At 38.0% G+C, this 1,086,288-nt stretch overlaps 6 protein-coding genes and 1 long non-coding RNA gene across 29 annotated transcripts in view; 3 read left to right on the plus strand and 4 right to left on the minus strand.

The window, feature by feature from the left end:
- The first annotated feature begins 25,385 nt into the window (after nt 1-25,385).
- Nucleotides 25,386-119,504, plus strand: MUC5AC (mucin 5AC, oligomeric mucus/gel-forming). Its single transcript, XM_087950839.1, has 49 exons — nt 25,386-25,488; nt 28,853-29,026; nt 33,661-33,732; nt 34,322-34,583; nt 34,769-34,883; nt 40,734-40,824; nt 43,058-43,164; nt 43,410-43,626; nt 49,219-49,344; nt 50,460-50,577; nt 53,729-53,867; nt 54,976-55,086; nt 56,061-56,130; nt 57,204-57,341; nt 57,427-57,591; nt 59,143-59,237; nt 60,896-61,022; nt 61,974-62,226; nt 63,327-63,379; nt 64,035-64,135; nt 65,026-65,177; nt 65,271-65,409; nt 65,522-65,635; nt 66,228-66,413; nt 69,517-69,756; nt 71,557-71,713; nt 74,722-74,847; nt 75,360-75,510; nt 77,027-77,073; nt 77,178-77,390; nt 83,972-93,307; nt 93,891-94,102; nt 95,310-95,481; nt 95,613-95,863; nt 96,811-96,994; nt 98,828-99,032; nt 101,220-101,398; nt 102,016-102,085; nt 104,124-104,218; nt 105,420-105,451; nt 105,775-105,955; nt 106,669-106,773; nt 107,730-107,770; nt 113,123-113,236; nt 113,376-113,474; nt 114,657-114,782; nt 116,486-116,537; nt 117,255-117,366; nt 118,158-119,504. The coding sequence occupies exons 1-49, from the start codon at nt 25,392-25,394 to the stop codon at nt 118,423-118,425; spliced, it is 15,990 nt and encodes a 5,329-aa protein (XP_087806965.1). The 5' UTR covers nt 25,386-25,391; the 3' UTR covers nt 118,426-119,504.
- On the minus strand, nt 63,193-96,460 carry LOC148133286 (uncharacterized). 2 transcript variants are annotated; one of them, XR_015746638.1, is made up of 5 exons: nt 96,373-96,457; nt 94,263-94,320; nt 66,248-66,359; nt 64,977-65,098; nt 63,193-63,851 (listed from the first exon to the last, which is right to left on the minus strand). It is a non-coding gene; the product is annotated as an uncharacterized LOC148133286 (long non-coding RNA). The 2 variants fall into 2 exon arrangements; XR_015746639.1 differs by lacking the exon at nt 94,263-94,320 and having other exon boundaries at nt 96,373-96,460.
- A 48,068-nt stretch (nt 119,505-167,572) lies between the features above and the next one.
- On the plus strand, nt 167,573-239,138 carry LOC113412532 (uncharacterized). Its single transcript, XM_026668245.2, has 49 exons — nt 167,573-167,727; nt 169,607-169,678; nt 171,083-171,344; nt 174,245-174,359; nt 176,112-176,202; nt 177,639-177,748; nt 178,333-178,546; nt 180,199-180,324; nt 180,591-180,708; nt 181,548-181,686; nt 182,281-182,391; nt 183,474-183,543; nt 184,213-184,350; nt 184,445-184,609; nt 185,168-185,262; nt 185,817-185,943; nt 187,173-187,425; nt 192,501-192,553; nt 193,403-193,503; nt 193,898-194,049; nt 195,458-195,596; nt 195,694-195,807; nt 196,792-196,971; nt 199,014-199,253; nt 199,933-200,089; nt 200,645-200,773; nt 201,650-201,794; nt 204,508-204,554; nt 204,639-204,824; nt 206,247-213,629; nt 214,182-214,265; nt 215,288-215,532; nt 216,907-217,075; nt 217,566-217,816; nt 219,487-219,670; nt 221,140-221,371; nt 222,691-222,869; nt 224,457-224,526; nt 226,651-226,751; nt 227,207-227,238; nt 228,621-228,795; nt 230,144-230,245; nt 231,860-231,903; nt 232,613-232,735; nt 232,831-232,926; nt 234,339-234,455; nt 235,394-235,442; nt 238,067-238,178; nt 238,485-239,138. Exons 1-49 carry the CDS (start codon nt 167,655-167,657, stop codon nt 238,660-238,662), a joined length of 13,848 nt encoding a protein of 4,615 aa, XP_026524030.2. The 5' UTR covers nt 167,573-167,654; the 3' UTR covers nt 238,663-239,138.
- Nucleotides 239,139-249,655: 10,517 nt separating this feature from the next.
- On the minus strand, nt 249,656-291,643 carry TOLLIP (toll interacting protein). 2 transcript variants are annotated; one of them, XM_087950825.1, is made up of 7 exons: nt 291,096-291,249; nt 282,653-282,802; nt 270,071-270,253; nt 267,417-267,569; nt 265,841-265,931; nt 260,129-260,149; nt 249,656-253,479 (listed from the first exon to the last, which is right to left on the minus strand). In XM_087950825.1, exons 1-7 carry the CDS (start codon nt 291,126-291,128, stop codon nt 253,265-253,267), a joined length of 846 nt encoding a protein of 281 aa, XP_087806951.1. In that variant the 5' UTR covers nt 291,129-291,249; the 3' UTR covers nt 249,656-253,264. The 2 variants fall into 2 exon arrangements, with proteins under 2 accessions (XP_087806951.1, XP_026524031.1); XM_026668246.2 differs by lacking the exon at nt 260,129-260,149 and having other exon boundaries at nt 291,096-291,643.
- Nucleotides 291,644-361,431: 69,788 nt separating this feature from the next.
- On the plus strand, nt 361,432-827,599 carry BRSK2 (BR serine/threonine kinase 2). 16 transcript variants are annotated; one of them, XM_087950842.1, is made up of 22 exons: nt 361,432-361,973; nt 596,449-596,543; nt 654,593-654,678; nt 680,095-680,235; nt 693,485-693,601; nt 727,756-727,789; nt 731,127-731,195; nt 737,951-738,097; nt 748,048-748,079; nt 749,616-749,780; nt 751,925-752,022; nt 754,715-754,865; nt 758,229-758,294; nt 765,914-765,937; nt 774,628-774,688; nt 777,062-777,674; nt 780,220-780,268; nt 789,385-789,508; nt 793,536-793,716; nt 794,820-794,909; nt 802,848-802,895; nt 824,501-827,599. In XM_087950842.1, exons 1-22 carry the CDS (start codon nt 361,880-361,882, stop codon nt 824,722-824,724), a joined length of 2,709 nt encoding a protein of 902 aa, XP_087806968.1. In that variant the 5' UTR covers nt 361,432-361,879; the 3' UTR covers nt 824,725-827,599. The 16 variants fall into 16 exon arrangements, with proteins under 16 accessions (XP_087806968.1, XP_087806970.1, XP_087806977.1 ...); XM_087950844.1 differs by having other exon boundaries at nt 824,549-827,599; XM_087950851.1 differs by having other exon boundaries at nt 825,276-827,599.
- Nucleotides 827,600-842,030: 14,431 nt separating this feature from the next.
- Nucleotides 842,031-973,043, minus strand: MOB2 (MOB kinase activator 2). Of its 4 annotated transcripts, XM_087950871.1 has the most exons (6): nt 972,586-972,876; nt 919,315-919,426; nt 859,174-859,334; nt 850,486-850,579; nt 844,208-844,332; nt 842,031-843,421 (listed from the first exon to the last, which is right to left on the minus strand). In XM_087950871.1, exons 2-6 carry the CDS (start codon nt 919,329-919,331, stop codon nt 843,087-843,089), a joined length of 732 nt encoding a protein of 243 aa, XP_087806997.1. In that variant the 5' UTR covers nt 919,332-919,426; nt 972,586-972,876; the 3' UTR covers nt 842,031-843,086. The 4 variants fall into 4 exon arrangements, with proteins under 4 accessions (XP_087806997.1, XP_087806996.1, XP_087806994.1 ...); XM_087950870.1 differs by lacking the exon at nt 919,315-919,426 and having other exon boundaries at nt 972,586-973,043; XM_087950868.1 differs by lacking the exons at nt 919,315-919,426; nt 972,586-972,876 and adding an exon at nt 898,774-898,940.
- A 35,609-nt stretch (nt 973,044-1,008,652) lies between these two features.
- DUSP8 (dual specificity phosphatase 8) overlaps nt 1,008,653-1,086,288 on the minus strand; it is a 128,666-nt gene continuing 51,030 nt past the window's right edge. For 2 of the 3 annotated variants that reach the window (XM_087950768.1, XM_026668247.2), the window contains 5 exons: nt 1,074,620-1,074,758; nt 1,020,993-1,021,159; nt 1,019,362-1,019,521; nt 1,016,977-1,017,100; nt 1,008,653-1,016,166 (listed from right to left, as the gene is read on the minus strand). In XM_087950768.1, coding sequence (XP_087806894.1) covers nt 1,015,056-1,016,166; nt 1,016,977-1,017,100; nt 1,019,362-1,019,521; nt 1,020,993-1,021,159; nt 1,074,620-1,074,758 — 1,701 coding nt within the window. In that variant the 3' untranslated portion in view covers nt 1,008,653-1,015,055. Of the gene's footprint in view, nt 1,016,167-1,016,976; nt 1,017,101-1,019,361; nt 1,019,522-1,020,992; nt 1,021,160-1,034,849; nt 1,035,307-1,074,619; nt 1,074,759-1,086,288 lie in introns of those variants that run through there. The other variant, XM_087950778.1, reaches the window with a different exon arrangement.

Here is a 1,086,288-nt window from a genome sequence, read left to right on the forward strand (position 1 = left end):
ATATATATAGATTATCATTTGGAAGTGGCACATGAGACCCCAAAATCATCAAAGCTCTTCAGAATAAATTGCCTTCCCATACCTGAACTCCTCACCATAAATCAGTGCTTAACTTTCAGGAGAATACCCCAAATTGTTTATCCCTTCCAATGTCAGACATAACAGGTATCTAAAAGTCCATATTTTAGAGCCAACACCTATGATTCATTGAATTCCCAACCTACTCCAACCATTGTACAATAAAAGTACACAAAATATACTTTCTCAGTATATGGAATATGATTGGTTGAATTATCAACACTGTACTGTTTTAGCTACTAATCATTTTTTTAAAATTGGCATCTTATTTATACAAGAAAATTGGATGTCTTGGATTTACTTGGATTTTTCTGCCAATTGATGTTAGTGGATTCTGTAAACACTGTACCAATATAGCTTCAAGTAAAGAAGAAGATGGAGTAGATGGAGACTTGGTCATATTAATATCTTCACATTTTACAATCTTTGTCCATTTGATTAAATTGCAGAAGGGGTGATAGCATCCCTTCTGCAATTTAATCAAATTCATATATTTTTATATTTATTTAGCTCTACTTCACTCTCAAAAGCAGATTAAACAAACTTGGGATAAAGTAGCAAATTTAGTTGCAATGATATCCATCTCATGGCTCATATTTTAATTGGAGATAACTTCAAATGCACAAATGAATCCAGACAATAAAACTTTATATGTCTATTTTCAAGACTACAATTTTGAGCCATGGTGACATAGTGGTTAAGAGTACAGTACTACTGCAGGCTATTTCTCTCTGACTGCTGGCTGCTTGCAATTTGGCAGTTCAAATCTCACCAGGCTGAAGGTTGACTCAGCCTTCCATCCTTCCGAGATGGGTAAAATGAGGACCCAAATTGTTGGGGGCAATATGCTAACTCTGTAAATGGCTTAGAGAGGGCTGTAAAGCACTATAAAGCAGTATATAAGTCTAAGTGCTATTGCTAATTAAGAGAAAGTTGAGGGTTTCCATCTCCCTATATGCTTGGCACAACTTATAATTGTAAGACACAACTTATATTTTTCAGGTTATTTACCTGTCTTAATTAACCAAACCATTTGATATTCACATACTAAACTGTATAATCTCTATAAATATACCAGCAGAGTTTATTTATTGTCAAGATCATGAATATGGGTGATTGACTTGTTTCTCATGACTACTGGCAGTTGCTGTTCAAATGACAGGTGAATCGTGGACACATGGTGGAGAATTCTCACTAACTCTTTATATTACATTATTAATTAGTCCACCATTTTAATACAGAGTATGCTTCCCTCATGGCAAATGTGGCAGGGTCTGTCCATAACAGATGGAATCAAAACAAGTTTATCTGATATCTAAAATGTTACATTCTTCTAGACTGTTGGGAATTCAAGCAGAGATAGCAGCAGCTGGGTTGAACAATTTAGTAACTACTCAATATACACAAGAATAGTTTTGTTCCATCCAGAATAATCATACCACTCATTTCAATGTCAACTGTAACAGTTACTTTGATCAGGACTGTGTTGTAGCAAAGAGTGAATTGTTGGCACATGTTTCTTTATATCAAAAAGATGCCTTTCAGGAGATGCTTGCTAAATTAGTGGACAGGAAAAAACCAATAATGACCCATTTGAGATACTTTTAAAAAGAATCACTCTGATGGCAATTAGTTACAAGCAATAAAATTAAAAGCCCCACCATTTTATTTGGCAAATAAATGCACATTATACGAGAAATGATCTGCCCTCTCCAATTAACAAAGTTCTTATGAAATACACTGTATTTTAAAACCTTTTGCAATTCTTATGAAGAGGAATGGATGAATTTAAAAATGGAAATAAATCAAGAAACTTTCCCTAAACGACTCCTAGTATCAGAGAGCAAACAGACTCCTTGAACTCACATCAAGTATCTGGACACAATTTAGGTCACAGGGGTCATCTTTCCCCAGTTGAGATTCTATTAATATTGTGCCAATATTTTTTTAAAGAGAGCAACAGAGGAGCTCCAGACAGTTATTACCCCCTAATATTTTGGGTGCTGTTAGTAAGTTTTATGTCTATCATTTGTATTGGAAATTATAAGATCCAACAGGAATCCAACAGGAAACTGGTCTTAATTGCTCTGCATTAAATAGCTGCGAGAATGGGTCCACACTTTTTTGTAACTCTTATAGACTTCAAATCATCCTGTCTCAATTGTGAGACCAGTTCTTTGGGACAAGCCAAGAAATACCAGTAGGAATAAAGGGAATAAAGGAATAAAGGAAATACCAGTAGGAATAAAGCCTTTTCTTTTCCTAATTCAAGAACTTTACAAGATAGCTACTATTAGAATCAGATATTATCCTCAAGGTGCTTCATCAGGTTTGACTGCTGGTCACAAGAGATGGGGCTGTAATTTAATAAATGTTTAAACTCTCTAGTAGATAGTCTATCCAATTTGAGTTTCCAGCCTCCCAACATTGTGGGGGTAAATATCTCTTAAAGGTAGATGATGTCTGAGTCTATTTCAGTGAGACTCATGTGAGCTAAAGTCTTTGCCCATTATTGCCAAGAACATCTTCCAGTAATTAGAGACTAAAGAAAGCTAAAATGATGATGCTTGCTAGAAAACACAAAATGTTTATTTGGGACATTGAAGAAAATGACGTAGAGCAGAGGAAAACTTTCAAATATTTAGGCCATAAGGAGCCAAGTCATAAGCGTTTATAATGCATACCAATCATGTTGCCTGACAAGCACAAATGCATAATATAATCATTATTCTGGGATTTACCTGAACAAAGGGCAGGAATGTATTCAAGCAGCAACCAAACTTTTTCTGGCAAAACTGTTGGCTGAAATGCTCTATAACAGGAGTGTCAAACTCAAACCCTGCGTCACATGCTGGACTCACCCCCATCCACTTTAGCGAAGGGGGGAAAAGTCCCAATACATCACCATAACAACGTGAGTTTGACACTCCTTCTTTATAGCTCTCAGTTGAGACACTTCACACAAACATTTTTTTGTAATTGTTTCAAGCATCTAAATCATTGTTTTTCCAACTTGGCAATTTTAAAAGGTGTGGACTTCAATGCATGACTGGTTGGAGAACTCCAGGAGTTGAAGTCCACACCTCTAAAAAAAGTTGCTAAGTTTGAAAAAAAAATCCTGATCTTTATTGATATGATTTATTGATATGATATGATTCTTAAAATGGAAACAAGACAACAAAATTGGAGGTGATGGCCAAATTATTAATGCTAATTGTCAACAAACAATATTGATGAAACTTACTCAGTATGTTACTTATTCAGCCATTCAGGCAATTGTTCCTTTTGGGATATTCTAAGCTAGGATAATTGTTAGAAAACAGATTTTAAATATTGAATATCATAGTTAGGTTAGCCTTATACCAAGCAATATTAGAACTTAGATGTCTTATCCAACATGACAATCAATATTCAATATGTTTGCTGGTTCCCTCCCCCCTTATTACTGACTGATGACAAACAAATGTACATTTGTGGATTACATGGCCAATATCCATTATAGAAGTCTGATTAATGACTCAATTTATAACCAGGCAAATATTAATCATTCTGATGTAATATACAAGCTTTCCTGGATTCTGAAACAAAATGAGTCACTCAGGTTATCAATATTTAAGGTTTGTTCAATCTATTCAATCATTTCCCCTGCAAAATTTCAATATATATATCTTAAGAAAAGCTGACTAGGTTCCCAAATGAAGTGAAGTGAACCCCTATTTGTGTGACTTCGATAAATAAAAAATTCTGTACCAATTCACTCTGGGCATGTTATTTTGCTTTAGAGAGGGCCATTCACACAACCAATAAGTCACATTCATAATCTGTGGCATAGAAAGATGGGAAGCAAGGGAAACTCTTCCATGGCTTAAGTCACATTCTCAAAGTAGCTGTATGAGTTGCCTGTTTGTTTCTGAACATTAGTAGCATTTTCTGAATTACCTCATAAAAGTTTGGGGAAGTGGGTTACAAATGATTATCTAATTTAAAAAGTGTCACTACATTATGTTTTTCCTTTTTTGTTAGGTTTGTTTTAAGTACAACCAATATATGTAGGTTTTTTCTCTCACAGTATACTGTTGTATTTTTTTTTACTTATACTATTATTAGTAAACTATAATGTGTGTTAGAGCTGTGAATACTGTGTGTTGTGTTTTTCAGAAAAGAACAAACAGTATTTCAGCCCAAGGAAAGCAGAGAGAAGTCTTACTGAGGGTCGAATCATAGCCTGGGTCAAATCTTTCTTCTCTTCCTGTTTAGGTAAGTCACAAAGCCCTCCTGTAAGCATTGAGATGGTGACAAATAAACTTTAAATTGTCTGATCCATCCATTAGTTAAATTGCATAATAGAGTAACTGCAAAAAGATTCCAATTTCATGGATTAAATGAATCCTCTAGTGACTGTCTCAAACTCTTCTGACTTGCCTTCCCATTTAGTAACGTTTCCTCTGCATTCCAGTGTAAACTTATTTTCAAATAGCTCTTGTATGAAATGTAGTTTTTTCTACTTTATAGTTACAGGTATAAAAATACAGAGCAGCAGGGGAACACTTCACATTAAGGAGATCCTTATCTTGAACCTATTTTGGCCCATAGAAGTTTCTTTCACAGGTTGCACAAGTACAAAGTACAGGTTGATACCAGCTAATAGAAACATTGTCTCAAATGCCCAATATTTCATTAAGAACTGCTTTCATACCATGGAACACAGTGAACAGCTTCAATGCCCTGTTCTGACGATAGAGCAAGAACAAAAAGTTGCTGAAATAGGCAGCTGTGAAAATAATCATCTTGGTGCAAGGTCCCAACCTCTATTGAAGTTCACCTTATAGCCATTTTATTATTATGTCACAGACTGCTTAGATCTCGAGAGCTGTTCTGAACATTCCCTCAAGTTGATTGTGTATTCAACACTTATATTAAGACTTTCTCTTGCTCAGTTTATGCTTCACAATCTGAATGAATAATTGTTGATCATTCAAGACCCATTTATTTGCTGAAACCTTTGTAGTAGGTGGGCTTTTTATTTATTTATTTAATTTATTTTTATTTATTTTGTTTGTCAAGCATGTATGAGAAAACAAGTATAAGTATGAACATAGCATATAAACATATAAGTATAAACAGGTATAAGTATATACATAATAAATGAGTATGAATAAATGGGAACAGTAGGATAGAGATGGTAGGCACGCTGGTGTGCTTATGCATGCCCCCTTACAGACCTCTTAGGAATAAAGTGAGGTCCATGGTAGACAGTTTAAGGTTGAAGTTTTGGGGGTTTGAGGATGTAACAACAGAGTCAGGTAGTGAGTTACAGGCATTGACCAATCTGTTGCTGAAGTCCCATTTTCTGCAGTCGAGTTTGGAGCTGTTTACTTTCAGTTTGTATTTATTGTTTGCTTGTGATTTCACCAGTTCCTTGAAGAATTAGTGCCAGTTTAGCTAAATTTGAATCGTGGCCTCTATAAAACATAATATCTGAATTAATAAATAGTGTTGCCCATTGCAGGGACCTAATACTGAAGAAAAAAGAAGTGCCTGAAGGACTTTTCCATGTTGGCATTAAGCTGAAAAAAAAAGTTAGGGTGAGTGTCCACTAGCTAACTTGCTTAATAGGACTTCAGTAATATTATCTTTCAGGGTATTTAAAGCTAAGGAGATAAGAAGAAAGATAAAAAGACATCCTGTTTCAAAGAGACAGCTTATAAGCAATGGGAATCCCATCAACCAGTTTCAGAAATAATAAACAATCCTCTGCTTCCATCTGATTTATTCCCATTTGTTTCTTAATATTTCAGTATTTCCAAAGTTTTAAAATCATATTTTATTCTTGTTCATGGTGAAAATATCTGACTTTTTTTACTTGGGACTTCTACCATTTCAAAAAAGCATTAAACAATTCATAGAGTAAAATGATTAGGATGTAAGAATAGTTCATTCTTCTATTAATGTAAGTGATGCTAAGTCTGTCAAAATACAGACATATTTTTTTAAATAGAAGTGTATAATCACATTCAACAAAACAGTGATGCAAGGAGTTTCTGAAAGAAAAATCTTTCAGTACAATTTACCATTATTGTAGTGCATTCTTGCCACTGTTTTGCCAATATGCCTCTCTGCCTCTGCTCAAAACCAGTCATATATTTTTGTAGCCTTTATTTGTTACATTATCTAGCACAATTTTTCTCCCAATATGTTTTCCCAAGTCATGCTAATAGAGGAGACAGAGGAACTAGAACCATACCATAAAGAGAAATACCAAAATAGAAAGTAGAATATAAAGTCTTAATGCATGGGATAGTGTGTGATAGTTACAAGAGGCAATGCAAGCTATAAATCCTTACATTTGGTTTTAAAACACCACATTATTCCTCTGTTGAATTAAATATGCAATCTATTTCACATTAACACCACTCTTGGCCTGTCACTGACTGAGCTTTATCAAGCGGTGTAGTAAGTCTAGTGTAGTAAGTCTAGTAAGTGTAGTTGTTTCTCCTATTCTTTTATTTTTCTTGTGTGTAGCCATTTCATGTATTCACAACTATGTATACATTTATACTTATTATCTTGTAAACAATTGGCAAATCAAATAAATAAATAAATAAATAAATAAATAAGTCCATTCTTCTAGTCTTACTAGGAAACAGTGGTGGGATGCCACATTTTCCCTACTAGTTCTATGAGAGCACGCTTCGTGCATGCAGCACTCAAAATCTGCCCTTTGTGTCAGCACTAGTGAGGTGAGCTGTTTTTTAGCTCAGCTGAGGTGCAGCGATCTGCCCTGCCGTGCAAATCAGCTGAGGTAAAAAAACAAGGGAATATAGGACAGGAAAGGGTGGGGTTAAGTGGGTGGGGCCAGCCAGAGGTGGTGTTTGCTGATTCTCCGAACTACTCAAAATTTCCGCTACCAGTACACCAGAACTGGTCTGAACAGGCTGAATACCACCTCTGCTAGGACATTGTTGTGGATGTGAGAATTTGTCATGGTTAATTGTAAGGTCTACTTATTTAGATCGTGCTCATCTACTTCGTACAATAAAGCTGATCAATCCATAATTCAACAAGCTTTTTTTTAATCTTGTTTTTAAGCTAGCTTGTTGTAGATGATGTAGCCTTATGACAATTTGGACTGAGAGGGCGTTTTCATGAATAGGAAAGGAAAGTAGAACCAAGGGAATATAGAGTATTCCTATATTACTAGCTAACTAAAAAAAAATCTACTTGCCACAGAGTAGGATTTTTTTAGTTGGCTACACTTGCAATAAAGGTCTTTTTAAATAAGCATAGAAATATAACCCTTAATTTACAGCCAACAAGCCCTTCAGACTACAGGAATCATTCAGGCTCTGGCATATAAAGTACTGATACCTGATTATTGCTTAGTGCACTGAAATGAACTCAAGGACTAAAACAGATCCTAGGCCAGTCTGATATTATCTAGGCAGACATCTTATCTATGCAGTCAATAACATTCTGTGTTTGCTTCAATCAAGAATGAGGTTGTAGCATGGAATGCTTTCATTCAACATTGTTTCCCTCCCAATGAAACTGATAAAAGCCTTTCTCTCAGTGCAAGTAGCAAAGGTTGAGGGAAGAAGGGGAAAGAAGAGGGTTCAGATGAGGGCTCTACAGAAACAAAAAGTTAAATTCTCCCACCCATCATCCTATTGCAATCTTACAGTCCATATTCCAATGACCCATATCTATCAAACGTTCAAAAAGAGTGCATAATTACCCAATAGTTCTCTTGTCAACATATTCATTTTAAATAGCAAGGCTGGATTTTTAAACCAACCTATTGGTCAAATTAATGAATTAAAAGTTTAAAATTAATTGGAAAGGAGGTCCATTTAATTACAATCACTCTCTCATTTCCTTCTTCTTTCTTACTCAGAAAAGAAATCCTATTCTAATCCTACTATCCTAGTTCTAATCCTACACATATATGTATCATCCAGTAACAAAAAAAGGTGTTTTGCTTAAGAACTACAGTGTTACACCTGTGAAAATATATACAAAACCAGAAGACAGTCTGAATAGTTTGATTTATTTGAATTTCTGATAACTGGGTTTTTGCAATGGATTGGCTACTTCCAGCAAGTTAATCTGTGTACACATTCAAAAAACAAGCTTTAGTTCAGATATTGGAGTTTACCCAGAAATGAAGAAGGAGAAGCATTCACTATACTACTGTATATGTGACATTGAATACTTTGTCACAATCTCTTTATGTACTTCAAAGCAGATTATCTCAAATCTACTCCAAAATATATATTAAGAAAGGAAGGTTTGGGATCCAGAAACAGAAAAAAAATGTAATGATAAGGGGGAAACAAATGTTGCATACAGTGACATTGATGTTAATAGAAATAATGGAAATCCTTAGATTTATATCATTCAACAGCAGTCAATTTGTCAGATTAAGTGAAGTGAAACCAAGACTTTCCCACCCATTTAGTTTAATGATTCAGAACAAATGCATGAGCATACAAAGGTGTTCCAAGTCACCTAGACCCACACCATAAAAGCAAATTTACTTTTTTGTATTCACTCCCAGGTACTCCAGATGACAAAAAAAAAAAGCTAAAGAGGGTCACCCACATTTATCCTAAACTCCACCATTAATCTAAATTCCAGCTTTTGCACAAAACGCCTGCTTTTTTTTTTTCTTTTCTTCTTTTATTCCACAGTCTCTGTAAAGTATCATGCTCATGCCATTTCTGCAGCAGAACATGAAATGCTTACGGTCATTTTGGGGCTTTATCAATAAAGTTGTCAGGTAGATAAAGTTAACATCTTAAACCAACCCTTTGTGTCAATATTAATATCAGATCAACTGAAAGGCTTTTGGCACATTGTATACAGTGTCGGTAGTCAAAAAACCCTACCTTCTCTCACTTATTAATTTGGCTTTGAGAGAAGGTTTGATATTTTTGAAAGTCCGTATTCTTTTGGACTACATAATTATTATATAAAAACTGATCGCTGGACAACATAAATAGATTCTCCTTGCTCTTGTTGCCAACAGACTAGTCTTTCAACAATGGAAAGATTAATTTTGGCCCCAATTATTCAGTGAATGGAAAATTTGATATTATTTGCAATTTATAAATGCTTTGCTTACAGATGTAGATTGTGTATGAATGATAACAAAAAGTACGGTCACCTTTTACTGAAGCTGTTATGTTATTTGGTTTTCATTTTTTTCTAATTATTAAAGAAAAGCAAGTCACAGAAGTAAATTCTATAATTTTCTACTTTTGCTCCTAATTTACAGTGATAGTAATAATAGGAAAAAAAATGTTGATTTCCCTCCCTCAACAAATCAGTAAAAGATGTTAAACTGTTCTTCACTACCTCATGAAGTACTTGGTAAGATTATGGTTAACTGTTTTGGAATGATGCAGCAATTGCCCTATTCTGTACAGACTTCATTAACATTTGAGTTGTCATGGCGAATAGGCGGCAATGCAAATCTAATAAATAAAAAAATTAAAAAAAATATGTATTTGGAGAATTCAATTTATATATTTGCCTAATAATTTTTAACTTGGCAAAATAAAACAAACAAACAAAATCAAATTTCTATCACTCCAGAATGTAACAGGAACATCAACAGCCTCTATGTCAGGCCTAGCCCAAGAATGACATGACACAATCCAGCCAAAGTTCAGTTCTTTATTTGCTTATACCAGTGCCTCCCAACCTTTCGTTCACCACAGATTCCCTTTTGTGGAGACAGACCATGGCCACAGACCCTCAAACTTAATATTTAAATCATAACGTTTCTTCAAGCCTTCATGAACCCCCTGTGACAACATCATGCCCCCCCCCAAGGGGTCTGCAAACCACAGATTGAGAACCACTGGCTTATGCCAAATAGATAGAATCTTGCCAGACTAAACCTATACTATTTTAACCATATGGATACACCCTAGAACAAGGGTCTTCAAACTTGGCAAATTTAAGATTTGTGGACTTCAACTCTCAGAATTCTTGAGCTAACATGACTGGAGGAGAATTCTGGGAGTTGAAGTCCACAAGTCTTAAAGCTGTCAAGTTTGAAGACCCCTGCCCTAAGAGATATCCTAAATTCCTCCCTCTTCCCATGATCCATCCCTAGATTGTGCTATTTCTTGTTTCTCCCCCCACTACCCTCTGACTTGGAATGCGCTCTTGCCTTCCTGGGAACTTGCTGCATTATTAGACTCTATCACACCACCTTCCCCTTTGTAGACTCACTCCATCACATTCTAAAAGTGCCAAACTACCATGTTTCTCCAACAATACGTCCCCCCCCATAGGAAGACCCAGCATGTTTTCTAGGCATAAAATGAAATTAAGCCCCTCCCCCAAATTTAGGCCTAGTTTAAAACATGAGAAATTGGGGGGGGAGGCGGGGGGAACTTGCCATTAGGAGTGCCCCATGGGCAGCTACGCCTCACCATCAGCCGCTTCTAACAGCCAATCATGGTGGAGCATGGAGGGCTCCCTTACCTGGGTCAGCAGGCGGGCGGCATTGGCGTGGATGTCCAGCAGCCTTTCAGCCCCTTCTCAGGCCTCCGTAGCTTCCACAGTTCCCACTGGTGCTGGCGCCTCTTTCGCCAGCGCCATCTCCAACAATAGCATCTGAGTCGCTCCCGCTTTTCCCCCATCCCCATAACAACAGGAAAAAAAGATTTTGAGGTACCTGGGAGCGCTGCGTGCTGTGTTTTGGTTTAATCCCGAGCAGCTGGGTGGGCGTGAGAAGAGCCGAGCGAGTGTCTCTGCTGCTGCTACCCTTGGTGCTCCAGCCTCAGGCTCTGCAAGTTTGCAAAAGTCCCAGTGCACAGCCCGTTCCTGCATTCCAAGTGCCCAGGCTGAGCTGCAGCTGTCCCTCTCTCACCAGCGCTGTCTCCAATAACAGCGGCAGCAGCGGCGGGAACCGTGGAAGTGTTTCAGCCACTTCTCGGGTGGGGGAGCTGCCTCCATAACTTCCACGGTTCCCGCCGCTGCTGCCGCTGTTAGTGGAGATGGCACTGGCGAGAGAGGGACAGCTGCAGCTCGGCCTGGGCACTTGGAATGCAGGAACTTGCAGAGCCCGAAGCTAGAGCACCAAGGGTAGCAGCAGCAGAGACACTTGCTCGGCTCTTCTCACGCCCACCCAGCCACTCGGGATTAAACCAAAACACAGTGCGCAGCGCTCCCAGGTACCTCAAAATCTTTTTTTTCCTGTTGTTACGGGGACGGGGGAAAAGCAGGAGCGACTCAGATGCTGTTGTTGGAGATGGCGCTGGTGCACCGGGGGTGGGGGGGAGAAATTAATTCACCCCTGAAAAGACATCCTAGCCATTTTTTCAGGGCTCAATAAAAAATAAGGCCCGGCCTTATTTTGTGAGAAACACGGTAGTACATAGATAATTTTCAATTTTGGGTTAATAATCTCCTAGACTCCCCTATATATGGGAGGATACACTATTTATGTATTTTCAGACTTGTTATACCAGTTGCACTGGTTTGCTTATGAGTCTAAATGCACTTCTGATAGCTGTTAGCTTAGGAATGCTTGGAGGGCTTCTCAACATCTACATTTGCATGGCAGAGGCTGGCCAAAAAGGGCTATTTTAGATAGACATGGCCAGAGATGTATTTATAGCTGTGTGTGGAGTAGCCAACTTGTAAGAGTGAGCTGACTGTGGACACACCATGTTCTACATATTTCTTTCTTAGCCCAGCCATAATGTTAGCTGGGATGCTACTTCTTTATTTTTCTTATGGATTAAAGGCACCTAACATTGATGCTTTAGATCGATGAAATTACCTTGATTAATATAATTTTACAGCACATTTCTTGTTAGGACTTCTTGTTGCAGTTGTCAGAGATAGAGGAAAGCAGGTTGTTGATGATTGGTCTCCTTTCCTATGGAAATTTGAAATTTCTGAAAGTTTTGTTCTTTGCAAAAGATGTGCCTTTTTTCTTATTTTTCAGGCAAGCTTTAAATTTCACTTGAGAAAATCTGAATTTCAAAGTAACTAAATTCCAGTCAAATGGGCAAATCAAAATATGGCAAGTGAGTGTCGTTGTACTTCAAATCCGCCTTTATGCTTAAGATAGGAGCAGGAAAGGGGATTTAGCATGCACAAATATAGGGGATTCAGAGGATAACAAGATGAACTAATTTTATTTTGTTATAGGGCTACCTTAACAAAATCTTGTAAGTCTGATAGTACAAACCTCCTGCTATCTATTTTTACCTTCTGATTAGTAAGGGCAATCCTTTCTAAATTTCTTTCTCTACCCATTACACAGTTGAGGACTGTTTGATCATTCTTTAGGCAGCAACTCTTTCCCCCATCTTTCTTTCTTATTTATTTATTTATTTATTTATTTATTTGATTTGTCAATCGCTTACAAGGTAATAGATATAAGTATAAACATGAGTAAGAATACAGGAAATAGGTACGAATAAATGGGGACAATAGGACAGGGACGGTAGGCACGATGGTGCACTTATGCACGCCCCTTACAGACCTCTTAGGAATGGGGTGAGGTCAATAGTGGTTAGTTTGAGGTTAAAGGAGTGGGGGCTAGAGGATGTAACAACAGTCAGGTAATGCATTCCAGGCATTGACCACTCTGTTGCTGAAGTCGTACTTTCTGCAATCGAGTTTGAAGCAGTTTACATTGAGTTTGTATCTGTTGTGTGCTCTTGTATTGTTGTGGCTGAAGCTGAAGTAGTCATTGACTGGTAGGACTGATAGGATCTTCTGAGGTCATTCTCACATTCTCAATCAGAATAGAGCTGGAAGGGACTTGGGAGGTCTCCCGGTCCTTGGATTCTTCTACTCAACCTCCTGCTCAAGCAGAAGACCTATACCATTTCAGACAGGTGGCTGCCCAGTCTTTTCTTAGAAACCTGTAGTGATGAAGCACCTACAATTTCTGAAGGCAAGCTGTTCCAGTGCTTAATTGTTCTTACTTTTAGGAAGTTTCTTCTTAATTCCAGGTTGCTTCTCTCCTTAATTAGTTTCCATCCATTGTTTCTTGTCCTGTCTATGGGTGCTTTGGTAAATAAGTTGACCCCCTCCTCTTTGTGGCAACCTCTCAGATACCAGAATACTGCTATCATGTCACCCTTAGTCCTCCTTTTCTTTAAACTAGCCATATCCAATTCCTGTAATCATTCTTCATGTTTTTTTGTCTCCAGGCCTTTAATCGTCTTAGTTGCTTTTCTTTGCATTTTCCTCCCAAAGTCTCAACATCTTTTTGTAATGGGGTGACCAAAACTGGATGCAGTATTCCAGGTGTGGTCTTACTAAGGATTTATAAAATGGTACTACTTCATGTGATTTTGATGCTATGCCTCTGTTTATACAAATTCCATCACATCCTGTCTGAACAGGTTAATGCAAAGTGTGGGAGAGATGAGACAGTATCCATCCATCCCTTTCCCCCTTCCTTTCATCCAACCATCATGTCTAGATCCGTCTGCTGTGTATAAACCTAGCATTTCTAGGTTAGGATGGTCCTAGATTCAGTTGATAACAATTCTACAAACTACTGTGAACCATTTGAGAGCTAATTTTTGGCTGGCAAGCAAGATGGGTGCATATATGTTCCTTCCAGTAAATTCGGACCACATTGTGTGCTAAAATCCTTCATTCAATCACTCTTAGACAATGGAAGCTAAATGACTCATTGCATATATCTGGAGTAATCAAGAAATATGCAAGAGTTTCCCAGTAATTTAATCTAATTGATAAGATCTGTAGGGATTTCCTTTAAAGTTGCAAAATCACCTGTACAATACAGTCACTTATCAAATAAAGTTATTTTTACAATATTACATCACTTCTGTTTTATCAATTGCTAATACATGTAATTAGATTACATTTCTTGCTGACTCAAATGAACAGTTTGAGAGCTCTTGGGGGATAAAACAGGAACAGCTTTAAGCAAATGAAAGATATTTCCAAAGTACTGTGTGTGGAGAAGGAAATATTCACAAATCTTTTCCAAATAATGAAAATGATCCCGCCAGAGTTAAATACGTTATTAAGAGCACATATTAAAATCTCCAATGAAATCAAAGAGTTAAATTTTGACTGTATTTTGGAGTGTGCGACATGGATTTTGAAAAATGAACCACAAATAATCTGTACTTCCATGCTGTGGTTACTCTATGGAGAGACATCCTCATTTATAATAAATGTGTGACAAAAGTAAAAGAGGCATTTTCATAGACTGAAGCAGGGAGTGGAAAACAAAAATATGGCTGATCTCCATGCCTTGTTTGCCCCTGTTTACTTTCTTAGGTGGAGAGAGAGAGAGAGACAGGCTTGTGACATGCCAATCATTCTGTTGCAAGTTATTCCATTGCTATCAGCTATATTTTTTTCATTGTATCATAAAATAATTTTCAAGTCATTGGATAATCTGGGGTTTTCCTCTTTTTTTCATTTCTCAGATTCTCTCTAGCATGAAGATGCCAATCTATTCATATAAGCAGTCACTCAGTCTAGAGATTACTGATAATGGGTCAAGCACAGCAAACTTACAAAAAGTTCATGTTGGAAACAGGAAGATTATGAGTTCCAGCCCTGCCTTAGGCACAAAGCCAACTGGGTGCCTCTGTGCCAGTCACTTTCTCTCAGCCCTAAGAAGGAGGCAGTGGCAAACCATTTCTGAAAAAACTTGCCAAGAAAACTGCAGGGACTTGTCCAGGCAGTCTCCAAGACTCTGACATGATTGAAGAGAAGAAAAAGAAATGCTGCAAGCAGACCATCCTTCAAGACCAATGTGAATTTACAGACAAAATGAAGCTGCTGCATAGCTTTATGTGGTTCTTTCACCAGCTGGGAAGCTGGAAAAGGCTTATCCAGCATTCCAGGGCTATATTGGGACTGTTGGAAAAGGGATACTAAACACCTTGAAGAGGGATATTCTGTAACTTCTACTCCTTGATAAAGCAAATTGCTTCAAGGTAAAGTACAACCAGCTTGTTCAAGCCTAAATCAAACTCCCTATTCTATAGATATGAAATATGAAATATTATAGTGACAGCATATGTTACGGAATCATATTAAACTTTAGCAGGAAATCCTTGTTTGAATTTCTGTCTGCATTTTGCACTTTATGCAAATGCTAAAATGATTTTAGCAGAATCATCCCTTAAAGACACCTGTTGTGATGTTTCTGAAGTATGAGTTAAAAGGAGATAACTTGATTTATTTATCAAATTTAGAAACCTGCCTGTCTCTTCCCAGAGGGATTCTGGGTGGTATACAAGTATCATATAAATAACATTAAAAACTATATAAAAATATTATATACATATATTCCCCCCCCCCCTTAAGGGCAGAGTAACTTTAATTGAGATGGGTAAAGTATAACATGGCAGATTAGCCATCATTTCTGAAGCCCTGGTGATAATGGTGACAATCCATCGTCACTCCAAGTTAAGTGAAGAGTCTGTTCCTGAACTTCCTAGAAATTTTCTGACATAAAAACTGGTGTGGCTTTTTTGCCAGTTAAATGGGAAGAAGCTGAAAATTTTGAAAGCCAGTGTCCCCAAACATCTGGAACACATATGATTGGAAAGGCAATTCCAGATACTGAAGCCATTCTACTCACATGGACAATCAAAGGAAAAGAAAGTAGGACCACTGAAAGCACCTTGCTGCCCATAATAAAGCAGCAGGGCACAGGAAATAGAGGTTGTTTCCCCCACACCCCACCACCACCAAAAATAAGTCTGTATTTACTCAATGTTCACAGAAGAAACCTATGTTCCTCTGCTTTACAGCATACAGTTGCTGGGATAATTTGCCTTCCCTCTGGTTTTTTGTTTTGTTTTTAGCCTCATGGTAATTTGAAATTTTGTTGTACTTTCCTCTTCATCCCTTTTTGTTCTCCATCTCACCCACCCACTGAATCTGATTAAGCCTTTTTACAGGTATCAATGAGTTTAGTCAGTCTGTCAATTCTGAAACGAACCTGGCTGAATTTTTTCCTGCCTCATAGTTGCCACAAACTTTGAAAGGGGGAAGGGAAGGGGTGGGAGATAGATAGACTGGCTACCGGTCAAACAAAATGTTTTCTTGTGGAAACCAAGGTCATCCCAACAGATGGCAAGTGATGTAGGAAAGGAGTGATCAAGCAGCCTCCCAGCTACTTTCATTGGGCAATGTGATTGGTGACATCTGGGGAGGGAAATATTTGCTCTTTTAATTAGGGGGGAAACCGTGGGAATGTTTAGAATTGGTTTTTACTAGCTGTACTGATATGATGTATCCAATAAACATGTTCTTTGAGGAAACTACCTGCCTCAGAGTTCTGCTTTTGGCGGATGCATTACTCGAAATGCTGACACAGTTCTTACAACAAATTTGATAATGGGTCAGACCAATCATCCACCCTCTACTAAAGATTCGCAAATGGCAATCTGCTTATAAATTGTGGGAGCCAATCATCATTTTGATAAGAATGTCAGGTTGTAGGAAAGGGTATAAATCTTGAGATGTGTACATACATAGCTATATGACGATGATTAAAATAAGTTCTTCCAATAAACAAGGACATCTTGACATAATCTAAGCGTATCCTACTCAAGATTTGGTCAAAATTGCCAGGCCAAATATGATTTACTGTAAAGCCCCAAAATAACTAATAGAAAAGTGCTATTTACTCACTGTTAGACCAACATTGCATGTGGTTTCTTTTTTAAAAAAATCAGACACTTTGGTTCCATTTGCTTTTGCTTTTCTAGACTCTAGGAATTGAAGTTATTCATTCTTAATGAGAAGGGAATGGAAAATCTTTTATAACATAAGATTTCAACTCTTATATTTTTAATTCAAGTGTGTCTAAGTGCACTCCATGCTGAAATGAAATCACACATTATGAAAACATTCCCATAATTTAACCTGAACCTCCTATGTGGGATCAGGTCTGAAATTTTAATTGCAACTTTATTGAGTAGCATTCAACTTGAGAGGTTGTTTGAAGGACTAGTTCCTATTAACATATGTGTGATGACCCGTAGTCTCTCAAAATAACCCCAAACCCAAAACATATATTAAAGTCCGGTAAAGCCTTCAACTTAACTTCACTGTTTTATTAGGCACAGTTTAAAGTCACAAAAGTAAATAATGAGGCAAAAAGAAAACCAAAACAAAACGCATTGATGAGAGTTCCGAAGCAAGCCAAGATAACTAATTATAAACTCCAGGAAAATAACCGGGAAAAGTCCATGGGAAGAACGCCAGCAAAGATAAACCTCTTTCAAGGTAAACACTAATTGACTTCAGCAATTCTAACTGAGCAGTTGCAAACTTATATGCATAGCTCCCACCTGCAAGCCACAAGGAGGATCATGGTAATCTCATCTTGAGTAGACCTCGCTTTCCCCTGCGTGACCTAGGATGGATAGGGGATGGGCCTGGATCCTCCTCTGACTGCTCAGCCGGCCTCTGCCCTTCCCCAGCTGCCTCCACCACCTCTGGAGCCACACTCCCACTCCCTGTTGGCTGTTCCTCCTCTTCCTCAGAGTCAGACTCCACCAGGGGCATGACAATATGTGGTAGGATGTTTGGAATTCAACTCTATGCTGAAATCATTAAAGTTTTACGCTAAGGTATATTTGTGATTCGTAAATCATTCTTCCATAAAGTGTTGATAGAGATCTGGAAACCCAATCCAACCTACCTGCTTTGAGTGTTTTTAATATGGATCTTCTTTCCAGAATATCCAAAGGCCTATTATAGATTCAAAGCCTCCCTGGTCTGCCACTACTACACACCTTATTTTCTCCTTTTATCTCCCCCAGCAAAAGCAATCTAGTATTAAGGAGATAAGATTGGCCCCCACTTTGACATTCTTTTTCAAGGCCCTGAAGACCTGGTTTTGCCAATGAGCCTCAAGACCCAGAGTGTGATGGAGCCCATCAAATGGCTAATTTGATTGTGTTGAATTTATATTTTTACCAACAAAGAATTTGGCTCATTTGATTGTGGTTACCAGAGGGGTGGGGGTTACTGTATTTTATTGTTTATTTATTGGACTTTTATCATTGTAAGCCATCTGGAGTCACTGAGAGTAAGTTGGATAGCCATATAAATTTTCTTAAATAAATAAATTAGGGAGCAAAGAGTTGCACACATTTCTGCCATGTTCCCCAAAGGGGTAGTGGTGGAATTTGAGATAAGATTTCTTTCTCTCAAGCAAAGAGCTCTCTCTTTCATCTCAACACTCCTAGGGCCTCTGGGATATCCATCCATGGATCATAGGATCCAATCCTTTGTGACCTATACGAACATCAGTATTCTGAGATCAACATTTGAAACCTATTTAGCTAAAAACAATGAGACATGGATGTATATATCAGATGGATAAATCAATCTGCATTCATTGATGCATTCATTATTTTTAAACAGAAATTTTAATTCACAATTAATTAATTAATTAATTCACAATTAATTTACAATTCACAAATCATCATAGGTCTTACTGAAAACTGCCTTCTATAATTTTTATACCACTACTTCTTACAATTTTCAATGGAACATTGTGTTCAATTTATAAATTAAAATTTTGACTTGTCAAAACGGTTCAGTTGATGAATTAAAATTGGGCTTACTAAAACAGATTTGAAAGTGTAATTTGCTTTGCTTCTTTCAGTTTAAATAATGTATCCTCAATACTCCTATAAATATTATGATGACTACTAAGCATAATTATAGGCTTGATTGTGATTACTAAGTGCCAAAATATTAAAATTATTATGAATTACTTATTGCTTATAGCATACAACCCATTATTATCAGTGAGAAACATGAATTATCGTCAATACAGATTTAAAAAAACCAAGTTTCCTTGAACAACAAATTTTACAGTTCATTGGATACATTTTGAACTTGGTGAGTTATGTGATGGTAAAAAGATTTACTTGTCAGCTTATCCAGGTCAGCTGCTAATTCATCTGACTAAGAAAAATGGAAAGTTCTATTATTCCACAATAGCGCTACTATTTAGCAACATAGAAAGGTGTGTAGATGTTAGGTGCAGATATCTGTTAATCTCACATCATAACCAGCTAAGATATGCTTGCTTAGAGTTGTCCTAAGCCTAAAAATTAAGAAACAGAGAAAAATTCTTTTGAATTGGGGTGGAGGGGCACAGTTTTGTGCTGTTCACACACACACCCCTCCTCAGAAGCAGGTCCCAATTGTCATTGATAGGAAGCAAGAAGTCTGGCCTGAGGGTACTGCTTTGGGGCCACTGCTGTGCTCAGTGCTCTCCCAACTGCTTTTTAACATCTACATCAAGCTGCTGGATGAGTTAATCCATCACCATGGGACATAGTACTCAGTATGCAGATGATACCAGTTGTACATCTCTGTCCTGAGTGAACTATGTGAGCTATGGATGGATTTTATGGTGCTTGGAGGCTGTGAGAGGGACACTGTATGAGGAATAGCAGGCTTCAACTGAACGCTTGGCTGCAGTAGGGGAGGCTCCTCTTTATCTGGGGGGGTTACCATCCTTGGTCTTTGATGGGGTTTCAGTGCCCCAAATGAATGTAATGAGTAATTTGTGGATCCTCCTGGACTCACAATTGCTCAGGTGATAGTCATAGCTAGGAGGATTTTTGCTCAATTTTATTTTGTACGCCGATTGTTCCCCTTCCTGGTCTGGGAACACTTCTTTCAATCACTCATGTCCTGGTCATCTGCCATATGGATTATTGCAATGCACTCTACATGGGGCTACCCTTGTAGAGTATTCAGAAGCTGCAGCTGATGCGGAATGCAACTGCATGAACAGTTTTGGAAACCTCAAGGCAGTGCATGTAACATTGGGTGCCAGTTTGCTTCCGGGTCCAATTCCAGGTGTGGTTACCACTTCTAAAACCCTTTATCACATGGGACTAAGCTGTTTGAGGAACTGTTTTCTCCCAATTACAGAGTGAAGACAGAGTGAAGAGTGAAGACTGGCTCTGCCAACTGGCATGGGGATCAAAGAGTGGTAGGAAACTTTGAGGACTCCCTCCACTGTTTAAATTCTATATTTAATACTGTTTCAACTCTTTTTTAACTGTGTCATTTTGAGAGGTGTTATGACTTTTATCTGAAACCATCTAGAGCAGGGTTGTCAAACCCAATTTCATTGAAAGCTGCATCAGGGTTACATTTGACCTGGGGTGGGGGGTGGGCAGGGATGTGTGGGCAGCTCAACATCCTGCAGCCCTCTGTCACTGAAAACGGATCCCAGGAGGGCCACACATGCCACTCCCAGGCACTGTTTTGGCTGTGATAGCCTCCTGCAGCCCTCTGCCAGTGAAAATGGAGCTTGAGAGTGTGTTGTGCCGCCCTCCCAAGCTCCATTTTCATTGGTAGAGGCACTGCAGGCTGGTCCTTCACTGTTTCCAGGTTGGCCCTATGGAGCAGATTTAAGCACCCCACGGGCTGGATCTGGCCCGCAGTCCTTGATTTTGACACCCCTGATCTAGAGTCACTCAGATACTGAGATCAGTGGTGTATACATTTGATAAATAAATACATATTGTACTTCCATATCCACCTGGGTCAAAGTATTAGTTGGGGAGAAAAACTGGTAGGAAAAAAAATGGCCTTGTACTCTAGGTTTCTTTTCTTGTTGCAGATCATAGCAGGGGGAAAAACAGACTATACTGGGGTGAAATGTTAGTATTAAGCTAGCAGATATTGGCATGAAAGATGACCCTACCTCTCTTTCTCATGACATGTCATCCCTACAGAAACTAGCCAGGAATGAAAGGTTGACCTTGGTCATATATTAATGTGAAAGCTATTTACCTAATTTTGAAAGAAGGAAGCCCCATACAGCTTTCCATGGTATTTTCACTTTTTTATTTGCTTAAAAGACAGCAAAAAGCATTTTCAGTCAAGTTTTATTTAGACAGTCAAGCAGCTTCATTTTTTTCAGCCTCAAGCATCGAATCAGTTTGCAGAAATTGGAGTGATTCTTACCAAGACTAAGCACACTGTTACAAGATCTTTCCTTTCTTTTTCACTTCTGTCTCAGCTGCCTTCCTGGCTTTGATTCAGCCACGCTGGCAGTTCTCTTTTTAGTTCGGATGGAGGGATTTTCTTCGGGTCAGTTGAGGAGACTCTACTCACCTCGCAACCACTGAAACATCCCCTCTGCCTTTATCACCCATCCAGGGTGACTTTCAGCTCCTAAGAGACTCAGGGCTTGAAGAAATCGACGGGACTAGAGGCATGAAAAAGATCACCAAAGTCCATTGGTCCTAACTTTCACAGCTGGGATTGGAAGTAGAAAGGTATGCCTCTTCTTTAATTGTTTTTTTTTTTAGTACATTCCACACATATGGTCTCAGAAAAAGAGAGCACTTGGTTAACTACATAGTTCTCTTAACAATATATTACCTGAAGTTTATTTATCAAATGATGCACCTTGTTCTACCTTATCGGCAGGTTTGCCCATTACCTCCAACTTGTTCAACCTTTGTTCATAGCATAGCAGCTATTGTTCATAGCAATAATAATAGTAAGATGGCTGACATGTCAGAGGGAAAAATTACTTGGTTTTTACCTTTACTTTGTCTAAATCAAAAATAAGCAAACTTGTCTCCCGCAAGGGCTGCATTCCTTAAGGAAACTGCAATGGCCATAATGTGCAATAGTTGGATGAGGCTACAAGTAGGCAGAAGTGTCCATAACTTCTCTCTCTCAATATTTATTTTCAAATTAGGACAAGGACTACATGAAGTTAAACTGTGAAATATAGTTGGATTTAAAGATGGAGGTTGCTTTCCCTGTTGTTTTATGTAGAGTGAAGGCAATTTTCAAATCATTTTATCCAAATTAGTAGCCAGTCTCCACCACCAATAAAAAAAGGTTTCAGTCCAGGAAAGTTTTACTATTTGATTATGAGCAAGAGCAAGTTTCAATGAACATATGGGATATAAGAGTAACCCAACCCTGTAGGTGTGCCTAGAACTGGCAGATAACTACTTAGTTTTGCTTATTTTAGGATGAGTGACTGATTGAATAAAAGTAACCTGGCTAATATGTAAATATTGAACCAGATATTTTTTATTTTGTTTAGAATAACAAGTCTCTCAACTGTGCTATAGTTGTGCTTCCCCTTTCCAGTAAGTGGAAGCATTCTTAACAATATAATTTACAAAGTGATTTGTTACCGAGTTCCCATTTGTTTGAACAGCATTCTTTTCCTTGGTTAGTTCTAAGCCAACTAAAAGGTTTCCATAACTTTGATAGTAATTATACCTACAGTACATACTTTTTATACTATCAATTGTTGTGTGTGAGAAATATTACTTTCTCTGTTACTTTGGAAAGAGAAAGATGGGTGTGGTATAATTCTCATTACACTTTTCTAGTTCAAACAAATCCATGGGTTGAAAATTCTCTTTGAGGTGAGCTCTTTTGGGGGGGACTTCATGGAAATGTGTGCAGAATTTACTTTGCACTAATACAAAGTTGGTCGACCATTTCCTTCAGATTTTTTTTAACTTCCTAATCTACATTAAAGCCCTGGGATTCCCTGTGGATTTTCTATCCCAACACTTACTAGACCTGAACCAGCTCAGCTTTTCTGGCATCAGCCACACTTGGCCAACAGATTTAAAGACCTCCTAGACAAGGGTGGGATTCAAATTTTTTAACAACCGGTTCTGTGGGTGTGGTTTAGTTGGTGGGCGTGGCTTGGTGATCATGTGACTGGGTGGACGTGGCTTGGTGGTCATGTTATCAGCTGGGCATGGCCAACTCAATTTCACTCACATCGAGGCACGCATCTCCTCGCCTGGCCTCCCATAACTCTGGGGATGCTGCAACAGTCACAAGTGTGAAAAATGGTCATAAATCACTTTTTTCAGTGCCATTGTAACTTTGAATGGTCACTCCATACAAGCAAAGTACCAGCAAAGGAGGGGGGAAAAACTCCAGAGATGTTCCGGAGACAGGAAGTCTAGTCCTGCCAAGAATGTAATAAGGGTTAACAGAGAGGCAGTTTCTGTAAACAACACCAGAATGTTTCCTTCCTGCTTTCCTTACAGGATTAGGCCAGTAATTTCTTCTAACAACCGGTTCTCCGAACTGCTTAGAATGTTAACAACCGGTTCTAGCGAATAGGTGCGAACTGGTAGAATCCCATCCCTGCTCCTAGAATCATGGAACAGGGCTTGATCTGGAAAATTTGAATCCTCTTCTGCAGGAAGAGATGCAATGTAGCAAAGAATGACCACATGGAAATTAATGTACAAATCACAATGCCCAGCATGGACTACTAGTATTGTTAATAAAATTCATCTTTTTAAGATGAGTTAGTGCAAAAGTGCAGAACTAATTTAACCAAGTAATATGAGGAAAAGAGCAATAGCTCTTTACACAAAGCCTAGAGTAAAAACCTTTACATTTCTGCATATTATATTGGAACCCTGTTTAGGCACCATGAAACTGGAGGGCTTAGCCATCTAGACAAACCTCACCCCCTGCAAATGTTTGTGACACCTGACTGGGATAAATGCATATAATTGTATATCTATATCTATAGGCAGGGTTTCCTCTTACTTTCCTTTCTTTTTTGTCTTTCTGTCTTTCTTTCCTAATGAGCACAATCAATACCAAAGTACAATTGACACTTAAACAGCACCCAAAGGTTCTTGACGTTAAATTTGTTTCATCATGATTTTTAAATGAGCAAAATCTCATGAGATCTCAAATCTTACAAGATTTTCATGGCTTCACATGCAACTTTGTAAGATATTGGAAAGTGGACATTTTTCAATATCTGTGCCATCATCTGAGATCCTGTAGTGTTCCCTGTTAATTGAACAGACTACCAGTCCCTGATTTGAATACAGGTACTATATTGTAATATGTCCGGGAAGAAACTTTTATTGAATTATTGTATTGATCTATACAGATAAAAGCAATAAAGATGATTAGGGAACCAGATGCTAAAACATATGAAGAACGGTTACAGGAATTGCGTGTCTCTAGTTTAATGAAGAAAAGGACTAGCGGTGATATGATAGCAGTGTTCCAACATCTAAGGTGCTGACACAAAGAAGAGGGGCGGTAAACTAATTCTCCAAAGCACCTGAAGGCAGGATAAGAAGCAATGGGTGGAAACTAATCAAGGAAAGAAGCTATCTACAACTAAGAAGAAATTTCCTGACCCTTAGAACAATCAGTAAAATGACTTCCCTCCAGAAGTTGTGGGTGCTCCAACACTGGAGGTTTTAAAGAAGAGATTGGACAACCATTTGTCTGAAATGGTGCAGGGTTTCCTGCCTCAGCAAGGGGTTGGACTAGAAAACCTCCAATGTCCCTTGTAACTGTTACTCTGCCAAGGTTAATTAGTCTAAAATTAATCCAAGTTGCCGGCTTGAGAAGCTGTTGCTTCCCTATGGGAAAATGTTCCCTAGCATACTGAAGTAAGATATTTATTTATTTATTTATTTGACTGTTTGTTTACTTGCTTATTATTTGTTTTTTTGACATTATGCAGGGTCGTTGTGGTTATGGCATAGTTTCCTTGATTCTTCCCATCATTGAAAATTCAATTATACCTTTTCATATATTGTTTTCACCCCTGCACAAAAATCTTTTTACAGAAATTAACTAAATAATTAAAACATCTACATTTCTGTAAATTTGGCATTTGGGTTGTCTGGAAGTTTTTAAGGAACAGCGTTAATCGTTAGTCCCTTTCTATTTTTGTTTTGAGATATTGTTCTAGTGACTGCTACTTTTAATATTTAGTATTTATTTAAAAGGTTATTTAGAACCTGTGCATTAAGGATAGAACAACCCCACCCAATCTTTACGTATTATTTACGAGTTTAAGGTAGTACTTGTAGTGCTCCCTCCTCCCATTTTTCCTTATTAACAAAATTCCTGAGAAGGAAGTTGGATTAAGCAAAGGTGCAAGACCCAAGGTCATCTAGTGAGCTCCTCTGGCTGAGGGAGGAGTTGAACTTGGGCCTAGCCCAACCTCTTTACCATTACTCCACCATGAAGGCCAAGATCCTTGAATTGCATCTTCTCTTTAACCTTATGAAATGGCAAAAGACGTGATGAACTTTGCTTCCCATTTCATCTGAGTTTCTTCAATGGCCATAGCAACTCTGAATAAAGTAAAACAGCATCATCTCACAATCTGTGCACCTGCTAAAAGGTTCTGAAACTCCACCTCTCTTAGAGCTTGTGAAACTATCTGGGAACTCAGCCAGAGTCCACACGCCTGCTATATAAGAGGCATCAAAAGACAAGTGGCTTCTCAGAAGACCGTCATATGGTACATGCTGCCAAACTCCCCAGGCAGGATGGGGATAGGCAGAGGGACCCGAATACCACTATGGATACCTATACTAATGATCATCTTAAGCCATCAGAAAGGTAGGAAACTTTAAGAGAAGTTCATTTCCTATCATTTGAAAGACATTCAGCAAATGCCTGGCTTATTGAAGGGCTGATAATTTTACACTGTTTTCTTTGCTTTGCCTCATTAAATGTTATCAGGACTTGAAAAACACTTGCTTGAGTTCGCCTATCAATCACCAATATTCCAGCTTTTATGGAAAAATTGAGCAGTGTTTTGATGGATAAAAATGATAAAAAAGAGAAGAAAAGCCAGTGGTTAATGGAGCCGATGCAATATGAAGCATAGAAAATTAATTCTCTCTTTCATGTACATTTTTTTCCTGCAAGAATAAATACAGTTTATCATATGTGAATCTGGAAAGTTACAAACTTGAGAAGGTTGATAAGGCAAATAAAAACACTGCATTGTTCAGGTAGCTTGTAATAAGATTGTTAAGCTCTTGAAGCCTATTGCAAAGTTCATGCTATTTTTGATGAATTAGAAATCCAGCATTGAATTAATTGCATTTAAAATCATCAGCCATTCAAGGAATGTGAACTTTATGGCCTCCTGGGATTGTGTACTGTCCTGTAATTTATCAGTCATTTTTGAAATAAGGAACAGACCTTTATTTCATATGATCTACAGCGACAAGGTACTCTGAAAAGATTATGTTCTGGATGTTATTCTAAGCATCTAAGTTCATTTCCTAGAGAAAGTTGGGATGGAAATTATGAGGGTCAAAACTGTTCAAAACACAACATGTAAAAAATGGATTGACCAGAAATACTTATCTTTAGCAATATCTCTTTACATTATCTTCTTGGGAAAATACTATCCATTTTTCTTCCATCCATTTCATACTTGAAATAAGTGTAGCTCTCTTTTGAAACTTCAGGGGCTTTGATTGTACAAATAATTGTGATTAATAATACCTTACAACATACAGGGTTGCTTATGTAGGCTACATGGAATGTGCCATTCTGATACCTTAGCAGATCTGCCTGAATTAAGATTCCATTTCCTTCTTTTGTCCATGTGTTCTGGTCAAGTAGGATTAAGATCAGTACAGTTATTGCAAAACACATTTACACAGTTTCTACTCAAGGTTCTTGTAGTAAGATGTTAAGAAGTTTTCTAAGAGGTATAAAAGAAGAAAATGCCATAAAGTTCATATTTTAATATATTTCTGGTTTCAGCATAAAATTCAGGATTCTTTGTGATAACATTGAATTTGATTAAGGTCAAAGAATTTTGATTTGTTGGACTTAGATGGAATGAAGTTGTTTAGAATCTGTCAAAGTCTGATATTATTCATTTTGGATGGTAACTAATATGTTCGTGAGAATATAAGTGTAAGGCTCAAGAGCGGTAAAAAGATAAAATCTGTTTTAGGTTCTTCTCTTCCTCCTTTCTTCATTATTGTCATCATCATCATCATCATCATCATCACCACTACCACTATTCTCCTCTTCCTCCTCATTGTTCTAGTGTAGCATTTCAACAAGGAAAGACAGGAATATCATGCCATTCTATATAAATTAACAACACACTGTAGACATATATGCATATCCATTGTAGTCTATTAATAAAATATATAAAATAACTTAAATTATAAGTTATTTTGTATTAACAATAGACTTAAAGAAAACTAATAATGTAAATGTGTATGAATCACTTTGTGTGTATGCACAAACACACACACACATACACACACATATATATTCTCTACAGTTCTGGCTATTTATAAGAAAGGAATATAAAAGGTGACTCATACTAGTAAACTTCTAAATGCTTTTTAGAAAGAAGTTCAAGAAAATGTTTCTCCTTTTTCTTGTACTAGAAAAGGAATACTCAATGAAGTACAGACATGGCAATTGAAGAGAGACTAAGGAAAGTATTTCACAACCTGGCACACAATTATGGAACATGATGTTACAAGCCGAAAGAATTGTCATTGCCTTAAAATAGTGTAGATTTCCATGTTCAGAGGCACCACAAATTAAATTTCTATTTGTAGGATGAAAACAGAGGAAAGGGGTCCATTAACCCTGTGCTACTTAGATACTTTCTAGAAGCATCTTGCTGAGCATAACTGGAAAGTGGATGCTAGACTAAAACTTATAACTAGTGTGGCTCAAGTTTTGATACAATTGAGTTCTAGAAGGAGACAAGCAGGCTTCATCTCTCAAAACTTACTTTGATAACATTTTTAGATGTTCTACATATTAGCAAGTTATTCCAGTGACTATAATTACTATGACCAGGTTCATGAGGCAAAAGGAAAACGAAACAACTTACTTTGAAATATGTTGCATTTAGGGCCAATAATGCCAAGAGGGATGGCAAAAATATGTAACAAGACACTTGGTAGATTGTTTCCAGACTTATTTATAGACTAGAAAAACCGAAAGCAATAGTATTTTAGTGAGTTTTGACTGATGGAAATTCCCCTGATTTTAAAGAAACGTATAAATGTGTGTGTGTGTGTTATGTGTATGCGTGTGTGTATATGGAAATGCATGCACATCCACAACAGAGTTGCACAGACAGATTTGTCAAGAGAGAGAGAGGGAGGGAGGGAGAAGGAGAGAGGGAGGGAGACACAGAGTGGGAGAGGGAGAGAAGGAGAGAGACAGACTTCAAATTGGAAGAATTACAAATTGTCATACTTGTATAATAAGTACTTGTATAATATCAAATCAAATTGATCTGCTGCTGCTAGAATGTTCATTGTATTTTGTATACCTAGTGAAAGTATAGGGCTTTCAGAATAATGAGGCCACAACATTCAAATACTTCACAGAACATTTCTCTGGAATGCCTTCCTTTCTTGCTTTTAGACAGCAAGCTAAAGAGCCATTTTATAGCTGTGTTTTTGAAAGAGAAATGAACTATCAATAAAGGAGAATATTTGTAGTTTAGGGGTAAAATGAGGGGTCCTTGGTACTAATGATGTCAACTAGTTTGGATCATGAAACGTCTGCAAGAAAACAGCCAAGCTCAGAGACCACCAGAAAGCACTCAGAAGTGAACTAATTATAACCTCAGGCACTTGTTTTTCTATCCTGAATTCTATATTTCATTGAATATTTTAAACTGCTTTAAATGCTGGGTGATGAACAGAGAAAATAAAACATCTCAGAGAATAAATAAAACACTAGAATAGGGATGTCAAATTTGTGGCCCATGGGCTGGATGCATCACAGGCTAGCCCCGCTCCCGCCCAGTTTAACAAAGTGGGGGGAAAGGCCCAATACATCACGTAAAGCTGCTGTGATGACACAAGTTTGACATCCCTGCATTAGAAGGACAATAATATTTTGCAGAATTGTTGCAGGTGAATTTTTCATGAAGTCCATGACCATTAATGCGTTGCTTTTCTAATTATTGTGGCAGTACATGCCCAGTTTGGATATCAGCAATCCCAGTATGAGGACCAGCAATCCCAGTATGAGGACCAGAAATCCCAATATGTGGATCAGCAATCCCAGTTTGAAGATCAGCAGTCCCAATATGTGGACCAACAACCCTTCCATCCTGAGGAACAGCAAGTGCAGCAGACACATGACTGTAAGTATCTGTAACATTATGTAGGGCAGAACAAAAAGGTGAAAACTAAGACTGCATGGCCCCACGTTGCTATTGATCTTTCAGAAAGAGAAGCAGATTTTGCAGATTGATATCTTTGGTTGAGCAAAAAGATGTAGACATTGAAAGCCATTGAACAGCAATATGATTAAAGGAGCAGCCTGAATAAAGCATGGTTAAGACCTGGAAACAAAAACATATGAAGAACTGTTGCGGGAATTGGGTATGGCTAGTCTGGAGAAAAGAAGGACTAGGGGTGACATGATCTCAGTATTCCAGTAGTTGAGGGACTGGCACGAAGAAGTGTGGGGGAGGTCATCTTATATTCCAAAGCCCCAGAAGGCAAGACAAGAAACAATGGGCAGAAACTAATCAAGGAGAGAAGCAACCTAGAACTAAGGAGAAATTTCCTAACAGTGAGAATAATTTTAATAACAGAATTAACTAGTGGAACAGCTTGCCTTCAGAAGTTGTGGGTGCTTCGTCACTGTTTTTAAGAAAAGACTGGACAGCCACCTGTCTGAAATGGTATAGGGTCTCCTGTTTGAGCAGGGGGTTGGACTAGAAGACCTCCAAGGTCCCTTCCATCCCTATTCTGATTAAACACAGAGGAGAGAGAGGAAAAGAGCTGTCAGACTAACGGTGAGGCATACCATTTCAAATCACTCTTCTCTTTACACAGTGGATCTATTTTCTCAAAGCGTTTCAGAGATGAGGAACTAGTAGAGCCAGTAAGATCCAACTCCTTGCCAAAACAGGCCATTCATAATTACACAGATGGTCATCCAAACTTCATCATTGGCACTTGTGCCACCAGGAAGTTATTTTTAAATTAAAATTTCCTAACATATAACATTCACCATCTTCCGTCTCTCCTTTTCTCATTCTGTAATGTGAACTCATTGTTTTGAGCCCAACAACAACAACTACATTTGCTTCATCACCTACGCATAATCGCCCTTCAGATATGAAAATGGTGATCATATCACCTGTTAATCATCTTTCCCTCAGGCCTATTGGAAGTGGAGTGGAACAGGAATGTGGGCATTATCCCAAGGTATAAGAAGGCAAGAACTTGCAGACTCTATTAGAGCTAGGCATTGTTTGAGCTTAGCTGGGTAGAAGAATCATAAACACATGAACCTGACATCTAGTTGCTCTCTCATAGTAAGGCTTTGATGTCTTTAAAGTGAGATAATAGAAAGAAGGACTAAGTGGCAAGAGCTTTTGCAGGCAACAGCTTTTTTCATTATCGTTCCACATACACATAAAATATATTATACAACTAATAGATTGAGAAACAGTTTCTTTTCCAAGGCAGTAATTGTCTTGCATCAAATAGTGCATTTGTGATTTAGTCCTATTATTATTATTATTATTATTATTGTTATTATTATTGTTATTGTTATTGTTATTATTATTATTATTATTATTATTATAATTTTTAAAACTGTGTAGTGTGGTTGTGATGTGGTGTTTGGGGCACTGTGCTGGAGTAGCTTTCAAATTTCATTGTATTCGTGGAATGCAATGACAATACTTTCTATTCTATTCTATTCTATTCTATTCTATTCTATGACATTACCAGGCTCAAAATATCACTGAGAAAAAGCTTACAGCCAGAAAAAGCTTCTCTTTGTTGGGGAGAGAATATTTGGGGATATGCTTGCAAAGCCAGTCAACCAATCCTGTATTCTTACTTCTCTCACTGGTCCTTTTAATTGTCTTTGTGATTGGCAGCAGTCCAGCACACTAAAATCAAAATTAACTGTTCACCTGCCTTCAAAGTTTTCTTCATGCAAAAATTGCACATCCTGCAGCTGTTCTTTCCATTTAAAATAAAAGTGGAATCTTCCCAATGAGAGTTTGGGTAGCTAGGAGAAACAGGGGAAAAATATGTTTTTTTAAGATGGGGCATTGCAAATAAAATTATGTCTACAATGAAGTATTGTTCATTTTCATCAGCTAAGCAGCATACTTACAAACTACACAAGTATTTAATCTAAAACTGTATTTGAATAATGTTCTTAAACAAATATATTCTGTGTATGTGTGGATATGTAAGCAATACACCCATGATAGTAAGTAGTTTACACCCATGATAGTATGTAGTTTAAAATTAATTAGCCTTTTGATCTTTGTCATTACGTCCCTTCCAATTTAGAAAAGGACAATTTTCAAGTCTATATCTCTTTGGTATAGTAAGAAAAGTTTGGCTAGAACTGTTACAGAATCATTAAAGTTGAAGAAATTAAAATAAGAATGGGGTATATGGTATAATATAATGGTGTTGCTAAAATACAACATTTAAGATATGCCTTTACCTGGGAAATAGATAGGGGTTTTTTTTGGTTCAGTTCTAGATTTTGATCATTATTATCCACAAATCTAAATCTAATTTTCCATTTTTTTCACATGTATTATAAAAAGAAACATCAAGGTGGCCCTTAAAGTAGTTTAAGACATGCATTTCATTCAATTCACTTTCTATACAAGGTTGAAATCAATCCAACCCAAATTCTCCATTAAATCATTAAATCGTTCAACCATAAAGAAAACTATATTGCCACAGTCACGTGTTGCCAAATAGTAAGGACTAGTTCTTCAGTTATATAGATAAGTGGCAAACAGGAGTTGCTCTGCAAATGGAAAGGTGGAGAAATTTTGCAATGATTCTTGTGTTAAAGAGATTAGGCTGTGATGAAAAACAAATTTGGGATTGTAACTGTTTATTGGCAAGCAGCCATACTTAACAGCTTTTGATGGATTAAGACCACAGTGATGAAAAAATAATAATAGAAAATGCTTGGAGCAGTGTTTATGCTATGGGCCTGACCAGAATTTTCAGTTATCAGTTTCTTTCTGTATTTCTGAGAGAGAGAAAATATTTTATGTGAAAAAAATGGTGACAATTTTAGTCTCAATATTTCTTTTTTTTTTTGTCAACTTCTTCTCTCAAAATGACTGGAAACCTTTTGGTACCATAAAGGCCTAGGAATTACAAAAAAATGACTGGGAACCTTTTGGTACCATAAAGGCCTAGGAATTACAAAAAACATTCATGACAAGATTCTTTGGTTGAGCAGCCCTGTATTTGAGGGACCAGGACTCCTTTCCTCATTCAGCAAGTCACTATTTCAGTAGTGATTTAAGTTCTTGGTTCAAGCTTGTCAACAAAGATATTCTTTAAAAAAAACATTTTATTAGAATTTTGGAATACAATAGAAGTATAAAAAACAGGAAATAGAAAAAAGGAAGAAAAGTGACAAAAGAAAAGAAAACGGAATTTGGGTTTCTGCCTTTCTTTCTGTTGTGTAATTGCCATCTGCACAAAGAAATATTCTTTAAAGATAATTACATTTTGCCAACAATTGAAATACTGTTCCACACTACCCATTTATAAAGAAATTTAAGTGCAGAAAGGGATTCATTATGGAAATAAAATGTTTGCTACCATGGCTACTTTTATATAGGACATCACTTTCAGAATTAAGCTTAATTATATGAAGACAAATTCCCATAATTTTAGCACTGATTAATGATTTCATATGGTAACATTGCAGTTACAATATGAAACATTACAGAAATGTATTTGAATGATATATTACTATTTTCTCTATTTTTTAATCTGAAAACTTTGTTTCATATTAGTTATATGCATTCAACAAAGATCCCACTAAATTAAGAATAACTTATATTATTACCAGGAAATTCAGAAAGTTTTGAATTGCCAAATTTATTTGCTTATTTATTTAAAATAAATAAATGCTGCCCATTTAGAGACAACTCTGAGTAGCTTACAAGCATAAAAAATGTGTAAACATTAAAATGATAGACACTAAACAACAATAACAGTAACAACAATAAAAATAGGGAGGAGGGAAGCATGAAATACCTCAGGGACAGTTAGATCTATAGCCACCTTCAGAGTGGTACATTCCTTTTGGGGCCCCAGGCCAAGTTGCAGAGCCAGGTCTTCAGGCCTTTGTGGAAGGTCAGGAGGGTGGGTGTATATCTCACCTTGGAAGGTATGATGCTCCAAAAGGTAGGAGCCATGGCAGAAAAGGCTCTTCTCCTGGACATCTGGACTTCAATTTGATGAAGAAACTATTGTTATTCCTTTAACTATTCCTGCACTCTAAGAATTGCACTGTATTCTTTAGAACTCCAGCTGAGAATATTCCAATTACTCAGCTAATCAAAGAATGAAAGATCTGCCAAAATAAATATTAAATATTTATAAATATTAGAGTTACCTTGAACTGCAAGATAGGCAACAAATAAATTTGATCATAAAAAGATAAAGGTTAAGGTTACTAGTCATTTCCTCACACATATGTACTAGTCATTTCTGACTCTAGGGGTATATATATATATATATATATATATATATATATATATATATATATATATATATATATATATATATATATATATATATATTAGAGAGAGAGAGAGAGAGAGAAGAGAGAGATCATAACAGAAAGAAATAAAATAATTGTATGCTGAATTTAGAGAGAGAAATATCACTAGACAATGTAATCATTACTGAGGTTTAGAAATACTTTGTGGCATTGCAAATATGTTTGGTCTATAATAGAATTCTTTTCTTTCAGATTTTACCACATTAGCGCCCTCAAGTCCTGTGAGCATGATCCCTGCATTGAGAACAACAATGGTTATCAAGTGTAAGTTGGTCAAAGATAATATTTTTATATTGTAAAAATAGTTTTAGATTGCTTGCTCTTATATGAATTGTTGAGTTTGGTTCTAGTCACATAAGTGATGTGAGCTCAGAGTGAAAATAGAAGACTTTATGAAGAATAGAGCAATCAAAAAGAAGGGTGGAAAGGAAGGAAACTCAATGGCAAATAGCAACGAATAATCACACTGAAATGTTGCCATACTTCATGTGAATGATTGAGGCAATGTACTCTACAAAAGACAGCCATTTGGTGTCATGGTTAAGGATTCAGGCTAGAAACCAGAAGGCTATGAGTTCTAGTCTCACCTTAGGAACAAACCTTTGAGCCAGTCACTTTTTGTCAGCCCTAGGAAGAAGGCAATAGCAAACCACTTCCAAAAAACCCTTTCCAAGAAAAATGCAGTGATTTGTCTAGGCAGTCTCAAGTAATTGGTCATGATTGAAAGAGTGGAACAAACCTCTTAGAGGAATGGATGAGAAAATAAATGGGTGGATGAGGGGATGGGTTGACTGAGGTGGCTAAAGAAGGTAGTTTTGAACAAAAAGTTTTACATATTATTTTGAATCCACAGCTGGAAACTCAGCTCATAATCACAGAGTGTGTAGCACTTGGGGCAATTTCCACTTCAAGACCTTTGATGGAGATATCTATCAGTTTCCTGGACTCTGCAATTATGTCTTTGCATCCCACTGCAAATCCTCTTATGAAGACTTCAATGTGCAAATAAGACACTTGGTGATTAAGAATGTTACCGTTATAAGCCATGTGGTTTTAAAACTTGATGGAGTAGCTGTTGAACTGACCACAAATTCCATTATTGTGAATGGAGATCCGTAAGTTTCATTATTTAAACAAATATATTTTTGTTATTTGAACGCCACACATTCCAGTCACATCAGGGCAAGGAGGAAGAGTGTCATTTCATATATCATTCGTATTCCACTTTAACATTTGTAAATGAGAAGTTTCCTGTAAGGGAATTTCTCTCACTTTCAGTTGCAATGTGCTTTATTTCTAGGGTTCAGTTGCCTTACAGCCACTTAGGAATTCTGATGGAGAGAATCTCAGATTATCTTAAGATCCAAGGGAAATCAGGAATCACCCTGATCTGGAATCATGGGGACAGCCTTTTGGTAAGAACCTATTCTAGATATGGCAAGGAATTCCTATTATGGTTTTGGAAAAGACTTGTGGATCTTTGCTTACACAAATACATTATGTCTGTCTTTCTATCCACATATCTATATATCCATCCAACTATCTATCTATCTATCTATCTATCATCTATCTATCTATCTATCTATCTATCTATCTCTAAAAATATTGTATATACCAGTGATGGCTAATCTTTTCCAAATTGTGTGCCAAAAGTGCACGTGCATGCCTGCATCCATGATGCAATACATGTGTGACTCTCTCCGCCCCCCTGTGCATGTGCATGCGACCCCCTGCAGGTGCACTATACACCTCTGCACATGCACGCATGATCCCTCCTGCATCACATGCCTCCATGCATGTGCATGCAACACCCCTCCCGCATGGTGCATGCCTCTGCGCATGCATGGCAGATAGCTGACAATCAGCTGACTGGTGAGGGTGCATGCATGCGCAGTGGGGCTCCTTCGGGTGACCTCTCGCGTGCCGGCAGAAGTGGCTCTGAGTGCCTCTTCCAGTATGCATGCCATAGGTTCACCATCATGGGTATATACAGTGTGTGTGAGAGAGTGTTATTCAGGGGTGGGATTCAAATTTTTTAACAATTGGTTCTGTGTGCGTGGCTTAGTGGTCATGTTATTGGCTGGGTGTGGCCAACTCAATATCACTCACATCGAGGCACGCATCTCCTCACCTGGTCTCTCATGACTGTGGGGATGCTTCAACAGTCGTAAGTGTGAAAAATGGTCATAAGTCATTTTTTTCAGTGCCATTGTAACTTTGAATGGTCACTCCACACAAGCAAAGTACCAGCAAAGGAATCTTCCTGAGACAGGAAGTCTAGTTCTGCCAAGAATGTAATAAGGGTTAACTGAGAGGCAGTTTCTGTAAGCAACACCAGAATGTTTCCTTCCTGCCTTCCTTACAGGATTAGGCCAGTAATTTCTTCTAACAACCAGTTCCCCAAGCTGCTTAGAACGTTAACAACCAGTTCTAGCGAGTAGGTGTGAACTGGTAGAATCCCACCCCTGGTGGTATTTCTATGTTATGTATTAGAAAACTATAGACAAAAAAAAGTGTCTGTGGATGTTATTTTGCAATTAAACGTTCTTGACATGATGGATAAGAATAATAAGTTATTAAATTTATATACTGTTTAGGAGTTGCCTCCACAAACAGCTGTATCTTCCCAAATGTTTCTCAAGAAGTACTGATTTTTGCAATTGGCTTTGATACCCTGATTTGATTGTATATAAATCTAGTCCAATATAAGTGATCTATACATATTGATTGCTTCCTTATTTAATTGATGTTCTTAATTGCATGTCTGTTCTTGAAAATATCTTTGCTTGCACAATTAGATACTGAAAATATAGCTATGAGGCTAAGGACTATCAGATCTAAGTTTTAAAAATCTGGATGATCACTCGATGTAAGCAAAAACAGAAAGGTTTTCCACATCTCACTGATGTCATTTAGTCAAATTTTGCAGCCCAAAACTAGCAGCCTTAATGGTACAGCATTTAAATAAAGCTGTCTTTTAATGAAATGTAGGGAGAATACTAATTAATGTGGCATTCTTTATTGTGGAAGTTTTTATTTTTTATTTCTTTCAGAATTAAAGAGTAATCCATTAACTCAAGGGTCTCTGTAACCAATTTACTGGTTTTGCTCTCACCACAAAATATTTTCCTAATTTAGAAACAAGCGTCTGTCTTGGTGTTTGTTTTTTTAAATGGGCACAGTGGTTATATGACTAGAATGGAATATGAAGAACATACAGAATTGCTCAGCAACCTAGGACTTTTGGTTTGAGCCTCTTTGCGGACAGACCGAAACCGCGATCATGCGCGGTTTCGATCCGTGCTAGCTGCTGGAGCGCCCCGAGCTGGCTGGCTTCGGGGCTAAGCCACCCCGTAGAGGTTGTGAAGAGGGGGGAGACTGCCAGCAGGGTTGAGGAGAGCCGCATCTCTCCTCCTCAGCTGGCCATTACTCCCTTTCCCGAAGGCGGTTGCAGCGGTGGTCAGAAATGGCCACCTCAAAGAAGAACTCGACCGGAAAAGAATGTGCAGGAGGAAGATAAGAAGAGAAAGTTTTGGCTGACTGGGTTAAATTGCAAAAGCAACAACTAAGGTACCCTGGAATTTAAACTAAAAAGAAAAGTAACATTGTTCTCAAAGAAGACTTTGAAGCAGTGAAGGAAAGTGAAAAGGGAAAGGATTTGGGGTATTTTTGTTCTCTCCCTTTGCCTATACTGACAGCTAAGAGATTTAAATAAGAAATTGGAAAATAAAATCCACTTTGACATCAATAGGCATTTAAGCTGAAAATAAAATGTCAATAAAGATTTCTGGATACTTAAAAGTTTTTAAAAGCAGGAAAGGAGAGAAAAAGAATAAAAAGGCAGGATTTGGAAAAAAAAGGGAGGAGACTGCCTGGAATTAAAAGGAATTTACAGCAAAATTTCAACAAGACTTCTAAAAGATACATCCAAACTGAAACTTGGCAACAGAATAGTAGAACCCCAGGAAGAGAAATGGTAAAAAGAAGTATGAAGAAACAGCTTGGGAGTATTTGGATTATTTGTTGATTTCTGGATTTTTGGTTATTGCATTTGAATGACTAAAATCAATCAGGTGGTTGTTTAAAAGTGTTTAAAATGGCACTACATTTAGATGAACTGAAAATGGAACTTAAAAAGTACAAAGAAGATGCACAAGAAGGGAGAGGTTCTTTTGGCTTTGTATTTCAATTCTTAGAAATGGAGATCTGGAACTATGAGAAACAACAAGAAATGCCTGCAGAACAAGAAGACTGGGACAAAGAAGAAGCCATATTGAATGAACAAGTAATTTTATGTGGGGAAAAGAAAGGAAAGGGGGGAAAGAGAATGAAAAGTTTAAGATTTGAAAAAGCAACCAAGAAAAGGAAGCATAGTTTGAAAAATAAGTATAATATTAGAAAGCAACAGAAGAGGGGAATACAGAAGAGAGAATTAGAAGTAGAGAGACAAGGGGGTAAAAAGGGGAAGGAGAAGAAGAGAGGGAAGAAGGAAAGGAAAAGAAGTTATAAAGGACAGAAACAAGATATGGAGAAACAGGGCCTATTTAGAGATAATGGGTGAAAATTTAATTGAAAAAGGGATTCTACAAAGGTACATAAGATAGTATTGTTATATTAGAAATAGAAATAATTTTAGAAAATATGAAACAATGTATGATTAAAATGATGGATAAAATAGTTATTGTAATCTAGTGAAATGTTTGTTAATAAATAAATGAAATAAAATGAATGAGAGAATTGAATTAGGAAAGGATGGGAGCATTTTAATTATTTAATGCTTTAAAAAAAATCAAAAAATCAATTACGGAAAGCTTATAAGTGTTCCCAAGGAAGTATGATATTTAATTGAAAAGAAATGTTAAAGATGTTAAGACTTTAATGAATATTAATGATAGAACTGAATTGGAATGGAATGAGTGTTTTAATCATATATATTTAGAATCACTTTTTAAAAATATAGTGTGTATTTTAAGAATGTACCAAGCAGAATTTGATTGGAAGATATGTATTATATTGAATGTTATAACCTCAAGGTATATATTGAAGCTTAAATAAGAGTTGAATGGATAAAATCAAAAGATATAAAGGTGTCATACTCCAATTAGTAATTACAGGAGAAAATCTGTTAAATGAGAAAAGAAAATATGAAATTGAAACAGGACAGACAAAAGTATAAATATAATGATTTGAATTAAGATGAGATAATTAAAATAAAATTGAGAAAATTAAGAGAGGAGAAAAACTATGTAGAAAATGTAAAACAATAATAAGATATGGAATAGAACATAAAAGTGAGCATGAAATTGAGTTTGTGTCTGTATAAAGAAGTGTAACCCGGGACCATGCTATTTTCGAAAAAAGATGTTTTATTTATATTATGGTTTTTTTTTGTGAAAACCTAAATAAAATTTTCAAAAAAAAAAAAAAGAATTGCTCAGCAACCTCATTAACGTTTAAGCAAAGAATCAAATGAATTTTGACTCCTGATCTTGAGCATCAGAACCTTTCTCCTCTCTCAGGAGGAGAAAATACTAGCAAATGCCATTGTTCTCATGATGATTTGGAAGGTCTCCTCTCTTCAGATGACATAACTCAGTGAAGAGCCTTCCAAACCATCACAAGAATGGGCCCTGCATGAAGGATGGAATGAAGTGACAGAAAGACTCCCATAAAGGATGGAGCACCACAATGGGTGTGGTGGGGCAGAGAGAGGATTTTCAGATGCTGGTGGGTGCCTCCCAAGGCCTCCTCCAGTTTCCAAGGCACCCCATGCACAGTTGCTTAATGACTGCAACAGGTAGATCTTGGATTGCAGCCACTTGAGCAAGATGGTCATGTGGCTGGCTTAGTAATGACTGTAATGACCAAGTTTAAACTTAGCTGCCATGGTTAGTAGAGGACTACCTTCAGTCTCATTCCATTTATTTCTTATCCCTTTTCTTGTTGATTCTTCAGCACTTGTCTCACTTGATTTGGTGTCTGACAATATTCAGACATGTTGATAAATTTAGTTTATGCCCCGATGAATGAGGCACAGCAACATTGAGGGCTGTCCTTTCTCTTCTATTCTGGGATGACTTCAAGGAAATGTTTGGGAAGGTTTGTTTCATTTTAAGTACATAATCTGAGGGTCCTCCTGGATTCAAGATTCCTGCTTGAGGAGCAGGTAGCAATCATTGCAAAGAGGCCTTTGCTCAACTTTCTGTTATGTACCAGTTGCATCCCTTCCCTAATTTCAAGAAGAGATTGGACTCCCATCTGTCAGAAATGGTGTATGGTCTCCTGCTTGGGCAGGAGGTTGGACTAAATGATCTATAAGGTCCCTCTGATTATCTGTATCTGAGAAGCATTTATTTCTGTCACTCATGCCCTGGTAATCCCCTGTATGGACTACTGCAATGTCCTCTACATGTGGCTATCCTTGAAAAGTGTTCAGAAGCTGTAGCTGGTGAAGAATGAGGTGGCATGTGCAGTTCTGGCTGTCCCTAGGAGTTGCACATGTGACACCTCAGTTATGTGAGCTGCTTGTTTGCTTCTGAGTCCGATTCAAGGTATTGATTATTACCTTTAAAGCCCTTCAGAGCATGGGATCATCTTGTCTCAATTACTTTGATTCAGCCAATCTGGCTAGGTAGGGGAGATATGTTGTGATCCCTGGCATAGGGTTCAAGATTGAACCCCCTATCTTTTATTACAGTTTTACCTTTGTTTTAATACTGTTTTTAAACTTTGCTTATGATGAAAAGCAAGTCTCTTTGACTGTAATGGATTTTATTTGTAAACCATCCAGAGTCACTCAGGTGAGATGGGCAGTATATTTAATTAATTTGATTAATAAATTGAAGAAGTTTGATGTTAACCAAAATACTAATGGCTTATGAAGTACGCCTGCTAAAATAAGTCATAATTAATATTAAATACCACTTATTGCTCAAAGAGACATCAGAACAAAACCTTTCTATCTTCAGTTTTAATTGTACCATAGGAAAAGGGTGCAATGGCCTGTTTATTTTGTACAACACCATGATTTAACATGACAGTAAAAGGCAACAGTTGGATGTAATGGGAATTCAAAAATAAGAAAAAAAACCAGAAATCCACTATCGGATCTTAAAGCTAATCCAAATGAACTTCATTTTAATCTCTACACATACTCATCTCTACACCTGTTTACCAATGTTGTACATAGCCTGTTGTCATCTCTTAATTTTCATTCTTAAAACTCTAGATCTTCACTATAGTTACATTATTTTGTCTTGTTTTAGTTGGAACTAAATGAAAAATATGCTAATCAAACTTGTGGCCTTTGTGGAGATTTCAATCAAATTGCAACCTACAATGAATTCATTTCCAACAGTAAGTGGCAAAAATAGTAGATTTCTGTTTTTATTGCTTTTGGGGTCACATCTCAATTTATTTCTAGAACAGGATTTATTTTGACAATACCACTGAAAGATAATTGGTTTGACAGCATTAAACTATGCAACTGTATAATGTTATACAAAAGATTAAGATTGTTGAAATAACCACTTCCAAATATGAAAGGATCCTAGGTTTGTTTCTTTATTATTTTCTTTTTCAGAACTAATGTAGAAATTCCATGCACCTTTTAAACCTAGATATCTGTTTTTCACTTCAGCCTGGAAAGAAGGCTGTAAAATTTAATGTGGTCAGCGATGTGCCAGGAAAAGAAAATAATGGGTTGCTCTTGCAAGGAGTTACAGCTCAGATTAATATGTGTTTCTCTACCGCATGCTGGTGGAGAATTCTGGGAATTGGAGTCCACATGTTTTAAAGTTACTGAGAATGAGAAATATTGAGCTAAATTCAAGGACTGGCTGCAATGTTACTTTTTCATCACAGTCATAATTAAAGGTCACCCAATATATGAATTGGGCAGGTTTGTAAAGCAAAAGAAAGCTGAAGCAAGATCATAGTCACAGCCCAGGTTTCACTTAGCTTAATGATTGAATCCTAACTGTAGCTCAGGGGGTCTTCAAACTTGACAGCTTGAAGACTTGTGGACTTCAACTCCCAGGATTCCTCCTCCAGTCATGTTAGCTCAGGAATTCTGGGAGTTGAAGTCCACAAGTCTTAAACTTGCCAAGTTTGAAGACACTTGCATGTAGCTACTAAACAAGTACAACCTGTAATGACAACTTAGAAGAGAATTAATGCATAGGCATAAGATAAAGATTGATGCTTCTCAACAAATAAATGCTCTGTCTTACATATTGGCAAAAAAAATCAGAAAATAAAATACAAGCTGAATAGTCAAGACCTTGTTGATGATCCAAACTCTGTCAAGGACTTTGGAGTACTCATCTCAAAGGATCTAAGTGCTAGAGCCCACTGTAACTACATAGCCAAAAAGGCATTAAGAGCTGTTAACCTAATCCTATGTAGCTTTTTCTCTGGTAATGTCACACTACTAACTAGAGCATACAAAACATTTGCTAGACCAATACTTGAATACAGCTCATCAGTCTGGAACCCACATTACATATCTGATATTAACACAGTTGAGAAAGTCCCAAGAAGAGTTCTCTACTCCTCTACTCATTGCAGAATACCTTATGCCACCAGACTTGAAATTCTACACCTAGAAAACCTAGAACTACACCGCCTTCGGTTCGATCTAAGTATAGTATATAAAATCATACATTGCATGTCCTACCTGTCAATGAATACTTCAGCTTCAACCATAACAATACAAGAGCACACAATAAATACAAACTCATGGTTAACTGCACCAACCTTGATTGCAGAAAATACAACTTCAGCAACAGAGTGGTCAATGTCTGGAATACTGTATCTGACTCTGTGGTTTCTTCCCCAAACCCCAAAAACTTTAACCTTAGACTGTCTACTATTGACCTCACCCCTTTTTTAAGAGGTCTGTAGGAGCGTGCATAAGCACACCAACGTGCCTACCGTCCCTGTCTTATTGTTTCTTTTATTTTTCTTATATGTATCCATGTATTCATAACTATGTTTATACAATACTTATACCTATTATCTTGTAAGCAATTGACAAATCAAATCAAATAAATAAATAAAATAAGTAAATTCAAGAGGACTCATTGGCCGGGGGTGGGGGGTCTGTGAAGAGGAAGCCTTATAAAAACAAGTCAAGATGGCAATAAAAAGGGTAAAGCTTCAGACCTGTAGTTACTGCTACCATCTTGATCAGAGGTCCCCAAACTTGGTAACTTTAAGACTTGTGGACTTCAACTCCCAGAATTCTCCAGCCAGCTGGGAGTTGAAGTCCACAAGTCTTAAAGTTGCCAAGTTTGGAGACCTCTGATCTTGACTGTTCCTGAAACACCACTGCTCAGTGATATTCAAAACTAGGGGACTTTAACTCTTCATAATGGGAAGGAGAGATTGGCCTAATTAACCTCATTGTCTTGGCAAGAACCAGTTTGGTTTCATATCATGAAGACTGATGATCTTTCTTGGACCCCTTTGCCAGATTTATTTCACACAGAGGGAATATAGTAAAGTTGCAGCCTGTGTCTAAACAGGTCTCTCTTTTTTTGTAATCCTGCTTTGTGAACATGCTAAAATGGCCTTCTACTTATTGCAGATGTCCAGCTGACTCCTTTGCAGTTTGGAAACATGCAGAAGATGGACGGACCCACAGAACAATGTGAAGATCCTGTCCCTTTACCTGGAACCCAATGCAGTCAGGCTGTAAGGATTTGTATTTCATTTCATTCTCTATAAGGGAATTTGGCTGCTTCCTCCCCCCTCTTCTTTTTTTTCTTCTTCCCTCTTAAGAGCAAGCAGAAGACAATTAAAACAGTAAAATCTTGAAAATAAAAAAAAAAGAAGCTTGTAAACATTAGCAATGCAGATCAATAATAGTGTAGTAGCTTCCTGTGTTTATACATAATGTCATGTTCATATCTTAGCAACACTAATTTCTTTTTTTCTAGACCACTCTGTGCCAAAATATACTGACTGGTAATGCATTTGAAGCTTGCAATGCATTGGTTGATGTGCGTGTCTACATTGATGCTTGCATACAAGACATATGCCAATGTGATCCATCTGTGACTGAAGTCTGCATCTGTAACACCTTTGCTGAGTACTCCAGGCAATGCTCCCATGCCGGTGGACAACCACTTGAATGGCGAACAGAAGATTTCTGTCGTAAGTATTAGTTCCAAAAGAAAACTGCATTCCTATGGAGAACTCTTTGCAATCAGTGTATAATAGAATCCTAGATAAGGCGGTTAGAGGCCATCAAGATCAATCCTATGCCTAAACAGGAAAATCCAGATCAGTGGTGGGATTCAATTTTTTTTACTACCGGTTCTGTGGGCGTGGTTTGGTGGGCATGGTGTGGCTTGGTGGGTGTGACAGGGGAAGGTTACTGTAAAATCCCCTTTCCCTCCTCACCCCACTAACCTGCTTTCCAGCTTTGTTCTCCTGTGCAGGGCAACAAAAGAAGACCCAGTCGATCAGCTGGGACTCGGGAGGCAGGAAATAGATGGGGGCGGGGCCAGTCAGGGGTGGTATTTGCCAGTTCTCTGAACTACTCAAAATTTTTGCTACCGGTCCTCCAGAACTGGTCAGAACTTGCTGAATACCACCTCTGATCCAGATTCAGTTCAAAGAGATGCAACCTACAACATTCAAATATCACTGAAGCAACTTCAGCTGATTAAGCTAACCAATGGGATATTCAGAGTTTAGTGAGGGTTATATGCAGGAACTCTGCAAAAAATAAAAAATATCTCCAACCAGGATTTAGCTCAGTTTTGAACAGTTCTTATCAGTAAGAAGCTGGTGCTAATGTTTAATATACCTTTTTAAAAAATAACCCATTAGATTCAGCCTTTAAGGTTTGTTTAAAAAAGAAGCCTTTCCTCAGTTTTATATATCTAAAGAGCATTACCATTGGTTTTTAAAACAAACATACACAAACAAAACATAAAAACATCAGGCCATGTTCCATCTATGTACGTACAGTGTGCCGGTTGGTTTACAAATTGTTTTGTGCTTCCATTTCATAGTCTTCAATTACAATTACATTGTATATGATCTCGTATTTTCGATCCAATATTAAATACATTAGCATCATGATTAATCAATCATTTGACTATACTTTTATTCATTCATGCTTTAGGAAATAATCATATTTTACTTAATTTGTTTTGTGACAATTCATATTATCATCCCAAATCTATCCTAAAATCATTTTGTAGATATAATAATGCCAATATTGAAGGAAAAATTTTACAATCTGCCTTTAGTAGGGAAATAGGTCTATAGTTCTTGATTTGTAATGGATCGGCCTCCTCTTTTGGAACAAGTGTAATATAAGCTTCTGACCATGATTTAGGTATCCTCTTTAACATAACTTCATTCATAACTTCTAGCAGTGGAAGATTCAACGATTCTTGTAATGTTTTGTAAAATTCTGCCGGAAGTCCATCTGGGCCTGGTGCCTTTCCATTATTTTGCTTCTTGAGTGCTTCCGTTAACTCCATCATCATTATATTGCTTTCTAACATTGTCTCAATCTCCTTAGGTATCTGGGGTAACTTAGCATTCTGTAGGTACTGTTTAACTCTTTCCTCATCAATATTCTCTTGTGTGTATAGTTTCTCATAATAGTCTCGAATGATTTCCTTCTTCTCTTTACTACCATAGCAAACTTGGCCTTGATCATCAATTAATTGCAATGTTTTCCTTGATTCTTTCTCCTTTCTCAATTTATATGCTAACCATCTACCTGGTTTATTTGCATCTTCAAAGTAATTCTGTTTAGCACCTCTAATTTTCTGTGCTAGTTCTTCTTTTTCTATTAGACCCATTTTATGTTTGATTATATCCATTTTTAACTTAATGTCCTTTTTCTGTGGCATTTTCTGTAGCTCTTTTTCAAGTCCTTTATACTCATCCTCTAATGCCTTAGAGGCTAATCTTTTCATGGTATTTCTTTTCCTTGTATAGTCTATTATCAAGCCTCTAGCATATGCCTTCATTGTATCCCATACATTCTGGATTGATGTATCTTCTTTCTTGTTTTCTCTAAAGAAAAAAGCCAGTTCTTTCTCAATCCACTGTGTGAAGTCTTTTTCCTTTAAAATAGTATTATTTAGCATCCATCTAGATCTTCTTCTTTGTCCTTTCCATTTAATTGTCATTGGATTGTTATCTGCCCAAGTACTTGTTTCAATATTTATTTCTTGAATATTAGTTAACAATTCTGTTGACATCCATATCATATCTATTCTGGACCATGATAAGTGTCTATTTGAGTAGAAGGTATATTGTTTAGTTTTAGCATTTCTTTCTCTCCATGTATCTTTTAAGTTTATTTCATCTACCATATTAAAAAAGGATTTAGGGAGAGTCTTTCTGTTTTGCTTTATTGTTTTCTGTGCTGTATAGTCCAGTTTGTTGTCTACAATTCCATTAAAATCTCCCATCATAACTATATTAGCATAGTCCAGTTCAATTATTTTGATATGTAATTTTTTATAAAATTCTTCTTGTTTGTCATTCAGGGCATAGATTGCAATCAGGAGTGTTTTCGTATTATTATCCATTATTTCCACCATTAGTATTCTTCCGTCGTCATCAGTATAAACCAATTTCACTGGAATGGTCTCTTTAATATATAAAACCACTCCTCTTTTCTTGCATTGTGTCAAGGAGGTAAATATTTTCCCTACTTTTGGCTGTATCAACAATTGTTCATATTGCTTTTTAATATGTACTTCTTGTAGGCAGATTATATCAAATTTTAATTTCTCTAATTTATGGAAAGTTTTCCTTCTTTTAATGGCTGAATTAAGTCCATTTATATTAATTGTAATCAATTTTTTCTCTTCCATGGTTATATTTTATAATTAGGTTTGGCAGCTCTCGTGGATCTTGGTTCACATTGTCCTTTGGCTTCCTCCTTTCCACCTACTGCACCTTCCTCTTTTTTAGTCATCATTTGGCAGTCCTCTTGGAATTCAATTAGTGAAATTTCTTTTTCTGCCTCTTCCTCTTTCCCTCTGAAAAATTCTGTATAAAATGATTCAGCTTTCTCAATTGAATCAATTCTGTATCTCTGTTCTTGCCATGTGAACATTAAACCTTCTGGAATCAACCATCTATAATTCACCTCTTTTTTAAGTAGCAATTTGGTCAAGAATCGGTATTCTCTTCTCATCTCTCTCACTCTTCTGGTTACTTGTTTCAAAACCACAATATCCTTATCTTTATATTTCAATGTTTTCTCTCTTGCCACTTGCAATATTTGCGTTTTAATGGCTTTCTTTGTAAATCTGATGTGAACTTCTCTTGGTAGGCTATTTCTCATTGCGTATCTTGTGAAGACTCATTAAACCTCATCTATTCCATCCATCAACTTCTCTTCAGTTATTTACAAAGCTTCAGCCAATATTTCTATCATTATCTCAGCTAGATTTTGTCCTTTTTCTTCCTCTATGTTTTGGAATCTGAGATAAAATTCTGATCTGTCCATCTCCCATCTCAGCATACCACTTTTATCTTGTTCAACCACAGTTAATCTGGTATCAATGTCTCCAATCTTCTTATCTCTTTGTTTATCTTCTTAAATTTTTAGTAGTCTCTCATCATACTTCATCATCATTTGTTGGATATTCTCGACTTTTTCATCAGTTTTCCCTGTTCTTTGTTCTTTGTTCAATGTTCTCTATTCTCTTTTCAATATTCTCTGATCTTGTTTGAATGTTTTGAATTCCTTGCATAATCATCTGCAGGGTCACTTTTTCTTTTTCTTGTTCTTGTTCTTTCTCTTGCCTTAACATTGTCTGTATTGAACGTTGTCCTCCAGATGGTGGAGAGGAGGAAGTAGAAGTTGAAGAATCAGTAGCTGTAAATTTCCTACTCATTTCAAATAATTCAAAATCTTCAGGTTCTTCTAAACCTTAATCCAATTGTGAAGTAACCAATTGCGATTCCAAATAAAAATAGTAGGGAAAAAGAAGCCAAATAGTAATAATAATAAAAAAAGAAAAAAGAATTTCTTCAGGTTCTTGTATACCTTAATCCAATCGATTAGTTAGATAATAATGAAAATTCAAAAATGAGGGAAAAAACCGTAAACATACACAAAGGAGAAAAAGTTGTAAAATCCTAAAAAAGACGGAAAAGTGAAGAATAAAAAGCTTTAAAAAAGGAAAAATTCTTCAGGTCCTTCAAAACCTTAATCCAATTAAGAGGTCTCAAATATAAAAGGCTGCATAAGAGGGAAAAAAACCCAGGAAGATAAAAAGGAAGAAAAAAACAGTATTGGAGGTAGATGGAAAAACAAAAGTACCAGAAAGGCAAAAAGAGAAAAAGGAAAAAAAAGGCTACTCCCTTCAAAAGAAAAGGAAGGGAATCGTTAATACTAAAACTTTTCTTTTAAAATAAAAAAGAAACATAAAAAATTAACTTCCAAAGACAAGCATAAAGAGAGAGAAAAAAAGCAAAGACAAGTTCCAAAGAACTAAAAGTCCAAATAGCTATTTCAAAAAGTAAACTGTTGAGGAGGGGTAGCACAGCTAAGGAAATATCAAGAAAACACACTGCACTTTGTTTAGTTATCTTGTTTTAACACTTTTCTCCAGAAACTTATCACCTTTTCTTTTCCTATAAACTTCAACACCAGACTCCAGCTGTTGATAGAAACCCAGAAGAGCACTTGCAATAATACTCTCCCATGCTCTTCCCTCTATCTTATCAAATAGCAATGTCCTTGAAAAAAAGTCTCAGTTCTTTCTTTCTCAGCTTTGTCTGGTCACAAGAGAAATAGAATATTCCCAAGCCTCTAGTTGGCAGTGTTACAAAGTTTCTTTGGTTTCACTTTCCCCCTCTTTTTGCAAACAAAATGCAATAAAAATTAATAAAAAAAGAAAAAGATATTTAAAAAGAAAAGAAATAACTAAAAGGAGACTCTAGCCTAAAATGGTTACAAAATCAAAAAGGAGAAAAAAATAGATGGAAAAGAAAAAACCAGTACAGTTTCAAAATATAAAATCATGTATAGAAAATCCAGCAATGAGGAAAAAACCATTACTTTGACATTCCTGTTTAAAATCGCTGCTTAATCACTTCTCTCAAAACTTTTACAGATTCTTTCTTTTCCTTAGGGTGTCCTTTCAAATCTTAGAATAAAGAAAAAGTTCTCACCAAACCGGCACACTCTCTCTTTCTGTTCTCTTTCGTTTCGGAGCTGTCCCAACTTCAGCAGCTTTAATGGCTGCCTCTTTGCCGCTGGCAAGAAGAGCTTCTCCTGGATCTACCAGGGACTTTGCAGTGTCCCTGGGATTGACAGGATGCGCCCTTCACTTTCACCATCTATTCGGGACAGTTTAGATCCAATAGGATCGTCCAGGAGCAAAGATATCGGCAGCGATCTCAGATCTCCAAGATCGCATGCCATATCGTCGTGACGCCAGCTCCACCCCCCAAATAAAATTTATAAAAATAAAAAATAAAAAAATAAAATATATATATATAATAAAAAATAAAAAAAATAAAAAAATAAAAAAGAGCATTACCATGTTTCCCCTTGCCTTTCTGTACAACACATCTTCTTTTTTCCAGACTGATGATAAACTCAGCTTCTTAATATTTGCTTCCCAGAAATTGGTTCCCTCTGAGGATTAAAATATATTGCCAACATTCTGCTTAAGGTATTTTTATCTCCAGAGAGAGGAAAACAAGTATAAATGGGGTTTCTAATGTCTCATTGTTCATTTCTATTTTCAGCCAAGTCTTGTCCTTTCAACATGCAGCATCGAGAATGTGGATCCCCTTGTTTTGACACTTGTACCAATTTTGAGCAGTCCCAGTTATGTGAAGATCACTGTATAGATGGTTGTTTCTGTCCCTCCGGTAAGTCAGTATCCATGCTCAATTGTTTATAGACTTGCCTGGTGGAAGTATCTTTTGGTATTAAAAAAAAGAAGTATCTTCTTCGTTATAGAAGTCGCTACATGGAATTTCATTCCAGATATCATGGAAAGGAAAACAAGTTTGCAATAAAGTGTTTGCTCTTCTCTGACATGTGTAAAAAACGTGATATTTCAGTGCTCTTGCAGGAAGGACCATTTAAAGGATAAAAATAAAACACCTTTTTTGTCTTCGGTATGAATAGTTGACTTTCATTTGATTGGATTTGAAGCATTGTAAAGATAATGTACATAAAAGGCATTGGGGGGGGGGAAAGAAAAATTTAAATTGTTTGAATTCTAAACAGTTATTGATTGATTTATATATCTGAAGATAAAACAAACTTTTGTGCTGGATGTTTTGTAGTTTAATTTTAATTCTGTTTCTTGATCTACAATTCTATTGAATTTACAAAATAGAATTGACTTGATTTAACAGATCAAGGAAATTGGCTGAGTGCTAGAATGAAATTAAATCTGCTCAAGAAAAACAACTTTATGTGTATTTTCTTGCTAGAATTTACTACACGGCAGCATAAAAATCTAGTTCACCCTCATAAAAATATTTTTACCTTGTACTTTTGTCTTGATGCTGGCTTTTATGAACATGGTAGAGATTTGTTTCTTTAACAGCTTTCCATAAACCACATTTATAGCAATTAAGGGCAAAATTCCATGAGATACTACTGATAGGGAGGGAAGGAGGGAGTATTTTCATCAGAAATACAGCATCTGTAAATCTGATGGTGTAGAGGAAAAGCTTTATAAAGAGTGGTTTTTTATTAAGAACATGGCTTCTTTTTCTACACACCATGGTTTCCAGTGAAAACCGGTTGATTCATGGTTGCCATAACATCAGAACATGCTTCGGTGTCATCTGAAACCCTGCTCCAGATATGGAAATAGTTCAGGTGCTTTCCTGTATTGAAGGAAAAAGATAACACATTATATTGATGACAAGAGTCAAGGAGATTTATTACTGGGAATGATATAATGTACTCATACTTCTTAAAAATAGAAATGAGCATGAATAACATACATTGGTTATTTTTTGTTTAGGCACTGTGTTCGATGACATTAACAATTCTGGCTGCATCCCCAGTTCAGATTGTTACTGCACTTACAATGGGGATTCTTACGCTCCTGGTACTTCTTTTTCCTCCCAATGTATTTCATGGTGAGAATAATAATATTCTGTGATTTAATAATGTTTTATTAGTGATGGAAAGAGAAAGATGCATATTATTTGATAGATTGGCTTGTTAAGAATAAACTGGGCACAACTAATAATGCTAAGAATGTCACAAGATTGTGAAATAATGTTTAACTACACACATAAAGGGATTTCTTTTTTGAACATGAATTCCTTGTTGCTTTGCATGCTGTTATTTCTGAATCCATCTACAAATCAGGGGTGGGATTCTACCAGTTTGCACCTATTCGCTAGAACCGGTTGTTAACATTCTAAGCAGTTTGGAGAACCGGTTGTTAGAAGAAATTACTGGCCTAATCCTGTAAGGAAGGCAGGAAGGAAACATTCTGGTGTTGCTTACAGAAACTGCCTCTCCGTTAACCCTTATTACTCTTATTAACCCTTATTCTTGGCAGGACTAGCCTTCCTGTCTCAGGAATGTCTCTGCAGTTATTTTTCCCTTCCTTTGCTGGTACTTTGCTTGTGTGGAGTGACCATTCAAAGTTACAATGGCACTGAAAAAAGTGACTTATGACCATTTTTCACACTTGTGACTGTTGCAGCATCTCCACAGTCATGAGAGGCCAGGCGAGGAGATGCGTGCCTCGATGTGAGTGATACTGAGTTGGTCACACCCAGCCAATAACATGACCACCAAGCCACATCCACCTAGTCACATGACTACCAAGGGACGCCCACAAACTAAGCTACAGCCACAGAACCAGTTGTTAAAAAAGTTGAATCCCACCCCTGCTACAAATTCTTGCCGTGTGGATGCACAAAAAATAGCTCTTAATTACAAAAGAGTTTTTCACAAAGTTGAAAAATATAGTGCTTTTTTTAAAAAAAAGTTGATTCATTTTTCTTCAAAAATTAAAAGCTTCACAAATTATAGATATCAATAAATCTATAGGCACATTTTGACTGTAGAACGGTTCATTATGAAATTTAGTTAATTTAAGAATTTCCCATCTCCAGCTTATTCTGGTTGGCTCACATATCGCCATATCAATTCAATATATACCAAATATTTAGGCATTAATAAGAATGTACCCAACAAGGGACTCACTCTATCTTAATCAAAGGCCTGGGAAACACATTGTTAGAAATATCATAATTCTATTTGATTTACATGGTGGCAAGCAAATACTTCCAAATAGTTTCTTGAACCCTGAGTGTCTTAAAAAGCTCATCATGTATTGTGTAAATAGGCAAATAACTGAAAATCAGGTCTGCTGATCTCTTTGGCTGCTCTTCATCAGGCATGCATATAGTTGACTGCATTCATTGTTAGTGATGATAAGACCTATTGTTACTTTATATGACTTGAAAAAGATTTCTGAAGATGTTCATCTGCCAAAAGAAGCAAACCCCAGTTGAATGCATTTTTCACTTTTTCTCCATTCCTACATTAGTTTTCCCCAAATGTGCTTTGCCAAACTGGAGGTCCTCTAGAAAGGTTTTGAAGAGGAAAACCATGAGGAGGAGGAACATAATAGGAAATCCCATTGCATGATACTCTGTTTATATGACATTGACGATATTTCTGAGCATTTAACCTAGAACAGGGGTGTCAAACTCAAGGCCCGGAGTCCAGATCCATCCTGCAGAGTGATTAGATCTGGCACACAATGCCTCCCTGGAAACAGTGAAGGACCAGCCTATGGTGCCTCTGCCAGAAAAAATGGAGCCCGGGAGGGCCGTGTGTGGCTCTCCCAAGCTCTGTTTTCGGTTGCAATGGCTTCCTGCAATGCTCTGCCAGCAAAAACAGAGTTCAGTTTTTGCTGGCAGAGCACTTGAGCAGTGGTGGCATTCAATTGGTTCACACTGGATCAGGCAAACCGGTAGCAAGGATTTGACATGGGTCGCCGAACTGTCTTGCTTGCCCTGCCCATCTGATGCTCGCTCACCCCGCCCACCTGCCACTCACCACTTAAGGTATTTCTTTTTTTCCCCTGCCGACAATCAGCTGTTCATACTATCAGCTGTGCCAGGATTCCTCTTGCTGAGGCCCAGGAAGGCAAAAAATGGAGGGAGGGGCTCACCCCCCCCTCTCCATTTTTGCCTTCCTGAGCCCCAGACAAGCCTTCTGGAAGCAAAAATGCCCCCCCGAGGCTCCTCTGAGACCCAGAAGGCCTAAAAAATGGGTGGGGGTGGCTGAAAAAAAGCAAAAAAGCCACATCCACCCAGTTACATGTCCATGCCCACCAAACCATGCCCACCAAGCCATGCCCACAGAACCAATAGTAAAAAATTTTTTGAATCTCACCACTGCCCTTGAGCCACCACAGGTGCCTCCTACATGAGTCATGTTGAGGTAGCCATGCCCACCCTGACCCCATCAAAATGCCCCCCCCCCGCAGTCAAACACAACCCTGCTGCAGCCCTCAATGAAATCGAGTTTGACACCCCTGAACTAAAATGTAGCCTATAACATTCTGCAAAATGCTGTAATGCATTTTGTGGGCATAAATAGCCTCTGTTTTCAGAGATGATTATCTATAACCACATCTTTTAAAGTTTAAAAATTCACCAATCTTCCTTCAGATGCTAAATGCTACTGTGTCCCATTTATCAAAGGCTGGAAGACTATTATTGTCAGCAATCGTATACTGAAGAAAAAGCTTCTATAAATTTTAGCAAACATCCAGAGAATGTTCTAGAATTTAAAAACTGGAGTATATTTGTCATTCAAATCCATGATGTGGAATTTGGATAAGGATTGAGGAAAAATGGGTATTCTATTAATACAAGCCTAATTTGGCTGACCAATAGGCTTCTTTAATTAGAAAACTCCAAATACATTAATTTCTTTATCAAATGAAACAGGATTTTTAAAGTATCCTCTCTTGTATACAAATACTTCCTTCAGGATTATAGGAATTATACTATTATGTTCATTAATACCGTGGGTCTTTCAAAACATTAAATAACACTGCAATAAAATCCTGAGTGAACACTCCATTTGGAATACCAATAAAAAATTATTCATTAACAAGGGTCATAGGCTACTGCTTTACTTGAAAACATGAGAATATGCATAGTACAACAACCAACCTTTTTTATTATAAGGATTGCTCTACTTTTTGTTTAATAATTTGTTGGTAATATCGTCCTCTTCCTCTTTTTACTTCAGTTCATGCACTGGGGGACAATGGACTTGCATCAGCCTTTCATGTCCTGGAGTATGTTCTGTTGAAGGTGGCTCCCATATCACCAGTTTTGATGAGAAACACTATTCCTTTTTTGGGGACTGTAGCTATATGCTCACTAAGGTAATCTGCATGGACTAATCTGCACATGGCTACCTGATTAGATTGATGGACTTTGGAGAGACTTCCTATTCTTTAACATCAACACTGTAGTTTAAAGTTCCTGTTAAAGGCCAATTCTAAAGAAGAATTCTAAAGAATTGTACCAATTCTAAAGAAGAGACCCAAACCATAGGTCCTGTCCACATGATTGTGATAATACAGTCTCCAACTATGTGGGGTTGTCACACCAAAAACAAGGAAACCCCCGCCCCCATGCATTATTGCTACTGGGAGTAGTTCATCCTTTCTACCAATCTATGAATTATCACATATTTTTATTCATATCAATTGAAATAAGGCTCCCTGCTTCCTGATTGCACTTGAAATTGGTGCTTGGGATAATTGAATCTTTTCATCATCAAAAGTTTACAAAAAAAGATTATAATTATTCCAATGTTATCATCAGACATTATGAAATACTCAACCACAGTTCTGATTTCTGGTATTTTGGGGATAGGTCAATACATGTCTAATGGCTGCCCCTTTTTTTATTTGTTAAATTGTGATGTTTTGTTCAAAGAAGAGGGGAAAAAAAACATAAATTGCAACTTTTAAAGTACTTCATTCTTTTCATTGTGGGAAGGAAATTCTGACCTACAAAAAAATAGTCAGGTGATTTTATTCTTATTGTTTTAAAAGACAGGCAGCATGGTAGTCTCAGTGGTTAAGACACTGGCTGGTTAGCTGGAAAGCTGACAGCCCATGTTCAAGACCCTGAGTGCCATGTGACAGGGAGAGTTCCCAACCTCACTCCAGCTCCTGCCAACCTAGCAGTTTGAAAGTATGCAAATGTCAGTTAATAAATAGGTACCACTTAGGTGGGAGGGTAACAGTGCTCAGTAATGTCATGTGGGCCACATGACTGCAGAAATATCTTCAGACAGCACTGGATCAATGGCCTTGACACAGAATAAGAACTTCCCTCTATACTTGGCAACAACTAGCAGAGTATAAGCTTTCATAGACCCCTTTACCTTTCTTTAAAAAATTTTTAAAAGTGTCATTAGTTTAGACGGGATATGATAGGTTCAGACAATGCAAACTATTAATACTCTTTTTTCCCCCCCAGCTCTGTGATAGCAATACCTTTGCTGTTCTGGGAGAAATTCAAAAGTGTGGCATGACAGAAACTGAGACATGCCTGAAAGGATTAGCTATAAGCACTGATGGAGGACAGACAGTAAGTGTGAAGAACAAGAATGGATGAGAAGCATGCTCCCTCAATAGTTTTAGGAACATTTTTTTTTTCACCAGACCCAGTGAGAAATAGATTTAGTTTGCATGCAAAAATTTGTTCTCAGTTGAGCTCTTGATATTAATGTTAAAGTTATACCAGAAATATGGAGTAAAATGTTGAGTTTCCAATTACAAACAACACATGAAGTTCATTTTCTTTGCACAATGTTCTGTTCATTGTTTTTTTTTTACAGGGGATCCAGGTTCTGGAGTGTTTTTTCTTTTAATACAGTATTTCAGTATCACTTTTCACCAACTACCCTGGCTCCAAAGTTTATTTCCTTCAAACTTCTTGCCTTCAATATTGATTTCTCCACTTCACTTTCCTATTTTCCTTGTTTCTATTCTCTTTTCCTGTTTTTTTTCCTTTTCTCACATTTTTGTTCTTATTCCCTAGTTTAAGCTATCTTTCTGCTGGAATCTAGCTCTTGGCCCTCTCTTTCTCTATTTCTTTTTGTACCTATCTTCAAATTTGCCTTACAAAATTTCTCCATGGCACAGGAATTCTCTGGACATGAGACTCTGAAAAAATCTCAGAAAAATATTTATCCCATCCCACTTAAAACCTGTTCCAAATATTTCAGCACTTTTATTTTTGGTACACAAACTTCATTCAACCAGTTATTCTCAGAATCTTCATTCCAACAAATGAAATATGATATAGATTCTTTATACAGATATCTTGTGTTTAAAAAAAATGTACTTAGGCAAAAAAAACAAGAGTGTATTTCTTAAAAGAGTTAATGAAAACTAGTATGACGGAAGGAAAGGAAATTGGTTTCTTGTTTTAATTTATTGCTGTATGCTGCTTTGAGTCATTGTGTGTGAGTTGGACATATGTATTTGCTTAATAAATACTGCAGTAAAGACATATTTTCTTAGTTTGCTTGCTCTAATCTCTCATTTTTCACTACCCAGGTGATTGTGATCAAGTCTAATGGAGCTGTATATGTGAATATGATTCTCACTCAGCTGCCTATCTCAGCATGTGAGTTCTTTGCTATTTATATTCTAGTATAGAGGTATCAAACTTCAGGCCTGGGGGCCAAATTCGGCCCATGAGGTGCTTAGATCTGGCCCACAGGCCCACCCTGGAGACAGTGAAGGACCGGTCTGCGGTGCCTCTGCCAGTGAAAAGGGAGCTCAGGAGGACCGTGCATGGTCTTCCCAGGCTCCATTTTGGGCTGCAATGACCTCCTGCAACCCTCTTCCAATGAAAATAGAGCTCGGGGAGGCCGTGCGGCCCTCCTGATCTCTGTTTTTGCTGACAGCAGGCTGCAGGAGGCCATCATGGCCAAAAACAGAGCCTGGGAGGGCTGTCGTGGCCGAAAGCAGAGCCTCGATGAGTGAGATCAAGCTGGACATGCCCACCCTGGCCATGCCCCCCCCCCCACCCCCTGAGGTCAAACACAATTCTGATGCAACCCTCAATGAAATTGAGTTTGACACCCCCCGTTTTAGTACTTTACACAATTTAAGGATTGACCTCTTGTCCCTGGAATTTATTTGAAATTCTGCAAAATGTCTAGGTGTATGAATAAAATAATACCTCATCATTTGACAATGATGGAAGAAAGAACTGAATATTGTTAAAAGTCCAGTTGAGAACAGGAAAAGATAGATAGAAATGTGTTACCAAAATGGAGTGGAGAGGAGTGGAGTAGAATTCTTTATTGGCCAAGTGCTATTGGATATAATATTATTATAATATTATATATTGCAATATAGTATATAATATTATAATATATAATACAATATTATAATATGTAATATATAGATATAGACTTTTCTTTTGAAGTAGGTACTAATTTATTGATCACAAGTAATTGCTAATTATGTTAATAAGAAATGTTAATCCTAAGAGTTATTAGGTTATATTTGTATCAGTTAATGATTGAGATGCAAAATTTAAGCTGTGTCAGTATCATGCAAAGCCCATGTATACATCTCTTTGCTTGTGCTGCAGCAACAATAACAGTTACAAGATTCGTCCCCTTGGTGGCGAATAAAATGTATGCTTTCATTTGAAAACTATTTTGTTGTATGGTTTTGTTTCTACAGCCAATGTCACCATCTTCAACCCTACCTCATTCTTCACTGTGGTCGATACAAAATTTGGATTCCAGCTGGTGATACAATTTATCCCTACGATGCAGCTGTTTATATACATGGACCCAAGCCACAAAGGGCAGACATGTGGTAAGTGAATCAACGAGTCATTCTCACTACACAGAAGCAGAGTGTTACAATAATAATGGATTGATGTCTTTAATTTTTGTTTCAGGCCTCTGTGGAAATTTCAATGGCATCCAAACAGACGACTTTAAAGCTATCAGTGGGGTGACAGAAGGAACCCCTGCTGCCTTTGCTAATACCTGGAAAACACAGGCAGACTGCCCCAACATCAAAAATATATTTGAAAACCCCTGTACTCTCAGTATAGAAAATGGTATGTATATTTTTTTTGCTGTTCTTCTCCTGGGCACTCTTCTCTGACTTATTTCTCTCTGAAATAAGATGAAGAGCCTCAGTGGCACAGTGGTTAGAGTGCACTACTGCAGGCTACTTCTGCTGACAGCCGGCTGCCTGCAATTTGGCATATCCAATCTCACCAGGCTCAAGGTTGAGTCAGCCTTCCATCCTACCGAGGTGGGTAAAATGATGTCCCAAATTGGGGGCAAGAGGTTGACTCTGTAAACCACTTAGAGAGAGCTGTAAAGCACTATAAAGTGGCATATAAGTCTAAGTGCTATTGCTACTATTTCTAGAATTCACAGAAAGCATGGCTGTCCTAGAAACATCTTTAAAAAGAAGTCCTATTAAAAAAATCTAGAAACACATTTAGCATTGTGTTTAAAAAATATAAAAACCCAGATGGACTGAAATAGTCAACTGTTCTGGGGTTAAAGTTGCTTGTGTCTAGAATTCTCAGGACATAAAGTTCATCTTCACAAAGCACAATAAGAATTATCATTATTATCTACATTTACATGTCCTGCTTTTCCTCCAAGGAGACTAGAACAACATTCATGCTTTATTTCTTCTCATTTTCTTCAGAAAAGAGTCTTGTAAAGGAGATTAGACTGATTTGGGACTACTGTAGACTTTTCTTCTACAATCCCTCCCCCCAAATAAATAAAAACAGTGACATGTATAGTCACATGAAAACACGTCAGCAGAAAATGAAAAATCTATAATGTACCCAAAGATGACAGAACCAGGGATGGGCTTCAAAAAATTTAGCAACGGGTTTTCTGCCCGGTTGCTGGGTGGGCATGGCCATGGTGGACATGGCCTACTTGGCCTCCTGCATCATGGTGGGGGGTGTTTTTGCCCTCCCTGGGCTCCAGAGGCTTTCCTCGAGCCTCTAGGAGGTCAAAAATGGCCTCCCCGGGCTCTGTAGGCTCTCGGGAAAACAGAAACGGGCCCATTTCTGCCCTTCCTGAACTTTCAGGAGGCCCATTTTTCACCATCCCCAAATTTTCACATACACCCTGCACTTGCCTGCATCCAAAATGGGCCGCGTGGGGCCGGGAGGGGTGGGGTGGGTGGGCAGAGCCAGACAGGAGTGAGATTTGAGGGTTCTCCGAACTGCACAGAATCTAAGCTAGGGGCTCTCCTGAACCCTTGTGAACTCCCAGCAGCCCACCCCTAGACAGAACTATTATTACACAGCTGAGAGAATGCAGCTGTTTTGCCTGGTTTAAATTAGATTTTTGTGCAGCACAAAACTGTTTTACTAAGGGTTTAGAATTAAAATTAAAACCATGTTCCACAGCATGTACAGTGTCAGATTATGATGACAAAATGGCAAGTGTGGTTGGGAAATCAAAGCCCCACCCCTGTTAGTGCTAATGCAGTGAATGGGAATCTTAGTAAAAAGGAATGGAGCCTTGATTACTCTAATGTGTTTGTCAGTTTGATATAATTGATCATTGCTGCTGATGTAGATGGAAGATGCATAACAAAAAATGACATCCCATTTATCTCTGTTTTACAGAAAAATATGCTTTACACTGGTGCGGATTGCTGACTGACAAAAAGGGGCCTTTTCAGAAATGCCACTCAGTAGTAAACCCAGATATTTACCATACTGTGAGTAGTTATTTCTCTTCCATTGAAATGCCAAGAAGAACCTAAAGATGGGAAGAAATGCATTGCCAAAATCAGAGAGGCCACTTAAGATTTTAATTGGTCTTTTGTTGAGCTTTCTATGTATTGGTTTTTTTTCACTCCTTTCACTCTTTTTTTTTCACATTTTGTAATCCAATCAATATACTTCTCATTTTATATAGCACACCAGAACCTTTACCTAATCAATAGTTAACAGTCAAATGTTAGTATGAAATATTAATTGGTATATATAAATGGAAAGGGACAAAGTGACACAGTGGCTAAGACACTGAGCTTGTCAATCAGAAAGCTTGGCAGTTTGGCAGTTCGAATCCCTAGCATCGTGTAATGGAGTGAGTTCCCGTTACTTGTCCCAGCTTCTGCTAACCTAGCAGTTCGAAAGCATGTAAAAATGCAAGTAGAAAAATAGGGACCACTTTGGTGGGCAGGTACAGCATTCCATGCGCCTTCAGCAGTTAGTCATGCCAGCCACATGACCACGGAGATGTCTTCAGACAGTGCTGGCTCTTTGGCTTTGTAATGGAGCTTAGCACTGCCCCCTAGAGCCAAAAATGACTAGCACATATGTGCGAAGGGAACCTTTACCTTTACCTTATATAAAAATGGAATATATATTTCCATTCTGGTGTTAGGTCTTAATTGGAGATGTCATATAATTTTTAAGTTGTTCTAAATATCTTGCATTTCCTTGACTATTATGTGATTCAAAACATTATTATCCTTCCTGTGTTTCAGATTTTGTAATATAGTTTATGGTTTAAATTTGCATAAGTGTACACAGAGACTGGGGAAAGTTGTATACAAGCAAAATATATTAGGAAAACTCAATTAAAATATAAACTGTACATTAAAAAAATGCACATTCTAAATTAAGATGTGAACAAAATTCATATGTTAAGTCAAGTTGTATAAAACAGTCAATTTAAATTTTTTGTAATGTTTAAGAAAAAATGTAGAAAATGTAAAAGGAAAGAAATTTTAATGAGCTGGATTTAGAAGGAGCCCTTCATTTCCAGCGTGAACTCTAAGTTTACTTTACTGATTTATCGTACCTGAAGTATATGGCTATTCACTTTGCAGGATGCCATAATTCATGGAAATACCTTGCTCCCTGAAAGCTAATAAACTGTTAAATATTTATATACTGAAAGAACCCAACTGACTAGTATATGACACACAGCTTAGATGAAAGCCGAAAAAAGACTTCCAATGCAATCTCTCCAAGTTGCTTATGATTTTTGCAAGGCCAGGCTAAAACAAAATTATAGAAGTGGTGACTCTTCAGATATTACTGCCTACAGCAGGGGTGTCAAACTCACATTGTCATGACAGCGTCACGTGATGTATCATGATGTTTTTCCCGTTTGCTAAACTGGGTATGGGCATGGCCAGCGTGTGATGCATCCGGCCCCTGGACCGCGAGTTTTACAGCCCTGGCCTATACCTTCTAGTAGCCCGATAGGAAGAGAGGCTGGCTGACATATATAGATTAACAGAGTTGGAAGAGACCTTCATTCAGCGATATCTGAAAGATCCAAGGATTGCAACCCAGATATAAAGGGAAATATCTCGAAAGGAAGGTGAAGTTTGGTTAATCCAAAGGTCCTTTGTTTTTCTAGAACTGCATGTTTGACACTTGTAACTGTGAAAAGAGTGAAGACTGCATGTGTGCTGCCCTTTCAGCTTATGTCAGGGCCTGTGCTGCTAAAGGAGTATTGCTAAGTGGATGGAGGACTATTGTCTGTGGTAAGTTTAGAATAACAAACAAAAAAGAGAACCAACTTAGAACTAAGGAGAAATTTCCTGACAGAACAATTAATCAGTGGAATGGCTTCCCTTATGAAGTTATGGGTGCTTCATCACTGGTGGTTTTTAAGGAGAGGTTGGGCAGCCATTTGTCTGGTATGGTACAGGATCTCTAGAAGACCACCAACGTCGCTTCCAACTGTTATTCTCACTGTCCCTACTTGCTTTTAACACAATTAAAACACTCCCGAAGGGTCCCAGACCATTGGAAGCTGTCTTATTTTTCAGAGAAGAGGAAAAAATATATATGTTAGAAAATGAGTAGACTTTAAAAAAATAACTTCAAAATTAGCATGAATAAAACTTTTATTACATTTATTTTAAAATATGTTTGCATGTGCAAGCCTCAAGTTTGCATGTGCAAACTTCTCATGCTTCAAATCTTGTGGGTAGGGTTGCTTTAACTCTAGCCACTTCTTATTATTATTATTACCGAACTTTTACTGGACTCCTATTGCTTTTCAACAGCTGAAGTTTGCTCTCTCCTTCCAAGGCATCTAGTGGTTTACATGCCCACCAGCCTTTTGCATTCAGCATCCTGTTCCAAGTTTCTTTAGGCTTTATAGGTTGATACCCAGTATTTGAATTGGACTAGTGCAGTTCTTTCAACAATTACTGTATATGACAATGGCCATCTTCACTGGTCAGGAACTTTTCTTTTATGAGCTTTATTTTTGGGGGTTGTAGAACATGTTTTGATGTTGGGAGATATTTGGAGAAGCAGATATTTGGAGAGTCCCCCCATCACCTTTTCTGAGAGAGGGGCAGAGGCAGAGGCAGCAGCAGAGGCAGAGAGACAGAGAAAGAGCCATTGCAGCTTGTTGTGTGTAGGAATTTCTAGTCATAATTGCTAATAATAAATCAATTATTTTTCCTTTTTCTCTTCTCAAGCCAAATTCCAAATTTGTCCTGAAACCTGGAGCTATCATTACAACATTGGGACCTGTCAAGCCACCTGCAGAGCTCTCAGTGAGGTTGATGTCACCTGCAAAATCAAGTTCCCTCCAGTAGATGGATGCACCTGTGAAGAAGGGACATACCTCGATGACAGTGGCAAATGTGTGCCTGCTTCTAAGTGCCCTTGTTACCACAAAGGATCTGCCATTCCATCTGGAGAGGTGGTTCATGACAATGGCATCATGTGGTGAGAGACTTGAAATAAACATAATGGTAGAAAGAGAGAAGTAGTAGAAAGCCATGGAACAAAACTATAGGGGAAAGCAACCTTGCTTGTGAGCTGACAGTTCAGGACCACAAATACTTTTGCAAAGTCAAAAGCATTTACTAGAATAAATAAAACTTCAAATCTGGTGTACTGCTGTTATTTTATTGTACTTCTTACACTGAGCTGAGTTTTTAAAGACGGAATGGAAGTACCTGTTGATTCATTTTGTAATATCTTGTAGTATTTTCATTTTTTTTCCACATCTGGGCATTAAAAGATAGTTCTAAATGATCAAATCTGTCTGATTTGAAAACCCAAGCCTTTTGGGAGACAGAAGAATGAAAACTTATTATTTTTGAAAAGAGGCTAGCAAAAAAACAGAACTGGACTTCATCAGTAAAGGATTCACTTTTTTTATTGTTTGCGTTATGCTAGGTCAAAAGTAAAGTGGTAAAAGTCAGGGAAGTTAACAATAATACAGCTGACCTGTATGAATTTGTGGCCCACCCATTTCTGATAGAAGTGCTTCAAGTATCCATAGGAAAGGACCAGTAGTGGGTGCTACCCTAGTCGCTACCGGTACAGTGGGTGATCATGTGTGCGTGCATGCACGCACCTAACAAGCCAATCAGCTGAGAGGATGAAGAAATGAAAAGCTAGGAGCGACCCTCCTACCCTCCCATGCGCTTTTGGGTCTTTTGTCTTCTCAGCTGATTGTCTGAGGCTTTTTTGGCCTCCTCTCAGCTGATTGGAGGCTTTTTTTTCCTACCGGTTCCGAACCGGTCGTGATTTTTACTACTGGTTCGGTTGAACCAGGCCGAACCAGTAGCATACCACCCCTGGGAAGAAGTCTAAGTAACAGATCTTCTGATTTCTAACAACGACATCAAAAACAAATCCCTTTCAGTATTTCAACATATTCTGAAAGATTCTTTCCTTCTTCTTCTCCTTTTCCTTCTCCTTCTCTCCCCCCCTCCCCTTGTCAATAAAGAAACTACTTACAATTTAAAGTGTAATAAATCAGGACTGTAAGTTTATTACATTTATTTCAAACTAATAGCTGTCTTACTCTCTTACAGTACCTGTGTGCAAGGCAAGCTTCAGTGCATTGGGGTAGTGAAACCACAAACAGGTACAGCCACCATTTTATTCCCTGTTTTATTATGATTCCCAGCCTTGTTCAGACCCAGCAAGGAAAATCTATGCCTAAAGCAAGCATAGAATTTAAGTGCAGTACTTTATGAACAAGTTTGCTGTTTAATTTGTCATAATAGCATCCCCTCCTCCAATCTGGCAATAGCATCATTAAATGCAAGTTTTGTAGAAACTGAACACCTGATTGGCTAATCTAGAAAGAAATCCTGAATTCATTCCAATACAGCTCCCACAAGAGGGGGATTCCTTGAGTAAAGTTGTTGGCTCAAAATACTCTGGCAGCCGAGAAATGTGCAACTGATTTTTGCTGATTTCTCATTTCTCTGCAACATGCAGAATTCTGTTGTAGAATGTCCTCAATCTTCCAAACCAGAATTGGGGGATTGAGAAAGTTGCAAGGGAATGAGGGCAGCCATTGAAGGACCACAATCCAACCACTGTTTGTAAAACTGAAGTACAAATATTCATGTGGATTTAATTTGTGTACTTCACAAGCAAATTGAAAACTTGATCAATTACTGTACATTAATTTTATGATTATGAAGAGGCATTTTCCAGCTTTCCAACATAATATAAATTGTGTAATTACTGAGATAAAATCTCAGACAGAATCATTTTTTCCTTTCTACCAGATTGTGTTGCTCCTATGGTCTACTTCGATTGTAATAATGCCACAGCTAACACTCATGGGGCTGAGTGTCAGAAGAGCTGCCAGACACTTGATATGGGATGTGTAAGTATAGCTAGTTATAAGTGGGTCTGATTTTTTAGCTTGTGGTGGGATTGTTTTCTTGGTGAAAATGAAGAACAGAAATTTAATAAATAAAACAGCATATTAATAACTGAAATTATCATCAGTTGAGTTGAATGTATTTCTGCCAGCAGGTAATTGACTGTAATGAAAATAGTCTTTCTGTCTCTGGAACTGCCAGCACAACCTGGCACACTATCTTCCTATCACTTGAGGGAGATATTGCCAAATAGAAATCAGTCTGATAGGTCACAAGAGATTATGGTTAATGAAGATCTTTCTGGGAGAAAGGAGAACAAACTCTTAGGATACTGTAAACCTGCTTAACAAAAATGGTTTAGTCATGATTCTGCATAGTTTGATCTTTGATTCTATTATGGTTATTAAGTTTATGCCAAGTTGCTGTCCAGAGATGCATAAAAATAAAAAGGAGCCTTCTTCATATTCGTGAAGAGACATGGTGGTGCAGTGATTAGAATGCAGTACTGCAGGCTACTTCTGCTGACTGCCGGCTGCCTGCAATTTGGCAGTTTGAATCTCACCAGGTTCAAGGTTGACTCAGCCTTCCATCCTTCTGAATTTGGTAAAATGAGGATCCAGATTGTTGGGGGCAATAGGCTGACTCTGTAGACTGCTTTGAGAGGGCTGTAAAGCACCGTGAAGCTTCATATAAATTTGAGTACTATTGCGATTGCTATATCAAAATTCCTGGAGGAAAGGGAGATTGAAACACCAGTATACACATTAAAATCAGTAGGAAAAACTGGTGCTAATTTGAAATCACGTTTCCTTTGTACAATATCTTAGAAGTGTTACTTCTTACCATACAGTTTTGTCAGGTAACACTTTTTGTTAATCCTCTATTATTGCAGTATAGCGCACATTGTGTCTCTGGTTGTGTATGTCCTGATCAGCTAGTCTCTGATGGTACAGGCAAATGTATACCTGCAGAAGAATGTCCATGTGTTCACAATGAAGCCACATACAAACCAGGAGAAACTATCAAAGATAAATGTAACACTTGGTATGTATAAATTGATGGATGATATAAAACTGATTGCATCTCTATTGCATCAATGCACACCTATTAATATCTAGCATGTGTTTGGCTACCTAGCACATGCAAAAACCGAAAGTGGATATGCTCTAATAAACCTTGTCTGGAAACTTGTTCAGTTTACGGAGATGGTCATTATATCACCTTTGACGACAAACGATACTCCTTCAATGGATTGTGTGAATACACACTGGTCCAGGTATTAAACTTTTTCTCAATCAATTTCTACTATCATAAAGTTATAATTTTTTTTAGCCTTGAATCTCCATATTTGTGTTCATAAAAACTTAATGCCACATTCTTTTCTGCAGAATCAGTGTGGTAAAAATAAGACAAATGTAGAAACTTTCCGGGTGATCACAGAGAATATCCCCTGCGGTTCTACAGGGACTACCTGCTCAAAAGCCATTAAGGTGTTCGCTGGGGTAAGTAACTTAGTAGAAAGTAAAAACATTATGACCTGCAGTATGACCAAAACATGTACTACAGACAAAGCAACAAAACATGTAATATGAAATCTTTATATAATAAGTGGAAATCTTGAAATAGTATATGGTAAGATTTGCAAAAATATCCATCAGCCAATACAGAACTTGCCAATAATGGAAATCTCCAGCTGAAATTATTAGAAATAACAGCACTGATAGGTGGTTTTTGTGATGTGGGTGGTTTGTCTCTCTCTCTCTCTCTCTCTCTCTCTCTCTCTCTCCCTCTCTCCCTCCCTCCCTCCCTCCCTCCCTCCCTCCCTCTGTGTGTGTGTTTGAGTCCTGGTGACTGCCTGGAAAAATTCCTGCAGTTTTCTTGGCAAGTTTTAAGAAGTAGTTTGCCCTTTCATATATTCTAGGGAGGAGAGAAAGTGATTTGCCCAAGGTCACCCAACTGTCTTCATACCTAGGATAGGACTAGATTTCATGGTCTCCTGTTTTCTAGTCTGATGCCTTAATCACAGCACCAAACTGACTCTCCATTGATAGATATAGGTACAAGTATTTATGTTGCTTGTATTTTATCTTTTAGAAGTATGAGTTACTACTTACAGATGGAAAATTTGAGGTGATACAGAGACTTCCTGGTGGAGACAAAGTGCCGTTCAAGATTCGATACATGGGCATCTACATGGTGATTGAAATTTTTAACGGAAGCGTGATCCTGATATGGGATAAAAAAACCAGTGTGTTCATTAAACTCGAAGCACACTTTAAGGTAAGGAGTGAATGCAAAATAGAAACTGAATTAGAAACTATTCATTTCTGAAGAATTTCACTGAAAAATGTTTACAGAATAAATGATATATTCATAATATAATGATACAATCAATGAAGAACAATGTTTAAGAGTTCCTCTTTACAGTCAATTTAGTATTATTTTGGTTGCTAGAACCATTGATAACTGAAAAAATTGTCATGTAAAATGCAAAGGGCAAGACAACATTATATTATGCAGAGCAATAAACATGGTCATTATGAATGACAATTCTCTGTTGACCTTGTAATAGCTAACATTCTTAGCTGCATTTGCATTGTAAGAACACAGATGATTGGCTATAGCATTTGCATTTCAGAAATACTGTAAATATTTTATTCGGGTGGACTGACCCCATTTAACATATTTATATGGAAATTATAATCATTCCTAATGAATTCTGTGAATAATTGAATAGATATGTATGTGTATCACTTGAACTGATTATCAACATATAACAAAAGCAATTCTTGGAAATCACACTGAATTATGGTTCAATGAAATATAGTTCAATGAAATACTAACAAGCATAGACCTCACATACTTCCTTCCCTAATTCACAACTTTCACAACTTTGGCAGCTTCCAGGTAAGTGAACTTCAACTCCCAGAATTCTCATTAATAGCCGTACTACTATGGAATTCTGGGATCTGAAGTCTATAGACCTGAAAATTGCCAAGCTTGGGGAATCAAGTTCCATATGATTGAAAGAAATGCAAAAGCTTTCATTTCTGTTTCCAGAAGACCAAGGCAGAATACAGAGTACTTGCTCCTTGCCTTTTTTCCCCAGTGATTATCCTGAGATTGGATGAGCAGAAAATAAAATTACCACTCAGTGAGCATCTATGAATGCTCGCTGAATGTAGGAATGAACTTCAGCATCTCTAGTTTTGGACCAATACTTACAATGACATCACATTAGCAGACAAACTATGACTGACATTATGATCTGCTTAATTTTAAACCAGTTTTGCACAACCTCCTTTTCAAATAGGTTGGGATGAGAACTCACAAAATCTCCCAGTTATCATGACCAAGAGTTGGAGACATCTATTTAAAGTAGTGTTTGAAAAGAAATATTCTAAATCTTGGTTGCTGAAGTTGGCTTGTATCAATTAAACTTAATTATTAATGTTAATCATAGCTCTGTGTGCAATCTCAGGACAAGTTCAACATCACGAAACCTTTTGCATGAGGAAGATCCACCTGCTCATTCTGTGAAACATAACCTTTTCAGTTCTGTTAGGGTTACGTACTCCATTCAAGGATAACTTTTCAAAGCTGGGCTATTCAATGTATGGTACACAAGCATATGCACACACAATGTTGTAGAAAATGTAATTTCATATGCTTGGATTTCTTTTATTTGGAGCAATGTCTTATCCCACTGAAAAGAACTGTACATTTCATATGATAATTATCATAGAGTAAAATACATAGCAATAGGTTATTTAATAGTTTGAGGAACTCAAACAGCTTTTGAGGAAATACATTCTCAGAGGGACAGCCATGTTATGCTTTTTGAAGAAAAAAAACCCAGTTCTTAAAACTAATTTTGGAATAAATTGGGGTTAGGGAGAGATAGGCATGTCTATTTCATTGCTATGAGACATAAGGCTGTTTCAGTGTAATGAAAAATGTATTGGTTTCATAGATGCTTAATTGTTTTGTGAATCCACATTAAGCATTCCTCGACTGTTTTGACCAAGGCTTTCTGAGACACCAACAAACACACATAAAATCCCAAACCCTTTTATTTTAGTTCAATGGCTGTGAATTATTGTCATTCACACAGCCCGGAATGAGTCTTAACAGGTTATAAATAATCCCAGGGACGTCTGCCAAAGTTCTTCGGGAGACATCTGATAAGAACGCACCTTATCTTACTTGAAGTGCTGCCAACGACTAAAGTCCCAATTAGTCTTTACAAAACCAAACAGAGAACAAATTCACCATGGTGTTTTCAGAGTACAAACTGATCAGAGTGAACTGATCAGAGCCTCCTGCAAAGGTTTTCCTACCTTTGCACTTCCTTTATACCTTATGGGAGGGGCAATCACCTCCAAGCCTTACTCCCGAGTCATCCCTTTTGTCTTAGCTGCTCTTGCCTTCTGGCAGCTCTGCACACACGTGCACTGGGAACAGGCTCCCCTTGTTCCTCTGCCTCACTGCTGCCAGATTCTGGAAGCTCCAAGTCAGCACATGTTCCTGGCCCCATCTCTGTATTGGACGCAGGACCCTCGTCCAAGTCCTCCCCAGACTCCCAGACTGGTCCCTGTTCTTCCCCACTGTCTGATTTTGCTGGTGTCTGCACAGGCTGCCGGCAAGCCACAACATTGACTTGGGTTTGTCTTTAACATATGCAGCTTTGAGTACATGAGTTCAAACTATGCGTGAGAAATATACTTAAAGGTCTCTGAGCAATGCATATTCTTCAACATTAAAATGGTTCAATTTCTAAAGATAGAACCTGTTCTGCCCCAAACCCTTTTCCAATAAAACAAACACAAACCAAAGGGAATAGAAACCTTTTAATGATTCTTACAAATCCCCGGTTAAAAGGCTGCTGCAAACTAAATAACTTTGATAAGCACGAGCCTCGCCAAAACTGTGCAAGGCTGCCAAGAATAACAGATAAGGTTACCTAGAAATATTTTACAATGCAAGAGTCTTCAAATACCAACTAAGATCCTGCAATGTTCACGAGGCTCGAGTTTCAAAACGTCTTTGCTTCCTGCAAAGAATGTCCGATTCTCAGCTGGCTTTTATCATCTTGAAGGAGGGGCCATTACCTTGCAGCCTTACTCCCGAGTCGGCCATGCTGCTGCAGCTGCTCTTTCCTGCAAGCAGCCCTGTGCGCATGCGCACTTGGCACAGGCTCGTCGGGAACCTCCTCATCGCTGCTGCCAGCCCACACAATCTCTGAAGGCATCAGTCCACTCCCTAATGGTCCTGGCCCCTCATCTGAATCCTCACTCTCCTCAGCCGTACGCACCTGCCGCTGGCTAACCACAACAGAACCAAAACTCTGTGCAGCTTTCAATTTGTACTTTTCTTTGTGCAGGGTGAAGTCTGTGGCCTTTGTGGAAACTATGATGGCAATGACATCAATGATTTCACCACCAGGAGCCAGTCTGTAATAGGAGATGTCCTGGAGTTCGGTAACAGCTGGAAAGTTTCTCCTACTTGTCCAGATGTCTCAGGTAGCAGAGATCCTTGTACTGCAAATCCCTACAGGAGTTCCTGGGCACAGAAGCAGTGTAGCATCATTCACAGCAAGACATTTGCTCTCTGCCATCCTCAGGTATGAACAGATCCATTTCAGAAGACTATATAGATCATTTGAGCGAACTTTATCCAATACAGGTAATCCTTGACTTACAATGGTTTGTTTAGTAACCAAACTTACAATATCACTGCAAAAAAAAAAAGAAGAAGAAGACTTAGGACCAGTTTTCACACTTACAACCATTGCAGCATCCCTGTGGTCACACCATCACATATTCAGACACTTGGCAACTGGCATGTATTTTCAACAATTGCACTGTCCCAGGATCATGTGATCATTTGTGATCTTCCCAGCTTGCTTCTGACAAGCAAAATCAATGGGGGAAGCCAGATTCACTGTAATGACTGCATGATTCATTTATCAACCACGGCAAGAAAGATCGTAAAATGAGGCAAAACTCATTTAACAACTACCTTGCTTAGCAACGGAAATTTTGGGTTCAATTGTGTTCATAACTCATGGTCTAGCTAGCTCTATATTAACAATATTGTATGCATGTGATTGCTTAGATTAAGATGTAATAGCCACAAATCAAGCAACTGTAACGAGATGCTATCATTCTAGCACTCCAAAGATTACAAAAATAAATAAAACCTTGTTTCAGTATTTTGTAATTCTCAGAGGATTCCTTTGTAACTATGAGTCCTTTTACTACCAATTCTGTTCTCCCAGGCTCTGTTTATTCTTTGGCAAACCTGACATGATGGCTGGAGGGGGCATTAAATATGTTTGCTAACAGATCTTGGTGGTATCATGGATATCTTGCTTTCAGAACATTTTAGCAGTGTTTAAGCTATCCACAAGCATGTCTACATTCCTTTTTAATTAGGCAGGAACTGGGCATGGCTAGTCTAGTGAAGAGAAGGACCAGGGAAGACATGATAGCAGTCTTCCAATATTTGAGGGGCTGCCACAGAGAAGAAGGGGTCAAGCTATTTTCTAAAGCAACCAAAGGCCAGAGAAGGAATAATGGATGGAAACTGAGCAAGGAAAGATTTAACCTGGAAATAAGGAGAAACTTTCTGACAGTGAGAACAATCAACCAATGGAACAGCTTGCCCTCGGAAGTTGTGGGAGTGCCATCACTTGAGACTTTCAAGAAGAGATTGGACTCCCATCTATCAGAAATGTTGTAAGATCTCCTGCTTGGGCAGGGGGTTGGACTAGATAGACCTACAAGGTCCCTTCCAACTCTGATTATCTGTTACCTGTTACATCTGCCCAAAGTATTTGGAAATATTAATAACTGAAACACATTTCTGGATGCTCTGTAATATGAAGCATTAATTGTAGATCTAATCAATAAAACAATCTTGCTCTGGACATAGGCTAAATCCCCTGAATATTACTAAGAATATTATCTCTATTTTTACAATGTGTACATTGTCTTGGTCACTGCAAATCCCACTATGGTTTGGCTTAGTATCCTTGATGGTAACTTGTCCAATAATTGTTGGATTTGAACTGTTCCTTAATAGATTTAGAGAATACCTTTTTGTTTCATTGCAAATTGCAGCCTGATCTGTTGCAAATGACAGATGATTCATAACTGTTTCACTTCTACCAGTTGCATCCCAAAACTATTGCTTTCATAACTACAACAAATTGGTTTGTGCATGCAGTTGTTATTACAACAAATGGTATTATATAAAGGAAAGAAAGAATAGTGATCAATACTGTCAGTTCTCCAGAAAGATTTGGTTGAAAATATAAGAATGGCAACTGGGAGAAAATATCCCCCCACCCCATGCTTCACCAAGCTCACCTACCCAAACTAAGGCACACGCCAAATTAGCTTCATTGTTTTCCTACTAGGTTGAACCAACTAAATATTATGAAGCATGTGTATCTGATGCCTGTGCTTGTGACACTGGAGGAGACTGTGAATGCTTTTGTACAGCTGTAGCTGCATATGCACAGGCATGTCAAGAGGCTGGTGCATGTATCTCTTGGAGAACTCCATCCATCTGTCGTAAGTACACTTCCCAGGAACGCTGAAGGTGGGAATAAGGAGTAGACAATAGTTACAATTTGTTCGTTTCTCAGGACCACACCAAACAGGATTTGTAATACTAGAAAACCATCACCATTGGACTTAGGTTGAGTCTTCTGAATGCAAGCAAATACTATAAGAGCTGAATGTATTACCTCTCTGGGCTGATGGTTACACTGCGTCTTCAGCTGAGCCCAACTGAGAAAACAGAAATGAGATATCTCTATGAAGATCACTGGCAATGCATTCATACTCAGGTTTTATATGCACATGCTTATTTTGTGAAAGGCGTACCTGAGCCCCTAAATATTGCAAATTACTTTAACTTAAGGTTGAGATTTATTGAACCATGGCGTTACTACGTGCCTACAATGGCTATGATCAGATGTATCAGAACTAAGAAAGCCTTGCGAGATTGCGAGGGAAGACATACCTATGTCATAGGAAAAAGATGATATGAGAACAGAAAATGCAGAAGAACATGTGGAAACAGAATAACAATTCTTGAACAAGTTGTAATTGTTCCAGTGTATAATGGAGTAGAATTTCCCCTGCCCCCACTATTAGATTCAAAGAACTTTCAGTCTAAGATCCTGTTTGCTATCCATAGGACAATGAGTTCAATGAGAACTCTGACATCTCATGAGACCTAAGGATTCCCAAAAGATTTAAGCCATTTTTAGCTTACAAATTGCCCTTGGGTGTGTGCGTGTATATAATGGCTGGGTTTCCTTTGGTTTTAAAGTTGTAGCAACGTTTCGGCAGAATCTCATCTGCCATCATCAGGCTTCTGTATTGGGTTCGTCTGTGAGTCAGACTTTTACAGTGGTTTCAGATTTAAATTTGGGGCTAGCCTACTGCTGTGCCAGAATGGTTTTTTCTTCATCCTGATTGGTTGGGAGTCTTGGTCTATGTTTATTGGTCTTGGAGTTTGCTGTGTTCTGCTTGATTGGTGTTTCTAATATCTTCTGTCTGTTTTGTAGCTTTTTTTGTCTTGATTGGCTGGCAACATTGTGTTTCCTGTATTGGAGGCTTTTAGTGTGGCTTGGCTCCAAGTAAACAGACAGCTATCATTTATTAGGAAGCTAGGTTTCACCTGGGTGCCTGGTTGGGGTGTGTTTGAGCTGGAGGTATCAGGGGGAGTCTGTTTGTGCCCGGGTGTTTGCCTGGCTTGTGGTGTGGAGATTTTTTTGTTTGAGAGTGCAGGCTTCCAGATAATTGACAGTCTGGTGGAGTCATCTCTTCTATTCATGCTTTCAGGTCTTTTTTCAATCTCTATTGCTTCTCTGATAATTTTGTAGCTGGGGTTTTCTATAGTGGCTAGGGTTTTGGTGCCATTGAAGTTGATGCTATGACCTGTGGCTTTCATGTGTTGGACAAGTGAGGAAGTGTGTTCCAGCTTTTTTACTGCATTTTTGTGTTCATCTAGGTGGGTACTTATTCTTCTATTGGTCTGTCCAATGTATGTGGCAGGGCATGATGCACAGGGGACTTCATTTATGCCTTGGTTTTCCAGGTCAATTTTATTTTTGGGGTTTCTGAGGATGGCTACTATTTTTCTGTCTGTTTGAAGCCAGTCTTGATGTGATGCCTGTGTAGTTATCTTACTGATTTTGTCTGTAGTACCTCTTATGTAGGGCAGGACAGCTGTTCCATAGGTCTGTTCATCTTCTAGGTCTCCATTATGTCTCAGTGTGTTTTTGTGGATCAAGCCAGTGATTTTGTTTTTGTGGAAGCCGTTGGCTGTCAGTACTTTAGTCAGGGTGCATAGTTCAGTCTTTATGTGTGTCTTGTCTGCCAGGTGTTTGGTTCTGGCAATTAGTATTTTGGCTACGGAGTTTATCTGTGCTGGGTGGTGGTGATCCCATAGGGGCTCCTTCAATTTGCTTGTATCTTTGTCCTTTGTATATGACATGTGTGTTGGTTAAGCAGTGTTCTGTTAGTTCCATGAGGTGTTTGGGTGGTTGGTATTTATTTTTGATGATTTTGAGAGTTTCTTTTATCGGGACTTGAGTGAATAGTGAAACCATGTCGAAACTTACAAGCAGATCTTTTTGTTCCACGTGTAGATCTTTGATCATTTCCAAGAGGTGGTATGAGTTTTGTACATGTGAAGCTGCTGCTTCAGCATGGGGCTGTAGCTGCTTTGCTAGGTATTTGGCTAGGTTTTGTAGTGGTGCTCCTCTGGAACTGACTATGGGTCTGAGAGGTATGCCTTCTTTGTGTATTTTTGGGAGGCCGTATAGTTTGGGGCATCTGGAAGATTTTTCTCTTGGGATGATCATCTGTTGGATCTCTTTGCTCATGTGGCTGGTTATAATTTTCTTCTTGGCTATTTTTTCCAGATATGTGGTTGGGTCCATGTTTATGGGTTTGTATGTGGAGTCTTGGAGTAGGTCTGTCAATTTTGTTTCGTAGTCTTTTCTATCCATTATGACTGTGGCATTACCGTTATCTGCTGGAAGTATGATTCTGCTCCTGTCGTTCTTTAAGGCTTGCAGGGCTTTTAGTTCCTCTTTGTGTAAGTTGCAAACCTGTTCATGGAAGAATTCGAATCCAGAGCCCTAGCCAATGCCACCCACAAACCCAAACTATGGCTAAGATAAATCGATGACACATTTGTTATTTGGCCCCAAAATCAAATTCACCATGGAAACGGAAACAAACAAACAATTACCATTCCTAGATGTGTGTGTGTGTGTATCAGATACTGTGGGTGCCATTCAGCACTATATTGCTGAATACCTATCTCCCAGAAGTAACTGCCACTGATTTTAGTTGGAGTTCCTCCAAAACAATCCCATATAAAACAATAAGAGATGTCCTCTCATAGTATTAGGTTCAAGGTACTTATTCCAAGATAACAGCCTTTATTTTCTGATGTTATCAAGTAAGAAAATGTAATAACATTTGTCATATCAAGAATATTAAAGGAATATCTCTTGTAAAATAAGCACATTTCACTTAAACTGTTTGTTTCCTTCCAGCTTTATTCTGTGATTACTACAATAAAAAGGGAGAGTGTGAATGGCATTATCAACCTTGTGGTTCTTCTTGCATGAAGACCTGTAGGAATCCACACAATTGTTCACTTGAATTATATGACTTGGAAGGTACAGTATTTATACATCTTATCTTTGACTTGCAACAACCATTAAAAACTGAAAATCAGATCAATTCTTCTAATTACTATAGTAGGAGCTATTCAAGACTTGCTTAAGAAGTGAGGATATATTTTTCTAATAACTGTTTTATACAAAGAGTGTTAAATTTATGGAAATTGATTTGTTCAATTCTGGATTATCCAAGTTTAATGCTACGGATGCATGCAGTTTTGCACATGCTAACAAATGAAAGATAATACCAAATAGTTGGTTTGAATTGAAAAATAAGCAGTTATTTCTCCAAAAAGCCCACTTTTTTCTTATCTGCCAGCATAACATTAATTTTTTTAAGCTTAATTTTAAAAAAAATGTTTGGAACTGTTTGCTCTTTTTTCTATCTTTTTCCTTCTATCTTTGAAGATTAGATTTTGTTAAAATCCCTCACGCATCTCTATTTTATTGCCTACTTTGCTCATTTTGTCTGGTGAAAATCTTACATTAAGTTCTCTTTCTTATTGTAGGATGCTATCCAAAATGTCCAGATGATAAACCCTACTTTAATGAAGATGAGATGGACTGTGTGTCCCTTGATAAGTGTGGCTGCTTTGATGATAAAGGAAACTATTATAAACCAGGAGAAAAATTGCCTTCAGAAAAGAGCTGTCAATCATGGTAAGTCTTGTGCTTAAAGTGTCTGGATTGTGAAGTTTATTTATTTATTCAAATTTATACAACCACCCATCTCATCAAAGGTGACTCTGGGTGACTCACAACAATGGATTAAAGCAAGAAGTGTAAAAATAGCAAGTACCAATATTAAAAAAAAACATGGCAATAAATATTCTAAATCTCCAAAATACAACCAGAAGTAAAGGGAGGATATAAAAAAATGGCTTCCTTCACAGTAGAGTCACCTAGATAAATTTGTTTTGTGACAACCCCAGGCCTAGTCACATGTTCAAATCCTGAGGCCCTCTCAGAATATCAAAAGGGGTGGGGCCAGTCTAATTGGGGAAGGGAACAATACTCATTAATTAAGAGCCACAGTAGAGAAGGCAATCTCCTGGGACCCACCCAAGTGTAGATCTCTAGCTGTTAATATCTGCAGTATCCCTTGTCTGCAAGATCTCATGGGTGGGGCTAATGCAAGTGGAGAGAGACACTCTTTCAGATAGCTTCGTCCAGTGGTGGGATTCAAATTTTTTTACTACTGGTTCTGTGGGCGTGGCTTGGTAAGCATGGCAGGGGAAGGATACTGTAAAATCTCCAGTCAGGGGTGGTATTTGCCGGTTCTCCAAACTACTCAAAATGTCCGCTACTGGGTCTCCAGAACTGGTCAGAACTTGCTAAATACCACCTCTGGCCTCGTCCTGTGCCATGAAGGGCTTTAAAGGTTAAAACCAGCATCTTGAATTGAACCTGGGAGCAAACTGGCAACCAGCACAGCTCACAGAACAGAGATGCATTGTGTGTTCTTTTGACAGTACTCATAACTGCTCATACCACTGTATTCTGTACCAATTGAAGCTTCCAGATAAGTTAAAGATCTGGCAGAGGACTTACATGAAATAGCATTATGTTTCATAAAACAAGAGCAAGAATTATTGCAGGCAACATTCTGAAATACTCTACTGAGGATCAATTTCTTTAAAACAATGTCATACTGTTAATACACTCTATTCTATATTCATCTCACCTCAGGTTAGACTAAGAGTTTGCTAAATCATTTCAATGAACAATGACATTTTTTTTGATACTCAGCTGTTTTGCTCCAGTTAGACCACAGGATCTTTTGAACCCATTCTCTACTGCCAATTCTTGTGAGGAGAGACTTTTTGTTAACAATAATTAATAAATCTTAATTTTATTAAAGGGAAAAATTATTTAAGTGAAAAAATATTTATAAATAAATAATTTTATTATTCCCTTAATTTTAGGGTGTGGGGAGGAATGGTGTTTCTAAAGAAAACGGACGATCTGTTTATAAATTCTGAATTTGCCAGGAAGCTTTTTTATTTTTCCAGAAATTTTATCAGGACGTTTCCATACAATGAATTGGATCTTCTTGTAATAATCTGTTGGTTTCTGCATGATTCTATTCCAATTGTACATAAGTACATTTGTTTTAACCTGTTGTGCTTTTTAAAATGGTGAGCCTTCTAACCTGTGCTCATTTGCTTCCTTACAGTTATTGCTCAATGGACAGTGAAGAGGACTGCAGATATGATGAAAATGGTAAGCAGACTGTGTCGATTTGATGTGGGCTGTGATTATTTGGATCAGCCATTGTGAGAATTGAAACAACCTTAATAACCAATTGATTTTCTTTAAAATGACAGAATGCTACTGTATCTATGAAGGAAAGATAAGCAAACCTGGCGAGATCATCTACAATACAACTGATGGCATTGGAGGGTGCATCACGGCAATTTGCAGTCAAAATGGCACAATTGAGAGGAATATCTTTCCATGTTCCACAACCCCTACCAGTATTCCCACCTCTACTGTCTTTGTATTTACTAACACCACTTCACCAGCAAGTACTACTGCAGGTACAAATTCTAACAACATATCTTTTTCCTTAGTAAATGAAATGAATCAAAATTGTTGGCCATATTATAATAATTTTTTTAATACATTTTAGTGTGTGTCCATAATGTGCAAACCCATGACGTCTGTGATAAAAAGATTCAGAAAAATGAGATATTTTCATTCTTAAAATAAACTGATTCATTTAATCTACTTCAGTTGCAAAAACAGTTTGATGAGAATGATGAGAATTCCTTAAGAAATTCCTGATAGAGGTTTAAACGGAGACATAGGGGGAAAAACTTTATAAAACATGAGCCCCTGAAGTTAGGAATAAAAATATTCCAAATATGCTTAAACTTGTAAAATGGCCTTTTCAGCATATTACAGATATGATGTGGAGAAACAGCTACCAGTTTTGCTACTGAAAAAAGGTTGTTGTATGGAGAAGAGAGTTTAAGTTGTGAGTTTAATTTGCTACCCCACATTTTCACATTACAGCAATATAGAAGGATATCATGGGAAAACAAACCATTTGGCCTATTGCCATGGAATCATATGGAATGTTTTAACTATTAGGTCTTCTTTTTTTTTTTTAATAAAGTTTTATTGAGTTTTAACAAAATAAATAAAACATCTTATTTGAGTACAGCATCGTTCCGGGTTATCACATTTCCATACAGACACAATTTCATATGCATATTCATCTTATGTATTCAACTTCATATCTTATTACTCTTTTTCCAACTTCTCACTATTTCTCCCTTTACTTCTCTTAATTTTCTTTTATGGTTATCTCATTTTCTTCTTATTCAATTGTATTTCTTTTACCTAAATTTCTATATCTTTTTATTCATTGTACTTATACTTTCGTCTGTCTTGTTTACAATTTCATATGTTCTCTTCCAACATTGTTAAGAAGCAAAATTCCCCCTATGATTGCTAATCGAAGTGCAACACCTTTAAATCTTATTGTTATTATCACATGAAATCTCATTAAACATTGAATTTGTGCATTCTAAAATTATAACATTCAAATTTCTAATATCTATTTTATATCATGTAGATCTCATCATTCAGACTCTGCTTGGTACTTCCCCTTGAAAATGTAAAAAGAAAAATTCTAAAAACATAGCAAAAACAATACACACACACACACACACACACACACACACACACACATACACATTAGGAAACAAAATAGTTATTCAAAATCATTCTAATACTGGTATGAGCCTTGTAAATCTTTCACGTTTCTTTTCAATATCTATCAATCTTTGAGAACAATTGAAATGTTTCCCTCCCTTCTTCATTATTACTTAACTGTTAATAAGCATACCATTGGATAGTCATACAGTTTTATCCTATAAATTATTTACTATTAATAAGCAAAATAATTATTCAGATTCATTCTAATAACTGGTATAAATTTCCTTATAAATCTTTCACATTTCTTTTTAATATTTTATCAATCTTTAGAAACAATTGCAATGTTTCCCTCTCTTCTTTATTATTGCATTAATTATAAATAAACATACCATTACATAACAATACAGTTTTATCTCATAGATTACTTACTTATTTCATTTCTATCTCATTACAGTATTCTACTGTCACAACACTATCTTTTGTACCTTTGCAGAATCCTCACTTTTAACTTAATTTAACCATTGTCTCTGTGTTTTCTAGCTCAGCAAATACCTTTAATCCTAGTACGTTTCCCCTTTTTCTTTATTTCCTGTTTTTGTCCCTCATAAGTTCTTTCCCTTTCTATCTTTCCCCCCTTTTTCTCATCCCTTTTTTATACCCTTCTCTCTCTAATTTTCCCTTCTGTAGTTTTCTTTTCTGCTTCTCCTTGCTGTTATACTTCTTTTTCAGACTATTTTTCTTTTTGGATGTTCCCTTTGATCTCAAACTATTAACTCCTTTCCCCTTTTTCCCCTTATTACCACACTTTGCATTATTTGATCATTGAAAATGGCTTCTTCTTTGTCCCGCTCTTCTTCTTGCTCTTGAAGCTTTTCCTTTTGCTTTTCATAGCTCAGGATCTCCATTTCAAAAAATTCAAATATGAAGCCAAAGGATCTTCCTCCCCTTTCTGCATCTTCTTTCTGTTTTTTAAGACTCATCTTCAATTCCTCCAGGAGTGATGGCATTTTAAACACTTTTGAACAACCACCCGATTGACTTTAAGTAAAAACAGAAAAAGAAAGAAAAAAACCAATGCCAAAAACTTTTTTTTTTAATCAGCAAATGATCCCAGACTGTTCCTTCTTGTTTCTTTCCTTTCCTTTTCCTTTCCGTCGGTTACTGTGTCTTTTAATAAGATTTCAGTTACAATGTATCCTCGGGAGTCTTTTCAAAGTTTCACTGTTAATCCTCTTCATTTTTCCAGGTAGCACTCCATTTTTCCATTATTCCAAGTCCCACCCTTTTGCCTCCACTCTTCTCCTTTTTAGGGCTTTAAAATGACCAAGAAAAAATCTTTATTCTCCTTTTGACACTTAGATTTCAGCTTAAGGTTGCCTATTAGTGTCAAAATAGATTAATATAAATTTTTTTCCATACCATTTGTAATTGTCAATATAAAGGCCAAAAAAGGGGTTTTAACCTCCTTTTCTCTCTCCTTCACCAGTTAAAGATCTTCTTTCAGAAGTATCCCTCTAGGTACTTTTAGATTCAGGGTACCTTGCTTCGATGTTCTCTGTTGTTTAGCCCAGTTTGTCCTGCTTTCCTCTTTGTCTTCCTCCTGCAAAATCTTATCCAGTCGGGTTCTTCTTTGAGGTGGCCATTTAGGACCACCGCTGCAACCGCCTTCAGGGAAGGGAGTTTAGACCAGCCAAGGAGGAGAGATACAGCTCCCCTCCACTCAGCTAGCAATCTCCCCCCTCTTCACCATCTCTATGGGGTAGCTTCAGCCCCAAATCCAAAGGATCAGGGCACTCCAGTGGCGAGCACAGATCAAAACTGCGCACGATCGCGGATTTCGATCTGTCGCTGAAGAGACCCAAACCAGAAGTCAACTATTAGGACTTCTGAATCACTAAATATAATAAAAAAAGAATGTCCATTTTGTCTGAGACTAAGTTGAGATGACTTATTCTGCTGCTGCTGAAGCAGTGCAATGCCACTCATGTTTTAAAATAAATGTTTAATACTTATTTTAGACATTAAAATAAATATTTTAATTGCACTGTGTGCATATTCTTCTCCTCAATATATTAAATATGTAAAAGTGATTCTGCTTACCAGGTGCTGAGGGTAATGTGTGATTAAAAATATCAATTAAGTTATCACAAAACCAAGGAATGCACTCTCACTTATTTCTTCTCAGCCACCACGCTAAAAATTATTGCTCCTCATTGCCATTAGCAGCAGGAAATCAATGATTTTGAGCAGAATGTCCTGGGAAAGAAGCTGATTAGTCTTCCTGTAACTTCCTGTCACAAAAACTTTGCTGAAGATCACTGTTTTCTCATGTGAGAGAGTCTAAAAGAGGGATTTTTCAAAGCCACCAAGAGGAAAAGGGAGGAAACTATATGTTTAACCACTGGCCCTATTATCACACACGGTCTCATACCCAGGGGTGGGATTCAAATTTCTTAACAACCAATTCTGTGGCCATGGCCTAATTTGTGGTGGTCAAGTGACTAGGTGGGCATGGCTTGCCGACTGGGCATGGCTAGGTGGTCATGTGACTGGGGTGGGTGTGCTAGGTGGCCATGTGACTAAGGTGGGCGTAGCTAGGTGGCCATGTGACTGGCAAACCAAATATAAGTGATCATCATTTAATGGCCAGGTGCTTAATTTATGACTGACCTCCCCAGAGCTACTTGACCTGTTTTTGGTGTTTTGACAGCCATACATACACACACACACTTATGACCAGTTACAACATCCCACACAGTCTTGTGACTGAGGTTTTCTATGTTTTTTGCCAGTTTCCAACAATTCATTCTGGTTTCCAGTTAAAAATGCCCATTGGGGAAAATGGACTTGTTTAACAATCAGTGTTTGCTTAATGACCACAAGGTTCACTTAATGACCATGGTGTTTGCCTAACCCAAGGATCTGCAACCTTAAACACTTTAAGAGCCATTTTTCTATTTTCTTTTAAGCAGGTATCTCTGCCTCTGTCTTTCTTTCTCCCTCTTTCTCATCTCTCTCTCTCTCTCTCTCATCTCTTTCTCTTTCTTCCCCATCTCTCTTTCTCCCTCTCTCTGTTTCTCATTTCTCTTTCTCTCATCTACAACTAAGATTGGAAGCTGTTTTTTTATAATCCTATTTCTTTGCAGTTTTTTTCACACACATTTGTATATATGTATCCAATATTCTTTCTTCCTTTCTACTATGAATTCAAAAGGGGCAATGATTTTATGTGTGTGCATATAGCGTGTGTATATGCGTGTTATATATGTGTATGGTGGTATATATATTTCACTTTTAATGTGTGCCAGTGTACTTACAGTAAAAAAACGACAATAAAAGTTACCTTATCCTATCTTCCTTCTTTCCTTCCCAACCCTATTCCTCCCACACCCTATTTGTTGTTGGCTTCCCAGCCAAGTGCTTACCGAGTCTGATCCTGTTTAGCTTTCTAAAATCAGCCTACTGAAATAAATACCAAACTAAGCTGTCCAATAATTTACCTGCCATCACTATCTTGCACCTGATTTCAATGTAAACAGCCAATCTGCAATACTACTAAATTTTGCTAGGCATCTGCTGCATGTTACTCTCTTCCTTGATAATTTAGTCTAGAGGTCCCCAAACTTGGCAACTTTAAGACTTGTGGACTTCAACTCCCAGAATTCTCAAGCCAGGAAGTTTGGGGACCCCTGATCTAGTCTTAGCTGGGCAAAACAGTCTGGAGCCACTGGCAAGAGCAGCTCAGCATGGAGAAAAGTTGTGCGTCTCCCCATATTCCTTTCTTTGCGAGCAGCCTCATCCCCTCCTCCTCATTTGTGAAGCACGCAAAGTTTAAAGGTGCTGCTCATGGCGAGAGGAATATGGGAAGACGCGTGACTTTTCTCTGTACCAAGAGAGCTGCTCTCTCTCTCTCGCCTCCACTCTTGGCATGGAAAACAGTCAGTGGGAGCAGCAGTTGAGTCTGTCGGTCACCCTTCCCGGGGCTCACGCACACCATACCTGCAGGGGGTGGGGGATGCAGCAGCAACGAGGTGGCAATGGTGATTCCAGTGGCATCGGGGCTTTCGGGACCAGTCCATCCCCCCCCCCCCGCCATCCATGCAGCCACACATGTGGTGCATCAGGGCTTCCAGGCTCTGCTCTGCACAGCCACTGTCAGCTGTCCTGGACTCGATCAAGGGGCGCCTTGCTGACACGAGCCTCTCCACATATTCTTTCCTGCTGCTGTTTTTGGGAGAGCAAGAGTTTTCCAAAACAGCGGAAAGCTTCCAAATCCCCCCATTGGAAACAGCTCCCAGGTAAGCAGAGAGAAGCAGGATTCAACCTGGCTTGCTTCTCTGCTTGCCCAGGAGCCATTTCTAATGGAAGGGGGGACTTGGAAGCTTTCCGCTGTGTTGAGAAACTCTTGTCTCCCATCAACAGCAGCAGAAAGGAATACGTGGAGGCTCGTGGAGGCTCTAGCCAGGTTAGCAGCTGCTTCTATCGCCTGCTGCTGTTTTTGGGAGAGCAAGAGTTTCCCAAAACAGCGGAAAGCTTCTGAATCCCCCCATCAGAAATGGCTCCCAGGCAAGCAGAAAGAAGCAGGATTCAACCTGGCTTGCTTCTCTACTTGCCCAGGAGCCATTTCTAATGGGAGGGGGGACTTGGAAGCTTTCCGCTGTGCTGGGAAACTCTTGCCTCCCATCAACAGCAGCAGGAAACAACACATGGAGAGGCTCATGTAGGCTCCAGCCAAGTTAGCGGCTGCTTCTATCACCTGCTGCTGTTTTGGGGAGAGCAAGAGTTTCCTAAAAGAGCAGAAAGCTTCTGAATCCCCACCCATTGGAAACGGCTCCCAGGCAAGTAGAGAGTAGCAGAATTCAATCTGGTTTGCTTCTCTGCTTGCCCGGGAGCCGTTTCGAATGGGAGGGGAGACTTGGAAGCTTTCTGCTGTGCAGCAGCAGGTGAGAGAAGCAGCCACTGACCTGGTGGAAGGAAAGTGGTGGGGGAAGGCAACTGGTGGCAGTGGCAAAAGGCAAGTCGGGGGGAAGGCAACTGGGGATTGCAGAGCCTCACTCACCCAGGGAGATCAGTAAAGGCAGGGCCGCAGCGGAAGGCAGGCAGCAATGACTGGCCTGGCAGGTGTGCAAGAGTAGGTTGCAGGCAGCAGTGTTGCACATGCATGCAATGTCATGCATGCGTGATATGGACTGATGGGCAGGCAGCGGAGAAGTAGGCAGAGAGGGGTGGGGCCAGGCAGAGGCCCGATTTACCGGTTCTCTGAACTACTGGGAATGGTAACAACCGGTTCTACAGAACTGAGCCGATCCAGTAGAATCCCACCTCTGCTCATACCTTTAAAAACTGTTCTGAGACACAGTTGTTTCAGGGTATTATTTGCATGCTCACAATTGTTAGAAAATATTCATTGGAATCAGATGAAACATATTAATTTATCCTTCTAATATCGTTGCAGTGCCCATGACTACATCTGTCTGTGTTCATGAAGTGTGTCATTGGTCAGCATGGTATGATGGGATGCAGCCTGGCTCAGGAAACAATGATGGAGATTTCGAAACTTTTGACAATCTAAGGGCCAAAGGCTACCGAGTCTGCAAAACTCCAAAAGCTGTTGAATGTAGAGCAGAGAAATTCCCCAATACTCCATTAACTACACTGGGCCAGAAGGTAGAATGCAGCAAAACAGTTGGATTAATTTGTAATAATATGGACCAGCATCCAGAAATCTGCCACAATTATCAAATCAAAATACTATGCTGTAGCTTTGTACCATGTGACAATTATACAACAGCTTCCACACCTGAAACTACCACAGTCTCTCCAGTTCAAACAACTACAGTACCAGCTACTATTTTGACAAGTACCACTGCTTTCACAAATACAATTAAAGGAACCACTAGCATCTTAACAACAACACCAGAAACTACTTTTTTACCTACTAGCACTATGGTCCCATCTACCATGAAAACTGGATATTCAACAACAAAAACAACTTGCATGCCTATTTGCAAATGGACAGAATGGTATGATGTGCATTTTCCTACACTGGATAATGAAGGAGATTTTGAAACATATGACATTATTAAAGCCACAGGAAAAGATATCTGTGAAAACCCAGAACATATAGAATGCAGAGCTGAGAAATTCCCTAATAAAACTATTGATGAAATTGGCCAAAACGTCCAATGCAATGTATCCTTTGGATTTGTTTGCAAAAATGAAGATCAGTTGGGAATGCTGCAAATATGTTTTAACTATCAAATTAAAGTCTATTGTTGCAACAATGAATGTTTGACCACTCCCACAGAAACAACATCAACTGCCACTTCTAGCTCAACCATCCCAGTTTCAACCACAAGGCTCATTGTAACAACGACACCAGAAGTGATAACCACGACCAGACCACCCACCTCAACCATGAAAACCACCACCAGCAGTACCACCAGAGAAACATCTCCCACCATCACAACAACAGTTACCTCTCCCACAATTGCCATAGTAACCACAACTCCTTTGCCTACTACTACCCAGCTACCCACTACAACAACAACTCTCACTACGACAACTCCACCAATGACCACTTGTGCACCCGTCATCTGCCAGTGGTCTCAATGGTTTGATGTTGACTTTCCCACTTTTCGACTTGAAGAAGGAGACCTTGAAACTTACAGCAATATCCGAGCTGCGGGAGGCAGATTCTGTGAAAAGCCTATAAATATACAATGTCAAGCTGAAAACCACCCAGACCTAAGCATTGAACAGGTTGGTCAAGTCGTTCAGTGTGATGTCACATTTGGACTGATATGCTACAATAAAAACCAAACTGGAAAATCTAAGCTATGCTTTAATTATAGGATAAGGGTACTTTGTTGTGAAGAAAACCCAGAATGCAAAACAACAACCGTACCACCCACCACCACTTCTAGCTCAACTCTCCCAGTTTCAACCACAAGGCCCATTGTAACAACGACACCAGAAGTGATAACCACGACCGGACCCTCCACCTCAACCGTGAAAACCACCACCAGCAGTACCACCAGCGAAACATCTCCCACCATCACAACAACAGTTATCTCTCCCACAACTCCCATAGTAACCTCAACTCCTTTGCCCACCACTACCCAGTTACCCACAACAACAACAACTCTCACTACAACAACTCCACCAATGACCACTTGTGCACCCGTCATCTGCCAGTGGTCTCAATGGTTTGATGTTGACTTTCCCACTTCTGGACTTGAAGGAGGAGACCTTGAAACTTACAGCAATATCCGAGCTGCGGGAGGCAGATTCTGTGAAAAGCCTATAAATATACAATGTCAAGCTGAAAACCACCCAGACCTAAGCATTGAACAGGTTGGCCAAGTCGTTCAGTGTGATGTCACAGTTGGACTGATATGCTACAATAAAGACCAAATTGGAAAATCTAAGCTATGTTATAATTATAGGATAAGGGTACTTTGTTGTGAAGAAAACCCAGAATGCAAAACAACAACCGTACCACCCACCACCACTTCTAGCTCAACTCACCTAGTTTCAACCACAAGGCCCATTGTAACAACGACACCAGAAGTCATAACCACAACCGGACCACCAACCTCAACCGTGAAAACCACCACCAGCAGTACCACCAGAGAAACATCTCCCACCATCACAACAACAGTTACCTCTCCCACAACTCCCATAGCAACCTCAACTCCTTTGCCCACCACTACCCAGTTACCCACAGCAACAACAACTCTCACTACGACAACTCCACCAACGACCACTTGTGCACCCGTCATCTGCCAGTGGTCTCAGTGGTTTGATGTTGACTTTCCCGCTTCTGGATTTGAAGGAGGAGACCTTGAAACTTACAGCAATATCCGAGCTGCGGGAGGCAGATTCTGTGAAAAGCCTATAAATATACAATGTCAAGCTGAAAACCACCCAGACCTAAGCATTGAACAGGATGCTCAAGTCGTTCAGTGTGATGTCACAGTTGGACTGATATGCTACAATAAAGACCAAATTGGAAAATCTAAGCTATGCTATAATTATAAGATAAGGGTACTTTGTTGTGAAGAAAACCCCGAATGCAAAACAACAACCGTACCACCCACCACCACTTCTAGCTCAACTCACCTAGTTTCAACCACAAGGCCCATTGTAACAACGACACCAGAAGTCATAACCACGACCGGACCCTCCACCTCAACCGTGAAAACCACCAGCAGCAGTACCACCAGAGAAACATCTCCCACCATCACAACAACAGTTACCTCTCCCACAACTCCCATAGTAACCTCAACTCCTTTGCCCACCACTACCCAGTTACCCACAACAACAACTCTCACTACGACAACTCCACCAACGACCACTTGTGCACCCGTCATCTGCCAGTGGTCTCAGTGGTTTGATGTTGACTTTCCCACTTCTGGACTTGAAGGAGGAGACCTTGAAACTTACAGCAATATCCGAGCTGCGGGAGGCAGATTCTGTGAAAAGCCTATAAATATACAATGTCAAGCTGAAAACCACCCAGACCTAAGCATTGAACAGGTTGGTCAAGTCGTTCAGTGTGATGTCCCAGTTGGACTGATATGCTACAATAAAGACCAAATTGGAAAATCTAAGCTATGCTATAATTATAAGATAAGGGTACTTTGTTGTGAAGAAAACCCCGAATGCAAAACAACAACCGTACCACCCACCACCACTTCTAGCTCAACTCACCTAGTTTCAACCACAAGGCCCATTGTAACAACAACACCAGAAGTGATAACCACGACCAGACCACCCACCTCAACCGTGAAAACCACCACCAGCAGTACCACCAGAGAAACATCTCCCACCATCACAACAACAGTTATCTCTCCCACAACTCCCATAGTAACCTCAACTCCTTTGCCCACCACTACCCAGTTACCCACAACAACAACAACTCTCACTACGACAACTCCATCAACGACCACTTGTGCACCCGTCATCTGCCAGTGGTCTCAATGGTTTGATGTTGATCTTCCCACATCTGGACTTGAAGAAGGAGACCTTGAAACTTACAGCAATATCCGAGCTGCGGGAGGCAGATTCTGTGAAAAGCCTATAAATATACAATGTCAATCTGAAAACCACCCAGACCTAAGCATTGAACAGGTTGGTCAAGTCGTTCAGTGTGATGTCACAGTTGGACTGATATGCTACAATAAAAACCAAACTGGAAAATCTAAGCTATGCTTTAATTATAGGATAAGGGTACTTTGTTGTGAAGAAAACCCCGAATGCAAAACAACAACCGTACCACCCACCACCACTTCTAGCTCAACTCACCTAGTTTCAACCACAAGGCCCATTGTAACAACGACACCAGAAGTCATAACCACGACCGGACCCTCCACCTCAACCGTGAAAACCACCACCAGCAGTACCACCAGAGAAACATCTCCCACCATCACAACAACAGTTACCTCTCCCACAACTCCCATAGTAACCTCAACTCCTTTGCCCACCACTACCCAGTTACCCACAACAACAACTCTCACTACGACAACTCCACCAACGACCACTTGTGCACCCGTCATCTGCCAGTGGTCTCAGTGGTTTGATGTTGACTTTCCCACTTCTGGACTTGAAGGAGGAGACCTTGAAACTTACAGCAATATCCGAGCTGCGGGAGGCAGATTCTGTGAAAAGCCTATAAATATACAATGTCAAGCTGAAAACCACCCAGACCTAAGCATTGAACAGGTTGGTCAAGTCGTTCAGTGTGATGTCCCAGTTGGACTGATATGCTACAATAAAGACCAAATTGGAAAATCTAAGCTATGCTATAATTATAAGATAAGGGTACTTTGTTGTGAAGAAAACCCCGAATGCAAAACAACAACCGTACCACCCACCACCACTTCTAGCTCAACTCTCCCAGTTTCAACCACAAGGCCCATTGTAACAACAACACCAGAAGTGATAACCACGACCAGACCACCCACCTCAACCGTGAAAACCACCACCAGCAGTACCACCAGAGAAACATCTCCCACCATCACAACAACAGTTATCTCTCCCACAACTCCCATAGTAACCTCAACTCCTTTGCCCACCACTACCCAGTTACCCACAACAACAACAACTCTCACTACGACAACTCCATCAACGACCACTTGTGCACCCGTCATCTGCCAGTGGTCTCAATGGTTTGATGTTGATCTTCCCACATCTGGACTTGAAGAAGGAGACCTTGAAACTTACAGCAATATCCGAGCTGCGGGAGGCAGATTCTGTGAAAAGCCTATAAATATACAATGTCAATCTGAAAACCACCCAGACCTAAGCATTGAACAGGTTGGTCAAGTCGTTCAGTGTGATGTCACAGTTGGACTGATATGCTACAATAAAAACCAAACTGGAAAATCTAAGCTATGCTTTAATTATAGGATAAGGGTACTTTGTTGTGAAGAAAACCCCGAATGCAAAACAACAACTGTACCACCCACCACCACTTCTAGCTCAACTCACCCAGTTTCAACCACAAGGCCCATTGTAACAACGACACCAGAAGTGATAACCACAACCGGACCACCCACCTCAACCGTGAAAACCACCACCAGCAGTACCACCAAAGAAACATCTCCCACCATCACAACAGTTACCTCTCCCACAACTCCCATAGTAACCTCAACTCCTTTGCCCACCACTACCCAGTTACCCACAACAACAAAAATTCTCACTACGACAACTCCACCAATGACCACTTGTGCACCCGTCATCTGCCAGTGGTCTCAATGGTTTGATGTTGACTTTCCCACTTCTGGACTTGAAGGGGGAGACCTTGAAACTTACAGCAATATCCGAGCTGCGGGAGGCAGATTCTGTGAAAAGCCTATAAATATACAATGTCAAGCTGAAAACCACCCAGACCTAAGCATTGAACAGGTTGGTCAAGTCGTTCAGTGTGATGTCACAGTTGGACTGATATGCTACAATAAAGACCAAATTGGAAAATCTAAGCTATGCTATAATTATAGGATAAGGGTACTTTGTTGTGAAGAAAACCCCGAATGCAAATCAACAACCGTACCACCTACCACGACTTCTAGCTCAACTCTCCCAGTTTCAACCACAAGGCCCATTGTAACAACAACACCAGAAGTGATAACCACGACCAGACCACCCATCTCAACCGTGAAAACCACCACCAGCAGTACCACCAGAGAAACATCTCCCACCATCACAACAACAGTTACCTCTCCCACAACTCCCATAGTAACCTCAACTCCTTTGCCCACCACTACCCAGTTACCCACAACAACAACTCTCTCTACGACAACTCCACCAACGACCACTTGTGCACCCGTCATCTGCCAGTGGTCTCAATGGTTTGATGTTGACTTTCCCACTTCTGGACTTGAAGGGGGAGACCTTGAAACTTACAGCAATATCCGAGCTGCGGGAGGCAGATTCTGTGAAAAGCCTATAAATATACAATGTCAAGCTGAAAACCACCCAGACCTAAGCATTGAACAGGTTGGTCAAGTCGTTCAGTGTGATGTCCCAGTTGGACTGATATGCTACAATAAAGACCAAATTGGAAAATTTAAGCTATGCTATAATTATAGGATAAGGGTACTTTGTTGTGAAGAAAACCCCGAATGCAAATCAACAACCGTACCACCTACCACGACTTCTAGCTCAACTCTCCCAGTTTCAACCACAAGGCCCATTGTAACAACAACACCAGAAGTGATAACCACGACCAGACCACCCATCTCAACCGTGAAAACCACCACCAGCAGTACCACCAGAGAAACATCTCCCACCATCACAACAACAGTTATCTCTCCCACAACTCCCATAGTAACCTCAACTCCTTTGCCCACCACTACCCAGTTACCCACAACAACAACTCTCACTACGACAACTCCACCAATGACCACTTGTGCACCCGTCATCTGCCAGTGGTCTCAATGGTTTGATGTTGACTTTCCCACTTCTGGACTTGAAGGGGGAGACCTTGAAACTTACAGCAATATCCGAGCTGCGGGAGGCAGATTCTGTGAAAAGCCTATAAATATACAATGTCAAGCTGAAAACCACCCAGACCTAAGCATTGAACAGGTTGGCCAAGTCGTTCAGTGTGATGTCACAGTTGGACTGATATGCTACAATAAAGACCAAATTGGAAAATCTAAGCTATGCTATAATTATAGGATAAGGGTACTTTGTTGTGAAGAAAACCCCGAATGCAAAACAACAACCGTGCCACCCACCACCACTTCTAGCTCAACTCTCCCAGTTTCAACCACAAGGCCCATTGTAACAACGACACCAGAAGTGATAACCACGACCGGACCACCCACCTCAACCGTGAAAACCACCACCAGCAGTACCACCAAAGAAACATCTCCCACCATCACAACAGTTACCTCTCCCACAACTCCCATAGTAACCTCAACTCCTTTGCCCACCACTACCCAGTTACCCACAACAACAACAACTCTCACTACGACAACTCCACCAATGACCACTTGTGCACCCGTCATCTGCCAGTGGTCTCAATGGTTTGATGTTGACTTTCCCACTTCTGGACTTGAAGGGGGAGACCTTGAAACTTACAGCAATATCCGAGCTGCGGGAGGCAGATTCTGTGAAAAGCCTATAAATATACAATGTCAAGCTGAAAACCACCCAGACCTAAGCATTGAACAGGTTGGTCAAGTCGTTCAGTGTGATGTCCCAGTTGGACTGATATGCTACAATAAAGACCAAATTGGAAAATCTAAGCTATGCTATAATTATAGGATAAGGGTACTTTGTTGTGAAGAAAACCCCGAATGCAAAACAACAACCGTACCACCCACCACCACTTCTAGCTCAACTCTCCCAGTTTCAACCACAAGGCCCATTGTAACAACAACACCAGAAGTGATAACCACGACCAGACCACCCATCTCAACCGTGAAAACCACCACCAGCAGTACCACCAGCGAAACATCTCCCACCATCACAACAACAGTTATCTCTCCCACAACTCCCATAGTAACCTCAACTCCTTTGCCCACCACTACCCAGTTACCCACAACAACAACAACTCTCACTACGACAACTCCATCAACGACCACTTGTGCACCCGTCATCTGCCAGTGGTCTCAATGGTTTGATGTTGATCTTCCCACATCTGGACTTGAAGAAGGAGACCTTGAAACTTACAGCAATATCCGAGCTGCGGGAGGCAGATTCTGTGAAAAGCCTATAAATATACAATGTCAAGCTGAAAACCACCCAGACCTAAGCATTGAACAGATTGGTCAAGTCGTTCAGTGTGATGTCACAGTTGGACTGATATGCTACAATAAAAACCAAACTGGAAAATCTAAGCTATGCTTTAATTATAGGATAAGGGTACTTTGTTGTGAAGAAAACCCCGAATGCAAAACAACAACTGTACCACCCACCACCACTTCTAGCTCAACTCACCCAGTTTCAACCACAAGGCCCATTGTAACAACGACACCAGAAGTGATAACCACGACCGGACCACCCACCTCAACCGTGAAAACCACCACCAGCAGTACCACCAAAGAAACATCTCCCACCATCACAACAGTTACCTCTCCCACAACTCCCATAGTAACCTCAACTCCTTTGCCCACCACTACCCAGTTACCCACAACAACAACAACTCTCACTACGACAACTCCACCAATGACCACTTGTGCACCCGTCATCTGCCAGTGGTCTCAATGGTTTGATGTTGACTTTCCCACTTCTGGACTTGAAGGGGGAGACCTTGAAACTTACAGCAATATCCGAGCTGCGGGAGGCAGATTCTGTGAAAAGCCTATAAATATACAATGTCAAGCTGAAAACCACCCAGACCTAAGCATTGAACAGGTTGGTCAAGTCGTTCAGTGTGATGTCACAGTTGGACTGATATGCTACAATAAAGACCAAATTGGAAAATCTAAGCTATGCTATAATTATAGGATAAGGGTACTTTGTTGTGAAGAAAACCCCGAATGCAAAACAACAACCGTGCCACCCACCACCACTTCTAGCTCAACTCACCCAGTTTCAACCACAAGGCCCATTGTAACAACGACACCAGAAGTCATAACCACGACCGGACCACCCACCTCAACCGTGAAAACCACCACCAGCAGTACCACCAAAGAAACATCTCCCACCATCACAACAGTTACCTCTCCCACAACTCCCATAGTAACCTCAACTCCTTTGCCCACCACTACCCAGTTACCCACAACAACAACAACTCTCACTACGACAACTCCACCAATGACCACTTGTGCACCCGTCATCTGCCAGTGGTCTCAATGGTTTGATGTTGACTTTCCCACTTCTGGACTTGAAGGGGGAGACCTTGAAACTTACAGCAATATCCGAGCTGCGGGAGGCAGATTCTGTGAAAAGCCTATAAATATACAATGTCAAGCTGAAAACCACCCAGACCTAAGCATTGAACAGGTTGGTCAAGTCGTTCAGTGTGATGTCACAGTTGGACTGATATGCTACAATAAAGACCAAATTGGAAAATCTAAGCTATGCTATAATTATAGGATAAGGGTACTTTGTTGTGAAGAAAACCCCGAATGCAAATCAACAACCGTACCACCTACCACGACTTCTAGCTCAACTCACCCAGTTTCAACCACAAGGCCCACTGTAACAACGACACCTGAAGTGATAACCACGACTGTACCTCAATCCACTTCAAGTATTGCATCTTCAACCACCACTATGGGAAGCAGCACAAGTCATTGCTTTTGCCAAATTGGGGAAAATATTTATATGCCTGGTAAGTGTTTATTGCAGTAACTGTTATGTTTTTGCCAACAAATTTTTGAATTTTATGTATTTATTTAATTATTCAATTTTATAGCCATCTATGACAGTTGGTCTAGGTGCCTTACAATTCAAAAATGTTATTAGAGTAAACATACGAAAAACAATTTAATAGAATAATGATAGTATCCAAATTAAATACACATAGTAGCAGTTGAACGTTCTGTTATAAATGCAGTGAGGAAACTTGGACCTTGACACATTTAGCCGTCAGGTGCTGGAAAAAAGATGTGTTTTTAGGGTCTTGCAAAAGGCTAACAGAGTTGGGCCCATTTCAAAATATGGAGGGAAAATTTTCCATACAGTTGAGTAGAGATCACTGGAAAATGTTCGGTACAGTAGATCAGGGATCACTTGGAAGAAGCTAATTTTTTGAGCCTTCACCAGCCAGTATTCTTTGGCTTGCAGGATCTGCAACATACCCATTCTGCATTTCTCCTTTCTGATTGGTGTGGCAGACTTTTCTGTATCATTGTGTTTGTTACTTGATAGATTTCTCAAATACTACTGTAATGTTGTTGTTTTCCCCCCTCCAGGTGAAATTATTTATAAGCAAACTGACAGTGATGGCTGCCTTTATTTCGCTATTTGTGGTAGCACATGTTCCGTTGAAAGATACAAAGGGCCATGTGTATCAACTACACCCAAACCCACCTCAACTCCCACAATCATCTCCACCACTCCTACTACCAGTACTGCTGGTACTACTCTACCACCAGGCTGTCCTGATGCTATTCCACCCCGGGAGGTAGTGTTTACTTTATTTTTTTGTTATCTTTAATAATCATGTTTTCAGTGTAATGTGATTTCCAGAGGTATGTTAGATGTTTTTGGACAGGGAAGGAGAAGTTAACCTTTCTCCATTCCAAATGTGATTATTGGAGTTTTATCTCGCACATGACACTAACCTGATCTGGAATTCCATACATACATCTTCATACATCTCCAGCCCTCAGTCCCAGAGTGCTATAAAGACAAGACATTATGAGGAATTATGTGAAACAAACATGAACTGATTCAAATTACAATTTCTGAACAGAAAGGAAGTGATATCTCAATTTTTATATTATATATCTTATTTTTAAAACTATTTTGATGTAGTGTTTACAGGCACCAAGCTAGAAACTGGGAGATTGTGAATGACAATAACTTTTAATTAGCATTTATTACTTCATTAAAAAACAAATCCTGGCACTAGCTCCCCCTTTTCTGGGGTGATGGTGATGGGGTGCAGAGAATTTATGCTTATTTGGGGGAAAAGATCTCTCCAGGACTGACTTTAGCTAAAACATTGACAAAGTAGGGTAGATGGGCATCATCTGGGATTTTTTATCTATTTTTTTCCCTCCTCTCTACCCTTCCTTTTGGTATGGGATCATTTTAAAACCAGGTTTGTCCTCTTTGGGGGTTTACTTTGCCCAATGAGTTTGGTTCCTACTTCATGTTTATCAACCTGATCAGGAGATAGGAATGTTTTAAAAGATCTGAACTTTGGATGCCGAGGTAAAACTTCACAACTGTCAAATTCCAGACACTCCACTTAAGAACAGAAAGGTTATGCAACTCAGAGAGCTGAAATAATGCTTTGAATTGATGCAGAATTGAAGTTTAATGGGCAGTGGGATATTATAAATAAATCTCTTACATCATGTCAAGTTATCTGTATCTGATAGTCACTTCAACAGAATGTCATCAGATGGGCAAATATTTTCCAAGAAGTGTCTCCTTTCTAACAAGCTTGTTTAAAGAAAGGAAAGGAAGGATTGTGACATTAAGATTTTTCCGAATTAAGTTATAAAATATAGGGACCAAAAATCAAATCTGAGTTAGACACAGCAAAAAATGTTCTCTTCCCTCCTTATTACTCATGAAACATAATTTAACTATGCAATATATAAATACACACACAGAGCTTTGTTAAGTCAAACTGTAAACTCTTTTTTTTCTATTCCCAGGTGGGTGAGACATGGATAGAAAATTGCACCAAAGCAACTTGTATAAAAAACAACAGCATTATGATAACTAAAGTGGAGTGTCCACCGGTACAAACTATTGTTTGTGAAAATGGCTACCCACCAGTAAAAGTTTTCTCAAAGGATGGATGTTGCTATCACTATGAATGTGAATGTAAGTTGTGGTAATAATGTAGTTTGATCAGCTTTTGATAATATATGAATAATTTCATTGATATTAATTTCTAGGTACAGTATTTTTTTAAAGTCCTAATTGTCACCTGTTTTCTCTCTCTTATTTATCAGGTATTTGTAGTGGCTGGGGTGATCCCCACTTTATCACATTTGATGGAGTCTACTACACTTTCTTGGACCATTGCACTTATGTATTGGTGCAGCAAATTATACCAAAATATAATAACTTTAAAATCCTTCTTGGTAATTACTACTGTGACACAGAAGATCAACTTTCCTGTCCCCAGTCTATTATTATACACTACAAATCTTCAGTCATTGTGTTAACTCGCCAACAATTTAATGGGATAGAAATTAACAAGGTAAGAAAGAGGAGTAGTAGAAAAGCTACTTTTCATCTATAGTGGAGATCACTATAAATTGAAATTAATTGATAGAACAGTAAAGAATACTGAAAAATCTAATATGGTTACTTTTATGAATCATGAAAGAAGATATAATAGTAGTAGTGGTGATGGTGATAGTAGTAGTAGTAGAAGTAGTAAAAGGAGGAGGAGGAGGAGCAGGAGGAGCAGGAGCAGGAGGAGGAGCAGGACGAAAAGGAGGCAGTCCAGCATTTCAGACTTTATGTAATGCCTGAGACACACCAAATTATAAACATGCACAGATGGATTCATCTTAAGTCTAAATAACAATCTCAAAAACACAGCATGGAGGTAAAAGGAAGAATTGATATTTCTTAAATTGAATGCCTAATTATTGGTTTTATTAAGAAATATGTAAAGTTAGTTTTGCATAAAAGAGCATAAAACATTCTTATACATAATAATTATGATATATTATAAACATTTGACAATTATGTACTACTTACTTGGTTTGGTTTGCTTAGAGATGTAAAGATATAAATAATTCCGGCAAATCAGGGACTTAAAGCAGGTGCAGGTTCACCGTGATCCCTGGGAAAAAAAAGAGGATCTGTTTAGTGACTACCTGAAGCACCTCTTAGTAAAAGTCATAAGCGTGACTAAATCCATGTGGCCTTTCCTAGCAGATGTATGTCTTATATCCTTGGAAAGCCATCTCAGAAGAGAGAACCAATCTCCCTAAGATTTTCCAAGGTTACATGCACACTAAGGTCAAATAATTTTATTTTGCTAAAAAAATAAAATACATATTTCTTAATTAATAATTGGACTAAGCAAATCTAGCCAAAATGTGTAGATAATTATTTTTAACATGTGGATGCATTATTTTTTAAAAGTATGGGTAATCAAAAACAATCCTGATACAAAATTATTCTTCTATGCAGATCTCTTTCAATGGAAAACTCATAACGACAAGTTTCCAGAAAGATGGCATTTATATCTACACAATTGGTATTAATATGGTGGTTGAAATTTCCGAAATTGAAACTGTTGTCACCTATGGTGGTACAATCTTCTCAGTAAAGCTTCCATTCAGCAAGTTTTACAACAATACTGAAGGACAATGTGGTAAGTAAAATGGTTTAAGCCCATCGAAACTTTTGTTATTCCATGAAATATATGCAAACTCTTATTCATTTAAAATAGTTGAAACAACACATTATATATTTGCTCTTAGAAAAATGCTTGTTTCTCTAGTAAACTCTTGACTCTGCCAAAATGTCACTTATTCTTCATTCAGCCTCGATATTAGAACTTCTAATTACTGAATGTAAATAAAAATGGAAAACTATATCATTTGTCACCAAAGAAATGATATTTTCCCCCAGGAGTATTCAGTAAAATAATCTAGAAGCTTTGGAAGGAGTTCTACAGGGTGTCATAGTTAACTAGAAAAAAACCGCCTTCTTCTCTAACACGTGATAAAGCATGCAAGTTTTCTTCCTATTTTCTCTTGAAAATCTTTCTCCTGCATTTATGACACCTCTTGAAAACAACTGCAGAACATCTTCCTCTTTCTTCTAAGTGTACTGTGTTTCAAAGTTTTGGTACCATCATTTTTTTTAATTGTGGTCTGTTGGCAGAAGAAAGTGCATGCTGTTTATTGAAAAAGGGAAACTCAAGCCAAAGAGTATTCCAACAGCATTGTGAAACTGAATAAGAACTGGGGAAAAAAAAGATTGGATTCATGTTATCTGCTTTACCCAAGGTATAGATGGGGTTAAAAAAATGTAACCCCGCTCACCTGTATGGATGATATGTGCCTTCCTCAATATTAGGTCCTCTACTAGAGGCCTGGGAGTTTGAAGGTACTGCACAGTATCTTAGCTGTTCTTAGCACCACCCTCTTCTGAACAAAGAGTTCTGATGTCATTCCTGGGATCTGTTGGAGCCACTCTCCAAGCTTAGGAGTCACAGCCCCAAGTGCTCCTCCAACCACTACTGAGACCACTTTAGCCTTTCCTTTTCTCATCCTCTTTAGTTCCTCCTTCAGGAGCTGATACTTCTCCAAGTTCTCATACTCCTTCCTGATATTGTTGTCGCTTGGCACCACTACATCTATTATCAACATTGTCTTTTGGCCTACTACTATGATGTCTGATTAATTGGCCAGTCCTCTTGTCTGGATCTGAAAGTCCCAAAGGATCTTATGTATATAAGATCTAATAACAGAACGCTGCTATTCTCCTTAGCCTTTTGTGGAATCTCCCATCTGAATCTGAGAGTGTCTAGCCTATACACTAAGCAGATGATCCTGTACACAGTGCCAACTACTTGTTTGTGCCATTTAGTTATGCTGTTCCTGCATCTTGCACCCTGCTCCTGTGAGTTGGACTGAAGCCTCTCTGCATAGCTTGTACTTCAGGTCCTGCCTAGTGGGGTAAACCCCTGCTTCTATGTATCTGATGCTTGTCCAAATGTGCTTTTTAAGAGACAAATGATCTTCAGCTCAAGAGGCTTCTTGGATGAGAAGTTAAATGACTTAAAGAAAAAAAAAAACAGAAAATCCAGTTGCCTCTTGAAAAAGCACCTTTGGGACAATCATGACCTGGATGACTGAGAATCTTCATAGATATCTGGTGCTTAGTGCCTGTTCTTGTGCTGCTATGATAACTACCACAGTGCTGTCTTTTAATTTAGCTCTTTCCACAACTGGTTGGATTTCCAAATGTTTGCCACTTCAGCTATCTGTTGATGGTACAGTCCATGCAGGGTGTTGCTTGCCATGGCACTTCCTCTGCTTGATCTTTCTCCACATCTTCTGCTGCCTGAGTCACTAAACTATGTGGCCATTCTGATACTTCCACTTCTTCCATACTTGCAATATGTGTTATCTGCTTAATTGACCTGAGATCACAAATGTTTTGTCCTCTACATATGTTTTCATGTTATTTCCCCCAGGTACTTGCACTAACAATATAAAAGATGAATGTCGCTTACCAAATGGCGAAGTAACAGATTGCCCCCACATGGCTCCCCATTGGAAAGTGCCTGATCCTAAAAAGGATTACTGCTCTGGAACAACACCACCTGTACCAACTGAAATTATAACACCTGCACCTGAAATATGTAGCACAGCTCCTCTCTGTTCTCTTATTTTGAATGAGTAAGATAGGAATTATTTTATATTTATTTTTGCCATCCAGTGAATATAGATACTACTAAAACTCTTGTTTCATTATCTTTAACCTAACAGAACAACAGTTTTAAAACCAAGATACCTCAAATATGGTAACTTAGAGAAGGCATACATATTCCTGGACTCATGACTCCCGAGAGAATGAAATTGTGAAAAATGTGGCTGCTTCAATGCTGCTGGGCTGCTGCTGCAGTCACATGATCTTCATTTTCAACATTCTATGGCAGTTTCCCAGCCAGTTCTGCAATCCCTCTTTCTTTCCCTCCCCCACTCCACAGTTGCCATTGGGAGGGGAGGGGACATTTCCAATGTTCCCTGCCACATTCCCACAAGGAAACTCAATTATAAAACTGGTGGGAATTCGGAAGTTGCCCCATTTCACACCTACATTTTATGCCCACTGTTGGTCATTTGTTTCTCTGTTTAGGTAAGGAAGTATTTCTGAGACTATGACCAAACAGGATATAGGTTGTCTAGTATAACCATATTGGTGGATTAAATGAGGTTTTTTTGTTTTTGTATTTGCCAAGTAATATGAATTCCATTATCCTTCTTATCTATGAAGTCCTTTACACATCTTCAAATCTGCTACAAAGATTTAGGAATCTTCCAGTAGATTTTGAAGGCTTGTTGGAAGCTCCAATAGCAGAGACAAATCCTGATCCTAAGCAGAAACTTTTTCACTCAAAGAATCCTGTTTATGGATTCTGACCAATATCCTCTGATAAAAAGAAAATTCTCTCTCTCCCCATCCCTCTGTTTCTCTCTCAAGTAAATGCATTATCTTAGTCTACAAATTTGAATATGATACAATAGAAAATTCTACCCAAATTTAGATCTCTGCAATAATAAGTCTTGTTTGATGGGCCATACAATGGAGTGGCCTTTCTCAACTGGAGTTACATGAGAGAAATTCTACTGTTTGTGTGTACGTGTGTGTGTGTGTGTGTGTGTGTGTGTGTGTGTACATACAAAGCTAGCTTTAGATATAATTTTATGCAGAGTGTCCTTGAGACCTGAAAATTATTTCAAGAATTCATCCAGGATAGAAGATTTGAGAAAGGCTACAATAGAATATATAGCTGCTAGTCTATACAAACTGTTTGGTGAACAAGCATGGATAAGATTAGATTTCACAAGAGCAGAGTTCTATAATGGACAGTTTGGGACACATTCTAAACATTCTCACATTCATTTAGCAAGGTTGGCATGGAAATGCAGGCATAATTTATCCAGCTATGCCACTTTATATCCATTTACTAAACCCACAAGCAGAAAACTAGAATAGAGGATAACCCAGCCTGATATCTAACCAGAAAAATCTTTTTTCTAAGGATATTGTAGGGGTTATTTTTAGATAACTTTAGCTAGAATCCCTCAAGTCATTCACCAGGATCCAATTTGGATGCAACTGTTAGTGCAACCAAGTCCATTACAAGGATCTGGAAAAAGATGTTCAAAATCCAAAAGAACATATAAACCGTTTATGACAATATGTTAATAAGAAAAGACGACGCGGTTTTGTTTCCTGTCAGTTTGAGATGAAGATGGGAGCAGAGGAGGAGGAAGTTATAATAGGGATAAGCAGGAAATGGGCTGAATGGCACTTCTAAGAGTATACATCTTCCAGTTAGGAAATTCAAACCAGCAACACAGAGAATGAGGGGCAGCTTCCTTGCTGCCTCTCTTTACATTGAATGCCTCCAGTGATAAATAATGTACAAAAAGACAATCCTTCTCAAATTGTATATCTCCCACAATTATAAAACCTCCACAGTTCCTGATTAAAAAGTGTGCTCAAAAATGTCATACCAGTTGTAACCAAAAGGGTAGTAAAAGTGTCCTTTGCATTCTGTTAGTTTAATGTACATTTATAGAATCACTGAAAGTTCACAGAACTCCAGAAAACTGTCCTTTTATAATAGATAGATTTTGGAAAGATTTTATACCTGGAAAACCTCATAGTCGATGTTCCCTTGTGGAAGGTTTTTTGGCACCAGAAATTCCATGTTCTGACTTTCTTTTTTAATCATTCCCTTTCATTTTTCATTTAGAATAAATCCATGATTTAAAATAAGTTTCAATTAAATGACTAAATCAATGTGTACTTATTCAGAGATATTTATTTTACAACTATTTCTTGTATGTTTGCAGCATCTTCTCTGAGTGCCATAAGATCATACCCCCAGATCCCTACTTTCAAGGCTGCCTCTCTGATGCTTGCCATATGAAAAATATCTCCATGCAATGTTCAGGATTGGAGATATATGCTTCTCTCTGTGCCTCTAAAGGTGTTTGTATCGATTGGCGAGGGAAGACCAATGATGAATGTTGTAAGTTTTGGGATATCAAGGCATCTTATTGTGTTTGCTTATTATACGATCACTCCTTCCTTACTTCCTTATTTTGAGCTTTTTAAATATACCTTCAGTGAGAATTTGGTGTGGCACTCAAAAGAGTGATACTGAGAGAAAGAAGGATACTAGAGAGAAGTTTTGATTTATTTACCAATTAAACATTTTCTTAATAAACACAAAAATATTCAACCACCATTCTCCCAGATAGACAATGTATTTCATTAAAAACAGATATGAAATAAATATGTCTAGCTTCAGGCACATTTATATAAAAAGTTAGTATTTATGTTTGTGTGTGTGTGAACAAAACCAAAATTATGTGAAAAATAACAGATGCATTTGGCTAGAATTATTGTTTATTTCTGTTTATTTAATTCAAGTAATCATTTTTATAATTTTATAATCATACAATGCTATTTTCATTAATTATAATTAATTAATATCCATCTCATCTCAATGACTCTACTCTAGGCAGTTTATTGCAGTATAAATGTTGAACTGAATAGGTTGAACTGAAACTTTTTTCCAAATGCAAAATGTATGGAAAATACATTTCTATATTATGATGAACCTTTTTCTTATATCATTTATAGCCTTTAGCTGCCCTACAGATAAAGTATATGTTCCATGTGGCCCCATCAATCCTCCCACCTGTGATAACAGGTAAGTAAAACTCAAAAGAGCTGTGAAAGTTTATAATTGTCTTGATGAAATGAACAATATGTTAAGTATGCATTTAAACTTCATAAGTGGAATAAATTTTTATCACATTCAAAAGGAAGAGTAAAGAATCAGCTCTTCAGTGAAAATGAAAAAAAAACACCAAAATGCTAAGAAAAGGCAATAGAAAGAAAAATAAATAAGGAATTATTTGTACTCGGATTTAGGCAATTGCAAAGAGTGCCTGAATTAACTATATTTCAGATCAAGCATAATAGAAAGGAACTACTTCCTGATATTATACACCTACAAATTTCAGAGTAGAATGATTAAACAGTAGAAATTACTGTTGTTTTGAATGTCTAATTATTTGTGAGAAATCCTGAAGACCACATGAAGTATCAGATTACCATGGGTGGTGGAGGAGAGGGGGAACAAAAGTTATCTTTAGAAAGGGAGCAGGAAAACTGCAGATTACTCAGTCTGAAAATGATACTGGAACGTTCTGGAACATTCTGGAGGCAGATCACAAAATGGTCAAAAACCTTGAAAGCAAACCCATCATTACTAGAAGTTAGCATGAATTTGGTCAAGAGTAAATCTTGCCAGATTAGATCATTTTGAGTATGCTCAAAATGTATACCATTGAGTAACTTCTGTTGTTCGGTGCGGGACTCTTTATTTTAGCATAAAACTAAAGGTAAAGGTTCCCCTCACACATATGTGCTAGTTGTTTCTGGCTCTAGGGGGGCAGTGTTCATCTCCATTACAAAGCTGAAGAGCCAGCGCTGTCCGAAGATGTCTCCATGGTCATGTGGCCGGCATGACTAAATGCCGAAGGTGCATGGAATGCTGTTATCTTCCCACCAAAGTGGTCCCAATTTTTCTACTTGCATTTTTTACATGCTTTCGAATGCTAGGTTGGCAGAAGCTGGGACAAGTAATGGGAGCTTACTCTGTTACACGGTGCTAGGGATTCAAACCGCCAAACTGCCGATCTTTCTGATCGACAAACTCAGCATCTTAGCCACTGAGCCACCACATCCCTTTATTTCAGCATATCATTTGACAAAGCAAAATCTGATATTCTGATTAGCCAACTACTTAAATATGGGCAAGATATCATGTCATTAGCTGGAACCAAAATTTGCTTTCTATCACTGCACTTTTTATCACTGCACTGCACTTGCTTTCTATCACTGCACATCAGTAGTTTTTCATCAAAATAGAAGGTATCAAGCAGGATGCCAGTATATTTCAAAGTTTCAATTAATGATTTAGCTGAAGATGACATTGTTATAGGATTTGCAGATGATATAAAATTGGAGACTTTCAAGAAGAGATTGGACTGCCATTTGTCAGAAATGGTGTAGGGTCTCCCGCTTGGGCAAGGGGTTGGACTAGATGACCTATAAGGTCCCTTCCAACTCTGATTATCTGTTAAATATAGATCTCAGAGAGCCTTTTGCTGGGTGTGTTTTAATTAGAGTTCTGCACAGAGCAGGGAATTTGATTCAGCCTCTTCTCACTTTATGATCTATGATGCTATTGTTATAATATGTTGAAAATTTTTCCCTTCGTCTGCAAAATTATATGTATTCCCAAATTATATGTGTTCTAAAGAGATGGGGAATCCTCTAGACTACATTATAAGAACATAGGCAGAGAATAAGCATTCTTCTTTCCACTTTATCAGGAAAAATGTATTCTTCTATAGATGCAAGAAAAATTCTATGGATTTATTTCAGTCATGGTTTCATAAATCAATAATTTTAACCTGTGTTAAAAATTAGTCTACTGCCATGGGTTTGAGCCTCATTGACTTGAAACTCCTCTTTTATCATGACTAATTCTCTCACAGGGAAGATAAAAGGTTGATGATTAGTAGCAGTTACATCAACTTGAGCCATTTCAAAAATAGTTGGGTTGACCTTATATAGCTCATTCCTTCCTTTGTTCTTATCAGTTGCACACACTGTGTGGTTGTTTGTAATGTTGGGGTGCAACTACTACTCTAATTTGTGCTTCTTTTTTGTTGAAGTGGTCCTCCACAGACTGGAATAACAGAAGGTTGCTTCTGTAAAAATGGAACCAAACTCTTCAGTACCCACAGAGATATCTGTGTTTCTGATTGTGGTAAGTGTTCTTATTTAAGCAAAGGGAAGGATACCATAATGCAAAGGGACTGCTGGACAGACCAGCCAGCTAAATGTGATGTTAGTCATTTCCAGGAAAGAAGATCAGAAATTATTAATTGAAAGGAGATAATCACTTAAATAATAAAAGATGGATGGATCAAAACCCAAACACCCAATAACATGGACATGTGAAACATTTACCATAGATAAAGAGGCCCGATCTATATCTATCAACTGCAGTGCACAAAATTGAGTAAAAGATCATGGACAATGAAGATCATTTGTATTAATATGCAGCATGTATAAAACCATAGTCTTCTGTCACACAGAGATGGTTTTGTTCAACAGAGGATTTTTCCCTCCACAAATACATTCTAAAAAGTGTATGATAATCCCTCCATAAATATCATTTAGCATGAATCAGCATCCTTACAAAATGAAGAACCTCTGTTATTATTTGCCCATGAAATCTACAAAATGGACACACAATTTTCCTTGTGCATTGGATTCCATACATCTCAGCAGTCAGTAGCCCTTTGCTTTCTAAACAGGTTATGCCAGAGATATAACATGATGTGTGTGTGTGTGTGTGTGTGTGTGTGTGTGAGAGAGAGAGAGAGAGAGAGAGAGAGAGAGAGAGAGAGAGGCCTCCCTTATATAGACAGCTTCTTAAAGCAGCAGTACCCTGCTGACTCATCCTTAGTTCATCATTTTGGCTTACAGCCTTACAACAGCTGGTCAGCTATTAAATTTTCATTACCTTAATTACATGTCTATCCCTCCCATTAAATATATCAGGAGAGTTAAGTTGCAGATCCTATTAATTAAAAAAATGTCAGTTTGTGAGACCCAAGAAGTGGGCCTTCTCATGTGCTGCTCCTTCCATTTGGAACATGAGTCCCACTGAGACTAGAGTAGATCTGACCCTTCTAGCCTTTCTGAAGGCCCATGGGTGTTTTCAGACATCAGACATAGTGTGTTAGGGGAAAATCTTAATATGCTTATTGCTTTCTCTAGACTGGTTTGGTTTCTCAGCTGCTGCATGTATTGCTGTGTTTTATATAATGTTCTGTGTTGTTTTTAAATGTTATAAGCTATCTCCAGTGACTAGTATAAAACATAATAAAATATTATACATCAAATAATGAAACTTGAATGTTCTTCAGTGCAAAATATCATACATATACATTTTTTTCCAGGTTGTACTGGACCAGATGGTTTACCCAAAGTGGTAAGTATTAACGCTTTTATTATTTCATAAAATATAGATGGGTGAAACTCTATGGGTAATAGGAGCTTTGGGGAAAATAATTTTTTTTCAAGACTTTTTAAATGTTTGGTGGGTTTTAATGAGGCAATATATGTATGTATGTATGTATGTATATGTACAGCATATATGTATGTGTACATATATTATATATTTAAAAAGATAGAGATAGAGATAGATAGATAGATAGATAGATAGATAGATAGATAGATAGATAGATAGATAGATAGATAGACAGACAGACAGATATAGATAGAGAATATATTTTAAAATATATCTTTTCACAGCCTGGAGAAACTTGGATTAGCAACTGCCAGAAATGTACTTGTGAGGAATATTCGCTTATGGTACAATGTATTGAAGAACCATGTCCTACCAAAGCTACTCCTGTGGAATGTTCTTTTGAAGGGTTTGTACCCATCACCATATTAACCCCTGAGGAAAAGTGCTGTCCTCAAAAGCAGTGTGGTAGGTACAATTTTCATCAATATTGTATTGTAAATGACCCACGCTAGCATTCCAGTTTTCATTTTGGAAATTCCCATTTATTAGATTACAGTGGCTGCTTCAGTTTAGCCAAAGCTCTGAATTATAAATCATCTATTAGAGAAGTTAATCTGCCCGCTTCACAAATATTTGCTTTGAAATGAGATGTGCAGCAAATAAATTTAGTAACAAATAAAAATAGAAGAATACTTTAAAAGAGAATATATTTAGCTCCAGATTGGACTGTAGGGTCCTTGGTGCTCTTTGAGCTTGGTATTTTTTTGCAGATGTTTTGTTATCAAACCAAGTAACATCCTTAGTATATACTTTTGATGTTAACTATTTGGTACTGAAACATCTCCAAGGAAACCACCAAGTTCAGAGAGCACCAAGAACCCTATAGATGCACTTTCTAGTCTCTACAAGGTCAAAAGTTAATGCTTATAGGATGCTGTTGATCAACTCACTGGCAATTTTTTTTTTTTTTTGATAAAAATGAAGTTAAACCATTTCACATGAAATTATAAAGACCACAGGTCAAATTTATATTTAAATACACAATGTACTGGATTCACTATAACTTAATCCACTCTTTGATTTGCTCAAGATAAAGTGTAGATAAAGTGATGCTAATAGATATTAAAATGTATTAATCCACTCATTGCTCTTCCTCCTTTTTATTTTTCATTCCGTAGTGTGCAACACTTCCCACTGTCCCGGGTCTAGTGAAACCTGTCCACTGGGATATGAATTAAAGAAGGAAAACTTGCCAGGAGGCTGCTGCATTAACACCACTTGTGGTAAGAATTGAGCCATTTTTAAAAGCAATTGCTGTATTGCTTTAATATTCTCCCCTACCCCATATTCCACTGCCTGCAAAAACACAGAAAGTATATTCATCCTTTCCCATGGAAAGCCATTTCAGAGGAGATCTCTTTTTGTGGTGTAAACTGGTTTTCCTGGTGTAAACTGATATTTGATCTACACTGGCTCTGAGATTGAGCATCCTTAATTCCTTATATGTGTCATTTCTGCTACTAGCCTGTTAGCAACATACAGTTTTAAAGGGACTGATTTTTTTCTTCCACCTTTAAATCATGGGAGGACTGTCCCAAATAAATTGACTGACCTTGCTGAAAGATGATTCTAGCAAAGCTATTGAATGTTTCTGTCAAACATGCTATTTGTACAAAATACATATGGATGAAAGTAGTCTATTTCCAATCTGTACAAATATGTTCTACCCCATCTCTGCTTAAAAAAAAAACATTTTATCAACATTAACATTTGCAATTCAATGCATTATCATTTATGTCATAGAAAAAGCTATTCTAAATGAAGCATTCATTTTCACTGTCATTGGATCCTACTGCACATTGTTATGTATCAGAAAATGTAAATAAATGTAAATCCAACAGTGGGTCTGAAACAGATCTTGCAAAATTGCTTAAGCTGTACTTGCTCGAAATATTCAGTACTGCAGCCCAGCATATATGGAGCTCACCCAGAAAAACTTTTATTTGAGAGATGCAGTGGATAAGATCAAATGCTTTAGAATTCCCATAGATTAAATTACTCAACTTTCCTACTCTGTACTGTGTGCTAAATAAACATTTTTTGTTACCACACACACTCTTAAAAGGAAATCTTTAAAGAGCAAATTGTATCATTTTATGTCATTTTTCTTTCTGAGTTAATTTGATCTGTTGAGAACAAATGCTAAGATTAATTATAATATTATCTTTGTGTCCCACAGTGAAAGTACCAGGTTGTGTTGTCAATGGAACGTTCTACAGTGTAAGTAATTTTCATTAAAATGAAGAATAGCACCACTTAAACAACAAATTCAAGTCCAATGTTAAAAGTGTTTTTCCTATAGGAGACCATTTTTGTTTTTCCAGTTTGCTAAAGATTTTCAGGGATGACAATGGTAAAATTCTTCCTTTTTGAAAATATAAAAGCGTGCTATTATTTGCATTTTTTCTCAACCTTATTATTTATTTCATGTTTCTATCCTGTTCAACAAATGTAGTTCCCTTGCAGGAATACCATGGAATTAAAAACATTATGCAATCCATGGTTAACCATAAACCACAACATACACCAGTATGAAATCATTCATCAGTATTAAGAGTGAGAACAAAAGCAATTATAACACAGCACTCAAAATAACAGGAAGACCACAATAAAAATAAAAGCCAAATAGTTGGGAACTTTTAATAATAATAATAATAATAATAATAATAATAATAATAATAATAATAATAATAATAATAAGTTCTTTATTTTTATTTATTTTATTTGGTTTGTCAATTGCTTACAAGATAATAGGTATAAGTAAAAACATAGTTATGAATATATGGATATATATAAGAAAAATAAAAGAAACAATAGGACAGGGACAGTAGGCACCTTGGTGCGCTTATGCACGCCCCCTACAGACCTCTTAGAAAAGGGGTGAGGTCCATAGTAGACAGTCTAAGGTTAAAGTTATTGGGGTTTGGGGAAGAAACCACAGAGTCAAATAGAGTATTCCAAACATTGACCACTCTATTGCTGGAGTCGTATTTCCTGCAATCAAGTTTGGTGCGATTAACCTTGAGTTTGTATCTATTGTTTGCTCTTGTATTGTTTGGTTGAAGCTGAAGTATTCATTGACTGGTAGGACATTGCAATGTATGATTTTATATACTATATTTAGATTGGACTGAAGGCGGTTTTCTAGGTCTAGAATTTCAAGTCTGGTGACATAAGGTATTCTGCAACGAGTAGAGGAGTGGAGAACTCTTCTTGTGAAATATTTCTGGACTTTCTCAACTGTGTTAATATCAGATACGTAATGTGGTTCTAGACTGATGAGTTGAGTATTGGTCTAGCAAATGTTTTGTATGCTCTAGTCAATAGTGTAATATTACCAGAGAAAAAGCTACGTAAGATTAGGTTAACAACTCTTAACGCCTTTTTGGCTGCTGTGGGCTTTAGCACTTAGATCATTAGAGATGAGTACTCCAAGATCCTTGACAGAGTTTGGATCATCAACAAGGTCTTGACTATTCAGCCTGTATTTTATTTTCTGATTTTTTTTTTGCCAATATGTAAGACAGAGCATTTATATGTTGAGATTTGAAGTTGCCATTTGTTTGACCATTCTGATACATAGTTGAGGTCTTTTTGAAGGACAGCAGTATTGTCTGTGGTGTTGAATAGCTTTACATCATCAGCGAAGAGAACGCAGTTGCTCTTAATATGATCACAGATGCCATTTATGTAGAGTATGAAGAGAATTGGTCCTAGAACACTGCCTTGGGGGACACCACTGTTGACAGAATTTGATAGGACGCTCCCAATTTTGACCATTTGTTGTCTGTTTGACAGGAATGCTTCTATCCAGTTATGCAGGGGTCCAGAGATACCATAAGATTTTAGTTTTAGGAGTAGTTTGTCGTGTACCACTGAATCAAATGCTTTACAGAAGTTTATGTAGATTGCGTCTATTGCTTTGCCCTGATTGAGTTGTGTAGTCCATATGTTTTTGCAGTGTAAGAGTTGCAGATTGCAGGATAGTTTTTTTCTGAAACCTAATTGTTTATTAGAGAGTAGGTTGTTTGTCTCTAAGTGAAAAATAATGGATTGGTTAATAATTGATTCCATGACTTTACAGGTGATGCAGCATAAGGAGATTGGTCTGTAATTTTCAACTAGGCTGGGGTCTCCCTTTTTGAAGATGGGGATGACCGTGGCTTGTGACCATAGTTTTGGCAAGGAGCTGGTCCTGAAAGATTTTTCAAAGATTATGCTTAGAGGTTCAGCTATGGCAGTGGATAGCTTTTTTGAGAAGTAGGCACATATTCCATCCGGTCCAATAGATAGAGATGGTTTTAGATTGCCTAGTGCTTTTTCAACATTGTCTACTGTAAAATCAATATGTATTAGATCATTGTAGTTGTCTGTGGTTCGGCTAGGAAATACTGGGCATGATCCATTGCTGTTTACAAATACTGAGCCAAAGAATGTGTTAAAGAGGTTGGCTTTAATAGTATCGTCATTGCAGTCTTTACCATTAGGTCCTTTCAGGTGTGGGATGGACCTTGAGCCTTTTAGTTTGTTGTTTACAAAATTGTAGAAAGCACGGGTGGAATTGGTGCGTAGAAGGTTTTCCTCTTGTTTAATGTGATAATTGGTGCATTCAGTCTTAATCTGGTGGCATAAATTTTTGTATTGGCTTTGAAGTTGGCAACGTGACCAGATTTGTTTTTCGACCAAAGTAATCTCTTTTTGGATTGAAGCTTCCTTATTGTTATGGGTAATCTGTTTTTACTGGTTTTTGGAGTTATTATTGGTACATATAATTTGATGACTCTTTGACTTCAAGTAAAAATATGTTGTAATGGTCTTCAACAGTATTGCATCCAGTGAATAGAAATTGCCAATCAAGGGATGAGAGATCATTGTCTATACGATCATAGTTGCCTTTTTTGAAGTTATAATTGGGGATCGCATCATTGTGTTGATTTTTGTGTGGATGTATGTTGAGACAAAAGTCAATCATGCTGTGGTCACTGTTGGAAAAGAGTTCTTTAATTTGTATTCCGTAAATTGAATTCAAACTATTGCAGAATATGAAATCGAGGCAGTTGTTAAGTCTAGTATTGTTGGTTACTAGTTGTTCCAGTCCCAGGTTTGTTACAGCATTGTAGAAGGTTGCATGTATGGGTTCAGTTTTACATTCATTTAGGGTCCAGTTAATGTGAGGTAGATTGAAGTCACCAAGAAAGATAAAAGTGTGGGGGCAGGATGTTGCCCATGTTAGTAGTGAATTTAGTTTGTTTACATGTTCGATGTCATAATCAGGGGCTCTGTAACATAGTAAGAATTGAAATGTGATATTTAAGGACAGTTCACAGACGATGGTCTCAGGAAGAGCAAGCTCTTGGGTAACTTGGATGTTTTTTAGATGTAAGGACTTTTTATAGAATATAGCAATACCACCTCCTCTACGGATTTCACAATCTGATCGGTAAACATGATAGTCTCTTACTGTGGTAATGGAGTCAGGGAGAGATGTGTTGAGCCATATTTCACAGACAGATATGATGTCAAATTTAGCCATATCTAGTAAGAGGGGAAATTCAGGTATTTTATTCACAAGGCTTCTTGCATTAAGTAGCTTGCATTTAAGGCCAGTTGTAGTTGGAATTGAGGTAGTTAGGGGCGTGCGTGCCTAGTTTTGAGTGATGGTGGGTTGGATGAGGTAGGGTTGGATGTGGAGTTGTGGGTTGTGTGACTTACTTTTGATACAATCAGTGTGGTAGTCAATGTAGAGATCCTTCTCTCCATTGTCCAGACGTCTTCTGAGTTCCTTGCAGAGTTCAAGGAGCAGATTCTTTGCAGTATGGATAAGTCTGGTCTTGAGCAAAGTTTTTTGTGGTTGGGGTTGGTTTTTGCAATGGTGTTTATTGTATGAATGAATATTCGTTTGCTGGACTCATTTTTGCAAACAACTCTACAAAATTTTGGGGCCACCAAGCCATCATTGCATTTGGACTCAGGACCATCTCTGGTTATTTCAATGATATCTTCAGGAGAGATGATTGTTGTATTTCAGTTACTTATGATATTATGAACTTTGGTGATGTCATCTGATTCGTTGGTGTCTTCAAGACCAAATAAGATGGCATTTGGATGTTTTTGATCATGTTCCATGATGTCTCTGATGAGTAAGGGGATATCATTTGTGGAATTATTTGATAGTAATTATTTGTGGTTGTGGTTTGGTGGTTATTTTTGGTTGTAGTTGTGATTGTAGTTGAGGTAGTAGTTGTGGTAGTGGTTGTTGGGTTGGGATTTGATTTTGAGCTGATAGGTAGTTGCTTATCAGTGCTGTATTTTTTTTCCAAGAGAAATTAGGCTTTCTTGTGTAATTGTTTCAAAAAGTGTTGCTAAGCATTTTTCTATTGAGTGCATGAGTGATTCTATACTATCAACTCTGTCAGGCAGGGTACTTGGTTTGTTTAGCTTAGGAAAACATGATGGACATAGACAAAGGAATGTATCTGATGCTTTTAGGAGATCAGCTACGTCTTTGTTTAAGTTTGAGCAGGCAAGGTGGGCTTGACTGTCACATAGGTAGCATTTGATGTTATTTTCGTTTTCGTTGATGGTTTTAAGACATTTGAAGCATGTACAGAAGTCTGGTAGATCATTGGTAGAGATATTATTTTGTTGTTGTTGTTTGGTAGTGGAGGATTTGGAGTTTCTGGAGTTTCTGGCTGGCATGGTCAATGACAATAGTACACTAAACAATTAGATTAGCTAATTAATGTGATAGGTAGACAGTTACTTAATGAATGTTGGTAATTAAAGCCACATTTTTTGGTTTTTGTTTTGTTTTTGTTTTAAAGAGGAAGTGTTGCTGTTTGATAGATTTGAATGGAGAAGATTTGAATGAGCTCACCAATCATCTACTTTGGAGTTTGGAAAGGATGAGATTTGGGTGGGGGTTTAGTGGAGGTTGTCCAATCAGCTGAGTGGGTATTTAAATTCAGGCTGACTAATCCACTGGGTGATTTAAATGAAGCTGGGTGTAAAACTATCAATTCTCTGTGAGTCTCCTTTGTTCTCACCAATTAGTGGCTGTTTAGAATTATTTTTGGTGATTTGATTTAAATGGGGACTGTAGACATCATTCCAGTTCTTCCATTCAGAATTCACAATCAATCTCAGTTTCAAAAGTCAGTTTTCCTGAATAAAAACCTTCTTCACACCTCTTCTTCTCGTCTAGTCCCCCTTTTTTTCCTCCTTTTATCACTCTTTTCTCAAACTGCCATTTAACTTCCAGAGTTAGAGGGTAAAAACATAAATTAAGCCACTGCCGCTTAATCTCCACACTCACCCCTTCCACTCTGGAGTCTTCGCTTTTTAAGTTGTTTCTGACTCGGTTCCACAGTAAATCTTCGAGCTGTTTACCTGCTCCTTCCTCCTACTGAAAAATGCACCGCTGATCTTCACCTGGCATCTTAAAGATAAAAACACAAGTATCAAGCATAGCTCTTTCTGAAGAACAGATCACAAGTAGATCGATTGTAGTAGTTCCAGGAATGAAATTAGGTTAGAATTATTTATGACTGTTTCACTTTTCTCCTTCTTCAGCCTGGGGCAGTCATACCAGCAGGATTATGCGAATCATGCATATGCTCTGAAAAAGAAGATCCAGAAAACAATGTGGAATGTGTGTTTCAAAAATGTGACCAAAGATGCCCGCTGGTAAGCCACATTGTTCTTTTAAAAAAAACAAGAAAATTTCATGGCTTTCAAACTCTCTGAATCAACCCATCTACTCACTACTTATTTTAAAAAAAAGTTCTACGATTTTATGATTTTTTCCCATTTTTCTGAACTACAGGGTCACAAATATCAGGAAGTATCTGGACAATGCTGTGGCCGATGTGTTCAGTTTGCTTGTGTTCTGACACTGGATTCCTACCCTGCCCAAGTGCTCAAGGTAACTTGCAATTTTGCTAACTCCACTGTTCATCAAATTCACATTTAATCCACTCCTGTATCTAATGCTGATCCAATATTATAATCCTTTTTTATGGCAGTTGCTAAGCAAACACCAGGGTCATTAAGTGAACTACTTGTTTGCTATGCACCATTTTTTGCCAAAAACTAGAAATAAATTCCAGCTTTTGGCAAAACCATCATAAAATGCAGTAACATGAGTGCAGGACGCTGCAAAATGGCCATGCATGTAGACCAGGGATCCCCAACCTTTTCGACGCCGCGGCCCGGTTCCGACATCAGCTGGGCGCCATGCCCGGTATCCAGCGTCAACTGGGCGCCGCCATCTTTTATGACGAAAAGGCGCTTCGGTGACGTCACGAAGCGCTGTTTCGTCATAAAAAGATGGCGCGCCAGCGCTCTGGTGAGCTTTTCGGGCAGAAATGGCTTTCTACCCGGAAAAGCTCATCGAGCGCTGGCGCCGCCATCTTTTATGCGAAACAGCGCTTCCGGTGAGCTTTCTACCGGAAAAGCTCACCAGAAGCGCTTTTTACCAAAAAGATGGCGGCGCCCAGCAACCAGCGGCCCGGTAAGGGTTGTTCTGCGGCCGGTACCGGTCCGCGGACCGGCGGTTGGGGACCCCTGATGTAGACCACTTGCCAAACACCTGAAATGTAATCATATAATTGCAGGGGAGGCCCAGCTGTTGTAACTTTGAATGCCGATCATTAGTAGCTTTTGAGGGTCCATTGTAACTTTGAATGGTCGCTAAGTGCCCAGTCGTAAATTGAAAACTACCCATACTGAGTTCCTGACAGGGTACACCCCTTTTTCAGGATTCCCCTGGATGGGTAGCCATAACTCAACCCCAGGCCAAGCTTCCACTGTTGGTGGGCACGCCAAGCCAACAGTTATCATCAAACTATATATGTGCCAATGTAACAAATTGCATTCATCGTACCTTGAGCAATGCTAGGATCCAGCCAATTGCTGTATTTCTCAACTATCCAAATTTTTCACTTCTATCTTTTCACATTTTGAGGAACTGAACTGCATGCCACCCTCCACCCCATTCCCAGTTCTGTTCTCTGAGAAATTAAGGAATTTATGATCATGAACTATTTTTATATTATCTTCTAAAATAAATAAATAAATACATAACTACAATTGTGTCTGTTTTCAGCCAGGAGAAACTTGGTACCCACCAGGAAACAATTGTACTGCATATGAATGTAATCTTTTTGAGAACCAATATGTTCCTGTCTCTATCAAGAGAACCTGCCCTCCGTTGGATCCAAATTGCCAGCCGGTAAGTTTCACTGATCCAACAGTCTTTGTTTTATCGTATTTGGTTCTATGCACTGAAAATGGATTTTATCAAAAGATTAATTTGGAATTAATTGGGTTTATTATGGAAGGTTTACAACTGAACTGTATCAGTTGAATTTAAGCAAAAGCTTCAGCCATAATCTGACATTCTGTTGCTAAAATATGCTGTGATATAAGCAGCTCTATAAAACTGTAAACTAATTGGCTGCCATTGTCAGTAGTACCCATCTTTAGTGCACCAAAGGAGACAATATATTCAAAGCAAAGTGAATACTGAGATAGAGAATTAGTAAGAATGTTTCTGTTGTTGTTTCATATATAATATTTATAGAAGAAGTAGATGCATCAAGATATATAATATCCTTTTAGGATTCTCAACCAAATATTGTTCTTTAGCTAAACTAAACCAGTTAGCCATGCCTGACCACACTTGTAAGTGGATCATAAGCTTTCTAACAGACAGGAAACAGCAGGTGAACCTAGGTAGAATCACATCAGATACCTATACAATTAGCACAGGGGGATCCCAGGGCTGTGTGCTTTCTCCACTTCTCTTCTCTCTCTGTACCAATGACTGCATCTCAAAGGATCCCTCTGTTAAAGTACTGAAGTTTGAAGATGATACAACAGTGATTGGTCTCATTCGAGACAATGACGAATCTGCATACAGACAGGAGGTTGAACAACTTGCCTTGTGATGCAGTCTTGAACTGAACACACTTAAAACTGTAGAAATGATAGTAGATTTTAGGAGGAGCCCTCCTACACTACCAGCACTCACAATACTAGATAACACAGTAGCAACTTGCTCCTTCAAGTTTCTAGGTTCTATAATACCTCAAGACTTAAAATGGACACCTAACATCAAATATGTCATCAAAAACCCACAACAAAGAATGTTCTTCCTGCGCCAGCTTAGAAAGCTCAGGCTGACCCAGGAGCTGCTGATACAGTTCTACAGAGGAATTATTGAGCCTGTCATCTGCACCTCTATAACTGTCTGGTTTGGCACTGCAACCAATCAAGACAAATACAGGCTTCAACGGATAGTTGGAACTGCAGAAAAAACAATTGCTACCAACCTGCTTTCCATTATATACTGCATGAGCCAGAAAGAGGGTTGTGAAAATATCTATAGACTCCTCGCATCCTGGACATAAACTGTTTCAACTTTTTCCTTCAGAACTATGCTATTGGCCGCTACATGTCAGAACAGCTAGACACAAGGACAGTTTTTTCTCCCATGCCATCACCCTGCTAAACAACTAATTCCCACTACACTTTCAAACTATCATAATACTTTCAAACTACCTAGAAAGGCAGAATTACCATCTTCCCTATTACCTATCATCTGTTTTTATCTTCCCTATTACCTATCTCCTTATGACTATAGCTTTGTTATGATTTATATTGTTTATTTAGTGTCCTGGTATGATTTATGTTGATTGCTTGTTTAGTATCCATGACTATCACTAAGTGTTGTATCTAATGTTTTGATTATGATAATGATCTATCACTATTGTGGTGTGTACACTGAGAACTAATGCACCTGAGATAAATTCCCTGGTCTAATCACACTTGGCCAATAAAGAATTCTAATGTTAATCCTACATGATATCCCTATGGGGGGAAATGGTGGTTTTAACATCATAAATTAAAGTCTGAAACATTTTATTTTTATAGGAGGATGTGCAATTCACTGATGATGGATGTTGCAAGTGGTGCAAACCTCAACGTAAGTTATGCAAGTTATATTAGCATAAGTCAAAACATTCAAATTTTTTATCAGTGATAAAGGCATCTTTTGTGTTGCTATAGATGCTATTATACACCTTTCAGATGGCACTGGACGTCAATTCTATTCAAGCCCACTTATTATAGTTGGTGGGCAAAGTGGCTAGGATTTGTAGCCACACAATTCTGTACAGAAGCAAATTGACATGGTTATCATCGCTTGTCACATACATGCACACATTATACAGATAACCTTTGACTTACAACAGTTAATTTAGTGACTGTTCAAAGTTAAAACAACACTAAAAAGATGACATGACAATTTTTTCACATTTATTACCATTACAGCATCACATGGTCAAAATTCAAACACTTAGCAACTGGCTCATATTTATGATGGTTGAGGTCCTGTGATCACCTTTTGTGACCGTCTGACAAGCCATGTCAATAGGGAAACCAGATTCCCTTAACACCTCTATTGCTAACAACAACTGCAGTGATTCACTGAATAACTATGGCAAGAAAGATTGTAAACTGGGGCAAAATTCACGTGACAATTGTCTTGCTTAGCAACAGAAATTTTAGGCTCAATTGTGGTCGTAAGTTGAGGACTACCTTGTACACGTACGCTTTATTTTTATTTTATTTTTTGTTTGCTTTATGCTTGTAATCAGAGACTCAATTTCTTTTATTGTTTCTCTTTTCTTCCACTCTCAAGCGGTGAAACTCTGTGGAACAGCAAATACCACCAAAACAATAAAATACAATGGCTGTGAATCTTCACCAATTGAAGTAACATACTGTAAAGGCCAATGTGACAGTTTTTCAATGTAAGTAACCTTGAATTTTATTGCATCTTTGCTAACTTATTGTGAAATGACTGTTTAGCAAATCTTCACATGCCACGAGATATGAATGCAAAGAAATTATCTAAGAAGAAATTATCTCTTAGGATATCTGCAAAGCAGTCCAGATGACATTTTAATTTCATCTTTCAGCATTTGAAATGGAGGTTCACCTAAGACTCAATTCCTCAATTGCTGGTGCATTGCCCAGCATCTTAAATTATTCCAAATGAAGATGAAATTCTACTTAAGGTAGATTTAGATGGATCAGGGTGCAGGCCTAGCTCCCATTCCTTTAGGAAAAAATTGGCAAATGATCAACAAAGGAGAGATGTGGTGTCTGGCAGAGGTCAAAAGAAAGGTAGCAGCAAGCAAGTGAGTGAGAGGAGAGAGTGGCAACAATGAACAAGGAGGAGGGAAGAAAAACGCTATGGTGGCCCATCAACATTAATAATCTGAAGGACCCCAAAACTGATTGCATTGATAGAGGTACTGTAGGTCAGGAGTCTCCAACCTTGGCAACTTTAAGACTTGTGGACTTCAACTCCCAGAATTCATCAGCCAGCTATGCTGTGTGAGGAATTCTGGGAGCTGAAGTCCACAAGTCATAGAGTTGCCAAAGTTAGAGACCCCTGCAGTTGGTTATGACTCTCCAAAGCAATGCGAATGACATTGAAAAGACAAAAATCTGATGAAACCAAATAATGGTCGGTGAAGGGTAGTGGACTCCATCTTGCAGCAGCTCATCTCAATCTCAACTTGCTTTCACCATTCAGGTATTCCTATAAAGCAAACACAATGAATCATACATGCCACTGTTGTCAAGAGCAAAAAACTACAAAGAAGCAAGTGACCCTGATTTGCGCCAACGGGTCCACTTTGGAGTATTCTTACCTCCATGTTGACAAGTGCGACTGTATCAAGAGTGAATGCAACCATTTGCCCACTTCCACACCAGTTCCGCAAGAAGAGTTCACCTTCCTATCACAGGAACAGCAGCAGCAACTAGAACAGCAGCAGCAGAAGAAGAAACAGCAAGAATAAAAGCTGCAGCAGGGATGAAAGGGACTCTCGGGACCAGTCTTAAACATTTTCAAAAAGTGGCCCAGAATTGAATAAAAGTTAAAATGTAATAAAATGTACACGTTATGCTCAAGCAACATTCAACCAAATATTTCCTCTGTCTACTCTTTAAGAAAAGATTTTCTCTTCTGCATGCCAAGCTTGTTGAAATGTCCTGACCTTTTCTTGGGTATAGGCTCAACTGAGACTATATGACTGAGTTGGGGGAGGGGGGAAATCTTGGAAGTGGAGGGGAAGAGGGCTTGGTGTCAATAATTGGAATCAGGGGACGGGGTGAAGAAATAAAAAGGATGTATTGGTTTGGTTTGGGAATCTTCTCTTGAGAAGCAACAATTCCTGACAGATAGTACCATTTTAATTAAGACTGGTGGAGTTTTTAGCATTAGCTGACAGAAGCCAGGCAAGATCTGGAAACTGAGTAGGATTCATCTCTGTTGCATGTGACAAGAACATTGGTTGATATTTGCTAAAATGGCAAGTGCAGCTCTCAGTTCCCTGTCATAATTTTTCTTACTGTGTTTCCAAATTCCTTTTTCTACAAACTTCATTTTTTTCTACTCTTTCCAAATATGAGAATAATGATGTAAGATTTTTTTGAAGATTTAGTACTATTTCAACAAGGGAGGGGCGGGTGGAACATGAAGTATGGCTGCTGCTGCTGCTGCTGCAGAAGACTGTTTACATGATACCATCAGCATAGTAGTTGTATGAGGATCTGGATTACTTTTATAATTGTTTACAGAATGGACTAATATAAATATATGCACACCAAAAGGTCATTGGAGAATGTTTGTAAACCAAATAATATATAACAATACTATAACTTAGAATTTCTGTTCTGAGTTAGTGGATTGTTTTCAAACATCTAATTACTATTTATTTGTTTCCAGAAAATAGATTTTCAGGGATATTTTCTTTTGAATAAGGGCTTTACTGTCTGTCAACTAATGCCTGGTTGAGGGAAAATTTCATCTTTTATACTTGTTATTTGTTTCTCAACAACAGCTAAATGATTAATAAAATTACAGTATTTTGCAGGGGATATGCTTCTTGTTGTCAACTGCACCATACCAAATCAGTATCTCATTTCACTTCATTAGTATTATACTTTAAATAGCCAAAGAGCATGGTTGTTCACATAACAATGTTACTCCTATAGTCCCATTAATAATTCTATTTTGCATTGCTTAATACAAAAATTACCATCATCCCCCAACTTCTGTGCTGCCTCATTGGATTGGTGGGAAGAGGGTAGAGTGGGTTGTTCCTGAGAGATATAAGCGAAGAACACGACTATATTCCAGAGTACGGGTAATCCTCAATTTACAGTCATAATTGAGCCAGATTACAGCTATAATTCATTACAGTTATATTAAATGGGTAACCATGTGACTGTTTGCAGGATTCATTCAGTGAACACCCTATATTCATTAAGCAAATCTATTCGATTCATTTGGCATTTTTTGCTGAAAACTGGAAATAAATGCCCAAAAAACAACAAAAACCCATCCAAAATTGTGATCATATGACTGGAAGCTACTGCAAACCACTATAAATGTGAGCCAAATGTGAGCCAGTTGCTAAGCATCCAAAATCTGATCACATGATCAGGTTGGGGGATGTGGTTGGTGGAACTGCAAAATTGTGTCGTAAGTACCTTTTGGGGGATCTATTATAATCTCAAACAATTGCTAAATGACCAGTCATTAAGCAAGGACTACCTGTATATACTCTCAATGAAGATCATCACAGATGCCCAGCTAAAGCAAGCAGGCACCAACACTGAGCAACGGTGATATAGGAAGATGCCAGAGGCAGATGATCACTTTAGTGATAATAGCAAAGGCTTTGATTTTTATTGCGTAGGAAGTCAAAGATAAACCCACCTGTATTTTTATCAAGAAAACCACATGGATAGAAATTTTATTTCATTAATCAAATGTATATGACCACCTATCTCATTGAAGGTGGTTGATGCCAAATAAGGGGCTCCTCAGGTTGGATGGCACTCATATGCATATGATGCATATGTGGATATTTCACTAATAGCAATAGCACTTAGACTTATATATCACTTCATAGTGATTTACAGCACTACAACAATCTGGGTCCTCATTTTACTAACTTTGGAAGGAAGGAAGGCTGAGTCAACCTTGAACCACTCAGAATCAAACTCCTGGAGTAAGCATGAGTTAGCCTGCAGTACTGTACCAGCTCAGTGGTTATGACATGGCTAGATTAAAATCTTCTGGACATCTAGGGATTGAAGTTGTTACACAGAAAAAGAAAATCTAAAGCAGCAAAGACAGAATTACACTAGGAACATGAAATGTAAGAAGCACAGGAAAGTTCAGCACAGTGAAAGATGAAATGAAACAATTACAAATTGACAAAGTAGGCACCAGCAAATTGAGAGGGACTGAGATGAGACACTTTCAGTCAGAAGATCATACTCTTTATTACTCAGCACATGAAAAACAAAGAAGAAATGTCTTGCTTTCATGGTGAGAAAGGATAGAGCAAGAACAGTATTTGGCTACAACACAATCAGTGATGAAATACCGTGTTTCTCACATAATAAGGCCGGGCCTTATTTTTTTTGACCCGAAAAAACGGCTAGGACGTCTTTTCGGGGTGACTTAATCTCCCCCTTGCATCCTCGGGTGGGTGGGCGGGCGGCGACAGCTTGGATATTCGGGAGACCTTGGGTTGGGCCATCGTTGCTTTCCCTTCTCCCTTGCTGCCGCGGCGTTTGGCGCAGCCACGTGCGGCCAGTCAGGGCTCCTCCCTGCAACCGGAGCCCTGAGGAGACACTTGGCTTCAGGCGCTCCCGTCTTCCCTTTGCTTTGAAGGTAAGCGGAATTATTTTACAAAGCCTCCCCTGCCCGAGAGGGCAGCCAGCCCACATGGGAGGCTAATTTCCCGGGGCCTCTTCCGTTCCTCCCGACCTCCCCTACTCTGCGCGCCTCTGACGCGCCGCTCCCTTCAGCCCAGCGAGCTCTTCCACCTCAAAGAAAGGCCAGGCGGGCGGCTGCAGGAGCAGCAGCAGCGGGTCTGAGCCGCTCGCAGCGGAAACAGCCACCACCCGTAGCCCGACGCGGGAGAGCAGCGAGGTTAGCGCCCGCCAGCCGGGCGAGATTTGGGAACGAGGGGCAGGAGGAGGCACGCACACACCCGCGGCTCACTTTCCCAGCTTTGCCCAGCCCTTACGGCTCTGGCGCGGCCCTGGCAGGATGAGCGGAGGGTCCGGCGGGAGGCGCTCGCTGCCGTAAGGGCTGGGCAAAGCTGGGAAAGTGAGCCGCGGGTGTGTGCGTGCCTCCTCCTGCCCCTCGTTCCCAAATCTCGCCCAGGCTGGCGGGCGCTAACCTCGCTCGTTCTCCCGCGTCGGGCTACGGGTGGTGGCTGTTTCTCTGCGGCGGCTCAGACCCGCTGCTGCTGCTCCGCAGCTGCCCGCCTGGCCTTTCTTTGAGGTGGAAGAGCTCGCTGGGCTGAAGGGAGCGGCGCGTCAGAGGAGCGCGCAGCGTAGGGAGGTCGGGGGAGGAACGGAAGAGGCCCTGGAAATTAGCCTCCCACGTGGGGTTGGGCTGCCCTCTCGGGCAGGGGAGGCTTTGTAAAATAATTCGCTTACCTTCAAAGCAAAGGGAAGACGGGAGCGCCTGAGCCAAGTGTCTCCTCAGGGCTCCGGTTGCAGGGAGGAGCCCTGACTGGCCGCACGTGGCTGCACCAAACACCGCGGCAGCAAGGGAGAAGGGGCAGCAAGGGAGAAGGGAGAAGCAATGGTGGAAGGTCTCCCGATATGAAGTGCCCCACCAACGCAGGCAGCACCATATCCGGGCATGCAACAAAAGTACTTACTAACGGAAAGCCCCCCCCCCGCTCTCCCCCCCCCATTTTGCATGTTTAATATGGGGCTTAATTTGGGGGGAGGGGCTTAATTTGATTTTATGCCAATAAAACATGGTGGGGCTTCCTATTGGTGGAGGCCGTATTGTTGGAGAAACACGGTAATATCGAATCAACTTTGCGGACAATCCTTTAATATGATGATCAATCAATATTGAAGTAATCAACTTCTTTTTCTTCTACATCAGTAGAAGAAAATCAATAGAACATGCAAGCAAGATGTGCTGTTTGTGATTGGAAACCTGAGTGCCAAGGTTGGAAATATGAAAGAGGAAAATACAGTTGGATTGTGTGGCTTAGGAAATCAAAATGAAGCAGGAGGCTGACTTATCCATTTTTGCCACCACAAATTTTTTTTCATAGCTAAAAAGGTCTTTGAACAACCAAAATGATGCCTTTATATATGGACTTCACTAAAGTGAATATATAGAAATCAAATTGTTTATATTGTTGCTAAGAGGAGGAGGAAGAGCTTAATTATAGCATCAAAGCATGGCCAGGAACTGATCACAAATTGCTCATGTGCAAATTTTAGGTTAAGCTATAGAACATATATCCATCATTTTTCAAAGAGAGCTTTAAGAATAGCTCTGAAGTTTTGCACTTCATTGGTAGAGAACCAGAGGATTTCTGAAATGAACTCAAAGAAGTTTTTAAGAATGAATGTGAAAGGAGACTGTCGAAAAAGAAAAGAAAAAAAGCACACCTGTTAGAACAAACTGTGGAAATTGCCAAGAAGAAAAGAGAACTCAAAGCCAAGGAAGACAAAAACCTCAGAAAGGAACTTAAAAGGTTTCAGAGAGCTGTTAAAAGAAACAAGAAATTATATTACAGCAACATCTATAAAGACATTGAATTTGGAAACAGACATGGGAAACAAAGAAGTCTTTCAAAAGATCTCTGAACTCAGAAAAAAGTTCCAGACTTGAATTGGTATGCTACAAGATGCCAAAGGACAAATAGTAACAAATTATAAGGAGACCAGAGGAAGATGGAATGAATATAATGTTATATATATGAATATATATAACACTACACAGTAGAGATATCAACATCCAAGATACTTTAGAACAGTGGTCTCCAACCAGTGGGCCGAGGACCACTGGTGGTCCATGAGAAAATTTTGGTGGTCCACAGAGAAATGCCTCCCCAAAGCACTCCCCCCAAAGCAATTAATCCAGGCTGTGCAGGAACACAAGGCTGCACCACCCACATGGCCTGTCCACTCACTGGTCCCCACCCTTCAGCCAAGCACAAATCTTACCTTGAGTAGAGCCATGTGAGCTGGAACTGAAAGGTCAGACCAATGGCGGGGAGGGAAATCCACCCCAGGGTGGCTTGCTGATGTTAGTGGGAAAGTCATCCCGGAGCAGCTCCTCCAGTGCATGGCAGGCCAGTGCACTCAGGTGGAGAAGTAGCTGCTCCGGGATGACCAAAGGGCCAGTCCTGTGACTACTTTAGCTCTGGAATATGGGACCGACTTTCCCACCAACGTCAGCAAGCCACAGTCAGTCAAAATTCATATTAGTGGTCCGCGGGATTTAAAATTATGAGTTTGGTGGTCCCTGAGGTCCAAAAGGTTGGCAACCCCTGCTTTAGAAGATATTTTTCACTTACAGGAATGTCTAGTATTAAAAGATGAAATTAAATTTACCCTCTGGTCATTGCCAAATTAGAAGGTTATAGGAACTGATGGTATACTCACTGAAATATGGCAAGCAACAGAAGAAGAACTGGTCAAGATTCTAACCAAGCTATGCTAGCAACTCTGAATAATGGCATGGTGGTCAATTATTGGAATTCCAATATTTTAAAAGGGAGCTTAACAAAGTGTGTAACCTATTGTGTAATATCCTTCATTGCCACTGTATGGAGAGAACTTTGCAAAGCAGAAATGGCTCCAGTTCAGCAAAGAAGTGCAACAAGATTGCATACTCTCTCCTTATTCAACCTGTATGCTGAATATATATTAGGGGAAGATGGATGGAATTCATGACGATTTAGCCCTAACCCATTCTTTCAAGTCTTCTAATGGTGAACTCATCGTTGCTATAACTGAGATCATGTGCCTTGCTATTGGTTACCCTTGTCTTCTCTTTCCTTTTGCTTTTTCCAGCACTGGAGCCCTTTCCAGAGGGCCAGGTCTTTGCATAATGTGTCCGAAATAGGATAAATTGAACCTGGTCATTTATGTCAAAGTGAAAACCTTGGATTGATTTATTGGATGATCTCTGGTTTGTTTTCTTGGCTGTCCACAGTATTTTCAGGAGTCTTTTCTGACTCCAAAGCTCAAAGACATCAATATTCTTCCTATCCTGCTTTTTAAAAGTCCACCTTTCACTTCCTTAGAGTATCCCAAGGAATATCATGGTTTGCACAATACTGATCTTTGCAAGTATAAATTTTGCCAAGGTCTTCCTGGCCGCTCTACCAAGTGCTAGTCTGTGGATTATTTCTTGACTGCTTGTTCCTTTTTTATTTATGTATTTATTTGATTTGATTTGTCAATCGCTTACAAAATAATAGGTATAAGTATGAACATGAGTAAGAATACAGAAAATAGATACGATTAAATGGGGACAATAGGACAGGGACGGGAGGCACGATGGTGCACTTATGCACGCCTCTTAATTTTTGTTAATGTTTGATCCCAAGTTGTGGCTTGTCCACCACTTCAGTAACTTCATTATCAATTCTAAGACTGGTTGTTCTACCTCTTGTCATTAGTTTGATTGTCTTTATATTTAACGTTGTTCAAAAGATAGGGTTGGAAAATATCCCAGCTATGTCTTTCCTAACAGTAAACTGGACGGACTAATGGTTTGACTCAGCACAAGACAATTTTCTGTGTTACACTGGTAAAAAATTAAATTGGGCAAGGCAAGGAAAATAATATGAAGGATTTTTAGTAGTTGAGTACAGGTAGTCCTCAACTTACAATGGTTCACTTTGTGACTCTTCAAAGTTACAATAACCCTGAAAAAAATTACTTATGACTGTTTTTCACATTTATGACTGTTGCGGCATCTCTATAGTCATGCAATTTACATTTGGGTGGTTGACAACTGACTCACATTTATGACGGTTGCAGCATCCCAGAGTCATGTGATTATTCTTTTGCAACCTTCTGACAAGCAAAGTCAGTGGGAAAACCAGAGTCACTTAACTATCGTTTCTAATTTAAGAACTCCAGTGATTCACTTAACAAATGTGCTGAGAAAAGTTGTAAAATGAGGCAAAACTCATGTAACAAATTTCTCACTTAGCAACATAAATGTTGGGCTCAATTGCTATTGTAGGTTGAGGACTACCTCTATTTCCATATTGAACTTGCACATCTCTTTTACTGTTAAAAAGATTACAATATAAATGGTGTACAATGTATGAATTAAACATAAACGGGAATTGAAAAAGCAGTCCAATCCAAAACACTAAACAAACAAAAGCCCTGTGAAACCCACAAACAAGTTATGTGCCTAATTTTTTAAAAAAGGAAAATGTATTTCATTTCTTGAAAGAAATGCAAAATCTCTGTTCCTGACTTTTTAAACTTGCAAACAAATTGAAAGCAGATATAAATTGACATACAATTTTAAGACATAACTTAAGACGAACCTGAACGTGGACAATTCATTCTTAAAATAATAGAACTTGATGAAGTATTTGACCAATGCCACTCCTGCATCCTAAGGGCATGCAGACAAAATATTGAAAAGCTCTTTTCTAAATGTTTTCATCACATGCTAAACTGACACTAGAGGGCAATGCAGCCATGGTTAATAACCTGACCTCCAAACAGAGGCATATTATAAGAAAATATGCTCGAAAGTGGGACACTTTTATGATGCAATTATATTTTAAATGCAGTTCATCCAGGTTTGATAGAAAATGATGCTTCAGACTTGGTACCAAAAAGCCATTTGATAATAGGGAGATCAGCAAAGTAAAAATCAGCATTTGTATTCCAACATATTAATAAAAGCAATAATTCTTTTTTTTCATGATTATGGATTTCCTAATTCAAGATATCAATTACATAGACCACATTTTCTCCAAATGAAATTATTGAGATTCTAAGAAAGACTTGGTACAACATATCACCTTGGGATGGGAATTAATATTCTTTTGGGAAGGAAAGTATCACCTGGATAGAACAATGAGATATATGATGTATACAGTAGTATTAAATACTGTATATGAGAAGAATCTGATTTTTTGGCTTTTCCTTACTTTACAGAGTAGATGGGGAGGAATTTCAGAATGCTAAACCTGTGTTAAGTCTTACATTGCAGTTTTGCATGTTTCCTGCAACAAAATGAAAGAAACCATGCCAACAATTTTCAGTTGTAGATAAATGAATTCAGGGAAGCACAAATAGGAGATTCGGGAACCTCATTTTCCCCCTGTCTCTTGGGATAGCATAGTAATAATACCGAGTTATGAGGATGCATAAGAAAAACTAAGATGTTTGTTTAAGAGTAAAATTACTCATGAAGTAAACCTAACAAATTACAGAAGATCTCATAGTTAATATACAGGAACCCGACTCCCTTTTAGTGTTGATGATATTACAGAGTTGGGACCCCATAGGAATACGGGCAGCTTATTATCATCAGTCTTAGGTTCCATTTTGCTTTTCCACTCTAGTTAGATCAGCTCTGCTTTAAATTTCCTTTTTTCCTCTATATTCCATCATGCCTCAGAGGTATTGTATCTCTTAAAATAGCATCTATGTGACCACTGTGATGCCAGCTGAGGCCAGCTATACTATGCCACCACATGTGCACTCCAGTTTTCTCCTAGAATACACCCGTTAAGTAGGTAATTGCAGAAAAGCTGATAGTTTCATCATGTAACCCAATCAGCTTCACATAAATAGAAGCATTCTGTGTCACAATCTGCTTCACTGTTCCTTGGCCAATCTTTAATTTAGGATAAAGGTTAGTTTGAAAAGTCTAGATCTTTCAGGAATAAATCATAGTAGAAAAAAACTATTGTCTATGAACCTTCAATGGAACAGAGCTATGAAACTGTCAGTTTGCAAAATAATCCAGTTTGTTTAACCTTGGGAATCGCACCCAGGAAGTGAGCACAGCCAATTGTCCTGAAGTAATCCTCAAACAAATCTCTGTTACTTAGATGGCTAGATATTCAAGTTCCTTAAGGCAAAAACTGAGTTTGTCTGTCTGTCTTTCTTTGAAGCTGCAACCTGTGCTTCCTGGTGTTTCTTGACTGAATCAGTCCTTTGTGTTATAGCCAATATGTTTGTTTGTTAAAGGCAAATGAAGACATAACACAAAGTACATTAGAAATAATTATGGCATGTTTTTTTTTTAAATCCGGAGGCATCAGTGGGAGGTATCTCTCCCTCCAAAACTTCAAGGCTAATAGTTGGTGAGGAAGGATTTTCTTCAGACAAATGCTAAGGAATAAAACAGTTAAACTATTTTACAGCTCACTATATCCTACAGTTCAAACAAAAATCCTATGCAGCCTTTACTATTATTTAGGGGTGAAGAAACACATTCTAGATACTCACTTTGCAATTTATGTATTTACAATTGCAGCAAACTTGGTCCTAATTAATAGATTCATTCTGTCTTTGGTAAAGTCACAGCAAATAGCAGGACATAACTTGAAATGCTGAGCATAGTTGGATCTGGCTAATACTGAAATGGGAAAGCATCAAGAAATATCGAACTATAAGCTATAGCATGAAATTTAGGGGGGGGAAACAACCTGGTGTGGGAGTGGGCAGCTGAATTTATTGAATGATAAGATTGGAGGGGATGTTAGAGATCTTGTAACTCAACTTTGTAGATCTGCCTGTCCTCAACAGTATGAGCCAGTTCCACATGCTTTAGCAGGGTAGACCTGCTTCAGATCCCTTCCTTGAAACAACATAATCTGGTGGGAACCAGAAGGCAGCCTTTGTTCCACTGCAGTGTCTGTGACCTGGAATGATCTTTCTTCCCTCATTCCCTCATATGTTTGGCCCCAACCCCACTGGCCTTTCAAAAGACTTCATAAACCTGGTGCCATCATTTGAGCATTGCAGTCAAATTCATTGAGGTTCCAGCCTGGAGGAGGGATAATATACATTTGGATTTCCAAACAACTATTTTTTTAAAAAACTGAACTGGTTGTTATTGTTTACTTGTTTGTTGATTGTACACCATCCAAGGACACATTTTTTTGAGCTGGGTGACCATATAAATTAAAAAAGCAATAAATACATTTCCTGTCCGGACCACAAATCTTCAGTGCATCCTGTCAAGTGCCAGGGAAGTCAGGAGATTCAGGCTGTTCAAATGAGTACAAAGATATAAATGGTTATTGCAATGTCTCAATAAGTTCCACCTCATCACCAAGACACAAAAGAATCTGACCAATTGGCGCTTAATGGAGAATCCCGACTGAGCCCCAACCCAGGAGACTAAACGTACTATGGACCCCCCCCTTTTCAAAAGAGTCAGAGAGGGGCAAGAAAAAAACACCCCAACCGCCCTTCCCCCTGTTCTTTTTTTTTTTTTTTTTTTTTTTTTTTTTTTTTTCTTTTTTTTTTTTTTTTAAACCCCAAAACCACTATTATTATATTTTTTATAAAATTAAAAAAAACCAAAAAAAAAAAAAAAAAAAAAAAAAAAAAAGAATTCAAGATGAGCTGTACTTAGATCTCTTGTGGCCATGTGAGATAATAACTCTTGACTTATGATGCATTTGGCCCTTCCCTCGGGCTCAATCTGCACATCCCAGATAAATGGTTATCCATCCTTTGTCTGAAACTCTTCCATGATGGTGCACCAACAACTCCAGGAGACAAGCTGTTCCACTGTTTAAGAACTCTCATAATTAGGAAAATCCCCCTTATTTTAAGTTTGGATTTCTCTTTGTAGTACTTTCACCCTTGTCCTAACATCGGATATTACAGAAATCAGTTATGGAACTTGAACTGGATTTCTTAGATAGATAGAAGGATAAAGATACCAACTTTCATTTATCAGTTGTTGTTTAACAGCCAGTAACAAAGAAGGATTCCGGTGGCCTGGGATGGAGCTCCCTCCTCACAATCAGGAGGCTGTGAGTTCAATCCTAGGTAGAGGCTAATGATGATGTAAAGCTATTCAACACCACAGACAATACTGCTACCCTCCAAAAAGACCTTGACTATGTATCAGAATGGTCAATCAAATGGCAACTTCAAATCTCAACAAATAAATGCTCTGTCTTACATATTGGCAGAAAAAATCAGAAAATAAAATACAGGCTGAATAGTCAAGACCCTGTTGATGATCCAACCTTTGTCAAGGACCTTGGAGTACTCATCTCAAATGATCTAAGTGCTAGAGCCCACTGTAACTACACAGCCAAAAAGGCATTAAGAGTTGTTAATCTAATCCTACGTAGCTTCTTCTCTGGTAATATCACACTACTAACTAGAGCATACAAAACAATTGCTAGAACTATACTTGAATACAGCTCATCAGTCTGGAACCCATATCATGTATCTGATATTAACACAGTTGAGAAAGTCCAGAAATATTTCACAAGAAGAGTTCTCCACTCCTCTACTCGTTGCAAAATACTTATGCCACCAGACTTGAAACTCTAGACCTAGGAAACCTAGAACTACACCGCCTCTGGTCCAATCTAAGTATAGTATATAAAATCATATATCACAATGTCCTACCAGTCAATGAATACTTCAGCTTCAACCATAACAATACAAGAGCAAACAATAGATACAAACTCAAGGTAAACTGCACCAAGCTTGATTGTAGGAAATACGATTTCAGTAACAGAGTGGTAAATGTCTGGAATACTGTAGTTTCTTCCCCAAACCCCAAAAACTTTAACCTTAGACTGTCTACTATTGACCTCACCCCTTTCCTAAGAGGTCTGTAGGGGGCTTGCATAAGTGCACCAACGTGCCTACCATCCCTGTCCTATTGTTTTTTATTTTTCTTATAAGTATCTATCTCATGTATTCAAAACTATTGTCTTGTAAGCAATTGACAAATCAAAATAAATACTAAAAAAATATTTGGAATAGACTCTCCTGCTCAAGCAGAGGGTTGGACTAGATGACCTCCAAGGTCCCTTCCAACTCTGTTATTCTATGTCTATTTCGAATTAAGGGTTTGATTGTTAGTATGTATATTATGAGTAAGAGTTTGTAAATCATAGAACTCCTATGTCACAAAAGATCCCACTCTCAGTGATGGGGCACTTTCCTTCAGAAAAACCTTGGGAGTCTAAAAGGGCATTTTGATGTTTCAGAGAGGAAAAATTCAATCCCAATTAATTCCATTCTTCTTGAGACATTCAAATAGGAATTTCTCATGAAAATCTGATCCAGAAGATGGAAAGACCCATAACAACAAATGCAAATAAGAAGTGGAAGTTATGAAGGGAAAGGGAATTAGGATCAGCTTTTCTAATAATGAGAGCCTTCTAAGCAAAAGTCAGCTCAAGAAACATCTTAACAAAAGAAAAGGAGCTGCATTCAATCCTAATTATATTTATTTAAAATTAAATTTCATTTAATGATTGAGATCCAGAAGAAATGAAAGACATTTGGAACTTAGAAACTCAATGCTCCTAGGATGGTTTACAACAACAAAAGAATGAGTGGAAGTTAAAGAAATTCCTTCTTCGAAGAACAACAAACAAGAAAAATATTTTAGTGGATAGGATGAAAGCTACTTGCTTTCTAAAAGTGCATTAGTTTATCTGACATTCCACTTTTTTATATGCAATCTTGGTGAAATCTAATTGAACAATTATTGATTACTTACCTAAGTTTTAATAAATGCAGTGCATAAGTGAAGTTTAATTAGGCAAGTGTAAAAATTGTTTAAATGTATTGAATACTTCATGAATCATTTAGTAAATCACAATACAATAATAACTTTTTAAAAAGTGTTAAACTATTAATATTCTGCTCCATAAATTACAGGTACTTTTTTTGTCAATGAATCACTAACAATTGATTAAGATATTTAAGCCCAGGGGTGGGTTTCTACCGGTTCTGTCCACCTCTGTAAAACCAGTAGCTCTGAAGAGCAGCAGACATAGAACTGGTTCTATTGTCTGCTGATGTTTTTGCCCACCTGCCCACCCGGGCTCTTACCTGACCTTTATTTCCTGATTTTTTTCAACTTCAGCTGCCGTGCGAGGCACAGCTGCAGTTAAAAAAGCAGGAAAAAAAGGGCTTTTTGAAAGGCTGCTTCTCTGCACGCAGCATGCTGATGACGATTTACAGGTGCACGCCGGCAGCATGCAGGGAAGCACATCGTAAATCACTGAACCTCGTAAATGACCAAACTGGTAGTTAACCCTGTCGGATCCCACCCCTGTTTAAGCCTAAACTGATTAATATAAGTTTAAATCTGAGAAGTCTTTCCCGAGCTTTTCCCAAACAAGATCTAACACATCCATTCTCTGGACATGTTAGATTTCATTCTTTCATTCTCTGCTAACTGCTAGATCTTACCTAAGCAAAATCAAATCAAACTAAAACAAACAAAAACATGTATAATTTTAGATGCATAATTCCATTTCTGCTGCTTCTATTTTTTGTTTTTATTTTCTCTTATAGCGCTGTCAAAATTACCACCCTAATAAAAGAAGTACCAGAAGTTTTCTATCAACAGCACAAACCTATTTAAGAAAGTTTTTATTCTAGATGATATTGAAGTCCTATAGTCAGTGACATTATTTTCTTCTGCTACAAACCACTAGTTTGAACTGAAGAAAGTAATCCAGATTCTGGTGGCTTGCTATTCAGATAGAAAGGCATATAGCAGAGGTGGTATTCAGCAGGTTCTGAACAGTTCTGGAGAACTGGTAGTGGAAATTTTGAGTAGTTCAGAGAACCAGCAAATACCACCTCTGACTGGCCCCACTCCCATCTATTCTCTGTCTCCTGAGTCCCAGCTGATTGGCTGGGTTTTCTTTGGTTGCCCTGCACAGGAAAACGGAGCTGGAAAACAGGTTAGTGGGGTGGGGAGGGAATGGGATTTTGCAGTAAACTTCCCCAAGGAGTGGGGTGGGAATGGGGATTTTACAGTATCCTTCTCCTGCCATGTCCATCAAGCCACACCCACCAAGCCACACCACGCCCACCAAGCCACGCCCACAGAACTAGTAGGAAAAAATGTTGAATCCCACCACTGGCAGATAGATTAAAATTACATAACTAATTTAATGTAACAAATTCAGCTCCTCCCTGGCCAGTTTCTTAAAATGCTTGATCACTGTGAAATAAGAAAAGAAGAAATCATGGTCTAAGAGAGGAGAACATTAACACGTTCCTCAGTACTGAAGCAGCTTAAATTATGAGAAGCTGTAATCAAACGTAGTTAAGATAAAGATTCAACCTCATTCAATTTCTTACATGAAAATCTTCGTATGCTCTTTAAAACTAGGAAGGAAACTCCATCCTCCCTTGCAGGGTCTAGAAGACAACAGAAACTCCCAGCTTCTCTTCATTCTTGACTTATCAAATTTTGCACATACACATACAAACAAACAAACAGGAAAGCCATGTGAATTCTGGTCTGAACAGGATCTGCTTCCTCCTATCTTCTCATATATTTGAGTAGTGATAGTACCTTTCCGCAACTTGACATTGACAAGGCACAGGGTGTCAGCAAAAAGCCACAGCACATCCTTCTTAAAATACAAATGTCAGATGAAAAGATTATGACATGTGTTATGGAATGTCCTAGAGTTTTGACTTCCTGGATTACATGGTCAAATATGGGCGTTTCCATCACCTGCCATATCACAAGAGGATATGTACATATAATGCCCCAGCTTCAAAAGTATTGTCCATGTTCTGTTTGATTGTCAAGTGTATGCCTCTTAGGATTAGATATTTAACGTCCCTACTTGGAAGATCCCATAATAGTTCATATTATTTCTATTTTACCCTGGAATTATATCCTGTATTTATATCAGTAAGGCATTTGAAAAAATACATCATAACCTACTACTTGATAAGATAGAATAATGTGGGTTACATAGTATCACCACCAGATGGATTCATAATTGGCTGACCAACTGCCCTCAATGTGTAGGGAGCTACACATTGGAAGCTGGGAGCAATGGAACTGCATCTACATAAAGGAAAATATGTAGCTCTGTTTTAGGCCCAGTACTCTTCAACATCTTCATCAATGATTTGGATGAGGGGATAGATGGGGAACTCATCAAATTTGCAGATGACACCAAGCTAGCAGGAATAGCCAACACTCTGGAAGATAGGCTTAAGATACAGAAGGCTCTTCACCAGTGGTGGTGTTCTACTGGTTCAGCCCAATTCACATGAACCGGTAGTAAAAAATGCTACCATTTGGCTGAACCGGTTGTAAAAAAACAGCTACTGGTTCAGCTGAAGCGGTATTTCTTTTTTTTTTTTCTCCTGATGATCAGCTGTTCCGATGATCAGCTGTGCCGGGATCCCCCTCCCTGTCTTACTGCTTTGCCCAGGAGACTTCCCTGAGGCCGAGGAGGCCAAAAGCCCCCCCCCCCCTGCACTCCATTTGTTGCCTCCTGGGCCTCAGGGAAGCCTCCTGGGAGAAAAAAATGGCCTCTCAGGAGGCTTCCCTGAGGCCCAGGAGGCAAAAAAACAGAGCCCGGGGGGAGGGGTGCTGCAAAAAAGAAAAGAAGAAGAAGCCATGTCTACCCAGTCACATGGCCATGCCCACCTAGCCACTCCCATCTAGCCACACCCACAGAACCAGTAGTAAAAATATTTGCATCTCACCTCTGATCTTGACAGACTTGAACATTGGGCGCTATCTAACAAAATAAAATTCAATGGTTAAAAAAAGTAAGGTTCTACATTTAGGCAAGAAAAACAAAATGCACAGGGACAGTATATGTGGTACCTCGCTCAATAGTAGTAACTGTGAGAGGGATCTTGGAGTCCTAACGGACAATCATTTAAATATGAGCCAGCAGTGTGTTGCAGCTGCCAAAAAAGCCAATATAGTTCTAGACTGCATAAACAGAGGGATAGAATCAAGATCACTTGAAGTGTGAATACCACTTTATAGTGCCTTGGTAAGGCCACACATGGAATACTGCATCCAGTTTTGGTTGCCACGATGTAAAAAAGATGTTGAGTCTCTAGAAAGAGTGCAGAGAAGAGTAACAAAAATAATTAGGGGACTGGAGGCTAAAACATATGAAGAACACTTGCTGGAATTGGGTATATCTAGTTTGATAAAAAGAAGGTCTAGGGGTGACATGTTAGCAGTGTTCCAATATTTCAGGGGCTGCCACAAAGAAGAGGGAGTCAAGCTATTCTCCAAAGGGCAGGACAAGAAGCAATGGGTGGAAACTAATCAAGGAGAGAAGCTACTTAGAACTAAGGAGAAATTTCCTAACAGTTAGAACAATTAATCAGTGGAACAACTTACCTCCAGAAGTTGTGAATGCTCCAACACTGGGGGTTTTTAAGAAGAAATTGGATAACCATTTGTTTCAAATGGTATAGGGTATCCTGTCTAAGCAGGGGTTAGACTAGAAGACCTCCAAGGTCCCTTCCAACTCTGTTATTCTATTCTACTTTATTTTTATTTTATATTTTGATACTAGATTTCCTGAAGAGGTGTGGGAATAATGAATCAGGAAGAGAATTTTGCATTGGACATTTTGCATAGGATCCATGTTTTCTCATTCATGGCAAAACATGTTTTGATTTTTATTGCTCTAGATTTTACTCACTTTTATTTATTTGAGCAAAAGTGTTCCAGTAGACTGTTCGCCAACTATTGGAGACAGGGTACAGTGAAGTAATTGTGCAAGTAATTTTTTTTTCATCCTTCATTTGAAGTGGCTTCCCTATTTCCCTGAGCAATGATTCAAAAGTTCAATCTAGGCTGTTTCCCAGCAGAGTCACCCAATCTCCATACTTTTGAATTTCCTGGCAAATAGTTTTGAATTTCCTCATATTTCTGAAAAAGGACCATATATGCTAATATATGTTGTGCCTGACAGTGCTTATTTTCCAGTATAGTACTGTAGTAGAAATGGTTTTCCTTATTGGCCTCAGTTTTAGAAATGCACAAGTTGATACCTAAAAGGCATATAAACGGTCACAGACTAGAGTTAAAAAATAAAACATTTAAATAAAATGAAACAGAACAAGACATAATAGTATATTACAGTTAATGATGAGTTCATCGACGGGTGGCCAAAGTCTGCCTAATTTTACAGACAGTATATCAGAATTGAAAGAAACAGTACCAGACTGATCTGATTGTAACAGCTGTACATAAAAGAGATCAGAATTTCCCAAATATGTCAGCAGATAAGGAGTTATAAAATGAGTCTGAAATCTTTACAGAGTTTATTTGATTGATTTTATTTATTTGATTTGTCAATCACTTACAAGGTAATAGATATAAGTATAAACATGAGTAAGAATACAGGAAATAGGTACGAATAAATGGGGACAATAGGACAGGGATGGTAGGCACGATGGTGCACTTAGGCATGCCCCTTACAGACCTCTTAGAAATGGGGTGAGGTCAATAGTGGTTAGTTTGAGGTTAAAGGATCGTTCTGGTTTCAGTGGCCCCTTGAAAACAGAGGCACAACCTCAGCTCAAATGGAACTTTTTTGTATCAGTTCTCTAGAACTACTGTGGGAGAAAATGGAACATTTAAGTATATAACAGGCCATCTGCATCTAGAAATTGGAAGTAAAATGATGCATATTCTCAAGATCAGAGGTCTTCAAATTTGGCAACTTTAGGACTTGTGGACTTCAGCTGTTGTGGACTTGTGGACTTCAACAAGTCTTAAAGTTGCCAAGTTTGGGGACCTCCTGCTCTAGATTTATGAAACAAATTAAAGAATGCAAAATACATCAGCATATATTAGAATAAGACAAAGAAATCACAGGGTACAGGACCCATATATGTGCTGACACATGTATGTAAACCCCAGAAGGAAAGGTCAATTCATTTTACTTTAGTGCTTTTCTTAGGAAGTGTACATTTTAATTAGTTGCCACTGAAGATGAAATATTATTAGGATAGTATTATCTACAGCTTCTTATGCAACTTCTTGAGACTTATATCCTCCTATTTGCATTTTGAGCAACCAAAATCAACTTGTAGGACATCAGTCAGCAGGTGGGACATCAGGGGTGTCTTAAATTTTGCAGGGGCTTAAAACACTTCTTGAAACCCCAGACCCAAAGAAGTCCTTGTCATGCCCATTTTAGAGGTGTGGTTTTAAGACAAAGATGGGAGTAGCCCTCAAGGCTAACAAAGTGTGCATATTCCTGCTTTAGCCCTTTGCCATATTTGCATACAAAAAGATGTATTTGTTTATATGCCCTATAAACAATGTCCAAGATTAAGAAAATGAAAGTTTGTAAACATAGGGATCTATTGAGAAAAACAGGAATACAATAATAACACAATTGAAGAAAACTGTGCAAACTGGGCCTGCTTATTCCTCACAAGCAGCCTGATCAAATACTCTTAGTGTGGTACTTCAGACAAACTTTTGTTTCCGTGTAGCCTTCGAAAGCAGCCTCTCAAATATAGCAATTGTAATAACGCAGATATTACTAAGCACTTCTTGTCACCACAACCAAATCGTGACTTTCAGGAGTGCCTTATAGTTTTTTCCCCCCTGTAAAATAGTATTAAAAATGTTCAAGGTTGAATCCAGTACAGCCTTGGGGTGCTTCCAAAAATGAACAATTTCTGGCAACCCTCCAAAGATTGTACGCAATATATAATGCTGAAAGTTGTTCATCTTTCTTGCCTTAATTATGCTTTGTGAAAAGAAAGAAAAAAGATTCAATACAAAGCACAAAACAGTTACACAATCACAATGTTTGGACCTCTTGGGTAATTCCAAAATGCAGGCATGCCTTTGCTTCGTGGTTGTTGTTTTTTATAAGTTTCTATTCTACTTTAAATGGTTTTGGCTTACCTCGTTAATCTTTTTAATCTATCTGTCTGCCCCAATTCAATATAACAGACTTTGAAGGGTGAACAACACTGATAAAAAAAATGAAAATAGGCATTTTTTAGACGCAGACACATAACATACAAGTCATGTTCAATAATGGCAGGTGCCAAGCATCTGTGTGAAGTCTTGCAGATGAAGGCATTATCTCTGTAGTGAGATGGCATGAGTTCCTACACATGCTTGGGAGCTTGCAATTATAACCAATTTCAGTATAACCCAGTATCACCACCATTGTATCCATTGTTATAAAGTAGCAACCTATCATTCTCTTCTGCTGGAAGGGACTGTTTGTTTCCCAGCCTACTGACAGCTCCTGAATTGTCATAGAGTTCCCTGGAATGATTAGGTCAAGAATTCCCACGAGAAATTGTTGGCATGCCAGCATATGAATTTGGAATGAAATTGAGATGTTCCACAATCATACACACAAAAATAGGGAGGGAAATTAACAATTTATTTCTCTTTCTCTTTTTTCCCCTCTCTCTTTTGTGAGGAGGGATATTTAAGCACGGACTTGAGAAGGCAGGACGATTTGAGTCACATAAGCCCTGACTCATCACCAGTCTTCTGTGCTCAGCTATTGGGTAGAAAAGGGAGAGTCATTAGTGGTGTTTTGCAAGTTTTAGACCTACAAACATAGGAATGTTCCTGGGCATCCTAATATCAAATAGTGAAATATAGTTTTTAAAAAGATTCAAAGATAAAAAGGTTAGTTGTGTGGAAGAGCCCTATTTGTACATGTTAATTTTCACCTCCCTGTTTGCAATTGTTTATTCATTGCTGACTGATTGGTTCTCAAACATTCTCAAACTTTGATCCCTTTCTAGAAAGTATAACTTTGTCCTGAATCAGCAAGATCACGAAAGAATTACTATAATAAATAGAATCCCTTCTAGCCACCAGCAACAATAAAGAAATGTCAGTTCAAAGTGATGTCAGTTTGCACCTCCAAGATGAATAAAATCCGCACACATATTATATTTTCTACCGTCTTCCTAGAATGGTGATACAACATAAATGCCTCAGAGAAATAGTTACAACTCAAAGAGAACTACGTGCTATCAGAATTATTAGGCTAAATGTTCTATGGCCATTGTTTTTTTTTTTATTTCCTTCATGCTACATTTCACAGAAAACTAGGAGAGATGTTTCATAAAAGGTTGCTAGATGTTAGGCAGGACTGACTTATTTGTTCTTTAATAATATCAGCATATCAGTTGCAATTCAGGTCAGGGTCCCATGACATGTTATCTTCAAGGCATGGTTTATCTTTGAGTGCAAGAGTTTCTTTCATACATAACCAACCAGGAAGGGAAGGGAAGCAGTTTGGATCAGAATCCAAAAGAAGGGATAAAAAGCATGAACCTGTTCACTGTATAACCTATATAGTTATTTGCAAAATCATCATCATCATCTTGTGGATGGATCGTCATTTGGAACACAACACGCCAGATATCACAGTTGTCAAAAACCGAAGTGTACAATTTATTTATTTATTTTTAGCAAGTTTTATTAATTTCAAAAACAAACAAATCATCATCAACCATTACATATTTGAACCTTTTTCCATTATAGATTTAACAAGTCAGATAAAACCTTATCTTATACAATACATTTCTATATTATTTCATCTATTTCTTTCTGACTTGATTATCGTCACTCTCTTTCTATGTTTCTACAAGGTTTCACCAATACTCTCAAAGACATAAACAAACACAAACATACATATAAAAAAATCTTTTAGTAAAGTAACTTGGCCCCAGGTACCTCTCTTTATATGGGCTTTAATTATATTCATGCTCATCTTACAGATCATTACCTATTTTATTTACCATTCTGTATCTTCTATATAAACTTCTCCACACATTTCACTCTTCATAATTCTATCTTATTCAATCCATCTTAATTTAAATCATTATATTTATATCTTTTGCCCATCCTTTATTATCCCTCTATCTCATTCCTTATAATGGAAAAAAAAAAAAGAATTTCTCCTGAAATCACTAATCAGAGCATGATGCCTTTCTATCCTCTCTCTAAATTAATTAGATTAACATTTAAAAACACCTAATACCCAATTTGATTCTGCTTGGTACATTCTATCTACTAATTTTTACTTTTAGTAACAATAAAAACAGAGTAAAAATCAAAAATGTTTAAATACATAATATCCTCCTAAATACGTAGTTAAATAATAAAACTAAATAATAAATCTTATAGCATTCTCATTGCCTTTCCCTTCAATATTTTATTACATTTTAAAAATCAATCATTATTAAACATTTCAACATTTTAATTTCTTATTAACTCTTAAGCCATTCTAATTTTCTATTTCTAATACAAATGTTACAATACCATCTTATGTACCTTGCAGAATCTTTTTAAAGAAAATTTATGCTTTACCCATTATCCCTAAAAAGATTCCTCTTTTCCCATCTAATTTTAAAACTTTGTGGCTTTTCTCCGCCTTTCCCTTTCTTTCTTCCCCACCAAATCTTCCTACCCCCTTCTTCTAACCTCTGTCTTGCCGGCATCCCTTCTCTGTTGTATTCCCTTTTTCTCTTGTTTGCTATCATTGTATTTATTTTGCATCATATTTTTCTCTTTTCTTAAATGTTTTTTAGATCTTAAGTCCTTCATTTTCCTTGCTTTCTTCCTTCCTTCTTTCTTAAATGAATTTTGGGATTCATTGAAGATGGCGTCTTCATCTTCTTCTTGTTGTTCTTCAGCTTCCATCTGTATTGTCTGTTCATAGTTAACCAACGCCATTTCTAAAAAAAGAAAGGCTTTTTCCATACCATCTTTACAGGCTGCTTTTGTTTGCTCATATTCATCCCTCAGTTCCTCAAAGGAAAAAGCCATTGTAGATCTTTTCTTTTCTTTTTTTCCCTCTTTCTTCTCACACCAACCAAAATATTCCAAAAGAAAAATAAGACAATCCCAAAGTCCACAATCCTCAATCAATCCAAGCCAAGCCAAAATTCCCTTTCTCTTCCAGGGGTAGTATCAGACAAAAAAAAAAGAAAATTCAAATCTGTATTTTGAAGCCTTATTAAGATTTTATTTCTGTTTTCAAATCCTTAAGGCATCTCCTCCAACAAAGTCCAACCAGATAAATATATTTTTGTCCTCTCCCTTCTGACTTATCCCAAAAGCTAGTTTTACCTGAAAAAAAACAGGTTTCTCAATATCCATTTATTAATTCCGTCGGGGGAGAGTAAACTTTCCTTTCAGCACCTCAGAATTGCCGCTTATTTTCTCTTGTGGAAAGAATCACCCAAAAAGCCATCATTTTCAGGAATTAAATTAAATATATCTTAGAGTCCTGGGTCGACCAAGAAGACTTTCACTTTTAAAAACTTTCTCCTCTTCCTCCAGCACATACTTGCCCAGCTGCCGGCTTCTTTGTGGCAGCCATTACGGACCGCCGCTGCACCGTCTTGGTAAAAGGAGGTTCTGCCAGCTAGGGAGGGGGTCTGCAGCACCCCCAAACCCTTTCCCGGATCCCCCTACCTTCAGCTGCCCCTGCAGGCAGCCTTGCTCCGCACCCCCAAAAACGGCTAGCGCGGCAGGGATCGCGCAGCTTCGCGAATCCCTACCACTCGCAAAGCCGACAAACCGGAAATCCTCCCGAAGTGTACAATTTATTGATATCACTGTACCAGGAGATGCCAGAGTTGAAGAAAAACAATTGGATACAATCACGAAATATTGCAATCTGACCAATGAAACTACATGATTATGGATGAAACATGTAATAGTGATACCCATTACAAAATACAAAATACATCAAGAAATTGCAGCTTCCTGCAATTACACCAATGGAACTGCAAAAAAATGTGCTACTCAGAACATCGCACATTTTTAGAAGATACTTCGTTGATACCTAGGATGCTGGCAGCAACCTGTATCAACCATCAGTGCCAGTCAATCATATTTGTGATACATTTTTAAATGTTCAGTTGACTGAGTTTCATGTTTAATGAATAAAAGAGATGATAATAATAATAACAACCACCACCAAGAACAAGCAGTTGTTTCATGTAATTTGCAGCTTGCCTCTTCATGCTGCCCACATCAACTTTTTTGAGGGAGAAGGAAAGTTCAAGAATAGCCAGTTTATAGTTTATTCATTGAAGAATGGCTTCTGAATAGTTTGCTAGAATTCTTATATAGAAGCAGTGAACTTCAGCTACAGTTTGGCATTCCGATAGCCCGTGACTTATGACCACAATTGAGTCCATTCTGTTGCTAAGTGAAACACTTGTTAAATGAGTTTTTTTCCATCTTACAACCTTTCTTGCCACAGTTGTTAAGTGAATCATTGCAGTTGTTAAGTCAGTGACACAGTTGTTAAGGGAACCTGGCTTCCCATTGACTTTGCAAAAGGTGAGCCTAGGACACTGCAATGGTCATAAATATGAACCAGTTGTCAAGCATCCAAATATAAATCATGTGACCATGATGATTATGCAATGGTCACTTTTTTTCAGTGTCTAATGTAACTTTGAACTCTTGTCATTCAAGGACTACCTGTATTTAAAGTATGCCTTTACTACACTTGCACTATAAATTTGTAAATGAATATAGATGCTATGAATATATATATATATATATATATATATATATATATATATATATATATATATATATATATATATATATATATATATATATATATATATATATATATATTCATCAAACAATGTTTGTCATGCCCCTGTTGGAATCTGATTCCAAGGGGGAGGTTGAACAGCTGACAGGAAGTGGGAGTGTGGCTACGTGGCTGTGGAGGAAACTGGAGAAGGGCACAGTTCAGCTGGGCATTCAGAGGAAGACCCAGGCCCACCTCCTCTTCATTCTAGGGCACACAGGGAGGAATGGATAAGGGAGCAACGTGGGTTACAGGGGAGAAAAAAGTCCTGATTCCCTTCATTAGCTGCAGCTGGGAAAACAGGATATAAAGGCTGTTAGCACACAGCACCTTGCTGGAAGCAAAGCGTGCATTATCTTTGTTTGTCACATCTTATCTGGGTTCTGGCGTCCTCCCAACTGTGTGTGTTTCACTATCTTTTGGAAGTCCTTTTCCTGCCCTGTCTCATTAATTGCTGCAGCATGGTTTGTGTTGGTTTTTATTTATAATTTAGTTGTACTTTGGGTTCGGATTGAATTTCTTCCCTTTAAAAACTGTTCTTGGGAGAATTCTTTCTCCAAACAATGATAACTGGACATTGGGGGCCAAGTTGGAGGAAATAAAGGGACTTTACCTACCTTTGTGACTTTATTACTTTTGTGCCGTGTCCCAGGTCAGCACAATGTTCTTTCAAATTATACTCAGGCAGATGTAGTTCTTAATGCTACTAAGAAAATAGAAAGAAAATATACAGCTATCTGAGACTTTGATGTGGTGATATAGTTTGGGAAATTATTTCATAACTTCATGAACATGTATGGATTTCAACTCTCAAAATCCCCAGCCATGCTGGCCATTGTTGAAAGGGTAAGGTTCATCTATTATGATGGTACCAATAAGGTAAGCCTGGGTTTAAAAAATCTATGTTCATTATACCTGCACCTTTCCATCTAAATGGGAGTATTGAGTAATGGCCCAGAATAGATAAAGTGTTCCCAGGTTACATCAGCACCCTAACAGCAATTTCCAAGAAATGGGAGGCAGCATTTATAAAATCAATGCTCGCATTATCCCAAGCATTTAGCATGGTGTCATCAAGACTAAAATCCTATTTAAACAAAAATACACTCTGGGGTAAAATGAGTGTTACTACAGAGTAAATATTCTTAAGATTTTATTACATTGTTGATTTTCTTTTCCAAATTTGTCTGGTTCTCTATTTCCTTAGCAATGAGATATGTGGGCAAAAAAAAAAAATCAGCTTCATTCTATGTGCAATTAAGTCTTATTCTGCTTGGATGAGTTTTTCAAGTTGTAGAATAGAATGCAAAATTAGAAAAATCAGTGAAGGTACACATAGAGTGCCAGCTGTCATCTTATCCAGCAATTTGGAATCCTAACACATTTTTGACAGATGCAACCATCTTACTTTTCTTTATTCATTGGCAGCTGCTGAACAGCAATGTTGTTCCCTATTCAATATTTGAACTTTACTCACTGTTTTGTAAAGTAAATATATTTCTAGATCTTCTTTCAGTCTCCTAGAGAAATGTGATGATGGGGTTTCAGACCACAAGGAACTCACAGAAGTAAGTTATTGGGGAACACAACAAGAACAATGATAAAATGCACCGCTTTTTCTTTTCTTTAAAAATCTCAGATGTACAGTATGTTGTTGCATAAAATTTTGAAGCTTGCTTTGAGTCTTCTTCCATTACCTTGCTCATCTCATACTGAAACCTTAAAATACTAATCTGCCTAATGGTACATTGGAAGGGGAATGTGGAAAGCATAAGGCTAGGAAAAACATTGAAAAGAAGGACTAGGGGTGACATGTTACCAGTGTTCCAATATCTAAGGGGCTGCCACAAAGAAGAGGGAGTCAAGCTATTCTCTAAAGCACCTGAGGGTAGGATAAGAAGCAATGGGTGGAAACTAATCAAGGAGAGAAGCTACTTAGAACTAAGGAGAAATTTCCTGACAGTCAGAACAATTAATCAGTGAAACGACTTGGCTACAGAAATTGTAAGTGCTCCAACACTGGAAGCTTTTAAAAAAAAGATTGGACAACCATTTGTCTGAAATGGTATAAGATTTCCATTCTGAGCAGAGGTTGGACTAGAAGACCTCCAATGTCCCTTCCAACTCTGTCATTCTGTAAGTTCAACGTAAGAGTGATTATGACATTATCTGCTAGGATGGGGAGGTGGTTACTGAGTCCTCCCCCCTTGCTCTGGCCAGGAAAAGAGTCTTTGCTAATGGAGTCTAGAGCTACCAGATCTGGGTTGCAAAACTCAAGCTCAAAACCTTTATGGTCACACAATTTACATACTTACTTTATTAGCCACCTTGAGAAATGGCTTGTACAGAGGTTTTTTGATATTAAGAACCTTCGGAAAGGACAATTTCATTAGACCAGGTGAATATCCTTCAAAAGATTTCCTTAGCAAAAGATGTTTTATGCAAGTTTACGTTTTATTCATTTTTAACTTTCAAAAATTCTTATTTTATAATGAACAGCAAAAGAGTGATTAGGAAATTGATTTGGGGAAGCTACAAATGGACTAAAGGGCCAGATAGATTTGAAATATGTTTTTGAAATTTAGTAGAAGAAACTTTCCTGTGGATTTTTTAAAATTCTGTTAACATATATGAAGATTTTGAAAGTACAAGAAATCTTCCTGTGGGAAAAGGTTGTGGATTAGAGGCAGATATGATAAGAATGGAGGTTGGACACTAGAGGGAACCTGAAAAAATTAAAGATTACAATTCAAAGAGAAAATGCCCACAATACAGGCTAGAATAACATATTTTAACTCTGGAAGAACTCAAGATAATTGGGGAACAATGCACATAGAAGTTTCTCTTAATATTATCTGCTATCACAAAAATTGATTTAAAAGAGATAATGGAAAAGGGTAAGATTGAGATGAAATGTTTTGAATGTGACTTTAAAAATGGCAAGTTACAAGAATGATATGGAAAAAGATATTACACTAGATTTACAAATGAGACTGGCTGTTCATTTCATTATTTATAACATCATAACATATTACTTTATCTAAAAATATAACAAAGTATTTCTTCTTCCCACATCTTACATCTTTATAAACTTTTGATGTTTGTAAGTTGCACAGAGTTGCACATAAATTTAATAAATAAATAAATAAACAAATCTTTAAAACCTCATCATAGAATCCTGGTAAAGAAAAATCAATTTAATAATTAAAAGAAATACACAAATTTGAAGAAGAATAGCTTGGATGTCTTAGAAAAGAGACATGTTAAACATAGGAAGGAGCTCCTGAGAAAAGACAAAAAGAAAATAAAAAGAAATCAATTTTGGGGCATTATTTTAAGGGATTAAAGATCAAGATTTTTAAAAGCAAATGAAAAGCATATAAAGTTGGTTTATTTTATCAAGATTGTGTCTGTGTGTGTTTGTATGTGTGCATATGCATACGCATATGTATATGTAGGTAGGTAGGTTTTGGTAACTTAATGGCTTTTTTTAAAATCAGGATTCTACGATAAGATTTTAAAGTGGTATATCTGATTAAGGTTAAAATATACTGTATACACAGTAGGTTATTACTGTACACTGGTTAAAGATTAAAATATACAGTATGTTATTATTACTGGTAACTCTTAATAGACTTTTGCAGACTGAATAATAAGGTTTTATAATTTGTTTATAAAGAGATAAATATGGGGGAAAGAGATTTTTTGTTGTAAAATCAGAGAAGGTGATGAACTACTGAAATTGTTTGTACTTGAAGATCAAAATGTGATGAAATGTGTAGCTGGAGAATCAGTGGATAAGAATTTGTCAGGAAGTCACTTCTTTATCTCTCTCCTATTTTAATTTTTTTTTCTTCACACTTTTTTTCTTTTCATATTCCCCTTAGTTTGTAATAGTTTTCTTTTAAATCTTTATCTAAACCTCAGTACAAATTATTATTTTAAAAACCACCCTGCTCTTATGTCTATGGAGATTCTCAGTCATCCAGGTCATAGTTGTCCCAAAGGTGCTTTTTCAAGAGGCAACTGGACTTTCTGGTTTTTCTTTGAAGATGTTTCACTTTTCACCTAAGAAGCTTCTTCAGCTCTGATATATAGCTGGATGAGAAGCAAAATGTCTTCAAAGAAAAACAAGAAAGTCCAGTTGCCTCTTGAAAAAGCACCTTTGGGACACCCTGCTCTTAAAGCAGAGCTGGGGAATTATGGCCCCTTTATGACTTGTGGACTTCAGCTCCCAGAATTCCTGAGCCAGCTTGACTGTCTTAAAGTGAAATGATAGCATGCCAATATTTTGCTTTTTCTACTAACTGTAACAGTGTAAGTTGATATAAAGACTGAAACATTGGATAGAGGAAATTAAATCCCAAAGGGTTATGAGAATAGGGAACAGAACCTTTATGAAGAAATAATGGTTGGCTTGAGAGATTTGGTATTAAGCTTCCCTGATATAGACATAACAAGGCTGTAAGTTCCCAGAAATTTGGACAAACATGACTTAAGAACTACCTTGGTATTATGATACTATAATGTCAGCTACCATAGACACTGATGGCTCCTGAGAAGGCAAGGAAAATGGTACAACATTTATAAACAGTCCTAGTTCAGATTCTGCATACTTCTTTTTTTCCACAGCCTTCTAGCAATGAATGAATTGATGAATTTATGAATGATAGGTCTTAGTCTAAGACTCTAAGTCTTCTCTGTTGAAGGCAGCTACATGTTTCCATTCTCTGCATTCCATACAATGCTCCCCTTCTCCCTTGGCATTAAATTACGTAATATTATATTCTCTAATGCAGAGGTGTGGAACTATGGCCTCTTTATGACCTGTGGATTTAATTCCCAAAATTCCTGAGCCAGACTTGTTGGCTCGGGAATTCTAGGAGTTGAAGTTCACAGGTCTTAAAAGGGCCACAGTTCTCCACCCCTGCTCTAATACTTAATTTGTTATTATTCATCTGAGGAGTATTCATATATCAAGGGAATCATGGTGTCAGTGTTAATGGTACTCCAGAACATTTATTTGTTTTACTTGAATGTTCTTATAATCAAGCAAGAATATAATAGGATAGAATATCTTTTTGTTTTTCCATGCAAATATTAGCTAAAATATCATTAATTTAATGTTTAACCCAAAGAAATACTCATTTGATGACTATTCAGATCCTTCTATAATGCTACTGCTGATATTTTCTCCTGTTATTATTTATTTATACTATTTATATAAAATGTGGAATTTTTTTCCCTAACAAACTCCAATTCTAAACTAGAGTGATGCTTCAAGACTATGCAAGTATTATTATAGCAGGTTTTAGTTAATTTGTTAAAGTGCTTTATGCCACTTCAGCCATTATGAAATGCATTCCAGCAAAACATGAAAAACAACAACAGTACAAAATATAAATTTTCATTAAATACAAATATGAATTAACATGTAAAATAAATCTCAACATACATTCCATTTCTTTATTATTCATCAATCACTTCAGATACAATCATTCCGCACTCCACAGTCCCAAATTCTTTGGACAATCCATTTTTTAATATCTTCTTAAATACTAGTATGCTGTCCTACAAGAGGTGATTCCACAGAATGCCTGTTTCTGAATTCTCACCACATAACACATGGCATGGAAATTCTCAGCAAACGTTATTTACAGAGATATATTCTCCATCCTGGAGATGAAACCCCTCCCCCTTCTGGCCTTCCAAAAAGGAGTCAAAGCATGGTTGTGTGGCCTCACATGATGACACCAGAGGAGCACTCATCTGTAGGGCTGGCTTGTGCCCTAAAAGTCCTTCCTTTGCCTTTTAAACAATTTTAACAATATTTAATTATCTTTGCCTATTTCTAAATGTTTAACTTTTGTATACTATTTTTATATTTTAACATTTTATTGTGCACTGCACAGAGTTCCTCCCTGAGGGAAGATGGGAAATTTAAAATTGTGAAGAGAGAGAGAGAGACAGACAGACAGACAGACAGACAGACAGGAGAGAGAGAGAGAGAGAGAGAGAGAGAGATGATAAAATAAATAAAGACATAGAGATGGAGTTGGAAATGGAGACTGAGATGGAAATGGAGACAGAAATGATAGAGGCAGTGAGAAGCTGGTTTAACTGTGTAAATCTCTCCAGTAATGTAACCCATAATATGCCACTGCTGAAACTGGCTCTAAAAGATGGGCTGTCTCTTGAATACAGTCTTTAAGCAACAATTGAATAGCCATAAATGTTGCTGTAGTTCTGAATCGAGGAAATAGCTAGATTGGATCAATTTTAAGTCATGACCCAGATGCAAGCTTTAATGGGGAAACAAAATGCAAGAGTTTTGAAAATTGGTAATACAACTATCCCTGTGTACCGGGACTGTTTGTTCTTGTAAGTCTGTAATACAATCAGTTCCAGTTATGCTAATAACATAGCAGTTGTATGCTTTCATATAAAGAAAGGTTAGGATAAGCAAACATTAGATAAAATAAAGGGTAACCTGAGTTCCACCCAAAAGTTCAACTTGTTCGTGTGAGATCCTGTTGACATTCTAGTAAAGTTTGATTAGTTTGAAATGAAGTCTAGATCAATTTACTGAAACTAGAATTTGTCCCATTCCTTGTTCCTGATACAAACGTTTATTCAGTCAAAATTAAATTCAACTTCTCACACATTGAGATCATATGTCAAAAGAAGCATAATAAGGGAAGCTATCCTAAAAAGGATTAGGACTGGGATTTCATATTTTTAGGAACTCCCTCAATTGTTCATGCTCAACATGCAGCCCTTGGATACAAAGTTAGTCTAGCCATACTATGGGGGAGGTAGATGTCAGCAGTGGCCCCATTCATTCAGGACATGAATGAATCAGTGGTGGAATTCAAATTTTTTTACTACCGGTTCTGTGGGTGTGGCTTATTTGGTGGGCATGGCTTGTGGTCATGTGGCTGGGTGGGTGTGGCTTAGTGGTCATGTGACTGGGTGGGCATGGCTTGGTGGTCATGTGACTGGGTGGGCGTGGCCAACTCAATGTCACTCACATCAAGGGGTGCCTCACCTGGCCCCTTCCCTCCCAGCCATTCCTTGTCACCCAGCCTCAACTTATCTATAGTTCTGTAAAAATGTTGTTCACCTTTTTTGACTTTATTATCTGCATACTATAGATGTACTTTCATGGACCACTGAAAGGAGGAAATGACTCACATGCTTTACTCAAGAGTGTGATAGGCAACAGGCTTTTAAGGGGCTGCCACAAAGAAAGGGGGACAATGTATTTTCCAAAGAAGCAGAATGCAAACAAGAAGCAATGGATGGAAACTGAACAGAGAGAAGCAACCTAAAACTAAGGAGAAACTTCCTGACAGTGAGAACAATTAACCAGTGGAATTGCCTGCCTCCAGAAGTTCTGGGTGCTCAATCACTGGAAGTTTTAAGAAAAGACTGGACAGCCATTTCTCTGAAATGGTATAGGGTTCACCCCAAGGTCCCTTCTAAGTATTATTCTGACACCTTTCCCAAGATTTCTACTCAGAGTTTGGCATCCTCAGTTTTCTTGCCTGAGCTGGGGGTTGGACTAGAAGACCTCCAAGGTCCCTTTCAACTCTTGTTAAACACATGTGTATTTTATGCTCTGGACTATTGACATTGAATGCATGTAAACCCTGAAAAATATGTGGTAGCCCTGGGCAAAAGAAAGGCAGAAAAATCACTCTAGGTGTAGAGACGTGTAAAATATTAACACATGATAAATAATGGAACAATTAAAAATAATAGCACAGAGTTTTAGCTCTCTCTCTTTTCCTATTTTTTCTTTCTTTCTCTAGCTTCCTCTTTCTTTCTTTCTTTCTTTCTTTCTTTCTTTCTTTCTTTCTTTCTTTCTTTCTTTCTTTCTTTCTTTCTTTCTTTCTTTCTTTCTTTCTTTCTCTTTCACACACACACACAGAGAGAGAGAGAGAGAGAGAGAGAGCACTTAACAGACAAGCATTTTGGAAGCAGCTCCTTTAAATTTCTCCAAGGCTTGAGTGGATTCTTTTACATTGTAAAAGTGCTCCAAGGCTTGATTCAACCCCACCCCCTCTGTCAGACCGCACTCTTTCTCACTCCAGGCACTTTACTCACACGGGGAAAGTGATACTTGCAGCATCCATGCCTTTCTTCCTTTTCCCTGGGGAGAAAGAGGACGTGGGGAACGGAAAGCTAGGAGAGCGATCGCAAGTGAGCGACTGGGCGACCGGGTTGGGGGCGTGGCCAGCCAGGGATTGCCACCGGTCCGGCGACCCATGCCAAATAAGCACTACCGGTTTGCCCGAATAGGTGCGAACCAGTCGAACAGCACCTCTGGAATGAATGATAGGATCCAATCTGGGTCACTCATGGGGAACAGAGGTTTGCCTTCATTTGTCTTCATTAATGAATGAATGAACTATAGCACGGGTGTCAAACTTGTTGTCACATGACGTATTTTTTCCCTTCATGAAAGTGGGGTGGGCGTGGCCTGCATGTGATGCATCGCACCCCTGAATTATAGAGTGTATCTCCAATTTCCAACATTCTGTAATTCAACCTTTTTTTTCTTGTAATACATCTAGCTAATGAGACTTTCTGAGAATCTAGTTTTCTTGATTTCTGTGAAAGCATGATAAGGGTTGCTAAAAAGTATGTTGTCTTTCGTAGTTGGCCTGAAAGTCCAATTCAGCTCCTCCCTCCTCTGATTTTACCTTTCTCCCCCACCCTTTTTTTTTTCTTTCCAGCTCTTTGATATTTCTACTGGAAAAAGAAGAGAAAATGTTTGTATTAATATGAAAGAGAACAAGAAAATGATTGGTGTAAGCAGATAGGACCCTATTAAAATTTAGAAAAGATATCTTACTTTAGGTATATTCATTCCCTAGTTATCAATAGCTATGTAGGTCAAAGCTAAGGAGGCAGCTCACATTTGCTTTTCTTGGTTGCTATTAGAAACTCTTGAGCTCAGTCTATACAAAAAAAAAACTTTTTCCATTATAGAATTATGCCCATCTCTTAGCTTTCCCCCCAATGTTGTAATCTGTTGCAAATCAGTTATAACATCATTTATTAAATAAAATGGCTATAAGTTTGATAAGAGTCTGTCTTCAAGTAAAATCTATGAAACTAAAATTAATGTAATTTTATGCCACTAAAGGAATTTTCAATTAAAAAACATGCAAGCAAGACAAGCGTCTTTGGAAAAAGACTTCAAATAACACCTTCCTGAAACATAGCAGGACAGAAATGTTACAAATTACAAAAACACAGGTGAAAGGGATGCAGTTATTTCTGTATTTTAGTATTTACTTTATTTCCTTATTCATTAAATTTTCATGCCACCCATCTCGTTAATACAGTGACTCTGGGAGTTTTACAATATGATGAACAGTAAAAAAAAAAAAAGTACTACAAGACAATTAAAATTAGAAGAAATAAATAGAAAAACTAAAAACCAAGATGATGAGGAGTCTGGGGTGGAGATCTTCTCTACCTGGTCAGCCACCTCCAATGTAGCCCCTGTCAGTCAGGGCCTCAGGCCAAGCAGCAGAGCCAAGTTTTCAGAAGGCTGGGAGGAGGGTGACAGATCTCACCTTCAAAAGGAGAATATTCCAGAGTTTGGAGCTACAGCAGAAAAGGCTCTTCTCTTGGATCCCAGCAGCTGAAATTCTTTGGCAGAGAGATCTAAGTAGAACCTTTCCACTGGAACTGGGGTCTTCAAACTTGACAGCCTTAAGACTTGTGGACTTCAACTTCCAGAATTCCTTCTCCATTCATGTTAGTTCAGGAATTCTGGGAGTTAAAGTCCACAAGTCTTAAACTTGCCAAGTTTGAAGACCCTTGCACTAGAATAAGTGGGGCAGGCTAGTCCCATCAGAGTGAGATGACACTTCAATGTTCATGTAGTATCCCCCTTCCTTGAACAGTGGAGCACAGTGGGGGGGAAATAGAAGCTTTGTCATTTACTTTTGCATGTAGGGAACCACTCCTGTTATCAAAGAAATACTTATTTTGCATATCCTTTTTCTCTGATCAGATTGATTAAGGGGCTTGTTCAATTCATGCTGCCTTATTTGAGCACGTGATGCAATTTCCTGCAATTATTAAGGGATTGTTTTTCAGGTCCTGACTTACGCTTGTCTGGATCATGTGAACTGATCATAGCAGTGCATGATCTAAATTAGATGGTTATGCAACTGCCTGTTCCTGGTTCAGAAATCTATGGTGGGACATGTAACTGAATAAACATCCCTCTCCTAATTATATTTATTTATTTATTCTACAAATTTCATTACTGAACATTCATTGCCTCGACTGATACTGCAGTCCATGTGAATGTAACAACAATTGCAAAAACCTCAGGAAGCATAACTAATTTATGAAAATAAATGCATGGAAAGCCCCTGCTTTCTATCTCTTTCTCTTCAGGTTATTGGTCTTCATGCCAATAACAAATCATTATTTCCACAGATGATTCAAAAACATATTATTAAGTTCTCATCAATGTACTAATGACAAGGAGCTTCAGATCCCTGAGAAACTTTCCTCCCCCAAAAAATCATATGAGATTTTACTCCGCACATGTCTCTGAAACTACAGTATATCAATGATTGTAAGAATCAACATGAATTGAATTCTTTATGAGAAGTTTTGGGGCCAATTGGTAGTTATGCAAGCTCAAAACCATGAGAAGAGAAAAGGGGAAATACCTGATATCCTTAGATATGCAATTTAATTTAATTTATTCAATATAGGTATTCCCTAGAGTCATTCTGGAATTGGATGGTACCTAAATCAAACCAATTAAATTAAATTTAAGGGAAATACTGTTAGGAATCTGTCCACCAATTAGTTGGGTTGGCAATATATAAACCAACAATGCATGTTTGTAGCTTTAAGACAAAATCACTGTATTGATTTATACTATATTCCAATTGGTTGATTATATTGCAAATTACAATAAGAGAGGGCTAGAGATCATAGCTTGCTGTCTCTGACATTTTGTCTCTCTGACATTCTGTTGCTATCTAAGGTTCTCTGTTGTATTTATGCTGAGCTTATACTTTGATATCTTTGTTTACTGTAAATGACAAAGGCAACTGGTAAGAAGACTTTGTAATTGGATATTCTTTGGACTGTTAAACATATATGACCTGGACCATTTATTAGACTGTGCTATTTCTTAAAGTAAACTTTAACTCAATTTAGTGTATCTGTGTGTGGCTGGATAATTATTCATATCTACTCTCATAAATGTTTCCATGTGCATATCCTTGTTATTCAAAGGTTATTCTGTACATATCATAACATTGGCTATGGGCCCAGAGAGATATTGAGAATCAATGTGAATATACAGTGTCATATTCAGACAGCTGATTGTGGTTTATTGTTAAACTACTAATGGCACAAGAACAGTCAACCGGTATATCCCAGATAATCCAGTTGGATGGAACAAACTATGTTTCCTGGTCTATGAAGTGCAGCCTACTTCTGCGTAAAGACAGATTATGGACTGTAGTTAATAGTCCACCGGATGTAACAGCTTGGGACCCATTGAACGATGAAGATAAAAAGAAAATAGCTGACTTTAACCGGGATAATGAAAAGGCTCTTAGTATAATTGGACTGACACTGAGTGATCAGTAGTTAGTCCATATTCGTGGTGAAGAATCTGCTGCTAGGTGTTGGGACATTTTGAAGAGGATTTATGTTCGAGATAGTGTGGGTGCACACATACACACCTTACACGTAAACTGTTTAGAGCCCGTCTTATAAAAGGTGGTGATATGTTAGCTCATTTGGAGTTTATGAAAAGGACTTTACAAGAGCTACAAGAAAAGGACCTGATTTTCTCAGAGTTGCATCAAGTTTACATCATTCTTTCTTCTTTGGATGAAACTTATGATGATTATGTGTCTTCACTGGAAGTTTTAAACAGAGATGAATTTACATTGACTGGCATAACTGGAAGACTGTTAGAAGAGTCAAGAAGAAAGCAAGATAGAAATCAACTGAGAGAGAAAGACAACCACAGGGAAAAAAACAGTCTTCAACTGCCTATATTGTTAGGAAATATTTTTACCACCAGGTGAGCGTGCAATAGGTTGCAAATGGGTGTATAAGATAAAGACTGGTGTGGATGGGACTATTACCCATAAAGCAAGATTAGTTTCTCAAGGATTTTCTCAGTCACATAAGGACTATGATGAAGTGTTTGCACCTAGTCTGAGAGCAAATACATTGAGAGCAGCATTAGTTTGGGCAGCTAAGAATAAATGTAAAATAAAGCATGAAGATGTTGAAGCTGCATGTCTACATGCACCTTTACAACATACCATCTATATGAAAAAGCCATTAGGCTTAAAGGATGATGGAAAAACTGATTATTGGAAATTAAAGAAAAGTCTTTATGGTCTAAAGCAATCTGGTTATGAATGGAATAAATGTATTGTAAAGGAATTAGTTTCAATAGGTTTTGAAGCTAGTATAGCTGATCCTTGTTTGTTCTGAAGAGAAAAAAATGGTTTAATTTCTCTATTACTGTTATTTAGGGATGACATAGCAATTATAACTAAAACTGAACAAGAAGCAAATGATATTGTTGATAGATTACAGAAAAAGTTCAGGATTAGAAATTTAGGGGAAATTAAGCATTATTTGGGTCTTGATATAGTGAAAACGAATAAAGGTTTTAAAATTTCTTAAGCCAAGAAGATTAGCCAATTATTAAAACGCTATAACATGGAGCATTATAAATCTGCTAAGACACCAATGAGTAAGAAATTTACACATAGTGATATTAAAAGTCCTATGTTTGATAAGGAAATATATCAATCCTTAATCAGTAGTCTATCATATCTGAGTAATTGGTCTAAACCAGATATATCTTACAGTGTAAACCAATTGGCTAGGTATAACGCTGAACCAAATGAAAGGCATTGGCAAGCAGCTAAGCGAATAATTAGGTTTTGAAAACACACAATCATTATATAATCATTCATTATATTTAGAACCAAGTAATGAATTAGTGTTAACTGCATATGCTGATGCAAAATTTGCTACTGAAATAATGATTCATAAGTCAACATCAGGTATAGTGGTAATGTTGGGTAATGCTTTAATAGGATGGAAGTCTATTAGGCAACAACATATTAGTTTATCCACTATGGAAGCGGAATTCTCATGTTTATCATTATTGTGTACAAAATTGATATATTATAAACAATTGTTGAAGGATATTGGAATTACTGTACATGATCTGTTTATTGTTTATAAAGACAATCAATCTGCAATTAGTATGGCTACTAATTTCGCTGTTAAAACAAGGTCTAAACATACTGAGATATTTGAATGTTAGACAGTATGTTCAAAATAAATTAATTCAGTTAGAATACTGTATGACTGAACATAATATTGCAGATCATTTCATGAAAGCTCAAGGTGCAATTAAGCATAAAGAGTGTTGTGAGAATTATGTTTTAAAGATGTAATGTATTATATATTGACCTACCCAAAGGGGAGAATGTTAGGAATCTGTCCACCAATTAGTTGGGTTGGCAATATATAAACCAACAATGTATGTTTGTAGCTTTAAGACAAAATCACTGTATTGATTTATACTATATTCCGATTGGTTGATTATATTGCAAATTACCATAAGAGGGAGCTAGAGATCATAGCTTGCTGTCTCTGATATTTTGTTTCTCTGACATTTGTCTCTCTGACATTCTGTTGCTATCTAAGGTTCTCTGTTGTATTTATGCTGTGCTTATACTTTGATATCTTTGTTTACTGTAAATGACAAAGGCAACCGGTAAGAAGACTTTGTAATTGGATATTCTTTGGACGTTTAAACATATATGACCTGGACCGTTTATTGGACTGTGCTATTTCTTAAAGTAAACTTTAACTCAATTTAGTGTATCTGTGTGTGGCTAGATAATTATTCATAACGATTCTCATAAACGTTTCTATGTGCACATCCTTGTTATTCAAGGGTTATTCTGTACATATCATAACAAATACAAAAGATAGATTGCAGGGTATTTGAAAAGTAAGCCAAAACAGTACAGGATGAAAAATAATCATAGATGAAAGAAGCACTTTGACCCACATCCTGACAGTAGACAATCAAACGTTTCATTTGATGACTATTCTTTATCTAGCCAAATTGTATCTGTGAAATTTCTGCCATGTGCTAGCCTAAAAAATGAGTTTCACTGAATAAAATTGGGAGCTCTGAGATTGACTGCCAAATCCTGTCAGCCTGTCAGCAGTATTTGTTTCAAAGTGCCTCACAAATCTGACCAGGCTACAGTATTGCTCTCAGGTGCCAGAAGTAATTATTTTTTTCTCTTACTCAAAGAGTCTGCTGAAAACTACTGGAGAAAACATTGGAGAATAAGAAGCAGTTTGCCTTCCTTGCAACTACCACAAAATAGACAGGTTAATGTGTTCTTTCTCATCATCTGAAATGGTAATCATCTATGATATGTATGTAGAGTGTGGATATTATATATTTAGATAATTAATCCTAGTCAACTATATTTGTTTTATTATTTGTCAGCTCCCTGGTAAACTAAAACACTAACTGGAATCTACAACAGGTGGGAACATAGTTAAGAAAAAATGTGGAAAAAAGTCATGTTTATCTGTTCATAACACAGGGAGTCCACCATGAAGATAATCTAATACTATTATTCCTTTAGAGGAAAGTGTTACTTAAAGTTCACCAATATTTCATTGTATCAGACATTTTACGCAGCCATATCATGACTCTGACAAATGTTCAGTGATAGCTGGGTATCCAGCACTTAAGAACACTGAACATTTAAACAAATATATATATATATATATATATATATATATATATATATATATATATATATATATATATATATATATTGTATGTATGTCTGTGTGTATACATATACACACACACACACACACACACACACACACACACACACACACACACACACACACACACATATATATATATATATATATATATATATATATATATATATATATCTTTGGTTATTAGGGTTTTCTCCGCGTAAGATTGGAAGTATCTAGGCAGCGTTTGATGAAGTCTCATTCATCATCTTCAGGCTTCTGTCTTCAGCTCTGTGCTTCTCAGAGTGATTCACTCTGAGAAGCACAGAGCTGAAGACAGAAGCCTGAAGATGATGAATGAGACTTCATCAACGCGTGCCTAGATACTTCAATCTTACGCTGGAGAAAACCCGAATAACAAAGATCCACATATCAAATACCATGAGAACCTCAGAAATATATATATATATATATATGTTTTCTTAAGTTTTCATGGTACTTATGTATGGTGTTCGGCTTGGTTCGGGTATTTTCCCACGTCATTGTAGTTCTTTTAAAGTTATAGCAACGTTTCAGCAGAATCTCATCTGCCATCATCAGGCTTCTGTATTGTGTCCGTCTGTGGGTCAGACTTTTACAGTGGTTTCAGATTTGAATTTGGGGCAGCCTATTGCTGTGCCAGAATGGTTTTTTCTTCATCCTGATTGGTTGGGAGTCTTGGTCTGTGTTTATTGGTCTCGGAGTTTGCTGTGTTCTGCTTGATGGGTGTTTCTGATATCTTCTGTCTGTTTTTTGGCTCTTTTTGTATCTTGATTGGCTGGCAGCATTGTGTTACTTTAATGGAGGTCTTTAGTGCAGCTTGGCTTCGGGTAAATGGACGGCTATCATTAGTTAGGAAGCTGGGTTTCATCTGGGTGCCTGGTTGGGGTGTGTTTGAGCTGGAGGTATCAGGGGGGATCTGTTTGTGCCCAGGTGTTTGCCTGGCTTGTGGTGTGGAGATTTTTTTGTTTGTGAGTGCAGGCTTCCAAATGATTGACAGCCTGGTGGAATCATCTCTTCTGTTCATGCTTTCTGGTCTTTTTCAATCTCTATGGCTTCTCTGATGACTCTGTGGCTAGGGTTTTCCATAGTGGCCAGGGTTTTGGTGCCATTGAAGTTGATGCTATGACCTGTAGCTTCCATGTGTTGGACTAGTGAGGAAGTGTGTTCCAGCTTTTTGACTGCATTTTTGTGTTCATCCAGGCGGGTACTTATTCTTCTATTGGTCTGTCCAATGTATGTGGCCGGGCATGATGCACAGGGGACTTCGTATACGCCTTGGTTTTCCAGGTCAATTTTATCTTTGGGGTTGCTAAGGATGGCTGCTATTTTTCTGTCTGTTTTGAAGGCAGTCCTGATGTGATGTGTAGTACCTTACTAATTTTGTCTGTAGTACCTCTTATGTAGGGCAGGACAGCTGTTCCATAGGTCTGTTCATCTTCTGGGTCTCTATTATGTTTCAGTGTGTTTTTGTGGATCAAGCTGGTGATTTTGCTTTTGTGGAAGCCGTTGGCTGTCAGTACTTTAGTCAGGGTGCATAGTTCAGCCTTAATGTGTGTCTTGTCTGTCAGGCGTTTGGTTCTGGTAATTAGTGTTTTAGCCACGGAGTTTATCTGTGCTGGGTGGTGGTGGGATTGGGCGTTGAGGTAGCGGTTGGTGTGTGTTTTCTTCTGGTATATGGTGTGTCCTAGTGTGCCATCTGTTTTATATATATATACCATGTTTCTCCAACAATATGACCTCCCCCAATAGGAAGACCCAGCATGTTTTCTAGGCATAAATTGAAATTAAGCCCCTCCCCCCCAAATTTAGGCCTATTTTAAAACATGCAAAATGGGGGGAAGGGCAGGGGGACTTGCCATTAGGAGCGTCCCGCGGGCAGCAATTCCTCGCCACCAGCTGCTCCTGAAGGGCGTTCATGGCAGAGCGTGGAGAGCTCCTTACTCCAAGCACCTTTGCGGCAGACTCAAGACCTTCAGCGCCCGCCGCTGTTGATTTCCCTTCTGCCCATGCTGCCGCCATGTTTGGAGCTGCCACTTCCACGTTTGGAGCCCACTGCTGTTTGGAGCACCGCTGCCGTTTGGAGCTGCCGCTTCTGCATTTGGAGCTGCCGCTGTGTTTGGAGCTGCCGCTTCCACATTTAGAGCGCTGCCGCTGTTTGGAGCACTGCTGCTGTTTGGAGCTGCCGCTGCCGCATTTGGAGCTGCCACCGTGTTTGAAGCTGCCGCTTCCATATTTGGAACCCCACTGCAGTTTGGAGCACTGCCACTGTTTGGAGTTGCCATGTCCGCATTTGGAGCTGCCGCTTCCGTGTTTGGATCTGCTGCTTCCACGTTTGGAGCACTGCCGCTGTTTGGAGCACCACCGCCATTTGGAGCGCCACCGCCACTCCAAACACGGCGGAAGCTCCAAACGTGGAAGTGGCAGCTCCAAACATAACGGTGGTACTCCAAATGGTGGCAGCACTCCAAATGGCAGTGGCACTCCAAACACGGAAGCGGCAGCTCCAAACGTGGCAGCAGAATGGGCAGAAGGGAAAGCAACAGCGGCAGGTGCCAAAGGTCTTGGGTCTGCAGCAAAGGTGTTTGGTGGGAGTAGGGAGCTCTCTGCGCTTCGCCATGATCACCCGTTAGGAGCGGCTGGTGGCGAGGCTGCCCGCGGGGTGCTCTAGATGAGGATGCAAGGGGGGGAATTAAGTCACTCCCAAAAAGACGGCCTAGCCATTTTTTCGGGGCTCAAAAAAATATAAGTCCCGGCCTTATTTTATGAGAAACACGGTGTGTGTGTGTGTGTGTGTGTGTGTGTGTGTGTGTGTGTGTGTGTGTGTGTATATATGTGTGTGTGTGTGTGTGTGTGTGTGTGTGGTATTCAGCTTTGCTCAGGTATTTTCCCACATCATTATAGTTGTGCTTTTAAAGTTGTAGCAACGTTTCGGCAGAATCTCATCTGCCATCATCAGGCTTCTGTATAGTTTTCGTCAAACGAACGTTGCTACAACTTTAAAAGCACAACTATAATGACGTGGGAAAATACCCGAGCAAAGCTGAATACCATATATATAAATACCCACAAAAACTTAAGAAAACACTCACACACACACACACACACACACACACACACACACATATGTAATATATATATGTATATATATATATATATATATATATATATATATATATATATATATATATATATATATATATATATATATATATATATATATATGTACTGTGTATACACATGTGTGTATATGTGTGTGTGTGTGTGTGATTTTTATTCAAAGTTTTCAGAAGTTGGAGAACTGGATGCCTTTTCATGTACACTGATATTTTTAATATATTGTTTAATGTTGGTATTGTTACACACACACACACACACACACACACACACATATATATATATATATTGTGTATACACGTGTGTGTGTGTGTGTGTGTGTGTGTGTGTATTTGTTTTCTGAAACTATATATATATATTTGTTTTCTGAAACTAAATATATATATATATATATATATATAGAGAGAGAGAGAGAGAGAGAGTCACAAAATCCAGGTCTTTTACTTTTCGTCATTCTATTTTTCATGTTTTCTGAACCATGAAGATATTGTCTTAGGATGTGTAAATAGTTAACCAGTCATTCAAAGGTAGCTACGGTAAACATCCTGTACTTTTTGGCAAGGGTCACATAACACTGTGCAATAAGAATGGAAACATGTTGACCCACTGATTAAGTCTTTAACCATCCTAAGTCTAGCAAGCTTCCAAAATGAACACAGTTCAACAATGTCAATAGGAGAAGGCAGGAACAGGGCAACCTTAGGTCAGAGAAGATACATTGATTCCAAATCACAACATATTTCTAGTCCCCACTTGGCCTTCACCAGGTAAATTTATAAAGTGTGTGTATGGGGTACATTTTAAGGAATATGGCTTATTATTTAATTAACAATATGAGTTTTCAGGCTGTAGTCTAATTTTGTTTTGTTCTGACTCTTCTGACTGCTGCAACTGTCATTTTCTTTGTAGGGTACCTCTCAGTTGCAAAAAGACTCATCACTGCTCTTTTGATGCCAGCCATGCCAGCCTACGCCACTATATTAATATTATTAATAATAATATTATACCAGTAATATTATTAATAATAAAAATGCTAATTTAAAATAAAAAACAAAAGCAAGACAAACAATTTCTAACAGAAGGTACTTTATAAAAGCAAGAAAATAACCTATACAAGTTCCTTTTCCGTTAGGAGCGTCTGGTGGCGGCTTGCGCGGGCGCTCTAGATGAGGATGCAAGGGGGGAAATTAAGTCACTCCCGACTGCTTTAAATCCACAAATGTCCCATAGAAAAGACACTAGCCTGGCATATTTAATCAGGGAGCTCTATGTTTTAATTTTGTTCTAGCTCTTATTCCTTACATCTTGTTTCTTTCATGGTCGAAGCAGAAAGAAGGGCCTTCACCAGAATTTGGGAAAAGGGCATGATTAGAACTAATATTAGCTAGATATCAACTTAAGTATAATTTAGACTACAAGGTATGTAACCTTACTATGAGTTTCTTAAGCAGTTTACTGCTTGAGCGGGAGGGAAGACACATTTGACTAAAAATGTAGACAACATTTTAGCAAAATCAATAAGTCAAGAGGATCAATGCCTGACTTTGTAAAAGAATTAAAAGGTCTATATACACAAAAGAGTCAACAATAGGGCAGGGATGTCAAACCCACAGCGTTATGACGGTATCATGTGACGTATCAGGACTTTCCCCCCCTTTGCTAAACTTTATTTGACAGCCCTGCAATAGGGCATGCTTCTCAACTGAACTTGAAAGACTGAGATTTACAGTGGATTAAGTGATCCTGAGATTTCTTTCAAAGTGATGCACCTTGGCCAAATAGATGCACCTTAGACAAGTGGAAAGGGGTATTTTGATGGGGCTGGTGGTAAAGCAATAAGGAAATTTGGTGTGGAGCTTTTCATTGGGGGCCATCAATTGCAGGGTTACCAGTGCTGTTGTGTTAAAAAAAAGAGGAAGAAAGAAATTATGGTATTTAATGGGGTGTAAAATGGAGACAAGATGCAATGTAATAGCTTGAGGGTTTATGCAACAGAAAGCATTATGATCTGAGAAAAAGGATCTCAATTTACCATGTCAGGCTGGAGGAGAAATGAGGGAAAAGGAATTTAATTGAAATCTAGTGATGAAACCTGACTGCTGTTGCAAGTCCTGTTCATTGAGGGGGTCATTAAGGCAATTTACATATTCAGCAAATTCAAATGCAAGTTGTTGTTGTTTTTCCATTCAAATTGTCCCTTTGGAGATAATGGGGGGTGGGGGGGTGGCAGAGTGTGATTAAACGCTTCCTTAGAAGAAAACAAGCAATTCTGGTAGGAAATGTCAGAGAGGAAAAAAGTGTCAACTCCTTTCTGAAACATTAAATTAGCCCTTTAAAAAAGGAAAAGAAGAAATCCTGATACCCTTACAGGTGTTTCTGGAGAAAAAACTGGGAGCTCTAATCCCAGCATAGTTAGAGGAAGATAAAATTAATGATGGGACTTAAGTGCAGGAACTTTATTTATACAGTTCTCAACTGCATGATCAATGGATTTCCAATAGCACGCATAACCATGTCACACTATCTTATTGATACAATTAGGGGTAATTAGACTGATCATCTAGATCCTCCCTCACCCATTACCCCATAGTCTACATCTGACCAGTCATGGAAAGAAGCAGAAACACAATACAAAAATGTATTTATTACTACTAGCTAGTGATTTACATATATACTGTAAACGTATACACAGCTATATGCCTTTGGTAATGTTTTGAATGGTGAGAGAATGTGGCACCTATTTTATCTAGGGTTACTTTTTGCACAGGAAAAAGCTTATTATAAGCTTATCTTATGTCATTTTCTGCTACATAGATTTCTGTGATGGAAGGTTTTCAAATCTAATCTTCCCAATTTCAAGATATTTTTTGAAAAATAACTACCTTTCTTTTAAAAATGAAACTGAGTGAACTCGGTACAGCAGGGGTTCAAACTCGATTTCATTGAGGGCCGCATCAGGGTTGTATTTGACCTCAGGGGGGTCTAGTGGGCGTGGATGGTGTAGGCGTGGCCAGGGTAGGCGTGGCCAGCTTGATGTTCTGAAGCCCTCTACCAACGAAAATGGAGCCCAGGAGGACAAGCAGAGGCACCGCGGGCCAGTCCTTCACTGTTTTCAGGAGAAAAGTACTGAGTGAGATCCTGCAGCAATACAATAGTCAACATCTTTATAAAAACCTAGATCTGTCTTTCTTAACCTTGCTAATTTTAAAATGTGCATACTTCAACTCCCAGAATCCCCTGTGCTGGGAGTTGAAGTCCTCATAGCTTAAAAGTTGCCAAAGCTAAAAACATTGCTTTACCCAGAGCCTCCTTGTCTACTGCTGTCACCTGTTTCTTTTGCAGGAGCCAAGAATCTAAGAAGACTGCACACCTGTTAGGTCTCCTGTGTGAGCAGGATTGGACTAGAAGACTTCCAAAGTCCCTTCCAACTCTGTTATTCTGTTATAATTTGAGACAGATTTCCTCAGACTTCTGTTTTAGATCTTAAATGAAGATTTAGATTTTAAGTCATGAATAATTTAGGATTAGGGTATCTCAAGGATGTATCTTCTTCTAATAAGCCTGATTTGACATTATGCTCTTTAATGAAAGTTCAGTGGCTTCCTGAATCAGCTGGAACAAGCAATATAACCTCCAAATACTTTTAGTAATATATAGTTTAAATTTTCTATACCACTTGGGAGAGTCTCTTTGAATACAGTATCTTCCTTATTCTTTCCCTTCTATAGCTTATTAACTAATGAAAAATTCTGGAGAATTCTTTTTCTTTCCTACTCTCTTTTACGACATTTTAGATGGCCTTAATTTATTTCCCAGTGGGACAGAGTGAGGATTTGGACAGACCATTATGACTATCATGTGTTTTATGTGTTCAGAAGGTTATATATCCAAAATTCAATAAAAGGGTTTATTTAAAAAACTAGTTTTATACAATTATCCTAATCATTTGGTAACCATGGGGTTTCAAATTATTTAAGGAACTACTGGGATAGATTTCAGCTCTGCTAAAAGACTTTTCATTGTCTCCCCCCCTCCTTGTCCCCATACAGTCCTTCTTAAAGATCTACAATTACAGTGATTTATTCTAAATAAAGTGCACATAAAGTGTTGATAAAAGCCAAGCAACTTCGTCAAGCAACTTTTATTTATTTCCCTATGAGATTCTCCTACAAGATCATTTTTAATCATAGGATTAGGAAAGTGTGAAGGGGAATTTTGCCATTCATCAGTTCCTTACAAATAATAAGCATTTCCTCCTTTCTATCAGCAACATTCCTCTGGATATTTATTGTTTAAATATCCATGTTGACAGAGCAAAAAATATCCAACATCAGAGGATGAAAATACTGTGGCAGCTGACTATTGTGTTCATTTAATCCTTTTGACAAATATGTGGGGCAATATGGATATAATTGACCTTTTTCAATTCATGATGAATACGATTTCTTACAGGGATCTGCTAAAATCTCTTGTTGGTTCTCCAATGTTTCCTTCCTTCCTTCCACTGTTCAGTTTTATTTTATTTTCATTTTTCTGTCTTCCTTTTTCCAGCCAGAAATGTTACCCAGACCAAAATTGGACTTGTAAACATCATAAATTAGCTTTAAACAATATCCTAACCAACAATACTGAGGTCCTGGACAAGATGATCAATGACACAATACAACTGCATTTGAATGGTTGTTGGGAACTTTTACTCCTTAAAAAGATTTGTAGAAGATATTATTTCAAACAAAAACAAAAACATCAGATTAAGGGGTGCACATGAAATGAGGATAATAATTATCTAGGAAATGCAACAAATATAATAAAACCATTACTTCATTTTTAAATGAAGGGCATATAATTTTTGTTGTACATGTGTTTAGTGGAAGTTTTCACCATTATTACAATTTGCTGAATATCAACAGCAAAAATACACATATAACCAAAGTTATATAATCTGAGAAATGCCCTGAAGAAAGTGTTCAAAATACATTTTAAGGCATCTCAATCTGTTTGATCATCATACCTCAGGTTTTGCCAGTCCTGAGCCTTTCATATATATGTTGAACCAAGTCTCCTATTGTGTAGTCATTATGTTAGATCCTAATTGGGAGTAATGGAATCTGTACTTCTTTCTTCCTATGTAGAGAAGTCTAGATTGAGAAAGCAATGTAATATGTTATACGGGTGTAGGCTTTCATAGCCTTTGGGTTATGTTGAGCTTCTGGTTTAGTAGTTTGGTCATGCCAGGGGCCACCCGTCCGCGGACCGGCACCGGGCAAAGCCTCCGACCGCTGGTTCGGGGGCCGCCACTTTTTGGTAAAAAGCTTTTTAAAAGAGCCCCAGGGGCTCCGGTAGAAGCATTCCCAAAAGCTTTCAGAGCGCTTTCGGCGATGTTGAGCTCCATGCGCCACCGGGGATAAAGATCGGGCCCAGCAAGCACAGGCGCCCAGCGCCCGACCCCGGGTTGGGGATCCCTGGTCTATGCAACATATTTCCTGACATTTCTTGAAGGTGCAAGCCACAATCACTGGTGAAAGGTCAGAAAATCTGATATATTATAGATCATTGTCACTAAATCCTGAAGCTCAACACTGCTCGATGTTACATGTTGTTTCTGAAAACAACATGTTAAGGGGGAAAAAAATAAGTATTTAAAAGATGGGAAGGGAAGGATAGCAGAAGGAGAGGAGAATCATTCTAGAAATGAATTTCCAGATAAGAACATAATTTTACAGACAATTGAAAATAAACCCTTTCAAAACACACCAATAAACAACTGTGCAAAAGTTTTAGAGTAACTATGTGCTTGTCTATTTAATCAAATACATTTCTTCTCAAACAACTTTGTCCTCAAATTATGGGTATTCTTTCTGCTTATTAACTTTGCTTTGGTATTAGCATGTAGAATATGTAGCAGAGGTTCTCACTTTTACCATTTCTCATTATAGTGAATCTCATGGTCTTTTCCTTTCTGTAAAGAAAACAAATAGCTAAAACTAAAAGCCAGGGCAATATGCAAAGCTGGTTGTTATATGCTTCTCTAGTGCAACAATAAATGTTTGTTAATCAGAAAATTCTACCTGTATACAAAGCTGTAAGGATAATCCCCCTCTTCTTGGTATCTATGGCATTTTTTTCTGCCAGGCGTTGCAGTTTATCTCCATTGTCATTTGGATTAATTTATTTTAAATACTTAGAATATAAATGAACATTCATGACAAAATAGCAGCTTAGCTAGTAATATGGGTGCCAACAAATAGAAGCAAATCAGCCTCAACAGGGTTGAGGCCTCAAATCAAAACAACAGGGAGTTTAGCTTTTCCATCAGTCATGCTGAAAAACTGTGTGCTCCACATTATCATTCCATCGATGGAATTGTTTTAGAGACTGTCTTCCAGTCTGAGCATAACCATTGTCCCCTTTATTTGCTATTTGTTTGTTTATTCAATTTGTATGGCTGCTCATCTCATTTAGTGACTCTGGGTAACTTACAACAGCTGAAACAATAATCCAATAGAAAACAAGTTAAAAATATATGCACATATAAGACATTGATAACCGTCAATAACCATGGCCAGTAGCCAAAAATCCACTCTGTAAAAGTACACTTTTACAAAGCAACTGTAAAAACTCCCCACCATTGCCAGACTCTCAAGCATGGTAGTGCTGTATCTGTTTCCTCTCATGTTTTATCACTTGCAGTAGAAATGCATTTCACCATTAATTTAGAACAGTCTACTATGGTGTCCACAGAGCAAGTTATGGAATAGGCCTATTTCCCAACAACTCTTATTTATTAGGTTCTCACTATTCAATCAAACTTTTTCCCCCCCACAGACTAGCACTGATGATGTTACCTAGTTAGGATAATGAAATGTTTGAAAGAAAACAAGCAAGCTCAGAGAACACCAAGGACCCCTCACTTCAACCCTGAGCTACAAATAGTCTCCTTTATTGGCAAAATATTGTAAAATATTGTTTTTCACTATCTAATCAAACTATTTTTTCAGACAGTGATACCAGTCTGAATCTGATGAATAGAAAGGCTACTGCAGCAGGGCGTTTCTGTTGTGATCCTTACTCAGTGCCTCTATCTGCGATATATTAGGAGAAATCAAATGAGTTGGGTAGTTCAAGTCTCAAGCCTCATCAGTCCCGAATACTGTACAAGCAAGCACCCCCAGTGCTGAGATGTTGGCTCAAGATAATAGAAATCTTACTTCTTTTCTATATTCCCCATTTAATCAATGCTTAACAACAATACTTAGCAATATCCAGAACCTTAAATAATAGTCTGTTTTCCACAAAACCATGTTCTGGCTCAAAAGATCCTTGAACTTACTTTTTTTTTTCTCCAGGATCTTCAACGTTTTTTGTTTTTTTTTTCCAAAGAAGGATTCATTTCTGATTTCCCTTACTAGATGGAACTTTGACAAAAAACAATACACCTCACCAAAAGCAAACAGTCTTAGCTTAACCATCAAGGAAATGGAAGAGCATCCTCTATTTACCTCTCACAGCTCCACCTTGTTAGTTGCATGGAAAAATAGTCCAAATCTCCCACTATATAAGAGTTTAGGAGTTCAGGTGACTTTGTCCTGCTGGTCAGAGCCTGGCTGCACACACGTTGCTACCAAGCTCCATTCAAGATGGGGTTTGGTACAGGACCCAAGATACCATTATGGGCTGTAATTCTAGTGATCTGCTGTATCCAACAGAAAGGTAAAAAAAAACTCTCATTTTTGTGATATATTTGTAAAAATAAAAAGCAATCAAATATATAGTAAATTGATTTTGAAAAACACAGGTGATTTGATTTGTAAATTATACGGATTTTTCAATTTCAGCAAATTCCTTTCCCCAACAGTTAGTACTATTTAAACTAAATATTTAATGTACCTTCATTGAAGGAAGCATTAATTTGATGCAGCCTGAAGTACAACATGCTTAATGATATATCTATGAGGAAGGCTTTGAAGATTAAATCTAATCTTATAAAAGCATAAACCTCCCTCCAAACATTATTTCATTCTGAATACACATTTCTTATCAAAATAATTAGCTTGTAGTGATGAAGTTTACTGATGTCTCTTGTTTAGAAAGATTTCAAAAGAAAGACTTTTTAAGTTATCCCAGTGCCTTCGTTAATTTGTATAGCCTATATGGAATTTGGAAACTTAACATTCAAAGAAAAATAACAATATCCCTTTTGAACTATGCTACTTATTTGAAGAGATTGGAATGAGTGAAGCATTTTTGGCTGAAGAAGAAGGTCTTGAACTATTTCATTTTTAATTAAAATATTAATCCTTGCAGTCTATAACTAAGCTTTGAAGAACAATAACAGTAACAGCTTCCCTTTATCTCATGTCTACAAAACTTGTGCAGTTTTGTAGACATGAGTATACAGTATATTCTGTATAGTTTATTGTTGTATTGGAGATTAATTCTCTTATCAAAACGTGAATATTGTTGAAAAAGGAAAAAGTATTCATTCTTCTTAATTATATAAATGGAGAGATGGAATGAGACTCAGTGTTCAGACACCCATGTCTTTGCATCTGACTTCATCTTTTATCTGGATTACAAAACCTGGATTGCCACCAGATAGGAACAAAGAGTCAGTTTTCTGTATTATTATTTTTTGAAGCTGATATTAAGAAATGACAGACAATCCTTTTAATAGCAAATGAATGTGAATCAAGTTTTTGATTTGAATTTAGACTAACATGTTTTCCATTTGGTTGTTAGAGTAATATGGATTCATCTCATTCAAGAACCATTAAGGAGACCTGTTCTGCTCCATCCCATGAAGCATCTGATAGTTACTGCCCCTCTCCCCTGAATTGAAACACATATCCTCTTATACCATCAATCTATAAAGCCTTTGAATATATAAAACAGAAACAAATGAAATTATTCATTTTTAATCAGCTACATTGATTGCCATTAATTTGCAACCTTAATCCTTGATTCTACTATTTGCAGTGCTCAAAAATATCATTTTTCCCATTCAGACAAACAAGATTATTAAGGGCATAACTTGTGTTAGATTATGCCCATGTAAAATATTTCTTCATTTTAGTTAGATGTTATACTATATCAATTAATCCAAGTTGGAGGATCTCAAGAATCTCTGCAATCTTTTCAAAATGTCCTATTTTTCTATATTTTATGTGGAACTTTCTCCCACAGATAGCTTCCACATAAATATATGGGGAATCACTAAAATTGGGTCTAAAAAGCCAGTATATCTTGAGGGTACATGATGGAAGAATGGGGCAGAGATGAGCAAATGGGAGGTGGGTCTTGACAACCCTTTTGTGAATATGTGACCACCTGTATTGAAACCACTGAAATATATCATTAAATCATAAATAAAAGAGATGCACGTGTTCAACTTTAGCAGGAAAACCAAATAAAGGAGGCATAAACTGAATTTAGTCACGCAACTAAAAAAGGAAAAAATAATGAAAAAATCAAGCTCTGCTCATTCATATGACATAATGTTATTATTGTTTCACCCATTGAGGCTCTTGTTTGACTGCTTCTGCTGTATGTGTGCACACAAACAACCACGTGTTCTTCTTTTTTTCTGTAGCTTCAAGTGTAGAAGATGTACCTGAAAGAGTTACCATCATCCCACCATTGAAAAAAATTGCTGTTATATCATGTAAGTGACTAAAATGAAATGTTCTTGTATCTATGAGTTTTAGTTACAAAGCCAGCAATGTTAATAAAGCATCTAATATAGGTAGTCCTTGACTTATAACCACAAGTGAACCCAAAATTTATGTTGCTAAGTGAGAAATCTGTTGTGACTTTTGCCCCATTTTACCACTTTTCTTGCCACATTTGTTAAGTGAATCACTGTAGTTGTTGAAGTAATAACATGGTTGTTAAATGAATTTGGTTTCCCTGTTGACTTTGCTTGTTAGAAGGTTGCACAAGATGATCACATGACCCTGGGACAATGCAACCATCATAAATATGAGTCAGTTTTGGTAACTATATTACAAAAGAAGGTGTTGAGAATTTGGAAGAAATTGCAAAGAGAAGCAACTATGATAATGAAAGGCCCGGAGACAAAAGCATATGGAGAAAGATTGCAGGATGTAGCTAGTCTGGAGAAAAGAAGGACTGGGGTGACATGATAACAGTATTCCAGTATTTGAGGGGCCACCACAGAGAAAAGGGGGTCAACTTATTTTCCAAAGCATCAGAAGGCAAGAGACGAAACAATGGATAGAAACTAATCAAGGAGATAACAATCTGGAACTAAGGAGAAACTTCCTAACAGTGAGGACAATTAACCAGTGGAACAGCTTGCCTTCAGAAGTTGTAGGTGCTCCATCACTGGAGATTTTTAGGAAAACACAAGATAGCCACCTGTTTGAAATGGTATAGGGTCTCCTGCTTGGGCCGGGAGTTGGACTAGGATCGGATTAGAAGACCTCCAAGGTCCCTTCCAGCAACATTCTGATCTTATTTCCACAACAATAGCAATCTGCTTAGTTGTATTTACAGATCTTTGCAACTAGTTTTAAACCTATTATGATGCAGAGAAATCTGCTGCCTGTTGTAGCCTGCTAAAGACACAAGGCTTCTTTTACTACTGCTGATCTTGCTTGTTTGCACTTTAGCAAACTCATGTTAGTAAGTATCTAATTATGGTTTACTCCAGTTGATACACGGGAATGAGGCAGTAATCTTGTGGATTTGCTTCATGATTGCTCCACAATTATCCAGCTTCCTCCAGGCTGGTTTTCCTCTAGAAGAACTTTCTTTACCATGATAGCAGATATGTTGGTCTTCATCACACTTGGGAAGACATTAGAGTAGGGGACCCAGGCCTAGAGAAAATCCAGAACTACTATTACTCCATTTCTAAGTCAAGAACACGAAAGAAGAAATCACCAGAGCAAAATGGAGAAGGAGCCAAATGCTGCAAAGCTCTTCCCTGTCTAAATGTTTATGCTCTATGCCCCTCTATTTATCCACCCCAAACAAAATGTAATAACGGTGTATGTATTAATATGTTTGTATTAATTATTTACATCCTCTTGGATTTTCACAGCCTTTCACTCCGCTCATAACGGACAGATCTGCAGCACATGGGGTTCCTTTCACTTCAAGACATTTGATGGTGACATTTATAATTTTCCTGGAGCCTGCAATTACATATTTGCTTCCCATTGCGCTGAAACATTTGAGGACTTCAATATACAAATTAGACGCCAAATAGTAGGGAACACCTCCACAATTAGCTATATTGCCGTGATTCTGGCTGGGACAAATTTTAAAATGGAAAAGGATAACATTTTGGTAAACGACAAACGGTAAGTCCTTAGTTCTGCATGCTGAACAGTATGCTTTGTGGAGATTCTCATCTAGAATCCACAACATACTCTGAATTCTGTATTTCTCAAAATTTTCATGTGGAAGTATCGTCTACAGACATAGGCATCCACAAAAGAGGGATAAGAGAAGGGAAAATCATGGACTGTGACACAAACTCAGCCTTTACATATTTGCATACAACACTAGACCATAAATGCAAAAGGGCAGAAGATGTATTGTGATAACACATATGCGCATTATGTCATCATCATGGTTAGTATTGACAACTATCACCAAACATTCCTGAAGATGCAGATGTTTGTAATGTCAAAACACTTGCAAATGAGTACATGATTTGAGGACATCCTAAGTGGCATTATTTCAAACATGCATGATGAAGACAAGTTAGATTTTTCAGACCAGTTTCTGTTCCTTCTAATTTTTGGAACATGAGTAAAGAAACAAGCAGAACATCATGGTAAGAAGTTATGTGCAGCATACATGTGGAAGAAAAGAAGTCCAAATACTTACATCATCTCATCAGATTACCTTTATTTTTCCTTTTGTGGGTTTTAAATATAGGAAGGGTTGCAATCCTTAGGTGAGTTGATAGCTATGTGACCATCTTAAGAGGCTAGATAATGGCTAGAAGAAATTATCCATCAGAAACTGTTCTTCTAATCAATAGGAGTTGGCAAGAACAAATTACTGTGGTATTATATAGATTTGGAAAGGAATAGAAAGTTTTGTTTAGGTTTCATGTATTTGCTACCTCTTTACATTCACCTTCACTAAGGAAGGTCCCTGCCTGTTGACTATGCTGATTGAAATTGATTGTTGGAACATTTGGAGAATCTTAACGGGGAGTAGCTAGCCTGTAGGCACATCTGTATTTACTATTTAAAATGCTTGTGTCCGGTGTTTAATGGTCATACAAGTTTGGTTTTAAGCTAATTTAAGAAAATCCTATCAAGACTGAGACACCTAGGCAAGTTTGCAAGGTATTTATGCTAATTGCAAACTCTATGGCCTTTCATTGGTCAGTTACCCACCCACCCCTTCTTTTGTGTAAAAACAATTGTCAATCACCTTCTTTCACATGGACAGCCCTACAGAATGGAATGGAATGGAATGGAATGGAATAGAATAGAATAGAATAGAATAGAATAGAATAGAATAGAATAGAAGCTGGAAGGGATCTTGGAGATCTTCTAGTCCAGCCCTCTGCTCAAGCAGCAGAACCTTTACTATCTCAGACAAGTGACTATCCAGCCTCTTCTTAAAAACCTCTCGTGATGTAATGCCCACGGTTTCTGGAGGCAAGCTGTTCCACTAGTTAATTGTTCTCACTGTTAGGAAATTTCTCCTTAATTCTTTACAAGATGTATATACATGTGTGTATATGTGTGCATGTGTAGACAAAGTTGAATTTTGATATACAAAGGTAAAGTATGAAAATATGCAGGCATAAGAAGCAATCCTTTTTACAGAATAATCCTTTCTTACCACCTTACAGATTTTAAAGCTATCTGTGTAATGAATGTTGTAATCGTGCAATTGGTGGTGTACAGGTAGACCTCAATTTACAACCACAGTTGATCCCAAAATTTCCATTGCTAAGCAAGGTGGTTGTTGAGTGAGTTTTGTCCCCTTTTTTGATCTTCCTTGCCACACTTGTTAAATGAATCACTGCAGTTGTTAAGTGACCCATGTGGTCATTAAAGTGAACCTGACTTCCCCCTTGACTTTGCTTCTCAGAAGATTGCCAAAGGTGATCACATGGCCTCGGGAAACTGCAACTGTCATAAATACATGCCAGTTGCCAAGCATCCAAATTTTGATCACATGGCCATGGGAATACTGCAGTGGTCATAAGTGTGAAAAAAGGTTACTTTTTTTCAGTGCTGTGGTCACCTTGAATACTAAAAAATGGCTGTAAGTCAAGGGGCTACCTGTACTCACTTTAGAAATAGCTGCTGAGGGCAGAAGCTTTTTTAATTGCCGTACTATTTTTTTCTTCCCTCAATTTGTTAGGTTTCTCCATGAGTTTATTATTAAGTCTGTCACTGCATTATTTTATTGTTTTCCTAGTCATTCATAAAGGGGATGCCATGGCTCAGTGGCTAAGGCACTGAGCTTGTCAATCAGAAAGGTCAGCGGTTCGGCGGTTCAAATACCTAGCACCATGTAACGGAATGAGCTCCTGTTCGAACCTAGCAGTTCGAAAGCATGTAAAAATGCAAGTAGAAAAATAGGGACCACTTTGGTGGGAAGGTAGCAGCATTCTGTGCACCTTTGGCATTTAGTCATGCCAGCCACATGACCATGGAGATGTCTTTGGACAGCGCTGGCTCTTCGGCTTTGTAACTGAGATGAACACCACCCCCTAGAGCTGGAAATGACTAACATGTATGCATGAGGGGAATCTTTACCTTTACCTTTAGTCATTCATAGCTGAGTATTATCATAGCACTCACATTAACTATACTTCTAAAAAATATTACAGGTCATAATAAGTAGTGACTCAGTTGAAGGGGCATTCCTGCCTCTTCAAAGTAGTCAATGACCTATTGGAAATAGTCAGGAGCACTCAATGTAATATGAAAAAGTATGTTTAGAAAGTAGGAAGTAGAACAGAAATTGAGCCCATCTGGCACTAGTGAATAGATATAAAGACAATGGTGGCTATTCGAACTACTATTTGCCTGTTTTGCCCATATCTTTTATATTAACTATAAGATAAAACATCATCAAGACACCAATACCCCCTTCCCCCCCCAAAAAAAGGAACCTTGAGTAAATACTGCATCCCTAAAATTCCAGGCAAAAAAAAAGGGGGGGGCTTGTACAAATATTGTGACATAAATGACACTCTGTATTTCTCATGCATTCTGATCAGGATCCAGTTACCTTACAATGGACCTGGATTTGAAATAGAGAACTTTTTCAACTATATTAAAATGGAAAGTAAAATTGGCTTAACCCTCATGTGGAATAAAGAAGACAGTCTAATGGTAAGTATATAATGATGCAGAACTGATAAATGTGAGCTGAAACAAAATAGAGATGGATGGATGGAATTTAGTTTCAGATGCCAGCTTCTTTCAAAATATTCTATGCCTATACACTTTCTGCATTCTGTGATTTCTGATCACTCTCGCTTTTAGAGCTCACTTCCCAAATAGAGAGACACAGAGAGACAACTGAAGTTAAGCTATCTTTATGTTTGATTCAGAATTCCCAATAGTGTTAAAAGCCATAGCCAAGTGGCCAATAATCATATTGTACAACCATTGAAAACAACACTAGCTGCTTACTGTGGCAAGGCTTTGCTTATGATGCATAAATAAGGCCACACATTACAACCACATACGTCACAAATCATCCCTCTCAATACAGATATGATGACTAAAATTCAAAAGTCAAGTTTATTTGCAAGGATTTCCTCTCAGAAATGGCAGTTACATACTGAAATGTTCTCCCTTGCTGCCTGAGGGAGCTTCATTTCATCTTTCAAATCAGGGGTGGGCTGCTATGGGTTCGGGAGAACCTGTAGTTAACATTATAGCTGCTTTGGCAAACTGCCAAATCCCACCCCTGGCTGTCCCCCACCTACCTCACCCCACCCCTCCCAGGAGTCTTCACACCGCCCATTTTGGATGCGAGGTAAGTGCAGAGCCTGTGCAGAGGCTTGGGGAGGGTGAAAAATGGGCCTCCTGGAAGTTCCAGCCTCTGGAGGGCCTCCGGAGCCCAGGGAGGGCGAAAACACCCCATCCCCGCCATGGTGCAGGAGTCTGACTAGGTCATGCCCACCAGAGAATCCATTACTGAATTTTTCGAAGCCCACCCTGATTCAAATGGGGTAATAATGAAAAGAGATGGCTAAGCTGGAATGATAACTCTACATCTAAGTTCAAATTTAATGTATCAAGCAAAGAGATGGCTCAAATTAAGAATTAATCAATTAGCAAACCAAGGTAATATAATAATTAAATTAAGACTTCAGTTGGGGAGTCCTGGGTTTAATCTCCATTGAAACATGGCCGAGGCAATCATTCTTCCTTTCTGGTTGATCTATCTTACAAATTGTTCTTATAGGATAAGCTTAAAGAATGATCCTCTATATAACACCTTGAGTTCTCAGAGAAAAAGTAGTATATAAATGCAATAAAATAAGACAATGAGTAGAAACACAAACCAAAGTAATACTTGTTCCTCCTTTAAACTTCTCAGTTAGCTATAAAGACAAGGAATGTTCTTTCAAATGTTCTTGTTGCCATTAATGATCCTAGATAATGGTCCTTTATTTATTTCATACTGAACTAAGCTACCAAGCATGTTTCTACACCTGACATTTGATTTCAATTTTTAAAGATAAAAGCACATTTAGATTATATATTTTGTATATACACAAGTCTGTAATCTCAAATTTTATTGTGTGGTAATTTATTAATTTCATCTTATTTGGAAAATTTGGGGTTTGGGGATGTTTCCCTCAAAAGGACAGAAATGATAAGGGAAACATGGGGATTGCTTTTGTTAGGACTGGTACAATGAAAATGAGGTTGTTATGAATAATATTGAGCCTGTGACTCACAAAGGAAACCCCAATTTTCTATCCAATAAATTCACTTTGGATCGTTGAAACGTAACTTTGATACACACTATTTTGGTTTATCTAGTGCAAGCATTGTCTTGAATTTCTAATATTTATTAGGGAGAGTTAATCTACTACATGTTATCAACCTTCTCAAATGTAATTTCAGCTGGAACTTGATAAAAAATATGCCAATAGTACCTGTGGACTTTGTGGAGATTTTAATGGCATTTCAAAATACAAAGAATTTTATTTTGAGAGTAAGTATATATAAAAAAGCTTATTGAATTTTTTTATCACAGTTTATCCCTCTTTACACAATGAATGCTACAGAAGAATACTCTACTTTTTCTTAATCCTGATTTTTCAATAAAGTAGAATAGCAGAAAAACCTTTTTTCCTCAATATTTTGATCATTAGTATTAACAACCTGGTAATTTTGCTTCATACCTGTCATACTTCACTTTTTATGTCTTGGATGAGTATTAGGTTGCATATTAACCAAATCAAAGAAGTTCTCAAACTTTAAATGTTCTCAAATTTAGAATTAGTATTTTAATCACCTTGTTCTCTGACTTAAGAATATCAAATCATTTATTATTACAAAATGATATGTAGATATTTTATTATTTTAAGTTTGAAAGATGCAACTGTATGACATTTGGGACTAAAACAAGATGCTTTTTCCTTTTTAACCACAATATCAGGGTCATAACTTGTACTGAAAAGTTAAACAAAAACAAAAAGAATTCCTATATTATTCAGTGGCAAAGTACTTCTATAGTGGTGTCAAGAAAAACTGCACAATGTCTATGTAATTACCAGGAATTAATCTTAACTCGGGAGTGTCTCTTCATTTTTCCCATCTCCCCTTATTAAATCACCTCATACTTTATGTAGAGACAGATTCTGAGAGGTCTACATCAATATAATTTCATATGAAAAATTTATATCAGGAAACAACAACTGAATGAAAAACTGCTGGTGACCTTTTACCATTACACTATACAGAGTATTTTGACTTGCACCTATGTATGGTTTGCCAATTGCACAGTGGCAGATAGGACAGCACTCCAGAGGGTTTAACATCATTGCCCAGAGGATCATTGGTTGCCCTCTCCCCTCTTTGGAAGGGCTTTATACACTCCCGCTGCCTTGAGAAAGTTCAAAACATTCTTAAAATCCATCTCATTCTGGGCACCCTTTTTTTGAAATATTACTATCTGGCAGACTGTACAGGATAATAAAAACAAGGACAAATAGGCTGAAAAACAGCTTCTATCCCAGGGCAGTAACTATATTGAATTCTACTTTATAGTGAAACGGTAATGCAATATCAGGGGTTTTCAATTCAATTGTATAGAATGTGAAAGATGTATGTTTTTGTTTTATTTTTATAGTTGTAATGTACACTGAAGATGGCATTTAAGTTTGTTGTATGAAGTGTAATGACAATAAAGTAAACTAACTAACTAATATTCTCTCTTATGTATGAAAGTTGAGGTGCTACAAACAAGAAAGAGCTCTTTAATTTAATGGGATTGAATTTAGATTAATTGTGCTTTTCTGGAAGCCATACAGACCTTTAGATCTTGATCAACTTTCATAGCTAATTTTAAATGGCATTTCTGAAAGGAAATCTTAGACAGAGGTACTACTAGCATACAAATCTCTATTATGACTTTATTTTTTGAAGATACCCCCATAACAGACTTCCAGTTTGGGAATCAATGGAAGGTGAATGATCCAACAGAAGATTGTGAGGATCCTATACCACCTCCTCAGAAGAATTGCACTGATGAATATGTGAGAATGTTCTTTCTTGTTCTTCTGCTTTGCATTTTTCTAATTTGCAAAAGGATTCTAGAATCTTACATTTAATATGTACTAGTTGCCATTTCATTAAAAACAATTGATTCTCTCTCAGTCCACCCCACAGCTATATTATTATAATATTGTGTGATGGAAGGTAGAGAGGATCTGAATTTCCAAGAGGGTAAGGATACATTCCAAAGGAATAAGAGGCAAACTCAGTCTAGATGTTATGAATGAGAAGAAGAGAGTGAAGACAGCTCTGCTTTAATAGTTCTCAGAGTATATTGTAGATGCAGATTAGTAGATTGCTCAGTCTGGCAAGATTTTACCTATGTATGAAACATACATAAAGAATTCAGCTTGGAAGAATTATGAAGTATTGATCTTGGTTTGGGGTCTGACATTTTAGGTTGGAATCTAACTTTGGAGGAAGGGCTTACGTTACTATGTAAAATATCTAATCTAATATCTAATACAAGCATGAAAAATGAGGGCTGTGTTTTTTTTAAGGGAAAGCCCCCATTTTAGAAAGAAATTGTTTCATAAAATCTTTTGCCTTTTGTTTTTCCATCTAGGATATTTGTCGGAAAATACTAACTGGTTCTGCATTTATTGAATGTAATGATATTGTCAATGTGAATAGCTACATTGATGCTTGTGTACATGACATGTGTCTCTGTAATGAAGTTGAAAAATCCTCCTGCCTCTGTGAAACTTTCACTGAATACTCTCGACAATGTGCTCATGCGGGTGGCCAACCTCAAAACTGGAGAAGTCTAGAACTATGCCGTAAGTATAAACAAGTGACCAAAGTAATTTGACTCTAATCTCTCCCTCTAGCTAGACTATGGGTGTCAAACTTGTGGTGTCATGTTGCTGTCATGTGACGTTTCATGAAGTTTTTTCCCTGGGGTGGGCGTGGCCTGCACATGACACATCTAGCCCGCAGGCTGCCAGTTTGACTCCCCTGTTCTAGACTTCATCAGGATTCTTGATTCAGATTCTTTTTCTAGTTGAAAGTATGGAAATGAAAGAGTGCTGCCAAAACAAGAAACTATGAAATTTGGAAGGTTGAAAATATACGAGTTAATAGATTTCTACTTGCAACAGAAAACAATGAATAAATATTACATTACAAATAAAAGATTATTTTATTTTAAAAGATCTCTGTACTAGTTTTAGAGTTATGAACAGCTTGAAGGATCAGAGAAGATGCAAGTCTTACCTTCCCAGACAAACACAGTTGAAAGGAACTGGGAAAGTCACAAAGATTACAAACATAATCATTCTTTAAAAATATTAAAACATATTAGCCCTATTCTTTAAGCAATGAGATGAAGAAAGGAACTGGATGAACAATTGGATGTGTGCTTGTGTGTGACAAGCTGTGCTTTTTCTGCTCAGTTATTCAGCTAAAATGAGAAACAGCTGAACTGGGTTATCAATCACTGAGGAATCATGTTCTCACTTATACCATTTCTGCTTTCAAGAAGTCTTGAACAACGAAGCATCAAAGGAAAAGGAGAGAAAAATCCACAGAGATATCTTCTCTATGTGCGTGTCCATCAAAAAATAATAATGGATTTATATAAATTATAAACTATTTGGCTAGATTGGCAAGCATTCATAAATAAAGAACATGAAATATATGCAAAAAACAAGAGACAGGTGGTAGGATGTGCTGTGAGTAACCACTTTAGTTTAAAAATGATTTCTGAAAACATAATGGATTTCATTCAAAACAGTTAATTATGAACGGCAGTTGCTACTTAGAGTTGCATCCTGTATTACTGCAATATGTTCTACTTGGGGACACCTCAGGAGACTATCCAAGTGCTGATAGTTTATAAAATACAGTGGCCTACCTGTTACCTGACACATGTCCCCAAGAAGCATTTTACCTGTGCTGTGACCCCTGCATTGGCTTCAAGTAGCAAGTGGCTTTCAAGCACAAATTGAAGTGCTAGTTTTGCTGTATTAAGACCTATATTTTTGGCACTTACATATTCTCAGAATTCTATTCTTCAGGCTGGATTGAATGTACCAAGAGAAACTATATAGGTTCTCCCCATACAGTAAGGGGGACTGAAACACTGAGGGGCTATTTTTCCATGGCAGCATCAAGCAATTCAAATGATGCTGAAAACCAAGCTCTTCCGCAGAGTTTTTGTAGTATGAGCGACCACTATGTGAATTTTTGCTATTTATTGATTTTGGTTGGGATATGATGATGATGATGATGATGATGATGATGATGATGATGATGATGATGATGATTAAGATACAATTGTCCTGTTATCCTGGATGTCTTCAAATTATGGCATGTTGCAAGTCTAATGAAGAACGTGATTCATATTACTGATAATGACTCTCTGTCAGGCTTATTTTATGCCCAGCATGCTGTGTGGAGAACTGACCTGGTCTTACTGTTCTTATTTCAGCAATATCATGCCCTTCGGGTATGCACTATCAAGAATGTGGATCACCTTGTGCAAATACTTGTACTAATTCTGAAAGATCACATGTCTGTGAAGATCACTGCATAGACGGCTGCTTTTGTCCACCTGGTGAGCTGCTATCTTCAGCATAAATTATTCCTTTACTGAGGGAGGAGGGAAATGAGAGGATATAGTGCTAAGTATATATACTGGACTATCCTGCCAGTATTAACAGTATTAAAATAGTATTAACAGTATTAAAATAGTATTGTCTACTATATACAATTCCCTTCAGTACTTTCTTAAAAAATTGGTATAGAAGAATTTCAATGAAAATGAAATGAAACTGTTCTGGCACATGTTGAAAATCCATTATAATTTATTTTCCCCCATAGGAACTGTTCTGGATGACATCAATGGCAATGCCTGCATCCCCTTTGAGCAATGTTCCTGCATTTATAATGGAGAATCCTACGCTCCAGGGATGACATATTCAGCTCCATGCCGTTCCTGGTAATTACTATCTTTTGGTACATTTGACCAATCTTTTGTGCAGGAATCTAATTTTCATCTATGTTGTCAATAATTTTTATTTGTAATTCCTGATTTTGGGCTCTGATCTAAAGTCCATACTTCCATTTAACCTCTCAGATTGCATATATTATGACTGGCTATTAATCTATCCTTCAGATTCATTCAAAAGGAAGATTCTGCTGGATTTTTGAAGCTAGCTGGGTAACTAAAGAACAGCAGTTAACTAATGAATATATTGCTAAACTCTTTAGGAGAAAAGAAAATGTAATACTACTTTTTGCAGGTATTGTTCACTGTGACTTTGCAATATCAGAGAAAAAGGCTTTCTCACATTTGCAGCTATTACCTCTTCTGGTAATTGTTCCAAATGTATAGTGGAAGATAGCACATCTTTTTTACTAGCCGATAAACATTCAGAAATCTCAAAAAGAAGTGCAAAATGTTTTTCAATCGTGGTTGCAATAAGAAAACATTAAGCACTGTCATATCATTCCATGCTGGAAGATAAGCTATATATTTTTCTCTTTAATATTTTAGTGTATAGTTTCACATTAATGTTTGATATTATTTGGTCTGACAGCATAAATAAATAAACCTATGTGTAAACACTTCCTGCATTCTATTAATTTCCGGGAAATGAAGCTCTGATCATAAATCATGCCTACCATAGCTTTTGAATTGTAAGATACTCAATCAAACTAAGCATCTATAGTTACATGTTCAAAATGGGAATTTAACTGATGCCATAGCAAAATAATACAAGTAAGGTACTTTTTCTTCAAAGTTAAATCCCTAATTTTAGATTCTCTTTCCTCCAGTGTCTGCAGTGGTGGTGAGTGGAATTGCACAGAACTTCCTTGTCGTGGTATTTGCTCAATAGAAGGAGGATCGCATATCTCCACCTATGATGAAGTGTGGTATAATTTCCATGGAAAGTGTAATTATATTCTAACTAAGGCAAGTCATCTAAGATTTCACATTAGCAAAAATGTCTTTAGGTACACAACCTAAACCTGAGCTTTGTTTCTGGAATTATAAAATTACATTTATTGTTCCTGATGTCAATCCATTGCTATAAATATTAAATCACACAGTTTATCCAGTTTCTGTTTCTAGATTTTATTTATATCTTGCTTTTTTCCTTATAAAATGGTAGCTTTCTATTACATTTGTACATTAAAAAGAGGAACTCTTGGGTGATGGAGAAGAACTTCACCAAGCTATTGTTTTCTTTCCAGGAGATGTAAATGATAACCATTTAAAACTGATTAAGTCAATTACTATATTAGTGTAATCAAAAAAGCAGATAGAATGCTGCTCAATAAAGTGGTTTGATAATGAAAACAAAATTAACCTAGCTAGGAAGAGACTGAACAATTCAGAAAATGCTCTTAATCTGGCTCTTCACTTCTCTCTTCTAATAAGGTTGGTTCCCTTTCTTTGCAAAGTCAACCAAATTACTATAGAAATTATCCCAAAATATTTTTAAAGTAGCATCCTTGAAATCTATCTGTTGTGTGATTATTATTTTTCCTGATCTTTCTCCCCCAGATTTGTGAAGAAGAAACCTTTACTGTTCTTGGAGATCTTGGGCCATGTGGCTTTGCAGAGTCTGAGACTTGCTTAAAAATGGTGGCTCTTACCATCAATAGAGGAGAAACTGTAAGTACCGTAATGCATCAAAATGGCTCAGGTGCCATTGAGTTCAGAATCTGCATGTATCATTAGGCTTGTCTACTAATCTAAAAAATACCATTTGCTGACAAAATAATGAATATCTAATAAGCAGAATTCACTTCTTTTTCTATATTTAAACAAGAATTTCATTGCTAGAAGTAAAATGAAGGAGCTTTGAAACTTTGGATTACAGCACTTTAATTTCCTTTTCTTCTTAAGTAACAGTTCAGTTAAATTCCTGTCAACAACTAAACCAAATTAAATTAAACAGTTTATCTAAATATGAATTGATGAGAGGTGAGAATTTGACTTAGCACTTGTAATGTCTCTCCCTTCTTACCTTTCCTTCTACCTTCTTTTCCTCCCTTCCCATATAATTCATTTATACTTACAAACATATCCACATTTATATGTACAGTATATGAATACCATTAATATGTAGCTGTTAACATACTCTTGAGAAAAACAAAATAAAACACTGTGAGGAATTGGACATTGCTCAATCCTGCTCACATTCTCCTTCAAGAAAGGGAAAAACGGCTTCCAATAGTTTCTGTCACCCTGTAAAAGCCTACATGCACTGTTGAAAGATACTTTGGAAGAACATAGGAAATATCACAGTAGATGACCTAAAGAATTGTTCATGTGAGGATGAATTTGCATTTGATAGGATAGATGATAGCTGTTTTATAAATCCTGCCCTGTACACCTTTCCAGAAGTTGTAAGCTGTGTCTTCTCTCTACTGTAATGAAAGGATAGGAGAGAGTTAGATATTAATGCCTTTGAATCACAAACACCCAGTGAACATAGCTCAGACTTATTTCTTTAGATGTTTATCTCCAGATCAGTTCATTGTTGCAGAGTTTTGACATGCTCTACCCTTTCTGTGTATGATGGCCTTTACTGAATGACCAGCCTATCCACACAAAGGGTGGATTTTTTCATGAAAGATAGATAGATAGATAGATAGATAGATAGATAGATAGATAGATAGATCATATTTCTATTTATCCGTTTCTAAGATCATGACCCTATTGATTATTTCTTCTTTATTTTTACTCCCCAGTATGCTGCAATCAACCATCGAGGCAAAATAATTGTTAATGGGATGTCTGCTCAGCTGCCTATCTCAGTAGGTATGTAGCTCATTAGAAATATCTGGCTGTGCAGAAGGAAGAGTTTTAAATCTTAAATGGTCGCGCAGTGATTAGAGTGCAGTAGTGCAGGCTACTTCTGCTGACTGCCGACTGCCTGCAATTTGGCAGTTCAAATCCCACCAGGCTCAAGGTTGACTCAGCCTTCCATCCTTCTGAGGTGGGTGAAATGAGGAGCCAGATTGTTAGGGGCAAGATGCTGACTCTGTAAAACACTTAGAGAGGTCTATAAAGCATTATGAAGCGGTATATAAGTCTAAGTGTTATTGCTAAGTGTTATTACCATAGCCAAAACTAAAAAAAGAACTAATAACTAGAAAAAGGATGTTTAATGCTGGCTTTGTTTCTAGCCAGTTTATAGGTGGGAGACAAAGAGTAAAGGCAACCATGTAAAACAACATGCTAGACCCTTAACTAGTTCAGTGAAATATGCTGTGTGCATCATATCATTGAACACATGGTAAAAGTAATTACACTGGGGTTTTTCTTTGGTGGTTTTTTTTTTTTTTTTTTTTTGTAATCAAGCCCTGTACCATATTCCCAATTCACCAATGTGGTGGTAGCAAATGACTACCCAAAATTTAGCTCCTCCTCTCTTGAAGAACTGCAATTGCTGATTTATTCAGAATGGCATTTATTCTTTCTCCATAGCTAATGTAACAATCTTCCAGCCTTCACATTCCTTCATCGTTCTGGAAACAAATTTTGGCCTTCAGATCGTGGTCCAGCTTAAACCTTTGCTACAGTTGTACATTTATCTGGATCCATCTTTCCAAGGGAGAATGTGTGGTAAGAAATATTTCAAAATTCTATGCCTTTCCTAGGTTCAAAGCATCCATTTTGTTATTTTGCCATCATTCAAATTATAAAATTTCTTTTAAAGGCCTCTGTGGCAACTTTAACCATAACCAGAGGGATGACTTCAAAACCCTAAATGGATTGATAGAAGGAACAGCAATTGCATTTGCTAATACCTGGAAAACTGAAGCTGCCTGTGACAACATTAAACAGCATTTTAACGACCCTTGTACCGTGAGCACTGAAAATGGTGGGCAGAATTACTGCAAAATATTCTTTAAAACAATTCTTCTCAATTTCTTCTACATAGTTGTTAAGGGAAAACTCAATAGAAATATTACAAATGGGAGTGGGGAGTAAAAGTAATGCATTGACAACAAGAGTGAAAAATCAAAACATGTGCAAATTAAGATCTTACAAGCAGAGTTTGAGAGAGAATAGGTGTATGAGATAAATGGACTCAAGTTTGTTTCACTCTTTTTCAGATCTAAGTATAATTGTCCCAATGGTGGGATTCAACTTTTTTTACTACCGGTTCTGTGGGCATGGCTTGGTGGGCGTGGCAGGGGAAGGATACTGTAAAATCTCCAGTCAGAGGTGGGATTTGCTGGTTCTTCGAACTACTCAAAATTTCCTCTATCAGTTCTCCAGAACTGGTCAGAACCTGCTGAATACCACCTCTGAGTTGTCTGCATTAGCATGCTAATAATGTGAACATTGAAGCTAGACATGTAATCTGTGATTAAATGTGCCATGTATCTCTATAGAAATAGTCCAAAGGATATGGATGTATTACTTCTCTTTTTAGAAAAATATGCCCGTCATTGGTGCGGACTTCTGACTGATGGTGAAGGACCTTTTGCTAAATGCCACCCCATAGTGAATCCAAAGGCTTATCATACGGTACTATGATCATTTTAATTAAGAATATTGCCTGGAAAGACATTAACAATAGTGGGAAGTAAGGATCATCCTTTAGGGGAGGGGCGAGCAAATGTTATTTTTGGCCAGAATCTAGTCAATTTCAGTAGGCTGTTATTGCAGAAACTTATATAAACTTCCCACCACCACCACCACCAATGGATCTTCCTGAAGAAAAACAGACTGAATTTCACCCACAGAGCTGGATTTTCAATGTCATGTGTTATATTGCCAAAATGATGTGAAAGCACATTAAAACACTCTACTAACAAAGCCTTGCACACCCAACTCAATGTACTACTTGAGTGGAATTTCAATTTAGTGGTAGGATAGCAGTAGCAACAGCACTTAGACTTCTCTACCACTCCATAGAGCTTTACAGCACTCTCTAAGAGGCTTACAGTGTCACCATGTTGTCCCCAACAATCTGTGTCCTCATTTTACTGACCTTGGAAGGATGGAAGGCTGAGTCAACCTCATAACAAGAAATGGCATGGAAACTATTATTTGATTAAGAATATGCTTCCCTTTTCTAGAACTGTATGTATGATTCCTGCGCTTGTAAGATAAGTGAGAAGTGCATGTGTGCTGCCCTCTCTTCCTATGTCAGAGCATGCAGAGCCAAAGGAATTGAACTTGTAGGATGGAGAACCAACGCTTGTTGTGAGTAATCTGATAAAACCATTCAGCAAGAAATTCTAGTCTGTGATAAATTTTTCTAGCAATGCTGCCAAGGAATGGACTTTTGAATATAATGTTAATGCTAATCTCCATCTCTTGCTGGCATTTCTATGAAATGATGAATTTCTGATGGACATTTATACCTTCCTTATATTCATCCTAGATAGTCTGGGATGTGCTCCATACAAAGATGATTTTTAAAAGCATCTAGAAATTACTATTAATTTGCAGCAGCCAAACTACAAGGCTGCATGCTTGGAAAGCATACATAAGATGATTTTCTATTTTCATTGGTTGTCTATTTGTTGCTGAGCTTTAAAGTCCTCTCCCTCTGAATTAATTTATCTGGAACCTGGATATATGAAGTATTATGTATGTATCTAGAGTAGTAGACAAATCTGTGCTTAATAGATTTTTTAAAAGAGGGATTTTTTTGTACTGTGATACTAAACTATGAAACATCTTCTGATAATTGGTGTTCTAAGATCTATTCACCATTGAATATGCAATGGATTCTTTCACAACACATGTGATACATGTGCATATTGCTAGAAGAACACAACCACACTATGCCAAATCAACCTTATTTTTCTTCTTAAGGAAGAGTTTGGCATTGTATGGTAAGAGGATTCAAGTTACAAACTCAGAATATACAGAATAGTGCCAATCTCTTGAATGCTTTCATTTGGTCCCAATTTTTTTCAACCCTCCCCAAAAAGTAGTGTTACTGCTTTCATTTTAGATTGCTAATTTCTAGGTATTTCCAAGAAGGCTGCAATATTCTTAGCACTGGGGGGTCCTTGGTGCTTTCTGACTTGGTTGTTTTCATGTAGACGTTTTATTACCCAACTAGGTAACCAGTGCTAAAAGGGAATAGAGATTGCAAATAGCTATGGCTTAAAGATATTTTTGTTGCATTTCATACAGTATAAATTGTTTCAGGCTTTTCTCATAACTTTTCATGATTATCTATTTAAGTCTGCAGTATGTAATATATTTTCTTATGACTGGTGTTGAACTGTAAATAAATAAATGCAAAACACTAAACGTTGTTCTAAATGGATCTTAGTTCCTTTCTTCTGCTTTCAACACAGATGTGGCTCTGTGTGTGTTGTGTGTTATATTCTTCTCTTTTAGCTTTATCAGAGACTTGAGATCAACAGGTAGTCTATACAATATAAATAACTGTTATTTCTTTTTCTTCTTTCAAGTCAAATATACTACCTGTCCCAAATCCCTGAATTATAGCTATGAAATTAGCTCTTGTCAACCTACTTGCCGATCACTGAGTGAACCTGATATTACCTGCAACATCAAATTTGTCCCAGTTGATGGCTGCACATGTGAACATGGAACTTACATGGATGATTCTGAAACATGTGTGCCTGCTAACAAATGTCCCTGCTATTACAAAGGAACCACCATACTCCCTGGTGAAGTTTTCTATGAGTTTGGTGATGTGTGGTAAGAGGATTTAAGTTACAAACTAAGCTTAGTTATCAAGAATAGATAGAATAGTGTCAGTCTCTAGAATGTTTTCATTTGGTCCCAAGTATTTTTTGTTAATAAAGATATAATGGCACTGCTTAAAATCATAAAGTGCAGAGTTTGGAAGAACTAAGATTTATTACATTTACAAGTTTATCTGCAAATGTTAAATATTTTTATTTTATTTTATTTTATTTATTTGGTTTGTCACTTGCTTACAAGATAATAGCTTTAAGTAAAAACATAGTTATGAATACATGGATACATATAAGAAGAATAAAAGAAACAATAGGACAGGGACGGTAGGCATGTTCGTGCGCTCATGCATGCCCCCTATAGACCTCTTAGGAAAGGGGTGAGGTCAATAGTAGACAGTCTAAGGTTAAAGTTTTTGGGGTTTAGGGAAGAAACCACAGAGTCAGGTAGAGTATTCCAGACATTGACCACTCTGTTGCTGAAGTCATATTTCCTGCTATCAAGTTTGCTGCGATTAACCTTGAGTTTGTATCTATTGTGTGCTCTTGTATTGTTATGGTTGAGGCTGAAGTATTCATTGACAGGTAGGACATTGCAATGTATAATTTTATACACTATACTTAGATCGGACCGAAGGCGGCGTAGTTCTAGGTTTTCTAGGTCTAGAATTTCAAGTCTGGTGGCATAAGGTATTCTGCAACGAGTAGAGGAGTGGAGAACTCTTCTTGTGAAATGTTTCTGAACTGTGTTAATATCAGATACATAATGTGGGTTCCAGATTGATGAGCTGTATTCGAGTTTTGGTCTAGCAAATGTTTTGTATGCTCTAGTTAGTAGTGTAATATTACCAGAGAAAAAGCTACATAAGATTAGGTTAATCTGTAGGGGGCGTGCATAAGCGCACCAACGTGCCTACCGTCCCTGTCCTATTGTTTCTCTTATTCTTTTATTTTTCTTATATGTACCCATTTCATGTATTCACAACTATGTATACACTTATACTTATTATCTTGTAAACAATTGGCAAATCAAATAAATAAATAAATAAATAAACAACTCTTAATGCCTTTTTGACTATGTAGAAACAGTGGGCTTTAGCACTTAGATCATTAGAGATGAGTACTCCAAGATCCTTGACAGAGTTTGGATCATCAACAAGGTCTTGACTATTCAGCCTGTATTTTATTTTCTGATTTATTTATTTTTTGCCAATATGTAAGACAGAGCATTTATTTGTATAGATTTGAAGTTGCCATTTGTTTGACCATTCTGATACATAGTCGAGGTCTTTTTGAAGGATAGCAGTATTGTCTGTGGTGTTGAATAGCTTTACATCATCAGCGAAGAGAACGCAGTTGCTTTTAATATGATCACAGAGGTCATTTATGTAGAGTATGAAGAGAATTGGTCCTAGAACACTGCCTTGGGGGACACCACTGTTGACAGGTACAGAATTTGATAGGGCTCCCAATTTTGACCATTTGTTGTCTGTTTGACAGGAATGCTTCTATCCCGTTATGAAAGTGTCCAGAGATATCATAAGATTTTAGTTTTAGGAGTAGTTTGTCGTGTACCACTGAATCAAAGGCTTTACAGAAGTCTATGTAGATTGTGTCTATTGCTTTGCCCTGATCGAGTTGTGTAGTCCATATGTTTTTGCAGTGTAAGAGTTGCAGATTGCAGGATAGTTTTTTCCTGAAACCAAATTGTTTATTAGAGAGCAGGTTGTTTGTTTCTAAGTGGAGGATAATGGCTTGATTAATAATTGATTCCATGACTTTACAGGTGACGCAGCATAAAGAGATTGGTCTGTAATTTTCAACTAGGCTGGGGTCTCCCTTTTTGAAGATGGGGATAACTGTGGCTTGTGACCATAGTTTTGGCAAGGAGCTGGTCCTGAAAGATTTTTCAAATATTATGCTTAGAGGTTCGGCTATGGCAGTAGATAGCTTTTTTAAGAAGTAGGCACATATTCCATCCGGTCCAATAGATAGAGATGGTTTTAGATTGTGTAGTGCTTTTTCAACATTGTCTTCTGTAAAATCGATATGTATTAGATCATTGTAGTTGTCTGTAGTTCAACTAGGAAATACTGAGCATGATCCGTTGCTGTTTACAAATACTGAGCCAAAGAATGTGTTAAAGAGGTTGGCTTTAATTGTGTCATCATTGCAGTCTTTACCATTAGGTCCTTTCAGGGGTGGGATTGACCTTGAGTCTTTTAGTTTGTTGTTTACAAAATTGTAGAAAGTGCAGGTGGAATTGGTGCGTAGAAGGTTTTCCTCTTCTTTAATGTGATAATTGGTGCATTCAGTCTTAATCTGGTGGCATAAATTTTTGTATCGGCTTTTGAAGTTGGCAACGTGACCAGATTTGTTTTTCGACCAAAGTAATCTCTTTTTGGATTGAAGCTTCCTTATTGTTATGGGTAATCTGTTTTTACTGGTTTTTGGAGTTATTATTGGTACATAATTTGATGACTCTTTGACTTCAAGTAAAAATATGTTGTAATGGTCTTCAACAGTATTGCATCCAGTGAATAGAAATTGCTAATCAAGGGATGAGAGATCATTATCTATACTATCATAGTTGCCTTTTTTGAAGTTATAATTGGGGATCACATCATTGTGTTCATTTTTGTGTGGGCGTATGTTGAGACAAAAGTCAATCATGCTGTGGTCATTGTTGGAAAAGAGTTTTTTAATTTGTATTCCGTAAATTGAATTCAAACTATTGCAGAATATGAAATCGAGGCAGTTGTTAAGTCTAGTATTGTTGGTTACTAGTTGTTCCAGTCCCAGGTTTGTTACAGCATTGTAGAAGGTTGCATGTATGGGTTCAGTTTTACATTCATTTAGGGTCCAGAATTGAGGTAGTTTGGGGCGTGTGTGCCTAGTTTTGAGTGATGGTGGGTTGGATGAGGTAGGGTTGGATGTGGAGTTGTGGGTTGTGTGACTTACTTTTGATACAATCAGCGCGGTAATCAATGTACAGATCCTTCTCTCCATTGTCTAGACATCTTTTGAGTTCATTGCGGAGTTCACGGGAGTGGATTCTTTGCAGTATGGATAAGTTTGGTCTTGAGCGAAGTTTTTTGTGGTTGGGATTGGTTTTTGCAATGGTGTTTATTGTATGAATGAATATGCATTTGCTGGACTCATTTTTGCATACAACTCTACAAAATCTTGGGGCCACAGAGCCATCATTGTATTTGGACTCAGGGCCATCTCTGGTTATTTCAATGATATCTTCAGGAGAGATTGTTTGTTGTATTTGAGTTGCTTATGATATTGTGAACTTTTGTGATGTCATCTGATTCATTTTTGTCTTCAAGACCAAATAAGATGGCATTTGGACTTTTCTGATCATGTTCCATGATGTCTCTGATGAGTAAGGGGATATCATTTGTGGAATTACTTGATGGGATAGTAATTATTTGTGGTTGTGGTTTGGTGGTTATTTTTGGTTGTAGTTGTGATTGTAGTTGAGGTAGTAGTTGTGGTAGTGATTGTTGGGTTGGGATTTGATTTTGAGCTGATAGGTAGCTGCTTATCAGTGCTTTATTTTTTTTTCAAGAGAAATTAGGCTTTCTTGTATAATTGTTTCAAAATGTGTTGCTAAGTGTTTTTCTATTGAGTGCATAAGTGATTCTATGCTATCAACTCTGTCAGGCAGGGTACTTGGTTTGTTTAGCTTAGGAAAACATGATGGACATAGACAAGGGAATGTATTTGATGCTTTTAGGAGATCAACTAGGTTTTTGTTTAAGTTTAAGCAGGCAAGGTGGGCTTGATTGTCACATAGGTAGCATTTGATGTTATTTTCACTTTCGTTGATGGTTTTAAGACATCTGAAGCATGTACAGGAGTCTGGGAGGTCATTGGTAGAGATATTATTTTTTTGTTGTTGTTTGGTAGTGGAGGATTTGGAGTTTCTGGAGTTTCTGGCTGGCATGATCAATGACAATAGCTAATTAATGTGATAGGTAGGCAGTTACTTAATGAATGTTAATTGATAAGTTAGAGAACAAATTAAAAGTAAGGTTACTTATTACTAAGAATCAATCAATCAATCAATCAATTGACTAGATAATCAATGATACAGTATTAAATCTCTATCAATTCAATGAATCAGTAAATTAGTGGTCATTTAACAATTAATTATTATATTATTATATGATAAATCAATTATTATAGACAAAGCATTATCTATAAATATTTGGTCTTGAGGTACTGAAATAGTGGAGGTAATGAAGTATTGGAGGTTTGTTGTGTAAAGTTCCTTTGTTTTTCCTTAAAGCCACGTTTTTTTGGTCTTTGTTTTGTTTTTGTTTTAAAGAGGAAGTGTTGCTGTTTGATAGATTTGAATGGAGAAGATTTGAATGAGCTCACCAATCATCTGCTTTGGAGTTTGGAAAGGATGAGATTTGGGTGGGGGTTTAGTGGAGGTTGTCCAATCAGTTGAGTGGGAATTTAAATTCAGGCTGACTAATCTGCTGGGTGATTTAAATGAAGCTGGGTGATTTATACGGAGACTATCAATTTTCTGTGAGTCTCCTTTGTTCTCACCAATTGGTGGCCGTTTAGAATTATTTTTGGTGATTTGATTTAAATGGAGACTGTAGACATCATTCCAGTTCTTCCATCATCGGAACTCACAATCAATCTCAGTTTGAAAAGGCAGTTTTCCTGAAAAAAAACCTTCTTCACACCTCTTCTTCTTGTCTAGTCCCCCTTTTTTCCTCCTTTAATCACTCTTTTCTCAAGCTGCCATTTAACTTCCAGAGTTAGAGGGTAAAAACATAAATTAAGCCTCTGCCGCTTAATCTCCACACTCATCCCTTCCACTCTGGAGTCTTCGCTTTTTAAGTTGTTTCTGACTTGGGTCCACAGTAAATCTTCGAGCCTTTCATTTTAAATATGTAATGTTATAGCCAGATTATGTTAACTACTCTGCCTTTGAAGTGCTTTTTATAGTAGAATTGATAATTTGCAGTTTCTCAACTCAAAAAAAAAAAAGTTTTAGGACTCTCAGATAATCTGGACACAATAATCATTCCGATTTCTTTTACTCAGCACTTGTAACCAAGGAAAATTAAACTGCTATGGTGATGGAGACTCCAAACAAGGTAAGGAATACAGAGGCATTACCCACATGCACATTTCTTGGTCCATCTTCCCATTTAAATTGAACCAGCCAAGTTAAAATAGCAGTATGTAACAAAGATAATCCAGAAACAAACCAGCATTTTAATGTTGTCTGAGCATGATAACTGGAAGTAAGTTCCATTGCACAAAATGGATCTTACGCCTAGGTAAATACACACAGATTAAACTACAAATTAATATTTTAGTGAGAACCATTTATCTTGTAGATGGATTGACAAAGAAGGTAATTATTATTTGGACCTAAATTGTGTTTAATGCTTAAATTATATTAGAGATATCAACATATTTAAAAATGATATAAACAGTAAGCAAATAGAAGTAATTTTCTTTTTCTTTTCATTAGAAAAGTTGGGTATGGAAAAATATAATGTTTGAGAGAAGTGAAGAGGTATAATTCAGATGTTGATAGTGTCCTTTTGAGAAATATTTCTTGGCTGTAAATTGCATACAAAACTAAATGCTGGTTTTCTTGCAAATATTTGAAACGTAACAGGTAGAATATATTCATTTTGAGATATATTTTGATAATGACATAAATTGGACTCAGATTTCCCTTCCTTCTTTCCTTCCTTCCTTCCTTCCTTCCTTCCTTCCTTCCTTCCTTCCTTCCTTCCTTCCTTCCTTCCTTCCTTCCTCCCTCAATAACTCAGTTAGAGACTCCATAACAACTGAAAGTTGATAAGACTTCAATGCAAATGAGTAAAGTTAGTTCCAAAGACTTTACACATCTTTTGCCCACTTCTTTTGACCCATGATATCTATATCTATCTTTTCATATGATACATCAACTTTTTCTCTCTTCTGGATAGAATGTACTGCTCCAATGGTTTACTTTGACTGCAGAAATGCCACCACTGACAGCAAAGGGGCCGGATGTCAGAAAAGCTGCCAGACTCTTGATAGTTACTGTGTAAGTATTGAGGCCCTATCTGAGAGATTGTATTACAAATCAGAAAACAGTTTCCTATGCCATGAAGCCATAAATTAATCTTAGACAAGTCACTCTTTCCCAGTCTCACCTTGCCCAATTCCTTCTAGATCCTATTGTTCCATCTTCTTCAGTGTCTTTCATTTATTCAGAAACATACCATTATTATCTAAAATACACATATACAGATAGAAAAACTTCTGGATATGGACAGTTATTAATTCAGGTGGCCATTCCCTAGTGGCAATTCTAGCTGAATTAACACCAACATTGTGTTTAAATTGAGTCACTCTTATTTAACGTAGACTGGAAAAGCAAATTATTTGACTGCTTATTTGCTCTCTCCTGAGTCATATTTTATTCTTGATGCTCACAGTACACCTCAAAGTGTGTCTCTGGTTGCATATGTCCAGACGGGCTAGTGTCAGATGGGAAAGGTGGTTGTATTCCTGTGGAAGAATGCCCATGTATTCACAATGAGGCCACATATCAGCCTGGAGAAAATATCAAAGTTGACTGTAACACTTGGTAAGCATTTGCTAGTGAACAGAGTATTTTTTGTTAGATAAAATGGCCATATTGTCCTTGGGGGACACCCCCCCCCCCAACAGCAACATACCAGATTAAAAGCAAACTGGCAAGGGTCATGATGCATATTTCACCTAAGTACCTAAAACTATAATATAAATATATCATGAGCCAATTTTAGAAAAATATATATTCTATTTTTCAAATAATTTTCTTTCTTGAATTCATGATTACAGTTTTTTGTTGTTTGTAATCTGGCTGTAAGGGCCAGGAAATATGGAGCTATGATTAATCATTTCAATATAGCTTGTTTCACAAGGTTATTGTGTTCTGTACACTGCTTTGAAAAGGCAGCTATGGAAGGAAGGGAGGGAGGAATTCAATAATTCCCATTTGTACCATCCCTCATATGAAAAGTACATGGAAATGTGCTTTTGGATGTGAAAATTTTTTTTTAATGGATGTATATATTTTACATCTTTTAAATCTTCTGTGTTCTTTATAAGCACATGTGCAAAACAGTTTTCCTCTGAAAAATACCATTCTCGGTATGACACATATTGGGAGGTTTCCGAAATTCCCAACTTTTGAGGCAAGAGTTGAAATAGATTCCAGGAGGATAGCAGGTCAGAGAAGAATGCAATGTAACCTCATATTCAGTTACTCAGCAACTTTTATTATGGAACACTGACTTTCATAACGGAATGGGACAATTTGCCATGGCCAACTTGCTACAACCAACTTGCCATGATTAAATCGCCATGGGACAACAACTTGTTGCAAGAAAATTCAACAAATACAAAAGTTAAATTCATTTCCACGGAACCATGGCCAATAATAATAAAATGAAGTCAATCCAGAAATATAAGAGTTACAATCATTTCAATGAAAACATGGTCACCAATAATAAAAGTGACTGAATGAAATTAGTAATACAGGCTTGAATGGCAAGTTGTCCCGCGGCAAGTTGGCTGTGGCAAATTGGCCGTGGCAAACTTTCCTAGACCCTCTTCATAAATAACAAGGAAAACCTAATGATTCAGAGCAAATCTGAAAATGCTGTCCATTCTTTTTCTATAAAACAGAACAGCAACTTTAAAATATAATTCAATTTTCTTTAAAAAGTACTTTACATTAAAATTCAATTCCTTTGCTTTTTTACTTTTATTGTTTCTTAATTTCTTAAATGACATTATGGTATATACAATACTGTTTCAGTTTCTTTTCTTTCCTTTCCCATATCCTTGCCTCTTCACACTTAGTCTATCACCAGTTCATGAGACAATTATTTAGCTGAACTCTACACTACTAAAATATAGTGTTAATACATGAACACTGTACACAAAATTGTTTTTATGGGTGCAAATAGAATTATTCTTGAAACATATTTTCCCTTTTCTTATTTTAGTGTATGTAAGAACAGGATGTGGAAATGTACCATGAAGAAGTGCCTATCAACCTGTGCTGTTTATGGAGATGGACATTATATCACCTTTGATGACAAGCGTTATATTTTCAGTGGGCAATGTGAATATACACTCTTGCAGGTATCAAGCATTGCTTTCTTGTTTTTACTGGAGAAACTGTCTGGAACTAATACAGAAGGCAATATTTTTTGTATAATTTTATCCCCTTCCTTTTTAGAATTATTGTGGCCAGAACAGTTCCACCCAGGGGTTATTCCGAATCATCAGTGAAAATATTCCTTGTGGCACCACTGGCACCACTTGTTCTAAATCTATTAAAGTGTTCTTCAAAGTGAGTAACATTGCTGCTGAATTGATGATCTACCATTAACTCCCTGATATTAAAAAAAAAAAATCTTCCAAAATAACTTATTTTAATTAAAGAGGATGGTATAGTCAGCTCCTTCATCCAACTACTTTTGTTGAGCACATGGAGTATTACATTTGGGATACTGATATAGTTATTCCCTCTGTTTCATGCCAAATTGTATTGGAAATGTAGGCAAATAAAGAGAGAAGGCTAAACTGATTTAATTCTTGTGCGAAATTAAAAAAAACACAGTATGTCAAATATCCTATTGAACATGTACAATACCTAGACTTCCCTAGAAATGCCCTATGCATTGCATCAGTTTTAAAAACATTGAAGATATAGTTAGGAAAGTAGTTAGTGCAAATAAGAATTCATTTAAGGCACTTAGAATAATAGATAGAATGAACTGCCTTGAAGAAGAGGAGAAAGAGCTGCTACAAGATAACACTCAGATAACCTGTGTCCTGGATAGAACTATAACTTGAGAAAGTGACTCATACAAGACCTTCTTTGTTTTCATGAACGTGAAAGGAGATAAAAAGTGGATTCAGAGTTACAAGATTTTGTTTCTTCAACAATAATAAAAGTAGGTTTAGCCTGCATGAGTTTGATGTCCTAGTCTGGTCTAGCTCAAACAGCTGACACTGCTACCATTGCTGTACCTATCCCCACAGACACAGTTTCTGTAAAGTCCAGTGCTGTTCTTCCCTGTTCTATATATTATTTTTATTAACTGGATGATGCAGGTGATATTTATTTAAGGAAATATTCAGCTTTTGTCTACCCTATTGGCTAATAAAATTACTGTTATACATATTTTTTTGATAAGTAACTCAAAAGGTAGCTTTAGGGTCTTTGTTTGATATTTTGGTTTTGTAATCAATAAAGTTTTGTGTTTTTTTTTTAAAAAAGGTAGCTTTAGAAAATTGTCATTCTTTCCTATTATTTGTTCAACTCTTCCAGAACTATGAACTGATACTTACCGAAGAGCAGTATAAAGTGGTAAAAAGAGAGAGTGGAGGTCAAATACCTTATAGAATTCATCAAATGGGCATCTACTTGATGATTGAGATTCAGAAAGAACTAATTGTCTTATGGGACAAGAAAACAAGCGTATTTATCAAACTTGGTGCAGAATTCAAGGTGAGATATCATTTAAAAGTCAGGCATATTGTCTCTTCATTTACTGAAGATTCTATTAAAGAGTTTGGTAAGACTGCCTGATTGGCACATGATTTTGAGCGGCTAACAATCAACAAAATAATATAATTAAAAGCACTGCAACAACAGCAAAGCTATACTCACCAAACAAAGCCCAACAGCAATAAACTAGGCTCACTACTTGCCTAAATGATGCTAGAGTCCCCTGGAGTCACTCTGGCAAATGGGTGTGCAAATAAAATATCAAATCTTGAGGCAAGGGGTGTGTTCTATAGGGTGGGGTCCTTTTACAGAGAATTTGTGTTTCCTGGGTCCCATTAGATGACATTGCTTAATAGAGAGGACCTGGAGCACATCTTGTGGGAGAAAGCAGAGGTATCTGCAGTGGAGGATTCAAATTTTTTTACTACCAGTTCTGTGGCCGTGGCTTGGTGGGTGTGGCTTGGTGGGCATGGTAGGGGAAAGATACTGCAAAATCCCATTCCCTCCCCACCCCTCTAACCTGCTTTCCAGCTCTGTTCTCCTGTGCAGGGCAACAAAAGAAGACCCAGCCGATCAGCTGGGACTCAGGAGGCAGAGGATAGTTGGGGCCGGGGCCAGTCAGAGGCAGTATTTGCCGGTTCTCCGAACTATTCAAAATTTCCGCTACCAGTTCTCCAGAACTGGTCAGAACCTGCTGAATACCACCTCTGGGTATCTGGAGACAGGAGAAGAAGGAGGTCTGGATGGATTAGCTAATTGGAAACATTGGTTCACCTATACTGTATTTTCTACCATTTTAAAAAACAATGTGTATTCATTCTTTAATTCCCTAGCTCACTGTCTAAAGTCCTAGTAAAAAATGATTTAAAGTTAAGTGCACAAAAGAATTAAAGGTTGGATCCATAGATATGTGTACATAATTGGAATAGTAAAAAATGTCTTTTCTATCTTGCCTTCTTTACACTAGCTCTTCCAGCTCTTTAAAAATACCACATAGTAAGTTGAGATCCTGCTGAATCAGAAAGAAACTGCAGAGTAGATTGGCTGAATCCTCATTCAAAAACATTTTAAAAACATGCCTCCCATGGATGGATTTCCTTAGGTGTTTGGCAACAACTGACATAGCTGGAACTGTCTTATAAAAAGAACATTCATCTAGATTTTATCTAGACTTGTAGTCAATAAAGTCCCAGTCATGCTGGAAAAAAAGGAAGGAATTCTCAAAAATTGTCCTAAAAGTTAAGGAATCTTCAAGGGATCATAGAAAGACGTGGGAAATCAGTGAAGATTCTTCCGCTATAGCATGCTTCAAGATCTACTGGATCAAAGAGAAGGAACTGTTCTATTGGATTTATTTATTTATTAGAAATATTTGCCACCCATCTCACTTTCACACAAGTCTGAGTGGCTTACAAATATTAAAAGCCAATAAAACCGTGAACAATAAATATTCTTAATAACAGGATAAACTAGTTTAAAAGATGGGGAGGAAGGGAGCAGGATGTGCTGGGTTAGAAGTAGGGTCTTCTCTTAGCTACCTTCAGCGTGATATATCCCCATTAGGGTCTGAAGCCAACTGGAAGAATAAATCTGCAGCAGTCTTTTAGATCCTAAATTAACACTTCTCATAAATTAAATAACACTTTTTCCTTCCCTCCTTCCTTCTTTCCTTCCTTCCTTCCTCCGTGCCTGCCTGCCTTCTTTCTTCCTTCTTTCCTCCCTCCCTCCCTCCTTTCCTTTTTCGCTGTATATTTGTTGACTTCTTTGCTAGTTAAGTAGTAAGTAATATTTTAGCAACATAATTCAGTATCATGAACATGATACAAAATCAGTAGCAAATGTCTCAAAATGTAAACATAAGGCTACATACAAGTTTTATTCTTTTATTGAATTTTACTTTTAAAATAGGAAGAAAGGAACATTTCCTATTATAAATGAACCTTAGAGTTGGTGGTATGTCAATTACTTAAACAGAAAAACCAAGCATTAAATGTACTGCACATTCTCTAGAATTCAATTGATTTGTATGCTCCTTTCTTCAGGGTGAGGTCTGTGGACTGTGTGGGAACAATGATGGAAATGCAGTTAATGACTTTACAACTCGGAGTCGATCTGTAGTAGGTGATGTATTGGAGTTTGGAAACAGTTGGAAGGTATCACCCACATGCCCTGATGCCAAATGTGTCAAGGATCCTTGCTCCAAGAATCCTTATAGGAAAGCATGGTCACAGAAGAAGTGCAGCATCATCAACAGCGAAGTCTTCGCTGCCTGCCACTCTCAGGTACACTAAACAGATTTTTCAAAGATCATTCTTTCAGGTGGCAATCATGCCTGCCTACCTGCCTACCAGTTGTCCTGAATTACAGCCTTTCATTTAATGATGGTTTGAAGTTATGATGTCCTGTCACACCACCCCAGAGGTCAAATTATCACTGTCATTTTGTGATCATCTTCCTAACCAGCTTCCACAAAGCAAAATCAGTTGCAGAAGCCAAATTCACTTAAAGACCACACGATTCACTTAAAAGCCACATCATTTACTTAAAAAAAAAACAGGTAAAAATTGTCATAAAATTGGGTCAGATCACGTGATGACTCGCTTAATAGCAATAGCGCTTAGACTTACATACCGCTTCACAGTGCTTTACAGCCCTCTCTAAGCCACTTACAGAGTCAGCCTATTGCCCCCAACCATCTGGGTCCTCCTTTTACCCACCTTGGAAGGATGGAAGGCTGAGTCAACCCCGAGCCTGGTGGGATTCGAACTGCCAAATTGCAGTCAGCCGGCAGTCAGCAGAAAGAGCCTGCAGTACTGCACTCTAACCACTGTGTCACCATGGCTCAATGGCCACATCCTTTAGCAAATGAATTTTAGTCACCTTTAGTCAATATTTTGCACAAATGTTTGAAAGAATTGTCACTTGATCAAAAGATGTAGTGTCTGTTTCATTTCTTCAAAGGTGGAACCAACTAAATACTATGAAGCCTGTGTGACTGATGCCTGTGCTTGTGACACCGGGGGAGACTGTGAATGTTTCTGTACAGCTGCAGCTGCATATGCTAAAGTATGTAGTGATCATGGCATATGTGTGTCATGGAGAACTCCATCGATTTGCCGTGAGTATCATATATGATTGCATGGACAATGACAACCCAAAGCTGGGAAGTGAAATATCAACTTGGAGATTATAACATCCCCTGAGTATATGACAATGCTCTCATACTATGCCTTATCATAAAAAGCAATGAAGGAAACATCTAGATATTTGTGCAACTGTTAATATTTATTAAATCAACAACTGGCCAACCTGTGATACAAAACTGAAGTCTGACTCTTCATGCTAGATGTGGGGTGGGGAACAATAGCCCTTTTATGACTTGGAGACTACAACTCCCAGAATTCCTGAGCCAGCAATGCTGGCTCAGGAATTTTAAGAGTTGAAGACTACAAGTCATAAAGGGGCCATCTTTCCCCACCTCTGTACTAAATAGATATTACTTCAGGTGTTTCAATCAAGTTAGGGCACCATTTCATCTAATACCTGAGTGGTTATCTTCCAGTCATTAAAATGCAAGCATTAAAATGTGATTATTTTCATAGTGACATAAGTTCTAGCATTTATCAAGAATTAAGATGTTTGATTCTTCATGGTTCTCTCTTGGTTCCCTTAGCCATGTTTTGTGACTATTACAATAATGAAGGTGGATGTGAATGGCACTACAAACCTTGTGGAGCCCCATGCACGAAGACCTGTAGGAATCCAAGTGGGAGGTGTGCTTATCATTTACCTGGCTTGGAAGGTGAGAAGATGTTTCTTATCACATGTATACCAGTTAGTGTTATAACATGCTATTTAATCGTTGGCTAATACCTTGTATGAGCATAATGATTATTTATAGCATAGTAGGTCAAAGTTATCCCTCTATAAAGAATGTCACCTTGCTTAATGTCTATTATGTTTCTGTCTTTGGCTTTAAATAATTTGTAGTTAATCCTTCTGAGACTCTCCCAAGGCACGGAGCTAGAAATCTAGCATCAGATTTAATGATTCACCTACTTTAATATTTGTGAGTCTGAACTGAATAGAATGTTCGCTTTTTCTTTCTGCATCTTTTATTTCAATATCAAGTTGCAGATTGAGGGGATTCATAAAAAGGCAAGACACCAGTATTTCATCCATTTTTTTTTAATTCTCAGTAATGATCAGGAATATTTGGGCTGTGAAGAGAATTCCGAAAGGGATAATTGGCAAAAAGAAAAAGGGGGCTTTCATATATCATTTGGAAGAATTTGAACATTAAACTGATCACAGCTATAAAATACATATACCAAAGAAATCAATGGAAGGAGGGAGGATGAATTCTAAATTAGAATTAATGTGGAGGGCCAAACCAACAGGGCTATGAAGATGTATACACACACACACACAAACATGTAAATTGAAAAAAAATAGCAATTACCTTCAAAGTAAAAGCAATGAAATTATATTGCATGCATGGCATACAGTTATTTGCATTTGATTTCTAATTGACCTCCTGTGGGCCAGATAGGGAATCTTGGTCTTGGAATTGGTCCAAAGCAGCTTAAATGCTGATTGTGACTCATCACTTTGTTTGAATTCAATATCATCCTGATTATTGGTTTTTCTTTGCCCTTTATCCCTACCTTCCACTTAGGCTGCTATCCAAATTGCCCAGGAGATAGGCCTTATTTCAGCGAGGAAGAGATGAAATGTGTTAGCGTTTGCGGCTGTTATGATGATATGGGTAACTATCATCAGTTAGGAAAAACCTTTACTACTGGAGAGGTGTGTCAATCATGGTGAGTAATAATAAACACTACAAGCCTTGGAACAGTAGGCATATTCAGAATACATGTTGCAGTGACTCCAAAATGACCCTGTTCATTTTCATACACTTACAATAAGGTGTTAATTCATCATATGGTTGATTGGTTATGTGCTATCAAGGCATTGTTGACTCTTAGTAACTACACAGATAGATTTTTTTTTTTAAGTAATGATCCATCCTTAACCTGGGTTTTCAGGTCTTCCAGTGCTACACCCATTGTCATTGTAACTGAATCCATCCATCTTGCTGGTAGTTATTCTCTTCTTAGCAGAATCTATTTGGTAGAAAAAACAGCTTCAGTTCAATTTTAATGTGTGTGTGTTATGATACATATAATAACATTATAGATGTATGTGTGTGTGTGTATGTATGTATGTATGTATGTATGTATGTATATTATATTATATATATATATATATATATATATATATATATATATATATATATATATATATATATATATATATATATATATATATATTTGTGTGTGTGTGTGTGTGTGTGTGTGTGTTATTCAGCTTTGTTCGGGTATTTTCCCACGTCATTATAGTTGTGCTTTTAAAGTTGTAGCAACGTTTCGGCAAAATCTCATCTGCCATCATCAGGCTTCTGTATTGTGTTCGTCTGTGAGTCAGACTTTTACAGTTGTTTCAGTTTTAAATTTGGGGCTAGCCTACTGCTGTGCCAGAATGGTTTTTTCTTCATCCTGATTGGTTGGGAATCTTGGTCTGTGTTTATTGGTCTTGGAGTTTGCTGTGTTCTGCTTGATTGGTGTTTCTAATATCTTCTGTCTGTTTTGTGGCTTTTTTTGTGTCTTGATTGGCTAGCAACATTGTGTTCCTTAATTAACCAAACAATTTGGTTCCTTTGAAATTAATTTCATGTCCTGTGGCCTCCCTCTTCCAGCACCTTAAAGCCACAGGACATGAAATTAATTTCGAAGGAACCAAATTAATATCCAACACTGAACACTCCAGCAAGAGAATAATCAGGGAAGGGGAAGCCATTTAGATAGAGAAACACCCCCATAACATGAATAGACGGGATGATACCTCCCGCCTACCAGACATCTGGAAACTAGCCCTCACCAACAAATGAGTCCCAGCCACAAAAACCAACACCAGACCCAAAACAACACGGGACACCACCGCCAATCCCCCTCATCAGACCCAGGCCCAAGCCCATCCTATAAACAAAGGACAACCACCATCCAGAAAACAGACTATGGCTGCTTTGCCAGCTGTCGCATCCCCCAACCCCCAAATCAAACAAGCTGACACATGCCAAGAACACAGACCCAGACCCCAAACTCGAAGCCAGACTAAAACCCAGAATGCTACATCACAGCCACCCGCTCAGGATATCACATCAGAAAACTCAGGAAATTACACCACAAGAACTCAAGAAGTTGCAACACAGCAAACGACCCAGGAAATCACAGCACAAGACCAAGGATACCACAGCAATAAATCTCACAAGGTCACCACACAACCCATTACCCAAGCCGTTACAACACAGGAGGCTAATGGAAAAGAGATCAAAACACAAACGACCCAGGAGATTAAAGCACAAGATCCAGGATATCTCCACAACAAAACTCACAAGGCCATCCACAGCCCATTATACCAACATCAACTCCATCAACCAATCAAGAGGCAGCAGCGCAGCCAACCAGCCCAGCACACTAGCCCCCCCCCCTATTTATAGAAAGACGGCAGCTCCGATCACACATTGCTTGCACTGGCACGAAGCCGAAAGCACCAGCCTGAGGATGGCGAGTGGGACCTCACCGAAACGTTGCCAAGATACTCTTAATCTTACATGGGAAAAGACCCGAACATACCTAGACCTACATACCTGTACCCATGAAAATCTATGAATATCTATATATCTATATCTATATCTATATCTATGTCTATGTCTATGTCTACATCTACGTCTATGCCTACGTCTACGTCTACGTCTATGTCTACATCTACGTCTACATCTATCTATCGATATAGATATAGATATAGATATAGATATAGATATAGATATAGATATAGATATAGATATATGAAAGATTCAGTTATACACTAATATCTATACCATATGAATGTTCAATAATATTTCCTCAAGTAATTTACATAAATTTCAATTCTTGTAGTAATTGATGCCTCCCATTTTCAGTAAGTTAATAGCCATATAAAAGGTAAAGTTTTCCCTGTCCAGTCATGTCTCACTCTAGGGCACAGTGCTTATCTCTATTTCTTGATCAAGGGAGCCAGCATTGTCCAAATAATTTTCTGTAGTCATGTGGCCCTCATGGCTATACACCAAAGGCACACAGAAGGCTGTTACCTTCCCACTGAATTGGTACCTATTACTCTACTCACATTTGCATACTTTTGAAGTGCTAAGTGGGCAGGAACTGGAACAAGTAATGGGAGCTCACCATTTTGCATGGCATTCAGATTTCAAACCCAGGCACTTTTTAGAGAACCAAAATGTTGAAGTTATTATACCCTTTCTTTCAGTTGCTAGAGAACCATATTTCAGCATAACACCTCCAATGATATTCATCAGAGGTGTTAAAAAGAATGTTCCTATTTGAGATAGATGCAAGCAAAGCTATTCAGTGGAATTTAGTAGGAAAAATTGGAACATGTTTTTAATGAATCATATGTCATTGTTGTTTCTTACAGCAAATGTACCAACGAAGGCATTATTAGCTGTGAACATGATACTAAAGGTAACTTGAAAATATTTATTAATAGCACCATAAAATTGTTTGATACAACTTTGTCTAGACTCACATTGTTATTTCTAAATGCAGCTTGCTACTGCTACTACGAAGGAAAGAGGTATAACTACAATGAAGTCATTTACAATACCACGGATGGCTTGGGTTCTTGTATAACTGCAGTTTGTGGCATCAATGGAACAATCAATAGAGAAGTCTACAAATGTGCTGGAATTACCACAAAACCACCGTTTGAATTCACAACTTCAAGTAGAACAGGTATTTCACTCCATAGTTTGGATATGACACCAGTTTTTCTGACATTGGTCCTTTTCCAATATACTTGCCCAGTACAACTAGAGCAGAGGTATCAAACTCATGTCATCATGGTGCGTCACAGGACGTATTGGGATTATTTTCCCTTTTGCTAAACCATGCGTGGGTGTAGCCAGTGTGTGACGCATCTGGCCCATGGGGTGGGAGTTTGACAGCTCTGAATTAGAGAATATTAGATACTGGCAAAGGCTAAAATGAACTAAAATGTGAATCAGCCCTACCAGTTCTACATGAATAACTGCAAAGAGAATACAACTATTAGGTATTTTTAAAATTCCAAAGGCCTTAATAAATTATACTGCAAGTATCTTGTGATTTCAGAGAAATCTTCTTCCTCCAATGATGGAATATTGAATTTTGCAGAAATTAATCAACATCTTTCTGTATAGTATGTTCCCACCTTTGTAAACAAAAAGTATCAGAGTGAATGTAAAAGAGCAGAAATTTTCAGAGAAGACCGAAGCCTGTTAAGATGATATATTCTCATGCAGATGGAGAGAGTGATTGATAGTGCTTATACCTTCAATGTAAGGTCCCATCCCTAAAGAGCAAGAAATCACGGTACTGATCTCTTGTCTGCAGCAGGTAGCCTTCCTGCTGTAGATAATTTATTACGTACTGCAAACAACAACTATTGGTTAATGTCACAATGTGACGTAGATATTATAGACAGCCTGGGTCCATTCTCAGTTCTCACCAGAAACATATTAAGTCTGATATTTTGAATGTGTTGACTGAAAAAGAATTTCAAATCTTAATAAAATTGATGTATTAATTTCTTTCAATTTATTTATAAGGCAATACATTTTTTTAAAAAATAAAAGATGTAAAGCACCAGCTCCTTTTTTTAAAAAAAAAGTACAAAAGCTAATGACAGAGCAATCCAACAATTGTACAGTATAAACAGTTCCTAAAGTCTGCTATCTGATTCAGGACAGGACAAAATTAAGTATCAAGAGGAATTTGCATACACTTACAATTTCATTATTATTATTTTTATTACTGATATTCAAAGTTTAAAGTACATTAAATATTTTCCAAAGCAAAGGAAAATATGACTCTGAGACACTGCAACCGTCATAAATGTAAGTCAAACATCCGAATGTAAATCCCATGATCATGGGGATGCTGCAATAGTCATAAGTATGAAAAATGGTCATAAGTCACTTTTTTCAGTATATAAGTTCAAAGGCTCACTAAATGAACTATTGTAAGTCAAGGAATACCTGTACATAAATATCTTTTCTATTTTGTTTCTTTAAAGATAAAAGCATCACAAAGAGTACTGCTGTTTTTTAAAGGTATCTACATTTAGAGAATAAATGTAGATACATATTATTGAAACAATTATGTTTTCTATTACAGAATCAATTCCAACCAGAACAACAATGTGTGTGCATAAAGTTTGTAGATGGATGGGTTGGTATGATCTTAACTATCCATCATATGAATCAACCAGTGGAGATTATGAAACTCCAGAAAACATAAGAGCCAAAGGACATAATCTTTGCAAAAATCCAGATAAAGTGGAATGCAGAGCAAAAGAACTTCCCGATGAAACATTGCATTCTCTCAGTCAAAATGTAATATGCACACCAACTGATGGCTTGATTTGCAATAACAAGGATCAGACTCCACCAGTATGCTACAACTATGAGGTCAGATTCTACTGTTGCAATTTAGAACCATGTGGTCCTTTGACAGCAACACCTGCTACTAAAACTACTGGAGGAACAACATCAATTGCTGAAACAAAAACATCACCACCTTATATACCTGAATCTACTACTCCACTAGTTATTGGGACCACTGTCCCTACTTCCCAGCCTTCTACACTAAGTTCAATGCAGCCCATATCTACATCCTGCCCTCCTAAATGCCAGTGGACCCAATGGTTTGATGACCACAATCCAAAAACCAGCCCTGATGGTGATTTTGAGCGCTTTGAAGACATACGAGCACGTGGACTGGTTTGTGAGCATCCCCAAGACATTGAATGTCAGGCAAAGGACTACGCACACACTACAAATCCTGCCCCTGATCAGAATCTCCATTGCAATGTCAAGGTTGGACTTGTGTGCAACCATAGCGAGCAGACAAAAAAACCATATAAATGTGTCAACTACCAGGTGAAATTCCTGTGTTGTGATTACAGCCATTGCCAACCACTCACAACATCAGTAACTTCCAAACCTACATCAGCCAAAACACAATACACTTCCACAACATCCAGTTCATCCACCCTACCACACACAATATCGACCACCAGTCAAAGCACACCCCTGGTGTCTACAAGTGCAGAAGTAACAACAGGAAAGCAAACAACGACAACCCTTCCTACTCCACCATCAACACGAGCAGTCACCTCTGGAATTATATCAACGACACCGACTGCAACCCAAAGCACCACCTTGATGTCAACCAGTGCAGAAGTAACAACAGGAAAGCAAACAACGACAACCCTTCCTACTCCACTGTCAACACTTGTTTCCACAAGCACACCCCTGGTGTCTACAAGTGCAGAAGTAACAACAGGAAAGCAAAAAACCACTACTCTCCCTACTCCACCATCAACACAACCAGTCACTTCTGGAATTATCTCCACTACAGCTACCACTAGTCCAAGCACATCCCTGCTGTCTACAAGCACAGGAGTAACAACAGGAAAGGAAACAACCACTACTCTCCCTACTCCACCATCAACACAACCAGTCACCTCTGGAATTATCTCCACTGCATCGACCACTAGTCCAAGCACACCCCTGGTGTCTACAAGCACAGGAGTAACAACAGGAAAGCAAACAACCACTACTCTCCCTACTCCACCATCAACACAACCAGTCACTTCTGGAATTATCTCCACTGCATCGACCACTAGTCCAAGCACACCCCTGGTGTCTACAAGCACAGGAGTAACAACAGGAAAGCAAACAACTACTACTCTCCCTACTCCACCATCAACACAACCAGTTACCTCTGGAATTATCTCTACTACAGCAACCACTAGTCCAAGCACACCCCTGGTGTCTACAAGCACAGAAGTAACAACAGGAAAGCAAACAACTACTACTCTCCCTACTCCACCATCAACACAACCAGTCACTTCTGGAATTATCTCCACTACAGCAACCACTAGTCCAAGCACACCCCTGGTGTCTACAAGCACAGAAGTAACAACAGGAAAGCAAACAACTACTACTCTCCCTACTCCACCATCAACACAACCAGTCACTTCTGGAATTATCTCCACTGCATCAACCACTCGTCCAAGCACACCCCTGGTGTCTACAAGCACAGGAGTAACAACAGGAAAGCAAACAACCACTACTCTCCCTACTCCACCATCAATACCTGAATCTACCACTCCACTAGTTATTGGCACCACTCTCCCTACTTCCCAGCGTTCTACACTAAGTTCAATGCAGCCCATATCTACATCCTGCCCTCCTAAATGCCAGTGGACCCAATGGTTTGATGACCACAATCCAAAAACCAGCCCTGATGGTGATTTTGAGCGCTTTGAAGACATACGAGCACGTGGACTGGTTTGTGAGCATCCCCAAGACATTGAATGTCAGGCAAAGGACTATGCACACACTACAAATCCTGCCCCTGATCAGAATCTCCATTGCAATGTCAAGGTTGGACTTGTGTGCAACCATAGCGAGCAGACAAAAAAACCATATAAATGTGTCAACTACCAGGCGAGATTCCTGTGTTGTGATTACAGCCATTGCCAACCATCAGTAACTTCCAAACCTACATCAGCCAAAACACAATACACTTCCACAACATCCAGTTCATCCACCCTACCACACACAATATCGACCACCAGTCCAAGCACACCCCTGGTGTCTACAAGCACAGAAGTATCAACAGGAAAGCAAACAACTACTACTCTCCCTACTCCATCATCAACACAACCAGTTGCCGCTGGAATTTTCTCCACTGCATCGACCACTAGTCCAAGCACACCCCTGGTGTCTACAAGCACAGGAGAAACAACTGTAAAACAAACAACCACTACTCTCCCTAGTCCGCCATCAACACAACCAGTCACCTCTAGAATTATCTCCACTGCATCGACTACTAGTCCAAGAACACCCCTGGTTTCTACGAGCACAGGAGTAACAACAGGAAAGCAAACAACCACTACTCTTCCTACTCCACCATCAACACAACCAGTTACCTCTGGAATTATCTCTACTACAGCAACCACTAGTCCAAGCACACCCCTGCTGTCTACAAGCACAGAAGTAAAAACAGGAAAGCAAACAACAACTACTCTTCCTACTCCACCATCAACACAACCAGTTACCTCTGGAATTATCTCTACTACAGCAACCACTAGTCCAAGCACACCCCTGGTGTCTACAAGCACAGAAGTAACAACAGGAAAGCAAACAACTACTACTCTCCCTACTCCATCATCAACACAACCAGTTGCCGCTGGAATTTTCTCCACTGCATCGACCACTAGTCCAAGCACACCCCTGGTGTCCACAAGCACAGGAGAAACAACCGTAAAACAAACAACCACTACTCTCCCTACTCCACCATCAACACAACCAGTCACCTCTGGAATTATCTCCACTGCATCGACCACTAGTCCAAGCATACCCCTGGTTTCTACGAGCACAGGAGTAACAACAGGAAAGCAAACAACCACTACTCTTCCTACTCCACCATCAACACAACCAGTTACCTCTGGAATTATCTCTACTACAGCAACCACTAGTCCAAGCACACCCCTGCTGTCTACAACCACAGAAGTAAGAACAGGAAAGCAAACAACAACTACTCTTCCTACTCCACCATCAACACAGCCAGTTACCTCTGGAATTATCTCTACTACAGCAACCACTAGTCCAAGCACACCCCTGGTGTCTACAAGCACAGAAGTAACAACAGGAAAGCAAACAACTACTACTCTCCCTACTCCATCATCAACACAACCAGTTGCCGCTGGAATTATCTCCACTGCATCGACCACTAGTCCAAGCACACCCCTGGTGTCTACAAGCACAGGAGAAACAACCATAAAACAAACAACCACTACTCTCCCTACTCCACCATCAACACAACCAGTCACTTCTGGAATTATCTCCACTGCATCGATCACTAGTCCAAGCACACCCCTGGTGTCTACAAGCACAGGAGTAACAACAGGAAAGCAAACAACCACTACTCTCCCTACTCCACCATCAACACAACCAGTTACCTCTGGAATTATCTCTACTACAGCAACCACTAGTCCAAGCACACCCCTGGTGTCTACAAGCACAGAAGTAACAACAGGAAAGCAAACAACTACTACTCTCCCTACTCCACCATCAACACAACCAGTCACTTCTGGAATTATCTCCACTGCATCGACCACTAGTCCAAACACACCCCTGGTGTCTACAAGCACAGGAGTAACAACAGGAAAGCAAACAACCACTACTCTCCCTACTCCACCATCAATACCTGAATCTACCACTCCACTAGTTATTGGCACCACTCTCCCTACTTCCCAGCCTTCTACACTAAGTTCAATGCAGCCCATATCTACATCCTGCCCTCCTAAATGCCAGTGGACCCAATGGTTTGATGACCACAATCCAAAAACCAGCCCTGATGGTGATTTTGAGCGCTTTGAAGACATACGAGCACGTGGACTGGTTTGTGAGCATCCCCAAGACATTGAATGTCAGGCAAAGGACTACGCACACACTACAAATCCTGCCCCTGATCAGAATCTCCATTGCAATGTCAAGGTTGGACTTGTGTGCAACCATAGCGAGCAGACAAAAAAACCATATAAATGTGTCAACTACCAGGTGAGATTCCTGTGTTGTGATTACAGCCATTGCCAACCACTCACAACATCAGTAACTTCCAAACCTACATCAGCCAAAACACAATACACTTCCCCAACATCCAGTTCATCCACCCTACCACACACAATATCGACCACCAGTCCAAGCACACCCCTGGTGTCTACAAGCGCAGAAGTAACAACAGGAAAGCAAACAACTACTACTCTCCCTACTCCATCATCAACACAACCAGTTGCCGCTGGAATTTTCTCCACTGCATCGACCACTAGTCCAAGCACACCCCTGGTGTCTACAAGCACAGGAGTAACAACAGGAAAGCAAACAACCACTACTCTCCCTACTCCACCATCAACACAACCAGTCACCTCTGGAATTATCTCCACTGCATCAACCACTAGTCCAAGCACACCCCTGGTGTCTACAAGCACAGAAGTAACAACAGGAAAGCAAACAACCACTACTCTCCCTACTCCACCATCAACACAACCAGTCACTTCTGGAATTATCTCCACTGCATCGACCACTAGTCCAAGCACACCCCTGGTGTCTACAAGCACAGGAGTAACAACAGGAAAGCAAACAACCACTACTCTCCCTACTCCACCATCAACACAACCAGTTACCTCTGGAATTATCTCTACTACAGCAACCACTAGTCCAAGCACACCCCTGGTATCTACAAGCACAGAAGTAACAACAGGAAAGCAAACAACTACTACTCTCCCTACTCCACCATCAACACAACCAGTCACTTCTGGAATTATCTCCACTGCATCAACCACTCGTCCAAGCACACCCCTGGTGTCTACAAGCACAGGAGTAACAACAGGAAAGCAAACAACCACTACTCTCCCTACTCCACCATCAATACCTGAATCTACCACTCCACTAGTTATTGGCACCACTCTCCCTACTTCCCAGCCTTCTACACTAAGTTCAATGCAGCCCATATCTACATCCTGCCCTCCTAAATGCCAGTGGACCCAATGGTTTGATGACCACAATCCAAAAACCAGCCCTGATGGTGATTTTGAGCGCTTTGAAGACATACGAGCACGTGGACTGGTTTGTGAGCATCCCCAAGACATTGAATGTCAGGCAAAGGACTACGCACACACTACAAATCCTGCCCCTGATCAGAATCTCCATTGCAATGTCAAGGTTGGACTTGTGTGCAACCATAGCGAGCAGACAAAAAAACCATATAAATGTGTCAACTACCAGGCGAGATTCCTGTGTTGTGATTACAGCCATTGCCAACCACTCACAACATCAGTAACTTCCAAACCTACATCAGCCAAAACACAATACACTTCCACAACATCCAGTTCATCCACCCTACCACACACAATATCGACCACCAGTCCAAGCACACCCCTGGTGTCTACAAGCGCAGAAGTAACAACAGGAAAGCAAACAACTACTACTCTCCCTACTCCATCATCAACACAACCAGTTGCCGCTGGAATTTTCTCCACTGCATCGACCACTAGTCCAAGCACACCCCTGGTGTCTACAAGCACAGGAGTAACAACAGGAAAGCAAACAACCACTACTCTCCCTACTCCACCATCAACACAACCAGTCACCTCTGGAATTATCTCCACTGCATCGACCACTAGTCCAAGCACACCCCTGGTGTCTACAAGCACAGAAGTAACAACAGGAAAGCAAACAACCACTACTCTCCCTACTCCACCATCAACACAACCAGTCACTTCTGGAATTATCTCCACTGCATCGACCACTAGTCCAAGCACACCCCTGGTGTCTACAAGCACAGGAGTAACAACAGGAAAGCAAACAACCACTACTCTCCCTACTCCACCATCAACACAACCAGTTACCTCTGGAATTATCTCTACTACAGCAACCACTAGTCCAAGCACACCCTTGGTATCTTCAAGCACAGAAGTAACAACAGGAAAGCAAACAACTACTACTCTCCCTACTCCACCATCAACACAACCAGTCACTTCTGGAATTATCTCCACTGCATCAACCACTCGTCCAAGCACACCCCTGGTGTCTACAAGCACAGGAGTAACAACAGGAAAGCAAACAACCACTACTCTCCCTACTCCACCATCAATACCTGAATCTACCACTCCACTAGTTATTGGCACCACTCTCCCTACTTCCCAGCCTTCTACACTAAGTTCAATGCAGCCCATATCTACATCCTGCCCTCCTAAATGCCAGTGGACCCAATGGTTTGATGACCACAATCCAAAAACCAGCCCTGATGGTGATTTTGAGCGCTTTGAAGACATACGAGCACGTGGACTGGTTTGTGAGCATCCCCAAGACATTGAATGTCAGGCAAAGGACTACGCACACACTACAAATCCTGCCCCTGATCAGAATCTCCATTGCAATGTCAAGGTTGGACTTGTGTGCAACCATAGCGAGCAGACAAAAAAACCATATAAATGTGTCAACTACCAGGTGAGATTCCTGTGTTGTGATTACAGCCATTGCCAACCACTCACAACATCAGTAACTTCCAAACCTACATCAGCCAAAACACAATACACTTCCACAACATCCAGTTCATCCACCCTACCACACACAATATCGACCACCAGTCAAAGCACACCCCTGGTGTCTACAAGTGCAGAAGTAACAACAGGAAAGCAAAAAACCACAACCCTTCCTACTCCACCATCAACACAAGCAATCACCTCTGGAATTATATCAACGACACCGACTGCAACCCAAAGCACCACCTTGATGTCAACCAGTGCAGAAGTAACAACAGGAAAGCAAACAACGACAACCCTTCCTACTCCACTGTCAACACTTGTTTCCACAAGCACACCCCTGGTGTCTACAAGCACAGGAGTAACAACAGGAAAGCAGATAACCACAACTCTTTCTCCTCCACTGTCAACACTTGTCTCTACGAGTTTCGGAATATCAACCGGTAAGTAAACAACTACAACTCTTTCTATTTCACTGTCAACTTAGTCTGTCAAATATTTTTTTGATGATACCAAAAAGAGAGAGGAAAGAAAAGTATATAATGTCATTTTCATTATTATCTTACATGTTTTCAGCAAGACATTTCAGGCCCATTTTCAATGCATATTTATTGATTTTGCTGTGGTGACAATTTATCTTTTTTATTGGGAAATTGCATTTGCTCCAATGTTTTAAGGAAACTACTTCTTCATTCAGGTTTGCTTTATTCATGCTACAATATGTGGTCTAGGACTGGATTTCTCTAACAGTATTTTCAATAAATATGGATTTGAAATAGTCAGTGGTGAATGACTCTACTAAGCATAAAGCTGTTGTCCTAAATGTAATTGCAGAATTTTTGAATTAACTTTGATTTTTTTAGTGCTAGGGAGTTTTTTCTTGCCATAATTTATGAAGGGCAGTTTTAAATTTTGGTATTACAATTCCAGTTGGTATCAATCTCCTGTCATTTGGTTACTTCTATGTTATATTTTGTGTCTTTGTCAAATAACAGGTTCCACTCTAGCAACTACTTTAAGCAGAGCAACTCCATGTTTCTGCCATGTATCTGGAACTCCTGATTCTTTATTTTCTCCTGGTGAGTTTCATTCAGAAAATGCTTTTACGGTACATGTATTTAGAGTTCACCCTTCCACATAAGTACATTATAGTTTTCGACTGCTTTATCTGGGGAAAGCTGTTTTACTGAGAAGCTAATGAAAATGCTCTCATTTATTCAGACATTTAACATTTTCTTATTTTATAATGCACCTGAAAGCATCAGTTCCTATTTTGAATGTTTTATTTTAGGATATTGGTCCTTAGAGACTCATTACCATATGCCAGTCATTCCTTTTATGGGGAGAGCAATGTATACTTTGCCACTCTGCTCCCCAGCATTTGGATAATGAGTTTTGTGTCTTTCCAGGATCCTCAGACTTGAGATGGACAAGGGTATAAATTCTATTTTCAGGCATTTTTCTTATTCTCCCAGTTTGTATAATATGGATGGTTTTTGTGAACATTTCTGTTAATATGTGCCTTTTGATGTGTATTTTTCCTGACCTCATGAGGAAACTTTTTTCTTAATAAAAGTGTTAATTTTCAATAATTAATAATTTTGCTTAATATTTTAAACTATGAGTTTTGGCTTGCTTATAGCCTTTTAGTCTCCCTTAGATTCAGGAAACTTTTGCAATGGGGTGGAATAAATTATTTATCCATCTCTGTCCGGCACCATTTGGGGCTAGACAAGGAAAAGGAATGGTTATTGATCCTCAAGCTAGTCTCTGTCTCTGTCTCTCTCTCTCTCTCTCTCTTCCTGGGAATTGATATTTGCTCATGATAAATCACAAAAGCTGTAATATCATCCACAATTTTTGGGGAGTAATACCCACTAAAAACAATGGTTTCCAGTTCCATTCAAAGAACACATCTTGAATCATCATCCTGATGCTTATACAGTATACCGGATTTATGTCTGCATAAACTTGATTAGAATGACATGTTGTGATCAAAAACATAATGTTTGAATTACACATGCATTTAACATTTAATTATGTGTTTGGGTTCATGGCATTTGTGCATGCTACTTTTTAATTTATTGATTCTTTTAAACAGGGGAAGTAATATATAACAGAACAGATAGTTCTGGATGCCATTTTATTGCAATCTGTGATGCAAATTGTGAAATTAAGAGGTATCCAGTATTCTGCCCTACAACGACTCCCCGTCCATCAGTTACAACCTCAGGAACATTGCCTCTTCTCAGTTCTACAACTGTTACTCCAGAAACTCCAAGAACTACAGAAATTGTTTTCTCAACTCCTGTACCAGATTGCCCTGATGTGGATCCACCTAGAAAGGTAATGTGATTTTTCTTGTGCACTCCAAATACAATTTTCTTATAATTGGGATGAAATATGACATTTACTAGACTTGTATGGGGAATTTAAACTAATGGAGCACAACCTTCTAAATGTTTGCCTTCAGTAAAGCAAACATTGGAGGTTTACATCTGCAGTGATAGCATGGAGTCCCCAAACACCTTCTTGTAATTCCCAAAGCCCACTCTGACTACATCTACTCTTTGCCCAGTATCTGACCTAGAAGACAAAATGCAAAGTGTCACATAAGCTCTAAAAACAAAAGAAAGGACCTCTTGCAAGTCTCCTTGAAATGAAAAACAACAAATGTTGGCCATGGAATGTGGAGGCCCATGTTCAAATTCCCAGTTGCAATTTGTTTTTTCTTACTGTGAGCATGGATCCATAAAATGAAGCCTTGTGCTTTCAAGATTCCTGTTGGTCTCACTTTCTAAAAGGGTGATCTGCTTTGGAACCAGTATTTCCATTGATTTGTTTTAGCATTTTGCAGTAAGCAGCATTCCATCCAATGACAGACATTGACAGAGATTTCTGCATTCCAGAGAGCGCACTGCCAACAACTATAACATCCAGAAAGAGAAAGAAGGGATGAGGTTATTGGCATAGCACTCGATGCTCTTCTTTATTGAGTTACAGTCCTTGGGTGGGTACAACTAGCAACGGTGGCTCTTCCTTTACACTCAGGTCTTTATTTTAGCCCCGTCTTCATTAGCACACTCTCATTGTTCCGAGCATGGGTCTTTCACAATCACAGTCCTTGAGGCAGAAGATTGAATAGAGCTCTGTATATGCAAAGCATGTCTTCTTTTATTCAACTCATAGTATCTTCCTGGACACATTCATGCAATTTTCCTGGCAAGACTATGGAAATAATTTGCAATTGCACTTTTGTCATGAATTTTTTTCTGTTCTTTTTCCAGTGTAGTTTAAAGCCTAGGATTTCTTAGTAATTACTCATACAGGTACTAAGCAAACATACACCTGATTATCTTATGAAGCTAGACAAAATCAAGTGGCTGCTCCCTTGTGGCACTCTTTGTTTCCCAAATGGTGTTATTGCTCCATATTTGAAAGATCCCTATTTGCTTCCCAAATAGAATTGGTCCCCATTGTTTCCTAATTGACCTTACCTTTCTTTCTTTCTTTCTTTCTTTCTTTCTTTCTTTCTTTCTTTCTTTCTTTCTTTCTTTCTTTCTTTCTTTCTTTCTTTCTTTCTTTCTTTCTTTCTTTCTTTCTTTCTTTTTCTTTCTTTCTTTCTTTCTTTCTTTCTTTCTTTCTTTCTTTCTTTTTTCGTTTGTTTGTTTTTAATTATGTCAATAATTTTAGAATAATATTCTCTTGTTTGCCTCCCAGTATAATGAAACATGGATGTTTAATAATTGCACTAAAGCAACATGTGAGGGGAACAACCGAATTGTTATGGTGCCGCTCCCACAAGCTGAGAAGAACAACTGTGCCAGTGGACTTGAACCAAAGAAAATAGTGAATAAAGATGGTTGCATAGTACGCTATGAGTGTGAATGTAAGCAAAATAGATTGCAGTACAATATTCATATTTACAAAGGAGTAAGATCTGTCAGGTTTAACTCCATCTCCTTTCTGCAGCTACTTGTAGCATTCCAACTTTGGTTCCTGGAAGAAAAATATGTATATTTTAATATTATGTAACATGCAATTATCTCATATATATCTGCATGTATATATCACCTATAGCAGGGGTATCAAACTCATGTCATCACAGCGGAGTCACGTGACATATCAGGACTTTTTTCCCCTTCGCTAAACCAGGCATGGGCGTGGCCAGCGCATGACGCATTCAGCCTGCAGGAGTTTGACAGCACTGACCTATAGCATCAGCTAAGTTAGGACTTATTCACTCATTTTCATGGTTACAAGACAGCTCTGTAGTCCTTCAAATGTCATGGATACTAATTCTTTCAGTGGTGAATTAAATATCCTTTGTTAAAAAAGACTGCACACTTAATTGTGTACTTTTTAATTTTTTCTTATAGGTTTCTGTAAGGGTTGGGACCATTACAATTTTATGACTTTTGACGGCACTTCTTACACTTTTCATGGCAATTGCACTTATATCTTGGTGAAAGAGATTGTGAATAAATACGGAAACCTCCGTATTTTGCTTGACAATGACTTCTGTGATGTAGCTGCTAATCAACCCTGTTCCAGAACCCTGTTAATATATTACAAGTCTATGGAAGTCCGACTAACTAGTGAAATACATGAAGGAGTGAGAGTTAACAAGGTAATGTGTCACAGGTTTAAAAAATAATAGTGAAAGAGATAGTTATGATAAGACAATATTGCAAAATAGTTGTTGAATCTTATAGTTATCAAGAGAAAAGTATTTGTTTTTCTTTTTAAATGTTGAACTATATTTAGGACAGACCAATTACTCTAACCTTAATCTCAAAATAAAGTTTATTTATGGTGTATTTTCCCCCCCTTACAAATAAATTTCATAAAGTTCAGATAAATATCTTCCTAGAAACAATGCCATTAGGCCACACCTTGGGGAAATTAGAAGCTTCCAGATGACTCACAGAACCACATAATGTTGGAAGAGTGGCCCAGGAAGTGTTTTTTATAGCTACTTCCAGACTACCACTAAGCACCATTTTAAACTGAAGCCATTTCCAATGTGAAAAGAAGCCTACCAAATCAAAATACTGCCCTTTGGAAAAGATGTTTGATAGGGACAGAAGAGCATTCACACATCCAGCCCTTCACATTCTAGTTGCCCATTGATTATATGCCTTCGGAAGCTGCAAGCCTGAACAGTTCAGCCAGCTGCATTTATACTCAGGGAATTTTTTTTATTGCCAATTATGTATGGTTGCAACTTCAAACAGTTGGGCATCATTTGTTGGACAATTAGTTCCCAAAATACTGCCAAACTATTTACTAAGACTGTATCACTATTATCCTTCTCATCCTTCTTATTACCTATTCTACTTATTACTATAATTTTGTTGCTTGTATCTTTACAATTTATATTGTTTATTTAGTTTCCTAATATGATTTATGTTGATTGCTTATTTAGTATTCTATGACTATCACTAAGTGTGGTATCTTATGATGCATAATGAATGTATTTATGATGATTATGATCATGATTTATCACTTATATCTTTTATGTATACTGAGAGCTTATGCACTGAAGACAAATTCCTTATGTGTCCAATCACACTTGGCCAAAAATAATTCTATTCTATCATTGTATAATATAGATGAAGAAACATACATATGGGAAACACATACAGAGATACATACATACATACATACATACATACATACATACATACATACACAGTCTGTATGTGTATATGTATGTGTACGTTTGTGTGTGTGTGTACACACACATACTTATACACATATACATGCATGTGTGGAAAGATAGATAGATAGATAGATAGATAGATAGATAGATAGATAGATAGATAGATAGATAGATAGATATGGAGATGGATAAACATATACAAATAGCTTTTTTCTTTTTCTTATTATAATGGTTAATTTTCAATTCGATTCACAGTCTGGGACTGGTAAAAACTTAACAGTTCAAATCCTAACCAAGGACCTAAGAGCTGTTAAGGCAATGCCTCGGTATGTTGGCAGTTCCGAGTAAGGTGGTTTGTTGCAAAGTCAGAATATTATTATTATTATTATTATTATTATTATTATTATTATTATTATTATTATTATTATTATTATTATTATGTTAGCTTGAACAGTACTTTGGAGGAAAGGCAGGTTACAACAAACAAATTATATTTTTTAAAAAATTCTAAAAGGCAGCAGAACATAAGCATTATAGAAGCAATTGAACTAAAATGCATTAAAATGGCATAAGGTAAATTGTTCAGGTTTACATTGCAGTATGCTCTTCAATCTCCTTTATCCTGCTGTTTCTAGATTTTTTTTGGCAATGAGTCTGTCCAAGAGGGTTTTGCCAAAGATGGCATCGTGGCTACTAGTGCTGGTGTTACCATGACGATTGAAATGCTTGACATTGATAGTTTTGTTTCCTTCAATGGTTTCACCTTCTTCATTATGGTTCCATATGAACTCTTTCAAGGCAACACAGAAGGACAGTGTGGTAAGTAACAAGAATAAATAAAATACTTCAGCACTTTCTCTTCAAGGCACTACCTTCAAAATAAATAAATTAATATGTGAACATGCCCACTATTATAACAATCAATAATAAAATAAAGTTTAGCAGTAAGATGATGTTTAACAGTCAGAATATTTGTCTTTCCAACTCCTTATACTTCCATTTATAAAAGAATTCAGAGTTGCTGCTACCTGCGTCTAGCTAGCTGAATCAATGGTTTGATTCAGTTCAGAAATAAAAATGCCTTCAAGGTGAACTTAGATTTCACTAATTCCATTCATGCAGACTGGTTAAACAGCGTGATGCAAATGGTTTCTCACATGTTTTTCCCGGGGTATTTCTCACATTTCTAGTCTTAACAAATAGCATTGGAGTTCTCCAGGTGGTTTCCTATCCAGTTTCTTATTAAGTCTGACCCAGTTTTGCTTGTGAGACAAGCCACGTGGGCTCGGTGATGACACTTTCTAAGTGACTTGATATATTTACTTATTTATTTATTTGATTTGTTAATTTCTTACAAGATAATAGGGATAAGTATATATATACATAGTTATGAATACATGAAATGGGTACATATAAGAAAAATAAAAGAAACAATAGGACAGGGACGGTAGGCACGTTGGTGCGCTTATGCACGCCCCCTACAGACCTCTTAGGAAAGGGATGAGGTCAATAGCAGACAGTCTAAGGTTAAAGTTTTTGGGGTTTGGGGAAGAAACCACAGAGTCAGGTAGAGTATTCCAGACATTGACCACTCTGTTGCTGAAGTTGTATTTCCTACAATCAAGTTTGGTGCGGTTAACCTTGAGTTTGTATCTATTGTGTGCTCTTGTGTTGTTATGGTTGAAGCTGAAGTATTCATTTACAGGTAAGTCATTGCAATGTATGATTTTTATATACCATACTTAGATCAGACCGAAGACGGAGTAATATAAAGCAGGGGTGTCAAACTCGATTTCATTGAGAGCTACATCAGGGTTGTGTTTGACCTCAGGGGGCACAGGTGGGTGTGGCCAGAGTAGGCATGGCCATCTTGACATCACTCATGTCAGGGGGGCCTGTGGTGGTCCAAACACTCTGCCAGAGAAAACGGGCTCCCAATCTCTGTTTTCGGCTGGGACAGCCTCCTGCAAACCTCTGCCAGCAAAAAGGGAGTTCAGGAGAGCCGCATGAGCTCTGTTTTCACTGGCAAAGGGTTGCAGGAGGCTGTCCCAGCCGAAAACTGGGCCTCTGCCAGAGGCAAATAGACAAATAGACACTAATACTCAGAGCCACATTGCGTGTGTGTGTGCTTGTGTGTTACAGAAATGTGCCCATATTATATCATTATTTCTTATTATTGAAATAGGAAATCCATTCCGCCATCCAAATGTTATTCCAAGTAGGCATGCTGCATACTCGTACAACTTGCATTTTTAACCTACTTATGATTTGCCTCTTTTTATTCCTAGGGAGTTGTTCAAATGACCAGTCAGATGATTGTCGCAAGCCCAATGGACAGAAAGCTGACTCCTGCTCAGAATCAGCTATCTACTGGCAAGTGCCTGATATCAATAAGCCCTACTGTCAGGTGGGGCCAACAACACCTCCTATAGTGAGCACAACTGTGCCAACTACATCAGTGGAGGCTACACCAACACCCTGCAGCTTTCCATCACCTTTGTGCCAGCTGATTATAAGCGAGTAAGTAAAACTCAGTTTTTGCAAACATGTCCTCTTTTGTCTCTAGCACAATAAATAATATGAGAGCTTCCCAGAAAACATTGGAGGCTCATCAAATATAAAGTTACTTTTAATAGCAGTGACAGGACCTGAACATGCATCATATGAAAGATTGTGAGGTGTATGCACAAGCACACATCTATATTCATTTATATGCAGAAACATTTACTAGCATGTGCAGCAGAATTGCTTGAGGGTCAGGTTCCCTGCTTCACTGTAATTTGGCCATAATGAAGACTAACCCTAACCCTAAATATATAGTATTTAGCCATGTAGTGACGCTGAATTGCTATTATCCTCATGTTCTCATCTTTCCTACTTCTCATCTTTCCTACTATCTTCTCCTATTGGTATCTTATGATTTATCACTTGTTGTTTGTATTTTATGGTTTATGATTGTATCTATGACCCAAAGGTGCTTTTTCAAGAGGCAACTAGACTTTCTTGTTTCTTTTGGAAGATGTTTCACTTCTCATCCAAGAAGCTTCTTGGATGAGAAGTGGAACATCTTCAAAGAAAAACAAGGAAGTCCAGTTGCCTCTTTAAAAAGCACTTTGGGGACAACCATGACCTGGATGACTGAGAATCTCCATAGACTTTGGATCTATGACTTATCACTTTGTTGTTTGTACATACACTGAGAACTTATGTACTGGAGACAAATTCCTTGTGTGCCCAATCACATTTGGCCAATAAAGAATATTCCAATCTGTCCTATATCAGTCCATCAAATAGATGTCTACAAGCTACTCCTATTCCCCAGTTCTATTCACTCACCAAGACTTTCTCTCCTCTTTCTCTTGCTTCTCAGCAGCCTGTCACTCATCTGGCACAATGATAGGAAAGGGAGCTTCACCAGCATAATAGCATTATAGACCCCAACCTGGGCATTGTCTGATTATTGAGCTAAGAAGCAGCGATTCTAACAGCAGTTCAGATGGGAGGCTATCTCAGTCCACAACCTGTCCTTGGGCCAGGAATGTTCTCCCCAACTATACATATACCTTCTGTAGTAATATTATGATATTTTACAGAATTAAGCATTGCTTTGTATTATTTACCAGATATTCGAACGATCTTCAGATTTCTTATATATCAGATAGAATAGTCATCTAGGAATATGACCTAGCAGTGCAGAATCAGAGTTTTTATATGCTTCGGTATCATGTCTTGCCACAAAGCTTGTTCTTTCAGTTGTACCTTCACCATGCAAAAAAAAACAAAAAAAACCCAAGCTTGTTTAATTGATATTATGTTAATTTCATCTCCTGGTTTTATAGTATTTTTGCAGATTGCCATAAAGTTCTGTCTCCAAGAAAATTCTATGACAACTGCCTCATTGAAACATGTCAGATTTTCAATGATTCCTTGAGCTGCCTCTACATTGACATGTATGCCTCTCTTTGTACGGCTAATGGGGCTTGTGCTGACTGGAGGAGCAAAACTGAAGGGAAATGCCGTAAGTAGAGAATGAGGTGCTTCTGCGTCTGTTAAAAGACAAATAGTCAACCATACAAACTGAACAACAAGGTGACACGGGCAAACATTATCTGCATCTTGTATCCCAATCTTTTTTCAATCTTTATTATTGTTTTTGAAGAACTTAAAAGCAGAATGCAAGGTAGCAGGAAATGTGTAAAGTACTGGGAAGAAAAGGAGTGGATTCCCATTCTTGGAAGTTGCATTTAGAACATAAGTTTTAGATAATTCCTTCCTGTATTCCATTATTCAGATCTATCTGCTCCCTAATATCGGTCTTTTTGTTCTTCTAGAACAGGTGTGGAGAACTATGACTCTTTTATGACTTGAGAACTTAACTTCCAGAATTCCTGAGCCAGCCATGCTGGCTTAGGAATTCTGGGAATTGAAGTCCACAAGTCATAAAGAGGCCATAGCTGCCCACCTCTATTCCAGAATATGATTTTTTAAAATATTTCTTTATATCCCATCTTTATTCTTTTTACAAATAACTCAAGGCAGTGAATATATCCAGCACACCTTCCTCCTCCTATTTTCCCCACAACAACAATTTTGTGAAGTGAATTGGGCTAAGAGAAAGTGACTGGCCCAAGGTCACCCAGCCAACTTTTATGGCTAAGGTGGGACTAGAACTCGTGGTCTCCTGCTTTCTAGCCTGGTGACTTAACCATTAATAGTGGTAAGCTTGAAGCAATAGCAAACATACATAGCAACATAGCAAGTTCTGCATATTATACTGTATAATATAAATCAACTTTGCCAGTACCCATGTAGATCAAATTCCACAGGATGTGTTATTTCTATAGCCTTGTTGTCTGAATAGATACATATACAGTACTGTGTTGGTTAACCATCAAAAGAGAAAGTCCACAAGACTTAAGTTTTAATTAGTGGGAAGTTTAAAAAGCAAATACTGGACGAAATTGCTTATTAATACACTAAATTGTTATCACTCTTATTTGTGACCTTTGTTTCACAACAGAAATGTTTTTACAATAATGAAATGAAAAACAGATTCAGAGGGGGTGGGGAATCCTAAAAACTGCAAAATTTCTGAAGATATCCTAAATATAACTCTGTCAAGATCTGTTTTAAATAGCTCAGAAACAAATCCAAAGATGTTGTTTCTGTTACCAACAATGTTATATTTTTCCTTTTGCAATTAAAAATAATTAATTAAGAATTGCAAGTTCATCAGGACATAAATGTTTTTCAAAAGGAAGAAGTTGCCCCTCCATCCCATGAACTTATAAATACTTAATATTCAGTCCTCAAAACTTAACAGAAAGCACTCTTAGTGGAATAACATGGGGATTTGATTGTTTTCTTCAAGGGAAAAATAGAGGAAGAAAGATAAATAAGAAAAAATGACAAGTTAAAAAGGTCTCTTTTCTCCCCTTGATTCTCTAAACAGTTTGAAATCACTTGTAGATGTTTTACTGGTTTTGTTGTTTTACACAATCTTTGGAGAAAGAGGTTGTGTATCTATAGGTGCCATATAGTTCCCCCCACCAAAGGAATCATTACCTTTGCCTGTTTGTAATGCATTTTATTCTCTCATTTACAGCCTATCTTTGCCCAAAAGACAAGGTGTATGCTCCTTGTGCTCCTATTCATCCACGGACCTGTGAAAATGAGTAAGAAAAAAAGAAAGAAAGAAAGAAAGAATTAACGTGTACTAATTCCTTTAACAAGCACATTTTTATTTCTTTCCATAGGAAATGTGACTTGATGGAATATTATGAATCTAGACCCAAGTGTGACATAATGACAACTTATGTATTAATTAGAAAAAAAAGTTATTTAAAACTTATTTGGATTGGATTGAGCAACGGGTAGAAACTAATCAAGGAGAGAAGCAACTAAGGAGAAATTTCCTGACAGTTAGAACTATTAATCAGTGGAATGACTTGCCTCCAGAAATTGTGAATGCTCTTAACACTGGAAGTTTTTAAGAAGAGATTGGATAACCATTTGTCTGAAATGGTGTAGAGTTTCCTGCCAAGGCAGGGGGTTGGACTAGAAGACCTCCAAGGTTCCTTCCAACTCTGTTATTCTATTCTATTCTAAACATTTGTATCTATGTAATGAGGCATGAGCAAATTTAAAGTTTATGTGAACTAACATTGCATTTAATTCATACAATAAGATTACATCTTGCTCTCCTTCTACACTACTGCATAACTGTCACTGTACTATGTAATTATGTTCTGGAATTTTATTTTTAGTTATTTTTTATTATTTATTAATTTATTCAATTTGGATGTCACCCAATTCTAACATAGTCCAGCTTTTTTCATATTGCTGCTTGAGTCTGGAGGGGGGGAGAACCCTGCTTTTTAAAGAGTTGCATGAAATCTAATATTTGGATACCTTAAAGCAGTTGCATCTTTTGTTTAGGCTCACCCGAAATCCTGAAAAATATTGGATTCTTTTAGGGAATTCCAGAAAAGTCCTAAGGTTGTTTAAGCTGCAAACATTATTCATGAGAGGCGTTCTAGTATTCTAGAAAAAGGAAGCCTTTTGATAAGACATCTCCGTGTACTTGAGAAGATGGTTCAGAATCAGTCTGCCTTAACTTTCCCATTTGAGAGAGGAGATTTAAAATGCTAAAAATGGATTTTTGAAGTATCTAATTTTGAATAATTATTAAATGAAGAGTAAGCAACAAGAATGGCCGTTTCTGAGCAGGGGAAAACAAGCCAATCAAAACACATAGGGAATATGCATGGCCTTGAAGAGGTCCAAAGATCCCTGCATCAAAAGATTAGATCCTAGTAATTTTTCAGAAAAAAACATACAGGTACTTTTCAACTTACAACAGTTCATTTAGTGACCGTTCAAAGCAGTAGTGGGATTCTTTTTTTTTTTTTTGCTACTCGTTTTGTGGGCATGGCTTGGGGAAGGATACTGCAAAATCCCCATTCCCTCCCCACTCCTGGGGGAAGGTTACTACAAAATCCCATTCACTCCTCACCCCACTAACCTGCTTTCCAGCTCCGTTCTCCTGTGCAGGGCAACAAAAGAAGACCCAGCAGATCAGCTGGGTCGGGAGGCAGAGAATAGATGGGGGCGGGGCCAGTCAGAGGTGATATTTGCCGGTTCTCTGAACTACTCAAAATTTCCACTACCGGTTCTCCAGAACCTGCTGAATACCACCTCTGGTTCAAAGTTACAGCAGCACTGAAAAAGTGACATGACCATTTTTCACACTTATGACCATTGCAACATCCCCATGGTCACATGATGAAAACTTGGACTCTTGGCAACTGATTCGTATTTATGATGGTTGCAGCGTCCAGGGGTCCTTGTGACCTTCTGACAAGCGAAATCAATGGGGGGAAGCCAGATTCACTTAACAACCATATTATTAACTTAAGAAGTACAGTGATTGTCTTAAAGAACTGTGACAAGGAAGAGTCTGCCCAGAAATGGCATCCTGAACCAATCAAGCATTGCCCTGTTCTGGTTGAACAAATGGTTGCTTTGACTGCTAGAAATGGGGAAGAGTTACATAGAATTAGCCCTGAAAATGCCAATTTTCTTTTATGCTTGAACAACTAAAACATGATTTTTGTGGGATTTCTCTTTTTTTTTTTTTTTGCATATCTTCATGATGTGCTTTTTAAACATTTCAACAAAATGGAAGACACCCTATTAATTTGTCTGGCAGCTATTTTATTACTGAAAAGTGAGCAGGAATATAATATATAATACTAAAAAATATTTCAATTATATACAATTTTCTCCATTTCTTGCAGATTAATGCATGATCAGAACGACCATGTTGCTGAACGATGCGTTTGCCCTGAGGGCTCAATCTTGTTCAGTTCTCACACTGGCCTCTGTGTTCCTGAATGTGGTAAGTTTCTCTTTTCATTATGAATAGCAATGACCCACTGGTTACTGAACATACAACATACTAATAATAGATTGAATCATCTTTATATTTGGCAGATAGGGAGAATAGTCATATGGTTTGAGAGGGAAATGGTGGCCTTTTCAATTTTGCTTTTCCAAGGAAATTAAATACATCAGCTTTTTTGTGGCCATAGTTTTTTCACAACTGGTTTTAATTCAGTAAAAGAGAATATTTATAGCTCAGGGTTGAAATGAGGGGTCCTTGGTGCTCTCTGAGTTTGCTTGCTTTCTTGCAGACATTTCATATCCCAAACTAGCTAACATCATCAATACAATGTTCAGAATCCCAAGCTCATTGTGGTCTTAATGCATCTGGATGCTTCCATGTTGAAGGAGAGTGTACTATATTATCTGAGCAAAGGACATCTGTGTGAATTTTTAACCTTTTTTTAATAGGTTGTGTGGGACCAGATGGATCCCCCAAACCGGTAAGTAGTTCATACAGAATGCTATGTCATCATGAACCCAGGGTACATCACTAGAAAAGGACATCATGTCACTTTTAATTGAAGATGGGAGACCATTTCACTTAGAAACACAAAATGGGATAAACTATAAGTGGAGGTAGTGGCAGTGTGATGACCCAGGGCATGGCACAAAGGCAACACAGTCAGATAATGAGTAGGAGTCCCTTTATTAGCTCCAACTTTGCCCCCAGTGTCCTGGTTACCTTCTGGCTGGAGAAAAACTCCCCTGGGAACAGCCTTTGGCTGCAGAGAATCAAGTCCAAAACATGGTCAACAAAAACTGTAACTATAAGTCCAATCAAGGCAAGATGAGGTAATTAGATCAGCAGGGCAAGATAAGGAATTCCAGACATGAAGGAATGGTGGTAATTCAACATGGTTGGGAGGATGCCAGGAACTCAGATAATCAAAGTCAACACAAGATAAACTCACGTTTATTCCCAGCAGATGCCACAATCAGCTTGCATCTCTTTTAAACTCTCTTCCCAGGTGTGGCTAATGAAAGGAATCAGGGCCCTTTCTTCCCCCGTAAGCCACACAACCCACGTTGCTCTCTTCTCCATTCCTCCCTGGGTATCTTAGGATGAAGAGGGGGGTGGGCCTGGGTCTTCCTCTGAATTCCCTCTCCCTTGTTCTACCTCTTTCCTGCTCTGCCCAGCCAGACTTTGCCCTTCCCCAGTTTCCAACAGAGCCACACTCCCACTCCCTGTCAGCTATTTGTCTTCTTCCTCAGATTCAGACTCCAACAGGGGCATGACAGGCAGAGTCAAAACACATGCCCAAAAGTTGTTCTTAGAAGAGCAAGATTAAACTAAATGAAAATTATAGAGGCTGTCAATTCTAGTCCCATCTTATGGATGTAAAACTGACAGAGTGATTTTAGACTAGTCACTTTCTCTCAGCCCAACTCACCTGGTTGTTGTTGTGGGGAAAATATGAGGAGGAAGGAGTATTGGTATGTTCACCATCTTCATTTGTATATGAAAAAAGCAGGATTTAAAAAAAAGCAGTTAACCTCCAGTGCTAACTAAAATTCTTGACTTCATGTCCGCTAGTATTAAGTTTATATTTATCAGACAGAACTCTTGAAATGATGCGTACCTAATTTATCATATGTTTCCTATGGTTTGTAATTTTAGAAGCCTTCTTGGCCATTAAATAAAATCACCATGAAGAAAATCTCTTCCAAATTTTAAGGAACAATTCAGCAGGTATATCTGACATAATGAAAAATATAAAGCCAAGTAATTGCTCCTTCTTAAGTACACTGATGGTCCAACCGATAAGTTAGAAAATTATAGTTATCATTGTGTCCTCATTAATCTGACTTTTCTTTATGACAGCCGGGTAGCAAATGGAAGAGCAACTGTCAAGAGTGTACATGTGATCCTTTGACTATAAGCATACATTGCAAGCCACAGAGCTGCCCACTAACAACCCATGATTGTGTGGAGGAAGGATACATGCCCGTCTCTGTGCTAAATGCAACAGATCCATGTTGCTCCATAATAACATGCGGTATGCATTATTACTTATCTCTAATACCAAAAGGGTTGTAAAACTCTGTTGTGCTCTCTCTCTCACACACCTATATCCATATACCACATTAATATATTACAGGTTCCACAAACATCACAATGACTGGCCCAATGAACCTTCAGACCCAAAAGTCTGAGAAAATGATCTAAAGAGACAATATCAGGGTGTTGCACAGCCAAGGTCTAAAAAGATATAAGAAACAATCAGAGAAAACTTCAATTCACATACACACTGAAAGGGGGGAGGGAGAAAGAGAGAGAGGGAGGGGAGAGGGAGGGAGGGAGGGAGGGAGGGAGGAAGGAAGGAAGGAAGAAGGAAGGAAGGAAGGAAAAAGGAAGGAAGGAAGGAAGGAAGGAAGGAAGGAAGGAAGGAAGGAAGGAAGGAAGGAAGGAAGGAAGGAAGGAAGGATATGTGGAATGACCTTGAGGGGCAAGGCAGCCAAGGGATGGATTAGTTAAAAGGCAGCTTAGCCTGCAGCAAGAACGTGTACAGGGCAAGAGCCCAGAAGAGACTGTTTTTGAAGGCTATAAAGGGAAGGAAGGAAAAAAGTAAATTCAAACTTGCCAGATTCTGTGATTGTAATTCTTCAATAAAGTAAAATTAGCTCTTCTTATCATGTTTTCTGTCTGGCTGACACATACTGCCCCCTTCTCCAGCACTTTTGAGACTAAACAGGTTTATCTGGTTGTGGTTGTTGAACCTTCCACACAGCCAGCACTCTTTTACTTTGAAAGAAGAGAGGGGAGGCATTGTTATCCCTAGAAAATAGAGGCATTTCATCTTTCTGCTACCACTTATCTTTGTAGTATTGTGATGAACAATGAGCCAAAGCTATTCTGGTTCCTGGAAACAGAAACAAGAGAAGTAATAATTGAGTCTTAAAATGTTAATATTAAATATGTTTCCATTAGAGAAAAAGTAGACTGCCTGCTGCCTGTCATTTTTAGACAGAAAAGAGAGAGAGAGAGAGAGAGAGAGAGAGAGAGAGAGAGAGAGAGAGAGGGAGGGAGAGAGAGAATATTAACAGGGATAGTAAATGAACACTCAAAAGAGAACTAAATTACCAATCCTCATATTTGATATATAGGAGAGATAGCAATCTTTGGAGGTTCAAACACCCTGTATTCTTCACATGCTAGCACCATGTGCTTCAGATAGATATTTTTAGGCAGAAACGAGAAATCTGGAAATGTTCTTTTCCTCATTTCCTATAAGATCAAGGTTATGTGCATCCAATACGCTAGGATCTACTTGTTCTGATATCACATTAGAATTATAGATGAGAGGGCCTTGTTCAGTTCTTTCTTCTTGCTGATCTATTCCACAGTATGCAACACCAGTATGTGCTCCAACGAAAAGAAGATTTGTGAACCCGGATATCATGTAGCCTCAATCTCTTATGATAACTGCTGTGGCAGCATTAAATGTGGTAAGTTCAAACTTGCTGAGATATACTATAAAATAAATGGACTATATAGTCTAAGGCAGTGATCCCCAACCTTTTTACGCCGCGCCCGGTATCCCCAACCTTTTTTATGGCGCGGCCCGGTACCGGCATTAGCTGGGCGCCGCCATCTTTTTGATGAAAAGTGCTTCCGGTGAGCTTTCTACCGGAAAAGCTCACCGGAAGCACTTTTCATCAAAAAGATGGCGGCACCTGCAAGCCAGCGACCCGATAGGACTTGTTCCACGGACCGGTGCCGGTCCGTGGACAGTTGTTGGGGACCCCTGGTCTAAGGGGAAAACAGCCATAACCAGGAGAATTGTAGTTGAGATTAAACAACATGAATGTAGGATGGATGTATTCCTAACTTTGGTTTCTATTTGTATCATAACAAATTTTAATTTTAAAAAATGGGAATTTAGGGTAGCTATAGAAGTCATTATTTAAGCATGATAAGCAGTTTTGTGCTGTAGATCTGAAGTTGTATTGAAATAGCATTCCCTACTTTAATATTTTATCTCATCTAATTATTAATAACAAGTCTGATAAAACTGTCAAATCTCCATTCAAATCTTCATTCTGCAATAAAGACTGACATTTCATATTCACATATTCACTGAATTTAAGGGGTCTAAATCAGAGGAGATTCACCCAGAATTCCATCATGAGGGGTTTAGTCTCATCACTATATCTGTGCCTTATATATCCCAGAAGGCTGTTGGCTGCCATAAGCTTCTTGGAGGAAAGAAATCTAAAAGTCATAAGTAAAATGAAATAAAAGTAACTTTGTATATAAAGTATTCAGCTATCTTCTTAGAATTATTTATAACTGGATAATTAAATAGTATTAAATAGTCAGTATTAAACAGTCAACTGGGGAAGTTCAGACTGCCCCAGGGGCTGTTGATATAGTTCTACAGAGGAATTATTGAGTCTGTCATTTGTCCTTCTATAACTGTCTGTTTGGTACAAAAACTGAATAGGACAGGTAGACTCCAATGGATACTTAGGACTTCAGAAAAAACAATTGCAACTAGCCTGTCTTCCATTAAGGACCTGTATATTGCCCAAGCCAGAAAGAGGGCTGAGAAAATATCTATAGACCCCTCACATCCTGGGCATAAACTATTTCAACTCCTTCCCTCAGGATGCCGCTGTAAGGCATTGCATGCCAAATCAACTAGATATAGGGACAGTTTTTTCCCCTTGTATCATCACTGAACACCTAATCCTCACAGTATTTCTGATGTCTATTTACCCATGTTGTGTGTTATTATTATTATTATTATTATTATTATTATTATTATTATTATTATTATTATTATTATTATTATTATTATTATCGTTCTCATCTTCTTCACTACCCCCTCTTATTGGTATCATTATTATAATTATTATTACTCTGTTGCTTGGCATTTACACTGAGACCTTCTGCATTGGAGACAAATTCGCTGTGTGTCTAATCACATTTGGCCAAATAAAGTATTGTAATTATAATTCTACTATTCTAATTCTATTAAATTCTTATTATTTTTATTACTTTTATATCTGAATATTTTTCCCATTATACTTTAAATAATTGGTTCTTTCTGTTTTCAGAAATAACAGAAAATGTCTGTTTGGTTAATGGATCAGTTTATAAGGTAAAGAAACTAGTTTTTATTATTCATGTATGTGAATAAAACTGTTTTCTACATTTTCAATTATAAATCAAAAGTTTGGCATGAAGATCCATATTGTACTCTGGATTTCACCATCCCTGTCAGATAAAGGGTTCATTGGCTTGAGCTCTAGGGAATAACAGAGATCTGTGAGGAGGACCCCAAATATCAAGATGGTATTTATGATGGCACAGTCAAAGCCTTTTAAGTCTACATAGGAGAATATTTGTAGCTAAGGTTGAAATGTGGGGTCCTTGGTACTCTCTGAGCTTGGTTGTTTTCTTGTTCTAAGAGGCATGTATAAGTGCACAATTGTGCCTACCGTCCCAGTCCTATTGACCCCATTTATTCCTACCTATTTCCTGTATTCTTACTCATGTTTATACTTATACCTATTATCTTGTAAGCGACTGATAAATCAAATAAATAAATAATAAATAGATATTAATATAACAGTATATGTGACAATAACAAATAAAAGTAAGAAACAAAAACAAAGAAAAAGGGACCAGGATAATAGCCTCAGAGCTGCTCACCCACTGACATTCTTATATAGATATGCACCATTTTTCTTTATCACCTTACATGTCTAATGAAAGAAATATACTGTATATAGGCTTAGTTACAGTAAACACAAACGTGGCCCTTATGAGAATTATATAGAATTATATTCTATAATTTTTTCCCCCAGCCTGAAATGATCGTTCCTGGTAAATCCTGTGAAACATGCACCTGTAGTTCTGTTACGGACCCTGCTACCAAGAGAAATGTTGTGGAATGTAAGCCAGTTACCTGCAACACAGATTGTCCCATGGTAAGAACAAGTCTTTCCTGCCTAAATCTAGTTTAACTGGATTTTTACAGGTGGCTATCTCTCCATCAGTATTAATTCCTAGTGTCTGCCAACAGGGTCATGAGTACCAAATAAAACCTGGTGAATGTTGTGGAACCTGCATCCAAGTGGCTTGCATCATCATCATTAATGGCACTGCTGAGATACTGGAGGTAATATCTTCTCGTTTGTATTGTGCACAAGTGAAATAATATGGTGTTTCTGCACTTTCGCTAATTAATCTGAACTCCTTGTCAAACTGTCACACTGTATGTTTAATGCCTACTTTCTTAGCACTGGCAGATGAGAACAGAATTATCCAAATACGCTAAGCTGTTAAAATGTGACTAGAGCTCAGCATGCTTCCCTCCTAATACAGTATATTGGACTATGCTTCATCTTCTCCAGTCTACAAGACTGGTAGCAACTGGTAGGATAGGAAAATTGGACTAAACTGAAAACCGGTAGTGTTCTATCACCAGGAATAAGCAGACTCGAAGACCGGAGTTGAATTCAGCTCTTTATTAGCAACCAGTAACTTCAACTAAAGTCGAGCCGCGGCAGCCCTTTTTATAGCGGCTGCTCGCGGCTCGCAACCAATGGCATGCATTTAAACTTCCCGCCGCTTTAGGCGATCGGAAACTGTCATTATTAACCAATCATTAAGCTATGTTTTCAACCAATAGGAATGTGGTATTAGAAGTCTATACATGAATACACTACAGGTAGTCCCCAATATATGACCACAATTGGAATTGGAATTTCCATTGCTAAGCGATGTGGCCATTAGGCAAAACGTCATGTTACTGTGCCACTTAGCAAGAGCAGTTCTAATAGTCCTGGTTGCGATCAGGCCAGTGCTATTGAAAGGCGAGGACTTCACATTTCTCTTGCTCTGCCATGCTTGCCTTCACTTCATCTGACTTCTCTTCTCTCCCATTTCTGCCTATTTGGGTACCCTGCATTGTGCCACATACCCCTGCTACTCCCCAGTGACACAGCCCACAGCTGACCTTTGCTGACCTTTTATCTCCTGCTGGTGGCCCTGATTCTAAGCGCTGGACAAGGGTGCAGTTCTGAGATGCATGCAGTGAGAGCACTGGACCTTTGTCAATCAAAGTGGATTTGCCAGGCCCAATCAGGAAGGAGCAGCAGCAGGATGCAAAGCAAAGAGCCAGTGGTGGCTTCCTGAGAAAAAGGACTATGTGGGAGGTTGGTGGGGTGGCAGAATAAAGAGGAGAAAAAAGATGGTGAAGAGGTGGGAGGTACAGTGCACACACTTCAGTCCATGTTGCAAGCCACTGCTAGAAAACCAACCATTCACAAACGAACCTAGGCACTGGCACATGCGCTGCCAGTGCTAGGATATCTAAACAGCCAGGCTCTTCTTGAACAGCACCTGAGGTGTGGAATGCTGGGTGGGGAATTCTGGAAGTTGAAGTCCATACTGTACATCTTAAAGTTCCTGAGGTTGAGAAGCACTAATATATTAAGAACTTTGGTTTATAATTTTGTATTATAAAGTTTACAGTTAAAATAACAGTCCTCTCTCATACTCTCTCTTTCTCTTAATTACAAAAAACAGCCTGGGCAGACAAAAGTGGATAATTGTAAACAGTACAAATGTGAACCCAAGAACAATATGCTAGTTTTGGTTGAGACTATAGAAATGTGCCCTTTCTTTGACCCAGACTGCAAACCTGTAAGTTTTCTATCTCTTTTTATTTATTCTTTTTTTCATTTATGTTCTACATTTGTTGAGTATAATGAATATGTTTTTTTAAAAAAACTCATACTAAAGATCCATATCAAATAGTCATGATCAACATCCATCATTCAAGATTGAGATTAATGTTATCGATTATTCTTTCTAATGATTCTTATTCATAAACACTGAATAACTAACAGTTGCCTCCTATGCAATAAGTTGTGGATCAATTTATTTGTTCAGCAAGAAGAAATGGTGGTGACTAAAGCTAAGAGTGTATCCCACCCCGCATTATCTGGCTCACAATACATTCAGAATGAAAATATGTATATATTCAGTATTAAAAAAATGTGTAAGTTTATTTGGATGAGCAGGGTTATCACGCTTTCCACATTTGGAAACTCAGAGGTAACAACTTGTATTTCTTTATCCACATTATAATCTGGATTAATTTCTGGAATCCATATTATTTTCTGGCAGAAGAGTAGAGGTCACACACTTAGATGAATTAAATTGAAACTGTTGGGTTTTTCTCATTCTTGCCACTAGTGAATTATAGTGGTAATGCTCTTTAGGGTTCTTTTTTTTACAGAATGTGGTGTTCCTCAATGAAAAAAACATTAAATGCTTCTATTAGTAAAACTGTAACTATTCATTGAAATCATTGTTCTTTTACAGAGATAAAAAAATAATGCATTTTCCCACTTCATAAGCAGTAATGTATTAATAAGCAATAACTCATAATCAATTCATAACTTGCTGATTTTGAATCTCCTCTTTGGAAACATTGAAAAATGATAGATTGAAGCATATTGTTATGTAGGTAGTGAAGTTTTAAGGCAATTAATCCCACCTACTAGAAATAGCTATTTTTACTGTACATCCAGATGTGATATTGATTAAAATAACACAAACTTTCTTTGTTGTCAAAGGATCAAATTGAATGGACTCAAAATGGCTGCTGCAAGATATGCAAAGAGAGTAAGTAAACAAAAATGTAAAAATCCATAGTTCCTAAGGCCTTTATTAAGTACATTTGATAAGTATTACCTCTACCTCATTTAAATTTATGGATCAAAATGTTGAAGAGGGCAGGCCAAGAACTGAATCTTCTGCTATATCATTAGAGATAAATTGTCTCCTGAGATTCCTAAACTTGTTTTTTTCAATTTCTTTTTGCTTATATCTTACATATTATGGATTCTTTTCTATCAGGTCAGCAAAACCTATTCTGTTTATGACGCACATCTTGCACACTTCTCTTAAGTAATACTCCAGTGTTATCAATTATTGAATTCCCAAGAGTGAAAAATGAAGGCTTTGTGTGCTTGTGTAACATTCATCATTATTAGTAGGGCATTGAGCAGATGGCAACATTTGGCATTCCTAATAGAATAGAATAGAATTCTTTATTGGCCAAGTGTGATTGGACACACAAGGGAATTTGTCTTGGTGCAAATGCTCTCAGTTATCTGGATTAAAAAGCTAAGTGGAGTTATACATCATTAACATGTGGATGGGCAGCCACTGGGAATTTCCAAAGTTGTAGGAGAGATTGAGAAGATCAAAAAAAAATAAGTTGGAAGGAAACAAATGGTAGATTATTTCATTAATCAGCAACCACAACAGTAAATATGAAAACTAAGTGAAAAGTAAAATATTTTCTTTTGTTCTCTAATTTCAAATGTCAGTCTACTCATTTCAGCACATTCCAATATTTTCTTAATGATTTCCTCCTGTGATGGTGTTTTCTCATTTTTCCAGTTTTTGGCAAATACAATCCTAGCCACTGTTAATACATTTACAATCAGATATTTCAAGCCTTTACGATATGTTTCAGGTAAAATTCCCAATAAAAATATCTCTGGTTTCAAGTCTATATGTTTTTTTGTCATTTTTTCCAACCACATGTGGATTTTAGTCCAGTATTTTTTAGCATCCGCACAAGTCCACCACTTATGGTAATATGAGCCAGGTGTCTGATGACATTTCCAACATTTTTCGGATTTATTCTTGAACATTCTTGCTATTCTTGTCGGGGGGAAATGCCACCTGTAAAACATCTTATACAAATTTTCTTTATATGCTGTTGACATTGTCATTTTATAATTTTGAGACCACAATTTTTGCCATTTCTCTAAATCAATCCCATATCCAAAATTCTTCCCCCAAGCAATCAGAGTTTCTTTAACTTGTTCTTCTTCTAATTTAATTTCTAATAAATATCCATACAATTTTTTAATCACCTTTTCATCAGGACCTGTCAAAATCTTATCTAAATCAGTCAATTTATCATAGAAACCTTCTGTTTTAGAATCTTTGTCATTCTTTGAATGTATTTGCGCATATGAAAACCAATTCATCTTTATACCTTGTTCCTCTAATTTTTGCATAGATTTAAGTTCACCCTTTTCATTCAATATTTCACCATATCTAACTGTTTGTTCCTTTTTGTATATTATAGGATAAGAAAATGCTTCAATAGTCGATAGCCAGACTGGAATTTTCAAATAACATTGTCTTTTAATCTTCTCCCAGTTTAACCACAGAGACTCCCGTATATAATGTCTTCTAAAATACCCCTGTGTTTTAGTTCCTTTATACCATAAAAAAGCATGCCACCCCAACAACAAATCATGTCCTTCTAATGTCAACAATCTAGTATTTCTTAGTGTTATCCATTCCTTACCCCACATCAGATCTGTGGCTTGATAATACAACTCCCAATTAGGCAAACCAAATCCTCCTCTAATTCTAGCATCTTGCAAAAGTTTTAATTTTATTCTCGCTTTCTTACCTTGCCATACATATTTCAACACAATTTTATTTAAATCTTCAAAGTAATCTTTTCCAAGCCTAATTGGAATTGTTTGAAACAAATATAAAATTCTGGGTAATATATTCATCTTGATTGTTGAAATTCTCCCTATTAGTGACAGTTGTAAATTTTCCCATTTCACCAGATCTAGCGCTATCTGCTGTTTAAGTTTGATATAATTATTCTCTTTTAATGTACTACATCTTGCTGTCAAATATATCCCCAAATACTTGATCTTATTCGTGACCTGAATTTTAAATAGGTCTGCCAGTTCTTCCTTTTGTCTTAATAGCATATTCTTTGTCAAGATCTTTGTCTTATCTTTATTTTCAAACCAGCCACCTTTCCATATGATGTCTCTATCTTTTCTATCAATTTTGATGCTGTTTCTAAAGGGTCTTCTAAGATGAAAACCAGATCATCTGCAAATGCTTGCAGCTTAAATTCTTCCTTTTTGATTTTCATTCCTTTTATATTCTTTTCATCTCTAATATTTCTGTTTAGCACTTCCAAAGTTAACACAAACAACAAAGGTGATAGTGGGCACCCTTGTCTTGTTCCTTTTCTTATATTGATAGAGTCTGTCAGTTCTCATTACCTTTGCCGTTTGCTTATAGTGTATAGCTTCTATTGCTTGAATAAATTTTCTAGCAAAACCCATCTGTTCCAACAGTAATAACACGAATCGTCAATTCACATTATCAAATGCCTTCTGTGAATCTTGAAATATCGGAGCCATATATAAAATATAATATAAAATATTTTCTTTTTACCTTTTATTTTTTAGTACCAAACTGCAAGCCATACAAGAATCAAACTCTAATTCGTGAAAATGAATGTATATCTTCGGAAACTGTTGAATTGACCTACTGTGAAGGAACTTGTCTAACCTCTTCAGTGTAAGTTACAAGGAGGCCTATCATACTCTTTAAATATTCATTCCTCTTCTGGGTAATGTGATATTCGTAAAATATCTTCATTTGCTTTTGGAGACAAGAGCCCTTTTCAATTTGCTGGTTGATTGTGTTGGATTGTTTTGATGATTGGGCGGCCATGTGCATTTTTAATCATTCTGACAAACTATTTGTTGGAGTTTTTAACCTCTACAGTAATCCCCAAGACTTATTTGAGATGGGCAGTGTAAAAATGCATGTAATAAGTTACGTTTTACCAAAGTATCTAACTTTTTTTTTCCACCTGGACAGGTATTCCCTAAAGGAAAAAGCATTTCAGCATAATTGTAATTGTTGCCAAGAGTCCAAGAGCCATAAAAAAGAAGTAACCTTAACATGTCTGAATGGCACAACCATCATTTATGACTATTTATATGTGGATGAGTGTAAATGCAGCAGTGGATGCAACTTCGAAGCTCCAGCCAGCTAGAAGAAGAATTTTTTAAATTTTTCTTAGTCCAAAATAAATCCAACAATCACTCATCAGAAATCAGTCATCATCCAGTGCTACGTCTGATCTCTCCCTGTGTCCTTGAACCAGATGTTTTTCTATTGGCCAGTTATTTAATCAAATTAATGTTCTTTTTCATGTAAAAATAAAATTACATTCATTCTGGCAAACTTTCAAAATGAGAGCATTCTCCTTCGAAGGTTTTTCTCTTTAGAAAACCTTCCAAGTATTCCTAACATAATGACAGAAATGTATAATATTATAATGTAGAAAATTAAATTCTTATATGTCCATGCTTCTCTTGCTTTGCTGATTTTTGAGGGAGGGCAGGGGTTACAAGTCTTTAAACAACGCAATATAATCTGCAAGCGTAAACCTCTGTATAGCATCAATACTTAACTTGCTTTCCCATTTAATTCTGCTTTTTTGAGATTAATAAACAATACTTAAACAAGTTCACCTGGTAAATCTGTTGTTTTCATTCATCCATCTATTAAAGTCAAACTATCACATTGTGATAACTTACTGTTGAATTATATAAAAAGAGCAGGGCAGCCCTTTGCAACTAGTAACCTCTAGAAGGAGTTACATAATTTATTTAATTGTGATCAATAATCTGCAAAATAAAAACATACAACAAACAATCCAGTGTAACATGAACAGTGTAATGGTCATATGAATTGTAAAAATTAAGATTTAAAAAACTGAGAAAGAGAAAAATTGAATATAATACAATCAACAAGATAAAACTTAAGATAAATAGAAATACATAAAATTACATAAAAATGCAATAACATCAAAGAGTAAAGACAGATTTCTTAATGCTATCATGATAAAATAGGGGAATGTTATGCTTTTCTACGAATAGAGTAGAATTCTTTTTTTATTGGCCAAGTGTGATTGGACACACAAGGAATTTGTCTTCGGTGCATAAGCTCTCAGTGTACACAAAAGATATAAATGATGAGTCATGATCATAGTCATCGTAAATAGATTCATCATGAATCATAAGATACAACACTTAGTGATAGTTGTAAGATACTAAATAAGCAATCAGAATCATACTAGGAAACTAAATAAATCAATATAAATCATAAGATACAAGCAACAAGGTTATAGTCATAAGTAGAAAAAGAGATAGGTAAAAGGAAGGATGAGAAGATTAATAGTAATACAGTTTTAGTAAATAGTTTGACAGTGTTGTGGGAATTAATTGTTTAGCAGAGTGATGGCATGTGGGGAAAAACTGTCCTTATGTCTAGTTGTTCTGATGTGCAATGCTCTATAATGTCGTTTTGAGGGTATAAGTTGAAACAATCTGTGTCCAGGATGTGAGGGTCTGTAGATATTTTCATAGCCCTCTTTTTGACTCATGCAGTATACAGGTCCTCAATGGAAGGCAGGTTGGTACCAATTTTTTCTGCAGTTCTGATTATCTGTTGAAGTCTGTGTCTGTCTTGTTTGGTTGCAGAGCCAAACCAGACTGTTATACAGGTGCAGATGACAGACTCAATAACTCCTCTGTAGAACTGTATCAGCGGCTCTTTGGTCAGCCTGAGCTTCCTGAGTTGGTGCAGAAAGAACATTCTTTGTTGTGCTTTTTTGATGATGTTTTTGATGTTAGGTGTCCGTTTTAAGTCTTGAGTCTGAGACATTATAGAACCTAGAAACTTGAAAGTATCTACGGTTGATACTGTGTTGTCTGGTATTGAAAGAGATGGTAGTATAGGAGGGTTTCCTCAAAAAATCACTACAAATAGAAAATGTGGGCAGTGGTAATATTTCAGGTTCATTCTCATCACAAACACAAGGTCCATCAATCAGAGGGATCATATAATACCATAGAATATTTGTAGCTCAGGACTATAGGATCTTTGGTGTTCTCTGAGCTATGGGACACCAAAGATAGCACTTTAGACTTATATACCACTCCACTGTGCTTTATAGCACTCTCTGAGCAATTTACAAATGTCAGCACATTGCCCACAACAATCTGGGTCCTCATTTTACCAACCTCAGAAGGATGGAAGGTTGAGTCAACCTTGAGCCCATCAGGATTTAACTCCTGGCACCGGGCAGAGTTAGTCTGCAATACTGCATTCTAACCACGGCACTACGGCACAGGGAAAACTAGTATTGTCAAGAATGAAGCACTAAAATGAGACAAAGAAACAAGATTAAATACTTTGCAGGTAGTCCTTGATTTACAACCACAATTCAGCCCAAAATTTAGGTTACTAAGTGAAACATTTGTGAGTTTTGCCCCATATTACAACCTTGCTTGCCAGAGTTGTTAAGTAAATCACTGCAATTGTTAAGTTAGCAACACAGTTAAGTGAATCTGGGTTCCCCATTGATTTTGTTTGTCAAAAGGAGAATCACATGACTCTAGGACACTGCAACTGTAATAAATATGAGTCAGTAGCCATGCGTCTGAATTTTAATCACATGACCATGGGGAGGAAGCAATGATTGTTCAGCTGGAAAACGGTCATTAGTCACTTTTTGCAGTGCCATTGTAACTTTGAACGGTCACTAAATGAACTGTTGTAAGTTGAAGATTATCTGTAAAAACATTTTCCAGGTTGCAACCACCACCAAAGGATGGCTGTAGCATCCAAATTCGTCTACTGCTGGGGCATCAAGCTGGCAGTCTGTGGGCCGGATGCATCACGCACAGGCCATGCCCACCCCAGCTCCGTGAAGGGGAAAAGCATCACATAACATGACATGGCGAATTTAACACCCTTGATCTACCATGTAGTGTCAAAGATTATTTGATGGATTTCAGCTTTATTTCTTTTTAAATCAAGGGATAGCAGAGACTAGATGGAAAGGCCACAATAATCACTGAATTAAATGAATAATCAGAAAAGGTTTTCTTTCTTTTCACCTTGAGGAAAAGCCATGAAAAACCATTAATGAGACCAAGGTGACTTTGGAAAACAGGAATTTAAGTCAACAAGATAATGAACTTTTTCTCCCAACGGAATCATGTCAGTTTTCATGTTGATTAAAGCAATTGAAACACAGGTGACTGCAGAAGAGTACATACAACAATCTATCTTGAGCAATTTCAGGGATTTTGAATCACTGTAGGCACATAACTCTGCATGATACAGCATTTGGGATATAGATATGGCAAATTAAATCTGTTTAAAAAGCTTGATGGTGACAGGTAGGCATTTGCTCCTTTAGAATGAAAACAAAACGAACAGGCTTGCCTTGACACTATTATTAGCTTTGGCAGAAATACAATTGTTCATGCCAAGCTCCAGAGGCCTGAAAAATTCTGCCAACGTATTTAAAAACTGGAGCTTCTTCAAATTTTGATGTTACACAATTTGCCTTTGATGTTTGTGATAAGAGGAAACCCAAGAAAACCACAATGTTGATCTCAAGAGTGATTGATTGTAAGCCCTCACTTCTTACAGAGTTCTGCTAAAGCCGGTCAACTTCTCTCAAAACCCACTGAAAAAGTGACTGCATCAGCAGCAAACAGCAGTGCTGGCAGATGCCCAGTTTAATGGATGGGGTCCCTTTTTGGTTAAAGTAAATACTATTGAATTCACAGGCATATTAAACAATAGGAGAGCTAGAAAAGAATCCAATTTTATTGCTTGATGGATTGGAAGCAAAGTTATTATTCCTCCTCACCCCCACCAAAGATTACACCAAACCTTAAAATTTCTGACAAACTGGAAATCCATAGATTCTTTTTTGTCCCCTAAAACCATTTTCCTTCCATCCAATACTCTTTAATTCTCTAATGCATTCCACTTATTGTTGCCTCTATGTGTCTATCTTGTTAAAAGTAGTTGACATCTATTTTATTAGCACTTACTATATGGCCAATATCATCTGCCTCTTTCCAGTGTGACCATAATTAATAGATTTGGTTGTATTTTCAAGCAAATCATGTAATTGTCATCCAGTTTTGACCTAATCTTAAGGTCATATGTTCGGTTCATAATAGATGAAGCAATGAACAAAGTTTCAGATTTGAAACTGAATGGCCAAGTTCATAAAAGTTGTTTTCCAAACTGCTGCCCAAATCAAACCTGGTGATTGGCACACACTTCTTCCTGAAAACATTCTGAAACAGCCACAAACAAAATTGAAATCACCCATTATCCGATGTGTATGGAAACAAATTTTCATCTTTCTGTCCCCCGCAATCCCTTTCACAAGGTTACAAAATGCCCATGATTTTGTAAAGGCCATAGCAACAAAAGATGCTGTGTTGTGAATCTATGCTGAAAGGCTTCCCCCCCCCCCCTAGAAATACAAGCACAATGCAACACTTGCAATCCAGATGTTTGCTCACAACTCACTCATTACTTATACTGCATTAATTAAGCTCCCCTGATTTTCCAGCTGGTCTAATGGTTGTGTCTGGTGAGAGTTGGTCACAGAATTACAAGGCTTCAATTTAAGAATTCTTCCATCTTGATCTGAGCTAGTCAGTTATGTTGTTCCTTCAACAGAAAGTAGGTAGAGTTAAGTTCCTTGCTGAGCTAACTGATAAATATGTAGGGTTCTTTCTTGCCTCAAAAGACATCAGTCCTTATGATATTGGGCTATGTCCTGAAGTCTATCAGAAGAAATTTGTTCGCTTTTTTTGCCATCATAATTTAGTCAGCCAACCTGACTAAAATCTGAGCGCAATATAAATGGTACTGTTTTTACTTTAGTAAAGCATAGCTAACACATTTTGACTGATTTTGAACACATTTCTACATTTTCAGATTCTTTTCAGCAAACAGTTTTAAAAGCCATTAACAAAAATATTTCAGGCATAACTGAGGCTTCGATTTTTGGCAGGTTTTATGAGAATCATTTAGATTCCAAGGATACTGAATTTCTTGACAGCAGAAAATCTGATCATCTTTGGATGAACAGTATAAATGAACTACTGTAGGTAAGATAAATAGGTAAAATAAGTACCAAGGTTACTAAATTTCCTTCCAGGTCGAAGCTCTCTTCAACAGCCAATCATTCATTCAGCAAAATGCAATGAAGACCTTATTTTCCTTCAGCCTTAAATTGCTAACATTTTGCTTAAAGCCTTAAATAGACAGCATAAGTCATGCTTCCCAACCTGATGATGTGCTAATGGCATCAACTTTCATAACCCTCAAAGATGCCACTCTAAAAAGCCCACCTTGGGCACGAGGCTGGGCAAATTGCAGCAATATCAAAATTCACAAATTTGAAAGGAATGAATACAACTCCAACTTGTTAATTTGTTTCATTTCTTCAGCTAACTATTCACATTTACACTCCATGCACATGGCACATGAATGTCATTTACAACTGCTTACCGCAAATGGTCATTTACTTAAACTAACTGTTACAAACTTAGAACAGTGTCTTAAACACTGAGAAAGAAACAGGAATATTACCAGTAGAGTTGTAGGCAGCTGGTTTTATCAAAACTGTAGAAGGGGTTAAAAGCCTATTTCCTGTATCGAAGATTAATTGGACCAAAATTCAGAAGCATATTCAGTCTAACTGAACATTTTCTCATTAAAACCCAGAGGCACTGTATCTGCAGATAGAGAAGACTGCTTCTCTGTTTGAAAGTTCTACTGCAAGTCATTTCTCCCTAAAATGTAGAACTGCTTATTTGGAACAAGGTCCATCTTTGGAAGCATAGTGATGGGCAAGGGCAATTGTCATTTCTCACTCCGTTCCAATTTCTGTTAAGTCTAGTGGCTGAAATTGGTTATTTAAGGTAAATAGCTCCACCACCCTTTCTAAAGTAGAGTCTATATGGGAGGAAGCTCTTCAATTTTCAGTTGTTTGAAAAGCTCATCCGTCCTGTCGCTGTTCGTAGCTGCTCCATCTTCTTCCCGGTCAGGGTGTTTCAGCGAGCCAGCACAGAATATAATTCTGCTACCTGCTCACAAAAGAGAAGCAGCTGGAGCAAATAAAAGAAAATGAAAACACCGAGTTTGTGTCATCAAGCAGAGTGATTGCCCACTGATCAAATAAGTAACAAAAAAAAAATGGCAAATGAAAAAACACAGAACAGGAGGGACAAAGTCCAATAGGGTTTTCTTGCTAGATTGAAAAAAATAAGCAAACAACCCAAATAAAACACAGTTTTAAAGCCGTTCAGTTGTGTTTCCAAGATCCTTGAAACAAGATCTACAACATATGGGTAATCTTGGATTTACAACCACAGTTGGGTCCAGAATTTCTGATCTTAAGCAATACAATTGTTTAAGTGAGTTTCATGGTTGTTGTTTTTTGCCATAGTTGTTAAATGAATCCCTGTGATTGTTAAATGAAACATGCAGTCATTAAGTAAATCTGACTCCTCCATTGAGAAGCCAGCTGGGAAGGTTATAAATTCTGATCACATGGCCTCAGGATACCACAACCATTCTACATGGCTTCCCGTGGTGAGATGGACCGTATATATACTTAATAATCTAAATAAATACATGCCAGTTGCCAAGTGCCTGAATTTCAATTTTGTGACTGTGGGAAGGCTGCAACAGTCATAAGTGTGTAAACCACTTTTTTAGTGCAGTTATAATTTCAAATGGTCAGTAAATGAATGGTTGTAAGTTGAGGACTACATGTGCCAGGATGCAAATCAAATGCAAATCGTCACTGAGTAAGGCACAAGGACTAGTTCATTAGCACTGAAGTCCTTTGATAAGAATTCCCAGGCTGGCTTATTGCATCTCTGGTCTTTCTGCCTTTCTAGCCCAGTAGGGGCCCCAAAGAGGACCAGTTGGAGAGACAGATCATGGAGGAAGCCTATCTAGGCAGCTGCTAAGAGCTGACACCATCTTAATGGCACCTAATCATCATACAGGAAATGTCTGGAAGGTACTTCTGCCATAAGAGGCATTTTACAGCACAGGTAGTCCTCGAGTTATGAATGTAATGGAGCCTGCCCATTCCATTCGTAACCCGAGGATTCGTGGAAGTGAATCTTGTACCTCCTTTCGACCATGCATTCGCTAATCGAATGTGGGGCTCGTTAAGTGCACATAAGGTATTTTAGGGTGGGTAAAGCCATGAGGGGCCTACTGATGGAACAGGCCACCTGCCTAAGGCCTCCCCGACTCACTGAAATACCTCATGCTCCCCACAATTGCTTCCCCCCCCAACCTGCTGCACCAGGGCACTTATCTTGTGAAGATCTAGCAAGCAGTCTCCTCATAGGTTGCTGGCCAAAATAGAGCTTCCAGTGAGTGGATCCAGCCCTCCAAGGCTTCATTTGGCCCTCCGCAGGCCTCCCCCGGCCTGTTGCAGGCTGAAATAGAGCCTCCAGGGTACACATCCAGCTCTCCAATGCTCTTTTCAGCCGTCTGTGGGCCTCCCCTGGCCCATTGCAGGCCACTGAACACAGAATTGGACTAGGACTGCTGAAACATTGCACAGAACTGCGAATGCTGTTCGTCCTTTACGAAAAGTTGCACTTGGAGAGTTTTTATCCTTGATATTTTTAGAATCTGTAATAAGTCTTTGAAACATCCTCTCTTCTAAATCCTTACTCATCACTGTGCTTGTATCTTTTCTCCATTGAAGAAAACATTTACCGTAAAATTAGTAATTATGACTAACAGATGTCTTCTTATCTTGGCCCAGGGAAGGTAACAAATCCATTTACATTTATTGCAATTAATCAGTGCTGACATACTATTATGTTTCCTACCGGATACACTTCAGGCTTGATTAGAGCAAAACATACTGCTTGGGGAGATGAGCACGGAGGGAAAAAGAATTTTCTATCTCTACACTGAACTTCTAATCACCATGGAAGCTCTCAAGGGTTCTTCGCATTATAATGTGGAATGGAAGATTTCATAGATATTTCACCCATTCAACTATGTTGTTGAATAACCAAGTGTAATTACTGCCATCAAATACATATATTCCTATAGAAATACTGACAACAGGAGCTATTTATCCCAGTGCAATCTAATCCATGATTTCCTTTACAGCTGCCTCTGTTGATTTTTCAAAAATTAATAATAGTATTTTGAATTCACAACTGGAGATTTGAGGTGCTAATTTACCCCCTAAAATGTGCTGCTTTCTGTATTATTATTATTTAAATACACATACAATTATTAGTAGCACTTTTGCTGGAAGGGGTTGTACTCATTGGTATATTAAAAGTATTCTTGTTATCATTTCATATCCTCCAAACTGCCTAAAGTATAAGGTAGTCCTTGATTTACAATTCATTTTGTGACCGTTAACCATTATAACAGCATTGAAAAATGTGACTTATTAAAAAACCTTTAATAAAACCTTATTAAAACCTTTGCAGTAGCCCTGTGATCAGGAGATGAAAATTCAGAAGCTTGGACACTGATTGATATTTATGACTGTTGACTGTATCCCAAGATCATATAATCACCTTTTGCAACTTTCTGACAAGCAATGTCAATGAAGAAGCCAAATTCAATTAACAACCAGGTTATTAACTTATCAGCTTCAGGGATTCACATAACAACTGTGGCAAGAACGGTCATAAACCGGGGCAAAACTCACCGAACAAATATCTTACTTAACAACAAAAAGTTGTCAAGGACTATCTGTAAAAGGATTGCTCCAGCCACATGGAGCTTGGAAACTGCCACCAGCAGACCAATGGATTTATTAAGGTGGAAGTTCAAAACCAGCTTTGAAATAAAAATTGACATCTGATCATAGCAATACCTTATTAATCTAAAAGCATGTGTAGTTTTTGTATCTGATTATTAGTGGAATGGGCATAAGAGCATAACACAGGGACTTCACTCCTGTCCATGGGATCCCAGATTGGCTTCCTGTGTTATATTAAAGAAATTGTGTATGAGTCACAAACAGAACGATACTTTGCTGACTTTATTTGTTAGGCAGCACTAGATGACTATCAAATGCATCTTTCATTTATATTGCATTTCTACTGTCCTGATATTTATCAAGTCATTGCATCGGGCATTTGATATATATTTCCCAAGAGTGCATTACAGAGTTAAACAGTGTTTGCTTCCACCTTGTTTGTGACATATTGCATCACCAAAATGGTGCTGGTTTTTTGATCACTTGGTCTTAAAAGAATAGTTCAAAAGACATCCGAGTTCTGAATACAGCTAAGAATGCGAACTGATTTGAATTTCCTCAATCGTTGATATGTCTATTTAATAAGTGCAAAAAGGGGGCTGCAACTTAATCCTTCAGTTAGACCTTTATGATTTACCCACCATAACAAAGAATCTTGGGGCAATAGAGTATTTTCATAAGATTGCAATAATATAAATGATGGGGGTTATATTTCTTTTTCTTTTTTGCATCTAACCAATGATCAAACCAGTACATAATCAGATAGCAAATTGTATGGTAGTCAAGATAGACTGAAGCAAACAGCTGAGGCCACAGCATTTGGATCATCCTGGAAACTGCCAGGTTTGAACTAAATTGAAATTGTTAGTCTTGCTGTCCATAGTGTTTTCTTCCAAAGTCTGTAAATAGGATCGTAAGTTCCAATGGGCTGCCTTTATAAAACATTGACAATGTAGACTTGTCTTAATCTTTATGGCACCTTCAGGAATCTGAGGGAGTCGCATCAGTAGCACGCTTAGTCATATATTTACAAAACAGTGTTTTTGTTGTCACAAGCTTATTAACCCTGTTGGAAGCATATAACTCATTAAATACTTAAAAATATCTCCTCTGTCTTTCCTACATTGGCTTTTTTATCCTTTAACAAGAAGAACAAAAATAAGTAGAAAAATACTAAAATGGCCTCTTTCTCAGCCCTCTCCAACCGGACAGAGAAGGGTCTCTGTTGCTCCTCCAGTGACTGAAAAGCAAATGAGGGGATTATGCAACCACCCCTTGTAGGATGTGTACAAATGACTTGCTTCTTGCAAAACTTTACAAACATTAAGACAACTCCCAAATGAAGCTCTGTGCCTAGAGAAAGTGTTGTCAAACACTCAAATGTACCAGGAGTCTAAAGCAATACAATTCAATTGAGGCAAGTATATAGAATATAGAGTGGAATGGAATAGGAGAATTAGAATATTCTTTATTGGCCAAGTGTGACTGGACACGCAAGAAATTTGTGTCCAGTGCATAAGCTCTCAGTGTACATAAGAACAAAGTGGTAAACCATAAGATAGAATCAGAAATCATAAGATATAACCAACAAAGCAAAAGTCATAAGATACCAACAGGAGCAGGTAATAGGAAAGATGAGAAGGAAAATAGTAGTAGAGCCCTACTATATAGTTAGATGTCCTTAGGCATAAATCAGTGCTGTGGGAATTACACGTTTAGCAGAGTGAACGCATGGGGGGGGGGAGTATCTTTGTGTCTAGTTGTTTTGGCATGCAATGCCCTATAGTGACTCTGCAAGGGGCAGTTTCCCAATCTCCTCATCTCCATTCAGTCACTGTAGCAGCAGTAGAGACTCTTCTCTGTGTCTGAGACGGCTGAGAAAGAAGCCATTTTATTATTTCTCTACTCATTTTCGTACTTTTTGTAAGGGGATAACAAACCTATACAACATTTTGTGGATAACATTTTTAAAAAATTGATAAAAGTTTCTGAAGTAAAAAGTTTTCACTAAAGTTTGCACTTGCTTTCACAACTCTACTGAAACAGCTACTATTCCTGCTATACTGCTTGCAAAAAAACTGCAATATGAATTAACAGAAAATCAACTCAAATCTAGATTTCTTTTGACACAGGGACACCACTCCAGTCCTTGAAGATTACCAATTTTAAATGGATTTGTTCCATCCTTCAAAGAATGCATCCCTCCATTCTTGGAGATATTCCATTACACACAAACAAATGAATAATTAGTCAAGGAAGCTTTAGAACTTTAGATATTCCGTATTTGAATACAAACTGCTAATGCTTTATGAAGACTGTTTACATCTTACTGAATACAGATAGCCTCCACAGTTGTCATGATTTGATGCCTCCCATAAAAGACCATGGCCAAAAATGATTTGATATACATTTATTAAATTAGATAGAATGGGAAATAAGTTGTATAATGCAAACAGCTGAATATGAATAAGAATAATAAAGAAATGTTTTCAGAATTACAGCAAAACACCCTCAGTACAGCATTACAGGTCAGCCAACACAGGCAATAATATCTAGAAAGGGAAACGCTTAGAATCATCAGCACAGTCAGACAGAATTGAATAAAAGGTGGCAAGCATCTAGCTGGGCAAAATGTTCCTGAATTTAACTAGTCTTGGATTCTTGGTGAGTTTAAAGCTACTGTCAACGCACATTAGACTTTTAACACAGCTTCTGGGCTGTGAAGAGATGCTGCGGATTGTGTAACAAACTGCTGTCACAAAGAAGATGATGAAAAATGCAAGGAGTTTTTGCTGCCTAGCATTTACTCTAAGTGGTAGATAACTGGTACATTTCAGTTCTATATCTCAGAAATCTGTATCCCAACTTCACTCAGGACTGCAGGATCTCAATGAAATCCATGGGAAGAATTTCCAACTTTGTTTATAGAATCAAAGTACATCCAGGAATGAACACAAAAACACAGATGTAATTGTAACAATGCTTGCATCCTACTCTTTTGAGAATTGACACTCTGTCATTGGAAAGCTTTTCATCCAGCAGAGCTTTCCTATTGGCTGAATGGCAAAGTGAGAGCCAGGGTCTCTGCCAGTTTCCTTCTCTGCAACCTCCAGGTCCTTTACCCCTTCCAAATAAGTACTCTGGAAAAATGAGAGGAATTCTTCTAAAAATTCTTCTAAAAATATCCTCGTCAGTGGAAAACTGCTGATCAGATTTCTGTGAATAAACCTATTAGCAAGAAAACCAAACCAACCATTGGATCTATCTGAATGTGGATTAATTTAACTTCAAAAAGAGCAAGAACACTGACATGTTCTTTAAAACCTTCCTCACTGTCTTATCTCTGAGTAAACTTAAACATCTAGAAATAGGTCTAAACTTTCTTTAAATTTTGTAATAAGAGCTATGAAGACTCTTCAGAAATCTCTCTGGATGTGGACCGTGCATACATAAAAAAGCAGCAGAGGCTTTGAGGTTCAACAAATATCCAGAAGTCAAAATCAATGTGCCAACTATCTGTAAAAATGCAAACACAAGACTTTGGAAGGTACATGATGTATCTGTGCCAAAGCTTCAGCTGAAGCTCACCTCCTGATCCAAAAAGACACTTCATTCACAAGTGAAGCATCACTGAAAAATCTGCATAGCCATATTATGCAGCTCACGTTATTCCACTGGGATAGTATTATGGTGTATTCCAGACTTTTGGCTCCTTGCTTCTAATTAATAAAATATCTTAAGGGTCTTAGCTAAACAAATTCACAAGAATTCACCAATGTATTACTGATATATGACTGACATTAACTGTAACATTAATCTGACAGTACTGCAAACTATGGAGAAAGAAACACACTTGATTTTTAGATGGACACATACCTCTTCTGGAGCTTCTGAAAAGCACTTATTTCATGTAAAAAGCAACAGAAGAGGAAAGGACTGATTTAGCATTCACAAATACCAATCTATTAAACCTATGAGAATAAAATAGCTAGAACTTAAACAAATCAATAAATGGATCTGATATGGTATTTAAAATTATTTTCTCAATATATTTTAACAATTAAAAAAATAAATATTTTAACTATAGCTAGCTCTGCCAGGAGTTTTCATGATGATACAATAAAGCTATTCTAATAGATCTTTTCTATTAGAGAGAAAAAAAAGCAGGAAATAATGAGGTTTTTCTTCTTTCAAAGCAATAAAAATGATCACCTTGATGCCTTATTGTCTTCAAACACTTTAGGAAATACAAAGTATGTCTGGCAATTATAGACAGCATTTAAAAATGTTTAAAACAATTTAAAAAAACTCAAATAGCATGTAAAATGTGTCTATTAAAGTGCATTATTTCACTTTTTCCAACTTTAAACAAATATAAACTTTGTTACCTCCAACAGATCTACAACTCTAATAGAAAATTATGTACAGCTTCTGTATATTGGGATTGTACTCTAAATGTGGCATGTCTTCATTTGTGGCAATGAATTTTTTTCGTATCTTTTGCTTTTAATAGAATTAAGGTTAAATGGAATCTTATGAAACCTTGGAACAGTGAATATTCCATTGAAATATTATACCTTAAAATGAATTGTCAAAAGGGTAAAAAAAAGAAAGATCAGATTTCATCCCGACAAGGTATGTTTCTTTTCAAAGCATTATTGTTTATCACAAGGAGTATATTACATTGGTAATGCTGAATTTCTACAGTATAACCTTCTACTGCTTCAATTTTATGGGTTTCTCACAAATATAGGAGCAAACAAGCATAAAAACACACCAGGAAGATTTCTGTCCCCTTTTGGCATACAAGTAGTCTTCAGGTTGCGATAGCAATTGTGCCATTAAGAAATACAGTCATAAAATGGGACACATGTGACTGCATCACTTAGCAACAGCAATTTCAGCTGGTAAGCAAGGACCTCACATGACCGTGATATGGAAAGAGGCACTGAAATGGCATCCCAAGCAAGCAGTCAAAGGACAAACGCTATGGGCAAGCTTGTGGTTTGGGTGGGCGCTACAGAGTGCAGGTAGGCAGGTGCTCTACGTGGGTACTATGGAATGCAGGTTGGCGGATGTGGTGGGAGATGGAGTATAAGATCTTCATGCGCCCAGGGGTTGCTCGGAAGAAAAAGTGGGGACAGCAGAAATGACTTGCAAGAGTAACTTGTGATCTCCTGCCAGTTTCCCCAGACTTTGCTTGTGGGAAGCTGGTGATCATGTGACTGCCGAATGCTGCGATGGCCACAACCTCAAGGACCCATCATAAGTCCCCCTCATTCAACACTGTCATAATTTTGAATGGCTGCTGAAGAAATGCTTGTAACCCAAAAACTACCTGTATGTTTCTGTCTCTTGCAAAAGGACTGATTGTAAGTTAGGAACACAGCAAATTAAAAATTATAAATACATTGCATTGGTGCCCAATGAGTAGATTGGAAAGTGGTCTCTCATTAGTAAAACTGTGAAAGTTGAAACAAAGCTAGTATCCCTGTAGTAGCAAGTATTACAATTTGCTTTAATGTTCAAATATCACTAAACAAGGCAAAGGGCGCTGTGTGATCACTTTTTGTCTCACAGGAAGGGATTGCTTGAGAGACAGATTGCTTTTAATAAAAGCACTTTGTAGAACAGCAGTCTCCCTCATCCCTCAATTGATATTCACCCTACTCCCGGACTTCCAAATGCATAATGCATACAAGTGGGGGAGAAAGTTGTTGGTTTCGGAAAGCAAACAAAAAAAGGGGGAGGGGAATTGGTAGTGGTATTTCAACACTACCTTTCATCAGAAATGCGAACAGGGTAGAAGTGACAGCTATAAAATGGCTGAGATTTCTGTAAGATTATCTGTAAAAACCAATATTCCAATGACCACCCATGACAAAAATGGATTACAGCCTCTCAGATAGGTTGCTTGCTTGGGAATTTTTTTTTTTTTTTGACTAAATTCCTGGCTTGGCAAATCAAAATTAAAGGTAACAATGAAGGGCAGTATGAGAATGATCTAAGCCTCTTCTGCAATTTGAAGCAAGGAATTGATAGCAGCATCCTTGTTCCCCCTCTGAGCTTCTAGTACTGAACGGATTACTTCTCTGTCCATGTTGGGGAACATGTCCTGGATAGATTTTAGATCCTCTTCATTACATACATGCTGAGGGTTGGCTGCAGGTGGAGGAACTGCCACAGGTACCATGCCTGGATTACAAACAGCAGGCATCCCTAGAAAAAGACAGAGAATGGAGATTGATTGGAAAATACCAAATTCTAATTAATTTAAATGTGTCGCAGTGTTTAAAAACTCCCCTTTAAGAAATTCAGTTAATCCCAGACATATAGATAAAAAGCATTTAAGCAGGTACAATAAAATACCAGATACAATTCTTGATCATTAAAGTTGTATGAAAGATGTTGGTGAACATTGGTGGTAAGTGTCACAGAATATAATAATTGATGAAAGCTGTTCTCCTAGTTCATCAAGAAACAAATAACTTCCCATAATCCACAACAATTAACCAAAATCGAACTGGTTTAACTCCTAACAACTTTATAATAATAAATCTTCTTGCTGGTATCCAAATAGTCATCCAGTTTGTTGATCATCAGTAATCTGAAACGCCATTGATTTATATAGTACAGAAATGATATTTATAAGATATCATCTAAAATGAAGCCAGCATGTTATGATATGATGTTAAACAAAATGCCATTTACTAGAAATTCTGATTTTGTGAATCTTTATTAACAGTTTCAATAATTAAATTTAGTTTTCTTAACTAACGATTTAAATGATGACCTATACCAGTGGTCCCCAACCTTTTTTGTACCAGGGACCAGTTTCAGGCAGAAACACTTTTTCAAGGACCGGGGGAGGGGGGGGGAGGAAGGAGTCCGAGTTTGGTGGTTTGCTTGCAGACGTTTCATTACCTGACTAGGTAACATCTGATGTTGTTACCTAGTCGGGTAATAAAACGTCTGCCAGCAAACCACCAAGTTCAGGGAGCGCCAATGCCTCCTCATTGCAACCCTGAGCGACAGATATTTTCTTCTATTGGGACATTTAAAACGGAGGGTTTCAGCTGCAGATTCAGAAACTGCGCCGGGCTGAGGAGCACCTTCAAAACTGAGCGCTGGGCGGCGGCGGCCCACGCTGTCTCCGTGGCTCAGGACAAGTCCCTGCAGGATGGCTGAGAAGCCCCGCCTCTCGGCCCTGCCTCGCTCAGCCTCATCCCTCAGGTGTCTGCCTCGTTCCTCTCTCAGTCACTCTCTCGCTCCTCCACTAGCCCAGGAAGAAACTGCTTCAAAGAAGCCGGCAGGGTGGCTTTTCCTGTCAGCGCAGCTCCCCCGAAGCGCCCGCTCACCCCCACCCCGCCGCCCGTGGTTCAATCCAGTGCTCTGTTCTGCCTGCCTGCCTTCGTTTCTGGTTGTTTCGGAGCAGCTTTGGCTGAGAAAAAGAGGCGAATAGTTATTATTCTCAGCCGAAGCTGCTCCGAAACAACCAGAAACGAAGGCAGGCAGGCAGGCAGAACGGAGCACTGGATTGAACCTGGATTGATTGGCGGCGGGGTGGGTGGGTGAACGGGCGCTTCGGGGGAGCTGCGCCGACAGGAAAAGCCACCCTGCCGGCTTCTTTGAAGCAATTTCTTCCTGGGCTGGTGGAGGAGCGAGAGAGCGACTGAGAGGAACGAGGCGGGAGGAAACCGAAGCCACTGAGCCAGAGAGCAGGACAGGCTTTGGTTGCTTCCTCCTTCCCCTTCTTTCATTTGTCTCCTTGATCCCTGATCCCAGCAGCATTCACCGAAGGCGAAGAAAGCCGCCATTTTTTAAAATTATTTTTTCTTTGCGGCCCGGTGCAAAGGGATCCACGGACCGGTACCGGTCCGCAGCCCGGTGGTTGGGGACCCCTGACCTATACCTTTACAAGTCAGGCAGATGTAGGAGACTGGATTCCCCCTCTGCTTCTGACTAATTGGAATCCATTTTTACATGGAATCCTGGGACATTTAAAAAGGTGGAAATTTCCATTAATTAAAAAAAAAATATCTTTGTGCTACAAACCTAAAACAACAATTTAGCTCTGTGATATAGTCCCATTTAAATATAAGAAACCACCCCTGAAAATAAACTATTTTTTCCTAAATTCTATGAAGAGTTGGTTCAGTGTTGATTATTTGTAATCAATGCAAGCAAGATGAGAAATGTGGCAATTACATTAGAAAATGCTACTGATTTTCAAGAACTATCCGAGTAGGAAGAGAAGGAGTGCATCCAGGCAACACAGAAACCAAGGTATACACTCTTCTGTTTTAAGCAGTATGTTTTTTTTAAGAGAGAACAAAGAAATGCTGATCCTTTAAGATGGTTGCCAACTTCTCAAGGCAATTAGCCAGGACTTCCCTGAATCCCTGTGTCCTGCAATAATACTTCCTGAATATCAGTCCTGCTTTGCAGTCGTGAAAAGATAAAGAAGAAAACTGACTATTTCCAATTATCTTCAGAGTGAATCAAAGAAACTGGCAAAGGAAACAAGAGTCTGCCAAGGATAGAGGAAGAATGGAAACTATATAAATATAACAATTTAGAGAGAATGATGCACAATTAGTAGGAATTATTATTTTATCCTTGAACATATAGTGAATAAACCAAACTTTGCTATTTAAAAAAAACCCTTAGCACAGCTGGTTTCTCACTATTGAAAAGTTAATTAATAATGCCAATAGAAACAGAGGATATTAATTATTTCAACTTCTGAGTTGAAGCTATAACTAGATTTAGACACCCTCTGATAACTGTGAGAGGTCCACTATGTTAAGAAAAGAAGTTCAAATAAAGAATAAATGATATTACAACATTGTATTGTGCACTTATTATCTTGTTTTTATATTTGAGGGAAACCTCTAATACTGATAATTATTAGATTTGCTTATAAGCTTCAAATTGATGGAGTGGGAGAAAAAATGAACTTAATTCATAGAAACCTAATTTGCAGAAGCTTTTCCCATATTTGGATTAGCAATGTAGGTACCAATCCAGATTTTTACAGACCATAATCCAATGTTATTTTGTGTACAGTATACTGTAATGCATATGGCATACTGTTATGCATACTGTTTTGCAGCATGTATTAAGAAAAATCTTAAATCTTAAAGAAAAATCCTGAATAAATACAGAATTATAAACCACTTCAAAAGAGCAACCTCCACTGGATTTTCTTTTAGAAAACCATTACAAGGAATTTTCAGATTTACTCTACCACTAACATTAATTGTACCATGCTTTACAAAAATGCCAAAACATCTTGTGCCTCTTTTCAATTTAATAATATCTTCATTCAAGTAATTTCCTTTGGAAAATCAATATTGCCAATTAATACAAACTAACATTAAAATATGTTTTTACATCAAAACAGACACTTCAATCATTTATCAACTTGCTTTTGAATTTAAACAAGCAAATGCAGTACAGAATAATCAATAAAGAATTGAAAACAGAATTTACCATAGTCCATTAGTTTCCATTTAAAATGTGCTCTTCAAGTTTATAAAATTAATTTGGCATCAGTATTGCTAAAGTGCATCAGCACTGATAAAGTGAGAAAGCATATAGATATAAGCAATAGCACTTAAATGAAATGAAAATGTAAAAAATGGCAATGGGTTTGATGATACATGATATTTTTACAAAGCAACACTCAGTATAAAAAATAAATCAATTCATATTATGCAGAAAATATTACAGAATTTAAAGACAATATTCTAATGCAGTCAAGTGCCTTTATATCCAAATTACCTTTTCTCATCACTTTTGATCTCATAGGAGAAATACAATATTTTATTTTGAAATATTTTCAAATGTATCAAAGAGGAAGAAAACTTTCCAAGCTTCATTATTACCGGTAGCTTTGTATCTGATTCAAGTAGTGTATCATCTTGTTTTCTTGAGTGAGGACTCCCCTGCCCAAACTAAAACTTATGATGAATATTAAACACATATCATAACCAGAGAAGGACACTGTTGTACTTTTTTTTTTTTTTTGCATTTCTTCCTTTAGCCTGACTGTTCTCAAATCCTGAGCATTTATTTAATCAAGCAAATGGCATTTCCTCAAGACACTTGACTGAACATTTTATACCGTAGTAAGGATGTCACAATACTGACTTTTTAATGATGAATTTAATACTACGTTGCAAGAGAGACAGTGGAAATGCAGCTCGTTTTTATTCCTTCCTATGTTTTATAATAAAGCAAATGAAGCTTGTAAAAATACCAGTTGCGAAAACTAGATGGTTACCAAACTCTGTGGGTTTTTTTGCAAAGGAATCTAAAATGATCCAGATTCCCTTAGTAGTGTCCTGGAGTAAACAGACTTAAATGTAAGCATATTTGAGATAAAATGAAGCAAATGACCATATTACTGTTTGAAACTTTTTTTCCAATTGGACCCTATTTATTTAAATTTAAAGGCTGCCCAACTTCAAACAACGGAGAAAGACAAAATGGACGAATCATTAAATTCTAAATGTCTGGAAAGACCAACGTAACACCCATACATCCAAACCCCACCTCCACTAGAAATGTCAGGGGTCCATCAGTTACTCTGTCCCCAGGCCCTGGAGCAGAAACAAACGTTGAAGAATTTTCAGAACACCTTCATGACAGGAACCATGTGGACCTCACAAAATAGGAATGAACCATGGGCATATTGTAATATGCCCATCACTGCCACCATGGACCAGCTGTATCTCTGTGTATCTAGCAATGGCTTTGCATTTGCAAATATCTCTAGATGACATGAAAAACTGAACAATACTAAATTAATCTCTCTCTCCGTCTCTCTCTCTCTCCACATATTACAAACAAATCATGATGTTGCAGAGTATAACTCAACAGAAAACAACATACTGTAATGGAACTGTTTGTTAAGGTGATAATAGAGAACCCAACAAAACTTTACTTGAAATTGAGTCAACCTCCAACTAATAGAATGCTTTCTGGGTAACACAATGTTACTTCACCACATTCAAACATCTTGAACAAGTGCTTCCTATATACCAGGGGTCCCCAAACCCAGGGCTGCACAAGTAGCGGGTAAGTGCATAAAGCTGGATTTGCGCAAGCGGCGCCCACAGATGAAACCATCCCCTCTCGCCACCGCCGGTCCACAGAGTTGGAAAGGTTGGGGACCGCTGCTATATACAACCCAAAGCATATTTATACTTCAATTCTCACTTTGCTGTAGGTATCAACTTTGGAAGAACAGGACTGACCCTATTCATAAAATGTGCACTAAAAAGACAGGGACACTTTTGGGGGAATAAAGGGTATTGGAAAAAAGACAATGCACATTAAAAGTGCAACAAAATATATAACTGACAAAATTCCTTGCTCTGTAATGTCCAAAAACATTCTAGACTACTTTTTAAAATAAATTTTAGCAACTGTTCTAAATGCTGGGCTTTTTCCAGGGTTCAAATAAAACAGATCCATTTTTAACATTGCTTATTTGCAATGATTCAAGAGTCCAGAGTCCTTTAATTAGGATGGTTTTTAATGTACATTGTCCAGCTTTGCCAGTCAAGTAGCAAAGACAGTTCCATCCTCAATGCCCAGAAAGAGTAAAGCCCAGGCAAAAACAACGGGGACTTAATCAACTGCTGAAACACAAACAATGGTAGGTCCTAATCACCAAATTGTCTTGATCAGACTCTATTGGGAATCTACATTCAGAGGCAATTCTCAATGGCCAATATCCAATCTAAGAGTGAAAATTCTTTTCAAATATGTGCTTGTTTGGTTGATAGAGATATACTGATTTTTTTAAAAAAAAAATCATGTGCTGGGGGCACATTAAATTAATAGTCTGTGCTCTGTGTGTTATTTTTCGGTTTCTATTGTATCCTACACATCTTTGCTGCTGCTGTTCATAGACTATGCTGAAATGAAATCATGCTGTATGTTGGATGTTTGTTCAGCTTCTGCAGCTGTTCGTATAAAAAGCCTTTAAAAAGTGTTGTTTCCATTCTTATCTATGACCTTTTAAAAAAAAATTGTTTTAGAAAATTAACATCTTGGCCATTTGTAGATTTGGTGATAGGATAACAAGCACCTCTGTCTATCAATCTAGCCTGGTAGTCTTAAAGTCATAAGTAAAGGAGTAAGAGGCTTTTTTCAAATCCTTATTGTTCTCTATGACTAAACACTGGAAATGTTTCAAGCGCCTAAATATATCCCATGGTTTTTTTTTTTTGCTGAAACATAGCCAACTTCATTGGAATGTTTTGAGTAAGACATTTTTCTCAAATTTGAAACAGAACATTTTTGCTTGTTTCATGCTCTCTATATATTGTCTTCTGACAGCCACCATTTTTTCCTCTAAGAAAAAAAATAATTCTCTCTTCATCCCTTTAATCCTTCACTCTTCGAAATCTCAGTACAATTTGGCCAAACTAATGAAAGATGAACTACATGTGTAAGATTATTGAAGCTATAAGGCATATACTTCCAGTGATGATAAAGAAGTTGGTCCTATATTTTCTGATCTGATAACAATAAGTATATTTATTTTAATGAATTAGATATATTCATTTAAAATAAAGTATATTAAAGATTAATACATTAAAATTAAATTAAGGTTTGTAGTTGTTAGATAATCTTTCTTGAGTAACCACTAGTTTATTTTCATATAGCTATGGTTCTATTACCTACCGAAAATGGAATGGGTTAACTAATGAGATTACGTATTGTGACATCCTCCTGCAATGTTCCGCAATCCAACATAAAGCATACCATACAAATAAAAATCAATTTATACAATATCATGCAGAATTCTTGTTAGATGGGATGGAATGCAAAAAGAATTAAGACAACTTACCCAGAGCAAAATATTCAAGCCCTAAGGACGGATGAAAGTGAGGGAAAAGAATAAGACATGGAAAACAGATATTACTCTGTGTTATATGAGAAATACCCTTGCAGGAAGAAAGCTGGAAAAAATTCCAACAGTTGCCCTTTAGATCTTAAATTCTAGGATTTTGCTCCTTAAACAGCTGAATCTATTATATGAAATCTTCTCAGTATCCATTTAGTTTTGGCCTATTAATAGTTTCATACATATTTATTTATTTGTAAGATGATGTACATGACTGCCCTTCTTGAAAAACTGCGACTCCAAGCAGCATACAATAAAAACAAAAACCCAATGGACCCCATGAGAATAACCAGAAATATTACATCTTGCGGAATGAACTTCTCTAATATCCTGGCCCCAATGCCTCAGGGATCATCCAGGTCTTCAAAAACTTTCAAAAGGTTAACAGGGCCAGAACTAGTCAAATGTTTCTGGGTGGGGGAAAGACTTTTTAACAGGGCAGATGCTTAACAGAGAAGAAATGTCTCAGGTAGCATTTTTTTCAAGGACAGGACATGAAGAATGTCCACTCCTATATGGGGCATGCAGAAAAAAAAAACAAGACAAGCAGTTCTGCAAAGGTGCTGCTTATGATTGATGAAGGGCTTTCTATGTGATAATTGCACCTTCAATTGCCTATGGGAGCCAGTGCAGTTTGTAAGTAAAACGAGGCATTGTTTTACATGGTAAACAAGGACATGAGTAACCAGTGTGGTACAATTGGCATACTAGATGAAGTTTTGCAGAGGGTCTTCTACTCAAGGCTGCTGCCTGGTCTTTGAACAGGAACTGTAAGTCCAAGAGGACTGCTTACCACCTACCAAGAGCATATGGAACTAAACCCAGAGAAGGAGATAACACAATAACATCCCTCTCCCAACTCCCTTAGCTTGTCCAGAAAGATACCAAGCTTGATGATACTGAAAGCTGGTAAAATATCAAGGAAAGCCAGGATGGATCCACTACTTCCACTATATGCCATCCAATCATCAACACATATGCTGTCTCAGTATTATGATTTGACCAGAAACCAGACTAAAAGCGACGTAGATTATTCACTTCCTCTAAGATCCTTTGAAGCTGCAAGCCAATCACCTTTTTGACAACTTTCCCTAAAAAGAGAAAGTTGGAAACTGGATGACAGTCATCCAGTACTGTTGAATCCCGGGATAGTTTTTTTTTATTTTTATGGAAGAGACTGAAAGAACATTTTAGTTCATTCTAGTCTGTTTTCCTTCATTTTGTTGATTCACCCCTTCATATCTCTTCATTTTGTTGATTCACCCCTTCCAATTTTCTTTTTCTAACTCAGAAATGTCATATCAATGGTAATTTCTATTTTAAAAAAACTTGAACAAATGTCAAATATATTTATAATATGATTATATAAAAGTCACTGAAGCATTTATCAGCACATGGGCAAGTTAATGCTGTGTGGTGGACAGAAGAACGGATTTTATTCCTATCTGTATTCATCTACACATCTTCATGTATCCTGCATGAAATTCTAAAACACATTCTTCATCTGTTGGATACAACACTATTGATGTAAATTGAGTGCTATTTGTATACTGAAGAGAAAACTTCATTTATCTGACAAAGTGGACATAGATTCTAACAGCCTATGCCACAAGAAATTTGCTTTTTTGTACTACAAGATCTGCTAATTTTTAATTCAGGTGGTTTATATACATTATTCCATGTATTAATTCATTCAATTTCCCTAATGCCTTCTTATAAGACTTACAACAGTATACAAACAATAAAACATAGTATAATTTCATCATCATAAAACACAATGAAATCTGTTAATTCTTCCAGGTTTTTCTCCATTTGCCTCAGATGGCTCTATCCAATTACCAACCCTACCTGAAACTTACAAACTCATTTTGCTGTCCTTTGATATAATAGCCCACCCTTCGTTCCCTAAGAATATCTAGGTTATTTTGAATAGGGCTGCCAAGCAACAATCAGCAGCTAAAACCAGTCTAGAGACGTACATATCCTTCACCACCAGTTTTTCTGACACTTGGTAGGGTAGAATCAGCACTTAGTCAAATTCGGTTTTGATCTTGTGTCATTGCCACTCTATATCTTTTTACTCTCTTAATCTTCTGGAGTTCCTTAAGTGATCAGTGAAACCGTTCAGAATCAGTTTAAAAAAAGAGGCCTCAAAAGAGCAATTCTGTTCAATGCCTTGGTCATTTCTGTTTTCAACTACCGTGTTTCTCATATAATAAGGCCAAGTCTTATTTTTTTTTTGAGCCCCGAAAAAATGGCTAGGACATCTTTTCGGGGGTGAATTAATTTCTATCTCCCCCCCCCCCGCACGCCCTCACCTAGGGTGCCCCGCTGGCAGCTATGCCTCACCACCAGCCACTCCTAACGGCCAATCATGGTGGAGCACAGAGGGCTCCCTTACCCCCACCAAGGGCTGAAGACCCAGGTCAGCGGGAGGGCGGGGATGTCTGCCGGCAGCGTTTCAGCCGCTTCTCAGACCTCCGTAGCTTTCACGGTTCCCACTGGTGCTGGCGCCTCTCTCGCCAGCGCCGTCTCCCACAACAGCGTCTGAGTCGCTCCCGCTTTTCCCCCGTCCCCGTAACAACAGAAAAAAAAAAACATTTTGAGGTACCTGGGAGTGCCATGCGCTGCGTTTTGGTTTAATCCCGAGCGGCTGGGTGGGCATGAAGAGAGCCGAGCGAGCGTCTCTGCTGTTGCTACCCTTGGTGCTCCAGCCTTGGGCAAGTTTGCAAAAGTCCCGGTGCGCAGCCCGTTCCTGCTTTCCAAGAGCCCAGGCCGAGCTGCAGCTGTCCCTTCCCCCCAATTTCACATGTTTTAAACTAGGCCTAAATTTGGGGGGAGGGGCTTAATTTCATTTTATGCCTAGAAAACATGCTGGGTCTTCCTACTGGGGGGGCGTATTGTTGGAGAAACACGGTAGTTTGTTTCACAGAATTGCCTACTAAATCATTGAGAAAATCCTAATCCCACTCAGGAAATCTGCAAGGTCCAGTAAGTGCCTGGAGTGGACAATCCTACCTGGATCTTTGTTTTATTCATTGGAAATTTAAAACATAACACCACTCTGTAGAATACACTTTTCACTTAATGACCATGTAGCCAGTCCCAACTCTGCCTGATAAACAAGGAGTATCTATTTTCCATGTATGAATGATTATATTATGGAACAATTGGGTTTCAAGTAGTTCATGCCTAAAGTGAAACACATTTGTTTTGGTCCATAGGATGGAGGAAAGGAGTTGCTTATTCCAGGCAACAGTGGATTTGGTGGTGTGGGGGGAAAAGAATGGGAAAAAGCCAAGCCCATTGGAACCAGCATCTAATTGGGAATGGGGGGCAGGGCAAAAAGAGAGAAGGGAAGCTGTTGAGAAGACAAGAGGGTAGACAGCCCAGTGAGATATGCTAATTGGGGCATTAGCTACAGCAACAGCAGTGGAAAAGAGACAGCTGTTAGTATTAGTACGAGAATACATAAATCTCACTTTTTTTGAAACATGAAAAATCCCAAATTAACAGAGGAAATATGTAGGAAAAGGGATGGCAGAACGAAAAGGGGCATCAGCCTGGAATTCCTATGTACCCTTAAGAGAATTAAGTCCAAAAAACCCCTTGAGTACAGTTGACTCTTATTTAACTCTAAGCAGGTGCTAACCATTAGTTGAAAAGATTTCTGTGCACAGGTTTTTAGCAATAAATCATTTTAATTGAACCTTCACGTGTGGACGTGGTCTTTCACGCCTGACACAACACTTCTTCATTTTTATAGGCCTAATCAAAAGTTAGTAGAACATATTCTTACTTATGAAACATGCCACATTTCATTTTTAAAAAATATTCATGATGAGAAGAACCTATGTATAGTAGCACTAGAAAAAGCAACACTTGGGGGAAAAACCTCTCCTTGGGAGAAAGTCCCAAAATTACCTATAATAATGCTCCTGACACAGGAAAAGTCAACACTGTAGAATAAAGTAAATATGCAACTCGCGATAGTTTCAACAACAGACAGATATCTATTACAACAATTTAATGTAGCAGCAGTGATATTAAAAAGTAGTTTTATTATTACAAGACACTGAAATGCTATAAGGCCTGTGGAACCATCTGAATATAGAAGAACAAGACAGAAAAATGCAGTGCGCTCTGCCTGCCATAACATTGCTATTTGGAACACACTATTATTAACTTATTACTAAAAACCGTACCTCAGGCCTTTTATATGTCTATCCTCCATGGGAAAAGGGGGAATTCTGAACTGTAAGCTGTCTCTATAATATAGTTAGCAATATCACAATTATGTTTTTACCCAGCCATAATCCTATCTTAAGCTGGTTTATTTTATCTTATCCAAAGCTCTGCAATACATTTAAGAGGAGCGGCCAGTACTGAACTCCTTCCTCTGACCTCCCATCTTAGAATATTTGGGAGGAGCTTTCAAACAACTGTATCTTTGCTGCTGTGGCTTGTTTTTTTTACATCCAAAGAGCATATTGAGCAATGGTTTGGGATGGGGGAAAGCCAGTGAAGAGTTTCATCTCCTTAACACATACTGGCCTTCTTCCTGAACAGCCTATTTTCTAACAACCAGACACTAAAGAAATGGGTCTTAGGAGTCAAAACATATCATCAGACATTTGGGACAAATCAAGCAAATCACTTAACCACTAATCAACTTGGTGGTACTTAACCCTCCGCTTAGCATTATGTGTGAATATACCCCCGTTAGTGGAAATAAACTATAGTTTGAAGCAGGGGTGGGATTCAAATTTTTTAACAACTGGTTCTGTGGGTGTGGCTTAGGTGGTGGGTATGGCTTGATGGTCATGTGACTAGGTGGACATGGCTTGGTGGTCATGTTATTGGCTGGGTATGGCCAACTCAATATCATTCACATCGAGGCACGCATCTCCTCGCCTGGCCTCTCATGACTGTGGGGATGCTGCAACAGTCATAAGTGTGAAAAATGGTCATAAGTCACTTTTTCAGTGCCATTGTAACTTTGAATGGTCACTCCACACAAGCAAAGTACCAGCAAAGGAGTGGGGGAAAACTCCAGAGATGTTCCTGAGACAGGGAGAGGCAGTTTCTGTAAGCAACACCAGAATGTTTCCTTCCTGCCTTCCTTACAGGATTAGGCCAGTAATTTCTTCTAACAACCGGTTCTCTGAACTACTTAGAATGTTAACAACCGGTTCTAGCGAATAGGTGCGAACTGGTAGAATCCCACCCCTGGTTTGAAGTTACTTTGCTTCCAATATTCATAATTAAGTAATAGTTAGATCAAGTTGGGATTATTTAGCAAGCTGCAGTTTATTTAAACTGGAATTAAAAGCTTCTATCTCCTCTTTCTAGCTGCACTTAGGGTGGGGTAGGATACAATAACCCAAAGGTAGCCCAAAAATCATTGAGACTCATTATCACAGTATGACAGTTAGAATTACATCAAAACTAAAGTAATAATATATAAATATTACATTGGCCTCACTGAAGCTTTGTAGACAACTTGAACAAAAAATATGTTTATTATCTTCAAATTATGTTTCCTCATTCAATAGTTCAGTTACTTCAGAGAACACAACCTTCCCCTCTCTTTATGTTTATTGTTTTAATAAAAAAAATTTAAGTGTGGATTAAAAATGGAAAATTATATCATACCTGTAATAGGTACATATCCAACTCCTTGCTGATATACTGTTGGCATCAGGACCACTGGCTGGGGCTGCATCATCATAGCAGCTGGTAAAGACTGGATTTCAAATAGGAAATAATAGAATAATAAGAAAAAAGGTTTTTTAAAATATACGCTACAAAAAAGGCAGGCGGAAAGAAAAGTATTTACACAAACTCTCCAATTGAATCAGTTATTTTACTACACTTAATAACAATTTGAATCATGTAACAAGAATTTAGCGGGGCAAAAAAATTCAGGGAAATGCTCCTGAGCCTTTATTTTAAAGGAAAATATTATAACTTTTACACAGTTCAAATTAGTCTAACCAGTTTAGGAAAACTTAAAACAGATATTTAGGTATTATTTTAGGTATTATTTTACTACAGAATATAAAAGAAATAATGCAAAGTTTCTAAAATGATTCTAAAATGATTTCTGAAGAGCTGATTGATTGGCTGAAATTCTGCCAGTCCTGCTCTTTTGAGAACCATTATGTAAGAGTTTACAGAAAACAATACGCAATTTCAGAAAAGCAAAATTTATTTCTTTGTATCCAGCCTTTACAATTTTTACAAATAGCTCAAGGTAGAAAACAATCCAACACCTTTCTCCTCTTATTTTCCACAGCAATTCTGTGAGGAGAGTTGGGCTAAGTGTGTGTGACTCACCCAAGGTCACCCAGTTGGCTTTCATGGCTAAAGCAGGACTAGAACTCATAGTCTCCTTACTAGCCTGATGCTTTAACCATTAGACCCAATTGGCTCTAATAACAGTTTCCACAATTAAAAATACATATTTTTATGTAGTTAGCAATTTTATAGAGATAAGTTTGATTTTTAAAACAAGGTGCTATAGGCAAAGAAAACTTCTGAGTCCCAAGAATACAAACAAATACAGAAAACTACAGAACTTTACTATCCCCTATCAATATCTGTCCTGTATTTTTCCTTAAGGCTTTTCAATTAATTCAAATTTTAGAAACTACTCTAAGAAGAATACAACAATATGCCTTAAAAATTATTTAAGTGATGTAAATGAAGTCATGTGCAACATTTGTGCATATGCAATTGAGAGCCATCTTTATTTTTAAAAAGTTTTAAAACTGTACTCATTTCCTATGTTTTCCATGATTTGTTTTGAAGAAAAACAACCAATGGTATTTCTTTATTTAGGAGTACTCTATAAACTTAGGAAAATGAAAGTTTAATGATGCAGTGAAAATTTGGATCCAAACAAAAGGTTGGGGACCACTGATTTACCTTATAAGTGGTAATAATATTAATAAAAAAAAAAGTTCTGAGCTAAGTCACTTTATTTTTGCTTCAAAGTTTTTATTTAGAAATTTTTTTTTCCTGAAATTTCCCTCTTAAAATGAAGATGCGTGTTATACGCCCTAAAGGTGCGTGTTATACATTGATAAATACGAGTAATAATAACATCTAACTAAGTCATCACTAGCTAGTAACAGTTTCTTTCTCCCTTACTGTCAATTTAACAATATTTTATGATCCAACTATTCCACTCCTAACTAAAGCCATTAGCTTAAGTTGCCTAGCTTACCGTGTAGGACATGACCAGGTTAATCATTCCTTCTTTGTCATCTCCCTGCCTTCCGCTCAGGCTATACCATTCATCTTCAACTTTTCCTTGTTTCAGTGACTCAGGAATAGTAATATGGGTCCAAGCAATGCGATCATCTATTGAAAAAGCTCTCTGAAAAATAGATGAAAATGAAATACATGAAGAAATATATTCCAAAAGATGATTTTCCTAAATGCTAGATTAGATGACGAGGTAACATAAAATTGCAATCCTTTTTTTTCAGAAGCAGGTGAGTTTATTCCCTGGTAAGAAGTCAAGTCAATTCAGAGAGAGAAATATTACCATATATACTCACAGATAAACCCAGAATTTTAGGTGCCAAAATATACACCCAAAAATTGAGTTCAGCTTACCTGTTGATGGACTTATCCATATGGTAATACTTTTTAAAGTACTCATATATTTCATATGTATCTGCATATAAGTCTACCTGCTGCTAAGAAGAGCCCTGAATTTTTAACCAAAAGCCATGAAATTATCTATAGGTGCTTCATTTTTTGTGGTATTTTGGTTAAAAAAAGTGAGGGTCAGCTTACCTGCAGATTTAAACCCAGACCACATAAATCACATTGATTGAATTCCTGCTTTAATATGCCCAGCTATATGTACTTTCCAGATACCCTCAAGCATTAGCATGATTATATGAAAAATATTCCATTGCTGAATGCATGTAAAAGGTTAGATGTATTTGAGAAGCAAGCTTCAAAACAGATAAAAATTTCTACTTTTGCTCATATATGTGCAAGCAAATATACAAATAAGGCTTCTGTTATTTTATTTTTAATCTCTATGGAAGATACGCATATTATAAATGAAGTTGCTATGAATTTTAGTATCTGTGGATAAGATCTGCAACAATCTTCACTTAGCCCTTCAGGAGAAGTAAGAGGAAATTTGAGACACTTCCAATCTCTAAATTGTTACTTAGTTTTCTATAGCCAGATAAACCTACATTGTTCTTCCCGGTATTAATGTTGATTTTTCAAAGGAAGCTGATGTAGAATACAATAACTGACAAGAGAAAAAAATCATCAATCTTAAAAAGAGACGTTTTTTTACCATAATAAATCACCTAGTTTCATAAAGTCATCCTAGTATTGCACATTTCCCTCCCTTTCAATTGTGTCTCATTCTTGGAGATTCCATGGAAAAGTCTCTGCCATTTCTTGGCAAAGTTTTTCAGAAGTGGTTTGCTTCCACTTCTTGACTGGCCCAAGGTCACCTAGCTGGCTTTGTGTCTAAGGTAGAACTAGAAATCATGGTCTCCTGGTTTCTAGCTTCATGTCTTAACCACTACACCAAACTAATTCTTTAGGACATGTTTTGGAATGTTATTTTTCTTCAGATATAGCAAAGCAGAGCGGTGTATATTTTACAGTACAGATTTGAGTGAAGAAAAATTGAAGTTATCACAAACTGCACAGAATAGGTTTTTATTTGTGCAGTGATATTAGATATGTCTGCAGAAAATTGTATTTGTAAGTCAGTTGCCCAAAATAATAATACAATTATCATCGCTCATATTTTAATTTCTGTTAGTTTGAATTATAGCTTTGGAAATTGCAGTTACATAAACTATCATTTTTGTAACAGCACAAGAATTCAACAGTATGGTTGGTTTTATAGTAGTTTCCTTCTGAATCGATTCTCAGTCATCCAGCTCATAGTTGTCCCAAAGGTCCTTTTTCAAGAGGCAGCTGGACTTTCTGGTTTTTCTTTGAAGACATTTCACTTCTCATCCAAGAAGCAAAATGAAAAGAGAAACATCTTCAAAAAAACAAACAGAAAGTCCAGTTGCCTCTTGGAAAACCTTTGTACTTCATTAATGGTTTAAAAAGTCAGTAACTTTAGGCTGGATGGAACCTAACATGTGAAGAAAGTTTTTGAAAAAAGTACCATGAAATGATGATCAACCTGTAGAAATAAATAATTGTCTCAACTTACTAGATCCGAAGACTTGATAATACAAGTTTTAGGGAAATATTGCATAAATTAGTCACTATATAATCACTTGAAAGAATTGAATTTATCAGACTTGGACTAATCCTATACCAAAGAGTAGGACCTGAACACACAGTGAGAGAATATATATGAAAACAACATTTGTAGGATAATCCCAAGAAAATTATAATAGTAATTTCCCTGATGTTCCTCCAAACCATCAACTACATTCTGCTCTGTGGTATCCTGCTGATACACCTACAGTGTGGAGCTTCTGTTAACTGCTGACCAATTATTTAAGCAACACAAGTGGGAGGGCTGCAAGTATAGATATGAAAAGTAGCAGAGTTGAAACTGGTGGTGGAGAGGCTACAAAGAACTTATCAGTCCAGGCCATGTTGAAAACAATACAAATTCATTAATTAATTCATTTATCAATCACAAGCTTTTATCCTTCTTGAACAAACAGATTACAATTCTTGGAACCTGCTGATCAAATCAGCTGAACCAACACGGATTTACTACAACGAATATGATTATTTCACAAATGACTTGAAAAATACCAGAAATTACTTTGATAAAAGTATGTACATATGTACTCTGATCCAATCTGGAATGGCAAGGCATTGTGAAAGTAGTTAAAACACCACCACCATCCTTTTCAATCTTACCTCATCAAATATTTCAAGATAGAAAGAATCCACCCCAGGAGGAACAGTGCACTGAATAACTTTGTTCCATCGAGGATTTTTGGCTCCATTATGAGCAGTGGGCGTTTCATAGACGGCATAACCAAGTCGTATTCTGCAGTATGGATCCATGCGCGTCATGCCATAGTTTTTTGCCAATTTTGCCTACAAGAAAAAAAAAAACACACACACACACACACTATAAAAGAAATGAATTTTAAATTCTTTCTATTATACAAATTACCAGGCTAAAACATCTACATAATTCTATCCTATTAGAATTACAATATTCTATTCAAGTCTAATTCAGTCCAAGTCAACATATGATTCTCTCAACCATGTAAAAAGCTCAATTACATAAATACTGCAATATTAAACAGATCAACCCAAAAAAGTTGTTTTCTACAAAGCTTAAATAAAATCAAGGCCATTCTTCCATAGCACTCTGAACTGTATACAATGTCTTCAAAGGGGAATATGTTTACATATGGTATATGGTGATTGCCAATTACAAAATTCAGAGAAATATAAACAAATATTACAAAGAAATTACCTGGCTGAACATAATGGCCAGCAGAAAATTATACCCCAAACAATTACAAAAGACATATCTTATCAGAAAAGTTCAAAACCAAATGATAAAACTACTTTCTCCTAGAAAATATTCACTATTTTTTCCTAAAATCAGGTTGAAATATCATGATAGTCACCAGCAGACTATTCCTCTGTAAAAAAAACAAACCCTGAATTTAAAATAATCCTTTCAAAAACACAGAGACATTTGATTAATGTAGAACCAAGCCCTGAAGGAATTTATAGGTAAAAATTAGAAACTTGAATTGGAATTAGAAATGAAGTGGGAGCTAGTGAAGATAGCAAAGAAAGCTGCAATGTATGTTTGTATCACTCAGTTCCAGTTTTGCCACCATAGTATTTTATATTAAATGAATTTTGCAAACCTTCTTCAAGGAAAACTGCATTTATAATATACTGCTGTAATCGAAACAAAATTTATCAGACTATCAAACAAGGCTACTTCCATCCAAGCAGAGGTACAATCTAAGCTGGAGAAAGATGCTTTATGTCACAAAGACCTTGTGACTCTTCTATCAAAGATGGATTCAGGAATGCCACACACGGGAGAAGGCGGAGCCACGTCGCCGCGTTACAGCTGTAATTTCGGGCTCGAAGTTACAGCTGATATCTCGCCCTGGTCGGTCCTAACGGACCTAAACCGTCCCGTAGAGACGGTGATAGTAAGGGCGCGTTCTGTTGATCACAGGGACACCGCAAGTCCCTGGTGGATCCAGAAGAAGCCCCTTTACCATCGGCGGAGAGGCAGCTATTAAGCTGCTGAAGCAGGGACAGCTCCGAAAGGAAGAGAAGAAAGAAAGAGAAAGTGTATCGGCTGGTGAGATTTATTTATTTTTATTTGGGATAAGGACACCCTAGAAGAAGAAGGAATCTGTAAGATTTTTGACAGAATTTGATAAGATGGACTTAGTGGCGATTTTTAGGAGATGTCAAAATGAGGCTTGGCTTTTTACTTTTTTTTTCTAGCGAACTTCTATTGTGATTAGTAATTGTAACCAGACTGGTGTTTTTTTTTTTTTCTATAATTATCTTTCCTTTTTGACTGTTTATATTTTTAATAGAGGCTTCCTTTAGTAATTTTTCTTTTTTAAATATACACATATATATATACATATTTTCTTTTTCTATTGGTTTTTTTGGGGGTGGAAGAAGGGGGAGTGGAGTTGAGAAACTTTGTAACTCTGCAACACTGCCAACTAGAGGCTTGAAAATACTTTACTTGAAGTTGAGAGAACTGTGAGAAACTCTCTCCCAAGGACACTGAGTTGATAAGATAGAGAGAGGAACTCTGGAGAATGTTTTCACAGGTGTCTCTTTGGGATTTCTACAATCAACTGAATGTTTGAAGCTTGGCTTTGAAACTTGTGGAGAAGCCATAATAAGAGCCTTGGATGTTTAAATAAAATGCAGTGTGCTTTTTGCTTTACTTGTTATTAGCTTTTATCCCTCCTCCTCAACCCTATAGTATTTTGTAATATTTGTACACTTTTGCTTATTACTATTATTATTATTTTTCATTTTTTTTTTCTCTAAAGGGAAAGCCTCAGAATATTTTTTTTTTCCTTTTTCTTTTCTTTTGGGGGGACTTTTGCTTTTTTTTACCTTTGTATGTATATACTCTTTTTTGTGGCCATGTTTTTTTTTCTTGAGATTTCGAATTGGATTAAGGTGTGAAGAACCTGAAGAATTTTTCTTTTTTTTTCCCTTTTATTATTATTGTTATTTTTTTTAATATTATTGGGTTTTATTCTCCTTTTGACTATTGCAACTGAGGATTAAGGTCTAGAAGAACCTGAAGAAAGAAGTTTTTCTTTTTTCCTTGAAACTTTTTTCCTTTTTTAAATTTTGGGTTTTTTTGTTTTTTTTACTGATTTTTCTTTTTTACGTTTTTCCTTTCCCTAATTGGATTATAATTGTTACACTGCCAACTGGATTAAAAGAGTGGGAAGATTCTGAGCTATTCAAATGAGTAAGAAAGTTCTACCTTCTGGCGCATCAACTTCTGCTCCTGCTTCCCCATCAACTGGAGGACGACTTTCAACAATGGCGAAGCAAGATAAAGGACAAACGGATCTAACGACGGTTATGCAAGGAATTCAAGAACTTAAAATGAGTATTGAACAAAGGATGGGGAGTATTGAACAAAAATTGAAAACATCCAACAGATGATGGCGAAGTATGATGAGAGACTGCAAAAATGGAAGAGAAAGACAATCAAAGAGATGAGAAATTGCAAAAATTGGAAGAGAAAGACAATCAAAGAGATGAGAAAATTGGAAATATTGATGACAGAGTGACAACGCTTGAACAAAACAAGAATGAGATGGTGAAGTGGGAGATGGATAGATCAGAATATTACCTCCGATTTCAAAATATAGAGGAAGAAAAAGGACAAGATCTTGCTGCAGTAATGATAGAAATCTTGGCTGGAGCTTTGGAAATAACAGAGGAAAAAATGATGGATGGAATAGATGAGATATACCGAGTTTTACAAGATATGCATCGAGGAATAAGTTACCAAGAGAAGTTCATGTTAGATTTACTAAAAATCTATCAGAACACAGATATTACAAGCGGCAAGAGAGAAGACATTGAAATATGGAGATAAAGAGATTGGGGTTTTAAAACAAATACCCAGAAAAATTAGAGAGATGAGGAGAGAATATCGTTTCCTGACTAAAGTATTATTGGAAAAGGAGGTGAATTACAGATGGTTGATTCCAGAAGGATTAATGGTTACATGGAAAGAACAGAGATACAGAATTGGCTCAATTGATGAAGCAGAATCGTTTTATAAGGAATTTTTAAAAGAAAAGAAACAGAGATAGAAGAAGAGACTACATTAACTGAATTTCAAGAGGACCAAATAGAGATGGGAAAAGAAGAAGGTGCAGTAGGTGGACAAGTGGAGACTAAAGAACAACGTGAAGTAAGATCAACGAGAGCCGTTAGACCTAAATATAAATCATAACTATGGAGGAAAAAAAATTGATTTCTTTGAATATAAATGGACTGAATTCAGCTACTAAAAGAAGGAAAACTTTTCATAAAATAGAGAAATTAAAATTTGATATAATTTGCTTACAAGAAGTACACATTAAAAACAACATCAACAATTATTGGTGCGACCAAAAATAGGGAAAATTTTTACTTCTTTGGCCCAGTGTAAGAAAAGAGGAGTGGTATTGTATATTAAAGAAACCATTTCAGCAAAATTGATTTATACTGATGAAGATGGAAGAGTACTAATGGTTGAAATAGTGGATAACAATACAAAGATACTTTTGGTTGCAATCTATGCTCCGAATGATAAACAAAAAGATTTTATAAAAATTACATATGAAAATAATTGAATTGGACTACGCTAATATATTTATAATGGGAGATTTTAATGGAATTGTAGACAATGAATTGGACTACACAGCAAAAATAACACGACAAAATAGGAAGATCCTCCCTAAATCCTTTTTGAAATGATAGAGGAACTAAAACTAAAAGATATATGGAGAGAAAGAAATACTAAAACTCAACAATATACTTTCTACTCGAATAGACATTCATCATGGTCCAGAATAGATATGATGTGGACGTCAACAGAATTATTATCTAATATTCAAGAAATAAATATTGAAACAAGTACATGGGCAGATCATAACCCAATGACAATTAAATGGAAAGGACAAAAAAGAAGATCTAGATGGACATTAAATAATACTATTTTAAAGGAAAAAGATTTTACACAGTGGATGGAAAAAGAACTGGCCTTCTTTTTTAATGAAAACAGAAAAGAAGATACTTCAATACAGAATGTTTGGGACACAATGAAGGCATATGCAAGAGGATTGATAATGGAATACACAAAGAAAAAAATATTAGAAAGAGGCAAATGATTAAAACTTTAGAAGATGATTATAAAAAATTGGAAAAAGAATTACAGAGATTGCCACAGAAAAAAGATATTAAATTTAAAAAGAATTACAGAGATTGCCACAGAAAAAAGATATTAAATTTAAAATGGACATAATTAAACATAAAATGGATCAAACAGAGAAAGAAGAATTGGCGCAAAAAATTAGAAGTGCTAAACAGAACTATTTTGAGGATGCAAACAGACCAGGTAGATGGTTAGCATACAAACTGAGAAAAGAGAAAGAATCAAGGAGAATACTACAGTTAATGGATGAACAGGGTCTAGTCTGTCATGGTAATAAGGAGAAAAAGAGAATTATTCGAGATTTTTATGCACAATTATATAAGCAGGAGGATTTTGATGAGGGGAAAATTGAACAGTATTTACAAAATGCCAACCTACCCAAGATATCTGATGAAACTGGGAAAATGTTGGAAAATCCTATAACAATGATGGAATTAACTGAAGCACTTAATAGACAGAATAACGGGAAAGCACCAGGACCAGATGGTTTCCCGGCAGAATTTTATAAAACATTACAAGAATCATTGAGTATTTCATTGTTAGAAATTATGAAGTTATGATAAATAAGAAAATACCTAAAACATGGTCAGAAGCTTATATTACGCTTATTCCAAAAGAAGGGACTGACCCATTACAAATTAAGAATTATAGACCTATTTCTTTATTGAATGCAGATTATAAAATATTTGCTTCAATTTTGGCAGAAAGGCTTAAAAATACTTAAATAATTTTATTCATTCTGATCAGAATGGATTTCTACCAAAGAGACAAATTAAAGACAACATGAGAGTAATTTTGGACACTTTGGAATATTATGAGGCACACCCTGAAAAGCAAATGGCTTTGATATTTTTAGATGCTCAAAAGGCATTTGATAACGTGAATTGGAGATTTATGTTATTATTATTGGAACAGATGGGTTTTGCTAGAAAATTTATTCAAGCAATAGAAGCTATATATCATAAGCAAACAGCAAAAGTGATGATAGATGGAGAATTTACAGACACTATCAATATTAAAGAAGGCACAAGACAAGGATGTCCACTATCCCCTTTGTTATTTGTATTGACTTTGGAAGTATTAAATAGAAATATTAGAGAGGATACAAATATAAAAGGAATGAAAGTTAAAAAGGAGGAATTTAAATTGCAAGCCTTTGCGGACGATTTGGTCTTTATTCTGGAAGACCCTCTAGAGACAGCTTTAAAACTACTGGAAAAGATAGAGACGTATGGTGAGATGGCTGGCTTGAAAATAAATAAAGACAAAACAAAGATTCTGACAAAAAATATGTTATTAAGGCAAAGAGAAGAGTTGGCAGACTTATTGAAAATTCAAGTTACGAATAAAGTTAAATACTTGGGGATAATTTTGACGTCAAGATGTACTACACTGAAAGAGAATAATTATATTAAACTTAAACAGCAGATAGCATCTGACTTGAAAAAATGGGAAAATCTACAATTATCTTTGATAGGTAGAATCTCAACAATTAAAATGAATATTTTACCCAGAATTTTATATTTGTTTCAAACAATACCAATTAGGCTTGGTAAAGACTATTTTGATGAATTAAATAAAATGGTGTTGAAGTATATATGGCAAGGTAAGAAAGCGAGAATAAAATTAAAACTTTTACAGGATGCTAGAATTAGAGGAGGATTTGGCCTTCCTAATTGGGAGTTGTATTATCAAGCTGCAAATTTAATGTGGGTTAAAGAATGGATAACGTTAAGAAAGTCTAGATTATTGGCATTGGAAGGACATGATTTATTATTGGGTTGGCATGCTTTTTTATGGTATAAGGGAACTAAATCGCAGGGTTATTTCAGAAGGCACTATATAAGGGAATCGTTATGGTTGAATTGGGAGAAAATTAAGAAACAATGTTATTTGAAAATTCCAGTTTGGTTATCAACTATTGAAGCTTTTTCCTATCCCATAATTTATAAGAAGGAACAAACAGTTAGATATGGGGAAATACTGGATGAAAAGGGTGAACTTAAAAGCGATGCAAAAGCTAGAAGAACAAGATATAAAGATGAATTGGTTTTCATATGCGCAAATACACTCAAGGTATCTTAAAGATTCTAAAACAGAAGGATTTTATGATAAATTGACTGATTTAGATGGGATTTTGACAGGTGCTGATGAAAAAGTGATTAAAAAACTATATAGTTATTTGTTGGAAATTAAATTAGAGGAAGAACAAGTCAAAGAAACAATGATTGTTTGGGGAAGAACTTTGGATATGGGATTGATTTAGAAAAATGGCAAAAATTGTGGTCTCAAAATTATAAAATGACAATGTCAGTAGCATATAAAGAAAATTTGTATAAGATGTTTTACAGGTGGCATTTTCCCCGACAAGAATAGCAAGAATGTTCAAGAATAAATCCGAAAAGTGTTGGAAATGTCATCAGATCCCTGGCTCATATTACCATATGTGGTGGACTTGTGAGGAGGCCAGGAAATACTGGACTAGAATTCGCATATGGTTGGAAGAAATGACAAAAAAACATATAGATTTGAAACCAGAGAATTTTCTATTGGGAATCTTACCTGATACATTTAATAAAAACTTAAAGTATTTGATTGTAAATGTGTTAACAGCGGCTAGGATTGTATTTGCTAGAAATTGGAAGAGTGAGAAAATACCATTAGAGGAAGAAATTATTAAGAAAATACTGGAATGTGCTGAAATGAGTACATTGACATTTGAAATTAGAGAACAAGAAGACAAACAATTCTATGAAGTTTGGGATCTTTTTTATCAATGGTTAGATAAAACAATATAATAATAGAATATATATATATTTTGGTTTTGATAATATTTTTAGAATATTATATTAAGATAGACTTGGTATGATTTTACGATTTGTTATAAATTAACTAAATTATAGTTATCTCGCTCAAGCATGAATTAGTTAAATTATAGTCAAATGATTGTTTAATAAGGATATTAGGATATATAATTGTTGATTGATAATATGAGTTATTATGTAACATAATTATTATGATGACTATGAAATAGATGCACAAAAAGGAGTGATAAACCAACCGATACACTGTCTGTAAATTTATGAAGAATGACGATGTTCTTATGTTATGTTTTATGTTTTATGTGTTTTTATTTGTTGTTAAAATCAATAAAATTTTTATATAAAAAAAAAAAAAAAAGGAATGCCACACACACCCATCTCAAGTTACAGCCTTGATCTTTTAACGGGTAAGTTTAAAGCTATATGCTATTTATATAAATAGATGAGGAATTCTCTTATCTAGATTGAAATTCAGGTTTTTTGGCCTTGATTATTGCAGCCAGGCATTAATTCAGCATTCTGCTGCCTCTCCTTAATCTGATGTAAAGGACAAAGGGAACTGACTACCATTAGCCTAGAGAGGGCATTTATTCTTAATCTTTCAATATTCTTATCCAGCTGTTCATATAGGCAGTGAACACAAGGAATAAAATGGGACCTTGAAAGACCCCATGGCGAGGGCGGAGCTGGTGTCGCGACAATACAGCATGCGATCTCGGAGGCCTGAGATCGCAGCTGATATCTTTGCCCCTGGACGGTCCAAACGGATCTAAACCGTCCCGAAGAGATGGTGAAAGTGAAGAGCGCATCCTGTTGATCCCAGGGATACCACAAAGTCCCTGGTAGATCCAGAAGCTCTTCTTGCCAGCGGCAAAGAGGCAGCCATTTAAGCTGCTGAAGTTGGGACAGCTCCGAAACGGAAGAGAGCAGAAAGAGAGAGTGTGTCGGTTTGGTGAGAACTTTTTTATTCTAAGACTTGAAAGGACACCCTAAGGAAAAGAAAGAATCTGTAAAAGTTTTGACAGAAGTGATTAAGCGGCGATTTTAAACGGAAGTGTCAAGGTAAGGTTTTGTTTTGTTTTTTCTCATTGCTGGATTTCTATACGTGATTTTGTATTTTTGAAACTGGACTGGTTCTTTTCTTATTTATACCTATCTTTTCTTCTCCTTTTTGATTTTGTAATATTTCAGGCTAGAGACTCCCTTTAGTTACTTAGTTACTTCCCTTTTTTAATATTTCTTTCCTCTTTTTTTGGTAATTTTTATTACGTTTTGCTTGGGAAAGGAGGGGGAAAGTGAGAGCAAAGAAACTTTGTAACACTGCCAACTAGAGGCTTGAAAATGCTTTATTTCCTGTGACCAGACGAAGCTGAGAAAGCTGAGAAAGAAAGAACTGAGACTCCTTTTCAAGGACATTGCTATGAGATAAGATAGAGGGAAGAGCATGGGAGAGTGTTATTGCAGGTGCTCTTCTGGATTTCTATCAACAGCTGGAGCCTGGTGTTGAAGCTTACGAAAAGAAAAGGTGATAAGTCTTTGGAGAAGAGAGTTATAATAAGAGCCTTGGATAACTGTTTAGTGCAAAGTGCAGTGTGCTCTTTTTATTTTTTCTAAGCTGTGCTATCCCTCCTTACCAGCTTTACTGTATTTTTTTAAAAAAATCTTTATTCTTGTAATAACTATTTGGGTTTTTGGCCTGGTTGGAGCTTGTTTTTGTCTTTTTTTTTTTTTTTTTTTGGAAGTCCAATCTCCACGTTTGCTTTTTATTTTAAAGGGAAAGCCTTAAAAGCCTTTTCTCTTTTCTTTCCTGGCATTTTTTGTTTTTTTTTTATCTACCCTTTTGGTTCATTTTTATGCACTTTTTTATATTTGAGACCTTTCAATTGGACTAAGGTGTTGAAGAACCTGAAGAATTTTTCCCCTTCTCTTGTTTTTTTTAAGTCTTTTTCTTTATTTAACTACTGATTGGATTAAGGTTTACAAGAACCTGAAGAATTTTTGTCTCCCCCCCCCCTTTTTTTTATTACTATTGGGCTTTTTTCCTCTCTACCATTTTTATTTTTTACTCTGAATTATAATTGGCTACTTCACAATTGGATTAAGGTTTAGAAGAACCTGAAGATTTTGAATTGTTTAAAATGAGTAGGAAACTTACAGCTCCTGGATCCTCAACTTCTACTTCTGCCTCTCCACCATCTGGAGGACAACGTTCAATACAGACAATGTTAAAGCAAGAAAAAGAATAAGAAAAAGTGACTCTACAGATGATTATGCAAGGAATCCAAGATATTAAAGCACGATCAGAGACTATTGAAAAGAGAATAGAGAACATCGAACAAAGAACAGGGAAAACTGATGAAAAAGTGGAGAACATTCAACAAATGATGTCGAAATATGACGAGAGATTCCAAAAAATTGAAGAAGAAGATAAACAAAGAGACAAGAAGATTGGAAACATTGATAACAGATTAACTGTAGTTGAACAAGATAAAAGTGGTATGCTGAGATGGGAGATGGACAGATTAGAATTTTATCTTAGATTTCAAAACATAGAGGAAGAAAAAGGACAAAATCTAGCTGATAATGATAGAAATATTGGCCGAAACTTTGAAAATAACTGAAGAGAAGATGATGGATGGAATAGATGAGGTATATTGAATCTTTACAAGATATGCGATGAGAAATAGCTTACCAAGAGAAGTTCATATTAGATTTACAAAGAAAGCCATTAAAACGCAAATATTGCGAGTGGCAAGAGAGAAAACATTGAAATACAAAGGCAAGGAGATTGTGGTCTTAAAACAAATACCCAGAAGAGTGAGAGAGATGAGAAGAGAATACCAATTCCTGACTAAAATGCTACTTAAAAAAGAGGTGAATTATAGATGGCTGATTCCAGAAGGGTTAATGTTCACATGGCAAGAACAGAGACATAGAACTGATTCAACTGAGAAAGCTGAATTATTTTATACAGAATTTTTTGGAAGGAAAGAGGAAGAGGCAGAAAAAGAGATCTCACTAATTGAATTCCAAGAGGACTGTCAAATGGAGACTGAAAAAGAAGAAGATGCAGTAGGTGGAAAGGAGGGAGCCAAAGAACAACGTGAACCAAGATCTACAAGAGCTGCTAAACCCAACTATAAAATATAACCATGGAAGAGAAAAAACTGATTATAATTAATATAAATGGACTTAACTCACCCGCCAAAAGAAGGAAAACTTTTCATAAATTAGAGAAATTAAAATTTGATATAATTTGTCTACAAGAAGTACATATTAAAAAACAATATGAACAATTGTTGGTACAGCCAAAATTAGGGAAAATATTTACCTCCTTGACCCAATGTAAGAAAAGAGGAGTGGTTTTATATATTAAAGAGACCACCCCAGCAAAATTGATTTATACTGATGAAGATGGAAGAGTACTAATGGTGGAAATAATGGACAATAATATGAAAACACTCCTGATTGCAATCTAAGCTCCGAATGACAAACAAGAAGAATTTTACAAAAAATTGCATATGAAAATAATTGAACTGGACTATGCCAATATAGTTATGATGGGAGATTTTAATGGAATTGTAGACAATAAATTGGACTATACAGCAACAACAACAAAGCAAAACAGACTCTCCCAAAATCCTTTTTTAAAATGGTTGATGAATTAAATTTAAAAGACACATGGAGAGAAAGAAATACTAAAACTAAACAATATACCTTCTATTCAAATAGACATTTATCATGGTCCAGAATAGATATCATATGGATGTCAACAGAATTAATATCTAATATTCAAGAAATAAATATTGAAATAAGTACTTGGGCAGATCACAATCCAATGACAATTAAATGGAAAGGACAAAAAAGAAGGTCGAGATGGACGTTAAATAATACTATTTTAAAGGAAAAAGACTTCACACAGTGGATGGAGAAAGAATTGGCCTTTTTATTTAGAGAAAATAAAAAAAGATACATCAATTCAGAATGTATGGGATACAATGAAGGCATATGCTAGAGGCTTGATAATAGATTATACAAGGAAAAGGAATACTAGGAAAAGGCAAGCCTCTAAGGCTCTAGAGGATGAGTATAAAATACTTGAAAAAGAGGTACAGAAAATGTCACAGAAAAAGGACATTAAGCTAAAAATGGATATAATTAAACACAAAATGGGTCAAATAGAGAAAGAGGAATTAGCACAGAAAATTAGAGGTGCTAAACAGAACTACTTTGAAGATGCAAACAAACCAAGTAAATGGTTAGCATATAAACTGAGAAAGGAGAAAGAATCAAGGAAAATATTGCAGTTAATAGATGATCAAGGCCAAGTTTGCCATGGTAAAGAGAAGAAGGAAATCATTCGAGACTTTTATGGGAAATTACATAAGCAAGAGAATATTGATGAGGAAAGAGTTAAGCAGTATTTACAGAATGCTAATTTACCCAAGATACCTAAAGAGACTGAAAAAATGTTAGAAAGCAATATAACTATGATGGAGTTAACTGAAGCACTTAAGAAGCAAAATAATGGAAAGGCACCAGGCCCAGATGGACTCCCGGCAGAATTTTATAAAACATTACAAGAATCGTTGAATCTCCCATTGCTAGAAGTTATGAATGAAGTTATGCTAAAGAAGAAGATACCTAAATCATGGTCAGAAGCTTATATTACACTTGTTCCAAAAGAGGAGGCCGATCCATTACCAATCAAGAACTATAGACCTATTTCCCTTCTAAACGCAGATTATAAAATTTTTGCTTCAATATTGGCAGAAAGACTTAAAAAATACTTAAATAATTTTATCCATCCTGATCAAAATGGATTTCTGCCAAACAGACAAATTAAAGACAATATGAGAGTAATCTGTTAATGAAACTGAGACCAGTCCTTTGTGTAGGAATGAATCTGTAACCTCCTTGACCACATTCAGACATATTATGTACTTGATGTTAGATGATTTAAAACCTCCTAATAAAAAACCACATATTAATTAAATGTATATACTCATACTAGAGGCTGATTGACTTTAAAGATAATTTGTACTACTACAACAATATACAATTCTAGAAATAATGTATGTTTACTACAGCATATAATTTGTTATGTCCTGTAAGAACAATATATAATAATTATTAGCCAGGAGCCAGTGATACTCTTTTAATTTTATAGGCTGACATGGAGACGTATATTTTAAAGTGTACTTTTTAAAATACCTGCACTACAGTGACACTCAGTCTCCCAACAGTACCCATAGCTCCTCCATATTGTAATTGCTGAGCTGCCTGAGCATCTAATTGGATTTGTTGTTGCTGCTGCGTTGGGGTGATACGAAGGAAATCTTGAGGAAGTTCGCCAATATATACCTATGGAGGAAAACACATAATCCAGTTAGATAATGCCCACTATACTCTCATCCACCCAACTGCCCTCTTTAAATGTATCTATTTCTGATGTTCCATTCTTTTCTGCTTCTAACCATTCTTTATATCAGGGGTCCCCAACCACCGGTCCGGGGACCAGTCCCGATCCGTGGAACAAGTCCTACCGGGCCGCTGGTTGCTAGCCGCCATTTTGTTTTGATGAAAAAGTGCTCCGGTGAGCTCACCGGAAGCACTTTTCATCAAAACAAAATGGCGGCGCCTAGCGCTCGGTGAGCTTTTCCAGGTAGAAAGCCATTTCTACCCGGAAAAGCTCACTGAGTGCAGAGCGCCGCCATCTTGTTTTGATGAAAAAGTGCTTCCGGTGAGCTCACCGGAAGCACTTTTTCATCAAAACAAGATGGCGGCGCCCAGCTGATGTCGGTACCGGGCCGCGCCATAAAAAAGGTTGGGGATACCGGGCCGCGGCGTAAAAAAGGTTGGGGATCACTGCTTTATATTTCACACATACCATATCGGTCAGATCTTTAACGTGATCCCTATGAGAATAATCCCACCTCATTTTATTTTAGAACAATTTAATATATAAGTAAGCATACTGCAAATAGAACACTAACTGCCATCTTAATCAATATATATTGTCTTTGTTTAGCAACTGCTTCAATAGAGGTCCACTCACAATTATAACTGTGAGAAAAAAGTAAACATGCAACCAATGCATATATTTACAACATGTCTAATGTCTCTCTCTTAATCATGTTTGCCATTACAGTATTGCAATGCCCTGTTGCTGACCTGCTTTCCCCTCCTCACCAAGTGGAAAGACTGCTTAAACATCTCTTCCTGAGCTGCTTTTCTCCACATCCCTAAAAAGTACTAACTGCAAGTTAACAAGCTCAGCTCTATGATCTTAATTAGTAGATTAGAGTCCTCTGGCTGATAGCTCAAGAATGCTAGGGAATCAGCCAGTGTTCATGAATTTCTTTTGTGTACTTCCAACCATGTGCCTGCTCACTCTCTTGTAATCCCTTCCTCTCCAATCAATGTAAATACAAACATTAATTTCCTTCTTGCTACTTATCCCAGCACCAGGATGAGCATTCCAAACAGTGGAAGACTGGATAAAAAGGGCTGTAAGATTTGCCCTTCTACCTGACTTCCTCATGAGTCAAGCTCTGGAAACATTCCATGCCACTTGGGCTCATCCAGTTGTTTGAGATTGGTTCCTTCTGATACTATAAGTATATTCAGGGACAATTTTTTAATAAATCATTTTCAAGATTTAGTATTATCCTGGTGTCTCTCTGAATGTTCTCATTCATTGTTATCCATCCTGCAAATTCTAAAATTAAGCATTAACACACAGTTTAATAGCAACACAAATATAACCTGCTCTTATTTTCACTTGCTTACCCCATACCAAAATGTCCTCAATGAGAAATAATTTCAATTCAGGTGAAAGAAGTAAAAGTAACCGACCCAAATTCAATTTTGCATCATTATCCTGGGACACATATATTTGCTTTCATTTGTAAATTATTTTATTTTTAAAATAACAGAAAAAGAAAACAAGAAAGAGCAAAACACAGATACATGCATTGCCAAAAAAAATATGTAACCGGTGATTTAAAAGTGAAAAATACAATAGAAAAAAATTAAAAGTATAAAATGTATGATGTGTCAATAGTAAAGTTACAATGTAAATATCCAAGTGAATTATGTGTATGTGTATTTTTCTAACAAATATATAAAACTATTGTACTTTTTAAAAACCTATTTTATTACGTATAAATGAGTCCTATATTTCATTATACTTGTCCATACAGAGTTTACATCTGTAGGCAATCTGCTCATAGTGGCATGTATAATCAGTTCAGGATTGAATGAGGCCATATATTTATCTTTCCAATGCATTTATCTAGGATTATTAAAAGAAAAAAAAATCTATTGCCATCTAAAGTTAATATCTAGACTTTAGAGATTTTACATCTGAGAGTATAAATACTGAAATTATCAGTATTTTATAAATACTGAAATTATGTAAAAATAGTTTAGGTCTTTCTTCCATGAATGATCTTTCCTTTTCTTTCGAATTAGAATTGGGTAACTTTTTAGTTCCACTACATTGCATTATCTGTATTAAATGTAATGTTATAGTATATCATATGTCATCTTTAATTATCAATGAAGCGACAAACCTCAACCACTGTTCATTAAAAAAAAAAAAACAGATAAAATACATTCTTAAATTATCTACAGACCTAACAAGTGGTATGATATTTAGTGATTATATGGAGTTGCAAAGCATGACTATTCATTCACTTGCCAAAACAATGTTATAAATGCTAATGGCAAAGAAAAAAAAAGGAAGTTATGAACACTATTGAAAATAGTCATTTCAGGTATGGGTGTTTTATATTAAAATATGGATCTGATGATTATGGAACAACTGAGCAAGTAGCATACCTCGGGGGTGGGGGGATGCATCTTTGAATGAAAAGTGGAACAATGCAATTATTTTTCTTGTTCCTCTATATAGGTAAGTTCTTGACTTGTGACTGAGTCGCTTAGACCAGAGGTCTTCAACCCCTGGGCTGCAGCCCACTACTGGGCCATGAACCATTCAGAACCAAGCCATGGAAGCAGTGGGCACATCCACACTTGTACAAGCGGCAGGCAAGCACGTGTACAAGCGCTCCATTTGCGTAAGCGGTGGGTGCACATGTGAAACCATCCCTTCTCCTCCACTCCCCACTGGTTCACAAAGCCAGAAAGGTTGGGGGATTCTGGCTTAGACAATTACTATGAGCAAAAAATGGAAAGCAGCAGTGAAGGAGCAAGCAAGGAGTTGTAATTGTAGATTTTTGTTGTTCAATAGTCAGTGAGAAAAGTATGAATATGAAGAAGCAAAAAAAAAATTATTTGCAAAAACAACTAATAAATACTGGATTATACAATGACTTATCCCAAGGTAGGATTGAAGAAGGTTAGTTGAGGGAAGTGATAAGAGCATTATACAATAGAACTAACATCTATGTGAGAATAGAATCCTTAAGAAGTGGTTCAATATTAAACCAAGGATAAGTGATGCCCCTCAGTTGATAAGTTTAGTTTGCTTTATTGTCATTGCACCTCGTACAACAAAATCGAACACCATCTTCAGTGCACATCATGATCATGACCATGAAATAAACACACACACACACATCCTTCACACATTGAACCAGAAACCCCCGACACCACACCAACACTGCATTATACAGCAGAATTCAAAAGAGCTACTGCCCTGGGATAGAAGCTGTTTTTCAGTCTATTTGTCCTTGTTTTTATTATTCTGTACAGTCTGCCAGATGGCAATAGTTCAAAAAAAAGAGTTCTCAGGATGAGATGGATCTTTGAGAATGTTTTGAACTTTCTTAAGGCAGCGGGAGCTATAAAGCTCTTCCAAAGAGAGGGCAACCCATGATCTTCTGGGCAATGATATTAACCCACTGGAGTGCTTTCCTATCTGCCACAGTGCAATTGGCAAACCATACAGAGGTGCAGTATGTTTAAATGCTCTCTATGGTGCAGCGGTAGAAGGACACGAGCAGTTTTTCATTCAGTTTTTGTTTTCTGAGAAGTCTCAGGTAGCATAATCTTTGCTGGGCCCTTTTGACCAGGACTGCAATGTGGGCACCCCAAGTCAGGTCCTCTTTTAGGGTAACACCCAGAAACTTAAAACTGGCCACTTACTCCACTCGGTCTCTATTGAAGATTGGAATCTCCTCCGATTAACAAATTAATGGATAAATATTCATGTAAGGAATGCTCCTGGTAACATTAGAACTGTGGTGGTTAAGGATGTAGATGTGTACTATTGCATGACAATTATGTCATGTTCTTTGACAGCTGCCAAAACAGAAAGCAGTTCTTTTCTGAGCACAATTCTTAGGGTTCGCTTTGCAAAATATACAAGATGAAAAGAGTATGGGCATAAGAATTTCAGCAACTGTACTATATTCAGTTTAGGTCCAATATATCCCCATCTACATTAAGCAAGGGCTTTTCTTTTCCACAGTTTTTCTATAAACCCGTGAGGAGGCCAGTATCTTTATCAGTAACAGACAAATTTGTAGTCGGTTGTTCACATAAGTCTGATTGAATTTTCTGGGAACCAACTCAGATACTGAGAATGATGTACAGTGATAGTTAAATTTTATTGTACAAGAGGACTGGCTATGGAAAAGTATTTATAAAAACCAAAAATGGTTCTGTTTTATAAAGTGAAAATGAGTGCCTGCAGGTTAAATACAATGCTGGCAAGTACAGTAAGAAGAACAAACATTATTTATGGGGAAAATGGGGAAATGGATTTAAAAAAAATTAAGCTGTGCAAATGTTAGGAAAAAGATCATGAACAGAATGTCGAAGAATGAATGTCAAATTATGAAAAAAATCTGCACATAACAGTATGCTTAGTTCTACTAAAGTGAGAGCTGGATATGTCCCGCAAAACCTAAAACCTGAATGTAGAAGTGTATGTGGTAAAATAAGAACAGAGGAAGTCAATGGTGAATTGCTGCCCAGAGCTTCTTGGGTAGATGGGTATTCATATACACTAGATTAATTTATAAATATACAATGAAAAAGTAAATAAGTTTAAAAAAATGGAATGGATGATACTGATGAAGCCAATGCATAAGATGTATAGATGTGTAGAAGCCAGGACAGAACGATATGAATAAGTGTAATGATTGTTTTCATATAAACTAGATTTAATCACTATTTCTTATCTCAGGCCTTTACTTCGTCCACTATATTGTATTCAAATCTGAATCACTATTTCTTAGCAAATGTGAATCACAAGCTGATGAATGAACCTATCTGTACTGTTACGACTTATGTATCTTCAAACAAACAAAAGCATAACCTTTATGTGTTTTAAATATTCATATATGTTTCCCCAATGAAATTAAGATGTTTATATTTCCCTAAATACTATTTTTGTGTGTTTGTGTGCCTTCAAGTCACTGCTGACTCCTGGCAATTGTCTTGACTTGTTCCTGTAGTTTTCTTGGCAAAAATTCCAGAAGTGGTTATCACAGTCTTCTTCCTAGGGCTAAGAGAAAGTGACTAGCCGAATTGCAAGACCAAAAACCCAGAAGCGGAAGTATAAGTACAGAAAATAAAAATGTGAGTCAATATGCTATTCTGCACTATTCATTTATTGCATACCTCTATTTATTTATTTATTTGAGAAGCCTAAAATGGTACTTATAAGGCAGAGTTCCCCAACCTTTCTGGCTTTGCAAACTGGCAGAGTGGGGTGGGGGAGAGCGGATGGTTTCCTGCAAGTGGCTGGCAAGCGTGCATGTGCAGCTCCATTTGTGTGAATCGAGCACACGTGCACACTCACCCACTGACACAAGTGGGGATGCATATGTGCATGCTTGGCCACTATTTCTGTGGCCTGGTTGCAAACAGCTCACAGCCCATTGATTGGGGACCTCTGCCATAAGGAATGCAGGATAACACAATACATTTTCTTCTTGAATATATTAAATAGAAATAAAAATGCAGTCAGACATGAGCATTATCAAGGACCAGAAACCATGAAGATGGAATGAAGATCAACTTTGAATCAACACATTTTTTAATTAAAATGCTGACAACCAAATTCATTTCTCCTAGTTTCTTCCAAATAAGAAACATTTTATTTGCTTATAGTACTGATGTCTGGAGTCCTGATATCTGGTATAGGGCTATGCTGTTGGGTATTTGTGAGTTTACCTATGGACTATGATTTGCTAAATTTAGTCCATTTTGGTTCTCTTACAGCCAAATCAAAGTCAAAGATTGAAATAACTACCAGCAAATTGGCTTTCATTATTATTTCCAATGGGGAACAGGGCAGAAGATTTTAAAAAATCGTAACTTTTCAAAATTTAAAATACTTCAATACTTTTTATAAAACAAAAATCAAGGAATGTGAATGTTCCGAGATCCTAACCTCTTTCTATTTTTATGAAATAAACTTTATACATTAATATATGACTAGAAAGGTATCAGTTCAGTTTCTACTTAAACACATTCAATGAAGAGGAAGCCACCATGGTTCTGGTTAATAGATGTCACTGTCAGACTGCAATTACTATTTTTTATCATTTAATTGAAATATATCTTCCTATAACTTAAGATCATTATTTTGTCTCCAGCGGAATAAGGTTTTCATCTTTTTCAAAGTGACACATCTCTTCAGATGGCTGGAATATTACAATATACTCCTTCAGTTATCTTTTTTCAAGGCTAAACATGCTGAGTTTGCTCTCTCTCTCTCTCTTCTCATAAGACTTAGTTTCCTGTCCTCTGATTATCATTTTGGTTGTTCTTTAACTTGTTCCAGTTTGTGTGAATACTTTCTAAAACGTAGTACATAAAACTGGACCCAAGAGTTAAGGAAAGGTCTGGACAATAAATTCTTGTGATTGTAATATTCCTTAAGATTTGGAAACTGTACATTTGTTGATGCAGCCAAAATTTGCATTTGCTTTTTTCCAATACACTATTGCCAAGCAGGTATCCCTTTTGGTATAGAAAGGGGATCAACAGCTTGGTGACAGTACATTGAAAAAAAGCAAATATAAGCAGAAAAAATATTATGGCATTTACATTTGTCTCTATTAAAATTAATTCAGCCACTAACTTTCCATCAGCAATATCTTCTTCATGTGTATTTCTATCCTCTAGAACTGTGTTTCTCAACTTAATAAATTTAAGACATGTAGACTTCAACTTCCAGCATGCTGGCTGAGGAATCCTGGGAGTTGAGTCCACCTAATTATCCAGGATGAGAAATACTGCTCTAGAGCAGGGGTGTCAAACTCACGTTTTCACGGTGGTGTCATGTGACATATCAGAATTTTTTTCCCCTTCGCTAAACCGGGCATGGCATCTGGCCCATGGCCGGGAGTTTAACAGCCTTGCTCTAGAGTATTAGGTAACTTACCTAGGTTTGGGTCATTTACAAATCTACTAAGTATTGTCACCATCTTTTCAACCCAAGTAAAATCCTAAAACTTGAGTTCATATTCCATTGGAGTCTGAAGAAAACATGTTGCAACTACCTGTGACGAACACAATACAGAAGCCTGATGATGGCAGATGAGATTCTGCCAAAACGTTGCTACAACTTTAAAAGCACAACTACAATGACGTGGGAAAATACCCGAACAAAGCTGAATACCATACATGTAAGTACCCGCGAAAACTTAAGAAAACATATATATATGTGTGTGTGTGTATGTATATCCATAGATATATGTGTGTGTATATGTGTGTGTGTGTGTATTCTTAACATATCCATGCTGACTTCTAATAATCATTACCATTTTAGTTAGATGGATTGCTTTATTGCTACAATCTTCCAATACATCCTTTTAAAAAAACATACAATAGGTTGAGCAATTCAATCTCAATATAAAGCCTACACATAAATTAATCCTTAGTAAATAGTGAAGATATAAAATTATACATCCAACCCTGGGGGGGGGGGAACCCTTCCCACCCCAAATGTTTGAAAAGATAAACTGTCCATGGGATCATCTGACTATTGTCTATAGATGAAACAGACATGCTTCTGACTAAGCAGAAATAGCTGAAACACGGTACTTTATTAGCAAAGTCAAAAATACGTTAATGCAATAGCCACAAACGATTGTCATTACAGCCAAACTCTATGAGCGTCCTGCTCAGCAAGTGAAAGAGATAGAAGCGCGACAATATTATCCTTTTTTAAATTAGGATTTCTCTTTTGGAAATTTGTTTTTCTCTTTGAGAACACTCTTGGGCTCATAGCACGATCATTTACTACGGAGAAAAATCTCGGCCTGAAAAAGCCCGAAAAGTTAGATCAACCAACCAACAGGCTGGTTTTAATTTTTACGAGCTTTTCATGTCACGAAGGCCCTCACTCAAGCTCTTTTTTTTTTTGGGGGGGGGGGGGTCCTCGCCCTCCGGGCCAGCTGAATTTTGCCTCTGGAAGTGACTCTAGCCCGGGTGACCTCTGACTCCACCTACCGTTGCCAAGACCATCACGGCCCTGGAGCTGTCCGTCCCCACCCTAGCCGCCTTTAGGGACAACCAGGTTATCACAGCCCGCGCCTAAGCGCTACACAACAGGAAAAAGAGAACGGAAGAGGCCACCCCCGGACACATCCCCATGACATCTCCCTCTTATCCCCTTCTGAAGATGAGCGAAATGAGAAAGTCCCCGGGTCTTCAAGCAAACACGACTCACCGGGCCCCGCTGTGTAGTAACGGTGGTCGCCATGGCACCACCCGCAAGATTTCCTTCCTCCCTCGCAGATCGGCCGATGTTCCAAACAGGAAAACTCGGCCGATTCCCCTTCGTCTCTCTCGCTCGCTCGCTCGCTCGCTCTCGCCACGCCCCCAAATCCACCGCTATTTAGCACTGCGCTTGCGCCAGAGCTCCTTTGTTAGCCGGCGCCGTTAGGCGACCCGCTATGTAGCCAGGCGCATGCGTCAAAAAAGAGGAAATTCCGGTCTTACAACCATCGTCCTTTCCTCGGTCAATTTCCACCGGCTTTTGGCCGGTGACGTCGAGTTCCAGTGATGGTTTTCTGAGGGAGCGCGGGACTAGGCGAGGATTCACACCGAGGGGGAGTGGGGGCTCGCTCGGGATCTGTCGAACGTGATGTACGCAATCCAGCCGTCGAGCTAGTCGAAATTATTTGAACGTTTCAAGCCGTTCCACTTTCTGCTTCGCTGTTATTTGAGGTCACGAGCCTAAGCAACCATACTGCCGCTTCCTCAGCGTCAGACCTCGCGAGTAGACGACCAGGGTCCCGTTGCCTTGACGCCGGGAGTCATCCGATTGGTTGGGGGGGAGGGACAACATTTTAACGCTGACTAAAAAGTTGACGCGAAGGCGATGCTTTTTGGGGGGAGGGGGTATTATTGATATTGCCCCCCACCCCCACCGTTTTTCCCCCGGGATTTTCAGCCACTGCCTTAGAATAGCTCTTCATCTTCCAGTCATTCCCAGAAGGGAGATGTTATAGGCCGAAATAAAACAGTAGAAAACTGGAGCTGTCGAGTTTGAGGAGCATTGTAGCTTGGTCCCGTGCAACACAAAATTAAGAACAAGGTGGTGGAAAGATTCCCTGAGACTGCAGGGGGATTCTATTTAGGGATGCTTAAGGGGGGCTTTTTTTTTCGAAATAAGCACCAAGGGAAAGGGTTTTAGTTGCAGAGAAGTTAAAAGAATCACATAGATTTGTCTATATGGAGATTCTCAGTCATCCAGGTCATGATTGTCCCAGAGGTGCATTTTTTTTTTCCCAAGAGGCAACTGGTCTTTCTGGTTTTTCTTTGAAGACGTTTTGCTTCTCATCCAAGAAGTTGCTTCTACCATCCAGTCAGAGCTGAAGAAGCTTTTTGGATGAGAAGCGAAACGTCTTCAAAGAAAAACCAGAAAGTCCAGTTGCCTCTTGAAAATAAAAGTACCTTTGGACAATCACATGGATTAAATTATCCTTTTCTAGCTTGCTGCAGTTTGAAATATAATTCTATCCCTTCAGTTTTTCCTTACATGCCCAGTCTTGGGTTTAGGGAGGCTGTTTGGCATATGGTAGTAAATACTAACACAGAATACAAATTCTTGTGTCTGGATCACTAGATGAGGTTGCGGTCTAAAATGATGGGAAGGATGTGGCATATTTTCTTTTCAACTACTGTATCATATCTGTTTTGGCTTTTTATCAATAGCCATGAATCAGAATATCAACTGTGGTTACTGATACTCTTATCAGCTGTGGTTAGTACTGTTGACTGACAGTTTAGTACAGAACATGTTCATTCCCTTTATTATCTTGTGAGCTATATGATGAATACTGCAAAAGAGAAAAAAGAAATGTAAACAGAATCAAAAGTGGGGAAGGCAGGTGGGAATGGATGGTTCTGAGGCATCTGTGTTTCTGTACCCTGCTTTGCATTAAGCCTAAATATTAGAGCACAAATTGGTGTAGAACTCAGAATCAAAGTTCTTTGATTTCTCCCTTAAGGTATGAATGAAATGACTGCTACTTCAAAGTCACTTTTTTTCTTTACCTTCTGAAGTGTTCACCTCTTCTGCAACTCCTGTTTTCAGCAGAATAAAGGTATAACCTGAATGATGTATTGGGAAACATAGCCTGATTATTTCAAACTTATTTAAATAATATATATTTCATATTGCTAAGATTGGCAATCATTTAATTAAAATTCATGTGTAACATCCCATCAACCAGAAAGAGAATAGTACAATTAGAGGTTTTGACATTTGTAATGGATCATTTATGTGACATACAATAAACACACAAAAGTTGCAGGTATCTCTTGTGCTGGCTTGAGTAAATTGATTATGATGTAGTGCAATGAAAGATAATATCAAATTTTAGCTGGCAGGGATTTTGTCATTCAGACTGCCATCTATAAAGGTAAAGGTTTCCCTTATCCAGTTACATCCAACTCTTATCTCCATTTCCTAGCCGAGGGAACCAGCATCATCCAAAAACACTTCTGTGGTCATGACTATACAAAGAACGCTGTTGTAGTTATTTATTTGAATTTGCATGCTTTCAAATAGTTAGATCTTCAGGTATCAGGCAATGAGGGGAATGAAGGTTTTTCCAAAATTTGACTTTTTTAAAAAAAACTAATTTTATTTTAAAATAAATATATAAATGAATGAAATTGAAAAATAAATTGGTTTGGAATACACCAAATCAATGAACAAATTAATATAAAAGCTAGAACAGCTTGTATTACTCTAGGACAATCAGTTTTCAGAAGACAGCCAGCAATCCTTATTTTTCTGTAGATTCTAATTCCACTTGTAACAAAAATTACAATCATTTTAACTTCAATTGATAAATTTATAACATTTCTCATATTAAAATTCAATATTATACATATAGTTGTTGTTTTTTTAATAAAAGTTTTATTGATTTTAACGACAAACAAAAACACAAAAAACATAAAACATAACATAAAAAACATCATCATTCTTCATATATTTACAGACAGTGTATCGGTTGGTTTACCACTCCTTTTTGTGCATCCATTTCATAGTCGTCATAATAATTATGTTACATAATAACTCATATTGTCAATCAACAATTATATATCCTAATATCATTAAACAATCATTTGACTATAATTTTACTAATTCATACTTAAGCGAGATAACTGTAATTTAGTTACTTTATTTTATAACAAATCATAAAATCATACCAAGTCTATCTTAATAAAATATTCTAAAAGTGTTATCAAGACCAAGAAAAAATGTATATTCGTTATTTCCTAAATTTCTAACTATTCTATTATTATATTGTATTATCTAACCATTGATAAAAAAGATCCCAAACTTCATAAAATTGTTTCTCTTCTTGTTCTCTAATTTCAAATGTCAATCTACTCATTTCAGCACATTCCAATATTTTCTTAATAATTTCTTCCTCTAATGGTATTTTCTCACTCTTCCCATTTTTAGCAAATACAATTCTAGCCGCTGTTAATACATTTACAATCAAATACTTTAAGTTTTTATTATATGTATCAGGTAAGATTCCCAATAAAAAAAATCTCTGGCTTCAAATCTATATGTTTCTTTGTCATTTTTTCCAACCATATGCGAATTCTAGTCCAGTATTTCCTGGCCTCCTCACAAGTCCACCACATATGGTAATATGAACCAGGAATCTGATGACATTTCCAGCACTTTTCAGATTTGTTCTTGAACATTCTTGCTATTCTTGTCAGGGAAAATGCCACCTGTAAAACATCTTATACAAATTTTCTTTATATGCTGTTAACATTGTCATTTTATAATTTTGAGACCACAACTTTTGCCATTTCTCTAAGTCAATCCCATATCCAAAATTCTTCCCCAAGCAATCATCGTTTCTTTAACTTGTTCATCCTCCAATTTAATTTCCAACAAATAATTATATAATTTTTAATCACTTTTTCATCAGTACCTGTCAAAATCCTATCTAAATCAGTCATTTTATCATAAAATCCTTCCATTTTGGAATCTTTAAGATACCTTGAATGTATTTGCGCGTATGAAAACCAATTCATCTTTATACCTTGTTCTTCTAAATTTTGCATCGTTTTAAGTTCACTCTTTTCATCTAGTAATTCCCCATATCTAACTGTTTGTTCCTTCTTATAAATTATAGGATAAGAAAAGGCTTCAATAGTTGATAACCAAACTGGAATTTTCAAATAACATTGTTTCTTAATTTTCTCCCAATTCAACCATAACGATTCCCGTATATAATGCCTTCTAAAATAACCCTGTGATTTAGTTCCCTTATACCATAGAAAAGCATGCCAACCCAATAGTAAATCATGTCCTTCTAATGCCAACAATCTAGTCTTTCTTAACGTTATCCATTCTTTAGCCCACATTAAATTTGCAGCTTGATAATACAACTCCCAATTAGGAAGACCAAATCCTCCTCTAATTCTAGCATCCTGTAAAAGTTTTAATTTTTATTCTCGCTTTCTTACCTTGCCATATATACTTCAACACAATTTTATTTAATTCTTCAAAATAATCTTTACCTAACCTAATTGGTATTGTTTGAAACAAATATAACATTCTAGGTAAAATATTCATCTTAATTGTTGAAATTCTACCTATCAGTGACAATTGTAAGTTTTCCCATTTTTTCAGATCAGATGCTATCTGCTGCTTAAGTTTATTATAGTTATTCTCTTTCAATGTAGTACATCTTGACGTCAAATATATCCCCAAATATTTAACTTTATTCGTAACTTGAATTTTCAATAGGTCTGTCAGCTCTTCTCTTTCTCTTAATAACATGTTCTTTGTCAAAATCTTTGTTTTGTCTTTATTTATTTTCAAGCCAGCCATCTCACCATACATCTCTATCTTTTCGAATAATTTTAAAGCTGTCTCAAGAGGATCTTCCAAAATAAAGACCAAGTCGTCTGCAAAGGCTTGCAATTTGAATTCCTCCTTTTTCACTTTCATTCCTTTTATATTTGTATCCTCTCTAATATTTCTATTTAACACTTCCAAAGTCAATACAAATAACAAAGGAGATAATGGACATCCTTGTCTTGTACCTTTTTAATATTAATAGAGTCTGTAAGTTCTCCATCTATCATTACTTTTGCCGTTTGCTCATAATATATGGCTTCTATTGCTTGAATAAATTTTCTAGCAAAGCCCATCTGTTCCAATAATAATAGCATAAATCTCCAATTCACGTTATCAAATGCCTTTTGGGCATCTAAGAATATCAAAGCCATTTGTTTTTCAGGATGCGCCTCGTAATATTCCAATGTATCCAGAATTATCCTCATATTGTCTTTAATTTGTCTCTTTGGTAAAAATCCATTCTGATCAGGGTGAATAAAATTATTTAAATATTTTTAAGCCTCTCTGCCAAGATTGAAGCAAAGATTTTGTAATCTGCATTCAATAAGGAAATAGGTCTATAGTTCTTAATTTGTAATGGGTCAACCCCTTCTTTTGGGATAAGTGTAATATAAGCTTCTGACCATGTTTTAGGTATTTTCTTTATTTACCATAACTTCATTCATGACTTCTAATAGTGAAATGCTCAACGATTCTTGTAGTGTTCTATAAAATTCTACCAGGAGACCATCTGGTCCTGGTGCTTTTCCATTGTTCTGTCTGTTGAGTGCTTCAGTTAATTCCATTTCCCCAGTTTCATCAGGTATCTTAGATAGGTTAGCATTTTGTAAATACTGTTTGATTTTTCCCTCATCAAGATCCTCCTGTTTATATAATTGTCCATAAAAATCTCGAATGATTGCTTTTTTCTCTTTATTACCATAGCATTCTTGGCCTTGATTGTCTATTAACTGTAATATTTTCCTTGATTCTTTCTCTTTTCTCAATTTATATGCTAACCATCTACCTGGCCTATTTGCATCTTCAAAATAATTCTGTTTAGCACTTCTAATTTTTGTGCCAGTTCTTCTTTCTCTGCTTGATCCATTTTATGTTTAATTATGTCCATTTTAAGTCTGATATCTTTTTTTTGTGGCGCTTTTTGTAATTCTTTTTCCAATTTTTTGTGGTCATCTTCTAGAGCTTTAATCATTTGCCTCTTCCTAATGTTCTTTTTCTTTGAATAGTCTATTATTAATCCTCATGCATATGCCTTCATTGTATCCCAAACATTCTGTATTGAAGTGTCCTCTTTTTGTTTACATTGAAGAAGAAGGCCAATTCTTTTTCCATCCATTGTGTAAAGTTTTTTTCCTTTAAAATAGTATTATTTAATGTCCATCTAGATCTTCTTTTTGTCCTTTCCATTTAATTGTCATTGGATTATGGTCTGCCCATGTACTTGTTTCAATATTTATTTCTTGAATATTAGATAATAATTCCGTTGATGTCCAAATCATATCTATTCTGGACCATGATAAATGTCTATTGGAATAAAAAGTATATTGTTGAGTTTTTAGCATTTCTTTCTCTCCATATGTCTTTAAGATTTAATTCATCTGTCATTTTAAAAAAAGATTTAGGGAGAGTCTTCCTATTTTGTCGTGTTGCTTTTGCTGTATAATCCAATTTATTGTCTACAATTCCATTGAAATCTCCCAACATAAGTATATTAGCGTAGTCCAGTTCAATTATTTTCATGTGTAATTTTTTATAAAATTCTTCTTGTTTATCATTCGGGGCATAAATTGCAACCAAAAGTGTTTTTGTATTATTATCCACTATTTCAACCATTAATACTCTTCCGTCTTCATCAGTAAAAGTCAGTTTTGCTGGAATAGTTTCCTTAATATACAAAACCAGTACTCTTTTCTTACAATAAGTCAGAGAAGTAAATATTTTCCCTAATTTTGATCGTGCCAGTAGTTGTTCGTGTTGTTTTTTAATGTGTACTTCTTGTAGGCAAATTATATCAAATTTTAGCTTCTCTAATTTGTGAAAGGTTTTTCTTCTTTTAGTAGCTGAATTTCAGTCCATTTATATTGATAGAAATCAATTTTTTTTCCTCCATGGTTATACTTTATATTTAGGTCTAACAGCTCTCGTGGATCTTACTTCACGTTGTTCTTTGGTCTCCACTTGTCCACCTATTGCACCTTCCTCTTTTCTCATTTCCATTTGATCCTCTTCAGATTCAGTTGAAATGTTCTCTTTTCTATCTCCATTTCTCTTCTTTCAAAGAATTCCTTGTAGAATGTTTCTGCTTTCTCAATTGAATCAATTCTGTATCTCTGTTCTTGCCACGTAAACATTAATCCTTCTGGAATCAGCCATCTATAGTTCACCTCTTTTTCCAATAGCCTTTTAGTCAAAAATCGATATTCTCTTCTAATCTCTCTCACTTTTCTAGGTACTTGTTTTAAGACCACAATCTCTTTGTCTTTATACTTCAACACCTCTCTCTTGCCACTTGTAATATTTGGGTTTTAATAGTTTTTTTTGGTGAATCTAACATGAACCTCTCTTGGTAATTGGTTCCTCATCGCATATCTTGTGAAAACTCGATATATCTCATCTACTCCATCCATCATCTTTTCTTCTGTTATTTCCAAGGCTCCAGCCAAGATTTTAATCATTACTGCAGCCAAATTTTGTCCTTTTTCCTCCTCAATATTTTGAAATCTAAGATAAAATTCTGACCTGTCCATCTCCCACTTCAACTTTTTTCTTGTTCAACCGTTGTTAACCTGCTATCGATATTTCCAATTATGTCATCTCTTTGCTTGTCTTTCTCTTCTATTTTTGGATTCTCTCATCATGGTTCACCATCATTTGTTGAAAATTTTCAAATTTTTCATCAATCTTCCCAATTCTTTTATCAATACTCTCCATTCTTTGTTCCATGCTCATTTTAAGATCTTGTATTCCTTGCATAACCGTCATTAAATCCATTTGTGCTTTATCTTGCTTTGCCATTATAGAAAGTCGCCCTCCAGTTGATGGGGAAGCAGGAGCAGAAGTTGAAATGCCCGAAGGTAAAATTCTCTTACTCATTCCGTGATTCAGAGTCTTCCGGTTCTTTTAATCCAGTTAATAAGGTGACCAATTATAATCCAATTAAAAAAGGAAAACACCAAAAAAAAAAAGCCAATAAGAAGTAAAAGCCCAAAATTAAAAAGAAAAATTCTTCAGGTTCTTCAAGACCTTAATCCAATTGTGGAATGCTCAATTATAATTCAAAAGTAAAAATTAAAAATGAAGAGAAAAAAGAGACAAAATACAGCCAACAATGTAAAATAATAATAATAATAATAATAATAATAATAATAATAATAATAATAATAATAATAATAATAATAATAATAATAATAATAATAGTAGTAGTAGTAGTAGTAGTAGTAAGCAAAAAGAAGAAGTTCTTCAGGTTCTTCCCACCTTAATCCAATTGAGAGATCTCAAAAATAAAAATAACCATAAAAATAAGTCAGAAGTAGAAATAAAAAGAAAAATCCCAATAAAAAAAAAAGAATAAAAAGGAAAAATAAATATTCTGAGGCTTCCCTTTAAAAATAAACTAAGAATGAGGTAAAATAAAAAATAAAAATAAGTATACCAATATTACAAAATGCTGTGGGGTTGGGGGAGGGATAGAACAGTTGATAAAAATAAAGAATAAAAAGCACCCACTGCCTTTTATTTATCCAAGGCTCTTATTTGGCTTCTCCACACATTTCAAAGCCAAGCTTCAGATATTCAATTAATAATAGAAGTCCCGAAGAGCACCTGTATAAACATCCTCCAGTGCTCTTCCTCTATCTTCCCTCTATCTTATCACTTCCAATAGCCTTGAAAAAGAAGTTTTTCCCAGCTCTCAACTTCAAATAAAATATTTTCAAGCCTCTAGTTGGCAGTGTTGCAAAATTTCTTAAAACCACTCCCCTTCTTCCCCTTAAAAAGCCTTAAAAATGAAAATGTATGTATATATATTTAATTTAAAAAAAAAAAATACTAAAGGGGGCCTCTATTTTATAAAATATAAACAGTCAAAAAGGAGAAAAAGAACTAGTAAATATAAAAGAAAAACCAGTCTGCTTAACTAGATCACCATAGAAGTTCAATGAAAGAAAAAAAAAAAAGGTAAAAGTAAAAAGCCAAGCCTCACTTTGACATTTCTCTTTAAAAATCGCCGCTAAGTCAGTTTTGTCAAGAATCTTACAGATTTCTTCTCATTCTTAGAGTGTCCTTTAGTCCCAATATTAATATTAAAAAAAGTCCTCACCAAGCCGATACACTTTCTCTTACGATCTCTTCCTTCCGGAGCTGTCCCAGCTTCAGCAGCTTAATGGCTGCCTCCCGCCGATGGTAAAAGGGCTTTTCTGGATCAACCAGGGACTTGCGATGTCCCTGGGATCTACAGAACGCGCCCTTACTGTCACCGTCTCTACGGGACGGTTTAGGTCCGTTGGGACCGACCAGGAGCGGGATATCAGCTGCGATCTCAGAGCGATCTCAGAGCCCCGAGATAGCAGCTGTATCGCAGCGATGAGGCTCCGCCTTCTCCCAATATTATACATATAGTTTTTAAGCAAACCAATTTTATGTATTAAATTTATTTGCCACCCATCTCACTGTGACCCGACTGAGCAGCTTACAATCAGATATATATACTTTTGTATTAAATAGATTTTAAAAATTGGTATAGCAAAAAGTACAAAGGCAGAATTTAAGGTTAAAGTCATGGTTGTCCAGGCTAAATCAGATAACAACTTGAGCAATTGCCAGAATGTAGACATGCTGAGAAGGTACACGTTACAAATTCTCTATAAACATAATATCTTAACATCAAAGCTGAAGTTCTCCCTGGGCACAGAATTTTCAGGCACATTGATCCAAATTAATTAGCCTACAAATTTAACTTTAATCATTTAATCAGTTGGAACAATTAACTATGCAAGCATGGTTATACAGTAGTTTGTCAGTATAGCATAATATAACTAACAGGCATAGATTTTGAATAATTTTACTTGGGTTGCAGGCTTAAAAGTTAATTTTATAGCATGATAATCAAACAACTCCCCCCAAAAAAATACCATCCCCCCATTTGGTTTAAAAAAAAAACAAGTGCACCATGCTGAAAAACACAAAAAACAAGTAGTCAAATTATCTTAAGGACATCAAATGTACTATGGGATCTGGAGTGGTTTCTTAGTTGCTTATAATTCTTTGTTACCTGATAGAAATAGTTGCACCAGGATTGGTTGTCATTGATTGCTTCTTTGACTCCTTAAAGCCCATGCTCGTGTCACCAGTAATAGTATCCAGCCACTTTGTTAGGTTCCTATTCAATTGCCTTTGATTTTTCCATGCATTAAAGTCTTCTTCAGTGATTCTTGTGTTTGTATTTTGTATCCAAACTATTAAAGCTGTAGCTTCATTTTTCTGCAGAGCAGGCTAACTTTACTTCATCCAATAGTGAATGTTTTGTCCTTTGAGATTAAGGTATTCCTGGCATTCCTGGCTGGGATTGCAATTCAAAGCCTCAGTTTTTGCTTTTTTTTACCCTTTCTGAAGGTTCAGCATTTTCATAGATAGATAGATATTACAATTGGAAAAATTATGACACTGAAAATAGTTCATTGTCAGTATATTCTGTATTTCAGTTTGCCTCTCATAGTCCCACCCAAAGAGCAGGCCTCTTTCATGACTAGTCATTATTCCTGTAATGCAAATAGCTCAAGTCAGAGTTGTACCGTGTTTCTCACAAAATAAGGCCGGGCTGTATTTTTTTTTTGAGCCCCCCAAAAATGGCTAAGTTCCTCCCCCACGTGCACCCCCACTTAGAGCACCCCACGCGCACTCACCTCACCAGGAAGCCGCTTCTCTCGGCCAATAGAAACGGCTGGTGACTCTGCCTTCGGAGCGCTTCTCTTGGCCGATGGAAGCGGCCTCGTGGTGAGGTGAGTGCGTGTGGGGCGCTCCTGTTAGCGTCCCGCGGGCAGCCATGCCTTGCCACGAGGCCGCTTCTATCGGCCGAGAGAAGCGGCTGGTGACTCTGCCCTCGGGAAGCTTCTATCGGCTGATGGAAGCGGCCTCGTGGTGAGGCAATTCTGCCCACGGGGTGCGTCTATCGGCCGATAGAGGCAACTCTGCCCACAGGGTGCTCTAGCTGAGAGAGCTCCTAAAGGCAAGTTTCCCCCCCCCTTCCCCCCTTCCCCCACCCCATTTCTCTTCACCTCGTAATTCAAGCGATGTGAGAAATGGGGAAAGCATGGTTTAAATAGGCCTAAATATTGGGGGAGGGGCTTAATTTCACCTCATTACCTAGAAAACATGCTGGGACTTCCTATTGGGGAGGGGGGCGTATTGTTGGAGAAACACGGTAGGAAGTAAAAACCCACCCTTCTAGAAAAACGAAATAGTTTAGGAAATACTAAAAGGGCAGAATATTTCCCCTAAAAGGGAGGCAAAAACTCAACCCTCCCACCTTTGTTAATGGGCCATTAAGGCCTGGGCCAGTCTATTCTACATAACAAAGATCTACCTCCTTCAGGCAGAGCCATTTAATTGCCCTTCATTGCATCACCCAGCAAGATTCAACCAAACTTAAGCACACAAACAACCTACAAAGCTAGCTATGACCCCTGACAGCAACCAATCAGGATATTCTTCCTATGCCCCAGGAGGTTCAAAGCCAGAGAGGGTATAAAACCCAGGGACACTCAGCATATCTTCCTTTTTTTTGCCCAAGATCTCCAAGGCATGTGATCCTGTTCATCAATAAACCTTCTTTCCAAACAACTTCCATGAATCCAGTGTCTTTTTCCCCACTTGGAACTGAACCCAGAAGAATATTTCTTCCAAACAGAGCAAAACATAAAACAATAGAATTGCTCTAAATTGTCTGAGTCCTACTTGACATATTATAATAAATATTCCCTCTAAAGGAACCAGTTTGGTGTAGTGGTTAAGGTGCTAGTCTAGAAATCAGGAGACTGAGTTCTAATCCAGACTAAGGTGTGAAAGTCAGCTGGGTGCCTTTGGGCCAGTCATTTTTTCTCAGCCCAACTCACCTCACAGGATTGTTGTGGGGAAAATAGGAGTATTGTATGTATTCCCAGCCTTAAGTTACTTATAAAGTAATAAAGATGGGGAAAACATCAAATAAATAAAGGAATGAGCACTGTACCAGTCCAACAGACAGATGATGAGGGGTTCATTATTATTTCTTTCATATACCAAGATTAAGGAATCTATGGAGTCTTTTTTGAAGTTAATAGGAATAGTGGAAATCACCATTGCCACCTGCTGAGCAGTTCAGGAAATTGTTGGTGTTAAGTGTTATGAATAGTTGTGACAGGTGTTACTATATTTTCCAATTGGAATTCCAGAGGAAGCAGAAACTAGTGGTTCAGAAAAGCATCTGATTAATTCATAATAACTTTGATGATTAAATTGAAAATTGAAGCCATAGGAAAGACAACATAATATAAGTCTTAATGGCATTGGCAACATATTGGTGTAATTTTAAAGAACAGTTTAGAGAAGTAATTCACATAAATAAAAAGGCTATCCATATTTTTTTACACAAATATATAAGGTGTAGTAACATTCCCATATTCTACCTTATCTTTTTAATGCATAATTTTACTGGTATTTGCATTTTAATTTGCGTTGCCCCAAAATGGATAGCTGTATATATAATAAAATACATCAATTCAAGACGGTGATATAGTAATACTGTAAAATACATCCTTACTTTAATGCAAAAGAGTGAGTACATAATTTTCTGATCGCAAATGTTGTATAAATATATTAATATGATCTTAGTCCTCCAGGGCACCAATATTTTGGGGGAGCATCAAGTCAAAATGAACCTGCTAATAAAACCTTTTATAAAAAATAATCTACACAAATAATTCAAATGGTTCTTTCTTCAAAAGCATGCTGGACTGTAAAATAAATCCTATTATTTACAGAATGATTTTTGCATGAAAATGTAGAGGTAATGTAAGTCTTCCTTGTACCAATTTCTTTGCATCCAGTGGTATAAATTGTACTCCATTTATATTTTATAAAATACATTTTGCAGGCCACACTTAAATATCTGTACAGCTTTCTGTAGTAACAGTAGCAACAGCAGTAAAGAATACAATATAAACAATACTTTCTTTTCAATATTTTCACCATATGTACATGGTATAGTTTGATGTGGGGGTAAGAAGGAATATATTGCTCTCTATGTGGGCAAGTTTTAACTGACAGCTCCTATATTTTCTCTGAAATATCTGTCTAGTATAACATTTTCCATCGTATTAATAGTTGCCACCACTCAAAGTAAAGTATAGCTTTTATTTGCCACAATAAAGGAGCCTTGAGGAGTCTCCCTGACTTCTGCAGCTTCTTAAAGTTGATTCACAGTTTCAGTGCAAATTAGGCTATGTAAATGAAGCACCATAAGTTGGCAACAGAGAGAGAAGTATAAAATAACTACCCATCCAAATGGATCTCACGCTGTGTTTTACTCTGCTCATGTAGAGTAAGTACAGAAAAGCAAATCCTGGAAGTGTATTATTTTGCCACATTCTTGAAATCTTTGCATATTCTTCCCCTTTTTACATAGTCATAAAATACTATGCTGGCTCGGTATCAAATGATGAAAAGTACTATCTATTTAGATTCCTCCATAAAAGACCCTCCTTAAGAATAATTGAACAGGATTCCTGGGCTGTTTGTTTGCCATAAATTATCCAAGCAAACTCCTAGGGAACATATAGAAGACAAACAAAATACCTTAGTTGCGCTTTGTAATGGATGGAAAAAAAATACACACCCAGATTAATAACAATTCTCACAAGAAAATGCCTAATTCCTTCAGTTTTATATAATCCTGGAAGCATAGGGTTAAACAAAAATTTCTCAATAGAAACTTTTACACTGTAGGCAAGGTTTCACTGCACAATGCAAATGTTCATTTTGATTATTGGACAATGAAAGGAGAAAATCTGGATTATTTGGTTTTATGCATCCAGTGAACATTGTGGGACTGTAGGAAATTTAGGCAAAAGTGGTATTGCCTATGTAACTAGTATAAGAAATTACATATTCTACATTAACTATGGTTACATTGTAGTAATGCAATATGATTTACACCCTAATACCATATGGATGTAAATACTGTATTTACATCCAAGTGTCATATGTTTTAATACTTCAGCAAGTATTCTTGATTCTTAATGAATGCACCTTTTCTTTTATGTATACTGAGAGTATTTACACCAAGACAAATTCCTTGTGTGTCCAATCACACTTGGCCAATAAAGTATTCTATTCTATTCTATTGCTGGCCCAATTGGCAAAAGAAACCTCAGGGCCGTATCGTTTGGAAACATATAGAAGAGGCCTTCATCCTGCAGTGGATAGACAATGGCTAAAATGATGATGATGATGATCATCATCATCATCATATGAATAGGACTACCAGATCTGGGCTGCAAAAGTCCTGATATCTTCTAATGATCTGATACTCATAGACATGAAGGAATCTGGTTGCACACATAGAAGCATATGGAAACTTAGTAACGTAAGAGCTTTCCTGGTTGAACTCATTTTGTCCAGCATTCAGGAAAGCTGTATGAGGGGGTAGGGGTCTTCAGATGCTTTTGTTGTTGTTGTTGTTTTACTATCGCTTTGCAGCAGTTGATACAATTCAGGAGATAGGGTTTTTGATAGTCAAGGCCTCCATGGATTTGTCTCCAATTTAAATTAGAGGCAACCTGCAATATCTTGTATTGAATGCTTAGTTTAACAACACATTATGTAAAAAAGTACTTTATTGTTTCTGAATATTCAGTGGATAAATTCCTAAGACTGTGACTGAGAAATGGACAAAAAAATTATGTTCCATAATTTCCATGCAAAATTGACCATAACTTTCATGTGTTTTTTCTTACCTTTTAGTTTAAAAGCTTGGAGTACAGAAGTTTTTTTGCAGAGCAACTATTTTAACTGACCTTTTCTGTACCTTTTTTCAGCTTTATGCTACCCTTTTCAAGATTCATTGACCAGAAAGCTTTGTGTGCATAGGACCTTCCTTGCTACATTATAGTTCTTTGTCTGCAAAAGGTTCGCCTTTGCTGTACTGTAATTATTCTTCACTTTCAAGAACTCTGCACTTATTTCTCTTTACCCTTAGACAGCAATGTAAAACACAATAGACTACCCAGTACAAGTCCCTCCCACTCCTGATACATAATTTTTGTCCATGTCATCATACTTACTGATCAAACTAGATTAATATTGGCAAAACTGATGTTCTGACAATTTCTGCAGAATGCAGTAGAAGAATGAAGAGCACTGCTGAGCAGCTAATAAGTGGCCATTCTTCAGTCATGCAGCACTTCAAATAACTTCTCTCAAAGGGAGAAGAGAAAATTCTATTGGTTTCAACACCTGGTTGAGCAGCTCAATAGGGACAAAATTGAACGTTAGAGCAAAATCATTATTTATTTGGTAGCTACATCTTCATTGCATGGTCAGCCTGAAAATAAAAGTTATTTCAATGTGAATCAAATTCATACAAATATTTTAGAAAGCTTCTGCAGGGAAAAAAAAAAGAGTTCTGTCAGCTGTTTCTGCTTGATCAGTTTAGCAGTCTTTATCTTAATTTTAATCTGTATATATCATGTAGGAACAGCGAAGGTGGCATACTTTTTTCTTGAACTGTTAAGATATTTCATTTTCTAGGCTTACAAAATCAAAGTTGCTCTAATTATATTGGTTACCATTAAGGTGCTTTGCAAACCAAAGCTCGGCTGTGTGCAAAATGCCCGCATAATGCAAAGCTATTTTAACATGCTTAAGTAAGTTAGATTGGGAAATGTTCCATGCCAGTTAGATCACAGGCAAATTAAGAGAGAAGGTTTGTGATTATTTTGCATGGACAGTATTTGTAAAATGATACTACCTAAAGATAAATTTGATTGGTCACTAACTTAAAATGGAATTAAACAGCATAGTAAAAGAAACATGAGTGTGGAAGATAAAATAGACAGTCTTTAGACAGTTAATAGACAGTCTTCATACTGCTCTTCTTTACAAATGTGACATTTGTTGTTGGTCTCAATTCTGGCTTTGTATGCAATTGTTCTTAAAGCTTGGTCTTCTGCATCCAGAATTAACCCTTCTGTCTCAAGATTTCATGATGTGTCACTTCATGACACCAAGCTGTCAGGAATAGCCAACACCCCAGAAGACAAGCTCAGGATCCAAAAAAAAATCTTCACAAACTTGAACAATGGGCCCTATCCACCAAAATGAAATTTAATGTGGAGAAAAACAAGGTTTTACACTTAGGCAGGAAAAACCAACGGTACAAGTACAGATTAGGAAAAACCCCACTCAAAAACAGTAACTGTGAGAGGAACCTTGGAGTTCTAGTAAACGATCACTTAAACATGAGTGAGCAGTGTGCAGCAGCAGCCAAAAAAGTTAATACAATCCTTGGGTGTATAAACAGAGTCATAGAATCAAATCACATGAAGTATTAGTATTGCTTGATAAAGCCTTAGTAAGACCACACCTAGAATACCACATCCAGTTTTGGTCACCACATTACAAAAAAGATGTTGATTTTGGAAAAAGTGCAAAGAAGAGCAACTAAGATGATTAAATGCCTGGAAACAAAAAAACATATAAAAAATGGTTGCAGGATTTGGGTTTGGCTAGTCTAGAGAAAAGAAGAACTAAGGGGGACATGATAACAGTATTTCAATATTTGAGAGGTTACCACAAAGAGGAGGGGGTCAACTTATTTTCCAAACCATTAGAGGATTGAACAAGAAACAATGCATGGAAACTAATCAAGGAAAGTAGTAACATGGAATTAAGGAGAAACTTCCTAACAATGAGAACAAGTAACCAGTGGAACAGCATGCCATCAGAAGTTGCAAGTGCTTCATCACTGGAGGTTTTTAAGAAGAGACAGACAGCCACTTGTGTGACATGGTATAAGGTCTCCTGCTTAAGCAGAGGGTTGGTCTAGAAGACCTTGAGGGTCCCTTCCAGCTTTATTCTGATTGATGTACTAGCTTCAATGCATCTTCTTCATTGTCTTTCAGATATTCTTCCAATGTCCTTTTCTTTTTTTTTCAACTGTCTGGTGTACTTGCAAGATTTCATGTTCCACTTATGCTCCTAGTTAAACAGAGTCTGTGAACATTGCTGAGTGGATGAAGGACATGATTCATTTTGTTATTTTTATAGTCTTCCTAAACATGGCTTTTAGTTCTGCTTAATCCAGAAGATTATGATGATAATGATGATGGTCATTTCTACCTTGAAACATTTGTCTAGCACTCTTCCTATTAGATTTTCATAAGAGAGTTAAGACCACATTTCAATGGAGATCGGAAGGTTGACATGCAATTGTTTATTGATTAGCAGAGGTTTTCATATATGTTTTATTTTTATGTTTGATTTGATTTTTAACTTTTGTAAGCTGTTAAATGTTTTTAACTGGATGATATAAAATAGGTATGACTGATTAATAAATAAATAACCTCTTCCTGTCATTCTATTATTTTTTTAAGGAGAGACATATAGGGGAAAATGTATTTTTTTACAAGGTAATGTTGCCAAAGAAAAATTAAAAGATCTTCCTTGTCCTCTTAAATCTGTAGTCACTTTCTAACTGTGAGATAGTGAGATAGAGGCAGACAATCAGTTAATAAACAAAAAATCCTTCAAAAGTCAGTCTACCCTTTGGGTGATTTAATGGCATTGAAATAAGGGGTGATTTTGAAACCTTGCTCTCACCTCCTGTTCATTATAAACAGTCTTTGCTTTTCCACAGCAAAATTATGTTTGTCCTCTATAATTTAGCTAAATCTTTCCTCTCTCTGCAATAACAGAATATCACAGTTGTTAAGTGCCATCACTTTCATATGTGAACAGGAATGTCAGGGGGAGGAGGAGAGTGGAAAAACTCTACTTCTTGAATGTCATGCATTCCCCTATTGGGTAGTCTAATTTTATAGCTTTTAGGGTGTTTTTTTTTTTAATTAAAATTGAGTATTGGATAGATTGCAACATTATAGGGTCTCCCAATAGGGATATTCATCAAGTTCTTTTTCCCTTTAAAAACTCTTCCTCCTTCCACATCATTGATTCTCATGGTTGAGTACCTTCAAGCAAATAATAGTTTGGCGCTTTTTTGGAGGGGGCAGGGGTAGATACTAAGTCACAAAAGTTAAAGGAAGTTTTCTATTTGATTAAAGAAGACTCAGAAGATCAACTGAACCAAGCAGCTAATTTTTCTTCATACGTTAGCCTAGTAACAGATACATAGGTTCTATAAAAATATTTTGAACTAACATCAATGGATTTAACAGTCCATTTAAAAGGAAAAAGCCTGTCTTGAGGTTAAAAACAAAAATGACATATGCCTTCAGGAGACTCATATCAAAACTGATAATATTAATTTACTAGTATGTAAATGACTTTGCCAATTTTTATAATTTGGGCAGATGAAAAAAATAAAAATAGTCAAATGTCAAAAATGTATTTTGAAAGGAGATTTATAATAGTATAATTTCATATTAAACTGGGGGAAGTAATCATTGTTTTAGTTTATGCTCCAAATGATAATGAGGCAACATTTTACACCAAAAAAATAAAAATCAGTTCTTAAAATTATACCAGGAGATATTTTGCTCTTTGAAGATACAAATGAAGGTTTTATTTCTGAAATAAAACAAAACTGAATTTTCCAGAAGGATTTCTGGCATTGTAAAACAAAATTAGGATTATCTGTCCTCTCAGAAAAGGAATATATTTATTAATTTGTTAATAAAATTTACCAATACGTGCTGGATTTCTGGTTAACTTTTAACTAAATTGAGGAAATCATGCCTCTGACATATAGACATCATAATCCAATAACCATAAAATTAAATGGAGAAATATCAAAACTGATAAAGTGGAGACTTAATGGCTTATTATTGCTATAACTTCTTCCAAACCAATTCCTGACAGTTCTTTAGTACAGTATGTGAAAGAGTGTACAGTATGACAAAAAGTGGGGATCTCCATTTTATTAAATAATTATTTGTCTAACTGTATAGAAGTACAACAGTATAAGAATTCTCCCATATCTGTAAGAAGGAAGCCAACCACATCTTCCACAGGTTGTTCCATTGTAAGACTGTGCATTGCTTTTCATTTGAGCCAGAAGAAATTTGGAGTGCATATGTGTCCAATACATCTATCTGTGATTTATTTAAACACCTTGCATCTGAATTTGGTTCCAGGATCAGGACTATTCTTTGAAGCCACTCAGCAGCTGTAAATCCTAAAAACTGGCATGTGTTAATGAATTAAAAAATAGAGGCTATATTTGCATTTCTCAGCGTTCCAAAATACTTATTCTGAATGAAATCTGATCCATTGTATAGCCTGATCTATGTCTGAACTTTACAAATAAGCTGAACAGTATGGTTTAAAATTAGGGAAATTAGTCATCACCATAATAAGAGAGCCCTAATGACAGCAGGGAGTTTGTTCTTAAGCACCCCATTAAAGTGTTTTACAATGCCCAATAATGGGAGAAATAAATACAATGTGATTAATATTCAAAGCTTTACTAAGAGCACATAATGGTAACAAAAAGGATAAGATTTAGGGACTAACAAAGTGGGGTGTCAGTTGATAAAGTAGGGCCTACTAACAGCAGTAAACATCTGCTTTTGGGGTAGGAAATAGTGCAAGGTGTTTAAATAAACTCAATCCATTTAGGAAACATGTAGCAATAATTAAAGCCTATTTAGATGCCTAAGAAGGTGAAAAGTCCATAAAGTTTATTCAGAGAACCAAAAGTAAATTCTCTAGATAGCCAATATCATTTGGTTTTTCACAGACTTTCTGATGCATTATTAGTGAGACATAAGTGAAAGCCACAGCTGGCAAGGCTCCAACATCCTGGTGTAAACCAACCTTTTTGAGTTAATGTTGCATGGTTGCTTTCCCACGATGGCTCATAGACTGCTTAAGATGAGGAAGCACACATAAAATATTCTTTGGGACTTTTGATTGATCATTTGGCAATTTCCACAATCCATTTGGTATCGGTAATGACCATTAAAAGTGCCTGCCTCTGACTGCAGAAGAATCAGATGTTGAAAAGAAAAAGGATCCAATGAAAGCCCTCTAGAAAAACAAGTATACAAATATGTATATGGTACTATTAGCAAGTGCCACCAGCTGTGACATCCTGCGTAAAGTAGCTACCAAATCCAGATTGCTTCTGATTACTAAGAAAACTCCTCCTGGAGGAGCAAAGATTTTTATATTGTATAGAGCCATGATGGCGAACCTATGGCACACTTCCTGGAAGTAGCATTCAGAGCCATCTCTCCGGGCATGACGTTGCTCTTCTGGGTTCTGGCATGCACATGCGCACCAGCCAGCTGGTCTTTGTGCCCACAGGAGTGCTGGAAACCAGAAGAGCAGCTCCCCAGCGCACACATGTGCACCGACTAGTTGGTCTTCGCGCATACATGCATGCCAGAAACCAGAAGACCAGGTGGCCAGCGTGCATGCACATATCGGAAACTGGAAGCTCAGTGCACCAGGGAGCTGCTCTTCTGGTTTCTGGTTTTCCCCTGCCTATGCATGCTCCCTTTTTTGGTGCCGAAAAGTTTCTCCAACACTGGTATAGAGGCTACGAAGAAAGAGCAGAACTTGAACTGGAATAACACATAGCAATACAGTAGTGAAATGTTGGTGAGGGAGAGAAAGCTGAGGCCTGTTTGGAATAACTTTTAGCAATATTATAAATTCTTTCAATTTCAAACAGACTTATTGTCTAAATTAATTTAGGCACTGGTGCCAATTAATTATTGGTTATGCTCTTCTTATCTTGTTGATTAAAAGCAATTAGAAGGGTATAGAGTGTTACCAAACTAGCAAGAAGATGATACTGAACTATCTTTCCTGTCACCATGGAATCTTCTATGCTTCTCTAGATAATCACTTTCTTCTGGATGAGCTGCTCTTCTTCTATTTTATGCTGTTCTAGCATGAAATTACAAAGCTCCATGCTGCAAATTAGTTTTCTGTTGGGAGACTGAACGCATCAAATAAAGCCAAATCTGACTGGCTTCAGAAACTTCTCTCGAGTAACTCTTTCTTGAAGAGTTCCTAGCAGCAAAATTGCACTTTTGAGTAAAAAAGACGCAGAAAGTATTCTAAAATTACGAAGCTTGGAACTGCTGTTACTTAGTGGATTCTGAGATTTCTGATTTCACATCTAAGAAAAGTCTGAGGTCCTTCTAGAAATTATATAAAAGTGTTCTTCACCCATGAAGGTGTTAAAGCAATTGGTAGGACAAGTGCCAGCCAAAATGTAAAATTTAATTGCAAAGATTGCCCTGTCATATCAACAACATTATATATATGGACAAAAGGGCCAAAGTCTAATTAAGACACATAGATAAGAGCAAACTATATAAGACTACACTATCTCAGCAGTCCCCAACCTTTCTGACTTTTGGACCAGCGGTGGCAGTGGCGACAAGGGGGATGGTTCCATGCAAGCAGCTTGTGCAGCCCAGTTCTGAATGGGCCACAGCCCAGTACCGAGCCACAGCCCAGGGGTTTGGGACCCCTGCTCTATCTGGAATGGCATTTGAAATAGCTATAATTAAACCAAACAGGGTTTTTTTATTGACAAAATTTTCAGAAGTCAAATGATCATGGAGAGTCCTCCAGAAAATAGTGTACCAGGCAGAGAATGAATTTTTCTCCTGCCAACCAACAGCTAACTTTGCTACTAAAGTTGGTTCTCTGGCAGCACACTCCCCAGATTTCAATGGGAGCAGCTAAGAATGACCCAAGACTACCCCTGAATGATTGTATACTTGCCAGGGAAGAGAAATCTAAATGATTGCAATTCTCGGTACAACAACGATTGGGAGTTGAGTCTTTATCTTTTCCTGTCAGCATTTGAGTTTTTTTTAGGTGCACCTTGGTTATAAACACCATGTTTTGATTATTATTTTGTTGCTTTTGACCCAATATTTTTAATTAATCATCTGGTGGTTCAGTTTATACCCCCTTGCTGACTTACCTTTTTTCACTGTTTTGCTTTGGAGTTAGGAAACACTTTCTTTTTTGCTGCATGGAAACCAATGGCATAAAGATTTTCAGCTTATTAGTGCAAGTGATCTGATTTGATTTACATCTGCACTGGACTATTGCAAAGATTTTGTATTTTTCTACTTTTTAAAAGAACTTTGCTGCTTTATTTTGCCTTTGTATGTATTTCTGGTCTCTTTTCTTTTCTCTTTAAAAGAGAGAGTAATTTTCTCTTTCTTTTCTATTTACTCTCTATCATGGGAAACATTATCTTAATTTTTCCTATGGACATTTTGTTATAGAACATCTACTTCTTTTGTCTTTGAGAGGAACTGCCTACATTTTGTTGTGAAAGTTTGGCTATAAAATTTAGATTATATTAAAAATGAAAACAATACATTGATTAACATTATACATTATACACTCTTTATAATGCAGACAAAAGGAGATACAAAAGAAAGATAAGAGCCAAATTAACTTAATGTCAAAGTATTCTTGGAAGCCTTCAGAGTAAAAAAAATGCTTTTAAATGTACAATGTGAATGAAAATTTAGATAAAAGGTTTGATGATTAAACAACAATTGTAAATCAATCTAAGGATGATACTCTGATATGGGTAATAGCAGCTAAATTAGACTTGCAATTGGGTGGTTTGGAAGTCAATTTGTTGCTGACAGAATTGAAGGAGTAGGAGCTTTGAGAATTGCAAGTTCCTTGGAGAAAGGCTCAAAGGGGCATGAATTTAAAAGGCTTTACAGATGGCAGTATGAATCAGTGATGAACTGGACTTTCTTAAGAAAACTGATGGAGATTGTGGTGTAGACTTATTACTGTATTTTTTGGTATATAAGACGCACTCCCCCCCCCCAAACAAAAGGGTGGTGGAAATATCTGTGCATCTTATACAATGAATGTTGCTGAAGCTCCGCCCACCTGCCAGCCCCCACCCTTCGACCTCTGCCTCCCAGTAGTTTGCCTCCTTATAGCAAACAGCCTAGTCAGCTTTAGCACAGCCTGATTAGCACAAGCAGCTGATTGTCGGTTGAATTGGTCTCCTGTGATCAGCTGTTTCAGGCTGCAGGGATTGCCATCTCCTATTGCCGCCTCCGCACGCCCCATTTTTGGCCTCCGCATCCCATTTTCAGCCTTGGCATGCTCCATTTTCAGCCTCTGCATGTCCCATTTTCAGCCCATTCCAGGCAGTGGGGATCAGAATGGGTTGAAAATGGGATGCGGAGACAGAAAATGGGGCGCGTGGAGTTGGCAATAAGCAGTGGCAATCCCTGCAGCCTGAAACAGCTGATCATGGGAGACTGATCCAATGGACAATCAGCTGCTTGTGCTAATCAGGCTGTGCTGAAGCTGACCAGCTTTTTGCTATTTGCTGCAAGAAGGCAAATTGCTGGGAGGCAGAGGCAGATTTTTTTTTCTTGTTGTCCTCCCCAAAAGCTAGGTGCATCTTATACTTTGCAGTGTCTTATACTCCGAAAAATATGGTACATTCAGTCAGAAGACAACTTTTAAGAAATGTTATAGTTCAACTTACACAAAAAACTTCTGAACAAAAAGTGCTGCAGAGATATTCACAACAGAGAACTATGACTTTGAGGAATGAGATGCAATTGTTGAGAAAGATCCAAGTTATAATTTTAACAAAAAGCTTTATTATTATGAATCAGTCAAATATATTTGATCCTGGACAGATTAGAGATAATGACTGCAGTGGTTTATTGTATATTCAATTTGATTTGATTCAATCCAATTAGACTAGAAGCTGTGGACTTTCTGTGTGTGAAATACAATAATAGATTATTAACTGGAGGTTTTAAAGTTTTGTTTTGTTTTTGGCTTCACTTGGTGTGTTTTTTATACAGTAAAAACTAGGTTAATACTAGGTTAAATACTAGGTTAAATTAGCTGGGCAAATAGAGCTGTAGAAGTTTATAAACTGTAGGCCTGTTTTGCAAAGGGGGGAAACTATTGTTGTTGAAATGTATTTATCTAGGGGGGAACAACACAGGTGTATGGTTTTTAATGCATATTTTTGCCTTATTTAGTTGAGACTAAACACTCTTGAGACACTCACAAACAAAAAAGAAATTTTAACTGATAGACCAGATTAGAATCACTCCTGGATCACCCCTTGAGTTGACGTGGTAGTCCATTTGGCTTGGACTGATAAGCAAAACAATATCTTCTAATGTTAATTCCCCTCCCTCCCCTACCCAGCTAGTAGCTTAAAATGCAGATTGGCAAATGGGTGATTGCTGCTGATTGCAGGCATGTGGTGAGTTACAAAGAAATGCTTACATTTCACAGTTCAAAAGCATTTTCAGCAACAGTGATTAGCACTGGGCAGCATTTCTTCAATCAGAAAAGCAGAAAGCTTTAAGAATGAATCTGTCTTCTTTCTTTAAATAAAGTTCAATGCTTTTCTACATCTGTTCAAAGAATAGCAGGAGACAGAAAGTGAATCAGAAAATCTTGTATCTTGACTATTAAAAACCATACTTTTACTTAAACCTGGGTTTTGAGAAAGCAATTCAAAAGGTTTCTCTTAGCATCACCTTCCTCTCCATTTTGCTCTGTTTTAGAAGCAATCTTTTTCTCCTCCCAATAATAGAATCTGCTCTTTAAAAAGCTCACACAAATACTTAATAGATATGTTTTTCTGACTTCCAGATTGAAATGGCAGAGCAATAAGCCTGAATCATTCCTTATTTCCTGTAACTTGCTTATCTTTTGAATGTTAAAGAACAACCTGTTGAATGCTATCAGTATTTGGTTATTTTTGCAAATAAATACATCCTTGGAAAATTCAGAATAATTTCCCAATGTCATTAAGTACCTTGAATTACTGATCGCTTTCCCAGGCTGCTCAGATGGATTTTTCACAGCTGTTATTCCTGATTAAAAGTTTCTATATACAAGTAGCATGCCATCAGAATTTCTGTTGCTAAGAAAGTGGTTGTTAAGCAAGTTGCATTCAGTTTTATGACATTTTTTGCCATGGTTATTCATTGAATCACACAGGCATTAAGCAAATCTGGCTTCTCCTATTAATTTTTCTTGTCAGATGTCAGCTGGGAAGGTTGCAAACAGCAGCCACATGTTCCTGAGATGCTGCAAGCATCATAAATACATGCTGGTTGCCTAAGCATTCAAATTTTGATTTGATGATCTTGAGGAGACTGTCATGTTGCAAGGACCAACAAGAAGTCATTTTTTAAGTGCTGTTGCAATATCGGATGGTCACTAAATGAATGCTTGTAAGTCAAGGACTACCTGTAAACCCTTTTGAACAGTTGAATTCTTTCCAATGCCTCTTCCAATGAGAGATCAAGCACTATGCGCAAGTTGCAGCCTACTGCTGCAGTGTTCTGATACGGTGTTTGTGCAGTGTATATAGCACAATTGTCTCTCATTCAAATGACAGCTTCCTTTGTAGGATACAGTCAGTGGGCAAATCAAATCAAGTTTGTTCAGGAAGATTGCCAGTACAAAAAAGGCTATACAAATAAACGGTTTAGATTTCATCTCCCTATACTATCCTTGCCAATTCAAACACAATAGCTCAGTTGAGATGTAAAATAATAATCCACTTTACACTAAAACTGCCCCTTAGTTGTAGAGTGTAATAAGTGCTTCACTTAAGTCTAGTTTTCTGTTGATTTCATGATTTGAAATTTAGTTGTTGCCATCACTTTACTGTATTTTAGAGGTTGTGTTTTTATTATCACATCATTATTGTGTTTTTAAACCATTTCCATGGGATTCAGAAACAGAAAGTACAAATTTGTCACAAATATGTAACAAATGAAACAATCGACATCTAGTATCTAATCATGAGATCTCAGTATTTTAAAACTTACTATATTGAATTTACTGTACAAAGATAGTCCTCAATTTATGATTGATTGCTTAATTATTTGAAGTCATGATAGAAACACAAATAGATAGGTAGGTAGGTAGGTAGGTAGGTAGGTAGATAGATAGATAGATAGATAGATAGACAGACAGACAGACAGACAGACAGACAGACAGGATTTGGATTCAAAGTTCCCATGGCCACCCACATTGAATTACATGATTGCATTTTTTGATACTTAGCAGCCAGCCCACATTTACGGCTGTTTCCACCATCCCACAGTCATCTGATTGCAATTTACGATGTTTTTGCTGTCAGCAAGTCTTGTGACCAGTGCTTTTCCATGAGAACAATGAGATGTTCCAGGGTTCTCATTTCCTAAGGCTTTATAGGTTGGCATGGTGACCCAATCAAAAGTCCTTCCTACAATTAAGGAAGAATGTACTGGCTTCTTTGTGGTATTCTTTTGCTTTCTCAATCGTCTAGTGTTCATCAGCAATAATATCTCATGTTCTTTTCTGAAGCCATCTTCAGTTACTAGCATCTCCCTTTCAGTGTGGGGCTCTAACTTAGCAATAGTTTACTACCAAGTAATATTAAGGATATTGGACAATATTTTTAATCTTCGTAGTGCTTCCTTTCTTTAGTGTGTTATTAATATCTTCCGATCTTTTGGCCACTGCATTTTTCTTCAGATTTATTGGCAGAGATTGGTTAGAATGTTTTACCATTTCTTCTTCCCCTGCTTCTTATGTGTCTGTGGATATACCAACAATTTATATAACTTTTCAACTTTTTTTTTCTTTTTGCCATTTGCAAATTTTGGAGCTCTTTCTTTCCCATGGCAGATCTACTTGGTCTCTTCTCTTTCATTTATGCCACTTGGCACAGACAGTTTTGTTTATGGGAAAACCTGTTTTTTCCCCACTTGTTACTTACCTGTTATGCTCTTGCTGATACCTTTGCTTTTTTAAATAGTTTGAGTGGTTTTCCTGTATTTTAAATGTTATTGACTAGAATATTTCTCTAATTGGTGATACATCAAATATACAAAACATAAAAAAAAAATGTTATGGGATGCATGGAAAGTGCTGTGCTTGAGAACATTTTAAAGAATGGTTATCTATTTAACTAAATCTATTTAACAAACCATTCTCTCCTTTTGCTGGGCACACAAACACCTTTTTATATACACAAGAATAATAAAGTCCCAAGGGGCACAACTGTACATTAAGAGCCATGGTGGGGCAGTGCTTAGAGTTCAGTAACTGCAGGCAACTTCTGTTGATTGCCAGCTGACTGCAATTTGGCAGTTTGAATCTCACCAGGGTCAAGGTTGCTCAGCCTTCCATCCTTCTGAGGTGGGTAAAATGAGGATCCAGATTGTTGGGGGCAATAGGCTGACTCTGTAAAGTGCTTAGAGAGGGCTGTAAAAGTAATGTCAAGTGGTATATAAGTCTAAATGCTATTGCTATTGCTATACACATTATCACCATCTATAGTGGTATGTGTATGTGTCAGAATGAGATGGCAGTGTTGCAGTGCAAGCCCTACATCTTAGATCTATATGTATGAGGGACTTGGCCCATAGAATCGCCAACAGTTGGACTCGACTGAATGGATAACATTATCATCATCATCATCATCTGTGATGTTGCATGAACTTGCAAGACAGATCATGAAATGCTGAAAGATCCTCCCTCCACATGTCACCCATGCCACTTTTGGGTAATTTTTTAAATATTTCTCCCTCCTCTATGTAGCATACTAGTTTTCAGTACAGTTGTACCAATGCCAAGAAAGCCCTTGGCTATAGAAAAAGAAACCCACACAATTTGTACTTGTCAGGTTGAGCACATAAATACCAGCTCCTGTAAAGACAAATGCATACAGCTTTCTGAAATTTCCCTGCTTTTTCATACATAATGTTAATTTCCTCTTCAGTCATGCAAAGCAAAGCTCGCTGTTGTTATTTCCTGTTCATCTCCAGGTAAGAAATCTATTGAAGAAGTTGTCGGATGGAAAGAAAGTGTGGAAACAAATAGATTTGCACTCACTGCAGTAAAGGGCATCTGGCAATCATCACAGAAATGGAAGAGAAAGGCAAATAGAGGGGGCCTTGCTGGTTTGCTCATTGGTCTTGTCTAAATTCACTCAGCCACCCCCCCCCCCCCAAAAAAAAACAGCAGCAAATTTGGACCCTCCCAATTTCATGTTTTTAATTCTACCCCCCTACTGAACAGTCCTATTTTCTCAATTTAGTGAAGCTGTCCAGTTGAATCAGCGACCAGTAACTCCTTGCTACTCTTGCTTTGACCAATTAAGATTGACCAATTGACCAGTTAAGAAGTGAGATTTCTGATGACAGTGAGAAAATAAGTGACCCCTTTGTTGGAAGAAATATCCTTCTGGGTTTAGTTCCAAGTAGGAAAAAAGACACTGGATTCATGGAAGTTGCTTGGAAAGAAGGTTTAATGGTGGACAGGACCACATGCCTTGGAGCTCCTGAGCGAAAAGGGAAGAGATGCTGAGAGTCCCTTGGTTTTATGCCCTCTCTGGGCTTTGAATTTGCTTCCTGTTCCTGTGGCAAGAAATGTATCCTGATTGGTTGTCAGACTCCCATGGAGCCATGCAGGGGTAGCTTGGTTGAATGTTGCTAGGTGATGCAATCTTCCCAGGGGGCATGTGGTGAGATGGGTAGAGGTCTAATCCTATCATGCCCTGATCCCATTACCCTGGTGCTGAAGGGGAGCAGGGAGCTGCAGGAAGCTGCTTTGTCTTTACAGACATGTTTCTCCTTTTCTCATCCAGGGAAATATAATATTCTGCCTTTTAAATATTTCCTAGAATATTTCATTCTTCTAGGGGAGTGGTGTGTGCTAACTTTCTACACCTTCAATATTAATTTTTCAGATTTCAACAAGTCTCTTTGCCTATGGCTAAGTAACCTCAACTTTAGGAAGATTTTTGAAAATTCTTTTTCTAGCTTAAACTTTGCCTTTTAGTACCTATTAGGTTCAAGTAATCTTAAAGATCAACTTTCTTAAATATTTTAGAAAATTTATAATATTTTTCCCAATTTCATGTTCTTTAATGAAAACCTTACCATAATTTTACCCCATACATGCATTTCAGTTATATCATAAACAGTTAATAACACTGCCAAGATAGTATCTATCAATACAGCACAAGGATCACCTCCTGCAACAAAACTGAAGCATAGTAAATGAAAATCTATAAACTGCATCGTAATCCTGAGATCCTGCTATCTCATTCCATGGGGTACAACCTGAGACTAATAACAGTTTATCACATTAAACTGAAAACCATTTAAATCTTTTAGGTTAGTTTGACAATAACATTGATTCAGTATACTGCACGTTCATAAGTCACCTGGACAGCTGGAAATCCTCATATTGATCATTACTAAATGGGAACATGAGGATTAGTGTATTCAATAGATACAGCTGATTCCCAAAGCATCATTTCTTTGGGCCTGTTATCTTAACATACAGATAACAGATAATCAGAATTGGAAGGGACCTTATAGGTCATCTAGTCCAACCCCCCGCCCAAGAGGGAGATCCTACACCATTTCTGATAAATGGCAGTCCAATCTCTTCTTGAAGATCTCAAGTGATGGTGCTCCCACAACTTCCGAGGGCAAGCTGTTCCATTGGTTGATTGTTCTCACTGTCAGAAAGTTTCCCCTTATTTCCAGGTTAAATCTCTCCTTGTTCATCCATTATTCCTTGTCTGGCCTACAGGAGCTTTAGAAAATAGCATGACCCCTTCTTCCTCTCTGTGGCAGCCTCTCAAATATTGGAAGACCGCTATCATGTCTCCCCTGGTCCTTCTCTTTACTAGACTAGCCAAGCCCAGTTCCTATAACCGTTCTTCATATGCCTTAGTCTCCAGTCCCCTAATCATCCTGGTTGCTCTTCTCTGTACTTTGTCTAGAGTCTCAACATCTTTTTTATAATGTGGTGACCAAAACTGGATGCAGTACTCTAGGTGTGGTCTTACTAAGGCTTTATAGAGTGGTATTAGTACCTCACTTGATCTTACATTGTTTTGCAAGCTCCTGTTGCTTCTTTGGCTGTCTAACATGCATGTATTGCTGTGCTGTATGGCGAAACGAGAGCACGGATTACCAACTTTGTCCTTCTCCTGAAAGGGCTTGCTCTGTTTTGCTGTTGTTCAGGGTACCCACTCTCACCTCTTTCCCCCCTTTTGAGGACCCACTCAATTTATCTAGAACAAGAAAAATACTGAATATTTGAATCTTTGTGTTAAGACTGAGTGGAGATGGATCCTCCCCATCCAAACCCACACGCCTCCAGGTCTTGGGACAGAAGCTTGACAGCCTCACTTGATTCATCTGAAGCCGAAAGATATATTATTAGGGAACCCCAAAATTGGTAGAGGATCTCATCCAATGGTTTCATGTGGATGTTGAAATGAAAAATGAACAGAATCCTGTGGCACCTTGCAAAGGAAGGGCATAAGGAATGATCTCTCCCAGCCAACGAACACCAACTGAAATCAGAGAAATATATAATGTTGGAAGCTTGCTTTATATAGATTCAGAGTTAGAATTCTATTTTTGTATGTGGAAGCAGAAAAAAAAATGAAAGTGTGTATTTAGTAGGCAATCCGGCTCCCACATGCTAGGCCAGTTTGCTTCCCCATCATTTGTTAAGTAAACAACAGTGTAATTGGTTCCTAGAATATGCCAAGTCACAAATGAGCAAACTATATTATGGTTTATATATTTGAAATCAGAACTCCCTAGTCTTAGTTTAACATGTTAACAATTAGACTTAACTTACAATAACAATAACATAAGAGCATAGGGACATATTATGCAGTCTCCTGCTGAATTGGACCCTCACCATCTAGTGCAGCTGTCTGTTATCACAATGGCCAACCAATTACAGAAAGAAGCCCATGAGCCTCCCAGCAAATGAGTGTCAGAGACAGTTCACTGCAATCAAGGTGAATAGCCACTGATCTCTTTGATTCCCATGTCTTGGTCAAGCCTCTTTTTGAAGCCAGCCAAGCAGGCCATCTCAGATCTTTGGTACAATGGCGGGGTGGGTAATTCCAAAGTATTATATAGCAGCTTTTTAGGGCACTTTATAAGGATGTAGTATAGTGTAGTCAAAGAAATGTTGTGTTGTGAACAGGGGTGGGATCCGACCGGTGCAACTACCAGTTCGGTGTGATTTTACGCTGCACACGCGTGTATATCATCATCAGCCTGGACAGCTGAGTAGCGCTGCGTGCAGGTGCGCAGTGGTTGAAAAAGCACTTTTTTTCCTGCTTTTTCAATCATAGCTGTGTTGTGCAAAGCAGCTGCGGTTGAAAAAGCAGGAAATAAAGGTCAGATAAAAGCCCAGGCGGCGAGTGGGCCAAAACAGCAGCAGACATAGAACCGATTCTATGTATGCTCTCTGTCTGCTGCTCTTCAGAGCTACTGGTTCTACAGAGGTGGACAGAACCAGTAGAATCCCACCCCTGGTTGTGAATAAAATAATGACTTACTCTTCCAATAGCATTATTATTTTGATCTAACAAAGGTGAGATAAAAATCTAACAACTAAACAAACAAACAATGCAGTGTCATATAAAGACACATTCTACAGCTGCTTATGTCTTTTTAAAAGCATTACCTATAACTTGTCACACAATACATAGCAGCATTCTTGGCTTTGTTCATCCCAACCATCATTTGAACCCTTCAGTTTTCAGATCAAGAAATTCATTTCAGTGAATGCAGGATACATGCAGGATTTCCTATTTTCTTAGCAGTCTGCACTATCTGTCGTGCCAATATTAAGCCACTGCACTCAGCACCGGCAACTTAATTGTCTTTCGTATTGCTGCTGTCACAAGCCTGAAGGCAAATGATTAATAAAACACAATTATTTACATTGTAGTGCCATCTTTTTAATTAAACTGAAAATGCAGATCATTTGCCTTTTGCCATGGGGTTGATTGTGTTTTAAAGGGGGAAAAAAAATAAGGTCAGCTCTTAAAATCAATCTCCCCCCCGCCCACCTCCCAATCTTAATTGCAGGTTAGAGAGACAGCTCTCTTGTCATCTTTACAAACTGCTGGCTCTGCTGATGACAAATAGCTTCAGCAGAAAGCCTTTTGCATACTTGTGCCTTCTCAATTCAGAGAAAGATCTCATCTTGACTGACCAAAACACTTCACAGGTTATTTGGGTAGTGCTACACCTTCATTTATTTTTAGTGAATTATTTAGTAGTTGTTGTGAGCAAGACCAGGAATATTAATATTGCTAGTGGCCTTATTGCCCTTTCAGCTGAAGGTCATTTCAAGAATGTAAACGTGTTGCTTTGGGCAATGTCAAGTTTATAAAAAAAATTAATACTACGCTCATGTGAATGTACATATGCAGACATTTAATTACAGCTACAGTGCACAGAGTGGGTAAATTCAAGGGCACCTTTACTAAGGTCTTAATACCACTTCAAAAGCAGCTCCAGACCTCCTTGCTCTTGTGATAATGGCAACATTGAAAAGCGGACCCAGTTGATTTCCAGCTAAGCTGCTGTGTATTTGAAACGGATTCTCCTTGTTGTGGATGGTCTTTTTTTTTTTTTTTTTTTGTTGTTTTTTGTTTTTTCATGGCCAGGAAGTTTTGCCTTACCCATATTCCATTTCCACCGGCCGGATAATCTTGAATTTCCATTTAAAATGTACATCCAAGTAACTTCTGTTTTTCAGATGGCTTCGAGCCAAATGGATGAAGGAAACGGAAAAATGTGCCAATTTCTTCTTCTCCTTTCTTTGCAGCAGGAAAATGTTGTAAGAATCAGCCACCAAACAACTTGAATAAACCCTGACTACATTCTACCAGTTCTTCCACCAGTGCAGATTACAACCATGTTAAACCTATTGTACAAAGCATCTGTTTGTACAAATGCTGATACATCTATATCTATCCCTTGAGCTTCAGAGCTCATTATGGCTTTTAAACAGAAGGATGACTCTGCAACTGGTTGGCTTTCACTTTTAACAGCTGCTCACACTTTCCTTTTGAAAACAGCCAGGTATATATATGAGCATAGTCACACATTCTAGAGAAATATTTCCTTTTCTAAATTTGAAATGCTACATAGCCCCTAATAATGAGGTACTGAAATGTTCTCAGGGGTAATCTTTATTATATCTGCTGGCAGAGAAGGGGAGGTGAGCAAGAATCCACATAGTACCGTATTGTTCATAAGGCACTGAGCAAGTATTATGTTAAAGGCATTTACATGCCTGCCTATATATATTTACATGTTTTGGTAAAACTTTCGTGTATAAAATATGTTTTCCCTACCTGTTGTGGTTAGCCGGCAGCAGGTGCAGATGGCTGAAGAGAACGATGACTCAGCTGAGGGGCCAGGACCATCAGGGAGTGGGCTGCTGCCTTCAGGGATTGTGGGGACTGGCAGCAATGAGGAGGAGGTTCCCAAGAAGCCTGTGCCAAGTGCACGTGCACGAAGGATTACTTGGAGGAAAGAACAATTACAGCAGCACAGGCAACTCGAGAGTAAGGCTGCACGGTAATGGCCCCTCCATCAAGAGGATAAAAGCCAGGTTTAAAAAAGCATTCTTTGCAGATAGCAAAGAAGCTCTTAAACTCAACTGGTAGACATCTTAGTTCGTGTTTGAAGAATTTTGTAAATTAGTTCTTATCTCTGGGTTTTTGGCAGCCTTGACAAACAACTTGGCAAGGCTCTTTCTTGTCAGAGCTAATTAGTGGAAAGCAGCCTTCAGAACAGAATTCGTTATTAAACCTTAAAAGGTGGGGGCTGTTGCCTTTGTCTGTGTTTGCTCTTTGGGAACCCATTGGGTCAGAACACTGCCTGAGCCTCTTCTGGAAAGTTGCTAAAATACCACATAATAGCTGCAATCTTTATTAATTGATCATTATTTCATTAATCACTAATTTATTGATCATTAATTCAGACTTTTGAAAAGGGGGTTGAGTAGTTAGTCAAAACTACTGGAAGACATGACAATTGCATTCTTTAGCAAGCCAAATTTTCTTGGTTTTCATTAACAACTTAGCTGTGAACCACTAGGTAAGTTAGGTTTGCCCAACAGACTAAAGTATGAGTGTGATTAGCCTCTAGGTCTTGGCCAATGCCATTTTGCTTAATCTGTAATTCATTTTTGGGGAAGTTTCTTCAGGCTTGGTTGGAAAACATTAGGGATCACAATGTTTTGTAGAGCAGATCAGGGACTTTACAATTATAGCAAGCCAAAACCTAGAATTTGAGAAATGTTCAGTTGTTGTTTTTAAGCCCTAATATTGCAAGGATGGAAAGGCCACTAGGAAGGCCCATAATAAAAAAAGAGGTATTTGGGGAAATCATGAAAACAGAAATGCTTCAGGTTTAAAATTTATACCTAAATAAAAAGTCATTTTGTAAAATGAGTTCTTCTGCACAAATTTTCTTTTCCTTAATTCGATGGTGTATATTTCTAACTTGAAAGACATAATAGAATCATTAAAATTAAGTAAGTAATCTATTATGTAATTAGGAGTACATTTTTCTTTCCCTTCATGGATTTTTCTCTGAAAAAAAGAGTACTGCAAAGAATCTTAAGACCCATATTTCATTCGATAGCCAACTATTAAGATCATCACAAGAAAAATTTATGGAATATTAAACTTCATTTTACATGAATGTAACTATCATTAGATTTTCATATAACCCATTATCAATCAGTTGAGCACACATAAATTTCCTTATGTTATACTAATTTAATTTTGCCATAGTGTCTTCATATATCAATTCTTTTCAGTGTTTATATAAAGAAAATCAACAACAGTTCATCATGATCTTTTGGATAAATAATCTGTTTTTAATCTTTGTAATTCGAATTAATCTTATTCATTCCTGATAAATATTCCTTTTCAATCTAGCAGAAATGCCAAACCAGATCTTTTATTCCTGATGTTATTGCATTACATATTTCTGTCCACATCTATTGGTTATGGGGATTGGGAACAATAGATAGTGTGGTCTACAACATCTGGTGAATCTAATTTAAAACATGCTGTTAGAGAGTTGCTTAATAGAGAAGCAGTAACAGGAAGCCCCAAGTTTATCCTATTCTATAGCTCATCTTCAAGTACAGTGTATGAGATTGGAAAAAATCTGAAGAACTATGCTAGTCTTCTTAAGAAGGCATAAATTTTTACCAAATGGAAATCTGCTTATTATTTTCCCCAAATTTCCTTCATTTATTCTGTCCTCAGTGTAGCTGCATTGAACATAGATTCCAGTAAAGCAACACCACCACCTACAGCTCAAACATCAAACTGTCTTCCAAATATTTATTAATCTATTAAAAATCCTAGAAACTTTTTTAAAATATATATTTTCTCAAGAATCTTTAACTCCTCATTAAAACATTTTGGAAACACTTCTATCCACATTGTAGATTACCAAAAAAAAAAATCACACACCAAGGAATTTTTCTGGAAGATCTGAATCTCCAATGGTTGTCATATGCAACTGGGAGACCTGCTGTTCTCTGCTAGGTATCTATGCAAAACAACAACAATGAATATATTGTGAAATAATAAAGCAGACCTCAGCCTTGTGTATTTGTATCCTAACATTGGATCCGAGCACAAAACTCATATGGTTTGCATTGCAACATTGGGATGTGCATTTTGTCATTTCTCTCTTCCTTCTAGATAAGTCAGGAAATACATCTTTCCTGTCAAATGCAGTTAGGTATGAAAAAGACACGAGGGACAGCTAGAATTCAATAAAGTCTTAGCACATTTGGAGAATGTCAGTTTTGATAAGCCAATAAAGGGTAAGAAAAAAGATGATGATGATTATGATGATGATGATGATGATGATGATGATGATATCCATTCAGTGGTATTTGACTCTTGGCAGCTCTATGGGCCAGGTCTCTCCACATCTTCCAATCTTACACATTTTCACTTTATAGCTGTGTATGTTCCTCCACAAGCTTGTGTAAACAGGGCATTATGAACTTTTGATGATCAAATCATGGAGGCTGAAGCCAAACACCCAGATTCCCTTCCCATCATTTTAGGGGATTTCAATCAGGCAAATTTAAGGAAAGAACTCCCAAAATATTTCCAGCCTGTAAACTGTCCCACCAGAGGCAAAAATACTTTAGACCACTGCTACACAACAGTAAAAGATGCTTATAGGCAGGAGTGGGATTCAACCGGTGTTACTACCTGTTCAGTACTTACGTTTTGCTGTGCAAAACAGCTGAGGTTGAAAAAGCAGGAAATAAAAGTCAGGTAAGAGTCCGGGCAGGCAGGTGGGCCAAACAGCAGCAGATACAGAACCGTTTCTGTGTTTGCTGCTCTTCAGAGCTACCGGTTCTACAGAGCCTGGCAGAACCAGTAGTATCCCACCCCTGCTTATAGATCTTTATCACGAGCAGCTGTGGGACACCCTGACCACTGCATGATTCACCTACAGACAAAGACTTAAAACCATGAAACCAACAATTAAATCAGTGAGGACTTGGACTGATGAGGCAAAGCTGAAGCTCCAGGTTTGCCTTGATTGCACTGATTGGAATGTTTTTGAAGATACCTCTGGAGACCTAGATGAGTTCACAGATACTGTAACATTATATGTCAGCTTCTGCAAAGACTTATGTGTACCAACAAGGAACCTGCAAATATGTAGTAACAATAAACCTTGGTTCACAGCTAAACTTAAGCAGCTACGTCATTCCAAAGAGGAAGCCTACGGACAAGGTAACAGAATGCTATTCAATCAGGCCAGAAACATATTAACAAGAGAGATCAGAGCAGCAAAAAGAAGCTACTTGGAAAAGTTAAGGAATCAGTTCTCAACAAATGAACCAGCAAACATGTGGAAAACTCTTAAAAACGTCATTGGCTTCAGCAAACCTCCTTCCCAGGCAGAAGGAAATCAACAACTAGCAGATGACCTGAATGTGTTTTACTGCAGGTTTGAAAGGAAACTACAGCCACCTATCTCCACAACCCCCATCTCAAACACACCAACAGTCAAGCCTCCTACAACTGGCCCCAACCCATTGGGTTCAAAATCTCTGGTGATCACAGAAAAAGAAGCGCAAGATCTATTACACAGACAAAAGCCAGGAAAAGCACCAGGGCCAGACAAGATAACTCCTTCTTGCTTAAAAGTCTGTGCTGACCAATTGGCCCCCATCTTCACCCGAATCTTCAATAGTTCATTAAAGATATGCTATGTTCCTTCCTGCTTCAAACGCTCTACTATCATCCCAGTGCCAAAGAAGCCCTCCATCAAGGAACTGAATGACTACAGACAACAAAGAACATCTGTAGTTATGAAAATCTTTGAAAGGCTTGTGCTGTCCCATCTGAAAACCATCACGGATCCGCTGTTAGATCTCATGCAGTTTGCATACCGAGCAAATAGATCAACAGATGATGCTGTTAACATGGCTCTGCATTACATCCTACAACACCTTGAATCTCCAAATACCTACGCAAGGGTCCTCTTTGTAGACTTCAGTTCAGCATTCAATACCATCATTCCAGACACTCTTCTAAGTAAATTAAACCAACTAGCGGTACCTGAACACACTTGTAGGTGGATCATAAGCTTCCTAACAGACAGGAAGCAGCAGGTGAAGCTAGGCAGAATCACATCCGATACCTGTACAATTAGCACAGACCCCCCCAAGGCTGTGTGCTTTTTCCATTTCTCTTCTCCCTATATACCAATGACTGCATCTCAAACTATCCATCTGTTAAAATACTGAAGTTTGCTGATGACACAACAGTGATTGGTTTCATTCGAGACAACATTGAATCCGCATACAGATGGGAGGTTGTACAACTTGCCTCGTGGTGTAACTGGAACAATCTGGAACTGAACACACACAAAACCGTAGAAATGGTGGTAGACTTTAGAAGAAGCCCTCCCATACTACCACCTCTTACTATACTAGACAACACAGTATCAACAGTAGAGACCTTCAAATTTCTAGGTTCTACTTTATCAAATGACCTAAAATGGACACCTAACATCAAAAACGTCATCAAAAAAGCACAACAAAGAATATTCTTTCTGTGCCAACTCAGAAAGCTCAAACTGCCTAAGGAGCTGCTGATACAGTTCTACAGAGGAATTATTGAGTCTCTCATCTGCATCTCTATAACTGTCTGGTTTGGTTCTGCAACCCAACAGGACAGACACAGACTTCAGAGGATAATTAGAACTGCAGAAAAAACAATTACTACCAACCTGCCTTCCATCGAAGACCTGTATACTGCACAAAAAGAGGGATGTGAAAATATTTACAGACCCCTCACATCCTGGACATAAACTGTTTCAACTCCTTCCCTCAAAACGACACTATAGAGCACTGCACACCAGAACAACTAGAACAGTTATTTCCTGAAAGCCATCACTCTGCTGAACAAATAATTCCCTCAACATTGTTCAACTATTACAAAGTCTGCACTACTATTACTGTTAATCTTCTCATCATTCCTTATCATCCATTTCCTCCCACTTATGACTGTATGACTGTAACTTTGTCGCTTGTATCCTTACAATCTATATTGACTGTTTCCTAGTATGACTTGATTGCTTATTGTACCCTATGACTATCATTAAGTGTTATGTATACACTGAGAGTATTTGCACCAAGACAAATTCCTTGTGTGTCCAACCAAACTTGACCCATAAAGAATTCTATTCTATTCTATTCTATTCATTTATTTGAGTTTTTCAATGTTTTGGCTGGTATCAGCTTCAATGGTGCCCAGTCACTGTGTTCTTTGGCAGCCTATTTTCTATTTACTACTACCTTTTCTAGGTATAATTGCTTTCTCCATAATTCCCTTACACGACATGGCCAAAGTAAGTGAGACACAGTTTTGTGATTTTTGCCTTCTAATGACATGTCTGGCATTATGAATAAAAAAATATAGATATTAGGTTTGCCCTTAGTTATCTAGACCAGGAACTCTTTGTGTGTATTTGTATATGTATACAAGTACACATGAATGTTTTGTAGTGGTTTAAGATGAAAGGTGAGGGAAAAAGCAACCTCTGTTGTGACCGAGTTTTAACAGTAGACCCCCTGATGGAGGATAGAAGAGAAATTTCCTAACAACTAGAACAATTAGTAATGGAACACCTTGATTCCTGAAGTTGTGGATGCTCCATCACTGAAATTTCTCAAGAAAAGATTGGCCAACCATTTGTCCAGGATAGAATAAAGAATCCTGTCCTGGGCAGGTGTTGGGGCTAAAAAGCCTCCAAGACCCCTTCCAGCCGAATGATTCTATCATCCTGCACAGGCCATTACAACTACTTTCCCATCCTCTTTTCAAACACTGAATAGATGTTCTGCACTTATTCCTGAAAGCTGCTCATCACTATTTTTATGACTCAGAGCACTTTCCCCAATCTGGTGCCATTCAGATATGTAGTGGCTATAACTTTGAGAATTCCCTAGCTGGGAAATTGGCCATGCCAACTGGGGATTCTAAAAGTTACAATCCTCAGACTGCTCTAGTTTCTAACAAAATGTCAAACTATTTTACTATTTTACTTCACACTATTTTACTTCCTTTCCTTTCTGTTTAAATGTGCTTTAAACATTGAACAACTAGCAATGTTGACATTTGAAGTCTCACTAGTGGGATTCAGTTTATTACCTACAGATACAATGGTGTACTTCATACCACTATATTTCAAGCACTTTGTAATTCCAAAATGTTATCTTGGCAATTTCAATTGTTTTGTATTCTGGACATTATTCTTTGGTATGACAGCAGCCCAATCAGCGTGTTAAATTGCGAAGTCTACTAGATGGTATTTCAGTTCACATCTGGAGAGCCACAGGAATCCCATTTCTCATTTCTGAACTAGAAGACCATTTGTTCAATGAAGACAAACTGTTTTTAGAAATGTGACTTTGTTTGGATCCCAGTACCCACAGAAAGGCACACTTATGAAAAATAAGATGAACATCTTTTCTATAGCAATGTCTAAGTTACAGAGGGCTCATTAGTTGCAATTTATCCAACTCAGCTTTCTCCAAGCAGATGACAAAAGCTGAAATCAAAAACATCTAAAGAGATCTCAGCTATAACCCTTGATGGGTTGGTAATTGGTGAACTACTGTAATAAAGTTTTAATCGGTTTTTGTTGTTATTTTTCAAATTCAGGATTTTATTTTATTGTTGCTGTTACCTGAACCTTATTAGTGCATTTTAATTGCACAGTTTAATCTGTTAGGTACATTCTCATAGTATATCCATTCTTTTCAGTAACTAAAATGATCTTTCCATTATAGGTATAACATCAACAATTAAACAAGGATGAGAAAAGCTGTTGGTCGTATGGTGTAAGGTCACCCAATTTTGCATTTCCATCCTTAAAATACTGAGTGTTCTTTTAACCTAAATCAATGGAAGATGACAACATACGTACAGAACAAAAGAACCACATTGTACAAATATGTTCAATCAGAGTGTATTACAAAGGGTATAGATGACATGTAAGAAATTTTTCTTCTGCTGTAAACAGACATAGTTGACAATTGTGGTTTAATTATGGCTTAGTTTACCTACTGCTTCTAATACCTAAATTATTTGGCTGCAGCTTGAATAGTTTGCTCCTAATTCTGCATAGGAAGGGAAGATGCAAGATTGTAAACGTAGAAAGCCTTTTTCTTGACATGTAAGTCCTCAATCAGTTTGTTCCAGTAAGTAATCCAAATCCACTTAATTTTTAAGTGTCTCTAAATGAAATATTACCAGCTTGTACTCTGTCTTGCATTTTATCTGGGATGCTGAGATAAATAGCTATGCTTGTCCAATTTCCCTTTGACAGAAGAGACAAACCCTTAGTGGCTTTTTTATTTCAATAAATTGATCAGATGAGTGGCTTCTTCATCAGTACATCCCAGAGGGATGCATCTCTCTCCTGAGTGGTGGGTTTATTTTATCAGTTTCTAATTGGACCACAATTAGCAGTGATTTGTTTCAGCACCTGGACAGTCTTGTCTGGGCTCAGAGGCACATCTGGTTAGTGCTTCAGTGGGAGACCACCAGAGAATGCTAGGACTGTGAGCTAAACTGGGAAGTTGTTTAAAAAAAAGAATTCCAGAAAAAGGTAATGACAAACCATTTCTATATTGTTGCCAAAAAATTTGCATAGATATTTCCATGTAGTCACCAGAGCTGAGCTCTAGATTAAGGGCATCTTTTTAGTAATGGCCTTGCCTTCAGAGGAAAATGTTTCCTACATTTCTGAACTCATCCTTTTAATAATTTTGATCAACATTAGATATATGCCTATAGAGATTCTCTGTCAACCAGGTCATGGTAGTCCCAAAGGTGCTTTTTCAAGAGGCAACTGGACTTTCTGGTTTTTCTTTGAAGACGTTTTGCTTCTCATCCAAGAAGCTTCTTTAGCTCTTCAGAAGCAAAACGTCTTCAAAGAAAAATCAGAAAGTCCAGTTGTCTCTCGAAAAAGCACCTTTGGGAAAACATTAGATATGGGGGTTTTTTCTCCTTGTTCACAAGTATCTAATTCTGTGTGAAACTCTTTTCCACATGAATAGGAGTCAAACACTTAAAGAAAAGGATAAGTGAAATGAGATTTCACTTATCCTTTTATAGCTCTTTAAGCAGAGATTCAAAGTGCCTGACGCTATTTAGAAATATGAAATATATGACAGTAAATTGAGAGCAGTAGAAAATTATTGATATTAATATATCGCAGCAATACCAGAAGTGTGTCCTCTTTGCACACTAAAACTGAACATTTGAAGCAGCAAGTGGTTTTATAGGCACAAGTTTAATTTAATTTTTAGAAGAGAAGAAAAATAAGGTTGTATGGGGAAATGGCACCCTTCTTCTTAGTGTATCTCCATTCTCTAATTATACTTTCCTAGCTATTTGTTCACTTCTTTTACTATATTTGTGTAAAAAGTATACAAAGAAAAGTTTTACAAAATTAAAAAAAAAACAGGAGTGAAAAGAATGACATATTTACATATTATGGTTAAATTTTTGCATCTGATGACATAAGCTTTGGATTATGCAGAGTATATTTATATCTAAATATAAATACTTAAGAGTACAGAAGTTGAGCTTTACTTTCCATACAAAAAATATATGTAATAATATTCCAATGGCCTTTTTTAAAATGAAAAACTGTTTCAGAAAGGATGACTGATACATTAAACAATGGGTACGACCAGAATAAGTTTTCCCCAAGATGTCCCAAAGCTTACTATATTTTTTTGTATATTAATATCTGGAGCAATTCTCTTTCACAATTAATAGTTCTTCAGAACAGATTTACATAAAATGGTAGGGGTCACATTTTGACAAGATAAATGTGCTCCATTATGTTTAACTAATTACAGTATTTGGAAACTATTCATATTTTTCATAGCTAGGTTAATAAGCCTTGAAATAACCAAAGCTCATTCAAATGTATTGATTCAGCCAAAAACCATAATATGAATTGCTCTGTGTATCATATGATAATGAATAAAAGGTTTATCATTCTGTGGCCATTTCCATTTCATCGGATATAAAATTGCTGAAATGGCCCTTGGCAGGTGGTTGGCAAGATTGCAAGCAGACTGTTAAAGCCATGTTGCATAGCTACTGAGTAAAATAGACAGAACATGAACGAAGATGTACAGTGTTGTCAAAGTTAAGCAGTGCTTTAAACAGCCAAATAAACAATATCAAAATAGCATAGTGAACTTTTGATAGCTTTTGATAGATATTTTACTTACCAGCGTTTTTCCCATTTTGTGATTTAAAAAAAACTAGCTTTAGACTTTCTTTAAGCCAGTTTTAAACCATGTACTTGTGAACAATGGAATGTGATCACAGATGGTTGATGTTATTCAATCTGTGATGCCTATTGAATTTTGCTGACAAAGATTAAAATGCAAATTCAGCTTTAAGACATGCCGGTATTTGGACAAAAATGAGTTGGTCAATCAAAGCATCTTGTTTGAAGCAACCTACAAGACAGCTTTTCAAGCTGAAATAGTCAAAGCTACTGGTCCATTTGGGGACCTTTTTTAGTTTCCTTTTGTCAACCATGAGGAATGTCCTTTTCAATCATCATTAATAAATACTGTCAATTTAATGCTGGTTTGCAGCCTTTCAAATGTTAGTAGTAGATCAGTAGCAAAAAGATTTATCAAATTAGGTGGAGGACAGAAAGGTACACAATTTAGCAAAAGTCATCAGGAATTCAACTTGGACAGCATTTTACTTAAATACCAGTGGCACTGATTTTGGATAATATATAGAAAAGATATAAAAGAAGATATGGAAGAATGATGGTTAACAATTGACAGATGATTTTACACTGATATACAATTTGCCATGAACTATTTCTCTCTGATGCAGCTGAAGCTGATAGTTGAATGTGTTGTAAGTTTACTGAGTCCAAAAGTGTCCTTCCCTTTGTGGTAGTTAATTTGATCAGGTCCAGAATAGATCATCCTTGCATGCAATAAATTTACACAGACATATGCGGACACATTCAGACCTCTTTTCTCTTAACCAGTATTGTTCAAAACTGGTGCTCTTCACCCTTGGTGAATTCATCATGAAAAGAGAAATAAAAGTTGAGATTCTTTTAACAAAAAATTCCCATTTTTTCAATATTCCTGACAATACTTCTCCAGAGAAAAGAATCAGAGCTATCACAGCTTTAATTTGATGAGTAAAATGACTGGAGCTATCCATGGTCCTGCAACTAGTTTAACACTACCTACCCTTTGCCCAGCTAAACCAAAGTCAGACCTTTTAGCTGCCTAAACTAAAAGTAGTAATAAAATAGTAGCAATACAAACATCTTAGCAAGGGAACTGTTTTCAGTTTTGATTGGATATATGTATACATTAAGGCAAGGACTCTCTTGAGTCTTTTTCTCATAGACTTTTGGTGCACCACAGACAAGACAGGTCTCTTCTCTAATTAAAGAAAGGAGTCTGCAGCTGTGGGTAATTTATACTGTACAATGATCGCTTGAATCCTTATCAGTCTGAGAACCAACTCTTAGCAGCTGTCCTCCTATCTTTTAGATTCCTAGACCTTTCTCCTCAGAAACTGTTAGAATGGATAGTGAATCTTTTTGATGGTATTGAGGTACATTTAATTAAGTTTTTTTATAAAAAAACTGCAACTCTGTAAACATATTTTAGGGTAATCTACAAAAAAGAGTAACAAATGTCATTCAGGTCTACTATCCTAAATGACTCATTTATACAACACAGGACCCAGAACTAACAAATTGGCAGCTTTGCTACTTCGGTCTCTCTCTCTCTCTCTCTCTCTCACACACACACATATATGGCATGATACATAAAGTTAAATTGAAATATGCTATATCCTCTCTTTTTTGTTTTGGTTTTTGGTTTTTTTTAGAAAATGAAAGTCACAGTTCTCATACTTTTACTGATTGGGGAAAATAATTCATTCTTGAAAGCCAAGGAATTGCAGTCCAATTGTAGGCTGCAATATTCCACTGTCGCAGTTTCTACTACCACTCATGTTTTCAAGTAGATGGAAATACATTTGGTAAGCACTGTGTGCTGCTCTTGTTGACCTCTATCAGACCCTTGACCAAATTCTGCAAGCAACTGATGGAATATGAAAAGGCAAGCCTGTGTTTCATGTAGATGGTATGATTGACAGATGGGGCTGCCTAGTGAAGCATGAAGTGAAAATGTATCAAAATAATAAGGTTTCCTATATATCTTTGCACTCAACAAAACCAAATAATGTGACCATCAGTGGTAACTGAATGTCGTCAAATGAGTATGCCTTACAGGCTATCATTGTTATACAGCAGGCATCAATTTTATTGAGAAGTTTTACCTGGTGTCAAAAATGTATATCATAGTGATCTCCAGCCTTGAAAACCAATGTTTCTGATAACAAGAGGCTCCCAATTCCAGACTACAAATTGAGAAATACCTCCTGATTACGTTTCAAGAGCTGAAAATATAGCACATCTCGCTAGTAACATAGACAACCAAAACATGGACAGTTCTAAAGAGAATTCAGACCATTGCACTAACTGTAAATATAATTCATAAAAAAATATTTAAAAGCAATTGTACATAATTATGAAGGTCAACATTTAATAAAGTGAGGCTTTTGTACTAATTATGAATTTACTGTATGAAAATAAGTGAATATCACAAAGGTTATATTAAATATAATCATTCATATAATGACTATGAAGTAAGTTCTCAAACCAGACCAATCTCCAGCATAACCAAAGGTATGCTTGTTTCTCTACTTAACATGTAATTAATAGCAGGGCTTTATAGTTCCATACAGAAACATGGCAACCATGGAAAGAGTTGTAATAACCCTCCCTAGTTATGCATCTGTAACATTCTTGGATTCATCATGACTATTGATATTTCAGAACAACAATTCTGGACAATTATCACTGAATCTTCACACAGTGAACAATTACATGTGGTAGTTGATCCTTTGCCTAAACAAATCAACTGAGGACACTGATATAACCTCCAAACCATTACACTTAATTGGCTAATTTATAAGCTATCAGTTTCTTCCAAAGCCCTCAGAGGAGACAACTTAAAACTCCTTCAACCCAGTAACAGCATAAATTTGACCAGAATTCCCCTACCTAATAGCAACAGCAGTCCAGACAGTTATAGAGTCTAGATACTTCTCTCTGACCTGAGATTAGTCATGTTTCTTCTTGAATGATTTAAATAGGAACAAATTTCTGGCTGACTTTATGTTCAAAGTACAGATTTTATTGTGCAATGACAAAAATGCGTAACAAAAGGCCATGCTCTAAAACAAAAACAAAAAACCCACTTCATTTTAATTGTTAAGAGTTCTTTTTAAAGCTACTTTTATATGTCATAATAATTATAGCAACTCCTTTTAAAGAAAGTCAGAACTGTCCTATTTAACCAGAATGTTTCCATTTGGATTAGTTAATAGTGTTTTTAAGTCTTGAGGGTTTTTTATTATTATTATTTGTCAAAAGTCAGAACTGTCCTATCTTGAGGGTTTTTTATTATTATTATTTGTTTGTTAGCCTCTGATACCAAAACAGCCCCAGGTAGGACACAGACAATTCTTATTGGGAACAGTTGTGATTTTTAGAAATGTGTTATTACAAAATATAAAGCTTACATACTGAGTACTGGAGAGACTGAGTGTTTACTATGCATTTTCTATTTTTATACACTTTTTCTCATTTATCCGATTTAGCTTCTATCCCAGAATTTATCCCTATATCAAAACTTAATTCTGAGTTCTCTATCTTCTATGCCACACAGTTCCAGCTGGCTCTAACTAACTCCCAGCTGGCTTTTATCTTTCCTCCAGGGTTCTTCTTTCCTTTTTATCTGGCAGCAACTTTATCAATTCTATTGTAATTTCTGTGTGTGTGTGTGTGTGTGTGTGCACGCATGCGCCTTCAAGTCAGTTGGGTTCCTGGCAACTGCCTGGATTAGTGCCTGCAGTTTTCCTGGCAAGTTTTTCAACAGTGGTCTGTCGTTGCCTGCTTCCTAAGGCTGACAAACAATGAACTGGTCCAAGGTCAGCCAGCTTGTCTCATGCCTAAGGCAGGACTAGAACTCAGTGTCCCAGTTTCTAGTCTGATGACTTACCAATTCATTCTATTCTTCATCCCTGGATTCTTATTCATCTGTTTCCATTGCATTGTTATTTATGCAGATAACTCAGACACATTCTACCAGTCTCAGTTGATGCGAGCCACTCCTGCTTTCTCTCTCTCTCTCTCCTGAAAATGGCTACTGTTGTGGGTCTTAGCCAGCTCTCATATTCACTCCTGTAACCCCAGCTGTGCTCACTTGAAGGTGAATTGGTGGGCCTTCATGGGAAACAGCTTATCCTGTTTTCCCTGCCATTTGATTTCATCCTCAGCTTCATCTCCTCTTGGGGCACATCCTGTTACTGTTTTGCTTCTTGTCTCTCCACAGCTCTCCTTCCTGGTTTTTCTAACCAGCTATCACTATTCTGCCATACTTTGAATCTCAACTGCTGACAGTTCCCCTATTTTAAGGTAGTCAGGAACCTGCTTTAAATGATCCACTCCCTCCACTTACCTATGCCCATGAACAAACTCATCCCCCAGCTTCCTTGAGTGGGAGTTGAAGCCCACACACCTTCAACCATTGAACTATATCTGAATCACTGAACTATATATTTCCAAGATACTGAAACACTGAGGAACAACAGATGATTGGAAAAGGGCTGATGTATTTCTATCTTCAAAAAAGGAAAACACTGATCCAGGAAAGTAGAGACCTATCAGCCTGACATTCAATATCTGAGAAGATTCTGGAAAAGACAATCAAGCAATGAATCTGCAAACACCCAGAGACAAACCAAGACAGAAGCCAACATAGGTTTGTCAAAATCAGATCGTTCTAGACAAATCTTACTGCAAATCTTATTTTGACAATTTGACAAAATTAGTGGATCAGACAAATGCTGTGGATATAATTTACTTGTATTTCAGAACCACATTTGATAAAGTAGACTATAACCTACTACTTGATATAATAGATAAATGTGGGTTAGGCAGCATCACCACTGGCTGACCAACCGCACTCAGCATGTATTCCTTAATGGAACTGATCTACATGGAAGGAAATATGCAGTGGTGTTCCCCAAGGCTCTTTCTTAAGACCAGTATTTTCAATACCTTCATCAATGATTTAGGTGATAGAAGAGGAACTCATCAAATTTGTAGATGACACCAAGTTGGCAGAAATAGCCAATGCTTCAGAAAATAGGCTTTTCTATTGGAGGGTTTTAAGAAGAGATTGGACAACAATTTGTCTGAAATGTTATAGGGTTCCCTGCTTGAGCAGGGAGATAGAGTAGAAGACCTTCAAGGTAGAGACTTTGTTATTGCTATCTTGTAGTTGCCCAGGTTGAGACAAACTGCTGTGGACAGGCTGGAAAACTGCAGAGAGTAATATTAACTCTTGAGCTGCCATCCAGAACTAAGCCATGGGATGTAACTGATATTGAGTTCCCTGTCATACTCATGACAAACTCACAAAGTTCATATGACTGAGAGAAAATGTCATTCCATATAGAAAGGCATTAAAGTGTTTAGGAAAATTATATTGGGCCCTCATAAGAAAAGAATCCAACCTCAGTTGTTAAATTTTCATTAGATTTTTACCTAATATGTTTTTAAAAAATGGCTGCAGCTTTAGATCACGGGTGGCAAATGATTCTGCCATCCATAATAGACTCTGCAAAATCTGTTTTTATGAAAAGATGCCACACTTCTAGTAATATTAGATTATTGGTGGATATTCTGTCAATTGAATGTGAGAGTCTTGTAGTCTCCTTAGTTGCAAAAATTGCTACTCATGTGGCACGAGGTTCTTATTTCAACATATCATTGGAAAACTATTTTCTTCGTCTTTTATTTCCTAAATTTAGATAAAATATTTACTTAGTCCTTGTGCTCAAGTTATTATAAATGCAATTAATTCTCTGCCAATTAAGATGTAGTTAATTTAATTTTCAAACTAACTTGTTTATTAGATAATTTAGTATTCATGTTATACAGGTGGTAGAAACTAAACACAAGATGTTATTGTATGGAGACAGTATTTGAGGCCTTACTAATTATTATCAAAGCTCTTTGCTTAATCTGGAAGCTGTACAGCAATAATGGCAAATTTTCCATGCATATTATTAATTGGAATACTATATATCTAAAAATTTTGCCAAGTAGTCATAAGGTTTCTATGGAAATATATACAAGCAGGATTTGTTTATCTCTTGGGTTCCTTATATATTTGAAAATACTTATTCCATGAAAATATATAAATTTGATAATAGATGTGAATATTTTAATTAATTAATAATGATGATTGATGGATACCCATGAGTGTTTGGGAAAGAAAAAAAAGATTCTAAAAATGAATAGTATGTCTATAATTTAAACAGGTCGTTTATGGTCTAGTTAGATATTTTAGACAAACTGAGAACTTAAAGATTACATGTCTAAAAGAAGATCAGACCCTAAAATTCACTTTCACAAAGGTGCAATTCCCAAATGAATTTGGCGGTTTGATTTTCCAAGTTTTCAATTGAATCATAGGGCATATTTATTAAGTCCTGTTTTGATTGGAATGAAAATGAGATAGAATACATACCACTCTGGGCACAATTAGAGAGTTTTTATTTAGATCCTTTGAAATCTTGGCAAGCACTTGATTCTAATTATTGCTGGAATTTTATTGTATTTCCATTCTTAAAATCCATGATGTTGGCTGTAACTGTGAAGGAAATTAAAATTTCATCTTGATCTTGTAAGTAATTAACTCTTAAGAGTTAATCCTTATTTAAAAATGAGCAGTAAATGTTTTTTTTTCTAAGCAATTTGGGCCTAAAATGGGATTATTACACTAAAGCAGTTCACTGTTAATTATACCTTTACAACTTTTGAGAGGTTACAAAAAATATAACCTGCCTAAAACAGTTGAATGACAATGTTAATTAACATATTTGTTTTGTTTTAATTTTAGATCTGATGGAAGCACTGGTAGTATGGAAAGGCACTTCGTGCATATTGAAATATTTTTAGATGCTGAGATGACAGTTAAGTTTTATTGACAATCAAAAGAATTTTATAAATGATTAAAAACTGCAAACTGATCATATGCAAGGAATTCGGAATAGAGAATTGGCATTTCCAATGTTAACAATCAAGAGTCTTAGGTTTAAAAACAATTAAGTATGGTTCTTATGATTAAGATTAAATTAATTGATCCAAAATAATATTTAATTAGTAATATTCTCCTGGACCCTTCAATAATTGTTTTTAAAAGATTCATTATCTTGAAGAAAACCCCACCTCCCCAGCTCATTACTTACTAACAAAAAAAAAAAAAACCATTTTACAACCCTCACACAAGTGCCATCTATCTAGTGAGCATGTGGGTCAATTTCTTGAATTCTCCTTACATCTGGAGAATTCTTCAGGCATCAGGCCTGACTGGACTCCAAAACCATAGCTGGGTGAGAGCTGCCACTTCAGAGGAGCTCTTCAATCCACCTTTTCTCCAGAGGAAGTCCTGGAAAAATTGCACAGCATAATTCACAGGTAAGTCTGTTATTTTGTATTTTATGTAGTTTTTAAAAAAAATATTTTTTCCTTTTGTAAAGCAATAAATATTACACTTTAAAATTTGAAACTTTAAAATGTTAAAATTATAAACCAAGCACACAGCTCTTGAGCTTCATGCATCTCCATTTGCAGCCAACAGCACCCTCCCAGAATATGAGGGACCAAATATGGGGTAATCTGGTTTTGCTTTTGGAGTTGGTAAAGTGAGAAACTGGATGCCTTACCAGGATTTTTTTTAACCAGGAAATTTTCATACATAGGAGAATATTGACGGGTAGCAGGCCAACTGAAGATTCTTGTTTATCCTAGTCAAAAAAATAGTAATTATTTTTTTTAAAAAAAACAAGTTTTATTAATTTTCAAAACACACAAGTCATCATTTTCCATTACATGTTTAAACCTTTTTCCATTATAAATTTAACAAGTCAGGTAAACTATAATTCTATTTTAAACCATTTCCATATAAACATAAAAAAACCTCTTATCCAATTTCCCTTTATTTCTCTTCACTCTTATTCAATTTTATTATTATTTCATCTACTTCTTTCTGACTTAGTTACCATTATTCTCATTCTATATTTCTACAAGGTTTTATTAATTTTCCCCCAAAAAAACAACATAATCACACAACACACAAAACATATAAAAGATCTTTTTGGAAAGTAACTTGGACCCAGGTATCTCTCTTTTCATGGACTTCAATTATATTCAGGCTCATCTTACATATCATTACTTATTTTATTTACCATTCTAAGTCTTCTATATTAACTTCTCCACATATTTCACTCTTCTTGATTCTATCTTAATTAATCATCTTAATTTGAGTCATTATATTTATATCTTTTGTCCATTCTCTATTATACCTTTGTCTCATTCCTTTTAAAAAGAAAGAAATTTCTCCTGAAATCACTAATCAGAGTATGATGCCTTTCTATCTCCCCACTAAATTAATCAAATTAATCTTTAAAATACCCAATCCGATTTTGCTTGGTACATTCTAACTGAATAATACATCTAAAACAATTAAATACCTAGTTAAGCAATAGATTTAAATATTAAAAACAAAATACTATAATGAAAGTTTTATAATAACATCAATACCATAATCTTAATAAACTCTTTAATTAAAGTTTAATATTCTAAATCTCCCCTCATATTATATTTTCAAACCAATCATTATTAACATTCCAACATTTTAATCTCTTATCAACTCTCAAACCATTTAAATTTTCTATTTCTGATACAATACTACAATGTCATCTTATGTACCTTGCAAATCTCTTTGAAGAAATTATACTTATCCTTTATCCCTAAAAAAATTCTTTTTCTCATTTAATTTCAAAACTTTGTAACTTTTCTCCACCTTTTCTCTTTCTTTCTTCCCCCAACAAACCTTTCTAGCCCCCTTCTAGCCCCCTTCTTCTAGCCTCTGCCTTACTGGCTTCCCTTCTCTGTCGCATTCCTCTTCCTTTTGTTTACCATCCTTATATTGATTTTGCACCTTGTTTTTCCCTTTCTTAAATGTTTTTTAAATCTTAAGTCCTTTATTTCTCTTCTTTTTCCTCTTCCTTCCCTCTTGGTCGAGTTCTGAGATTTATTAAAGATGGCTTCCTTTCTTTGTTCTTCTTCTGCTGTCTTCATCTGTTGCAATGTTTGTTGATAATTAATAAGCGCCATTTCTAAAAAAGAAAGGCTTCTTTCAAACCAGCTTTACCATTTTGTTTTGCTTGCTCATAGTCTTTTCTCAGTTCCTCGATAGAAGAAGCCATTATAAATCTTTTCTTTTCTTTTCTCTTACAACAGCCAAAATATTCCAAAGGAAAAATAAGACAATCCCAAAGTTCTCAGTCAGTCCAAACCAAGACAGAGTTCCCACTCTCTCCTCCTGGGGTAGTATCAATTAAAGAAAAGGAAAGTCCAGATCTGTTTCTTAAAGTCTTATTACAATATATTTTAGTCTTTCAATCCTTAAGGCATCTCCTCCAACAAAGTCTTAGCATACAAATTTTTTTTTTTAAGTCCTCTCTTTCCCACTCACCGCTTAGAGCCAGTTTTCACCTAAAAAAATAGGTTTCTTAATGTTCACTTTATTCCGTAAAAAAGAGGGTAAGCTATCCTTTCAGCACCATTAAACTGCCGCTTTTTCCTCTTCTCGAAGGTATCATTCAGAAAGTCATACTTTTCAGGAATTTTGTTAAATATGTCTTAGAGTCCTAGGAACCAAGAAAGACTTTCTCCTCTCAAGCACTTTCTCCACTTCCTCCTGCGCATTCTTACCCGGCTGCCAGCTTCTTTGTGGCGGCCATTACAGACCGCCGCTGCACCGTCCTGGGAAAAGGGGTTCTGCTGGCCAGGGGGGGTCTGCAACACCCCAAACCCTTCTCTGGATCCCCCCTACCTTCAGCTGCCCCTGCAGGTGGCTAGCTCCGTACCCGTCTGGGTCGGAGCCCCAAAAACTGGCTAGCGGCGGGGATCGCGCAGCCGCAAATCCCTGCCGCTCGCGAAGCTGACAAACCGGAAACCCAAAAAAATAGTAATTATTTTTGAAGATAGCTGTGCTTAAGCTACAGCTCTTCACCTGCAACAAATTTCTGCCCCAAGTATCTGTTATGTTGCAGTCCCATTTTTGCCTGAGAATAATGGAATGAAACCTTTTCTAAACAAACTGTTACTGTAGTACTTTAATTCTTTCCTATTATTGCTTTTTATTATATACCTCAGAACCAGGTCTGTCACCAAGATCATGAAATTCCTCAACCTCCCTCATGCCAGCAGTATAATTGCTGCATTCTTATGTAACTATAAACTAGCATTTTAAATTATGATTTGTGAAGTATGTCATATCCAGCTGAAATAAAACTAAGCATATTAATACCTGAGCACATAACATATGTATTACATATGACATAGTATATCACATATATCACATATGTTATAAAGAGCCAGTTTGCTGTAGTGGTTAAGGTGCTGACCTTGAAACCAGGAATCTGTGAGTTCAATCCAGTCTTAGACATCAAAGTCTGCTGGATGACTTTGGACCAATGGACTCTCTCTCAACCCAACTCACCTAGTTGAATTGTTTTTGTGGGGAAACTAGCAGCAGGAAGGAGTTAATTGCCTTGAGTTGCCTATAAAGTAATAAAGGTAAGCTAAAACCTAATAAAATGTAATATATAACATATATATTAACACATAACATATGAAATCTGAGCACACTGAGAAGGAAAATGGGATTCCTGCAAACCTTTTAGTGAGTTGACCAGTGTACTAATATGCAACATCAAAATTCGCAATGCTCTGTGTTTCATCAGGCATAACTAGTCAAACTTTAGAGAAAGTAGAAATGCCTGAACATTTTACACTTGTGGGGAGACTTATCTAAACACAAGGCATGTAAAACATGGGCCTATGAGTGCAAGTTGTATCTGAGAATAGCTTGTTTCTTCCATATTTGTTTTTCTTAGTTTTGGTGAATAGTTTGACACTGTTCTCTTTCCTTTTTTAGATATGGGAACTATTCCTTTTTTACCACATTCTAGCATTTGTAGAGAAGGGCTTGAGGTAAGGATTGGCTACAGGTAGTCCTCAACTTACAACAGTTCATTTAGTGACCGTTCTACATTACAACAGCACTGAAAAAAGTGACTTATGACCACTTTTCACATTTACAATCATTGCAGCATCCTCATGGTCAGGTGATCAAACTTCAGATACTTGGCAACTAGTTCATATTTATGATGGTTGCTGTGTCCTACAGTCATGTGATCACCTTTTATTAAGCAAAGTCTGATAAGCAAAGTAAATGGGGAAGCTAGAGTCACTTAACAACTGTGTTACTAACTTGACAACTGCAGTGATTCACTTAACAACTGTGGCAAAAAAGGTTGTAAAATGGGGAAAAACTCATTTAACAAATATCTCACTTAGCAACATAAATGTTGGGCTCCATTGTGGTCTTAAGTTGAAGACTACCTGTAATTATGACACCTACAGTCTTGTACTGTGAGACAACTTGACTCCTACCCACCATGTTATAAAAGGGCTAAGAAAAGATTATATATATCTTATGATCCCATTAAGTGGCAGCCACTTGTCAATTATTTAGTTTTGTTCTTTACCAGCATAATGGTGGAAATGGGACTGGCATAGGAATTAGGCTTTGAGCCATCACTAAATGGTACTATGATCTTGGCTCACGTCTTAAGTTACCCACGCTAAATGCAGTACAAGCCAGTCATTTGTAAAACAGCAGAAAGCTTGTGGCGAGGAAAACTCTATCTGAAATTTTGACAAGTAGAACAAAAGCCTGCATTTTTATTTAGTACTATTAATCAAAATGTGACAGGCGCTCAGCAAGTGTTAATAGGTACAATACCATAAAAGTCAATTAGAGAAGCAGGGTAAATAGCTTATTATGGATCAAAACTGAAAGAATGACATTTTTAAATAATCCTCATCTTTTTGTATTCCTCAACAAATTCACCCTATAACAAAATTTTGGACTAAAAATTTTTGGTTCACTTCTGTACAGGACAAAGAGAACTTGTATTCTCACAGTGAAGGATTCATGGTGAACTAGATGTCCCCGAAGGAGCAGGGATCACTGGCCAGATGGCATTTCTGGTCAATGAAATTTCTCCTGAAAAAGGAGAGATTGTGAGATCACCCAGGTGTGCTCCAGGCAGTTGCTCCTCAGACTAGACTACAGAAATTGAGGCTTTGTCAGTTCATGAGTTGAGTGGCTGGGAGTTGAGGGATTTCAATGAAACTCATAACCATAATGCAGCCTGTATAGTCATATAATTTTCACAAGCCTCATTTCTTAATCACTTTTTATGCAACTTTTGGATAGAAATAATTCTATTTGATCAGTTATTACTCTTTCTGGTTTACAGAGGAACAAAGGAAAAGATTTTTAAAACCTTTGGCAAAAGGCTTAATAATGAGTTGATGTAAGACAGTTTAAAATGGATAAAGGAATGGTTATTTTGAAAGATTAGTTTCTTTAGTCAATTTTTTTCCCCATTTTGTGGCACTTTTCTTTGTTTCCCATTAAAGAGTACAACAATCGGTGGACTTTACAAAACAAAAGATAAAGATAATAAGAGTCTAACTTTGATGTTGATTGTAACTATGGAGTTCCACTTGAGTTGAAATTTTTAAGGGCAAGATAAAAGAGAGAAAGAAAAATGCCCTTGTTTGAGATGTTTTTGTTGTTGTTAGATTATAATACTATAATGGTAACCACTAGAAAGTGGCAACTATGGAGGGAAGGGTAGAGAATTGCTACTGTAGCAAGATGAATTATACTAGATTTGCTTCAGAAAATGTTTGTGCAACTGGCCTGTTAGGTAGCTGAATGATTTGATACTAATTAACAGCTTTTGAAAAAAATGAATGAGAGACTTGTGAAGGTGAAAGAGGAAATGAAAGAAAAAGACAGAAAACTCTGTAAAACAATTGTCTGAGGATGAAGAATTGGAAATAGAATTAGTTAATCTGACTTTATTGGAATTAAAAGGAAAGGAATTTTGTCTGCAATGTAGAGCTATCCCAGAGGATTCTTGTGAAGATATTAGAGAAAAGATTAGTATTTTTTTTATTGGGATAGGGGAATACAGAAGTAGAAAGGGATAAAGTATGTAGAATAAATACAAAATTTGAAAGAATAAGAAATGTTCTAGGGAATCTTTTGGTACCCTCTGGCGCAATTTCCACCTTTGTCAGGAAGAAATATTCTAGGAAATATTCTAGGAAATATTAAAAAGGCAAAATATTATATTTTCCTTAAAGAAGAAACATGTTTCTAAAGACATACACTCAAAACCTCAGCTCCCTGCCCGCCTCCCCCCAGCAGATATTTTGGTGCCAACCTATCTACAAGACAAAAGGCTGGGCCAGCTTATCTACAAAACAAAAGACCTTCACCCTCAGGACATAAAAGGATTAGCCTTCTACCCATCTCATCACATAGCACCTGGGAAGATTGCATCACCCAGACAAGTTAAACCAAGCCTTGGACTCAAGACAACCTACAAAGTTACCCCTGCATGGCACCATGGGAGTCTGACAACCAATCAGAATATATTTCTTTCACAGGAACAGGAAGCAAGTTCAAAGCCCAAGAAAGGGTGTAAATCTCTCTCTCTCTCTCTCACCCATGTGCTCAATTGCCCAGGACCGCAAACCATGTGGTCTTGTCCACCATTAAATCATCTTTCCAAACAGCCTCCATGTTTCCAGTGTCTTTCTCCCCACTTGGAACTGAATCCAGATGGACATTTTTTTCCAACAAAGACAAAGGGTCAAGTTGTGCAGCAGCATTTTAACACAAGAGGATTGAAGATTGTAGAGATATAATTGCTGTTAAAGAAATTTTTATTAGAACTTTGAGTACGAGAAAAGAGTATAGTTTTGTGACTGAGAGATTCAGTCAGAAAAAGACCCCATTTCAATGGGACGAATTGGGAAGCATGAAATTTATTTTTAAATGGCAGAGATTTCATATGAACCCTATTCAGAAGGCAATGGAATTTCTAGAAAAAAAATCACAGTGGAATTAAAGGAGATTCAAATGGTGGTGTCAAAGGAAACTATATAAAAAATCCTTGAGGTGCAACAGGAAACTAAAAGGGATACTACTAAACTAGCTGTTACAGGTATTGATTTTTTCTAAAATTTTGACTTGATTACTTAATGTGGAATATAAATGGAGCAAATGCTCCTGAAAACAGAAAAAAAATAATTACATGGAAAAAATAAAACAATATAATTTTCTTATAAGAGACACATATTAAGGGGGGGAAGGACATAAATGTTTGATTTATTTAAAAAGTGGGCAAATGATTTATTTCAGCAGGCCCTAAAAGTAAAATAAATCGATTTATTTGTATATGAATCCTCAACTAAAATAAGACTTTGTAATGACTGATGAACATGATAGATTTGTTGGGATGGAAGTTAATTTGCCTGTGATTGCTGTAAGACTTTTGATACTGGAAATTTATGTGTCAAATGAGGGCAAAGTATTATTTTATGAACAACTTATGGAGAGATTAATAGGTTTCTCTTATGAAAACTGGTGTTTAATGGGGGATTGGAATGGGATGATCTCCCCACAACTGGACAGAACTTCTGAGAAAAGTATTAAAATCACTCAAAGGAAATTACCAAATTTTTATTTGATTTGATGGACAATTTAAGGCTGGTTGATGTATGGAGACAGAAAAATAATAAAACAAGAAAGAACAACCTATTTTTCTGAAAAGAATACCTATTTTTCTGAAATTTGAATTTCAAAGAGCTTGCCTGCTAAGGGCTCTAAAACAGAGATATTACCAAAGATTTTTCAGAACATGATCCTCTGAGTTTGGTTTATAAAAGAAAATCTAATTATTTTAGATGGAGGCTGAATAAAATGTTGCTATAGAAAGAAGCAATAGTGGAGAATTGTAAAAAAAAAAAGCAAGAAAGAAACCATATTTTACATCCCAAATCTCACCACATCAAAAAAAAAACCAAAAAACTCATTGCTATCCACTTTAATCACAGAACCATATTTCCTATAGCCCTGGAAGGCTACTCAACTCCCTTTAAAAAAAAAAAGTCCTCTGGAGGGAAAAACATGGCATCAAAGTTTGCAGTGTGCAGTCCCATTGAACAGATATATCAAATAGCAAGGATGTGGCCGAAGTAAACTCACCATGAGATTTGACAGAGTGTTGCCCATTCTTGGATGACATGGATCATCTAAAAGTGATCTTTTACATCCAGTGTCATCTTGCCACACTCTTTCACTTTCTCATTTCCCATTAAACCCATTTATCAACACAATTTGTTTTGTAGCGGATAGTGAGGAGTAAATATTTCCTTTCCCCTGTGATATGATACCAAATGTAAAAAGTTCACTGCAGCACTTTTTAGAAGACCTCTGTTGAGTTAGAACTCTATGACTCAGTTGCAGTTACCTAATGTTAGCACATAAGATTTATCTGGTGAGATTGTTGCTTTGACTTGTAATAACAATGTATAGCGCTATTGATTTGCATGGTATAAAAATGATGCATCACTTTCCCATCTAGAACTCCGAACAAACTTTTTACATTGCTGTTTGGTCAGTTGTATAAATGGTTGCAGTTAATCGATGCTGTAAAAGTTTCCTTATACAGCCCTGATATTCAGATTTTCTATCAGGGAAAGTGGCTTGAGTCTGACATTTTAAATACTGTAGCTTTATTTAATGATATAATTCAGGCTTTGGGAATTCCCATTGGTGAAAAAATATGTAGTGTGCTAAACAAAAGTCATGCTCACAGTACTTATTTTCTGGAGGAGAAGGTAAAGAAGCAAGATATTCATCAACACAAATATCTTTAGAAAGTTTTGTTAGAGATCTAGATTTATGATACATCTGCATTAGCATCTAATATTTATTAATATTTATAGGAACTTTATGTACTGGTGGAGCTGTATATTAAACTTCAACTGTCTTGGTTTATGTACTGGTGGAGCTGTATATTAAACTTTTTCAACTGCCTTGGTTTTAAAGCCACATGAAAATGCTGCAAAGACCCAATCCTTGGGGTAAGTAATTTTAACCACTAATAATACAGCTCTTTGAAATACTACTGAACTTATCAGAATGATAAATATCATTTTCTTTCCAATTTTCTGATTTAAATGATTGGCTTGCCAGTTTTTGAAGCCATGCCTTTTATAATAGCAGACACTATATATAATTTGCAGACACTATATATAAAGCTACATTTTACAAATCAGTTTTCAGAAGAAAAGTTCTTCTCAAAAAGCTTTGAAAGTAACAGCCAGCAAGCAAATAATATAGAATGTGTAGGCAGGATAATCATAGATATAATTGGAAATGAATTTATAGAACTGAGCTGGCTTTGTCTGCAAGGCCGTATCCAATACTACTCCATCTTGATGCCTACATATTTAGCAGGAGTATCTGCAACAGAATACTGATATGGGCAACTGTTCTCACAGATGGTTAACTGTTAACAAGTGTTGCCAGTTGCATAGTACATTTACATGTGAGAAACTACCCAGACATAAATCTTCTTTTGCAAATGTTCTTCCTGAGGTAAGACCTGTGGGATACGCAGCAATAGATGTAGTGCTAAAAGCCATAACACTGTTCACTTATTGCATCTGGCATTGTTCTTTTTCTACTTGCATCTGGCCACCACATATTGTAGACATGCCCAATCAATTTCTTTAGCCTGCTACGTCCCATGATGTTGCCTTTTGTAATGGAGTCCATGCTTGATATGGTGGATTGGCCTCTGCGTCTCCCACAAATGGGAGTCCTGAAGGCCTTCCCCACAATTTCTAATGCAACAATCTCCAATGGTCTTGAGGGGAGGGCTAAATCTGGAGGTCATCCATCAAAACCATTTGCTGATCACCATGATATAGGCTAGACGAGAGGCTGAAGAGGCAGGAGAGATATTGGCAGTAGACATAACTCATATTAGCATTTTTTTCCCCTGCTAATTCAAGGACATAGTGTTCTAATTAAGCCATGGAGAAAGGCTTTAAGAGATAAAAGGCTTAAGTAGCATTATTTTTAGAATAGGCTGTTATTTTTAGATATATTTGATATGTTAACATTGGGATCATAATTTATACATAAGTATTATAGCTTCTGTAGGTTCACATTTTACACTAACTGATGGTTTGGGTTGACCACGGTTTAATAAACAAGCCATATAATTGAGATTATGTATACACTATGGTTTATAAAGACAATGGCTGGGTTCACACAATATGCTGAGCAAAAGCTAAGCAAACCATCTATTGTGTGAACTGTTCTGAATTAAGGCAGTTGGTACGAAATCTGACCACTCAGAAGAAAGTTTTTTTTTCCAGCCAATTTCGCCTTGTTAATCTGGGAGATTCATTCCCATACAATATGATGAGAATGATTAATTTTCATGGTTTTAAAAGGGGATTAGATAAATTCATAGAGGGCAAACCTACTGAAAATGGTCCATATTGAGGACTCAGTGTTATGGCTGGACAGGGACAACATTCCTGCAGGGGAAAATGGCAGGAAAAAAATAAAGAGCTTCACTATTAAACTGCTACCATGAAGTTTGTAGAGATTCTCAGTCATCCAGGTCATGGTGGTCCGAAAGGTGCTTTTTCAGGAGGCAACTGGACTTTGTTTTTTCTTTTGAAGATGTTTTGCTTCTCATCCAAGGAGCACTATTCAGGTGACCCTGAGGACACAGATAAACCTCCAAGTATTTCGATGACCCTCTACAAGGGTGCAAATGACCAGCTGTCTTCAAGGAATATAAATCCTTCCATTCCCCACCATGCTGTCAGAGCTGAAGAAGCTTCTTGGATGAGAAGCAAAACATCTTCAAAAGAAAAAACAAGAAAGTTCAGTTGTTTGAAAAAGCACCTTTGGGACTGCTACTGTGAAGAAGTTTCCTTAACTATCAGTGCCTTCCTGCAGCTTAAATGTATTACTTTGTGTTCTGTATGCATAAAGAAATGGAGAACAAGTCTTTGTCTTATGTTTGATATACTTTTATATAATCTAAGGCTGGCAATATTTGTTCGTTAAATTTGTATGCTACCTGATTCCCAATGGCTCTGGGTAATTTATAAGCAAAGCAATATTTAAAAAAATACAATGAGAAATAAAAATAAAGAATGAAAGATAGCACGAGTGACAGAAACCAGACTGGAGTGCGGGGAAAACCCCTCCATATAAACCAAGGTTGTTCATTTACTCTTCCTAAAGATCTGGGATACCCGAAGTCTCTCTTCAAGGCTAAATATGCTCAGTTTCTTCAGTGTTTCATCCTTCTATAAACCTGCTTCATTCCTCCTGAATCTAAGATGTCCAGAATCAGACACAATAGAGCTGATAAATGCAAAAAAAAAAAATTCTCACAATATTATCAAGCCAACTATTTCCCCATTTCATATTTCTGCATTTGTTTGCTTTCTAAGTAAAAGTATTGCATTTGTCCTTATTAATTGTCACTTTGATTTCAAGATATTCCTCTAATCTATCCAGATCATTTTGAATGTTGTTTCTTCCTTCTAGGCTCCCAGCTATCCCACACATTGTTGTACTATCTGAAAAACTGATGTGTATTCTCCTGACTCTTCCATTTGAGTTATCAATAAAAACAATGGTGGATGTAGAACTGAACCTCACAGCACCCTTCTCCGTTGATCTGCACTCAAAGTATGATTTTCAAGCCAGCTATGTAGCCACTTAATTAGAAGCCACTACCATACACATAACTAACTTGCTAATCAGAATTATTTGTCAATGTAATGATATATTACAAATCATGAACCAAGTTACCCATTTTTTTTTAATGAAGAAATTAATCTGGCAGATTTTACTCTTGACTAGTCCATTTGATTTTGTTTTCAAGTTTCCTACAGATTGGTTGGTATTTGGCTAACTCGTTGATAGGGTGGCTTTTTTTTTTTTTTTTTTTGAGGATAAGAGACAAATGCAGTCATGTGGCATATTATCAGTTTTCCAGGATTGCTTAAGTATAGTACATCAAGTTTTTATGCAGTCTGAACATCAATTAGTTCCTTCAAATTTTGGGGATAGAATTCATCTAGCTTGTATTTAAACTCATTTGCCATTAACACAAATATTTCTTGTCTATGTTTACTTCAATAACAAACACAAAACCTTATAACCACTAAATAACAAAACCTTGCCCCTTTATTTAATATTTGTACTGGAACACTGCATTTTTGTTGAAGAAAACTGAAGATAAGAAAAGAATATTTCTATCTTTCTTTTTTTCTATTAGAATGTCATTGTTTTTATTTAGTAGCTTGTGCACAGCTTCTCTGGACTTTGAAGTCTAAAATGCAATTAAATTAAGCTTGTTAACCATAAAGACAAGTTTTGCAGAATGAAATAACTACTTCCCCATTCCCAATGTTCTTGTGAGCTTCAGTTCCTCACCTAAGTATTCTCTCTTGATTACAGACAAATATCAACAGTTATATGACAGGCAGATATAACATGTTGGATTGTCTCATTGTTAACTATCTAAAATGATAAAAGGCAATGAACCACATATTCTCATATACAATGACTCTCGGTGGATATGCAGTAGCAGTCTGCTATAATTGAATGACATGAGAGATGCATCTAGACAATTCCATATAGCTTTTAAGCTTTCACCATGGCTGTGTTCTTAGAAGACAACCTATCTCTTTCATAAACTTCATGAAACAATTTCAATGAAATGCCAAAAAGAACTTCAATGTTTCATCCATAAAAATATCTAGAGTGAGATAGTACCTGAAAAAAACTGGGATTATTGTAGCATGATGTCGCCAATAGAAAAATGAAAAGTTGACAGCATGGTAAATTCCTATTAGACCAAAGAATTTCTAGAGAGTCAAAATATTTTGGAGAAATAAGGCGTCAAATAATTGAGGGCATTATTGTGTAAGCACTTTATATTGGGACACAGACTCATTTAAAGAGCGGAGAGTTTCAGATCAAACAAAGCAAAAAATGGAGTTCCCAAAACTCTGGATTCTCTATTACAGATGCTACAGATGTAATTTGTAGATCAGGGGTCTTCAAACTTGACAGCTTTAAGACTTGTGGGTTTCAACTCCCAGAATTCCTCCTCCAGTCATGTTAGCTCAGGAATTCTGGGAGTTGAAGTCCACAAACTTGCCAAGTTTGAAGACCCTTGATCAACTGTATTAACAAGTCAGACACAATTAAGTCTTGTCTCTTCTTCTGCCACCAATCCCAACACTAGTTCTTCAGTGCTAGGAGCACATGAGGAAAATCCCTAGCTTGATGGACTATCCCACATTTTCAGTGTAAAGGTTATGATAGGCTTTAACTTGCTTGCAGCTCCTAGAAATTCAATATGGCATGTGAGGACTCAGTCTTTATTGTAACACTGAAACGATTTCTATTGATAGTTGATACTTCTGGAAGTTTATTTACTTTATTTTATTTATTTGATTTGTTAGTCGCTTACAAGGTAATAGATATAAGTATAAACATGAGTAAGAATACAGGAAATAGGTACGAATAAATGGGGACAATAGGACAGGGACAGTAGGCATGATGGTGGACTTATGCATGCCCCTTACAGACCTCTTAGGAATGGGGTGAGGTCAATAGTGGTTAGTTTGAGGTTAAAGGAGTGGGGGTTAGAGAAACAGACTCAGGTAGTGCATTCAGGCATTGACCACTCTGTTGCTGAAGTCGTACTTTCTGCAATCAAGTGTGAAGTGGTTTACATTGAGTTTGTATATGTTGTGTGCTCTTGTATTGTTGTGGTTGAAGCTGAAGTAGTCATTGACTGGTAGGACATTGTAGCAGATAATTTTGTGTGCTACGCTTAAGTCTAACCATAGGCGGTGTAATTTAAGGTTGTCCAAGCCCAAAATCTCAAGCCTGGTGATATAGGGTATTCTGTTGCGAGCAGAGGAGTGTAGTACTCTTCTTGTGAAATACTTCCGGACTCGCTCGATTGTATTAATGTCTGATATGCAGTGCAGATTCCAGACTGATGAGCTGTATTCAAGCATTGGTCTAGCAAAGGTTTTGTATGCTCTAGTTAGCAATTAGATATTTCTGGAGGAGAAGCTTCGTAAGATTAGATTTACAACTCTTAATGCCTTTTTGGCAATGCTGTTACAGTGAGCTCTGGTGCTTAGGTCATTTGATATGAGAACTCCAAGGTCCTTGACAGAGTGAGGATCATCAACAAGATCATATCCACCTAGTTTGTATTTGGTGTACTGACTTTTTTTACCAATATGTAGGACAGAGCATTTGTTGGTCGAGATTTAAAGCTGATTTAAAGATTTAAAGCTGATGCATACCCTCTTGGGTTCAAATCAGACACATTCTCTTCCCATGTTTTCCATGAAGTACTTACCTGTAAACTCAATTTACATTTCCATCCCTAGTTCTAAATGATTTATGGTATTTTCCATGTACTATATATCTTCCACACCAACCAGGTTTTAATTCAGGATATACTCTAACTGGGAAAGATAGAAAGGGTCCTACATATCTCAATATGCTTGAGCAAGTTAGGTATACAGAAATGGTGCAGACTTGGCATGGACTAACTTTTCTTTGTACCAGCTTTCTTATTGGCAACCCATATGAGCAATCCAGACGTATACCCTCTATGCTTTTTGATATGGCATACTTGCCAGGTAATTTTCATCCATCCCTGCTGTAGCTTGCCTGCATCTACCCCAGCAGCAGGCTGCATACCACCACTGAATCTCTTTCATGGGAAAAGTCATCTGGATGAGAAATTAAAGATCACTGCTTACAAATCCATCAAGCTCTTCATTAGGGTAGTAGTTGAAGCCCAATAATACTAGGAAGCGAGAAAGAATCTTTTCCATGGTCTCATGAAAACCAAGAAACACATACTGCACATTCAAATATTTTATTGATCAGCATTCAGGGTGGAGTAAGTCCTTCAGAGGAAAGAGAAATGAGCAGGAAACTTCTGTTTTGGCTCTCAGTGGGAAGAAATAGGACATGAAACTCACTCCAAATGTTACTGTCCTTCATCATGATCCTTGCTTGTCAAAGCTGAAAAGAGAAGGGCAACATTGCCTATAGTTCAGGATTCTAGGTACGGTGTTTTTATAGGACAGATGGAAATTTTGTTATGTAGGGGGGGAAATCAGTTTCGCTCAGCAGTCTAATGCAAAAGACAAACTCTTTAACACCAAAGAACTTCAAAGCCAACCAGCTTTTTTGAGTGGCCTCATAAAAAGTTTATTTAACAAACATCTGGATGACTAATAGATGGCAGCAAAGTGACAAACTCATTCCTGTAATTCTAACGGATTTTAGCAGCTCAACAAAATTGGGAGATTGGAAAAAGAGATGTTGCCACTGTCAAACAATTAAAGACTGGAAATCAAAAATCTATCTCCATCACTCAGAGTTCTTCAATAGACATTAATCTATCTCCTACTCTTATTTACATATGGATTAAGAAACACCACCTATATCATAAGCAGCATGAAGTTTCCAAGAATTCATGGGCAAGGAAGTGAACTCCACTGGAGAACTGAAAGGAATACCTAATCATGGTGTGGCCTCACTGCAGGCTTCCATATATTCTTTTCAGCTGGAATCAATAAACACCTTGAATTTGGAAGTGCAATACATCTTTTGAGGGTTCATAAGAGGAAAGAAAATAACTACCAATGCTCAGTTTCAATACCCAAACAGCAGTATTCAGACGCCACACAGATTTGTATAGTAGTCAAACATGTTTTGGAATGGCATTTTCTAAATTTGTACTCTGTAAAACAAGGAAATATTAATTGATTTAAATCAGGATGCAAGTAAATGGGAATGTGAGGGGCAAACCCAGAAAATTCCAGGGGGGGGGGAGTGTGAGGAAAAAAAGAGAGGAAATAATAGTAGATACCCCTAACTGCTTCATATTTACTAAGGGGAACTAGGAGGGTAATTGCAACTTTCTCTGTTCTACCCTCATCACTAAAGCTGCTGTTCAGACATTCCTTATTTCACTCTTCTTTGAAGAATAATCCTAAAACATGTAGTGACCTTAAGCCACACGAAGCTACATATTCACCTCTATGCCATATTTCCCACCATCCAAGTCAGGTCTAGGAAACCTACCATTATCCAAGTATTATGGTCTACAATTCCCACTATTGTTGATCATTTGTTACTGAGCTGAGACTGATAAGTTTAATTCTTCTGTGTGGGATTTATTTAGTGCTAGTACTGTGCTGTTATAAGGTGTATAATATCTCGTATGCTTCACCTGGAGATATGGACTAGTTCAGTGAGGCAGATTCTTTTTTTTTTAAGTGTTTCATGGAAATTAATAAGAGGGAAGTTCTCACCATAAGGTCCCGGACTGGTTTAAGATTTTGTTAGCAATGGAACTTAAGCTATGGATGACTGGGTACACCGTAGAGTGTAAAAATGATAATCCTTGGTGCTGTCCTTATTCCACTGTTGTTTCTGATGGATCTTCAGTGGCAGAATGCTACCATCAGTTGAGTTTTACTGACCTACTTAGAAAGACCTGCCAGTGTGTCTGCATCCAAAAAGAGGCCACCATTCGTGTTGACATGTATCTTACAGAGTGCAGCCATGACTTACATTCTACTGATGTAATGGTCCTTCTGCTGAAATTTATAGTACCTCAAATTCCTTATTGTGGATTGTCCCTAAATTGCTATGTTAATCATGGTATTGAAACATTTAAATTTTAAAAATTCATTTCAAATTCAGTTCATAATTGATCTAAAACTGCAAATCATGTGATGTGGTAAAGGGACTGATTTTATAAAGACTCACATATACAATTTAATTGACAGTCAATTAAAATCTAAGTATGCAAAACTGTAAATAATCAAACTTGGAAATACACACACATACACATTAAAACATCTCCACAATAAAATGTAACAGCTCTTTGACTTGCAGCCACTTGAAGCAGCAATCAAACAGATATGACAGATGAACATATGATGAAAACAACCTATAACAATTTAAATTTGGGAAACTATAAAGAATAAGTCTTGCAAGTAAAGCTCGCATCAACAAAACTGCAGTTAAATACAGTCAGTGGAAAGGCTTGTTGCAAAAGTACAAAGAATTGGATGTGAGAGACAGTACACAAAGTTGCTTTTATAAGTGAATTAATTTCTGACTGATAAGACTCTTGTGTGATGAACAAATCAGTGAATTATACAAATAAGTAGCTGTTCTTTCAGCATGACGGGTACCCGGCATATAGCTTTTGAACATAAATAAATAAATAACTATAATAAAGAGTTGTTGGAATTTTTCGTGTTGTTTTACTTGCCCGTGCAGAGTGAGAGGATTCTAAGACAAATGATGGTTTTGCACAACGGCCATGTGTGGCAATATAAATCAAATAAATAAATAAATAAACTGAAGGAAAAGCCAGAGGAAAAAACAACATTTCTCTTCAAACCAATTCTAAGAACTAAAACTCATACATTTAGATGCTATCAATATTTTACTAACTATTTCAATGAAGGGAAACATACCATGTTGTTTGAAAATGTTGAACCTTTATGACTGAGTATAGAAGGTATAAGAAAAAGACAAATGAGATGAAGAACAGAAATATAAAAGATAAAAAACATGTGCAGAGAGAATAAAGGAGACACTTTTGTAGACATTTGATCAGCTTTCTAAAGTCTGGGCCCTCCATAGGTATTACAATTCAGTTCCTACCATTCTTTGTCAATGGCCCCTAAACTGGGGAAAGCTGGATTAAATCAAGGCAGGTGGCGAGAAGAGGGATTTTCTCAAGTTCAGTGATGAAACAATGAAACTGAAAAACATAAAATGAAATATTTTAGAAAATATTTTTAAAAATATAAAATTACAAGATAATTTCAAACATATATAAAATTATTTTTATATAATATCAGTAATATTTAAATTCAAAAGAATGTTATGTTCTATAGAAAGGCAGGAATGCAGGCGATTTATGTAAACCTTAAGCTTAACCAGAATGCTAATTGTTTAAATTCAATAAATTATGGGATGTTGGGGGGCGGGGAACTCCCCAGTCAGGTTTGGAACCACAGCATGCAAGGAGAGGAGTTAACCATTTCTCTTCCCTCTCTATTTGTTCCAGGAGGAAAATGTTCATTGGTTGATGTCACCTTGAACAAATAATGCCTTTGGGGAAAAAGCCTGTAATATCAAGTTAAATTGTTAGTTAAATCCTCTTCCCCCTGCACTGTAATTGTCATTCTAATATTAAATAGTATTGCAGTGCTACAAAATATTATGTATGTTACAATTATGCAATTAAGACCTTGTCATGAGAGCAACATACTGTTTTCTCCATGAAGCCCCAGATAAACCATTAAGTAAAATAAGAATATGTACTGAGCAAAAGATTGGGATGCATGATCAAAATAGTCCTTTTTGAATTTATTATTCCTTAGAATGGGAGAGAGAAAGCCATTATATTTAGACCACAATTCCCTGAGTAGTTTAGGACAGAAGTAAAGTGTTAGTACTGCTTCATACTGCACTGCTAAGATCACACTTGGAAACGGTATCCAGTTTTGATCACCACAATACAAAAAAGACGTTGAAACTCTAGAAAGAATGCAGAGAAAAGAACAACAAAGTTAATTATGGGACTGGAAGATAAAACATATGATGAATGGTTGCAGGAACTGGGTATATCTAGTCTAACAAAGAGAAGGACTGGGTTGACTTTATAGCAATATTCCAATATTTCAGGGGCTGCCAGAGAGAGCAGAGATTCAACCTAATTCTCCAAAGCACCTGAGGGCAGGAAAAGAAGTAATGGTCTTATCAAAGAGGGAACTTAGAAGTAGGGAGACATTTCCTGACAATGAGAATTTACAGAGGACACCAGATTTGAAATGATTGGTATGAATAAATGTCTAAATAGTTGCTGTGGTGTTTGAACTGGAGTGAACAACCCTAACCATTGATCAGCATGTTTCCAAAACACCCTTTTGAGGTGACTGAATGAAGTACTCCATGGAAAGCCAATGTAGCATAATAATAAGATAAATGGATAATTAATAATTCAGTACCTGGGGAAAAAAATAAAAGAATAGAATCCAGGAGACATCTGAGTAAGAGACCTACCACTCCACCACCAAGTGAAATTGACCCACAGTTATTTTCATCTCTGATAACCCTGAAATGCTGGGAACAGAACGGTGGGAGAAACGAACAAAGAGGTGGGGTAAGATGAGAGTTCCCAGGTTGCCTAAAAGCTCTGCCAAGCTGTAATGCATCAGGAGATAAAACCAGATTTATTGTTATTTTGCATATACAGTATTACAGCTGAATTGATAATAATAAATCAATTCATCTCCTGGAATCTACTGTCATACTGTGAAAGGGCAGATTTGGGCTACTTCCAAGCTACAGCAGAAATTCCACGTGGAAGTGATTTTATAGAATCCTAAACACTATTTTGGTTTGGTGGTAGGATCTGGGCTAAACATTCCATGTTGGAGTGGAGTCCATGTTGAAGTGGAGATCCATGATCTTAGAGCAAAGCTGAGACATTATTATCCCAGGTAACTTTTCATTCTAAAAGAACAATGGGTTTGTCCCAAAGGTGCTTTTTCAAGAGGCAATTGGATGTCCCTGTTTTTCTTTGAAGTTTTTCTTGTTTTTCTTTTCGCTTCTCATCCAAGAAGCTTCTTCAGCACTGACTGGATAGTGGGGAATGGAAGAATTTATATAAAAACAAGAAAGTCCAGTTGCCTCTTGAAAAAGCACCTTTGGGACAATCATGACTTGGATGACTGAGAATCTCCATAGATGAACAATGGAGTTAACAATGGAAAATCTGGAGTACGGGTCACACAAGATTTAGAAGTCCTTGTGTATTATATGGAATAGGACTATCCTAGACTGTATGCAGAAATGGAAAGCAGTTTATTTTTCTTCAGCTATCTGAAGATCATGCACCTGTTGTTTTTTCAGTCTAGAGCTTGTATTACTTTTTAGTTTTAAGAGGTTTTTTAAAAAAAATATGAAATGTAAGAGGCTGTTGTCTGAATTGCTTAAGTATAAACAAGATGGTGCTTTATATCAATATTCCATTTTAAAATCATCCTGCCATTTGGGGAACATCAATTTACAGCATGTACTGAAGATCACACTGGCTTCTGGCATAAGAAAAAAAAATAGTGCTAGGAGTTTGTCAGATGACATGATGTCTTTCCCCCCAGTTGTGTTCAACTTAATTTATTGCTAACAAGATTTTACCCTGCTTAGGTTCAGTTTTTGCCTCTTCATTTTTATTTTTTATTTTTAGGTCAGCTAACTCCCCTGAAATTCCTTACAAGCCAACTCCACTTCGCGATGCTCTTCTTAAGAGGACTTACTTCAACTAAAAAAAAAAAAGGGGGGGGGGACCTTAATATCCATGTCTCCAGTTTAATTTCCTTCTCCTTCCCTGTGATGTTGGCGTCCCAGCTCGAGCACCGTTTCAATGTGATTGGGACGGATGAAGGGCAGAACTGGCTTGGACCCAAAGCAGATAAAGAGAGCCGGGTAGCTCTCCCTCCCTCCCTCCTGCTAGGCAGACAAAGTTTGAAACGGGGCAGAGTTTGAAACGGGATCAACCCCTGTCCTGATGAGACGAATCCCCTCGCCGTGTGATGATGGCTGTTGCCATTGGTTATTATTACGCGGCTCGGCATCGAGGCAGAAAGCAGCCGCCGCGACCGATGCTTTGATGGGAAAGAAAAGGTAGTGGATGGAGAGGAGGAGAGGGGAGGGGAGACGGGCCGAGATGTTGTCGGGGATTGGCTGCGCCTCATGTCAGTCGGAGCGACTGGCCCCAGCGCTTCCGCTGCTCCCGCTCCAGCTGAGCAGCTCCTAAAAGCGTGCGAGTGCTGCGAACCGGCATCATGCTTCGGATGCTCGGAGATTTCCCCCGCCCCTAAGCCCCGGCTAAATAAGTGTTCCTGGGCATCCCTTCCCTAGCAGGACAGACAGGAGGAGGAGGAGGAGAGGAGGAGGAGGAGGAGGAGAAAAAGCGGAGAAAGAGGGGGGGAGAAAGAGAGAGAGAGAAAGAGAGTTAATTTTCCGCCAAGTGGACGAGGCTCAGGAGAAGAGTCAGAGCGCGACAGCGCGAGAGAGACCGGGCGCTTTCCTTGCACAGCGGCCAAGTCGGAATTTGAAGCAACCAGCCACGAAAAGGAAAAAAAAAAAACCGAGCCCGGAGCTTCCCCAAGCGGGATACCAGGCGCAGCATCGCAAAGCGTTACTCCAGCCAGGTAGAAATGACATCAACTGGCAAAGAAGGCAGCGGAGCTCAACACGCGCAATATGTTGGACCCTACCGCTTGGAGAAAACGCTGGGCAAAGGACAGACAGGTGAGTTTCCTCGGCGGCAGCCGCCGCCGCCGCCGCCGCCAAGCAAACCCAGGGGGAGAAGAAGGTGGCAGTCGCGGACATGACGGGAGATGGGAGAGTCCGGCCTCGCGGGTCCCTTCCTTGTCTTGTCGCTGTGGCATCTGCTATCGAAGGGGGTTCCTTTTCGTGTGGCTCTTTTTTTGTGGGGGTGGGGGGTGGGGAAGAGAGATTTGGGGTGATTTGCATCTTGTTTTAAAGCCCAGCTTTGCTTTGTGTGGATCACTCCTGGAAAGGGGTGGTGTTCTGATGACAGTCAAAGTGCCGGTGGGGAGGGGCTGGTAGAATTGGGGGGGAGAGTGAGAGAGAGAGAGATGCTCAGCTGCTGGTCAATTTGGCTTGGATTCAGTTGCATGGCTTTCATTTCTTTTCTTTAAAAAAAAAAAAAGGAATCGTAGATCAAGAGGAGGAGGAGGAGGAAACAGGGAGTCACCAGCAGTGTTTTATGACATCATGACTGAAAAGGGTGTAGTCTTGAAGGTGCAGTTAGTAGAGGTGTGGGGAAGAGGAGAGAACACATAGAGTGCAATTTATGGCACCGTCTTTGTTGATGATTTGGAAGGCGACCAAAATGGGAAGGGGTGGTCGCTAGGAAAAGAAGAAGAAAAAAAAGACTTGCCAATCCTGCCCTGGATGTCTTATTTTGTTTTCCCCACTAAACACAATTTCCTGCTGCTTAGAGGAAGATCCCCTGTTCTGCAGTCAGATGCCAGAGATTTGTTGTTTGTGGTCCTCTGAGAAGAACAATGGCAAGGAATATTAACAGAAGGAAAGAGAGTGTGGAGGGCATTAGCCGGGAGCAGGTGTGTTTGCCCTCAATGATATAATTAGATCCCCTCAATGTATTCAACCGTTTGGACTGGCTGGTTCTCTGCAGCACTAGATGTACTTCAAGGGCAGGCAAAGAGTAATGGCAAAGAAAAGGGCCCTGGCAAACATGGCAAATCTCTGCCTGCCAGATTTCCCATATTTTTGTTCTCCATTTTTGGTAACCAGTCCAGTTGACCCTCTTGTTTGGCAGCCTTTGATTGAGGGACCCCAGAGTAAATTTCAGGTTTTCTGAAGTATCATATTGAGAGATAAACAAAGTAAGATAGGCAGGTTCAGACATTCATACCCTAGAATAGGTCTTTTTGGAAGCTGGTTGGTGTTAAGAGTTGTTCCTTATGGTGGGATGATCAAACGCGGTGCATTGTGTTTTGTTCTCTCTTTTTTTTTTTTTTAAAAAAAAAGGAAGAGATGAGCTTTGCCCATCTGTTGTCTAAAGGATTTAATAGGCGTTTCCATCTCCAGCTGCTGCCTCTGATCGCCTGTTTTCTTGTTGCCCTGCATGGCAGCAGCTCTGCAGTCTCTGCAATTTTCTTGGGGACAGAGTTGAAATCCAGATCTTTCCGTGAAATAGGCCAACCTTTTTCTGCAACAATTAAGTGTGCAACCCTTCTCCACACTCTTTTCCTTCCTCCTACCTCCAGCCCCATAGCAACTGCCTGTCGGTCGTGTCAATGGGAAGGTTTCTGGGGAAAGTGTTGCTTTAAAACGGAAAACGACTTTTATTTGTTTGTATCTTGCTCCTTCTCATATTGCAGTAGCTGGAAAATCAGTTTACCTTTATCCTCCATAATGTTGAAGGCTAGGTTTTTTTTTTTTTTTCAATTATAGCTTCCGCCACTCTGAAATATATCTTGTCATGAATAACAGAGCCGAGGAATACGAAATTCCTGCCAAAATGATTGCAGTATTATGGTGCACCAATAAAAACCCTGGATGCTGTTTCCGGAGGGGATTTCTTGCCCTTTGCTATGACTATGTAAGAGGCCTTAAATCTATGAACTCAAACCTTATCCTCGTTACTGTGATTTTTGTCTACTTCCAGTTGAGGTCTCCCACTCTGCCCCCCCCCCTCCCCAGAGTTTGAGTTATCTCAAAAGCAGCTACAATAGCAGTATTTCAGATTGATGATTCTTCAAAAGCTTTGCCAGAAGTAAGTCCTTCTGAGTTCGGAGGGACTTGCAAGTTAAGTAAAGGAGCAAAAGACAACAACCTATAGATTTAGATCATACATTTGGATCATCGCAGGGTATTATTCAGCTAAAGGGTTAACTGCAATTTGTCCTCCCCCTTCCTTCACTAATCTTCCAGTCTTCCTTCTGAGTGATTAGAGAGTGGGAGAGGGGAGTGGGGGGGGGGGCAGAGCCTGTGTTCAGAGAGATGTTGTGGTCTACTTTTGCTGGTCTTTGAGAACCTGAATTAGAGCAAACATGTTGTTTGTCATTTTACAGGAAATTGTAAATGAACTTCCCCTCTTTCAGTCCTGATTTATAACAAATGTTCATGCAATGCTGGGATACATAGATAAAATCTAAATGTGTTTTAAAGACCCCCCCCTAAGAATTATTGGTATATAGAGTTTTAATTCGGTGCTCGCTTGCTTAGGAGGTTGGGAGGTACAACTACTGAAGTCAACGGGACTTTCTTCTGGAAAACAAAAACAAAAACAACCACCATGCATGGAATTGCAGATATTTGTTTACTTTCTCCCATATTCAAAATTGATATATTAAATCAATTATGGTCAATTTTCTTTGCTATTACACTTAGAATTTTGGAAAAGAATCAGTGATAAATAGCCAAGCGATGGCATTTTTGTCTATCGTTCCTAGAGTCCTAAGGAGAAGAGGGCATTTAGTAAGCTTCTGGTAGGGAGTATCTGAACATGTAGTCGTTCACTTGGAGATTCAATAATCTTGTGCTCAAGAGGCTGGCAGTTCAATAGAGTTATGTAGACAGTTTGCAACTCAAGCAGAACCACACCATAGAAAGAAGGAAAAATGAGACATGGAAAGTGTTTGTTGATATTTTTAAGGTAATTTCATGAAATGTATCATGACTCCAACAACCATCCAGAGTTATCCTGAGGTAAGATGGATGGTCAATACGTTTTATAAATAAATAAACAATCTATTGTCTTTATTCTCCTGTAACTTCAGATTTGTTTGTATGTTTTAATCCACCTCCTCCCCCTACTTAACTTGCAAAGTGTTTTTGCTATAAAGTTCGTTATTGTAAGTTCAGGACCGTCTATTTCCTTTTCTATAAAATACAAAAGATCAAAGCTAAAGATTTGGGAAGGCAAATGCTGGCCTTGGTCCTAACTGAACTTTGAACTTCTTTAGCTTCTGCATAGTTTTAAATGGCAGGCTTGATAAATGAGCATGAAACAAGGAGATTTTAACAGGCAAGAAGTCCAGATGGTACATCTATGCAGCCGTGATGACATCTATTCTTGCATGTGCAAAACTGACCTTGCAAACCGTATTCAGGACACGATACATTTTAGGGCTCTGGATGATGACAATGCTAATTCTCCTTCAGAGCAGGGAAAGCAAAGCTCGTCCGGTAGAGTCTGGTACATCAGGCCTGTGGCAAATGATTGATGTCACAAAGGGAGGATTATGGTCTCCTGGTTTCAAAAGCAAGAGGAGGGCACTGACCAAAGGAGTGCATAACATTTGCCTGCAGTCTTGCTGTAATATGGGCAGTGTGGCAAAACCCGGGGGAAGAAATTCTTAATAATGCAGTGTAAGAATTCCATGCATGTATAATTAAATTAGATTGTTGTAGTCAGACAATTGGCCCTTTGTTATTGTATGAAGCAGAGTTTTAAAGGGTTGTGCTGTTGTTTTCTAAAACTTGACTTGCAGGGAATCCACTCAATAGGAGGAGAGAAGGAGATGCAATAAATAGAGTGATACTATAATTTTACAAATGTGATTATTAGATTATGAGGAAACATCTTGAAAATTTCAACACAAACCAATTGCTTTTAAAGGGACAAGCAAGCGATGGTTCACTTTGGACTGAAATACTGTGGCATACTTAATTATAGGAGGTTTGCACTGTAATTAACTGTAATGAGCAAAAATGTAGTGTTTTGTGTTTGCAGTAACACACCAGGAAACATTTGTGCTTAGATAACAATTCCAATTCAGAAGTATTATCCAAATGAAGCTAAATTGTCTTTAATTTGGCATTGCTGGTTTATAATTTCATTTATATGAAAGTGATATTTCAAATATTTCTCATAATGAGGTTTTATTTAGAGTTAGCAATATCTTTATATTTTGTTTTCACTTGGCTGATCTTCATATATTTGTTTTATATATCTTATATATCTGTTTTAATATTCCAGGTCTCAAACGTTTTAAAGCCATATTTGGGGATATTGCTCTCATTTTACTATTGGAACATCCTAACCTCAAAACTTGTATGGCTGCATTATAGCAAGTTAATAGAATTAAATTATATTCCATGATCCTTTAGTTGTTATTAATGAGGTCTTGATGAACTTGATATTTTTCCTTCCTAGTTGCATGTCTTTTCCTTTTTCAGAAACAGTTCTCAAATTTTGATGGCACTTTTTTTTCCTGAAAGCATTTTAGTGAATATAATTCAGATTCTAAACCTATTTAGAAACATATACTATTGAGTCAATGGATTTCATTTCTATTCACAGAGCCAGAGTTACTGTAGTAAAAAAAAATGAAATTGCTTTGGCTGTTTGATTCATCTAGACTGAACTTCCCAATTTGAAATGAATTTCAATTATTACATTTAATAGAAAGCCTCAAAACTATAATCAAGCATGCATGGAAGACAGCAAATTGAGGAAGATTAGTCTAACTTTATCAACTTGGGTTGAGACCTTTCTGTGTGATGTCATGGCTTTAGTCATATAGGTTTCTTGCCTTTGCTGATAGATGGAGCTATACTTTTCATCTTTAAAATCATGGTATCCTAAAGCAAAGTTTGGTAGGATTAGAAATGGAAGACATCATTTTGTGATCTCTCCAACAGCAATAGCACTTAGACTTATATACTGTTCATAGTGCTTTACAGCACTCTTTGAGCGGTTTACAAAGTTAGTGACAATTTGTCCCCAACAATCTAGGTTCTCATTTTATCTACCTTTGGAAGGAGGGAAGGTGAGTTGACCTTGAGCCCCATCAGGATCAAACTCCTGGCTGTGGGCAGATTTAGCCTGTAATACTGCATTCTAACCACTGCACCAGCCACCAGGGTTCACTAATCCCATTGAAGCTTTGGAGGCCCAAATTAAATTGCTTTCCTATATTCAGAACAACCCATTTCAATGGGTACCTCCTGTTTGTGTTAGCATGTAATTTAAAAAAAAAATTCTACCGTAGAATGGCTAATTCCAATTACCAGAATGCTCAGCATTGGCCATTTGGAAGGGTGCCTTGTTTGGGGGTGGACTGTTCCAAACTATGTAATATCAAGATGATTTTTCAGAGAGGTTGCAAGAGGGTTGCTCTCAGTAAATTACTGCTACCCAACCCAATTATTTTCTTTTTGTACTAAAATATGTAGCCTGGTGCCTGCATTAAAACCTAAAAATGGTGATGTATGCAAAAAGACTTAACAATCAAAAGTTAATAAAGATAAGGGTGGGCATACTGACGCGAGGTAAAGTGGGATTCAATTTGCAGCATCTTCTGGTCAATATTTTTGAGAGTGCACAGTTTCACAGTTTTGAAATGTAACAGGATTCCTCGTTACTCTGACATCAGTCGTGGCCAGAAGAACTTTATCTAGTTATGTTTGGAGTTCCAGTTTAGGATTTTGGCTTCTGTGATAAAGTAATCCTGTTAATCCTGTAGAAAATTAAGAAGCTTGCATTGGCATAAATGCAATGTTGTCATGCAGACTACCTCTTCTCATTTGCTCAGATATTGGAGAACTCTCTTACTGTTTGCTTTACTTTTGGTTTTGTCGATATTAAAACAATATCTTATGATTCTGATTGAGATATGAAGTTGCTGAGAAAATAGCAATAGAACTTAGACTTATATATCGCTTCACAGTGCTTTACAGCCCTCTCTAAGCAATTTTTACAAAGTAAATTGCCCCCAACAATCTAGGTCCTCATTTTACCAACCTCATAACGATGGAAGGCTGAGTCAGCCATGAGCCGGTGAGAATCAAACTCTTGGAGTGAGCAGTGAGTTTAGCCACTGCTTATATTCATATTTTGAGTGCATTATTTATTAATTAGGAATGTGTGTGTGTGTTCAGCTTATGAGCTTTGATCTATAGGAAAGGAAGGAATGGAATCCTTGCGGATTTTACTCTGCTAGTTGCCAACTATAGGGGGCGGTGCCAAACTAGAAGTAGTTTTATTGGTTCTCATGCTACTTTTGAAAAGAAGACCTAAGCACTATTTGTTTTCAGAACAGTCTTAGAACTGAAGCTTTCATCTCTTGCGAGAAGGAAAATTATCTGACTACAATGGTGCTCGATTGGCTCCTCAGAGAAGCTATATTGGAGCTGTAGAGCAAATAGGATACATACCTACATCTCCATATTTGAGTTTTATGACTATTGACTTTTAGAAGCTACTTCTGATTAGGAAAATTTGTTGATATGATATTTGGCACCTTGTAGAAAGGATAGACTCATCAATATGTTCCCTCAAATAAGAGAAAAAAATCAAGTCAGCTCTTGAAAAGGTTTTATTATTTGGAAATCATAGTTAATTTAATTAATTTTAATCCCTTAAAGAAAGTACAAGATATACTTGCTTTTCAAAAGCACATTTCCATTAGCAAGCAACTTTTCTGAAAGGTAGGAAAATTCTGATATATTTAGGTCAAATTCAGAAAATGTTTAAGAAAACTCTTGCCATTCCAGAAGGCAATAAAGAGCTAACTTTTTAAAGCTTAAAACTTAGAGCTGTAGTATGGGCTGATTGATGCAAGGTATGTGTTTTAATGCTGTCCTGTTTTGAAGATTTATATTGCAGATTTGGGGGTTATTTAGTTTTTTAAGGAAACTGCTGAGAATTTTGGGAAACACCATACATTTCAGTAAATTAATAAATTTAAGCAATAGGAAATACAATTTGAAACTCAGAAGAACAAAACACAGACAGACACAAACACATAAGCAATAAAGATATTTTCGCCTTGTAGCAATTTCTGGGATTGTTTTGAAATATGCAGGTCATTTGTGTCATTTTCTTTTGATAAAGTGTCACATAAAAGATGGATCACACTATTTATATACTTGAATCTTAAATATTGCCAGGGTTAAATTTTAAGAAATTAACATAGCTACATTATTAAAATAATTCCCCCCCGCATAGTCATTTTTTCCATTCAGCTAGTTTTTTTAAGCAATTGTCATTTAAATTAAGAATCATAAAATGGAGTGACTCAGAAGGTGATCCATAGTGACTAACATTAGCATGCTAATTAATTTCACAAATAGTAATAACACGTAGGTAACCTGAAGCAAAAACGGATGCTAGTTTGAGTATTGTTAAAAGCATTGTACATTAAGACAAGAACAACAGTATATATTTAAAAGACTAGTGGCCCTTTGGTATAGTGGCAAAGGTGCTAGTCTAGAAACCAGAAGACAATGAGATCTAGACTTCTTCTAGGTATCAAAGCTAGCCAAATGTTGGAGAAGAGCAGGTAGAATTGTTAAGTGTGCCATCAGCTTAGACTTGTTACATTGCCAGAAACTGTCCAAATCCAACTTCCTCTTGAATTCAGTTGACTAGATTGCTGTGGGCAGGCTTGAGCATTAAATCTTTCAACTGCAACTTAACGTATGGTCTTAACAACAACTACTCTCAGTCTAACTCACCTCACAGGATTATTGTGGCGAAAAACAGGAGACAAGACCATTAAGTATCTACACAGCGTTGTGTTGATCAAAACTAAAGGTAGGATAAAAAACCAATAAACAACTTTTCCTCACTTTAAATTTGAGTTTGATTTAATTTGCTTTGATGTATTGTAAGATCGGCATCCGCAATGGATGTTTTTACAGAAACATGATGATCTTGTAGATTTAAATATGAAATACTGAGTTTCAAAGCAATACAGGTAAATTATGTATTACTCTTCTGCTTTTGACTCAAGATAGCCCATGCTCATGGAATTATAAATATAAATGGCATAATCCACATATACAACAGCTATCAGATTAACAGACTCAGGACAATGCTAGAGTTGCAGACATCCAACATTTTGAAGATAAATCTTCTTGGGAATGTGGAGCATCCACTGGCACATTGTTGACTAAGTAGACAAAAAATGAGAGTTGGACAGGAAATTAAAAAAAATTGGTTGCAAAAGGAGGGGGAACAAGTATATAGGCATAAGCATGGATAAAATAAATAATCTCATTGGTGGTTCACTTTCTGATTCATACAAAATAAACTATATTAAAATGTTACTATGATCAGAAATGTAGACTGCAGATAGGCATAAAAGGATGCATGATTTTTAAAAATATAATTGAGTAGGCTTCTCTACAGTCTTACATCCACCAAAAAATCCAGGAAGGAAATGTAGATATGGGGAGGTAATGGAATGGTTTAATCTTGAACCAAAGCAATAAGGCAATTTAAATCATACTAAGTGTCATGACGTTATCAGTGGTGCTGGGAATTAAATAACTGAGCTGAGGAGGAGGAAAATTAAAGTGGAAAAACAAAGTTTATGAAATCAGCCAGGAGAATTTTGAAAATCAGCCTTTTTTAGACGTTTCAGGAATTGTTGATTGAAACCTATGATGTCATTAGCTTGAAGCAATGCATTCATATTGCTTACATTGGTAGATCAGCAGAAAGAAAATGATAACTTCAGCAAGTCATTGTCAAAAAAGACTATGTTTTATTCCTGAAAATTGGCTCTCTAGCTTAGTCTCTGATGGCGATTGATTGATCTGAGAGCCAGACGGCAGAATTAACCCTGAATGGTAGCAAACAGAAGTTACTGTTTTTCTATTGTGCAGCAAGAGAAAAGTCTAAAGTTCTAGTATTTCTTTTCTACATGGCTAATAGCCATTTCCATCTGAGCAAAACATCAGAATGCTAAGCAAATCTGTTCATGACAGTACATTCTTTATACATTAGAGAAATTCATGTCATGAAGTGACATGAGTTTCCTTCAGATTGATTTCTTTGGGAAAAATTAGCTTTTTGAAATTTCAAACCAATTGTATTATGATTTGGATTGTACTCCTTTGTGGTTTGCTGAATTAGAAACAATCCACTAGCCTTAACAGAGGAGCTTAAAAACATAAAAAAGAACATAAACCTTTCTTTCTTCATGTACAACATTTTTATTACTGGGGACAAATCTTGCAGACACTCCATAAACAAAGAGTGCCCATCATTAATTGATAATTTATATTATCATTGCTTGGGTGATGAAAACTACATAATTCGCTATTTTATTAAAGTAGTCCATGATTCCAACTCATGAACCCAGAACACTGAGAAGCAGATGCTAACTTTCTTAGTCTAATTTCTAATTTAAATCTATATAATGATTTCTTCTCCATTTCTGCAGCCTGATTCTTGTATCTATCTGCTCACTGTTGAATATATGCTTCCTCATTATTGATTTTTTATCAGAGGTGACATCGCTGGTTCACCTAGTTGGTTGAAAATTTATGATTTCATATGTGATGGCTCCAATCCAAAAAGCCATCAGTGGGGCAAAGAGCGATATGCTGATGTGCCCATTAGACAGATGGCCAATTTTGATATCAAACACCTGTTTGAGGGGAAAAGAAAAAGCTTGAAATTACTCATTCTTCCAAAGTGATTGGAGGTGTGTGTGTGTGTGTGTGTGTGTGTGTGTGTGTGTGTGTATGTGCAGAGTTGACTGCATCAATCCATCTAGGTGTCAGGCTGGTCCACTTGCAGTATGGGTATTCAGGTGCCATCCTCTTTATGGTAATTTTGTTATAATCAGTCCATATATATGAATGTTTAGTATATCAGTTGGTTTCATTCCAATAAAGGAGCCATTCATAAATGCCTATTACATACATATAGCTTTTCTTGTGCTGGATAGCTAAGTTGGCTTATTTGTACAAGAAAATCTGTACATTTGTGTTTTTACTGCAAAACAATTATTTAATATAAAAATTATTCTTAGTACACATATGAAGAATACTGTCATTGTTTCATTTATTTCAGTATCGATCTCTTGCTATTTGGTTATGAATCAGTAGGCTAATGCTTTTTAACATTGTGAATAATTGCTGTATAATATAACTATAGTTGTAAATTATGACTTTGTGAAGTTGTAAATTATCTACTTTTTTTTTCACCTACTAAATATCCAAAGTAATATGGCAGAAACTCATATTTATTCTAAGCTTAAGGCTCATTGATTGCATGTTGTATCTTAGAATTAGTCTCAAGTGTGATATTTTCCTACTTCACAGAAGCTATGCTGGGCATAGATGTATTATAATGCTTTTCTCTTGAAGAAGCAATTTAATTAGAAGTACCACAGATAATCTTAAACTCCATATCTTAGAAAAGGGTTCATTTCAAACTTTTCAAAAGGTATGGACCTAGCTTCTTAACAAAATATATTACATTGAAAACATGCTATTTTTCTATAATAATTTCATTTTTGATGCCATAGTTAGATTCAGGATCAAGTATTGCCTCTGCAGAAGTGATGTGGCTATTCTCTTTTTATTTCCTATGTGTTCATATAACGAAGTATAATTATTAAGACTACAATAAAACTAAAAATAAATGCATACGAGTAGAAGTCTTAAATATATTAAGGTTGACCGGTTTCTTCAATAATCTTTTTTTTTATTACATAGACATTAAATGTCTACCCTTTCTTCTAGGAGTTGAAGGCAACGTATACAGTATATTTCTCCTTCCTGCATCCCCCCCCCGATAAGTTGATAAGTAAGTTAAGCAGAGATTGGTCCAAAGTCATCTAATTAAGCTTCTATGGATAAGGCTGGATTTGGACCTGACTGTGTGCAGCAGTTTCTCACTTGCATATACCAGCGATAGATATATATATATAAAAATAGATACAGTGTGTGTAAAATGTTGTAATACAATAAATGGCTATGGAAAAGATAATAATAGAACATCTCTTACTGGGCATCTTCCCTTAACAATCACCATTATAAATTAGTGCAAAGACTGTCAGATTATTTATACAAAATAATATAAATTGCAACTAGTGGCAATCATAGGGGTGATTAACCATTAGAATTCTAAGAAAAGAGTCTGAGACATACAATTCTAGATTGTAAGAATATACCTTGTGGTGATTCTTTCCAACAAAACTGAGTTGGTAAGTGAGAAAAACATCTTTAAAGGTTGTCTCTTTTTATATCTTTCTAAATTCACAGACAGAGATAGAATGGGTGGGTATAACTGTATTTTCAAGGGTTTTACTTTTTATTTATTTACGATTCCAGAGGGGTTAGTTGGAAACTGTTTTCAGACAACCATTTAGTAAATGTGCTTCTGCACAATTTATCAATAACTGTCTCTCTACTTCCTGAGGCCTGGTTACTTATAAGGCTATAGTTTTTCAGAAAAAAATATATTCTTGGAAGTAAAGAGAAGATATGATCTTGAGTTCATTTCAATTCTGTGATCCATACTCACTTAACACATCCTGATTTTTCATTTCATTTCAACATAACACGAAAAGTCACAAAACCCCAATTCTCTAACCTGTTAATTAAAATTGTTTTTGACTGGTACATGATGATGAAGGCGTGTAGATAGTCTAGATGTTTACCTTATAAAAGTGATAGATCTGGGTTTTCAAATATGACTGATTGCTAATGAGACATTAATGGCTTGACCTTAGTAGAAACTTCCTCCCTGAGGCAAGATTTTTAATTTAAAGTGAATATAATACATACCTGATTCTAAATACATCATCACATTTTTATATGCATTGGCTGGTCCAGCAGTATGAAAGACAAGTCAATGGTAATTCTACCCAACTGAATGCTGATAAAAAAAGATCAGCTTGCCCCAAGTTTATAACAATTTTTCAGTATCTGTTCTCTAAATAAATTCAAACTTGGTTGTCCTCCAGGATGTGTTGACATACCAAAGCAACTGTTGCATTTTCTCAAGCTCATATACAGGAATAATATATTAGGGCATGTTGTGTAGCTGTTCAATATGAGGACATAACCAGGGGTGGGATTCTACCAGTTTGCACCTATTCGCTAGAACTGGTTGTTAACATTCTAAGCAGTTCAGAGAACCAGTTGTTAGAAGAAATTACTGGCCTAATCCTGTAAGGAAGGCAGGAAGGAAACATTCTGGTGTTGCTTACAGAAACTGCCTCTCCGTTAACCCTTATTACATTCTTGGCAGGCCTAGACTTCCTGTCTCAGGAACTTCTCTGGAGTTTTTTCCCCTCCTTTGCTGGTACTTTGCTTGTATGGAGTGACCATTTAAAGTTACAATGGTACTGAAAAAAGTGACTAATGACCATTTTTCACACTTATGACTGTTGCAGCATCCCCACAGTCATGAGAGGCCAGGCGAGGAGATGCGTGTCTTGATGTGAGTGATATTGAGTTGGCCACGCCCACCAATTAAGCCACGGCCACAGAACCGGTTGTTAAAAAATTTGAATCCCACCCCTGGACATAACTGAGATGTGAATATGATCATTCAATGCTTTCTTATAGGACAGTGGTGGCTAACCTTTTTGGGCTCCCGTGCCAAAAATTGCATGTGCGCTTGTGTGCCAGCACCCAGAAGGCAATGTGCATGCCCCCCACGCCCTGCGCATGTGCGTGTGACCCCCCATGCCACGAGTCTCTGCGCATGTACACACAATCTCCCCTGCACACGTCACATATCTCTGTGCATGCCCGTGAGACCCCCTGGGTGCCCCGCATGTCTCTGCGCATGCATGCGTGCCTCCCCCTGCCCCCCCACCTCCCCCGCATGCACACCAGATACCTGACAGTCAGGTGACCTCTTGCGTGCCGGCATGTGTGCCATAGGTTTGCCATCAACTCAAATGTATCTCTCAAATTTGAGTTCTATGAAATTAGAATTTGAGAGATATATTTGAGTTTATCAGATTGTGCTTCTTGATCATGCTAACATCTCTTTCTAGCAGGATCTCCTTCCATAGACCATAGGGGGTGCGGTGGCTCAATTGTTAAAAACAAATGCAGATTCAAGCTGGAAATCTTGTAGCCTGGGTTCAAGACCCAAGCGCTGTGTGACAGGGTGAGTTCCAGTTACTTGCCCCCAGCTACTGCCCATCTAGCAGTTTGAAAGCATGCAAATGCCAGTAGATAAATAGGTACCACTTCAGTGGGAAGGTTACAGTGTTCCGTGTGCCTCGGTGTATAATCATACTGGCTACATGACCACAGAAAATGTCTTCAGACAACGCTTACTCCCACAGCTAAGAAACGGAGTTGAACATCACCCCCTAGAGTCAGAAATGACTAGATAGGAATGTTACTGTCTTAATATCTGTCTACTCTGTAAAAGTTGAAAGAATTTTCTCCCAATAGCTTCATTCTGTACACATCAAAGATTGGCAAAATTCAGATTATTGAAACATACTGACCCTAAGACCTTCTGAAATCTTCATTCTCATTGTTATAAGGAAAACTAAATTATTAAATGTACAAAAATGAAATGATTTTATTACATGTTAGTAGGGTTATGCAACCCATATAATTTATAACTCTCATTGTGGTTTGATATAAGTGATGTGATGTAACACCACAGAAGCAACTAAAATCTGAGCAGCCAGTAAAAAAAGAATGCATTTTTTTCATGTACAATTTCTATTATTTCTACTACTTTCTACCATTTCTCATATGGGAATATGAAGAGATATTGTTTTAAATATAACATTTGATTGTGCAAAAGTAGTTTTTAGAGTTCTATATTATTAAAAGAGATGTTAATGTCCTACAATAATAAAAAGGCCTTTTTGAGAATGAAGTTTTGAAGTAAATCTGTTGATAATTATTGTGCTCAATAACAAATGGTGTGATGGTATTTTCCCAGGAAGGAGAAAGCACATTTCAAGTAGTGGGGCAAGACAGGAAGTAACACAGCCTGAACCTGGATCAAATACAGAGAAAGAAATTTAGGATAGCCTAAATTATCCCTAGAACTTCCCAGAGTATATCTGTTAGAATTAGAGAAGTATAGATTTACTCTGGCAAGATTCTGTATATCTGATGTGAGCAAATGAAAAACTGAAACACAAACTGCATTCTTACAGTTTGCCATTCTTGGGCTGAGACTGCCAAATATGTTCAGTTCTTTATTTTAGAATTTGATCTAGGAAAGGGATAACAAGGAGAAGAGGCTCACATTTCTCATTCTCATGCTAAGTATGTAATATTTTATCTCCTCTTCTCTGCTAGAATGAGGCTATTTAATGCCCAGAGATGTTTGCCTGGAGTTAGGCAAGACTAGGTTTAGAATGCCAGTTTCCTTTATTGAATGTTGCTTGGTTAAAACTATCCTTCCATCACCCTGTGTTTTTGGTTTATTCACATTTCTTTTGTAGAGGAGGGCTGCTGCATGGGGTATATTTACTCTGTGCTCTGTAGGACTTCTATGTATTGTATTGGAAGGCAGCATTGTGAAAATGGAAGTTAAGTTCTGAACTCTGCTGGATAGAGAGTGTTTTTCGGTACCTTCAGTGCTGAGGGCCCTGCCAATTGCTAGCAATCACTTAGTGCTTAATGCCAGTATAGAACTTTTAAAATCTTTTTCTTTATTTCTTTTTCTGGTTACGCTCAGTTCTCAAGAAGAAACTCCCCACTGATTCATTGCAGACTAACAAATTCTCCCTGGAAGTAGAAAGGTGGCTCTTGATAGCGATGCCATTCTTTTTATAGCATTGGTTATATTAATTCTATAAAGAAAAACATCACCCTATTGATACGATCATTCTAGAGCCTGATGATTCCAATACTTGATCATTTATAGTTGTGGAGAAGAGCAAATGTGAGCACACTGCATTGTTTGTCATTATTTCTCTTGTGCAGTGATACAGTCTAGTCCCATGGTTCTTAATGTGTGGTGTGTGCATCCTCAGGTAGTATGCCACAATTCATAGGGCAGAACCTGCCTGTTATTTTTGCCTGCCTCTGCATGAGTAGCCATGGTCAGCTTTTGAGACTATCTCATTCATTGCCTTAATATGTGCTTCCCTGTGCATCTGGAAAGCCAGCTAGTGGAAAGTGTTGTATGTTTGCTGCCTCCACCTCAGCTCTCCATGCATGCCAACAATCAGCTGGAAAGAGTCTGTATGCCATTTCAACTCTTTGCCTCCCTATGCATGCTGACAGCTTGTGACAGGCTGCTCACTGCTCTGCCTCCTAATGCACCCCCAACAATCAGCTGGTAATAGCTTCCTTGCCTCCTTAGTTCCTGCCTCTCTGTGCATGCTGACAATCAGCTGGTTCAGAGCATATCCACCTGCCTTCACCCTGCCATCTTGTGCATGCCAACAGTCAGCTGGCAGGAGTCTACATGCCACCTCCTTCTCCCGCATGCTGATAGCTAGTGAGAGTCTTTTGCTGCTTTTGCTTCCTAATCTACAATTGGTCCCTGCCTTCCTGTGTCCCAAGAATGGAGTGGTGGCTGGAAATCGGTTCCCTGAAGTATACAAGTGACAATACACGGAGCAACACAAGTACTAGATTTCAAAAAACTGACAATAGTGAACAATGCTGTTACCAACAGTAAGTCTGCACATTCTGTGTCAATGATTTCACATCAACAAGTGAAAAAGAAAGGTGAAAATAGAAAATAGGAGGATGAATATCTAAAAATGGCTTGTCATTTGAGACCCACCCATTCCTAGCCCCACAGTATGCTGATTCCTACTGAAAAAAAATGGAACTTTGATGTTATATATGCGGACATCAGCAAGAATACTCCGCGCACAAAAATGAAAGGATATTTTGAGTCCCACAATGGATGAATGGCTGCAAAAGTTGATAGAGTTAGCAGAGATGATTAAATCGACTGTTTTGATTTAAGAAAAGAATACATCTTTGTTTCTACTTGGAAAAACGCTTTTGGGCTTCGTGCCTGAAGTAGAAAAAGTGAATTTGGTTTTGCTGATTAGATAGGGTTATTGTTATAGAATGGTTAGTATGTACTGTATTATTATGTAAAAGTAAAAAGTTGAGATTCTACATTATTACCTTATTCTACTGCGCTAAAGAATTGGAAGTCAATGCTTTGCTTTTTTTTTTTCCTCCTTTACCCTACACTTTTTCCTCTCCCTTTTCTCCTTCCCTACTTTCCCATTATTTTCATTTGTACTTCTATATCTTATATTTTGATAAACTAACAAAAAATTGAAGTCGGTATAGTGATTTCTATTGAAGTACATTCTTGAGAGAGCAATTTTGTGTTAAGAGTTATTATTACAAGAATAAGATACATAAAATAAATGATATTCAGTTTGTTTATAAATATGGGTTTATGTGTGCCTGTAGATAGGTACAACATTTAGTTTTAAAAGGCCTTTAAAAGCAAAAAGGTAGGAAGGCACAGGCAGACACAATCATAATCATAATCCAATTTACCAAAAATGTGAGCTCCCACATTTTTAATAATGAAAATTATGGGAGGACTCCATGGGGTTTTCCCTGCATTTTGTGAGTGTTTATTAATAGTCCACAATTGAAGAGAAAAATGGTTCTGTCACTGAGATAAAAATACTGAATATTTTAAATGTGAAAAAGGCAATGTTGTTCAGTTGGCTCTTCAGTTTACAAGCTGGCCTGCTGGGATGATATGCATGGTTATTAAGGCTGTGCACTTTTGGGGATTCAGTCTTGAAGATATACTTTAAGAATACATGGAAGCATAACTCACTGCAACATATTAAAGCAGCCGTATTTTTTTTTAGGCTCATAAGACTGCTGCCGAGAAGCTAAAAGATATTTATAAGTTAAAACAACTGAAGGGCACCAGGATTTGTACGTCTTTAGCAAATGAAAATGCTGTTTGCATATATATATTTCAATAAATTTAGACGTTAGAAAAAACAGTTGTAAAGACTCAGCTTCCTACTTTCATAAATCTTTCAGGAGTTTTGAAAGAATATCAACTCTTTACATTTTTATTGTGGAGATTTTAAAGATCTGCTGCCAGTCAGAATGATAAATCAACATAAGGCAACTTTGTACTAATTTTTGTTGCTACTATGGCCCTTCAGATGGTAACATGACAGTGACAAATGCCACCTGATTTATTGTATTTCATGTTTCACACTAAGGCTTAAGTCATAGAGGATTTGCAAATCATTCCCCAACTTTAGTCAAGAGCCCATAAAAGAGAGAAAGAATATATCCATGGTCTGTAATAACCCTCACACTCTGGAAAGTCTTTAGAGCCTGATTTAGATTGTTCCATCAATGCTGTCAGATCTAATTTGGACTAATTGGTATTAGTTTAAGCTGTCCTGACTTTTTTTTTTTTTTGCTAATATTCAATATTATGTCTTTTAACTATTGGTTTTGTTTATGAGGAATCGGCTTATGTACTTGTCATAAGGATGTCCATGATATATGTACATCCCTATTATTAAGTGCTTTTTCAGGGCATTCATATTTATTGTATCTTTAGTATCTATTGTCACAGGCTGAAGTGATCTCATCAGAGGACTCTAAATATTGTTGCATTGTCTGTACAATCCGTATTAAAATGACTACTTGTAATTAATATGTTTAGTGTAGCACATAGTTTTTATCAATTTTGCCAATGTTGTGTTTTGGTGTTTGACCACAATAATAAACGAACCTTTTAATGAGTATTTGAAAATGTTTTTATGGAACAGCTTCTCAGTCACCCTCAACTTCATTAAGACCTTAGGATGAGACAAGATAGAAAGTAAAAGGCTTTCTCATTAATGTACTGTGCAATGAGCATCTTCTTTTTAACTCTAGTGGATTGTATAGTTCTTTGACAAATGCAGACTCAAGAATCACGTTCCCTTCTTGTCTTCCACTTTTGCTATAACATATTGCTAATGGACTTGGAAAATTACCAAATAATTGTTGTTCTTGCTGGCAATGTATCTAGGGCTGGGAGAGAGGGGGAGTTGAAAGCTTGATATAAATATTTGATTTTTACTGTTTGTTGAGCCACATCTGTTGTTCCCCCCTGCCCCCACCATGGATGAGAATGCAGGTGATTTCCTTCTGGCTATCGCTGGATGGGGAGGAATGAATACTGTAGTAATTTTAGAACCCAGTGCAGTCAGGTGCAGATGCATTGCTATTGTCAAGGGCGAAGCAAAAAACCAAAGCAGCAAAGCTGCCCCTTTATTTGCAAACTTTTATGCATGGTCTTGAAAGAACGTGTGATAAGAAATGCAGTGGAAGTCCCCGTGAACCTAGTGGGATTCCCTAACTGGTTCCTCAAGCAGGATTTCTATCACTCACCACATGCTGGAAGCAAAGCGAGATGCTGAGAGAGCAAGATGGAATTTGGTACTCTGGCAATTGTATAAAAGGTCTTTTCCTAAAGAAGGCCATTAAGGAACAACTGGATCTCTCTGTTTTGGGGTGTGAATGAGTATGCATGTCTCTCCAGGCGTGGTTGTACAATTGTTGTCATATAAAGCTCTATTATATTGAGGCTTGGCAAAGGCAGACTTTATAACCCAGTTAACTATAGACAGAAGGGCCAGAGCCATAGGCTGAGTAGCGTTTGAAAACCTTTATGTTTGTACAGTAGGTCCCCGCTGATAGGAAGGAAGGAAGGAAGGAAGGAAGGAAGGAAGGAAGGAAGGAAGGAAGGAAGGAAGGAAGGAAGGAAGGAAGGAATACATGAACCAAGAAGCCTGGTTTTGTTTCAGCCATAACAATTCACAGTAACTGTGAAGCTATTTCATGCTTTCTTTCACTCTCGTATTCTGTTGATGGTTTCTACAGCTTTTCAGTTTATCTGCTCAAACACTTAAGATTCACAAGGGACAATGCCAAGCAGTGGTGACTGAATGTTGAAGCTGCATTAAACGTAGTACTGTGTGCTCCTTTTCTGCAGTGGGTTATCTTTCCAATGTTTTTGATTATGAAACCGTAGTTTAATACATCCAAAGGGAAGGCTGATCAAGAGATTGTAGCCCAGAATTGGAAAAACTGATCTCTAGCCTAAAAACTATCATAATGCTTTTAGGTAACCATGAATATTAACAGTTATATGGGAAATGTCTAGTGGCTGTAGGAGGTATTGAGGAAAATGTAGAATGTATACAGGTTTACAACCATTTGTTGTAATACAACAAATGGTTATACATACAACCATTTACAACCACAACTGAGCCCAGCATTTCTGTTGTTAAGTGAGACATTTGTTAAGCAAATTTTGCCCCATTTTACAAGCTTTCTTGCCTCAGTTAAGTGAATCACTGCAGTTGATAAGTTAGTAACCTGGTTGTTGTGGTTCGCTGACAGTCTGTGCAGACGGCAGCGGAATCAGACAGTGGGGAATGTGATGACCTGGGGCATGGCACAAAAGCAATAAAGTCACAAAAGTAGGTAAAGTCCCTTTAATTCCTCCAACTTGGCCCCCAATGTCCAGTTATCATCGGCTGGTGAAAAAACTCTCCCAAGAACAGTTTTTAAAGGGAAAAAATTCAGTCTGAACCCAAAGTACATCTAAATTATTTAAAAAAAACAAAACACAAACCACGCTGCAGCAATTAACGAGACAAGGCAGGATAAGGAATTGCAGGCTTCAAAAGATAACAAAACACACACAGTTGGGAGGACGCCAGAACCCAGATAAGACTTGACAAACAAAGATAATTCACGCTTTGCTTCCAGCAAGGTGCTGTGTGCAAATGCCATTTTAAAACCCTGTTTTCCCAGGTGCAGCTAATGAAGGGAATCAGGGCCCTTTTCTCCCCCGTAACCCATGTAACTCACGTTTCTCCCTTCTACGTTCCTCCCTGCGTGCCCTAGGATGAAGAAGGGGTGGGCCTAGATCTTCCTCTGAATGTCCAGCCAAACTGTGCCCTTCCCCAGTTTCTTCCACAGCCACTGGAGCCACACTTTCACTCCCTGTCAGCTGCTCGACCTCCCCCTCGGAATCAGATTCCAGCAGGGGCATGACAGGGAAAGAACTGGGACCAGCCCAGGAGTCTGGGGAGGACTCAGATGAGGGTCCTGCAACTGATGCAGAGATGGGGCCAGGACCATCGGGGAGTTGTGTGCTGACTCCAGAGCCTCCGGAGTCTGGCAGCAACGAGGTAGAAGAACAAGGAGAGCCTTGTTCTTGTGCAGAGCTGCTAGAAGGCAAGAGCAGCTGAAACAAAGGGGGTGACTCAGGAGTAAGGTTGGAGGTGATTGCCCCTCCCCTAAAGTATAAAGGAGGTACAAAGGTAGAGAAACCTTTGCAGGAAGCCAAGTCGTTCGTTCTGTTCAGATTAAACCTTGAAGCTCTGTGTGGACTTTGTACTTCGGTTGGTTTTTTCCCCAATTCATTTGGCACTTTTGTTGTTGGCAGTGATTCAAAGGAGAGAAAGGTGGGTGCTTATCTCGAGGGACTGTTTGGGACTCATTATGGGCTGGGAATGAACATAATTCCCAGCGTTGAAATAAAACAAAGAGTTATTTTGACTAAGTATGCTTAATTATGGTCTCAGGAAGCCTTGGTCAGAACAGTTGTAAAGTGAATCTGGCTTCCCCATTTAATTTGCTTCTTAGAAGGTTTCAAAAGTTGATCACATAATCTTGGGACACAAATATGAACCGGTTGCCAAGCATCTGAATTGTGATCACATGATCATGGGGATGCTGGAAAAGTCATACATGTGAAAAACGGTCAGACATCACTTTTTTCAGTGCCGTTGTAACTTTGAACAGTCATTAAGTGAACAATTGTAAGTTGAGGACTGCCTGTGTTAAGCTTGGAGATTTACCTACTCTATCCCCATGAAATTCCACCCAAGTTACATAATTTGATTGCTGTATAGGTTGCTTTGAAATGAAGACTGCTGGAATTTCTCTACTTAGTCACTAAACATCGTTTATCTTTTAAAGTATTGTAAGTTAGGGAGAGAATATAGGTACCGGTAGTCCTCAACTTACAACGGTTCATTTAGTGACCGTTCGAAGTCACAACGGCACTGAAAAAAAGTGATTTATGACCATTTTTCACACTTAACAACCTTTGTAGCATCCCCTGTGATCATATGATCAAAATTCAGATGCTTGACAGCTGGTTCACATTTGTGACCGTTGCTGAGTCCTAAGGTCATTTTTGGCAGCCTTTTGGCAAGCAGAGTCCATGGGAAATCCAGATTCACTTAACCACCGAGTTACCAACTTATCAACTGCAGTGATTCACTTAACAACTGTGGCAAGAAAGGTCATAAAATGGGGCAAGACTCCCTTAACCAATGTCTCACTTAACAATAGAAACTTTGGGCCGCATTATGGTCGTAAGTCGAGGACCACCTGTAATTTCTTTTTCATTTCCATTTATTATGTTTTAGGAAGGTGGGTTGCAGTGGTAGGATTCAATTTTTTTTTTACTACCGGTTCTGTGGGCGTGGCTTGGTGGGCGTGGCAAGGGAAGGATACTGCAAAATCCCCTTTCCTTCCACACCCCACTAACCTGCTTTCCAGCTTCATTCTCCTGTGCAGGGCAACAAAAGAAGGCCCAGCTGATCAGCTGGGACTCGGGAGGCAGAGAATAGATGGGGGTGGGGCCAGTCAGAGGTGGTATTTTCTGGTTCTCATAACTACTCAAAATTTCCGCTACCAGTTCTCCAGAACTGGTCAGAACCAGCTGAATACTGGTGGGTTGCTCACACGAGGGCATTCACTTTAAAGGGAGACATGTCAGCTTTATTGCTTCTTCTTTTTAGCATCAGCCTCATTGCCTAAATTTGGTTTCCCCTTTTATTGAAGGACTGATAATTCTAAAGATGCTGCTCTGTATTTAATATGACAGAATAATTTGGCCTTTTACTACAAATTCTTGCTGTGCTTGAATGCTACCTTTGCCAGAATTATATGCAATGAACCCTCCAGGGCTGGATCGGATTTCTTCTGCAGTGGAAGCTAAACAGAATTAAAGGCATATAATCAGCTGATGCTCAGGAATTTACTGCAGATTTGCAAAGGGAATGCTAGATGCTCTCAGGCTCTATTAAAATCAATAACAATGGATTTAACTCTGCTTTACACGTTAACAAAGATTATCTTTTAGGGCTGCCAGACCTAGTTTTTTTATTTTACTTTATTTTATTTTTATTTTATTATTGCATTGCGGACAACGCAAGGCAAAGAATAGAGGAATGGGATAATTTTCTCTCAGTTATTTTTGCCTATGATACCCTTCCCTGATCTTCTAGATACATTGGGGTATTTGCTGGAAACTGGAAAATGATGATAGATATGCTAAAGTAATGTGAAAAATGAATGGCATTTCATGGAGGAATGTGGATTGTAAATTGTTGGTTTTTATATGCTACCTAGATGTTGCATGAATAGAATGATAGTAAAGTTCGTGATTTATAAGTAAATCCAATTGGTCTAACCAGACTAGCATAGTGGGAATACTGTTGGGACATTAAATATCAAATTCAAATGAATGACTACTGTTTTGGAAGAATATTGATCTTGAATATCACATTATATTTGGAAACGGCAGAAATGTTGTCTAGTATTTCTAGTCATGCAAAGGGATGTATGTCTGTTTGTAGCACCCATCTTAGAACAAGTGGTTTAATCTCACTGACTCAATTATTACTGTTACAAATTTCAAGAATCATATAAGCATTCAAGGCTGATTGACTGATTGATTTCTGTGTTATTTTTCAAGTAGATACTGGATTCTTCCTTGCCGCCGCATTATAGGGTTTCCGTCCAGCTTTTGAGGCAGAAGAAAAATATACTAGTACATTTTGCAATAGCGTTCATTGATTATTCTTATTTGTTGACCAATAATTGGCGCCTTTACCGTTTTAATGCAAGATAAGTTAAAGAAAGTTCTGTTTTCCTGAATGTATTTACCCTCCCACTGAATGTTATCAAATAGCAGGAAAAACATTTACTAACTAATGTTCCTAATTTGGGGTAGATTTGGAGTTCTCTGAAGGAAGCATATATTGACAAGAGGTGGAATGTTAGGTTTAGCCTGTTTAAAATCTTGCTCTGTTTCTGATGCAAACATTTTATGTGGATGCTTTCAAAGAGACCTAAACTTATCAGCTGATAATCCAGCACTACTTGGAGATGGACTTAGAACCGGTATTGTTTCAAAAAAGTGAGACTTTGTAGGCCTGAACCTATGTCCCCAAAGAGGTCAATGTCTCCCTAAGCATCTCATATCAGTTAAAGAAAACAAAAACAAACAGTGTTGTCCAGAGGCTACAAAAATAAAGACTGTCAAGAAAAGAGCAATGGAAAGAAAAGCTAGATAATGGGGATCACTAACTAGTGCCCAAACAATGTTGTTTCAGAGATGCAAGCATGTTCAGTTACCACCAGGTTATGGCAGCATCTCTTTCTTTCAGTCTTAATTTTATTAAAAGTTTTTTTACGTATAATGTTGAAAGTAAAAACAAATTAAACTCACAAAAAGAGATAGAAAGAATAAAAATGCAAAAAAGAAAGAAAGAAGTAGAATGAAGAAAAAGAAAGAAATTATGTAAAGAAGTGACTTCCAGTCTTCATCAGAACAAGTAAAAACCAATTTGATAACTGATCACTTCCTATAAGGTTACCAGCAAATATCTCCCCCCATAACCTATCCATTCTATAGGGAAAATCATAAACTTTTCTGTCCAGTGTCTGAAAAAAAAAGTCTGCAAAGTGTTTCTAGATATAGAAACATTATTTTAGTCTTGATCAAAAAAACCAACTTTCTATTCCTTTCTTTTATTTCTTTCAATCTTAATCTTTAATTCATTTAGATGTTGTATTTTTGCAGAGACTTCTTCAAGACTTTAGTTGCCCTTCTGTAAATCCAGGGCATTGCCTTGGTTTGCCTTTTGAATTTTTCTTTGATTTTCAAAACCTTAACCAGTTTCTTTTCTATATCCAGTAACAATTTTTAACAGGGTTGTTATCTTAGCTCTTCTCCATTTTACTATCTGTACGTTTTCCTGTCAATTTTATTATTAGGTCAAATGCCTTGTCTGTTTTGTTACCAACATTTTTTTTTAAAAAAAATAGTCCAATATTTCTGATTCTATTATTCCATGGTTTCTGTATCAAACAATGTTTATTTCATATCGGTCATTCCTTGATTGACATTTTTAGACATAGTCTATCCATAGGAACAGATATCATTATTGATATTACTGATATTGTGGCTACCAAATTCTGTCCTCATTATTTTAAGATCTCCTTTAATATTTCAAATGTTATAGTGGAAAACAAGGTTTTCTGCAGCTGTTCTTTGTCTGGCTTAAAGAAGGGACAAAATTCCTTTATTCTTATGTTCTCTGGAGACAAAGGGTGTAATTCCAATTGCTGCTAGATACAAGGGACTAACCTTCACTTTCCTCCAATATTGCAATCTCAACAGGAAAAGTAGTTGGCTAAACTTTGGTGATATGATATAGTATGTTTAGCCTGGAAAGGAGACTATTTATCACTATTTATAGTGCTATAAAGTACAGAGAATTGTATAACATTTTGAAAGATGGATTCAATTCAAAAGAGGCCAAAACATCATTTTTACAAGGTGGTGATAAAGAGAAGACCCTCAGGTAAAAAAAAAAAAAAATCTTTCCAGGGTATAGCAGGAAAAAGATTAAGAGGCCTATAAGAGATGGTGAGAATGTTGAGAAAGAAAAGGAGGTACTCTAGATATAAATAATTTTGGAGAGGAATTTGTTAGTGGCATAGTTCAATGTAAGTTTCTAAAAACCTGGGAAAAAAGTAAATTAAAATGATCAGGGCAACTCTATCTTAATGAACACCCTAATAAAAAAGAGATGGAGTTTCTTATCACAATCCAAGATTCTTTGCTTTCCTTACCTTTAATCCTTACATTAAAACTTCTTGAAAGCAGTGTGTTTTCCTGCTTTCTTGATCATGCCATGAAGTATGGGGGTTCACAGTGCGTTACCTTTTAAATCTGCTAGTATTATATCCCCATCAGAACCCCAGCAGCTTTAGGTACATATAATTTTATTCTGTTATTGACAAGCATTTTTATGCTGCCTGCATCTGATCCTCTTCTGTTTTAATTGATAAATGTTGCATTTAAACTAAAGCAATTCCATCAGGCAAATGGAAGCTAAACAAAGCTTGATTGATTCATGTGTAGTTTTTCAGAGTTGTTGCTTGAAAAGAGCTGGAGAAGCAAAGCAAGTTAAAAGATTTCTGGGCTCTTGTTAAAGTGCTAACTGCATAATTAACCTTCCCTTAATCCTGAAGATACTGTACTGAAGAATTGGGAAACTGAATGTCCAACAAATATGGTTTTGTCAGGGAAACTTGGCTTCTAATTTTGTTAACTACTAATGGCTCTAGACTTGATTCTTGGTGATTTTCTTTTTTGTGTTTGCTTCCTTCCTTCCTTCCCTTTTTGCCCTTCATGTTTTTACATCATTTACTGACTTGTTTTGAGGGCAAATGTTGGCAGATAAGATGCTTCTTTAAGGAAAAGGGAAAAAAATTACTACTGGATATTCAGCACCATTACCTTAGCGTACAAACTATTTAGAGGGCACTTTACCAGAAGTCACTTCAGAAGTATCCTGTGCCTGCACATTTGTGTCCAGAGGATAAGAGAAAGACCTTAAAGTGACCATGGTGTAACTTCAAGAGAGACGGATGCCTTTGTTCTACAAACTGGGTTTAAAGTAGTGCTTTCCCAAACGTTTTCCTTCATTGCCCAAAACCACTTATCAAAAAGTTGCATTGAACTTTGCAAACCAGTTGTAAGTCCCTTTCTTTATGACCATTGTGACTTTGCATAGCTGCTGAACGACTGGTCATAACTTGAGAACTATCTGTATGATAAAAACAATACCACTGACTGTTTTTTATGTCATTTCAACAAATTACCATTGGTAATTTAGTTGATTTTCATCTTAATAGGAATACTTTGCAAGATTTTTGAATATATTACAGTATCCATGGCAATCTTTTAAGTCAATTTAAATGCTCCTGTTGTGATAGATAATGGGTATTTTTGGGTAATTTAGTTAGATATAGGAAATGCTGGATTAGAGGGACACGTACCTGCATGGCTTAGGCAGCACATGGCACACCCATGCAACAGATATGACAAAAATATCTAAAGAAGCTCTGCAAAATATTTACTGGATGTTAACAGGTACTGCTAGTCTGGATCATTGCCAAATCAGATGGGGATATGAAGACATAATTGTGTAAAATAGACTCTTCAATGCATTTGTTTTAATAGGATGGCAGTCTCAAATTAGCAGTAAAAAGCAAAATAATTTATTCTAAACATTAAACGGTTACTAAAGGAAATGGGATGAGTAAGATAGAAATCTTGTGTGTCACCTAGCATTCCCAGAATTGGAATAATCCGCTTGAGGATACATAAATCTGAAACAAATATTGAATTAAGCCAAGCAGGAGTAGGGAAAGAGGAGATACGAAGAGCAAGCTCCAGTTTAGACCCACATCAGAGGTGGTATTCAGCAGATTCTAACCAGTTCTGGAGAACCGGTAGCAGAAATTTTGAGTAGTTCGGAAAACCGGCAAATACCACCTCTGACTGGAGATTTTACAGTATCTTTCCCCTGCCATGCCCACCAAGCCACGCCCACAGAACCGATAGTAAAAAAAATTGAATCCCACCACTGACCCACACCATATAAATATACATATCCTGAGTTTAAAAAGACAGAAAGAAATGTGGTCTATTTTTCTCAAAAGCAGAATTTATTATTTAGTTTATTTATTGAATGTATATGCCACCCCTCTCCCCAATAGAGCGACTCGAATTTGATCTAGAAACATACATGAGGAATTAAAGCTTTGAAAACCTAACCTTCTCTGGCACATTATAATATCCTAATGTGGTTTTCAGTGATTCTCCTTCATTATATACAAGAGGTATCCCTTTGAAATGCAGATTTCCCTTTATTTTGCATAGACTTGTAACCCTGAAATAATGTTTTTTAATTTAAAAAAAAAGTGAAAATGTCTTGGCAGTCTATTTATGCACATGGTTTGGTTTTTTTCCTATGTTCTGATCCTTTTATATCTGAATAATTGTAATAACATGGCCATGGCAAGTTTCTCAGGTAAGGAAGAGGAAACCTCACACATCACTTGTCTTTTGAAGTTTTATGAAAAGCTTCATTTACAAATTAGAAGCCTTTGTTCATTGGTTTTATGCAGTGATATGAGGTCTGGACCTTTCAATCCCTTTGATGGAGAGGGTTGTCACATATGACATTTGCACTAATAATTGCACTGATTTTAACATTATGGTTAAACATAACCATATGATTTTAACTGGTCAAATGGTCAAAATTGGGAGCGTCCTATCAAATTCTGTACCTGTCAACAGCAGTGTCCCCCAAGGCAGTGTTCTAGGACCAATTCTCTTCATACTCTGCATAAATGACCTCTGTGATCATATTAAGAGCAACTGCGTTCTCTTCTCTGATGATGTAAAGCTATTCAACATCACAGACAATACTGCTACCCTACAAAAAGATCTTGACTATGTATCAGAATGGTCAAACAAATGGCAACTTCAAATCTCAACAAATAAATGCTCTGTCTTACATATTGGCAAAAAAAATCAGAAAATAAAATACAGGCTGAATAGTCAAGACCTTGTTGATGATCCAAACTCTGTCAAGGATCTTGGAATACTCATCTCTAATGATCTAAGTGCTAGAGCCCACTGTAACTACATAGCCAAAAAGGCATTAAGAGTTGTTAACCTAATCCTACGTAGCTTTTTCTCTGGTAATATTACACTACTAACTAGAGCATACAAAACATTTGCTAGACCAATATTCGAATACAGCTCATCAATCTGGAACCCACATTATGTATCTGATATTAACACAGTTGAGAAAGTCCAGAAATATTTCACAAGAAGATTTCTCCACTCCTCTACTTGTTGCAGAATACCTTATGCCACCAGACTTGAAATTCTAGACTTAGAAAACTTAGAACTACACCGCCTTCGGTCTGATGTAAGTATAGTATATAAAATCATACATTGCAATATCCTACCTGTCAATGAATATTCAATGTCTGGAATACTCTACCTGACTCTGTGGTTTCTTCCCCAAACCCCAAAAACTTTAGCCTTAGACCAGGGGTGGGCAAACTACGGCCCGCGGGCCACATCCGGCCCGTTGGTCTGTCCAATCCGCCCGCCCCTGAAAAAAATCGCTGCCATTGGTCTGTCCAATCCGGCCCGCCCCTGAAAAAAAATTGCTACCATTGGTCTGTCCAATCCGGCCCGCCCTGAAAAAAATCACTGCCATTGGTCTGTCCAATCCGCCCGCCCCTGAAAAAAAAATAGCTGGGCGTGGCGTGTTGCCCTGTGCCGCGTGGCCCCCAAAGCTGCAAAACAGTGCGGAGCGATCTAGGGGTAGGAAAGAAAAGAAATTTGCAAAGGCCTCGGCTGGGAGTTCGAAATCACCTTCGAGTGCGACCTCTCCGAAGGTGAGTCCCCGCCGATCCCCTTTTTTCCCGGGCTTCCAGGCTTAAACTTTGCAAAGGCAAAGCTTGCAGGCTGGAGCGTCTTCCGCCGAGGAGCAGGAAGGGTTCCGCCCGGCAGGCGGGCGGGCTGCTTGAGCGGGCTGCTTGGAGCCACCTAAAGCTAGGCCGCTGCTGGTGGAGCCTTGCCCTGCCTTGGTGCCCCGTTTCCCGGCTCGGCGGTCCTGCTCGGGCGGCACTTTAAAAGCCTGCTCCCAGCACCCGAGCAACTTCCCAGCAACTTTCGGCGTTTTAACTCGCGGGCGCTCGCGCCTGGCCCTGAGCCACGCGGTGGAGGGGAAGCCCGGCGGGTGGGCGGGCAGGCGGGCTGCTTGGAGGAGGCGACCGGCGGTGCTCGGGCTTCCCCTCCGCCATGCGGCTCAGGGAGGCGCGAGCGCCCATGAGTTAAAACGAAGCCGAAAGTTGCTGGGAAGTTGCTCGATTTCCGGGCTTCCAGGCTTAAACTTTGCAAGGCAAAGTTTGTAGGCTGGAGCGTCTTCCCGCCGGAGAGCGGGAGGGTTCCGCCCGGCAGGTGGGCGGGCTGCTTAAACTTTGCTCGGGCGGCACTTTAAAAGCCTGCTCCCAGCACCCGAGCAACTTCCCAGCAACTTTCGGCTTCCTTTTAGCTCGCGGGCGCTCACGCCTGGCCCGAGCCACGTGGCGGAAGGAAGCCCGGCGGCGGGCAGGCAGGCTGCTTGGAGGAGGCTCCGGCTTCCCCTCCGCCAGGCGTGGCGCCAGCGAGTTAAGCGAAGCCGAAAGTTGCTGGGAGTTGCTCGGGTTTCCGGGCTTCAGGGCTTTGCAAAGGCAAAGTTTGCAGGCGGGAGCATCTTCCCGCCGAGGAGCAGGAAGGTTCCGCCCAGCGGGCGGGTAGGCTGCTTGGAGCGGGTTGCCGTGTGGCTCGGGGCCAGACACTCCAGCCTGCAAACTTTGCCTTTGCAAAGCCCTGGAAGCCCGGAAACCCGAGCAACTTCCCAGCAATTTCGGCTTCCTTTTAACTCGCGGGCGCTCACGCCTGGCCCCGAGCCGCGGCGGGGGGGAAACCCGGAGCACCGCTGGGTCTCCTCCTCCAAGCAGCCCGCCCACCCGCCCGCCGGGCGGAACCCTTCCCGCTCCTCAGCGGGAAGACGCTCCTGCCTGCAAACTTTGCCTGTGCAAAGTTTAAGCCTGGAAGCCCGGAAACCCAAGCAACTTCCCAGCAACTTTCGGCTTCCTTTAGCAGGGCGCTCGCGCCTGGCCCTGAGCCGCATGGCGGAGGGAAACCCGAGCACCGCCGCATCGCCTCCTCCAAGCAGCCAGCCCGCTCACCGGGCGGAACCCTTCCCGCTCCTCGGCGGGAAGACGCTCCGCCTGCAAACTTTGCCTGTGCAAAGTTTAAGCCTGAAGCCCGGAAACCCAAGCAACTTCCCAGCAACTTTTGGCTTCCTTTTAACTCACGGGCGCTCGCGCCTGGCCCGAGCGCGCGGCGGAGGGGAAGCCTGGCGGGCGGGCGGGCTGCTTGGAGGAGCGACCGGCGGTGCTCCGGCAGCAGCAACAGGCAGTTTCGCCCGGCTCCGCTCAGGTGTCTGGCTGGGGCTGTCAGGAGTTGCTACCGCCGGCGCAGCTCGCGGCTCCAGTCCTGCGTTGCCTTGGGAAGGAAAAGGCAAAACCAGGAGCCGCTGAGCCTGAGCCTCCGGTGCCGCTGCTGCCATTGCAAAGCACCGCCGCGGCTCTTCCTTTTGCCTTTCCCTTCCCGAGGCAACGCGGGACTGGAGCCGCGATGGAGCCGCACTGGCAGTAGCAACTCCTGACTCAGGGGGCCTCCGAGGGGGGGAAGGAGGAGAAAAGGGGGGAAAGGGGGCGATTCCCAAAAATCTTGTGCTGACCCGGCCCGTCTGTCAAATTTTAAAAGTCAATGCGGCCCCCGAGCCAAAAAGTTTGCCCACCCCTGCCTTAGACTGTCTACTATTGACCTCACGCTTTTTCTAAGAGGTCTGTAGGGGGCATGCACAAGCGTACCAACGTGCCTACCGTCCCTGTCCTATTGTTTCTTTTGTTTTTCTTACATGTATCCATGTATCCATAACTATGTTTTTACTTACCTATTATCTTGTAAGCAATTGACAAACCTAATAAAATAAATAAATAAATAAATAAAATTATAAAATATGTTCATCCTTCCTTAGGATTCCATTCTGTTTCTCCTAAAAAGAATTTCTGCAGTATGGTTCTGCAACAGCAGTGCAACATTTCCTGTGAGATATTCACTGGGATATGATGTTTATTATTGGGTGGCTGCTAATATTTTTTTCAGTTAATTATAAATATCGAACAAGCATGCAATGATTACATTAAACTTTAATAATATGTGTCCTATTCTTTAAAATTCTAAAACTTTCTCTGTGTTTTGTAGCTAATTCCTTTATACTAACACAGATGTACAAGTTAGAAATACCCCACAGTTTTAAAAGTTGGAAACTTGGGGAAGAGAGTTACCTGAAGAAACCAGCACTGAATCCAATGGTACTGTCTCCAACTAGTTCATTGTATAGGCAGTCCTTGAACTATGACTACAAGTGAGCCCAAAATTAATGTTGCTAAGTGAAATATTTGTTAAAGTAAGTTTGCCCCATTTTACGACTTTTCTTGCCACAGTTGTTAAGTGAATTTGCATTTGTTAAGTTAGTAACCTGGTTGTTAAGTGAACCTGGCTTCCCCATTGATTTTGCTTGTCAGAAGGTTGAAAAAGCTGATCATATGACCCTAGGACACTGCAGACGAACCAGTTGCCAAGCATCTGCATTTTGTTCATGGGGATGCTGTAATGGTTGTACGTGTGAAAACCATAAATCACTTTTTTCAGTACTATTGTAACTTTGAACGGTCACTAAATGAACTGTTGTAAGTCAAGGACTGCCTGTAATGGTTAAGATGCTCAACCAGAAATCAGGAAACTGAGCTTTCATTCTCCGTTAGGCATGGGGGCCCACTGAATGAATCAGTCCCTCTCAGTCCAATTTACCTCAGAAGATTTAATGGGGAAACAAAGAGGTAAAAGCATTATGTACATCAAATATTCCCTCTTAGGGGAAAGGTTCTTGAGAAGACAGTTGGATTAGACCTTTCACTCAAGGTTTAGATTTGGATACAGTCCTACTGAGGAAGCATTGATCATACTTCTTGATGATCTCTGGCATGGCTGAGGTAGCAGATGTGCATCTATTATTGCCCTCCTTGATTTTTCGGTGGATTTTGATATCATTAATATATCATTCCTGTTGGAATGACTTGGACTTGGAAGTTGGAGCATAGTGCTACAGTAGTTCCACTGTCTCCTCAGAGGTCCATTTTTATCAGTGTTGGTGGGGGGTGAGAGATCTAATCCTAAACCCCTGCTTTGCAGGGTTCCACAGGACGACTCTCCCCACACACCTGTTTAACATTATATATGCACATATTTGACAGCATAGAGTTAATAATAACATCAGCTTACATCCCTGTTCTACCAAGTGATGCTGTTAAGGTTCTTTCTCAGTGACTGAAGGCTGTGGCAGGCCTGAATAGGCAGAATCAGGCTCTGACTCACACTTAGCCTTTCCAAAACTCTGTCTTGCAGTTTTGCCCCCAGTTATAGGCAGTGACATTTTGGTCATATAATTTCTTAAATAAATTCAGCCTGAACACTTTTCTTACCTTCATTTGGCAATGCATGACTCTTTTTGTCATTGACTAATTTAGTTTGTTGTTTTAGTTGTTGTTGTTTTAGTTTAGTGTACTCATCTGGCTAGCATCCTGTCAGTGTGTGTGAGAGTTGAGGGCTGTTTGGGAAATGAAACAGCATTTGCTGTGTGAGCAGGAAGGAGACAGCAAGGAGCCTGGGCGTGGCTTAGCTCAACTGTTCTGTACTAAAGCTGCTTGGTGTTGTAAAACTAAAACAGAAATGGAAACTCCTCTCCTCTGCTTGTGTTTTGCATTTGGAACAGATTTCTTTTGAGGTGGGAAGGGGGAATAGAACTCCTTAGCATCAGAGTGTGTTAATAATAATATACAAAATACTAATGCTCTGATGGCCATTTCAAAAAATCCTTTCTTAGTGGGCACCTAGAAGCCAAGAGGAACATATGTGCCAAATTTCAAGCACCTACAGAGTTGTTTTTCTGACGGATAAGTATACTACATCTTATTTTTCCTTATTTTCTTTGCATTAGTCTTAATGGCTCCAAAGCTTCTGCTGTGCCAAACAGCATTAATGACTCAGTGAAAGTTGCATTATTCTTTGGATTCTCCCTGTTTCACCTTGGTTCCTTTTCTAGTGTAGTTATATAGCAGGAGTCCCACTTATTTTGGAAACTCTGGGAAATCAAAGAACTTTCATTAGGATGAATGCAGCAAAACAGCATCAGTTACAAAACAAGGACTCGAGAGCTGCATTTTCATTTTGAGCCGCATTTTTTTGTGGGGGGGTGGATTATGTTCAGCACTCCTGTCAAGGTAATGCAGCAATTTTTGATGACATTACATTATACAACAACATAACCTGTATTCCTGTTTGTGGCCATCTGTGCAATGGGTGAGATGTGGAAACAGAGGAAGGGATTTCTAAGCACGAGGAACTGGAGGACATTTTTACATAGGCCTTTGTGTAGAAGTGGGCACCTCTGTGACTTAACCCTATTACCCAAATTATGCCAATTTCAGTAAATCCAGTTGTGTTAGGGCAAAGATTGCCCAATGACGTTTAAGTATTTTTTAAGACTTGTCCACACACGCAAGCAGCATAAATTATGGCCAAAACCCAGACAAAAATTGTCTTGCTTAATCCATCCTTAAATCTGCCTTGTATAGTTATCTACTTCCAACATCAGCTAGATATTTCATGAACCAAGGAAGGAAAACGGTGGTAGGATTCAATTTTTTTTTACTACCGGTTCTGTGGGCGTGGCTTGGTAGGCGTGGCAGGAGAAGGATACTGTAAAATCTGCAGTCAGAGGTGGTATTTGCTGGTTCTCCCAATGACTCAAAATTTCTGCTACCGGTTCTCCAGAACTGGTCAGAACCTGCTGAATACCACCTCTGAAGGAAAACCAGTGGCAATCATTCGTCTCAGCATCCTATACACCAAGGGTCTCCAAACTTGGCAACTTTTAGACTTGTGGACTTCAACTCCCAGAATTTCTCAGCTGGCGTTGAAGTCCACAAGTCTTAAAGTTGCCAGGTTTGGAGACCTCTGCTATACACAGAAATATGCTTCTAATTGTTCATGAAAATGCCACTTATTCAATGCATCTAATAATTGTGGATACACAGCTGAACCAAAAGAATTCAATCTATCCCATAAGACCTGACCAATCCTTAATAGGATTAGGACTCAACATGACAAATGTGCTAGCCTCTTCCATAAATGGGGTAAGCTCTCCTCTGGGGAATGTAGCTGTGGTGCTCCAAAGCAGACAGCATGACATGGAGGCTTTCCGTATGCAACTGCATCATGTATTGAGTATATCAAAAGCCTACCTTTGAATCCGTAAATAGAATAGTTTTGCATTTGCTCATTGACAGTGTAATTTGTGATGTGCTTTTTAACATTTTTACCATGCACTAAATAAATAAATATGTATAGATAGTATCTATGAATTTGAAATGTTCTAAGCTGCTTTAAATATTAAGGTATTACATAATCGCACATTTCAGGATAAGGACATCCATTCAGTTTTGGATAAAATATATTCCTGAGTTCAAATGCAGCTGTCATATTAGGAAAGCAAAGGCAAAGCAAAGAATGGTGTTTTCAGGACTATCTTGTCTTATCCCATCCTCCATCTCTGATGCATCAGCTAATCACTGGGCTGCAAGAGACAAATCAGCTTCACTCCTAGCGCATTAAGGAGGTTACAATTCATTTTACAATTTGAGCTATGTGGGTTTGATTTTTGAAATGGGTTTTCTACTTCTTTGCAATACTGATAATCCAAAACCAGTCAAGTAGTTGATTATCTTACTGGGGAAACCAGAAGGGATGGAGGAAATGGAGGTCACGGTTCAACTTCTTTCGGGAATTAAGTCTTTAAAAATAAGCCTAAACCCTTCATTCGAAGTGGACTCACTTGGTTACCCTACTGTAACTCTTTGCATTATGGTCTTCAGGTTTTTTAAAAATCTATTTTCCAGGACTGTGATGGATTCCTTTTCCTCTCTTTTCTCTTTTCTTTGTCTAGCTTTCATGTATAACCATAATTGTCATACTGGTATTACCTGAAACTGAAGAATGTTGATGTATCTTTGAATTGAATTCACATTTTTCAGGAATGGGAGTAGAAGAGATTTATAACTGAAATCCTGAAACTGGTCTCTGTGATAGGAATTTAATGATCTGTGTTGTGTGTTATTTTAGGATTGTCTGTCTGTCTGTCTGTCTGTCTGTCTGTCTGTCTGTCTGTCTGTCTGTCCATCCATCCATCCACTTATCCATTCATCCACCAATTTATCTGGATGTAAATTCAACTTTTTGAGGCTTAACGTCTGAGCAAACATTATAAAATTGTTGTGTAATAAATATTGAGATTTTGCAATGGCAATTTAGATGTATGTAATTCTGTCTGAACATTAGACTTCCAGCTATTACTCATCGTTCAGGATGCAGCTTTGGCACTTTGTTGATTTTACTGGGCAGTACTTTCGCACATAGTGATGTTATTTCAGAATAGTGTGAAAGCTTCCCATGAAAAGTACACTTGCAACTAGAAACACACTGGTAATTTGGGAGTTAGGGATCGGAAGACTCAATAGACTGGAAGGGTAAAGAAAAGATGGATAATGAAACTGCTCAGTCTTTCCCTTTTCAATTACCTTCTCTGACTTGGTGAAAAGCAAACTCATTGTAAGAAATATTTTTTTAAAGACACACATTGTTTAAAATTCATGTGTTATAATCAGCTGCAGCTTTTGTTGTTGGTAAAGTTACAGGTGAAGATTCTTAATTTTATCATTCCCTTAAATATATCTCCCTCTTTTTAATTTGCCCTTTGCCCTTTTTTTGTTTATGGAGGAATATTCTTGGCTTAGTTTCCTGCCAAATGTATTTCTGAGTAATTCACCTGCCTATTTTTTTTTATAGTACATTACTTTTTATTGTTCAATAGTTAACTTAATCTTCTGCTACCTAACCTGGGCCTACCCAGCCACCTAACTCAGTTATTTCTCTGTCTTGAGGCCTTAAGCAGCATTTAAGTAATACATTACCTTGTTGGCCTATAGCACTTGGAGAAATTTCCCTCTTTATGAGGTGAGGTGGCCTCTCAAATTAATCACACATATCCTCCGAATTTTCTTGGGCTCCAAGAAAGGATCTAGTTTATTCTTTCATTCTTCAAGGCATGTACAAAATTATAATTCCCAAGTCTTGTGTCAGCTATAAAGGCTGTTTTATAAAAGAGGGTAACAAGATAACAAACTAAATGACTGTATGTCTGAACTTAGGATAAGCAACAAGTCACGTGAATAACTGCAGATTTTGATTAACTTTCAGAGATGTAACAGACCCTTCTCCGAGTAGAAGAGAATAAATAATATTAAAAAGGGTGACTAAAATAGATCCATTTCCCCTGTCAATATTCTGTTCATTTGGCTATATTAATTCTTCAATTACTTTGAAGTTACAGTGCTTTTCGTTACCGGGTAATATAATTTCAATAACCGTAAGGCTACAGAATTGTTGAAGCCAATTGATACTAATCTTATTTGAGTGCCAAGTGTATTGTAAAATAGTTCTAGGCTTGAGAGTACATGTGTGACATAAATTGTGTATGTCTATAGACACACACACAAAGAAAGAGCAAGTTATGAGGAATATATCCATGCTTCCTTTTCTCTAAAATATTTGCATATGCAGGAGTCTTCAGGAGGTGTCCTCTGGAAATAGAATATTATTAACTTGTTTACATCACTATTGCTAGTAATGAAATCCTAATGTAAAGTTTCTGGTATAATTCCACCAGGAAAAACATTCGGTGGCAAGTTGTGTAGTATAGTATTGGCCTTGGAAAAATTAATTCCAAGAAACACAAGTGGCAAATAATAGGTAAGCCTGAGATTTTGAAGAGCAGCTGTCAAAATATATAAACCTGTGTTAGGTAGGCAATACTGTAGTTATAGTTATCGCCAAGATAGTAGTAGAACTAAAACAATGCAAGGTAGAGTCGACGTAAGGCCATTTGTTTAACAACCGTTTGAAGTTACAACAGTGCTGAAAAAAGTGATTTGCAACCAGTCCTCATACTTAGGACTGTTGCATAACCCTATTGATCATGTGATTGCTGTTCAGGCGCTTAGTAACTGACATGTATTTGTGACAGGAACAGCATCCCAGGGCATGTGGTTGTGATCTTCCCAACTGGCTTATGACAAGCAAAGTCAATGGTGAAAACCAGATTTCCTTAAAGACCGTGGTGATTTTCTTAACGATTGTGGTGAAAAAGATCATAAAATTGGATTCAACTCACTTAATGACTGCATTGCTTAGCGATGGAAATTCCAGGCCCAATTGTAGTTGAAAGTTGAGGATCACTTGTACTTATGAAATTACTGAATATAGCAATTCTTCCTGCTCTTTTAAAACATATTAGCCCATCCAAAGCACATTATTTTTTTTAAAAAAATATATATGAACAGATGGAAGATTTTGATTTTATTTGATTCAAGCAGAATACTGTAGATATTCATGGCAGCTTCCATCTGAAAGTGATGGTGATGAGGTCATTCATCCCTGATTAGTAGGAAATGATCCAGTCCAAATGCTTAAAAATGGTTAACTGTCTGGTCATGAAATGATCAGGAGGAAGAAGGAATCTGTCTGAGTGGTTCAAATCAGTGGTGGGATTCAATTTTTTTTACTACCGGTTCTGTGGGTGTGGCTTGGTGGGCGTGGCAGAGGAAGGATACTGTAAAATCTCCAGTCAGAGGTGGTATTTGCTGGTTCTCTTAACTACTCAAAATTTCCACTACTGGTTCTCCACAACTGGTCAGAACCTGCTGAATACCAGCTCTGGTTCAAATGCATGGAATGGTACAGTCACTATTTTCTTTAGCCATCTTCTGTATTCAAAGTCAAAGACAGATTTCTTTCTCAGCAATTTTTGGCTTTTTATTGCTATCGTAATATTTAATGTTGAAAAGATATAGCATCCAGCCCTTCCTTTAATGTTAGCTCCATATAATATATCCTTCTCCAATCTTCTCCTTTAGAACATCAGCTGCCATAATCTCTGGGCAGCTTGGAGAATATATATTTTTCCTGTTAAATATATTTTATTTCCCATAACTTGCTATCAGCCTTTAGAATGCTTTTCATAATTAGATTTTAAAAGTGAGCTCAGGTAATTTTCAGGTCCTAGCCTAACCTGTTTATGGCTACAGATTTGGAAAGGCCAAAAACATACTTACAATCTAGAATAAAGGGGGAGCCATGGAGGTGCAGTGCTTAGAAGGCAGTATTGCAGGCTGACTCTGCCTACTGCCAGGAGTTCGATCCTGACCGGTTCAAGGTTGACTCAGCCTTCCATCCTTCCGATGTTGGTAAAATGAGGACCCAGGGGCAATATGCTGGCTCTGTAAACTTCTTAGAGAGGGCTGTAAAGCACTATGAAGTGGTACATAAGTCTATGTGCTATCGCTATTGCTCCTACTTACAAATAAATAGTTAATCCCAAGGTCAAGGTCAAATAACTCTCGGTTTAATTCTAGAAGGCAAGAGCAATCAAATGAAAGTTAAGTTTTAGGCATCAGAATTATACACTAGGAAGTAAGGTTGCACATAAAACCATGAACAAAGCTTCTTGTTTAAAAAAACATTAAAAGGGCTGCATCATTTGCAAGTTTCATGCAACTGGATGAAAATGCCTGGTTATAACTGGGAGCAGTTTCTGAAGTAGCATGTGGGTTGTTTTGTTGCTTTGACCTTTTCATAAGCTTAGTACACATTCCTATATATTAGGGAGAACCTCATTTGAATATTTGGTGCATCTCTACTAGGAAAGTCTTTCAAGTCTCAGGCTTAATCACACACCTGCTTGCAACCAAGAGACATGACTTCCATTTATAAGCTGCTTTCCAGCAGAGTGATTTCTACTGAAGTCTGTAGCTCTGTCAGGTTCCTCAACTTGAACTTGGCAGAATCTACCTGGACATGGCATGGCATGGCTAGGCAAGCATCTTTACCCTATACTAGAATGAATCTACTTTAAGCAGTTGATTGCCCTTTCTCAATAGAAGAATGCAAGTCCCTGGTACATACATTGCAATTTAAATTTGGTGATCCATTTCCTGACACCCCCAAAGTTTAACAGACACCTATCTTTGTGTTTCTTAGCTTGGTTAATTGTTGATCTATCCGGTCTTCTTGCTCTGGGAAGTCTAAGCTCTGGGTATAAAAGTTTATGGAGATTCTCAATCATCCTAGTCATGGTTGTCCCAAAGGTGCTTTTTCAAAAGGCAATTGGCTTTCATGGTTTGTTTCCCCTTGGAAAAAAAACCTTCCTCTGGGTATAATTCACCCATTATTCAAATATTTCTCATTAGTCCCAGTCTGGCTGCCAGGCCATGGAAATATAGTTTGCTTAGTCAGTGTTGAAGTCTGCAAGACCTCCAAGGTCATGAAGGAGAGCGAGGCTTCTCTTTGGATGTACCTTTGTTCCAGGACATTCTTCTCTGCTGAGCAGTTTAGCTTTTCCCTGCTTTTGGATTTTCAACTTGGCAGTGGGCGTGTTCTCATATGCTGAGATTCTGAACCTGTAAGTCTGCGTTGGAGTCTTGGACAGAGAGTTCCAGCTAGTGGGGATTGATTTTGGTCGGTTTTATTCCAGACCTGGCTCATGAGGAACAGAGAACTTGGCAAGATGGCTTGATCTGTCTTCTCTGTGGCACTTGATCAAAAACAATTATGCGGGTTCTCGGAATAAAGCAACATTTCCTCTTTTTATCAGATGCGCCCTCAAAGGGTAATAATACTTTATTATCATTTTTGTAGAGCCGATATCTTACTTGTATAAATGAACAGGTAGATGGATTAGTCTCATTTGTTATCTGATCCTGTATTTGCAATGTTGACCTAAAAACAGGATCTTAGCATGGTGAACATGATTTAATGCATGCTGAAATTGTTATGGTTTGTCATATTGTATTGTCTTGCATCTGATTTCTAACCTCACAAAAGGAAACCTTCTGTTCTTCTACAGGAAGCCATATGCTAAAGCAGAAGATCTTTAGCTAGCTAGTGAAAATAACTCTCTTAACATCTTCAATTCCCAAAATACTAAAGACTGTTATTTTTTAATAGAACTAACCTATAGGTTTTCACCTTTTTCTTTTTTTGAGGATAATATTGCCAAGTATAAAAATACTTCTCACTGCTTTCAAAAGAATTTCCACATGGCTTGCTCACCTACATTTGAAGTGGTCATGGCCTTTATATAAATCACAATGATGTTTGCCGTTTGATCCTTGAAACTCAGCATGACATAAGTTAACTTGTGGACTTCCTCTTGAGTACACTGCTAGCTATTGATTTTATGAATGGGCGAGATGTGTGGAGAGTCCATCATCCTCAAGGGGGATTGTCGTGCCATGATGTGACATGCTTTGAAGCATCCTCACATAGAACCCCAAAACAGAAACTTGTGTCAAATCCATGTGGTTATTGAGGAAAGCCAGAATGAGGACAGATAAAAAAGAAAAAAAGGAAGAGCTCATTGCTGCTTTTTCAGAGAACAAGCAATGCACTGCTTTTGGCATGTACATTTCCAGCTCATTTGATCTCCATTTTGGAGCATAATGAGTTCTGAAGGCTGCAAAACAATAAAACAAATACAGATCATGGAAATTAATCATGGTGAATTTATCGTACTGAGAGCCAGTATGGTGTAGTGTAGGCGCTGGAGTAGAAACTGGGAGGTTGAATTCTAGTCCTGACTTAGGCATGGAAGCCAGATGGATAAAACTGGGCTGGGCCCTCTCTCTCAGCCCAAGTTCCAGTGGTGGGATTCAAATTTTTTTACTACCAGTTCTGTAGGCATGGCTTGGTGGGCGTGGCAGGGGAAGGATACTGTAAAATCTCCAGTTAGAAGTGGTATTTGCTGGTTCTCTGAAGTATTCAAAATTTCTGCTACCGGTTCTCCAGAACTGGTCAGAACCTGTTGAATACCACCTCTGAGCCCAACCTACCATATAAGGCTGTTGTGGGGAAAACAGGAGGCAGGAGCATTATGCATGCCACCTGAGTTGTATACAATAAAAGTGGGATATAAATATAATAGTATACACAAACCCCCTGACTTCTGTGACTGATGTTCAGGACCCCGACTGTAGAAAAGAGCTCCTATTGAAAAGGCAGAAAGGGTGGATTCAGAAGGCCAGACAGTAGCTTTTAAAAGCTCTACTGATATCTGTTTGAGAATCTCATGTATGTCTCTGATGTTGCGATAGAAGCTGGACTACATTAAACTGTCATCTCTTCTCATGCTAAATACGGTTATTTGCAGTCAGAGTTATTCTTTTGCTTGCTTTATTAGTTGCTTTCAACTGCTTCTTGGCGTTTGGCCAGTCCCTCTAGCCTTTTTAGCAAGAAAGATACATTTTAAACAATATTTTTAAACTCAGCTATGCTTTCACCAGTGGAATCCTTCTTAAATATATATATATTATTAAGAACCAGGTTTATTTTTAGTACAGCAGTTGCAATTACTGTGCTATGACACGTTGGGGTCTCTTTTCTCACTGTTACCAAGGAAATACCTCGGTGCATATCATATTTATGTATCCTAGAAATTCCTTATTTTTCCCCATGATGCCTTAATAAGTCTATATGGAGATTCTACATTAGGAAAAGGCATTGCTCCTTCTTGCAAATATATTGTTTATTTCTCCACGGGTGACAATAAGTATACAGATTGGTATTGTTGTATTGTGCTGTTGTTGTTTCTTCAACATTAAGCTAATACATTATGAGGGAGGGAGGGAGAAATGGAGGGAATGGCTAAAAATTTACTAGCCTACAGAGTACAGGTAGTCCTGAAGCCCAGAATGTGTGTTGCTAGGCGAGAAATTTGTTAAGTGAGTTTTGCTCCATGTGACAACTTTTCTTGTCACATTTGTTAAGCGAATCACTGCAGTTGTTAAATTAGTAACACGGTTGTTAAGTGGAATCTGGTTTCCCCATTAACTTTGCTGGTCAGAAAGTTGCAAAAGATGATCACATGACCTTGGGACACTGCAACCCTCATAAAGATGAACCAGTTGTCAAGCATCCAAATGTAAATCACGTGACCATGGGGATGCTGCAAAGATCGTACGTGTGAAAAATGGTGATATGTCTCTTTTTTTGGTGCCACTGTAAATTCGAATGGTCACTAAGTTGTAAATTGAGGACTATCTGTATAAAAGAGGTGTGCAAAGTGAATGTATACATCTGTACGGTGTGTGTGTGTGCATTCATATATTACTGTATTATTAAACATGACGTTAACCATTTTTAAAAATTCTTTGCAGCAGAAGTTTTTATAAATAGAACGTGTATGGTAATATTCAAAGACTGGCAGAGAAGGGGAAAAAATAAAAGCAGGGTCAATATATAAAAGTGGGCAATACAAAACAGGAAGAATAACATTATTTGTGAATGAGTAGGAGGGAGCAATTGCAGATAATGCCACCAAGACATGTAGTGTGTCTACAAGGCATAGGAAAGATGACACTTTCCGTGATCTGTTGGAAGTTCCACCAATTTTCTTTCCATATATCTAATGAGTTCTCATCATGGTAGGTAAGGGACTGGTACTGTGGTTCTTATCTACTGCTCTAAAAAAAACACCCCATGTTTATAATGTGAAAAACAAGAGAGATCAGCCATTGTAGAATTTCTGTATATTTTGATTTAGTTCTACTGTGCCCTGAAAAACATGACAAGCTGTATGTCTGAATGGTTAAAGGTAGCACTGACAAAGACCATGACAATCTTCCTGCCAGCCGGCCCAGATGGGCGACTAACAATTTCTGCCGGTAGTTCGCTCAGTACCTCTTGCTCTTGTGAAAAGACAGTGTTCTTCCTATTTCTCTTAAATTTGACAAATGGTTTATACATTTGTTTTGTCTCCTGGCTGCTCAGACATAACGTAGACTCCTTTCTCGTTGTTTTGACTAGCTTGTATCACACTGGCATAAAACAGGTATGGCAACAGCCCCTGCATAATAGGAATAAACATGTTTTGACACCTTCTTCACTAATTCCTTGATTTATATCTGGCTTTTTTTGACTGGAGAAGGTGAGAGAGAACCTTAATGTGTAACAATGAAGGGCAAAACATTTTCAGAATAACAGATGCAGTGGAGTTGTAAAAGTTTCTGTGAACCATAAAACAGAAGTGATAAATTTGTATTGGTCTGCATTCCTTGTGAAAGATAGAAATTGTAGATGGATGAATAATCAGAACCATGCTGTGAAGGCTTCTAGCATGGCTGCTTCAGAATACAGCTGGGGGCTCTTTTATGTGTAAAAGTTCCCTGCCAACAATTCCCACATTTGGTGTCCCCTATATGTGTATGACTACAGGCCTGTCAATGTCAGCCAGCAAGATAAGCATCTGGAGCATAATGGTTTGGTGACAGTAGATTTAAAAAAAAAAAGAAAATTAGCACACATAACTATGCTACAGCCTTTGACCTGACGCTTGCCTTGTCCTATTTTAAATGTTGCAATTCCCATCCCACATAGGACCCCAGTTTTGAATTCTGCTACTTCAGTCTTCCACGACCTTCCTTTGGTGTTCTGTGGCGTGATGAACTTTGTCTCCTAGAATTCGCACCAAAGGCCACAATAGATAAAAGAATTTTGGCAGCTGAGGTTCACACTCTAAAATATTGGGAATGCTGGACTGGTTCTAAGAAAGGCACTTTGCTATTCTCCTAATTGCATGACTTACATCTTGAACTGTTCCCTGGAGATACCATGTGGCTAATTTTATGGAAGAGGAGTGTTTTGTGGTAAAGTTCAGTCATAGTTTCCATTGAAAGGTGGTAATTTGAGTTATCTAAACACTGGACTAGATATGATGACAGATTTCTCTTTTAAATATGCCACAATCAAATTAAACTAATGAGTAGCAGTTACCCATTGATGTGCAGCTGTTAGCACTCATTCTTTTCCTGCTGTTGTGTATCTGATAATAACATGAAAAATCTGCAGCATACACAGGAGTATATTAAAAAAAATGAACAGATAATTTTACAGCAATATCTTCAGTATCTTTGTACATTATTTATTTTTATTTATTTTTATTTGTCAATTGCTTACAAGATAATAGGTATAAGTAAAAATATAGTTATGAATGCATGGATACATATAAGAAAAATAAATATATATATAAAAGAAACAATAGGACAGGGACGGTAAGCACGTTGGTGCGCTTATGCTGACCTCTTAGGAAAGGGGTGAGGTCAATAGTAGAAAGTCTTAGGTTAAAGTTTTTGGGGTTTGGGGAAGAAACCACAGAGTCAGGTAGAGTATTCCAGACATTGACCACTCTGTTGCTGAAGTCGTATTTGCTGCAATCAAGTTTGGTGCGGTTAACCTTGAGTTTGTATCTATTGTTTGCTCTTGTATTGGTATGGTTGAAGCTGAAGTATTCATTGACAGGCAGGACATTGCAATGTATGATTTTTATATACTATACTTAGATCGGACCAAAGGCGGCGTAGTTCTAGGTTTTCTAGATCTAGGATTTCGAGTCTGGCGGCATGAGGTATTCTGCAACGAGTAAAGGAGTGGAGAACTCTTCTTGTGAAATGTTTCTGGACTTTCTCAACTGTGTTACTATCAGATACGTAATGTGGGTTCCAGACTGATGAACTGTATTCGAATATTGGTCTAGCAAATGTTTTGTATGCTCTAGCTATTAGTGTAATATTACCAGAGAAAAAGTTATGTAAGATTAGGTTAACAACTCTTAATGCTTTTTTGGCTATGTAGCTACAGTGTGCTCTAGCACTTAGGTCATTTGAGATGAGTATTCCAAGATTCTTGACAGAGTTTGGATCATCAACAAGGTCTTGACTATTCAGCCTATATTTTATTTTCTGATTTTTTTTTTGCCAATATGTGGGACAGAGCATTTATTTGTTGAGATTTGAAGTTGCCATTTGTTTGACCATTCTGATACATAGTCAAGGTCTTTTTGAAGGATAGCAGTATTGTCTGTGATGTTGAATAGCTTTACATCATCAGCGAAGAGAACGCAGTTGCTCTTGATATGATCACAGAGGTCATTTATGTAGAATATGAAAAGAGTTGGTCCTAGAACACTGCCTTGGGGGACACCACTGTTGACATATAAGGAAGTAGAGAAGAGACTACAAGCAAAAATAAGTAATAGCTTCTTTTCTTCCATTTTCCTATATGATTGTTTTTATGTCTGGAGCTATAGAACAGTATTATATTTAATTTCCTATTCACATACTGTGTTAGCAATGCTGAAAAGGGTGACGAGAATTCATTCACAATCTCTTTCCCTCCACTTATAGCCACCTACACAAATTATTACCGGTAAGGTCAGGTTACATTTATTTTCCTTCCGTTCACTCATGTCTGATTCTCAGAAACTGCCTGCAGTTTTCTTGGCAAGGTTTTTCAAGAGTACTTTGCCCTTCCCTCCTTCCTAGGGCTGAGAGCAATAACTAGCCCAAGGTTACCCAGTTGGCTTTGTGTCTAAGGGGTAACTAGAACTTATGGGATGAGATAAAATGGTACTTGTTAGAGTTTGATCTCTGCTCTATAATTGTTAGCTTGGAATTTGGGCCTAGAAAGTGTGGGGGAAGGAATCCCGATGCATTTTTCCTTAACAATTCTTATGGATCCATATATCCTCTATGTAAGAATCAACAAGAACCAGCTCTTCCTGTTTCCCCAAGTATTTTTTTTTAACTGAATCTTCCTTTTTTTATCTTATTGACAGCTCCATGTTTAATACATGGCCTTAAAAAAATGAGAGGCAGTACTAGCATTCTGGAACACCTAGAACATCAGAAAAGATGATGCAGAAAGCAGTAGTATCAAAGGATAGTTAGCCAAAAGAAAAATAAATGCTCCCCTCCCCCCAGTGCTCCTGATTGGTTTCATTCATATTGTGAAACCCATCCTGTAAAATACAATTGCTTGCCCATGAATATTTATGATCTTGAAGTGCAATTCTGAATGTGGTTGCATTAAAAATAAGACTCAAGGTTATAGACAATTCCACATAAATAAGAACTTAATTCCAGGCAACTGAGCATAGAATTGCAATCTATATCTTGACCAGTAATGAATCAATGGTGCTGATGCCCATTGTGGGTCATGATAGAACAAAGAACAGCTAACAAAGGATGGAGTCAAGGGATTGAAATAAGCAGAATTCACCAAAATTATACCCCATCTTTCCTCTCTTGAAAATCCAAAGACTCAGATAATATGCCTTGTGAGATGGGGGACAGAGATTGTGCTGCTACTGATTCTGTAAGGTGCTTTTAAGGGTCTCTTTGGATAAAGAGCAAGAAACGGAGCTAAAGATAACAATACATTCAGTAACAAATGCTGAACTTTAAAAAAAAATATGGAAAGGTATTTAATACAAAACATTCCATAGGATCTTTATTTTTGTAGAAGTTGGGAAAAATAATGAAAGTGATAAACCGACTGGTAAAACTGTCTCTAAAAAAATACATCAGTGGTGATTTTGTCTCTGACCTCTTTAGCTTTGACCTTTCTGTTTGTTCGGTGAGATCTAAAGTGTGGTTCTGACTCGTTATCTTTGCATCAATCTAAGTAGAGTTTCCACATTATTCTACTCCCACTTTATTATGATTCCTAATCCTCCAGAAATTCTAGTTACATTTAAATATATGTGAATCAAAACTCCCTCCAAGGCTTCCTGCTAAATGCACACACTTGAGCCCCTAACCCTAACTCATCCCTTCATTGGCACAGTTTTGTTAATTTATCCTCATTCCTTGCCTGATCATTTTAAAGAGGGGAAGAGTACATGGCTGATTACTCTGGGTCAAGAAAGGGATTTAACTCAAATTGTGACTAAATGTTTGAAATTATCAGATGGATCAATACTTTTTATTGAAAAAATGTTAATGAATTATAATGCAGGGTTATTTCAGTTATGGGGTCTCCCAAGTGATCCAGTTTGTCCAGCAGGCAAATAACAATGAATGTAAAAATTATATGAATATAGGCTATAGTCAATGAGGAATGAGCCATTTGAGCCCTCTCAGTCTTAAAAGACTCTGTGTCCATCCTTAATTTATTAGTTTATAAATAAATAATTTATAAATGTCAAGTTTGTAGGCTTTATGGTTCTGGAGATTTTGTGATGACGTGTGACTGGTATTTCGCTTTTACATATATATAGATACAGGCATTCTGAATTTGCGGGTTAGTTTTGCATTAGACTTATTTTTCTCTCTCTCTTTTTGCTAAGGCACTTTGGTAGGAAATCTATAGTATCCTAAAGAAAAACTCTGAATCTGTGTTAGGGCAGAGGTTGAGATGGTAGGTAATATTCAGAGAAAGTATTTTCCAGTAAAATGACCTTTTTCTTGTTTTTCTTTTAACAATCCTACTGGAAAAATTGTGACATTTAAAAAGGGAAGAGAGTTGTCAAAGATTTGAGTTTGTATAGATAAAAAAATTGGTGGGGGGAGATTGCAGCGGGTGGGTAAAGCTGCTGTGCAGTGCAGATAAGGAAGGGGTTAGATGCTGGTTTATCTCTCAAAAGATAGAAAGCTCTTTGCTGGATTTATAGAGCATTGAGTTTAAACAAACAGAAATTCTAGGGGATTTATGGATAATCATAAAGTGGCATAGATAAAATATCTTCTGACAAAATTTTATGGAGAGATATAGGCTGTCAATCAAATGGCATAAAATAATTCTTCATGTACATGTCTTGACTTAAATGTCCTTTTACTCTACCAGTGAAGGACATGTCAAATGGGCTTTATGGTATCTAGTTGCTAACCTGTCAAAGGCTGGCTCACAAAAAGTTTTAAAATACAGCTGTGTTATTCCTTTAGCATTTTTCAAGCATATCACTGTAGTACATTTTCTAACCCCATCCCACAATATTTCTCAATTTCAGGAATTTTTAAAATCTAGCTTAGCTCAGTTTGGACTGAAGCTGATGAGAGGTACTTTATTTGTATTACTTTTTAATTACCCCTTTGAAAGAATCTTGCTTCTCTGTCTGTTGCTTCAATACTGTTCGTTTTTGACTGTGACATAAGCATCTTATGACATGCAAACTATTACAACCCTTCCTATGACAATCAGTCTAACAGTACAGGTATCCAGAAGTACGAATGTACCACAAGGAGGTTACCATCATTCCAGCACCATGGACAGCAATTAGCAGCAGTTACTGTTTTGACTTTCTATTTCTAATTCCAAAATCTGTTGAACTTTGGCAGCAATGCATAAGGACTCCGTGTAAGGAAAGCTAGCTCTTTACTTTGTATCACATGACTCTTTTCTCCCCACTTGATATTTCTCCACAAAATTACAGTGGAGCAGCTGCACTTTGCCAGGGACAAAAAATACTGGATGCAATTAGAGACTCTCTTGCATTGTGCAATGTAATAAAACTTATGCCCACAGCAACACTTTTATGTCCAATCTTCCTCCTTTAAATCTTATTCTACTAAGGCAGCCTTAGTGCAAATCCTGCTTACTCAGTTTAAGGAAAAGAGGAAGAGGCCTCCTAATTCCCTAGAAATTACTATGCTTGTTTCTTCTGTTCCAACCTGTCAAAATAATGAGATTTATATATTGCTAGTATAAGATGGGTATAAGGAAAACAGAGTTGTTTGTTTTGAAAAATGCATGTCAGTTGTGGAGAGAAATGGACAGACTGGCTGTGAGAAATATATGCAAAATAAACAGCCTGTAATATCAACACCTATGACATATGGAAGATGAGAGTTTTTAAGAGCAAAATGGCTTGCAACTTGTTAACAGGCAGGCTGTGAACTTTAAACTTGTGGAAATAATAAGTGATTCAACCAAAAACCACAGAGATATTTTCAGACAGAAAAGCATTGAAAAATTGTGCAGATAAAATGGCATCACCTCCTTCCCCAGTGTATGCAAGTTTGCTTCAAGTCATATTTCTTTTTTCTCCCACTGATATCACGTTACCACTTTCATTAAGGCCAACCTTTTCTTAACTTGCCTTGACTTGTCCATATGGATATCCATAAACTCAGTATAAAGAATAAGTATATACTATACATTTCTTTTGGCTTCCATTCTCAGAAATAGTGAGGTCTTGCAATGCTTTCAGCCATCATGCTCAAAAATGGCCTTGGTTATGCCTTAATAAAAGTCCACAGCTTAAAAGCTGATCCATTGTGAATTCATTATTTAGAGGAAGTTCTTGTTTAGCATCATCATGGGCTGATATAGCTGGGAGTTAAAATGGACTTGGAGTACTCATTGAATTTTGTTCTTTCATTGATACTTATTAAATAAATATAAGGGAACACTCTGCAAGAAGAGGAGGATCCTCATATTTCTATACCATTTATCAACATCTCCAGACAGTATGTATAACATTTAAATGTTTAGTGCAGTTTAAAATATAATGAAATAAAATATAGCAAAGCATACAAAGCATACTAGTTCATAACTAGGACCATCCATTATAAGATGGCATATAATAAAACGAATAAAGGTAACATTTAGTATGTTGCTTAAAGAGAAATTACTCAGTTCTGCTTAGGACACTGGAGGAGTGTTGTCTCCAGCATTTTATTTCTTTTGAATTATTTCACCACTGATTATAGCTATTTATAATCTTGTCTCCTTTCTGTAAACTTTTATTTACTTTAATGGGTTGCATCCATTTATGTTCCTGTTTATTGACAAAATGTTACTTACAAATGCAACATGTGCTTCTCTCCTGTCTCAATGTCCGTGTCCCCCCCCCTCAATATTTTAAATTATTTGGGATCTGCTAGAGCAGAGTTGGGGTACATGTGGTAGTGGAAAAAAAAGATATACTTGAGCAGCAATCCACTCACCTACCACTTTGAGTTTCAATTACATTTGGCATCATCAGCCAAATCATGATGTTGAGCTGTTTCTTTCCATTGTTAAATTAAAAAAAACACACCAGGAGAAGGGATTTAGAGTGCACGATGAGGGGAAAAAAAACAGTAATCCTGCTCCTGCTCACTATTTCTTTGCTCCAAATCTCATTCTTTCCCAAAGATTTACAGGAACAAAACCTATGAAGAAGATTTGAAGTAAAAAAAAAGAAAAACTGGCATGGATTTTGGAAAAAGAAGTTCTCCATTAACCATTTCAATTTTATTGTAGGATTTGATGCTTGGTTTTTCATATTTCTTGATTACTCATTCACACACACATACACACACCACTTTTGGCTTCCTCTTTAAAAAAAAAGCAAGCTGCAAACATTAATGTGAATTTCATGCTAAGAGTCCCTTTCCTCCCCCCAATTCTCTCTCTTCTCTAAATGATCCTTTCTTCAAGTAGCCATTTATGTTACAAATGACACACAAGCCCATTTGCACACATTTGTGCGTAACATCTAGTTAGCTGCTTTGTCTCCTTGTGATTCAGTCTGCAGTGTTTGGAAGGATAGTTAAATTGTCTCATTTTCTTTTCATTCTCTTTCATTGATTGGTGTAATTGCACAATGGAGTTTGTTTAATAAGTAACCAATACGTAATCGTAAGTAACTTGGATTATAGTGAATAATTGTTAATTGTGAAAAAAAGGGTAGGGGTTAATTATGGAGATTTGTGGGATGGAAATAACAATTAAGGTAATGATGCAGATTAACATCTCACTGCCTGAAGAATTAGAGAAATGGGCTGCAAGACTAGTGACATTAAATCTGGTAGCTTTAAACATATCCTAAAACCTACATTTAAACAAACCTATCATGATGACCTTCCTTGAAAGGTGCTCTTCACAATAATAAACAGGATGAAATGAAGGCATCTCTAAACTATTGTTTGCACTATGATTTACTCTGAGACGCTGAGGATATTGTCTTGGAAAAATGTATACTTTCTCATGACAAAACACCTACAATAGCGAGTAAAAAACAGCAAATGCTCACTAAAGACAGTAGAGAACTATATGCAATGAATTTCATTTTAATATAAAGTTATTCTACATCTAAGTCTAGAGCACTTTGATTGCTGTCAGTAGTTTGGCTCCTCTTGTGGTGCCTGGACATCTGTTAGTAACTTTGATCAGAAGACAGAAGGAAGCATGTGAAATAGTACTGAGTATGTTGCTTTTCAAGGGGGGCAAGATGGCACAGCAGTTAAAAATGCTGAGTTTGTCAACTGAAAAGCTGACAGCCTGGGTTCAAAACCTGAGTGCTATACAACAGGATAAGCTTCCCATTATTTGCCCCATCTTCTGCTCACCTAGGAGTTCATAAGCATGCAAATGCAAGTAGATTAATAGGTACCACTTTGGTTGGAAGTTAACAGCATTCCATGCACCTTTGGCATACAACTATGCTGGCTACATGATCACGGAAAATGTCTTTGGACAATGCTAGCTTCCTTGGTCAAGAAATGGAGATAAGCACCGCGCCCTAGAATTGGGCACGACTGGACAGGGAAACCCTTACCTTTATATTGTTTTTGATGGAGACAGTCTGGAGGAACTTTTCTTGTTTTAGAGAGAATATGTGGCAATAAATTAAAAACAGTCACCATAAATGTTTAAATATATCTCTGGTACACTGTGTTATAAATTGTCTGGATCTACATTTTACTAATTTTTTGAGAACGCTTTTGCCATTTCCTGCCTGTTAGGTGTAATAGAGTTGATGTTCACAAAGATGAGAAAAACCATGGTAATATTCTAATATGCAAGGTTTTCATTTAGATAATGGGAAAAGACACTTTCATTAAAAAAAAAAAAGCTTTTAAACACTTCCCTTTTTCTCTGCATGCCTAGATGTGAAGGATTTTAAAAAAAATTCCTCTGTTCTCCTAGCTGCTACCATGTTGTCATCCAAGCATCTTCTAATATCACCATATTCTTTCTTCTTTGATAATTTGAGACTTAATACACTGAAGAGGCTGGTAGCTATTAATAGCAATATAACATTAAAAGATACCTGTTATTTTATAATAGTATAATGTAACCTGAAATGATTATCTCAGAGTGAAATTTTGCTATATTTCCTGCAGCAACTTTCCATTCAAATATGCCTGGGATATTTCAATGACAATCTGCTAAAGCAGAGAAGTGCCTATTGTTTTGGAAAATATCAATACTACCGTGTTTCTCCAACAATACGGCCTCCACCAATAGGAAGGCCCAGCATGTGTTTTGGGCATAAAATCAAATTAAGCCCCTCCCCAAATTTAGGCCTATTTTAAAATATGCAAAATAAGGGGGAAGGGCGGGAGACTGCCGATTAGGAGCGCCCGGCGGGCGATTCTAGCCACCAGCCGCTCCTAACGGGTGATCATGGCCAAGCACAAAGAGCTCCCTACTCCCACCTTTGCTGCAGACACCTTTGGCACCCGCCGCTGTTGCTTTCCCTTCTGCCCATTACGCCGCCACGTTTGGAGCTGCCACTTCCGTGATTGGGCGCGGTCGCCATTTGGAGCTCAAACACGGAAGTGGCAGCTCAAACATGGCGACGGCGATCTTTTTATTTTTGGTCCGCGAAGTTCAGAGCAAGCAAGAGAGAGGAGACCGCGATGCCTTGCTAAAGAGCTTTCGCCTTTCCCTCCTTGCAGCGCGCATGCGTCCCAAGCAACCTCCGCCCGAAGAGTCGTCCGAATGCCTTCACTCTGCGTCAATTACACGACTCCGCCCTCCCCTCCGTCTCACCCTCCTGCGCTTTGGGCATCTCCGTGTGATCGCGACCCTGTCCTTTCCACCTGGCGCCCTTGCTGCTTTCTGGCTCTTTAGCAACCCGGCCGTGTTTGGAGCACTGCCGCTGTTTGGAGCTCAACGGCAGCGGAAGCTCAAATGTGGAACCTCAAACATGACGGTGGGCGATCTTTTTATTTTGGTCCGCGTGAAGTTCAGAGCGAGCTGACCAAAATAAAAGATCGCCCACCGTCATGTTTGGAGGTTCGCATTTGAGCTTCGCCGCCGCTTGGAGCTCCAAACAGCGGCAGTGCTCCAAACATGAAGCCGGTTGCTAAAGAGCCAGAAAGCAGCAAGGGCGCCAGGTGGAAAGGACAGGTCAGATCACGGAGATGCCCAAAGCGCAGGAGGGTGAGAGAATGGAGGAGTCGTGTATTGCAACGCCAGAGTGAAGGCATTCGACGACTCTTCGAGGGCGGAGGTGCTGGGACACAATGTGCGCGCTGCAAGGAGGGAAAGGCGAAGCTCTTAGCAAGGCATCTGTCTCCCTCTTGCTTGCTCGACGTGCGGACAAAGATCACCGCCGTCTGTTTGAGCTGCCACTTCCGCGTTGGGCTCCAAATGGCGACCCGCCCAATCCGGGCGGCCTCAACGCGGATGGGCGACACACGCGGTGCCGGTCTGTGCACAGCTCTCTGTGTGCCATGATCCCATAAGGCGGCTGGTGGCGGGGATGCAGGGGATGTCACCCCGAAAGACAGCCTAGCTTTGGGCTCAAAAAAAAAGGCCCGGCCTTTTATACGTATATACAGAAATCAAACCACTTGAAGGGATTAATAATATTGTATGTAGGGAAATCAAAACAGAAACTAGACATTTGAGAATCTGTCGTTGCTTTTGCTGTGAATGGTAGTAAATTTAAGCTTTCATTAAAATCAATGGAATTTTAATATGTCCCTGTTTAGATATTTCAGTGATATTATTGTGTAGCTTGTCTACAATGCGAAATCAGCATTTAATTCTTACCTCTGTCAAAATATATAGTAAAGGAGTACTCAAGAGACTACTCAAGATAGTACTCAACTGTCTTCTGCAACTAGAAATACTGGTCTCCATACAAAAAAGGAGGTCTTCTGACACTTTTTGGGATTAGACAACCTGTGACCCATTGGCTCATCATTTTAGATCATGGGAATGGGAGAAACCTCCAATTTCTTGTTGACTTTCCCATTACTTTCATTGTGGGAAGTTGGCAACAAAGGTACCTCAAATGACTGAAAATCCTCCTTCTCCCTCCCTCCCTTGCGAGCCTTTGAGTAATTTTGAAAGTGTGGTTCATGTGACTGCAGCTTACTGTGGCAGCATGGCGGCAACGCTGAACAGCAGCAGCACAAAGGTGCTGAAGCAACAACAACAACAACAACAACAACAAAATCCCCCAAATTTAATTCTATCAGGAGTAATGGGTCCTGGCATTTTGTAAGTTATTCCATTTGAGGTACCTTCGTTGACAAGGTTTTACATTATGATGCAGCATTTCACCCAACTGAAAATTACAAAAAATAGTTTTAATTATATCTAGGTTTCTATATATAAAGCATCATCGGGGGTAGGAATGGGGCTGAGGTTTCAGTCACTATAGTTGTCAGCCAGAATTCAACTTCTTTCATTAGTACTTGATGCTTGATGATCATTACCCCAGTTTCCTTGCCTTTCACCCTGAACAGTCTTAACTCTAACATATCTTCATATTCAGCATCCCTTGGTTCTTCCATCACCATACTGAGTAGATAGATTTGGTGAGTTTCCTCCCTTTGTGGCTTCGGGAGGTTGGGTACTACCATATCATTCTTTCTACCCTGTATCCTGGCATTTCCTATGTGGAGGAGGCATTTGTGGGGGAGGCATTTAGAATAGAATAGAATAGAATAGAATAGAATAGAATAGAATAGAATAGAATAGAATTCTTTATTGGCCAAGTGTGATTGGACACACAAGGAATTTGTCTTGGTGTAAATACTCTCAGTATACATAAAAGAAAAGATACATTCATCAAGAGTCGAGAATCATAAGGTACAACACTTAATGATAGTCATTGGGTACAATAAGCAATCAAATCATACTAGGAAACAGTCAATATAAATTGTAAGGATACCAGTGGCAAAGTTACAGTCATACAGTCACAAGTGGGAGGGGATGGGGTATAAGGAGTGATGAGAAGGTTAATAGTAATAGTAGTGCAGACTTTGTAAATAGTTGTTGAGGGAATTATTTTTTTAACAGAGAGATGGCTTTCAGGAAAAAAACTGTCCTTGTGTGTAGTTTTTCTCGTGTGCAGTGCTCTATAGCATCGTTTTGAGGGAAGGAGTTGCAACTGTTTATGTCCGGGATTTGAGGGGTCTGTAAATATTTTCACAGCCCTCTTTTTGACTCATGTAGTATACAGGTCCTCAATGGAAGGCAGGTTGGTAGTAATTGTTTTTTTCTGGAGTCCTAATTATCCTCTGAAGTCTGTCTCTATCCTGTTGGGTTGCAGAACCAAATCACACAGTTATAGAGGTACAGATTACAGACTCAATAAATTCCTCTGTAGAACTGTATCAGCAGCTCCTTGGGCAGTTTGAGCTTTCTGAGTTGGCACAGAAAGAACATTCTTTGTTGTGCTTTTTTGATGATGTTTTTGATGTTAGGTGTCCATTTTAGGTCATGTGATATAATGGAACCTAGAAATTTGAAGCTCTCTACTGTTGATACGGTGTTGTCTAGTATTGTAAGAGTATTTAGGAGGCTTTTCCACTATAACCTTCTATCCTCTTGCCTTCCCAGGTTGCTGGTGCCACTCCATAATCAGCCTTGCCCTTCCAGTGGACCAAATAAACTGTCTTACACTCCTTGCAAGGCAATGGAGGGGCATGCTGTGGGAGTCTTCTGGCTCTGATAAGTGTGGGTTTTCCTATGCTAGAGGGTCACAGTCTGGATTGCTGCTACTGCTCATCTCAGTTTGGGAAGCTGCCAATTTCCTAATCAGCCTTGTCTTTCAACTGGCCACTCAGGGTCTTCTCCTGATGTTCTTTCCCAATCTCCCTTGTGGCCATCTTGATTCTCGCCTTCTATTGGTGTGCCAACTAAACTGTGCACAGGAAGTTCTTTGAATCACTGTCTTGCTCGCAAATCCTACCACTTTTTCAAGAAAGTAAAATGTAAGACTGAATACAGGAGGTATCTTCCACCTCCAATGACAGAAAATCCTTTACGGCAGAGTTCATGTATCCATTGTTTTGCTCAGCCATGGTTTAATAAACAGGCCATTGTTGGCTAGTTCACTAAGGGATAGTCATAGTTTACAAAGCACAGTGGCCATGTTGACACAACACTCTAAGCCCAAACAGAATGACTCACAATATGTGTTAGTGTGGTGGCTTTCATAAGTTTCACAGAGACCGTGAGTAAAGAATTTTTCATACATCATAAATGTGTGCAGAGTCTCCAAATTATAATGTAATACTTTATTAAAATGTTATATGTGTGGGCCTGCTAAGTAGCTAATTTCTTTCAAATAAACAAATAATCCTGTTAAGAAGATAACAGGGTTTTACTTTTTTAAAAAAGAATTCTTTATTGAGACAATAGCAAGTTGAGCTAAAGTGAGAGCTTGTAATTTTGTTCTGCTTTAAGGCATGAAAAAATTGATAAGAAACCGGGGCCAGATAAAGCAGAAACTGAACACACTTGATTAGGGATGCCTGAGAGCATGACCTACACACTGAGTTTGATTGCATGATGCTTTTTGTTCTGCTCAATAAGTTCAAAAAATACTCACTTAGTACCTTAATCAATGACAATTTGCCCAACCACAAAGGACATGGATTTGATTTGTAACTTGAATGTAATGGATTTTAGCTGTCTAGACATATATACTTTTTATATACTTTTAAAGATAGTAAAATTATATAGTATGTTGCGGGACACTGCTGATGTACAATTGCATGCAATATTCTGTATATATCATCCACTTTCTCCATCATGATTCAAAAATTACATGCTATGAATCGGAAAACAATATTATAAAGCAGAAATACTTTGTGAGTCCTTCCTTGGTCTAAAATGGACGTATATGTGAACAGCTTAATAGACAGTTAGCAGCATCCATAACAAGGCATAATGTTGTCAAAGTGATGATATATACATCATTATTTTGTCGTGCACATGCTCAGTTATATGACATCATTGTTCTGACCCGGGTCCCAAGCACAACAAACCCTCTGTAGTTAAATCAATGATTCCTTTATTAGGAGCCCCAGCAGCCTCAGCAAAAGTCTCTTTCTCTCACAGCAGGCTAACAAGTCTGTCTGGCAGGGAGATGAATAGTTGCCTCTATACATCTCCGCCCCCTGCCTTTTATTCCCAGAGCTAGGGTGGGGCTTCGCTACCAGCGGTGGCTCTTCTGTCCTAAGGATCGGCCCATAGATTTCCACTGCTCTCCTCTCCTCTGCCTTCTGCGCATCCACGCATCAGGCAGTGGACCCAGCTGTTTCTCCTCTTCCAGATCTAGGGGTTGTTGACTCTCTATCTGAGGGCTGGTAGACAGCCCAGGCTCCACCTCTGTCTCTATCTCTGATAGCTCCATTCCCTCTTCCCCCTCAGAGCTCTCAGGTTGCCCTTGATGCTGGCCCGGACTCCCACACTGCCTCCTCATCTGATTCGGCTGCTGGAGGGGCTGGCAGCTGACAAGCCACACCAATCATACTAACATAAATATGTTAGTTATGTTCTTTATATAACTTCATGGCACACACAGTATATTATTTTATATCCATCCATTGCTCCTGCTCTGGCTTGCTGTTGTACATGAGATTCAAATATTTTTACCACCGGTTTGGTGGGTGTGGCTTGGTGGGCGCGCTTTGCACATGTGCACACACTTTGTGTGTGTACGTGCGCCTTATGTGCACTTTGCACAGGTGCAGAGGCATTTGCACAGGTGCAGAAGTGTTCTAACTCGCCTCCTGCAAGCCTGCACGATACTGGTTGCTTCAGCAGCTGCCGTGTGGCACTCTTCTGTGCCGTGCAAAGCAGCTGTGCTTCAAATTCAGAGGATAAAGGTGAGTATGGGAGCCTGCTGGCCAGGTGGGACCAGCAGCAGAGTGGCAGAGAGAACTGGTTTGGTCTTCGCTGCTCATCACTGCTACCGGCTCGGCAGAACCAGGCCGAACCGGTAGAATACCACCACTGGAAGGGAAATTTGAAATATATATCAGAAGCATATAGGAAATCCTTGACTTACAGCCATTCATTTAGTGACCATTTGGAATCACAGTGGCACTGAAAACAGTGACTTGAGAGTGGTCCTCATACTTAACAACTTTCACAGCATCCCCATGGTCACATGATTAAAATTTAGGCACTTGGCAACCAGGATGTATTTACAATGGTTGTAGCATCCCAGGATTATGTGATCCCCATTTGTGACCTTCCCAGTTGGCTTCTGACATGCAAAGTGAATGGGGTAAGCTGGAATCATTTAACAACCGCATGGTTCACTTAATAACTGCAGTGATTCACTTTAACAGCCGTGGAAAAAAGGGGTCATAAAATCAAGCATGACTCACTGTTGCTATCTTGTTTAGCAACAGAAATTCTGGTTCCAATTGTATTATATCACATCACGAGTACTTTGTGCTATTCCTTTGGAAGGGTCTTCATTTACTTTCCATGCCCCTTCCCCAAAACTACCCATTGATTTGCTTTGTACTGCCAAGGGAGACAGAAATAGACACATATACCTGACTCTTAAAACAAATTGAGTTCTGGCCTCACTGCCCTGAAAGAACATCACGTGGAAAGAGATGTCATCTAGGGCAGGATGGCAAGTAATTAAGTTATGAAGTTAATGAACAATCACTCACCTCTGTTTCTCCTGCTCAAATCAGCGCACAATAATTGGCCTATAATAATAAACTCTGATAAAATGGTGAATTGAAACCTGCCAAAGAGATTATGCATTTAAGCGTAACATGATTTTTAAAGAGTTGCATTCCTTACATAGTTGGAAACTTTGTTTGCTCTGCATTAATGATGTAACAGCAGAGTGCCATTAAAATATATAGTATACAACATTTTCTCTTATTTATTTGTTTGTTTATTTTTCATATTTCTAAACCACCCTCAAAGAGAGAGTTACTAGCATTTAAAATATGATAGTAAGATAATGCTCATGCTCATTTGAATGCTCATGGAAATTATCAGAGTTTTCTCCTTTCTCCCAGGATTTCAGGTATTTAAACTTTCATATTTATAGTGGCTTCCTTTTGTTTCCTTCCAACGTACTGGCTAGTATTATTTGATTTAATTAATGTGTGATTCTGTTAAATAGTGGGATACGCCAGTGATATGCAAAACACATGCACTGCTCAGAAAGTTACTAGGACAGTCAAGGGGATAAACAGGTGGGTTATTAGTAGAAAGATTTTAATTATACATAAGATCTATGCATCTTTTGAAATGCTAACCAGTTTCAGCTCTCTTTGGTCCGAAATATCGATGGGAGAAAAAGAACAGGACATACAGTACATGTGTTGATTTGAAAGGAGAAAAATGCTCACAGTTGTTGTTCATTTCCAAACTGCAAGTGTGAAATTTCTCCTGTTTTGCCATGACCAGTGCATGAAATTGCTGATCATTTTCTTTATTTTACTGAATGCCTCAATTATAAATTTAGGCTTAGGAACTGAGAATTCTGGCTGGCATGGAAATTTAGTTTGGGACTGATTTGCCTGGATCTGTATGCATGCCTTGCAGGGTGCTAAACTTACCTTTATAGTTAATATTAAGGCTTTGACTGAAGTAGAAAACCCATTGGCTTCTGCCATTTTCTCTATAAACGAGTAATCTCAGCCTGTGGCTCCCTGCTGACTCTCTTGAGGCTCTCGTGTGCTGGTATAATCCCTGAACACAAGACCAGCGCACGGTTTCGGCATGAGACACCTGCTTTCTTTAATAATAGGAAAGAAGGTTGGGTATATCATCAGTGTTACTGCTAACGTCATATCCACAGCCTAGAGAGGCTTTAGACATTCAGAAATAGGAACAGATTTTGCACATCCGGTTGTGCATTTGTAATGTAATTAACAAAGAGGCAGTGTTGGCATTCCAACATTTTAGGAACAACCCAAGGGTAACTTGAGATCACAGTAGGCGCAAGGCTACCTGGTTGTTGTGAGATTTGGCTTGGTTCCCATCACCATGTTCACAAGTATTCCCTCATGGGTTCTCCCCTTATTCCACCTCTGAAAAGCTGGGTAGGCAACACAGTTCCTTGGATTCCCATGTTTCATATACATACTTTGTTTTGCTGTTCCAATGAATGCAAGGGGGTTCATTGTTTTAGGCTATTTAACAAACACAAGAAAGGAAAACTGATTTTTTTTCCAATCACGTCCTTAATTCAGGTTTTAACCTAACTAGTTTTTCTCTCTTACCTCTGAATTTTTGCTGTTTTCTTCTTCCACAGAAAGCCCAGTGATAACGTTCAGTTGTTACAGAATTACAGAAGGTTCAATGATGATGATGATTCTTCTTCCTAGTGTATTCCTGCAAGTGCAGGATCCGCTTTTTGGATCATTGAACGCCACTTTGCATGGTCAGCTGCGTCTCCAGGACGCAGGCCCGCGACTTGCATATCTTTGTTGATCGTGTCTTGTCATCTCTGTTTTGGGCACCCGTGAGGTCACCGGCCATTGACCTCTAGCTGGTAGACAGGCTTAGCAACAATGGAAGGTGCTGCTCTCAGGACATGTCCATACCAGCGGAACTGGCCTTCTCTCATCTTCTCTATGAAGGTTCAATAATGATGATGGTTCCATATTATGTTATTAGAGATGATGAGATTGCTGAAGTTGTTTATTAGAGAATAACATTATTCATTTTCTGCTTTTCTGCGCGATGTGAGTAGGGTTTGTATCATCTTGGGAAGGTAACAGAGTCTACTAACAGATGAGGACAAACCAATATCCTTTCCATCCCCATTCTTATTTTTTGCAGCAAGAAGATTAATTTAACTAGAATTATAGCAGCACATTTTCTTTGGAAAAAAGTGAAGACAATAGCAGTGGCAGCTGCAAGAATCATGCAAATAATACATGGGAGAAATAGCTGCATGTCTGCCTATCTGCCTGAGTTTTTCTTGCATCAAAATCCATCGAGGATGAGAAGAATGGAATGGAGCTGTTACCATTTCTCCAATCAGTTCTTGGCTAGCAAGCCCAGCATAATGGTATGTTGGGAAGACCTTGGGACACAAGGGGAAGAGATGCTGCCTGGGGAATGGTCAGATAACAGAGGCCATAGCCCTCAGCTGTATAATGGGAAAAGAAAGAGAGTCAGAAGGGACCCTATCTAATTTAGCAGGCTGTAACAGAGACAGTGGGAGAATTTCAAGATTCTGTTAAGGTAGCCTTACAATAAAGTAGTTGTCAAGCCCGAAATTGACATAAGAGTAGCCATTTTAGTTTGTCTTAGTATATATTCTTTTTCTTATTTTCTCTGTGGAAGTAATGGAGGGAAGGGTTATGGGCTTGACACATTCCTAAGTGGGGAGGAGTGGAGATAAAGAGAGTGTTATGACTAGGTGATCTTCTTTCCTGTGGGAAACGAGCTGTCCGGGCTTGGGCCCCTTGAGGTGGAGATTTATGACATCAAGCAATGTTGAAATACTTCTATTGGAGAATGTGATTTTGGGGGGTTGTTTCTAACTTCTAATATTGTGGGGTAATTCCGGGTTGGGTCAGATCTGGAATTACCATGGACTTTGCCAATTTGATGCTTTCCTAAATAAAATAAATCTTTTTGAAGATGGACTTCGTTATTTTTCCTTTAACATGGATTTCATTACCTGGAAACCTGACAGTAGTATTATCTCAACTGCTTGTGTTTCCTATCTAATCTACCCGGGGAAAGCTGACTCAGAGAGAGACCATCTTTTGCCCTTCTTAGAACTACTTCAAGACCTGAAAAGCTCACCTCTCCAAATGCACTGCCAAAAAGAAGCCAAGTTGGTGCAGCGTTTGAAACTTTGCCAGTTCTCTACAGCTTGAAATTATTAGTAGTGTTAGTGACACAGCACAGACAAACCATTTGGGTATTGCAGTGAAAACTGTAGGTGTAGGCCAAGGTGGGGTCTCTTGGGATGTGTGGTTGATCTGGGAGTTCCATTTTCTTCTTGTTTCAGAAATACATTGCTTTACCTTTTGGAACTCCCCCGACGGTGTAAACAGGGGGCAATCTGTGCATCTGCAATGGTTACTAGAGAAGAAGAATATTGATATATTGAATCGGGGGGCTGACCCTTGTTTTTCTTCCCACAGGGACAGTGTGATCACCAAAGGGTAATAGGCGAGTCAAAAAAAAATATATGAAGTGCTGGAAAAACAAGCCTCAACACGAAGTCACACATCCTTAGTTTTGGCACTTATTTGGGGCAGCAAATGATCTAAATTGAATTATGGGGTTGTATAAATCTACTGGAAGGGAACAAGATGAGGCATGCTACAATTCAGTTGGTCGTATCACAAAGGCAACTCGTAGGGCCTTGCTGCTTCCTGGTGCATTCTGCTGCTGCTCCATCCCCCACCCCCACCCCGTCCCAAGTACTAACATATTTGTTCTCTGAGGTTCTGCTGAATCCAAAGTTTTCTTCCCCTCTTGTCCCTCACCGTCGAGCTTGCTTTGCCAGACAGCTGGTTGGCAGCATTTTTATCCGAATTGGCTGCATCCACTTCCAGTACTACAGCTTGCAATGCAGATTTAGCTCTGTTCGTTTTCAGAGCTGGGTGTTTTCTTCCCTCAATTTTTGGATAAGGATTTTTTTTCCCCATATCTAAAAATGAAAATAACTTTAATTAATAAATGGTTTAACATATTTACTTCAGATCACCATGGTTAGCATAGTAATATGTTGTTCATATTTGTGCTTGCAGAAAGAATGTACAAAAATGAGATAATGATAGTGAGAATTCTGGCAGTATATAAGAAACAAATACCAAAATTGCTACACAGCCCCATGGACATATAACTGAACATGAAAACATTTTATGTATTTCTGAACAATTGTGGAAAAGAAATCACTTTTCCTGTTTCCCAAGCTGAGCAGAGTTGTTTTTAAAGTTTGGCCTTCTTAATATAAATTATTAAAATGATATTAATGGGCTTAAATAAATTACTGATAATCCGACTGATAATGCTGTAGTTGTAAATAATAGCCATCCCTTTGTACTATAGGCGTATAAGTTTAGCCACAGGTATTTCTCACAATTTCTTTCATATGAAAGTTGAGAGAAGGACTAGAGAGAACAGAAACCTGTGAAAAGTATTAAACACAAGGCATTTATAAGCTAAGGAAAATAGGACAAGAAAATCTTGCTGATGATATTACATAGTCTGGTAATGAAACGTTCAGAAACTAAATTGAAACAAGCTTGGAGAGCAATCCACTGCAAAAATCTTAAAACCCGAGCTACAGGTATTTTCTATTATTTCAAAATGTTAAATTCTGTCTGCAACATCCAATTAAGTTTTTTTTTTGCAGGGGGCCTAGATCATGAGGCAGTATCTTTACTACGAAGATGCTCAACATTATGGATAACCATAATGGCTGATTATGCTTTGGTGAATTTTATTCTATATGTAACTTGAACATATAGTAATTGAATCTTCATGTTTGTTTCCAGTTTTAGTTTGGAGAACAGAAAGCAAGATGCAAAATGTTTTTATAAAATGATCAAGCAGCCATTCCCCTCAGTCGCATAAAAGAGTGTTTCTCAACCTTGGGAACTTGAAGATTGGCTGGCTGGGGGAATTCTGGGAGTTGAAGTCCACACATCTTCAATGTTGAGGTTGAGAAATACTGGCATAAAAGATTCCTCTGCGCTGGTTTTTGTTTTAAAAACGGTGGGATGCTATTCACTTTTCTCATATATCATGTTTAGCTTGATCCCTGAATCCAAGGCAAGTGGATTTTTTCACATTGCCTGGCATGGTATCTGGGAAACATCACTTCTTATGGTCTCTTATTACAGTTAATGTAGGTTTTAAAGCAGGAACATTTAAAAATCAGGTTTACTGTTTCTAGCCAATGTTAAGCTTCACATTTCAGAGATGCAGGAAATGGTGAAAGCCTGCTCAATGATTCCTTGAGAAAATGTCTTAAGAAAGAGGCAGAATATACTTTCTGAGCCACAAGCATAAGGCTGACTCACTTCTCCATGTACACCACAGGAAACCATGCACTGCAAAAAAGCAAAAGGAACAGTGTTGGTAGAGGAAAAACAGTGGTTGCTATCTTTATTGTGTGCAGTTTTCAGTTGAGGTGAAGCTATTTTTAAGCTGAGTGGTGGGTGAAGGAAAAGTGAAATTGTTTCATATACAGCAGCTTCATTACATCCCAGTGAGAGCTGTTCTATATATAACATTATCATTGCAGCTGTGCTAAAGGAAAAGCATTGAATTCTCCCACCTAGTCTTTTTATTTCATTACAGGTGCTCTACAGCCCTTGGATTAAGTGAGAACTGTGAAGCTTACAATAATGCATGCTTAAATTACAATGGATAGCAGAATGGATAGCACTCAAACAAGACAGGTTGAGCCTTGAAGTTTTCAAGATCAGTGTTTTAAGAAATAGCCATTATTTTTCTTTGACAGGGAATAACATTTCTGGCCTCGAAATGGTTCTCCAAAGTTTGAATGATGTTTCTGAGAATATCGGGGTTCTCCATATCCTTAGCCAGAAATCTCAGATGAAAAAAATTAATCCTAGAGGAAGAGCAGCCTGAAAATTGATATCCTGTTCCAAGTACATGGGAATATTGAGGAATTGTTCTTGGCTCTCATCTAGCTCAACCAGACTTAACACTATACCCCAGCTAAGCATACACAATGGTTTAGTCTTCTACGCCTTTCTGCCCTTCAAGTGGGTTGGATTATAATTCTAAACCTTTGGTCCTATTCTAGAGATTTGGGGTGTGAATGGGTGTGAAGCCTCTTGGAAATGTGATGGAAATATAGAGAGTTTAAGTATTTAAATTTTTAAAAATTGGGCAATTAAAAAGAGTTCCTGTACTCAATTGTTCCTTCAAGAGCTGGAAGGCAAAGAGCCCACTCAGTAAAATGAATTCTTTAAGGGCTGAGATTTTTCAGACAGGTTTGAGAACTGCCATCTCTTCCCCCCCACCCTGTAACGAAGCAGTGAATCAGCAGTGATTTGGGCAGATTCCTAATCACAGAGCTAAAAAGCCAAGCAATGGGGACTTTGAGGTGTGCTTCTTTTTCTGTGCTTTTAAATGAAAGGCAGTAGTTTTTATTTTTATTTTTTATTTTCTTGTCAGCTAAGTTCCTTGTATCATAGGGAAAGCAGTAACCCATCCAGGGATGGCCAGAATGTAACAGGGTAACTGGATTGGTGGGTGCTTCTAGCAGCTTAGAGATGGCTTCATTGATATGCTACATGTAAACATGTACGTTTCCAAGTAAAATCATTGTAAATAATAAAAAAAGGTTATTCTCAAGGAAATGGATGCTACAGGAAGAGGAAGGGGTTTTCCCAGTAGGTGGCAAAGCTCTTGAAAGGACAAGTAAAATTCAGAAGCAGGGTTGGAAGAGAAAAACCAGCAGGACGCTGTGTTACTTATATTACTGAGCTTGTTTATCCTGATTCTCCAGCAAAGATTTTAAATATATAAGGCAAATAAAATATTTCTCCTGCAGATGAATATTCCAGCTTTGGCTTGTGCTGATTCTCACTTTGTCATTTTGTGGTACAGTTCAGGTTCCTTGCTTGGCAAGCATTGACGTAGCTGCTAGAGAACTTCTGCTTAAAAATAACCAGTTCATATGGTTACCTCTAAGATTTAAGGTGCAGGTCCTCTTCGTTGCAATGGAATAAGCAACCATTCTTCTGAATATGAAGCTGGATGAAAAGTGTCCTGCCATTTTCCTAACTTGAAACTTGAATGGCTGTTTGCTATCTGTTGAGAATTAGCCAATTGGCAAGCTACATCCTCTTTAGTATTCCTTGAGCCAGAGCAAAACAATGCTGCCATGCATGGATTGGGTATAAGAGTCAGAATTACCATTAAATAACATGTGAAATGAAGAATATTATGCAATAGTTTGCACATTCTGTTAAATCTTCTTTGGTATTGGAAGGTAGATTGATCTCATCCAAAGTGTTGGCCCCTGTGGCATTCTCCAAACTTGCTGACATTGTTTGTTTAGAGCCTTTATTGCTTTTCTTTGGTTGCCTGTCATATTTCTGTATATTTCTGTAGCTATACCATCTTTTTTATCGCTGTCCACTTGACTAGAGTGCTGATCTTCTAGTATTAGAAATTCTTGTAAATTGAAAATATCTTTTAAGATATTTGGATGCTGACATCTCTACTGTACAGAATTTCAGTATACTTTTTAAAACTTTGTGCTATATTCTTTCAAAAAGTTTAGCATCCTTTAGCATGCCAATTCATACTTGGAATGTCCTTCTGAGATTGGAGATATTTTTAAATATTTTCCCCATTTTTCCTTGTCTATTTCCATCTTCAGTGTGTTTACTGATGTTGAGATACTGTTTCTTAACAGCTCTCTGAAATTCTTTTTCTTTCCCCTAGGGCCTTTATCTTTCTTGGTGTTGGCTTCTCTTTCTTTCCAAATTCTGCTGTTTGCTCGGATACCCACTTTACTTCCTCTTATATATTGATTTTTAGCAGTCTTTTTTCACACTCGCATTTAACAATTGCTTTGATTTCATTCCACAGTTCCTTTGGTTCCCTATTAATCAGGTTCAAGACATCAGAGCAATTCCTGGAACATCAGGACTACTTTGAAAATGGTGGTTATATACTCAAAATTATATAATGGAAATTGTTTGGCTTCTCCTTTAGCTTGACTTGAAATTTGTCCATGAACTGTTCGTAATCTGCTCCACAGTCGGCCTCTTGACCTGGAAGTGTGTTTAATTGCAATTCTTAGCTTAACTGTTTGCAGTCATTCTGATATGGGCTAGATATGGCAGAAGTAATTTGTTCCTTTCTGTATACATAGATTTTGGGATATTAATTGTATTCAAGAACTTTACTCATAGACAATGATTCTTAAGCACTAACAAAATACGCATAGTGAAGTCATGAGGCAAACTCAATCCTTTTGTATTTGGGTCAAAATATACAGTAGAAGTACAGGTAGTCTTCGACCTATGACGACAATTGAGCCCAACATTTATATCGCTAAGTGAAACATTTGTTAAGTGAGTTTTGCCCCATTTCACGACCTTTCTCACCACAGATGTTAAGTGAATCACTGCAGATATTAAATTAGTAACATGGTTGTTGAGTGAATCTGGCTTCCCCCATTGACTTTGCTTGTCAGATGGTCACTAAAGGTGATCACATGACCCTGGGCCACTGCAACCATCATACATATGAGTCAGTTGCCAGGCACCTGAATTTTGATCTCATGACCATGGAAGATGCTACAATGATCATAAGTGTGAAAAATGGTCATACGTCACTTTTTTCAGTGCTGCTGTAACTTTGAACGTTCAACTAAGTGAACTGTTGTTAAGTCGAGGACTACCTTATATAATGAGCACAGAATTCATGTTTCCACCACTTGTCCCTCTACTTTCCCCCTCTGTCGACATTCATTGCCTGTACTTCAATAAGTAAAATGTGGTTACACACTGCGCAGTAAGTATAGTTTATAATCTGGGCCTTTGGCTAGGAGGTGTTATTTACTTGTATATAATCACTGTTGTACCTCTGGAAAAATCCTGAAATGCTGAAACATTTCTACTCTAGGTTCACTGCTATTTAACAAACGGCACAATGGAAGAAAAATCTACTCTAGCCATTTCCTGTTCTCTCATATATCCTCATATCATTGCAAGATAAATGTATAAGCCTTCTAATTCCTTTTAAAGACTGCAGCGTCTAGTCTTCTTTTACTTAGAATTTTCCCTTTACCCCCAGAAAATAAATCCTGGACTTCATATAATATAAATAGCTAAATACTATAGAATGTCTGATAACAGGATTTTTCTACCTGTACTGAACCCCATCAATATCATGCGCCATTTCCATTATCTTCTATGCAACACTTATTGGAATTTTCTGCCATTAACATTTCCAATATACATTATCTGTTATGCATAATGGATAGTGTGCCTGAATAAAAGAAAATCTCCAGTAAAAGTAGTAAGTGCCTTGTAAGTCAGAAGTGTGTAATGTTATAATCCCATTATATTAAAAAAGACCATACATGAAATGCTGTTTAATTATGGAATTTACATTCTAACCAACTCTCTTCTATATATTTATTACAAAAACTTTGTAAAAATACTTTTCCTATTTTCAAAGTTTCATGTACCGTTCACCCTGCTCAAGAAAATAGGATAACCCAAAAGCAAGTTTCTCCTTCAAAAAGGCCCTCTGGCCCCCTTTTCAGCTTCAACAAATCTGTGTAGGAACTTTCCTATAAAGTCAGCTTCATGGGCTAAACGTAACAGGAAGGAAAAACTAAGTTCTTTGTTGTTTTGTTTTATTTAATTTCTTATCTATTGTTCACAAATACGGTAGGCTGGGTTCTCAATATCAATAACAATATCAAATTGTTTTCTTTGAGAACCTACCTATCAACCAAGGATTTGAGGTTGCACATTCAATCTCCTGTCAGCTGGCTTGACAAAGGGCTGCCGAAAGCCTTTTTAGACATCAGTTTTCAAGCTGAAAATAATGGTGGTTAGAGGAACACAACCTCTTGCGATCTGTTGTGATGCCATTTTCTCTCTCTCTCTCTCTCTCTCTGAATCAGAAATTACATAGTGAAAATTGCAGGTTTCTAATGTTCTTTATAATTATGCTAGAAAAATTCAGCTGCACGATTTTAGAAGGCTCAGGAGCTACTGGGGTCCATTCTTGAAGAAGAGATTTGTTTCTAGGTTTGCTTTAAGATGGGGGACGTACTTTTTGATGTTGCCCTGATCTCAATATTTTGGGTGTGTTTCATTCCCCATCTCCAAAAAAGAGAGGAACTGGCTTTCTTTTTTTAATATTGCATTGTTTCAGTACCACAAATTCTTTCCAATATATTTGAGCTTCCAAAATTGTTAGAATTGAGATAATCCCCAGATTGCTATGGTTTTGTTTTCAGTAATGTTTCCTCTCCTGTTCTGGTAAATTCTAAGGCTGCCTGGTTGGCCTGGGCAGAAATAAGTTCCAAGATTTCTTGTTGCTATCAAAGGTCACTGTTTTCTCAAAGATACGTTTATTTTATGTAAAGCTCCTGTGGCTCTTTAATTTATGAAATAGCATCAGAAGCTTAGTTTTCAAACTGAGTAACATTCATATTACTGTAATGCAAACATATATCATTAAGGGATATATATATATATATATATATATATATATATATATATATATATATATATATATATATATGCAGGTCTTGGAGTGTTCGGGTCTTTTCCCGTGTAAGATTGAGAGTATCTTAGCGACGTTTTGACGAGGTCCCACTCTCCATCTTTAGGCTGGTGCTTTAGGCTTCGTGCTTGTGCGAGCAAAATGTGATTGAAGTTGCCGTCTCTCTATAAATACTGGTGGGGAGGTGTGGAGTGCTGGCTCTGTTGTAAGCGGGCTGGTTGGCTGTGTTGTTATTTCCTGATTGGTTGATGGAGCAGCACGATGTTGCTAGCCAATCAAGACAAAAAAAAAATGCTACAAAACAGACAGAAGATATTAGAAACACCAATCAAGCAGAACACAGCAAACTCCAAGACCAATAAACACAGACCAAGACTCCCAACCAATCAGGATGAAGAAAAAACCATTCTAACACAACAGTAGGCTAGCACCAAATTTAAAACAGAAACGGCTGTGAAAGCCTGACTCACAGATGAACACAATACAGAAGCCTGATGATGGCAGATGAGATTCTGCTGAAACGTCGCTACAACTTTAAAAGCACAACTATAATGATGTGGGAAAATACCGGAACAAAGCTGAATACCATACATATAGTACACACACACACACACACACACACACACACACACACATTTCTGTATTCAGTTGGTGGGGGAGGGGGCTGAAGGCTAAAACATGAAAAACGGTTGCAGGAACTGGGTATGTCTAGTCTAACGAAAAGAAGGTCTAGGGGAGACATGATAGCAGGGTTCCAATATCTCAGGGGCTCCCACAAAGAGGGAGTCAAGCTATTCTCCAAAGCACCTGAGGGCAGGACAAGAAGCAAGGGATGGAAACTAATCAAGGAGAGAAGCAACCCAGAACCAAGGAGAAATTTCCTGACAGTTAGAACAATTAATCAGTGGAACAACTTGCCTCCAGAAGTGGGGGGTGCTCCGATACTGGAGGCTTTTTAGAAGGGACTGGACAACAATTTGTCTGAAATGATCAGGATTTCTTGCTTGAGCAGGGGGTTGGACTAGAAGACCTCTAAGGTCCCTTCCAGCTCTCTTATTCTATTATTCAATCAATAGTAGAAGAAAGCAAGAGAACGGCACCATTGTGATTCCCATGGCAAAGTGAAAAAAAAACCTGAAAAATGATATACATTGTTTCTTTGGTTAGCAGAGTTCTCCTTTAATAATACAAGGTTAAAGTATCTGCATAACATAATGCATTCACTACAGTGATTTTTGCAAGGAGTAGACTACATATTATTGTTTCCTTCCATAACATGCTTATTTTTCCTGAAACTTATTCCTGCATTCTGAAATTCAAAATTCTTTCTCTGAATGATTAAAACAGTATTTAGCAGACAGTGAATAGTAGAGATGAAGTCAGACAGTAGGTAAAAAGGGTACAATACATTTTAAAACACAGTTAATGGTTCTGCTCTGTGCATTTGGCTGCAGTTTATTCTGCCCTGCTGCTAACAATTACTATTATTTAATGGACTCATATTTTCTGTCTGTAATGCCATGTGCCACAGACTATTTTACTAACAACATAAGCATAAATATATTGTCTTACCTCTGCCTACCATACCTTGAATCCTACCATTGCAACACTGGAACAAATTAATGTACATGACAATTGAAATTTACTGTATATATCATCTATTGCTCTCCTCCCATTCCTGCACAGGAAATGAATTGCTACTTATTTTTTAGTACGAACTTCTTTCGTGTATTTTCCATTTCATCAACAAATAACCTGAGGATAGTGTTATGTGATAAATAACATTTCTTCATTTTTAAGATACCAATTATTTTTACAGTAATTTTTGTTATTTATTTGCTGATTTATAAGTAACTTTTTAATATAATCGTAACTCCAATATATTCATTAGTTGAGGCACAGGTGTTTCCAGAGAGCAGGGTTTAAAAAAAGCAAAATGGAGGTTATGGCGGTTTGATCAAATCCCACTGTGCAATTTTGGAGAGTAGCCTCTGATGCCTTTGAATTCAGGGTATTAGGATATGATAGAGATGTTTCTCTTTTGCTTAGAGAGGTTTCTGTGTTTATAGGTGTCCTTATCGTTTACTTCTATAAAATTAAGCAAATCCTTTGGAAGATGTCTGCAGGAGCTGCTTATTGTGCTGCTATCGCTATACTCTTTTGTGGTTTGGAAATCACTTTCTTCTCTCTCTCCTTTACTTCTACATGAAGTAAAAGTTATCCGGAAAGACATGACTAGGGAAAGATACAGGGCAACACCATCACTTGGTTAATATTCAAACAAGGACATGAAATGACTTTTATTAAATAACATAATTTGTAAACAGGCTCACTTAATTCTACAGTATGTCCTTTGTAAGTCCAAACTTTCTTACACTTGCACAAATGTATTTCTGAGCCTTGATAGGCAGATGTATTCCTAGGCTAAGATTTTGAACATCCTCAGATCTGTCCATCCATCTACTGTACATTTCTCAAATTACTTTTCTTCGAGTGCCCTCCTCCTGGAATATAAAATGGGAGGAGATGTCTAGCTTGCCATGATTTGACTGGCAGTTCCATTACCCAGTCATCAGAGGACTGTCTGTCTCTTCAGAGTTCATGATACTTTCTAATGTGAGTTCAGCAGCTGGAAAGCCAACACAAACAGTGTTCCCATTTAAAGCAAAGCATCGCCAAGCTATTACATGAGAATTCTCTGAATGAGTGGAAGACAAGTTTTCAATGGACTTGATCCAGAGATATTTGTTTCCTTGATCCAGATCTGTTATTAATTTATATTGAAACATTGGAACTAATTAGTCATCCAGTTCATTATGTCAAAAGGATAGCACTCTACAGTAACTAATTCAGTGTCAGTCAAATGCAGCCAACCTTGGATGATCATTATACTCCTCACATATAACAAGATAAAAGCATATTAAAAAAAGAATAAGAGTAGAATGGAAGAGCATCCTGGAGCTGCTTAATGAAGAATTCCTAAATTATCCATCAACTGAAGCTGGGTGAAAAAGATGAATGGCTCAAACAACTCAGTTGTCTTAATCTGACTTTCTCCATATTGGCTGATCAGTGTTGGCTACTGTCCTCGTTTCAGAAGTTGAAAAACAGGCCAACCGTGATGATATTCTGGGCAGCATTTTTTTGTTTTATTCTGTGCCATATCATAAATGAGTTTACTATCTACATATGTGCACACTGCAAAACTCATTACTCTTTCAGACAGTATTTTAATAATCACTAATGCTGCTATTTTGGCCAATCTTTCTGGCGGATGCTGAAAGTTAACTGCACTGTACATCGTGATGTCGTACAAAACAGAGATTCTTACATAAGTACATAAATAAAATAATTGCTTTTGAGAAGGTTATGTATTTTGTGGACCTTTTTTTCATTATTTGGTGGCAGTAAATGCATATATAGAGTTTTTTAAAGGCTTTCATTAGATTAGCATGATATTTCCTCCATGACAATTAGTTCGTTCGCCAGGAAGATTACTTGTATTATGAAGTTTTTCTTCTTGCGGAAATATTTCACAAAGTGTTACAGACAATATTATTCCCATTTATACACTCTTGTTTGGTTTCTGAAAATGTGTGACAAAAGCATTCCTAGTATTTTCTCATATTGTGGAAGGATCATGCCTCTTGATCTGTAAAAGTTTTTGACAAAAATGATTGACTTTTGGAATGAGAGAATAATCGGGCACCGTTAATGATAAAAGAATACAGGATATTTATGAAACAATATGTTTGATGAGTAGTGATTGATCTGTATTCTGTTGCATAGACACTGTACTTAGGAGAAATCTGATGCAAATAAAGCAGGTCCCCTGAGTGGAGATAATAATGGCTGCATATTTTTCTGAATGGAGACATCTGCTCCAAATGAATAAGTATCTACAGGTGTTCTTGCATTCTGTAGTTAAAGAAAAATGATGCTAATAATTTTGCTATTAATTACCTTATGTAACATTGTTCATGGAAAAAAATTGGAAGCCCTTGCAGCCTGTTATAATTGAGGATGTATTGTGACTGTTTGAATATGGTGACATTTCCAAAACAAATCACTGAGAATATAATGGTAGCTGCAAACAATACTAACAGCAACTCTGCAAACTATCATACATTCCATTCATTTAAACCTCAAATTAAAAAAAAATGAAGTAAAGTCATTCAGACATATTGTCCAGCATCATCGAAGAAAGAAGATCTATCGTATTTGGCTTGCTTCTAAACTTCCATGCAGTTTCAGACTTGATCTCTATCTTCAGATCATTAAGTCATTTGGTCGAACTGGGCTCAGAGAAGGAGAAATGGAGGATAGTCAGTTTTAGTGACCTAATAGATTATAAATATAACCCTTCTTCACTGGTATTTCAATATTGTGTTTCCAAGATCAGAAGTCCAGCAAGGAACCCAAGATTCAGAGTTTGTGAATTTCTAGTTCATCTAAATTCAAGGGAATCCCTCAATATTTCCGGCTGTGGCTTCCTAGATTTTAGATAGCCTGCTCAATAGCTGAGACCTCTTTGAGGTTGATTCTTCTATGCTCCATGAAGCCACACAGAGTTTGGAAAAAAATATTTGAATGAATTGGGCCATTTTCTAAACTTTGATTTGGCCTTCAGACTGAATCTTATGATCTGCTCATATTCCTGATACAAATCATAACGAAAGGATGGTTCTTTCTACTTCTCAGAAAATGAATTAATTTTTCATAATTGAGCTCTAATCGAATAACTGAGCTCAAATCGAATAATCTGTATCTCAAAAAAAAATGTGAAAATATCTTATGGATAAGAATTGATATTAGGATAACTGAGACTGAGATAGCTACACTTTTTAAAATGACTGATGTCTACAATCCAGTCAAGAATGTCCTCAGTCCTGTACTGATTATGATTGTTCAGAGAAATGGAATGTGTGACGTGTGAATGAAATAGGTATCCTATCTTATTGGTGTAATCTAGAAATATTTGAATGAAAAAGCATTTTTCTGCTTTCTCTGTGTTAATAATCTTTAGAGTCATCTATTCAAAGTTATAATGTATTTCTTTTTCCATTTGCAAAAGCTAATCTTAAATGTATTGGCTAGGATTTTGATAAATTATTTATTAATCATAGTCTACTTTTCCTTTATCACTGGAAATTACCCAACAGGAGGTTCATTCAAAAAGCTTCTAACGCTAGGGTCAAATGACAATGTACAGCTATTTCATATTTTTTTTTAGAATGATAAGAGAAGAAAAGAAGAAACAGTAGGGAAACACTAGAGAATTTCAAATGGAAAGACAACATTTGGAAAGCCAATGACCTCTATAAACCTGTGTGAATGAGCCAAAGCAATTACACAATAAAAGCTTGTGTAAACACATCTATGAATGAAAGCTGTGGCCTTATGAGCATTCTTTTAGAAAATATATTTTAAAGTTGGATTTAGGATTAGTGTATTTTGTATCACTATTCAAAGAGTGGTATTGTGGATGACTAATTAACTCATCCCTAATCCTAATTCCAACCCTAACCCTAAATATTTGTTAAAGCATATACCGTATTTGCCGGCGTATAAGACGACTGGGCGTATAAGACGACCCCCAACATTTCCACTCAAAATATAGAGTTTGTTATATACCGCCGTATAAGACTACCCCCTCTTCCGCACACCTTCCACATACCAAATAAAAGGTAAAAGAACATCAGATTTGATTTCAACATGTTAATTTATATTCAAATGCTTATGACATGCAGGAAAACTCACAAGGCTGTGAAAGTATGCCAAATAATAGAACATAAGTAATTTTCCGATTCAGAGCAGGTATAGTTCATAGTTTTATAAAATGTGTGTGTGTGCCTAAATTTCAAATTACCCATTTACCATGACTTGTCATGGACAGGCAACTTTATTAAAAGAATTCTATTTCAGCTAAGCCGGAAAGACACAAATAGGGCCTGCAGAAGCATAATTTTCACTCTGATATTAATTGTGGCAATGTTGCATTTTAAACTAGCCATGATTAATTATATCCAAATTTTCACACCCACACTCCCCTTCCTTTAGCTTTCTGAAAACCCCACATTCGCAGATCCCATTTTAGCAATGCATCTAAGATTTGACTTGCCAGCCACTATCATTAAATTATGCTTGCTAAAATATGAACTGAAATATGAACTGAAATATGAACTACCCTGCAAAGCTGCCCATAATGAAGATAAGTTGATCTTGATGTCAATCCTCCTCAGCCTTTCACTTGTCTTTTACTTGATACCGCTGCCAAACCTGCTTTTCCATCGATACCAGAGTAAAAGGTGACATTGCTCCCCGCAGCAAGAGAAGACAATGTGGGATGTGAGAAAGAGGAGAAATTGCAGTGAAATTAAGGAAATTAGGCGTTTGTGTTTTTTTTTTTCCTTTCCTCTCTTCGGGACTGGATCTAGAAAGTTGTCATTTTAACATGATCGCTCCCCTTCTTCTCTTCCCACCCCCAACCTCTGTTTCGTCTTTAAAGAGAAAAAGACACCCATTCTGCTTTATTGTATCTGACATAGTGGGCTTTAGTTCAGAAGCTGATGTCACTCAACAGGCAAGTCCTTTCGAAAACGCCAGGCCCTGCCTGGTCTTACCCAACGCTGCTTGCCAGGGATCTGGCAGGAAAGAAGGAGTTCCAGATCCTTTTTCTTTCTAGCCTCTCCACCTGCCTTTCCCGAGTCCATCCAAGGACGCCTGAAAACCAGGTTGATTCTGGGTAACGTCTAAGCCCCAGAGGCGGGTCCGATCAGTCCCTTCGCCCAGCTCCACAAAAGGTGAAATAGCCAGCGAAGCAAAACAAACGGAAGGAAGAAACCGAGCAAGCTGGGTCAAGAGCTGCGCTACCTCTAGCTGAGCCTTAGCGGTAGTAGGGACCCACATCCCACCTCCGCCCCACCTCAGCGAGAGGGAGCCGGCCGGATTGCGGGCGTAATCCCTCCCTGGCAGAGCTACGGGTAACCCGACGCTCAAGGCTACAACTGAATGCAAAGTCCCCGCTCTGAGATCTGCAGCTAATTTACGAGGAACCCTTTGCAATTCGCCAGCGCCTGCTATGACCTCAAGGAGAGGGAGAAGCGAGCCTCCTCACCAACAAGGCGAAGAATATACCCGGCGTATAAGACGACCCCCCACTTGGAGGCATGTTTTTCAGGGCAAAAAAGTCGTCTTATACGCCGGCAAATACGGTAGATACTTCTCCAAAGCAGGCTTTTCTTTGTTGCCTTGTAAGCCATTCCTGAATCAGGAGTGAGAAAAAATTTAAGAAGGGATATCTATTGCTGTACCACAAAGAGATGTTGTCTTAAGCTCATAGTTCACTCTTCTGAATTTAATTACAGAACCACCACCTCAGCTAAACTAATTACTTCAACTTTGGTCCAGTTTAAAGGTGACAGATATGTAAAAAAGTTACCCATTCAGTGTTCTGTGTGTTCAGTATCTTATATAAAAAAATATATATCACTTACACATACACATTTAGAAACATGGAAACATTTGGCCTGAAAGTTGAGGCAGTAACCCAACTGAGGACATGATTTGCAAAGGTTGTATGTTAAATATATCATATGAATAAAACCACGCATATTTAGATACTCCTCGGGAACTATGTCTAATCATGATTGTTCTTCTATCCAAAATGTATATATTTTGAACCATACTTAGTTTTAGAGTTGGCATTATCACAGTGGGAGTATCCAGACATATTATTTTCAGCATTTCTGATGCCTGGAGGGGCCTTGACTTCAGGTCCAGATCTAGTTTTATCTGTTCCCCAACAGTTCTCATCTATAGCTGATTTCTCACTACCACCTAACCATTGTATGTATCTCCTGGTCCAATTTTTCCCCTGATAGAATATTGCACCACCCATCTGAGCTGAAAGCGCATTAGCTATAAGGCATCATAAATTTCTCTTCTGTTACAGTGACCAACTAAAATAGCTGCCTTCTTTGGAAATGTTAAAATCAGGCCTCAAAATCAGGCCTCAAAGCAAGGCTAGAATTGTTCACTTTGGTCACACAAAAGAAGACATAATCCATTCTTAATAAAAAGGAGAGCGTTTGGATTAGAAACATGCTAGAAAGCCCATAGGGTCTGAACAGAGCTCCTGGCTACGAATTCTCACACCATAATATTAAAGATAAACCTATGTAATACTGTGTGATACTACTTGACTCTATTTGATTCAATAGAGTTAGAAGTATCAAAGGAAATCTACATAACTCCTTTTGATAAATAAGTCTATGGCTAGAAAAAACACCAATTTAAATTATAATTTTAAAACCTTCTTAGTATGGACATTCCTGGAATTGTGCATGATCAGAATGTTTAACAGGTATTTCTAAAGATTCCTGTTGCATAAAAATGGATTTACAAATAACTGAACCCCAAAACCTTTACCATTATAGGAAATCGAAGAGAAACATATTGATTAAATTCCTTTCAAACACAACTGCCCTCTTCTTGATGTTAAATACCAGAAAAGTTACTTTTTTGAATCTACCTCTGAAAAAAAATATAACATGGTTCTGAAGCAGGGGTATCAAACTCGTGGCATCATGGTGGCATCACATAATGTATCGGGACTTTTTTCCCCTTCGCTAAACTGGGCGGGGGTGGGGCCAGCACATGATGCATCCGGCCCGCGGACCGGGAGTTTAACAGCCCTGCTCTAGAGGATGAAAGAAAAGACTCACTCCAGATTATACAATGAGAATTTTCCAGGACTAGGGGTGAAAAAAAAATCAATCCCATGCATCTTCTAGAATCAGGAAGTAATCAGAATGTGTTAAAGTTTTGTTTTAATTTTGGATAGGCTCAAGCTTAGTGCAATTACTTTCACAACTATTTTTTTCTGTAAGGTGTAGTCTCCCTTTTGAATAAGTTTGCTTACATCGTGTGTACTTGTGTGCCTATCAGAGTCAGTTTGCTCTACTGGTTAAGGCATCAAGCTAGAAACCAGGAGACTGTGAGTTTTAGTTCTGCCTTACAGGTGAAACTCGAAAAATTAGAATATCATGCAAAAGTTCATTTATTTCAGTAATGCAACTTAAAAGGTGAACCTAATATATGAGATAGACTCATTACATGCAAAGCAAGATAGTTCAGGCTGTGATGTGTCATAATTGAGATGATGATGGCTTACAGCTGATGAAAACTCCAAATCCACAATCTCAGAAAATTAGAATATTGTGAAAAGGTTCAATATTCTAGGCTCAAAGTGTCCCTCTCTAATCAGCTAATTAAGCCATAACACCTGCAAAGGGTTCCTGAGCCTTTAAATGGTCTCTCAGTCACGTTCAGTAGGAATCACAATCATGGGAAAGACTGCTGACCTGGCAGTTGTGCAGAAAACCATCATTGACACCCTCCATAAGGAGGGAAAGCCTCAAAAGGTAATTGCAAATGAAGTTGGATGTTCCCAAAGTGCTGTATCAAAGCACATTAATAGAAAGTTATGTGGAAGGAAAAAGTGTGGAAGAAAAAGGTGCACAAGCAGCAGGGATGACTGCAGCCTGGAGAGGATTGTCAGCAAAAGGCCATTCAAAAGTGTTGGGGACTTTCACAAGGAGTGGACTGAGGCTGGAGTCAGTGCATCAAGAGCCACCACACACAGATTGATCCTGGACATGGGCTTCAAATGTTGTATTCCTCTTGTCAAGCCGCTCCTGAACAACAAACAACGTCAGAAGCGTCTTACCTAGGCTAAAGAAAAACAGAACTGGTCTGTTGCTCAGTGGTCTAAAGTCCTCTTTTCTGATGAGAGCAACTTTTGCATCTCATTTGGAAACCAAGGACCCAGAGTCTGGAGGAAGAATGAAGAGGCACACACTGCAAGATGCTTAAAGTCCAGTGTGAAGTTTCCACAGTCTGTGTTGATTTGGGGAGCCATGTCATCTGCTGGTGTTGGTCCACTGTGCTTCATTAAGTCCAGGGTCAATGCAGCCGTCTACCAGGAGATTTTGGAGCACTTCATGCTTCCTTCGCAGATGAACTTTATGGGGATGCTGACTTCATTTTCCAGCAGGACTTGGCACCTACCCACACTGCCAAAAGCACCAAAACCTGGTCCAATGACCATGGGATTACTGTGCTTGATTGGCCAGCAAACACGCCTGACCTGAACCCCTTAGAGAATCTATGGGGCATTGCTAAGAGAAAGATGAGAGACATGAGACCAAACAATGCAGAAGAGATGAAGGCCACTATTGAAGCATCCTGGTCTTCCATAACACCTCAGCAGTGCCACAGGCTGATAGCTTCCATGCCATGCCGCATTGAGGCAGTAATTGCTGCAAAAGAGGCCCAAACCAAGTATTGAGTACATATGCATGCTTATATTTTTCAGAGGTCCGATATTGTTCTATGTACAATCCTTGTTTTATTGATTGCATATAATATTCTAATTTTCTGAGATTGTGGATTTGGGGTTTTCATGAACTGTAAGCCATAATCATCACAATTATGACAAATCATGGCTTGAACTATCTTGCTTTGCATGTAATGAGTCTATCTCATATATTAGTTTCACCTTTTAAGTTGCATTACTGAAATAAATGAACTTTTACACGATATTCTAATTTTTCGAGTTTCACCTGTATGCATGAAAGCCAACTGGTTGACTTTAGGCTAGATACTTTCTCTCAGTTCTTCCCACCTCACAGATTTGTTGTGGTGGGGAAAATAGGAGGAGGAGGAAATATTGGATATTTTATTTTATTTATTTATTTATTTGATTTGCCAATTGTTTACAAGATAATAAGTATAAGTGTATACATAGTTGTGAATACATGAAATGGGTACATATAAGAAAAATAAAAGAAGAATAAGAGAAACAATAGGACAGGGACGGTAGGCACGTTGGTGCGCTTTATGCACGCCCCTACAGGCCTCTTAGGAAAGGGGTGAGGTCAATAGTAGACAGTCTAAGGTTAAAGTTTTTGGGGTTTGGGGAAGAAACTACAGAGTCGGGTAGAGTATTCCAGACATTGACCACTCTATTGCTGAAGTCGTATTTCCTGCAATCAAGTTTGGTGCGGTTTACTTTGAGTTTGTATCTATTGTGTGCTCTTGTGTTGTTATGGTTGAAGCTGAAGTATTCATTGACAGGTAGGACATTGCAATGTATGATTTTATATACTTGATGCCTGGAGTTATTTATAAAAATAATAAAGGTGGAATAAAAATAAATATTTCTTTCTCATTACAACAGCTGTCTGGCTTGCTCTTTGCTAATAAAATGAATAGTGTTTTGAAACAAACACTTTTGGTGAGAATTGTATTTTGGTAACAAGCATCCAACACATTTCTCCCCAGTCCCATAGCTATGTAGTTCCCTCCCTTCTTCCAGGCATACACAGTGAATGATCAGACCTTGCCATAACTGGACTTTTAGGCTGTTATAATGATCATAGTTGTTCTGGGATACTTTGCTGAGGGCATTGTGAATTTGTCTTGGTTCTCACTAGGAACCTTTTTCAGATCAATCTTAGGAGGTCTATTGTTTGTGATTATTTTTTTTTCTAAACTTGGGAGCCAGCACATGTTAGTGGTTGATATACATAGTGTAAATAAGCTACATATTTTATTAGATGTGATTTTTGTGGGGATTTATTGGTTTTGATTTTGTTTTTTTTCAAATTCCAGTCAACATTGAAGTACTATGTCTGCTGTGAGTTGGATACAGATACAAAAAGACAGAGTTACATAGGAGACAAATTCCTTGAGTGACTTATCCTGGCCAAATAAAATATTCAATTCAAACATAACAGTGTAGAACTAGGTCTGCTAGTAGGTGGAAACTCCTGATACCTCTGAAGGATAATACTTATGCCTCTTTCCATTTTATTTCTTCGCTTTGTTTCAGTCGGCTTGGTAACCATAAAAATATTCTCTTATAAGGGCACTTCCGTGCATACATTCTGTATCACTGATTTCATCCCCCAGTGCTGCCACACAAACGTCTGTAAAAGCTGTGGCCTCTTTTGCCCTGGGTTAGTTTTTTCCCGTGGAGGAAAGGAAAATATGCAAGCTGATCATTGTTGTGGGACCAGAAGAACTCCTTTGTTTAGCAAGAAGAGACAGGGGGAAAAGCTAGAGTGGCATGGTGCTTTGGCTTCTGGATGGAGAGAGAAATCTCTGGAGGAGGTAGGATAAAGTGTGAGTTCCCATCGGCAGGAGAGCTGCCTGACATGAAACCCTGGAGGAAGCACTGCAGCATTATAGTTAAGAGTGTTTCCTCTGATGGAAAGCCAAGTTAATCAGTTTTGTTCTCACTGACTTTACAGCATTATTGGGACTGGATATGGAGAAGCCCCAAGCCTGAGTGGACTCTTGAGAAAGTGAGTGATTTTATAAATCAATCCACCAGAAGTTATATATGATTCAGTCTCACTTGGCCAACTTTGCAGAGTTTGGGTAGATTATAATAAATTCAAACTGTTTTGCCGTGGATAATTCTTAATGAAGACTTAGCTTTGGATTACTATTGTGGGATTTTCTCTTGTTTAATAACTATACGTGCCTTTTTGCATCTCGGTGACAATATTTATTATGTGCTAATTGCAACAATTCACAGGATAGCTGATCTGTGTTATCATACAATTAAGCTATCATGTATAGTTTCCTTCCTATTCTACATGCCACAGTAATTAATACTTTGTTGAATGCTGAACCAATTACATAATACTTGGTCCACATCACACTAGCTGTAGAGGTGGAACTTTTGTACTAAGCCTGGTTTCTCAGTAAAAGCAAATATTTTCATGGTAATATTCATTCTTTCTTTTGTTTGTTTGTTCATTTGTTTGTTCATTCACTCATTCATGACATGAGACACAAGTAGATTATTGGGGGCACGTTTCAGCAGTGGCTTTGAAGCAGTTTATGATTGTTTAGCCCATGGAAATCATTCTTCAAAATTGTTCTGCTGAACCAAATTCATGAATAGCACTCATAGAGAAATTAGTCCATTAGGCAGGGTTATGTTTCTTCTTGTAATTGTGAATTAAGGATGAACTCCAAAACGTAACTCTTGTGCTGTGTTATATTCAAGAGCTCTCATTATTCCAAAGACCTTAACCGTCTTGATTGTGGAAAATAGTACCCAAAGATTTTCCCTCCCAAACCAAAGAGTATGTCTTCAAATGTTTTGTATCATGCAAGCAGAGAGAAGAGCCATACAAATTTGCACCTTGATTTTACAGTAAATAAGACTTGCATGTGATACACAGCAATTGCTGGAATTCTTTGGTAATAGTCTCATGAGCTTTTCTACAGTATGCTTCCCTGACAAAAGTTTTCATCCATAGAAAATTGACGGATCAGCTTCAAGAGAAGCAGGTTAGATGGTGTTCAGTGAATTTACCTAATTTATATTGTTAGTTACTTTTGAGAATCCAAACTGCTGCATATTCAAGACAAAAGCTGAGCTTACACAACGCGGTTATTCTCAGTAAAATTGCATTACTTTTTCCGTAGTTGCTTTATATAATTTAAAAAAATGTACTGAGTTAAGATGTGGTTGATTAGTTTGTAGTTTTATGTGCTGTGTGAATTTTAGTTTAAATGCTTTTCAAAATGCTCTAAAATGTAGGATTTTCCCCTGAAATTAATGATTCATGATATTGGCACAGGAAGAATGTTATTTCCAACCCTTTTTTATTTACGGTACTTGTTCATTATTAAAAATACTATGCTGATCATCAAAATATTTTTTCCCAGGGTAGCTCAGTATGAGTATGCATACTTGTAAAACTGCAATCCTGAATGCATAGATTAGGAAGGAAATTACAGTGAACTTAACTGAATAAATATATTTAGAAATGAGCTGCCTGGAAGTCCAGTTGTATACCTCAATATTCATACAAGGCTCAGTATGCCTTGAAGATAGATGTAATGTCTTATCAATGCATGTTTATTTTATTACTGGATAAAACAGTGAGCCATTGGATCATCCTTTGAGAAAAAGGTAGTGTAGTCTCATGTGATTGGAATGAACATTACATTTTAGCTTGAGCATATTTTTTAAAACCCAGTGCTGGACTGTCTTATGAAAATCTAAAAAGAGTACATAGAAAAATAATTGTAGTGGCAAATGAACTTCAATAATAATTCAATATTTACTTATCAGATAAATAGAATGATCAGGTATGGACAAAAAATGCAGAAGGAGTGGGAATGACTTCTGACTTCCTGCTGGCTTCCCCATTGACTTTGCACATAGGAAGATACCAGAGAATATTGAAAATAATTATCATATGACTACAATGCTGCAATGGCCACAACAACTCAGAGAATAAAACTGATCTGAACAATATGGAAATTCCAATTAGACAGAAGTAATGGGTCCTAGATTTTTTACGCATAAAGTTCTTTAAGGGGTTTTAGGTACCTTGATTTTGAAATCGTTGCAGTATAATGCAATTTGGGCTAACGAGGGTACCAATAGATAAACAGAACAAGAGTTTTAGTCGTATTTAAATGTTTATTAAAATGAGATTGTTAATTTATCTGAGTCAGAATTCTAACAGTATATAATTCTGTTTCTTAGATTTTTTTTCTGCACAGATTAATTCACTGGATTGTAGAATGTGCATAAATTCAAAGATTTAAACAGGGCAATCCCATTTTCTTAACAATTTATCTAAGGGATATAGATCTTAAAAAATCCTGATCTAGAAGTTTATTGTTTATTGTCCTGATCTATATTTTTATTGTTTCTTCAGTTTTATACCCAACCTGTTTCCCAGAAATACATAGCATTTCTCCCCTCATTTTTTCCAAACAACAAAATCCCTCTGAGATTGATTGATCTGAGAGAGAATGACTGGCCTAAAGTTACCCTTTTAATTTCCATGGCTGAAGGTAGATTTGAACTTGGTAACATCCAACATCATAACAATTACATTACTCCAGCTCTCCAAACTTGGATAGTTATCTTCTCCATGTTTGCAGATGTTAAACTTCATTGCCCTGGTCAGCATATGGTGCAGCCTAAAAGAAGATAATAGCAAACCACTTCCATCCAGTTGCAAATAAACTATGCAAATGACTTAAGGGAAACACTGGCTTTTTACATTTAACTGCATTGGCACTGGAACATATCCTTCTTGGCTGAACAAAATGTTGCTTCTGTAAGAATATGTAAGAACATTTTATTTGACCCTTCTTTGCCCTTTTTCTGACTGAAATATGCAGGCTTCTATAAACTGGTTGTGATCTACCAGTTAGTGAACTGTGGGTAGATGCTGGTATTGTAAGATGTTTCAACGGTTCTGCAATATGAACTGCCACACTTGTGAATTAAAATGTCATGCTTTTCTGAGCAGTTCTATAAACTATACTTTTTATGCATGGGGAAAATAAATATATTTTTATTCATAGTGGCTTGCTTTTAAATTGCTTTAAAAAAAGATGTTGATGGCACTTACATCTTATAACATCAGCATTTGCCCACAGTTCATTAACAGGTAGATTACAACCAAGGTTTTTTTTCTTACCAGGCTTACACATTCTATTTAAAATACACACATTGCCATGGAAAACCTAACTATTATAGGAAAAAACCCACATGTTTAGGTAGTATGTAAGCCAGTCCTTTGGATTTGGGAAGCAAGTTCTGCTGGTAGATGTTTTTAAAAAAATGCTAGCTTTCAACCTTAACAAATTGTACAGTATTGTCAGAGGAAACTTGAAAAGTATATATACCCAGATAAAATCAAAAGCCAGTGAGGCAAACCTAAACAATTTAAACCTCCAGGGGAAAAAAAATATCACAGGTAGTACACAAAAGCCTCTGAAGCCTTTGAAAGGTAGCCATATTTAGTCAAATCTTATGGGCATGAAAATCATTCCATAATCATCTTTAGACAAAGTTGGAATTGAGGGCAAAACTGAACCTAGTATTATGAGAACAAAACTATGGTGGCAGAGGATGTAATTGTATCACTGTGTCTTGCCACAGCATTGTTTACTATCTGGTTACAAACAGAGGTAAGGCTAAGGTGATATCCAATGTCCACATCTCTGCAATCAGGAGTGTATAAGATTGGGGCGGGGGGGCTTCCTTTCTTTCAAATGGTGGCATACTTTTCTCCAGCTTTCTATGTGTTTGCTTTAGGCTTGTAAAGGGAGGTAATTTTCCAGTAGATGGAGATTGCTTCTCCTTTCCCAGGATTTGCTTAGGGTCAGTAACAACTTCTGCAAGAATGATTTATTGACTTCTCCTCTCTGGCCAGAATTAAAACTGTCACCATCGGGCCTGTAATCCCAAGACAGGAGCATTGCCTTCTCAATCAATTGGAGAGGAAGGCTGCTTTGGTTACAGAGCAATTAACAAGCTTATTTCATGGTGGATGATTGGGGGCAGGGTGGTGGAGGGCGCGAAACGAAGAACAAAGTCAATTGCCGAACTAAATGAATTTCTTCCATCTCTGCTTCGCTTTTTTCATAGCTACTCCCTGCCCCCCCAGTGCTTTGCATTTTTCCTGCGTGTAACGAAGCATGGACGATGAGAGGCATGGGGTGTATGTATTTGACTGTATGTATTTTTGGACCTATGATTAAGAAAGGTAAAGATTTCCATGCTGAAAGGTTGTTCACGAATATTGCTTTAGCTGCATTTGGCTAGCTGACATACTCCTCCAGTGCTTCGTTAGTGTAGGCTGAGCTCTTTTTAGCTGCTTCCAAATGGAAATTCTCTCAATGGAAATCTCTTGTCAGTATCGAAATGTATTCTTTGCCAAGCCATTATAACGAGCTCCATTTGTTTTGTTTCAGTTCTGATCTTATAATTCTAGAACTAACCTTTTAGATTAAATTGGTAGTTTTGAGCAAGGCGTTACACTCAGCAAATGTTTTTGGGCACCCTCACGATGCTTTGAATTGTAATATAATAAGTGCTGCTGTATGTTATAATAGTCTGACGTAAATGTCATTCTGTGTTACAATCAGTGTCCAAAATTTAGTGGATGCTGACATTTTCAACTCAGGCTGCTTTTATAGAAACAAGAATATATCTCTGACATGCGGAAATGAGTAATGACAGTCACGTTTAGGTGACTGTCAACATATATACTTCTTTCCCTTAGCATTCAAAATGGTAAAGATCAGACCTTACATTCAGAAAGACCAGTTGAGTATGACTATAGGTGACTTTATTCCTTCTCTTTCTCTCTCTCTCTCTCTCCCTCCTTCCCTCTCTCCCTCCCTCTCTCTACCCCCCCTCCATCTGTCTCATAGTCCTGAGAAATCTGCATAGATCAATGCAAAAGTTTTGCAGGTTTGTTTAAGAGGGTATCTGTCAAAATTAATGCAGCTAGGAAACCAGAGGAGCAAGAAGTATACAGATTTTTTTTTAAAAAAATACGCTTCATGTATCTATGAGGAAATTACAGGATCTAGGAAACCATATTAAGAATTTCCCAGCCTCCTATGTGTTGAATTAGCTAACCTGGAATCTTTGAATACAGGGAATTCTTATTTAGCAACTGCCTTGGATATCAACTGTTTACAAATACAATGATAATAAATGGTAATAAAAAATATTTTCTGACCAATGCATATATTTATGACAACAAAAGACTTCAGTGTGAAACTGATTAAAGTCTGGTCAGTTTCAGGCAGCAGTTGCAAACTAAGGCGGGGAGTTTCTAATCAACTCATTAAGGTGAGAGAACTTGCGGTTGTTAACCTGATGTTAATACTTTTTAGGGACATGCACTGTGCTGTGGAGAAAAGCAGCTCAGGAGGAGATAGCTTGTTTAAGTAATCTCTTTGCCCTGCAACAGGGCAAAAAGAGGATTAAACTTGGGTTGGACACTGGACACTGAAACAACATTATCTAAATGAGATGGTAGCAACCAGCAATCTTCACAGCACCTCTCTCTTGCATGTATATATCATTTATGAGGAAAATGTTGCCTCGTCCATTCCTTTCATTTATAATTTTTTAGTAGTGATGTGTTATTTCCAACGGGGCCTATCCACTGATGGAATAGCATGTTATCATCCAACAGATGGTGCTTATGTCCTCCAGATCTGTGCAGAAGGTTTAGCTTTCCAAAACAGATTTGTAGGATGTGCCTTGAAGGAGAAGGAAAAATAATAATCTCAGTCTTCAAAACTTTATTCTGGAAAGTATCAGAAGTAAAATCAGTTGGAAGTGGTGCCATGCACTTTAATATTTAATATTGATTTCATATCTGCTTGTGGAGAATGTTCTTCCTCAACCTGAAACCAAGCAAACAGTAAAATTGGCTGAAATCAATCTTCTTGACTGCAATTACACTAAAGTTGCTCCCTCCAGTTGGTGTCAATGACTTCAGTGTCCATGTGCACCACAAGACTACACATAGGCCAGTGCTTACATATTTTCCAGAATTTGTATTTCTGAGACAACAATAGATTGGGCTGATTTAAAGTCAGATGGCTACTTAATAACTTAACTAGAGCAATCAGATCTGGCCTGCAAAAATGCAGGCCACCATTAGATGGCAGCAGACAACTTTTCTGCCATCTACTGGTTGTCACTCACTTTGCAGACAGGATTTGGTAGCTCTAATTTAACTTTTCGAACCTCACCTTATTTAATTGATTTAATTTCTTTTAAGAAAGAACATACATGTATCACAGAATATTGTATATGACATTTAACTTGGAGTTAATTTTGTAATTGGTTTGTGTAATAGCTTAGAACAGAAGCAATTCTACAACAGGGAAGGCAACTTATTATAATCTCTGCTCAGATCTTACACAGTTGAGGCAGAAACTACTGTAGTCTCACTACCATGTTTCCTTTCAAACAAAGTACTTAGTTTTGTCACTGGATATAACTACATCTTAGAGATATATAGCAGTGACCTTGTTTTTCTGTTTAAGGAAGCTCTGATTCCATCAAAATCCTGTTGTTTAACCCTTCCACTTCTGTCAGCATGTAGCTGTGTTGTAGGTCAAGTTGTAACTCAATGTATAACTGAGTTCCTATTAGAAAACATCAATTTATTCTTCATTGATTAAGCTCGCAATAAGCATAATATTAATTGTAAAATGTAGAAAGCCTGGCATATAAATTAGAACATGGAGTAAAAAATCATTTGCCTTGTTGAAATGCCAAATTGTTATTGAATTGAATCACAGTATTGAATTGTGCTAATTTAAGAATATTGAGCTGAGGCATAAAAGAAAGCTAATAAAAAAGTCAAAATCAACCAGGGTAGCTCAAATTAGAATTGAGAGCCCAGTTTAACTCAGGTTCTCTATTGGGAGATGTAGTTTTGTGTGTCAAGGCAAATGATAGTTTTACAAGCCAGGAAGTTTAGAAACAAGTTGCACCCTTTTCTTCTTAACAAGTAAGGCATATCTAAAGCAGAAGTGGACAAAGCTGTAAAGAGTATTCTATTCCAAGGTTTTTTTCCTCAAGTTTTCACCCTTTGCTTGTGACTTATAATCATTTTTTCAGCCATCGGTTTCAGATAGGGTAGAATTGGCAAATAGGATTACAAGGAAGGAGGTTCAGGTTAAATGTCCAGAGGAACTTCCTAGACTGCATGAGTTGATAGTCTGTGAAATGGATTGCCATGGAATGGGGTGAGTTCTCCTTCATTTCCAATAGCAGGATAGTCACCTATCAGAAGTAGCCTAGTGCAGTTTTTCTCAACCGTAGCAACTTTAGGATATGTGGGCTTCAACTCCCAGAATTTTCTATTCAGCATGCGACCTAGAGGACTCAAGGAATGGCAGTCCACATATCTTTGACTTGCCACTGTTCTTGTGCATCCTACATTGAGCAGGAACATAGACTAAACCAGAGGTCGCCAACCTTTTGGACCTCAGTGACTACCAAACTCATAATTTTAAATCCCACGAACTACTAATATGAATTTTGAATGACGGTGGCTTGCTGACGTTGGTGGGAGAGAGAGAGAGAGAGATCCGATCTAATCTCAGAGGGCTGGTGGTGATGTTCTCTCTCTCTCTCTCTCTCACACACACACACACACAAACACACACAGGTCCATCACCCCCCCCACCCCCTCCAAGGCAGCCACATTCCTAAGCTCCGTTCTCAGGGAGGGAGAGAGGGAGGAGGGAGGGAGGGAGAGGGAGATGGTATCCTGCGATCCCAAATAAAGAACGATAGATCAATAGGAAAATGGGATGGAGGATTTTCCTGCAGAGTTTTTTTGGGATTTTCCCAGGGTCTCTGCAGAAAAAGCAGGAGCAACAGAGACCTTTCCCCCCCCTCACCTCACTACCTCGTGTTGTTCTCAATGCATGCGACACAAGCCTTGTGTTCCCGCGGGCCATATGGGCGGCACAGCCTTGTGTTCCCAAGCAGCCTGGATTAATTGCTTTGGGGGGGTGCTTTGGGGGTGACATTTCTCTGTGGACCATCAAAATTTTCTCATGGACCACCAGTGGTCCCCGGCCCACCAGTGGTCCCCGGCCCACCGGTTAGCGACCACTGGACTAAATGGCTTCTAGTGCAATACACATTTGTGAGAACGGAATTAGCTTCTCTTTGAAGCTAATTTGCAAAGTAACAAAGTTCTTTACCCCTAAGAACAAGCAGCTGAATTGCTTCACATTGCTGCCTCAACAAGGATTTAGAATAGTTGGTAAAAGCAGCATGGAGGGGAAATTATATTGGCTCTTCCATCTGGTGAAGAGAATCGTATCACTTCCAAGTGAGAAAATTCCCTGACAGTGAATCCAAGCTGCCTCACAGTGGCCTATTTGCAGATGCTTAAGCCACAATGGCAATATAATGAAATATAGGTGTTTTTTTTTTTAAATAAAGTATGGTAAGACAATGTTGCTAACAATTCTAGTATAAAACCCTTGACACCACAGAACTGTGTAGAGACAAGGACAAATTACTTAGAATCAGTTTGTTGTATATTTCCAGATGATAAAACTTTGTACAAGCATTCATTAAATTCAGCTTTGTTCAGGTTAGCTAAAGTCTCGCTTTAGAGATCCCTTGATGAGTGCCACAGATATTTTTAAAAGCATAGGGGAAATCTAAGTGAATGTTATGTGTGTGTGTGTGTGTGTGTGTGTGTGTGTAGTATTCAGCTTTGTTCGGGTATTTTCCCACGTCATCATAGTTGTGCTTTTAAAGTTGTAGCAACGTTTCTGCAGAATCTCATCTGCCATCATCAGGCTTCTGTATTGTGTTCGTCTGTGAGTCAGACTTTTACAGTTGTTTCAGTTTTAAATTTGGAGCTAGCCTATTGCTGTGCCAGAATGGTCTTTTCTTCATCCTGATTGGTTGTGAGTCTTGCTCTGTGTTTATTGGTCTTGGAGTTTGCTGTGTTCTGCTTGCCAAGAAAGCCCCCAACAACTCACAACAACACCTGAAACAATTAGTATATAACGTTTCCAACAGAGAACTCACCAAAACAGAAACTGATGTCCTAACCAAAGGATTCAATTATGCTATAGCACCCAAAAAAATCCCCACAGAATCCATCATATGTGCAGTAGAATCCAGCATAACTAAATTAAATACAGATGAAGCTGATAGAATAAGACACCAAGTTACTAACATCCTATGCACAAGCAAACCACCCAAAAGCAACTTGCACAAAGAAGAACTAAAAGCCCTGCAAGCCCTAAAAAAGGATAGCAGCATAATCATACTTCCAGCAGACAAAGGGAATGCCACACTAGTAATGGATAGAAAAGACTACGAAAGCCTGATGATGGCAGATGAGATTCTGCCGAAACATTGCTACAACTTTAAAAGCACAACTACAATGACGTGGGAAAATATCCGAACAAAGCTGAATACCATACATACATACATACATACATACATACATACATACACCTATACCTATACCTATACCTATACCTATACCTATACCTATACCTATAGGTATAGGTTTATAGATATATTGCCCCATCCAAAAATTAATACACAATGATTGTGTTTAGAAGACAATTTACAAAATAATGCTTTATATTGGGAGATCAAGAATTTTGCCTTATTCTTTTCAGAGGGGAACAATTAATAAAATTATATAATTATTGTCTTTTATCCTATAACTATTGTATTTTACCCTACTCTCATTTTAAATCGTTTGTTTAGAATTTTATTGGTAATATATGTTTGAACCTGTATGTTGATATGGCCTATATAAGCTAATCAATCGATCAATATATAAATAAAAATAAATAATATTTTATAAGAAGATAAATTAGTATTTCTCAAATGGGGAAGCAAGGTTTCCTAGAAGAAAATAGATGCTTTCCCTCCTTCCCCCTTTCCTGGAAGTTCAGGACAATCTGTCCTCTGCACTCATGGCATTGTCCCTGGCTTGCTGAAGTAGCAAAGCAACCTGGGCTCTTATTTCTTTAAAAATAGTCTTGGGAAATTCTAAATTACAGCTGTGGACCATTTTATAAGAGCATCCTTTGGTATGATTCAGACTGTGAATTTTGCCTTCTGCACAGATGGCCACCATTCAGCTTTAAATAGATTGTGACTTTTTATTCAGTTTCATTATTGCTAAAGATAATTACATGATACAAGATTGGTTCAGCAACATGATAGAAAAAAAAATGTTACTTACTATTGGGACTTTGAGCCATATGTCTGATTTCAGTAGAGTGTTCTTAAATAATGGAGGATTTTGCTTGGTTTTAAGCAGTCATGTTGCTTGCAGGAAATGGTTTGTTTTAGAGTATTGTTTGCTTTGTTGCATGCAGTGGATTAAAGCGAACTTTGCATTAATTGTAACAAGACCATGGATTAATTTAGGCTATATTAGGGAATAATATGAGTTTCTGGTAGCTAAAAATGAAGCAATAAAACCAAATCATTATTTGCTTCCTGTGTGAAGCAAGGCTCGTAGTGATGCAATTGATAGTTATTCCATTTCTACATACTAGCCTTACCATAATAAATATTTTCCACTTATTTATTTATAAGTATAAATCCTATAACCTCTAAAAATTGGATATGCTTGATAGGCCAGATGAAAGCTGTTGTCCAAACATCTGGAAAGCTGGGGAAAACTGTCATGATCAATCACATTTTATCTGGTTGATACAAATGAAGTGGAAAAATACATGCTGGATTAATGCAACATTCAGATTGTAAAATTTTATTATAAAAGTATTCATTTTATGTATTTTCTGCCTTTGATCATAATTCCTTTCAATGCATATCCAAAAAAAATAGCATGTTATAAACAAAACCAAGAAGTAGGTGTTGAACTCTCTGTTGATAATCTTGCAATGGAAATCAATTGGGTGATGGCCATGTAACTATTTTTTAAATGTTGTAAAATAAAATTCTATATCAGGGAGGCAACTGGTTAAACTTTAACTGCAACCTAACAAATTGGTGTAGTATTTCAGTAGTGAGTGATAAGCCAAAATAAGATTTGTTTGTGCGGGGACCCAGTTAATATACTTTTAACCATGGGATATGGTTTACTATATTCTCTGAATCCAGACCATTAAGATATATTTATTATAGTCAAAATTAAGGAAAATGTAGCTCAGTCTGTTGTCTGCTCCCCTTACATATTAGTCATTGTTTTAGAAAGAAAGATAGATGCCTTTGAATATGGATTGGAAAGGGTTACTGAGTATCAATCTAAGTCTAGTTCATCAGTCCAGAACTAAGTAAAGACTGATGGCTCCCTTGAGACTATAATCGGCAAATAGAAACTCTATCTAAGAGCTGAAGCTGGGATTAGACAGGACAGTTATCAATACACAGTGCAGGTGCTTTTGGTATCCAAGGTCAAGAAATATGTGGCAAGAAATCCATTATCGTGAGGGAGACAGAAATGTAAACCCTGGGTATATATGCCCATGAGGTGGAATGGATCAGAGCAAGTGATGAAGCCTTCTGTATTTGGATGCAATATCAGGATGAAGGATGAAAGAGCAGAGCTTGCATCATCCTATCAGGATGTACATTCTGGTTTTTGTTTTTGTTTTCCCTTTGGCTAACTCTGAATATTTAGGACTATGGGTGTAGTACAATCGAGGGAGCCTGAGAACTGAGCATTTTAATTATCCATGTATCTGGAATAAAAGCAGCATGTTTATCTAAGCTTTGTCCTTACCTCTTCCATTGTTAGCTCTTGAATGCTGGTTGAGTTTCTAGGGAAAGCTTTGTTGTTGTGAGCCGGGGTAAGCTTTGATACTTTGAGTATGTGATGAACTAGAAACAGTGATTATGCTTTGAATGTAAAAGAAGGGCAAAACTGCAACATTGGGTGGGTAGAATCCAAGAGATTTCCAGAATGTTCTAGGATGAGCTATGATTTTTTTTTTAATTATTAAAGACTAGTCAAGAGGGGCATTTGCCCATTATATAAATCTGACAGTGTTATCTAACTAACCAATTAACTACAGAAATCTGTGACAGATTGTCAAATAAATACGCTTAGGATCACAATGCAGCCATCAAAGTCATAGCTTCTATAAAACAATCATCCAAATCAACCATGTAATAGAAAATATAAACATTGTATTTGTTGAGTAGTTGGCCAATGAAGGAGTAATCGGGCAAAAAAAAATGTAAAGAAATATTTAATCAAACACACCAGAATTATCACGTTGGAGTGTCCCCAAAAGGTGCTTTTTCAAAAGACAACTGAACCTTCATTGTTGTTGTTGTTTTTGTTTGAAAACATTTCACTTCTCATCCAAGATATTTCTTCAGTTCTGGATTGAAAAACTAAAGGAGCTTCTTTGATAAGAAGCGAAATGTTTTCAAAGGAAAACAAAAACAAAAACAAGAACCTCCAGTTGCCTTTTTAAAAAGCACTTTTCAGACAACCATGACCTGGATGATTGAGAATCTCACTAGACAGGTTGCAGTGTGTGTGTGTGTGAGAGTGTGTGAGAGAGAGAGAGTCTGTGTGCATCTGTGTATTATATTTTTTAAATTGTATTATTTCTACATCATGTCCAGGGTGCAGGCAATAAAAATAGTAATGGGGCAATTAGGGCACTTTGGATAGAGTTTTTGAACGCACAACTTGACATGATTTTTACTGATTTTGATGCAGATTTTTCACCAGGGAAAAAAAATAGGATTTTTATATAGTGACTTCATAGATGGAAAAAAGCAGTAAGCTTCTAATGTCATACTTTTTATACCACATCGTGATTCATGGTGTCATAGAGACTTGTGTACTGACAGGCACTTAAGCCCCAGGAAAACTCAATGAGCTGGCAGGGATGGTAGGAAACCATGGTGTGTGGAAACACAGAAACTAGGAGGAGTTTCTAAGGTATAAGTGTCTCCTTTGGCACTCTTTTTAATGAGCTGTAACTGTGAAGACTGTCAGACTTGTCAGGGCACTGAAGTACCCTTACTGCTATTCTTGACAGCCAAGATGAAGGAGGGGTGTGTGATTGTGAGGGAATGACCCCAATCATTTTGGACAAAAAGAAGGAAACAGAAAAATTGAGAAGCGGTCCAGCTATCACCTCCTCCCCCTTCAAATGGATGGGTTTGTGAGATCATCTTAATTGTTGGCTGTGCCAGACTCTAAAGTGCATCAGACCTTTTCAGACAAAATGTTTAAGTATACGGGAATGTGTCTATTTTTGTACATTTTCTCTCTCAGGGATTTCAAATTTTGTTGTTGATGCCATTGAGCTATTTTTAATGAAAGAATGTATTCAGAGTTGGACGATTGAATGAATTTCTAGCATCACACCAAAGGTATTATGCGGATGCTGAAGTGCTCTTAAGTTAACCTTTTCCTTACAGTATAGAAGGCAAGTTTAATCTTGTTCTCTCCTATTTTCACTTTTTAAAAAAAATTGTAAAGAGCTTTAGGGCAAAGTCTATTATATACAGGTGCTGGTTGGAACCCATTTAGTTATCATTATGTGCAACTGATTTTCAGCAGTTTACAAAAGAAATGTAACATCCACTCAAGAACAAAATAATAGTATAAGATAAAATTATCATTCATAAAACCATTAGGCTCTAGATACCCTATGGAAGAGCTTTATCTCTGAGACCCACATAAAATATGTTAAGGTTTGTGCAATTCAAATCTCTTGGGAAGTGGAAGTAGAACTGGTGTTTCACCAGTTGGAATACAATACTGGTGGAATACAATGGCAGCAAAAGTGATGAAACATAGATGATATGAAAATCTGGGGTACATTCCCTAGTGTCAATATGGTACATTAATTCATTTATATTTTTCATGGATTATTGGAGAAATAGTTCATGTAATCAATAACTTAACAAAACAATTTCTATTATACTTGGATATTGAGATGGGTGGCATATAAATTTAATAAATAAAATATATTAATAATTTCAGTGGTTTGGATGAGATACTACCTTCAAAAACAAGATTTTATTTTCAGGACACTTGTCTTTATTTTTTATTTATTTAACAATTAAATGGCCACCCATTTCATTCTCGTGACTTTAAGCAGATACCAATACCTTTAAAAACTAAAAAACAAATCCCAACCAATTTTTAAAGTCTCTATAACAACTGTAACAACAACAGAAGTGTCTAAACAATACAGAGTGTGCAAAGTCCCATAAAAACCACTCTGTCCCATACAGGTTGGGCTTATCTAAAATCCTGTCCCCAGTACCCGGAGAAAGAGACAAATACTTAGAGCTTTTCAAAAGACCAATATCCATATGGTTCTCCAAAACTTGTGGGGGGGGGGGGGGGAGTATTGTTCCAGATGCCTATGCTATAGTAGAAAAGTCTCATTAGATGACACTGCTTCACAGGAAGGACCCAGACATGCCAACCCTGCTGTATGTAGAGGGATGAGCAGAGACAATTTGCCCCTCCAGCAGCCAAATCAGATGAGGAGGAGGCGTGGGGGTCAGGGTCAGCATCAAAGCAATTTGAGAACTATGAGGAATGGAGCTGTCAGAAAGAAAGAAAGAGGTGGAGCCTGGGCTGTCCATCAGCCCTCAGATGGTGAGTCAACAGCCCCCAGGTCTGGAGGTGGCTGATGAGGAAGAGGAGGAACAGCTGATGCACAGAAGGCAGAGGAGAGGAGAACAGTGGAAATATGTGGGCTGATCCTTGGGACAGAAGAGCCACCACTGCTAGCGAAGCCCCACCTAGCTCTGAGGATAAAAGGCAGAGGGCAGAGATGAATAGATGTGGCAGACAACCACTTAATGGTTGTCTGCCACATCTATAAGTCTGCCACTTAAACCAACCTCTTAATAAAAGAATCATTGCTTCAACTACAGAGGGCTTGTTGTGTTTGGGGAGCTGGGTCAGAACAGAATTCAATACAAGTGGTCTCACAAGCAACCTGGTTCTTTGCCATGTGGGGCTTTGTAGATGATAACCAGCAACTTGAATTACATTCAGAAGATGACTGGGAGCCATGCAGCCTAAGGAACAATGGTATTACAAAGGAACATGTTTACTGTACTGCACCAAAATTGCCAAAGGCCATTCTGGACCAGCTGCAGCTTCCAAATGTTCTTCAAGGAGAGTTCCTTAAAGATTTGACAATAGTCAAAATGGACGGTGGCTAAACAAGGAGAACGTGTGACTAGGAATACTTGGTCTAAGAACGGGCACATTTGGAACAAAAATGGATTCGTCTAACAAACAGGTGGCAGCAATGGCCAAAAACACTTTTGTATGCTTAGGCTGAGGCAGTAACTGCATTCATTCTAGAAAATATCTGAAGTGTAGAGCCTGAAACTGGAAGGGCAATAACCAGCAGTTCTCCAGTGAGACAGGTTAGATGTTGAGGAAATATCTCGTACTTTCTAGGTCAGTTAGAGAATGACGAAATTTCAGTACACTTGAAGGCAGGAGGAAAAAAACAAGAATCTAAAGCCTGGATCATACATATATGTTGGCCTTAAATTCTTTGTTCGGCTGTAGGCTGATCTTCTTGGGGGGGGAAGCTACGTATCTGGTGATGTCTGTCTGAAGAATATTCTGTAAGCGATGTTCTTCAGAGACATAAATGAAGATCTGCATATGGGGTTGATTATCAGGAGAGCAATAATTATTGCCTGGAATGAAGCCCAAGACATTTGATATGATAAAGTGATCAGTTGGAAACAAATATTAGATTACATCATCTTTTGACTGATTAGAACTCAACTTTACATAATACAAAGGTGAGAAGAATAAACAAAAAAGACATAAAACATAGAGGTATTACATTTTGGACCTTGACTAACCTAAGTGGTGCATGTGAATGTGGGTACCAACCTTTCCGTAGATAAAGGGTGGGCAATTAATTTTCCCAAGTAGCCACGTGGAAAACTGGGACTCTTGGCCAAATCAATAGGACTGCTGTGGGTTGGACAGGGACATCCAAAAGGCCAGATGTGGCCCAAGGGCTGTAATGGGCCAGATGTGCCAGGCAGGCCATAGAATGTCTAGGTCTGCCTTAGAGGGAGATCCAATGTGATTGATTACTGTTTGTTATTGCATTTGAAACATCATGCTGGAAGACAGGTTTGGTCCTTCAACCAGCAATATTTTGTATGGATTTTTTGTTGTTGTTGTTGTCAGTGTTATATTATTCCCACAGCCATAACCACAAACCTCTTATAAAGGAATCGTGGAGTCTGAAATATTCAGCTGACCTCCAAAAATATAAAAAAGATCCTCTTTAGCCCATCAATGGATGACCGGCCTTCGTTGCTAAAACTTTTAATGTTCTAGTTATGCCCTCTTGGTCAATCCACAGTGGTATCTTCACTTGAATACTGATGAATACAGTTTTCTTCTCAAGAAAACTCTACCTCACCTCTCTGTTTCTAACTGCATTGATTTATGATTGGAAATGTGAGGGTTTGCCCTTGGTTATGATAATTGATAGGGATTTTAAAAAGCTCGTGAAAGTAGTCTTCTAAATTAATCAGGGAAAAACACCTATCAATGAAACATTTTAAGCATTCCAGAATTCTTTTTATAACACTGCAGTTCTGGGTAAAGGTAACTGTTTCCAGCTTCCAGGAAAATCTCAGGCAACCTTGTAGTAATTGATAGTAATTGACCTTTCTTCTTTGTCAGTTTGAATGTATTTCAGCAAATAGCTCACTTCAGTGATACAGATAGTCCTTGACTTATGACTACTCATTTCGTGACCCTTCAAAGTTATGACATCCCAGAAAAAAGTGACTTTATGACCTGACTTAGAACAGTGCAGTGTCCCCACAGTCACATGATCAAAATTTGGGCATTAGTTAGCCACTGGCATGTTTTTTCTGGGATGGTAACAGCATCCCAGAGTCATGCAATCCTCATTTGCAACCTTCCGAGCTGGATTTTGACAAGCAAAGCCAGATTTGCTGAACTACCATGGTAATTCGCCTAACCATGGCATAAAGATGGTAAAATCAGGCACAACTTACTTAACGATCACCTTGCTTAGTGGTGACATTTCTGGTCCCAAACGTGGTCATAAGTCAAGGACTTATTTGCAAATTCTAATGATGATCCCCATGATGATAATCTGAATACGAATATAAAATATGTCGAATACCAAACAGGCGAGTTTCAAAGCAATTAAGTCATTCCTTGGTACTCGACTGCTTTGAAAGTCACAGAATTTAGTACTCGATGCATTTTGGTGTGAAAATTTTGTCCTGGTACTCATTGTTTCTTTGGAACTCAACGCACAGGCTAGAACTTGTTGGTGTTTGTTGCCTAGTGACTCACCATCCTTTCCAGCTGAAAAAAAAGAGGTTGCCCTTATGGAAACAATTTGTTTGGTACTTGTTGCACCTTCTGAAATCAATTAATGATGAGTACTGAGGTACCACTGTGCTATATAATGTATTTATGGTGAAAATTGTGTGCCGTTCTTGGTTAAAACTCTATTCTTGGAATGTTTTTGAAGATGCCTCTGCAGACCTAGATGAGCTCACAGATACTGTAACATCATATGTTAGCTTCTGCGAAGACTTATGTGTACCAACAAGGAACCTGCAAATATATAGTAACAATAAACCTTGGTTCACAGCTAAACTTAAGCAGCTACGTCGTTTCAAAGAGGAAGCCTACAGAAAAGGTGACAGAATGCTATACAACCAGGCCAGAAACATATTAACAAGAGAGATCAGAGCAGCAAAAAGAAGCCACTCTGAAAAGTTAAAGAATCAATTCTCAACAAATGAACCAGCAAACATGTGGAAAACTCTTAAAAACATCATTGGCTTCAGCAAACCTCCTTCCCAGGGAGAAGGAAATCAACAACTAGCAGATAACCTGAATGTGTTTTACTGCAGGTTTCAAAAGAAACTACAGCCACCTATCTCCACAACCCCCATCTCAAACACACCAACAACAGCCAAGCCTCCTACAACTGGCCCCAACCCATTGGGTTCAAAATCTCTGGTGATCACAGAAAAAGAAGTGCAAGATCTATTACACAGACAAAAGCACCAGGGCCAGACAAGATAACTCCTTCTTGCTTAAAAGTCTGTGCTGACCAATTGGCCCCCATCTTCACCTGAATCTTCAATAGATCACTAGAGATGTGCTATGTTCCTTCCTGCTTCAAATGTTCTACCATCATCCCAGTGCCAAAGAGGCCCTCCATCAAGGAACTGAATGACTACAGACCTGTTGCTCTAACATCTGTAGTTATGAAAATCTTTGAAAGGCTTGTGCTGTCCCACCTGAAAACCATCACGGATCCGCTGTTAGATCTCATGCAGTTTGCATACCGAGCAAATAGATCGACAGATGATGCTGTTAACATGGCTCTGCATTACATCCTACAACACCTTGAATCTCCAAATACCTATGCCAGGATCCTCTTTGTAGACTTCAGTTCAGCATTCAATACCATCATTCCAGACGCTCTTCTAAGTAAATTAAACCAACTAGCGGTACCTGAACACACTTGTAGGTGGATCATAAGCTTCCTAACAGACAGGAAGCAGCAGGTGAAGCTAGGCAGAATCACATCCGATACCTGTACAATCAGCACAGGGCCCCCCCAAGGCTGTGTGCTATCTCCACTTCTCTTCTCCCTATATACCAATGACTGCATCTCAAACGATCCATCTGTTAAAATACTGAAGTTTGCTGATGACACAACAGTGATTGGTCTCATTCGAGACAACGATGAATCCACATACAGACAGGAGGTTATACAACTTGCCTCGTGGTGTAACCAGAACAATCTGGAACTGAACACACTCAAAACCGTAGAAATGGTGGTAGACTTTAGAAGAAACCCTCCCATACTACCACCTCTTACAATACTAGACAACACCGTATCAACAGTAGAGACCTTCAAATTTCTAGGTTCTACTATATCACATGACCTAAAATGGACACCTAACATCAAAAACATCATCCAAAAAGCACAACAAAGAATGTTCTTTCTGTGCCAACTCAGAAAGCTCAAACTGCCTAAGGAGCTGCTGATACAGTTCTACAGAAGAATTATTGAGTCTATCATCTGCACCTCTATAACTGTCTGGTTTGGTTCTGCAACCCAACAGGATAGACACAGACTTCAGAGGATAATTAGGACAGCAGAAAAAAAATTACTACCCACCTGCCTTCAGTCAAGGACCTGTATACTGCACGAGTCAAAAAAAGGACTGTGAAAATATTTACAGACCCCTCACATCCCGGCCATAAACTGTTTCAACTCCTTCCCTCAAAACGACGTTATAGAGCACTGCACACCAGAACAACTAGACACAAGAACAGTTTTTCCCAAAAGCCATCACTCTGCTAAAGAAATAATTCCTTCAACCCTGTTCAACTATTACAAAGTCTGCACTACTATAACTGTTAAATCTTGTCATCATTCCTTATCACCTATCCCCTCCCACTTGTGATTGTAGGACTGTAACTTTGTCGCTTGTATCCTTACGGCTTATATTGACTGTTTCCTAGTGTGATTTGATTGTTGATTGTACTCTATGACTATCATTAAGTGTTGTACATTATGATTCTTGATTTTTAACAAATATATCTTTTCTTTATGTATACTGAGAGTATTTACACCAAGACAGATTCCTTGTGTGTTCAATCACACTTGGCCAATAAAGTATTCTATTCTATTCTATTCTATTCTATTCTATTCTATTCTTATTCTATCTATTCTATTCTATTCTATTCTATTCTATTCTATTCTATTCTATTCTATTCTATTCTACTCTACTCTACTCTACTCTACTCTCTACTCTACTCTACTCTACTCTACTCACTCTATTCTACTTCACTTACCTAAAACCAGTAAACCAATTTTGGAAAGTTTTCTAGCTTCACTTATGATACTGGTAAGAGAATAGGTTGGTAGAATTGATCTTTAAGCATGTACCTTTGTATCTTTTTTTTTGGGGGGGGGTTAGTTATCTAAAAGAACACATAATGATTTTCTTATCAGAAAAATGGCAAATGTACATAGAGAGAATCTTCTTCCCTTCCACCCAGTGAAATATAAGCAGCCAATCATCAGCGTATGTTTTATGTGCTCAGCCATGGTTTCAGTATAGATGAGAATATCGTTGAGGTACACGAGGGATTTATTTTGGCATTTATTCTCAATTATTTATGCCAGCTGGTAGGGCATTTGTTTTCAGTGCCTGCTGGATGCATAATGATGTTTCCTGAACAAATCAAAAGGTCCCTTTCCAGCTATTAGAGCAAGGACCTTAGCTGAACAATATAAGTTTGAACCAGGCATTGTTGCATGGCAGACAGGTTCTCATTATGAAGAGAATTTTCGCTCCCAGAAGGTTTATCTAAGTTCTGCTTTGTGCTTTGGACTGCATTGTTTGGGTTGCTGTTTCTCCCAGCAGTCACTGATGGTAGGTAGTGAAGACTGCTGTGTTTGTGTCGCAACAAGTTGGAAGACTCAGAAGATAGATGTGGTTCATCATCCTCTGCTTCGTTGTGAGCTACTACAAATGGATTGGCAATAAAGAATTTGCTGCTTTTTTTTTTTCCTGTAGTGTAACCAGTCATCTTTTATCTGCTATAAAGAACAGCTGCTGGACAGCAGAGGCATTCCCATTCCAGCTGTTGCACAATAATAAAACATGATGTAGATGATTTGTAAAGCTGTCCAGAAATAGATGCCTCTTTTCTTAACAGGAATTGGGTAGTGCTCTTAGCAGACTTCCCTGGAAGGGAGCCCCACCAACTACAGTGTGAAATGTTTTGGAGCAAAGGTGCAAGGGACCGGTTCAGTAATGTTAAATGTGCTAGATGGATTTGGACTTTGCTAATCTTTCAAATTTTCTGCAAAAGGAGCTTTTGGAGACCACATTATGTCCCTGATTATAAAGCTGTGGTTTTTGGAATATGAGGGAGCAGAGCAGCAGGTAACAGGCTTAGCAAAATGAACAATAGTCTTTTCCATTTAGCAATTACATTCTTGGAAATGGGATCACCTTTGCCATTTACAATGCTTTCCGTTGTAAAAGACTGCACATCTTGTACATCTGAAAGTACATCAATTTGCTCTTTTGCCTGCTCTCTTAGAATTATAGCTTAATAGAGGAAGGCTATTTTTTTTGCTGATCTACTCCTCTCCAGTGGCCCACAGGAAGCAAACTTTCTCTTCATCAGAAGTAATTCCTACCTATCTGTATCTTTCTAATGTGTATTTTATTTGCTTAATGCAACTGATCGACTAAATAAATGTCAGGTTTTTCTCTCAGTGACGATAGGAACATCATAAATTAGCAGGAAAAATGACCCTTCAGCATAATCTTAAGAGTCTCTTGGTGAGAGAATCCCACATCTGCTAATCAAAGAAAGATAGGATGTAAATATACCAAAAGGGATAATTAATAAGTACAGACTTAAGATGGATGCCATGAGGAATGTATGTCTCTGGAAACAATCCCAGAAATTGATGATAACTACAGAGTTCCCTAAAGTTTCTCATTCACATCTATATTTTTAATCATGTGTTCATGTGTATCAAAAATGGGCTGCTTCTACATAAGCCTGCTTGAAATAAAAAATTCTCACCTCCAATAATACAGTTGTATTATTGTATAATGTATTGCTTGTTTGTGTCCATGTGATTGGAATATTGAAATCAAAGTGAAAGTAAAGAAATTGGGTTCATTGGACCTTAAGTATACTTTGGGCTTCAGAAGTTGAGGATCTGGGACTGACATTTGCAAAAACTAAAGAACTTCCTGCTGATTTCTAATATTGAGGGCCAACAGAAGGGACTCTGCAACGACCTCCCGCAGTTTGCAGTAGCTTCAGATCAGCTTCTTCAAATGTGAAATAGGACATCTTTCACCATTCCCAGTCTGAATAAGCATTAGCTGTGACTGGGAATATTGGGAGTATGTTGCAAACTAGATGTAATCAGGAAACATGGAACTCAAAGTAGTTCTTTGTTTTGTTCCACCTGCTTTCTCTCATATCCTTTGCAGTTATGATCTAGATCAGGAGTGTCAAACTCATGGTGTCACATGATGTATTGGGACTATTTTCCCATTCGCTAAACTTGTTGGGGTGGGGCCAGCACATGACGTATCCGACCCGCAGGCTGTGAGTTTGACACCCCTGATCTAGATATTCTGGAATTCTGCTCAATAACACTTGCTATTAGAGAGAGCTGTAGGAAACCTTGTTGTGATAAGGATATCTGATCGATTTTTGCCTTTCAAAGGGTATAAAGTGGCCAATAATATCATTAAAATGATTATTTTCAATTTAATATTTTTATCTGCATTTCATCCTACATATGAAAATATACATATAACTAGATTGGAATCTTCAAGAAACGACTGAAATATTCCTGTTAGAGGGGACCAATTTGGTGTAGTGGTGAAAACACCAGACTAGAAACCGGGAGATTGTGAGTTATAGTCCACCCTTAGGCATGAAAAATGGCTGGGTGACTTTGGGCCAATCACACTCTCTCAGCCCTAGAAAAGAAGCATGTCTGAACTCTTGCCATGAAAACTTCAAGGATTTGTTTAGGCAGTCTCTAGGAGTCAACACCATCGCAAAGGAACTTACAAAAATTCCCCGTAATTGGATCATTCAGTGGTAAGTTCATTCAAGGAGTAACAGCTGCAACCATGAGTTTGGGAAGCAATTTTCCTTTAAGTCAGATTGACCAGTGATCCCTGAGTTTGGTTACTTCTGACCTCCAGCTCCCCAGAGCAGGAATCTCAAATTATTTGCCCTGCTAACACATTCCTACAACTCTTCTCTGCCTGTAATACTCTTTTATTTTGGGACGCACTGACTGGCTGACAGGTGTTCATGACATTTCATGACCTGAAAGTGCAAAATCTTCTGGATATGTTCAGTATATTGTAGATGTTTTTCCTGCTAAGCAAATATTCTGAACCCTCTGCTTCTGATAAAGAAGAAAGCTTCGTTTGCTGCCTTCCGTGCCATAACATTTACTCAGTACTTTTAAGTCTTAAACATTTTATCACTCACTCAGTGTAATGAAAATCAGATATCTGAATCCTGCCAGTGGATCTTATGTACCAAGCTTTTCCTTGTTCCAACAGTGTGTATGATACCGAGAAGAGTAATAAGTCATTCAGTATGGTGAATGTGGTGAATTAAAATGCATTAGGGAAAAAAAAAGGGCTTCAGTGCTTTCCTTAGATCATTAGTGAAATAATAGGATTTTGTCAAGCTAACAGTATTCATCCCAGTATGTGCATGAATAGTTATGCTGTAGGGGGAAAATTGCATTTTCTTTATATGAATGTACTGGGTTTCTCAAATCCTAAATGGCTTTTTGTCTAAAAGGGGAAGCAAATGGAAGAGGAACAGGCAGTAGGCAGAGAAGGAACTGTGCCCTTTCTTTCTCTTTAAGACCCGCTGAGCATGGTGTGGGAGCAGACAATCTTTCCACCACCAACCACTCATGCAATTTATGTTGTAATTTGCTACACCACTAAAGCTCCCCTCCACATGCCAGATGAAAGGGGTGCATAATAGCCCATTGTTTGCAGCTTTCCTGAATAGTATTTCAGCATTGTCTTAGAGTCTTTTCTGAAGAGAACTTAACACTCTGGGCTTTCTTGAAACAAAGCTTCTCTGCAACACCAAGAACTAGATAGTCATAGGAAATGTTAATTTTCATAACATTCCGCATGGGTGAGCTGGACTTTGAAACCCCAAGCCAAAATACTAAAAGCGTATATGTTTCCTTGGACATGGACAATTCAGATAAAATAGAGTGATTGTGAAGCAAAACGGTGAAGCCATTATGAAAGGATTTAAGTGATTGCTATGTATCAGATATGAGCTCTATTTATGGAATACTCTGTGTCACGTTTATTGTGCCTTTTTTTCTGCTCACTTGTATAAAAATTGCTAGACAGAATTTCTCTTTGGAGTGGGAGAGCTAGTTTCTGTCTCTTCCTTGTTTTTGCATGTTTATTTTTGACCCTGTGAAAACAAACTTTCACAGTATACACTGCAACTACAGTGATTCTGCCGTCTGGTCATTTGCTTTGAAGTGCTGGATAGGGAGGTTTTTGCAGAGGGACTACAATTTTTGTGCCTAGTCATTTTGGCTGGTTGCATCATGTAGGCAGGATTTGAATGTCTTCAGAGTAACCATAGTAACAGAAGGCCATTTAAATTTTGCTGAAGGAGAATAATTTTTTCTCTCTTCAAACCTTAAATGAAACTGGGGGGAAAACCCCAAATACCTTTTTAATGGGGAAAAATGTAATCTCTTTGCTTTTAGAAGGAATAGCGTTTATTTTTATCAGAATCAGAATTGAGCTGGAAGGGACCTTGGAGGTCTTCTAGTCCAGTCCCCTGCTCAAGCTGGAGACCCTATACCATTTCAGGCAAGCAACTGTCCAGTCTCTTCTTAAAAACCTCCAGTGATGAAGCAGCCACAACGTCTGATGGCAAGCTGTTTCAGTGGTTAGTTATTGTCACCTTTAGGAAGTTTCTCCTTAATTCCAGGTTGCTTCCCTCCTTGAATAGTTTCCATTCATTGTTTCTTGACCTGCCCTCTTGTGCTTTGGAAAATAAGTTTACCCCCTCCTCTTTGTAGCAACATCCCAAATACTGGAATACCACTATCATGTCCTCCCTAGTCCTTCTTTTCTCTAGACTAGCCAAACCCAAATCCTGCAACCGTTCTTCGTATGTTTTTGTCTTCAGGCATTTAATCATCTTAGTTGCTCTTTGCACTTTTTCCAAAGTTTCAACATCTCTTTTGTAATGTGTGACCAAAACTGGATGCAGTATTCCTGGTGTAATCTTACATAGGCTTTATATTGCTGTACTAATACTTCATATGATTTTGATTCTATGCCTCTGTTTGTACAAGCAAGGATTGCATTAGCTTTTTTGGCTACTGCTACACACTGATGACTCGTGTTTAAGCAATCGTTCACTAGGATTCCAAAGTCCCTCTCACAGTTACTGTTTTTGAAGCAGGTTTTGCCTAATCTGTACTTGTACCTTTGATTTTTCCTGCCTAGGTGTAAAACCTTGCTTTTCACCACATTAAATTTCATTTTGTTGGATAGGGCCCATTGTTCAAGTCTGTCAAGATTTTTTTGGATCCTGAGCTTGTCTTCTAGGGTGTTGGCTATGCCTGCCAGCTTAGTGTCATCTACAAATTTGATGAGTTCCCCTTCTATTCCCTCATCTAAATCATTTATGAAGATATTGAAGAATACTGGACCTAAGATGGAACCTTGTGGTACCCCACTGTTTATTTCTCTCCATAGAACCATTAAGGACTCATCGTTGACTACGGTTTGTCAGCCATCTGGTGATGATGCTCTCTATTCCACATTTTTCTAGCTTACCAAGAAATAGGTAGTGGTTTATTTTGTCAAATGCCTTGCTGAAGTCGAAATATACTATGTCCACAGCATTTCGCTGGTCTACGAATTTAGTCACTTTGTCAAAGAATGAAATAAGATTGGTTTTGCATGATCTGTTTTTAACAAACTTGTGCTGGCTACTAGTTATAACTTTATTTCTAGATGTTACCGATCTGTTGTTTGAAGATATTTTTTCCAATATCTTTCCAGATATTGATGTTATGCTGATTGGTCTATAGTTTCCTGGTCTGGGATTTCCCTCCCTCCTTTTTTTTTGAACATGGGAACCATATTAGTTCTTTTCCAATCCTCTGGTAGTTCCCTGACACTCCAAGATTTTTTAAAGATATGAATCAGTGGTTCTGAGATAACATCTGCCAGTTCATCAAGGTCAGACAGGTGTTCTCTTACCATTCTCTTCCTTATTTTAATTTATCAGTTGAGGATAAATTAAAAAGTGGGAACCAAATTTAGATTGCATGCACAGGAATATAACTTGCTCCCAGTTAGATCAGATTTACACTGATTCATACAATAAATGTTTTGTTCCCTTTTGTTCTTCTGTCTATACTGCTTGATAGACTTTTTCTTCTATATTTATGTGCCTTTCCTTTAAATCTGCAATACAACATACCTGATAAAACAATGCAAAAATTCTAAAAGATTTGAAGCAATAATTTAGTATAATAATCTACTGTTACAGGATTTCTTATTATTATCAAAGTCAGTCTCCAGTTAAATTACTAGTATTATATCGAAATGGTACTCTAAGTATACTACTTAATCTGCCTCAATTGTCTGTGGTATACTAGATGCTGATAGGAGATTAAAAAATAAACAAAGTTGTTTGAACAGGTTTACAATCTAAATTAAAGTACAAGAGGACAAAGATATCAGGCAGGGGACAGCAGGGGAAGAAAAAAAGTGTTTATTTTGAAAAAAAATAAGACAAAGCCCAGATGACTTTTTGGATTACACTTATAATTGAAAGCTTTAGGTTTGGTTTTGTCTAAATAGGTTTGATTATTTTTAAGCATGGTGATGAATTTTGTTCAGCTTTTCTTCTTTCCAGCGTGAGGTAGAGCAGGTTATATAGGCTTCTTGGAAAGCTTTCATATATAGTACATGACTGATTGTGGCTTTTTAATATAATTAAATTGAATTCTCTGAGCAGTTCCTCAAGAACAACAATCTAATCCCATACATTAAAAAGTCCATCAGCTGGAGGCTTTTACAAAAAACAACTATTTTTTTTTGTAATTTTTAATATTTTTTGTAATAAAGCAACTAAGATGATTAAAGGCCTGGATACTAAAAGTTATGAAGAATGGTTGCTGGGTTTGGGTATGACTATAGAAAAGAAGGACTATGGGTGACATGATAGCAGTATTCCAGTTTTTGAGGGACTGCTACAAAGAGGAGATAGTCAACTTATTTTCCAAAGCATCAGAGGGGAGGACAAGAAACAGAGGTGGTATTTAGCAGATTCTGACCAGTTCTGGAGAACCGGTAGTGGAAATTTTGAGTAGTTCGGAGAACCGGTAGCAGAAATTTTGAGTAGTTCAAAGAACTGGCAAATCCCACCTCTGACTGGAGATTTTGCAGTATCCTTCCCCTGCCACATCCACCAAGCCACGCCCACAGAACCGGTAGTAAAAAAAATTGAATCCCACCACTGATAAGAAACAATGGATGGAAACTAATCAAGGAGAGAAGCAACCTAAAACTAAGGAGAAATTTCCTGGCAGAACAATGAATCAGTGGAATAACTTGCTTTGTGAGTTGTTAGTACTTCATCCCTGGAGGTTTATCACTGAGTGCTTCACCATTGGAGGTTTTTAAGAAGCGGCTGGACAGCCACTTGTCGGAAATGGTATAGGATCTCCTGCTTGAGTAGGGGGTTAGACTAGAAGACCTTCAAGATCCCTTCCAGCTTTATTCTGAATCTGAATCTGTAATGGTGGGAAGTGGAAAAGACATGAGATCCTTCCTCATCTCTTAGACTATAGAGGAGACAGAAGGAGAATTGCATTTCAGACTTGCGAGATTCTGTTAATGTAGCTTTATGATAAAGTGGAATTAGTTTATTTCCTGTCTAGTCTAACTAAATAGACACAAGTAAGGCTGATGTTATTTTCTTGCATATGAAAACTACTGTTTGAAACTTTCTTCAGTAAAAATAAACTTGCAGCCATCTTTTTCATTTTTCTTTCATGGGGTGATTTTTCTCATTTGGCAGCCCTTTGAATTAGACCAGACTAGGACATCAGAGTTATGAATGCTGATACTAATTTATTATAAGGTTACAGTAACTGAATTTTGCAAGTCTGAATGCACTTTCACCCCACTTCTTTTATCTGCATGAGAGCTAAGGAGGGCCATATCTAAGATGCTTACTCAAATTGCATGTCTGCCCTGGGCTCACATTTTTTTTAATCTGACCATTGCCTTGGTTGCAGCTCTTCCTTCTCTTCTTCATGGTTATTCTTATTTCCCATCACACTTTTTAAAAACTCCTTAATGAAACATTTCACAAACGATTTGGCAAATCTCTACCTTACCCTTTTTGACACTTTCAGCCTGATGCCTCTCCCTTACCTACATTAGACATTGCTTGAGCCCATAACTAACCTCATCTAATCTTGTTGCCCCGAATGAAGCTGGAAGTCTTTGGGAAGAGAAATAGGGGTTTTAAGAGGTGAAAGTAATAACTTAAATCTCTCCAAGCCTCCATCAAAAGAACGTAAAAACAGTCAACAGTTTGTCCTAAGTACACTTGGTGGATTTGAGACTCACAAAAGAAATGCTATGTGGTTTATTTCCATACACCCTCTCTCTGTGTGTACACACACACACACACAAACACAAACACATGCACTGTATATAAAATATGATTTTCTGTTCAGTGAACCATAAGACCTGATTTTTACATAAGAACAGTGACCAAATTCCTATTGTGTTCATCTGGGAGTGACGATTGCAGTTGCATTCCTGCTGGCTTCTAATTGGATTGGAGACAGAAATATAGAATTCCTATAATTATATAATTGATCCCAAACATGCTTGATTTTACTATGGAACTACTTTGATAGTTGAAAAGTTGAGAAATGTTTAAGAATGACTTGCCAACTGGCTAATAGTAAAAAATGAAGTATTGTGAAAAGTGCAGTTTGGAACTGGTAGTAAGTACTCTAAGACTTCTTAAATTATATAATAATTTAATATTTAATATACAATTTAATATATAATTAATATTTATATACTTATATAATATTACTTCATTACGCTGTTACTGCCGTACACTGTTAGTTACTCTTTCATTTTTAAGTGGGGAAAGACTCACTCTCTGCAAAAAAAGATGAAACTACAAAATCTCACTGTGACTGATTCCTCAAATTGTTCTAATGTGGCACATCACTAGTTTATATCAAGGAGAGTTTTAGCATCAGAAGTCCCAGGTGAAAATAAGTAACTGCAATTTGATATGTAGAAAGAATAAGAGACAGGGAGATAAAATTGCTTTTCAGATGTATAAAGTTTTGGAGCTGATTGATGTAGCAATGTCATTTGACAATGTACAGAAGCAGCCTATGTTAAATGGCATTCAGAATCTCCTATCCATGACTTCCGGTTTGGGCTTCTTCGGTGATGGACCAAAATCGCGATCATGCGCGGTTTTGATCTGGGCTCGCCGTTGGAGCGCCCTGAGCCTCCCAGATTCGGGGCTGAAGCCACTCTGTAGAGGTGGTGAAGAAGGGGGAGCCATCAGCGGGATTGAGGAGAGCCACATCTCTCCTCCTCTGCTGGCCATTACTCCCTTTCCCAAAGGCGGTTGCAGCAGTGGTCAGAAATGGCCACCACAAAGAAGAACCCAACTGTGCAGGAGGAAGTTTAAAGGAGAAAGTTTGACTGACCGGGTTGAATGGAGAACATCTATTTAAGGTACCTGGAACCTGAATTTTAAAGACTAATACTATTCCTAAAAAAAAATTTAAGCGGCGAAAGAGAAAGGGAAAGGAAATGGAATTGGCTTTTTTTCCTCTCACATTGACAGTTTTAATTGATTTGGAATGTTAAGAAGAAGAGATTCGAATAAGAAATTGATAGTAATCCACTTTGACATTAATAGGCTATTTCTACCTGAAAATAAAGTGTCAAAGGAATAAAGATTCTTGGATAATTTAAAAATTTTCTTTAAAAAAAGAAAGAAAGCAGCGGAGGAAAAAAGGAAAAAAGAGGGTGGAATCTGGAAAATGGAGGAGACCACCTGGAACTTAAAAAAAATCGATAGTGGAATTTTAACAAGGCTTGCAAAAGACACATTGTAACTGAAACTTTGTTACAAGATAACAAAGCCCCTAGAAAGAGAAAGTGAGAAAAGAAGCAAGAAACAGTTTTGGATTATTGGATGATTCCTGAAACTTTGGATGGAGGATCCTAATGAAACAAAATAAAATCAATTGGGGGTTGTTTAAATTTTTTTTAATTTTTTTGGCATTCACTCCTTGAAGATTTAAAAATGAGACTTAAAGAACAAAAAGAAGAAGCACAAGAGGGAAGAGGATTTTTTGGCTTCTTATTTCAATTTTTAGAAATGGAGATCTTGAATTATGAAAAACAACAAGAAACGCTGGCAGAACAAGAAGGGCAGGACAACAAATAAGCCATCTTTAATGACCAAGCAATTTTAAGCGGGGTAAAAAAGGGAAAGGGGGGAAAGGGAGTTAAAAACTTAAGCATTGAAGCAACAACCAAAAAAAGAGTAATTTGAAAAGTAACTATAACATTAGGAAGAAGCAGAAGGGAGGATCACAGAAGGGAGAATCAGATAGAAAAGGGAATAAAAAGGGGAGGGAGAAGAAGAGAGGGAAGAGGGAAAGGAAAAGAAGCTACAAAGGATAGAAACAAGATATAGAGGTACAGGAAAAGCGTACAAGAATTAAAGGTATAAACCTATTTAACTTAAGGAGAGGATTCTGCAAGGATGTATGGGATAGCATTGTTATATTAGAAATAGAAAAGGGTTAGAAAATAGGTTAGATTATTAAAGTGATATAAAAAATTTCTATTGATGTGTAGTGGAATATTTGTTTGTAAAGAGAATAAGGCTCTCAATGATTTAAAAAGAAAGTTTAAAAAAAACTTAAAAGAAACATGGAAGATTTTTATCAGTTGACAAGATGAACTCGAATAAGAATAATAACTTTATTGACTACTGTTAATAACTATTGTTTGTTTTTTTATTTAAAGATAGTAATAAGTAAAATATGAAATATGATTAAAGTGAAAGACAACTGATATTACTAGGTAACATTTGTTAAAAGAAATAGAAATATAAAAGATCGTTATTAATATTAATGGCAGAGCTGTACTTGAATAGAATAATTATTCCATTTTTTATTGTTATACATATATACACAGATATATATACATATATACTTTTTTATTTTAAGAATTTAGTGTGTATTTTTAAGGGAATGTACCAAGCAGAATTTGATTGAAAATAGGTATGTATTATAAAATAGAGGTTAGAAAATGAATGTTATAACTGTAAAGGTGTAACTTAAATTTTTTAATAAGATTTGAAAAAAGATACAAAGGTGTTACACTAAGTAATTACAGGGGAAAAATTGTTTTATGAGAAAAGATAATATGAAATTGTAAACAGGACAGACGAAAGTATAAAAACATTGATTAGAAAGATTTTAAAAATTAGAAAAAGATATGTAATTGAATTAAGAAAGGAATGAGATAATTTAAAATAAGGCTATAGGAAGTAAAGAAAGGGAAAAGCTGTTGAAAAAATTGTGAAAATAGTTATAAGATATGGATTAGAATGTATAAGATAAATATATATTGAGTTTATGTCTGTATGGAGAAGTGATAACCAGCGGCCACGCTGTTCTCAAAAAAAGATATTTTATTTGTATTTGTATGTTTTGTGAAAACTTAAATAAAACTTTTATTAAAAAAAAATCTCTTATCCAAATCAGGCTGAAATATTGCTGGAGTTGTATAGATTTCCTGTTCTTTTGAAAGGAAAGTGCACAGCTTAGAATTCAGAAATTTTAATGATGTTCCATTTTTGTATGCTTCTAATCTTAGTAAGGATTTGAAATGCTGCAATAGACATCACTAAGCCCTCCGCCTTAGAATAAATAAATGAACATGATGTCTACTGCCAAGTTCTTCTAATTTAAAGAACATTTGGCTGATTGTAAGAAAAAAAAGGCAGGCATTATAGCTGAAAAAGGAATAATTTTAGAAAAAGTTTGCTTTATATGGCTAGACAAGATTAAAAAAAGATTTGTAAGCCAAATGTCTTAGAGTAAGTAGGGTAATAAATGTATTTCTCAACAAATTAGAAAAGCAGGAACAAAAACTGTCCTGAAGAACAAACCCTTTGGCTACCAAATCTGATCTATAAAAGATGGCAGCAAAGTGATACAGAAAACGTTTTTGCTTTCAAAGTACAGGTTTTTGAAACAAACTTATTTAAACATCGTGTTTTTTAAATAGGAATAAGTATAAATAGCAATAGCAATAGCACTTAGACTTATATACCACTTTATAGTGTTCTAAGCAGTTTACAGAGTCAGCATATTGCCCCCAACAATTTCATTTTACCTACTTCGGAAGGATGGAAGTCTGAGTCAGCCTTGAGCCTGGTGAGATTTGAACTGCCAAATTGCAGGCAGCCTGCAGTCAGCAGAAGTAGCTTGCAGTACTGCACTCTAACCATTGCGCCAGTGGTGGGATTCAAATTTTTTTTACTATTGATTCTGTGGGTGTGGCTTGGTGGGCATGGCAGGGAAAGGTTACTGCAAAATCCCCATTCCCTCCCCACCCCATTAACCTGCTTTCCAGCTCTGTTCTCCTGTCAGGGCAACCAAAGAAGACCCAGCCAATCAGCTGGGATTTGGGAGGCAGAGAATAGATGGGGGCGGGGCCAGTCAGAGGTGGTATTTGCAGGTTCTCTGAACTACTCAAAATTTCCGCTACCGGTTCTCCAGAACTGGTCAGAACCTGCTGAATACCACCTCTGCACTGTGCCAGCGTGGGATAGGAGTGCAAATAAGAGTGCAAATTCTTTGTCATTTACTGTCCAATTCTGCTTACTTCAATCACATCCCCAATTCATCCTATGCAGGATGTTTTTGATCTGTAATCCAATTTTGATCTAAAAGGATCAAAATTTAGCTGAAGGCCAAAACTGAACATTTAACTTTTTTTACGTACAGAATCCCATGTTTCCTCCCATTATTGATTCCAAATGTCATAATAATAATCAATGGCCTCTGTGGCAAACTTGCTCTGAACTGAAATATTTGATCCAGGCTGTTAAGGAGGGAATCTCCCTCTCTGACAAGACAATAGAAGAGACATACTTAGAGCTGGGTTTTGAAGCTATGAATTAAAGAGAAGATGTTGCTTGGCATTAAATTTCTTGTCTCCAACTATGCTCTGCTTTGTCTTCCTTTGCTCTTCAATGATTGATTGATTGGTTTGTTTGTTTATTAAATTTGTTTGCTTCCCGTATCGCTTCATAGAGAAATTGTTTTCTTCCATTTCTGAACTTTATATATTATCCATAATGTGATTTTTCTTTAAACTAAATCAAATTTCCTGATCTTAAATTCTTGGGGGAAAAACAGATCAATGGCCAAGTCAATGTTATGCCTGAGGATGGCTGCAAATTCTATATCATATATCTTCCGGTAGACCTGCAAAAAATATTGTGATTTTTTTTTAAAATGGAGGTTTGCCAGGAAATCCAAGTGTTATAGGGTATACAATAAATAAATACATTAGAAAAACACTTTAATATTGAATAATATTGAATCTACATGGGTATAGCTTTCAAGGGAAAACTGACCTAATTTTACTGAATGAGATGAATCAGTAATCTGACTCAGGAGCTTTGTATATCCCCATTGAACCATTAAAATTATCATATGTGCTTCCATATTATTCTTCCAAGTTGGAAGTTCTGCCGAACTCTACTTCTACTTATGCACTTTGTGGGTTCACACCTATGCTAATGCTGATGTATAAGGTGAATGACTTGGTTTTATCCCCTTCCATACAGGACCTTTGTGTCAAAAATCATGTTCAGATCTCTGGATCTTGAAAAAGACGAACTTTATTTCTGGCTCAGCTCTGGCATATTTGAAATAATAGTAAATCTAGCCCCTTTTTTTGTTAAATACTGCCAAATGGAATTTTTGGGTGGCCTGTTTATACATGCACACATACATTGATATAGCGCCTAACTTTGAACAACTCAAGACAGTTTATAATACAGCAATAATAAAACCATCAAACCAGTACAGTAATAATAAAACCAGTAATGATCAGCAGCCCATGTCTGCTGTTTGTTCTGTAATGTAGGTCTGCCAGTGAGAAGCTGTGCTTCCTGTGTGTGGCTAAATTCCGTGCATCCTGTAAATACTGGCACTGAGTAGTGTTGAGTTTCAGTGTCTAAAAGCAGCATCTTGAATGGGGCCCAGAGGTCCACTGCTAATCAACACAGTAGATTCAGCAAATGCATAATTATATTAGTATGTTCTTTCCCATTTGTGGTTGAGCTGTTGCAAGAACGTTTGCCTCATTCCCACCTTCTGACTCAGGCACCTTGATGAAAAGATGTTCAAAAACAAAAAAACAAACAAACCCTGAATCAGAATCAGATTCAGAATAGAGATGGAAGGGACCTTGGAGGCCTTCTAGTCCAGCCCCCTGCTGAAGCCGGAGATCCTATACCATTTCCGACAAGTGACTGTCCAGGCTCTTCTTAAAAACCTCCAGGTTCTGAAGGCAAGATGTTCCACTGGTTAATTGTCCTCACTGTTAAGTTTCTCCTCAAGTCCAGGTTGCTTCTGTCCTTGATTTGTTTCCATCCATTGTTTCTTGTCCTGCCTTCTGGTGCTTTGGAAAAGGTACCATCATGATGCCTTTTAGGAAACTGTTCAGATTGTTCTGAACACGATCAGACAACATTAATTAAAAATGTGGGTGCAATTAATTTATTGCCTTTTTCTTTTCTATGGCTCTGGGGGAATTTTGGCTTCTTGGGGACTTTTGGCAATTGAAGAAGCAGAGAAGTGCCACTCTATTTTTAATGTTGACAGATCGCAATCACAGATCATCTTCAAATTACTTTTGCGAGATAGAGGAGTTGAAACAGTGGCAATATAAAAAAGCTCCAATCAATTGTTATTTGACCAAGAACTGTGTTTAAATAAACTCCAGGTTGGTCTGATGTGTGAATCCAGGAACAAAGAAAAGGAAAGAGCACTGTATACAGTAAACCACTCTGGGTGCTCCTCTTTTGTGGAATGAAGCTTTAGAAAAACATTCAACAGGCAGTTAAGTATCTTTCATGCATCACTTTCAGTTCAGCATTCAAACAGAGTTTCACATTCACAGTTTCTGCACTGATTTTTTGGCAGTGATTTACAACCTATTAGCACTTAGCAACTCTGAATCTAGGGAGTATTAGTTGGACATCTGCATTTGCTCCCGCGAGGCTGTCATAGAAGTTCCATCTTCACCCAACCAGATGGTAGTGAACTGTTCAATGTGTTGTGTTTTGTGCTGCTTCTCTTTACTATCATGTAGTGATGTTTAAATTAACACAGTTGTAATTTGATATTCCAAAGAGGATGGACCTGATTGAGGTGTGACATTTAATTAAAGCTACATTTGAATAACACACTTTTAAATGACAATGGATACTTGGGTTGCGATTCTTTGGAAAGAAACCTTGTTTTGAATAAAGTGTGTTTTACTTCCAGGATGAACCTAGGCTATCATTGATCATGGTATCCTTCTAGCGTGTCACTGAGGGTTTATAGTGAAGAATATAATTCTGGAGTGGTTCCCTTTCTTCCCAATGGGGCTATTCCAATTAGCAGGGATTGGAGGAGAGATCAAATTCTAGCCTCCTCAGAAATGGAGTCTCAACAGGCTTCAGTGTTCTCTACTCTTATTTAATATTTACATGATGCCACTAGGTGAGAGATCTGCTGACATGAAGTTAGGCATCATCAATATTCTGAAGATATTTTGATCCTAAACAGGTGATGTTATGAAAGTCTTGTCCAAATGCCTGGAGACTGTTCAGTTCTGGGTGGAGAGAAAGGGGCTGAAATTTAATTCCAGCATCATGGGCAATGTCTGGGTTTGTAAGATATTCCAACTTCAATTTTGGGTGGGATGGCGTTCCTCTGTACTGAGCTGATTCATAAGTTGGAGGTCCTCTTGGACTCTTGGTGCAGGTGGCAGCTGTGGGCTAGGGAGGTTTCCTTACAGTTTCATCAGGTGCGTCATTATGATTCCTGGAATGGGAACCTTTGTTCACCTGCACTCACACCCTATTCACCTTTTGATTGGACTGTTACAGCGTACTCTACCTGGTGCTGCCCTTGAAGACCGTTCAGAATGTACCATTTCAAGTTGCCATGGGTGCCTCATATTGTGCCTATATCCCACTACTGTTGCAGGGCTGCATTGCATATCTGTTGATTTCTGGGTAAAATTCAAGTTTCTGGTTGTCTCCTTCAAAGGAGGCAGGGTTGAGGGCCTTGATAATGCGGGACTGTGTTCTCCTACTCATATCTTCCAACTCAATAAAATGAAGTCGGGTGGGCTCTCTCCATGCCTCAAAAATCATGTTTTTTTCTGTTCCTACTATCCTCTCTAGAATAGCAGTTCCCTGGGCATTTGAACAACCCCTTCTGTTTGGCATTTAGGAAGTCTATTAAGACCTGACTATTTAAACAGGCCCTGCGGTCGGTCGTCGTCCCCGCCCCCCAAGCAGTTAGACGGTGATAATTGTATTTTGCCAGTTGTGCTTTATTCAGGGGTCGTACATAGGTGATTTTTATTGATTATGTTGTATGGTGATATATAATCTTTGTTGCAGTTTAATTCTGATTTACAGAGGTGGGATCATATGCTGTCTGGTTGGTCTGTTTGGAGAAACCTATAAAGCCTTGGAAACAAACACATTTATCTCTTGGATGCAACACACACAAACACACACACACACTGTATCTGAGCAATAAATTGATTTTGGAGGCTGCAGTTCTGTGGTGCTTATGGGTAGGTTACTTTCCTATTTGCAAAAAAGTCTTGCTTCATTCAACATCCAGGATCTATATAACTACAGTTGTACAGCCAGGGACCAAAAGGATAAGTAGTTTGATGGCATTCCAGTAGTTTCTCATAGGAGCAGCTGGGATATTTTTCAGTCATTTCAGCAAATTAGTACAATGTCACTTGGATGGGGAAAGTGCAAGTAGCTAATTCATTTTATTATTTTTTGGCATGAAATGCCTTTTTATTGCTGGCTTGGGATTTGCAGTAACTTTGAGGCAAGGCAGTGATTTTTCACTTGTTCTCTTCATTTTTACATCCACAAAAATGACCATGACCATGGATCATCTTCAAATTGCTTTTGAGGAAATAGGCTGTGGAATTGCTCCCTGGAAGATGAAGCATATGATTTAGATTGACCATTCATCAGTTGGATCAATTATCCAATCAGACCTTGCCATCAATCTTAACAAAATATGCAAAGTGCTAATTATTAATATTTTTGCAGCATTTTTAAAGTATGCTTTAAAGAGCTGTGGTGGTGCAGCGTTTAGAATATAGTATTGCAAGCTAATTCTGCCCATAGCCAGGAGCTTGATCCTGATCGGCTCAAGGTTGACTCTGCCTTCCATCCTTCTGAGGCTGATAAAATGAGGACCCAGATTGTTGGGGGCAATATGCTGACTCTGTAAACCGCTTAGAGAGGGCTGTAAAGCACTATGAAGTCGTATATGTCTAAGTGCTATTACTATGCTTTTATTCTTAGTCTTGGCAAGTGGCAGCATCTGATTGACCTTGTTTAGATTAAAAGTTTATCATGGCTAACCATGGTTAATACTTGGATAATCAAAAGTATAAATGCCAAGAAAATTTCAGTGCATGTCCCTGAAATCCTCAGGAGGTGAGCTCAATTCAGAGATTCATTTAATTCAATCTGAATCTCAAATTTCAGTTCCGTCCCGCCATCCTCTATTTTGGTGAGGTGTGCATGGGGATGGGGAATAGTGATTGTGGTAGAGGTAACTCTAAAGTTAATAGCAGCAGTGGCACTGCGAGATCTGTGATTAATAAATTATTGTCAAGATTCTTTGGAAGAAAAATCTCTCCAGTCCACAAGAGTCTCCTTATTTATTGCCATTGATAGGAAAACAATTTTTCCCTTTCTTGCCTAACATTGCAGCTATAATAAATTTCATAGCCCTCGATAAATTGATCTTTAAAATGTTGGTTTACTGGCCCACAATAATGGGCTGTAACATGGTGTTATCTCAAGGTATATGTATGTACTAAAAAATAGTGTTATAGGCTGGGAAAATCTAGAGCTGAGTTTATAATGTTTGAAGGTAACAAAACTCCTATCCTCATTGTTAATGAATCTGGATTAAGGGAATCAAGAATATCTAGCTTGCTGCTTGTTTGGGGGAGTTTTGTTTTTAAAGTGGTTAACATCCATTATTGCTCAGTCACGGCCAGGCTTGTTCCCAGCCGTTGTAAAATTATGTATTTTTTTGTTTTAAATTAAAAAAAAAAAAAAACATCTCTGGCAGACAAGAGCAAAGAAGAAAAAGAATCAGGAAGTCTCTCATCTAGACCATGCTGGCTGGGGAATTCTGAAAGTTGAAGTCCACAAGCTTTAAAGTTGCCAAGTTTTGAGACCCCTGGTCTAGACAATGGGTGGCATACGTGTTTTTTTTTCCTTCTCTCCCTGTAGTCAAACTGTGACTGTACTTACTGGCTGAAAACCCTAAAGGGTGTGCACAGACTCATTCATTTTCCAAAATGAAGGTGGAGAATACAAGTATTACCTGCAAATGTTATCTTGATTCTTTTATCTTAAGCAACTGAATGCATGGGAAAAGTCTGCTGCCTTTTGCGTTTGGATTTCATCTCCTGAATATATATTTTTATCTGTTCTGTAAAAACTGCTTGCCATTACTATTTATCAATTTTAAGCAGCCCTAAGTATTCTTCCAGTTCAAACCAAACTTGTCATATGAATAAATGAGCAGAGGAATTGTCCATTTGCAAGTTTACAAATCCACAATACAATCTCAGTCAGTCCACAGTCAAATAAACAATCTTAGCCATTTTTATATAGTTGACCGTTGAATTAGCAGCTAAAGCTCCATATATGTCTATCTGCGTAGTTGCTTCTAGTGCAGCCTACTTTTCAAATTCTGATCACCTGATTCATGGATCTTCATTATCCTGAGTTCCAAATACCCTGACCTCCCCACTGGCCTTTAGATGATTCTGGAAGATCTAATTCTTCCCACAGGCAGTGATGGGATACTGCCGGTTCACATAGGATCTAGCAAACCGGTAGGTCCATTGAGCAGTTGGCCCCGCCCTTTTCTGTCCTATATTTCCTTGTTTTTTAGCTCAGCTGATTCGCACGGCAGAGCGGATTGCCGCGCCTCAGCCGTTTTACTCACCAGCACTGAATAGAAGTTAAGTTTTGAAGCTTAAAATTGGCAGTTTTTGAATGCTGCGCGCAAAGCACACTCTCATAAAACCAGTAGTAAAAAAGGTTGAATCCCACCACTGCCCACAGGCACCTGGCCATGACATTTATGATGTTGCGTGAGTCCATCAATGGTGAATGTCCATTGTAAAAATTATTTGTCTCTAGCAACGTATGTTTTTACTGATACGTTAATTTGTTCCTTGATGTTTTCAATCCTTTGGAATATGCCCAGAGTCACTTGGCAAGGCAGTGATCTTAAAAATCAAGGGAAGAATAGAACAGCACAGAAGAGAAACGATACCAAATCAAGAAAGGTCTTCAAACATGCCAGCATTTATAGCCTAGACGTGAGCTCAATGATTTATAATTTGAAGATAGTATGGATTTTTCTATTATTTGGGGTTATTTATATGATTTTTGACAAAATAAATCTAAACTTCAGCAGTCCTCTGAACTAACTTTTTAAATGCAAAGGTTTACACTGACTTGAATCCCAAAATAATTAAAGGAGCGTCATGTGTTTTCTATCTGATCTCCCCTCCCAACTTTATTGTTTGGAAAAGGGAGAGGGGATTTCAGAGAAATGAAATGTACAGGAGAATTCCCCTTAATTAACTTCTTAAATCCAGACCACTGAACTGAGACATCATTTTTTTGATCATGTAATGCAGCCATCCCCAAAGTGGTGTCCTTCAGATGTATTAATAGCACTGGTTGTAAATCATGTAAGTGTAAAGTTAGCACATAACAACAGCAGCATATAAGCAACAATTTATTAAACAATGAAGAGGGGGGCTATGATCTTTATGTGGATGTCATAAGTGGCATTTTTGTGATTGCAAAATCTGTGGAACAGATTAAACCAGCCTAATTGAACAAACCCTTCCATGGTTTAGGGGCAGGCTTTAAGCACCGCTGTTGCATTTTACAAATTATGCAAAATTACAGCAGCTTTTATTGAACAAAGCAGATAATATTCATGTGAGTGCATGGAAGCTTCATTAAATATGCAAAGGGGATTTTGTAAATGGGTTATGACATGCGAAGAAATGCAAACATCAGAAGAAGCATCCAAATCATCGCTTGATCAGAAACTTGGCACATAAGAATATTCTGCTTTGGGAGGATTAGCAGATCCCAGAGTTCCAAAGAGATCAAGGGAGGATCTCTGGGAGAGTTGAGACTCTCATCAAAAGTGAGGTCGCTTTTTATTTGCAGAGGACACTGAACACTAACAGCCTTTACTAAAGGTCACAGACAGACAGATCCAAGACTGTCAACACTTGAAAAACAAATGAACCATTAAGGCTGGATATACGAGTCTTGAAAGAAAAACATGTTTATAATTTCACTGCTCCTTTCCATATATTCTAACCTATGGCTTGATTAGTGGTGGAGCCTTCATCCTGATTTAAGATGACTCATCTGTGGGCATTGCAGAACATAATGATGGATTTGCCTTCCCAGAATTGATTACACTTTTCTTGCTAGTTTTGATGAGGCCAAATGTGGAGGAAGGAGGGCGTTCAAAAACTTTTGCTCAAATTCCTTGTTGCCTATAGCAATTATGATATTTTTAGGTTTGGTTATTCAAAACATGTAGTGACTGATGTGCCGTTCTAAAGTGTTGTTTGTTTGTGTCAGGGTTTGTAGAAAATGGTGATAATGGATCTGTCACTTATCTCTCTTCCTTTTGGGTGACGTAACAATAGTCACATTATATAGCATGACTCTGGCTTGTAGCCAAAATAACTTCTATCATGTCAGTATGACCAATAAGGGGAAATGAAATAGTTTGTCAAATTTCCATCCCCTTGAAATTTTTTATGTATAACATGGACATAATTTGGTAGGAGTCAAAATATTTAAAAAAATGTTTCTGTGAGTTATAGTGAAATTCAGAGAAATATTCTCAGATATAAATATTTAAATAGGCCGTGGTAAAATCAGTTGAACTCTGCAGATAAGTTTCCCTGATACTTGGAATAAATCAAACTATTATTTATACATATTATATGTTGATATTAAACAAATCTAACAATCTAAACATTTATTATGCTTCTGTAATAGTTTTGCATCAAGGTAATCTTGGAAGTTTTCTTCCAGCTTTCTCTGTTCAACCAGTGTTATTTTTTCTCTTTTTTATTGTACCGTGATTTTTATCTATTTTCTCTTATTTGGAATACATACCATAACCTCTGTTGAAGTTTAGAGAATTATTCTTTTCATATCTATATATTTATCTCTAAATCGAGATCTAAGGCAACACAATGGCTCAGTGGTTATGTTGCTCAGCTTGTTGGCTGGAAAACCAACAGACCAGGTTTGAGACTCCAACGCCACACGATGGGGTGAGCTCCCATCCTTGCCCCAGCTCCTGTCAACCCTGCAGTTCAAAAGCATGAAAATGCGGGTAGATAATAGGTGCCACTTTGGTGGGAAGATAACAGCGTTCTGTGATACCATGCTGGCCACATGACCACAGAAACTTATTTGGACCGCATTGGCAAATGGCCTTGAAATGGAGATGAGTATCGCCCCCTAGAGTCAGCAACAACTTAGCAGAGTAAAAATCTGCAGGGACTCCCTCCTAAATCAAGATTTGTACAACCTCAATCAGCTGTTAAATTTCATTTCCATTCCCTCTCCTCTTCAGACTTGCAGAAAGGGAAGGAAACATTAGAGTCTCCCCTATGCATGGATACAGATCTCTGGGCAGATCTCCTATCTTTGGGCAGAAAATAATTTTCTGTTTATATCTTCATATATTTTAGGATTTCAAGAAATCTTGTCAAGACATTCTTCTAAAAGGAGATTTTATTTGTTCACACAAACCTTTGTAATGATGTAATATTTGCAATTTTGCATTCACCATCCAAGCTAGATTAAAAAAAAGTGAACACAATACAAGTGTTGACTTTATTGGTGTATAATTCACTTTATAATTCTCAACATTAGTATTTGTTTGGATTACAATTGCAACAGTGTATTCATGCACAAAAAGACCTAGAGGATCTATGCACAGGTCACTTGGGAAAGTTTTTTATAATATATATATATTAAACAAGGATCCAACAAAATTATAGTGTAGATATTCTTATTTCTCACTCAAATGTAGGTTGACTCTATATAAAATGATGCAAACCAAATCCCTAAGCTAACATTTGTATTGGGCTAACTCATATTAAGCCACTAGTAAAAAGAAATAAGGCCATCCACTGGGAAAGTTTGAGTAATTTTAACTAACTGGGTTTAATTACACCAGATTAATTATCAGGCCAAATCCTTCTACTTTTCTTGTTCTGTATAGCGCTGAAACAGTTCATTGAGCTGCATGATTGCTTCTCTCCAGAGTCATGAGTACAGATTTTGTAGAAGGTGGCAGATCCAGAGATGCTTTATGAAACCAGCATGTTATCTTCCCATTCAGTCACACAGACCCGTCATCAGACGTTTTTATAGCTTTAAATTTCAAACATGTTGACATGAAAGGTCACTTTGCTTACATCAATAATTAGTGAAATTGTAACATGCTAGATGTTTCCAAAACAGACTACAGGAATGGATAGGAGGAGAAAGTCATCTGCACATTGAGTCAAAGGGCAGATGCAAATGGAAAATTTTATGAGGTTTTTTTTTTAATAAGTTATATTGCCAACTTGCCTGAGTCCAAAGAACTGCAACCTGTAGGTGATTTATGCATTATATAAAGCAAAAGAGACTTCCTTATGGATCAGATTCATAACCTCCCCCACTCCATCCACCCCATTGGTAGCACATCCTAAGTTTCTGATCCTTCCTAAAGTATTCAAGATTGTAGGGAAATAAACTGAAGTCACTAGGAGGGAGTAGATCCGTCTGAAAAATTTTATTCATCAAAAGATTTTCTTGAATAGGAAATTTCCAAATGACAAAAACAGCTCTTTCTATAATGCAATTGCTGTGTCTCAGTTGTGCTCTGCATGCATGAGGCTGAAGTTCTGTGAGTTTAGGATTAGTGGCTTTAACAAACAGGTTCTCTCTAGAGGTTTGTTATCTTGCAAAAGCAGCTTGCCTGCTTTGTGTGGCTGCATGAAATTTGTCCTTTGCAGCATTTGCAAGTCTACCCACTATCTTTTTAAAGAAAAAAGTTCTGAAACGGAAGAAGAGAGAATGCACAAACCCTTTTGACACAGTGAGAAAGAAAGGGGGGGGGTAAGGGAGGAGGAAAGCCAGTAAACATATTAGGAAGGAGTAGAATTTGTCTCCTGCACAATTTCCCCAGATTTCCCCAAATAACCATTGCCATTGAGGAATTTGGTGGTTTCCTTTTATCTGTGGAGTACCAGTGCAGTATCCGATAAGCCAGCATTGCTATTTCTGATGCACAAATCAGAACCTCTATTATTTCCTGGGCTTCGAATCATGCAGGCTCATTTGGAATTCCACAGTCTGTGAGCACGGAATAGGTTAAAGATGGAAACAAGCTAAAAGCCCTGTTTTTCTCTGCCTGCAAAATCTACTGATGCAGGATGAAATTAAAGGCTATAAATAGAGCCGGTCCCCTCAGCTTTGTCGTGGAAGCCTCGGCTGTGCGCAAGGATTAGGAGAAGACAGAATGGATTTCTCTGTGGCGTCCACAAGAGCCAAGGATTATGCCTACTGTGCACATTGCATTGTTCATTTCTCCTGGGCCTTTGTGGGGGAAATTAAATCCTTTCTGATGCCAAAGATGTAAGCAGCAGAGGCAGCTTTGAACAGAACATATGCATTACAAAGCAATTTTGCACAGTGGCACTGAGCGTCTCATGGTGAGACGATGGTGTTCAGCATCAGCCCCAGCTGCACTTCGGTATTGCCAGGAGCAGCGCAACCAGGATCACAGGAGTGTCCTGGGATTTCCCTGCTCGAGGCTTTAGCTGGTATCATTCATCACTCATCTGCAATGTTCATTATTGCCAAAATGTTCTGAGGTCACCCTGGTGCTGGAGGGAGAGCAATGCTTCTCCCCCCGCCCCCTTGCAAGAATGCTCTCATAACGATCAGAGATACTGGATTTGTGCTGAAATATCTTCATTAGTTAAAGTCCCAAAGTGTTAACTGCAGAATGATCTCAAGAATCTGGCGAAAAATGAATCTTCTGTGCTTTGTATATAAGGGGACATTCAAGGTTGACATGACTTTAGCTGCAGCCGATTTGTCTTCACTGTGCATCTGGGTGCTTCTTTTCTGACTGTAAGGCACTAACAATCTCTATCCATCTTAAATGCGTCTCAAAGTGATTTCAGAACTGGTGTTAAATTCAGTGGACTGCCTGCTGAACAACTCATACACTGAGCAAATCAGTGCTGTATTTTGGAATCACTGGGTGGGGTTTTTTCTTTTTCATTTTTGAGGGGTGGGGAGAGGTTAATGCCAAGCTTTTGTGAAGGTACCACCAAGTGTTAATGATTTAGTGAAGAATGTAGATATTTTCTACAGCATTGCAAGCTCAAATTTCTGTGCTATCATTAGTAGCTATACTTAAACTATAAGGACAACTGATTAGTTTCTTTTTAAGGCTGCCCAATTTACAGGGAGAGAAGAGAATGCATCATGTTTGGATTCACAAATAGCACTGAATAGAAAAATATGAATAGGAAGTAAACATTCCATTTGAATTGTAGTTTAACTGTATTTGGATACTCAGCAGATTACAATCAGAGCATTTAAGCGCTATGATTTACAATAAGAAAAGGAAAAAGCATAGCTCAGCAACATGAATGCATGTGTAACTCAGGGTTTAATCCCTGGTGACTTCCAAGTTGTTGTTTTTTAAAAAGCAAAATGTACAAAAGAATGATGTGCTGCACCTTGTGTACCAAGGTGATACCACATGGTTGTAATAGTTTGTTATTTTAGATATATTTTTGATGTATGGTATGCTATGCTTTTCCTATCCAAACCAACTAAAGCCCTCCAAAACATATTAAGTAAATCAAAAGATCCGAAGAAAAAAAAACCCAGAAGTTATCTACAACACACAAAGTAAAGACTGTAACAGCTACTAAATAGGATGGAGAGGCAGAAGATTAGCAGAGCACATTCATGAACATCATACCAATCAGAAGACATAGTGAAATCTCCTTAATCTCACTACACACATGGATAGACTCTATCATTGTTTCAGATGGGAAACTGTGAGTGTCCTAGATGAATTTAAATCTAAAAATGGTGAGGAATTCCTGGAAGCTTGGCATTCAACAAATCATCCATCAAAAGACATATAGAGACAAACTATGTTTACACATCATCAAACAAGACAATGAAAAGCTAAGAAGCAAATAAAAAAGACCAGAATGCATCCTCTCAATCAGCTTACATCCAGATAAGCAGAGGTTAACACAACAAATAATAAAGCACTAAATAATACTCTAATTAAGGAACTTCCAAGAAGAAAACCACACTCACCTCTACCCTGGTAGGGCAAGCTATTGCATATAAACAGAGAGAAATGCCACACTCACTAGTACTGATTATGTTACTTAGTTGGTAATGAAATGTTTGCAAGTAAGCAACTAATCTCAAAGAGCACCAAGGAATCCACATGTTAACATACTATTCAAAGAAAAAAAAAACCATTGTGCCAATTTTGGGTGCACTCAAAGTTAATATTAAGATTGTGCTTACAATATAGTATTTCACTAAGATTGCTGGGATGGAATGGAATACTTTATTTGACCAAGTGTGATTACAAATACAAGGGATTCGTCTCCAGTACAGAAACTCTCAGTGTATAATTTATATATCAGTAAAGCAAACAGAAGTTGAACTGATAAGGAGATGAAGAATGCCATTCTGTTGTTATCAGAAACATACAGAGCCATCTTTGAAAAATTGCCTTGCAGTCAAGGAAATACTAACAGTGGTTAACTAAATATTCATCATACAGATAATTTTTGAAGTTCTGTTCTATAGAAACACATTCTCTCTGTCTCTCTCATGTATGTATCCACATTTCCTTCAATATGTACTGTATATTATGTCTTCTGACATAGAGAGAATAGAGCATGAAAGTGAGGATCCTCAAAGGACAATTGTGACAAAGGAGTAGTTTTCAGCTTTTAAAAATGACTAAATGAAAGCATTGATCCATGTTCATCCAATACAATATTGACTGGTTCATATGAAAAGGTTGTAACATAATATCTTTAGATATGAAATGTCTTATTCACTTCAAAAGGTTTGAGGACAGTGGGAAAATTACACATCAGTTCCCATTTTTAAAGTACACATAACTTTCTACTTTTCAGACATGATATTCAGTCAGATTTATACAGAGAGTCTTCAATTTACAACAGTTCGTATAATGACTGTCCAAAGTTACAATAACACTGAACAAAGTGACATGACCATTTTTCACACTTATGACAGCATTCTGATGGCCACATGAACAAAATTCAGACGCTTGGCAATTGACTCAGATTTACAACTGTTGCAGTATTCCAGAATCATACGATCACCTTTTGAAACCTTCTTGACAAGCAAAATCAAGGGGAAGCTAGATTCAGTTAACAACCGTATTACTAACTTAACAACTGCAGTGATTCACTTAACAGCTGCTGTAAGAAACGTTGTAAAATGTGGCAAAATTCATTTAACAACTGTCTTTCTTAGCAACAGGAATTTTAGGCTCAGTTGTGGCCATAAGTCAAGAATACTCCCCCCCTGCACATGAGTATACCATACAATCAAGTACATCTGCATTTGGTCACAGAGCATAATAGTGTTGTGGTTAGCCGGCAGCAGGTACGGACGGCTGAGGAGAGCGAGGACTTCAGATGAGGGGCCAGGACCATTAGGGAGTAGATTGCTGCCTTCAGAGATTGTGGGGGCTGGCAGCAGTGATGAGGTTCCCGAAGAGCCTGTGCCAAGTGCATGTGCGTGCAGGGTTGCTCTCAGGAAAGAGGTGCAGCAGCACGGGCAACTCGGGAGTAAGGCTGCAAGGTAATGGCCTCTCCTTCAAGAAGATAAAAGCCAGCTGTGAAGAGAACGTTCTTTGTAGGAAGCAAAGACATTTTGAAACTCAGCCTTGTGGACATTGCAGTATCTTAAGTTGGTATTTGAAGACTCTTGTGTTGTGAAATATTTCTTATCTGTTATTCTTGGCAGTCTTGCACAGTTTTGGCGAGGCTTGTGCTTATCAAAGTTAATTAGTTTGCAGCAGCCTTTTAATCGGGGATTCGTAAGAATCATTAAAAGGTTTCTGTTCCCTTTGGTTCGTGTTTGTTTTATTAGAAAAGGGTTTGGGTCAGAACAAATAGCAATTGAACTTAGACATATATAATGGGCCAATAACAAGAGAAAATAGCTGAATGGTTGCTAGCTAATATTTGTAAGTTATCATGGATAGCCTTTCATTGGATACTAACTGAAGCTTAGGGATTAAATTACCTGTGCTAGGTCAATTTGCTGGATGTGGTTTGGTACAGAGAAACAAACCAGTTAGTAGAAGGTTGCTTTGATTAAGAATAGCTGATGGCAGAAGCAGAAAAGTGGTGCTTTTATTCTCTCAACTAGAAACAAAATAGGATTAATCTCCACTGTACTGATCTGTACAATGCTTTTGAAATATAATTCATGATTGATGTTTTGCTGCCCCTTTTGTACGTTCTGTTTATATTCTATAAACATAAGTTTTATAAGAATGTGCTCATTGTGTTTTTATACAAAACAAATAAAACCCTGTAGTGTTATCTCTAAACCTTTATTGCTAGTCACTAAAATGCAGCAGTAGGCAGATTTGCTCTAGCTCCCAAAAACAGGCATATACAACATTATAGATCAGTGATAGCTCACATGCACAGTGCAAACTTTTTTTTAAATTGAGCTGTTCAAGATCTCCAGAAACACACAGAACATTTCCAGTATTTGAGGGCCTCCAACTATAGTGCAAATACTTTTGAAAAGGAAAACAACATTAGAGTTGGAACCCTCGCTTGACATGATTAGAAGATTTTAATGTGAAATAATTAGTAAGTGTCTAGGATTTAAGGTCCTTATGAGGTATTTGTCACTACAGATCTTTGAACAAGAGATGCCACCTATTGGGTATGGGATTTGGGGCAAACTAGAGATACAAGTTGGTACTTGTGACCTATGAAACCTGACTGGTCTAACAAGTACCAAACTCCTAATTTAGATTTTATTAGAGAACTTTGTAGACTTGGTTGCAATCTAGAATGCTTTCTGCTCTTACTAAAAACATTTGTAGTCTGCAGTAGGAATATAAAGAGTACATTTTTTGTTATGCAGGAATTTGATTCCAGTTTTTACCATTACCATGTTTTCCCTTCGTCATAGAAAGCATATCTCAGAATAAAGAATTATTTCTGTTTTGATCATTGATCAGAGCTTCTTTGCCCCAGAGAAATTTATTATCAGTAGAATTGTTTGGGTCTATGCATTTCTACATTTGTACAAAATACGATTTTGAAAATTTCAGTATGTTATAAATATATTGCACTGGAGCTAAAGTTTCAACATTATTGTAGCCTTTCAAAATGGAAGCAGAATTTATTACCTCAGGAAAAAAATAAGTAGCCTGTTTACCCAAGTGTAACTATTTTGAGCATGTGTAACTTAAATTGTTTTCTTCCACTGATACCCTCCTTCCCCATGTCTTAGGGTTTATTGAATATATATGTATGGTCAGGATGGGGACATGAAAGTTTCCCTTTTTAAATGTTATACTCTCTTCATGCTATTCATTCTAGCATTCAGAGCTATTTCTCTCTTAATTCTTAGTGGACCTGTTTGGCTCCACTGCTATTGACCTTCCATTATTCTATCAGCAATGAGACAGAGTAGGTTGCTTCTACCAAAATCTGCTGCCCTGTCCAGCCAATCTTTCAGAGAAATGCCCTTGTCTGTGTTTCGCAGTGACAGGGATGAGAAGTCTTCTCATAACTAGCTAGCCCAGACACAATCTTGAACATCAGAGTATACATTCCAAAAATAGGAAAGGCATCTACATGCTCATAGCCTTCAGAGTAAAAAAAAATCCTCAGTCATTAATGCCCATAGTATTACTTCTGTTGTTCCCTGGCAATGCCATTTATCACATGTGCTATTTTGCTTGCTTGCTTGCTTTTTCAAAAAGGAAATGTGTTTGCCACATGACAATACTAGACTGATAGCTCATCAGTGGAAGACAATTCTTGTGTCACATCCTTCTTTCAGTTGTACTACACCTTTCCTGGAATTATAAATGAGTTAAAGTTCTCCACAAACTCTCAAACAGGATTTCGTTTGGCTTTTGAAATCACAATGTGTTCAATGTTAAGGGATGCCCAACTAATTTTGCATCCTGTCAGTTTGAATTTGTTTATACTGTGTGGCTTAATTTGCAACCAACAGAGAATGATTGGAACATGTAAATTGGGTAATCAAATAATTTTCAGAAGTATGACGCTTGAAATGCAGGGTATATAATGAAAATTGTATATAACATTCATAAACACTTGCACTCTTCTTGGGCACCAAATGTACAGTACTGAGAATTGATTTTTTTGCAGTGTTTGTTACGAACTGTTTCTCTACTTTCTGTGCTTCTGAGATTATACAACTTCTGTTCCAGGAGAGTGATGAGGAAATAGCTGTGATGACATGTTGTCATTGACTTTACTAATATAACATGATGCTTCCTATCTTTTCTCATCTGTATATGAGGAAAGTGTTCAGATAGGGCTCTAGGACAGGTTGCAGACCAAAGAAATTGCAAAGCAGATGGATATTGAGCAGATAAGCATTAATCTGCCCTAGGAGAGGATTAATCAGGTGAAAGATGACTCTGAATGTGTGTCTGGATGATTGGGGGATTGGGGGATGGTGGGCAGCTGGTTCTTTTGTTGTCTCTCCAGGTCTTGGTTTTATACTCTTTGTTTTTGTACTGTGATATGAAAAAAAACAACACCTGCTGGCAATTTAATCATCTAATTTCCACTGACCATCAAACACCTGGCAAAGAAAGTAGTATGATAAGAATCTGTGTAACATTTATTACTCTTCTTGTAAAATATTTGTTGTCTATTCTCAGATATCATCACTGGTTCTATCATCTTCTGCGTTTAGACATTTTCAGGAATTAAATAATATTTGTCTAATTTTGAATAGTGGGGGGAAAAAAAGAAATTAACTCTCAGTGGGGTAGCCAATACGAGGAGAAGCTGGTAGAAGGAGAGCAATATTGTTGAAATAAATGAGATTCCTTAGGTAAATTTTTGTTTGGCTAGACCAAGGCTGATGAAATGCTTGCTTGTTTAGTTATTTATTATTTAGAGACTTACTTGCTCAAGATCATCTGGAAAGAGCCAGATTGAAGGAAGCCAGACTGAAGCAGAGGGAAAGATGACATGGATCGGCCATACAGTCAAATCCACACTTTAGACTAAAGGGTTGTGGAAGTAGATCAGTTTTAGGATGAGAGTTCCAAGTTAGCCTGGAGTTTACTTAGGTGTTGTAGACAGGTGTACATAAAATATATACGCTTGAAAAAGTGATACAACAAAGATACATTCTGAGAGAAGAAGTGGAACAATTCACCTGTATTGATCTACTTCAGGTATCAACCTAATGAAGCTAAGTCATGCGTTCTGGAGCTTTATAGGATAGGCAACACTTATCAGTCTTCAACATGTTAGTGTTACTAAAACTGCTAGCTGTGTCTTCCATCACACATGTTTATTAACAAGCATATATATTAGTATTATTAGTAAAAAAAAATAGTTAAATTCCAGTGCTTGAGCATTGTACATACACAACTCCTGGAAATAATTAGCCATTGGCTCAAAAAGTTATAATAAGGCCTCTTCTACCTATTGGCAAGAATACATAAACATTTCAGGAGAAAAGTACATATTTACAGTGATAATTATATCAGAAAGATGGAATTGTGATGTTATTAAACGTTTCTTTTTCAAAAAAAATATGCCTTGGGTAATTGAAATAGGTTGGTGGCTTAATCTTTATTTTACCTGGTTATTTTTTTTTATCATACACTTTTGTCTAAAAATCTTGAAGTGATCCAGAATCTTAAAAAAAAAAAGTATTGGTTTTTAAGACAAACATAGACAAACAAAACATAAAACCATCAAGCCATCTTCCATATATATACATACAGTGTGTCGGTTGGTTTACAAATTGTTTTGTGCTTCCATTTCGTAGTCTTCAATTACAATTACATTGTATATATTCTCATATTTTCAATCAAATATTAAGTACATTAATATCATTGTTAATCAATCATTTGACTATACTTTTATTCATTCATGTTTTACGAAATAATCCATATTTTACTTAATTTGTTTTACGACAGTTCATATTATCATCTCAAATCTATCCTACAATCATTTTGTAGATATAATAAGAAAAGAATACATCTTTATATATTTATTATTTTCTAAGAATCTACATATTTCATTACCATATTTTATTGTCTAACCATTGATAGAATAGATCCCAAATTTTATATAATTGTTTATCCTCTTGTTCTCTGATTTCAAATGTCAATCTACTCATTTCAGCACATTCCAATATTTTCTTAATGATTTCCTCCTGTGATGGTATTTTCTCATTTTTCCAATTTTTAGCAAATACAATCCTAGCCGCTGTTGATACATTTACAATCAGGTATTTCAATTCTTTACTATATATTTCAGGTAAAATTCCCAATAAAAATATCTCTGGTTTCAAGTCTATATGCTTTTTAATCATTTTTTCCAACCACGTGTGGATTTTAGTCCAATATTTTTTAGCATCCGCACAAGTCCACCACATATGGTAATATGAGCCAGATGTCTGATGACATTTCCAACATTTTTCAGATTTGTTCTTGAACATTCTTGCTATTCTTGTTGGGGGAAAATGCCACCTGTAAAACATCTTATACAAATTTTCTTTATATGCTGTTGACATTGTCATTTTATAATTTTGAGACCACAATTTTTGCCATTTCTCTAGATCAATTCCATATCCAAAATTCTTCCCCCAAGCATCCATGATCCAGAATCTCCTTTTGTATTTAACTTCCTTCTCCAACATGTTGAAAAAAAGAGAGAGATGCTGTTTACCTATTTTCTTATTTAGTAAAACTGAAACAAAATTCAGTGAAGGGAAGGTTTTTGTTTTTGTTTTGAATGAGGAAATGTTGACAAATATCAGATTTACAATAAAACCTTAAAAATCCACCTCAAATGCCTATTTAAATCTGTACCCAAAACATGTTGATAGGAACAGACTGGGTTCAAATAGCCCTTCCCCCTCATGTTCCTCCTCTCCTCTCCTCTCCTTATTGTTAAGCAAATTTGTTTTCTCCAAAAGTCATTTTTATACTTGCTAGAACTACCATGGATAAAAATAATTTACTGCTAGCATTTCCTTTAAGAACAGATTCAAGTAGTTGACTGTCAATCTGTTAGTTAGCAACACATTGCTACTATAGAATAAGTGTAAAAACATAAAGGTTTGTTCATTTAAAATATGTTTAAATCTCTTGCTTAAAGCTGCCTGAGAAAAAATTAGGATTTTTGAGAAATAACACCCCTGACAATGATTGAAATCTTCAGAAATGAGAGTTTTCCAATTAACATCTTTCTCCCAAGTCAGGAAATAGAAATCCCATCTTTTTTATTTCTTGGAATCAAAAGTATGTATGCTGTTGACCAGTTGTATAAAGACGCCGGTTTTCACCCTATAAGCACTTTTCACTTGGAAAAAGACCAAAAAACAAAACAAAACACAAAACCCCCATAGAAACTGGAGAAGCTCAGAATTTCAACAAGAAAGCAATGGCAAGAGTGTTACAACTGGGTCATTATCAGAAGTCCCTAGAAGTTCTGCAAAGTTGCTAAGTCAAAACTGGAATAATGGAATAGTGACTGGAATAATTCAACCACAAGTGGGTTAAATTCAGGGGTGGGATCCTGCTGGTTCAGTCCGGTTCTATAGAACTGGTAGCTCTGAAGAGCAGTTGACATCGAACCGGTTCACTGGGACGAGATTTTGGCCCACCTGCCCGGGCTCTAGGCTGTTCTTTAGTGACTGCTTTTCCTCCTCAGCTGCGCGGCTTAGCTGAGTGCCACTTGTCAGCTGGAGAAGGTAAATGCTTGCCAGAGCCGGTAGCCCACATGCGCATGCAGCTTGTATTTGACGTGCATGCACGCATTACCTGAACCGGTTGTTATGCCGGTCAGACCTCACCCCTGGTTAAATTAATACTTTTTGAGCAAAGACAGTGATTGCTTGGCAGAATGTTCATTTTTCGGCCAGTCCCATATTTTAAAAAGTGAACAAATATTTAAATAACCCCAGGCAGCTATATGCTATCTAATACAAAACAGCACAGGACATTAAAAGGAATGGCTTCCATCATTTACTCCCTGGGTCTGCCTGCTGGCACAAAATATGTTGCACTGCCAAACTTCTTGTTCCAATTACAAATGCCTGTGATGCATATCAATTAGGATACTAAGGAACACAAGAGCACCGTTGGCTGGGTTCAGGTTTTACTTCAGACATTTTTTGAGGTGCCAAATGGTTTCAACAAATATATCCTAATATGAAATGAATGGAAACCGTGTGATGCCTCCTGTTCCACAAAGAGGCAACTGAACTTTCTTGTTTTTCTTTGAAGTCGTTTTGCTTCTCATCCCAGAAACTGCTTCAGCTCTGACTGGATGGCGGAGAATGGAAGGATTTTTATTCCTTGCAGAGCAGCTGCTCATTTGCATTCTTTTAGAGAGTCACTGAGGCCACTTGGAGGTTTATCACAGTCACCTGAGTGGTGCAAATGTGTGTGGAGCCTTCCTTGGAATTGCTTAAAAGACTGTGATGTAGACTGGAGATAGATGATGTTGTATCCCTTCCCCTCTTGGAAAAGCAGCCTTAGGACACCCATGACCTGGATGACTGAGAATCTCCAAAGACACATCCTGTGCCACATTCATAGAAGGGCCTGCAAAACTTTGGGAGTGAATAGCGTAAGAAAAGAATTATGCATATTGTCCATGTAATAAGTATGGACACTGATTGTCCAGGCAAAAGATAAATGGCATTTATCTTGTAGATAGCCTATAATATTCCCCATTTGTGATTTTTCTTAAAAATATAATACTTTATTGAGTATTAAAGATTGAGTTGTTGAGAATACAATGGCTAATTTTGCCAAGAAGTGAAAAACTGCATAGTGACTACAGGTAATCCTCAACATGACTCCAATTGAGCCCCAAATTTCTGCTTCTAAATGAGACAGTTGCTAAGTGAGTTTTACCCCATTTTTGCCACAGCGGTTAAGTGAATCACTATGGACTAATCTAGAAGTGAATTTGGCTTTCCTCTGCTTTTGCTTGTCAGAAGGTTGGAAAAGGTGATCACATGACCCCAGGACATAGCAACCGTCATAAATATGAGTCAGTTGACAATTGTCTGAATTTTGATCGTGTGACCATGATCAAAACAGTCGTCAGCATGAAAAATGGTCATAAGTCACTTTTTTTCCAGTGCTGTTGTAACTTTCATCAGGCACAAAATGTACTGTTGTAAATCGAGGACTACCTCCATAATGTTTCATCCCAGATTAGAATGAGAAAATGAAACTTGCCATACATGCCTGAAGGAAACCAGTCTGTCTGGTTTTTCAGTGGCTAGCAGGTTTGGAGAAAAGGAAGGAAAAAGCTGCAACAGATAATATAAGGGAAGATGGCAAAGCATGTAGATTAAGAACGTGGCACAGTAGTGAAGGTGCTGCACTATGGACTAATCTAGAAGACCATGAGCCCTACTTTTAGAAGGAGGCTTATGCCTGTAAAGTCAGCAGGGGTGTTCTGATCCAGCTCCCCAAACACAACAAACCCTCTGATGTGAACTCAAAAGATTCCTTTTTAAGCATGCTGGCAGCCCCGGCAAAAAGTTTCTCTTGCGGGCTTACAAGTCTGTCCAGCTAGAAGATGAATAGTTGTCTGCCACGCCTATTCATCTCCGCCTCTTGCCTTTTATCCCCAGATCTAGGGTGGGGCCTCACTAGCAGTGGTGGCTCTTCCTTCCGCAGGATCGGTCCACGGCTTTCCACTGCGCTCTCCTCTCCTCTGCCTTCTGCACAGTCGCGTGTCAGGCACTGGGCCCAGCTGCTTCTCCTCTTCTTCATCAACCACTTCCAGATCTGGGGACTGTTGACTCTCCATCTGAGGGCTGACGGATGACCCAGGCTCTGCTTCTCTCTTTCTCTGTCTCTCTCTCTCCCTCCCTCCCTCTCACTCTCTTTCTCTCTGCCAGCTCCCTTCCCTCTCCCCCCTGGGAGCTCCCAGGTTGCCCTGATGTTGACCCTAACTCCCACACCTCCTCCTCCTCCTCCTCCTCCTCCTCCTCCTCCTCCTCCTCGGCTGCTGGAGGGGCCGGCTGCCAACAGGCAACAACAAATGGCTTCCTTACCAACAGTATATAGTCTTTGACTTATGACCACAATTGAGCCCCAAATTTCTGTTGCTAAGAAATTTGTTTAGTGAGGTTTGCCCCATTTTACGACTTCCCTTGCCACATTTGTTAAGCGAATCACTGCAGTTGTTAAATGGATAACACTGTGGTTAAGTGAATCTGGCTTCCTCATTAACTTTGTTTGGCAGGAGGTCACAAAAGATGATCACACATGACTCTGGGACACTGCAATCATCATAAATATGAACCAGTTGTCAAGCGTCCAAAAACAAATCATTGACCATGAGGATGATGCAATAGTCATAGGTGTGAAAATTGGTAGTATGTCACTTTTCTTAGTGCCTATTGTAACTTCGAACGGTTGCTAAATGAACTGTTGTAAGTCAAGGACTACCTGTGCAATTGATGGTCTTGTGGAAAATCTTTCTGCTCAAATACCTTTCTCTTCTGTTCAATTGTTGTAGTAATAATGTCAGAGTTATTTAGGGATGGAACAGGAGAGTTGATACAAGGATACACATGGAATTTGTTCAGAATTTAAGATTTTCATTAATCTAAGAGTTCTCAATCTTTCTCTCACCCTTCCTCCCTCCCTCTGTGTGTGTGTGTGTGTGTGTGTGTGTGTGTATTGGTTATTTTTCCATCTGATTTTTTTTAATGTAATTGTTTTGGGTTTTCTACCTTCTTACTGTTGGAAATTTCAGTTTATCTATCAGCAAGCTCATTCATTTGGAGAAGTTTTTTTTAAATGTGATGGGGAGAGTGTGACACAATGGGTTGAAAATGAATTTGATGACTAGGTTGGCAAAATGTGTCTCTTTGTATGGGTGCATTTAATTGGACAGTTTCTTATTTAGGGAAATTGCTCCATAAAAAATCATTGTGTAGGTGGGTGGGTGGGTGGATGGTGGCGGTTGATGAACAGAAGGAAACAAGGCTTTGGCTGGCTGAGTATAAGGGGTAAACACAAAGCAGGAGGAGGAGATTCTGCTTTGCTTGAACTTCCTAATGCATCCATTCAACGTACCCGTTGCACATTGGATATTTTTAAACAGAGTATGCCATTTCCGAACTGGGAATGTCAAAATGTTTTTCTGCCTCTAGGGTATTCAAATTCCACATCAAAGTGTAATTTGCTAATTATTTCAGCTGCTCCTTAGCAGGTCCCTGGCTGGATGGCATCTGTTCTTTGCTTGTCTCATGTTGGTGCCCTGATTGTACAAGCATTTGGTTCTTCTTTTGGTTGTCTTCTATTAATTACTATGGCAATAGGACATGCATGCTGTTGTACAGGTAGTTCTCAACTTTCAACCACAGAGTTGAGCCCAACATTTTAAAATGGGACATTTGTTAAGTGAATTTTGTCCCATTTACAACCTGTCTTGCCACAGTTGTTGAGTGAATCGTGCAGTTGTTTAGTTAGTTACACCATTGTTAAGTGATCCTGGCTTCCTCATTGACTTTACTTGTCAGAAGGTTGCAAAAGGGAATCCCGTGACTCTGAGACACTGCAACTGTCATTAATGTGAATCAGTTGCCAAGCATCTGAATTTTAATCATGTGACCATGGGGATGCTGCAAAGATTGTAAGGGTGAAAAACAGTGCTAAGTCATTTTTTTCAGTGTTGTTGTAATTTTGAATGGTCACAAATGATGTGTTATAAGTCAAGGACTACATATGCTCGTGTCTTTTGCAGCTTGATCAAACAAAGTGAAATCTATAGATTGTAGCATTTGAGGTTGCCTAGCACTTACTTGCCTTACATAAGGTGACAGAGTCTAGCTAACTTTGAGTAATCATGGTATATAAGCATAGATGAATCTGGTTAACATTTAGATTGGAAATTAGCAGGAAATTCTAGTGGTTTACATATGATTTTACCATAATTGGATTCATTCAACCTGCTAAGCCCAAACCAAACTACGTTATCAATGTTATATAAACCCAATTGTATTTCAAAATGTTTTTGCCCATAATTTTATATGGTTCCTGCAACTGCTTTATATAAAGCAAGATTGAAGCCATTGCTTAAATTAGATAAGATGAGCATTAAACCCCACAATTTATAAATGAAATATTCAAACTTCTCACAAGACAACCAAACTTTATAAGATTTCTGTATTCTTACCTAAGAGATTCTGCTCATTATATATTTATTTTAAAGGGTTTTTTTTGAATTCTGATTTTTCTTTCTGTCTGCCTGTGATCTTCTGCAAAAGTGCACAGTAGTTACAACCTCCTGAAATGGATCTTTGTCTTCAAGATACAAGTTACCCAGAGACATCTCTTTGAACTTTCCCAAGGACAGAATGCTAAATTGTATTTTGAATTTATTCTCATGCTGATGTTCTTACATATCAGTTTCACTGCTGCTCTTAACTAAAAATTAATAGAGCCATTTGTCATTTTCTACAGCCTACACAAAAGGTGAGGATTCTCCTTTGTATCAAAGAAGCTTACTCTAAGGATACATATATGCCTGAATTATATTGCCCCATTAAATTATATGTCACAAGACAGACAGTTACATGGAAAGTCCTAGGCAAATACACAATTATCCTGCTCCATAGGATGATTTGTGTGCTTAAAACACAAAGCAAAACTTACCATATATTTATGCTGTGATCATCCCAATTCTGTTTTGGCCTTTTTCTTTTGTCTTGTGGGCAGTAACCAACTTGCAGTAGCTAAATTTTGGGGTATAGGAAGGAAATTGCAGGGTTTTTTCCACCATATTTTTTTTCAGGACCAGCTTAGTACAGATTTCCACTCCTGAAGATTCAGTTCCAGCATGCTCATCAGAACAGTGACTTTCTCAGATTGTTCATGATATGAAATGATGGCCCACATGTTTCTTCTTGCATGCTGGTTTAAAAAAAAAACCACAATAATCACTCTTTGGGGAAGAATGTGTCACTAATTGAAAATCCCTGAAGATTCCTTTCTGAGAAAGTTTTGCAAGATACTTTCTGGGGAAAAGAGGTCTTTTTTCTCATGGGCAACATTGTCTTTTCCAAAATTTTATTACCTTGGTTAACTATCATGACATCCATGACTCTGTGCAATGGAATATAATTCAAGGTTAGAAGGTAGTTCATAATACCCTCATAATATCCAGTGGGAGAAAAATATATCTTTTTTTCTGAAGATGTATTTTTCAAAATTTTGTTTTTTATCAACTCTACCAAAATCCAAAGAGTAAACCTTGACTTACAACAGTTCATTTAGTGACCATTTGAAGTTACAATGGCACTGAAAAAAGTGACTTATGAACATATTATATATACTGTATATATAGTATAGTACAGACCAGACCAATACAATACAATACAATACAATACAATACAATACAATACAATACAATACAATACAATAATACAATACAATACAATACAATACAATACAATACAATACAATACAATACAATATATAAGCAGTGGTTAGAGTGCAGTACTGCAAGCTACTCCTACTGCAATTTGGCAGATCGAATCCCACCAGGCTCAAGGTTGACTCAGCCTTCCGTCTTCCGAGGTGGGTAAAATGAGGACCCAAATTGTTGGGGGCAATATGCTGACTCTGTAAACCGCTTAGAGAGGGCTGTAAAGCACTATAAAGCAGTATATAAGTCTAAGTGCTATTGCTATTGCTATTTTTCACACTAATGAAACATCCCCATGGTCACGTGATTTACATTCGGATGCTTGACAACCGGTTCATATTGCAGTGTCCTGGGGTCATGTGATCATCTTTTGCGACCCTCTGACAAGCAAAGTCAGCGGGGAAGCCAGATTCACTTAATAACTGCACTTATTCACTTAACAAATATAGCAACAAAGGTTGTAAAATGGGGAAAAACTCATTTAACAAATTGCTCACTTAGCAACATAAATTCTGAGCTCATTGTGGTCGTAAATCGAGGAGTACCTATATATCATAGAAGGGTTTTGCAGAAATGCAAGAATTGCTCTGGTGACTGTGATGTCAAGTATGGCAATCTCCCTTTGTCGGGAGACAAACCTGTGTGCATTTGAGAAACTTTTTAACAACTAAGCTTTAACAGTAACTGAAGATTTCTCATAACAAGGGCTGTATTTGAACAATGTCATCAAATTAGGTCTTCTTATTTAAATGGCATTAGCTAGACTTCGCTTGAAAGTGGACCAATTATTTGATGAGATAAAACAGTGCCAGAGCTCAGTTATTTCAGATAAGGATTCCGTAGTTCCTTCTTCACCTCAGTCGCTTGAACTTAATTTGGAAAAGCCATTTTCTTCTTTTGCTGTCTTAGATGTTGCTGGATTACAAGAGGAGAGAGGAAGGCAGATGGAGGCCGTGATTGTGATTGTCATTGTAATGGAGAGGCCAACCCTGTCAGGATCTGACTGGAGCGTGAAAAAGCATGACTGCTGTAGATTTGGATCAATAGCATGCTGAGACTTACATCTACTTTTGTGCACGTCTGAACTTTCCAGTCAAAAATCATTTCTCTCAAGAAGCTGTATGTTGAACCGTGCTGGAGCATATTTGAAAGTGGCAAAGTTCTCTACAGCCCCAGTGACTTTAAAAAAAAAAAAAAAAAAGCAATTCCTTCTGTGGCAGTTAAGAATATGTCTGCAATGGGATAAGGCAACACAAAAAAGAATATTAAAAATATGGTGGACAATTTAATAAAAATGTTTATTTCACTCACCTCAATGATGCAAATATGAAGACACTGTTTACAAATGCCCTTGAGTTACCAATATTTTTCTGGATGTTTCTCGACGAACATTTTATTGTCCAATTGCTCTGACTTATTAATAGAATTTTATGGACATTGTATTATATTCTACTCATAACCATTTTGTTTTCCTACCCCTTCTATCCTTATTACTAGAAAAGGTATTAGGATTATTATCTGTCTCCTATAATCATGCATTGTTTGCAAACAGGAAAGGTTTTCTTTGTTTTTTTAAGGCTTGCAATTCATTTACAATGAGGAAAAAGTTGGTGGAGTCATACGTGTCTTTTTCTATACAGGTAGTCCTTGACTTATGATCGCAATTGAGCCCAAAATGTGTATTGCTAAGCAAGACAGTTGTTAAGTGAGTTTTGCCCCATTTTATGACCTTTCTTGCCACAGTTGTTAAGTGAATCACTGCAAGTGTTAAGTTAGTAACACGGCTGTTGAGTGAATCCAGATTCCCCATTGACTTTGCTTGTCAGAAGGTTGCAAAAGGTGATCATGTGACTCTGAGACATTGCAACTGTCATAAATGAATCTGTTGCCAAGCGCCTGAATTTTGATCACATGACCATGAGGATGCTACAACGGTCGTAAGTCTGACAAATAGTCATAAATCACTTTTTCACCACCGTTGTAATTTCGAACAGTCACTAAATGGCCTATCTGTATATATATAAAGAATATTGAGGTGCCTGTTTATGTTCTTAAAATAACAGAGGAAGAATTTGCAATAGAATAGAAATTTTTACAAGGTTACAGAAAAAGAAATGCTAGATTAGAAATCAGTGATGGAAGGGGATATATGGTGATTATGAGAGTAGTACTTTGCCATGTGCTGAGGATGAAAACTTTTAATTTAATTCTGGACTACTATCAAGCTGATACAATTTGTGATGTTTTTATGACACGTGCCATTACAATAGTAGGAGAATATTTCAGAATTGTTTTGAGAGGAAGAAGGAGGGAGAAAATTTCAAAATTAAGCTAGTTTCTCAAGTTATACCCATTCTAATGCCAGATTTATATGGGAGTTGTTAAATAGGATTCTCTCCTAAGCAGTATTGAAAGTTTTAAATTAGTCTCAGTGACAGAAGAGACCCATGGATTAATCCATGATTAGGAAGTGTACCCATTTGTCAGATCATATAGTCAGTCCTAGAAGCTAGGCTGTTGGAAGAAAAAAATAAAGGACTTAACATTTAAAAGAAAAGGATGTAAATAACAATTCTGCTGCAGTTTGATTCTTACTTGAACAAAGAGGAAAATAAACTAAATTGAGATAAGGAATGTGAATTTGTTGTTATGAGTTTTTGAAGTTCCAACCCAGCAGATTCTAATCAGTATCTACAAATATATTAAGCCAACTTTACTGTGAACAATTTGCATATATAATTTTGATGTTTTGCATGGAATCCCCTTAAATGTTAATAGCAACCACATTAATGTTAACATTTTTCTTGGAAAAAATAATAATGCAGCTTTCACTATTCTGAAGCAATTGTAAAGAGCATCCAGTCATTCAAATTGTGTTTCTTTGTAACCTAGTCATGATTCTGGATATTCATGCTTTATTGAATTATCCCATAAAAAGGATAGGGGAATTGTGGCAAAGGAATAAAAAGAAATGAGAAGAAAAAAGCAGGAAAGAAACAAAAATTGCATTTCTAAATAAGACTCAGAACAAGGGTTTCTGATATTTAGATTTGGACTTTAAAAGTGAAGATAGTTATAAAGGGAGGGAAGGAGGGAGAGAGGGAGAGGGAGAGAGGGAGAGAGAGTTCTTTAAAGAAGGATTAAATAATGATTTCAGATAACTGCATTTAAAATTAATGCAACCTTTAAAGCCAAAACTTTGGAAAAAAAATTGTTGGTTGTTTGATCAGCCAGACTGCTGAAGTAATTGTTGACTCTGGGGGAAAAGTGGTTCTTCTCAGAGTTTCTATCTAAGCTTCTTAAGAGGTCTAGGAAATGAGGATTTGAGGATTTTTAAGAAGCAAATCTTGAGACCTTAAGGGCATAATTCAGAATGGGCTGGTGGAAAGGGAGATGACCTCCAGTATTAAACTGATACATATATACAAATAAGATGCAGGCTATAAGTAGCGGGGTTGATTTTGGAACAATTATTGGAAATAAATGAGCTATAGTGATAAATCCTGGTAGCCTTTAATTCTTTATTTAAAAGGGAAAAAAAAACATGAGTGATCAAATTCTCTCCTCCAACCACTCCACACCCGTACATACACTCCTGCTGCTCATAAGTATGCTTCATCCATAATTACATTATAAATTAATTTTACTCTTCAGCAAGCGGAGTTTGGAAACCTGCCTTCTTACACATTTTCTGTCATTTCTGCCTGTCTCCCTTTCCACGGCTTTCATGTGTCATTGCAACATCATTCATCAGTTCTTTGGAAAATAACTCCATCCTATATAGCTCTCCCCTATTTATTCACTTCAAATAACTTGTTAATCCTCAGCTCAAAATGATCTTTCCCTTTATTAAGCATCTCCCCCCCCCCAACAATTGATACAATGGCTGCACTTGCATGTCATACTAAACAATTGTGTAACTCTGGTTTATGGAACAAATTTCAGTCACTGTTCCACTAAGCTGGATAACAGTCAAAGGTTATGGATGGACATAACCATGATGACAAAAACCAACACAGAAAAGCATTTTGTGCTAAAGTCTCAGTGTTCAGCATTTCCTGTCACTTTCTTCTCTATTCCAGAATAGCCCTTTACAGAAACTTAGAATGTGGCAGAATCAGGCCAGATGGAAAGCACTGTATTTTATTTTATTTATTATTAATTTTTGCTTACCATAGTGAGCGCAGCATTATTTTTTTTGGAAAATACCAGTTCTGTACTGAACTTATTGAAGTTGGGTGTTCCTTTAAGAAGAGTGTTTAGCGGGGGAATCCTGAGAGTTTAAGTCCACATGTTTTCAAGTTGCCAAGGTTGAGAAATACTGCTTTAGAAAATAAAGCCATCAGTTTCTTCTGCTCCAGCTCCTCTGAATGTCTTCTCTAAATGTACATTGTATAAACAAACATAGCCTTTGTAGTCAGACAAAACTTAAAAGGTGACTAGGACAAACAGTAGGATGTGTCTCCAGTATTGATCTTGGTGAATATGGAGAAAACATCCTAATGAAATTGAGGGTCTGCACTGTAGTCCAGTTTTCTCTTTCTCTTTCACAGGCATTATATTGTGTTGAATGATCAGTCAATAAATCCAGCTGGAACTATATAATGATATTCAGGCAGGCGCTTTAAGAAAGCCCTTGTTTACTTTTTAACACCTGATGCATGGATTTTTCAGTCTTCACTTGAGTCTTCTGCTCTAGAAGATTTGAAAAATAAATATTGTTTGAGTGAAGGTTTAGGGCAGTGTTGGTAAACCTTTCTGGCACTGGGTGCCGAAACGAAAGCACACGTGCGCGTGGGGGAGCACCAGAAACCAGAAGAGCAGCTCCGTGGTGTGTGCATGGGAGTGCCGGAAACCAGAAGAGCAGCATGCTGGGAAATTGAGCTTCTGGTTTCTGACGCATGCATGTGTGTGCAAAGACTAGCTGGCTGGCGCGCATGTGCGTGCCAGAACCCAAAAGAGCAACATGCAACGGCTGGTGTGCTTGGAGAGATGGCTCTGCATGCCACTTCCGGCACGTGTGCCATAGATTAACCATCACAGGTTTAGGGCAACTACTAGTGGAAACTCCCCAGAAAATTTAGGAGAAAACAAAATGGTTCTCTACCATGCATATCACATGGTTATTGCTTGTTTTTTGTTTTATATCTGAAGCGATTTTGGCTAATTAACTATGAGTATAGAACAGTTCCTATTTCTATTCAGTCTTTCCACATCAGTGCTCCATTTTCAGTTTTTGACTGTAGGTTATCCCAAGTTCCATTGTTTCACCAACCACTCCTTCTTTGTGGATAGTGCCAAATCTATTAATCTTTGTGCATACATTAATCTCACTACAGTTATTATGTAGAAAAGCAAATTTCATATCTGTTTGTCCAGCAGTCCCAAAAGAAGAACTTCTGGACTCAATGTCTATGGAGATTCTCAGTCATCCGAGTCATGGTTGTCCCAAAGGTGATTTTTTCAAGAGGCAACTAAGCTTTCTGGTCCAGAAAGATTTTCTTCTTCCAGAAAGTCTAGTTGCCTCTTGAAAAAAGCACCTTTGGGACATCTGTTCTCAATTATATATTTATCTTTGAAATCCTCTGAATCAGTGTGTGTATTTAAATCCAGAATTTTCTAGCTTTTTTAAAATGTTCCACAAGGATAATAAAAAGTCCCTTCTTGTTGTTCACATTTCCAAGAAACATTTGAAGTGTCTGGTGACATATGACAATGGCATCTCATTTTATAAACATTATTTTAAAGATTATAACATAATCTAAACATCTCTGGATCTCTGTTCATGTTGCTCGAATGCGTGGTGCTGGGCTCAAAATGTTCCCTTAATTTTTTCTTGAGGCCTGCGTAGGCCATAGTCTCTATGCTTGCTGGTGCTATCAAGTTTTCAGCACTATCAAATGTGGCTTGTCCACAGACACATAACAGGGTTGCCGCCTTCAGACCGTCATCTGTGACCTGGTTAGCCCAGAGATAGTTGCCCAGAGATAGTTCGGGAGACTTATGAGTTCCACTGTTCCGAGTGAGTAATATCAAACTCATTGAGTCTTCCCAATTAGACATTTTCAGAAGGCCCCGTGCTGCTGGTTAATGCCTGTACTACTGTGGTTGGAGTTGGGCTGCACTTAGCAGTCCTGGGGACAGATCCCTCAGGTATGTCTATGCCTCCAGTGTGTCTTACTGGCAGGCAGGGTGGGGAGCGTGGTCCCACCAGGGCTCTTATCCAGTCTGACACCCAGTGATTTCAGTCTCTTGGTTAGCAGCAGCTCTCTCCTCTGCAGCATCCCATCCTTATTGCCACTGTTGTGGAGTGGGCTTCAGTAGGCAAGGAACAGGCCAGCATAATACAACAACATTTATTGACTCTAAACTGGAACTGAGGAACAGCAGGCAAAAGCCTGTAATTTTACACTCTGGGCCCACAGGGCCTTAACCAATCATAATACTTGAAAACCCCGCAACAAATATGAATGTTCTAAGTTTCCCTTCGAAACAGTTGGAGTTAACAGTTGGGATCATCTAAAGGTTAGTCTCACTTTAGCAGGGCCTAACACAACTCCATTTGCTCAATACATAACAATTAGGATTGATGACCTTTGCTTTCCAGATATGCTTGGTCTACAATTCTTATATTTGTTCTGCTACTTTTTGGAAATTGGTATTCAACAACTTTTGGAGGCCCCCATGTTTTCTTTTCTTGCCATGGACACAGGAATAATACAACAGGCTAGAGAATAGCTGGTATAAATATAAGATGCTTGCTAGAATTTAGGCTTTTGAGCTCTTAGTATACTAGTTTATGGGAAAAACTATAGCACTATATTCTAAAATGAAAAAAATTAGCACCATCTGTCACCTAATTCTATACATAGCGGGATTTCATTAGATGAGAAGGTAATTACTTGTTCCCGGTATTTGAACTCATTTGCTCATTTGAACAGATGTCAGATATAAAATTTGTCATTTTTATATACTGTATAATCAACATAAGGCTTCTACATTGCACCTTTGTACCTCAATTTAGGGAATACTTTGTTGCAGCAGTTGTGAAAACAAACCATTGATTAGTAGATCTTTCATGCTGGAATGTTTGTTCAGCTATCTGGATCAATAAGTCGAGGTCATAGAGACTCAGTAAATATCATTCTTTATCCTGCCGCAGAAGAAATAATTTAAGGAATAAAAAAATCTCATTGCTATGTCTATGTTTATTCTACTGTGGAAGACAGAAGGGACACATACCCCTGAGAAGTGACCATAGCCTTAGCTGACCAGGCATTAAATATCAGGGAATACAGAACATTATTTTCTCTGTTCCTTTATTGCGTGTTTGGAAATATGCCTCTTGCAGTTTGTCACTTATTTCCTTCAATTTCTTTTCTCTGTATTTCAGCTTCAACCCAGAAAACTATAATCAACACGACTATAGTGTTTCAAACTCCCTGTTAAATAATCACCCACAAACACTTTTCTTCTTCCACAATCAAGAAGAATCTTCCTCTACTGAGGGTTATAGGTTTTACTTTTTAACGTTATATTATTTGTAATGTGTGGGAGCATTTTAATACATGCAATGTGCTAAGATGGTTTGGAAATAAGTACATCTTAATCATTCTGAAATGATGTTCTTATGGAGTAGTTTTATTGACTTGTTCAATTGCAAAATAATTTTCTGGTACTCAGAACTAGAGCAACTCAAAATAGCTACACTGCCCATATTCAGAAAAAAATCTCACTACTGAAATATATGCAGTATATTTATAGACATACTTTCAAATGGAGACAAATAAAACTGGGTGCAAGAATTTTATAATAGAAACATCCTCAGAAAGCTCATTTGAAAGAATATCACAGCTGCTTTCATAAAAATTGTTTCCTATTTTGTGTATTTCAGTGTGCAATATTAATGAAATAGCAAAGTAATCTTTTTAAAAAATTGCCTAGGTATGATTTTACTGTTGTTTTTCAGTCTCTGGTAATTAGCACCTTAATGCTGAAGTGCAAATTATACATAATCTTTTTCTGCCTTTCTTATTGAGTTAAGCTCTTGCAAGTTTTTTTTTTAAATCTCTTCTCACTCCAAAAAGTCCATCAAAATATTGTATGCACTTTACATTGCCAGTGAGTGCTTTTAGCAACAATGCCATAGTTCAGTGATTTCATTCATTCAACAAGAAAACTACTTCTACAGTGAGTGCAGCTTTATGCTGCATTAGAAAAGCAGGATTTAGGAGAAGATATAAAATTGAGGATGAAACAGATTTTTTTTGTACTTGTATATGGGAAATGCTAATACAATAAGAGAACCTTATTGAGGTTCTTGAAAGTCATTCACACTCTGTGTACAACATAGTTGTCTCAGTGCTTTCTATGATCAATTTTTTCGTTTGTCATAGTTCAGTATATGGTAAGAATGCTTTTGATATCCAAGCATCCTGTTTCCTTTAAAAAAGAAAAAAAGAAAAAGCAGAATTCATCATCTAAGCAATTAGGAGGTGATTTTCCCTGATAGCACTGTCATCAAATCCCTACTTTTTAATCAGAGGTGATATTCAGCAGGCTCTGACCAGTTTTGGAAAACCGGTAGCAGAAATTTGGAATAGTTTGGAGAATCGGCAAACACCACCCCTGAGTGGAGATTTTACAGTATCATTCTCCTGCCATGCCCACCAAGCCACACATAACCAGTAGTAAACATTTTTTGAATCCCACCACAGTTTTTAATAATCTGTTTGTTTGAATGAGGTTATCACCGTATTCATGTCCTACTGATAGGTTTGGCACTGGAATCTCTTTGACTACTTTGGATATAGAAAGATGATGTTTGGTCTAATCCAGCTGTCAACCCTCGAAATGGTGAGCCTCCAGTAGACTGTCTCGGGGTTGCCATTCGGGGTGAGGGAGGCTTTACAGGGATAATGAAAAACAGTAGACACATGGTGTGGGAGGTGGACAACAAAGAATCAGCTGGAGAGCAGGCCGGCAGCAGATGAAAGAACTAGGCCCAACAGAAAGATTCCAGGCTGTCAGGCCTCTCTAGAAGTGCAACAGCCATGTAGGTGGGGCAGGCTTACGCAGGGGGCAGGGTTAAATAGGCAAGAAAGCAGCAACGTTGCTATGTGCCGATGTTTCCAGGCCTGCCAGAATTAAAAGCAGTTAATAGAATCTGTTATTTCTGTTTCTTGGTTTTGGAGAATCAGAACAGTGACACCAGCATTCCCATTAAGATTTATTGCCTTTTTATGTGATATAAAGTTGGGTAGTTTTATGAATATTACAACAATAGGAGCTACCATCCAATTCGGCTTGTTTTGGTGTTTAAATCAATAGCAATAGCACTTAGACTTATATACCGCTTCACAGTGCTTTATAGTCATCTCTAAGCGTGTTTACAGAGTCAGCATATTTCCCCCAGTAATCTGGGTCTTCATTTTACCAACCTCTGGAGGATGGAAGGCTGAGTCAACCTTCAGCCGGTGAGATTTGAATGGCCAAATTGCAGTCAGCCAGCAGTCAGCAGAAGTAGCCTGCAATACTGCATTCTAACCACTGCGCCACCGAGGCTCTAAATTAAAAGCTCATTAAGCCACTTCTAGTCCCTCAGTTTCAGAAGTGCTTGATTTGGAAGTTGGAAAGAAATTGTGATGACCCATAGTCTCTCAAAATAACCCCAAACCCAAAACATATATTAAAGTCTGGTTTGCACAGTTGCAAACTTATTTACATAGCTCCCACCTGCAAGCCACGAGGAGGATCATGGTAATCTTCTCTCGAGTAGACCTCGCTTTTCCCTGACCCTCTCCTCCCTGCATGACCTAGGATGGATAGGGGATGGGCCTGGATCCTCCTCTGACTGCTCAGCCAGCCTCTGCCTTCCCCAGCCTCCTCCACCACCTCTGGAGCCACACTCCCACTCCCTGTTGGCTGTTCCTCTTCCTCAGAGTCAGACTCCACCAGGGGCATGACAGAAATGTCTTCAACCTTTCCTGAGTCATGTAATCTCTCTTATTTCTAGATGAATATAACTTTTTTTAGCATGTTGTTGGCTAATTATTACTCTTACTTAGGCTAATCTCATCACAGATAGGTTGTCTTGGAACATGCTCCAGGAGACAGTATTCATAGAATTGGTAGACCCAGAATGGGTTGCATAATTCTTTCCAAAATCAGTAAGCTATGGCAAAGTTTAATCAGATTTCATCCATAAAACCCATGGTGGCGTAGTGGTTAGAATGCAGTATTGCAAGCTAACTCTGCCTACTGCCAGGAATTAGGTTCTGACTGGCTCAAGGCTGACTCAGCCTTCCATCCTTCCGAGGTCAGTAAAATGAGGTCCCAGATTATTGGGGGCAATATATTGACTCTGTAAATTGCTTAGAAAGGGCTGTAAAGCAATATGAAGCAGCATATAAGTCTAAGTCCCCTGGTCTAAGTGCTATTGCCATTTCTATCCCTAGAAAAACTCTAGAACACCATTCAGACACAATCAAGTAGGTCTATTTATTGTTTCATTAAATTTGTTGCAAATGCCCATTCCAGTAGACTCTGTGGGACTTACAAAATCTAATAAATCATCAAAACAATTAAAAAGTTACAAAAAAATTGTCAGGCCAGATTAAAAACAAGCACAGTAATAAAAACACTATACACATACACATACCCAAAGAACATATTAACTCCAGGACTGGGGACAGACTCACAGAAGCTTTCTGGTATCCAAGGAGAATGGACATGATGTATATTTCTGGGGGATGGTATGTCCTAATACTGTACAAATAATTTAAAAACAGTATTTTGTAATGTATATTTCCAAGACATGTAGCAAACATTCATTTCAAATAATTAAAGCAGCGATATTTAAGACTCCTGTGAATTACTTCATAATTCTTTCCTGACATATATATTTGGGGGGGGAGGGGGGGGAGATAACAAAGCAGCTTACAAAGCAGCTGTGTAAACTTCTTTTAAAAACCCCCCCAAATACATATGCTTTAACTCCATTCCGGCTTTACAGACCTGGGGGGAGGAGAGGGGATGGTTTTATGCACGTGCACCTGCCACTCGCACACCCGCCACTTCCATGGTCCGATTCCAAAAAGGCCGTGACCTGATACTGGGCCACGGCCCGTGTTGTGGACACCTGCTTTAACTTTCTGAAATGTGGTACTTCATACATTATTCCATACTTCAAGAAGCACCTCTTTCAAATGCTTTCTACAACATTAGCGGCTCCAAGAATCCTTATAATGACCATAATGACCCATGTCTCCAATACTTATCTCTTCCATTGTATCTCCTCATTTGTTCATTTTTTAAAATTTTTTATTTTTTATATTGAAAATAAACATTAAAAAAGTATGTGGTGGACTTTCCACGTGGTGGACTTTCTTTAACATACATTTCAGTCTTTACATTTTAAACTAAAGAAAAATTGATAGCAAATCTGAGCATTTATATACATATAAATATATGTATATAAATTTATATATTTAATCTTTGTATCATTATAATCTTTCTGCCCCTCCATATGTAAAAATTGTTCCATACTTTATAATATTCAGATACATCTCGTTCTTTTAATTCTAGTGTCAAGCGCATTTAATTCTAGTGTTCAGTGCATTGAAAAATCTTATCTATTATAGCATCATCAATGAGAATTTCTTTTGACTTCCAATTTTGGGCCAGTAATATTCTTGCTGCTGTAATTATGTGGATAATTAAGTAAATATCTGATTTGCTAAAGTTTTCTTTTATTATACCTAATAGGAACATCTCTGGTACAAAGCTAATTTTTAAACCTAACGTTTCTTCCAGCCATAGCCAAATTTTTTGCCAAAATTCCTGTATTATTTTACAGTCCCACCACATATGGTAAAAGGTACCCTGTTCTTTCAAGCATTTCCTACATACAGGTGATTGAAGACCATACATTTTTGCTAGCCTAGCCGGTGGAAGATGCCACCTATAAAACATCTTAAACAGATTTTCCTTAAAGGATATAGCTAACGTGATCTTTTGATTCCGGTCCCAAATTTGTTACCACTGGTCTAAGTTTATGCCATATCCGAAATCTCTAGACTCATTTGTTGGTTTCTGATGCATGCCACATTGAGGAGTTTCTAAGTGGGTTCAATATAAATCTAGTAAATAAGTTAATTAGAAATACTACCGAAAGTATAAAAATAGAACATAGAATGGGGAAAAGATGTGCTTTCAAAAAACTGATACTTTATTTGGTGGGATGAAATGGAAAGATTTAAGATGATTAATCAAGATAGAATTAAGAAGAGTGAAATATATGGAGAAGTTAATATAGAAGACTTAGAATGATAAATAAAATAAGTAATGATATGTAAGATGAGCATGAATATAATTGAAGTCCATGAAAAGAGAGATACCTGGGTCCAAGTTACTTTCCAAAAAGATCTTTTTTATGTTTTGTGTGTTGTGTGTATATATTGTTTTTTTGGGGGGGGAGAATTAATAAAACCTTGTAGAAATATAGAATGAGAATAATGGTAACTAAGTCAGAAAGAAATAGATGAAATAATAATAATAAAATTGAATAAGAGTAAAGAGAAATAAAGGGAAATTGGATAAGAGGTTTTTGTATGTTTATATGGAAATGGTTTAAAACAGAATTATAGTTTATCTGACTTGTTAAATTTATAATGGGAAAAGGTTAAACATGTAATGGATAATGATGACGCCAAGAGATAATCCCCCAAGGCCCACCCCACCCGGTGGCATTTGGACACCATCCCACGGGACGTGAAAAGTCCGGCAGGGTCTGTCCCACCTGCCCCACAGAGCCATTCCTGGGGAAGGGGCTCTCTTACCGCAGCCCAGCTTCCGGCTTCTGGCGACCACCGGAGCACGTTTTTAAGAGAAGCACTTGTGGGCACCCCAGAGGTCACTTAGAGGAGGTGGGCCGGCCAGTTTCTCCTGCTGCAAAGTAAGAGAAGCGGTGATGCATCACTTGGCGGTATCTGCGTGACATGGAAAACTTGAACTCGGAACCGAAGCGGGCTCAATTCGAAAGAAAGGCGCTCGGCTTCTTGTCAGGATGGACGCCAAAAAAAAAAAAAAAAAGCGGATTGAAGTTTGGGGTCGCTGCAGGTTTGTTGGTTTGGGGCCCGGAGAAGGACAATCTTGCAGCTGATATAAGGACCCTCCCGTCTTTTGAGCCCACCACCCCTCCATTGCAATGAGGAGAAAACATGGAAGCCTCCGTGACTTCAGTGTTTTAAATTTGAAACGGAACATCATGCAGGATGGAGACGTTGGCCTGGGGAATGTGGCAAGGTTGCACCCAACTTTGAAACTCAGAGAACCCTGATTAAAAATTGCCCCGATTAAAAATAAAAAAAAATAAAAAATATTCTTGCTGCTGTAATTATGTGGATAATTAAGTAAATATCTGATTTGCTAAAGTTTTCTTTTATTATACCTAATAGGAACATCTCTGGTACAAAGCTAATTTTTAAACCTAACGTTTCTTCCAGCCATAGCCAATTTTTTTGCCAAAATTCCTGTATTATTTTACAGTCCCACCACATATGGTAAAAGGTACCCTGTTCTTTCAAGCATTTCCTACATACAGGTGATTGAAGACCATACATTTTTGCTAGCCTAGCCGGTGGAAGATGCCACCTATAAAACATCTTAAACAGATTTTCCTTAAAGGATATAGCTAACGTGATCTTTTGATTCCGGTCCCAAATTTGTTGCCACTGGTCTAAGTTTATGCCATATCCGAAATCTCTAGACTCATTTGTTGGTTTCTGATGCATGCCACATTGAGGAGTTTCTAAGTGGGTTCAATATAAATCTAGTAAATAAGTTAATTAGAAATACTACCGAAAGTATAAAAATAGAACATAGAATGGGGAAAAGATGTGCTTTCAAAAAACTGATACTTTATTTGGTGGGATGAAATGGAGAGATTTTGACATCAAGTGTTCTTAGTTTTCCCTGCTGTTTTGACATACGTAAAATCCATGTGTTTCTTCTTGGTTAACTATAATGGTTAGACATTGTGGTTTGCAGAATACCTGAATCCTGCTGAATCCTGGCTACCAGTGTGAATGTCCCGAACAATGAATGTATAGTTGCCCCTATACGTTGTGTGGGCCAATTCTCTCTGTAAAAATTTCCTCAAGTTAATTTCAATTGTTTATCTTGGCACTACCGTCAATGCTCCTTGCCCATTAGCAATGTTTATTCAGCTTGAGAGGATCCATCTTGCTTAGATGCCATAATCCCCTCTGGGGGTGGCTTCATGTTTTATATAAGAATCCTGTTTGCTGCAAGTACACTGGTCTTTCCCATAACAAACATGGGAAATGTAAACAACAAATGTGCCCTTAGATAGTGGAGTGTGACAGCTCCACCTTTAGTGAACATAGCAGCTGTGAAAAGTCATCCTGGAGTCACTTTAAATTATGACAGGGATGTCTAGTTTCTGATAGAATGTGATTTAATTAGCCTCTCAACCCAGTTCATGCAAACTCCCTTGCTAGTACCCTTGCTTTCTCATCCTTTCTTCATGCTCTCAAAAGCATAGCTTTTTCTGAATCTTTTATCTCTTTTTAGAGGAGCGCGTCTTTATTTGGTTCAGAGCCCAAATGCTGTGAATTGCTGCAAAGAGGCCTGCGGATTCCCACCAAGCTAATTAAAGGATGCTTGTTTTATTTCAGCCACCTCAGAAGCAATGACTCCACTGCAGCTTAGGAAGGGATGTTGCTAATTTTGGCTTCCTTTGTTACTTCCCCTCTTCTCCTAGGTAGCTAGTGTTGACATAGCAACAGCTTATCCTGGCTTCTAGATGTATCCCTGTGCAAACATATTTGAGTGATGGGGAGTCAGAGAAAGAATTTAATAAGTCTAAGATGCTATTGCTAGGATTCCTGTATACTTTGTGTGTGTGTGTGTGTGTGTGTACACACACACAAACACAGATATACACACACACACTTCAGATGAAAAGCTTAATCTCCCAATTAATGGAATACTATTTTCACTGCAAAACATTTTTATCATGAATTGATGTTAAAAATGTTTACTGTGATTCGTAATAATTTGATCTGTATCTGAAATTTACTACAAATTCTAATGGGAAACCTTTAAAGGAGAGCTATCAAATCTGGACTATAAAAATCCACGTGTCTACTGGATGACAGCTAAGAAACAAAAATAAAAAACAGGAAACTGTTGCCCAGAAGTTTGCAGCCCAAATCTAATAACCCTACAGTAAATAAATTATTTATTTTAGTGAAACTAGCTAGTACACATAATTGATGAAATCCACCATTGCCTAAAGTCAATTTCTATTTAGATTACAGATATTTTTCCTCCTCTCCTCAGAAAGATTTTATAGCTTCAAGCCATCCTGAACAGAGTTTTAAGAAGTAAACAGTGTAGTGGAAATTAACCCTTTCCTTTTCCACTAATTGGAAGCCATTTTGGAATGGTGGATGGAAATCTGACTCTGAAATGGAGGTCAACAAATTCCTGTACTCTTTTGTCAGTACTTTCATTTTTCAGAATTTGGAAGGAAGAACAAGGGGATCAACTTTCCTGAATCTAATCTCTTCTGCAAAAAAAAAGAAAAAGTATTGCCTGAAGAAGCGTAGGTAATTGGAATTTTTAAGGAAACACTTCTCTATCCTTTAATATCCAGGGGTGAAAGAATTAAGAGGCAGACATGCTTATAAAATTCAGAAGAGAATTTGATGAACTGTTAAGGAAGATAAGTTAGATCTTATGGCTTGAAACACTGAAGGAGGAGAAGATGCCTAGAAAGAATGGGAAATCCTGCAAAATGAAGATATTGTAGGCTGAATCACAATTCCTAAAAAGGGAAAAAAATCTAAAGAGTCCAATCCAGATATATACAGTGCTTTCTAAAATGTTAAAAAGAAAAAGAATCATGTTGAGGGACTGGAAGAAGAAACACATAACCAAAGGGCACAAGGCAGTCTCCTTCAGAAAGGATAGTAGTGTATTGGAAAGACTGACTGGCTTGCAAGAATACATAAAACAACAAAAAAGGGGACTCCTGGGTTTGTTAAGAAATAAAAAGGAAAGGAAATGGGACCCTTAGCTGGCTTTCATTATGCCCCTGGGATGGAGGATACTTCACCTGAAGATAGGCAAGAGAGTATAAAAGCACTAAAAGTGAATTTAAGTCTGCAAGACCAGATGAATCGCGTTCTGAGGTACTGAAAGAACCACCTGGGGTCATTGCAAAAACTCTTGATATTTTTTAGATCATCTGGAGCAAGGGTCTTCAAACTTGGCAAGTTTAAGACTTGTGAACTTCAACTCCCAGAATTCCTGAGCTAACATGACTGGAGGAGGAATTCTGGGAATTGAAGTCCACAAGTCTTAAAGCTGTCAAGTTTGAAGACCCCTGATCTGGAGGATGATAAGGTCCCAGAGGAGTTAAGGAAGGAAATGTTTCCATCTTCAATATTGAGGAGGGGGGGAAATCCCAGCAAACTACATATTTATCAAATTAATGCCTCTGCTGAACAAGGTCCTTGAAAAGAATATAAACCAGCATGTTTGTTAGCATTTGGATACAGCTGTTACGGTTAATATGAACTAGTTAATATGAACTGTTTGTCACAAACAAATTATGCCAGATTAACCCTATCTGATTGATTTGGTGATTAAACAATTAGGAAAACATTGTAGAAAGAGCGTACCAAAGTTTTCAACACTCTCCCATGATATCTGCTTAATAAAATGATAAAATATAGGCTGGATAAAACTACTGTTAGACAGACTTAGCATTTCACTGAGTGATTTTACCACAAAACAGATGTGATCTCTCAGTGGATTTTACCTCAGCTTAGAAGTGAAGGGCCATCGGGCTCTGTGCTTTTCAACATTTTTACTATGACTTGGATGAGAGAATTGAGGGGACATTTAGTCAGGTTTACAGATGACCCAAGAGCTAACAGAGGTGGCTAATACTTAAGAGCAGAGAAAAAAGATTCAAGCCTTAACACAATAATTTAAAATTATGCATCTGAGTAGGAAAAATGAAAATAATAAAACTTGGCTTGAGAGCAGTACAGGTAGTCCTCGACTTACAACCACAATTGAGCCCAACATTTATGCTGTTGAGTAAGTCATTTGTTAAGTGAGTTTTGCCTCATTTTATGATTGTTCTTACCATAGTTAAATGAATCACTGCAGTTGATAAGTTATTAACCCGATTGTTAAGTGAACCTGGGTTCCCCATTGATTTTGTTTGTGAGAAGGTCACAAAAGGTGACCTGGGGACAAAGCAACAGTCATAAGTATGAACCAGTTGTCAAGCATCTGAATTTTCATCACATGATCATGGGGATACTGCAAAAGTCGTAACTGTGAAAAATGATCATAAGTCCCTTTTTTCAGTGCCGTTGTAACTTTGAATGGTCACTAAACAAAATGTTGTAAGTAGAAGACTACCTGTACATGTAAAAAGGGCCTGCATGCCCTGCTCAGCCAGAATTTAATCAAGAGTCAATAGTATGCTGCAACTATTCAAAAGGCAAATGATATCTTGGAATTCGACAGAAATTCTAATCGCAGGAAGTAATTGTTTGACCCCTGTCTGTCCTAATCAGATGCCATTTGGAATGCTGTGTTCTGGGCACCATTATTTAAAGTGTTCAGTGATGAGTTGGACTGAGTTTAGAGGAGGACTAGCATGAAGAAAAGTCATGGAACTAAATCTTATCAGGGATTTGTTTAACCTAAATGAGAGATAACTGAGGGAAGATGAGGTAGCAGCCCTCAGATATCTGAAGGGCTTTCATATAGAAGAGGGAGTACTCCAGACAGAAGGAACAGTACCAGTAAGCTGTAACTTCAAAGCAGTAGGTTCAGACTAGAAATCAGCAGAAGCGTCGTGAGTGTATAAGTTGACAGTCAGTGGAACAGGCTTCACATAAAGTCAGAGGTGCTATTCAGCAGGTTCTGACCAGTTCTGGAGAACCGGTAGCAGAAATTTTGAGTAGTTTGGAGAACCGGCAAATACCACCTCTGACTGGCCCCGCCCCCATCTATTCTCTGCCTCCTGAGTCCCAGAGGATCAGCTGGGTCTTCTTTGGTTGCCCTGCACAGGAGAACGGAGCTGGAAAGCAGATTAGTGGGATGGGGAGGGAATGGAGATTTTGCAGTATCCTTCCCCTGCCACGCCCACCAAGACATGCCCACCAAGACACGACACGCCCACCAAGACACGCCCACAGAACTGGTAGTAAAAAAATTTGAATTCCACCACTGCATAAAGTGGTGACTTATCTTTCTCTTCTAATAGACTCTGAATGGTCATCATCTGTCAGCAATTCTCTAAGTCAACCCATACTCAGCAGGATATTGGACTAGATAATCTCTAGGGTCGCTTCCTATGTCTCTATATTTTAATGATTAAACACAGCAATATCATGCCTTATTTCATCCTACAATAAAGTTGAGGAATTTGATCAAGGGGTCTGCTCAGTCCTGTTTTTGTGAGTTGGATAACTTCAGTAGCAGGATTTAAAGTAGGAAAAACCCTCCATCTCCTAAGGTCATTCAGTTCCGCATGTAGGAAGAGATGGTGGGGTGGGAAATCATTGCTAGGAGAAGCTCCATGCAGGCTGAATTTAAGAGTACACTTCTCTGCCTCTTCCTGTATAGCAGAATTGACCATGCAGGAAAAGCAGGTAATGAATTCCAAACTTTTAAACAGTGCAGGAATGCAAAATTACTCATCCTTCCTACTTTGCCGTTATCTGAAGATTTTCCAGTGAAATTCACCAACAGTGAAAAGTATGAATATTATGAAAACTCTGTGCAGAAATGCAGCTATTAATGACAACCACGTATAGAGAACATGAGTCACACACACACAAAAATTTTTAATTCCCCTCTCCCCAATTTCCCCTTTTGGGGACAGTGCAGACAAGCTGAAGCACATCACATTTGTGTCACTGGTGGAATGTCTGCCTCAGCATCTTAGTCCAGCTTTGCTCTGGGGAAGGTCCCTGGTAGGAACAGGATATGGGGCATCAATCAGATTTCACAGAAGACCTTGTGGGCTATAAGTCACCCATCCCTGCCCTATGCTGTTATCAGTTTCTTTCTAAGGTTGCCATCAGATTTTGCTGAAAGAAGGGCCTGGTTCTTTCCTTTCAGACAAAGTGCAACCAGTGAATAAAAACCTTTATTAGCACATCATTAAGACAGCATTTTTAATTCATTCTCAGTCCTGTTTTTTTTTTAATCCCCTTTGGTATCAACTGTCTTAGGAACCTTTAACTCTCAAGGATCCTCCTTTTCTCCCCTGCCTTTCCCTCTTGAGTGCCCTCTACATTTTCTACACCACAACTGTCCTCTTTATAAATCTATGTTCCCTTTTGTCTCTCTCAACCCCTCCTCCCACTCCCCTTCTGCCTTTCTTCTACTTCAACATCCCACTAATATATGCTAACAGGGATCTTAACCATGTTGCTTGTAAATAAATCCCACTAAATTCAGGGTAACTACAATTTAGTGTGTATTCTAGAGTGTTTATGTGCTTTTCGTGGCAGTAAATCACTACTCTTAACTCTGATGGACACACTGCAAAATACCCCTTTCAAAACAAATCTGATACACAATATACAGTCTTTTTCTTCAAGTATCTGTATGCATCTAAGAAACATTAGGTATGCATCTAAGAAAATGATATGTGGTTGACCTCAGAGGATGCAAAAGAAATGATGAGGCAAACTTATTGTAATGTAATAACAAATCCCTCTGCCGACTTCTAGATTAAAAATGCAAGAACCTGGTCTGATTAATGTCAGCTGAAAATTTAAGCTGGATGAGAAGGCCCTTTTAATCTCAATTTAATTTATTATTCCAGGACTATATTTTGCATATAATTCACAACCAACTTTTTAATCCTTTTCTCATTTCTGATGAAGGGGAATAATCCTTCAGAGAACAAGGGGTAGGTAGAATTAGAAGAATACACCTCATGCAGCAAAATCACACGTGTGGAGGGCAGCAAGAACAATATATTCATGGGATCTGCCAAGGATAATCCTAGAGAAGAAACTGAATTTAGAATGAATTCCAAGAATCCTGGTCTTAAGATGGCCCTTTGGCATTCTAATTTTGCGTCAAATCTGGGAACAATGGGATCAAAAAGCTAAGAGACATAGAAATGCATATCTAGAATGGAAAGGCTCATTAAAAGTTAATTGGGAGTCTAATTAACTAAAAGCTATTTGGGAGTCATATTGCTTTTGTACAAAACTACATTCTAGAAGTTTGCATTTTGGGAGAAAAATCATTGGAAGTTAATGGGGAATACAGCAGTTGGTAGTGTTGTCATCTGGGGAGTTCTGATGCTTGGCTGCTTCAGCCCCTACTAATCTACGTTAACAGTGGAGCTCATGGATTCAAATCTTCTCCTCTGTCTCTGTCTCTGTCTCTGTCTCTGTCTCTCTCTCACACACACACACAGAGAGAGAGAGAGAGAGAGAGAGAGAGAGAGAGAGATTAAAGTCCTTAAGCTAATCATATCTGAATTGTTAAAATTAGGACAACCACCAAAGCAAAGAACTGCAAATTTATCTAGATTTTTCCATAATTCATAATTGAATACCATCAATTAGCTACTTGGAGACACAAAGCAGGTCCCTGTTGTATAATGAACAAAGCTCCTTCAGAGATATTGTGAATTTTGCAGAAAGCATGGGGGATTCCTCACTTACTGTATCTAACACGTTTTCCCCCATCGCTAGTGTTATCTCTGCCCTTCCCCAATGTATGTTGTTTATCTGGATGAAGGGAAAAAAGCAAAGGCTCCATGCAAACGATAAAAGAACATATGCATCTTCATAGCTTTGATTTGTGAGCTGTGCAGTATGACGTCTTCCAATATATTTGCAAAGAAAATATTGCATTAGAAAATTGGAGCTAGGAAAGGTGTGGTATTCAAAACGCTCCTGAGGTCGTGCTATCTACTGCAGAAGCCAAATTTCTAAACGTTCTGGACTTAGGGTCAGCCTTCATTTTGCATCTTCCATGATTATTGCTCTCCTTTCAGTTTCCAAGTTCTTTTTGTTATTGTTGGGGAGCAATACGGCTTTTCAAATACATCCAGTTTTATACCAGCAGTTGAATTTACTGAGGCAACCTTTCTAAAACGCTGCAGGCGTGAGGCCAACGTTTTGAGATGGTGTGCGCTGAATGTAGGTGCAATTCAGCTGTGATCATTATTAAGCCTTAACGTTCAGTGAAAGTGTCTGGCCATAAGCAGTGCTATTACCTTCTGCCAGCTAAGAGAATATCCAGAGAATGTGTGAAGGATGGCAGGCTCCCAGCTATTCCGCTGCTTCCAGACAATGTGCTATTAAACTGAGTGCATCCAGTCATCGAAAGAACATATCCCCTTAGGAGAAGAAATGCAGAAATGTTATAGACTGAATGAGCTATTTATATAATAAACCTATACCTGCGATCTGCTCAATGTTTCAGAAACCCAACAAACATCAAATGCTTTGACGGGAAAGAGATTCTACTGAAGTTGCTCACTCTCAGGACTAAATGGCTTCTTTTCACATGTCTGGTATAAATATCTACAAATCCAAAGAGCAATTTGCGCAGACACATTAGATTTCAGCTATTGTCAGTCCAATAAAGATATCCTATATAATGGCTTTCCTATGGTACTACAAGAGACATATATTTTTATGAAGCTGGAAGGTATCTAGTAAATCTTCCAGCATTTTGTTGTTGTTAGTTGCGAAGTCATGTCCGACCCATCGCAACCCCATGGACAACATTCCTCCAGGCCTTCCTGTCCTCTACCATCCTCCGGAGTCCATTTAAGCTTATGCCTACTGCTTCAGTGACTCCATCCAGCCACCTCATTCTCTGCGGTCCCCTCCTTCTATTGCCCTCAATCGTTTCCAGCATTAGGCTCTTCTCCAGTGAGTCCTTCCTTCTCATTAGGTGCCCAAAGTATTTGAGTTTCATCTTCAGGATCTGGCCTTCTAAAGAGCAGTCAGGGTTGATCTCCTCTAGGACTGACCAGTTTGATGCCTTGCAGTCCAAGGGACTCGCAGGAGTCTTCTCTAGCACCATAGTTCAAAGGCCTCAATTTTGGCACCTAGCCTTTCTTATGGTCCAACTTTCACAGCCATACATTGCAACTGGGAAAACCATAGCCTTGACTATACACACTTTTGTTGGCAGGATGATGTCTCTGCTTTTTAGTATGCTGTCTAGATTTGCCATAGCTTTCCTCCCCAGGAGCAAGCATCTTTTAATTTCTTGGCTGCAGTCCCCATCTGCAGTGATCTTAGAGCCTAAGAAAATAAAATCTGCCACTTCTTCCTCAGGAATTGAGAGGGCTGAATGCCATGATCTTAGTTTTCTTAATGTTGAGTTTCAAGCCAACTTTTGCACTCTCCTTCTTCACCCACATCAAGAGGCTCTTTAGTTCCTCTTCACTTTCTGCCATTAGAGTGGTATCATCTGCATATCTGAGGTTGTTGATATTTCTCCCGGCAATCTTAATTCCAACATTTGATTCATTTAGCCCTGCCTTTCTCATGATGTGTTCTGCATATAAGTTAAATAGGCAGGGCGACAGTATATAGCCTTGCCAGACTCCTTTCCCAATTTTGAACCATTCAGTGGTTCCGTGTCCAGTTCTCACTGTTGCTTCTTGACCTGCATATAGGTTTCTCAAGAGACAAATAAGATGGTCTGGTACTCCCATGTAGTATACTTTTATTTGTGCCCCCCCCCCCAGCTTTAATCCTTATCCAAGTTAAGAAAAGCTGCAAACCCTTCTGACTCAGACCTGTGCAAGGAAAGGTGAGCTCTGAGAAGATCACCCCTCTTTGAAGAACTCAAGCAACCATGTCATCCTGTAGAGTCAGTGTAGCTTGGCTTTCGTTATTGATTTGCTGCAGCTCAAAATGTGTATAAGGATGTTGTTTTTCGAACAAAACTAACAGAATGTTTTAATAGATTTGTTTTAAAGATTTAAAAGATTAACATTTTTTTTTTTTACAAAAAACTCTTCAGACAGATTACAATAAAATTCAAAATCATAAATAGTAAATGAAAAAAGGTTATAAAACAAATGGATATAAAATATGCAAGACAAAATGAACAATAAGCAGAGAGAGAGAGAGAGAACAGAAGCTGGAGTATAGAATGCCTTGATAGTTTTGAGACATTATTTTTTTAAAAAAAAAAAATGTCTGGGAGAATAACAGTGTCTTTGCCTAATACCGAAAAGGCAGCAAGCATTCCTTCCTGGGAGGGCATTTCAAAGAAGGGGGCTACCCCTGGCAAAGTCCTTTTGTGGGTAGCTGCTTTTTCTGACTCAGCATGGTAGGAAACCTGAAATAGACCCGTGAAAGGAATAAAGGGAGCAAGATTGTGAGAGAAAGTGAAAACCTCTTAGCTCTTACCCTATTTATTTATAAGTTATTTCTTTCTTAGATTTTGATCTTGCCTTTCCTACTGGAGCTTAAGGTGAGCACATAACACTTCTTTCTGCATTTTCAAAGTGCTTTTAAAGTGCTCTTTTTAAAAACCAAACACATGGCCTACGGCTGGCGTGTCAGTGAAGGTTCTGCAATAGGACTGGAAAGATCCAGATAAAGGTTCAACCTTAGCCTTGGAAGACCTGCCTGAAGTTACCTAGTTTCTGCAGCTGACGCTAAACCTTATCCTAAGTCTCTCCAAAGATATTCCAGGAACTGCACTGACATACCACTTGTAGAACTTTTTTTTTTAAGGACACTTTGAAATAACTTTAAAACATTCCTTCTTAAAATATTCTGTGCCAATAGTCATGATGGTAAACTAATTACCACAAATAAGAAATATTTAATTCAGAGCTTATGTGCTTAGAATGGATGAGTACATTTATTACTAAGACCTCTGAATTAGTTTAATTTAAATATTAATGCAGATGTATTTAAATGATTATCAACCTCTTGAATAGATTTATTGTGCAATCCTGTCTTGCCTCTTGCCTGTTTTTTTTTTCTACTCAGTGAAGTAGATCCAACATTGTTTCGCCTTCCTGTTCTCCTGCTTCGGGAGTTCAGTATCTTTTGAATTATGGAAGAGGGTGATGGACATCTTTTGCAGCTTCCAGTGCTGCCATCTTCCCAGATTGTTCTGAAGGGGTGATGCAGGGGAGGGCATTGGTGAAAAGGAATTATTTCCATCTTCTAATGGAAATTGCACCTCATCAACAAAGGGCCATAGAACCCAAGGGTTGCAAGAGACTTCAGACATGATACGGTCTAGCCCACTACTTCAGAGTATGTCCATTAGAACATCCCAACCTGACTAGAATCTTTGCTGACAGAAAAACTGCTGACTGCTTTTAAGGAGAGGAATAAAAATCTGTCCTGAGATTTTGATGGTTGTATTTCATAGCTGGGCTATCCAGATCTTCCATAGAGAGATTCTTTGCTTTAATGAAAGACCGAGCGAAGCACCTGCTTGAAGCTGCATCACAAAACAACCCCCCCCTCCCAATTTTGAAGAGCAAAAAAACACCTCACTTTGCTTGGCTTTACTGCCACTTCTCAGCACCTTTGAACAGAGACTTCTGCTTAGACTTTTGCAACTGTTGAACTGTTGAAAAATGCTAGGAGGAAGTGCAAGTAATAAGGAACAGACAAACTTTGTGGTGATGTGAAGGGGTTTTGTTTAGCAAGGCAAATTTCACTGTCTCTTCCTGGTTGATGAGAATTCCACTACCTTCCTAACAAGAAACTTTTCATAAGGGTGAATCTATGACACTTCACCTAGCCTACTGTACACTTACCTAGTACATGAAATGTTGCTTCTCACTATACCTTATCTTTTAAAAAGGAAGAAAGTCAGATAGTAGTGAGATCTTTTCCTGCAACACCATTATATCATGTGCCACATCTGTTGAACTGTCTTTCTAATTTTCCATCCCTCTATGAATGGACTGAAAGTCTAAGTGGATCAGTAGAGGGGAAAAGTGGAAGGACTTCCCTAACATTTCTGTGCCAGTTCCAGCAATGCCTCATTCAATGGGGTTAATTGCCATCCTTCTTGCACTGTACATGGATTTCTGTGTCTACATCTTGAAGTAGTATACATCTTGAAAGTTCATGCTACTTGCCATGTACTCCTTCGTACAGTATTGGGAAATGGGGCAGGGCATGACGCACACAAAACATGCACACAAAAAATCCTTACCTGGTTTGGAGAGAAAGATAGTTACAAAGAGCTTACTAAGAGACCTGCATGTTTGCAGTGACATGTACATCATGAAGGTAACCTGAGATGGTTCTTGGGCTTCCAGTTATTACAGGCATCTTTGTGTTCAAGTGAGTCTGAATCTAACAAATCATGGTTGTGAACGAAACTAGTGTGTGGCTATCAGGCACAGCATAAGTTGCTTCTTATGATTCACAACTTGTCTCCAGACGTTGTGGGTGCTCCAAAGGTTTTTAAGAAGAGATTGGACAAACCATTTGTCTGAAATGGTATAGGGTTTCCTGCTTGAGGAGGAGGTTGGACTAGAAAACCTCTAAGGTCCCTCCCAACCCTGTTATTCTGTCATTCTTTTTCTTACCCTTAGGCTTGAAGTGTGAAATAAGGTACAGAACAAAAACTTGCATGGAAATATTAGTTAAAAAAATTACATGTAATCTTTGATACTTTATGAATTATTTTATATCTGATAACAATGCATGGTTTGTTTGTTTTTAACTGTAATTGGCAGTTGTTTGTTTTTAATCCCCAAATTATATATTTGGAAATTACAAAGCTTGGGAAGTTGTCTAATAAGCTTGGTCAATAAACAAAATAACATGCTAATACTGAATGAAGTATCCCCTCTGCGTATAATGTGTGTTACGAATATCTTGGGATCTACTCTCCTTTGTACTGCTACTCTGATATTTGGGAATCAATTATATAAGCATGGTTGATTAGATGAGTTGCCATTTGTTGTTATTTGTATCATTAATGGCTATGTTCGAGGATATGCTGGACCTTGGGATTTTTACAATTCAATGTTTATTTGAATATATTGTTGTTCTGTTCGTATAATTATGACAAAGAAGCTTAAAACCATTTTTCCTCAGCATCCGTCTCCATGTACAATATGGAGATAAATTGAATGACTTACATTTCAGTTATTATAAGGCAAACAATGCTGAGTCAACTCCTATCTTAACAGTTTTTCAAACATTGTCATCTTTTTTTAAAGCTTAGTTGTGAAATAAGCATTTGCTTTTGAGCCTGTTTTCAGGATAGTTGACAGTTTGCTTTTTAATTTCTCTTGGTAGTGTGTTTGAGTTTATTGTTGAAGAAGGTAGAATGCTCTGTTTTGCCTGTTGTTGTTTATTGTTAACCATCTTATCTTGAGACCGAAATATCCCTGACTGCTCAGATTCTCCTGTTTGAAAAAGGCCAATTGTGTTTCCTCATAAAAAAATTCCCTTGAGATTTAGCTGAATATGGAGAAGCCAGGTTGTGTTCCACTGGAAAAATAATTATATAGTGAAAACCAGGACATTACCACCTCATAAAGCACATTCCACCAAAGGCAATTTCCTGGGATTTCTCTTCTTGTGTCATTCCTGAATTCGATTACATACACATACATACCCACACAGACACTTTCATCAAATTCAGTGAAAATTGGGAGAAAAAGATAGAAGTATATTTTTGAAAAGCGCTAATTATTTATCATCATTCAATTCTGATTTTTCCCAAAACCCAGACTTAGAGATTGAACTATTTAGGCTATGTTGGTGTGTACATGGGTGTTTATATTTGCAAGTAAAAAATTCATTCTGTATTCTCTCTAGAATGACATAGCCCAAGGACAGAAAATGGCCTTTGCATAGATTTGAAAGTTTAAGAGAATGTTATGAATGCTTTCATCAGATGAAAATCATGGAGCAAGGCTTGTCTGTTCAGACACTGACTGTTTTTATGGGTTTGGCCTGGCAAAAATAACCTCTCTAGAACCTCTCTTCAATATGTTCCCTTTACACCTGGATACTTTTTTGGGGGGAGTGAAAGGATAGACATATAGCTAGTCCTCAACTTATGATCACAACTGAGCCAAAAAAAAATGTTGCTAAGCCAAACAGTTGTTAAGTGAATTTTGCCCCATTTGATGACCTTTTTTGCCACAGTTATTAAGTGAATCACTGCAGTTGTTAAGTTAATAACACAGTTGTAAAGTGAATCTGGCTTCTGTTGTGGTTAGCTGGCAGCAGGTGCGGACAGCTGAGGAGAGTGAGGACTCAGATGAGGGGCCAGGACCATTAGGGAGTGGACTGCTGTCTTCAGAGATTGTGGGGGCTGGCAGCAGTGATGAGGAGGTTCCCGAGGAGCCTGTGCCAAGTGCGCATGGTGCAGGGCTGCTCTCAGGAAAGAGCAGCTTCAGTAGCACGGGCGACTCGGGAGTAAGGCTGCAAGGTAATGGCCCCTCCTTCAAGAAGATACAAGCCAGCTGTGAATCGTACGTTCTTTGCAGGAAGCAAAGATGTTTTGAAACTCGAGCCTCATGGACATTGCAGTATCTTAGTTGGTATTTGAAGACTCTTGTGTTGTAAAATATTTCTAGGTAACCTTATCTGTTATTTTTGGCAACCTCGCACAGTTTTGGCAAGACTCGTGCTTATCAAAGTTATTTAGTTTGCAGCAGCCTTTTAACCCAGAAATCGTAAGAATCATTTAAAGGTTTCTGTTCCCTTTGGTTCGTGTTTGTTTTATTGGACAAGGGTTTGGGTCAGAACTGCTTCCTTATTGACTTTGCTTGTCAGAAGGTCGCAAAAGCAGACCAGTTGATCCTGGGACACTGCAACCATCATAAAGATGAATTGCCAAGCATCCAAATTTGGATCATGTGACTTTGAGGATGCTACAAAGTGTGAAAAATGGTCATAAGTCACATTTTTCAGTGCTGTTGCAATTTTGGACAGCCACTAGATGAAATGTTGTACATTGAGGACTACATGCATTTCCAAATAAAGCCACTCAATAATAATACTTCAAATAAAGATGAGCCAAAAAAAATATTCACAATGCCTATGGAGACCACGTTGCCTATCTTTGATATGGCCATTAAAAAGAGAATGTGGTCATCTAGAGGCCAAATATGAACTAGCCCTACATGGCCTAGTTCACTTTTGGCTTCAACAAGAGACCATACAGTGCATCTGAAAGACCTCACATAGCTATTATGATTTTATTCTGTAAAAAAAACCCCTCTACTCTATATTAGCTAAACAGCAGAAACTACCCAGATTCAACATGGCTAATTAAGTTGCTTTATAGTAGAAATAACTCATATATATGCAGAAAATAAGCCTATCGCAGAACGTAGCAATCAAGTTGTTTGTATGTTAATCCTGGGGCTTAAATCCGCTGTCTTTTTCTTCCTGCTGTTTCAAGTCAATGAACATTTGGCTGTTCTTCTTCCACTCTTAGGAGGAGAAGACATCTGTTCTATGTTTGCATAAGGATTTTGTCTAGCTTGAAGATCACTGATTCCCATTTTGCAAAGTTTAGCTTTTAAACCAGCAATTATACAAAGGTAGGGTGAATCAATATCACATATCAATAGATCTGGAATTTGTTTCTCATCAAGATTTAGAAGTCTTGGTGGGGCTCATTTTTTTTGTTTTTTGTTATTAAAAAAAAAACTGGGTGAAGCTTAATTGAGGACGTCTACCATAGTTTATGTCCATACAAGCTACTAACATTGCTAACCAAACTTTCAGGATGTTCCAAAAGGCAACATACATGATTGGTCGTGTGTGTTCATTTTGATGGCTCAGAATTTGTAGGCCTCTTCTGGGAGATTGAGGTCTTTATGGGCAAATCAGCCACTGGTGCTTATTCACAGAGCTATTTTCAAGTTAGTCTTTAATTCTATGAGTCACTGATCTCTCTCTCTCTCTCTCTCTTTAAGGAATAAGAACAAGGCAAAACCCACTGGGAAGTTCTGTGATGCATTTTTGGTGCACACTGGAATATTAAAAACATATTTAGCCTCAGTAATGATATTGATAATGAATATATTCTTTTGAAGTCTATGAAAGTGTTATAAAGCTAGTTTGGGAAGAGTCATGTTCTTCAGACTAAAAAAAGCTTTGGCTTGATTTTAATAGGTATCAATACTTCATTAAATTAAGCTGTATGTTTTCAGGAGGGCAGCTGGGGTTTGAAAGAATGGAACAAAGGCTACTAGGAGTTTCAATATCATTATGAGCGAGTCTTTGTAGTGTAAAGAGGGAAAAGCTGTTGAAAAGCTCCAAATTGCGTTCTATCCATTTCATTAGAGACCGCAATTATGTTTAACTTCTCTTTCGTGCTTCTGCAGTGAAAAGGGTCACTGGAGAATATCTGTCTTTTTAGAAAAATAATGAAGACCTACCTTCTTGTTAGTTTGGTTTGTTTTTCAGTTAGGAGGACCACTTTACGTCTTCCCCATTTAAGACAGAAGCTGGGATGTGTAATTATAATTTTAAATAATTCATCCAAATTGTAAAATATATTATCCTGCTGCTTTTTTCAAAACTTCAGAGCAAAGTCATTTTATTGACATTGCAGGTAATCCTCAACTTGCAACCATTGGTTTGATTCACCATTCAAAGTCACATCAGCACTGAAAAAAGTGACTTATGACCATTTTCACCCTTACGACTGAAGAATGCTCACATTTGATCAAAATTTGGATGCTTGGCAACTGGCATGTATTTATGGCAGTTGCAGTGTCCCAGAGTCATATGATCACTTTTTGCGATCACCTAATGAGTAGAATCAATGGGTAAGCCAGATTCACTTAATAACCTTTCTACCAACAGAGCAACTGCAGTGTTTCATTTAACAACTGTACCAAGAAAAGTCATATAATGGGACAAAACTCACTTAACAACTGTCCTGCATAGCAATGGGAATTTTGAGCTCAGGACTACCTGTAGATTTATGATCTACTACAGGTTCACATCTCTGTAGTTAAAAGTAGTTAATCTGCAAATTAATTAGCAAATAGGAAGATCTGCTGCTGAGAATTTTAAAGAGTTCTACATAATTAGGGGATGGTGTTTATTTTGTCCCATTTTATTTGCAAAGCATTTTGTTCCAAACCTGTGTGATTTATTTGTGGTCGTCCAAACTATGTTGTCTAGCACATGCATCTCACCAACAGTAGGCAGAAGTCTGTTTTATAAACATAATTTCCCAGGATTCTGCATAACAAACAGGCTGCTTCAGGAGTGAAGGCAGGCAGGATATGTTTTGTACTAATGTGTTGAGGTAATTCCCCGTTAGGAGAATGAGCGCATACAGGGAGACGTATAGAGAATAGTGTTTGAATAATACATACACAGCATACAGATACACTGTACAGTAAATGTAGGGTTTTACTTTCAATAAAGGTTTAAGCAAAGTTCAAAATAAGCATATCAGCATAATATTGCTGATTGGTTATCTTCGTAAACAACAATAGGATCTTTTACATCAATTCTCATATCAATTAATAATTGCTTATACAAAACTAAATCTATACATAGTAAAGACAAACATGAGAATTCAGCCTCCATTGTTGACAAACTTTGATGTTTCTGTCTGATAGATCTCCATCCAATCAATGCTTTTCCCAATAATACAGCAGTACCCGATGTAGATTTTTGTGTATTTATGTCTGTAGCAAAACTTGCATCAGCATATGCAGTTAAATTCAATTCATCTTTTGGCTCCAAATACAATGCATAATGCATTGTTTGTTTCAGATATCTTAACACACGTTTAACAGCTTGCCAGTGCCTTTCAGTTGGCTCAGCGTTAAATCTCGCTAATTGATTAACACTGTATGCAATATCTAGCCGTGACCAATTACTGAGATAAGATAAACTACCAATCAAGGACTGATAAATTTTCTTATCAAAAATAGACTTTGAACATCACTATGGCTAAACTCCTGGCTCATTGGTGTTTTAGCCGGCTTACAAAGTTCCATTTTATAACTTTTTAGTAATTGGTTAATTTTATCTGCCTGTGAGATCTTGTATCCCCCCCTAGTTCTATCTATCTTTAAACCAAGATATTGTTTGATTTCTCCTAATTGTTTTATTTTAAATTTCTTTTCCAATAGTGAAATTTTCTCAGTAGCTTCTTGTTCAGTTTTGGTGATTAATGCGATGTCATCAGTAAACAATAGCAACAATGAAATCATACCATTACTTTCTCTTTTAAACTAACATGGATCAGCCATGCCAGCTACAAAACCTATCTTAGTTAATTCTTTAACTGTACATTGGTTCCACTCATATCCTGATTGCTTCAAACCATAAAGACTCTTTTTCAATCTCCACCAATCATTATTATCAGTATTATCATTTTTGAGACCTAAAGGTTTCTTTAAATATATAGTATGTTGCAATGGTGCATGCAGATATGCCGTCTCTACATCCAAATGATTTACAATATATTTCTCTTTAGCTGCCCATACTAATGCCACCCTTAATGTAGTAGCCTTCAGACTAGGTGCAAACACCTCATCATAGTCATTTGCTGTCTGATTAAACCCTTGTGCTACTAACCTGGCTTTATGGGTAACAGTCCCATCCACACCTGTCTTCAGTTTATATATCCATTTACATCCTATGGCATGTTTACCTGGTGGTAACTTAATGTTTTTGTATACCTCCAACTTTTTAAATGATTCCAGTTCCTTATCCATTGCTTTCTGCCAAGCAGCTTGATCCTTAGCAGGATACAGTTTCAGTTCACTATAATTACTTGGAACTGTATTCACTTGGCATACAACACTAGCCTGATAACTATCAGGTGGTCGTGTTACTCGGGTTGAACGTCTTGGTAATACAGGGCTTACTGGTGGACTCACCTGTGCCATCTGCTCCTGTTCTTCTACCTCCTCATGTGCCTGTTCTACTGCTTCCTCCTGTGCTTCCTCTTTAATGGCTATTTGTTATTTACTGATATCATCTTTAGGGACTATTTGGGTGTCAATAATAATATCATTGCTGGATGCCTGTTCCAGTTTATCCCATCCAACGTGCTCAAGAAATTTTGCATTAGCACTACAGTAAACATGAGCTGTGCCTTGATCCCAGAATCTAAACGATCTATGGTTGGCCTCATAACCCACAAAAAATAACTTCTTAGCTCTATGTTGCCCTTTCAGTCTTACTTGTGAGGGAATATGCACCCATGCTGGAGCTCCGAATGTGTGTAGATAACTTAAATTTGGTTTTCTGCCATGCCAACGAGTGAATGGCAATTCTCCAGTTGTTGTATTAACTACATTGTTTAACACATGGTTGCTACACATTATGGCTTCACCCCACAGTGTTTCAGGTAAACCTGAGTCAGATAACATAGTGCGAGCCATGGCTTGTAATGTTTGCCCTCTTCATTCTACAAACGAGTTATGTTGTGGTCTGTAAGGTGCAGAACGTTTATGCTCAACACCAGCCAATTTCAGCATAGTTTGGAATCTTTTGTTAACAAATTCAGTCCCATTATCAGTTACTAAAGTAATTACTTTACTTTTCATTTTTCTCTCAGCAAACCTTAGCCAGTTAAAGAAATGTTGGAATGTTTCTGTTTTGTTTTTCATAAGATAGCAGAAACCGTATCATGAGTAATGGTCCATAATACTCAAAATATAACAGGCACCTCCTAAACTTGATTTCTTAGGACCAATTATGTCAGCAAACACAACCTCTAAAGGTTCTTTGGTCTTAAACCCATTAAGTCTGTTTGCTGGAGTAACCTTACTCTTCTCTTTACTACAAGCATTACAGTTTAAATACTTGCTACAGGTTTTCAATTTTACTCCCTCTGACAATTCAACAGTTTGTTTGAGCATTTTGAAATTAATGTGCCCCAGACGTCTATGCAGTAAATGTATACATTCATCATGTGGCTTTACATTGTTATAAACTGAGTTAGCCATCTTCAACTGGTCATCATGTATCACATATAAATCATTCTTTAAAGTAGCAGTAATACTTTTACCCTCTTTCTCTATTATACAGTTATCTCCCTTAAAGGTTACTACATCACCAAGATTAACTAAAGCCCTTACTGATAACAAATTAAATTTCAGTTTAGGTACATATAGCATAGTTAAATGTTTGTTTATACAAGAACCATATGCAGTACCTTCATCTGATGCTTTAATCTTCCATTTGCCAATGATACATGCTGTTTACTCATGGACATCTTTACAAACCTTTTTCTATCTTTAGTGTGATGCTCCACTATCAACAACCCACAAATCATGGTTTACAGTTGAATTTCTAGACATAGCTAAACTAACATTCTTCTTGGCCTTCTGGTGTTTACTAATATTCTGTCCTTTTCTTTTCTTACAGAATCTAGCTATATGTCCCCTAGCCCCACAAGAAAAACATTTCCTAACAGTATAGGCAGTTGAAGACAAATCCTCTTCTTATGGTTGTTCCTTCCTCAGTTGGTTTCTATCCAGCCGTCTTCTTGCTTCTTCTAACAATTTTCCAGTTATGTCAGTCAGTGTCAGTTTATCTCTGGGCAGGACTTCCAGTGAAGATACATAATCATCATAACTTTCATCCAATGAGGAAAGAATGATGTAAACGATGCAGCTCTGAAAATATTAGTGCTTTTTCATGTAGCTCTTGAAAAGTTCTTTTCATGAAGTTTAAATGAGCTAACATATCTCCACCTTTCAGAAGACGTGCTCTGAACAGTTTACATGTAAGATGTATGTGTGCACCTACACTGTCACGAACATAAATCCTCTTCAAATTCTCCCAACACCTAGCAGCAGACTCTTCTCCATGAATATGGACTAGCTGCTGGTCACTCAGTGTTAGTCCAATTATACAAAGAGCTCGTTTGTTGTTCTGTTTAAAGCCAGCAAGCTTCTTGGCATCATCCTTATTAGCTGGATCCCAAGCATTTACATCTGGTGGGTCTTGAACTACATTCCATAAACCTTCTTTATGCAGAAGTAGACTGTACTTCATAGACCAGGAAACATAGTTTGTTCCATCCAACCGGGTTATCAGTGATAGACTTGTTAAAGTGACTTGTGCCATCTTTACCAGGATAGTAACCCACAATTAAACAGTAAACAGCTGTCTGTATACAGTACTGTGTATTCACACTAACTCTCAGTTATCTGAGCCTGGTATGGCCTGGGCCCATAACCAGTGTTGAGGTAATTCCCCGTTAGGAGAATGAGTGCATACAGGGAGACGTATAGAGAATAGTGTTTGAATAATACACTCACAGCATACAGATACACTGTACAGTAAATGTAGGGTTTTACTTTCAATAAAGGTTTAAGCAAAGTTCAAAATAAGCAATCCAAAGTCATTCACAAGTAAATCAGTCAGTTTTCAATCCAGGGATAATCCAAATATCAAAGTCCAGTGTCAAAAAACAGTTCAGTAACAGACTTACATTAAATCCAGAAATATCAGTCAATTAGGAAAAATGGAGGAACGGCAATACTTTCCAACAAAAGGAAACAGACTTACTCACACTCTCTTCTGAGACGAAGGCTAAACAACCCAGGTTTCTGGCTCCATCTTATGGCTGTTTGAGAAACCACACCTAATTACAGTTTTGCATTTTCTTAAAGATACAGTTTTAAAATGTTTATCCTGGTTTATATATTTCTAACCCAAATAGCTGTTAGGTGACTCATATTCCTAACATTATGGCAACTTCCAATACAACTATAGGAGAATTTATTAGACAGTTTGCCAAGGTGGGTCTGATCTCTCCCTACATCAATCCTGAGTCACCATGTTTTATACTATTCTACATAATGAGAAAATGGAATTTTTCTACAAATAAAGATAACATCCATGCTAATGTGCTTCAATTTTAACACGGGACTTTAAAAGTACAAAAGAGAAATAGAATACTCATCATTGTTCTCTATAAGATAAATCTGTCTGTTTCTGACAGATTATCAGAAATTAGTGCTAGACAGCATACTTAGTAGTCAATCTCTAAGCCAAATAGATATGTTATGAGTTCACTTTCTGCCTTGCAGAAGCTGGTTTCTTTGTCTAGGTGAAAAGGTGGCCTCTCTCTTCTGGCACTGCACTTGTTAGCATTGTATTTGATGACACCTCTCAAATTCCCAGGATGATTGAAATTTCAGTACAGTATATTTAAGAAAGAGAGAGAAAGAAAAGAAGGTTTGGTTGGCTCTGAGAAACAGAAATACATTTTCAAAATCATCCAAAGATCCAGAGTTTACATTTAGGTAGTTGAATTTGTTCCTTACTTGATCTTTGAGACTCACTCAAGGCATAATTAGGATGCTTCTTGGACTATTTTTCCAAGCTTTGTAAACACAGCAGTTACGAGTACAGACACTTAGGCAGAGAAGCAGTGTGTGCACCCTTTTACTTCCATATTGTTGGGTCATTGTGATGTTGCATACTTTTATCTGTGTCCTTTGAGCATTCAGCGGGACTATTATAATCTTGGCCAGGTACATATAACACACAGAGTTAAGTTTGTTGAATAAGTTATATGTGGGATCCTTGGTGTTGGTCATATTAGCTCCTGGTAGTTAGGTAATTAGAAAATGGAATGGAATGGAATGGAATGGAATAGAATAGAATAGAATAGAATAGAATAGAATATTGGATTGGAATGGAATGGAATAGAGAATAGAATAGAATAGAATAGAATAGAATAGAATAGAATAGAATAGAATAGAATAGAATAGAATAGAATAGAATAGAATAGAATATTGGATTGGAATGGAATGGAATGGAATAGAATAGAATGGAATGGAATGGAATAGAATAGAATAGAATAGAATAGAATAGAATGGAATGGAATAGAATAGAATAGAATAGAATAGAATAGAATAGACCTTGGAGGTCTTCTAGTCCAGCCCCCTGTTCAAGCAGGAGAACACTATTTCAGACATGTGGCTATCTGTTTCTTCTTAAAAACTTGCAGTGATAGAGCACTCACAATTTCTGGAGGCCAGCTGTTCTGCTGCTTAAGTGTCCTCACTGTTAGGAAGTTTCTTCTTAATTCCAGGCTGCTTCTCTCTTTGGTTAGCAAGAACCAACCTGGAATTAATGAAATGTCTGCAAGCAAACAAGCTCAGAGAGCACCAAGGACCCTTGCTCAGTTTGACACTGAGCTACAAATATTCTCTTCTATCAATAGGTTATAATATCTGGCTTCACCCACTTATAAAGCCAGTGGACACACAGTGTGACCTCAGGGGAATGCGTGTGATGCACCCATCCATTTTGTAATTCTCAGAGTAAGTAGTATGTCATCCCATTTGTATTTTAGGGGCTTCACAAATTTCAATGTCCCATACAAATGCTTTGAAGTTTAAACTTAATAGGTCTTTCCAAACTGAGCTTTGGTTCCTTTGGAGCATGGCCTTCGATATACTACACAAAACCTGCTGTGATCTTTAAGCTTAGTGACACTCATTCTAAGTACTCAGTTTTGGTGTACAAATTGCTCTGGCTGACTTTACAAATCGAAGAAAATCACATATAATATAAATCCCAAATCGAAGAAAATCACATATAATATAAATCACATATAAAATCACATATATGTACGAATACATAGTCTTTTAAATCCAAACTCTAAGATTCTGAAAGTATGTGCATTAATATTACTGGATAAATAGCTATGCAGTCCTCATGCAGAACCTTTTATTGAGATTTCTAGGACAGTAGCTTGAAACTGTGATTATTCATGCCTGCCTTATTAGTTTGCCCCCTTTTTTAAGGAAGGAAGGGAATTTAGCATCAAAGAGGTTTTGTGATCAACATTTGTTTTAAAGGAATGAGATTTTAGACAGCTAAGAGCTGTTTCATATTGCAAACATATTTGCATCAGTGAGTTTCAGAAATTGATATCTGGATTTTCTTTTGTTTCATGCTGTTTTTTTTTTGTTTTTTGTTTTACTAAAATGAATTAGTCCACCAGCCATCCTAAGGAAGGCTGAACAATGTTCATGGCTAGAAACCAAAAGGATTGTGAAGCATGTCATTCATAGATAGATTTCAGTGAAGAGAAGTAGAGGAATAAAAACACATCATGATGATTGGGTACCACCTCAGGGTTCCAGTAAAAATAAAATAAAATAAATCCTTAACTGACATCTTACCTCTTTTTCTGAAAGGCAATCTCTGTTAAATCTCTGAGTAATAAGTTTGTAGTGCTAACTAACTCCATCTCCCTGAAACTATTGTTAAAAAGTCTATTAGTATCACATTCACATATCACTTTCCCATAGTAACTTCAAGATAATTTACATGTGAAGATAAAATGGGATAGCCCACATTAACCCAGTGAGGCTGAAAGATAGCAGTTTGCACAATTAATGAGGTTCAAAGCTGACAGGGAATTTGAGTCCAGATATTCCCGAGACAAGCAAAATACTTCAACCATTTCAAAATACTTCAAATGTTTCTAATATCTTCCACATGGCTGCGTCAGGAAATTTGTCCATGTTTTTGGAGTGTCTTTCTCTCAGTGGATGTATGTATATGTATGCATATGTGTCTGCGTATCCCTCCCTTTTGAGTGGTCCCCTTCATCTTATGTATGTTTCTGTGCAAGTTTGCAAAGCCATATTTAGCGTTTTCTGCTGAATGAACCAAGCAATTGGAAGTCAAGTCAATGCCTGCCATTGATTTGTATGTTAGACTAGAGTAAATTATGGCCATGTGAGTTCTAACAAAGATTCATGGCTCACATCATATGTTAAATGTGCTCTTTAAATTATTAATAATAATATATTGTTTGTTACACTGGTTTCCATTTTTAATCGGTATAATGGTGACTATCTACAATCGGTGTCAACAATATTTTTATTTTAGGGCAAAAGTCTTCAAATAAGAACATAATTGACCCAATTTAATAAGGTTCATTATATCTGGGTTGCAAAAATCCACACCAATAGAATTTCTTGTTATCTTTTTGGTCACTTGGAGTTATAAAGCCTAAATCATACATGTGAATCTGTATGTGTGTAAAACATTTTGAGACTGTAAAAAATTTGTCAAGTATCTTTCCTTTTTACTGTTCTAGTGCAGATTGATTTCATTTTTTATTTTTAGCTGCTTAGGCTTCCAACATTATTCTCTTCATGACTTTTCTTTGTCTAAAGGGACAAATAATTGATTTCATCTCATGCAAATTTTTGCAGTCTTCTAACATTTTCATTATACTGTAGTAAACATCAGCTTCTCTATCTTAGTTTGACATTTTTATTTCCCATATGGTTTTAAATATCCTTTAACTTTTTTAGCATGTTTATTTTAATAGCTACATGTACCACTTCCCAGTGGCTACATTGGTAGTTTTAAAACATAGCTAGAAGAAAGTCAATAGCTTCCTTCCCTAACATTATTTCCAGTGGTATTAAGTAAGCCTCCTGTTTCCTGCTCTGAGTCCTTAGTCCAAAATTCTCAACTTTGCAGTTATCCTATGCAAAATACGAATGTTGGTGGCAACTCCTGTTTATTGGCAACCTCTTTGTGTTCTCTATCAACATACAGTGGAGCCAACAAATGGGAGCCAAAATATATTCTATGATTATTTTTGTTGACTCAGAACAATTGGACTTTAGGAATAACAATAACTTCATCTTGCTTTTCTCCTTCTCTGACTTCCCTTACTCTTCACCATTCTTGTTTTGTGTATGCAATAATGACTTACATATATCAATTTGCATATAGAATTTCTCCAAAATTAATTGCTTGACTGGATCTTATTGCATTGTGATTAGTACATATAATATTATAATGAATCATTTTTACCAATACATGTCATGAAGCTTTTCTTTTCAGAGCCATGTAAGTTTGACTTGCTACGGGAATTTGCTATATCAGTAATAAAAAGAGAGCTGGTATAGAGCAAGAGACTTATATAAATGACAAACTTTAAAGCTTCAGTATACCAGCAGTAGTGCCAGTTTGTTTCATTTGGGTTGCATTTGACTCTAAAGGAAACCATGGTTCAATAGTTGTGTTGGTTAGCTAAAAGAAAAATTTGACTTCAGATAGACAGGCACTCAGTTTGCAACTATTTAAAATCTATTTTTCTTTTTAAAATTGAATTCAAAAGGAAAATATTAAAAAAGAGTAAAGTAGAGTAGAGTAAGTAGAGTACAATAGAATAGAATAGAATAGAATAGAATAGAATAGAATAGAATAGAATAGAATAGAATAGAATAGAATAGAATAGAATAGAATAGAATGTATACTATACTGATACATTATGACATCCTAGATTCTTGGGAAGAACTCAGTGCATATGAAACTAATACCGGTAGCAGCTAAAGAACTGGTATTCAAGCTGTGAATTAATATTGTTGTGAACAGATAATAATTTATTTTATTTACAGGCTTTTTATTTGGACTTTGTACATGCTGATATATGCTCATGTCTTTCTAATCCAGTTTGCTAAATCTCTCAATGTATTATCAGTATAATATAAGTATCTTTAATTATAGTTTTCAGAATAACACAAGCCATCAAAATAATCATATGTGCAGATACATATATTTTTGATATAATTTGCCTTATAGTTACATATATAAGCTTCATAGTTGTACAATCCAATGTGAACTGTAAGACATAAAGTATTTCTGTACCATGGAACTGGGTCATAGTTCAATCAACTTTGATGATACAATATGTGAATTCAAAGCAGCTCTACAATAAGTATGATATATTATGATATATATTGAGGTTGTTACACTTTATATTTAATATGTACAGAGCTTTGCATAGTTCTCTATATGTGCAGAAAAAAAATCTTACTTTCTAACCTAGAATATGTACTGGTTAAAACAGCTTTTTAAAACAAGAACGGGTAAACTGAGGATTCAAAATTGCTCTGTAGTTCTTTGTTTTTGAATGCTCAAAGAAACCTACAATCTGTTCTCCTTATCTTTTTTTTTTAATATTGGGCTGTTACCCCTATTATAAAACAGATAAAATGCAAGCTGAGTAAAATGCAAGCAGTGAAAGAATAATATAACTATAATTTACTACAAGTATAGCTAACCATAACTGTATACGTTTAATTTGTATTAAGAATGTATTAAGACTTGATTATAGTAGTAAAATCTAATACAAACTAAACTTAAAGAAAAATGGAGATAAGTAAAAAGTGCAAGTTAAAAGAAGGAAAAAGAGAAAAAGAGCAGATAGCAAAAAGTAAGAATATAATAAAGAAAAAGAAGTGACTTCCAACCTTCATCATTAATATAAACAAACTTCATCACTAATATAAACAAACTTCACCTTCTCTATAGTTCTGAACATTTACCTCTTTATCCCATATCTCATCTCTTATCTATAAATAAATCCATAAAACACCATCATTTCAGTCCTGGTGTCAGTTGAAAGCCCATAAAGGGTAGCCAAAAGTAACATTTTTTTACCTTAATAATCCTGATCAAATAAACCAACTTTATATCCCTTCCTTCTAATAGTCTTAATTTGGTTCATTCAAATAATATTGTAGGATTTGATTTCTCTTGATTTCTTCGTTGTCCCATCACACAAAGTTCTTCAAAATTTTAACAAGCCTCTTTTGTAAATCCAGTAGGAAACATTATCCACGTCACTCTCTTGGTTTGTCATTTGTATTTTCTTTTTAAATTGTAAAGCCTCTGCCAGTTACTTTTGTAGACCCAGTGAAAGATTCTTTTTTTAATCATTCCCTTGGTGTATCAGTTATTAATTTGCTTTCAATACCATCTCTATCTTGTCAAATAAAATTTGTTCTACATCTGACATTTCTTCAATACCTTTTGGACCAAATCTATCCATAGAAGCAGACATTATTACTAACATTGTCAATATTGTGGCTATTTTCTCATTCCATTCTTCAAAAGTCTTATTTAGTATTTTTTATTGTCATAACCATATAGTAGAAATGTATAGCTTTCCTGTATCTAAAATATTTACTCCCTTCTAGTGTCCAGTTTTTTTGAAATCATGTAATTATTTATCTATGTTGTGTCTTGTAAATCTATTTCCTATGAGTAGTTGTTTGAACTCTATAATTAATTCCAAAATATTATTGTACAAGTTTCAATCTTCCACTTTTATCTGGACCCTCATTCTATTTATAATTTTCTAAGATAAAGATCTTATTTAGGTTTTTGCTTTTTATTTCATTTTTAAAATATTCTTAAGCTTATAATTAGTTTTCTTTCATTAAGGATTAAAGACAAACTCACCCACACTTTCAAACTTGTCATTTTGAAGATCTTAATAGCTTGAAACTAGTCCATGAACAATTTCCGAAAGTAATTAGAAAGTGAGGCTTGCGAACTTATTTTCCTTTAAAAGTTTCTGCCTTGGTTGCAAGTAAAATGGCTAATCCCATCATCTCCAAGTGCTCAAACCTATAGAAAGCCACTGTCCTGCAATCTCCTTGCGGGGAGTAGCCATCTGGAGCACATGTGGGGGATCTCCCACCCTCTCCTTATCCAGAGAGGTTCCAGGAACCAGTCTACTCATGGGTTCCTTGGACTTTGCTCTGGTCATCAGCTCTACTTTTGCAGAGCCATCTTCAGTTTGCCATACCTCCCCAGAAGCTCAATCTACTGCATTGTTAAATAGCAAAAATATTGATAAAAATAGATTGCTTTTAAAAATTAACAAAATGAAAACACGGTATACTATATTGGATGGCTTAAAGAAAGTTCTTGAACAATCAAATGTCATGGTTCAGAGTAATGCTCCCAATCAATTCAAGACTCTGAGGCCATGGCTTTCTCCGAAGTCTGGTTTATTGAGTACATCATATCAGCACAGTCAAATGTGAAACCAACACTGAATAATTCCCACGCTTAATTAAAGAATAGATGCTGGCTACCCCACTTGTGTCACAGGTCACAGCCAACCAAGCAAGTGATGAACTTCTCAACACTCCCCCCTTCCATTGCTAGAGCACGTTGATTTGGCCTTGGTTCTCAGGAACCTTATCGTTGTTATGTCTGGCACATTAGAGGATAATATTCTACATTCATAAGTCCCACTCCCTCCCATAAGCATGGCAACTAAGAAACGAAGCAAGGAAAATATGGCTTCAGCGAGAGTCATTTCAAACATTGACATCAACAAGATTTTAATAAAACTAATTTTAATCGATAATGATTTATATTTTTATGATATTGCTAAACACGAAATTTCTTTGCCAAAACATTTGTATCTGTGATATAAAACAAACTGATTTTTGTTCTAAGGGAGCCCTGGGTCTAATATCAAGTTGTAATTTTTAATGTGTCACAGGAAAAAATAATAATTATATTCTTGGACATCCTTTATGTTCCCTGTATTTAAGTGAAAATAAAATGAAAAACAAGTCCCATTCTTGAGCTAACTTCAACTCTTACTTTTTTGAGTGATATGCTAAAGATTAGCTGCAGACCTTGGCAAAAAAAAATAAAAAAAAATTCATCCATTCCTAAAAGATGATGATCACAGCTTGATCTTTATTCCTTCTATTTTATGACAAGGTAAGCCTTTTGCATATTTTTCTCTAACATGCAAGTCTACATATTATCTGCTTCTGCCCTATTGCTCAGAGTCTCTTTAAACTGAATTAGAGTTTAAAAGGACACCCTTAACCCCAACAACTTTCTTAGTGTTGTATAATTTTCTACTGACAATGAAAGCATGGTTTAAGCCAGGTATATCAAATTCATGGCCCACGGGCCAGATGTATCGTGCACTGGCCATGCCTACGTCCAGTTTAGCGAAGGGGGGAAAAGTTGCAATACATCACGTGATGCCACCATGATGATGACATGAGTTTGACCCCCCCTGGATTAAGCACACAAAAAAAATCAGACTCCCCAAGACATTCTTTGATTGATTCTAAATGGCCCTTTCTTCCAAACAGAGGGTATTATTTGCCATAGTTTAGCACAGAACTTGATGAATAACAAGATAACTACCAGTAAAATAAAATAGGCAAAACCCTCAAAAAGTATGTGACTGGTTATATACAAAATACCTTTTCTATAATAGCATGATAATAAAAAAATACATTTTTTCTCTTTTGGGTTTCAGAGTGACATTTGACAGAGCTCTTTCGAATGAAGTGGGATCTTATTCTATCTAATGGTATTCCACAGAGGAGCCTCTGAAAGCGATTTATGACCAGTGTAACTTAGAGCAGCTAAACTGGAGCCTTAGTCAGTGATTATTATTTTTCCAGAGCCCTTCCTGAACTTTCAGTATCTTTATTCTAGATTCCCTGAGGCTTTTCATCTTGCTAGAGTTTCATGGTCTGATATGATACATTCTTGATAGTTTCTGGTGTTTAACTTATTGCCCATGCTGATGAAGAAAAGCCTGACCCCAAATTATAAAATTTTCAACACCCTTTCCATTAAATTGTCAGGCTGCAAACTATGCAAACAAAACTGGGCTTTTTTTGCTAGGTGTGTAAAAAGTTGGAGCACTAAGCAGACCAAGTCCAAATCAATCTGTAGCAAACTTTAGTGTCTTCTGTTGAGTTTGCTACCTCTTTGAGTCACTGTAACTCAGAAAGCTTCATGATCTCACATCCACATATTTATGCTTTTAGTGTGCAAGTTATTCCATTAAGCCATTATAAGGATAGATCTAATTCATTCTGTGTCTCTACGGTTATGACCTGCAGATTGTCTTATTTCCTTCTATGTTATCCCTGAAGTCCCATGATCTCTACCAAAAAAATGAACAGACATGCCTGTATGGTGTTCTTTACAGAGAGAAGAGAAAACATGCCTAGACTCAACCTCTTTTTTTCCCTGTTGTCCTGATAAAAAGGGAACACGTGTGAACTTCCCATCTTTCATAACAAACCATAATGTTGTGACAAATTAGTTGCAATGCTATTGCTATACACTTCCCCATTTGTGGAGAAAATTCACCTTAGCTGTTGCTTTCTGATATTTTTTGCAATTCCTTTTATGTTCCATCTGTTGAAACACTTTTGGAAATATCCTAAAGCTTTAAACAAAGAGCAGATTGTAACGAATATGTCTTTGGAACATGAGAAGATCTTGCGCAAACCCATCTTAGAATTTCTTGCTAGACTAAGAGTCCACTGCCCTGCTCTTTCTATTTGGAAAAAAAATTAAACCAAATGAACAAAACTAAACAAAGGAGGAAGGGCAGGTGCCCACGATTAATAGCTGAATTACAAAATTCATAAGGCCTGCGAATACCCCACTGAGTTGTTCATATGCTTATGCAAAACCTGCTCCCTCCCCCCTTCCCCACTGGTGGCTATGTGAAGGAGGAAGAAAGCTGACAGGATGAATTACAGCCCGCCCCCTTCTACTGCCTTTCTGTGAAGGAGTGACACATTTAATGATGATGATCCTGTAGGTGAAATGAATTATGAGGCTTTCTGCTTCCTTTATCATGTCTAGCCTATCTCGGGGGCCAGACCAGCTGTTCTGGTGTTGTAGCTCTGCTTTGGCTTTAATGCCAAATATAAACTATATACATTTCCCTGACTGAAGACCCTCGGCTGCTTTGAACATAGAGCCCATCTCCTTAGGGGATTAGAGGAGGGAAGTGAAGGAGGAGGAGGGAAGGCGAGAAATCTTGTACAGAATGACAAATCAGGCTCTTCCTGGTGTCCTTCCAGCCTTCAGATGGTTTCTTACTAGACTGTAAGTCTGTCAGAGGAAAAACCCCTTTGTTGTCTAGATAGAGGAATACTCTTATGCCTTTGTCACATGCTCTACACATAATATGGTGCTTTAAGTATTTTAAGGATTTATTTTAAACCAGCCTTCAGGGGATAGCAATGTGATAAATTTGGCAAGCAAAAGCAAATAAATGAATAATAGTTATAGCAGAATCTCATTAAGCTAAAAGATCTCCCGTGTGCAATTATTAAACTGATAGCTACTAACAAAGTGCTGTCCCCATCTCCATGGACTTGAAAATCGCCCATCAGTTCACAATAGATTATAGCACTTGGTATTGATCAACTCCTTGGCTTGATTCTTTTCCTTGCAGATAAAATTAATGGTTTGTTTATTGTTGTATATTAAATTTTTTTACCAGACAGAAGCATATATATGTATCCTTAATTAAATGAAGAATACAATTTGTTATAATTGGGAGTAAGATAGATTCATAAATAAAAGTAATAATATACCATTTATATTCATTGAATACAGACACCCATGAATTATCTTCCCATGACAACAACATAATCAACATAATGCTAAGTTTCCATTTATAATAGTAAAGTATTCTCTCTTTTGTAATGCTGTGGGATAATATAGAATATAGTTCCAAGAAACCTATAATTCACGGAGTAGTTTCTTTCAGAAATCTATACTTTGTCTATACACAGACAAGTGTTTATAATTAAATAATATTTGTTATCTAATAATTCCTTATCTTAAATAGTTATTGGTTAGGACTGTAAAACAGTACAATCACAAATGTAAATTTTATACCTTTATGGTTTCGTTAGTCTTATGTTCTATTGATTTAGTCACAGAAATCATAAATGTTACAAAAACAAACTATATATTTGTTTAAATGAATGTGTCTGCAAAGGAATCTTTGTGGATGGGGCAAGTGATGAAATGTACATCCTGATTCCATTATGCAAAAACTGCAGCTTGCATTGATGTGCCAGATGCCATAATGTACATATACAAGCAACCCCAAAAAGAACACTTTTTCATATGTTCCTCTATTATTCAGACTTTTAATTGTTAAATAATGCTAAATTCTTCTATTGTTTATTTTAATCTGTGTCTTTATTTCATGTTTTTTCCTTTAGTTTTTGTTAAGTGATTTAAATACTCCCCTGATTACAAAAGTGAGATAAAAATTAAATAAAGAAAAATAAGCTCTGGAAATTTATATGCCAAAAGATTTGTCAGGAAAAGTTTTTACTTTATCTGATTTTGTTTTGAAACATGTTTTTTACTTGAAACTTTTTTGCATATTTCAGCATGATGGTTGAATGGCAATAGGAGAGTTGAACTCAGAGAATGTCAATATCTGAAGTGGTTTCTTTGTTTGTTTTTACTTTATAACATTTATTATAAATAAAACATATGTAATTTATTCATACTTGAAAATATTAAAAGTGGATTATGGATCCAATTTTTCCCCAATCAACTTCCTGAATACTGATGGGCTCATATTGATAAGTATAGCATGGAAGCTTAATTAGAGTCCCATTGAAAAATAGGACTTGAATGAAGATTTGTTTCTAAAATCCAGACTCTCATATGGAGATTGCATTCTTCCTGAACTCTCAGTGTGCCTTCCCATTTCTTCCATTTGATTAGCACTAGCAATAGCATTTAGACTTACTGTATATACCACTTCATAGTGCTTTACAGCCCTCTCTAAGTGGTTTACAGGGTCAGCATATTGCCCCCAGCAATCTGGTCTTTATTTTACTGACATCAGAAGGGCAGAAGGCTGAGTCAACCTTGAGACAGTCAGGATTAAACTCCTGTCAGTGAACAGTGAATTAGCTTGCAATAATGCATTCTAACCATTGCACCACCACAGCTCGATTAAAATGCCATATATAAAACAAAACTTCATTTTCTGGTCTTTTTTTTTCTTTTTTCCTGATGAATCAGCTACATCATTTTTAGCTTGTATGTATGCCCATAGGCTACATACATATCTCGCATCCCATTAGTTTCCAGGTAAGCAATGTTATGCAAAATGCAGAAAATAAGTAAGAAATATCAAACCCAACAAATCAAAGGCATGAAATAAGAAAAGTAAATAACTTATCTCAACCTTATTCTCTGTATCTGTGGACCATCTTTCAATAGAAACTGCTTGTTCCCACTGAGATTAGATTGGTACACTTCTTGCTGGTCTTCCATAACTGTTTCAGGAAGAGATATTCTACTGGACTTTTGGTGCGTAAATGGTTGCTTTTGTGCCTACACTTACTGCAGTGTACAAACAGACCAAACAAATAAAATCAAAGACAGAAACAGGGAGTTTCGCTGTCTCAGGCATCCTCTCACAATTCCTTTTACTATTTACTCCTTGTATATTACAACTTGCAATTTTTCATGCAAATTGGACCCATGGATGTTGGTCTCCATTGCCTATTATGACTTTCATCAATCAAGTTCTTCATAATACAGTTTTTTCATAATACATAGAAAGTACATATTCAGTTATGAACCTTAGTCACACTCATGGCATGAAGAATACTTGGTAATGGTAAGGACATTATCACTCAGTTCTGCTACACTTTGGTTACTGTGCCACAAGAACAAATGAAGGCCAGTTTTATGTCCAGTTTTTTTTCTGTGCAATCTAGGATCTCAATAAAGGAGAATATTTGTAACTTATGGTTGAAATGAGGGCTCCTTGGTTCTCTCTGAACTTGCTTGTTTTCTTGCAGATGTTTCATTACCCTAACTAGGTAATATCATCAGCACTAGCACTGATGGTGTTACCTACTTAGGGTAATGAAATGTCTGCAAAAAACAAGCCATTTCAGAGAGCACCAAGGACCCCTCAGTCTAGGATCTCTAATCTAAGAGTACTCTTTCCAGAATCCCATCAATGCAGATTTCCATGAATGCATTCATATATGTACAGATTGTTTTAATAGACTACTTTTGGAAATTCCCATAGAATGGCAGGGTAAAGGCATTAATGGCTGTGTTGTGCAACTAGCACCTGCTTTCTTTCTTTTACACAACCAAGGTATTGCCTAGTCCAGGGGTAGGGAAACTTGGCTCTTTTATCACTTATGGACTTCAACTCCCAGAATTCCCAGAATGAGTGAGCCATAAAAAGTTCCCCATCCTGGCCTACTGGTTTTTCAGTTGTGGGGTAAATCAATTTTTGACTTGAATGGGACTGTTTAATATACAAATGTAGGACATATTCTTTATATGTCCTACATTTGTATATTAAACAGTCCCATTCAAGTCAAAAATTGATTTCCCCCACAACTGAAAAATCAGCAGGCCAGGGATGGAAAACCTTTTATGGCTCACTCAGGAATTCTGGGAGTTGAAGTTCATAAGTGATAAAAGAGCCAAGTTTCCCTACCCCTGGCCTAGTCCACTAATATTGTTCTCATGTGTTAGGTAGGGCAAAGTATTAGCATACCTCCTATTTTATCCACTGTATTACTTCTTCGCCTCCAAAAGGGAGTACTAGTCTCTTAATATTTACTATGTAAATGTTCCGTTTCCTATTATGTTATTTTTCCATATTTCATTTTTTTCTATGTTATTTCATAATTAAATTATTTTAAATATTTTTATAGCATGGCACTTAGACTTATATGCCACCCATAGTGCTTTATAGCACTATCTGGGTGGTATACAACATCAGCATATTCTCCCAACAATCTGAGTCCTTATTTTACCGACCTCCAAAGGATGGAAGGGTGAGTCAACCCTGAGCTGGTCAGGATTGAACTCCTGGCTGTAGGCAGAGTTAGCCTGCAATACTGCATTCTAACCACTGCGCCATCATGGCTCCTATTTTTCTTATTCTTATTAACATTACAGTATATGCCATGTTCAATAAAAAAAATCCCCCAAATGGCTTCACAATAAAAAATGGAAGGAGGGGCAGAGAAATACACCTAATACAAATGAGAACAAATATTAAAAGATTAAAAATAAGTTATCTCTTAGAAGAATACAATAACAATCCATCAGGCTAAAAGTTATCCCTACACATTTTTATATATAATATTGGCCCCAACCTCTAATTAAGAGGTACCATTTGATGAAAAAAAACAGCATACTAGAAATACATCACTCTATTTCAACTGGGAATACAACTGCCCAAAAAGTGATGTCTAGTTTTTTTTTTCAGTTGTTGCTTGCTATTGTGATGGAGGATCAGAATTAATTGTTTCTGACATTGTTCAGATTATAGATCAGTAATTAGCACTTTTCACAGTTTCTGCTCCATGTGGAAACTATTCCTAATTAGCTGCAAATGCTGCAACAATGGGGTCCACATATGTCTGCACAACATGTAGCAGAACATTCCATGCCCGTATAGGTCTTACCAGCCACCTGCGGACACACCATGGATAGCCCACAACCGATTAAATGTCAAGGTTCTCTTCAAACACAATGGATGAACATCATAATTCCTAATTAGCAAAATAGGGTAAAATTGGAGGATCTCTGTCTTTTTATCACTCATCAGCTGCCTTGTTGTATACTAATGACTGCAAAAAAATCTATCAAGTGTAATGCTGAGTTTTTGGTTAACTATTTTCCATTCATATTCACAGTACTTATTTTTAATGCCATTCTTATGCATGTTCCTTGTCCATGGTGCTGAGAGTGGAGAGTGTCATTTCTAGATGTAAAATCTCAACCGCTGCATCTCACAATAAATACAGCCACACAGTTCTGCTTATAACATATATCATGAGTGTTAACTACACCATTGAAAATTTCATTATCCATGCTATATGTCACTGCGTTAGACAAAACACAAGGAAATTCATGATTGGATTCCACAGTACCACAAATATTGTGATAGTTGTTCCGATGAAAAATAGTTGGGAAAAAGGAAATATGAAATCTGGATTTGGAAAAACAAAGCATTTAACTTTAAATTTCCTGCCTCTTTTTCTCCACTTAAATGTTTAAAAATTATTTGTGGTTGTTTAAATTCTTTTTCCCTAAGCCGGTTTTTTTTTTTTTTTTTAATTCTGGAGAGGTTATTTTGATTTTGCTCTTGTATACAGTACATGCCCAGCAATATAAACAAAGGCAGTGATTAATTCTTTAACATTCAGTCCTCTTGATTCCTTTTACAAAAAAAGTTTCCAAGGCTTGGCTGTCATCAGGCAATTTGACTGGTAATTCAGACTTTTTGCAAACAATAGACAATGCAGACAATGTTCTTTGTTATGTTTGTATGATTTTCCAGTTTTTGCCTTTTTTTTCTTTTTGTATATTGTCACTCAGTTCCATGATCTCAAAATCTACTGTATCTGACTAAGTACCAAATGACTGTGTCAGGTAATAATTCCCTGTGTTAATTTATGAAAGGCAATTCGCCAACAGCTGTTCTGTAATGAAAAAACATCTAGAATTTGTCATTGAAATAGCAGCAGGAAATACTAGACCATGTAAAGTACATGTTCCAGCCCCAGCTTTTACTATTTCGTATTGTAGGGTTGAATATTGACAAAGTATTTTAATACCATCAAAGTATTTAGGACATCATAGTTTAACAGGACATCTTGTTGCCTGCATTTTTCTCAGTTGCAAATTTACTTTAATAGTTACTTCCAGATAGAACCCTGATACTTCTCCCATGAGCTGTTCAAAGGATCCAGTAGTGGGAGGTGCTTCAGTCTCTGCATGTCTAGGCTGGGCTTAATCTGTGGAACACTCCTCCTTCTCCATGGGACTCCTCCCCAGTGTTCCCCAGTTTTGGCTCAGCCTCGTGAGAAATAGGCAGTGCTTTTTCATTACTCCTTGGCCAAAACAGGAGAATTTCTTTTTTCAGGTTTGGAAACAGTCAATTTGTCTTTCAGGTTCTCTCAACAAATAGCTTAATGATCTACCCATGCTGCCTTTTCCATCTGGCTGTCGGTGATCGCTGCATTGGGAAGCGCTTTTCACACCCCAAAGTGGAGGGAGGCTTCAGCTTTGTTCCGCGCCCCCCCCAACTGCTAGCCCTGCCCTTGCCATAGCGATAGCCATGCTGTTTTAACAAACAAACAGCGTAGTTTTGTTTCTCTCGCTCGCAACCAAGTTGTATCTCCGTTTTGCCCCCAGAATGCCACCTTGGGGTGAAGGGCTTAAATGCCTGGTTATTTTTACCCCTCCCAGCCATTTAGTACTAAGGGAAAGCTGTCTGGAGCTAATCCCTTCTCACGGTGGGAGATTGCTGCTGGTGCATGCGCCAAAAATAACGGCCGGTCGCCATTTTCCTGTTGGTAGACTGCGTGGGCGCGCTGAGTGCGAATCTTCTGTAGACTGTATGAGGTAGTTTCTTATTCCCGATTAGAGGGTCTTTATTCAAAAACCCCAAGGAATTATTGCAATCTCGTTTTAAACCATATTCGAGGCCATCTGCTATTCTTGTTGTTGGCCCTCATAGTTCTCCCTAACCAGCGGCACAACAGCGAGCACCTAGGCCAGTGTCTGCCTGTGCAGGGAAGCTGTTGAAGGCCTGTGATTGATACTTTGGCCTTTTAGGCATTCTCAATTTGGCTGATTGGGATATCCAATTAAATTAGCTGTTATATTGATATATATTTGCATACATATATACACTAATAATAATAATATTTATTTTATAATAAGAATAATAACAATAATAACAATATAATAATACTAGTAATATAATAGTAATAATAAATTTATTATTATTGAGATACAACTCATATGAGAAACACACACACACACACACACACATATATATATATATATATGTGTGTGTGTGTGTGTATATATATATATATATATATATATATATATATATATATATATATATATATATATACATATACATATACATATACATATACATATACATATACATATACATACATACATACATACATACATACATACATATATATATATATATATATATATATATATATATATATATATACTGAGGTATTGATCCCATCTCTCCATCTGTGGCTCAAATCCTAGAGTTCCTACAAGAGGGGCTTGACAAGGGATTATCACGTTGAAAACTTGACTAATATGTTGAAAAGACAGGTGGCGGCCTTGGCATCAATTATCACTTGTGAAGGTCTACTCTTTCCCATCACCCATGCATACGGAGTTTCCTTCGAGGAGCCACAAATTTATGTCCACCAGCGGTTCACCGTTATCCCACCTGGAACAAGGTCCTTCTGGCACTCATTAAGTGCCCTTTCGAACCCTTGAAATTGTCAAGTCTCCACTTTCTGACATATAAAGTAGTTTTCCTTATAGCGATCACTTCCGCTCATCATATTTTGGAACTTGCAGCTTTGTCGATCAGACAAGATCTTTGTGCTTCCATTCTGACCGGGTGGTTCTTCATCCTGATCCTACGCTTATACCCAAAATTAACTCGGCTTTTCACAGGGCACAAGAGCTGATACTTCCTAATTTTTGTCCCAGACCATCCCAACACTGGCATCGGCTTGATGTGACGTGAGCATTGCAAATATATATTCACTGCACAGCGACTTTCAGAAAAACGGAAGCCTTATTTGTGTCATTTCAGTCCAACACTTAGGGATGCAAGGTCTCATCTTCTATAATAGGCCGTTGGCTATGGGCCACGATAGCAAAAACGTATCAGACTCAATCACTACAGGTGCCCAGGGGCATAACAACTCATTCAACAAGGAGCGCCGCAACATCGGCAGCGTGGGCCACACAAGCACCAATAACTGAAATTTGTCGAGCTGCAACCTGGGCTTCTCCATCGCCTTTCATTAGGCATTATAAAATAGATGTGTTTGCATCTGCTGTGGCCTCCTTTGGACGAAGAGTTCTTCAATGGGTCCACAGGGACCAGGAGGGGATTCCAAGCCAGATGGAGTCCCTCCCGTAGGACAGGCCAAGCTTTGATATGTTCCACTACTGGATGCTCTGAACAGCTCATAGGAGAAAGGGCGTTGGTACTTACCTGACACGCCCATTCTCTTTGAGCTGTGAAGAGCCTTTTTCCATCTGGTGGGGTCCTGTTTTGGCCAACGAATTGTTTGGGCATTGAGGACGAGGGTGTTTGTTTCTCTCGTCTTCACCAAAACTGGGGAACGCTGGGGAGGAGTCCCGTGGAGGAGGAGGAGGAGCGTTCCACAAATTAAGCTGAGCCTAGACATGCAGAGACTGAAGCACCTCCCACTACTGGATGCTCTTCATAGCTCAAAGAGAATGGGCATGTCAGGTAAGTACCAACACCCTTTTTCTTCCATATGTAGTTTACTGAAAGACCTGTTGACTGTGAGAGCTTTATTTCTGTTTTCAAGCATTCTGAAATATTCTAGCTTTTATTGTTGGTTAGTAACAGCACTTAGTTACATATTTTTCTATTTTCTATCATTCTCGGATACATTTAATAGCAAATTTAAATATGTTGTATAAAATGTTTACTCTAATTTTGTATGAAAAACTAATGGCAATGTATGCAATTATAAAATCAGAATGTATAATTCAATAATAGCATAAAAATTGATTCATCAATAGTTTACTGTAAACACATTTGCTTGCACACTGAACAAACCCAACTAAATGCTTTCAGAGTTCTTTCACAGTTCAGTTCTTCCTTTTCAAACTGGTGGTTTGCAGCTGAATCAGCCAGAGTAAACACTACCATTAACACTTTACTAATGTGATTTATATCTCTTTATGCCTTCTTATACTGTAAATTTAGTGTAAGAATTCAGAGCATATTGCTACAATTGGGGGAAGTTGTTCACTTATTTGGTATGTATTATACCCAATTTTCCCTGTTTATAAAATATCTTTTCCACATCCAATAAAACCAAATAGGTAGGTAGGTAGGTAGATATTTAATATTTATACTTTAGGAGTTTAATGAAACACAGATTTAACTTGTGAAATGCTTTTTTGCAAAAAACATTTATTCAAAATCCAACTATATTTAGGAAGATTTCTGCATTTTTTTAAAAAAATAAATTTTTATTGGTTTTTAAGACAAACATAGACAGACAAAACATAAAAACATCAAGCCATCTTCCATATATATACATACAGTGTGTCGGTTGGTTTACAAATTGTTTTGTGCTTCCATTTCATAGTCTTCAATTACAATTACATTGTATATATTCTCATATTTTCAATCAAATATTAAGTACATTAATATCATTGTTAATCAATCATTTGACTATACTTTTATTCATTCATGTTTTATGAAATAATCCATATTTTACTTAATTTGTTTTATGACAGTTCATATTATCATCTCAAATCTATCCTACAATCATTTTGTAGATATAATAAGAAAAGAATACATCTTTATATATTTATTATTTTCAAAGAATCTACATATTTTATTACCACGTTTTATTGTCTAACCATTGATAGAATAGATACCAAATTTCATATAATTGTTTATCTGATTTATCTGTTCTCTGATTTCAAATGTCAATCTACTCATTTCAGCACATTCCAATATATTCTTAATGATTTTCTCCTGTAATGGTATTTTCTCATTTTTCCAGTTTTTGGCAAATACAATCCTAGCCGCTGTTAATACATTTACAATCAGGTATTTCAATTCTTTACTATATATTTCAGGCAAAACAACCAATAAAAATATCTCTGGTTTCAAGTCTATATGCTTTTTAATCATTTTTTCCAACCACGTGTGGATTTTAGTCCAATATTTTTTGGCATCTGCACAAGTCCACCACATATGGTAACATGAGCTGGGTACCTGATGACATTTCCAACATTTTTCGGATTTGTTCTTGAACATTCTTGCTATTCTTGTCGGGGGAAAATGACACCTGTAAAACATCTTATACAAATTTTCTTTATATGCTGTTCACATTGTCATTTTATAATTTTGAGACCACAATTTTTGCCATTTCTCTAGATCAATCCCATATCCAAAATTCTTCCCCCAAGCAATCATAGTTTCTTTAACTTGTTCTTCTAATTTAATTTCTAATAAATATCCATACAATTTTTTAATCACCTTTTCATCAGTACCTGTCAAAATCTTATCTAAATCAGTCAGTTTATCATAGAAACCTTCTGTTTTAGAATCTTTGTCATTCCTTGAATGTATTTGCGCATATGAAAACCAATTCATCTTTATACCTTGTTCCTCTAATTTTTGCATAGATTTAAGTTCACCCTTTTCATTCAATATTTCACCGTATCTAACTGTTTATTCCTTTTTATATATTATAGGAGAAGAAAATGCTTCAACAGTTGATAGCCAGACTGGAATTTTCAAGTAACATTGCCTTTTAGTCTTCTCCCAATTTAACCACAGAGACTCCCGTATATAATGTCTTCTAAAATACCCCTGTGTTTTAGTTCCTTTATACCATAGAAAAGCATGCCACCCCAACAACAAATCATGACCTTCTAATGTCAACAATCTAGTATTTCTTAATGTTACCCATTCCTTAACCCACATCAAATTTGTAGCTTGGTAATACAACTCCCAATTAGGCAAACCAAATCCTCCTCTTATTCTGGGATCTTGCAAAAGTTTTAACTTTATTCTCGCTTTCTTACCTTGCCATATATATTTCAACACAATTTTATTTAAATCTTCAAGATAATCTTTTCCAAGCCTAACTGGAATTGTTTGGAACAAATATAAAATTCTGGGTAGTATATTCATCTTGATTGTTAATATTCTCCCTATTGATGACAGTTGTAAATTTTCCCATTTCGCCAAATCTAGCGCTATCTGCTGCTTAAGTTTGATATAATTATTCTCTTTTAGTGTACTACATCTTGCTGTCAAATGTATCCCCAAGTACTTGATCTTACTTGTGACCTGAATTTTCAGTACATCTGCCAGTTCTTCCTTTTGTCTTGATAGCATATTCTTTGTCAAGATCTTTGTTTTATCTTTATTTATTTTCAAACCAGCCACCTTTCCATATACCTCTATCTTTTCTCTCAATTTTGATGCTGTTTCTAGTGGGTCTTCTAAAATGAAAACCAGATCATCTGCGAATGCTTGCAACTTGAATTCTTCCTTTTTGATTTTCATCCCTTTTATATCCTTTTCTTCTCTAATATTTCTGTTTAGCACTTCCAAGGTTAACACAAACAACAAAGGTGACAGTGGGCACCCTTGTCTTGTTCCTTTTCTTATATCAATAGAGTACGTTAATTCTCCCTCTATCATTACCTTTGCCGTTTGCTTATGATATATAGCTTCTATTGCTTGAATAAATTTTTTACCAAAGCCCATCTGTTCCAGCTGTAATAACATGAATCGCCAATTCACATTATCAAATGCCTTCTGTGCATCTAAAAATACCAAATCCATTTGCTTTTCAGGGTGTGCCTCGTAGTATTCCAAAGTGTCCAAGATTACTCTCATATTGTCTTTAATTTGTCTCTTTGGCAGAAATCCATTTTGATCAGGATGAATAAAATTGTTTAAGTATTTTGTAAGTCTTTCTGCTAATATTGAAGCAAAAATTTTATAATCTGCGTTTAGTAAGGTAATAGGTCTATAGTTCTTGATTTGTAATGGATCGGCCTCCTCTTTTGGGACGTGTAATATAAGCTTCTGACCATGATTTGGGTATCTTCTTCTTTAACATAACTTCATTCATAACTTCTAGCAATGGAAGGTTCAATGATTCTTGTAGTGTTTTATAAAATTCTGCTGGAAGTCCATCTGGGCCTGGTGCCTTTCCATTGTTTTGCTTCTTAAATGCTTCAGTTAACTCCATCATCGTTATATTGCTTTCTAGCATTATTTCAATCTCTGTAGGTATCTGGGGTAGATTAGCATTCTGTAAGTACTGTTTAACTCTTTCCTCATCAATATTCTCTTGTGTGTATAGTTTCCCATAATAGTCTCATATAATTTCCTTCTTCTCTTTACTTCCATAGCAAACTTGGCCTTGGTCATCTATTAATTGCAATATTTTCTTTGATTCTTTCTCCTTTCTCAATTTGTATGCTAACCATCTACCTGGTTTATTTGCATCTTCAAAATAGTTCTGTTTCTGACCTCTGATTTTCTGTGCTAGTTCTTCTTTTTCCATTAGTCCCATTTTATGTTTAATTATATCCATTTTTAACTTAATGTCCTTTTTCTGTGGCATTTTCTGTAGCTCTTTTTCAAGTCCTTTATACTCATCCTCTAATGCCTTAGAGGCTAGTCTTTTCATGGTATTTCTTTTCCTTGTATAGTCTATTATCAAGCCTCTGGCATATGCCTTCATTGTATCCCATACGTTCTGCATTGATGTATCTTCTTTTTTGTTTTCTCTAAAGAAGAAAGCCAGTTCTTTCTCCATCCACTGTATGAAGTCTTTTTCCTTTAATATAGTATTATTTAACGTCCATCTAGATCTTCTTCTTTGTCCTTTCCATTTAATTGTCATTGGATTGTGATTTTCCCAAGTACTTGTTTCAATATTTATTTCTTGAATATTAGCTAACAATTCTGTTGACATCCATATCATATCTATTCTAGACCATGATAAATGTGTATTGTTTAGTCTTAGCATTTCTTTCTCTCCATGTATCTTTTAAATGTATTTCATCTATCATTTTAAAAAAGGATTTAGGGAGAGTCTTTCTGTTTTGCTTTGTTGTTTTCTGTGCTGTATAGTCCAATTTATTATCTACAAATCCATTAAAGTCTCCCATCATAACTGTATTAGCATAATCCAGTTCAATTATTTTCATATGTAATTTTCTATAAAATTCTTCTTGATTGTCATTTGGGGCATAGATTGCAATCAGGAGTGTTTTCATATTATTGTCCATTATTTCCACCATTAGTAATCTTCCATCGTCATCGGTATAGATCAATTTCGCTGGGATAATATCTTTAATGTATAAAACCACTCCTCTTTTCTTGCATTGTGTCAAAGAAGTAAATATTTTCCCTAATTTTGGCTGTATCAGCAATTGTTCATGTTGCTTTTTAATATGTACTTCTTGTAGGCAGATTATATCAAATTTTAATTTCTCTAATTTATGGAAAGTTTTCCTTCTTTTAACAGCTGAGTTAAGTCCATTTATGTTAATTGTAATCAGTTTTTTCTCTTCCATGGTTATATTTTGAAGTTAGGTTTAGCAGCTCTCGTAGATCTTGGTTCACGTTGTTCTCTGACTTCCACCTTTCCACCTACTGCACCTTCTTCCTTTTCAGTCGCTATTTGGTAGTCCTCTTGGAATTCAATTAGTGACATTTCTTTTTCTGCCTCCTCCTCTTTCCCTCCAAAATATTCTGTATAAAATAATTCAGCTTTCTCAATTGAGTCAATTCTATGTCTCTGTTCTTGCCATGTGAACATTAAACCTTCTGGAATCAGCCATCTATAATTCACCTCTTTTTTAAGTAGCAATTTTAGTCAGAAATTGGTATTCTCTTCTCATCTCTCTCACTCTTCTGGGTACTTGTTTCAAGACCACAATCTCCTTGTCTTTATATTTCAATGTTTTCTCTCTTGCCACTTGCAATATTTGCGTTTTAATGGCTTTCTTTGTAAATCTGATGTGAACTTCTCTTGGTAAGCTATTTCTCATTGCATATCTTGTGAAGACTTGATAAACCTCATCTATTCCATCCATCATCTTCTCTTTGGTTATTTCCAGAGCTTCAGCCAAAATTTCTATCATTATCTCAGTTAGGTTTTGTCCCTTTTCTTCCTCTATGTCTTGGAATCTGAGATAAAATTCTGATCTGTCCATCTCCCATCTCAACATCCCACTTTTATCTTATTCAACCACAGTTAATCTTCTATCAATATCTTCAATCTTCTTATCTCTTTGTTTATCTTCTTCTTCAATTTTTTGGAATCTCTCATCATACTTCATCATCATTTGTTGAATGTTCTCCACCTTTTCATCAGTTTTCCTGTTCTTTGTTCAATGTTCTCTTTTCAATATTCTCTGTTCTTATTTGTATATTTTGAATTCCTTGCATAATCATCTGCAGGATCACTATTTCCTGTTCTTTTTCTTGCTGTAACATCATCTGTATTGAGCGTTGTCCTCCAGATGGTGAAGAGGAAGAAGTAGAAGTTGAGAAACCAGGGTCTGTTAGTTTCCTACTCATTTCAGACAATTCAAAATCTTCAGGTTCTTCTAGACCTTAATCCACTTGTGAAATAACCAATTGTAATTCCAAGTAAAAATAGTGGGAAAAAAGAAGCCAAATAATAACAACAACAATAATAATAATAATAATAATAATAATAATAATAATAATAATAATAATAATAATAATAATAATAATAATAATAACAATAATAATAATAATAAAATTCTTCAGGTTTTTGTATACCTTAATCCAATCGATTGGTTAGATAGCAGTAAAAACTCAAAAATGGAAGAAAAGACCAGAAACACAGAAAAAAAGGAAAAAAATGTTAAATCCTGGAACAGGCGGAAAAATAAAAAATGAAAAACTAAAGAAGAGAAAAGAAAAGTTCTTCAGGTTCTTCAACACCTTAATCCAATTAAAAAGTCTCAGGTATAAAAGGATGCAAAACAAAAAAAAGAAAGCCACACAAAAACCCCCAATATGGAAGGTAAATGGAAAAAAAAATACAAGGGAGGGAGAGAGATAAAAGAAAAGAGACTACTCCCTTAAAAAAAAAAAAAGGAAGGAAATCATTAATACTAAAGCTTTTCCTTTAAAATAAAATGCAAATGTAAAAATTAGACTTCAAAAACAAAAAGAAAGACAAAAACAAGTTCCAAAAGGCCAAAGATCCAAATAGCTATTACAAAAAGTAAGCTAGTAAGGAGGGGGTTTGTTAAAGTAAGAAATAGCCCAGCTTTAAAAAAGTAAAAAGAGCACACTGCACCTTGTTTGGTTATCCAAGGCTTTTGTTAAATTTTATGACTCTCTTCTCCAGAGTCTTATCACCTTTTTTTCTATAAACTTCAACACCAGACTCCAGCTATTGATAGAAACCCAGAAGAGCACCTGCAATAATACTCTCCCATGCTCTTCCCTCTATCTTATCAAACAGGCAATGTCCTTGAAAAGAAGTCTCAATTCTTTCTCAGCTTTGTCTGGTCAAGAAAAAAAAGAGATGGAATATTTCCAAGCCTCTAGTTGGCAGTGTTACAAAGTTTCTTCTGCTTTCACTTTCCCCCTCCTTTTCCAAACAAGATATAATAAAAATTAATTAAAAAGGGAAAAAGATATTTAAAAAGACGACTAGAAGGGAGTCTCTAGCCTAAAATATCATAAAGTCAAAAAGGAAAGAAAGAATAGGTAGAAAAAGAGAAAAAAAACCAGTCCAGTTTCAAAATCTAAAATCATGTGTAAAAAATCCAGCGAGAAATTTTTTTTTAAAAAAAATTACTTTGACTTCCTGTTTAAAATTGCCACTTAATCACTTCTGTCAAAACTTTTACAGATTCTTTCTTTTCCTTAGGGTGTCCATTCAAATCATAAAATAAAGAAAAACTTCTCACCAAACCGGCACAATTTCTCTTTCCATTCTCTTTCATTTTGGATGTGTCCCAACTTCAGCAGCTTTATTGGCTGCCTCTTTGCTGCTGGCAAAAAGAGCTTCTCCTGGATCTACCAGGGACTTTGTGGTGTCCCTGGGATCGACAGGATGTGCTCTTTACATTCACCATCTCTTTGGGACGGTTTAGATCTGTTTGGACCCTCCAAGAGCAAAGATATCGGCAGCGATCTCAGATCTCCAAGATCGCATGCCGTATCGTCGCGACACCAGCTCCGCCCTCTACCAGGAAGATTTCTACATTTTTAAAATACTGTGTTTCATCGTTAGATTACAACCATTAAATTGGGTTTAAGGTTAGTTAATCCAGTGTCTACTCTTAGATGAGTCTGAACTAAACCTAATTATTAAACTTTCTTAACTTAAACTTGAAGCATTTTAAAAACAATACTTTGCTGTCTTGTGCAAAAATAGAGGGTAGGATGCGAAGAAAATATATATACTTTTTTAATTATGTGAGAAACTTTCATGACAACATGGTTATAATTTGTGGCACATGTCAAAAAAGACATTGCCCCAACATGTTCATTCACTTTACTTCATTCATTCTGTAGGTGAATATCTCTAGTGGCTGCTTAGGGACGAACAGTCCATAACTACAGCGCAAGTGGCTAGATTCTGCACAGCAGCATTTGGGATTTGTTGGAAGCACCTGTCTAATCCACCATAGCTATTTTATACAACAAACGTGGCAAATTCTTTGCACTGCTTATTCCTTTCCCTTTTAGTATTAAACTGACTATTGGCCACACAGTTTATGGATTGTAATTTTAGTATAGTTAGATCATGTATGATTGACAGACTGGATTTTATCATAGATTTTAACTGTTTTTTATTCTTTTATACTAGAATTTTTAATTGTATATTTACTGAGTGCTCTGGTCTCTGGCTCTATGGCTGTAATAAACTGAATTGATTGACTATAGGTGAAAGAACATTGTCCATGGATGTAAACTGCCTAGGTCACTTAGCATAATACTAGGACCTTTTCTATTCCTAACTCTCTTCTGGTTAAATCCAAGCTTTTTATCTCATTAGAACCAGGAGTGGGATACGACAGGGTTAACTATCGGTTCGGTGATTTACGAGGTTCGGTGATTTATGATGTGCTTCCCTGCATGCTGCGACTGCGCACCTGTAAATCGTCATCAGCACGCTGTGTGCAGAGAAGCAGTCTTTGAAACAGCCCTCTTTTCCTGCTTTTTTAACTGCAGCTGTGTCTCGTTCGGCAGCTGAAATTGAAAAATCAGGAAATAAGGTCAGGTAAGAGCCTGGGTGCGTGGGTGGGCAAAAACATCAGAAGACATAGAACCGATTCTATGTCTGCTGCTCTTCAGAGCTACTGGTTCTACAGAGGTGGACAGAACCGGTAGAAATCCACCCCTGATTAGAACCAAATCCTTCAAGTTTCTAGCGAGTGCTTCTAATTCCATCTTTGAAAAAAATGTCATCCAGTGCTTGCATTATTATGCCTCATGTCACATATTTTCCTTCTGAAATGTATGACATGAAGACAGAATTCTGTCATATGAAAGAAATTATATTTTATCCTTGAATAACAGAGAAGTGACTGCTCATTTATGTCATTTTGTCTCCGCTTGCTTCTCCATCTATCTTTTGCTTACTCATTCTATCATTCTCTAAGTAGCAGTTTGGCACTTCCAATTCCAAATTGATTTTCTCTGGAAGTTGCCTGCCTTGCTGAAATTCACCTCTACTTTCTATGGTGTTTGAAAGTGAGACTGTTTTATGGGCATGATTTAAAAGAGAAAATATTGTTGATTGCATGTGTTTATATTTAAGATAATTTTCTTTAAAAATATATACTTCTTAATTTGGAAAGAATGTCATTAATCTACAACTCAAACCAAGATTTATATTGAAGGCAGAAATAATATTTGAGACATCACTATTGAGTTGTTTTTTATATTGCTGAATAATTTCATGCTTGTTATTGATGGTTGCATGTTTTATTCCTGTTTTACATAGCTGATATTTTCTGTATTCATCAAAAATTACTTCATCTTCTGCTATGTTCTCCATCCCTGTTGGATGCTACAGCTGGATGCAAGAAGTATGCATTCATTTGGGGACAAATGAAACATTGAACTGAATGGGGCCATTTGGTTCAACAGACATCACTCAGTGAATGTAAAATAGTGCAATTAGGTACATAAGTGGGAGTCCCATTGAGAGTCATTCATATCTATTTGTTTGGATTAATTTCTGAGAAAAAGTGAATGTAATAGCAAGAACTGAGTAGGCAGATTGAAGAGTAGGAACTGCTCACAGAAGCCATTATGATTTTCCTATGGGCATTTGGTAGCTCTTTGCCCCCCTCGCCACAATTTCCCTCCCCATTCCCTACGATAAGTGTTGAGTGACAACATTACAGGAAAAATAAAACAATTCTTTCCAAGAATGGCTATTTAGGTTCCTGGCTTCTACTGCCAAAATAAAAACTATGAAGCATAAAACAGAATAATTTATAGCATCAAGATTGCCACGATCGTATCATTGGATGAGTGCAGACAATATGAACACATTTGTTTTGTGAAATGACTTTTCACCGTGCACAGTTTCTATGGGAGCCAAGTTATCTCTAACTCACATGCTTCAGCCTCAAGGCAACCTGCACGGTGTCTCACAAACCAGGCATATTTTTAGAGGGGTTACTGCAGTGGTAGGATTTAAATTTTTTTACTACCAGTTCTGCGGGTGTGGCTTGGTGGGCGTTGCAGGAGAAGGATACTGCAAAATCCCATTCCCTTCCCACCCCACTAACCTGCTTTCCAGCACCGTTCTCCTGTGCAGGGCAACAAAAGAAGACCCAGCTGATCAGCTGGGACCCAGGAGGCAGAGAATAGATGGGGGGGCAGTCAGAGGTGGTATTTGCTGGTTCTCCGAACTACTCAAAATTTCCCCTACCGGTTCTCCAGAACTGGTTAGAATCTGCCGAATACCACCTCTGGGTTACTGGAACTAATTGTCTTGGACTTGCTTCAGTTGTATGAGTCTTGGTTTGAAAGCTGAGAACTTGGAAGAACAATATGGACAACAGTAAATTGCACTGACTATCCCTGAGGAAGAAACCATCAGTCTGGATAGAACATGGCTTCCAGGAAGATGGGCAGAGAGTATATACCCAGGTTGTCTTTTTGTGACATTCCATGAAAGAATGCATATATTCATTATCTAACTCGTGCATACCAGCTAGCTGTAATTCTTTATTTGAACTTGGGAGGGTTTAGAAAAGACAAGTTCATTTGTGCCAGATCTGGCAGATGTTTAAAAGTCTTCTAAAAATCTCAAATGACATCTCTCCCCCCCTCAATCTCCATTCCAAGAGAAGAGTTGGGGAAAAAATAGTTCCTTCTCTTCTTGGATGTTATAAACTTATAAACTTATTTTGTTTGCATTGTGTCTTGGTTTGAAGATAGACAGAAAGAATGAAAAATATTTCCTAAATATGTCCTAGGCTCTTTTGGAAAATTTAAGCAAGTTTCTTGCCTTTATGCTTATAGTTGTAAAAATAAGAATTGGCTGGCTGTGTTTGCTAAAGCCATGGAAAGAAGCAAGAGGGAATCTGTTGTTGACTTTGAACAAATTGTGTATATGTTTTGAGGGTGGATAACTCATTTACAACTGGAAATAACTTATAATTACACAGTACATTGATTGGGAGCTTCAGCCAGTAATTAATTTACTGCAGGGTAATGGGTCCTCTTCTGGAGGTCACTTAAGAATTACTTTCATCTATCCATACACAGGGTAGGGCTTTAGATACTCAGAATAGGATGGACTTTTAGTCATCCTTAACAAATTGGCTCCTACTCTTTAGGAAAGAGAAGTACCGTTTTTCAAGATCATTATGTCCCAGACGTATTTAGAAAGTAGCCTAATCCATTTTTTAAAATCTGCTCTTTCTGGGCTCACTTTCAAAATGCCAGGACATTTCTTGAAGGTTGCTTGCTACCCCAACTTAACTGAATCTGGATATTTTATTAGATACAAAAAAATCTTTTGAAAGCCTAACTCTGTTAATTGCTTTGTTTTCTTTCTTTATTTTACAATCTTGTGCTGATTTTCACTTTGCTGAAAGTGAATTCCTAGCTGTGTCTTGGCTTGACTCTTTCTACATTACTGAGAATGCAAAGAAATTAAGCCTAATAATAAGGACATCATACAATATATCCCTTGGATATTACATTTTTCCCTTGGGTGACTTCTAGAGAGTACTTCTCACACAGAGACATTCATTTATTGCTGTAGAATGCCTGATGCCATCTAAAACAGGTTATAATACTTTAAGTTCTTTCCTAGTTTCCAGGGAAGTTCAAATAGGAATCACTAGCAACAACTAGGAACACCTCCCATCCAAGAAGCATCTTCAGCTCTGACTGGATGGTGGGGAATAGAGGTATTTATATTCTTTGCAGACAGCTGATCATTTAATAATTCCATTCCCCACCATCCAATCTGAGCTGAAGAAGTTTCTTGGATCAGAAGTGAAATGCCTTGAAAGAAAAACCCAGGAAATCCAGTTGCTTCTTGAAAAAGCATCTTTTGGACAACCATGGCCTGGATGACTGAGAATCTCCATAGACATTTAAATCTGATCATTGCTTCCTAAATGAACTTTGCCCTTGTCTCTGTGTTTCTTTTTTTTTGAGCCATCACAATGGTGAATGCAGTGCTTAATCATACTGTAATAAAGATTTTGTTTGTCATTTTTTTTTAGTTGTTGAAGTTAAGCAGGCATAACACTGTACTTGTTTTTGTTTCTGTGAAGTGTGGGCATGAAATGTGTCATGGAGAATCAGTGTCTGTAGAAAGTGACACCAGTGAATTACACAGGGATACTTACTCAGTGACTTCCATGTCATGTTTGATTGCCTAACTTGTCATAACTAGTTTTCTCTACCCACTAGCCTGCAGCAGGAGCCTAGTTTACAAAACAGGATCTACATTGCTTTTCTATTTCAGACATCAAAAAGTAGTTTGGTGAAGGAACAATTAGTTCCTGTTGTAGCATCCTTAACTTCTTAAGAAACCATTCTTGGGAACCAAAGGTTGAATATTGAATCAATATGAGATACGATTATTAGCTATTTAGTAAGGAGGGATTGAATATAATATCTCTGACCCATGCTATTGGCCAAGGTCAGATGTCAAGAACTTAAGACCAGAGAGTTCCATTACAATCACAAAGCAGTGATGTCAACCATCTTCCCACAAAGTTAGGGGGGGGAGTTCAGTTTTCATTCTTGGGATACACAGGCAGGAAAAAGAAATATAAGATCTGAACCTGCTACATATATGAATATAGTTCGAGCCCTTTAGTTGGTGGTTGCTGTTTTCTGCTTTAATTATGGCCTTTTCTAGGTTGTGGAATAAAAGAAATGTGAAAGAGCTGTATTCTTGAATGCTGTGTGAAGGAATTTTGAACTAACCTTGGAAAGGAAGAATAAGTAAGCTGCTAAGAGGGGACTTTGTAAAAGGATTATTCAGTTCTCAGGAAGAGAGGAAACTTAAAATAACTGCCTTCATTTTGCTTGGTATTTGATGGGCTAGAGATAGAGATAAACTTGGATGGGATTTCAAGATTGATGTCAGCCCTTCAAGGTAGGGAAGGTTAAGAAATAGGCATGGCCGGGATTCCAGAAATCCTCTTAATGGTATGGTACAAAACAAACATCTGAAGCCTGTTCAACAATCAAGACAATTTGTTTGTTGGGATGAGCAATAGTTGTGATAAAAAAAGAAACAGACCTTGATATATATGCTGCAAAATGAGGTCACTTGAAGCCAAGGAGAAAGTTGTGTTAAGTACCCAGAAAAGTTCAGCTAGCCAATTGTGGAGGCACAGCTGTAACACTTCAGGAAGTGGTAGTGCAGCTTTTCCTCTTCTCAAGAAAAGGAGAGAGAGAAGACATCCTGAAGAGCATCCATGTGAGCCATCGGGCTTGGGTTCTGCTTTTGTTCAGTACAGTTTTGAACAGATAGGAAAAAATGTCTCTGTCCTGCGCCTAAGAGTGCCACAGGACAGGTATCAAGGAGACAAAGTTTTCTAGAGACAGAATGGAGGACGGAGGAGTGTCATCTGAAAAAAAAAAATCTGTCATACTGAGATTGGCCATCTAGTTCTAAAGATTACAAAGGAAGAGAGTTGAAAATCAAAATGAAGAAATAGTTGTGCTGCTTGCTTGGAAAGAAATATATAGGGAAGGCAACTCTGGAGGAGATTGAGAAAATATAATTCCCAAGATAAAATTAGAAACATTTGCCTATAAAGGAGGCATAGACAGGATCTGGGTCATTGAAAATAGGCTGAGAAGTGGACACCTGCTTGAATCAAGGAAAGGATTGCTCCATTTTGGAATCCCACTTAAAGAGAACCTACTTCTTGAGTAGGGCAGTGTTGTTTTCTTGTTCTTAAGGAAGGAAAATAACAGTAAATATTGTCAAAGCTCACAAAATGCTCTAAATATATATACTTGAGGCTTTCCCAGTGTAGACTTCTAATATAGCAGGGCTCCATCTTAACTGCTTTTGAGGAAACATCATACCTTTAATCCACGTTTCTCTAACTTGGGGTTAGAGATCCAAATTTCTCTAACTTGGAGTAGAGGATATGAGCACAAAGGCTTTGAAGAACTGGTCAGATTTGATCAGTGTAAAGAGCAGGATCAGCAAATCATACATATCAGCAAGTAAATATTTGTCCAAAACATCATGACTATATGTTTTATAAATTTTATAGATTACCCACTACCTATCTTTTACAACATTGATCAATCTGCAAGCTATTGCTATGTATACAAACGTCCTATAAAAGAATCAAAGGTAATAAAATATTCATAGGCGTCTTTCATATAAATTTGTGTATGAGTTTCCCAAGATCCAATTTGTTAAAAATCTATGCCTTCTATATTCAGAGTTCGGGAATGAAGGGGGTAATATATTGCAAAGTTCAGGAGCCTCCAGTCATGGATTACATGCAGAAACACATCCTTTGTAATAATATATATATAAGAACACGGTGATGGAAGAGGAGGAGTAGCTAAAGCTTTTCTGTAGTTCATAGCAATAAATTCATTCAGGCAGGCAAACTCTGTATTTTATATTGAAGAGTGGCAGTTTGCAAAAATCTGAGTTCTAGGAATGGCTCTATGACTTTATTCAACTGCTGGCAAAGTTTACAATTCTCCCTTTCCAAACAGATCAGTATAGTCCATGTATTTAGCAGACAAAATAGAAAGGAACCAGAGGGGGTATTCAGCTGGTTCTGACCAGTTCTGGAGAAGCAGTAGTGAAAATTTTGAATAGTTCAGAGAACCAGCAAATGCCATCTCTGACGGGAGATTTTACAGTATTCTTTCCCTGCCACGCCCACCAAGCCATGCCACAGAACCGGTAATAACATTTTTTGAATCCCACCACTGAAAGGGCAGCTGGAGATCTGAAGTCTGTGAGTCAGAAGATAAAAGGCAATACTATTGTGATCCCAATAAATATTGGATACGTAACCAGTCTATACCAAGATGGAAATGAAGACGGAATAAATATATAGGTTCTCAACATACAAGAGTGACCATTAGTAACTGTTCAAAGTTACAACGGTGCTGAAAAAAGTGACTTATGACCATTTTTCACCCTTATGACCTTTGCAGCATCCCTGTAATCAACATTCAGATGCTTAGCAACAGACTCATATTTATTATGATTGCAATGTCCCGGGGGGATCATGTTATCACCTTTTGCAATCTTCTGACAAGCAAAATCAATGGGGAAGCCAGATTTCACTTCACAACAATATTATTAACAACTGCAGTTATTTACTTAGCAACGGTGGCAAGAAAGGTTGCAAAATGGAGCAAATTTCACTTAACGAATGTCTCATTTAGCCACAGAAATTTTGGACTCAATTGTGGTTGTAAGTCGAGGATTACCTGTGGCTGCATGGACTCCTGATGATTGCTTATCATAAGCATCAAACAAGCTCTATTATAGATCATGAAAATAAGTGTGTGTGTGTGTGTGTTGAGGTTTATTATTTTGAGGTTTTATTCTATAAGCCACCCAAAGTCACCGTGAGTGAGTTGGGCAGCCATCTAACTTTCCTTAAGAAATGAATAATAAAATAAGAGCCAGCTATACTGTGGGTCATAAAGTTAAGAGCCAATTATCAATAATTTCAACTGTTATGGCGTCAGACAATCTGTATGGAACATATTTGTCTAAGACGAAAGTTCCGGTGAGGTTTTGCAGTGCTGTAAAGTGTATTAAAGTTCCAATAGAAAAGAATTTCTCTTCTTTTCTCCAGCCCAGCACTGGTAGTGGGGCAGGGGATTCTGGCCCTGGGCTAAGGAAAAAAAGCTTAGCTGACAAAGAACAGAGCTTCCTTCCTCCAGCCCCAACGCAGGAATTCCCTTTGTCAGGCAGCTCTTTTGCTCCATCCACTTAATGACCCATGCAGTCACCTAACAACCACAACTGGGAGAGCCAAAATTGCAGTTGTTGAGCAAAGCGGTCATCTGGGCATCTTGCTTAACAACCGCTATGACTTATGACCAAACATCCAGGCTCAATTGCTGTCATAAGCTGAGTGCTGCATGTAAACTCTTCTGATAGCAGTAGCTTGAGACATCTTCTTCTACCTTCTCTTCAATATTCTGGCTAAGGCTCCCAACTTCAGTTATCAAGTGTGAAAGCAGCTCTCTTATTTCCTTCTCTGCTGACTTTTCAATTTGACAGTCCAGTTCTCTCTTCTGCCTGGATATAAGATAATCTAATCTCCCTATATTTCCACCTATTGGTTCAAACATGTTGTGCTGTATCGGTAATGAGCTTATATGGTTTCATTATGGTGCACCGTTTCTTTGTATTGATTTATATATTATTTCATTGCAGCCTTGTCACTTTAAGAGATTCAGGATGGCAGACCTTGTTCAATTATTATTCCCTTTAATAATCCTGTAAAATAGGTTAGACCATGAACGATTAATGAAAGCCCAGTTGGTTCTCTAAATCTGCATGTCATAGTTGCATTATCCTTATCTCTTTTTCAGTCACTTCTAATTATATCCTCCTATATCCAGTTCATACTTCCTTATACTGATATTATATATATTAGATTATAATATTTGATAGATAGATAGAGATATATAGATATACAGTACATATAGATATAAATGCTATATGTGTGTGGTTCTGTTGGTGGGCATATCCAAGTAGCAGTAGCACTTAGACTTATATACTGTTTCACAGTGCTTTAAAGCCCCCTCTAAGTGGTTTACAGAGTCAGCCTATTGCCCCCAACAATCTGGGTCCTCATTTTACTGACCTTGGAAGGATGGAAGACTGAGTCAACCTTGAGCCTGGTTAGATTTGAATGGCCAAATTGCAGGCAGCCGGCAGTCAGAAGAAGTAGCCTGTAGTACTGCATTCTAACCACTGCTCCACCATGGCTCGAAATAAAAGTAGTCTAGGACACCTTTACATATCTTGGCCAATTCCCTGGCAAGCCTGGATGTTTGATGAAATTCACAAGGAATTCTGCACAAAGTGGATCCAGGATTCCCAAAGGCACCAATTGTTGTATCTTGCATTAAAACTTTGAATTAGCAAAATATGCCCTGAGGACAAGAGCGTACTTACAATTCCAGATTACAATTAAGAAATCCAAATGTCTCTAGCAATTGATAGCTTCAGTTATGATTCCAGAAATGTGTGAACAATTTTAAAAATCTCAAGTTAATAAAATAAATTACCTTTCAGAGAGTGAACCTCCATGGGTTACTGAAATTCTTGCATCATATTTTGAAGAACTGTATTAAGAAAAATATAATATGATTGATGTTTACAATTTACCAAATGTCTTGAAAGGGAAAAGGAAAGAATTCATCTTTTAAATTACATTAAGTCTTAAAAGTAATATCTGTTCCATTCTTCTATTTTTATGATTTTACGTTGTTCTTTTTCTTTTCTTCTTGTCTAATTGATTATGATAATTTACAAATACGGTTATTTTACTAACTAATATTGTTATATGGCCATACTGTATTAGTCTTTCATTAAATATCTTTTATCCCTTGATTTAAATATGTATAACAGAATAAACGCTATACCATTTCAGACAAATTGTTGTCCAATCTCTTCTTAAAATCCTCCAGTGTTGGAGCACCCACAATTTTTGGAGGCAAGTTGTTCCATTGGTTGATTGTTCCACAATAACTGTCAGGAAATTTCTCCTTACTTTTACATTGGTTCTCTCCTTGATTAATTTCCATCCATCTGTCTTGTTACCTTGATATCACTTGTCTTGTTACCATGATATATATGACTAATGTAATAATGCCTTCATGAATGTCTATTATATTGCGTACTTCCCATTTTCATTTCAATTGCAAGCAAGATTATTTCTACAACATTCTCCAGTGCCATGCTATCTCTTGGAATGGTGTATCAATGAATTAGAAAGTAGTTTCTTAAAAGCTAAGTGGGTGATTACTGTATGGCGAGGAATGGTGCTATTTTTAAAAAAATCTGAGATTCTTTAGCGCTGAAACTACACACTCTTCAAAATTGAATTATGCTTCCTATTAGACACTGTTTTTTTGAAGACAACTTATTTCCTGGAGCTTGCTAAGAAAATGGGTTGTAAGAAGATGCAAAGAGAAGGAGAGAGAGCAAGGGGTCAAAACCTTGCCTTGATAGTGACACAGATAATTAGTTATTGAGCAGTTAGTATAGAAGTTAATGGCTGCTTAAGAGAGACATCACAGAGCACTGAGGCTGTTGTGAAATTAATTAATCCTGAAGTAGCATTTATATTTGCCAACTCCCTCTCTCCAACCTCCCTATAAATGTCCCTAATGCCACTTGGCACCAATTCCATCATCTCCTGAATCTCTATCCTTTCGGGCACTGTTGACATGTAGAAGAACTGATAAGACAGAGAAGACTGAATTCATTGATGTAGGGCTGTTAATAATAACTGGACAGCTGATTAACTGTGATTATCTCTGTAACACCATCAGATATCACTACTTTAAACTTGCCATTTGCTGCTTTAAGGCAAGGAGTGTTTTAGGAAGAAAGGAAGAAGTTTCAACCAGATGCCTTGGGGCCTTGTCAATTCCAAGGGATGTTGATGATATAGAACCAGCTTTCTTCATGTAGTGACCAAATATGTGATATATGGTATCTTTTCAGCACTTGTCACTCAAGGCCTCAAGGGTCTTCCTGTAATAATATGCTGTGAATTCAAACCCATTCAGCCTTTGATGGCTTGGTTTCTCCCTCTCATTAGCAGCAATCATGTCTATTTGACAAGAGTTAAATATCTCCTGCCTATTAAAATTTCTGTTATGACTGTTCTCATAATGAACTGCAATTTTTGTAGACAGAAAAAGCTGAGAAATATTAGAAGAATTTGTGCACATGTAAGCTGTGAGTATCTGGAATCTGCATGTCAGCTTGTTTCCTCCTTGTCTGTAACTCAGGTTCTCATAAGAAGCTTTGTCAATTGATAGGCCAAACTAAGAAACTAAAGTCACACAGGGCAATATTACTTGTTAAAAAAGAAGCATAGTAACAGAACCTCCCAAGTCTGAATGTACTTCCTCCATCTTTCCCTGTATTTTCATGAGAACTGGGGGGCAAAGGATATATGAGACATTTTCTCAGATTGCATGCCTGCCCCCAGACTCAGGTTTCTTTTATCTCACTATTGTTTTGATAGCAGCTCTTCCTCCTGTCTCTCAAGGCCATTCTCAATGTCCACTATAGCCTCTAGCTGAGGTTAAAGATTTATTTAGCCAACATTCTGGTTCCCTCTAGGCTCTGTCAGGTTTTTCCAGGGAAATTTAACAATTTTTAGGATGCTTATACTGCCATCTACACTGGCATCCATAAGAGAAAAGCAATTTTCTCCAGCATCTAGGCTTCTTAGTTAAAAGAAGAACCAGTCACTATCCTTTTGAGAAGTTGAAATATAAAGGAATTATGATGGGGTTTTTTTTCTGTCCCTTTTGTTTTCTAAGAAAGGCCTGCTCCCTAGAGAGAAGAATTTACTACTACCGTGTTTCTCATATAATAAGGCCGGATCTTATTTTTTTTTTTTTTGAGCCCCGAAAAAATGGCTAGGCTGTCTTTTTTGGGGGTGACTTCATTCCCCCCCTTGCATCTTTGGGCGGGCGGGCGGGCGGCAATGGCTTGGATGTTGACCTCGGTATTGGTGGGGCACTTCGTATCGGGGTCAACGCAAGCAGCACCATATCCGGGTGTGCAACAAAAGTACTTCCTAACAGCAAGCCATTCCCCCCATTTCGCATGGTTTAATATAGGCCTTAATTTGGGGGGAGGGGCTTAATTTCATTTCATGCCTATAAAACATGCTGGGACTTCCTATTGGGGGAGGCCATATTGTTGGAGAAACAGGGTATATTAAAACAAGGAAGCAAAAATCAGAAATCCAAACTGTGATATACCTGAAACTGACTGATAGTAACTCCACTCAAAACCAAGTGATTAGTGATATGACACATACATACATACATACATACATACATACATACATACATACATAGTTATGGTTTGTAATATTTTTGGCATGCATGTTTTTCTGTCACAAAATTACTGATTGAGTTTGTAACTCAATTCAGAAGGGACCTTGAAGGTCTTCTAGTCCAACCTCCTGCTCAAGCAGGAAAATCTATACCATTTCAAGCAAGTGGCTGTCCAGTATCTTCTTAAAGACTTCTAGTGATGAAGCAACCACAACTTCTGAAGGCAATCCATTCCACTAGTTAATTTTTCTCATTGTTACGAAGTTTTTCTTTAATTCCAGGTTGCTTCTCTCCTTGATTATTTTCCATCCATTGTTTCTTGTCCTGCCCTCTGGTGCTTTGGAAAATAAGTTGACCTCCTCTTCTTTGTAGTGGCACTTCATTACTAGTATAACTGACTACTAGGAGGAACTGAAGTAAATGTTTGTTGACTAGAGCCAGCAATTTATGAAATGTGTTATCTACCAGCAACAAGAATAATCAGTGTGATAAAATGGTTTCCTTCATTCTTATCCATTTGGGGACAAAAAAATATTACAAAGAATAGTTATCCACCACATCATCATGGCCCAAGAACTCAGAACTAAGCTCAAAATGGAATTGTCATCATCTTCCCTGAAGCTGTAATTCAATGTGACATGACTGTTTATGATTCTAAATATTATAAAGCCCAAAAGGCTTTATTTTGAACATTGGAAATTTTTATCCATTTGTGTATTATATTTAACAGTTTCCCCTTTTCTTTTTCTTTTTTTTAATCCTTTCAACACACTGTTCATGTTACAGTTAGTGGCTTTAAAATTCAGTAACTCCTATGCTGATATTGCTCAGTGTAAAGCACTACGGAGCTGTTGCTAATGCTATTATTTAAGGCCACAGGAATAATTTTTGTTAGTATTTTCCCCTTGCTACTAAAGATTACTTGTCTGCTTCCGATGATCTCTTGACTGTTTTGACTGGATTTAACAACTCTTACTTTCTTTTTACTGGAATCTTGGGTGTCTGGTATTGGCTGTTAAGTAAACTGATTTACAACCCCTCTGTTTAACCTCCCTACTGGTATCTTGGTTGGCAATGAAAGAGAGACCTTTGGTTAAGATTTTAGAAAGCTATTGCTTGACCAAGGGGAAGAAACTATGTGAGAATTGGTGTGCTGTCCAGACAGTATATAGTTAATTGGGAATTGGGATAGTTAATTGGGAATTGGGAGCTGTCCCCTTAACGGAATGCCTCATGGGAAATGTAGTTAATGCATCATGGGAAATGTAGTTCATGTCATGTGGTCACATCTGTAATCCTGATTGGTCACTGAACTGACTCTTGGTTGGATTGGGGGATATTATTATTATTATTCTTGCTTGGACCCCAGCAGCATCATGCTGCTTTGCTCCATCGTTATGGGATGAAGATAACTGTATTTTCACACTATGAAGTAAACTATGCAAGGATTTGGACATTAGATGAATCTCGACATAACTGTGAGTTATACCTTGAGGATGCCTTGTGATCCAATAAAGAAACGTTGTATGGAAGCCTTTAAAGTTTTAACTGCTTATTTTAGGCATCTTTTGGAAGATAAATATTGCCTAAGACAAGACAGTGAAAATACAGTTTTATCTGAATTCCTATGAAGAGTGAAGATATAGTTAATCAGATTGCCCATAAAAAAGTGAAATTACAGTTTAATCGGAACTCGCAAAGTGAAAATACAGTTACATCTGATTTCCTGAGAGAGTGAAAATATGCGTTAATCCTGTGGACAATGGAAAGATGTTTAATTTGATATCCTATGGACAGTGGAAAAATGATTAGTCTGATATCCTAGGAAAGTAAAAGATGAACCCTGAATTCTCTCTCTCTCTCTCTCTCTCTCTCTCTCTCTCTCTCTCTCTGAGCAATAAAGTTAAAAAGCCCATTTGAATAATAGGAAGGGCCAGAATTCCCCCCCATTCACAAGAGACAAACAAGTAGCATCCTCTCTGGCTCTCTTTGTATTTTTCGGGTGCTGCCTCAAGTGACTGTTTTGCAAACAAGAGACAGAATTTGAATAACAATCTGTGTTATTTCCTGGCTCTTCAGTCACTAAAACAAAGTTGATTTCCCTCTGTTCATCTGGAAGAAAGACAGAGTGTTTAAAGATTATTGAAATACCCAATTTGGAAAAATAAATTTTCACCAATTTGACACTGTCAAACATCATGTGTTTTTCTTTCATTCGGGGAGAAAAATTAATAAATGGGCTCTGAGTAATAGAATAAAGCCAGACGAAATACTAACTTAAACTGTAATTGTCTATTTACTTCAGCACATGTTAATTGCAGAATTTGTTCTAGCATGTGATCAAAATAATAGTCCCCTAGGAACGTGGGTTCATATAGTTATTAGTTTCATAATTGAACATTATAAATATTTCTAGGTTCATTTGTTTATTGCTGCATTACTAGAGGTTTTTAAATCACATTGTAATACATCCTTTTTTTCTGGATTGATCCAAGTGTTAGCTTTTCTGCTATTTAATCAGACAGAATATGGTAAAGTTGTAATAAGCAGATTTTAGTCTGGCAAACTTCCTTAGATCCCAAATAAATACCAAATATAAATACTGAATCAGCAAGACGGGCTTAAAATATATTCACATTTGTCTCTAAATTGCATTTTTAAATTCATGATTTCTTGAGTACTTGGGTTCATATATTGTACTAAGCCATAAATCTTGGTTTCCATAGCTCTGCCTGGGTTCATACATCATACAAAACTGAACAAGCTATATTTTGACTTATAGCTCTCTCAATTGTGGCTTGTTCCAAAAAAAATTATGCTTTTGTAATTATGGGGATATTGGGGTATATTCATATGCTTTCCATTCAGGGGAGCCTGCAACCACCCTATTTATGGTAGAACATACAGTAGGAGTGAACCACACAAGGAAGACTGTTTTTTCACTTCAGAAAATACAGCCTTCATGTTGGGAATGCTCAGGGAGGATGAATTTTTTTGTGGTTGTTGAGTAGCCGAAAGCTCCAATTTGCAGGTTCTTTGGTGACTTCAGGATTGTGTAATTGAATATCAGAAGCATTGTTTTAAGCACGTATCTCTGCAAATGTTAGTCTTGGCACTTTTGTTGTTCAAAAAGAGAAGACAGAGAAGGGATTAAATTCAGTGCCCCCCTTGCATTGGCCATTCTTTTAAATTTCATTTGCAGTGTTCCCTGTGTGGAAGTGATTCATTTTAAAAATTAGGAAGGAAGAGGGCCTTTTCTCATCTTAAACATGTACTAAATTTGTCCCTGATTTTGAACTTCATGGATGGGTCCAAATAAGGGTTCTTTATTAACTAGCAGCTATAGATGCTATTAGAAATTTTGTGATCTAAATACTAATATATGCTACATTTTCCTTTTAAAAACTATGCATTGGGAGCATTTTACATACAATTTTTCTACCTGGCTATTAAAATAATAATAGTCTAATTACTCTGATTGTTAGGTTTTTCCCTTCTCTCCTTTTTTTCCATCTTTATTTAGTAAAATACAGTTCAGGTTCTCACTTCTGTTCGGCTTTGAAGTTATTTGGATTTGAGCCTAAGTGTAATAATATAATTTGAGGGGAAAACTTTTTTGGTGCTGCAAGGAATCCTATGATGGGAAAGATATGGGATCATCCCTGCAGAAAAATGTGAGTCGAAACTTTGCAGCTGCTGGGTTTGTAAAGCAAGTCAAGCTTACAAATTCTGTCTCTGCAGACTGTCCCTCCTACAGGCACATTCCTCAGGGAGAACAAGCAGGACTTGAATGTTTTGTAGGAGCCTTTCTAGCAAGTTAATCAAGCTGAGATAATGTTGTAATTGAAGGGGTAAACAGAGGTCAATTGCAAATAAAAGATAAAACAAGTGCCCAGAGAGATAAGTAACTAGAAGGGCTGAAAACCAGGAAATGAAGCAAAAACAGATTGGGGCAAAGTGAACATGTGAGGTTGTCAGATGCACTCAGAGGTTTGCGTTTTCTTAGAGGCAAATGAAATACACGAGAAATATTATTGCATCTTATGGATCCTGCTACCCTCCCGTTTTGTTTTGTTTTTTTAAGGAAAAGGAGTAAACAATGCACAACATGTGATTAGGGACTTTACATTTTATTGTTGTGATCACAATAAATGTTTCACTCTCTTACGGAGAGAATTATCCAGCAGTGACATTGGTGCCCCTGTTCTTGGAGTGATCATTGTGTGCCTGTCCACTGCAACCATTGCACACAACATTGCCCTTCCATCATTGGCTTTTATGAAAGTTAGGAGGTTTTAAAAACATTGCTGAGGATGGAAATTACAGCGTTTCTGTACAAGGAAAGTGAAATGAGGATGTGGAGAGACTTGTAAGTAAACATAGGATGTCTCGTCTATTGTGACTATCCCTCAGGTACTGCTTGAGAAACTAGAAAAATAAGTGGATAAACCATATGGGAGATTCTTCCATTTGGTGAATATTCAGACAAGAAGTTTGGGGCCCCTTCCCTGTGTGATTTACTCTAGTGAGTCAATGGCTGGCTGTGGATATAATCAATGTGATTCAGTATCTAAGGAACAGGGGTTTTTTCCCCTCAGATTTCTGGATGAATTGTTTTTGCATATTTTTGGGTGATACCTACCCGGACTCAGTTACTGTATGGTGGGTTTGATAAGAAATCTAGCAAGGCAAAGTCTTAAGGAAGTTCAGTTGCTCTGCTCTTTCATTCTAGGCACTGGTGGACAAAAAAAAAAAAAACATTCTGTTAAGCAATTATGCCAAACCTTGGCTTGGATTGCTTAAAGCTGGTGATTGGATTATGTCCTATCAAGTCTTTTTCCACTCCTGACAGCAACATAGATAGATTTTTTTCCATGACAATCTATACCTAACCTGATCTTTCAATCTTCCAATCCCTGTAGCTGAGTCATCCCACCTTGCTGCTCGTCAGCCTCTTCTTCTTCCTTCCATTTTTTCCAACATTAGGTACTGACCAAGCTAATTTTCCAGAGAAGTTGGACTTTGCATAATGTTTCCTGAAATATATATATATATATATTGCCTTCCTCTAGTGCATTTTAGGTACTGACCAAGCTAATTGAATGCACTGCCATTCCTTTGGCAATATACCAAACAGACTGCCCCTGCTCTAGAGTCAAGATTGGCATTTATTGGCTGTCAGTCAGAATTATATGCTGGAATTAGCCTGTGGCTGCTACTGCTTTATAGCTCTTTCTAAGTGGTTTACAGAGTCAGGATATTGCCTCCAGAGTCAGCATGTTGCCTTTATATTACCGATCTTGGAAGAACGGAAGGCTGAATCAACCTTGAGCCAGCGAGGATCAAACTCCTGGATTAGCCTGCAATGCTGCATTCTAACCACTGCGCCACCATGGCTCATAGGATCCAAGGTTCCTTTCAGTTAAACATTATTCTATTTGACCCCATCTTTACCCTGCCTTGAAATAAGTTAATAAAGAACGCCAAAATGCTTTTTGATCATCCAAGACCTTCAGTTAGCCCATGACTCTAGCTTCTCATGGAATTTGTCTGAAAGAAAGGACTTGCTTCAGACCTAGCTTCCATATTCATTCATTCATTCCATTCATTCATTCAATGTGGATGTCTATTCTCTTACCATGGTAACTCTTGAGTGGCTAACATCATGTTAAAAATAACAGAATCAGCAGAACAAAAATTAAAAAATAAAAAGTAAATTTTCTGAGATTGGGTTTACCTAAACTCTTGATCTATTACTCAAGGGAAAACTATTGTAAGACACCTTAGAATTGTAGTTTTAAGAATAATGACAATCCAGTAAAAATCCTTTAAGTACTGTACAAAAAATGGCGTGGTCAAGTCCTGTTCACTGTAAGCCGTCCAATAAGGCAGGGCAAACAAAAGAAAAATCCAGCAACAGAATTCTTGTCTTGTCAGAGTTCAGTCTTCTTCACCCTCTTCTATTCTTCTCCTAGGAGGACAATTTGCTCATTCAGTAATTTTGGGGTGATTGACCTGCAAATTCATTGAAATGGAGGATTTGGTGTGTTTTTTTGTTTTTTGTTTACCTCAGGCACAACTACTGCCCCAAACTTCTATTAAGCTGAAAGAGGGAGAGATGCACTATTAAATATGCAAATTAAAGAACAGTGTTATATCATACAAAACATAATGCAGTGCTAACATCGCACGGAGAGAAGACAGAATCATAGGCAGATAAAAGCACTTAAAAAGAAGGGGATTTGTGCCAGAAAACCAGAAAGAACATTCACCCGTTGTAATGGGCATTTTTTCCCTTCCTGCAACAATCTCAATTTCTATTAGGCCAAAGGTCTAAATTTCAGAGGTTGCTCTAAATATCCATGAAATTTCAGAAAGCCTTCCAACCTAAGGCTATTATTATAATTTAATCCTCCTTCCCCCCACTGCTTAAAGGCTCAAACAAGTCTCTTACGTTGCTCAGTGGTTAATCCATCTCCCTTTAGCACAGACCATTGCTGTGCTAAATTCTGTGAGCTGCCTTGGAGATGTATCAGTTGAATGCTGTATCTTTGAGCATCTGAAATGTTGAAATCCAAAGCTATATCCTTACTGTATCATTTTGTATTTTATTCAGGCATAGGCATGATGACCCTGATGTCTCTCTCGGGTGAATTTTGAAAACCCAGCAGCTGGTGGAAACTCTGTTAGTGCTCTAACAGATGAAGAGGGTCAGGAGGCCACCGAGTGAACTAATATTAACTGGAGGCTTTTTCTCGAAAAGAATCTTTATTAAAGTTATCGCAACTAAAACCACAAAATCTATTTCACTTGCATGTGGATATATCCTAAATCTAGATAAAACTTTTCCTCTAATGACATTAATCTTTCTATAAATTTAGAAATAACTGACGGAGAAGCGTTGTAAAACTGGTGTTTCTTTTTTTAAAAAAAACCATACATTATATTATTACATTCTCTTGTTTATTTGCTTATTCTGTAAAGGTAGGTAAAGATTCTTTGGAATCAAAAGTCCCTCCTGATGATTCCAGCTACACTCCATGTAGCTTTGGTGGTGATAGTTGAGAGGTGACTTTCTTCTCAGTTTTTTTTTTGCTTTGCCTTCCAAGAGTAGTCTTCAACCCTATGGTCTTATGCTTATCCCTGTCCAGCCACCAACCATTTTTTTTAAATCAGCCAAAGTTGGCCAGATGCTCTTTTGTGGCTAAACTATATAGTACTGAGTTCCTGTACTGTGATTAAACAATCAGATTTAAAAGAGCGGCAAGATAATTTAAGGTGTTCTGTTATTGAGCATTTGTCCTGTTTTGTTGCAGAATTGGATTGTTGTTTTACACTGGGCTTGCCCAATTCTTACAGCCATACATGTTACTACAAGGAGTTTTGATTTTCAGTTGGGTTGTCTTGTAGCCTGATGCTGATTTCGGCTGAGAGGGGGTGAGTGATCCAGGGTCATCTAGCTAGTCTCTATGCCTAAAGGTAGACTCGCATCTGAGCCTCTCTACTCCTAAGCTATCACCTTAACCACCACAGCATAGAGGCTTTCATCCAGAGAATCCAATTATATACTAAATAAAATGAATTAGAGGCATGAAATTTGACATATTCAGAATACTGGGGAATTTTAAGTGCTGTTCAAGTGTTACGGCTGAGCTTAAAATTTCAGCTTTCCCCTGCCTATGGCTTTGCAATTCTAGGTTTGCATATTGAATGTCATGGCCATAGTTCTGCCTGCATTTACTCGAACAGAAGGAAAAGTTTTCATTCATCAGGGCAATTTCTGCCTAAGAGTTCCACTGTTATTCAAACAGATCTTCCATTCATCCTATTAAGATTGGAGAAAATGGAGAATAGAAACTGTATATACAGAGCTGCGCCTTCTGCGCATTTCAATTTTCTTGCTGGCTCCGGTATGCTGGGAGTTGAAGTCCACTCATTTTAAAATGGCTAAGATTGCCTTAGGTGAACCCAATATGCTAACATTCTCATTTAACAATAGGGAGATTGCCATTCAAAATAGTGATGACTTTTCAGGATCCCTTGTTGAAGAAACGGAGGGAAAGGGTCTTTGTTAGATACAATAGCAACTGAAATTACAGATCATTATTATGGACGCCCAATATTTTTATGTTGTTGTTTAACTTTCAAATCCATTTTAAGTAGAATTTATTTCATAATCTTAAAAAGAAGCTTAGCTGAATGTATAATGGAAATTCATAAGGTATAAACAACTTTTTTTCTCAATAGTAAGAATTTCTGTATCTATCCAGAGCAATTATATAGCAAGGGTAATAATGTACCTTATAACACCAGGCAGTGATAAAACAAGGGGCCTTATAAACTGATTGGCATTACTTTATGAGTTCAATTCAAGTTGTTGATGCTATTATTAAGGCTCTCAAATATCTCAAGAAGTGTCTTCTGTAATATGTATCTTCAGTACTATGATCATCTTCGTCTCTTCAGCATTGCTGTATTTATATTTTATTTTTAATGTCCACAGTAAAGTAGATAGTAAAAGGTAAATGAGTCCCTGCACATTTTACTCTGCAAGTCATTGCTGACTATAGGGGGCAGTGCTCAACTCCATTTCAAGGCCATTGAGCCAGTGCTGTTCAAAGACATTTCCGCGGTCATGTGGCTAGCATATCATCATGGAGCACTGTTACCTTCCCATTGAAGTGGTACCTATTTATCTACTCACATTCACATGCTTTCAAACTGCTAGGTTGGCATGAGATAGGGCGAGCCTGTGAGCTCACCTTATCACATGACCTTTGGGTCTCGAACCTGGGCTGCTGGCTTTCCAGCCGACAAGCCAAGCACGTTAATCACTGAGCCATCATGCCACCCAAAGTAGATAGTATCATTACTATATTTTTCTTTTTGCCTTTTCTCCAGTGCTGTTTGTGATATATTTTGCTGCTTTGTTGGCTTTGTTGTTTGGCTGTTTGAAACCATTTTGCCATTTTACCCAGGATATTTTAAGTATTTAGCAGATGAAACATATAATAAATAAATAATTGAATTACACTAGTTATGTAAATTAAAGCAATATGTAGGAAATAATTAAATTCTTCCCTCTAAGTAGACTTACTTGTTTCATTTTTTCCTATTCTGTTTCCCTTGTGTTCTCCAATATTATAGTGGTTATTTATTTACTCATGTCCAAAGACTGCTGGCTACCATTTAGTTACTTCATTATTTTTGGAGTATTTATAATTTGTTTTTCAAATTCACAACTGAGCTGCTTGAATACTTGACAACACATGAAAAGATTACCTAATAATAAGAAACTATAAAACGGCACACTACTGATACCCTGAGGCAGAAAGCTACTTGAAATACAAAGTCTAAATAATATGTAGTGGGGTTTGCTTTTTATTTTTATTTTTTTTAGTACTGAAAATAATTCAGTCTAGAAACTAGGCAAACCTTCTTAAGAAGCCAACTGCAAACAGCTGCAAAGGCCTATTTGAGATGCTTGTTTATGTTCAAAGCTCTAGAAATGTTAAGGTAGGCCTTCAAGAAGACTTTACCACTGAAGAAGCTTCATGTGGAAGAGGATGGAGATGTAGTTATCTGTGAATATAAATGCTTAAAGCCAGCTTTTTAATATATCTGGATATAGGCAAGAACCTATACAATGAAACAAAAAGTAAGACCACATTCGTTATATGTGGTCTCAGTCAATGAGTAACAGAAGTTAACTTATCAAGAAGAGAACCAACTTAGATCTAAGGAGAAACTTTCTGACACAAAGTACAGTTAATCAGTGGAAGGGCTTGCCTCTAGAATCCGTGGGTACTCCATCACTATATGTGATGACCCGTAGTCTCTCAAAATAACCCAAAACCCAAAACATATATTAAAGTCCGGTAAGGCCTTCAACTTAACTTCACTGTTTTATTTGGCACAGTTTAAAGTCACAAAAGTAAATAATGAGGCAAACAGAAAACCAAAACAAACTGCATTGATGAGAGTTCCGAAGCTAACTAATCATAAACTCCAGGAAAATAACCGAGAAAAGTCCATGGGAAGAACGCCAACAAAGATAAACCTCTTTCAAGTTCAATACTAAAATTGACTCCTGCAAATTCTAACTGCGCAGTTGCAAACTTATATACATAGCTCCTACCTGCAAGCCACGAGGAGGATCATGGTAATCTCCTCTTGAATAGACCTCGCTTTTCCCTGATCCTCTCCTCCCTGCGTGACCTAGGATGGATAGGGGATGGGCCTGGATCCTCTTCTGACTGCTCAGCCGGCCTCTGCCCTTCCCCAGCGTCCTCCACCACCTCTGGAGCCACACTCCCACTCCTTGTTGGCTGTTCCTCCTCTTCCTCAGAGTCAGTCTCCACCAGGGGCATGACACTACAGGTTTTTAAGAAGAGATTGGATAGCCATTGGTCTGAATAGTTTAGAGTCTCCTGCTTAATCAGGAGGTTGGATCAGAAGATTCCTTCCAACTCTGTTATTCTGTTAATACCTAGGCACTCTGTGTGAATCTCTTGTTGCTTCTTGTTGTCTATGGAGATTCTCAGTCATCCAGGTGATAGTTGTCCCAAACGTGATTTTTTTTCAGGAGGCAACTGGACTTTCTTGTTTTTCTTTGACGACATTTCGCTTCTCATCCCAGAAGCTTCTTCAACTCTGACCAGATGGTGGGGAATGAAAGGATTTATATTCCTTGCAGGCAGCTGGTCATTTGCATTTTTAGAGAGTCATTGAGGCCACTTGGAGGCCACTATCTGAGTCCTCAGGGTCACCTGAGTAGTGCAAATGTGTGTGGAACCTTCTTCACTGCAGGATGTTTTCTGCCCTGTGTCCCTCCACATCTTCAAAAGAAAATCCAGAAAATCCAGTTGCCTCCTGAAAAGGAACCTTTGGGACAACCATGACCTGGATGACCGAGAATCTCCATAGACATTTGAGAAACAACAAGAGATTAACGCAGATCAATGTCTCCATAAACATTTACCAGTAGCTATGCACTTTGGGATGGACACTCTTCGAATGATGCAGGAATTGCAGACTACAGATACCATTTGCACTTCAGTTTGAGATGCAGGCAATACAGCCTCATCCCCAACAGCCTACACCTGTCTTCAGCAGTGAAGGGACACAGGCCAGAAAACATCCTGCAGCCAAGAAGGGTCCACACTCATTTGCACTACTCCCCGAGGACACAGATAAACCTCCCAGTGGTCTCAATGACTCTCTAAAAGAATGCAAATGACCAGCTACCTGCAAGGAATATAAATCTTTCCATTCCCCACCATCCAGTCACAGCTGAAGAAGCTTCTTGGATGAGAAATGAAATGTCTTCAAAGAAGAACAAAAAAATAGTCCAATTGTTTCTCAAATATTTCCAAAGACCTTGCATTTCAGTAAGCTAAAGGGGATCGTGTAAGAGTACGGTCTGATTTGTATGCCTATACATAATTCTTCTCTACTGACAATGATTCTGGGTTTGGTTGTCATAATACTTTGATCCACATTTCAGTTAGAACACTACATAGAGAGGAGGCTTATATGCTGATTGTGCAAAGTTTGAGGTAAAGCACAGTTTCAGCTGTTGAGATCCTTCTAATCAAAAGAAGGCTAATGAGGAATGAATGCTAAGGATCATATCAGCATCGCCAAGTGTAAAGTACAAAACAGAAATGTGCTACAGGAAATCCTTACTCAAAGAAGAAAGTTACCTTGGTTCTGTCTGCTTGGAAAAAAACCTCAAAGGCAGACATGGGAGTAGGTAAAGGGGGGTGAGTGTAAATTAACACAGAGCAAGTGAACAGGACTGAAACATCAATTAAAAGAAAATGAGAGGTGTAATCTCCCTGGTATGTCCTTTTCTCCCATGATTTTTTTTTCTTTTGCACTGCATCAATACTGTTCAGTTGATCACTAGACCAAAGCAGCACAGCAGGGCTTGTTATACAGATGTGACCTAATTACACTTGCATGTTTCTCAAAGATAGCTTACCAAAGAAAGACAGTCAGGGGGTTCTCTCTTCTCTCCTGTCACCTCTCTTCTACCTGAGAGGATGGATTAATGAGCCTTGGGGGAAAAAAACCTTACAGATAGACTTTGATTCCTCCATTCTTTAGTGATTAGGGTGGGTAGACAGGACTTCATTGTGGAACTCAATTCTGATAAGAGTTGTGCTGTTTTTTTTTCCTCAGAGGTTAAAGCTGGTCCAGTGTGATTAAAAATTATAGGTTCCTCCAGAAGTGTGTGTGAGTGTGTGTGTGCTTTGCTACGAAACTATGCGATCGGGTTTAGTGTTTGGGGAGGAAAATAAGGAGGAAAAATTCTGCCTCTGCCTACCAGCATCCATTGGTATTCATCTGGCTAGCGTCCTGTCAGTGTGTGAGAGAATTGAGGGCTGTTTGTAAAAATGAAACAGTATTTGCTGTGTCAGCGAGAAGGGGACAGCAAGGAGCCTGGGCGTGGCTTAGCTCAACTGTTCTGTACTAAAGCTGGTTGCTGCTGTGAAACTGAAACTCCTCTCCTCTGCTTGTGTTTTGCATTTGGAACCTATTTCTTTTCAGGTGGGGAGGGGAATAGAACTCCTTAGCATCAGAGCATGTTAATAATATACAAAATACTAATGCTCTGTTGGTCATTTCAAAAATTCCTTTCTTAGTGAGCACCTAGAAGCCACGAGGAACATACATGGTAAATTTCAAGTTTGTGGGCTTTACGGTTCTGGAGATTTTGTGACACTGCATGAATGGTATTTTGCTTTTATATATATAGATAAAAATAAACAATTTCATAAACAGCTCATCAGTCTGGAACCCACATTACATATCTGATATTAACACAGTTGAGAAAATCCAGAAATATTTCACAAGAAGAGTTCTCCACTCCTCTACTTGTTGCAGAATACCTTATGCCACCAGACTTGAAATTCTAGACCTAGAAAACCTAGAACTACGCCGCCTTCAGTCCGATCTAAGTATAGTGTATAAAATTATACATTGCAATGTCCTACCAGTCAATGAATACTTCAGCTTCAACCATAACAACACAACAGCAAACAATAGATAAAAACTCAAGGTTAATCGCACCAAACTTGATTGCAGGAAATACGACTTCAGCAACAGAGTGGTCAATGTCTGGAATACTCTACCTGACTCTGTGGTGTCTTCCCCAAACCCCAAAAACTTTAACCTTAGACTGTCTACTATTGACCTCACCCTTTTCCTAAGAGGTCTGTAGGGGGCATGAATAAGCGCACCAACGTGCCTACCGTCCCTGTCCTATTGTTTCTTTTCTTTTATTTTCTTTTATTATTTTTCTTATATGTATCCATGTATTCATAACTATGTTTTTACTTATACCTATTATCTTGTAAGCAATTGACAAAAATAAATAAATTAAATAAATAAAAATAAAAATTTGCACTGGCAATAGCAATAACTTTAGTAAAAATAACAGTATCCTGCAGTGCTTGGTGAACATGCATGATGTGTTAGTTAACGTGTATGATCTGCTTTTCTTATAGTTTACTCTTGTTTTTTGTATATCATATGTATTTAGCTGTAGCTTCTGAATGCTCTTCAAGGGTACCCCCATGGAGAACACATTGCAGTAGTCCAGACATGAGATGACTAGGGCTTGAGAGATTGAGCACAGGGACTCCTGATCCAGGAAAGGCTGCAACTAGTTTTGGGTGAAAAAGCTCTCTTAGCTGTGACTGCTGTTTAAGTAGGAGTCGCGAATCTACAAAAAACCCCAAGTTGTGGACCAGATCTGTCTGGGGTAGTGCCACCCCATCCAAAACTAAAGATGTTAAAGTCCTCGATCTTGACACTCCATGCATCTATAGCTTCACACTCTTGCCAGGCAGGGTTCAACCGAATCAGATGTATTGTTCTGTGCTAACTCAGAATTTTTCAACCCTTTCATAGCTTTTCATACCCTTCCATGCCAGGGACTTTTATGGAATCCTCTTCCTTTATGTATGTGCAGAAGTGTAGCTCCTGTTTTCCCCTCAAAGGCTGTCCTCGAAGTTCACCCAGAAACTGCAGTTCACAGAAAATGTAGCAGCTTTTATGTTTATTGAACAGTCTCAATATTGCCATGTTACACTGCTGTAAGAGCAACTGATGGGTTACTATAGTTTCTCCTTTCAGTAAAAGATACTATGCTGGCTGGAAAATTCTGGGAGTTGAAATTCACAAGTCTTAAAGTTGCCAAGTTTGGGAACCCCTGATCTAAGATATTACATTTCCCAGGTAAATTCTGTCTACCCAGAACTCAGAAGCATCTAGTGAAGGTCTTCTCCTATCACAAAATATGTTGGGACGGGTCTCCAAATCAGCCATTCTCTGTGGGAATATTCCCTATTTTGGAAGATTTGCCTTGCTTATTCAAGACAAAGGTGGCCCTGCTTCTTCTAGCCTTCCAAGGGCTAGTGAAGACTTGGCCCTTTGGAAAGAAATAATTCCTACCCGTAGCATGTACCAAGAAGATTGGCTATTGTTGTAGCTGCTACACTGATATTTATTACACTTTCAGGTCTTTATTTTCCTTTAAAAAGCACTGGAAAATATATACAATCAATCCATACTTTTTTGTACTGCCTCTTCATACAGCTGGGACAAAGCCTTTCCAAAAAAATATTGAAACTTGAAATATAGATTACATACCATCATCAGAAGAAGTGATCAGAACAAGAGGTTTGAGGGAGACAGGATAAGAGAAGGAGAATATGGGGGTGGAGTCAAGAGAGGAATTAGCCTAGAGTCATTATGTTTCCACATGCGATCCAAGTCCATTAACGCTTATCTAGCACCCATTTAGTGCTGATTGTTAACTGATTTGATTCTTGTGTATAAGCATGAGCAATAAATCAGCTTAACTGGAACTTAATATGCGGTCCTGATTCTTCCCATCTGACAGTGAGGTCATAATTTTCTCTTCCCCCAACAGGAGCTTGGTTTTGCTGAAAGCCAGATCTACTGTATATGCTATTGCCACAATATTTCATTTCCCCCCAATGTCCTGTGGTTGTTGGGTTTTGTTTTGCCCTGTCTAGATTGCTTTTTTGATAAGCAAGTGTGAAAGGTTGGTTGGGTTTCAGTGACTAGCTATAGTAATCTTAGAATTAGCTCTTTTGTCCTTCCACGACACTGAAAGAAGCCTTTCAGGTTGATTTTAAGCAAGCTGTTAAGTCTGAAATCAGCTTGATTTGTGTCTGTTTTCTAGAGTGAAGGGTGGTAAGTGAAGAGAGCTTGCACATGTGTACCTATGCCTGCAATGGAAAGGGAATTAACTGAAGGCCACCAATTCCTCTGCCTTTATCTATCTATTGTTTTCAGCTTAGGCAGAGTATGTAAGAATTCAAGTAAGGCACCAAACTGCTTGGTTAGATAAGTCTGTAATTAAAGTTGATATTCAGCTTAAGAACAATTATTACAAACATTCCCAAGAACAGCCTGTTATATTGGCATGGATGAGCCAGTGGTTAAAATTGCCTCATTAAAATGTGGAACACTTTCATTAGTCCATTAAAGAAATTTGATCTATCCTTGTGTACAGTTAGAAACAACAACATATATTTTGGGTATCACTTGATAACAGGCTATAATCTTATGCAAAATAATTATAGCTAACAGTTCCTTTAGGGAAACAAACATTGGCTTAATTAGAAGACAAAAGTAGTTCATCCTATTGGTTTTAATGTACAATGGAATTCTTGATTTCTATGGCTATAATGACTTTAAATTTATAAAAAGGATAACAGTTAACCCAAAGGATAATTATGGTATATTGCTGAACATTCAGACAAAACAGTAATGTTAAAGCATATTATCATTCCTTAATTTTCTTCCCTATATTAAATTCCATTGTAATGTTGGTAATAATGCTTGCTTTAACATCAGATTTAATATTCCTTTTCAAAATTCTTTGGGAGAATTAATCAATCCTTGTAGAGTCCCTTGGAGACAAGTAAGTAAACATTATTATCCATATACAATGAGAGAGTTTAAGTCATTAAGTGCTGAAATTTGGTTCCTTGTTAGCATACATTTGGAGAGTATTTTCTGAAAGCATTCCCTATAGTGACAGGAAGCTTATTTCACCATCTATGACAATGTGCTATTATCTGGCAGCTTTATATTTGTGATTTGAGAATGCTCTGATAGACCCTGTAGGCAGCCTTTCCAAGTGTGATGACTTAGACCAGTGGTTTTCAACCTGTGGTCTGTGGACCCCGGGGAGGAGGGGGGCGTGATGTCATCACAGGGGATCTGTGAAGGAGATCTTAAAGAAATGTAATGATTTAAATATTAAGTCTTGGTGGTCCATGGCCATAAAAGGTATTTAAAGGGGATCCATGGTGAAGAAAAAGTTTAGAATCCAACTTCCATACAAATCTTGGGAATTGTTCCAACACTTATGAGCTATAGAAGACTTCTCTCCCCATCTCTTATTTATATTTACACAAATGCACATACTGTCAAACAATTTATGTAGGACTGTCAGAAAGCTATCCCAGAAGTTTTGGATCACCAGATAGCCAAAGCCACTCTTATGTGTACATTTTTAAAAAATAGCTTCATTTGAGGCTTGGAAAAAAATGTGAGAACAGTTTGTATGTGATGTACAATATAGGAATTAATCGATATGACTGTTGGGAATAAAAAGAAAGAAATTGTCATGTATTAGGTGCAGTCTATCTTTCAGCATTTACCTCCAGAATGTGAGCCAGCTCACTAGCCTTCATATTGAAAGATTATGCCTCTTCTTCAATGCATTTACAGAGCAAACAGAATGTAAGTTACAACTTGAAACATGCTTATTTTGCAGGAATAATTTCCCTAAATGAATATGTAGGATCTGTTTATTAACTTCCAGAGTGTACTCTCTCCCAGTAATGCCCTATATCTTTTTAAGTATCTATGTGTAGGCGTATTTACCATCTATAGAATTTGTCAGGGTGCCATTAACAGGTGCATCTCCTGAATATTTCCTCCTGGTGTTTTGTTCTTGAGCCAATCTTTCCTTTTCTGCTATCTTGGGATTTATTTCTTTTGGTAGAAAAGACCCAAAAGCTCTCATCAGGTTTTTATTAAAAATGAAAAGATGATGTTAGCTTCACTTTTGTCATCCTGTCCTCCTCCTCCCACACCCACACCATCTTTTCTTTCCTGACCTAAAATTATAAGCTTTGCATCTAGTGAAACTCAGTGTTTTGAGATCAAAGGAAACTTATCGACTAAGCTAATGTTGGCACAGGGGAGGTATATATATTTTCTGTCCCAGATAACAGATGTTTCTTCAGCCTTGCTCTTGGGTATGTGGGAGATGACAGGAGGATATGCCATCTAGATCATTGAGGGTTTGGAGGGGGGGGGAGATAACAAAGAAAATATACAGTATTTAGGTGTTAATCAGAAAAAAAAAGTAGTGGCATAGTTGATATGTAAAGAAGTTAAGAATTAATCAGTCTAAATAACTCATTTTTCAAGTTTGACAACTTTAAGATATGTGGACAATGCTGCCTGTGGAATTCTGGAAAAAGTCCACACACCTTAAAGTTACCAAGGTTGAAAACCATTGATCTAAATATTATAACATTGGGAGTGTTCAAAACAGAACGATGCTGCACTTAGTGTTGGTGATTTGTAATTCAATTTCTAGAGTTAGTTAAGTCAGAAAAACGAACACTTGATCAATTTAGTCTATAGCAAGATAAGTATATCTGAGAAAGCAATAACAATTTAGAAATGTTATTCTCATTAAACTATGTAAGTAAGTAAGTAAGTTTCTATCAAAATAAATATTTAAGTGAATTGACCTGATAATTTTGTGAACATTATAATGAAATAAAAATGAAGTCCTGAATTGCAAAACGATAACAGTTTCAGCACCGAGTAAATTTGATCCTTGAATTGTTTCTAAAAAGAAACTCAAACGTATTGAGGAGTTAAGAAATACATTTTAAAACCAGGATGCATATTGATAGAATTGGGGAGCTGTGTGGTATCTCAGAGTTCATATGCTGTATATTCCAAAGTGATGATATCAGATTATTTTAAGACTTCATAGAGTAGCTGCTCTTATAGAAATGAATACAATGAAAGTTTATGGAAAGTAGCAATTGTTATAGAGTACGTTGAGATCTAAGTAATGATTATTGATTTGAACAATAATGGTTAATGGTTTTGACAGTCTAGAGTTGCATTACAGAGCCCAAACCTCTCTGAGTCTAAATCATCACAGTCTTCCACTCCTAAGCAATTCTGTGAAGAGATTATCATGTTCTTTTTTCAAACTGATGCATCCTAACAGGACACTAAACAGCTGAAATACAAAGCTGCACTCTTAAGATTGTACATTCCACAACAGAGAAATGAAGGCAAAGGTCTTCAGGGAGAGGAAGATAAAAGGGCCGAGTTGACATGAACGCTACAGTAAATTATCCAGTTTAGGGTCTGGGGTTATTTATTTTTGTAAGAAATGTATATCCTTTCTCTGTCCCAGGGGTGAAATTCAAAAAATTTCCCTACCGGTTCTGTGGGCCTGGCTTGGTATAATAGTAATAGCAACCAGGGGTGATTTTTTTACCAATTCAAATCGTCCCTACCACCAGTGGTGGGATTCAATTTTTTTTTACTACCGGTTCTGTAGGCGTGGCTTGGTGGGCGTGGCAGAGGAAGGATACTGTAAAATATCCAGTCAGAGGTAGAATTTGCCGGTTCTCCGAACTACTCATTTCCGCTACCGGTTCTCCAGAACTGGTCAGAACCTGCTGAATAACCACCTCTGCCTACCACCTCTCCTGAGGTGGGCCGAGGTGTTGAATTTCACCTCTCTCCTCCAACTTGAACAATTGCAGTTCTGGGTGGTTTACCTATGAAGGAAAGGAAGATGTAATAAACAAAAAGAAATACATTCAATTAAAGTTAAGACAAATCCTTAGTAGATCATCTGTTACCTTCCTCCACACAGTGACTCCCATCATCCTGGCCCCAACAGCCAAGGGAAAAAGGCAGGTTTTAATGTCTTTCTGTATGCTGGAAGAGAGGTGTGATCCTTCCAAAGATTGTGTGCCTTCTGGATCCCATCAGATGGCATTGTCTCAAGAAGGGACCTGAAGAGTGTCCACCTTGACAGAATGAGTGAGCAGGCAGACATCCTTCAGGAGAGGTGTTGATGGTGTTGGTGATTTTTTTTTTTTTTCATTCTCTCACTCAATTTATTCCTGCTTTGAAATTTATCAAGATCTGGTCCTAAGAGTCAAGTTCTGGATCATGTGCACAGCTACCAGAATTTGAGTTCCAGAATTTCCCACAATTGACATTTGCTGTCTTTGCTAATTCAGCTCTTGCAAAAAGTGCCTTCCTGTAGTGACAGCTTTGTAGGGAGGCTGCAGTTATGAACAGAGTTACAGGAGTGTTGCCTTTATGGCCCCTTCAAGCAATGGCATAAAAATAATAATAATAATAATAACCTAATTCACTGCCAGCAGTTCAAAGTGTTCATGAGTGCCCCCTGCCGATGAGCCTTAGTTGTTTTCTGCTCACGGAATCAGTGCAGTTGTTATTTGAACAGCTGAAATTACACTGGACTATGAAAAGAAAAAAAAATCCCTGGCATTTATTCTTCTTCCTTCTTTGGCATTGTCTCCAAATTCTGGCTATAATTCTCAAATTACCTTAAGACACCTACCTATCCAAAATAATAATCTTAATAATCCAAGAGTTTATTATGGTGGTGGTGTTTCTTTAAAAAAAAAAGAGAATAGATTATATTTTAAAGAGTTGAGTTTTTTTTAAGGTTCCCTAGAATAGAATATCCATTTCTATTTGGGAGGAAACAAAATTTATTTATTTGATAATTTTATTTGCCACCCATCACACTATGGGGCTACTCTGAGAGATTTGCAGCAATAAAAGAAAAAAGAAAAAAGAAAACATAACAATAGCAAAGGAATAAAACAATAAAAAATAAACAATGGAAGTACAATAATATGAAATTAAAGAAAATGGGCCCAGGGGGAGCAGGACGCGGAGGGGAACAGTAGATTCAGTTAATTAATCCAGTAGCCACTCCCAATGAGGTACTTCGCTATTGGGTCCCCAGGTCAACCAGTAGAGCCAGGTTTTCAGGGCCTTGTGGAAGGATAGGAGCAGTGGTGGGATTCTACCAGTTTACCTACCAGTTCTGTGATCGTGCACTTCGTGCGTGTGCATGCGCCCACAGCTTTCCAAACACCAGCTGAGGCTCTGCCATGCCAATCAGCTGAGAGGGTAAAGAACAGGAAAGTGCAGGAGCGGGTGGGATGACTGATCCTGCACTTTTCTCTTCTTTCTCCTCTCAACTGATTGTTAGAGCTTTTTTTTACTACTGGTTCAGGTGAACCGGTAGCGATTTTTGCTCCCGGTTCGGTCGAACCAGGCCGAACCGGTAGCATTTCATCACTGAATAAGAGGGTGGGTGCAAATCTCATGCCAGAGGGCAGGATGTTTCAGAGGGCTGGTGCTACCACAGAGAAGGTTCTTCTCCTGGATCCCATCACTTGGAGTTCTTTGACCGATGGGATCTTCAGCAAGTTTCCTCTGCCAGCATGTGTAGGGCAGGCTTGTCCTAACAGGATGGGATTGTTCATCAAGTAATCTAGACCTATGCCATGGAAGTCTTTAAAGGTTATAACCAACACCTTGAACTGCAACCAGAATCAAACTGTTAGCCAATGTAGCTCATGAACATGGGTCATTCAATGGACCCAAAGACTGCTCATGCTGCTATATTTTAAACATTGCAGTAATCCAGAGGAGTAATCCATTTGAATTTTTATCCTAAGTCTTAGGAGAACACTGATTCAATTTTTCTGATGCAGAAAAAAAATGGCAATGTACACTGATGTTTTGTATCTCTAAATAACTCCTCTGCATCTAGGTGCCCTGAATTAGCTAGGTTGTTCTTTTGAAAGACATCTGTAGGCTTAAATAGATAAATACAGGATGCTAAGACGGGGGCTTTCTTACAAATTATGGATGATGGAAATAATTATGCAATTTTGTTGATAATTGGAGCTCTTGAAAACCAAGATAAAGAATGAGTTGATCCTCCCTATATAATTAAACTTTAATTGTTTAATAAAATGTCCTGCAGATTGAATTCAGTATGACTTGCTTTCAAATAAAGATGCCAAACTTACTTTTAATATGCACTAAACAATTTGTTAGATATTCCAATATTATTACCTGTTTCAAGCTTTTATCATAGATTAAGAAAATATATGTAGACCCAAATACTGTAATTTAGACACTCCAGTATTCTGATTGATCTAGTAGATTAGGGAAAATTAAACTGCATAAACTCTAGGAAAAGTTAAATGTGGCACTTATACTTTTGATTCTGCAGGACACATTTTAAATGTATCCATTATTGTGTGAGGAAGCAGGGCCAATAAAAGTGTGTGTGTGTGTGTGTGTGTGTGTGTGTGTGTGTACACTCAAGACATTTGAATAAGATGCAGTTGTCAACAGCCGTATAAGTGAATATGCCTCTAACCAATGTTCTTTCTCTTTCTATTCCGCAGGACTTGTGAAGTTGGGAGTTCATTGTGTAACATGTCAAAAGGTCGCTATAAAAATTGTCAACAGGGAGAAGCTCAGTGAATCGGTGCTAATGAAGGTAATTTTCCAAAGGGAGATCTGGGGGGAAAAAGAGAAGCAGTTGGCTCAGTGATTTTTGTTCTTTGCAAAATTAATATCTTTAATTAAATTTAACAAACATTCTTGTCAGTGCTGACATTGTGCATTGCATAATAATGCCTCTATAGAGAGGAGATAGCAAACTGAAATTTAAAAGGATAGTGTATTTCTCTGGTTTGATTAAGACCAAAAGAAATAACATCTAATCATCCCACAATAATTGACTGTGAAAATATTAGTTATAAAGTTATCCTTTATTGCAGGAGCGGATTCCTTTTCCTTGCTTTAGAGATCTGAAATTAGATGTTTGATTAGCCAGAGACTTTCACTTTGAGAAGACCTGGCTAGATCGCTCTCTGTTAACTTTATCATGAGGGTGGAGGGGAGGCTTGGTTGTCTTACCTGTTGTAGGTGCCTCATAGACCCTGTTGAATTTCAAACAGAGAGTTGTCCCATGTTATTTTATGATTCAACTAAGGCCTTAGACTCTTCTTGGAAAGAGAGGATGACTATGGCTTTGGATCAGATTGTGTGGAGACCTCTTGGTTTTCATAGGAATTCTGAGAAATGAAATGGTATGAGATCCAAGAGCACTATTAGAGGAAAACAAAGAGGGAATCCATCCAAGTACAGGTAAACATCTTTAAGGATTACATTATGGTGATAAGAGCAGCAAACAATTATTATTTTTCAGGTCTTTTTTTATAAATTTCCAAAAGAGAGGCCTGTTTGGTGTGACCCAATCTCTTATAAGTAAAGAGGAATCAAGTCAGGCTTTATAGGTCTCCTGGGAGAATTGTCCGAAACATTTGTTGGATTAAGTCACTTGCATTTGCTTGGAACTGGATCTCTTCTGTGCAGCTCCCATAGAATTATGTTATACTTAGTTAACAAGGAAATATTAATCCTGCTACTCCTAATGAAATGGACAGGATCCTTGGGTTTTGAACTCTGATCTTGTGTTTTAGATCCATGTCCCTCCTGGTTGCTCAAGGCTTCCCAGGAGATGGCAGGTGATTGGGTCCTTGTGTTGGTGAATGCTTCTGGAGAAAGAGGACAGTTTTGCCAACTTCAAAGAAAGCAGTGATCTGCGCTTCTTAGGAAGCCAATGAAACTGGACAGCTTTCGTCCAGTTTTCAACCCTCCCTCAGAGAAGGTTGTTGAAAAGATGGTAATCTTACAGTGCCAGAGAACCCTGGAGGGAGTGGGTTATTTGGATCTCATTTCAGTCATATTTTCATATTTCACACTGAATACTCAAAGGCATGAATCACATTTGTTAATGACCTTTGGCAGGCTTGGTATGTGGGTGGTATGTCCAGCCTAGCCCTTCTGGAACATGGTATACCAGCATAAGGAGATTGGGAGTGGGAGGCACAGGTTTTGGTGGGTCTCCTACATAAAACTTCATTTTGGCCAGCAGAGGCACCATGGGCTAGTCCTTTGATATTTCCTGGATGGCCCCCGTGGGCCAGATCTAAGCACCCCACAGGCCGCATCCGGGCCGTGGGCCTTGACTTTGACACCCCTGCTTTAGAGCCACTTGGATCTGGAGATTTTCCATGCTTGACTCTGGATAGAATGGCACAGACTATGATACAACTGATAAGCAATGAATGTCTTCTTGGATTCACAGTTTGGGTTTAAGGAGCAAATGTTTGTCATAGCCAGAATGTCATTTGTAAACATTCATTATATGTCTGCTACCAGGTTGAAAGACTCTGGTCATGATCACTCACATCTTAGTCACAACTCAGTTGGACTATTGCAGTAGGGTGATCCTTGAAGAGGATTAGAAAGGTGCAGCTAGTTCAGAATGCAGCTTCTGTAGGCTTCCAGGTGCCATTCAAGATGCTAGCTATCACCCGTAAAGCCTAGGTGGCACAGGCTCAGATTGTTTGTAGGACTCTCTGCCTTTGATTCTGCTTGTCCCATCAGATCAAGTTAGGCACGTTCTGAATCCTTTCTCTGAAACAATGACCTCTATCAGGAATCAAGAGACATGCCTTCTTTGTCACAGTGCCTACACTATGGAACAGCATCCCCCTGGCATGAACCTAATCTGTTAGCCTGACCTTGAAAAACCTCAGGCATTAGGCCAGATATCTATTGAGCACTGTGTGTAAGGCTGGAGTTATTTCTTTTCAGACAGACTACTAGAAGCCTCAGTTGCACTATATTGTTTATGTGTGTTTAATTATTTTGTTTTTCCCACAACTGAATCCAAAGCATTACCCAATGCTTTTCAAATATAGGATATCTGAGAGGGCTTCAGTGTCACCCTAGGGCAAGGGTGTCAAACCTGCTTGCATCGCAGGCCATATCGTGATGTATCGCAATGTTTTTTTTGCCTTTGCGGAATCGGGGTGGGCGTGGCCTGTGCAGGCTGTATCTGGCCCACAGGCCGCCAGTTTGACAGGCCTGAAATAGATGCATTCTATTCTATCACAGTGCTAGATGCAATTGCAGAAGTGTGAGAGATGATTTAAAAAAGCATTTTGTTGTTGACATGTTGACTGTTTCATAACTACCATACAAGGAGGGAGGGTAGATATAAGAGCATTTGTTCATCAGTAAAATCATGCTCTACATGTGGATGCAGCTATGTGCATGAGAAAACAACTAATGGAACAACATTTGTATCTTTTTTATGTGAAAGAAAGCGTGTTTGCCATTTGTCATTTCTATAAATACTACAAGTGTCTGTTTAAAAATCTGTGACAGATTGGAGCAAATTTTGATGTTCATTCAATAGATTAACAAATTAAACATTGCAGTTTTATTTCTTGTTGGGACGACTCTCTATTGTTCAATTTGGGGTAGAAAGATATTTTGGTTTTGGTTTTAATGAAGAGAAGTATTCAAAATTGACTTTTTCATACTTGTAAATTAATATGGTCCAGGTCATTCCAAACTTATTTTCCTTAATGGGACAGACTAGGTCTAAGCATACCTTCAATAAAAGGCTTCAATTTACCAGCCCATCTAGTATTGTGGAAAATAATCATTATTCATTTTTTTGCGAACGGGATGGAGAATTTAAATCTTTATGCCCTGTATTGATCCAAAAGTACATAGTTTCTTCTTATGAAGCTGTAATTTGCATGAACAGGAAATCTGTCTACTGTCTAAATAGCAGCTTCAAATTATTGATTGTCATTTCAAAGCTATAACGATTTGGGCAGAGGAGGCTGAATAGGCAAAAGCAATGGTGGGATTTAATTTTTTTTTACTACCGGTTCTGTAGGCGTGGCTTGGTGGGCATGGCAGGGGAAGGATATTGTAAAATCTCCAGTCAGAGATAGTATTTGCTGGTTCTCCGAACTACTCAAAATTTCCACTACCGGTTCTCCAGAACTGGTCAGAATCACCTCTGGCCAAAACTCCGCATCAAATATTACAAAAGGGAATTTGAGGTACAACTGCTAAATTTGCTTGCCACTAAAAGATCGCAACAGGTAGACTTATCTAAATTTAAGACACAGTAAGGTTTCATCAGCTTGGACATGCCCAAAAGAAAGCTGACAGCAGCGACAAAAAATAACCAGGAAATACATAGTGAGTTTTTCTTTCAGGTCTTCAATATACTTTGGCTGCTATTTCTAGTTTTATTACATTTACTGCAAATGATTGCATGCTGTTGGTGTAAGGGAAATCCTCCAAGTGAAGTGTGATCCATTCTATTTTAGTCTTCTGTTCCACCGTTCTCTTTCTCTGTTTTTGCAATTGTTTTTTAAATATTCTGAAAGCTGGCCTTTTTCTCTGGAATTGCTTTGCAGAATAGGGAGTCATTTGGTAAAGTGTTTTCTAATCATAACACAGTAGTATCAATGTTTCTGGAGAGAATAATTCAGAATTGAAGCAGCTGGACTAAATTAACAGAGCTGCTGCTATATAAATAATATACAGGAAAACATGTTGGGAAATGGAACTGTAACAAACGTGTCATTTGAGTCTACAGAAACTTATCCAAGGAACTGGATTATGGGTAGATTACTAAGGGTAGACATATGGATTCGTCCAGTGGTGGGATTCAGCCAGTTTGCACCACTTCGGGAGAACCAATTATTAACTTTCTGAGTAGTTTGTTGAACTGGTTGTTGGAAGAAATCATTAGGTCAGAGAACCGGTTGTTAAATTATTTGAATCCCACCACTGGATTCGTCTCTGAGTGTCCACTTGTACTTTCTACATTCAGGCGTATTTTACATTTTCTTGAGATGAATCTTAAACTTGTTTCCAAAGAGCTCACAACCTGTATTACTAGAATGAAGCTGGTGACCAGTCTCTGGTCAAACAGGAGCCAGAAATAAATGTTACTAGTGATCACATGTTTATTGGAATTGTTTCTCTGATATTAAGTTTTGTGAAAACAGCCCACTCAATTATGTGAAGAAATACCATGCAAAAGAGAATGGCGGTTTTTTTCAATTTATAATAACACCCTGAGATTTGTTGTCCAAAATACCTATTTTTGCCCATTTGGGATTTGCTTGCTACAGGTTAGTACTTGACTTACAACAGTTCATTTAGTGACAGTTCAAAGTTACGACACTGAAAAAAGTGACTTATGACCATTTCACGCTTACAACCATTGCAACATCCTTGTGGTCATGTGAACAAAATTAAGGCGCTTGGTAACTGACTCACATTTATGATGATTGCAGTGTCCAGGGTTATGTGATCACCTTTTGAGACCTGACAAGCAAAAGTCAGTGGGAGGGCCAGATTCAGTTAACAATTGCAGTGATTCATTAAACAACTGTGACAAGAAAGTTCATAAAATGGGGCAAAATTCACTTAGCAAAATGCTTCACTTAGCAACAAAAATTTTGGGCTCTATTGTGGCGGTAAGTCAAGGACTCCCTGTACTTATTTGACTTGAAATGTAGTGATTCAACTGTTTCATCAGGTGGTCTCGAATATTTTTTATAAGAAAATAATTTTTGATCCTTTCTTGAGGAAATTGATATGTGGATATATTTATACGATGTTATATTAGACAGCTGAGAGTTATTGGAAGTGATTGCACTAGACAGCCAATGTGTCTGCTCTTTCTACGTCCATACGTTTCCATGTGAAAATATAAAACCCACACCTTCTGTTTAGTTAAAAGAACTTGGTACTTCTTTCTCTGTTTGTGAGGAGGGTTAACTAGTTTTCGAACGGAAGATTTCTATGGGGACTTGTTCCGTGACAACTATCCATTTTATATTCTCAGAAGAAGAGTTTTGATTGACATTAATACTCTGTTGTCAATAATGATCATCTAGATTATGTTTGGAAGCCTGGTTACAGGACATAAAAGCAACAGCCTTCAGTTTTTGCCTGCTATTGGATTCATTTTCCGAGACAAAATGCCTCTGAATTGGAGAGATTCCATTTCATAGTCAAGGGTATTTTGATAGAATCATTCTCATCTATCTGATCTTTTTTTAAAAACACCTATGATTATTTTCATCATTGTTTCTTGTAGTAGTGAATCATACATACATTAATATGTATGTTAAATCCATTGTTATCCAAAAATATTTTTTCTATTTAAGAGATCTGTCCAGGGGAAGAAGTAGAGTTACTTTGAGCAGTGATTACACTATATGCAGCATTTTGGGCTATTTGTGTAACCATGATTCTAAATATGTCAAATTGCTAAGGAGACTCAAATAGCATTGCAAGAAAAAACATCCCAATAACTGATCCAATTATGTTCTAACTATCCATGTTTTACAGTTCATTTCTCCATTTCCTCTGAGACATGAGTATATTTATACCTAAGTTAAAAACAACTATTTTTGGTTATCTCTGTTTTCACACCAATTTTAAGCCTTGCCTTTTGTTTCCTGTTGGAAAAAGGAAGATTGTGTTTGAAAGCAGATGATTACTACAGAACTATAGAAAGTATTGGCATTTATCAAACAAGTGAAGTGCATAAACAAGGATATATTTCATATACAATCTTAGTTTATTTTCCAACAACATATTATGTTCAAAAGGACTTTAAAAAAACCTGTATTCTTGAGTTCCAAGAGATTAAAAAAAAAATCATGTTGCACACTCTTTCCATGCATGTATCTGGAGTTTAATTTTCCGAGTTCTTTTTCCTGGGCACTGCAGATCTATTGCTATCTATAGAAGACAGCTTTTTTAAAAAAAAAATATGGAAGTCACAAGTGATTTTAGAACCTTGCTGACTTATTTTTGTTGGAATATATTGTGAAAATAGAAGTTCCATCCACTCTCTACTTCTGGCCAGTGGTGGAATTCAATTTTTTTTACTAGCGGTTCTCTGGGTGTGGCTTGGTGGGTATGGCAGGGAAAGGATACTGTAAAATCTCCAGTCAGAGGTGGTATTTGCCGGTTCTTCAAACTACTCAAATTTTCCGCTACTGGTTCTCCAGAACTGGTTAGAACCTGCTGAATACCCCCTCTGCTTCTGGCATTGAAAAATATTTTGTAGAGGAGTAAGTAATTAAATTAAATATATGAATATGTGCTGTACCTTTTAAAATAATAAACCTATCAACAAGCTTAGAAGATTTCACTCTGAATCATCCTAATGGATGAACTGATTCAGTTGAGTGAACTTTAAGATTAAGTGTGATCTAAACACCAGACTTCTAATACTTGTTTAGATGCACGCAGTGAAATTCAGGCAGTGACATTAGTATATCACATATTGCAAGTTTATGGGTTTGGAAAGTCATAAGTTACCACTGAGAAACTAAAATGTGTGTGTGACAACATCTCATGCAGTGTTTCTCAACCTTGTGAACTTTAAGGACTTCCAGAATTCCCCAGACAGCTATGGAAAAACATAGAAGGCTCTATTTCTTTGTGGAAACAAAGAAACAACATGGGTTTTTTTTTTCATATGTGAAGGGTTTCAACCTTTGTATTCATGGAGTAATTTTACTCAGACATCTTTTAATTAGTCATATTTGACAGCCAAATTAGAGATTTCCTCCTCTAGACCAAACAGAAATGAAATGTGCCACAGAAGCTCCAGGTTGAATAGAATAGAATAGAATAGAATAGAATAGAATAGAATAGAATAGAATAGAATAGAATAGAATAGAATAGAATAGAATTCTTTATTGGCCAAGTGTGATTGGACACACAAGGAATTTGTCTTAGTGCATATGCTTTCAGTGAACATAAAAGGAAAGATACATTCGTCAAGAGTCAAGCATCATAAGTTGCAACACTTAATAATAGTCATAGGGTACAATAAGCAATCAAATCATACTAGGCAACAGTCAATATAAATCGTAAGGATACCAGCGACAAAGTTACAGTCATACAGTCACAAGTGGGAGGGGATGGGCATAAGGAGTGATGAGAAGATTAATAGTAATAGTAGTGCAGACTTTGTAAATAGTTGGACAGTGTTGAGATAATTATTTGTTTAGCAGAGTGATGGCATTTGGGGAAAAATTGCCCTTGTGTTTAGTTGTTCTGGCGTGCAGTGCTCTATAGCGTCGTCTTGAGGGTAGGAGTTGAAACAGTTTATGTCCAGGATGTGAGGAGTCTGTAAATATTTTCACAGCCCTCTTTTTGACTCATGCAGTATACAGGTCCTTGATGGAAGGCAGGTTGGTAGTAATTGTTTTTTCTGCTGTGTTAATTACTCTCTGAAGTCTATGTCTCTCTTGTTGGGTTGCAGAACCAAACCAGACAGTTACAGAGGTTCAGATGATAGACTCAATAATAGCAGTTAATCCATAATAATTGATCCAAATTCAGAAGAATTAAACAACATAATTTCTGTAGTTGCCTAATCTTCTTAAAACTTACTGTGTGTGTTATAAGAATTAAAGAAAATGAAAGAAGGTAATAATGTCAAATCAGTTGCATAACATAGGAAAAAAAGCAGCATAGTTGCACTCGCCAGAATTGAACTCCGTTTAATAGCAACGTTGCCTTTTTTGAATTTTTAAATTCTATGGACAAAGAGTGTTTTTATTTTTTAAAAAAAAAAAACCTAGGTCACAGTTTCCACTGTTAAATTCACACAGTAACATTAATTTGAATTCAGAGTATTTTTAAAAAAATTAGTGCACACACAGAGTATCTATATCAGACCCATACTTATAAGCTCCCATTTTGCTTACCCATAAGATCTGTCAGATGGATTGCTACAGAAGCCATAAGGACGTATTTATATACATACTGATGATTTTGATCTCAGACTGTATGCAGTTTATAAAACACAAAATCCTAATTCTAAACCAAAAAAATGTTTAGGAGTCTGGGGTGGGTGAGTTTTTATTTATTCCATTCATTTAAATGCAGTTTCCAGAGGGAATATCTTTGCATCTGGATTCTGTTAACGTTAGGGAATAAAACTTCATTACAGTAACATCAAGTGGCTGCTTTCAACTGCTCAAAGTCAGTTTGATTAAATGATAATTTGCTTCTGCGTACCACCCTCTGTGATAGAAGAAGAATGCTTCCTGGCATATCTGCCAAAGCACTGGAGGATACAGAAAACAGGAGCGTCATAATTCTTAAAGATGTCCATGTTTTTCTCACGACTCAATGGAATCTTTTCAATAAGTGGGTGTGAAAAACATAAGAGCATTCATAAACAGATAGGTTGACTTTTATAGTGTTGTTGGAGAAAATGCATAAGGAGAATACTTTGTACATGTACAATAAACAAGAAGACTACTCCTCTAATGAGTTGTGCTGAAGTTCTTCTGCTTGCTTACATAAAAATTGATTTTTCTGTTTAATAGGGGGAGGTGAGTCATCTGATAAGAAAATGCAGGGACAGCAGTCACTCTAATGAGAAATGGGGATCCCCAAACTCCAATTGCACCTTTAGATGATTATATCTTGACTTACTAAGCTAAAATGTAACCAGGCCTTTTGTCTACATACAGAGCATTTGAACACTTTTCCTTAACACTAAGCAATCAATCAAACAGAAGTCTCTGATTAATCATAGTGTCTTGTTTTGTCTAAACCAGGGTACTAGTTCTGCACAGGAAATAAAATCTATCACTGCCATTTGGACTAAGAATAGTTTTAATATTATACTTAAACCCCTAAATTGGTACCTGTACTAAGTAAAGCAAGTTCAGAACCTTTTATTTGAAATTACTTTAGCTTGTTTCAATCAAATTATAGTTAAAAATTACTTTGTGGAGGAGCTGGATAACATGACCTTCTGTCAAAAATAGAAGTTAAAACATTTTCACTACTCTACATAATCATGCTGGACAAGATCTTTAAATATATATATTTATGGTGACATCGCATTCAATTTGATGCTTTATGATTTTATCATAAACCAAGATTGGGCCTTAATTGATTGACATTGAGAGAAATAGCTAACTATACTTTCATGATTTCAATAAGAAAAGGAAAGTAAGATTAATTAGAAATAATAGTTTGTGTGTGCTAAGTCTTTTAATTTTAATGCAATTATAATATATTTTAGTGTTAGCACTGTTGGCCACCTTGATGCCCATATTTAGCAAAAATGTGGGCATATAAATTGTAATATACATTTTAAAAAGGAGTAGGAAGAAAATTATCCTATCTCCCACCATTAAACTAAGATAGCATAGTCTATAAAAATGGAAAAGCGGAATTTTTGTTTTCCAAACAGAACAGAAAGAAGCTTTGCCTACTTAATTTGTTTGTATTAAAATCCTTATGTAATTCTGAGTTTTTAAAATCTCAATTAATTGTCTTTAAACCTAAATGTGGGCCACCCTTGAACTATCTGGAAACTTCCAAGTTGTTCAGAATGTAACGGTGCAGGCTATGATGGGCAAACCTCAGTATTGCCATGTAATATCTCTGCTTCACAAGCTCCCATACAATAGATTCAATTCATGAATTTTCATATTTTTTTTAATTTGATCTTCACTCCTGTCAAGTAATGTCCCACAAGCTAATGTCTTATCATTTTATCTTTCTCTCCTTCCATAAGAACTTGAGCAATTCCTCTTTGCCTCTTCCCAAAAAGAATTTCTTTGGTTTTACATATTCATTTTGTAAATCCAAAGTAATAAAGCTTTCCAAGTCACTTGTCTGATTTATTATTTGTATGTCCTCTTTGATTACCATAGCTGGTTTAATTTGTAAATTCATTTTGGTATCATTTTCCATATCACTCTTATATTCTGGCATTTCTAAGTCCATTTTCAGATCACATCTTTTTCCACATTACTTTTATAATGAGCATTTTTTAAAACTTACAATCCATATTCAAATCAGCCACGGTCCCTTTTTTTATCCAATAAAATCTTTTCTTCTATATCCTCTGCTGTAGTATCAAACAATCTTGTAAGTAACTTCTAAGTAAATCTCAAACGGCCTTAATTTCTTCAGTAGTCAAATAGTACTGCTCCATTGTAATAATGGGGTCTGTTCTTCTTTAGGAATAATCCTTTGTTCTTTCTGGTTCCCCATAGCCAGTCTTCCAGTCTCCTCTTCTCATCTGTTTATTTTCCAATCAACAAAATTTTCCCATAGGAGGATTTCTTACAATTAATTTCAAAGACTTCATATAGTATTTTATATATATTTTAAACACCCCATAGGAAATATTCTTTCAAGTCTATCTAGTGCCTTAACTTTCCAAAATCAACATTCTAGACCTCCTTTTGCTGTTTTCCCCAACTTAAATCTTCTCTTGTTGACTCTTAAACTTTCTTAGAGTTTTTTTCATTCAGAATGAAAGGAAAATCTGGTGTTATACAGTTTGTCTTTCAGGAGTTTCTTAACTCCAAAGGAATCAATAATGAGTAGTTTCCTGAAGTAAGGAAATAATCAGGCCCAGTCAGTGGTTGGATTCAAAAAAATTTACTACCGGTTCTGTGGGCATGGCTTGGTGGGTGTGGCAGGGGAAGGATACCGTAAAATCTCAGTCAGAGGTGGTATTTGCCGGTTCTCTGAACTACTCAAAATTTTCTCCAGAACTGGTCAAAACCTGGTGAATACCACCTTTGGGCCCAGTGTCTTTTTGAAAGGTGCTGAATGTGGCTCAGACAAGATGAATGTTCCCTGGCCCCAGATCTCTGAAAGCTGCTGGGGAATGCTATTTTTGGATCTCTTCACAGGGAGAATTTGTAAGGAGCCAAGCATGGGTGATCCTTGTCTTCTCCTGAATGCAAACATGAATTCTGAGGAGTTGATCCCTTCACTGGTTCCTACACCAGTCATGTTCATCAGCTCCACAAAAAACAGAGTCATGTTCTGTCCACCATGTTGTTTCAGAAGCCCTGACAACTGTACTTTCCATCACTTTCAAATAGTCTTTCTTAGTTTGGTATCCTCTACAGCAGGTCACACTCATGCGGGCCATATCCAGCCTGCGGAGTGCTTAGATCTGGCCCATGGGCCTGCCCTGGAAACAGTGAAGGACTAGCCTGCAGTGCCTCTGCCAGCAGAAACAGTTCTGGAGGGCTGCACATTTTGGCTGTGACTGCCTCCTGCAACCCTCTTGCCAGTGAAAATGGAGCCCGAGCAGGTCGTCACGAGCCTCAATGAGTGACATCAAGCTGGCCATGTCCCCTGGCCATGCCCCCTGACCCCACGAGGTCAAACACAACCCTGATTTGGCCCTCAATGAAATTGAGTTTGACACCCCTGCTCTACAGTATTGTTGGTTGACTATGGCTGTTTCCATTGTCATTATTGCTGTATCCTTTGTTTAATGTCTTCAACATAAATATATATTTATTTTGACTGTGTTTCTTGGTACCACCAGTTTCACCGACTGTTGATTACAAAGTTTTAGTTATATAGCAGGTAGCTTCAGTTAAGTTCTCATTGTGTAATTTTCTTGAGATTGAAGAATTATTTGATAATTTCAGCCAAAACACATATTTCTGATAGTTTATTTGATAAACAAAGCAAGCTGCTATATTTTACAGCAATTTTCCCCTCTCCTGTTTGATGCTGATTTTTAATGTGTTGAGTATTGTTAACACTGACTTGGTCAGTCCATAAAAATGAATCGATTATCGGACAACATGTAAACTATTGAATACAAGGGTAAGTTTGACATCTGGCCATTTCCAAACTCACTTCAAGTTATATATTTTTATTGAAATTAGAATTCAGGATACAAATATTTTTAATCTTTTACCTATTAGTCATTATCCATACTTTTTGATGCTAAAATTAAAATTTCTGATGATAGGGTCATGATTGTAGGTTTTTTTTCTATCCTCGTATTCATATGACCCATAATGATTTTGAACTAATGATTCTTCTGGCACAATTTATGCATATTCAGATATAATTGAATATAATTGAATTGATATAATTCTTTGATTTCTTCGTTTTATGATTGTTTGTTGGTGCATATACCTATATCAGTTGAAAGAGGTAGTGTTAAATCAATTTTACAAGTATGTTACTCATCTGAGTTCATTGAATTCAATTATGCTTTCCTTTAGAATTTTTCCATTAGTTTTATCATCACTTATTTTCTGTTAATACACAGGTGGCAATACTTGATGTCAAGCGGTCCCTCATCTTTACATCTTATTTCACCTAGTCCAATTACATCCCATTTGACTTGTTCCATCTCATGCTCTTGTTCTTCCAATTTTGATACATCTCAAAGAGATCTAACTTTCATGTTTCTATGTTTAAAGGCAGTTTTATCAACCCTGGTGATTCTTCTCCCCCTACTTAAAACAATTTTTTCCATGGCTCTAGGAAGTGGTTATCTGACCTCAAAGCTATGAGAGATGTGTTGTGTGCAGTTGCTAGTCATGGAAGGTTGCAGAGCAAAATCTATCATGCTGGACCAATATAAATTTGGAATTGTACTTGTATTAGTGGTGCATGGCTTATTACATTAATGTGTGGCTTATTCTGAACCAATCTAATTGTAATAATAGCCGTAAATTACTTTTTAATGTTGGGGATCCATCTATCCACCATCTACTGGTGACAGATAGATAGACAGATAAATGGATGGATGGATGGATGGACGGACAGATTGATTTGATTTGTCTTGTTCCAATTCTTCCCAATTTATTTTCTGAACAAAGGCTTGTTTTTAATGCAGCCTTGCATCTGAAGAAAACACAAATAAACCCCAACAGCAAGAGTTAGTGGGTACTGAGAATATTAGAATCCATTTGATTTTTGCAAACCATATTATGTAGGATAATGCAGCATAATGATCTGAAATAATAGTCCTGCAATGCAGCAATGTAGGAATTGGAAGAGAAGAAAGGGGGAGGGGGAATCCAAAGAAACAACCGTTTTTTTACCCCTGCACCATTTAGAGAACTATGCATTTAGGTCATCTAGATCCTAAAGCAGAATATCTATGCTGTTTCTTCAATACTTTCAAGTATTATTTAAAGAAAAAACAAAGCCATAAAGAAACCTGAGCAAATATTAATAAGAAAATAATTTAAATGCGATATTATCCTTGTATTTCATTATTTTGTGAGCACTATTTCAAAAGCCTATTTATTTATTTATTATTTATTTTGATTTGTCAATCACTTACAAGATAATACTGTGTTTCTCATATAATAAGGCCGGGTCTTATTTTTTTTGAGCCCTGAAAAAATGGCTAGGATGTCTTTCGGGGTGAATTAATTTCTCCCCCCCACCGCACACCTTCGTCTAGGGTGCCCTGCTGGCAGCTATGCCTCGCCATCAGCCACTCCTAATGGCCAATCATGGTGGAGTGCGGAGGGCTCCCTTACCCCCACCAAGCGCTGAAGACCCGGGTCAGCGGGCGGGCGAGGATGTCTGCTGGCAGCGTTTCAGCCGTTTCTCAGGCCTCCGTAGCTTCCACGGTTCCCACCGGTGCTGGCGCCTTTCTCGCCAGCGCCATCTCCAACAACAGCATCTGAGTCGCTCCCGCTTTTCCCCCATCCCCATAACAACAGGAAAAAAACCCATTTTTGAGGTACCTGGGAGCACCATGTGCTGCATTTTGGTTTAATCCCGAGCGGCTGGGTGGGTGTGAAAAGAGCCAAGCGAGCGTCTCTGCTGCTGCTACCCTTGGTGCTCCAGCCTCGGGCTCTGCAAGTTTGCAAAAGTCCTGGTGCGCAGCCCGTTCCTTCATTCCAAGTGCCCAGGCCGAACTGCAGCTGTCCCTCTCTCACCAGCACCATCTCCAATAACAGCGGCAGCAGCGGTGGGAACCATGGAAGTTACAGAGGCGGCTCTTCCACCCGAGAAGTGGCTGAAATGTTTCCATGGTTCCTGCCGCTGCTGCCGCTGTTGTTGGAGATGGCGCTGGCGAGAGAGGGACAGCTGCAGCTCGGCCTGGGCACTTGGAATGCAGGAATGGGCTGCGCACTGGGTCTTTTGCAAACTTGCAGAGCCCGAGGCTGGAGCACCAAGGGTAGTAGCAGCAGAGACGCTCGCTCGGCTCTTCTCACGCCCACCCAGCCACTCGGGATTAAACCAAAACACAGCGCGCGGCGCTCCCAGGTACCTCAAAATGTTTTTTTCCTGTTGTTACGGGGACGGGGGAAAAGCGGGAGTGACTCAGATGCTGTTGTTGGAGATGGCGCTGGCAAGAGAGGCGCCAGCACTGGTGGGAACCGTGGAAGCTACGGAGGCCTGAGAAGCGGCTGAAACGCTGCCAGACATCCACGCCAACGCACCCGCCTGCTGACCCAGGTCTGCAGCAAAGGCACTTGGTGGAGGTAAGGGAGCCCTCCACACTCCACCATGATTGGCTGTTAGGAGCGGCTGATGGTGAGGCGTAGCTGCCCGTGGGACACTCCTAATAGCAAGTTCCCCTCCGCCTTCCACCCCCCAATTTCGCATGTTTTAAACTAGGCCTAAATTTGGGGGGAGGGGCTTAATTTCACTTTATGCCTAGAAAACATGCTGGGTCTTCCTATGGGGGGCGTATTGTTGGAGAAACATGGAAGGTATAAGTATATACATAGTTATGAATACAATAAATGGGTACATATAAGAAAAATAAAAGAAACAAAAGGACAGGAACGGTAGGCACGTTGGTGTGCTTATGCACGCCCCCTACAGACCTCTTAGGAAAGGGGTGAGGTCAATAGTAGACAGTCTAAGGTTAAAGTTTTTGGGGTTTGGGGAAGAAACCACAGAGTCTGGTAGAGTATTCCAGACATTGACCACTCTGTTGCTGAAGTTGTATTTCCTGCAATCAAGTTTGGTGCAGTTAACCTTGAGTTTGTATCTATTGTGTGCTCTTGTGTTGTTATGGTTGAAGCTGAAGTATTCATTGACAGGTAAGTCATTGCAATGTATGATTTTATATACCATACTTAGATCATACCGAAGACTGCGTAATTCAAGTTTTTTTAGGTCTAGAGTTTCAAGTCTGGTGGCATAAGGTATTCTACAACGAGTAGAGGAGTGGAGAACTCTTCTTGTGAAATATTTCTGGACTTTCAACTGTGCTAATATCAGATACGTAATGTGGGTTCCAGACTGATGAGCTGTATTCAAGTATTGGTCTTGCAAATGTTTTGTATGCTCTAGTTAGTAGTGTGATATTACCAGAGAAAAAGCTATGTAGGATTAGGTTAACAACTCTTAATGCCTTTTGGCTATGTAGTTACAGTGGGATCTAGCACTTAGATCATTAGAGATGAGTATTCCAAGGTCCTTTACAGAGCTTGGATCATCAACTAGGTCTTGACTATTCAGCTTGTATTTTATTTTCTGATTTTTTTTGCCAATATGTAAGACAGAGCATTTATTTGTTGAGATTTGAAGTTGCCATTTGTTTGACCATTCTGATACATAGTCAAGATCTTTTTGAAGGGTAGCAGTATTGTCTGTGGTATTGAACAGCTTTACATCATCAGCAAAGAGAACGCAGTTGCTCTTAATATGATCACAGAGGTCATTTATGTAGAGTATGAAGAGAGTTGGTCCTAGAACATGCTGACTTTATTGTAGTCTGGATAAGGGCACAAAAATTAGTTGCTGAAATTCTTTCAATGCAATGCAATTTTCAGTGTAACAGCGTAGTCATGGTCTTCAGTATTTTTAATGATCAAGAAAGAGGTAAGAATATTAGGAGAGAAATAGTGTAGTAAAAAGGGAAATTTTGGAATCAGGTTTGTAGAATAGTACATTAACCTAGATTGTAAAATATGCATTGATGTGTTACTGTTAAGTAAGGTTTTCAGATAGTATAGGAAGTAGCTTGATCAATCTGATTTCTGAACATAGCTTTATTTTTCTCCCCTCCCCCTTTTTGTGAGAAGGATGGATGCACGTATTTGTCTGTGTGAAGCAAATATTAAGGAAAAAATGAGGAATTTACAGAAATATTCCTCAGTAACAGTCCCTGGAATTAGACTTATACGTATATTTATTTCATTCTTTAAAATTAATTATGCCAAATCAGTTTTCTAATAGTAAAACAAGAACCATGGTGCTGTGATCAGTATGTCTGAAGAAAAACATAAAATTGGATTGGTGTTAGGATGAGGTGGATCCAAGCCTTGGAGCCCTGGAGATCCAGCTGCTATAAAGGCCAGGTCGATCTTTAATAAAACCATGCTCATCCATGATTCAATTATAACAGATAACATATAATCAGAGTTGGAATGGACCTTGTAGATCATCTAGTCCAACCCCTCACCCAAGCGGGAGGCCCTACACCATTTCTGACAAATGGCAGTCCAACCTCTTCTTGAAAGTCTCAAGTGATGGCGCTCCCACAACTTCTGAGGGCAAGCTGTTCCATTGGTTGATTGTTCTCACTGTCAGATAGTTTATCCTTATTTCCAGGTTAAATCTCTCCTTGTTCAGTTTCCATCCATTATTCGGCCTTCGGGTGCTTTATGGATAATAGGGCAGACCTGGATTGCATTGCCAAACCTGGCAGGGTGGAGGGAGAAGGATGTATTCTTTCTGAGATTTTCACACAAAAGGATTGGGTCTGGCACTAGCCACAGTCTCAGGGATGATCTAGGAAAAGTGGTTCCCAAAGTGGGCGGTACCACCCCGGGGGCAGTGGGATTCCTTAGGGGAGTGCTAAGAGACAAGGGGGCTGGCAGAGGGGTGCTAAGAGGTGGCAGGGGGGCGTTCGAGGTGCCGGCCCTGCAGGTTCACTCATTGACTAGCACCGCTCCAGAGCCAGCGCCTTCAATGCGGAAGTGGTGGCACGTTATGTGCCACCACAGCAGCGTTCAATGCACCGTCCCCCTGCCACCTCTTAGTGTCCCCAAGGGGGCCAGCAGAGGGGCACTAAGAGGCGGCAGGGGGCGTTCGAGGCACCAGCTGGCCCTGCAGTTTCACCCATTGAGGCGCCGGCTCCGGAGCGATGCTACACTCAATGGGTGAACCTACAGGGCTGGCACCTCGAATGCCCCCTGCCACCTCTTAGCATCCTCAAGGGGGCCAGCAGAAGGGCGCTAAGAGGCGGCAGGGGGGCGGCACATCAAACGCGGCCATGGTGGCATGTAACGTGCCACCACTTCCGCATTGGAGGTGCTGGCTCAGGAGCGGTGCTAGTCAATGGGTGAAACTGCAGGGCCAGCCAGCGCCTCGAATGCCCCCCTGCCGCCTCTTAGCCCCCCTCCCTCTATATCTTAGGAAAGAGGCAGGGGGAAAATCTCTTCTGAAATCTTGCTAAGAAAACTGCAGGGACTTGTTCTTGCAGTTAACAGGAGTCAGCAATGAATTGAACATACGTGCACACTACACACATACACACATCTGTGTAAACATGCAAAGAATTCAGTCTGCAAGAAAATTGTAGGAGGGATAAAGCTTGATTTGTATAACAGATAGAGAGCTCTATCTGATGTAGGAAAACTTCATTAATGTCAGTTCCTAGCCTCATCCTATCCGTCTCTGCCCTGTTGCAGTAGGCATAAAATATTGTGTTGAGTGATTTGTTGACTCACAATTTCTATTTTGATCTCTGCTAATAATGCAAAAGCAACTACTCACAACACTGAAGAAGGAAGAAATAATACATTGGAAAAGACTTGCATTCTTCTTTGTTCCCTTTCTGTGCAATGAGAAAAGTGCTTTTATGGCTCTTTTAAGCACAATTGAACAGGATTTCTGAAAACGTTCCAGATGAAACCGCTGTAAACTCACTCTGGCATCATAATTTTACCCTCAAATCTGTGAAATAATCATAAAGAAGAAAATACTACTAAAACATTGAAATGCACTTTGTTTAAATGCAGAATCTATCATGCTTTGTAGAAGTGGTTTCAAGCATGATAGACTTTTTCTTGTACCATGCTGCTTCTTTGTAGTAAGCTCAGTAAAGTTTGTTCATGTAAGAGTTCAATTTTGAAAACATTTGTTTCCCTGTTCACATTAGGCCACTCAGTTTTGAAAGTCCCAGCTATTTATCATCCGCTTAGAATCTGAAGTTGCCAGATTCGTAATGTGGTAAATATAGGAAAACTCAGTTTCTTATTGTATGTGTATATTTTAGGCATATGGTTATTCAGCCCATGTACATAAAACAGCAGCAAGGATTGCAGAAATAGAGATGGAATTTGAGATGGAAATATAGTTGTCAGGTCATATATTTTCCTTAAGGAAAAGTCTTAAGACTTTATGAGACTTAGACTAATTTATTTGGTAATTGTACATCAAATGAGGTTGGCAGAATTGTTACAGCATATGCCATCATAGCAATCCACTAGAAATTAAACTGGCATCCTGGCAATCCATGAGAGCTCTCAGTTAATCAGTTTTCTATTGCCTTTTAAAGGAATCCCTGTAGCCAAAAGGAGGTTAATAGACTTATGGAAACGTGTAGATATTCAGCAGTTGGGTGACAATTATGCTGCATAACAGCCTCCCTGCCCAAGCTCCTTAAGCTGAATCTTGGTTAGTTTTAAGACCTCTGCATTAATTGAACTAGCGGAATTTAGTCTTGCTTTCTTTGGGCATGGATTTTGAGGTGGTTCAGGGGTTTCTGTTCTTAATTGCTAATTCTCCTATTACACTTTTTTTTTTCAACTGTGAATGTTTATTGAATAGTATTCTACATTTAATTCCTTGTTTTCATATTTCTACAAATTTAAAGTTGCTGACAGCCACTTAGCAAATTCAGTGGCCATATAAATCAAATAAATAAATACTTACAGATACATCTGTGTTGTGTTCCTTGATTTAAAAACCAATTTCTAGATGCATACACATATCTGTGTTGGAACAGTGTCTCTCATCGTGTTGATTTTATTTATTTGTTTGTTTATTTATTTATTTTATTTGTCAAAAGCTTACAATATAACAGAAACAAGAATAAACATAAGTTTAAATACAAGAAACAGGAACTAATAATTGGGGACAATAGGACAGGGATGGTAGGCACGATTGTGCGCTTATGCACGCCCCTTACAGACCTCTTAGGAATGGGGTGAGGTCAATAGAGGTTAGTTTGAGGGTAAAGGAGTGGGGGTTTGAGCAGGTGACAACAGAATCAGGTAGTGAGTTCCAAACATTGGCCACTCTGTTGCTGAAATCAAATTAATTTTCTGTGATCAGGCCTGTATTTCAAATATGAATCACTTCCAAATAGCTAATATGGTTTTCATTTGCTCTATGCTTCAGAAAACAGGCTTCTGTCTAAAAGCATTCTTGTTTTGAAAAGTGTTGTTCAATCTAATCCACTGGAAATAACTCTAAAAAGAAACAATAGAAGGCATGGCCCATGGCCCAGTCAAGACCTAGATGGCATATATAAGTAGCCCTTGACTTATGAACTTAATTGAGAATTACAGTTGTAGGTTGTTGAAGTCATATGACTGGACTCAATTTTATGACTTTAAAAAAAACAGCATGGTCATTAACCAAATCCATTTTACCCAATGCCAGTTTTTGACCGAATTAGGTGTAAATGCCAAAAACACATCAAAACTTGTGGTCACATGAGCACAGGACACTTCAAACAACTGTAAAAGTGAACTGGTTGCCAAGTACCCAAAATGTCATCTTGCGAACGGTGTGTGTGTGTGTGGTGGTGGGGGCATCACAGCTTTGAAATTGTGACATATCACAGTGGTTAGAATGCAGTTTTGCAGGCTACTTCTGCTGACTGTCAGTTGCCTGCAATTTGGCAGTTCGAATCCCGCCAGGTTGACTCAACCTTCCATTCTTCCTAGGTCAGTAAAATGTGGACCCAGATTGTTGGGGGCAATAGGCTGACTCTGTAAAGCGCTTAGAGAGGGATGTAAAGCACTATGAAGCAGTATATAAGTCTGAGTGTAAAGTGCTGTTGCTATCATATGTAGCTTTGGGGGGGGGGTGTTAACTTAGAAAAGTCAGTAAATGACCATTTATAAGTCAAGGGTTACCTGTAAATCAAGAAAGTCAACCTTCAGTCACCCTCTTTTGATGAAATACTTAACAGTTGTATTTAAACTACATTCACACCTATATATTTAAATTAGCAAGTACATATGTATATTTTATTTTCTCCTGGCACTTTTATTTTTGGGGGACTTACATAAATACCCACAAAGTGTTCTTAACCTAAATGTACATTTACAAAGATAAAAGACAGTCAAAGAATTTAGAAGAAAATTTATCAGTTAATGGAATAGGATTTCTCTTTCACAAAATAAGTTCCAAGTAAAGTGTGTGGAAAATTATAATTCTTATCGAGGCAGAATACGAATGCTGTTAACTGACTGAATCATAAGGTTTCTAAAACAGTTGCATGCCTTCCATTCTTCTGCTTTTGCAGCCATAGTTTAGCTTTCCAGCAAACAAGGGGGGGGGGAGGAATATTTATACTTAATACAAATGTTTGCTAAAATATTTTAGGGGGAGAATATATGATATTCATAAAATACTTTCCACGTTTCAGACAACTACTACAAGTGAGGGAGAGGGCGAGGCAATTGTTTCCATGGCAGCATAAAGTACAATACTCATTCTAATGTGTACTAAGAGCTTTTATCTGCTCTTTTCTTTGCACTAGCTGGTATATCTCATTTCCACAACTTATTTTTCCCTGTATCACAACAGCTGCAATTTGCACCCACTGCTGGATTAGAACATAAATCATTGTAGATGGTGACTTGTTCTAAGTTACTGTGTGAATTCTCAGTGTGCCACCCCAGGCTTTCCCTGTCATCACCCAGCTTGCAATCACACAGAATAATAAATGTGCCTTTCTTTTCCTATCCATGAGATTTGCCTTGTTAATTTGGTTGCTTCCCATCTCAGACATTTGTTATCTGCCTTTAGAGCACTCTCTATACTAGGAACTTTTCCTTGATTGGCTAAGTCCCTTAACATGTTTTTTGCTATTATTATAATTTGTCTTCTTTGATAATGATGTGATGAGGTTTTTGGCCTGGGCTACATGTCACATATAATGTGCTTTGTATTCCCCAAAGCAGAAGTGATGGCTGGGCAAGGATTTCCAGTTTGAAGCAGAATTGTTATGGCTATGAATGTGAAAATTGCTTGCTAGGTCTACATAGCAATGGCCAGCCATTCCTGGGTAGTCTCGGCAGCAGAAAATAAAACTTCTCTGGCTTTCTCAGTTTCAGTTTCTGGTATTTGGACAGTGAAATGGATGGTACATAAATTTAATAAATAAATTTTAAAAAATCAGATGGTTCTGGTAAAAATCACAAGAACACAAGCAAGTTGGGGATACTCCAAATGATGGCTTTTATTAAACAAAAGCTAGTGGATTATGGTAAGTCATTGATCCATCCAGATATGATGAGACCAAGCACACAAACCAGTTATAGATTACATTGGTCAAAGGTCATGCAGTTATGCTAGCCAAAAAAACCAAGAGATACAGAGAAGATGTATGCATAAATAAACATATAGAAATGCTGTGCTTATACAAGGAAACATAGCATACAAAATTATTTCACCTCACCCAATCCTATTCCCATTTTTAGTAAATATTTTATCAAAGTGCATAAAGTCATGTATTTGCTCTAATTGTTACCATTTGAAACAAACTCGTGCATTCAATTTTGTCAGATGTAACTGCTTTGGTCTTACTTACCTTGAAGTTCAGGTCTGTCTTTCTCATTTCATCATATAATCCAACCTTCACTGAAAACCATTCAGACTCTCAGCCAACAGCCCATCCTCATCAGTATACAAACGTCTGTTTATATTTATATCTATATCTGTAATCCTCACATTTTTAACATCGTCAGAAGCATTCTGTATATATTTATCCTTGAATATATTAAACAACCAAGGGACACTGTGCATCTTTCTCTTAGTGTTTGCCCAATCCTGAGCCATTCATTAAGTATTCCATTTATTCTCACACAGGCATCCTTTATCACATTCAGCAACATATTCAAGCAGAACATTTTGTTAATCAAGTTTAACATATACTTTCTATAAATAAAATAAATAAATAATAAACTTTCTCATGATCATACAATTCTCAGTGATGAAAAGGAAAAATCTAGTTTGCATACATCCTGCTCAGCATTTCACAAATTTGCTCATCAGCCCTCCTGTAACTTTTCAATCAGAATTCTGCCAATCGACTTCTTAAGGACATTTAGCCACCTTTGTTGTTGTTCTGCTTCCTTTTGAGTAGCAATATAACAATGACATTTATGGTTGGGCCCAAGTCAGATTGTCAGACATAAGTGCAGGTTTCACACAAAGTTACGCACCCTATAAGCAAACCAAGCCTACATGTTAATATTTTCCCAGCTTTCTATTTTCACTTTTACCATTTCTTTATCAACATTGTCAATTTTTATCACTTTCTTTTCATCATTTTTTTTTCTCTTGGATGCTAGCGTTATAAGCATTAGTTCCAATTCTACAGTTTACCAGAACTAAACTGTAGAGCGATCATTGTCAAAATACTCTTTGCAGCACCACTCTTTCACTTCAGTTTGATCTCAAATCGCTTCATCACTTTTCTCTGCCTCTTTTTTTAACTTGACTGCTGTCTTTGCATACATTCTTTGCAATTAAGTTTTTCTCTGTAGATATACTGTCCATTATATTTTAGTTCCCCCACCCAAGTTTTTGCAGTAATCATTCTCTTACATCCTACTTTCATTCTTGTTCCTGTTACTTCTTTTGTTGATTTTCATGAAAATTGTTTTGAATTTGAAACATAAGAATTTTTTTGCAGCATCGAGACTTGCTATTCACACTGTCAAAAAATGGTAAGTCCTAAATTCAGAATTTTCATTCTCATGTATTCTTCATTAATTTTCATTCTTTCATTGAAAATAATCAGATTAATCAACATTTATTTGACATGATTATGTATCAACAACTAAGAAAAGGAAAAATGCCAAACATACCTAAATTAAATTCTAAATATGTATTTTTTAAAAAAAAATATTTTAAAAAGTGTTAGGCTCTGCTCTTAAAAATATATAGCTTTCTTTAAATTCAGCACAATGATTAAAATTTTAAACAAAGAATTAAACTTAGATTATGTGAAATCATATTATCGTATCTTGCCTCTTCTTTAGTACAAATCTGAAGTTGATGAGGTTTGACCAATTTCGTTAAATCACCTTTTAGTGTCTGGGACCATCATTCTTTGATTAGTATAGATTAGAACAATCTTTTTCTCAAAAGTTCAATCATGATACATTCAAAGTTCTACATATATTTAAAAGTTTCCAGATTTTTTGGAATATAGTTTAATAGAACATTATTAACATCTTTAATTCGTAACTGCCTTCTAAGTACCTAATTCACCATAGTGATAACATCCAACCACTAAGAATTGTAAATAAATATGCCCATACTACATGTACCCAAATTCCTTTTTATTTCTCCATAGAAAACATAACAGCTAGTGTTTTTAAAATATTTTTTGAGTAGTCCATTATAAATCTTTTTTTAAAGGCATTACTAGAAATGTTTAGACAAGAATTGTTCCTAAAGGTCAATTTCTTATGAGATTTAAAAAATAAATTTAAACATTTTGCCAAATAGGCCTAAATATATTCCACCTTAAGTGCTGAAAAAGTAATTGAAACCTCTATTAATTTTGTACTATGAATTATATCAAGAACTCCCCAAGATTGCAAGGATTCTAAATGATAACTCTTAAGTTCCCACAATCATATGTAAATAATATAAACCCATCTGAATATATACTGAGCATAATTAATAAATGTTATTATTTAAAATCAAAAAAATAAACATCATCATCATAAGAAAGATATGACTTTAGCAAGGAGATCTGGGGCATTTGTTCCATTAAAATTAAACTAAAATTAAATATTAACTTGGCCAGTCCTGCCCTCTGTGTGTGCGTGTGTGTATGTATGTGTGTATGTGTGTATGTATGTATGTATGTATGTATGTATGTATGTATGTATGTATGCATATGTCTGTGTGGATAGATAGATAGATTTTAAAGAAAACATAAACACTAAGCAGACTAATACAGAATTTGTCTAATTCTTCTTTCTATTTCTTTTTATCCTTATTTGTCAATATTTTTAAGTTATTTAAAGAGAACCAACATAGGTTTTGCTGTTAAAATATTTATCAGTCTCTCTTTTTGCTTTAACTTGGAACATGAACACGAATAATTTCTGATCTGTTCCACAGTTAGTCCCTGAGCACATTTTTGCTATTAAAACTGAGCTATTCCAGCACCTTTTAATACCAATGATGTACACAATATCTATATATCTATATATCTATATATCTATATATCTATATATCTATATATCTATATATCTATATCTCTATCTATCTATATATCTATATATCTATATATCTATATATCTACATCTACATCTACATCTACATCTACATCTATATCTATCTATATCTATATCTATATCTCTATCTCTATCTCTATCTCTATCTCTATATCTATCTATCTATCTATCTATCTATCTATCTATCTATCTATCTATCTATCTATCTATCTATCTATCTATCTATCTATCTATCTATCTATCTATATGTTTTCTGAGGTTCTCGCGGGTATTTGTATGTGGATCTTTGGTTATTCGGGTTTTCTCCCGCGTAAGATTCAAAGTATCTAGGCAACGTTTCGGCGAGGTCCCACTCGCCATCTTCAGGCTGGTGCTTTCGGCTTAGTGCCAGTGCAAGCAGTGTGTGACCGGAGCTGCCATCTCTATATATACAAGTGGTGGGGGATGGTGTGCTGGGCTGGTTGGCTGTGCTGCAGCCTCTTGATTGGTTGATGGAGTTGATGTTGGTATAATGGGCTGTGTAATGGCCTTTTGTTGTAGAGATATCCTGGATCTTGTGCTCTCCTGGGTCGTTAGCCTCTTGTGTTTTAACGGCTTGGGTAATGGGTTGTGTGATGGGCTTGTGAGTTCTTTTGTTGTGGTATCCTGGGTCTTGCGTTGTAATCTCCTGGGTCGTTTGTGTTTTGATCTCTTTTCGATTAGCCTCCTGTGTAGTAACAGCTTGGGTAATGGGTTTGTGTGATGACCTTGTGAGATTTATTGCTGTGGTATCCTTGGTCTTGTGCTGTGATATCCTGGGTCATTTGCTGTGTTGTGACTTCTTGAGTTCTTGAGGTGTAATTTCTTGAGTTTTCTGATGTGATGTCCTGAGCGGGTGGCTGTGATGTAGCATTTTGGGTTTTTAATATGGCTTTGAGTTTGGGGTCTGGGTCTGTGTTCGTTTGGCTTCGAGTTCGTGGTCGTGCCACATCTTCGTGGTGGGGGTCAGTTCGCTTCATGTATGGTTCAGAGGAGTTTGAAGTGGGTAGTGATGCAGCTGCAGTGCGGCTTCTGGTCTGTGGTCGTGTCTCATCTTCTGTGTGGGTGTGAGTCTGATTTTTACGTGGAAGTGTGGTGGTGGCATCTTGTGTGGCACTCATGGGTGTGGGTCTGGTGTCATTTATCATGTTGGGTACTCGTCTGTTCATGAGGCGGGTTTCCAAATGGCTGGTAAGCGGGAGGTGTCATCTCTTTTATTCATGCTGTGTGGGCGTTTTTCTATCTCTATGGCTTCTCTGATTATTCTGCTGCTGTGGTGTTCAGTTTTGGCGATAGTTCTGGTATTTTTAAAGTCAATCTCATGTCCTGTGGCTTTGAGGTGTTGGACCAGGGAAGAGGTTGGTTCTTCTTTTTTTTTTTTTTGGAAGAACCAACCTCTTCCCAGTATATATATATATACTGTTTTAGTTGTTCAAGGAACTGGCAAAAATTGATATATGTCACTCTTCTTCTTAATTTCAGTTTCTTAGCCCATATAGTCCAACTACATTTTTCTCCTTAAAGTTTCCAACTTCAGCAATGAGCAGCAGACTGTGTTTGTATGGTCTGTCCATTTCAAATTGATCATAAACTCATCAAGCTCCTCTTCTGCACCAGTGGCTCTTCCTCAGTAGCATGTTGAGTGCCCTTTGACCTGAAGTATTGATCATCCAGCACTATATCATCAATCACTGTAGATTGTCTTTCCATGTGATTTTCTTGGTAAAGTACAGGTGTGGTTTGCTAATGCCTTCTCCCCCACAATGTGAAATAATGTATTTGCCATTCTCACTAAAGTAATCATTGATCTGCAGCATCTTCTTATGTTGCTGCTGCCCAATATAGATACTTTGACTAGGCAGCTGGGGATGAACCTGGGTAACCCTGCTGGGGTTATATACTCTTGATTTATACTCTCAGCATTCCTCTTATCTCTTCCAGGAACATTTCCCTACCATGCCATGATAAGGCAACATAATAGGATTTGGGAATAGGACATGTTAGCCCAAATTCCTGTTTTTTTGCATATGAAAGTTTGGTGAAGTTGGGTTGACTTGTTTGTTTTTGGTTTTGTTCTTGGATTTTTTTAAAAAAAATTACTTTGGAGAGAACACTTGGAAATTGTAATATAATTTCTCATTTATTCAATCTGGCAACACCTGAGCATAGAGAAAGGCAGTGGTGGGATTCAAATTGTTTTACTACCGGTTCTGTGGGCGTGGCTTGGTGGGCATGGCAGGGGAAGGATACTGTCAAATCTCCATTTCCAGTCCACTCCAGGGGAAGGATACTGTGAAATCTCCATTCCCTCCCCACTCCTGGGGGAAGGTTACTGCAAAATCCCACTCCCTCCCCACCCCACTAACCTGCTTTCCAGCAGGGGAAGAACAAAGGAAGACCCAGCCAATCAGCTGGGACTCAGGAGGCAGAGAATAGGTGGGGGCGGGGCCAGTCAGAGGTAGCATTTGCTGGTTCTCCAAACTACTCAACATTTCCTCTAGAACCAGCTACCACCTCTGGAGAAAGGTATGTGCTGCTAGGAGTAAAGTAGCAAAGTACAGTAAAACAGACAGGCCAATATTATCTCAAGCCAATTGCAAAAATCCCTGACGGTGAACATAGGTATTGGAAGCGTTAGTGTTAAATGGAGTTGTTAACAACAACTGCAAAGGAAAAAACTGGTGAGTACTGGTGACCTAGAGAAGCTAGGCAGGACTGCAGCAGGCATTATTAATTCAACGAGAGAACTGCTGCCAATTAAATATAGGAGGATTATTTTTCTCAGAGGCTAATGGTGAAAAAAGAGCAGGGGAAGGAGGAATGAGAAATCTTTTCCTACTTACTTTGCAGAATTCTTGAGAGTTTCATAATGTGTTTGAAAGAAAGAAACTTGTGCATTTTTCAGCTGAACTTGATTTTCTTTTGCATTGTAGCAGTTAAAATTATAGGAAGTTGCTGTTTTTTTATGTATATTGAATAGGAACAAAGATGGCTAAATTTATAAAATGTCACTGTGGTCTATTGAAATGAATGGGACTTCAATGCTTGTTCAAGAAAAGTTCTATTTTTAATTAGGAAGTAAATAGGAAACAAAAGTATCTTAAGTGAGTATATGTGTTTGCCATTATATGGATGGGTACTTGTCGGAAAAAAATTAGTAGGGATACTGAATCCTTCCTGCACCCACAGACCTTTTCCTTGAAATGCTCAGTTGCTCAGTTGCTCCAGACAAGGTGGAACAACAAATATTGTAAATTATTATTAAAGCTTAATTTGAAAAATCAGCTATCTAGCAGGCATCTGCAAATAAACCCCTATCCTCATTAGCTTTACGAAGCAAACATAGAATTTTGTTAAAGACGGTTTGTCCCATAATATTTAACTTTTCACTAAAAACCTATGTATAAAAGAATCAAAAATGAGGGAAAAAGAAAAGAACACACTGTGATGCCAGAACTGATTTCACCCTACATCATACAATTATGCCTATAATTTCATTGTAAAAATCTCTGTGCATGATGTATGCATAAAAGTGCACACAGATACTTCCATCTGTGTATACGTGCATGTGTGTATATATGTGTGTGTACATGTACACTTGTGTGTGTGTATATACATACATACTGTATATGCATACAATGTATCACTTCTTATCTTTTTGCCTAAGATCAAGTGAGAGGAGGAAGGATGGATAAATTACTGTTTGCCTATTTAGTTTTCCTATCACATCAGATATCCAATGCAGATGCCTTCTTCTGAATTCTGTCTGACTTCTTTCTAACACATTCTTCTATCATTCGGATCCCTTTTTTCCTGGATTTTCATCATAAACCGCTTCCAATTCTTTAGCTTCTCTTAATCATTTCTTCAAAGAATCTTACTTGGATTATAGTGGGTTCCTCCCTCCCCTCTATCTCCAATTTCCCCAGATTCCAGTATCCAACATGACAGCACTTGTGTCAGCTCTCCAAACTAGACTCTGTCCATCTGTATGGACTTTAAATCCTATTGACTGAAAGTCTTAGAAACATATCTGCAGGTACCCAGATTAAGAAAGGAAGGCTTACCTAGGTTTCACATGTATTGTAATATTTTTTTTCTTCTTGTTTCTCTCTGCCAATCATTTTTTTTCCTCCACTGACTTTAGAAGAAGAAATGTTACTTTCTTCAGCTTTCAGCTTTCAAAATATTTGATACAATACCTGATATCACAATGAGGCCGAAGTCTTAAAATGAGTTCCCTTTGTTGGACTGCCAGACACATGCAAATACAAAAACATTAATTTCATTGTTATTCATTTGAAAATGGTTTATTTTGCATCCTTTTTGAAAAGGATTGAGCATTTATCCCATCATTTCAGCTCTTGTCCCTTATCTTAAAATGATGGTGTGAAAGAAACTTTTGTCCAAAAAAGTTTTTATATATTCACGGATTTTTAATAGCCTTTTCTATACTACAATAATATAATCATATATAAGCATTAAATTGTGACACAGTTGCCTACTATATCGTACATGTACTTTAATCACAGTATATAAACATCACTGTATTGAAACTATACAGTGCATCAAGATTTATACCAAATTAATACAGAGATGAAAAAAATGAAAAACCACACAAATTCAGGGGGTATTTATTAGTGTGTGTACGTGCGTGTGCATGTGTGTGTAAAAATTAAAATATAAAAAATGGGGAAGGAAAATAAAATGGAACTATTGATTTTTCTCCCTTTTTTATACTTCTGCTTATTTGCAATATTTGTAGACATATGCAGCATTGGCAAGCTATCGGTATGTACACGCAATCCCTCTACTTACAGCCACAATTGAGTCCAAAATTTCTGTTGCTAAACAAGGAAGTTGTTAGCTGCAATGTGAGCACCCCAGATCTGGTCCTCTTTTATGATAACACCCAAAAACTTAAAACTGGCCACTTCCTCCACTTGGTCTCCATTGATACTCAAGGGCTGGATGTGTAATCTATTCCTTCTGTAGTCCACTATAAGCTCCTTGGTCTTATTGGTGTTAAAGACTAAGATATTGTCTCCATACCACAAAAGCAACCAGTCCAACCTCATGTCCATAGGCAGGCTCACCCCATCCCCCGGAGATGAGTCCCACCACTATTGTATCATCTGCAAATTTAATAATAGTATTACTGGCATGAATGAATGAATGAATGAATGAATGAATGAATGAATGAATGAATGAATTCTTTATTGGCCAAGTGTGATGAAACACACAAGGAATTTGTCTTGGTGCATATGCTCTCAGAGTACATAAAAAGGAAAGATACATTCGTTAAGAATCATAAGGTACAACACTTAATATAGTCATAGGGTACAAATAGGCAATCAAATCATTACAGTCAATAAAAATCATAAGGATACAAGCAACAAAGTTACAGTCATACAGTCACAAGTGGGAGGGGATGGGTGATAGGAGTGATGAGAAGATTAATAGTGATAATAGTGCAGACTTTGTAAATAGTTGGACAGTGTTGTGTGAATTATTTGTTCAGCAGAGTGATGGCTTTCGGGGAAAAACTGTTCTTGTGTTTAGTTGCTCTGGTGTGCAACGTCGTTTTGAGGGTAGGAGTTGAAACGGTTGATGTCCAGGATGTGAGGGGTCTGTAGATATTTTCACAGCCCTCTTTTTGACTCATGCAGTATACAGGTTCTCAATGGAAGGCAGGTTGGTAGTAATTGTTTTTTCTGTAGTCCTAATTATCCTCTGAAGTCTGTCTTGTTGGGTTGCAGAACCAAATCAGACAGTTATAAAGGTGCAGTTGAGAGACTCAATAATTCCTCTGTAGAACTGTATCAGCAGCTCCTTGGGCAGTTTGAGCTTTCTGAGTTGGTATAGAAAGAACATTCTTTATTGTGCTTTTTTGATGATGTTTTTGATGTTAGGTGTCCATTTTAGGTCTTGAGATATGATAGAACCTAGAAATTTGAAGGTCTCTACTGTTGATACTGTGTTGTCTAGTATGCTAAGAGGTGGCAGTATGGGAGAGTTTTTCCTAAAGTCTACCACCATTTCTATGGTTTTGAGTGTGTTCAGTTCCAGATTGTTCCGGCCGCACCACCTCCCATCTGTATGCGGATTCATTGTTGTCTCGATTGAGACCAATCACTGTTGTATCATCTGCAAACTTCAGAAGTTTAACAGATGGATCATTTGAGATGCAGTCATTGGTGTATAGCAGGGGTAGTCAACCTTTTTATACCTACAGCCCACTTTTGTATCTCTGTTAATAGTAAAATTTTCTAACCGCCCACCGGTTCCACAGTAATGGTGATTTATAAAGTAGGGGACAAAACCCGTACTGCCCACCATGACAGCTGGAACGCCCACTAGTGGGCGGTAGGGACCAGGTTGACTACAACTGTGTATAGGGAGAAGAGAAGTGGAGAAAGCACCCAGCCTTGGGGGGCTGTGCTAATTGTACAGGTATCTGATGTGATTCTGCTTAGCTTCACTTACTGCTTCCTGTCTGTTAGGAAGCTTATGATCCACTTACAAGTATGTTCACTGAGTGGGAATGCAGTAATGTACATAAAGAGTATAAAGTAAGGGACTCAGCACACAACCTGTGGTCTACCAGTGTTAAGAATAAGGGCCGAGGAGGTATGATTATTTAATCGGACCCTCTGAGAGCAGCCAGACAGGAAATATATAATCCAAAGGCAGATTGAATAAGAAAGCCCAAGGTCCATACATTTAGACACTAGTCTATGTGGAAGAATTGTGTTAAATGCAGAAGTAAAATCTACAAAAAGCATATGTAAGCATATGATATTACTTTAAGCATATGATATTTGCCAGTATGTTTTGGCAGAAATGCTTTATGATGTGTTGTTTTAGTGCAAATGACATGGATAATTACATTTATGAGTTCCTGTCTACATGCATAGTTACCTCTTTCCAGATTATTCCTGTTTAATTTCTGCATTAACTCTAGCACATTATCACTCTGTTTTTTTCATTATGAAGAATAAAGAGTTGAAAGAAAGAGCTGGATTTTCCCACTAAGTAGTCTTCAGAATACATGCTTTGCCTTTATTTATGAAATGGGTTCTTACAAGATGCATAAAACAGCAGCATAGAAAGTAAGGCCACGATGCATATGGATTATGAATTATGATCATAATTTTAAACTTCCACAACAGGTATATTTTGCTCTTTTGGGGGAAGATGCACAGCACTGTTGATGTAGTTTGTAGTGAGAGGGAGAGGGAGAGAGAGAAGGAGAGAGAGAGAGAATTAGAATTAGAATAGTCATAGAAAGGTTGGAAATAGGATTAATAGTGGCTCTGATATACGTTGTTTTGAATTGATCCTTATGGGAGGGGGAAGAAACCTTCTCTCCTTCTGCTGCAATGGGGAAAGAAAATCTTTTGTGGTTCTCCAAGAAGCAAGTTTCTTCTCCAAAACAGTACAAAACAGTTCAGTGGAGGGAGCTGTGGCATTTAAGGAAATTGGATCTGATGCAAGGCAACCCATTTATATCCACTTATCCAGATGCTCCCACTTCTTAATTTAACAAAGAAATAATGCAGGTATCAGCAAAGGAAATGCAGCATAATTCAGAATTACTTTTAAGCGAGTCAATACAAATATTTTTTTTCAATTTTCTCCAAAGCTGATATCCTCTTTATAGCTGATTTTCCAGGGAAACCACTGAGATTTTAACAGCATAATTATGAGGAGAAAATGGTGCCATAGTTTTCAGTTCAGGTTCAGTTCAGTTCATTTAATGACTGTTCGAAGTTACAATGGCACTGAAAAAAGTGACAGGCCCTATTTTCACAATTACAACTGTTGGCCATGTGATCAAACTTCAGACGTATGGTAACTGACCCATATTTATGACGGTTGCAGTGTCCCGAAGATCATGTGATTGGCGACCTTCTGACAAGCAAAGTCAGTGGGAAAGCCAGATTAGTAACTTAACAACTGTCAGTAACTTAACAACTGCAGCGATTCACTTACTAACTGTGGCAAGAACAGCCCACCTCTCCTTGAAGGCATTTGATCTCTGTTTTAAATTATGTGTCCAATTCTGAGCTCCGTAGTTTTACAATAGACTGGGAGGATAGCAGTGGGAACCATAAGGGAATTGCAAACCGAGTCATCTAAGGAAAAGAAAAGATTGAGAAAGCTGGATATGCTTAGCCTTAAGAAGACTGGCTGAGCAGGGAATGTTCACCCAGCGGTTGAAATTCTTGAAAGGATGTCACAGACTATAGAATATAAAATAATGGCTTTAAGTTACTAGAATACCATTCCCCAGGGGGGCCTGTTCAACCCCATCCCTGCTTGGCTTTGGAAAGGCATTCAGAAAAACCTAGTTGTTGTTTTTTCAGACAGGTGTTTGGTGATGCCTGGTGATGAATGGCTGGAACTATTTTTATGTATTTCCCCATAGCACTATTTGATTTGTATATAAAGTTTTTTTGTTTAAGAGTCATATGAGTCTATAATACATAAAAGCAGGTTTTAGATAAATGTTAAGAAGATATGAGATACGTAAACAGTTTCAATGGTGGAATCAGCTAATCTAGATAATAAGCTGACCCTCCTCCCCGGATTTGATCCTATAGGCCGGACAGCTCTCTTATGTTTCCCATGGAATAGGTTTGCCCTTTGAACATCAAACCATCATGCCCTGTTTCAAATTGTTCTTGGAACTTCATTCTGTTTAAGAAACACTTGTTTCTAGTCTTGCTGCGCCTCTAACTTAATCATATCTGCAGTCTCAAACGATCAGGACTCTATAACTTCTCATGTAAATATGCAAATATTAGTGGCCTCATAAAATCTAAAGAAATACAGTATATAAACATATTCTAAAGAAAACGTCCACTGTAAGTATGTAATGCTTTCTATCACAATCCTGATTTCTCTGTTTCTTGTTATTCTCCCTCCAGAATCTATAACATAAATATAAGAAAACATAGGATGATACCGACCTTATCATCAATTATGAATGCAATTACATGTTGCTGCCTTTCTCATTTCATTTTTGACCTGCCCATAGGCATTAGGGTCAGTTTCCAGGTTTTATTGTTCGTTGCCATGGGTTTCCAATATGGATATCAGTATAATCAGAAAATAGTAAGGTGGATGTTTATATCAATGTTAAGGCATGACCGAGTTTTTATAATGTGGATTTTAACACTATTAACATTTAATTAAAAGCACAATGTTTTCAATTAACTTTGGCAATAAAGTTAATTAAAGATATTTGAAGTTGTTATTTTCATTAGTTTAGATGGTAGCCTGGTGCCCATTTTGGTTTGGCAATTCTGTCAGCAATAGCAGATCTGAACTTTTCACTCATAGCCTTTCAATCTTCAAATCTTATCACCTGGATTTCAAAGACCAAGAGATTTAGCAATTTGTAGAATTTTTCAGAAATCAGGAAGTAATGAATAACTTTTCATATGTGAAAGGGTATAAACTGTGTTTAAGAAAGTGAGAAAGTAGGAAGAAACAGGCTAACATGCCTTAAAGGAGAAGAGTCTTTAGGGATTATTATTTAATTTCTACATCTCTGAAATTTTTTCCTATTCTTTCTATAGTGGTCCAAATGTTTAGTTATTTACAACTTTTATACATCTTCCTTTGTCCTGTGTCTAGGGAAGCAGAGTTAGGGAAGAGAACAAAGAATATTTTCATATGCCAAGAAGAAAAATATCCATCATTTCTGTTTGGTTACAGAAGCAGAGAGATTCCCAGTGATTAATGAGCGAATACTCTGATTGCAAGATTAACAAGCCTAATACACAACTAAGTATAGGAGGACTCTCCAAGGACAGGTGGGCTGTTCCAATAAGTCAGGGCAATGGTGAAAGCTGACAGAGCAGCTATGAATGGGGCTGGTTTCTTAATCAGTGCAGCAGTATTAGTGAGTCCTGTGTAGAAAATTTTTGCATCCCTACATTGTTCTATTGAGCAAAATAAGTTCAGCTTGACCTCTTGATTGTTCTTTGCCCAGGCAAATCAAAAGAGTAGAAGATTCAAGAGCCCAAATCCTATGGTAAGACAAAAGGGTTTAGGGAAAAACCCATAGTGTTATGAAAATAACATATACAGAAATTTGAAATTGAGGCAAAACAGCCAGTTTTGAGACTGTTGCTTAAATGTTATGTCACAAGAAAACATTTTACACTTTTGGATAAGAAACTGTGAGAACATTTTAGTGCTGTCCGATTATTGCCAGAGGAAGCTACAATTTTCAAGTTTTTCAGTCACTTGAAAATTCTTGAACTTGTCATATTTGGGAAAGTGACACTTACATGATTTGCAGTGCCCAACTTATACATATGTCCAACTAGTGGTGGTATTCTACTGGTTTGGCCCGGTTCAAGTGAACCGGTAGTAAAAAATGCTACCGTTCGGCCGATGCTACCGTTTTACTGGTAGTAAAAAAAATCTACCAATTCGGCCAAACTGGTATTTCTTTTTTTCCTCCCGACAATCAGCTGTTCCAAGGATCAGCTGTGCCGGGATCCCCCTTGCTGTCTTACTGCTTCACCCAGGGGGCTTCCCTGAGGCCCAGGAGGCAAAAAGGGGTGCGCATGGGGGTACTGCGCCCCCCCTGCACTCCATTTTTTGCCTCCTGGGCCTCAGGGAAGCCTCCTGGGAGAAAAAAATGGGCTCCCAGGAGGCTTCCCTGAGGCCCAGGAGGCAAAAAAATGGAGCGCGGGGGGTGGGGGGTGGGGTGGGGGGTGCTGCAGAAAAAAGAAGCCATGCCCACCCAGTCACATGGCCATGCCCACCTAACCACTCCCACCTAGCCACACCCACAGAACTGTAGTTAAAATATTGGAATCCCACCCCTGTGTCCAACATACATTTTTGTGAATAACAGCCAATTTGTGTCCAAAATGACCTCTGGAACAGTTGGGAAAAGTCAAGTTATCCTCAGTAAATTATTCACTAATTAAATTATTCATTAAAGCAGACTCCAAGTTTGTCAACTAAGTCTTCCTGAGCTGGCTCAATTCTCCTTGACAAGACACTTCATATCACAGTGACAGAGGTGTCTATCTTATTGAAGGGTGGAGGCAACCCTGTTTAGAGTGTTGGTTTAGAGGAAATATTTTATGTATCATCAAGGTGCCTTGCATAGTCTCAACCACTTCTCTCATGCATTCAGTGATATGCATAAAAGCTTCTGTGCTGGAGGAGAAAGTGACACAAAGTAGAGCAATGTAGCAGTTTCATTTCCATCTTTAGAAGCGGGGTACAAATGAAAAAGTGAGTCATTCAAAGCACTATCAAAATATACTTTGGGGCTTTTCACCACCAAATTTTGATTATGGATGAGGAAAAAGCTTCCAAAATTGTTTTACAGTTACATTTTGTGTACCAGTCCTAAACATGATTAGAATAGAATAGAATAGAATAGAATAGAACAGAACAGAACAGAACAGAACAGAACAGAAGAGAAGAGAAGAGAAGAGAAGAGAAGAGAAGGGTTGGGTTGGGTTGGGTTGGGTTGGGTTGGGTTGAGTTGAGTTGAGTTGAGTTGAGTTGAGTTGAGTTGAGTTGAGTTGGAAGGGATCTTGGAGCTCTTCTAGTCCAAACCCCTGCTTAGGTAGGAAACCCTACACCATTTCAGACAAATGGTTACTAAAAATTACAGTTAATTCTTGTGGATTGTGTGGTAAGACAACTAGAGGATAATGAAGTTGCCAGTGTTTGTTCCTTATTATAAAAGTAGAGTGGTGGGAAAGATGGTATACAGCACAAGCAGTGGAAATATTGTACCTTCACACATGATTATAGTTGTTTGAAATTCAAATGCACTAAGTGAATTAACATTGAATAGAGAATAAAAACTATGATATATACAGTAATTATCTACAGGCAGTAAGTGGATGTAAGTTATTTGGCCATCTCACCAGTTTAATAAGCACCTATCACTTCTTTTTAGCAGAAAGATTTGTAACTGTGTGTATCTTTTCAGAGAGATTGGAAAATTAGAATAGCAAATTGCCAAGAAATATGTACAAGATAACAAAGAACAGGTGCCCTAAGCTAAATTTAATGGCATAAGATAACCAATTTGTTTCAAGAGAGAAAAGAATTTGGGTAGGCTGTACTATTTATGAGTGCCTGGAGGACAATCTTAAAAGCTACAACTGCTAATGACTAAAGGATTGTGCTCTGTGTGGTATCCTCTCTCTCTCTCATTCCCCGCTCCTTTGTGTGTGTGCATGTTTCTCCTACAACTTAGATCTGCTTCATATTGATTGCTTGGCAGTATGTCACTAATGTCTTCACTAATGAGAAGGATATGTAGGTAGCAGCATGTGGGGGAAAGTGAGGTGTTGAAACAACTTCAAAACAAAGGGAGATCTTTTGGCTACTTTAGTCATTTAGTTTCCTGTCCAATGGAAGCTGGAATGGGCTGCTTTGATAATGCTGCTGTTTTACTGACTCTGGAAGGCAGAGTATGAGCATATTTTCATCAAGAGCATCTCAGAAATGTGCTGTCAATACCTTAAGACAGGGGCCCCCAATCCTTTGGGCATCAGGGACTGATTTTTTGGGGACTGAGTTTTTTACACAGACCGAAGGGGGTGTAGTTTAGTGTGCTGCTTGCATCCTGCAGATGGGCCTTTGCTTGTTTGAGTGGCCCAGTTTCTGGCATGCCACGGACCTGTGCTGGTCCACGGACCAGAGGGTCGTGCCTCAAGACATAGGAGGTTGAAGTGAATGCTAGGTTCAGCTTTTTCGCCACACCAATGGATTTTGTTCCATAACCTTTTGCAAATCTTTATCATCTTTAAGGTAAGTCATTTTTAAGAAAGCCAGTTTAGTTTAGTGTTTAAAGCTTCAAGCTTAAAAAAAACAAAAACCCCACCATGAGTTCTTAGTCTCCCCTTGGGTATGAAGCCAGCTGGATGGCCTCGGGCTAGCCGCTTTCTCTTAGTCTTGGGAAGGAGGGAAGTCACTTCTGAAAAACTTGCCAAAAAAACTACAGGGACATGTCCAGTCAGTCTCCAACAACCAAACATAAAAAAAAAATCACCTTTAAACAAATCAAAATATAAAGATCTTGTGGGGGATTGGAAGGAAAAGAAGTACAGGTAGTCCTCAAATTATGACCCCAATTGAGGCCCAAAATTTCTGTTGCTAAGTGAGACATTTGTTAAGTGAGTTTTGCCCCATTTTACAACCTTTCTTGCCACAGTTGTTAAGTGAATCACTGCAGTCATTAAGTTAGGAACAACGGTTTTTAAGTGAATCTGGCCTCTTCATTGACTTTGCTTGTCAGAAGGCAAAAGATGGTTGTGAAGCATCTGAATTGTGATCATGTGTGACCATGGGGGACGCTGCAATAGTTGTAAGTCTGAAAAAGGGTCATAAGTCACTTTTGCCAGTTTCCATTGTAACTTTGAACGGTTACTAAATGAACTGTTGTAAGTCAAAGATTGCCTGTAATTCTCTTGCAGAATGGTGTACGCACATGCATGTACACCAGTGTACAGTTGGCATCCCTGTTCAAAACTTACAATCTGTATTGAGTTAAAGAGTCGTGATTCCTGATACACTAAGAAAAAGAGGGCAACGGAGATTTAGTAGGACACAAACAGGGCAAAGAATTGCTTAAGAAGCACTGCTTATTACCGTGTCATTGAATGGGTGAGCAGGGAGAGCAAACAGGTGTTTTGGTGGAGGAGTTCAATTGAGGAAAAGGAAGAGATGGAGTATAAGAGCCAAGATGTGGGTGGGGAGAAACTGCTTAACAGTTTTCCTGAGCGCTGCAGACTGCCCGTTGTGTGACTGGAGCATTATTTCCTGCTGAGCAATTTGGAGCAATTTGAAAGATTCCCAGGAGAGAGTTTCCAGAGACGGAGCAAAGAGAGAAAGCAAACTGGAGTTCATCTGAGGTAGATCAAGAAAGAACTCCCTTCTCCTTCCTTTCTGCTCAACGTAGAAACGAAGAGATAGAGGCGGATCTTGCAATCTGATGGAGATGTGTCATGTTTGTTTGCCTCCCTGAAAGCAACAAGAAGGGCACTTGCTGTAACTGCAAACCAATTGCCCTTCTGGAAGAGAAGGTGAAGGGACTAGAAGTGAACCAGCCCACCTTCCAGTTTATCAGGAAAGATGAGGACACAGAAGTACACATGGAGGGACACTAATACCAAATACTCCAAGAAGGTGGAAGAAAGACAGGTCTGTGGAATGGGATGTTAGGGGAATATAGCACAAAGATCCAAGATTTTTTTTTTTAAATTTTTGTTTTAAGCCCCCTGTTTCCTTGAAGTGTCAAAATAGATTCCAGGGCTTCCAATTGTTAATATTTCTGAAGCTTTAGGTGACCTGGAGCCTAAAACATGAAGAACAGTTATAGATTTGGGTTTGGCTAGTCTAGAGAAAAGAAGGACTGGGGGAGGGCGGTATGATAGCAGTATTCCAGTATTTGAGAGGCTGCCACAAAGAGGAGGGGGGTCAATTTATTTTCCAAAGCACCTCTTGCAAACAAAGCATTGTGTTATATAGCAAATAAAAAATATTTTTATTTTGAACGAATGCTCCTGATTCATGCAGAATGTTGGGTTTCCATTTTCCCCCTCAATTAAAATAATTCAAAGGAGCAAAGGGTCAGAGATGAACTTTATGAAGATAGGTGGAATAATTCCAGCCAATTCTGGCTTACATAAATATAGTAAATCATGAACTCAATATAGTTATACATAACCAACTGAGTTATCTGAAGAAACCCACATTTTGCCTGCATTGTTGTTTTTTAATTTTCAGTTCTGTGCAAAAGCACTTGTTTGAAAGCAGAGAGTATTTTTCTTTATATAACTTCGTTCTGATTTATAACATTATTCTAAACACACACAAAAAATCAGTACACTTATTTTAAGGAACAAAAGTGCCTGCTCCACCCCCTCGTTCTTTTCTTGCCTACACTGTACCTTCTACTGACAACATAATATCATACTTACTATATTCTGTACTTATCTCCTCTTACCTTGGGCTGCCCTCTGCAGTTTCTCTCCATAAAAGCAGTGTAGTTTCAGCTGTCAGTCTATCTTATTACTGTACTTTTTCAGTGAGCCACAACAAAAGTATCTGTGTGAAGGAACAACTACAATGTTTGTAGCTATATGCCCATTTGATCTGGGAGAATTCTCCCCATGATCTCTTCTTAGAATGTTTAATATATTGCTTGACCAGCTTCCTCATCTGGTACATAACTTATTGAGCTCTAACCAAGAAGAAAGCAAAGAAAATAAATTTTAAGTATGCCGAAGAACCTTAAAAGTGAAATTAATATGACATTTAAATTTAATATTGAATTTAGTATGGCTTAATATTAATTTAATATGAAATAAAATGAATATGAAATTTAATATAACTTAAAGTTAATATGATGTGAGTGTGATGGCTCAGTGGTTAAAGATGCTGGCAGCCCAGGTTCAAGACCTGAGCACCGCATGACAGGGTGAGCTCCTGTTACTTGCACCAACTTCTGCCCTTCTAGCAGTTCAAAAGCATGCAAATGTGAATAGATTAAAAGGTACCGCTTTGTGGGGAAGGTAACAGCATTCTGTGCATCTTGGCATATAGTCATGCTGGGCATATAACCATGGAATATAACCTATATATAACCATGGAATATAACCTTCAGACATGCTGCCTCCCTCAGCTAAGAAATGGGGATGAGCATTCCACCCCACACTAGAGTTTGACATGACTGAACAAGGGGAAACCTTTACCAAAAAGACAGAAAACTTTATTTCATATATGCAAAATATCTTATAGAAAGTTGATGTAGGAGAAGAGAGGCAGAGCTGGGGACAGAGTTAAACAGGTCATCAGTTTAGAGTCCTTCTGTTGCTACAAGAGATCCAAGTTCAACCACCTCCTGAATTCTGTTGGCCTTAATCTGGTGCCAATTTAGTGCAGAACTTTAGTTAATCAGATTCTTGTGCATAAACTTGAATAAATCTTCAATACTGGAACCTAACCAGTGTTCCTGATTCTTTGTATCTGATGGTTTAATAAAATGTATCTATCTGGACCTTAAGACTTTCCAATGAGGCCTCATCCTGGTCTCTCCCAATCGAGGAGGAGAAAGAGAGATATATCCTTCCACAGCAAAACTCAATTAATGTCCACATTAGCAAAATTTCAGAGGCAGGTGAATTTCTTTCTATTTTCCCAGGTTTTTTAATTGCCTTTTAATTGTGTTCTAATTCATCCTGAGTTAGATTTTGGAATGACCACCTCCTGTTGCTTTGTTTGTTGGCTGTTTTCCTCTTGCAATTTAATTGATTTTATTAATTTTGTGTGTGTGTGTGCGTGTGTTTGTGTATTTATTCAAATTGATTTTTGTATGTTTTATTGTTAGCTAATCAGACTGTGTCAGCTATTGGGCATTTTAAAATACTTTATTTAATTAATTACAGGGTTGATTGCAATAATCTTCCTGTTGGAGATTATGCTTCTGAATTTTCAGCTGGAACTCCCACTGTTTGTCCAATAAATGGTGTATCACAGCCTTAAAACCAATCATTGCAGATTGGGGATTTACATTATTTGTTTTATTATGCACTCTGAATTGTAAATCAAAACTAAGACAATCAAAACTGAATTTCTCATACCCGAGCAGTAGACAATAATTGTGCAATATTGGAAAGATACATCTGTGGCTTATTCATAAAAACAAATTACTGACACATATGACATATCAGCATTTGAATTTAAGTTTTGTTTTTAACAAAGAGGGGGAGAGGATTTCAAACAATCTGATTAAATTTCCAGAAATTACTTTGTACACAAGGTTATTTTCTAGAACTTCCTTCCTTCCTTCCTTCCTTCCTTCCTTCCTTCCTTCCTTCCTTCCTTCCTTCCTTCCTTCCTTCCCTCCCTCCCTCCCTCCCTCCCTCCTTCCTTATCTCTCTCTCTTTCTTTTGTTCTCTCTCTCTCTTTCTCTCTCTCGTGTTTTTTTGTATCTTATTTTGTTAACACTTTTTATATAAGCATTTTCCTCCTGTCCATTGGTTTGATGCAATGGATGTAAAAAATAAAAATGAAATATTGGTCTAGGATACCAACAGGGGAAAAAATGGAAATGTTTTATGTATGGGAAGCTGCCAGGTAACAAAGTCTATTAAAGCCCCATTAGGAAAGAGGAATAAAGCTAGGTCAACCTGGCTTCATCAATCATAGGAGCCCATTCGGCACAGTTTCAGCTGAAGACGTCTGCCTTTTCCCCTCATTACCTCCTGCATTAATAGCAGAAAGCAAAAGAAAAAGTGTAGACTTGAGCTTTTGATTGTGTATAAACTGTCCTTTAGCTTTTCTCAGAAGCCCTGGATGTGGGGGTGTTCTTTTCCTTGACCAATGTCAGTGAACCCCCCCCCCTCCCGAGTATTATAGCTTTATTCCATGTGCTTTTTCTCTTTCATGAATAGTGAATAAAAATGCCTGGTATTGCTTGGTCCCCTTATTAGGAAATCAAAATATTGTACATAGTGTAACTTCCTAAATTAAACCATGAAGTTGAGAACATCAACTCTTGTACTTGTCCAGATTTTACCTTGTCATAGGATGAGCCTCGGTGGCTCAGTGGTTAGAGTGCAGTACTGCAAGCTACTCCCACTGCAATTTGGCAGATCGAATCCCACCAGGCTCCAGGTTGACTCAGCCTTCCATCCTTCCGAGGTGGGTAAAATGACAACCCAAATTATTGGGGGCAATATGCTAACTCTGTAAATCGCTTTGAGAGGGCTGGAAAGCATTATAAAGCTTTATATAAGTCAAAGTGCTATTGCTATTTCAAAAGGTAAAGAGACTTCCCCACCTCTCCCTTCCCTGCATTCTTTGACTGGAAATAACCCTGAAACCAGATTCTTAAAATTGTGCTTTCTCTAAATCTTACTATTCAGAGTTGGAAAAAAAGAAAAGTAAATTGCAAATTCTAGATTAACGTATTTCCCTCCACATATTCTGCATCCTTTTTATTTTTGTACTGTTACATTATTATTATCTAACAATTTAACCTGCCCTCCAAATGAAGCAAGGACAGAGGAGAGTTGTTTATGTTTTGACAGAAATAATATTCTAAATTGCTTTCACAAAGCCATTGCCACCTGGCTGGTTCCTGAAGGCTGACTGAAAAAACACTTTTTTGAAATCCAAGCTTGAATTTCTGCTTGGATTTTGGGATGGACCTTTTTTGGTCAATATCTTTGACAGTAAAAATGCTGCTTGCTGGAAAGAGATTCCTCCCAACTTGGAGTGGAGTTTCTTTTTTTTTTTTTTTTTTTGGTAAAATTTTTATTTGGGTTTTCACAAAACATAATACAAGTAAAATATCTTTTTTTGAGAATAACATGGTCCCCGGTTATCACTTCTCCATACAGACACAAACTCAATTTTATATTCATCTTTGTGTTCTATTCCATATCTTACTACTATTTTAACATTTTCTCAGTAATTTTTCCCTTCCCTTAGTTTTCTCAACCTTGCTTTTAATTATCTCATTCCTTTCTAAATTCAATTATATATATCTTTTTCTAAGTTTCAATATATTTCTAATCATTATATTTATACTTTTGTCTGTCCTGTTTCAATTTCATATTTTCTTTTCTCATTAAACAATATTTTCCCCTGTAGTTACTGATTGGAGTATAACACCTTTGTATCTTTTAATTTTTGTCCATTCAACTCTTATTTAAACTTCAATTTATGCCTTTACAATTATAAAATTCAATATAACACATAATTTCTAGTCAAATTCTGCTTGGTACATTCTTAAAATACACACTAGGTTCTTAAAGAGGAAGTATATATAAATAACAGTAATAAATAAAATACTTATTCTATTCCAATTCAGCTCTATCATTAATGTTAGTTATAATCTTTAACATCTTTAACATTTCTTTTCAATGGGGTATCATACTTCCTTAGGAACACTTATAATATTTCCATAATTTTTCCATATTTCTTTCATATTCCTCTTCACTTAAATTTTTATAATAATTAAAATGATCCCATCCTTTCTTAATTTCATTCTCTCATTCTCTTTATTTCATTTATTTAACAAACATTACATTACATTACAATGAGTATTTTATCTATCATTTTAATCACACTTGTTTCATATTTTCTAAGTTCATTTCTATTTCTAATATAACAATACTATCTTATGTACCCTTGTAGAATCCCACTTTCAATTAAATTTTCGCCCATTATCTCTGTGTCTTTTAAATTAAGCTTGTACCTTTAATCCTTGTACATTTTCCCTGTTTCTCTTTGTCCTGTTTCTGTCCTTTATAACTTCTTTTCCTTTCCCTCTTCCCCCTCTTCTTCTCCCTTCCCCTTTTGACCCCTTGTCTCTCTAATTCTAATTCTCTCTTCTGTAATCCTCTCTTCTGTTTCTTCCTAATGTTGTAATTACTTTTCAAACTATTCTTTTTTTGGTTGTTTTTTCAGATCTTAAATTTTCCACTCTTTTTCCCCCCTTTCCTTTTCTTTCCCCACATAGAATTACTTGGTAATTGAAGATGGCTTCTTCTTTGTCCCGCCCTTCTTGTTCTACAGGCATTTCTTGTTTCTCATAGTTCAGGAGCTCCATTTCTAAAAATTGAAATACGAAGCCAAAAAAACCTCTTCCTTCTTGTGCATCTTCTTTCTGTTTTTTAAGTTCCATTTTCAGTTCTTCCAAGAGTGATACCATTTTAAAAACTTTTAAACAACCACCCTATTGAGTTTAGCCCTTTAGATCCAATAATCAAAAATCCAAAAATCACCAAGTAACCCAAATAATCCAAAGCTGTTTCTTCTTGCTTCTTTTTTCCACTTTCTCTTCCTGGGGTTCTATTATCTTGTTACAAAGTTTCAGTTGGAATGTATCTTTTAGGAATCTTGTTAAAGTTTCACTGTTAATTCCTTTTACTTCCAGGTGGTCTCCTCCATTTTTTCAGATTCCACCCTTTTGTTTTTTCCTTTTCTCTCCTTTCCTTCTTTTAAAGGTTTTTGAAAATCCAGAAGTCTTTATTATCCCTTTGACATTTTATTTTCAGCTTAAATGCCTGTTAATGTCAAAGTGGATTTTTGTCAGTTTCTTACTTAAACCTCTTAGTTGTCAATATGGGGAAGGAAAGGGAAAAAAACCAAATCCTTTCCCTTCCCTCTCTCATTCGCCGCTTCAAAACCTTCTTTGGAAGCAATGTTATTCCTTATAGTTCAAATTCCAGGGTACTTTATGTTGTTGCTTTTTCAGTTTGACCCGGTCAGCCAAAACTTTCTCTTCTTATCTTCCTCCTGCACATTCTTTTCCAATCCAGTTCTTCTTTGAGGTGGCCATTTCTGACCACCGCTTCAACCGCCTTCGGGAAAGGGAGTAATGGCCAGCTGGGGAGGAGAGATGCGGCTCTCCTTGACACTGCTGGCGACCTCCCCCCTCTTCACCACCTCTAGGGGGTGGCTTAGCCCCAAAACCAGCCAGCTCGAGCACGGATCGAAACCGCACACGATCACGGTTCTTGGTCCATTGCTAAAGAAGCTCAAACTGGAAGTCCTTGGAGTGGAGTTTCTCTGGCAGGCAAGGAAGGAACTGCAATACTGGACTGGAGGGTGGGGGGAAGCAAAGATTGAAGCTTTTCCCCCTCAGTAGGCCACCATTGGAGTTCTTTCTGCATAGAAGGGAGCTACCTGCGCCCCTCCCCCCCATTCAACAGGCAGTTCTTTCTGTCTACTTAATAACAGCACCTGGGAAAGCCAGATGTGGTCCTAAAGTCAAGCCAACTCATATGGTGAGTTACTTTTTGACCATCACAACTTAAGACCATCATTCTGGGCTCAGTTACAGTTGTAAGTTGAGGACTATCTGCAAGTCAATTATGATGAGGAAGAGGCTATGATGAAATATAAGTTCACTGTTCCTGTACTTTCAGTAATTCCATCCATAGATTAGATGAAATAGCTAGTTCCGGCTCCTTTTTTTAAAAAAAAAATCTGGTTCAGATAAGTGGGTAAAAACTGAATAAATAAATTAATATAGAGCATCACTACCTTTTGCAAAACTACTGATGCTGAAGATATTTTATTGAAAAATGGAAGTGGTTTCCCATTCCTATTCACCTAAATATAGTCAGGGAACTATATATCAGGTGTTTATTTTGCTACGTACCATTGGGTAACAGATTATTCTGCATGCTGAATGAACAAAAATCCCATTTGTTGTCATTTTTTATCAGTGCTTCCTGCTTGCAATTTAAAGAGACATGCACTACAGGTGACTGCTCTATAGAGGCATACTGTTTCTATAATTGTAATATAAACTGTCAAATGTAATTTTGTATTATGTAGCAGTCATAACAACCATATAAGATGAGTTAGAAATGCCAAACCATTTTCTTAAAACATTTGTTATGATAAAATTACATCCTTTATTAGCGCTGAAACTTGATTAAGTTGTTTGATTTTATTTATTCCAAGACTTCACATCTCTAATTTCATAATGTTCTTTTTCAATGCTTTCAAGTCTTGAGAAACAACATGAATAGGATGGACTGTTGAATCAGTCCAAGCATCAATTTATCTTTCATAAATTCCCATTGTAAGCTGTTTTTCAGTACTTGATGTATCTAGGAACAGAAAGGTTTTGCAAATCCACTACAAGTACAGCATAAGGCAAAAGGTTAACAGACACTTGAACAGTTTTGCATCTCTCTGTACTTTTCCCTATAGCAGCTTTGAGACTTTTAAATATAACAATTACTTTGCAACTTAAGCAATTTAGGACAGGAAAGGGAGGGGTGAGTGGGCCAGCCAGAGGTGGTATTTGCCAGTTCTCTGAACAACTCAAAATTTCCGCTACCCATACACCAGAACCGGTCCGAACCGGCTGAATATCACCTGTGGTTGAATACTGTTTAGAGAAGAGGAAGTTGCAAATGTGCAAAGGGTGGAATAAAGTAATGGTAGGTTCCATTTTCACTACATAGCAGTGTAGTAATTCTATCTTTGTTATACTAAGACAGTCACAAATTGCAAAGAAAGTTAACATAAAAATTGCATGTAATAAGAGAGAGAGACACATCAAAGCATTAGCCCTTTACAGTCATTCAAAGGGGTCACAAGATTGAATGGAGAAATGGTTAAGTACCGACCTTCCCATTGAGGTGTGTCTGTGTGAAATGAGTTTATAGTAATAGGAAGCCAACATTACCAAGGAAAAGGTCTGGGAAGGGAGACAGAAGTGAAGATCTTGCACTTCTCTTGCTAAGGGCAGTATTGCCCTTGGGTCTCTGTCATTAGCAGAGCTAGTGAAGCATCTTATTTAACTAATCAGCTCCCTGCTTAGATCTTAAAAACCTTTAATTGTTACCTGCAAGGTCACAAACCAATTGGTGTGCCTTTGTGTCTCCTTTAAATCCATTTTGATTCAGCATGTGTCCTGTATAAAAGCCTCTTGTGAAGAAAAAAAAAAGTGTTCTGAAGTTGACACGGAGAATATTCTTAGAATTTAAGGACTTGGGTACAGTTGCAGATACATTAGTCTTTTTAACATTATGCAGCTGTGACTTCATTATTGCTGTTAACTGCAGGCTTCTAGAGCTTTTCTTTGGCTTAACTGTTTGAGATTTGGTTTGTTCTGTTGTAATTTTACCTAGATGAAAGCAGTCAGCTCGGCAGGGCTCTGCTTTCTTTCTCCCTTCACAGCTTGGAACAAACAGCAATATGTAAGTTTCGCACTGCAAGGAAACACAAAAGTGATTCCAAATGCTGTTGAAAGACAGGAAGGATTCACTGTGCTATCCCATGTTTTAAAAGTTAAGTTATTTAGCTCTATTTAGAGAGATAGCAGTTCTGGTTGCTGATGGTACATATTGCCATTCTATTCTTTTAGGCAAGTCACTGGTGTTTACTACAGCCTGAATTACCAGCCTCTGGTGTTTCCTTGGAAATGTGAAATTGTGTTCTTAAGCAAACATTTGCTGCAATAAAAATAATTGAGGAATCACAGCTGTTCTTTAAACTTCAAGTAGAACTACTCAATTACATGAAATCTCTTGTAAAATCTCCATAGAATGGGAAATGAGTTGCAACAATTTTGTATCAATTTTCACAGCAATCTGGGTAGAGATCTTGTCATTATTCCTGGTTTTTTTTGTATTAAATTCACTTACTTATACAGGATAACCGCAATCCAGGTAGGCATTTCATTTGAAATAAGCAAAGACAAAAGACTGTTTAAATTTATTATACTCATGTTGCTTTTTCAATTTGAGCTGAATGTCATTTCTCTTGTCCCTAGGTAATAGAATCCAGGGGGATAACTATTATAATTTTTCCAACTACTTTATCACGCAGCTATGGAATGTAATTCAGAGAGAAAACATTCACTTATCAAAAGTCACCAGGAAAGCATGGGCCAATTCTGCAATATAAACATTGTTTCTGAAAGTCCTCTTTGATTACTAGACATGCTTAGAAAATGATTTTTAAGATCTATATTATGCTAGGTGAAAGTTATGTTCTCACATGAGATTTAAATGCTATTTTGTTTAATCCAATATAATTGTAATGATTGAATCTGACCATATAGAGCAGGGGTGTCAAACTCGCTGCGTCACGTTGTTGTCTCATGATGTATTGCAACTTTTCCCCCTTTGCTAAACCAGGGGTGGGCGTGGCCAGCATGTGATGCATCCAGCCTGCGGGCCATGAGTTTGATACCCCTGATATAGAGTATTTGGAAACTACTACTAGTAGTATAAAATATTGAGAGCCAGTTTGGTCTAGAGCAGGGGTGTCCAACCTTGGCAACTTTAAGACTTGTGGACTTCAACTCCCAGAATTCCTCAGCCTTTGCTGAATTCCTTTGCTGGCTGAGGAATTCTGGGAGTTGAAGTCCACAAGTCTTAAAGTTGCCAAGGTTGGACACCCCTGCTCTAGAGGTTAAGGCGCCAGGCTAGAAACCAGGAGTTCTATGTTGACCTTGGCATGAAATCCACCTGAGTAACCGTGGGCCAGGCATTCTCTCTCAGCCCATTTTACCTTACAAGGTTGTTATGAAGGAGGAGGAAAGAGTATTAAATATGTTCAACACCTTGAATTATTTATAAAAATAAAGACAAGATAAAACTCAAACAAGATTGCTTTATGTCTTGAAGTAACTTTCCGACTAATAATAGTTTCTAAACATATCTTTTATTCCAGTCAGTATTGAATATTCCATTCAGTTATGCATGACCAAGAAGGGTAGTTTCTGGCTTTTTATAATACTTACATCTAAGGCACAAAATACTCTAGCAACATCTATTACCATGTTTTCAAGATATGTTCTTCCTGTTGACTCAGTCTGTGACTGCATTGTGTTAAATTGTTGGTGGTGTTTTTCTTTTTCTTTTCTTTAAATTGTTTTTCTTATTAAAAAAAATAGCAATAGCAGTAACACTTAGACTTATATACCGCTTCACAGTAATTTACAGCCCTCTACAAGCAGTTTACAAAGTCATCATATTGCCTTCCCTCCCCAACAATCTGGGTCCTCATTTTACCCACCATGGAAGGCTGAGTCAACCTTGAGCCTGGTGAGATTTGAACTGGCAAATTGCAGGCAGCTGGCAGGCAGCAGAAATAGCCTCCAGCACTGCATTCTAACCACTGTGCCACCGCGGCTGAAATGCCTAAGGATAGCCTCGCAGAATTAGGCAGTGCTTGCTACCTATTTAATTTGGGTAGCAGTGGGGAAGTTAGATGACAGGGAACAGCTACAATAAAGGTTATGTGGAGACCACCACAAATGTTATGCTGGTATTGTTTATTTCAGTTCAAAGATGGCTGAAAAGAAGCCTCCAACCTAGCCATCCAGAAGGATTAATCAGATTCTTAAAAGCTCTCTTTGTCCATAGACATTGTGAGTTGCAGCTGAGACAATTGAAAATATTTCACATTTCAGACACTTAAGTTGCATGGGGTACTGGTTTGTTAAACACCCAGGTGGTGTTTGATTTATTTTATTCCATTAAGTAAATGACTGCACTAATTGAAAAACTCACCACTGACAGCCACAGTTTAACAGCATACCAATGATTCTGTATCCCTTCCTGACGGCAACTTGAGGGTTATTGCTGTCTTTAAAACCAGAAGTCCAAGTTAAGAGGTATGTGTTTATTTTCCTAAATTTCACTCCAACCATAGTTTGGAGATTGTGGGGAGGGTGGGGAGATTTGAAAATCATATTTTCAATTAATATTTTATCATATTTCTAAACTGCCTATCTTAAGTGATTCTGGACAGTTACAGTAAAAAAAAACATACAGTGGTGTAAAAATAGAATTAAACTATTAAAAACAGAATTAAAAGGAAGTTAAAAATTAAAAGGTAAAGAAGTGGAGGGATCTTCCTCAAGCCCCCAACCACCCCCAGGATTGCATATTACTCTTAGATCACCATGCCAATTGGCAGAACCAGGTCTTGACACTCTTCCTGAAGGCCAGAAGAGTTGGGCCCCACATCAGCTCTGGATTGAGGTACTCAGTTTAAGTCAGGGGTCTTCAAACTTGACATCTTTAAGACTTGTGGACTTCAACTCCCAGAATTCCTCCTCCAGTCCTGTTAGCTCAGGAATTCTGGGAGTTGAAGTCCACAAGTCTTAAACTTGCCAAGTTTGAAGACCCTTGGTAAGTAATTGAGTGTTATGTGATCATTGGAAAAGTAAAGTTCATTACTTTTTGTTTTATGAAGCAAGCTTGGCTAGCAGTTGGGAAGAAAATTGGTGGGAAAGACTTTTTTTTTACTAATGAAGACAAACTTATATGTGTGCCGCCCAGAGTCACCTTGTGTGAGATGGGCAGCCATACAAATTTGATTAAGTAAATAAATAAAATCTAATGTGGTTAGCCCCCAAGCTAAAATTAATGCAAAAATAATGGTAAAAATCATTTGCCATAACAAGTTTGGCAAAAGAGATAATAGCATAGAAATTTTCTAAAACAGAGAGAGTTACACTGAATGCAGTTCCTAGAGGAATGTATTTCACAGCCCTGGAATAATTCCGGAAACTGTCTTTTTGGCATTTGGTAGCATGGGTATCTGCAGCAGGGCCATTGAAGGTAGCATGGGTATCTGCAGCAGGGCCATTGAAGCAGCCAATTAGATGGTCCCTTACATAGTTTCTAAACTATTAGAATTTTAAAAGATAATCACAATATCTTAACTATACTCTATAAACAACAGGCAACCAAAACAGATCTTTCGGTACAAGACTCATAAGTTCCGTGTAGTTTTCACTAGTGAATATCCCTGTATCTTGCACCAGCTATAACTTCCACACCCCTTTCAAGCATAGTTCCACATAGAGTTATTTGCACTGGTCAAGACTGATATAAACAATGTGTGGAAAACCATCAATCAATTCAACCAGCTGAGGAAGGACTTCATGACTTACTTATAGTTGTGCTATTGGCCCAAAAGCATCTCTAAAGGACTTCCAAGCAGGCAGTCCCCTTTGGAGTTTCCCTTTCAATAATAACTTCATCAGTAACTTGCCACCAAGGACAGCTTTCTTTTCAGGCCACAGTCATGGGCAAATGATCTCTGCCAGAAACATACAATCCCAATCTTATCTTGACAAGCAGACAAGCATCAGCCAGCTAATAGCTCCACTTCCCCTTTCTCCCTCTCTCTTTCTCTTTCCATATTCAGTGTTTTTTCTCTCCAAGAATAGGAATGGTCAGTTCCTTCCTAGTTTGTAAAAATAAAACATTAGATATTAGCAGTTCAAAGCTCTTTTTTTGTGATCTCTGGAGCCCCCAAAGATTATGCCAATGGAAATCGGTTGCATCAAAAAGTGATGCGGTTTTCAGGTGGGTTTAGGTGGGAAATATAAGGGAGAAAGTATATGAATCCACCAATAGGCATAACATAACCGATAGGCATAACACTTTATTTTGTCCAGCCAATTTCCACCAAGTGGAAAAATATAAACATTTCAACCTGGTTTTGTCTAATGATATCAACATTATACTGTCCTTTCCCCTGTGGCCCACAGCTGATAAAGAAAAATGTGGCTTTCAAACTTTGTGTTGTCCGACTGTGCATTAGTAAACTATTTAAAATTCCCGAAAATTCAAAATACATAGATTCACTTACTTAGTAATTTGCAAAATTTATATGGATTTTTTCATTCAGAGGCTTTGCTTGGGTAGTAGTATTTCTTTATATATATATATATATATATATATATATATATATATATATATATATATATATATATATATATATATATATATATATATATATACATACATACATACATTTCTGAGGTTCTCGGGTATTTGTATGTGGATCTTTGGTTATTTGGGTTTTCTCCACGTAAATTGGAAGTATCTAGGCGACGTTTGATGAAGTCTCATTCATCATCTTCAGGCTTGTGTCTTCAGCTTTGTGCTTCTCGGAGTAATTACTTCTCCGAGAAGCACAGTAATTACTCCAAGAAGCACAAAGACAAAGACACAAGCCTGAAGATGATGAATGAGACTTCATCAAAACGTTGCCTAGATACTTCCAATTTTACGCGGAGAAAACCCAAATAACCAAAGATCCACATTTTGCAAATTACAAAGTAAGTGAATCTATGTATTTTGAATTTTTGGGAATTTTAAATAGTTTACTAATGTACAGTCAGACAACACAAAGTTTTAAAGCCACATTTTTCTTTATCAGCTGTGGGCCACAGGGGAAAGGACAGTATAATGTTGATATCATTAGACAAAACCAGGTTGAAATGTTTATATTTTTCCACTTGGTGGAAATTGGCTGGACAAAATAAAGTGTTATGCCTATCGGTTATGTTATGCCTATCGGTGGATTCATATACTTTCTCCCTTGTATTTCCTACCTAAACCCACCTGAAAACCGCATCACTTTTTGATGCAACCGATTTCCATTGGCATAATCTTTGGGGGCTCCAGAGATCACAAAAAAAGAGCTTTGAACTGCTAATATCTAATGTTTTATTTTTACAAACTAGGAAGGAACTGACCATTCCTATTCTTGGAGAGAAAAAACACTGAATATGGAAAGAGAAAGAGAGGGAGAAAGGGGAAGTGGAGCGATTAGCTGGCTGATGCTTGTCAGTATATATAGGTCTAGGTGTGTTCGGGTCTTTTCCCGTGTAAGATTAAGAGTATCTTGGCAACATTTCGCCTGAGGATGGCGAGTGGGACCTCGCCGAAACATTGCCAAGATACTCTTAATCTTACACGGGAAAGACCCGAACACACCTAGACCTACATACCTGTACCCATGAAAATCTACGAATATATTTGTATTCAACTATCAGATTAAAATACAGATTAAAGATCAAGACTTGGTTCTTTATTGGTCTGGGGATGCTTTGTTTTTAATATGTATATTTGTAGACTGATGAACTGAAAGATTCAGTAACACAGGCTATTTCAAGTTGGATATCTGAAGCGAAATACAAGTTGTTTTTTTTAATGAAAACACTTTACAGTTTAGGCAATAAAATACTTAGATTAGAGGGAAATTAAAGTAGAAGTAATACAAGGAATGTTAGTATCCATTTGTAAATACTCAAACTATAATGAAAAAAGTGGAGTATTTTAATTAAAAACATGAGATACTATACTTGTTTACTTTATCTTTTTTTCTTTTTGCTTGTGCAAATAAATTTTAAAATATTATAACTGGGGCTTCTTAAGTGACTGAAGCCATAAATCTTACTTTTGTGTGCCTATTCATCTCAGGCTTTTAGACAGTAACTAAGAAGTACCCTGAAAGAACTATAGCATCACATCACTCATTTAAGGTTGACACGATGTCACAGCCATCAGCAGGAGAGGCTTTTTAAAAGTAATGACTCTTCAATATTCTGAGAGGCAAAGATAAAATAAAATTCCTAATGTTGTTTTGGTCAGGTATAATATTAGCCAGATTCCTTTGTCAGTGATGCTCTAAGTTTTTCCCCCCAATATGCACATGAAGAAAATATGGGGGCAGGGGGTTGGTTTGCTTTTATTTTTATTTTTAAATATTACATGTTCTGTTGGAGGAAAATATGTTTTGACCCCAGGTGGTTTGTTTCCAAAGTGGGAAGATATAAAAGATGCCAGATGATTGGTGAAGGATTAAGGAAGCACTTTATTTTGTCCAAGATCAACCAAGAATGTTGTGTCACCTTTGTCACCTTTTTACAAATTTCTATTCCATCAAAATTCCTCTTTTAAATTACAAATTAAAAAAAATTATTCTCCCCATAACCTAATTTTTTTGTCTCTATGAAGTTCAGAAATCTTTTCAGTCCTGGTTCAAGAAAATGTTCATTAGGATTTTCCAGAAATATTAAGCAAATAGTTTATTCCTGATCAAATAATCAAACTTTGCATTATTTCTTTTTGCTCTTCACAATCTTGATATTCCAATGGTATTGCAGGATTTGATATTTCAATCTTCGGCATTCAAAAGGAGCCTTCAAAGTTTTTGCCAGTCTGCTTTCTACATCCCATAAAGAGGTATCATTCAGGATTTCCTGTTGTAGCTGTTTCATCTCCAGATCTTTTCCTTGATTTATCCTTTGTATTTCCATTTTGGTAATCTTTAATTTAATTGACTTCCATTGTTCAAACTCTTTATGTGAGGTAACAGTTTTTTTAGGTTTTTCTCATCATATAACAATTTTTCCACTGAACTTTCTATCCTTTCTGAGATATTAATACCTTAGTCCAATTTTTTTAAAAAAATTATTTAAGATAAGAACAAGTTAAAGCCAGCTTAGCCTTTTTAACTCTTTCCTGCCTTGTTCTATAGTTCCGTCTAGGGTCCATTTGCAGCTTTCATCAATCCTCTGTTGTTAGTATGGACTAGGTTCCATTTCAATAATTTCCAATGTGTATATTATTATATACTTGTTTTTAAAACCTTATAATAAAAGTAACCAATATTCAAAAACCTCTGGTCTTCCAGTTGGCTGAGCCCAATCTGGCCTTCTGGTGTGAGTCATGGGTAATTAAAGATATGGAGACAGTGACTGCTTTGAAAAAGAAAGGTCAGCGAGTAGACTATTCCTTCAAAGCTCTCTGGAGGAGAAAACAAGAGATCACCCAACAGTGCTCTGAATGGCACCATAAAACAGGTCTCCCATGGGATTGAGTCCCAAGAGCTGATGGAGATGACATCTTTGTTCTCAATAGGGGCAGAGCTTCTAATAGGAACTGATACTTACTAATCATGTTCAATATTGAGTTTAACCACTTTATGAATATTAGAGATTTTCAAAACAGTGAGGACAATTTGAAACTTCGTGAGTTTCACCTTCTTTTTTGGATTTAAGACACTTTAAACGGAGAATTAAGAATTTAAAATCATATACAATATGCAATTGGCAAAAAAACAAAACAAAAGAATTTTGATTTAGAATATGTTAAATCCAAATTCAAAGCTCCACAATTCTTTTCCCATTTAATCTTCTATATGCTATTGGGACAAATCATATATTATCATAACTTTATTCCTAGAATTATTACAGAAAAAAATAAAAGCAGCTTTTATTTTTTATTGTGAATATTTCTATTAACACAGTGCTATGAGATGTGCACTTGAAGAAAGAGTAGGGGGGAATTCTCAGCATCACATCAGCTGATAAATAATCAGAGTTGGAAGGGACCTGATAGGTCATCTAGTCCAACCCCCAACCCAAGAGGGAGACCCTACACTATTTCTGACAAATGGCAGTCCAATCTCTTCTTGAAAGTCTCAAGTGATACCTGGGAAGGAGGCAGCACATTCCAGAGAGAAGCCTAAATTAAGAGACTGTGAAGTCCTGAGTTGGATGTGGGAGGGATGAAGAAGTTCAAAGTAGCCACACCTTAGAATCTCTCAGGGTGTATCTGTTAAATTAGAAGGTTATAGCTTCTAAGTTTTTAGAGTTCTACATTGTGATACATTGAAGATTTTTTAAATATTTCATACATACAAATAAATGAATAAATAGTTTGTATCACCAGAATAAATTAATACTTCTATCTCTGACAAGATATAACAGGCTGTACTTGGCTTTTAATTTTAGAAATACAGTGTACAGAGTTCAACCAGATTCTTCTGTTTGGCTACTGAGACAGAATAAAACTATTTTGTCCAAATGTTATCCAATCTGTTTTAATGTCTCTAGTTTCATGCAGGTTGCTCTGATACAGAAAATTGTATGAAAAAAGGCAGATTAGCAAGAGTATTAGTTGGATTCAGAGTTCATGGTTTTTTTTCTATATTAGTCTGCTGAGTTCAATAGTCTGTTGTTCATTTGTACAGCCTTACTTCTCAGTTCATCAGACTGTGATTAAAGCATTAGTGGTTCATTCTTATATAAGTGTACCAACCATCCTCAGTTGCTCCAGTTATATAAGAATGAAAGAGGTAATGCAGAATTAATTTAAAGCACCTTATTCAGCAGAGAAAATTGCCAAAGGTATAGTATTATATTACTGAATGTGTTTAGAATTCTGGTATCTATGCCATGGGAGGCTTGCCTTCTGCTGTAGAAGTAAAAAATCTTTTATATATAAATGGAACAAGATCGGCAAACACCATCCAACAATTCCAGGAGACTATATTTTAAAAGTTTTATTTTAGCAATGTAAGCATTTCACCATAATTCAGAATGTACATTCCAAGCAGTCCTCCTTGTCATTGGCCAAATAACAGAAGAATCTTGGGAAGCAGTTTTTTAGAAGAACCTTGATGAAAAGGAAGATGGGCCTTTGAACCTCTTCCTCCTTCACCCCAGATCTCTCTTATTTGCAGTGTTAACTTACCTCATCTTCATTGATATAGAGGAGTAAGGAGATTGCCTTGAAGAAAATATATGGCGGCCATTAAGAAAGCACAAACTTAGCCCAAGTAAACTTAGCCCAGATAAACATGAACTTAGCTCAGGACGGTGAGACAAAGAAAGTTGCTTTGATTATTTTTGATATATAGAGGGAGGTAAACAAAACACTCTCGGGCTTTCAAGAAGCTGTCATTTGTATCAATAAATTCTAGTTTTACTATTTCTTGTAGTGTTTGCTTCCTGACTGGGTCTTACCCCAAAGGGGTAAGATGGTTATTTTAATGTCATAATCATTTATCAAGATCTGACAGATATTCATTTTGTCCTTTCCATGAATATAGGTATTACAATAATATTAGATAAATATCCTCAAAAATTCTCCATCTCTTCATATCTTTTATTGGGATTTCTTGTCTCTTAACATAGCCTGCCACATGAATTTCTTTCAAATTCCATCTCCAGGACAACTTACCAACCCTTTATTATTGTCTATTAATTTATTCTGTAATATCTATCATTCATGACTTGGCTTTATGATGAAGAACACTCAATAATGATGAAAATAGTGTTTGTTCAAATTAAATGAGTACAGAAAGAATTCATTCATAAAATTACAGATTGCTTAATAAGGTATCCTATTTTATAACTAATCCGCACATCATGTAATTTTTGAGATTTAATGCAGTATTCTAGGGACTGTTTTGTGCATCATGCATTAAAGAATTTTAACTTTTGAAGGATTCTGGTACTGAAGCTATAGTCTTTTTGTTGATTTGTATATAAGCTCAGAAAACCTTAGACATACATGTGCTGAGAGAAAAGACAATGTGAAGCTTCTAGCTATGGTTTATAATTTGCATTTTTAAATATTCTCTGACAATGAGAAATTAGAGTTATAGAATTCAGAATTAGTTAAAGATGCAGAAAATCTCAGTTATGGCCTCAGACTATTCTCCACTGAATAATGCTTTAAATTCTGTTAAGGTATCACAGAATATCCAAGGCAACTGTGAGTTCAGCAGTTCATGAACCATGTATACTTTGGATCATTATGTAAAACAGACTCGGTGCTCTAAATCTTTGAATTTCTGAAAACACTGTGGTTACCAAAAGAACATTTACCATGGGAATCATAATTATTTCTGTAAATATGATACAATTATTGTACTTGTATATTATTGTTATTCTCTACATCCTTCTGAATATACTAATAAAGTATATAGTTAATAATACCATTTCCTGCAATTTATGAGATTTAGTCCCTGAAAGCTTATGTCATGTATATTTGTGCCAAGGAGCTTTAAGATTCTGTTGTTTTTGTTATATGACTAAACCTTATATGCATTTGAATGAACATTAGCATAATTTTAATAAAAAATAAGCAAATACCATTAGTTTTTTTTGTCAGCTGACCACATTTCCTGAATATCTATTTTCTACATTATTTTATTACTGAACTAGTGAAACTAACCCTAACCCTAACCCGAACATTGCAATATAATCTAAGATATAGATTTTAATCTCTTGTATCCTTCTTTTCTCTTCTAGGTGGAACGGGAAATAGCCATCTTGAAGTTGATAGAACATCCCCATGTTTTAAAGCTGCACGACGTTTATGAAAATAAAAAATATTTGTAGGTATTATTCATTGACATTTAATTATTATTAAACAAATCTATATGGTAGACCAACTCACACACCGTGACTTTGGGTGACTTATAACATATTAAAGAATAAAATACTACATTGGGAGTGGGAGGCCATTGAACATCTTAGTGTGTGAGGTAGACAAGTCAACAGAAACAGACTAGTGAATGACTCTTTCAATATCATTCTGTGAACCCATGGATGAATTAACATTTGAAACTTGTCAAATCTGTCAATTCCACAATTGATAAATTAATAGAATTCTTATTTTTCCTTACATTTCTCTAAAGCAGAATTCCCTAGTTTGGTAGCTTTCAGATGAAAGTTAAAATATATCTGTGAGGACATCAAGCTGGGAAAATCTGCACTGGAATTTGAAAGGAAGTATATTTCTCAAAGCTAAAAGAAGTATTATTATACTCAAAAGTTGTTTAAGATTTAAGACCTTTTTTGGTTCTTTCCCTCACAATAGTGATGTTTTGTTTATTTTTACTGACTCTTTATTTTACTGACTTCATGGGGCTAATGAATATATTCATTGTCATTTTCTAAAGGGGAATTTGAATTACAGGGTTTTCCCAGGTTTACTAGCAACAGACGAAAGAATTGTAACTATTACCAGATACATAAAATATATTAAGACATTTTATGTTTTATTACCATGTTTTACAATTTATAAAAGTGAAATGGGAAATAAAATTCTAATTAAAGATAAGACAGAATTAAAATGTTAAATATAAAAACAGTTGAACAGTGCAACTCATCTTAGCAGATGAAGTAGCTTGAGGAATATCTGCCTTGCATTCTCATCAAAAATATATGTATAAAGCTTGAAGCTCACCAGGCAGAATATCAAAAGCCTCAAGAGACTTCTAAAGAGGAATATAGCTTCTCAAATTGCCTAGGTGCATGACATAGGTTATAATGTCTTATGTCCCCCGCCATAGATAATTGGCAGTGGAGTTGTTTTAACAATAGATTTTACATATTCCCCGCAGTCGTTCCCAGTCAGTAGTTTAACAGCAGTATTCTGAACTCATTGAAATTTCTGAATCTTTTTCAAAAACAGTTCCTTCCTACAAGGGAGGTCATAGTAATCCAGAGGGAAGTAGTTAAGGCAAGGCCAGATTGGAACTGCTGTACAGTATTATTTCCAGAAGGAGATATAGCTGGTGCACCAGCTTTAGGTGAGACTTCTACCTAACTCACAAACTAAGAATGGAGTTCAAGATTGATCTTCTTACCTGACCATGATGGCTTAATTGTTGATGTTTTAAGATTTATTAATGTTGCATCAGCTTTATAGGTTTTAGAGAGATTTTGTAATGCATTATTATATTTTGTTTATTATTACTTATTTATTTAACTGCACTGGCAGGCTTGGAAGTAGATAAATGTAGGAGTATATCCAAACTATGAACTTGAGTCTTCAAGAGGAATGGGATGCTATCACAAGTAGTGTTCCCATTCGCATCTGCCTTTCAATGTAGGGAGATCACCGATTTCTTTGGCTGGAGCTTTAAATTAACTTTCTCTTAGAAATCCTATTACCAGGCATCATCATCTATTGATTTGGAACATACACAATTTTATTGTATGCAAAATACAAAAAAATGTAAACGTTTCCGACATTATGACAAGCAAAGAAGTGAGTAAGATTCAAATTCGCCTACCTGGGCTGTAGGTAGCCTTTTCAAATATCACGTCTCTTTGAAAATGAGATTCCTAAACCAAGGGGAGAATATGGAATGGAAGTAATGATCACATATAAACCATACAACTAGAACAACAAATTATTATCAAAGAAAATTGATCCATAAATTCAAGAATTAGCTGTAGAAGGTGAAGCAGTTCATTTTTTCTCTCTTTCTCTTTCTCGAAATACTTTTCCACAATGAACTGCAATATCAGAAAAAAAATAATTTCATGTATTTATTTATTTATAAAATTTATAGGCTGCCCATCTTACCTCAAGGTAATTTGGAAAAACAACAGGAAAAAATATTCTCAGCTTTTTGTTTATATAGACACACGTGACTTATCTGCCTGTTCCTGGATTATTTTAAGGATAGCTATTAGCAGTATACAATAGCTGATTATAGTTATCTTCTCTTAATGATCCCATAATCCCTTGTGGGGTGGAGTCTGGGCAACTGAATGGAGCTGAGTGTTTACTGGCCAGATGCCCTTCCTGTTGCCAATACGGAGTTTTGTTCAGCAGATATAGTCTCATTGTGCCCAGAGGGAAAAATATGTGCCTCTACCCAGACTCCTGATTGTGAGGAGAGAGCTCCACCTGTAAAAACTAAAAAAAAATCTACAATCTGGAGATGAGTAACTGAACTCTAGAGAAACAGTAGATAGTCACCCAGTAAAAACAGTTTAATGTCAGAATTTATATATATACCCTGATGATGGCAGATGAATGTTGCTACCATTCTCCCTCACCAGACTCAAACCCAAACCCATCCCATAGACAAAAGACAATCACCATCCAGAAACCAGACCACGGCTGCATCACAGGCTGCCACACCCCCCGACCCCCAAACCAAGCAAATGGACACACGCCATGAACACATAGTCAGGCCTCAAACTCGGAGCCAAACCAAAACCCGGAATGTCACATTACAGCCACCCGCTCAGGATATCACATCACAGAACTCAGGAGGTTACACCATAAAACCTCAGGATGTTGCAACACAGCCAACGACCCAGGAGATTACAGCACAAGACCCAGGATGCCACAACAATGGAACTCAGAAGGTCATCACACAGCCCATTACCCAGGTTGTTACAACACAGGAGGCTGATAGACACACAGCCAATACCTCAGCCACACATGTTCTTACAAAAAAGCCAGCCAATCTGCAAACATCAACTCCATCAACCAATCAAGAAATGACAACACAGCCAACCTCCCCACCAGTATATATAGGGAGACAGCAGCTCCGATCACGCTTTGCTCGCACAAGCACGAAGCCAAAAGCACCAGCCTGAAGATGGCAAATGGGACCTCGTCGAAACGTTGCCAAGATGCTCTCAATCTTACACGGGAAAAGACCCAAACACGCCAAGACCTGCATACTTGTACCCATGAAAATCTACGAATATAATATATGGAAGAAATACACACACACACATATGCAAATAGGAAAGAGTGCTAGTCACAGGGAATAGAAATGTTCTTTTAACATTTGTATTGTGCATTTCCTAATACGTAATACTGCATTAAATGCACAACATTAGGCATGTCTGCTTGGAATTAGAGTCAGTTGGATTAAGGCACCAGGCTCAAAACGAGGAGACTCAGAATTTCAGTCTTGCCCTTGTCATGAAGCTAGCTGGGTGTCCTTGGGCCCGTCATTCTTTCTCAGTCCTAGGAAGGAATCAGTGGTAAGCCACATCTGAAACCTTGCTAAGAAGACCACAAGGATTACCCTAGGCAATTTGAAACTGACTTGTAGCTCCTCCCACTCAAAAAATGCACTAAAATACACGTCTGATGTTCTGTATTTGATCCCTTGCTAACTTGCATGGTTTCCAGGCTCTACCCACTTTCTCACTGAAAGTTATCAAATATTACGGGAAGGGTTTTTCTCCTATCTTCATTTCCTAATGGATTTTTTTTTTTAATGGAAAGAAAAATAAGAGAAGAAGCACTAGGAAAAAGCCATTTTAAAACAGAAGAAACTTTACCGACTTTGTAAAGTTCTGTGAATAAAGCAAGTTATTTGCATCATAAAAGTCTTGATCTGGAATCTAATTAGTAGGATTGTGCAAGGCATTGGAAAGAGGCCCTTTGTAAGAGACAAGACCTTTCTTAAAAGAAAGTATCTATCTCTATTGAAATTTGGTGCAGCTACTTTGAAGACTTTCTCTGGCTGTCTGCACAAACGTATATACAGTATGAACAAATAGCATGCTGTTCTATGGGGGAACATCAGCAAAACAAAGTGGAGGTATAACCAGCCAAAAAGGTTCTGAAGCTGCCTTAGAACCTTCCATTAGACCAGGGGTCTGCAACCTTAAATACTCAAAAAGCCAATTGGACCCATTCCCCATAGAAAAGAAAACACTGGTGTGACTGGGTGGGTGTGGTGGCCAACTAGAAGTCACTCACTCCCACCCAGTCACCTCCTGTTCTGGAAAATGGAGCAAGTCTCCATCCCCCGCCATCACCCTTACCTTCTCAGGCCAGGCGAGGAGTGACGAGGAGGGGAGGGGCTAGCCAGTGGTGGGATCAACTGACAGGGAGCCACAGTAGAGGGCCAAAAGAGCCACATGTGGCTCCAGAGCCAGGTTGCAGACCCCTGCATTAGACAGAGCTGCTTTACTGCTTTGGATAGACCTGTTTCACTCATACCAATATGTTTCACAACATGTCTTTTTCAGATGCGTAATAATTAGCCATACAATCATATTGACCCTATAAAGCAGATTATGCTGTATCATAGCAACTGAGCCCAGATTGGAATCAAAATTCCTCATATCCATGTATAATACAACAGCTACAGAGCCATCCTGGCAATGTTAGATAGTGCTTCTAAATAATTGGGCTTTACTTTACAAAAGATTGATGCCACAATAAATGTGCTTAATATCAAGGTACTTCTGTACTTTCTTGTGTTTTTTTTCTCCCCCAGAATCACAAAACACACTAGATTGACACAGTGTCAATCAGTGCCATTTGGGGATTTATTATCATATATGACATTTGTTCCCCACTGATTAGATTTAAGGGATAGGAGACTTTCTCCATCCTGATTTGGTCCTTGCTGCTCAGAATATCTTTTCATCCCCAACAGAAATCATAGCAAGATGTGGGGGGGGGACCCAAAGTCCATAAATAATCAAATTGTGTTTGAAAAATGCATTGTGGTCAAACTATCAATCACTTTTGAAAATATTAGACCTAATAGCACTGCATACTAGTTGTGTAAATCTAAGGATTTGAGGTGCTGAAATTTCAGTTTATCTCTTTGTAAGATAGAGTAATAAAATGCTTCTCAGACAGCTATATCCCAGAACCTTAAGATGAAGGATATTTATTGTCAAAGTATAAAAATATTGCAATTTGATTGATGGTGATCATTTAAAGAAAATTATACCGATGTTATACTAAAGGCCATTGCTTGCTATTAAAAAAAGCTGATAGGATTCCTAATGTGGAAACATAATAAATCAATTAATGACTTTTGGATAATACAGTAATGGAGTATGACTGTGGAGGGGTGAAAAAGCTCTGTGTCAGTAATTTCATACCTTGTAAAGTTCAGGTTTAAGAGGGGGATGCTGATGTTGCCAGCAAATACAACACAGCACAATCTTCTCCCCTTTACAGATTAGTCTCAGGTTAGTCAATCAGCATTCCATCAAACATCATGTCTTAATTGCAGTGCTAGTGGCCTGGTTTCTTAGGCATATTATGAATTAAGATTGATATTTTGGACGCCAAAGACACTGTTGCAGCAAGGGGAGTGTTTCTTCGATAAATGTTAATTTCACAAATCATGTTTGACTTTGGGATTATTATTTAATTTGTGACAAAGGAGCTTTGGTTGAGTAGATTTCTAATGTAGTCATGAATCAAATCATTTTTTCCACAGTTAATGTAAGAGCGAAAATGCATCTGGAGGGGAAAAAAATAAAAAAAATATTGCTGCCTAGCTTAGCCAAAGTAATATCATTCTACTTTTCTTTCCATTTCTTTCCAACATTTCTGGAGGAGAAATTTATTAATAGGAGATGTAAGCGTTCAGTGGAATCCAGTTCTTAGGTTTGCTGACTCAGACTGCAAAGGCAGAAATCTCAAGTTAAATGCTTTTTCCAATTAACTCTCTTTGCATAGAAAACAAATGGACTGGGGAAAAGAGCTCTACTACTTCCTTCTATAATATGTCAGTTCTACCTGCTTTAAAAAAATCTATGATGTCCAGGAAAAAAACAACAGTATATAATTCTGATGCACGCATATATCATTTCTAAGAATAGTGTTCCATCATGCAGACCTAATGCATTAAATTGAATAGCTGCCAAATAATGGCTGCATTCATAACACTAATAACCATGGCTTATTAACAAACCATAATTGTTTAATTTGTATAACCCATAATGGGTTAGACTGAACTATATTAAGGATTAGAGCAATACATAAACCCTGAAGGTATACTAAATTCATTGGCAGAACCACATCAAAAAGCCAGCTGCTTTGTGTAGGAATGCCATGTAAATGAAAACAGTGGCTTCATTAGCATGTTATGGAACTATCTCTATAAAGTAAAAAGATATTAATTCTATTTTTTAAAAAGACTTAAGTGCCAATAGAAGAGAATATTTGCAGCTCATGGTTGAACTGTTGGGTCATCGGTTCTCTCTGAGCTTGGTTGTCACTAGCATTGATAAAGTAACCTAGTTTGGATAATGAAACATCTTCAAGAAAACAACCAATCTCAGAAAGCACCAAGCATCATTTCAACCCTGAGCCCTGCAAAAAACAACAACCAAGAAAGGAGAATATTTGTGGCTCAGGGTTGAAATGATAATTCCTTGGTGCTCTCTAAGATTGGTTGTTTTCTTGAAGATGCTTCATTATCCATCAGTGATGATGTTGCCTAATTGTATAATGTTGCACAAGAAAACAATCAAGTTCAGAGAAGACCAAGGACCCCACAAATACCTAGGTATAAGAAAACAAGCATTGAGTTCTCACACAGAAGCACATTGTAACTGCTACTGAAAAACAGTTTTATTTGGTAAGGATCTTCCTTTTACTAGTACTGCTTCTACTCGAGAAGAGATTAGACAATCATTTGTCTGAAATGGTAATTCCTGCCTGATCTGGGGGTTGGACTAGAAGACTTCCAAGGTGTTCTGACTCAAGCCTTGTTCAAATCAAACAAACACAAAGTATGTATAAAAGCAAACCTTATTAATGGGCCTCTGTGAATTCTGTTCATTCACAGCCAAGAGTCATTCAAAACTAATTGTCCCAGATAAGAGCAAGCCCTTTCAAGGTTGTGAAAAGCTGCCAATAACAAAAGACTAATTGCAGATAAATATCCGAAGTCAGAAGTTTCAAAAAACAAATCGAAGTAAGCAGGGCTTCAACGAGGACTCTGAGTAGAAAGAACTTCTTTGCTTCCTGCAAAGAAGCCAACCCCGAAGGCTGGCTTTTATCCCTTATGGGGGAGGGGCCATCACCTTCCAGCCTTACTCCCCAGTCACCCATGCTGCTTCAACTGCTTTTTCCTTCGAGCAGCCCTGTGTCCACGTGCACTGAGCACAGGCTCCCTGGGTCCCTCTTCGTTACTGCTGCCAGATTCCACAACCTTCGAAGGCAGCACCCTACTCTCCAATAGTCCTGGCCCCATCCCTGCATCACACGCAGGCCTCTCATCTGAGTCCTTGCTGTCAGAGACTTCAGCCATCCGCACCTGCTGCCAGCGAACCACAACACAAGGTCCTTTTCAGTTCTGTTATTCTGTTATATCAACCTTTGAAATAATTGTACTAAGTATCCCCCTGCAAGAATGAATAAACAAATGTTGTGCATGATTGTTCCAAAGTAAACTTATAGTGGTGATCAGTCAAGCATACACATTTCTGCATGAACAAAATTATGATATGACACAGGATACTCTTCTTCTGTGGAAGGAACTTTTTGTCTTGGCACCTAGGCTAATTTCATATATAGATGCTTCCCACGTGTTTTAATTATTTCAGTCAATGGAAAAGTTTGCAGTGATTCATGAGACTTAAGCTTGTATCACTGTAGTCTCACTTGAATTACACTGATGGAAATATAGGATGTTGTCCCATGTATGCTACTTAATGAAAGACCAGCCCATTTCCCTCAGTTCTTCAATTGCCATAGTGGTGGTATCTCAACATTTCTCTTTAGCAGGATTTTTCTGCTCTCTCTCTCTTTTATTATTATATCTTCTTTTTCTTCCGATTTTATTTCTCCCTCTCAACTATTTGTTTGTATTTCTCCTTTTGCTTTTGCCTGTGGGTATTTTCTGGCTTCACGCCTTGTGTGAAATGTAGCAATAAGCTTCCTCTTAAAAATGAAACCACTGGATTATATGGTGTGCTGGAAGAGGAACAGGTTGCATAATTCTGTCTTCAAGATCAATCTTCACTTAACAACCAAAGCTTAGTTATATTTTAAATACATTGTTTGAATAAATGCTCAAAACTACAGGTACCATCAAGCCTGCCATTCTGCTGCAATGGCCATACACTTTTAGAAAGAGATGGACAGATTCTTTCAGAGAAGATTTCAGCAGCTATTTTGTCAAGATGTTATCTTGATATCAGAATCTTAGCTTGGGCTTGATTTCTGCATATCACATCTCGTTGACTTCTAAATGGACAGAGTAAACTGAAAAACCAATGAAATATTATTCTGGGTCTTAGTAGGCTCAAAGGGAGGGAGGGAGACAAAACACAGATCGGGTCATTCTCATTCAATTTTGGAACATTATAGCTTGCAATTCCACTTCTCATGGAAACAATTCAGGATATCTCCCAGCCTATATTGCATCACCAGCAGCCCATCCCAGTATCTGTAACCCAGTCCTGAACTGTTGATATAAATGCTTATTCTGTCTCTGGTTCAGCTCTCTTCCCTATCTGGAATGCAAAGTCAAAACCAGTGTTTTTCAGCCTTAGCAAATTTAAGATATGTGGACTTCAACTCCCAGAATTTTCCAATCAACTTACATTGAGTTCCTGTAAGGCCATAAAACAACTGTACCTTTACATTCCTTTCAGAGTATTTCGCTTTCTTGAATCTGACAATTAAAATATTTCTAGTATAATTAACTTGCATTAATGATCCCAGTCCCTGCCAAAAAAAATTATCTTTGGTCTTATCTCCATTATTAAGTAATATTTTTGATTCTGCTGCTTTTCATTTACCTACCTAAAAAATAAGAGTTTTGAGTATTACTATCTCAGCATACAAAATTTGCTAATTGCTAACTGTGAGAATAAGAATATTTTCTTCATACCTAACTTGTACAAAGCCTAAGAAAAGCAGAGTCTTTTTGTTTTGGCAGAAAAAAAAGCCTATTCCCAATGTCTAGCTAAAGGGATAATATATCTTGTTTTACAAGTTGGTCAAGCACTTTTCATGTCTTTGGAGCTCTTCTGCCAGGCCATTGGTGGTGTCCACTGCATTCATCAGAGAGTATTTGCTCCCAAATCCATGTAAAGCTGCAACCTTTTAGCAATTATTATTGTTTGATGTTAGAGTGCAGAAACATGCTTTATATGATAGAGCAATCTTGTCTTCAACCATCTCTTAAAATCAGTTCTCCACTTCTCATATGGTTTGTTACTCTCCAATCAGCGTGAAGCAACCAAAACCACAAAGAAATAAAAAGTGCATCTGTAATTAAGATTGAGTGCTAATCTGTGTACTTATACAAGCCTTCCTTCCTCATTTCTTATGAGCTGACATGTTTGGTTTCTATTTACTGCCATGTCAGATCTCAGAATTGAGGAGAATGGATGAAAGATCTGAACGGAATTGAATGGAATATACCGGGGTTATTTCCATCAAAAGTCAATCAGCTTTAAAAGATTTCAGTAGAGGTGTACCGCAGGTGCAGTATTCAGTGTGAACACATGGAAAATCACCTGAAGACACAACAGCAAATCATTTATCAGCTGTGGGATTGATCTGGGAATCACCGTATTAGGAAATAAAACCAAGAGTCTGCCTCAAAACCTAAAGAAACACTTCTACTAAATGTAAATTGTGGTTCAAGCCCTCTCAACAATAGAACAACAGCAACAAAAAACGTTCCGTAAACTAACATTCACAAATGCATTTGGACTGCTAGAAGCTCCAGATAATTGGCAAGTAACACAAAGCAAATGGGCTTCTCTGAAAGGAATGACTAATAAACAGTGGCTTGGAACATCCAGTAACAGACATCACTCCGGCCAGCTTTTAATCATACATGACTATGTATTAGAAATAATTGACAAAGTAGCATTCAAAACATTTTTCATTCAACAGTAGCTTGAAAATTTAAAGATTTCAACAAAAGAAAAACTGCAAACAAAAAGAAAAATTCCCAAACCTGAGTATAACTCAAATGGTTGCTTCAGATAAACAGCAGTTGATTAAATGCAAGCAAATATGCATTTATTTTTTCTGTTGGAACAAAGCAGTCTCTCACCCGCCCCAGTTTTTGAAATGAAGAGGTCTTGGCTCAGAACCAAATTGGGATTTAAAAATTCATGCCTGCCATAAGAATTTATATAGGTGCTGAATTATTTACATGCTGTACCAATAATGAGCTTAATATCTAATAGAGATGATTTAATAAATATAAAATGGCATTGGAAAAACATAATCAAATAACTGTAATATGTCAGTATGTTCTGGACTCTTTTTGATTAAGGATTTTGTAGAAAATAACTAAGCGTAATTTTTTTTCATAACAGATAAATAACAGACAATCAGAGTTGGAAGAGACCTTGTAGGTCATCTAGTCCAACCCCCCCGCCCAAGCGGGAGACCCTACACCATTTCTGACAGATGGCAGTCCAATCTCTTCTTGAAGGTCTCAAGTGATGGCACTCCCACAGTTTCCGAGGGCAAGCTGTTCCATTGGTTGATTGTTCTCACTGTCAGAAAGTTTCTCTTTATTTCCAGGTTAAATCTCTCCTTGTTCAGTTTCCATCCATTATTCCTTGTCTGGCCTACAGGCGCTTTAGAAAATAGCTTGACCCCTTCCTCTCTTTGGGCAGCCTCTCAAATATTGAAATACCTCTATCATGTCTCCCCTGGTCCTTCTCTTTACTAGCCAAGCCAAGCCCATTGTATGTTTTAGCCTCCAGTCCCCTAATCATCCTGGTTGCTCTTCTTTGTACTTTTTCTAGAGTCTCAACATCTTTTTTATAATGTGGTGAACAAAACTGGATGCAGTACTCTAGGTGTGGTCTTACTAAGGGTTTATAGAGTGGTATTAGAACTTCCCTTGATCTTGATTGTATCCCTCTGTTAATACAACTTAGGATTGCATTAGCTTTTTTGGCTGCTGCTGCACACTGCTGGCTCATATTTAGCTGGTTGTCCACTAAAACTCCAAGATCCCTCTCTCATATAAAAGTTGTAGAAAAACCTATATTTTCTTATACATCTCTTTCCTCTGTCATGGTTTTTTCTGAACTAGAAACAGATTAAGAGTCTTTTTTTAAAAAACAAATTTTATTAATTTTTAAAAACAATACACAAACAAACAAAACGTAGAATATAATAACATAAGACATCTTTTCTGAAAAACAAATAAAACATCTTATTTAAAGACAGGATAATTCCAAATTATCACATTTCCATACAAGCACAATTTAATATGTATATTTATCTTATCTGTTCAACTTCATATCTTTTCCCAACTTCTCTTTATTTTTCCCTTTCCTTCTATTCAATTATATTTCTTTTGCCTTGGATTGTATATATTAATTGTATCCATCTGTCTTATTTACAATTTCGTGATTCTCTTCCAACATTCTTCTAGCGTTTTATTAATTCAAACATAGACAAACAAAACACAAAACATAAATACATAAAACTTCTTTTTGGAAAGCGGCTTACCCCGGGTTACATCTTTTTGTACAGACATAAATCAAATTCATGCTCACTTAATATACTATTTCATATCTTATTAAACATTCTATATTTTCTATATATTTTCTCTCTTCTATTCACTCTCTTAATTCTATTTTATTTATTTCATCTCAGTTTAGATAATTATACTTGCATCTTTTGTCCGTTCTCTTTCAATTATCTATTTATCTGTTCTTTCTAATACAATATTTCTCCTGTAATCACTGGTTGAAGTATGACAACTTTTTATCTTTCCCCTAAATTTAACACTTAAAATAATACATACTTTCCATACTGATTCTGCTTAGTACATTCTAAGTACTACATTTTAGAATAATAAAACAAAAAAAGAGAATTAAGTTTATAATATAGTAAAAACAATATTCCATAGGAAGTTAAACTCTATTGTTAAATCTTAAACATTTTTATACATTCCCTTTAATGCATTATTAACTCATATAATATTTCAGTTTTCTAACTCGATTTCAAATACTAATATCTACAATACAGTCTTATGTACTTTTGCAGAATCATTTTTTTAAAATTATATTTTACCCTTTTCTGAGAAAAAACTGTTTTGTTACATCTTGTTTTAAACCTTTATGACTTCTCTTTCCTTTTTCCCTTCCTTTCTTATCAATTCTAGCCTTTTTGCCCCCCCACCATCTCTCAAACTCCACTCTCTTAATCTTCCCTCTCTGTTGTATTTCTCTTTTCTGTTGCTTTCTGACATTGTATCAATTTTTCATCTTATTTTTCCCTTTCTTGGTTGCTTTTTTAAGTTCTGAGTTCTCCATTTTCTTTCCCCCCTTTCTCTTTTCTTCCTCAACTAAGATTTTTTGTCCATTAAAGATGGCTTCTTCTTCATCATCCCAGCTTTCTTGTTGTTGTATTTCTTGGTAGGTAGAAATCGCCATTTTTAAAAAGTGAAAAATAGATCCAGAAGAGCCCTTTGTTAAGCCTGAATTCCCCAACGAATGTTAAGGAAAACAAACTAAACAGAATGTGTAGCGTAGTCAGATAGGCAGACAGGTAAATGTGTGAGATAAGTTTGTATTTTAGTTAACACGCAGTAAAAAACAGATACGCTTGTGCTATCAAAAATATAGTTTATTCCATTAGGAATTATAGCATAGTCAAAATAAACGGTCCATTAGTCATGTATCATTTCAGTCAGTCCAGTCGAGGATACTCAATTTACAAAGTCCGTGTTGAATAGCCAATGTCAGTTCACTTACAATAAATCAGTCCGTATTATCTCTTCTCTCCGTTGAGAAATCAACACTCCTTTTTCTCCTCCGTTCCAGTAAGGAAAAACGCAGTCATCAATCCATCCAGTAATTAGGGATCATTAAGCCAGAGAGAGAGAGCTGCAATTGACTTGCTTCTTTTATGGTGCTTTTACAACCACACCCTTAATTACATTCTTTTAGTTAAAGTTACACACACTTTAACCAACAAACCATGATAACTTATTTATTATTTTTACCCAAACCAGTTAGGGTAAACAATGTTATCCCTAATACCCTTGTCTTCTTGTTCCTCTTCTTTTAGCTTTTGAAATTCCATTTGCAATTCTTCAACAGATAATGCCTTTTTTTTTTAAAGAACAACCCAAATGTTTTTAATCTTTCAAGAAATAGTTCCCAAAAATCCCAAAGTCACAAAGCAATCCAAATCAGAACAAACTGTTTCATTTAGCACCTTCTTCTTTTTATATTTTCTCTTCCTGGGGTAGAATTCAATAACAGTTCCAAAGTAATTTTTTAGAAGTCTTATTGCCATTTATTTCTGGTCTTATAAACTCCAAGCAGTCTCCTTCAGTACAATCTTAAAATAAGTTCTTTACCTCTTCCTTCCCACTTATAGCAAAAAAAAAATATTAGTTTTTAATTCCAATGTTCAAAAATCTTTTATCCCCTTGGCTTTAAATTTCAAGTTTAGTTACCTTCTGTGCCCAAGCAGGTTTTTCATATTTCCATCTGCTATTTCCGTGGGGAGGGAGAGTGAGAGAAAATAACTTTCCCTCTCAATTTTCTTCCGCCGCTTTTACAGTGTTTAAAGGTTCCTTGTTGTCCCGGTTCAGCCAAAAACTTTCACTTTCTCCGACTTCCTCCTGCACAATCTTACCTGGCTGCAAGCTTCTTTGTGGCAGCCATTGCTGACCGCCGCTCCACCGCCTTGGGAAAAAGGAGTTTAGCCAGCTGAGGAGGGGGTTTGCGATACCCCCAAGCCCCTACTCAGATCTCCTCTATCTTCGGTTGCCTCTACGGGGCAACCGTATCCTCCAGATCCAGCTGGATCAGAGGCACTTCGGCGGCGAGCACAGCAGGAACTGCGCACGATCGTGGATTCCTGCCGCCGCCGAAGCCTTGCAAACCGGAAGTCAGATTAAGAGTCTTAATGGAGATGAAATATAGGAGGAGACCAGGGGTAGGATTCAAAACTTTTAACAACTGGTTCTGTGGGTGTGGCTTAGGTGGTGAGCGTGGCTTGGTGGTCATGTGACTGGGTTGACATGGCTTGGTGGTCATGTTATTGGCTGGGTGTAGCCAACTCAATATCACTCACATCGAGGCACGTGTCTCCTCGCCTGGCCTCTCATGACTGTGGGGATGCTGCAAAAGTCGTAAGTGTGAAAAATGGTCATAAGTCACTTTTTTCAGTGTCATTGTAACTTGGAATGGTCACTCCACACAAGCAAAGTACCAGCAAAGGAGGGGAAAAAACTCCAGAGACGTTCCTGAGACAGAAGTCTAGTCCTGCCAAGAATGTAATAAGAGTTAACAGAGAGGCAGTTTCTGTAAGCAACACCAGAATGTTTCCTTCCTGCCTTCCTTACAGGATTAGGCCAGTAATTTCTTCTAACAACCGGTTCTCCGAACTGCTTAGAATGTTTTTTTTTTTAAAGTTTTATTGATTTTAACAACAAACCAAAAAACACATAAAACATAAAACATAACATAAAAACATCATCATCCTTCATAAATTTACAGACAGTGTATCGGTTGGTTCACCACTCCTTTTTGTGCATTCATTTCATAGTCATTATAATAATTATATTACATAATAACTCATATTATCAATCAACAATTATATATCCTAATATCATTATTAAACAATCATTTGACTATAATTTAACTAATTCATACTTAAGCGAGATAACTATAGTTTAGTTAATTTTTTTCCCAACAAATCATAAAATCATACCAAATCTATCTTAATAAAGTATTATAAAAGTATTATCAACCCCCCCAAAAAATGTATATTCATTATTTCCTAGATCTCTAAATATTTTATTATTATATTGTATTATCCAACCATTGATAAAAAAGATCCCAAACTTCATAAAATTGTTTATCTTCTTGTTCTCTAATTTCAAATGTCAATCTACTCATTTCTGCACATTCCAATATTTTCTTAATAACTTCTTCTTCTGAAGGTATTTTCTCATTCTTCCAATTTTTAGCAAATACAATCCTAGCCGCTGTTAATACATTTACAATCAAATACTTCAGGTTCTTACTATATGTATCAGGTAAGATTCCCAATAAAAAAATCTCTGGTTTCAAATCTATATGTTTCTTTGTCATTTTTTCCAACCATATGCGAATTCTAGTCCAATATTTTCTAGCATCCTCACAAGTCCACCACATATGGTAATATGAGCCAGGTATCTGTTGACATTTCCAGCACTTTTCAGATTTATTCTTGAACATTCTTGCTATTCTTGTCGGGGGAAAATGCCACCTGTAAAACATCTTATACAAATTTTCTTTATATGCTGTTGACATTGTCATTTTATAATTTTGAGACCACAATTTTTGCCATTTCTCTAAATCAATCCCATATCCAAAATTCTTCCCCCAAGCAATCATTGTTTCTTTAACCTGCTCTTCCTCTAATTTAATTTCCAACAAATAATTATATAATTTTTTAATCACTTTTTCATCAGTACCTGTCAAAATCCTATCTAAATCAGTCAATTTATCATAGAATCCTTCCATTTTAGAATCTTTAAGATACCTTGAATGTATTTGCGCATATGAAAACCAATTCATCTTTATACCTTGTTCTTCTAAATTTTGCATCGTTTTAAGTTCACCCTTTTCATCTAATAATTCCCCATATCTAACTGTTTGTTCCTTCTTATAGGTTATAGGATAAGAAAAAGCTTCAATAGTTGATAACCAAACTGGGATTTTCAAATAACATTGTTTCTTAGTTTTCTCCCAATTCAACCATAACGATTCCCGTATATAATGCCTTCTAAAGTAACCCTGTGATTTAGTTCCTTATACCATAAAAAGCATGCCAACCCAATAATAAATCATGTCCTTCTAATGCCAACAATCTGGTCTTTCTTAACGTTATCCATTCTTTAGCCCACATTAAGTTTGCAGCTTGATAATACAACTCCCAATTAGGGAGGCCAAATCCTCCTCTAATTCTAGCATCCTGTAAAAGTTTTAATTTTATTCTCGCTTTCTTACCTTGCCATATATACTTCAACACAATTTTATTCAGTTCTTCAAAGTAATCCTTACCTAACCTAATTGGTATTGTTTGGAACAAATACAAAATTCTAGGTAAAATATTCATCTTAATTGTTGAAATTCTGCCTATCGATGACAATTGTAAGTTTTCCCATTTTTTCAAATCAGATGCTATCTGCTGTTTAAGTTTAATATAGTTATTATCTTTCAGTGTAGAACATCTTGACGTCAAATATATCCCCAAATATTTAACTTTGTTCGTAACTTGAATTTTCAATAAGTCTGCCAGCTCTTCTCTTTGTCTTAACAACATGTTCTTTGTCAAAATCTTTGTTTTGTCTTTATTTATTTTCAAGCCAGCCATCTCACCATATATCTCTATCTTTTCCAATAGTTTTAAAGCTGTCTCTAGAGGGTCTTCCAAGATAAAAACCAAGTCATCGGCAAAGGCTTGCAATTTAAATTCCTCCTTTTTAACTTTCATTCCTTTTATGTTTGTATCCTCCCTAATATTTCTATTTAGCACTTCCAAAGTCAATATAAATAACAAAGGAGATAATGGGCATCCTTGTCTTGTACCTTTTTAATATTAATAGAGTCTGTAAATTCTCCATCTATCATTACTTTTGCCGTTTGCTTATAATATATGGCTTCTATTGCTTGGATAAATTTTCTAGCAAAGCCCATCTGTTCCAATAATAATAACATAAATCTCCAATTCACGTTATCAAATGCCTTTTGCGCATCTAAAAATATCAAAGCCATTTGTTTTTCAGGATGCGACTCATAATATTCCAATGTGTCCAGGATTACCCTCATATTGTCTTTAATTTGTCTCTTTGGTAAAAATCCATTCTGATCAGAGTGAATAAAGTTGTTTAAGTATTTTTTAAGCCTCTCTGCCAAGATTGAAGCAAAGATTTTATAATCTGCATTCAATAAGGAAATAGGTCTATAGTTCTTAATTTGTAATGGGTCGACCCCTTCTTTTGGGATAAGTGTAATATAAGCTTCTGACCATGTTTTAGGTATTTTCTTGTTTATCATAACTTCATTCATAACTTCTAACAGTGAAGTGCTCAACGAATCTTGTAATGTTTTATAAAATTCTGCCGGGAGACCATCTGGTCCTGGTGCTTTTCCATTGTTCTGTCTGTTAAGTGCTTCAGTTAGTTCCATCATTGTTATAGCACTTTCTAACATTTTCCCAGTTTCATCAGATATCTTAGGTAGGTTAGCATTTTGTAAATACTGTTTAATTTTTCCTTCATCAAAATCCTCCTGTTTATATAGTTGTCCATAGAAATCTTGAATAATTGCCTTTTTCTCTTTATTACCATAACAAATTTGACCTTGATCGTCTATTAACTGTAATATTTTCCTTGATTCTTTCTCTTTTCTCAATTTATATGCTAGCCATCTACCTGGCCTATTTGCATCTTCAAAATAGTTCTGTTTAGCACTTCTTTTTGTGCCAGTTCTTCTTTCTCTACTTGATCCATTTTATGTTTGATTATATCCATTTTAAGTTTAACATCTTTTTTCTGTGGCGTTTTCTGTAATTCTTTTTCAAGTTTTTTATGGTCATCTTCTAGAGCTTTAATCATTTGCCTCTTCTTAATGTTCTTTTTCTTTATATAGTCTATTATTAATCCTCTTGCATATGCCTTCATTGTATCCCAAACATTCTGTATTGAAGTATCTTCCTTTTTATTTTCTTTAAAGAAGAAAGCCAATTCTTTTTCCATCCATTGAGTAAAGTTTTTTTCTTTTAAAATAGCATTGTTTAATGTCCATCTAGATCTTCTTTTTTGTCCTTTCCATTTAACTGTCATTGGATTGTGGTCTGCCCATGTACTTGTTTCAATATTTGTTTCTTGAATATTAGATAATAATTCTGTTGATGTCCAAATCATATCTATTCTGGACCATGATAAATGTCTATTGGAATAAAAAGTATATTGTTGAATTTTAGCATTTCTTTCTCTCCATATATCTTTTAAGTTTAATTCATCTGTCATTTTAAAAAAGGACTTAGGGAGAGTCTTCCTATTTTGTCGTGTTGCTTTTGCTGTATAGTCCAGTTTATTGTCTACAATTCCATTGAAATCTCCCATCATAAGTATATTAACATAGTCCAGTCCAATTATTTTCATGTGTAAGTTTTTATAGAATTCTTCTTGTTTATCATTCGGGGCATAAATTGCAACCAAGAGCGTTTTTTGTATTATTATCCACTATTTCAACCATTAATACTCTTCCGTCTTCATCAGTATAAATCAGTTTTGCTGGAATGGTTTCTCTAATATACAAAACCACTCCTCTTTTCTTACAGTGAGTCAGAGAAGTAAATATTTTCCCTAATTTTAATCGTGCCAATAGTTGTTCATGTTGTTTTTTAATGTGAACTTCTTGTAGACAAATTATATCAAATTTTAGCTTCTCTAATTTGCAAAAAGTTTTCCTTCTTTTGGTAGCTGAATTCAGTCCATTTATATTCATGGAAATCAATTTTTTTCCTCCATGGTTATACTTTATACTTAGGTCTAACAGCTCTCGTGGATCTTACTTCACGTTGTTCTTTGGTCTCCACTTGTCCACCTATTGCGCCTTCTTCTTTTCCCGTTCCCATTTGGTCCTCTTCAAGTTCAGTTAAGATGTTCTCTTTTTCTATCTCCATTTCTCTTCTTTCGAAAAATTCCTTGTAGAATGCTTCTGCTTTCTCAATTGAATCAATTCTATATCTCTGTTCTTGCCATGTAAACATTAATCCTTCTGGAATCAGCCATCTATAATTCACCTCTTTTTTCAATAGTATTTTGGTCAAAAATCGATATTCTCTTCTAATCTCTCTCACTTTTCTGGGTACTTGTTTTAAAACCGCAATCTCTTTGTCTTTGTATTTCAACCCCTTCTCTCTTGCCACTTGTAATATTTGAGTTTTAATAGTTTTTTTGGTGAATCTGACATGGACCTCTCTTGGTAGTTGGTTCCTCATCGCATATCTTGTGAAGACTCGATATATCTCATCTACCCCATCCATCATCTTTTCCTCTGTTATTTCCAAGGCTCCAGCCAAGATTTCAATCATTACAGCAGTCAAATTCTGTCCTTTTTCTTCCTCAATATTTTGAAATCTAAGGTAAAATTCTGACCTGTCCATCTCCCACTTCAACATCCCACTTTTTTCTTGTTCAACCATTGTTAATCTGCTATCAATATTTCCAATTATGTCATCTCTTTGCTTATCTTTCTCTTCTATTTTTTGGATTCTCTCATCATGTTTCACCATCATCTGTTGAACATTTTCAAATTTTTCATCAATCTTCCCAATTCTTTGGTCAATACTCTCCATTCTTTGTTCCATAGTTTGTTCAATACTCTCCATTCTTTGTTCCATACTCATTTTTAGGTCTTGTATTCCTTGCATAACCGTCATTAAACCCACTTGTGCTTTATCTTGCTTCGCCATTATTGAAAGTCGTCCTCCAGTTGATGGGGAGACGGGAGCAGAAGTTGAACTGCCCAAAGGTAAAATTTTCTTACTCATTCCATGGCTCAAAGTCTTCCGGCTCCTTTAATCCAGTTAATAAAGTAGCCAATTGTAATCCAATTAGGAAAAAAGAAAACACCAAGTAGGAAAAAAAAACAAACCAATAAAAAGTAAAAAAGTAAAAAGCCCAAAATTAGAAAAGAGAAATTCTTCAGGTTCTTCAAGACCTTAATCCAGCTGTGAAATACTCAATTATAATTCAAAAGTAAAAATTAAAAATAAAGAGAAAAAAAGACAAAATAAAGCCCAACATTATTAAAAGGTAATAAGCAAAAAAAAAAAAAAAAGGAGTTCTTCAGGTTCTTCTCACCTTAATCCAATTAAAAGACCTCAAACAATGGAAAATAGCCATAAAAACAAGTCTAAAGTAGAGATAAAGAGGCAAATATTCCAGTAAAAAATAAAATAAAAACGAAAAGCAAATATTCCGAGGCTTCTCCTTTAAAAAAAAATAATAAAAGAATAAGGTAAAATAAAAAATAAATATACCAATATTACAAAATATTGTGGGGTTAGAGGAGAGGGATAAACCAACTTAATAAAAATAAAAAAGAAAGCACACACTGCCTTTTATTTATTTATCCAAGGCTTTTATTTGGCTTCTCCACAAATTTCAAGGCCAAGCTTTAAATATTCAGTTGATAATAGAAGTCCCAAAGAGCACCTGTATATCTTCCAGCACTCTTCCCTCTATCTTATCACTTCCAGTAGCCTTGAAAAGAATTTCTTTTCCCAGCTCTCAACTTCAAATAAAATCTTTTCAAGCCTCTAGTTGGCAGTGTTGCAAAATTTCTTAAAACCTCTCCCCCTTTTCCTCCCTAAAAAAGCCTAAAAAAAAAAAAGTATATATAAATGTTTATGTATATGTATGTATTATATATATATATATATATATATATATATATATATATATATATATATATATATATATATATTTATATATATATATATATATATATATATATATATAAAAAAGATACTAAAGGGAGCCTCTATTTTATATAATATAAACAGTCAAAAAGAGGGGGGAAAAGCAAGTAAATATAAAAGAAAAAACCAGTCTGATTAACTAGATCGCAATAGAAGTTCAGTGAAGAGAAAAAAAAAGTAAAAATAAAAACCCAAGCCTCATTTTGACATTCTTAAAGAAAAAATCGCCGCTAAGTCAAATTTTGTCAAAAATTTTACAGATTCCTTCTCATTTTAGGGTGTCCTTAAGTCCCAAGTAGAAAAAAAAAAAAGAATCCTCACCAGCCGATACACTTTCTCTTTGTCTCTTCCTTCCGGAGCTGTCCCAACTTCAGCAGCTTAATGGCTGCCTCCCCGCCGATGGTAAAAGGGCTTCTTCTGGATCAACCAGGGACTTGCGATGTCCCTGGGATCTACAGAATGCGCCCCTTACTATCACCGTCTCTACGGGACAGTTTAGGTCCGTGGGGACCGACCAGGAGCGGGGATATCAGCTGCGATCTCAGAGCGATCTCAGAGCCCCGAGATAGCAGCTGTATCGCAGCGACGAGACTCCGCCTTCTCCCGAACTGCTTAGAATGTTAACAACCGGTTCTGGCGAATAGGTGCAAACCTGTAGAATCCCACCCCTGGAGGAAGCTTAGTAACCATTAAATGCAGGCAGATGTCCAAGGCCATGAGCTCTGAAGGGGACAGAATAAAAAAATATTTAAAAAGAAGAATCATGATGTAATCTTAGAGAGAGAACTTTGGTTAGACTTATATAATTGCCAAGAAGATCAGACACTCCTTCCATATATATTCAGGTGAATGTGTGTTTCCTGTTCTTTTTTTTAATCTTTGTCTCTCTTTTTTTTTCTTTTTCACATATTTGTTATTTTTCTCTTTGAATGTATTCCTTATTCTGTATCTAATTTTTTTTAATGAAAACAATTTTCAAATAGAGAACTCTGGAGGGGATAGAAAGGTAGGGATGCAGATCAAGATAGTGATGCACAGAGGGAAGCAGTAGGTAGACTGTGCCAAGGGTGGGCTTCAAAAAATTTACAAAGGGTTTTCTACCCGGTTGCTGGGTGGGCGTGGCCATGGTAGGCATGGCCTAGTCAGCCTCCTGCACTATGGTGCGGGGGTGTTTTTGCCCTCTCCAGGCTCCGGAGGCTCCCTGGAAGCCAGAAACGGGCCCATTTCCAGCCTTTCTGAACTTCTGGGAGGCTCTTTTTTGCCTCCCTGGGCCTCTGTGTGCACTCTGCACTTACCTGCATCCAAAACAGCAGCCATGTGGGGACACCTGGGAGAGGCAGGGTGGAGTGGGTGGAGCCCAGAGGTGGTATTCAGCAGGCTCTGACCAGTTCTGGAGAACCGATAGCGGAAATTTTGAGTAGTTCAGAGAACCGGCAAATTCCATCTCTGACTGGAGATTTTATAGTATCCTTCCCCCGCCACGCCCACCAAGCCACCAACCCATAGAACCGGTAGTAAAAAATTTGAATCTCACCACTGGTGGAGCCAGCCAGGAGTGGGATTTGGGGGTTCTCTGAACTGCACAGAATCTTAGCTAGGGGGTCCCCTGAACCCCTGTGAGCCTCCAGCAGCCCACCCCTGGATTGTGCTCAGGGAAGGGGGCAGGGGTGGGATTCTACCAGTTCGCACCTATTCGCTAGAACTGCTTGTTAACATTCTAAGCAGTTCGGAGAACCGGTTGTTAGAAGAAATTACTGGCCTAATCCTGTAAGGAAGGCAGGAAGGAAACATGCTGGTGTTGCTTACAGAAACTGCCTCTCCATTAACCCTTATTACGTTCTTGGCAGGACTAGACTTCCTGTCTCAGGAATGTCTCTGGAGTTTTTTCCCCTCCTTTGCTGGTACTTTGCTTGTGTGGAGTGACTTATGACCATTTTTCACACTTACGACTGTTGCAGCATCCCCACAGTCATGAGAGGCCAGGAAAGGAGATGCATGCCTCGATGTCAGGTTGAGTTGGTCATGCCCAGCCAATAACATGACCACCAAGCCATGTCCACCCAGCCACATGACCACCAAGCCACACCCACCAACTAAACCACGCCCACAGAACCGGTTGTTAAAAAATTTGAATCCCACCCCTGGAAGGGGTATAAAATATCTAAGGGCAATCTCTACTTCCAGCCCTCTGGCATCATCGTGTGGATAATTCATTTCTGTTGTGTAGCTCTAACCCTTGTTTTTATTATTATGCTATAAGGACATAATAGAATGTTCATAGAATGAACATTCTGGAATGAGAACATTGATACTTTGCTTTAAAGCTGTTTCTTCTTTGTTCTCGTTCCTTTCCTTTTTTAGGGAACATGTCCCAATATTAATGTATTCAGATAGTCCCTACCTATAGCAGTGTTTCAGAGAAGCTGATAAAGCATACTTCCCACTTTTCTCCCTATTATCCATGCATATAAAGCAGACCAATACAAAAGAACTATATCATGTTAAATCTATATGCATAAAGGCCCCCCAGCTAGAAGCTCTTCTGCAGGAGACAGCTGCTGAGGACCCCTGGTCACACATTGATTGAAAGTTGTGTCTCATACTAGAAGAGAGCTTCAATTAATGTTCAGACAGACATTTTGATCTTCCCATCAAAAAAAAAAAAGTGTGTTATTGGTTTGGGGGGACGACATTGACCTTGTGTTTTTGTTCATTCAGTAGAGCACTGTTAACAGGCACAGGAATGTTACATCTTTTCTAGGGACTGCAATTTAAGATTCAACTCACACAATGCAGCCTTGGTGTTTTGTTTTGATTTGTGTCTTTTTGAGGGGGGGGGAGTATAATAATTTCTGTAGCGGAAGAAGAAATAGGTCAGAAAGAAATATCTATGAGATTTGCGTACCTTTTGAATAGTCTTTAAAGGGATAGTAAATCAAAATTAGCTATGCTGGTAATTATTTTGGCAACCCAGGAGGAACCTGCCACACTGGGAACTGCTCCACAACTTGGTTAATCAAATATGTGTACAAATATATTTTCAGCAAAGACTGCAAGGTTCAAAGTAATAAACCTGTAATTAATAGTTCTAGCTTGGAGTGTTTGGTAAGTATGTTGTGTTCCCATTCCAATGAGTTTGACATTTGTGTTCCTACAACAAGAGCACTGAGCAGGAGTTGGGCATTAAAGTAACACTGTTTAATCAAAGCCATCTGGTAGTGGCAATTTTAAACATAATTGCCTCCTTGCAAATACACTGTTTCTGTTAGCATCTCTGGTGCATTACTAATTTTGGGATCAGAGTACTTGGGATGTTGCCTTATTTACATAACCTCCTTTGTGCAGCCTCTCCTCTATCTTGAGCATTGTTTAACTAACAGGTCTGCTATTCTCCTCGTGTTGCTAAACTAGAATGCATGGTTTATTTCCTCTTCTTCTATCACTTGAGAAGGCACAAGCACCTTTTTTCAAAATGTCTTCTTATTTGTTTATGTTTCTGACTTTGATAGGTAAACAATAATACGCAGTCTATTGAGTTATCACTGTCTCCCAGATAACCTTTGGGTTTTTCAGGCCAACCCACTGGTTTGCTGTTGTCAGGAAGAAACAACAAACAATAGGAGGAAGAAAGAGCAATGTGTGTGTGTGTGTGTGTGTGTGTTTGTGTGTGCGTATCAATTTATATATATATATATATATATATATATATATATATATATATATATATATATATATATATATATATATATATATATATATATATATATATATATAAGCTCGATACCCGTGCTTCGCTACGAAACTATTTGGCCAGGCTTAGTTTTTGGGGAGGAAAATAAGGGGGAGGAATTCTGCCTCTGCCTACCACCATCCATCGGTATTCATCTGGCTAGCGTCCTGTCAGTGTGTGAGAAAGTTGAGGGCTGTTTGGAACCTGAAACAGGACTTGCTGTGTGAGCAAGAAGGAGACAGTAAGGAGCCTGGGCACGGCTTAGCTCAACTGTTCTGTACAAAAGCTGCTTGGTGCTGTGAAACTAAAACTGAAACTCCTCTCCTCTGCTTGTGTTTTGCATTTGGAACCAATTTCTTTTCAGGTGGGGAGGGGGAGTAAAACTCCTTAGCATCAGAGCGTGTTAATAATAATATACGAAATACTAATGCTCTGATGGTCATTTTCATGTATATAGAGGTATATATATATTTATTCACTTGATTTATTTATAAAAAAAGGAAAGGTGGGATAAAAATCAAATAAATAAATATCAAGTTCTGCTTTATACTGTAGAGAATATTTAAAAATGGATTATATCCAAGACCTTGTAATCACATTTGATGACATGCCCCTCTGGACAGGAATTCCCACTCAAGATTGCTTAGGAGTTGGCTTCGCAAAGGTTGAGTTTCTTGCTAGGTAGAATGTCATGACTGCTTCAGATAGCAAATGTTGGGCCGAGGACAAACAGAATGTTTGCTCAGTTGGCTGAGTATCTTCTGATGTTACTGTACCTACTGTGAGCCTGGAGAATTTAATGCCTGCTAGTTTGTCAACTGCAAGGCTGGCTTTGTATACTTGGAATCAAGGATGTGCCTTCTCATCCTTTACCTTAAGCAGCAAATATCATGAGATAATTTATTTATTCACGACAGTTATGTTCCTTTAGAAAACACACTGCATTTTTACACTGTCTCATAGCATTGGAAATTAATCAGTAAAAGACATTGAAAACAGAGAAGCAAATTAATTTTATTGTATGATCATATTTTTCTTAAAAAAAATATTTTTCCCCTCTTGTTTCAGATATTTGGTGCTAGAACACGTGTCAGGAGGAGAGCTGTTTGATTATCTGGTAAAGAAAGGAAGATTAACACCAAAAGAAGCCAGAAAGTTCTTCCGACAGATTATTTCCGCGTTAGACTTTTGTCATAGTCATTCAATCTGGTGAGTACAATAATTTAAGGCACATGACTTTCAACAAGGGAGTTGTTTCGACAGAGTTCATCTGAGTAGGGAACCAACCAGTGGTGGGATTCAAAAAAATTTACTACCGGTTCTGTGGGCGTGGCTTGGTGGGCATGGCAGGGGAAGGATACTGTAAAATCTCCAGTCAGAGGTGGCATTTGCCGGTTCTCCGAACTAATCAAAATTTTCACTACCAGTTCTCCAAAACTGGTCAGAACCTGCTGAATGCCACCACTGGAACCAACCTTGAAGGTATGTCTTTCACTAGGATATCATAAGCTGTAACTTCAAATAACTCAGTTCGCTCTTCCCTTTCCCTTTTCTTATGTTCAATTTATCACTAAACATTTTATTCTTTGTTTATTCATAGTTATTCGTGTCAGAAGTATCACGATTAAAATAAGGCATACTATATGACATAAAATTTAAAATATACAAGATTAAAATGTCTACAAATTCAACAGATCTTTCCCAGAAACTAGCAACATTCATTTATTTTTATTTTATTTAGGAGGTTTATATTGCTGCCTATTCACATATGGCGACTCGAGGCGGCTTATAAGAATATAAAAGCATCATATAAAAAACAAAACTAATAAAAGAATCATATAATAAATTAATAATATAATATAATAAATAACCACACACACACACACACATATAGAGCGACAACACATCATAGAGCCATTTAATGGGCTCCATCCCGCTCTATGTTCCCCAGGCCCACTGACAGAACCACGTCTTCAGCGCCTTTAATTGCATTCTGTCACGCTGCCATGAGGTGCTCAAATGCCATGAGGTCCCCTATTTTATTTATTATTTATTTATATTTTATATTTACAGATTGCCTAACTCCCTCAAAGTTTTAAAATATCTCCTCTGTCAGGGTGCCCATCCTATAGAACAGCATTCTTGAAATTTGGATGGCTTTCCTTCAGGCATTGGGTCAGGCTATTAATTGACCCCAGATGTATCGCTGCATGTTTATTTTTCAAATTGTGCATTAGGAGCCACTTGTTTTTTAACACTTGTGTAGTTACAGGTAAGTCAATTCAAACCAAAACTTCTGTTGCTAAGCAGTGCAGTCATTAAGTGAGCCACACCTAATTTTACAACCTTTTGTGCTATGGTCCTTAAGCAAATCTGGCTTCCCTATTGACTTTGCTTGTTGGAAGCCCCTGGGAAAGGTACAAATGGTGTTCACTTAACCTTAGGATGCTGCAGCCATCATAAAAATACCAGGTCATTGCCGAACCCTTTTGATTTTGATCATGTGACTGTTGGAATGTTGGGATGATCATAAGTTCAAGGACTGGTCTTAAGTCGCTTTTTTTCAGCACCTTTATAATTTTGGATGGTTTTTACATGAAAGGTCTTGGTGTATCTAGGACTACCTATGTTATATGCATGGGGAGGGTTTTGCTATGTTTGCAATACAGCTTTTATCTTTGTGTTATGTTGTTTGTAGAACAAGAATCATTGCCCAGAATCATTGTTTTGAAGTAGACAGCCATATCAAGCATGTATATGAACATGAGTCATACAAAACTTTCTCTCAAAAGAAAGCAAAGAAACTCATGTTAAAGAATTAGTGACTTTGTTCATCATTATTGGCTAGATTCCATCTGGATATATGCCTTTATTTCTCTTCCAATATAGTGTTGCTTAATTTATCAGCATGTTATTAATACTCACTTGGATGCTGTTGAATGTGATTCAATCTTTAACTTGCATGCCATTTTTTTTAACTGAAATACTGTAGTTTCCCTTGATGCTTAAACAAGTTTCAGTAAGTTTTCAATTAGACTAAAATGGGGGAAGAAGATTGTCCCAATAGATGGAATGCAAGATTTCTGTGCAACTACTGACCCATAATTGCGCATTTATTCCTCAGTAGTTATTTGTACAGTTTTGATTTGAATAATGGATAAAACAACTTTTTGAATACAAATGGAGTTAGGTCTCTTAGGCTATTAATTATGGAGGTTTCAAAAATGTATTCTGTAGAGCTACTATGTCTTTTAATACGTTTGCAATGATTATTGGAAACCTATTAAGTGGATTTCAACCCTGTTATAATGCATAAGAAAAGCCTACCTTTCCTTTATCAACAGATAGTTACTAAAATGAGTTTTGTCTTGTTTGTTGTTAGAAGTGGTGGTTATTATCAAGGATCATAAAAAGCCCTTAATCTGCAACTGGATTCAGTTCTAACATTGGGTAAAAAATTGAACACCTCTTTACACCTTTCATGACCTTCCTTGCACAGTTGAATTTGCTCAGGACAGTAAATTTTATCTTAGGTAATACACATATGAGCAATGATAGAAAAAAACAACCTCTTGTTCTCTTTGATATTCACTAAGCCTTCATGGTGTACCAACTTCAGTGCATCTTTTTCACTGTCCTTCAGATATTCTTCCAATGCCCTTTTGCAACTGCCTGATGCACTTGCAATATTCCACACCCACCTTTGTTCCTTGATAAATAGGGTCTGTCAACACCACTGCATGGATGAAGGACATGATTCATTGTCGTTATTTTTCTGGTCTTTTATCCAGGGCTTTTAGTTCTGCTTGAGTCCAGTCCACTATTCCAGCTGTGTATTTAATGACTGGAATTGCCCAGGTGTTAATTGCCTTGATGATATTTCTTCAACTATGTTTGGGTTTTAATGTCTTCTTCTCTCTTATGATGTATTCACTTCTAACCTTCTTGACTTCAGTGTGTTTGATGGTGTCAGCTTGAAGGATGCCCAGGTATTTGTAGTGATCATCTTCATCTGGACTCTTGTTATTATTTCCATAGGGCATCTTAATTCCTCCAGTGTCCACTAGTTTTTCCCCCTGTTGATGGTCAGGGTGGCACATTTGTCCTGTCCAGATTTCATTGCAATACCCTGGCTATTAATATGGACACTGTTGAGCAATGATTTTATTTCAGATGGTGGTATTCCATACAGTTTCAGATTGTGTAAAGAAGGTGGGGTATCTCGGCAGATATTTTTGACATTTGATAGCCACGGCCTAACTTGTTCAGTATTGTTGACAGAGGAATCAGTGCAATGGCAAATACTAATGGTGGTAGCGAGTTTCCTTGAAAGATTCCTTTCTTGATATTAACCTCTTCCAGTTTATCACCACTGACCAGTAACAGTGTCTTCCATTGTGTCATTTATCTCTGCACAAGGCTTCTGAGACTTCTACGGACTCCTGTTACTTTTAGGCATTTGATTATCCAATCATGTAGCAAATGCCTTCTGGTAATCAATCCAATCTCCATTCAAGTTGTTCTTCCTTCTCTTGCAGTTTTCCATAACCATCTTGTCAATTAAGAGCTGATCTTTTGTTCCTCTGCTGTTTGGGTGGTTTTCTTTCTATTCATGTAAAAAGGGCTTGTTTTTAAGTGGACTGTTGGACTGTATCAACTACCACACTGGTTAGCAATTTGAAAGTTGTTGGCAAGTAAGTAATTGGCTTTATTTGCCTGGTGCTGCCCTTTTTGTTGGACCTTTCATTATCAGCTAAATTTTGCCAGATGTTAGCCACGCTTCAATTTCACCTCCTTGCAATATGTTGTTAAACTGCTTGGCAATGAGTGGGTGTAGACCAGTCAGATGTTTCAACCAAAAACTATGCTGACCAATTATTGAACTTGCTATTTCTCCACCATTTCTGCTGTTGTTACAAGTTCTCTCATTTCAGCTTCTTTTTTAATTCTTATCTACCTCTTTTAATCGAGCTGCATTCTTGTTGTATTTATTTGGGTTGTCCCATATCTGCATCTAAATTGTACTGTTTCTTCATCAGGTGTTGACTGGTTCATTGGTGGTTCATGAGGCCATCATTGGTGAATTGGTAGAAATGTTTCTGATTTGACTGAAATTACAGATTCTTCTTGTAATGTGCAGTTCAAACTTCATATATGCTGATTTTCTTGACTATACCTGTTTTTTTGCTGATTTATTATTTCCAGTGCTTCCTTGATCTTCCTTGTCTCTAATTATTTATTTATTTATTATTATATATACACAAAAATGTGACATCGCAGCTGCCAGTTAGTGTGTTGGCCTTCATATACATCAGGTTCTTCCCTAGAACTTAGGATGCTGTAATGCAGGGGTTTCAAACTCACATTGTCATAGCTGCGTCAAATGACGTATCGGGACTTTTTTCCCCTTCGCTAAACAGGGCGTGGGTATGGTCAGCGTGTGACGCATCCGGCCCATAGGCTGGGAGTTTGACAGCCCTGCTGTAGTGTACTGACATAGTACATGCAGCAATTATTATATACACAACAAAATGAAATCATAGCTGCCAAATCTTAAGCTGGTGTTGGCCTTCATTTGCATCAAGTTCTTCCCAAGAATCTAGGATGTCGTAATGTATCAATATAATATGCATGTAGATCCAAGCAGTGTAGACTTTTGTAACTGACAGATGGAAATTTTTTTAATGTGCAGATGTTTGAAGTGCCATCCAAGGTTTTTCTGGTATGGCTCCCTGCGTGATTGTTATTATTATTAATATTCTGTGAATCCTTTTCAAATGTAAACTGAGAGTTGGTTTTAATAAGAGAGTCATTAGAGGCAAATTACAGTCTAAGGCTGTGAATGATTTGTGAACCACCATCAGCCATGTTTTGAGTTGTAATAAATTGCAAGTATACCAAAGCCCAGTGGGGGGAAAATGATGCTTAAATATTGGGTAGACTAAAAATCATATTCAGAGGAAATAAGCAGGTAGCATAGATACACTCACCAGAGCACAAGGGACAACTGACAGAAATCAATAACAGCTGGAGGGTCCAATCTGAATCATTACTTTTAATACAGTGAATATCTTTGGTGACTGTTGGTTCGAGATTAAATATTTTTTTAACCAATCCATATGACCAAATTGCAAGCTATTCCTTATATGACTGAGACTGTTTTATCTTAATAGGTGCCAATTGATTTAGCTGGACCACTGACTAAGTTTCTATACAACGGATGTTATGATAATGGAAGAGGTTCAAGTGTTGTTGTTTTTTCTGTGATGGTACTATTTAGTTGTAATCCCACTGTCCTCACTTTTGGAAAATATTAAACATCTAATCACATCAGCGTACTGTTGTGCTTTTCAAAACCAATTGAATAGTTAGAGTGATATACAATGAAGCATACATTCCTTAGTTCATACTTCTTCGGTGCAGTCATGTGAAATGAATTGGAAACTGGAAACCGGGAGACACCATTTTGCCATAGTCATTGACACAGTAAGCACTTGGAGACTCAGAGTGGTATCCAGAGCTAAGCTAGAATTCCACTTCTATGATTTGCTGTGGTTTTTCATCAACCCAGAATTAATGGCCTAGGAAGCCTGCTCCATTTTATGATCATTGAGGGAAACGACTATTTAACTACTAGCCTTATTCTGTCTCCTTTATTGTTTGTAGTTCCCAAGAAGGGTGATGCTTACAAGAGATTTTTTTTATCAAATATTTTAAAGAAATGCGGAGTGAGGGAACTATTTGTTTTCTAGGGTGAAAAAAAAAAGAATGTAATGCATGTTTTTAAATGATGAAGCCTGACCTTATCCTGTCAGGGGATTGCAAAAATGACAAATTGTCTAATCAGCCAGGTTATCCAGTCATGACCGTAGTGAAAATGAAGATTTCTCCAATGGCTAATGATGGAACATGGATGCTTGTTGCCCACATATAAAACAGATTGATGGTTATGTGCTTGTTAATCACATGCCAGATTCATCTTCTTCCATCATTTCCAACAGTAGGCACAAAAACAAACAAATGAGTAATTCCTTTCAGTTAATTTTTATTTCTCTTTACCTGTTTATTTACTGGTGACCTAGAATGTAATCCTGCTTGAGTTTCTAAAAGCATTTCTTTAGAAAATCTTTGTGTCAAATACCTTTGATTTTAGCACATATTCAAGCACAGCTTGGTAGTAAAAGATTTGAAAGAAAACAAATTAGGCTTCAAGTTGAATTTGTAATTCATTATTAAGTGAAGTCAGATAAATCAGAATTCTGGTACAAGTATAGTAAAGCATATCCAGATGACCTACCTTCCCATCCTAAATCAATTCTAATTTAAACTCCGTACATTCCATACTGTTATGATCATTTCCCACTATTCTGGCTGTTCCAGATCATTTTAGAAATCCCGATGCTACAATCAACATTTCTCTTTTCTTTTTTGGCCAACAGTCAAAATAGAAAAATGCTAGCCAAACAATTCTACTTCACTAGAAATGAATTTCTTTTCTAGGCTCCCAACAATGAACTACCTACAAGGAAAACTGTGGGGAAAAGACAGGTTGCATTTGACAAAGAGTGAGACACCTTATCATTCTCATAAGGAAAGTCTTAACACAAGGGCAAAAGGGATGTGGTAGTAGCTCAAAGCTAAATATGCTGTCAAGGACTGGGCAACAATATTGGGACAAAAGCAAAAGCACAAGAGTAGAGGGGAAACTATATCAATGGCGCCGGTAGCCATAACCAGTCGATTCTACATCAGTACACTGAATATGAGAAACAAAACAGGAAAAAATGGAAATCTTAATGACAAATATATCTTTGGCATCACTGAATTTTATTCAAAGAATAAAGCAGGATGAATAACAATTACATCAATTTTAGCATTAAATAATAAATTTATGTAACCACTTTACAGAATGTATAAACAAGGATATTTCTCAATAGAGGTCTTTTAGTAGTTTCACTCGAGATTATGTGCTGTGCTTTTTTTCTCCTTAAGGGATTTTCTATGGAAAAAAAAATTGGAAGAGTAATAGAAAAGGCTGGGAGCGTTAGAAATGAAAGATAACATTGCCTGAATCCCTGTAAAAGTCCATAAATGAGGCAGGATTATTGAATATTGTAAACTCATTTGACAGCATCTTAAGTCTTTGAAATAGCCACAGAGAATCAAAGCCGAATACATTTTACCAGCACAGACCTATTTTGAATGATGCATGTGCTATGACTTACTTTGAAATATCTATCAGCATAGGGACTTAGGAGAAGCTAAGGCTCATCTTGGGAAATATTTGAATTTACTTAAAATGAGATTGCATGAGAACAGTGAAATGGTTAGTGTATGGACCATATGTTGGCTATTTACCCATTAGGAAATCACTATGGTACACTTGATCAGGAGCTAATTTAAAAAATCAATGTTCATTTTTACAGTATTCAGTTAAGTGCCTAGCTATGGTATGGAATACTTGAGGAATCACAGAACTGACATTGTTCCTTTTGTGGTTGTTCTGAAAATAATATAGAAAAAGGTTCCATGTCTGAACTTCATAATTTGGATAAGCAGGTCTTCTTGCTATCTAGTGGTCATCTCAATTTTTGCAGCCATATGTAGATGTCCCAAACTAGAAATGCATTGAAAAAGTATTAAAGGCTGTGGAGAATCATAAATGCAGAGCCCCAATTTTATGTTTTGTTTTTAAAGCAGTTTCCAAATGAAAAAGTAAAATCCATCCAGCACTAGAAACCTGGAAAGAAGAGCAGGAACTAAGAGAATCATTTGTGAAATCACCAAACAAGAGTGAGATTGGGCTAATTTCTGGTTCTGTGTAGAGTTTTTTTTCCCCCTTTTTGGTTTTTACAATGCTAACATTAATAACTGAAAGTAAGATTAGTGAAGAAAAAAACAAATGCCAAATCTTATTAGGCTTCAGTAATAATGAACAAGCTAATGCTTTTACAAAGGAGGGAGAAGATTAAGAAGAATTTCCCTCCAGTAATGTTTTCATCTTATTTTTTCTTTTGGCTGTGATAGGTTATTGGAGAAGTATTTTGAGAAGGCCATTCCAGATTTTGCATGAATATTGATAAATGACAATTACCAGAGTCTCATCCTCTTCCACTGCCTGAGGCTATGTCTGCTGAGCTATGCAAGTTGCATACATAATTGCATATTATAATCTTGCCTACTCATGCATGGCGACTCAAGATGGCTTACAAGGATATAAAACACCATGTAAAAAAAATAAAAAGAATAAAAAGAAAAATAATAAAATAATAACCCCTCCCAGCCCACCACCCCAGCAACAACCCACACATTCATACTAGCCATTTAATGGGCTCCATCCTGCTCTGGGTTCCCCACACTCTCTGGCAGAACCATGCGGGGGTGGGATTCTACCAGTTCGCACCTATTCGCCAGAACTGGTTGTTAACATTCTAAACAGTTCGGAGAACCGGTTGTTAGAAGAAATTACTGGCCTAATCCTGTAAGGAAGGCAGGAAGGAAACATTCTGGTATTGCTTACAGAAACCGCCTCTCCGTTAACTCTTATTACATTCTTGGCAGGACTAGACTTCCTGTCTCAGGAACGTCTCTGGAGTTTTTTCCTCCTTTGCTGGTACTTTGCTTGTGTGGAGTGACCATTCCAAGTTACAATGACACTGAAAAAAGTGACTTATGACCATTTTTCACACTTACGAATGTTGCAGAATCCCCACGGTCATGAGAGGCCAGGTGAGGAGATGCGGGTCTTGATGTGAGTGATATTGAGTTGGCCACACCCAGCCAATAACATGACCACCAAGCCATGTCCTCCACCCAGTCACATGACCACCAAGCCATGCCCACCACTTAAGCCACGCCCATAGAACTGGTTGTTAAAAATTTTGAATCCCATCCCTGGAACCATGTCTCCAGGACCTTCCGAAAGAGTGTTGTTATATATAGGCTGAGGTGCATGGTGTATTAGAAATAAAGGCTGCCTGGGAGCTGTTTAATTTTTATTTTTCAATAAAGCAATTCTTGAATAAAATCAAAATAGATTTGTGCTCCATTTGGACTTTTACCTGACTTCTAGCTTCTAAAGACTAGATTTGTGAGCACAATAGTTGGAATGCAGTACTGCAGACTAATTCTGCTGACTGCCAATTGACTGCAGTTTGACAGTTCAAGTCTCACTGGCTCAAGGTTGACTCAGCCTTCCATCCTTCCAAGGTCGGTAAAATAAGGACCCAGATTGTTGGGGGCAATAGGCTGACTCTATAAACTGCTTAGAGCGGGCTGTAAAGAGTTATATAAGTCTAAGTGCTATTGCTATTGCTGTTCTCTTTCCCTTCCACCTTCTTTCTCATGCTTTTCCTCCACACAGGCTAAATGTATATAGTGTATACCTATATGTAAATATCCTTTGAAATCCATGCATCATTTTGAATTTATAAAGTATTCTTTAATTTGGTATTTATGGAAGTGGCACACACGTTATTAACTGCACTCTAGATAAAGCTGAAATAAGCTTTTTGATGTGCATTATGCTTCATTTTTCCTTTTCAATCTTCTTTCTTGGCATGTACACTCTGCATGAAGCATTTTGGCTTCTTGTTCACTGCCTTATTTAATCATGTTTCCAGCCCATATGGAGAAGGGCTCTGGAGTATTTCAGCCTGTAGAACATTAAAAGGGCATTATGTCCTCCATTCACCTGCAGAGTAAGGTGACACTGATCATGTAAAACATGGAATCAGAGAGATCAGCTGGAAATGAACCAAATAAAGTTCATTTACTCTGTATTATGCTTCTGCTTTCTTTGGTGCAAGGTGAGGTTTGGGAGGATTGCATTTTAATTAGATTGTCCAAGCTGCTGGACTCTTAGAAATTGTAGTTTATAGCCACTGTTCTTCATGTGTCTCTGCTGACAGTTTATATGTTCAGTAAATGGGGATGGAGAGCATTACATCTTCTATCAAGTTGAACTTATCTTATAGCATTACAGATAAACAAATGCCCTAGATACCTGCACTACACACCCAAATTGTACTTTCTGCTGTGATAACATCTGGAAATTAGTATATTGCAATCTTAGCCTTCAGAAAATTGTTCCAGTGTCCTCTGTTATAGCATTATATCAGTGCAAAACTTTAAATGCACAAAATTGGCATGTATCTAAAGTGACAGCCACCCATTTGCTCTTGTAGTCTCCATTACCTATTCTCCTGCTTCTCTAGTAAAGTGTCATCATCTTCCTCCTCCTCATTTTTCCAAATATAATTTGTAGTCCACAAAGAAATAATAAGGAGTAAATACAGAAGATGCTTATACATAAAGAGACAGAACTGCTTTCTAAGCAGACAAAATTCTGTCATGTCAGCAGGAAGACTCAAACAAGGACTCATAGGGAATGTCTCACAAGGTGACTAATAGTGTTTCATTGTTAGGATAGAATTGAGCTATATTCTGAATAAAATATGCCACTTCTGAATAAACCACCCCTCATTCCAACCATGTTGAATAACTTCTACATAATCTTCATCCCTACTTTTAAAAAAAGATTTTAGAGACCATAATAGAGCATCAGTTGTAGAGTATCATAGTTGAAGTAAATTATTTGTTTCAGCCAGGCTATGGAAATCTTTTTTTTTTTTTTTGCTCTTGCGCATGAGTTTTGTTAAGATCTGGCTGGACTGTAGCTCTCCTAGATCTTATAGATCACTCAACAGTGTTTGGTACCATCAACTTCAAGAGTTGCTGGTTGGTGCCCCTGTTTTGCTTTAGTTCTACTCCTTCCTAAGCAAATAGTTCTAAACAGTAATGATGGGTCTCTCAGGGCTCTACCTGTAAACTTCACGTCAGAGTGTTTGCAGCATGACTACTATTGTGAGACAACCCAGGAGCAAAACACAGCACACAGAGGCTTTGTCTTTTAACAGTGGTTTATATACAAGACAGCTATATACATACATATACGTGATAGGCAAATACCTGGCAGGCAATCAATCTTCTTTACTCTGCATGGAGAACTACAATGGAGATAGAACATGAGGAGAGAGAGATACGTCCTCTCATGGCCTCCTTTATATTGACAGCTTCTTCAAACAGCAATAATCCTTTGGACCCATCGTCAGCCTTAAAGTGGCAATATCCCTGCTAACTCATCCTCATTGCATCAGCATTTATAGCAGCCTTATAGCAGCTGGTCAGCTATTAAATATTAATTACCTTAACAGTTCAACTGGTATAGAATGGCTGCCTGAATATAGGTAGATACTGTTAGAATCGCTTAAACACTGATTGCTACATTATGAGCGCAACAGATTCCAGGTAGCCCAACTCCTTACTAACTTTGGAATTACTTTCTCCAGGCAGAATCTAACTGTCTTTGGGTTCAATCAAGGTGAGTATCCCCTCCCATAGGTTAAACAGTTGGCAGCTGAGAGGTAGGTTTTCTCAGTAATCAACCCATCCTTATGGAAAAAATCTTCCCCCAGAAATTAGTATTCATGAAAGTAGTGAAACATATTTGAGGCTTACATTGCTTGACTTCTGGACCATGTTTTCCCAGATATGCTTAATCTGTAATTTTAATTTTTAATTCTAATTTAATGTTTAAATCTATTTAATTTTAAGTATTCAAATTTTATCTGATATTTCATTTGCTTACTGTGCTATTTGAGTAGTCTGTTGTGAAGACTGTCAATTGTCCAGAGTCTTTTAAACAGGATGGGATATGAATCATTTAATAAATAGAGAAACCAAACTAGGAGAAATAGAGCAAAGCAATAATATCTAGATTATCCCAAAGTTGCGAAGGGATGAACAGTCTTTCTACAAAAACAAACTTTGGAACAAAAGTACCATTCATGATTAATGTTAAATCACAATTTAGTATTTATTATCTTGTTTGAATGATTATAGAATGCACAAATGCTGGGGTAGGGAGAGCATTAATCATTGCTCAGTAGGGAGCAGTAATGAGCAGTGGTGGCTTAGTGGTTAGAATACAGTATATTGCAAGCTAATTTTGCCAGCAGTTCAATTGTCACAGGCTCAAGGTTGACTCAGTCTTCTCCCCTTCTGAGGTCAATAAAACAAGGACCCAGATTGTTGGGGGTAATATGCTGACTCTGTAAACTGCTTAAAGGGGATTAAAAAGAACTATGAAGCGGTATATAAGTCTAAGCACTGTTGCAGAGAGGGGCACCATATTTTTTAGCTTCTCCTTTTTAATTAATAGAAGGAGGACTAACTGACCTGGAGTGTTGACCCAGGACAGATAGTAGAATTAGTAATTAGAGACAAAATATTTAGTCTGGAGTTTTTCAACTTCTAATTTTTTTTTGTTCAGATTCAGACTCCCAAATCAAAAAGCTTAATATGTTCAGTCCACTTTTATGAAATATCCAAATTACAAATTCTTTCCAGTATTTCTATCATAACAAATTCGATTCTGAATCAATTAAAAACTAATTATTATTCCAATGAAAGAAAGGAGCAAAAAGTGAAAGATATTTTTTAAAAAATTGTTGGTCACTCTTACTTCCATTAGACAATAACAGCAACTACTTCTTCAAAATTACAAGTTGGCACTATTAATATATTGTGTATTCTTTAAAATTTTTAAAGTAATATGACTTCTCTAATTTGTCAAAATGGGCAAATGTAAATGCAACGTATAATGGCTTCTTTTGAAACAAAATGATCTGTGATCTTTGGAGGTGCAGATAACTAACAATCTGCATTGGTCCCTCCATACATCATCCTTAGTGAAGTGTGCAAACCAACATCTGCATTTCCTGTGTTGGATGAGGAGAGCACATCTTTCTCCTTCTGTCCTGGCTACTTTTTACAGAAGCACAACTGAGAGTGTTTTAACAAACTGCATCACTGTTTGGTTTGGTGGCAGCAGTGCCTCAGGGAGAAAGTCCATTCAGAGAGTGGTAAGCACAGCCCAGAAGATTATAGGAAGCTCGGTTCCTGTTATTCAGGATACTGCTTATAAGTGCTTTGTGCTTAGAGCTCAAAGCATTGTTAGAGACCCCACACACCCACTTCATGGTCCGTTTCTGTTGTTCCCCTCTGAGAGGAGGTTTCAAAGTATTTCCAGCAGGACTACCCGATTCTGTAACAGCTTTGTTCCCTATGCCATCCGTCTGATCACAAGATTCGTTTTTCTCACCATGTACATGTATACATCCGAACTAGACTGTGTTGTTTTTTTCTCATATAATATATGTGGGTATATGCACAATTCTATATTTATTTATTTTATCATGTTTATGTAGTGTATATTGGAGCTAGTGACCCTTTGAAAGCTGTGTGCAATAAAATTTCATTTTAATGTATGCCAGTTAGTGTACATTCAAACTGACAATAAAGCTATTATTCTATTCTATTTTTTTTCTTCTACTTTGCTGTATGCAAAGAGAAGCAACTGGTTTGAATTAACACCATTTTTCCCCCCTCTTTACAGCCACAGGGATTTAAAACCAGAAAATCTACTACTGGATGAAAAGAACAATATCCGAATAGCAGACTTTGGGATGGCATCATTGCAAGTTGGGGACAGTTTACTTGAAACAAGCTGTGGGTAAGTTGTATTAAGAGCTTAAATCAATAAGCTAGAATGATATCCCAAAATGATGAGGACACAAAGCATTTAGCCAATCAATTGTAGAATAACTGCACATTGGGAAGTAACAAAAAAGAGTCACAATGTACATTTCAAGAACTCTCTCATTGACCAATAAAAGAAACCAGATTCTGAACCAGACAATAGATCTGTAGCGTTATCCAACAAGAGATTGTAATGAGCACATTAGCTCTTCAGGATTTTCTGTTCTCCAAAGGGAAACAGAGTTAGTCCTTGACTCACAACCTTTCATTCAATAACTATTCAAAGTTACAACAGCACTGAATGAGGGGCACTTACGATGTGTCCTTGGCGTTCTTCCATTGTAGCTTCTCCGCATTCATGTGATTTTAATTATTTAAAATGAATGAATGCTTTATTTATTTAATGAATGAATGAATGTATGAATACTTTATTGGCCAAGTGTGATTAGACACACAAGGAATTTGTCTTGGTGCATTTCAAATTCCCAGAGGTTGTGGGAGGAGCTGCTGGCTGCTTGTGAAGGAAGCAGAGGGTGAGTAGAAAAGAGAGAGGCAGTTTGAATTGCTTCCATTGCATTTCAAATTCCCAGAGGTTGTGGGAGGAGCTGCTGGCTGCCTGTGAAGGAAGCAGAGGGTGAGTAGAAAAGAGAGAGGCAGTTTGAATTGCTTCCATTGCATTTCAAATTCCCAGAGGTTGTGGGAGGAACTGCTGGCTGCTTGTGAAGGAAGCAGAGGGTGAGTAGAAAGGAGAAAGATAGTCACATAACTATAAACCAAGAATACCAATAAGACATTTAGGGTAAGTGTGCTTGAGATTGTGATTTTATTTTATTTCAAAATGACCGACTTAGTTCAGTGTAATACTTGTTAGCTGTCTTTCACAGTACTCTTTTCAAACTTGGATACTGTCCTCTTTGTAAAAAAATTACCAGTCTACATGGACAGATTACCTATCTAGAATCTCTAATCTGTGCTCTCCAAGCAGAAACTAGGTGCCCAATCCAGCCATCTATTGAGCTGCCGTGCTACCAGCCCCCACTACCACAAAGATCCTACAGGAAAAGGGCAATATGGACAACCATGGGATCTGGCAGGATAAGAGCTGTGGACCATAAACACAAAGCTTTTGCTGTATCCCAGCATAACATATACAGTGCCCTTGCTGACCTTAATAGGGACACTAAAGTGACGGTCAAGGTAGTTGTGATAATGATAACTCAAGTAAGCTGGGGATCATGGTCCTAGAAGAAGAACTTACTTTGGGAAGGAGAAAGTGTGAATCAGGTATTACACACAAGAAGAGCAAGGCATCCTAAAAGAGAAGCCACCGTCTGGTTGGGGACTCAATTGTAAGGGATGTAAATTTAGGAAAGGATACTGAGGTTTTGAAAGAAGTCAGGTGTTTACCAAGTGCTACTGCCAGCAGAGACAAGAAGCGTATTCTTAAGATAGTCAAGAATGCCAGCAAGGGCTGTGATGTTGATGCTATTATACATTTTGGTACAAATGATCAGAAGGATGTATTTTCTGTTCAGAAAGACTTCCAGAGCTTGGGGTATGAACTTAGTAATATGGGCTGTAGGCTTATCTTTTCAGAGTTTCTACCAGTATACAAGGAACAAAAAGGGAAAGGGCAGAGTTTAATGTGTGGCTAAAGGAGTGGTGTAAAAGGGAAGGCTTTGGTTTTATTAGTCATGATGTCTGCAGCTGGTCCAATGAAAAACTGTACAAAAGAGATGGTTTGCATCCATCAAAGAAAGGGACTGAGTTACTTGGCATTAAATTCGCAGATTTCCTGGATAAACATTTAAACTGAACAGTGGGGACAGAGAATTAATGGATTCAGAACATTTCTGTCCCCAGCAACCTAAAACTAATAAGGATACCAGTGCATGCAAAATAGATGTTTGTGCAGGTAAGATTATCAACCTTGATGCCAACCAAAACCAAGCATTTAATAGTGAGTGCCATACCATGTGCACTAATCAAACAGGTGGCAAGAAAGTAGGGACAGGCAGGCACAACACAGGTTATGTAGACAGTAAACAAGTGTCAGACATAAAGATCTCAAGTGCCTATATACAAATGCACAAAGTCTGGGGAACAAACAGGGTGAACTCGAACTACAAATACATGAAGGTAAATATGATATAGTTGGAATAACAGAAACTTGGTGGGATGAAACCCATGACTGGAACATACTGGTAGAAGGATACAAACTATTCAAAAAAACCAGACCCCATAAAAGAGGAGGTGGAGTTGCACTGTATGTAAAGGACCACTATATTGCTACAGAAATGCATGAAACCAAAGATGAAAACCTCCTAGAATGCATATGGGTCAATATAAAAGAAAAAAAGAATGACATGGCCATAGGCGTATATTATAGGCCACCCAATCAAGCAGAAAATATAGATGTCCTTTTTGCCAGCCAACTAACAAACATGCAGGAAACACACAACAATAGTAATGGGAGACTTCAATTATCCTGATATCAATTGGAAAACTAATTCTGCACCAAGTGAGAAATCAAATAAGTTCCTAACCAACCTAGCTGACAACTTTGTTGTCCAAAAGGTAGAGGGTAAAACTAGTGGGACAGCCATTCTGGACTTAATTCTTACAAACAGAGAAGAAGTGATAGAGGGAGTTGAAACTGCAGGAACCTTGGGTGAGAGTGACCATGTCATACTAGAATTCAACATAACACAAACACAAGCAACAGAACATAATGACACCAGAGTCTTAGATTTTAAAAGAGCTGATTTCAATAAACTCAGAGAGAACTTGGGAAAGATCCCATAGATGAAAATCCTAAAGGGGAAAACAACTCAAGAATCTTGGGAAACTCTAAAAAGTATGATCATAGAAGCCCAGACCAGCACAATACCACTGAGAAAGAAAAACAAGAAATCCAAGAAGAAACCAGCATGGCTACATAAAGATCTCTCTGGCAAATTGAAAGAAAAAAAGGACAAGTACAAAAAATGGAAAGGACATACAACTAAGGCAGAATATCAGCAGATAGCCAGAATCTGCAAAGACGAAGTCAGGATAGCAAAGGCTCAGAACGAACAAAGACTTGCAACAAAAGTCAAAGATAATAAAAAAAAAGTTTCTTCCAACATATAAATAACAAGAAAAAAATAAAGGAAACAGTTGGTCCACTAAAGAGAGAAGATGGCAAGGAAGTAACAGGCAACAGAGAGAAAGCAGAACTGCTTAACTCATTCTTTGCATCCATCTTCATGCAAAAAGAAACTATAGCTCAACCCATCAAAAACATAACTGTAAAAGATAGACCAGAAATAAAAGTTAAAATAAGCAAAAAAAATAGTAAGAGAACACCTGTTTGATCTTGATGAAAACAAATCACCGGGGCCTGATGGATTACATCCCAGAGTTTTAAAGGAGCTGGCAGAGGTCATCTCAGAACCACTGCACCATATCTTTCAAAAATCCTGGAGCACCGGGGAACTACCAGAGGACTGGAAAAGAGCTGATATGGTTCCCATCTTCAAAAAAGGAGAAAAAAAACAGACCCAGGAAACTATAGACCAATCAGCCTAACATCAACACCTGGGAAGATACTGGAAAAGATAATAAAAAAAACAGATCTGCCAACATCTAGAAACAAGTAAAGTAATAACTAGCAGTCAGCACGGGTTTGTTAAAAACAGATCATGCCAAACCAATCTTATTTCATTCTTCAACACAGTGACTAAATTAGTAGACCAGCAAAATACTGTGGACATAATATATTTAGATTTCAGCAAGGCATTTGACAAAGTAGACCACAACCTACTTCTTAGTAAGCTAGAAAAAAATGGAATAGATAGTACCACCACTAGATGGACTCGCAACTGGCTGGCAAACTATACTCAACAAGTAGTCCTTAATGGGTCTAAGTCTACATGGAGGGAAGTAAGCAGTGGGGTGCCACAAGGTTCCGTCTTAGGCCCAGTACTCTTCAATATCTTCATTAATGACTTAGATGAGGGAATAGAAGGGGAACTTACCAAATTTGCAAATGATACTTAGCTGGCAGGAATAGCTAACACCCAAGAAGATAGGCTCAAGATCCAGATGGATCTTGATAGACTAGAACACTGGGCCATATCTAATAAAATGAAATTCAATATAGAGAAAAGTAAAGTCCTACACTTAGGCAAGAAAAACCAAAAGTACACATATAGACTGGGTGAAACCAGGCTCAATAGCAGTAAATGTGAGAGAGATCTTGGAGTCTGAGTGGACAACCAGCTAAATATGAGCCAGCAGTGTGCAGCAGCAGCCAAAAAAGCTACCGCAATCCTAAATTGTATTAACAGAGGGATACAATCAAGATCAAGGGAACTACTAATACCACTCTATAAAGCCTTAGTAAGGCCACACCTAGAGTACTGCATCCAGTTTTGTTCACCACATTATAAAAAAGATGTTGAGACTCTAGAAAAAGTACAGAGAAGCAACCAGGATGATTAGGGGACTGCAGGCTAAAACATACAATGAACGGTTGCAGGAACTGGGCTTGGTTAGTCTAGTAAAGAGAAGGATCAGGGGAGAATATTCTTTGTTGTGCTTTTTTGATGACATTTTTGATGTTAGGTGTCCATTTTAGGAGTGATATATGTGATATAGTAGAACCTAGAAATTTGAAGGTCTCTACTATTGATTCTGTGTTGTCTAGTATTGTAAGAGGTGGTAGTATAGGAGGGTTTCTTCTAAAGTCTACCACTATTTCTACGGTTTTGAGTGTGTTCAGTTCCAGATTGTTCCGGTTACACCACGAGGCAAGTTGTCTAACTTCCTGTCTGTATGCAGATTGTCGTTGTCTCGAATGAGACCAATCACTGTTGTGTCATCAGCTATATCATCAAATATTTATATAGCTGCCATCTTTTAACCAAGTCTGGGTGTCTATCAAAGGAAAGCTAAAACAACATATAAAACTAAACAGATGATTCAATTATTTAAAACATTTATATAGCTGATTATCTTTTACTTTTTTTCCAGTGAGTAGAGTAGAGTAGAGTAGAGTAGAGTAGAGTAGAGTAGAGTAGAGAAAAGGATAGGATACGACAGGACAGGACAGGACAGGACAGGATTAATACCATAAAATTTTTCTTTTTAAGTAAACCTTTCCTTTTTATTTGAAAGATATAGTATACACTGTGATGCAATCACCCTAACACTAACTTTTAAAAACAGGCAGTTTAGCTCTTGAAAACATCCTCCTAAAACTACCTACACTTGAAGAGTGGAATTATTAAATATGCTATTAAAATGTCCCCAGATTAAAAATAATAATGTTTTTCTAAGCGTTTAGACTGTTTTAGAGATTCAGTGGCAGGTTTCTATTCAATGATGTTTGGTTTTTCTATTTATGGAACCTTCTATATGCTGCCACCACCTACTGGAGAGAATAAATAACAACATTAGTGATTGTTACAATCCTGTAGGCTTAAGAAGCATTTGCCAAAGAAGTTCGCAGAGTCCTTCAATGCATATCGTTGAATTTTAGTTACAAACTGATAAAAAGTAGCAGCATGATATTCTGCTTTAGGTAGGGTGACAGCAAAACCCCAAGTAAAATAAGTGTTTTAAGCCTCTTTGAGCTTTAAACCCTCTCTTCAGCAGGATTTAACAGGGCTGAAAATTGTCCTTCCATTGCAAGATCACATCTCCTGCAATCCTCAGTTACTGGAAAAGAAAGATTTTAAAAGGGCACTTGTGGCTGCGATGGAGTTGCTAGCCAGGCTTTAGAGTATGCAAAGACATGGGATTCGTAAACTGTAGAGCAGTGTTTCTCAACCTTGACAACTTTAAGATACGTGGACTTCAAGTCCCAGAATTCCCCAGCCATCCCCATCTTAAAGTTGCCAAGATTGAGGGGAACACTGCTGTACAGCTTCCTTGCATTCAGAATTTCCTTTACGGTGTATATAATGTAGAAATAATTGGTCTCACAGGTTGGGTGGAAATAAGGCTATTGGGGGAAATTGTTGATTTACAAGGCTATAAGTGGACTACTTTTCTGCCACTTTTTCTTCTGCTCAAAGGCCCCTTTGGGTCAGCAGTCCAGTACAATTAGTGAAATTGCTGGTGAGTGGAAGGAAAATTTACTTTTATTTATTCTCCTTCTTATATCCCACTAGTTTTTGGTACTGTGTATTTATTTGATTGGTGTTTGGGAACCAAGCTTTTGTTATCATCAAGAAACCTTCACTCTCTCCTCTCCAGCCTGCTGACCAAAGGGTGGGAATCTTGCCTTCTTTTATTCTTTTCATGTTTATTGATTTTATTGTAATAACTTTGTTGAGAGCCACCCAGAGTAGTTGAGGGTCGGGAAGAAGCATACAAATTTAATAAATTATTATTTTGAGAGCTGTAATCTAAGTCTTTTTAAGGATTGTTATGTGAGGGGAAAGCTTTCTTGAACATCATTTGGAGGAGTCCCTATTCTGGGCACAGAATTATTCTTCCAAACCATATTTCATACTAGATCAGCTGTAAGTTAATGTCCTTTTCCAATATCTCCACTTTAAAAATGATATTCTCTGTCCTTCTTATTTGTGGGGGAATTCCCTTTTTCAATTTTAGATTATCTTGTACATTTGCAGAGAAATATTTAGCAGTTAGTACAGTAGCAGGCATGTCAGCCGTCCTAAATCTCAGACAGCAAATAGGCAGTGCTGGAATTCAGCTGTTAGTGCCTGGAGCAGAAACAAAGGCTCATGTTGCTCTCTTCAAGTGCACTAATAGAGAAATCAGTGGAACAGAAGAGAAATGTGTGTCATAAACAAAACAGCAACTTTGCAAACCCTCGTTTGCAGATACATGTTAAGTGCAATCATTGGGCCTCTGTGTGAGCTATTACACTGCTTCATTAATTCGCCTGGCATGTGGCCCAGCATGATTGACATTGAGACCGTCTGCTAGACCTAGTAAGAGAGGAGGAATATGTAGTGCCATGCTATAAAACTGCAAAGATTTTATTTGGAGTGGAATCCTTTTCATCTAAGGTCTTTGGTAAATTATTGTTAGAGTTTGTCATATCATTTTGACTCTGTCTGCAAATTGTTATCCTGTATGTCTGCCTCTTTAACAGACACTATTAATTCATTTCCATTCCTGGGTACAGTTCTGAAATGTCCATTAAACTGATTTATCACAGTTATTTACCAGCTACCCAACATTAGTAGCAAGCTTACTGAAGGATGCATTCCCTGGTTATCAACCAGTGGTGAGATTCAAATTTTTTTACTACCAGTTCTGTGGGCGTGGCTTGGTAGGCGTGGCAGGGGAAGGATACTGGAAAATCTTCAGTCAGAAGTGGTATTTGCCAGTTCTCCAAACTACTCAAAATTTCCGCTACCGGTTCTCCAGAACTGGTGATAATCTGCTGAATACCACCTCTGTTATCAACATTAACTGACCTAGATTTTCCCATTGTTTATATGGAGAGATTTGTAACATCCTATATGCATGATCTTTTTCCTAAATGTTCTCTGCTATCTTCTTATGACTTAAATGTTATTAGAAACTCAAACTACTTTTTGTCAAGGTAATGCCCTGCTCTCGATCCGTGCTAAGGATATGTCCACAGGTATTAGTGCTACTTCCATTGAAAATTCAGTCTAACCACTATATTAATTTGACTCTTCAAGGTAAATTCAGTCCCCCTCCCCCTACCTTGTGAATTTGCAGAAGGCTAAAGCAGGCAAGTTCAGAAAATGTCAATGATCTGAACTGCAATAATTTCTTTGTCACATTTTACCAGTAGTGTAACTTTACTGGAATTATTGGAGACAGTGATAATAATTAATATTTCAGCTTTTCAAATAGCATTAGTTCTGCTAGCTCCAATAATAGAATAGCTCAGAATAGAAATTTCCACACCTTTTTTAAAAAAATTAATTACATTGTTTAGAGCTTACATGCCTGTCTGCCTTATATACAGTACTCCTAGGTGGCTCACAATAATATTAAATTAAAGCAGAATTAATAAAATAAACCAACCCCACAACAATGGCACATATCCCAAGCAAACTACCGCAACATCCAATATACTTCCCTCTGCTGGGCTCACTTTTATCTTAGCTAAATGCCTGGATGAAGAGCCAGATCTTAAGAGCTTTCTACAATGCTAATATATGCAGAGTTTTGTAAAATTCATACACAGATTTGCAAACTGAACCAAAATTACAGGAAATATGTATTTTATGGCAATCAGGAATCTTTCAAACATGCTGTCTGTTAATACTCTATTGCAGGGGTGTCAAACTGGATTTCTTCGTGGGCCGGATGAGCACTGTACTTCTCCGTGGGATGTGGGGGAGATGGGATGGATGCCTCCTGAAGCACTCTGCTGACCAAAATGGACTGTGGGGGGTGCACATGGCAGAGTCCTACAGGAGGCTGTCCAGGCCGAAAACAGGGCACCGCACGCATCCCCTCTGCGTCCCATTTTGGCTGCAGAGGCACTGCGGGCTGGTCCTTTACTATTTCCCGGCTGGGCCAGATTTAAGCAAACCATGGGCCAGATCTGGCCTACAGGTCTTGAATTTGATACCCCTGCTCTATTGTATTAGGAGCCACCAAATTTATTTCCAAAATTTACTCAAGTGAGGTCCCCTAAACAGTTGTTTTCTAGTTCCAACTATAGACACTATTCTAAAGGGATTTTTCTCTTCATGTATGCCCTTTTTTGATAATTATTTTGTATTAAAAACCGAGTGCTGGATTCCCATATACAGGGAGTCCTTGACTTATGACCGCAATTGAGCCCACAATTAATATTGTTAAATGAGATATTTGTTAAGCGAGTTTGCCTCATTTTACGACCTTTCTTGCCACAGTTGTTGAGTGAATCACTGCAGTTGATAAGTTAGTAACCCAGTTGTTTAGTGAATGTGGCTTCCCCATTGACTTGGCTTGTCAGAAGGTCGCAAAAGGTGATCAGGTGACTTTGGGACACAGCAACAATCATAAATATGAACCAGTTGCCAAACATTTGAATTTTGACCACATAATCATGGAGATGCTGCAATGGTTGTAAGTGTGAAAAACGATCATAAGTTACTTCTTTCAGTGCCATTGTAACTTTGAACAGTCACTAAATGACCTGTTCTAAGTCGAGGACTACCTGTAATGTAATAACAGAGAGAGTAGTATAACAATGGAACCTAGTGATGTGGGGAGCTTGCCCTGGAGATGATCAAGCAAAGGCTAGTAAGACATCTGTTAAAATACTTTAATTAGGATTCCTGAACTGAGGTAGGAATTGGATTTGACTCTGTTACTTCGTCTACATTAATTAAATATAGTTAATATGGTTATTCAGCTGTCATACATTTAACAACTATTGCCTTCTGCCATATGAATTATTAGTGTTTATGAAAGTCTTCAGGTGTTATACTTAATCTTTTAACATATTTGGGGGGATGGGGTCCTCATGTTATACCTATTTATAAATTAATTGTGAAGGAGCTGGATTGGATGCAAGAGAATAGGTGGGAAAAGTTGTCCTAGTAGCTATCAAAACAAAGCACTTAAAGATTTATGGCACTCTAAGTGAATTGGTTGTATTATGATATGTATTATGCATAAGCATAGAGAAACTTTTTTGCATGCGTACACTTGAAGTAGGCTTTATCCAGAAAAGCTGGTGATGTAATTCAGAAGTGGGGAACGATGGCCTTTTTATGACTTATGGACACCCAACTCCCAAAATTCCTGAGCCAGCCTGCTGGCTCAGGAATTCTGGGAGGTGAAGTCTACAAGTCATTAAAAGGCCATCATTCCTCACCCCTGATATAATTAAAGGGGCTAGTCTAAAACTGTCAAAAATATCTTTCACTCTGAGCTTCTTTTGTGTATGTTTGTTTTGTTGCAAAAAAACAACAACCTACAACAACAATCTTCTAGGAATCTTTATAACTGAGGAATTATCATCTACTCTTCTTCCCACCTCCCATCTGAAAGTTCAGATACAGCAGTTATTGGTCTGTTGTTCTGTTCCCGCTTCTCTGATAGTAAGGTGTTGCGTTTTAATATTTTCACATATTTACAGTATATATCTTTTTGTATCAGTCAAACCTTAGTTGTAAAATGGCGACTCGATCTATACCTGCTCATTATACAAAAACATTGCTACTCAGTGCTGGGATCACAGGTTGTGCACCTCTGCATTATAACTGTGTTCTTCTCAGAATATGCTCAGCAGTTTATTTCTAGCATTTCTGAACTGAAATCTCTAAAGTAATAAAATTGGATGTGTACCATTGATAACCATGAATGGAGTGTCATGCCCTTGTTATAGTCAGACTTTGAGGGAGAGGAGGAACAGCTGACAGAGGGTGGAGGTGTGGCTCCAGAGGTTGTGGAGGAGGCTGGGGAAGGGCGGAGGCTGGCTGGGAAGTCAGAGGAAGGAGGAATGGAGAAGGCAACAACTTGGCTTACGAGAGAGGAAGCAGCCATGATCCCCCTCATTGGTTGCAGCTGGGGAGAATAGTATATAAGAGAGATGATTAAAACACAGCATTGCCAGAAGAAAAGTGTGTGTTATTTTGGGCTGAAGTTATCTTGGTTGGCGTCCTTCCAACAGACTGTGCCTTGTTATCTTGCAGTTGGTAATTACTTATCCTGGTCCATTGCGGAATTTCCTTCATTGTAGTTTGTTTTAGGTTTTTATTTTACCTCTGTTAGGGTTTGAGGATTAACCCCTAGAAGAATATTGCAGCAGTAGTCAAGCCAGGAAGCCAAACAAGAGTGGAAGGGCCCCAGAGTATACACACACTGAACACAAACACTGTTTGTAGTTTAAATAGTTTTTAATCCAGTTAGATTTTAAGAATTGTCATTCAGTCCATTAAGTCATTCACAGTATTTCCATCCAGTAAGACTCACTAGTATAGTCCAAGTTAAGAGTCCTTGCAATATCTTTATCAGCCGATAAAGATATCTTCTCCTCCTCCGGTTTCACTCTCCAGAGAAACAAACGCTGGATATTCAGTAGAATTACGCAGTAAATCAGCAAACAGTAGCAAACAATAACAGTTCAGTCACAGGCACTCACAGTCAGTAATCACAGTTAGTCGCAGCAGCACACAGTTACAGCCAGCACACAGTTACAGCCAGTAACAGACAGTAACAGCCAGACAGCTTTCCAGCTTCTAATGCTTCCTTATATTGTAACTTCTAGCCGCACCCTTAATCGGCTAATTGCCTGCTGCATTGTGCTTAAAGTGATAAGCACTTAAACCATGATATCTAAGTTTTATATATTTATTCACCCAAACCATATTTGGTATCAATGTTATACCTAACATACTCCCCTTTTGGGTGAAATAAATATATAATACCTTTACAATCTTATCCCATATTTTTCACAACTCTCCTGGTGCTTACTGGCACCTTGGGCTTTAGTAAAATTATCAGCTAAATTGTCCTCCGACATACAGTACTCTAGCTGAATCATCTTACTTCTTACAGATTGTCACACGTTTAGGTATCTTAGATCTGTATGCTTGCTCCTTGTTTTTACTCCAATATTAGTGGCCATTTGAATTGCTGCCTGATTATCTTCATGTATAATTATAGGATAATCTACAGTTATACCTATATCAATTAACATTTGTTTATACATTATTAATTCTGTACATAACAATGATAAACAGGAGAATTCTGCCTCCATAGTAGACAAACTTATATGCTGTTGTCTAATTGACTTCCAGCCTATTAATGTCTTACCCAGCATTATGGCTGTTCCTGAAGTCGACTTTCTAGTGTCTCTTTCTGATGCAAAGCTAGCATCTGCATAAGCACTCAAAATTAAATCACCCTTTGGTTCTAAATACAATGAATAATTCATTGTCTTTTTAAGATATCTTAATATCCTCTTAGCTGCAATCCAGTGTCTTTCACATGGTGCAGAATTGAATCTAGCCAACTGATTCACGCAGTACGATATATCTGGTCTAGACCAATTACTAATATAACTCAAACTACCAATTAAAGATTGATAAATCACCTTATCAAACTCAGGGCTTTGTACATCAGTGTTGCTAAACTCCTGACTCATTGGAGTCTTAGCTGGCTTACAAAGCTCCATCTTGTAATCTTTTAGTAATTTGCTTATCTTATCTTCCTGAGATATCTTAAAACCTTTCCGTGTTTTCTTTATATTCAAACCGAGATACTTCTTTATCTCCCCTAATTGCTTGATCTTTATTCTCTTTCCTAATGATGCTATTATTTTATTTGCTTCATCATTAGTTTCAGTTATCAATGCAATGTCATCTGTGAATAGTAATAATAATGATACTTTCCCATTTGTCTCCCTCTTAAACAGACATGGATCGGCTAAACCAGCTTTAAATCCTATATTGTCTAGTTCCTTTACAATATACTGGTTCCATTCATAGCCTGATTGTTTAAGACCATAGAGACTTTTCTTTAACAACCAACAATCATTATTATCCTTATTTTCACTTTTAATACCAACAGGTTTTTTTCATATAAATAGTATGTTTTAATGGGGCGTGCAAGTAAGCAGTTTCCACATCTAGATGGTTAACTATATAGTTTTTTACTAGCTGCCCACACTAAAGCTGCTCTCAAGGTTGCTGCCTTAAGACTAGGTGCAAACACCTCATCGTAGTCATTAGCATTCTGCCTAAAACCTTGGGCTACTAACTTTGCCTTATGGATTAAATTACCATCTTTATCTATTTTTACCTTAAATATCCATTTGCAGCCAATGGATTTCTTTCCTGCAGGTAATTTGGCATTCTCATACACCTTCATATCACTTAATGAATTCAGTTCCTTATTCATTGCTGCATACCATTTTTCTTTTTCCTTAGTAGGATACTTTTTAATTTCTTCTACAGAATTAGGAACTTGATTAATCTGGCACACTGTGTTAGCCTGGTACCTATCAGGCGGTCTAGATATACGTGTAGTTCTTCTGGGAATTACAGGGCTTACAGGAGGACTTTGTTGAACTACTACCTGTTCATCTTCCTCATCCTGTTCAGCTATTGAATCTGTTTCTTCCTTTATGGGCACTATTTCATCCTGTATTTGTCTCTTTACTTTATTTTTTAAAGTTACAGGGATAACTAATGGGATTTCTATAGGATTCAATAATTACATCTTTATTGGCATCCTGTTCTAATTTCTCCCATCCTTCATGTTCTAGAAATTGGGCACTAGCACTACATAACACTTTAGATGTGCCTTTCTCCCAAAATCTATATGCCCTATGGTTTGCCTGATAACCAACGAAGAAAAATCTTTTAGCTCTATGTTTCCCTTTTTTTCTGATTTGTGCAGGAATATGCACCCATGCTGGTGCACCAAATGTGTGCAGGTAACTTAGATCAGGTTTCCTGCCATGCCATCTGGTAAATGGAATTTCACCTGTTGTTGTATTAACAACGTTGTTCAATATGTTATTAGCACACATTGTAGCCTCCCCCCACAAAGAATCAGGTAACCCAGAATCATTTAACATTGTTCTAACCATTGCCTGTAGTGTTTGGCCTCTTCTTTCAATAAAAGCGTTATGTTCTGGCCTGTATGGAGCAGACTTCTTATGCTCTATTCCAGCTACCTTAAGTCTGTTCTGGAATTTGTTATTAACAAATTCCGTACCATTATCTGTCACCAGGGTTATCAATTGTCGTTTAGACTTTCTTTCAGCAAACCTAAGCCAATTGAAAAAATGTTGATATGTTTCAGTTTTGCTTTTCATTAAATAGCAAAACCCATATCTAGAATAATGGTCCATAATGCTCAGTATATATCTAGCACCCCCCATACTGGGTTTCTTTGGACCTATGATGTCTGCAAATACTACTTCTAAAGGTTCTTTTGTTTTGAAACCATTTAGCCTATTTGCAGGCAATACCTTGCTCTTATCTTCACAGCAAACATTACAACGCAAATATTTATCACAAGGTTTTAACCTTATTCCTTCAGATAACTCAACTGTACGTTTTAGCATTTTAAAATTTACATGCCCCAAACGCCTATGCAATAAATGGATACATTCTTCATGAGGCTTTATATTATTAAATACAGTTTGAGCCTCCCCTTTCTTACTATTATCTAATACATATAATGTTCCATTTAAAGCTGCAGTTACCCTTTTGTTATCTTTTTCAATTATGCAATTATTATCCTTAAAAGTAATTACATAACCTAATCTATCTAATACCCTTACTGAAAGCAAATTAAACTTTAGTTGCGGTACATACAACATTTTTATATCCTGGTTTATGTACGGACAACGTGCAAAACCTTGACCTTTCGCTTTGAGGTTCCAGCCATTGGGAAGTGATATATGTTGAGAGCTTGTAGACATTTTTATAAATTTTGTCTTATCTCTTGTGATGCAGTGGGATGCGCCACTGTCAACCACCCATAAATTATTCTTCACATCAGAGTTGCTAAACGTGGCTAGTTCAAATGCTTTCTTTGGCTTTTTTACATTCTGGCTTTTTCTCTTTTTGCAGAATCTTGCCAAATGTCCTCTGCCTCCACAATTAAAACACTTTTTAATTGTGTATGCCGTCGAAGATAAATTCTCTTCTTCCAGGTGCTTTACTTTGCTTTGCTGGTTTCTTTCAAGCTTTGAAGATAATTTCTCTTCTTTCTTATCTTCTCTCAGCTCGTCACGCTCACGCCTTCTTCTGGCTTCTTCTAGTAGCCTGCCTGTAATCTCGGTTAATGAGAGGCTTTCTTTTGGCAATACTTCCAACGAAGTTACATAGTCATCATAGCTTTGATCTAATGAAGATAATATTATGTAGACTTGTTGCAGTTCATTAAATATAAGCTCTTTTTCTTGCAAATCTTGAAAAATGCTCTTCATACAGTTTAAATGAACTAACATATCTCCATTCCTCTGAAGATGCGTTCGAAAAAGCTTCCGTGTAAGATTTATATGTGCTCCTACACTGTCCCGAACATAAATCTTCCTGAGGTTCTCCCAGCAGTTTGCAGCATTTTCTTCTCCACGAATATGGACAAGCTGCTGATCACAGAGAGTCAGTCCTATGATGCATAAAGCCTGCTCATTCTTCAGTTTAAAGTCTTGTAACTTTTCTTTATCATCATCATCAGCAGGATCCCATCTACTCACATCTGGTGGGTTTACTATAATGTCCCACAAACCTTCTCTGCGTAGAAGTAAACTACATTTCATTGACCATGAAACATAGTTTGTTCCATCCAGCCTGGATATCATGGACAGTTGTGACAAATTTACTTGTGCCATTGCTCTTCAGATATTTTGACTATTTTAAACTAATTAAAACAGTTTGTTTTTACAGTAATGTGCAACTCACACCAACTCTCTCTGCTATATCCTGGTTAGTTAGACTATGCTGCTGGGCCCATAACCAATGTTAGGGTTTGAGGATTAACCCCTAGAAGAATATTGCAGCAGTAGTCAAGCCAGGAAGCCAAACAAGAGTGGAAGGGCCCCAGAGTATACACACACTGAACACAAACACTGTTTGTAGTTTAAATAGTTTTTAATCCAGTTAGATTTTAAGAATTGTCATTCAGTCCATTAAGTCATTCACAGTATTTCCATCCAGTAAGACTCACTAGTATAGTCCAAGTTAAGAGTCCTTGCAATATCTTTATCAGCCGATAAAGATATCTTCTCCTCCTCCGGTTTCACTCTCCAGAGAAACAAACGCTGGATATTCAGTAGAATTACGCAGTAAATCAGCAAACAGTAGCAAACAATAACAGTTCAGTCACAGGCACTCACAGTCAGTAATCACAGTTAGTCGCAGCAGCACACAGTTACAGCCAGCACACAGTTACAGCCAGTAACAGACAGTAACAGCCAGACAGCTTTCCAGCTTCTAATGCTTCCTTATATTGTAACTTCTAGCCGCACCCTTAATCGGCTAATTGCCTGCTGCATTGTGCTTAAAGTGATAAGCACTTAAACCATGATATCTAAGTTTTATATATTTATTCACCCAAACCATATTTGGTATCAATGTTATACCTAACAACCTCTATCTGCTCATTAAGTTTGGACTGTATAGCTTTCTTTTGAAGACTATTTTTGAATACGTTTTATCTCCAACTGAGAATTATTGAACAGTGGGGCCAAGTTGGAGGCATTAAAGGACATTTATTTACGTTTTGGATTTTGTTATGTTTGTGTTTCACTCTGGGTCATCACACAGAGCCTCTAGTTAATTGTGCCTAGAAATCAAAAGCTTTGATGCTCCAATGAAATAGATACCCTGCATTGATGCAGCATCAAAGTAGTAATTTGAAGCTTTCTCCATAGAAGTTAAAGATGTCCATCGTATCATTCAATAATACTGGTTTCTTAGATCACCCAGCTTTGATAGCTTCCGTAAGATCTTTAATATTCCCTTTATGCAGTTTCTCACTTAAAAGCACAAAGAACATTCCATTTCTCAATTTCATTGTTTTATTTTGTTTACATGACTTAGTCTTAGTGTAGGGCCACAAATGGTGATGTGACTCCAGGATGCTGCAACCATTGTAAATGCACGCCAGTTGCCAAGCACTTGAATTTTTATTCCATGGCCATGGGGGAACTGCTTTGATAGGAAGTGCAAAGACAGGTCACAAGTCAGTGCCATTGTAACTTTGAACAGTCACTAAATGAATAGCTGTAAGTCATGGACCACCTATCCTGGAAACAAGGAATAGTGATAGTAAGCAATAGACTGGCTGTGAGCTATTTCATTGATATAATTTGCACTAACTGACAGCACATGAGACTGGGCAATAAATTTTCCATTAGAAGAATTCTTTATTGCTCTCATTTTTATGTGAAGGGGGAACAGTTATATAAAAGTTATAAAAGATCCTGTCTACAAACAAATATGACAAAGCCTTTAATCTTCTATATTTAAGGTTGGTTGGGAGGTAGAGACCACATTAGCAAACTGGAAAATAATTTTCTGAAGCATAGGGATAATTTGGCAGGTCTTGCCTTTCTTCAAACTCCAAGGACAACCATGAGCAAATAGCAGAGAGTAAATGTAACTGGGGAATTGAAATAATGCAGCTTTTATTGGTTCAGATTTCTTCATTATCTCACTTGCCTGCCAGGCAAAGAAAAATCAAGGCAATTTAATTCTGAGAAGGCACTTCCATTTGTCCAGGAGCTGCATCTCCACGGAAGACACTTTTATGATGCTTTCTGTTGCTAGCAAAAGCTCCCTGGTTTATTAAAGGGGGAAATCCAAGGTCCTAAAAGAACTTCCTCTTCTGTTAACAGACTCTGTTTTAGTGCAAATTTAGTTTACTAGAACCCCTATTCTAATAGTGGGCTGTTCCTTCTCTTAATATGTAGAGGTTCTGAAACAGGGATAGACAAAGTTCTACTGGTTTGGGCTGCAGTGATTAAGATTTTCAGGGAAATTAGATTTTGAAATGGCTTTTGGTAAAGCCTAAGAGTTTACATTCCTGTTGCCTGTTTGTTTATACAGGCAAACAGAAGGGAATTACCAGTTTGTAGATTACTGCCAATATTTGTTGATGCAATTTATGGGGAATAGGGGTCTCAATAAGTGACTACCTATTGTAGGCTGCCCATTCCTACTCCAGAATATCATTAAGAAAATTATATTCAGTACTGTAAAATGGTGACTCGATCTATACCTGCTCATTATACAAAAACATTGCTACTCAGTGCTGGGATCACAGGTTGTGCACCTCTGCATTATAACTGTGTTCTTCTCAGAATATGCTCAGCAGTTTATTTCTAGCATTTCTGAACTGAAATCTCTAAAATAATAAAATTGGATGTGTACCATTGATAACCATGAACGGAGTGTCGTGCCCTTGTTATAGTCAGACTTTGAGGGAGAGGAGGAACAGCTGACAGAGGGTGGAGGTGTGGCTAGATAACTTTGAAAGGTCTTCAGCTATTAATTCTTCCTCCCTTCCATACTAGGAATTGTTGTAAATAGTTTTTAAAAAACTCATAAATTTAACAAGTTCACATCTATGTAATGTTGGTCCATGATGTTTTACTGCTTGAAGCAAAGAATAAAGCATAACATGTCTTCCTCTGTTTTATGTATCAACTAGACTAGAATCATAGTTTATCACTGATGATTGGACAGCATGTCTTACTCACTGTGGAGTAATGCTGGACAAACCATTGTTGTATTGACAAAGTGTCCTTTAATAATGTTGATTAGCTTAACTATCATATTTCTTGAGGTAACTGCCTCACTGGGTTTAATAGCAGACAGATCATTATTACATTTATTAACGTCTCATAAAAAGTATAGTATGGACATACTTTTACAATTAGTTTGACTTGTCTCTTCTAGATGTTCATCTCTATCTTTCTGATGGCAAGGTATAAAAACTTTGCTTATTTAGTTTATTCTGAATCTGTGAACGTAGCATATATTTTTCTCTCCATTTCTCATATGAAGGCTGTTATCTAGCCTTAACTCTATTTATAAAACAAGAGTTCACATGTATGCAACATCCATATGTATGAATTTGAATGATAATAAAATATTAGGTTCGTTTAAATGGCGTGCTCATTTTATTGTATGCTGAACTAGACACTGACTCGGAGTTAGAACTGAAGAAGACAAGAAGCAAAATGTTTTCAAAGAAAAAAAAGAAAATCCAGTTATCTTTTATTATTTAATTATATCGAATTGGTCTTCTAAAGTCTCAGCATATGGGGAAGGTTTCTTTTTTGCCCCTTTTTATTATATTGTTATAAATTGTAATACAATACATTATATTATATACCCTACCTCAACCGATCCACCATCACCCAAGACTAGGCATGCACGCCCCTAACTACCTCAATTCCAACTACTACTGGCCTTAAATGCAAACTACTCAATGCAAGAAGCCTCGTGAATAAAATACCTGAATTTTTCCTCCTACTAAATATGGCTAAATTCGACATTATATTTGTCTGTGAAACATGGCTCAACGCATCTCTCCCTGACTCCATTACCACAGTAAGGGACTATCATGTTTACCGATCAGATCGTGAAATTCGTAGAGGAGGTGGTGTTGCTATCTTCTATAAAAAGTCCTTACATCTAAAAAATATCCAAGTTACCCAGGAGCTTGCTCTTCCTGAGACCATCATCTGTGAACTATCCTTAAATATCACAATTCGATTCTTACTATGTTACAGAGCACCTGATTATGACATCGAACATGTAAACAAGCTAAATACATTACTAACATGGGCTGCATCCTGCCCATACCCTTTTATCTTTCTTGGTGATTTCAATCTACCTCATATTGACTGGACCCTAAATGAATGTACAACTGAAATCATACACACAACTTTCTACAATGCTATTACAAATCTGGGACTGGAACAACTAGTAACCAACAACACTAGACTAAACAACTGCCTCGATCTCATCTTCTGCAATAGTTTGAATTTAATTTACGGAATACAAACTAAAGAACCTTTTTCCAGCAGTGACCACAATATGATTGACTTTTGTCTCAACATACGCCCACACAAAAATCACCACAATGATGTAATCCCCAATTGTAACTTCAAAAAAGGCAACTATGATCTTATAGACAACGATCTCTCATCCCTTGATTGGCAATCTCTATTCACTGGATGCAATACCATTGAAGACCATTATAACATATTTTTACTTGAAGTCAAAAGAGTCATCAAACTATATGTACCAACAACAACTCCCAAAACAAAACAAAAAAGCAGATTACCCATAACAATAAGGAAACTTCAATCCAAAAAGAGATCACTCTGGCGGAAAAACAAATCTGGTCACGTTGCCAATTTCAAAAGCCGATACAAAAATTTATGCCACCAGATAAAGACCGAATGCACCAATTATCACATTAAACAAGAGGAAAACCTTCTAAGCACCAATTCCACCCGTGCTTTTTACAATTTTGTAAACAACAAACTAAAAGACTCAAGGTCCATCCCACCCTTGATAGGACCTGATGGTAAAGACTGCAACGACGACACCATTAAAGCCAACCTCTTTAACACATTCTTCGGCTCAGTATTTGTAAACAGCAATGGATCATGCCCAGTATTTCCTAGCCGTACCACAGATAACAACAATGATCTAATACATATCGATTTTACAGAAGATAATGTTGAAAAAGCACTACGCAATCTAAAACCATCTCTATCTATTGGACCGGATGGAATATGTGCCTACTTCTTAAAAAAGCTATCCACTGCCATAGCCAAACCTCTAAGCATAATCTTTGAAAAATCTTTCAGGACCAGCTCCTTGCCTAACCTATGGTCACAAGCCACTGTCATCCCCATCTTCAAAAAGGGAGACCCAAGCCTAGTTGAAAATTACAGACCAATCTCCTTATGCTGCGTCACCTGTAAAGTCATGGAATCAATTATTAACCAATCCATCATCCTCCACTTAGAGACAAACAACCTACTCTCCAATAAACAATTTGGTTTCAGAAAAAAACTATCCTGTAATCTGCAACTCTTACACTGCAAAAACATATGGACGACACAACTCGACCAGGGCAAAGCAATAGACGCAATCTACATAGACTTCTGTAAAGCCTTTGATTCAGTGGTACACGACAAACTACTCCTAAAAATAAAATCCTATGGTATCTCTGGACAACTGAATAACTGGATAGAAGCATTCCTGGCAAACAGACAACAAATGGTCAAAATTGGGAGCGTCCTATCAAATTCTGTACCTGTCAATAGTGGTGTCCCCCAAGGCAGTGTTCTAGGACCAACTCTCTTCATACTCTACATAAATGACCTCTGTGATCATATTAAGAGCAATTGTGTTCTTTTCGCTGATGATGTAAAGCTGTTCAATACCACAGACAATACTGCTACCCTACAAAAAGATCTTGACTATGTATCAGAATGGTCAAACAAATGGCAACTTCAAATCTCAACAAATAAATGCTCTGTCTTACATATTGGCAAAAAAAATCAGAAAATAAAATACAAGCTGATTAGTCAAGATCTTGTTGATGACCCAAGCTCTGTAAAGGACCTTGGAATACTCACCTCTAATGATCTAAGTGGTAGAGCCCACTGCAACTACATAGCCAAAAAGGCATTAAGAGTTGTTAACCTAATCCTACGTAGCTTTTTCTCTGGTAATATCACACTACTAACCAGAGCATACAAAACATTTGCTAGACCAATACTCGAATACAGTTCATCAGTCTGGAACCCACATTACATATCTGATATTAGCACAATTGAGAAAGTCCAGAAATATTTCACAAGAAGAGTTCTCCACTCCTCTACTCGTTGTAGAATACCTTATGCCACCAGACTTGAAATTCTAGAACTAGAAAACCTTGAATTACGCCGTCTTCGGTCTGATTTAAGCATGGTATATAAAATCATACATTGCAATGTCCTACCTGTCAATGACTACTTCAGCTTCAACCATAACAACACAAGAGCACACAATAGATACAAACTCAAAGTTAACCGCACCAAACTTGATTGCAGGAAATACGACTTCAGCAATAGAGTGGTCAATGTCTGGAATACTCTACCCGACTCTGTAGTTTCTTCCCCAAACCCCAAAAACTTTAACCTTAGACTGTCTACTATTGACCTCACCCCTTTCCTAAGAGGTCTGTAGGGGGCGTGCATAAGCGCACCAACGTGCCTACCGTCCCTGTCCTATTGTTTCTCTTATTCTTCTTTTATTTTTCTTATATGTACCCATTTCATGTATTCACAACTATGTATACACTTATACTTATTATCTTGTAAACAATTGGCAAATCAAATAAATAAATAAATAAATAAAATAAATATTGGTTTAGGACAATTATATTTGTACATTATTAATTAGAGCTATTAACATTCTATTGTTTAGATAATTTGGGGTATGGGCAACAGAGAAAATATATGTTCTATCAATATTAGTTACAATTTAGAATATTGATATTACAAGCACAAAATTAACTGACCTTTTCATACAAAATTCAGTACACTAACATTTGAAAGAAGAATCTGCTGCAGAAACTGTTTTTTCTTCAGCTTGTATAAATCTTTCACCTTTTAGCATAAAGGGAAATATTGAGTTCTTTGGCAGAGAGGTATGCATGTATGGGAGATGAAGGATAAAAAGAAAAAAGTGAAAATAAAATTATAGCTGATATGTTTAAGTGTTCTTAGAGAAAATTAGTTTACTTTCTAATTGATCTGGATTTCCTGGAAGTTTACAAAGCTTCAATTTAATGGGAAAATCATGAGTCTAAAATAAAGAAAAATTAGTATTTATACAGATTTACTGTGAGGGCTCCTATCAATTCATGTAGAGAAGGAAAAGTGAATTCATTAATATTTGATACATTAGATGCACAAACACTTTTACGTAGCAGAATTTCCTAAAAAGTTGCACCCCTTGTCAACTGATTGAACAGATACCAATTTCCTTTCAATAATGAAATCACTGCAAATTATAAAAAAAGAGAGAGCTTTCTTTGCTCCCTCGTTGTTTCAGTTACTCTCTTGGAAATTAGCTTTTCTTATCTTTAGTTGTTTGACATAGTTACAGTGGCTTTCATTCTTTTACCATAATATAGAAAAATTGACTTTGTGAATTACAGAAATTGCTGCACTAAATCTTTCTATGCTAAACCTGATGTGGGTTGATAAGAGAGCTTTAACTTTTCATAAAGTTATTAGGTTCGTAACTTTCATAAAGTTAAAGGTTTAAATAAGCCTTTTAGGCTTATTTAATCTTCCTGTATGGGGATCTTTACTTTGCACCATGAAACTACATATATGTGGAAAGAATATCAATTACACTGGTCTACAAATTTTGGGGAATTATCAACCTCTGAGGTAAAATGTGTTAATTTTACATATTTTTATTAGATGAATTAGAAAACAGGTGATAAAGGTGCTGGTTGGTTAAAGTTTTCAAGATATTTCGCAATAAAAATGTATACACAGGCGAGTATATTTACCTACAAGGGAGGGAGGTATCTAATGATCATGATGCCTCATGACTTTTCGATAAAGTACAGTAAAACAATGAAAATGTACCACATGGAAGTGCATAAATTTATCTTCATTTTGAGAATAGCAAGGCAGATGACTATGAAAAACACGTGGAAAATTTGCTTAGGTCCTATAAAGCACTTGGTGCAAACATGTCATTGAAAATTCACTTCTTACACTCGCATTTAGATTATTTCCCTTTGAACTGTGGGGCAGTGAGTAATAAGCATGGGGAGTGATATTGCAGGCATGGAGAAAACATACCAAGGGAAATGGACTCTGTCCATGCTTGCCGATTACTGCTGGAATCTCCCCAGGAAGGATCCTACTGCAGTTCACAAGAGAAAAGTCAAAAAGTACAGTTTAGATACTGAATAAAGATGGAACCTTGTCGTTTAATTTAATGTTAGAGCTTGTCAGTTTTTCACACAAAAAGCATGACAATGTTACATGAAAAACTAATAAATGAATGGAAACTTATATTATTGGTATCAATAAAAACATAAATTTATAATGATTGGTGTGGCACCATTCTCTTTGCTATATTACATCTGCAGAAAAATAATGGAGCATAATCGCACACACCCCTTGTCATTTTGATGCAATTCTGACCTGAAACTGTATCTTGGAAACTGGAGCCAATTAATACTCAGGACTTATTTTTCCTTTATTAGTGACCAAATTCTGATAAAATTTAGCTAGTGTTATTAGAACAATGTTTTTCAACCTTGGTAGCTTCAAGATTAATGGCCTTCAACTCCCAGAATTCTCCAGCCAGCATGTTGTTTGAGGAATTCTTGGAGTTGAAGTCCACATACCTTAAAGTTGCCAAGATTGAAAAACATTGAATTAGAGTTTAGGGGTTTTTGTTTGTTTGATTTGTTTTGTTTAATGATGGTGATGGATAGGAGCTGAATTTATAAGAGTATATCTGCTCCAGTCCTTTATCAGGAGCAAACATATTTAGTTAGAACAATCCTAATGAGTCGCTGCAATAATTTTGGATGCATCCTGCTCAATTGCCAAAAAGACCAGCAACTGTTTCTGGCAAACAAAAACAGACAGTGCCACCCTCTGTTAATCCCCCACTCACCATTAAAACAATTTCAGGGATTTACTCCGCTTTAAAAGTACATTTTTCCATGTTATATTGCCTTGAGAGAAACTATTCCACATGCTTTAATTTGTTGCAGACTAGCCCCAGGATTCATTGACTACTTCACAGAAGCAGGAACATCCCTTCAACTGTGTGAATGCCTTACTCTTGTCAATAATCTAATAATAATAATAACAACAGCTTTCCCATTTGCTTAATCCTAGTCTCTTGCTTCATAAACTGAAGAGTTTTGGTTTGAAACCCAGCAAAAAATGTTTTTGTTGTTGCCCTGGGTTTCCTACTTTTGTGTGTACCTTTGTCCTGTGTGTGTGTGTGTGTGTGTGTGTGGAGAGAGAGAGAGAGAGAGAGAGAGAGATTTAAATCTGCTACCACATCATAACTGAAGATAGGAGGAGGTCAGCTTCCAAATAATTTATAATTCAATAAATCACGTCTTTCTGGTTGTGTTTTATTTTTATTTATTTTATTTGGTTTGTCAATTACTTACAAGATAATAGGTATAAATAAAAACATATAAATACAGGGATACATATAAGAAAAATAAAAGAAACAATAGGACAGGGACGGTAGGCACGTTGGTGCGCTTATGCACGCCCCCTACAGACCTCTTAGGAAAGGTAGTAGAATAGTAGAAATAGTAGTAGAAAGTCTAAGATTAAATTTTTTGGGGTTTGTGTGTGTATTTGTGTGGATAACAAGCAGTTACTAAATAGTAGTAAGTAAAAAAAAAGTAAACTAATTAATGCAAACTATCTAAATTACCTAACAAGAAAGAAGAAAAAGCAATTACTTCTCAATTACTACAGTTTCAGTTCTCTAGATCACAGTTATTTCAGTCCATCAGATTTCTCTCATTTGATGTTCTCTGGGTGAGACTCTCCCAAGGCATTCTGCTTGATATGCTTCTTATGTCCTTATTCTTGTGAGAATTTAAAAAAAAACATGTTAAGCCTACCGTATTTATTTATGAGGGATGTCAGCAGATTTGGTAAAGGTCACTGAAGGTATTCCTTTGCGTATCATTGATTCTTTGCTTTAAAAAAAATACCAGGCTATGAGTTGAGATGTCAATTATGTCAATAACCAACAATCAGTCAGATTCAAGGCAAAAAATTAGAGGGAAGCAAGGAATTAACTGCAATGGGTTGCCAGAAGGCAATGAACCGTTTGAAGGAGCTCCAACCTTATCTAGCCATGCTGACAATTCTGTTTCAGAGCCTTCAGGCTGATACGCCTAAGAGCTGTATTGAAATGTGCTGAATGCCTGGCAACTATTACCAAGTTGTTATCTGGAGTATACCAGAGAGGATAGAGAATCCTCTTTTCTCCCTCTTTTCCTCCAATCATGCATTCCATTACCTTGTATTACATCTAAGGCTAAAATGCAACATCTAAAATACCTATACTTGAACTTCAATGGAAAGGTTGCTGTCAGGGCTCCAGCAAATCCACCCCCATTCAAATCCCCCACTCCCATTCAAAAAGATATTCTTTTGGTCTTTTTAGCTGACAGTTGCCTCTTTGGAAGTCTGAGGCCTACATAGTCATCAGCTCTAGCAAATTATAAGGCCAGTGTAAAGGCCAATACAGTCTCTGATCCTTTTCAACTGTCTTGACGCAGAGTCTTTCCCTGTGGTCATTTTATTCAATTTTCTAGCTCTTCATTCAGGCTTATGCTACTTAAATACCAGCAATACACTTAGACTTATATACAGCTTCATAGTGCTTTACAACTCTCTCTAAACAGTTTACAGAATCAGCATATTGCTCCCAACAATCTGGGTCTTCGTTTTAACGACCTTGGAAGGGTAGAAGGCTGAGTCAACCTTGAGCTGGTCAGGATTGAACTGCTGGCAGTCAGCAGAATTAGCCTGCAATACTGCATTCTCACCATGTGCATTCTCACCATTCTCACCACCACAGCTCATTGCTCCAAAATTCTGCCCTATATAAATCACATTCCATTCAACCCAAGCTAATCACAACCGGATAATTTACAAAAAAAAAAAAAAAAGCCCATTGGCAAGATCCAAAATAATACTCCAATTTAACCACAACAAGGAGCACCCAAATATGCACAGCTCTAAACAGAGGCATTCTGTTGTGGATGTCAGCAGAGCTATTTTAGTTTCATTCACAAAATAAACTCTTGAAAAAGTATTTTGTTTTTTAAATGCAAAGCAGTTCACACGCTGCATAAACCCATATGGGACACCGTAGTTTCAGAGGTTGTTATAAACAAAACAAAAATAAAATAATTTTAAAATGCTTACTTACAAAGTAGTTGTTAAAATGTAAAATGTAAAAATGGATTTCAGAAGATTTTGGTTGCATAAAAAGTCACGCTGCAGAAGTATATCAGTAGTTTACATAAATTACACTATTAAGTGTTGGAAAAGAGAACTGAGTAATAAAGGTTTGAATTTATAGAGTAGTATTTGCATGAGTAGGAAAATCAACATGTTTTAAATAACTTCTATAGCAGATGGTAGCACTTAGCCAACCTTGATCTTGTAAAAGCTAAGCAGGGTCAGATTGGTTAGGACTTGGATATGAGATCAGTAGGAAATCCCAAGGCTGGAGGCTAAACTGGAAAGTCAGAAAGACATCCTGGAAAAGGACAATGGGCAATCAACTTCTCTGCTGTTGTGAAGACAACTATATGGATATGCCCATATGTTCACCAGAAATTGAATCTGACTTGAGGCAACTTTTACCTTTTTCTAGTTCCAGAAGTAGTGAGTTCGGTCTCACATATCTGACAGGCATAGCTTGCAGTCAGCAATTAATGTTGTAGAAGTGCTAAACAGATTCACTCTGCTTGATTTAATTCCTCTGCACAGTTGGCCTGTAAGTGCCTCAATTCTTGTAGGAAAGCAAATTTTTCCAGGTCAATTAAGCTTCATGCTTAGGAATGTTGGTTCATCACCTAAGCTCCTTGCCGTCCTGAAGTAATTACATAGGGAGCATATCCTGTGTGAACCAAATCTAAAATGTGTTTTACCTTATGACAGAATACTTTATTACTTGTGACTGAGCCTTTTATCTCTAAGACCAGCTAGTATCACTGTTTTTTTAAATTCTTTCTGTGTACATGGGGACTGGGAAGGCAGACTTTGCATAGAAAATAGTCTTAATCTGTCCCCTGCCTACCAATTTTCCACAATAATGTGCTGTACCAGTTGCTTCCTTAGCCAGGGTATGGCATGTAATTCTTTCCTTAGACTGACAGAATGAGTCCATGTTTTCAAATCATTATACTTCGTAATAGAATTTTGGAGTCCCTAGAATTTGGGAATCAAATTAGGCTACTTTGCCTTCAAAGAAGTTTACTTAATTCTCATATCTCTTGCCATACCTGAGCTGAGCCCACTTGTAAAAATTGTTTCTTGGTCTGGCTGTTTTTGAAGACATCACACATAATATAGAGCAGGAAAGATGAGATGGCTTAAGGAATGAGGAAGGGACAACATTCCTTGGATGCATACTTGTTAAATAATTAGTGATAACAACCATTATTAGTGCTTGTTGTTGATTTTCCTCTACTTAGTGACTGCTTATGTAAAGAATTGGACTAGAACAGGGGTCCCCAACCACCGGTCCGCGGACCGGTACCGGTCCGTGGAACAAATCCTACCGGGCCGCTGGTATGCTGGGCGCCGCCATCTTGTTTTGATGAAAAAGTGCTTCTGGTGAGCTTTTCTGGGTAGAAAGCTCACCAGAAGCACTTTTTCATCAAAACAAGATGGCGGCGCCCAGCTGATGCCGGTACCGGGCCGCGGCATAAAAAAGGTTGGGGACCACTGGACTAGAAGACCTCCAAGGTCCCTTCCAACTCTGTTATTCTGAATGGACTAAACTAATTAGAACTAATTAGCCAACTTAAAGCTGGAGTTCTATAGCTGCTCTGAATTGCCAAAGCTTATGCTGCTGTCACAAACAGTTGAGGTGTAGCTGTTGAGTAGTTAAGTTAGCTTACCTTTTTTTCCTCTCGGTCTTTTGTAAAATATTACCCACAGCATGCATTGCTTTAGTGCTTTGAACTAGTATGTTAAAATAGAAATTATTTTCTTTATTTTGCCCATTAGGCTGATATTTTAAATGTCAGAAAATCAAATGATTGATTTCACATCCTTAGTTCAACATTACTGGTTTCAGAGGCAGCAGGGAAAGTCTCTAGAGCAAAAATCTACTCACAATACAATTCTAGTTTACTGGAGCTGAGGCCAAGTATATGATTTATTTTGGGTGGATATGAGGAGGAGTAGCATACTATTGTCACATAGCAATATATATATATATTGTACAAACATATAAAACTCTCGCATTTTACAAACAATGTAAGATCACAAAATTTTTTTTTTTTACAGAAGTCATAATTAAACTTTGGAATTTATTACCATGAGATGTGGTACTGGCTACCAGTATGACTAGCTTTAAAAAAGAGTTGGACTTCATGGAAATTACAGGGATCAATGGCTGTTACCTTTGATGGCATGTGACCATTTCTGAAGACCATCTGTTGGAAGAATAATAGACTTCCTTGTGCAGGTGGTTGGTCACTATGAGAACAGACTGCTGGAATGGATGGGCTAGGGCAGTCATGGGATTCCAGTTATTTTACTACCGGTTCTGTAGGCATGGCTTGGTGGGCATGGCAGGGGAAGGATACTGTAAAATCTCCAGTCAGAAGTGGTATTTGCCGGTTCTCTGAACTACTCAAAATTTCCGCTACTGGTTCTCCAGAACTGGTCAGAACCTGCTGGATACCACCTCTGGGCTAGGGGTTCAATCTAGCAGGGCACTGTTTATGTTTTTATGTATATACCATTCTTTTTAACATGAAAGACATTGAAACAATGTGTAAGATCCAATTTTAGTTCTTCATACATACAAATGGATGCATGCATGCATGATCAAAAATATTCAACATCACAACATCTATGCCTCCAGTGCAGAAGACAGATTAGAAGAGCCAGTTCTAGGATTATCCTACTTCCATAAGTCTGAATAATTTCTTGGAACTCTACAACACTCCTTCTTAAAACAGATCATTTGGGGATCAGAACATTTTAATCTTGAAATATTTTGTGCACGCCAAGATATACTCCAATTATCTTGAGGAATCACAATTTGAACTTGAGCTTTAGGTATAGTTTTATTTAAAATCTTTTCCCCAATAGCATTTTCCCCAATAGCTAAATTTCTCAAAATAAATCCATATTTTTCTCCAGAGTTAGAATATATTTAGATAAATGTGTGTGTGTGTATATATACACACACACACACTAATACGTATGTATGTATGTATGTATGTATGTATGTATGTATGTATGTATGTATGTATGTATATGCAATATGTGCTTTGATTTTTTAAAAAATGGGTTTATTTGTAAATCTGTGTCATATCTAATTTTGGCCTAGAGCATAGGTGTCAAACTCAAGTACACATCACATGACATCTTGCAACATTTTTTGCCTTTGCGGAGCTGAGGTGGGTGCGGCCTGCACGTGATGCATCTGGCCCATGGACCACCAGTTTGACACCCCTGGCCTAGAGTATCATTGTCGTTGGAAAAAGTCCAGTAATTTCTAGGATGCTTTTGTTGTTGCTCCTCGGTTGCATAATATTTTAGTTCATAGAACTGTTTCAGTTAGTTGCTAGACAGGAAGTTCAGCACCAGACAGTAGATTGGATCTTGTTGACAAACTGCTTTGTATAATTTTTTATTATTATTTTGATGGGCCATGTAGAGGAACTTCCTTGAAAATAAAGAGCATAGAAAATTTAAAATGTAAATCCCCTAACTTTGGTGGGATTTAGTTCTAGATAGGTAAGTACACTCATGTTTGTGCTCTTAACAAAATATACAGTAAGGGTGCATTTGCTTCTCTATGAATAAATTGTTTAACCTAAAGGATGGTAGAGTTTTTGAATGACCAAATAATAACTGATGAGGTGATATGAAATAAACCCAAGACCTATAGCTGGATTTGGGATGTCTAGGCACATATAATGGGATAAAAAGGATGGGAACAGATTACCAAAGCAACAAAAGTGAAGGGATAGCTGGTATCTAGGAAAGAAAAACTGTTGCTGATAAAAATAGAGAAACTTTTTGAAATAAAGCAGGAAAAGCTATTGGTAAAGTCAAGGATCTGAATAAACTGAATCAATTTTGCAAAGTCAGCAAGTTTACTATTGCAGCTGACCACTGTACCTTATATGTGTAACCTGAACAAGAACCTCTTAATAACTCATTAGAGCAGGTGTTGAGAGAGAGAGAGAGAGACCTGATGCATCAGATTGAATGAGGCCTAGTTTAGACTGAGGCCCTTTTCCACATTGAAACCTCTTTGGCTTCTATTAAGGGTTTGGGGACGAAACATGGTCAAGACTATCAGGAAGCTCTCACATTTTGTTGAGCCTTTAAACAGGATCCATTGGACCAGATCTCCACCCTAAAAATTACTTTTCCCCAATGTATTACAGTGCCAATTCTGAAGAAAGCAAAACCAAAATGTACTGGAAAATTACAAGGAGAACACACACACACACACACACACACACACACACACCCTTCTTACCCTGCTGGAGCAGGTGATTGGACTAGAATAGATATCTCATTATCTTTCTCCTCCCTCCCCCCCTCCTTCTTTATTTCTTTTTCTTTCTGTCCCTTCCTTCCATCGCCCCCTTCTTTGTCTGTCCCTTTTTCTTTCTTTCCCTTTCTCTTTCTTTTCTTCTCTTTCTCTCTCTCTTTCTTTTCTCTCTCTCTTTCCCTCTCTCAGGCTCACCCCTTTAGATCAGGGACCGCCAAACTCATAATTTTAAATCCTGGAGACCACTAATATGACTTTTGACTGACGGTGGCTTTCTGGCATTGGTGGGAGAGAGAGAGAGAGAGAGAGAGATCTGATCCAACCTCTCACTCTCCCTCTCTCTCACACACACACAGGCAGGAGTGGGATTTAGACCCCTGATCTAAAGCTGTCAAAACTCCAAAAACAGGTCAAGTAACTCTGGGGAGGCCAGTCATAAATTAGAACACTTGCTAAACAACCAGCCATTAAGTGAGGACCACTTGTATTTGGTTTGCCAGTTACCTGGCCATGCCCACCCAGTCACATGACCAGCAAGCCACACCCTCAAATTAGGCCACGCCCACAGAAATTTGAATCCCACCCCTGGTGGGGGACACCAAGGATGAGTTTGTAGCACCAAGGGGGCGGTGGACTGAAAAAATCTCCCCGCATAGCAGAACAGATGATGGAAAAAGGAAAAATAGCAATTTAGCAGGCAAGTTTGCTGGGTAAGGAATGAGTGGGTGGGGAGGGTTCCCGTAGGCCATGTGGGCTGCGCAGCCTTGTGTTTCTGTGCAGCTTGGATTAATTGCTTTGGGGGAGTGCTCTGGCGTGACATTTCTCTGCGGCCCACCAAAATTTTCTCACGGCCCACCAATGGGCCGCAGCCCACCAGTTGGCGACTGCTGCATTAGAGAAGAGAGAAAGAGGGTATTCCAGTAATTTTGCCCCTTAACATTACTACCTAGGGTTTCTTCTGATAGATGAGCAGCTGTATAAGTTGTTAATTCTATATAATTGTTAACTACAGGAAATATATATAACTATTTAGTAAGTAAGACAGTGAAAAACGTAACTTTTTCAATTGATATTCTCTTTAATGAATGCAGAAAAAACGATAGATTTATTCTTTGATCACAATATGTATATTTAAAGTATTATAATTTTAGGAAGAATAGTGGGTAAGGAATTACAAAAACACATTTTATACTCTTTGGGAAAGATTTTGAGACTTTTGCTTCCTAGTCACCAATGATAACATGTTTAAGGATGCAAAATAAAACTATGTGAGAATGGAAGGGAAGGGATGTAGAATATTGACCAAAAAATGTTTTTCCATGTCCAATGCCACATTCTAAAACTGGGCAGGTTAGGACCTGTTTGTCATAGGTTGTGATGATGTCAATAGATGATTGGGTCTCATTATAAAGAGAGCTTAAGAGAGCTGCTGTGTTATGTCTGTACTTTTAATGAAAATATTGTTACATTCCTGGACAACGTGTTCTTTACTAACTCTATTTGTTAGTCATTGTTCAATAGAATGCTTGGGCATTTTCTCAATAGCAATATGTGCAAACTGAGGAAAGAGAGCAGATCTTGGAACTCTAAATTATAGCACAGGGCTGGCTTGATCCTCTGGAGCCACTTGACTTTTATCAGAAAGAGCTGAACAGATTTTCAAATTTTCCACACAGAACTATTTGTAATTCCTTTTGATTCCAGAAAATCTTCTGAAACAAAAAAGATAATGTATGTTCTATAGGGTCTTGGCCTGAGGAATTTTCAATTGATTTTCCTTCAAAAGTAAGAGCTCAGATAAGTTGTTTTTTTTAAAAAAAAAAAAACATTTCTGGTAGGCGTGATTTTTATATATATTTGATGAAATCCAAGGTCACCAAAACTTTTTAAAAGGACTGACATTCGGCAGCACAAATCACAGAGTCATGTTATCAGGGATGCGATTCAACTGGTGTAACAACTGGTTCGTGCATGTGCCCTACATTTAAAAAAGCCCATTTTCAAACCAATTACTTATCTTCTACTGCAGCCCCTGGGACTAAAACAGCTGAGGCGCAGCAAACTGCTCTGCCGTACGAATCAGCTGTGCTAAAAAAAAACACCAGGAAATAAAGCACAGGAAAGAGCAGGGGTAGGTGGGCGGGGCCAAATGCTCACCAGAACTACCAGTTCACCTGAACCAGTTCGAACCAGTAGAATCCCATCCCTAGATGTTATACAGAGTCTTCAACTTACAACTATTTAGTGAACATTCGAAGGTACAATAGCCCTAAAAAAAATGACTTGCAGTTACAACCATCACAGCCTCCTCAGAGTCACATGATCAAAATTTTGGCACTTGGCAACTGGCTTGTATTTATGATCATTGTGGCATCCCAGGGTCATGCGATCGCCATTTGTGATTTTCCCAGTCTGTTTCCAACAAGTAAAGTCAATGGGAGGAGCCAGATTTGCTTAATGGTTGCATGATTCATGTAACAACTGCAGTGATTCGCTTTAACAACCATAGCATATAAAGACATAAAATTGGGCAGGACTCCATTACTTAACCGCTGCCTTTCTTAGCAATGAAATTATGCTTCCAATTTTGGCCATAATTCGAGGGCTACCTATATGATGTCTCTAACATTCCCAACAGTTCTTAGATTGAACAAAACAATCCACCCTAAAAATGTACCTCTGGATACAGAAAAGATTCCCTCTCAATCCGCTATATTTTGAATGGGGGTAGTTATTCGAATGATTGACGGCCATCCGTTCAACTGCTGCTAGTTAAATGTTAATGGGTTTTGGCAATCATGTTTATCAGCCAAGCCTTGCCATTATATTACTACAAATTAAATAAACATATAATAACATATAGCAAGATAGATATATAAATTAAAACAGCCAAGAAAAATTAAAACTTGTTTTGGCAGTTTCCTAAATAAATACTTGACATGTTAGTACACCTAACTCTTCTGACAACTGTTTCTTAATATTTATATCCAGGTTTAATCTACAAATTGATCACTTGTCAATTTATGATATGTAAGATGGCATGTCAGGTAAATATGTTTGTATCAGCCTATATTAAAAAGCATTCTTGATTCCTGTGCAAAGAAGCTGCCTTGCAAAACAGTGCTGGAATGTGAGGGAAATAACACTCCTGCACAAGGTGGCGAATAAGCCATGCAGCTCATGACCTTGCCGCCATTAGAGAACATCAGGATAGCTGAACCAAAAATAGGGGCCTGAACCATGCGTTTACTTTTCCACTAATGACTGATGCCATCTCTGAAACTTTATTGGATGTGTTTTTTGCAGATAAAGCATGTCCCAGTACAAACAAAAATAGGATTTTTAAAAATTATTTACTAGGTCATGTTTTGTTTTTCAGATCGCCACATTACGCCTGCCCAGAAGTAATCCGGGTAAGTTAGCGTGGGGTTATGAAATCAATTATTGACTCAGGTTAATCTTTTCCTAAGGATCTCTGGGTGCTTTTAACCATTTTAGATAAATTCCACTCAATCTAGAGACTTATAACTGAGAATGATTTGCTTCAAGGTTGATTTCCTACACAGTGCTTGCCGTCCTCGAGATTTCACAAGGCTAAATCTTAACTTGATGCATCAGAGTTGTGATTTAGAGCTACAAGAAGATTGCTGTATGAGTCTTGCTCACTCTACTCTTGAAGGATTTATATGGGGTTCTGTCTGCTTGATAGGTATTCTATCCACCGGCCACTTTCCATTTCCATTTTAAAAACATTCTCTTGATGCTTGCCATACCAGTTACATTTCGCTTCCAACGAATGGAAAAAAGACTCTGTTAAAATCCTTCTAATCTTCCTCTCCTTTCCTCGTCCCCCAGCTGCATGCATAGCCAGTTCATTCTTTCACATGGGAGATATATGCCATACTTCTCTTCTCACCTAGATGTACCTTCTTCTTTATGATTTATGTGTATCACACATATGAGGGATGCGCCTGCCTTGAGTGTGTTGTTGTTGTTGTTTTGCAGGAAACTCACTCTCCAGCATGCATGCACTTGGGTGTGTTCCCACCTGTTTCCTCCATTTTTTTCTTGACTGCTGCAGCAGGGCCTGGGTTCTTCTCTTCATCGAATGCTTTAATGAACAGCACTTCTTGCTTGTTTGTTTCATCTGTATAAGATTTAAACTACTGCATAGAGCTTTCTCAGAAGGAGATTTTACTGTGTGTGAGACGTTCCTGCTCCCTTCTCATTTGATTATACTATCGGGCAAGGTGTCAAACTTGTGTCATCATGTTGTCATCACGTGACATATTGTGATTTCCCCCCTTCACTAAAACGGGGTGGGCGTGGCCAGCATGTGATGCATCCGGGCCACAGGCTGCAAATTTGACACCCCTACTCTAAGGCATATGGCAAGGAATGTCCTCTTTAGGAAACATACTTAGTGTGGCCACAAATTGCCACAAATGAACAGGCCTTCCCTTATTCTTTTTGTTTAAGAGAGGGATACATTGATAAATATTACGGTTAATCCCAGATATTTTCCATGCAAGCCAGAAGAAATTATTCCTATGAAAGAATAATTATGAAAGTCTTCTGAAAGAAGATATTTGTCACAACTGTGCTGGCATTGACGTATATTGTTCTGGGTTCTAGGACAATAACTTTGAAGTCACATTCCACAACTTATATTTCATCTATGATTGCCTTCCACCCAAACAGCTTGCAACTTGAATTTATTTCTCTTTATTTCAAAGCTATTGGCTTTGAAAATTGAAGGATATTTCTTCTAGGTATTTTTACTGATTTATCCATCAAAGTAGAAAGAAATTGTACAGTTCGTCACTTGCAGAACTTCTCTTTGTATTGAACACTAAGACAGAATGAATACCATTTGTTTGGCTTCATATGTGAATCTGTCAAAACTGTTTTTTTCTCAAATAAGCCTTCATACAAGAATCTTCATCCACAAATGCACCTCTAAATTTAAAGGTTATTTCATGATTATCTATTTTGTTGGTGAGCTTCCCAGACCCAACTAAAGGCTTCTGGCTCTGCACCCCAACTGTTTATATCAGTTACCACTGATAGAATGGGGGTGGTGGTGGTAACTCAAAGATCTTTCATGTGAAGTACCACATCAGTCATCTAGAGTCCATGGTGGTACAAGAATTTGAATCTAGTTTCAGAACCAGGCCATCCAGTTTATTCAGATAGTACAGCCAAGTAGTACTATATCATCAAACCGTGTGAAGCCAGGCTTAGAGTCTGCTACAGAACTTAATAGCCTTATTAAGTTCAAGGTTAATTTCCCTCCAACAGTCAGGCAGATGCTCATAAGCAGAAGGTGGAGATTGTTTTCCTAGCCTTGTTCTCCTGGAATTCCTTTGGAATTTCCTAGCCTTGTTCTCCTGAAGTTCCTTTGGAATTCAAAGGAACATTGTCCCTAAATCAAAACTAATATTATAATATTGTATAGGCTAGTAAGCAACAGGTCCTAGTAGACCTGTTCTTTGGTAATCTTAGTCGCCCAATTAAAACCATCTCTTTTTAAAGCTATCTACCTTTTATCTTTGGGAGTGGAAGACATGTGTGGGTATATGAAATCCAGGGCAATCCATATGGCAAAGAGAAATAATAATGATGCAGTAGTTCGCCAATTGTCACATTATAGGAATAAGCTCTCCATTATTGAATGGCAACAGCAATCATAGGATCCCGTTCAATTCATCTCCTAGTGTTAATAAGCATAAGCAATGCCACCCTTTGGTAGAGAGAAATCATTTTGTATCTTCCAGCAAAACTGGGATTCTTTCTTTCTTCGTTCTTTAGGTTTTTTTAAAATGTGGTATCAAATATATCAAAAAGAACCAACCAATATCACTTCAGGTGTTCACTAAATGGATATAGGCAAATTCTCCACTGTCTTACCAACTAGCCAAAATAATGCTTTCCAAGCAGAAAGGTGCCAATTTGATCGAACCCATAACTTCATTTATAGTCTTCCTAGTGAATATCTTTTTGCTTGACCTTTTCAGGGCTAACACATATTCCTAGCATTTTAAAAATGTTATAACTTAGATATCCAAAAAGAGCAGAAGTCTTCTTGGACAAAGCAGAGGAGTCTTCCATTCTGCAGGGACTGGATTCCTGCCCTTCACCACTGAAGAAATAATCAGTTATTCACTTATAGGATGCACAGAGGCAACTAAAAGAAGATTAAGCTGCATGCTTCGAGTTGTAGTTCTTTTAATTGTCATCTGTGCATTCATACTACAATCCCACCTTCTCCACTACAGGTGCCTCAGTTTTAGGTAGCCTGGACTGCTGCATCTCCTCTAGGGAAAGTGAGGGAACAGGTAGGAATTTTTCCCAAGAGTACACATACTAGAGAATGATCTTCCTGCTGACAAGTCCTCCACTCTGTGTAGGCATATCACCCAAATGTGTGAATGTACAAATAAGAGTTTGAAGAACCACCAATACAGGTAAGCAGTCCATTTTCACCTGGGCTCCATAAGCTTGTTCATTAAAGGAGAGGGTTAGAAAGGTTTGGTGGGTAAGCACTGTTGGTAGAATTAATTTGGCTAGTGTTATGGCATATCTCAGTGTAATATACCCTATATTTATTTTATATAACGCTAAATATTTTGTATTTGAAAACTATAAAGTATAAGGCCCATACTTTGGGGAGAAAACAGTTTTCCATACAATATAGGTGCATCTGATTGTAATATTTTCCTAATATTCTTTGGTTACCATATTGCACAGGGAGAAAAATACGATGGGAGAAAAGCGGATGTTTGGAGCTGTGGAGTCATTTTGTTTGCCTTGTTAGTGGTGAGTTACGATTCTCATTATCTTTACCATTGTTTCTTTTTCCTTTCTATTTTCACATTTCAACTTTGACTTTATCTATATTACTGCCATGTTCTTTCCTGTTTACTCAAGAATGAAATTTACTTACAAGATTCCCATCATCGAAATGCATGACAAATTATTTTCCTGTTTCCCTAAATTGCTGATACTCCTATAATTAGAGGAGTTCTATTAGAATTCAGTCTTTTTTATTGTGCTAAAATAGGGAGGATACCAAAAAGATTATCATTAAAAGACGATGATAGATATCATTGATTCTGTAACTCACCCACCATTTATTAATATAGCTCAATGATTAATCTTTATATCTTATGGTTTCATTTTCTTCTTTAAGTTGTGCATCAGTATTGGTGAGATAGATCTGATTTAAAGTAGCTATTTCCATGCATCTAAAGTAAATAACAAGTCCCACTCAACATTTAAAATATTAATTGATTTATATGTCAAAAAACAAAACAGCCATATTGAAGGGGGAAAAAACCTTTTTAGACAACCAAAAAATATAGACAAATGGATATTGAAATTACCAATATTGCTAAAAAATGCATAGCAATACCAGCTGCAAATGACCCTAGTAGCCACGCTTCTGGAGATATTTGGTGACTTGCCAGTTCACAGCAAAATAATATTCTCATCCTCTGAACTGGTGCAAGAATGGAATTAAGAAAGGCATGATTAGATTTACTTGACACACCATAAAAAAGGAAAGTTCAGAAGTGCATGACAGATGGTGTCTATTTTTTTTCAGTGTTTAGGGACAGGTGAAGATGTCAAAACATTAACAGACAAAAGTGAAATCTCTCCTGTGGATTAGACTATGAATGTTGGCTAAATACTTGGCAAGGGAAGAGAGGTCTCGTGAAGAAGCCTGCTCCATATAGAAACAGAGTTTTGCTTAAGTTGTGACAGATACTAATGTCAAGGACCATTTGTTTCAACTCAGACAATGTTCCTTCATAGGCAAATGAAATCAGACGGTGAGGTGATAGCATGTAATGTTTTAAATCTGTGATGATGTTGATGCCTTCTACCATGAGCCTAATTTGCTTAGATTTGGGTTACTTGCCATTTCTACCTGTATCTGTTAATTAGGTTAGTTTAGAAATTAGTTTAACAAAATTAACAACAATGACAATCAGAAAAGTCAAAGTACAGCCAAAAATAAATAAATAATAATAATTCAATCCAATATTTGAAATGGCAAAGCTTTATTTCAATCTGTATGGAAATGTAGCCAGATTGTAGTCCCAGCAGGGTTTTTGATATGCGCTGGGAGGCTTGCATCAAGTTCTCAAAAAATTAGGTCGAGCCACTTCTATAGACTTTAAGTTATGACAATAAATATGTACCCAGTGCAGAAGGTGGCTAATGATCTTGGCTCTCATTTTTTTTTTTTATTGTGGCTGGAATGTGGTTATTGCCATTACAATTAATGAAATGCAAAATTGCATTTAAAGTTTATGAGTCCTAATGGTGACCTCCCTTTGCTTCTGATTCCAGGTTGTTGAAGTTGGAAAGATATGCCCAAATATTTAAATACTTTGTTTTGATCACTGCGAAAGCCATTAGATTTTCAAGAATGGCAGTGAATAACAGGCCTTTTAGAAAAGGTCATCTCTCTAGCTCTGTAATAGTTGGCCATTGTAGCTAGTTCAATGTAGCGGTTAAGGCAGCAGACTAGAAAGCAGAGACCATGAGTTCTAGTCCCACCATAAGCTACAAAGCCAGCTGGGTGATCTTGGGTCAATTATTTTCTCTCAGACTAAGGCAATGACAAACCACTTCTAAAAACTGCAGGTACTAAAAAAAAAAACAAGCTTTTTTCTAGCTACAATAATAGGAAGAGCAGGTTCAGCTCTGCTAGCATTAGGAGAGGAGGATTCCTGTCTCATTTCTTAATATAAAAGGACAAACTTTTGCATAGTAAATTGAGTTAGGACAAAAAGTGATGCCAAAATGCAACCTTGCTCTCCCGTCTTATGTGCATGTGGATTATGGATGAAAGTGGAACACTACAGCAAGCATGCATCCCCATTGTGTTTGTATTTTGTTATGATCAGCAGCAAAAGGTATCCATCAATAGAAGATTCAGTTCTTCTCCTCAGAGTCTGGCTCCAGGGATCAGATCAAAGACTATGGTATATATAATTTTTTTAAAAGCGATGTAAAGAATCTTCAGAGGTGGCTGATACATTTTTCTCTTTGATGGTGAAGGATAAGGTACTGCTGGAGTGCTGGCTGGCCTTCCCTGAAACTGGTGTCTTTCTTCAGCAGGGAGTTGTTTTGTACCATCTAATCTGTGACTTTTCGAAGAAAAGTACCTAGTGCACGACGGTTGGCTTCTAACATTCAACAGGCCAATGGGGAAAAAGTGAACTAAGCCTTTCCTTTTTTAAAAAACATTTTGATCAGCCATGGTGAGCAGCTTCCATCTGTTATCAGGACATGCAGATTGACCCCTAATATAGGGATAGGCCATAGGCATCAGTTATCACCCCTTTCTATTTAACAGGTATAAGAAGCCACTGGGGGGGAGCATCTGAAAGTGTGGGGCAAGTATCATCATTGGTACATAACTAACCTGGGCTGCATGGGAGAGGCTGTTGTCATTTTCCAATGCCTGGAAGTTGTCAGAGTTTGTATGGGAGAGACAGACTGAAACTAACCCCACTAGGTGTTGCTCTCTGGTCTGCTACTGCCAGGGTTGCTTCTTGACAGCCGGCAATACCTGCGAAGGAGCAGGTTCATGATTTGGGGGTCCTTCTGGACTCACAGCTCCTGCATGATCAGCAGGTAGGAACCATAGCCCAATTGCAGCCGCCAAACCAATTGTGACTCTACCTGGGGTAAGAGGATCTGGCTACAGTACCTCATTTGTCTATACTATCTGGTTTAAGTACTGCAATATGCTTTACATGCAGCTGCTCTTAAAAGGCTATTCAGAAACAACAACTGGCCTAGAACAGAACAGCTTATGTGTTTGCTGGCTCTCATCACTGGGAGAATACAATGCCAATTCTGTAAATCCTACATTGGTTACTGATTAGGTTCTGGGTAGATTTGAAGGTGCTGCTTTGACCTATAAAGTCCTTTATGTCTTGGCACCAAGGGCTGTCAAACTCCCGGCCCACAGGCGGATGCATCACACGCTGGTCACACCCACATCTGGTTTAACGAAGTCCCAATAGATCACGTGATGACAACGTGATGACCTGAGTTTGATACTCCTGCTATAAGGCCATCCATTCCTGTCAGTATCAATCCAATCCAGAACAGCTAGGGAGAAACACCTTGCAATCATACATATTCTGAGAGGCTCAGGGCACTGAAGTTAAAAACTATTGCTTTTCTGTGACAATGATGGTATTTTAGAATAGCTGCCTTACAGATATCCTCCAGAAAGCACCCCTTCCTTGATAGTTTTCAGTAAACTGGTGAAAAGTGAATTGTTTCAGAAGGCCTTGTATTTCTCCAGTGAGATAAGCTGTCACAGGGTGAGAATCTGTTGCATCAGTTGTATCTTGGCCAGAGGACTCTCATGTTGGCAGGTTCTCTTTGAGACTAGGCCACGAGACACGATCAGGTTGTGAGGCTTTTGAAGCCACTTCAGGTGTGCTATTCAGTTGCAAATGGGAAGGATGAAATCTCCGTCTGCCTCACTGTAGAGAGCCAGGAAGCGAATATTCAGAATTTGAATGAGCAATATGGGCAGCAGGGAATAGTACTACAAAAGACTCAGGCTGGCCTCTCCCTGATTCACTTGGATATAAGAAGGTACAGAGGAAAAGCACAGTCAGACTTTCAAGATTTGGTTATTGCAGCCTGTCTCAATTCTAGTTTCCCTGTTAGAGATGGTTTCCTGATCTGGGTTTACCTCATAGGGCTGACACACATCTTGATAGATGAACAGCACCAATAAATGTGCACTCCTCTGACCCCCATCCCGGATGTAAAACCTTCTATTGACTTAAGTAAAGGAAGGTGAAGTTGAAGTTGCAAGTTAATCTACAGTACCTAGTTTTATCTTACTCAAATCATCCAAATAAGACACACCTTGCTTCTGGGTCTCTGCATGCCAGATTGAGAGCTGAACTGAATCAAGTGTTTTAATGAAGCTGTGTTGGATAACAAGGGTAGTTTTAGCTCTTCCAATTCTCTGAAAATTTTGATTTATTCATCATTTGGCAATCATTTAAATAAGCCTTTTAACTAGTTTTCTTTGTAAGCAGTGTCAATCAGAGATTCTAGTAAGGGCTCACAAGTGCAATCTGTATTATCACTACTCAATACTTGGGGATTATATACAGGGATGAGAGAAGAATTGGTTACCTCATTACAGGAAAAGGGTTTGGCTTGGGGCCTGTAATTCAATTTAGTTATCAGTGACCTAATATCATTTTAAAAAAAGCTTTGGGAAAAGTTGCAAAGCATTAAGGAGATGGTTGGTTAAACTTTAATAAAATTCTACCTGTCTCTCTTGCAAGCCACAGATGTAGAGATAGCTCCGTACTCTTGTTCTAATCATTTTTTTGTACATTATATCAATATAGAATTTTGAATTAGATTTTGAAGCAAAAAATATGACTGGAAAATTGTATCGATTTATGTTTTCTCTAGATATCATATAATCTCAACCAGACAAATCAGTAAAATAAGACCTGTTAACAATTCTCCAAAAGCAAGAACAAATAAACATAAAAATGCAAGCACTAGTAATCTAATATAAGGAATTATAACCTTAGCATGGAATTGTTTTGTTTTTCCTCCAAGAATATTAACATAGAAATAAAAATTGATTAGACATCTTATTTGATATTAAAATAGATTTCTGAGAAAGTTCCTATTCTAATCAGTGGGTTTTGTTTTTAATGTTGGCTTAGTTAAATATTATGATCATGCATAGATGAATGAATAGGGCAATGTTCCATTCAAATTCTCCTGTGTTTTTTCCTCTAAACCCATAGAAAGTTTTGCAACCACTTACATTTATATATAAACTTTTTGCCATGTAAGGAGCATGCATATATTGTGGTACTAGAACAGGAGTGTCAAACTCGCATCATCATGTGATGTATCATGACTTTTCCCCCCTTTGCTAAACCGGACGTGAGCATGGCCAGTGCATGATGCATCTGGCCCTCAGGCCACGAGTTTGACAGACAGCCCTGTACTAGAATGATTGCCTGGATCCCATAGGATGATCATTCTTCTTTTGGGGAACTGTAATTTTGCCTAACTCTGACTCCAAGACTCTACGATCCCAGTCTCATGATTTACCATTCAAACTATATGAGTGTATCTCATTGATTCCCCCACTCCCAACTGGAAGTAACAGAACAGGAGTAAATAATATTTAGACTAATACAGCAGGAAAGATAATGTAAACTGTTTGATTTATTTATTTTTATTTCTTTGGCTAATCTCTGGAATCCATTCATTTTAAGAATTCCTTCATGTTACTCATACGTAACTTGGATTCATTTTAATAAAGTCCACTTAAATCAATAGTTTCACTTCTATGAAACTTCAGAGAGCTCTCATTATCAACTGTGGACACCCCTATCTTTCATGACTTATAGGCAGTCTTTTGTAATGCATGCGATTTTTTTAATTACTTTGCTCGTGCTCTTGCTCTATAATCAGAGTAGCTTTCCTCCTTTGTTTAATGTAAATTTACATAATAACTTGCTTACAATAAATATCCATTCTATATATATATATATATATATATATATATATATATATATATATATATATATATATATATATATATATATATATATATATATATATATATATATATATGCTTGTTATATATCATTGTAGTTCTTTTAAAGTTGTACGTTTCAGCAGAATCTCATCTGCCATCAATACAGAAGCCTGATGATGGCAGATGAGATTCTGGCTATCTGACAGCCCACCATTGATACCACGAAAACTTAAGAAAACATATATATATATATATATATATATATATATATATATATGGTATTCAGCTTTGCTCGGGTATTTCCATGTCATTATAGTTGTGCTTAAAGTTGTAGCACGTTTGGCAGAATCTCATCTGCCATCATCAGGCTTCTGTATAGAGTTCGTTTGTGAGTCAGACTTTTACAGTCTGACTCACAAACTGATGGTAAAGTCTGACTCACAGATGAACACTATACAGAAGCCTGATGATGGCAGATGAGATTCTGCCGAAATGTTGCTACAACTTTAAAAGTACAACTATAATGACGACTGGCAAAATACCTGAAAAGCTGAATACCATATATATATATATATATATAAAACTTATAGATATATATATATATATATATATATATGTGTGTGTGTGTGTGTGTGTGTGTGTGTGTGTGTGTGTTTTCTTAAGTTTTCGCAGGTATGTATGTATATACCTGCGATGTATGTATGTGTGTGGATGGATGGATGGATAGATAGATAGATAGATAGATAGATAGATAGATAGATAGATAGATAGATAGATAGATAGATAGATAGATAGATAGATAGATAGATAGATAGATAGATAGATAGATAGATATACCAACAGATAATTTGCATGAAAACTATTCTGCTGTGTTGTTTTTCACTGTCAAATTGTTCCCTATTCCAATCTTAGTTTGTGAGACAGTCTTCCACCATTTTACTTTCTTCATTCTGTAATTGATTTTGCTCAGCCATATTATTTCCCTTCTTTTCTCACGCTGCTCCAGGGTGCTCTGCCATTCGATGATGATAACTTGAGGCAGCTGTTGGAGAAAGTGAAACGTGGTGTGTTCCATATGCCACATTTCATCCCCCCAGATTGTCAGAATCTCTTACGAGGGATGATTGAAGTGGATGCCTCGAAACGATTGACAGTAAGGAAACAAGTCATTGCTATCTCCTGCTTTTTGCTTTCAAAGCCATCCAGTAACTCAACAAGCCTTCTGAAATGGGGTCCTTGCAGATATTTTAGATTATAACTCTCAAGGCCTCCAATTATCAGGGAAGATGGGGAATTGTACATCAGAACATCTAGAAGGACACCAACTCATATATATTTTATTTAATGCCAGTGTTCTGCAGTAACATAATGTTAATGCTGACTTAGAATTTCAGCACCCTCAGATAAATGTGTTTTCATTTTAGGTTGTTTGAATGAGATTTTTAAAAGAATACAAGTTTTTACTTCTTATGGACATGGAAACAAAACTTGGAATGTACTTGTGATCCTAGTTTAAATTCTAGGAGCCAGAAGATATCTCATAAAATTATCAGTGGGGAGTAGAATTGATTTGTACCCTGCATCTTTGTAGTTTGAGGGTGCTGCAAAGAAAAAAATCTCAGTTGCAAAAACTCAGTTCCTGGGTTATGGAAGAGTATAATGACAATATTTAGCTATTACATACATCCGAATGAGCATGGTATACCCTAAAATTCTTACACTGAAGCATTGTCCTAACACAGAGAATATTGAGATATTTGTTTTTAGCCAGTTAGACATCAATTTTAAGGACTTGGACCTTGGATCTTTGAACAAATTTGGGATCCCCAAAAAGTAGCCAGGATTCTTGGGAATACAAACTTTTAGTATTTCAAATATGTCACTGGTGTGGTTTTCCTATTTCTTCCAATCTTACTAAGGGACTAGAAAAAGAAGAGGTTATAGTGTAGGAGGCATCTTGCAAGGTTACAACCAAAGACCATGTCAGTCCTCAAACGAGCAATAAAGGAAATAGTAATTCCCACTTAAAAGAATTTCAAGTTCCATTACATCACGTGGGGGGAAAATAAAAAAAATGATTTCATTGTAAGTAAGATTCACTGCTTTTGTTTTGAATTCTTTCATAAAGGCTTGATTTGCTTTTGTTTTATATTTAATTGGCTTTTCTACAATAAGTCTTTCTGATCAGAAGGTGTGTCTCTTCAAATGCTCCCCAGGACTTGCTTCCAAGCTAGCACTTCTGACCTTAAATGCAGAATTCACTTCATAATCAAAATACCATAGCAGAAAACAGCTGTGGCTCTAGATTGAATTCTGGTGTTCTTAATGTTCTCTAAAGTTACTTCTCTTCCTGCAGACATTTCTTACCAGTCTATGTTATTTCATCATGTAGTGATGTTACCTAGCTTGATAATAAAACATCTTCAGGAAGTGAAGCTGGAACCCAAGAATCAGAGCTCCAGAAGACTTTTATAAGTCCTCCCCCATGTTTACAATTAAATTATATTTAATTTAAATTCAATCCTCTTAATTCTGTATCTCTAGAATAACTTTCTTACTCTATAAAAAGCCATTTTAATCCCATAAAGTTTTTGGTTTTTTTTTGCTATCATTTCTTCTTCTTCTGTGAAATTATGCCAGGATAGATTTGCAATGTTTTTAGTTTACATTATGCTAATATGGTGGGTATACATTGGAAAATGCCAAGGTACTAAAATATATTTAATCAAGAACATTATTTGCAAATACTTGTTTAATTCATAAAATCTGTTCACGTGTGGGAATATGAAAGAAAATTGTGTAAAATTAAACTTTTCTAGATCTTTACTCTGATGAGATGTTTATAAATAACAATTTGGGTCAGGTCTTGTTCTTAAATAGAATAGAAATTTAAATAGTCCTTTTTCCTGCCTTCTATTGCTCAGCTGGCACAGACAAAATTCAGATTCTTACACACTGCATATAATTGCCTATCTTTTAGTTGCTTTCATTATCACAACAGGTTGCATGCAATAGATGAATGATATATGCTAGAGTGATCATCTTTACTTGAAGCTTCTGCTTTACTATTTGTCTTTTCATTTCAACCAAAATAGAAGTACTGGATATAAGTGCTTGGATTCAAATAGCAGTATGAAAACTGCCCTTTGTACCAATTTGCTTGAACTCACAGTCATTAATTTATGCAATGTAGTGCAGAGAATCATTGCCCTATCTTTTTAATTTGACACTAGAAAGACTTCCCGAACAGATCGCAATTCAACTAAAAATGAACATTTGCATCTATTAAACTATAAAGGGAGCCTTAAAATAGAGTCTGAGTTCAAACAAGACCATTATCCACACATAACATGGTGGGTCCTCTCAAAATCCAAAGCTGTAAAATAAGTGTCAAAAAAGAGAAGCAGGCTTTATAACTGGAACTAACATACCAGTTACTACTATGACTACATTCTTAGATTTGTACTAGATTATTTTCTTTCTTATAGGAGTACCTTTTGCATATGCAATAAAAGCAAGTATCCAAGACTTGACCTCATCATCAGAGATTAAACTTGGTCATGCCAATAAATAATTCTCCTGAAATTCAGTGAGGTACTCATGAGCTATTATTGGCATGCCCAAATTGAATTTCTGAAGATGCCCAGCTATAACCTATGTACAAAATGAAACTTCATTTTCATTTTTATTTTCATATCAGCTGTAGATTGATCCAATATATAACAACTGATATAGTGTTCATGCTCAGGGTTGGAACCTACTTTGTGTGATGTCAATTACATTATAATGGATTTTGAGCAATTGTATCTTCATAAGTAGTCATTTCTTCTTAAAAATAGGATCCAGCTGGCCAGAAACCACTAACACTTAAATCCACATCATAAGGAAGTGATCATTTCAATGGCCAAGGTTGGCTTCCAACATTTTTATTTAGAAATGTACATGTATTATTTTTAGTTCTGTGGCTTGCTGATGTCAGTTTTGCAATTTGTAATTTGTACTCATTTAAGTCTTTTCTTCCTGGTACATGATAGAAACATTTAAAAGGTACAATTTACAAATCCACAATATGAAACAGTCACTAAAGGAGATAGGGACAGCTGTTCAAATAAAAGCATAAACACATTATATACAAAAAGTCCTTCCTGAATAAAATATATTCAGCATCAGTGAAAAGAGAATTCCAAAAGCTGAATGTAACTACTAAGAACATTCAACATTGCAAAAGTATTTAATTACTAGATTTATAAAGCCACCCAATGCCCAATTTAATTACTAGATTTATAAAGCCACCCAATACAATACAAACAATGTGTCTGTTCAAAGTGCAATCGTACTCCCTTTCAAATTAATACTGATATTTTCACAGTGATTGTGTGAAAATGCCTGATCATGTTTTTCACATAAATGGCAAACACTCTAAATTGGATTATGTGATACCCAGAAAGGGAACTTTTAGCACTTCTAATAAAATGGCAACCATTCATTGTAATTCCATTCTCCCGCAGCAAAACCTTAAAATCAAAGGCTTCCTTGTCAAAATCAGTTGCCCTACTTTGACCCTTACTTGTCACTTTAAAGTAAGTGAAAAGCAACAAAATGTTGATCCCTGAATCTTTTAAAACAAGAAGAGGAAGAAGCTGTAAATATCTTGGCAGCAACAATCTGGAATGTGTGATGTTATAATAAAGTTGTATTTCAGATATAGCAGGAATCCAGATAGAGGTTGATTTTACATTTCAGATTTCTAATCTAAAAATCAGAAAACGGTTTCACAATGAAATAAAGATGCCAGGAATACATTTTAAGGGTGTTTTAAATATTTTTTTCTGTGATATAAATATTTAATTTAAATTATAAAAGAACTGAAATAAGAAGTACCTTTCATGGATGTCCTTACAAGTTTTCAAAAAAGGAAAAAGCATAATGTATCCTTAGAACATTAACAGAGGATCTTTTGCAGATCCTACAAAACATTTATTAGTCCTCTTTTTTTATGACAGGACCCAAACAGTGTACAAACTGACATGAAAGAGTAGTTTCTCACCTTTTTCTTTATTTATAAAATATGTTTATCACATGAGTCCTTACAGACTTTAGGCAGTTATAGGAGAGGGTTCAAAAAGTACCTTTTCAGGTACGCCTTATCTAGAGTATTATCATATGTGTTTTATGGATTTCATAATTATAGGATTTTATTATGGTAATAACTTTGCCCAGTTATTGAAAATGGGTAACATATGCATTTTCTAAACAAATAAACTACCGTATTTATCGGCGTATAACACGCACAGGCGTATAACACGCATCTTCATTTTAAGAGGGAAATTTCAGGAAAAAATTTAAATTTCTAAATAAAAACTTTGAAGCACCGCCCGGCCTCCGCTTGCCCTCCGCTCGCACCGCCCGGCCTCCGCTCGCACCGCCCGGCCTCCGCTTGCCCTCCGCTCGCACCGCCCGGCCTCCGCTCGCACCGCCCGGCCTCCGCTTGCCCTCCGCTCGCACCGCCCGGCCTCCGCTCGCACCGCCCGGCCTCCGCTTGCCCTCCGCTCGCACCGCCCGGCCTCCGCTCGCACCGCCCGGCCTCCGCTTGCCCTCCGCTCGCACCGCCCGGCCTCCGCTCGCACCGCCCGGCCTCCGCTTGCCCTCCGCTCGCACCGCCCGGCCTCCGCTTGCCCTCCGCTCGCACCGCCCGGCCTCCGCTTGCCCTCTGCTCGCACCGCCCGGCCTCCGCTGGCTTCTTAAACATTATATCGGCGTATAACACGCATACATCATTTGCCCCCTATTTTCAGGGGGAAAAAGTGCGTGTTATACGCCGATAAATACGGTAATTTTGCTCTAATCATTACTTAGCAACTGCTTCTGGACTTTGAATTTACTGTAAGTCTTTGTGGCTTGGAAACTGTCACTTCTACCACACAGACAAATCTTCAGATGTGATCCATGAAGAATCTAGAAATAAGAAATATAAAGAATCTTGGACCTAGTCCTGTTTTTATTTTTAATAACTGCATTTGCATCTGAACTAATTAATGATGGCATCTCTTCATTACAGGCACACAAATATGGCAACAGGTGGAACAATCTATATGTGGCACAAGGTGGTAATTTACGTGCCAATGATACCAAAATAAGTTTATTTAGTGACTCAATTTATGGTTTAACCCCCTCACATCCAAAAATACTAACTAGAAAGTTGCAAATTCTTCAAATGAGTAAAACTGGATCGATCAACTTTTAGCTGAGAATAATCCATGAATTTTATATAAGCTACTTTGATCTCAGTGGAGGAAAAAGCAGGATACAACTGCATTATAATTACAACTGCAATCAGAAGATAACTTTTTTCTCAGAATGTATGAACTGATAATATGTTAGATTAGGAATGTGGTTCCTTTGGCTCTTCAGATATTACTGAATCATGTCAGCCTTACCAGGTGGACCAGATAGGGAACACAACCTGATAAGATGATTTTACTTTATTAATAAAGCTACATTAATAGAATCTTGCAAGTCTGAAAATATAATTGTCCTGTTGTTTCCTTTTAGCCCTTTAGGGCCTCTTGCCCCACCAATTCTCCAGCTGTGGGCTATGCCTTTCTCTTATCTGACTATTCCGCAAGCTGTGTTTCTTCATCCATTTTATCAAGGTCTTTTCCACATACCATTACAATGTACAACTTCCAGCAGTCCCGGACAGGATAGGCAATTCTAATTCTGAAAGATCTGAATGCTCACAGTTTCTTCATCCCTGTAACAGATGTTGGTTTTCCAAGATTATAAGGAAAAAGGAAAGCCATGCAAACTTCAAAACTAAGCTATCTGAGCTATTCAATTAACCTTGAGAGGAATAAATTTTATCCCAACAGGCTCACACATGCTTGGAGATAAACCAAATCAATAAATTGACTAAATAAATTTAAACAAATTAGATATCGCTCTATGTCATCCAAATAATTTACCTAAGGATGAACAGTCCCTTCTTGTATTGGTGATCAAGATATAATCCTAGAGATGTCTCAACAAAATTGAACTCCTTTAGGTACTTCATAGATAGATCAGTTTTCACATCCCACTTTGGACTTATAGGGAACACTAAAAATATGACTCAAGATTTCCCAAGATATCCCTTTTTATGTGAAGCTGCCATCCAGAGTTGAGATAATTGATTGAGGAATAAGATGAATAAGATGAAAATTGATCTGTTCTGTTTATATTTTTTCATAATTAGGGCATACCCAATGATCAAGTTGCCCCATTCCAAGTAAAAGGCACCAATTGTTTCTCGAGAACAAGAAGGGAAAGCGTAGTCCTCTACTTGCCTTCAATGCATACTCTGTATTTTCCTGTTCCAAGTTGAAAGCAGCAGTTTTCAGTATGTGCTGGTTCAAGCTTTGCCGCCTACTTTGTTTGCTCTGCTTCCTTTTTTCTAAGCAAACCCATAGATTTTGACTATTATCAATCTCCTTCACCAGCATTGCCCATCTTTTCCTCAAAAAGATCAGAGGTGGTTATTCAGCAGGTTCTGACCAGTTCTGGAGAACCAGTAGTGGAAATTTTGAGTAGTTCAGAGAACTGACAAATACCACCTCTGACTGGCCCTGCTCCCATCTATTCTCTGCCTCCTGAGTCCCAGCTGATCGGCTGGGTCTTCTTTTGTTGCCTTGCATAGGAGAACAGAGCTGGAAAGCAGGTTAGCAGGGTGGGGAGGGAATGGGATTTTGCAGTAACCTTCCCCTGCCATGCCCACTAAACCATGCCCACCAAGCCACATCTACCAAGCCATGCCCACAGAACCAGTAGTAAAAAAAATTGAATCCCACCACCTAATAAGATCTACTTTAGCTTCTGTTACAAGTATTTTCCATATCATAGTGATCATAAAGCTTTCTGTGCAAAACATCCCCAATTCAGAACTTCAGAAGTATAGATAATTGTATATGCTTGCTTGTGTATGTATGTATGTATGCATATATATGTTTTGAATATATAATTTTTCTTTCTCTGAATTACTTACTTTATCATTTGGCTTTCAAAACATGATTGTTGTTATAATAATAATTATTAGTATTTCAAAAGTATACCATTGCCTCATTTTTCAAACCCTAAAAGGTCATTTGAGCTATTTGGGAGTGGGTAACAAACCCTTCCATCTCAGATACCTGGAAAAATGATGAAACAGTACATTGGTTGACATTTGAAAAAGAACCATAAAATGAGTAGCTCAGGGAAAGAAAAATAGTAATTTAAAAAGTACAACTTGGCAGATTCAAAACCGGTAACGTTCTGCACTGCAGGGAAATGTTATAACTACTGTACTACTAGGAAAGAACTGTAACATAAATGGCAAAAAACCATACTGAGCTAAAAGTTGAAAATTTAAAAAAAAATGCTGATTGTTGTATCTGAATATATCTGTATTTTAATATTTTAACTTTGTATATCTAAATTTAATTAATGTTATATGTATAAAGTGTATGTATATATGCACATCGTTTCAAAAGTATTTGTGTCCAGTAAGACTTGGACACAGAAAGAAAAGCAATTAGCAGTTGTTTTCCTGGCATGAAAAGTTTGAAAGGTACAACTACAGGGAATTGCACAGTGAGATCTGCAATAGCTAGCAGTCTGAACTGAATATCTGGCAAGGTGTGCTATAGGAGCCTAACCTGGCCAGAATTTTCTTAAAACAGCTTAAAACATTTAGCTTTAATTTTTCATTAAATATTTAAGGTGGCATCAGCACAGCTTAGGTGCAGCTTAAGGATGTGAACCAGATATGTCTTAAATTTGAGGCAAGCAGAGTAAGGTTTATAAATAATCACAAAAATCCTAAAAGTTCCCATTATTTTTAAAGAAGGCCTCCAGACTTTCTCACCTACATTTAACGCGATTGCTTTTCCTTTAGATTTTTTTTTATACATTGAACAAGCAGTCTCATTAGGAAAAAAAAAGAATAGTTCAGGATTGTTCATAGTGATTATTATAGAATACAGATTAAACCACTGATTCTGTTGTACCTTTCTGAGCCTCCCGGTCACAATCTCAAAGCAGTCTTCATTTTTTTTTTTTTTTGGTCTATTCCCTCACATTTTTATGCAGATTATTTTGACTTGCCAGTTCTCATTAGCTGGAAATGAGGTGGAAAATAATGAGAGCAAAACAGCTGCCATAGTTCTTGCAGGCCAATTTAGGAGGTCTCTGATCTCATACACTCCGCTAATAGGATTTAAACTTTGTTCCAATTGTCTGTCTATCCCTAAGTCACACGTACTACTGAGCCATCTGCACAACGCATACTGACTCATATGATCTTATACACTCACACTGTCATATGGGATCCATTGACTATTCAGCAGAGAGTCTATTTCCTTTATTAAAATTATAACCATGTTGATTTGGTCTGATAAATCAGAACAAGTGCTATTACAAACATACATTAAGAATAAGTGAAAGTTTGCTTGTATAACTGTAGAGTATGAACATCTTTGGAGAGTTCTCGTGCATGCTTGGACTTTGCTGCCCTATCTAGCCAGTGAAAGCAGTAAAAAATAAGATTGGTTCAGTAAAGATAGGGGATAAACTGCCTTCCAAAAGACAGCCAGATTTTTTTTTGTCTTGTAATGTAGTAGTACTGATGGGAACACCAATACTTTACTCTTGAGAGAAGTCCTGGAGAATTTAGGGGCATCTCAGCCCCATGATCTCCAGATGATGTAGATCACGGGTGTCAAACTTGCGGAGTCACATTGCTGTCACGTGACATTTCATGATGTTTTTCCCATTTGCGGAACTGGGGTAGGTGTGGCTTGCACCTGATGCATCCGGCCCGCCGGCCACCAATTTGACACCCCTGATTTAGATTTATCTATTCCAACCTAATTTCAGGTACTGTTATGGGAGGGATGTTATTTTGGTCAGTATGGTGAGTGATCAACATTGAGTAAACAGATGGATTGTATTGCTTTGATTTCTTTCAAACCTGTCTGTAGTTTTTACTACTAAAGAGTCTCAGATCACCTGGCTGAGATGGGATTTTAAGGCTTGTTTTGTGGTCTGTGGCCTATGTTCTGTGGTAGGTACAGTCTTTCTTGGAATTACAGGTTACCAATAAAGGTTGTCCTTGACATATGAGCACCATTGAGTCCAAAATTGCTTACTGAAACATTTGTGAAATGAATTTTGCCTCACTGCAGTTGTTAAGTTAGCAACACAGTTCTTAACTTAACAGTTCTGACTTCCCTGTTGACTTTGCTTGTTAGAATGATACAATAGATGATCACATGACCCTGGGACAATCATCATAAGTATGAGTCAGGTGCCAAGTGTCTGAATTTTGATCACATGACCACAGGTTGTGCTGGGGGGGAAATGGTCATAAGTTTCTATTTTCAGTGTCATTGGAACTTTGAACAGTCATTAAATGAACTGTTGTAAGTCAAAGACTATCTGTACAGTTTTATGGATATCAAATGAGAAGTAAACCTATAAGCTTGCTTCCCCAAGTGCTGAAAATCTAGAAAAATTATCCAAAGCAACATATTTGAAGAAAAGGTTGTTTCATGAAACCATTTATTTTGGAAGGTCATTTCCATAGTTTTTGACTGAATCACTGTTATTATCAGATCTTATAGGATTTTTTTTTATCGAGGGGGGGGGGAGGGCAGAAGATAATATCCCCTGGCAGCCTGAATAATTTGCAATAGATTTTTATATTTACAACTCCCAATTGCCTCATAATAGCAATGTTTCCCGCAAACTCCCCTCTTTTTCTATGGATTTCTAAGAGGAGAAACCTTTTTTTAGAAGGACATGTGAAGATTTGGATTTATTTACTGATCATATATTCAGAGATATCGGGTTCCTTAATTTTTAGCCTTCCCCAGTTTGCCTGTGCCAATGGTGAATCTCAGGAAATAGCAAAATATTATATCCAGTTCTGAATGATACTGCTGCATTCCTATTGTATGAATGTAAATCTATTGGTAATTTTGTGCAGAAATAGCACTTTGTATTTTAAGAAAAATGTTAAATAGAGTATTAATTAGCATTTGTTGTCATGTTGTTATAGTCATTCCATTTTTTTCTGTTGACTTCTAGCTAGAACACATTCAGAAGCATATATGGTATATGTAAGTAACTTTTCATTAATATTTTAAATATGATTTTAAAGACAGTAATTTCTTGAAGTTATGCCTTGAGTACAGAAGCATTAGGGTTTCCTTTTTCCCCTAAAAATGAAGATTATGATTATATCTTAACATTTAATAATAGTATTTCTGTTTCATTACATGCATTATTTTTAATAGTAGTGACATCATTCAGGGAATAAAACTGTACAAAAGCATTGCCCTATCGGATTAACTCTAGATATGCTCACTCTCTCTTAATTTTCCTGAAAAGCTTGTGTTATAACCAGTATTGCTCAAAGAATAATATGCCATCATTCTATCCTATAATAGAAATATCTTTCTGCAAACAATTTCAATCACAGGTAACAAACTGGATTGCATCATATGGCATATGGCGACATATTGCAATGTTTTTTGCCTTTGTGGAGCTGGGGTGGGCGTGATCTGCATGTGACGCATCTGGCTGATTTAGATCAATCTTTTTGTGAGGTTCTACTAACGTTAGATATGACAACCAATAGAAATTAACTAAAACAACTTCGTTGTCTTGGAAAGGTTCTTAATTTTAAATAATGGAATAAAGTGTTTGATATATGATTCACATTAAAATACTGGTTCAATATATCTGACTTAAGCTGCTAAGATATTAATTAGGGGCAGTAAATTTATGATTAAGAGAGTATGCTCTATTTGGTTTGGAGGCTTTGGAAGTAATATCTAATCAGTAACCAGAACTGTCCACTAGAGATCTAGAGATCAAAATTTCCTTAGGTATTCAAAGGACGTCACCATACCCTTATGGAGAATTTTAATTTCAAATCAGCCTCCATGTGTATTTTCAGTCAATATTTGCTTTTGTCGTTTTCTCTCTCTTGTTCGTGATCACCTGGTGATCATTATAAAGAGAAAGGGAGAAAATGGTGGCTCTTGTTGTGCTTCTAATTAATAATCACAGGAGCTGTTTGGAAATTTAAAACTTCCAACTTTGAAATAGTTCTTATGCACTTGCTAGCAGCATGAAAACTATTCTTCCTTTTGTTCTTTTTACAGCAATCCCCTGACACTGCAATGGCTAGATGACCATGCAGCATTACCAGAGGATGATGGTAATGGAAAATAAGGCAAAGAATCTCATCTGAATACCAGTTGGGATTTTTAAAATCTCTGAAAGGGGCGGGGAAAAGACACCTTGTCTCTTCCAAAGGAACAAAACAGCCTCTTCTCCTCCACTTGACTCTGCACTTCTGTTAATTGCAACAGCCAAGATATTTAATTTCCTAATTGTGAACTCCTCTGATATATTATACATAGAAGCCACTATTTAAAATACTAGGTCTCAAATACTTATTCAGACTTGAATCTAAATCTCTGTTGAAGTTAGAGACAAACTGCTTGAGTTCCCTCTTTGGGAGAATATTTTCCTTTTGTATAGAAGTGTAATTATTTTTTCTTTCCTCATCTCTCTCTCTCTCTCTTTCTCTCTCATTCTCTATCTCCCTCCCTCCTTCTCTCTCTCACCCCTCCTCTCATCTAAAGAGGGGGTAAGAATGAGCCAGAACCAGAACAACCAATTCCTCGAAAAGTCCAGATTCGGTCCCTCCCTTCCTTGGAAGACATCGATCCTGATGTTCTAGATAGCATGCACTCTTTAGGTTGCTTCCGGGATAGAAACAAACTTTTACAGGACCTGCTGTCAGAAGAGTAAGTACTCTGTCTATGTATCATTGGTTAACTGTATAAGAAATGTCACATGTGTATTAAAGCAAATGAAACTATTTAGGCAACCATTATAGTTCCACATTAAAGAGGGGAAACAACATTTTTTTAGCTGGGTGGCATCAGAACCCTCCCACACATAGAATCATTAAAGGGAAAAAGGATACATAAAAACATAAGAAAATGAAGTGAACCATCTATTTACCAAATATTCTGTTTCATATAGTGGTTGCTATGCTTCAGAAAGCTGACAAACATTACCTTGTTATGAACAGAAGCTATCACTCTGTAGGAAGTGGTGAAGTGGTATTTAAGATAGATTATCTGTGACTGGGGAATAAACAGCCTACATCAGGGATGTCAAACTGGTGGTCGGCGGCCCAGATGTGTCACATGCAGGCCACGCCCACCCCAGCTCCATGAAGGGGGGGAAATTGCGATACGTCACTTAACAGCAACATAATGTGGCGAATTTGACACTCATGGCCTACATCATTTGCCGTTAATAACCCATTCCTCCAAAAATATAACCAAACTATTCTTAAAACTTTCTGAATTGGTAGCCAGCACATTTGAAGGTAGTGATTTTCATAGTGTACCACATAGTGTAACAATGTTTTGGAATTCAAGTGTGTAGATCTCTCTGTCTCTCCCTCCCTCCCTCCCCCCCTCTCTCCCTCCCTCCCTCCCCCCTCTCTCTCCTCTTTTTATAAGGGTGTATCATTAAGTGGTATGTGATAGAAAATGATATCTTTTGTCAGATTACAGAACAAACTTGCCCAGCCCGTTCTTCTTTTTTCTAATATAGTGGACTATAACTGGTCATCCTTACCTAACATGTCCATGCTGGCTGAGGACATTGCATTCTGTAATCTGAAATGTCTGGTTGGCACTAGATTGGGGAACCTTACTCTATCTTTATTGAAAGTTTTCTTGAAGAATGCTGAAATTATTTTGAATTTAAATCAGTTTATAAAGAGATGCATAAACACTACTCTCAAACCTTTTCTGCCGCAGTCAATATAATCTAATATGACTCCCAATTTTAAAAAATAAATTATTTGGAAAATTTTAGTATTCTTTTCTTCTAACTGTATTTGTGAGCACTTTCAAATAAATAAAACATTTCCCTAACATTACCTCATTATAAACATTTAACAACCCAGGTATCTAGTTTGGATTATTATTCCCCATTTTTCTCAAATAGAGGATTGACATTCAGAAAGAATTCATAGCAGAGGGATGACTCAGATCGGAAGGCCATTCATTTGTAGCTTAGGGCAGTGTTTTTCAACGTTGGCAACTTTAAGATGTGTGGACTTCAGCTCCCAGAATCCCCAGCAAACTGGCTGGAAAATTTTGGAAACAAAATTACACACTCGGCACCATATAACATCAGTATCATGAAACAATTTTTAAACCAAGCTTCAAGCTGCAGTTGTAGACGATGAAATTGTGTATACAAATGCTCTTCGGTGTAAAATAAAAAACACTGCAGGAACACACATTTGAATTACAGATATGTAGAGTAGAGTAATAGTAGAGTAATTGTAGTATATTATACAATTATATACTATAATAGGAATTCAGCTACAACAGATCAATTCAGGAATAGGAATTCAGCTACAACAGATCAAAGCAAGAGCTATCATCAAATACTGAGAGCAATACATATTGTTGGAACCCCAAGTTCAGTGAATTCCACAGTTTGAATAAAGCTGCATGGAAAGCCCCATTCTACTCTCTGTCCTTTGTACTTCACTAAGCTGCCAGACACTGAATGGGATTTTTTATGATGACCTTAGAGAGTCATGTGGAGGTAGAACATATTTTATGTCTATTATGCATCAACTGATGTTTGAAATCAGTTGATGCATAGTAGACATAATAGACATGAATCTGAAACAGAATCCAGGAAGAATTACATAATATGCCCCTTTCACATATTTCAATTATCTCTTAACATTCTATCATAGGCAGCCCCTTTAAAAAACAAACAAACAATAATGTTACTTAAAGAAGATCAAGACAGGTAAATAACATCTGCATTAGAGCTTCCTTTCATTTATTTCAGGAAGTTCCATGTTTTACTAAAGAATGATGTTGATATAATGTTATAATTTTTCTAGGGAAAATCAGGAAAAAATGATTTATTTTCTACTCCTTGATCGGAAAGAGAGATATCCCAGTCATGAAGATGAGGATCTTCCTCCTAGAAATGAAATAGGTATATATATTTTAAAACCCTATCTTCTCTTAAGTCTCCTTCTTTTGGTTGCTCTTATTGAGGGCGAAGTCACATCCCCATTCATTGTTATTGACAAATTTGTAAAATTCTAGCTAATGAAAAAGTTTATTGCACATTCAGAAAGTCCAATGTATGAACAATAGCTGCTATAATTTAGAAAAGCTTTTAAATGTACTTTAGTAGATTACTTTGCGTAAGCATTTTGTACTTACCTGGAATTCCTCTAACCACTGAAATAAAAACCTATTTAGATAGGAAGTTTATGTTCACATGGAAATGCACTCAGAGCTTTGCATTGTACACACATACAAACACCTGATAGAAATAATGGAAGTATATTTTCTGATTGATCCATCTGGCTTCTTAAACTGAACTGTTTTGTATGGTTATAATTTTATGTAACTTTGTGTTTTGCCATAAGGGAGCAGATCAGCTTGTAACAAATGGAATGGAATGGAATGGAATGGAATAGAATTCTTTATTGGCCAAGTGTGATTGTACACACAAGGGATTTGTTTTGGTGCAAATGTTCTCAGTGTTCATAAAAAGAAAAAGAAAAAAATACATTTGTCAAGAATCATAGGTATAACATTTAATAGTAGTCAGAGAGTACAAATAAGCAATCAAATCATACTAGGAAACAATAATAAGTGACCAAATCAAATCAATTATACTAGTAAGCAGTCAATTTAAAAAAAATCATAAGGATACAAGCAACAAAGTTACATTCATGCAGTCATAGGTGGGAGGAGATGGGTGAAAGGAAGGATGAGAAGATGAATAGTAATAGTAATAATAATGCAGACTTAGTAAATTGTTTGACAGTGTAGGGGGAATTATTTGTTTAGCAGAGTGATGGCGTTCAGGAAAAAACTATTCTTGTGTCTGGTTGTTCTGGTGTGTCGTTTTGAGTGTAGGAGTTGAAACAGTTTATGTCCAGAATGTGAGGGGTCCATAAATATTTTCACAGCCCTCTTTTTGACTCGCGCATTATACAGATCGTCAATTGAAGGCAGGTTGGTAGCAATTATTTTTTCTGCAGTTCTAATTATCCATTGAAGTCTGTGTCTGTCTTGGGTTGTAGAATCAAACCAGACAGTTATAGAGATGCAGATATTTTATTTGATTCAATTTTCTCTTCAATGCAAGCATACCTCTGTTTTTTAAGGTAGCAGTTTCTCCAGCTTCTTCAATCCCAATGATACATCATGCTTCTTATTCATGCATAATGCAAGCTATAGTCTACATTTCCTTATATAAGAAACAAAAATATAGTCCTTAAATGTACTAGTTTTGTATTCAAACTGAATATATCTGGATGATGTATATTCTGATTTTAGAATTCATATACATTATTATTCAAGGGAAGCAGAGTAAATGAATGCAGCTCTTTGCTCAGTTGTCTTTAGAAATGCAAAGCAAGTTTGTGTGTGTGTGTGTGTGTGTGTGTGTGTGAGAGAGAGAGAGAGAGAGAGAGAGAGAGAGAGATTATTATCTATTAAATATCACTTCAGATAAACAATTGTTTGGAGATATTGTTTTCTTCAAAGTTACATGTAAGTGCTCTCTTGTCCAGGTGGGCATCAGGAAAAAATATCAGAATATAGGTAGTACTCACTTAACAAGGGTAAATGGGTCTGGCAATGTTGTCGCTAAGCGATAGAGTCTTAAACATGAAGTGATTTAAATGATGGCAGTTGTGGCAATCCCAGCTGCTGGCCTTAGGCAGATCTCATGCAGTTGTAGCATGCCACAGCCACACTGTCATTATTTGCAAATTCTTGCCAGCTTCCTCAGTGACTTTGCTTATTGAAAGTCAGCAGTGAAGATTGCAAATGACGATCACATGACCATGGGTCATTGCAATAGGTGCAATTAGAAGGACCCATCATAAGTCCGTCTCATTTAGCGCCATCATAAATTTGAAAGGTCGCTGAACAAGTGTTCATTCAACAAAAGCTGTTTGCAATAGGTGCAAGATTCAGAATACTAGAAATCTATATTATATTTTTCTCATTCTTTTAGGCTCTCCTCTTGTTTTTCATTGTCTGCAATTTTTAATATATATCTGCATCTTGTGATGAAGTATTGACCAAGATCCTATAATGGAATCATAATGTCACAGATCTGCAAAGCTTGCAGATATCTATTTATTATTACTATTTAAAGTTTTCTAGGATAAAGCATCAGGTGTCTATTCTTTTTCAAAGTTTTAGTGCAAGATTAGCAACAATAATACTTTGTAAACATAATACCCTGAAAACATAAGCGTAAGATATAAAATGTAGCATTAGAAAAAAAGAAAACTAGAATATAAAAATAAAATTTGTAGAGAAACAAAAGTTATTGTTTGGACCTATGATTTCCCTGAATAAAATGCCTATCCTCTTTGCATTATCTAAGCTCTGCTTTTAGGTCGTATATGTGTGCTATGATGTAAGCTACTTTTGAAAAGTGCTTTAGATATATGATTGAATGGCAAGAGTAAAAAGGACCAGGTATGAGATGCAGAGATGTGGAAAGAGTTTAAATGGTTTTGGTTTCTATCAGGGTCCTCATCCCCTCTGTTGAGTTTAGAAAACAGATTGTGGGGACCCTGAGTTTTATCATTCCAAGAGATTTGAGCCATCTTATAACCATGCTAAGTTGACTGCATTATCTCTGCATAAAGACCCTCCCAGAAAACGTGTGGACTCTCCAATGCTGAACAGACATGGCAAGCGGAGACCGGAGAGGAAGTCCATGGAGGTTCTAAGCGTGACAGATGGAGGGTCCCCGGTTCCTGCCCGCAGAGCAATTGAAATGGCACAGCATGGACAGAGGTAGGTGATCCCAAAAGCAAACAAGAAGATCTTACATGCCATTGAAAAACCACAGGAGCTGGTATAGTGGCTCGGTCATTTTTATCAGCATCAGTCTAGGGTTTTTTTTTGCAAGAAAGAGAAATTAATCCACAAGAGGCCTCTTTCTTGTTGTTATGTCTTCTTCCTTAATCTTTTGTTTCTAACAAGCATTCAAAACAACGCTAGGGAGAAATTTATAACAGAAACCATGTAAAGGTTTCATAGACTAGGTAAACACAAGCAAAATGGAAACGTTGTATATTCATAATTCTGATCCCCTTTATAGTCCATTGTATGGTTAAGGTTAGGATTTTTTTTACTCTCTAATGAAATATATCAGCCACATCGTTGAATTGAAAATCAAATGGCAAAGCAAAAGTTCCCAAAAGTTATACATTCAGATATTTATGGTCATTTTTGTTGTGTTTTGACTAAGGATCACGTTGCAGAAATAAAAGGGAATCTCATATGGATATTCTACATAGAAATGTTTTAAGAGACTCTATTTTAAAACATTTTAAGCACCCATCTTTTGGTTCTTTGCAGCATGAATTCATGGTCTCAAATATTATCTTTATGCAGGAAGAATATTTAATCTAAAAAGTTACTTCAGCCGCTAAAGAGAAAGCACGACTGCTTTAACAATTCCCAGCAACTCTGTATTATGCAGTTCCTTAAGGTTTAGCTAGCTGGGTTCCTTGCTAAATATTGTGATTTTAATTCTAATGTACAAAAAATGGATATCAAAAAAGGAAAACATACAGTTTTCTTGTGGAAAATGTCATGATGCATGTGGAACCACTTCTGCCGCAATGGGTTAAGTTGCAACGCTGAGCTATTATTCAGTTGCAACCATTGACATCTTGTCTTATCTCTAGACCATCCTGGAAGATTTGACATATCCCTAAATAATTCAGGATTAGCATGCAAAGTTTCAGAATTTAAAAGCAGCAATTTGTAGTTTCTACATTATCATTCTCTGTATCTGAATCAGGTATTTAAGATAGATCAAGACAAGAGTAACCAACCAAGAAAGGAATCTAAGCTGGGAAGAGTATTTTTACTAAATTCTAAGATTATCTTCCATTTATCATGATATATTGGGTTGTTTGTATCGTACCAGTGACTTTAACATTTTCATTTGTTCAGTGTCACATTACAAAGTTGCATATTTTACTAACCTCAACCATTTTTAACAAAATTATTTTTCTTTGCATCTGTGGATTTACTCTGCGTTAGTGAGATCTTTTATAAAGTAATATTTTCTGAAACACTACATAAAATGACATCACAGTAAAATATAGTCCGGTTTTATGATATAACAACTGGCAAGAGCTATGATGCATGTGTGAAAAATAGATAGGCAAAGCAGAAAATATAAAAAAGGAATTCATAATTTCATGGTGCTTTTGCACAGTATCCTGTGTCTCTGTGCATTCCTTATGCCACTTCATCCTCAAGTAACAAACACAACAATGTGTTGTTCATTCATACTGAGTATAAGCTTGTTCCTTAAAACAAAGTCCACCAAATGAGGGGAAAAAAACATTTGGACATAGAGTCTACTATGAATTTCCATGTTACCTCTGGAAATCATTTTGAAGAGGATAGTACTACCTAGAAGAGCATTATTTTCAATGAGTAGCTATTCTACCATTTTCCCAAACAATTTGGACACTGTAATACTGTGATCAAGGTACCAGAGAGGGGAAGATCTCAAACTAAGAATTTTCATGTTCCTTACAAAACCACTACATTTATTTATATTTATTGTTGGAAGCCACACCAGTTAAAGTGACTGAAATGCAATGTCATCTATTCCTGGTACATATCAGTAGGTTGTTGCATAAGTAAATGGAAGAACATGAGGGGAACATCACCATCGCCTACTAAATGAATACACTTACAAAATCAATGAGGACATTTTGTTAACAAGTAGTTTCTTTGGAATGCGCATTCATAAGTCACAGTGAAATTATTAATGGCCTCTGCAAAGTTATTTCTTACAAGTAGTTATGGATAAGTAGCTATTTATTTTTGTGAAAAGCATGCCAAAAAATAAGCGTAAAGCTGTCCATCAGCATAATTTTGTCTCCAATTTGCTCATGTCCAACTCTGCTTAAAGTACGTTACCATGCATTGTCTTCCTGAGATGTATTAAATCAAGTATATGTTGGTTTCGGCAGTTGCCGTTCCAAATGTCCTGTGAAGAGAAAATATAGTGTATATCTTCTTTCAAAATCTTGTATTATCTGATAGTTCATACATTCCATGCCTCTTCCCTTTCTGTTCATGATACCCAAGAAGATTTGCCTGTGAAAAAGATGAATGCCTTGAAATCAACTTGGTTTTCAATTTTTTCCTACCAGTAATCTTGCTTCCTCCATTTGCTGTTTTATTTATTGTAAATTTCATTTCCTTTTATTCCTTCTCTTATGAGGACTTTGGTACTTTCGGTTGTTCTTGTTTCATAATCTAAACTCAGCTTTTCATTTTCCTCATGGTACATTAATGCTGTCGCAGCTGTTATTTTCATGGTACATTTTCCTGTCACGGAATTTTTTTTCAGCCCAAAGATTCCTGTCAAAGGCTCAAGGCTTTATGTTAGATCAAACAAAACATGCTAGAGCTGAGGTACCTTTTGAACTGAAAGGAAAAAGAAGTACTTTCATCAACAAACTGACATCCTTTTCTTCCTGATTTCTTTACACTGATTACTGAAAAGACAGCTACCTGAAACTAGGATCTGTTCTCCATCTGACCCATCCGTAGGTTTCAGGCCTGCCGTTATTTTTTTTCTGAGGGCTTGAAATACGTTTGGCTTTTCTTTGCAGATTAATGGGAGCAAGTGGGAACCAATTATGTACTGAGGAGGCTACTTTGAATGGCCAAGCTGGATCTGCATTCTTCAGATCTTGTTCAACATAGTAGCTTCCTTGAAAATTGGCATACCTCACCACCATGTCTCTGACAAATATGGTTCAGGTTTAAGCCAGCACTTAAGTGATAGCGGATGTTTGGAGAGGCCAAATGCAAGAATGGTTTGTATTTAGTGACCCTTATCTCACATCTCACATCAACAAGATTACTAGAATTTTAGTTTACTCCTTCACTGGAAAAAACCAGCCTCCCCAGTAACCCATATGCTACACCCTTCTATGGAAGGAGCTCTTAAAACCTTCCAGAATCAGAATAGAACTGGGAAAGCAATGTAGCTCTCCACTCCATAGATATTTTTTGGAAGGGAGGGGGATAACTTTGCGTGGGTGGGACTGCGTCAGGTGAATCTCATATGAATGTCCAGATCAGTAACTCTTTTTTCTTACTTTGTTCCTGCCATAGTAAAACAATGTTCAGTAAAAGCCTGGATATCTGTGAAGCCAATCCCACATTCAGCAAAGAAGAAAGGTATAAAACACCAACAATCTGTTCCTCTCCTTTATCTCACTTCTATTCTTAAAGATGCAGTGCTTCCCTTTTCTGCTGGGGATACATTTGATTTCATTTTTTGGAAAGAATAACTCAAGCCAGTGATTAATTCACCTTTACACGATAGCATATATTTTGGCCTAATGGTCTCCAGATATTTTTGTATAGTTTATGTCTATGCTGTAAGATTCCAAGATCAAGCAAAGCACACTAGAGCTGAGGTCCATTATGAACTGAAAGGAGGGGGAAATGCTTCCATCAACAAATGACAAGCAAAAAAGGATAGGGAATCAGAAGAGGTGGTCCTCATTTAGCAACTGCCTTATACAGTGACCATTTACAGTTAAAAAGTAACACATTTATGACCTCTACAGATCTGTAAATCAAAGGAAAGCTAAGTACCATCATAGTTTCAGTTAGCAACCACTTCACTTAATGACCAAGTTGCTGATCTCAGTTGGGACAAAATGAACCTGTGAGCCCAGCTTCATCCATTCCACTAAGCTCCCTTGTTACTTCTGCTACTGCCCTTCTTCCATGCATATTGGCAATTAAAGTCAAATTTGACCCTAGTGAACCATTTACCCAACCTCAAATAAGTTTCATTTGACTCTCTTGTCTGAGATACAGAGAATATGTTAGCTTGTCTCCTTGATGTTTAAGAATAAGCTTTGAACTTTGAAGATCAAGCTTTCTGTCAGTTAATGATGGTTAATTGGTTCTTTTCTCTTTCACAGACTGCTTTAGTCTGGGGTCACTCCACATCTTGCTGTTTCAAAGAGGCAGAGGTTCTTAATTGGAAAACAGCCTTAATAATATATTAACAGGCAGGATTTCAGCACATATATGACATCTTATAGCAACCCATTTTTTTCCTCTCTCGACTGCTGAAGATTTCATTGTAATTTTTAAAATTGTTGATATTTTTAGGGTCTTTCAATTATGTTAAGGAACTCTTCCAGCATTAATATTTTAAAAACTATGCATAAATTTAGCCAGATAGGGGATCCAATTAACATGCCCATAAAATCATGCTCTGAGTTTAACCAATCATCTCGACAACTTTTTCTATAGTCTGAGAAAGTTCTAAGTCAGCCTATGTCCTTTCAAGTCTGCCTTTTGAACATAGAACATACAGTCCAAATCAAACAAGCGAAGCGTGTATATTGCATTTCTATTTTTTTAAACCTACAATTTTTAAAAAATTACATATTTATAAGCTATTTTCAGGAGTGATACTTGTGTTCAGTCCTGTATTGAAATTAAAGCTTTTGATCTAGAAGCTCTTAAGTTTACTCTATGCAGTGTCAATTTACCTGCACAGGAAAAAAGAGAAAATATTTCCACCTTAGTCATAGGCTAATGCAGCCAATATGCAATGTAGAGGAAAAAGCAACAGCAGGGACACCATCACCAACAAGTATTGTAGGCTTCTTTAGAATGCTTAAATGAGCTCATGGTGTTTTTTGGGTAATGTTTACAGCTGACCTGAAAATTATATTAACATCTTTATTTTATATTGAGTTTGGAAATGATGATTTGAGTATATTGTAGAGGCAAGATTTGGAGACTTTTTGTCACAGTGCTGTACTAAATCTAATATTGAAAATAGTTCCCTGAAGTGAACTTGCACAAATCCTAGTTCACTTTAAGTTCACCCTGAAATGCTTTATAAGATCATTCCATTACTTTTCTGAAAGTTATATCAGCTTCCCATTTTAAAGAAGCGGAGAGAGGAATTTTGCCTCTCAGCAGATGGGATGGTCTGGCAACAAGCAAGGCACTCTGTTTTATGATGAAAGGAGGGTTGTTGCCAAATTTCATAAACCGTTCATAAGCTGGGGAGAAATAATGAGCTGCTGTTTGATGTGATATTCATCAGAGAATTCCTAAGCATTGTTGCAAGAGCCAGATACTTGGATGCAAATTTCAGCCCAGAGTGACTGTAGTACAATAGGATTTTGAAAGCCTAACTATACGCTCAGAGTTCTTGCCAGACAGATCACAGTGCTAACTCACCACCCTTATGGCTCCCCACACCCCTCCTTCCTCTTGCTGTAAAATCCTTTGTTGTAGTAACCAGCAAAACCCCTTTTCACAAATAGTCCTTTTTCTCAGAAAGGTTCCAACCTTTTCACAAATAGTCACAGATAGCACATAACCACTACCCTAAAATGGGTCCTTATCAATGTCTCTTTGTTGTCCAAAGCACGGATAAGTTTCCAGGATCATTTCTTTTAAGCACTGGGTCTGAGAGGACCTACTTGATAAGGATTGGAGATATATCTTAAAATAGACTACGTAGTTTTCTCAATGACAGGTAAAAAGAAAAAGCTAAAAAGTAAGTATCCTTTTTAAATACAGAAATATGGAAAAGGATTGATGATCTTCAAGTTTATTTTGAATTTTGGAGATTTTGTAGACATATAGACACACAGTTTTCTTGGCCGCAGAGACAGAAATGGTTTGCCATAGTCTTGTTTATCAATTTCCCTGGCTGGACTGCAATTTTGGGATTGCCATTAGTCTTCTACCCAAGTGTTAACCAACTAGTTAGCTTCCAAGCCCTGATCAGATCAATAAGGTGCTGGAACCCAATGAAAACCATAAGAACAAGGCAAGGTTTTTTTTTAATGTTTTTGGTTTTGTGTATCTTGATGAAAGAGTGGTTAAGGGAACAACCACAAAAAAGTAAGCTAAGGAATTACAGGGCTAATAAAATTAATGTAAGAAAGAAACTCCAACTGAAATATTATCTCCTTGGGTCACTGAATCAGAACTTTGAAATGGTACCTGCTCAATATCTTAATTTTTCTTTCCTTATGGGTTCATTTTTTAAGAGGAATACTGCATCTTTAAGAATCTTGACTTCCTAGATGCACACAATTGTTTTGATAGCTGAGGCCACTTTTCTTTCTGCCCTCTTTTTTCCTATTTCTTCTCTCATTTTTGCATTCTTTTTCTTTTACTCTCATTGTTGCATTCTTTTCAGTGTCATTCTCTTGTGGGTTTTTTTGGTTTGTTTCTCCCTCTTGACCTTGTGTTATTTTTCTCTTCATTTTGTATTTATTTCTCTTTCTCAATTTTAAGTTTCCTTCCTTCTGGATCTTTTAGTGCTTCTTCTATATCTGGGTTGCTGTGGCTCAGTAGTTCACATGCTTTAATTCTTTAGGAAATGCACATATCTGCGCTGCTAGGTTTATTGTTTTGGGGAATTATTTTTATTTAAATATAACTCATTTTGCTTCTTTCTATCCCTCATTGTCAATTTGATATCCATTCGCATTGTTAAAGCACTTCCTGACTTTCTTTTTCTGGAAAACTCATTAAGATTCCTTTAAGCATTTGTATGTCCATGTTAACTATCTGTATATTTCTATTTACTTTCCCTGCATTGCTTATGTCTGCATATGTGGAGACATATGGTCATCGGCATAAATGAATTTCTAGATAATATTTACTTGGAACATTAGTTGTTAATAGTTCTATGCTATGATAACCAATGTAGCTTTTTTATATTCCAAAAGTAAGTTGTTTTGTAGCAAAATGCTTAAAACTTAAAATGATGCACTTTGGGTTAAAAAGGTGAAATGCAGTATTATATGACTATTGGCAGTAATAGTCAAATAAGTATACCTTTCTAAATCATGCCCTCATATTTCCAGGGCAGTGATTTCTCTTAATGGTATATCACTATGTCTAATCTTATTGTTCATTTGAACATAACAAGCAAAGCCACAAGTTGTGCAGGCCATGATTTTTTAGTATAATATGATCTTATCATGTGCTGAAAAACATAAAATCAACAACAGTAATAATATCTGAGGCCTATGGAACATATTTCTAACATTGATAGATACTCCAGCAAGTTTTTGGACAATAACATGCTATTTCAAAGGATTATGCTTTATTACTATATCAAATTACATAAAGTCAAGGTATCTATTTTCAAAAACTCCATTTCTAGGAAAATATTCCATTAGTGCATGTGGCTCTTAAACCAGAGACAACCTGTGGGGAAAGCTGCTTCAAAATTATTAAATGCTAAATATTCCAGCTTAGAGAGGAATGAAAGGACCACAATGCCAATAAAAGTGGACAGTTCTTAGCTACGCTTAGGAAAGTGGTATGAACTGATAGTTCTGTAATTTGGTGCTATTTATCAAACTTACCATCATGAAAAACCTCATGAATAATGTATTCTGAATAATAATATTTTTCACAAAAAGAATTTATGCCCTTCATGGACCACACTTGACCGTATGCTAAGAATATGCCAGGGATTGTATGCCAGGGAAATGGTAACTAATAGCAGGCAAGTCTGAGAAATAATAATACAAGGCAAATTGGGGGGGGGGGGACATAATTTAACTGAAATTGAAATTGAATCCAGTTATGCAGGTAAAAAGACATAAAACAGCATAAAAAATTAAAACTCTAATATTAAGACAATATTTTCCCACATAAAGTACTGGTGTCCATAAGAAATTTTGCAACTGCTCTGAAGTGGTTAAAGCTGCAAAGTCATTTAGAGTTGAGTGGTATTAAAAGATGGATGGATGGATGAATGGATGGATGGGTGGAATTAAGTTAATAAAATCATCCCCAGAACAGAAATACCTCTTACATGGAGTCATGACAGTAGAGCACAGGTTCCTATAGAAAAGTCCTTAAAGAACATGTTCCTTTAAATCACAGGAGCACATTCGTTCTGCCAAAGGGATATTATTATGGCAGGCAATATATTAAAGCGGGCAAAAGAGAGAATTTAAAGTGTGTTAGATAGATAATCTGAATTGGTAATTGTCTGCCTTGGTTCCAGTTCATATCTGACCAATATGGGTTACTTAGATTGGCCTGAAGGTCTACACTGGCTGTTAAATTGCAGCTCTAGATTTCATTAGCCCCAGGACCAAAAAACTAAGCCCAATGTATTGTTTGCCTTTGCATATCACTGATGCAGTTAATATTACTCTCTATAGGTTCTGTCACAATAAAATTACAAAAATCAGATGGCCAAACTGAGCTGTTCTAAGGATCTACATTCAAGGCTTTTGAAGCTTCATGTGAGTGTGGATTCTCAGTCTCTGTACCCCTGACATCAGCCAAAAATCTACATTTCCATTTGAAGATTATCCATGAAATAGAGATATGATTATAATTATATTTCTCTCTTATATATCATAATCTCATGTTTGTCCCTATATAGTGTCCACTGCACACTTAAGAAGTTCACAAGTTTCATGTAATTTGTTTACTTGTTTAATTAAACAAAACAACAAAACAAACATACCAAATCTATACAACTTACACAATTTATATAAACCTATTGAGGTTCCCATATTGCAAACATCTGATAGTGATAGTACTTGCAAAAATCTTGATAATTCTTTGAGAAATATCTATAGACCTATCATCTAAGCTAAAAAGTCATTCTCCATTTTTATGTTTTAATATGTGATGTGATAACAACTCGGATTTTCACTGGTAGTATCTACATTTAACATCATTTTCTGATAAACGTCTTGCTGTGTATACATGCAACAGGATATCATGTTTGTGTATTATACATTACGTGTGTGTGTGTGTATGTGTGTGTGTTTGTGTTTGTGGGTGTTTGAGTCAATGTTGACTCATGATATCTACTTGGACAAATTTCAGCAGTTTTCTTAGCAAGATTTTTAGAAATGGTTCACTATTACTTGCTTCCTTGAAAGAAAAAGACTGGCCCATCGTTACCCACCTTCCTTCCTGCAATATCAAACTGGTGCTCTCATACCCTGCCTAGGGAAAAATACAAAAATGTGTGCATTTCTTTGTACTCTTAATTTTTTGTATTCTTCCCTATACATGGTCAGTGTTAACTTGTATCTAATTTTCCTAAGATCGTATCAGTATTACACACAAATATTTTCCTCAATGTAAAGAATTAACTAATTGATATAAGCAAATAAAGAACAACTGTTAAAACTAAATTTATTTTCAAATAAGAAAATAAATGGGGGAAGAGATCTGTATCAGAAATACTTAAAGAATGTAGTTTCTTCAACCTACAAGAAGTTTCTTTTAGCTCAAAGTGCTCAGTTTGGCTCAATATCCTATTTTACCATCTCTTGTATACAGATAGCTCTTGTAGAATAAAAAAGAATGGAAGCCCATATCAGGTCGCAGCCTCCTAAAGGACCAGAAAGGAAGAGCTGGGATGCCCTAAAACAGGGTTGTCAAACTGGTGGCCCGTGGGCTGGATGGGTTATGTGCAGGCCACGCCCACCCTAGCTCCATGGAGGGAAAAAAAATCACAATTTGTCACTTGACAGCAACGTGATACAGCAAATTTGACACACATGCCCTAGAGCAATCACCCCTATTTCATGTTCTGTTTCTCATTTCTGAATTGAATTTCAGAATTTCTTTACACTTTCCATTTTGCACAGGAAGAATCAATGCATTGTATGCTACAATAAATGTGCAAAAAGTGTGCGTCTTTTGTGCTTGGTATTTGGATCATTCTCTATAAAAATTTTGTTAGATGGTGGGTTGGGGTATACAAGGAGAAGGTTAGTTATCTTAGCTGAAAGTAAACTGATAATCTAATATTAAAACATTTAAATGAGAAAAGAGCAGTGAAATTAGAATATAGGAATAAATACAAAATATGCAAGCAGGGTTAATCCATACTACAGGCAACCATTGCTGCTTCTGCTATTATTTCTGACTTTAGTAGTAGTAAAATGAACAAATGGGCAGAAATATAAGTTGTCCAAATTATAATCAGTTCCAATGCTCCTCTTACCACATTTATTTCAGCATATAGTTTATTATCTTCAAGTAGCATTCCAACAGAGAAAGTAATTTTTATAATCCATGACTTTATTTTAATACAAATATTGGATTCTAGCTCACAAGTCAGGAAAAAGTAAGAGTTGTATTAGGAATTTGAGATACAATATGTTTGGAATTATTAGAGGAATATCAAATGGAGAGTCATGCTACACTGCACATCCTGTATTCATAAAGAAACTTCCCATGCTGCATCCTCAGTTAGAATTTTGTTTACTGGGCATGCATTGTCATTCAGGTGTGTTTGTCGTTATGATCAACACATTTAACATTACATCAGTTATAGGCATACCGATTGGAAAAAGAGATTTCCAAAACCGATCTTTCTAGGGTAGAAAAAATATTAAAGAGCATATTGTGGAGAAATCCACAGCTGTGTTTGATAAATACAGTAGAACTTGCCATATATAAACAAATGATATGCTTTCAAAAAAGCAATTGATCCAAAATGAACTTCCAGCTCTTCAGCTTAGAGCATACAAGCTATATTTATTTATATATATATATATTTACTTACTCTACTTGTCCCAATTCTAAAATTATAAGCAGCATGGGAATTTTGTGTATTATAAAACTCTCCCTTACCATAAGAATTCCCCAATCACACATTCATCAGCAAGAGATGCTTGTGGCAAAGAAATTATGACCATGAACAGTTCTCTGAACAGTATTTCACTCTGCTTTTCATACTCTTTTCTCCACCTGTTTCCATTTCCCTTTCTTTTTTTCTTCTTCTCTTTTTATTTCCCTCTGCCAAGGATGACGAGTGCTGACACCTTGGGGTAAGCTCCAATTTTCAATTATACCTGTTGTAGAATCTTTTCTCATTTGGGGGGAAAGATTACTTGCAATGATCCCAGTGTAAACATTCATTATTGTGCAATCAAAAATAATTCAGGAAGAAATATTTTAGTACAATGCTTTGATGGAAGGGGTGTGTGTGCTCACAGGAGTGTGTGCTTCCTTACCTGACGTTGTATTTATCTTACTGATTGTGGAATAAGAGAAAATTTAATGTGAGGTCTTATAATAGCAATAGCATTTAGTCTTATATACAGCCCCATAATGTTTTACAGCACTCTCTGGGTAGTTTACAATGTAGGCATTATTTGCATATTGCCCCCAACAGTCTGGGTTCTTATTTCACCAATCTCGGAAGGATGGAAGGCTGAGTCAACCTTGAACCAGTCAAGATAGAACTCCAGGCTGTGGACAGAGTTTGCCTGCATTACTGCACTACTACCAGAACTTGTACAAGCTAGTGCCAGTTGGAAGAAGGCAACTGAGGTCTGGAAAGAGCAGAAAAGTATTATTTATAAGTCATCTTATTTAGCAGAACAGTATAGTCCCTTTTCACAGAATCATATAAGTAAGGATTAGAAATAATCTTGAAGATCATCTTGTCCAATTCTTTGCCCACTAAAGGAATATACTACTGTATCATCCTCAACAAATGATTATCAGCCTCTCTTCGTATATTTCATCACCTCATAATGCAGTGTTTCATTGTTGAACAGCTCCTACCATTAAAAATTCTTTCTGAGGTCCAATCAAAACCTGTTTCTGTGTAATTAAACCCATTGATTCTTATCTTCTGGAACATCACTGCTTTCTACATAATAGCCCTTTAGATGGTTGGAGAATTATCACATCTTCTCTAGGCTAAACATAACAGTTAATCATAGGTGTTTTCTTTCATATTCCTTGTTTTTTATTGCTTTCCTCAGAGCATGGGCTTATTGGTCAGTGTACGTCTAAAATATACTGCCCAGAATTAGATGCAATGTTCTAATTGCAGTATGATTAAGGCAGAATACAGAGAAACTCTGAGTTTTCTTGACCTTGAGACTATGTTTCTAATGATGCAATTTAGGTTTGCATTTACTTTTTTGTTTTTGCTTTGTTTTGCAAAAGAATAATTGTGGAATCTATTCTTGAAGCTCCAAAGAAAAAGCTCTCCTTGACATATTTGGTCCTTTTTAATCTTGTTCCTTCATTTCTCTGTCTCCTCCACCTTTCCCCTCTTCTTATCTTCTGGAAGACTTCTTGATATACTATATAGTCTCTCTCCAAATGTTTCTTGTATTCAGTCCATTTTCCCTGATAAATAGGACATCAGAGATGAACAGGTTTACTTCTAGCTCCAGAACTCTCATCTTCTCTTTCAGGAGGGTCATCATATGTAAGACTTGGTGTTTTATCAAATGAAACAGCTATGACATGTCTTCTATAGGTCCCAACAGCAGTTCTTCCCATGCTTCTCAGATGAACAAAGAAGAAAGAAATGAAAACTTCTCAATTCCTGTGGAATGTCATACACATCCATGCAAAGCACCCTTACAAAGCACCTGAATTGTTCACACTGCTATTGACTTCTCAAAAATTATGAAAGTGATAGTGGGAGGGGAGTTTACAAGCTTCTCTGTGATGATTTCCCCAACCAAACTCCAGTTTCCTTTCTCTGTTCACTTATTCAATGAACTCAACTTTGGAAAGAGGCTTTCTTTTATATGTCCTGAACCTGCCTTGGTTAAATTTAATAGAAGGCAATGCTCTAGTTGCTTTCTTGGAGTGGGGAGTCTATCAGCAGCAGTCAGAAATAAACTGCCATTACTAGTCAGCAGTCTCTCCTTTGCTTTGGATCTTTTCCTCCTTCATACTTATTCTCTTTCCCCAAACTTCATTTTTGCTGACTCTCCAACACTTGCTCATCTACGTTATCTAGACTAGAGTTATGAGGCAAGTATAATTTGAGAGTGAGAAGCAGTAATATAACAGTAGTCAACACCAACTGGAAGATTTGGTGCCAACATAGATAGATGCAGCTCCTTCCCATCTTTCAATTTTAAGTCATACCTAAGCAGGGGTTATTACTGGGCACCTCCAGATACAGCCTTGTTCCTCTATAAAATCAGCTCCACACCTGTGTAGTCTTACATTGTTGTTTCTGTTTAATGGCCAAGTGAATTTGTTTTCCCAGTAAGAGATTGTTGGTCCTTTGAGGTCGTCCAGATAGGAAGTACAACCAAGTGAATCAACACTATTTTTATTGTAAAGTTACATGAAACAGAATCTTGCAAGATGAAAATATTTTTCCCATCCTCTCTTTAGTTTCTGGAAAATTAGGAAGGGTCCTTTCTAAAATGCTTCCTATGTTTTCCTCCCACTTGTGGACTGAGCTGCCTCTATTGCCTAGGCTGTGGGTCTTCCTCCTGTGCCCCATATCATAATAACTGTGGTGTGTCAAAGCACTGTCCTGTTAGAACTGATAAAGTACTTCAGAGTAGGCAGTTTCTCAGTGAGACCCTCCTTGTTCCTAGGCTGAAGCCCTCCTCTTCCCTAACTTCCTTCTACAGTTTAACTACTCCGCTAATTGTAGTTCAGGGACAGTGCAACTTGTGGATTTGCAACTCCTCTTTGTGGCAACTGCATTTAAAAAAAAATTCCCATGAAATGAGCACCTTAATCAATTTAAGCCATGAAGAGGCAAGGTACTGATTGAGAAAAAGAAATTGCCTCATCTTTTGGTTATTATCAATGGACATAAATGTTGGCCAACTTTATATTTGTTTTGTGGGACTAGAGAATTGAATTGGTAGTGATGCAGAATTACCTGCAATTGGAGCTTAAACCAGAGGACTAAGGAAGAGAGGCTGTGTCTTCTGGCTTCCCAATAGGATTGCAAGTTAAGCAAGGGAGGGAAGGATTTTCACTCCCCTACTTACACTGTGGTTACAAATTCTGTCTTTTCACTTTCACTGTTACCTATTTATAGGGCTTCCATTATCTAAGCTCTTCCTGAAGAAAAAAGAGGAAAGCAACAATAAACAGTTGCTTTATATTTGTTTAATCCTGAAACTTCTGATACCTGTGGCACGTATGTAAGAAATTGAGATCCTGTGATAAGCTGGAGAGAATCCTATCCTCATCTGATTTCATCTTCTTAGCCTTTACTTAAATGAGCATGAAAAACACCCAAAGTCCACGCCAGTCAGGCTAAGCCCAAGAATGATGCAGAATGATTCATTCAGAGTTCAGTTCTTCATTTGCTTGCACACAAGAGACAGAATCTTGCCTGACTAAACCCTTATGCTCTCACCCTAATGGATATAGCCTGGGAAATGGCTATTCTTACTCTTTTACTCTGTCTTTTATCAATCTCTGGGTTGGGCTGCCTCATCTCTCCCTCCACCCTTCTCTTTCCTGGGAAACTGCCACTTCATTGTAGTCCATCACACCAGTTCCTTCTCTTTGGGCACTATTCACACATCACCTCAAAATGTGAACCAATTAATAAATGGTGGCGGTGGCAGTGGTGGTGATTTCAGCTAGAAATTTTTCTTCTTCTCTGTGAAAGAAGGGGAATTATTGTTTGTTTATTGATGGGGTTTTAGAACTGTTTCAGAGAACAATAAACTCAGCTGTTGGCAAGCTATAGGCAGAGGGTGAGGGCAGTTTGACTGGCATATCCTCTTTGTTCAACTGTTTACTGGCTGAAGCTGAGCAACATTTGCCTGAAAGTGCCTTCTGCAAGTGTGCAGGTCACTTTCTCTGTAAGTGCAAGAAATGGGATAGCTTTAATGTGCATTGGAAATTGTTTACAGGTAGAAGGGATGGCAATGCTTCCAAGTCAGCACAGATTTTATCTGTTTCTTTAAGCTGTTAGAATGGGATGACTATCATTTGCTCTGGCATTTTTGCTTTTAATACTACATGACAGAAGTAAAAAATTTTTTAAAAGTGTTCATTTTTCTGACATAGAAATACACAACAAGCAATGACATTTAAAATAATAATAATATTTCTCTTTGCATAAATTATACCACTTTCTATTGGAAAGGCAAAGTGCAGTTCAGGTAGTCCTCGACTTACAATCATAGTGACCATTCAAAATTACAACAGCACTAAAAAAAGTGACATGAAGAGTTTTCACACTTACGACCGTTGTAGCATCCCCGTGGTCACGTGATCAGAATTCTGTTGCTTGGCAACTGACATGTATTTATGATTGTTACACTGTTCCAGAGTCACGTGATTGTCATTTGTAACCTTCCCAAATGGCTTCTTACAAGGAAAGTCAAAGGGGAAAGCCAGATTTACTTAACAGCTGTACGATCCACTTAACAACTGCAGTCATTCACTTTACAGCTGTTGCAAAAAAAGTCATAAAATGGGGCACAACTTACTTAACACCTTTCTTGCTTAGCAACGGAAATTTTGGGGTCAATTGTGGTCTAAGTCAAGGACTAACTATAGAGACAAAAATATGCTAGCCTCCATTTTTTTATAAATAAGACAGAAAGAAATATCTTCCCACCTTCTTTCTGAATGGTTAAAAAAATACTGAAATGCCTTGTTTATTACATAAATATTGATCTGTTTTGATTATTAGCTCCTGTTTAAAGTTTCTCAAAGGATAAAGTAACATTACAAGCAAACTGCATGCAATTAATCTGGAGAAATCTTGGAAAGACTGAGATTCTGATATTTTGCTACCTCATACTAAGCATTAGGCTTTAGAAGTCGGAAGGGTGTAAGAAAAGCTTCAGCACCAGGAGATTTTTTTCAGATAATTTTATTGTGAACAGGTGAGCTTTGCAAAATGGATGAAGCAGGCAAATGAATTCAACAGTTTATATATTTCTAATTTCTAACAAACCTCTCCTTAGAGGAGTTGCTTTAATTATAACATTTATCAACGGTGGAGTTCTGTCATAAAGTTGTACTAATAAAATATTTATATCACACTGCATGGTTTGCCAGAGTGTATTAGAAGAAATAATACGGGTTGTACCTGTGAATCATTTGGAGGGCTCTTTTGAACAGTAATAATTAACATTCTGAATATGATGCTCAAAGCATCAAGGTGTTTGTGTATAACCCCAACTGAAGAAACATCTTTTGGGCATGAAGACACCTGTGCAAACAAAATGGACAGGGGCTGCCCTGAGCCTTTGAGAAGATGAAGTTCATTTGGTGCCTCCTGTTCGTAGGGGTGTTTCACTCACTTTTAAGGAAGTTCTCCAAAGGATTTGCAAAAGTTGTAAAAAGTGTAAAATGACAAACATTTTTGTTTTCATCCACAGATTAAAAGTGTCTATTAATTGTAAGAAATGTGAATGATCAAAATCATTTGAGAAAGACTAATCTTTGATGAACCTAAAGGCCACCAGAGATTAGAAAGGTTACATAGAAATGGCTATTTCTTTTTCCATAATTATATCAGTCTGGCATAGATGAAAGGCCCTTTTCTCAGACTAGATTGCTGTCTTGTTCTTCCTTTTGTTCACCCAGTGTGATTACTGAGCATGGTAATAGATTACCATGTGGAGTTGTTGAAAAAGCAGGATTTTTATTAATTCACAGCATCAGTGTTCTTTCATCCTAATGTTGCTTTAGGCCACTTTCATGAGAAAGGTCTCACCCCAGTTTAAATAAAACTGGTCTTAATTCTGTCTGAAGGGAAAAGAACATGCAGAAAGTCATAATCTATTTGAAATTATAAATGTCATTGTTAGATAGCACTAGATGAAAAGTAAAATCTATATTTTCTTCATTACAGCTATGTCGTACATAGAAAAATATACACGAAGAAAATATAGATTGTATTCATCTAGTGAAGAGTAAAATCCATATTTTCTTCATTATAGCTATTTGTTTTCAGGCACTGAACTGAAATTTTATTCCTGGATCAGTTCAGAGGTTATTTTATAAATAAGCTTTGAGTCAATTAAGATGTGATGTACCATTTATATGTAGCTAAATACAGATTAATTGACATAACTTTTTGTTTATTCAGCAAGGAAGAGCAGACAATATTGGGCCTGATAAATATCAACGCATACATTCCTTTCCATAACTTCAAGGCTGTAAATTTTGGCAGAACAGTTTTATGAATACTTTAAGAGGAGGCTTTCATTTTGCAAGCCCCCCCCCCCCAAAAAAAGACCATTTTGAAATCTCTCTCTCACACACACATATATGCACATACAGAAACAGACACACATGGGGGGGGCGGAGATTTTTTTCTCCTGCATCCTCTCTCTTTCTTATCATGATGTATTTGGATTCACAGGGTTGGAAGATGTTAGAAGACTTAGAAACATTTTGCCTGTCTCTTTTTCATCTTTCTTCTCCATCCCCCACCCCCCGATAATTTTATTGACTGTCTGTTCCAAACTTTCTCTATCCCTATCTCTTGAAGGGCCAGCAGTGTGCAGCAGCAGCCAAAAAAGCTACTGCAATCCTAAATTGTATTAACAGAGGGATACAATCAAGATCAAGGGAAGTTCTAATACCACTCTATAAATCCTTAGTAAGACCACACCTAGAGTACTGCATTCAGTTTTGCTCACCACATTATAAAAAAGATGTTGAGACTCTAGAAAAAGTACAGAGAAGAACAACCAGGATGATTAGGGGACTGGAGGCTAAAACATACAACGAACGGTTGCAGGAACTGGGCTTGGCTAGTCTAGTAAAGAGAAGGACCAGGGGAGACATGATAGCGGTCTTCCAATATTTGAGGGCCTGCCACAGAGAGGAAGAAGGGGTCAAACTATTTTCTAAAGCACCTGTAGGCCAGACAAGGAATAATGGATGGAAACTGAACTAGGAGAGATTTAACCTGGAAATAAGGAGAAACTTTCTGACAGTGAGAACAATCAACCAATGGAACAGCTTGCCCTCAGAAGTTGTGGGAGCGCCATCACTTGAGACTTTCAAGAAGAGATTGGACTGCCATTTGTCAGAAATGGTGTCTCCCGCTTGGGCAGGGGGTTGGACTAGATGACCTGCAAGGTCCCTTCCAACTCTGATTATCTGTTATCTTTTATCATTTTAACCATTATTTTTTGATGTGTGTACATAGCACTATTTCATATTGCCTCCCCACACAGTTTCCCAGGCTTATATACATGGGAGAGAATGTAGTATACTGGATGCACTGATCTCCCGGTCAAATTTTTTCCCTTCTTTCAAGAGATCTTTCATGATTACATAATTCACCCTGATGGCTCTGTAGGTTCTTCCTCATCCAGTCCACATGAGAAACCTAAAGTTCCCCTGAAAGCATTCGCCTCAGTGAGCAGCTAGTATAAACTTTTCCTTAAGTTTCATGATGTGTCAAAAGAGCCCTCCTTTCATACCATTGCAGGCTGTTTATAGAATAATTGATGCCTTGGGAAGAGAAGGATTTCAAATAAAAGCACTGCATTGATAAGGACTACTCCTCCCTTCTCCTATATAAAATCACTTTACACAGAGAGAGAGGCCCAAACACACAAATACAACCCCTTGCATATGTCCTTTAAGTTACTAAGACAATTGTTTGAACATTTGGCTGCTATATGGTGATTTTCTTTTCCCTGCAAGATCATTTTACGGAAGAGAAGCATTTTGATTTAGAGGCATGTTTCCTATGAGACTAATTCTCCCCCAGCTTTGGGTCCCAGGTTGTAGGAAATAAGCGGTTTCTGTAATAATTTTACACACAGAAGAAACAGCTACATAAATATAAGTCTTTGGTTGAAAAATGGGCTATGCATGTGTATAAAATAACTGTTTTAAATTTGCATGCATGATCTGCTTCTATGCACAAACCTCAAATCTTCTGCTCCCTTGACCTCTCTTTATTAATTACTTTGTTTTGTTAAATGAAAATAACTTTAACATCCATCTCCTCCTTTACATATCTGAAGTAGGGTAATTTGAGTGTGATCATTTGAGCCTCAAGTGAGAACTCTGGATTGATTTTGTTAGATGATCCATTGATTTATTTTCTTGGCTGTATATGATATTCTCAGGAATCTTAATATTGTTCCAGTTTTTCTTCTTGTAAACTACATGCAGTAGCATGTAAAGTAGAACATTAAATACTAGCAAGGCGAACTTTGTGGATTGGCCTTTTGACTATTATCTAATCACCATTTAATTCTTATCCTATTTGATTTTGAGTGGCTTTAGATCACACATGTCTACATTTGGGGCTTTGTTCAGCTGGAGTTTGTGGGTGTATCATTTAGTAAATAATTCACTATTTTTACTTATAAAAACTTAGCACTGTTAAATATTTTGTCTGCCCTTCTGTTGTAATTTCTTTATTCTTCTTTATTAAAACTTAAATTGATACAGAATTTCTGATTAATATTAGACTATGGTCAAACCACATTATTAGTGATTTTACATTCTTATATTTTATGGAGCATATTTTATCATTTAGATAGCTTAGTAGTAGCACAAGAATTCTATTCATCTCTCTGAACTTTTATGTCATTTTATGCAGATCTTCAATCAAAATAAAGTTGTCTTCCTTTGTGGATAAGTACTCTTTGAAAAGCATATGCCAGATCTATATGAGGTTTCTTTATAGAGGCATGAACTTATGGAGATTAAATATAGCAATAGCTGCCGTGTGTAATGTGTTTTTAACAGGGATTTCTCAGGATTTTATTTTGACTTTGTGTCCACTTAGGTCTCGTTCAATCAGTGGAGCTTCCTCTGGCCTGTCCACCAGCCCTCTCAGTAGTCCAAGGGTAAGTGAAATTGTTTGGAGGTCATAATTTTAATAATCTTCATTTGAGTTAGGGAAAGTTTAATAACATTTTCCATAGTTTCAGGGGTGCGTTTGTCAGCCAGGAAACTTACAGTGAGAAAAAAGTTGCACTATTTGTACATATAGTATGTTGTATATATTATGATCAGAGAGATAAAAAGAGCCAAAATGTAATTATTTTTTACATATACATTCTTGTGTGAAAAATCTTTTGTTCGTGCATTGTTTAGCATTACATTGTTTAATTTGTGCCTGCCTCACTCCTACTTATATTGTTGCTACCTAGCTTTATTTCCTAGCATGGTGGCAGTTATAAAATACTGTTGGAGAGATTATGGCATGATGCGAAGAACATCTGCTACTCATTGCAAATTCAGCACGAGGCACTGAACCATAAAAATTAGAGCTACTTTGGGACTGAAAAGCACAGCTGAACAGTTTTTGAAAAACAATGAAATCTAGTCAGCACAGGAATCATACAAAGTTGGATTAGGAAATTGTTAGTGTGAAAATGAAAGTAACTGTAACATTAAAGAAGAATGATATAGGAAGAATAAGAGGCTGTATAAGTGAAGAGTGTAGAATGTCCCAAGAGAGAAATGCGGATTCTCTCTTGCAAAGCTACCTTGCCCTTTTTCATCATTTAGCAAGCCAAGGACATCCTTCTTAATCAGCAGCAGTTGTCTTCTCAAGTATTACAAAACCATTAGAGAAAAGCAATTATGGACTCGAGGTTAATGGAAAATTGGATGGTCGTATGTAGATTATTCTTGTTTGATGATAAGTTATAAATTAGCCACTTTTTTGTTACAATTTTTTTGAACAATATGTATGGTCCCAGATCAATGAAACAGATACATCATTTTGGAGAACTTAATGAGTAGGATAGAAAAAAGAGAGAAGTTCCTAGAGCATGAAGCTGTAATGCACTTGATATTGAACAATATTTGAGAGCTTCTGTTGTATTACAGTGCTTTCTTGCTTTTGCCATCTTTCTGATTCACAGTTAATCCCTGAAATTTTGGTTCTGAAACCTCCCATTGCACATGCAATTTGAAAGAGCAATCCCATTTAATTTAATATAGAAATGTGTGGTCTAGTCTTGGACCAGATTTTCAGATTCTGGGTAAGACCTGATCTTAAAATGTCCCTTTTGCTTTATGCCAATTCATAATAATGACTGAAGCACAGTAAATTAAATGTAGTAAATTAAATTTGTTGATCTTTGCGGGGATTCATAATTAAACACCATGTTTCTCTGAAGAATTTCTATTGAAAAGCCTGATATAGAAAACAAAACTATTTTCTCTGGATAGATGGTCAAGGAGGAAGGGAAAGGATCTGCAAGAATACTTCTCTTTTGCTTATGCGCGCATGCGCGCACGCACACACACACACACACACACAGTGGTGTCCCTTTGAAAGAAATGGGGAGAAATAATAAATGTAGTAATTTATGGGCCTTTATGACTACCTGTCGCACACATATTATTGTTTATCTGCATTTCCCTGCTGTGTTTGGTTGTAGTAGACATTTTAATCTGGGAGAGGGCAAACTCAGCCTATATACCTACAAGCTGGTTGTTGCTGTGGTTTGAATGGTCCTCCTTCCCCGTCCTCACCTCCCTTCAACCTTGTCCTTCTTTCCCTGTGAAATACAGACCAGCTCAGGGATATGGTAGTTTTTGAGGGTGAAGATTCGTTCTCAGAGCTTGTGGGTTGGTTTCCAAATGTTTCATTACCAGGCTAGATAACATCTTCAGCAGAGTTTAGGGAATGTCAGTGTCAGTGTTCCCTTATAAACAGAACACCACTGACACTGACATCCCCTAAACTCCACTGAAGATGTTACCTAGTCTGGTAATGAAACGTTTGGAAACCAGCCCACAAGCTCTGAGAATGAATCTTCACCCTCATCCTACACCCGAGCTACAGCTATTTGCCACTATGGTAGTTTTTCTCTGCACAGCTTCCCTGGTTCTCCCTGACCTGTTATTTTTAGTTTGTTTTCCTCCATATTTGTTTTTGCTATGTGATTTTTCTTTGCTGACACATGGTTGGTTAATATAATAAAGCTTGTGACAAAATTGTTTTCACTACCGCTACTGCTGTTTTTTTATTATGCTGTGTTCCCAGCTAACTGCATGTTTTTTGTTTGTGTTTGTGTTTTGTTTCTTTGCAAACCCTTAACCCCACCTCCTTTACCCTCATCACCATAACTCATATCTCTTTGTAATGCACACAATTGCAACTGAAATGGGCTTTTTTTCTCCATTCACCCATGGGATGCGTGTGTACGTATGTGTTGCTTTTCTTGATGTGCATGGATACTCACTCTGTATGTGTCTTGTAGCCTCTCAGAAAATTTTTCATCCCCCCTCAGATTCCTGATCTCCCCGTCACTCCCCGCCCCCAACCCTCCCTGGACTCTGATGCTTGTAGGAACACTTCCAGACCTGGACATGTTCTGCAACCAAAGCCAGCACTTCAACCCAACCCAAGGACACAAACTTTGCCTTCCAAGAACAAATTGGCTGAAAAACCACTTCAGTCTACCAAATCTAACCCACTCCCTTCTAATAATATTATTGTCCCTCCATCCCAGAATAACCCTGCACAAAATACTCAGGGTCATCCACCTGTTTCTGGGTGTAACCCACAACTGGTTGTTTCTACGGTGCCGACCAACCCTATGTCTCCGATTAGGTTGCTCCCTTCCAGTACTGACCCAAGCACCAAATCTATCCCCATCATACAGGTTACCCCTCACCCCTCTCCAAGGGGCAGTCCCCTCCCTACCCCCAAGGGGACACCTGTTCATACGCCAAAGGAGAGCCCAGCAGGCACACCTAACCCTACGCCGCCATCCAGCCCCAGCATTGGAGGAATGCCCTGGAGAACACGGCTCAACTCAATCAAGAACAGCTTTCTGGGATCGCCTCGCTTTCATCGCAGGAAATTGCAAGGTACAAATCTTTCAAAACCATGGCAATTTAAGATTGACGAGGAAAATACAAAGGAATGTAAAGAAGGGTTGGTTAATATGTGACAATAATATGAAACATGGACAGGAAAAATGAAAGTTCCCTTATTACAACTTGGCTATGCCATGTCTGTTGTTATTCAAATAATGACCTTCCTGTGGTTTTTCAAATATGTCCTAATAACCATAAGTACTCAATTTCTGATTTTTTTATGACCCTGAGAATGAAAAATCAACCTTTTAAAAACAAACAAAAAACAAAAAAACAAAAGTGTAACCTGGGTTTGATACTTGTACATTATAGTTCAGTTGTAATGCTTGAAAGAGAATAGATCCAACTGAAAAGCTGGAACTAACAATAGACTGATGACAATCATGTGCTGTTGGGCTTCTTTTTCCAAAATATGCAAGTTGCAGTTCACTTGCATTATCATCTTAAGATATCTTAAGATATCTAAATGAATTATATGGAAATTGTATTTTAAGCTTTTTGTCCCTGTATAAATATATAAAAGATTATGTACCAAATTATTTTAATATTACAAATGCTTAATATTACAGTGCTTACTTAATAAATGGCTTTTTGTAAAATAGGAAAATTTTAGCAAAATGGGATTCATTTAGTTATGTCTTAGACTGATTTTTCTCAATCACAGACTAAAGACTTCAAAAATCAATAACTGAGTTGTATTCCTAGACATAAGCAAATTGAAGTCAGTCAATGAATGTTGTTGAAAAAGATGAACATTTTAATTTACATTATATGATAATACCACAATTCATGAAGAATTCAAAATGCCCTTTAGAGAAAGAGATTTGGAATGATGGAAAAGACATTCTGGCCAAACTCAGAAGCTTATTATATTTCTTTTACATTTAGTTTTCTTCCATTTAAGAATCTTGTAGAGACTGGTCTTATGTAACAACAACAAAAAGTAACCAATTGCACTGAAAAATCCCCTCAAAAACCCCAGACTGAAATGGTTGTGTTTGTGAACAGTGAACACTGTTGAATATGGTGAAACACTGCTTTTTAAAACAAGTTTACTAATGCTTGGAGGTTTTCTTAATTCTTAAGGTAATGAAATTCAGGAGAAACATATAATTGAACAAGCATAGTCCTTATATGGCACAGAAGGATCATAATTAAGTGAAGAATTATTACCCTACATAAAAGTCCTAAACGAAGCAGAATAAAACTCCAACCTGACTAATATATTTTTGCACGTAGTAGAATTCATATAGCATTCATTGCACATTGACCCAGTATGGCATATCCTTTTTGGAACAAAGGTAAACGATCCATAATTGTTTGTGTGATTCATGATTCAGTTGATGCATGTTAATCATGATGCCATTGTGGTCTGAAAAATCACTGGCAATTTCAAATAATTTTGCTAAATGACTCAAACCTACAGTATTCCCAGTAAAAACATTGTTATTTAAAGATGCTAATAATAATTTCCTGTGAACCATACAAGGTAATGGAAAGTCCATTTTTCAGTTTTCTTTTGTGTCACATGAGCAGAGATGCACTAATCTTTAGATAAAGTACTGGACAAATCTGCCAGGGCCCCAGGGTTGCTTTAATTTATGAAAGGACACAACTGTTGTTTTTCTAGGGTAAATAGGAAAAGCATGTCCTATCAATGAAGATTCCCCTATTTTCAAATCTAATACTGGTTTAAATAAATAAGTGCATAGAGAATTCCGCACTGGCTCATTTCTATCTTTGCTTGTTCCGCACTGAAATATTGTCTGTTTTGAGATTACTTCGGTTTCAAGGGAAAGCAGGAATAATATACAATTTCTAACAAGTACAGGTAGTCCTTGACTTACAACAGTTCATTTAGTGACTATTCAAAGTTATAACATCACTGAAAAAAGTGAGTTACGTTTGACCATATTTCACACTTACGACCATTGCAGCATCTCCAGGGTCATGTGATTTATATTGGGATGCTTGACAACTGGTTCATACTTACGACGGTTGCAGCGTCCCGGGGTCATGTGATCAGCTTTTGCAACCTTATGCCAAACAAAGTCCATGGGGAAACCGGATTCACTTAACAGTTGTGTTACTAATTCAACAACTGTAGTGATTCAGTTAACAAATGTGAAAAGAAAAATTGTAAAATGGGGCAAAACTCACTTAACAAATTTCTCACTTAGCAACATAAATTTTGGGCTCAATTGTGGTAGTAAATCAAGGACTACCTGTAATCAGGATGCTCTTGCCATATGTATCATGCACTAAATTTTAGTGGTCTGCATATTAGAGCCTCTTGTACATAATACAGTCAACATAAATATTTGAGCTACATGAGGAAGTCAGCACCAATATATAATTTATAAGAACTAAGTTAATTATTCAAGTTAGTTATATTTAAATGCAGCATTGGGATGAATTTAAAGCATAGATTATTAGAAATTAAGATAGTCACAAATGCTTGAGTAATATTCATGGAGTAAAGGAGACTTTATTTCCTTCTTTTCTTTTCTATTTGTCTGTGTCTGGATATATATAGTACCTACGCCAGAAGAGATGTCCAATTTAACTCCAGAATCTTCCCCAGAGTAAGTAATTATTTTAGTGTTATAGATATCACTGCTAGTTTGATTTCAATGAATTTGACAGAAAAATTGCAGCAATATAAGGTATTGTACATCCCACATTTCTAACAAATTAAATTACCTACAGTAGCTTATAGCAAACTACAATAAAATATGGAAATAGGTAACATAAACTTTAGAAATTCTGATGTTTCAAAGAATATTTTTAGTAAACTAACTGCAATAGTTCAAAGAAAGAGGTAAGATCACTTGTCTATCTGATTGTTAGAAAATTATTTGTGACCCCAAAGTGAACTATTAGTGAGGTGTGTATTATAATAACAATGAAAAAACATATCCATTATGCTATTCAACTTGTAATCTTCTGAATCATATCTAAGTCTACTATACGGTGGTTAAAAATCAATTCATAAAAAAGACAGTGGTTGATCATTATATCCAGCGTTTCTCATAACCTCAAACATTTTAAGCAACGCTTTAACTTCACCCATTATTCATGTTCATAATTAATTGATATCACCACCAATTTCACTCCTGCTGGCATCACAACTCTTCCCTGAGGTATTACAGGGTCTGTAGTAACACTAATCCCCTCATTCTCTTCCCATGTAAAAGGCAAATAAAATCAGTTGTTTTCAAACCTCTCTACAGCCGCGGCGTTTCTTCATGTTGCATGTATCTGTACAATCATATGCTTTAAAAAACTCTCCAAACCAACAAGTTTCAAGGGTTTGTATGAGGTAGATCTGAAAAGGCTTTGAATCATCCTTCCCTCGAAAAACCTGAAGATCAGAAATGGGAAAAGGTTATCAACAAGCTCTTCAGAAACAAATCACTTTAATTAAATGCTTCAATGTTATTTCAAATATATCAGCTCAGTTCACCAATTAAATAGTTTAGCTAGTGATAATGTAGGAACACAAAGATCCAGATTGGATTTGGAACTGATGCAGATCCCTCATATGCATTTTAGTTTCTTGATTTTTGCCAAGAAAATGCCACTTGAGTTGGGACCTATCAGAATGTATACCTTGATAGTACTTATTGAGATGATGGAGTATGTAAGTTACTGTTTAAATAAAAGTAGCTGATTACAAATATTTAATGCTAACACATCAAGAATATGAGAAGTTATTCCTGGTGTACATTTAATTAAGATGTTCCAAACTAGCTTTGTATCTAAATGCCCTTTTGAAATTTTTACCTGCAAATAATTATCTGAGAGGAATGGGGGTTCCTACAGCATCCATAGCAGATGGATTATTGGCAATTATTGTATTTACATACAAAATGTCATCTTTAACTTGTCAATGAATAGTAGTGGAATAGAAAAGTAGGAAAATATTGAAAATGGTAGAAAATAAACCATTTTTTCCCAATATAAGTGGTCTCTTGATTATTTTTTTAAACATGGTCTTCTCTCTTTCATTTCCTTTGTCTTGGGGATTTTTTTTTATCAGTATGTGAAACATGTATGTAATTCCTTTTCTTGCACTTCTCATTTTAAAGATGCTGGATAGAAGTCAAGGAATCTTAGTAGGCAGTTTGAATGCAACTCAAACCCTGGCTCTTTTCCCCTCTCCGATATAATTGCTGAATTAATGAGTTCAATTAGATAGCACCCTGCAGTAAACATAATAGCAGTTGTAAAAAATAATGAACTGTATTTTTATTTCAGCCATTGAGGCCTTTATATCCGTGGCCACTTTGGAGTTTAGTATTATTTTTGCTTTACCAACAGGATGTTTCAATGAATTATTGGACCCATGATTGAAATTTTAACATGAATGTACTTCCTTTGTCTGTGGCTGCATCCTTTAATGTATCTGTTTTGTTTAATGGTTTAGATGATTGGATATTGTATCTTAATATGTCTAGATAATGTGCCAATTATTTGTGGACAAGCCTAGACAAATTAATAGAAATTAAGTGAATATATTTTATATATGTTTTGGTGTGAAGGCTCCATCTCTTTTTGCATTAATGTATCCATTTTAAAAATAACTTTAAAAAATCATACAACCTGAGATGGTATTATCCATGATAAGTAATAAACCAATATTTCCATCCAAATATTGTTAAATCTCTTTCCAATATCAATAGTCAGTTTAATCAAGCTATGAAATTTGAATTTCCACGGGGGGACCCAGCAGCCCTGTTCTCAGAGTTCCACTTCACTTTTTCATAATCCTCAAACCCTCCCTATCTCTATGCATTGGAAACGTGTCTAGAGGAAATTTCACTCTTGAGTTCCCTTTCCTTAAATTTTTATTTATCTCTTTTATGTATCAAATTTAGAGATCACCCATCTCATTCACAGAGCAACTCTGGGTGGTGTACAATTAAATTACAACTTTACATTCATCTAATATGCTGATTTCTAAAGACACGTATCATAACTGATGAAAGAGCAGTTTCTGCTATGAATAATTTTAATTGTACGATTGCACATCTAAATAGGACTAGTATTTTTTTTTACAATCTTATTAATATGTTCAAAGATGAGGTAGGCAATTAACGAGGTTAATTCTTAGTGTTAATTTGATATTTTCAGATATCTCTTATTTATAAATTCATGTTCTTCTGAATCTTACTATTGCCTTTTGCTTTTTTTCTTCCTCTTTCTCTTTCCTCGAATTAAATTATCCTCTCTAAAATGTAAAATAAAAAAGCTAGGTGGAGAGAGGAGCATTTTAACTTAAAATGGTATTGTGTGTGTGTGTGTGTTTATATTTAAGTGTATTAATGACACAAACATTTTTTTTCCTTTTTACGACCCTGTAATTCCTTGCTTCAGGGTGGGTGACTGAGTGGAGCTAAGCGTGTACTTGCCAGATGCCCCTCCTGACACCTGTGTGATGTTCACAGCAGATATTTTTTCTTTGAATCCTGGTACAGAAACATCTGTCGCTGCCTAGAATTGAACTCTCAACCTTCCGAGTGGGAGGCAAGACTCTTCACCTCTAGGCTAGTGACACAAACATATATTTATGCAAAATAAAATTCAGTCAGATGCTTAAAAGTAAGCTATCTACCATCTCAGTTCTGGACGTCACCACAAAATCTTTACCGATCTTCAAAATCACAGTTATATAATTATGCTAAAGATTACTGAAAATTATCAGTTCCAAAAATCATCATAAGCATCCAACTATAGACATGAAAAATAGTATCAATCTGATTCCACTATCAGGACCTTAGGGATTTTTTCTGTTTTCATACATTTAATAGTATGAATAACTTCTCCAGTAGATAAAGCTAAATAATTTGATCATACTGAATCCTCAAGAGAAGCATGTTATTTTTTTTTTTCATTCTTAATTCAGTATTATAAAGTTAAATATAAAAAAATATTATATCATATGTTCCACCTGAGCACTTTAATAGCTCTTTGTGGTTGTTTCAGATGATAGACCATTCTCCTGTTCCCAATATCTCTCTTTTTTTTTTTTTTGCATGAATATTTTATATAAAGTACATAAAGGCAAGAAAAGTTATCTTGCATATGTACTCAGAAATTCAATATTTTTCAAATATTTTTCTCTGTGAAGAATATGCAATAATGTAATCACAAACACTGTATCCAATGATCATTATATTTGCAGACTGTATTATTTTTAAAAAATCTTCAAAATCTGGTTTTTGCTCTTTTATAAAAATGAGATCCTTTACTAGTGATTTGTTTAGGTATCCTCTTGAAACATTAGAATGATTGGCAAAAATGTATCCAACAGAAAATCCGATCTGTTGGAAATGTAAGGAAAATCATGGTACCTTCTTCCATCTCTGGTGGACATGTCCAGAAGTCAAAAAAATTTGGATTAGGATTAAATCATGGATAGGGGAAATCATCCAAGGTGGATTGGAGTGGAAACCTGAATTATTTCTTCTGGGTATAATTAAAGGGGACTATTCATTTAAAGTAAGGTGTTTGATTATTCATATCTTAACAGCGCCACAAATTTCACTGGCATACTACTGGAAAATGCCCAATTTACCACCTATATATTTTACTATTCAGAAAATTTTTGAATGTGCTGAAATGGAGAGGCTTACATTAAAATTCAAAGAAAAAGATGACACAGAATATTATTGGATTTGGGTTAAATGGTACGATTGGATAGATCATTAAAAAAGAGTGCATAAAATAAGGAGAAATAAGGACTTTAAGAAATATACTACTATATATATGTTAAAGGATAGGAAATCATAGAACATGAGTTTCTATTCCTCTTTTGTTTTGATTAAGCTATATAAGTGACTTATTTATAAAAATACATAGTTATTATCCATGTGTAATAATGTAGTGTATTAATCTATAATATGTAATATATATTATTAATATAGTTATTTTACAAGGACAGGAAGTAACTGCCATTCAATACCTTCTATGAAATATTTAAATCACTATCAAACTGTACTAGAGGAAAACATGATTGGTTTCATTATAGAATGTGTTGTGATGTTTATTTGTACAATTTTGTATTTTTTTACTTTTCCATATTTGTATATTTTAATCTTTTGTATTCAATACAGCTTTTTAAAATATAAAAAAAAACATTAGAATGACTTTTCTTTGTAATAATCGATGCATGATTGAATATAAAAATTGAACTAATAATCCTTTATCTATTGAGTCAACTAAGGAACAAGGTACAAAAGATAAGTTGGGAACATATCTGACATAGATTTGAAAAAAATAAATATATCCTTGCTGTGAAGAATTTAAAAGCCACCATGTAGCCACCAACGGGACTCCAGTATATAAGTGGACAGGAGTTAAATTTAGCTATCCAGCTTCCAGTTAGGAAAATGATGCTTTAACCATCTCTGAAGCAAGATGGTGTTGCAGTTTGCTTTGCCCCCAGTTACTCAAAGGAGCATTTTTTTTTTCTTCCACCAAACTTAAGGAGGGAATTTGAAATCAACCCATCTATCCTCCAGACTGTCTTTTCTCATGAATAAGTCACGGAAATGGACATTTCCCCGATCAGCAAATGAGTTGAACAACAGAGAGGCAGGGTCTTCCATCAAGTTCATAGCTGTACTGAAGTCTTAATTTAAAGGCACTACAACTGACTTTCCTGATTTCTAATGTACTTTGGGGGTTATAATTCTTCAGTTAGAGACTTTCTTCAGGTACAGGTAAATGTTTCTCTTTGGTGATTTTCATTATTTCTGGGATTGCAATATTTAGAAATATCAGAACATCATCAAACTTTGTTTGCCTCCCAAAACACTGAGAACCAAACCAAATATTTCAACAGAAAGAAAATTGTCTTTCAAAGAATGAACAGAAAGAAACTCTTGTATGGGAAACTGCCTTGTTTATGTATCAACCATAAAACAAAAGCTTCAAGGTTGATTAGCAGACCACAAGATGGCTACTTTAAAGGGAATATTTGATTATGGGCCTATGAAGTGTTTGGACTTTTAAGCCTGTTATTGGAACCAGACATTACCACTGAAGATGAACTTTGAAAATGTTTCTTTTCTCATCCAAAAAGCTTCTTCAGTTCTAACTGGAGACAACTGAGGTGGATTCACTGCATTCACAAATGCAACTGGATAATCATTCAAAACTTGAAAAAGACATTGTGGATTATTCTTTCAAATTGAAATAGAAGAGATTGGTTGGAGTTCTAATGGAAACTATAAGTAGACTTGAAAGATGATAAGAATTTCAAGAGAAAAAAAAGATATTACAGGAAAACAAAACTCAGAATTTTACTTATGGGATATAAGAATGGTTAGGAGGGAGAAGGAAAAATATGAAATTACTTTATCTGATTATAGTTAAATAATGAGTTCTTATTTCTCATAATGTTGAATGGTTATCTGGATTAGCCAGTATTTCTTTTGGAAATGTCTAATAGTTAATGGGTTTGTTTTTGATATCTGAATAAAGGGTGATCCTTATGAGCCTTGGTGGCGTTGTGGTTAGAGTGCAGTACTGCAGGCTACTTCTACTAGCTGTCGGCTGCCTGCAATTTGACACAGAGGTGGTATTCAGCAGGTTCTGACCAGTTCTGGAGACCAGTAGTGGAAATTTTGAGTAGTTCAAACCGGAACTGGCAAATGCCATCTCTGACTGAAGATTTTACAGTATCCTTCCCCTGCTACGCCCATCAAGCCACGCCGACAGAACTGGTAGTAAAAAAATTGAATTCCACCGCTGATTTGACAGTTCAAATCCCACCAGGCTCAAGGTTGACCCATCCTTCCATCCTTCCGAGGTGGGTAAAATGTCACCTTGATCATCTAGAGCAGGGGTGTCAAAACTTGATTTCATTGAGAGCCATATCAGGGTTGTGTTTGACCTTGGGAGGGCGTGGCCAGCTCAACTTGGCCTGAGCACTCTGCCAGCGAAAACAGGTTCCTGAGTTCTGTTTCTGCTTGCGACTGCCTCTTGTAACCTTTTGCCAGCAAAAACTGAGCTTGGAAGGGCCTCCCAGAGCCCTCGCAAGCTCTATTTTTGCTAGCAGAGACATCACGGACTGGTCCTTCGCTGTTTCCAGGGTGGCCCCACAGGCCGGATCAAGCCCCCAGGCCTTAAGTTTGACACCCCTGATCTAGAGCTAATTTCAACACCTTTTCAGCATTTGGGGTATGCTGTTTATTAGAATTCTGAAGCTCGTTGATGCTTTTTTTAATGTGACTCAACATTAATGATTTCAACTTCAGCCTTTTCTAAGCTAAATTATCATATCTCTTCATCTCCCAAAAAGGGTTTCATCTCATCCATCACCCTCTGTTTTTTATCGGCATGAATTAGATCTTTCTAAAAAAAAAAAGCTCTATAAATCATAAAAAAGAGCTTTTATTGAGATGAACAAGTTCTTAAAGCTATTATTCTGTCACATTCAGTGCTAAATTATCCTCCGTGTTAAAAATATATTCTTCAAGGAGCTGTTCTATTTTGTATATTATTAAAAAAAACACCTTTCTGTATTGCAGACAATTCCTGGTTATGCAACATCACTGGAAATGTAAAATCTTTATTCTAGATCATACAATCCTGCCAAGAGTCTTTTTATTCCTTCTTTTATACTCCAGTGCAACTGATTTATTTTGTTACAAATAAACATAAATGTGTCCCTTGCAATTTTATGTCTGAGTAGATATAAATCATATGCTTACAATGGCATCTTCTTGTAGCATGGTATTTTCCCTAATAGAAGAAAGAGTTAAAGCATCACGAAGAGGTGGAGATATCTCAATGGATGGGAAAGTGTATATATGCTATAGGAGAAAAAAATATATAGTTGTTAAAATGTGTAGCATAAATATATGCAATATGGCAGTTAATTATATACACATAACCATTAGTAATGCTCATCTGATCTATACCCATGAACCTGCATTTAAACGCACACAGTATCCTGGAGAGAACACTTCTGTTGGGAAATATATATATACATACATATATATACATACATACATATGTATGTATGTATGTATGTATGTATGTATGTATTTATGTATGTATGTATGTATATATGGAGGGGTGTATGCGTGTGTGTGGGGGTGTGTGTTAATGTTCCAGCATAACTCTGGAATTCCTCGAGCAATTTCAACCAAACTTGGTACACAGATGACTTACCCTCTGAAAATGAATACTGTAGGGATAACACCCTTCGGGAGGGGAGGTGCCTTAAAATGGCTTCTACTGTACAGCACAGTGGATTTGCCATGGTAACATCTTCACAATACTCCAGTACTCCACAAGGGGGCTTCCCTTCAGCCCTCCAAGGAAATGTCAGGCCATTGACCAAGTGCAATCAAAAAAATGAAACACCAGTGTAGGGTGTGTGTGTGTGTGTGTGTGTGTGTGTGTGTGAGAGAGAGAGAGAGAGAGAGAGGAAAACAGATTTAGCAGTTTCTTAATATGCTTTGAGTGTTCTGAGGCTTCCTGAATCAAGTAGTATATTTCAGAAAGTCATGATCAAATCAAATATATAGTGTCCCCATTGCTCTACTTCAGATTTCGAAATAACCTGCTTAAATAAGTGGCCCTTTCTCTTTACTGTTCTTCATTGTCATCTTTGGCTTGTGGATATTTTTAGCAATACTGCTTAAAATTCTCAGCCTCTATTATGGAGAAAGGGAGAGATTTACCAAACTGTAATTGTTTTGTTTTGTCAGGCAAAGTAGGGGAGGGGAGAGTGAAAGAGAGAGATGTGAATGCATGCATGCTCTTTTAAATGTGTCTTCCCTTTTACACACACACACACACACACACACACACAAACCCCTCCGTTTTTATATAAACTATAAACTAGTTTTCGTTTTGTCTATAGAGGGATGTGTGAGTACTAAATAACCTCAAACATGCATTATAATAGTTAATAATCTACAGTGCCACTACTAGTTGCGTGTGTTCCCAGAGTTTTGGGAGAGGAGAGGGTAGAAAAACCATATCTGTTAGAGGATACTGGACAAGCAAAAGATGCATGAACTATGGACAGGCTTCTGAATAATAGTCCTAAAGGATACTACCAGTGTTTTTCTTTAACCAGCTGCTTTTCTTTCTCATAAAGTTTCCTCACAGCCATATCCATTACTAAGGTGCACTGCTAAATTTTCACAAATAATACTAAACCTTCCTTTTCTGATTTTTGACCTGCAAAAATTTAAGGTGTAACTACAAGTTTTTTTGACATGGTGAATGACATCATACTAGGTGATAGGGGTAGTCCCAGGGTCTCTGTAATGAAATCTTGGCTAATTTAAATTGTATGAAAGCTACACTCACATGCAATTTGCTATTGCCATTTTCAGTCACAGTCTTCCCTATGATGCCTATATTTCCATCACTGCAGTCACCTGATGTCCCTCCAAAGTGACAAAGTGAAATAGCTTGTATTTATTGTGAGGTTGCTCTGGGATTGTGTCACAACAAATGCTACTGTAGAAGTATTACATTTAAGAAAAATTTAAGTCAGATTCCTTCATGGGATGAAGATGCGATGAAAGCTATGTCATGGGGACATGGCTGAAAAAAATATACCTGTTCTGTGATGTAGAAAGATCTATACTACAATTCTGTGCTGTTCCTAATTTTTATTGGTCTTTTCATTTTTTTTCCCTTTCTTTCTTTCTCTTTCTCATCACATCAGGCTTGCCAAAAAATCCTGGTTTGGTAATTTTATCAACCTAGAGAAAGAAGAACAGATCTTCGTGGTTATTAAGGACAAACCATTGAGTTCTATCAAGGCTGATATAGTACATGCATTTCTGTCGGTAAGTATATAAAATTAAAGGCAAATATCCCATTCAGTTGGATGAATAAACATCCAAAACAAGACATGGTCTCTCAGTCACAAATGACCTACTTTTCCACAATAAAGGTAAAGTCTTTATCAAAGTCTAGTTTGTCTGTTGTGGAACATCCTTGCACTTTTCTTGGCAACAATCTAGAAGTGGTTAGTAATTGCCTTATTCAGGGGTTGGTTCTTTATTAATTCAAATATAGGGTATAGTCTTGGATGTATGTAACCCAACTGCTTCATTTCTGAACCTAGATAAGGACACTGGGTGAATTTAAATGCATGCAATTTAAAAAGTGGCTTAGTGTGGCACATAATCAAACACTCTTTAGAAAGTCTAGTTATGAGAACTCTGCAAACATGATCTCATTTCAGTGAACTAAAATGCCATCTTTATCTGGATTGTGTAGTTGACTTCCAGCCCATATTTTTAAAAATGCTGCTTGTTGTGTTCGTTACTTTTAATTAGTTCCTCCTTATTTGCTTGTGTATCCACATATTTCATAATTGCGTAGTTTCTTTTTTTAAAAAATTTTATTGGTTTTTAAAAACAAACATAAACAAATAAAACATAAAAACATCAAGCTATCTCCCATAGGTGTACATACAGTGTGCTGGTTGGTTTACAAATTGTTTTGTGCTTCCATTTCGTAGTCTTCAATTACAATTACATTGCATATGATTTCATATTGTCAATCAAAAATTAAATACCTTAGTATCATTATTAATCAATCATTTGACTATACTTTTATTCATTCATGTTTTACAAGATAATCATAATTTACTTAGTTTATTTTATAACAGTTCATATTATCATCCCAAATCTATCCTAAAATCATTTTGTAGATATAATAAGAAAGAAGTACATCTTTATATATTTATTATTTTCTAAAAGTCTACATATTTCATTACTGTATTTTATTGTCTAACCATTGATAGAAAAGACCCCAAATTTTATAAAATTGTTTATCCTCTTGTTCTCTAATTTCAAATGTCAATCTACTCATTTCAGCACATTCCAATATTTTCTTAATGATTTCCTTCTGTGATGGTATTTTCTCATTTTTCCAGTTTTTAGCAAATACAATCCTAGCTGCTGTTAATACATTTACAGTCAGGTATTTCAATTCTTTACTATATATTTCAGGTAAAATTCCCAATAAAAATGTCTCTGGTTTCAAGTCTATATATTTTTTTGGCATTTTTTCCAACCACATGTGGATTTTAGTCCAGTATTTTTTAGCATCCGCACAAGTCCACCACATATGGTAATATGAGCCAGGTGTCTGATGACATTTCCAACATTTTTCGGATTTATTCTTGAACATTCTTGCTATTCTTGTCGGGGGAAAATGCCACCTGTAAAACATCTTATACAAATTTTCTTTATATGCTGTTGACATTGTCATTTTATAATTTTGAGACCACAATTTTTGCCATTTCTCTAAATCGATCCCATATCCAAAATTGTTCCCCCAAGCAATCATAGTTTCTTTAACTTGTTCTTCTTCTAGTTTAATTTCTAATAAATATCCATACAATTTTTTAATCACCTTTTCATCAGTACCTGTCAGTACCTGTTATCTAAGTCAGTCAGTTTATCATAGAAACCTTCTGTTATAGAATCTTTATCATACCTTGAATGTATTTGCGCATATGAAAACCAATTCATCTTTATACCTTGTTCCTCTAGTTTTTGCATAGATTTAAGTTCACCCTTTTCATTCAATATTTCACCATATCTAACTGTTTGTTCCTTTTTGTATATTATAGGATAAGAAAATGCTTCAATAGTCGATAACCAGACTGGAATTTTCAAATAACATTGTCTTTTAATCTTCTCCCAGTTTAACCACAGAGACTCCCGTATATAATGTCTTCTAAAATATCCCTGTGTTTTAGTTCCTTTATACCATAAAAAAGCATGCCACCCCAACAACAAATCATGTCCTTCTAATGTCAACAATCTAGTATTTTTCTTAATGTTATCCATTCCTTAACCCACATCAGATTTGTAGCTTGGTAGTACAACTCCCAATTAGGCAAACCAAATCCTCCTCTTATTCTAGCATCTTGCAAAAGTTTTAACTTTATTCTCGCCTTCTTACCTTGCCATATATATTTCAACACAATTTTATTTAAATCTTCAAAGTAGTCTTTTCCAAGCCTAATTGGAATTGTTTGAAACAAATATAAAATTCTGGGTAATATATTCATCTTGATTGTTGAAATTCTCCCTATTAGTGACAGTTGTAAATTTTCCCATTTCGCCAAATCTAGCGCTATCTGCTGTTTAAGTTTGATATAATTATTCTCTTTTAATGTACTACATCTTGCTGTCAAATATATCCCCAAGTACTTAATCTTATTCGTGACCTGAATTTTCAATAGGTCTGCCAGTTCTTCCTTTTGTCTTGATAGCATATTCTTTGTCAAGATCTTTGTCTTATCTTTATTTATTTTCAAACCAGCCACATTTCCATATGTCTCTATCTTTTCTATCAATTTTGATGCTGTTTCTAAAGGGTCTTCTAAGATGAAAACCAGATCATCTGCAAATGCTTGCAGCTTAAATTCTTCCTTTTTGATTTTCATTCCTTTTATATTCTTTTCATCTCTAATATTTCTGTTTGGCACTTCCAAAGTTAACACAAACAACAAAGGTGGTAGTGGGCACCCTTGTCTTGTTCCTTTTCTTATATTGATAGAGTCTGTCAGTTCTCCCTCTATTACCTTTGCCATTTGCTTATAGTATATAGCTTCTATTGCTTGAATAAATTTTCTAGCAAAACCCATCTGTTCCAACAGTAATAACATGAATCGCCAATTCACGTTATCAAATGCCTTCTGTGCATCTAGAAATATCAGAGCCATTTGTTTTTCAGGATGTGCCTCGTAGTATTCCAAAGTGTCCAAGATTACTCTCATATTGTCTTTAATTTGTCTCTTTGGCAGAAATCCATTTTGATCAGGATGGATAAAATTATTTAAATATTTTTAAGTCTTTCTGCCAATATTGAAGCAAAGATTTTATAATCTGCATTTAGTAGAGAAATGGGTCTATAGTTCTTAATTTGTAATAGGTCAGCCTCCTCTTTTGGAATAAGTGTAATATAGGCTTCTGACCATGATTTAGGTATCTTCTTCTTTAACATAACTTCATTCATAACTTCTAGCAATGGAAGATTCAACGATTCTTGTAATGTTTTATAAAATTATGTCGGAAGTCCATATGGGCCTGGTGCCTTTCCATCATTTTGCATAGTTTCTACTTTCTCCTGAGGAGAAACATATTTCTTTCTTAAAGCTACTGTTCTTTCTTTTCTTCTCTTCTCTTTTCTTTCTTTTTCTTTTTTTGGCCCACATATATTCAAAAGAAATTTTGTGATCAAACTCGTTCAATTATAATAATTCAAATAATCATTTCTCTGAAAAGAAGAAGCTGGTAATTATTACCATCCCACAAGGAACAAAAATGGGCTAATTAAGATTTGGCTCAGGAATGCTCTGTTCATAACTAGAGAAAAGAAAGCAACATATTAAAGGGCCAGAAATGGAGGAAACAAGCCATTTCAAAACAAAAGATGGAAGTGGGGAAAAAGCAACTGGGAAGCATCAATAGTACTTCTTTGCCAATCATATTTGGCAGTGGAGCTGAAATTGTATATAAATTAGAAAAGATTGGTAGGCATCTTAAACATTGCATTATAATTGGAAGGTGAAAAGAGTTCCCAGTGAAGGAAAGCAATTTATTTTTAATACAGATGATCTATATAGCTTGAATAATTTTTTTAAATATGTCAATATATGTGGCAGACCTACCCAATTCTTAAACAATCATAAAGTAAGTAAATGAGAAGTTCATTACCAATTATTTCAGAATGAACAGAAAAATGTTCTTCTGTCCCCTTTAAAACTGTAAAGGGGAAAAAAGGCTTTTCAAAGATGATCCTATTGTGGTAGCAGGATTTGTTTTTCAATTATCATTTTGTTTGGTCTAGATTCCCAGTCTCAGTCATAGCGTCATCTCCCAAACAAGCTTCCGGGCAGAGTACAAGTCCACTGGAGGCCCTGCTGTCTTCCAGAAGCCAGTGAAGTTCCAGGTAGACATTACATACACAGAAGGTGGGGAGGCCCAGAAAGAGAATGGGATCTACTCCGTCACTTTTACACTTTTATCAGGTAACTGATAAATAATTTTTATTTATTTATTTTAAATAAAGCTACAAGAAATAAATAATTGTCTCAAACCTGCTGTGTGGAGAATGTAGATAGGAAGAAAGGTCTACTTCAAATATGGCTAGTTGCTTCAACACCTTAATACAAAAATATTCAAATAGAGTTTTCTGAGTGTTAGAAATATGTAATTACTTCCATTTTCTAGTGTATAATTATTATCTTGTGGACACATGGAAATAATAATTAGTATAGTTTGCATAGCTTAACATAAGATATCAATCATGTAGAATTTAGTGTTTCCCCTCAAGAATCAAATGGTTAGGCGTATGTAAAAAATAATAAAGAGGAAAGCTGGTGTTTTTTAATACTTGAAATAAGAGGGATTAATTGAAATGTCTTAGAACTCCAGAAAACTTTGTGTACTAATATACACAGAGGTGAGCTTGACCAGTACTGACTTCTTTTGCCTTCTTAAAATTTCAGGAATTGGGTGGATTATCAAGCAGTTCACAGACTTAATACATAGTTCAAGTGACATGGAATATTTTTAGTAGACATAATCTCTGTTTGTTACTCACATTTTGAAGCTATTCATCTAAAAATATCCTATTGCTTCCCCCCCAGTTCACACAATAATGAGTCATATTGTGTGTTTAGTTTCATGGCTAATAAATTATTCTGTCATTAAAACATAGTTTGTTCTTTAACCTACAAATTGGCTTATGTTGGTGACAAAAGCTATTCAAGATCCCTAAAATGAACCAATCTCTTCTTTGTGGAAGACAGCTAAAAATGTGTAGGAACCTACAGACAAACCAACAAGTTTAAGAAAGGAAAATAGAAGCTTTAGTAAGATTGAACAATATATAACTTTATTAGGTCTATCATCAACTATTGCTATTAGCTTTTACATTGATACCACCCAAGCAAGGTACAACATCTAGAGAACTGGTCATTTTTATTAACTAGTTCAAAAAGAGAGAGAAATATCTCAAAGAATGACGAGATATCATATGAACAAAAGATGTGAGATACATGTCTATGGAGATTCTCAGTCATCCAGTGATATTCTACCTTATCTTACAGTGTAACATCTCTTTTGATAGGTCCAAGCCGGCGCTTTAAGAGAGTAGTAGAAACCATTCAGGCACAATTGTTAAGCACACATGACCAGCCATCAGTGCAACAATTATCAGGTAAGTTGCTTATCTTTGCTTCATGCAAGGGCATGAACCGGAAGCACCTTTCAACATCACATTGCACTTGAAAACTAATTTCATTCAGACCAACCAGTAAGACTCCTCAACACCTCCCTTCCATTTGCACTACCCCTGCCTGCCTTGCAACAATTCTCATTTCCTAAATTCATTCCTCCCCATGGCCCTGCCCTGCCCTGTTCTGCCCTGCCCTGCCCTAAGAGCCACCTGTCCCTGTTTCACAGGAAGTGTCATCAGCTATTTGTATCCTTCTAATGGTCTGTCCAGTATACAGACATGCTTTGAAACATCATACAAAATGGCTTTATTCAATTTTTTTTTAAACAAAATTAAGCAACGATTTAATTTAGTTCCTAAAGAAATAGAATTTTGAAAGCAGATGGGAATATCTGGAAGCTTCACGCAAGATTAATTTTTGAAAGGAACTCGTATTGAAGAATCAGTGTGCCATTTTCTCTCCTCCCTAAATTTAAAATAATTCAGCAAAGACAGAAGGAGCTTGTCTTTTTCTCTCTCTTTGCTTTTTTTTTAATGGGATGACACATTCCCTGAAAGCCATACTAACAAAATTTTGTCCCTGCAATTTCTCCTAACCTTTCTGGCCTTCTTCAAATCCTGTTCTTCACATTCTAAAAGTCACTTCCCTCCTCCTAAAAAGTAAATGTTATTCCCAAACAAAATGACTATAGGTGATATTCGTTAACAGGGAGGGTATGGGGAAAATGTGATTAAATAGATCCAAAATACAGTTAGGTCATCGATCTAAATGGAACACTTTTTTTTTTCATTTTCCTATGCTTAGGGAAATAAGAGATTTCTCCATACATTAGTGACAAGCCTAACCTTTTCAGATAATTTATGTAAGCATTTGGAGGCAAATGTAATATGGAAATGAAAGGGGATAAACAGAGTCTGAAACTGGGTGCTGGAATAGGAAAAGACTTACAAGATATTCAAAACATTGCAACTTTTAGATAATTGGAAGTTGTTTATATTGCATTCTTTTCTCCAGCTTCCTCAATTGATATATTAGATTTTTTTCCCCAGCCATTCACATATAAGCCAAGCTAGTATCTTCTATGTGCAAAATGTGTGCCATTTAACTATGGGCAAATAGTGTATGTATATGTACATACATATACATATTTTGTAAAAGAGAAAGGAATATCTAATTAATAACAGGAAAGTGAATTAGGATAGAATCCGCTAAATTAACATTGCAGAATGTTTGCTTATTGATTTCCTGTCCAAAGATACTTTAGCCTGACCAGACTGTTCCTTGCACCAAATTTTGGCCCTACTGCTAGACTGCATTATAATCTTAAAGTTTTGGCCAGTCACTGCAGAGAATGAACTTCCCATCTGCAGTTGATATCTAATACAGTTAATGAACATCCACCACGCCATGTGAATTCACATTAAAACAAACGTCTGGCTGGTTAGAATTCTTTACAAGAAACAAAGCATTTTGCATGCAGCCACAATTTTAAGTTGTAACAAAAGTGCAGGTATAATTGAATAAGAGTAATAATCAAGAAAGGCATCACAAGAAGACTTTTTCCAAGGAGTATAGCTTGCTAGTTATATTGAATAAAGAGTTAACCCCTTAATCAGTGCCAAATGAGTGTTGACTAACCATGTGAAAGAATGCTACTATCATTCCAGTACCATCTTCTTATTTAGGAAATAAGGATCATATTCAGTTTAGCAGGATGTTTTTCCAACCTAAGTAATTGATAACCAGTTCATAGTCTACGATGAACCATTATTTACATAAAAAGCCACATTAGTTGTTATTACTTCATCCGACTCTAGCCTCTTAGAGAGGTTTGGAGAACATATTTTTTAACAATATAGTGTTCCCCATTTTTCCAAATCAGGCACTATGCCAGGTGAGTGATTGGATATTCTATATGAATAAACTACACTGTGAAAGGAAATAAGCTAACATAATGTATATCAACAGATGCTCCCTCCTGTCTAGGTGATATACCTGTGAATGTTGTCTCTAGTTGTAACACTGCCAGCAGGGACTTGTGGCTTCATGGAAGTGATCCTTGGCTAATTCTCCTGACCCAGCTTATTAAACTGGCTCACCTGGGTTTCAGAACTCTGTGGTTTCTCATTCTTTGCAAGTCCATATCTGTGTTGGTGGTCATCAGGTTTTTCTCTACATGTATCTCATCTCAGTGGTGTGTCTTGTGTGTCACACCTTTGTATTCCATTTAAGTACTGTCTTCATTCTCATTTCTGCTTTTTGGGATTTACTTTGCTTATTACTTTTTATCTAAACTCATCTGGATCAAGGCTTTAGGAGAATTAGTGTGGTATTAGGGTTCAGTAGTTTCTCTGGAATTGGGGAAACCTAAGATTGAGTCCAATGTCAGCCATGGAAACCTACTGGGTGTCTTTGGTGAGTACCTCACAGGATTGCTATGGTGGAGATAAAATGGAAGGGGGAGCCCTATGTAAGTTGCCTTGGGCAACTGAACAAAAGGCAGAATATAGAGCTAACAATAAAATAAGCCTATAGAAATTAATTTGTACAAATGATTTTATCATCCTAAGAATCCTGACCCATGGAATGCAGTTTTTGCTCTCGGAAATCCTTAAAACTTTGGATTGAAAAGGAATCTGCCTAACTTTATACCAATTAGTAAAAAGTTATGTTTGCAAAACAAATAATCTTTCAATTAATATGAACTGTGACCTTGTCTCTCTACCAACAGGCTTTATGAACATACTAACTTTCTATATGTTCCTTTCATAAAGTAAATATTACTTTATGAAATATTACTTTAAATATTACTCAGTCTAATTCCCTCTGCCCTATGATGGTAGTCTATAGTAGTTTGTAAACTTTTTGAGTTTATTAACAAGTACCAACATTTAGAAATACAGGAAAGTTGACAATGAGTATGCAATGACAGACAAGAAGTATCTTCTTCTGGTCCTGTTAATTGGGTAATTTCCTCTTCAAATTGTAGCATTAGAACCTCTTTTGCTCCTACAATAGTGCAAACAAAAGAATTGAGAAGCAAATTTATGATAGGGGGAAATTGGTTTGCCCATAACTAACTATGTTTTTAGGAATAGTTAAGTAATCTGAAGATCTCTTTTATACCACCATTGTTTTGATTCCCCAGTCTTTTCAAAACATGAGACTTCTAGTAACCTTGAAATGCTGGGAGGAGGAAATGCCACAAACCTGTCAGTGCTCAAAAACAGAGTGCAAAAAGTAATCAAATCAGTGTCCCATTGCTTTGAGCTATTCAAGATTCCTCTTTCCTCCATTCCACATAAAGATAAAGTTGCTACCCACCTACATTTTACCACTCTTGCAAGTTGTGAGTGAGTAGCTTCTCAATGATCTTGTAACCAGCCTCTTTTGTCAGCTTCTTTCCAAGGGATGTAGATTTCCAAGACAGGAGATACATGGTCAGTCCCACCTATGGGCAGACATCAGAAATAAGATGTTAAAAGTTCATTACCAAGAAGCAGAGTGAGACCAGGATTTCTTTCGGGGGGGGAACTGCCTCCACACTCTGCAGGGTTGTGGCATTGGTTGCAGGGGGAAGTGACTTTTTCTCCTCTGGTTTCAGATAAACCAACATGCAACCAGGAAAAAAAAAAGACCACTTCACAAATACTGTATCAACCTTATGGGAATGCTGCAGTTCAGAAGAAAGTCTGAACTGTTATAAATGGCTTTTTGGGAAGTGCCCTGATTAGACAATGACATATTTAAACACGTTTATATGATGATTCATTCATGTGATATTTCTACATTTTTGCAATTTAAATGGTGAAAGTTCTGATTAATGGGTTTTTAATGTTCTATGATTTGAAAAATAATCTTGTTTAATTGGCAGTTCTCTGCATAGATTCAGGAATTTTTCTAACTTTTTTTACATTGGAAATTTAATCTGAGGGTTATTTATAAATAGAATAGATGCACTCATTCAGAATTTATAAAGTAAAAGTGCCATCAAAGCCAATAAAAATAATATTGTTTATAGAGGGTAGATATAAATGCCCCCATTAGCAGGAATGTAAGGATTCAGACTTTGAAGCAACCAGATCAGAAAGTGAAATATTATTTCATGGAACTTGATTCTAAGCAGTCTCTAGAAATGAAGGGATTTCCCTGATGCACCACTGCATCAGTGGAGAAGTAGCCTCAATCTCCCCTGGTGCTACTCCTGTAGTATATCCTGGGTGTAACTAAACCTGGATATATTTTTTTCACTAATACAGGGGTGAAGAGTCAATAAGTACACTGGTACTCAGAAGTGTCACACTGAGGACACCAGAACTATTAGTTCTAAATTGGAATGTTATTTTACATTGGAATGTTATTTTACATTATATTGAAACAGATATAGATTATAAGATTAAAACAAAGTACGGATGCCACTGGGTTGTACAGTCTTAGGAAGACCCTGGAATGGCTTATAAATGCCCTTAATTGCTTATATGAAACATTGTACGAAACTGCATATTTGACATAACATGTTCATAGATACTTTTCAGAAATTAAGTATCTGCAGCAGATTGGGATTCTACTGAATAGTTTTCTGCTTCCGTGGAGTTTAGACATAAAGGAAAAGGCTATATCCACAATATGTTTTACCACTTTAGCCTAACACTATATTGTATCTCACTGCATGTGCAGACAGAGTTCTCCTTTCATTTGATTACTGAAAAAATGAAAATCTATCAGGCTTTTCATTTTGATAGATTTCAAAATCTATCAGGCTATTGAATGAGTTGACAGTTTTAGCATGTATCCATAGCTGTACATTATTTTTTTGATCCAAAATTCCATAGTAGAGCATTGCTTTCTGTAGGACTATATGCCAGATGTGAAGGCAATAGGCTTCTTATGCTGTTCTTCATCAACTGCCTTTCAGAGGGTTGCCTTTGATTCTCCTCTAACTAGACCAGGGGTCTCCAACCTTAACAACTTTAAGCCCGGCGGACTTCAGATCCCAGAAATTGGCTGGGGAATTCTGGGATCTGAAGTCCACCGGGCTTAAAGTTGCCAAGGTTGGAGACCCCTGAAATAGACTGTATTCCATAAAAATACATTGTTACAGCAACACTGTTTGCAAACTTTCCCATAACTTTTTAAATAAAATCCTTTATTTCTGTTAAATTCTTGGCTTGTACAAATATATACCATATACATTATAAAAAGTATATTCTTTCTCAGCTGATTCTTAAAAACCACACCGTTTTTCTTCATATATAGTGAAGAATATATATTCTTCATATATACTTTGGGGTGCTATTTGCTTATCTATACTCAGTCCAATTTAACTTCTTGCTCCAAGTTCATTTAATGCATACTTTTCTTTCTGCTTTTCTGTTCTTCCCTTAAAAAATAATAATAAGCTAATCTTTTTCAGAGATACCTGGGTTGAGTTGAGGCTATTCAAAGAAGACTCCAGTGTCATGCAATAGTCCAATACATATATTAAAAGTACATTAAAGACATAATTGTATATACATAAAGACATAATTGTATATACATAAAGACATAAAGATCACATAATTGCTTGGACCAAAATTACACTCCCCAAAAAATCAATAGAGGTTCTACAGCCAACTTAATCCCAGACATGATAAATCAACCATTTCTGCCAGCATGCTTATAACCTACAGAATGGGGGTGCTAGAATGTATTTTCCCAGAGTCCCTCCAACTGTGAGATAGTTAGCATATAAATTTAATACATATCTTTCGCATAGCTTGGACAGTGCTAATCCCTCTTGCGGATTATTTCATGAGAAAAGTTGAAATGTAGTCAAGAATGTTAGGAATAAGTTTGAATATTTTTTAACACAGAGTAAAATCTGAATCTTTGAAAAAATAAGTGAAATTGGTGGTGGGGCACTTACCTGAACAGAATCTTTTCAGGTTTTGGAGAATTGTCCATTTCTTCCCACCACCTCTCCTCAAAAAGTACCCCATCAATTCCAAATCAATTTACTTCTATGTAACTTTGCAAATGGTCACCACCCAGGAATCCTGCTTTCTCAGCAATAGCACCTGCACTGTGAAACCAGCCCATCCTGAAACTGTGAACTGTGCTGCTGATATACCCCTTTTTTTTAAAAAAATGAAATTTATTATAATGTAAAACAAAAATGGAAACAAAGATAATAAGGAAATAGGGGAAGGAAAAAAGGGGGGAAAGGGTGCAAGATGAAGGGAGAGGCAAGCAGTTGACTTCCAACTTTTTTGGTGCAATGGGATACAAAATAGAGTTAAAACCTCAACTTTTTGCTTTACATATTTATTACATAATGGCCATTTCTATAATAACAAATCACTGATGAAGCTTTTATGTGGTGTTATTTAACTTCGAGCATCCCGGATTGCTGTGTGTAGCTATAGTTTTAAGCTCTGAAATGGTCAGCCCTATAAATTATTTAAGTATATAAATAATTCCAAACTACTTATTGTGGCCAAGAAATACCAGATAATGACTTGCTGAAGCACTAGTAGAAATGGTGCAGAACTTGTAGGGCCAGAAGCCAAAACAGCAAAATAATTACCGAATGGAACTTTGTGTTAATTAAATAATTTAGAATCTTGTTCAAAATGATGTTATTTTGCCAGGATTATGATGAAGCGTGTTTTCTAAAATATCTAATAAAAAGCTATTTTAATTTTGTATCAAGCTTGGAGAAAAAAGAAAAATGGGGCAAAAGAGCACTAGATGAGAAGTAAATTCAATATGTTCAATTGTACTTTCCAGCTTAAGCTAACACACAAGTTATAAGCAGGAGTAGAGGAGCAATATCTTTATTTGTGCTACCAAAAATCCTTAAGATGGCCCATTGTTTCCGTGGCCATCTTATAGTTCATAATCTGCCAACTGCAAAGTTCAATTTGTGTCAAAATATAGTTATATCCATACAACGTTCAGACCATTTTGTCATGGCTATGCTACTATTAAGGAAACTCTGACTCAATTCAAAATATCTAGTTCTGTCCCTCCATGCTGCTGCAAATCTAACAGTCCTTTATTTTTCTGCCATGTGCGTGAAAAGCATATGCTTGGAAGAACAGCTGTTTCATCCTTTGGACTGAATTAGTTCCATCTCTTTTAATTATAGATATCTTTACAGCAGTTCTGGCAATAAGTTGCTGGCAACACTAACTTAATCCAAAGAATAGTTAAATATATATTTTCCCTCTCTCTTTTTGAACCCTTTTGAACATTAAGTCAGAAGTATAATTGTTTTCAATAAAACACAATTATTTGGAAAACATTAAAATGCCTTATTATTTATAGTCCAGGCATTGGGTGAGAAATGGGACCACAGAATTTGGCATGCAATATCTTGTTTTCCTTTTTGTTGTAGAATGCTCCAATCATCATGTTGGGTGTATTAATTTGATTTGGCTAAGTGTCTGAAGGACTTCCCTGTCTTAGCAGCCTAGGAAAATATTTTATTCCTTTTTTGTGTGCTTATGTTCTATAATGAATGGAACAATTTACCTATGATTTGGAAACACAATTCTGTGTTGTAAATATAAAAATGCATATTTAAAATCATTTATATTTCTGATGGCGAGGATATTGAAAACAACATTTGTCTGAAATTAATCAAGATGAACATTCTGATTGCCAATGTTTGCATGTTTATTGTAGCATCAATATTAGACAGGGGAAATAGAGAACAGAGAAAAGGTTTGCTTTGTGCTTGAGTGCTGATTTCAAAATACTTTGATAGCCCTAATCAGAGAAGAAAAATCAGAATCTAGGGCAGCTATGCCATGCCCATATAATATGCTTTTTACTCAAGGAAATAATTTTGTTATCTTGCTACAGTATACATAGAGCTCTGGAACTCATTTTTTTGATATTTTTCCCTTCCTCCTCTTTCCACCCTTATGATCTAGACACCACTAACTGTATGGAGTTGATGACTGGGAGACTTTCTAAATGTGGTAAGAACTTCCCTTCCACTTTTTCTTCCTAGCCCTCACTGAACAATACGATGGCTCAACATCTCTTTTCCTATGAAATCTTTCATCTTCTAAACACTCTTTTATAACCAGCCAGCTTGCTGCTTGCTTGCCTTTGGAATATGTGGCACTCCCAGTTTTCTCCCACAACACGCACTTGCCATGTTTTAAACAGCACAATATTTATGTATTTATGATTTCACTGTTTTGCAAATTAAATTCTTGCACCATCACTAGTTCCTCTCACCCCGGTGCCTAGTGGTGTGTATATATATTTGCTTTCAAGCCTTCCTTCTGACTTTAAATTCAAAAAAATCTTTTCTCTGCTTTGCACTCTGTGCCACATTTCTTGCTGCTGTTCCAACACCTTACAATTCTTTCTGAGAAGGAGACAATAAGGTTCTTGCTTAATTTCCCAGTTTCAACCAGTGTGACTAGGGAAACTCTGTCTTTCTCCCATTATAAATGAAATGAATCCTCATTTTATTCAGTGAGATGATTAGTTTGGCAAATGCAATAAACTTAATTCCAACCCAACTCTCTGTTTTGCTTTGATGGGAGTTCAATGTAATAGTTTCAAGTAACAGGAAATTATCACGTTTCCACTGAACATTTCATCTGATCTGGGTTGAGATTACACAGTTACCCTGTTCCTCTCAACTCTGTCACTCCCAAAGGTTTCTCTCTTTCTCTTATTAAAAAAAGTACAGGAAAAAATACCTCTGAAGGAAGACTAATACCATGGATCAGAGTTAAAACGTGCCCAGCTGCATTTCAGCAGCTAAGAATTACCACTTCACAGTACCTGAATAGCATTTGCCAGTTTGTGTCACTTAAGTTGCAAAACTTGCCATGCTGATAAGTGAGCAGGAGAAAAAGGCACCTTACTTCAAGCCTGAAGATGCTTAGGATAAATGTTTAACTCGGCACAGGAATGTTTGGATGAAACAGTTGAAATCTGGATATAGAATAAAAATGCCTATTGACTCTTTAGATGTTTCAGTTAATGCACGTAGGGAATTATACATCAAAGTGGCTGTGCCTGCTTTGGAACTTATACCAAATGTCTATAAGTGTCACAAATCAAATCTGGCCTATGCAAACCACTCCTTTCTATTATAGTCTAATAGCTCAACCAGAGCGGGGTCTTTCAATTGTCTAAGGGAAATTGCTTTGATTTATTATCACAGTCATCAGAATGCATCATCTCCAATGTCTTCCTGGAGAGTCATTTAAATGCTAAGAAGGTCTTTAACCTCTTCATAAAAACATCAGATCTTCTCTCACCCTCATCTCCAGTTACCAGAAGCAAGATGCTGGAACAATCCCCAAACTTACTATGTTCATGCAAGTTAATTACAGTGCACATCAATATAAGCATATTCTGCTCCATCTGGAGTCTTATGTTATCTGAAGCTTGTCTAATGCCATTTTTGTCAGTAGCACAGGATAATATAATGGCACATGAAAAACAGAATTTTAAAGGCAGTAGATAAGAAATTCTTGAGCATATGTACAATACCTATGGGTAAAAATATCCATATTACTGTAATATGTTCTAAGCAGAGTGAACAAGCATGTATGTTTTCTGCTATTTAGGAATACTATTTCCCAAACAGTTATGTAAAATGCATATAGGTAACACAATCTTTAATAAGCATATGGAATTATTTAACGATACCTCATTTTTCCATAAGAGTGACTCTGATCTGAAATGAAGCCAAACAGGCTTTTCAAATTTGCTATGTAACTCTAAAATCCTAGTTTGCAAGTTACTAGTAAAGTTACAGGGATTTTCCAATTTAAGAATATGCAGACTATAAGTCCCAGGAGACATTGCAAGAGATGGAAGGGAAGGTGATGGAATGTAGAAGGAGACAAGATTGAGACACTATTGAGAGGATTATATCTAAGTTTGTTATATGGAAAGGAATTCTAAGTCACATCTTACTCTGGAATCTTTCTTTAGAATCCCCCAATAAATGATTCAGTGATGAGTGATGAACATTGGAATCTGGAGCATTACATAAGCATAGCTCACTCTAGTCTTGTTGCTGTCCAACTTCTGAATTTCAATGCAAATGACAGGTGTAAAGAGTTTAAACTGTGGATGGAGGTATTTACATGTTATGGAATTCCTATCAAACTGGGAAAAGAAGGTGGCTATTTGAAGGGTTAAACTGTTGGAAACTCCAGTTCAACTTTTCATTTTTCAAATTTATCAGGAGAAAAAGGCAGCTTATTTCAAGCTGAAGAGGTTTAGGATAAATATTTAACTCAGCACGGGAATGTTTTGATGGAACAATTGAAATTTGGATGTAGAATAAAAGCACCTATTGACTTTTTAGCTACCTAGATTGATTCACTAAACCATGAATGAGGACATTTAAAAACAGATAACACTGCAGATCAAGTGGTGAAAAAATGCATTCACCAATCATTGTGAATATCTTAATAGGAAAAAAAGAGAATATGACTGGATAAAACAGTACCATGATCAAATTTTATGTAAGCACTTAAAAAAAGTCACTTACATGAATAGCATCTCTATAAATGCTTTGTTTAATCGCCAAAGCCAGCAAGATGTAACTAAAATGGGACTGGGAATATATTGTCAAATCAGGCAGAAATTATTTGTAATCTTTGTGGATTATTGCACTATTCAAGGGAACAATATAAATTTATATGGAGGACATACAGATAGCATTTGTTGCAAGAAAACCTGGATTAATCTTGTTAAAATGCAAAATGAGCATGTGCAGGAGAAAGTTTCTAAAGGCCTTAGAAGGCCTATTGTCTCTAAAGAACAATAGATGTTGAGGATGAGGAAGACTTTATTTTGGGAATGTTTAATAAAAATGAGTTGTGAGTATTAAAGGGGAGTGGTTAGATTGATACCAGGAGTTCATGGGCATTTATTTGTAGTAAATGCCATCATGTAGCATTTAGAAGCAAAGAGTTAGTTTGCTGCTAACAAAAATAAATAAAGTATGAGCAGCCCAACACCTTCATGTGTTTGAGTCGCTTTATTATGATGTTGGCCTGGATGCGGTTGATGATTTTGTGTATGTTATCAAAGAAGATTTAGAACTACTGCTTGTCCAGATATCTATCTTTTCCTTTCATAGCCTTCAGAAAGAGACTTCTAAGCCATATTATAAGAGCTATTGCTCATTCTCAGAGTCAGCTGGATCAGTTGGTGGGACTGAAACAATGTCTTGTCCGAAGGGCTTATCTACTGAATTACTGCACATAGTTATAGTGGATGAGTCTATTGTGCCTGCTGCCCAAGACTGGAGGGAAATAACTATATGCTATGGTAGAAGCTGAATTAAACAAATTATTGGAGAATGGTTATTGTACGAAAAGTACAAATTCAGGTACTAATGAAATCCGTCTTTATGTCAATCTGAGAACATGAGATAAGGATATGGGGTAAGAACACCACTGTGCCTACAATGTACAATATTTTGCATGCTGTGCAAGTTGCTCTGAATTTTGCTAAGTGAGAGGCTGCCAAAGTTGGTTAAAAATGGCACCAGAATCTTTCCATGGGATGACCTTTATTATTCACTGTGGTTGTTGTTAGGGTTGGTATATGGATGGTGGTATTGTCTATCCAGAAACTGTTTGAGGAGCTCTGTGATAGACTGAGAGCAGTTTTTGAAGGTTTCCATAAAACCAATTAAACAAGTGCCAATTTTGTCTTGAAGAGTTTGTTATATTAGAAAAAATGTTGTATGAATTAAACCTGATCCAAAGAAAGTAAAAACTATTCTGCATGACCCAATTCCCGAGAATCTGGAGTTAAGTTCTTTTCTAACTAGCTGTGATTCTTATGAAATGTATTCCCAATTATTCAGATATTTCAGAACCACTGAGGCTGATGATTAGAAAGAGTTGCTTGGCACTAGCCTGCAGCATTTGAGATTTTGCATTTCAGTAGCTGAAAGATATAACAGCTAAGGATACTTGCTCAGCTTATTATAATCCGAATGCTCCAACTTCTGTGCTGACTAATGCCATTCCTGTGGGACTTGGTGCCCTCTTGCTACAGACTCAATAAAATGGATTATACAAGCCTGTTGCTTATGACAGCCAATCACCTTCTTTCAAGCAGAAACATTCATAGACTAAGCGTAAAACTTTGGGATGTGTGTAAATTATAAAACCTTTTGAGATTTATCGGTGAAGATATCCATTTTTGCTGATAACATAGACAACATACATACATACATACATACATACATACATACAGTATATATATATAAGAAAACAAAGAAAACAAATATATATATATATATATATATATATATATATATATATATATATATCAATCAACCACTTAAAATTATCATTTTGCCATCCAACTTCTCAGATAAAGATTACTATCTGATTATTTTCTTCTTCAACCTATTACTAAAATTATGAAAGCAGCTGATTTTCTTGTTGCATTGTCCATTACTGATCAAGGATCACAAATAATTCCTGATCCCCGGTGAATTGTTTAAGAATGTCAGTGACCAACTTTTTACCCATGATTATCACTTATTATGGGGTGAGTAGAACATTACACCTGAATTTAAAGAGTGCATATTAAAAGTTCATTCATGAAGTGCACCAAGATATTGTGTGAACCAAACTAATTCTATGTAGTGTGTTTTATTGACCCAATATTGAACTTAAGAAAACTTTATCAAAACTTCTGTTGCTTGTATGCCAATTTAACTCTAATTTGATAAACCTTTACTCACTCTGCTACCATCTCATCCATGAATCAAAGTGGACACTGAAGTTGTTGGATATATGCAATAATCAGATGGATCACAGTTGAAGGTTAGGGTTCTTCCTCTTACTAAAAATCCTAAAGTTACTCATACTGTGACAAGCATCTCTGTCACACAATAAAAGTTGATTATTCAATCTGTAAGATAACATAACTAATTATACCAAGAGCAAACATTGTGCTGAATTCACACATACGGTTAAATGATGCAGTTTTAAAGTTGGGGACTTAAAAGTTGCTGACAAACTTGCTGGTGATAAACTTCAGCCAACACATAAGAGTCTTCCTTCAGAGCATTTCTGTGTTTTTCTTTGAACTAATTAACAGCAAAGATGGTAATGTTTTAATTAGAAATTTAAGCACTATTGAGAAAAGATCCATCTCAGCCGAAATGCAGAAGGGTGGCCATCCTGTCTACTTCTGAAGTGGTGACCTGCTGAGACTCCTATATCGCAGAATGTTGAAACAGCGGCTCAGTGGAGGGAAAATGGGAAATCTTGTGATTAAATTCACCTTAGAGAGAACAACTAGAAGAGACTTACTAGATGATCTCCATATCTCATGATAAACTTATGTTGTTTTCACTGGGATCTTCTTTATGTGTGCTTGTAGGTCTGTTTCATCTTTGGAACTAAGACACTTTTTAATATTAGAAGAAATAGTTTATCATGTTTCTATCTGTTGAGGTTTTATAATGTAGTACCAGAAGACCTAAAAGAGAGGAAGAGAAAGGATATAGGAAAGGAGCTGAGAATTTGAGAAAGTCGTAAACTGTTATGCAATGAAAAGTTCTATATTCCTTTGGAATCTTTCCTAACCCTCTTAAAACAACAACAGGATGTCACAATATGTTGCAGAAATGCTTTTTAAGGTCATGAACAAACATTTTGTTTATATCCTGTTTATAAGAGAACTGTCTTTCATAATAGAACCAATGAGGGAAGGATTCCACAGTAAATTCACTATGATATTTCACTACAAACAGATGCTGCAGATATCCTGTCACCTGAGCTTTGAACATCTTATTTACATTTATTACATTTGAGGAGACTCCTTTATGGCCAAATTCTACATCAGTATAATTATCTTCTCTCTTATCAGAGTTTTAACTTATCCTCAGAATCACCTAAGGGGTGAGTCTGATGTGAATAATTTTTTCTCTACCTCCTGCATTCATGAAAATGTTCATCTAAGCTTCATGAACAGAAATTCAACTTGTGGCAGCAATTAATTATTTTTAATTGACCTTAAATTCTATCATTATTGAATCTTACTTCCCACTGAGGTTGTTGCATCTGAAACATAGTTTGCTACCCTAAGGACTTTTCCTAAAAGCTTGAATTGTAAAATCTCTCTTGCCACTGTTTTATTCTCAAAATCTATTTTTTGTACTGTAAAGATTCTATCATAGCTGGAAACAATTTAAACACAGCTGGCCTAATGATACAAAACTGTACAAAATATGTACTATTAGGCTTACCATCCTTCAGTTGTTGATGTTATTCCCCGCAGAAAGATGTTAAGTACCCAATGAGCCTATTTCAGCCTTATTGGTGTTTGCAGTCAAATCGTCATATCATCTGCATACAACAGACTGAGCAATCCATCTATTTACAGTTTTAGTGAAATGAAATTCTGTTTTGGTAAAATTCTCAGTCACTGAATTAATACACAAAGAAAAGACAAGCATGAAAATAATCAATCCAAACTAGAAAATATTTGAACCAAACTAAATTTGAATAATTGCCTTTCTCATCTTCTGGAAGTGTAGCAAGAGATACAGTATCTCTTCCAGAGAGAATGAATATGGTTAAAATCTAAGTAGAATGTCATTTCATTTGCCTGTCTGAGGCATGTTATCTTTAGCTGATTGCAACTTCTATGACTAATAGTTGTTCGGCTGTCTTTCTCCAAACCCTATTTTAAATTTGCAACAGCAAATTAAAGAGGGTGCTGTTTAAATACTTGAAGTGGAAAAGACATTTCCTCAACATCACCCATGTCATCATGAGGTTAAGGGTGTCTTCTTAGAAGTAAATGAAATCCCCACTTTGATTAGGGAGCCTTTTTTGCTCACTTGGGCTAATTTGACAGCATATCAGTTGGCTTAAAGAGTGCCTTATTACTCATCGAGTGCCGAGATTACTCATACATTCCTAGGTAAGAAGTAAAATCTCCAAGAATCATTTCCTTCTCTAACTTTTAATCGCCAGGTCTTCTGGAGGAGTTTTGCATATTAATTTCTCTCGCTTCTTTCCCATTCCCTCACTTTGCTCTTCTCCATTCCTTCTGGGATTTCTTCACATTCCCTTCAAGTCTTTCTCGCCATAATTCATATTCTCTCTCAGTTCTCCAGCTTTCTCAGGACACCATTATATACTGCTCAAACCAGTTCTCTTTCTTCTGTTTGATTGATGGCATCTATAAGAGTCCATTATAAGGTGATAATACTGATTGTGCTATCAGTAAATGTTTCAAGCATTGAGATCACAGAATTTAAGAAGATCGAATCTACTTATTTATGAGATATATTTACTGTCACAGACTTACCAAACCTATTAGAATTGCACTCAAAAAGAACATACAGGTTGTCCTCAACCTACAACAGTTCATTTAGTGACCGTCTGAAGTAACATGAGATTATGTGTTCCCCTTTTGCGACCTTCTGACAAGCAAAGTGAATGGGGAAACATGATTCACTTAACAACTGTGGCAAGGAAGATAGTAAAATGGGGCAAAATTCATTTAACAAATATCTTGCTTAGCAACAGAAAATTTGGGCTCAACTGTCATTGTAAATCAAGGACTACTACTGTAGCCTCTATCTTCTAGATTTTCCCCCAAATATTTTTTCCTCTGAGTTCAGCTTGTTCTTTCCCATTCCAGCACCACAAATGCCACAACTATGTTTGGCATTCCATACTTTCAAAGCCCACTTGCTCTTCCTTTACCTATTAGGGAATATTTATGGGAAATATGCATTTCTTGAGTATCTTTAGACTTTTTATTAAACTCTGTGGCTGCCTTTATTTTCCATGCTTTGATCACCACCAAATGTTGCCAGCAAAATGTTTATAATGTCATAAATATCTGTCTTCTCTGCTTGCTAATACATTATATGTTCCTTTCCCAATGCAAGATTTTCAAATAATCAAAACAATGTTAAATATACAAAAAAAAAGCCTCCAAAGTAGAAAGCCTCCAAAGTAGAAAGCCCTCATAGAAATAATGATGGGTGGTTTTTTACGATTTTAAAAAGCAAAAAGAAAGAAAAGTCTTGGAGGAACTAAAGGAAACTATGCTACCATAAGCACCTGACATGTCAACTGGAAATGAAGCCAGACAGATCTTATTTCGAGCTAAAAGTTGTGCTGTGGGTTCCGTCTTCATCTTTTATTGCCAATTTTCTGCAAAGGTAGTTCCATTAAATGTATTGGAAATATAATCAATGCAGACAAGATCATGAATTATTATGCTATTTTTTTGCATCAGCTGTTAAGTTACAGTTGTTATCTCAAATCTACTTGATAAAAATCAATTTAGCTTGCCAAGGAATTTTAGACATTGTAAGGAAGGAGAGGCACGTTCGTCTCTGGTCGCAAAATCTGAAGGAATCTAATAGCACTTTTTCTAACAAATTTAATTAACTGCATAAGCTTTTAATACAATTTGTCAGGTGGAAAAAGTACTTCCAGACCCCTTCTGATTTTTGCCAAGGAATAGCAATAGCAGTTAGACTTATAGGGAATAGCAATAGCAGTTAGACCTCTCTAGCAGTTAGACTAGAGAGGGCGCTTTACAGCCCTCTCTAAGCAGTTTACAGAATCAGCCTATTGCCCCCAACAATCTGAGTTCTCATTTTACCCATCTCGGAAGGATGGAAGGCTGAGTCAACCTTGAGCCTGGTGAGAACTGAACTACCAAACTACAGCTAGCAGTCAGAAGACGTAGCTTGCAGTACTATATTCTAACCACTGTGCCGCCACGGCTCAATTTAGAAACGGAATGTTGCATATAGGGCTTTCTCCTTCTCTTTTGAATTGTACTCAGCTTTCGAGAAAGAGGTATGATGATAGAGTCTGCCCCAGATGTGTTACTTTCAATTAGTCATATAAACAAGTTATGTAAATAAAGTAACAGCTTTCAGGACTGTTTAAACTAAGAGATCTAAGATAAAGGATCTTCATTCTCAGTATATTTTTATTGACTAACAATTTTATTGACTGTTTCCTAGTATGATTTGATTGCTTATTGTACCCTATGACTAAAGTGCTGTACCTTATGATTCTTGACTCTTGATGTATGTATCTTTTCTTTTATGTACATTGAGAGCATATGCACCAAGACAAATTCCTTGTGTGTCCAGTCACACTTGGTCAATAATGAATTCTATCTATATCTTGGCCCAAAAGTTGTGACTGCTTGCACTAGGGCTTGACAATAACCAGAATCTACAAATCTCTTTGGATTGTCTGCCTCTACTGCAGTGAGTGCAGGTGTTAATTATATTTTAAGTATTCTATCATTGATCAGGAAAGGACGGTCACCATTGTTTTGCAACTTAGACTAAAACAGCCACACACATTGAGGGTTTAAAGAATATCTCAATCTTATTCCTTCTGGTCTGGTATGACAATATACTGTAGTTCTCCAACAAAAATAATAATATTCAGAGTGGCTAAAATTAAAAAAATAAAATAAAACTTTAAACATGGAAAATTAAACAGAACCCAAATAATTACAAGAAGTAGAAATATCATCATTTACAATCCAGCATTTGGAAGGCAAAATGCTTGTTTGAATAGAATATTTTTAACGACCAGTGGAAAGATTACAAGAGAGGAAGATGAACGTCTCTTGACCAGGAGTGCTAGAGCATGACTGAAATAGCCCTGTGTTTCTTTATTTAATTTTTTTAATTGTAAGATAACTTTATGAGGCTGCCCATCATCCAGCAACTTGGGTACAGCTTCAAATCAAAACCCATTCAAAACCCATCAAAAATATTAAATCAATGTTTTAAAAAAAATAAGATGGCCCAAGCCAGAGAGAACAAATAAACCATCAAAAACCCATTCAGGTTGATGTGCACAAATTTAATGCTAAGCTTGGGGAGAAAGTCAAAGGATGAAGAATGTCAGCCCTTCGAGGCAGTCCAGGCAAGAAGCAGCAACCATGAGTACGAGCTCTACTTTCATTGCAAGGTTACAGTCACAGAATCTTGCAAGACTGAAAGATTTTACTTTCCAGAAGAACTAGCAAGGGTCCCGTCTGAGATGCTTCCCACAGCCCTTTTCCTCAGTGACCTTTTGCATGATGGTTGTCTAAGTGCAGCTGTTCCTCCTTCCTCCTCATATCATTCTCACAGCCCATTACACAAAGTCAGGGCTGCTCAGACTTCCAAAGGGATCATCTTCCAGAAGGAAAGCACTTGCAACCAATTAGGCAGGCAGCCCATTTTTTTCACATGGCTTGTCTCAGCTTATATAAATGCTCATCCATTTTACCAAGCCACAATATATATAGCTTTGGCTTGGTGTCGTTTGTGAAAGCAGCCATTTCATTTTGCAAACTTTAGTTTATGTGTGGCATAAACTTTACCTAGCAAAATGTAGTTTAGGTAGTGATTTATAGCAGTGATCCCCAACCTTTTTGATGCCGCGGCCCGGTACCGGCATCAGCTGGGCGCCGCGGCCCGGTACCGGCATCAGCTGGGCGCCGCCATCTTTTTTTGATGAAAAAGTGCTTCCGGTGACCTCACCGGAAGCACGTTTTCATCAAAAAAGATGGCCCAGCGCTCGGTGAGCTTTTCCGGTAGAAATGGCTTTCTACCCGGAAAAGCTCACGAGCAAGCGCCGCCATCTTTTTGATGAAACGTGCTTCCGGTGAGCTTTCTACCCGGAAAAGCTCACCGGAAGCACTTTTTCATGAAAAAGATGGCGGCGCCAGCAAGCCGCTGCCCGGTAGGAGTTGTTCCGCGGACGGTACCGGTCCGCGGACCGGTGGTTGGGGACCCCTGATTTATAGCTTAACATGGTAAATTAATGCAGCTATTGGATCATGCCCAGATGGCAGCCAGTGAAGTCAGGCTTCCTATAATTGGGCCCAGCCATTAGTCTGAATGCAGTGCCCGAGAGAAGCTGAAGTGTCCTGAACAATCATTCTCAAGTGCATTATGGTAATTGTTGCGAATGGAATGCAACAAAGGCCTACCTCAAAATATCCAGATCTGATATTCTATGCTAGTGCCATGCCAATTAGGCCTCAAGGTCCAAAAGTGCACCCAAATTGTATGTTTTTATCAGACATACTGTACAGCATTTGAATCTAAAATGAAACTTCTATTAAAATTTTTGCAGTTTTCCAAGTGCGGTGGACGCAGTGGTTAGAATGCAGCATTGCAGGCTGACTCTGTCCACTGCCAGGAGTTTGATTCTAACCAACTCAAGATTGACAGCCTTCCATCTTTCCAATGTCGGTAAAATGAGAACCCAGATTGTTGGGGGCTATATGCTGGCATTGTAAACCGCTTAAAGAGGGCTGTAAAAGCACTATGAAGCAATATATAAGTGTCGTGCCCCTGTGAGAATCTGATTCAAGAGGGGGAGGCCGAGCAACTGACAGGGAGTGGGATGGCTTCGTTGGCTGTGCAAGAAACTGGGGAAGAGTAGTCTGGCTGGGCAGAGCAGGTGAGAGGTAGAGCCAGGGAGAGGGAATTCGGAGGAAGACCCAGGCCCACCCCCTCTTCATCCTAGGGTATGCAGGGAGGAACGGAGAAGGGAGCATCATGAATTGCGTGGCTTACAGGACAGGAAAGGGCCCTGATTCCCATCATTAGCTGCAGCTGGGAACACAGTGTTTAAAAAGGAAAGCTGCAGTGTTTAAAAAGGAAAGCAATTTGTTGGAAGCAAATCGTGAGTTATCTGTTATTGTCAAGGCTTATCTGGGTTCCTGGCATCTTCCCAACTGTGTGTGTTTTGCTGGCCTTTCAAGTGTGTAATTCCTTATCCTGCCCTGTCAAGTTAATTGCTGCAGCGTGGTTTGTGTGGATTTTTATTTACAGTTTTTATGTACTTTGTTTTCGGACTGAATTTCCTCCACTTAAAGACTGTTCTTGGGAGAGTTTTTTCTCCAGCCAAAAGTAACCTGGACATCGGGGGCAAAGTTGGAGGTATTAAAGGGACTCTTCTTACTTATGTGTTGCCTTTGTGCCATACCCCGGTCATCCCAATAAGTCTAAATGCTGTTGCTAGTGCTGTTGCTATAAACTCAGAGATCTTTCCTTGGTGGTACCTGTCATTCCATTTATACTGTTTATGGCAAACACCAGCACAGAAACAGGTAGTCCTTATTTAGCAGCCACAATTGGGGCTGGCAGCTCTCTTGTTAAGTGAAGCAGTCACTAAGTGGTAAAGCACATGGCTGTGACTGTGCTTTCCTTTTTTCCCCACCACTACTTTTTGGAATGCTCACCCCAGTGCTGGAATAATTAACAAGAAGATAATTAATATTTGCATTAACATTATTGGAAAGGAAGAGATTACAAAAGTGTAAGCAGGATTTAGCTTCAATTCCTAATATTTCAAATCAGCACGGCTCTTCGTGATGAATGATGGGAAATGCAATCCTACAATATCTGATGGGATACAGATTGGCCTTTGTGTTAAACTGAATAAATCTCATATTTTAAAAACTAATTCTGCAAAAGTTCAGGTCTTGGTAGATATGCTTCCACTGGTGTAATTTGTGATTTTTTTTTCCTTCCATCTTTCTTGTAAATATATTTCAAAAAAGCTTTCTTAGGATTCTATCCCTTTAGAACTTGTTGACCGTAAACTTGTTGGTAATAAAACAAGTAACCCAATTATTTCCCAGAACTCTTATACAGTATTGTTTAGCATTAAGAAGTACTTGAAAATAAATTATTTGAATACATTGTTCACTTGGTACACCTGAAAATTATGTGTCTCTATAGAGTCAATGGAGAACTTTTTACCATTTAAGAATCTTTGGCCAGAATCTCTTCCATGCATTCTGAGAGGCTTCAGTTGAATGTCCTTTAGTGTGCCTTTCTGTTGATATAATCATTCCATACATTTCAGATACTTACTGTATATTCAAGTTTCTTTCTCTAGAAGGTCCATATAAGCTTACATCTCTTGGGTTATATGGTGACTGTAATCTGCTTTAGTTGTTTACTCATGCACCAACAAGCAGGAAATCTCAATTCCATCTCTTAAATGCAGATGTAGAACAGCTATTTCTGTTTCATCATATATCAAAGCATCCTTCTTCTGGTGACTGAATCCAGAACATTTCCAAGGGTCTCATATTCATTTATTTGCCAGTTACATCTTTACTATAAATGCGCTTATGGCTCAGTTTCAGGCTTTCTGCATCTAAGGCAACTAGGCATTATGTCACATTAAGGAGGCTGAGGATCTAGAACAGGGCTGTCAAACTCGCAGCCCTCAGGCCAGATGCGTCACACGCTAGTCATGCCCAGTTTACTGAAAGGGGGAAAAGTCACAATGCATCACATGATGCGGCTGTGATGATGCGAGTTTGACATCCCTGTTGTAGAAGGTACTCTGAGTCTTCCTTTGCTATTCTCACAGCCATACATTTCTGTGATTATTTTATGTATAAACAAAATGGACAAAATCACCCCTCTTCTGGAACTTATGATACAGATTCAATATAATGAATATATCCAGTAACCAATTACCTCAAACATACTAAGACAGCCATTCACAAGTAGAAATTATATCCTTTGATGATGAACTTCAACAACAGCCACTTAGCCCTGTGCTGACTAGAATCCACATAAAAGTACTTGTCATGCTTTGGTGGCCCGAAAAACACGCAATGGTGGGATTCAAATAATTTAACAACCGCTTCTCTGCCTTAATGAGTTCTTCCAACAACCAGTTCACCAAACTGCTCAGAAAGTTAACAACTGGTTCTCCCAAACTGGTGCGAACCGGCTGAATCCCACCACTGAAACCACTGTTCACCCTGTTATTTCATTTAGCCCAATGAAAGTACTTCTGTTCCCAAACCAAATTACTGAACATCTATTGATCTACTTTCCACTCTCACTATCTATTTTCTATCTACCAAAACAGTTTGGATCTAGACTTTAGTTTCCTCCATCTTACTTGTTACAGGATTCAGTTCCACCAATTGTCTAGGATGAAGCAGAAAAATGAATACTGGCTTCTTATAAGCTATTCATTAGATTTTCCGCAGAGCTAAATGAACATCTTTTCTTGACCTTTTTTAAAACCATTGATTTGACCTTTTGCAACATCTCATCCATCATGTATCTGATCTTCTGTTCAATTTGAAGTATTGGGGGTTAACTCTGGCATCAATAAAAGTTTACCTTCTTGCCGTTTCTTGTTTCCCTCATCAAAAGCTAAATTTCTCTTTTCCAATCATTGAGAACTTTGGTGTAAATGTATTCCTATTCACTAACTTCCCATTCTCTTCTACTATGGAACCCTCTTCCTCATTCTCTTTATGTTAAACCTTAAAAAGAAACTACAGCTATTGCTGACTTTTTGGGGGGGAGGGGGGAGACTTTTTGTAATTGTGACATGATTCCATTGACCTAGAGAACTTTCCAAAGAGATTCTCCCTCTTGGTTTTTGTAAGGATAAATGCTGTCTGTATATCTTTTTCTTCACATTAGTCTTTGCTTTTCATTTAGACTGAGATGTAGTATTATCTGCTACCCCCGCACCCCAACCTTCAGTTCCAGTTTGGAAACATTGCTCCATTTCCTAGTGTCTATGGCATCCTTTCGCCTAAATCATATGGCTTCATTCAGCCAGGACACCTGCTTATTCTTGGCTTTCCAGAGTCTGTTTTAACCCTACAGACTTTCTCCTCCAGAAAAATAGAATTGGAGGTTTTCTAATCCAACCCCCTGCTGAAGCAGAAAACCCTATACCATTTCAGACAAATGTCTGTCCAATCTTTTCTTAAAAGCCTCCAGTGATGAAACACTCACAACCTCTGATTCATCTGGTTAATTTGTTCTCACTGTCAGGAAATTTCTTCTTAGTTCTAGGTTGGTTTTCTCCTTGACTAGTTTCCATCCATTATTTCTTTTCTTGCATTCTGGTGCTTTGGAAAACAGTCCGATTCCCTCTTCTTTGTGGTAGCCCCTCATATTGGGGGTGCCACAAAGATATTGGAACACTGCTATCATGTTCCTTCAGATGGATAATTCCAACTATTAAGCTTTGTTATGAGCTGAGTAAATGGCCATGTCCTCATCTGTGCCAAATTCATTCTACAGGATTAACAGTAGCTTCAGAAGCCTTTTTTCCAAGTCACTTCCTGTCTGGAACAATGCCAGGTAATTACATCTACCTTAATCCAGCATTATGTGTGCGCACACATCTGTTTGTATGTAATATTCATTCATTCCTTCATGCATTCATTCAATAATGCATGAACTATGAATCTTTGGAAAAGCTATCCTTTGGTCACCTTGTAACAAGTATAACAAGGATATTCAAACTTGGCAAGTTTAAGACTTGTGGATTTCAACTTTCAGAATTCCTGAGCTAACATGACTGGAGGAAGAATTCTGGGAGTTGAAGTCCAACTGTCAAGTTTGAAGACCCCTGAAGTAGACCTTTTTCCCAGTCAGAAACTTGCTAATCATCCATTCACACAGCCCATCCTCTCACTCATTTGGCTTTATGATTTATTTGGATGAGTTGTGTTGATCTCAGGAACTGAAGGGGATTCAAAGGAGTTGTGTGAAATGCAGGGCGGCACTTCCATCAGTCTAAGCTTTAGGAATCCCCAGATGGGGCACTGCACAGATGCAGTGTGATTGAAAACAGTCATTCAAGGGATGACAACTTCTAGGTAAGAAACTGGTTCTACCAGTTGGCAGCTGGTCCTGGATGTGCAAATACAGAACCTCTTTGCTGTATCAGATACTAGAAGCCTGTTTCAGCATTCTGTCCCCAACAGGAAGTAAACTTATTTTTTTTGAAGAACCACAAGCAGGACATAATGTAGAACTTGTCTTTTTATTCCTGAGATTTTTATAATACTATAGTGGCTTTGTATATAGAAATAGAAATTCTACTTTGCTTCTTTCATAGGCATATGAAAACTATTTCCTAAATGAACTACAATAAACTAAAGGCAAAAATTTGTCTTGCCCAATTTTGTTTTATACAAAGGACAACTTTTTGTTGAATTACTACTACTGAATTATTAAAGTTCCCATAAAGCTATTCTTTCCAGAGAAGATATCCTTACTTAATTTCTTGAGACATTTTTATCTGCCCTTTGTGATGATTTCCTAGTTCAGCCTCAAACTTCACATGAATAAAGACACCATGCTTCTTATCAGAGTGGAGTTTTCCAATTGTATGTCAACATGGAATAATGTTTCTCAATGATTACAGTGAATATCTGAATTCTGAGAGAAGGACATTGAAAGAAAGGACTGAAGAGGGACAGAAAGTTTGTCAGCAGAAGCTCATAACGGTTTTAGAGAAGTATGTTAAATAATTTCACTTTATGCCTCTTCTTTATGCCTCTTTCCACACCAGGCTTTTCCAAAGACATCAACTAAAGACAAAAATTTTAATGTGAGAAATGCAGAGAAACTAGCTTTGTTAATGGGCAATTGCTTTGTGTAATGTAGTTTAGGCTCTAAAATATCCAAGATGAGTTTATTTACTGTTTCCCAAGTCTTGGAGAAGGAATGGAGGGGGGAATTGACTGCTAAGGAAAAGTTTGGAACTAAGGATTTATCTTAACCCAGAGCTTGCTTGGTTGATTAGTTTGGCAGTTTCTTTTTGTGGGAATAATAATAAGGATCTCATTTCTACCGTCAGTATTTTACAATTGAAAACTCATTGTCATTGTGCTTAATACGACCATGCATAAGGCATCAAAATATAGAAATCTAAACAGCTTCTAGGTCTTGATCAGGATCATAATTGTATTGGCTTTTTAGGCTAATTTTTAAAACTTTAATGCTACTCTACTGGCTTCCTATGATCACAAAGCTGAAGGTGCTTATGGAATTCATTTGGAAGCTATTTTTACATTAATTCTTTGGAAATTCTGATTTTCGTTTGTTTGTTTCACAGAGAGTTTTAATAGGATGGCAAGGTCTTTCTTTTCATCAATACGATTTTTTAAAATTAAATTTATTAAACTTGTTTGCCACCCATCTTGCCACAAGGCGACATTATTTATGCCACATTTGTTGAGTTCATCCAGATGTTAAGTCTTTCTCATTTACTTCTTTTATATTCAAGGATTTGCTTCCTGACCTATAATTGGGTGGCATTTCTCATTTCTTTGAGTTAAAAAAAATCTTGCTATCTCCAGCCTTTTCATAGGATTAACCAATATTTTAATTACATAAGCATCATACTCAGAGTAAAGTCATAATATTCCAAGGTATAAAAATATTCAGTCCTTTTCATGCATGTTCTGGTAACTTTATTTAAACAGTGGTATAATGCAATAAAACATGCTATTGCTTACTACTAACATTACTTCTCTTATAACCCTCTAGTTGCTATGAGATGTCCAAATGGCTGAAACTTAAGAGCAATCAATATGAGACTTCAACTGTAAAATTAATTCATTTGCAGAACTTCAAGTGTCCACTATTCCTTTAAGCCAATAATCATTGCCTCAAAAAACCACAACATGCAGAAATCTGTTTTTTAATTGTTTGTCAAACTGCCAGGATATGATTGAGCTGATTGACTTACTTCTAAGGAGCTAAGGTAGAGATTCATTTGATTTAAACTCAGGTCCTCTTAATTATATATACATATCCATATTGTTTTCTTGGTAACAATGAAAGTGGCTTGTTGCAGCCTTCTTCTGAAATATTTCTTTAATTCCAATTTTACTGTCACATTCTGAGATTTCTCAGTGGCCTCTCTTCCAAGTATTAAGCAAGTCGGACCCTGCTTAGCTTTTTAATTTAATTTAATATCAATAATTGTGACTGCTGCAACCTGAACTGGCCATTTCTAAAAAGACACTTATTTTATTCTCAATTCAGGTACTGTGGAGAAGTCAAATGGAAGGGCTGCCATCTCTGACTCCTTAATCATTCCTCTCTCCCTTGGATCATTGTTTCATCAAAATTTCACAAGCTCTATCAGAATCAGTTAGACACTCTAATTAAAGTCACCACAGTAGGCGCAGTAAAGGTGAACCTTTACTATTGAAAGCTTCACATGGGATTGATAAATTACAGAGCAAAAAAGAGGAAAATATAGATCCTCTATCCAGATTAAAATATTAGCATTACATTGAAGCCTCTAAGCAAATATCCTGCATTTTTTGGTTTGCCCTTGTCTTTTGCTTTCATCTGTGGGCAGAGCTCAATGTCCATGCTTTCTCCCATGCTTCTTCTGCACTTCCTTTTCTCCTTGATTTTGCTGAATGCATTTCTTAGAAAATTTAGAAATGTATAATATTCTCTTCCCTTTCCTAGCAATACTTACAGTGTTTTACCAGTTTTACTTCACCACTTTCTGTTCATTGGTTTTATTTTGCATATGAAGATACAGGGTCCAAAGCCACGCAGGTTCCCAAGTAAGCTATTCTGAGATGTAGAAAGTTGCTATGCCTTATTTATTATTCCTGCTATATAATCACTTTTATACATAAGGCTTTCATGACACTCATCCTCTTCAATTCTTTATATATCTGATTCTTGTTTTGGGGGAAAGGGTGAATGTGGTAGATAGGCATTTATCGTAGGAATTAGCCTTCTGGCCTATTTTTGCAGTGTATTAGAGAAAGTTCCCATCGTCTGAAACCAGCTAATCAAGTGTTTGGTCTTAATACATGCAAACATTTATCAATGTTTAAGGTGATTCAAGTTGCATTAAAAACTACAACTAAGAATTTTATGGTCGTTGTAAGCTGCCCAAGGTTGCTTAAGATCGGCAGCCATATAAATCTTTTCAATAAATAAATATATTCCATTTCCACTGTGGATTCTCCATGTTCTCCTAAATAAATTCCTAGTCTCCTAAGAGTCTAGTTTTGAACACTGGGAAGACAAATTTATGACACCAGTTATTCAGCAGATTAAAAACCTGGTGTTATTTCAGATTTATGAAGATGTTGCTTATAGAAGTAGGTTATGGATGGATGGTTACAATAAAATTAATCCCTCTTTTTAAATTTATTGTGTAAACAAAAACATATGGAGTATACCAAAAATAATTATATCTGTTTCATTCAGTGTTCAAATCAATAGCCATTTTCTTTAAGATACTGTCTTACTTGTTCGATGCATGGCATTTGAAATTTTTTAAGTTCAGTGACATTTTTTTCTGATATTCAGAAATTCTAATGTGATGGTTTCCTATAGACTGTCTATTGGTCTATGGGGTCTGACTTTTGGTATACCCCGTATACAGTGTTGTTATATCCTTTTGTTGTGTTGCTTTCTTTTTTTGTAGTTGTGTTACTCTTTTTTCACCTTGTTCTGTTTTATTAACTAAAGGAAAATATGCTGGCTTATGAAATGCATCTAGGAACATATCCACTAATATCCTGTAAAATAGCAAAATTACTATATGCCTATTTGACATATACTCAAAATATATCTTAATGTCGTTGCCTTTGGTCTCTTATTTATTTCAGTAGCTGTTTGACTTCTTCAGTAAAAATGTACTGTTGAACTTCAGTATTGTGAAATAGCCACCTAAATCTGAAAAGGGCAAGTAACCCAGATAGAATATGCAGTTAGCTCCACAGAAAAAGAGAAATCTGTTAACATCTTACTGGATTGTCTCCATTGTGTCATTTTCTGCTGCTTTGTTATGAACTAGATTATTATTTATTTACTTACCTACCTACTTACTATATTTCACAGATGAGATAATGACATGATTTTTAACTTATTCCTGCTGTAAACCAGCACGAAACCATGCACATGCATCTGTTAAAACACATCTCCAAAAAAAAATAAAGCCTCAAGAGACATAGTCATTTGGATAAGTATTCAAAAAAAATGTCAAACAATAAATTTTCCTGATTTCTTTTGAGTTACTTTTATAATAACAAATTAATATAGATGTTTCTTTGGTTGAATTAATTTTCATGAAATACTATACCTTGCAATGAGAATCTTCTTGTATTTGCTTTACACTAGTATAATATTGCTTTACACTAGTATAATATTGTCCGATCTTTATTTAAATGTTGCATTTTTTCTAAAAATCAATGATTCCAAAGAAATCTCAGTGAGAAATTTCATTCAATGCCCTGTTGCTACATCACCTCCAAGTTGCAGGGGTGGTCGGATATGTATTTTTCACTTTCTTGCCTCAGCAAAGACAAGGCAAGTGGCTGGGCACCATAGCAGCTGCTACCTCCTTTAAGTGCAGATTTTTGAGATAGCATGGATCCAAAACTTTACTAACTACATTAAATATATATACTTATACTTGATTGCTGTCCCAAAGGATGGAATTGCCCTAAAAGCTTACAAACAAAACCCAACTTTTCCTAACTGTGTTTTGCTCAAATTTCAACCATTCGGGGGAATCACCTTTGAGGTCAAACAAGCAACTCCTCTTCAAGTCAAGCTTAGCTATTAGTGATTTCATGCCTGTTTTTTTTTCTTGACAACCATAGACAAATATTATCACTGCCCCACTTCTGGGATGTTTTTTTAACCCTTCCCAGCCTAGCCGGCAGCCTGGGTAATTCCAGATTATGTCCTGTGCTGATATCAACCAGTTTGTCTTAGCTTTTTCATATCAGTTTTCAAGGTAGGGTTGCTAGCGAATACAGCTTCATATGTGGGGGACAGATACCTTGTACCACCACAATGGCATGTCTGGGTTGCTCAAGTCAACCTACCATGCCATTAAGATTTGGGGCCTTAGTCATGAATGAAGAGGCGGAGAGCATCTCTGTAGTTTGAGAATGCATTGTGTCTGTAGGTGTGTGTTTTGTTTTCTTCATTCCTGTGCATTTTGCCAGGTGCATATGGATTCTATGAAATCTAAAGAACGAATCTGGTTTGCAGCAGGTGACAGAGACTGGCAAATCAGGTTCAGCAGCATTATTAAAGTACGAAATAAAGCACTCATACAGAAAATGGATAGGAATGCATTTTTTGTTTTTACAAGTGGTGCAAAATTCATTTCAAAGGAGAACCAGATTTGTGTGTTCCTCCTTTGTGCACACGGATCTCCACGCCTTGAAATTAATGATTAAATTAACATAGATAATTAAGTTATTTTGAGCACACTTGCCTGCATGTAAGGTTCCTTGAATTCAGTGGAATAGAATTCCTTGTCAGCATGCGTAGGATCCACAGCTAAGTATTATTCATGACTCCATTCAGCTAAGGTTGATTTCAGGGAGAATTGCATACAAGCCCATCGTGATATATTGTGATATTCTGCTGCATAATGGCTTGCAATAGATTTGCTGGATAAATATTCTGTACTTGCTGAACAGGGCAGGATTCCAGCTAGCCAACGGGGCCTTTCTTGCTCCAGGGTTTCCATACGCTTAGTTGGTCCTCCCTTCCTGATGCTCTTCCTTTTTTACTCATTGTCTTCATTCTCCACATACACCCATGCACGTGGCTCTGGACCGCTCATCATGTTCTTCTTGTTTAAAACCCCATTGTTCATTTGTTTGTTTGTTCTCTTCCTCTTCCCTTTATCTCTCTCTCTCTCTCATTCTCTCTCTCTCTCTCTCTCTTGCTTTCTTTTGTTTTCTTTTTGTTTTTGTCTCCTCTGTTTTGTATACCCAGGCAGCCCATTGAGTAACTTCTTTGACGTAATTAAACAACTTTTTTCAGACGAGAAGAACGGGCAGGTGAGCCATCCCCCCGGCACGCCAACCAAGCATAGCACAAACAGCAAGCGGAGCGATTCCGATAAAAATGACTATGGGTCTAGAGGAGACACTAAGTTCCCCGCTGGCAAAGAGAAGGCAAAGATGGCCTCATCACTCGGCTTACAAGACCAACCTTAAATAAATACACTGGGGGTGGGGGGATTAAGTCAATCCAATAAAATCACCTAGAAAAGTGAAGAAAAGCTCCTCAAATGAATGAATATTCTTTAGCCTCTAAACTAGATGGGTGTATATAATAGTGCTACCATAGGACAAAACTGTCTATAGTAAAATTTTGTATGGAAAAACAATGTGTGTATATATATATACATACATATATATATATTTAAAAATTATATATATATATACATGCACATGTAAATATATATAATCCACACATATACATATATAGATTTATATGATACCTATACAAATAATGCACACACACACACACATGCACATAGACACTCACACAGACATATAAAAGGGGAAAAAAAGTAACAATTGACAAACCCATTTTGGCAAATCCTGTTTGTTTGGGTTTTGTTTCCTCCTCCCAGTACTTTCCTTGCAATAACTCCTTCCTCTCACCGTAACACATCCCCGCTTCTGATTCAACCATCCCCATTATATTCCTGTGTTCTCTCTTGTGTTTCTGATACCACCGCTTGTTTCCAATCTACTACCAGGAATTATCCCGAAAAGTTAACATGTCAGCCAACATCTTCACCTTCTGTGCTCCGCGAATGCTTGTTCACGGAAGGCCAATGATGTAAGACTGTCCACGGACTGGTTTGGGGGGTGGGGAAGGGGAACTTCCAGCCTCCTGTCTCCCACTGCAGGAAATGGGTCTCCTCCATTCCATTTGCCCTCAACACACAATTTTCTTTTGGTGCTCTGTGTGGAGAACGGCTGAGACATTGCAACCTGTCACAGTTGGAATTCCTGGAAACCATCGTTGGCTGTGACCGCATCCTTTCCTTCTGGTGAAGCTAGACTTGGGGGAGGGGGGGGAGGAGGATAGGGAATAGGGTGGCATATTGTTCTCATTCCATACTATGATTTTTATAAGAACTACCCCTCCTCTCTCTCTTTCTTTCGATCCGAATTGTTTTTCAAATTGTGTTTTTGTAATCTCAAATCGGTTTTGTTTTTGTTTTTTCAAATGGCTGGAGAGGCAGCCATAAACTTGAGGGAAACAAAAATATAAGGAAACAGACAAGCAAACATGGACACTGAAGCTTAGGGAAAGGCTGCTATCAGCAGCAAGGACAAAGGACAAGGATCCAATTTTGGGGCACAGCCTCACCTGCTGCCAAGCTCTGCTCTGGCTACCACCTTCACCGTCATCGCCACCACTGTTAGGACTTCTTCTCTTCTCAACCTGCTCTCTCAGACCTTTCCTTCCACATTGGAATTTCCCTTCGGCCGGCTGAATTATCTGCTACATCACACATCTGGATGCAATTATGGTGTCATTAGTGCTGCATTGATATATCAGTATTATTATTTATTTGCTGGTTTTGTTTATTTATTTGGGTTGTGTATGTACGTTTGGGTTTGTTTCTTTTAATGCAAAAGAAGACTATGAGATGAGAAATGGATTTTCCCCTTTTTCCTTTGTGCGTGCCTGTGTCTATAACCACTGGTACATAGTTCATTTGAACAAAATATGGAGGAGATAGCACTATGGATGAGTTCAACACAAAGCTACTGTAAACTTTTAAAAGTATTGCAAGATATTTTTATATTTGTTTTGGGGTTGTTTTTTTCTTTGTTTTTGAAGAAGGATGAGTGGGCTGGATTTTCTGTGTAGTTAAGTTATTATTAGGTCTTGGTTATTATTTACAATGCATATATATAAATATAAATATATATATATATTTAAAATTTTAAGATGTTAGATATATCTTCTGCTTTCATTACTGAATAGAGGTGACATTGATTTGTATTTATTTGGGGGGGGTTGGAATTTCAACAAAAACACAACTTGTTCCTCTCACCAATGCTCCTTTTCTTCTTTTTCATTTGATGTCTCTCTCTCTCCTGCTCTCTTACTCTCTCTCCAAGTATAGCTGGAGAGGAAGATTTTTAAAATACCATAAACGACAGGCAAAAAAGATGACAAAATTCTAAAATCCAGTATGTTTTAAATGTAGAGTTAGTATTCAATCCCCTTATTATCTTCAATTGCTATTGTTTGGGTTCCTGTAAGTGTGTGTGTTAAACTGCAATATTTTTTTGATGTTAATATTAGATTTCTCTTTCATTGTTTGTGTTTCTTTCCAATTATTTTTATTTCTATGTTTGTCCTGGTTCATTCTGCCCTTATTGGGCCTGTTTTTCCTGTATATAGGTTTGAAGAAAAAAAGCCCAATATTTTGAAAAAGATCCACAAAAGTGGAGAGTGTTTTTCGTTGTGGTTTGGTTTGGTTCTCCTAATCTTAACCTTTTCTCTTCTATTGCTATGTGCATGTTAGACCTTAGTAGGGTGGTGGCTGGGGATAGAGGGAGGTGAGAATGCAGAGGTTTGGAGGCAGTTTTAATTGCATGATATTGCTGTAAATTATTCTCTCTTGCTTCTGTTGTCTTTTCTGCCTCCATTTTCTCCTTCATTCTCTCCAAAGCTTCTCTTCCACCACCCTCAGTCCGTTTCCCTGGTTTTTCTTCCTTTATGTATAGCTTTTAAGACTTCTGTTAACTTGTACCTCTACAAAAGGCTGGGATTTCAAATAATAATAATAAATAATAATAATAATAGCCCATATAGTACACAAAGGAAGGAGATCATTTACACAAGAAATAAGAATAAATGAAAGCAATACCTCTTGTTATCCTTCCTATTTTGTACTTGGATGAAACATGCATACACATGCACACACACTCACTCATGGACACAGTCTGATATTATTTAACAGTTCCAAAGGACAAAGAGGAACCTTCTGATGTATCCCTTGTTAAATAACTGTGAACAACTTTAGTTCAAAAACAATAAATTCATTCAGTAAAGATACTGACTCTTTGGGTGTCTTGTTTATGACAGCTGGCCAGAAAAGGCTCAGGTAAGTATTGTGCCTAATCTCCATCATGTATTTCGTGTAGCTTCAGAATATGGTCCAGTCACTATATCAGTTTCCTCTGGTCTAATCTTGAGATTTATCCAGGACTGGCAGAGGATACAGCATCTGGCTTTCCATACTGAAGATCCCACTATAAGTTGAGATCAAAACTGAAGTGTGGAGATTTTTTTTTTAATGTAAGGGCTTTGAGGGTGATGGTTCAACACCAATGGGTGGTTCAACACCAATGGATGGAGGGTTGTTCCCAGTCTTCCAGTTAGGCTTTGATTAGCCTGGCACCTACAGTCTCATGACCGGGTCCACAAAGTGAGCATCTTTGGCACAGTTTGGGCACTTTACTGAATAAAAGGTCAGGAATATAAGCAAATGGTTTGTGTCCATATCATATGCATAGTCCTCAACTTACGATTACAATTGTGACCAGAAGTTCCATTGCTAAGCAAGGCACTTGTCCCAGATGATTTTATGATCTTTCTGTTATAAGCAAATCACTGCTGTTGGTAAGGGGATCACAGCGTTGTTAAGCAAATCCAGTTTCCCTGTTGACTGCTTGATGGAAGCCAATTGGCAACCTCATGACCCCATGTTGGTTGCTAAGTGCCCAAATTTTGAACACATGATTATGGCTGCAACAGTTATAAGTTCAAGGACTGGTCATAAGTTACTTTCTCCAGCACTGTTGTAACTTCAAATGATTTCTAAATGAATAGTTGTAAGTTAAGAACTATCTGTACCTTCTCCTTCAAAAATATTAGAAATTCATGCTTTTGAATGTTCCCTGTATCAGTTGAATTGAAATTTGGTGACACAATCAAACTTGGTCTTTAATGTAGGCAACCTACAGTTGTCGTCAAGCAGACCCTGTTTCAAGGGAAGGAAGGACCTTCCCCAATGTACGTATATACTGTAAGAACTCAGCTAAAAGAAAAAGAACAAATCAAAGCATTTTATAATGCCTTGGTAAGGCCACACTTGGAATTCTGCATTCAGTTTTGGTCACCACGATGTAAAAAAGATGTTAAGACTCCAGAAAGAATGCAGGGAAGAGCAACAAAGATGATTAGAGGACTGGAGGTTAAAACATATGAAGAATGGTTGCTGGAATTGGGTAGGTCTAGTTTAATGAAAAGAAGGAATAGGGGTGACATGTTACCAGGGTTCCAATATCTCAGGGGCTGCCACAAAGAAGAGGGAGTCAAGCTATTCTCCAAAGCACCTGAGGGCAGGACAAGAAGCATTGGGTGGAAACTAATCAAGGAGAGAAGCTACTTAAAACTAAGGAGAAATTTCCTGACAGAACAATTAAACAGTGGAACAACTTGCCTCCAGAAGTTATGAATGTTCCAACACTGGAGTTTTAAAGAAAAGATTGGACAACCATTTGTCTGAAATGGTATAGGGTTTCCTGCCTGATCAGGGAGTTGGACTAGAAGATCTCCAATGTCCCTTCCAATTCTGTTATTCTGTTAAGAACTTTTCACTTTGCCTCCTATAAGAAGTCAGTCTCCAAGGGAATGCTTCTAATGATTTGTTATTGCCATGTTTCCAGCAGAAGACATGGACGTCCTAAACTTCAGGTAAGAGCTAATACAAGAAAAGGGTCTTGCTTCATGATGTTTAATTCTAGTTTTAAAATATATATTTAAAACTCCCATTTGTTTTTATTTTCATTTTCCATTTGATAGATTCCTGGGTATATATTATTTTACAAGTTTTGTTTTTTAATATGCTAACAGCAAATTTATTTCCATGTTATTTTCTATTATTCCCTGGCTTTGCTTCTGATCTTTTTACAGTTAGATCACTTTTCTTACAGTAGGTGGGTAGGTATATGTTGTTTTGAATCTTAAATGTTTATCTAGTACTGTCAAATATAGATTTTGGAGAGCAATCCATGAAAGAGAGAAAGATTGCAAGAATTTTGAAGGCCACTTTTAGTCACCTAATAACTGCAATAAATAGTTTTCTTTTGTTTTCCATTAATGCATTTACTCTACTTTATGCCACTCCCAGCCCTTTGGATTTACTTTGTACAAAACCATGATTTTGAAATCATGATTTGTTAAACAAATGTGTCTTACACATAAGACAAAATCAGAATGGTTTGAATCTTTGAAACCACTTCTTTTAGGGCTGCCTAAATCTCCTCTTAATATTTAGTTCAAACAAACATTAGCAGGAAACTGTTGATTGAACTGTTTAGCTGGGCAGGAAAAGTGAATTCTAGCTGAATTATAATGAAGAGTTTCTGAAATTCTGAACTTGTCCTGTAAATACATGGCCATGCATCCTGAAGTATGACATAGCCCAATTTGGTTCAAACCATTTTAAAGAACCTTTTGAAATAATTCCTAATTTGTTGGATGCAACAATCAAGATGTCACAAGGAAATCCTTTGGCCATAATTAAGAGCTGATCTGCATGACCATTTTGTACCGAGATGACCATGGACCAGGAATCATTTGTTGCTGGAGGAACATACAATTACCTCTGGTATTCAGCTCCTACCAGCTAGGAAGTCACTCCCTGCTTGTCTTTTATGCTACACATCCATAGTGCTTGCTGATTTATCTGATTTACTTGGTGTGGTTCATCTTACTATAGATCAGCCCCTTTACTCCACTCGACTACTATGTAATGTGGCAGGACTGCCTCTCCTCCCCCCTCCAGTCATTGATCACTGCCCTTAAATAAATAAATTTATCAGAGAAGTTGGATCTTTTTAATGAATTCATTAATTGAATATAGTGCCGATTTTGTTTTCCATTTTGGAAATAAGCTGAAATATGACAAGAGTTCTGCCATTTTCTTCTGAGTAATAGGAGATATTATATCAGTGGTGGGATTCGAAAATTTTTACTACCGGTTCTGTGGGTGTAGCTTTGTGGGCGTGCCAGGGGAAGGATACTGTAAAATCTCCAGTCAGAGGTGGTATTTGCCAGTTCTCTGAACTACTCAAAATTTCTTCTACCGGTTCTCCAGAACTGATCAGAACCTGCTGAATACCACCTCTGCATTATATGCTGGATGAGCAAAGAAGTAAGGGAATTCAGCAATCATGGGCATCGGGGTAAATATCTGGACAGAACTTTAGGTTACTACAGCAGCTAAAGCGGAAGAAGGACTTACAATTCAGAAAGGGGTTTCTTAAATTGATTATATTTCCAGACAGTTTACTCATGCAAGGCATGTAGCTCATTGTAGAAAAAAATGTAAGTGGTCCTTTCCTGTTAATTAGGCGTACTCAGTGGTAAGGTAAGCCAAAGAATGCTGTAAATATTAATTGCAGATCTACCACAGTGAACCTACATTATTTAGAATAAAGAAATGCATTTTGTAATCATTAAAAGATACCAAGTTATCATAAACATAAAGATTGCCTGTTCATTGCTAAAGGGGCCTGGGGATGACCTGCTGGTTTAACTTTTAGGGAAAAAAATAGGTGATCTTGATATAGAAGATGGGAGAGTATTATTTCCTTAAATCATGTGAGCAATTTCTGATGAAACCCCCAGATACACCTCAGTGTGCCAGACAGTTATACATGGAACACAGTAGATGATTAAATAAAGTGGGGAAATGAAAATAATTTCTGAAAGAGATTGCATCTGTAGGGCAATGTCAAAACAGGCAAGATAGCAATTGATATTGCAATTACTTTGATTTTACAAGTTTTGTACACATTTTATTACATCCTTGTCAACACATATACAAAAGGGGTGGATTTTGGATGAAGCATCATCTTCAGAGGTGGTATTCAGCATGTTCTGACCAGTTTTGGAGAACCGGTAGTGGAAATTTTGAGTAGTTCAGAGAACCAGCAAATCCCACCTCTGACTGGCCCTGCCCCCATTTATTCTCTGCCTCCAGCTGATTGGCTGGGTCTTCTTTGGTTGCCCTGCACAGGAGAAGGGAGCTGGAATGCAGGTTAGTGGGGTGGGGAAGGAATGGAGATTTTGCAGTATCCTTCCCCTGCCACACCCACCAAGCCATGCCCACAGAATTGGTAGTAAAAAAAATTGAATCCCACCACTGATCATCTTGCCTACTTTGATAACACTGTTTACAAATTGGGAACAGCCTGCAAAATATTCTTCATTTTATCACTGTCAGGTTGCAAAGTTTGGTTTATATAATCTTGCATTTCACTTTGTATAGTCTTAATCTCTTCCATACAAATGGGTTAGTTGCATTGATTTTCCTTCAAATGGCTAGTTGCTAGTTCAGAGAACAGGTGAAATGTCTCATGAAGGAAATTGCAGGAGATTTATTTATTATTTATAAAATGTATTGGCCACCCCTCTTATCATAGGGTAACTCTGGGCGGCTTGCAATTACATATACAGTTAAAAATATAAATATTATCACTGCCCCACTTCTGGGATGTTTTTTAACCCTTCCCTGCCTAGCCTGCAGCCCTGGTGATTCCAGTTTATGTCCTGTCCTGATATCAACCAGTTTGTCCCAAAACTGATGAAGCTTCTTGGATGAGAAGCAAAATGTCTTCAAAGAAAAACCAGAAACTCCCGTTGCCTCTTGAAAAAGCAACTTTGGGACAACCCTGACCTGGATGACTGAGAATCTTCATATAGATATTCCTACATAATGTTCATATTGAGACTAGCCAGATTCTCAACTCTACTGGAATCCATTCCCAAAACTGGACAAAATAAAGACACACTTCAAAGGGTTAACAACGACATTAGTTGATTTGTGACTTGATTCAATAAAGCAGTTTCATTTTTCCTGATACAGCAATTGCAAAACAACAACAACCCACCATTCCTGGCACTTTACATGGGACTTTGATCTCTGGGAGCAGCGTCAAGGAAGCTGAACAAGGAAATGGGAAATATACTACTCCCTTGTCACTTTGGGCGATGTCGCTTTTAGTTTCAGTTTAGGTGCAGTGTACAGTGTGCCATTTTTCATTACACTGAGTGCCGGATGGAGTTTTCTAATTTGAATGTAGTTGAGTCACAAAAGCAGGGATTTCATGTCAGTGACAAATATGGAATTTTTTGTATAACTTTAACAGCTTAAAATGTATGTTCTCTCCCCTAACAACTTCAACCAGTTGTAAAAACATGGTCCCTCAGAGTCTTTGGAAATGGAGTGGCATATTGACCACTCATGTCCACTCATTCACTCAACCTAGCAGGGTAAATTTGAGGGATTGGCTGTTGCCTTTAACCAGGAAGGCCAATAGCGAGCCATGTTGTCCAGTTATCACAGGGAATCAGAAGTGAATTCAGTAGCTTTTGATTCTCCCCAGAGGGAGTGAGGTTAAGAAGGATCAAAATAGATCTTCTATAGGTAGTCCTTGACCTACGATCACAATTGAGCTCAAAATTTCTGTTTTTTGCCCCACTTAACAAGTGCCGCATTTGTTAAGTGAATCATGGCTTCCTCGTTGACTTTGCTTGTCAGAAGGTCGCAAAAGCTGATCACATGACCCTGCAACTGTCATAAATACAAGTCAATTTGCCAAGCACCTGAATTTTCATCATGTGGGACCGTGGGGGATGCTGCAACAGTCTGGTGTGAAAAATGGTCATAAGTCACTTTTTCCAATGCGTTGCAACTTTGAACAGTCGCTAAGTGAATTGTTGTAAGTTGAAGTCTGTCTGTAATGTATTTTGTCAACTTCATTTTTAAAGCATTCCTGTTGACCAGCAAGAAAACTTTTAATAGGTAAAGGACATAAAATTTTACACTCAGAATACGAAAGTGACATTCTTGAGCTGTCCCTTTGACATGTTGAGATGGTATTTTGGGTTAGTGGGATCCATAAAAAAATTGGACATATGATTTAAAAAAAGGCTGGGGAATAGATGCAGCCATTGGGTTTGCAGGTAAAACTATGCTGTTCATGTTTCATAACACAATAAAAATGAAAAATAACATTCGGACACAAAGTATGAATATTTCTACCGCAGCCATTTATCTGTATGTAAACATTCCACAATCTCCAACCAGCTGCATAAGATTGGGCGATACAGCAAAGTCCTTGTTAACAGTTGTTTCCAATTCTCCCACTGCTTTGACATATCCCCTGCATATGAACTCTCCTGAATTAGCTTCAGTGCCCTCATTTAAAAGGGTGGGTATCCGTGGTGGGATTTGATTTTTTTTTACTACCGCTTCTGTGGGCGTGGCTTGGTGGACGTGGCAGGGGAAGGATACTGTAAAATCTCCAGTCAGAGGTGGGATTTGCCAGTTCTTCGAACTACTCAAAATTTCTGCTACCGGTTCGCTAGAACTGGTCAGAACCTGCTGTATGCCACCTCTGGTGGGTATTCTCCTTTACAAGTCTTTATAAGGAGCGGGAAAGGCCTGGGACACATCAGCAGACTGGAGGCAAAAACATGCAGCTGCATAAGTGAAATGTTGCTGGGCTTCATGTAACCCAGGGGTGTGGAACTCGATTTCATTGAGGGCTGCATCAGGGTTGACCTTAGGGGGCCAGAGTGGGAGTGGCCAGGGTGGGTGTGGTCAGCTCAGCACCACTCATGTCGAGGGCACCTCTGGTGGCCTGAGTGCTTTGCCAGAAAAAAATGGCCTCCTGAGCTCCATTTTCGGCTCCAATGGCCTCCTGCAACCCTCTGACAGTGAAAACGAAGCTCCATTTTTGCTGGCAGAGGCACCATGAGCCAGCCCTTTGCTGTTCCCAGGGCAGCCCCATGGGCCAGATCTAAGCAACCCATGGGCCGGATGCGGCCTGCAAGCCTTGACTTTGACACCCCTGATGTAACCTATACACATCTTGTATTTAGCAATGGCATTGTGGACATTTCAGCAGCTGAAGACACAACATAGAGAAGAACTACTCTTAACGTGCCTGTAATTCAGAGGTGGGCTGCATTTTCGTTGACAAGGAGTTCTCTGGTCGTGATTTAGTTATTTAGAGAAAGCATAGCACAAGGGTGGGCGGGTGGGCCCAGCCAGAGATCACAGCTAGGGGTTCGCCCGAACCTCGCCAACCATCCAGCAACCCACCACTGCTGTAATTATAATGCAAATACCTCTCCCAATTCAACTTAAATCCTCCCTCTTAGGCTAGTGGTTAACACACCAAGCTAAAACCCAACAGACTGTGAGTTTTAATCCCACCTTAGGTACAAGAGCAGGATGGCTGATTTTGGACCAATCCCTCTCTCTCAGCCTAACTCACTTCAAAAGATCGTTGTGCTGAAAATAGGAGGAAGAAGGCATATAAGGTTTGTTCTCTGCCTTGAGTTATCTATAAAAATAATAAAGGTGGGATAAATAAATATAACATTTTAAAAATAAATGAAAATAAATTGAATGGCTGGGTAATTCTTTCTGTGTGACCTCAGTTTCTTGTTCAAGCATGGACAATCCCTAACAAAAGCTGAACTATATGTTGGGGCATTTACCCTCCATCTACAGAAGATGCAGTTTGTTGGCGTTATCACTAATTCCAGCTTAGCCAGAGTTCTCTGTCTCAGGCTTTCTCTGTTGCTCTCATCTTTTATAAAATCAAAATCGGGCAATTATAAACTCTATTGCATTTACATTCGGGTTATTTCCGCGCTTGCAATCTGTTAGCTTTACCGATAACAGTTCGGATACAGTTTTATTGCAAGAACAAGTTATTGTACCAGGCTCTAATTGTGGTCCTGCCACACTTTAATTGGTTTAATTGAGATGTGGCCCTTTGATTCCAATAAAAACAGATATCTATTTAAACAGGCAGAAAGTGTTTATACACTGCAGGAAGCAAATGTTAAAAAGGCTGTTCTTCTCCTAAAAGAGAGGAAGGTAAACATATTCTTGATAATTATGCATTAAAAAAAATAGAACTGAAAGAAGGCAGATTGTTCAGATTACCTTACTTGACACCAGTATGGTCAAGTGAATTCTGCTTGCAATCTAATTCTGAAATGGAAAGGACCACTGTAGGGAGCTGAAGTGGAAACAGGCCCATTGGGCCGAGCTTAATGCGGTTATTTGTTTGCTTATTGATCTGATTTATATCATATCCTGTAATCTTGCCAGTTTTATAGTAATTGGTCTTCTGGATGCTTGGATTTCTTTCTTGCTTCTTGAACTTTGAGAATAGGTTCCTGAAACTGAATAGTTTGGTTTATTCCATGTTGATGGCCACCATTCCAAATCAGCAGTAATACTTGGTTAAATTCATTACAGACCTGTATTTTTCAGGCAATAGATTGTTAGTCTGAGGCTGCTCAATGAAGGTCGTCTGGATTTGCAAAAGTGCAGGAATCTTTTGTTCTCAAGTGGTTCAGTAGACCAGAATCTTGTAACTGCTGTAATCTGGATACAGCTGCAGCCAATTTGAAAAGGGCTGGTTTGAATTGAAACTAATCACTCTCCTACAAGAACCTGAAGAGCATCCTGTGTGAATGGGATGTGCAAAACTATGATAAGAGAATTATTAAGGATTAGTTCTAGCTGCCTAGAATAGCTGCATGGTGAGATAGGTAGCAAATACATCTAACAAATAAGTAAAAATAATTATCTGGTGTGATGGCTCTGTAGAGAATAAGGAAGACAATTTTGGTGGAAGCATGCAGGCACTGCTGCCAAGACAAAATGGGCTGAAACATTTTTTTAAGTCCAGGATGAGATAATATTTCAAAGCTTCTCAGGAAGACCACCTCCATAATTCCTGAACTATAAGGAGAAGAGGAACAACATGAGCCTACTTTTAAGGTTCTTTTCTTGAAGTTCAGTCTCAACACAAGTAGTTTTAGCCTTGATCTCCTGACCTGGTACATCTAGGGGCTGACAATTTCTAACCTGAAGGTTCAGAGCCTGGTGTATTTGTTCTGCTTTCTGGTGTTCAGGTGGTTCTCCAACCTTTCTTTTTATGCTCAAGAAGGCTTCTTCTGTATACATTTGCTTTTCTATTATGTCCCTGTCCAATACATTTCTGCCCAATAATTTTCTTCTGTAAGGATTGCAAATAGACAAAAGACAGGGAATAGGTTACATTTGGTGGTCTTCTGGAAGTGAAGATGATAGTTGTTCTCTTCCTATTCAATCTGGAGCAGTCTGTATTTCTCCATAAGTTGATCAAGCATTACCTATATCGTAACCCTGCTGTGGAGATTATTCACTGGGGAAGGCAGGGAGTGTAGGTTGTTCTGGGACTCCCTAACAGAGTCCTATCTTCTTACTAGGTAGGTTGGCACTTCCTTTGTCCTGCTGTTGGTACTCAATCCGATCATGGAATGCATCTAATTTCTGGTTTCCCCTCATTATTCTGTCAATGCACACAGAGATCTGACATCCTTATTCTTGTTGACTTGCATTGGATGCTTTTGTGTTAGTTTTCATCTGACGCCAGGGGTTTGTGTTTTACGTGCTAACCAGTAAAGATAGTCCTCATTTGGTGACTACAATTGGTTCCAGCATCTTGGACATTAAACAACGTGGTCACAAGGTAAAAATATGACGGCAATTGTGCTTATGCCAAACAAAAGGCATACATTAGAGCCTTTTTCCTCCATTCTTCCATCCTTTTAAATGCTCACCTCAGTGCTGGAATAATTAGCAAGAAGAGAATTTATGTTCATATTTATATTCCTTGGAGAGGAAGGGACTATAAGAGAGTGAACAAGCACACAACAGGGAATACGCATTGAAAGGAGTTGCAGTTTGCCCGGTACACTTGAGGCTGCAAGCCATGAATCCTTAGGAGGCAAACAAAAGCCTTTGGTGTGAAATCGATTAGGGTCTTGTCATTTGTAATTTCGGGCAGCTGCTGCAAGGCCCACTGTCCTAATCAAGAAATTAAGGTCACAGAGCTGAGCTTATTAACAAGTGGTTAGTACTTTTCAGAGATGTATTGTGGAGGAACACAACTCAGGAACAGATAGCTTTTTAGGAAATCTCTGCACTCTGGAAGGGTAGAACAAAAATGAGGTACAAGGACAGTATGTACTGAGGGAAAGATGCTACATAGATTATAAATGCAGGCATTGGTCACAAAATTATGTTTTCATCATAATTGCAGTCACTGTTTGAGGCAGTCACTAAACAAAGACAGCCTGTACTTTATTTGTTGTAGGAAAGGCTTATCTAAGTCACCTTTAGTCTTAACTATTTACTACTGCAAGTCTGGTTGTTTCTGGAGATTGTCATTTAGATTTAGATGCGGATGCCTGACAACTGACTCGTATTTATGTTTGCAGTGTCCCGGGGGTCATGTGATCCCCTTTTGAGACCTTCTGACAAGCAAAATCCATGGGGAAGCCAGAATCACCTCACAACTGTGTCACTGACTTAACATGGCTGCAGGGATTCACTTAACAAATGTGGTTAAGAAAAATCGTAAAAGGGGGCAAAACTCAACGAATTTCTCATTTAGCAACATAAATTTGGGGCTCAGTTGTGGTTGTAAGTCAGACTACCTGTTTCAGGATACATTAGCTACAATGCAGTTTAAGTTAAAAGGAATAGTGTGAGCCTATCCCTTTGCCAATTTCATTCTCTTTTCATGAGTGCCATATTTTCCTTTGAACAACTAACCTAATTAATCAGTGGAACAGTTTTTGCCTCCAGAAGTTGTTGTTGGTCCATCACTGGAGATTTTAAAGAAGAGATTGGACAACCATTTGTCTGGAATGTATGATGGGGAACCTATGGCACGCGTGCCACAGGTGGTACGCAGAGCCATTCATGCGGGCACGCAAGCCCCAGCCAAACTTAACAGCACTGCGTATGTGTGCACCTCCCAGCTGATTTTCAGCTGGTTTGAGGCCATTTTCGCCCTCCTTGAGACTTGAGGGGAGCCTAGGGAGGCCGAAAAACAGGCCTTCCGGAAATACCAGAAGTGCCGAAATGGGCATGTTTTCAGTCTCCTGACGCTGCAGAGGCTTCCCTCAAGCATCCAGGAGAGCGAAAAAGGCCTCAAATGGGCCGAAAATCAGCTGGGAGGTGCGTGCTCACATGCACAGGGGAGGGGGAGGGGCGCATTGCATTGTGGGTGCTGGCGCACACTTTCGGCACGCCACAAAAGGTTCGCCATCGCTGGTACAGGGTCTCCTGCTTGAGCAGGGGTTGGACTAGATCTCCCAGGGGCCTTCCAATTGTATTACTCTGTGTTCTGTGTGACTTATTTCTTCCTTATTTCCCCACTCTGCCTGGTTCTTAACTTTGTCTTCATCTCACAAGGGTCATTTTGGAACCAAAGATACATTTCTTGAATGAAGATGGATTCTCACAATATATGTGCAAATCTTTTTTGACCTGGCAATCGTGCGTTTTGTACAAAACAAATGAAAGAAATTATAAGGGGCTATCTAGGAAGCTCAAATGTTCATACTTTCGCCTAATCGATTCCTCTCCAAAAAAGATAAGTGGAAGCATTAAAATGTTTGCCAGAATTTTTAGTTCCCAAGGTAAAGAAATCCTGAAGTATTGCAAGCACTATTATGCAAACATAGCTAAAAATTGGCTTGAATACAGCTTATCTTAATTTTTGGGCAATCCTACTGGGAAATGGAAGATGAGGAAAGTTAGGGCACTGATCAAAATCAACATTTGAACTATTTGAGACATCAGTTATAAAAATAGTGTAATCTGTGATAAAACATAGGATTTTGCTTATGGAAGATTCCAGGTTTAATTCTTGGAATTTCCAGATAAGCTTGAGAAATATTCCTGGCGCTAATGCCAGCCTTGTATAGACAATAAGCTGGCAAAAAAAAATCTATTCTGGCATAAGGCCACTTCCTTCTTTTCTGTTAAATTACTCCTGTTTTATTCAGAATCATAAACCATGAGGTTTTTGGGATATTCTTTATTTTAGGGCATTCCTGGTAGAAATGCCAGCTATGATACATGTGCGTGTATAAAATAAATGTTCCCAGATGTATGATTGGTAGTTGCTTCTTCTTTAAAGCCTCTGAAGATAATGGAGTCCTGCTGACAAAATATGGTCATTTTTTTTTATTTAAACAGCAGTGCAAGTTCAGTAGTCGGCCCTTCCTTAACTGATATATTAAACAATGCAACTGTCCAACACAATAACATTAAATAGTAATCCTTCAGTCTAACCAATAGAAGGCACTTATACAGTGAGCATGCAGTGCTTTGTGCTGAGCGTGATGTACAACTTCGTTAAGTCCCAGGCAGAAGAGTGATGCAAGGAGTTCCTGGCTCTTAGAGAACATCTTTGCTCAATTGAGGCTATAGAACTGTGATGGCGAACGCATGTCACACGTGCTGGAAGTGGCACGCAGAACCACTTCTACCGGCACGTGAGAGGTTGCCCGGAAGACCCCCACTGCACATGCACACGCCCTGCCCGCCTTCCAGCTGATTGCTGGATATCTGGCGGGAGGGCGAGGGGTGCATGGGAGATGAATTTTCGGCACAGGAAATGAAAAAGGTTAGCCACTACTGCTATAGAAGCTGACTTCTGAGCACAGAATCAGAAAAGTTTACAGTGATTCAGATAAAGTAATAGCTTCCCCAGTCTGAGGATAACTGATCAACAGTCATAGTCCAAAAACTCAGAAAATGAAGGCTCTCTCAGGAAGAGATTTCCTCGGAAGGGAAGGGAGTAGATATCCACATGTACTGATGGTTCCTTGTGGGGAGGGGGCTCCTATGAATTATTGGAGACATAGAGAAGGTGATTTGCTTTGGGTGCAAAGATAGTACATGTATTTGCCTCAAAAGGCACCAATTGTCCCACAGCTGCAACCATATGAAGAAATAATGGCCTTTCTCTGTCATAGCATCTGCTCTCTGGGATCAGGTGCCTTACATCTGTGTGGCTCTTACCCTGACTGCATTTCAGAAAGCTTTGCATTAGGGTGGTAGGCCAGCTTCGTCTCATATGCTCTTCTTCGGTCCTTTTTTTTAAAAAAAAAATTATTATATTGTATTCTTATGTTTTGTTTGGTTTTATTTTACATCACCCAGAGTAAGTTTGGAATCAGATGATGCTGAAGTTGAATCAATTTAGGGTTGGACCTCGAATATCCCTTCAAACTCTGTTTATTCTGTTATTCAATTAAATAAATTAAAATGCAATTTGCCCAATAGGACATTTAATGTCCGAACCACTAAGATAGCTTTCTTTCAAAATTTTCACCTGGTGCCAAAGTTGAGCAGACCTAAGGCATGCCTGTAACAATATTTTGGGTAGTAGTGTTCTGGTTCATCAGACATGGGAGCACAATTTGGGAAAACCAGGTTTGTACAGAAGGGGTTTCATCCATAAATGAAGCAGAGTTTCGGTGAACATTACTTTTCCATGGCTGCATCTGGACTCTAGACCCTTAAGAGGCTTGTTTTGTTCTTGCCTTTTAATGCAAATGATTTTCTTTTATTAGAAGTTACTATTTTAATAGCTGCCTAATATCATTTGTAAGTTTTACTTTTGTTTGTCTTAACTGATCATTAGTACCCTGAAGTAAGTTTGTTTTTTAAAGTGAAGGCACAATCATTATTATTGCCACCAGTACTTCCTACAGGTAGCACTTCTTTTGAACCCTGTTCTAGGGTTTAGTCCAGTATAATATTTGAAGGGGCACGGTGGCCTAGCAGTTAAGATGATGGGCTTGTTGACTGAAAGGATAGCAGTTCAAGACCCAAGTACTGCACAATAGGGTGAGCTCCCTTTCCTGCCCAAGCTCTTGCCCAGTTTAAAAGCATGCAAATGTGAGTAGACAAATAGATACAACTTCAGTGGCGAGTTAACAGTGTTCCCTGCGCCTTGGCGTATAGTCCTGCTGGCCACATAACCACAAAGTGTCTTCAGATAACATTGGCTAACCCTAACCCTCGGCTGGGAAATGAAGATGAACACCATCCCCTAGAGTCAGACACAACTGGATAGAGGAAACCTTTATATTTGACTTTTTATAAAGAGAACACACCTCAGAGGAAAAATAGTTTCACCTAAGGTATTTTAAATAGTCTTCTCCCTACCCCACATTTTTGAAATAAATTGTAACATGAGAAAATGTAAATTAGTTCTTGAGTGCAACCTAATATAAACAGAATACTGATTCTCACAGCAGTTGGAGCACATTATCCCTGAAAATTGAACATGAACTTCACAGGAAATCTTTCCCTTGATCTGATCAGAAAAGAGCTGAGTTCGTTTAGAATGAAATGTGAAAAGAAGAAATGCCAAATATTTATCAGAAGGATGTGTAACTTGAATGGAAAATATCAGGCTTAATATACTCATGTTTAATATCATACCTTAAGAAAAAAAAATGAGGGTGTGGGAGGAAACCCCAAATAAACCCATAAGCAACTTCCCATGGTATGTCCAATGAACCTTTAACTTTACATTTCTACCATGCAAAGAAATACAAAAAATGCCTGCTAATGCAGCAAAGAAAATGCAACTTGTGTCTGATAGAATTTATTATTATTATTATTGGACAGATGAACTAAAATAAGCCAACAACATAATTATATGCCAACAGCCATCTCTCTTAGCATAGTGGTGGCAGACTGTGTGCCCCCTTCCCATCCTGTCTCAGGCCCCCTTTGGCGAAAAAAAAGCAGTCATGGCTTTTACCACAGGGTGGGATTCCTCCCCTGGCTACTATATCTCCCGGCATTTCTCTCTAGAAATACCAGAACTTTTGTGGGTGCTTTCAAGATCCACATACTGAGGCCAGGGAGATCAGGGAACCACCTTCCTTAAGTGCACTGGAAGCCTTATTGCTACTTTAGTTGGGCCAAAACAATTTTCCTCCCTGTTAAAACCCAATGAAGGGTTGATGAAAAAGGTCTGAGAGAAGGAAAGGAAAAGGGTCAACTGAAGTAAAAACAAAGACAAGTCTCAATGTGCCCCCCATGTAAGCCACTTTACATGTTAAGTCACGGTTTACAACTTTTTTTAAAAAAAAAAAAATGGTAGTACTACCATCTTAGAGAGGAAATGAGACAGATAAAAGGGAGTTTGCATTCAAGACAAGGACCACTTCCCAAAAGGAAGTGGGCAGAATGGGGGGGACACAAAAGCAGTAGCCCAACTCAAAAAATGTGGTTCATCTCTTAAAAACAGCACTCATAATCCATTGAATAAGGAAGAAACAGGAGAGAAATGGAGGGAAGGAAAAAAATCCCCACAGAACGTCTTGCCAAGGATGATGCATTTAACCAAAACTCCATATAGTCCCTTGTGTCTACATGTCCTGTGGTGGTAGCATACTTGCTTAAGCTGTCTTGGTTGTGTATGTCTGCATATGCATATATATGTGTATATATATGTGTGTGTGTGTGTGTGTATGTATACACACACATACATACATATATATATATATATACACACACACATACACACACACACACACATAAGCACATATATATATATATATGCATACATCCGAGAATAGAGAGTAATTTCCTTTTTTTAAAAAGTGTTAGCGTTGGTTTTGCTCTGGTTGGGAAGATTCATCTCTCCTTCACGTGGTTCTGTGCTACTGCACTACTACTACTGCTGCCGCTGCCGCCACCACTACCATTGCCACTTCCGTTACTGCTACTGCTCCCACTACTGCTGCAGAGGATCTCTGTGAGGTCATCCATTATGGTTGTTTCTTTAGGGTCCACCAGATTAAACTCCCGGATGAAAAGGATGAAGTGTACGTAGAGTGTGTTCAAATGTCCATGCAATTCCAGTGCCAGTGTTTCCTTGAAGTGTGATGAATAGATGTGGGCTAGCACATGAAACAGATACTTGCAGATCTTCTTCACTAGGGACTCAAATGAGTTTGGGAATTCTTTGCCTGTTGTGAAAGTGAAAAGGAGGGAGAGTGAAAGGAAAAGAAACCATCAACTTCAGGGGAACTTCTGAAAATATCAGCTTACTTGAAAAATTATCCTGAGGTGATTTGCAAGCAATTAAAAACAGTAAAACAATAATTCATTAAATATTGTTTAAAACAAGCCACACATTTCTAGACTCCTTTTACAGGACAATTGGTGTTCCTCTGGGGGAAAGAAGTCCAGCTAATTGGCCTTCTGCAAGAATTGTCCCATCAGCCTTACTTCCTATTCCTTCAGGGTGTATATCTTTTACAGTGCAGATAGTAGCAGTGGCTCTAAGGCCGGGAGGACAAGAGACTAGCTGAAGCTCTTTCAGCTTCAATGGCTTTGGTAGTGATGACCCCTCAGTCATGAACAACACCTGTTCAAGCTACTGCGCTGTATTTTTCTTCGTTCAGCTCTATTAGGTACATATTAGGTTGACAAGCCTAAGAAGTTTTTTTTGTGCTCAAAAAGTGTGACTTGCTCATTTTGGAGAAGGTGATTATTCCAACCCCCAACCATCACAAATTACAGATTTTAGATGGAGAACATTTTTGGTCAAGTTTGTTGCTGAACTAGAAGTAGCTAATGAGTAGTAGAAATGTGCACAAATGAAATGAGATATGATTTAAATTCATTTAACTTAAATTGGATCAAACACTAATGAATGAACTATCAGACACATACATTGATCAATATAGAATTTATATATGCTAAAGCCATAAAGATCTAGCTGAATTAGTTTTTTCTGAGAATAAACATACCATATTTAGTAGGAAAGACATCCTCATCCGTCACTAACTTCTGCACTGAACTCATGACAAAGTCAACATACTGAGGGCCTGTACATTTGATCTTCTTTCCTCGCTCATCATACCAGTAGTATTGTCTGTGAAGAGAATGATCAGTATGGTGATATCTGTTCTGGATATGTAAGTTACCACATAAGCTATAACCCTCACACGAGGCTCCCATGATTATCTTTTGTGGTTCTCTTCACCTCCTCAGCTATCATGGAAAGAAGTCAGCAAAGAATTGGGGGAATTTAAAAAATAACTGAAATACAGTATAATGTGTGTTTAAATTCTCTCTTTACACACAGTCCAAGGGCAGCTCTCAACCTGAAAAAATAGCTCATCTCAAGCCCACCGAAAAGCAAACAATACTGCCTTAGCTGAGCAGCTAAAAATTCCAATTAAAGTTTTAGAATACTGTTATTAGAGCTTAAGCACTTCATTATAATTTCAGAATGAAGTTTGTAAAACTAGAAATTGGTGAGAGTCTGTGTCGTGAGTGATACTGCTGTAGTGCTTAGATCAGGAATAAGTTTGAGCAACTGCCATTAGTTTATAAAGTAATTCTATTGTTCTACTTTAAAAAGCAGATCCTACAGATGGAAGAGCCTACTATAAGCTTTATCCTATGTTTCAACTTCAGACACACTGAGAGGCCCCGGTCACACTTTAGGATGCCATTTTAGGCAAGGTGACACAAGCCTTCAGCAATGTAGTTTTCATAAACTAATTCATCACAGAATGAGTATTTTAAAGATTTACTATGGACATATGGACACACTTCAGTCTCAGTTTTTAAGGAAACAGGACTTGAAAATGCAACAGCCTTATTTTGTTTTCAAAGTTAGCAAATAGAAATATTTGCTATCTTTAGTTCCAGATTCATTTTCAGTTGAGAAAAAAATAATTACAAACAGTTCCTAGAAGTTTTGATTTAAAGAATTAATATCCCCACTTCATTCTTGACACAACTTTCATCATATGTGTTACGGATTTAAACAGATGTGTACATTGTACTGAGTCAAGTGGAAAGAGAGTTACTTTTCATAAAATAAATACAAATTTTGTCCAGTTGATGAAAAGTATTATGCTAAGGGATTAATCCCATGAAATGGATGACTGTAGTTATAGGCAACAATTTGCAAAGTTCCAATTTAAAATATATATTTAAATTGAGTATATATTCTGTTGAATTAATCTTTCTCTGAGCATATCCTTTTGTATTCAAATTCAGGCCTGCATCTTATTAATAGAAAATAAATATAAAAATATAAGAATAAACAACTCAATGCAGAATTGTAAACTCTTGGATTCTGTTTTCAACCACAGGCTGATGATACATGCAAGTGTAGCAGATTTTGTATAATAACATGAGCTGTCAGGAGGTGGCAGCATAATAACAGATAACTTTAACATAATAAATCCCATACAGTAGCTAGCATAATTCTCCAGCTAGTCTTCAACATAAAACTAATTTTATGTGCATTTTTAAGTATAAATTGTAGTTTGTGGTGGTGATAAATGTTGAGGCTATTACTGAGACATTTCTGAGAAGTATCACATCAATTCAAAAAGCTCCTTCAAAGGAAGTATTTTCATCACAACTATATGAATAAAGATTCTGTGCTCTTTCCATGATATTTTTTAAAAGGAATGCATATTACATGTAAAGGTGCATTTCATTCATGGGGTTTCAGACTGTACTAGTGCATGTCTAAATCTAGTACCAGCATTTATAATTAACTTAATATTCAACGAAATCTTACACTGCTGAGAGAAAATATATGACACATACTTAATTGTCATAGGTGTGTTATTATTTGCAGAGCCAGAGTAGGGCGGTGGCTAAGAAGTTGAGCTTGACACCCCTGTTTCAAGCCAGCCATGGGAGCTCAACTGAGCGTCTTTGCACTCAGTCCCTCCTATCCCAGAGGTGGTTTTTGTGGGGGGAAAAACATAGAAGAGGGAGTACTGTGAACCTGAGCTCCTGGAAAAAATTAAACTGTATAAATTGTACAAATTGGATTTTAAATTTAATGTTCTTCACATTCAAGAAATAAGCTACACAGCTCCATTCATTGTGAGGTTTATCATCAATTTTGGTGTTCAATTAACTTCAGCCAGCCTAACCTTGACCCCATTAAATATGTTGTCTTGTATCTCCCAGCCAGGAAAACCATTGGCTAGGCTGGATAAAAAAAATGTAAAGTCATAATTCTAATTGGAGGGCAACAAACCTTGATTTACCCTGTTTTACTATGTTTTAACCATTGTTTAGTGAGAACCTTATTGTATGAAGCAACATCAGTTACCAATCTGTGTTATCACTAGTGGAATTTTGTCAGTTTCAGATATACTGTCTAAGGAGCTCAACCTACCTTCAAAATGCCATCTAAACAACAACTCTCATTCTTGATAGAGAAGAAGAATTTGACTCGAGATTTATTTTATTTTTTTAAAAAAAAAACTCAGTTGCAAGCAAAGAGAATAGGAATGGAATTCCACCAAATTCAAACTGCTCTGATCATTAGTGGAGTCACTGAAGAATCTCTAAAAGAAGACTACATTTCCAAAAGGACAAGATTTCATTTTCCAAATGTAACACTTTGTTCCTTTTGCCTAATGGTTGGAGGTCAGCAGTTAGATAATATTCTTGCCCAGGGCCCTTCTTGTGTCTCATTTTTTACGAGGAGATTAAAGGGGAATATTCCAAAAACACATATCTAATATTCTGTCATAATCCCAAATAGGATGAACATAAATGACCTTTCTTCATTTATGCAGACTAATAAGGACAGAATGTAGGAAAAAAATTATCACATGCCTTTGTTTATCGACATGGATGAAGAAGTCCAGAAGTCATTCCAAAATTAAGATTAAGAAACAACAGCAGTCTATGTTCCCTGAGCTTGCGTGTTAAGAATAAAATCCTTTACAAAATGAGGGTTCCCTGAGCTTGCGTGTTAAGAATAAAATCAAAGTCTAAAATTTTGGGAGACACTAAAAGTTTCTAGTACAAAAGTGGGCAATCTAACCTTCTTCCTAATCTTCTGAAAGTCTTTTTCTTTCTGAATGTTTTAGAATATGAGTGAGAGGCCTCTGTACTTTGATTGGTCTGCTTTTCTAGATGCTCTGGTGCTCCCTTCTGAACCAGCACAATTTATTTTACATATCTCCATCTTTGATAGGAAACAAAACCTTTTCTGTGTAGAAAAAGATGAAATTAACAAACTTTATTCTTTATAAAAACTTAGGCTTAAGCCTACCACCCTCATTTTGTAAAGGATTCTTTCGTGTACAAACAAAACTATTTTGTGTCAAGATAGGTTAACAAATATTGGCTCAGAGCACAAAAATGGTACTTTGCACGCAACCATTTTCAGAAACGGTTAGACTATGAGATGTTTTCATAGTACTCAAAAGAGGATTTAAGTTGTGTCTTATATATTTTTAAACAGTCATGAGCTGAAGAAAATAAATTCCATATGAAAGTTTTGAAAAAGATCAAAGGGCAAAGAGAAAACAGCAACAGGAAAATCTTGCTTCACACAATCAATAGGGGAAGTTCCCATTTTAGCAAAGAAACAAAATAAGTTAAACATTAAACTTTGACATCTGTCTCTAGGCAAGCTCAAAACTGCTGCTCTGATTGGCAAGTCTTAGTCTCTATATACAATAAAAAACCTGGCAAAATCTGGCCACAGAAACTGGAATAAAATGGAGCGATAGCGATAGTCTTAAAGACAGGCAAATCCTTAAGAAACAACAATCTATACAGAAGCTTCCTAGTATAGTAACAGCTAAACAGACACACAGAAACACACACTTCTGCACCATATGATTTTTTTTTATTATTCTACCACAGAACAAATATGCAAAGGTCAGCCAGTAGTAGATCCAATAGATGCATAGCTATTGTTGTATTGAATTGTATTGTTGTATTGACTGTAAACAAAAAGGAAATTCATGCAGACAAAATTTAAACATGTTCTCTAAGTCTTACATGTACTTTGCTTATGTCTGCAGACTTCTATGAAAATAGCTCTACACTATTTCTTTTGCTGCCACTATTTTGTTTAATTTATTTTACTTGGCTACCTGTAATAAAAGTTAAACATAGCTAGTGTAGCTAGAATTTTTAACTGTAGTTTGCATGGGAAATGCTGTAAAACCCATTTTAACACTTTACAAATGTTTTATTTGATGAACTCCAATAGCCTTATTTGTTTAAATTAATTAATTTAATGGGAGAAAATCTTGTTAATAATTTTCAACAGTAATATATGGTGGTATACTAAGTGATGCACCCCATGCTTATTTTTATTTGTTCAATTTTTATATCTGTCCACCTCACATACAGTACATGACTCAAATATGAAGAGTTTGAAAGGATCTTTAATGTGTTTTTATTTTTATTATATATGTTTGCTTTTAATCTGGTTTACAGATGTATGCCTCTCAAGAACTAGAGTGATTTCAGCAACTTATAAAACCAATAAACAAACAAAATAACACAATTAAAGTAAAACTCTGGATAAAGTACTGAATTTCAGAATATTTTACAATAAATAGAACTATCAACAAGAGTTGGCCACTTTCACCATTATTGTTTATATCAACAATGGAGCCTTTAGTGCAAGTAATAGAATTAGATGTTTGAAGATTAATGGAAAGGAGCGTTTCATTAATCTTTTTACAAATGTACAGCTTTAACCATAAAGTTTTTCTATGAATTCAAGAAAGCTTAATTATTCAAAATTTTTATGTTTTGATTTTAATATGGGCTTAAAAGCTAGAGTGACAATAAGCTGTATGAACCCAAAACTTTAAAAGCAGTTTACCCATTTGCAAATTAAAATTACTAACTACTTATGTAGGTAAATAAACTGAATTTTGTGTTAGTCACCAAATGGCTCAAAAAGAAAATCAGAAGTTGGAATAGAATTAAGCTTTTGAAGTGCTGCTTTCAAGATATCTTTATTATCTACGTGGTAATTATTTCAGGTTCTTTCAACCAATGTGTCTCCACCCAAAATTGAATACAAGAAAATTTGCCTTTGTCCTTCATACATTTAGATTTTTTTTTAAAAATCAAGATTTTGTTTTTAGAGCAGATTATTTTGACTGGATATCTTCAGTCTCAAGAAGTATTATGAAGCTGTACAACTGAGAAATATCATGTGATTGAAATCCAACACTGAACTTAAGTTATAGTTTGCTTTGGAGTTTCATGATAAATTTTAAAGAACTAGTTTTTAAAATCATTTTGTGTTAATTGTATTAAATGATCACTTCTACTTACAATCTATTTTTTAAGTTAGGTATTGATTTTTGGACAATAATATCCTTTAACTGTTTATGTTTATGCAGTGAAAGGGGTCTCAAAATAGGATTTGTAAATATTGTTGTACTCTGACTAAACAAAACAGTGCCTAAGCCAATATATAGAAGTGACGCTGAAAACTGAAGCAGGCAGGAAGAGGAAATAGTAAACGACTGAATCAGAGAGATCATTAGTATGAGCGTTGAAATCAACAAGCAGCTAAGTTAAGGGGCTGACTAAAGTCTGAACTGGTATATGAAGAAAATTTATATGAAACAGAGCTGCAGCCAAATGCAAACAGCAAACAAACAAACCTCCACAGAATAAACTAGAACGGATAGGATTTGGAAATATTTTTCTGCAAGAGAAAGTGACAACAAGGATCAGAATAAGAAGCAAAAATAATGTATGCTGATTCAGGTAAGATTTTTCCTATGCTGTTGTGCTCTGTCCCTCCCATGCTGGAAATATGGATGCCATTCCTAAGTGAGTATTCTAATCTCTTGAATCCAAATGAAATGTCACATAACAGGAAGTTCCGTTTTAGCCTTCTGAATTGACTGATCTCTTTTTAAAATGTTAATTGTTTTTTGGAACAGTTTTGGAACGCCACGCCACAGTTACTACCAGTATATTTGTCCTTAGGAATATCAAACTAGAAGGGTAGATGGAAATAGTGAAATATCTACCTGAAAATTTAAATGCCTGCTAGGTAGATTTTACCTTTTATTAACATTACCTGAAGTCCAGTGACAATGCTATTTCCATTACCTTTTTCCTATTCTGAGTTAACAGCAATCCTGTATGCTATCTCCACCATAATGGAGAAACATTCAGCCTCAGAGGGACAATTGTTTTGCATCCCTCAATTGGAAAAGAAGAAACATTCATGCCATCAAAATGCAACAGAAAAGCTACAACTTACGTATTGCATACTGCCATGGTCTGACACGATTCTCCTGTACAGAATTCGGAGATGGTACTATACTGTAAATTGATATGGTGGAAGAACGTTGTTGCTGAAAGACAAAAGAACACCGAAGTTTCCCTTATTACTCTGCATATTTGGGGGCTAAAAAAGAGGGCCAAAGAGCTGGGAAATTAGACATAAGTGAAAGAGTTCATTCAGCGTTATCACAACTAGCCAAGCATTTTCTTGCTGAAAATTGTATGAGCCATAACTGGCCCTGGGTGTCTTTCGCCAACAATTTCTCCTCAGCTTATCTAAATGACTAGGCAGCACTCTCTAAGGTTTCTCCTGCTACTGATAAGTGGTGGACAGTCCCTATAAAGAAACACTTTCTTTTAGAAGAGTTTTCCATGAGATAACAATCGCCCCCACCCATACAGACTTCAAGAAGGAGGTGAACACACCTATCTATCTATCTATCTATCTATCTATCTATCTATCTATCTATCTATCTATCTATCTATCTATCTATCTATCTATCTATCTATCCATCCATCCATCCATCCATCCATCCATCCATCCATCACACTTTCTTTTAGAAGAGTTTTCCATGAGATAACAATCGCCCCCACCCATACAGACTTCAAGAAGGAGGTGAACACACCTATCTTTTTATCTATCTATCTATCTATCTATCTATCTATCTATCTATCTATCTATCCATCCATCCATCCATCCATCCATCCAATCCTATCTCATTTATATGGTCAACCATCTCACAGGAATGGGAGGCATACAACAATAAATAAAAGCAACAAATACATAAAATAGTTACTATAAAACAAAATCAACATAAAAATAAAGTCATTATAAAAATAAAATCTATAAAGCCATTTACAAAGAGAGTAAAGAATCATCTGAAATGGAGCCATGTAGGAGTGTTCCCAGTGCCCTGAGTCCCACCCCCCAAGTCTGATGACATAACCAAGTTTTGAGGGAGTTCTGGAATCATAACAGGGATAGAGCTAATCTGACTTTGGGGGTGGGAGGGAAAGAGTGGTCCATAGGGCAGGTGTTATAGCAGAGAAGGCCTGCTTCCTGGGATCCACCAAATAAAACCCCTGATGGATGGTATTTGCAACTTCTTGCTCTGGTAAATCCAACGGGGTGGGCCAATGTAATTGGAGAGCATTCAGACAACCTGGTCCCATGTCGTAAGGGGCTTCAAAGGTTAAAAACAGCCCCATGAATTGAACTCAAAAGCCAATGCAGCTTGCGGGCCAGAGATATAATACTAGAAGTGCTGTTCTGGGAGCACACATAACTGATAGAGACCAAGAACTGGAATGTGAAACTAGTATAAGACAATGATTCTGTGTTCCTGGTGAATGACCCACTCCCTGTCTCACACAATACTTCTCCATGGTGCTTGTCTACCCCCTTGGCAGCTTCATCCTCAAAACCAAGTCCACAAAGACCAGGGACTAGACACTTTCCATTCTCCTCACCATGATCCTTGGAAGGGAAAGCTCTCAGCACCAGCAAAATTCCCAGCTGCCCTCTCCCCACATACTACCACCACCCCCTTATATAGCACAAGACTTATACACACACATGTACAAACAGGTTCCCTCCCATGCTGCTCTCATCAGCTGATAGAGGGCTCCTCACATTTTTCAGTTCAAAGAGAAGCTTCTTGGATGAGAAGCTAAACATTTTCAAGGAAAAACACTAAGAAAGTCCAGTTGCCTTTTTAAATCACCTTTGGGACAACCATGACCTGGATGCTTGAGGATTTACACAGACACTCTGCAAAGCAAAAAAGGCTGGCTGAAAAGGATCACTCCCACAATCCAAGCAGGAATTCAAGCTTGGATTTCAGGAAGATCCTTTTCCAGCTAGCTGTCAGGAATGGGCGTTGGTTCTTACCTGACATGCCATTTCTCTGGGAGCCGTGAGGATCATCCAGTGTGTGGGAGGTGCTTCAGTCTGTGTCGTTGTAGGCTGAGCTTAATTACTGAGGATTGCTCCGCCCTTCACCACATGGCTGCCCTGCAATCCCCAGTTTACGCGAAGTCGAGAGTGAATAAAAAATCCTGCTCTCCTCTTACTATGCTAAAGGGTTCATTGGCCGAAACAAGACCCCACCAGACGGAAAACTAATAAGGGTGGGGCTGGATGATCCTCACGGCTCCCAGAGAAATGGCGTGTCAGGTAAGAACCAACGCCCATTCTCCTGGAAGCCGTTCGGATCATCCAGTGTGTGGGACATACCAAAGCTTGGCTGTCCTACGGGGGACTCCGTCTGGTTCTGTGATCCCTGTGGTTCCTCGAGGACTCACTGGAGGACTCGTCTACCAACTGAAGCCTCCGCCGAGGCAAATATGTCGATCTTATAGTGTCTAATGAAGGGAGATGGGAAGGCCCAAGTGGCCATCCGACCAACATCAGCAATTGGAGCCTGGGTGGCCCCAGCTGCAGAGGTAGCAGCACTTCTGGTGGAGTGTGCCGTTATTCCGCTGGGAACCGGCAGGGCCTGGGACAAGTACGCCTTGGAAATAGTAGCTCCAATCCAGCGGCCGATGGTTGACGGGGACACTTTGTGGCCTAATGATGTGGGCTGAAAGGAGAGGAATAGGGATTCGGATCTCCTGAAGGGTTGGGTACGTTTAATGTAAATGTGGAAGGCCCGTCTTACGTCCGGAGTGTACCAGAGCTTCTCCCTTTCCCCGCGAGGGATTGGGGCAGAAGTTCGAAGTGTAAGTTCCTGTGCCCTGTGGAAGGCTGAGTTGACCTCGGGCAAGAAGGTAAGGTCCGGGGGAGAACTACCCGGTCGGCATGGAAGATGCAAAGGTCCTTCCTCACTGACAAGGCTGCTTTCTCTGATATTCGGCGAGCCGAGGTAATGGCCACCAGGAACGCGACTATGTATGTTAGGAACTGGAGAGAGGATTCCCTGAGAGGCTCAAGGGGTGTTTAATAAGGGCCACCAGGACCTTATTGAGGTCCCAGGTAGGGTATCTGTGAACCGTTGGGGGACAAAGTTAGTGGCTCCCCTGAGGAATGCCCTAATGCGAGGGTGGAGGGAAAGGGACCCCAGATTGTCAACACAATGACGGTTGAAAGGGCTGCGACCCGATGCCTCAGGGAGTTCGGAGAAGACCTTTCCTCAGACCCTCTTGGAGAAATGTCAACACTTGAGCGATGGGTGAAAGCGGGTTGACCTGGAAACCCTGGCAACACTTGCAAGAACTATTCCAAGTGGCATTGTATATCCGGGTTGTGGAGGCCGCCTGGCGGCTAGAATAGTATCGATAACGTGGTCAGAAACTGCTCCTTTCTTAGACGCTCCCGCTCAACCTCCAAACTGCTAACAGGAGCCACTGAGGATCCGGGTGCTGGAGGGGACCCTGAGAAAGGGATATCCTGATTGGAGGGATTTTCCAGGGAGGGGCCACCGATAGGTTGCGGAGGTCCGCGAACCATGGGCGCCTGGGCCAGTAGGGTGCCACCAGAATCAGTTCTGCTTTCTCGGAGATGAGCTACTGGATAACTCTGGGGACCAGGGCTAAGGGAGGGAATGCATATAGAAATCCTGAGGGCCAGGGGCAACAGAGGGCATTGTAGTTCTCAGCCCCGTGGGAGAGGTACCTCGAGAAAGAACCTGGGGAGTTGTGTGTTGAGGGGGATGCGAAGAGGCCCACTAACGGGAGACCGAAAAGCTTGGTCGCTTCCTGACCAGTGATGGGTGGAGCGCCATTTGGCCTGGTCCACCATGGTCCTGCTCGACCAGTCAGCTAGGGTGTTTAAGACCCCTGAGATGTGCTCGACTTTGAGAGAGAGGAGATTGCGCTCCGCCCAACGGAAGAGGCGCTCGGCCTCTCTCATCAAAGCGGATGGACTGGGTGCCCCCTTGTCAGTTGACATGGGCCTTGGTGGTGATGATGGCCGTGAGTATGAGGACATGCCGCCCGCGTACCTGAGGGAGGAGTTGCGCAGGGCCAGGTGGATGGTGTGGCGTTCCAACCAGTTTATACTGCATGCCCGTCCTACCTGAGACCATCTGCCCTGTTGCGAGAGCGAGTGGATGTGAGCGCCCCTCTGGACAGGCTGGCATCTGTGGTGAGGGTGAGGCGCTGGGGCTCCTTGAAGCCATGTCCCTTGTAGATGGCGGGACTGGTCCACCAGAGGAGAGACTTGAGGACCTTTGGAGGCACCTTGACCGTGGTCTTTGAATTGCTCTTGCCGGACCGTTGGGCGGGAGCAGGAACCTCTGTAGGGACCTAGTGTGTAACCGGGCCCAGGGAACAAAGGAAATACATGAGACCATTTTACCTAGTATCTTAGACAATTCCAAAAGTGTCACCCTTCCTGAACGTCTGATGTGTTTGACGGTTTCCTGAATGTTAAGGAATGTTTCCGAGGAAGGGAAACCTTTCCTCGAACTGAGTCAATGACGGACCCCAAGTGGGTGATCCGTGTAGATGGTAACAGTCGGCTCTTTTGCCAGTTTACCAGGAACCCATGGTCTTGGAGGGCAGAGAGGGTAGCTCTGACATCCTTCTCTGCTTGGAGTCTGGAGTGGAACAGGATGAGAATGTCATCCAGGTAACAATGGAGACGAACCGGGAGGTTCCTGAGGTGGACCGCCAGAGCCGCGAGGACCCTAGTGAAGGTCCTCGGGGCAGAGGCCAACCCAAGGGAGAGCCACATATTGTAAGAGGCGGTGGTTGTAGCAGAATCTGAGGAATTTGGAATGGGAGGGCCGGATTGGGATGTGAAGATACGCCTCTGAAAGATCTATAGAGGCTAGCCGGTCCCCCTGCCTGATGCCCCGTAGAATGGACTGTAGGGTGCATCTTGAACCTGCGGTAGATCAGGTAACGGTTCAGGCGTTTCAGGTCTAGAATAGCCCTCCATCCCCTGAGGATTGGGGATCACGAAGAGGTGGGAGTAAAACCACTTCCCCGCTGGGATGTTGGGACGGGTTGAATGGCCTGTACGTTGAGGAGATGCTGAATGGCTGAATCCATTAAGTTGCGTTTGGTGGGATCCCTCGAACGGGGGATGCCATAAAGAAGTCAGGGGGGCGCTGGAATTCAAGCGCGAGACCAAGACTGATGGTGTCACGGACCCAGGTATCAGAAGTGGAGGGGTCCCATAGGTCAGCGAAATGCCTGAGGCGTCCGCCGATGGGAAGGGAGGAACAGGGCCTATCTGGTGCACTGGAAGGCTTCCCTCCGGGACCCCTGAAGGGCCGTCTGTAGCTGCCGCCCCTCCTGTTCCTGTCATCTGGATCGGCTTGATCCAGGGGCTGGAGTGGCCGGAAGGAGGGGGGTCTCAGATACCTGGGCTGGAAAGGGGACTGGTAGGAGGGTCGGGAGGAACCTCTCCAAAAGGCTTGAGGGGTTCTTGACTCTGACCTCCGAAAAAAATGGGGGAAGAAATTTTTCTTGTTTCGGGTTTTGGATAGCAATGGCTCAAGGGCGGTGCCAAATAGTCTGTCCCCCTTAATGGGGGCAGTGGCCAGCTTAACGTTGTGTTTTATGTCCGCCTGCCCGTGCTTGAGCTGGAGCAGGCGGCGAGCTGTAACATGAGAGGTTATTGCTTGGGCGGGGAACTTAACCACATGGTAGGTGGCCTCGGCCAAGAATTCTGCTGCGGCCGTTAACTTGCGATGTCCTGATGTGCCCTAGTGTTAGAGGGGGGAACATGCTGTTTCAGTTGGCAGAGCCACCGGATCGAGGGCCTGGTGAAAAAGGAAGCGGCCATGGCCGATCTGATAGCCCAGGTGTCAGCCTGATGAGCCCTACTCAACGGCAGTTCGGACCTCTTGTCCTCGGGTTTTAGAGCCTCCAAGGGGTCACTGGGGGAGGACGAGGATACTAAGCCAACGATGGGTTCGACTACCTCGGGGGTGTTAAGCAAGTTGCAGAAGCTCGAATCGAGGTTAAGAACCTCTTGTCCTGACTGAGTGGGGCAGGGGGAGCTCTTATAGAGTCCACTGGTCTGAGACTAGGTCGTGAAATGTGGGTGGGACCGGAATAACTTCCGCCTCCACCACGGGTTGCCTAAAAACGGCGTCCTCTTGTCCCTCTGCCGGAGGGGGGGAGAGTGAGGAGGACTGAACAGATAGGCCAGAAATGCTCTTGGCCTTAAATATCCGGGATTTAAACATGTGTGGCTTGAACAAACCCACAAGGTGGGTTGATCGGGAGTGAGGCCCTCGTCCTCGGACATGTCCCCTTCCATCGGGTCTATCTTCGATAGGGGTTCCCCTTGGTGTATGGACCCCCATTCAAGATCTTCCTCCTTCCCGAACCGAACCAAGTCCTCTATAGCCTTCTCCATTTCCCCTGGGAGGGGGCTGTCCCCCTATAAAGGTACCTGACCATGAGTGGGGTCCAATCTAGGCAAGGACCTGACCGATGGCGAGTCGTGTTCGGGCGCCATCGAGGGGGGACCGGACCTGGACATCTGTTAAAGGCCCTCTGCTATCCCCTGGCGGATAGCCTGTTCCATCCATGCTTGCATGTGCGCAGGAATCTCGACATGGCGGCCTCCTCCTGGCGCAGGCCAGCGGCCGTGGGCGTGAAAGTGGCTTCGAGCGTTCGTCTGGTCGTTGGTTCGGGCACCTGGTGTCCCTGTAAGCTGCGCCTGGAGAGGGAAGAGGAATCTGGAGGAGGGGGGGTGTCTGGAGGTAGAAGGAAGGGGGCTGGGGGCACTGGTTGTGCCTCTCTAGATCACCTGTCAAATTCTTTCTCCAGTGCCCTATGGCGCCTTAGGGCGTCTCTCTGAGAAGCCTTGGAAGTTTCCTTAGAGGCTTCCTTAGCCTGTCTGCGCAGGTGGTAGGACTGAGATCTGGCCTTCAACGAAGGGCCTCTAGTGGAATTGTCATCTGCCATTATAGAAGAAAGGACTATAGCTCCAATTTAAGGCGGTTGGCTCGCCAAGGGTTCGGCCTACAACAAAGGCCGGGTGTCCTTTCAGCTGGCCCGCACCCCCCTTTTGGAATTTAGATATGTAAGTTCTACAATATTATTATTGTTATAACCTGCTTATAAGCACTGTATATGTAATCCAATCAGTGTTGGTAATGCGTTATTGCCATGTACCAATAGATATATATGTATATCTCTATATAATATTTCATTATTATTATTATATTTATTATTATTATTATTATTATTATTATTATTATTATTATTATTATTATTATTATTATTATTATTATTATTATTATTATTATTTTTCATATACAAGAAATGAACAGGGATCTGTTCAGTGCTCCCAGGAGGGAGTGACCTCAGATATAATGCTAAAAATCTCCAATTGGCCAAATAAACGCCTGAGGCTGGAGTGAGGCCTCTGGCAGCTGGAGCTCCCAGGCACAAACCGGGAGGGATAGGCTGCGATTTTCTGCTCTGAGCATGCTGCGGAAAGCCAACAAGATAGCCAATTAAATTGAATCTGCAGTAGCTCTCATAGGCTGGCAGGCCTACAACAGGAGCTAGCCCCTTCGCAGCCCAACGAGGCCTATTAGAATGACGCCTGTTATACACGCGGCGGCGCCCAAAATGGCGGCCGCCACCTCTCTTTAATCCCGGGCGGCTCAGAGCGCTACATAAGCCTCTCCGGCACACCTAGGAGCCGAGCGAGGCAGCCAAGTAATTTTCGCCCCTTGGTGGGGCGATCGGCGTTTGGTGGGGGAACACCAGCTGCGCTTATCAGCGCGATCGATAGAGCCGCTATGAGAGCGGCGCAAAACAGGCGGCAGGCAAGGAGCCGAATTGCAAGGGGAGGATTGGCGCCGGAGCGCGAAAACCGCCGCTCTCTATCCCCCTGGGGCGAAGAAACGCGCTCCTCTACAGCCACCCCAATTGCGCAGAGGCTAAGGGAGAACCAGGAAATAAAGGGCAAACCTGAATAATAAGGAATCTGCTTGAATCGGCCAAAGAGTGGGAGATACACAGCCTAATCTGACGAAGGCTGAGCGTAAACTGGGGATTGCAGGGCAGCCACGTGGTGAAGGGTGGAGCAATCCTCAGTAATTAAGCTCAGCCTACAACGACGCAGACTGAAGCACCTCCCACACACTGGATGATCCGAACGGCTTCCAGGAGAAGCCAAGATTCTCCTTAATTTTTCTCATGCTTTTGGATTGGGGAGAGACTTGTTTCTTGTGAAATGGTATAATCTGAACTTGTTAGAGAAATGGTTGCTAAATTTCAGTCCACCTCTGAAAGTGGGAAAAGAACACGTTTCACATGGAAGGAGTCATTGATCGTTTTTATTTGTCACAGGTCTGGTCCGAAAGCAGCTGATTTAATCTGGTGAAAGTGGGTGGGGGTGGGGAAGACAAAACATTGAGCAAGCAAGTGGTGGCTCTCTCTTTCTGTCTTGACCACATCCTTGAGATCTAGGAGCTGAAAAGAATCCATACAAACATGACAACCTGTTGCCAAGGTTACCTCTATGCCATCCCCCAGCACTGAAGCAAATGAGCCAAATCCGAAAGATTTTGTTTCAAAAACTCAGAATACAGCATCTTTAAAATAAATATCAATCTGAATGCAAAGATTATTTGCATTTTGATGAACATTAATAGCCTGCCTTTATCTACTCTTTTACTTAAGAACATCTTTGATTATTTGAAAAACAACTAGCACAATGTTCAGTTGTTGCAAATATCATAATACTTACTGTTGCTAGCTAGCCACTCATTAAGATCTATTTCACGTGGTAATATAACTAATTCTTTGAATTCAAAATCAGTAATCCTGGACTTCGTATATTCTGGTTCAAGATACAGTTTCTTTTCTTCTGCTGCAGGCTTTTTACCATTTGGTTTTCCCTTGGATTTCCTGCAAAAGAAATGGAGAAAAAAACAGATCATGGATTAAAATCAGAAATAAAGGTTATCCAAACTTATGTTTTTATGCAACTTAGCCTGAAGTTTCTAAATATTTCTCTGAAACATTTCTCTGAAACATTTGCTAACACTACAATCACACCATACTGTCATGTGGTTCTTTTTGTGTGTGATTAAGAAAGCAGTAACTCCCTCTTTTGCAGTTTCAATCCTTTTTTTCTGAAAAGAAGGAAAGAAAAAAAAACCTTTATATGTGTGTACTTCCATAATCCAGATTGTAAAATAATATCTTCAATTTTCAAAATTCTTAATCAGAGTTTTTTCCCCCTGGTGTTCTGAGAATTCTGGGAGTTGAATTTGATACAATAGGAAAGGAATCCAAGGTGAAGTTTGCTATTTCAAATAATAAGACAATGACGTTTGTTTTACTAATCAAGGAGAGAAGTGATCAAGAACTAAGGAGAATTTTCTTAACAGTGAGGACAATAAACCAGGGGAACAGCTTGCCTTCAGAAATTGTGGATGCTCCATCACTGGAGGCTTTTAAGAAGAGATTGGACAGCCACTTATATGTAATGGTATAGGGCAGGGGTGTCCAACCTTGGCAACTTTAAGACTTGTGGACTTCAACTCCCAGAATTCCTCAGCCAGCTTTGCTGGCTGAGGAATTCTGGGAGTTGAAGTCCACAAGTCTTAAAGTTGCCAAGGTTGGACACCCCTGGTATAGGGGTTTCCGATCTGAGCAAGGGATTGGAGTACAAGACATCCGAGGTCCCTTCCAACTCTGTTATTCTGTTCTGTTTAGTTCTTGTATACTGTAGTTCCTAATATACATAATAATATAGAGCTATATATACACAAACACATGTACACGTTATTGGCAAATACTTTCTTTTCATCCTGTTCATGTTTCATTTTATTGAAGCCTCCCTCTGCCAGAAGGTCAATTAATGCTGTGTTCTGTAATTCAGATGTCTAGTTTAGAAAAGAGCAGCTTCAAAAAAGTGAAGTCATCCATAATGCCAACAAAATACCAAGGTGGCATTCTGGATTGTTAAATACACAGAATAACTTGGCCCCTAATGGTTTGTCAGTATTGATAAGAAGCTGCTGTAAAAAATTCAAAACAAGATATATGGAACTTCAAAAGCTTTATTTCAATTACATTTTATTTGTTTCTTGACTCTGAATTATATTAAAATAAATCTGTAAGTCCCATGCTCTTGTAAGAGTCACTGTTGTGATACTACAGGGTTTTTTTGGGGGGTGGGGGGGATTTTACATTTAATGAAGTGAGATTCTGACTCCTCAATTTCTTTCTTTTCATTTAAACCTCAATTTTTCTCCAGGTACTTGAAGACTGTAAAGCTCGATGTCTCCACTGAGTCAGGCTTGTGCTTTTCCTCTGGCCACCATTCAAGCAGAGTCATGATTCAAATGCGAAATACTATTCAGAAAAAAAGGAATGTGGAGATTCATGCACTTGTGAAAAACCTGAATCTTTATTTCTTAGTCTAATTAACTATAACTATAATCATTGGAGGCCATCGGATTGACCTCTTCTTCTGCAATGCCAAGCTACAATCATTGGGTCCATTTGTCCAACTAGTAAACAGTACAAATCCACTTGAAACAAAGCACTTTGCCTCAAGCTAGCCAAGAAAGCACACCACCCTGTGTTTGCCTCATTCCAAAGAAAGTCCTGTTCAACCTCTTGAAAACTGCAGACAAACTGGCTGGAGTTGTGTGGTCTGTTCTTTAAGGAAAATCTCATCATAGAAAAGGATTTGAAAAGCTACGGAATAGACGAACAAAGAATGCGGTAGTCTTAAAAATAATATTTGCCAAAATTGCAACTACTTGAAAAATTGAGTGAAATGGAGTTTAATATTAGAGTCCTCAGCCTGAGATGTAATCGTAATGGATTTCTTGCTCCAGTAACAGGTTAAGCTCAGTGACCTTTGAGCATCCTTTTAATTTCATGATTCTATATATCTGACTCTGGGTAAAGTTTAAAGGCATACTGTACAAACATGGACCATTTTGCCACATTCAAAGAGATTGTTTTAATAAGGTTTCTCTTTGGATTGAAGTAAGCTACAGGTAAACTTGAGTTGGTTCACTTTTTTTGCTAGCTTCAGGTAAAATGCCTAATTTCAGTCGGACTGGTACTATTTACTAAGCAGGATGAGCTGGAATTTGACCCTCCTGGGTGGGAAAAAATTATAGAGTCTGCTTCAAATTATTACAGTCAAGCTATTGACAGTAGCAAGAAACAGTGGTACCACTGTTTTCCTGTGGAGGAAAACATCATACTAAAGGTAACAATTGATATTGTTACATTTCCTCATTTAAGATGGAAGACTGTTGCTACTTAAAAGGTGAGATTGAAAAAAATACATTTTATGCTTTTAGGCAAGAGCAAATATCCACCAGGTGGAAGGGAAGAGGACAAAGAAGACATTATTACATCAAGAAACCAAACAGCCATCACAAGATAAGCATACAATCAATCAATCAGGGAGGTATTTTAAGAAGCAGAGAGTTTGAAATTAAAAATAAACAAAACATGACTGGTTATATAATTAATATTAAAGCTTGCTTATTCAGAATGCATGTAATTTGCTGAGCTATCTGTTTTCAGCTTGACAATGCAATGTAAAGCATCCAAGGGTCGCAACTATTTAGGGCTGGAAGGCACATTTGAAATTTTAGGAACATTCATAAAACACCATCAACCAGCAGGCAAACCACTGATATTGTTCTCTGCTCCCTCTCAACTCTCTAAAAACTGCGTATCATTCCAATTTTCTTTCATCTTCTAGAGAAGAAGTGGGCGCAATTTTAAACAAAGCACTGAGCTTCAGACAGTTATCATTTCTATTTCCAGAGAACGTTTATGTTGATGCTGAAGGTTAATATTCTGCAGCATGCCAACTTGGATTCTGAAGGAAGTATCCATGGGCACAGTAGTGCACATAAGCAACTTATTTGGAGACCTAGGATTTTTTTTTTTAACATGACATCATGCGATATCATGATATCGTATGAGCATCCTGGATGTTAATAAAATATGTTCATTCCACTTTCCTTGAAGATATTTGGGGAAATAACATGTTTGAAAGAGCTGAAAGTGTTTTACAAATGAGCAGAGAGTTCATATTTTGTAATTCTCAAGATCTTCAGTTTGGGGGCTGGCAGCTGTTTGAAATATTGGCTACTTTCAGTTCCTGCAAAATCCTGGCTCCTATTTGTAAACGTAAACGTGCTGGGCAAAACAAGCAAACTATTCATACTAAGATTTTTCACAAATCATTTAGGAACATCTATGCCCGCTTCTGCATCACAAGATATTCTTTCTACCAATACCTGATTAATCTGTAGCCCTTCCACTAAAAATATAGAATACACAGTTAAAGAGGCCAATGAAAAGCCTATTTCATGCAAAGTCTATTTCACGATCCTTAAATGTCAATTAACATTCAATTTATGGGTAGGCTTTTCTTTCTTGGTGGCTCAAAAGTCAGTTTAAATCTCTTACAGTCTCTAGGGAAATAAAACTAACTACTGTAGCTAGGAGAAACAAATGTGAAAACATTTTTTTCTCTCTCTCAAGGAACAACTGATCCAAAAGTTATCCAAACCAAACTTGATAGACAAATCAGAGAAAAGGGAGAGCAAAACAGAAATGAATGCCAGGAAAATGGGTAGGAAATTGTACAACAGATCTCAAGGACACAAACACACCAGCCTAATTCAAATATAGTTGAGAAGAAGCAGTTGGAAAAACTTCACTGTAGCAGAGATTACATAAAGCTTTCTTGGAAGTTCTCTGTCAGCCTCAAGGTTGTTATTTCTGGTGTTCACAAAAGCTCCTATACCAGCTTCTCACTTGGACCAAACTCTCCAAGCACTTGGTCAACTTTCTTTCTTAATTTTATTGTGCTTGTCTCAGAGAAGATGGTCCCTGACAGATGACTTCCAAGCAAATCTCAGTTGTAAGGCTGAGGATGGAAAAAGGGCATATAAAGTTTCTGTGAGATAATCCCAACTACTTCCCATTGTCTTTTGATTTTACTGCATCACTGAATAATTTCTTATATCTAATCAGAGGATGGGATGAGTTCTAAATTCAAAAACAAAAAGACTGCCCATTTCTGTATTAAGGGAAAGAAAATTGCTTCCTGCCTTGCACCTAGTTTGTATGCTTTAACTACTAGGTTCATTCTATTATTTTTATAATCTTATTTTTTTAAGTCTATATGAAAATTCATTTTTCAAAAAGTATTTCAAAATACAATCCCTTATAGTGATATTGTTGTGTCTGAAGAGTCTATGGGTTGAAATGTTTGCAAAGTCAAAATGTTAATGAAGAACTTAATTCCAGTTCACACATCTTTATAAAGTTAATTGTACACAGCTATGATCTCAATAATTACCAACAACTTCTTATAAATAGCAGACCTAAATAGTTATTATAATAAATCTCAACTGTAGTAGTTAATAATTAGGTTCCAAAAACTTTTTCCAAGCATCAGTAATACTTCACTTCCTAGATTAGCATTGACGGCTTTTAAAGTTTGGTGACGTTGAAAACTTGCAAACCAACTTCCAAACACACCTGGTTGAGTTGCACAGATGGATGCACATTATTTTGTATCTGGAAACTATTATCAAGAAATAAAGCTCACACCCATATCCTGTCAATTGTAAAAGTCCCAAGCATAGTTAAATGCCTCTTTATAAGAGTGCATTTTCTTTTACAGTGTATAGAAATTGTAAAGGCAGGATTGAGTACTTAATTCCCTTATATGAGAGGAAGATAGTCCTGTTTTAAATGAACAATCCAGACACATGGACTATATAATTGTATTTTTAACTATAAGTACAAGTACAAAAAATAGCTAACCAGCCAGAAGATGCTACAGAAGAAAATTATAAACATTAGAAATATAAATGTCACCCATATCTTATGAGAATCTTTTAGCCAAATCAAGTAAATTAGAAATGAACTGCTTTCAAGGTCAACTGTACCACTGTAATCAAAATTAAAATTATAAACTGTGTTTAACTAAAACTACATATAGTTTTGTGCTATTATTTGCCAAGAGCTAGGAGCATACACAGATAACAGATAATCAGATTTGGAAGGGATCTTGGAGGTCATCTAGTCTAACCCCTCGCCCAAGCAGGAGACCCTTCACCATTTCTAACAAATGGCAGTCCAATCTCTTCTTGAAAGTTTCAAGTGATGATGCTCCCACAGTAAAGAAGATGACTGATCAGAGGAGGTTAACAGGAGTCTCATTTACCACAGTTCGCTTAGTGACTATTTAAAGTTATAACAGCATTGAAAAAAGAAACTTATGACTGTTTTTCACTCTTACGAACACTGCAGCATCCCCATGATCACATAATCAAAATTCAGGCACTTGGCACATGATTCATATTCATGACAGTTACAGTGTCCCACGGGTCATGTGATCAATTTTTGTGATCTTCTGACAAGCAAAATCACTTAACAACCATATTACTAACTTAACAATTGTGGCAAGAAAGATCAGAAAATGGGGCAAAACTCACTTAACAAAAGACTCAATTAGCAAAAGAAATTGAACCCTAGGGTAAATAGACAGAGTTGTCCAATTTGGGAGAGCATAAAACCAAATAAACCTATGGAGATTATTTTTTCCCCTTTATTCTGCAATGCCCTCTAAGTTCAAGACATATTCAAGGATAAGTAACAAGAAATATTCTTATTTATTGATGTGCTTCAAGAGCCAGTTTGGTGTAGCAGGAAAAGGTATCAGGCTACAAGCTGGGAATCCCTGAGTCCTTATGCCCAAAGCCAGCTAGGTGACTTTGGGCCAGTCATTCTCTCTCACTTACTTTCTCTTACTCAGAAAGTAATGACAAAATCATTCCCCCCAAAATCACTGCCTAGGTAAATGCACAGTTCATGTGATTACCAGAAATCAAGACTGCCTTAAAGGGTGTGTGTATACACACATAAGCAGACTTTAGGTAATGATCAGGAAAGTTACTAGTAATTCTGTACAATCGTAACCTTCCCCAATCTGATGTCCTCCAAGTTTTCCATCATAAATTCTAGTCTGTGTGACTTGTGGTGTGATGTGGCATGACATGGCATGGCATAGTGTAGTATTTATGAGTAAAAATCTGGCTGAGAATATAGTTTTTTATTATTAAGACTAGAGTTAGTGAAGTTTTGAATGACAAGGTAACAATGATGGCTTAGTTACATTCAGTGAGATTTGGAAAATGTCTAACTTGACTCTGCTTATGCGTTATAGCCCCCACTGCACCCAACAAAAGAGAAACAATTATTTCTATAAACATTTATTTTTTTTAAAAAAAAATGCAGTTTGCTCCTGCATATGTTCCCCAGGATCTGCCATGTGCCATTTGTCTTCAAGCAGTGTTCTCTGTCTGTTGACAGGCCCTGGCGCCAACCCAAGGAAGCTTCCAATCTGTCAAGACCATAATTTTTAAAGCAGTTCCAATGAATGCTCTTCCATGGCTTCTGTAGCTTCCGAACATCATGCAAAAGTATGTTATGTTCTCAAACAATTTCCAGAAGTTCCAGAGGCCGTGCAAGAGCATACCCTATTTGAACACGGCCACTGCAATTTCCAAAAAGCACATGAGAATGGGGGGGAGCATGCTTTTCAGAATAACTATCGTCAAGTGTAGATGAATGCTGGGATGTCACCCAAACCATTGTGACATGTCACCTTCGACAGGCATGTTATGGTTTCACCTTTAATGATATATCCCAAAGCTTTACAAATAACCCTGTTTAATTTATTACAAACAGACATGAAGTATTGTTAAAATGACAATCCCAATTTGTAAATTGGTTGGTTACACTGTCTTTGTTAACAGTGTAGATTATTTTTTTATATTCTCCATGCTTGACAAAGCCATAACACCTGATACAATCCAAATTGTTAACACATAATTCAAGGGTATTACTGATTTTTCAACCAATTATGGATATTAAACTAAAATGTGGCAATAGTGGGACAAACTAATATTGTATGAGTAGCTGTCCCTTCACCCATTTCACATTTTTGGCATAGTGAAGTAGATTGCCAATCTTTCTCATATATTCTCTGAGGGTGTACAATAAATGATGAAAAAAAAATCCTTGTTGAAGTTATTCTTTTGAATAACTTCAAAAGAAATATACTTCATATTCTTTATGATTAGTAATCAATTTGTTAAAATGAGATTTTAACTAAGATTGACTTATAGCAATACCCTTTAACTGTTTATACAGAAAGAGAAATTCTAATACAGACAATAATTGGGAAGTTTAGTTGCTACTGCCTCTAGACCAACTTGTGAAATCAAGAAATATTTTAATAATGTACACTGTCATTTGACAATGTTAAGCAATCTAAATTTCTTTTGCAATAATGCAAATGGTTTAAATATTTGACTGGCAATAAACTGATCTAAAGTGTTAATTATATCCACTTATCAGTACTATCATCACTTCAAACAATCTCCCCCCCAAAATGAAGGAATATGGGATAGAGAGTAAAAAGACACAACAGAGTGGTTTGACTAGAGGGCAAGCAAGATATAATTGTGGTTGATCACACCTGTTTAGACTGGATTTGGCTCTTTTGTGTCCATCCAATGAGTTCTTCTCAAGGACCTGGGGTAGGCAGCTGTTGTTTAATAATATGAAACATTATTAAATATTGAAACTAATTTCTGTGAGAAGAATCAGTAGTAATTTTTCAACCTATCCATATATTCCAATGTAAGGGAATATACATAGCCTAGGGTTGAACCGTGGAGTCCTTGATGCTCTCTAAGCTTGGTGCTTGGTACTTTCTAAGTTTGTTTGCAGATGCTTCATTACGCCATGATATTGCCTACTGAGATAGTGAAACTTCTTCAAGCAAACAACCAAGCTCCGTACCACTACTATTTTCTTGGAAGCTCTTGAGCAAGCTCACAGTTAGAGAGCTATAGCATATATTTGGGTAGTTTATTAATATACATGTTGAAAATATAGAGCACACACCCTCAACCTGTATCTCTAGTTCCAAGGCCAGCAGCCTCTCTGCTTCCACAGCAAACTTGATCTCTTCCCCTTCTAATAATGTACACAATACATTCCATTCCTAAGGTACATGCGCAATTTCCTAAAGTCTTCATCAACTGCTCACTCTGTTTTTCACACCACCTGCCTAGACTTTCTTTTATTCTACGCATCCTTAAAGTAAGAAAAAAGCAAGAGTGAAAGTTTCTCTTTCTACCCAAAACAAAAGGACTCAGTGAAATGAAAGTAAAACATTTGATAAAATAGAAAATATTTTGGACATAAAGGAAACAAGAGTCACTGAAAAAGAGCCTGATATTTGAAAAAGTCAGGCGATTAAGAAAAGACTCCAGAGAAGATATGATCTCCTGGTACTATCACTGATATCACGTCCATGAGTTTACAAGAAGCAGTCACTGGCAAACAATCCTGGTGAACTGATGTTCATCAGGTCATGAAGAGTCAGAAGTGACTGAATAATTAAACAACAGGAAACATCTATCCTGTTAACCACAAAATGAAACCATTTTTTCTTACAATAAAGATATGGGACAAAATATTAAGTTAATAGTTGTAAACATTCCACGTAATAAAGTAAATAAAAAGTTCCATATAATAACCCATAGTCATCTACCACAACCCTTCTCTAAGTTCTGGCCAAGTTGTTGTTTTTATTGTGATAAAAAGTAAAAAATAAAAGGAGAGGAAATAGTCATATTATCTGCATTTATTACATTTAAATTAAATATCCAGTCAGGTTTACTATTATCCTGGCACCACCTCTTTCACTCACCTGATCTCCCCCATTTTTGGAGCATATCACTTAAAAGCCAAATCTGTTTGGCTTGAAAAGTTGTACGTTTCTGAAAGCAGTAAAATTACTGATGATTCTAGGTAAGCATTTTAAAGATATTTTTGCTGAAATACTTCAATATCAAAACAGCTGAAGGGATACAGATGCTTTAAAAAAATTGCTCAAAAGGATTTGAACTGGCTAATGTACAGGGAGTCCTGGACGTATGACCACAATTGAGCCCAAAATTTATATTGCTAAGTGAGAAATTTGTTAAGTAAATTTTGCCCCATTTTACGACCATTCTTGCCACAGTTGTTATGTGAATCACTGCAGTTGTTAAGCTAGTAACATGGTTGTGAAGTGAATTTGGCTTCTCCATTGACTTTGCATGTCAGAAAGTCACAAGATGTAATGGCTTCACCCTGGGACACTGTAATCGTCATAAATATGAACTAGTTGCCAAGCATCTGAATTTTGATCATGTGACCATAGGGATGCTGCAACAGCCATAAGTGTGAAAAATAGTCATAAGTCACTTTTTTCAGTGCCACTGTAACTTTGAATGGTCATTAAATGAACTGTGGTAAGTTGAGGACTACCTTTATGGAATAAAAAGCTACAGCAGAACAAATGTTTGGTAAACACCTTGGTTGGGGAAAAGTTTCCTTCAGTATAACTGTCAGCACCTCTGTTTCCTTTGAAAATGCTGTTTGTCTTTCAAGACAAAGATAATCCCATTACCCATAAATTTAAATGCACCAGCTATTTAATTTTTGCTGGCACTTCATCATTCTAATTAGGCAAGCAACAATGAAAAAAATAATGGTTTCCACCCATATTTGCATATTAGTCATTCTTGTACTTGCTTTTTATTTCCTTCAGTCTCCCAGACAGAAACTGGTTATCTATGTCTTGCTATTAAAAAACAAAACTGGTTTTCTAAAAATTCCAGAAACATTCTACTGCATGTACAAGCATGTATTCACTAAGTTTTCCTATTGGGTATTTTGGCAGAAGAAAATACCAGTAGTATTGCTACCAGAAGCAAGACTACATTGTTTTTTTGGTAGGCCAGCTTTATACCAAAGTTTTCTAGTGATAGAGATGAGCGTGCCATTCAGGATTTTCTCTTCAAGGAAAATACCTAAAATATTTTCAATGTGGTACAGTCAGTCAATGTTCCTGAAGGTTCACAAAAGAAAAAGAAAAAAAAAAAGGCATTTTTTTTTTGTCAAGCTGCATAAAGCCAGAAATCATTTTCCAACTTATCTTTTTAGACATGAGCTAATTGTGGGCCCAGTGAAACCGCACTCACAAAAGAAGGTAGTACAAAGAAAAGCAAAACGCATTTTTTTTAACTCACTGGTAGTTTATTTAGGAAGAGAAGGAAGGAAGTGTGTTCTTTCCATGCCAGGGAAAAGGTTTTATTTCATATTCTCACAGCAATACTTTGCCTTAAAAGGCAATCGCTACATTGGCGCCTGATCGGATGGGAAGCCTGGCAAGCTTGTGAAAGAGGCCAAGTACCACAATGTTACTTCATAATCTAGCCTTCTCAGTAAGGAAAAAAAAAGGCTCTTCTGCACCAGGCATGATATTGCACTAATGGTAAGTCTTAAGAATGATTCCAAACATATTTCTGGAATGAAATATATGGAATTAAAGACTCCTGGTCACTTCTCAATAAAAGTCACAAAGAGTCAAGATCTGGAAGAAAAAAACACAAAACAATTTCAGGATGTAGAGGCCAATGCCATTGCCAGGGAACATTGCAAGCAAATGCTAACAAGTAGGTGGGAGTATAAGGGAACACACAATGGTCAACACAACCTTCCTGTGAAAACAAAGGGGGAATAGCACAGTAAAAATACAGGATACAGATGTTTTAAATTAAATTAGTCAAATAAAGATTTTTCCCCAGCTACTACAGTGAAATCTAATCATTTTAATTAAATTTATGTAGTTCTTGTGTCACAGACTTCAGAATACAAGTAAGAGATACAGTTTTGGAATGTTCTTCCACATAAGCAGTCTCTGTAAGTAGAAAACTAGTATATCATGGGTAAAAGATCTAATTAGTTCTTTCCAGTTCTTTCTGTTTTCAGGCAAGCTGTTTTTTACATGCAGTCTAATATGATTTTTACCTAAAACTTCTAGCCCATATTATACTTTCTCATCTTGCTAATTACACTGACGAACAACTGCGTTTAATTAGTCCTCTTCTAATATTTTAAGCATTCCCACTAATGGAAAAAAATAAAAGTAAACTACAAGAATGCCAAACTTTCAAATACAGGAAAATATATCTAGCATTCCAAAAGGTGCGCATATTTTAACATGCCTTCCATCCTTTCTCATACTGAATTGCACTTAACTGAGCCAGAGTTAACACAGAAAAGAGTAGCACATACAGGGTGTAAATATAGGTAGTCCTCAACTTACAACAGTTCATTTGGTGACCATTCAAAGTTACAATGGTATTAAAAAGTGACTTAAGACTGTTTTTCACACTTATGACCATTGCAGTATCCCCGTGGTCATGTGATGAAAATTCAGATGCTTGGCAACTGATTCATATTTATGACGATTACAGTGTCCCAGGATCATGTGATTATCTTTTGCAACCTTCTGATAAGCAAAGTCAGTAGAGAAGCTAGATTCAATTAACAGCCATGTTACTAACTTAGCAAGTGATTCGCTTGCAGTGATTCACTTAACAACTGTGGCAAGAAAGATAATAAAATAGGGCAAAAGTCACTTAATGAACGTCTTGCTTAACAACAGTACCATCTGCCTGTAAATGTGAACTGGTGAGGCTACCAAATAGAGAAAGCAACAGAATATGAAAAGGCTAAAGTGTTCTGGGGCTATAGAATTGAAATGGGCAAGCAGTGATTCACTTAACAACTGTGGCAAGAAAGATAATAAAATAGGGCAAAAGTCACTTAATGAACGTCTTGCTTAACAACAGTACCATCTGCCTGTAAATGTGAACTGGTGAGGCTACCAAATAGAGAAAGCAACAGAATATGAAAAGGCTAAAGTGTTCTGAGGCTATAGAATTGAAATGGGCAAGCATCTAACACATAATATCCCAGATATAACAATAAGAATAAGAAAGCCAAACCAATCTGGATAGTGGGCATGGCAGAACCTGGACATAGAACTTGGAGAAGAGAAAGAACTGGACAAAATTACAAAATACAAAAAATAGCAAATACAAGTAAGAATGAATGTGGCAAAAGAAAGCAAAGACAGTATCAATAGCGATAGGCACCTTGGGCACAATCCTAAAACATCTGAAGCAACTCTTGAACATTATATCAGCACTGACAAAAACACTACCTGTCACTTGCAAAAAGCATCTTTACTTGGAACAGTTTACACCTTGTGACAATAGCTTAATATTATTAAACAGCAATATCTGTTTATTCCAGATGCTTGAGAAGGACTGATTAAGTGAATAAAAATACCTAATCCAATCTAAATATCTGGCTGATTGTGCTGCCAACCATAATAATGTAACTTGTTACATACGGGCTCTTATGTTAGAAGATGCAAAATGAAGGCAAAGCCTGCTTAACATTCAAACTAACAAGTTAGTCTTTACCAACGTATCATCTTTTGGACTACAACTTCTATCATCCTTGGGAAATACTGCTAATAGTCTGGATTAACGGTTACTGGAATGCTCTGGAAACAAGATGGGAAAGACATGAACACAAAATATACTATTGTGCAAGTATTAGCAGGGAAATAATTCACTTTTATTTTAATGCAAAAGAACTAATTTATACCACCTCAAGAGATTTACATCCCATTGCCATTTCTCACTAAGCATGCTGCCCATATGCTGATCAATAGCTACATATTAATGAAGATAGAAGCAGATGCCAATACCTATTTTCCATTATGAAGGGCTACAGTTGGTCCCTATTGAAAGACAATAACGCTTTAAGGATCCCCCTTTATTCTGCACTGAAACACATTCTACTTTTTAAAATCATACATAGGTTGCCAGCCAGAGGATTGTGCACAAGAGCCAATGAGCTGTTTACAAGAACTTAGGGTGTCAAGCAAATGTTTAAAGCGAGATACCATACAGCATATTTCAGAAATAGAAAATGAAAAAGAAAACTATTCTGCCTCTGAAAAAGTGGGAAAAGATGGCTATACCGTCTAGGTATTGATAAACTTACTCATCTTTTAACTTACTTTCCTTTTCCCTTAAAGTAGTAACTACAACTATTATCAAATGGCAATAAATTGCTGGCCATTTTGCATTTATTTTTATGCATAATTCAGCCAAAACAAGCCCACTTAGGTTTGCACATTTGCTTATCCAAACTATATTAAATACACCATGATTGAATCAGGCAGCAAATTTTATTGGCTTTAAAAATGAGTTGAGAAATCGTACAAGATGTTTTAAATCCAAAGATTTGTCCTGTCTTAAACAAATAAAAACTTATTGGCTGTGATAATTTATGTAATAGGTTATAATATTTTAAATATCTGAATAGGTATATATTTTAAAAAATGCCATTCTGTAGACTAGTCCAATATGGTGATACCATTTACTTTAGCTGTGGTGTAACAAAAGTTCATACACTGGTCAATTGCAAACAGTAAAACTTCGCAACTGGAAAGAGTGAGACTAATCATATTAAAACAGGATGTATGTTATCCTTTTGTTCATAATTGCAACAAAAATCTACAGACCCAATACCATGAGGATGCTACAGTATGATGCAGATGACCAAAAAATGACCCTCTTCACTTATTACTAATCCCTGTTCCATCCAAGACAGCTCAGCTTCTCAGAATGTATGTTCTCTGTTCCACAGTCTTCTACAGAGTAAATATTTTCAACACGGCACAACATGTCAGCTGAGATCAGCCATCTTATTGTTTAAATTCCCTGGAGTGAAAGAACAAGTAATAGGCCTGTCTTTAGCTGAAACTTGCCTGGTCTTGCCAGAAAAGCCAACTAGGGATGGAAAGAGCTCCAAACTGAAGCAAATTGGTTTGTTTTATGAGAGCAGAGCAAATTCAGACATTTTCCACATCTCCCCACCACATCTGGTCTCATTCACCTTGTGACTATAGCAACAGGACTCTTCTATGTTGGCCTTTTGGCATTTGTATACTGAAGCCAATATATGAAAAAACTGCTGGAAGCATATGGATATTCGAGTTAACCATCTGTCAATATTTATTCCGTTACTAGATAAGACTAGCAACCTATTATCAAACAACACCTGAAAGTGAAGTTGGCCATAGGCTTGATAGGACTGGCATTCAAAGCAGAAGGAGCCTTGAATTTTCTGACAGGATGACTGACAAGGCAATACTGTTTCCTTAGATTCAATCCATTCTATTAAACAGTATGCTGTTTCATTTTATCAATATATATTATCTTTCCGGACATACTATAAAATATTTTAAAAACTGGTTTGCCTTAAGGATTTGCAAGCTTACACAATTCTTAGAAATATAAGGAATTTCATTGAAAGTATTTTGATAATTTAAAAGTAAAGATAAAATTTCCTTCAAGTCGAGCTCCATGTTGATGCAATTTTCTTGGCAGCAATGCGGAAGAAGGATGATATAGTTTTCTTCTGTGACATTTTATCAACATACTGTTCTACCCTGTAGCTAAAATATTCCTCGAAGAGCTCCCGTCCAAGTGCCTGACTCTGCTTATTTTTTAAGCCCAAGTAAGGGGAGCCAGGGAAATGCCATCTGCTGATAAGGTTGCAAAAACTTAAATTTATTGTTCACTTTCATTCTCTTTCAGAACTTACAACATTCTGTTTTGTTATTCCATGGCAATGTAAACAGCCCTCATTTTTATTCTAGTTAAATTCTAATACTTCAGAAACAAGAGATCGAGAAAAATTCAAATTATTGAACTTAAAGATTAAAAAAAACATTATTTTCATAAATATAACCTAAATGATGAATTATGAAATTAATGATGTACAGAGAGTTAAAACTAAAGTAAAATTACTATACCAAAAACAGAAATAAAAAAATCTAATGCAACTCCCTGGCTTATTCAGTTTCAGTTTCCTGGTGTTCAGCTTCTTCAAGTTTCCAAAGTTCATGAAAGGCTACAGGGAATATGCTGGCCCTGACTTTTTTCCACTCTATCTCTCACTCTCTCTCCATAAAATTATCTGGGAATATGGGTTGTTAGTCTGAGCCTAGTGTGCAGCATACATACTGCATTCACAACAATCTCTCTCTCTCTCTCTCTCTCTCTCTGTGTGTGTGTGTGTGTGTGTGTGTGTATGACTACCCATCTCAAATGCATGAAACTGGTTACCAGAGGTGGTATTCAGCAGGTTCTGACTAGTTCTGGAGAACCGGTAGCAGAAATTTTGAGGAGCCCAGAGAACCAGCAAATACCACCTCTGACTGCAGATTTTACAGTATCCTTCCCTTGCCACACCCACCAAGCCACACCCACAGAACTGGTAGTAAAAAAAATTGAATCCCATCACTGCTGGGTACCTAATAATACTTAAAAACAGCATAAAACATAAAACAATAAAAAGACAACAGTATGCACATAAACCACAACAGAAATCAGTAAGAGCCATTGCAGGCTTCAAATCCTCCCAGACCCTCATGCCCAGAGATAAAACAATGTCTTTCAAGCTTTGTGAAAGGTTGACAGAATCAAGACCATGCTAACTCTGGGTGAATTGTCTTCTAAAGAGTGAGAAAACCCTCTTTTGGGGCCCCACACTTCTTAATAGACAAAATCTGGAATATAACTGTCCTACCGGACCAATGAGATTGGCAGATGCAATTGGGAAGAGTGGTGCCTCAAAAACTGTATTAGAGGCATTTCCTATAATTACAAAGACATTTTACATTTTAAACCACAACCTATTATTGGAAAGCTAAATTTTGCTAGACTGTTAGCTTTACGTTTCCCCACGAAGTTGATGTAGAGAGACTCACTGGAAAACAGTATAAGAAAAATTGTTTTGTCAGTATCAAAGTGCTTCCCTAATTAATAACTCCTCATAATCTTTTAAAAATGCAATTAGTTTTAAAAGAGTAATAGTTACGAAGAATTTTCACAAAATATTTTTGTTAAATTAGAAACTATGAAAATTACTATTTTCGAGGGCAGTTCTATCTTTTCTGCCTCACTTTTCAAAAATTAAATCAAGACTAATTTCTGAATCAGAACAAAGTCCATGTATTACTTCAAATCAATATTATTGGATATTGATTCCAATATTTTTGAGAATGCTGTATTTCTATGTGTGTATTCTTCAAAGAATTTTTGAAGCATCAAATAATACTTCTACAAATTTATACCTGAATCATTTAGCTACAACAAATATAGCATTTTAGAGTGAAATCTCCAGGTTACTCTGTAAAATAACCACATTGGGCCAGTATTTTTTGACACTCATCAGGGCAGCAAAAGGTCAGAACTCCGAACAGTATGATTTAAAAAGTTTACTATTTCATTTGCATTAGTATTATATACACATGGTATAAGATAACATTAATACATACCTGTGTTTATTACTTTTATATATATTTTATAAAACGATTAAAGCACTAAGACCTGAATATACTTGCAAAAACTTTAAGTGGCTTTCTAAGGCACTGAAATTGTAAGGTTAGAGAAGGGGTAGCTAATCTTTCAATAATCATGACCACACAATCTTTTTGTGGCATTATTCTATTCATTAAGCTTTGATGGAGTCAATGACATCACTCAAGTGGACAAATTTCCAGAAATATTTTTGCATGCAAGGAGGGTTGTTCATTTTATTATTCATTCATTTGTTTTTAAAGAGGCTTATTATACTATACCTTTTTATTCATTATGAAAAATCAATTTATCTTCAGTGAACTATCAAATTTTGGATATCCCCCCCCCCCCCACCAAGCAGTTCTAAGATGTACAAAAAGGGATTGGGTAGTCAGTAGTTTATCATGCCTTCCATTCTAGTAGTCCACAAATTTTCTTTCTTTGTAAAAAAAAAAAAGAGGAATCAGAGGAATCACAAGCAAGCCATGATGTAGACAAAAACAAATACACTTTTGTGGCATTATTTAATAAGTTCATAGATGAGCTTCCCGAAGCAAAATATGTAATTTAATCATAAAATATACATCCATCCATCATGCACAACTATTACATAAACTTTGCTGAAACTTTTTTCATCAGTTTAAATAAATGTTACCTTTCTACCAATTTTCTACCAGTGAGGTAAGTACTACTTGATGTATTTCTAATAAGAGGCAATTGAATTTTAACTTGGAAAGATTAAAAGATGCAGAATTCCAGTTGCAGACAATAATTTGCTCTGTCAAATGTTTTGGTTGCTGAACTATTTTGGGCAAATGGAAAGTTTGAGAAAAGAACAGAACATGATAAAAATAGTTCAGACAACTCCCAAATTACATTTTGGCCACTGATCTGCTCTTTTTTTTAAAAAAAAAAAATACTGTTTAAGCAAGTTTCTATATTATTAGTTTTCTAGCAGTGTTAATCAGTAAATCAAACTGGGAAAGAGAGCTTTTTATTTAAGCTTCTTACTATGTGAATGAGAAATTAGATGTTCCATTAGAAATAAAATTTAACATATTCCTTAAACAAAGATTTGTTATAATCTTAAATTGCTACATCAAATTACTATAAAATTGATTGTGGCCTGGACATAACTACCCAGCAGGATTGCTAATGCTGTCATATTATTTCTAATTTTCTATTGTGGGAAAAAGTTCTAGGAGGCAGAAGTTGCATTCATTAAAAATGTTATTATATCAAGAACAAAGCTAGACATGTAACTAAATAGATACGGAATAACAACTTGCTTGTAATTTATTTCAAGCATAGTATTTCATCTGCTCTAATCTATACTAATTATTTAATCAATGCAGCAGACTTCGGCAATTTAATATTTCATAAAATCCCATAAGACTCTGCAACTGAATAATGTAATGGACAGCCACAATATCAGAGAAATAACCTGTTTCAGTACTATACTATTTACAGCTACTTAACATTCAATAAAAGGTGGTTCAAAGCTACAGGTTCAAAAAATGACTTATTTTAGTTAACTATTTCAGATATAAATGGCTTGGCTTCCTCCCCTGAGTTATTGGCATCCACCTCAATTCTGTTTCCTACTTTTTATTCTGAATCAATCTAGGTGAAAAAAATGTCCTAGTAATAGTGGATAAATATAAATACTGGGATGGAGACGTTTTTAACTGCATAAAAAAATAACTCTGAATACTCTTGATCTCTCCTCCCTAATTCTCTTAGCAAACGCTTTAACAAAGGCAACTTATTCCAACTTTTATATAATTAATGTGTGGTTGTTCTATTTAAGTTGGCCTATTTTCAAACTCAGAAGTCTATTCTGTGATGACAATTTAATGGAACCTCAAAAAGAAACAATATGATAATTATTAAATCAACATATCTACATTTTAAAAATTATTTTGAATTTTACTGGCAGAGACTATCTACCATTATTGACACTCATAGTCAAAACTATTTCCTTCCAGGTAATAGACATGTTGTCTGAGAATCTTGTGAATCGTCTATGACACATCTGGATGGAATCAGATTATAAAATATTAACCAATTCTATTTATGCATTTATTCTTTGGGGTCCATATATGTTTGTTTCCTTGTGCCCCTTTTCTAATACTTTGATTACTGTCTATTTGCTCTAACAGAACTCTTAAACATTTGTACCATCAATGCTGCTAATTCATTATTCCAAGCACTGCAAAGAAATCTGCAAAAAATTGTCTCTTTCTGATCTTACTGGTATCTTATTTGAGTATCTGAGCACATTTGAAATTGCAGTTTGTAATTTGTTCCATTGCCTGTTTAAAAAGCCAAATGAACTAAAGAAATTCTCCACATTTTTTCTTTGATTTAATCATACGCATTGCTTAAGGCTACAGAAACACACACAAACACAAATTCTATATCAAGAGCACTCAAATTCGGTGATTCAAAAAAGTTGAATTCAGTTACTTATATAAATTAAATCCCATAAGCACATTTTCAAGATTCCCTCATTCTTGGATTTTATTCTGTCAAGAGAAGACAGTCTACAAGGGGTTGAAAACTTGCTGCTGATTACCCTGTTTTCCCTCTGACTTCCAAGATTTCACAACAAAACCTCATGTTTTTACATATATCTTAGCAAACACAAGAGCTGGAAGCTTTTTTGCTATTGATTCATTTGCTCTTCTTGTTTTGCTATGATGTTTGCCTCATTTTGAATTATGCCATTTTTCTTACGCATCTCAGAATACCAAATTCCTAAATATTGAACGGGAAAGAAAGAAAAAGAAAAATCAAACATCTCTTTTTTATAATGTACTGGAATATGTATTTTCTAGGCCAAGGTTCTCTTAATGAACCTGTAACACACATGGAAACTTTAGGTGTCTGGTAGTTAAAAAGGATACAATGACTGTATGATGCTATCATCTTTTCCTTCTTTTTTAATTGGAGTTTGATTCGGCAAAAAAAAAAAAAAAAAAGGCAGCCCACACTATCAGGCTAACCACAACTCCACCCCAGAACAGAGTCATTGCATCTAGCTCCCTGTAAGATGATCATATTCTGTGCCAAGCCATTAATGTTATATTCACAATTATGGTGCCTTTTATAACTGTCAAGTTTGCTATTTTTTCCATTTGCCACGTCATAGCTACTATGTGTAAAAGTCAGGGTCGGTCACTTTCATACAGAAAGTAATGCAGCTGGTGACAATTAAAAAATTATGATTTGTAGGAAAATATGTTAATTTCAACTTACTGACATGGATTAAAAATATGTTTATTATAAATCCATGTCCTTTCCATGGATAAATACCATAAACAGGGCAGGAAAGAATCAGCATTTTTAAAAAAATGTTAACTTCTAAAACACAGAGATGATATAATTATGAATGTATATTTGATTTTCTAAGCCACATTTATTAGCATTGTTCCAGAGCAACTTGTGTATACATTTTAGCCAAATTTACAAAGTTGGAGTTATAGTTTTGCCATGTAAATTCCTCAGTTATCAATCAAAGAAGACTACAGGTTGAAATAGAAAGTGGAGGAGGAGGAAGAGGAGTACTGTAGCTTTACAGACATTACTGTTGTGTACTGAATCTCAGAATAGCAATAAAGCAAATTAGAAGCTGCCTGCTGCTTCAGAAATCCAGGTCCAAAGAAATTATCCAGTTACCCCAAAAAGCCTTACTATAAGAGTCATCTTCATAGTGTCACGTGGCAATCACAGTAGCCATACCCTCTCCCCAACACACAGAAACACACAAATAGACACACACAGAGATGACATTCTAACTAACAATTCACACCGATTGACATAAAAGCAGCCTACTCAAACCTGACCAAAACAAGATTTCTTACAATAAAAAACTACCACTCAATAAATAACACTATGTCTAAAAATACATTAGCATTTGATTTAAGTAAGATTTATTCCTGCTGAAAAGTATTTTCTATTTTATGTGTACAAAAAACTTTCTTTATAATCACAATGGGCAAGTACATTCTCCCAACTTTCTATGAATACATATTTTCACATATTTTCAGCATGTTTTATCATTTCATCTCTTTTACTTTTTTGGGTATATAAGTTCTGTTCCAAAAATCTGTTTTTGGCTATACTATACATTTATAAATAAAAACATTAGAAATAAAAGTCTTTAGGAAAGACTTAACAGTCAATTTTCAAAAATAAGACACTGCATGCAACAGAACTTACTTTAGAAAGGATTAACTGTGATATGAACATGTCAATTTATTTCTCTCATTTCATGTTAGTGGCATCTGTAAACGGAGTATTTAAACATCAGCATGCTTGAAAGGTAAGTTCCACTTTTGATTCTGAATGCTAAATAACAGAAAACATTTGGGACAAATTCAAGCCATTTAAACTAATGTCATCTTTACTAAACTTATTTCTCCTAAATGTGAGGCATTAACTAATTTTTTTTTAAAAAAAACTTTCTTGCAACTTATTTCTTCGAGGTATCAAGACTGCATTCCTGCCCTCTTAATCTGCTCCCCCCCTTAGTCTGATTCAATCAATGGTGGTTTTATCATTAAGTATCAAAAAGGGGCAGATTATCCCACAAATTAATTAGTACCACATATACTGCAGAATAAGACAGTGATATATATAAGAAAAAAATGTATAAACCGTGTTTACCTTAATACTTTTCCTACTGCTTGTAGAACCATTTTGCAACTTATTCCAGTTTTGGGAGTTTGAGAAAGTACAGGTCTTTCACTGCTGTGGTTACAATGATCCCCAACCATGTTCAAAAGAGACAGAAAGAGAAGTGGGGAGAGGGGTGTTGTGGTGATGAGACAGAAAGAGAACTGGAAGCTGTTAGTACTGATCTTGATAGCTCACCCTCTCTTTCCTATCCTCCTCAAAAAACTAGTCCAACTACATTCACCGAGTTCATAGCTTGCTTCACTCTAACCCTTCCTCCTTCCTTGCTTCAGCCAATAAGAAAGCAGCAATGGAACAGGAAAAAAAAAAACCACCCTCAGCTAGAAAAGGCAAACAGCTGCTCCTTTTTACAAATTCTTCAGTAAAAGCCAAGCCTGGGAAGTCAATGCCAATAAGGAAGCATCTGAATTAGTTTTTTCAGGCTGGCGCCGGCTGTAAAACAAGACAAGAAAAGTAGTGTGGGGAATAAGCAAGCTTCTTTCAAGCGTCCAGTTTGGACTGCAGTTTTATTAGGGACGGTGCATGGATAGAGAAGAGGGAAGTGCTTTAATTTATAGCATATTAAAAAAAAACAGAGCTGAACAAACAAGTGAAAATATTTCATGATTTTTCCATCTAAATCTTTACTCTTCCAAAACACCAATTAGCCTTTTCCAATTTGTCTTTTATAATTAAGAAGCTCAATCTGATTTTTAACTTAGTAGCTAATATAGTCACCAATCCTTCTTTTCACAGTTGCATTGCCTCTCTCTCTCTCTCTCTCTCTCTCTCCCCCTCCCTCCCCCTCTCACACACACAGATAGACAGACAGACAGAGAGTGCTTAGCATGAAACTACACTAGCCTAAATGTTACATGCCAAGTGTTCTGGCACAAGAAGGCTTCAGTTAAGATCTGACTGATATTAGTCAACAATCATGCTATTCACTGTTTCTTAAATCACTAAAGCCTATCAACAGTGATAGACTATAAATACTTGAGGTACTGCAGGAAAGAAGATACAGATCAAGCATCATATCTCTGTCTCAAATGCAAAGAGCTGCTTTTGTAATAGCAGTGAATGACTAATTTAACACTGGAAGGTATTTTATAACTATGCTCCATTATGGTTTTAATTCATTTAACTCCTGTATTGGGTTCGTCTTTGTCATGTGTATCAGGCTTTCGCCTATATATATATATATATAGATATATATAATGAAAATTACCTAGTTACAGTATAAAGGCAGTCAATAGTAATGACCTGATCTTGTTATATGCATGTTTCTTATTTTTTATGGTTATTTTAAGATGTGTTTAACTGCCCAGAGTCATATTTGCAAGATGGGTTGCTATATAAATTTGATAAATAAAATAAAAATAAATGAATAAAATAATGTCCAATTTTTTGGAGGGGAGGTTGAAATAGTTTATAGAATTAGTTTATGAAAGAAACTAAATAGATTTTTTTTCCAGATATACTTCACCTCCCATTGGAATGCAAATATGTTTTTTGTAATGTACATTAAAATAAACTGAAGGAGATAAATTGTGCAATTTGTCTAATAAAATTACATACCAGTATACCAGTGGTCCCCAATCTTTCTGGCTCTGCAGACCAGCACCAGTGGAGTGGTGGTGGTTTTGTATGTACATTTACCGCTTGCACAAATACAGCTCTGAATGTTTGCTCAGCGGCCCAGCAGTGGGCTGAAGACCAGGGTTAGGAAACCCTGCAGTAAAGCAAATGTCTACACTCTCATTTTCCACTTCAATCTTATGGTCAAATGGTCTCACGAGAAAGGGCGTTGGTTCTTACCTGATATGCCCATTCTCTGGGAGCTGTGAAGATCATCCAGGTCAGGGTTGTACTTCCGTCTGCCATTCAATAGGCTGAGCAAAGAACTGAGGACACTCCCCCTTGCTGCTTGTCCCCAGTTTTGGCGAAGTCGAAGTTGTAGATTACTCCGCTGTGCTCTTTGCTTGCTCATCGTGCTTGACCAGGAACAGACCCAGATGGTCATCTGGGTGGGGCTGGATGCTCTTCACAGTTCCCAGAGAATGGGTGCATCGGGTAAGAACCAAGGCCCTTTCTCCAATGAACTGTTCCAAGCATCCAGGTCAGGAACATACCCAAGCTGGCGTGTCCTTATGGGAGGGCCTCCATCTGTTTTGGAGTCTCCCTCACTGTGTGAACCCTTTGCAGGACATGTTTTCCAAAGGCAGGTTCTGCTGATGCAAAAACATCCAGTTTGTAATGTTGTATGAAGGGCAACAGTGAAGACCACGTTGCCGCTCTTCAAATTTCTGTGATAGAGAAATTTACACAATACACAAATTTCTTGTGTCGCCCAAGCCGCTGATATGGCTGCACTCATGGTGGAGTGTGCCGTGATCCCTCTGGGCACCGGTAATGTCTGGAGTTCATATATCTTTGCAATAGTGGCTCTGAGCATCTGCCATCGTTGAAGCTGTAACTTTCCTCCCTAGGGTGGAGGGTTGAAATGAGACAAATAGGGCCTCTGCCTTCATGTGGGTGACAGTCCTATTGATATAAATGTGGAGAGCCCTATGCACATCTAGAGAATACCATTGTCTCTCTAATGCATGAGCCGGTCTAGGGCAGAAGTTGGGAAGAATCAACTCCTGTGCTCGGTGGAAAGAAGTATGGACCTTGGGTATAAAGGTCGGGTCTATACAAAGAACCACCCTATCCAAGTGGAAGACACAAAGGACTTCCCTCATCGAGAGAGCCGCTAGCTCAGATATTCTCCTGGCAGGGGTTATAGCTACCAGGAAAACCACCTTATAGGTTAGAAGGTGGAGACTGATAACCCTCAAAGGTTCAAAGGGTGGTTTGATGAGCGCTGTAAGAACCTTATTCAGATCCCAGGTGGGGTATCTATGGACCACAGGAGGTCTTAAGTTATTGGCCCCACATAGGAAGCTATATTCTTGGATGGTGAGCAAGAGATTGGACTCCATCACAGGAGAGGACTGAGGGTAGGGCTGCTACATGCCTACACAGTGTATTGGGAGAAAGGCAATTATCTAATCCCTCTTAGAGAAAGTCTACAACATTTGCCACCAATGCTGAGGCAGGGTCTAACTTATTTTTGTTGCACCACCTGCAAAAGATCTTCCATGTGGCATTATATGCGGATCATGGATGGACGTCACTTGTCATTGTATTGATTACAACGCCCAGGTGCAAAAGTCGAGTGGTAGATGTTACATGGCTTTTGTCCAGGTTGACTGAAAAACCGTGGTCCTGAAGGACCCAGAGAGTGATTTGTAGATATGTCTCCGCCTGCAGGCGAGATGAGGGCTGTATTAATATGTCATCTAAATAGCATTGTAGACAAATTGGTATGCTCCGTAGATGTGCTGTTAGGACCACCAGCACCTTTGTGAAAGTATGCTTCGGTCAGGTCCACTGAGATCAAGACGTATCCCTGCCTAAGATTTAGAAGAATAGATTGCAGGGAACACATTTTGAATCTCCTGTATACTAGGGAGTGGTTCAGATGTTTCAGGTCTAGAATCGCTCTCCACCCACCCACCCCGAACTCTTTGCAATCGCCACTGGTTCATCAACTGTTGGTGCCTGAAGCGACCCAGACAGTTCGTGAGCCAGATTGTAAAATTTCCTATCGTACCCCATGGGATTGGGATAGGAGCCTGTAGAAGCCTACTGCTGCTTGAACCTATCTACGAACATCTTTGAAACTGGTATGACTTTTGTCTCTGCGATAGGTTCAGAAAAAATTAAATTCTCTGACTCCCCCTCCTTCAAGACAGCCTCTGATGGAATGGACAGATGTGATCTTTTTTGCTTTGAACAACAAGGACTTGAAAAGCTGCAGACAGAACAGCCCCGTGAATGTAGGCTGTCCTCTGACATGTCTTTATCAAGTTGGGCCTCTGTCTGCGACAGGAAGGAATCAGTGTTGTCTGATGAGACAGAAGAATAAAGGTCTTGGCCCTCCAACTGTTCCCCAATGAGTTGCATGGGGTGAGGTTGTGGTTGAAATTGATTTAAATGCCCTATAGGGTGCATAGGTTGGGGTGGTACCTGGAAGTCAGGTGGATTAGCCTTGAGTTGCATAGGTTGAGACTGCCCTTGATGATGGATAGGTCCTGACATCCGAGACCTCATCTGGTAGGTCTGTTGCACACCCTCGGCAATGCCCTGCCTGATCTCCTCTGACATCCAGAATTGCACAGAAGGGGGAATGTCCAGAGGAGACCATTGTTCTACACAGAGCCCCGCTGCAGTTGGTGTGAAGGTGGCCTCCAGTACCAGTCTGGGCCTCTTGTTTTGGTAAGTGTGACCCCCTGTTGGCATGGCTACAGGGTACACTGAGTTGGTCATGTTGCCGGTATCTGGTCCCAGGGCCTGAGAAACGCAGGTCTCAGGTGATCCTGTTGATGACCAACATAGGGCCCTCAAGTTGTTACCACCTCTGGCAGTGACCAAAAAATCCAAAGGTGGGACTAACATGGGCCTAGGAGAAGATATTGCAATTGCTGGGGAGGCTGATTGCCGGTTTTTCTCCGCCTCTCTCAGGCTCCTCTCCAGGTGCTTCTCCAGTGCTTTCTGGTGGTGTTTTTCATATTTTTTCACTGCCTTGGAAGTTTTCTTGGTCCACGAGGTCTTAGAATTGTTTCATGTCATCGTTCAGGCTGATATTCTGGATCCTGACTCACTGGAACAATCCGAGCCTTCCTCCTCCATTGTACGCCCGAATTACAGGTGTGTTTACTGTGAAAATATTTGTTGGGGTACAGATATTTGCCCACCAGGGAGTCTGCACTGGAATGCAGGCAGTGACTCCTATTAATATGAGCCAGGGCCTGGTAGGTATTCAAATTTTTAAAAAATCGCAATTTTTTTTGTTCCCCAAAAAATATTTTTTGGGGAGATGTAAAATTAAAATAAAATTCCAAAAAATCGACAAGAATGGTAAATGGAGAATGACCTGTCCTAGCTGATGGGGGAAAATTTTGATGAACCCTTTAGCTCATAGCTCACTGAGAAGGTGATCTTTTGTATCAAAAAACAGTATAAGAGCGCAGGCTGACAATGGCGTAGGCGCAAATTGTAAACTGCCCTCATGGTGCCAGATAAGAACCTTTGTTAAAGAATAATTCCAGAGGCTAGTAAAGCTTCTGTATGCCTTGGTAAAAAAACGAATGATGCACTTTGCAATCGGGCTTTTTCCCAAAGCAGAGCTGTTGGGGTTAAAGACCAGTTTTTAAAATGAAGGCACCTTAGTCATTCTTTTGAAATTTGGTGGGAAAGAAAAAGAAAAAACACAGATTCAAAATGGCACCAGCTGCTTAAACTGCCAGCATGCAATTCAAACTGTATGGGCAGTTTCTTTGGGAGCCCCAGTGTGGGCGTGTGGAATAAAGATTATTCTTTCGGCGCTCGCTAGCACCAAGGAGCAAAGACACTTCTTTCACTCAGGTCAGTCTAGCTGTTAAGCCTCTTGCAATCACGAGGTTGCAGCAGTGGAATTGAGTTCCCGTTCTTTGCGCCGCTGCAGTCCTTATAAGGACCTGCTGCAACCGACGAAAAGCTGATAATGGCCGTCGGTTGTCAGCGGTTTAGAAGGAAAAAAAGGCATAGAAATAAGACCTTTCAAATCCTGAAGGCTTGTCAATGAATTAATAGCAGCTTTCCATTGACTCCTGGTGAGGAATGTACTTCTAGCTCAAACGACCGGCTGAGCTAAAACTGGGAACAAGCAGCAAGGGGGAGTGTCCTCGGATTGCTCAGCCTATTGAATGGTAGACAAAAGTACAACCCTGATCTGGATGTTCGGAACAGCTCATTGGAGAATTAAAGAACATACTGCCAATAAAGATATCCTTTACTGTATCTTTAATCCTAGAACATTTTATTTAAATACTTTTACAGCAACTTTTTATTTTATGTATTGAATGTATTTCCTGTCCATCTCATAATAAAACAGTTGCAGCTTACAGCATTAAAATTCCAACAAATAAATATATCTAAAACAATAGAAATAGAAATCCCAATCAAGATAAAATTATAGTTAAAAGATGGAAGGAACAGAAAGCATAAGGTAGTGGTGGTGGTGGTGGTATTGCCTCATAATTCATCAATGACTTCCAGTGTGAAACTCCCTCGTGGCATCCCCAAAGCAATCTGGCAAAGTCTTCAGGCTCCTGCAGAAGGTAAGAAGGGTGGAAGCCAATCTCACCTCACAAGGTAAGATGTTCCCAAGGGCAGGAACCATGGCAAAGAAGGCGCTTCTCCTGGACCCCATCAGTTGGAATTCCTCAACTGTCAGGCCCTACAGCATGCCTCCTCTGCCAGTGCAGGTGAGTCCCATTGGGTGAGACAGTTCCTCAAGTAACCTGAACTCATGCCATGCAGGGCTTTAAAGATAATAACCAACACCTGGAATAAATTGCACCCAGAACAGTCTGGCAGTCAGTGCAGCTCACCAAGCAGTGATGTAACATGCATGGGTCATTCTATGGACTCCAAGAACTGCTTGTGTCTTCACACTCTGCACCAGTTGAAATTTCCAAATGCTCTTTAAGAATGGCTAAACCTGGCTACATTTAAGCCAGTAACAGCAAAACACTCTTCACATCTAATGTAAATGGACATTAAAATAAACAATACTGAGAATGTAACTTTCTGTAGATAAACTACAGAGATTGAAGATTATTTTTTAAAAAATAATCCCTTCGAATGAGAAAACATTTGCAAAATGTAGGTTCCATATTATGTGACTTCCAATGTCAATATTAATTTAAAGGAAGATAGGTATAAATCAAATGAATGAATGAATGATTAAATGAAGTAACCAAGTTCAAACCTTGTCTGTTAATAAAGTTTATCTGAAATGTATATTATATACTTTTTTTACATACTGTTTGAACCCTATGTCCTGAATTTGCTTCACAGCAGTAAACCCCATATTTGTTATTATGCATTCCTTTCAACTTACATACCTCTTTATTCACTCTAATGAAACAATTACTAAGCATGCATGAACATTCAAATAGATTGTTAATGTTCAGTCTGATAAACTGTAAACACTGCACAGCCATTTTGCCTCAGTATAAGGAAATCCTCTGCCTAACAATTATGTAGATACATTTTGTAATGCACGTAAAAAGGAAAGCTTTACAATAAGCTGATAAGTTATTATCAAAAGACAACTGATTGTTATTCTAAGCAAATAGCTGTTTGTTTGCCTCTTTCTGGAGTAGTCATAAAAAATATAAATAAAGAATATTAATATCATGAGGCCTCAGAAGAAAGACTTTTCTCTGTTATAATGGCAACAATGAAATAAGCGTAATATTCATATTACTGTTAAAAGTACAAAATAACTTTAAGAAATGCAGTTTGCTCAGCTAGCTTGAAAGGCCATGTAACCTAAATTGCAACCTATATTAAAACACCAAATTGTAACCTACTTATGTACCATGTCCTTGTTCAACTTACTTGAATGACTCTATTTCAATACTAATTATGCTTCTGATACTATCTGAGAATATAACCTAAATATACTAGAATGTATTTTAAAGCCACTAGAAAAAACATTTTCATTTAAACATCTAGCAGGGGCTTTCAAGGAAGGAAAGATTAATTGCATGAAATTACTGGGAGAATTGTATCTGTGCTGTAACAAGCTATTTGAAGGATGAAGCAAGAACAATTTTTTACAACTTTTTCTTGCGTGCATTAACTCCTAATGATGATTTGCTTTCTGTGTTAAAACTATTTCCTAAAAGAAGATTTTCTACAGTAGTTTTGTAAATGCTTTTAATTTCTTGGTTTCTAGTTTTGCTGAATTCCTTAGTGCTAACTTGCTTGATATTTTATTCATATTATGTGTAAAATATCTAAAAATTCTACCTACTTATCACTTCTTAACTTTCCCATCCCTAACATTCTGAGGTACAATGTAGCTACAGGTTCTTTTTAATCATCATTGCTGGTTTATAATCCTTGTTCTATATGATTCTATAGCAATTCTGCAAAGTATTTTGCAATATGGGGCATGGAATATTTACCTAGAGTATTTGACACCTAATTTTTAGCATAAGTTTAATTATAGATTGCATTTAGGATGATTAAAGGCTTGGAGACTAAAAGATATGAAATACAGTTGCAGGAACTGGATATGGTTTGTCTAGAGAAGGGAAGGACTAGGGGTGACATGACAGCAGTTTTCCAATATTTGAGCGGCTGCCACAAAGAATGAGTCAACTTATTTTCCAAAGGACCAGAAGGCAAGACAAGAAGGCAAGACAAGAAACAATGGATGGAAACTAATTAAAAAGTGAGACAACCTGGAATTAAGGAGAAATTTCCTGACAGAAAAATTAACCATGAGAACAATTAACCAGTGGAACAGCTTGCCTTCCGAAGTTGTGGGTGGTTCATCACTACAGGTTTTTAAGCACAGTCACTTTGAAATGATATAGGGTCTCCTACTTGAGCAGGGAGCTGGACTAGAAGACCTCCAAGGTCCCTTCCAGCTCTATTCTGATTGATTGATTTTCCAAATTAATTCTGAATTTAAAAATGCTTTATGGAAAAGGAGATTGGGGAATGCTTAGAATTGCAGGGCTCAATCTTCCACTCTGGTATACAGTAGAACCTCTTCTAATTATTTTTCCATTGTATTTATCAGCCACTCCCTCTCAAAAAATTACATAAAATATTTAGGCATGCTGGCAATACTAAATTTGCTTTTAAAAATAAGTCTGGGGATTTTTTTATTAATTCCTGCTGAATTAATAGATGAATATTATTCTCTAGAGCAAGTGATGCTAACACACATACAAAGGCCCACAATTTTGCCTAAAATTTGAATTAATTTATATTTACATAAACTTTATTTTTTATGCTCAGTAGAGAAAATAAACTCTTGTACAAGAAGCACATGGCAAGCAATGGTTAATATAAGGGAATAAATAAATAAAAATCAGGCATTTTTGCCCATCTTCTGTCAAATGAAATACAAAAAATACCTTAGTTCAATCACAAAAAAAATTACTGACTTCCCTCTGAAGTCTGTCATGACAGTAGACTTTAACATCACAAGGCTATTAGCTACTTATCTATCATATTTATAATTTAAAGCGCAGGGAAAATTATTTAGATTTCCTTAAAACAGAAGCCATTTTAGATGAGTCAAATGTAGTACCTTTATCGCAGGGGTCCCCAACCACCGGTCCGCGGACGTACCGGTCCGATGGAACAAGTCCTACCGGGCCGCTGGCTTGCTGGCGCCGCCATCTTTTGATGAAAAAGTGCTTCCGGTGAGCTTTTCGGGTAGAAAGCTCACGGAAGCACTTTTCATCAAAAAGATGGCGCGCCAGCTATATGCCGTACCGGGCGCGCCATAAAAAAGGTTGGGGATACCGGCCGCGGCGTAAAAAGGTTGGGGATCACTGCTTTATCGGACTTCTGGTTGAGAGCCACAGTGAGCTAAATATCTACTTTTCAGTGGGACAGCATTATGACAGAGATCAGTACAGGATGCAGGATTTTGGCTGCCAAAATTCTCTCCAGATTAGGGAGAGATCTTTAAGATAGCCTGTATGACTCCTTAAAGCAGCTTCTTGCAAGTAAACTGCAGGAATCCATCTTTTTGCAGTTTGCTTTTGGATTGAGCAGCTGGGATTTGAGGAAGGAACCATATTTGCTCACAGTCCTTAATGCAGCCATTTTAAAGGACATTAAAATTGACTGAATCTGAATTCTTAATCAGTTTTTATTTGTGCTCCCCTCCTCCACTGGTTTAGAAAAATTAATACTCTTCAGAATAATTGTAATACTGCCTTCACTGGGTGAGTTGCCTTCACGTTAGAGAAAGAATGTTTAAATTAATTTTAAAAACTTTTGAAAAATATTGCTTTCTGGATTGGTCATCAAAAGGGGCTTAGAAAATGGATTTTAAACAATTTAACAATGGATTAAGAACTCAAATGGACTTGGAATTATAACTAACTTTTCAGAAGATTTCTTCTCGTGAGAAAGTGGCATTGTTTACTTTTTTGCTAGCCAAAATAAGCTAATGGGACTTTATATGTTGGATACTAGAATTGGACACTAGGTGGAGTTGGACTAGAGTTGGACACTAGGCGGAGCTATAGGATAACAAAAGAATGTAAGGAAATAATCTAATCATGAGCTATTTGTTGGAAAGCATGAAAAAATATGAAGATTTTTGACAAATAGTCTTTGAAACTCTTGCAAATGGCTGATAAAGGATGCAATGGAAGAAGAATAGGATGCATTGGATAAGTCTGAAATTAACTTGAACATGGAAATAAATGTAGAAAGAAAGGATTCCAAAAACGGATGTATTAAGAGTTTCAAATGAAATGGATGATGCTTCAGTGCCATGCATAGAAGTTGTAAATGAAGGAGATATACAATTATTACACAAAAGGGGTAGGGGGAGGAGGTGTAGGGAAGGGAAGAGACATATTTTTTCTACTGAATGTACAAAAGACATCTATGGAGGTTTTGAAGGACTTTCTGAGAACTGATCTCCCCAAAAAGGACAAATTTCTTTATCACATTAACAAAACAGATTTACTAAGGTTTGAAAGATCTTCTGGAGAAGGATAAAAAACAATAGGAAGAAATTAAGATGGAGGATTTTATTTGAAGGGATAAAAATTAAGATAGTTAAAAGGTTAAGAAAGAATATATAATTGGCTAATTTGATCAAAGTTAAAATAATTTCTTGTATCTGACAACCCTTACTGGACTTTTGCAGACAAGGAATGAATAACGTTAGTTAAGAGATGAGATATGCAGTAAAGAGAGTGAGTGTAAGTTGCAATCTAATAGGTGGAAATAAATTGTATGCACTTGTTGGGATGAAAGGAGGAAGTTATTTTTCTTTTTCTTTTTTCCTCCCCTCTTTTTCACACTTTTTAGATTTTTGTAGTTTGAATAGCCTGAATATTTAATAAAATTGTTTAGAAAGCATGATATATCCATCATAAATTGTGATTTGTATTTCATCTATTGCTTCTCTATTAATTCAAAGAGAGAAATATAAGTGGAAGAATTAGCGTCAGAGGAGGCGAAGGCAGCAGCACATCATAGCATGGAAGACACTGCAATACTCTGTGTTTCCTTGAGTTTAGGCTTGGCATTATTGGAACCATGTTCCACCAGAATGGATGCCCCCCCCCCAAGAAATATGAACGCCCTGCTGCATGGCAGACCACTCTAGCCTCACAAAAATCCACCATATCAAATGGATGCAGGCAATTTGCAAGGAAATTATAAGTACTTCCAAAACCTGACACATTTAATTGACAAACATCACATCAATTAAAAACTAGGATCCACAAACACCAGCTGGCAGTCAAACGCCAAATCCTCTACCCACACTGACACTGAACAGCACCAGTTTGATTGGAGCAACACAAAAATCATTGGCCACACTACTACCTGCCACACCTGTGAGTTCATCAAAGCCTGGCACTCCACAAGCAATTCCATCCAGAGACATATTGACCTACAACCAGCCTATGAATCTCTCAGAATACAAATCAACTGCACAGCCAACAAAAGACAGCACAGACCCTCAACCAACTCACGCAAGCCACCACAACCGGCACTTCACCTCCTAATGACCCTCACCTGATGTAACTTCCCCATCACAAGACTCTCACTGATGATTCACACCTGACCCATCACACGATCCTCACTTGACACACCCATACCTAAAACATTATAAACTGAAGAACACTCTTATTTTGGAATCTACTTTATTGCCACTACACAAAGTATATATGAAGAATAGTAGAATGCAACCATTGTTTTGACCGTTTTTCTAATGAAAGACTTTCACAATGGAAATTTCTTTTTAAAAAACTCTCTTTTGTTAGAGAAAGGATAAAGTATTCAGTGCATATCTACAGTCAATTAATAAGATTAGCTTGTGCATTTTTGTTATTGAAGTTATATTATAAATATATATTTAAAAGGTTCAGATTGATAATATCTTCTAGGGATGTGCAAAATATGATTTAAAATACACACACACACACAACTAAGATGGTTTAATTTTAAGAAAGACTAGATTGGCTGTGATGTTAACTACAGTTTTATGTTATAAGAATAAGCTGCAGCAGGATTAGAGCTTGAACTCTGCCCTGACCCCAACAGAATGGCTAGGAGGCGTCTGAAAATACTCGTTTTCACTGTGTTTTAATTGTAGCATTCTAGGTCATGGAAACTTAACTATGTATGATTAGTTTTAACTACTGGAAAAATGAGTTACTTTCAAAGCATATTTTATAAATGTGTCTTATTTCAATTACCAGACTTATAATTAACCAAACTGGAAGGCCAGAAAGGAAAAATGGAAGCTTATGAGCCTCAAGGCTTTATTTAATGCAAGTCAAAGTTTGGCATTACATCCAAATACCTATTCAATTATGATTTATTATGATTAACATAACTAATGTATCAAATAAAAAAATCTGATAAGCTTGTGAATTCAATACTGATGTGACCCAAAAAAAGCTATCTATAATGAAAGCTGTTATACACAATATAATGACCCAAGGGGTAGGACATCTGTTATGTGAAGTAGAAAAACAAATTTCCATAAAACAAATGTGATTATTTTGTTGTTGTTGCATGACTTTCATGTGGTGGTGGTGACAGCGGTGGAGGAAAGGACAGCCAATGGGTGTTGACCTTAGCCATTGCTAAGGTGACAGCAGCCTCACTGTATAGGGTCCACTATAATTATAGTCAGCACAAGTAATAATGTTCAATAGATTTGATGTTATAGATTTCAGATTTGGTATATTTGGTTTTCCAAATATATTTACACCAGCATTTAAAAGATCTGAAGTCTGATTAATCTTGAATTAGAAATCTTCAATAAGTATTCTGCCTTTTAAAACTAGCAGTTACAGGGATCATCCTGAAACAAGTGAAAATTCAGTTATAGCTCTTTCAACTGTTTCAATTTTGAAAAATCATTATTTTCAAATAAATTTATCTTAAATATGATTCTGTAATAAGTGAAAATGAATATTGCTTGATAGCTAGAATACAAGCTTTGTTAATTTCAAGTGATAATGAAGAATCACTTATAATCATTGTAAAGGAAATTAAAATTTCAAAAGGAAAAAGTTGATTTATATAGGACAGGTAGCAGTGGTTTGTAACATTAATTATGAAGTTCCATTAACTATCACATTTAAGGCCCCAAATAAAAGCCAGCTGTACTACCCATGCCCCTGAATAGGCGTCGAGATGATAGAAAATAAATTCTCATATAATCACAACCAAAGAGCTTGACACTAAGTCCGTTATTATTAAATCCGTTAATTATCAAAACACAAGACTGGTACAAATCATTATTCCTGACCAAAAGAGAGTGGCTTCAAGCCAATGAAATGGAGAAGGAGGCAGAAGAAAACATAGAAATAGTCCTAACTCTGTGGTAATTTTACGTTAACCAGATTGGATTTATTATGGTGGAAAAAGATAGGAATATGTTATCCAACAGACTACATGTTATCTTCATAATCAGTAACATTAATTTTTGTTTTCCATCTCAAAAACAATTCATGTCACTTTATTATAGGGTGTTTGCAATCAATGGAATTTCCTTAATCAAGGATGAACACTGGAAAATAAAAAAGACATAACTGTCTAAGCCAGAAAAAGTCATATATATGGGAAAACCACACTGAGTCAGCAATAGAGGCACAGCATGATAAAGTCAGAAGGTAGATTAATTCTACACTGCAAAGCTAATGTGTTTGTGGTTTCTCAAAGAGAACTCAAATGTCCTCCACATCCTGTTCACAATTACAAATTGAAATTCAAGAACATAGCTGTAATCTGGTAAAAAGAGGAAAAGGAAGAGCTAGATTCTCCACCCTACCCCAAAATCTTCCTGTGATAAGGAAGTGAGTGCTCATTTGACTTTCCCCACATACAGTAATTACTTTAAGGCTGTAATGTTTCACAGTAAAAGTTCCCTGAAAGAGAATTTCATCTATGGGATATCATGCATTACAGTAGATACCCATTAGGCGTTCTGTTTCCTTGTATGATTAAAACTGAGTACTGAGACTTGTATTCCAAGTCCTGCCAAAAAATGTGATGTAGGGAGGCCTTGTAGCAAGATGGGCGGCAAACAAATTTAAATAAATAAATAAATAAATAATGTGTGCAATCGGGATTCTAAATTGTGTGGAAAAATCTATATTGGTAAAATAGGTCCTGCTCCAATGCAAGGAGTTAATTTATTTTTAATTAATTAATTTTTAGTTAATTTAAAATTAACTAAAGATTTCCTACTTAATCTCCAACAAGGTACATGAAATGATATTATATTGAGATTCTTTGGCAGAACTATGCATTATGCACATAATCATAGGTAAGTGTACAATCAATTAGTCATACTATCACAATAATGTAGATCAAACCATGGAATTGATTCTGCTAAAACAAATTTCATCTCTGAATATGCCTCATTAAGTATAAGCCACACATCAGATAAAACAGATAAATTTACCAACATGTTAGCTCAAATCCTGTAACATTAGTTCACGACATCTGTCTATAAGAATCTTCTAATGTCCCCTCCAAAATCAGAAGCAGCGGCAAACTGATAGCTGGACCACATAGTCAAGAGTGCTATAAAACTGCACCTTTAAAAACAAAATCCTAGAAATAAAAATTTCTAGGTGAGCAAATAAGGGATGCTATATTATGAAGATGAGACTAATGTGGGCACTGGAATAATGATATACTTACTCCTTTCTTGCCTAGTGTCATTGCTGTTTACAACTGATCAATTCAGCTATTTAATTCTGCATTTTTTTAGTAGCCTGTGACATGTCAGTTATGGGAATGGCAGTAAGTGATTAAGCAAATGGGAGAGGCTCAGGAGATTAATGATAGAGAGGTATATTGTTGGGGTACCCCTGCATTCATACAGTATATCAGCAACTGGCCAACAAACTTTGGATGGAGAAGGACCTAAAAATGAATCCCCAAAATTTACAGCGTTGCTGTTTGTCATTATTTAAGTATACCACTGCACAAATTAATTATCACAATCTTTACTTGTTGAAAAGATTCTGCAATGTAAAGAACACACAACACCTGAAGATTAATAGTAGGGCTGCATTCTGCATGGCATCAAGGACAAAGAAAAGTGGGACTTGTAATTCATATTTTACCGTTTGAAGATGTAAAAGGCTGACAAGACTTACAGTTACAAACTCTAAACTTCCAAAACTCCTAAACTTTAGTTAAGTGGGATACAAGTGATGTCTTAATACTACCAAGAAGTCTCCCTCTCCCTGGCCAATAAATATTTTATTTCTGACAACTGCACGAAAACTACTTAAAAAACAAACTATTTGTGGTAATTTTACCCTGCTTCCCAGCAGAAAATGCGGTAGAACTGGCTTACTAAGATTAATAAATAGACAAGCATTATATTTAGGCTCACAGTACAAAAATGAAAATTGAGGGAAAGGAGACAAGTATAGGCACAAATTCTCAAAGTTACACATTCTGATATAGATTTAGAAACCTTTCAAAATGGATTTAAATTCTTTTTAAAAAGCTTTTGGTTTCTTCATCTTCCTCTGTTTAGTGTTTAACATTCTTTCAAATTAAATGAACAGAAGACCACAGAATTCTCCAGGGGCCAAGGCTCTGGCGTGGAAACTGAACAAAATTGTGCCCTTCCACTTTTAGACAAGCTTCGCTGACCCTGATGGAATGTTACTACACACATGTAAAACCGTGAATTTGGCTCCTTGAGAATAAAAAAAATTGCCAGCTGAATCTGGGAGGGAACCACTTTAAATGCTGACAAGCAAGCCAAGAGCTTGCTGGAAGCAATGTTTTTTATTAGCCTCTTATTGCCTTCAACCCAGAAACCTCAATCCTTGCTTCTAACACCACCCCTTTTGCGCCTGATTATTTCAGATTCAGTGTTATACTTTTGGAAGTGAACTTACATGCTTCCAAATTCTCCCTACTGCCATACACTTTCTCTCTCCAGTTCCTTCTCTGAGTCTGGCCTAACTATTAAAGACTAAGAACATTCACTTTATGCAGGTATTTTCATTAGGATTTCCTCAATCGTTCATCTAGGATTTCATAACCCAAGGTTTGATCGTAACCTGTAAACAAAGTGGTTATTTTTTTTTTAGTTTAAATTTTTAATGGCTGAATTTTGCTTTCAATTTCTTCTTACTTTTGAAAACTAAAGTATACAGTTAAGATCTAGATCACACAGATGTTCCCGTCCTACTATTAAAAACAGGAAATCCACATCATCGAGATTTTCTCTTCTCTGGAATATATTTGTTCCCGAAAGCCACTAATTAAAGATTATGGATTGAAATGGCACAAGTAAACAATTCATGCTACAACTACTGCTACATCACAATCCTGTGTTGTACCAGATAAGGAAATAATGCACACCCTGAAGCATTACTTACACTGTTGCATAATTGCTCATGTTTTTCAGCTACAGGGCAGGTTGTAAGGATAAAATGATATAGCAAACAGCTGCTTATTTTTTTCTTAAAATTTCTTAGACCAAAGAGATAAATCAATTATTATTGTGCATCTTCATGACAGAGAGGAGAAAAAGATTCAAATGATTTTAGTAGGAAAATAAGATGACAGAACTGTTTTCTTTTCCAGATAAGGTAACTTATAGCCTATTTTGAAAGAAAAGTGGTACAAAGTGAAAAATGATACACATTCCACAATCATATTTTTCCCAGGTTTGTATACCACTGTATCTATTTCCACCATCTCTTTTCAGACTTTCTTAACCAACTTAGAATGAGACACTAAGTGCAAAATTAATTAACTATAAATAATGGTTGTTAAGAGGACCTGCTTTATATGGACAAGCTACAGCTCCTAACAAATGAAAAGTTTAAGCTGAACAAAAAGAGATATTTTCCTTGGCATTGTTTCCATTAAATAATGATATGAGGCCACCTGTTAGTCTTAATTAGAAATAAATTAATCTTCTTACCAGTATTATTCCTTAAGTAACAATTTTGTTAAGGACCTCACAGCATATATGGGTTAAAAAAAACAGCATTTCAAAATAATCAAAACAGTGTTTCATGTAGGAGAAGGAGTAGCAGAACCTGGGGGAGGAGTTAAAAGAGGAATTAGCCTAAAATCCCTATGTAGCCACAAGTGAACTAAATCCAGTCTCCCTTGAGTTCCATTGGCTCTTATTTAAATCCAAACAGTTGTTAACCATTAATTAAGAATATTCCTGTGCATAGGCATGATTAACAATAAAACAGTTTCACTGGACCTTCATGTGTGGAACTTTTGCACCTGACACTCCAGTTCTTATAGCACAATAAAGTTTTGTGGAAAACATGGAACAGTGATGCTGACAGCAAGAATCTGATTGTCCTGTCCTTAATTTTATATTAAAGATGAAAGAGGAGATGAGAGTTTCATACCTAGATTTCTTTCTACAAGACCCCATGACTGTGGGGTCCTTGGTGCTCCCTGAGCTTGGTTGTTTCCTTGCAAACATTTCATTAACTAGGTAACATCATCGGTGCTAGAAGAGAGTGGGGTTTGTTCTCTTGGGCTTGCCCTGTCAGTGTTGGGGGGAGTATGCCAAGGGAACTCTCCAAGGCAAGTCAAAACTTTATCTACCATTAGAGGAAATGTAAAGATTTTGAAACATCTAGAAACAAGCAAAGTAATAACTAGCAGTCAGCACGGGTTTGTTAAGAACTGATCATGCCAAACCAATCTTATTTCATTCTTCAACATAGTGACTAAATTAGTAGACCAGCAAAATACTGTGGACATAATATATTTAGATTTCAGCAAGGCATTCGACAAAGTAGACCACAACCTATTTCTTAGTAAGCTAGAAAAGGTGGAATAGATAGCACCACCACTAGATGGACTCACAACTGGCTGGCAAACCGTACTCAATGAGTAGTCCTTAATGGGTCTAAGTCAAATGGAGGGTCTACATGTACAATAGCGAGGTCATCAAATATCCAAAGATGTTTGTGCAAAAATAAAATCCTTAGACATAACTGGTTTTTAAATCCAAGGCAGTATAGATTATAAATGAAGCACACATAAGCAGACATCACATTAGGGAAAGTTCATGAACAGGCTTAAAAGCAAGTTTTCCCATACATTCAAAACAATTTTACTCCTTTTTCCTATTAATTTGGTAGATGGAAAATAAGAAATAATTGAAGGATATTCTTATCCTTTCTTACCTGTTCAGTGTATAAGACCCATTCTTCTTAAGTCTCATGTTTGCAAATAGAAATGTTAGGGGGAAAATCAGAAGAGAATGTTTGTCCAAGTTTAATAAGAACAAAAGCACCTGTTTGTTAGAAAAGCATTTGTTGGTCAGAGAATCTCTTTCCTGTTTCACAGTCATCAGTGGAAAAATCAGAAACCGCCAATTACTAGGAAGGAAATCATTACAGTCAAAACAAGAACCCGAGGATGTAAAATAGTCCACCCTCTTTACGAGCAACACTACTCAAAATTTAACAAAAACTATTCTAATCTGGCAGCTGAAGCAAAGGGGACAATGGGGAAAAGAAAGTGGCATCCCCAGACATGTTTTCAAAGGTAAGTCTGCAGAAGTGAAAAGTCAAATGGATGGGCTTTGTCTTCTTCTTTTAGTTAAGTTTGCAAGCAGTTCCAATGATTCCCTGTTCCCCTCACTCCTACTTGACTTATTACTCAAATATTCATGACTGTCTCAGAAGAACAAGAAAAATGACAAACAAAAGCAAGAGAACTGGTTTCCATATTCTTTAATGTCATAAAGATTACGCAGAAGGCAATCGAACAGGAAAGTAGGTGAAACAGACAGTTATAATAATGTCAGCAGATGTGACTGCTGCTTAACTAATTTAACACAAAATGTACAGTATGTTATTCTTGAACAGAAGCATAGTGGCGGAAGGAGGGGCAGAAGCTTCCATGGGCTCAGTCCTCACCAAGCTGCCTTCAATAAATCACATTGTCTCTGATTAAGTTGTTTAGTTTCTCTTCCTGTACAGCTCTTCTGCTCCCTGACTGCTGAACATTACACTGTCGATCAAAGAAGTTTCTGTAATAGGTAGCCAGTAATTATGCTTCATGTGGAACTTGAACATAAGTAGCAAGATACAACCCAGATTGGAGACTGGCAAAGTCTAAAAACAGACATGCACTTATAATCAACATTTAGATGTCACAAACATCTCATCAGAAAAACTTCTTCCAAATATAATTTACTAAGTGAATTGGAAAGCAAGAACAGAAATGGTTACAGCTTCTCTGATATGACTGCAACTGAACCATTTTAAAAATAAAACGTTAAATTATTTATCTATGATTTAGGCAAATCAAAACAAAACAAAAATTAAAACAAAAATTAAACTGAGAAATCTTTTATGCTCAAACAATGGAGCAATTTAGGTTTGACAGATCAAAATTTGGAGTTCAGGGCATTAAATTACCATTTATCTCATGGGTTTCCAAAGTTGGCAACTTTAAGACATGTGGAGATTCACTCCCAGAATTCCCCAGACAGCATAGCTGGATGAGAAATTATGGGAGCTGAGTCCACAAGTCTTAAGGTTGCCAAGTTTGGAGACTCCTGATTTAGCTGAACATACCTGAGGACACACGGAAAATAAAATGTAAAATGGGACAATTTTTCTCATAGGTTGGTGTAATTTGTAAGTTGGTGTAATCGGAATAATATGTCCCCTGAACCCTCATGGAGACAGTCTTGTGAGGGGAAATGGCCGCTCAACAGATAGAACAAATAGAGATCCCAACGGAATTTTTGTGAACAAAATGGCACCGGCAGTTATTTTAGGCGCCAAAATTCAGGAGCAACCATCACCTCTTATTACAAGCCGATGCAATGCTAACAAATAGAGGCGATTAAGGGAGAATTTGAGCTCAGAAGCTCCCTTCCTTTAGGTGTTCTATTTGGGGAATTAGAGAAAAGCCTCGACCATTTAAAACTGGCCGCTCGTCTCCTAAAGCGGCACAGCAGCAGGGCTTCGCAATGTCAAGCCGATCTGATAGCTTTCAAGATGTCAAGTGGTTGTGAGCTTTTCCAATCGCCGCGGAAGTGGCTGAGAGCTCCCTGGGGAGCCGATCGGTATTTCGACAGCAGTCTTTGTCAATTTGCCATCAGAATAATGTTTGTTTGAAAGAATTTAGAATTGCTTATTAAGATGTAGTTCAAACCTGTTTAATTTCTCCTAGTCCGCCAAGGAACAACCAAGCTGCCTATCTCACGAAGGCTGAGCTAAAGCTGGGGGACGCTAAGGAGCCGTACGTGGAGGAGGAGGAGGAGCGCCCTATCAATCAAGCCCAGCCTATCCCAGTTAAGTCTAAGCAACTCCCGCTGCACAAATTGCTCAGAGTGGGCAAGAGAAACATAAATTAGAACTGTACTACATATGCTTGAAAGGTCTTCTGAATAGAAGAAAATGAAATAGAAAATGAGTGGAAGTTTACAAATTGAATTACAGACAGGATGGGCCTCCACACATATGATATTCTTCCCACTTCCGAACAAGAAAAATGTTAACTATAAATTTGTTTGCAATAAAGCGTGGATAAAAAGATTAAGGAAATAACCAGTATCTTAATAATAGGTGACAATTCAGTTGGAAGGAACTATAACCCGTTCTAAAGCTTACACTGGAAATCATGTTTATCTGTGACTTTTATTATTCATTATTAAATGTATATTCTGCATTATTCATTGTGAATGTTACTAACCAGATACTAAAGCCATCAAAGTATATAGAATGTGATTCCCAAAACATACACACACAATTTAAGGCTTGAGCATGTATTGGCCGTGGTCCTAGAGGGGAGACATGATAGCAGTATTCCAGTATTTAAGAGGCTGCCACAAAGAGGAGAGGTTCAACTTATTTTCCAAAGCACCTGAAGGCAGGACAAGAAACAACGGATGGAAACTAATCAAGGAGAGAAGCAGCACCTGGAATTGAGGTGAGAAACTACTGAACAGAGTGGGTGACGAAGTTAACCGATGAGAGCAAGCTTGCTTTCAGACATGTTTCTGGAGTGGCTTCATCACTGCTGTGAGGGTTTTAAGAAGGGCCTGGACAGTCGCGCTCGTCTGAAATATAGCTATACCGCCGGGGATCTCCCGCTTGAGTGAGGGGGCTGGACTAGAAGACCTTCAAAGTCCTTCATCTCTATTCTGATTCTAAAAAGAGCTGACAAAACATGCAGAAGATGATTTTCAAAAAGGAAGTGCACTGTAAATTATCCCTACCATTTTGACCTGTTGTTTGATCCAAACCATTTTCGATTAAGCAGCGAAAGATATCATGCAGAAATGCGGAATTAAGCAGAAAATATGCTGTTTAGCGCATGTCTGCTAAGAGTTCCAAAGCGGGAAAAATTGAAATATATGTACATGGAAGTACAGCTTTCGTTCTACCTCAATGCCAGAACTAGCTTAGAAGCAATGGTCAGAGGGCAAAGACTGTATCTGTAACCTGAGGATTTACTTTTTACAAATATTTCTTTAGAGGGCCACTTTTATCATGTGTGTCAAATAAAAGAACAACCCCTGGAGGTGAAGCCGGCTGTTCCAAACTCCTTACAGTGGAGAGGTTTGTCTGCTACATTCAAATGAGTCGTCAAGCCCAAAGAGATTAGTCTTCCATATATTGAAGATGTACAGTAAGATATATTTAGTAGAGACTTGATGTGATTACATATATAAAGTGGCTGTCAGATTAACAGAGTTGGAAGGGACCTTGTAGGTCATCTAGTCCCGTGATGGCGAACCTATGGCATGCGTGCCAGAGGTGGCATGCAGACCCCTCTCTGTGGTGCGCATGAAGCATGTCGCCACAGCTCAATGCCTCTACCATGCACTCTAACTGTGCACGCTCCCATCAGCCAGCTAGTCTCGGAGTCCCTGCCGGTGGCATGTGGGGGGGGCCAGAGCCACATCGTGGGGGTGAGGGTGCATGCCGTGGGGGAACTGGGTGCATGCATGGGATGTACGTGCATGTGCAGGGAGTGGGGCACATGCAGCAAGCAGGGATGTGCGCATCATTGCACATGCGCGGGATGTGCTCACTCGATCTAGTCCAACCCCCTGCCCAAGCTAAGAGACCCTACACCATTTCTGACAAATGGCAGTCCAATCTCTTCTGACAGTCTCAAGTAGATGAAGCTTTCACAACTTCCGAAGGCAAGCTGTTCCATTGGTTGACTGTCCTACTGTCAGAAAAATTCTCCTTATTTCCAGGTTGAAACAAGGAGGAGATTCAATCGAAGTTGTCTTTAGAAAAGTAATTTTAAATACCCCTTAGATATCCAAATTGAAAATTAACATGTCTTAGGAGCTGGCATTGAAATTTCACACCCAGTATAAGCGGAGGGGGGAGGTTGTCTATGTATTTCTATTCCGCCCTTTGCTTTTGTTCACTTCTTTTCATGATAATGCCACGTTTTAAAATCAAGCTTCCACATCTAATTTTGCGTATCAAAAGTCAGGGTCTTAAATTACCTTGTACTTGAATTCCTTATATTCCCAATATCACTCCAAGAGTAAGAATCACATAAAGAAATTATTTCATTTATTTCTATATTCGGCTATAAGAGCTTGTAAATAACCATAAGCATGAGGGGAGGGGAGAGCAGAGCTGCTGCATGATAATAGCTGCTTAAGTAGATTTAGAATAGTGAGTTCAAGTTAATCAAAGAGTTAAAATATATTTCAAAAGTCCTAATTTAACATTTTTTTAAAAAATACAGTCTTATAATAATAAATATTTCTCCTATTTAAGAAATTTGTAAGTGGAACTATCAACAAAAGGCACAGATTACACACAAGCCTGCTTAACTATATGTTGGATTGTGGGCAACTTTCTTAAACATCCCAAAATATAAGGCTACTACTCCCCAAAATCCATGTTTATAACATTGCATGCATTATTTTTTTTAGAAAGGAGGATCAAGTTGAAGAATCTGCTGTTTATTTTCCCCTCCTTCTACAGCAAAGTTATAATCAGGTGATTGTGCATAAGCACATTTGCCCAAATACAGGAAGCGACTGCACAGCTTGCCAATTTGCTCCACCCAAGTGCTCCCAGTTGGTATAAAAAGCAGTGCTGCAAAATATAGTCCCTGACATAATCCAGAAGGCGGAAAGTTTGGCAGTACTATGGGAAAACAGCAGTAAGGCTACATTTTAAAAGGGAGAGTAAATCACTTCAGCTTATTGGAATGAGAAGAACTTAAAATACATTTTACCTTTCAAGGTTTTTAGAAGTATAATGAAATGCTGCAATAAATCTGAGGTCATTCCCACATCATTAGGCAAACATATAACAATTAACTATATAATATCTTAAAGACATTGATTATATCTTTTAATTTCACCATATTTTTATCAGTTGTATGACATGTAGCTTTGAGGCACAAATATGTATGTGTTCACATATGGAGCAAAACCAAAGGTAAACAGAAACAGTAATAATTAACTTATTAACAATAGCCATTCACAAAATCGATGCATGGTGTGACATAAAAGCAAGAAAAAAGCGGGGGGGGGGGGTGTATGTGTACACACACACGTTAAAATCTGACATTTATGATTACATATTAAAATGGATACTCACTGCTCAGTTTGAGTTTATTTCCAAGTATAAGACTAACTAAAAGTGGAATCTCTTTTCAGTTCCTAAAGATTATATAGATACATCTGGGCAATATTCTTGCCAATGCTATGGAAGTAGTTTGTCATTGCCTACTTCTGGTATGGGTTTAGATGCCCTAGTCAAGCCTATTGCTTGGGAATTTCCTGGTTGTCTCTGTTCCTAAATCAGCCTAACTTTGCTTCGCTTCTAAGACCTAACAAGACCAGCTACTGCCAAGACAAAATATAACGGCAGATGTCAGCTGCATTAATTGCAGTTGTTTTACATGTCATTCTGCTATTTTGTTACTAACATTCTGTATATATCTTCAACTGATGAGCCGCTTACTAGAAGTCAGACTGCATTAGAACTGGATTTCCATTATTTAAATTATCCATAGAAGTCATTTGTTGTGCCTTAGTACTTCAGACCTAACTATCAGCAGGCAATCCGGATGGAAACAGTATCAACAAGAAAAGCAGGTAACTGGTGGCAAATCCAGTTCTAATACAGGCTAACTGCTTAATAAATGCAACAAAATGCCTAAGATTTAGCAATGATTCTAAGCTGTCAAAAGAAGAACTTTGAAAGTCCTTATTCTATCTTTTATGGATTTTGATTTTCTTACGTGTCTACCTTGTTTAAAACTTATTTTTGAAAAAACTCAAGAGATTAAATAAATCTATATGATGAAAGTGATTTACATATTACAGATGCACATCCTCCGTTTGATCCCCTCAACAAGCTCCTTCTTTCAAATGTGAGCATCTGCTCTACCAACTAGACGCTCCTATATACCAAAGAAACAATTCCCCCTCCCCCCCCCCAGCATTATCTCTAGTGATATTCCAGGAGATCCAATAGCTCTTTAGACCAGATTCTTATAGTCCTTCCTGTATGGGACAGATTAACAAAAATAGCTCCCTATTCTACTGATTGCAATGTATTGTTTGCAGAACTGTGCAATGAAAAATGAATCAGTTTTTAAAACCAAGTCCCAAATAGTTGATTCATAATAACTTCCTTGCTAATTCTAGGTCAAAAGGGAGAGGCATTATGTTCTTCCTCCAGGGCTGATCTCAGCTGGTGTTGATAGGGTTGGAAAGGCCTAAGGACCACCTACTGTAGAATTCCATAGGGCTTCACATTCTCCCCACTTCTTTTCCACAGACACTTGGGTGAGGGCAATGCAGAGTCAGGTGTCATAAATGTGCAGGTGACACCCCACCTTTATATCTCATTCTCTGTCTGCCAGGCAAATCCAGGCTCAGTACCTGGAGACTGTGAGGATCTAAATGGGGCTTAAGCTGATCCTGAGCAAAACCAAGAAGCTTCCAATTCTAGAATCACCTGTTTCCAGGGACTAAACAGCTCTAGTTCTTAACAGGCTGGCACTCCTGCAGGCAGAACTCATGTATAATTTGGTGATCCTTCTTGACTCTAGGCTCCTGTTCAATGAGTAGGTGGAAGCTGTGGGAATCCATCTTATATGCCAATTTGATACTTTATATACTCAGGCCTTAGTCACCTCCCATCTGGATTCCCCAATATGAAGTGTTTTATGCTATTGGTTTTTTCTTTCTTTCTGGTAGCTGTGAGCCACTTAGCATCATTGTGTGAGATAGGTAGTGTCATGCTGGAGACTGACTCCCAGGGAGAGGGGGAACAGCTGACAGGGAGTGGAAGTGTGGCTCCAGAGGTTGTGGAGGAAGCTGGGGAAGGGCATAAGCCGGCTGGGCAGTCAGAGGAGGATCCAGGCCCATCCCCTCTCCATCCTAGGGCACGCAGGGAGGAGAGGATAAGAGAGAAATGTGAATGGCATGGTCTAGGGGAGGAAAGGGCCTTGATCCCCTTCATGGGCTGTAGCTGTGAGAACTGGTTAAAAGGACGGACTGCGGATGAACCAGTGCTGGAAACAAAGCATGAAAATATTTCTAGTCTGTCCGTTCTTACCTGAGTTTGGCATCCTTCCCAGTGTGCATTCTGATATCTGTGAATGTCTTCAAGCCCTTATCTTGCCTGGTTCCCTTAATTGCTTCAGTGTGGTTTGTGTTGTTTTTTTCTAGTTATAGTTTATAGGTATTTTTAGTTTAAACAGCATGTCCTCCTTTTTGCAACTGTTTGTGGGGTAGTTTTTTGTCTCCAGTCAAGGATATTTGGAGCTTTGAAGCCAAGTTGAAGGAATTAAAGGGACTTCAACTGTTTTTGTGCCTGTGTTGTTTTTGTATCCCACCCTGGGTCATCACAGGGATCTGAAAGACTGTCCTTGTTACTAATATTTATTTGCAAATATCTAAATTCTGCTTTTCTAAACATAGAGCCACGATAACAAATGTAGCAGATTTGCATGAGGAATGGTCAGCTTGCTTTCTAACTTGAATTCTTTTTATTTAACATAGCCATGTAAACAAGCATGTGGGTTTCCAGACTTCACCCTACTATCTTATAAATAGCAATGTGATTAACTGTATCTAATTATCAAAACTGTTAACATACATTATGTACTTTTGCTTTCAGGATTTATAACAGTCAAAAATATTTGAATTATAACTGTAACATTAGCCACTCACAAATACACAATGGTCTTATTTTCATTAAATGTAAACCATAAATTAATACTAGAAAGAAAGAAAGAAACAAAAGAAAGTTTATTTCAATCCAAATGTTTCTTGACTCTACAGCAACTCTGGACATATATTTATTTGTTGGTTGGTTGTTTATTTGTTTATTTAAAAGTAGCAGATATTGAAAATCAAAAGGAAAAGAATATAGCTGACCAGAACTAACAATCAAAGGACTCAGACACTACCCAGCCCAATACTTGGAAGAACAACCAGATCTTTAATTATTTGCAGAAATTCAGAAGAGTGGGAGCAGTATGGATTCCCTAGGGAATATTATTCTACAGGGCAGGAGCCATCACTGAGAATGGGCGTTGGTTCTTACCTGATACGCCTCTTCTCGTGGAACTGCGTAGAGCATCCAGAGAGTGGGAGGTGCTTCAGTCCTTCCTTCTCACAGGCTGAGTTATAATTGAAGAACGCTCCTCCTTCCTCCACGTGGCTCCTCCATGCGTTCTCCCAGTTTCGCGTCAAGACGAGAGGACAACCACAATCCTCTAACTGAACTAGTAAACAACTCAATTATATACAATAACGATCATTGGCGAAAAACAGAATTCCCTACCAGACGGACCAAGAAGGGTGGGGCTGGATGCTCTACGCAGTTCCACGAGAAGAGGCGTATCAGGTAAGAACCAACGCCCATTCTCCGTAGAACTGCTGCGAGCATCCAGAGAGTGGGACATACCAAAGCATGTTTGTCCTACGGGCGGGACTCCGTCTGGATCGGAATCTCCTTAGGATCCCCAACCACTTGCTGTAGGACTCGCCTGCCAAAAGGACGCTTCAGCCGAGGCGAAAGTGTCAATCTTATAGTGGCGTATGAAAGGTGACGGAGAGGCCCAAGTGGCCGCCCGGCAAATGTCAAGAAGCGAGGCTTGAGTAGCCCAAGCTATTGATGTAGCTGCGCTCCTGGTGGAATGAGCCGTTATCCCACTGGGGATTGGAAGAGCTTGAACTGAATAGGCCTTGGAAATGGTTGCCCTAATCCACCGGCCTACCGTGGATGGTGGTACCTTTGACCCAGCGTTTTAGGCTGAAACAACAAAAACAGGGACTCCGATCTCCTGATGGATTGCGCGTGACATATGTAAACACGCAACGCCCTCGAACATCGAGGGTGTGCCATTGCCTCTCCCTATCATGCAGAGGCTTTGGACAAAAATTAGGTAGGACCAACTCCTGTGCCCTGTGAAAGGCAGAATTGATTTTTGGTAAAAAGGAGGGGTCTGGTCTTAAGACAACTCGATCAGAATGAAAAATGCATAAGTCCTTCCTCACGGATAGAGCTGCAATTTCAGATATCCTTCTAGCTGAGGTGATCGCTACCAGAAAGACCACCTTAAAAGTGAGAAACTGGAGTGGTACCTCCCTGAGAGGTTCAAAGGGAGGCCTAGTCAAGGCCAGGAGAACTTTGTTAAGGTCCCATGTTGGATATCTATGCACTACCGGCGGGCGCAAATTAGAAGCCCCTTTTAGAAAGGCCTTAATGCGAGGGTGGTGGGAAAGAGAGCTGAAGGAGCCGCCAGCCACCACCGTTGAGAGGGCCGCGACCTGTCTTCTCAACGTGTTGGGAGAGAGACCTTCATTTAGGCCATCCTGTAAAAAGGCTAGAATTTGTGCTATAGAAGGAGAGCGTGGATTGACAGAGGATTTTCGGCACCACTTACAGAAACTGCTCCAAGTTGAATCATAAATTCGGAGTAGTGGAAGGCCGCCTGGCAGCCAGAATGGTATCTATGACCTGGGTAGACAAGCCTTCTTCAATCATCGTTTCCCGCTCAACCTCCAGACGGCTAGCTGCAGCCACTGTGGTTCTGGATGAAGCAGAGGTCCCTGTGACAGGAGATCTGATCCAGCGGGATCCTCCACGGCGGAACCACCGATAGACCGTGAAGATCCGCAAACCACGGCCTCCTGGGCCAATATGGGGCCACTAGAAGGATCTCCGCCCTCTCGAACAGCAACTTCCGAATTACCCTGGGGATCAGCGGAGAGCGGAGGGAAGGCGTACAGGAGGCCGGGAGGCCACGGGCAACGCAGGGCGTCGTGGTTCTCTGCCCCGTGGGAAGGGAACCGAGAGAAGAACCTTGGTGTCTGCGTGTTGAGCGGCGAGGCAAAGAGGTCTACCAGAGGAGACCCGAACCTGTCTGCTGCTTCCCTGAACAGCCGCGGATGCAGGCGCCACTCTGCTGGGTCCAACGTGGCCCTGCTCAGCCAGTCTGCCTGGACGTTGGAGACCCCGGAAATGTGCTCTGCCCTGATGGAGGAAAGATGCGTCTCTGCCCACCGACATAGTCGTTCGGCTTCTCTCATGAGGATGATGGAGTGGGTGCCTCCCTGACGGTTGATATGGGCTTTGGTGGTGGTGTTGTCCGTAAGGAGCAGAATGTGGTGCCTTCTCACCTGAGGAGCGAAAGCTCGCAGGGCTAGGTATACCGCATGAAGCTCCAACCAGTTGATGTTGTGTCGTCGTTCGAAGGAGACCAAACTCCTGGGCTGACAGAGACTGCAGATGGGCCCCCATCCGGAAAGGCTTGCGTCTGTCGTAAGAGTGACCCTTTGGGGCTCCTTGAATAGATGACCTCTGTTGGTAGAAGGTCGAGTCCACCAAAGAAGGGATGAGAGAACCCTTGGAGGTATCCTTACCACTCGACTTGATGTGCTCCTTCCCGAGCGCTGGTACGGCAGGAGGAACCACTGCAAGGATCTGGAATGCAAACGAGCCCATGGGATAATAGAAATGCAGGAAACAAGTTTCCCCAGAAGCTTGGATAAGCTGAGTAAAGACGCTTTACCAGTTCGCCTGATAGTCCGGATAGCAGTATGAATACTATGAAGCCTCTCCTGGGAGAGGAAGACCTTACCCTTAACAGAGTCAATTACAGCCCCTAGGTGAGCTATGCGGGTGGAAGGGCTAAGTTGGCTCTTCTCCCAATTCACTAAAAACCCGTGATCTTGTAGCACTGAAAGGGTAACACTAGTATCCCTCTCGGCCTGCTGTCGGGAAGGGGATACGATAAGGATATCGTCGAGGTAACAATGGATGCGGATGGGAACCTGTCTAAGATGGGCCGCCAGAGCTGCCAGCACCTTCGTGAAAGACCTCGGGGCTGAAACAAGGCCGAAAGGAGGGCCACATACTGGAAATGTTGGTTATTATAACAGAATCTCAAATACTTTGAGTATGAGGGATGAATGGGAATATGGAGGTATGCCTCCGACAGGTCAACTGACGTGAGCCAGTCCCCTTCCCTGATACCCTGTAAAATAGACTGTAGAGTCTGCATCTTGAACTTCTGGCGCCTGACAAAGCGATTAAGTCGCTTGAGATCTAAAATAGGTCTCCAACCCCTGAATGTTTAGGCACCAAGAACAAGAGGGAATAAAAACCTCTTCCTCGTTGAGAGGATGGGACAGGTTGGATGGCCCTAATGTCAGCCAGATGTTTAATGGCGGAATCCATAAGAGCCCGCTTTGTAGGATCCCTAGAGACAGGTGAAATCCTGAAGTGTTCAGGGGGGAGAGGAATTGTAGAACGAGTCCAAAACGCACGGAACTCCTCACCCAGGCATCCGAAGTGGACCTCTCCCAGAGGTCTGCAAAATGCCTGAGGCGACCGCCTATGGGGAAAAGGTCTGAGGCCCTATCTGGGCCGGCGGGAGGCTCCTGTGACCGGAGCCTCTAAAGGGTCTCCTAAAGCTGCCTCCTCTTCGGCTCCTGTCTCCTGGATCACTTCGGTCGTGGTAGGATGACCGAAACGACGGGAACCCTGGAACCTAGGGGAGAATGGACGACTGGTATGGGGGACGAAAGGAGCCCCTCCGAAAGGGCTGGGACCCTCTAGACTCCTGCCTGCGAAAAGCGAAGGAAGAAACTTCTTCTTACTTGAGTTTCTAAAAGCAAGGGTTCAAGGGCAGGCCCGAACAGCTTCCCTTCTGCCAAGGGGGCTGAAGCCAACTTGGATTTATTTTTAACATCGGCCTGCCAATGCCGAAGCCAAAGTAATCTCCTAGCTGTAACATGGGAGGAGATGGCCCGGAAGCGAACTTAACCGAATGAAAGGTGGCATCAGCCGCGAACTCCGCCGCTGCTGTGATCTTTGCAATATCCTGATGGGCCCTGGTATTAGTCGGGGGATATGCTGCTTGAGCTGCCTGAGCCACTTGATGGAGGAACGGGTGAAAAGGAGGCGGCCGTGACCGACCTGATGGCCCAGGCATCGGACTGGTGAGCTCGCCCAAGAGCCATCTCCGCCCGCTTGTCCTCTGGCTTCAGCGCCTCCAACGCATCTGTAGGGTTGGAAGAGGAGGTCAGCCTCACAATTGGATCGTCTACCTCCGGGGTGTCTAACATAGAAGAGAATGCTGGGTCCAGATTAAACATCCTCTTATCCTGACTAGAGGGGGCGGGTGTAGGACCCACCGAGGCCAACTGCCTCGCAACCAAGTCTGAGAAGATTGGGGGCCGGAATAACTTCTGCTTCTACAATCGGTTGCCTGAACATGAGGTCATCTGGATCCTCCGAAGTCGATGGCGGTGGATCAGAAGGAGATTGAGAGGCCAGGCCTGAGCTATTCTTAGCCTTAAATAATAAGGACTTAAATAACTGGGGTTTAAAGAGGCCCACAACCGTCGGTTGTTCGGGAGAAATGCCCTCGTTCTCTGACATTTCCCCTCCATAGGGTCCCCGAGAAGGAAATCAGAATACTGCGAGGACCCCTCTCAGAGCCTTCCTCCTCCCCGAAGGGCCTCAAAGCCCATTTCCTCCTGTTCCTGAGAGACCTCCTGAGGCTCCTCCCCTCCTGGGGATGGGGCATCCGTATGAGAAGGTACCTGACCCTGCTGGGACGCCTGCCCGGAGAGAGATCGACCAGATAAAGATTCAACGTCGGGAGTTCTCCCTCGAGAACCAGGTCTGGATAGCTGCTGCATTCCATCAGCTATACCCTGGCGGATAGCAATTGTATCCATTCCCTGTTACTATCAGGGATGATGGTTGACGCGGCTCCTCAAGGCGAAGACCTGCAGCGGTTGGCGTGAAGGTCGCCTCTGGAGTACGGGATGGCTGGCGGCTCCGGGTGGATGTACTGCACCTGGAGGGGAAGAAGCGACTCGGCAGGGGAGGGGATGGGCAGAGGTAGAAGGTGGGGTAGAAATTATAGAGTGCAGTTCTTTAGATCGTTTGCTGAACTCCTTTTCCAGAGCTTTGTGACGCCTTAAGGCGTCCTTTGAGAAAGCACTGGAGGAGTCCTTGTCCCTCTTACGAAGATAGTGCGTCTTCGACTTGGCCTTCAGGGAAGAGCCAGTTGGATTGTTCTCTGCCATGGTATCAAGGAAAAAAACCTTACAACAAATATGGCGGTTGGCACGCCTAGGAGTTCGCTTACAAACGCAAACCGGTTTTCCCAAAATCAGATCACGTCCCCCTTTGAATAAAATTTTTTTATATTATATTATATTATATTATATTATATTATATTATATTATATTATATTATATTATATTATATTATTATATTAATTATATTATATTATATTATATTATATTATATTATATTATATTATATTATATTATATTATATTAATTATATTATATTATTATATTATTATATTATATTATATTATATTATATTATATTATTTATTATTATTATTATTATTATTATTATTATTATTATTATTATTATTATTATTATTATTATTAAATTTGTTTTTTTAAACACCAAGTACTAAAAACACAAGGAGAAAAGTATCCAAAAATATTTACACAAAGGCTTGCTGTAATATATTATAAAATAACTAATAATAATAATTTCTTTCTTTTTTTTTTTAAGGGCGGGGCCCAAAGACAGGGCCAAAAAGGCACAAGGAGAAAATAATAATAAAAATTATTAAATACAAATCCAAATGAGCCGAATGAACGCAGAGGCCAAAAAATAAGGAAGCAAAATAAGTAGAATAGGTAGGCCTCTTTAGGCAGCCTCCCAACACAATGGGAAGTACGTGCCCGCGCCTCTGAACAAGCTGATTGATACAGACAGAAAAAGCCAACAAGAAAAAATCTCTAAAGGAAAGACAGCAGGGCCGGAACCACAGTGTCCTCCAATAAAAAACGGGCTCCACGCGGCCTGACGGTCCCGCTTAGGGCCTCAATCCACACAGCTTAAATCCAAAAACAAAAATTACACACAGCCAGGAAAAATATTTTTAAAATAAAACAAAATGGCGCCGGCCACGAGGCGGTTCCAAAATGGCCGCCCGGCACGACGCGAGGCAATCAGGAGGCGCACCAGCCCTATTCGCTTATCAGGCAATCAGGAACAACGAAGCCAGGGCTGGGAGAGGAAGCGTTGCTTCCTCTAATGCGTTCTAGGGGGAATGATGATATCGCAATAAATCAAGTCACGGAGCCAAGCGGCTGGATAAAGGCACGCTCGGAAATGCAGAGAAAGGGAGGAGGGGGTGGGGGGCGAAGGAAAGATCCGAGCCCTTAAACCCCTTCCTACAGGCAAAAACGCCTCACCAAATTAAATTTAAGAGCACACTATCAACGCAGGGACAAGGAGGAAAGGAATAAAGGCAAACCTGAAAACTTAGAAGAAAAAAACTCTGAAAAACAGCCAAGGAACAAGAGATCGCTGCCTGCTTTCTCGAGAAGGCTGAGTGAAACTGGGAGAACGCATGGAGGAGCCACGTGTAGGAAGGAGGAGCGTTCTTCAATTATAACTCAGCCTGTGAGAAGGAAGGACTGAAAGCACCTCCCACTCTCTGGATGCTCGCAGCAGTTCTACGGAGAATGGATGCTTCCTGGTAAAGATAAAAATGCTTAATTTACAAAATCTGGAGTGTGCTCACTCAAACTGTCCTAACTGGAGCAAATTTTATTAACTTTACATGCTCGCCATCTCCCTTTCCAAACAACTCTGGTAGTTTTTAAGAGCAGCCCCTTGTAGAGTATACTGCAGTAGTAATTTAATTTAAAAGTGATCAAGACATGAGTGCTGTTTGAAGGGCCTCCCAGGCCAGGAATAGTTGCAACTGGCACAGATAAACTATGTAAAGGCCCTCTTGGGTAGTAGCTGATACCTGCTCTTCAAGCAGGAGCTGTTGAAGCCAAGAGAACCCCAGAACTGTGCATTAGATTTGCACAGGGAAGCACAACATCAAAAACTAAAAAAAAAGGATTGTCCCCAGAATCAGAGACCAAATAAACACATCATTCAGAGTCCTTTCAGCCCCATTCAAGCATACACAGCCTTCGGGCAGTGGCTCAGGATTTTAACAGTGTCACTTGCACAGGCTGAGGTTGTGACGTATAATTGGTATCATCAAATCAAACAACAGGGGAGAGTTAAGTCCCATGGCATCCCATGTGGATATGAGCTCTCACTCCATCAGTGCTGATTGAAAGACACCACAGAGAAAGGAGAACCACTACAAAGTCAATCCCTATGGATACTGATGGTATTGAAAGCTGCTGACAGATCAAGGAGCATCAAGATGGACACACTATTCCATCCTTGCTTTGCTACAGGATATCAAAGTACTAAGTTTTAATTAAAGCCCTGCGTAATCTGAAGGAAGAATAAAGCAAAATTCAGGTTTACTGTACAGATTTTGTTATGTTTAACCAAAATAATTGTGTGCAGAATAATCAGCTAAACATTTATATTGTTTATATTGTAAGAGCCTCAGTGGCACAGTGGTTAGAGTGAAGTACTGCAGGCTACTTCTGCTGACAGCCATCTGCCTCCAATTTGGCAGATCAAATCTCACCAGGCTGACTCAACCTTCCATCCTTCTGAGGTGGGTAAATTGAGGACCCAGATTGTTGGGAGCAATATGGTGACTATGTAAAATGCTTAGAGAGGGCTGTAAAGCACTATAAAGCGGTATATAAGTCTAAGTGCTATCGCTATATTGTTTATATTGTAAAACTATGTTAAAAGTTCTGAAAATTGTTCAATTAATTTTTCACATACTCAACAATGAAGTTGTACATAGATTTATTGGAAAAGAATTAGCTTCCTTAATGTGGTCAGTATTTCTTTTACAAAACCATGAAATATTACAAACTGAAAATTCCAAAAACCAAATATCAACTGGAGGAAGGGGAAGGGAGGAGGAAATGGATTTCTACTGATGAAATGTATAATTGGTCTCACACTCTTTCACTAGCACCCTTTTCATGCATCTGTCATACTTCTTCTACAGCATAGGTTCCCACTGTGAGTAGTATTTGTATAACAAATGTAGAACATTCCATGTGTTATGAGCACTTTTTCAAAATATCGGTGACCAGTCACAAAATAGTCATATAGTAGAACCCAAACTGCTGAAATTCTCTCTGTAATTGTGTACTTCGGTTTCCCAAGATGTTTTCCACCATTTCAGTTTGCATTTAACTTATGTCTGGCCAGCCTTAACTGGGACCCATAAGCATAACCAGAAACACATGTTATGCTTGAGAATGATATTTTGCTTCCCACTCTTTTCTTTTCTTTAAAGAATCTGACAAATAAAATTAAGACCTAGGTGACAAGGTGCATATTGGGCAGAATGCTAGGAGCAACACTGGGGATCCCAGCTCAAGAGATTTCCTCAATCCTTTGATGCATATTTAGAGAGGGAATCTGCAGGATGCATCCAAACCATTGACAATCATACATAATTAGACATCATCAACTAAAGTATCTCCTATATTGAGAAAAATAATAGAAAAGGCATGCAGTTGCTCAGCTTTTTCATAACATCATCTCCTTAACATCAAGAAAAGTTAACAAGAGCAAGCTTTTATTTTTAATTGTTCAATATTTTGTGTTTCCTGATCTCGTGGCAATCAAATGGTGATGCAAATATTTTTTCAAGCAGTTTAAAATATCAACAACTGCACTTATGTGATTAAATAAATATTCTAAATGGATGAGTAGAAACCAAGATCTGAACATCACTGTATTACAAAACACTGTACAAGCTTATTTCCATGTACAGTTGATTTTCATTTGTAAGTCACATCTCAGTCCTCCATCTTATGTGATCTATGTGTCTGCGTTTGTTTGTTTGTTTTTAAACTTGTTTTTCAGGATTTCCCAATTTTTAGGTCACAAAGCCAGGCACACAGCTGGAAGGTGACCCAATATAGAAGGAAGCAGTTTGGAAAAGTGCTTCCTTTCTTTACACAGTTGCCAAATAGCTTATCTCAACTTGTCAGCAAAACCTCAGAGGGGCTATTGAGAAATAACACATTTATTGCCAAATATCCATCCTTTTATCTATTACTAATGACACAATTTGCCACAAATGTTGATGAAAGTCCACAATACAGAGACACAACTTCACAATATGTTATATATTAACAACTGATCCCATCCAAGCCTACAATAAATCACAGACATATTACAGTAGGAACTGTTTATCCTATATCAAATTCTGGAAATTTCTTCATCCAAAGTATTATCTTTAAAAGGTTGCTAGATGGTAATAAAAATTAATAAAAAGATAAAGTTGTCATACAATATAGTCCTAATGGTAAGAACCAATCTTTTCAACTTAGAACTGGCATCAAGGCTACTAAGATAAATTATTGTAGTAACCAACCTGGTGCAAATAAAATAAAATAAAATAAAAAGGAGCATAGGACTGAAGCTGTGACAGGAATACACACACAATGAATATACATTCACTGTCTTCTGAAATGCCATCCAGCTTAAACAGTATTCTAAAACATCTTCTGGCTACCATTAATTATGTGAATGCCATGAAGGACTACATTAAAGGACTAAGCAAAATAAGATAAAAATACATGATCTGTTATTTCCAGTAATCGAAATCAGGGTCTGATCAAATCTTGAGGGTTTTGCTTGAAAGAATGAAAGACACTGCTATTTACCAAAGCCTACTACACTAGTCTCAGTCAACAAAAATAAAACCTATTCCAACTCCCACACATAAAATTTATTCCAACACAATGTGGCTGAGTTTCCTGTATTATGCTTACTTAGTTCTAAAAAAGAAGCAATCTAAATTATATGAGTAAGGTAATTACTCCTCCATTATATAACTAATGTATGAGGTGCAATCTAAATCACACTTGTCTACAACTTGGAGTCACTCAACTGAATTTTTTCCTTATTAGAGAAACTGTATTACCAACTCTTAAGAAATACCAAGCATCAACTTACTATCCTAGGAAGATCAGGTAGCTGCAGTAACAGAAAAAGCAGTTAATATTCCTAGTAGCCAAATGCAAGTCTCTTCACAATCTAGATTTTATACATACAGCATGCACACACCTAACTCATTCTCACAGCTTTTAACAGTTAGTAATAAAAGTATTTAAAAAATTATGATCTGGAAGAAGAGACTAATATAATAAGAAACACATAAAGCTCAATGGTGTGACAGTTGTATACAGAACATGTTATCTTCCCCACTCTGATGATTTCTGCCAGAAATGGGACTTAAGACCAAAAAGGGACCAGAAGCTAACTGCTTATTATGTTGCCCTGTTTGAAATCACCTCCCTTCTCATTTGAGAGTTAAGCTGCATTTAGTTGTTTACAAATGATTATCCCCAGGAAGTCAGAAGACTTCAGTTTCAGGATTGCCATTTTAATTCTTCATACCAAACTTGTTAAAATAAAGCAAGTTGCGTTCTGCCAATAAAGAAAACAGTCTCTCCCCAGACAACTATGCTCACTCTCCAAAATACCCTCTATCATTTAGACTGCCCTGACATTCTTGTTGTATCTGCCAGGCACTGATATATGGGTCTCAGCAACAACATAACTAACAGAGCTCTGCAAAAACTTTTCTAAAATATGCCTCCCACTCACTGCCTCCTCCACTGAAATTCCTTCACTCTCCAAGTTGAACATAAGAAGTTTCTCATAATAGGATAAAATAGGTTTTATGAAAAGTTATCTAGAAAATGTTTATAACAAAGTGAATTTAAAAATGGCAAAGACTTTTTTTAACAAAGCTTTGAGGGATTTCTCAAATCCTACCATAAAATACAAAAAAGGGGGGGAGGGGTTAATTCTGCAACCCCTGTTAGATGCTCTAAATTCCAAAATGGCACAGATAACAGAAATGTATTGTGATAGAACTTAAAAGGTTTCTAAGAACCTGTATCTTCCTATGTTTATCTGTGCAGATCAACCCAACATACATATACATACATACATACATACATACATACATACATACATGTGTGTGTGCATATTTGCATTTGTATATTGACGCATTATGTAATCATAACAAGAACTGCTATTTTTATTTGGTTGAAAGAGATATGAGATCGTAATCAGAATTAAATCATTACAACTGGGGTACTCTGCTAAAGCAGAATTCCATCCTTACATTATAGAGAAAAGGATGCATATAACAGAATGAGGAATGAGGAATAAGTCTATTATATTTGCAATTGCAATTGCATTTTCAGAAGAAGGAACTTAAAAGAATCATTCATAAGCTAACAGTACTGAATCAACACAGTTATTTCAATAGAGCTTCTTTAAACAGAATTAAATCTGGATTTTGCTCATAAAAGGATAATTTTCTTGAAATAAGACAGGTTATTTATTCTCCATTTCCTACAAATTCAAATTCAAATTCCAGAGCTAACATTATATGCTTTAGGTTCTCATAACAAAACTGTTTCAAGTTCTGCCTTCTCATGATCAACCAAATATCCTACTAATCAATCAGCCCCACTTAAACATATGGAAGCAGTTATATTGCCTAGGAATCCCATCTGGAATGTCTATATGTATGTTTTATTGTTACTTTATAATCTAGAATCTATTATTAAAATATAAGAGGAAATACACCACAGGTTAATAATATTGGGGGAGGCATTCAGAAATGGTGGAAGATGTGCAGTAGGAATATCCCTTTAGTGTAGCTAAAGTGATAACATGAGATTTAGTGGCACCTTGTCCACATAAAGAAGTATCTTCTGTTCAAACAGGACAAATTTCAACCTCTCCAGGACAAGCCTGTTCCTTATAGTAAGACTGATTTAATTGATAATTAAAAGCAACATTACAAGCCTTGGTGAACAGTGGCCCAAACTCTTATAAACCTAATAAATATTCAAGTACTCACTTTTTATAAAGCAGACGTTCACGAAATTATCAATAATATACATAATGAAAGGACTGAGTTAATGCTGTACGATGCAGTTAGTTTTCTTAGATGTCTAATGTCTATTATAAATGTATTCACAGTACATTATTTTCAATAATGTAAATATCATACAAGTAAAATATTGTCTACTAATTAGGACCATATATTATGGAAAAAAGTAAGTTCTTCCACAAAGGAAAAGAAGCACAAAATACATTTTTACCTGACTAAAAATTCCATAAATTTTAGTTCAGAAGTTCTAGTAAAGTTCTGGACAACTGCAGTTTTATACAATTGTTCTATAATTGAGTTCCATCTTCACCACAGGTGAGTTACTAATATTGCAGAACTTACAATGCCATTTTCTGCATTCCAGAATGTTTTGAAAATTGGCTTTGGCAACTCCACCTCTTCTCAATTTTGAATCAATTCAAGTTCCCATGCTATACATGTACATATGTCCTTTCTGCTGAACAAAAACAATTTATTTATTCAATAGGACTAAGCATATTTTTAAGAAGCCCCTTCCACTAAAACCATTAATAGAAAAATTTCAATATTGTAAAAGCTTATATTATTACAATATTGTAAAAACTTATATTATTTTTGATACTTTTAAGCTAATATAATGAAAAAAGCAATATGGTATCATTTGCAACTAATTTTTCAGTGACAGAAAATAACTTTCTTTTCTTTCCTTCCTACAAATGACTTTTGTAATTTAGGATGGCAAGTTTAACAGGTTTTCTCAAACTCAGATAACTTACTACCTTTACAAAGAGGAATATTCTAATTTACTAGACACATGTCATACCAAGTGAAAACACCTGACTTTGGCTAAACTCAAAAGAACTGAGCTAGACCAGATCTGGTTAATACTTGGAGAGGAATTCACCAGGAAATTCCAGGACTGGAGTAGAATAGAAACAGACATCCTGACAAAGACAATAGTCAGCCTTTCCCTACTGTGATTATGAAAATACATGTCACAACAGTTACAGTAAATGATATAGTTACAAGGAGTCAGATTTGGTTGTGTGAGACTTTATCAAGGACATCTATGCATACAAAGCTGATACTAACTAAAATAATATAGTACTATGCAGGTATAGTATAGGACACGGGTGTCAAACTTACGTCACCATGGCGGCAGCATATCGGGCATGGGTGTGACCAGCAAATGATGCATCCAGCCCTCAGGCCAGGAGTTTGACAGCCCTGGTATAGGACAATATTTCCATAGTTGGATCATTATCTTGAATTATGCCATAATAAGGTGTCTTTCATTTTGATTTAGTTATTGTGTGAATCCAGTCATGTTGATATATAAGCTCTATTTTATGGCCAGGCAATATTAATCAAATCATGATTAGAACAACCCATGGTTAAACACTACATGAAACTAGTCATTCTGGTGATAAAGTATTACATCAGAGATTGAAACATATCAGTTGCTGACAGTTGCAACTATGATTTTCACATGAAAATATCTGATGAAGCTCTTACATCAACATGAGATCCACAAAAGACATATAGCCCCAGCAAAATGATTTAAGGTTATACTACTGAATTTCAGCATTGTTACCAATTTTACCCTATTGTGCCATAATTTGATATTGATCCAAATATGGAAATATTGTCCTATACCAGCGGTCGCCAACCAGTAGGCTGCGGCCCACTAGTGGGCCTTGAGAAAATTTTGGTGGGTCGTAGAGAAATCTCACCCCCAGAGAACCCTCCCAAAGCAATTAATCCAGGCTGCGCAGAAACATGGCCTGTAGGAACGCTCCCCGCCCACTCACTCCTTACCCAGCAAACTTGCCTGCTAAAATTGCTGTTTTTCCTTTTTTTGACCATCATCGGTTCTGCTGTGCTGGGAGATTTAGATTAGCTAGGAAGCAGGAAATGATTGGATTTCTTGCTTTCTAGCTAGTCTTTAGATCTTCAGTTCTGCTTCCCTTAGGACTGAAGGTTTGCTTGCAAGCAAATTCAGTGCAGACTCACAGCAAGCAAATTCGAGAGATTGAGCTAGCTGATGGCAGATAGATAGATCACTGAATGATTCTGTGAGCAACTCAATCTGCCTGCTTTGACTGATTTTGGGTAAAAACTGCTTTTTTATAAAAAAAAACAATATTTACATACATGGTGTGTTGTGAGTTAATTTTGTGAGTTAGCTTGCTAGCAAATTTTATGTGACAGATTGAGCTAGCCAATGGCAGATAGATTTCTGAATGAATCTGTGATTCTGTGAGCAACTCAATCTGCCTGCCTGCTTTGCCTGATTTTGGGTAAAAGTTGTTCTTTTTTTTATAAAAAATTCAATATTTACATGCATGGGGTGTTTTGGGTTAATTTTGTGAGTTTGCTTGCAAGCAAATTTTATCTGACAGATAGATTTCTGAATGAATCTGTGATTCTGTGAGCAACTCAATCTGCCTGCCTGCTTTGCCTGAATTTAGGTAAAGGTTGCTCTTTTTTTATAAAAAATTCAAATATTTATAATATTTACATACAAGCCATGCCCAGCCAGTCACACGCCCACCAAGCCACACCCACAAATTAGGCCACGCCCACAGAACCGGTTAGTGGTCCCTGGGATCTAAAATTAGGAGTTTGGTAGTCCCTGAGGTCCAAAAGATTGGCGACCCCTGTCCTATACTATATACCTGCACAGTACTATATTATTTTTGTTAGTATCAGCTTTGTATGCATACATGTCTTTGATAAAGTCTCAAACAACCAAGTCTGATTCCTGGTAAATATATCATAAAGGTGATGGGACACAATTTAGGATCTATAAAGTGCTCATTTCTCCAATACACATACACATTTTTTGTTGCTGAAGTTCTAAAAGTATCAGGGAAAGGAATTCTTAACGTTTTGTAGACTTTTTCTACATTCAAAGACCTAAACAACTTTATTTCAAAATAGAAAATATACTCCATCTTGTGGAGGATATATATAATTGCACGGGAAAAAACCTGCAAAAATATTGCTTTAAAAATTCTGATTCCTGCCTTCAATAGCTTTTATACAATATTGTTGCATGCTGAAGAAAGTTGGTGTTGAAAGTGACAGAATTACTTATGAAAAGAATTACTTTGTGCTTTTAAGATATTTTAAAAGGTTTTATAAAGGTATTTTGATATTAGACCAACTTCTAAGATTTTTCATTATTATATCTGAATAATGAATTTAATGAATGCTGCCCTCTAGTGCACAAAAATGCTAGAAAACCAAGATATTTAAATACTGTAAAAGGATTCTTTACATAAAATATTGTTCAGGATTGGACTATAACTCAGTTTACTCCAAATACCTTACTTATGAGTAAATATTAATATTCATTTGAGCAAATACTTAATATTTATTTGAGCATCCTAGATATCCAAGTGGGAACATATTTTATTATCCCAATGTGATATGTACAGTAGAAATTAAACTCCAGAAGTTAAATCACCAAAAGGGAAAAAAACACATTGAAAAGTTTATCTATGGAAGCAAATTTCACAGAAAGAACCTATCATAAGGTATAATGTTTCAGACCTCTATATTTACCTCAAAATCAGCTTTACATCATTTCTAATTTTAATGAATCTAGTTTAAAATATATTTTGAGTTCCAGCCACTGTATCTGTTTTTAATGGAACCTCTAAATTTTGAGCAGTACAGTTGAAAATTGGTGGTATTAATTAAGAACAGTAAAAATGTGAAATATTTTGAAATACCTAAAGTTATATGGGAATTAAGAAAAACAATATGTTAGTCATAAGTTATCAAGACATAAGATTATTATGTGAACTTACTTAACCAAATGAAATTCATGGCTCACTGACTTAAGAAAAACAATGTAGTTAACTTTTGCTATTTAACATTTGGAGGTCCAGCAAAGGAATTTAATCCATTAAGATTTTCTTAACTGGAAGTAATGAACAACTAAAGAGGCGGGGATAATGGCCAAAATAAAAGTCCTACTTGTAACAATTGTTCCCACCCTTCTTTGAATTATGAAGGCAACTAAAATCAGTGTTTAACATAGGTTATTTTGTTTCTTTGTATTCTTGCATTTTGACTGTACCTACTAATATATATTGAAGTATTAATGAGTAATTACTAATATACTAACTTGTTTCATTTCTAATTCACAAGAAAAAAGACAGTTATACAAATACAGTTTAGAACCAAAATATCTCATCCAATACTGGAAAGAGTTCACATTTCTAATACATAAATTGCATATTCTGTAAAAAATAGTTTGGGTGCATTTTGGAATATTAGCATCCTTCGGTTGATCTTGAATATTTTTAGCAACACATTCTAGCAGCCAAATGTCTAAGGAGGCCCAAGTAGGATATAAGTGGACAAGACCTTCCATTTATGTTATTCAGCAATTCCATTTATGTCATTCAACTTCTAATATTGGAGGTAAAGTATAGCTAACAATGACATTTCTATCCCCCCCTCTTTTAAATCATCCATATTAGTGCAATCATTACATTTCGTGTTAGAAAATCCCTAACGTTTATGCAAAGTGAAGTACTTGCTATTTTCTATTCTGTTCTATTTCTGTCACCAGGTTCTAATATTATTTATCTACACCATACACATTTGATAGAGCTCTATCATAATATTTCTATTTACCATTAAGTAAAACAGTAAATATACTCTAGTTCCTATTATTTAGAATATGTATTTTACTTGATAAGCATCTTCCATCTCCATCTTTCATAAAGGTAGTCCTCAATTTATAACCACAATTGAGCCAAAAATTTATGTTGCTAAGTGAGATATTTGTCAAGTAAGCTTTGTCCCAGTTTATGACCTTTCTTGCCACAGTTGTTAAGTGAATCATTGCAATTATATCTGCCTTCCCCATTGACTTTGCTTATCAGAGGATTGCAAAAGATGATCGCATGACCCTGGGACAGTGATGGCTAACCTTTTTGTCGTGTGCCGAAAGTGCACACCTGCACAAGTGTACATGCGCACGCGTGCCTGCACCCATAATGCAATGCATGCACAACCCCCTGCGCTCCTCCTTCACCCTGTGCATGCACGCAGGACCCCTGCACTCTCCTCGCCACCTGCGCATGCACACATATCTTCCACATGCGCCCCATCCCCCACGCATGTGCAGCAGATATACGAAAATCAACTGGCTGGCAGGAAGTGCACGCGCATGCGCAATGGAACTGAGCTGGGGTGACAGCTCACGTGCCCGCAGAGATGGCTCTGTGTGCCACTTCCAGCACACATGCTGTAGATTCACCATCAGGGCCCTGGGACATTGCAATTGTCCTAAAGATGAGTCAGTTGGCAAGCATCTGAATTTTGATTCCATTGACTATGGGGATGCTGCAGCAGTCATTAAGCATAAAAAATGATAAGTCACTTTTTTCAGAGCTGCTGTAACTTTGAATGATCACTAAAAGAACTGTAGTAAGTGGAGGACTATCTACATTGATTTTGTAATGACCAACAATAAACAATATTCCAATTCTGACATTATAGATATGCATACAAGTAGAAAAAATGCATACAAGCTATAAAATAATCAAGACAGAAATCCCAGAATGAAGCAGTGATTTTAATTCCTTTAATATAAAACTTTCTGGAACTTAGGGATGCAGTGTGTAGAATCCTTGCACGTATACATACACTTATTTTATATTACTGAGCCACTTTAAAGAAAGTTTATATGTCTGAATCTTTTATTGTATTACATTTTGTTACATTTAATTTTTGTACCGTAACTTTAAGAATGAAAGTATCTTCTCCTTATCCCCCTTTTGACAGTTATCTTGGATTTTAGAAAAGGACATGCCTGCCTCCCATATTTTTCTTCCTTCTTGTTTGTTTACCTACACAGATATGAAGATATAGTACTGGAAAAGGAATGCAAGAGTTGTTAAAAAAAGCAAAATAGAAAGGAGAGAATGGGACAGAGAGACTCCAGATAACTCCACCCTGATTCTATTTGTTTTAGAAGACTAGAAAAACACTCTGGCAGGCTTTTAATATTCCATTATGTCTTGAAACAAGTAGTAGTATTCCTGTAATCCTTGTGATGTTTGTTTTCTGACCTATGGAGCGCAAAGGGCTAATACTAGCCTTGAATTGCCCTACCTGCTTTTGTTATTTTAATGCATCCTTGACCTTTAAATTTTTTTTTTTTTTGAAAAAAGAAAACTTTATTTTTTTTAAAAAAATAATTTTTAAAAATTAAAAATACAAAGAATGCAAATTAAGAATATATATATATATATATATATATATATATATATATATATATATATGTATGTATGTATGTATGTAGGTAGGTAGGTAGGTAGGTAGGTAGGTAGGTCTAGGTGTGTTTGGGTCTTTTCCGTGTAAGATTAAGAGTATCTTGCCTGCACTGGCACGGCGAAAGCACTAGCCTGAGGATGGCGAGTGGGACCTCGCCGAAACGTTGCCAAGATACTCTTAATCTTACACAGGAAAAGACCCAAACACACCTAGACCTACATATCTGTACCCGTGAAAATCTACGAAAACAAATATAATTATTATATACACACACACACACACACACACACACACACTGTTCAAAAAAATAAAGGGAACACAAAATTAAGACATCCTAGATCTGAATGAATTAAATATTCTTATTAAATACTTTGTTCATTACATAGTTGAACGTGGTGACAACAAAATCACACAAAAATTATCAATGGAAATCAAATTTAGCAACCCATGGAGGTCTGGATTTGGAGTTATACTCAAAATTAAAGTGGAAAAAAACACTACAGGCTGATCCAACTTTGATGTAATGTCCTTAAAACAAGTCAAAATGAGGCTCAGTAGTGTGTGTGGCCTCCACGTGCCTGTATGACCTCCCTACAATGCCTGGGCATGCTCCTGATGAGGTGGCGGATGGTCTCCTGAGGGATCTCCTCCCACACCTGGACTAAAGCATCCCCCAACTCCTGGACAGTCTGTGGTGCAACGTGGCGTTGGTGGATGGAGCGAGACATGATGTCCCAGATGTGCTCAACTGGATTCAGGTCTGGAGAATGGGCGGGCCAGTCCATAGCATCAATGCCTTCATCTTGCAGGAACTGCTGACACACTCCAGCCACATGAGGTCTAGCATTGTCGTGCATTAGGAGGAACCCAAGGCCAACCGCATCAGCATATGGTCTCACAAGGGGTCTGAGGATCTCATTTCGGTAACTAATGGCAGTCACGCTACCTCTGGCGAGCACATGGAGGGCTGTGCGGCTCCTGAAAGAAATGCCACCCCACACCATTACTGACCCACTGCCAAACCGGTCATGCTGGAGGATGTTGCAGGCAGCAGAATGTTCTCCACGGCGTCTCCAGTCCCTGTCACGTCTGTCACATGTGCTCAGTGTGAACCTGCTTTCATCTGTGAAGAGCACAGGGTGCCAGTGGCGAATTTGCCAATCTTGGTGTTCTCTGGCAAATGCCAAACATCCTGCACGGTGTTGGGCTGTAAGCACAACCCCCACCTGTGGATGTTGGGCCCTCATACCACCTTCATGGAGTCTGTTTCTGACCATTTGAGCAGCCACATGCACATTTGTAGCCCCCTGGAGGTCATTTTGCAGGGCTCTGGCAGTGCTCCTCCTGTCCCTCCTTGCACAAAGGCAGAGGTAGCGGTCCTGATGCTGGGTTGATGCCCTCCTACGGCCTCCTTCACATCTCCTGATGTACTGGCTTGTCTCCTGGTAGCGCCTCCATGCTCTGGACACTACGCTGACAGTCACAGCAAACCTTCTTGCCACAGCTCGCATTGATGTGCCATCCTGGATGAGCTGCACTACCTGAGCCACTTGTGTGGGTTGTAGACTCCGTCTCATGCTACCACTAGAGTGAAAGCACCGTCAGCATTCAAAAGTGACCAAACCATCAGCCAGAAAGCATAGGCACTGAGAAGTGGTCTATGGTCACCACCTGCAGAACGACTCCTTTATTGGGGATGTCTTGCTAACTGCCTATGCTTTCTACCTGTTGTCTATTCCATTTGCACAACAGCATGTGAAATTGATTGTCAATCAGTGTTGCTACCTAAGTGGACAGTTTGATTTCACAGAAGTGTGATTGACTTGGAGTTACATTGTGTTGTTTAAGTGTTCCCTTTACTTTTTTATATAATTTATATATATATATTTGTTTTCGTAGATTTTCACGAGTACAGGTATGTAGGTCTAGGTGTGTTTGGGTCTTTTCCGTGTAAGATTAAGAGTATCTTGGCGACGTTTCGGGTGAGGTCCCACTCGCCATCCCCAGGCTGGTGCTTTCGGCATTGTGCCAGTGCAAGCAGTGTGTGATCGGAGCTACCGTCTCTCTATAAATACTGGTGGTGGGCTGGTGTGCTGGGCTGGTTGGCTGTGCTGCTGCCTCTTGATTGGTTGATGGAGTTGTTAGGTATAACATTGATACCCAACAAGGTTTGGGTGGATAAATATATAAACTAAGGTATCATAGTTTAAGTGTTTGTAGCTTTAAGCACCACAATGCATGTAATTAGCCAATTAAGGGTGCGGTTAGAAACTGCAATAAGAGGAAGCAGGAGAAAGCTTGCTGCTTACTGCTGACGACTACTGCCTATTGCCTACTGCCTACTGTTTTACTGTTTACCGTTTGCTGTTTACTGCTGGATACAACTGTTTACTACTGTTTTACTGCGACTGTCTACTGTTTGATCATTCTACTGAATATCCAGCGTTATCCTCTGGAGAAAGGCATCGGAGGAGGAGAAGATATCTTTATCGGCTGATAAAGATATAGTAAGGACTATTATCTGAACTGAGTTAGTGAGTCTTACTGAATGGATATATATAGTGAATGACATACGGACTGATTGACAATGCTTAAACTCTAACTGGATTAAAAACTATTTAAACTACAAACAGTGTTTGTGTTCAGTGTGTGTATACTCTAAAACCCTTCCTCTCTCATTTGGCTGCCTGGCTTGACTGCTGCTGCATACTCTGCTAGGGGTTTATCCCCAATCACTAACAGGAGTTGATGTTGGTATAATGGGCTGTGTGATGGCCTTGTGAGTTTTGTTGTGGAGATATCCTGGATCTTGTGCTGTAATATATATATGTTTTCTTAAGTTTTCATGGTACTTACATGTATGGCATTCAGCTTTGTTCGGAGTATTTTCCCACGTCATTATAGTTGTGCTTTTAAAGTTGTAGCAACGTTTCAGCAGAATCTCATCTGCGATCATCAGGCTTCTGTATTGTGTTCGTCTGTGAAAGTCTGACTCACAGACGAACACAATACAGATGCCTGATGATGGCAGATGAGATTCTGCCAAACGCTGCTATAACTTTAAAAGCACAACTATAATGACGGGAAAATACCCAAACAAAGCTGAATACCATACATATACATATACATACATACATATATTCAGTACAGTTAGTCCTTGAATGATGACTGGTCATTTAAGGACCATTTGAAGTTATGATAGACCCCTTGAAAAAAAAAAAAAACTACTTATAGCCCTTTTTCAAGTTATAGCAGCTGTAGTACCCCACAATCATTCGCCCTTACGCTGGACCGCAGGGACACTGCAGTGCCTCCCTACCTATCCCCAACATCCTATCATGCCAGGTCCCATATGATGAGGTCGTACTGGGCCAAGGATGATGAGAAATGGAGTGGCCTGCCTTTCCCCACCTCATTATAAGGTCCAGAGCTGTGAAGATTTTCAAAAAGTGTGTGATGGGTGATGGGGAGTAGGCCCAAGCCCTACAAGCAACCAAAGGAGGGGAAGGCCTACAAGAATTTGGGGTGGGGGGAAGGCCTGCAGGAACTTAAGTGGGAAGGAAGCAGGGTCAAGAGCTCTGAGGACTCTGGGGCGGGCAGCAGAGCATAGGTTGTCTCAAGAGGTGGGGGAGGCTTTGGGAGGCCTGAGGCAAGCAGGCCTGGGCCTGGGCTAGGCCTCTCCCATCCCTGAGGCATCATGTGCTCCATTTATTGACTGCAGCAGGGAGAGCAGGGGACGAGACTCATTAAATGAGGCAATCTTGCTTAACAATGGTCACAATATAAGGCCATTATGGTTGTAGGTCAAGGACTACCTGTAGTCACTGTTTGATCAATTAATTCACCACTGAAATATGAACAGTAGTGTATCTCTCAGATTTCTGCCATATTTCTGCCATATAGTAATAACACACATTGCTTCATCCTTTGATGCCTTTCCCAAAACAGATAGACCACACATATCCTTGACACCTGCAATAGTATCAGTTTTCCAATTTCTTAGTGCATTCTCTGTCTTATTAGATTTCCCCACTACCACTGAAATAGGTTATGTCTGTCAGATGAAGCTCAAGCATGCAATCTTAAGTTCTTTCTGTTCACACTCAAGGCCTTTGTTAAATGGCTATAACTCAACTGTGTGAATCACTGTGTCTAGTACTGTTCTTAATTGCTATTAATAGGTCAACCTCCTGACCACTAAAGCTTATTAGATGTTCCCTCTGTCACTGTTTTAATGATTTCCCCTCCTTTCGTTGTATTGCCCTATTGACTCTAAGGTTTACCTCTGTGCAATAATTATTTTAAACCTGTATCAAAATGCAGAGAGTTTAGCAAGAGAAAGAGAAAGGGGCTATTTTTCTCCTTGTTCAAGGATTTGAAAAATGCCATTGCCTTTTTACTTTGACTGAGACTGCTGCTAACTTTGGACATTTGACGTTTTTCTTTTTCTTTCTTTCTTTCTTTTTTTTTTTTTTTTGCAATTTTAAAGTGTTTCAGGGTTACAAAATTTGTACACTATTACTTAAAGATTACACAAGCCTTAATGAAAATGTAATCCATAGGCTGCCAAGAATATGTAAAGCAGAGCTGCTATTCAAGGTTTTCAGGTGTGAACAAACTGCACTGAAAAATTGCCAACAAATACTTTTATTAATGATCTATATTAATGATATACTACTGGTATATAGAACTATAGAAAATTAAAATACTATCTTGCCTAGAATTCTAGGCAGGATCTACTCCCTCCAACTATAGAAGATAAAAATGTTGTGCTGCCAATTAGGCTATTGAAATAAGCATTTACAAACTTAGGGGTAAAATCCAAATCTTCAGCTCTCTCTAGCACTATGTACAAATCCATCTCAAGAAAAATGTATGAGCTTATATATCAACACTGAGCAAAAAGCAAAACGTGCTGCCTCTCATTGTATTACTGTGGAGCGAATACAGTTGGTAATATTGTAAAAGGCAGTTTTATTCATTTTGCACTGACTGGAGGAACCTAAGACCAAAGAAAAAATGTTCACTCAAATTTATTTTGCAACTTGCCTGGAGAATAACTGTATTTCCTAGTTTAAACTGTTAGACAGCAGCACTGACATTTCATCAACTGTTACATTATTCCAGCCATGAAGAAATACTACTTCTGAGTAACTTGCAAGAATACACAATGTTTGCAATCGAATATTGTAAAGTTTGTAACTTTAATTCAAAAATGTTCAATTTTGATTAAGTTAAGCTATCAGCACCATCCAATGCAAACTGTAAACAATGCAATCTTTTCTTTTAATCAATTTGTATGAGGTGCTGCCTCTGTAGGTAGCAGCACTTATCCCACCTTCCCTAAACTAAAAGTCTGTGTTGAGTAGTTGAGTAGGATGAGGAACTACTTGAGAATTCCAGACCTGTTGGCTAGACGGGAAAATCAAAAACATATTTGTATGGTTGCCAAGAAAATAAATGAATACTAAGCAGTTTCTGCTCGGTGCCTATTTATATCCACAAAAGAGACAATTCTTAAGTAGCAGTATAGATAATTCTACATGTCATGTCAGCATACTTTTCAGTGAAGGAGCAGTAAAGGCATTTACAACTTCCACACATACCTAAGACTAAATGAAATATATTACTGTAACCTTCACATTTCAAAGAGTTAATTGCTTTAATGCATTTTTACTATTACCTTGGCACTTTTGTTCTGTTAAAGAAAAATACGTTAAAAATTTAAGATGCGTCTGATTGTAGATAGAATCAAAGAAAACAAACAAGTTAACTTTTAATGAGATATAAAGCTCTACTACAAGATTTCTCAAGCTGGGGATCAGGATTCTTCCACAAACAACTAACAGGGAGAACTGAACAATTTCAGAAAGCCTGGTTAGCCTGGAACATTTCAAAGCTCCCAACACAGATTAAAAAATAATTATTGCATCTAAGTGGTATATTTATTTCCTGTTCAACTAATGAAATCATTTGTTCTGTTCAGGGGTGATCAAAGAACATTATTTATTGTTTAAGTGGGCATAGTACTACAAAGTTTAGAATTTCTGCACAACAGTATGAATACTATAGTCGAAGAATTCAAATCCAAGTCATAACAAATTACTGAATACTTATATCAAAGAAACAAGAATACTGGTGAAGTATGTATGTATGTATGTTTTAATTTATTTAATTATTTATCCTATTTCTTAACTGCCCATCACCTTCTGAACTATGCACAAACACTGTTATCTGAAACAGAATTTACGTTGCTTTATATCAGTATTTTAAATCATTAAAGAAAGTAGATGAAATATATAAAATTTCCTGTTTGGTTTAAGCTATAGTTCCATTATTGATTTGTTATGCTGCCTTAAAGATAAATCTTCACTGCTAAGAACTATTTTTATATTTTCAATAAAAGCAGATTTTTTTTATGAAAGTACAGCTGTTCTGCATTAAAAAAAGAGATAAGGTGGTTTTATATACTTAGTATTACAGCATAATACTCAATAAACCCTGGAGTCATTATAGTGTGCCTAGTTTGCCAAGATGGTAGAAAAACAGTCCACCTCTTTACGGGAAAAACATTCTAGAAAAAATATGTCCCAAGGCTATGGAAAGAAAAGACTGATGAATTTCCATTTTTCCTAAAGCCTAGTGTTTCAACCACGATAGACTCTACAGTCTCCAATAGGAATCATTTTGATCAAATGGAAGTATAGATCTGGCTTTCCAAAAACTCCACTTGTACTTAAACCTTACAATAAAAGTGTTAATCATAATTGATACTGAGGTTTCTCCCCAAATCAGAACAGACAAGAAAACATGGGGGGAAAAACTTTATAGGAAAAAAAATTGAGAAAGAAGAAAACAATGCTGTACTACCTTTCCTGGATATTTTCATCAACAGAGAAACAACAGCAAATTAGGGATCAAAATTTATTGGAAATGGGTGTTGGTAAAACTTACCTGAGACACCCCTTCTATACATGCTGCAAGAGAGTCCAGGTCAGATCAGGGTTAGACTCCTCCTCCTACGTCATTGAGCTGAGTCTGCCAAGCTGATAAAGCCAGCCCTTGTTGCTAGGTACCCAGCTTTCGGCAAAGTAACTTGACAGACATGGTGTGTCTCTGAAAAATAGAAAAATGAGAAGAATCCTCCCCAACCATGACCAGACGGCACCAGGGTGGGGCTGGACTCTCTTGCAGTGTGTATAGAAGGGGTGTCTCAGGTTAAGTTTTACCAATGCCCATTCCCCTCCACGCTGCTGTGAGAGTCCAGGTCAGGGACATACCAAAGTGGTGTGTCCTAAGGGGGGTCTAAGTCTGGTCCACATCCTCCGATTCCGGAAATACTTTTTGGAGTACTCTCCTGCCAAATGCTGCCTCTGTGGAGGCAAAGGTGTCCAGTTTGTAGGACCAGATAAATGGAAAGGGTGATGCCCAAGTTGCCACCCTACATATTTCCTCTATGGTGGCCTGGGTAGCCCAGGCAGCTGATGTGGCCACACTCCTGGTTGTCATTATCAACACGTGAGACCCTGCTTCCTTGTCCCGGAAATGTCTCAGAGCCAGATAGATAGCCCTGAGTTTCAGCCAATTGATGGGGTGAGAACTGTCTGCCTGGAACTATCTACCCTGAGCTATCTCGGTTTGCAGCTGCAGCTCCCAACAATAAAGACTGGCATCTGTCGTGCTTGTAAGTCTTTTTGGCTCCTTGAAAAGATGGCCCCTCCTGATAGCCTGGGACTGCCACCACTGGAAGAAACGCAAGACCAGTGGAGGAACCTGGACCCTAATGGATGAGTGGCTGGTTCCAGCCATTGAAATGGCAACAGGAACCACTGCAGAGTCCGGGCATGGAGACAGGCCCATGGGACTATGGCTATACAGGAGATCATCTTCCCAAGGAGCTGGGATAGCAGAGACAGTGGGACTGTATGCTCGTGTCGTATCCGGTTTGGGCAATTCTAGCAAATTGTATTTCCAGGGCCTCATGTCTTCTGTTTTCAGCTTTGAGTTGAGTTTTTGAGGCCTTTTTGGTAGCGAAGGCTTTGGCCTTAATCTTGGCTGCGGCCTCTTGCTTAGCTGAATGGGCCCATTGTCTCTTCTTTCTGGATGGCCCCAGGGAAGCAGTGGAGGCATGGGCCTCCTCGTGGTCTAGTAGGATAGACTGGGCCTGTGCTTCCTCTATTTTATTCAGGGGCTGACACTGAAGGGACTGAAAGCAGCCTCTCTGTAGTACCTCCCTAAGTTCTAGGCCAAGAGAGCGAGTTCACACTATGAGGCCTAAGAATTCCACTTGTAAGGCCCGAAATACTAACTGCTGCTTTTTTTCCCTTAAAACAGCTGATAGGCACTTCAAAATATGATCACTATCTAGATCAGGGGTGTCCAACCTTGGCAACTTTAAGACTTGTGGACTTCAACTCCCAGAATTCCTCAGCCAGCTTTGCTGGCTGAGGAATTCTGGGAGTTGAAGTCCACAAGTCTTAAAGTTGCCAAGGTTGGACACCCCTGATCTAGAGCTCTCAGAGACACGTCTGCTCTTTGACAAGGAGCTGAGTCGAAAGCTGGATGCCTAGCAACAAGGGCTGGCTTTATCAGCTTGGCAGACTCAGCTCGATGACGTAGGAGGAGTCTAACCCTGACCTGACCTGGACTCTCACAGCAGTGTGGAGGAGAAACAACTCTCACTACCCAAGTGCTTCACTATCAAAGCAAAAAATAAGTGGGGACACAAAAGAATATTATTTAAAGTGGCACGAGTAATCTACAGTAATGCCAAAAAGAGGAGACAGACCACCTATATAAACTTTCCAACACAATGGACATCTATGCAACTTCATCTAAAATGCCTAACTATCCAAACCACTATAACACAATTACTGAAACTTACAAAAATATCTCAGAGATAACCAACAATTATTACTAGTCAGTATCACTGTAGCACAAAATGCACCCCCCCCCATACGTTAAGTATACAAAAAAAAACAACCAATAACCAAAGAAGAAAAAACAAGTGTCTGCAATATATAATGTAAAGACTTTAACAGCCACTATGGGGTTAAGAGCTGGGGTGGCACAGCAGCTAGTATGCAGTACTGCAGGTTAATTCTTCTGACTGCCAACTGCCAGCAGTTGGGCAATTCAAGACTCACTGGCTCAAGGTTGACTCAGCCTTCCATCCTTCCAAGGTCGGTAAAAATGAGGACCCAGATTGTTGGGGGCAAGATGCTGACTCTGTAAACAGATTAGAAAGGGCTGTAAAGTACTGTGAAGCGGTATATAAGTCTAAGTGCTATTATTATGTAGGAGAAACAGATAGAAGACTGGCAGATTTCATTAATGAGCACCAACTGGCACTGTATTGTATTGTTTTGTACTGTACTGCATTGTATTATTGCATTTGATTCATATTCACATTGTATTTTATTATTTGTTTTATTGTGAGATGCCTATAGATATTTGGAATCATACAGAACCTAAACTGAATACATTACACAACATTACAAAAACTCAGTCTTGCAAACCGTGGACAGACTCAACTCCAGTTTCAACTGCAAAACTGTTAACATTTAGATCAAGCCAAATTTTAAAATGCTAGGGAATTCCTGCAAGCTTGACATTTTAAAAAATTACCCATCAGTAGATAGAGATGAACTCCATTTGCATATTAATTAAAGTATACAATCGAAAGCCTAGGAAGAAAGCAAACAAGGTAAAACACATCCTCTCCAGCAGCCAACACCTAAAAAAGCAGGAAACAGCACCAGATAAACAATCATGTGGAAACAATTCCCTAATCAATGAATCATCAGGAAGACATCCCACCAAGATGACAAGGCAAAGCAAGCCACTGTATAGTATACAAACAGCCAGTAATCTGTTCAGTTCCTTACTGATAATATTACTTACATAGGTAATGAATCAAGCTCACTGGTACCGTATTTGCCGGCGTATAAGACGACTGGGCGTATAAGACGAGCCCCCAACATTTCCACTCAAAATATAGTTTTGTTATATACTCGCAGTATAAGACGACCCCCCACTTGGAGGCATGCTTTTCAAGGCAAAAAGTCGTCTCATACGCCGGCAAATACGGTAAGTTGTAACACTTGGGGTATTCTGGATATAATTCTTGATTGACACCCCCAACCCCTTTCCCCCAAACTTACAAAGCCACCAAAATGCTTTAGAGAGGCAGCTTCGCCTTTCTCAGGCTGGCACTCAATTCCTCTCCCTTTCTTTGTGACAGCCCCGCGTGCGTGCCATCGGGACTCCAAGGGTGGGGGATGGACAGCTGCCAACTCTCTCTCTGTGTGTGTGTGTGTGTGTGTGTGTGTGTGTGTGTGTGTGTGGTGTGGAGGGTAATTCCGGCTATCTCTGGCCTCCGCTCGGTTTTAAAGTCGCTTGGCCGGTTCCCAAGTCGCAGCGCGCTGGCCGGGAGACGCGGCGCCGGGTGGAAGCTTCGGTGCAGGGAGGCAGATCTTTCTCTCTTAAGCGGGGAGGGAGGAGGGGACAAGAGGAGGGACGGGACGGGACAGGGGCGGGAGGAGGGCGCTCGCCTTCTTCCACCGCCCACCGGACCCTTTCTTCCCAAGGGGACCCTGGAAAGCAGCTCGGGAGCCGGGTGGCCCTGCCCAGCGGGGTCCCATCAGGAACTTCCTGAGGACACCCCCCGCCCCAAGCACAGCCCTCCCGGTCTTTCAAAGAGGGAGGGAGAAGCGGGAGGAGCAAATGCCGCCCCCCGCCCGCTGCCCAGAAGGAGGGCGCCACAGTCCACCCCCACCACCTTCTCCCCCCACTCCCGGGCCATTACGCGGCTCGGGGCTGGCTGGCGAGCGGCCCGCCAGAGACCCTCCCGCTCCACCCCACCCCACCTCCAGATTGGCCTCCGCAGCGCCCGAGCCGGGCGGAGGGTGGGTGGGTGGGTGGGAGGAGGAGGAAGAGAGACTTCGGCTGGGCTTGAAGGGGCTTCGCAAGTTGCGGAGCTCCGCCCCCGTCGCTCTTGCACCGAGTGACAATGTATTTACCGGCGTATAAGACGACCCCCCACTTGGAGGCATGTTTTTTAGGGCAAAAAAGTCGTCTTATACGCCGGCAAATACGGTAGTTTTTTTGAGTTATACTTTCTTGATTCATCTTAACAGATTTTTATTGTGAAGAAAAACTGAGAAGACCCGCATATGGGTTACCTTGAACTTACAGAGATAAGATGGACTATAAATACAAAAATTACATAGTACTTAGATGCACACTATTTTGAACAATAGTGGTGATTTCTAATTCCAACTGTTGAAGCCAATCACAGACTGCAATGCCAGAAACGTGAGAAGTTGCCTCCTTAACGCAACTAACTTTATGGTAGGTAGTGCTTTTCTAGAATAACAAAAGAGGAGGAGATGCATTTCTCGCTCTGGATTGTTTTCCTTAGTTTGAAACCTGTCTAAGTGTAAATATAAAATTATGAGAATTATTCTAATATTTCTCAACAAATTAATCAGCATGCTTTTTAAGATAATAGATAAAGCAAATAATATTTGTTAGATTTATATCCTACCTTTTGATCACAAATTTAAAGTAGCATACACAATGCTCCCTCTTCCTTGTTTTCTATAGCATCAATTACACACATGCACACACACACACACACATAGACACTCACTTGAAAGCAGGCAAATGCTATATGCATACCTATACCTATACATATAAATACACACACACAAATTAATTTGGGTTTCACCAGTACTGTCTAACACTAACACCTTAATGACACCATCACTCTGGCTCAATTATTCAGCTGATAACTCTCTGCATAGTAGTTGATATTTATAGGAACTCATTCTAATGCAAAGGTAAGTCATTGAAGTAAAAAAAGGTGGCTTTTAAGATGCAAGTTTGGAACTATACGTTCTAGACCAGGGGTGGGCAAACTACGGCCCGCAGGCCACATCCGGCCCATTGGTCTGTCCAATGCGGCCCGCCCCTGAAAAAAAATCGCTGCCATTGGTCTGTCCAATCCGGCCCGCCCCTGAAAAAAAATCGCTGGCCATGGCGTATTGCCCTGTGCCGCGTGGCCCCCAAAGCTGCAAAACAGTGCGGAGCGATCTAGGGGTAGGAAAGAAAAGAAATTTGCAAAGGCCTCCGCTGGGAGTTCGAAATCACCTTCGAGTGCAACCTCTCCGAAGGTGAGTCCCCGCCGATCCCCCTTTTTTTTCCGGGGCCTCCAGGCTTAAACTTTGCAAAGGCAAAGCTTGCAGGCTGGAGCGTCTTCCTGCCGAGGAGCGGGAAGGGTTCCACCCGGCGGGCGGGGCGGGCTGCTTGGAGCCACCTAAAGCTAGCCCGCTGCTGGTGGAGCCTTGCCCTGCCTTGGTGCCCCGTTTCCCGGCTCGGCGGTCCTGCTCGGGCGGCACTTTAAAAGCCTGCTCCCAGCACCCGAGCAACTTCCCAGCAACTTTCCGCTTCGTTTTAACTCACAGGCGCTCGCGCCTGGCCCCGAGCCGCGTGGCAGAGGGAAGCCCGGCGGGCAGGCGGGCGGACTGCTTGGAGGAGGCTCCGGGCTTCCCTCGCCAGGCACGAGCGCCTGCGAGTTAAAAGGAAGCCGAAAGTTGCTGGGAAGTTGCTTGGCTTTCCGGGGCTTCAGGCTTAAACTTTGCAAAGGCAAAGTTTGCAGGCTGGAGCGTCTTCCCGCGGAGGAGCAGGAAGGATTCCGCCCGGCGGGCGGGCGGGCTGCTTAAACTTTGCTCGGGCGGCACTTTAAAAGCCTGCTCCCAGCACCCGAGCAACTTCCCAGCAACTTTCGGCTTCCTTTTAACTTGCAGGCGCTCGCGCCTGGCCCCGAGCCACGCGGCAGAGGAAGCCCGGTGGGCGGGCAGGCTGCTTGGAGGAGGCGACCGGCGGTGCTCCGGCAGCAGCAACAGGCAGTTTCGCCCGGGCTCCGCTCAGGTGTCCGGCTGGGGCTGTCAGGAGTTGCTACTGCCGGCGCAGCTCCGTGCGGCTCCAGTCCCGCGTTGCCTTGGGAAGGAAAAGGCAAAACCGGGAGCCACTGAGCCTGAGCCTCCGGTGCCGCTGCTCCCGTTGCAAAGCACCGCCGCGGCTCTTCCTTTTGCCTTTCCCTTCCCAAGGCAACGCGGACTGGAGCCGCGTGGAGCCGCGCCGGCGGTAGCAACTCCTGACTCAGGGGCCTCCGAGGGGAGGGGAAGGAGGAGAAGAGGGGGAAGGGTGGGGAGGGGGCGATTCCCAAAAATCTTGTGCTGACCCGGCCCGTCTGTCAAATTTTAAAAGTCAATGCGGGCCCCCGAGCCAAAAAGTTTGCCCACCCCTGTTCTAGACACACACAAATGAAGAACTCTGCTTACAAATGCAAGGAAGTCTGGAACTTTAAGAACTGAACTGCAAGGAGATCTGAAATCTGCAATTTAAAGTAGCCTTAACAATATTTCTATAACAGGATGGTTAAAAGCAAAGTAGTTAATTTCTAATAGTTTATTTACTCATTTTAACTGCCTCTATTATTTTTACAAATAATTCAAGGTTGGCAAATATATCCAATATTCCTTCTTCCTCCTAGTCTTCCACAACAACCCTGTGAAGTGGGTTGGGCTGAGACAGAGTGACTGGCCCAAAGTCACCCAGCTGGTTTTCATGCCTAAAATCTGCCTAAAGACTCATAGTCTCCCGGTTTCTAGCCTGGTACCTTAACCACTAGACCATTGGACTCTCATACTTTAAAGCAATCTTAAATAAAACAAGACATTTGGGGCTCAAAGAACTCTAATATTTTAATAATGTGGCCTAAAATCCTCCATTTCAAGGAGTCTCTAAGCAAAAAGGTAAAGTGGTGTAGTAGCTAACATGTTGGACAAAGAGCAGAGAGATCGGGGTTCCAGTCCACTGTCAGTAGCAGAAGCTGATTTGGTTACTTTTGCTCATTCTCTCTTAGTCGAACCTACCTCACAGAGCTTGCTTTAGGGAAAAAGAGGAGTGAGTGGCTATGAACTTTGCCCTGAATGAAAGCAGTAGGGGCTACTAAGAATACAACATTACATATTGCATACTAGCTCTATACCCATGCTTCGCTACGAAACTATGTGATCGCGCTTAGTTTTGGGGAGGAAAATAAGGGGGGGAAATTGTGCCTCTGCTTACCAGCATCCATAGGTAATCATCTGGCTAGCATCCTGTCAGTGTATGAGCAAGAACGAGACAGCAAGGAGCCTGGGCGTGGCTTAGCTCAACTGTTCTGTACTAAAGCTGGTTGCTGCTGTGAAACTAAAACTGAAACTGAAACTCCTCTCCTCTGCTTGTTTTGCATTTGGGACCTATTTCTTTTCAGGTGGGGAGGGGAGTAGAACTCCTTAGCATCAGAGCGTCTTAATAATAATATATGAAATACTAATGCTCTGATAGTCGTTTTGAAAAATCCTTTCTTAGTGAGCACCTAGAAGCCAAGAGGAACATATGTGCCAAATTTCAAGTTTGTAGGCTTTACGGTTCTGGAGATTTTGTGATGATGCGTGAGTGGAATTTCGCTTTTATATATATAGATTCTTCTAATAAGGTATTGCCATTTAAAGAATTTAAAACAATGGATAATAGAAAATGCTCCTTTAAATAGCTAGGAGCTATTTAAAATGCAGTATTACATGCCACATATTCTTCTAACGGCATTGACATATAAGAATTTAAAATAATGGATACTGTAAAGTCCCCTTCAAGTTGAGCTTAACTTCATGGAAACATCAATTGAACAAAAACATTCTACAGACAGAAGGGCTCCAGCTGAATTTTTCTGCTAGTTGTGCAGAAAAACTTTGTTCTAATCTTCCCACTCCCTGCAGATCGCTGTGTGGAAAAAGTACCATGAAAGAAAAAAAAACTGTCAAATACAGATAGCCCTTGACTTACAACCAGTTAGGACCAGAATTTTGGTTACAAAATAATACAATCATATACAGAGATGACACATGTCCGCATCAGTTAATGACTACAATATCAGCAATCCCTGTTGCCTTTGTTAAGTGAAGGACCAACTTCAATCCAAGCCATTCTGGACTTGGTCCCCCCCAGCCCAAGCCTCAGTAAAATAAGGGACTGACTCTAACTACCCCCTCAATCTCCTTCCGTGCCATTGCTGCCCTTTTTGCTGTCCTGTACCGTACCTTATGGGGCAGCAAGCAACACCAGAACCACATGTCCCAATCACCCTGATCACCCTGCATTCTATGATCTTTAAGGTTGAGGCTTGTTTCATGCGGTGAAAAGGCGCCTTCAGTTTTTTCCTTTTTCACAGTGCAAAGCCAGCCCTGCCCAGGAGCTCTTTGCAAAGAGGTATTTTGGCACACTGTGGCTCAAGGGTTGCTTTTGGCTCTCCCCCCCAATTTTTCACAGTGGGAAGACAATCCCAGACCTGCCCAGGAGCTCTTTGCAAAAGAGCATTTATCCTAGGGCCCACTTTTTTTTTCCTTTTACTTTTTCAGGATTCCTCCTCCTTATAGCCTACCTATACCTGCCAGAAAGATTTAATCCAGTGTTCTATTTTGAGAAGTGACCAACTAGATGTACCCGGGAAGCTTACAATCAGCCCTCTTTGTTGCCATCAACTTACATTGGGTTTCTATAGTCTGCAGATGATCCCCAAAGCGGGTTAGAATGAGCTGCAACAGATACAGAGAAATGCTCTAGGAGGCTAGAAATACTCAAGGGAAGGGACTGGAATTGACCTGCTATTGTTATGTTGTACAGGCATGGTCTATAAGAATTGGTTAATACTTGAACATATTGGAAGATTCCTATCTCATGAATCCTCTGGTAAGACACATTTAAAAGGTCATTGAATATTTACATTCTCAATTTGTCAAGGCAGAGTTAAAAAAAAAAAGACAATAAGGTTCAATATAAATCTGCACAATGTTTGTTCATAACTGATTCAAGGGGGATATTGTAACTTTCTGAGAAGTACTTTCCCACTTAGTGTTTGCTGCACATGACAGCTGAACACAAAAGAAAGTAAAGACTTGACAGTCATAATGATCATACATTTCCAGAAAGGAGGTGGAGCAAGATTGGTTGTTTTGTTTAGTTGTTGTTGTTGTTGTTGTTGTTGTCTGGGAGGGGGTAAAATAAAGGGAAGGGAAGCTCTGAGTCCTCCCTGTATTGTGTACTTCATATTGCAGATTCAAGCATTATGAAGAAGTATAATTACAAGAAACTTCTCAAGACACCCTTTTCTGAATGCAGGCAGTAAAATGAATAGGCCTGTGAAAAGTAGTTGAGCACTGCAAATTGGCTTCTTGGAATTAGACTAGTACATCTTTTATTTTTTTTCCTCCATAAAATATTTTTTTCTGCAACTGCAGCAAGTTCCTCCAAGGGGAAAAAAAATCTTTCTATGGGTGGTACAGTTTACTATCAGAAAGAAGTATAATCATTATCATTTTCCTTCCCTCAACATAATTTACACTGGTTTTGCAAAGTATCATCTGGAGCAGTGGTCGCCAACTGGTGGGCCGCTGCCCACTGGTGGTCCGCGAGAAAATGTTGGTGGTCCACAGAGAAATGTCACCCCCAGAGCACCCCCCAAAGCAATTAATCCAGGCTGCGGGGGGACACAAGGCTGCGCAGCCCACATGGCCCGCAGGAACCTTCCCCACCCACTCACTCCTTACCTGGCAAACTTGCCTGCTAAGTTGCTATTTTTCCTTTTATTTTTTTCCCTGACCATCAGCTGTTCTGCTGTGCCAGGAGATTTGGATTAGCTAGAAAGCAGGAAATCATTGGATTTCTTGCTTTCTAACTAATCTTTAGATCTTCAGTTCTGCTTTTAAGCAGAGCCGAACCTTTTTAGGACTGAAGCTTCTTTATTCAGTGTAGGTAGCCGAGGGCAGAAAGATAGATCTCTGAATGAATCTGTGATTCTGTGAGCAACTCAATCTGCCTGCCTGCTTTGCCTGATTTTGTGTAAAAGTTGCTTTTTTAAAACTAAAAAAATTCAATATTTACATACATGGTGTGTTGTGAGTTAATTTTGTGAGTTTGCTTGCTAGCAAATTTTATGTGACAGACTCAGCTAGTCAATTGCAGAATCATAAATCTCTAAATTAATCTGTGATTCTGTGAGCAACTCAATCTGCCTGCCTGCTTTGCCAGCAATATTTACATAAATATTTATAATATTTACATACAAGCCATGCCCAGCCAGTCACATGACCACAAGGCCACACCCACAAATTAGGCCATGCCCAAGAACTGGTTAATAAATTTGAATCCCACCCCTGCCTCTGAGTGTTTGTGTGTGTGTGTGTGTGTGTGAGAGAGAGAGAGAGAGAGAGAGAGAAAGAGAAAGAGAAAGAGAAAGAGAAAGAGAAAGAGAAAGAGAAAGAGGGAGGGAGGGAGGGAGGGAGGGAGAGGTTAGATCAGATCTCTCTCTCTCTCTCCCACCAATGTCAGCAAGCCACCATCAGTCAAAATTCATATTAGTGGTTCTCAGGATTTAAAATTATGAGTTTGGTGGTCCCTGAGGTCCAAAAGGTTGGTGACCCCTGATCTGGAGGTTAAAGCACTAAGTATATTTTGCCACTTCAGTTTTTATAGAAAATATTACAAATCAAAACCATATAAGGAGGCAAAAATCATCATATTGGGGCATTTTTGGATTAAGAAAAGCAATCAGAAATTTGATTGAAGATAACAGGCTTCACTCTGAAATGAACATCTAAAACAAAAGGCTAAATTCATTCCAGCACCTGACTTAATTGCATCAGCTTATTAAAACAATGAACACTGACCAATTATAACAACATCTGGATTCTAGGAAGGTTTTTTTTGGTAGCACAGCAAAACTCCAGAGTAACAAAAGATCTTTGAAATAATACATACCAATTACATATGTTCCTAATACCTAGCAGTTCTTAAGTGTAGAAGCACTCAAACATGCATAGCACTTTGAGATTTAAAAGGCTTCACTCGTTCATTTTGATAATATATTTGTCAAATTATTATCCCTATTTTATGAAAAATAAGTCAAACTGAGATCAATGGATCTAAAGCCACCCACTTTTGCAGTGATAAGTGATCATAATGAGTATAAAAATATCCATCCGAACAATATTTCAGGGTCCACTTTCCTTTTAACATCAAATAAAAGTTAACCATACCAGGACAGGAAAGATTTTACTTTTTTATGGGTTCTTTTATGGTTAGCCTAGTGGAAAAGGGTACGTATCAAGGACGGAGTTAGGCAAGAGGAGGAGCTCTGATGGCTACAAATATATTTATTTATATTTTTCATTCTACATGTTCAATATTAAAAGTAACCAGTTGAGGATGTATGCATGGATAAATCTCCAGTTAGACTGGAGGGAGTGGTCAAGAGGGGCCTAACTTTAAAGTTATTGCACTGCAGTAACAGCACAGGCCAGACTACCCACAGAACACCTGAAGCCTCATCTTGTCATTCCCAAGGTTAGGGTTAGTTAGTCTGGTGAAATCAGGGTGGATAACAATCAATGCTTTTTAAATATATATTTTTAAAAAACAGATATTTTTTATTTAAATCAGACTTTTTTATTTTTATCAAATTTATTTTGATAAAATGTTTTTGGAGTAAAAATCTATTTGAAGATAGTTTTCCATTTAAGATATATTAATAATTTAGTTTATTCAGCATGAAATGGAGCTTAGTTAGGTAGCATGAGGCTGTATATTCTGCAATCTTCATATTTTTGGTAAACTCATTCAATGAATCCAAGCTCTGCAAACTAAATAGGAAACCCTCATTTTATTTGCAAATAATAATATTAAATGTTCTAACTACCAGCAAGAATGAGTTCGTACATTTAAAGAGCACCTGTCATTTCAGATCCATCATGGCAACGCCTATTAGCAGGCATCCACTCACCTGCTGCCTGCCATATCCACCTTGTTGTGTTACTGCTTGTAGAGTTGTAATTGCAGGAATGTTCCAATCTCGGATGGCAAACCTCAGATAAAGAATGTTTCCAAGCAAATACAACTCAGGCAAACAAAGTCACTAATCTATGGATAAAGGAGGATTAGAGAGGGGAAGTAGACATATGTTAGACTTTAACTAGAGATAATTAATTGTATGGATTACTGTACTAAACAGTAACGAAAGTTAAGCAGTAACCAAAGTTAACCAATGATGGAGGATAACTAAAAATGTATATAAATACAAGACTATACTCCAATAAAGATCATCATGATTCAGTTGTTCATGATCAAACAACTCGACTGCCTCATCATTACAACAACTGCTGCATCACCAGCCATCCCATTAAAGTGAATGGGACTGTCAATGAGTCAACAGCGGATCAGAGGAGGAGCCGTGTGGGACAGAGGTGACAGATGCTCTTTAAAAATTATGATTTAAATTGAATTGATTTAAATCAAGTCTTTTTATTAGTAATTTAAATCAAATCCACCCGGGGTTAAATTCTTGTAATATAGCTGACTAGCGATAAACTATTGTTGAGACTTTTCATGAGTGGCTATATCCATCTGATGTAGTGCTCAGTTACAATACAACAAAGCAGCATTATTTTGAGGACTTGCTTATTATCAAGTATACACACACCAACATACACACACATTAAAACCCCTTTGATTATAAAAGAACACTTTGGGAATTATGTTTGAAATCTGCTAAAAGGAAAAGGGATAGGAGCTACTATAAACACCTATATAGATTCATTTCTGAGCACCAGACACATTGAATATAAACCTCTGAACTGTATTCTAGAAATACATTATGACACCACCCACTACCAAGAGGACCAAAATACTAACATATGTCAGTCTTTTGTCAACAAGTCATCGCTGTCATTTAAGTTTAAAAATAAAGAGACTACCAGTGACCAGCAATTCTGCTTCCTAGGTGAAATTGTGAACAAGAATAGCTTCTCTTCTCCTGTTAATATAAGAAATATGTTCTTTTAGTCCTTCCAATTTAGCACTTTTCCGTGCAAAAAAATAAGTATTATGAATATTAAGATGATTGTTTTGATAAGGATAAATTTCAAACTAAACTATTATCTAGGTGAACAAGAGTATATCTCATTGTATGAAATCAATAAAATACAAAGGCTGATGGCTTAAACTGTTAGCTCACATTTGTAAAATTAGAACTAAGCCAGGGGTGTCAAACTCAAGGCCTGGGGGCCAGTTCCGGACCATGGGGTGCTTAGATCTGGCCCGCGGGACCGTCCCGGAAACAGCGAAGGGCTGGCCTGCGGTGTCTTTGCCAGAGAAAATGGTGCTGGGGAGGGCTGCCCACCCGAGCTCTGTTTTTGCTAGCAGAAGGTTGCAGGAGACCATCGCAGCCAAAAGCGCGTGGGCCACCACAGGCGCCCCTGACATGAATGATGTTGAGCTGGCCATGCCCATCCTGGCCACCACCACTCCGAGGTCAAACACAACCCTGATGCGGCCCTCAATGAAATCAAGTTTGACACCCCTGAACCAATGGTGGTATTCAAAAACTTTTACTACCGGTTCTGTGGGGCATGGCTTGGTGGGTGTGGCCATGTGACTGGGTGGGTGTGGCTTATTTTGCAGCCCCCACCCATTTTGGGGAGCTTCCTAGCCTCAGAAAAGCCTTGGGGGGGGCGTTTTTGCTCCCCTAAGGCTCCTCTGGAAGGCAAAAAATGGAGGGGGGACTGAGCTCCTCCCCTCCATTTTTTGCCTTCCTGGGCCTCAGCAAGGGGAATCCCGGCACAGCTGATCTTATCTACAGCTGATTATCGGGAGGGGGAAAAAAGAAATACATACCTTAGGCGAATGTCAGGCAGGCGGGCGGGTTGAACGAGCATCAGGCAGGAGGGCGACCGGGTGGGGGGGCGTGGCCAGCCAGAACTTACTACCGGTTCGGCAACCCAAGTCAAATTCTTGCTTCCGGGTCGCCCGATCCGTTGCAAACCGGCTGAATACCACCACTGCCCTGAACAAAGCTATCCAAGAATAATCACAGGGCACAAAGTAAATAACATAGCCATCAACCTTTTATGCATGGTAACTGTCTATCGTATTAGACAGTATTAACCTCAATGTTTCAAAATATTTCCTCTTTTCAATTTTTATTTTCAATGAATTTCCACCAGATTTTTTTTTAAAACATCTGAAAAATAAAACAATAAGAAAGCAAAGCCCAATATTACAAAGTAAGTATTTTTAGCTTACCCCTAAAGTCTTTCACTGGAAAACTAGATTTCTTTCCTATATAAACATACTTGCTGAGTCACTGTACTCTTTAAAATGGCACATACTGTATTTGAAATTATCAAACTTGTTTTAATCTGCCCATTTCAGATTAGTTTTCAGAAGGGTTAAAAGCATTAAGAGTTTAACACTGTATCCATACCCAAATTTTGCAAGGGGGAGTGTGGGTAAATTCCACTGCACTTCATTCAGCACTACAAATTCTAGTCTCAAGGCTGTAGCATTTCATGCTCTCTGAACAGACTTGGTTTCTTCATTGAGAATGATGGGGAAGTTGTCTATTTTAGGACTTAACAGATTTTTGTACTATTGCAAACCAAAGGACTGCCAAACTATCTTCTTTTCCAGTATGATGCTATTTTGGCCGCAAATTTACCAATTGTTTAACAATGAAAGGTTAAAATCATAAATCAACAAGCCTCTTCCAGGCTCCATCGAAGAAATTAACAGTTAAAATAGTTCTCCCCAGTGACTACCCACTTCACCTCAGATGAATCCATCCAGATAAACAAAAAGATCTCCCCTCATCCCCCTCAAGCAGCTTCAGTACAGTAAATTGATTCTTCAGATAAGCCTGCACCAAGTAATTTGATTGTGAAAAGGCAACCATTAAGAAATGAAAAGAGAAATGAGGTGGCATATATTCGCATACACACTTCTATTCCACTCTTCTTCCAGGGGAAGAGAAACTACATACAGTATTTGTTTCCTGCTCAGTACATTAATTCTGGAGATATGCTAAATGAGAATTAGCATTAATGAAGTTTGGTGGCTAAGCCAGATCTGAAAGAAAGATAGTTGAGGTTCACAAATGTACTCAGCTACGAATCAGGAACTAGATTTCTCAACTATACTTTGAAGATTTATGGTGGCAAAATGACCCCTCCCTTTTTTTTTACTTTTAGCTTTGATCTTCTACATTTTTAAAATCTACATTTCTATATGGAACACAGAATCTTCCAAATTTGTAATTTGTATTTCTCCGTAGTATTCCAAAGGTTTCCTTTGCGCAGTGTACATAGTACTTTGCTTCTGAATAAAATCAGACAAACTGTCTTTTCCCTGTTTAATCATAAACAGAAGAATGGCCAATGTGTGACAGTGCCCTATCTTGCTCAATGTGGATTGATTCCAGGCCATCTGTCAGAAATTGTAGGCAGGACATTCTATCTTTCTTGCAGCATGAACAAAGTGGTACCAGCCACCTCATTGCAAGTGGTGGGGAAAGAAGAAAGGAAGAAGCTGTTGCTTTTCTTGTTTGCGTATTTTACTTTGGCAGCAAGTAAAACGCCCTGTGCTTGCCAACCTCACTATCATTGTAAAACATTCCAATTATGAGATGGAAAATGGGGGGGAGGGGGGAGAACAGGACAAGAAAGGGTAAGTATTAAAACAGTGCTGCACAGATCAATTGCACTTAAAGGCAACATGAGATGAGAAATCTAAATAACCATACCTTCTGGAAAGCTGTAGGTACTTTTCCAGTAACTGTCATTTCTTTACTGAAGGACAGAATTATCATTCCTCAATCTGAGTCCTTCTGCATAAAGTACAAACTATTCTGCTTAAGAGTAATTCTGTACTACTGTCATTTCAAATCAAAACTTGTGCAGCATTACACACAATGCAGTACACTGGCTCATAATTTGACTTCACTGATTAACAAGCAGTTTAAAACACAGATGCAAGCTAACTGCTTCTTCCCATAAGAGGCAAAGAGATGTTCTTACAGGAATCACAGCAAGAATTGTATGTTGTTTCTTATTGGTATGAAGCAAGAATGTCTTTGACAACTTTTGTATTCTAAACATTTCTGAATAGTACTTAGAATGGGCGTTGGTAGAAGTTACCGTGAACGCCCTTTCTATCTATGCTGCGAGAGAGCCCAGGATGGGTTGACTCCTTCCTATGACGTCATTTAGCTGAGTCTGTACTAAGATATAAAAGCCAGCCCCCGGAAGAGACCCCAGCTTTGGCGAAGATACTTGACAGACTGAAAGGTGTCTCTGAAAGCACAAATGAATACAGAAATATGTCTTACCCTCTCCGGACGAATCAAGGGAAGGGCTGGGCTCTCTCGCAGCATAGATAGAAAGGGCGTTCAGGGTAACTTCTACCAATGCCCATTCTCCTCCATGCTGCATCGAGAGCCCAGGATGGGACATACCAAAGCTTGCATGTCCACGGGTGGGTCCTCGTCCGGCTCATCACACCGACTGTTGAACCACTCGCTGAAGCACCCGTCTGCCGAAGGCTGCAGTTGCCGAGGCAAAGACATCCAGACGGTAGTGTCTGATGAAAGGAGATGGAGATGTCCACGTGGCCGCACGACAGATCTCCTCCAAGGGTGCTTGGGTCGCCCAGGCAGCCGAAGTGGCCGCGTTTCTGGTAGAGTGCGCCGTCAGACCTCGAGGAACCAGAAGGGCCGCAGCTTTGTGCTCAGTGCAAGATCTGACCCACCTGCTGATAGTAGGAGAAGAGGCCTTGTGCCCCAAGTGAGAAGGGAAAAGGAAACAAAATGACTTCAGACTTCCTGAAGGAGGAAGTGCGCTTAATGTATATTCTAAGAGCCCTACCTACGTCTAGCGAGTGTCACTGCTGCTCTAAGTCATGGTGCGGGAGGGGCAGAAGCCAGGCAACATAATGTCATTATGTCATAACACCTGTGAAAAAGGTGTTAAACCTTGGAATAAATGAGGGGTCCAGACTGAGGACAACCCTATCGTCGTGAAAGGAACAAAGGTCCTGTCTGATGGAAAGAGCTCGGATACCCGCCTGGCTGAAGTGATGGAAATGGGGAACACTACCCTCAGAGTCAGGAAATGGAGCGACAATGTTCTAAGGGGTTCAAAAGGGGGCTTTGTAAGGGCATAAAGGACCACATGAAGATCCCAGGAAGGATACCTGTGAACCACCGGAGGGTGCAGGTTGGAAGCCCCTTTCAAAAACCTCCTGACTGAAGGGTAATGGGATAAAGAAGGAAGCGAACCCCATGAAAGAACCGAGGAGAGGGCCTCAACCTGCCTTTGTAAGGTGTTGGGGGCCAAACCTTTCTCCAGATCATGCTGAAGGAATCTAAGAACCTCTGCCAACTGGGCTAAAGCGGGAGAGACCCTCCCTAAGGCACCATCGGGAAGGGCCTTCCAGGTGGCATCATAGATGCGCCTTGTGGGAGGTTTGCGAGATGCCAGGATAGTGATGATGACCCTTTCAGGAAGATCAGCCATCTCTAGCCGCTGCCGCTCAAGTGCCACATGGTCAGCTTGAGCCACTGGGGCTCCGGGTGGAGCAGAATCCCCTGATGGAGGGAGATTAGATGGGCTGGGATCCTCCAAGGAGAAGCCCTCAATAGGTTGACCAGGTCCGCAAACCAGGGCCTCCTTGGCCAATAGGGTGCCAGGAGGAGGAGCTCTGCTTGTTCCTCCAACATCTTCCGAATTACTGCCGGAATGATGGGAGTGGGGGAAAGGCAATAATTCCAGTAATGGATGCGCACATGAGAGTGCCAGAAAATGGGAACGAGGCCAGGCTTGGAGAAGAATGAGTCTCCCTGGCTAGAGGGAATTCCTTGTGGCTCAGGAGCCACTTCCTCTGGTGACAGCTTGGCAGTGACCAAGGCCATGCTGAGTAATGGCCTGAAGAGAGAAGGATTGAAGACCAATGCAGAGGATGTCTGCTCTGGGGGAGAGTCCTCTTCCTCTGAAGATTTTGGTCAAAGGTCTTGCCCTCTTCACGTTCTGAACGAGAGGAGTAACTGTGTTCAGATGGTGAAGCCCTTCCCTCCTCATCAACCTCCTCCCATTCTGGTAGAGAAGAATGGACCCTGAGGCCCTGGGGCCTGTGTAAATCAGGGTGATGAGGCAACTTATAGATTGAGAAGGGAGAAGGGCCTGAACCCTTTCCGGAGGTCAAAGGATTTGCTTGAAGCCTTCAGCCAATCCCTGCCTAATGGCCAAAGAGACAACATCTTGGATATCCCCTGGTCTATGCTCAAAGGTAAGGGCAGAAGGCCAAAGGCCCGCTGCTGAGGGAGTGAAGGTGGCTTCAGGCCTAGATTGAGAAGAGGTTCGAGGCCTGGAGGGAGGGGGAGGAGCATAGGGCACGGAAGCCTGTTGGAAATAAGGCTCAGATCTGCTTAGATCCTGAGGATCATTGTACTGCCAAAGCCTCAGGAGACCAGGATAGAGGATGGAAAGGCTCATAGATAACTTCTCCTCCCCTTGGAGGGCTTTGAAGAATAAAGGCTCTTACGCTGGAAAGAAACTGTTTGTAAATTTTTTGTATTAAGCCCCTTAGGGTATAAATTGGCCCCCGGGCTTACAAAATGGCCGCTCACCTCGTGGTGGAAGGCTTCAATCCAAGATGGCCGCTGACTATGAGAAACAGGCTCCGAGATCGAAGAATTTCTCCTTAGGCTATAAAGAGCCCTGAGTGAAGTCAACAAAGGAAAGGGTAGCCTCTGGCCACACGATCAGCTGGCTGACGCTGGTATTGGTTTGCCAATCGCTTTTTACGACTGCTCAAACCGCAGGTGTGGGGGAGGTCTACAGATGCTGCCCAACTTGCCTGAACAGCACTCTGGCAACGCTGCTCCCAACCTTGCAGGAATGAGAGCGAGAGCCCTGCTCTCCTGGAAGAGCAGCTGCCCAGATCCTGGGGGCTGCTTGAAACGAGGAAAAACAGCACTGAAGATCGCTGGTGAGTGTTGTCTAACAGAAGCTTTCAGAGACACAGCTACTGACTGAAAGGAGCTGAGTCAAAAGCTGGGGTCTCTTCCAGGGGCTGGCTTTTATATCTTAGTACAGACTCAGCTAAATGACATCATAGGAAGGAGTCAACCCATCCTGGGCTCTCGATGCAGCATGGAGGAGAACTAGGTTCATATGTCTTTGTCCCAGGTAAACCAAACTCACAAGGACTATTGCACAAAAACCCACTCCTCTGATTTAGACTTTTGATATGTAAAGCTTATCTTAAATATAGAATATTGCATCTAAATAAATTGAATGCAAGGTAGCATCTTATTTTCAACTTGATTTTCTTAGATGAAAGTATGTCTGCTTAAAATGGAGATTATATGTAGGTGCTGAAACAATGCATGACTGTCTGGGAGAAGGGAGAAGTATACTGCAAAAAATATCAAGTTACATGCATCAGCTTCCTATAATTCTGAAGCAAAACTTTGAAGGATTGGTTTTGAACTATGGAGGATTGTAATTTATTTATATATTTACATATGCTATTTATATAGATGCCCTTATCACAAGAAGTGACTGGGCAGTGTATAACAAAGATATAAAACAGTAAAATGCATTCAATAAATCATTATTGTAAAAATTAAAAAACATATGGCACATAAGAGATTAGATTAACAAAAGAGTCACTTCTGGATGTCACCACTCCCCCAAGACCCAGGGACCTGATGACAAAGTCATGTCTTGAGGGACTTCTGGAAACTCAATAGGTGGAGAATGTTCCATAAGGAGGATGCCATGACTTCTTGCCATCAAGTGTGATTTCCTCACAGACAGGACCCACAGCATGCCCATTATTGTTGTTGTTGTTGGTTATTTTAATTATGTTAATGTTAACATAGTTGTGATTATCCCATAGTAATAAAAACATTTAATTGGAAGCCCCTACTTCAAATGTTACTCAGAAACTCACTGAGCTACCTAAGACACCCTACTATCAGTCTCAATTCCATTCTCTTATTTTACAGAAATAATAACTGACACATGCCAAAAGTTTAGTAACTATGATTGCTAAAATATATGCTGTAAAATATAAAAAAGCCCTTAAGTAAACATCCCAATTATTTTTCAAAATGCTTCAATTGCTTCTGTTTCTGCTTATAAAACAGTTACATTTTTCCCATTGCTAATTATTTAAATTATCTGCAAACCAGGATGGGGGTAACATGTTGACCATTCCTGAACTACAGAAAACCAAAGCTCACTTATCCTGCCAAGGCCACATAGGTAGATTGTAAGATTGCAGGCCTGCTTAAGGACACAGGTCAATTACAGCCTAATCTGCTGTAAAACCTACTGACTTTCTTCCCTGTCACTCCACCCTACCACAATCTATAGAACAGAAACAGCTGCTCCAGATAAAGCTATAAAGTTGTCTTTCATACTACACTAGAGAGCTGTGAAAATGTCACTGTACACTTAAGCGCTGTTACAACTACACTGATACAATGCCTGTCCATCTGAGTACACACAAGAAAAGAAGCAGAAACCATTTCAAAGTGGCAAGTCAAATAACCAGAATAAATTGTAGTTGAACAAATTAGGCAATCATAGGAACCGCTTCTGTGTAGGCAGCACAGATCTGTCTTACAATCAGTTTCTAGAAAAGGAACAGAATATGATTCTTCCTGTGGATTTTAAGTAAAATATTTGTTTTATTTATGTATAACAGCATTTACAGTGTATCAGTATATTATCTAACTATGCAGTTAGGGAATTGAGGATTGGTAAAGTGCATGGAATCATATTTAAGCTAATGAACCGATAAAAAATACTTATATACTTCCAAATGTAATGGAGTCAAAGTAACAACAAATGGAATCAGTAAAACAAATACTTTTCCCTACCTGCAAAATGCACACAAACACTACCATCACAGAAGTTCTTCCATAGCTCACAAATCAATTGCTATGCAGTTCTTTCTTAACTGCGCTCTGAAACACGGAAAGAAAGAGTTCCATCTGAATCTCTCGAACCATTCCATAAACAGGGGTATGAAACTGGCGGACTGCAGGCTGGATGTGTTACTTGTTGGCCACGCCCGCCCCAGCTCCACAAAGGCAAAAAACATTGCGAAACTTCACGTGACGCAATTGAGTTTGACACCCGTGCCCCCCAACAAATAACAACATAGTTCCCCCATTTCATTTGGAGAGAGGAGGAGTGTCTATGGATCAAACAGATCAGTTCTTCCTGGAGCAGGCAATACAGATACCTACATGCCCAAGCCATAAAGAAAGCTGCTAATGAAAACTAGGTCAATGCAAGTGAAAAGGTGCTAATCCAATAAAAGAAAATATATGCAGCTCAAACATCATCAGCACTAGTGAGTGTGGGGTTTACTCCCACCAAAGACACCACAAGATAAAAAGAATATATCAACATCACCTTATAACTGAGACCTGATTTGGCAAAATAATACTAATGCCCATCATATTCACTGTCTTCACATTTCAAGAAAGTGAAACCGCCATCATCTATTAGGCTCTATCCACCTGCTTAAAAAACTTAGTATGCTAGTCTTGATTATCTGCCTTTGGCTATGGGAATCAAGAACAAGTATGGAGTTTTGAAGTGTACATGCCACTCAATTCTCCCTCCTTGAAATAGTTCCAGAGATAATGCTGAATTATTAGATCATCAAATGTAATATCTCTTTAAAACTAATTGGCCAGAATAGACTTTTGGATTTGAAAAGCACCTCAGTCAAACAACATGCAGGTTATGTGGCACTGCTTAGGACAACAGAAAGTTATATAGAAGATACAAATAAAATATTATTTTGCAGTTTAAATAAATATATGAACTCATACTTTTGGCCGGAAACTTTTCTGTCAATATATATTTAAAAAAACAAACATTTGTATCATTATAGAGTATCATACAATAAATGGTTGAATGACTTCTCAAAGGATTTGGAATGTTTGAGCACTTCCAGAGATTTGATTTAATACACTGAATAAAAACACCTTATCACCTGAGATTGTTGGGAAGCAATGGGGAGCTGAAGACAGCTCTGCTGGGAGTAAAGCCAATAACTGTGGTGAAATGAAGATTCAAATGAAGGGACCAGCTTCTTGGAATTCCTTTCCAGGCAAAGAGAAGACTCAGGATAGGCCACATGCACCCCATACAGCAGCTCCTCACAAGGAGACTATAATAATGCAGTCTTGGATGAGTTTAGAGCTCTGGGAGTCGAGGGATTCCATCTTCACTGAAGATGTGGTTCAATGCCTTTCAAAAGGACAGCAGGTTCACATACTTCATTCTTAATCCCTTTTGGAAATTGTGGATATTAAGAACCTTCAGAAAGACCAATTTCATTACACCAAGTAAGGTTCCTTCAATCCTTAGTGAAATAGGTCTTGTGCAAGTTTTAAAAAGTCTTATTTTAGAATGAATAGCAAAATGGTGATTAGAATATTAATTTTGGGAGGTTATAAATGGATCAAGGAACCAAATGGATTTGAAAAAAGTATCTGAAATTAATTTTAAGACTCCAGTAGGTTGTTTAGAATTCTATAAAAATATTAAGATTTTGAGAGTAAGTATAAGAAACCATCCCATCTGATGCTATTAATTAGAAAACAAAAACATAAGAAGACTGACTTGAATAACTTTCTTATTTTGAATTTACAAAAGAGACATGATAAAATTTTGAAAGAGCTTCTGAGAAGAGACAAGAGTAAATGAAAAGAAATTGAGTTCTAGGACTCTTTTAAAGAGATTAAAAATCCAGATTATTAAAAGCAAAGAGAAGGAGTTGAAATTTGGTTTATTTGATCAAGGTTAAAACCTTGAATAGCTTAAACCTTGGAAGAAGAGATATTTTGCTATATTTTTGGAGAAAATAATTTAGAGTGGGTTTACTTGATTAAGGTTAAAGCACATAGGCTGTTATTACTGTTATTACTTAATGATTTGCCATTTCTTTGTATATCTCTTTTCTTTATGTTCTCACATATGTATTCTTTTTAAATGTTTTTTTCTGTGCAGTTTTTATTTTAAAAAACTTTTCATATTTTTCTTATTATTAGTTTTTTATCTTTCTATCTTTAAACTTTAATAAAAATAATTATAAAAAAGAGAAAACACCTTAGCACAATTATGGCACATTTTAGTACTGAAAATGTACTATTTTTTTTTTTAAATCAAGTGTATTTTGTCTTGCAAAATAGAGAATGCACCTCACAAGAATTAAAAATAAATTATGAACACTTGCCTATTAAAAGGGTGACGGCAGGATAAAACATAGCATATTCAAAATAAGCAAGTTAAAGAGAACCAAATAAGGTCATCTTCTACTGATCATCTTACATAAGTAGCAGTGTCACAGCAGAATCTGCTACTCATTTCTTAAAAACAGAATAACTTATTTTTAACTCAGAAGAGTTAAAATGTTCAAAATGCTAATCAACTTGGTAAGCTAAAAAAAAGTGCTTTCCTCAGCAATGCACAATTATAGAAGCTGCCTAGGCTCTTGTGAGATGCAGTAACATCATATTTACAATTCTGTGCATCATACATCAGCACAAGAAACAGATTGCCATAATTGGAAGTCCACTTGTTTTCAAACTTCTTCATTATTTTCTGACTTCAAATTTCAAAAGGGATAAAGGAGACTTATGCTTTCACTCCAACGAAGGGATTACAATTTGGGAAGTCACTGGTATTCTCTGACCTTGTTTGCTTGTCAATATGTTACACTACCTAACCAGATAACAGCATCAGTGCCAGTGAGTGTAGGATTCACTCCCTGTTTATTACAGTAGCTTGCCCAGCAAGTATTGATAAGGGTGTGGTTTTCTCCTTGGTAATTCCTTGACTATCATTTTCTGCTAAAGGGTTTGTCTGGTGTTAATCCCTGCTTATCTGGTTGTTGGTTGATGACGAGCATATGTTCTGGTCCTTCTTAGCTTTCTTATTATCTCTTTAAAATGGTCTGTAAATGTGATCAATCTCTATGTGCTTATTGATGGCTGATTTGTCTGAAAGATAAGTTACCAGGAATTCCCTGGCGTTTTGGATTTAGTATTTTGATCTAAGATGCTCAGAGTTTCCGAGCTGAAACTATGGTTGAGCCTGCCCATGTGAGATTAAGAGATTTTCATTTTGTTTTCTGACTGCTAGTTAGTGTTCATGGATGTGCTCGATTAGTCTTCTGTCTGTCCTACATAGATGGGCTCCTACAATCCTTGCATTATATGTTGTGATGACTCTTGCTTTTTCTTCTTGGGCTACTAGGTATTTTGATTTGCTTAAGATGTTTTAGAGGGTGCTATGGTGATGTCATGTGGCTGTAATGAGAAACATCTGAGATGTTTCTGATATAGTATTTTTTCTCCCATTCATGCTTGTTTTGATTGTGCTATAGTGGGTTAAATGGTCAGCACTTTTTAATAAAATTACAGGGGTATCCATTTTGTTGGAAAATGATTTATATAGGTAATTTGTTTCCCTTTCCTGGTATTGTGGATTGTTGCAGTGCACGTGTACTAATTCCTATGCTGTTCTTCATGTGGAAAGTTGGATAGCTCCTTTGGTAATGGAGCTCTGGTTGGTATGGGTTGGGTTTTTTTTTTTACTTGACTTGCATTTTAAATTTACCACCATTTCTTTCGGTGATGAGGATATCCAGGAAGATCTTCTCTTCTATTGGAATACAATATCTTCAGATATGCCATTGCACAGGTGTAAGGCTGGCACATGGGGAGAAAGAGAAGAAAATAACAGCTCACTTTGACCCAGCTTTGAAGGTCTCCTGGCAACAGAAGTGCTTTGTTAACCAGACCATGAAGGTTGTGCCTCAAGGCCACCTTTCTGAGCATTACAACTTCCATACCCCTATTACTTTTATATTATGCAGGGAATACTGCACCCAGGGACGGCTAGAGAAGACAGTCGAGGAGGCTAGAGGGTTTTTTTAATAGTACTCAATAGATTTTTGTTTAATGATTATCTTTATTTTTGACTCAATTTTCTTCAATGTACAAAATATTTAGGGTGTTGAAGCCCTGAGTGAACTAGCCCCTCATGTGTGACCCTCATCATGATTTGAGTTTTGAGATTCATGGTCCAGACTCCAGAGAAAGCAAAAGTTTAAGAATTATAAGGAAAGGGGAAAGACCCCTTTGATCAATTATTAACTACGGTGTAAAGTTATTTTGTGTTGAAGGTAAAACAAGAGGAATTCATTGTGGGGGCAAAAATATGTTCTTGCTTAGGCTCAACCTATTCTGATAAACCTAAGGAAAGCTGAGAAACATCTTTGCACTTACTCTGTATCACAGCCATCAGAAGATACTCAGGTGAGATATTGAAGTGACTTTATTTGATTTATATAGTTGCCAATCTCATATAGGTGATTCCAAGAGGCTTACAAAAGTAAAACAAAACCCCAAAAGATAAAATGTCCTTAAAATTGTTAAAAATATTAAAACAATTTAAAAACCATTCAGTACATTCAATTGGAGAACAATCTATTCAGAAATAGTACCTTAAAACATCAGTACTGTAAAAGGACCCTGGATTCAAAATATCATCAAATGGGAAAACAAACTAGTTTCCTTGGGTCAGAAATAAACCATAAATAAAACATGGCTAACTGGAAACTAGATTTTGTTTGCTAATATATCCATTGACATACAGCAACTAAAATTATTCTCCCAAAAAGTTTTAAACTAGAAAGGAAGATTTTTCAATTAAAAAGAGAGAAAACTTGAAACTTGAAAATCTCAACACACATGCAGACACTTTCCTACACACATAAAAACCAAGCAGAAGACAGCTTGATTTACACAAAGTAGAGTAATACCCACTTAACAACCACAACTAAGCATAGAATTTTTGTCATTGTCTTAAGTCATTGCAGTTATTAAGTGGTCACCATGTGACCAGACTTGATTTTATTACTTTTTTATTATGTTGAGCAGGGATTGAATTAGAAGACCTTCAAAGTTACTTCCAACTCTGTTATTCTATAATATATGTATCTCTAATGATGATGTAAAATTGGAATTCTATTAAAACAGGAGTGTATTTTGTATTTTTACATCATACAATATCGGTATATTTTTAAAAAGTGAAATAGCATTTTCCTTTTTAGGAACCAGAGTTAGCTTCTTGAATATCTAAAATAATATTATACAACAATGGCAGCAGTATACAGGTATGATTTTTGAAAAGTCAGTTACATTCTAAGTAAAATGGCTGCCATAATTTTGCAAATACCGGACTTTCAAAGACAGTTTGTAATGCAACAATGCCCATCGTTCAAATAAAACAGTAGTTGTCCATCTTGGATACATGGCTTTCTGAATTGTGATCCATTAAGCTTACCTACCAGCCATTACAACCTGCATGATAGCTGTTTATTAAATCTTGCATACGAGGAAGGATTTTATCCCAAGCTGATGGCATGGTAGGTTGATTAAGCCAATGTGAATTATCATACACAGCTGATGGGATACAAATTATATATCTGTGGTAGCCATTATGATATTAATGTCATTTTAGAATAACATGATAAAAATCATTTTCCTCATTTTTTGCAGAGAGATATAACTGGGTCATACACAGTGCCTTTGTTATAAGATAATAACCATTTTAAGACTTCAACTAGTCTCCATTAAAAAAAAAACAAAGACAAAGCCTGTTTCAATATATGATACATTATTCTGAGTTAAGCTACATAGAATTAGTACATTTTCCCCACTTACTATATGAGTAGAAAAGTTGTCTTCAAGTTGGAATCAACTTCAGGTTGCTGACTCTGGTGACCTGTTTTACAAATCATGAAATCACAGATATATCATTATTTACTCACCCAATTTGCAAGAAGTTAGCCACTGCTTTGTTCCGAGATACTTTTTTCAATTTGCAATTTAGTGTACAGCTCTGGTATTCCCAGGTAATATTGCTCATGCCTGATACTCTTTAGCCGAGGGATGTCAAACTGGATTTCTTCGTGGGCCGGATCAGCATTGTACTTCTCCACAGGCCAGCTGGGGGGCGGGGGGGACAGACTGGATGGCTGCCTCCTGCAGCACCCTGCCGGTCAATATGGGGCTGGGGGGATGCATGCAGTCCCCCACAACCCATTTTGGCTGGCAGTGCTGCAGGAGGCCGTCCAGACCAAAATCAGGGCGGGGGGACCACGCACAGCCGTCTGAACCCCATTTTGGCTGACAGAGGCTTTGCTATTTCCAGGCCAACCTCACGGATCAGATTTCAGCACCCCTCGGGCCAAATCCAACCTTGAGTTTGACACCCCTACTTTAACTTCTTCAGATTAGACATCTAGTGGGAGCAGTAAAGTCTCAAGATGGATGCAAATCCAGATAACTATGTTGAGGTAATTCCCCGTTAGGAGAATGAGTGCACACAGGGAGACGTAGTGAGAGTAATGTTGAATAACACACACACAGCACACAGCTACACTGTATAGTAAAATGTAGATTATTACTGCCAGTAAACGGTTAAGCAAAGTCCAACAAGCAGTCCAAATCATTCACGGTTAAAGCAGACAGTTTTCACTCCAGGGATAATCCAAATAACAAAGTCCAGTATCAAAAACAGTTCAGTAAAAGACTCACATCAAATCCAAGAATAACTATGATCAGCAACAGTCAATAGGGAAATGCAGGAATGGCAACACTCTCAGCAATAACAGAACAACCCAGGTTTCTGGCTCCATCTTATGGCCATTTGAGGAACCACACCCAATTACAATTTTAGCATTCCCTTAAAGAGACAGTATTAAAATGTCTATCCTGGTTTATATATTTTCCAACCCAACATTTAGGTGACTTACATTCCTAACAAACTACAAGGACAATTCCATGCTCTTTTCTTGGCAATAACAGGGAAATGGGTGCTCTTTCCCTTGTCTGGGCATATTCTTTCCAGCTCTCCAGATTTATTTTCAAGTGATCTCCAATCCAAGTTCCTCGCCAGTTTTGTCCTGCTGACCTTCCTTGAAGTCAGCCAAGGATGACTAGATGCTGCTATCTGTTGATGACTTTATTCTAGACATGTTTTTTTTAATTTAAAAACCTTCTAAAATATATGAATAGTCAGCTTTGGCTCTTCTAGATAACAATAATATACTAAATACATTATCAACTTTTGCCACAAAATAACTGTTTATGAAAGTGTAGGTAGAACTGAGGTGGACCAAAGGTATAGTACTGTAATTTGAAAATGATTTTTATATCCACTCCTTGCTATAATTACTGCAGTTACAAACTTAATAATTATAATTTCAAGCAACGAAAAGAAAAAAATGCAAACGTTTTCCAACATGCTCCAGTGTGAACATAGCTTTTCGTGTCTTGAAATACTCTGTCTTCTAGGCAGAACTTTTTTTCTTAACTTCCAAACATATTTAAAAGTTTTTGCCTGCCTACTATCACTTTAAATATAGTTATATCTTTAAATAAAATATTTTCACACAGGTAGCTAGTAAAAAAATATTTTACAATATTAGAGTTATACAGATGCAACCAATAATGTTAAGTTTGGGTGATAGATTGAAGTTGTGATAGCACTGTTGTGGAATTAATTCTTCTAAGACTCCTTGAAGTCAACCTAGTCTCCTGTGTAATGCTAAATGAAGTTCTTAGCCTATCAAAGCTAGCAGCTTTCAATTAACATTTTGAACCAAACAACTGAAAATGTGAATTGATCTCTATTTCCTAATGAAGTATGTAAAAACAATGTTATTTTTAGAAACACTGAAAACCATATTAACAAACTCCATGAGAAACTTAATTTACAGAAAGGAATTCATGTAATGTATAAATAACAGTGTTTAATTTAGATCATATTATTCAAGTAATTGCAATGGTATGAAAGTACTTCAAATCAAGAAACTCTGAATGAATGTAATTTATATTGTAATGATAGAAGACTCTTGAAAAATTGTATATATTTTGATATAAATATTAATATACAGTATTTATTTCCTTCAACAGCTCAAGTTGACTTCTATAGGGTTCTCGCTTCATTTTCTTGCCATAACAGCATCCTGTGATGTAGAGGGGTTAAGAGAAAAAAAGACTAGCCCAAAATCATCCATAAAGCTTTTTCAGCCAAGGATATTCAAGTCCTTAATCACTATATCATATTGGATCTTTCTAGCCCTTATCTTTTGCACATCACATCAGAATTGGAATAGATCAAGCTAAAGAAAAGAATCCACTGAACTGTTAAAAACACCACCCAGTTCTGTGGTTTTCTACAATGCAACTGTTGAGAGACAAAAATAAAATTGTATCAATCAAAAGAATAGTTACTGATTCTTCTGCATTAAAAGAAGAGCCACAATGCCACAATATCCATTGTCTTAATTTAAATCTTTTAGGACTAAAATGCAACAAAGTAGTTCAAAGTTGACTATTTATATAAGACGGGTAGAGGAAGCAATTTAGACATTCTTTGTGTTGATTTATTTTTACACTGTGACAAAGTACTTAATAATGTTGATGTGCATGAGCTGACCTTTAGCTTGCAGTAAATATCATCTCATCTAACATTGTTAATTTGTCCTATATGTCACAGAGTAAGTAAGCCCTTAATACTGTTATCATTTTTTATTCTAGCATTCAATAAACTTTTTCATTCAAATAGCTATATTTCTCAGAACAAAAAAGAGAGTTTAGATAAAACAAAAGAGACAATCTGTTAATTTATGCAACATCGTACAAGCCATAAAAGATTTCTGATGTCCATTTATACTTAGTAACATGGTAACATTTAAGTGTTCTCTTTGTTTATGGGAGTTTACTCATGTAATGATTAACATAGTTATTATGTCTGAATTTGGCTGGTATCTTGAAGGAATGAAGAGATGTTGCCATCTACATAAAATAGCATTACCAAATAACATTGCTTTTCTTTTGCCTTAGAATATGCAAGGGGAGTGGGGTGTCTATCATAAGCCTTGTGATTATGAATGCACTTTTTAAAAGGAAATCCTAATCTCTTATTTCCTACATTATCTTGGTGTCTCATTTAAAAAATATCTTCTTCTTAAAGAGTTCACATAGTTTAAAACTTGTAGCTGTCACAGTTACATAGTTTTCTTTCAGTCTTAATAGTTTCTAGTTGAGAAGAGCACTTCCTGTTTGCGTCCTGTTTCAAACATTGCGTTTTTCTGCCTTGGAGGAATACACAATGAAGTATTTACAAAAGAAGATCAAGATCTCCCTTAAGTAATATAATAACCTGCCTCCTAAATCTTGGGTGCTCCATCACTGCAGGTTTTTAAACAAAAGTTGGACAGTCATTTATCTGGGATGGCCTGAGCATTTGTGCCCTGGGCAGTGTTTGAACTAGATCTCCACAAGATCCCTTCTATTCCTATGATTCTATGAAGATTCCCACAATGAATCAATTCAGCCAACTACTATGTCCCATCATACAATAATGGGATTAGCTTTGGATCAGAAAGTAAGCTTTTTACTATATTTCTATATTTTGAAAGTCTCAGACATACTGTTTAGAAGATACCAACTGCTTAATCTAAAAAAAATTATATGACTTTTAGCTATTTTACTGAAAGCATCTGGTATAACTACGTTTAGAGATAATACGTGGATGCAAAGTACTGCAAAACAAAGGAAATCCTTGTTCTGAGAAAAACAATAAATAATTCAAAGTGATTTTTAAAAATAATATAACAGAAAGAGCTTTAAGAATTTCTTAAAAATGAGTGTAAGGTGAGAATCTCATTAATAGAATTCACCAGGCTACTATTTTCTTAATTTACATCATATTAACTTATTTATTTATTTTTTAAAAGCCACACTATGATTTTGCTGTAACTCAATACTGGTATAAAGACAAAACCGGCCCTAAACTCATCAGATTTTACATTTTATTAATGTACAAGGGAGAAATGTCTCAGTATTAAATGTTTTTTTTTTAATGAAGACTAACTGAAGGAAAACTTGTCTCACACTTTTACAAGATGAAAAATAGAGGTAGTTTGCTGTAACTTATAAAAGCAAAAATGAAGCAAATATCTGTCCAAGGGAGAAAAGCAAATTATTCATTGCCTAATATAACATTATCTCAACCTATTTCAAAAAGCTAAGTGTACTCAGACCTCGTTATTAATTGGAATATGAGGCTTTTAACATCTCATTAGATGATTACAATCACTTCTATACGGTCATAATGAAAATAATACAAACATGTCCATGTAATCACCAGGAGTTCAACTCAATTTTTATTTGAGTTATCCAATTTTATCTAACATTATCTAACATGGATCCAACAATCAATATAGTATTAGAAAAAAGTGATCTAACAAATCTGTGTACCAATTGATAAAGCACAGAAAGAACACGTATAAAATGAGAGGAAGAAAGGGAGCAAGTCCTAGTTTTATTTGTACAAAGACATGCCACATTCAGAAATGACATTGTTGGAAGAGAGCCATCTTAGTCTAAGAGTCTGAAAAAAATACTGCCAGAATCCATTAGATTCAAGTATGACATAAATAGCAATAGCAACAGCACTTAGACTTATATATCACTTCACAGTGCTTTTACAGCCCTAAGCACTTTACAGAGTCAAAGTCAGATTCTGCCCCCCCCACAATCTGGGTCCTAATTTTACCAACCTTGGAAGGATGGAAGGCTGAGTAAATATTGAGCCAGTGAGAATTGAACTGCCGGCAGCTGGCAGTCAGCAGAAGTAGCCTCCAGTACTGCATTCTAACCATTGCGCCACCACAGCTCAAATAATAACACTGGATAACTTTTTTCCCCCAAAAGTTTGGCTCCCTGAACAATTTTTGGTGATTATGATAGACTGCTTCAAAATGAACACAAATATAATTTCAGAATGACTGTATCACATAGGAATCTTAAGAAATATGAAATTAATTTTAATGACTGTGTATTTAATTGCATAATGTTTCTGACAGAACGCATCAGTTTAACAGGGCTAAAAGCGTTTCGTTGCTGATTTTCACTTGTACTCAGAGTCCAATGCATCTCACTGCAGTGTCCATCAACATTCAGGCAGTACTGATGGATTCCAGTTGCCCTAATACTGTTTTTCCATTGTGGAAATGTTCTGGTGAAACCTTTCACCATATTCATCACTAATTGCACCTAGATTTCCAGGAATTAAGCCCAATTATGAATGCAGAAAATGAATCTTCAGTGACATGTTGCACTTATGGTCTTGTATACTGTAAGATAGTTGAATGTAGTTTGATGCTCTGTAATTGCTAAAAAAAAAATCTCAATGACATCCTTGAATGCTTTCTAGATGATTTTCTATGGCCCCACTGACAGATCTTTGAATTGGTTCTCACTGATGAGGTATCTGATCTGTAGACCAACAAAAATGCCTTCCTTAAACTTGGCATCAGTTATTTTACAAAATATCTGTCTCAGATGGTAATAAAAACCTTCATCGCTTCCACAACATTTTTCATCAGTCCAAGTTTTATGTGAGGCAGAGACAAAAATATCTTTGCTGGGTCAACGAGAGTTTCATATGCCATGCTTTTCTGTCCTGGAACCAAATTATTTCAGAATGGCCATTTCTTTTTAATGTAATGTGACACTCTTGCACAGCTGTCCTATTCCCATATGTAACTACAGTACTTGGCATATCTGAGCTGCATTCCAAGCAGCAGAGCCACTACTTTTAGATAACAGATATTCCAGTTGCACTTGGTTACTGGATGTGTTTCAATAACAGTTCCATGTTTTCATGTTTCCTTCATGTGTGCAGCATAGCCAACAGATATTGAAGATTTTATATACTGGCATTGTGTAAAAACAGAAAATTTCCATAAAATGGTATACTGTGTGTTAAATCTATATTGACTATGACATCCCAATATACAACTCTTTGTATTAAAAATATACAGAATGAAGTATCCACATCCCGTACATGCTGTCCACATACTTTGATAGTGACAATAGGTTTATCTCTATTATATTCAGAAAGTCTCCTACAGATTATCTTACCAAAGTCATAAAATATACACCAATAAGTGCACATGTACAAAATGCATTTTAAATTAATCCAAATGGGTAGATCAGGAGACGATAGCCTACAATTTGTAAAGGAAGTCCTCAACTTACAACTATTTACTTAATAATGGTTCAAATTAACAAACATCCTTCATAAAATCCAGTTATGGTTTAAATTAGAAGTTATGACTATCATCCTGCCCTCACAGTCACGTGACTGAAATTCTGGCATTTGACTACTGTCCTGCATTTACAATTAGTTTGCAGTGTTGTACAGTCACATGGTCACTATTTACTAAGGATTTCTACCAGTTTCTGTGACAAAAAACTTACTATGAAAATTACAGTCGACATTTTGGTTAGAAGTTGAGGACTACCTGTGATTTCCTGCCATTTATGACCACATTGCTGAAATTTAGCAGGGCTAGAAGTTTTCATCTCTATATTCAGGATGAGAATAGCATTTAACCTTTCAGTTAAACTTGGCACACTGTTTGTTACTACTAATATTAACCTTTTAACAACTATATGAACACTTCTACACACAGCAGAGAAAATGCATATCTGGGAAAAATCTTCTACATGCAGAAGAGGCCTTCATCCTGCAATGGATAGACAATGGTTAAATGATGATGGTGATGGTGAAAAAACAAAGTGGAGGCTGTAATATTGCATATGATTGTTTTCTTCTAACAGTATAGCTGCGTACAAATGTGTAGTATTTTTTACTATTCTGAAGCACAGTCAAATTCTTTAGTTAATTGGAACACCTGAATACTCTCACATCCAATGCAGCCATAAAATCAGATGGAGCACCTCAAAAAGAACAAAACAGTGTGGGTAAAAAACAAGCAAATTATCTCACTTTCCTGCCTCACCAATCTATGTTTTCATGTCATTGCCCCATCTACTGCAATCATAATTACTCAAAGAATACCACAAAACATAGCCCACAGCTATAGAAAGGTTACCTCTTCTAAAATAAATTCACAGTATTCTTTTTCAGTCTCCTGGAAATAGTTAAAAAACAAAGTTCTTTTAGAGGCTCTTTTCTTGATGCCAACTCACTTTTTGTTTCCTGTGTTATTCTTTGTTTATCTTTTTGTGCCCCTAGGTTGGGGGGTAGAGGAGGCTGAGGTTATTGTTACCCTTGTTATGATTGTTCCTGACTGGCTTTAACTTTACCAAGGATGTTTTAACTTTTGTTTATATGCCCTGTAAGCTATCGAGAGTCATCTGATGAAAGCAAGATAGAAGTTTAATCTAGCACTTAATCAATAACCCCATGCAGTTTCAGAATGTACCTATCTGAAATAATGGACCCAACATTGTACCAATCAAATGAAAAATGTTGATAGATTGACAAGGAAGTTTTCAACCAATCCCAAACTATAAATGTGTTTTTAAATAAGTGTTTTACAGTCATTCAAATTGTGAAAAATCCAAGATATGAGAACAAAGGAGAATGTGAAGGAAGATTTATCATGGACTGAAGAGGCAAACCATACCGAAACAGCTGTCCTACCATGAAGAAGCAGGCAATATCTCTTACAGACAACCAGTTCTTCTGAGCCAAGGAATCTCCCATATGAGCTATAGCCTGCTTCTTCATAAGGGCCTATTCATGAACAAGGCTAGGGAGCAGGAAATGGTATCAATCAAAAGCTGTGTATGAAGAGCAAAGAAAGAAACTATGTAGCTCGCTCGCTCTCCAGGAGAAAAAACAAGAATTAGGAACAGCATTGTAATGCCTTTCCCTCTGCTTAGAGCTGAAGGACTAAGACTTGACTTATTTCTATCCCTCTCAAAGAAAATCTGTAAGTACTCTAGATGGTTCAATAAGATACTTATATTAATCTAGCTAGTTTTAAGATTTTTTGCAGAAATAAGTATACAAGATCTGGTGTCATCAAGGAGGAAAACTTAAATACTGTGAAGGTTCTCACAGCAAGAATATTTGTAGGTGCATTTAGCAATTACAATATAATTTATAATTCCACCATTTCTCCCTATAGCCCATAAACAATTTATGGGTTAAGTGGAAGATGGCAAAGATCTTCCTCTTTAATGTGTGTGTGTGTGTGTGTTTATAGGAGTTTATTTCTACTTCCAGGTGTTCAGGTCCCATATATAGCAGAATGAGAGACAATAAGGTATAGTGGTGATAGTACTGCACTTAGGGATGGAAGTCAGATTGGGAACTTCAATGAAGTGATCTTCATCCTGCAGTAGATTGATTTGTGCTGATCAATGTCATTAAGCTTATTAATTTGAGGACAAGCTAGTGACACAGAAAAAAAAATCCACAATTTCTGAGGGGTAAAGCAAGAAAGGGGTTGCTATATTCCACATGCTAAAAGCTTCCTCATTAGAGGTAATGACTGGCTCTTTGCTTATCTGACATTGCAACTTACAAAATGGAAATTTATGACGTGAGTTCTACTTTTATTGCCTGAACTTGTTTTTATTACCTGAAAATTATTGAAATGTAACCAAAGAAATTCAGTTCAAGACATAGGATTACATGTTGCTTCCCTGCTCCTGCTGGAAATTGATGCCCTGAGGCATATTTAGAACTAGAAAAAATGCTAAAGATAAATGACTATCTTAGAACAAAGTGGTGTAAAGAAGCAGCAGCTGTAAATTATTCCCATCTGATGAACAATGCAAGAAATATCAGACTGTTCAAGGACAGAACAGTGCTATAAAATTAAATATAAGTGTGAATGGAAAACCTGTTTTAGGATTCTAAGCCATCACTTCGTTAACTTAAAGTTTTTTTTAAAAAAAAAAAAGAAGGAAAAAATGAAGAACTTAATTAAATATGAATGAAACTAATCAAATTTTATAAATCATCTATGCACTATTGAAATGATGGCAATCATATAAAAAGTACAAGCTAAGTGTACAATTCCATTAAAGCGGTTTTCACTGACAAAGCTGGGGAAGGATTGATTGTTCTCTCTTTAGATCCTAAAACGCTTTCAAAATGTACTTGAGAATCCATAAGCTGCAGAATGAAAGAGAAAGCCTGCACCTCCTGCAAGCAATTTCACCCCAACTATAGCAGAGCATAACATAGCATAACTGAAGTACAGCAAAGAGTAATATTGTAAGACAATATAGCTATAGATTTTAATATTTGTATTACAAATTGAAACATACTATTTCTTCCATTTGCATAGTGGTCCCAAGGTTTACTTTCCTTTTTTGAAATGAATGACTGATAAAATCAAAAGCAAAAAGAGAATCCAGAAATCCTTTAATATTAACTGTTACTTAATTTGCTACTGTTAAAGAGATATCAACTTTGTTTTAAGAGTTTCTATTATTTGTGATATAATTATTTCTTTTCTTCATAATTTTTTATACTTAGACTAATTGAACATGCTACAGATTAATTATATATTAAGGTCAGAAAAAAGGTACTCTGCATAATGTGTGATTAATTAGTATATAGGAATTTGCTGTGATTAAAGTATGTTAAAAGTTCCAAGTCAAAGAAATTAATGAACAGAGTTTATCAATGACTAGTAGCCTTGGTAACTAAACAGTGCTTAAAGATATGCCTCTTAAACCTAGCTGCCATTTTTGTGCTTTGTGTCAAGGTTTTTTAAACTATGTTGCTAATAAATGCTAAAAAAATATACTAGATAAACATTCACAGAATGGGAATGTTAATCTAGAAATGGGCCTACTTTCTAATAACTGCCTTTGGGACTGTCTAAATGAATGAATATAATCCAAATGTTATGGTTGTATTGTTTGTCAGTGGAATGGATACTACTGGCAGATCAATTCTTCCTTTCCATTAAGTCACTACCTCGGGCACCCCCAAATCTGTCCCAGAGGACTGACAACCCATACTCTTAGGCTAATTGTACTTAAAATATCTGAAAAAATGAGACTTCCTTCTGTTACATTGCAGGAGATCCTATGATGGTATAATCATACTTTTGTCATATTCAGAAGCACAGATTTATTTAGCAGTTGTGTTTTTTTATCCTTGTTTCCCAGTAGGCATATTTATGACTATACAATTAAAAAAGCAACAAACTAGCCACCTTTCAGAGAAACTTTTTTTTCTTCAAAAAAATGCAAAAAACGTTCAAATTATATCAAAATGAAATGCAAAACAGATGCACTTGTTGATATTAATTAAAGCTGCACATTGTATTTTCTATGCCCAGTAGTCTCATTAAAAGATCCTGTGGTTTAAAGGGATAAATTTACTACACAGTGTACTACTATATGTGGTGCAATTGGATTTGCCTATACAGCTAGAAATCTTAACATGAGACTGTTCAGCAGCAAAGTATAGGGTATTTATCTTGTACAATCAGAAATTTTTTTGATTGTTACATTATGATAGCTCATATCCTCAAAGGACCTTATGGGAGTGTGGTTTAGCTGTCATATTATTCATTAATAAATTATTTTTATTAAGTAAATATAATGCAAGCAAAATATTTCTGAACAATGCAAAATACACTGGCTATATAATGTCATTAAGCTTTGATCTTCTCCTTCTTAGATTTTATGTAGAGTACACCCTAATTAGAAACACTATCGCAAGTGTTTGACAACTTCACTTCATTCTCTCCTATACATATTCCATTCCTGATACTATTTTAAATTTTATGCTTATTGCTAAAGAGGAAAGGCACAAAGAGTTCAAGACAAGAGGAGGAAGTAGACACTTTTAATTATGCTTATAAAGTCTAGAAGCATTAAATCTGAAAATTGGGTATCTGGGATCCAGAGAGTTTCAGCACAAGTTCAAAAAGCATAAAGTTCCTAAGAAGATCAACTTGGAATACTGAAAACCAGAAATGAGAAACAAGTACTCCTGGTTATAAAATTAATCGATTCTTGTTACTGAAGGCCTAATACCATCATAAGAATTTATGAAATAAAATTATAAAACATTCCAATATTACATTTAGGATTGACAGAAAGAAGTACTAAACGCTATAAAGATAAATGCTTTTGAAAGTTAACACCAAGTATGTTCCAGTAAAAATGTATCTTCAAGTTATTAACATACAATAACATTAGAAGAAAATGAGAAATTACACAAGTTTCCTTTCTTTTGAAAAAGATAACTAAATTTAACATTGCAGATAAGATTTGTCCCCATAACTTGTTTCCTTGAAGAAATTATATGTTGTTTGAAAAGTAAATGCAATTTCTATTCTTCTCCTTCAAAACCAAAACAGCCCAAGCAGAAATCATAGTAAGAACATTTAAAAAGCAGACAATACAAGTAAATATTAAAATGTATCATGTACTATCAGCAAAAATCAAATACTCGAGTTATGAGAGAAATACATTTAAACAGGCTCCAAGATCATGAAATTCTCATATACCTAAGGAGAGAACAGTTTTTGAATAACATAAGGAAGGTGAATTTGACTAATTGACGACAATAAGAAAATATTGGTGCTGCCAGCATTTCAACAACATAGTATCCAATCAGTTACTGTTAAATATATGGGCATCAACTTAGTTGATCAACAGCCAATTTCCCATATAACAGGATAATACTTTTTTCAACTTACTATAACAAATAAGAATGTTTTCCCCCTAATTAGATCTAGAATTGCAGAAATCCTTTCTCTAAAATATGTCATTAAGCCATGATGAGTAGCGCAGAATCAAAATACTGAATAAACCCAAAGAGCTTTTGAAGAACATCTTACCTAGTAAGTGCATTTGGAAGTACTAATATTTGTAAATCATATAAATCAAGAATGTACACACAATTACTATAAACAGTACTCTAAATAGGATGTTAGTCTACTTTTTGTCTTCTGTGTAATAGACTATTACAATACCAACACACTGACCTTGCCTTTTCAGTGGGCAATGTTTGGTTTTAATCTCTGTCAAGGTTTTCTCACCAACCTTTCAACATACATACATACATATAAACTGTGGGTTAAAGTGCAACAGAAAAGAAAAGAAACCTAAACAAACAAAAATGGGCTGAGGCTGATATTCTCTAAATTCAAATTATTACAGTATCAATAAATTGAGGCAATATTTGTGTATTAACTAAATGTCTATGGAGATTCTCAGTCATCCAGGTCATGGTCATCCCAAAGGTGCTTTTTCCAAGAGGCAACTTGACTTTCTGGTTTTTTCTTTGAAGATGTTTCAGTTCTCAGTGTGTATTAAACACTTTCTAATAACCCAATTGAAACAATAATATTAATATTAATAAACAATCATATTCTGGACAGTTGTCAGGTTGAAATACATTACTCCATTGATTTTTTAAAAATATTTCCCTTTCTACTCTTTCCATGTATTGCATCTATTTCTTAAAAGCTATTTTTTAAAGCATCAGTAGTCAGGAGTCTGTTATTACAGCACACTTCAGTCTCAACTAGGTATTACTACCAGTACTTCTCTTGGACTCCTTGTTCTCTGGCAACACAGGATCCGGAAGCAAGTATTGTAATGCTTTGTATTTTCAATTTAGAAAATGGTTATGTTAATGATATCTGATCAAATGTCATTTTCACTGCTCAGAAAACTTTAAATACACTAGCCACAGCAGGAAGCCATTTATTACTCAGGTTAAAGTAAGCACTGTGCATTTCACTCACGCCACACCCTTTCGTGTATTTTGCCCACGTTCTCACTGCTTGGCAATTCTTCCCTAGAAATCTGCTGCCAGGTCATGGTTAAGGTGCCTATGATAACCACACCTTCCTACTTAAATAAAATTTGCTAGAAACGGAAAAAACCAAACCCCTACACACACAAGTTCCCCAAGAATGGAGCACTGTCCCCTGCTTGTATTTGTTTACAAACTCAAAAACGACTCCCTTCAAAAGATGCACAGCAAAGAAAAAGAATCCCCAAACTCCGAAGTTCACACACGACATTTAACCACCGTGTTATGAACCAGAGTCAACTTTCGTTCTTGTTGATGGACTTTCGATTCCCTGCAAATATTTGCATCTTTCCCTATAGGATCTTCTTCCATGTTTGTTTCTTTTCAAAAACCACCACGATTTTAAACGGAGAGACGAGATGGGGGGAGTGGGGTGCGGGAGTGAAACAAGCCGAAGGGGTGTAAAAGAAAGAAGTCACCGGCCACACTTGGACTCTTAAGAACAAACTTCCAACTTTCGGCGCGCCTAACTGACCCGGCGTCTTCCCACAAACACCACCAAGTCCACGAGAGGAAGAGTGGGGAGAAGACTTTGGGCGAGCAGGGGCATCCCTCGAGGAGGAGGAGGAGGAAGAAGAGGAGGAGAAGTGGGGGCAGAATCACCGAACTGGAAGCAGACTCTGCCCTAAAATAAAAATAAAATAAAACAACCACCCCACTCAGAGCTACTCACCCCATGAGCCAGTCCATGACGCCGCCTCCTGCAAGGCGCCACTGCGGTGCTCTGGGCCGGGCGAGCGAGCGAGTAGGCGGCGGGTCCGGCTACGTCCTTGCCTGCCTGCTTGCCTTGAGGAGCTCGCTTCACCGTCCGCAATGGCCTCGGAGGTGACTCATGGGTGCCGGTCCCAACGCGGACCTTGTCCCGCCTGACTCCTGCGCTCTCCTCCTTCGCGTCGATGCTGCTGCCGCTGCTGCCGCTGCTGCCGCCGTCCGAAACCGCCGTTATTTTTTTCCCCTTCCCCCCCCCTCCCGCCTCCGGGCGGCTCCGCTGGGTTCCCGCCCCCAAGGCAGCGCCCGCCGGGTTCCCCTCAGCCAACCAGCCGAAGTAAGCGAGCGACACACACACCCTCGGCTCTCAGGGTGGCCGGAAGTAAACACACAGCCTTTCCTCCAACATTTTCCCCTCCCCTGCCTTTCTCCCACGCCCGGCTACGGCAGCTCGGAAGGGACAGCGCGCCCGAGGAAAGATGGGAAATGGAGTCCCGGTTCCAAGCCGCTTTAAGGAGCGAAGAGAGAGGCTGACGGGTGGAAGAAGAGAAACGGGGGGGGGGAGGGGGGAGAGAAGCGGTCGCTGAATTGTACGCGGGTGTGCGGTTTTTCTTCTCGGCAGGGGCGATTTTTAGAGGAAGTTGAAGAAGGGGGAAAACTACAGAGAAATTATATGTAATGAGCGGTGTTGTCTTTTTTGTTTGTTTGTTTAATTCTAACTTGATTGGGGTACGTGTTTACTCAACTCGGGCTTACTTCTGAGTAACTATGAATAGAAGTATTATGATTAATTGCACGGTCAGTCAGATGTTTTGACTGGATTTGGCATTATTATCCACCTATGGAAGGACCTGAGATAGGCAGGAGTTGTTTGATGGAGTTAAAGTTATCATCATAAGATTCAAGCTCTCCCAAGTAAAGCTGCTTTTTGCAATTGACCGGTGGTGATTTTGACAATACTGATAGTGTTCCAGTTGTTTTGGGATTGCCCCCAAGGAACCTATTTTTGCTTTCTATTCCCACAGTTGTTCTGTTTCTAGGTTTTCTGTATTTTCTCCAGTTCTTTCTCTTCTATTCTGCTGTCTCCAGGTACTGCAACACCCACTACCCAGACTTTTTTTGTCTTTTTTATTGACAGTTGTTAAGTCTGGGGTGTTATGTCACAGGTGCTTGTCTTTTTGAATTCTAAAGTCCCAGACTACTTTAGTTTTTTTCATGATGCATTGGAATATCTGCAAGAAATACCATTTGCCCGCAAGCAAGGAGTTTAATTATTCCTAATGTCTACATGAACCACAAGGCAAAATTATTGAGTGTAGTTTCCAGAAGATAAGGTGAGAAACAAAGGTTTAAATTATAAGGAAGGAGATTTGGGGTGAGAATCAGGAAACTAATTCCCAACAAGAGCTGTTCAGCAGTGGAACAAATTGTTTCAGGAGGTAAACGACTTTCCCTACTGGAAATGATTAAATAGGCTTGATGACCATTTGTTGGGAATGTTGTAGTGGTGGATTCCTGCCTGGAGAATTTTTGGAGTATATAACCACCAATACATCTTCTTATCCTTACATTCTCTGATTCTATGATATAGTCAGAAATCCCCTTGAAAATTATATTCATTTTCCAGAGTTAGTGCTATTGATCCTTTTGTTCTGGCCTATTATTTTGACCTCATAGATAATTCAGTTCTTTGTTGAGGAGGCTGTAAGTATTCTTGTATTACCTTGTTTATCTACCTATAGCAATCCATGCTGCCTCATATACGACCAAAAAGGAAATTTTTCTCTTCAGAAAAGCACCCACTAAATATTAGTTCCAATTGCAGTCTCAGTATTTCCCTTATGATATCCTGTAGGAAGATGCATATACAATCCAGACAAATGGCTCTGCCTTGTTGGCTTTGAGGGCCGATAGTTGTGGTGAAGCCAAGAATTTAGTGCATTGAGGAATCTGCTGTTAGAGGCTTGAGTCAAGGACAAAAATGTTAGCACAATTAGTTTAGAGACACTATAGTGGTAAAAATACTCATGATTTGATGTGGCTCTGGACTTGGGAATGTTGCAAAACACTTGAACTAGGCAATGTAGTGTTTTCAGACGTGTTCAGGTACTACTCTCCAAAACTTTCCCATATAAAAGTTGTCTGAATATTAGTCTAAAACAATACTCAAGAGGACAAGTCAAGAAAATACTAACTCAGCATATTTCTCTTCTGTAAATTTTAGTAGAGTTTTATAGAGATTTATTACAGAGATTTATTTCAACATCAATAGATAAAAAAATAATAAAACAGATAATGGCCACTGGACCATTTCTTTGTTAGGGAATGACCAAAAGAGGGAACAGCATAAGATGTTCAATCTCTCTTCTCCCATTAATCTTCCATATAACACCACAAAATTGAAATCCTGTCTTCAGTTGGTTAAAAAAAATCATATTTCTTCAGTATAGGGTTCAGGGTAAAGATTTAGAAGCCTGAATTATTCAGTTATCTGCAGCAGCCCATAAATAGCTAGAATGGATCAATTGCCATAAATTGCTGGGATAAATTGTGGTTTGACCCAGGTATTATATATTATTCTCTTTTGTTAAAATAAATATTTCAATCTTGAAAGCCAGGTTCAAGGCTATATACAGGTTAAGAACACATACATAGGAATTGTTCCCTTTGGGAATGGTATCTTTCCAAATGGAACCAACTGAAGGTTCCACGCTCATAAGAAATTGTATTTTGATAATGTGGGAAATTACTAACTAGTTTGACGATTAAGAATTGGCCTACGATCTAATCACTATGCCCTGTGTAGAATGAACTATTTACAGACTGATAGAATGCTCAGCGAAGCAGGATAATTGCAACAAAATGCAAAGCCCTGAAATAACCCTAACTTAGGAAGATATTACTTTAGTCTAGTAGTATAGTTCAAATAGAGGTGAAAGAATGCTAATGACTACATAACAATTGTTGGCAGGACACAAGCTTTCTTACCATGTTTCATGAGGATGTTTCATACAGAAAAGGATTCTTAATTTTTTTTTCTTACATCATTTTTAAACTGCCATTGAAAACTTTCCCATCTGTCCTCTGACTGAACTGCACTTTTAATTACCATCCAGAAACTTGCTTTAACAAATTAGTCTCTTCCTATTTGCTTCCCAAACCACTGTGCCACTTTGCTTTGTCTGAACCTGGAAGATAACAACCTCTCTACTTCAATTAGATAATTATTTCCCACTTTTGCCTTAACTAGGCACCTAATACTTGCTAAATGCTTAACAATTTAGCTAATCCTTGCTAATATGTAACTTTCTCCTGCTGATGCCAAGCTATGTAGCCATTTCCTGATTTATTTCCCCCAAAGCAATCTAAGCAACTCCAATGGGGGTTGGGAGGAAAGGTTGAAGGACTATAAAACTTGTCCAAAAAGACAGTTCCTTGTGGGCAGTTATCTCATGGCTGACTTTTCCTACTGCATCTTGCATTTGCCATAGTGACCTAAGAAATGATCTCTCTCTCTCTCTCTTCTGAGTAATTAAACAGAATTATTTTTTAAAAAAAATGTTTGTTAGTTGTTTTTATTATGGCTTCTGTCGCCCATTCCTTCCTGATATCCTCACCTGTGTATTTTATTCCAAACTCCTTCAGAGAAGAGAGGAATAAAAATGCAGTAATACAATGTTCTAGATCAGACGCGTCAAACACACAGCCCATAGGCCAGATCCGGTCTGCAATAGGCCCAGAGTTGTTCCACGGGGCCATCCTGGAGACCACGAGGGACCGGCCCGTGCTGCCATGGCCATGGCCCACCCCAGCATGGCCACCCAGTTGGCCACAATGACCAGGCCATCCCCACCCGGCCCCCCCAAGGGCAAACAAAATCCTGATACGGCCTGCAACGGGATCGGAGTTTGATACCGCTGTTCTAGATCTACCAAAAAGAAACAGAATAAGGCATTACTCATAAATGCTACTAGAGCAAAAGACAGAGTAACATATATCAGTCGTCCCCAATCTGACGCCTTCCTTGGGGTGTGATTTATATCATTCCCAGGTTCTGGGAAGTAGAGCTGTTGTAATCTCACTCATTTGTAAATTACTAGGTTAGGGAAGAGTGATTAATCCCTCCTTTTATTTGGTGGTATTTTTGGAAAATATCTTAACTTCATTTGTTCCTTATCCTTAACGATCATCTATGGTTGGCCTGTGTGTTTTGAGTATGAACTAAAATTGTGGAAATGGGTGACTCAGTGAAGCAGTGAAAATTGATAATAGTTTCTGTTTTGAAATTCTACTTCTCATCTTAGTTATATGGAAAAAAAATATGGCTCCCTTAAAAACACAGTTCCTAGAATGATGTCACATGGTCTCCTATTTTAAAGGGTGAACTCTGGAGCTGCCTTCTCATGGTTAGTAATAATATCCATTTAACATTATGCTAAAGCAGCCCTGGACAGGTATCTGTGGAAAGGGAGCCTTTCATTTTTGTTCACTCTTGGGTAATCTTTCTTTCTGCCCACTTCAGCTTTTAAAAGTTGCTTCAACACTAAACAGCATAGCTTAGAAGCAGAAGATCAAAGAAAAGGTGGCATTTTGCAAAGAGAAGTAGGTTTCCCATTGCAAACCTAAATGCACCATCAGCATAAAAACTTAATGAGCAAAATATGGAGCCAGTTTTACTGAAAAACGATCAGCCATGAGATCATAAATAATGATATTTGTAAAGACTAAAGATCTTGTAAAGACTAAAAAATCCTTCATTTGCAAATTACTTTCTGCTTTAGAGGAAAAAAAAATACATTCTGCAGAAATCACACAAGGACAATTTCCTCCCATTTTCAGATTTTAAAAAAAATACTGATAAGCCATCTGCTGAAAATAATTATCCTGTATGCAGATACTTGATCCATCATTATTTATAAATACTGGAGAACAGATGTCCCTTATTTGAATTATGGATTTTTTCTTACTCTTTATAAAAAATATTTTTGGCAGGGGATTGAAATTGTCTCCCATCCAGTTCTATGTGTATTTATATGTTACAGGGCACACATTTTAATCCATAACTTACTTTCAATGTATTTATGTCAAATATTTTCTGATTTTAATAGTAACTTAGCAATGAAATAAATATTTTTATATATATTTTAGTGTAGCTTTAGATTATTTTAAAATTTGTTAGCTGTCTTGAAATATCTTTTTGGAAAGAAAATATGTAAGTACAAAAATAATCTTATCCATGTCCCCTGTACTCAGTGGAGGGAGGAATCAATCTGGCCATTCACAGAATGGCCAGATCCATGTGTTCTCTGGGGGGGGGGGACGACAGTATTCTAGGAATGTTTTGTGCCTGGAATGCAGGGTTTTGCACGTAACTAATTTGGTGGTGCGTATTTCTAAGTAAAATATGTAAGCAGGAGCTACATGATTGGTTTTAAGTTGAGAAATATGAACATCTGTTTATTTGAAGCTACATTTACTAGTGAGCAATTCCTATTGCATGGCACATGCAGATATTTATTCTTGAAGCATGTAATACAGAAAAAGGGTACAAGTTGCAGAATACATTCACTCTTCTTTCTGTCACATAAATATCCTTATATCCTCCAGGTCAGGAGTGTCAAACTCGGGTCATCACGATGGTGTCACATGACATATCTGGACTTTCTCCCCCTTTGCTAAACTGGGCATGGGCGTGGCCAGCCCATGACGCATCCGGTATGCAGGCTGAGAGCTTTACAGCCCTGCTCTAGATGTTTGGAAACTACATTTTCCGTAATGCCAGTACTGGCTGAAAATTAGGGGATTTGTATCCAACATTAGGGTAATTGAAATCTCCCCCATTATCACTATTGCCTGCCTCTTTGGAGACTGTAGCCTTCTGATGCATAAACATCAACTTCTGTTTTGATTTCTCCTTTAATTCTTACATCTTTCAACAGGATTTCCAGGCACTGATTGCTGAACACCCCCATTCCCTTCCTTTCTATTGGCTTTGTGCCTTTTGAATGCATTATAATCTTCCAGCATTCTAATCATGAGTATTAGCTCACCAGGTTTCAGGATGCCTGTCACATCCTATTTGTTTTGCTGAGTTAGGATCCCTAGTCCTTTCTGTTTATTTTGCATCTTCAGTGCATTGGTGTAGAAACATCTGAGTTTTTTAATGGCATTGATTACTAGCATCTTTGTTGTAGCGTTTTGCAAAACTTTTGAGGCCCTGCTCTGGCCTCCTGCTTCTCTCTTTGTTTTCTGCTTTCTTGGCCCCAGTCCTTGGCCACATAATTGGCTTTGGGCTTTCGCCACCCTCCCTTTTTGTTCTTGTTTAATGCCCTCCTGATGAGATGGGTAAAGCGCCTGCCAAACTTTTCCCTCCTAGTTTTTGTAAGATGCATCCCAGGAATCAGCAAAGGTAACAGACCGTTGTTGTAGAATATCGTAGAGCTCTTCTTCATGACACCATCTGCATGGCCAGTTGCTTGACTTTCAAGATCCTGTTTTGTTTTTCTTATTAGGCTATATGACACTCAACTGGATTGATTGATTACAAAACTATTTGTGCTGCCAGTACGTTTCCCCTGCCTGCCAAAGGACTTAGAATCTCCAGAGAGCCTTTCAAGGTTTTTGTTGTTGTTGTTGTTGATGCCATTGAGGAAAGGCTGTTTGTTAGGGGGTTTGAATAGTATTGATAGTCTCTTCATCGTGTTCTGGATACAGACTTCTAGAAGACCACATCCCTCCTGCAATGTCACATCTGTTTTATATATAAATATGGTATCTTGGTCCTCTCAACAGCAGATCACCCACTTCCACAACACACTTCTTTGTTCTCAAGGTGGTTGCTAGGTTTCTTCAACCCATAGGAGCCCAAGTATATTCTACAACGTTCTGTGGCATGGCTTGTTTAAATGATCTGCTTTAGGTTTCTAGATGGCTGCTCTAGAAGTCTAAAGGGGCAACCAGGATTTCAAACTTATGAGACAGCCAAATCAGGAAACTAATTTCACAGGAAGGGCAGAATTTATTGAGATAAGCTACAGTAACAGAATCTTGCAAGTCTGATTGTGCTCCCCCCCCCCCCTCCATATATCTCACAAGCATTTTCTCCTGTGCCTGACCTGTTTTGTTTTGTTTTTCACACACCCCTCCTTGCAAAGCAGAGAGTTTGGAGAGGAAAGGATTACAAGAGAGTAAGCAGGCACACGATTGGAGATACACCAAGTTGTTTGCGTAGCAGCAGCTGTTTATAATTAGTGAGCAGCATTTCTTCCCCTTTGACTTTTCTACTTTTCTTAGTTCCCCTCATTTTCATTCCTCTCTCCTACAAAATGGCCACCCTGCAATTTACATCGTCCACCCTGCCAAACTCTTATTTGTTTTCCATTTTCATTCCATGTTCTCCATGTTCTTTCTCCCAATGATTCTTTTTATTGATAGCACAGGATCTTTCAGATGACTATTCATAAAGCCACCTCCCACAACTTTCATCAGCCTGAGAATTAACCATTTTAAAAAACAGAGTCATCAACAAAATAGACAGTCTTCACTTAGTGACCATTTGTTCAACAACTGTTCAAAGTTATGACAGTGCTGAAAAGTAACTTTATAGCAATTTATTACCTTCACAGTATTCTTCACATTATCACAGTCATATGGTCACTATTACAGCCAGTACACATCATCCTGTGCCTGACTCCCTTTCAGAGAAGAGAGACTGGGGAGAAAGGGATTGCAAGAGGGTAAACTGCTGTTCTTCTGCATATTAAAAGCAGTGTGATTGCATTGGCAGCCTGAGATTGGAAGCCATGGACACTCTAGGCAATCAGCTTACAGATAGGCCTTAATTTACTTCAACAATTGGGACAAGAAAATTCATTGTTAAGCAGTGTGGTCATTAAGTGAGGCATCATTTAACCATACCAATTTTATGATCTTTTTTGCCACAGTTGCATAGCAAATCACTATGTTTGTTAAGCAAGTCATCACATGACTATGAATTGTGACCTTCCCTGCCAGATTCGCCAGAGATTTTGCTTGTTGGAAGTTGTCTGGGAAAGTGACAAATGATAGTGCTTATAAATGCAAACTGGTTGCCAAGTGCCTGGATCTCATTCACATGACTGCATGGATGTTGCAATAGTTGTAAGTGTAAGTGCCAGATTTAAGTAATGTTTTACAGTATTATCGTAACTTCAAACAGTTGCTAAATGACAGAAATGCTGTTCCCAGTTGGTTGAAGACTACCTGTACTCTCTGGCTTCACACAACATGTTAATAAAGTGTGGTGGCTCAATAGGTCATGCTGCATGCAAATGCAGCACTATATAGGTCACCCTGCCAATTGGGAAGCATGGGGGATCTTCTGAGAAAAGTCAGTTACATCTTACCTCAATCATAAACTCACTAGAAGATTTTTGACTAATTAGACTTAGTCTGAGTCACACCATACTAAACCATTGATTACTTAGCAATCCTTTGTTAATTAGAGTTAGCTGTATTCAGGGGTGGGATTCAAATTTTTTAACAACCGGTTCTGTGGCCGTGGCTTAGTTGGTGGTCGTGGCTTGGTGGTCATGTGACTGGGTGGACATGGCTTGGTGGTCATGTTATTGGCTGGGCATGGCCAACTCAATATCACTCACATCAAGGTACGCATCTCCTCGCCTGGCCTCTCCTGACTGTGGGGATGCTGCAACAGTCGTAAGTGTGAAAAATGGTCGTAAGTCACTTTTTTCAGTGCTATTGTAACTTTGAATGGTCACTCCACATAAGCAAAGTACCAGCAAAGGAGGGGAAAAAAACTCCAGAGACGTTCCTGAGACAGGAAGTCTAGTCCTGCCAAGAATGTAAGAAGGGTTAACAAAGAGGCAGTTTCTGTAAGCAATATCAGAATATTTCCTTCCTGCCTTCCTTACAGGATTAGGCCAGTAATTTCTTCTAACAGCCAGTTCTTGGAACTGCTTAGAATGTTAACAACTGTTTCTAGCGAATAGGTGCGAACTGGTAGAATCCCACCCCTGGCTTACATGATGCTAGGGCATAACTTTATGATTTAAAGTGGTGTTGACTGATGTCATCTGCACTCAACCAACATATCTTCTGACCGAGGGTCCCTCTGCTTACATTTAGATGTCAACTGTTGATTTTAGAAAAAGATTGACATAGAAGAAAGCTCACCTATCAGAATTTCATTATGCCTTTGATAGTGGAATGCTGCCAACATCCAGAAGATGCTTTTATTCTCCTCCCTTTCCTTGCATTGTTTTATAAGCAGAAGGAGAAATTGGAATTGTTGGCATTGGGCAGCCAGCAGCTTGCCAGCACAGTAGCTTATTCTGTTATTGTAGAATATTATCGTAATCTTAAACTTTGAGTAAATTAGCAAGAGAAACAGCATTCTGTGTTTTCTTCTCCTTTGATTGCTCGAGACTTTAGGGAACCAGCAGTTTTGCAATTTCATTGCAATCCTCTCACATTTTGCATCCTTCCATTCATTATTAACTCTATACAGGTAAGCCTCAACTTAACAACAGTTCGTTTCAAAGTTACAATGGTACTTAAAACCATCACCTACGACCATTTTTCATACTTATGACCATTACAGCACCCCCATGGTCACATAATCAAAATTGAGATGCTTGGCAACTGATTCATATTTATACGGTTGCAGTGTCCACAGGGTCCTGTGATTCCCTTTTGCTACTGTCTGATAAACAAAGTCAAGATTCACTTATGCTACATGGACCATTCAAAATTATTTGATTGACAAATATGCTTTTGTATAATACTAGCAAAAAAGAGTTGCTGTCTGAGTGAGATGGCTAATCTCTAAATTTGAGAGAAAAAAAGAAGAAAGAAAAGAAAAAGAAAGAAAAAAAGAAACTGATTTTATTTCAGATTTGAAACTAGTGCAAAAAAAAAAAGAACAGCCATTTTTGATCAGGGTTGCCAGAAATTGTGTTTTGAATCTAGCTGTTTTAGAATAGTGATGTCAGCATCCATAATAAGAGGGTTTAGCACTTCAAAAGCTATTTAGCATGCTAGTGCAAGGATGTTTAGCCAAACAACTATTTTTCACATTTTTCACTGTTATTAAATAGCTTGTCCTTGTTATACTGTTTATACTTGATATATTTTCTGAACTCAGTTTTTTACTGTGTCTCCCCTTCTTTCTAATCTGCAGTATGTACATGTTTAATAATTTAAACTCCTTTTTGTTTAAGGTGGAAATATAAAATGCTCACCATTTGCATTGGTACTTAAAAAGAAACTAAATAAACTATAATGTACGAAAGCCATTTTATTTTCTATATCCCCTGCATGATGATTCCAGTCAACATCAAGCGAAGGGATGGATGCAAATAATTTCATTTTTGTTGCTGTTAGTTTGGCTTTTGAAATCTTAAAGTTTTACTGTTTTTCCCCCTCCATTCATTGACCACAGAGGCAGCAAGAATGTTTTCATACAGTAGACATACGTGAGGTGGTCATAGTCTGCTATCTGATGTGGTAAACCAGTAGTTTCTGTCATTATTTATGCAGTATCCCATCCATAATTATCTATAAAGCTCTATATAGCTCAAGGCGTCTATGAGACTAGGTATCCCAAATAAATTCTGCCTGCCCAATTTTAATGCCAGCTAAAGCTGCCCCCTTACCACAGGGGAAGAAGAAGAAGAAGAAGAAGAAGAAGAAGAAGAAGAAGAAGAAGAAGAAGAAGAAGAAGAAGAAGAAGAAGAAGAAGAAGAAGAAGAAGAAGAAGAAGAAGAAGAAGAAGAAGAAGAAGAAGAAGAAGAAGAAGAAGAAGAAGAAGAAGAAGAAGAAGAAGAAGAAGAAGAAGAAGAAGAAGAAGAAGAAGAAGAAGAAGAAGAAGAAGAAGAAGAAGAAGAAGAAGAAGAAGAAGAAGAAGAAGAAGAAGAAGAAGAAGGCTCCAAATTGGGCAGAAGGAAGATGGTTCCCACTGTCATAGCAGTCTGGAAGTCCTTTAGGACTTCATTAATGTGGAATTGTCAGCATGAGATGTGATTTTTAATGTAACATGAGATATATTTATGGTTTCCCTTGACTATGTTGCTATTGCTTAAGAAAATTTGTAAATAATAAATGTCATCCAGATTTAATGTCAAGCTTAGTTTGACATGTGCGGACGCATCCTCTGGTTTGTTCAGCAAACCATTGTTATAAGAAACAACAGTTAAATGCAAATGAGATGATGGCATCCAAGTGAATTAAGGAAGCAGAAGCAAGTTGCAATTAGATGCATTGCACACCAAGATAGTGGTAGAATGAGACAAAGCTATTTTTTAATCTGCAAACTGTTGACAGATATGGTAGTGAAACTTCATATAAATCATATTTATATCATTATTCTTTTATCTCTGTTGAAAGAGGCAGAGCAAAGAGCTTTCAGTTTAACACTTTCATGGAAGGCTACAGTTTAATAAGCGGAACAAATATTTTCGGAGTGAAAGATTTCATCTGTCACATCCAAGTTGTGTTGAAAAAGATTCCAGCTGGGAAATTTAGAAGCTCAGTACCATACTAGCCTCTGTGTAGGCAATGCTGAGCTAAATAACCAATGGATGAAATCAGCAGCTAGATAGCATTTCTATAGATCAGTCTTGAAAAAAAGTTGGCAACTATACATTATCAACTCCCAGAATTTCCTACCCAGAAAATTCTGGGAACCGAAGTCCACCCGCTATATTTCCTGTCAACAATTTGCTCCTATAATGAAGCCAATCCCACCCCTAAATATTATCTTAGGGAGATATTTCAGCAATACGGAGGGAGGAAGCCTTGACTGGCTTTACTACAATAAGGGTGAGCCATTTTATCACAGACAGAAGCCTCATGTACCAGTTTTGAGGGGAGAACAAATAAACTGGTTTAGGGACTTTTGTCCTCACTGTGAGTTGTGTTGCGGGGGGGGGGTGCATGAAGGGAGGCTCAGCCAATCTCATTGTACACATGACATTGTACACATACTCTGACAATAAGGTAATAATAAAAAAATTATGCCTTTTCATAAAATCTGGTAGTCAGCAAAGGGGCTATCAGACTACTTCTGTTTTTTGAAAACGCATCCAGCATGTGGGGCCTGGTTGATTTATTCCAGAATTTTGTTCTGTTCTTTTTTGGCATTTAAAAAAAAAAAAATCTGTCTTATCTGAAGGCATATGCTACCATTGTTATGAGTTTCCTTACCTCAGATGGCAGAAAACCAAGTTGCTGAGTTTTGGTCAGAGAAAATGCTCTGAGGCTGCAAAAATGGGATTTGCATCTAGAAATTTTCAGTGCCGGAATTCTCCCTTTTCTACCTTCATATTCCTCTTCCTGCCTTTTGGGGGGGAAAGGAGTAGGTACAATTAGGATATTCCTTTAATACAACAGTCTTACAGGGAAAACATATAACATCTGCTTTTGACAATTCCTGGAATTTACCCAATCTAGTTCAAAGCTATTGTTATCCCAGACTCAATCTATTTTGTTCTTGCTGCTACTGTTGTTATACTCTTCCTGCCCTACCCAGGTTGTTATATAATTTATGATACATATTTAACCCAGGTCTAACTCTGGAACTTATTAACCGGCATGTTGAACATAAAGTCAGGAGTATTCATTACTTACTTGCAAAATGACAGATAGTGCAACTGCATTAATGCCTTTATGCAGTTTCAATAGCTACAGAAACTCCCATTTCATTCAAGAGAACATAAGATGCAAATAAACGAGATTATCTTTAGATTCATACAGGAAAAATTATCCCCAAAACCAGGTTTCCAACAACAGAATAGATTTTATGGCTGGGTTCGTATCATATGCCATAATAATTTAACCTTGAATTATTTAAAACACACATACACACACAGAGAGTATTGGTTGGGATCTTATAATACATTATACCGTAAACAATGATTTACAAAATACAACATCTGGGAATGCACAACGGTCTTAGCCAAAACTGAAACAAAATTGTGATGTTTCAATCCATGCTTGTGCTACTACAGTATTGTTAAAATGAGATTTGGGTTTCACACCATATCTTGAACTGGCCTTTTCCAATCTGCTATTATCCAGTTGTTTCAGGATTTAAATTCCCATAGTTCCCAGATTTTGTTCATGTGAGCTGGGAATTATGAAATGGAGCACACATCTGGTGACATCAGATTGGAGAAGGTAGCTTAAGGAGTTAGATAGCCTGAACAGCAAAAGGCTTTTTGATGCTGGAGTATTTTCAGATTCCATCACAATCCCATTGCAATATAAATCTATTTCCCACTAACAGAAAGAAGTGGCAGTGTTGGAATATTCTGCTTTAAATATGCTATCTGTACTTGAATATTAATCAATTCTATCAGCAATGATAAATGCCCGGAGTCACTGCCTGAGCAAGTACAATTTTATTTTATCTTTGACATCTTACTTTACCTGCCAGTGAAAGCCTGAAACAGCAAACAAAAAAGAACAGTTGACCCTCAAAATTGCTGAACAATTGAACAGAAGAGGGGAAAAAAAAACCCTTCATATCTACCTAACCATCAGATTATTTCCTTTCAGGGTAAGCAGTTTTATGAAAAGAAATAATGAAACACAAGGAATTATGCAGATTATGAGATAAGAAAAAGAGAAGGAAATGCAACTTAATCTAATTTATGCCAAACAATTCAACTATATTTCTCTATATTGCTCTGGCCTTGCAAACAACCTTTGCACCCACTGTGGCCATAAATTGCTTTGTGCATTGTCATTAGTTCTTTATACCACTTCAGTTTAGCTCCCTTTCACCTATACAATCAACTGGGGAAAAAAGAAATAGAATATTTCAATAATGTAAAAGCCTTTTGTACTGCCGGAAACATACAGTAATCAACAATTCCTGTACAAGTTGAATGAAGGTGCACTGCACTTGCCCAGACAGATGCTAGGCAAGAAAAAGGAACTACTGAGCCATTCTATCTGGGACTCAGAACTTCAGGCAACCACTCTTTCTTTGCTGCCATCTAATGGTCTTCTGCATTTTTGCAGTCCTGTTGTGATTGTCCTGATGAGGGCACTTTGGAAGATGGAGTCCTTGATACTCTCTAAACTTGGTGTTTGCTTGCAGAAGTTTCATTTCCCAATTAGGCTACAACGAGAGCACTGATGAAGTTACTTAGTTGGTAATGAGATGTCCACATTCAGAGAATGCCAAGGGCGCCATAGTTCAACCCCAAGCTGCAGATAGTGTCTTCTGTTGGAAGTTTTGAGGTTCTAGAATGTACTCATTTCACTTTGAAAGTTCCATTTTCAATTGTCCCGTTATCTCAAGAGATCCAGATGATGCTTTACAGATAATCCTTGACTTGCAATAATTCACTTAGCCACCATTTGAAGTTATAATAGACCCCTCCCATAACAGATTTGAATTCTGTTTCAATTCTGATGGCACCTCCTCCAGCACTCACATGGTCACGTTATGGGCCACTCAGTAACTGGCCCACACTAATTGCTGTTTTCAGTCTCCCAGAATCATGTGACCATGATTTATTACAACTTTTTTTTTTGTCAGAAACCAGCATTTATTTCTGGTTCCTGGCACAAAAACTCTCATTGTGGACAATGGGTTTACTTAACAATTGCATTATTCGCCTTACGACTGCTGTACTTGCTTAATGACTACTTGGGGGAAAAAGTCATAAAATCAGATCAATTAAGACTTACGACCCTCATGACATATAATGGAAATTCCAGGCTCCATTACAGTTGTAAGTCAAGGACTACTTTTCCTCTGGTAAATTGACTGCATCTTAAAAATGGGTATTTGGCCTTAACTCACCAATACACTAATTATTTTTAAGGTTGGGCATGGCCTCTCTTCTTCTTCTTTTTTTTTGAAAGACCCCATTAAGTTTTACTGAAGTATAGCTTTAGAGCAGGGGTCGCCAACCTTTTGGACCTCAGGGACCACAAAACTCATAATTTTAAATCCCGCAGACCACTAATGTGAGTTTTGACTTCCTCACCCCGTTTTCCTACTGATTGATTATTCTTTATTTGGGATCGCAGGATACCATCTCCAGCTCCGTTCTCAAGTGGGGGGAGAGAGACTTTTGGCTTCATGCAAGAAAAGCAGCAGAAGTAGTCTTTCTTTCTCTCCCCCAAACTCCACCAGAAATGAGTCTTTACCGGCATGGCCTCTTGGAGCAGGATGCCTTGCAGGGTCCCAAAGATTCATTTCTGGTGGAGTTTGGGAGAGAGAAAGAAAGACTTTTGCTGCTTTCCTTGTGTGCAGCCAAAAGCAGAAGAAGAAAGAAGTGGAAAGAAGCAGCCCAGTGGCCAGGCCAGGCACATGGGGTCAGCAGGGCAAATTCCCCCCTGCTGCCCTATCCCCCCTCCCCTCACTACCTCGTGTTGTTCACAATGCAAGTGATGCAAGCCTCGTGTTCCCGTGGGCCATGTGGGTGGTGCAGTCTTGTGTTCCCGTGCAGTCTGGATTAATTGCTTTGCGGGTGAAATTTCTCTGTGGACCACCAAAATTTTCTCATGGACCATGTATGGTCCCAGGCCCACCAGTTGGCGATCACTGCTTTAGAGGATTTTAAAGTCAGGAGTTCCCTTTGTTGCTTTTAATTAAATACAGATTCCTTTGAGAGGACACAGTGCAGCCAAGGTTGCACCATACTGGATGGGGAATTATAGAAGCTGGATTCCAATACTCTGGATTCTGGAAGGCACCAACTTGGTGAAGGTGGCATAAGAAAATTTCCAGGATGGACTCCAGTAATACAGATGGACTAGAAATTAGTCATCCACCATTTAATCTTTTGTTTTAAATATCTCATGTGTTTAATTGGTAGTTTGGTGTATCATATGAAACTAGAAAGCTGAGTTTATTGAAATGGGGTGAAGAAGCTGAAGGAAAGTGGTTAAATCAATCATGGGTTAGTACATGATAATGTATACATCGTTCATGTGTATTGATTTGGAATGTATGTCCATCATCTGGGAAAGACTATTGATAAAGCATCATCCTGACACAGTCCCGTTCCCTAGCTACCAGTTTCATGTCAACTGCAAAGTGCTGGTGATTGTTTTCGGGGAGGGGGGGGGATTACATAGTTCAGTGTAGTTATGCAAGAACCTTAAGCCATAATTGTCCAATCCTCCATTGCCAGATGTGCTGGGCCTAGAGTCCCAAGCTCCCGAGCTAGCCAGAAAAGTCATGCTGGCTGGGGAATTGCAGGCCCTGTGCATCTGGAAGGTCACAGGTTAGAGAAACTGCCTAAAGCCTTAAGCACTAATTCTTTAATCTGCAGATAAGCTCTGCTGGATAGCCTTTCTATTTAACAATAAGCTCACAGAAATGCTTAGGAAGGTCGTGCTCTATTATGACTTTTTTAGAACAACTTTTCTCACTGTTTCCCAAGTATGACTTGCATTTAACATTTCAGCCTTTTATCCTCTTGCTAACCTCTTTGCTTCATATTCAATATTGGCATTTCTTTTTTAAAAGTACAGTATTTCACTTTGAGCTAAATTGTTTCTTTAAATTGTCAGTTTTTAACATCAGAAATTTATTCTAATATTGACATGGCCAGCATCTATAGCTTATAAGCCACTAGGGTGAAAATATTACAAATAGATTGATGGATGAACATATAGGCAGACCAAATCTATGCAAAAGTGTCATGCCCCCATCAGAGTCTGAATCTGAGGAGGAAGACGAACAGCTGTCAGGGAGTAGAAGAGTGGCTCCGTTGGCTATGGAAGAAATTGGGGAAAGGCAAAGTCAGGCTGGGCAGAGCAGGGAAGAGGTAGAACAAGGGAGACGGGGTTCAGAGGAAGACCAAGGCCCACCCCCTCTTCATCCTAGGGCAGTGATCCCCAACCTTTTTTATGCCGCGAGCCCGGTACCGGCATCAGCTGGGCGCCAGCGACCCGGTCCCGGCATCAGCTGGGCGCCTCCATCTTTTTGATGAAAAAGTGCTTCCGGTGACCTCACCAGAAGCACTTTTTCATCAGAAAAAGATGGTGGCGCCAGCGCTCGGTGAGCTTTCCGGGTAGAAATGGCTTTCTGCCGGAAAAGCTCACCGAAGCACTAGGCGCCGCCATCTTTTTGATGAAAAAGTGCTTCCGGTGAGCTTTCTACCCGGAAAAGGTCACGGAAGCACTTTTCATCAAAAGATGGCGGCGCCAGCAAACCAGCGCCCAGTAGGACTTGTTCCACGGACCGGTGCCGGTCCGCGGACCGTGGTTGGGGACCCCTGTCCTAGGGCACGCAGGGAAGAATGAAGAAGAGAGCAACGTGGGTTGCATGGCTTACAATGGAGGAAAGGGCCCTGATTCCATTCACAAGGCACACCTGGGGAGGGAATTTAAAGGAGAACCAGTTGGGAGGGGCATTTGTTGGGAACAAACATTGAGTTTAACTAATGTTGGCTGCTGTTATCTGAGTTCCTGGCATCCTCCCAACTGGTTTGATTTACTACCATGTTACTTCACCTCTGGAACTCCTTATCTTGCCCTGCCGGATTTATTACCTTATCTTACTTCCTTGGATTTATAGTTTAAAGTTTTCTGTTTACACTGTTTTGGATTGGAATATATGCAGCCAAAGGCTGTTGCAGGTTCCTGGGAGAGTTTTTCTCCAGACCGGAAGGTAAGCGGAACATTGGGGGCAAAGTTGAAGCAAATAAAGGTACCTCCACTTATTATCTGGCTGGGTTGCTTTTGTGACATGCCCCAGGTCATCACAAAAAGACAGGAAGAATCTTGTATAATCTAGGGTTCATTCCATCCTCTGGATTTCAAGGAAGTGGATAAGAGGTTGAGTAATAAACTCTGTTGTATGTGAGCTGGCACTCATCCATCCATGTTAGACAACTATTGCCCATTCTCCAGCATTCTGTATTTGGAAAGGATTACAGAGAGAATAGGAAGCAGTCTATCTGAATTTTTTTTCCAATTAGGTATCATATATGGCCTTGGGATGGAAATTGCATTGGATGACTATTGCATGGCTTGGATGGTAGGAGCAATCTCTTCTTATTAGCTCCCTCAGTACTGTTTGGTATACCAATCCTGCATCTTTTGGAGCCACTTATTAGGGTTGGGAGACCTTTTTATTTAAAATCTTCACTGAATTCTGATATCTGAATTCAGTCCATCCTGTTACGTTACATCATTTGCTTTTATGGTTGTAAGTCTCTTAATGATAGAAGGATATATACTGTACACTTTTGGATGGAAAATAATAAGCCTGGATGGAGGATGAGAACACGCAATGGCTGAAATCCATTTTTACTAATGTCATTCTCTAAAATGTAATAATTGTGCTGGGAGACTGTGGAAATGGATGCATACTGTAGTTTTATAGCTGGTTGGTTTTCTTTTTGTCCCATTGCCCAAGTAAATAGCTATTCCATTTAGTACGATCCGAAGATTAAAATACAATTGCACCATCTAATGGTCATGTGAAAAACAAACAATGTTTATGTACCGTATGGCTTCAGATGATACCAAGGGAATTCAAAGAAAAGAAAATGTAGGTATGAGATAAGAAATTCTATCCCTGGTTGATATTGAAAATGCTGTGTAAGGTTAGACCTGGTTAGTACTTTGATGGGAAAGACAATCTTAAACAAGACTGGGAAGTAATGCAATAAAATCTAACCCACCTCCCCCACCCACACCCACACCCAAAAAAGTCAAGCAAAGGCAAGGCACTTCTACTTTTGTTGCTAGGAAAACTGGCTATACAAGCACATTTTGCAAGTATTATAAATTTTTAGAAAATGCTGACCATAATTTCTGGATTTATGAGTACTGTAGCTCTGTACTGAAGTGGACCTCCTTCGGGGAAGACAGTATACTTGGACAATGTTCAGGATTCCTTGCTGATGGAAGATCTTGCAAATGCAAATGCAGGTTCGAACAAGGGATTCTATTCAAAAAAATAATGTTTGCTTAAATGTTTTACAGAGTGAGAATAGTTGGCTGAGGGCATCCCTCCAGCTACCTTATTTGATTTCTGTAATGAATCATAATATTTGCATGCTTGTGTATGTATATTTACCTTCAGAGACTGGTGCTGGTAAACATGTTGCCTTTTGCTATGATGGAAGGAGATGAATCTGACAGGGAAGATTACTCTAACCAGGTTTCTTTTTGACCTATCATACCTTCTGTCTTAGTAACCTGTTCCTATTCCCACCAACACCACCCCTACTATCACCAAATCAATAAATGATCTCTGAGCATGCCAAATTCCTGTTCCCTCCTTTGCACGGGGTTAGTATCTTTTTGGCTGCACAAGGAATAATCCTCACAGGATTGGGTTTGCTTTTTTTCCATGCTTTAATTTACAGAGGTGCATTTAGGGCCATGCTCCCCAATTTATCTCCAGAGGCACATTATGTGCCTAGCCTCCTCGTCAAAGCTGCTGCAGCAGGAGAACCATTTTGAGGACAATCAATTCAGGATATATAGTATAAGTTTTCACCCTTACCCCACCCAGCCTGGCAAGGTCAGGACTGAGAGGGAAGGGCTGTCAGCGTGTCTCATTCTATTTAGGATTAACTCCCAAATATTTCCCTTCAAGAACATTAATGGATGCAGCAGCTCTTTCTGCTATTTTTTTAAAGGTCCGGTTGAATGGCTTCCTTTGCAGAATAAAGTGTTGCATAGTGTTGTGTAGAGGAAGGCAGAGATTTCCTGAAACAAAAGCTCTCCAGGGAAAATTTAAATGGAGACCAATCGATAGTCAAGCTTCTCAGAGCCTCAGAGACAGCCCACATCAGCTATAATGGAAGAATGAGCTGACTGCTAACAGCCCTGGTAGATGCCAGGCCCAAGGGCACCTATGGGCTCAAACTGAGGAAGAAGGGGGATAGCATTTCTCTGCATCCTGTTAGTCAGCAACTATGGCGACTCACATCCGTGGACAGCCAAAATGCTGTGCTTGGAGGCAATACAATCTGTCTTGAACAAAGGCAAGGACACGCTGACAGTCACCTTGCACCAGCTGTCAAGATTATTGACATGTCTGATTTCTATTCAGTCTGCCAGGCCAGAGCTTTTTGGAGTACTGATTCAAAAGCTGGATTTTTTCTTTCTTGTGTTCTTTCCTGTAGGGCTGTCAAGTACAGTCATTTAATTGAAGAAAACTCGTTGTGGCAGAATGTCAGATCTGACCTCATGGGCATAAAAAATCATTTCCTCCCACCCCCTATCACATTTTCTCATGAACAAAGTCTCCTCTTGAATATCTCATCCAGGTCTTGTTCTCTTCGTCAAGAAATCTGAACTCCTCCTGGCCCTTTTATTGAACATATCGTTTTTAATTCAATACATTTCATGAATGACCCAAGTGATACATTCCAGACTTTCTCTTCCATAAAAAAGACAAAATAGCGACATAATGCATTTTGTTTATCAATGGTAGAATATACTAGTACTAACACTACCCTCTTTGGCTAGAATCAGCCTCGGATTTCAGTCTACTCTATTACTTTGTTTGTTCCATTCTTGCTTGTTCAGCAAAATTTGAACTTCCCAGAGGTCTTGCCCAAAATAACTTCTCTTTGTTCCTCCTCTTTGTGTCACACTAATGAGTGTTGTAGCGGTCACATGGTCAAAATGCAGGTGCTTGGCAACTGGTTCATATTTATGACGGTTGTAGTGTCCCAGGGTCCATATGATCAGCTTCTGCTACCATCTGAGAAGCAAAATCAATAGGAAATCCAGATTCACTTAACAACTGTGGGAAGAAAAGTCATAAAATGGGATAAATGTCAGCTTTGGAAGCCATATTGAGATCAGATGCTCCCACACTGCCAGATCTGAGCCTGGGAAAGTGGGAGAGGGGAATATATTGGAGTATATCTAGTTAGACATAATAACATTCTTTATCTGATTCAAGGTCAGGTTGTGTTGCGCATAACTGAGAGGAAGTCTTAACTGGGGAAGGATGGTGATTGGGCCATGTGATGTGATGATGGGTGCAGGGGATGGATTTTGTAGTTTTTACTTATTTGTAAGGAAGCCCGGAACTTTCAGATTTGGGATTCCACAGTTGTGCCACTTACTATCCAAAATAAAAGGAACCTTTAAGAGATGTCTGTCTTGGAGTTATTGGGTGGAATGGAGTGTTACTGGAACACTGACAAAAAATTCACTCAACAAACGTTTCACTTAGCAATAAAAAAGTGAGTTATGATTGTTTTTCACACTTAACAACCATTGCAGCATCACCATAATCACATGATCAAAATCTGGACACTTGGCAACTGACTCATATTTATGATGGTTGCAATGTCCTGGGATCATGTGAACACTTCTTGCATCTTTCTGACAAAGTCAATGGGGAAGCTGTATTCAATTAACAAACATTTTACTAACAACAGCGGTGATTCACTTAACAACTGTGGCACAAAAGATCGTAAAATGGCAAAATTCACTTATCAAATGTCTCACTTAGCAACATAAATTTTGGGCTCAGTTGTGGTCGTAACTCAGGGACTACCTGTACAATCTCTGCTATGAGATGAAATCAGATATTACCTTGGCCAGTGATTCAGGGCATGTAAACACTTAAAATTATGTGTCATGCCCCTTGTGGAGACTAACTCTGAGGGAGAGGAGAACAGCTGACAGGGAGTGGAAGTGTGGCTCTGGAAGTTGTGGAAGAGGCTGGGGAAAGGCAGAGGCCAGCTGGGCAGTCTTAGGAGGACCCAGGCCCATCCCCTCTCCATCCTAGGGTATGCAGGGAGGAGATCTACTTGGGAGGAGAAGGCCTTGATCCTCTTCATGGGATGCAGCTGTGACAATTGGATAAGAGGACGGGCATGTGTACTGGTGAGTGCTGGAAACAAAGCATGGAAATATCTCTAGTTTATGGTTCCTCTCTGAGATTGTCGTCCTTCCCAGTGTGTGTTCTGCCTCCAGCCCTTATCTTGCCTGGTTTGTGTTGTTTTTTACTCTTTATAATTTAAACGGCATTTTCCTCCTTCTGGTAACTGCTGCTTGTGTGGGAGTTTTTTGTCTCCAGTCAAGGATATTTGGAGCTTGGAAGCAAAGTGAAGGAATAAAAGGGGATTCACCTGTTTTTTGTGACTGTGTTTATTTTGTATCCCACCCTGGGTCATCACACTATGTGGGATAAACCAAGGTAGGGTTCAAGATTTCCTCTGTCCGGTCATGACCGACTCAAGGGGGCAGTGATCATCTCTCATTCTCAGCTGAGGGAACCTGCATTGTCTGAGAAATATTTCTGTCATCATGTGGCCAACATGAAAGTACAAAATGCAGTAACCTTTCCACCAAAACGGTACCTATTTATCTATTCACATTTGCATGCTTGGTTGCTAGGTTGGCAGGGGTTGGTGTGAGTAATGGGAGCTCAGCTCACCTCATCGTACAGTGCTCGGGTCTCAAATCTGGACTGTCAGCTTTTCAGTTGACTTCTTAACTGCTGAGCCATTGTGCCCCCTTTTAATACAAGGTAGAGAAGGGATATTTAATTCAATTTATACAGCCTTCCTTGACCAGATGCCTTCCAGGTCTGAGGATATCATCTTCTTTAATTTCTATCTTGCATGGCGAAAAGCAAGGTGGCCCCAGGTTATAGAAGGCTCTCCTAGTGGTATTTTACAAATTAGGTAGCCTGAGAATACTGTGTAGGAGATTCAGAAACACAACTTGCTAAAAAGTCTCAGAAGTGATATTTCTCATACCATTCTTGAAACCAAAGTTAGCCTTCTGGTCTCCAGTGGATGACTCATCTCCTTTGGGTCATAACCCACAAATTACAAGGCACATACACTATTAAGCAAGACCATATATTCTGTGCAACTGACAAATTTTAAGATATTGGCTTAGTTGGCCTCATGGGGAGTCTATTGGTTGCTGCCAAGCATATGTCAGCCAAGGAGAGATAGTTTTTCATGAAGTGTCAGCCTTAATGCTGCCCTCAGAAGGTAGAAAGTATAAATATCACACCCTTGCCGGAAACAATATTTGTTATCCCAAAGCCATTTGGAGAAGTAACGAATATTGTTTCCTGCAAGGGTGTGACTATTCATACTATCTACCTTCTGAGGCCAATGATCCCACTTCTCACTCTGTAAGGAATGGTAGTCATGTCGATGTTCTACATGATGGACTAATACTTAATAGGTATCAGAATATGATAAATTTATTGGCCATCATATAGATAGATATCCCAATTACTCTGTCATGTTTCCCTTGGGGAACAAATAGACAGGATGACACCCAAATGTGGAATCCAGTAAAACAAATATCATCAGTCTTGAGAAGACCCAAAGTAGTGAAGAAATATTCTAAGTTCAAAACAACAAACCTCACATCAGGGATCTAAAACCATAACCATATTTAATTGTAATAAACTTGATTACAGTATACCACTGTATGATTCTGACAGGATTTCCCCCCCTAGATCTTAATGATGGCTAAGCTTTTTTTTTTTTTAAAAGACAGCGACACTGATATGAGAAACTCAAGCTGAAAAGTGGTGAATATAGTGCAGAGTACCGTACTGAAAGTCAAAACGGAACCAGGCAAGCTCTGGATGAAATGGCCGTTTAACTGCTTTGTCACCAGACGAGTTGGTCTCAGTCAGTCTCATCCTAATTTACCATGGTCATATTTGCCACCTTGAAAGAAAAATTAGAGACAAAGTCTCTAGATTATATAACTATTATTACACTAGTTTTCACATTGGGAGTTAACAAAGGATGTTTTAATGAAAGCTGCACTTAGCTGAATTACCACTAGATGCCACTGATAGCTTCAATTTCTCCCTCCGCTTTTCCCAAGTGGGAAGAATTTTTTTTTTTAATGCCTGAAGAATAGATAAATCTTTGTGATTTATCTAAAGAAAATCTTTATTCTGGTTTTTGAAGGCATGAAACAAGACAGATGTCCTATGTTGAACAATAGTTAAAAAATAAGACAATTACGAAGATGGTTGAACATCTTTAGACAAGTACTGTGTACGTGCAAGCTATGGGCTTCTTCAATTCAAACATCCTCTTTTCACAGAAACACTTTTTGCATGGCCATTAAGCCAGAGGATATACTATTCAGGGGGTCCTTGACTTACAACCACAATTGAGCCCAAAATTTCTGTTGCTAAACAAGACATTTGTTACGTGAATTTTGCCTTGTTTTACAAGTGTCCAGATTTTGATCCCATGACCATGGGGGATGCTGCAATGGTAGTGTGGAAAACGGTCATAAGTCACTTTTTGTTAGTGCCATTGTAACTTCAAATGGTCACTGAACTATTACAATGAACTATTGAATTTACAATGAACTATTGTAAGTTCAGGATTATGTGTACTGAACTTCTCAAAGTCTTCAGGTTTAAAGATGTCCAAGAAAAAAGTAATGCGTCTCATCTAGTGGCTTTAAAAAAAAGAAATCCAGAAATGTATGAATAAAACTAGCAGGGGTTTTGATATAAATATATATCGTGTTAATTCCTGAAAGTAAAATAAATTAAATCCCATCTTTGTATTAGAATTTATATTGACTCATTACTAAGGAAGTAGGTCCAAAACGTACTTTGAGATGTTGCTTGAATTACCATTATAGATTGAGCTAACAAGACAGAGTGGAAGTAAATTTTGTGGGTTGTTTTTTTTTAAGAAAGGGGACCTCAAAGAGAATAGGACTTTAATGCTATGCCTCGTATATTCCATTATTATTAAATTCTGACTTTAATACTGTAGCAAAATATTTGAGCCTTTGAGTATTAATGATGACAGTGTCTAATGTAGTGTAGTGTTTAAGATGTCAGGCTGGAACTGTGGAGACTCAAGTTCACCCGTCATTTTTCTTCATCCCATCCTACCTCACTCTTGTGAGGATAAAATGAGAGGAAATTTCCATGTCTGTTGCCTTCTTCTTGGAAGGAAACACAGGATACAAACTTAACAACCTTTTCCTCTTCAAAACTAAAGCGTGCCCAGCCATGTTGGGAATAGCTCGGAGAAACAAATAAATAATCACAGCACAGGGAAAGTGTTTAAAGCAAGGCCAAGTGCAAAGTTCAAGCAGTTTTTTCAATCAGGGCAAATTCTTCTCTGCCCCCAAGATAAGGGCCACTTATCAGCTGAGAATCTCGGGGATGGTTTTTGTGGGGTGTTTTCACCCTGTATATTGTTGTTGATTTATGGTTATTGTTATGGATGAGATGAGATCTGTCATCCATGAGAGACGCTTGAGAAAGTGGCAACAAGATCAACTTGTAGACCAGGAAAATGGCTTTCAATAATGGGTGGCCTGAAGGAGAACTGATGAAAAGGCACGGTCTTAGCTGGCAAGCAATTGCTTTGTAGAAGACACTCCCTTGAATGAACAGTTCCAGAGAGTATGCTTGTGTGCATTTTCTTTAAGAAACAATCTTCCAAAGTGACATGACCCAATGAGGTAATGCATATCTGAGTCATTGATTCCACTCTGTGCTGATAAAACCTGGCACCAGATTCCTGTCTCAGGTTCCTGGAGAGGCATAGTTTTTTTCCTTTGGTTTTGCTTTAAACCTGTTGCGGCCTTCTGGTTTTGCTAGCTTTTGCTAGCCCCAGACCAGAACATTGTCATGATACCAAACTAACAGAATATCAGACATTGTTTTGAGCCATGGTTTCATAAACCATGCTTTATTAAATAAACCACATTTGGCTGTTTTCCCTCACACAACTTGCTAAATTGTAAATGACGGCATGTAAACTATAGTGGTCAACATGCCATTGTAAACAAAACATATGACGGCTTAGTATGATCTTTCTCCATCCTGTACTTGTGCCTTTCAAATCCAGATGCTTTATATAAGCCATTATATCCCATCATATTAATGTCTGCCAACTGCTCAAACCCAGTCTAGTATTTTTGGAATCTTCTCTCTTTTCTCTAAAGCAGCACCCCCCCGCCCCCATCTTTTGGTCACCAGGAACCAGTTCTGTGGTGAAAGATTTTTCCACAGACTAGAAGAGGTGTGGTTTTGCGTGCTGCCTGCATTCCACGGATTGGGCTTTGCTGGTTTGCACTGCCCAGTTTCTGGCATGCTGCGGCCCGGTACTGGTCCACAGACTGGGGGTTGAGGACCCCTGCTCTACAGTATTAGCCACTCTTGGTGTTGTCTGCTAATTTTATAAATGCCCCCTCAATAAATGTCCCCATTGAGTCATTAAAAAATGTTGGAGGGCCACTAATTACATGTCCTGGTCTCCATTGTGCTGCATTCTTGCAACTCTGACATGCATGACTTGTATTTCCTTTAATGGATTCCATAATGTCAGAATTCAAGCATATATTGTTGCCTGCTAGTTGATCAAAATCAGTAGAACAAACACATAGAAAAAGATCCCACAGAGTCTGCAATAGCAGTGCAATCTCTTCATTTTAAAATGACCATGAAACAATTACAGAAACTACCCGAAGTCAAGGAAGTCGTACACTGGCATGTGATCTGCAATCAGAAATCACAAGACACAAGAAGGGCAGGGAGCAGAGGTGGTATTCAGCAGGTTCTGACCAGTTCTAGAGAACCGTTAGCAGAAATTTTGAGTAGTTCGGAGAACCGGTAGCAGAAATTTTGAGTAGTTCAGATAACCAGCCAATACCACCTCTGACTGGCCCCACTCTTCTCTGCCTCCCGAGTCCCAGCTGATTGGCTGGGTCTTCTTTTGTTGCCCTGCAAAGGAGAACGGAGCTGAAAAGCAGGTTAGTGGGATGGGCAGGGGATGGGATTTTTGCAGTAACCTTCCCCTGCCACGCCCACTAAGCAATGCCACGCCCACCAAGCCACGCCCACAGAACCGGTAGTAAAAAAATTTGAATCGCACCACTGGCAGGGAAGTAGAAAATGCCATTTGGATTGTTAGCCTGGAAGCGGCTTGCATGTAAGCGCAAGCAAAAAGCTCCATCAACTTCATTGGCATCAGCTGTAACTTCTGTTTTCATAGCTGAGTCCAACCATAATGATGTCATCTTCTTCTCTGGAAGGAGGCCGGCAGTGACTTCACTGAAGAGGGTGCAAGAACCAACGTGTTTGCTCCTTGTTTTGCTACAAGACATTGCAGAGCCACAGGAACAAGAAGAGCCTGTGTGGCGGGCCCATTCGCTTTTCTCGCTTGCAATAATAATTATAAATCAAGTAAATTTATTGTTTTATCAAATAGCATGAAATAGCATGAACGAGTTATGCCACATTTCTGAACACATCAATTTTAGAAGTAGCCAGCACGTGTATAGACATGTAGCTGAAAACTTCTCAAAATCTGATTGGCAGAGGGGGACATTTCTTTAAACCACTCTTGTATGGATTACCAAACTTCAATTGGTAACTAACTTATACTGAGAAATTGCTCCTGGGGCTGCGAGTGAAAATAAGCAGGGGTGGGATTCAAATTTTTAACAACCGGTTCTGTGGGTGTGGCTTAGGTGGTGGGCATGGATTGGTGGTCATATGACTGGGTGGACATGGCTTGGTGCTCATGTTATTAGCTGGGTGTGGCCAACTCAATATCACTCCCATCGAGGCACATATCTCCTCGCCTGGCCTCTCATGACTGTGGGGATGCTGCAACAGTCATAAGTGTGAAAATGGTCATAAGTCACTTTTTTCAGTGCCATTGTAACTTTGAATGGTCACTCCACACAAGCAAAGTACCAGCAAAGGAGGTGAAAAAAACTCCAGAGAAGTTCCTGAGACAGGAAGTCTAGTCCTGCCAAGAATGTAATAAGGGTTAACGGAGAGGCAGTTTTTGTAAGCAACACCAGAATGTTTCCTTCCTGCCTTCCTTACAGGATTAGGCCAGTAATTTCTTCTAACAACCAGTTCTCCGAACTGCTTAGAATGTTAACAACTGGTTCTAGGGAATAGGTGCGAACTCGTAGAATCCCACCCCTGAAAATAAGTGCATAGTGTGTTTCTATTATTAAAATTCAATCTTCCTGCTATCTAAAAGTTCTGTAACCTTTTTCTACACAGTCAGAGCAAGTTCCAGCCATATTTTGTCTATCCTCAGGAAAGAGATGTAGATCAATGCTTTACTCCCGTAAAGAAAATATGTTCATTTGGATGAAATGTGCTGGGAGTGGGAGATGTATTGCATTGAAAAATTAGGCACAGGTTGCCTTTCCACTGGTACCCTCTGGAGATAGGTACATTGTAAGCAATTCACTGACTGTAAACTCAGTGGTCCATAATTCATGATGGAATAATTTGATAGTGGAAACAAGGCCCTAGTCTATTAAATATGCAAACATTGTAATGCATTTTCCTCATTTATTTATTATTGAATTTATAGGCCATCAGACTCCCAGCAATTCTGGACAGAAATCTTTTTGTTTAGTACAACATAACCAAGTAATGTTGAGACTGCTTGCCTTCAGAAGTTGTGGGTCCTCCATCACTTGAAGTTTTTAGCAATAGCAACAGCACTTAGACTTATATACCGCTTTATAGTGCTTTACAGCCCTCTCTAAGTGGTTTACAGAGTCAGCCTATTGCCCCCAACAATCCGGGTCCTCATTTTACCCACCTCAGAAGGATGGAAGGCTGAGTCAACCCTGAGCCTGGTGAGATTCAAACTGTCAAATTGTAGGCAGCCAGAAGTCAGCAGAAGTAGCCTGCAGTACTGCACCACCATGGCTCCTTTTAATGTCTTTTAAGAAGAGATTGGGCAACTGTTTGTCTGAAATAGTATAAGGTCTCCTGCTTGAGCAGGGGGCTGGACTAGAAGACCTCCAAGGTCCCTTTCAGGGGTGGGATTCTACCGGTTCGCACCTATTCCCTAGAACCAGTTGTTAACATTCTAAGCAGTTCGGAGAACCGGTTGTTAGAAGAAATTACTGGCCTAATCCTGGAAGGAAGGCAGGAAGGAAACATTCTGGTGTTGCTTACAGAAACTGCCTCTCCATTAGCCCTTATTACATTCTTGGCAGGACTAGACTTCCTGTCTCAGGAACTTCTCTGGAGTTTTTTTCACCTCCTTTGCTGGTACTTTGCTTGTGTGGAGTGACCATTCAAAGTTACAATGGCACTGAAAAAAATGACTTATGACCATTTTTCACACTTACGACTGTTGCAGCATCCCCACAGTCACAAGAGGCCAGGCAAGGAGATGCGTGCCTCCATGTGAGTGATGTTGAGTTGGCCACACCCAGCCAGTAACATGACCACCAAACCATGTCCACCCAGTCACATGACCCTCAAGCCATGCCCACAGAACCGGTTGTTAAAAATTTGAATCCCACCCCTGGTCCCTTTCATTTCTATTATTCTGTTATTCGAAGATTGGGAGGAAGAGAACAGCTAAACTGATCTCTCTGAATATTGTTGAGGAATTCAAGGCACAACAGTGGATTGATAGAATTTAAGGAGAAACAAGGCAGAATGATACATCAGCCTTCATATCTTTCCTGGTATATACGACTGTTATCAAACTTGCAAGAGGGCAAGCTAATTTGATCAGGAAGCCATTCTTTCATGACATCACCAAAAAGGTATTTGGCTTTTTCCCTTGTGTGCATGTCTGACTGCACATTGCAGTACCCAGTTAGACAGTAAACTGCTGACCCAAAGAAGCAGAAAGTCATATACTGGAGGGAACCCTGCCAAGCTTTGAATGGGTGTCTTGCTTCAATGAAGGTTCTAAACAAAGCACCCCCTCAAGAGTGCTTTGTGAAGCAACATTGTCCCTTTGCTTCTAAGAACGAAGCAAAGCAACCATATTGCTTTACCTTGCTTGGCTGCAGAACCCCTTTTAGTCTTCTACTATGCTAACTGAAGGGTTTCTTGGCTGGATGGCTTTGGTGAACGTGGCCAGATGGCTTGCAATATGAACTGAAGACGGCCAGCTTAGAATGCCCTTGGGACATGTTAAAAGTGTACTGGGCAGAGTGGCTTGAGGGAACACTGAAGGCAATCCCAGGGTATGTGCCAAAACTGCAGATTTTTCCACACCACTCACTCCAAGCTTTAGCAAGCATGAAGAACAGGCATTGCTTGTCCAAACTTCATCTACCCAAGATATCTTCCAGACTCAGTTGCTCTGGTTCCCTCAAGCAACTCATCTTGCAGGAAATCCCAGCATGCACATTGAAGCCATCCAACATTGAAGTGCTGTATGCATATGTGTTGGTGCAGGCAATCCTGAAGCCCCACAACCAGAAAGACCTTCGACTGTGGGACAGAGTTGAACGAATCTTTCTTTCAAGGCTTGTTAAAGGCCACCCAGATTGCTTCGTTCAGGCAACTCAAATCTCCTCTGCTTTGGCAGAAGAAACCAAGTTGCCTCCATGATGGGAATTGCTTTACTATCAGCTGGTTGAGGTTGACCAGATCAGAAAACAGACTCCAAAAGAAGATTTAGGCCAAACTTATTGAGATAAGTATTGTAGAAAAAAAATACCCATTTCCCTTCTGTCTTCCTTTCCTTTCAGAATCAAGCTGAATCTCTTCCTAACCTTTTCCTATTTTTCCTGGGGCTTAAAACATGCTTTCACACATCTATATATATAAAAGTGAAATTCCACTCACGCATCATCACAAAATCTCCAGAACCGTAAAGCCTACAAACTTGAAATTTGGCAGGTATGTTCCTCTTGGCTTCTAGGTGCTCACTAAGAAAGGATTTTCAAAATGACCATCAGAGCATTAGTATTTCGTATATTATTATTAACACGCTCTGATGGTAAGGAATTCTACTCCCCCTCCCCACCTGAAAAAAAATAGGTCCCAAATGCAAAACACAAGCAGAGGAGAGGAGTTTCAGTTTCAGTTTTAGTCTCAGGGCAGCAACCAGCTTTAGTACAGAACAGTTGGGCTAAGTCACACCCAGGCTCCTTTCTGTCTTCTTCTTGCTGACACAGCAAATACTGTTTCAGTTTCCAAACAGCCCTCAATTCTCTCACAAACTGACAGGATGCTAGCCAGATGAATACCAATGGATGCTGGTAGGCAGAGGCAGATTTTTTTTCTCCTTATTTTCCTCCCCCAAAATTAATTTCTGTCTTATACTCCAGAGTGTCTTGCCCGATCACATAATTTGTAGTATTATAATAACTGTCTCTGAATAGTTTCCCCAAGATCTGTGGCTGTGCATTTATTGAAGCAAATCTAAATTGTTTATCAGAGGCCTAATGCGTGATTTGCAGAATAACCATTTATTTATGTAATGCGTATTTTGGGATATCTGGATTGGGAGGGTTAGGACTGAATCATTCTTATCAGAGTTGGTAAACGCTTGATGGCTATTCGTAATGTGTATTACTGGCTGCCCTACACTGAGTGGTCTGTTATTGGTATGAAAAGTGGCAGAAAAGGTCTAATAAAACTGGTGCCTTCAGAGTCGTTTATATGCTGAGATGAGGAAATATGACTTTCTTCAACTGGCTCACTGCAGCTACTCAACTGGTTGCCCTCTCTTAAGTGATCACAGCACAATTTGAATGAAGCTGGGTGAGATTTTATACTGGCAGGTTCCCATGGAGGCGCAATTTAAATAAATAGATCACAGCCTATTTCAGCAGCTTCTATATTTAGCACAAGAACACTTATTTATAGGATTGGTGGCCATTCTGCATCAATAAAAAGCAAAGGACTAGAAAAAGAATGGTTGAAAACGCATGGAAAGAGAACTTCTAAAAGTTGCAAAAATTCATCAACATGGATGTATTACGTTTGCGATTTCCCTTCAAACTGCTGAAGTTTTATGAAGCTCAAATGATCCATTGTTGAAGAGATTCCTTGATTAAATTAAAGAAGCAAAGATGCTCCTTGACTGAAAGAACTACATAGCCTGGCATTGTCCAGGGACTTTTACCTCGAATGTACTAGCTTTCTGTGGCAGAATGTTAAAATATAGTATCTCCTGAGCCCCAAAATCATTGGTCCAGGGGTGGGATTCAACTGGTGTTACTACCGGTTCGGTCAGAGTGCGTTTTCCATGTGCTGTGCGTGCATGTAAAAAAATTGTAAACAACATCAGCTGTGCCACCCGCTGCAGGTGCACAGCGTTTGAAAATCCTCTTCTTTCCTGCTTTTTCAACCTCAGCTGTGCTGCGCAAAGCAGCTGAGGTTGAAAAAGCAGGAAATAAAGGACAGTCAAGAGCCCGGGAGGGCAGGTTGGACAAACAGATGACCAAAACGTCATTATACCGAACTGGTTTGGTATCTGCTACTCTTCAGAGCTACCGGTTCTATAGAACCGGGCTGAACCGGTAGCATCCCACCCCTGCATTGGTCCCTTTTAACACTATTTTTCTGTATCATGCTCATTTTTATATTTTATGATCCATTGCAAAGGACACTGGGAAACAAAGTCTACATTTCCAATTAGAATGACAGCACTTTACCACAGATACAAGTGATTTGAAATGAACATAATTTTTTTGCCTCTGAGGGTGGTTGTTTTTTTTTTTTTTTTGATAAAATTGAAAATGAAAAGATTTGTCCTACAAATTTTCTGAAGATTTGATTCATTCTTGACTGATTTAGATGTCCAAGTGTTCCATACAAATTCTTTTAGAAATGCCATTTATGCTTAACCTTACTATTATCTAGTGATCACCTAAGGAGTTTCTGTACATTTTTCTTAGATATTTAATTGAAGAGAAGAAGCCAAGGGGATTGCAGATTCAAGAGATGATAGCGTAATAAAAGGAAACGTCTCTTACAAATCCAGTTTTTGGCTATTTTATAGTAAGTGAGGTACAATCCATATAGAATAAAAACACAGCCCATACAGGAAAAAAACTGAAAAAAATTAGTGAAATTCATTGTCTTTTTCTTCAAAAAATAAAATCAAAATAAAATCAAAAGTAATTTCTTACTCTTCTATAATTTTCTTTAACCAGTTCCTCATTAGAAAATAGGTGACAACTGCAGAATTCTGCGTTTTTTTAGAATAAATTTCCCTGGGCTCAAACTTCTGAATAGGCACAGTTAAGAACTCTTCGGAGCCTCCTTCCATGAATTACATTCATAAAGTCCAAAAACATTTAAAATAGATAAGCAGATTTCAACTTTCAGATAGGAGCACTCTTCTTCAATTTGTGATGCTTCGCCACTAGCAGTCGGAAGGCTGTTCTTCTCAAGGGATCCCCCCCCTTCTTTGAACCTTGTCCAACTTTGCAAATAGGTATAAACAGGCAAGTCTTGAGGAAGCAGTCTGGAAGAACTGCTTGGCTAAGAACAGTACTTACTTAGGCTGTTGATTTGAGCTCCAAGCTTGGCAATTTGGTTGCAAACCAAATTTGTCACCATTCGAGGAGACATCGTCAGTGCGTTTTGAATTGTGCTTGTCTGTCAGAAGACAGGTCTTTAAATACCTTTTTATGAGATGCAAATTAGTCTGAATGTTGTTTGTTCGGATATTTTAGAATGCAGTACTGCAAGCTACATCCGCTGCCTGCTGGTTGCCTGCAATTTGGCAGTTCGAAACTCGCCAGGCTCAAGCTTGACTCAGCCTTCCATCCTTCTGAGGTTGGTAAAATGAAGACCAGGATTGTTGGGGGCAATAGGCTGACTCTGTAAACTGCTTAGAGCGGGCTGTAAAGCACTGTGAAGTGGTATATAAGTCTAAGTGCTGTTGCTATTTCTGAGTCCTGCTTTGATTTCGGATTGTTTGATTGGCTGGTTGTGGTTGCTGGGCTGTAGTTAAGGACCATCTGTGTGATGCAGATTAGGATTAGAATTGTTATTTTTTGTGAGCTGATGGGTTATAATTTTGTTGCTGCATAGTGGGGTGCCTGTTTGTTCATTTCAAATGCTACCTTTGGGATCGTGGTTGATGCAGTCCTTTCGCTCTCAGTTCTTGCCAGAGGAGGAGGGTCAAAATATTGGCCAATCAGCATTCTACCGTTTGTGGCAGGCATTGATCAAAGCACTGTTGGATGCTTTTGTGTCAGGCATTTCAAGGCTTTTACCTCCCCATCTCCTTTTAGTGCACTTTTGTCTTGAGCAAAATATGCTTTTCTCACAACTTTGGCAAAGGTTCACTGACAATCAGCCCCAGAATCCTGATTCTAAATTTGATTCCTCATCAATGGATCAAATTTGTCAAGAATAATGGCAATATACTGTATGTACATCATTTCTTGTGGTTTTCTAAAGGCACAATTGCCAAGTTGAACATTGATTTGCTGTTGAGATGTGGTCTTGCTGCCTTTGCTATTATTAGAATTGTTGTTGCATTGTCTATTTACATTTCCAAGCATAATTCAAGCTGCATCGTTAGGCCACTGGGGAGAAAAAAGGTTGTTTGCTTGTTGGCATCCTCTACAACAATTGAGATAGCAATTTAGGAAGAAATTTTGTGACCCACAATAGCACTACCAATAGTACTTAGACTATTTACACCAAGACAAATTCCTTGTGTGTCCAATCACACTTGGCCAATAAAGTATTGTATTGTATTGTATTGTATTGTAATTCTATTCTATTTATGGCTTCTCTGGGAGATGACCAGGCTGAGTCCAAGGGAGAGGTCAAACATGTCATAAGTCACGAGTCCCTGCATGCCCACAATACATCTAAGCCCAGCCCACCTTTAATGCCTGTCTTATCTCCTGTGCATTTCCCTTGACTGCCAGTTGGTCAGATATTTGTAGAGAGCTTAAGCTTGCAATAAATCTTTATACTCATTTGAACTGCCTGAATCTCCTGATTTCCCCAGTGCTTGACAGCTTCACAGTGCTTTTACAGCCCTCTCTTAAGTGGTTTACAGAGCCAGCATACTGCCCCCAACAATATTGGTCCTCATTTTACCAACCTCAGAAGGATGGAAGGCTGAGTCAAACTTGAGCCAGTGAGGATCGAACTGCTGGCATTGGCAGAGTTACTCTGCAATACTGCATTCCAATCACTTTGCCGCTATGGCTCTTCCTATGCTTCTTGTAGTTCCAGCCAGTGATAATGGTAGACCTAGCCCAAGACCTCTATTTCGTGATATGCCTCAAAGGTCCTTCCTCTCCCTACTTTTCAACACCTATGTGAAACCCCTGGGAGAAGGAATTTATCAGCACAGTGCTCAGTATATTCTGGCAATGTGCTGCTGATACCCACCCCAAGACTGAGCAAGCAATGTGGTAGGCATTTGTCTCAGTGCCTGGCAACGGTCAGGGTTTAAATGAGGAAGAAGAGGCTCCATCTGAATTCCTCTAAGGTGGAGTGGCCCTTGGTTTGAAGCATGAACAATTCCAAGAAACTACCATTTATCTTAGAATGAAGATATTCTACCCTGTTCAGAGATGGTCTGCAATTTGGAATTCTTCAAGACTCACAGGGCAGGCCCTGCTTTAAATTCAGGCAACAGATGTAGCTAGGAGGGTCTTATTCTCAGACTGGAAGACTATTGGTCATGGTCATTTACACCCCTGGTCACCTCCTGCTCTGATTATTGTAACATGTTCAAGGTGCAGGTGCCCTTGAAGAACATCTGGAAGCTGGTACAGAATGTGGTGGCCCAGGTAGATCTCAACATTCTCCAGATCACATACCTGCAAGACCGTAATGTGTCAGGAAAGTGACCTATTTCAATTACCAGCCACATTTTGTGGGCCTCTCTCCCAGATCTTCAATCTGTCTCATCTCCCTCTCCCCTAAACTTTAGGAAACTCATAAAGACGTTTTTTTTCTTCTGGCTGGCAAAGGAAGAGGCTGCTTTATAATATGCGGGTGGGGCCTCCAATGTGCATGGTTTATTTATATCGATTTTGGTTTTTATGCATTTGTTGTTAACTGCCACTCTGCCTCTAAGACTGACATACGAGTATAGCAAATAATGTTGTATGTGTGTAGACAAATGTAGACATATCAGATTAATTCAGTTCTGAAACAGTTTCCTCCATGTATACGTGTTGAGATAGTCCATTAAAAAAATAATAATAAGGCCATGTCTTTTTTACTTGATTCTGTGGGTGAACATTTAGATTTTAATAGAAACAGTGGCAACCACAAAGTAGATCCCATATGTCTGAAATTTGTTGACCCCTTAACAAAAAAGCAAAATTGACACTGACTGTTAAAACATCTATCAGGAATTTATTACAACACATTGTTCCCAAATACAAAAGAAAGGAAAAGAAAGAGAGGGTAAAAAGCACTGCTGTTTACAGCCTTCGGTAATAAATAAATAAAATCAATGCAGGGGCAACATCCAATGTCAGCATTCCTTTAGCAGGCAGAAGGGACTGTAAGTTTGGTTATCACGAGAGAAGGAAGGGGACAAACTCACAGACCAAATGCAGTGTCATTTCCCCCCCCCCCACTTCACCCATCCTAGATGGTACTCAGAATTCATTCCCAGGACACACCGATCTCTATATCCAAATTTACATTCCTAGAGCAATCCTTGTTTATGAATCACCCCGAGAACCAAGTCTTCGTCTCTTGTTTGAGGATATCCACAGACTAAAGGTCTTCAGTTCTGTGCCTGTGTCAGAGGCTCAGCGTCTCGTCCTGTAGTCGCCTAATTCCCTGTTAATGTTTACAAGACAGAAGAACTTGCGGAATAAAAAATGTGGCTCCACAGACAAGAGGGACTCTGCGTATGTCACCTGAGAACGTTGAGTTAAGTCGGTTTCTCTATTCTTTCCAAAAGAATTCTGAGCAACAATAAATAAACACAACATATTGCAACAGAAAATTTGCACCTCCTCTCTGAAATCTCAAAACAATCCGATCAATGGCTATTCTACTGATTCCTACTGAGCACGGCTAGGAAAACATGTGGCAGATGGATGGTTAGGAAGGACTCAGACGTCCTTTGCTCACAGCTGTGTTTTGCAATACTGACTTTCATTGAGCAATAAAGGAAAAAACTGGGGTGTGTGTGTGATATCAGTCACCAAACACTTCCTAAGGACAGAGGAATCACCCCTGGGGGTTTCAGCCACTCCAGGTTTCTATGACAAATTTGGGAGGGACACTTGTTTTGGGTGCAAACCAGGCATAATTGCCTCAGTATACTGAAGAAGTCAGAGAGACTTGCCCATGACAATCAACTATATAGAAAACAGTTGCAGCTTTGAATTTTGTTGGAGCAATAATACTAAATACGTTAAATAAATATTCCATCGAAATCTATGTAACTTTTGAAGGAAATAGCCTGGGTCTTTCATGTTGATATCTGAACACTGTTAACATGAAAAAAAAAGTCCTCACTATCAGTATGGGAGCAGGCTCTGTATCTCTTCTATCCTGTCTAGTCTAACGTAATCACAATACTATGGTGGCAGAAAAGTCTATACTAACAAAATTGAATTTAATGGGGTTTTATTAAGGATTTGGAGACCAAATGCCTCCTTTTAATTGCTTTTGGCTTCCATGAAATGAATTTGTATGATGGCTATTGATACAGAATTGTCACCACACAGAATCATGACTTGAAAAGATGTTGGGAAATTAAAATTTTCTCCAGAGTGCAAACACGGTTGTTGAGTTCTTAGCACTCATCAAATTTTAATCCCAAGGATGGAGGAAATTCATTGCACTGAAATTAGCCTGCATTAGCTCTATGTCCACTTTCCCCCATCGAATACCATTCAGATAAGTAGGAATATAATTCCCCATCACAACACATTGGCTATAATAATTGTGGGTGCTGGGAATTGTAGTCCAGAAGAGGGAAACTACTGTCAGATGAAAAACAGGTGTTCTGAACCTCCCGATGCACTCTTTGCTTATCTTAAATCATGTTCAAGCTTTTATCTTTCCCCCTTCAGTGGATCTAGGGAAGCTTCAGTGTCTGGCAGAGTTTTTAAGAAAACACGATACCCCTGAGAGAAGGACTTCTCCACCTTTGTCTGTGCACTATTTGGCAATCATACCTGCCACAGTATTGACCAGCCTTTGCATACAGTTGGAATCAGAGAAAGCAGAGGGCAGGCGGAGAAGGGAAAAGCCCATATATATTCACAACAGAGAAACGAAGATCAACATACATAGAAGCAAAATTACATAATAATATAATAATAAATACTTAAATCTATAATACATTGCAATTACAACATTGATAGCTTATTATCATTAGCATTAGGATCCAGAGGAAAGTAGGACAGATATCCTTTTAAGGGATTGGCATCCAGTAGAGGAGACATGAAAAACGGCACATGGGATACAAGAAACGAAGAGGACAGAAATAATAAATAAAACCACAACGGACACATGATAAAACATGGCAGAAGAGTGAAGAGTCACAGCAAAGCCTTCAAAACAAAGCTAACAAAACTTTTTATCACAGAGGTGGGTGGGAAAGGTGCTGCAGGCCAGAAAAATCCCTATATAAGACCGAGGATGTTAGATAATTTTTGTACCTGGTGTGAAGTTAAAGTGATGTCTCTCTCTCTCTCTCCCTCTCTTCACATTCTGCAGACGGAGAATTAGCAGCAAGACAATGATACTGTTAAAGAGTCAGCTGCCTCCAAACGAACTGCTTTATGGTTCTCAACCTAGCCTTGGTTAGCAATATATTCTCATGACCTTATTTCTTCTACAAATATCGAGCCTTATGTGGCTTTGGGTTATATTTGAGAAAAATCAGCACTGGCATTCTATTCAAGTGCAAGCTTAAAAGATCTTGGCATCTTGAAAAGTATGTTATTTCAGAGTGATACAGGCATTTGGTATTTCTGCCGTTATCCCAATTGTTCATTTGTTTCAGCCTATCTGAAAATTCTTGGTGATACTTATGAATATTTCCCATAAGTATCGATGAGAGGAATCTAGAGGCACCTAATCCCAGCTCATCAAACCTAACTGGTTAGTGCGAATTCTACTTTAATCAAACTTTTACAAGATCAAAAATTCCTAAGGTGGAACTTTTCACCTGCACTTCTGATGCAAGCTCCCAGGTGAAATGAGGAATTTGATCTTTTAGCATCTGTGGATACTGTACAAAACCAGACTCCAAGAAAGCTGCAGCAGAATAGGTCATCTTGCTTTCAGCATAACAATTCAACAATTTTTTTTTTAAAAAAGAAAATTATACTGCCAGTGTGAGAACCTAATTGCAACCTCTCCAGTCCCACTGTCCAATGCCCCTCTGCATATTACTTGCAAAATAGCATGCAGGTCCACATAAGTCACTCCCGAGCTTGCAGCATCTAATCTGAACAGACAGTGGTAAAATAAATACAATGAGGATCTCTCTACTTTGTATCTTGGCAAAGTAGACAGCAATTACTACGGTCAGGAAACAGACAACCTGATGCTAGAACATGTTATTGCTGCTCCCCTGTGGTTTGCAAAGTCTGAACCTGAGATTGTTATTTTTGTCTTGTGTATTTAAAAAAAAATACAGCTGAACAAGAAAATGGGAAAAGAAATGCACTAAAAGTTTTTTTTTTTTTTTTCATTTTAAAAGCTACACAAACAACCCTGAGGTATTGGCTCAAAAAAAAAAAAAAAAAGTCAGCACGTGATAACGAAAGAAGCAAATGCAAAATCAGATACACAAAGAAGAAAATGTGCTTTCAGGGAGACAGTTCTGTGCCTTTATTTTAAATAGATGAGCACCCCCTGTGGTGCATCCGGGTCATGAACTGAGCTGAATCCTTTGCTGCTCCCCACAAATACGTCCAGAGTAGCCAATAATGAAAATGTGCAACATCCTTCCCACTCTTGTGTTTCGACTGGGATCGTACACTTGTGGCCAACTATTATCTTGACATGCGTGTTCATTTGCTTGCCCCAAAGTTCTGTTTTGTACCTATTCAAGGCAATGTAAACAACATGGCGCTCTGAAATAGAGGCCTTTGACAAATATTTCATACAACACTGGGACTGTAACATTTACCAGGTTAAAGCAGCTCACTTCCATGGAGAACTTCCACACAAGTCCCAAGGGAGTGACCCACTGAGGGCAAAACCCTCTGCTTGGTTGAGCTCATCTACACAGTCAGTGGCTTACAAATAATCTCACCTACTCCTCCGGAAAACCAGCGGTGTAGTAGTATTTCTCAAACAATCTTCTCCATCAGAAACACATTTGGATCTGCCTACTGTTCAGTAACGTGAAACCCATTCGCCCCCCTTATCTAGCCCTACTATCAAGTTGATTGAATGGTGTGTTTCTACCAGTCAGCGATGATCTATTTTACATTTGTCATTTTATTAGCATAGTTTAACAACTGGGAAGAGGTCCAATTATCTACTCGTGGTGTGAAAAAAATCCTGAGCTGGCTATGGCCTCTTCTGATTTAAGATATACATCTTTTAAAAGGTGCCAGAGAAACCTTTCCTCCCTAAGAAGGAAAGTGTTACCTGCAGAAGAACTTTCATCCAAATTACTTCCCAGTGACTTACTTAGATCAAACTTTCAAAACTAGTTTTCTTGTCTCTGTCATCGACACCAGTCTTTTAAATTCAAGACAAAATGTCGGATCAAACTGAAGTTCTTAATAACATTCTATAGACTTAGAAGACAGATGATGAAAACTGAATTTGGGATGGGCTGGCAAGTGCTTTCACATTACGTCTAAAGTATTCTTTATCCTTTCTAGAACTTCATTTCTTGAAAGGCTGTTCACTTTGATGACCTGCTAAGAAGTGAACGTTGTCTTTGGACTGTTTGCTCGCTGACTGATTTGCATTCACTGAGAAATCCCTGATTGATGGTGAATGAATACTTAGAGGAGACAAGAGATTTTGGATGGTGAACTGAAGCTAAAATGTCGGTTCTTGCAGTAGTAAAAAGACACTGCCTCCTGGCAGCTTCCCTAAAATAGGCCTGAGGATATTTAAATATATTTTTACTCTAGTACCACAACATAATTTATTCAACATTTCCATGGTCTTAGTTCTCCAAAATTCTCTTCCACCTCCATCTGCCTTCCACAGATGCTGGGTTTAACATTGTTTGAACAAGAGGAGCCATTCAGAGTAGCCTGCTTTTGGGTTTAAGAGCCCACCAGTTCTCCTAAGTCAATGAGAAATTAAATTAAATACTCTGGCCTTCTGAAAAGCTCTTCCCATCACCACCCCAGGTTTAGATCTAATGTACTCCCTTTACAGACAGCACATATTTAATGGAATATATAGCTCCTATGCAGTCTGCACCCTTCCTACTCAAGGTACCCTTTTTTCTTATGGCTAAGCCTACTCTTACAGCCACAACTCTTATTATTTATCCCCTGCTCAGACCCAGGAAGGAGAAGGTTTTATGGCTTTGATTGCAAGGTGTGATAGAACAAGGAAACTAAAGAAGTATTAAGAATAATTCCTGGCTCAGTTTGAGTTAAAAGATTTTCTCACTTTTTAAAAAAATAAAAAGCAGATGCCCATATACACACCCACACACCCACGCAACACACACACCTTTTATCTCTTTTGGGGGTGTCTCCACCACTGATGCAAGCCATTGAAGGAGCCACAGGCCTAAGGTATTGCTTTGAAACTTGTGTTTCCGATTTAAATACCATATACATAAAAACAGAGCTGAAGTGCTGCCCCTACATTGTCTGAAAATCATTGCCAGAATGAACAGCTTCAAATAAATTAGAAAGAAAAGTCAAAAATTATTTGTCTCAATAAAAACTGTAGTAAAACCTTTAAACTTTTTTTCTTTGTGTTTTGTTTTTCTCTCTTTTATATTATATATAACATATATTTATATATGTATAGGACTGCTGAACAGCAGCTTTAAAGAATACTAGCCAGAGAAACACAAAGGCCCATGCTCAGTCTAGGAAGAGGGGAGCCTCGGAAAAGAAACCTCTCCAGGTTTCTACACCTGAATTTCAGCCACCAATATATTGTCCAATATCCTGATGGAATAGAAAAGGAAATGCCCCAGCTGTAATGGAAATGGATAGGCAAAATCTCAATTACTTCCTATAAGTTAGATAGGAATGTACTCATTATAATTAGTAATAATACACTCTTCAAAGAAAAGAACCTGCTTCCCTTTAACTCTTTAACTGAAAATCTGCGGATTGAAGAGCAACCATTTTCCTCCAAGAAAACTTTCACCCCTCCCGAGCTTCAATTTCGCCTTAGTTTCTCTTTCAACCCCATTGTAGGACACATGCATCAGCTCTCCCGTTCCCTCTGAAAGGGAAGAGAAAGCACCCTTTGCATGCAAAAGGAAAGAACCCACTATTTAAAGAGTTAATATACTCTCCACCTACCCAAGAAAGGGAATGTGACTGTGGTTTGTCATGGTGGTGGAGGTAGGAACCAAAGGAGGCACTAAGCATGCACCGTTATGTTTCTTGACTTCAGATTCCTTTAGCTTTGCCTTCGTTTTAGCGGATATGCCCTTTGAAAATGCACACGGGCATTGAAAAAAAATGCTCCTACACCCACATCCTCCTTCTCCTCTGTTAAATATGTTGCCCAACTTCCTCCTCGTCCCTACCTCTCCTTTCTCCCTCCCACACCCCCAGATGCACCCACACTTGCTCTCAAATCTCATACAGTGAAATTCAGGAAACCTCTATGATCTCCATGCTGCCTGAAAAGCTAGACTGTTTGCTAATTTTGCCCAGGTCTTCCCGGGATCTGCTTTCTGACAAGGTTTCTTCAAATTCCATTTGGCAGCTCCTCCTTTTGAATTGCTTCTCAGGCATGGTGTCCTCGTGCCAGCTATGCCGCACCTCTCGCTGCTCCCCTCGTTGCTTGTCCCTCAGTCTGATCTCACAGCTTGCCTGGATTGTGCTGCAGCTGAATGAGGAGTAGGTGGTGGTGCTGGCAAAGAGAGTCCCACCCCCGCCGCCCGCTGCCGAGTCTGTGCCGAAGTACCAGGAGTTCTCCGAAGAAGGCGTGCTCAGGGATTCCACGTGCATCCCCCAAGTGCCAGCATTGGAGGGGGTGGTGGCTGGCTGGGCCATCTGCTGCCCTACATTGGGAAGGCTCAGCCGAAGGGTCTGCTTGAGATTGTCCTCCATGCTGGTGCTTTTGTGCATGGCACACATCCCACTGAAATTAAGGCTCAGACCATGGGCAGGGGAGCCAGCTTGGTGTCTGTGCTTCCGCCGTTGTCGTACTTTGGCCTCTAGAATGAAGTCGGGTCCGCTGGGCCAGTCAGAACCATCTGGAAGGGGAGAGAACTGACACGTACCATTGGGACTTGAAGGGCTGTCCAACTTACAAAGCTTGGGAGTTTCCCCTACTTCAGTAGGAACCGGGATCTCCTGCCTTTGGGTAGGACAGTAGGCTGACTTGATGTCTAGAGAAAAAGACCGCTTTAGTCGGTTGGTGTCTTGGATGCGATCAGAAGATAAATGCAGCCCATTGAGTCCTTGCTGCAATGCCATCGGTGAGACAACCTTTGAAATTCCTAGTGATCGCTCTGAGTCAATGGAGGATGTTTCCATGATTGTGCTTTTTAATATCTCCTCAGTCTTTTCCGAGAGAGACAGAGTCTGGGGTCTGTTACCTTCACAAGTCTCGAAGTATTCTTGCTGGGGTTCCACTTCCCCTTTCTCTCCTTGGGCCTTCAAAGCCTTGAGTAGCTTCAAACTTCTCTCATACTCTAGGAGTTGACCTAAGAAGTTGAAATTGGGTGATATGGAGGGACGTCTGTCTTTGACAAACCTGTCGGGGCAAGCAAAGGGCCATGATTAGTACATGGCATTTTCTTATTTTCAATAAAGATATATTTTATAGATCCTGAAAGCATTACCAAGATTTTCAGCATCTAATAAGAAAGCCATGGTTGCAAAAGATTCTTAAAAATGCTATAATTCAAAGTAACACTAGAAACTAATTATATTCATCTTTCCCACATGCCCATGGCTTTAAAAAGTAGAGATATATTTAAGGATCTCTCCTTGTCCAATAGATGATCAATTGTTACCAAGTTCCACAAATTTCAAGAGTTCAGCAAGGTGGCTGTGTAATCTATATGGTGATTCCATACCCATACATAAGCCCTTTCTGTATACAGTATTAGTCCAGCACTCTATTTTTTGTGCAGTGTGCGCAGTTGTTTTTTTTTACTGTGAATCACAAAATGACTAAATTTACATGTGAATGGTCCCAAATGATCAAAGAGTGGGATCCAATCAGCAGGGGAAATTGAAGTGGCTACCACAAGCCTGACAATTACATAAATCAGCTTCTAAGCTGACACTAAGAAAGAATTAAGAATTAGAGCTTCACAAAAGACCATTCCCTCACTGGCATGATATTTATGGTATTGTTTCCTTTTCATGTGCGTCCACTTGGTTTTTTGTGGAAGGAACCTGTTGAGAAAAAAAAGCTTGACGCCAAAAATAGCTATTAAAAAAATAAAACCTGTGCTAAGGAGCTTTTGAGGATTGGATGGGAGAGAAGAACCAGCCAACCAATTATTCTCCTTGGAAAAGAAAAATAACCACCATCTTCTTCTGGAAATCCACCTACCTGTAGGCATCATCTGAAGACATGCCCATGGTCTTCATGATGTATGCAATGGCAATGGTGGCCGATCGGGAAATCCCTGCCAAGCAATGCACAATCACCTGGCAGCTAGAAACCTTGGCCTTATCTGCAGGACAAGAAGAGAATAGATCACTTCAAACACCGAAATCGTAAAGGCTACCAAGACTCATTTCAGATTTGGTGAAGTAAAGGCAGTACCAAGAAAGCTTATCTTACCAAATCTGAAATCTTAAAATGTGTCATAAATTTCTTTGTTGTTTTTGTTGCTACAGACTAACATGGCTGTCCTTTGGAGACCAGAAAGAAGAAGCAATAAATGTTATGAACAAGATATTTATCTCTGCACAAGTGGATGCTTTAAGTCAAAACTTGCTTTAACCTTGTTTTGATTAATTGAAGGGGCGGCAGGGGAGGGGGAGATGTTCATTCCTGTATCTGGAACACTATGGCATCGTCATTTGTGTATTGACATCCTTATGCAAATCCCACCGTTTGTATAGTAATGTCATTATATCAATTATGGACTGTTGCAAATGCCATTATATTAAGTTTCACTGGTCATACTGGTTACACAACTCTTGCGTTTAGCTTGTAGCAAGGAGAGGGAATCTGAGGATTTCAGACTATAGCTCTAATTAGACCAGCCAGCATGACCAGTAGTCTGAAATGAAAAAAAATGTTGTAATCGACTTGTATGTTCCCTATACTTTCCTTGCATAATGCAAATTTAAAATAATTTAAAGAAACCAAACAGGCAAATACTGCACCACTGAGCCACGGTGGTGCAGTGGTTAGAGTCCAGTACTGCAGTCTACTTCTGCTGACTGCCAGCTGTCTACAATTTGGCAGTTCAAATCTCACCAGGCTCAGGGATGACTCAGCCTTCCATCCTTCCAAGGTGGGTAAAATGAGGACCCAGATTGTTGGGGGCAATAGGCTGACTCTGTAAACCACTTAGAAAGGGCTATAAATCACTATAAAGCGGTATATACAGTAAGTCAAAGTGCTATTGCTACATCCTTCATCTCTTATGAAGGGGTGATTTGATTTTCAGAGCCTGGACTATGTCTGTCTATTTGACAATCTTTTGCAATAAATTATGTTGCTTTGACATGATAAAAACTACGGAATGAATAAAGCCTGGATTAAAAATCTGGGCACAGCATTCATTTATTTAAGCATAGCATCAACTAAATAAATCAACAAATATCAGCATTGTTTGGAAATGTTTCATTCATTCATTCATCCTTTAGATATTTTGGATGTCAACACTCCTAAATCCTAAAGGTCATCCTGGCTCTGAATTATGGGAGTTGATTCAATATTCCAGAAGATACCAGGATGGTGGGATGCAAATATTTTTACTACTGGTTCTGTAGGCATGGAGAGATGGGCATGGCCATGTGACAGGGTGGGCGTGGCTTTTTTGCACCCCCTGCACTCCATTTTTTTTGCCTCCTGGGCCCTCAGGGAAGCCTTCTGGGAGACCGTTTTTGCTCCCAGGAGGCTTCCCTGAGGCCCAGGAGTCCAAAAATGGAGCGCGGGGGGCGCTGAGCAGGCGCCACCACTCCCGTGCTCCATTGTTTTGCCTCCTGGGCCTCAGGGAAGCCTCCTGGGCAAAGCAGTAAGACAGTGAGAGGGATCCCAGCACAGCTGATCATCGGAACAGCTGATCATTGAGGAAAAAGAAAAAAGAAATACCAGTATCTGTTTTTTTACTACCGGTTCAGCCGAACAGTAACATTTTTTTACTAGTGGTTCACTTGAACCGGGCCGAACCAGTAGAATACCACCACTGATAAAGAGTGCTTTCACAGGCAATCTGAAACACTGCCTACATTCTATGTCTTAAGAAATAAATTATTTTTGTACATATTAACAAATACTATCTGAATAAGCTTGGCTGTTCTGAAGTTTAAAAAGCATATTCCTTGAAAGAGCAGTATTATCTCAAGTAGTCCTAATTGTTCCTCGGCGATATCCAGATTTACATTAATCTTGTCACCTGGGCATCAGCACCAGGAAATTGTTTTGTGCAAAAGGAGAAGGTCCACCTTCCAAGGGAAGACTGGTATTTTGCACACCGTAGATCACAGGTGGGGGAACTATGGCCCTTTTATGAGCTTTGGGTTTCAACTCCCAGAATTCCTGAACCAGCATGGAACTCTGGCAGTTGAAGCCCACAAGTCATAAAGGGGGCCGAGTTCCCCACCTCTACCATAGATCTTAAAATATAGGACCAATGGAACAGGAGATGGGGAACTGAGCAATTTGGTCATCATTCCAAAACCCTTTGCATCAACAGCTGAGACTCTGAAAAAAAACAAAAAACCTTCAAGAACTCTTTACCAATAAGACCGGCCTTACCGATGAACTCAATCGATTTATCCAGCCAAGGAAGCAGTTTCTCACAGTAATTGTCATTGACTGGAATGCGCATGAAGTGACTGTCACAGATGAAATCTGGCTTGGGACATGAATTGCTGGCATTGAGAACATAGCTGATTCCATTCTGGGTCATGAGATCCTGAAGGGGAAAAAAAAAGAGTTAAGTTATTTCATTTGTCATTCAGTGCAGTATCCTCTCTCCTATTCTTCCAGAGGTTCTGATTATGCTCTAGTTTTAAGAGGCAGTGGAAATCCAGAAGATCTTGAACTACAGTTCTCAGCAGCCACAGTCAGTATGGCCAAAGAGAAGGTTAGGAATTGCACTTCCGACAATGTTGGGAAGGTTACTGACTTTCCATTGCTGGACATTGTCCTCCTTTCTCTCTTGACTAGACTGCCTTCCATCAAGTTTTGTAGCCATAGAGGGTTTCTATGTATTTTAGCTGCCAGTTTAAAATAGTTGAGCAGCTTCTTGTCACAGCAAACAGCTGAACCTTCAATAACAACATTTTCAAACATTTGAAATGCCTTTACAGCATAAATTCCCAGTGGAATCAGATCCATGTACTTCTTATGTTTTCCAATGGGAAAGGAAAATAGGCCTGCACCATGTCTTCTAAGAGAGGAATGGGCTTTGGAAAAAGGCTACAAGACATTTCCATGGATTAAATCATAGGGCCTTAAGGTATTCCAAGTATTGCTTTGCTACAGTGAAGGAAAAACAAACAAACCAACTTAAATACATCATAGACGGTTCCTATGTTTCATGGGAAACATGATGTTCCTCTTGTTGAGTTTACCATTTTTCTCCTGTGCAATAAACCCTAACCTCAGATTCTAGGAGCCAGCCAAACTCCCAAGCTTACATTCTTAGAATTTTTTCATTCTTGTGTGTTTCTACTCCCTGTATAAAATGTTATTTTCTTCCTTTCTGCACCTCTAATTTAGACGCTTCCTCCCACCTCCCTCTGAGCAATACGCTACTGGCTCCCTCTGGCCTGGGATACATGCCCACTGATATTGTAATAATGACTTCTTTCTTATGCTTTCTTCCCTGCAGTCCTATCATAGCCAAAGCATTCTGGCACCTTTTGAAAGGACAGTGCAGCTCTCCCTCCCTCTCCTCCATTCCCTATGCTCATCTTTATGCATTCGGGGGCCCTTTCAAAGGATTTGTTTTCTTCTTCTTGCAGATGTAGGCTGCACTGCCTACACTCTCTGGCACCTCAACTTACCATCAGTCACAGCTGAATGCCAAGGCTAATACCTCATCCTCTGGCTGGACATGGAAAAGCTGAGGTCAATGTTGTTCCTTAGCCTGGCTGGCACCATACTCTGGCAATACAAAACTGGCTCCCTTCACATAACATTTCTTAGGGACAGCCTCACCATCCCAACATTCCCACTGCTAATGCCTTTATTGCTTCAAGGGAAGCCCATGAAGTCTCTGTCTCTGCATACTTCAGAGGTCCACAAAGACACTGTTGTTCAACCGGGTGATGTATGATTTTGCACAGATAGCAAGTGACTCTTCTGGGCAATGACCTTTAGTGCTTAGGAGATAAAGATTCTACAAGACAAGCCCATCTCCCTTCAATGTCATAGAGTACCTTATTTAAGACATCTTTCTGGGAACCAAGATAGAGATGAGGCAAGATGCGTGTTGGGCCAACATTGGCCACTGGCAAGCATGGCTGAGAGATACTCATTGGCAGGATGGCAGTTGGCTTTCCTTCACAGAGTCCTGGGAAACAAGACGAGAAGGTGGCAAAGCCCCCTGAAAGAAGGAAGGGAATATGAATTAGGAGCAATGGTTCTTTTTCATTAACTGCATTTTATTTGTAATATTTTACACTCATTCTACTAACCTATCACTTCAATACTGAACCAAACTTTCTACATTTCAATTATAGCCTAAAACAGCCCTTGGTTTTCATGAAGACATTCGGCATGCATATAAAAGCAAATGACTGATTTTGTGACAGATTTTTTTAGACAGCATACAAAGGAAATGTGCCTGTTCTTTAGCTATGAATCAAGAATGGCTCTTGAAGATGTTGCTATAGTTGTTATGATGTTAGGCTTTGTCAATATGTTGCATTCCCACACTCTTTAACCATCCTTTTACTTGCTTACTACAGTGTCTTCTTGTTTAGCAACTGCAATTTGTTCCAGAGATTTTCCTCATATAGTGAAATGGTCCCTAGGTGAACCTATAACTGGAGACAGAGCTGAAGAGACACTGCAAAGATTGCTGGTTGCTGCCAGTTCATTCAGATAAAATTCATGAACCTATACCAGGGTTACTCTCACCCCGAAGTTTCTGATGTCAGGTGCAGAAATGTGGTTATAAGCACATACATTGGTTAGAACAAGATTTTATTTTACTACTATTTATTACCATTGTATTTGCAAATGATGGTTAACTAAAGTAGCTGCTAAATGGGGAGTTGTTGTATTAATACCATTATTGCATTAGTATCCCTTGTCATCACTCTTAAAAGTTTCCTCATCTCCTATTTGGTAAAACTTTCTTACAATTCTGTTTCATAAAACAGAATTTCATACACATACATCGTATCTTAGCATTATCAAACTATTACTCAGTTAAGAAACATAATTAAACAAATATTAATATGAAAAAAGAGAAAAAGAATGAGCAAAGAAAGTATGGTTAGTGGGATGAATTAAATTGCTGACTTCAGTTTCTCATTCCTCCTTAGTTCATTTGATCCCTTTTACATCATTCTGAAATTGTTAAAAAATACACATACAAATGTTACTAGAAAAATCCATATTTTTACAATAGTTCCCCTACATTATTTTTTGTTTCTCCCATATTTATTTTGTGGCTTTTCTTTAAATTCAGACATGTACACCACAAATTTGTGAGAATCGTGAATATTAAAAGATAACTATAACCTAGTTTGCATATTTATTTCATAAATAGCAATAGCACTTGGACTTATATACCGCTTCATAGGGCTTTACAACCCTCTTGAAGTGGTTTACAGAGTCAACATATTGCCCCCAACAATCTGGATCCTCATTTTACTGACTTCAGAAGGATGGAAGGCTGAGTCAATCTTCGGCCAGTCAGGATCAAACTCCTGGCAGCGGGCAGAGTTAGCCTGCAGTACTACATTCTAACCACTGCGCCACCATGGCTTTTGCACGTTTTTAAAATCAAAACTCAAATGGATACAATTCTTTCTTCTTTCTTTAAGTCAGATTGATTTTAAAAAAATCAACAAAACAAATTGGAAAACGAACCTCAAACCTAAATCCCATAGTTCCAGAAACAACTTTAATAAAATTAAATCCAATAAGAATCAATCAAGATCTTTCAAAAGAATGAGTAATTCTATAATTCTTCAGACTTATAGCATATTGTTCAAATAGGAATTCTGGATCCTTGGAGAAATACACTATTTTTCTGGATGAATACTTGAAAAGAATTATATAAACCAACAAGGGAAATCACTTAAGACTTTGGCAAATAACTGTATTACCTAAAGCAAGAGAAGAGGGATACTTACAACAATGTTTCTGTCAAGACAAAGCATCAGTTTGCATATACTGCACGCTCCAATAAAAAAGCCCCACATTTTAAACCTGAGATGAATGAGTCAGCTCATTTATCATATGCATTAATCACTTCATTCTTTCAGTGCTTACTATAATGACAGTGGTTGGACTTTCCCTTCACTGTTCTTTTTCTATTTTTAAAAGCCACTTTCAAGATTGCCTGTTTTATCGCCCATCGATTCCAGCAGTTTACAGAATCTATGCTATCTAACAAAAAGCGCAAGTCTCTGTAGAGAACCGTTATTTTTTGACATTACTCTTTTGGTGTTTTACAGATCACCCTTCGCAGTGCATAAGCAAGCAGCATAGTTTTGTTCCAGCTTGCACATTTTTAACCGATTACAAAACAACCGAGTATCTTAGCAATGGGAAATAGCAGATAAACAGACAGTGCTAAATAAAATAAATGGAATCTGCAGGGGGTAGGTGGGCCGTAAGTGTGTGTGCATGCGTGTAATTCTAGGAAGGCAGGAAATAAACTACCTGGACTGGAATTTGGTCAGGGCTTTGAGGGATAATTTTACTTCTCTTTTATAAATAGTCCTCTTGAGAATCTTTAGCAGTCACATGTGAGTGAGATTTGTCATCGGAGAAACGGCAGGCTGAACAGTTGCCAGTGTTGTTGTACCCTGGTTTAAGAAGAATCCAAGTCAAGAGAGTTGCTTCGAGCAATGATTTTAAAAATGTTTACTTCTAGAAACCATTCCTGTGCTGATTTTTCCATCAAGGAAAGTCTACTGTATTGCAGAAAATTGAGAAGCATTTTCCCATATGTGTTAAAGCGTCGTTTCAGACACAGATAAGACATGATCAATTAACTACTATCTGCTAAGAAATAGGAATATAATATTAAGGTTTCAAATGATGGATCAAGCCCCATAACATACGGAAGTCTGTGCCAGATGCACAATTTTAAAAATATAAAGAAAAAGGGTCCTACAAGGCATTGCTGGGTTGAAGATGTGTCCCAGGTCTTAAAAGATATAATGTTATGGATCTAAACCACACCCAAGACTTTCCCATCTTTACACACTTCTAAAAGAGTTTTTTTAGTGCGTTTCAAGGAAGCATGGCGTATCTTCTAATTGAGGAACACCAAATTAGCTATCAGATTTATCCCCGAAGAACCATTTGAAGATCATTGACTGATCTTTCCAAAGCATTGATCCTATAATTTTAGATCTTGTTCCTTTGTCCATCATCGATCATCTCTGGTTGCTTCACTGCCAATTCAGAAGCTGGGTTTTTATAGTTGACAGAGACCTATGTTGGTTTGGCAGTGTTTCAGCACCTTCCTCCATTTTCTCTCTCTCTCTAGCTCCTATTCAAGTACACAAAAAAAAGATCTTTTCTAATTCATGCTCTGGTAACTGGCCCATTAAGCAGCCCCTTGTATAGGTTAATTAGAAAAATGAGTCTATACATTGAGTAGGTGGCCAAGGTATTTAAACAAAGATGGCAGGATTTCATTTCTGAACAGATGCTCGAGCAACTTTAGTGCAAAACGTAATATCTGATTCATGTTTTTCAGTTTCTTTTTTTTTCTCCCTTTTTAAAACGACTCTTGCACTCCATAGCTCCATAACTATTTCCTAGAACTCTTTCATTGTGGGAGGCTCACTTTCATTAACTCCTAATTCGGAGACAGATATTTCCTCTGTGACTAGATAACTACTAAAAATATTGAAATATGAGTTTTCAGGATGGCTTTGTCAATTTGAGATGCAGAGAGTTAATGCAACACTACCTCTCCCATACCGCTGGGGCATGACATCACTCTCTCAACCAGGATATTAAATCAGAATGAATGAAATGAGATTAGTGCAGTGTCCAAGAGCTCTGGTTACTTCTATTTATTGCCCCTCTGCCTTTAGCATTCTGTTTCATCAAACCTATGTATTTCTTTCTTGTACCGCGTGTAAGATGACAGACTAGCAGTCAAAACGGAAACATTTCCAGATGCATTTCTAAAAGAAGCCATATTGCATCTATGGTAGTAGAATACAACTGTTCTGTCAGTTAGCGTCTCACAACCTACAACATCATCTATTCTAATTGATAGCTGTTCCTCAAGGCCAGGGGTAAGCAGTACAGGTAGTTCTCAACTTATGACCACAACTGAGCCCCAAATTTATGCTCCTAAGTGAGTTTTGTCCCCTTTTATGGCCTTTCTTGCCCGAGTAATTAAGCGGATCACTGTTAGTAACGTGTTTACTTAGTAACATGGTCGTTAAGTGAATCTGGCTTCCCTACTGACTTCGTCAGAAAGTCACAAAAGGCGATCACCTTCATAAATATGAATCAGTTGCCCAGCTTCTGAATGTTGACCATGTGACCTTGGGAATGCTGCAAAGGTTGTATGTGTGAAAATAGGTAATAGATTACTTTTTCCAGTGCCGTTGTAACTTCAAATGATCACTAAACAAACTGTTGTAAGTAGATCATACAGTTCTCACTTAGTGATTGCCTCATGTAGCAACCACTCCCAGTTATGATAAAATATTAAACAGGGGAACTGAAAAGAGCACAGAAAAATAAAGAATTGGAATTCTGCAATTAGCCTTTAAAATTCTCGGTTGCTGCTTCTTTATTTATTTGCTTTTTTAAACTTAAGAAGCCAATATATAATTTAACTGAAATTCCATGAAAAAGTACAAGCGCTTAGTTTCTCTGAAGGTGGGGTGGCTTTTGCTTACAATCAATGCTAGCTGCCTTTCTACTTTGAAATCAAGAGAGGAAAATACAACAAGCAGATCCTTTTACAATTATGTCTCTTTGGCAGGATACATGGTTTGGGAATGGCATTCTCTTGGCATGAATGGAATTGAGAGAAGGAATGATTCCCTAAGTGGTAGCGTTGGTAGAAACAGCTCTCAGGTTTCTTGTAGTTCCTCACACTGGCAGGAAATTTGCCTGCAACCTGGCAAAAACAGATTGCTTATCCAGTCCGGAATCCCAAATCAAAGCTGCTGCATTCTTTGACACTTTAGGTAAGATTCCCAGTCAACCATTAACATGTACTTGCACTATGCCAAGATAAAAATAAACAGAATGGATGTAAGTAGATACGGGATCTTGATTGTCTGCCTAGATTCTAGCTACTAGAAAGCACCTAGATCAGTAATGGTGAACCTTTTCAGCACCGGAGGGCCCAAACCAGAATGTGCGTACATACGCATGTGCCGAAGCACTGGAAACCCGAAGGCCTATTGATCGGCACGCACATGTCCACAGAGAGGGTGTCATAGGTTCTCCATCATAGACGTAAATATTAGCAAAGATGGGAAACATCAACTTTAGAATCACAGCAACTGGACTTCTTTTCTTGTTGGCTCGAAACATTTTTTTGATTTATCAACTTTAGAAGTTGAAGAACTCACAGAGTATTTACATTTCCTTTTTTTTTTAAAAAAAGTATTTCCTTTTGTTCTCTTCGGATATGCTCTGAAGACTTCTCCAACCTACCAGTACAGATTTGGGGCAGGAGATGTAGGAAGTATTTGTTTTATCAATGGATGCCATTTCATCAGTGGACTGACATAATTGGACACACCCAGGAGCAACTTCCCTCTTTAAGTACCTTAAAAGAATCGTAGCTTCCTAACTCTTGGCTTTGCTTTGACAATGTATATGGTTACACAAAAGGGTGCTTACTGTTCTATCAATAGCATTTCTTTTGGCCTGCACTGGAGCAAGAAAAAACACTGGAGCAACCATAAACAATAATTTTGTACATTATCTCTTAGAACCATAATAGGAAGGCTTGTGGCACTATGTTTACTTGTAATTTGCACATGCATAAAGTACAATCTAGCCTAGCCAACAAAAATACTAGCAATCTACCTATTAGCTGAACCACAACATGATTAAAGTAGCACTCTAAAGTGCTTCTTTACATCAGAACTACACGAGCAAAAGAACCCTAAGCCAATTACAATACAGTATAATTCAACATTCCTTGCTTCCATTAACACAAAGAATAGAAAAAGAGAGGAAGCCTTGTCTACATGAAACAATTTTGAACCAGAAACCTTGTAAATGCTCCTCCTTGTGGAAGACATGCTTTCCTACAAGAGCTATATGTTTCTTAGATATTGGGCTTATTTAACACTGGAAAACCTCCTAGGAATTTTGCTCTCAAAGTAGGTAAGAAAAAATAATAGGGAATGTGTGTATTAGTTGTTGTGTGTGTTACTGTTTTAGATGTAGACAACATTACACAGGGACTGAATGTTACCACCCACTTGGTGCTTTTGCAGTCACAAACTTTTATAACTATTCTTTTTTGGAGCCTCTCATTTACTAAGCTTGTAACTTCAGGCCATTAAGTTTAATTAAGTGTGGACTAAACTTTCTTTCCTTGCCTTTACCAAAATAAGCCTGAAGACAGGAGAGCATGGTGTCTGCAAGGCGCACTAACTACCGAGGCAAAGAATGTGGGTTTTTACATTTTCACACATACGGTGACAATTGCTAAGCCAATGTTTGTGGATGCAAAATATTGAATCTATTTTAAAAAAAGAGAAAAAACCAAAAATGGAGGATTTGCAATATCAGATCTCAGAATCAAGGCAGTTTAGCTGGAAAAGTAAAATTCATCACAGATATATGCTTATATTGTGAAAAGAGAATATGGGAATGGAATGGAATAGAATAGAATATCTTTATTGGTCAAGTATGATTGGACACACAAGGAATTTGTCTCCAATGCATAAGCTCTCAGTGTACATACTACAAGCAACATTACCTGCTACATGTTTTGTATAGGTAGTCCTCGACTTATGATTGCAATTGGGGCCATAATTCTCCCATACTTAAATTTTCTACTTTTGTCCTCCTACGGTAGATTTATTTATTTATTTATTTTATAAATATATTTTGCCCTCTGAACCCTCATCCCTCCCTGGTTTTATTCCTCCTTACGTTTTCTATATTGGGTATTTTAATGTTTAAACGTTTAATGTTTTACACAGATCAATCAATTCTGGAACATTCAATGTGGGGGAGAAACACATTCCCTCAGAGAAAGTGTCTTGGGCATTGCATGGCTGCCGAGGAAGAAAAAAGCTTTAGGTACGTCTCAGTTAAAAATAGGAGGATCTTCTCTCTGATAGTATATTTTCTTTCTCTTTCTGACACACCAGATAAGCATCAAGGTTAAAAAGAAATCTGAACCGATGAGAAATCTAAAATGATCTCTTCTCACAGGGTCTTGAAATTAGGTGAAAGCCGAAGAAAATTAGCAGGTGAACCAGCTGTCTATCCAAACTGAAATCAGGAATCAAATTAAGGAGGGAGGGAGAAAGGCTGAGGAAGCTTATTGAATAAGAACATAGGATAACAGAGTTGGAAGGGACCTTGGAGGTCATCTACTCCAACCCCCTGCTCAAGCAGGAGCAAATATTAGAAGCGAAATGTCTTCAAGGAAAAATAAAGTCCAGTTGCCTTTTTAAAAAGGGGCTGACTTCATTGGTTTACAAGAATTTTTTCATTTTCAATTCATGCATTTCTTGGAATCAACAACAACCCCCACAGTGTTGGTCTTATGTAACAAACTGTGCACCACAGTGACTTATGACTGTTTTTCACACTCACTGCCATTGCAGCATCCCCTTAGTCGTGTGATTAAAATTTGGATGCTTGGCAACTGATTCGTATTTATGACCGTTGCTGTGTCTCAAGGTCATGTGATTTTCTCCCCTTTTGCGACCTTTGCACAAGCAAAGTCAAACGGGGAAGCCAGATTCACTTAACAACCGGGTGACTAACTTAACAACTGCAGGCGTTCATTTAAAAGCTGCAGCAAGAAAGGTCGTAAAATGGAGCCAAGCTCGCTCAACGAATGTTTCACGGAGCAACAGAAATTTTGGGTCGTAGGTCGAGGACTACCTGTATGCATGAAGCCGTGAGCTAGCTTAGTGTGAGTACAGTACTTATCTGCAATCTGCACTGTGGCAGGAATCAATTGCACATCCGTTCTGAATTAATTGAAAACCAAACCATACAAAACCTTGATCACTCATGGGGTCTGATCTCTATGCCAGCACTTGATTAAACACCGAGGGAAGCCTGCAATTCACAGGTCTACCACATTTAAAGAACAATATCCCTCCCACCCTTCCTTCTGCTTTGTGCCGTATCAAATAAAGAGAAAACCTAGGCAACTCGGATTCCTTTTTAATATGCATGCATTTTACACAGATTTTCTTCAACAGAAAACTCACTGCATTTCCCTCTATATTCTGCAGTCGATCAGTTGCCCATCAAGTATCCATGGAGAGGATTTTTTTTTTTTAAAGAAGCAACGATTGACTCTGATTTAGTCAGCTCCAAGTGATTCAAGCTTGATATTCATATCTCGAATGCCAAAATGTTAGCTCCAGTAGTATCGAATCCTTTGCTTCATTGCAGATCACGATTTAATACTTGTCTTTGTTCTCCAAAGATGCAAGATCCCCATGGATGCTAGGCCAAGGTTGGAAGATAAAATATACATCGACAAGCCACCAGATGTCGCCAGGAGTGAGTCGAGCAGCCATATAAATTTTGTTAATAAAGAAAAATAAAATAGATATACTAAAATATACCTAAGAAGATTTCAAGCCAACCCAGATCCTCTGTGGAGATGATGGGAAGCTGTAGCGAACCTCCGTGCTAAAGATGCAGCTTTTCAAAAAAGATGTGTGAGAGTGGAACGGTTGCAATCCCATTCAACTAAATTTTAAGCTGAGTTTATCTCCAGAGCTTCAAACAACTTTCTTCGAATTTGTTAGTGCCATAGTAATTTCTTTTACACACCGGAAGGCAATGTTTGTCGCTCGTTCCTATGTTAACAGTTCTAATGAATAATCCTAATCTGTTTACTCAGCAACGGGGATCAAATACGCTGACATGTTCATACGATTCTAACGCATTCCACGCTGGAGGCATGAGAGAGAGAGATTTTTCTTTCTTTTCTGTGAAGGACTCCATTGCCTCAAGGGAATCTCTTATGAGGGATATGCCAACATTGATCACGTCTTGCAAATACTGCCTGTTTGCTTTTTTAAAAAATTACCTTTCCTTACTGCATTGCAAACTTTTATTCTGAAGACAGAGAAAGAGGATGCGAGTTTCTGTATGTGTGTGTGTGAGAGAGAGAGGAAGGGCAAGGGAGGGAGGGGGAGAGACAGAGAGATATGAAATTAAGGACAAGAAATACAAATGACCCAGAAACCACGGATTGTTTAAACCTCTTGGTTTAAGGGACAGCAAAGAAGTCCACACTGAGATGAAACTTATACTATATTTAGTGTTGTATACAGGTAGTCCTCAACTTACAATGGTAGGCTTAGTGAACGCTCAGAGTTAAAATGGCACTGAAAAAAGTGACTTATGACCATTTTCACACTCATGACCCTTGCAGCATCTCCATGGTCACATGATTTACATTTGGATGCTTGACAATTGACTCACATTTACGACGGCTGCAGTGTCCTGGGGTCATGCGATCACCTTTTGCAACCTTCTGACAAGCAAATTCACAAATTCTGGCAAACCAGATTCACTTATCAACCATGTTAGCAATTGCAGTGATTCGCTTAACAAATGTGGCGAGGAAAATCGTAATATGGGGCCAAACTCACTTAACAAATTTCTCATTTAGCAACATAAATTTTTGGCTCAATTGTGATCATAAGTTGAGGTTTACCGGTATATGGAAAGACCTGCTTCCATCATCCATCACCTGATGGTTGGTTTTTAAAGAGTGGGAATGATCCACTTCAATGAAGAGTATGGTATTCATTTCAAATGAAGTATTGAACAAAGGCCTGAACTATTTCATCCATGCAGTGTTAACATATCCGTCCTCTACGCTAATGAAATATGTGCAGAAGTTAAATCAAAAGACTTTGATCTTAAAAGGAACCTTATATGATGTATGGGTGTTTGTGGGTGCGTAGCTGTAAAATACTAAAGTGGACCGAAGATTGTATGGTTATTTAGCATGAAAGATTCCTGTTCTTATAATTAAAAATATTTTAATTGCTTCATGGTGAATCAAGAGAAGATTTTTTTTAAGGCAAGCATTTTTGTCAAGGATAAGAAGATGACATGTTTGAATTATATATTCGATGTATAGAAGGCAGGTCAAAAAAAAACCCGACAACCCTCAACTCCTTATGTCAAAAACAGAAAGGAGAGGGAAGATGCACCTTCCTCCCGCCTCCTTCTCTCTCTCTCTCTCTCTCTCTCTCTCTCTCTCTCTTTTAATAAGAATGAATTTGGTGCCTTCTTGGAAGATCAGGAAGAGGCTACAAGGGGAGGTTGGACTTCCTGTTGTAAATCTCTGAGAAAACCCCAGTCTCTGATCTCATATTGCCTCCAGCATCTCTGTCTTAATTAGAAGATTGGGTGAGGGTGTGGAGAGGGGGGTGTTGGAGAGAGAGAGAAGCTGCCACTTGCTTAAAAGAAGCTTCTGTACGTTTTCTTATAAGCAGGGCCAACAATGAACTCAGCCTTTGAAAATGTTGCAGGGTGCTTCAACAAGAGAGCTTCCTTTTTTTTTTTTTTTTTTGCTAAAGAGCCTGCTGCTTGCCACTCAGTCCCCTGAGCGTGAGACAACAGCCCAGATTTGCTTCTTTTGTTCCCATACAAAGCAGTCATAAGCTGTCTGCTTTGGTCACCAGCAAAACTGCTTTTTTAAAAAATAAAATAAAATAACACAAAGCCTTTCTTGGGAATCTTTAGAATAGGATGGCACACAAATCATGTGAATCAATTGTCCTTCTATCAATCAACCAACCTCTCTGATCTAGCTGAACGAGTTGGAGAAAAGCAGTGATGCTTCTTTCAGGAAAGCTGTTGCTTCTTTTCCCTACCCTCTGCCTACAGTAGATTTTAAGGAGAAAGCAGGAAGGAAAGAAGAAGAAGAAGAAAACGAAAAACCATGAAAAAGAGAATGTAGACAAATATACCATTTTGCTTGACGTGATTATGCATCAGGTCAATGCCTTGCCATGCTAAGGACGTATGATGAGTGAAATGAAAGGGAGGATGGAGACAGGCAGAGGTGTGATGATGGAGGAGGAGGAGGACATACAGGACAAGCCACAATCCAAATTGATGAAAATAAAAGGTGATGGGAAGAAAAGGAAAAGAGAAAAATATGGCTAAAAAAGCACCAACTCTTTTAAATCCCTATTTTGGTTGGGTTTTATCTACAAAATATATTTGGCACATACATTTAAAGATGAAAAAAAGGTAATTCTCTGAATCTGACTCTCTTGCTTAGAACGTGCATGTGCTTTCATGTTGCTTTTAATGTTCTAAGAAACCATGACTTTAGCATGATTTTTTTAAAGTGGGGGAAACTATTACATTTGGATTTTTTTTTTTTAAAAGCAGCCTTTTGAATAGATTCTTAAAGTTGGGCTAGAAGAAAAAAAAATCTGCTCCAGAATGCTGTATGAATTTTCCCCAACTTGCTGAGGTCAAGATAAAAATGGATAGCTAAGTCAGAATTGAACTGGGATGCATCAGGCCCAAAATAGTTCACCACTTAAGACCAAGCACAGGGCAATGACATTTGGCATCATTTCTCCTGCTCCCCACTATAATAGGATTAGTATAAGTCAGAGCTAGTTTCCTTCCTCAAGCCAACCTCAAATGGAGCTCACACCTTATATCGGCTTCATTAGGTCACCCCTGCTGCACTAATTCTTCAACACATCCTTTTTTGTATTATCCAGGGCACTGAGAATGATCTGCGTATTTCTCTTGCAATCTCACTGCCTTTCCTTGTGCAAGCCAGGAGAACATCTGCTGTTTCGCCATGACCTTTTAACGGCAGATAAGAGAGATTCTGGGGGAAGAAAAAAAATGCTGCTCTTACATTCAGCAGAAGCTGCTTCTTTTGATACTGTGCCCTCAGTGGCTTTAGGATCTCATACCAGGCTTCTGTTTAAAGGCTATCAATGTAGCATAAAGGCTTACTAGATCTCTGCTGTCTGTCCTCTTCCTGCTTCATTGTGCTTGCACATCAGTTGATCTCCCTTTCCATGCTACCAATGTTCACTTTGCAGCACCACAGTTCAAGGCTCATCCATTTCTATCTTCTCCAAGTCAGACTTTTTGAAAGCAATTTTGTATTTATTCTATCCACACATCATTACCAATACACCTTTCTCTCTTTTTTTGTCTCTATATGATTTATCCATACTTACATACTTAAAAAGTAAGACCATTTGTTTCCATTTGACAGATTAGAAATTAGAAATTATTATTTCTTAATTATCCCAACATGGAACTGAAAGAATAGGAAACCTAATTTCATCAGTGCTCCCAAATGATATCCAAATGACAATGTAATCTTTCATACCTAAGCAAAATGGGCATTTTCTTCCTAGATGCCTCATTTTCCTCTTGCTGAGGGAAAATATATGCCATCTTTCTATTAATTAGAAAGAATAACCTAGGATCGTGTTTCCCAAGGTGATGCCCTCCAATGGCTGCAGTAAGAGTTGTAGACCAGGAAATTTGAAGAATATCAGCTGTATTAGGAGATTATTTTGGTTCACGAGCGAGTATACAGAATGCTCGACAAGTAATTTCAATTATATGCAGAAAAATTAGAAAGATGTGTATAACAGCTCTCAACCTGTCATTTTTTTCCCTGAGTTTTTGTCAACTCTATTCTACTTTGTGACTGTGCAAAGGCTTGTATAACCAGGAAATCAGTCTGAAAAAAGCAACAATATGAAATAGTGGTAGTCTTGAAGGATCAGTGTTTGTGTACTTCTGATCTAGATTTTCCCTCTGGTTCATGTATTTTACTTAGACCAGCTTTACAGGTTCTAAGTAGAGAAAAATGTGTCATAACCACAAATGACTTATTGCTAATGACACCATCTCTGAGCTATGCCCTTCCTGACATATTAAAAAACAGACAAACGAAAAGGTCAAGCACTGTAGGAGAATTTCCATTTTTGTCAAGAGTGATGGGAAACTCTTAGTCTCACCACTTGGTAAAGTAGGTCACTCTACCGCTTTAAAAGGCTGCTTTCCACTCCTTTCTGCAAATAATAAGCTATTATGGACATGCTGAGGAATCTTTCCCAAGAATGAATGCTATCAGTCATAGGAAGAAAACAAAGAAAATGTGCTGGATGCAGACCTGAGGATAGTAACACAGGGTCTGTTGTTTCTTCCATCATCTACCCCACCCTTCCATCTGCACATCCTTTTGACAGGGACCTCTAAAAAAAAAAAGAGTACACAGGAGAGAGAGGAACATGTGGTGGATTACATAAGAGATCCGTTTTCCTTCTCTGATCTTTCCTTTGCACTCCTGTTTTAACGTGTCTCAGTCAATTACAAAATTAAACTTGGTTTTCAGGGGGGGGGGAAAGTTCCTCCTTAAATCAAAATCTGAAAGAGCACTCATCACTAAAATGCCCACTGACTCTCACAGTCTTCTTGCAGCAAACAGCAACAATCAGCACATTTCCCAAAAGGTGTGTGTGTGTGTGTGTGTGTGTATAGATAGATAGATATAGATATAGTTTTATATATACACGTATGATTATTGTGCCATGCAGCGCCAACCCAATTCAGACCGTATTTCCTCAGAAGGACATTGGAGCATACTTAGTATTGCTGCCCATATCTTGCATCTGCACACCCCAGGGAACAATGGGCATTTGTACCCACCACTACCACCACATACCTAATGCAGATACTCTCTCAATCCTAAAAGTGCAAGGTGCCAGCTTTCAATCCATCTCCTTTCCCAGTCCATAGTAAGCAAGCTCTCCATGCCGCCCTCCCTTCCTTTCTCCATTCACTTTTCATGCACACCTCTGCCTTTTCTTTTAAGGGTAATAATCCGGGAGACCAACCTCTTATGTCTCTGCTTTCCTTCATTCGCCTGACCCTGATTTTCAGCTTCATCTGCCCCTTGTGCATGTCTGGCCAGGTCTGGTCCTCAGAGGAAGCAATCATAACATCCAAAGGCATCCAGGCAGCTGGATTGCGTCTTTCCCAGAGTTATCTCCTGTCCTCGCCAAACAACAGCTGCTGGGGGGGGGGGAGAGAAAGCCTCCTCTTTCCAAAAAAAGGGAAAGAGAGAGCCTGAGGCACCCACAGATCCAGCTTTGAGGAGAAATTAAAAAAGGAAAGAGGAAGGTAATCGGACAAAAATATTTCTCCTCCTCCTCGGCAGGATTATTTTCCTCCTGACTTCGCCCCTTGTGTATGCGTAGCGCCAACTCCAGCGAGCCTGAATGAGCTCAGCACATGAGCAACAGCCGATCCACCAAGGAGCAGTCATAGCTAACGGGTCAGGCATGCAACCACATTCCTTACTCAGCACACAGACATGCAGTTTAACTCAAGAGCTACGCTATTGGCATATGGTTTGCTCAGCTGCTTAAAGAGACAACATCCCTTTTTTTCCCCCCCCTTCTCCTCCCTCTGATTCCGGCTCTTGTTCCAAAATGCCACAAACAGCAGCTGGTAAGGGCAAGATGAATAAGCTCAAGTCTCTTTAGCTCTGACAATTCAATATATTTGTAGCAATACTGGGAGCGTTTGAGTATGGTGCGGTTCAACTAATCCATTAGCTGCACGTTCCAAAGCACAAACGAAAGCGTGGCATAATTGTCTGCTATCTCGCATGGACGAGTCCATTCAAATGAAGGGCTTCCAGCATATTCTTTAGTGCTATTTATTTAAGGCTGATTTTTTTTTTAAAAAAAAAACCCACCTTATATTATTTTTATAAGTAACTCAAGGCGGCAAACATAGCCAATACTCTCTCCGTCTCCCATTTTCTCCACAATAACACTGTGAGGCGGGTTGGACTGAGAGAGAGTGACTGGCCCAGAGTCATCCAGCTTTCATGACTAAGGCAGGGCTAGAACTCACAGCCTCTTAGTTTCTAGTTTGATGCCTTTAATCATTAGCATTTTCCAGCTGTACAACATTCACTTTTTCCTCTCTCTCACAAATCTTAAATTCTGCTCTACACGCAGGTGTACTGTCCACTATCCAGAGATGGTATTCAGTACGTTCTGGCTAGTTCTGGAGAACCAGTAGTGGAAATTTTGAGTAGTTTGGAGAACCGGCAAATACCATCTCTGACTGGAGATCCTTCCCCTGCCATGCCCACCAAGTCATGCCCACAGAACTGGTAGTAATTTTTTTTTTTAATCCCACCACTGCCACTCTCCCATCCCTTTTCCAATTACAGAAGGGTTGAACTAATTTATACCAATGTGTTCAAACATCCCAACAGCTATAATCAAGTCCCTAATCTTTTTCTCCTCTACGTTCCAAAACTATGTACTACATAATATATACTGAAAAACAAGCTGGTATTTGTTCCAGGATAATGAGAGCATACTTTAAACAATAAAAGAAAAATAATAAAAAGAAGCAGGAATGCTGGTCTGGATATACTCTAAGCTAGGGAAGCAATTTGAGCCCCAACTGTACTTTCCTTTTAGGGCACTTTTAGTCAGGACACAAACTGAGGTAACGAATTCTCTCCCCTCTGGCTCATTTATGAGCCCCATCCAGAATGACCAGTTGGTCAATAGGACTTTCCTTAAGTACACAGGTGAAAATTTAAAGATGCATTTAGAACAGGGCCGTTAAACTCCCAGCCCGTAGGCCAGATGCATCACCTGCTGCCCACGCCCACTTTAGTGAAGGGGGGGGAAAGTCCTGATATGTCACGTGATGCTACCGTGATCATGTGAGTTCGACTCCCCTGATTTAGAAGTATGTTACCTACATCTAGTAGTATCAACTGAACTTATAGACAGATACATTTTTATTGATCGAAATTATTATCCTGAAGCTTCTCAAACAATACATTCTGCATAAAAAATCATATCTAATTACTGTATATACTCGAGTATAAGTCGAGTTTTTCAGCCCATTTTTTGTGCTGAAAAATCCCCCGGCTTATACTCGAGTCAGATTCCCTCTGAAAAAAATAATGGTGTGGAGTCGCTGCTGCCGGCGCTGATCCCGCCGCCTCGGGAAGGAAAGGCAAAAAGCACTTTGCCTTTCCTTCCCGAGGCGGCGGACTGGGTCCGTGCCGGGCGGCAGCGACTCCCAACAGCCCATCCGGGAAGGGAAAGGCAAAAAGCACTTTGCCTTTCCCTTCCCGAGGCGGCTGGACTGGGTCCGTGCCGGCGGCAGCGACTCCCAACAGCCCCATCCGGGAAGGGAAAGGCAAAAGCACTTTGCCTTTCCCTTCCCGAGGCGCGCGGACTGGGTCCGTGCCGGCGGCAGCGACTCCCAACAGCCCCATCCGGGAAGGGAAAGGCAAAAAGCACTTTGCCTTTCCCTTCCCGAGGCGGCGGACTGGGTCCGCGCCGGCAGCGACTCCCAACAGCCCCATCCGGGAAGGGAAAGGCAAAAGCACTTTGCCTTTCCTTCCCGAGGCGGCGGACTGGGTCCGTGCCGGCGGCAGCGACTCCCAACAGCCCCATCCGGGAAGGGAAAGGCAAAAGCACTTTGCCTTTCCTTCCCGAGGCGGCTGGACTGGGTCCGCGCCCGCGGCAGCGACTCCCAACAGCCCCATCCGGGAAGGGAAAGGCAAAAGCACTTTGCCTTTCCCTTCCGAGGCGGCGGACTGGGTCCGTGCCGGCGGCAGCGACTCCCAACAGCCCCATCCGGGAAGGGAAAGGCAAAAGCACTTTGCCTTTCCTTCCGAGGCGGCGGACTGGGTCCGCGCCGGCGGCAGCGACTCCCAACAGCCCCATCCGGGAAGGGAAAGGCAAAAGCACTTTGCCTTTCCCTTCCCGAGGCGGCGGGACTGGGTCCGCGCCGGCGGCAGCGACTCCCAACAGCCCCAGCCGGGAAGGGAAAGGCAGGCGGCAGCGACTCCCAACAGCCTAGCCGGGAAGGGAAAGGCAAAAGCGCTTTGCCTTTCCCTTCCCGAGGCGACGTGAGATAGTGAGATCGTTTCCCAAATTAATTATTTTTATTTTTGAAATTTACCAGTAGCTGCTGCTGCATTTCCCACCCTCGGCTTATACTCGAGTCAATAAGTTTTCCCAGTTTTTTTGTATAAAATTAGGTGCCTCGGCTTATATTCGGGTCGACTTATACTCGAGTATATACGGTACTGTGAATCATCTTAGCATGCCTCAAACAGAAACTCATCAGATGTAGAACGTGACTGGAAAGATTGCCACCCTGTAGAACCGAGATCTCCAAACTTGGCAGCTTTAAGATTTGTGGACTGCAACTCCCAGAATTCTCCAGCCAGCTATGTACAGCTGGCTGGAGAATTCTGGGAGTTGAGGTCCACAAGTCTTAAAGTTGCCAAGTTTGGGGACCTCTGCTGTAGAACTTTAGCACTGACACATTCTTCCTCAATTTAAGTCCAACCTGAAAGACCAAGGTCAGTTCTCAATACATGAATTTACAAAAGGCCCAACATGCAAAGCCACCTCAGTACAAAAAGCTGAACAAAGTCTTTACTGACAAATACAAAACAGCTTTTAACAGTAATTCCTTGATTTCCTCAAGATTGAGATTTGGATATTTGAAGCACTTCTACTCTTAATTTAATGTAACTTTTCTACAAGAAATTTAATTTAATCTAATCTACTTTTATACAAGTCATGAATTGATGTCTTTCTCAGCTGGTATCTTTATCTGAGACATGTCCTCAGACATGCTTATTAAAACAAGCAAGGTAAGGAGCCATTAGAAAAAAAATTTTTTAAAGATGTGCCACATTTATGGAACAGAACTCTTATTATTCTATTTTTCCCCAATTAATATCATCACCCATCTTACCATAGTCACTCTGGGTAGTTATGATGAATGGATAAAAATACTATACAAAGTAAGAACAGAAAACAAACCAATATGTAAAATCTTTAATGATCATCAAGGTAAAAACCAACCAGCTGTATTTGGAGATTTATTCACATCTTTAAATATTTTGGAAATCTGGCAAGGCTGAGGCTCTATTATGTATGAAAAGAAAAACTGTCCATGTTTGTGATATGAATACAAGAAGGAGATCGTTCCAAAGATAGCAAGTATATCATAGCATCTTATCTAAAGTTAATAATGACTTAAGAGACCTGGAGTCTATATCCAATTGTCAGTACTAGTTCTAGTCAGAAATTCAGTGTTACTGAACATAAAGAGAGACCCAGATTCAGATTTGCTGGCATCTCTGTGAAGCAAAAGATAAAACTCCTTCTTCAAACTGTGCAGTTAATAATTGCTTTGCATGTGCTTTTCTGGTCTCCAGATGTGTCGAGTTTGCAACTCTTTTTCACTATTGCCAAAGGACATAATTGCAGCATATCACACTGGAGAATTTTAAAATACTATATATTTAAGGCTGTAGTTTAGGGATAGAGAACAAAAAGGACTACATGTGCACTCTGGCATATTTAAATAAGATTGGAAGAACCTGGAAAATCTGTATAGTCCAACTTCCCAACCTATTACCTGTATCAGTGGCAGCGAACCTTTTTGGCACCGAAATGGAAGTGCGCGTCAGAAATCGGAAACTTAGCTTCCCGGCGCATGCATGCATGCCAGCCACCTGGTCTTCCAGTTTCTAATGTTCATGCACACACGAAGACTAGTGTGTGAGTGCCGGGGAGCTGTTTTTCTGGTTTCCGGCACTCCCGCATGCGTAAAGACCAGCTGGCCAGCGCACATGCGCATGCCGGAACCCAGAAGAGTAACAAGCGACAGCTTGCGTGCTCAGACAGATGGCTCTGCGTGCCACTTCCGGTAGGCGTGGCATAGGTTCGCCATCATGGACCTATATTATGAATGAAAATCCCTCAAAGCATGCATATCCATATCCATATATATAAAAAGCATACTTTTTAAAATATGTTTTTATTAAGTTTCTATTGTTTCAACATAAAACATCATAGTTTCAACAGCAGCATTCTTGACATCTATACAAGTTCTTATCTTAAATATCTTAACACATTGTATTTATATTTATCTAATGTTAATTCATAACTTTAATTGTTATTCTTATATTCTTATATATTTTACAAATTTACATTTTACTTTCTTAAGATTTCTTACTATTAGATTTCTTGTCTTATTTTTTAGTTCTGTTTGCTATCCAATCATACCATTCATTCCAGATTAGGAAATATTCAGAGTCATCTCTTTCTTTCAATTTTAGCATTAACATATTCATTTCAGCACTTTCTGTTACTTTTTGTAATATCAGTTCTTCTTTAGGAATATTGGGAGTTTTCCATACTTGTGCAAAGACTATTCTGGCGGCTGTTGTAATATGTAACAATAAATATTTTATTTCTTTTGGGATTCTGTCCTTAGTAATTCCTAGAAGGAAGGTTTCATAAAAAGCATACTGTTAAGCCAGGATGTTGAGGTAAATACAGGTAGTCTTCGACTTACAATAGTTCGTTTAGTGACCATTCAAAGTTATAATGGGACTGGAAAATGTGACTTATGACAGTTTCTTTGCAGCATCCCCTTGATCACGTGATCAAAATTCAGATGCTTGGCCACTGATTCATATTTATGACCGTTGCTGTGTCCAAAGGTCATGTGATCACCTTTTATGACCTTCTGACAAGCAAAGTCGATGGGGAAGCCAGATTCACTTAACAACCATGTTACTAACTTACCAACTGCAGTGAATCACTTAATAGCTGTTGCAAGAAAGGTCATAAAATAGGGCAAAACTCACTTAACAAATATCTCAATAACATAAATTTTGGGCTCAATTGTGGTCATAAGTCGAGAATTATCTGTAGAAAATATATGACGGACACTGGATTGATGAAAACTAGCATACACGTTACTGGACCTCATGACTTAATGGTTTGTTCCTTAAGGTCCCTTTTCTATTTTTCTGAATTGCCTCTTGCTTTTCCTCTACCCAGAATGTATACTGTTTAGGATTAGTTTCCAAAAAGGTGCTTTGGCAGGCACAAGAGCACAAACACAGCACCTGCTGGTGAATCATTCAAACAGGGATCCTGAAAACAGACACATCTGTTTTAATAAATTGCTGATACTTTTCGAAACTAAAGCAAAGCATTTAAAAACCGTACTTTTTGCATTCATGACTTCTAGTACAGACAGAGGCAATTCTACATCCCCATTCTCCTACAGAATCTTTCTTTTTATACCTATGCTACTAACAAAAATAGAAGGCTGAAAAAGTCTGATACTACTGAAAGTCATTTCTTCAGTTTTGGCTGAGTATGTTGTATGATCTTAAGCTATTGGGTGTGTGAGTCAAGTTTACAGCTTTCGTACAATATATAACCTACTTAATACCTGGTTCTGGCAAGCTAAGCATACTGCCTGTAAAGGAAAGTGTCAATTGTACTTTCTTTGGAACTAGACCAAATGGCATAAGATTTAAACAACCAAACAGTACAGGGTAATGCTACCAAATCTGGAATGCAAAAATGTGAACTACTAGATGGTAACAAAGTTATTACCCTCCCGCCAACAATGTCCAGCGGTTGTTCATATTTTGCAATCTAGTTCCTGTTATCCCATTTCAGGGGTCTCCAGCCTTATTGGGTTAGGTTATATTTTATAAATCCAATGTATGCCCTGGGCACCCATAGAAAACAGCTGTCAGGGACCAGCACTATCTTTATGATCCTAGAATACTAAAGATAGTGCTGCCTGGAAGTGAGAAAAGAATTGCACTAGGAGTCTCTGTTCTGGGCAGCATGTGCTTAAACAGACAGATTCGTGAGCACATTGTTAAAACAAGGAGGACAAGGTCCCTCCCTTCAGGCTGCTAGAATATGTACTTGATCAGCTAAGCTACAAAAACAAATTAATTAAATTAATAGGTGAACAGATTGGTGCATGCACTAGTGCAGAAACACAGAATAAATTAGATGGAAGATCACCTGGAAAAAGCTTGGGATATGGTGGCTCAGCGGCTAAGACGCTGAGCTTGTCGATCAGAAAGATCGGCAGTTCGGCGGTTCGAACCCCTAGCGCCGCATAATGGAGTGAGCTCCCATTACTTGTCCCAGCTTCTGCCAATCTAGCAGTTCGAAAGCATGTAAAAATGCAAGTAGAAAAATAGGGACCACTTTGGTGGGAAGGTAACAGCGTTCCGTGCGCCTTTGGCATTTAGTCATGCCGGCCACATGACCACGGAGACATCTTCAGACAGTGCTGGCTCTTTGGCTTTGTAACGGAGATGAGCACCACCCCCTAGAGCCGGAAACGACTAGCACATATGTGCAAGGGGAACCTTTACCTTTACTTATGCAGAATTCCAAGTGGCAAAATTCCATGTCTACTGACATTATGATAGTAAATAAACTGACATCGTGGTAGTAAGTGAAATGATAAAGGACAGGTAGTCCTCGGTAGATGACCCACTTAGTCACCACTTGAAGTTGTTTGTGCCAGCATTGAATGAATGGTACTTATGATTGATCCTCGAAGTTCTGGCCATCCCAGCATTCCTGCAGTCACATAACTGCAATCCGGGCACTTGGCAATTGGCTCGCACTTAGGACAGGTGCTGTGTCTTGCAGTCATATCATCATTATTTGCAAGCTTCCATGCAACGGGGAAGTTGGTAGGGAAGGTCACAAATTGCTCCCAGGGAACTTATACTCTGTGGTGCATGTTTGCCTGCAGCACCTCCCTGCCTGTACTCCACAGTGCCCTCCTGCACCACTCCCTTGCCCATGCCCACACAGCACCACAGCACCTCAACTGGACATGCTTGCATAATGCTGCAGCACACACACTCTCCCTTGTGCTGACAAGCCACCCATGGCTTGCAACTTTCTGCCAGGTTCACCATTGTCTCGTCTTTTTAGAAGACAGAAGGAATTTGCAAGCCACAGTCACCTGAAGTCCTCGCTTAACAAGCAACGATCCTCACTTAACAATGTCAGTGGAGACCGCTGCAATTGGCATTGCTAAGTGATGCAGCCCTGTGATACCATATCACACTATGATTGCTTAGTGGCAGAAATTCCAGTCCCAATTAATAAAAAATTAATAAGCCATAATTAAGTGAGGACTAGCTATAATAAGAACAGGCTTATTTTATTATAAATTGCTTCGGTTGAAGTTAACTCTAAGAGGCACACAGTTCCCCACCAAATGCAGATCACAAGGAAGATTAAATGTTAATAATAACCATAGGACAAACCAATCCAAAAAAAAAAATTTAATGTCAGGCGCAAAGAATCAGAGCCATTCATAAAGTTACAGCATGGAAGATTTATTCAATCCTGAACACAAGACTAATAGTCAACTAATGGTCAGCACTAAATTGGCACGAGATAAGAGTCAATGGAATTCATGGGGACTGGATTTGAAACCAGGAGTTGGGAATCTAGAAAACTGTTATTATACAGGAGAAATTGGCTGTATTTAATGATTTCATTACTGGCAGATGAGGAAACACTCTAGAACATTGGTGTCAAACTCGCAGTCCACGGGCCAGATCCGTCACACACTGACCACACCCACCCCAGTTTAGCAAAGGGAAAAAAGTCGCAATATGTCACATGATGACAATGCGACACCACAAATTTGACACTTTTGCTCTGGAAGATCAGCAGTATTCAGTGTAAAATACTGCAGGCAACTCTTCTGGTCAAGGAAACCGAGTTTTTAAAGGACAAAAGACAAGTCCCACGCTAAGAGCCTATATTTTCCAAGTATTGTTGGTTTTGTAATTTAAACAAATTATAGTGTGAATCCTACAGGTGACAAGAGGGCCAAACAGGCCTGATAAAGCTACTAGCCCTTATTCTTCCGTGAGAAAGGCATTAGCCAAGCCCATCTTTCCATTCCCGCAGATTTCTAAGTAGTTTTTAAGCAGGGTTTTGATGCTTTCTAGTTCCATTTATAAATCAGCGATTCCAAGCTCTGCCAAAAAACAAAAAACAAAACCTGCCCAGGATTAAATGCACTAGATAGGATGCTTTGTCTCTTTAAATCCAGATATTTACAAGGACAAGAATCCAAGGTTGAACTGCTTAATGGTAGTTCAGTGTTTTTCCTAAGCAGTGACATCATTCCAGATGAAATCATCTGCACTGAATAAACCCTCCTACCTCCTCACTCCATGATTAGAACCAGTGTTCTAATGAGACTTGTTATTGTAACAAATGTGGGGTTGATTATTGTCAGCTGTGGGTTGGGATTTGGAGAAAAACAGGCAAAAAAAAAAAAAAAATCTAACCAGGAAAACAAAGTCACTATTTAAACAGTGGGAGTATATGATAATCCAAGATGCTGTCCCTCGTACTCCCAAATTTACCTGGCTTCACCTATGAATCAATATGTCATGCCACAGTCCTACTACAAAACTCATTTTAAGATGATCAATACAGTTGCTACTGGAAGTTTTAACCCGGAAAAATAAAGCAAACCTGTTTCCATTCTATTTTTGAGACTTGATTTCTGACACTATTTTCAACATAATCCTCCAATTCCATATAGACATTATGACTGAGGCTTTTTATGAAAAAAAAAAAAACCTATTATGTATGCATAAAACTGTGACGATAGAGCTAGCATTTACTGATCTATGGGTGTTTCCCCTAAAAAAAACACCCTGCTCTGCAAATTTTAATAGTTTTGGTAGGTGGAGATGACGGGATATGAAGCTATTCTGGTTAGGAATGTATTATTGTATGGCAAAGTTACTATTTCCTTCCTTGAAAAAAATACTTTCCTTTTTTCTTAGGAAAAGAGAAGAGAGTTTTATCAACAATAAATGCAGGTTTATAAAATGATGTCAGCTTGGTCAATCCGAGGATATTTTCTTATATTATTATTCCCTAAATTCCCTTTTGTCTTTCAGAAATCAACTACGGAGTGACATCATTTGTTTTTTTAAAAAATATTTCTGTGTTTTCCTCCATTTCTTTCCTCATTTTTTTGTTCTTGATCCAATTGTTACAAAAGCTGTAGGAGAAGAAAGTGGGTGGCAGTGCATTCCAAAGAATAATTATAGAATCAGGAAAACAAGTTTTCTGATGATAGCATTACCAAACGCAATGCCAGAATGCAAGCCTGGAATACAATTCACCAACCACATGACCTGGCCCTGTTTTTCCTAAAGGGAGCACACAGAAACATCTACAATTTTGGCTTGTAACTACATCTTAATGGCCAACCACTTTGAATGAGGTACCAAGTCCTGCCAACAAGCATAGCCAACCATCCTTCCTCACACTCTCTGTCCTTTACAGATCTAACTCAAATGGACAAGAGGATTAAAACGTGCCAGCAAGAAAACATATATCTATCTCCTTGGTAGGTCTCAGCCTGAAGATCCAGGAAAAGAAAGGAAAGAAGGAAAAAGAAGGTGCAATTATTCACATAATCATCCTTCTCTCAAAGCTGCTTGGAAAAAAAGGTAAAAGGAATAGGCAGAAAGAAAGAAAGATAGAAGATGGAGACCAACAAATTGAACAAATCCTGTATTTCCTGAGACATTCAATGGAAGTGGAAAAGCAGATAGAATGTTGACACCTTTGAACTATGTGTTGGAGAGGACTCCTGAGAATACCACGGACAGCCAAGTAAACAAATTGATGGATAACTGAACAAACTAACCCAGTTTTCACTCAAAGCATTAATAACCAGGCTCAAATTATCCTACTTTAGACACATTACCTAAAAACTCAGGACAAGCTCTAATGCTGGAAAAGGTCAAAGGAAACAGAAGAGAAAGGGAACAGAACTACCTGTCTCTTCCCGAAAATAATTTTTGCTCCAAAAGACACATTAGGGCTTATTTTCCAGTTAGGTCTTATTTTGGGGGAAATACATTACTAAATGCCCCCCAGTCTGGCTGACAATCTTAACTGGGGCTTATTTTTGTGGGTAGGGCTTATATTACGAGCATCCTGAAAAACCATGCTAGGGCTTATTTTCCGACTGGGTCTTATTTTCTGGGAAACAGGATACTTGCCTCAAGGTGGATAGACGGAGTTACAGTGGCGATGATGACTACATTCAAAAGAACAGGTTAGAGACAGATTGTCACGGAGAAAAATCTATCGGTGGGTTACTAGGAATTGAAAGGACCTGATGGCACATAATAACTCAATCTTTTAATTTATAGAATGAAGAATCTTAAGGTTAATTACAAAGTCACTGTCATTCTACATGCATGTTCATCTTGGAGACATATTACATTTCACTCTCTAACTCAATCCAGACTTCTAAGAAAATTGAAGAGCTGACCTGCTGAAATATGCCTTAAATAAGGCAAAATGCAGTAAGTTCTAGCCAATGGTTTCCTTCTGGAATTCAGGGCAGACAGAGCCTATTATGGCTATTAACTTGATACTTAAAATCTTGAGTCGCTTCTTCACCTTGGATAGAAATCGGTTTTCTTCAATATGTACCATTTATTAAAATAAAAATCCGAGACACAATATATAATCTGACCAAACAGGTGACCTTTGTGTCTTTTTTTTTTTAAAGGAATGGCCTAAAGTATTTGCAGAAGCTTCCACGGGTATTAGCATGACTTCAGACCACTGGACAGTGCAAGCAGGCAATTTTCCAAAACACAAATTCAAAACTTGCAATTCAGACAAATGAAACAAATAAATATTGAATGGAAAGAACTTCAGTTAATAGCCTTTAATAAAAGAACTGGCTGTTCTCAGGGCTGGCTCTCTGAATAGACAAATCTATACAAGTGCATTCAATTCCAGGGTGCCCCACCTCTCCTGAGTTCACTTCTATGTAATTTCCAAGAAAGGAAATAAATAAGCGTTTATTTGCATAAATAAATTATCATTTGTAGCTCCTTACACTCAATGTAATTCTTCTGCTGTAAAGGCAATATTGCCATATGATGCTACTGAAGTGAAGCTGGCATTGTTAGTTAATAGAAGAACACTATTCCCAGAATTACATGTAATTTGGGGGCTAGTCATTCAACCTAGTGTAACTTTGGTATCCTGTCAGATTAGAAAAGGATAAGCCAACCTTTAAAATTATTAACTAACTGTTGGAGCTGCTGCTTACTTCATAGGAGTTGTTTCATGGCTGTCTCCTTTTCTTAATGATTTGCTGAACAAACCATAGTGGACTGTATGAAATAGTGTATTCTACTGGCCTCCCTGAGCCACCTCAGTCTCGTTCAGCGCATTTTACAAGCGTTTCTAAATGGTGTCTATCTTTCCCCAGCGTCAGTCACCACAGCAGCATGTGACAACGGACAGGGGGTGGGGCAGGGGTGGGATTCAAAATTTTTAACAACTGGTTCTATGGGCCTGGCTTAGGTGGTAGGTGTGGCTTGGTGGTCATGTGACTGGGTGGACATGGCTTGGTGGTCATGTTATTGGCTGGGCGTGGCCAACTCAACATCACTCATATTGAGGCACACATCTCCTCGCCTGGCCTCTCGTGACTGTGGGGATGCTGCAACAGTCATAAGTGTGAAAAATGGTCATAAGTCACTTTTTTTCAGTGCCATTGTAACTTTGAATGGTCACTCCACACAAGCAAAGAACCAGCAAAGGAGGGGAAAAAATCTCTAGAGACGTTCCTGAGACAGGAAGTCTAGTCTTGCCAAGAATGTAATAAGGGTTAGTGGAGAGGCAGTTTCTGTAAGCAATACCAGAATGTTTCCTTCCTGTCTTCCTTACAGGATTAGGCCAGTAATTTCTTCTAACAACCGGTTCTCCAAACTGCTTAGAATGTTAACAACCGGTTCTAGAGAATAGGTGCAAAGTGATAGAATCCCACCCCTGGGGTGTGGGGTGTGGGGGGAAAGATGGGTCAAAGGGATGCTGACCTTACAGTATCACAGCTGGCAAAAGTCTTTTCAATACAACAAAGGAATGATGCTTCTGCTGTCAGAAAGTTTCCTCTCCTGGCCATTGCTCACAATTGTCTCACAAATGGTGAACAAAGGCACGTAATGCACACTGAAAAGGTTTATGCCTAGATATAAGTATTTCCATTTGGAATGAGCGTAAAAGGCTTTTATTGTTTCAGAATTCAAGAGTAGCATGGCACTGAAGGGAAAACCATTTTTGATACTCACTGATCAGCTGGAGGTACAGTAAGTACTGCCTGATTCAAGATGCTCCCCTCCACCCCGAAGGTCCCCAGTGTTTCCAGGGCATCAACATAATTGCAGGATGGCTACAAAGTGCTTTGTGAGAGATGGTGGAGTGGAAACAGTGCAGTGAGAAAGTGCACTTTGTCAAACTTCCAGCTGAAGCAGCACTCACTGTGCTTCTGCAGAACATCTTATATTCCATTTGAGATACTTATCAAGGAACAAGGTTAAAACTATAAAAGCAAGCTATACCCTACTTACTTTAAAAAAAAAAATTGTCCCAAATCCTAGTAGGGTTTCCATTGAAATTCAAGAGCTTGTTCAAGAACAAGGGTTTTTATTTTTATTGCCATCACACTTCCCTTTAGTGTAATCTTAACGTCTGCCCCTCCCCTAACAATCCACACACCAAAATGAATAATGAAAACTACCCAATGAAGTTTTGGGAAATGTGAGTGCATTTGAACAATGTAATTAAAATGTTTTTCTCACACTTCTGGACCCTTGTCTGCACCTCCCCAAGGGAGATATACCTTGCAGTTTGGGAAAGTCTTAAGGACTAAAGCTCTTCAAGGTATTTGGATTAGTGGGCGTATCTGAAGTACTGGGAGTCACTGACAAATGATTTTTAAGAGGTTTCCTTTCCGTGCATGAATGGGTTGCACCATGATCTTGGCAAGATAGCTGATGCTGATGCTCTAAACCAGGGTTTTCCAGTGGTTACGATCAACCCCCAAGGGTCAATGGTCAATCCATTCTTGCTGTGTTGGTTGCTGTTGCTATGGTTTGTCACACAGTCAGCCAGATGTTCACAGTGGATTTGCCATTTTTGTCCACTTATTGAGTCCTTCCTAAGAACAGGCAGATATTTTCAATAATATTAAGGTTTCTTCACAGGAGGTAAGCTGTTCCAAGTAAAACTGCCTTTTGCAATTAAACTGAGGGTGAATTTGTCAATGCTGATGGTGTTCAAGTGGAGAACCAGATGAGTTCGAACTGCATCCAAGGCACCTATTACCACTGGCACTATCTTTATTTTATTTTGCCACAGAAATTATTTATTATTGTTATTCACAGTACTATTAATTAAACTAATACTTTATTTTTTTTATATACAGTTAAATGAGGTGTATTTAGTGGTCGCCCAGAATTTTACAGCCCACTTAAAATAATCATATGCAATATTGTTGACATCAAACTAATTTATTTCTAGCCCCCCAAGTAAGTACAGTATATTACAATCCACAGAAAGTTATACTAGAATTGTTAGTCTTAAAATGCCACAAAATTCTTTATTTTTCATGCAAAAGATAAAAGTATTACCCAATTGTTAACTGATATTTTTATTAACTTCAGGGATAGCTCAGAATTATTTCCATTCTTCAGTTTTATCTTTTACTTGTAAGTCATTGTTTGATTCATTCTCAATGAAGTAAGAGAAAATGGGTTTAGGAAACAGTTACTTTAGTTGCAGTAAGTCACACGTTTCTAGACAGAGCTAAACTATGCCAGCAGAAATAGGTAATTCTTGACTTACAAGAAGTCATTTAAAGACTGTCCGAAGTTATGATGGACGCAAAAACAGTTACTTACAACCCATTCTTTATGACTGCCACATGTCTGTGTTCATATGATTGCATTTCAAGCTCCTGCCAACCGGTTTTGCATTTACGACATGTTGCAGCATCCCACAAGTCACATGATCACACTGTGACATTTTCTAGTGTCCATTGTATAAGCTAGATTCAGACTCAAAACAATTGTAAAATCGAGTCTAATCATATGATGATTCAACTTATGGCCGCAATAACTTGTAACCAAAATTCCAGGCTCAATTGTGATTGTAAGCTGAGAGCTACACCTGTAGATTCTATAGTATCTCCAAGAACAGAAGGTCTCAAGTATTTGTACCTCTGCCAAAGATTGCACACCACATCTCTATATAGTATTGTCCCATGGAATTACTATTGAATACGGTTATTTTCCTCCCAAATCACTTAATTATCCACATCTAAATTCACCAGCCACCAAACTAAACTGGAAATCAATATAGAGAACAAGGGATGGCAGCATCTTGTCTCATAAATGAATCAGACAGGTAGCCCAAATTCAATACTTACTTCTTCACTTTCTAATCTACATTCTCCTCTCATGCCCGCTGCAACACGGCTTTCATAATAGACTCCAAACAAAAATATCCATGGCCTCATTCTGGATGTTCAAATAAACTAAATACTCTGATGTAACCACTTCAACCATTTCCTTTACACATGTATGTATACTGGAGCCCGGTTTTGCTTCATTTACCAGGAACCATTAAGCAAACCAGCATAAACAAATGGAAAAGTTAAATGGCCTGACACAAATATTAGCTCCTGACTTATCGGATGAGTATGAGAATATTTCTCCACAGCTGAATGTAGTAACCCTTTTCCTGAGTATTTTATTTCCCTTTCTTTCTTTCTTTCTTTCTTTCTTTCTTTCTTTCTTTCTTTCTTTCTTTCTTTCTTTCTTTCTTTCTTTCTTTCTTTCTTTCTTTCTTTCTTCCTTCCTTCCTTCCTTCCTTCCTTCCTTTCTTTCTTTCTCTTTCTTTCTTTCTCTCTTTTCTTCCTTTCTCTCTCTCTCTCCTTCCCTCCCTCCCACTCTTTCTCTCTCTCTCACACACACACTTCTGTATCTCACAAGAGAAAAAAAAAATAAGCTGACTTGCCAAACTTATAGAAATAAGAGTGGAAATAAAATAGGCATGCATGATATGGCTGTGAATAACACAGGCCTGCTTCACAGCCCTGCAGGGTTGCAAGCAGTCTGGGATTCGGGCCAGATCTGTCAGAGGCAATGTGCTTGCAGACGAGCTGGGAGTAAGGAAGAGATCTCTCATCAATTACTGCTGTGCCACATTCTTTCCAAATAATGAGTGTAAATGGATGCTCCAAATTTAGAAAGAAGGCTGGAAAAATCTAAACATTCTTCTTAGAATTGGTACAAACTCAAGAGCGGGGAAGATGAGCTCACAAGTATATTGGAGCCAGATGAAAAGCTCCAGAAAGGAAATGAGAGGCCTTAGCACAGGTTTCTGATTGAGGGAGAAAGAAACGCACGCGCAGTCTCCTTGCGTCAAAAGCAGCTTTTTTCAAACCAGCAGAATTCCCTCTAACCCAGGTACTGAACTGACGCAAAGCCTCTTTTTTCCTTGAAATAAAATAAAACTTGCTCCTAGGGAATACACAAGATTAGGCTATGTTTATTTTGACCCATTAATCAAATATTTGCATGCCACTGACTTATATCTTTATTACATGCAAGCGCGCACGTAGACACACAAGAACTCAATTTCATGAGAATTGTCTCACTTTACAGTACTGTTTCATACACGGCAACTTTCAGACGAGGAGACTCCTGGAATTCCCCAGCCAGCTCAGCCATCAAAAGATTGCAGGGAAGAGCAACAAAGATGAATAGGGAACTAAAGGCGAAATCTTATAAAGACTGGGCTAGTCCCGTGATGGTGAATCTATGGCACGCATACCACAGGTAACACACAGAGCCATTTGTGTGGGCACGCAAGCCCCAGCCAAACTTACCTGCACTGCGCATGTGTGCCTTCCAGCTGATTTCAGCCCATTTGAGGCTATTTTCGCCCTCCCGGAGGTGCAAGGGAAGCCTATGCAGCCTCAGGAGGCAGAAAAACGGGCCTTCTGGAAATACTGGAAGTGCCAAAACGGGCCCATTTTTCGCCCTCCAAAGGCTGCAGAGACTCCCCTCGAGCCCCCGGGAAAGTGAAAATGGCCTGCCCCAGGCTCCAGAGGCTGAAAACGGGCACTTCTGATATTTCTGGAAGGCCTGTTTTTCGGCCTCCCGAGGCTGCAGAGGCTTCCCTCGAGCCTCTGGGAGGGCAAAAACAGCTTTAAATGGGCCGAAAATCAGCTGGGAGGCGCGTGCATGCACAGTGCAGATAAGAGGGAGGGGGGGAGGTTGCATGCGCTGCGCAGGAGGGGCAGGACACATTGCATTATGGGTGTGGCATGTGCTACCGCACACGCACTTCCAGCACACCACAACAAAAAGGTTCACCATCACTGGGCTAGTCTAATGAAGAGAAGGATAACAATCTTCCAATGTATGAGGGGCTGTCGCAGAGACGAGAGGGACAATCTATTCTCCAAAGCACCTGAGGGCAGGACAAGAAGTAACAGGTGGAAAATTATCAAAGAAAGATCCAACCTAGAATTAAGGAGAAATGTCCTTAGTTAGAACTATCTAGCTTGTCTCCTGAAGTTGCGAGTGCTGCATTACTGGAGTTTTTAAAGAAGAAACTGGGCAACCATTTGTCTCTAATGGTATATCCTGCTTGTGCAGGGCTTGGACTAGAACAGTAGTTGCCAACCGGTGGGCCATGAGAAAATTTTGGTGTGCCACAGAGAAATCTCATCCACAGAGCACCCCCACAAAGCAATTAATCCAGGCTGCGCAGAAACACAAGGCTGCGCCGCCCACATGGCCCGCGGGAACCCTCCCTGCCCACTCACTCCTTACCCGGTAAACTTGTCTGCTAAATTGCTATTTTTCCTTTTTCCGACCATCATCTGTTCTGCTGTGCTGGGAGATTTAGATTAGCTAGGAAGCAGGAAATGGTTGGATTTCTTGCTTTCTAGCTAGTCTTTAGATCTTCAGTTCTGCTTCCCTTAAGGACTGAAGTTTTGCTTGCAAGCAAATTCAGTGCAGACTCACGGCAAGCAAATTTGAGAGACTGAGCTAGCCGATGGCAGATAGATAGATCACTGAATGATTCTGTGAGCAACTCAATCTGCCTACTTTGCCTGATTTTGGGTAAAAGTTGCTCTTTTTTATAAAAAGTTCAATATTTACATGCATGGTGTGTTGTGAGTTAATTTTGTGAGTTTGCTTGCAAGCAAATTTTATGTGACAGACTGAGCTAGTCAATGGCAGATAGATAGATCTCTGAATGAATCTGATTCTGTGAGCAACTCAATCTGCCTGCCTGCTTTGCCTGATTTTGGGTAAAAGTTGCTCTTTTTTTATAAAAAAAATTCAATATTTATATAAATATTTATAATATTTACATACAAGTCATGTCCAGCCAGTCACGTGACCACCAAGCCACACCCACAAATTAGGCCACACCCACAGAACCGGTTAGTGGTTCCTAAGATGTAAAATTATAAGTTTGGTGGTCCCTGAGGTCCAAAAGGTTGGCAACCCCTGGACTAGAAGACCTCCAAGCTGGCTGGAGAATTCTGGGAGTTGAAGTCCCCAAGTCTTAAAGTTGTCAAGTTTGGAGACCCCTGACCTAAAGTCATTTCTGTTTGACGAAGGTTCCACTGCCCAATTCTTTCAAGCTGTGCTGAAACTGGATGGGTGACATTTGAAAATACAGCAACCTTGCTCAGATCACCCATGTGCCAGCCCCACATTCCCCTCCAGCTGGCCAGTCCTCTGAACTACCGCAGCTCTTGCTGCAGCAATAATCTTCTCAGCAAACACTTCAACAACCATTTAAAAATAGCTAACATCCACAGCCAGCCATTCCTGCTCCTGAACACATGTGCATTTGTATGGGATGCTATGCCAATCATTCAGAGTCCTATTTAGAGCCATAAACATGACACAAGCGCCCAGCAACCAGGCACTTGCCTGAAGACTTTGGGGGAAGCTGTAGCGAGAGTCATGAGAAGAGATTCTCCTGCCAAGCTATCACTTGCACAGCTTCATCACGAGCAAATATGGATTAAAACATGCAGCGGCAGGAACAGGAAGGAGGAATTAGATTTGTGTGTGCTGTTTAATAAGAAAAAAATGTGGCTTCCTTGTATCAATAAACATATAAACAGTACTCCTACTACTTGTAAGTATCAGACGAAGCTACATCTGACTTTATATTTATTTTCTGGCCAGAAAATGCAAACCTCACAGGAATGTCTTCAATTTTTACAGTTATTAGTTAGCTGCATGTGCAGTTACAGTGGCTGGCTGTATTTTTGTAGTTGAAGTAGAAGAAAATGTCCAAGGTAAAGAAAGAGGCTTTCAAGGTTTGCTTTTTACCCTGAGATCCATTCCTTTGTTCCTACCTTTGTGGTTATAAGTGTAAACCACCATCATTCCCTTTCCCCAATCTCTAAAAAACATTTTGAGAAAGACCTGTGATTTTCTGTCCTTGTATTGACGTTGCAACCCTGAGTTTAAGGAGTGATGGCACTGTGAAGCAGTCAGTATCTCCCTCTCCCTTCCTCCCTTTTCCCCTGTTCTCTCTCTCTCCATCCCTTTCCCCCCACCCTCTCTCCATCAGAGAAACAATAAATCTTTATTTCCTGCTAGGTGTATTCATCTGCTCATATGCAAAATAATTCTAAGCAGTTTCTATGAAAAAGAATGGCAAAATCATTGAGTTACTATTCCCCTTGTCAAGACTTGCTTGCGTGGCTGAATTGAAAGGTCTTGGGGCCAAATTTCTCAAAGACTAATCTATACACAAGCTTCAGAAAGATTGTTTCAAATAAACAAACACGATTAACTGTAGTTTTAAATACATTACAGCTGCATCGGAAATCTGGTTTAGCTACTGAAAACGGCCACTCTTGGATCACAAAAGTTTAGTTCAAACGGATGCAAAATATTTACATGGAAGAGCCCCACTTATATTTACATGGAAGAAACCCACTCTTCCCCCACCCCTTAACATTGCCTTGTAGGGGAAATGGGTGGCATAACGAATGAACAAACGAATGAATGAAATAAGATAACCGATCTATCTCAATATCCTTAGTCTCTGATTTAAATGATCGTATATCATCATTTCACTTACTATCATAAAAGTAGTCTTCACCTGCCACAGTTTCAATGAGTTTGTAACATTTTGCCATTTTACCTTGTTGGCAGACATATTATGGGTATGTGGGGTTTATGAGGATGCCTTCTTTCTTCTGATAATAGCCATGGTCGTTTCTTTCCTATTCTTTGCATTGTTCTTTAGCACTATACCTATCACCTCCTCTCTATGAAGGGAGAGAACTGTTCCAGCCTTCCAACATGTTAAAGAAGAGGGGAACACACCAGGGGTGGGTTTCTACCGGTTCTGTCCACCTCTGTAGAACTGGTAGCTCTGAAGAGCAGAGGACATAAAGCCGGTTCTATGTCTGCTGATGTTTTTGCCCACTGTCCCACCCGGGCTCTTACCTGATCTTTATTTCATGATTTTCAACTTCAGCTGCCGAACGAGGCACAGCTGCAGTTAAAAAAACAAGAAAAGAGGGCTGTTTCAAAGGCTGCTTCTCCGCACGCAGCGTGCTAATGACGATTTACAAGTGCGCAGCTCACAGTGGGCAGGGAAGCTCGTAAATCCCGAACCGGTAGCTAACCCTGGAACACACTCTAAAAAGTTTATTTGATAAAGACAAGGGGGTATATTTGTTGGATTACAATCTGTACAACTTCAAAATAGTATCCTTCATCCCAGGATGTACCATGTTTAACTTTTCTCATTATAGCTATAAAAAGAAGTTGTAGGTTTCAATTTATTTGCCTATTTCCTATTTTTTTCTTGTTTCAATCACTTTCTCTGGTTTAAAAAAAAAAGGTATCTTAGATGCCCAACAGAAAGTTCAGCTAGGATGTAGCTAGCTGCACATTAATGACAGGGCCTTTTGTCTCTTCTCTTTGGGGATATTTCTGGTCTTGTACTTCTTTCTGTACCTGGTTATACCATCTGAATTAGACTTTGTCTGATACTGCTCAACTAATTGAGACAGCTTTGCAATTTGTGACTGGGAGCAGTATTATTTATTTGTATCCTGCCTTATTTTTTTTACAACTAACTCAAGACAGAGAATATATCCAATACATCTTCCTATTTTCCCCACAACAACAACATTTCTGTATTTTTCTTCATTTTCTATTATGAGGTGCCCAAATGGCAAGAACATGGCAAGAAGTGAGGTGCCCAAATGGCAGGAACATAGAGAAGGCAGCCAAGAGAAATCGAAGTGGAATCCTGCCATTCCATGGGAGAACCATGTCAGACCCCTACCCTATTCTTGCTGCAGCCCATGAATGACAGATATCTTCCCACTGCCTAGTAAAATGCCGAAGAGCAAGATATTAAAAGAGAAGAAAACCAGTTTGTCTATAACTACCTGCAAATCTGGATAACAGAGTGTTGAATTACAGTAGCAAGACAGGAATTGGCAATGCAAAGACAGTAGCAAATTCTAAGATTTGCATTGTTTTGGGCCAACCCAAGGAGTGGTATGTGGTACTTTAACTCAATTGTAGATAAATGGTCTAAGTCAGAGGTGGTATTCAGCAGGTTCTGACCAGTTCTGGAGAACCGGTAGCGGAAATTTTAAATAGTTCAGAGAACTGGCAAATACCACCTCTGACTGGCCCTGCCCCCATCTATTCTCTGCCTCCCGAGTCCCAGCTGATCGGCTGGGTCTTCTTTGGTTGCCCTGCACAAGAGAATGGAGCTGGAAAGCAGGGTAGTGGGGTGGGGAGAGAATGGGATTTTGCAGTAACCTTCCCCTGCCACGGCCACCAAGTCATGCCACAGCTACCAAGTCACACCCACAGAACCGGTAGTAAAAAAATTTGAATCCCACCACTGGTCTAAGTAGTTCAATTTTCACATTTCACTGCCAAAAACTCTCCGCTCCATCAATTATTTCTGCGAGCAGGTCAGAAAGGAGAAGTAATGGTCTCAAGAAAGGTTTCACTCAAATCCATGCACCATCTTGGGACTAAACATCACCAAACTCTATTAACTAAGTGTAACACCGAGTTGTCCATCTTTTAATAACCAATTCCAAAAAACAGTGAAGTCTGTATCTATTTTTGAAAGGCTCTTCTGCCCTCCATCTGCAGATCTCTCTTCTATTCCTACTGAAGATAGCTGATACATATTTTATTTTATTTTTTATTTATTTATTTATTTGATTTGCCAATTGTTTACAAGATAATAAGTATAAGTGTATACATAGTTGTAAATACATGAAATGGGTACATATAAGAAAAATAAAAGAATAAGAGAAACAATAGGACAGGGACGGTAGGCACGTTGGTGCGCTTATGCACGCCCCTACAGACCTCTTAGGAAAGGGGTGAGGTCAATAGTAGACAGTCTAAGGTTAAAGTTTTTGGGGTTTGGGAAGAAACTACAGAGTCGGGTAGAGTATTCCAGACATTGACCACTCTATTGCTGAAGTCGTATTTCCTGCAATCAAGTTTGGTGCGGTTAACTTTGAGTTTGTATCTATTGTGTGCTCTTGTGTTGTTATGGTTGAAGCTGAAGTATTCATTGACAGGTAGGACATTGCAATGTATGATTTTATATACCATGCTTAAATCAGAGCGAAGACGGCGTAATTCAAGGTTTTCTAGTTCTAGAATTTCAAGTCTGGTGGCATAAGGTATTCTGCAACGAGTAGAGGAGTGGAGAATATATCCCCTATTCTCCACCAAGTAGCAAAGGGTCCTTGCGGTTTCACACAAAAGGCAGCTATTATGTCAGCACTTGGATCTAGCATGCCAACTCTTCACCTTTTCAAAGAGAAGGGTGCTCTGTTTGGTTTGACACCATCGCTGCTGACAGCTTGAACTTAACGAGGACTTCAGGCAACATGTCTGATAAGTCAATTATAATAGAAACACAGAGGTGTTGAAGGAGGGGCTGCAGATGTTGCTCTAGAATCAAGAGGTTAAAGAACAGTCAGGCTCCTGTAGGAATAGCAGTTCTGTAAAGAATATGTAATGCAGAAAAAATGTTGGCTCCGTTTGTTTTTTCTCAAAACTTTTTGTGACATCAGGAAACTCATCTAAAAGCAGCATGCTTTCTCCTCCTTTAAGTGATAGGCAGCAAGCAGAGCTTGCTTGAAAAAAAGATTATTTAACAAGTAGCAGATTTTCAAAAGGAAGGCAGAATTTCATTTCTTTGTCTTATCTAACTATCCATCTCTGTCATTGTTTCTTGTCATAAAAAAAAACACCTTATGTCTACTAGACATACTTATGTCTATGTCCCCAACCTCCAGTCCATGGAGTTGCAGTGGTCCGTGGCATACCAGAATCTGGGCTGCGCAAACAAGCGAAGCCCCATCCGTGGGATGCAGGTAGCATGCGAAACCACGCCCTCTCTAGTCCGCGGAAAAACCTCTCTCCACGGAACCGGTCCCTGGTCCCCAAAAGGCTGAGCGCTACTGCCCTAGACCTGTTCTTCCTTCTAGTTCTTATAAATCTTTTGGGGGTGCTTCTGATGAAAAAACAGCCCCTACTGAATTCCTTAGAGAACTTCAGCACCAGCTTGTTACTCAGGGAAGCTTTGAAGCATGTTAACAAAATATTACGAGGCATACATATGTATGTATGTATATGTGTCTGCATATATGTATACACATACATATATACATACATATGTAGTTATTAAATGGATATGCTGTACGCTATATAGTACCATGATCCATAATGCAGATACGTGTGGGCCCCTGAAGCGCCACAAGTATTGATGAACGCCATAAAAAAAAAGAGAGCAAGCCACTCTGTATTTTTCAGCTCTGTAACACTGGGGAATTCTCATGAGGTAACCAGTTTCATAGACAAAAGGGGAACTCCAGGTGGGGATTTCTGACCTCAGGAGGGAATACTTGGTAAACCTGTCGGGAAGATACATAGACTTCTCGTAACTTTTCTCTTGATGTACGCTTAACAGAGAAAGGAGTGCCAGATTACACAGGATATATCACCATTTGCTTCACTATCAACTTAGCCCTCTGAAATCTTGTTATCCTTCCATACCTAAGAAAATGTAATCAAAATTACTCTTGTGTGCTTGCTTGATTTTCACCAGAATATTATGCCACTTTCATTTTTAGAATACTAAGAGCAGTAAAAGTTACAAAGATTTTTGCTAATGTAAGATACATGCGATCCACATTAAAATGCAAACACAAGCGCGCTAAGCATAAAGGGAAATATGCATTGCATTGCCCAGTTATGGTTTCTTTAAAATATAGCCTCCTGGTTTCGGAACCTGTCTGTGCAAGGGAGAAAAGAATTCCATTGTTCCTCTTCTCTGTCACTTTTAAGATTACATTTTTATTCAAAATGGGAGGGAAGTATCCACTGATTAGCACGTTGATCAGGGAACATAAGAAATAGCAATAACAACTTAGCAATAGCACTTAGACTTATATACTACTTCATAGCCCTCTCTAAGTGGCTTACAGAGTCAGCATATTGCTCCCAAAATCTGGGTCCTCATTTACTGACCTCAGAAGGATGGAAGGCTGAGTCAACCTTCAGCCGCTCAGAATCGAACTCCTGGAGTGAGCAGTGAGTTAGCCTGTAGTACTGCTTTCTAACCACTGTGCCACCATGATTGAAAAGAACGTAAATATCTAACTTTGATTATGATCAGCTATACCCTAAAAAAAAATATTAAGCCACCTTGTTTACTTAAGCATTTACAAATATAGAAGTTAAAATCTCTTTTGAGGCGAGCTTGATTATAGGAATGACTTCATAAGCACAAAAGAGCTTTCCCACTCCAAATTATTTGATTCTAATTACACATTTTGAAGTTATTCCATTATGGAAATCAGCTTTTCATTTTAAGTACTAGCCTGATAAAAGCAAATGACAAAGAATTTCACATCAGCGAGTAAGTTATTAGAGGTGAGATAGAGAACTCTGTGCATAATGCAGAATAAGTGAAACTAAGGGAAAAATCACCTCCCCCCCATTTAGCCCAGAAATTTAGTGAAATATTGAAAATGAGAAAGAGCTTTCTATCCTTCTTTATTCACAAAAGGCTACCAATATGGCTATTCATAAGTAAACATACTACATTATATATTTAATTTTATTTTTTAAAAAAACTGTCTAAAAATGCAGCAGCCCAGGACTGACAGATACATCTTTTTACTATAAATAATTTGTACGTTGATATCTGGTTTGGGAATAAGATGCAACAACCAAGGTCAGCTATCTAATAGGATACTTAATTGACAAAGTGCCAAGTAATAGAACTATATAACTTCCTGAATTACACACAGTACCTTGTCTTTTTGCAGCAATATTGTCACCCATGTATGCTGGCTACCAAATCACTCCCATTTTGTCATATGCAGATGAAGTACATGCATACTTTGTTTGATTCTTTCCACTCAACCTGGTTGATGTGTAAAATCTGTTTCACATCTTGGGATTTAGCAAAAGCAACAGTAAAGCAATAAATTCTGGATGAAGATTGAGTATAAGTCGGTTAGTTATTGCAGTTTTTTTAAAATCCACCTTCTCTCCAGACCTCAGCTTTTTCCCCCTTTACTCTTTGGAGCCCAGAAATTAAGAAGAGCATTTTCTTTGGCATGTTTTAACAGGTTGTTAGCAGCACTGAGAGAAAGGTATTTCTAGAATGGAAGGCCACACCTGGCTGTAGAATCTTTAGCCTCCATTGAAACAACTATTCGGATTAAAATAAGTAGATCTACCTTCATTGTCTCTCTACTAGCTGAATTCCCTGGGCACACTGATGATTTGCATGCATGTTATCTATTAGCAGACAGAAATGCTCATCAGATAGAGAAGGTTGCTAAGCTTCCTGCTACTCTTCATTATCTTCAAAAGGTTAATGATTGCTCAATGTGCAACATAATTATCAGGTTGCTAATGGCTCTTATCATTTTACTTTTAATTCAGTCTAATATATATTTTTTTCTATTTCATGCCTTTTCCTATAATGATAGGATATGCTCTTTTTCTACTGATCTTATAAATCTTCATAAAATGAAAGGAATGCTCTCTCCCTTTAGTACAAACATCCCCAATCAAGAGCTCTTCAGAGGTGTTGACATTTCCAGTCAGAGAAAAGAGTCTTAGCCATTCAGGATTGGGATGATGGGCATGGTTGTCCAATACACCTGGAAAGTACCAAGTTGTATTTTTAGAACACGGGAGGGAGCTCATTCAATGTTAATAAGCTTTGGGTAGAGACCAAATAAGGAGAAACTTTCTGACAGTGAGAACAATCAAACAATGGAACACCTTTCCCTCGGAAGTTGTGGGAGAGCCATCACTTGAGACTTTCAAGAACAGATTGGACTCCCATTTGTCAGAAATGGTGTAGGGCAGTGATAGCAAACATTTTTCAGCTCCTGTGCTGATAATTGCCCCAGCAGGCAATGCGTGCTGGGCCCACCTATCCCCCTGCACATGCGCACGCGATCCCCCTGCAGCACGCTGCGCATCTCTGCACCTGCGCACATCATCTCCTTGCAGCGTGCTGTGCATCTGCACATGCGTGCACAATCCCCTTGCCAGACACGGCACGATCACCCTTGCAGGACACTGTGCATCTCTGTGCCTGCACGCATGATGTCCTTGCAGCGCGCTGTGCATCTGCGCATCTGTACACAATCCCCTTGCTGTACATCGCAGGATCACCTTGCGCATGTGTGCGATCACCCTCACACCATCCATCTGCGCATGCGTGTGTGATTCCCAGCGTGCGCTGCACATTTCCATGCACCCCCCCCATGCATGCGTGCTAGATATCCAACAATCAGCTGTTGGGCGGCGTAGGCGCGCGCGCAGGCGCATTGGTCTCTTCCGGGCAAGCTCTCGTGTGCTGGGGGCAATGGCTCTGCGCGCCACTTCCGGTACGTGTGCCATAGGTTCGCCATCACGGGAGTAGGGTCTCCTGCTTGGGTGGGGGGGTTGAACTAGATGACTTGCAATGTCCCTTCCAACTCTGTTAATCTGTAAAATCAGCTGCCTCAAATCAAAGTTAAGCCACCTTCCTGTGATCTTTGTAATAAGTCGAGAAGTCCCATCAAGCACTCCCTACCATGTGATAATGAGCAGTGTGCCAGCTGGATTCATCCCCTTTCTCCTCATTGAAGTAAAGTCTGCAGTAGGGAAATCTGCCAGACACATGGAGACTTCCTCTGTGACAAGGAGCCTTGATTGTTTAAGGATCCAGAGCATGGAGAGCGTTTGGCTGGGTTCTCCTTGGCAGACATTCTCTGAACATGTGGACAGCAGGAGATGCAACTGTTAATTAATTATGTGTGGGAGGAAGGGCAAACATACCTGAACAGGGGCTCATGATTGAGTATCTCAGTATTACAGCCAGTATCCCGTTAGGAAAAGGAACTCAGTTTCAGTGTATTTTTGCATTTTTAAATTGCAATGGATTCACATATCCAATTTTAGCTGCGGAACATCAAGATCTCTACCTATTCCTGTTAAGGCTATTTTTCAATAGAAAAAAAGGTTCATATATGTGACCTAAGGTAATGGAAAGCTGAATTTTGAAAGGAATACTACATCCATCAAGGAAAGTTTATGTAAGGCCATTCTCTGAAAAGGAAACAGATGTGAAAATTGTGAATAGTTGTAGAGGTATCCACACAATATCTAAAGGCACATATTTTTGTGCATGACATGAAGCTATGAGCCCCAGACCACCCAAGCAGGGACCCATTTAATTTACTTTAATAGCCCACTCTTTGTATTAGACAAAAGAGGAAATTTCGTGCATTGGTGTGTGTGTTAGAAATCTCTGCCTGCCTATTAAATTTTCAGCAGCTTTTTTTCTTGCTTTGAGTCATGCTTTCCACATAAAACGCAGCAGCCGTGACCCACTGTTCCACATTTCAGTCCCTTTCCTCCAACCAGCACATTAGTGGTCTGCATTTGACATTAGCGAATTGACAGGCTCCAGGGCACGCAGCTCATGACACCATAGCAAAAACTCATAGATGAACACTTGCCAAAACCTCAGGAAGGAAATTAACAGCAACTTCTGGGAACAGGCTGCCTCCTTTCCCTGAATGAAAGAGCTGGGATAAATGAATGTAAAATAGAAAAGCACCATCTTTACTGACACAAGTTCTGCTGAAGATACAAAACACAAGGGCACCTTCCCTTCTGATTTATACTGAAGTTTTATTTAAAATGCATTCTACTGAATTCTACTTTTCCTCTAGGAGTTAATGGGGAGGGATACCAATTGGGGCACTTTCCACTTTCTGGTGGGGTTTGATGGTGTAGATGCTGGCATGGTGGGGTTTGATGGTGTAGAGAGAAAAGTTCCACTCCCATATGACCCATCATCTTGGTTTTTAGTCTCCAATGAAATTCTTGTTAATTGGAATCATTTCATATTATCCTTTTCACAATCTTGTAAGCTGCCAAGAGTCCTTTCAATAGTGAGATGGGTGGCATATAAATTTAATAAATAAATATTTCCCCCTCTTAAGACAATCAAGGCAGAGGAATAGCATATCCATTATCCATTAGCAGATCACTGGTTACTGCAAAAGTAACTTTCTTCTGATTTCTAAATATGTACCTACCGGTACTTCCACCCTTGTTTTCAAACAGGAACTCTGAATTTAAGAAGATACATGTAAAAAAGGGACTTTTTATCATCTGTGGTGGATGTGTGATAAAGCAAGTAAATATTGGAGTAGGATTCATATCTTAATACAAAAAATTCTTAAAGTGAATATAGGGGGGAAAACCCAGAGATTTTTCTTTTGTGTTTAATGGAACAAGACTTCGAAACAAAATTTGGAACATCGATGTTATATATGCTGATTGCAGTGAGACTACTCTATGCACATAAATGGAAGGTCACCTCAATCCCCACAATGGATGCATGGCTGCAAAAACTGATGGAGTTGGCAGAGATGGCTAAATTGACTTCTCTAATGAAAAAAAAAACACACACACAAATACCTTTACTTCAACTTGGAAACCATTTCTGGCCTTTGTGCTTGAGGTGGGAAAAAAATGAAACTTTGACCTTGGATTTTACCAATTAGGTAGATTTGTTGTTACAGAAATGGCTGGTTTCTATTATTATGAAAAAGTAAAAAGTTGAGCGTAGATCTTAAATGCCTTATTCCACCTGCACCAAAGACACTGGTGGGATGCTGCCGGTTCACACCGGTTCCCACGAACCGATATTTCCGACTATCAGTTGGCCTTGCCCACCCGTCCTACCCTACCCTGCCCTTTATTTCCTGCTTTGTAGCTCATCTCAATCACATGGCATAGCTGATTCTCCCCCCCTCGCTGTTCTACTTACCATTGCTGACTTGGAAGGGAAGCAGCTGAGCTTCTAAATGCTCCATTTTCAGCACTGTTAAACCGGTTGTTAAAGCAGCAGCATCCCACCACGGACCAAAGGAGTTGGAAGTCAATGCCTTTTTTAAAAAATTTTCCCCTACTTTCCCTCACTATTCACATCCCTTTTTCCTTCCCTAATTTCCCTAATATTTGCTTTTGTATTCTCTTTGTATGTTATATTATAAACTAATAAAACTATAACATTAAAAAATAAAAAAGAAGATACATCTCTAAAAAAAAAGGTAAGAAAGATCTGTTTCTGTTTTCATATTCTCAGCAAACGGAAGTCAATCCTACCATTTCAAAAGTCTATTATTTGTTACAGAAACAAAGTTCTCCTTTCAAATCAACATAGTAATGTCATCTTATAAGATCTACCATTGCTCAAGGAATACAGGAAAGCTGGGATTGGTGGCTCAGATGAGTGGTTCTTTCTAACAGTAAAAGCAAAAAGCCAGTGAAAGAGAAACGAAGGGAACGGAGACAACTTATAGCTAAGTACTGCAGGGTGACAAAATCTTTAATGTATATATTATTGAGAATTAAACTGGTCCACCTCCAATAGAAACTTGCTTGTTATTTTCAGCTGGGCTCTCTGGTTATGTATTTTATTAACATGCTTCCTCCCCACCCTACTGGCCTGGGAAAAGCAGAAAGGATGTCTATGAATCAGGATTAATCACAACAGATTTCAGATATACTTGGCCTGCCCCACCTATTTGAACGGCTGATGTAAGATCCCATGTTGTACAATATATGCAGAGTTGCTTGCCCTCATTTCATACCATCGTGACTTTGCAATAGTCTGCCTGTGCCAGTTCTCCTGCAGTAGAAATTGCTATTGTGTGAAATTCTTCAGAGCACAATAAACGCACTCGCTCAAATCACTGCTCCACTTATTCTCCACCTTTGAGTTCTGCAACAATCAAACCAAAGGCAACTTGAGGCCTGGGCAGCAGGCTGTAAAGCCTTAATTACAGATACAATCTTCCTTAGGCTGGTAGTTATTTTATTACTTTCTATAGTAGAAATAGTAAGCATCTTTAGGCAACGCAATCGGATAATGTGTGGTGGTCTGGCATTCGAAATGAGACACAGGGAAAATGTCTGAGCAAATGCCAGCCCTGAGCGAACTCAGGCAGCAGTATTTATTGAGAAAAAAGTAAGCAAAAGTACAGTATGCATATTCAGAAAACAATGACCTCAACAGAATATTACCTCAACAGCATGAGAACATACAACCATGGAAAGCCCCATGAGATTACCTCAACAAGATGAGAACATACAGGTACGGAAAGTCCCATGGGAAAGTCTGGAAAGTCCCATGAGAAAGCACAACTGTGTACCTTGAACTTTTACCTATTTTCCTGTTCCTTCTAAACCTGCAGATCATAACAGGATGAGACACTCATTGCAAAGGTACTCCTACCCCCACCAAGAATGCCTGCATATCCCTAGATCTATGCTAATAGTTGTACAAAGGACTTACAGAAAATGATCAATAAAATATGTTACCACATTCCCTCCTTTTTTATTTATTCAAAGATGGGGGGTGTTTTAGTGGCATAGTACACAGTTCCCTCACGACCTGGTCCCGCACGCCGGAAGGCTGAGGTACACATTTGTAATAGATTAGGAATACATTGAATAAAACAACATAATAAGATACATATAGCAATAATAATAACAACCCCTTGCAATAAGAAGCGAAACCATGACCCATTAGGAAGCCAGGACCACAGACTGTCCCAGAATGATGCATTAAACCCATCGGCTCCAGATTGATGCTGAGCAATACGAGCTTCCATGTCCTGAACAGTCTTTGTAATGTTTGGCTCATAATTATGTATAAAAACACAGCAATGCGAATGAATTAAAGCACAAACTCCTCCTTTGGCAGCTAACATAATATCTAAAGCATATCGATTTTGCAAAGTAACTTTACGAATTTCAGACATTTCTGCATTAATCATCTTAAAGTTTCTGATAGTATCATTAAACATAGCTACAGTAAAATTATTTAAAATATGAATATCCCTATAGTTCATAGCAACTCCCAAAGGTGGGATAAGACCTCGGGAAATTTGTGTCCATAGGTTACCTCCCATAGTTAGACCTGAATCCAATTCCCGACGATTTCGGATCCGAGTATCTGAAGGAAGTGAATCCAGCTTATAGATAACAGGAACTACCATACCCACTGTACAAACCCCTGTCCAATTTTTTGGCCATTGCTGATAAGCCGTGTCTCCACACAGCAGCCATAGACCGTCAGGAAGGGGAAAATAGACCACATTTCCCAGATTTGTATTGGCCGCATCCTGACTTTCCCACTTCCACATCAACCACATCCAATTACAAAGAACATATGCCCCGTGTGTAATTCCCTTCATTTGAGTAGTTGTTCTATTGACACAGCAGTCATTGGCGATGGACAGAGCCTTAGACAACGAACTGGACGTTCTTGAATTATTGACACAGCCTGGAACAGAAATGTTCCTTGCCTCTTCCCCTTTATTAATAGCAGCACACTCCATACAGCCTCCTTCCATAAGCACTACCGTATTACAAAGGGTACTATTACCTAAATCAATAGAGTTTGCAACTGGAGGGCGATAGTAACAAACCGAAGCTGTCGTGGTAAAGGTCACCTTAGCCATGTACAAAGTCTGATTTTTCTTTGTCGGATCAGGATTCCAATAAGTAAAATTGTTATATGTGCCCAGATTCTGACTTTTAGACTCATCCAAAGGAATAGCATGCAACAATACACCACCCTCCAGGTTAACAAAATTGAAGAAGGGGCACGAGGTTCCTCGTGCAAAAATTTCCCTATCTTTTTCCAGGACTCTACTTTAATAGAGTCCTGGACTCTACTTTAATAGAGTCCCTCCGGATATGACTTAATATTTTTCCAAACATACTGTAGTAAGTCCTCAATTTCTTTCTTTCCTACAGCACAACCCCTACTACCAACTCCAAACCCAAAACTATTCCCAATGATCCCTCTCAATTCCCTGATGTGCTCTTTCTGAGCCTTCAAGAGATCTCCCCCCATACTCACGAAAAGAATCTATCTTCGTCCAGCGAAGAAGATGAGAGCCCAGTCGACGTCCGCGACGCTGAGTATAGGATGCGGGAAACGTATAGCCTTCCAAGCTATCACGTCGGGGTCACCACTTTGTGGTGGTCTGGCATTCGAAATGAGACACAGGGAAAATGTCTGAGCAAATGCCAGCCCTGAGCGAACTCAGGCAGCAGTATTTATTGAGAAAAAAAGTAAGCAAAAGTACAGTATGCATATTCAGAAAACAATGACCTCAACAGAATATTACCTCAACAGCATGAGAACATACAACCATGGAAAGCCCCATGAGATTACCTCAACAAGATGAGAACATACAGGTACGGAAAGTCCCATGGGAAAGTCTGGAAAGTCCCATGAGAAAGCACAACTGTGTACCTTGAACTTTTACCTATTTTCCTGTTCCTTCTAAACCTGCAGATCATAACAGGATGAGACACTCATTGCAAAGGTACTCCTACCCCCACCAAGAATGCCTGCATATCCCTAGATCTATGCTAATAGTTGTACAAAGGACTTACAGAAAATGATCAATAAAATATGTTACCACATAATGAAACTCTGGGAAGCAGTACTATTGCGTAGCAGCAACCTCCTGATAAAACACTACTATCTACGTTGTCCTTAAAAAGGAAATAAAGTAAAATGAATCTGCTTGTCAAAAACATTACAAGATGACACCGGGACTATTCTCCATAGATGAAACCTATACTCATAAAATACAGGTTTATTCCAGCATGTTGAACTGGTAGACACTATAGGCTAGATCGTTGCTTGTTTGTACACCAAGGGAGAATATTATTAATGTCATTTTTATTATTATTATTATTATTATTATGAAATTTATTTGCTGCCCATCTCGTATCCAACATCTCCTTGTAAAGATTTTATGGTTTTATTATTTTGTGAATACATGTAAACCACTGGGTACCCTTATAAAACTGCAGTACATAAATATGGCAATAAATAAATAATGAAAATGTTGGGACTTGAATTATACTGGTAGAAGCTACGCTGCAGTAAAGTACATCCTTAATATTTTTGAGATATTTTTTAAAATGCACACTGTTTTCCACATGTTCACTTTGCATCATCATATTTTTCCTATGAGCTCATACATAATCATAATGCTATCCGCACCCCATCTACATAATTATGCATTCATTTCATCTTGATAAACATAGGATTGCAACAATAGAGTTGTACTCAAAAACAATCATGCTGGCCCAAGTCCAGCATCAAATGCGATCATGCTGGCTAGGAAAGTTTAATTAAATTGCAAACAGAATTCTGTAATGCAGTGCTCTTCAGTTCACGATGAAGTTCTATACTGCAGCACATCATGAGTTGGATTTAAGATAATTTGTTTGATTGTAATACCTGATTAGCTGTTATCAAAAGAGTTGTACTCAACAGGCTTTTTGAGACTATTATTCTTCAAACCGAATAAGGCTCTCCCATGATTATCTCTTGTATGCAATAAGGAAAGCCCTGATGAGATGTGATATTTGTGTGTGTGCCCATGTGAAAAACAATCATCTTATCACAACACAAAATCCTTCAAAGGGCTTCAGCACCTTCTGGTCAGCGTAAAATTCAGAGGACTTCTTGTCTTAAGTTGTAAATAAGTCTAAAAGGGTATAGCAAAATGTAGGGTAAAGCTAAGCAATATTTCAAGGTCTCTCTTCAGAGTTATTATTTCTTTTTAAGCAAGCTGTTACATTCAAACTTGGCAAGTTTAAGACTTGTGGCCTTGAACTCCCAGAATTCCTGAGCTAACATGACTGGAGGAAGAATTCTGGGAGTTGAAGTCCACAAGTCTTAAAGCTGTCAAGTTTGAAGACTCCTGTGTTACATGGAAGGAAGGAAGGAAAGGAGGGCTATGCCTACCTAAATGGAGACATAAGACAATTCCTCACTTAGTCTAAGTCCTCCATCTGGCTCCCAGCTATTTCTTAAGCCAACTTCAGACATTCCAGTCTGGGTTGCAGTGGTTTGGCTTAGGGCTGGCCTGATGCTCAGTCTGATCACTGCAAGACCTGATTCTGAGGCAGGGAAGGGGAGCCTTCCTGTGTCAGAGCTTGCCTTTTCTCCCCCCCCCCCCTAATTCCCATACTTTTCCTTTCTCAGATGTTTACATATATGGATGCTGTTACACACTTCCTCCCTCATCTCCTTTGAGGGAGTCAGGAAGAGAGGGAGGAAGGGAAGGAGGGAGAGAGACTGATCTATCCATCTACCATCTATCCATCCATCCTATTGTACATGCTACACTTGGGAAATGGTGAGTAGCTCATTTTGATGATGCGCTTAGCAGAATGTGAATTCAGTAAATTCCGACAGAACATTGTTATTTTCAAGCCACAGAGGGGCTGCAAATGAGATGTCAATGATTCTGTAGGAGACAGAAAAAAAGATGGTATTTTGTTTAATGATTTCCTACAGATAGTTGAACAGAAATGGGGGGGGGGACTCCTTTAACTAAACCTAACTCCCAGCAGGACTAAGTATTATAAAGACCAGCTGGATAGAATTTGAGCAACTGATTGCTTTCTTCAAGAATATAATGTATGAATAGAGCAGGTAATTGTATGTATGAAGGGCTGTGAGAAATGGAGCAGAAATTGTAATGCACCATCAACAGGCATATGGCTTAAATAGCTGAATGTATATTCCTCTCACTGAGAATTACACCTAAAGGTCAAGGTAAATGAACAAACTTCCTGAACTTGTGCCCTCTAAAACTAAAATCCTAGAATTCAGGCCAGCAGAGAAAATAGCAAGTAAAGTGGTAGAAAAACTTCACACAGGGAAATACAGGTGTTTAAAAAAACAAACAAAAAAAAAACACCTAACTTCTCTTTATTTCTTCATTTCCTTATTTACACAGTGGAACTCTTATCTACAAAAATCTCCTTGTAGCTTGCCCTCAAATTGTTGTAACTCATCTATTTTTTCTTGGCCAACAATAATCTGAAGAATGAACACAGCATATTTCAGTCTGTGACAAAAAATGTCCTTATTTTGTAGGGGTTATAAATGTGTAGAATTTGTGGATTTTTTAAACACATTACTTACAACAAAATTATAATTATTGTTTTTCAAAACGTTAACAATATATTTGTTAATGGATAGAACCCATCTGGCCAGAGGTCAAAGTTATTAATTTTCAGCAAAGTAAAAAGGGAACAGTAGATTCCCCAAGTTCCTGCCCAGTATTAATTTATTCTGGTTTTAATCTGATTATGCCATTGTCAAGATACATACCAAATAAACTCTCTGCTTTATGATATAATTGTATTTACTGTACAGTATTAATTAGAAATCTAATACAGATATAACTATGCAGAATAGGTTGCTTCTAGATGAAAGAAAACTGGGTTAGACAATTTACATGTACAGAATACACCAACCATTCTTAATTTAATGCCAATTAATGTACACAGTGAACAATTGCCCATAAGTAACTTCATGCTTTTCTAGACCTATATCACATCATCATCAGCTCAGTATGAACTACAACTAGCAGATGACGAAATAAAAATGTTCCTGTTTCAGAAGTGTGGTCCTTGAGTTATAACCACTCACTCAGTGGCCATTCAAATTTGTGGTGGTGTTGAACAAGGAGGAATTGGTCCTCAGAGTTCTTCCTGTCTCAGTATCCTCATAATCACATTAATCAATTTCCAAAGTTCCCTGCTGACTTCCATCAAGTCAGTGGGGAAGGCAGCAGGAAGTAGGAGGTTGTGATCATGTAAGGTCCTCGCTTAATGACCCCTTCAGTCCTTGCCTAATGCTGGCAAATGGGACTGTTGGAATTTATATTGCTAAGCTACTCAGTGATGTGGCAATTGTACTTTACAACCACGGCACATAACGAGAACTATTCCAATACCAATTGCCATTGTAACCCAAGGACTACCTTTATACACATTCAAGAATGAGACCAAACAACCTATAAAATGTACTTCTAACCTTGATCAAGGTATCAATGGAATGAATGAGTACTTTGATTTCCCTCTGGGAAATGCTCTTGCTCTATCCACTTGGATGATTTCATTCATTCATTTGCCTCCTGCTCATAGCTTGCTAGTACTAGAGTTCAATGCAGTCTGCAGAAAGGCTATAACTACAACAACAGCCACTTTACCATATGGGCTGTGGAAGGGCTAAACTGTCCTCACCAACCCTGGTTCATTACACTAATATTCCCATCATCACCCTTTCTTTTTCTCTTTCCAAAAAGAAGCCACTCTTTATTTTAAGAGTGCTGGAAGAAATCCCTACTCATTCATTCATTCATTCATTCATTCATTCAGTAAATAATAAGTTAGTCAAGTAGGGCTGAATCACACAAGGAGAGGTCTACCTGGACTTCACCCTAGTCCCTAAAACCATATATACAAAGTACTCCCAAAGAACTGAACGGTGCATGTCCTGCTCCATAAAGGAAGCTGTGCTGGTGTATCCAGAGCTGACACCAAGTGACATATGGGTCACTTATACATGCTGCAACACAAAGAAGGGAAAAGAAAGAAAGAAAAGAATCCAGTTCACTATGGGAAGACATAATGACTTGTTGTTATGTAACATAATGATTTGTTATCGTGTTACTCATGTTAACAATTATATTATGCTCAGTTGTTTAGCATGGGCCACACGGATTCCAGTGGATGAGCAACACTGCCCTCTAGTGGGCAAAAAGAATTTATCCCAGGTGATTTTAGAAGAGATCTTCCTGGAGGACACCACCTAGGTAACAATCTTTCCCTAAATATGCCACCCCTTTTCACTATGATGAATGGTAAACAATCATATGACCAAATCTGAGATACATGGCTGTAGATTCTTTCCCTCAAGCTGCCCTTTATTTTATTTCTCCCCCAGGATATGGGAGCTCAGAGGTATTTGCAGCTGAACTTCAAGACCCATCAAATCATTGGGCCTGCCCATTAATCACCCCCAACACCCCCCCCCCCCCCCCCCCCCCCCCCCCCCCCCCCCCCCCCCCCCCCCCCCCCCCCCCCCCCCCCCCCCCCCCCCCCCCCCCCCCCCCCCCCCCCCCCCCCCCCCCTGTTAATGGACCCACACTCCATCAAGTCCGACTTAAGCCAGTGGCGTCAAAGCTGTGGTAGCCAATTTCCCATGTTTTATTTCATACCACCCGACACCCATGCACACATACCTAAGCATGGAGTACATTTAGGTCTATGAATAAAAATGATGCAGATATACTATAAATGTTTCACAAATATTCTCTGTAATATATTGTACTGTACATATATTATACTATTATGTATTATTCTTTTATATTATATTCTATAATATACTAATGCTATTATTTATTATATTACAGTACATAATATATAGTAGCATTAGTATGTTATAGAATATACTATAAAAGAGTATTAGCATATAACAGTATAATATAGACAAAGTAGCATATATGATAGAACTATAATATATTGTATTTCCAGCAATATAATATTCAACCAAAATAGGCTTCAAAGCACAAAAGGATGAATGTCATTAACCACTACAATCAGAAAACCCTACATATGAAGCAAACCGTACCTTCTATTATTTTCCAGAATAATTTTTGAAATAAACACTAATTCCTTTCTAACAAAAGGTGGTAGAAGAAGAAAGCAGGATACCCTCCACCCGTATCAGTTTCGCAAACCCAGGCCAGACATCCAAATTTCAAGGCTGATATAGAGCTTGCAGAAATAATCCAAAAGATATTGCCATATTGAACATTCCATACCGCTGGGAAAAAATGCATCGCATGTTTTTGCACCATTTAAATTTCAGACTGACTAAAATACTTTGAACTCAATAATCATCGTGTATCCCCACTTTAATCTCAGTTAACCATCACTTTTTTTAAAAACCTATGGCTTTGCAGAACATAAAGCTTTTTCTCTGGAATTTTAATGCAATTCCTCTTCAAGACAACCTGTTTACATAATAGTACATCACCTCGGCAGCTGTCACTATGGTAAAATTAGGTTCCCCACCCTGCTTCAGAATGGAAACTACTATTAGTGGCCACATTCCACTTCAGACAATATTATCTTTTTGACAACAAGCAAGAAAATACATGAAGAACCAAACCACAATATGGCAAAAGGACAATTGTTGAGACTCTTGCCCACCAATGCAGATTTAACAAATTTCATGTTAATAAAAAATAGCAAATGTGGGATATAAATAAAATATTCAGGGTTTGCTCCATATAAATTATAAAATGCAACGATTCTCTGTCCCTTATCACTATCATTTGGACCAACAATGCGTCTTCTCTGACTAAAATTAACCAAGATGTCATAAGCATACCAGGACATTCATGTACAGTTAGCTCTTGTGTAGTGACAACTGGGACTGGCAACTTGGCCATTAAATGAAGCAGTTGTTAAATGACACCATGACTGTTCCTTACGATTTTACTTTAGCTTTTCTTTGCTTTATAGAATAGAATAGAATTCTTTATTGGCCAAGTGTGATTGGATACACAAGTCTTGGTGCAAATGCGCTCAGTGTACATAAAAGAAAAGATACATTCGTCAAGAATCATAAGGTACAACGCTTAATGATAGTCATAGGGTACAATAAGCAAATATACCTGCAAAAGTTGTAAACGCTAGGATTGGTCACAAAACTACTTTTTAAAAAAATCATTGTCATAGCTGCAAACATTCTCTGAACAAGGCAGTGCTATATGAGGATTACTGTAATATTTTTCATTTCATTCTGCCTTCAATGATTCTGCAGGACTACTTGCCTCCAACTATATCTGCTTGACCATGAGACCTAGCAGAAAAGCGTGCTTCAGTCACTTCTATGAAACAGTGTCATGTAGTGGGATCCAGGTGTGCTTTCTCTGTTACCACACCTCCCTGTGCAACACCACCAACTCCCTGGCCTTGACCCTCGCATGCCTCCGTAAGACACTGGAAATGTGGCTCTTTCACTAGGCATTGGACTTGAATGCAAGATGAGCTCATCCAGACAGAAAGACCCTGAATGAGATAAGCATTGGCTAGCCTTGGTGAACTCTGTTTCTTTTTTAATGATTCCATTGTTCTTTTTTTCCATTCTAGATGTTTATTGCATTATATATTCTAGTTCCTTGTTTTTGTGCCCCTATCAACTGAAAGTTTTTAAGAATTACTTTTTACAAAATTGGATGGCCCTACCTATCTACACAAGGGCATGCTGAATAGCAAGGTAAGATATCCAGCAGTTTTCTACCACCATTTTACCAAAGTCTGGGTTGACATGGACACAAGCTACTGCCTTTCAAGGATATGAAAAAAAAAAAAATTCAGCCCACTACCCCAACTGCTGCCAAATCTTACCTGTGAGGATGGAGACACTGTGGAAGCAACTATCCAGCTTGCCCAGAAGAATGGATAGGAAACTGTCGGTTGCCAGCCCATTTACGTCCCTTGTGCTCTGATCATAGACCACAACATCTTGATGTTTCTCTGCCTCCACCTGCAAGAGTAGCATCAAAAGAAAATGTGTGAGAGGATGCAAATGGTACTCAAAACGTATAAGTGGTAGAGAGCTATCAAACACATATGAAAAACAATTGAAAATGTCTTCACTATTCCTCTTCAGATATAGAATATTCCTATGACAGCTCATTATCTAAAAACTAATCCAGAAATTTAAAAATACTATTGTCTACTGATGACTTCCATAAAGGAGAAGAGGAGGAAAAGAGAGACAAATTTTGCTTCTCGTCACAAAGGCAAAGTGAAACTGGATGTCATGAAAAACAATAGCATTGTTTGTTTATTGTTGTGTTTCTTACTGCAGGGAAATAATTATTTGTGGATTTAAAAAAACAAACCCAGACTTAACTTGATTGATCTGGATATTTGGTGAGGGCAGGGAGAATTAAAGTAAGAGCATAAATCATAATTATTGTAGTGCTTATATGTAGCCTTGAATGCAAGTTGACATCTGTGTAAGGAATGTATCTGTTGCGTTCCTTTATGGAAGGATTCTTCGTCGTTAAGAACTTTTTTTCAGAGCAAAAGCAGAAACAAACCTTGCACATTCTAGACTGCAGGTCATTCCCTCCTATTAGAATATACTTTTTTGAGTATGGTATATACTCAAAATGCACAGTCCTCTGAGGACTGGGAACAGAGAAGGAGCTTAGCAGGTTTCTTTAGCACCAAATAACCAAGCCAGCTTCACATTTGTGTCCATTGCACTGATCTATACAGAAAAGGAAATGGAGGATTCACTAGCATTAAAGTTGCATGAATGTATTAAATGCTCTCCAGGTAGCGACAAAAGGGGATTCTTCATGATGTCAAGTCACATGGCATACCCAGGCAATGAGATGAATAGTCTAGGCAGAGAGCAAGGCACAGGCAAGGGTTGCTGTGCCTAACGAAAGGTTAATGCATTAAAGGCTGATGAAATCCTCCTAGTGCCATGGCTCAGTGCGTCCACTGAATAGGCTGATCAGTGGCATACGCCGTCCTTCCGAGCTGGTGGCCTTCTGCCCTCTGGAGCAAAGCACATCTATCATTCTGCTGTCAGAGAAAGGCAGCTGCGGATGAAGCAAGGTTACAGAAAGGCAGAGAGAGAAGGAAGCCAACTACAGATAAGGGGAGGGACGGGACACGTAGCTCTTTCCAATTTGTTCCATGACTACGATGATATTGGAAGGAATTTAAAATCAAGATAATTTTTTTTTATCCTGTAGAAATGTTCAATGTGTTTTATATATAAAAAGAAAAAAGTTATAGACTCAACAATGATGGAGTTAGGCCCCCAACCGTTTATTATTTGGAGCGTTTATTTATTTATAGTTGCAGTCTGGAAACTCTAATGGGGCAGTTCTCTTTAATGGTTCTAAAAGTATACAAATCAATACCTGGTCCTGATCTCATGCACCTCCTCACCCCATCAAAGGAGGGAGGGAAGGAAGGAAGGGAGGGGCACACCTGACTGCAGGACCCACTCAGAGATTTCTACAAAGGTTAGTTAGGGAAGACAACCAGAAATATAAATACATCCCTTTTCCCGAACACTGAAGTGTTCCCCTTACCCTTTCCTGATCTGGGACGACTGATCCTAGTATGAGTTGGAAAGGCAGTGCCTCAGGCAAACAGAAAAGGCATTCTCTGCTTCCATGCAAAAGATTCTCAGGCTACAAGAATAGCTTACGCTACCATCTCATTTACCCAATGGCCATAGAGTTGCTAGGTTGCAAGCAGAAGAAAACATGTTTACCTTCGAAAAACTCCAACAAGCAGAACTAGAGACAGCTGCAATTTCTTCCCTTCATCGTCGCCCCCCTTTTGCATCTGTACTAGTATAGTACCCAATACATAGAAATGGGCTGTGGGGGGAGCATGGGGTATTTAGTGTGGAATTCATGATTAACACGAGTATGGATAGGATAAATGATGGATTAATTATAGTCAGAGTTACAGCCTGCTGACTTACCATTTCAGGTTTGAGGGGAAAGAGCGTATTCCATTAGTATGCAGGTGCTGCCAATGCATTCCTCTTAAGTCACAGGCCTGCATTTCAGACAGCAAATCAGATGTGGCATCTTCACAGAATTAAATGGGGGCAGTTGGGATAATGAAGCTTGATGAATGTATTGAAGTTGAACAGCAAAATAAAGCTGATAGGGGAATGTACTGTATACAATGGCAAATTCCTCTAATCAAGCTACTCGCTAGAAAAGGAAATTTAGCACAGAGTCACAGCATCCTAAATTGCAGAATAAATTAACAATGGCACCATGAGCATCTTCACAGAGTAAGAATATGACAATCCATTTGGAATAATTGCACTGGAACATATGCGACACAATCATTTCTAAGATGGTTTTTGAGTGCATTGTTGTTAACTAAAGAGTAGGGAACAGTATATCTTTCTACAATTCCAAGCAACAGACATTTGAAAAGCCCAAACAAATTCAACAACCAAGATACCTTTCTCTGGACACAGAAGAATGGGCGAAACCCACTTGCAAATCCACACAGAAAACAGGTTCTGTTTTATTGTTTTGAATTCCCTGGACCTGTTTAAGTATGTGGAGTTGCCTGGCAACTTTCAACATATCCCTTCTGATTGACTCATGTCTGCCTGACAGTATGAAACTTCAAGGGATGCTAATTTAACTCTCAATTATGACTGTCAAAACAAACCCCTATAAGAGAACTGCGGAAATAATTATCAGGCATGTCAGATTTCACTAAATATTTCCAGGGGAAAGGAGGTGTTTGCTTTTGCTCATAATATCCAAAACTCAAGAGAAATCAAATCAAGAAGCAGAAGGATCATTGGGCATTGTGACTGGAAGGGAGGGAACTGCCGTCTAAAATAGAGAGGTTTTCTAGCTGTTTCGTCATTGCCAAATATATATAAACATGTATGTATATACTGTACGTAAAATCTTGCTATCCAGAGGTGGTATTCAGCAGGTTCTGACCAGTTCTGGAGAACCGTTAGCGGACATTTTGAGTAGTTCAGAGAACTGACAAATACTACTTCTGGTTGGCCCCGCCCCCATCTATTCTCTGCCTCCTGAGTCCCAGCTGATCGGCTGGGACTTCTTTTCTTGCCCTGCACAGGAGAACGGAGCTGGAAAGCAGGTTAGTGGGATGGGGAGGGAACGGGGATTTTGCAATAACCTTCCCCCAGGAGTGGGGAGGGAATGGGGATTTTGCAGTATCCTTCCCCTGCAATGCCCACCAAGCCACACCACGCCCACCAAGCCACGTCCACAAAACTGAAGAAAAAAAAAAACTGAATCCCACCACTGCTTCTATCATTGCTGAAGGGATAAAATCAGAGTCCCAAAGAAGCAGAGAGCATTGCTCTTATCTTATTTATTTCATTTATTTGATATGGCACCAGCATTCTCAGTCTGAAGTTACAGAACAAATATCTCTGCTGGAAAATATTAACAACATGGCAATGTTGTAAATGTCTGTGGAGATTCTCACTCATCCAGGTCATGGCTGTCTCAGATATGTTTCCCCCCACCTTCCATAGGCACCTGGGCTATTTTTTTTCTGGAGGAGGAAGAAGAAAACATTTCACTTCTCATCCAGAATTTTCATTTTGAATTTGAGAACCTGAGCTTTTCATCACATTTAAGAACACGACTGACTGTTTTTCATGTCTGTTTTCTGGCATGCATGTTAAAACCAGTGTGAGGTGAGAATCCTATGATACAGAGCAGGAGTTCATTTAGTGACCTTTCAAAGTTACAACAACACTGAAAAAGGTGACTTATGGCGGTTTTTCACACTTATGACGGTTGCAGCAAAGTAAATGATCACATGATTAAAATTCAGATGCTTGGCAACTGGCTCATATTTATGATGGTTACAGGGTCCCAGGGTCATACTAACTTAACAATGGCAATGATTCACTTAACAACATTTTACGAAAAGTCATAAAATGGGGCAAACTCACCTAACAAATGTCTCCCTCAGCACAATTGGGCTCAATTGTGGTCGCAAGTCAAGGACTATCTGTACTGTAGCATTTCAAGAGGGATTTATACAAATGATCGTCCGTCCGTTATGTCATTAAAAGATTAGTTAAAAACAAGTACACATTTGGTCATGGAACATTATAAAACAGGGGTCCCCAAACTTGGCAACTTGTAGACTTCAACTCCCAGAATTCTATGCTATGTTATGCTGGCTGAGGTATTCTGGGAGTTGAAGTCCACAAGTCTTAAAGTTGCCAAGTTTGGAGACCCTGTTATAAAAAGACACTCAAAGCGGGCATAGAAATAACCCCTCAGTTCCTAGACTTGAATACGATTGTGAAAAGGAGTCATTTACGCACAGCCTAGATATCCTGCTTGTTGCTACAAGTAAAATAACAACCTAACATGACAGGACTGCTAACTATGGAGGATATTAGCAGCCTCGGAAGCAGAATTATCCTACAGTTGGAATTAGGGTTGCTTGCACATGGCAAGAGCTTTGTTTGGGCCATTATTGAAGAGTTGCCGAGCAATGGCAGATAGACGCGACACAGTTTATATCTTATTAAAGTTATAGGGTTTCAGGCAACAGAAATGCCAGACAAGCTCTGGCAATGCAGAAGCAGCCTACGCTGAGTAAACACAGCACTGCCTGGACAGAGTTCAGAAGGGCAAAGGATAGCGAGGGCAGGCATGATTTGTTTCAGCTCAACAGGATCTCTTGTCCTTTAACCAGAAATGGGAGAAATGACACCTATTGTGAACCCCTGATTAAGAGTTCACAGTACCCTAATGCCCAAGATGTCCAAGTTTTTATATACTTTGAAGGAGAATATTTGTAGCTCAGCGTTGAAAGGAGGGGTCCTTAGTGCTCTCTGAGCTTGCTTGCTTTCTTGCAGACATTTCATTACCTAACTAGATAATACCATCAGTGCTAGTGATGTCACCTAGTTAGGGTAATAAAACTCTGCAAGAAAACAAGGAAGCTCAGAGAGCACCAAGGACCCCTCATTTATACACTTTCTTCCAGGGGTGGGCTTCAAAAATTTTAGCAAAGGGTTCTCTGCCCGGTTGCTGGGTGGGCATGGCCATGGTGGGCGTGGCCTAGTTGACCTCCTGCACCACAGCGGGGGGGCTTTTTTGCCCTCCCCAGGCTCCGGAGGCTTTCTTTGAGCCTCCGGGAGGGTGAAAACGGCCTCCCTGGGCTCTGAAGGCTCCCTGGAAACGGAAAATGGGCCCTTTTCTGGCCTTCCTGAATTTCCGGGAGGCCTGTTTTTCGCCCTCGAGCCTCCGTGCATACCCTGCACTTACCTGCACCCAAAACAGGCCGCGTGGGGAACTCCTGGGAGGGGCGGGACAGGATGGTCAGGGCCAGCCAGGAGTGGGATTTGGGGGTTCTCCAAACTGCACAGAATCGTAGCTAGGGGTTCTCCCGAACCCCCAGTAGCCCAACCCCTGCTTTCTTCCTATTATGCTTCTGCTACTTCAAATCTTCCTTAGCTGGAGAATTCTTGGCAGTTCCTTCTTCCCACTGCAAGACCCTTGATGCCTCTAGCTCAGGGGTGGGCAAACTTTTTGGCCCGGGGGCCACATTGACTTTTAAAATTTGACAGACGGGCCGGGTCAGCATAAGATTTTTTGGGAATCGCCCCCCCTTCCCCCCTTCTTCTTTTCCTTCCTTTCCCCTCAGAGGCCCCCTGAGTCAGGAGTTGCTACCGCCGGCGCGGCTCCGCGCAGCTCCAGTCCCGCGTTGCCTCGGGAAGGGAAAGGCAAAAAGGAAGAGCTGCGGCGGTGCTTTGCAACGGCAGCAGCGGCACCGGAGGCTCAGGCTCAGCGGCTCCTGGTTTTGCCTTCCCCTTCCCAAGGCAACGCGGGACTGGAGCCGCACGGAGCTGCGCCGGCGGTAGCAACTCCTGACAGCCCCAGCCGGACACCTGAGCGGAGCCTGGGCGGAACTGCCTGTTGCTGCTGCCGGAGCACCGCTGGGTCGCCTCCTCCAAGCAGCGCACCGGGCTTCCCCTCCGCCGCGCGGCTCGGGGCCAGGTGCGAGCACCTGTGAGTTAAAAGGAAGCTGAAAGTTGCTGGGAAGTTGCTCGGGTGCTGGGAGCAGGCTTTTAAAGTGCCGCCCGAGCAAAGTTTAAGCAGCCCGCCCGCCCGCCGGGTGGAACCCTTCCTGCTCCTCGGCGGGAAGACGCTCCAGCCTGCAAACTTTGCCTTTGCAAAGTTTAAGCCTGGAAGCCCCAGAAACCCAAGCAACTTCCCAGCAACTTTCGGCTTCCTTTTAACTCGCAGGCGCCGTGCCTGGCGGAGGGGAAGCCCGGAGCCTCCTCCAAGCAGTCCGCCCGCCCGCCCGCCAGGCTTCCTCCGCCGCGCGGCTTGGGGCCAGGCGCGAGCGCCCGCGAGTTAAAAGGAAGCCGAAAGTTGCTGGGAAGTTGCTCGGGTTTCCGGGCTTCCAGGGCTTTGCAAAGGCAAAGTTTGCAGGCGGGAGCGTCTTCCCGCCAAGAAGCGGGAAGGGTTCCGCCCGGTGGGCGGGGCGGGCTGCTTGGAGCGGGCTGCCATGCGGCTCGGGGCGAGGCGCAAGCGCCCGCGAGTTAAAAGTTGCTGGGAAGTTGCTCGGGTGCTGGGAGCAGGCTTTTAAAGTGCCGCCCGAGCAAAGTTTAAGCCTGGAAGCCCCGGAAATCCGAGCAACTTCCCAGCAACTTTCGGCTTTGTTTTAACTCGCGGGCGCTCGCGCCTTGCCCTGAGCCGCACAGCGGAGGGGAAGCCGGGAGCGCCACCGGGTCACCTCCTCCAAGCAGCCCGCTCGCCCGCCCACCGGCCGGGCTTTCCCTCCGCCGCGGCGGCTCGGGGCCAGGCGCGAGCGCCCGCGAGTTAAAACGAAGCGGAAAGTTGCTGGGAAGTTGCTCGGGTGCTGGGAGCAGGCATTTAAAGTGCCGCCCGAGCAGGACCGTCGAGCCGGGAAACGGGCACCAAGGCAGGGCAAGGCTCCACCAGCAGCAGCCTAGCTTTAGGTGGCTCCAAGCAGCCCGCCCACCCGCCCGGGTGGAACCCTTCCGCTCCTCGGTGGGAAGACGCTCCAGCCTGCAAGCTTTGCCTTTGCAAAGTTTAAGCCTGGAAGCCCGGAAAAAAGGGGATCGGCGGGGACTCACCTTCGGAGAGGTCGCACTCGAAGGTGATTTCGAACTCCCAGCCGAGGCCTTTGCAAATTTCTTTTCTTTCCTACCCCTAGATCGCTCCGCACTCTTTTGCAGCTTTGGGGGCCACGCGGCACAGGGCAATACGCCACGCCCAGCAATTTTTTTTCAGGGGCAGGCCGGATTGGACAGACCAACGGGCCGGATGTGGCCCGCGGGCCGTAGTTTGCCCACCCCTGTTCTAGCTTCAGGTTTTCCCATCTACCTGTACCAATCCTCCAACAGCTCCTCCCCATTTAAAGTATCTGATCCACACCTTTCCCTGAAAGGAAGAGGAACACAGAACATTCAATTGCCTCATTACTGCCTACAACAGTGGTGGCTAACCTTTTCGGGCTCCTGTGTCAAAAACTGCGCGTGCGCTTATGCTCACGGGGCCAACACCCAGAAGGCAATGCACATCAACGTCCCGTGATGCGGGATTGTGTTTTATCACGTGATTGCATTTTATCACAGATTTGCCAAAAACTGGTATTTACTTCCAGTTTTTGATAAAACCAGCCCACAGAGAACCACTGGCTTGCTTAACGATCAGTCCACTTAATAACTGTGGTGGTTGCTTTACAATGACAGAATTCGCTTAACAAGCACTGCAGACAAAGTCATAAAATTGGATCGGTCAGGTGGATGATCCAATTTACAACCTCTATGACTTATGACCATGATGGGCAGGCTCCATTATGGCTATAAGTTGAGGACCACCTGTACTGACATAGTCCCCTTCCTTCAACACAGAAGGTCTCAACTCCTTCTTTGTTCTTTGAGATAGCAGAGCTCAGGGTCCCAGAGAAACGAGAGCAGAAAATTAGAGTGAGCCTCCCTCTATACAGCATCTTATACAACTGATAAGCAAAGAACACTCGTGACTAGCACCGATGATGTTACCTAGTTATGTTAACGAAACGTCTGAAAACAAACAAGTTCAGAGAGCACCAAGGATCCCTCAAAGTATACAGTATCTTCATGCCCCTGAAATTAAAAGCAAGGCTGTCCTAGTTACATTCAACCTTCCCCCTCCCACCTTTGTCATAATATAAAAGGGCATTATCTACAGAAAATATAGCAGTTAAGCATGGATGTGTTTTAAGGGACAGCTGTTGGAATAACTGGTCAAATTAGGATTACTAAATGGAAGCCAATGGGCAGGTGAAGTTCTGTATGGCTTCTATGAAAGGAATGACATCTCTCTAGAGAGGAGGGAGGGAAGGGCCTCTGTGCCATTAAACCCAGGTCATCATCCCCCCTCACTGCCACAGGCACCAATTACGTAAAAAGCGTCCTGGAGAAAAACGACAGGTGACCTTAACCTCCTCTGCACCTATGTACCCTGGGCAAAAGCTTCCAAGAAGTGCTCAGCAAAAGCAGGTAACCAAGATCTGATATCCACTGTTTTATGAGAATACAGGGCAAGGATCTTTCAAATAATGGAATATCATAGCCTCCACATATCATTTAAAGTTTTCTTTTTTTAAAAAAAAAAGACTGTCCTTTAACTTGCTTGGATTACAGAAAAGTTTGCACATCTAAGGGAACCAATGATGTCACCCATTCATGAAGTACAAACTCTCTTGGATTTCCCCCTCATATTCAAAACACCTGTTCCCTCAAGCCGATTATATCATCCAAATCATGCAGGTTTCAACTCCCCCATCAATTATGTTTTGAAGGTGGGGTAGAAACTAGTTGTATAAATTAGACAGAAACAAACTGATCAGATCTCCTTCCTAAATGCTCTCATTCAGTGCCAAAAGTGAAAGTCATTGAAATTTATAGGATAGCAGTATCAATTCATCTTACCTGTCTATAAAGGTAAAGGTTCCCCTTGCACATACATGCTAGTTGATCCCGACTCTAGGGGCAGTGCTCATCTCCGTTACATAGCCGAAGAACCAGTGCTGTCCGAAGACATCTCCGTGGTCATGTGGCCGGCATGACTAAATGCCGAAGGCGCATGGAATTCTATTACCTTCCCACCAAAGGTGATCCCTATTTTTCTACTTGCGTTTTTACATGCTTTCGAACTGCTAGGTTGGAAGAAGCTGGGAGAAGTAATGGGAGCTCACTCCGCTACGTGATGCTAGGGATTCGAACTACAGAACTGCCTCTCTATACCTAACTTTAATCAAGAATTTTGCCAGAAACGCACACACACCTGCTTATACCACAATGAATCAGGGAGTTCTCTATCCAAGTTACTTCTGAATACTCTCTTATTTCTCAGTGCCTAAAAATGTTTTACCTCCTTTTTCCTAGGTTCTTGCATATTTGTATTAAGGCTATTCTTCCTTATTCTCTCTGCCCTCAGATGGTTATGGCTCCAGGCATAATGAAGGAGATCCTTAATTAAGCCACTATGAGGCCTGGACCCCCTGTCAATTCTTTTCTTTTTTCTTTTTAAAAATGCTTGCCTTTTTCCTCCAAGCACAATCTGCTACAATTTGGAGAAAGACTATCTTCTCTTCTGGGAATATCTTCTTCTCCCTGGCTCCAATCAGGAATGAGGATTAAAGTGAAGAAGCAGCCACAACAAAGAGAAGGAATACGGGATTCAGAAAACTCCCTAAATTAGACCCATGCAAAGGTTTCAGTTTTGGCAACATTATAATGCCAATTCCAAAGGCAGAGACAAGCAAGCATTTTATCTACTCGGCTTTCTTCATCAACAGCCAAGAGAAGAGAAAAAGGGGAGAGAAAAGGGCTTTTCCATTAAAACAGAGGAAACCTTGGAGTCAGAAATTTGCAAATTAAAGAGGTACACCTTAATGTTTGTATTATGTAAAATATGTATAAAATATGTATATTAATCTCCCCTTTAAGCAGTTTATATTTAATAAAAAATAAAACATTATTTATTTATTTATTTATTTATTTATTTATTTGGTTGGTTGGTTGGTTGGTTGGTTGGTTGGTTGGTTGGTTGGTTAGTTGGTTAGTTAGTTAGTTAGTTAATGGAATTGGAATATGAAAGCCAGGAGTCTGTAAGGTTAATACAGAGTAGTAGTTTGGCTGTCTAAGATTGCTAGTTCATTCAAGTTCATGCTTGCTCGCTTACCACAAGGATAAATCACAAGGGGTGAACTAGCTTCACGTATAAAGCAGCCAACAGTGTCATCCAGGGCCTTTTTCTCAACCAGTTTTCGCCTCACATTCAGACCAGTCTGGAGCCAGTTGGTTAGTTGCACCAGAGTGGTACCTATTTATATACTCGCATTCGCATGCTTTCCAACTACTACATTGACAGAAGCTGAGGTAAGGGGAGGGAGCTCACTCCGTCCCGTGGTGCTAAGGCTTGAACTGCTGGAATGCAGGAAAGTGACCTTCTCTGGATGACAATCCCAGCATCCTTAAGCCTCTGACCCTCTTAAATTAATAAAAGCTAATATGAAACCCAAAAATAAAGACAGTACAAAATACTATACAAAATACAAACACCAGTCCCAAACAATTCCTGGACAAATTTGCTGAGGAAAGAAATAATTTACTGTAGTAATGGGGTCACACTAGTAAAGGTGGGATCCAGCAAAGATAAATAGCAAGGCATTCCAAAAATGTGGGCCTCCAGAAGTCTCTCTCTTCTCTCCTGTTTAATCAACAGAAGCTGTTAAGAGAGTGGCAGTTTTGTATAGTGGTTAAGGCATCAAGCTAGAAACTGGGAGACTGTGAGCACTAGTTCTACTTTAGGCACAAAGCCATCTGGATAGCCTTGGGCCAAGCATTTTCTCTCAATCCTAGGAAGGAGGCAATGGCAAACCACTTCTGAGAAACTGCAAGGGATTTCCAGGCAGTCGACAGAAATGAAGACTGAACTGAAGGCATCCAAAAAAAGAAAGAAAAAAAAACACCAGCCCTAAAATGGAAGAACGTCTGTTCCAGATTTTAAAACATAGGCAGGTTGACTTGGATGAACAATTTTCTTCAAGTTGCTTGGCTCCAAACAGTCTAAGAAATGCAAGCACTTCAAACGAGTCAGAGAAACATACTGGGAACTAATGCAACTATGCAAAATAGAGCCACAAAACAGTCCGTCATCAAAAGCTTTCTTCTGCTTCAGCGATATTTATGAGTCATCTTCAAAAGCAGCTCCATGTATTTAGCAGCGGAGCTTCTCCAGATATTCTGCATCTGGCATAAGCTGGTAAAAAGGACTCTTGGCTATCACAATCATCAGTGCTTGCCAAGAGACAGTGCAGAGTCCAAACTCTCAAGCTGCCCTTTTAGGCCCACAGGAGGAATGAAAAGCTGTTCAAAATGGGGGATAAACCTCTATCAAGAACACTTAGTCTCATTACTTGTGAGACTTCCACCTTGTCTGTGATTCAGTCTCCATTTATTTATCGTCTGCTTCAAA

The sequence above is a fragment of the Notechis scutatus genome, chromosome 1 (genome assembly GCF_049901735.1).
Source record: "Notechis scutatus isolate UNSWTSFEM ecotype Mainland chromosome 1, rNotScu1.2, whole genome shotgun sequence".
Classification (NCBI taxonomy): domain Eukaryota; kingdom Metazoa; phylum Chordata; class Lepidosauria; order Squamata; family Elapidae; genus Notechis; species Notechis scutatus.

What these genes read in the sequence shown, in the direction of transcription:
- MUC5AC (XM_087950839.1), top strand. Translation starts at nt 25,392, where the DNA reads ATGCTGCCAAACTCCCCAGGCAGGATGGGGATAGGCAGAGGGACCCGA. An exon ending in CCTCCCACCTGTGATAACAG is followed by an intron (nt 102,086 to 104,123) that starts GTAAGTAAAACT and finishes TTTTTGTTGAAG; the next exon opens with TGGTCCTCCACAGACTGGAA. An exon ending in CAATGTGACAGTTTTTCAAT is followed by an intron (nt 117,367 to 118,157) that starts GTAAGTAACCTT and finishes TTCACCATTCAG; the next exon opens with GTATTCCTATAAAGCAAACA.
- LOC113412532 (XM_026668245.2), top strand. Translation starts at nt 167,655, where the DNA reads ATGGGGTTTGGTACAGGACCCAAGATACCATTATGGGCTGTAATTCTA. An exon ending in ATAAAGAAGACAGTCTAATG is followed by an intron (nt 174,360 to 176,111) that starts GTAAGTATATAA and finishes ATGTAATTTCAG; the next exon opens with CTGGAACTTGATAAAAAATA. An exon ending in CCACGGACCTGTGAAAATGA is followed by an intron (nt 224,527 to 226,650) that starts GTAAGAAAAAAA and finishes CATTTCTTGCAG; the next exon opens with ATTAATGCATGATCAGAACG.
- TOLLIP (XM_087950825.1), bottom strand. Translation starts at nt 291,128, where the DNA reads ATGGCGACCACCGTTACTACACAGCGGGGCCCG. An exon ending in TGAGTGTCACTGTAGTGCAG is followed by an intron (nt 270,254 to 282,652) that starts GTATTTTAAAAA and finishes TTTTTCTTGTAG; the next exon opens with GCAAAATTGGCAAAAAACTA. An exon ending in GCTTGAATATTTTGCTCTGG is followed by an intron (nt 253,480 to 260,128) that starts GTAAGTTGTCTT and finishes GTCTTTTTCTAG; the next exon opens with GGATGCCTGCTGTTTGTAAT.
- BRSK2 (XM_087950842.1), top strand. Translation starts at nt 361,880, where the DNA reads ATGACATCAACTGGCAAAGAAGGCAGCGGAGCTCAACACGCGCAATAT. An exon ending in GTGAATCGGTGCTAATGAAG is followed by an intron (nt 596,544 to 654,592) that starts GTAATTTTCCAA and finishes TTTCTCTTCTAG; the next exon opens with GTGGAACGGGAAATAGCCAT. An exon ending in TTACTTGAAACAAGCTGTGG is followed by an intron (nt 693,602 to 727,755) that starts GTAAGTTGTATT and finishes TTTGTTTTTCAG; the next exon opens with ATCGCCACATTACGCCTGCC.
- MOB2 (XM_087950868.1), bottom strand. Translation starts at nt 898,940, where the DNA reads ATGACTGTGAAACAGGAAAGAGATTCTCTGACCAACAAATGCTTTTCT. An exon ending in GGGTCTTATACACTGAACAG is followed by an intron (nt 859,335 to 898,773) that starts GTAAGAAAGGAT and finishes TTTCTTTTGCAG; the next exon opens with GAAATCCAAGGGAAAACCAA. An exon ending in TGAGTGGCTAGCTAGCAACA is followed by an intron (nt 850,580 to 859,173) that starts GTAAGTATTATG and finishes TTTGTCTTTCAG; the next exon opens with CAACAACGTTCTTCCACCAT.